This window comes from Podarcis cretensis (assembly GCF_951804945.1).
Source record: "Podarcis cretensis genome assembly, chromosome: 4".
NCBI classification, from domain to species: domain Eukaryota; kingdom Metazoa; phylum Chordata; class Lepidosauria; order Squamata; family Lacertidae; genus Podarcis; species Podarcis cretensis.
This window is the reverse complement of record NC_137173.1, coordinates 62,849,966-64,003,398: the sequence shown is the minus strand read 5'-3', so window position 1 is coordinate 64,003,398 and position 1,153,433 is coordinate 62,849,966. Positions and strand designations below refer to the sequence as shown.

General features: G+C 40.7%; 2 protein-coding genes and 3 long non-coding RNA genes across 10 annotated transcripts; 2 read left to right on the top strand and 3 right to left on the bottom strand.

The window, feature by feature from the left end:
* Positions 1-22,169: 22,169 nt before the first annotated feature.
* LOC307214012 lies at positions 22,170-46,098 on the top strand. 2 transcript variants are annotated; one of them, XR_013837831.1, is made up of 5 exons: positions 22,170-22,410; positions 23,576-23,695; positions 41,964-42,131; positions 42,933-43,071; positions 45,844-46,098. It is a non-coding gene; the product is annotated as an uncharacterized lncRNA (long non-coding RNA). The 2 variants fall into 2 exon arrangements; XR_013837830.1 differs by lacking the exon at positions 23,576-23,695.
* Positions 46,099-346,497: 300,399 nt separating this feature from the next.
* Positions 346,498-1,017,069, top strand: IL1RAPL1 (interleukin 1 receptor accessory protein like 1). Of its 5 annotated transcripts, XM_079972248.1 has the most exons (12): positions 428,447-428,478; positions 443,937-444,009; positions 450,280-450,385; positions 671,086-671,365; positions 719,425-719,611; positions 723,718-723,871; positions 846,898-846,972; positions 978,408-978,540; positions 979,794-979,939; positions 998,774-998,917; positions 1,011,259-1,011,429; positions 1,015,194-1,017,069. In XM_079972248.1, exons 3-12 carry the CDS (start codon positions 450,304-450,306, stop codon positions 1,015,910-1,015,912), a joined length of 2,091 nt encoding a protein of 696 aa, XP_079828374.1. In that variant the 5' UTR covers positions 428,447-428,478; positions 443,937-444,009; positions 450,280-450,303; the 3' UTR covers positions 1,015,913-1,017,069. The 5 variants fall into 5 exon arrangements, with proteins under 5 accessions (XP_079828375.1, XP_079828373.1, XP_079828371.1 ...); XM_079972247.1 differs by lacking the exons at positions 428,447-428,478; positions 443,937-444,009 and adding an exon at positions 346,501-347,533; XM_079972245.1 differs by lacking the exons at positions 428,447-428,478; positions 443,937-444,009 and adding an exon at positions 346,501-347,537.
* On the bottom strand, positions 996,986-1,002,127 carry LOC307214000. Its single transcript, XR_013837810.1, has 3 exons — positions 1,001,974-1,002,127; positions 1,000,891-1,001,006; positions 996,986-998,306 (listed from the first exon to the last, which is right to left on the bottom strand). It is a non-coding gene; the product is annotated as an uncharacterized lncRNA (long non-coding RNA).
* Positions 1,008,754-1,097,994, bottom strand: LOC307213998. The gene is made up of 3 exons (XR_013837808.1): positions 1,097,770-1,097,994; positions 1,088,605-1,088,741; positions 1,008,754-1,008,994 (listed from the first exon to the last, which is right to left on the bottom strand). It is a non-coding gene; the product is annotated as an uncharacterized lncRNA (long non-coding RNA).
* A 6,974-nt stretch (positions 1,097,995-1,104,968) lies between these two features.
* NR0B1 (nuclear receptor subfamily 0 group B member 1) lies at positions 1,104,969-1,109,571 on the bottom strand. The gene is made up of 2 exons (XM_079972304.1): positions 1,108,112-1,109,571; positions 1,104,969-1,106,168 (listed from the first exon to the last, which is right to left on the bottom strand). Exons 1-2 carry the CDS (start codon positions 1,108,848-1,108,850, stop codon positions 1,105,924-1,105,926), a joined length of 984 nt encoding a protein of 327 aa, XP_079828430.1. The 5' UTR covers positions 1,108,851-1,109,571; the 3' UTR covers positions 1,104,969-1,105,923.
* Positions 1,109,572-1,153,433: the final 43,862 nt, after the last annotated feature.

The window sequence follows — 1,153,433 nt, the reverse complement described above, 5'->3', positions numbered from 1 at the left end:
AAGAACTTGCTACTAGTTTCTAGCATTGTGTGTTGTTGTCTGGCATTCCAAGGTAAGTTTCATTTCATTTCATTACGTATTCTGTTTTATTATGGTCCATTTAGTTTGGTCCTGTGACCAAGGGAAGAGCAGCTATAAGTTCCTACTGGCACAGATAAGGTGGTACCAGCAGAGAGTCAGGGAACCAGCCATTCCTTAGCCCTGGGTGGAATGCAGAACTGCTATCTAAAGTCGGGACTTTGTTTATGCCTACACTCTGTTTCCCATTCTTACAATCTTAAATCCAATTTCTGCAGCAATTTGTAATTTATTTTTTAATTTCTTTTTAAAAAAACCCATGAAGAGTCATCAGCATTTTAGTGTGAATTTCTCCAAATAAACATATTGTTGCCAGCAATTTACCCAAATATAAAGCAGTGCTATAAGTTTTTTTCACAATGTGTTCATTTTTATGCACACTTTCCACCAATAGATGCATTTTTGGAACATTGTTTAGGTTGAGAATTGCATTGTGATATTCAGGTAAGTGTGAATTTTGAAGGATGGCTGTGTTTCGATTCTCATCTTTTTTGGAAAGTGCAAATTTGATAGATTTGACTTTAAATGAGTTTTAAGTCCACCCCCGCCCCCCAATTCCTACGCAGAACTGATGCCAGTAATCTAAATGTCTAAGTCCAAATTAGGATCTATTTTTCCAAGACTATTGTCCACTTTTTCAGATTCCAATCTTTCAGTGAAGGGTATATGCCCTGTTATTCAATTAACATTGCATGCCGAGAAAGCAGGAGAGTATGGTGTAATTTGCAATTGTTTAATTGCTCACTTTGTTCTGTTCACCACTATGATATTTCCCCCTTAATGCTGGCAGAATCTTGCAAACAAATAAACACATTTTGCCACCGCCACCATCACATGCTTTTGAGGTCCTGACTCCCAAGCTCCTCACATACTAGGGACATTTTTTGTAGAAGGGAAACTTGCTGGATTCAGTAGGCTTGCTCTCTGCAGATATACTCCTGATGTGTGGACAGCATGGGGTAGGGCTAGCAGTGGATACATTAACAGGGGCAAGACCAGCACACCTGGGTGCAATGCCCCCCCCCCATAGTATGTTTTTTTTTTAATATATTTTATTAAGGGTTTTCTTGTTTTACAGTGTAAGTGTAATGCCTCGTATTTTTTTTTCCCCGTGTAACATTTTTACAAATCCATTTCATTTGTTGAGGCATTAGGGGGAGAAGAAAAAAGAAAAGAAAAAAAAAGAAGAAAGGAGGGTGGAAGGAGGGGAGATGGATGGGGGTGGGGTGGGGTAGCGGTGTTTCTATTATGCTTAATGTATGTAGTTTGGTGTCAGCGTGCTTGTGTTGTTCACTTGTGTTCCTTTGGTGGTGAGAGAGGTTGGGGTTGGCCTAGGATGTGATTGTTTGTTTGTGATTGGCTGTGGTGATCTTTGTTTTCGTGTGTGAGTGAGGTGGGTGGGTGTTTTGGATCAAGTTAGCCATATTGATTTGTATGCTGTTGGTGGATTATTGTCATTGTCCTGTTGGGCTGTGTATGTGATAAAGGGGAGCCATACCGGGGTGAAGGTGTCTTCTTCTGTTTGTCCCCGTGTCAGTTTCAGTTTGTTAGTTAATTTTTCTAGTAGGGCTGTTTCCCATACTATTTGGTACCATTGGTCCATGCTTACTCCTGACAGGTCTCTCCAGTGTCTGGTTATGGTGTTTCTGGCTGCTGAAAGTAGGTGGGTTATGAGTTCTTTGTGGAGTAAATGGGCATTGTTGTCTTGGAAGATGTTTAGTAGGGCCAATTCTGGGGTGAAGTCTAATACTTGCTTTGTTATTTTACATATTTCTTGCATGGCTGTTGTCCAGAATAGTTGGATTTTGGGACACTCCCACCACATGTGGAGGTATGTGCCTGTGGAGGTGCACCCTCTCCAGCATTTTGGTGAGGTTCCTGGGTGTATTAGCGCTAGTTTCCTTGGTGTTAGGTACCACCTGTAGGTGAGTTTCAGTGTGAGTTCTTTTCTTTTCGTTGATATGGATTTAAAGGGGGGTTTAGACCACATTCTGTTTTTTTTTTTATAAGAATTTTTATTAAATTTTCACATTTTATAAAGACAAACATACACACACATAAACAAAGACAACACATATGAAGTTTCATAACCTTACTTTCCTAACCCCGGTTCTTGACCTCCCCCCACCCCCCCTTCATACATCCTAATTCAATTAAATTAACTCAGCAGATTCATATCTCTCATCCTTTACATATTATTATTGTATATATATATTTTTAAAAAACCTTTTACTTGGCCAGATTTTACTTATCCAATTTTCTTATAAATATTAAGACCTTTTCTAAGGTCGACTCGAGTTCCTTCCACAAATTTCCCTTTTATCTTAAAAATAGATCCTAATAATCAAACACAAAAGTCATAAACATTTTTTTAAAATTTTTTTTTCCTTTCCCCCCCTCCCAGGCCCGGTTTCTGTTTAGACCACATTCTGGTCCATTGAGTGGGGTTAATCTCATAGCCTATGTCATTCTCCCATTGTTTTTTGATTGCGTCTAGGGGATTTGCGGGATTTTGGAGTAGTATTTTGTATATTGCGGATACCGTCCCTTTACCATTTTCCTTTGTTGTTAGGAGGAGGTTTTCAAAGGTTGTCAGGGGCCTAGTTGCTGCTGATTTTACTGTTGGGTTGTTTAAGAGGGCATGTAGTTGGTGTTGTGTTAACCAGGGCATTTGGGTGTCTTCTAGTTTGTCTTGTATTTCTTGTGTTGACAAGGGTTTGTTATTTTTATAAAAGTCTATTAGGCGATATAAGCCTTTGGTTCGCCAGGCTTTTATCTGGAGGTTTTGTGCTGCATGGTGGAATAATGGGTGGTACCCCAGGGGGATTAGTGGGGATGGGGTTGGGGATAGTTTGCCTATTTGTGTTTTCCATGCTTTGAGCATGGTCTCTGTGTACCTGTTAAGTGTTGTGGGAATTTTCTTTAGTTTGTTTGGGAGGAGTGGGTATGTTGTGGTGCAGGTATTTTCAATTGTGTCCCTCTCTAGGTGTACCCATTGTTTTGTCTCATCTTCTAGTATGTATGGAATTATATGACGTATTTGGTTGGCAATGTAATATGCTTCTATGTTGGGGATTCCCCATCCTCCTTCTGAGGTGGGGAGGTGCAGGTATTTGGGGCTTATTCTTGGTTTTTTATGTGAGAAGATGAAAGAGTGTAGTTTTCTCTGCCAACTGCAGAGTTGGGTTGAGGGGATCCAGATTGGGAGGGTTTGGAATAGGTAGGTTAGTTTTGGGAGTGTGATCATTTTGATCATGGCTATTTTGTCTGAGAGAGTGAAATTCGTGTTATTCCATCTCTTTAGGTCTTTGTTAATTTGCCACCACAGGGGCTTGTAGTTGTGGAGGTACAATTTGTTGAGGTTTCTGGTTATTTGTACCCCTAGGTATCTGAACTTGGTGTAGCAGAGTTTTATTTTGGTGACCTTCGTGAGCTCTTTTTGGGTGTGAGGAGGGGTAACCTGATCGAACACAGCAAGGCAACGAAACTCCCATTGACAATTATGTCCCTAGACATCCTCAAAGCCTTTGATTGCTTAGAGTGGAAATACATATTAGCAGTACTAACTAACATGAAATTTGGCCCCAACTTCCTACAAATCCTCAAACAAATATACTCCCAAGCCTCAGCAAAATGCAGAATTAACAATATGGATTCTAATACTATAGCTATCCAAAGAGGCACGAAACAAGGATGCCCACTGTCTCCCTTCTTATTTATCCTGGCTCTGGAACCCTTAGCAATCCGCATCCGAGCAGCCACAGACATCAAGGGAGTGGAAATAAAAGGCAGAACCTATAAATTAGGGCTCTTTGCAGATGACCTAATGGTGACAACACCAGACCCCCCATAGTATGTTGACTGCATGGAGTTAATAATGCCTGAATAGACAGACCCACAATGGCTTCAAGAGAACAGCTGATGTCCCTAACTTTCTTGTTCCCTTTCCAGGCTTGTAACAGGCCAATTGGGATTGCCAGTCCCTCAATGACTCAGGTAGAGTGCTGTGGACTCATAGGGCCGATTTGTCAATGTTCACCTCTTTGCTTTCTTGCTGGTACTGCAAGTTCAGCATGACATCCTACATCAGGTCAGCCCTATCACAGTCTCATTAGCAGGGTGTTCCTCAAGTGTTTTTGGCAAAAATCCACAATCTGTCCCCCTCTCACTCTGTTGCCCTTATTTATTGCATGTTAAAAGCAGATGCAGTAGTCAGTAAAATAAAACAGCATATTCCCTGTTATAACATTCTCTCATGTCAAATAGCAGCAAGAAGCAGTTTATATGAGCAAGCTTGTATGGCTACTTAATTGTACAAATCAACAGTCTTAAGGCCCCTCCTTCACTGCATAGTTATTTCAAGGTTCTCAGATTGGGGGGGGGGGGGGAATCAGGAAGTATTTCTGAATTCAGTCATGTATTCCAATGACATATTTTCATTAAAAAATTAAAAAATTGTCCAGTAGCACCTTAGAGACCAACTACATTTGTTCTTGGTTTAAGCTTTCGTGTGCATGCACATGAAAGCTTAAAGCCGGAACAAACGTAGTTGGTCTCTAAGGTGCTACTGGACAATTTTTAATTTTTTTATTTATTTCGACTGTGTCAGACCAACACGGCTACCTACCTGAATATATTTTCATATTAAATGCTAGATTAGGCCTGACCTTAACAGAAACTAGTTAACTGAATCACAGCTAAATTTACATCAGATAATTCTACTATTTCCAAGCTTCTAATGCTCCTCAGATAATAGTTGTTCATTATCAAACTTTTTCTAGTTACTGTTATTAAGTCATTTTCTTCCTCAAACAATAACCCCTTCCCTCAACTCATCACTGTTGCTCTTGCAGGAATTCCTTTTACAGTAGTGTATTATAGGAACAAAATAATTTGCCTTATACCAAGTCAGACCTTTAGTCTGTATAGTTCAGTACTTTCTGCACAGATTGGCAGGGGCTGTTCAGAATTTTGTATACCGGTCTTTCCTAGCTCTATCTAGAGGTGCCAGTTGACTTTTTCCAAACTGACAACATTCTGATGCTAGCATCAAAGCTATATGCAGTTTATTATCTACCCAATTTGCCATCTGCATGGGGGGAAAAATTCTAAGAAGAACTGTTTGCTAAAAAGGGGGTAGAGAGAGCAAGAGAGCATAATATTTAGGTCTTGTTTACACACCCTGGCTTTACAGGTGCAAATAAACTTGAGTATCCAAACTGAAAGGAATTCAAAGCTTATTATAATTAATCAGTCCTAGAAAAGTGTCATGGGGATACGCAGCATTAAAATATGAATCAATTAACAAAATTGCTGATTGTTTAGTCACACAATTGCTTTCTCTCTTTTTTCAGCCACTTAGATGGGGTACTATTGACTCTCTCTCTGCACCACAGTAGTTGCTGAATAAGCACCGTAATTTATGAGTGTTGCATCTGCCTGCACAGTTTGTACACAGGGTGTACATTAAGGATGCAGTAAATAATTGTGATCTGCAGATTCCAATATTTTGTTCTCAGCAAAAGAGCAGGGAGGGGGAGAGTGCACACAAAAAGAAAGCAAATGAGTGCACAAGATAATATGGAAGTGCAGAAACTTGGTCCCTAACATCCTTCAAAGCACAACACACATGCTTTCCATTGGGAAATAGTATGCAAAATAATCAGATCCATCTACAACCCAGAATGGAAGCGCTTGCTCATTAGTGAGTGTTTCAGATAGGGACCATGATTCAACTTTAAGCCAAATTGTAAAACCTATCAATTTTATTTACAGTGGTACCTCTGGTTAAGTACTTAATTCATTCCGGAGGTCCGTTCTTAACCTGAAGCACCACTTTAACTAATGGGGCCTCCTGCTGCCACCACGTGATTTCTGTTCTCATCCTGAAGCAAAGTTCTTAACCCGAGGTACCATTTCTGGGTTAGTGGTGTCTGTAACCTGAAGCGTATATAGCCTGAAGTGTATGTAATCCGAGGTACCACTGTATTTATTTTTTACTGCTTAGGGATGCCCTTTGATTAGATATGCAAAGCTACTAAAGACTACTTGCATAAGTTAAGAATCTTGCTAGATCAGGCCATCATCCTCTTCTCAGAGGGGTCAACCAGGTGCCTATGGAAAGCCCCCAGAACAGGACCTAAGCACAAGAGTGTTCTTCTCCACTTGTGACTCCCAGTACTTGAGAAGCATTCAGAGGCAGGCTGCCTCCAGGGTGTTAAAATATACCCATTGCAGCTATTAGCCATTTGCCACGAACCCCTGGCATACCTGGCAGCAAGTCAGTATGCTAAGTCCTAAGTCAATCCACACAGGCAAAGTCCAAAGTCCAATGTCAGAAAATGCAGTCCAGGGTCAATCCAAGTAGCCAAGTCCCATAGAGGTCCAGGAACATTCAAGTCAAGATCCATTAACATAGGGAAGTAAGCAGACACAGCACCTCAGCTCTGCTTGCCTTTTGTACTTTGCCTGCTGATTGCAGCTTCTGGGCTTGACGAGACATGTGATCTTCACCTGTTCCAAGCCTACTCCAGGTAAAGAATCACACTCCTCCTCCCAGAGCTAGTGAGCCCCACCTGGCCAGCTAGGGAGCTGGGCTGTGGACCCTTGCCTGCCTCAGCCTCCTGGAGCGCCCTGCATGCAGCTCCCTATACCTCAGAGCCCTCTATGATTGTGGAGACAAGGGACCTTTCTAGCTCTGGTGATGGGCCCTGCTGCTCTGTTTCCTGTGCACTGACCCCCATCCCTTCACCAGCCCCTGTCACTCTGTGAGTACTTCCTTTCCTCTCCCCTGCTTGTTCCGGTGTGTCCCAGTCCCCACTACATCCCTCGCCCAGGCACTCTTCTTCCTCTTCCTCCTCCCCATCGTCCTGCCAGTTCATGACACCATTTACAGCAATATCCTCCATGAATTTATTTAATCCTCTTCTAAAGCCAACCAAGCTGGTAGCCATCACTGCGTCCGGTGGAGGTGACAGCACTGGCCCCCGGCCTCTTAAGAGAGATGGGCGCACAACCCCAGAGTCGGACACGACTGGCCCGTACGGGCAGGGGTACCTTTACCTTTACCTTACTGTGTGAAAAAATACTCATTTATGTCTGTTGTGAACCTTCCAAACTCCTGCTTCAATTTATGACTTTGAGTTCTTGCTCATCCAATTGACTTTTAAAAAGGAAAAAGAAATGTCAACATGGAGTGGATCCATGCGATGATACAGTGCTGGGCTGATGAATGCGTATTCTGGTTATTTTTCCAGGGGTGGTGTCTTGATCGCTAAGTCTTCAGATTCCAAGGGTGACGGTACCGCCAGTGCTCCAGGCCCAAAAGGTTCAATTCCTTTTTGAAGGTCCTCTCCGTATGTGGTCAGGAATTTGTCTCTATCTTCCAATGTTCTGATCTTGACCTTCTTCCCTCTGAAGGTAAAAGATAATCCTTGAGGAAATTCCCACCTAAAGATAATTGAGTTGCTCCTAAGCAGTTTAACCAATTCAATGTAGGCGGATCTAAGGTCCAACAGTTGTTTAGGAATATCTTTGTAAAACTCAGTTCTTCTGTCCAAAATGTCCAGTGACTTCCCGTAGTGTAGGCCCAAAATCCTATCCCTTTCCTCCTTTGATCTCAATATTATCAAACAATCTCTGGGTTCCAAGCCTTCCAAGCCTGAAAGCAGACACAATTTTAAAGTCCTTTTCCTCTAGGTTCCAGAACTTGGAAAATTCTTTAGTCAGAAACTCAGCTAGGTTGCCTTCTTCCACTTCCGGTATCGACCTTATCCTTAAATTACTCTCCTGGTTCCTCAGTTCAATCATAGATAGATAAGTCTGGTGTTCACCTACTTGTTTGCAGATTGGTCTTACCTCTTTTTCAAAATTTTCTAATTTTTTACTAGTGTCCTCAGCCAGTTTCCGATTTTCTGACGTAGCCTCCGTCAGCTGCCCAATTGCCTGTGCGTTCAGTGATACTTGTCCAGTTAATCTATTTAGAGTTTCTGTATTTTGATCAATTTTAGCTGTTTGTTCATCAACTTTCTTGTCCAGAGATTCCCCTCTCTTGTCCAAAGATTCCAATTTTTCCAAGATTTTCTCTAAAATAGAAGCATTTGCTCCTGAGGCCATATCTTCCAATTGTAACTGTTCAGTTTCTCCCTCTCCTGCCCTTGACAGAGCAGCAGCTTCTTCCTCTGAAGGCAAAGTGGGCACAGATGATCTACGTGCCTGCGAGACTGAGGTTAAAGTTGTCAAAGTTGCTTGTCTAGTTCTTCCCCTTCTTCTTGCGCCACTCATTCCAAAGTTATCTAAAAGTCAAGGTCAAGCTGAGTTGTTCCCACGAGAAAGCAGCAGCCCAGAGGAAGACAAAACAGGAGGTCGGGGAAAAGGAAAGTAAAATAAAGTCACTGCTGTAAATCCCAAGTCCTCTAGAGGGAGCTTGAAATGTCTCAAGGGAAGAATCCAATTATAATAACTTTGCTAAAATCAAGTTCAATGTCCAGGGACCTACAATAACAAATTTTAAGCAGAGTTGGTATTAACAACCACGTTGTATCAAACAGTGCATACTGGTACTTCAAACTGATGCTTCAAAGTAGCAAGTCCAAACCCTCAGATTTTTGCAAGTTCTGATACACAGTAGCCAGATCTGCAAAACTGACAGCTCAAGTTACTCAGGCAGCTCCAGCACCTGGGTTTCTCATCCAAATTGAAATTCCAATAGAAGAAAGGTATCACATTGCAGATAAAAATCAGATAGTCCAGTACTTAAAGTCCTTATTTTATTTAAAGAAAATTCACTGGGTGCTCGATCAATTTAGCTGAAGATTCTTTTAAAACCTCCACTCCTCCAACACTTTGCGTTGAAGTTCAATGACAGCGGAAGACGGACTTCCCGTTTTGCGTCACTCCGCTTTCAGCCAAATTCAGTAATTTAGTCTCTAATTATTTAAAGTCCTTCTTTACTCACGGGTTGTTGCTTTCCCGAATCAAAATTTCCAGGGAGAAAGGTCAGCGCTCACCAGCAGCAGCAACGCGGCTTCACTCCGCAGATTGCGAAACGACTCACAGCGCCGCAGCCCCCTCCACGTTCCGGAGCTCCTTATGGGGTTCCTTCTGCGTTTTGGGGGCCACTTCAGGCGCCCGCCGAGTCTCAAGACCACAGGCTGTTGCTGCCTGTGGGTTTCCGATGTGGGTCACCGCTTCGCCGTAGCGAACGACCCAGTTTCGCGGAGCTTCCCCTTCACAGCAGTAAAGGGGCCGCCATTACTGTTCGCGCCGCCTCCAGAAGTCTAATCATCCAATTGACTTTTAAAAAGGAAAAAGAAATGTCAACATGGAGTGGATCCATGCGATGATACAGTGCTGGGCTGATGAATGCGTTTCCTTTGTTGAAAGTGGTAGTGAAGCACATAGTTGAAATTTCCATAGGAAGCTGCAGTATACCAGTTCAGATCATGAGTGCATCTATCTCAGTATTGTCTACATTGACTGGAAGTGGGCCCATCAAACTGCAGGGTGGAATTTCTCCAAGAGATGTCAAGCATTCATTAAAGGATCATCTGCGTGGAAAGCACATGCTCTACCATTCAGCTATGGTCTTTCTGTCCTTAGAAATTGCTTTGTGGATGGGGACAGGGAACACCATGGAGTTTAGTGAGTCTTACTACATCTCCTTTTACATTTACAAAAGAAATACATTTTTCTGCAGATTTTTCTAGTTACAATTGCTCAGGATTTATAAGGAGATGCAGTCTTTTATTGGCTATATAATCTTATTTATGTGCATTTTAGCAGTGCACCTTTATAAACCCTAACTGTCCAATTAAAAGAGAAGCTTAGTATAAAAAGTTAGATTATTATGGCTATGGGACAATAAGAACAGAAAAAGAAATAAGGTGATGGAAATATTCATTCATCTTTTCATGATCCAAGGAGGGGTCTTCAGTAGCTGGGATATTATGCTTCAAAACCAAAAGCTCTGCTAACTTAGAACTCATTGAATAGCTATTACACCTGAGGCTCTGTGGCTAAATGTCATGAAGAAGGACATAAGAAAGGTCAAAGGGGGGGATTATGCTCTCCTCTCCTCACTGTCATCTGAGCAGAAGAGTGTCTGGATCATCACATTGCTTAATGCGTACCACGTTGAGCACTGGATGGTTGGCAAAACAGCATCCATTATGGACTTATTTTGCAGCCTAAGCTGCTGCAGCTGAAATAAGGATGTGGTGTGGGCCTTTCCCTCAAGAGGGTAATAGTTTGGTGTTGAGCTAGCAGGGGCAGTACACACAATGATGTATCCACCATCAGTCTTAAGTTGCTAAGGGTTTTGCCTTTCAGGCCAAATTTTGAAACCCATATGCAACAATGCCTATTTGCTGTTGTTAACCACCTTGAATGGCTCACTGGACCAATTTCCTAATGAGAGCCTCAAAGTATTAAAACATCCAATGAGGTTAAGCACCACGTAGATACAGAAATTTTAACCACTAAGCTGCTAAAAAATATGGCACAATTCATTGGATCCATTTGGTCAACACAGTAGTTGCACAACTACCTGAGTCAATGCACACTGGAAAAATGTGGGTTCTCTAAATCCATTCTGCCTTGCATTCGGTTAGCACCAAACCCTTTCCATCTGAACTACTCGATGCCCTTTTATTGCCCTTAATATCTGCAGTCCTAGCATTCTGTAGAGCTTATTGCTGTACAGAAAAAGCAGTAGTTTTATTATGAAATTCATTTCATTTTGCAGACTTACATCTTTTTTTAAGATTTGCTTTACCTATATAAAAGACCATGCACTATTGCTTAGAATATAATTGCTGATGAATGAATAAATAACAGCATTTTTATTGCAGAGTCATTTTCACCTGCTTGCATTTGGATTCTAAACCCATTTCTACAAAAGGCAATCTCTCTAGTTGTTGAAATTTCCTCTACAGCTCTGTGCAATGTATAGTGTAGAAATGAAAGCCCTGAGAAAGGGAACTTCCATGGTTCATGGGCCTGTTTATATGGGCTCTATTAATGTTCAACCAGGACCTTTTGAGTAAACATACCCTTAATTTTTTTTCAGGTTACATGTCACACATAAACTCAATGCAGGCACTTTGCTTGCATGTGAAAGCTACTACTTGAACAAGGAAAGATGCCACAATCCTATAATGTGGGTCTTAAATGCTGCAAACAGCCCCCACTACAATGTTGTTTTTGCAGAGTCCTGTGCACAGCGGAAGGATGAGGAGTACGTGCCACACACTTTACATTACTTTATTTATACTTCAAAGCTGATAGATTACAGAAATGCATCCTGCCTCTGGGAGAGCAGAAAAGCCACCTCTCTCTTGGAAAGCACAGAGAGAACTGTGAAAAACAGGAAACCAGTGTACGTCACATCCAGTCTCCTTTCCCGTGGGAAACTCCAACAGCAACTCTGACTGTGGAATGTAAACATTGCCTCGTGACAAGCACTTCGCTGCACAGTGAAGAGAGCAGAAACCAACATACAATACACTGTGCACTTCAGACTTTTGCCCTCCAAGAGTTGAAGGTGATGGGGGTAGCAAGGCTGGGTGCACTTATCTCACTCTTTTTGCTCACATTTAGTTTCTGTACACCAGCAGAACACCTGTATAGGGCTATAGATTCCAAGTGCAAGTGTGTAGGCCATGGCATAAGCAGGGAGCAATTATCAGGAGGTTTGGGGCAGGCTGTCATCAGTAGACTCAGGTCTACTACAGTGGTAACTCGGGTTACATACGCTTCAGGTTACAGACTCTGCAGGAGACTTTTTCAGGTGGTTCGCAGTTTATCGGAACCACCTGTACCACCGGGACCTGGTAGGGACCCCAAGATCTCCTGCAATGCTTTTGCAAAGTTTTTTGCAGATAAAATCGCTCAGATTCAGAAGGAAGTAGACTCCACAGTGGGAGCAGGGCCAGGGCGGGAGAGTGCTAGAGTTCTGTCTGGTCCTGTTATATGGGATCAATTCCAATCTGTTACCTCCGAGGATGTGGACAGGCTGCTTGGACGAGTGAAACCAACCACCTGTCTTCTTGATCCTTGCCCATCCTGGCTGATAAAAGCGAGCCGGGAAGGGCTGGGCGATGGGCTTTGCGGGGTGGTGAATGCTTCCCTCTGTGAGGGAGCCTTCCCAGACCCGCTGAAAGAGGCGGTCATTAAACCGCTTCTTAAAAAAACATCTTTAGACCCGGCCAATTTGGCCAACTATCGCCCAGTCTCAAATCTTCCATTCTTGGGCAAGGTGATTGAGCGGGTGGTTGCTGAACAACTCCAAGCACGCCTGGAGGAAACGGACCATTTGGATCCCTTCCAATCGGGATTCAGGCCTCACCATGGGACTGAAACTGCCTTGGTCGCGCTGGTTGATGATCTCCGGCGGGCTAGGGACAAAGGTGAGAGCTGTTTCCTAGTTCTGCTGGATCTCTCAGCGGCCTTTGACACCATCGACCATAACATCCTTCTGGACCGCCTAGAGGGGCTGGGAGCTGGGGGCACTGTTATACAGTGGTTCCGCTCCTTCCTCCTGGGCCGTGTTCAGAAAGTGGTGGTGGGGGATGAGTGTTCAGACCCTTGGGCCCTCACTTGTGGGGTACCTCAGGGTTCCGTCCTCTCCCCCATGCTTTTTAACATCTATATGAAGCCGCTGGGAGAGATCATCAGGGGGTTTGGACTGGGTGTTCATCAGTATGCAGATGACACCCAGCTCTACCTCTCCTTTAAATCAGAACCAGTGAAGGCGGTGAAGGTCCTGTGTGAGTGCCTGGAGGCGGTTGGAGGTTGGATGGCGGCTAACAGATTGAGGTTGAATCCTGACAAGACAGAAGTACTGTTTTTGGGGGACAGGAGGCGGGCAGGTGTGGAGGATTCCCTGGTCCTGAATGGGGTAACTGTGCCCCTGAAGGACCAGGTGCGCAGCCTGGGAGTCATTTTGGACTCACAGCTGTCCATGGAGGCGCAGGTTAACTCTGTGTCCAGGGCAGCTGTCTACCAGCTCCACCTGGTACGCAGGCTAAGACCCTACCTTCCCGCGGACTGTCTCGCCAGAGTGGTGCATGCTCTGGTTATCTCACGCTTGGACTACTGCAACGCGCTCTACGTGGGGCTACCTTTGAAGGTGACCCGGAAACTGCAATTAATCCAGAATGCGGCAGCTAGACTGGTGACTGGGAGTGGCCGCCGGGACCACATAACACCGGTTCTGAGAGATCTGCACTGGCTCCCAGTACGTTTCCGAGCACGATTCAAAGTGTTGGTGCTGACCTTTAAAGCCCTAAACGGCCTCGGTCCTGTATACCTGAAGGAGCATCTCCACCCCCATCGTTCAGCCCGGACACTGAGATCCAGCGCCGAGGGCCTTCTGGCGGTTCCCTCATTGCGAGAAGTGAGGCTACAGGGAACCAGGCAGAGGGCCTTCTCGGTAGTGGCGCCCGACCTGTGGAACGCCCTCCCATCAGATGTCAAAGAGATAAAGAATTACCTGTCATTCAGAAGACATCTTAAGGCAGCCCTGTTCAGGGAAGTTTTTAATATGTAATGCTGTATTGTTTTTAACACTGATTGGGAGCCGCCCAGAGTGGCTGGGGAAACTCAGCCAGATGGGCGGGGTATAAATAATAAATTATTATTATTATTATTATAACCCAGAAAGAATACCTTGGGTTAAGGACTTTGCTTCAGGATGAGAAGAGAAATCGTGCTCCGGTGGTGCAGCGGCAGCAGGCGGCCCCATTAGCTAAAGTGGTGCTTCAGGTTAAGAACAGTTTGAGGTTAAGAACGGACCTCCGGAACGAATTAAGTACATAACCAGAGGTACCACTGTATTTCATTAAATCTGAGTCATACCCATGACCATTTTGGTTGCCCTTTTCTGAACCTTTTCCAGCTTTTCACTCTGGTTTCACTAAGCTATCCAATATGGCCTGAATATTTCTTTCTTGGCTAATCACAGCATAAATGTGAAGTTCGGATTTTTTGCTGCATCACTTCATCCTTCCTTACATTGAACTGCATTTGCCATTTTAACCAGAGATCCTTTTGGGGCTTCTCACAATCTCTTTTTATTCTTACCTACCTGAATTGTTGGGTATCATTGCCAAGCTTTGCTATCTCACTGCTCATCCCGAACTTCAAATCAATTACAAACAAGTTATAATGTACCAGTCAGAGTACTGATCATTAGTATACTGTAACTAGATAGATACAATCCAGATACAGGAACAGTTAAGAAACCAACACTGGGAGACTGTTTGTATTCCTGTCAAAACAAGCAGTGATCATTGTAATCTTGGCTAAATTGCGCATGGCATATAAGAATTTTGTTTTTGTGCTGGTCTTGATTGTTTATATGCTGCTAATTAGAAGGTGAGTGATCTCAGTCAGCTACAGCCTCCAATTTGTTCTTCTCAAACAAATCTGGAATAGAGAGCTAATGCTTTACTGCAGTGAAGTAATAGCCAGATAACATTACACTCTCCTTATCGTGTAGTTTCTGTGAGATAGTGGCTTGCTGTGCAACCTAGGAATTGCATAAATGGGCTGATTCATCAATGCATGATATGCGGATAACACAGTGTCTGATGGAACTTCATAAATTCCAGTTTGCTTATCGTTTGGATTATAAAGAGGTACAGTGTAGACTGAGTTTCATGTATATTGCACTTTTAGCAGAAATTCTTAAGAATATTAACGCAGGTGGGGTTTTTTTGCTCATAAATTCAGATTAACAAAGGGTGACTACAAACAGCCATTTGCCAAGTGATGCATATAACAACTTGGTAAACTGATCTTCTGGATAATCCTGTCAAATGGTGGGGGGAAAGCCCACAATCCTGAGTTTGATCTGAAATCCAGCGTTGCTGTGAAAAACTAAGACTTTCCTCACCACTGAGCAGGGCAGTACAAATGGTCAGCTTATAAAAAATATACAGACTTGGCAATGGTATTCTTTATTCACCCCAAATTTCAAGTATATGGCCTCATTCAAGTTCCAGATATAGAGTGATTATCAATTATTTGGGAATGCAATTATCTAAACTAATTATAAAAATCATTTTGTTTCTTTTATATAGCCTTATAAAATAGGTCTAAAACTCAACACCCACACATAAAGAAACAAATGTTCTCCAGTTGTTTTTGAAAAAAACTATGTCCTCTTTCTATCAGTGATAATCTATATGTGTTTTTTCAATATCACAGATGTGACTATAATTTTTAAAACAGATTATATCGTCCACAGTGTATGTATCACCCAGCTGCAAAGAGAAGCCATTACACATAATGGGAAGTTTCTGTACCTCCATTTAACTAGTCTGTATGCTCTATCAAGGGATACAAGTTGTAAGATAATGCTCAGGGCTCCCATTATCTTTAACAAGCTGGTGCAAAGTCTGCACATTAAAACCTCATCTGGTCTCATCCACATGTGCCAAGAGGGAAAACAGGACTGGAATGGCCCACACAGATCCCTCTGCAGATGAGTACATTGGTGGACTGGCTTAATTCATTTTAATTAAATTAATGCCTATTATCCAACTACAACAATATTTTTATATTGATTCTGCCTGACATTTTGGTCAAAGTTTCAATGATAGGGTAGAAATAGCAGCAGATTTCTCCCTTTTATTCCTAAAAATGCTAAGAAGTAAGTTTGGATAAGTGGGCAGAATTCAGTGACAACAAAGCACCCTCAAACCTCATTGGGCTTATATTAGTAGCAGCAGCAACAGTGTTTAATCACTATCTACATGTATTCTGTTAAAAACAGCAGAAAAAATAAAAGCAAATGAATTGAAAAACAATAAAAATAGACATTATCATCCGACAAGGAAAGCTTGTCAGGACAAAAATGTCTCCACTTGTCTCTCTCACTTCCTCCCCTTGTGCTTTATCATATGCTAAAATAATATGCATAATATTAGCATGTTAAATGATCCAGAGCTATGACTACTTATCTAACATAAAAACTCTATTTCACCTGAAAACATGCAGTGAAAAAAGAGCAAATCCATCCTTTTACCTGTTCAGTAGTCATATGATTGTGCTATCCTATGACTACAACAATGATGCATAATACTGAAATCTACAGAAAGCTACAGCTATGAGTACAATGTGATAGCAATACTCCAATAGAGACAATTTTTCATGTATAGTTGGGGGATTCTGAGAACTTATGCTTGTCATGGTTTTGGATGCATTTGCTTACAAGTGCTTATTAATTGCTTATCTTGCTACAGCTAGTTTCCTCACTCACACCCTTTCCACTTCGCTATTGTTGATATACTGAGATATATTGATTTATTCCATTTAAGTAATGGAATAGTATGAGGGGCTCTGTATACGATTGAACCTACAAATTTAGATCAGGGTGATGATGAATGTTTCTCATTTTCTCCACACCCAAGTAACCAACCACAGTGTGCTGTTTATCCTTTAGCAAATAAACACTCCTCAAATGAGATTTTTTTCCTAAAAGTGCATTATCTTCTCTCCCCCCCCCCCCCGAGGAACATACCCAGAATTTACCGCATGATGAAACATTTGGTCAGTTATTTATTCAGTTTGTGTGCTTTGGATGGTTATGTTGTCCTCTAAAATGTTCCATTAAACAGTCGGTTATATTATTGAGCTGATATTCTGATATCACAGCATTCTGTTGCCTGTGCTGGTTCCAGTAGTGAATGACTCAATGCAAGCATGTAAACAAAACCAACTAGAAGATGAGATGGAAGCTAAGGTCACAGTTCACTACATTTCTGCACCACTTTATGATTTGTTTTTATTTTGTAAAAGTCCTCCTGGAAAATTGCCAGCATGTTAGTATCCATTTCTCTTAATGTACACATTTTTGCAACTAGTTTTCCCCAACAGAATGCATTTTCGTTTGTTACTTTTATTCATGGGTAGGCAAACTAAGGCCCATGGGCCGGATCGGGCCCAACTGCCTTCTGGATCCGGCCCACTGACAGTCCAGGAATTTCTGCGTGGATCGCCAGTGTGCACGTCCTTTCCTTCTTTCTCATACGGCGGCAGTGGCGGCAGTGCCTCCTCCCTGGAGAAGCTCCTCCTGGCTTCTCCCCACCCTGCCTAGAGGAGGAAGGGGTCTGGGCTTTGTTGGTGCCAGCAGCAGCAGCGCTCAAGCAGCCGCCATTTTAAGCAGCCCCTCTCCGGAGCCCTTTCGCACTTCACTTGTTGTCCCTCCACCACCACCAGCCCCTGCCGCTCGCGAGACACAGGTAAGCAGCCATTGGGGCTCTTGGTACTCTTGCATCATCCCCTCCCCCCCCAAATATAGTCCGGCCCCCCACCAGGTATGAGGAACAGTGGACTGGCCCCCTGCTGAAAACATTTGCTGACCCCTGCTTTTATTCACAGGTAAAGGGACCCCTGACCATTAGGTCCAGTCGTGACCGACTCTGGGGTTGCGGCGCTCATCTCGCTTTAGTGGCCGAGGGAGCCAGCATGCAGCTTCCGGGTCATGTGGCCAGCATGACTAAGCCGCTTCTGGCAAACCAGAGCAGCGCACGGAAATGCCACTTACCTTCCCACCGCAGTGGTACCTATTTATCTACTTGCACTTTGAGGTGCTTTTGAACTGCTAGGTTGGCAGGAGCAGGGACCGAGCAACGGGAGCTCACCCCGTTGCGGGGATTTGAACCGCTGACCTTCTGATCAGCAAGTCCTAGGCTCTGTGGTTTAACTCACAGCGCACCCGCTTTTATTCATACTTCCCCTTAATATAAACCCTTCTGTACATACTTGGTTGGGGTGTGTGTGTTGGACAACAGACTCACAAAATGTGGCATAGTGCAACTTTTGAAGGAGTTTCATGCATTGTTTGGGGAAGTGCTGATTAGATAGACAGGAAAATAAAAGGTGACCTGATCTTATCCCCCACCACAACCTCTGAGTAGCATGAATAAAATTACATTTTAAGACCCCCCCTCTCATTCTTCATCACCAGCTTATCAGAGTTCATATTGTTTCCAGAAATTTTGTTTGAAACCTCACTTGCTCACTAACTTTGGAGCCAGCAGTAGTTTGGTAAGCCTATTTTTAAAAAATCTTTAACATCTGTATTTTAGAGGAAGCTGCAGAATATTTGATGAAACACACTGTACATTCATTATTCCCCTCCTTGCAGTACAACAATTCTCTCAGGTTTTAATGGCTTTTGATAATAAGGTACAAAATTTAACAGTTAGCCAAATTGCTTTTTCTGTTTTATAGAAAAAAACAAACGAAATATACCAGACTTTGCTGGAGAGAATAAATGCTGCCTGAATGTTGCCAAAAGAAAGGTGTTTTCAATTAGTTACTGCAGTGAAAAATAAAATTACTATATTTTACTTATTCTTGCCTTTGTTTGAAAAGCTACATTTCTAAGAAAAAATGGATGTGAAAATATGTGCATCTCCACAGTTTGCTAGAAATCCAGTACACATGGAAAAGGTAAACATGGATATCAATCCATTGTAAATCAAACAGTTGCATGAGCACTATGATAACTGAGTTTCTTCCCTTTTTGGCAAAATAGGCATGGCAAGTATGCACACATCTGTAGCCAATATGATGTTATTCCATGACTCCTATTCATCCACAAACACCCATTGCTGTCTCCTCTCCCATCTTAACTTTTAGCAGCTCCTGTAATGGAGGAAAGCAAATAGTGGATAATACCAAAGCAAATGGTAAATCAAGCCTGACAAAAGCATAATTATTACCAACACATATTGATTTTTTTTCAATTAAAATTGATCCACAGTTATTCTCATTAGCTTAATTTGACTGTAATTGACATCATTAACCAAAAAACACAAGGACATGTCCAGACTTAAGAAGAAATTAATGGATCTTCATTATTTACTGGCAATTTACTAGGGTTTTCATTGTGTATTCCCTTTATATTACTAAAAAAAATTGCTAGTTTTCAACTCAAGGTTTTCTGTTTGAAAAATTAATCACAATGATTTTTGTAAAGTTTTTTTTAAAAAAAACAAAAAAACCACACTCAACTAAACCATATGAGCAAGCCAGCTTTTCACATCAGTGATTGAAGAAAATATTCTATTTATATGAAGTAGTACTTTGTATAAGCATAAACATCAATTTTATTAAATTTGACATATCTAATAAATATGAAAACCTGGCTGAGTTTACTTTTTTAACAAGAAATGTTAATAAAATAAGTGTTTCATTGCTGTTCTCATGTTCTCTATTTTTGTTTCTCAACAGAACACTTAAACCTATGAAAATTCACTAGAAAGAGCTGCATATTTCATTGTTAAATATACACCATGAAAAATGAGAGTGTTCTGATGAAATGTATACAGAATTCTTTTCTACACATTACAAATGACTTCTATTGACAGTGATTACTTTAAAATCGACTTTCTTCCTTTTACAATGTGAACTCCTGAAGTATAGCTCAGAGATTGTGTCTTTCACATGGGGAAACGTTCCTGCAGGCTCTGAAGGATATAGAATCAATTAATCCATTGCAGCACAGTGCAAGGCAATTTGAAATCCTGGCATATGAATTGCTGGAACCCAGAATATGAAGAGGAGCAGGGAAACCAAAGCAGTTGGGAATAAAGGAAACTACCTTACACCAGGTCAGACAATGTGTCCATCTAACATGGGCAGATGTTTTCACTGAGGGCCTCTTTCTCATCACATGCTACCATAACTAGAGATGATGGGAGATTAGACGTGGGACCTTCTGCAATGGGATGTACATATCACATCAATGTGCTATTGTACCTATACATAGACATAGATTATGTAGATAAGTAAATATGGACTTCACGGCAGTTAAAAGAGTAAGTGCCAGGTGGCATCTGCGTAAGTTCACAGTCTGGCATCAACTATTGAGCTTCCACCACCAGTATTCGGGGGGGGGGGCTGGGGGCTGGTGTGCCTCTCTTAGGGAAGGAGTGCAACAGTTTTCTGGCAGATCTACAACCTGGCATATGTCAGGGACAGCCAACACGGTGCCTCCCAGATGTTGTTGAACTACAACTCCCAACGAGCGGAGTTGTAGTTCAACAATACCATCCCCCTGAAAAGTAAGGTAACCACAACAGAAACCCTAGGCCTCACCCAAAAGAATTCCATAAAAGAGTTGTCTCCCCTTTTGTAATTTTTGAATGAAATTTCTTTTCTCATTAATTTATGGGGAATTGTTGGGGGGGAAATGCAGGGTAATTTTGAGCAGAGCACTAATACGTATGTTGGCTTGTGATGAGCCACAGTTTGATGCAATGTGCTTCGTATCCTCTGTGGGGGTGAGGGTGGAGGGGTCTATATTCTCTTAAAGTCAGAATTCCATAACTTCTCAGCCAAAAGATGCTACAGTAGAAGCAGCACAATATCTGCAAGTAATTTATTTTTCTCTGTTATCGTGTCAACTTTTAGTTATTTAATAGGTAGGCATAAGATTAACCTCACTGCCAATGCTTTAAATCCAGAGCCCAGTCCACAAGAACATAAAATTGTCCCTTTAGCTTTCTTTATCACGTTTGTGAGACCTGACATTATTTCAAAAGGATTACTAAGGCACAAATCCCAGGATATGTGTTGCTGCCCATTCTTTATCAATTTTGCAAAACACTCCTGGGTAATTGTTTAAAGGGGATTCTGAGTTTAATGGAGCTTTGCATACCCAAGATAATGGCCATGCCTTTGTTTATATTGTTCACATATCCCAAGATGGTACAGAATTGAGTCAAGAGCCCCTAATTATCTTAAGGGCCTTCTTTCTTTACTTTCAATTCATTTCGACCTCTAATTAGCCAATTTACTATGTAAACAAATCAAAGAAGAGAAGTTTGGGTAGTGGGCTTAGGATAAGAGATTAATCAAAACCTCTTGCAGCAATCTAAAACTCATACAGAATTATGCTTTCTCGGGTTGTTTGGCCTTTTTCAGTTTCATGGCATGCTCTACTGAGGAATTGTTCTTTTATGTACACTATTCTGCTCAAATATTCTGACCCATCACATTGCCTTTTTAGCAGTGGTTTGCCCTCTTCAGGTATTCAAATGAACAAATGTAAGAGTAAGTCTGCCCCTTATCAGGCGGGTGACTTTGTGGGTGGGCCCCAGACCTTCCTGGTAAACCAGCCTATCACAGGCCGGATCATCTTCCTATCCCCAAATGGCCCAATGGCAGCAGGAGTTAGGTGCCTTCCCCTGAGCACAGGACCAACCGACCAATTACAGCCCTTGGCACCACATCCAGGGGAAGTTTAAATACCAGGCCTACGAGGCCGTTTGGCATCTCTCACTGCACCAGTTCACCCACCCTCAGATTAGGGTTTTTCCACAGGTGCTACGACCTTGCTATGGACAATGTGAATTGCCTAGTATTCAGGGGCTGGTCAGGAATTTTTGCCGCTTGGCTAATTGGCACCACCATTTGGGTTTTTGCCTTCCTCACAGCAATCGTCACAACTTTATAAGGCGGATAGACATTGGGTAAGCCTAGTCTTGGTTGGAGGGGAGGTTGTAGTCTCTGCCTGCCCCTCCATGGGTAAGGGTATCCTGTTAAAAGGGTCTGGGAAGAGTGGGTCTTGTCCAATCCCAGATGGGGGCTAGGATCATACCACTCCTTCAATTGGGGGGGGGGTGCATCTGTAACCAATAAAGCTGCGGCCTTATTTGATCCCAAAACCAATATGCTCCACTTCTGACCTTCATGCATTCATTGTAGAAGTCTTGGGAAGGGGGATTCTAACCAGGTTCAGATGAAGACCATTAGAATCCTCTCTGCATTCATAGTGAAAGGAGGATTCTAAACACATTCAGCTGAACAACTGGAATCTCCTTGCAGACATCAGGAGCTGAGGGGACAGGGCAGTGCACACAAATACATTGGGGTGGGGGAATTGTGCATGCCCCAGGTTCAACCCTCATGCTTTCTTCTGAATGTCTGAAGATGGTTAAAGTTAGAGGGGAAAATAGTGCCTGACAGAGTCAGGACCTGCCAAGGCTTAAACAATGAAGAAACCCCTGACACTGGCTACCATGCTGAGGTCCTCTCTTCAATGGGACGATTAGCCTCATAGAGAGAAGACTAAGAGATGTTGTAGGCACATTTTAAGAAACAACTACCCTTGAGCCAGCAGCAACAGCTTAAAAAAATCATTGCAATAGTGAGAAATCCCAGGACTCTTGACAGTAGTCTGGGAGAGAAGGAACAGTTCCACTACTGGAGGAAGTGATTCACAAGAGTTAGTGGAGAACTCACTGTACAGATCTTAATCAAAACATGAAGGAGAGGAAAGGAGAATGAGGTATAAAACAGAAAGACATAGATAAGGTAAATGTTTGGGTTATTTAAGGCATTTGTGATTCCTCTGGCATTTTGAAGGGAACAGAACTTAGAATTCTAAAACCTCTCCAGTGGAAATTTATAATACTCTGTGTGGCCATATGGCATGTGTAAATATCTCCAGAATGCTGTGGGCTTTGAAATGGGATGAAGAGAGCAAACAGTTTTATTACCATTTTAATGAACACTGATGCTAAAGCTTTAGCTGAAGTTCAGCTATACTTGTGAGTAGACTGCGGGGTCATCCATAAAACATGTCACACTAAAAACCACAGAAGAAGCTCTTTTTACTCCTCCCTTGACCTTCTTGTCACAATTTGTCTCAAAGAGATTCTTTTCCAAAAGTATTAAACACTTATTGGGAAAACCTTGGTATTTTATTGCCTCTGAACTATCACTCTATTTTTGAGTTGTAAGGAAGCTTCATTAATAGGGAATAATGAACTTGCTCACTAGAAGCCTCAGCACTGCATGGGGAACAGTACTGCATGGGGAACAGAAATTTCCAGCTTACCTTTGGGTGCCGGGAGACTGTAGAAGAAGTGGGGGTGCTGGTAGCCAGGGGTGTGCAGGGCCCCCTAGATTTACTTTGTCTGCATTTGTGCCTTTAAAAAATTGTTTCTGAGTTGCCCTGTACTTTTTCCACTTCTGTAATTATGGGTCCAAATGGCTCTGTATAAAATTAGGATTTGTTTTCTCCATTCACTATATAATGGGGAATCCAAAAATGTCTATAGAATTTCCCCACTTTGGGGCAAAATTTACAGGCACAAGGGCAGCTCCATGTGGATTAAGCCTACTGAATAGAACCAGGGGCTTTATGTGGAAGAAGTTGAAAGGGGTTTCCTTCCTCCAGAAGAGATTTGCTTCTTGTTCTTTCTTAAAAAGGTAAAGGACCCCTGACAGTTAAGTCCAGTTGCAGACGACTCTGGGGGTGTGATGCTCATCTCGCTTTACAGGCTGAGGGAGCCTTTCTTATCTTGTAACAATTAAGAGGTTGGCAAATGATATAAATTATTGCTTGCATATTTTTAAAAAGACATTTCAAGCTTCACACCAGTTCTCTTTGCGTCCTCCACAAAGTTAGGTTGTCCAGAATGCTTTCTGTAGAGCTCTTGATGTTTTTATTCTCGGTCTGTTCTTTTTAATGCAGATCAATATAGGGTTTCTGTTTGTTTTTTAAATGAAACTTTTCAGTTAAAAAAACCTACGACAACTCTCTGCTGCTGTACTTTATCAATCCATCTATCAAGAACTCTTCAGTGCTCCGCAGGTAATATTTTGTACAACCTCAAATATATATATTTGGCAATACTGCACAAGAATGTGTATTTAGGAGAAATGCACATTAAAATGTGTATGTGGGGGGAACTGTAATTTAAGATAGGAAAAATGAGAAACTGAGAGAAACCTACATTGACAGATCCCTCTGTTCCTATACAAAATATTCCTCTGGCTCACATGAACCGCTGAATGGAAGGTGCCTATCCCAGGGGCAAAGACCTCAGGCCAGTTTTAACATCTTTTAATACTATTTAAATATTAGTCACTGCCACATAATGCTGATTGGGTGGTTTTAGCTCGAGTGGGGTGGTTTTAGTTCCCAGTGCCTCTGTGTGTATTAAGTCTCTTGTTTACTGTGTCCAACATTTATTTTTTATTATTCTTTTGTCTTGGTGTTGGATTAAATGTTGAATCAACTGTAATTTATTGCATTTTTAACCTTGATTTACATGTGGTTTTCTGTACATCACCTGTGGAAATTATTTTATGAGGTGACTTACAAATGTAAATAAAAACAAGCAGTGCCCTCTTCCTCTGCTGCAGAGCTGCCGCTTTCCTCGTGACATTGCATTCAGCCCCATCCTGCGCCTGCTCCTTCCTTGTCATGAAGCTTCACCTTCATATGAAGGCTTTGGAAACATCAGCATTTCTCCTCAGTCTCTCACAGTGATGTAAGAGCTTTCTTATTTGGGCTGCATTGGGGCTTAGCAATTTAGTTATGCATCTGATTCTAATAGGATTGTAATGGTAACTTTGGCACCTGTTTTACATATTTATTTCCTCCTCTAGGACTTAAAAATAAACACCCCCAAAACCAGGGATGCAGATAATCTTCTATGGACCTGCTATTCTATTCAGAAAGCGACATTTACCACCCATAAGGGATATGGACTTATCGGTGGTTGCTTTCATTTTTATGAGGCAACTACACAAGAGCTGGGTTCACAGTTTCTCTCCTGAACATAAAAGGACCTATCTCAAGCCCATTTGTTTTTAGGTTGATTGAATTCTTGCACTCGTATGTGTTATTACTTTATACTTGTTTTGTATATATGCTTTCAAATAATATGAGCAATCATGGGAAGGTGGAATAAAACATTTTTCTAAAAAAAGAGATAAAAATAGGTGAGTGGATGATTCAATGAAAACAGATGGAACATATATCCTATAACAAGGGTCTGTGGAACAAAAAAAATGTAGATGTTAAGAAGGGGACAGAAGTTCAAAGAACTGGAAGAGAGCACAACCTCATTCTTGCTAATTACAAACTATAATTACAAACTATGCAGGACTCGCATAGTTACTGCAGAAGGCCTGAGGTTGTGTGCTTTTATATTGACAAATTGAATTCAGTGCTTTAATATATTGTACAGATGTGAAATATTGTTCAAAAGAGCCATGCCAGAATACAATTTTGCAATCACTTAATGTGCATGTCAATATTTTATAGGCAATTTTATTTAACATCTTGTACATTTATTTAACATCACTGTACATTTTCAACAGTGAAACTGGAGGTCCTCAAGAGTAATTGTTCTAAAACAATAAGTGGGTTTCCCCCCATTTTTGTCTGATGGAGAAACAGCCATCATTTATATTTTTGAAAAGCAGTGCTTTAAAACATTTCATTGCATCAATCAAGGTCAACTTAATCCTAGGCAATCTCAGGGCAGTCAAGTGTACAGAAGATGCAGGTAAAGTTGCAAGAAGAATTCCACTAAAATATGATTAGATAAAATGACTAGGTGAAGTGTGCATCTCTCACTCTGAGGTTGCATAGTGTGCATTATCATGCCTACCATGTGGCACTGCAAGCAGTAAAGAAAGTGCATGTTGTAGCCTGCATTGCATCTTCAAACAACTAACTGATGGAGTTTCTACAAGTTCTCCAGAGGCTGCTGATTCCCACTATGGGGTGGGACTGTTGGAGCCCTTGAAGACTGACTGTGACCAGTTGACTGTACATTTTGGGTGGCCACTTATGTCTCAGATTCAGTCAACTTTCACCAGGGACTAAGCCGTTACAGCAGGCATAGGCAAACACAGCCCTCCAGATGTTTTGGGACTACAGTTCCCATCACCCCTGACTACTGTTCCTGCTAGCTAGGGATCATGGGAGTTGTAGGCCAAAAACATCTGGAAGGCCAAGTTTGCCTATGCCTGATTTAGGAAACGCTTTGCCAACTGAAGTTCAGCAGGAGTCATCCCTGTTTTCTTTTAAATGTCTTTTAAAAACTGTACATTGGAACCCAGTTTTCCTTTTTTACTATTTTATCGATGTTTTTACTCTATTTTGATGTTTCTCTGTTCTGCACCTTTGTTATATTTTCTACCAAAGGGTGGTTTATAAATATTTAAATAACAACCAAATTAAAGTTGCTTGACTTTGGAGAGGTCTTGATTCTGCAGTTGCAGTCCTGACTGAAATGTCCAATGTCATAGCATGTGAAATGGTATAGGATCATGCTTGAGTTTAGACAGTCCGATAAAATGCTTGCCATTCTGTGGCCAACCATGTGCTCTCTTGACTTCTGTCCCTCTTGGCTTATTAAATCAAGCAGAGAAAGTTTGACTGGTTAGGTCAAGAATCTGGTTAAGATTTAATTGCATGAGGTGGTCCCTGCCACCTTGAAAATGGCAGTGGTACAACCATTCCTATAAAAGCTGGACTTGGATCAATTACCTTGGACTAACTAGTTACAAACACTGGTGGTGGAGAGGATCATTGCAGGGTGGGGATGCAGGCATTCTTAGATGATACTGATTATTTAGCCCCAATCCAAACTGAATTTAGGCCTGGTCATGGAACAAGTTCAAATGCAGTGACTTTTTATGGAACCTGTAATTCATGTGTTTCCACACTGTCAACCCTAGTGTCTTTAAAACAATAAATAATAAAAACTTAATAGAATGGTTGTGATGTCACAAACCATCAGTAATAGAGTTGGGGTTCTTCAAGCTGTGCCTAGAATCATAGAATCATAGAGTTGGAAGAGACCACAAGGGCCATTGAGTCCAACCCCCTGCCAAGCAGGAAACACCATCAGAGCACTCCTGACATATGGTTGTCAAGCCTCTGCTTAAAGACCTCCAAAGAAGGAGACTCCACCACACTCCTTGGCAGCAAATTCCACTGTCGAACAGCTCTTACTGTCAGGAAGTTCTTCCTAATGTTTAGGTGGAATCTTCTTTCTTGTAGTTTGGAACCATTGCTCCGTGTCCGCTTCTCTGGAGCAGCAGAAAACAACCTTTCTCCCTCCTCTATGTGACATCCTTTTATATATTTGGACATGGCTATCATATCACCCCTTAACCTCCTCTTCTCCAGGCTAAACATGCCCAGCTCCCTTAGCCGTTCCTCATAAGGCATCGTTTCCAGGCCTTTGACCATTTTGGTTGCCCTCCTCTGGACACGTTCCAGTTTGTCAGTGTCCTTCTTGAACTGTGGTGCCCAGAACTGGACACAGTACTCCTGTGTGTGTTAGCTCAGTGGGAAAAACTTTTCAGGACTGCATCACTACTGACAATTATTGGCTGCATCCTTATTGAATTATTATTATTTATTTTATTATTTTATCACTTGCTGCAAACATTTAAGTACTTTAAGCAATTATGGGTGTAACCTTTTTTTCTGGAAAAAATGGGCTATTTGATATTCTTCTTCTAAGAGCATGGCGAAAACATCTACATATTTTCTCACCATTAAGGAGTTCTGGAAAAATAGGATTTCTCCTTTTTATCGCAATGGATATACTATTCATAAATAAATGAATTTATGAAGGACCTGTTGCATGCAGAAGAACATTATCACCATTGTAGGCAAGACCATCTAGCTATGTTCCACTGACTCATTCAAGTTTATTTTAATATAAACTTTTAAATGTATTTTTTTCCAGAATGTGTCATCAAAAATCTGTAGGTAAGTTTGAAGTAAGATTGAAGGCTGTCTTTGTATTACATTGATAAAGGTGACAATTTGTTTAACTTCACTAAAATACTCACTAATTTCATTGCCCAATTCTCCATGTATAAAAAGTATTGTATTGTTTGAATGACAAAGTGATACTTTAAACAAAGGATGAATTGTGTAGATGAACAGAAATCACTTAAGTGCTTTTTAGGATGCAGATCCCAGCTTTGGGGCGGGGGGAAATCCCTTCATTTATTATCAGCCAGGTATTTGCTTTCTTGAAGTTCAGATGCTGAAAGTTGCACTGTGGAAGTTATCCTACACATCCTTCTCTTTGTCTGCTTCAATGTGTTACTTACTTAATGAGCCACAATGGGATTCAAAAAAGCCTCACAGGTGCACTTACTTGCTCGGGATGCCTATGTCTTTCTCTTGCCTTGTCCTTTCCAGATTCCCCTGCCTGCATTTTGACTGATCTTTAGAGCAGCTTTTGAATGCCTCGCCTTCAGAGGTTTTGACCTCCTGTAGCAGTAAACATCAGCCCCATTGAGCTTTTCTACCTTTGTTTCTTCTTCACCTTTGCTTGGCCCTAAGTCATCTATATAAATCCTGATCCTGCATTTTTGTAGTGTTCGCGCAAGCCAGTTCTGCAAAGATACACCAAATTGTTTTTCTTTCACTGCTTTTTTTATTTATTATTTCTTGATAAACTGCAACCCCAGTGAAACCAAGCTAAGGTACATTTAGCATTACATATGATGATAGCAATTCTTATGACTATTCGTTATGGCTTATTTAAGGCTTACTCAAACCAAGTCAGACCATCGTTCAACCTATTTCATCACTGTCTTTGCTAGTCCTCCAATTTCTCAAAAGTCATCTTCTCCCACCCAATTCCCTCCTGTTTTTCTGTTTTATTTGCAGGGAACTTCAGAATTTGTTTAGAATTTTGGTGGGTGCAAGGTGAAGTTCATCTTATCACTGTGAGATGTGTGGTTTGTGTTTTCCTTTCTATAAAAAAAATTCACCAACACCTGCCTGCCCTACTAGGTGTACAAAAAGGCCCATGGAAGGAGTTACCTCATAATGTCTTCCACTGAGCTTTAATTGAAACAGCTTTCCATGTTTCAATTAAAGCTCGGTGGCAGACATTATGAAGTAGCTCTTCCATAGCATGTTTTGCAGACCAGGAAGTTCCAGTAGTTCAGGAGACTCATCCGGCATTGTATTCTGCTGTAAATGCTCCAATGCCAAAATTAGCTTGAGAAATTCTCCTGTTTAAACCAGACTTGGAGGCACAGCAAAACCAAAGAACGATAAACAAATGGAAGTGGGAAATTGTCTCATTCCTCAGAAGGTGGGTTGTTGTTTTTTAAGGACAAAGTTGTATAATAAACTTTCACTAGCCAGTTTCGATGGACATTTGGACAATAGATCTAATAATGTGGGAACATGACAAATTATAGTTCTCATTCAGCACAAGACAATAGTTTATTGATTTCCTACACCATTTGCATAGATTTATCTTGTAATAGAAAATGTTCACATTCTTTCTAAATACTTATTGATTATGTGAATTCCCAAATAATTGCCTCATCAGTAGATTAATCTTTCTGGTACTCTAGTTTAATGTATAGTTAATTTCTTTACCATTATCAATTACACAGCTGATTTTGTTTTGCCCAATTAACGAAAATACTCCAGGAACCACATGTGCAGATATTTGCCAAGGTCATTTTAACTGAAAGAAGACCAAGCGGACATTTGTAGAAGCACTGAATAGTAAAAAAACTGACAAATATTGACACATATAAGCATACTAGTAAGGGATGCATTCATTCTTAATGCATGCTTGTAAATGTCACTGCAGGCAGATAACATTGTATCATGAAATCAGTTATGATATTTTATAGAAGATTGATTTATACCAGCAGATGAAGCATCAGATCTGTTTTAATGTTGCTTAAATCTTAAATGCTTAGTTTCTTAGTTTCTAATTACAGTGCTACAACATATTTTCTGCACTGTTTTCTAAAGTAAATTATGGCTTGGATGATTATTCAGTTTACAACCACATAGGAAGAGCTCAGCTACTATGCATATTAATTAAGAATACGAATATATGGAATTCTGCCATTAAACCTTCTCCAGGGGTATAGATTTCTGCAGAATATCTGCAAGCGCCATTAGATTTCAGCTGCTTCCATTTATGCTGCCATAGTTGCTATTTTTGATGTTATGAAGGCTCTGAATATTTCCATGTAGATGTACTTTGATCACCATAACACTAAATCATGGATTTTGTAGTCCACAGTAGTCTCAAAATGCATAATGAATACTGCACAGAGACTGAAGCATGAATGTGAATAAAAATATTAGAGGTTTGCATAGTGTAGCTAGCATTTGTTTAATGCATTAAATAAATCATGAAACTTGTTTGTTATTATTATTATTATTATTATTATTATTATTATTATCATCATTATTATTATTGTATGTCAATCAAAGTCTGTACTAGTCTGATCACAACAGATGCCTACAAATCAAGCCACTCTTTTGAAATCAGTCTGCAAAAGTCTGTGTTCACAAAATATAGCACTTTGAAAGGATTTTAGGGCGCAGTTTTATGGTCCTTAGGTCCTTAGGGACGCAGGGGGCACTGTGGGTAAAACCTCAGTGCCTAGGACTTGCCGATCGTATGGTCGGCAGTTCGAATCCCCGCGGCGGGGTGAGCTCCTGTCTTTCGGTCCCAGCTCCTGCCCACCTAGCAGTTTGAAAGCACCCCTAAGTGCAAGTAGATAAATAGGTACCGCTTTATAGCGGGAAGGTAAACAGCATTTCCGTGTGCTGCGCTGGTGCTGGCTCGCCAGAGCAGCTTCATCACGCTGGCCACGTGACCCAGAACTGTCTCCGGACAATGCTGGCCCTCGGCCTCTTAAGTGAGATGGGCGCACAACCCTAGAGTCGGACACGACTGGCCTGTATGGGCAGGGGTACCTTTACCTTTTACCTTTATGGTCCTTGGGAAAGGGTACCAGAAGCCATTGAACATGTAAGCAACCTCCATAAATGAATATGGGAGTTACATCATCCGAGAGGTAGCTTTAACACCAGAGCCTCAATCTTTAACTGCATCAAAGCCCAATGTGAGCTGGGCTAAAAAGGGTACAGAAGTATAGGAAGTGGCTGTGATTTAAATGATCCTAAGGTCTCCTTTCCTCTGTCCTGCCCCACACTAGGACAGAATTTAGAAATGTATTTCTGAGGATGGAAAATATCACAGTAAATCTAAAATTATCAACCTGCTTCTGTCCCTCTTGCCAGTTCCGAATCTCTCTCTTTGGCAATCAGTCGTAGCTGAGTAAGATTGTCTTTCATGTACGTGGTCTTAGCAGTGAGTCTGTAAGTGACCGTGGAAGCCAATTCTGGATTCCACAGTTGGGACATGGGTTTCTGGGCAGGAGTTGATCATGGTGAGGGTTTGCTAAGTGTGCCTTCCTCTTAGGTTTTAAAAGTATGTCAGATCTGAATTTCATGGTTTCTTCATAACTTGATTTGACTGCAAACTGTGGTATATGCTTCTTATATATTTGAACTAAGGTGTTTGTCTCTTTTAGTTAGTGGATTATAAAAATAAAATAAAGCTGGGCGGTATTCAGCTACTCAGAGAACACCCACTGAAATTAATAGACCTAACTTAGAAATGTTGATTAATTTAAATGTGTCTACTTTGCATAAAATTTAGTTGATACTATCCATTTAATTTACAATGCATTGATTGCAAAAAAATAGAAAGAAAAAGGAAATGAAAAACTACTTTTATGAAACACCAGCACCACTGATCTGCACTTTAGCCGTCAAGTAAATGGCTCTCTACATAGTGCTTTCAGCTGTATGGCCATGCAAAATGCAGATATGTTCCAATCCTTATTTTCAAGAAAACAGAAATAATCATTCCAAGATAGCTGCAGAAACAATATTCTATGGCCATGTTTCCATATCATATCATATCAAAACAAAACTTTTAGGAAAATTAAAACAAAATGTGAGGTCCAAATCACCATAACCAGTGAATGTCTTACATGCTAATTGGACATCAAGATTACCCTCTCATTAATACCAACCTTTGTCACAATGGCCTGATGGAACCCCAATACAGATTTGGATCAGCTCTAATATCTCAGTCACAGACTGGTTGTTGTGATATCGTCTCCATCAGAGCGCCATAAGGCACTTGGCACTCAATGCAATCCAGCCCTGATCCCTCAGCTGTAGAGTTCTAAACAGCAGATGGGGCAGGTGGACCACTGTGAAGTCTGTGCAGGAAGGAAGGCCAGTTCAGCTGAAGACATTGATATTACAAGTACCTATTTTCAGGAAAGAGGGTTTTCTCCTAGACTCCTGATTTGGCGGTAGAATGTCAAACCTGGAGCATGAGAAATGAAGCAGACCCTAATAAAGTAATGCAACATACTGAATTAAGCCAATAAATATTGACTTTCTATCAGATTTGCTCAATACAGGGAATGCCTACCAAATGTCTAGCGCCATGTTGTACCACAAATAGCCTTTGACACACCATTTAGAGGAAACATCAGCTGTCTCTTCCAAAGCCCCATGAGTGATATTTCTCCATTGACTTTTTTCCAAAAAGACAATTTGGTCTATAGCCCCATCACTTTTATGACAGAATATGCCGTGCTATGGCATGAACGATGGAACCAACCTTCCTCTCCTGTGTTATTACTCTAGCATTATTATTTAGCTGGCTTTGAGCCTGTCTGTTTTTAAGCTACTACATCGTCGATCATGTGGGTCAAGCTGTTACAGAAATGGCAGGAGAGATCTGCAGTAAATGATCATCCTAGAGGTTATACACAGACTTTTACATGACTGCAGGGGATGCTGAGAATTATTAAAAGGCTACAGCTGTCACATTAGCCCACCAAATGCACTCCTATCCTAGAAGCCACAGCCAACCCAAGGACTAATGACTGGTTGTACGACTTGACTGAGGCCTTTTCTATTATATTGACATCATACGTCCTGTATCATAAAAGCCAATCTCATGGACTTTATCATATTTTAGTGTCACATTCTAGAATGTACAAGAAATGAGAATTATGCAGCTAGAAAAAGGCTGGACTGAAAATGAAAGAAAATATGGGAAGGGTGAATGACATCCTGCAAGGTTGTTAAAGGATGGCTAAAGTCTGCTTCGCCAAAGAAACTAGAGCCATGAAGGATGGTGGGCAAGTTAATCCTCTACTCAAGCAGTAACTCTGAAAACATACATTTATTTTTACATATTAGATGTAAAATGCTATTATTCATTGCTATTGGGAAAGCTAGAGAGTTACACTTCCTGGCACTACCACAATATTGGGTAAACTTTCCCCTGAAATTGGATGGAGAAGCCTATCCCTTACTTCATACAATGTTTCATCCAAATCAGTCATAGTGCATGAGGTATGGCACCACCACTGAACTGCCCTCCCAACTCCTGTACATATTCTGTGCCTATTGCCACTGCCAATTCCAGTGCTTCCCTTTCCCTCATTGCTGCCCTGCCCCATTCCAGTCTCAGAAAGAAGCAGTGTTGCCACAGCCGGGAAAATGACAATTCAGTAGTGGTGTGCCACTTTGGGCAGCACTACTGATTCAACTGATTCAAATGCCTTTTAATTTTTCTGTGGTTTTATTTAAGAACCACTATCCCACTTAAAGAGGTAGGCTTCATAATCCGATCTCTCCTCAATCCTCTCCACAATTAAATCTCCATCTCCTTGCAAAGCCCAATCAGGTCTGGGTGGTGTTCAACACCAACACAAGCAGCCAGGTTTATTATTATTATTATTGGTGGTGCTGCTACTCTTACTACTTATTACTAAAATGGTTTCTAAGTGGTTTACAGATATAACACCTGTTAAAAAAATACGACCACACCTAATTAAAATACAGTATAAGGCCACTTCGACAAAACATTAAAACAAAAACCAATAATTCAAATGTACAATAAACAAGCCCATTAAAATAACATAACAAATAAAACAGTTAAAACAGGAAGCTAATAGAAGGCAGAAACCAATTCACATGCATAGCTGTAGCAATGCTATGGGATTTGAGTGTTTACCATATTCTATTTATGGCCCATTCCATAAACACTTATTACACCAAAATCAGGTCAGGGCCCATGGATTCTATTAATTTATCTATTTTGCAATATTTTTTGGAGTCCAGAAATTCCAGGCGTTTGCATTTTTCCTTAGAATTTATTTGCAGTGTTTGCCATCCATACTAATACCATCCATACTAATAATTATGTCTATAATTTATTTTGTTTGAATATTATTGTAGGCATCAATCTGAGGAGCTGATAAAGACATAATAACATATATATATATATATATATATATATATATATATATATATATATATAATCACTTTAAAATCTCCTAAAATAATCTTCCTGCTTTCAGCACTGACCCATTTTTTTAATACACAGACATCAAACCTCAAGTTGACTATTTGCTAATCAATAGGTTCTACTACATTGTACAACTGTATTGTTAAAAGTTCATTATTATTAGACTTTGTTTTCACAGTCTCCTTACTATGTTCCTGAAAGACCTATAGTTTGGACATGGTTTAATGGTTTATAAAATGGTACATCAAACAGATGACTCAGCCTTTTGAAGATAATATTTTTCAGGACAGGTTTGCCTCATAGAGTTTGTTTCATCCATGAGAACAGAACAGTGTGGTCAGATCAAGGTGGTAATAAAGAGAAAGCAAAGATAGGTGCCCTTATGAAGTTGGCTTGCATGAAACAAAATAAAAAGTTACAACAGCTTTAAAAGAAAAATACTCTGCTCAAATAAAAAAGTCCCACTTAGTTTTCAACAAGTTTCATACTACAGCTACATATGCTTTAACTGTCTCAATTGTTTAAGCTTAGAATTAAAACAAAAAACAAAAAAACAAAACCCAAAACCCTAATATAGTTATAAAGTTAGATATAGTTTGTGTCTGGAGTTGTTTTCTACTTTTCACATCATGCTCATTCCTCATAAATAGGTTTGGGCTTGAAAACAGGGGGGAAAGACAGAAGCAGTGGTTGATGTTGCTCACAGGCTGGAGCCCTGCTCACCCTGTTCATGAGCATTTAATCAGGTGATTAACTTTTGCTTGTCAGAATATCCCTAGCTTGGGGTGGGTGGGGGGCTCATTTCTGACTTAGTATGGGTTGACAGAATGGGAAAAGACACCATTTAATAACTTTCATCTATCAATTTATGCACATTTTTAGCCTTTCACCGTGCGGTCCCAGTGTGGGTTTCATATAGTTAGAGATATTGGAGAATTCCAATGAAAACGGGAAACAAAACCCGGACTGAAAAAGCTTGAGTATACCTGCCACCGCCATCTTGAGCATCTTGCCTAAGAAGGGAGAGGAACTAGCTAATATATGTTTTAAAACTACAGAGTTCAGGGAGAGGGTGCACAGCCACCTCTTTAAGGGCCAGTGGTACCAGTTCCCTCCCACAACAAGACATTTCCAACTCACTAGACTCAACCAGCTGACCCCTTCCGGCTCACTCTTGTGAACCACTGTGAGCAAGGTTCAAGAGGACAAGTGGTTAGCTGGAGCCCTTCAAGTGGTTTGTCCACATCAATAGGCCTTAACCATTAGAATCCCCATTATATATTTTAATTTGTCTTGTTCCCCGCACTTTATGTTTAGACGCTAAAACCACTGGCCAAAGCACAGGGCCCACAAAGCCCTTTAGTTGCATGTGCTGAATCCCTCACACATGGAAAAATCTCCTTTCCTTATATGAGAGAGGTAAGCATTTTGTACATGCACAGGCATTTCCCAGTGGATATATTACGTATGTGTTTCCCTTGTGTAGAAGATAATTGGAAATTCTTTTGTGTATAAGACTCATTGGCTGTGATCCAGGGGCTTTAATGCATGCAATGATTCTGGCGCCCACAATAATTTCCTATTATCTTCTACACAAGGGAAACACATAGTGTATACAAAGGGAAATGACTGTGCAAGTGTACAATATTTCCCATTGGTGCTCACCTTGCCCTCCCTAAATGGTGCCTCTGGGTGTTTTTGGAAAAGGTTGGTAAGACTCTTATTATCAACAGGCATGCACAATTGAATTGATTAGCTAAAGATGGAATAAATTATTTAAGGGCTCTGTGATCCAGTGGCCCCTATGAACAGAAAGTCCTTAACTAAATTACTCTACATTTACTATATTAATTCAATTTCCTGTGTCTGCTAGTGGTTGATAATAGGAATCTGATCACTCTCCTTCAAAGATGCCCAGAGGCACCATTTAGGGAGGGCAAGGTGGGTAACAATGTTATTATTCCTAAATAGCACTTACATTTCTTTCCAAATTAGTGGTATTCTACACTTGGTAAATATAAAACAATACAGTGGTATTTGTACTGGCTTTGTTCAGAAACAAGGCACAATTCCATTTACTTCAAAGAGGGGTGACGGATTATCTCATATAGTTATAATTACACATTAAAAAATACGCAGCTAATGATTTAAAAAGGAATCACACTTATAAAACTAAATATTGAATATATTCAGGACTGGATTTCTAAACCTTTCTATAAATCTTATCACAAATTTCCATTATTGGTATCTGCTAGAATTGGGAGGGAAGTCATTTTTGCTCAAATTTTAATGAGAAACCACCTAATTTGCATGCTGTGACCAATATGTGCACCTATATACAGCTATCCTTCAAAATCCATACTTCTTTGAATTTTGTGATGCTGTCCTTTAACCAATGTGTACAAAAATGTGCCATGTGCACATGCGAAAATAACACAAGAAAATGCATATGAATGCTGACATATGTAATTATCCATATATTTCAAATTGCTGTAGAAATGTGAAGAACTGATTTTAAGATTGGAAAGATGAGAAAGAGAGAAACTGCAATCAGAGGTGGTGCCAAGCCTAGGGGGCACTGCAAGGCATCACAACTATGACATAGTGTAGTGACTTGAGCAGAATTGAAGACAAGGTGGAGCGAGGCACCAAATTTGGGCCTCTCACAAGGTGCTGCTAAAATTAGAAAATCTAAAGTCTGCCCTTGCTGCAACTGGGAGTTGTGTCCTTAGTTATAGTAACCTAAATATGTGATAACTGTATCTATCCTGCCAGGTAAGTATGTCTGTGCAAGAATCACATGAAAAAAAATTTGGATGCAAGACGTGGGTAGCGCTGTGGGTTAAACCACAGAGCCTAGGACTTGCTGATCAGAAGGTCGGCGGTTCGAATTCCCACGACGGGGTGAGCTCCTGTTGCTCGGTCTCTGTTCCTGCCAACCTAGCAGTTCAAAAGCACGTCAAAGTGCAAGTAGATAAATAGGTACCACTCCGGCGGGAAGGTAAATGGCGTTTCCGTGCACTGCTCTGGTTTGCCAGAAGTGGCTTAGTCATGCTGGCCACATGACCCAGAAGCTGTACGCCGGCTCCCTCGGCCAATAAAGCGAGATGAGTGCCGCAACCCCAGAATCATCCACGAGTGGACTTAACGGTCAGGGGTCCCTTTACCTTTACTCTGGAGTTTAATCACAAAGCTACGTGTAAAAATATTCAAGATTGGTGTGGCAAAATAAAAGTGATTGTAAAAAAGAAAAAGTCTCAAAAACACTTTCCTTGAAAAGGGGTAACACTTTCAAGCATCTAAAAAAAGAAGTACAAGGCGGTCTCCTAACATCTGTTTCTATATAGTTAATGGGGGGGGGCAGAGATCAACTCAATACTGGTTTTAAAACTTCATTCTCAAGGACACAGATGCCAGATTTCACTGAGTTAGATACTTCTCATACATAAAATAAATCCACATGCACAGTTCCCCGATACACTAAAAAACAACAACCAAACACGCTGATACTAAATTTTGAGTTCTGGTATTATATAGTACTACAGTTACCAATATTTCTTCTAACCCTGGATGAGTCAGTTGTACATCACTAATATAGTAACAGAACAGCATATATCCCAAACCACTTTTATGGGTCTTATATTCAAACAAAAACCTTTAAGACTGAAATGCATCAGTGTTGCCAGAATATCACAATATGTGAAACCATTTCTTTGCTTATACACAATGCTAGGTTTTCTGCTAACACTTATTAGATATTGGGTATTGTGGACAGAAATGCATCAAGGTAATTCCATCTGGCTGCATGCCTAAGCCTTGCAAATTTAGTGATGCAAATAAAGTGAAAATACCATTGGCAAAAGTTTCCTCTCACCTTACACCACTTCAAGTGCATGAACATATGAAACTGTTTTATAACAAGCTGGACTGTTGGACTGTGTAGCCTGTTTGAAAGGAACTTTCCAAGGATCAAACATGGGGCTTTCTAACCCCACAAGCTGAGATCCTTGCATGGGGGGGGGGGGCAACAGAAAACTGAGGCTTGGGACCTCTTAGATGCAAAGTATGTACTGAGCTATGGTCCTTCCCACAAAGGCAATGGTTTTTGGTAGTCATATTCAGATGCAGGTATTAATTTGGGTTGTGATCTAGCTAAAGTTAGTTGTAACTGAGTCCTAATGAAATTGGAGGATGTCTATCTTGTCCAACAGCTTCAGTACATCACCTGACTTTAGCTGGGCTAGGCCAAGATTATAATTCCTCCCAGTAGTTTTGTACCATCTGCTGCTGGTAGCTGATCTCAGTATTACGGCTGACTCAACCTGTTTCAGTAGAATGGCTTCCAAGGTCATAATCCCAGCATAATGCTACAGGTCATAGCTTTTGATTAGCATTCAGTACACCTCACTGCACATGTCTTAGGGTAGATATTTAACTTTATAATTGGGTATCCTCAGCATTGTTTAATGCTAATGTGACATTTTGCCATGAAATATTGAGCAACTATATAGATCTATTAAAGAGGATACTTGGAAAACATATATTGACATTCACAAGATCTACATTTTGGGAAAAATAGTAAGAATAGCAAAGTATATAGGAGCAGAAAGACTAAGAAATCATTCAGGCTAAACAAAATATATTAGGAGCAAATATGTCTTGTCCATATGTTCCAGCAATTTGTCTACTGTGAATTTTGCCATCAAATGACGGTGCAGTGTATTCTATATGGCATGTGTCTGCATTAAGGAAATTTTATTCCTTTTTGAGTTAGGAACCTCATGTGCCTTCTTTCCTGGAGTCCCAGTTCCCAAAACATTTTGTTGCCAGTCAGTTAAGGGACATTCTATTTCTATTGGATGGACGTGAATCATGTTTAGGGTCTCTAGTTTGCTCACCTCCTACGAAGGCAGAGGCAAACAGATGGACTCAGTTATGTGACTGGCAAAGGTACATCTTCTTGAGAGTACAAGAAGGTCAGATAATAAATAATCATTGAACGAGACTGTTGACATTTGATTTGTGTAGATCAGTTTGGAACTGGATTTTTGAAAAATGATACAGAAGCAATATTGTGTGTACTGCATTCATTTTAAAATCTTGTTGTCAAGCGGTATCTTACCAGGCAATTAGACAGGTTGTTAAATCCAACTGCTTCAAGGTTTGTTTTGTATGTGCAGTTTTGCTTTCCATTAGAGGCTGAAGGAGGAGAAAAGGAAGAGAAAAGTGAGCTGTTAATAACGGTAATGGCAATAACACCAGCCATTTTATATTGCTTCACACCAGGCTTATGAGGTACATTAAGAGCAGCTGTACCAGAAAAATACTTACAAACCACAAATGTGGAGAGAACATGCTGTTACCATATTCATTAGACATAATTCTATTCTACAAGAGTACACACAGGCAACAGGGCAACAGAAGCTGCAGAAGGCTTTGAATGTATTGTTTCAACTGAGAAGCCAATATGACCCCACATTACTTATGAACCAGGAGAAGCAGCGCAACATAAAATATTTCAGACTATCCAAAATGCTGAAGTAAATTATGGTTTGTTCTAAAAAACAGAACGTAAATATAAATGGAACATTAGAATAACCTGAGACAGGCAAGGCTGGAGGAGAAGCCTAACATCATCAGTGAAACCTTGTCAGTAAAACGGGGGAAATTGGCAGGTTGTGTGATGTGTTCTGTTTCCACAATTTGCTGCCCTGCTTTGCTGGAGGAGGGCTTGTAAACCAGTCCAAACCCTCAGGTTGGTTAAGGTTGTTGGGTTTCTTTTGGCTCATTGTCTTTAATTGTTTTAATTGGCGGGGGAGGGGGGAGGGTGAAGAGCGCTAACACACAAATTGGGTCCAAGTTTTCAGTGAGGCAGGAATGCTCACCCCATCCCTGAGGCAGGTAAATAAAAGCTGTTTTCCCAAGCCATTCAAAACAACCTCATTAGCCCCTCAGTCACCAAACAAACTCCCCCTTTACTTACTGATCCAGTAGTAGTGAGGCTAGAAGCAGTGTGAAATTAGAGAAGGGGTGCCTCTTGCTCCTGAACAGCAAACCAGGAGAAAAGAACTAATGGTTCTTAGGACTTGTAGCCCTTGGTAAATCTACCAGTCCCAAGGGCTACAATATTCCCCCCCCCCTCAGAATGTCCAAACAAATGAGAGATGGCCATTATTTTCCCCTTCCCTGCCCCATCCTGGTAAGTAAACAGAAGAAGGCAAGGCATGTTAGGAAAAATGGTGGGAGGGATAAAGTAGTAGTTTTAATTTACAGAAGATAGGCACAAGTAGCTCTGTTGTGGTTTAAGTGCAGCATTGGTGGAACTTTGGCAGCAGTGTTATTTTGTACCTACAGGTGTAGGTACAAGCCAAGAAGTGAGCCTAGGGACTGATCTACATGTAACAGCCACCACGTAATGGCTTTAAGGGTAGGTTTTTATGCAGAGGTTGGATGGCCATCTGTTATGGATGCTTAGTTGAGTTCCTGCATTTGGACTAGATGACTCTTGGGTCCCTTTCAACTCTACAATTCTGCGATTCTACTTCATAGGATTGCTGTGACTATGTAGTTAGAAGTCACCACAGGCAATGTCTTATTGTGTGCATAGAAGAAATTCCACAACCACATTTCTTTCAAGTGGGGAAAATTGTCAAACGAGGCTCCGGGAGTTCTGAATGAGCTTTTTGTCCATGCTCATTTGTGCCTGACCAGTCCCAGATTAAAATGCGCATCTGTAGACATTTAATTTTGGCTGTATTTCTTACATGTGCGTATATACTAATTGTGTTTCAACACTCTCCAGGTGGCATACCTTTTCATGCATACTGAAGAGATGGGGTTTACAAAATTCAGATAAAGGGAAGTGGGTTATACTCTAACAGATGAATAAATAATGAGCTTAATGCATAGGAGCCATTTGCTTCAAAGTTTTCCATCTTCTTTCATTAAGTGGAAACATAGTTTTAGTTCATGCATACTAAAGTAGCAGCAGAAACATTTCTCTGCAGGACAAAGGCACATAACAATCAAAGCTAACCAAAGGGCTAAACACTAATTATGCCACAGAGCTAGCAGCTGAGTGTTAGGAATTATTTAAACAAATAGTATTTTAAATAACAAATGGAAGCAATTTTTAAAAAGTTGTTTTGGGGGAAAAAATGCAGAAGTGATTGCTTTGCTAGGAAGTAAGTGTCAGATAATCAGGAGCTTATCATCTCCAGGGAACAGAATATACTGTGAAGAATCTGACTTGAATTTACCCTTTATTGGTTGTTTGATAGGAACTGAAAATTGGAAATAAATAAACTAAGCCCATCCCTAGTTAAAGTTAATTATATTTAGTACAAATCACAGCACAAATAAAAGAAATGCTCATTGCCCCAGAAAACAGCCAGTCAGGCTACACCACATTTTATACTTACTGTTTTGATAGTGTACTAGTGGATAGCCTTCAAAGGCTGGTACACCTTGAAAGATAGTGCTTTTTAAAAATAAAATAAAAAAATCCCACACAAATAAATCAAATCACAGGATAAAAGAATAGTATTGTAGAAAGGGACCCCAAGGATCATCTAGTCCAAATCCCTGCAATAGAGGGATGACACTGCTTCAGTGCTGAACAGTTCTTACTGTCAGAAAGTTCTTCCTAATGTTTAACCAGAGTTGCTTTTCTTGTAAATTGAATCCATTCTGGGTAGCACAGTTGGTTAGAGCATAGTGCTGAGAAGGCCAAGGTTGCAGGTTTGATCCCCATATGGAACAGCTGCATATTCCTGCATTGCAGGGGTTGGGCTGAGGATGATCCTCAACTCTGCAATTCTATGATTCTATGAGTCCGACCCTCAAAGAACTCATAGAATGAATAACAGAATGATGCAATGCCAGTGTTCCTAGAGATAGCATCTTTTTTTACCTAAACAGGTTTAACAATGCCAGGACTAATGCCAGGTTTTAGGGAGGGCTGGCAAAGTACCATCTGTGAGGCCCCCAAGTTGCTGTGACCTTCGTGGATTTACTGGGAGATGGATGACAGAAAAAACAGGACCAGCGCAGAGCACACAGAAAAGAGCACCGTATCACTACAGTGAGGTAGGCACTTTTGCTATCCCATTGATATCCCAGATTCAACCAGGGCAAGCTTTCTTCCAGATGCTGTTGAACTACAACAGGCATAGGCAAAGTCGACCCTCCAGATGTTTTGAGACTACAATTCCCATCATCCCTGACCACTAGCCCTGTTAACTAGGGGTGATGGGAGTTGTAGTGCCGAAACAGCTGGAGGGCCGAGTTTGCCTATGCCTGAACAATAACATTCATAATCTCTTACCACTGACCATACTGGCAGGGGCTGATGAAAATTGCTGCCCATCATTTGGAGGGTACCACATTGGTTATCCCTGGATTAAACAAACAGATTCTTTGCTTTGTAGTGATTTGGCACTTTTCCCAGCACTGGGGAAAAAGCAATCTTAAAACGACCTATCTAGCTGAGTACAATTGCCTTTTTTGGGTCAGACGGGCTCCTTTAAATAGGTTCAGGTAGGTAGAGTTGATGGACTTCCATTTCATGCAGCTCATTGTAGTGCCTTCCATGGTTCTAGATTCAGGCATGCTAATCATATGCATACTATCCCTTGTTTTTTCCTGTAGGACTAATTGCAGTCATTAACAGTCGTCAACAGGTTTACCATACCCATTGAGTGAATCACCCATCTCCTACTACCCTCCTGAGAAAAACCTCACCCCAGCCTCCTACTTTATAGAAGGGTCTGGTGACTTCTGTTTCAGTGTATCTGAAGAAGTGTGCATGCACATGAAAACTTACACCAAGAACAAACTTAGTTGGTCTTTAAGGTGCTACTGGACAATTTTTTTGTTCCCTTTAAATAGGATTTCCCTTTCTACATCAGCCTTATGAAGACCTCTGAAAGGACACAGCAAACAGGAGAGCCATCATCTTATTCCCTCTTTTGCTACAGAGCAAAAGACTGCATTAAGCAGTGAGCTTGGTTTCCACATCATTGCCAGGGTAAGGAGATACAAAAGCTAGAAGAGAAAGTGATGTCAGGTGTTTCTTGCAAAGCCACAAGACCAAGTCGAGGCCAAGTGCTAGCAGAGGCTGAGATGGGTCAATATGAGGTTACAAAAATGCTGGCCAGGACCCAGGTGAGAGGTCACTTGCCACTTGTCCGTGGAAAGATCCTAAGCTGTTATCATAGTCTTATTAACAGAATGAAGTAGCACTTACTGTGAAGCACGGGACTTGCAAGTTTCAACAATAAATTTCCTTATGCTCAGAGTTGGTTTGAAACATTTCACAGAGTGGTTTTGAACAGGGCATGGGGAAACTATTTTAGATACGTAGAATGGAAGTGGATGTCTCAGCAGACATTTGGGCTGGCATGCCAGGATATGAATATTGGGGAAGTTAACTCAATTTCATACCCTCTGCAGAAGCCGGGCTGTGTAATCTGAGATGAGTTTGTGAGAGAGTTTCTAAATGATATCATAGATATGGATTATTCAGTTGAAACCCCCACAAGTTTGGGATAATAGATAGCACTTTGAGAGTAGGTCTAAGTCAATTTTTCAAGTATAAAAGCAGGTGTTTGATACCTCACATTTTCAAAATAATTGCTGAATATCCCTTGATCATCCAATGACTAAAATACATTGAATTAACTTTATAAAGATGCTTAAACTGTTTTTCCAGAATGTCTCAATTAAGGAAAATTAGCATATATTTCAATATTTCATGAAGACTGCTGTTACATTCCAATGGAATAATAATGTAAGATATGAAGCAGCCTTCAAATTTTGGTCTCTTTTTAATGAAACACATTTTTGTTTGTATTTCTTATATAAACAGCCCCAGACAGCATCATCATTATCATTATCATAATATCTTCCAGGTTAAGAATAACAATGGCTCTCAAAGTGAACCATTCACAGTGCGACCAGGCGTTAAACAGGGGTGTGTTATCACCCCAACTCTATTATCTTCATTGTCACGATCCTATACATTGTCAAAGGGAAACTCCCCACCGGTGTAGAAATCATATTGAACAGACGGAAAGCTCTTTAATCTAAGTAGGCTGAAAGCAAAGAGTAAGGTCATCATAACTTCCATCATAGAGCTTCAGTATGCTGATTACAACGTAGTGTGTGCACACTCAGAGGATGACCGTCAAACATCCTAAATATATTCGCAGAAGCTTAAGAAAGCTTGGCTTATCGCTCAATATCCAAAAAATCATGGAAGACAATCTTACTTGGCTACGAGTGATTGCCAAAGAATAAATAAACCACCCCCAGACATCATCATCACCATCATCATATCTTCCAGGTTATGAAATAGTTTCAGTACTTATGCAGAAATGCTGTACAGTGGACTCTCCGGATATGAACTTAAATCGTCCCGGGGGTCCGTACTTACCCCGAAAAGTCCATATCCAGAGGCACCGCTTCTGTGCACGCGCGCGGCAAAACCCAGAAGTATATACTTCTGGGTTTGACATGTTCGCAACCCGAAATTACGTTACCCAAAGGTAGCGTAATCCAAGGTACCACTGTATAATGTTCCTGAATATAATATATTATTAATATTTTTAAACAGCAATGCAACTTTTACAAAATGAATAAATAGGTAACCCAAATCTTTGGCATGATATGAAAGACTTGATAGTTTCAAGAAATCAAAAGAGAAAATCTTTCCTGAAATTTAAAGTTTTTGTTTCCTCTGTGAAGTTGTGAAGCAGCATTAATACCCATGGAGAATAGAAGCTCTGTAAAAGCCATGTGAAGATTTAAGATATTGGAGATTAGTTTACCCAATTCAATTCAGTTAATATGGGACCTTTTACTCTAACATCTTTTCAAGCTTGGGATAAGCTGAGGGCGACTGATAGGTTTTATAAATATTTCTTTTCAGAGGTACAGCTGAAAGGCAAATTAAACATTTGTCTGTGGTGCCTGGGTGAAAAAAAGTCAAACAGAATGATTTGATTTCTATATTACTAATGCTTTTTGAACCAATCGATTGGAACTGTAGCATGAACAAAATGTAGTAGAAAGCTTGAAATATGATACAAGGGTTTGCTTTAAATCTTGCATATTTTCATGTAGGAGTAGCAACTGAAAGCTTATATAAGGTCCAAGATTTATATAAAATTTTGGCTTTGAAATAAACCATTTGCTTCCAATCTTTGTACCTTAAAACATGAATATATCAGAGTTTGCTAAATTGGGCCTACACAAGATGGATAGAAAATGCTAAACTCTCCCCCTCTCTTCTTCTCATGCACCAAAGTGGGGTGCTGGCAGGGCAAAAAATATTCTCCTAAACAGAATAATTTGGGGGCTTATGGAATCAAGCTTTTTATATGCCTCTGCAGTTAAGAGCCTAAAGTTTGATTCTGTGTCTAATGAAGAGATGTCTTTGATAGAATCATAGAATTGTAGAGCTGGAAAGGACCATAAGGACCATCTCTCCAACTCCTTGCAAGACAGGAGTCTTTTGCCCAGTGTGGGGCTCAAACTCAGGACCCACATATAAGAGTCTCATGCTCTACTGACTGAGCAATCTCATATGATTTTGCTTCTATTCCTGCTGAAACAGTATGGGAAATGTAAACATTTTTCTCCCCACCCAACTTACTAAAAATACTTCAGACTAATTTACAGTTTCTTAACAGAATACCAATATAGCTTTTTTTATATATAAAAAGAAAGAAAGGAATGCGTATGGATATTGGAGACTGTCGTTTTCAACCATCTCTGCCTTTCCATTGCAATTCAACAGATGTACTCTGGAGGCAAGGAGGGAACAGGAGAAGGAAGTCTTCTGTTTAATTACTGCTCTCAAACACAGGTAGTGCCTGGAGCTTTCTATATGAATCCAAACAAGAGTATATATCAATTGTACTGTCCGCTCAGCTTCCACCGAAGCAAGCCCTCAGAGGATCCTGTTTGTAAACTGGCTGAATGCACGTAACAGAGACAAGAGGTTCAACTCTTAAAAACCGAGTTCCTCATTTCTCTTTAATCCCCTTGGGAAGCCCAGTTAATTAAAGCTGTTTATTACAACTTGATCAAAAAGTCTGAATTCTATGTGTCCTACATCTAGCTACTACAATATTCTCTGTCATTGAGCCTCACGAGGCCCCGAAGACTCTGACTTGGTAATGCAGCCATCAAAGAGAGAGGCTAACTAACTCTTTAGTTGAAGCTGTTTGTTCCAAGGTGCAGTGCAAAATACGCTCCAGGCTTTCCAAAGCTGCAGTCTGTGTGTGTCTCTCTCCGCCCCCCCGCCCCTCGCCTCCTGTCTTTACTTTAATCTAAAACCTCCTTGCCATACTTAATTTAACATTGGAATCAAATTAATTATTTTGTAACTAAATTGGTGTGAAGGATGTAAATTTCATATTTATCATGGCACATTAATTGAGCAGCTGCAGTTAGTTTTCATATGAATAACGAACACATCTTACACACAAGGCATACTTGGAGGGAGGGGGGGCTGTCCATAAGAAGGGCCTTTTGCAACTCACCCATTTACCATTTCCTTCATTTTATAACATTTCCCCACAATTTAAACAATAACCTGTCCTTCACTTGTTCTTGCTGTCATGACCTTAATGTACAAAAATGTGACTTTTTACAGGAAAAAACTGCACCACTAGTGTACACTAGTGTACACTGCTCCCAACACTTACCCTAACACCTAAATATCCTCTAACATTTCTCTGATGAATTTAGGTAAAAAGGTAAAGGACCCCTAACAGTTGTGAACGGCTCTGGGGTTGCAGCGCTCATCTCGCTTTACTGGCTGAGGGAGCCGATGTTTGTCTGCAGACAGTTTTTCTGGCCAGCATGTCTAACCCGCTTCTGGTGAAGCCAGAACAGCGCACGGAAATGCTGTTTACCTTCCCGCCGGAGCAGTACCTATTTATCTACTTGCTTTTTGACGTGCTTTTTAACTGCTAGGTTGGCAGGAGCTGGGACCAAGCAATGGGAGCTCACCCCGTCACAGGGATTTAAACTGCTGACCTTCCGATCGGCAAGCCCTAGGCTCAGTGGTTTAGACCACAGCGCCACCCACTTCCCTTGATGAATTTAGGGGTGTCCTATTCCACAACAACAACAACTATAATAATTTTACTATTTATACCCTGCGCATCTGACTGGGTTGCTTCCAACAAATTTAAAAACAAAATAAAACATTATACATTTATGCCAATAAACTTATTTTTTTTATTTTAAAAAACCCTTATACAGGCTGCCTTCAGACAGTTCAGGGGTCGGATAACTCCATACCCTCTAATATTTCTCAGAAGAAAATAGGGATGTCCTAAGGAAAAGTGGGACATTCCAGGATAAAATCAGAAACTGGGAAGGTAAGATCAGGTGGGCCATCTATTTTGTAAACAAGAACTAATTGTTGGATGGTGACAGATGAAAGATGTTGACTATTCATTCAGCATTAGCACTTCCTGGATTTCGCCTGTATAATGCAAGGCATTCTACCAGACAATTCTTAAATGTCAATTGCTGCCATTTTACATTAAAGATAAAGCTTGCAAATGAAGTCTTAATGTCTTTGTTGTTGACAGCTACTGAAAAAAGCTGAATGATTTAAGCCACCTTAAATATCTCTCATAACCATTTTCCCTCTGCAAAGGTAAATGGATTTAATTTCCCCATCATCAGAATAGCCTGACACTACCTTTCTTACATGGGCCACTTCTTGATCATTATGCTTAATTATTTTTCAGAAACACAGGCAACAGTGTATTTGAACGCAGGTGAGTTGGGCCACATATCCTTAATATGGGGAAGGGCCATTGGTCAGCAGCAGAACATCTGTGTTGCACACAGAAGATTTAATCTCTGGCATTTCTAGGTAGGGCTTGGTATGTTCCCTGACCTGGAGAAGAACTGGACCATATTCTTGTCTCCTCTACTAAATCAATTACCAGTTGGCTATAGCCATCCATCATCACTGGACAAAGTATACAGTAACTGCAAATGAGCTGCCACATGGAAAGGAAGCATCAGATCAGGGTGGAGGTGGCACAGCACATACTAATGGGGAAGCAAAACCTTATGGTCAAAAGAAGAGACATAAATGAAGGACTAGGCCATGAACAAGGGGCCATGAACAGAAGAAGAGAGGCTTCGGCGTGCAAAAAATGGCAAGCCATTAGGAGGGCTTAACAGAGAAGACAACAAGGGGGCAGGATAGAGACCTGATATGTAGTGGAGGTTTCAACATAAGGTCCCTTTAATGTTAATATATATTTAAATAAAGAGGGACGTGGGTGGCGCTGTGGGTTAAACCACAGAGCCTAGGACTTGCCGATCAGAAGGTTGGCGGTTTGAATCCCCGCGACGGGGTGAGCTCCTGTTGCTTGGTCCCTGCTCCTGCCCACCTAGCAGTTCAAAAGCACATCAAAATGCAAGTAGATAAATAGGTACTGCTCCGGTGGGAAGGTAAATGGCGTTTCTGTGCGCTGCTCTGGTTCGCCAGAAGCGGCTTAGTCATGCTGGCCACATGACCCGGAAGCTGTACGCCGGCTCCCTTGGCCAATAAAGCGAGATGAGCGCCGCAACCCCAGTGGCGGTCACAACTGGACCTAATGGTCAGGGGTCCCTGCGCAATACAGTGGTACCTCGGGTTACAAATGCTTCGGGTTACGTGTTTTCAGGTTGTGGACTGCGGGAAACCTGGAAGTACTGGAAAGGGTTACTTCTGGGTTTCGCCGCTTGCGCATGCGCAGAAGCGCCAAATTGCGACAGACACGGCACTGCAGGTTACAAACGCTGCAGGTTGCAGACTTGCCTCCGTCCGCAACCCAAGGTTCTACTGTACAAGCCCAAGCCTAGAAGTTACAAACATCAGTGGTTTAGAGCTGTGCTTGCAGAGGTAGATTTAGGGCAGCATGACCGATTCCCCACACTGTGCCCTGAGCCAAGGGGGACACTGCAGAATGTCACAAATATGAAGTAATGCATGTACAAAATAGAAGACAAGAGGTGGGGTGCCGAATTTTGGGCTCACGCAGGCAGTGCTGAAATTGGAAATACCAAAGTCCACCCCTGGTGCACTAACTCCTTCATTCAATTTGGACCCCAGTCCCACTAGAAGTAATCCAGGGCTTACCTGACCTGGATCTGGGCTCTGAAATCAGTTGGGGGTACACAGTTTAATTAGGAGTTAAAAACCTAATTGAGCATATGGTCAGTGGGGAAAGGAGACTGCAGGCATCTCCTTCTCCCCTCCATACCCCGCCAACGCTCAGAGTTAACACATGTGACTGGAGGTGGCCAAGCAGCAGTTGTGTTCAGCATGGTGGCACTGATGAGCAAACACGGAGAACTGAATTTAAGATTGAAGGTGGAGAGGAAAACAGAGAGAAACCAGAACTGACAAATTTGCTCATCCCTAGCTGTGAGTGGAAAATATAGACACAGTACCCGGACTTACATATTTTTGCCTCTGTGGTTAATAGTGAGGTAAATTATATCAGGAAATCAGCATGGGAAAAGAGCTAAACCTCTCTCCTTTACCTTCAAAATTTCAATCCAAATTATAATGATTCACTGGATGATGTCTGCAAAAGAAATTAGCCTCCTCTACACATTAAGTACAAGAAAGGGGCTCAGCCCAAAGACTGGGGAGAAGTTTCATATCACTGGTCCTGTGTTTGGGATTTTACATATTGATCTATGCATGTGAGAAGTTGCTTGCGTGCAAGTTCCATTCCTGTGGACATCTGTGCATGGAGAGTTCCCTTTCTGCAATCAACACAAGAGGGCTAAAGACATTGGGCAATTCAATTACTAATCTCCCATGTCACATGCAATTGGGCCCTTATCATCATCATTCGAAAGATTTGCTGGCAAAGCTAAAACAATAGGCAGGAGGCTGTTAGGATGATTTTGAAAAGACAACATCAACCGATTAGTCTCAGTGGCTTGCAAAACTAATAGAGAGTCAAATCTCTGGAGTAAATTATTTTGCTTGGTTTTGTCATTAATTGCAAGAGGCTTTGCACTTCAAATGATGGTCCGAGTCAGCTTCTAAAACTCAAACCATCCAACCCAGTGGCCCACACTAAGTAAAGCATTGGAGGATATAGGACAACAGTTTGATGGTGAATAATATATCTTTAGTCAGGCAGGCAACCCATTTTCTCCATCCTGTTTTCTTGTATAAGTATTGGAGGCTGGACATAGAAACAAATCTGCTACCTCAGCATTTGGCTCTGAGCTCCATAATTCAGCTGTCTGGAATTATGGACTTCACTTGCTAAGGCACACTAAGTTTCCCACAGATCTCTTTCCTCAAGACAGCTACTGTGATTTGTGTCCAAAGTGACTTTCCCACCACTTTCTCAATTTATTATGTTTCCCAGCAGGGCCCTCCTGGCATGTTTCACCTGAGTTGATGTGGCATCATTCTGTACAAGTGCATAAAAATAACCCTTCAGACCTATGAGAGAGATTGGAAGGGGGGAGCAGTGGCTGGAGTGAATGATAACAAAGGCACTTTAATTTATGGAGGTCCCTAGATGAGCTCAAACCTATGCTGGGAAAGTCTAGCATTTGTGTCAGGTAAAGCATAGTATTTATTCCCAAATAATATAAGAATACACTTATTACATAAGTAGCTAAATGTTTTAATTACGGTACTTCTTTTGGTTTTGTTTTAGGAATGGTACCAGTATGATGCCTCGAAATCTCTAAATATCCAGCACAAAAAGCCTAAAGCAAAATTACAGAAATGAAGGGATGCTTTTTCTCTGGCAAAGTTCAGGCTGTTCTGACATTTGACACCTGTCTGGCTACATCTCCAAGTTAGAGCTATGCCTTCCAGCATTTTACTGGACATGTTGTATCCAGTCTGGGGTCTGTTCCCTTAGACCTTGCTCTAGCATTCTCCACATCAGTAAATATATAAGTGATGCGCTGTTACTCCCTAAAGCTTTTCTTTTCTTTTTTGATGAAAGAAATGAGGATTTCCCTACCCAATTCTAGCTGTGTAGACTTTATTGAACGAAAGAAGTATTTTCTATTATTCTTCATGCCATGCAGTACGACTACCTAGCAGCAAAGAGGAAAGTCCAAAACTCTCCCATCCTCTGCAAATACAAACAAACAAACAAACAAACACAGTCTTTCCCTCTGGCATTTGTGGACCATGCATAGTAGGCAATGAGTAAATATGAATAATATCCATGCAAATTACAAGGCGAGGGACTAAGAGAGAATGCAGTGTTATGACTTGGATGTCAAAAATTGGGGTGGCTAGCCCTTTTCAGTCTGAAGGCTACATTAACTCAAATTCAACTGTCCGAGGGCCACATTTCAAAATGGCTATGGCTGAAATGCTAAAGTCAGTTTGGGACCCAGATGTGATAAAAAGCAGGGTATACTTTTGTCTAACAAGCAAGAAAGCAAACAAAGTGTAAAACATCACACCAGAGGACCCAGTTTTTATTTTTAAAAAACTTATGCCTTTGAGAGGCTTTACACAAAGAAAGCTTTTGGTGCATTACAGTACCGTAGCTGGGTACCTATGGGTGTAAGTAGCATTTTAAATAGATAGATGATGATAGATAGATAGATAGATAGATAGATAGATGATAGATAGATAGATAGATGATATAGATATTAGATAGATAGATAGATAGATAGATAGATAGATAGATAGATAGATAGATAGATGATATAGATAGATAGAGGTTTTAATTTGACATCATTTGAGAGACCTATGAAAACAGTCAATAAACAAACAAGCAAACAAGGGAACATACTTAAAATAAAATAAAATGGAAACATTGATGGAGCCAGCTATCAACTCCAGCTCAACCATCGGAGCAGCTACATAGGCAAAACTTCCTGTTCACATACCAAGGGTCTTATGATGACATAAGCATTGTTCTGCCAGCATACGTTTATTTCCACTGGCAGAGCAGCTCTTGCACTGCCAATGCCTTTCAGCCAACTTTACTTTAATGTAGGACTGCACCTTTAATCATTTAAAGATATAATTATATGGGTGCTTTTTTTGAGAAATTTAATTAAATGTGAGATGACATTATTTAATAAATGAACATTTTTGCTGGTTCAGTTTTGTTTATCAATTCAAATTTCACATGACTCATGACTTGTATAGGCCAAACCATGATTTAGAGCTACTAGTACCCTTGTGTTCAGTCTGCCCGGCACTTCTTCTGGCTGCATCAAGGAGACATTGCACCAAACCATCTATTTGCATGATGTCTGAATTAAGTCATAAGAATATAAAAGTCTGCTGGATCAGACCAATGATCCATCTAGTCCAGCACCCAGTTCTCATAGCAGCCAACCAGATGCCTGTGAAACAAGCAGGACCTTGCATGTTTCCCTCCTACAGTTTCCAGCAACTGGTATTCAGAAACATTACTGCTTCCATTTATGGAGGCAGAGTATAGCCATCAGGGCTAGCAGCCTCTTCAAAAGTCTCTTGCAGCAGCAACCACAGGTAAAGGCTTTATCCTTTCAGCAGCAGCAGAAAAAAAATATCTTTATTTTAAACCATTCATCTATTTTGCCAATTAAAGACAAGGTACCCTTAAATAAATGTGTTCTTTTAACTCTCTGTCTCACCAATTGATCAAGTGGAGCTACCAGCTAAATTGCAGCCTTAGAAGGAATGAGCTATCTTGGAAATTCATCAAAAAAGAAACTGAGCTCTCTCACCTCCAGCCAACTGAACTGGGCTACATCAAGAACTAAGCCTTTTTGGAAATTCTGACATTTGCAATATTTAAACATTCCCCACCCCATCATGCTCTCTTTTTAAGGGAGAAAAGGCAATGCATTTTTCAGCATCCTTGCTTTGAAGACTCATAGTGCCTTATTGGAATTACAACAGGTAGTAACGCTAGTTTCGAAGGAACCCTATTTGTTGCTAGGTATACTTTGACCCATCTCTGGATTACAAAGGAACAGTTATTTTAGTTAAAATTCAGAAACTTATTTGTTTCCAGCTCAGTATGTTTGAAGAATAAAACATGAGATGATGTTGCTAGCTAAAAAAACTGCTATCTGTGGTAAATAATTGACAGGATACAAGGAGGACACCGTTTAGATGCCTTCTGCACCCTCCACTCCTTTGCAAGTGCTGCTGATCCCATTTTCCTGTCAATGGTCCTCCTTCAAGAAGAGAACTAATTGGCTCCTTCTGTGACATTTTGATTTCACAATGGCTTTAGGCTAAGCTATGTTTTATCTCCCCCACCCCCAGGCTCCCATCTCTGTTATATATTATATTCTGGATGATATAAATAAATTATATTTATAGTTTATAAATACTATAAATATTTGAAGGTTGAATATAAATATAAATATAATAAATAAAGTCTTACATTGGTTCTCAAACAGAATGCATTCTGGGAGTCCGTTCGACTCCCAGAACTGTTCAAAAACCAAAGCGCGGCTTCTGATTGGCTGCAGGAGTGTTCTGCAGCCAATTGGAAGTCATGGAAGCCACACTGGACGTTCAGTTTCTGAAAATAGTTTGAAAACCGGAACATTCACTTCTGGGTTTCGATCATTTGGGAGCCGATTTGTTCGGGAGCCAAGGTGTTTGAGATCCAAGGTACGACTGTATAAGAGGATGCTTTATACTGGGCCAGATCATTGGTCCATCTAGGTCAGGACTGTCTGCCCTGACTGGGAGGAGCTCTCTGAGATTCCAGGCAATGATTTCTTTTGCAGCGCTACCTGCAGATGCCAGGGATTGAACCCAAGACCTTCTACATACAAAGCAGATGTTCCTCCACTGAGCTATGGTCCTTCCCTGTAGCTTTCCATTTTTGTGTTGTGGTGTTTTGATAGGATCTTTTTATATTATTGTAATACCTGCTACCTCTCTTGGAGCCTAATTTTGGCCTAAATGTGGGGTGTGAATTCTTAGGTACATAAATAAACTGAGTTTGCATGGGGCTAAGGCCCAAAGGAATTGGGCCCTTAGTGTTACAGTCGTCAATAAGGAAAATAAAGGCAAAGCATAAAATGACATTCAGGACAGAATAATGTAGTGCAATTGTGTTTAGGTAGCAGTGCTATGCTGGGTGCTTCAAAATATGTCTAAAAATAATTAGACATGCATATGTTAGTTCATAAAATAAATAATAATAATAAACTCCTTTCATTTCCTTTAGGCTTTGTATTTTGGAAATACTGATAGCCAAAGCCTATTTAAATAGCCGCATGAAAATGAGATGTGTGCATCCTTTCAATACTGTACACAACTCTCTCCAGCCTCTTTGTATTTGGAAATCTCACTATACATATCAATTCATTTGCTGTGGGGAAAGCTATCAGCCATACCATCTCTCAGTGCAATAAATCTGCAAGTGAAATAAGGGAAGCTCTCATCTGGAAAGACATATCACATTTTGGGCTGCCTTTCTCTTTGTTATTGCTTTTCATGACAGGAAAAAATTGCTTTTCCTGATACAAATGCTTGTCTGTGGCTGTAGGTGGCATAGCTGCACAATTCACACTACACAGCCTCATGCTGTATAACACTAACGCTCATTGACTTCAGTTTGCTTTTTTGAAAAAACAAACCCCAAAAAACCACAGATACCCAAGATTGAAGCATTTAAACATGCAGTCGCTGAATCTGTCTCCACAAGCCTTGGACTCTGCTAACACAGGGTTCAGCTAAACACATCATTCTGGGAGCAGCCACTATACTTTATTTAGAATATGAGTCCCTGGAGAATCTGCACAATCTTAGCAGCAGCATGAAAGGAGAAGATGCTTTCTTTCCTTCCACAATACCTCCATATACATTTGTGAAAAGCTTGAGATAAAATTGAAACACTTGGATTAAACCTGGATCTGAAAGCAGCCTGGCATTCCAGTTCAGAATGTCCTTGGCTAATAAGTCCAGTTGGCTTCAACAGATCCCTCTGGGTGTCTGGTATCACAGGCTTAGTTCACACTGGCATGATATAAAACTGCAGAACTGTGGGACAAAAGCACAAACTATTGGTAGGTCCTGTTTGGTGTCATAACACTACCTATCAACTCCATTATGCAGGGGTCATGAGCAAAGAGCCTGCAGGTGTGCATATGTTGAGAGAGGTCACCCCTGATGTTTATGGGGTCCCCTCTCCACCTCCCACTGAAATTGGCCTTGAAACAAGCAGGCCATTGTAGCCAACAGAATAGGTTGCAGGGTGTGCTTGCTTGTTTCCTCATGTGTCTATGGGCCGAAAAAGTTTCACAAGTTTGGCTTTACTTAAATAGTTAGTTCTGATATGTCCTTCATGTGTCAGATTCTGAACTGTTCAGTTATGTTCCTTCCACCGCTGTATTTAGTAATTATACAAAGGAAGTTTCCCATGAGATGGAACATATTCAAATTCTTAGACAATGATAAAGTTGGATGAAAAAAGGAGTGGAATCTCAGATTACAGTGATATGGGACTAGAGCCTATATACCAACAAGCTGGACAATACTAAGATGCCAGTAACAGTCTTCAAAGACTGGAAAGCAGTGCAGTGCTATGCATACTTTGAAGTAAGTCCCATAAAGTTGAATAAGACATATTCCTGGGTATGCCCCGCAGTGGTTCTCAAAGGGTGTGACAGCAGAGAATGGCAAGTATGTTGGGAAGATTCAAGGACAATCAAAGAATCATTTAAACATTTCAGTGTAGAATAGCATAGTATGTATTAAAAATATAGTATTTTTTTTTCAAAATAAGAGCAAGAGCATCAAGTGATATTGAGGACAATCCTAGCTGTGATCTAGAAGACTCATTTATAATTATATTTTTGGAATGATTCGTGTTCTTATGCAGCTACATTGTTTTATACTTTCTGCATGTCCCATGATCATATTTATAAAGTAGTTATGTTCTGTGTTATAATAAAGTGTATTTCTTATCAATTAAAAAAATCAGTGCAGCATGAGCAAATCTTTATACTGTAAGAGGTTTATACAGTACTGTAATCTAGTTTCCTTTAAAAAACAACAACCACGATGATACTTTGCAAGAAAAGTAGGACAGGGTAAAGTCTGAAAGGGCTGTTGCCAAGCTAGACTTTGGGTTTCTGCAAGATCCTTTGCATTGGGAGAGAGCCAGCTAATCTGGGACTCCACAGGAAGCTTGGAGCTTCTTCCCTTCTGAGAGATGCTTTACTTCTGCCATGGTTATAATATGGAGGCTTGGAAGGGGGGGGGGGTCAGCAGTTTGACAGCTATCTGTTCCTTCCTTCTTATCTATCTACCTACCTAGGTCTGTGAGGCAGGTTAGTACATTTTTGGTAATTAAACATGTTAGGCAACCACCAAAGATGAGAACTGAGCTTGGCTTCCATTTAAAAGTGGCCGTGCCTCCCACCCACTGCTGAAATGCCTGAGAGAGAGGGTGGTGAGCAGCAGCCCATGGAAGTTGTCTTGTTGTGGGGATAGGGTGGGGTGTTGGTGTAGCCAAGAGGGATGGAGCATAGGCAGCTCTACAAGGGGCAGAGCATAAATGGCACTGTAATGAGGTCCCTTGAAGCCTGACACTTCTGCCTCAAAATTTATCAGATATATACACATTCTCACTTAAAAGTGATCTGAGAAAACATGGGTTGTATTCATGAAAGTCATGCTCAGAGTAGACCATTTGAAATCAGAGAATACAGCGGTCCTTGGTTTAAGAACAGTTTAGTTTATGAACAACTTGGATTAAGAACGCTCAAACCCGGAAGTAGGTGTTTTGGTTTGTGAACTTTGCCTTGGAAGCAGAACATGTTCTGTTTCCTGTTGAGTGTGTTCCATTTGTAAATTGAGTCCCCCGCTGCTATGGGAAAGCACACCTTAGTTTAAGAATGCTTTGGTTTAAGAACGGATCATTCTGCATGTTTTAGGACAATCAGTGTCATGAAGCAATCTGGAATCAGGAGTCCCTGTTCCGACTTGCGCTGACTTATTTATTAACGGTTCCATTCAACTCAGAAGCATACAAATCTTCCCTGAATCACCCTGATTCATTGCATAACTCAGGGCTCACATAGAGCCAATGAACACCTTAATAAATACCATATACATTGATGACACTGCCTAACAAGTGTTTATGTTGCTTTTATTAATTCCTGTAAACTGCCAAAGAATTAAATAATTTAGATAAAACCCACCAGAAACTCTGAACCACTCACTTTCCCGGAAAGCCTGAGATTATTCAGTTTGATTGAAACGTGACATTCAGGAAGTGTGCTTTCAGTATCAACTAGAAAACTGAGAAGGCACTAGGAATCCTTCAGCAACAATTTCTTCCTTGTAAGGCTAGAGTGACATGATCTTTGTTTGCTTTTAGATGCAAATGTGTGTTTAACAAGGCAGATCTAAGGAAATGCAAAGAACAAAAGCATCACTGCCGATGTGTTATATTAAGATAATAGCCCACATTCTTTAGCTCTGTCATTCATGCTTTGGCTTGCATTGGCTCTAAGTTGTGCATTTTCTAAAACTGAATGCATCCTGTGAGGCAGGGATAGCCCTTCAAATGTTGAACTGCAACTTCCACTACCCCTGACCATTGGCCATGTTGGATGGGGCAGATGGGAGTCGGGGCAGATGGGAGCCACAGGTTAGCTATCCTTGCTGTAAAGAATATTTGAAGCTGGAATATGTAATTCTCCATGTATTTCACCAAACAAAGCAACATATGCAGATTTGTCACATGAATGACAGAGGTGTACCTAGAGGTTCCAGAGGTTCCCAGATCTAAATTCCTAAGCAAATTTCTAAATTCTGAGACATTCTGCTCCAGCAAACAGAAACATCTGTAGTAAGTCATTTGAATGTTTTATAAATGCACTGCAATGAATTAAATATGATAATGAATAATGAATGAGTGCAGAGGCTCATGTTATTTATTTGGATAAAATAAAAGTTCAAAGTATTCGTCAATGTCCGTTCATTCGTGGTTTTATATACAAATACATTTTAAAATTTACCAACTCATTATGATCGCTATCAAGTGCAATCCATGCATCAGTTAGGAGAGAATGCTTGAATTAGTCCTGATTTAGTTGACTTCAATGCAACTAAGCCAAATTAAATTTCAAGTCCTCTCTTTAAGCTAGTGCTCTGCTGAAAAAAAGATTCCAGCATTTACCCCCGCACAACCATTTTCCATCAATTTATGGGAAAAGATACTGTATTGAAAAATGCTGAAAAGGAGACGTTTAGTGAAATTCTCATGGGTAGGTGCAAGGATTTTGTTGTGCTTATTTTACTTTCAAGGTACTGTAGCTAAGGAGCATTTTGTGACTGCCCTTTGTCTCATTCTGCAAATGATCTCTTCAGTGGTCTGCACTTTGCAATATCCTTGAGTGCTAACATTTCCAGAAAAAAACTCTGATATGCTTAACTGGTCTTTCCTGTAAGCTTGGGAATGTATGGGGGCTACCTGTTCTTTGTTTGGCCACTGTTCTTTGTCATCTTTTATGAAGTCTCTTTACTTTCAAAGAAATCAGTGAGGATTATTTAAAATAATAAGAAGAAGAACAACTTCCTTAAAAATAAAACTTGTGGTCACACTGATATCAGGTGCTCAGTAGCCAGCCAACCTCCTTGGTTTTCCATGCTAAAAACAGAGCTCAGAGGAAGATGTCATGTGGTAATCCATGAGACTTTTCCAAATCATGAAGCTTAAGCAGATTATTGTAGAAATGTTTAATGGAAAGAAATGCTTACATGCGACTCACCACCACCATCACACAATAATAAAGTAAGCTCAACCTTGATGACCCATAGCTTGAGGCTTGTGGGTAGTTGTGGGTACAATTAGGGCCCGAATGAATGCTAGACAGCAGGACCCAGATGCACAGGTTGAGCTTCATTTACCCCAGGGGTCGGCAACCTGCGGCCCACGGGGGTTGTTTAAATGGCCCCCGAGCCGCCCCAAAACTGAGCCACCAGCTCAGCAAACCAGCACAGCGGGAGTGGGGACTCGCTTCCGTGGCACCGGAAATCACATCTACACATGTACAGATGCCAAAAATTGCATCTGTGCAGACGCGACCCGGCCCATGGAGCGTTCTTCACAGGAGTGAACCGGCCCAGGCAAGGTAAACCTTGCCAACCCCTGATTTTACCCAATCCTCATTTAGCTAGGAGGGAGAATTTTCTTCCAGTCCTTGGCTAAGCCGCCTTACAAGCCCATGTGTGTGAGGGCAATGCTTCTCTCTTTAGTAACAATTGATTCTCCCTGCAGATAATTATAAGTTGTCCTGAGTCTTCTTTCGGGTGCGGAGGCAAAGGATTCAGCATAGTACTGCCATCATACAGGGTTCCATAGGAAATAATGTAAGAAGAGGTTCAAATTTGTTGCTGTCTGAGAAGATTTGTTTTATGCTGGATGTTTCAGATAAATATATGACTTCTGTAAGTGCAATGTTTGCAGTAGCTGCTGGGGGAAATCTGCAAGAGCTAAGTACTGCCTATTGCTGCACTGCATTGGATTAATCAGCTTATAGAAGTATATGATGCTTGACACTTCTGCTGATGTGGTAGGTGTCTTGTACCAGTAATTGGACCCTTTATGTTGTAAATTTTCTATGTGCTGACCTTTGCTTTTAAGGAAATAAATGACAGAGAAATGCACACATGCTGCATGCAGTCTAGCATCCTTTGGTAGGAAATGTTATAGCAGTTCAAATAGTGCAGCTTCTAGATATATCTCAATATTTCTAGGTAAACTAACGTAACTCCACCGGCCACAGCAGATTGCTGTACAGCTAAGTTGCTCTTATAGCTCCAATTGCCAGTAATTTATAATTTATTTATTATTTTTTTAAAAAATGAAACTACCAACAAATAAGTAGGCAGCTGTTAGATGTTTGGACTAATAAATTGTATTGATTAAGTCTCATCAAAGACTATGGAAAAGACTGAAAGTTTATTTCAATAAGGTGGAAACATACAAAATAAATAATGATATCCCACCCCAACCCCACAAGAATAACTGAATTCACATATAATGCTAAGCTAAACTATGGCTTAGTGTTACGCTTGCTTGCGGGTTATGGGTAAAGAGGAGAGAGATGAACTATTATGGTTATGAAAACTTGGGTTTGGATGGCACACTAAACTAAAACTTGACTTAGCTGCTGCACCATCCTGAAAGAAATGTGCATCTGAGAAAAACGTACAGTGGTACCTCGGGTTACATACGCTTCAGGTTACATACGGTTTAGGTTACACACTCCACTAAGCCAGAAATAGTGCTGGGGGCCACCAGGGCGCGCATTGGAAGATGGCCGACAATAACATCTCTCCGAGCCACACGAGGTAATTAAGAGGCTGATATGGGAGTATGCAGCCTCCCTTGCCCCCCAAGGGAATGGGGGGTACTGCCTTGCCTGCTGTGCCCATAATTCACCCCCGGATTCGAAAGAAGGGGGTGTGGGCACTAGGCACGAAGCCCTCAGGTGGGGTCGGCTCTCCCGGACGCTGTCTCTAATCGTGCACTGGTTTGCATCAGCTCGAAATATATAATTGGAAAAAGAAGCAAATGCACATACTTCAAGTGAAGATCGGGAGTAAAGACTGCTGATTAATGGGATCTCTGTGATGCGGAGCGACCGGCTGGACAATAAATTAAGTGAAGACTCATCATTAAAAGATCGGTATGTCGGAGCAAAACGGAAAGGGGGGGAGGAAAAAACTTTTCTTTTTTTGGTACCCAGTAATCCTAAGGAGCCCCTTCATGGATCACTGCCTTGCCGTGGCGAAGGGGCTTGAAGAACTCAGAGAAGCTATGAACTATGCCGAGCAGGGCACCAAAGATGAACAGGTCATAGTGGAGAGTTTTGACCAAACGTGATCCACCTGGAGGAGGAATCGGCAAGCCACTCCAGTATCCCTGCCAAGAAAACTCCATGGACAAAGACAACAGGCATATAAAAGTTATGACGCTGGAAGATGAGCCCCTCAGGTCGGAAGGCGTCCAACATGCTACTGGGGAAGAGCGGAGGGCAAGTACAAGTAGATCCAGAGCTGATGAAGCGGCTGGGCCAAAGCCGAAAGGACGCTCAGTTGCGGATATGCCTGGAAGCGAAAGGAAAGTCCAATGCTGTAAAGAAAAATATTGCATAGGAACCTGGAATGTAAGAACCATGAACCTGGGTAAGTTGGAGGTGGTCAAAAATGAGATGGCAAGAATAAATATTGACATCCTGGGCATCAGTGAACTAAAATGGACGGGAATGGGTGAATTCAGTTCGGATGACCATCATATCTACTACTGTGGGCAAGAAACCCGTAAAAGAAATGGAGTGGCCCTCATAGTCAACAAAAGAGTGGCAAAAGCTGTACTGGGATGCAATCTCAAAAATGATAGAATGATCTCGATACGAATCCAAGGCAGACCTTTTAACATCACAGTAATCCAAGTTTATGCACCAACTACTGGTGCTGAAGAAACTGAAATTGACCAATTCTATGAAGACTTACAACACCTTATAGAAGTGACACCAAAGAAGGATGTTCTTCTCATTATAGGGGATTGGAATGCTAAAGTAGGGAGTCAAGAGATAAAAGGAACAACTGGCAAGTTTGGCCTTGGAGATCAAAACGAAGCAGGGCAAAGGCTAATAGAGTTCTGTCAAGAGAACAAGCTGGTCATCACAAACACGCTTTTCCAACAACACAAGAGACGACTCTACACATGGACATCACCAGATGGGCAGCATCGAAATCAGATTGATTATATTCTCTGCAGCCAAAGATGGAGAAGCTCTATACAGTCAGCAAAAACAAGACCTGGAGCTGACTGTGGCTCAGATCATCAGCTTCTTATAGCAAAATTCAAGCTTAAACTGAAGAAAGTAGGAAAAACCCCTGGGCCGGTAAGATACAATCTAAGTCAAATCCCTTATGAATACACAGTGGAAGTGAGGAACAGGTTTAAGGATTTAGATTTGGTGGACAGAGTGCCTGAAGAACTATGGATGGAGGCTCGTAACATTATACAGGAGGCAGCAACGAAAACCATCCCAATGAAAAGGAAATGCAAGAAAGCAAAGTGGCTGTCCAATGAGGCCTTACAAATAGCGGGGGAGAGAAGGCAAGCAAAATGCAAGGGAGATCGTGAAACATACAGGAAATTGAATGCAGATTTCCAAAGAATAGCAAGGAGAGACAAGAAGACCTTCTTAAACAAGCAATGCAAAGAAATAGAGGAAAGCAATAGAATGGGAAGAACCAGAGATCTGTTCAAGAAAATTGGAGATATGAAAGGAACATTTCGTACAAAGATTTCCATAATAAAGGACAAAAGTGGAAAGGACCTAACAGAAGCAGAAGACATCAAGAAGAGGTGGCAAGAATACACAGAGGAATTATACCAGAAAGAAACGGATGTCTCATATACCCCAGGTAGTGTGGTTGCTGACCTTGAGCCAGACATCCTGGAGAGTGAAGTCAAATGGGCCTTAGAAAGCACTGCAAATAACAAGGCCAGTGGAAGTGATGGTATTCCAGCTGAACTATTTAAAATTTTAAAAGATGATGCTGTTAAGGTGCTACACTCAATATGCCAGCAAGTTTGGAAAACTCAGCAGTGGCCAGAAGATTGGAGAAGATCAGTCTACATCCCAATCCCAAAGAAGGGCAGTGCCAAAGAATGCTCCAACTATCGCACAATTGCACTAATTTCTCACGCTAGCAAGGTTATGCTTAAAATTCTACAAGGAAGGCTCAAGCAGTATGTGGACCGAGAACTCCCAGAAGTGCAAGCTGGATTTAGAAGAGGCAGAGGAACCAGAGACCAAATTGCAAACATGCGCTGGATTATGGAGAAAGCTAGAGAGTTCCAGAAAGACATTTACTTCTGCTTCATTGACTATGCAAAAGCCTTTGACTGTGTCGACCATGGCAAACTATGGCAAGTTCTTAAAGAAATGGGAGTGCCTGATCACCTCATCTGTCTCCTGAGAAATCTGTATGTGGGACAAGAAGCTACAGTTAGAACTGGATATGGAACAACTGACTGGTTCAAAATTGGGAAAGGAGTACGACAAGGCTGCATTTTGTCTCCCTGCTTATTTAACTTATATGCAGAATTCATCATGCGAAAGGCTGGGCTGGATGAATCCCTAGCCGGAATTAAGATTGCCGGAAGAAATATCAACAACCTCAGATATGCAGATGACACAACCTTGATGGCAGAAAGTGAGGAGGAATTAAAGAACCTTTTATTGAGGGTGAAAGAGGAGAGTGCAAAATATGGTCTGAAGCTCAACATCAAAAAAACGAAGATCATGGCTACTGGTCCCATCACCTCCTGGCAAATAGAAGGGGAAGAAATGGAGGCAGTGAGAGATTTTACTTTCTTGGGCTCCATGATCACTGCAGATGGTGACAGCAGCCATGAAATTAAAAGACGCCTGCTTCTTGGGAGAAGGGCAATGACAGGCCTAGACAGCATCTTGAGAAGTAGAGACATCACCTTGCCAACAAAGGTCCGTATAGTTAAAGCTATGGTTTTCCCAGTAGTGATGTATGGAAGTGAGAGCTGGACCATAAAGAAGGCTGATCGCCGAAGAATTGATGCTTTTGAATTATGGTGCTGGAGGAGACTCTTGAGAGTCCCATGGACTGCAAGAAGATCAAACCTCTCCATTCTGAAGGAAATCAGCCCTGAGTGCTCACTGGAAGGACAGATTGTGAAGCTGAGGCTCCAGTACTTTGGCCACCTCATGAGAAGAGAAGACTCCCTGGAGAAGACCCTGATGTTGGGAAAGATGGAGGGCACAAGGAGAAGGGGGCGACAGAGGACGAGATGGTTGGATAGTGTTTTCGAGGTTACCAGCATGAGTCTGACCAAGCTGCGGGGGGCAGTGGAGGACAGGAGTGCCTGGCGTTCTCTGGTCCATGGGGTCACGAAGAGTCGGACACGACTAAACGACTAAACAACAACAACAACAATCCTAAGGAGAGAGAGAAAGAATCATTGCAAATTACTAATCACAAGCAGGAGATTAAGAACTGTGTGGAAATGAATTACTGATCAAAGAGAGGACTGGTGGGAATCATCGGGAATGTAAAGAAAGCTTTGTGACGCAGTTACAAAATGGAGATTCGTTAAGACAGGCCTGCCCACAGGAGGATGAGGGGGAGGAGGACCATGGTCATTGGAATGTGAATGCAAGGTTATTGGAATGTGAATTTGACCTGGCAGGGCCCCCTGAGATACAGATTGGCAAGCCTGTGGAAATCAACGGACAGACTGTGGGAATGTTCTTTACGGAGGTGTGGAAATGGCGTCTGTCCTTTATGTGATATGGCTCTTGGAGAGTGTAAAATCCACACAGGATATGTTTATTTTCAACCCGCTTGTGAAGATTATCAGAGATCACAAAGAAAGGAATATATGATAACAACAAGAAGATGAGGAAAATAACAAAGAGACTATCTGGACAGAACTGGACAGAACTGTGTAATTAAAGCAGTAGCAAGAGTGATGTTTGGATCCCTTTCGGAGCTCGAACTATGGGTACCCCCAACAAAATTTTAAAATTTTGGCTGTATAATTTGGAACTAATGTGATTTGGAATTAATGTGATTTGATTGGCTTGTTAATAAAAATTATTTTTTTAAAAAGAAGAAATAGTGCTTCACGTTAAGAACTTTGATTCAGGATAAGAACAGAAATCATGCTCCGGCGGCGCTGTGGCAGCAGGAGGCCCCATTAGCTAAAGTGGTGCTTCAGGTTAAGAACAGTCTCAGGTTAAGAGCAGACCTCCAGAACAAATTAAGAACTTAACCCAAGGTACCACTGTACAGGAATGCCAACAATGCTAGCAAATTTTGTTAGGGATGGCATTACAGTGGAAATCATGAGTAATGGTGACCACCCAGCTGCCAATCCAAGGTTGAAAAGAATACCTTCCACAAACTGGATAAAGTTCATAGAACCTAATACAAGAGTTGCCAGAAGTTTTTACCTTGAGCAAAATATGAAAATTTATTTAGAAGAGGTAGCTGTGGAAGTTTTGTAGGAAATAAAGAATATTTTTTGAAGGATTGTCAACGTTTGTGAAGATGATTCTGCACCTCTCTAAGGCTACAGTCCTACGTGTACATACCGGGGAGTAAGCCTTATTCAATACAGTGGGTCATTTGAACATGCATGGGAGTGCATTCAAGTAAACTTTATTGAAGCAGAAAGTTTCAACAAGTGTTTCTCATATTTACAGAGTATTCACAGTGTAGGCTTGATTCAAATGATAATCTTGTGATATGATAACATGGACCTGAAAACACTCCTGTAGGGAAGCACCATGTGCGCACCAGGCCTAGCCTGATTACATCCTGCACTACCTGTTTGAATCAATGCTTATCTGCCAGTTGGTCACCAATGAAACTATAAGAAATACCTGAAACTGCTAAGAAAAGAGATTCAGCACTTTCATGACTGTGTCCATTTTATTTTCATTTCAGGCTGTGCTCAGGTCACACTGTTCTGTTGCTACAATCTATATACATCATTACTACTTCCATTAAATTTGTAGATATATAATGCCTCAAATTAATGAGAATCAACAACAAGGCATAGGACTTTTTATGTTGTTGAAATGCTGTGGAATGCCACCACCCCCACCCCCGGAAGTTGACCAAGCCCCAATCTGAATACTTTTCATATGCCAAACACACACACACACACACACACACACACACACACTTCCTCCTGTTTCATTTGGGGTATTTCTTCCCCAGTTTGCATATATTGAATGTTGCTTTCTGGATTAAAACAGCTGTTTTATTATGCTGCTGTTAAAAATAAACTGGTTTACTATTGTTTTGTGGTAGGTATGATTAGTTGTTTCCATCTGGTTTCTATTAAAGAAGAGCATGGTGTAACTTTTTAAATAAATAATTTTCAGCATTAAAAAAAAAGAATTGCACAGGGAAACCCAAAACTCAAAACCCCCATTTTAAATTCCAAAGCCTTTCTTAGTTATTGAATATATGCAAAATTGTTGTTAGCCTTCCTCCCCACATGCAAACTGTGAACAGCAGCGTCTGCATACAACTCTTTCCCCTTCACCCCTGACAATCAGAGCACATGATAGCTAGCATGGCGGTGTCTCTGCTGGGTTGGTTGGTGTGGGTTAGCTTTGTTGAAAGCAGAACAACAATGTTTGCAATAAGTTACCTGAACCAGTGAGGGGTTGTGACAGAGCCAGAAAGGCCAGAGCCACCACAGACACAGCAACTATGATTTAGAATGGAGTGCGAGAGGTGGAGGGGCACTGAATTTTGGCATCGCAAAGGAAACTGCTGGAATTTGAGACGCCAATCTGTTCTCTCCCCCCCACCCCCAGTATAAGGTACACAGGTAAAGGTCTGCAGAAGCAGTTTAGTCATGCTGGCCACATGACCCAGAAAGCTGTCTGTGGACAAAGTTTTTTTGGGGAGGAGATGCCCATTTTAAACTTTGATTCAGATCTCCATCGGCCTTCCATATGCCCATGTCACATTTTTATCAATGATTAGAAGTGTTCCATAGAAACATCAACACTGGATAGATAAGTAGCATCTTCTGGCATATAACATATGTTCAATGTATTTTCAGCTCATTTTTTAGTTTCCCTAAAGAGCTGTACTTTCTTTTGACTTTTCATTTGTTACTGATTTTTTTTTAACAGTTCTGGTAGCTTATATCTCGACACCCTCCTATTAGCTGCACATCAAAAGAAGATGGTACATTAGACGTTATTAAGTAAAGAAAATTTGTACTTATCTTCTAATATTAAATAGGAAATCTGATTTGTTTCATCACTGTACAGTTTTCTACATTTCTAGTTCTACAGTGGTACCTCGGTTTAAGAACAGTTCAGTTAAAGAACGATTTGGTTTACGAACTCGGCAAAACGGGAAATGGTGTCTTGGTTTGAGAACTTTACCTTGGTCTGAGAACGGAATCTGAACGGTGGAAGAGGGGTGAACACCAATCAATATACAGTCATACCTTGGGTTACAGATGCTTTGGGTTGTGCGATTTCAGGATGTGCACTGCACTAAACCCGGAAGTACCAGAACGTGCCTCAGTTTAAGAACAGTTTTGGTTTAGGAACGGACTTCCAGAACGGATTAAGTTTGTAAACCGAGGTACAACTGTATTTGAAATTTGTGGTATCAGTAGAAACCTAGTTCTGGATGTTGTAGTATACTATAAGAAAAACTACTGAAACTTACATTTGTATATCAGTATTGTTCAGAATATAAAATGTGGGCTCTCTCGGCCTGAAAAGCGAGATGAGCACTGCACCCCATAGTCGCCTTTGACTGGACTTAACCATCCAGGGGTCCTTTACCTATTAGAAGGTATGCTTTGAGGAGGAGAGTGCTGTGTGATCTGAACAAACAGATGCCCATGCCACTATGTCCCAAACAAAACCTAATATTTCTCAACCTGTTGTGGGTGGTATGAATGGAGGATAGGAGTGGCTGTTTTCCCAGCAGAGTGTAGCCAGCAATGGCACAGAAAGGTCTTGAAGCAAGGTAAGAGGCTATTTTAAAATTCAGTTAGACATTGAGAATTTGTATTGAAGTAGTTAAGTGTTCTTCATATCTCTGCAATTGAAAATAAGGGGACAGAATCAGAATTGGTTTTTTCCACCTGCCAGTAGATCTCACTCTGCCTACCATTGGCTTTTGCTAAATCACCATTGGCTGTGGTGCCCTAACCCATCCCAATGGGCACCAGTTACCACTGTGTTTTTCTCTTCCATCCACAACTTCACTCCCTTATGTTATCTCCCCCACTCTGTCATTATGTCTTTCCCTAGACCATTTCTCTCCTTTCTTCCCTTTATTTCTTGCTTGCATTTCTTCTTTTTAAATTTTGTATCTTTTCACTCTTAGTGTATACTCTCAGCTTAATCCCATTCCTTAACTCTTATCTCCTGTTCTTATCGCCTTTATCCAACCAGCTTTGTGTAAATAAACATCCCCTCTTACACCATACCTGTCTAACTGTTTTACTCCATAATGAGATGGAATTTCCCTTCTGGCTACAAAAAATAATGGTGAATAATAATTAATGTAATTTTACATTAAACATTTAAAAATGGGTTCTAATCTGAGATTATGTCCTTTTAATAGGTCAATCCAGATGTGTTATTAGCAAATACAGCTGATGTGAAACATTTGCACTTCTGCATCTTTACTAATCAACTTACATAAAAAATGATTTTATCAATAAAATTGTTATACTATGAATAATACAGATCAAGAGCACAATCTAAGGAAGGCTAAGTGTAATTAAAAATTAATTAAAAACTATGGGCTAGATTCAACTACATGGTTGCATTTGTGGAAACCAGTGGAACAACTCTTTGTTGTTGTTTAGTCGTTTAGTCGTGTCCGACTCTTCGTGACCCCATGGACCAGAGAACGCCAGGCACTCCTGTCCTCCACTGCCCCCCGCAGCTTGGTCAGACTCATGCTGGTAACCTCGAAAACACTATCCAACCATCTCGTCCTCTGTCGCCCCCTTCTCCTTGTGCCCTCCATCTTTCCCAACATCAGGGTCTTCTCCAGGGAGTCTTCTCTTCTCATGAGGTGGCCAAAGTACTGGAGCCTCAGCTTCACAATCTGTCCTTCCAGTGAGCACTCAGGGCTGATTTCCTTCAGAATGGAGAGGTTTGATCTTCTTGCAGTCCATGGGACTCTCAAGAGTCTCCTCCAGCACCATAATTCAAAAGCATCAATTCTTCGGCGATCAGCCTTCTTGATGGTCCAGCTCTCACTTCCATACATCACTACTGGGAAAACCATAGCTTTAACTATACGGACCTTTGTTGGCAAGGTGATGTCTCTACTTCTCAAGATGCTGTCTAGGCCTGTCATTGCCCTTCTCCCAAGAAGCAGGCGTCTTTTAATTTCGTGGCTGCTGTCACCATCTGCAGTGATCATGGAGCCCAAGAAAGTAAAATCTCTCACTGCCTCCATTTCTTCCCCTTCTATTTGCCAGGAGGTGATGGGACCAGTAGCCATGATCTTCGTTTTTTTGATGTTGAGCTTCAGACCATATTTTGCACTCTCCTCTTTCACCCTCAGTAAAAGGTTCTTTAATTCCTCCTCACTTTCTGCCATCAAGGTTGTGTCATCTGCATATCTGAGGTTGTTGATATTTCTTCCGGCAATCTTAATTCCGGCTAGGGATTCATCCAGCCCAGCCTTTCGCATGATGAATTCTGCATATAAGTTAAATAAGCAGGGAGACAAAATGCAGCCTTGTCGTACTCCTTTCCCAATTTTGAACCAGTCAGTTGTTCCATATCCAGTTCTAACTGTAGCTTCTTGTCCCACATAGAGATTTCTCAGGAGACAGATGAGGTGATCAGGCACTCCCATTTCTTTAAGAACTTGCCATAGTTTGCCATGGTCGACACAGTCAAAGGCTTTTGCATAGTCAATGAAGCAGAAGTAAATGTCTTTCTGGAACTCTCTAGCTTTCTCCATAATCCAGCGCATGTTTGCAATTTGGTCTCTGGTTCCTCTGCCTCTTCTAAATCCAGCTTGCACTTCTGGGAGTTCTCGGTCCACATACTGCTTGAGCCTTCCTTGTAGAATTTTAAGCATAACCTTGCTAGCGTGAGAAATTAGTGCAATGGTGCGATAGTTGGAGCATTCTTTGGCACTGCCCTTCTTTGGGATTGGGATGTAGACTGATCTTCTCCAATCTTCTGGCCACTGCTGAGTTTTCCAAACTTGCTGGCATATTGAGTGTAGCACCTTAACAGCATCATCTTTTAAAATTTTAAATAGTTCAGCTGGAATACCATCACTTCCACTGGCCTTGTTATTTGCAGTGCTTTCTAAGGCCCATTTGACTTCACTCTCCAGGATGTCTGGCTCAAGGTCAGCAACCACACTACCTGGGGTATATGAGACATCCATTTCTTTCTGGTATAATTCCTCTGTGTATTCTTGCCACCTCTTCTTGATGTCTTCTGCTTCTGTTAGGTCCTTTCCACTTTTGTCCTTTATTATGGAAATCTTTGTACGAAATGTTCCTTTCATATCTCCAATTTTCTTGAACAGATCTCTGGTTCTTCCCATTCTATTGCTTTCCTCTATTTCTTTGCATTGCTTGTTTAAGAAGGTCTTCTTGTCTCTCCTTGCTATTCTTTGGAAATCTGCATTCAATTTCCTGTATGTTTCACGATCTCCCTTGCATTTTGCTTGCCTTCTCTCCCCCGCTATTTGTAAGGCCTCATTGGACAGCCACTTTGCTTTCTTGCATTTCCTTTTCATTGGGATGGTTTTCGTTGCTGCCTCCTGTATAATGTTACGAGCCTCCATCCATAGTTCTTCAGGCACTCTGTCCACCAAATCTAAATCCTTAAACCTGTTCCTCACTTCCACTGTGTATTCATAAGGGATTTGACTTAGATTGTATCTTACCGGCCCAGTGGTTTTTCCTACTTTCTTCAGTTTAAGCTTGAATTTTGCTATAAGAAGCTGATGATCTGAGCCACAGTCAGCTCCAGGTCTTGTTTTTGCTGACTGTATAGAGCTTCTCCATCTTTGGCTGCAGAGAATATAATCAATCTGATTTCGATGCTGCCCATCTGGTGATGTCCATGTGTAGAGTCGTCTCTTGTGTTGTTGGAAAAGCGTGTTTGTGATGACCAGCTTGTTCTCTTGACAGAACTCTATTAGCCTTTGCCCTGCTTCATTTTGATCTCCAAGGCCAAACTTGCCAGTTGTTCCTTTTATCTCTTGACTCCCTACTTTAGCATTCCAATCCCCTATAATGAGAAGAACATCCTTCTTTGGTGTCACTTCTATAAGGTGTTGTAAGTCTTCATAGAATTGGTCAATTTCAGTTTCTTCAGCACCAGTAGTTGGTGCATAAACTTGGATTACTGTGATGTTAAAAGGTCTGCCTTGGATTCGTATCAAGATCATTCTATCATTTTTGAGATTGCATCCCAGTACAGCTTTTGCCACTCTTTTGTTGACTATGAGGGCCACTCCATTTCTTTTACGGGTTTCTTGCCCACAGTAGTAGATATGATGGTCATCCGAACTGAATTCACCCATTCCCGTCCATTTTAGTTCACTGATGCCCAGGATGTCAATATTTATTCTTGCCATCTCATTTTTGACCACCTCCAACTTACCCATGTTCATGGTTCTTACATTCCAGGTTCCTATGCAATATTTTTCTTTACAGCATTGGACTTTCCTTTCGCTTCCAGGCATATCCGCAACTGAGCGTCCTTTCGGCTTTGGCCCAGCCGCTTCATCAGCTCTGGATCTACTTGTACTTGCCCTCCGCTCTTCCCCAGTAGCATGTTGGACGACTTCTGACCTGAGGGGCTCATCTTCCAGCGTCATAACTTTTATATGCCTGTTGTCTTTGTCCATGGAGTTTTCTTGGCAGGGATACTGGAGTGGCTTGCCAGTTCCTCCTCCAGGTGGATCACGTTTGGTCAAAACTCTCCACTATGACCTGTTCATCCTGGGTGCCCTGCTCGGCATAGTTCATAGCTTCTCTGAGTTCTTCAAGCCCCTTCGCCACGGCAAGGCAGTGATTCATGAAGGGGGGAACAACTCTTGCTAGTGCAAAAATGACTCCCCAGCCTCTTCCCAAATCTGCTCTGGAAGGGTGGGAGATCCTCCAGAGGGCCAGCAGAAATGCTTGCACTGATGGAACAGTCTCCTAAATGTTACATTGAATTCCACTGATTGAGTTGTAAGGTTTTTTTTTTTTTTGGGGGGGGGGGAGTCCACTTTAAACTTTGATTCAGATCTCTTTTTATCAGTGATTAGCAGTGTTCCATAGAAACATCCACACTGGATAGATAAGTAACATCTTCTGGCGCCATGAATGGAGTGCAGGAAGCTATGTATGCAAACTAAAGTGAATGTGCTGGGCAGAATGTCTGCTATTTTAGCACCGCAAATTTGAACACATATCTGGATTTGTAGGATACTATAAGAAAAACTACTGAAATTTACATTTGTATATCAGTATTGGTCAGAATATGAAACACTTTAGTATTTGTTTTGGGGCCAATAGTGAGAATGTTCATAAGCTGCTATTGCACTTGTGATGTAGCTGGTTGAAAACTAATTATTTCTAGGACAATGTTGAATTCAAAATATGGAATCAGACAACTTATTTCTGACACAATCATTTCCAGTGGCTGGATAGTTTGGCATTGCAGGATACCATAATGGAGATATTCATCTATTTTGGGAGGTGATGAGAAGTTGAGGAGTGATATTTATCACTGTTAACTACCTTGATAATTGCTCTTTTCAAATTTACGCAAAGAATTGCTCTCAAAAGAATTGCCTGGTAAATGCATGGAGCCAAACTGAAAAGGAGCAACCAGAGTAACAGCAGTGGTGGCTTACCTGACCTCCCTCCAGACAAGTCACTGATGCATAATGTAAGGTTACCAGATGTCCCCGTTTCCTGGGGACAGTCCCCAGATTTAAAATCTGGTAACTTTAGCATAATGGGACAGAGAGGGAGCAGGGAGGTTGAATCACCTGAAATCATTTGACATCTGGTGACTATTGGGTGGCCTTTCCTACTTATCAAAGTGGCCCATGGTGGAGTTCTGAGTCTGATCCCTGGCTGGATCCACAGCTGGATTTAGGGGAGTGCTACTAGTTTGTCTACACTGGGTGCCAAGCTGAGAGGGCCCTGAAGGGTCCCCTGGAAAAATGATGGGCAATGAAGTGGTGGGGTGTGCCTGAGCTCTGAGTGCAGCTTTCTCCCAATTGAAGCACAGAGTGTTTGAGGACTAGGACATTCGCAGGGAAACCAAAATGCTTGTTTACAAAGCTATTGTACTATCAGCTTTACTGTACGCTTGTGAAACATGGAGCACTTATTTATAAACACTATCTCCAACTCCTTGAAAGATTCCATCAATGGTGTTTCCAAAAAGAATTACAAATCACTTGGGAAGACAGGCAAACTAATGTCAGTGTACTAGAAGCAGCAAAGATCACCACTGTTGAAGCAATGATTCTTTGTTGGACTGGTCATATTGTTTGTATGCCAGATTATCATCTTCCAAAGCAACTACTCTATTCCCAATTTAAGAATGGAAAGTGAAATGTCGGGGGACAATAAAAAAGGTTTAAAGACACTCTTAAGGCAAATCTTTAAAAATGCAGTTTAAGTATGGATTATTAGGAAACACTGGGCTGCGAGCGCTCCAGTTGGAGAACTAGACTTTACCAAAGGTGTCATGGAATTTGAAGAAGCATGAACTCAGGACAAAAGGGAGAAACGAGCTAAGAGGCACATTTGGCAAATCCTCACTGTGATCAACTCCTGCCCAGAAACCCATTTTCCCACTGTGGGAAGGACATGTGGATCCAGAATTGGTCTCCACGGTGACTTATGGACACACCATTAAGACCATATTGATGGAAGACAATCTTACTCTGCTACAAGTGATCGAAGAAGAAGAAGTGTGTTGTATAGATAAAGTGTGTGATAGATGCCTATTGCTGTATCTGTAATACTGAATGGGTGTATATGCTGCCTAAAATTTAGAAATGCACTTAGAAGTGTGCCTGCAATTCCCAGAATCACATAATCTGCACTAGAATTTGAATGACTTCAAATGGTGGGGAAATCCCTAATATGAATTGTGGAAACATCCCTAAGTGGAGCCATTTTCACAGCAAAGGATCGAAGTGGGTTTCTCTTTAAACTCTCAACATCCATTCTCCACAAGAAGTAATCACTCAAAAGTGTTCATACTCTTTCACTAAGAGTATATACAGAAAAAAACCCCTCTCTATGCTAACAAATTGAAGTGAGAGAATTATTGTTGAATTGTTACATAAGTTGCTAACACCCTTCCTACGAGTATAAAGACATCCATCTCCAAAGGAGGATGGTGTAGTGGTTAAGAGCGGTGGACTCGTAATCTGGTGAACCGGGTTCAATTCCCCGCTCCTCCACATGCAGTTGCTGGGTGACCTTGGGCCAGTCACACTTCTTTGAAGTCTCTCAGCCCCACTCACCTCACAGAGTGTTTGTTGTGGGGGAGGAAGGGAAAGGAGAATGTGAGCCGCTTTGAGACTCCTTCGGGTAGTGATAAAGCGGGATATCAAATCCAAACTCCTCTATTCTAACTATTCATAATTTAAACATCATCAGCACTATTGGCTATGAAAACAGACAAAATTATTAAAGGTGCTGATCAATAACTTGTTTTTTTTTCCTATTTAGATGCTGACACAGTAATCTTTTTAAAAAAATCATACCAACAAGAATTGCATTGTAATTACTTTTTCTAGCAATCAAATGCTATTTTTGTCACCATTACAGCTTCTGCAGTCCCTAGCACCAGTCTTTCTTACTGCAATATCATACATCTTGGTTTATTGCTAATATTAATAACCTATTAGAATTCATACACTAAAATCATGTTCGTAGATGCAAGACAAGAAGAAATGTACTTCTGCCCTATTTGTGATTGATTATGTAGCACACAGTGTTACCATTCTTTTATTCTCACAATGCATTTCCAATCCATAACAACAGTGTCAATTTCAACCAGTGACATTTGCTTGGTGGTTCTCAGTGCATATGAGAAGATTCTGCTCTATTATAAACCATTGAGGAGAGGGAAACATTCTTATTGTTTAATGATTCAATAAAATGATACGAAAATTTACAGGATCCATGGTGCAAGGTTATCCTTTAAATGGCACTTTACAGAGGAGATGATCCAATCTTAATTTTTCAAGAGGGTACTAGGACTTACACCTCCTTAGAAGTGTAGAGTGGGAAAATCACAGTAGCAAGTACCAAGACAAACAACCAGAGAATGCACATTGCTCATCCATTAAAGAAAAGGCCACCCTGTTTGTATTTGTCGTTGCAATGTGGTGTGCCTGCAGAGTTTCTTCAAAGCAAACTTCCAGCTTGAAGCAATTAACTTCTGTTTGGATGGAAGTGAGAACATGAACTTAAACTGAACCCATTCAGGCATCAGATAAGTGCTGTGCCAAAAAATTCTCCCCTGTTTTTTCAACCATTCTTCATCAATCAATGTGAAAAGAAATTGCAATTAAAAATTATCAATGGGGAGGTGGAATTCCCATGGGAGCTTGGGGCATCTGTTGTGCTTTTGAGGAGCACTATTAAATGCCATTACATTGTACAAGTCATTTTTCAGTGGTCTGAACTTTGCAATTTTCCTTAGAGCCCACACTTCCTGAAACCCTCATGGCACCTTTGTCTAGCCTTTCCTGTATGCACAGGAAAATTGGAGACGCTTTCTACTATATAACTTGGCAGCTCTTCACTGTAAAGTGAAGTTGGGTTGTTTTTTTAATGAAGAAATGCAGTAATATTTTGGCTTTTTAAAGATGAAATAATGACTTTTCTTGAAAACAAAACCAGTGAGGACACTTAGTTGCCAGCCTTCTTAGCTTCCTAGGCCTCAACAAATGCCCTGAGGAAGATGTCAAGAGGCAAGACCTCCATGGGACTTTTTCATATCAGTGTGGGCAGCCAAAGCAACGGATAAGGCTTAATGAATGGGAAAACACACACACCTTGAAATGATAAGGTAAGCTCAACTCTACACGCATTGAAATTCTAATGCACCCTCCAAATGAGACAGAAAAATCAAATGCTTTTATTTTCAGGGGGTTGTGGACCATCCACCTCCAACAGAGATTACTTATTTTGGAGTAGGTGGTTCACATCTTAGTGCTTGTTTTATCTACTTTAGACTAAAACTTTTTACTTAGTTATCTAAGCATTTTACTGCTTGCCACCAAATATCTAAATGCAAAGTCACTTATGTACCTCATTTTTTCCACCAGTAGCTAGGGATAGAGATGTGACGTTTCTGGAAATTTTAAAGCCATCTAGGAGTGGGGGGCAGAAAAAGAACGAAAAATTGTAGGATAATTGAAATAATGCAATACTATTTTTCAAAATTACTCTTCTCATATTAAAAATCACTTTGCTGCTTTAGGAACATAAAATGGATGATCTATAAATTGGTTTACTATATAATCATCATAGTTTATTCAGACCATAATAAAAAAATGAATTTATTTTTATTTATTTGCTAGAAATGGAGCGGCAAGTTGCTTAACTGGAAGGAACCTTGCATCTCTTTGGTTTGCCAAGTTTATGAGGAGAAGGCAAAAAATGGTTAATAAAGAAATCATTGTATTAAAATAACTTAGTATTTATTCTGAAAAAAATATTATACCTTCTCTAGTCTGGCACAGTTTCAAGCATACATAAAAAGAGCAGACAAAGCTCAGTGAACTAATGAAATTTAATAAGTCTCTTTCTAAGCTATCACTATCAATTTCTTTTTCTCCATATTTGTCTGCATATTTATCATGAACTTCTAAAAATGTTGCCCAGATTGAAACAAGCTTCTACCCTTCAAAATGCCAGTTTATTTCTTGATTTGGTGTACTTCCAAACATAAACCAGGTTCTTTCACATACTGAAGATGGAGGAATCTGAAGCAGGTAAGAAGCAAGGGGAGAAGGAATTGGATGCCTTGCCAGCATGTTGCAGGAGGGATATGCTTCGCAAAATCTCAGGCTGCATACCTTTGTAAAGTATCTGAAAGATGTACTTTTACTCGGCACCATTTGAAAGTATCTTTCCAACATCAAGCCGTAAGACTACTGCTTATTCTGTAATCCAGTCAGATGCAGAAGTTCTAGCATCACTTACATTGCTGCCTTTGTATCTTAGATCCAACAGATTTTTAACAGCATGAATTGGATAGTAACCAAATTATGTTGCTCTATAGTTTCTCCCACTCCCAGTCCTTTGAAGCCTAGTCATGAAGACTTCCAACAAAAGTAAAGCCGCAAGAAAAAGAAATCTCAGACAGTGATGCTACGATCCTGTGCATGTCTACTCAATTGTAAGCCCCATTAAGTTCAACAAGACTCACTGTGTGTGGATAAGATAGGATGCCGACTATGAAATTAATACATTGGTCACATTTTGCATACAAAAACGGCACAAGTATAAGAATAGACTTTTAAAGACCTTTAAATGCATTATTGAAAATATAGCCACCATTAACATAATGATTTAAAGGCATTTTACAACTGTTTGGATCGTAAGAAAAGATCAAATCACAAAGCACCAACCATCTGTGGGACACGGGGGAGTTTTAGTTTTAGCAAGGAATGAGAATTACAGGCTTACTTCCACACCCCTAAATTTTAATCTTGATACACATAGTCAAATATATCCATAGATTAATGCCTGTGTGTAAGGCTCCCTAGTGAATTTTACTCCTAAATTTTAAATTCATATAAATAAGCAATTCACTTACCTTTAAATAACGTACTTAAGCAAATCTGTTTTCTTCAAGTTGACTGTATAGTTAATCAATGTTGTACTTAATGAAACTGTTTAATTTGAAAACCCAACAAAGAAATAGATTTACTGTTCACCAGGGCTATGCAATTTAAGAGGTCTCGGCTGTATTCACCAACCCTTCAGCATAATTCTAATACAAACTGCATTTCTCTGCTCCCTTCCAAGCATTTACTAATTAACTCAGAACATAGTGACTGACACAAACTTCAGAAGAGAATATTAAGAAGCACCTACTTTTATGAAATGGTGCAAATTTTTAAGATTGTTGTTGCCACCCATCTGTCTCAAGAGATAATGGAGTGCGCCTCGAGGGGAGAAGTGAAACCACTGCATAAGCTGCACTAAAGTGAACTCTCTGGGGCAAAAGTCTGGGATGTTTGCATGAAGGTCCTGGGCTTCCCAGATGACAAGACCCCGCCACCCGGCCTTGCTTATGTGGTCCAAAGGAAAACAGACCAATACATTCAGCACCAGCTTGACTTGCCAGAATTGCCAGAAGGAGGCATATAAGATGCCATCCAACTGCTTTAGGGACTCCACTCTGGATTTGTGTAGGGTTTCCTCCTTAGTCTTTTATTCTCCCAAAGATATTCTGCAAGAAAGAGGAGGTTTAAGGTCAGAGTTTCCCTTCCCAGGTTGAGGAGCCCATCTGCCCTTCACTTCCCTCTATAGCAGGGGTGTATAACTCAAATTCATCGGGTGCCGCATCAGCAGTTTGGTCACCCTCAAAGGGCCGGTTGTATCTGTAGGACTTACAGTACAGGAGAGAAGGGTTCAGGCAGCCGTTGGATCTGTCACATCACAGGATGGCATGCGCTCAATATAAAAACAAGTGGAGGTTTCCTGAATGCATGTAAAGTGGAGGTTTCCTGTGTAGAACGGCCGGCGCCGCTAGAGGGCAGACGTTCTCTGGCTTGTAGGCTGCCGCGCATGCGCTGAAGAGGCGGCTTTCTTGTGTCCCCACCAAAAAAAAGGAGAATAAAAAGTGAAGGCTGGCAGCCGGCGGCGGCTACACGGGCCACATGACGAGGTCTGGCGGGCCGGATTCGGCCCGCGGGCCTTGTGTTTGACACCCGTGCTCTATAGTATGTGAGGTTTTTGACCAGCTTCTGCCCATCTGAAGCTGGTGCTGATACTGGCTCATCTTATCTGGAGCCCAAAACAGAGCGTCGTCACACACACAGCGAAAGGATGAGCAGTATGTGCCACATTCTTAACTTTATTTACACTTCTATGCTGAGAGAATACAAACATGCATCTTGCCTCTGCGAGAGCAGAGAAGCAACTCCTCTCGGAAACAAAGAACACCGAGAGAAACAGTGAAAAACAGGAAACCAGTGAACGTCACATCCAGTCTCCCATTCCCGTGTGAACCCAACAGTAACTCTGGCTGTGGAATGTAAACAACTGTCTTGTGACAAGCATTTTGCTGCACAATGAAGGAAGCAGAAACCAACAGAAACCGCCTTCTTGACTGTTGGACCCACTACTGGTCCCATGTGCCTGTCTTCTCCCATTGGCTACCTGCACCTGGTTTAGCCAGTCAGACAAAACTGTTCCCAGAGTGTGGTCACTGTCACATGCTGACAGCTTCTAGGAGCCACAGGTGAGAACTGAGTGAAGGGTGAAGACCAAAGGTGGGCAGGCTACCCCAGAAGGAGCATGATATGTCCCTACCCCCACCAGAAGTACTACCCTTTTCTTAACACCCCATACACTCAACGTTTTAAGATATATCACCAATATCATTACAGACCACATCAACACCAGCAGAATTCCTCATTGCAGTTGATGCAGAAAAGGTAAGTTTTACACTTCAAAATTTCTGAAAACTTTGCTTTTAAAGCAGATATTGAGGGCAATTACTTTTCATACATATAACATTTCAGGAGCAGACTGAAATACATGTGACCCAGTATTGAAATGTTAGGAACCCTTGCATTAGATGCAACACATTTCAGGAGCTCATCTACATCCTCAGGCATGCATGCATGAAGGGGCATAAAAATGACCTACCACCAACCTCTCTCTTTGTCAAAATCTTCTGCAGTGCCTATCTGGAATTATCCTCATAATTAAACCACAGCAAGGATCTCAGTTGGGCTGCAGCCCTGCAGAGTGTTATAGGATAATGGCTGATCTTGTCTTGGAGGATGTGATTGTAAACCTGTGTGATAAGGTACCTACAATTATCTGAAAGTCTGCATAGCTTTCTCCCCCCTTAAGCACTTTATTCCTGGTTGTTCAAATAATTCAAAGTAGAAGTTGTAAATTTCTTAATGTATTGGCTTATAGCTTTACAAAGTAATAACTAGGCTGTTTAATGCATTTTTGGGGACCATTACTATGCAGGCATTCAGGTTTCTAGTTCTGGTGTTTTCTTGTTTGTTTGCTTTTACTAGATATAGGAAGCAATGCTATACTTAAAAAATTGGTGTTAAGCAAGTTGGGTTTAAGATCAGCCAGTGTAAAGTACACCAGATCCCAATTCCACTCAGGAGAAGAGCTTACTTGTGAGTAGACATGTATACAATTTTCCTATAAATATAATAGGATACAATGTATTTTGTCTATATTCCTATCATATAGGGTTGCCATTTTTCAAAAAGTGAAAATTTGGATACAAAAGTTGAGCTCCCCCCCCCCCGCTCCAAAATCTAAATTAAAAAAAAAGAACCTTTTCAGCTAATTTTAAGAAAATTCGCCAAAAATCTACACTTCTGACATTGGTTGCCATATGTCCGAATTTTCCTGGCTATTTCAGTTATTTCTGCCCGGACGCTTTTCCCAATGGCTGAATCCCATTTATGTCCAGGAAATTCCGGACATATGGCAACCCTATTCCTATCTGACTCATTTGTTAGAATTGTGAAGTATTTGTTCTAGGAGCAGACAATGGAGCTCAAGATATTTGGCTTCATTCATAAACACAAAGAAATGAGAATACATGAATGAGTCACTACTCTGAGTAATGGATGTTGTTGAAACAGAAGTAGTCCTCTGTGCCTCACTCCATAGTGTCTAAGTATTTAAAAGTGTTGTGGGGGGGAGGGGGGAATAGAACTGTGATAGATAAATGTTGAAAGTCAGAATTTTCTGTGAAAAAAGGCACAGAACCACTCATTGAGGCTTAATGAGTGGGTGAGGATGATATTTCCTTTCGTCCTTGATCTTAGTTTTTTTTTTATGTTCTGTATACATTAACAATACTTTAGCCTTCACAATTATTTACTTTGGAGTGGTGTATCCTGATGCTTAGTTTCAGAGAGCATTGCTGGTCACTATAAAGTTGGAGTTAACTATTAGCAAAAATTTCCCAGACTTGGCTGAGTGTCAGGCCTAATGAGTGCAGTAGCTCATTCCCAGTGGATCTTACTCCATGAAATCAGTTGCTGAGACTAAAGGTCCTTGCCTCCCCATAGTGAGCAAAGTCTCCTTCTGTCTAGTGCTTTTTTCAAGAAATCTGAGACTGCGACGGCATGCATCTAATTTCTCCTCCACCCTCTTCATGCCTCTCCTGGTTCTAGGGGATGGGGGAGGGGAGAGAGCTTATCACAGATTGGCATTTGCTCTGGAAAAAGCAAAATGGCAAACAGAAAACCACCCAGACCCAGGACAAATGTGCCTAGAAAGCGTGGGACACAGGACAAGCCCTTAGTTCCATTGCAGATAATTTGTCTTAATAAAGTTGTGATCCTGCTTTATTTAAATTACTGCCTCTTGTCTTAATTTGAGAACCAGCATGACTGGCTCTCTGGGATTTGTCTCCACAGAGATGCTGTACCTCTAGAAATAGCTTGGAAATGTGACTTAATTAAAGAAATGCAAATCTTTATATAAACACACACACACACACACACACACACACACACACACACTTTAGTCTGGATTTGACATGCACCAATTTGATTTACAGGCAATTTTACAGGTGAAAGCAGCATTTATATAAATTATGTTTACACCAATAAAAGACAATGTACTCACACAGTCACAAACTTTGGTAAACGAATGTCAGCTTAAAATCAAAGCTTTTGTTAAAACAGAGCACGTTTCTATATGCAGACCAAGCCAAAGCTCTCAAAAAAAAACATGACAAGATTTGACATTGGATAATAACACAGGGAGAAGTTTGTGGGTGGATCACACTATTTGATGAGACACGATAGAGTGGAGGGGAGAAAGGGAGGGGGAGAGAGAAAAGGCAGAAGCAAACAGTAAGGCCGAAAATCTGAGCTAGCATACTAATTTCTTCATAAGAGATCTTGATTTGAATGATAATCACAACTGCCTGCTTTGCTAACATCTGAAAAGTGCTTTCTGAAATTAATTCTTTTGTTAAGCATAAGATGCAGCTTATAGATGAGAAGAAGAAGAAGAAAAACACATATTTGAGACAAAGGAACTGATTTCTTATTTGAAGTGCTTGTGTGTGGGGGAGAGTAACAAGGAGCTAGGAGGGAAACATTCTCAATACTGTATGTTGATTCTGTGATATGGGTAACAGAATTGCAAAGGGGCTTTAGAAAGCCATACATATGAAACATTATCAGTTCAGTCAGTTTCTAATCATTACATTTTCCAATCTGAGGGTGTTGTTGTTTTTAACTCACACACTTTGTGTTCCAGTACAAATCTGCTATTGGGATCCGGTGGACTTAAAGTCCTAGCTGGAATAATTGAAGGTTGGTTTCAAAATGACATTTTAAAATATATGTTGATGGCAAGGTAAAGGACTCCTGGACAGTTAAGTCCAGTGAAAGGAGACTATGGGGTTGTGGCGCTCATCTCGCTTTCAGGCTGAGGGAGCAGGTGTTTGTCCATATACAGCTTTCCAGGTCATGTGGCCAGCATGACTAAACTGCTTCTGACGCAATGGAACACTGTGACAGGAACCAGAGCACACGGAAATGCTGTTTACCTTCCTGCCACAGCGGTACCTATTTATCTACTTGCACTGGCGTGCTTTTGAACTGCTAGGTTGTCAGGAGCTGGGACCGAACAATGGGAGCTCACTCCTCCGCAAAGATTCAAACTGCCAACCTTCTGATCGGCAAGCCCAAGAGGCTCAGTGGTTTAGACTACAGCGCCACTCGCATCCCTATGTTATTGGTATCCCATTCCATAACCATAATCTAACACAATCTATTGCAGTACACTGGACCTCACAATGTTGACTTACCAAATCCCTGATTAGGCTACCAGGAAGCCCTGGAAAATAAAAATGAGGGGAATACTGAGCTCATAGCAGAAAACAAACCAAAACAGATTCCCCACCCACTCACAGAAGCTAACTAAATACTGGACTCGTATTAAACAACAGAAGGTGGTCCAATGTATCCAAATATCCTAATGAGTGCATCCCCCCCTCCTAAAGAACATTACAAGTAAGAAATCAGTATTGCTAATTTTCACTATGAGAATGTCAAATCCTGTGTCAAGGGTAAAGACAACTTGGAGCAAGATTAAGCCACTAGGGTAAAATTTACTCCTGAGGTCCAGTAGACACATGTAGTGCTTTATAATGCTGTTGGTGGTGGTGCATATTTTATATAGAGAGACATGTACAGGGATATAACAGAAACAGAAGAGGTTTGCTCCAGTGCTCTTAAATGATCCATTTCCTTCATTTCTTTTTCTTTTCATTTGACAATCCCTTCCCTGAATGCAATTAAGCAAATGTGGAAATCGAAATACACCCTTCAGTTTGCATGATACAGGTGCACCTAAAGCTGCATTGTTTATCAATATCTGCTAGTTAGGCTAAAATTTACCCATGAAGAATAATTTGCTACAAATAGCCAACAGAAAACCAATAGATCACAACAAATTGATAGCTCAGAAGAATAAAATAACTAATAGGAACTGGGTGTGTGAAAAGTTCATCCTGTCTTGAAAATGTAGCCCATCAAAGTTATTTTGCTCAAAGTATAGAGAGCTCTGAAATTAGGGGTAGCTGTATGTGATGACCCACATGATGCTCTTGTTCCCATTATTTTTAATGCCAACCTCCATTCTAAAAAGCAAGCAAAACTTTAAGATATGTGGATTGTTTGTCTGATGAAACAACAATAAAAGCTTGCCTCACCTCCCTTTTTATCCACTATTCAGTTAGGCTTGTGAACTACTTTGAACTGCTCTAAAATAATGCCAGAACACCTGGCCAGGCTGCCTGACCCAGAAGTGTTTATTAATTCATCCTCCATTGGCGTGAAGATGTAGGAGTGGGCAAGTCAGTCAATTTTTGGTTTATCTCAGATTCTTATTTTTCAAGTTCTGTTTGCCACTTTCTTGCAATTTTGTTCTGCAATTTGTCAACATCTTAGCTCACGTTCCTCTTAATATACACATTTATGCATGCAATTCCGCTTCATATGCATTTTAAAATATTACTTTCCCTAATATGTGCATTTTCATGCACACTTTTCCTAGTATGCACACTTTTTTCTTTGCACATTCTTTGACTGGAGAAATGCATCACAAAATTTGGAAAGTGTGAATTTTGAAAGATAGCTATGTTTCAGTATGCATATTGCACCATGAAATGCAAATTGTGCGAGTTTGCATTCAAATGTGGACCAAACTAAATTCTTCCCAATCCCTAATGGAAAGTGAGAAATAGGAACATAAGCTTCTTAAATTAACTTTTCACAAGCCCTGCCCTGCCCCATTTTCTTAAATCCTGAAAGCTTAAAGTTTGCAATGAGGCAGGGCAGGGTGGTCACTTTCCATCATTCAGCTCCTTCTCGTTGTTTCCTCATGCCTGCAGAAGTCATGCTAGGGTGATAATGCAACATCTAAGATTATCTGAAAAGCTGGACTTTCCATTCTTTATAAATCTTGTATGGAGTGTTGGGCTGTGCAACAGATTAGACCAAATCCCAAACAAAATTGATCTGAATCAGGGGAATCCAGACTTTGGGCAAGTCAGGTGGTGACAGCCCAGAGCAATCCAGGCCTTTCAGGGGCAGGGCATTGGGCAAGAAGTGGCAAGCAGTGCCAGCATGTTCCCCTAAAGGAAAACACTAAGGAAGAACACCCTAGCAGGATTGGATCCTGCTGGGTGCAGGGGTTGCTTTGCCACAGTGTTCCCCATAGGGCAGGCATGGCCGAACTTGCCCCCCCCCAGCTGTTTTGGGACTACAATTCCCACCATCCCTGACCACTGGTCCTGTTAGCTAGGGATGATGGGAGTTGTAGTCTCAAAACAGCTGGAGGGCCAAGTTTGGCCATAGGGAATGTACTTGTGAAGCAGTAGGCAGCAGTATTTCCATCTAAGCCACACAAAGAAAGACAACTCATCTAAATAATCTTGAGTTATTTCTCTCTCTCTCTCTCTCTCTCTCTCTCTCTGTGTGTGTGTGTGTGATTTATACTGATGAGAGTCTCATTCAACAAGGCTATAATTCTTCCTAGTTAATTTGGCTTTACCAAAAGGGCTGCATAGAGTGTGGGTGGGGTGGGGGTAGTGTCATAGTCTCATTGCTGAACAACAACATGCAGAGCTCATTGGAGTGGGAGTCCAGTCAGCCAGAAGAGTCTCTGAGGTGTACTTGCCTGGGTGCAGAGTCAGCAGCTGAAGTCAGGTCCAGTCCTAGGGTCAGGCAAACAGCAATCTGCGTCCTCAGACTGTCCAGCAAATCCAATGATAATGGGGTCCAGAAGAGCAGGAAGCACCAAGGTAGGGCCAGGAACTACAAATGTTGTTATCAGCATCTGACTTCTGCTGGAAGCTCTGCTTAAGAAGGCTGAAGCCAGCTGGTTCTCATCAGTGCCTTCTCCCTGTGTCCTTAAAGGCTGATTAGCTGCAGGTGGAGTCACTTTGCCTTCTCCCTCTTCATGCTGCTGTTCAGCAGACAAAGCTAATTCCTGGCCCATGGCAGGTAGGAAGAATCCTTACCTACCCTCCTCTGGATCAAAGTATCAGGGTGCCCCAGCAAAGGGGTCCAGGGGGGCAGATTCTGTTTGTCTGCCCAGACAAGTGCTAACAAGCCATAATTAGACTTCCCAATTGGGCTCCTGGAGGGGTCACCCATATTAGATGTGCATTAAATGGAAGTCCTTAACCCAGGACTGATCCTAGTGAAATTATCAGCCAACAACCAGATTGGCTGATCCAGGATACATACACAGTGTCTAAGCCTAAGCCTTCTTGCCTCTGTAATCAATAAAGTGGTGGCCGTTTCCATCCCAAGAAAGATATCACATCAATTATTGTTTCCTATGCCCCTACCCCAGTGACCTTAGGCCAGGCATGGCCAAACGTGGCCCTCCAGATGTTTTGGGACTACAATTCCCATCATCCCTGACCACTGGTTCTGTTAGCTAGGGATGATGGGAGTTGTACTCCCAAAACATCTGGAGGACCAAGTTTGGCCATGCCTGCCCTAGACTTACTGTGGCTGTGACTCTACATAAATGCAACGGAGACATAAAAGTAGAAAACTCTGGCATTGATGTGTTGGAAATATCTGTGCAGAAATTTAATGTGGCACAGTAGTCATAGATTATTTGCAGTTTGACTTGCTCAACCAGCATTTGTCATGAAAACAGTTACGTGATGGGAGTGGGCTGAATGATGGCATGATAAATAGAATCTGCAATTTTAGCCTGAGAAGCCAATGAGATTTAACAGTGTGATCCTCTATGTCTAATCAGAAGTTGTTTTCAGTGGGAAATTGAGTTTAGTTCAACAGGTAAATGTAGGGTTGCCATATTTCAAACAGTGAAAATCCAGAAAGAAAAGTTTTTTTGGGTTTTTTAGCCAAAGTTGTTGAACTTTTTTTAGTTTTACCCAATGTTGTTGAGGCGTTTTTTTTTTTTGGGGGGGGGGCAATATATAGACTACCATGCACCTGGATTTTCCTGGATATTTGCCTGATTTGCGCCCAGACACTGCTTTCAACTTTTGGCAACCCTGGGTAAATGTGTATGAAAGTTCAATGGAATTTACTATCGATTGCATTACAGATTTAGGATGCAATCCTAAACCCATTTATCCGAGAGAAAGTCCTTTTGAATTCAATAGGATTTGCATTATGTTGTTAGTCACTGATAAGCTGTTCAGAGCTGTGGTGAGCTTCAAACTGGGCATAGGTTTGGGGGTTTGAACCCAGAATTTAAGATAAGTTCATTCCTATGGTCCATTTAAGATCAGACTCCCAAAGTGAATGTATCTTTGAAGTTTAATGAAGCAGTGACTCAGTAGAATATCCCTCTAATCAATTCCTACTTAAGAGCAATAGTTTCCACATCTACTCCTAACAAGTAGTTGAACTGTAAAGAGAATATGATGCACAGAAATGAGCCAGAAATAGCTTAATAAATTGTGACTCTGCAGAAATTAAAAACCTTTTTTTTTTTTTTTACAAACTACATAAAGGAAAGGTAGTATGGAATAGGTTGTGGCACATATAATAGAAAACCACAATTCCTATGTGGCCTTTTAAAAAAACAAAAAACACCCAGAGTGTTGGCAGTTATTGCTGCAGGAATAAGTGCCTCTGCTGTGCTAACTCCTGAGCAGTTTCCCTGTGGTGTATGAAAATGGAAATGATGCAGTGCAGGTCTACGGGGAATCATTCAGCTCTGGATAAGATCTGCAGAATGTGTCATTTTATTCCTCATCTACACATCTGTTTTTTCCTCCTGGGTTAGAATTGTTGTACCCTGCCAGTGAAAAGGGAAGGGTACTCCTTAATCGGAGTATGATTTCCATTTCCCTAAATGATATATAGTTAAAGAGAGCATACAGGGATCAGTTAGCTACCCTCCAATAATCTGGATTTTAGCATATTGGCAATTTTGGGACACAAAACTGGTGGCATTGTGTAAAATTCTATTAGCTGGCTACCCCCCTGCCCCTCTTTAAAGCAGAGAGAACTTTGCTATAACCATCTTGTTGAAAGACCCTTTTTGATAATATCAATGGCTGTAAACTTCGAAAATAAAATAAACAGGGATGGGGTCGAGACAGCCTTCAAATTTGCCTTCACATGTGTGCTCAAGTGTTCAGAAAGCCTTTTCACATTTTGAATTTACACCAGTTTTGAGTTTTATTTTAGTACCTAGCCGGACACTGACTACCAGTCCCACCCCCTCCTCAGCAAATAAACATTATCTTTATGAAGAAGGAAACCTTAATGGGCAAGAGTGGTTCACTAGACAGAGGAAAGGCCTGGCTAGCATGACCAATCTCAGCATGTTCATGAGCATGGTCTGGCAGCACAGAATTGTAGTTTTCTTCCTATTTGGATTCTGAGCATTAAAAGCTGCATGATTGCTAGCAGGAAGTAAGTACAATTTCCAGCGAATGAGAGGCTCTTTAAGGTCTCCTCATTTGTCTGCTAAGCCCTCTCCACTGCTGTTTACCTGTAGTGTCTATTTCACGACAAAGAGGAGCTATTTGGAAGGGTGGGAGCTGTTTGGAAGGGTGGGAGGCAGCAGAGGAAATGGCAGAGAAAAAAACATTTTATTCTTAGATACAGATGCTCTGTACTATCACATGTAGTTGTGCTATTTAAAAGATTATGTTAACACGTAGCTCCATTCTGTACGTACTGCTTTCTAAAGCATATTGAACCAAATCTCAACAGACAACTCCACTCCTGACAAGCTGGCACTTTGCCCACGTTTATACATGCAGAACAAGTGTAAATGAGAGAGTGGGCTGTCATGCTTTGGACTAAAGGTGGGTGATACTCATCCACATATAATTTCACCTAAAGCAATACATTTGCACATGAATCTACTTCCCCTTGTCCTGTCCTCTTCCAACAAAGGGATGGCCACTCAGAGGCCTTCTTTTATCAAGATATGAGTACCAGTACCTCACTTTTCACAAAAAGCACTGCATGTTCATTTTAACTTTTATAAGAGAACTATCCTCCCTCATAGATTACTGCCTTGTCATGGCAAAGGGGCTTGAATAACTCAGAGAAGCTATGAGCTATGTCATGCAGGGCCACCCAAGATGGACAGGTCATAGTGGAGAGTTTTGACTAAACATGATCCACCTGGAGCAGGAACCAGAAAACCACCTGGAGCAGGAACCAGTATCCCTGCCAAGAAAACTCCATGGACAAAGACAACAGGCATATAAAAATGATGACGCTGGAAGATGAGCCCCTCAGGTTGGAAGGCATCCAACATGCTACTGAGGAAGAGCGGAGGACAAGTACAAGTAGATTCAGAGCTGATGAAGTGGCTGGGCCAAAGCCGAAAGGTTGCTCAGCTGCGGATATGCCTGGAAGCGAAAGGAAAGTCCAATGCTGTAAAGAAAAATATTGCATAGGAACCTGGAATGTAAGAACCATGAACCTTGGGTAGCTGGATGTGGTCAAAAATGAGATGGCAAGAATAAGTATTGACATCCTGGGCATCAGTGAACTAAAATGGACGGGAATAGGTGAATTCAGTTAGGCTGACCATCATATCTAGTACTGTGGGCAAGAATGCCATAGAAGAAATGGAGTGGCCCTCATTGTCAACAAAAGAGTGGCAAAAGCTGTACTGGGATGCAATCTCAAAAATGATAGAATGATCTCGATATGAATCCAAGGCAGACCTTTTAACATCACAGTAATCCAAGTTTATGCACCAACTACCAGTGCTGAAGAAACTGAAATTGATCAATCCTATGAAGACTTACAACAACTTCTAGAAATGACACCAAAGAAGGATGTTCTTCTCATTATAGGGGATTGGAATGCTAAAGTAGGGAGTCAAGAGATAAAAGGAACAACTGGCAAGTTTGGCCTTGGAGTTCAAAACGAAGCAGGGCAAAGGCTAATAGAGTTCTGCCAAGAGAACAAGTATTGTTCCAAATTCTTCAGTCCTTCTCCCAATGAATATGATCCTGATAAGAAATTAGTTGGTGCGTGTGTTTGTGTAACACACACTACTACTTTGGGTGGTCTATTTAGAAACATTTGTATCACAACCAAGCAGCTATTTTTCTATTTTATTTTATCAACATATGTTGGCAGAAGCCAGAATACTCTATGTGAGGAAGTGGAGATTGCCTGTTGTACCATCTATTCGACAATGGGTTGACAAATCATAGGAGTTGACTCTGATGGTTAAGCTAGTGTGCTTTATTAGATCCAGGCAACAAAAATATGACAATTTTATGATGATGGATTACTTTTATTGAATATAGCAAAGTATACAGGTTATTCTCAAATGCAAGCTATGAGTTCACAATGTTTTGATAGAAATTATGTATAAAGCTGGGCTAATTGATATCACATTTATATCTAATAATAAGTTATCTTCTTGAGTAATGTTTGGATAGGATAGTCAGGGTAATTTGTATAGAACAGAAAGAACCCTGATTTTATTTGCTTTTTGTTGATTGCTTTGTTACATCAGATGTAAACTTTATTATGACAGATAAGTGGTAACACACACACATGCACACACACTTCATTTTATTTAGCTCATGTGTTTACTGCTTTACATTTTTCAAATATATATTTATCTATATCTAAGTGGCTTATAGCATATCTTACATTGTGAAATACAACATTCCAAAATATCAGAATAGATCATTCAAAATGTAAATCAAATACAAAAATGCAATAAAGTTCCCCATAGCAAAAATATTTCTCCTTCACTTTATAAAACAAGCAAAATATGTTGGGCTGCTGAAAAATGAAAGGGGAGGCAATGGTGTTTTATTGTATAGCAGGATACTAACAAGGTTGAAAATTTTCAGTGGATTCCCACTGTAAACGCTTGAGACTAGTATTTTGTTCTAACATTTGATTGCCCCTTATTTATTTGCCCACCCCCTTTTTTATGAATCATGGGGATAGGCTTGGATAAAATAACTATTAACTTACTGAGACAATTTCCTGGTACATGAACTTCTCTTCCTATTTGAAATAGGTCAGCAAAATAAACCTCTACTGGCAGCTGGCTACATGCACTCTCTCTTTTCAAATTGCTTTTTGTGACAACACAGGTAATTTGGACAGCTGGGAGTTTTCCTCTAAGTCTATACATCTAATTGTGTCATAATTTCATTTCAATAACGTTGCTAAATGGGGGTTCCATTATACTGAAGCACACCGGCACTTACTTCCGAGTCAAATCCTTTGCTGCCTTACATTGGGACAAATCACTGGATGTTAAATGAACAGCACTTGCATTAAAAAGGAGCAGAATGCATTCCTATATCACCAACTCACAGATTAGGGATACAATAAACCTATGAAGAATTCTGCTTCCCAGCATCAATAAGAAAATTACAGTGTCTGAACTGCTCTAAAAAGAGATTCATTGCTCTTTGCAGAGCTGGAGCTGCGGTGCTTGTGTTTTCAAGCAATCTCTGCGAGGGGGAAGGAAAAGAAACCTTAATGTGACAAAATAAGTTTTCCTTCCCATAAAGCAAACTGCACCCCAAGGGGATTATATTAGTCATTTAATTACCCCAGTGAGGAAATTATTTTATGATAATAGTCTCTGCCATTTTTTCCTTTGGAACTAAAAATAAAAATGTTGCTTACAATAGCTTCTGTTCTCCAAACCAATTGCCGGGATCAGAGTACTGTGGCTGGTGTGTTTGAAGTATCTTGAGAGGAATTTTTTTATTTCTCCCCACCCCACCCACCGCCCAAAGAATAGCAAGACTTGGACACTGAGGATTATTAATATCGGCCTCCTTAAGCATGGTGCACCATGAGACTCCCTAATTCTGGCTTAAAGGATAACAGAGAGGATGGAACAGTAGATGGTGATGATGATTTTATTTCAATCCTGTCTCTCTTCCCAAATAAGCCCAGCATGGCAAACAGATCCACAACAAAATTAAAAAAAATTAAGCATTCTAAAAATGGTTAAAAACATTCTCCCAGCCAGCGATCTAAGAGCTGGCAAGAACAGTAAGTATCCTTCAGCTATCAAATGCCCGAGTAAACAGGAATGTTTTCAAATTCCACTGAAAGTCAATAATGATGGGAACGGGCACCTCTCTGTCTGTCTGTCTGTCTGTCTGATTTGGACATAGAAAAGGTGACTTCAGAAGATGTTCATTTTGTCAAGGAGCTATTTATGGAGAACTCAAAGGGCACTTTTGTCCATTTAGCAGAAACTTATTCAGTGGCTATGGAAAGGGATTGAATATGAATACATCTGGGAAAAACTTACAAATCTTAATTAGTGTGAATAACTCCAGTCATGAGAGAGGCAATTTGATTTACCAACAAGATTAATAACCGAGGTTTACCCATACTAGGACCAAGTTTTGTGGCCATTTCAGACAAACACAGCTACACATTACAGTAATTGTAAAAATCTCCAGACAATAAACTTCTCTGTAGCTCTGTATTGTTACTAGTGCAAATCCATCAGCAACAGTGTGATATTCACCCACAAGGCATATTTGTCAGTATTTGGCATCTTTGAGCAGCTGTTGGGACTCCAGCATTTTGGCAGGACTCATGCTGATGTCCTGAGGTAATCTTTTTTTTTTTTTTTTGTAAAATATCCGGCTTGACATTGCAAGCAGCTGGGTCTAGTTGCCATTGAAATGTTCCACAGTGGCCCAGAGAGAGACCATTTAAGGGAATTGTGGGGACTTAAAATGGCAGCTAGACCTAAACGTGTGGTGCTGCTTGGGACACTGCTATTGCTGTTCTGCTCCACTGCTTTGAGGTTACACAACCAGGGCAGGAAAGGAATGAACCCCACAGAAGGTACCTTCCACAAAGCCATTGGTGGACCTACACTTGGGGGGCTCTGAAGCTGGAACTGTTATAGAGGCCCCTTCTCAACCAGCAATGATCTCAGGGTAACCACTGTTATCTTCTTCAATGGGTTTGTTCCACAACAGATCACCACACCTTTACAGCATTTGTGCTGCTGACTCTCAAACTCTGGGACTGCTGAAATGTTGTTGTTGTTGATTAGCCGTGTCTGGCTCTTCATGACCCCATGCACCAGAGCACAGCAGGCATGCTGAAATACGTACAACAAATAATTAATCAATTATTATTTGAGTCATGTGGGTCTACTAGACCCAAAATTTCAAAGCAATGTGGACTAAAGTCACTTTTGGAGCCCCTCCAGGATTAGGGGATTGAAGTTTAAGCTTTATTAATTTCATAATCGATCCGCCACTACTCAAGGCCCACTCAAACCTGGATCTCCCCCCATCTACCACCACTTAGCTCCAGAGTATAACAGCATGTCAAGATGCAGACTCTTCTGTCATTGCTTTAAAAACAACAATGAAACAAAAGCAAATTGTCAATCTCTAAATGAATTGAAAGGACTATTTCCCCCCATTCACTAGGCATCTAAAAACAAAGACCAAGAAGAGCTGAAGTCGTGACAAAGATGCTACATTTCCTGAATACATACAGAATGTTTATCGTCATGTGAGAAGTGAAAGGTTCTCAGAAAAAGGGATTGGAATTTTGAAAGAAGGAATGTACAGTACAATAAAATAATAGGCAAAGTAGTATGAGCCAATCTGAGAAGCTCCTCTAGTGGATTATAATTTAGCCTTTTGGAGAGTTATATTTAATGCCAATCTTATGTCAAATGTTAGTTGCTGAATCCTGATTTCCCCTCCATCTAAGGTTCTGGCCAATTAGAAAAAGAGAGACGTTAACAAGTAGGGGAGTAAAGAATTCTGTTTTTTTTACTCTACACTGATCGGCATTTGCAAAAATTTCACATGTCAGATTGAAAAGCGACTTAGCTCCAAAGGGGAGGCCTTGATTCTCACTATACTATTGAACAAAATTCTGCCTGCATATCCTATTTATAAGAGCTAACAAGAGCGCCTCCTCTTTGGAGCATGGAGTTGCATCTGCCATTCCTGAGTAGGGCTAACATTGTTGAGTCAGTCTCATGACATACTGGTAGTGATATGTCATGTTTTTCCATGGCTGCTGCCAGCAGACTTTTTTTTTATTATTATTAATGCATAGCCTGAGATCTAAATTAAAATAATTAAATCAAACCAATGCATCCAAAATCAAGATGTAATGTCCCAGAATTAGTAGGTGCCAGTTTTAAACTGTCTCAGCCATATTATAAATTATACCATTCATTATTATAACTATGCCATTCATTATAATTACTTGACTCTAGTATAGGCATATAAAATAGCCTAGAACTCCACTTGTCAAGGCATAATTCTTTATCAATGGCCTCTGGCCTCTTAATAAACACACTTTATCTGACAACACTAAACGTATTCTAAAGAAAAGGTTTTAGAAACTAGCAATTTTTTTTTTGAAGTTGCCGTATTTGTCTGGCAGATAATTTGACAGCACTTATTATGGCCCTAATAAAAAGAGGAGGACAGGTTGATCATGAACCAAAATTCAGTCATATCACGGGAAGTTTTGTTAGGTTATTCATGTCTGAATAAGGTGAGCATGGGCTTTGTCTGTGTACCTTACTCCTGCTTCGTGATATCTCTTTGGCTTTTGATACCATGGGGCATAGTATCAGCGTGGATTACGCTATAAAATGGGAATGGAGGGCACTATGTTACAGTGGTTCCATTCCTATCCGTTTGGCCAAGTTCAGAGACAGAGCATAAGGAGAATGTGTCTTGGCCTTTTGGCTGTGGGGTGCTGTGAGGTGCTGCAGGGCATTCTTTTATTCCCAATGCTATTTAATATCTACACAAAGCCATCGGAAGTAGTCTTTAGGAGATTTGGGGGAAAGTCTCAACAGGATACTGAAGACTCAGATCTACAGTGGTACCTCGGGTTAAGTACTTAATTTGTTCCGGAGGTCCATTCTTAACCTGAAGCTGTTTTTAACCTAAAGTACCACTTTAGCTAATGGGGCCTCCTGCTGCTGCTGTGCCGCCAGAGCACGATCTCTGTTCTCATCCTGAAGCAAAGTTCTTAACCCAAGGTACTATTTCTGGGTTAGCAGAGTCTGTAACTTGAAGCGTATGTAACCCGAGGTACCACTGTATTTCTATGTGGACCCTGGATACAGTGGTGGAATACAGTACAGTGGTACCTCTGGTTATGGATTTAATTCATTTTGGGGTGCTGTGCGAACCCCGAAAAATCCATAACTAGAGGCGCCTCTTCTGAGCATGGCATGATAGAGCACTTCTGCGCATGCGCAAGTGGCAAAACCCGAGAGTATACACTTCTGGGTTTGCCGTGGCCGTAACCCGAAGATTCCATAACCTGGAGGTTATGAAACACGAAGTACAACTGTAATGGAATTGATGAAGTCTGGCAAAATGGAGACACTGTGGATAAGTGGCTCCCATGTCCAATAAATTGGCAAATTCCCTGCCCTGGATGGAGATACACCCTCTTGATCCTTCACATAAGTGGTCTGGGGATGCTTCTGGATCCAGCTTCGTCACTGGAAGACCAGGTAGGCTAGTAACTAGCAGCGTCCTTTCCCAGCCTTGGTTGATACAACAGCTGTGGCTGTTCCTGGGCTGGGGGAGCTTGAGCTCAGTCATCCAGACACTGGTGACTTCAAAGTTGGTTTACTGCTGCTAGTGTTGAATGCTGCAGCAAAACTGCTGATAGCAGTGAGACCCTGCCAGCATATTGCACTTCTGCTTAGAGACCTGGAATGGCTGCCAATTTTGTTACCGGGCCATGTTCAAGGTGTTACTATTGATATAGAAAGCCCCTAGCAGGATGGGATCAGTTTACTTGAGGGAGGGGTTCCTTAAAGTTACCAATGCCAGGATATCTGTTTTATCAACAGCACTGCCTTGTCAATTGGCAAATTTGTAGCCATTTTGCTTTCATGTAATTAACTGTCTTTTTAAATCATTTTTTTGCAGCCCATTCCCCTCTTAACTTGCTATTCTCTATTCCATTATCCAGTCGTGTGTATATACATCTGCAAACTTGGGATGACACTTCATTGATTTGATTAAACAGATTTTGGTCCATGAAAAGTTGCACCATAATAAGGTAAAACTTTTCAATCTGTACACATTTATGTGGAGGTAAGCCATCTTGCACTGTATATGCTGTAAATTTGTTAGTCTTAAAGTTGCCTCAAGACATTTTGTTGTTTCTGCTGCAACGAGCACATGTACCCCAGTGGAAGTTGGTGAGTAGATGGTTCTTTAAAACACCCTAGCAAACAAAGATGAGAAACATCAGTACTGTGACATAGTGATCTAGCCAAATACAAATAAAATCCAAGGAAATAATACATATTTTACTCTGTTATGAAAATTATTAATTTGTCACTTTAAAAAGCCCCTATAAAGCAGATTAATCTGTGCTTGTTTACCTATTCCTCCAAACATGCAAGACAAACTGCAGACATAAAAAAGCTTCTTCTATTTTGCATATTCATAATATGTCTGATTTACTAAGAATGGCAGTACTGCTGCCTGAATGTTAATGTAGATCATGCAGCCAAGCTGAAGGGCAAACCTATACTAAAAATAAGCTATATTTTTCCACCAGTCTTCATCACTTAGCTTAATTGTGAACTTTTCTGTCACAGACAAATAGATTTTATACTACTGCCTGTCCATTTGTTTCCTCTTTTGAAGACAACAACAACAACAACAATTTTATTACATATACCCTGCCCATCTGGCTGGGTTTCCCCAGCCACACTGGCAGCTTATAGCACATATAAAAAATTGTAAAACATCAAACATTGAAAACTTCCCAATACAGGGCTGCCTTTAGATGTCTTCTAAAAGTCAGAGATAGTTGTTTGTTTTCTTGGTGGCCACTCCCAGTCACCAGTCTAGCTGCCACATTATAGATAAGTTGTAGTTTTTGAGTCACCTTCAAAGGTAGTTCCACATAGAGTGCATTGCAGTAGTCCAATCGGGAGATAACTAGAGCATGCACCACTCTGACGAGACAGTTCGCAGACAGGTAGGGTCTCAGCCTGCATACCAGATGGAGCTGGTAGACAGCTGTCCTGGACACAGAATTGACCTGCACCTCCATGGACAGCTGTGAGTCCAAAATGACTCCCTGGCTGTGCACCTGGTTCTTCAGGGACACAGTTACCCCATTCAGGACCAGGGAGTTCTCCACACCAGCCTGTCCCCTCTCCCCAAACAGTACTTCTGTCTTGTCAGGATTCAACCTCAATCCATTAACCGCCATCCAACCGCCTCCAGACACTCACATAGTACACTCACTGCCTTCACTAGTTCTTATTTAAAAGAGAAGTAAAGTTGGGTATCATACGCATACTGATGAATGCCCAGCCCAAACCCCGGGATGATCTCTCCCAGCGGCTTCATGTAGATGTTAAAAAGCATGGGGGAGAGGATGGAGCCCTGAGGCACCCCACAAGAGAGAGCAAGACTCATCCCCCAACACCACTTTCTGGACATGGCCCAGAAGGAAGGAGTGGAACCACTGTATAACAGCTCCTCTAGATGGTCCAAAAGGATGTCGTACCTATGGTATCAAAGGTCATTGATTGTTTTGTGTGCTTTTTTATATAAAAAAAAGTCTAATACACATCTATTGCAGAGACTTATGTACAGTATATGAAGGTCAGCTTATTTTTATAATTAATGGTAAATGTGCTACCCACTTTCACCTGCTAACAGAGATCCTCAAAGCAGCTAATAAAATAGCACTGATACAATAATGTGTGTGGTTGGGTTAATCTTTATATAAATGTATGTTTATGTTGGGAAAGAACTGATGTTGGGAAAGATGGAGGGCACAAGGAGAAGGGGATGACAGAGGACGAGATGGTTAGATAGTGTTCTTGAAGCTACCAGCATGAGTTTGACCAAACTGAAGGAGGCAGTGGAAGACAGGAATGCCTGGCATGCTCTGGTCCATGGGGTCACGAAGAGTCAGACACGACTAAACGACTAAACAACAACAACATGTTTGTGTGTGTGCATTTGGTCTTGCTCATATGTTTTTCTCTATTTCAGACTAAAATTTCATGATGCAAAGTCAAACAAACAAGTAAATATAAACAACAACAAACAATAAAACTCAAACAACACTAAAGACAGACAGACAGAAAACTACTATATCAAATTACATACAGCAGTAAAAACGAAGATTTGCTGAAAATGAAAAATCTTGAAACGTCAGCAGAACCCAAGCAAAGAGAGACAGGATCTAACCATGGAGATGGGGAGGGGGACCTATTCTGGTGACGCTCCTGTGGGCAAACTGCCAGAAATATGTTCTCTACCTTGTTACTTCTGCCCCCACTTAGCCAGCCTAAGGCAGGGTACGTGAGCTTCCCACAGTTTATGGTCTACTTAAACAGGAATTGGGGACAACCAGTTCAGCTCTCTGTCTTTTGCTAGTCAAGCAATCAGCCCAATTTCCTCTCTTTATGTCTCATCAATGTAAACTCTGAAGCATAACTCAACTTGTTTAGACAGTGTGCAGTCTGTCCATGGGTTGTATAGGAATCTCATCAAGCCCAAATTCTGAATCAATCAGGTTTTATAAAGGGAAAATTGGAGAAAAGCAGTGAGTATGCATGATAAGTAAAGACAACAGCTTCGTTATCTTCTTGAACAGTTCAGCTTAGTAAGCAGACTTACATAGAGAGCCACAGTCATTTTGGTGGTCTTGGAGCCCTTTAGATCAAGGGTGGTCAACTTGGTAATCTCCATATGTTGGACTGTGACTCCCATCATCCATGACCTGCCTGGGACTGATGGAAGTTGGAGCCCGGTAATAAATAGAGGGTACCACGTTGGCTACTTCTGCCTTAGATGATCAGAAAGTGACAGAAGCATAGGAGACCATATTCCATATGGTTTAGATGGTGTTAAACAGTAAAGGCATGAGAGACTCGTGAGAATGAGGTGGACTTCCTGGAGAGAGGTGGTGTGTGTGTGTGTGTGTGTGTGTGTGTGTAGGCAAGTGCATCTGAGGAAAGGAGCTATTAATGTCGGAATCACTCTGAGAATGTGGGACGTCAATATGGTTAATCATGTAGACAAGCATGTAAATCTAAAAGAGGCTTGTTAATATATGCTACGGAGGGTTTCATAACATACCTTCAAGTTATTCTGGGCAACATATATGGGATTCCTCAAATGACAAACCTTCTGGGCATATCACATTAACCTCTTTGTGCAGAGAGTTGCACAAACAAGCTGCTGCCACCTAGAAGGCCCTTCTGTGTTGAGTCCATGGGCACATCAGAAGGCAATGGCCACATTTATCAGCTGATTTTGAATTAAACAGTCCTTCAAGAAGCTTGGCCCTAGGCTGCTCAGGGCTTTAAAAGGTAATAAACAGGATATTTGGGAACATAGGCTATTGTGGCCACATGGGTGAGACAAAAGCTTGGATCAACTCAGCCACATTTATTAATTTAACAACAACAGATCTGCAGTGTGAAACAATGGAGTGGAATACAAACTGCTCACAGCAAACCGTGGGTGAGCCATCCCTGCTAATGGTAATGGCTAGCATTTCATCTGCATATGTTTCGCTGTTATGTTGATTGATGACTTATCCTTGGGAGTTTGGGTTTCTCTCAAAAGCTGTCAGTATATTAAGGATGCAACTTGCATATCTGAATCTCTCTGGGACCAAAGAGAGACTATACTACGTTAACAAGTAATAACAAAGACTGGGGCTGCATTGCTAGCTGTTTAAGAGCAATGTGTTGATTTGTATTTGCAATGTTTTGTAAGAAGTTTGAAGACAGTTTGCAGTAAAACATTGGAATTCTCTTCTTGGTGTGGAAAGCTTATTGATTCATACTCTGCACAAGGTATCAGGTATCAGGGAATTCCACTCACATAACTCTGACAGGCCATTCTTCTTCACCTCCTCCTGTGCCCCACAACTCTGAGTGGGTGTTAAGGTTGGTCTCTGAAGTGCCCTTTAGCATGACAGTGAGTCTCACAGCCCTGAAGGAGACTCTTCACCCTTAAAGATACCTAAAGGTACTCACCATATGTTTCCTACCAGATAATTTCCCACAACTACCTGCAAACATAGACAAACAACCTATTTAACAGCTGCTACTCACGAATCCCCGTGACGGGGTGAGCTCCCGTTGCTTGGTCCCTGCTCCTGCCAACCTAGCAGTTCGAAAGCACATCAAAGTGCAAGTAGATAAATAGGTACCGCTCCGGCGGGAAGGTAAATGGCATTTCCGTGCGCTGCTCTGGTTCGGCGGCTTAGTCATATTGGCCACATGACCTGGAAGCTGGACGCTGGCTCCCTTGGCCAATAAAGTGAGATGAGTTCCGCAACTCCAGAGTCGGTCATGACTGGACCTAATGGTCAGGGGTCCCTTTATCTTTACCCTTTTACTCACTAAGTATACCCACCATGAAATCAATATGCAGTAGGGGTGTTTGTATATGAACAGCCTGCAAGGCCAATCCTACTCAACATTCAATGGCGACCAGCCAATGTACTGAATGAAGAATAGGAGTGTAGGTGCCAGAAAATGGAAATGGATGAAGGAGAGGAGAGGCATAAATAGCCCAGAGTGAGCCCTATTATACCGACGTTGGTGCAGGCTGTTTGCCACCACAATCGCTTTGGGCAAGGTGGCAATAGGAAAGTTGTGCAAAATTGTTTTTGCCTTAGGTGTGATCTCAAGGTCAGAGTGATATTTGGGGATTTCTTTGCAAAGGCAAGGATAGGATACATCACAACCAAGAGAGAAGTGTGATAAATGTTGGCAAATGCATAGAACAGCATGACAGAGCATTCTCTTTTCAAACCAAACAACAGTGTGACACGTTTCCGATTGGAAATCTCTTAGGTCTCCCAGACAGCACTATAGAAATTTCCCTGCATTTCCTGGCATTTCTCCTTGTCAGAATTATTTGCTGGACAAAGCATTCCCACCAGGCAGCTACTCCTTAAATCAATCACTTCTCTGCAATAGAAATAGCCTGCTCTTAATTCTCTTCAGCAAAAACATTCAGTTTAATCATAATATAAAGCAAACATATACTCAGAGGAATTTGTTACGAGGAAAGCACAATATACTTAACTGATAAATGTGAACCTTGAAAACATGCTTGCTTTCTTTGTGGTCTATAATTGACCACATAACCTTTTATCTCTGTCTAAACACTCGTGAAAGCATCTTAACAGTATAGATAAAAATAAATTATTTTTTAAAATTCAAAACTCTGGTACAGTATTTTAAATTTTGCAATGGGCACTTTTGGATTTTAATGTTTTTATTACTGTAAGTATCTCTGGGTGCTATCCAATGTTAGATGCAGAGTAGAAACATGGAAATAACAGACTTAAGTAATGATTTATTAAGTATGACGGGAAGTCAGATACCTTCCTATATATCCTTGTTTAAAATGAAAACTGAATATGCTATCTTAAAACTGAATCATGACCACATATCAAACCCATCAGCCTTGTTTAGTCCTTAACCAGATCTAAGCTGCATGTCCAGATTTGGATTTAAAGCTAAGCTATGTTTAACTAGGTTTTATAAGCCATCAGCAAACCTTGGTTAATTAGTATGTTTTAACTTGAGATTATAAACCAGCTACAGTGGCAGTTTCGAGTGATCAACTTTAACTATGGTTTAGTGTTATACACTAACCAGAGCATCAGTTTAAATGCTAGTTTTCTATGTAAATCTAATAGCTAAACATAATCTAATTTCTAAGCATAAACATTCCAAATTATGATATCATCAAAAAAAAAAAAAAAACCCTCCACATCTGTAGAAAAGTAAGTCCCATTGGGTTCAGTGGGGCTTACTCACAGGAAAATATTTATGGGATGGCAACCCATAATGACATTATTTAATGGGTTGTATTGCACTAAATTATACGCAGAACAGATCCACTGAAATCAATAGATTGAAGTTGGTCCATTGATTTCAAAGCTTTGAGTCTGACTTGTTTGGATACAAACCAAGATCTTTTAGTATGATTTTGATGGCAGAATATTATCTTGAAAGTCTGTTTTAACACTACTTGTAATGGTTGGTGATAGTTTCCTCCCCCCAAAGCCCTTATAAGGTTGTTTAGCTTTCTTTTTATTTTACTATGATTGTTCTATTTTATTCTTGTGGTGCCATTTGGAGTTTTTATACTGGATCTCTTTATACTATATGTTACATTTTACTTATAATTGTTGTATGTCCCTTATAGAACATATGTAGTGACTGAAAAATGCTGCCTCTACCACCACCGCTAATGATAACAATAATATTAGAGGGGTAAATAACCAATCTCTGCAGGAAGATGTATTTTTAATCAGATTGTTAACCTTTTTATGCTGAAAAAACGTTTCCTGGGAAGATGAAAATTTCACATTTGGGAGCTGATCAGCAAAAGGTTAATCACATTAATCTACAGTTTACTTTATTGAATTTGACAAGTCTTAAATGCTGTATCAGCAAGTTTATGTGATTTACCACGGTGACTGGCAGGATATTCAACTTGGAGGTATTGCAGCAAAAAGGTCATGCCCCTGGCAATTAGTTTTGCCTCTGAGTCATGAACTTTCCATTGTCTGTCCCCATACAGTTGGCCAAGATATTGTAGACTGGAAAGAAATCTGTTTCTACCTTTTCAAAGAATCAGAAATTTGAGGATTGTAGAGGGGATCGTTTTTCTTTTTGACTGCACAATAGAGAACATTCTCCCATCACTTCCACCAAAGCTAAATGCCAGTTTACAGGGTTGTGTTTCTGCTGAGACCCACATCCCAGGACTTCTCCTCCTCCTCCTTCCCACCTCTGCTTGCAATGACCTATAATAAGGTTACCAAATGTCCCCGTTTCCCGGGGACAGTCCCTGGATCTACACATCAGTCCCCATACAAAATCCATTGAAGTTGAAAAGTGTCCCTGGATTCATTGAAAAAAATCTAGTAACCTTAGCCTATAACTATCACTGAAACTACCAAAAGTAATAGTAGCATAACTGCCATTTTGTATAACAGAACCTATCCCTCTACTGACCCACCTAGAATACATTAGATATCCTATCTGTTTGTATCTCTGGTCCTATTAAGACATAGAAAGGATAATAGCAGAATACAGATGGCACACATAATCTTCCAGCTACTAAACTAGTCCACCCAAGGACAAAATAGATGAAAATTAAAAGGCTGTTGGCTACCAGGATTAGTAGCAAGACAGAGTAAGGAAGAAGAAAAGGCAGAGGATGGAAGTGTGAAATATGAACATGAAATATCCCACACTGACATTTAATGAAGACAAGTGGTTATACATCATACAGGTGAAGTGAAATACAGGTCTGATAAAATAGCAAGATTCTAGACACAGCTTCATTGTCATGTTCTTCTAAATAAGTGTAGTGTTTTGGTTAGTTTCCCATAGTACTAAGGGGGGGTGGAATCATCTACATATTTGGAAAAATAAGCACAAGCCAATAAAATAATGTATTAGATCAGCTTCTGCAATTAGTCAGCTATGCTTGTTAATTTATTGCTCCACATAGCTAGATACTGAGATGTTGCAAATCACATAGATTTTTTAAAAAATAATATTTTCCTGTTAAACTGCAGTAGCTCAGTTCAGAGTGAGTAGCAAACAGACCTGGGAAAGTGATTATGAGCTAGTTTTCAATCAGCAGGTGAGAATAATAGCCTTAAGATGCAAGTTTCAATATTGACTTCACTGTTTCTCAGCTTCACAGACAGATTTTTCATGAAATGAAGTTGTGTTTTTCTTTTCATATGGAATACGAGACACACAGCTGTGGTTTTCACAGAGTAGACCTTCTATGGAGTAGACCTCCTATGGTGAATCAGGCTATGCTGAACCAAATGGTTCAATGCTCATGACTGAAACATTACCATGATTTCAAAAGTGGAATTGACATCCGGGTGGATTGTTTGAAAGGCGGACACTTTCATGAGGCCAGCTGAGACAATTGGCATATCACCCAGAATGCTTTGCTCTGAGGAAAGATCCCGTTTCTAATTTCCTCTGAGTGAGGCAGGAAAGCAGAGGTGCTAACACAGCAGCAAATAATTTTTTTTTTAAAAAAGTGTAAGACATTAATGACAGGCATCACTTGTCTCAGATGACACTATCTCTTACAATAGCCCTGCACACATTGACTAATCTATGGCTTCCTAATGATAATTTCATAATTTTAAAAAAGGATGGTGATTAAAGAAAATATTCCTTGTGCTTGAATAAACACAAATAGCCACCCAACCAAATTCTTTGGTTATTTCCTAATAGTAATAACACACAACATCAGTATTTTAATAATATAGGATTGTCACAGAAATCTCTCTTTAAGAAGGAGGGCATTCACACTGCATTTTGTGGCACTGTCACCCTGAATAAAACTGAGATTTCTGAGGCGCATTGTAAAACAGATGTGGGGAACCTTTGTCCCTCCAGATGTTGTTGATCAGCTTCAGGCGGCCTGGCCAATGCCTAGGGATTTGGGGAGTTGAAGTACAGCAAGGTCTGAAAAAACAAACATTCTTCACACTTGCTCAAAAATGTACTGCGCTTTTGACAAATCTGCTTATGAATAAAACTTACACGAAAGGGTCTAATATATTTTTATAACTGGGAATTTTGGCAGATATAGGACATTCTTCCTCATGGCAAGGTTCTGATGACCAGTTAAATCTCTTTGAAAGCTATACATTCCTTGGTTTATTTTAACATTTTCTATCTGAGTTTGAATCAAATCTGAGAAAGATCACTGGCTAAAAGTAATTGGAGCCCAATCTTATACAGTGTTTTTTTTAATTCAATACACAGGATTACCAAATTTAGTAGAATGAAAACAGAGCCGTGACTTTATTCCAGAAAAGTGTTTAGCTCACTATAACTCCCTTCTATCTGACATTAAGAAAGAAATTTCTTTTCTGGCTGAAACCCCAACATTTGAGTAGATTAAGCATCCTTAAATTGATAACATTGATTAATGAAGAAATGGACAGTGTGCAATAAGGTATACTGACTTCAGCAGAAAGTAAAATGCAGCCACTTTCTATTGAAATCATGATGAAGGTTGAAGGCCTGGTCAACGAAACCTGAAGGACATCAAGAACTGTAATGATAATGTAAGACCACAGGCTATAATTATATTAAAGAAAATTATTGCAAAGCAACCTTCCACTTACTGAGCTATTAGGGAGCTTGGATGTATCTGAATACCTCTTTGACATTGGTGATGATACTAGATAAACAAGACATAAGGTAGAATGTGCACTTATAACAGCTGAAGTAAACAGATTCATAGCTCACTTTTCCACCACAGTTTCACAGAGTCTTATCACAGCTAGAAGATGCAGTGACAAGAGAAAAATGTTTTATATTCCCACAATTAAAATTAAACTATAATGTTCTTGAGAAACAGGTATACCACATACCAAGCTGTTGATGCTGAAATCATTGAGGGAAAGTCCTTTTGGTGGTACCCCAACCAGTTTGTCATCCGCTCTGCATTGAGATAGGAAAGGTAATGGGGCCAGTAAGGAAACAAAGGGTGTGAAATCTATTCCAGACAGCAGGTAGGTGGGGCCCCCTCCCTCAACTCACTGGTAGTTAGAAAGACAAAGGCCAGAGTTGGGAGTGGAGTTATGTGAGCTAGAAGCTAGAAGATTGAAGCAGCAGGCTGGGAAGCCAGAGACAAAATGATGCTTATCCAAGGCCGTGGCTATGGGAGAAGCAAGACTCTCTTGGGGTGTTAATGCTGTGAACCCGTCCATCATAGGCTCAGGCTGCATATATGTGTAAATTATCCATATATCAGAAAGACACTACAGTCTGCACTTTACTTCATTCCAAAAGTCAACACGAACCCTGGATAAGCCCCTGGAGCCCCTGGAAGGTTAAACCACTCAGAGTGTGTGCAACAGTACTATAACCAGAGTCGCATTTTGGTATTGTATTGCAGGTGGATTTTCTCTTTTCTTTGACTGAATTATATTTGAAACTTTCAGCCCAAACACTATCACTCTCTAACCTTCATTTTCTTGCTTACACTTCATTTTATTTTTTTTAGAGCAGGTCATAAACAAGCTTCACTGAAATACTCCTTTAAGCTGTTTAATTGCGATTTTGTATGGGTCATTGTGTTTCTAAATCAGCCATGAGTAGAGGTGGGTTAAAAAAAAAACACCACTATTGAAAAGAATCTAGTTTTCTCCCCTAATTTAATCAGTGAAAGATCTCAACAGAGAAAGTGGAGGTGTATGTCTCTGAGGAGAAATGACAGACATAAAAATACTTTACTTGGCACAAACATCTCCTACAACTGAGAACACAAGGGACTTGACTTTTGGATCCATTCCCAGTTCATGAAGAAAGGTGACTCTCATTCTAACAGAAATAAGACCTTGAGCTAGACCGATCTAGAATTCAAATAGAACTCAGATGCAGAGTGTGTGTATAACTGTGTTCTTATACAAAAAAAACCCCAAACAGTCCCTTGGTACTCTTTAACACATCAAATCTATCAGCAACAATAGATATATTTTAAAGTCTTTAGGTGGAATAAGTGAAGCTTACTCTTTAGAAATAATTGAGTGACAAATGCTTTCAGAATCTCCCTATCCACACCTCATTGAACTAAACCAATCTTCCTGTCACACAGAGCAATTCTAAGGTGGGGTTGATGGAAGATACTGTGGCAGACAACTTGAACTTGCTAAGTCCTGGCAGTAAACAATGTCCATGGTTAGAGGGTGTAGGGAGTAGATTTCCTATTTTTCACCTTTATTTTTAAGCATCCGTCCCACTGGAACTAATAAGTGGGGGAAATACAGTTGGTATCCCCACCCTCTTTGCCTTTATGAAGGCATGTTGCAGCAATGAGGGGGAATTGGACATGGTGTTTTCAAAGCCTACCCAACATCCTATGGCACACTCAGTCTCACCAAGACATGGTGTCACCCAAGGCAAGGTGTGCCACTGCTGGTCTTTCTCTCTCCCCTCCCCCCTTCTTACTTTTCAGGTTCTGCCAGTGCTAATGCATTGACGGAATCCCACCTCCTCCTACATGCCTTGCACTGAGGAAGGAATGTGAATCCTTCCTAAGAGTGTTATAGTCTGGAAGAGGTGACCCAAAATAATGCTTACACCACCATTACTTTAAACTGTTCTAAAAAGAATACCCAGCTACCCTGGAAAAGTGGTGGCAACTTAGGCATTCTTCTGGGCCACTTGCCTCAGAATGCATCACTCTAGGCAAGCACCCTGCTCCCTTCCTCAGAGGGAGACAGAGGAGGGGGCAGAGGGGGAGTGCTGCCACAAAGTTAGTGGTTTCAAAACATTAAAAGAACAAGGGGGAAGAGCAGTGGCAGTGAGCAACGGAAGTGAGTAGGAGCCTGGGGCAATAATATTGCAACACTTCCCCCTGCTGCTCAAAGCAAATGTCTCATTTGTCTAATGGGTGGGCCAGCACTGCAAGGTGTACAGTGAAGGCAAAAGAATTCCCCACTAATAATAAAGAAGATCCTCAGTACTGGGCCTCCCTCTCCACCATGAACCTCCCTTTCTGCTGGCAGAGGAGAAAATCTAAATCATACAACAGTCCCTCAGCTGTAAATTACCAGTAAATGAGGATTGTTCCCATGGAACCAACTATGTAGGCAATGCAGATATGTTAAAAAAAGATAAAGGTAAAGTACTTCTGGACGGTTAAGTTCAGTCAAAGGCGATTATGGGGTGCGGCGCCCATCTTGCTTCAGGCTGATGGAGCCGGTGTTTGTCCGCAAACAGCTTTCCAGGTCATGTGGCCAGCACGACTAAGCTGCTTCTGGCTCAATGGGACACCATGATGAGTGTCAGAGCACACAGAAACACTGTTTACCTTCCCACTGCAGCGGTACCTATTTATCTACTCACACTGGTGTGCTTTCAAACTGCTAGGTTGGCAGAAGCTAGGACAGAGCAACAGGAGCTCACCCCATTCAGGGATTTGAGCTGCTGACTTTCCAATCAGCAAGCCCAAGAGGCTGAGTGGTTTAGACCACAGTGTCACCCACTCCTCCCTGCAGATGTGTATATACATCTGAAACATAAATCACCAGGCATTGGTCAATTATGAATACATTAGCTGTTGTGGATGGGTTGTAGTATATTGGAGGCCCGATCTTTTTAATTTCCAATTTTTCTTCATAGGTGCGTCACTGCAATGCCTTGATCATTTTGGTTTCCCTTTTCTGAACTTTTTACAGCTCTACAATCTCCTGTTCGAAGTGAGGGGACCAGAACTATGTTCAGTTTTTCAAGTGTGGTCATGCCATAGATTTGCCTAATGTCATTATGATATTGGCAGTTTTATTTTAAATTTGTTCCTAATGATCCCTAGCACTGAATTGGCTTTTTGAATTGGCTTTTTTTGTGCTGCCACACAATTGTAGCCGCTGATGCTTTTTTATTGCTAGTGTGGAGTGAAATGTTATGCTATTATTGTAATTTGTACTTTTACATTTTGAATTGCTTTATTTTTTAATGTTTATTTTATTTTTTTAGTTATATTACCCAACATCTTTCACATCCCGACCACTGTGGTAATACCGCCTGAGGTATAAAACAGAAAAGGGTGTGTGCAGTGCACTAAACACCTGCTTTTAAAATTATCAGTGCAGATTAATATTGTGATTTCTGCTTCACACTCATTCTTTTTTGTTTGTTTGGTTCTAGTTACATATAGGCACAACTGGCTTTCAAATGGCTGAATCCAATTTTATAATGTATAAATATATTAGTCAAATTAAACTTTCTTTTGTTCAGTAAATTCTTAGAAATGTGCCCAGTTATTCACATGATACTTTGGAATGCTGGCAGTTAAAAGGGTGGCACCACTTAAAAAACAATATTCCATGAGTGATGCTTAATGAGGAATATCCCGTGTAGCTATATCCATCCTGCTCTATTTCTTCCTCCTCTTCTCACTGTGTCGATCTGTCTTGGAAATAGGGATTTGAAGAAAAGAAAAAGAAGTAAAGAGCCACAGATTCTTTTTGTTTTGTTTTATCATCAGCTCCAAAGAGCAGGTGTTTGGCAGGCATCCTGATTTTTGCATATCTGTTGATTTCCATGTTTTGTAATTTTTAAAACAACACAATCCATTACTGTGTGGACTCCTCCAAGAGATTTTTGATGTTGTACTTCTCACCCAAAAAAGTAAAATAAAAATGCAAGCACAACCTACTGAAGGGCTCATCATGTCGCATGACTGAGCTATATTCTGTTACATTTTGTTTTGAGTCCATTAGTGCAGTATGATATGACAGATATGGCAATAAATAACTCCATTTTAAGACAAATATGTTCCAGTGTTCCAAATTATCAGTGGCTAAGGATCAGGAAAAAACAGTTTGCATCATGTAGCTAGAAAAACCTGGCTTTGGCATTTTTTAACGTTGACCGCCAGCTGGATCCTGGATAGATATGAACAGTTCATGGGCTTCTTGGCTTATTCTGCTACTACCCACTCCTATGCAATACAATGACTAAACACTTGAATATTCATTCAGCACCTTATTATGCAGCCTAGTTTTCATCTCAGGGAAGTTAACTTTTATCACTTACTTAAAGATATAGTACTGAGCTTATATCCACAAATAACTCCAAATGCTGTTTTTTTTTGTGTGTGTGTGTTTTATATTGCAAACAGTTCTGTGATCTTCAGATGAAGATTTTTGGCTCACACTCATTTATTAAATAGTAAATAATAAGATAAATGTTGCTACGCAATACCTGCTGGAGTGCATGGTCTGGGCAATCAACCTTACTCTTGCTTTGCTTGGTTAGAGGTCTTTCGCAATGGCACTCTGTATGATGTGTTGGGAGAAGTCAACTAGGTGAGACAAACAGACAGCTCAGGTTAATAATCATTAACTATTGCTTCCTCTGGGGAACCAGTTAAGAGAACAGAAAGATATGGCAGGTGGGAAGGGCTTGGGATGAATGGCAGAGTGGAAGCGGCTCAAGGCAATAGGAATGGCTGGGTAGAACTCAGGCAAACTGGTCCTTGCCTTCCTCCCTTCCCCACAAGAGGTCACTCAGCCTAATAGTACAGCCACCAATCTCAGTGAAATACGACACCAAGGATACAGAAACTTGCCTAATCTCAGCTTGTTCTATCAGTACATTTTCAAAATAATTGCACAGCATGCCTTTTAACTGCTGCCTTGTTAGAGCAGGGCCTGTGTCAAAGGGCCATTTCATTCACTTCCATGAGTTAGTTATGCATTGTATGGATGAAAAAGTGTGCCCTTTTATGTAAGGGGCAGATTTAAGGCTAGATCTGAGAGGCATTTAGGCAAAAACTCAAGTTTGTGTGTGTGATTCTCTAACACAACCACACCTTTTGATTTGGAGAGTGGAGGGGAAATTTTTGGAAAATGTACTCATTATTTCCCAAATTATTACATTCTGGCAAAAGTCTGCTGGGAAAATGTCACTGCATAACCATTCTGAATTGTGACATTGTTTAATTTTCTGCTAGGAAGATCAGGAAAAGACACTTCTGTTTGCTTCAGCAGTAATCACAGTATAAATGCACTGGGGAACTTGTCTGCAAGAGCTTTAAAAATATTTCAGACTCATCAGCAAACAAAAAAGGAAAGTAATAAGAATGCATCTCACTAGGTCAACACTGCTACAGTGAATAGCAGACAAACACCTAGGTTACCTATTGCCCAGATGCCTCTCCAAAAGCAGTTCAAACAATAAAGCATTATAATATTGATTTAAATAAAAAGGGAAGAATTCAACGTCAGACTCTTGCTCCACCAGTCCAAGCATTTCTGCTTCATTGGTCATAGGCTCCCAATGCAGGGTGACAATTTGAAATTGGTTTCATTCATACTGAAGACATTCTTAAACACAGTGTGCATACATTTGTCATTAGCAGTGGTGTTCAAAAAGTACATATGAATCCAATCTGCTTGATATTTACAAACTGTCAAACTGCAATAGTTTAGAAGTACATAATGCATTTTTAAACCAGCTCCAAACTAAATAATGGTGTTGGGTCTACACTAGACTCTTCTCAACTATAATTTTAACTTGCTGCTGTTTTATTGCTGGTGCGGATTGAAATGTTTTTATTGTTGTGATTTGTATTTTTTATCTTTTGAATTCTTTATGATTTTAATTTGCAAACAATCTTGAAAGTATGTTTTGCATTGACAGGCAATAAAAATGTTTCAAGAGATAAGCACCATATTCATGTTCAACATATTTGTGAATTAATGTACTTGATTTTGCAGCTATTTATCCCAGCTATGTTGCATCATGAACTTTGGTGGCAGCAATTCTTTTATTGGGCTTTTATTGTCAATTCTTTTATTGGGCTTTTATTGACAGATGGGAAGGCATCAAAGAAGAAGAAGAAGAGTTTGGATTTGATATCCTGCTTTATCACTACCAGAAGGAGTCTCAAAGCGGCTAACATTCTCCTTTCCCTTCGTCCAGAGTGCTGGAGAAAGGCACATAAATTGTTAACAAGAAAACACACAGATCCCAGCCATTTCATACCAATAGGAAGTTCCAAAGCCCCTTTCCCCAAAATTCAGAGGATTTTTTTGCCCCTCCCTCAGTAGATCTCTCTCTCTCTCTCTCTCTCTCTCTCTCTCTCTCTGTGTGTGTGTGTGTGTGTGTAAGTAGCACTGGTATTGGATTACCTGGTTTACTACACAAATCTTTCCCCAGCCTTTAATGTTCACTTTGCTATGTTACAAATTGACTTCTGCTTTCCCCAGAAGTTCTTCCCTGGCTTGGATCTTAAGTGAGATTCATGTGCATGAAGAATCAGAGTTCAGCAAACTTGTTTCAGTTGTTCGGTCATGTCTTCAATGAACATTCTGTCTACTCCATCTCTGTCCAATCTGTGCATTCTGCCCAGCTTCTGTTGTGCTGAAAATAAAAATAAAAATGGTGGCACTTAGCATGCCTCATTGTGCTAGGAAGAGAGCTGCTAGCAGCCAGTCATGAAAGGGTGGCTTCCATGTCTGCTGGAACTTTAATCTAATCAGACTACAATTGCCAGGGGCTAAAGTGATTATGCATATGGCACTACCAGCTTACATGTGCCACCATTACAAGCCAGGAGACAGCTCTCTGAGAGCAGAAAGCTTTCTTTGAATGATTGCTGAGAGTGCTCGTAAATACCAAGCTGATTCGGAAGCATGTCAAAGGGAGCTCATTCATCATTCAAACAAGGCAAACAATTGAGATCGAAATGGATTCCTGTGAAGGTACTATGCTGAAGGTACAGGGTAGAAAGGTCATGTTATCTGTAATGCCACTCAGGAATTTAATTGTGAGGTAGTGAGAAAGGCAGAAAGTAATTTCACAGTCCCAGTTTTCAAAAGGAAAGGAACATTCCAGACTGTGAAAATGACAGAGACACTGAGCTTGTAAACCAAGTTATGACGTTGAAAGAAACTCTCTCACAACAGTGACTCAGAGAGGAAATGGGATTTAGTCAGCTATTTGTTTTTGATCCAGAAAGAAATCAAACTGATGTCAATTTTTGTAAAGAGGAAATGTCATAAAATAGAAGGCTGCCATTGGTGTTATTTATTTATTTGAATTATTTATAACCTACTCTTCATTGTTCGCACACTCCCGGAGCTAGGAACAATACGGCAGTTCAATAAAGCAACATTTCATTTAAATACAACTTAATATAAAATCAAATATTTCAACAACAATACTACAAGTCAAGCAAGAGGCACCACTTTAGTCAAATGCTTGGACCACATTTTTACCTGGCATTGAAACTCCATTAGTGTTGGTGCTGATCACACCTGAGAAGGTAGCAGGGGTGCCTATTTGAATAAAATATTGGAGGGGGGCAGACAAGCCCCACCCCACATAATTGATTACAGGATGTGGTATGCACAGAGTATTTGAATGGAAATTCCCACCATCTTTGGGGGTGGGGATGACCCCCTTTAATATTTTATTAGGGGCGGTGAAGGGACCTCAACCCCTAGAAGTTGGCTTCTATGGAAGGAAGGGCATTCTGTTATTGACCTTGACAAACCATTTACTATGAAAGCAAGAAATATTTTTACAATGCTTTGGTTTCCTTCTTTTTAAAAAAATCCAAATTAAAACAGAGTTACTGAACTTTTAAAGGATATATAGAACCAGTTGATACAAACAGCTCAAGAAATGCCTGCACTTTCCAGCTAGGATAGGGATTTGAAGCTCTACGTTGAGACTGAGTCCCAATGTATACTTTGAAGGCACACAAGGCCATTGTCTGGCTGAAGCTAAGGAGGTCTGGGTCTGGTGAGTACCTGGATATTGACTGCATGATGGAAGAAATGTGGGGTGTAAATGTAAGAAAATAATTTAATAAATAAACTCCTGCCCTTGTGTGAGACCAGTAGTGCTACTACCTGAGACAGAGCCTTTTTCAGTGATAGCATTGATATTGTGGAATATCCTCTCTGCGCATATATCCCCTCCACTTACTATTTTTAAATGTCATTTAAAAATATATAACAACAAGAAAGACATAGGAAGGCGCTATGGGTACTTATCTGTTTAGTATGTAATATGGCCACATGATCAGGCATAAATGAATGGTCGATGCTTGTCTTTTCTTTCTCTCTTAAAAATACAAAGTAGAAATAAATGATGTATTGAACACACCAAAAGGATAAATCTTTGTGCATGAAATTGGGAATATGAGAGAGAGAGAGAGAGAGAGAGAGAGAGAGAGAGAGAGAGGCTTAGAAATCAAGAATGACAGAGAAGAGTCTACTTGCAAAGCTGCTGGTGCGTGATCATTATAGTGCATTACATACAATGTCACTTCTGATTCTGTGAAAGGGTTTTTAACATGCTATGCTTGACAAAAACTCAAACTCTATCTTTGCCAAACTTCTGGCTAGATAAAGATTAAAGTAGTTTCCTACAAATACACCTTGAGACAAAGTATAGGGTATTTTACATATGTATTCCTTTAAATGCACACATTAAAAAATATTTCTCAAAGATGTATAGTTTTGAATGAAAATGTGAAAATGTAAAGAATGTTTTGTATCAACCCAAAGGTATGGATTGATGTCATGACTCAATCAAGCAGGACTCAGGATGCTGACAGAAAGAGGCAGTGCTAGTAATAGTGGCACTGGACTCCAGCCCTGATAGTGTGCCGTAACCTGGCAGTCAGACTCTCTTAGAACACAATACCTCTGACTCAGGATTTCCAGGAATAGCTGAACTCCACAGAGAACCAGAAGCTTCCCTGCCAGAAGCTCATGTTCCACAGTTTCTGCTCACCAAATGCGAGCAGATGGAAAAGTTACCTGTGTAAGGCAATCCACTTTTTTGTCTCTGTCTCTCCCACTTGTCAACTCAGGAAGTATCAGATGCAGTTTGTGCTGAACCTCCATTAGAACAACTGATCAAATCCCAGTGATCTGTCCAGGGTGCTGAAAACTCAGGTTCTGCTAGTCTTGCTTAAGGGCTAGATCCCATACCTTTCTCTGCATTTGTACTCTGGAAGCTTTTTGGATTGTGGCAGTTTGTTCTCAGTCTGTTTAGTACCATCTTGAAGGGACACAGGTGGCGCTGTGGGTTAAACCACAGAGCCTAGGGCTTGCCGATCAGAAGGTCAGCGGTTCGAATCCCCGCGATGGGGTGGGCTCCCGTTGCTCGGTCCCTGCTCCTGCCAACCTAGCAGTTCGAAAGCATGTCAAAGTGCAAGTAGATAAATAGGTACTGCTCTGGCGCTGCTCTGGTTCGCCAGAAGTGGCTTAGTCATGCTGGCCACATGACCTGGAAGCTGTACGCCGGCTCCCTCGGCCAGTAAAGCGAGATGAGCGCCACAACCCCAGAGTCAGCCACAACTGGACCTAACGGTCAGGGGTCCCTTTACCTTTACTGTACCATCTGCCTAACATGGCTTTTGCTTCTGCATGATAAAATTTGAATTAGCGACAGATGATGCTAAGAACACATTAAATCCTGCTGGATCAAGCCAGTGGCCCATCTAGTTCAACATCCTAGACTATCAGTGACCATCCTAATGTCTGTGGGAAAACTGGAAACAGGACCCAAGCACAAGAGCACTCTCCCCCTCCTGTGATTTCCAGCAACTGGTAGTCAGAAGCTTTATTGCCTCCAACTGTGGAGGTAGAACATAGCCTTATACTCCATGAATTTCTCTAATCCTCTTTGAAAGCCATCCTAGTTGGTGAGCATCATTGCCTTCTTTGGGAGTGAGTTCCATGGTTTATGTACTGTGTGAAGAAGTACTTTTATTTTATCTGTCCCAAATCTTCCAATGTGAAGGCAGATGCAAAGAATTTATTCAGCTTCTCTGCAATCTCCTTATAGGCTAATCAACTGAATCAGGCCATCTCAAATATCTGATGCTCTAAGTCATTTAGAATAAGCTTATGTGAACACTCAGAAAAGGCCAGTGGTTTAGTGAAGGTGAGATTAGTCATAGCTACTTGCTGTGGCTAAAGTGATCAATTCCAGTAATATGATAAAAGTTTTTTTTGTGTGTGTGTGTGTGTGGGGGGGGGGTTCTTCCTAGTCTTTTTCCTATGTCATTCTCAAGAGGACAAAACCGGGCAAGCTTATACTTTTACATTGCACTGTGGCTGATGTGTATGCTTAGGATGTGTATATTTAGTACCTAGTGTGTATGCCTGGCACACAGAACAGACTCTATCAAAGATTCATCATCCTAATATCAACAGGACTTATATCAATTATGATTACAGTGGTGCCCCGCAAGACGAATGCCTCACAAGACGGAAAACTCGCTAGACGAAAAAGGGTTTTTTCCCCTTTCCCCCCCTTTTTCTAAGCCACTAAGCTGCTTATCTGCTTATCCGCTAAGCCGATAAGCCGCTAAAAGCCGCTAAACTGCTAATAGCACTAATCCGATAAGCCGTCAATGGGCTTGCTTCGCAAGACGAAAAAACCGCTAGACGAAGAGAATCGGGGAACGGATTCTTTTCGTCTTGCGAGGCACCACTGTAAATTCCATTTCATGCCTTAGAATGGGAATTAGTTATAACTATAATGCTTCAGTCAGAACATAACCAGACACTGACAGGCTTCACATGGTGGATGTCTTCTCCACTACATACTGAAACAAATTTGTTCTATCAGCACTTCATGAACAAAATGCACAAAAGTCTGATTTGCATGAGCATTTTTCATCTTTACAAAAGTAAAAGTAAACATGTTTATGGACCTCCACATTAGGCATTTACACTGGGGGTGGTGGTGCAGCAATTAGTTCACCCTCATTCAAAGGCTATTGCCAGCTGGCTGGTCTAAACTGGGCTTATTTTTGCTGGGTTGTGCCCCAGCTTTCTGTAAATGTCACTATGTGCTGTGGATTTCTACCAATGTTGCTGTGATCTTGGAGTAAAATTGCAAAATTCTGCATATTTTAAAAATAAAATTCACACATTTGAAATTATGCTGAGGCTACAGTGCTATACGGAGTCATAGGCTGCAAATGACGTCTGTTTCTATTTTCCAAATATGATCTCCATTTCAAATGGAAGCTGACATATTGTTGAGAAATGGAAATTTACATAACAATTGCTTTTGGAAATTACTGGCACTGTTTTTAGGTTCAAGGATAGCTGAACAGACCGGCTTTTTTAGACTCAAGCTATTGTAAGAAAAATCTGAAGGGATTCAGTCCTTCTGTTTCCCCCTTAAATAAAAATCCATCTGGCTGTCTAATATTTTACTGCATCTTTCAGTACCCTGTCATTACCTTTTAAAATAAAATTTACATTCTGCCCAGCAAACTCTTAATTGCTGTCCTATCCCAAAAGCAGCTTTAAAGTGGAAGTTGGAAATCTGCTGGGAGAGTAAACAATAGCTACTTCATCATCATTATTCTATTTCTTCATCATTAATCTATTGAGAAGAATGTGACATGCCCTGAAGTGGGAAGTGGAAGCATCTGTGTAAAGAAAATAGAAGAGGGTGAAAATTCCATCATCTGCTTTTCATTTTTTAAATTGACTTCATTAGGCCCACCCACCTGTTTTTCTTAATACCTCCATTAACATATTCTATCTAGCCTGTCCAGTAGCGCCACACAACAATATGGTCTGGTTTTCATTGGCAGGAATATTTTAAATGTTCCTCTTCCTCACTTTCTTTCTAAAGGGAAGTGTCATCATTCTAATTCCAAATTCAGGTGGTCGTGTGCATGTTCTCACTTTTGTCATCTAATACAGTCAGTCCAAAGATGGTCAATTTGAATGCAAACCTGAAGGACCCCCAAATAAGGTAGGGGATTATGCAAGCTTGAAGGACTTTCAAGATATGTAGGAGTACATTCCTATATGAATTAAAGGAAGAAGAAATTGGGTCTGGTTTTTAGCACCAAACCTGAGCTTTTTAGTACAATATAGCACAAGAGGAAAAAGATTTCAAGAGCATGGAAAAGAAAAATATGTGTTTCTTTCCCTTATCCTCTCCTGAAACTTCTACCTCCTTTAAGCACCAGTAATATAATGGTTTTTTTTCAGGCTGGTAGAACCCTTAACAGAAGTACTGCTCTTTGAGGCTAGGGTATACCATAACATTTTATTACAGGCTCTCAACTTGTTTCTACTATTGTTGAGCTAAATGCTCCTATTGTCCTCCAAATGTGTGTGTGTGTGTGTGTGTGAGAGAGAGAGAGAGAGAGAATGTGTTTTTTATATTGAAAGTGGTTTTGACCCCGAAAAGGCCCTCTAACTACCATACAAAGAACATAAAAATATAAGGTGCTATTAAACATATTAGGTAACAAATGGGCAATATAACTTAACTAACATGTAAAGAATGCTATTCACCATATATATCAAAATGTCAATAAGGAGCCAGACTGGCCTCCCAAGGAATTAATTCTTCAGTCTGGCACTACTGCTAAGGAGGCCCTGATTTACATTCCCATCACATACTCCAGGCATGTCCTACCGATAGATCACTGGATGTCTGTGGTAGATCACTGGCTCCCCTCAGAGAAGTTCAACAAGTCTGGCTCCCTTTAAAAAAAAGCTCAACGTATTTGCCCTGCACCCCTAAAAACGAGGCTTTCCTCATCCCTAAAAGAAGCTCAACAACTGATTTCTTCCCTCTAATAATTTTTTATTGTTTATATTTTTCTGAACCTGAGAATATTATAATAGAAAAACCTCACATTTTGGAAGTTCCAAACATGACCTAGTATTCACTATTACACAACTATGTAAGATCCTGAAAAGTGGAGTGATCAGAATAGAAAACGTCAAAGAAAAGTAACTTAATCATCACCTTTTGTTAGCCCTTGGCCTACATAAATACATAAATTCAGCTAATTACTTTGCAGAATCCAAGAAAATGTATACAGTTAATATGTAGTGGTGCAAACAAGACCAAAATCCACACCAACATACTCCATCCAATGTACTTGGATGACTTTTAAAAAGGCAAATTCATGGAGGAAATGGCCATCAAGAGCTTCTAGCCACGATGGCTATGCACAGCTGGTGGCAACAATGCTTCTGTATACCATTTGCTAGAAGTCACAATAGAGGAGAGTGTTCTTGTTCTTGAATCCTGCTTGCTGGTTCCCCACAGGCATCTGGTTAGCAACTGTGAGACTAGGATGATGGACTAGATGGGCCATTGGCCTGATCCAGTAGGCACTTCTTGTGTTCTTCAATACATTGTGACTGCATCCACAGATTCTCATTTACACTCAAGTCACATTTCCCCATTCTGGCAGTGTTAAAGTGGCATTAAAGCAGGTGTTGTGTAATTAATTGTATGATCATAATTCTGGCTCTGAGCAATGTAGTGCAGTTACTGCAGTTTGAAAGCTATAACAACTTTTATGTCCTCTGTTGCAATAACAGGTTGAAGATGTTTATATACAGGGTACTGTGGCACTGGGGGAAAAGACCTAGTTGCAGCAGTCTGAAAATATGACTTCTTTTGCACTAAAGCATGGAAGTGTAACCCATAGAGGCTGGCAATTGAATTTTAGACATGTTCTTCCTGGTTCAACTGTACTGAATTCAAAATAGGATAAATTAGTGATAGTGGAGAAAGGAATAGCAAGTGCAAGGATACCCTCCTCCTTTCTAGTCCTTTGCGAATGAAGCGCAAACTCCACTGGAGGTCACACTCTGTTTGGAATAATCTTCCTTTAGTGGCAATCTTCCCATTTCCATTTTAGCTTCCTCCTTCCCTTTTCTTCCTAAGCATGATCACAGTCTTCAGTGTGATGGGGAGGTCTCTTTCTGGAACCTTTACTAGTCCCTCCAGAACACCCTCTATGTAACCTAGGATGAAGGGGACACAATGAGACCAAACTATGGAGTGTGTTTTAATGGACAAGGAAGAGGAAGAGGCAGCAATATTCAAAATGCCAACAGGCCCACAAGAGACTGCATCAGTAAACAAAGCAGAGGGTGTTGCCACAGGTTTGAGCTTGCCTTGAGGGCAGCAGATGACAATGGGCCAACAAAGCTTCCCTATAATAGCATGTAGAAAAGTTCATAGAATCATAGAATCATAGAGTTGGAAGAGACCACAAGGGCCATCGAGTCCAACCCCCTGCCAAGCAGGAAACACCATCAGAGCACTCCTGACATATGGTTGTCAAGTTAGCAGATTGGTGTTGCTTTCTCAGTATATATGCAAGTTTTTGATTATGATGATGATAATGATGACCAGTACTTTTTTCCTAGGAAAAAATAGATTCTGGTAGTCACCATGAAGTTGTTACAGTAAGTGCCACACTTTTAACAACAAAAAGAGGTGCCGGTACTGTGTACCCTTGAGTACCCCCTAAAAAGAAAGCACTGACGACAACAACAACAACAACAGCCCTACTATAATTCTGTTTCATTGAGGGGTGGATGATTGAACTTGCTCTGAAAAGTTTTTGGGCACAAATTGACAGATAAACATTGACCTGAGCAATTTGAGGTCTCTTGTCAAAATCTCCGGACCAAGAAAGAAAAATTGGGAAGCCAGTAAAAGAGTGAGACACAGGAAAGGCAATTCCTATGGGGATTCCAGAGATGGTTATGAAATTCTCCGTCACCAAATTTGTCTCCTGATTTTTAGGATAGTAGCTATAGTAGAACTCATAATGTTTGAATCTGGATTCTTCCAGAGTTGTATTTCTAGACTACCCCAGAATGACATGAAAATGTGTAGTTGAATAGAGCATTGCTTCCCCCCCCCCCAGAAGGGGAATAAGAGGGTTTTGTTTTGTTCCCTTTTTCTTTTTGTGTGTGTGCATATTTGTCCATTTGCAAGCAATTTCTGTTTCCAGCAAAAGTTTGGTGGTGTATAAGGAAAGCTGATTTCAGTTCTTTCCCCCCTCCTTGATTTCAGTTCTTAATCAAACCCAAGATTTCCTAAGTCCTTTTATAGGACTAGATGGTCAATTGGCCTGATCCAGTAGTCTCTTATTATGTCCTTATGTTCACTTCAGTATCAGATCACACTTTAGCATACAATAAAGATGGAGGTTGAGAGCTTTTAAAATTAAAACATTGCTCCAAGTGCACATCAGAGCTTCTGGCCATGCAGCAAAACACTGGCATTTCTAGTCGCTTAATTTGGAAAAGTGAGTTGCCCTTAAATGTAAAAGCAACAAATGCCTACATTTTAAATGAAGTTTCTTTGAAGCTGTATTTCATCAGCCCTTATATTGAATTATCACATGCTTGTTGCATTTATTTGTAATGTGTATATTTTATTGAACCAATGACAATGAGTTCTGTAGAGGAACTACACATCACTTGGGGGAGGGGAACATTGGTTGTTTCTTTAATTGGTTGTTCCTGGAGATTTATTGGTTAAAAGGGAGGGGTACAGATATTTTATTTGATTCCATTTATGATTCACTTCCCAGAAAATTTATAGAAAATGATTCACAAAAGGAATCAAATGAGCAAATCTTTACTCCCTTTCAAATGTCTATGAAACCTGTAGCTAATCTAGTAAAATGTGCAGGTACTTCCTAAAATACCCATTTTTTTAAAGAGTATGGTTGTTCTACACTAGACCCCATTAGTTCTGCTCATTGCTTTTCCATAATCAGCTGAAAATGAAATTAAAACCGAGGCTTCACAAAGCAAGCAATAAAAGGGTAAAACCTGCAAAAAGGAAGCTTTGAATTAAGCCAGGAATACAGTACTAATCTATGGTCTCCCATCTCCTTTCAGTCCAAGCCAGCATGGCCAGTGGTCAAGGATGATGGAAGGCCAAGGTTATGCGTCCCTGAATTAAATGCCCAGGAGCACTGAAAAGCCTCAATAATGCTTCCTCTGTGCACACTACACAGGACTTCACACATAAAGGTAAAAGGTAAAGGTACCCCTGCCCGTACGGGCCAGTCTTGACAGACTCTGGGGTTGTGCGCCCATCTCACTTAAGAGGCCAGGGGCCAGCGCTGTCCGGAGACACTTCCGGGTCACGTGGCCAGCGTGACATCGCTGCTCTGGCCAGAGCCACAGCCAGAGCCAGAGCCGCACACGGAAACGCCGTTTACCTTCCCGCTGGTAAGCGGTCCCTATTTATCTACTTGCACCCGGAGGTGCTTTCGAACTGCTAGGTTGGCAGGCGCTGGGACCGAGCAGCGGGAGCGCACCCCGCCGCAGGGATTCGAACCGCCGACCTTTCGATCGGCAAGCCCTAGGCGCTGAGGCTTTAACCCACAGCGCCACCATGTTTTAAATTAGAGGGAGGTCTGGGGGGAAATTAGGGAAAAAACACAGAAAATATTGGGGTTCAATGGAATGTATCCAATGTTTTCTGTCCACTTGTGCAAGAGTCCTTGTGCTAGCAGATGGCAGGTTGCACAAAATGGCAGGTTGTAGAAAATGGAAATTCAATGCAACAGCAGAAGCTTATTGCATAACAGCTTATTCTTGTCTGCTGCACAAAAATATGTGATAAGGTAGCTGTGTCTTCCCTTATGCAACCAAGTTCTGCCAGTACAAGTATCCCATGAAATGTTTTTTAGATGCTTTAGATGGAACCCAATGATTTGTTAATGACATTGGATTTTCCATGAAGCTTTTGGATTTAACTGTTAATGTGGATTTAACTGTTAAAGCTAAGAAGACATAGAACAGTTTTTTTGCCTATACAGCTAGAAAACCCGGGAGACCAGATATTCAGTACAACTTGAGAATTTCTATCCAACTTAAAGTGCAGGCAGGTTTACAATGTGCAGACATGAGGAAAGACATCGTGCCTACCAACCGAGGCAAAGCTAATGTCATAATACAAGTCAAAGTTTTCCCATCTCCTTTCAATGGCAGTCCTGGCTATTTGTAGCCTGATTGGTGCATTCCACACTTGCTGTTAAGCATTGTGTGTGTGTGTGTGTGTGTGTGTGTGTGTAACTTACAGGCCCCAAGAACACCAAATAAAGCAGCCTTCCAAGACAGTCAGCAGTGGAAGGAGGCAGAAGAAATGCCCACGCTTGTAAGGCTATGGGATGCTTACCAATGATCAAATCTATTTACCTGTCCATACTAAATGCCAATAATAACAATGCATCTGAGCTGCATTCCTCCTTGGCTGTCCACAGCCCTTCCTCAGCCTCTGCTGAGTCTCTCCTGTCTGCTGGGAGTCAGTGGGAGGAGAAAATATCCCTGCCCCCCTTTCCAAAGTGACTGAAGTCTAACTTAAGGTTACCAGATGTCCCCGTTTCCTGGGGACAGTCCCCAGATTTACAAACCAGTCCCCTGACAAAATCCATCTATTTAGTAGGAAATGGTTGAAATGGGTCCATTGAGGCACTGGAAAACATTCTTACCCCACCCTTCAGGAGGAAGCCTCTTGAGACTTTTTCACAAAGGGAAGGGGTGGGGGAAATTTACCACTGCCCAAGAAATGGGAATCACATTATGTTCTCACATGTACATAATTCTACAACACACACACGTACACACAAATAGCCTGTTAAATTACAGTATTTTAGCCATTTCCCTTTTGTGAGGTATCTCCTCGTACACAGGTGTGTTTTTAAATGGGAGTGAAAGATCAAACAGGCGATGCCATTAACTATTATTTGTATGCTATTCCTTCGCATTTGAATTTACCCGTACAAACTATTCCTGGGTTAAGACTGAAGCGCTACAACATTAGTTTTGTAGCCTAGTCACATGGTTGCATTTACCACAGATAACTTCAACTATTACCTGTCAGCTGGACTGCTTAAATGTCTATGATCATATAATTATGATAAATTTGTCACACGTTAAATCAATGTGTGGTACGTTCAGCCTAGTTTAGTTAGTTACTTGGGATTTTTAGGATTCTTCATAGGTTTAAATATTTTATGAACTTTGCATGATATTTTTATTGTATGCTCCTCTGAGTGACGGTTTGACAGAAAATGCAGATTGTAAATAAAATATTGTATTGAGAACAACTACCTTTCTCTTAAGAGGAATGTCCTCTCCCCCTGCTCTGACTTATAAAGTATGAAGAGTTGGAGTGGCTTCTTATTATCTTATTTTTCCTTAGCAAGTAGCCTCATAGATAGCTCCTTACTGCAAATGCACAAAGAGAGTGTGGAAGACTGCCATTAAAAACTTCTTTTTCAAAAAATAAAATAGGCAGAGGGAAACCCTGAAAATACAGCAAATATCCTTGGACACAATGGTGGGAGAAGATCATCATTCACATTTGCTAATGATATCCTGGGGTTCCCCCCCCCACCAGCTGCAACTAATCTGTTAGATAGATCAAGTGCACACTTCCTCCTTGTATCTCCTCTTTTCGTATTTAAAGGCGTTTTCAATTATTTTTCCTTGTGCTGTAGAGTACTCAGAAGCATATCACTCTCATGGCATCTCCTCTTTCATATCCCCATACATGTTGCTTGCTGAGATTTGGCCTGCAGGGATTAACATCTGCACCTGGTGCCACGCAAAGATACCTGCAGAGGGTGTTTTGGTCTGTTATCGGGCCAGCAAATCTGTCATTTAATAACATGTTTAGTGGAAGGTCATTAAGAAGGCCAGTGAGCTCTGTTTGAACAGTATCTTTGGCTGTCTAAAACAGGAAAGCAGCAAGGCACTGCAGAAGCAGTTTTATCAAATGGCTCCTGAAAAAATGGAAAAAGATATTTGCATGGTGAAACCAGCAAATGGCAGGTATTATTATTGACATTGCTAAGATATGAAGCTTGGGGTAGGTGGGTTTTGTATTTCATCTTGCTTGGCAAGTGAAGTGATAGTTGCTTTGTTCACCACCAATCTTCCTACATGTTCTAAACTGGGGAAGAGCAACTATTTGCACAACTGAATTTGCTGGGCAAGTGGATTCCCCTGTGAACAGAGGTTCAAAACCAGTAAGGCTATCTGTGTGCAAATCATCATTACTTGATAATTTCTCATTAAAAGCAGGGACAAATATTAGAATTTAACTTAACTGTAAGAGAAAAAGATCAGATACTTGCATATCTTTTTCTGTAGCCTGCTGATATCTTCATCAAATGAAAAAAATATTGACCACTCTTCTTAGAAGAGTGACTAGTGGGGTGCCACAGGGTTCTGTCTTGGGCCCGGTCTTATTCAACATCTTTATCAATGACTTGGATGATGGACTCAAGGGCATCCTGATCAAATTTGCAGATGACACCAAAGTGGGAGGGGTGGCTAACACCCCAGAGGACAGGATCACACTTCAAAACGACCTTGACAGATTAGAGAACTGGGCCAAAACAAACAAGATGAATTTTAACAGGGAGAAATGTAAAGTATTGCACTTGGGCAAAAAAAAATGAGAGGCACAAATACAAGATGGGTGACATCTGGCTTGAGAGCAGTACATGTGAAAAGGATCTAGGAGTCTTGGTTGACCACAAACTTGACATGAGCCAACAGTGTGACGCGGCAGCTAAAAAAGCCAATGCAATTCTGGGCTACATCAATAGGAGTATAGCATCTAGATCAAGGGAAGTAATAGTGCCACTGTATTCTGCTCTGGTCAGACCTCACCTGGAGTACTGTGTCCAGTTCTGGGCACCACAGTTCAAGAAGGACACTGACAAACTGGAACGTGTCCAGAGGAGGGCAACCAAAATGGACAAAGGCCTGGAAACGATGCCTTATGAGGAACGGCTAAGGGAGCTGGGCATGTTTAGCCTGGAGAAGAGGAGGTTAAGGGGTGATATGATAGCCATGTTCAAATATATAAAAGGATGTCACATAGAGGAGGGAGAAAGGTTGTTTTCTGCTGCTCCAGAGAAGCAGACATGGAGCAATGGTTCCAAACTACAAGAAAGAAGATTCCACCTAAACATTAGGAAGAACTTCCTGACAGTAAGAGCTGTTCGACAGTGGAATTTGCTGCCAAGGAGTGTGGTGGAGTCTCCTTCTTTGGAGGTCTTTAAGCAGAGGCTTGACAACCATATGTCAGGAGTGCTCTGATGGTGTTTCCTGCTTGGCAGGGTGTTGGACTCGATGGCCCTTGTGGTCTCTTCCAACTCATTCTATGATTCTATGATTCTATGATTCTATGATTCTATGATTCCACAATTTCAGCTGCCTGGCAGCTTCTATTTCTTGTCAAAATTCATTCACACATAGTTGTATGATTGCAGAACTTTTATAGAATATGTTGATGGGATAAATAAGTTATGAGAATTTAAACTTGTCACCTATTACTTTCATTGCCTTCTTTTGAACCTATTAATTCAAGGCATTTTACCCCTCTAATCCATTCTCAAACCCTGAGGAGCCACAATCAGGTTGTTAAATAATTCCACTTCTGCTCATTTCAGCTGCCCTTTTAATATATATAATGACTTAAGGTTATATTGAATGATAGTTGAAATGAGAGTCATCAGCAGAACCAGAATTCTGTGAGCAGGGATAAGGGGGGGGGGGGGTTCTTCCATACTTCTCAAAAACAGTTCCTTCAGAAATTGTTTGTTGCTTCTATAAATGTGTTGGAGCTTTTCACATCTCAGACTGATGAACAGCACCAGTGGCTTCCAAGCAAATACAGTATCCCAAGTTGCCCATCAGGCAACCATAGTTCAGAGAGTCACCTTTCATCCCCCATCACCTTTCCTTAGCTCCATCTGCTTTCCTGCTCTATTTGAAAGGGAAAGCAAATACTGCAAGGAAATGATGTACCATTATTGTAATGACTCAATTATAATGTGCATTATTAGCCTAATGCTATTCCACCCTATTCCATATTTTGTTCACTTCTTAATTTGATTTACTCACTCGAATGAATATTAGCATGTTTCTCACCTTATATTGATTTTTGAATTTGTCTATCACAGTAGTGTTGAAATTATTATTTCAGTCCTGAAGTAATATGAACTAATTATGATTGCATCTAGTGTTTATTAGTTAATGTTATCAGCAGGTAATGTTTAGGAAAGGTTTTTCAAATGAAAATGTGTCAGTATTTCTCTGCTTAATCTACTTGTTTCTCTACTGTCTGGTTACTGACAGGATCTCTGGTTAAAAATAAGAGAATATAATGATTTCAGGGGCCAAATATAACTTTCAAAGAAACAGGGATGATTGAGGAATTCAGACTTTGCATATTTGGGCATGAATTGTTCTGATCAGCACCTTCTGTGTCCCAGACTAGTATGTGCAGATTGAAATGTAGCTGTCCATCAGATTTCACGTTTCTCCAGTTTATGCAGCTGCAGTTCTTTGCTCAAAAATATATCTTGAAGACATTTTTTAAAGATGTGTCAGAGACAATAAGTTAAAAATGTGTATTTAATTATTTTTTAAAATGTGGTTAAATGTGAGCTTTTGTGCATTTCCCCTAAATGTGGAAGAGAGACTAGAGAGTGAATACATGCCAATATAAGTGTCAGGAGTCCAGGTTCCCAGCTTGATCATACAGTAAGTGTAGATAATTAAAAAGGAGGATTTATTGCAAAAACAAAGATAACTCCGGACGTCTCTAACAAAGCCTCCAGCATCATTACTCAAGATAACCCTTCTGAACTCTCCTTCCAGGATCTACAGAAGATATTGAACTTACGACTCTTACGTCTTTTGTCTTGCTTCTGGTCTAACAGCCCTCCCATTCACTGACTCTTCGGAGAGAGTGGATCAGCCCCACCCTCTCCCTGGTCTGAGAGGCTGCCTCTGAGACTGTTCGGGGCTTTTTGTGCTTCCCATGAGCTTTGGCTGTGTTCTAGCCTGCTCTCAGCTACTGCCTTATCAGCTCGCCTGTCAAGGTCAGGAAGAGCCGGAGCCCACAGCTGCTGGCTCTCTCCTGCCTGACTAACATCTAAGTCTCCCTGTTCCTGGCTGCTTTCTGCAGTTGGCTGTAAACATTCGCTTGGAACTGGCTCATTCCTGACAATAAGCAACAGATTTGTCCATCTCTGTCTAGAAACAGAGAAACATGCTTGTCTTTGTTAGGAAATGAAATTCCTTCTGATCTGTTGTCTAAGGTTGTTAACAGAGAACAGCTTAAGGTTTATGTACAGAGGTTGCAATTGGGTTGAACCACAGGTACTACAGGTTACATGGAAAGGGGAAGGATGTTAGGATAGTTCCGTTCCACCTTAAAAGGGTCAGTCATGATTGTTGTGTATCACATGCCTGTTTACTCCCAGCACTGTTCTTGCTGGGAACTTCCGTTTTGTATATAGCTTTTGTTCCGGCTGTTTTCCTGGACACGGAGGCACGCAGTCATGTTTTTCCTTTGTTCTGAACTACTTTGAATAAAGCTGTAAATATGCTCTCCTGTCTGAATCTTTCATTGTGGAGACTCTGTTGAAAGGGTGTGCACGGGTCTTGGAATGTCTCTGAGGCTTGTGTCGCTAATTGACTGATGCTGTTCCACGGGAGACCGGTGATCGTCCAGAGACAACTGGGGCCTGCCTGATGCCTCCGTCTCCCTGGCAGTGTCCCAACAGTCTTCACTGCTCTATTTCTTCTGGAATTTCTTTTTTTTTTATAATAATTTTTTTATTCGTTTTTCAAACAGATAACAAAAGCAACACAAAACAACACAATTTCCAACTGATCGTTTCATACCCTTCTTTCTTTTGACTTCCCCATACCTCCCCATCCCTGCATCCTTGTTTATTGATTCTTTAGCAACCCTTAGGTCCATTATCTTAATTCCCTTTCATAAAAGTTCCTTTAGTTTTTTGATTACTGCTGCAATTTCTTTACCTCTTACCCCCTGACATCTTAACATTCATCAATTTTACAATTGTTCTTAAGATATATTTTAAATTTCTTCCAGTCCTCTTCCACTGTCTCTTTCCCCTGGTCACGGATTCTGCCCGTCATCTCGGCCAGTCCCATAAAGTCAATCACCTTTGTTTGCCATTCTTCCAGAGTAGGTAGTTCTTGCGTCTTCCAATACTTTGCCAGTAGAATTCTTGCTGCTGTAGTGGCGTACATAAAAAAATTCCTATCCTTCCTTAACACCACTTGGCCAACCATGCCCAAAAGGAAAGCCTCTGGTTTCTTAGGAAAAGTCCACTTAAGGACCTTCTTAATTTCATTATAGATCATTTCCCAGAAAGCTTTAACCTTTGGGCAGGTCCACCAAAGATGGTAGAAGGTGCCTTCAGTCTCATTACATTTCCAACACTTATTATTAGGCAAATGGTAAATTTTTGCAAGCTTGACTGGGGTCATGTACCACCGATAGATCATTTTCATAATATTTTCTTTTAAAGCATTACATGCAGTAAATTTGATACCGGTGGTCCATAACTGTTCCCAGTCAACAAACATAATATCATGACCGATATCTTGTGCCCATTTAATCATAGCTGATTTCACCGTTTCATCCTGTGTATTCCATTTCAACAGCAAGTTATACATTTTTGATAAGTTCTTAGTATTGGGTTCCAACAGTTCTGTTTCTAGTTTTGACTTCTCTTTCTGAAATCCTATTTTCCTGTCCTGTTTAAATGTCTCATTTATCTGATGATAATGCAACCAATCTCGAACCTTAGGCTTTAGTTTCTCATAACTCTGAAGTTTCACCCTTTCACCATCAAATTCTAAAATTTCATGATATTTTGGCCATTTAGAGTCCATATTAAGCTTTTTTACTTCCCTAGCTTCCATTGGTGACACCCACCTAGGGGTTTTACTTTCCAGCAGATCTTTATATCTAATCCAAACATTATACAATGCTTTCCTCACAATATGGTTTTTAAAACTTTTGTACACCTTTACCTTGTCATACCATAAATATGCATGCCAACCAAAGCTATTGTCGTACCCTTCCAGGTCCAAAATGTCTGTGTTCTCAAGAAGTAGCCAGTGTTTCAACCAGCAGAAAGCTGCCGATTCATAATAAAGTCTTAAGTCCGGCAGGGCAAACCCCCCTCTATCCTTTGCATCAGTTAAAATCTTAAATTTAATTCTGGGCTTTTTGCCCTGCCAGACAAATTTTGATATGTCTTTCTGCCACTTCCTGAAACAATCCATCTTGTCCAAAATCTGCAACGTCTGGAATAAAAACAGCATTCTAGGCAATACATTCATCTTAATAGTAGCAATTCGGCCTAACAAGGAAAGTTTCAACCTTGACCATATTTCCAGATCTTTCTTTACCTCTGCCCAAATTTTTTCATAATTATCCTTAAATAAATTCACATTCTTGGATGTTAAGTTTAACCCCAGGTATTTTACCCTTTTTGTTATTTCCAGGCCTGTTTCATTCTGAAAACTCTCTCTTTCTTCCATTGTTAAGTTTTTTTCCAACACTTTCGTTTTTTGTTTGTTCAATTTAAAACCTGCTACTCGACCAAATATTTCAATTAGTTCTAATACTCTTTTAGTACTAGTGTCTGGCTGTTGCAAAGTCAATACTAGGTCATCTGCAAATGCTCTTAACTTGTAATGTCTAGCTCCGACCTGAACTCCTTTAACCAACTGGTCCTTTCTAATCATGTTTAACAAAACCTCCAGGACTGATATAAAAAGCAAAGGGGATATTGGGCATCCCTGCCGTGTACCTTTTTCTATGGGTATTTCTTCTGTAACCACATTGTTTACAATTAACTTGGCCTTTTGTTGGGAATATATTGCACCTATACCGTTTTCAAAACCTTGGCCTACCCCCATCCCTTGGAGATTTTTTTTCATAAAAGTCCAGCAGATATTGTCAAAGGCTTTCTCCGCGTCCACAAAAATCAGAACTGCTTTCCTGTTAATGTCAACATCTAGCAACTCTAAAATGTCTATAATGTTCCTCACATTGTCTGACATATATCTCCCTGGGAGAAAGCCTGTTTGGTCCTTATGAATCTCCTCTATCAACACTCTTTTCAATCTTTTTGCCAAAATGTCTGCAAAAATTTTGTAATCCACATTGAGTAAAGATATAGGGCGGTAGTTTCTAACCTGGTTCTTCTCAACTTCTGTCTTCGGTATAAGTGAGATGAAAGCCTCTTTCCACGATTCAGGTGCCTTTTTCCCCTTCAGGATTTCATTGCAAACTTCCTTCAATGGTTGTATTAAGCATTCTTTCAGCATCTTGTAGTATTTAGCCGTCAGGCCATCTGGTCCTGGTGATTTTCCCAATTTCATATTTTGGATGGCACCCTCTATTTCTTGTTCTGTTATTTCCTCATTTAGAGTCCTTTTACTTTGTTCTGGAATTTTTGGTAGGCCGTATTTTCTGATGAATTCTTCTATTTCTTGTTCATTAATTGGCCCTTGTGCATACAATTTCTTAAAAAAGCTTTGAAAGCAATTGTTTATCTCATTAGGTTTGTGGATAATTTTTCCATCCATTTCTAAACTGGTTACCGTGTTCATTTTCTGCCTTTTCTTCAATTGCCATGACAGAAGTTTCCCACATTTGTCCGCTGATTCGAAGGTTCTTTGTCTCATTTGCTTTATCTTCCATTCTATTTGTTGGTTCATGAGCTCCATGTACTGCATCTGATAAAACTTTATTTCTCTCAGAATCTCATGAGACTTTGGTTTCTTCTCTCCTTCTTTTATTTTTTCTAGGATTTTTTCCTTCCTCTCATTTTGTTGCTTCCTCTTTATAGAGTTCTGTTGAATTAGGAAACCTCGCATCACGGCTTTGCTTGCGTCCCAAATTATTCTTTTCTCCACATCTGTTTTCCTGTTAATCTCAAAATAATCTTTTAATGTTTTAAGGGCCTTCTCATGAATCTTTTCATCCTTAAATAGGGTGTCATTCATTCTCCATCTAAAGGATCCAGTTGTTGTTAGTTTCATCTCCATCTTCACCGCATTATGGTCGGAGCAAGTTTTTGGGCATATTTCTACTTTTTTTGTTCTTGACGCCAGACTGCTAGAAATCCAAATTTGGTCTATTCTTGTCCATGTCATTTTTGCCTCGGAGAAGAAAGTTCCCTCTCTCTCTAGAGGATTCCTTGTTCTCCAAATATCAATCAAGTCCATAGTTTCAGTCATTTCAAAAAAGATCTTTGGTAGTCTCCCTTCTTTTGAGATCACTTGTCTCTGTGCCTTATCCATGTTTGTTGAGACAACTCCATTCATATCCCCCATCATTACGATTTTATAGTCTATGAAATCAACTAGTGTCTCATGCAACTTCTTAAAGAATTCGGCCTTCCCCTCATTTGGGGCATATACTCCAACAATCAAGATTTTTTCTCCTTGAATTTGTATTTCAATTGCCAGGTATCTTCCTTGTTCATCTTTAAATATCAATTTTGGGGCCAATTTTTCCTTTGCATAGATCACCACACCTCTTTTCTTCACTTTGTCTGATGAAATAAATTCTTGACCAAGTCTCTTATTTGTCAATAATTTCCTGTGTATCCTGGCAATATGGGTTTCTTGCAAACATATTATATCTAATTGTTCTCTCTTCAAGATGTGAAAAACTTGTCGTCTTTTTCGAGGAAGGTTCAAGCCATTACAGTTCCAACTAAGAAGTTGCAGAGACATTTTGTGTTTAAGTAGCTGTTCCTCCAACTGCTCCAAGCTTCTGTTCTTCCTCCGATGGTGGTGGTAAAAGTCCAAATGATAGATTTGCTATATCAGGTGGTTCTTTCTCCTCTGCAGTTCCTTTCTGCAAATCCTCCAGGTATCTCTCCAGAAATTGTTCTTTGTCCTGAATTGTTTTTATTTTGATCTTTCTTCCTTTAAAGTTAAAGGATAGTCCTTGTGGGAACTCCCATCTGAATGGTATGGTATTTTTCTTCAACAGGTCTGCTAGGCTCTTATAGTAGGTCCTCACCTCTAAAATATATTTGGGGATGTCCTTAAAAATCTGTATTTGACAGTTTTGGATCACCAGTGCCTTTTGATAATGCAAGTTCAGTATTTTATCTCTTTCTTCTTTTGATCTCAGTGTAATTAGACAATCCCTTGGTTTCTTGTCCTGCCTCCTGCCCAGCCGAAAGGCTGTTGTTATCTCAAATTCTTCATCTTCCGCCCATTCCTCATGCCAAAAGGCTGCAAAGTTCTCTGTAAGGAATTCCACAAGATTTTCCCCTTCCCCTTCAGGAACCAATCTAAGTTTTAAATTCTTCTCTTTCCTCTGAAGTTCCAATAAGGAGAGGGCTGCATCATGCTCATTGACTTTTTTAATAATAGGCCCAAACTTTTCCCTTGTCTCCTCAGCCGTGGTTTTTGCACTTTCTGCAATCTTTCGTGTTTCAGAGCTCTCCTGGATTAATCTATTTATAGAATCTGTGTTAGACTTTACACTAGTTGTATTAGCATCTAGTCTTGTTGTCAATTCTGTTAATTTTTTGGAGTTCTCTGTCGATAGCTTTGTCAATGCTTCCAGAGATTGATTTATTTTAAGGAGTGCCTGTGTCATAGGATCCATAGAAGCTGCTGTTTTTTCCTGTGCAGCTGGTACAGTTCCTGATATGGAGCCCCTTTTCTTGTGAGATTGTTTTGCTTTAAGCCTTGTTACTATCTCTTCTGTAGGGCCACTCATATCCTCAAGGTCGTTTTCACAGAGTTAGTTTCCAAGTGGAAAATCCCACTGTTACTTCTCCTAATGCAACAGTTTCACTTAAGACCCTCTAGAGGGAGCATTCAATTGTATCCAAATGGCAGGGAAAAGACAAAGAAGCAGGAAAGTATAACAGTAGCCATCACGGGTAGGAGGAGGAGTTATCACGGGTAGGAGGAGGAGTTACGCTAAGACCAGACCATGTCATTACAGAGGAGGCAGGTTTAGTCGTTGTCTGAGGACTATCCCTGCCTCCGGGTCTGGTCCTGACCGGATGGATACTAGAATCAGCAAGGGATACCCACATGACCTGAAGGTGCTGCTGTGCAATGCCAGGTCAATGATTCATAAGACTACTGCCATCCATGACTTGATCATGGATGGAGGACTTGACCTGGCATGTGTAACAGAGACTTGGTTGGATGAAGCAGATGGGCCTGTCCTTGCCGCTGCTTGTCCACCAGGTTTCTCTTACGCACAGCAACCCAGGTCATGTGGGCGGGGAGGGGGGGTTGCAGTGATTTTTAGGAAGTCATTAGTTTGCACCAGGCGTCCTATTGGGAAGACCCAGTTTTCCGAGTGCATGTTCTGGAAGTTGGGCAATAGGGGCAGTACAGGATTCCTTTTGGTGTACCGACCTCCCCGCTGCACCAAGGATTCCCTGCCCGAGCTGCTTCAGGTCGTGGCGGATGTTCTCCTGGAGACACCTAGCTTGGTCGTCCTAGGGGATTTTAACATCCATGCCGACACGACCTTACAAGGGGCTGCTCGGGACTTCGTGGAAAGCATGGCCTCCATGGGGCTGTCCCTGAATAAGTCTGGCCCAACCCATAGCCGCGGACATGCCTTGGACCTGGTGTTTACCTCTATGGATGTTGGTGATCTGACACTAAGTAAAAGCGAAACGAAAGAAGTGCCATGGTCAGATCACTTCCTGGTGCAACTGGACTTCTCTGCGACCCATCCCCTCTGCAGGGAGGTGGGACCAATTCGGATGGTCCGCCCCCGCCACTTAATGGATCCAAATGGTTTCCAGAGAGTGGTAGGGGATGCTTTATCCCATGTTGATGGCCTTTCAGCCGATTCCCTGGTGGCCCGCTGGAATGTGGAGTTAACCAGGGCTATTGACTGTTTGGCTCCGAAGCGCCCTCTCCGATTGCATGGAGCCCGGACAGCCCCGTGGTTTTCCACGGATCTGAGGGCAATGAAACAATCGTTGAGACGGCTAGAGCGCCGGTGGCGGATAACTCATTCCGAATCTGACCGGACACAGGTTAGAGCTCAACGTCGAGCCTACCAAGTGGCGATAGCGACGGCGAAGAAGAATTTCTTCACCGCCTCTATTGCATCTGCAGAAAACAGCAGCAGGAGACTTTTTCAGGTGGTTCACAATTTAGTGGAACCACCTGCAACATCGGGGCCCAGTACGGGCCACATGTTCTCCTGCAATGATTTTGCAAAGTTTTTTGCAGATAAAATCGCTCAGATTCGGGAAGAAGTAGACTCCACCGTGGGAGCAGGGCCGGGGCGGGAGAGTGCTAGAGTTCTGTCTAGTCAAGTTGAGTGGGATCAATTCCAATCTGTTACCTCTGAGGATGTGGACAGGCTGCTTGGACGAGTGAAGCCAACCACCTGTCTCCTGGATCCTTGCCCATCCTGGCTTATAAAAGCTAGCCGGGAAGGACTGGGCGATGGGCTTCGTGGGGTGGTGAATGCTTCCCTCCGTGAGGGAGCCTTCCCAGACCCGCTGAAAGAGGCGGTTATTAAACCGCTTCTTAAAAAACCATCTTTAGATGCGGCCACGATGGCCAACTATCGCCCAGTTTCAAATCTTCCATTCTTGGGCAAGGTGATTGAGCGAGCGGTGGCCGAACAACTCCAGGCACGCCTGGAAGAAGCGGACCATTTGGATCCCTTCCAGTCGGGATTCAGGCCTCATCATGGGACTGAAACTGCCTTGGTCGCACTGGTTGATGATCTTCGGCGGGCTAGGGACAAAGGTGAGAGCTGTTTCCTAGTTCTGCTGGATCTCTCAGCGGCGTTTGATACCATCGACCATAACATCCTTCTGGACCGTCTTGAGGGGCTGGGAGCTAGGGGCACTGTCATACAGTGGTTCCGCTCCTTCCTCCTGGGCCGTGTTCAGAAAGTGGTGGTGGGGGATGAGTGTTCAGACCCCTGGGCTCTCACTTGTGGGGTGCCTCAGGGTTCTGTCCTCTCCCCCATGCTTTTCAACATTTACATGCAGCCGCTGGGAGAGATCATCAGGAGGTTTGGGCTGGGTGTTCATCAGTATGCGGATGATACCCAGCTCTACCTCTCCTTTAAATCAGAACCAGTGAAGGCGGTGGAGGTCCTGTGTGAGTGTCTGGAGGCGGTTGGAGGATGGATGGCGGCTAACAGATTGAGGTTGAATCCTGACAAGACAGAAGTGCTGTTTTTGGGGGACAGGAGGCGGGCAGGTGTGGAGAATTCCCTGGTCCTGAATGGGGTAACTGTGCCCCTGAAGGACCAGGTGCGCAGCCTGGGAGTCATTTTGGACTCACAGCTGTCCATGGAGGCACAGATCAAATCTGTGTCCAGGGCAGCTGTTTACCAGCTCCATCTGGTACGTAGGCTGAGACCCTATCTGCCTGTGGACTGTCTCGCCAGAGTGGTGCATGCTCTGGTTATCTCCCGCTTGGACTACTGCAATGCACTCTACGTGGGGCTACCTTTGAAGGTGACTCGGAAACTACAACTAATCCAGAATGCGGCAGCTAGACTGGTGACTGGGAGCGGCCGCCGAGACCATATAACACCGGTCTTGAAAGACCTACATTGGCTCCCAGTACGTTTCCGAGCACAATTCAAAGTGTTGGTGCTGACCTTTAAAGCCCTAAACGGCCTCGGTCCAGTATACCTGAAGGAGCGTCTCCACCCCCATCATTCTGCCCGGACGCTGAGGTCTAGCGCCGAGGGCCTTCTGGCGGTTCCCTCACTGCGAGAAGTAAAGCTACAGGGAACCAGGCAGAGGGCCTTCTCGGTAGTGGCGCCCGCCCTGTGGAACGCCCTTCCAGCAGATGTCAAAGCGATTAACAACTACCTGACATTCAGAAGACATCTTAAGGCAGCCCTGTTCAGGGAAGTTTTTAACGTGTGATATTTTATTGTATTTTTGCTTTCTATGGAAGCCGCCCAGAGTGGCTGGGGAGGCCCAGCCAGATGGGCGGGGTATAAATAATAAATTATTATTATTATTATTATTATTATTATTATTATTATTATTATAAATTCCAATGTCCAAACCACAAAGTCTCTGTCTTCTATGCAGCCAAAATGCAACAGGGTAAAATCTAAGTTCCAGTAACTTTGTTACAAACAAGCCCCCACTTTAAAGAGTTTGACAGTTTGACAGTTCATATCCCGGTGTCTTGTTTGGGCAGCCCGTCCTGGGGGGGGTTTGACAGTGGAAGGTCTTATTTTCCCAATAATTTTCCAGCAGGTTAAGAATGTCTCAATCCCTTCCCCCCTTCTCCTGCCTGTCGGGGGGGAAATTTAGTCCGATGTCAGTTTGACAGCTTAAAAAAAAAAGAAAAGTTCCCTTCAAATGCAGCTTGATTTTTCGTTGCTTTGTTTCTCCTGCAGCTCCGGGGAGGCAGACTTCCTTAATTTATGCCTTTCCCGTTTTCAGCCAAATTTCTTATTTTAATGTCCCGTCAATTTCCGATCTTACTCACGGGTGTTGTAGTCAATTTCCAGTTACAGGAAGGAATCGGCGCTCTCCGTTCATGGCGACGCGGCTTCACTCCGCTAGCTGGGTGACGACTCTCAGCACCGCGCTTGCCCCGATGCCGCTCAGAAGCCTTTAAAAAGGCTCCTTCACAGTGCCGGGGGGCGCAAAAGGTGCCCACCGAATCTCCTTTGTTCACAGGCTCCGCGCCTGTGATTTTAGGGGTCCCCCGCTTGCCGTAGCGGGTAAGACCCGAACTAGCGAAGCAGTCCTGCCTCGGAGCTTGAGGCTCGGACCGCCATTAAACGCTGGCGCCGACCGGAAGTCCCTGGAATTTCTTATTCAGTGTTCTTTTTCTAGTTTTCTATAAGGGTATAGTTCTTATTCCTGTACAGTGGTACCTCGCAAGACGAAATTAATTCGTTCTGTGAGTTTTTTCGTCTTGCGAAGCACAGATTTTGGAAAAGCTTCAAAAATCACCAAAGTCTTCAAAAACCTCAAAAAAGGCTACCACACCGCGTGCTATGAGTTGCTCCTCGAAGTCAAGTCACAACTGCACCCCCTGAATGCACGGTTTTAAGAAAAAGGAAACAAACTTGCAAGACAAAGGAAACAAACTTGCAAGACGTTTTCATCTTGCGAAGCAAGCCCATAGGGAAATTCGTCTTGCGAAGCAACTAAAAAAATGAAAAACTCTTTCGTCTTGCGAGTTTTTCGTCTTACGAGGCATTCGTCTTGCGAGGTACCACTGTACTTTCAAAATATATTCTAATGTATTCAGCTTATTCTTCAAAAAGGTGATGATCACATGCCCTCCAATATTCAAAAGCATTGAAAATACAATCGCTTGTATGGATAGCAGCAAAAATGAGCCCACCTCCCCACACACTTAACATGAAGGTTGTTTGTGAGCAGGATTTTCAGCAGTGCCACATAGGGAGGCAGCTTCCTTTTCTTCAGTTCTTTAAAAAAAGAAAAAGAAAACAGAACAACTCCCAAGTCTGTTCTTTCAATGTTTTGACAAATTGTGTGTGGCAAAAGGCTGAAGCACTGTCTTTTCAGTTATCACTTCCCTTGCCAAACCACTCCTGCCTTCTCTACAGCTTCAACCTTCTACTGCAGCTCTAGGAGAAGTGGTGTGAACCAGCAAATAAGAAGAGCACGAATGACCACTTCAGACTTTTAGGAGTAAAGTTCAGACAAGAGGGGGTGGAATACCATGTGCATTTGCAACAACACATTTTATGTGAATTTGACTGCCTCAGTTGTCTCAGTTACAGCTATGTCATCAGCAATGGCATCAGCATAACATGGTGTTATAAATAAATAAATAAATAATACAGCATTGTTTGTGATACTTTCATGGGCTTTGGCTGCTCCTGGCATGCATAGTTAAGGCTCGCTGTTGTTTTAATGGAAGCACAAAATAAAAGGAAACATTGCTGCAAAAGCAGAGAGCAGAGATGGGCAGAAGCAAAAGAACTGATGTGGTTCTTGATGTATTCTAGACATTATCAACAAACAGTTCAGAATGAATGCATAGAGGGAGAAACAATACTCCACAGCATAAAGACGTGATATGAGGCCACAAGATAAGGCAGCATCAAATACTCATATCAGGAACGTGCCATTCAGAAGGTGGGCAGCAGGAGGCTGGGATATACTGGCAGATTTCTGCGTGATTTGTGGTAGATAGCAAGGGGCTTCTGAATCCCAAATTGTCAAAATAGTTTGCTCCCTTCTAAATTAGGGTGCTCAGATGGTGGTGGTTAGAAGTGTACTTTTGTATGACAAGATTGGTTGCTCAGTCCTGGTCCTAAGAACATATTACTGGGCTGTTCCCTATTTGTGCCCTTTCTTCCAAACCACTATTTTGCACCAGCTCCAGACTTCAGGGTGCTCCAAGAGAACAAACCAGATCCCATATGCCTGATGTCTACCCACCCCTGCTGTAATTTAGAGAATGGTTCTACCTGCCCAGCATAGAATGATGAAAAACATGCTTTTCCTAGCTAAAAAAGACAGTAGTTGCAGGGACTGTTAAACAAGGTACAAAGCCTAATATTATTTTTACTACAGATTATCTACAATTTACATATAGAGCAGTTGTATGATATACCATTCAAAAGAAGTGAGAGAGATGAAAACATTATAGAAGAGCTCAGAGGAACACCTGAGACCTTCCTAGCAAACTGAATACACATTTCTAAGAGTCAAAAAACAATAAATTTGTTTGAGTGAAACTTCTGCGTCTTTCATATATTCCATGTTTTGGGGCATCTGAAAGCATCACAGAGCTGTGTGGACAGATGTTTCCTTAGCATGAAAGTACACTTCGGAAACAATATTCGGCTTTTGGAGAGCTATTAATGCACTTGCTTCTTCTGCTCTTGAAAGAGGTAATGAAACTGCAGTTTCCTGGCAGGGAGTGCCATTGAGATCTAGAGGCTTCACTCCCAAGGACTGAGATGCAAGGCTTCTTTGCATGGACTCATTGTAAAAGAAGATGGCATCAGGTGATATGAAATCCACCAAATGGTCCTTCCTATTTGACTGCTGCCTCAATAAAGAGTTAAGCCAAGGAAACTAAAATAAAAATACCATACCTTTTCACTTTATGTTTGAACTTATTTTCATCTCTTGTGGCTACTGCTAATATGGAAGTTTGGAGTCCATTCATTGAGTAAAAATTACTGGGAAGTCAAAGGGACTGAAAAATTTAGTTAGGAAAAACAAATTACCGTATTATTCAATGTATAACCCCCCCCTATTTTGGGGGACTCCAATTTCTGAATAAGGGGTAGATGGCCCAGAGTTGTTGAGCTTTTTTTGGGAGGGGGGTGCAAAAAATCACTCACCCGACTGACAAACGCTGCCAATAGCACACAACACCGAAACCCCCAAGTGCCTGCCAGCTTGCAACCAGCAGCTGGCCATCACACACCCAATTGCCACAGCTGCAGCCAATCCATTGCAGCCCTTGCCGCAGCCAACAATCACCAACCCAATTGCCTCAGCAGCAGCAGCCAATCCAAAGCAGCCCTTGCCGCAGCCACCAATCACCAACCCAATTGCCTCAGCAGCAGCAGCCAATCCAAGGCAGCCCTTGCCGCAGCCAACAATCACCTAGCCAATCATCACTGACAAGCTCCTGCTCGCGGATGCAACCAGTTGCCCAGCCCCACTCCGCACTATCCATGTATACGATGACCCCCGATTTTGGAGATTATTTTAGAGTAAAAATACACCATCTTATACATGGAAAAGTATGGTACATTGCACATGTGGGAACTGCGTGCATTCCTACCATTGCTTATAATCATATACTCTTGTTTATTTAGGCATTCACATCCCACTAGTGAAGGCAAAGGACTCTAGAAAGTAGCTGACAATATAGCTATGATAGTATAAAAACAATTTTGAAACAATATTGTTTTAAAACTTAAAAAACCATCTATTTAAGAAAAAGCCAAGTCCCTGAGGCTCTCTTATGTTTCAGTGTCCAATATATGGAGAAATAGGTTAGGGTACAGAAGGTCCCAATTCAGAGCAAACATCTTGACTGGATCATTTCTGGGATTGCCTGATGAAGCTGGCCATGGGGTGGTTTGATAATGCCATAGCAGGAAATCAGTGGTATTAGTTGTGACTGGACCCAGGAATTAAGTTGTGAGACACAAGTGATGTGCTAGGCTAGGGCCACATTTTAATTTAACTATATCTGCAGGGTGGTAGGCGTATTGTGTCTGTTGAACTTATACCTATAATACTGCTAGCAAAACGTACAAGAAATCAGTCAGGGATAAATGGTAGTGATTCTGTGGGTCAAGCCAAGTTTGAATAGACCAGGCTTATTGTGGAGTCTATTGTGTTGGTTTTACTGGTTAAAATGCTAATACTTCTGTAACAATTTCTAAAACTCTTTGTACACTTGTGTTAAGGAACTGTAGCTTAAAAATAATAATCAATATACCAACATGCCACGCTAAATTTTAAATGGCAGGAAGGAACCGTATGCTGGTATACCTCCCCAAATTTCACCAACTCCTGCAATTTTCTGAGTTAATGGGCTTTCAAGTTCCCCTCGCCCTGGAAACAATTAAAATGGAAATGTGTGCTGGATGTGTTCTAGGTTCCACAAGATTTCCAGGAGTGGCTTTTATGTTGTATGAAAGATCACACAAAATGCAACCACGAGCAGGTAAGGAAATGGAATGAAGATTAAATTAAGTGCCATTTGAATGTAGCCCAAGGGTAATATTTGTCTGAACGTCTCTGACAAGCAGCTCTAGGAAAATAAACATTCATTTCTACCTGTGATTATGGGTGGGCAGGTTCCCACATCTATCAACCTGTTATACCAACCTGTGTTGAAACCAGCAAATGTGCAGAATTGAACAGAAAATAATCCTGAGCAACTCCTAAACAAATGCTGAAATGGTATTTTAAAATGATATTTATGTACTTTCACTGATCCCAGGAGCTTGGCAGTGAAGGCAATGGAAGAGGATAAGCTGTTTTAGAAAATAAATGATAAAGCGTGTTCTCCATAACTGAGAGCACGTGTTGCGGTTGGGGGAACAGGCCACAGGGTCATGACTAGGCAAATTGAAAGAACCCAAGCCTTAAAGGGGTTAATTGGGTTACTGGGGATTTTTGAGTGTTGCTAATTTGGAGGAGGGGTCAGAGGCTTTAAATATAGGAGCCAGAGGTTGGGACGGCCTCTTGGTCGTTTTGCAACGGATCAAGAAGCACTTGGTGTCTGTGACGGTTGTATTACCTTGGCTGATTAACCTTCATCTTGCCCCTTCCCCCCCACCTTCTTCCTTTACTTTCTTTGCATTCCTTTTAGTAATTGTAATAATTTTAATCTTTATTTTTTTTTCCTTCCTTTTGATTTTATTTATTTTAATTTCAGAGGAAGGGTGAGGCTGTGGGTGGGGACCCCCCCCCGGCCTAGGGAGTTTCCCCTCCTCCTCTTGCCATCTCGCGTCCCGTGTTGAGGCCGCGGAACGCGATCGGGCTTCCCTCCTTTCCTCTTTTCCCCCCTCTCTCCCCCCCCCATCGTGTGCTTCCTTGTTTGGAGTCCCCGCATCCGCCCGTGAGACTGCTCCGCGGCTCCGCAGCAGCGGAGCGCAGCCGTCCTTTCCTTCCCCCCCCCATCCCCTTCTTGCTCGCCACGGAGCCCCTAACCGCCAAGGGGGTCACCCCGCGGCCTTAGGCAAGCGCTCCCGGGTGCCCTCCCCTTCTCCCCGTCCCCTTACCTTAGGTGCTTTGTCCGAAGCCGGCTCCGGGCGTGGTCGCGGCCTCCTCGCGCTCCCGACGATCCACAGCTAACAAAGGAAATAAAAATTAAAGTTGCGCAGGCTTTAATTTGCCCTGAGCGCTTTTTTGCGAAGCGTAGGCCCCGCTGGTGGGTGGATTGAGGCCCTCGGGGCCCCTTGGGCCTCGGAGAGGCCTGTGCCTCTGCTGCGGCAAATTTGCTGCCTCACTGGGGCCCTCCATTTTGTATTGCTGCGTGTTGGGTCGGGGAGTGCTTATTGTTCTGGCCTGCGCCCCCCTGTGGCTGTTGGGAGCTATTGCAGCCTATCTGCTCTTGAGCTCCCCTAGTGGCTTAGCCGGTATTGCAGCCTTTTTGGTGTTCATGACCAGGTCATTATAGAGCCACCTCCTGGTTGATCCGTGTATTGCGCCATTACTTATTGTTGCTGTGGAACTTATTTTCCTTACAGGATTATTGTTGGATTACCTGAATACCTTTTAATACTGGTTACTCGTTACATTTGTAGTTTTTATTGTGTGTTAGTTGGATTTTGCTTTCAAGTGCTACTGGCTTTCATCCTCTTCCCCAGTGGCCAGGCTGTTATTGCAGCTTCTCTGTGTTTTCTGGCTAGGCCTACTAGCGCCACCGGCTGGCGGGCCTGAACATTGCTTCGATTTAATCTCTTAAACAATATATTAATAATAATAACTTAATTTTAGCTTGTGATTGTTGAGTAATTAATTGGCTATTAGCTAATTAATTGCTATTTAATTCGGAAGGAGTTTGTTAGTGAGTGTAACAGCGAAGGTGCTCTTGTTTGGAAGGGGATTGGTTATCTACTATTCTATTTTCCATTACAGTTCATAGCAATTGTAATCGCAATTTGTTTCTGGTGTATTTAACTTGTTTTTTCACTTGCTCCCAATTTAGCAGGTATGGCTCCAAAGAAGGTTGCAGCTCGCCCTGGCCCATCTTCTACTGCAAAACGACCTATCAGAGGCCCATCTCAAGCGCTGCGCTCACCTGCTCTGAGACAGCCAGTGGGGCGGGTGCAGTCCTTGGTGGCCAGTATGGCAAGCGACCCGGCAGCTTTGACTCGCTTTGCGGCTCAAATGGACGGTTTCCTGCAACAGTGCTCCAGTCAGCCGTCTACATCAGCTGGGCTGCCTCCTCCAGTGGGGGCGTCGTCGCCGTTGCTATCGTCATCTAGCGAGGATGGGAGAGAAGGATTGGTGGTTGGAGGCGGGGGAAATGACCCCCAATTTACCCAGTCCCATTACTCACCTGCTCAGCACGGCCGGGCGCGGAGGTCAGGCCTTGCCTCCCGAAGAGCCTCAGGGAGAAGGGCCCCTTCGGTGCCTTCTGCCCGCCGAGGTGGGATTCTGCTGCCTCCGGCTGTGGCGGAGTCAGTCTCCAGCCGCTCACGTGTGGTTTCTTCTCCGTCAGTCCCAGGTCCTTCACAGCAAAATCGTGATTCTGAGTCTTCCAGGGAGGACAGCTTACCGGTTCTGGCTAGGAAGTCTTCAGGCGGAAAGCGTCGCCGCAGGAGATCCTCCCGGAAGCATGCAAAATGAAGGAAGAATGACTCTTCTACCTCTGATACCGGTACGTCATCGTCTAGTTCTGATGAGGAGGCAGGCAGTTCGTTGGAACTTTATTGGGGTTTTGGTGAAACGGCCTCGGGCCTTCCAAAGTGGGCTTGGCAGCGTCGGTCCAATACGCATCGGGCCAAGTATGGTGCTGAGCAAGAGTGTAGGGACGGCGTATTGGTACCTGACGTTAAAGTCTCCACCAATTCTGCCAGAGATATTATCCCGGGGTTGCATTTGCCATCAAAATTAAGGTCTAGGATATTGAATGGCCGTTACGTGGACATGTTTAAGTTGGCCCCACCCTCTGAGGACCAGGAGAAGGGAAGCTCTTCCAGGAAGCACCCTGGTGCCTCCTCGGCAGACAGAACTTTCGAGCTCTGGCTCGATTGTTTTCAGGTCTTCGCTGGAGTGGTGATGGCATCTTATCCTCGGAGATCTCTTCACTTGTTGGTTTACCTTTCCATCGTTCGCTCTGCATTTTCCAGAGCTGGTGAAAAAGCTGCGATAAAATATGATGAGAACTTTAGGCGCCGCGCGGCCAGGATCCCCTCGGCTCGCTGGGATCGTAAAGATCTTGATGTGTGGACCACTTATGTAGCTCCACTCATCGATAAAAAGGCGCCGGAACAACAAAAGGCCAGGCTAGGGGCTCCAAAGACTGGCCGTCGCCTGTTATGTTGGGATTTCAACAAAGGCTCCTGTCAGCGCACGGGGTGCAAATATTCTCACACGTGCGAAAGGTGCAATGGCTTGCACCCTGCTTCCGCTTGTTTTGCAGGCCGGCGGCCCTTTCGCGGGGGTAGAGGGGGTTCTCAGCAAACCCCCAAACCCACCCATCCCTCTTCGGCCCCAGCAGCAGGAAAATAGCCCATTGACTTCGCTAGCTTATACGCCGGTTCGTCTGCAGGTTTTGCGAACGTGGTTGCAGACTTACCCCAACAGGGATGCTGCATGTTATTTGAATAATGGTTTTTCCTTTGGTTTTCGAATTCCGGTAGCCATGACTCCCGTGGCTCGGAACCCTGCTAATCAAAAATCAGTTCGTGAGCTACCTCAGGTGGCTCGCAAGAAAATTGCAAAGGAGGTGGCCATACGGCGTATGGCTGGTCCTTTTGATGCCCCCCTTTTCATAATTTGCATATATCTCCACTGGGTATTGTGCCTAAGAAGGCACCAGGTGAATTTCGTTTGATCCATAATTTGTCACATCCTAAGGGTACGTCAGTCAATGATGTTATTCCCCCGGAGCTCTGCTCCGTGAGATACGCATCTCTTGATCAAGCGATCAAGATGATTCGGAAGTTCGGCCATGCAGCTTTATTGGCAAAATGTGATATCGAGTCTGCTTTTCGCCTTTTGCCAATTCATCCAGAAGATTTTTGGCTGCTAGGTTTTCAGTTTGAGGGCAAGTATTATTTTGACAAGGCTATGCCTATGGGGTGTTCAATTGCATGCGCCGCATTTGAATCGTTTAGTACTTTTTTGGAGTGGGCCCTTAAATCAAAAACTGGTCTGGGTGGTGTCACTCATTATTTGGATGATTTTTTACTGGCCTCAGATTGTGATTCTGGTGATTGCGCGGTGCTGCTGCGCGCATTTGCCGACCTCACTCAAGAAATGGGGGTTCCCCTCGCCGCAGACAAGACGGAGGGTCCTTCCACCCGGCTTACTTATCTGGGTATCCTTTTGGATACGGTAGCTCAAACTTCCAGTTTGCCAAATGACAAACTGGTGGCTTTGAGGAAGGTAATAGAGGAGTTGATCCCTCTGAAGAAGGTGTCTCTTAGGCAGCTCCAGTCACTCTTGGGACACTTGAATTTCGCCTGCAGAGTGGTGGCACCAGGGCGCCCTTTTTGTTCTCGCTTGGCTCGTCTCACGTCAGGTCTGAGGGCCCCGCATCATCGGGTGCGCCTTTCCAGTGAGGTGAGGGCCGATCTTTCCATCTGGCTGGAATTCCTACAGGAATTCAATGGGGTGTCATTGTGGCAAGACACTTTGAACTTGCATAATGACTTCCAGGTGCAGTCCGATGCGGCGGGCTCGCTTGGCTTTGGGCTGTACTGGAAGGGCCGTTGGTGTGCTAAACATTGGCCAAAGGAATGGCAGGGAGGAGAGATTACGCGGGACTTAACGTTTCTCGAGTTTTTTCCCATTGCAGTAGCTGTGCATTTGTGGGTCGAGGAATTCAGGAACCGTCGTGTCTGCTTCTGGACTGACAACCAGGCGGTGGTGACAGTGCTGGCCAAACTGTCGTCACGTTCACCCCGGGTGTCGGCCCTTTTGCGGTCCTTTGTGTTGCACTGTTTACGTTTTAACATAGTTTTTTCAGCTCGTTTTATTCCCGGGGTGTCTAACGAAATTGCTGATGCTCTGTCCCGTTTTCAGATGGAGCGGTTCAGACTACTGGTTCCAGAGGCTCGGATACGTCCGGAATATTTCCCGGATCATCTCTGGAACCTTGGCAGCAATTAGTTTTGCAGGGAGTAGCGGCATCAGTTTCCCCTTCTACCTTAAGATCGTACACAAAAGTTTGGGATGACTTCGTAGTTTTTATGCGGCAAGCTGCTAGCGAAGTAAAGGGGGTACCACCCACATCTTCGCAGGTGTTAAGATATTTGGCACATTTATTCCAATTGGGGCGGGCTGCTAGGACGATTAGGATGCAAGCTGCCGCCATAGCATTTTTCTGTAAGATATTCTTTGATAAGGATCCTTGCGCGAAGTATATTGTTCGCAAGGCCCTGGAGGGTTGGAGTAGACTTTGCCCGTCCAGGCCTGCGAATAGGCAACCCATATCTTTTGACATGTTGTGCAGTATACGAAAAAAGCTGCGGGTGGTGTGCTGGTCTGGGTACGAGGCTCGCTTGTTCTCAGCCGCCTTCTCGATTGCATTTTTTGGTGCCTTAAGAGTGGGGGAAATAGTGGTGGAAATTCACAGGGATGGCCGTACTCGGGGCCTTTTGATTCAGGACATACAGTTAGCCCCTGCCGAATTAAGAATCACGATTAGGCATTCGAAGACGGACCAGAGGGGCAAGGGTGCCCTCCTTCGTCTCCCTGCTACGGGTGAAGCGGGCCCTTGCCCTGTAAAAGATGTCAGGAGGTATTTGGCGGTGCGCACCCATGGGGATGGGCCTCTACTTTGGCATGAGGATGGGTCGCCCCTATCGAGGCAGCAATTTGCAAAGGTTATGCGAAAGGCAATTGCGGAGGGTGGCGGCTCAGCAACTGATTTTGCCCCTCATTCTTTTAGGATTGGGGCCGCTACGACGGCAGCTCATTGGGGCTTGTCAGCGGCCAGAATAAAGGAGTTGGGCCGTTGGAAATCGGATGCGTACAGAGGTTATGTTCGTTAGTATGATTTTTACATTGTTTGTTTATCCACCTCAGGTTTAGCGGATGTCCATATTTGGATGGTGGGGCACAGCATCATCCACTGGGCAGGTGTGGCAGCACGGCAGTCTGGAGAGGGTCCAAGTCTCGGCCTTCCTTCACATATTCAGTTGTCTTGGCTGTCCAGACGGGGAATGCGCTGGTCGGAGCTCCTGCCTCGGATCAGGAGGCAGTTGCTTCAGGAAAGACCCCCATCGGCCATTGTGGTGCAGCTGGGTGAGAACGACCTGGCTTCTACGGACTGTTTTTCCCTGCGTGCCGCAATTTTGTCGGACTTGGAGGTGCTGCGGGCAATGGTCCCAACAGCAAAAATATTTTGGTCAAGGCTACTACAACGGCGTGCTTGGATGGGCGGTCGTTGCCCGGCCGCCATTGAGAGGGCCAGAAAACGCATCAACTCCGCTGTGTCGAAAAAGATCATGGAGTTGGGCGGAGATGTGATATTTCATCCTGAGATTTCTTCTCAGATGCCATCCGTTTTTCGAGTTGATGGCACGCACCTTTCTGATTCGGGTAATAAGGTTTGGTTAGGTGCGGTGGTGGCCAAGCTGAGGTCTTGGCTGGGGCTGTGAGTGGTTTGGCGGTGAGCTGTGGGCTCCATGGCGGTTAGGCATTGGTTAAATTGGTTCTTGGAGGGGTAAGGTGCCTATCCCTCCAAATGATGCGGAAAGGGAATTCCGTTAAAGGAATCCAGGGGCTTGCCATTCTTTCGTCCTTGTCCGTGGAGCCGGACTTGGGCCGTGCAAGCCCCACCGGAACATGAGGGTGAGAGGTGTTGGACTGATTCCCAGCCTCATTTCTCCCCAATATTTGTTTCCCACGCTGGCTTCCGAGGTGCCCGGAAGTGCCAGCTCTGTCCTTGGGGGCAAGGACAGATAGTCAACCAATGCCTAAGCAACCACTCACATTTTTTGTATTTGAATAAAGTTGTGGCCAAAATTATGCCAAAAACCTTAAACAAAAATTGACGTGTGATGTGTGAATTTTTGGGGGGTGGCACTGTGGGACTCAACACGCAAAGCGTGTTCTCCATAACTGAGAGCACGTGTTGCGGTTGGGGGAACAGGCCACAGGGTCATGACTAGGCAAATTGAAAGAACCCAAGCCTTAAAGGGGTTAATTGGGTTACTGGGGATTTTTGAGTGTTGCTAATTTGGAGGAGGGGTCAGAGGCTTTAAATATAGGAGCCAGAGGTTGGGACGGCCTCTTGGTCGTTTTGCAACGGATCACCCGCCCCCCCTCCCTTTTTATAGGGTGGTTCTTTGGTTTACTTGACCTTGCTATGCCTGTCATGGGGTCGTTCGCCTTTGTGCGGGGGCCTGGTAGGAATTTTGCCATCTGGCTGATTGGCTGGTGCCATTTGGTTTTTGCCTACTGCGTAGCAAATCGTCACAACTTGTAAGGTTGGCGGTTAGGCATTGGTTAAATTGGTTCTTGGAGGGGTAAGGTGCCTATCCCTCCAAATGATGCGGAAAGGGAATTCCGTTAAAGGAATCCAGGGGCTTGCCATTCTTTCGTCCTTGTCCGTGGAGCCGGACTTGGGCCGTGCAAGCCCCACCGGAACATGAGGGTGAGAGGTGTTGGACTGATTCCCAGCCTCATTTCTCCCCAATATTTGTTTCCCACGCTGGCTTCCGAGGTGCCCGGAAGTGCCAGCTCTGTCCTTGGGGGCAAGGACAGATAGTCAACCAATGCCTAAGCAACCACTCACATTTTTTGTATTTGAATAAAGTTGTGGCCAAAATTATGCCAAAAACCTTAAACAAAAATTGACGTGTGATGTGTGAATTTTTGGGGGGTGGCACTGTGGGACTCAACACGCAACACACTTGCCATTACATCTTACACTTCAATTAAATTCATGTAACCTTCTCCCACTGGATAAAATTTGTAGTTCAAAACTTCTGAGGGGCTTCAGGTTGAGGGAAGTCTGAGTTAAAGGTCCACAAGCATGCTGGGGTTTTAACACCTCACTTTTCAGAAGAAGGTGTTAATTCCATCACTGGCATCATTTGTCATTGTTATAAAACTGTTTTTACAAGAAGGACCCATTTTGAGCCATATGGTTTGAAGTGTTGTGGGATGTGAACTATCTAATTTCACCGTCATTCATTCACACTTGAAGCCTAGTATTCTGTTGTTGAACTGCAACATATTTTTAGAGAGACTCTCATAATGTTTTAACATTTCAAGCACTGGCATCACACCACTAAAATAAATTGCTTTGTTTTATATATAATTTCAGTGCCTTGGGCTTGGTGTGCCAGCACAAAAGTACTTGGGATGTGATGCTCCTATAACTTTAGGACTGGGAAGTGTAACATCATGAATATGTTGCTATTTTGGAAAAGCGTAATTTATTTATCTCACCGCCTTCTCCCCATTTCAGCCAATAAAGACTTCCAAGGTACCTTACTAAGATCTATAAGACATATAAGACATACCCCCCAGGCTTACAATCCAAAAGACATGACACAAAAGGAAAATTGTGGGGGAGAAGAAGGAAAAAGCAAACTCAGGCCATAGTAATTGGTTAAAAGCTCTGTGTAATGGCCAGGTGGAACAGAAAATCATTAAAGGAAAGGAAGAGCAAGTGCTGATCTCTCAGCTGAGTGACCCTTCTATGCTTTTTCTGCTGTACAGTGGTACCTCGGGTTACAGATGTTTCAGGTTACAGACTCTTCAGGTTACAGACTCCGCTAACCCAGAAATAGTACCTCAGGTTAAGAACTTTGCTTCAGGATAAGAACAGAAATCATGCTCTGGTGGCGTGGTGGCAGCAGGAGGCCCCATTAGCTAAAGTGGTACCTCAAGTTAAGAACAGTTTCAGGTTAAGAAGGGACCTCTGGAATGAATTAAGTTCGTAACCCAAGGTACCACTGTAGTTTAGGGTAATGGATGCTGCCAGGTGACAGTGGAAGGATGTGGAAAAGTAGTACAGGGTGTATCAACTACTAGAACTATGTTGAAGTTTAATTATGGATTTATAAATTTAATTGTGGTGGTTTCCATCCTCAGCAGAAATATATGAATTACTGTTTCGAATGATCTGCTTTTTAATTGTTTCAGTGACAACTGTTTCTATACTGATATCTGTGTTGAACAGCTTACAGTGGTACCTCAGGTTACAGAAGCTTCAGGTTACAGACTCCGCTAACCCAGAAATAGTACCTTGGGTTAAGAACTTTGCTTCAGGATGAGAACAGAAATCACGTGGCGGCAGTAGGGTGGTAGCGGGAGGCCCCATTAGCTAAAGTGGTACCTCAGGTTAAGAACAGTTTCAGGTTAAGAACGGACCTCCAGAACGAATTAAGTTCTTAACCCGAGGTACCACTGTATCCTTGTTGTATATCATCCTGAGCTCCTTTGGGTGGAAGGGTGATTCAAATGAATAGCCATATATATTCTAGGAAATGTTGTACTATCCATATAAATTGCTCTAAGGAACTCTCAATTTAAGAGTTTTGCAGGCTGATTGTATGCAGCTTGTTTGTGGGGGGCTGAGTCAATTGAGCTTGATAGGACTTATTCCAAAGAGTTTTACACACGTCCCTACATTAGGCACTTTTTCTTTCGCTCTTATCTCTTAAGATAACCAGGGCACAGGCCAGTCCCTTTCACTCAATAAGCTTCATACTCAGCTGTTACGTCACAATCATTTCATAGAACCATTACAATGTACAGCAATACTGTAATGCCTTTTGAAGTTTCCAAGAATAAGCCTCACATCTTGCTTACCTGATGCCATTGCAGAAGTTGTTCAGAATTGCAACCTCGCTTACATATGCAGAGGAATGCCAAGGTGTTCCATTTACACAGACTAGGCTCTAGCTTATTGCTCTGGGTCACTGCCAGATCCCTGTGTGATCATACTAAATTCTGAATCCCAGACATCTCTATACACCCACAAGTATTGATTATGTGCTGCTTTCATATCAGGTCCTGTTAGTAATGCTATGGTATTTCTATTCCGCAGTCAGCTAGAAGCTGAATTGAAATGATGGTTCTGCAGGCAATTAATATATATCCAGCAATTCCTTTTCCCATGGCCACAATCCTTATGATGTTTATGCAGAAATCAGTCCTGTTCAGAAATTATCCTCTGAGATTTTAAGTATAAGCTCTTTCTGTGAAAACTCTGCCCCATTCACAGTTCACAGTGGCTGGGAAAGTAATTAATACATCACTAGTCACCTTATTAATAAGTCAGTTTCTATTTTCTACCATAATTGCTGATCTTTCTGAGAGGGTTTTCTGCATTTTATTTTGTAGTAAAATAAAGCCAACTTCACTGTAAAATAAAGAAAGCAAAAAGAGAGGGAAATATAAATTAAGGGCTCTCCCACTTTCTTTTTAATCATTTTTTAAAAACGTTTTCAACCTAATATACCATAAAACTCAAACTAAACTAAAGTGAATAATAAAAAACAATATATCAAACAGAAAAAACTAAAGATAAAAAGGTAGGAAGATGCATTAATAATAATCCTCATATGATCCTCAAAACACAAAATTATAAATATACCTATGAAGTCCTCAAGCACCATTTTATCCTAATCTTCACACATACAGAGAGTTAAATCCTCTCACCTCCCACCTGGGAGAATGGCTCCCCCACTTTCTATTTCATGAGAGAATAGAACAATAGAATCATATAACTGTAGAGTTGGAAGGGACCCCAAGGGTCATCTAGTCCAACCATCTGTAATGCAGGAATCTCAACTAGATCTGGCATAAAAGATGGTCACCCAAACTCTGCCTAAAAAAACTCCAAGGAAGGAGAGTTCAGGTCAGGTCAGCCACATGGGTGCTACAACACTCTCTCTCTCTCTCTCTCTCTCTCTCTCTCTCTCTCACGCACACACACACACACCCCTTCCCACTCCGTGTGTGTATCCAGTGCACCTTAGGAGTTTATCTAAGTGTGTGTGTTTGTCAATAATGAATTAACTATCAGCCAGTTGCCTTCCTTGGCTGGGTGGGCGCAGGCAAATGCTCTCAACAAAATATCTCAGGCACAGATTTAGAAAAACAAGAACTGCAGCTGACAACCTTATCACACTCTGTGAATTTATGAAACTTGCTAGGACTCGCGATGCAAAATTATTTCTCATTTCATCTACCAAAGTGCCAAGCCAACACAGATGTTATGCTCAGGCGACTGAGCATGAATGTACTTTCCAAAGAAAAGCTCTAATGTTATTTTTGTCTTAGACGGTGGGAAAGAAACATCTGTCATATCAAATGTTTGTTTCAAGAATATAGGTTGTATTCATTAAGCAGTTGAGAACAGAATGCTGGACTCGATGGGCCTGCGGTCTGATCCAGCAAGGGCACTCTGAAGTTGTTGTGCCAATTTGAGATGCAAAACTGTTACTGGCTGAAGAAAGTACATTGAATATTAACTAAAATGTTAACGAATACTCCTAGACACCCAGCTATTGCAGATGTAGTTTCTGCCTTATTACAAGTCTTGGTGACCTTATTTAGTGCTCTGTGATCCCTCTGCATTCCGCAGCACTATTCCACCACCATAGTTCACACAAATTATTCATGCTATTCATACAACAGCAACAGCTTCAGTAAAACAAAGGAACTAACCTACCAATTGCTAGTATTGCATGCCTCATCTTAACAGGCCTGTAACCGCATGATAAAATTTGATTGATTGATTTGATTGTATGCCTCATCTACTTCTCAATTCCATTTAAATTAGTTGCACAGGTGTCAAAGTTTGGGGAGAATGTCGTATTTGGAGCCAAGAGGAAAGTTGGTAGACTGGGCAAAGAAGGCCTTTGGTCACTGGAGAAGGACAGCTGAATAATAAAAGAAGAAGCTTGCACTGGGAGGACAGCAAAGAGCTGTTTGGGCATGTGAGAGGCTTTGGCAGTGAAATGTGGAAAAGTGGGAAGTTGTCAGCTGTAGGGGTGAAAGGAATTTGGAAAGCAAGACATGGAAGGATGGTTAACTGGGTTTGTTGATGAGGTATATTTTTAGAAGCTAGGATTTGTTGTTGTGCTGAAAAGGTGTCTCATCAATCCCAAATATTGCGTGCAACTTTTCATTTGTTGCAGTTTTAAATTAGTTCTGGTCAACAAGGACCGAATTTAAAATAAATTAAATACATTCTTTAAAACAACAACAACAACACCCCAAGGGTGGACTTTAACCCTTGGCTGCACTATGATGAATTTTCTGACTGCACAAGCATTTCAGCTTGTCAGACAAAAGGCAAACCCTCTCTTGCCCCCCACCCAAATTTTGGGAATTCTCCTGGGCTGTGTGTGGGAGGGAGACCCTGTTCCAAAAGTAGGAGTCCTTGCACAGTGATTGCTAATTACGTGAAACCCACCCTAAGCGTCAGAAAATGTGCGTGCTTTTTTTTTTTAATGTGGAAAATCTGAAAGTAAGTCAGTTTGATTATTTTGACTCAGAACATGTTGAAAAGCAAATCATCCAGTTTCATCAAGTATACTCTGACTATGTATCCAAGGTGTCCCATCAGCATTTTATTCATGGTGGCAGAGTTTCTGACTTTCCAATAGCATAGTGGCTCTTCTGCTCTTAATCCTATATCTCCTCAGGCAGCACCTTGAAAATAAATAAATATTTTCTGCTTGAATTATGAAAATCTTTATTTTATCTTCCTATAACTAGTTGTTCTTGTTGTTGTTGTTCCAGTACAGTGGTACCTCAGTTTAAGAACAGCCCTGTTTACAAACGATTTGGTTTACGAACTCCACAAAACTGGAAGTAGTGTTCCGGTTTGCGAACTTTACCTAAGAACAGAATCCGAACGGTGGACGGGCACTGGTGGTGGGAGGCCTCATTAGGGAAAGTGCACCTCAGTTTAAGAATGGTTTCGGTTTAAGGATGGACTTCCGGAATGGATTAAGTTCGTAAACCGAGGTACCACTGTAGTTGATTAATGCTTGGGCCATAGGTCATTCACATATAAGATAAATAAGCACAGTACAAAATCCAACAGTATAAAATGCTGCCTAATATCATGTCGCTGCCTAGAATCGTGCAGTCTTAATCAGGTCTACTCAGAAGTCCTATTTAATTCAGTGAGGCTAACTTCCAAGTAAATGGGGCTAGTGTTGCCGCCCGAGTATGCTGAAGTTCCATACAGAATAATGGCTGATCTCCGCATACAGCTGACAATCATTTAAGCGTGGTTTGCACAAACACCTCCTAATAGCATGAAACCTTTCTTTGTGCCATGTTCAAACCATCTGCTGATAGGTTACAGGCCATATGTGCAAATGTTCTTGTTCATGCAACTAAATTTGACTTCAGTTGCATGAACAGCATAATGGTGAGTTACTCAAAATTGCTAAACACAAATAAGTAAAAGAAAATTGTATCCTTGTCAATTGCATACTTATCTTAAGATGTAATTAGCTTTAACTGCTACTTTCTATTTTGTGTATTGTGCCCCTTCTAAAGCTGCTGTTATTCATCCAATGAAGCATAATTGTTTTCGTTTCTGAAAACTGTTTAATTTCTGCTTTATTTTAATTTTTTAACTAAGCGGATGTAGAGATTATAAGTACTGGAGGATATACAATTCCCAATTGGACAATGCAATTTATTTTTCCAAACTAAATCTCTAAGATGGTTCGACTTCCTAGCACTTTGTACTGTATTAATGGACTCCAGCGTCCCATATTAGCAGTAGCCACGAGAGACAGAAATAAATTTACTGGCTAAGAAAGCCCTGTTAATAAGATTCAGTTATTTTAACATCACCTGCCAATAGACGCATGCATGATCCTCCACCCAAATGAGAATTGTCTACAGTAGGGTAACTCCCTTACCTGGGTTTATTTGTTTTGTTTTTGGTAACTAAGGAATTTATTTTCAATTAGAGTTGACAAAGGCATGACAATAATCAGATGTACAGGGAACTGATCCATAGTTTCTTATGCGTAAAAAAAAGAGAGCTTCCAATAATCCTATTATAATGAGCCCAAAGACAACATGATCATGTTGTAGAGCAATGATATTCAAATATGTTAGGGGAGAGAGTTGATTTTAGAAATTTAATAGAAAAATAAATGGTCCCCTTCCATGTTCTGGGAAACTAAAGAGTAAGTCTATTAGTATGGAATTTTAAGATATGGAAGCATGCACATGTATGCATGTAAAAAATGACACATTGTAAGCCACATAAGGAGTTGCCTCATATCAAAATAGACTGACTGTCAGTGGATCGCCAGGGTTTCACCTTCCCCACTCTGCCTGGAGATGCTAGGAATTGAACGTGGCATCTTCTGCATGCAAAGCATACCTTCTATCACTGAGCCATGGTTGTATCTCTCTTCCAGCATCAATACTGGTGCTCCTGACAACAGCGGAGGAAGCCACTCAAGTGCCTGGGGCGCAGCACCCAGGGGCAGGGCAAGCCGCCCATGGGGTGGGGCGAGGCGCACTGTGGGGCCTCCAGAGTCTGCCTGCCTCCTCTCACTCAGCCACCCTATAGCTGGGGGGGGGGGGAGGCAGCGGGCGGACCGTTTGGGCAGCATGGAGCCTGCGTGCCCAAGCCACCGCGTCTCTCCCAGGAGAGATGCATGGCTTGGGCGCGCTGCAGGCCCTGTAGTGAGTGCCACCCAGCATTTTGTCAACCCCCCCCCCAGTAGTGACACCCAGGGCGAACCGCACACACCACACCCTCCTTTCTCTGCCCCTGACTCCTATACCTTGTGCATACCACACAACAGATTATATGCCTCATCTTTGCTCCCAACAAATATTTGGAATAGGGAACACTGAAGATGTTAACCATTCATTTGCAGACCATATCCTAAAGTGCAGTGCACTGCCCATTGCTCCACTGAAATATTTCTGGATGGGCATTGTTGCAGTTTTTGTTTGAATTCAGAAGCACAAATTGTGATGTAAAGTAGTCTTTATATTTGACAAGTTACGTGATACTGAAGCTGCAGGCTTATGCATACTAACTTGGGGTAAGAACAAAGGGGGGATTACTTCTGAGTAAATATGTATGAGCCTATGCTGCCAAACTTCTAAAATACAGTGGTACCTCAGGTTACATACGCTTCAGGTTACAGACTCCACTAACCCAGAAATAGTGCTTCAGGTTAAGAACTTTGCTTCAGGATGATAACAGAAATCAGGGTCCGGCAGCACAGCAGCAGCGGGAGGCCCCATTAGCTAAAGTGGTGCTTCAGGTTAAGAACAGTTTCAGGTTAAGAACAGACCTCCGGAACGAATTAAGTACTTAACCTGAGGTACGACTGTATCTGTTGCGCGGCAATAGGGCAGGCAGAAAAAGGCTCCACGTCTGGTTCCTTTTAAGGAAGGGGAAATGACTGTAATTACCCTTGGACATATAAACATTGATCTGAGGGGGAAAGCATATCAGCATCGTCAAACAACACTAAGCTTCATTGTTTGACATTATAGGATACTGCACACAAATACAAGTGTTTATGGGCCAATCCAGATCTGATATACTTGCCCTAGTGTGTCATTATGTAGTTGATTTTTCTTTAACAAATAGCCTGTGAGAGAGAGGGATTGAGCTGATCAGGGTTGTGACAATGGGGTGAGCAAGCCTCAACCCTTTGCTCCCACCATGGTCTCAAGCGGACCTTTCCCATTAATTGTGAATAGCAGGTAGAGGGGTCAAAGGGTTAAACCCTGCACCCCAGTTCCAAGGTCCCTTGCACCAGCCAGGCAGACTAGTCCCTCCAGCCAGTAATTTATATACCACTTATTTACTGATGTTTAAAAATTACAGATAGCACACAGTGGATAAAATCAATTAAAATTAATCATAAAAACACAGCATTACTATGTAATAAACACAACAGCACCTCTGGGAAGCCATTAGCCAGAAATCTCCATTTGGCTTGTATTAAATTCTGGAATATCCAAGTCACACAAACTACCTTTATCTTCTTCAACCATTTCCTCCCCACTGTGGTCTCAGCTGGAACTCTTTCCGCACACCAGTTAAAGTTTGAAACAATTCTTGGTTTTTTTGTTTTTTATGGGACCTTCCAAATACCTTATTGCATGACTGCAAAAAAAAGATCAGCATTCTTATAGGGAAATTTCTATTTGACAGTGAAGATCTTTATCAGCGTGTTACCATGTACTGGCAAGTTTACAATGAAATCCGAGTCAGTGTCTTTCCCCAGAGTGCAGTGCTCAATGGAAATAGCTCTGTTTGAAGCAATGTTTAGAAACAGATGAAAATGAACCACAACATGGTACATGCCACAAAATAGTTTTTGTTTTTGTTTTGTTGTTTTTTTAAAAAAAAATGAGTTTCTTTTATTTGCTTTTCTTGATTTTCCTGCTGTGATTTTCTCTACAACTTGACAGTTCACCCTCTTTCTTAACAGTGCAAACTTATGTATGTCCTCTCAGAAGTAAATCTCACTGAATTCAATGGCACTTAGTCCAAAGTAGAGGTGGGTAGATCTATTTATTTCCAATATATATCAGTTTTGAATATATACTGTCACAGAGCTGGTTCAAGACTTTTTGCTGCCCGAGGCGAAGGACAGTATGGCACCTTCCTCCAAGGCACATACAGAAGCTGGTTAGATTGGCAGTTGAATCTTACTCCAATGCTGGTGAAAGGAAAGTATCTTCCAGTGCACTTGAAGGCAGCCAGCTAGCATAGGGGATACAGGACAGGCCACGTGGCACTCACAGCTCTGTCTCCTCCCTGCCCCTCAGCACCTGCCACCTGAGGCAGCTGCCTCACTCTGCCTCACCATAGGGTCCTGTAGCTTCATAAATTCACTCTATTCCTACATTTATTTGCACACATGAAAAAGTGTATTCAAATATGCATCCCAATTTGAATCTTGATTTTGTGTTGTATCGTATTTTAGCACACACAATATATATTTTAAAAAAGCATACATTTCTAAATATTTTTAATCCTTAAAATTCATACATTTTTGATACATTTTAAAGAAGTTGAGAACTTGGAAGTTGAGAATTATGTTGCTTAATTCAGAAAGGTGAGAAACCTGAAGGATAATTATGCTCCGTAGATTAGTCCCGAAGGTGTGGGTCGAGTCAGTTTACATGAGAATCCACAGCTTTCCTATTCTAAATTAAGTGTGTGAAATCTAAATTATTTCATCCAGGGAAGAAACTTTGATCTTGCAAACATTTTCAATATAAGTAATGACATCTGCCATGTCATTTTAAGCCACCATTTTGATCATTCTAACCATGCTAAACTATGTGTCATTTGGTGCTGAAAGAAATATTTGCCCATGGTTGAAATTTAATCATTTTCCCCAAAGTTATTCTTCACATTTTAAAATTAGGAATATCTAATTAAGATAATGAATGTCTACACAAAATTGTAGTGCAATACGTTTTTTGGGGGGTGGGGGTGGGGAGGAAACATCAAATGCCTTGGATTAGGTTGGCATTGTTTTAATTTTGGCATGCTTGAAATATCTTATTTCAATTTTCAATCCTGGTTGTTAGCCAAAATAGTGTTAGATAATAATAACTATGAATGTTATCAAACAAAAGCAATTAAATAATAAAAACATTAGATATGAACTATCAAATAACTGCCTAATACTGTTGTCAAATAGTGCCAAATATAATATACCAGTAGCTTTCAATCTCTTTCCAGGGAATCTTTGGTTCATCAAGTGTTTCTCAACAAAATTAACAGCTGGAAGGCAACTTCCTCATCAAAAATCATCTTCTTAAAGTATAGCGTCAATTTTTCAAAAAAACAACAACAAACTTTTTGGGGGGCACACCCTCCATTCACAAAAAAATTGAAATGAAGCCCAACAGTGCATCAACTGAATATTGAGTCAAGAACTTACCTCAGCATCCCATGATTTGTTTAGGAATTTTTTTGACAGACTGAAGTTCCATGGCAGACATTAATGTGAAAAATCCCCAAATATGCATTCCCCTTTCCCCATTGTTATATATATTAACATTTTTCAATTGTTTTTCAGACTACTTCCAATGATGAGCATTCAATAGTTGTTTAAAACTTACAACCCTTTCCTAATAATTCTCAGCTGTAAATTGGTTACACTGAAATATTTGCTTCTGTGCCAGCATATATAAAATGGAAATGTTAGTACCATTTAGCAGAGATGCTAATCCTCACCACAATCTCCCTTTACATAAGTGATGCCAAGGAGGAAGAGAAAGGATAAGATTTTGGCCCTAGTGATTCAATTCACCAGCCAACTCAACTTATGCCAAGTAGAGGCCTAAGTTACATCTACTCTTCAAATAAATAGTAAGATAGAAACCAGAAATGTTCTGCCTAGGGTGAACAGATGAAGTAGGCAATGGGAGCCATGAATCTCCTTTAATAGCTGTATACATAAGGAATTTCAGGAGGGTCAATTTGTGCTATATCCAAGGGCAGAAAGAATGAGAAATAAAGTCTCTGCGAAAACTGTCATAGACAAGCCTCTTCCTTTGCTTCTGCTACCCCCCTTTCTGAGTTCTGTTCTTTGCTTACAATTCATGACAGATCCTTGATTTAACCCACAATCATTAGCTGTTGTTGCATCTACAGAAGGCATGTGTGTGTGTGTGTGTGGTATCCCCGCAAAGAGGCTAGCAGATGTTCTATTACTCTGAAATCACATAATTAATGCAGTTTTTTCCCCTTTCTTAAAAATCATTTAATTAGGCACTGTTTTGGATTTGTGCAGTATATTAAATATTTTGTCACTCCACAAAAATTAATTCTTCATCAGAATGACTTATTAACTCATTTTCCCAACTACAAGCTGTTAAGAAATGTAAGCATTTAGAGGATAAAAGGAGAGATTAACTATTAATGTAATGTGCCTCCAACATTTGACACCCTACTTAGCATGACCATTATCTACCACAGCCTACACAATTTATTCCTCATGCTCCCACTGTATTGCTGGAACACCATATGGCCATGCTTGTTTTTCTTCAAATAATTTTCACATAAACAGCTGGTGAACTGTTTTCATTGTGACACAGCACATATTTTCTCAGACAGTTAGGAAGGATTGATGCAGCTCTGGATGCTGTCATGCGTCTCATATCAATATTGTAAGGAAATGCAAATATACAATTTCAGAGCTTCCAGATCATTTCTGCTTTGCCTTTTTGCAAAAGAAAAAAAGCATCCTTCTAAACTCTCTCTCTCTCACACCGTTTTAAATGTGTACAGGTGAACCCTCCAACATGGCAGCCAATAGCCACAATGCTTGCTGAAGCAGCAGGTATTTTAGTTAGTTAGTTAGATTGATTATTTAATTTCTATACCACTTAATATATTAAAAATATCTCTAAGCAGTGTACAAAAAACTGAAGCAACAGCAGACAACTTAAACAGAATACCACAAAAATACAGTTACATATAAAAATATTACATCAGTACAAAGTTACACACACACACACACACACACACACACGTCAGTTTATTTACCTTCTGACACACTCTCCCTCTCATCCTCCAGGTTTTCACCCAGGGTCCAAACAAACTCAGCTCAACCACAACTAGATTTCCTGGAAACAGCAGATATCACCCTATTTTCTCACTCTAAACTTGCTTTTTATGGGCAGGCTCAAGTTAGATGGTACTTCCTCAGGCTGCCCACAGCTTTGTCGCATTCAGCTGTACTCTCCATACCTGGTTCCAGAGGCAGCAGGTGTGCCGAGTTCCCCAGGGAGTCCGGAGAATGGGGAAATGGCTGCTTCACTCACAGATCTTTCTTCACCCCCTGTCCTCTCCTGCTCCTCTTCCTCCAGTAGAGTTTGAGATGACAGTATCCCATTCCTATAGTTATCTGTGAAAAGCAAAAAAGTGGTTACATCATAGGATCCATGACACATTGATTAATTAAGGTCACATTTCTCCCAACCTTTCCATATTGGCAATCATCGTTTTTCCATGTTGCCATGTGGGCTTCAATAGGAAGTAGCTATGCCAACAGAAACTCTCCCAAGGACTATGAGGAATCTGTAAGAAAAACACTGGGCCTCATTGTTATTTTGTTAGTTTTCTTTATTATTAAAGTTTAGTTTACATTTATGTGAGCCACTTATTTTTCTCAAAGAAAAAGAGACTCTGCTGAGGAAAGGTGTGAAATGTCCTAAACTGTGTGAGTGATGGGATATTCCCAGTTTGCTAGGAAGATTGATTTTGTTAATCACCCCTCAGCTCCACAACAGAATCTACCAGATACCATAAGCCCATGAAGATGGAAACCATTGCTGTGGACAGGGTAAGCTCATTCCAAATATGGCGGCATTTGGATTGATTCAGAAAGAGCTTGAACAGGGATGAAATAAGTAGACTCCATTTCAAAGCCTCCTCCAGAAATTCAGCACCATTTATAAACTGGTTATGCTGTTACTAACTGCATAGTATCACTGATACTGGATTGCCTTGCAAAATAGCCACAAGCTGATTTCTTGGGTCTTTTCCACAAGATTGTTGGTCTTCCTCCTGGCTGGGTGGGAAAGACTCATGTGATTGTCTCTACCCACTTGGTGGCCCGTTGTATCTAAGTGGTGCATATACTTTGTATTCAAAAGGTCCAAATTCCATTTCTGACATCTCTAAGTAGGGCTGGGAAACCTTTGGCAATGTCAGTTGGCATACTCTGAGCCAGGTGGATCAATGGTCTGACTTGGGATACGTTCCTACTATTCACATACACACCTAAGCCACACAGGAGAGCAACATGAAGAAATCCTAATATTCCTAATATTCACCAAATTATTTTTTCTACCTGTTAAGCCATCATTAATTCAGGTGGAACATAATCTCATGCTATTCAGCATACAGCTGGAATATCCAGTGAAGCTCTTTAGGCAGGCAATGGTGAAGAGGTGGAACAAAAACATGGTATTTTCTTTGAAGTTTATCAGCAGCTCCTACTGCAGAAGAGCTAAGTCACTTTTTAAACTGGCTTGTGACTTCAAAAGTGGGAGAGCTGCTGCTGCAAAAAAAATGGGAACGAAATATGTAAACTCATATTTCAAGGTCCCCTTCTGATATTCAGCATCTTCACTAGTTATCAGCTTGCTATGGCATTACTAACTGGATCTTGCATTGTTCCATTTGCATATGCAGTCCCCACCTCTGCTCCTGATTAGCTGCCTAAGAAAGGACTCAGAGTTGTATATATTGATGGATAAAATTTAGATGAAATAAAATGGCATAGGATCAACATGGAAGTTTAGCAGCCACTATATTTGCAGAATGACAAATACCACATCTGGGGGCAGCTGCTATCTCCAGCTATTCTAATGGCTCTTTTGATGTTCTGTGCCCTTCAAGTGTTGCCACGTTGAAGGAAAATTTATATGACTGTATGGTGGATAAGAGCTTACTCAAATAAAAACATGAGGAAGAAATAAAAAGAACAGCTATGTGAATTATAGAACAGACGTGCTTACATAAGCCCTTCAGTTCTGAGCAGAGTGATAGGTACAGAAAGAATTATTTGTGAAAGTTTACTTTTGGTATTTTCCTCTTACTCACTGACACAAGACCATTCTTGGTTGCTGTTGTTTTAATGAAACTTAAATTAGCCGGCATGCGTACTTATTCAGAAAATGGATTAATGTGTGTTGTGCCAAATATTTAGCATCTCAACAGCCTACCAGGGAGAGACTGACACGATAATTGTCAAATAGTATCTTGCTCCCTTTTAATTTCAGAACCATGAAGGAAAATCTCTCTTTAAGTTGTGATCTTAAGCACACTTACCAGGAAGTCCCATTAATTACAGTAGGACTCATGTAAATATATTTAATTAGGACCGGAAAGTCACTGAGAATGTTGAGTAACAACCTCTTAAGACAGGTTATTTTCATTTTAGCTCAGTACAATTACTGGAGATGGATCTTGGCAGAAGACCAGCAGATCTGGCCAACTATAAAAAGGTGGGACCGTTTCCCGCTTCATAGTAAAACAAACCTAGATCACGGTGTGCCATGTAACTAGTATGCCAGAATTCCAGACAATCCAAACACCCAGAGTTAGTACCGAGTTGCAGTTTTACTTGCAGAAAATTGGTTCTTGAGCCCCCATTCTTACGCATAACAACTCCAATATATGCTCATTCCACAGTGTTAGAAATGAGAAGTCAATATGGTTTTAAGAAATAAAACCTTGTCCTATTACAGGGAAGCATGTATTTAAAAAGGGAGCACTTGAAACAACCAATCGGTGAATGCATATCATGGCATAAGATGACATTTCTTTCAAAAACAATTGTAAGCTTATGCATTTGTTATCTGCAAGGCTGGTGGTTCTTCTAAAGCAAAACAAAACAATCAAGAAACTCATATTAAAATGAGAAAAAGTAGTTATAGCATGTCTTTTCTAAAAGAACATCATATTCAATTATTTTGATTCATCTTTTAGCCTAATCAATACATTTGGTTTTTTTTAAGTTAGATAGGCTAACAAAGTGTGCATTTCCTTCCTTTCAGTTTGTGTTTTGTTTTACTTTCAGCATAAGCCTTGTATGTGAAAGATACTCAAATCTCAACCAAAGTTGCTATAGGGGATTAAATTCGAGTGTTTTATTTGTCAGCACAAATCTGGGTTTTACAAACTGTTTTGAAAGCTAAATTTCAAAGGTGCATTACCCACTTTATAAATTCAAATAGGCATTTCAATATAATAAACTAACAATCATGGTCAATGCTTAGTTTCTCTTTGATACTGGCCTAACTCACTGTCCCACAGCATTATTATATGCCTCATGGCACTAATTGTAACGCACCACCCAATCTATTTTTTTTTTAAAAAAAAATTATTGAGTTTATTTATAACACATACACACACACTTGTCAAACTGAACATGGAAACAGAAATTCAGAATCAAAAGAGAAACAAACAACAAGCCATAAAACAAAAAAGTACAAATAAAACATGATAACATACAAAAACTTCTACAAAACAAATAGTCAATAATATATATTTATTTCAGTTCTTCTCTTCCAATTGACTTCCTTCATCCTCAGCACGGTTCTTTTATCATTTTTGGTAAACTGTCTCCTTTTTAATTATTTCCCCTTTTTCTTTCTGTTTTTAACTTAAGTACCATAAATTATTTTGCAGAAGTTAATCAAAACAAGTCCAAGTATTAATTTGAGGGCACTGCTTTTTAAGACATTCTCTGTATTTTTCCCATTCTTTTTGGAATTTTTGCTTGGTTTGACCCAACACCACCCAATCTAAGTGGTGTTAGTGTTGGTAGAAAAAAAGCTTTTCTCTTGTTGCAATTGGATAAAACCAATCCTTCTCAAAAGATGTGTGACCCACTGGCTGCTATCCAAATTGGGTGGCTACTGAAACAACAGGACAAAGAGGATCAGACGCAGGTGACATTGGCTTTTTAAGGCTCCTTTCTCTGCCCCTATTCAGCATTAGCACCTGTTGGGTCCAGATGCAAGCACGTGTATATGTCCTGTCTCTGAGTGAGGCTAAGACACTGCTTCCTCACTTGAACCTATCTGGGTCAGCAAGTCCAATCGGGATTCTTGATTATAGTTCCTGTGGTTGTTGAACACCCTCCCCAAAGACATGTCCCTGTGACTGCTCTGATCACTTAGAACCCAGGTAAAATGCATTTTATTTTCCCTCATCTTTCCATTTGCCGCTGTGCTGCTTACTTTGGCCTGGTTTCTCTGCTGTTGATAAGTCTTTCTGTTTTGCTTTATGGTGTCTTAGGTTGCCTTAACATTTTTTTGAAGATAAGTACTTTTTTAATGTAGGACACCTTGGACAATTAATACGAAAGGCATGGTGTAAATATGGTACATAAATAAATACAATGCATTGGGGGGGGGATTACATTTCTTCCATTCTAATCTGTGTACCAAAAATTATTTGGGAGAAACATATAGTTTACAAACTAAAGAAGCCTCTTGAAGTTTCTAGCCTGAAATTGCCATAATAAATTTTGGAACCTAGGGTAACGCCACAGTCCCCTAGACTCCTCTACTACAGAAGCTAAAGTTCAAGAGATTGCATACTTGGGTTTTTATGAAAGACTACAGAATTTAGAAGGCAGTCAATTTCTGCAGGTATCTTCCCAACACCGTTGTTTGAGAAAAGACATGCAAAAAAGTCCTACAGTTCTCCTGAAACAGCTGCTTTCCTTTTATCTTTATATTGTCCACTGTGCCCAATTTATGCCACATAAACCCAACTGAAATGTATGAGTTTTAAGTGGGTAGCTGAGCATTGAGCTGACTGGTTTCAATAGGAAACAAATTTTAGGTACACTGGTTTTCTTTAGATTGTTCCCATTGAGGGTCTTTCTGATTTAAAGGCTGTTTAGAAGAGGATTTTCCAGCCATTTTGTAATCCCAAAATATACTGAAGAAAACAATTATTGGAGTAAGCAATGAAATCATACTGCTAGATTGGGGAATCAACTTAAGGTAGACTTTGAGTTAGGGTTGCCGTGGGTGGTTGGGGAAGATTGCTTCAAACTACACAATATGCAGAAGAGATGCCTGCAATATAAGATTACAGGAAATGACAGGAAAGAAACCAAAGATGGATTAGAAAATGCAGGTGGGAGGGATGCCCAAAAGGAGAGAGTAATTTGCTGTATATATGAGTCAGGCTGAAAAATGTCCACGAGCAGTTTATAAAGAGGGAGAGTTACTGCTTGATGGCATTTGAAACAATACTTCAGGAGCAAACCTATAAATGATTTTGCATTGTCTTTCTCTTGCTGAATGGGGAATGAACTTTAGTGCCTATAATTACAGTGGGCGGTAAAGACTTAAACAATTCTCGTAATTATAATATGAAAAAGGGAGCCTGCAGAAATGATCCATCTTTCCTTGTCCCTGGCAATATTCTCCAAGGATCCATTGACTAAGTTGCTTTCTAGTGTTGATTCATGTGATGCCATGTGCAGATTAGGCATTCTGGAGTTTACAGATAGGACTGACTTGAGCACAAAGCATGTGCAAAAAAGAGCACAATTTCAACTTTAAAAAGAAGAAGTTTACCATCTAGAATGTTAATGATACCATTTTTTAAATTTATGTATTCAGGGTGTAATTTATGTAGTGATGCATAGTTCATGAACACAGGCTGTCAGTCAATAAACACTTCACCTGTCACCCATTGTTTCTGGAACAATAAGCAAGTTGAATCATGGCGTTTATATACACACAACCAACTTTAGTCATCCTACAAAGCAATCTGTGTTGCATATGAATGATCTATATGTCTGGTGATCATATCGATCCCTGACCCTATGGATCCATTTAAACCACAATGCCAAAAAAGGGTTATTTGTGACATTACAGATGAAACATGCAATGCTTAACTATCCAGTATATTAGAAATGGCCAACAGACATTTGATTTGGCTGCATTCCTTCAACAGTATGAAAACCACTACATAGTTAAAGGTATTTCCTGCTCTAGTCTAAAGAAAGGTCCCACTGCCTATTATTTCAGTGGGACCTCTCTCCTGTAGATCGTTTTGCTACATTCTGGTAGTTACTACTAGTGCTTTTCTTTTCTTTAAAAAAATGTTTAGGGCTACTCTGATTTTCCTACTCATATTGAAATATTGCCCCCAATGAGGCCAAACTTAGATTCACATAATATTTATGTTATGCGTACCCCAGAGAAAAAGCACTGGTTGCTACACATTATACCTCTTGCACAAATGCCCACTGGAATCTCTCTCCATATGTTAATTGCTACATGCAGTAGTTACAACTTAGAGCAGTAGTGGTGAGTTCAGACCACATTGGCGTGCTGCATATGTTGGAGCCACCATATAGAGCAGGGCTAGCCATCCAGAAGTTTCAACTATGACTCCCATTAGCACCTGCCCACCTGTCCAATGGTTAGGAACAATGGGAGTTGTAGTCCAAAATATCTGGAGAGCACCACACTGAGGTGGACTGATGGGAAGATCTCAACTCTTCCTTCTCCTGAGCCAGCTGCCAGCTGCATGCTGTGACCATGCAGCAAGGCCCAAGGAAATTCCCCCTCCCCCTCACTGTGTTCTCCTTGGGTGAGGGGGGGTTTCCTTGTATTTATTTACAAAGCCATGAACAACTTAGGTCCAGGGTACCTCAGGGATCACCTGAACCCTTCTATCCCAGCTTGATCACAGATATCAACTTCAGGAGTCTCTCTGGTCATTGCCAAGCTCATTTGACAACAATGAAAAAACGAACATTTGGTGCCATCAGCCCAATCCTGTGGAATATTCTGCCAATAGACATTCAGTGGGCGCCATCTGTGTCAATTTCTAAATGCCTGCTGAAAACTTTTCTATTCTATTCTTCTAGGCCTATGCAGGCAACTGAGAGTACCCCCCCCCACACAATTGGTTACTGATCTTTATTCTTAAGTTTTTTTGGTGGGGGATGCTTTCATTGTATGATTTTTTTATTGTATTGTTACTGTGGTAAACCACTTTAATATGTTATATATACATTCCAGCCTAAAATCCTGGAGACTCACTGATCGGACTGGATATAAGGAAGTTTCCCATGCTGGGAAAACCTGTCCCTTACTAGCTCAGGGTGATTGTGCTGCCTTTGCAAACAATTTCACCAGCTGTTTACAAGAATATTGCTGGTCTTTATCTCTTTCCCTCTTTGAAACTTGCCCCTCTTCATTCTGCAGTAATAATTCCCTTTATACTTCCCAGTTGTGATATGGGACACTGGTTTGTAAAGAAGTGGATTTAAAAAGACCACCCCTCTCTCCCCTCTCCCACACAACTGAGATTGCCAAATGATCCTTTTTAGCCATTTGCAAAAACAAAATCACCATTGCACAAGAAGTCAGCACTCTGGTGAATTTTAAATTGAAGTATTTGTTCCTCAATAGAGCATTATGCCCTTAACTTGACAATTCAGCTGAGGAGGCCTCTTTGCAGTTCATCCATGTAATCACAGCATAGCAGGTGAGCATGAGCAGATCAAAGTTGAAATGCTCAGGAATGTACAAGCAATCTTTGGAGAAAAATAAGAGGGGAAATGCCTAGCTGAACACCAAATAAGTAATCTACTTTTTCATGATCCTGCTTGGTAAATGGAATAAACTTTAAATACCTAGTAATCTAATCTCTATTTGTGATGGTTTAATTTCAAGTTATGGAAATATAAAGGTAAAGGTAAAGGTACGCCTGCCCGTACGGGCCAGTCGTGTCCGACTCTAGGGATGTACGCCCATTTCACTTAAGAGGCCAGGGGCCAGCACTGTCCGCAGACACTTTCGGGTCACTTGACCAGCGTGACGAAGCTGCTCTGGCGAACCGGCACCAGAGCAGCACATGGAAACGCCGTTTAGCTTCCCGCTATACAGCGGTACCTATTTATCTACTTGCACTATGGAAATATAGGCAAGTATAAATAGGTCAGTGTCAGAGCACATGTTCTGCCTGCAGAAAGCCACAAGATCAAACCCTAGAGTTTTCAGATAGGACTGGAAATTCTGCAGAACTGCTTCCAATCATTATTGATAGTACTGAACCAAAGAGACCAATGATCTGACATGATAAAAGGGAACTTCCTGTGTGTACATAAGATGATCCACGCATAATATTCAGCATGTGATGGTAGATTTGCAGACATAAAACAAGAAGCAGCAGCAGCAGCTGTCTTAATACAATGGCGATTGTGTGTGTGTGTGTGTGTGTGTGTGTGTGTGTAAAGTTATGATGGAGAAATTATTACTTCCTAAGCATTCCAGGACAGGGACACGGGTTGTGCTGTAGTCTAAACCAATGAGCCTAGGCTTGCCGATCGGAAAGTCAGTGGTTTGAATCCCCACAATGGGGTGAGCTCCCGTTGCTCGGCCCTGCTCCTGCCAACTTAGTAGTTCAAAAGCACATCAAAGTGCAAGTAGATAAATAGGTACCGCTCCGGCCGGAAGGTAAACGGTGTTTCCGTTTGCTGCTCTGGTTTTGCCAGAAACGGCTTAGTCATGCTGGCCACATGACCAGGAAAAACTGTCTGAGGACAAACGTCGGCTCCCTTGGCCAGTAAAGCGAGATGGGCGCCGCAACCCCAGAGTCATTCACGACTGGACTTAACTGTCAGGGGTCCTTTACCTTTACCTTTTAAGCACTCCAGGGCTCACATATAAATCAGGCCAGAAGGTGGGTGTGATTCTTTCTCCGTCTCTTTGTTGGGCTTCATTTTATTTTTAATCACCTCTCATTGGTTTCAATCAGATGTAACATATCTATGTAAGCTGCTAGGCTGGCATATTTTGTCTCCTTTGCTGGTGTTGGGAAAATGGCTCCAAAGGTCTCCGAAAACACAATCCTGTTCAGTTCCTACCACTGGCAGAGTGATAGCAGCAGAGTTTTCCTTCTCTGTGAAAGGACAACAAGGAATAGGCTGTGAAAGACTGGGAAAAAATATGGAAAGTTGATTCAAAACTTTGAAAGAGAATTATATGAAAATGATGTACCAATGGTATTTAACTCCTGTCAAACTGGCAAAAATGTATAGAACAAGTGCTAATAAGTGCTGGAAGTGTAAAGAGAAAGAAGGTACGTTTTGCATGTCGAGGTCCCCAAGCCACCCCAAATAACACACACTTCACACAGAAATTTTGTTTAAGGTTTTTGGCATAATTTTGGCCACAACTTTATTAAAATACAAAAAATGTGAGTGGTTGCTTAGACATTCGTTGTGACTATATGACCCCGGTGGGGACAGACTGACAATTCGCATGCCCGTGAAAGTCAGAAAGGAGATTACATTTTGGGGATAGCGACGAAGCAGGGAACCTGCCCTCAGCCCTTCCCAAATGCACCCAGGGGCTCTTGCATGGCCCTAGCCGCTTGAAAGGGTTTGGACAAAAACAATGGTGAGCCCCTGTATTCCTTTAACGGAATACCCTTGCAACAGCAGCATTAGAGGGGCAGGCACAGCCAATCCATGCCCCTCGACCAACCAAACCAAAAACCAATGCCTAACCGCAACCTTACAAGTTGTGACGATTTGCTACGTAGTAGGCAAAAACCAAATGGCACCAGCCAATCAGCCAAATGGACAAAATTCCTACCGGGCCCCTGCCCCAAGAGTAGACGACCCCATGACAGGCATAGCAAGGTCAACACGAACAGCCCTAAATATAGGGAGGGAGGGAGGGAGGGAGGGAGGGTGGGAGGGCAATCCAATGCATGCAGTGAAAAGAGGAAGCTCTATGCTGCATGCAGGGAGTTTTAATCACAAAATGGCAACATTAACTTCTCCCCAACAACAAGGGAAGCCCAATCACAACAGTGGCCAACAATTAATTAGCCCGCCCCACAAGTATGGGATGTCTTGCCAGCCTCCACCGCAACACGTGCTCTCCATGAAGGAGAACATGCTTTACCACATGTGGTGGAATTGTAAAGTAAGTAAAAGTTATTGGGAAATGATATATAATGAAAGAAGATGTTTAAAATAACATTTGTTAAAAGCCAGAAGCTGTTCTGTTGGGTATAATAGGGCAGGAACTACCAAAAGAGCAGAAGAAGTTTACGTATGCTACAATGGCGGCTCGGATTCTACTAGCCCAAAAGTGGAAGGATGACAAAATACCAACGAAAGAAGAATGACAAGTCAAGCTTATGGAATATGCAGAAATGGTGAAACTGATGGAAAGAACCAGAGACAATGATAAAGAAGAAATTAAAAAAGACTGGGAACCTTTTATGTTGTGTTTACAGAAATACTGTAAAGATATGAACTCACTAGCAGGGTTTGATTATACACAAGTAAGAAAATAAGATAAAAGGTTAAGTAAGGACAACATGGAATGAAATTAACTGTAAGATGTAATCATGAAGGAAATTTTGGTATAAAACTGATAAGAAAATAAAAGTATTAAGGTATAAGATTATAAAAATAATATAATAATTAAGCAGAAGTAGTAAATACTTAAAGAACCAGAAGGGGAAGTTGAGGGAAGTCACAGGAGGGGGGGGTGTCTTTTTTCTTTTATATGACAAATGTTATATTGTGTTGTTTCATTGAATGTAAAACTGTAAAAATCCAATAAAATCTTTTAAAAACAAACAAAACAAAAACAAGTAATAGGCTGTATGTACATGCCTTGTAAGAGAATTCCATAGTATTGGAGCTGCTACAGCGAAGGTCTTGCTCCTAGTGCTATTCTAGCCTTTCCACAAGATGGAATATGAAGCAGAGCCTTCTCATAGAGGAGAGAATGTTGCTTGAGACAATCATATTCTAAGCTATTTAGAGAATTAAAGGCAAAAGCCAGTGATTTGAGTTGGAGACAGGCACAAACTGGCAGCCAGCAAAGATGATTCAAAACAAATGATACATGTGCATATCAGGTGAACGGTCAGATTCTGCACTACCTGAATAGTCTAGCCTGGAGGTCACCAATGCCTGTTTACTCTTGACCAGGTTTTGCAGTGTAATGTAATGGGCAGTTGCAGAAACTTGCATATCTTGGAAATAAGGTTAACATCTTAAAGGAGATCAGTTTAAATGAAAGTGTGGCCAGGTCTGGCAACTTAATTGCAAAACTGTCCTTGACCAATAAATAAAAATTAACGCAAAAGATAGTTCCTTCCCAATACTGTAAAATGATATGTGGTTCCGGGGGGGGGGGGGGGGGGCAGATTTCCATCTTCAGAACAGCTCCAGTAAGCTACATCAATAACAAACAGGGACTTAATGTCTTTCATGGCTGAAATCAATTCTTCTTGCTTCCACTGTAATCAGCCTATTGGAATTATAATTAAAGCAGCTCTACTAGTACTGCTGTAGTTAAGGCTCTGTCAGTGCTTCCATTATATGCACCTATTTCATGAGTTTACAGCTAAGCCATCAAACTTTACTTGAGCAAGAAACAGCTTGAACTTTTGTGGTGCATTTAAATGATTTTTAATTTTATGATACTATACAAAGCTTGGCACCTTGGAATCTGGCTATATTTTGAGCCAACTTGTTTGATATTAGTTTTTGTGTAATAATGCAATACTCAATGTCCAAATATGCAACTAAATTACAAAAAAAAACAAAAAATGGGAGAGAAAGAAAGGAGGAGGCATTACTTGGTTGTAGAAATATAAATATACATGTTGATGTCGACACTTTGAGATATCAGAGTGGATCTGGAGAAAAACGGAAAATGATCACTCCATAATTATAACACTAATGACAGTAATGCCCCAGTAGCCCTATTGAAGGAGAGGCACTGGGCAGGCAGAAAAATTGTTTGTGCTCACCATCCTCCCAGTTTCCCACAAGTCATAGGAACAAGGGCAATCCCACAACACTACACATGCGAAACTACAGAGGGTTCCTGTTCCTTTGGGTATTGTTCCATTGTCTGAATAAATTGCCAGAGCAGATTCATGTGAATTGTTGACCATCAGACAAAGGCGCAATAGCAATTCGGCAAGGATAGCTATGTTATCCTAGACTGGCTACAGTTGTTAAAACATATTCACATCATTGCAAATATAAATGAAAGGTGGGAAGCCAGGGTGGCAGGCTATCAGTCCTATACCCTATTATGTAGGGTATAGGATTGCATGTTAGTGGATTTCATTACTTTTAGGCTGAGTTATAAAAGCATGACCTAAAAAAAAAAAAAGAATCAACTTTTCAAATCATTTTCCAGTAGCATCTACTGAAATTAATTGCTTTATTTCTTTTCAAAGCTTAGCTCTCCAAGTTTCCTCCATACTGTATGCTATCAACCAATCCTCTTCAGTAATATAGAAAGAGGAGTCATATGTATGGAAATGTCAGCAGGGAAAAGTTGGCTGAAGAGCTTATGCATGTGCTTTCTATGTGTGTACAGTGGTACTTCGGGTTACAGACACTTCAGGTTACAGACGCTTCAGGTTACAGACTCCGCTAACCCAGAAATAGTACCTCAGGTTAAGAACTTTGCTTCAGGATGAGGAAAGAAATTGCGCGGTGGCGGCACAGTGGCAGCAGGAGGACCCATTAGCTAAAGTGGTACCTCAGGCCAAGAACAGTTTCAGGTTAAGATTGGACTTCCAGAACAAATTAAATTCTTAACCCAAGGTACCACTGTACATATATCTCCCATTCTATAACAACAACAACAACAACAACAATTTATTATTTATACCCCGCCCCTTCAAACAGCATGCAAATACAGAGACTTGCCTTTTCCTGAAATGTGTGAGGAGGAAGACATAGGTTCTCAGCCATAACCAGTAATGTCTATTGTTCCCTCTAATAAATGCAGTACAAAGAATGCATTTTCAGAAAGCACTAACAAATATTTATGAACTCCTATAAAATGCAGGAAAGTTGCATAAAATACCTCAATTTCCTTCTTACATTCCATAACTGTATTGTTATTAATGGCTTTTTAAAGGAAAAAAAGGAGAGTTCCTGCATTTGTTCTGAATACCAAATGTTTGGTATACTTATTAATTTGTCAGGTTTACAAATCAGGACACAACTCCAAGCATTTTGCACTTAGTATGTTCTTGTGCTTTATTATACTACACAATAAACTTACCTTCAGGATTGTCATTTTTTGCAGTATTTGATTCTAACTCTATATGCTGTGAGCATGGATTTTCTTAAAACTACCATGTGGCTTACTAAAATGGTTTCCCCCAGTAGATATAGATCATTGTGTCTATAAAAACTTTGGGGTACAGTGATGAAACATAATTTGTTTTCTATGGGCAACCTTCAGATGTACACCAGTTCTCTTCTTATGGCACATAATTATATAGAATCATCAGTTGATCTCCTTAGAACCAGTGGGTTGATGATCAGAAGATTAGACATTATTTTCATCTGTCCCCTCGCAAATCTACAACTGTGATAATCTACACTGACAAAGATGTTAGTTCCAAAGTCTAGCTATGAACTATTGAAAGAATTCTTATAATTTTATCCAAACAGAATGAAATGCCAAAGTAGTTATGCTGAATCCTTTGCCTGTAACAGGTAAAGAGATGTCAGCAAAATTTGTGGTTACCTGATTTAAAACACACAGTAGTGTAGCACGTACTGGTCTGACATATTAGAAACCAAAAGTCATTTCCTTCAGACACTCTTTTGCAATTCACAATTCTGCTTACTTTTACACACACAATCACTGTCTAGGTGGGCCAGACTGGTTTGTAGCTGGAGAGGCCCAGCCAGATGGGCGGGGTATAAATAATAAATTATTATTATTATTATTATTATTATTATTATTATTATTTGCACAAAATGTTAGTGCTTTATCTTAACAAAAGTTGAGTTAAAGTTGTGAAACTGTATGTTGCACAAAGCCAGCTGCTTTTCTTTGTAGGTACAGAAGAGAATCTTTTTTTAAGCTAGCCTTTTTGTCTTTAAAACTTCCATTAAAGCTTTTGTTGATGTCTGTAGCACTACGTGAGCTACAAAGTTAGTTGTTCTGTAATCACAGATGCAAGAGTCCTTTAATGTAACTCTTAGATGGCACCTTTGCTGATTGCTGTAAATTATCTGACCAAGCAGCCTTTAGTCTGACAAGTGTCTTCTCTACTTAGGTACATTCACTTAATTATTTCTTGCAAACGTCTTGTTTGATTGCTGTTCCTCATCCAGACTTTTTCTGTATGTTTTTAGTTTCAGAAGGAAGGGGCTCAAATTCCTATGAACTTTTCATCCATGGTTCTAGTCAGAACTGCAGTTCCTAAGGGGCAATATGAGAAGCCAATTTTACAGTACATGGAAGGTAAACGGCATTTCCGTGCGCTGCTCTGGTTCGCCAGAAGCGGCTTAGTCATGCTGGCCACATGACCCAGAAGCTGTACGCCAGCTCCCTCAGCCAGTAAAGCAAAATGAGCGCTGCAACCTCAGAGTCGGCCATGACTGGACCTAATGGTCAGGGGTCCCTTTACCTTTTATTCTCAACTTAACATGATACCCCAGGGGTAGACCAACATAGTGTCCTCAAAATGTTGTGGACCACAACTCTCAACATCCCTAACTGTAGCACAGACTGGTTGGGGCTGATGTCAGTTGTAGCCCAACAACATCTAGGGGGTACTATATTGTCTGTGATATGCCAATTTGCCTTAACTGTCAAATTGGGCATCAGCCACCCACTCTAATAATTGTGTTTTTACAAAATTATGACAGTTTTCCTTTCCCCACAATTCCCTCTTCCAATATGTAGTTGTCTTTCCCATCAGGCTTCTTATTTTTCTATATTCAGATAAATTCATATTTAATTACATTTTCTTGCTAGCATTATGCATACAGATTACAAATACACAGACTATTGCCTCAGGGAGCTCAAATCAAGCCAAGACAGACAAACATCATTGTACATATGTGGCACTGAGACACCACAAGAGAGTCATTTCATCATAGAGTCTGGAAAGGAAACTGATGTTGAAGTACTCCATTGTGGCAAGTTCCATTGAAGTGAATGGGGCTCCAGCCAGAAATTCTGGGCTTAAAGTTGGATTTACAAACTTAATTTGATGTCATGTGCTCTTTAGGGAATAGGTGCAGATGGCTCAACAATTAGGATGTCGTAAAGGAGAAATTGATCAACAACTAAGATGGTATGGAAGAGGCTACAAAAATTGCTTAGCATTTCATCCTAAATAGTGCAAGTGTTTGCATTTGAGAGATTAATGTGAAGACATTTTATGATCTTAAAATCTATTATGACTATAAGCCCACAGAATGAAATATGTTCTGTTCCTTGCCATTGATGGGGAAATGGATTAATGCCAGCTTCTGAAATAAACCAGTGAAAATGAATTCATGCCATATTAAATTACAGATGTGTTCACGGAGAACACCTCCTGCATTAAATGAATGCATGGGGGCAGTCATACTGTCATGCTGCAGAGCCCACACCCATTGCTGACAGACTACCAACCACATTCCCTGCCAGCCACCCATTTAGCTACAAGAAGCATACATGCAAAGATCTGTACATTGAGCGGGAATCCTGGACCAACCAGGAGAACCCCTCCACACACATGGTAGAGTCCTAATTGTTTACTCTGGTACATATGTACAGTTGTCCATGTGCATTGGTATGGACAATTTGTTATATAGGTATGAGCATAGATCAGTATGCTGAAGCTGAGACTGGAGGAGTAGGGCTGGCAGATCTATTTGCACAGGTGTACAAACTGTGGTATGGTGGCCCTGTAGTCCAACTGCATCACAGAACTTGGAGAAGTACAGTGGTACCTCTACTTACGTTCACCTCTGGTTACATACTCTTTGGGATAACGTACGTGGCAAACCCAGAAGTATTTTCCCGGGTTTCGCCATGTGCACAAGCACTCTACCGCACCATGCACATGCTCAGAAGCAGTCCCTACAGTTGCAGAAACCTCGGGATCCGACCAGAGCTCTGGAGCAGATCCCGTCCACACCTGGAGGTACCACTGTACACAGCCTTTAGAGTGTTTAGAGAGTGCAAAATTAGTTAAAAGTACCAAGATGTTTCAGTATTTGCAGTAAAGCAGATAATTAGGCAATTGGAAGCATTAAAAATGGACAAACACATCAATTGTGAGAACAGGATTCTGGACTAGATGGGCAATTGGCCTCATCTAGCAGGTTATTCTTATGTAATCTCTTTGGTTTTGTGAAATTGTCAAAAGCTTAAATAGCAGGGCAACTTGGATTTCTGAAAACTTTGAAAGGTTCTCAACATACTTAATTCCCTTTAGGAACTATAGTGAATAACTTAATAGCTGTTCAGGGACCTGAACAGTCTATCTACTTGGAACACACCACATTTATCTTGTTTAATTGAATATTGACTCATTGAGGTCCTATTATAATTCATTACATCATGTGCCAGTCCAAAAGTCTTAACCATGCAGTCAGTCTACGTAATGAGAAGGTGCTGCTAAAAGGTATTTATTGCATGCAGAACAGCTAATCTTTGAAATTAAATTTGATCAACTAAAAACAAAAAACACAGAAAAATATGTATATTGTGTGTGTGTGTGTGTGTGTGTGTGTGTAATGCTTGTATACATCTATAGAAAAGAAAAAATCATACAAATATGTATATATGTTTGTACGTATATAACAATTATATACATCTATACCAAAAAAATTGTTAGACACCAGAAAGTTCTATAACTTGAAAACTGTATGAACACTATTAATCCATAAGCAATTATCACCAGTCCATTTGCACCAACTGACCTTGCTAATTGGGTCATTGGAGCAAAATATTATCTCCACCTAAAAAGGTAAAAGTAAAGGACCCCTGGAGGGTTAAAGTCCAGTCAAAGGTGACTATGGAGTGCAGTGCTCATCTTCCTTTCAGGCCGAGGGAGCCAGCGTTTGTCCACAGACAACTTTTCGGGTCATGCAGCTAGCATAACTAAACCGCTTCTGGCACAACGGGACACCGTGACGGAAGCCAGAGTGTACGGAAATGCTGTTTACCATCCCGCCACAGTGGTAACTATTTAACTACTCACACTGGCATACTTTCAAACTGCTAGGCTGGCAGAACCTGGGACAAAACAATAGGAGCTCACCCCATCTTGCGGATTCAAACCACTGACCTTCTGATTGACAAGCCCAAGAGGCTCAGTGGTTTAGACCACAGCACTACCCACACAACTTGGATCACCATTGATTCCATCACTGATTCTATTCCAGTTTCACTCCCTCTTCTATAATAGAAACAGCTAATAATTTTTTATTAGTTGGAGTGAAAGGGGTTTATATAAGCTGTGGGATCTGTGTGATAGCCAACAACCATTAACAGGTAAAAAATTGGCAGTCAAACTGGACAATAGGTGTATGAACTGGCTTCAACTCCATCAAATGGAACTTTTTAGAAATAGCTCACTGGGACCAAGCAACACATAATCTGACATCTTTTGACAGCCACCTCTACAAATACATTTCAATAATGTGCAGAATACTTTCTGATTCTTGGACTTGGAGCAATGTGGACTAAAAAGCCACTTCAATCTGTATCTGATTGAGTTAGGGGGGAAACAAATTGAAAATGGTGCACAGGTGGTATTTGACACCCCCCAATAATGTATTCAGATCATTGCTCAAGCATCTTCACTGTGCTGGAGGGGTTATGAATGTATTGGGACGATGTACCATATATGGTGGATATGTACCACTGTTAATACATTTTGGACTGCAGTCTTACAGGAAACAAGCTTGATCACAAAACACTCTGTTCAATGTATGCCACAATTGGCTTTATTTTTTTAAAAAAATGGTAGACAGAAGGACCTTCCACACGAAGAACTGATCACATTATCTGTGGTTGGTTGTGCTCATCTACCAGTTGCTCAGAATTGGATAATTTGCAGTTGTCTGCTTGGAAACAAAAGGTTTGGACTCTGGCTCTCATGGAAAAAACGACTAAACAGTTAAGAGCATTGAAGGAAAGGGGGTTGTTTTTATTGCATGGGGGAGTTGTGTTGTTATATTGGAAAAATATAGAAAAACATTTTTTTAATGGATTGATTCTATTTCTGTCTGAAGCTTGAGGCTAAATTTCAAGCATCAGCAAGAGATGAATAATGAACACAATCTCATTTATAGGAGCAGTTACATGACTTTTACAAGACCAACAAGACTCAGAGTGTAATAATATCTGCAGACATAATGTATTAGTGAACACAGTTTGAGATATCATCACAATTAAGTTGAAAATATGATATTCACTCAATGAATTCCAGGGAGAACTAATCAGAGTATATCACTGAGCATAGTTTAAGCTCAGTATGATTCACAGAAATAAAAACAAAACCTGGTCCCAAATTATAAGTAGTTTTGGACAACACTGTCCATCCAGGCTTTCTAAATCAGAAATTTAGTCTTATATCTGTTGAAACTGAAAGGTATTATTTTAAATATCTGTACTGGTATTTAAGATATGGAGTTATAGATCTATAGTTAAGTATTTAACCTATATTCGTTATTTCACAGCAGTAATACTGATACAGGGTTGCCATACGTCTGGAATTTCCTGGACATATCCGGAATGCGGCAGCTGGAAATTGGCAAAACATCTGGGAAATTCCCATGTCAGCAGTGTCAACACATTTGTGTCTGGATTTTCACTTTTTGAAATATGGCAAACCTATACTAATATATAACGTATTTATGTTTACATCCTTTAACTGAATATATATTTAAAACAATTGAGTTCAGAAAAGTAAAGTGATTTTTCCAGATCTAGTAGAAAGGAAACAGTCTATGGAGGATCAATGGTCCATTGCAAAGAAATGGTTACTTCTTCAGGAAAGCATAAGTCTCCATTGTGGACCTGATCCTACTATTCTAAAACTTCCTTATTCATCCCTTTTAAGCTCTTTAATTATTGGAAGGTAGGTGTTGAAAGAGGATATTCCTCACTACTTTTGAAAGAAGGATGGGGGAAAGGATAGGAAATAAGGCTCCCCCTTATTTTGCCCCAAAGGATAGTCTATCGGCTGCCCCCTGATGCAGCAGTATCAATGTACCTAAAAGTTGGACCTTGACCAAATGCCCTTTGATTCCATGTGCATCTCAACTTTCTTTATGGCCTAAAATAAATGATTTATTTCTCTTTTTTAGAGTAAGTGAATGGTTTCTTGAGCAATAATAATGCCTCTTTTGTCCTAAAGGTGAGCAAAATGAGATCCAAGACCAACCATTACAAGTCCTTTCTTTTGTCAGTTATCTAAAATTATATTTCAGTATACCTTGAGCTGTCTAGCAGTGAAAAGTCTCCCAGCCAGAAAAAGTGTTCAAATCATTCTGTTGCAGTTCGGAAGAAAGGAAAAAGCCAAAATCTACGAAATGACAAAGTGCAACTGTTTCATATTGCAAAATGAAAAGAGAGGGCAGCTATTGAGTTTTTATTTTTCATAAATATAGCCTACAAATAAAAGAAAACTGTCTATATCCATCAATGAAAGTGCTTTTAACATTTGCCCAATAAATAACCTTCATTGTAGGGATCACTGTTAAGGATTTCTGAGATCATTGCACTACTCCATAAATCCCCTAACTTGCTTAGCTGAGACAGTACATCAGAAATCAATACAGGTGTATTATGTTTCTCTACTTACAATGATTTTTTTTCTCTTAGATTACATTTTTAGATTTTCTCAAGTCAGGATCAAAATAGTATGGCCAGAAAAAATAGTGCTTTCCTATGTAGTATATGTGAAAAAGAACGTTTATCAAGCCTATAAACAGATGCGTAGATTCTCCTGAAGTCCTTGGGATCATTTCAGACCTTAATGCACCTGTTTATAAGATAGCAGTAACTTCAGAGTATTGTTAGAGCTTTATATAAATCACCTCAGTAAATAACACAATAATCCAGTAAAACCAAGGAAGGGTACAGACGAAACTACATTGAGAATTTAGAATTCAAATATTGCAACAATTGCAACAACATTGAATATTTTATTATGTGAACTGCTTTGAACCTATTGAAAAGCTGCATGCGTGTATTAGGTTTGGAGGTGCTTCAGTAGTCAGCTTTCCCACTTGCTCAAGTGTATTATCCTATTTGTGAAACATTCCTCACAAATAGCTAATGATTTTCATCACCAAACATTATATTTCTAAAATTCCCTAAGCTGCTTTTTCAATTTCTGAACTAGTGCCATAGTCTATAATGAGTACTCAGTTTGCACTCATTTGTAAGCTGAACCAGGTCACTGCAAACACCAGCACCATAATTAATGTGAGCATCTTTCCACATAGTTCTGATGATTTTCACCACTTGATCAGAAAATAAAAGAAGTTACTTGGTAAATGTCTGCTTAACTTTATGGACGCAGAAAACTATTCTCTATTAGGCTATTAAAGTCTAGGTAGACAGCTAACTGACTAGCTGTGGTGAACATACATTGTCTCCAGGTGAATAGTTATGTTTTCAAAATCCTGGTTTATTTTTTTTGCTGCAAATGACTGGTATAGGTATGTACGGGAAGACAGGCCTATTGCAATCAGGTAAACACCAGCTATGAAAGGTTTTTCTCATTATTAGAAGCCACAAATATTTATCCTGGCTTTCTAAAACCTTTCTCCTTGCAAACTTACTTTGTTGTTGTTGTTTAGTCGTTTAGTCTTGTCCGACTCTTTGTGACCCCATGGACCAGAGCATGCCAGGCACTCCTGTCTTCCACTGCCTCCCGCAGTTTGGTCAAACTCATGTGCAAACTTACTTAGCGGGATGTTTTTACTGATGCCTGCAAGTTTTTCTTCTTGAGTTTTTATTATGTGAACTGCTCAGTTTTTCCTAGAAACCCCCCCCCACTACATACATACATACATACATACATACATACAATTGTGTTCTATTGACTTCTTTGCATAGCTGGGCTATAGAGCATCCTGCATTTTAATTGGCTTCTATGTGCTTCATGCCTATATGAATCTCTCCAAAGAATGGGGTTAGGAAGGAATATTTTCCATTACATCAATGCTAAGAAAAAGTTTTGCCCCCTCTTTCTTTTATTCTGCTGGGATTAATAAGTAATGGGGGAAAATGTTTTAATGAATATTTAACTGCAGAATAACATGAGAACTAATACTGATAGTTGTCTCCAGATTACTATGTGGATATAAATATGCGGATCTATATATATCATATGGATAAAAATATAAAAAGGGTAAGGCTTATAGTAATGTAAGTAATATAAATCTATAAAAAGGATAACTCTTGTAGTAAGCCGCAACACAAATCCCAACTAAAAAATCTCCAGTAAATCTAAAGAGGTCACTGGAGATCTTAATGAGCTGTAAATGAGCATCTCCTTTTCTCTAGACCAAACTGAATTGCACAGATTAATTCAGGTGGGACTTACCTTGTGCCTGCATATTTCATTACGTACAAAAGAATAGCTAAGAGAGCAAACCTACATTCCTGGTTACCCTAATTGACCTTTACATTAGTAGAAAGATGACAGGCTCAAACAGTGCCCTGAATTACTAGAGCAGCAGCTGAGGTTCACCTGCTCACTTCTGTGGTTGTCTGATTTGAGCAAGCTTTCAACTATCAACCTTTCCCTCTTAATGATAAATTAACAATCATTCAGACTGTTTTATATGCATTCGTGTGCTATACTCAAATCTAACACAATAATGGTGATGAACTTTGATTAGTTTATAAATTAGTTTCCCTCCTTAACCTCAGATATTAGAATGGACTCCCTAAGAAACTAATTTTAATTCTTATAATAGTCATAATAGATGCTGCTTCTTTTTTTCTAAATAACCTACCATTCCTGGGTCTCTGTTGCATTATCTCTTTAGCTGTCCTGATACTGCAACACCATCTATTCTGATATTTGCAGGAAGTGTAATTAATATGTTTGTCCTTCATTTTCTTTATTGTTCAGAATGTTAAACTTGACGTTTCTAAACAAAGGTCTGTACAGTGACAGCCTGATGCACACCTCCCAATTACTTAAAGTATGCTGTATATCATTACGCTTTTCTCAGCCCATCAATCAATTCTATTCATTTCAACAGGCCTCATATTCTTTGAAATTGTAAGAAACTGGGGGGACTACAAAGAAATATGGAAGAATCTGCTTTATTAAGAGTTTGATGCTGTCTGGGAGACATATCCTCTGCTTATTTTAAAAATAACAATGATCACGCATTTTAAATTATTTCCCACATTTTGAGCTCTTTTCATTCATATGTGTCTATTGCAGGCCAGATTGCTCAATGCTTGATTAGAAAGCAGCACAAAATCATATACAGCTCTCACTTAATTCAAGTGAGTGCTTTTTGAAGATTCAAGGATCAAGCCCTTTATGAGAGCACAACTCTCATCCAAATGGGGTCCAGTTCTCTCAGGAATATTCCAGGGTCCATGTTTTACTGTTCAGCTTTTTTCTTTTTTTAAATAGTATCTACCTCTATGTAAAGGTGAAAAAATATGCTCTTTTCTTTTTCCTTTTCCTTTTTTAAAGAACAAACTCCAATCATTAATGAGAAAAGAAATGGCATTCAAAATGTACGAAGAGTAGTGCAGGGTTTTGCCATGCATACCTTAGTTTTGAGGTACTTTCTTTCCTTCCACAAATCATCTCACCTGTGATCTACACTTTGCAGTACTCCTGGGCACCAGTATTTCAATTAAAAACAGGAGAAAATATCATGAGTTGACTTCTGCCTTGGGGCATTTTCAGATCCAAGAGCTCCAGGGACGATTGCAGAACATTAGATGAATATTTTCTGGAAATGAAACAAACAAACCCTTCACCCTAGGCCACCTCAAAATAACAAGCTCCCACACCTATAGAACTTTTAAAGAAACACTGAAGTGCCCTGAGAATAAAACAGAAAACTGAAATCCTCTAGAGGAATCTGTCAATTTTAGTTTCTCTTAGTTAATCATTTTTCCATTCTTAAATTCAGTGCACATTTCCAAAGAAATCTGTGATTTTTAAATAAAAAACAACATCCTCATAATAATTCAACAGCAGTGTGAATTTCTCCCTTTTTGGAGTTTTGTAAGCCATTTCCCATAAGATAATGTATTTGTACATATTATTTTCAGTAATGTATGCATTTTGCTATGCATTTGGAGAACTGCCTCACAAAATTCAGAGAAGTGTGAATTTTGAATGATAACTATTCAGTTAACACATTGGTTCAAGAATTGCATTTGGAAATTGTTCATTAAAATACAAAATAACAACAAGCAAATTTCTCTCCTATCCCAAAGGAAAATAGCCTTTTAAGAAATGAATGAACGAATACTGCAATTTAGACATTTTGGACTACTAGTGCTTAGATTGTGTTGCTTCTGATTGAATTTTGATCGCCCCCCAACACTCACAATAAAATGTGTGGCTATGGGCTTTCTTGTCACAAATGTTTTTGGATTCCCCGTATCATGAACTATTGCCATCATTTTCAGATGCCTTCTATTTTTTGCCTTCATCTCCATCAATAAATAATATAAAAATCTGCAGTTGGACATGTGAGCATCCCCCCTGAAATTAGATAGGTATTAGTCAGAATTTCCATCACACCTTTGTAAAAATAAAATAAAATAGCACAGTATATGGTTTTGTAAATTGAAATATCCAAGGAACTCAATGCTTGTACCGACAAACTCAGATAAATGGGGCTTTACTGTTTTTTAAAAAATGATAATGTCACAGCATATTATTATGTAAATCATTTTATTATTATTCAATTAAAAGTGAAATAAATGCACTGAACAACTAAATCCATTGTAAAATGCCTGATGCAAAGATCCGTTTTTGTAATGGCACTGTTACTGAATCTTCAAGGACAGTATTTTACTTTCCTCAGTTCTTTTCCTGATAATCCTAGTAACAGTAGCCAGTCACAATCATCTGGAAATACATTTTTAAAAAAGATTTTTAAAATCCCAGTCCCATAAGCACATAGCTACATATGTTTTTATTTGTTGTAACCTTGAGCAATAACAGCTCACAAGCTTTTTGTTAACAGGAGCCTGAGAGGCCCAGTGAACAAAGATTTATTTGTTGGGATTTATTTATAACCAGCCTTTCACCAAACAGTCTCTGGGGTGGGAACATTAGAACTATTTATGAACAGTATCAATAAGGCTAAATCATCCACAGAATATGTATTGAAACAGATTAAAAAAGAAGAAGGTGACATGTCAGGACATCAAAAGGTCTAAGTGAAAAGATATTCATTCACCTGTTGGCAAAATGCCAACAGGGTTGCTGCATTATTCAGCTCAGAAGGAAGGCAATTCCACAGGCACAGGGCCATCACAGAAAAGACCCTCTCATAGATTCCCATCCCATGGACTTCACTCCATGGCAGGACCACATGCAGGTCTTGCTAACCTTAATCCACGGGCCCTAAATTATTCATGGTTTTATATGTTATCATAAGCTAAGCAGGCTAACCTATAGCTTTCCAGATGTTGTTAGAGTCCCGCTCCTATCAGTTCCAGTTAGCATGGCCAATGGTTGGGGGTGTTGGGAGTTGAATAATCTGGAGGGCCACAGATTAGCCATCACTGGCAAGTTGACTTTCTCAGGGCAATATTCTAAATTAGTGGTTCCCAATTAGAGGTCCGGGGAACACACCCAGGGGATCTGCGGCCCAATCCCTTGCCTCCCCCCAACTATTTCTTTTGTAATTTTTGCATGGTGATATCACAAATTTTATGGTCTGTTTTAGTGCTGTGTGATTTTGCAATATATTTGACAAAATCTTTTTGGAAATCATATTGTGATAGAGATTTTGACCTGGCAATACGCAAGAATATAGCACTCCTCACGCAAGGGAAAGCAGGGCAGCCAATTTTAAGGCACCACAGGTATTGCACAATGATCTCAGCCGTTCATGCTGCTTATGTAAAAAATAGGGGATCCTCAGTGATTGCCGGTAGCTAATTGGGAACCACTCTTCTAAATGATCAAATCCACACTTATTTCTCGGGCACATAGGCATTGTGAGGAGAATAGGGTGGTCTCTTACACATCACACAAAAAGAGGAAACATGGTACCAAAAAGGGGAATAAAGCAGGACATCAATTTGCATAAAATGTTCACATGTTAATTTATGTGTATAGATGCAAATTTTAAAATCAGCATAGTTTGAACAGAAATACATCTCACCATAGAGGGGTAGACTGTGACTAAATGACCTGTCAGAGAATTCAGCCTGATGTCCAATGATGACAATGGGCATCTTCAAGACCTCTGATCTCCCTTCTTATGGTTCATTCTTTTTAAACCAGTTAAACTGCACACTGTCCTCTGTAAAGTAGGACATTTGGCAAGCCAAAAGAATGGTGGTGTTAATTACAGATATGATACATTGCATTTTTAATTTATTATTGAATACCTACTTGTGTATTACTGAGCACAATGAAGTCAACGGAGGCCTCAGCTATTGGCAGCTTGTAGCTGATATGGGCTAACACAAGTAACTTTACTCCTTGTGAGCTTTTAAACCACCCAACACAGATATCTTCCTTGGCAAATGAGCTTTTCTATTAGATCTTGTTTTTACACACACACACACACACACACACACACACACACACACAGGTTTTCCCACTAAAAAATAATAATGACTTGGTTGTGTAGCACATACGAGATGAAGCAGAACACACACATCATTATACAATAGGAATCTTATGTCATCTTCCGTTTATGATGAAACAGCACAATTGAAACAAAATGGATTCTTTGCTTCTTCTGCAGCTCCTGTTTATTATTCCCCCAAAGTAACATCATAGCTGCTCTTTATTGCAGAACCTACTCACATGTAGACAATATCTCTATGGTGTTAGGACTTGGAAGGAAGGAACCTGTTTTCCTGGCTTCTCCAACACCATTCCTTCTCCAGGAATGCAATGGAATGGAAAAGAATGCCCGGACTAGCTGCTGTGTTGAGGTTTAAAGCACAGTTTATGCATGCCTCCAGGAACTGGAAGATGTATCTATGAACAAGAATGAGCCAAAAAGCTTCTTCCCAGAGGCTCTTGTATAGATGAGTGTTTTGCCACAGCAATGTGCAGCACATATTGTGTTCAAAAGACTATGTCAAAGATTCATTTTCCTTATCTTTAAAAGAAAAAGGTAATGTGCAGTAAATCTTTCCTAAATGATACCAGAAATCCTGAAAATATCCCTTACTACTCTGTATAAAAATAGAACAATCTCCTACAGCATATAAAAGGAAGCCAAGGAATCTAAAGTCAAGTAATGGAACCTTTGGGGTTTCATTCCGCTCTGTAAGTACAATTCTGTTTTAACAATGAGCAACCCTTTCTACTCAACAGGAGTAGAAAAACATGATTTGGCTGACTGTTTCTTTCTATAACTTTATCTGAAGCAGCCAATACTGACCACTATCAAAGTCAGGATACTGCGCTAGATGGATTAATGGCCTGACCAAATGAGACAGTTTGATCTATTCTTATAAGCAGGAGGATTAGTATGTAATTCATGTGCAAAATAATTTGTCAGACTGTCATAGGGGGTTTACATTACCCCAAAGACGCACGTTTCATGAGTGACTGATATGAATTTTCTACTTACACATGAAGGTTAATGCTTAGGGCAGTCAGTATTTTTGGACACATACAAACACACAATTCCTTCCTGAAATATCAGGATATTGTGTCTTTCCATACTACAATGCACAGACTACCAGTGTCATTTTTCCCCCCAGTGTGGGAAGAAGCATAGGAAAAAAAAAAAGATTTTGTATAGAAAACTTCCACCATGCATATTGAAGGAATAAACCATGCATATTGAAGGAATAAATGTTAAGTACCAATAACATCCAGGGACGCAGGTGGCGCTGTGGGTTAAAGCCTCAGCGCCTAGGGCTTGCCGATCGAAAGGTCGGCGGTTCGAATCCCTGCGGCGGGGTGCGCTCCCGCTGCTCGGTCCCAGCGCCTGCCAACCTAGCAGTTCGAAAGCACCTCCGGGTGCAAGTAGATAAATAGGGACCGCTTACCGGCGGGAAGGTAAATGGCGTTTCCGTGTGCGGCTCTGGCTCTGGCTCTGGCTCTGGCCAGAGCAGCGATGTCACGCTGGCCACGTGACCCGGAAGTGTCTCCGGACAGCGCTGGCCCCTGGCCTCTTAAGTGAAATGGGCGCACAACCCCAGAGTCTGTCAAGACTGGCCCATACGGGCAGGGGTACCTTTACCTTTACCTTTTACCAATAACATATGCAATCTGTCCATTCTTTATAAAGTGATGTTTTATTAGAGTAAAAAATGAACTCTATAGTGTCTTTTCAGGATGCCTTAATTGTTTCCCATTTTATGTGTTGCATTCATATTTTCAAATCTGCTGTTGAATATTCAGGTTCTGACACAATCCTGTAATTTAATGTTCCACAGTAAATGTACCATTCTTTGAATGACATGAAGTTCCATTCAAGTATTTTGTTGTGAGACAAGGTCACTATGTATTTCACTTGATACATGTGGCTACATTTAGAAATTAGGCAAAAACATGGTCTAGGGGAGAGTCTCAAGGGCCAGATAGAGAAGACTGGAAGACCCCATTCAGTCTTCAGTCCTGAGATTCCCATGCCAGTACCAGTGCCTTAAACTTAGCCTGGTAGCTAAGTGGTAGCCAGTGCTGTTATTTCAGCAAAGACATAACATGGTGCTGATATTTTGCCCGAGTGAGCAGTCAAGGTGCTGCATTGGGCAGTAGCTGCAGCTTCTGAGCCAACTTCAGGGGCAAGCACTGTATGGAGTGTATTGCAGAACGTGGGAAACAGCTATGTGTCCTCAGGAGGAGACTTACAAAATGGGGCACCATCGCAGAGAAGGCCCAGCACATATCCCCACACAATGAGCCACACCCATTAGCAGCGCCCTGGAAAGGGCTACTGATCTCCAGGTTTGGCTCAGTAGATCTCAAGAGAGACACTTATTCAGGTATTTGGGTTCTAAGTTGTTTACGGTTTCATAAACCAAAGTTTACACCTTATATTGGGCCCAATAACAAACCAACAGTCAGCACAGACTCCACAGAACTATTGCTATAACCCTCATTCTTGCAATATAGCCCAGAATGCTTACAGTTGCATTCTGCACCAGTTGTAGCCCCAAATAGAACACATTTCAGTTGTCTAAATAGAACTTTACCAGACATGAATTATCACTGCCAAGTTAAAAAAAAAAAAGAAGGTAAAGGACCCCAGGAAGTCCAGTCAAAGGTGACTATGGGGTTGTGGCGCTCATCTTGCTTTCAGGCTGAGGGACCCTGTGTTTGTCCACAGACAACTTTCCGGGTCATGTGGCCAGCATGATTAAACTGCTTCTGGCACAAAAGAACACTGTAACAGAAACCAGAGCGCACAGAAACACTGTTTACCTTTCCGCCGCAGTGGTACCTATCTCACACTGGCATGCTTTTGAACTGCTAGGTTGGCAGGAGCTGGGACAGAGCAATGGGACCTCACCCCTTCATGGGGATTCGAATGCCGACCTTCTGATCGGCAAGCCCAAGAGGCTCAGTGGTTTAGACCACAGCGCCACCTACGTCGAGTATCACTGTTCAGAAAAGACTAACTGGTAAACCAGCTGGAACTGGGCATAAACACTCCTAGTCACTGGAGCTACCAAGGCCTCTGGTAACAATGTTGGATCAAGGTGCCCTTCATCAAAAAATTACATACTTATGCACATCACCCCAATTTCTGAGAGGTGCAATATTCCAGTGATTTCAGATTCTCTTGCCAGAGTGGTGCATGCTCTGGTTATCTCCCGCTTGGACTACTGCAATGCGCTCTACGTGGGGCTACCTTTGAAGGTGACCCGGAAACTACAACTAATCCAGAACGCGGCAGCTAGACTGGTGACTGGGAGCGGCCACCGAGACCATATAACACCAGTCTTGAAAGACCTACATTGGCTCCCAGTGCGTTTCCGAGCACAATTCAAAGTGTTGGTGCTGACTTTAAAGCCCTAAACGGCCTCGGTCCAGTATATCTGAAGGAGCGTCTCCTCCCCCATCGTTCTGCCCGGACACTGAGGTCCAGCTCCGAGGGCCTTCTGGCGGTTCCCTCACTGCGAGAGGCCAAGTTACAGGGAACCAGGCAGAGGGCCTTCTCGGTAGTGGCGCCCGCCCTGTGAAACGCCCTCCCATCATATGTCAAAGCGATAAACAACTACCTGACATTCAGAAGACATCTGAAGGCAGCCCTGTTCAGGGAAGTTTTTAATATGTGACATTTTAGTGTACTTTTCATCTTTGTTGGAAGCCGCCCAGAGTGGCTGGGGAAACCCAGCCAGATGGGCGGGGTACAAATAAATTATTATTATTATTATTATTATTATTATTATTATTATTCAGGTATTTACCCAGGGTTTATGTTTCATTTGGAATGAGGCACAGAAGAGACTCTGGTGTCTTTATAATATATGGTTTATTTACACATATATACAACCTGAGCCTACGATGGAGGGGTTCCCAGCATTAGCACCCAAAAAGGCTCATGCTTCTCTCAAAGCCACAGTCTTGGAATGAAGCAGAAATCAGGAATGGCTCTCTCTGGCTACTGCTGTAGCTTTGCTTTTACTTTCTCACTCACATAAGTCAACTCCCAACTCTGGACTTTGACTACCAATGAGTTGAGGGAGGGGGCCACCCATCTGCCCTCTGGCACAGAACCACGTCCTTACCCGAATGACCATATTAAGGGCATTACATCCTCAGGAAGCTAGTCTGGCTTTTCCAGGAATCTGAATCCTGGCTTAGATTTAAACATTTTCTGGATCCAGGAGTTGGAAGGAAATTGTCATATAGCTTACCCACACACCCTTCAGGTAAATGCAGTTCCATCTAGAACAGTCTACCCAATTCCCATCCTGGGCATGAGAACCATCCACAAACAGTAGTTCTCTCTTAACGGAATGTAATTATTATGAGTTCTTACACTAAGAAAAAATCTGGTACATCACTGGACATTTAGTTTTTCCCACCCTTACCATGGGAAGAGAAAGCACTTCTATCCATAACAATCCTTCCCCATTCTTGTCAGCTGCTTCTTTTGAAATAGTACCATATTTACCATCTTTTCAAATGCGCTTCTCACATAAAAAGAGTCTCTTGCAATGTTGCGACTGAAGTCTTCACCCATGAAGTAGATTCTGTCAGTTTCTCTCAGTTTCTTCCCACCCCCAAATCCTAATTTCTATCCTTCATATTTCCACAACGGTGTGTGATTTTTTAAAAGGTACTCGTGAAAATTCACGAGCAGTTTAGTTTAGTTTAAACTTCTCCTAATATGCAAATCTTTGTATGCAGTTTTGCCTAATATATATATGTGGAAATAAATTTTCTCTAATGGTATACACATTATTGCCAGTAATATTACCACAGTAAATGCATTTTTGCACATGTTACTTTGCTAGATAATAGCACTGAAAAATTCAGAGAAGCATGAATTTCCACGCATGGCTGTGTTTAACTTCAAGTACTTTGAAAAAGTGCAGGTTATGTTTTGAAGGGAGATTTACATTTAATTTGAAATTGCCTTTATATAGAAAAGTGTTCTAATTGTTTTTATATGTGAAATTGTTTTTAATTGTTTTTATAGATGTATTTGTGCCATTATTTTTATTGCTGATGTATTTATTATGAAATTACTTTGATATATTTTATGGGAAACAATTCATAAATGGGGAAAAATAAGCTACAGAGGATATAAAAAAATGCAAATGCACCTTTTGCAGACCAAGTATGCATTACACCAATTATTTTAAAGGTGGTATTATTTTGGGGAAACAAATGTAGCTACTACCAGTGCAGATCTATATAGAGGTGAATGTAGCTGGTACCTATATAGAATGAGCATATGTGTGAGAATTAATCCGTCCTATGTCCAAGTGTCCTCCTGATCCACATTGCTTTGGGGAAATTGTAAAGCCATCATCTAACTGCTTTACTGACCCTATTCAGTCAGACAAATTATGAGCCTCATGGTCAAACTGCCAGTTACGTTAATGGTAAGACTAGAAAGCACATTAGGATTTTTAAACACTGTAATCCTAGGCACGAGAGAATTTTCATCAGGACTAGAAATCATTGTGGGATGGCGATATTTAAGCCTTCCATTTCCAGCTGTGCTCTCAGAAAAAAAACAAAAAACCCTACACAGCAAGGAGAGTAAGGGCAGAGGGGACATTTCACTGGCATCAATGAGAGGTTCCCCCCGCTCAACTAATGCTAATTGCCACATGGGGGAAATTTTAGAGATTGCAGTTGGAGAGGGAAAGTTTGAACATGCCCTCCCCATGTGCTGTTTTGCTGATCACAATTACCCTATTAGCATAATGTGTAGTTAGGCCCTCTGATGCCCTAAGGGTCAGAGTGTGAGAGCTTATGAAGAGGCTGTGCTAATTCCTCTATTCCATCGCTGCGTAATGTATTTAAGCTGGAGGTCTGCCAATGCCATAACCCAAATCTTTCCAGGATGTAAAATGCATCTCTCTCACATACACACCACCATACAGAGTAGAGCTTATTTAAAAAGGAATGTGGTCATTTTTAAAATGTAGATTTATTTAACATGTTAAGTGATCTGAGCATTAGAAGTGTGATGCACTATAGATGTAAATTCAAAATGTACAGAATAAAAGGTCAAATATGCATACACAGTGTTCTTTTCTCATGTCTGTTCAAAGGTAGCACATAGCAGGTAGAATTAAAGACCCCCTGGGATTGTTATCTCAGATGTAATACTGCAGTTTCAAATTAAACATTAGGAAGAACTTCCTGACAGTAAGAGCTGTTCGACAGTGGAATTTGCTGCCAAGGAGTGTGGTGGAGTCTCCTTCTTTGGAGGTCTTTAAGCAGAGGCTTGACAACCACATGTCAGGAGTGCTCTGATGGTGTTTCCTGCTTGGCAGGGGGTTGGACTCGATGGCCCTTGTGGTCTCTTCCAACTCTATGATTCTATGATTCTATTAAATTAGAGTGACAAGCTAATAAAATGCTGTTTTTAAAATATTTTACATTTGATAAGATTCTTCCTCAGTTCACTTGGGAAGAAGAATTTGATCAACTATATGCCTTGTACTATAATTTGTACACTTTTAGATATCATTTTAACTGGGAGTGAGAGTAATCAGAACTTATTTAGGAATCATACTTCAAGTGGGAGTTAGAATGAGTTTTAATTTAAAAGGAACTTTGCAAGATGAAACTGACCACCAAGTAAAGTGGTAATTTCCCACAGAGTCCATTTTATCATGTTTTCCTTTATCAGCCAAGCATCTCTGCTTCATTGTGCCTCCTTATAACAAACAGTTCAGGAAGGTGCCCTTATCTCAGACCTCCTGCTTGTCCCAGCCCCTGTAAGCCATAGGATGTTGGAGAATCTGCCGCTGCCAGAAATGCAACCTTGCAAACATTTAGGCCTGAGCTTCCTTTTCTTTCTCCTTAGCTGTCCTCTCCCTGATGACCTGTTCATACTCCAGCACTTGGCTGCAGCCTTTGCCAGATCATAGTCCCAGTCATAATCTTCAACTCAGTCCTATGCTTTATATGCACGTTAGCCATGCACATAAAAATAGGAGTGTGTGGAATGTTAGGGGAGGGGTAATATCTCTGGTGGAGGACATGTTGTGCTACTTCTGAGGTCGCTTGTTTACCTTTGGTCCCCACCTTGCATCCAGTTCCCACCTGTGGCTCCTAGAAGCTATCAACATGCAACAGCAGCCACACTCCAGGAAACTGCTATGACTAGCCAACAAAAACAGGTAAGGTAGCCGGTGGGTCTCAAATCCTTGGTGAGTTAGGGACTTCCCCTGCATGTAAAGTTAGGCACCAGCAAATTGAGCGAACCAGACCAATAGTGGGTCCAGTGATCAAGAAGGCAATTACTGAAAGTGCTGTGGAGGGGAGAATCCGTACTCACTGTCTTGCAGGACATCTTCAGAAGAAAAGGCTAAGGAGTCAACCCTACACAAATCTGAAGTTGAGTCCCTAAGACAGTTGGATGGCATCTTGTAAGCCTCCGTCCAGCAACTCCTGCAGCCAAGATGGTGCCTAATTTATTGTTCTGCTTTCCTTTGGACCTTATCAGCGAGGCTGAGAGGGCGGTCTTGCCATCTGGGCAGCCCAGGACCGCCATACACACTGCCCAGGCCTGCACCCTGGAGAGGTCACTTTGGTGCTGCTAACACAGCAAAAGCAATGCCGGAGGCAGCATTTACGAGTTACCAGCCTCTTCAGCCATAGCAGGTGCTGTGATTCTCCAGCAGTTTGACTTCACCCAGAGGCACAGTCCACTGTCTGTCAAGATAGATGCCAACAACAACATAATAGCCATCTCTTGCAGCCTAGTGACTAGTACACTGAATATCTTTGGTTCAATATGATGACTATTGACAAAACAATGCTCTTCTACCTTTATCATCCATGTATAAAATGCCCATTGCATTTCACTACTCATCTGGATACTTCTGGATATCAGATTTTAGAGAAAAGGCAAGGTGAACACAGGCATAACCTTTTCCTTTTAATAAAACAAGCAGGGCATGCAATGTGTTATCTGGGCCAATATATTAGCCTTTAGTCATTGTATGCCTCATTTTAATCAGAGCTTCCATCAAAAATGAATGGATGACTTGGGTGATCTCCTGTGCACCAAATACTATGGGATACACATAAAAGCTCACACAATTTCACATTCATTATCCTGAATGACTGCATCTGCTCAAAAGAGACTTATGAAATGAATAGCGAGTTAATCACTGTGGTTATGTCACTTGCTAGCCAAACATTATAAGCCAATTCCACAGCTGGTATACATCAACATAGTTTTACTGAAATCAATAAAGCTGTTCTTTTCTACACCTGTGCAGGATCCGCTCTCATGCAGGGAAGTGCTTTCTCATTGTTAAATGTCTGAATAGTTAATGTTAATAAGAAGAGTCACAAACAGCTGTGGTAGGTAGTTCTGAAAATAGCTGTCAGATGATTAACAGGCCAACATAGCATAAAATGCTGGCACTGCTTTAATGGGGAAGTGCAGACAGAAATGTGACGATACAGAGCTATTCTCTGTGATTATACAGAGAAATCAATTATATGAGGTCAGAGCTAACTGCCTGTTAAACTGTCATGTGCCAGATACATTTGTCCAAATGTCACACTGTTTGATCCCCCAACACCATCTGAATTTCCTACAAACTAGAAAGTTTTTCTTCCGTCATCTTTCATGACAAACACATAAAACAAAAAAAGTCTTGCTTGCCACCAGAGGAGTTGAATTAGTTTGCAACTAAGAACTCAACTTAAGGAGTAAGGAATCTACAGCAACTGCAAAGAAGTCTCTTCAAGCCAGCCTGTTCTGGTAACTTCAGTATTTGTGGCAGATCACCATTAAAGCAGCAGGGTAGGGGACCGTGTCATGGACAAAAAATAAAATGTTAGCTAGGTAGTTAGGTCTTGCCGGTTCAAGATACTTTCTTAGTATTATATCGTATAGGCTCCAGATTAATTTTTGTGCAATCTCCAAAACCCACCGTAGTAGAATAAAGCCATACCTCATGTTAATTTGCTTCATGTTACATTTTTTCAGGTTGTGTCCTACAAACAGGATCCCAGTACAAGAGCACTCACCTCTCCTGCAATTTCGAACAACTGGCCTTAAGATGGCCTCCATCCACATCAAACACCATATGAAACCAACAACTGAGGTAATCTCTCATACATGATTTTTTTTTAAAAAAACAACAGTTAACTGTTAGTTTCACTCCATTTGTTACAGTGAAGATAATATTCCATCAGGTGGATTTCTCTCAATGGATTTCCCCCCAAATCAAAAATAGGCTTTAAAGGAGGGTTTTTCCGCAGGGGTGGGAAGACATGGATTTGTTAAACACCTGACTTCAGGAGGCGGCACGAATGGCAATGGCGGTCCTTTTCCTTTAGTGAAAGGGAGCTCTGCGGAGATCGGGTCTTCCGCTACGGCGAAGCGGAGACCCGCGTCTGAAACCCACAGGCAGCAAGAGCTTGTGGTCCTGGGACTCGGCGGGCACCAGGAGCGACCCTCAAAACGTTGAAGAGACCCCGTAAGGAGCCTCGGATCGTGGAGGGGGTTGCGGCGCTGTGAGTCGATCGCTACTCTGCAGAGTGAAGCCGCGCAGCTGCTGCCGGTGAGCGCTGACCTTTTTTCCTTGGAACGTTTGGAACTGAAAAGCAACAACCCTTGAGTAAGGAAGGACTTTTTAAAATTGGAGTCTAAATTAATGGAAATTTGGCTGAAAGCGGAGAGATGTTAAAAGGAAGTCCGTCTTCCGCTGCTATTTAAATTTCAAAGCAAAAAGAGCTGGAGGAGTGGAGCCACTGTAGAGGTTTTTTAAACCATCTGATTTGAGCACCCATTGAAGCTGCTTTGAGACAAAGTAAAGACTTAACTTAATTACTGGATTTAACCTTTACTTGGACTGTGATAATCTTCTGCTATGGGAACTATAGATTTTGACTGAGAAGCCCAGGTACTTGAGCTGCCTGAACAGTAAAACTGTCAGTTTGCAGACTTGGCTATTGTGGATTTGGACTTGCAACATTTAGAGCATTTTAAGACTTGCTACTTTGAAACACCAGTTGACACTTGTCAGAAACAATGTTTTGCTGTCAATTCTAACTCTGCTAAGCACTAGTTACTGAAGGTCTATGGACATTAAATTTGACTTTATTGATTTTATTTGATTTGACTTCTTCTCTCAAGACATTGCAAGCTCCCTCTAGAGGATTCTGGACTTACAGCAGTGACATTATTCTACTTTCTCTTTCCTTTCCTCCTATACGATTGTTTACTCTTGGGCTGTGGAATTCTCATGGGAACAACTCAGCTTGACCTTGACTGTTAGATAAAGTTGGAATGAGTGGCACAAGAAAAAGGGGAGTAAGAACTAGACAAACAACTTTAACCTCAGCATTACAGACACGTAGATCATCTGTACCTACTCTGCCGGTAGCAGGGGAGGAAGAAATTGTATCTACTCTGCCGTTGGCAGGGGAAGAAGAAGAAACTGAGCAGTTACAGTTGGAAGATATGGCCTCAGGAGCAACTGCTTCAATCCTAGAGAAAATTTATGAAAAATTGGAATCCTTGGATAAAAGAGTAGAATCTCTGGACAAGAAAGCGGATGAACAAACAGCTAAAATTGATCAAAATACAGCTTGTCTAAACAGAATAACTGGACAGGTGGCACAGAACATACAAGCAATTGGGCAGTTAACTGAGGCCTCTGAAGAGAATCGTAAATTGGCTGAGGCTACCAGCCAAAAAGTTGAAAAATTAGAACAAGAGGTAAAACCATTATGTAAACAAGTTGGAGAACATCAGATGTATTTGTCTATGATAGAACTGCGGAACCGGGAAAATAATTTAAGATTAAGGTCAATACCAGAAGCTGAAGAAGAAAACCTAGCTGAGTTCCTGACCAAAGAATTTTCCAAGTTCTGGTCTATACAGGAAGAAAAGGATTTTAAAATTGTATCGGCTTTCAGACTTGGAAGATTTGCAAAGAAAGATAAGCCCAGAGATTGCTTGATAACTTTGAGATCGAGGGAGGAAAGGGACAAGATTTTGGGATTACACTACGAAAAGTCACTGGACATTTTGGATAAAAGAGCAGAAATTTACAAAGATATCCCGAAACAACTGCTGGACCTTAGATCCGCCTATCTTGAATTGGTGAGACTGTTAAGGAGTAATTCAATCATTTTCAGGTGGGAATTTCCTCAGGGATTATCCTTCACCTTCAGAGGGAAGAAAGTCAAGATTAAAACATTTGAAGATAGAGATAAATTTTTGATTGCTTACGGAGAGGACCTTCAGAAAGGAATCGAAACACCCTTGGGGCCTGGAGCATCTGCTGTACCTACTCCCTTGGGACCTGAAGATCCAGAGAAAAAGATACCACCCCCTGAGAAATAACAGATTTGCTCAGGATGTCTCTGCAACTGTTGAGCTGGAATATTAATGGGTGCAACTCTCCGGAAAAAAGGAGGAAATTATTCCATATATTGAAAAAAGAACAATTGGACATTATCTGTCTGCAAGAAACACATGTGACAAGGCTCCACAGAAAAGTGCTAATAAATAAAAGATTAGGCCAAGAATTTATATCTTCGGACCGAGTGAAGAAAAGAGGAGTGGTGATCTATGCAAAGGAGAGCCTATCACCTAAATTTTTATTTAAAGATGAGCAAGGAAGAATTTTGGCAATAGAGATACATTATCAAGGAGAGAAGTTTTTGATACTAGGAATTTATGCACCAAATGAAGGGAAATCGGAATTTTATAAGAAGTTGCATGAGAATGTCCTGGACTATCTGGACTATGACAACATCATTATGATGGGAGATATGAATGGCGTGGTATCAACAAACATGGATAAGTCACAAAATCAAAATCTTACAAAAGATGGAAGACTACCAAAGACCTTTTTTGAACTAACTGACAACATGGACTTGATTGACATTTGGAGGACAAAGAACCCCCTGGGAAGAGAAGGAACATTCTTTTCTGAAGCCCAACTGACATGGACAAGAATCGACCAAATATGGATATCTAGAGGTCTGGCACCTAAGACTGGAAAGGTGGAAATCTGCCCAAAGACCTGCTCCGACCATAATGCTGTAAAGATGAACATAACACTATTACCAGCCGGCTCCTTTAGATGGAAGATGAATGACAATTTGTTTAGAGATCAGGAGATTACCAAGAAGGCCCAAAAAGTTTTGAAGGACTATTTTGAGATAAATTTGAACACTACGGTGGAAAAAAGAATCATCTGGGATGCAAGTAAGGCCGTGATGAGGGGGTTCCTGATACAACAGAATGCTGTAAAGAAAAGGACACAAAATGAGAAAAAAGATAAGATTTTGGAGAAAATCAAAGAACTTGAGAAGAAGCTAAGATCTAATCCGAAGTCACAGCCGATTCTTAGAGAAATTAAACTCCATCAAGCACAGTATTCTAAATTGATAAACCAGGAAATAGAGTGGAAACTCAAATTAATGAAACAAAGATCATTTGATTCGGCGAACAAATGTGGGGAACTGCTAGCATGGCAATTGAAAAAGAGACAGAAACTAAACACAGTTACAAAGATTTGTTAAACACCTGCTGCAGTTCCCATAATTATCAACTCACTTGCTGATGATATCTATTTTTTTTAAAAAACTGCACCATAACTGCAAAGAAACACAAACAAATTTTTGTTTGACCTTGAACTACCTCACAAATTTGAGTTTAATTAGACCTTCAGGTTTTCTGCAGCATTTCTTCAATTTTTTTAGATACACAAGTAAGCTGAAAGAAGAAGCAAATAGTATTAAATTGTTTGAAACCAGTGTTGTATTTTTCATTTGTTATATTGATGTTTCTATGGTTTTTCGAGTGAAGAGCTAAACAAATTCATTCTGTTACCTGCAGGGTCATATGTACCATTTATTTTTGCCTGTGGGCTTCCAAAGTTTACCTAGAGAAATTGGTGATTATTTGGGCTTACTCAGCAAGATGACAGGGCTTTAAAACAATAATAAAGTGGTCTATGTTCATAATTAAATATTGGGGTTAGATTTGTATTGACAATATTTCAGTTATAAGCCTTCGGGAACCATCTGTTTTACTTTTAGTTTGTATACACTGTCTAATGATTTAGGTGCAAACAATCATCTACCCAGGCCATGCATTGTAAGAAACAACAAAAACAAGGTTTTGCAATTTCATGGAAATTCATGCTTTGGAGTAGGCATATTATAGCTGGGATACCTCAGTTGTTAGAGCCTGGGATTTTTAATCTCAGGTCATGAGTTTGAGCCTCACATTGGGGGGGGGGAGATTCCCACATTCCAGGGGGTTGGACTAGATGACCCTCGTGGTCCCTTCCAACTCCACAGTTCTATGATTTTATGATTCTCTATGCCACCTGACTCATTTCCTCATGCAGGGAAGTTTCACAGTTCATTATATTGGTCAGCTGTTTGATCTGATTGTAGTGATAGCTAGGCTTGCCATAAAGCAGAGGATAGTAGACACCTCAAGCAGTGGGCTGGAGCCCTGGAGCCTTATAAGCCAGCATAAGCCAGCCTGCTGCTTACAGATGCAATGGAAGATGCTCAACAACTTTTGTGTCTGGATTTTCACTTTTTGAAATATGGCAGCCCTATCATCGTGCTTTACATGTATAGTGTGAATGTGGCCCTTATGAAGCTGTCAAGGTATCAGCAGTTGTCTTGCAAGGTTCTCCTGAACTCTGACTGCCTACAAATGCTTCACATTGCTACCAATGCAGGCTGACTCAGTTAAAATCACTGGGGAGGAACAAAATCTCCACAATATAGGCATGGGTATGTCTGACTCCCATCTCTTCCCACTGCCCACCCCTACTCTGTTCTGTTCCTGCATTGATTTGTGACTTTTTCCTTTTTGTTCTTAAAACAGTCATTACAAAAGACACATTTATAAAACACATCTAAAGTATACACACACACACACACACACACACACACACACACACACACACACATATTTGTGTTTCCGCTCAAATACATAAGTACATCTTTTGCTATATTTAAACTGCAAAGAGCTTGCAACATTTGGAGAAGTGTGAGATCTGGTGGATAGCTAAATTCTAACTACACATTAATTTGAAAGATAAAAACCATGCCATTCTGAACAGGAATGAACAAAGAGTTAGGCTACAATCCTAACCTCTCCCCCAGCTGGGCTGTATGGAGTGGCAGGTTCACCAGGTCTGAAAGTGGTTAGGCAGGCTAATGGCTATGCCTGCCTCAACCTCGCACAGCAATCAGGCTTGATGCAATGAAACAAGCTCAAGATCTAACAGATCTTGGGGCAGTTCAGCCTTACCCCTTCCCTGATTCAGGAATTCCTTGTTTCCGGGCTTTCTGCAGTTGGTGGGCCTCCTGCCTGCTGACACAGTTGGCGAGGAGAGGGGAAAGGTTAATGATGATGGGAAACCAGCTTAGGCCAGGCAACTAAGCACAGGGACAACTGCAGTCATTCCAGCCCCACCCTCTGCCCAGCATAAGATGTGCTTTGCTCTTTAAATTGCTCAAGCGGACCTACCACAAAGGATCATCTTACAAAAACATCATTTGCTACCAGTTCTCCCCTATGCAACTTTACCTTCCGCGCTGGTCATCGGACCGAGGCGGCTCTGGTTGCCCTAACAGATGATCTTCGTAGACAGCTGGATCGAGGTGGGTCAAGGCTGCTGATTCTTCTAGATCTGTCAGCAGCTTTCGACATGGTCGATCACGAACTCCTGGACCACCGCCTTGCTGACATGGGGATCCAGGGCACAGTCCTTCAATGGCTGCGCTCGTTTCTCTCTGGTCGGGACAGAGGGTGGCGCTTGGGGGGGAATTGTCATCGCGCCACTCCTTGCTGTGTGGAGTGCCTCAGGGTGCGATACTCTCCCCGATGCTTTTTAACATCTTTATGCGCCCCCTCGCCCAGCTTGTCCGGAGTTTTGGGCTGGGCTGCCATCAGTATGCTGATGACACCCAACTCTATCTGTTGAAGGATGGCCATCCTGACTCGGCCCCAGACACACTGACCAGATGTTTGGAAGCTGTGGCTGGATGGTTACGTGGGAGCCGGTTGAAGCTAAATCCTTTGAAGACAGAGGTCCTGTGGCTGGGACGGGACGATATGGGATTGGGGGGGCAACTCCCATCTCTTGTGGGGGCGCAATTAGTGCCAGCACTGTCCGTTAAGAGTTTGGGTGTAATCTTCGACACCTCCCTTTCCATGGAGGCGCAGATTGCAGCTATAACAAAGGCGGCATTTTTTCATCTCCGCCAAGCTAAGCAGTTGGCTCCTTACCTCTCTCGCCCTGACCTAGCCACTGTGATTCACGCGACGGTTACCTCCAGACTGGATTATTGTAACTCGCTCTACGTGGGGCTGCCCTTGAGACTGACCAAGAAACTCCAGCAGGTGCAGAATGCTGCAGTGAGACTCCTTATGGGGTCCTCGCTGCGAGATCACATTCACCCGGTGCTATACCAGCTGCACTGGCTCCTGGTGGAGTACAGGATCAGGTTTAAGGTGTTGGTTTTAACCTTTAAAGCCCTATACGGCCTAGGACCCTCGTACCTACGGGACCGCCTCTCCTGGTATGTCCCACAGAGAAACTTACGGTCTTCAAATAAAAACATCTTGAAGGTCCCAGGCCACAGAGAGGTTAGGCTGGCCTCAACTAGAACCAGGGCTTTTTCGGCTGTGGCTCCGATCTGGTGGAACACTCTGTCACAAGAGACTAGGGCCCTGCGGGACTTGACATCTTTCCTCAGGGCCTGCAAGACAGAGTTGTTCCACCAGGCCTTTGGCCAGGGCACAGCCTGACTCCCTCCTTCGGCAATCTTCGCGGAGCTCTGGCCCAATGGTTGCCATTGGTTTGATTTTAATTAATTTCATAATGAATGATTTTAGAGTGTTGTGTTCTGTTGTACTGTAGTACTGTTTTATTGTTGTTAGCTGCCCTGAGCCCGGCTTCGGCTGGGGAGGGCGGGATATAAATAAAATTTATTATTACTACTATTACTATTATTATTAATTTCCACAATTGGGAGGCATTGTGGCTGGCACTAGAAAGCTATCATTTGACATCCTAGGATCTGGGAGGCTTGCAAGTGGGGGGAAAGTGTAAATAAATCAGATAATTTAAAAGTAGCTATAAACCAGTGATTTTCTCAATAATAATATTCATCTGTATCCAATGTTCTTTTCCTTTGTGATAGATTCACCATAAATTGAACAATGTACCTGTTCCTTTCTAACATTTCAAACACTTTGGGCCATAACTGTTATTCATCTAATATAATTTGTTGGGTGTCACATACCATCTAGTCATCATCAGTTTCTCTATCAGATTTTACATAAAGAGAGAAAATTATTAGCATGTTTCAAAATGTATTCCCAAGTGCCAAAAGTAATTACTTCTCCAATATCTTGTGCCCATTATATCATGTAGAATTTAACCTATTCAGAATCACATTCAACTGATGGAGTGACTCCCCTATGAGGAAAGGTTATAGCATTTGAGGCTTTTTAGCTTAGAAAAAAAAGTTGAGTGTGAAGACATAATAGAAATATATAGAATTATACATAGTCTGGAGGAAGTAGAAAAAGAAAGTTTTTCTCTTTTAAAAACCCTAGAAAATGGGGTCATCCAATGCAGCTGAATGGTGAGAGATTCAGGACAGGCAAAAAGAATGACTATTAGCTAAAATATGGCATTCATGAAGACGAAGGCTATCGATGGCCATTAAGATTGATAGGGCAGAAGGTAGGGAGGAGGCCAACAGTAGGTGGTGCCAGAGCCCAAAGAGAGGCAGATCCAACTAATTCAGGATTTGCTCCCATTCTCCTCCTTCTATAGTAGAACACCGAAATAGAGGAAGAGCAGCAATCTGGCAGCCAGTGCCACCCCCTGGACTGGATGTAAGTAAGAAGGCAGGCAGCTTGCTAAGGGCAGGCTGCAGTTGGTGGGCCAATGCCCCATTCACCCTAACAGAGCAGCCTCCACTGCTCATTCCCCCTCTCTCTTTGGTCTCCATCAGCCCCATTCAATGGGGACCAAGGAGTCGCCTTGTCCTGCGCAGACTCTGAGGAAGGCCCACTCTGACTCCACCAGTACTGAGCAGCATTCAGCCAGTTGTTCCCTGTGGAGTTGACAGCCCATTTGTACCAATCATACTCTTGTACCCTAGTAAGCTTCATGACACTTTGTTTTTCCATTTTCCCTCCTACTGAAATAGGTGGCATGAGGGTGCAGGCCTGAAGCTACTGTAAGCTTCTCTCTGTCCTGCCCTTGTCCTGTGAACAACTCCATCCCTTGTTCACTAATTGTTGTCATAACTTCTGGTGGTGGTGGTGCTGGCCTATTTTTTGTGGTGTTATTTTAGCCAGCATGTCAAAAGCATAGCAGGGCTCCCACCAAATCCTATTGCCCCTCAGCTGTGCATCATTGGTACAGGATTTTATCCTAAATGTACAGGATTTTGTTATTTGAATGTGAAACTAAACAACTTGAATTCTAAATAAAAAATGAGCACAATGCATATATAAAATCATATGTCTTTTTTTCCTCTAGCAAGCAATCCTCTTTTTGAATTTTTGCAAAAACAACTGCAGTTAAAATTGTTTAAGGCTGCAATCCTAACTCCACCACTGAAATCAATAGTCCTTCCTTCTAAACAGACATGGTTTGGATTGTGCTATAAGTCTCGGATAATTCAATTATGTATTTGCTGTAATTAATACTATGGAGGAATTAAGTGGCCATTCTAACACTAAATTCATTGCACGTGAATTCAGGATGGTTGTTCAACAGTTTCATGTATTTAGCTTGTATGAATTTCAGCCAAAGCTTACAAGATTGAAAATTCTCCTGTGGGTTGAAATTGCTGTCATAAATGAGTACGGGGGGGGGGGGTGTATTTACAGATATGCCCATTTAGCTGTGTATCAGGTAGTCTTTATCATCATGTGATTAACGGAACTTCAGCTGCTTTTATACACACACACACACTATATATATATATATATATATAAATAACTGTGGCTTTCACCATCCTTAGGAGCTATTCAGGTATCTTGTCTGTCACAGTATTCAGTTGAGAATATTCTCCAAAATAAAACACTTTCTTATTGCTGTCCTTTATTAATTCCAAACCCTTTCTAGTAGTTTCAGAAGATTTGTGTTTTTAGGTTAAACAAACCCTGAAGGCATGATAGTTGTTTGATGTAGTTTCCTTGTTTATAAGTTTAATTTTTTAAAGTCACTTTAAATATAGTAGTGATTCACAGTGCAGGGACACAAAGATATCTAAGGTATTCTATAAGTACATGATTTACTGCTTGCAAGTCTAATAAACATCTCTACATGTCGGGGCTTAGGCAGGCCTTGAAAGAGAGAGCCAATAAATTTGAAGTCCCTTTGGCAGAGGAGAAAACAAAGTTCAACACAATTATGGTGATCTTAGACATTGATTCAAGGAGCAAGTCAGATCTCCCACATGGCTCTTATAGAGTCATTGGCCAGGTAACTGTAGCAAAAAAGATTCATTTGTCTGTGCATTATTATAAAGGCCATTCCTGTTGTTTAATTGGTCCCTTAGTACACTTGTTCTCACAGGACACTCTCAACTTGTTATCATAATTATCACTGAGCACTTAGGTCAGTGTTTCCCAAACTTGGGTCTCTAGCTGGTTTTTTTTACTACAACTCCCATCATCCCCAGCTAGCAGTTTTAAAAGAACTAGAGGAGACCATGCGGTGGATAAGTGGCCAGTAAAGGAGAGCAAAATGAAAAACAGAACATCCCATCCATCCCCCTTAGATTCACTTTTATTGGAACCTCTGGGAGATATGGTCTCTAATCGTGCCACTTTTAGAGCAAGAAGGGGAGATTCAGCTCGGTTCTTAAGAGCTGAGCTGCCCAACTATGGCTGTCACTGAGTCACAGTCAGAGGCTGGTATGCTTCTGAATACCAGTTGCTGGGAATCACAAATCGGGACAGTGGGCTGCAGAGCTCATGTCCCACTTGTGGGCTTCCTACAGGTATGGTTGACCATTATGAGAACAAGACGATGGGAGATGGGCCTTTGGCCTGAACCAGCTGTAAGGCTGCTCCTCTTATCAGCTGTTTGCAAATTAAGTTCTTTCAGGAAGCACCATCAGTTTCTGGACATGTGAATAAGCATTTCCACAACTGGGCAGGGGAAATTGCTCAGATGTTTTTCCTCTTGACATATGGTGCCTCTATTTATATAACCTTGCCATACACACACACCCCTAAGATGAGGTTATGACTTGATTTTTCAGAAATGGATTGCTAGTAAGAGCATTAGTTGTTAAGTGCAATTGGTCTATTTCCAAAGTAAACAGACAACAGTATTGATCAACTAATGTGTTTCTTTATAGAAGATTTCCTTCAACCGTCAAGAATAACCACACTGGAACAGATGCGATTTCTAGATTTATGGAGGCTTGTCAAAAAGTATTTCAAAGTGCAGTGAAATAGGGGAACACCAAAAAGCTGTTAAGAAGTGTTAAAAGTCTTCCTGTGGCACCACATATACTGCACAGTTCACTATCAGATCTGTTTATCAAAACATCATCAATCTGCTAGAAAATTAAGTAGGGGGAAATAAAGTAATACTGTATACACATAGATTACTTCTGGTCATAAAAGGCATGACTTGGAAATGAACTACCAGGTGTATGCAGTGCGTCTGTTAAACCTAGTCTAACATCCACCTTCACAAAAGATAATTGAGGTAGACCAGGCATGTCCAAAGTCCATTTCGGAGGCCTAATCCAGCCTGCCGGTCGATTTAATCTGGCCCCCATGGCAGTATATGTCCTGGGGTAAAATCCTTTAAAAAGCTAAACAACTTCAACCCCCCCGCTCCCAAAAAAGCTCAAGAACTTTGGTCGGCCCTCACGCATGTTCACTTCATCAAATCTGAAAAAAGGCACGCCTGAACTAGACGAACTCTTGTTGATGACAAATGCCTGCCAATGCATTATACAAGCCACCTCTTCTAGAGAGCTTAGGTGATATGTAGATTCTACAGCTAAAAACAGAACTCTGATTCAGAATGTTATTGCGCCTCCAGTTCTTATTGGAGTGAGGTAGAATCTGATTGTGGTTGACAATTATACTCAGGAATATCCAAATGGAATCTTAGGTTAGCATAAAGTGATTCCTCCATTACAGGGGGTTGGATTAGATGGCCCTTCCGGCTATACTATTCTATAACTATGATTTATATTTCTCTGAATATATAGCATCCACAGTGTGCTGTTCATTTCTTCACAAATAAACATGGTTTCAAAACAGCCCAATAGCTTCATATTTCTCCTCTATGGTTTTCATTCAATCACACACACACTACTAAAAAAAAGAACTGTGTTTTCTCAAAAAGTTCTCCATCTTTTCCAACCACTATGCATCAAATAATGAAAAAAACTGGGTTCAAAAATTATCAAAGGGGATAGAGAATGTTGGTGAAATCTTCATGTGTGAGTGCAGGGGTTATGTTTTGCTTACATTTCTTTTGATATGGCTGAGGCATGTTTGAGAGTGCCCTTTATTTAACTCAACAAATCATCTCACCAGTGGTCTGCATTCTGCAGCCTTCCTGGGTGCCTGCAGGTTAGTTAAAGCTCATGGGAAGACATTGTGAGGTAATTCCACCCATGAGGCTTTTTTTCAGATCAGGAATCATAGGCAGCCAGAGGGACTGCAGAGTGGTGAACAAGCGTCAAATTGAAAGGGGGAAACATGTCATTCTTGCCCACGTTGAAAACACAGAATAATCTCAAAACCCCACACCCACACAAAGATCTAAAAAAGAAAAAGATCTCAAATGCCCTGAGAATGAAGCAGAAAAATGGAAGCTTCTTTCACAGAGGAAGAAAATGTTCAAGAAAATAGGGGTCAGATTTTGGCACAGTAGTAGAGGAAAACTTATGGCTTTGAATCAGGCAACCTGATTCTTGGCTTATGAGAAACTGAATGTATTTCTTTTCAGGTACCAGGAAGTTGTAAACAAATAGAGGCTATTCTAGTTGTTCTCTGAAGTTAATTTTCTTTGCATTTTTCCCTGGTCTGTATCTGGTCGAATCTATTTCAGAAGGCTACCCCAGAGACGAAAGGAACAAACAAACATGATTTCTAAAAATACAACTTTCGAACAGAGCACTGTGGTGACTATCTATCACCTGGATAACTAGAGAACAGACTTCCCTCTCCTCCCCTTATTCCTCCTCCCACTTCAGCATTGTGTGAGGTCAGAAGTTTTGCCAGGCCCCGGAGCATTTCTCATTTCAAAGAGCATCACATCTGTCTCAGTCAAGCTGGGTTTGTTCAGCTGCTTTTCATCCACATAATTATCTCATCCAGGTTTTGGGACATAAGAATAATCACAGTGCCTGCCTCTGTTTGGTGAGAACAAGATGTATAGCTGAGTATTGCCAAAGCACTGTTGTCACTGAACCAGATAGCATCTTCCTATTTCCATATCGTCTTATAGCATATGTAGAAGATGAGCCCAGGCTGTGATCATCTAGGGAAAGGAAGCAGCTGTACCCTTGACTGAGAGAAATGAGATGAAGCAGTTTATTTTGACACTCCCCTGACTGTTGCAGGAATCACATGTGTAACAGCATCCCAATATGATCACAAAGCTTTTCTATTTGAAAGAAGCATTTTTGTTTCCAAGCAACAGTAGATATAGGTAGTTTAAATTCACCTTTGCCAGACCTTTACTGTGCTAATGTCTGGTAACTTTCCCATATGATTCCTGAACTCCAATTTATGATTTTTAGTAAATAATTATTAGTACCACCCACATGTAAATTTGTAACATCACCGCTACAAATTCTTACCTAATATGGTTTTATTTACATAATTCAATCTCATCCCATTTGTGGTTTCTGAAGTGTGAGGGGGAAATACATGTTTTCTTTCTCTGTCTTCCTTGTGTTTGATGGTGGATGGGATATTGATTTTGACTTATGACAGGAGAAAATACGCTGTCCCAACTACAAATCTCATTATCTCCAACCATTGTCTAGAGTAGCAGCAGTTTCTGGGGCTAGAGAAACAAATGTATGAAGGGCACCAGGTTTTAGTAACTAAATATTTTAGTTACGTGTGCACTAAAAATATGTTTTAAAAGTTTTTTTAAAAAATAAAAAATCAGCATAAGCAGTAGTTTGGGGATGGTTTATTATTGTACTTAATGCAGCAGCCTGAGTTCATTTTTAGTTCAGATGTTGAAAGCAGTTCTAAAGGTCTTCAAATTTTATATTGTGGGCACCAAACTAGGGCAAGCAATCTTCATCTCACTCTCTGCTGATGATATTAGTGAGAGAGTTAGACGGTTGAAAGTATACATTGTTTTTTAATAATGAGGCAAAGATCAAGGAGACAAACTAGCCATTTTGGACAACATATCAACACCCCCCCCCCGATACATTGTGTTTATTTAAGGCAGGCATGGCCAAACTTGGCCCTCCAGCTGTTTTGGGACTACAACTCCCATCATCCCTAGCTAACAGGACCAGTGGTCAGGGATGATGGGAATTGTAGTCCCAAAAAGAGCTGGAGACCCAAGTTTGGCCATGCCTGGTTTAAGCTGATGTTGTGAACACAAAAATGCTATATTACTACATCTCCTGTGGGCTGTAGAAAGATTTTCCTCAAATGAGTTACTGTTACTTACATTGTCAAGGTATTGATAATTCCAGTGTTCAACTGCATGAATTTAATAGCTCTGCAATTGTTTCTTTCCATGTTATAAGGTGCTTATCACAATCACCAATGCTAATTTAGTCAAGTATAGAACTGCAAAGTAGTCATCCAATAATATATTAACACTTCTGTTGCATCTACGTGAATAGATGCAAATCATAAATGGCAGTAATCAGTTTTCTCTTTAATGGTACTTTAATATTGGCACTCTTAACAGGACACTGTCGTGGAGAACACTGCTATAAGGTTAATTATGTACAGCAAATAATAACTTCTTTGTATGTATAATTGCCTTGATGCTTTTAAAGTGGTCTTAAGCAGAGAAGCATGTTGAGTAAAAAAAGAGTACTGGGGGTGGGGGTGGGGGCGGGTAAAGGTTTGCTGCTTATTTTAAAATGAGAAATGGATAACTGGTTTGCATCCCAATAAGCAAATTAAGAGGCAGACACATAAGCTGGGGTTGAACTGGGTCACTTTTATATAAACCACATATTATAATCAGCAGAGGAATGACTATGGGCTGGGAGCTAACTTCACTGTATAACTATAGCCATAGGGCGTGCTGCCCTTGCTTAAAGAATTAGGGCATGGCTTCTTAGCCTGCCCTGATTCCCGGGCCACACCCGGAAGGTGAGTAGGGAGGCCTTCCTTGTCACCACCCCCTGGGACAGCAGAACCCCAGGTGGATGAGGAAGTTTGGCCTCAAAGGAGGCCCTTATCTCACTCTCTGAACTGCAGAGTCTGAGAAGTGAGCCTCAGGGATGACCCATCACTCGAAAGGTGCCTGAAGGGCATCACCAGACAAAACCAAACTATTTTGTTTCCCGCACCTAACTGCCAAAAGTGACCAAATCCAGAAGATTAACCTATTTAAACAACACAGCAGTCCATCTAGCACTCTGCCCCGCTATTCAGTATGAAGTAGGCAAAAAACCAATCTGTAGATCCAAAATGGGGATTGGAAAAATTCCTACATGGCTCCCTAGTGGCGACGCCGAAGCACACTGGGAGACAGGGAGGGCAGGCGCTGCTGCATACGGAGAGGCTGGGGAGAAGTCAACTTGTCCCTTAAATGGGGATCAAGCCCTGCCCCACTCCTCAGACCACCTTAGGACTGCACCAATCAGTGTAAAGGATTTTCCCGCTCTGCCTCTCCTGCAAATGCACCCAGCCTTCTAGGCACCATCTAAGCCTATTGGCTGAACGTTCTTAGGTTGCCTTCTCAACAACATGTTGCACACAAAAATCAAAGCCATTTAGGCTGCAATCCTCTATGCACCTGGGACTAAGTAATTTACCATATTGGCCTGAATATAAACTGCACTCCCCCCCTCCCAAATTCCGACCGTGAAAAGTTAGTGCTGCTTAAAGTTAGTGCTGCTTACAAAAATTGCCTTTTGTGATATCATTGCTGAAACAGACACGCAGTAGAACAGAACAAAGGTTTTTTTTGCCAATTTGTGAGCTTAAGACTGTTGTGCATTTAATTCTAATGTCATCCATTGCTTTCACTTGTGTGTCCTCTCTAGTACCCATATGATTTTCTTCTACATTTCCCATTTACGGGTGTGAATGCCTGCAGAATTTTAAGGGTGCAGCTTATATTTGGGCTAATACAGTAATTATTTACCTAACACATTTATAACCTGTTCAGAGGCATGAACTACATGTTTCATTAGGATGTGCACCTATGGATTTAAAAATATAAATAAAGGAAGAAGGGAGAGTTGGGAGAAGGACAAGACAAAGAAAGACCACAACAAGAGAGGTCAAGAAGCCAAAAGAGGAGATTTTTCCTGCAGAGAAAAAGACCCAAGCCAAACTGACCAAAGAGGCAGGGCAGATATGGAGGGCTGAGGGCACAGAACAAATTCCCCACAGATCTCTCTCCACAAAAGGTAGTGAGCAAAGTTCACAGAGCCATGGAACAGAGACAGACAGAGGCAGAAGAAAAAGGCTGCAATGGATCTGCTGCTTCTGCCTGTATCTGTTCCTGGAAGTAACCTCCTCCCTTGTTATTTAGTTTTATTATTTATTGAATTTCTATACTGCCCTTCATCAGAAGATCACAGGGTGATTTAGAATATAAAACAAATACGTAAATATTTTCAATTGCAGAAATATGAAGAACACTTGGACATTGAGAATTTGTATTGAAGTGGTTAATTGAATTTTAAAATAGCCTCTTACCTTGCTTCAAGACCTTACTAATGCTGAAAACAGCTTTACCTCAGAAGGCTTCCAATTTAACCGCATATCTATAAAAGTTTGCACAAATTCCTTTTGCCAAAACAATGTTAATTTTTATGAGGATTTGTACTTCATACAGCGTTGTGTTTAGTTGTAAGCATGAAAACCAGAGGAAAAATAAAATAGGTGATATGCCAAGAATTATGTCCATTTAGTAATGTTACAGGCAAATAATACAGTGCTAGAGATATATGTACACAGACCAAAATGGTCTAAACCACTGAGCCTCTTGCAGTGGTGGAGCTTCATGCTCTGGTACTGGGGGGTGGAGAGCATGTGGGGCTGGGCTGGCACGTATCCTGGGGGCAGGGCACGCCACCTGCAGGGGCGTGACATCCAGCGCAGGTGGGGGGCAGCCGCGATGGCACCCTACTGGGATCGCACTGCTGGGGGTGCCTCTTGGGCTTGCCAATCAGAAGGTCGGCGGTTTGAATCCCCGTGACAGGGTGAGCTCCCGTTGCTCTGTCCCAGCTCCTGCCAACCTAGCAGTTCGAAAGCACACCATTGCAAGTAGATCATTGCAAGTAGATCCCACCACCGCTGTGGTAGGAAGGTAAATGGCATATCCAGGCACTCTGGTTTCCGTCAGTGTTGCGTTGTGCCAAAAGCGGTTTAGTCATGCTGGCCACATGACCTGGAAAGCTGTCTGTGGACAAACACCGCTCCCTTGGCCTGAAAGCGAGATGAGCGTCGCAACCCCAAGTCACCTTTGACTGGACTTAACCATCCAGATGTAGGTTGATATGAAGGAGCCCTAGTTCAATCTGGCTAAGGTACAGATGCAATGAGCCATGCTTGCTCTTGCACCTCAAGTGAAGAGCCATACTAAATATGTCTGCTCTTAAATGGGAGACACGAAGAATAGGAGAACAAAGGGAAGTAGGAAGTGAGATTAGCAAACTTCAAAGTGTCAGTCTCAACACTGAAGGAAGATCAACACAGGTCAGTGCAAGAAGGACAGTTTAGGAAGTTTGGAGGTTTCTCTCTTTCTCTACCCCTTCTCATGCAGATACATCAGCCCACAGTACAAACTGAATTACACCCTGGCACTTCAGAGCCCATCTGTGTCTACTCAGAAGGGACGCAGGTGGCACTGTGGTCTAAACCACTGAGCCTCTTGGGCTTACCAATCAGAAGGTTGGTGGTTCTAATCCACAGGGTGGGGTTAGCTCTCATTGCTCTGTCTCAGCTTCTGCCAACCTAGCTGTTTGAAAGAATTCCAGTGCAGGTAGATTAATAGGTACCGCCGTGGTGGGAAGGTAAACAGCATTTCCGGGTGCTCTGGCTTCCATCATGGTGTTCCATTGCTCCAGTAGCAGTTTAGTTCTGCTGGCCACATGACCTGAAAAGCTGTCTGTGGTCAAACAGCAGCTCCCTCGACCTGAAGTGAGATGAGCGCCGCACCCCATAGTCACCTTTGGTTGGACTTAAGCATCCAGGGGTCCTTTACCTTTTACCTTTCCTCAGAAGTAAATTATATTGAGTTGTGTGGGACATACTCCTAGATAATACCATATAGGGTTGCAATCTGAGCATGCTACTGTTTTCACACATACATAGAAATAACCCTCATGGGACACACAATGCAAATTAGTTCTGTGCTGTAAGAAAGAGTGGAACCAGGTAACTCTCACATCTGTACGTTTCCCCCCTTCTCTGACCTCAAAGTTTTGAAGTTTCTTCACACAAAAAGGTTTGCCTAATACTTTACCTTCTTAGTTTGTAAACATTAGTGAGTTAGAAAACTGCTTGTATAGAAATGTGTCCAGATTCATTGCAGAAACAGGACACATCCCAAAATCAAATATGTAAATAGTAGAATCCTTTCCCAAAGTGAAAAGGTTATAATGGTGTTTTCCATTTCATAGCTGCTTTGGTAGCTGCATGTTAGACATTATCATACACACAGACACACACACATAAAGACAGACTAGGACTGTAACTCAAATAAGACATTATAATTGGTTAATCATATGAGTATTATTCAATTAGTCTGTTGAATTAAATTTGATTGCATTTGCATATACAATTAGTTAATTCGGTTAAATTTTAATACATTTGCATAGGGCAAGAGCAAGGAGGATGTTTTCTTTGTTTTTAGATCATACACAATGGAGAAGACAGGAACCCACTGCCTTACCTTCCTTTCTTCCTGAGACCCATCCTTCAAGAAGCACCACACAGGATCAATGGCTCTTTTAGCAGAGGCATCTATTCTGCATGGTACAGGGTGATGCTTTGCAAGTGGCTTGTCTACAAAGAAGCCGCTTGCAAAGGAGCACTGTGCTGGATTGGCACCTGCACGGAACAGCTGGGCAGGCACTGATCCTGTGTAGTCAGGATTCTCATTTGCAATTGACTTACCTGCAGAGAGGCTGATTTCAAAGGACCACCAAGCAAGATCAACCCGCCCCCCGCTCTCAGTCAGAGAGACAATTTCTGCTGCACCATTTAGAGGAATATGAATCAGCAATTGATATTTATTGTGGACATGCATGTTTACCTATATTTATAAGTTTACCTGGATACCAATGGTCTTCAGTTATACTGTCGGCATTCCAAGTAAGTTGAATTCCTCTGAGGTAATCTGAAATGGTATTCAGTGATGATGAAGTGGCATCTTTGCTATTAAAGGTTTAATGGCATTTACCTAGCAACCTCTTAGCAGCAGATATCTGTGATTATGTTCACTGTATTCTAATTTATACAATTAGAGGAAACCCATTTTCTCATTCCCACCTTTTTTCAGTTCCAGCGCACGATTATGAAAAGAATGGCAACTGCGCAAATATTACAAATGAGCAGCGCATACCATTAACATATTAACAAACAGGCAGCTGAAGCAGCCCTGTACCAACTGCCGGAGACGTGAGCTGTTCGCTTGAGACAGAAACCTTTTGAATCTAATAATTTGGGGCCAAACTGAAGGCTTTATGAAGCATGCCTGTGTTGCTGCCCTGGATCCCTTTGTGAGGAAGGGTGGGATAGAAATTTAATAAATAAATGGTGAAATGTATGTAATATGGAATGCAGTGTATGCGATGTAAAAAGCAGCCCATATCAGACTTCTCCCTAATGTCCTTATGCTATGCATCCCCCCAAGCCATCGTTTCCACACGATGGGCTGCTTTTGACAAAACAACCCTTGTTAGAGAAAGAGGGAAGTTGTGTTGTACACTATGGAGAGCTTAACATGGGGCTAGTTCTGAAGGGCAGAAACCCCAAACCAAATAAATAAATTCACTGCCTTTTCAGAGGTATGTCTCCCTCCCCTCCCCACCCTTAATATTAGGGTCCCATCTGCACTCTTGTTGGGTCCGTATACATTCTTAGCCTCATTATAATGCATCAAGTGTCTGATGATTCAGTTATAACATTCTGAAATTTAAATCCTGGATGTCACTTGAAATCTGTTTCATAAAAACAAGTATTTCATTCCCAGTTCTTTCAAATTTTCCCACTGGTAAATGTGTCTCTGATAATTAATTATTTTTCCATGTGGTCTCATAGGCAAATCACTTCATTTCCCTTCAGCTGAAACACAAAATAAATTAAATGTAATGATTTTGTGCTTCGTGGTGCAGCATTGCAACTAAATAGAAACTGTTGTTATAAATTATTGGGGCATAGGGGTAGAGGTTGTGCGTAAATCTATATTTTAGAGCATTAAAGGGGGAAATATGACTGTGCCCTCTTACCAAAATAGAGAATAAATATGCAGCAATGTTGCGTTCAGCATCTGTGTTTGCATTCTTTTGTATTAGCAAGCTGGAGACAGATGGCAATGGATTCATCTGTCAGTTCCTTGCTCCATTGAAGATTGCACCATATGTATTACTCAGGGTTTCTTCTCCTTCCAGAGTTTTTTTACCCTCAGAATATCATTCATTATATGCTGCTGTATTGTGCTGTAGTACTTTGTGTATCTAATATGCAAAGCTAGAACACACTGGAATAGATGTGGATCAAGTTAACCTATTATACTGCTCTACTGACAGTGGTCATCCTGGTTTCTACAGAGTATCAAGAGACATGCCATCATGGTGTTTTAGTGCTCTGATAGTTCTAGGCCAGGCATAGACAAACTCAGCCCTCCAGATGTTTTTGGACTACAACTCTCATCATCCCTGACCACTGATCCTGTCAGCTAGGGATGATGGGAGTTGTAGTCCAAAAACATCTGGAGGGCTGAGTTTGCCTATGGCTGTTATAGGCTCTTTTTAAGACAGGTCTCTTCTTTGGCTATGTTATTGCTATAACTCTAGCCAGAAATGTTTGACAATTCAGTACAGGTAAAAAAGGTAAAGGTAAAGGACCCCGGGACTGTTAAGTCCAGTCAAAGGCAACTATGGGATTGGGGCGCTCATCTCGCTTTCAGACCGAGGGAGCTGGCCTTCGTCCACAGACAGCTTTCAGGGTCATGTGGCCAGCATGACTAAACCGCTTCTAGCGCAATGGAACACCGTGACAGAAACCAGAGCACACACAAACACTGTTTACCTTCCTGCTACAGCGGTACCTACCGTATTTTTCGCCCTATAGGACGCACATTTTCCCCTCCAAAAATGAAGGGGAAATGTGTGTGCGTCCTATGGGGCGAATGCAGGCTTTCGCTGAAGCCTGGAGAGCAAGAGGGGTCAGTGCGCACCGACCCCTCTCGCTCTCAAGGCTTCAGGAAGCTCTGCGGAACCCTCAGGAGACCGGCTCTGAGGGTTGCGCAGAGCTGCCTGCAGTCCCGGGCTCAGCGCAACTCTGCGCGGCCATCGGGAGCGGGGCGCGAAGTCCTGCTCGGCTCCCGATGGCTGCGCAGAGCTGCCTGCAGTCCCGGGCTCAGTGCAGCTCTGCACGGCCATTGGGAGCGGGGCGCGAAGTCCCGCCCGGCTCCCGCTGGCTGCGCAGAGCTGCCTGCAGCCCTGGGCTCAGCACACTTCTCCCCATCACCAGCCCCACAAGCTCGGGGGACAGTGGGGAGGCAGAGCGCGCCTTCCCGCTGTTCCCCGACCTGCTTCTTCCAGCCCCGCACCTGGGGGAGGGATTTTTTCCCCTTTATTTCCCCCCAAAAAAACTAGGTGCGTCCTATGTGCCGGTGCGTCCTATGGGACGCAAAATACGGTATTTATCTACTTGCATTGGCGTGCTTTCGCACTGATAGGTTGGCAGGAGTTGGGATAGAACAATGAGAGCTCACCCTGTCACAGGGATTCAAACTGCTGACCTTCTGATCAGCAAGCCCAAGAGGCTCAGTGGTTTAGACCACAGCGCCACCCACGTCCCCTCAATACAACTGAGGGTTACGTTTTCTGTTTGTGAAGGAGCATGTTTGGTGATTGGATCCCTATGTCCTGTTAAATTAATTGAGAAATCCAGAAAATTAAGTACAAACACATTATCTGTACACTCTTGGATTGATTGAGTATAATTTTACAATATGAAATATATGTGTCCCTGCAAAGTAATTAAACTGTGATCATGTTATTGGTTTTCTTTACTGAAGCAGTGGGGTACTTGTGACCAGTCAGAGATGCTGCTGGATACCATTTCTCATCAGCCCTGGCCAACATGAAAAATGGCCATGATGATGGGACTTGTAGTCCAGCATCTGTAGGCCAACATGTTCTCCACTCCTGCAATATTCTTTAGTTGTTGTGGTTACTGATTTTTAAAAAGCTTAAACACACATACAGACAACAGCAGTGTAGAATCTTATTACACTATTAAGTATATTCAGTGCTATTTTTTGTTAGAAAAAGAAGTCCCGGAACTCACTATGAACGCCTCCCTTGTTCTCTTATAATGACAATTATAATCTTGTTTGTTTTGGCCCAGTTCTCAAAACGACCTTGACAGATTAGAGAACTGGGCCAAAACAAACAAGATGAATTTTAACAGGGAGAAATGTAAAGTATTGCACTTGGGCAAAAAAAATGAGAGGCACAAATACAAGATGGGTGACACCTGGCTTGAGAGCAGTAAATGTGAAAAGGATCTAGGAGTCTTGGTTGACCACAAACTTGACATGAGCCAACAGTGTGACACGGCAGCTAAAAAAGCCAATGCAATTCTGGGCTGCATCAATAGGAGTATTGCATCTAGATCAAGGGAAGTAATAGTGCCACTGTATTCTGCTCTGGTCAGACCTCACCTGAGTACTGTGTCCAGTTCTGGGCACCACAGTTCAAGAAGGACACTGACAAACTGGAACGTGTCCAGAGGGGAACCAAAATGGTCAAAGGCCTGGAAACGATGCCTTATGAGAAACGGCTAAGGGAGCTGGGCATGTTTAGCCTGGAGAAGAGGAGGTTAAGGGGTGATATGATAGCCATGTTCAAATACATAAAAGGATGTCACATAGAGGAGGGAGAAAGGTTGTTTTCTGCTGCTCCAGAGAAGTGGACACAGAGCAATGGTTCCAAACTACAAGAAAGAAGATTCCACCTAAACATTAGGAAGAACTTCTTGACAGTTAGAGCTGTTCGACAGTGGAATTTGCTGCCAAGGAGTGTGGTGGAGTCTCCTTCTTTGGAGGTCTTTAAGCAGAGGCTTGACAACCATATATCAGGAGTGCTCTGATGGGGTTTCCTGCTTGGCAGGGAGTTGGACTCGATGGCCCTTGTGGTCTCTTCCAACTCTATGATTCTATGATTCTATGACAATAGTGCCCACCTGTCACAGTCTGGTTCACAGGCAATCGAAGTCCCAGCAGGGGACGTCAGGACCGGGGACAAGATGGTGGGGTGGGAGCAGGAACGGGGGTCCAGAAGCCAGGAGTCAAGAAGCCAGAGGTCCAAGGATCAAGAAGCAAGGAGTCAAGAAGTCAAGGGTCCAAGGATCAAGAAGCAGGGAGTCAAGAAGCCAAGGTTCAAGGATCAGGAAGCAAGAAGCCAAATGCAGCAAGGCAGGGAGCGTGTTGCTGTGGCAAAGAGCCGAAGGGAAATGCTGACCTTATATTCCTTCCTGGCTCTTGCCGCCAGGTGCTGTGAGTTACCAATCAGCCTCACCTGTGAGGCGGCACCTTGCCTCTTCATAACAAACTTAGGAAGGCCCCAGTCCTGCAAAGTCCTGTTGGTCACAGGGCCTGGCTCCTGAACGCACACTTGACACCACCTGAGAGGTGCTCCAGTGAGTTCCAGCTGAAAAAGAGTCTTGAGTATATTCTACTTCAGGGGTCAGCAACCTTTTTCAGCCATGGGCCAGTCCACTGTCCCTCAGACCATGTGGTGGACAGACTATATTTTTTTTGGGGGGGGGATGAACAAATTCTTATGCTCCACAAATAACTCAGAGATGCATTTTAAATAAAAACACACATTCTACCTGTGTAAAAACACCAGGCAGGCCCCACAAATAACCCAGAGGTGCATTTTAAATAAAAGGACACATTCACGGGCCGGACTGAGAAGGTGATTGGGCCGCATCCGACCCCCAGGCCTTAGGTTGCCTACCCCTGTTCTACTTCTTTGTTTACTGTTGTATTTTAATGTATTTGATGACAATTTGATTTAAAGTTGTTGTAAATCTCCCTCAATAGTGTATAAATATATAATATGTAATGTTTCTTGCAAACTGGTTTTGCTTCATATAGCGTGTAAAATTTAAGGAGCATTATAAAGTGGCACTTTTATGTAGAATTGAGGCATCCAATCATAGCCTGCATTTTTATTAAGGCTTGATCAGGGCCTGTATTTTAAAATGAGCTTAAAGATTTTCAAAATGTTTCATGACAGGCAGAAGACCAGCTGCCTAAGTACTTTGGCAAGATGTTTATCCTCCTGGACAAGGGGGCCCCCTGATTTATAGCAGAAAACAATTCTCAAAGTCGTAAAAAGGGAATTACGGGCTGAGAGCCAAGGTTACACTGACCCTACATATTACAGAAGATAAAAAAAGCAGAGAAAAACATAAATTAAGAGTTGGTAAATAGTAAAATAAAACCATGTGCCTCCCATTAAACTTGAGCCATATTTTCCTAAGGTTAAAAGGTCAAGAGCAAATGGAAAAGCAACTGGCTTGGCTGGAGAGGGTGGGGGGGGTGTAAACAGAAGAAGAGGTTTTCTTCTTATTTTATTTTGAGGCTGTAAATCTTCCTTTATACTTTGAGAAGGTTTATTCTTCTAAAAAGCTACCTATGATAATGTATGAAATATATTGGCTTAAATGTAATTATGCAAAGGATTTAAGAAATGTTGGATTCTTATTTCATATAGTTGTAAGAGTTGTAACTATCCTGAAATTAAGTCAGCCACCAGCCCAGCCCCCCTGCCAAGCAGGAAACATCATTAGAGCACATATATGGTTGTCAGGCCTTTGTTTAAAGACCTCCAAAAGAAGGAGATCTTTCAATGTTGATGTGAACTCAAGATCCTTGACATATGTTTAAGATAAAAATTTAAAACTAATATCCATCTGTTTTGGAGGGCAATAGGGCAAGGAGGGCAAGGGGTGAGCTGGTAATTAAGGTTCCTTGTTGAGACAAATGTAAGATAAATGACTACTTATTTGTCATTTATAGATAGAAGAATATATAGCTTTTTGTTTCCCATAAAAGGCAAAAAGGAAATGAGTGTATCTTTTGTGATTGGTTCTAGCAAACAGCCAATAGGAATTTCAACCAGGCTGATTGGACAGAGGCAGCCACAGGAGGAGCAAGGGGGCTGGGTTAAGGAAATATAAGTGCTGGCCATAACGGCAGGAGGCCAGGCCAGAGCTTGGTAACCATATACCACTGTGCCTCATATTTATTTGTCCGACAAATAAATTATTATTTTAATTTCTCTATTGCTGCGTTGAATATTTCATTCCAGCTAAGCGTTAACCACAAGCAGGGTGCTACAGAATGGCTTCTTTATCTGGCATGAATCTGATGTCCAAAATAAGTGTGTACACAGTATTTTTGGAGAGCACTGAATGTGAGAAAGAAAATGCCTTCTGGTATCTAAAAACTAACTTTCTGAGTAGGTTGTGTGGTGAAATGCCTTTGTTATAGCAAAAGGATTTAAAATGCCAGAAGAGCAGAACATTGGTTCATATGGACTTTTCTTCTTCCATATGAATTGCCAAAGTGGAAGCAAACCGTTGTAATTCTTTGCACAGCTCCCACACATACACCTACACAGATGATCACTTGACTTTCAAACTAACAATAGATGTGTTTGTAAAGCTATCACCATCTGCAGAATGAAACTGCATTTTTGATGCAGAAGCATTCTTTGGCAAGGAAGGAAGCATTGGAAAATAATAATTATCCTCCACCTGAAACAAAACCTCAGTAAGTGAAGAGTATACCTTAATGGTGGTTGATTCCCCCTGGGGGCAAGAGCTGTACACTACTATGATGGTTGATGCTTACATTGTCATAAAAGATTCATTCTAAAAAGATATTCTTATGAAAAAGGTTTCAAAAGCAGGCTTTGAGGCACATTGTGAATCAAAGATATGAAAATATTACTTGAACAGATTAATTATATTGTCGTGCCAGAGTGTTCTACAATTCATTTAATAGCCAATTAATGGCTTCCTAATCAATAAATTATAGAAATGAAATTAAGTGAAGATGTTTATCATTCACTGCTCTTCATGGGATCTGACAGCCTTTTGGGTGCTGATTCCACAACCTCCTGCTCTTCCATTTGTTTGTTGGACTTCTCAAAAGAATGCTAAATTTATTTATTGCATAGGATAGACACTGTCCTTATGCAATGTGTTCAACAAATTGGCTACCAGAAATGTGATTGCTGGCATATGATGATTCTTGAAACAATCATATTTAGATGAAAGCATCTATTGGACAGTGGCCATAGAATCAAGATCATCAAGTGAAATCACTAAATGGTTGTATATCACCTAGAGAACAAGACTAATAATTAACAGATGCAAATGAAGAACAACAACAACATACTCTGATCCTACCTCACCCTCTTCCATGCAATACATGCATGCATACATACAACCACCATTTAACTTTAAATGGCTGTTTCAAAGATGAGTCTTCCCTCATAGCTGTTCACCTGCATTTGTAACCCATTCAGAATTCCTATTTTCAAACAGAGGTGAAGTAAAAAAATAAAGTAAATGACAACACAATCCTACTTGCATTTACTCCCAAGTTAGGTAAAAGACCCCTGGATGGTTAAGTCCAGTCAAAGGCAACTATGCGGTTGCGGTGCTCATCTTGCTTTCAGACTGAGGGAGCCAGTTTGTCTACAGGCAGCTTTCCGGGTCATGTGGCCAGCATGACTAAACCACTTCTGGTGCAATGGAACACTGTGATGGAAACCAGAGCGCACGGAAACACCGTTTACCTTCCCACCACAGCGGTACCTATTTATCTACTTGCACTGGTGTGCTTTTGAACTGCTTGGTTGGCAGAAGCTGGGACAGAGCAACAGGAGCTCATCCCATCGTGCAGATTCGAACTGCTGACTTTCTGATTGGCAAGCCCAAGAGGCTCAGTGGTTTAGACCACAGCGCCACCCATGTCCCAAGTAAGTCCTACGGGGTAATGAGGGTCCTGTCACCTCTCCAGTTTCTCTTCCTTGGCTCCATCCGCTAAATGCAGAGAGAAAGAAGGCAAAGTTGGTAGCTTATTCTATTACCACTGCTTGATCCTGTAGGCTGGCAGGCAGGCAGGCAGGTTGGCCAGTATCAGGTGATGCTCCTAGTGCCTCCAAAAGATGTAGGGATGGAGTTATAATGTGATATCCTGGCAGCCATCACCCCAAACAAGTTTATTGAATAGTGCCAACTGGCAGTAGCAGGGTGAGAAATGAGAACAGTGGTACTGATGCCACCAGCTTCTCCTCTTAGCTCTTGGCCTTTACTTACTTACTAACTTACTTACTTATTTAAATAGAGTCGCACTGGTATTAGTCATGGTGGGCCATCTCAAACTCTAACACTTGTCTGCCCATGCCATATGCTTGTTTTGGGCCTGAAAAGATGTATATTGATACCTGTGTCTGCATTTTATACCCATCTACTTCCTGTGAAACAGCTATTTTTTTGCTTAATAACGTAACAGGTGCATATAATGATTTGAAATAGAATAAAAAATCTTATTACCAAGCTTCTTTGATTTGACATTTGGACAATCCTTTTGCATTTCATGTAAAAGTTTCTTGGGTGAAAATCAATGTTCATAAATAATATCTTAATAATGCCAGTAGACGGTATCCCTCTTGTGGTATATTAAAAATAAATTTGCTAAATTGCAAAATATGTCTCTGGTTCTCAACTAGCCAATTCAGTTTCCAATTATGTGTCCAAGCACCGACATCAAGGACAAATTTTCCAGAAGAGCAGGGACTTTTCATAACATTAAAACTATATTTCTCTCCCTCCCCTTGTATTGTTATCCATTAGATATAATCAGTGCAATTTAATAAAGATGATGCCAGTTTACTGAAAGCTCTGTGTTATTGAAGTAGTGAGCAGAAAGCAAATGCCTAAATCGAATGAGGAAATAAAAGAATTTATATTTTTGGCTCCCACCGTTTGCTCAAAAATGCTTAATAAAGAAGATGAAGCCATTATATATATATTACAGAAGGAACGTTGTATCCCTTTTGTGGTAGTCTTTTATTCACCATCACCTTTCTATTAGGAAAGTTGTCCTTTTGGTAGCCAATTCACAATGATTTGAGAAAACCATCACCATTCTCTATTCATTCCTTTCTGCCAGGCTCCAAAGCTACACAAATTACCTATAAAAGCTACCTGAAAACCACCTATCATGGTTCCTGGAACACATTGTTGTGAATTCAATTGCTGAATCACCTGTACTTATCTTAGGGAAACTGTTGCCTTTAAATGCACAATGACTGGTGAGACCTATTACTTGAAATAGAATGTCACCTGTCTATCAATGCAAAATATGCTATCGAATACAACTGCCCTGGGTGTCGCATGAAATATGGGAGAACAATTACAGAATGCCCCATACTCATTTCACGAGGCCATGTTATTGACCATAAAACACAGAAGTATACAGCACAACCAAGAGTTTCTCTCCAGAAGATCTAAGCGGTTAGGCAAGGTAAGGCATTCCTGAAGGTAATCTAGTCCCCAAGTTGCCAATAGCAGTATTTAATATTTCTCTCAGTTTAACTCTGTTCTGTAAATCCCTCATCTATGTACACACAAACATATTCCTAGCCTAACCCCCCTAGAAATCTAAGATGGAAGTTCTATATACAAAAATAAATAAATGCTTATACTGCGTATAATCACAATATAGCTGATATATTAAAGCCTCAAATCAAATTCCACTGTTGAATTAACCTCAGATGCCAAAAACCAGTGTAAATAAAAATATACTGCAGTGATTTTGAAAGCCAAATTGACCTTTAAAATGAAACTATTTCCAAATGTATTTTTAAACAAGGTCAAAAGCCAATTCCCAAAGGGTCTGTGTCCTTTTGATCCTTCTCCTTGCTGTTGCTGACAGTTCACCAGTCATCTTCAAGCACACAGAGAGTTACCAGAGTTAGGATAAAGTGTTTCTGAGGATTGGGATAGGAGGGGAGGCAAGCAAAATGGCAGTAGTGGGTCAACCAGAAAAGAAGACCCAATGAGAACATCTTGCCCAAGGGCCCCTGAAACACTGCAAGGGGTGGGAAGAAAGAACTGTGAAAGCAATGAGCTTTTAGAAATTTTAGGCATTTGTATGGGAGGGTCATTGAGAAGTAAAAAAGTATAGGCTGGATACTTACCGACAGCATTTTTAAAGGTGTAGGGTGGGTATAGGGAATCTGTGGACCTTCAGATATTGTTGAACTCCCATCAGTCCCAAGCACGTATGGCCCACAATTAGGAATGATAGGCACCAAAGTCTAACACCATCTGGTGGGCCACAAGCTCCCTGTCCGGTATTGTACTTACTGTAATCATGAAGTAGAGGTTATAGTTGCAGCACTGTGTAACTCTCTTTAATAGCATCAAGTTCCTGCACTCTGCAAGATGAATAGCTGGTTAAAATATCTAGGCTGCAGCTTCCGTCGTTTAAACCCAAATAAAAAACCCCTTCTGTGAACTCTGTGCAATAGATTTTGCTTTATTATTAAAATATGTGATGAATCAACTAATAATAAAATGGCCTCATAGCTCTATTGCTGCAAAACAATTCATAAGATAGAATCCAGAGTCATTATTATACAGATGGGCTATGTGACATCATGCCAATGCAATTTAAAATTGCAATGAGCCATCCTGTTGGGTGCATGACAATCGCCTACAAGCATTAAAGTATGTATCAAAACATCCTCCTTCATTGCTATTACAGCATTCTCCAACTGCCCATATTTTGTTTTGTTTTTTGGAGATTTTCTGTTTATTTATTTATATATTTATAGACTGCACTTTCATAGCCGAAGGCAATATACAAGATAAAAAACATAAAGCTACAATGAGATCAATAAACACTGATGGTGCATATCTATTGGGGTGGTTTATTAAAAAAAGACTTTTTTAAAAAAATGCCCACTCCAAAGATCTTACTTTACTACACTAGGGGTTAATAATAATAATAATAATAAATTTTATTTATATCCTGCCCTCCCCAGCCGAAGCCGGGCTCAGGGCGGCTAACAACACTAAAACAGTACAACATTATAAAACATTATAAAAATGAATTAAAATCAAAATTGATGGCAACCATAAACTAAAGTCTTGTAAAGATTGCCAAAGGAGGGAGTCAGGCTGCGCCCTGACCAAAGGCCAGGTGGAACAGCTCTGTCTTGCAGGCCCTGCAGAAAGATGTCAAGTCCTGCAGGGCCCTTGTCTCTTGTGACAGAGCGTTCCACCAGGTTGGAGCCGCAGCCGAAAAAGCCCTGGCTCTAGTTGAGGCCAGCCTAACCTCTCTGTGGCTTGGGACCTTCAAGGTGTTTTTATTTGAAGACCGTAAGTTCCTCTATGGGGCATACCAGGGGAGGCGGTCCCGTAGGTACGAGGGCCCTAGGCCGTATAGGGCTTTGAAGGTTAAAACCAGCACCTTAAACCTGATCCTGTACTCCACCGGGAGCCAGTGCAGCTTGTATAGCACCGGATGAATGTGATCTCTAAGCGAAGACCCCGTAAGGAGTCTCGCTGCGGCATTCTGCACCCGCTGGAGTTTCTGGGTCAGTCTCAAGGGCAGCCCCACGTAGAGCGAGTTACAATAATCCAGTCTGGAGGTGACCGTCGCGTGGATCACAGTGGCTAGGTCAGGGCGAGAGAGGTAAGGAGCCAACTGCTTAGTTTGGCGGAGGTGAAAAAATGCCGCCTTTGTTATAGCTGCAATCTGCGCCTCCATGGAGAGGGAGGTATCGAAGATTACACCCAAACTCTTAACGGACGGTGCTGGCACTAATTGCACCCCCGCAAGAGATGGGAGTTGCCCCCTCAGTCCCATGTCGTCCCGTCCCAGCCAGAGGACCTCTGTCTTCGAAGGATTTAACTTCAACCGGCTCCCACGTAACCCTCCAGCCACAGCCTCCAAGCATCTGATCAGTGTGTCTGGGGCCGAGTCCGGGTGGCCGTCCATCAACAGATAGAGTTGGGTGTCATCAGCATACTGATGGCAGCCCAGCCCAAAACTCCGGACAAGCTGGGCGAGGGGGCGCATAAAGATGTTAAAAAGCATTGGGGAGAGTATTGCACCCTGGGGCACACCACACACCAAGGAGTGGCAGGATGACAATTCCCCCCCAAGCGCCACCCTCTGTCCCCGACCAGAGAGAAACGAGCGCAGCCATTGAAGGACTGTGCCCTGGATCCCCACGTCGGCCAGGCGGTGGTCCAGGAGTTCGTGATCGACCATGTCGAAGGCTGCTGACAGGTCTAGAAGAATCGGCAGCCCCGACCCGCCTCGATCCAGCCGCCTGCGGAGATCATCTGTTAGGGCGACCAGAGCCGTCTCGGTCCCATGACCAGCACGGAAGCCGGACTGGAATGGATCCAGAGCCGATGTTTCATCCAGAAACCTACCAAGCTGTTCAGCAACCGCTCTCTCAATCACCTTACCCAGGAATGGTAGATTCGAAACCGGGCGGTAATTGGATAGATCTAATGGATCTAATGATATTTTCTTTAAGAGCGGGCGCACCACTGCCTCCTTCAGTTCCCCTGGGAATGTCCCGGTGCCAAGGGACAGATTGATGATATCCCCCAGGGGGTCCCGCACCTCGTCTGGACACGCTCTAATCAGCCAGGACGGGCACGAGTCGAGAGGACAGGTGGTGGGCTTTCCAGCTCGGAGGAGTCTGTCCACATCGGCTGGGGATATCCAGTCAAAGTGGTCTAATACTGAACCCGAGGACAGTCGAGGGGTCTCCAGTTCCTTTATTGTATCCAAATTGGCAGGGAGGCCATGGCGGAGCAACAAGACCTTCTCCGCAAAAAAGCTCGCAAATGCCTCACAGCTGTATGTCAAATTGTTATTTAAATTTGGCTGTCCTTCAAGGGACGTTAAAGACCGAATTATACTAAATAATTGCGCCGGGCAAGAGCTAGCGGATGCAATGGAGGCCGAGAAGTAGGACTTCTTAGCGGCCTTCACTGCCATCTCGTAGGTTTTCATAAAAACCCTATAAGATGTTCTTGAAGCTCCGTCACGGGCACTCCGCCATACTCGCTCTAGCTGTCTGAGGTCCCGCTTCATTTTCCGGAGCTCCTCGGTAAACCAGGGAGCCCGGTTTCTGCGGGGTCGCAGAGGGCGCTTAGGTGCGATCTCATTGATGGCTGCTAGGAGCTGGGTATTCCAGGCCTCAACAAGCTCAATCAATGAGTCGCCAGGGGGCGAAAGGTCCCGCAAGGCTTGACGGGTTATATAGCTATATCTGAAATTTCATGCATATCAGTTAATATCTTGACCCTGCTCCACTGAATTGAAATTTCAGCCTTCACGACATAGGAAAACGGTCAAGTAAACAACTATTTTTGGAGGAGGGACAATCCCCTGCCTCTTTAACCTGCAGGATTCAACCTCCTCTTTAACCTGCACTTATAATATGGGACAAACAAAACACCACCTGGGAAGGGGCTACATAAGTGGGTGCTATCACTGAGAATGCCCTCTCCCACATCACTACTCTGCTAACTGTCCCAGCAGATGTGACTGTGAGCAGGGCGTCATAATGCACAGGTTGGATGGTACTGGGGTAAGAACTCCTTTAAGTGCATGGGTCTCAAGTTGTTCAAACATGACATTGCATACTCCTGTACAAAAGTCAGATCCCTACCATCTAAACAGGTAGTAACACAAACCAATCTATATACAAAGATGAATTGTGACATTCGCTGAAAAGAATTTGTGGTTAGCAATCATAGCATGCCATGTCTATTACCCCTCACCCAGAAAACCTATTGCAATTAGATTTATTTAGATAAGTGAAAGGATTTCAATTTCAGTGGCAAAAGATTAGAATCATGGGCAATCCTTTTTACAGCAGATTTGTCCTAAATGAGGGTGGCAGGGAGTCATATGTACTTGAGATCCCAAAATCAGTCTAGCGACAGCAAGCTGTTTTAATAAAATCCATAAGGTGCTTCTAGGAAGATTTGTCTTCTCATAATACTTTTCTTTCTTTTAGTAAAAATCTCTCTTGTTGTACTTAGTGAAACATAGAGATTATGTAGCATGCCTCAAATGTCAAATGCCCGTCTATTGTCATTGTAAAGCACCTCTCTAATCACATAGATCAGATCTCTGACAGTTCTCTACCTCTAGTTCTCTGAGTGCCCTCTAGCTCCTCCTTTTAATGGCTGTGCTTCTCTAGCTAAGATTCACCTGCCATTTCAGATAGAAATAAACCCATTTTGTAAGGTCTTACAGCTTGGCTACTTGTAATCATATTGCTCTGAACCTTGATGTACTACATCCACTTAAAAAACTAAGATAATGTCTGGTATCTGTTAAGCTCTTTGGAGACGTGGAATTAGAAAACTGTAATAACAGTTTTCCAAGATTTAGCTGATTCTTTTCCAATAATGCTCTAATTTTTAAAAGGAACTTGTTTTACAGCAACACTAAGCCCCATTTCTGTTTCTAAGAGTTGGGAAGAAGAAATATGCCAAGTTATTTATACATTCAAGTGAATAGGTCACAGTGTACCATCAGCATCGTTATAAAACCAACCTTTCTCATGCTGTGTTATGTGACTATGCATAGGAATTTACAGTGCTTCCTGCCTTAATTATAGAAATACCACAAATAGTCTGAACAACTGAAATGTGGTGCAGTAAATGATGTCTTTAATTAAGCAATATATGTACAGTAGTTAAGTTTCACCAGTATTGATTTTAGCTGCGGTGGCACTGTAAACATTTCCGTGTACTGGGGAGCTGCAGTCCTTGGTTGGGAGCTTTCCTTAAGCTCATATGAAAGCTGACTTTTAAATTAGGCATGTGCAAATAAGTAACTTAAATGAAATTGCAGAGGTGGGAGTCACTTCAAGACATTTCGCCATCTAAAACGGAGCCTGAATGCTTCCCTCTACTCCACCACTTTGAGACAGAACAGTGGTACCTCGGGTTAAGAACTTAATTCGTTCTGGAGGTCCATTCTTAACCTGAAACTGTTCTTAACCTGAGGTACCACTTTAGCTAATGGGGCCTCCCGCTGCTGTTCTCATCCTGAAGTAAAGTTCTTAAACCGAGGTACTATTTCTGGGTTAGCGGAGTCTGTAACCTGAGGTGTCTGTAACCTGAAGCGTCTGTAACCTGAAGTGTCTGTAACCTGAGGTACCACTGTACTTTAGAAAGTTATGCTGCACCATTAAAAAACCCCACAATGTCTGCTTTCATCCATCCCTTCTGCATGGCAGAGCTGATTCAGAGTGGGAAACTGAGCCAGAACGTTGGCTCAAAACAGTAAAATACACCACCCTTCTCTTCTGCGCTTGTCTGGTTACGATGGCTTCCTGCCGGCCTCCTGCTACTTCCTTCCCACACTTCCCCATCCACAAGCCACAGGTAGGGGAGCAATAATCTGTGCAATCATGGAACCTGATTTAAAATCTCATCCAGACTTTGGCAGATTTTATTATGACACAGAAGGAGACCTATTATAAACTGAAGTGGAATGTAAAACAGAAAGGGAGCAGCAGATCCAAGATCATTTTCCATGGAAATTGCTAGCAAAGTGCTTGCCCCTGCTAGACTTCTTGACTCAGGATCTCCCCAGGCTGGATTACCTTGTTTCACTGGATATTTTTCAAGAACCATGTCCATATTTACCTATTTGAATGTGTTTGCTTTGTTAGGGTCAGTTGCTGTTATCTTCTGCATGGGGATTTTATTTATGCTGCAAATTTACAGGCAAGTTCTTTGCAGGCATTGCATAAACACTTTGCAGTGCAAGCCTCTATGTATCTACACAGAAGCAAGCCCCATTGAATTCAATGATACTTACTTCCCAGTAAAGCGTGTTCTCCTTCATGGAGAGCACGTGTTGCGGTGGGGGCCACCAGGACACTCCAAAGTTGGGGGCGGGCTAATTGTTCATTGGCCACTGATGCGATTGGGGCTTCCCTTGTTATTGTGAAGAAGTTAATGTTGCCATTTGTTGATTGGCAGCCAGAAATGCTAAAACTCCTTGCACGAGGCTAGGGCTTCCACTTTTCGACCGTGCATCGGATTGCCCGTCCCCCCCCCCTCCCTAGAATTAGGGTTGTTCGCTTTGACCTTGCTATGCCTGTCATGGGGTCATCTGCTCTTGGGGCAGGGGCCTGGTAGGAATTTTGTCCATCTGGCTGATTGGCTGGGGCCATTTGGTTTTTGCCTACTGCGTAGCAAATCACCACAACTTGTAAGGTTGCGGTTAGGCATTGGTTTATGGTTTGGTTGGTTGAGGGGAAGTGGTTGAGTGCCTGCCCTTGGTAGGTTGAGTGCCTGCCCCTCTAATGCTGCTGCTGCAAGGGATTCCGTTAAAGGAATTGGGGGCTAACTATTGCTGGTCCACTCTGTCTAGGGGGCTCGGGCCATAGCAATGAGCTCCTGGTTGCATTTGGGGTGAGGGCAGGTTCCCTGCTCCGCGTAACCCCCAAGTGTATTCCCCTATTCTGACTTTCGCATCGTGCGGAATGTCAGTCTGTCCTCCATGGTGGGGGCAGATAGTCACAACCAATACCTAAGCAACCACTCACAAATTTGTATTTCAATAAAGTTGTGGCCCAAATTATGCCAAAAATCTTAAACAAAAAATTCTGTGTGATGTGTGAGTTATTGGGGTGGTTCTGGGGACCTCGACACGCAACTGATTACAGTCTTGCAGTCTATCATTTAGCATAAACTTGTACCCCAAGGGATTGACTTCAGAGAACTCTTCACCTATTTTCTTCAGCAGTGTTGCTTTAGGTACTTCAAATGTGCCCTAATCCTGTGCCAGGCTATATAAATATATTCCCAGTGGCACAGTTTAATTTGACTTTTCCATTTGTCATATTATTCTTGTACAGTTTCAGTTAGAATTGGAATTGCCTTGAGGAATGTTCAGGTCCTTAAAGCCCTGTCTCCCCCCCCCCAAAAAAAAGTATGGATTCATATAATAAAGGACATGTTGTTCACCAATAAAAAAAATGCATTATATGTGTTTTGTGCTCTCATTGTTCAATTTTGAAACATTCTGGTCTCTTTTTATATGCCTATTTCTGTTATATGTCTCCTCTGCACCTTACAAGTGCATTACATAGTTTAGCTATTCTGTGAGCAAGTGAGCTACTCTCATTTACATGTTAATTAAGTTCTTTAAAAATGGAAGCTGTCCGTTTTGCATATGAATGTGCTAATGAACCATCTATCCTGGAAGGTGTAGTATGTTCCTTACTAACAATAGGAACAGCATGGCACAACAATTGAAATACAGGCCAAAATTGTTTTCAGCTGTCCAGAAAACCCTCACAGAAAGAATCTATAAGCCATCAGCCAGAAAATGCGCATTAATTAAAATGTTCATTACAACAAAAGCAAAGCAAAGTCTTAATGCAAACATAATGTCAAGAATTCAGAAAATTGGAATTTCTGTTTTCTTTTTAATGAGTGAATAAATTGAGAATCCATCAGTACCTGTGCTCCCCTTTAGATATGACTTTTAATTAATAATGTTAGATTGCATGCCTGCTTTGGGTTTAAGGTATGTGTCCCCAAAAGCTCCTGTTCTGCTTACAAGCTTGTATCCCAGTAAGTAATATACAGCGTAGGTACACAGACTCATGCAGGTCTATGGTGTTGCCCAACTGACTAACGGCTTATGTCAACAAATTGGGGAGGTGCTATGTTCAGTGATTCCTCCTTGTTGTTGTTTTTTAGTCGTGTCCGACTCTTCGTGACCCCATGGACCAGAGCAGGCCAGGCACTCCTGTCTCCCACTGCCTCCTGCAGCTTGGTCAAACTCATGCTGGTAGCTTCGAGAACACTGTCCAACCATCTCATCCTCTGTCGTCCCCTTCTCCTTGTGCCCTCCATCTTTCCCAAAAGCAGTGTCTTTTCCAGGGAGTCTTCTCTTCTCATGAGGTGGCCAAAGTATTGGAGCCTCAGCTTCAGGATCTGCCCTTCCAGTGAGCACTCAGGGCTGATTTCCTTAAGAATGGATAGGTTTGATCTTCTTGCAGTCCATGAGACTCTCAAGAGTCTTCTCCAGCACCATAACTCCTTGTACTTGTCCCCTAAGTCTGCTCTGGAGGATTTCGAGGTATTTCTGAGAATTGTTTAACTCCCTAAGTCACCATTCCATTGAGCATAACCCATTGGACATAACCCATTGATTCCAAGGTGTCTACTCAGAGCGTGACTTAGTTGAAATGAATTCAGACCCAGATTCAACTAACTTGGCAAGCCAGCAGAAGCCAGTGCAAGGGTTCCTGTTAGCATGAAAAGGGGGATTTCCCCACCCTCCTCTTCCCATAGCTCTCCCAAATCCACTCTGGAGAGTCAGGAGAAGTCCCAGAATATGGAGGAAAGGGGGGCGGGGGGGGGGGTATTTCATCTGGCAAGCTCAGAAGAGCACAAGGTTGAATTCTTCCTATGCAGTTCATTTAACGTTGACAATTCCAGCTTGTATCATTTCTTCAAAAATAAAAAAATGTTTTTATTTGCACTGTTACTTTACAAAAAGTTGGAAAAGAAGTATTACACTGGAGCTTCCATTACAGATGCCATACAGCCACACACACCTACAGAATTACTGCTTGTGTCTAACATTTGCAGGACTGTCTCTCACCAGTTCCTCCTGGCTCAAAGGCTACCCTTCTTCCTATCTGTTGAGGGCATGGTCATTGTCGTTATGTCTGTTGCTTCAAGGTAAGACAGGTAGATAAAGAAAGAAAGAAATGGCATCACGAAAAGGTCTTACCTGATAGTTCACATTGGATATTTTAGACATGCACTGAACAACCAAGAGGAAAATATTTGCAAATGTAGTCATCACATCCACTTTTAGGTTGCCATAATGCATGTCGCTAACAAATTCCCACAACAGTTCTGAGATAAAGACAATGCAATCAGTTAAATCAATACTGGTTGGGTACCAGGCATTATGGCCAGATGCATTATTTATAAGCATTTGAATCTCATCATCTTGGTGCTCCTGGGTTGTGTGTGTAGTCACCTTGACATTACTGCCTAAAAAGAGGTTATGACAAAAGAACAAGTTGGCATCAGTTGTGCCATTCAGTCAGATAACTTGTGTATTAGATGTGGCGAGTGGAATGCCAAGATAAATCTCAATAGATTTTGCTTTGTGGGGGGATGTTGACTTTAGCCCATCTGCTTCAGAATGTATGCTAGTGAGGAAATGTTATTAGATAATCCGAGAGAAGTTGCCTTGTATGTGGTGTTCTCTTGTTTTGATGAAGTGGCAGATTGCTTCTAGAGAAACAGGGAAAGCTTTTGAATAGTAATGGCTTCAATCATGGAAAACTGATAGTGAGGACATTTGGCAAATCTCAAGAATACAAACAAAGCAGTCTTTAAGGAGAAGCAATAAAGAGACATTCTGTTTCGATTAAATGGAAATGATGGATGTCAGTACAGTCTTGGGTTTTATCCATTTACGTGCTTAACCAGCATACTGAAGTTCAGTAAAGGTAAGGGTTTATTTTAGAAGTCGAGTGTAGTTCTGTGACAAACATTTCTTCCACTTCTTTTACCATTCTTGATCAATTAATGAAAAACATGGTGTCAGAGCTGCCCCTAGGTCCCAGCTCACAGAGGACCAACGCCCGATCGTCGTTATGTACAAAAGTCTTTATTGAAGTTCAACTTCCATTCCAAAGCCGCAGCGCGCAGCCCTACGTCTTAAACCCTAGACCGGCGAAGTCCCGTCTGAATCTCCTCCCCTCTGACACCAGTTTAAGATCCTAGCCCTGCTCCACCTTTTCCGTTGTTCTCTCCTCCTCTGGGTCCTCCTGCCCGCCGGGGCTTTCCCCTTTCTGGACTCTTCCGACGCTGAGTCGGCTGACTCCTCCCCCTGTCTCCGGCGGGCTTTAGGACCCGGTTCCCAATCCTCATTTTCTGCTGTCCCGCGCTCCTGTACATTTGAACCTGCCTCTCGCGCCAACCCAGTGACCTTCTTCCTGACCGTCACACTGCTTCTGTCACTGCTTCCCTCTTCTGGGATACTGCCCGGATCTGACCTCCCCTCCGTTGTCTGGCTCTCCGACAGAGGCGTGGCCAGCCCTGACTTATCTTCACTCCCTGGTGTGGAATCCTCTGCCCTTGATACCTGGGACTCTTCCCCCCCACTATGCTCTGTTGGGGAAGCTGGTCCTGATTTCCAACTGCTACTCTGGGAGTCCCTGCTGGCCCCTTGCTCCTGGAGTGTCCCCCTTGGGAATCCCCTTGCCCTGGCCACTGGCGCCCCCTTCTGTAAATCTTCCGATTCGCTGGAGAGGCTCATGGAATCTCTCGGGCCACTGTCATCTTCTTCTACGCTGCCCTCAGATTCTTCCCCTTCGCTCTCCATCTCCCCTCTTCCTTGTGCTTCTGCTCCTGAGCCCCTGACACATGGCATTCAAAATTATCAAATTATTATTGTTTCCGAGCACAATTCAAAGTGTTGGTGCTGACCTTTAAAGCCCTAAATGGCCTCGGTCCAGTATACCTGAAGGAGCGTCTCCACCCCAATCATTTTGCCCGGACGCTGAGGTCCAGTGCCGAGGGCCTTCTGGCGGTTCCCTCATTGCGAGAAGCAAAGCTACAGGGAACAAGGCAGAGGGCCTTCTCGGTAGTGGCGCCCGCCCTGTGGAACGCCCTTCCAGCAGATGTCAGAGCGATAAACAACTACCTGACATTCAGAAGACATCTGAAGGCAGCCCTGTTCAGGGAAGTTTTAAACATGTGATATTTTACTGTATTTTTGGTTTCTGTGGAAGCCGCCCAGAGTGGCTGGGGAGGCCCAGCCAGATGGGCAGGGTATAAATAATAAATTATTATTATTATTATTATTATTATTATTATTATTATTATTATCAAAGGGATGAGAAAATTGAATTGACATTCTCATGATTTTTCTTTTTCAATAATTGGGAGGTTTTGTTTTTTCTCTCACTATGCATATTTCTGGTGGTCTATAGCTTCCATTTTTGCAACATATTATACATGGGGCTGCTTCTGAAGATGCCTCGGAAACTGCAGCTGGTGCAGATGTCACCGGTGAAATCCCGGAGAGTTCACCACTTTCTGGGTGAGACAATCATTTGAGAGAGGATTCTGCATTTTCTTCTCTCTTTTTCTCCCTGTTTTTGTTTTTATTTAGATTAGTTTCCTTTATCTTATTGTGTTATGAAAAAGCTTTAATAGTGTGTTGATCGAGGGAAAGAATAGGCCCTCTCTGTTCTGCCTTGGTCAGACCACACTTAGAGTACTGTGTTCAGTTCTGGGCATCACAATTTAAGAAGGATATTGACAAGCTGAAATGTGTTCAGAGGAGGGTAACCAAAATGATAAACAGTCTGGAAACCAAGCTTTATAAGGAACAGTTGAGGGAATTTGGTATGTTTAGCCTGGTAAAGAGGAGACTAAGATGATAGTCGTCTTCAAATATCTAAGGGAAGATGGAGCAAGCTTGTTTTCTTCTGCTCTGGAGGCTAGGCCCTGAACCAATGGCTTCAAGTTACATGAAAGGAGATTCTGACTAAACATCATGAAGACCTGTCTGAAAGCAAGAGCTGTTTGACAGTGGAACAGACTCCCATGAGAGGTGGTGGACTCTCATTCCTTCTGTGGAGGTTTTAAGCAAAGGCTGAATGGTCATCCGTAATGTATGATATAACTGAGATTCTTGCATTCTTGGTAGGATCCCTTCCTACTCAACAGTTCTCTGATTCCTGGGTTCTGGCACTTCCTGAACCCCATTGCGCCTTTGCCTAGGCTTTCCTGTCAATGCAAGAAACTGGGAAGGCTGTCTGCTGTGCTCATGACAGTCCCCCTCCCCAAGCGAAGTCTTTTTGCTTTTAAAAAATCACTCTGGACACACACACACACACACACACACACACACACACCAGTGAACCAGTTTCCATGGCTTCCTTTGCTTCAATTAAATATGTACTGAGCCAACTTCTCCCATGGGGCTTTTTTGGCTCAGAAAGTGTGGGCAGCCAGGGAGGCTGCAAAGCATTGGGAAGAAGAAACATACAAATGATTTCAGCCTTCTAGCAACAATAAGGTAAGCTCAGTTTCAAGACCACTGAAATTCTAAAAGAAGAAGAAGTAGAAGTAAAGTTTCCTGCAAAGGTGGCAGAAAAACTAATGTCTTTTAACAGCAAATGAAACTTTCGAGACATTTGAGGACAGGTTTCAACTTGAGAGACCTTTCAGCTGATGTGCCTGAATTCCATATTCAGAACCAAGAGTTCTGGACATGGAAGAAACAGCACCCAAGCCAATATTATGGTGACAGGGGCATTTAACTGAATACTTTGGAATATTCACCTACATTTTATGGTCATACTTCTTACTTCTTGTATAACACTGGGAGGATTAGGACTGAGTACCCAGGGATACTTGCCTATATCATATAGCCACATATCTTACTTTCTGAGGAACTCTTGAAATTTGTAGTGTACTTCTCTTTAAACAGAAACACACCCCACACCTTCCACACTCACCTATATGAAGTCACCTCTGCAACCAAGAGCTGCTCATGCAAAAGTTTTTTTCATTTGTATGAAGTACCCGCAACCTTGCTGGTAGCTCCACATGCTACTGAAGGAGTTTGCACAAGGTAGCCAGATGTATGAATGTAAACCTCTTCTTGATGTATTTCCCTTCTCTCCTTCTCTTATGGGACAGGTGGATGGATACATAAAGGAGCGATCACATGCTGACTTCTTTTGAGTAGCATGAGGAATAAATAGTAGGCTAACTACACTGCTTCCATGCCCCAAACCTACCATTTCATCTGATTAATGTGAGCATTTGTTGCATATGTATTAATTCCTTTCAGAATTTCAGGTGGGTTGATAATGCAGACTAATTAAAGGATAACACAAGAGAGCTGATTGAAAGATGTCTCTTCTTCTTTTTGTTCTAAATGATATTCCATTTAAGAGGCAGTGCTGCTGAGCAGTTTTCTAAAGAAGATCATTTTCTTAAAGCATTGTCTTCTCTGATATGAGGGTGTGGGAAGCGACCTTTTCTCTCTCTAGAAAGCATTTAAATGCTTATTTAATGCAGCAACATACCCCAAATCTACTGAAAAACAGTTTACAGTGCATTTTTCCAAATTACACCTTCTCTTTGTTTTTTGGGTAGATGTGGAGGAGTATACATTTTAAATGCATTTCAACTGTTTCTCATCAGGATTCCCCCCCTTCCTTTCAACATTCATCAAAACTTTATTAGCAAAGCCAACAGGCCACAGCTAGACAAGAATTAAAAATAAAATAAAAATAAGAATAAAAAGAAGAAAAGAACAGGCAAAAGGGGGTCCGTCAGATGAACAAGTCTGTCACTCAGATGGTGGCCCTCAATTTCACAGCTCTCTCGATGTACCTCGCGACCTTCTCTGTTATCTGACTATCCGTATCAGATAAGAGAAAATACAGTGTAATGTCTGGTGAACGGCCGGGGTTGGAGAGAATAAGTGGAGTAATAATCTCATTCCTTAGGTCTTTGTAAATAGGGCAGGATAGAAGGACATGGGACACTGTTTCCGTGTTACCATCTCCACATGGGCAGAGTCGTTTTTCAAATGGAGTCTTTTGGTAACGACCTTCGAGTACGGCAGAAGGAAGAACATCCCATCTAGCCAATGTAAAGGCACGTCTGTATTTTGGGATGGTTAATTTAGACAAATATGAGGCTGGGGAGTCAAAATGAGAAGGGGGAAAGTAGGTATACCATGGGCACAGTTTCTTTAAGATGGTCAGGTTGTTTTGCCGTTCAATGTCTTTCAGGCGCTGGCCAATTAGACTCTTTGCTTTAATGAGGCCCATTGATAGTAGGGACTGTGAATGCAAACCGCATGTAAGGAGTTTTTGATGCACAGTTTTGAACCACTTGCTTTTGTGAGAATCTTGCATTACTAGAGGCAGTAGACCAGGTGGGTTTAGATTAAGACGAAGCCAGTAGTTGAATGTTCTTTGCCAAGTCTGAGTTTCTACAGATGGAAGGCAGCCTCGAGTCGTAATGCTGCGTTTGGAACTTTATTTGCTTCTCTTTGATTTCCTCTTCCTATCTTTTGACTGCTCATGTGTTCAGCAGAAGAATGGGGAATAGCTGAGACTTTGCAAAATCACCATATGAGCATATATGATTAATGGCCAATCCAAAGACTGCCAAGCTAGAAAGCATTTGTGTAACCCATTGCAACAGAACTTTGCAAGCCATGAGGTTGATGTTCATATTTGAGGCAGGTAATAATGTGTGCACTTGCACTGTACTCTTTATTACTTATTACATTTCATATCGCACTCCTAAGCATGTTCATTCAGAAGTTCAATGGGAGTGATTGCCTCCTGAATTGGTTTAGGGCAGTGACGGCCAAAGTTGGCCCTCCAGCTGTTTTGGGACTACAAGTCCCATCATCCCTGACCACTGGTCCTGTTAGCTAGGGATGATGGGAGTTGCAGTCCAAAAACAGCTGGAGGGCCGAGTTTGGCCATCACTGGTTTAGGGTTTTAGCCACAGGATTCAGTCTGTTTAGGATGCAATGCACAATGTGCTCCTATCCTATTGCCTATCTCCATTGTCCTTGGTCACTCTCTCTGCTGCCCTTGATACCCTGCAGTACAATATCTAAGGATGAAATATTCAGATTATTTGGGTTAAAGGATTGTCATAGCAGTCAATAAGCATATGCCCAGGGAAACTGCATTGGCTGTCTTGTGTGTTGTTGTTGTTTTTAATTTGCCTAGATTTGTGATCCTCATACTGCTTTGCTCATTGAAAGCCCATTCACCCTTCTAAGAGTTGTTCTTCCAGATGTTAGATTCCAACTCCCACCCAACCCCAGGCTGCATGACCAATGAACAGGGATGTCAGGAGTTGTAGTCCCAACAACATGGGGGAGGGGCCCAGGTTAGCACCACCATCCTAAGGAATAGCTAGCACAAAAATTAAGCAGTAAGAGAAACATCAGTGACTATGTGTACAAGCATACGTGCATATACCTTACAGTAAAAATAATAAAATACAAGGGATCTTAATTTTGGTTGTAATCCTGTACCTACCTGGTAGCAAATTCCATTGATGTCACAGACGTTTACTTCAGAATTGGGAAGTATAAAAGTGCACCATCTGTGTGCAAGCATATACACCAAATAGTTCTCCAGTACAGTGTTTTCCAGTCCCTTTCTTTTCTTTTTCAATTTACAAAGAAAATAAGATTTTTTTAAAGAAATCATGCCATCTCTAAGGCTGTATATATATGAAATCTTAAAAACCCATCCAAATAACTTTTTCCTCCCTCATAGAATTCTGGGCCCTGTAGTTTACCCTTCACAGAGTTAAAATTCCCAGCAACCCCCCGCAAATTATAGTGCCCAGAATTCTTTGAGGAAATAACTACTTGAACCTGGTCTGTTATTATCTGAATTTGCTAGTTAGAATGGGAGCTGTTGTTTTTCACATTTAGCTTCTCGGTGAATGGGAGAATCTCACAGAATTTCTGAAAATGTAACTGAGATTCAAAGAGGATATATTTCTTGCCAGAGAGTAAGTCCCATTGGATGAAATTCAATTTACTAATGAGTAGACTTGCAGAGGGTAGCACCTTGAGAAACTGGCTTGGATATTTTCCCCAATGTGTCTCCAAATTACCCACGCTGATGTATTTCCACTTGCTGTCTTGCTTGTATTTTTCTTCTTCTTTTTTTTTTTGGCAAAGGATACTTTCAAACATTTCAGCATATCAGTGACAATTATCTCCGGAAGAGGACATGTGATTTATATTCGGGGGGTGGATATTTGACCCATCACTGTCAATTATTTGTGGCGGCTGCATCTACCACGTTCTCATAAGACTCCAGAAGTCTTGTTGTGGAAATGTGTATGACTGGCAGCTAGTACATAGGAATGTGGGAAGTTACCTCACATCAATCAGGGCAGACTATTTTTCTTCCTTGCTGAGCAGCAGAGTCTACAGCAGTGAGCTTTCTTGTCAACTGCTATCTGATCTTTTTAACTGCAGACACCACGACTGAACTTGCTACCTTCTACATGCAAAGTGTGTGTGTCCTGTCACTGGACTATGATGCCTTGCAAAGCTTGATTTAGTAAATTCCCACCCCCCCTTTTCTCTTTGATGTCTGTTGTGGGTGAGATTTGCTTTTTACAAGACCAATCCTGGATTTAGAATCCCATCATAATGATGGCCAGTGCTGGATTTACATATAAGCTAAACAAACTATAGCTTAGGGCCCCACTCTCTTGCCCCCCCCCCAAATAATTAAAGGGGGGGAAAAACTGCACGTACATTTCCAAAATATACGATAAAAAACAAATAAAATAAAACCTACATCCAGTGAGAGCTGGACCGTGTTTTGTGTTGTGTAGGCTCCTATGATGTAAGTAATGCCCCCCAATCATTTTAAGTTAGAGCTTAATAATTATTTCACAGTTAATATACTTCTTCTTAATTGTATTTTACTATTAATATACTTCTTAATTGTACTTCAGTTCAACAATCATATTCAACACAAAAAACAGCAACAATTTGTTGTTGACAAAGGACAGCTGGATATATAAAGGGCCCCATTACCTTCAGTAGCTTAGGGCCTCATCAAACCTAAATCCGGCCTTGCTGTGACCCCTAGTGTATTCCTGGCCACCTCTTCACTTTTCACTTATCTAACCTGTCCTGGCTTCTGCAAAAAGTGACTGGCAGCATAGTGCAAGATTTGTAGAACTGAGAGACAGAACATTTCATGTCTGGAAAGGCTGAGTTCAGATATATTGTTGGGAAGTGTGGGAAGGTGAGTTGACAAGGGGAAATTCATGCATGTGAATGTACAGCGTGGAGATCCATACATTATTTCTAGTATAGGAATCAGTATCTACTTTCTAATGCCTAAATCACAAGGCAACACCCAACTAATTTTGCATCAGTGGCTGGAAACCTGTGGCTCTCCAGATGTTGGGGTATAAATCCCTTCATCCCTGACCATTGGGCATGTTGGCTGGGATTCATGGAAGTTAGAATCCAAGGGCCACAGGTTTTTCCACCACTGATGCACATGCACAACGTAACTGGAAGACATAATTATCCACAGCACCTTACCCATTACCACTGTCTGCATTTTACTTTCTTGGGCTCCATGATCACTGCAGATGGTGACAGCAGTCACGAAATTAAAAGACGCCTGCTTCTTGGGAGAAAAGCAATGACAAACCTAGACAGCATCTTAAAAAGGAGAGACATCACCTTGCCAACAAACATCCGTATAGTTAAAGCTATGGTTTTCCCAGTAGTGATGTATGGAAGTGAGAGCTGGACCATGAAGAAGGCTGATCGCTGAAGAATTGATGCTCTTGAGAGTCCCATGGACTGCAAGAAGATCAAACCTATCAATTCTTAAGGAAAACAGCCCTGAGTACTCACTGGAAGGACAGATCCTGAAGCTGAGGCTCCAATACTTTGGCCACCTCATGAGAAGAGAAGACTCCCTGGAAAAGATTGGGAAAGATTGAGGGCACAAGGAGAAGGGGACGACAGAGGACAAGATGGTTGGACAGTGTTCTCGAAGCTACCAGCATGAGTTTGACCAAACTGCGGGAGGCAGTGGAAGACAGGAGTGCCTGGCGTGCTCTGGTCCATGGGGTCATGAAGAGTCGGACATGACTAAACGACTAAACAACAACAACATTTCCACTATGGCTTTCAGTTTTCCAGAGGCTTTGTGAATTGGTGGATATTTGGTTCCTCTGAGAAAAGTTTTGAGTAATTAGTTTATATCTAGATAGCTCAGTAGGTAGGGCATGAGACTAGAGCATGAGACTCTTGATCTCAGGGTTGTGTGTTTGAGCTCCACGTTGGGCAAAAGATTCCTGCATTGCAGGGGTTGGTCTAGATGACCCTCGTGGTCCCTTCCAACTCTACAAGTCTATGAGTCTATTAATTGCCTTTGAAACTGAAGGAGTAACACAACACAATAATCTCCGTGATAACCATTGAATCTGTCATCTCTCCTTCTCCTGGGATGTGCATCAGTCAAATACCAAGGCAAATAGGGGATATTTGGATTAACAAGTAAGATAAGTCTATTCACAAGTCCTCCTGATAAACTTAATGCTCCCACTATTATGAATATTTTCTGTTTCATTTTGTTTAACAGCAAGGAAGAGAAGTAGGTAAAAAACATTCATAATACTAAAAAAAACCAGCAAACAACAGATGTTTAAACAAAATCCAGAGTGCCTTTCTATCTTCTGCTAATTTGTAACATTTCAAGTACTCTTTTTCTCTCAAATACATAAGAAAATAAAAGAAGGCTATCTTAATGTAAGAAAAATGGGGCAGGGAAACTTCCATATCCTCCTATGAACTGGAAATACAAGAAAATTCCAGGAATCTGCAATTTTATGCACACTTGTCTGGGGATAAGGTTCATTGAACTCAATGGGACTTACTTATGAGTAATGTATCATTAATAACTGGCTTGACTTAAATATCCTGTCTAATATTACTCAATAGACTTTGTCCACATGAGCAGACCCATATATATTTTACACCTAAAATGTTAATTTTTTTATCTTAAAGCACACAAGGATGTTCTTTCAGACACTGTAATTAGAAAACTAAAATGGTCTCAGAAGCAAAGGAAAGGTCAGTGGAAAACAATACTGCAGCTGCTTTCAAGATTTGAGGTTTGTCACATTGACTGTATGGGGGAAAAAAGGTGTTGGTGTTTTGCTTTTAAAGCAAAATGCCAGATTTTGACTATTTAAGGTTGCAAAACCTATGTGAGAGTAAACCCTATTAAACTCAAAGGGGCTTGCTTCTGATGAGATGTGGAAAGGATTGTACTGTTAGTCAGCTAAAGGAAGAAGTGGTGCAATGGAACTCGGTGAACCACAAGACAGATGGCAACCACAAAGGAAATTATTACCATATACTGAAGCCTCGTCTGGATAGTACAAATTGATCAAATATACGCTGCAAAAGCACTCTCAGGGACAGCAATGCTACAGGCGAAATGGCATAACTCAAAGAAATCTGCTTTCCAACAGATGACATTATTAGCAAAAGATGGGAGAGGTCCCTATCAGGATAATTCATCTGAAAGTAGCCCTGATGTTGAAATGAATAGATCAAATCTCAATTGTTGTAAAAGCCCTTTTGAAAAGCTTTATAGACTGCCTCAGAGTAACAAATTATCTTGGCAATCTGTAGAAACACACCCTTTCCAATCAGAGATATGCATGAGGTAGACCTGTGGAGCGAGAGCCTCCGTTCTTAGTACTTGGAATCAAATTGTCAAGTCAATTAACCTGAATTTGGAAAGATTATTTCCTTAAAAGGATTGGAGGGGGGCGTTACTGATAAAACTTAATTAACTTGTATGAACTAATTTGGCTCTAACTTGACTGACATTTCTTTGACCTTGGTGTGCAGATACTTTTAAGGTTATAAACTCTCAGTTTGCATCATTCAGGTACTCAGATTCATTTCATATTAACAGTGGCATATCTGGAGGGATGGGAAGACAAACAGGGCTATGAACTATGCATTGAACAAATAAACAAAAAAAATTGCCTTAATTCTTCTTCGCATTCTGCCAATGAAGAAGAACTCTTTGTCTTCATTTATTGTATATGTACAGAAATATTGTAAACAAGCAGAAACATTGGCAGGCTTTGCCTAAACACTTGCAAGTAGTTAAAATATGATAAAGTTTATGGAAGGAAATTTGAACTGAAACAATAAAAACTGATTGTATGTAATTAGGAAAAAATAATAAGGATAAGAAAAAAGAGGTTCATGTATAATTATGCAGAATATATATATATTTAATGAACCAGGAAAGGAAATGGAGGAAAGTCAGGAGGTTAAAGAGAACCTCTGAAAAGACGTTTTTTATTATTTTATTTTAGTTCTTATACTTCAAGTTGGATATTATGTATTTCTCATTCTTCTTTTTTGATGGAAAATAATTGTTGAAGCTGAAATTGTAAAACCAGTAAAATTTAATTACAAAAGAACTTTTTGTTTTACTCCAAATGAGAGTGAACAGTTTGACATTCATCAATATGGAACCCATGTTCTTCTGATGAAAGAGGTGGGCTGTGGGTAGCAAAATTGTAAACCCTTGGGAACATTTTAGTCTTTAGGTTATTCATATTCTATTTTGTAAGCATGCAAGTACTATTAGTTCCAGAACCTCCATCACAGCTGACCATATTATGCATACATTATTGGTCCATCGCTAAAATACTGAAAGTGATTATATATGACTATATGTCTATATCAGGGGTCAGCAAACTTTTGCAGCAGGGGGCCGGTCCACTGTCCCTCAGACCTTGTGGGGAGCCGGACTATTTTTTTTTTGGGGGGGGGAATTAATGAATTCCTATGGCCGACAAATAACCCAGAGATGCATTTTAAATAACACATTCTACTCATGTAAAAACACGCTGATTCCCGGACCGTCCGCTGGCTGGATTTAGAAGGTGATTGGGCCGGATCCGACCCCCAGGCCTTAGTTTGCCTACGCATGGTCTATATCTATCTCCTTATCTATAATTTTTATTTGTTTTTAAACCACAGCATCTGTCACAAATTAAACAAGTAAAGTGAATATAGGAAGAAGTCTGAGATGTTCTGTAAGCAAGGCAGTAAGCATTTTCGCTCACCCACCAAGTCTTTGCTACAACCTGCCTTATGCCTGTGCCCAAATAGCTATGTCAGCCGAACTGTTTCCTGTACCTTCCTTATTCTGATTGGGCATCTTTGTGACTACATCAGATAGATGCCTCTCCAACTTTGTACCTACATTGTTTCCCTTCCATCTGCCAGAGTTCTAAATGATGTGGGAAACTTACATAGATAGACAAGACTCAGGTTCCAAAGTTATCCTTTGGCGTGTGAGGTTCTGGGAGGATCCATATGACATTGGCTAAATGCATGGTTCCGTAACCTCTTTGTGTGAGTAGTGCTTGGAAGGGCTTGTGCCAGGCCATATCAAGGCACCTAGAGGACAGTTGAGCACCACACACATTGGTACTCTGAGGAGAGCTCTATGCATCCTACAAGAAATCTGAGCTGAAGAGCATCATATATAATTAAAGCAACAAAAAGCAACAAGAATAACAACAGAAAACATTTCTTCTAACGCAGTCAGAACAAAAGAATTAGCAGCTAAATTAAAAGCATGTTAAAAGAGAAAAAGCGTAAGTTTTATTTAAAAGCACAGTAAAGTAGCAAAGGCCCTATTGGGTGTTTTCAGTTGTTAGCCATATTGGGTATCTTGAGATATAAAGACAGGTTACAAATGTCTGAAAATAAATACAAATAAAATTGGGAATGTCCAGTCAAAAAAGATAGCCCCAAAATAAACCCACACAGTCAGCATAATCTGTAATCTTCCGCAACCTTCTATAACTGGAAATTTGAAAGGGCTGGCTTTTTTGGAGCAAACAAGAAATATGAAATATATATATATATACACACACACTCACATGTCGGTTTTCTTTTGATTGACAAGTGAGACAGATTCTTGTCAAATTGAAATACGTCTGCTTCTCCAGATGGATGTGGGAAAAAGAAAGAAGGAAGAAGGGGGAGTGGAAGAAGGCGTTCCAAGGACAAATGTAGGAAGCAGTGTGGGAAGCTGCTTTTATTTTTATCCAACACAAAAAAGTACATGAATGTGCACTGAGCCGGGGGGAGATTAAATTATGTTCGGAAATGTATGAATCTGGAGGGCCACACCAAAGGGTCTCCCCCACCCCCAATATATTCAACTGGCTTTCTGAACACATACATTCATCATTAGTTGCCAGACATCACAACTAAATTTATATATGGTTATGTTGGCTGATGGGTGACATCTTTTGGATAGCAAAAGGCTTTTACAGAGTATGCTAATTAGCTATAGGAGGTTGTCTTTCCATCAGCAATACAATTTGTATGCTAAGGCAAACAGGCATGTTGAACTTCAGGTAGTTGGTGAAGGCTTTAATTCAGCAGGCATTTTAAGTAAGCTTTACTGATTTTATAGTTAATTTTAACTGATTTTATCTTCTGTATCTCTTTTGCAACCTCATTGTACAACACTAAGTGGTATAAAAAGGGTTCATATGAACAAAATGAACAATAATGAAATAATATTTAAGGTAGAAATGCTTTAGATACCGTATACCACCATTCAGATGGAAATTCTGTAAAAGAAACCACAACAAGTTTGGTTTTTGTTATTGCTTTATTATATTGGAAAGCAAATGTTCTTGGAATATGAGGCAATTTGGTTACATGTCCTATGAGCAAAGGCCCTTAGACGCTCTTGTTACAGGCAGTGAAACAAAGCATGTCGGAGTCAGAACGAATATAGAATTATAATATTTACAGCTGGAGTCATTTGGTTCATTGTTTTATATGAAGAAAGAATGGAATTGATGAAGAGAAAAATATCCCCATAGTTGACAAAATTGCTCGTGAGATAGATTATTTTAACAATTCTTCTGAGCGCAATGGTGCTATAGAGCATTAAACATTTTTAAAGTGTTTCAAGGTCCAGTGTGGTATAAAATATTCAACATCCTTCCAATTTGCCAAAAATATTCCACTAAAATTAGAGTTCTATATATCTCTAAAATAATTGGCAAGATCAGCTTTTTAGTGGAAAGCAAAAGGGCTAGGAGATTTAATAATGCCATCATTGATCTTTGCATATGTGAGTAATCCTCCTTGGAAATGAGGCTGTTAATGCAGAAATGAGTTCCTTTTCCTGGGTATATGTAGATTAATGACAAAATGCTTTCTCACAAAGAATTTCCTGTAACACAGAAACTAATCCATTTAATATAAAAGGATTAATAATAAGTTGAGAACTGGTTCGAGATTAATTTGGCTACATTTGACTGTTAAGTAATCACCAACCTGCCAATGATGCTTTTATTTTTTTCTGTACAGTATGTGTAGGTACAAAGTTATCTTTTTGTCACTGTGTCAAAACTGCTTGCATGGGAATTTTTAATTGTGTAGTGTAGTCATTTCTATCATTATTTACTCCCTCTTTAAGTTATTTTGACGGTAATTATTTTTACTTATTACATGGTTGCGTGACCATTTTGGGTCTTATTTTATATCCTACTCTGCTGTCTAATTGAACTTCTAATGTATTTTAATAAACAATAAATGACTGCTAAGATTATGAGAGTTCTCCCGCTACTAAGCATTTTTGTCAGGTGATCTGTATTGCATTACATGTTTTTTTTAGATGCAATCTAGAACTATTTTTTTAACATCAGTTTTTATGTTACCAGGGAGGGAAAAAAACAAAAAATAACCCTTTGTCCTAACAAAATTATTTCCATGTAGGTCAGGGATGGGAAACCTGAAGTTCTCCAGATGTTTTAGGATCCAAGTCCCAACAGTCCCAGCCAGTATGGCCAATAGTCAGGTATGTTGGGAGTTGTCGTTCAGCAGCATCTGGAGGACCTAAATATTTCCACCTCTTATGCAGGTGGACTCCACAGTGTTGCAGCGACACACAGGGTTGTTTCCACCTTTGGTAAGCTTTCCACCTCTAGTGTATTAGTGGGTCCTGTGGCAGGCTTGGCAGACACGAGTGCCAATGAAGGACAGCAACAGTTCTTCAGTGGCTCGGCCTAGGAGTCACTGTTTTAATTCCTCAAAATGCCCCTATAGCATTATTCCAGGGTATTCTGGGACATTAAAATAGTAGCACCCAGACCCCTTATGTGTCCTGGAGTGAGGCTACATTGGATACATTTTGGTGAATTAACATGGCATGTTCCAGACTCAGAGCCTGATCACAGGACAACATTGTTTAAATGGTGGTGGCTCAGAGGTGGGCCCTGTGAGGAGCTCATCCTACACTCGAGTAGGACCCTGGCAGAGACACATGCCCGATTGGCATGTTCTCTCCCTCCTGGTCGATCATTCAGGAGCTTCAAAAGCTTTATTCAGTCCGAACATCACAGCAACCAGTGCCAACAGACATCGGCACATTTAGGGATCCACAGAGTCTTCACAGTTTGCGTAACAGACGTCAGCAACTCAGCATTTTGGGTAATCTACTTTATTTACATATAAACACACACAGAGTACTGCAACATGGCTCCCTCTCTTTCTAGCATCAGACAGCAAAGAGAAAAAAACCAAAGGACAATAGTCCCATTTCACGGAACACAGTAACAGAAACATCCTGTCTCCGTCACTTCCCACTCTGTGGAGTCAAAACATATACCATTAAGTGATAGACAAAAATCCCATCCCTGCAATCATGGAGCAGGAATTCTAACAGGCCCTGCCAGGACTGCATGGTTCAGGTACATGTCTAAATTTGTCAAATATTGATGATTGGTCTGCTGGCTAGCTGCTCTGCCAGGTCTTTATCCCCTGTCTTTATTCCCAACTTCTGCCACACTGCCCTGGTTGCCTTCCTCTACTTACTAGACATTGGTTACCTCTTCCCTTCCTTCCCCCAACCCCACCGAAAGAAAGAAAGAAAGCCCCGTTTGTTTCTTCCTCTTCCTTCCTGGTTACCAGATAGAAAGAGAATAAAGTCATCCCATGTGAGCACAGAGGCACTCCTGGAAATGAAAATGTGTGTGCAACTGTCCAGAGTTTCACACAGCAACGTACACACTCTGTTAAAAAAAGACTTAAAAAAGGAAAATAGACAAAATGAAATGCTGTTCCCATACTATTATCATTTAGGGGCCTCCTGGGGTTTCAGGCCTGGGCCCCATAGCCCAACCCTAGTGGCACCACTGCCCCTGGCACTTGTGGGAAAAATATAATTTGGGCCAGGACAATTACATTGTTCTACTGTGTGATTGTAGACATCCAATGCAAATGTTGAATGAAAAATGTCAGATTCAAAATTGGATTGTGAAAGGTAGAGATTTGTATGTAAAAGCTTTAAATGGCCTTAAGGAGGAAAGATGGCTTAAAAATAAACTATTCCACACAAAAAGTTGTTGACATCTCTCATGAGTTTTGATCTTGGTAAGCTTCAAATATGAAATTTTATGAGCTATCAGTTATCAAATTGGAATTGTCATTGCATGTCATCTGTCAGAATACCAACAGATCCTAGAAATGCCATCATATAATCAGTGAAAATTCAGTGATCGTGTGTGCACCCACTGGATGTTCAGACAGAAAATACCTCAAATCAAAATTTGGAGATGACTTTTAGAGGAGAACTTGAGGGAAATGGTTTTGAGGGGAACTGTCCTTCCCACATGGGAAAATTAGTTTCAGCTCCTGTTGAGTTGAAATGAATGCACTTCTCCTGGTATTGATCCAGAGATGTCCTTCTGTTCACCATTAACCTTCAGGCGCCTTCAAAATCACGACCACCAAGTCCTTCTCCCCATGCTGTTCTGGAAGGACCTTGTCATTTTTAGGCATAGAGAAGTTTACAGGTAAGAGAGAAAATGTGTGTGTGTGTGGGGGGGGAATCCTCCCCTTCTTGTGACGCCCTTTCCATGAGCCAAACACTACTTATGTGATCTCTGGATCCAACCCACTGATTGTGCTTAAATTCAAAACCTCAAAGCTGAACATTGCTTTGTTTATCCATTGAAGTGAATGTGGAGTCCTCTGTGTACCAGCCGATCAAAGTATATGCAAGAGGCAATTTCCCCCTAGCATCAAGGTGATCTTTCTGTAGATATTATTTAATTTTATTATTCTGGTAGCATTAGGCACTCTGAGATGATATATGCATCTCACCACTGCATTCTGAAGGACTGCTTTGTTAGTTTCTTTGTTCAATTTTTATGGAGACTGTAGATTAGTTCCTGCTGAAGTAAAATATGAAATATGAAAAGAAGCATGAGAAGCATTTCTAAACATTACAAATTTGATGAAATTATATACATGATTGATTCTTCTGCCAAGGTCTTTGTGGCATTTGTTCTAATATTTCCTCAAAAACATTTAATTGCAGTCTTTCATGTATTTGTGTGCGTGTAAAAATAATAGGATGTGTTGCTGCCAACAGTTCCTTTCTGAAGCTCACCTCTAAACTATATACCTGCTTTGCTTTCCATTTTGGTAAGTGGTCTGTTTTGTAAATGAAAGATTCACAGTTTATGACGTATTTTCATTCTGCAGTGTAAATATCTAAGTGGGAAATGTTCTTTTTTTAAAAAAACAAAAAACCCCTAAATTAATAATCTCCCTTTATCATGGAAATAGGTAGCTTAATAGAAGCAGATACTCAATAGAAAATACAATTTTTGTGCTTGAGTTCTATAAGTAAACCTGTCTCTCTATTTTTAAAGGAAGACCAAAACAAGACCAAGGGAGACTGACAAAATAAAGTGTCTTACCATAGAGATGGAAACCAAATAGTCTCTCTCATAGCATCAAATGACCTGCGACATCTGTCTAACAGACATCACGGGCTGCAATGTCCAGAGCTACAGCACGAAGAGGAATCACCTGAAATTGGGCGCTGGATTCTTCTGCCAGCCAAGCATAAGATTTCTCCGCCAAATATTTAGTTTTTCTTCTTTTGCTATTGTTTCCCAGAAAGAGGAAGATGATTTATGAAAGCCATGAACAAAGTTTGAAGATGTATTACAAGAAGCAAAAATCCAAATGAGAAAAGACCAAATAGCGATATAGCCTGGGGTTGCTTAGTAGAACTGAGCTGAATTTGAGGTTTAATATTCTGAAATAGTTGTGAAGCAGAAGCAAAGGTGAGATAAACTAAGCCCCACTGGATAATAAAGTAGTTTAGGAGATAGAAGAGTTAGGAAACATTAAGGTTATAATCATAAATAATGAAGGAGATTAAGGAAAAACATAATTATAGCATATGATTCCCCTACAGAGTGTACTGGATCAGAAAAGAGTCCGCATATTGCATTCAAATGCAACAGGTTCGAAAGTACACAACATGATAACATGAATGGAGGTTTAGGAAGGCATAATGCCCTGGAGAGACACATTATTTCAGACTGGAGGCCTTTTCCCAGTCTCAGATGCTTAAATTAATTGAATTATGCCAGATTAAATGATTTAATGGGCTAAACTGCAGTGGTAGAGAACCTTCTTTGCATGCAGAAGGTATCGTGTTCTATCCCTGATATCAGCAGCTATTGCTGGCAAAGATTCCTATCTGAAACTCTGTAGAGTTACTGCTAGTTAGTATAGACAATGCTTAGCTTGATGGACCCAAGCATCTGACTCCATATGACACTTTTCTGTGGGCCTTTATCTTGTCAAAGGATGGATGCATGAACTAATTATCAAAGAAGTGGTTCAGGTAAGGTTTAAGAACCAGATATGAGTTGGAAACACTGGCGGAGGGAGTGCGGAGGGAGCGGACCACCCCCGACACCACTATTCCAGTAGGGTGCCATCGCGGCAGCCCCCCTGGACACGCACTGCACACACCCCCCCCCCATGCACCAGGTGCCATGTCCCCAGAACGCACGCCATGCCCTTGCAGGCAGCGTACCATGCCCCCAGGATGCACACCACACCCCCCAGGGTGCCAGTCACACCCCCGCCTGCTCTCTGCCCTGGGTAGCGGAGCATGCAGCTTCGCCACTGGTTAGAAATATACAGTTATGTATTCATTGGAGTCAGTAGCAGTTGGCAATGATCCTGACACCCTGGCCACAACATGCTGAGTTCCCTGCTGCCTCATCCCTTCCACTTTCCCTCTCAGTAGCTGGCAGAGAAATGCAGCGTTGGGAAACCAGGAGACTAACACAGGCTTACTTCTGTTGCCCCATCAGTCACCACTGACTGGGCCTGCTTTGAAGAATATTTTTCCATCCCTGCTACAGTGTGGAAGGACGTGTGGATTGGCCTCCACAGTTACTTACGGACTCATTGTTAAAACCATGTTTATAGAAGACAATCTTAGTCGGCTATGAGTGATCGCCAAAGAAGAAGAAGAAGACAGTGGTAATAATACTGCTATTGTTAGGATATTTGTTAACCAATGTCATTAATAAGCCATAAGCAAATAATCTATCGGTATCACAAATCATCATGATCACAAATGTATATGAAAATCCTTTGACTAACAAAGAAAGGATTTAAAATGCAGTCCAATGCATGTTTGCATGGAAATAAATGCCTGAGTTCAATTGACTATGCTCTCTATTAAATATGTTTTAGGCTACAGCCTTACAGTTAAAAAAAAACACACCCAGCCACAAAATGTCAGCATGATCAATGATAACTAATTTGTATGAAGTCAGATAATTATATCTAGTTACCTTGGGCAATCAAAATTTCCTTTAATAGTTGTGTTGGAACCTGTTTATAAGCAATTAGAACTCAATTTGCCTGAAAACTTCTTAGATTAAAAGAAGCAGGATTTTAAAATTACATAAAAATTATATTAAAATTAGAAATGAGGTTGTCTAAGAGGCAGAAGGAAACAAGCACTTCCAGATTTTCAGGACACAATTAACCCAATTGCTTGATCACCAGTTGGCTTTGAATCACTGGGAAATCTATAGTGAACTGATAAATAGCAATGGCCTAATCATATCAGGATCAATTTATTTTCAAAATGATATTGTTGAAAATTACTGCATGTGTAAAATCAGATATAAAAATACATCATGGACATGATCCTTCCCTGTGTCCATGGATCATGATAATTTAAAGAGGGGTTCCACAGGTGAAGGAATACCTGCAGTAAGCATTGCTGCCTCTACTACAGAGCTTCCATAACTTGGCCTAATAATAATAATAATAATTTTATTATTTATACCCTGCCCATCTGGCTGGGTTTCCCCAGTCACTCTGGGCGGCTCCCAACAAAACACTAAAAACAGAATAAAACTTTAAACATTAAAAACTTCCCTAAACAGGGCTGCCTTCAAATGTCTTCTAAAAGTCAGCTAGTTGTTTATTTCCTTGACATCTGACAGGAGGGTGTTCCACAGGAAAGGGGAAGTGGGAAGTGGGGAGGGGCAATACCCCTAAACATTTTGTGAATCTAAATTTGACCTCATTGAGGGGCAGTATTTCAATATGAGTAGGGAAATGAGAGTACCCCTAAACATTTTTTTTGTCTTAGAAAAAAGCACTGCATGAACCCCTAGGTGTGTAATGGGAGGAACCGGGAGAAAGTCAGACTTAAATGAAACCCCATATGGGTACAGTGCTGCATCTACACTCAAAGCCGATTAAAGCAAGGGCAAACTGAGTGGCACCCTAAGATCCATTGCCTATGGGAGAGAGAGGCTAGCGTTCTAGCCCCCCCCCCAAAAAAAAATCTTCCATATTAATAACCCCTAATGATTTATGGGCAATTTGTATGGAAAGAATATATATGAGAGAGGTACCATAGGTAAGAATCCTGCCAAATTAGTTGAACAGAACCAGGCCTTTTAGTTTAGTTACTTTTAAGATTGATTTTGGTTTGTAGGGGACTAAAAATGATTTCCTTCTGTCCCTGTGGTTTTGTGGGCGGTCATTTTATTATGAAAATGTCACACACTGTGGATGTGCCCCCAAGGAAAGCAACCTGCATAATTTCAGAAAGTCAGGTATGGAGGCTAGAGAGTTATGATAAATGGGGCAAAAAAAAAGAGCTTCAGGCTTGTATGCTGCTCAATTGGCACCAAAAGTCACAGAAACTAAATTCTACTCAGAGTAGACTCTAAAATTAATGGGCCTAACTTAGTCATGCCCATTAATTTCATTGGGTCTACTATGAGCATGACTAATGTAGAATACAACCCGATGTGCTAGCTGATTTGACAGGAGTGGATGTGTGGAAAATTGGCACAGAAGCACAAGGACTTGAAAGCCCAGCATTTTCCAAGCAAGCCCTGCTAGCAGAACTAGCAAGGAGTACAGAAGAGACAATAACAGGATGATAGCATTACTTCAACATCCCTTTCCCAAAGCACTGCAATTGAAACTCCTGGTAAAATAAGGTAAAAAAGGTAAAGGTACCCCTGCCCGTACGGGCCAGTCTTGACAGACTCTGGGGTTGTGCGCCCATCTCACTTAAGAGGCCAGGGGCCAGCGCTGTCCGGAGACACTTCCGGGTCACGTGGCCAGCGTGAGATCACTGCTCTGGCCAGAGCCAGAGCCAGAGCCAGTGCCGCACACGGAAACGCCGTTTACCTTCCCGCTGGTAAGCGGTCCCTATTTATCTACTTGCACCCGGAGGTGCTTTCGAACTGCTAGGTTGGCAGGCGCTGGGACCGAGCAGCGGGAGCGCACCCCGCCGCAGGGATTCGAACCGCCGACCTTTCGATCAGCAAGCCCTAGGCGCTGAGGCTTTAACCCACAGCGCCACCTGCGTCCCTGGTAAAATAACTCCTTCTTATTAAAAGTTACACCTGTCTGTCACAAAAGATCTTTCCCTGCCTCTCCTCGCCACCCTGGCATTTTCCTTATATGGCAAGCTTGTGGATAAATGTTTCCATTTTTGCAGACTCACTATCTGCAGAATTAATTTTTTTTTTTAAAGCATGCAAATCACCAAACCACTTCAGAGGTCCTCATTCAGTGTGTTTGTTTTGTTTTGCCAGAAGGCGATGGGGTCAGTGGCTGAATCTTTTACATACCCCAAATTGAACTTGTATGAGCTGCTGTGTATGCTGATGTATATCTTTGGGCACATGACAAATGACGAGGTTTCTGCATTGCAGAGGGTTGGACTAGATGAGCTTCAGGATGCTTTCCAACTCTAAAATTCAGTCTCATAAAACTCCTTACCTTATCTTTCTTATTTCTGATATTTCTTATTAAAAACCTGTATGGGTTGTTAGCTGTAAACTAGGCTTATGGGTGTTGATATTAAATCTGACAGCTGATACTTGAAGCCTCAGGTATTATGTTAACTGCTCTGTTCCACTGTGTGCTTTGAGTATTTCCCTTAGTATTTCAGTACTACAGGTGAGGAGTGATTAAAAACAATCAAAATTTGATAGTTTTTAAAAATCCCATTGGGCACTTGAAAAAATAATAATGGTGGTGTTGTCTGAGAGATGCTGGATGCCTTGCGGGTTGTGTGAAGGGATAGAATGATGGATGTATAAATTCCTTGCCTGCTTCAGTAATGGTAGAGCCTGATGCTGTACTAGCAGCATAACATAATCTGGACTTGAGCACTTCCGTGGCCAATAATGTTCAAGAAAATGATGGAAAGCAATTCATGGCTCACTGAATGCTCAGACTAAGGCCTACAGCTTTTTCCTGCAATCCAATACCCATTTTCCTATGAACAGTCCCCATACAATTCAATGGAACTCCCTTCTGCATTGACACTTATAGATTCACACCATAAGTAATATTATTTTTTTTATAATATTTATTAAACTTTAGTTTAACAATAAAATACATAGGTAATAACACAATCTTTTCCAAAATCCACATTTCATATTCATCTTTGGACTTCCTCACAACCCTTGTTCCTGCTTTCTAAGCTCATAAATTTTACCAGCAAATTATTAACTTGGTTTAATTCATATAATATAATTTTTCCATATTAATATCTCAAATTTTAAAATTTAACATACTCTTATTGACACTTAATTATAAAATGTTACTTGTCCAAAATTTATCTTTTCATCTTCCAATTAAATTTAAATTTGTATTCTTTATAACTAGTTTCTTGAAGCCATGTTTTTGCTAATCTTACATCTTTCTTAACAATCATACAATTTACAATATTTTTGTAGATAATCCTTGAATTTCTTCCAATCTTCCTCCACCAGTTCTTCTCCCAGGTCTCGGATTCTGCCCGTCATCTCAGCCAATTCCATATAGTCTATCAGTTGCATCTGCCATTCTTCCAGTGTGGGTAATTCTTGAGTTTTCTAGCTTTTAGCGATGAGTATCCTTGCTGCTGTTGTAGCGTACATAAAAAAGGTTCGATCTTTCTTTTGCACATTCTGACCAACAATGCCCAAGAGAAAGGCCTCTGGTTTCTTAAGGAAGGTATACTTAAATACCTTTTTCAGTTCATTATAAATCATTTCCCAGAAAACCTTCACTCTAGGGCAAGTCCACCAGAGGTGAAAGAATGTTCCTTCAGCTTCTTTACACTTCCAACATTTATTATCAGACACATGGTATATCTTTGCAAGCTTGACTGGGGTCATGTACCACCTGTAAATCATTTTCATAATATTTTCTTTCAAGGCATTACATGCCGTAAATCTCAAACCTGTGGTCCATAACTTTTCCCAGTCAGCAAACATGATGTTGTACCCTATGTCCTGTGCCCATTTTATCATGGCTGATTTGACCGTTTCATCCTGTGTGTTCCATTTTAACAGCAAATTATACATTCTTGAAAGTATCTTAGAGCTGGGTTCTAACAGTTCTGTTTCTAACTTTGATTTTTCCACCTGGAATCCTACCTTTTTGTCCAACTTAAAAACTTCTTTAATCTGAGCATAATGTAGCCAATCTCGCACTTTATCTTTTATTTTCTCCATACTCTGCAACCTCCAGTTATCTCCATCTTTTTCTATTATTTCCCAATATTTCGGCCATTTGGCCTCCATATTGAGTTTTTTCAAGGCCTTAGCCTCCATTGGTGATAACCACCTTGGGGTCTTGTTTTCCAATAAGTCTTTATATTTCAACCAGACATTAAATACTGCTTTTCTGACAACATGGTTCTTGAAGTTCTTATGTATTTTAGCCTTGTCATACCACAGATATGCATGCCACCCAAACGCATTGTTGAATCCTTCCAAATCTAAAACATCAGTGTTCTCAAGAAGTAGCCAGTCTTTCAACCAGCAGAAAGCTGCTGATTCATAATACAACTTTAAGTCTGGCAGGGCAAAGCCCCCTCTTTCTTTAGCATCAGTTAATATCTTAAACTTAATTCTGGGCTTTTTGCCCTGCCAGACAAATTTTGAAATATCTCTCTGCCACCTCCCAAAACACTCCATTTTGTCTACAATCTGCAAAGTTTGAAACAAAAACAACATTTTTGGCAATACATTCATCTTAATAGCAGCAATACGTCCTGTCAAAGAAAGTTTCAATCTTGACCAAACATCTAGATCCCTTTTAATTTCAGACCAACATTTTTCATAATTATCTTTAAATAAGTTCCTGTTCTTCGCTGTTATGTTTACCCCTAGGTATCTTACTTTTTTAACCACATTTAATTCTGTCTCTTTCTGAAACCTTTCTGATTCTGAAAAAGTCAAATTTTTTTCTAAAACCTTGGTTTTTTGCTTATTAAGTTTAAATCCCGCCACTCGACCAAACTCATAAATCAATTGCAATACCCTTTTAGTACTAGGCTCTGGCTCCTGTAGGGTCAAAACTAGGTCATCTGCAAATGCTTTCAATTTATATTGTTTCGCTCCGACCTGGATACCTTCCACCAACCGGTCTCCTCTGATCATATTCAAGAGCACTTCTAGGACCGATATAAATAACAAAGGGGATATAGGGCAACCTTGTCGTGTTCCTTTTTCAATTCTAATCTCTTCTGTCACCACATTGTTAACTATCAATTTTGCCTTTTGCTCTGAATAAATTGCCTCAATCCCATTGTAAAAACCCCGCCCCACTCCCAATCCTTCCAAATTTTTCTTCAAAAACTTCCAGGAGATATTGTCAAAGGCCTTCTCCGCGTCTATAAATATAAAAACTGCTTTTGTATTAATGTTTGTTTGCAAGAGTTCCAGAATATCAATAATGTTCCTCGTGTTTGCAAACAAATGTCTACCTGGGAGAAAGCCTGCCTGGTCCTTGTGAATTACTTCATTTAAAACTTTTTTAAATCTACTTGCTAAAATGTCTGCAAATATTTTGTAATCCACATTTAGGAGGGAGATGGGGCGGTAGTTCTTAAGCATAAGTAATATTATTTTGAGCTGATTTTTTTTTAAAAGCCTAGTTAACCAATATTTTATCCTATGAAAATTATTGAATAAAGTCACCTGCAGTTTTTAATTGTTGTATACTATCCAAGTTATGCAAGTTATACAAGTTTTTGAAATAAATAAAATATGGATGATCATGTGCTTAATGATGATGTACTATATGATGAGTAAAATATGAAAGAAAAATATACCTTGTGTCCAATTGTACAGATGTCTATGATCAAATAATTTCTGATAGTTTTGATGAAAGCTAAAATGTGTATTTGCAAATAGACATTTTTAAAATAATAACTTTTTTAGACAGCATAATTTGAAATCCAGATGCTTTAAACTTGTTGGAGTCTCATGATAGTTTTGATTTTGGCAAGCTTCAAATATGAAATATAAAATGCCATATGCTGTCAATTGTCAAATTACCATTGTATGCTGTCTTCCAACTGCTTTCAGATACTAGTACCTTTATAAGTTTTCAAAATGTGATAAGATAAAATACTATTTAATGCCAAGTCTCAAATAAATTGTATTATTATTGCATGCCAACAATCAGATATAGTATGCCAGGGGCTTTCAACCTATATTCTGAGGATCCCTGGGTTTTTCAGAAGCTCACCAGGGGACTCTTAATGAGAATAACAGCTGAAATATAGCTTAGTTCCCATTACTGATTTACCTCTACAATGCACAACTGAAGAACATGGGGTGTTTTCCAGGTCATAGTCTCAGTGCATAATGAGGAACACTGAATACATAGCCTACCCAACCCAGTTGTTAGTGAGTAATGTCTCCATTTGAACATGGACATGATTTCTGACTTTGGATTCTATTCCTTGCTCATCTGTTTTCCATTTCTTTTATTGTGCTTCATTAATTGCCATTCAGCAAGACAACATAGCCCAGGCAGTTCTGTGGCTCCACAAGAGTGAGATAATTGTGACAGGGCATTGGTGGTCAGTGAAATCAGGCCACATCTTTATCGACTACAGCAGGTAATTCCACTCAGCCCATGCTGATGGAATGCCATTTCACTGGAGTCCGGAAGTGCCCCAAACCCACTATATGGCAGTCATCTAGCACTGAATTCTGGTGTGGTGCAAGTCAGACATCCAGGGTCTCACTGGGAAACTGAGGTGAAAGATTCCGCCCAGGCAGAGGCCCTAACCTGAGCCTGGAGATTGCCTCAGACAATCTGCCCCTCAGGCCCTTTACGGGGCCTCCTTCTGCTATGCCATTTCTGCCCACGATTCTCTCAACTTCTAACAAATCCAAGCCTTATTTCACTGAGGGGGGAAACCCAATCAATGTCCAATTGAGGTTGGCAGGAAAGTATTGCTTTCTGACCTGACAACCAGTGGTCTAAGCTGGTGGTCTAAGTACCAAGGGGAGGTAGGTGAGAAGCGTGCAGGACAAATGCCCCCAAACCTTTGGCCTCTGTCCCTTCTCCCACACTTGAGTTCCCATTTATCCTGTTTAAAACCAGGAAACCTCCAATATGCACAGGAGACACAAAGCATATGCAAAATGCACAGTGCTGCTATCCTCACAGTCTCACGCCTCTTCCTTCAGGTAAGCCACAGTGGTACCAGTGCCAGGAGATGTGGCAAGCTCTTTCTCCAGTCACTGACTTGTGTTTTCTTTCCGCTGCTTCAAAGGCAATTTTGTATTTTGCTTTTCTTATCTTCATTGGATTATAACCCTATTTGGCCAGGGCCTGTTTTCTCATTTATTATAAGGCCGCTCACAAATTGTACCTATGGTTGTTATGTTATGATACGGCAAACACTCCTTGAGAGAACATTCAAAGAATCTTTGACATCAGGAAGGCATCAGGAAGGCACCAACACTATCTGTAAAACAGAATTTTAAGGGGAATTATTGAGAGTACATTTACTTCATCCCTACTTTGGACAATGGCTTCCTTTTGCTCAAATGTTATTGATAACTTATTGGCTGTTAATGCAAACAAACCAGCTCCTCACATTCCCTCTGTGCACAGCTTGGTATCAGCATATGAAAGGAGCTTTTCCATCACAGCCATGTTTGTTGTTTCCTTTCTGCACCTAAAAGATAACATTTCATATTAAGAACTCCAGGCTTTGATTGCTAGATATGAACAGGGAGCTCTGGGAAGGAAGGGACAGATTTTTCTGAATGAGTCATGTTAATTAATGAGATGGTGATGGTTCTATAAACAAGAAGGAGGGAAAGTGATTACTAATACACAATGTAGTATACGGCAAGGGATCATGACTAGTATCATACACAAGATACAAAAGGTTAAACAGGATGAACTGAAACAAAACGCTGGACTGCATCTTAATTTAGAATAAATGCATTGTTTCGTCAAAAATTGTTATGCTTGAATAAATGACTATGAAATACCGGATGCAAACAGTATTTATCAATAATATAATTCCCACAATGTGATTCATACAATAGTATCTGACTTTCAGTAACATCCAGCCAAAAATCTGCGTCATCACTAAAGTGTGAATTTCAGAGCATTGCTCCACAAATGAAGCAACAATATTTGTACCCCATAACAATGCTGAAATTATGACAAAAAGAATATTGATAATCAGTATCTAAGCAAAATTTCCACAGTCCTCGATATGCTAGTCTTAAATAATGGCCTGGATGAGGGTAAATAAACTGAAGCTAAATCCTGACAGAATGGAGGCACTGTGGGGTTGTCCCTGTATTTGAGATTTTGTCTTTTTGCCACTTCTGAGGGAGAAGGTGTGCAGCTACATAGTCCAGTCTTGAACCAATAACTTTCCCCCAATTTCAGTTGAATTCTCAGCTGTGGCCTTTTCTGAATAGGGAAACTGAGCCACAGGAGTCCACATTCTGGCAATTTCCAGACTGGAATAATGTTATTCCTTATTCATGGGGCTGCCCCCAAAGTTGGTTCAGGAAACATGCTGGTGAAGCAGCTGAAAAAGACTTGAACTTTCTTCCTATGGGTGGTGAGGTTTTGATCCTGCTCTCTGCAGGGATCTGTTTCACCAGTGTGTTCACCACAGGGAATGCTCTGCCAAGCAGCATCCAGTGATGTCACCTGATTGGCAGGTGGTTTTGGGAATGGCCGGATGCAGTGCTGAGGTCCGAAAACCTGGCTTCTCCCCAAGGCTTAATGGCTTCAGACTGTCAATGCTTAAAAGGCCCCCTTGACACAAAAAGAGATGTATTGGCAGTGAAAAAGAGTCAAGACCATTTGATACTCAACACAATAATTGTAAGGGTTGGGATCACCAATTCAAGCGAAGAGGTGTGAAAATGATTGTTCTTGATCTTCAACTTGGAAAATGGCATACCCATACTGGAGCTGATAGTTGTGTTAAACAAAGTTCCTGCTGGTTATAGTTTTATTCTGGAGTCTGGGGGCAAATACATTTCAGATAATGGAATGATTGCTTGTGCTTGAGATGCAGGTAACTTGCAACTTACATATTTCACTTCAGCTTTACGCACTTGGACAAACAAACAAACAAACAAACAAGGAGCAACTGTCCAGGGGGGAAAAGGCTTTGACAATCCCACCCACCATTGAACCCAACGTGTCTTGACTATACACAATTTTAGTTTTATGTGCTATCCCCAGTGTAAGTCGAAAATTGCCTCTATAAGAAATTAATTACATTGCTATGTGTCTTAGTTTAAATCATTATTCTTCAAATAACACCAGAAAACAATGTTTAGAGTGGTCTCTCTCACATGCAGCATACCTGGTTGATTATGTCTTAAAAGAGGGTATTTCTCTGAGTGTGGCATGGAAAGGAAAGAGATAAACATGTGTATGTCTATATGAATCATAAACATTTTGTAAAATGCCAAGAAAGGTATATTTGTAAGAACTCTGACATATTTATGTAGTCCTTTACTTGGTTAAGAAGGGATTACAGAACAGAGAGAGATGGAGAAAACACATCCTTTTATAGATAAGCACTGTGTGCATATGCTGTAATCTAGTTTCATGGTGTTTGTCATTTATTTTACCCATTACTAAAAAAATAGATTTAAGCTCACTTTTAGACACACTTGGTCATGTTAATATAATATCAAAGTATACAGCAACTTATAAAACACATCTGACAATTGCTTTTAATCACAACCCTTTGGAACATATGAAGATGTTCATTTTTCAAACAAAAGTGACAAAATGGAATTCAAGATTGTTGATTGTTCAGACACAGAAACACATTGCAGACAAAGACAAAAGAGGTTTTGGACAGTCATATTTGTAACACTGATACATATTCTTTGTTATAGCTGTCTAGTTTGTTTCAAAGAGGCAGAATGTATCTGTTCCTTATTAAAAGAGTAGAATATGTATTGTGCTTTAACATGTCTCATAAAACATACTGAATGAAATAGTCTTGCTTTAGATATATAATGTAAAAAATTGATAGTGTACAGCAGGGGTGGGCATCAGAGGCAATTATGGGGGCCACATTCCAGTGGTGGGAGACCAGATGATAACTAGAGCTATGGAAGTGGCACTTAACTTTGTGCAGGAGGCAATATCAAGCCATAAAAAGTCAGAAATTTACACAAACACACATTTCTATCCTTCGGACAAGAAAGAGGCATAATCAGAATTTAAGGCAACAGTACTCAAGGAAGGTGCAGAGCAGGGAGGGTGATGGGTACAGCAATGGCTTTGAAAGATTCCTGAGGGCCACACAGGGCTCCACTCAGCTGCTGGGCACACTATAAATAGAGACAACCTATGAGAAAGTCTCCTCAGCTGACTTGCCCATGAGTGACTCCACCCTGGCCCAAGGCGTAGAATCAGTCAGCTTGCAGATCAGATCCTTTCAATGCCTGTTCAACTTCCAGGCATCCCTGGAAGTCCAGTTGAGGCATCCCTGTCTGCTGTACACCCCCCTTGCAGGTCAGCACTCAGTAGTCTAAAGCCTCCATCCCAGGGCCTGAGGAACATCCCTTCCTATGTCTTCTTAACGTGGGTAGCAATGAGAGGTAGGCTGGCTATCACCCTTTCACCTGCAACATACCTCAAGGTAGCCCATCTTACTATCTTTTGTGCCCACATCAGCTGCGAGGTGTGATCAAGGAAAGCTCCTGAAAAATATGGAGTAGGTTAAGAAAAGGCAGCTCTTCTTGCCAGTTGCAGAATCTCCCCCAAAGAGCACACACAGCTCCCAAGCAAGTTACTGGTGAATCGCATAATATGGGCACACTGCTCCTGAAAAGTCTGGATTTGGGGGTGGTGTCACCTTAAATAAGCACGCTTTGTCCCTCCCCCTTTGTAGACACATGCTGGATATTCATGACTTGGGGATGATCTTGCCTTCATTTCACAGTAGGGCGGGGAGGGACAAAATGTGCTCCTTCCTTGTCAATGAGTCAGGGGCATTCTTTCCCAAGGTAGCTCCCATTTTGTGCTCAAAGGACTTTTGCAAAAAAATTTGCAGATAAAGTCGCTCAGATTCTGGAAGAGGTAGACTCCACATTGGGAGCAGGGCTGGGGCGGGAGAGTGCTAGAGTCCTGTGTAGTCAAGTTGCATGGTATCAATTTCAATCTGTTACCTCCAAGGATGTGGACAGGCTGCTTGGACGAGTGAAACCAACCACCTGTCTCCTTGATCCTTGCCCATCCTGGCTTATAAAAGCTAGCTGGGAAGGGCTGGGCGAGGGGCTTCATGGGGTGGTGAATGCTTCTCTCTGTGAGGGAGCCTTCCCAGACCCGCTGAAAGAGGCGGTTATTAAACCGCTTCTTAAAAAAAAATCTTTAGATGCTGTCAATATGGCCAACTATCTCCCAGTCTCAAATCTTCCATTCTTGGGCAAGGTGATTGGGCAAGTGGTTGCTGAACAACTCCAGGCACGCCTGGAAGAAGCGGACTATTTGGATCCCTTCCAGTCGGGATTCAGGCCTCATCATGGGACTGAAACTGCCTTGGTCGCACTGGTCGATGATCTCCGGCGATGATCTCACAAAGGTGAGAGCTGTTTCCTAGTTCTGCTGGATCTCTCAGCGGCATTTGATACCATCAACCATAACATCCTTCTGGACTGTCTAGAGGGGCTAGGAGCTGGGGGCACTGTCATACAGTGGTTCCGCTCCTTCCTACTGTTCAGAAAGTGGGGTGGGGATGAGTGTTCACTCACTTGTGGGGTGCCTCAGGGTTCTCCCCCATGCTTTTCAACATCTACATGCAGCTGTTGGGAGAGATCATTAGGGGGTTTGGGCTGAGTATTCATCAGTATGCGGATGATACCCAGCTCTACTTCTCTTTCAAATCAGAACCAGTGAAGGTGGTGAAGGTCCTGTGTGTCTGGAGGCGGTTGGAGGATGGATGGCAGCTAACAGATTGAGGCTGTATCCTGACAAGACAGAAGTACTGTTTCTGGGAGACAGGGGGTGGGCAAGTGTGGAGGACTCCCTGGTCCTGAATGGGGTAACTGTGCCCCTGAATGACCAGGTGCACAGCCTGGGAGTTATTTTGGACTCACAGCTGTCCATGGAGGCGCAGGTCAATTCTGTGTTCAGGGCAGCTGTTTACCAGCTCCAGCTGGCACACAAGCTGAGTCCCTACCTGCCCGCGGACTGCCTTGTCAGAGTGGTGCATGCTCTAGTTATCTCTCGCTTGGACTACTGCAATGTGCTCTATGTGGGGCTACCTTTGAAGGTGACCCGGAAACTACAACTAATCCAGAATGTGACAGTTAGACTGGTGACTGGGAGTAGCCGCCGAGACCACATAACACCGGTCTTGAAAGACCTACATTGGCTCCCAGTATGTTTCTGAGCATAATTCAAAATGCTGGTGCTGACCTTTAAAGCCCTAAACAGCCTCGGTCCAGTATACCTGAAGGAGCATCTCCACCCCCATCGTTCTGCCCGGACACTGAGGTTAAAGGTTAAAGGGAACCAGACAGAGGGCCTTCTCAGTAGTGGCACCCACCCTGTGGAACGCCCTCCCACCAGATGTTAAAGAGAAAAACAGCCACCAGACTTTTAGAAGACATCTGAAGGCAGCCCTGTTTAGGGAAGCTTTTAATGTTTAACAGACTACTGTATTTTAATATTTTGTTGGAAGCCACCCAGAGTGGCTGGGGAAACCCAGCCAGATAGGCGGGGTATAAATAATAAATTATTATTATTATTATTTATTTTTTCAAAACTTAGATTGGGTGAGAATTGTGATCCTATCAAGCCAGACCTTCAAAATCATGTTTTTAAATGTTATGTAATTGTTTCCTTTTTCCATTTTGTTTAATTATTATTTTAACAATTAGAACATATAAAACATACAGAAGGAAATGTCCTACAGGGATTGTTTCCAAAGACATTCCTCCTTAGCTTTCACCTGCTGCTGCTGCCCCCCCCCCCCCCTTCTCAGGGCTCCTCCACCCACTACAGGTTTCAAAAGAACAGATGAACCTGTATAGGAAAGTGTATGTGCAATGTGTAAAGTACTGTGCAAGTGTGATTCATTCAATCACACTTACACAGTCCAGTCAACAGTTGTACGCAGTGATTCAGCTGCCATCATTCTTGTTACAGTGGTAATTGGTCTCCATAAGGAAAGGGAGCCAGGCTAATCAAAGTGTGCCCTGGAACTTTGCAGATTTGCTTTGTTTTCTTGTTCTTCCTCTTCCATTCTCCCTTTTGTATCCTGTCCTTTCAGATCAGCTACTGAGTCAGGGACTTGCCTATTTTATTCTTTGTAAAGCATTAGTACAATTTCCAGCCCTTAATAAATACTAACAATATCTTCCACATGAAGGTTATCTCCATGAAGGAAAATTGTAATGTATGGCAGAGCTTTTATTTCTTATTTTCTTCTCAGATCTTGTCCCTATTTCCCCCTGCTTTTATGTCTGTCAGCCTTATGCCTTTATTTTCATTTTATTGGTTGGAACTGTCTGTAAGCCGCTCTTGAATACTGTAACACACACACATGAGATTTTCTCGCATTCAAGCTCTCTTTCTCTCTCAAAAAAACAAAAACAAAAACAAAATAAAACTACAAAAAACACCTCCAAAACACCTTGTCTCATATTTCACTGCACAATTCCAGAAATCTTAAAATGTCACTTATTTATAAGATGCTAGTACTTGACTATTGATTGCTTATCCAAAGACTATGTAACCGTATTTTCAATATGTTTGAACTTTTATTCTGTTTTTAGTGTTCTGTTGGAAGCCACCCAGAGTGGCTGGGGAAATCCAGCCAGATGGGCTGGGTACAAATAATAATTGTTATCATTATTATTATTATTATTATAAACACACTGTACAGCATATTTGCCTTCCACTGAATGCATATTTAAGGTGCATTTTCATTCACATTTCTTTTTCAATAAGCATTCTCCAAATCCCAGATTTACCGTTCCAAGGCAGGCACCTCAGTGCCCTGCTCATCTTGTGTTTGTTTTGCATATTGTGCCTCCAGTCCACTCAGCAGGCTATATGCGCTCCTTACCTTTTCTTGGCTGCCCTTGTGCCCTGCCTGGCGCCATGGAGAGACAGGCACCGCTTGCATCTTTTGCTTTTCACCACTGGTGATATTTCGATAAAGGCTACTGTATGATATCCAGCTCAGCAGTGGCTTTGATGATATGCTATCCCTCTCCTCTCCTCTTTGCCACTGCTGCTTTTATTGGTGAAGTTCACTTTCTCTCCCACTGAGTGCCTTTTTTGGTTTTAGGCTATCAGAAGGTTCTCTGCCACTGACCATCATTTCCCTTCTTTTCCGTTCCGCTCATTATTAATGTGAAGGATGCCCTCGGAGCAACTAAGACCTTAGATGCTTGACCTTTAGTTCTGCAGTCCTCCCAGCTACTTGTAGCAGTGTTTGACTGCAGGAGAACCTTTGGTTCTTCACACATGCAGCAAATTAGGATCACTCCACCTGCCCCACCAGTTTTAAAATTCAGCTGTCTATAAAAGTGAAGTACCCAAGGAAAGATTCTTTTTTCATTAAGATAAAACTAATAACAAAGAAGATGCACTTTTCTTCCACTTCAGTCCTTTATAAGGCACCTCACAGTTGACCGTAAGGTGGTGGTGAGGAGGTGTGAGCGTTCCCAAAACAGCCGCACTGTCAGGGGTGCTTCCAGCCAAAGCAATGCACATGGCAGATAGTTAAGCATTCACTTCTACAGCTCTGGATACCTGTGCACACCAGTCTAATGGCTAGGCAGCTATTCCCAGGTCCATGCTCTATAGAGCAGTTGCAGCCACAGGGAACAACTCCCTCTCCACCAGCTTATGCACCTTTTCCCAACAGGCTGCATGCACATAGCCAGAGACTGCAGCTGTGTGAAATTTTTTTTTTTGCTCATCCTGGCCCTGGGAGACAGTGGTGCAGGAGAGGGTGGGGAAGCACCTGGCCTTTCACTTGCCTGAACTGCCTCTTCCTCCTCGTCTTCTGATCCCTCCTCTGCTCCACCCTCCAGCTCTGGATCTCCCCCTGATTCTTCCCTCCTGGCTTGTACATGTACAGTGGCACCTCAGGTTCTCCTTCACTTCAGGTTACATACGCTTCAGGTTACAGATTCCGCTAACCCAGAAATGGTGCTTCAGGTTAAGAACTTTGCTTCAGGATGAGAACAGAAATCGTGCTCCGGCGGCGCAGCAGCAGCAGGAGGCCCCATTAGCTAAAGTGGTGCTTCAGGTTAAAAACAGTTTCAGGTTAAGTACGGACCTCTGGAACGAATTAAGTACTTAACCTGAGGTACCACTGTATCCACAAACCCCTGCCCCCCTCTCCCAAGTCAGACTCCAGCCCCCCCCCCACTCCTCAGGTGCACACTCTTCAGTGTCCTGCCATTCCCTGACACATGCAGGGTAAAGTAGGCCTGGAGAGGCCACCATCCCACTGTGACCAGAAACTACCGCTCCCCAAGATTTCTAGGTAAGCAGCCATTGCAGATGGTCATTCGGCCCAGAAACCCTTCCTGGTATAATCATGAGAACAGAGATAGTCAAATGATTGTACCAGGAAGAGCCCTGCACCACTGCAAGCAAATGTGGAGATTTCCCCCTTTTTTTCTTTTTCTTTTCTTCATTGTTAAAAGATGGACCAGACCCCCTGTCCACCTCATTAACATGATAAGGGAAATGCACTACTCCCACCCCCCATCCTGTGATTATTATTTATTTACACAATTAACCTGTTCCATGTGAAAGAGGCAGACATTCCTCTTTCGCAAGAAGCACATATTTTAATGGTGCAGAGGGTAGAGGAGGACTGGGATTGGCACAACACTGGTTTATTTATTGGACAATATTTACCCTGTACTTTTCTGCTAACAAATCATAGCACAGGGTCACAGTTTTTTCATGGTGTCATGCATGTGCACGTACATATTCATAATATATGTGTAAGTAAGATGAATGAAGTAAAGAAACTGAATGCTGATAGTGCATGCAAAAATCCGTGCTGGTGGTGGAGAAGGAGACGCATGACCAATGTGTGATCCTAATACTGTATATCAGTTCCACTTTAAAAACAAGGCAAGGTCTTTTTTAAAAATCTGATGATACATTCAGATAAAGACAACTTGGAAACATTCCCTCCCAATTGGAAATCTGTCCAGTGTATGTTTAACTCTTCGGTATTGTAGGAATCTACTCACAAGGCAGCCTGATTAATTCAAGTTGCAATACTAGGCACACATAGCTGGCAATACACTGGATATGCCATGCTGACTTGCCTGGTGGGAGTTGTAGTTCAAAGCACCTAGAGGCACCAAGTTGGAAAAGGCTCAGTTAGCCGATTGTATTTCACAGGATTATTGTGAAGGTAAAATATGCTAACTGTAATGTGGTGGGAAGAGGATATAAAAAGGAGAAATCAATAAAGGCGTGTTCTGGAATTCTGTTTTCTATCTGAATACCAAGAATACTTTAAAAAATGTTTTTGTAAAGCAACCTCCTGCAATTTGTAGTCAATAGAGATTACAGCAGTCGCAGTTCAATCAATAGCATGTTATTTTGTCTTTCCAGTTGATATCCCAATTTAAAATGCTGTGCCTGTACTTTAAAAATATATTTCTGACAATATGAAATAATATGCCTTTGCGTGGACAGGCGGAGTCCCCAGATCCCGAGTGGTCCCCCCCCGTCATGTGGAATAACGACTCTAGACAACGTGCTATGGGATTAAATTGGCCACAACTTTATTAAATTTCAAATGTGGGTAGACCTTGGCTCAGGCATTGGGCGTTCTCCCTCCCTAGTCCCCAGCCGGGGACCTAGGGAGCATCAGGGTTATCCAGTGTGTGTGGGGGGGATGGGCCGGCTCTGGAGAACATATGTTCAAGCAGAGATAGCCGCCCCCGTTACGCCGCCGCAGGGGAGAGCAATGACGACCTTTCGGCGTACGGCCAAAGCCTCCCTTCAAAAACCCCTTTAACGGGGAACCCTGGTATCGCCGCCGCAAAGAGGAAGATGGACTAAAGGATTCCGCCCAAGGCCTGATACCGCCAAAGTTGTGACGTTTTGCTACGGGAAAGGCGAAACCTGCCAATGCAGGGAAATTCCTTTCCGGCCCTTTAACAGCGACCTTATCGTAGCAGCGCCCGCATACCTGTGGAGAAAGGTTAACCTGCAAAACCTATGAAGAAAAGATAACCTGCAAAAGAAGGCATTAACTGAGGGTGGGTAGGGTGGGAGAAGCTCTGGAGCCAAGTGAGGATTAACAATTAAGATCCGCCCTCTATTGTGTGGGCAGGTAATCCCTCCCCCTACCTGGCCTGGTTTCCCTGGCAATGCTTCCCCCAGGTGGGATTGGACAACTCACTGGGGTAGGCGGGGACCTCCAGGTATCCCACCTGAGGGAAGGCAAAGCCTATGCTGATGGGGCCACTCCAGATCCAGGGCTGCACGCGTCCCCGCAAAGGGCGCCCCCCGTTTTAAGTGGGGAGCGGTCATTGTCAAATAAAACTCTACAGGCTTTTTGAACTTTTCATTTTTGCCTAATATTGATTGCACCATATAATGATGCCACAAAATAACTAAGGAGTCCCTGTGCCAACATGAGAATCTAAACATGGCCATGGAATGTGAAACCAGCATCAAGTTCATTCCTTACAATTTGACCACAATACATATTTGGTAGCTATGTTGGTAGCTTGGAAACTTTCCTGTACCTGAGATTGTGTTGTGTATAATAAGTGTTCACATACCATGAAGAAGCCTTTGCACAGATTATTCTGTGAAAATAAACTGCAGCATTTCCAGTGCTCCCAACTCCACCACCAGGCTGGAGAGGGCTGAAACCACCATCTTTTATTATGTACAGAAGAATCTGTGCAAAATAAAGGAGACTGCTTCAGGCCCACCCCCACCCCCTTGGGTGCTGAGGTGGCTTAAAATGCTGCATTTTGCTCCCAAAAAGCTGTGCTACTGCTTCATGTTATGGCTGGAAATAAAATATTCCTCAGCCCTGCTCTCTAGAGAGGATGTCTAGAGAGCTGGCAGAGTGCTTTAGTTCCCAGACAGATGTGGAGGCTGGTGGGCCACTTTGTGTGGCTCAACAGGACAGATTCTGCTGTTCAGTGACTCAACTGTGCCTAGGGGCTACCTTCTCCCTTCCCCCAAAGATGCCTCTCAAACTGCACTAGGCACTATCCCAGCTGTTGTTGAAAAATATCTGGTTAATGAATGTCACAACTCTTTGCTACTTGAAGTATGGATGGGGCCACTTAATAATAGGATCCCTATGCTTAAAACATCTCACTTTTCTTCTCCACTTTTGCTCATTCTCAGTATCCCAGAATTGGCTGGGAACTTCAAAGAAACCTTCAAGTCAACAACAACAACAACAACAACAACAATTCTTCCATGTAGTACAACTTTGAGGAACGTGGTTTATAATAGCTCAGGAGTAAAGAATAAATCAAACAATCCCACCCCACATACCATACTTGATAAAAATAAGCTGAATTTAGTTTTTTGTGGTTTTGGAAAATGGAGATCAGTCACGGTTTTCCTGCTGCAATTTTTCTGTTGGAAACCGCAGGAGGGGAGAATGTTATTGTGCTCAGCTCCTGCTTGTGGCTTTACCAGAGACATCTGGTTGGCCACTGTGAGAGCAGAATGCTGGTCTAGACTGACCTTTGCCTGATGCAGTAGGCTCTTCTCATAGTCCTAACGTGTCACTTGATGCAAGGAGACAGCATGTCTGCATTGCATAAGAACAACAGAGAGAACCAGGAGAAGCACCAGAGAACTTGCAAATGTCTAAGAAATTGTGTCTTTTATATAGCTCTCCCCGCCAAGTCTGTTATGAAATATTGTTGAGATATTCCGTAGCACATTTCTTGGATTTTTCAGAGGTTATAAAGAGATGCAGAGCTAATTACTGTAATATAAAATCTATGACCTCTGTCACATATAAGAATCTAGCACCTGCCACCCTGCCTTCCTTGCTTCGTTTGAATGAGATAGACAAAGAATAAAGTGGCAAACAGCTTAAGCAATAGCTGCACCTCCAAAAGGTTATTGTAAAGCTCAAAAAAGGTCAGAAAGCAAGTACCAAAATGATCAAAGATTGGAGCCACTCCACCATGAGAAAAGGTTGCAACATTTGTGGCCTTTAGTTTACAAAAAAAGACAAATAAGTGGGGAACATGATAAGGTGTAATAGATCATGCATGGTTTAAATGCATGCATGGGGATAAGTTTTCCTCTCATAAGACAACCCGACAGCTTCTATGAAGCTGCATGTTGGAAGATTCAGGACAAAAAAAAAGTACTTCTCCACACATCTTATTACAAGATGAAGTAATTGCCACCAATTTAGGATCGCTTCAGAGAGGATTAGACAAATTCATGGAGGATAGGACTATCAATGTCTACTAGCCATGATGGCTGTGTTTTACCTCCATGGCTGGGAGCAGTTTCCTGGAATCATAAATGGGAAGAGAATGCTGGATTAGATGGGCCTTTAGTGAAATCCAACAGGACTTTTCTAGCATTCTTATGAAGTATGGTGTGTATTTTAATAGTCAAACCTAAAACAAGCCTAACGTTTTTTGCTGGTCTAATGTAGAAATATGAATGGAGTTGAGAAGTCTAGGTTCAGCCTTAGCTCAGTGGTAGCAGCAGCTGCCTAATGGCTGCTGGCAGCTGCCTAGGCTACACTTATATGTGGGAAAAGTGTACTATCATACACATAAGTTGGCAAGTGCAAGTTCAAGGGGAACAAAGCTATAGCAAGTTGGGGGAGGAATCTTTTAATGATTCTTTTCCAACAGCATGAGGGGATAGGGACACGAGTGCCACTTAGAAGTTACCTGTCTCACCCACACAAAGCTGTGAAGACTGGAGGACAGCAATACTTGCAGACACTTCTCATTACAGCAGTGTGAGGAGCCATGGTGTCAGAGGAAGTTTAGCCACAGGCCTCAAGACAGAGATACTTGCCTGTAAAATGTTGAGGAAGAGCTGTTGGCCACTGTGAGAACAGGATGCTAGACTAGATGAACAACTAGCCAGATCCAACAGGGCTTTTCATCTGTTGTTAAGGGAAAGTCTTCTAACAGAGTTTGATAAAAAGGTAAAGGTAAAGGTACCCCTGCCTGTACGGGCCAGTTGTGTCCGACTCTAGGGTTGTGCGCTCATCTCACTTAAGAGGCCGGGGGCCAGCGCTGTCCGGAGACACTTCCGGGTCACGTGGCCAGCGTGACGAAGCTGCTCTGGCAAGCCAGCACCAGCACAGCACACGGAAACGCCGTTTACCTTCCCGCTATAAAGCGTTACCTTTCAAACTGCTAGGTGGGCAGGAGCTGGGGCCAAAAGATGGGAGCTCACCCTGCCGCGGGGATTCGAACCTCCGACCATGCGATCAGCAAGCCCTAGGCGCTGAGGTTTTACCCACAGCGCCACCCGCATCCCTAACATAGTCTGATAGGACACCTTTAATGGACGAAGAGTATTTATTAGGTTGATACATCAACCTGTCGTCAATCCTTTTGTAAATTTCATAAATATATGAATCTGATCTCTTTATTTCAGGGGTGTGGGTGCAATGACTGATGATGACTAGGCAAGCTGTTATCTTTCAAGCTCGGTGTTCTCTCTCCATGACTATGGCAATAATTATGCCAGCCTATGTGACAGGGTTCTTGCAACAATTACTGAGATAATATATGCGAAAGAGGAAAGCAACAAGCAACCATAGTTTTGTTTTCATTTTCCTGAAGTGAAAATTACATGTTTGCAGAAGTGGTTAAGTGCCTTGAATATTGACTCGGGGCTTCTGTATGTTGTAGATCCATGAAAAAAGGATGGAGAAATGGTGAATCCTTGGTTAAGACATTTCATAGTTAATGCTGTTGCATGAATGGTGAAGCCTATACTGTTAGCTAGCTTCTTTAAGAAATCATTTACAATGCATGATAACAAGCTGGTCTGCAACTTAAATGGAAGAAGATGATGAGAAATGGCCCTGCCCCTGTACAAGTCAATAAAAAAAGTTATTAAGCAGAAGGTGCATACATGACCCTCTGTAAACAATTTTTTTTAAAAAAAATAATAACACAAGGTTATTCACTACTATCTCCAATTGAATTAATAGACAATTAAGACCAGAGTCTTTATGTTCCAGCTGTAAGCCAGTTCTGTCTTTATACCACTAAATAGGAAACAATATGTAATAGTGTGAAATGAAACAAATTTGGAAAATATACAATGAAAAACTGCATATCTGCCTTTTGCAGATTAGGGATACCAAAGTATAATGGCAGTGAAAAATATAACACTGTTTGCTAACTTTATCCTAATAGACAGTCTTGACATTCATGTGTTAGATCCAGAAATGTCCTTATGCAAACCTACTTCTTGGCCATCCCATTTGTGAACATGATAAAATTATACAGTTGAAAGAGAATACATGAGATCCATCCATTATTGGTGATACCTAGGTGGTCACACAGTACAATACAATTCCAATAACATCAACAATAAACACTGAAATACAATAACATGCCCAGGTTTAGTATTGACAAAGCGTGTTCTCCTTCATGGAGAGCATGTGTTGCGGTGGGGTCTGCTGAGCCACCCCTCTGTTACCAGGCAGGGTCTCTAAAGATGGCCTGGGGCAGTGATTGGTTCACTGGGTTGCTGGGGTAAAAGTTATGTTGCAATTTTGGTGGGAGGGGTAAAATGTTTAAATACTCTGCACGCAGCCTGGAGCTTTCTCTTTGCTGCGTGCAACGGATCACCCACCCACCCACCCTTGAGTAAGGGGTTGTTGCATTGACCTTGCTATGCCTGTCATGGGGTCATCTGCCATTGGGGCAGGGGCTTGGTAGGAATTTTGTCCATCTGGCTGATTGGCTGGGCCATTTGGTTTTTGCCTACTGCGTAGCAAATCGTCACAACTTGTAAGGTTGCGGTTAGGCATTGGTTATAAATTGGTGGAGGAGGGGTTAGGATAGGCTGGGCCTGCCCCTCCATGGTTGCTGCGGAAAGGGAATTCCGTTAAAGGAATCCTGGGGCTTGCCATCTTTTCGTCCAATCCCTGGAATGGGACTAGGGCCGGCAAGCCTTCGGGGAGCATGCAGATGAGAATTGAGGGTCTGTGGCTCAGCTCCATTTCTCCCTGACTTGCTTTCCCCCGCACTGTCTTTCGGTGGTGCCCGGAAGTCAGTTCTGTCCCCAGGCGGGGGGACAGATAGTCTTAACCAATGCCTAAACAACCACTCACGGTTTTTTATTTAAATAAAGTTGTGGCCAAAATTATGCCAAAAACCTTAAACAAAAATTAAGTGTGCGTTGTGAGTTATTTGGGGGGTGGCTTGGGGACCTCGACACGCAACACAAAAATGCCTGGATGAATGGGTGAGTCTTTAGCAATTGCGAAAAGCACACCAAAGTCAGTGCTTGCCTTATTTCAGAAGTGCCATATAGAAGAAGTTGTTGTCATGTTGAACCTCAGGCAAGGACTTTTAAATTTCATTGCTTAAAATGGGTGAGTTTGGTATAAACAAATAAATATATTTTATTAGTATCCTTGTACTGAAGCGGGGTGTATGGGGTTTTAGGAGGGGTAGTACCTCTGGTGGGGGACATGCCATGCTCCTTCTGTGGCAGTTTTTTCACCTTTGGTCCCTACCCTGCACTCAGCTTTCACCTGTGGCTCCCGGAAGCTGTTGTCATGTGACAGCAGCCACACCCCAGGAATGGCTTCAACTGACTGGCTAAAATAGGTGAGGTTAGCCGATGTGTCTCAAACCCTTTGTGAGTTAGGGACATCCGAAGGACAACAACTCTACTGTAGTGAATGGTATTTTAAAAGGTTAACTTTGATTTGATCATGCTATAATAAACCCTTGTTGGGTACACTTAAGTGTTCATTGTTTATGTAAAAGAATGGTCACTCAGTGCTTCCATGGGGGGCAACAGTTGTGGCCCCTCATGCTCTGCCTTTATCCCCAACAGTCAGAGCATGCATTTGTACCATCACACCTCACATAGTATTAGGCCGGAGAGGGGAGGCACTGCGACGGGGTCTGCAAGCTCTTTACTGTATTTTCTTTCCTGCAATTCCTTGGTTCCTGTATGTTCTGCTATATTTCAACCATTTCTCTGTAGGCTGTTTTTACTTCTCTTGTTAACATGTTTTTCCTCTTTCAATATTGACACTTTAAAAACTAATCTTTGATGTTACTACTGTATCTTTCAGTGTACTATTATTTACCCGCTGTACGTCAAAGTCAATTTCTTCCTTGATCACAGCTTTACTTCCCATCAATATTATTTTATTACAAACTACAATTTCATTATGTTTCCCCATGGTTTCTGCATCTTTCTCTTTAGAACATACAACCGTACCCATTTCCTTTCCTTTTATTTTGTGATATTTCTGCCTTTGCTTGTATCGAACCCCTTTTCTTTGTTTAGTCCCATTCACTTGATAGATGTTCTTCTTCTTTTTTTAAAAAAGTAAATAAATAGAACTACTCCCTACATAAACACATCTATTGGCCAATTTCCATGTCTACATCAGATTTCATTTCCTCTTCTTAATTTGTGATCCCAGAAAAGCACAGGGAAATTCCCTCTCCATTCCACCCCCCCCCACCCCATGTGGTGGGCTATGGGGGAATAGGAGAAGTTCAATTGAACCAGTGGATGTTTGCTGCATGAGAACAGCAGCATTGGAGCCAGTGTGGTGTAGCAGTTAGAGCTCTAGTCCAGGGCTCTAGTCCCTCTCAGCCATGAAATTCACTAGGTAACCTTAGGCTGGTCACACTCTCTCAACCTCACCTACTTCACAGAGTTGTAGGGAATTTAAAATGGGGAGGAGGAGAACCATGTACATCAATCAATCAATTTTAATTACGGCTATTAGCCCATAAAATATGTACAACATAAAAGCACAGAAGCATAAAAAACCAGTACATCTAACAACAGAAGGGGAACACCACGATGCAAGGGTGGGTCATTGAGGAGTGACAAATAACAGCTTGGGGCCCGGAAAGATCCAAGGGACGGTTCACAGAAAGGACGGTTCACAGAAGGAAAACTGGAGGCGAGATCCGTCATGCACTCTCATCATAACTGTCCGATTAGTTTTTGTTGTTGTTGTTTTTTGATGGTTTTTGTGTGTGAATTAACCGCATTCAGGAATCTCGCCACCTGCAGAGTTACAGAAGGGTCTGTGTCCTGCAAAAGCAGTGCGGCATGTGACTCAACAGGCCTGCCAACCAAGCGCAGTAAAGCAGGACCCAGGAATTTAGTCCTGGCTATGCTATGTAAGGGACACTTGAACATTATATGTGGAAGAGATTCAACTGTTTTCCCGTCACACTCGCATAGCGGAGACACCAAACCCTTGGAAAATCTGTGGCTCAGCAGGTTCAATTGGAAAACATTGAACCTTGCACGAATAAATGCAAGTCGGTGTGGTACAGATGAAAGAGATGACATGTATGATAGAAGGCCAAATGGTGGGGTTATTCCGTGATACCTGGGGGAGCAGACACCCCCACCCCTGGAGAGGTTGTGTTGATTTTCAATGTCTGCTAATCTTTGCTCGATAAGGCTTTTGGCTGAGTGTGGGTTCATCTTTAAGGAGTCCGCTGGGGAAATTCCGATGCTCAGAAGTTTGGCATGGATTTTTCCTACCCACGGGTTAACAAAGTCATCCCGCCAGAGGCACTGAAAGAGGTAATGGTCGGGAAGCCTATGCCAGCTGGACAGCCAATAGCCAAAGACTCGCTTCCAGATGACAGTCTCCAATGAAGCAATCCTTAACTCCAGATGTATGGCTGCATTGCTCACACACATGGGGAGTTTCAGGAGGCGACGGAGAAACTGATTCTGCAATGTCCCCAACGATGTTAAATTGGACCCTGGGGCCCAGAGCGGGGCAGCATAACAGAGGGTGGAAACCACTTTTGCGTGGTACACCTTCAATGCAGAAGGGATGTGGGAGGCTCCGTCGACCGCGAAAAATTGGAGTAGAGTGTAAAGTATTGTTTTCCCTTTGTTCAGTAAATACTGTATCTGTGGCTTCCAGCTTAGGTTGTAGTGAAAAAAAACTCCCAGGTATTTAAATTTGAAAACCTGTTCTAATTGGACTCCATCTAACTTCCAGTTGTAAGTTTTCCGAGACCTGGTAAAGACCAGTACTTTAGATTTTCCATGATTAATTGTCAGATGGTTGAGTTTGCAATAAGCCGCAAAAATCTTTAGAGCTCTGCATAAACCGACTCTAGAGTAGGAAAGGATCGCTGCATCATCAGCATATAAGAGCAGAGGGCAGCGAAAATCAGCTAGGCGGGGGGCATGAATGTTGGCTTGAGACTCACTCAGAAAGAGCTTCATGTCGCTAATAAACAAGTTGAAGAGGAGTGGGGCCAAAATGCAGCCTTGGCGCACTCCTCTATTTATTGGGACCTCATTGGATAGGTTTCCCGCCGGTGTGAGTCTCACTCTAGCCGACGAGCCGTGGTGTAATTGGGTTATAAGCCATAACAGCCTTCTATCTATACCCCATCTCTCTAATTTCTTCCATAGACAGTTTCTTGGGATACTGTCGAAGGCGGCCTTTAAGTCTATGAAAGCGACACATAGGCACCCCCGACTCGGGGCAGAATATTTTCTGGCAAGATGATACATAATTACCATATGGTCAGTGGTCGAATAGTTGTTCCTGAAGCCCGCTTGCTCATGGCCAATCAAATTTGAGTCGTATGCCCAATGGGACAGCTTAGACAGCAAAAATTTTGCATAGATTTTCCCGATGATAGACAAAAGGCTGATGTTCCGATAGTTCTCTGGGTCAGCAGGGGGACCCTTTTTATGGACTGGTACGATCACGGCCTCCTTCCATGACCTAGGGATAAGCCCCGTAGAATTAATTGCATCAAAGACTTTGGCCAGAATTTCAGCCCACCACCTCAGTTGCGCAACAATAGCCTCAGCAGGGACTAGATCCGGCCCAGGGGCTTTGCCCGTTTTCAGATCTAGTATCAAGTCCATTATCAGTTCTGGGTCGGTAGAGGGCCACAAAGGTAGGTGGTCGGCTCGGAATTCCGTGGGTGAGTTGGATTCCTCTGCCAAAGAGAAATATTTACTCAGGAATTGTTCCCATGTGGGCGCAGGGATAATCGCCAATGGGTACTTCCTTCCTCTTTTGTTTATCAGAGCCCAAAATTCCTGTGGTCTGCGGGATCTAGAGGCCGCAATCAAGGCTCGCCAATGCTTTTGGTACCACTCGCGTTTGGCCAGCTTTAAAGTCTGTTTGTATGCTCTTTTGGCTTGTAAATAGGAGGGTGGTAGAGCCTGGGCGTTAGAGTTTTTGTATTCATTATAGATAGAATGAAGAAGGGATCTTGCTTGTTTGCAAGAGGTGTTAAACCAAGGGGCCCCAGTACTGCAATGCGCCACTTTCGCCTTTTGAGGAGATGATGTAAAAAAAGTGGTAAGGTTTGTTATAAGAAGGTTAAAAAGTTTCAAAACCGAATTGAAATCTTGTAAATCAGTAGTTATTTGAGGTAGATAGGCAATGATTTCCCTATAAAAAAATTCCTGGTATTTTTGGGCCACAGCCTCCGACCATTTGATCCCTCTTATTTTGGTCGATGATGAGGTTTCCAGAAGGGCTGAGTGTTTATAGTCCTTCTGGCACCGGAACAATGACAAAGTGGTCACTATTGGAAGGTGATCACTGAAATGTTGGTTTTCAACTTGGAAGGAAAGTACATTAACGGCCAAATTTGCAGAGATCAAGAAGTAATCGATAACACTGTTAGATGCTAGTCCCAGGTGAGTGAACTCCCCCGGTATGTCGGGGGGGAAGGTGCCGTTCAAGAAGACTAGATTCAAGCGAATGGCCATTTGGTAAAGGGTCACTCCTGCTTTGTTTACTCTGTTGTCCTTTGAAGTTCTAATTCTGGCATATTCCAAGTCAAAGTTGTCCAAGCATGGGGGAGTCCACCATTTGGACTTGGTTAGTAGGTCCCAATTTGTGGCAATACGAGCATTAAAATCTCCCCCAATTAAGGAGTACAAGTTAGGGCATTTGGTATGACATGACAATAGGTGATTTTCAAATAATTCCCATCTCCAATCAAAATCAGGTGCAGAGCCTTCAGGGGGGAGATAGACATTAGTAATTAGTAATGAGGACTTCCCTTCTGCGATCAGTCCAGATAGAGCAAAAGGCGGGGAAGCCCGTACCAGAGTGAATTTGGCGTGAAGTAGGAGTGAGATCCCAATCAAAAGACCCCCTTTGGGGCGACCACCTTTCAGGGAAGGAGAGGCCGGAAGTGTTAAAAGATCGAAGCCGTCTATGGTAATCTCTTCCTCATCCCATGTTTCTTGGAATAGAATGATATTAAATGAATTTATGTACTTCCTGAATTCGGGGTCTGATTTTTTGGTTCTCCAACCAGCAATGTTCCAGCTAAGTATTGATAATGTCAGATCCTTGTTCTGTCCCGGTAATTGTCACTTTGAGTTGTTTAATAGGTTCTTGGAGGTAGAAGGAGGACCCATAAAGAAATCAGTAATTTTAGTTTGTGCGGGTAAGGTCTTCCTCTGTGTTGATCGAATCCAAGATTTAGTAACATTAACAGGCAGGGAGGGCTTTGCTGGGGAGGGGGAATTAGGCAGAGTTGGTGAGGTCGGGTGCTGTTCATTGAGGTGAGTAGTAGTAGGTCTTTGATGGGCTATACTAGTAGATCCGTCAGAGTTGTCAGTCTTAACCAGGGTAGCGCTAAGAGGTGTTCCAGCCATCACTTGTAGTTGCTGTGCAGATGGAGCAGAATTATCACGCAGATGTATAGAAGGACGTAAATGTGGGGATGGTGCATGCATAATCATTTCCTGGTGATCTTCAGACAGGGTAGATTCTAGCTCTGGCATTGAAGCAAAGGATTCATCAACTTCCATATTTTGATTGGACATAAGGTCTGAGACGGGAGTGTTGAGTTTATCGACTTCCTCCACGGTAGAATGGTGCTGTTGGTCAACAGGTGACTGCTGGTTCAAATCAGTAGGGGGTAACAAAGTAGCGGGTTGAAAGCTTATCAAGGCATTTGATGGAGACGCCTTGTGGGACGTGGAGCGCCTGCTCTCCTCTCTCGTCGGCATAGAGGGGTCCCCTTGCGATAGGAGTCTTTGTTTGAGTAGATCCAATCTGTTGAGAATAGCCTGTTGTTCTTCTGAAGGGAGTTTTCCATAAGAGGAGATAAGATTTCTCTCTTCAGGGATATTCCAATCTCCGCTTGCAATTGGATCATTCCTCAGCGTAACTAGATGTACACTTGGGATCGCAGGTGGAACAGGGGATACCCGGCTAGGTGTTTTTTCCTTTATTATAGGAACAGAAGGAGGTAACGAGCATTCATTGCCGGTTAAGATGTTGACGAAAAGAGTTTTGACACTCGTGTCCTTAAAGACTCTTGTTGTTACAATCTCCCAGGCTGCCAGCCGGTCTTTTTGTCTTGCTAGAAGATGTGGGATCCTTGCAGACTGGAAGGAGAGCATAAATTTCCTTGGCCAGGGCGTGGCATTTAGGGGTACTACAGATATAAGATCTATCTGGAAAAAGGGGATACTTAGCAAATCACGTAGGTACCCTTTAGCCATCCTCAGGTTATTCCACCTAAGTCTGAGGGCGTCACGGGAAAAAATGGATAGACATATTTTATTAGGTTGAAAAATCAAGGATTGCTTGTTCCTTTGGGGCAGTGGCAGCCTGCTTCTAGAACCCTTAAGGTGAGATTTCTGGTCATGTTGTCTCTTTAAGGCACTTACAAGCTGCACAGGAGATTGATGCAAATTAGCTAGCTCGGTTGAGGAAGATGGATGAGTCAGAAGGGCTTGTGAAAGTTTATTCAAAGATAAAGAAATCCCTTTCAACTCCTTGAAGATGAAGCTTAAAGCCCTGATTACTAGTTGTATTTGATCAGGTCACTTTGAGTTCCTCAGAGGAAAAATGAGATTAAAATGTTAACAAATAAATAAATGCACATTCCTATGAATCCTGGCCTATTCTTCGCAGCTATTGAATTTGAGTACAGTTGGGTCCTTCCCCGCAAAAAGACAACAGCCAAATGAAAGTGAATTATTTCCAAGGGCTGAAAATCTATTCATTCTGCCCAGTCAGAGCTTGAAGCCACAACTTTAGCTGGATCCTCCTTAGCCAGTTCAACGGATAGCCTTTTTGTTACTATAGAATATAGGAATTCTCTATAATGCCCCTGGCTACTCACTATCACATTTTGGAATACTTTGGAAATCCTTCACCCCTATCTCCCTGCCATCTATGTGATAGACGCATATGATATGGTTACGAGATTTTTTTCAATGAATCTGGGGACACTTTTTCTTTTTTTTAAGCTGATTAGCAACAGGGAGTCAGTAGTGGGGATGGTGACACAAAAGACCCTAGGCCTGAGCACACATGCATATTGTATAAAGATGCAAAGCCCTTTTTTCGCACCCTGTGAAACGTAAATGTGCAGAGTTTTTTAAAAAATGGGCAACGGCCCCCCACCCGCAACTCCAGAGCCTCCCCTTATCAGTCAAAACAAAGGGGGAAGGGGGAAGGAGATCTGTACCGCCGGACGTCCCCGGTTCCCCTTTGGCAGTGGCGGCGGCAGCGGCAGTCAGCAGCCTGGAGCCTGCCTGGTAGCGCAGTTGGCTCTGGCTGGCTTCAGGAGCTGCTTGCTGCTGTGGCGCCCGCCATTTTTCCTCACTTGAAGTCTCCATATGATGTGTTGCGCACAAGACATATCATATGGGGACTTCCATCGAGGAAAAATGTCAGCCAGAGCCAACTGCACTACCAGGCTGGCTCCGGGCTGCTGAGGCTGCCGCTGCCACGTTTCCCAGGGACAGACTTGCAAATCTGGGGACATTCCGGGGGTGGAATTTGTCCAGGGACAGATTTGCTAATCCAGGGACTGTTCCCGGGAACCAGGGACATCTGGTAACCCTAGTATATGAGAGATGGGAAAGAGTTTTCAGCCCAAGGGCCATATTCTCTTCTAGACAATCTTCTGGAAGCCACTTGCCAGTGGAGGACAGGCCCAGAGGCCAAACAGGCAGAGCGGCAAATACAGTAGACTGATTTCTACACACTCACCCATGTGTCTCCATCTTCCATCCAGGCAAGAAAGAAGTGTATCAGAGTTCAAGGGCAACCAGAGTTCAGGCAAAAACACTCAAGAGGGTGCAATGCAGAGCTGGTGAGGGGTGCAGCACAGGAAGTTGTATGGTCAGGGTAGAATCTTAAGGGACTTAGAGGGTCATATTTGCACCCCAGACTTGAGGAATCCTCACCCCTGCTCTCTATAGTGAAATGCACTATAACAGCATTTTGCTGTTGCATTCTTGCCAGGCTACAAGCAAGACGTGCTTCCATTTCTTCTTAAAAGTGTTCACGATGGAGAAGCATTTATTTTGTTTACAGTGAATTACACTGAATGAACTGATTTGACCCTTCATCCTTTGCAGGTTTGTATGTGACCCCTGTAGCAATGCTTTCCTTCTTTCCTTTGCTTCTATTATCACTGCAGTTTTTTAAAAATGGGGCTGCTATTGAAAAGAATAAGCAGGTAGTTTCTCTGCACATATGTAGCCCTATGCACATCCACAAAAATATACTTATATCCATTAGATATATTTATTGACTTGCATTTTGCACTCAAAAGTATTCTATAGCCCCCTTTTTAATTCCACAAAGGCATGCAGGTAGATGTGGGAAATCATACCCACCAATGATTTTCATGAAGAGGCTATTCTAAGAAGTACATGATGACTTCATGAACATTCTTATGGATTCTAATCCCCCCCCCCCAGTAATTTTCCTTTTCTTAAGAAGAAAGTGATAAGCATCAGAACACTATCCTTAGCTAATGTCTCTCTTCACACTGATTTTAGGTTCATTTTCTTTGCAGCATTACCAGGATGTGACTCTATGAAATCATTTCAATTTCATAATGGGAGATACGTTCTGAATTGTTTGAAAAGCTGACAACTTGCCATCTCCCTTTCATGTGTATTTGGTCCAGGCAACCACATTGCTATGGGCCAAAACGATGTGGGAGTCTGGAAACAATAACGAGCTTGTCACATTTTGTAAAAGTGAGCCTGGAACACATCCCCAGTTATACATCTGCCTATCTCTCTCACCGATACACTAAAAGATTCAACGGCCTACATATTTTCATTAAGAGAGAATTGACTGATCTCCATTGTTCCGTTTTGCCTTCTCTCGGAAACATCTGTGGGTGATTTCTTCAAAAATCTCTCTACTGTTTGGGAAAGAGCTACAATACCTTTGTGGCACATAAGCACAGCTGTATACTTTGTGTGCTGCTGCCGATACATTTGCCAAGCATGCCACATGACAGCTGCCTCATGCTAAGGGCTAATTCTTTCAGTGTTCACTTAACTTCTGGCACCACTGATGTTCCTCAGACTATTAGGGAAGCAGCACTATAGCAGGAAAAAGACTGGGTTAATCTTCAAACTCTGGTCCACTAGAAATCAATAGGGTCTGTTTCTGGCATGTGGAATTCATTTAAGTCCACATGCCAGAAAAGAGGAGCACAATTCTGTTTTGTTTTTTAAAAGCAAAATACCTTGATTTTAGGGCTTGATTTTAGTCTTCTTTTTACATACCTTGTCTTCTATGGGGGTGAAAAAATAACAAAATTGGAGACACTTGTCTGCATCCAGTGAACCCTTACAGCAGGAATTGGGGAAAAACATCAGGTGTTGTAGGAATCCAACTATCATCAATCCCAGCTAAGCTGGATGATGAGGGTTATAGTCCTAACTAGAGGGCTATAGATTCCCCATCCTTGCCTGATAGGTATAGATGTTCTAGTGCACAGCTTTGTTAGGGGCAGCTCTCTAGAAACAAGCTACGTGCTTTGTTAATGGGAGCATCAATACCTAGTTATCAAAGTTATTTGCATCTACATTGTAGCACATATGCAGCTGATACATTTTTAGAAGTGAAGACTACAGCAGCATTCTGTATTCTGGAGCATTGTTCAATCTTGTTTGTAGTAAATTTTGTTTTTACATTCAACAGCACGTTTATTGATGAGCAAGAGATCACAATGCTCCCTAGAGATTGCATTCATATGGTGTCACAAGTAAGATGTCATGTGACTGCAATAATATCCTTCCATTAAAAATAAAACAACATATTAAAGATTCTGTCTCTGGAGTTTATACCACTGATGTGATAAATAAGATAATTTTTCCATTTTTAAAACCCCCTAACTGCAATATATATGACATGATTTATTCACCGTAGCTTTCAGAGTTCTGATTTATATACGGTAACTTTCAGATTCAGGTACATTGCCCTGATTTATATATGCTGCATAGAAAAGTTCTCATTAATGAACCTAACATTTTTAAAGTTCAGATTTAGTGTGTTAGTTTATAAATCTTTGTTAAACTTCCAATTTAGTTTTCTGATTAATGTATCCAGGTTTCATGCTATTTATGAATCATAATATTAAGTATCTGATTTAATAAAACTGTTACTGTAAGAAGCATTAGCACAATAAAATATTCAATACCTAAGAGACTGACATAACACTGATCAATGATTTTTACATACCTAATGGACACTTTAAGCTGGATTCCTAAATTGGCATCTATAGGTGAAGCTATATCTCATATACATATAATAAGCTAAAAATAGGCTGTCAAGTGAGAGCCACCATGATGACATGGAATGTTCAGCCCCATTTAACTGCTGAAGTGAAAGCTGTCAATAAACAGTGCAAACTATCAATTTGCTCAAGTCCATAGACAAGCAGGGAAAATGGAGATGTGCTGTTGTTGGATGGTCCAGAGCAGGGGTCAGCAACCTTTTTCAGCCAAGGGCTGGTCCACTGCCCCTCAGACCATGTGGTGGGCCAGACTATTTTTTGGGGGGGTGGGATGAATGAATTCCTATGCCCCACAAATAACCCAGAGATGCATTTTAAATAAAGCACACATTCTACTCATGTCAAAACACCAGGCAGGCCCCACAAATAACCCAGAGATGCATTTTAAATAAAAGGACATATTCTACTCATGTAAAAACATGCTGATTCCCGGACCATCTGTGGACCGGATTGAGAAGGCGATTGGGCCACATCCGACCCACGGGCCTTAGGTTGCCTACCCCTGGTCCAGAAATAGGGGAGTGGTGTGGCAGATTGTGAGGTTAAGAAGATTTGTTTCAAAGACAGTCCAGAGAGGCAAACTGGCAAAGGAAAGCTGCATGAAGCAGCATCAAAGATGTAAAGGAAGGGTGGGAGGGAAGCGAAGGATTTAAGGAAAAGAGAAGCAGAAAAAGAGACCTGATGAAAGGAAAGACAAACAAGAAAGAAAGACAAGAGAAAGCTATACACTGTAACTGTGTGCTAATGCCAGAAGTAGGTGAGGATGCTTCAGGCAACACAACAGTTCGACCTGGTGTAAAGGGACAAGGAGATGAACAGAGCAAGGTGAGACTTATGAAAGGTTCATTTCAGTGGTAACAGCCCTTTAACTTTGGAACAAGCAGTAGGGTGGGGTGGGGAAAGCTTTTGGACCCATGCTTAGAAAACAGTCAAAAACAAGAATAATTAGAGAACCCCTTTTTTTGTGTAAAAAGGAAAATGAATTACGTAATTTCTTTGGGTCAGAAGAAATGGAAAATATTGCTTAACAGAAAGTAGATAAGTTAGGAAACCCCAAAACAGATTTTTTGGGAAAGTCCTGTTTTTGGGAAAGTCCTGTTGTGCAAGCAGAGATCCTTGTGCTGACAGCATAGCTACTTAGCATTACATTGGATACAAGTCACAGTATGAACTGCACATCAGTCGATAGTGGGAATACAGGCAACATGATCACACACACTGCATCTTGGGCCTCTTTTCCAACATGGCATCCACTTGCTCCACCCTAGGCTGCAATATAGGCTTCAGTTAGTCACCTGATGGACAGGGTTTTGTTTTGGTTTTGTTTGTGTTTTGCCTACTCTGCCCTGTATGCTTTGGAGGATGTTCATAGAATCATAGAATTGTAGAGTTGCTAAGGGCCATGAGGGTCTTCCAGTCCACCTCTCTGCAGCGCTGGAATCTTTTGCCCAATGTAGGACTTGAACCCACAACCTTGGGATTTAGAGTCTCACGTTCTACCAACTGAGCTATCAAAAAGACTGGAGTTAGGAAATGGGTATGGTCTAAAAGGTTAATCTGGTCACATTGGCATGTAGGTGCTGGAATGGAATGAAGGTGAGATGATTAAGTGAGAATGCACAAGCACCTTTCAGGGTGATGGGAATTTTGAGAGGCCAGCTCTTCCAGACTGTGTGACACGTGGACTGAATACAAAGAGCATATTGGAGGCAGCTTAGTCTCACCCATTAAAAATTGTGTGGGAAAGTCTCCTTATACACCTTAAGGGTGCAGCTCAGGTAGAGTGTATGATGACAGGTCTCCTATCCTGGACAAGGTGGTCGCCCAAGGCAGTTATCATTTAGATATGCCCCACACTAGTATTGCCCTCTGCTGAGATCAGTAACAATAGAGTCCTTGTTCAATACCTGTTTCTGTGTCTCACCTCCTTGGGCTCATGTGCACTATACATTTAATGCCTTCCCCTTACAGTAGCAGAGTTCCCAGAGTTTTTAAGCAATCAATTCCACATCCTAGGGAACTCTGGGGATTGTAGCTCTGCGAAGAGAATAAGGGTCTCCCAACAACTCTCAGCACCTTTACAAACTGCAATTTCCAGGATTCTTTGAGGGGAGCCATTTAAAAAGGTTTTAAAATGGTATGATGCTGCTTTAAATGTATAGTGCAGATGGGGCCTTTATTACTGACTTTACCTGCAAATCTAATCAGCATGTGGAAATATGAATTGATAAGAATTGGTAAGTTGCTTTTAATATTGTGTTTTAATGTGTTGACCCAACTCTGGAACTTTGGGTGAGTAATAAATAAATAATAAAAAGTATAATGACTAAAACATAACTGGTACATTCCTAGCCATACAGTTTAGGGGAAAAAATGCACTAAATACATAACTGTGAGGAGACAACTAGTAATATTGTTAAATTACAGGGCACCAGAAACTTGTGGCTGGTCCTTTTCCTTCATCTCTCCCTCCCATCTTGATCATCATAAATACAGCAGGCAATGAAATAGCCACCACAGCAGAGGTGAGCCCAGTTGCTTTGAAAATGGTTGTGCATTACTTCTCTTACTTGGAAGGATTTCTGTTGGCCTCAATGATATCATCATTCGGCCATATCAGAAAGGTGGCACCATAGCATAATCATGTTCACTGCATCTACCCTGAGATCACGGAGTGAAAAGGTTTTGCAAAGTCAGCAGAAAGTGGTGCTGAAGAAACAGTGGATCATGGAAACAATGGCCAAAACAAAGGGCATAAAAAAACCACAAGAAAGTGAATGAAAGATGGTTTCCTTATTTTTATTTTTTTTAAAGGGATGGGTTATTTATTTGGTAGCTTTTAATATCAGAAAAATAAAACTCAATTCTCCTTACAGCAGATATGGAATATCAATGCTGTGTACACCACATTTTAAACGAGAAGTTAGAGGATTATCTCTCTCTCCTCTTTCCCCCCTGAAATGATAGCAGTTTGCTTTGAATATTAAATTTCAGAAAAGCGTAGAGGCAACATAAGGAAGGAGGAGGAGGGAAAACACTGAAGGATTATTCTGTATAGTGCTACTAAAAGAAAAGCAGAGAACCTGCAACAAGTCATCTGAATGGCATAAATTATACACAGGCTTACATTTATATATTGTTGGAAAGGTTTTCCTATACTGTATTAAAATATGTAGCTTTTATACACAGTTTAGTGCATTCCACACTGAACTCTGAATTCTATATAATTAATGAAACACCAAACCCACTGTCATGTGCTGTATGATAATAGTGCTTAACCCAGTAACTTGGCTAACAGTAGTACACAACACATGTTTTAAACAGTCTTTTCAGGACTTGTCAGAGAAGATTCCAAGACCAATAATTTGCCTGTCATCTAAAGCTTTAATTAATGTAAGAAAAAAGCAACAAACATATATGGTTGAACCCTTTACTTTGTAACCAGGCACTGCTAAGTGCCACCTACTAATATGAGTAGTGACTCAAGTGTAAAGTGTGACCTTTCCACAATGCTCATACTCTAAGTTCTACAGTTCAACACAGATGGGGGAATATTCAATGCCTCTAGAACAGTACAAGGAGGGACCCCAAAGACTTAACAACTCATTTGCCTCTGCTGAGTAGCAACTAAGGCAGAAGCGCCTTGAGTACATTCCAGGAGGAATTGCCAGGTGGTGCCTCCAAAATGAGTGAGCCCAAGCTGCAAGAGCAGAAATCATTATCGGGAGTCTTTGCAATAGTCTAACACATGTGACCAACAAGAACTGAACATATTGCACTTTTTAAACTTAAGAAGTTAATTGAAATCTGAAGCCCAAATTCCACAGCCTGTGTAAACACCCACCACCGTATGTATATACGATGTAAATAAATTTGTTTATCTCATTTCAAATAGTCCAATATTTAATTTTCAACAATGGGGCATGATTGCACTGCACCCCAACTAAATTCCATGGATAGATGCAATCTACATAAGTTCAGTGGGAGTTTTAAAATTGACTTCAAATGTGTAGGTAGGTAGGTAGGTAGGTAGATATGAGAGATGAATGCCTAACCTTTTCCAATTTCCTTTAGCCAATTCTTCAAAATGTATTTGAAAATTAATTTAAGGTAGCAATTTTTCCTTTCTTTTTAATAAAAAAGAAAGTAGTGATAAGATAACCAACACAGCCAAATAGTATATTGCCATTCCTCACTTTGCTCTAAACTAAGATCATTGCCATTTCATCCCATGCTCACTTACCTGCAGTGGGACACATTTCCAAGTAAACATGGTTAGGATCAAGCTTTGTTAAACTCAAGCTGCATCTGTGCTACCTTTTCAGCAGACTAGGGATGCTTCCAATGTGCTCTGCAGTGGATTCATTAATCCACAAGTAGGCTTTGCATTGTGCCATGCACCCACTCAGCATCTGTCAGCAATTCCGGAATGGCTTTTTGAGGTCAGCATGGTGTCAGCACAATTAGGAACTATATCAGCACAACACTGTTATGCTCCTCATTGTTACTATTTAAATAAGAACACTTTGCTTGCTCCCCCCCCCCCCCGCTTGTGTTGGAGCAAGAGTGAGCGGCAGGCCCGGGGGCAACATAGCATAGTTTATATTTATGACACTCATGTCATTATTTAAATCTAAGTCCCCCTCCTCTACATTAAAAAAGAAGCACACACTTGCAGAAGACGTGTATTATTAACAGCATATTTATGAACACTGAACACAATAACAACTGTGCTTTGTAATGCAAATTGGTTCCTCTAGCCCTTTAGAAGGCTCACTGGATAATCGGAATGCTTCCTCCATAGAAGCAATTTTATGATGATGTTTGGTAAACACACAAACGCATCAAGCCCGAGAGAACAAAGCAGTACAATGTTGCTCGGTAATTAGAGATGAACTGGAATATGGTGTCATCTAAATCTGCATATATTTCGATAGTGTTGATTCATCATTTGGACATCAGACCAATGTTGTCAACTATGGACAGCTGAGATCTCATACAGTTGTACAGGACAAAACTCTCAGAAGTTGAAAATGTTTGGTTCAATCCTAGGAAATTTTTTAAGAAGCACCCAGATAGGCCAGCACTCATTATTGGTCCCTGTCAGTCAGCTATACTGTTATGGCTCAGTCCTAGATAACAGAGAGAAATACCTGTATATGCATCAATGAAGTGTTTGCCTCAGAGTTCCCACTTTCCTCAAGCCTGCTTGAGGATCAATTGAAAGAATAATCAGAAGGCTGTCTTGAGAGAGGGATGGCAGCAGGGGGAATTATTTTTGATTCAGTCCTCAAGGCCAGTTTCTTTGACTTCTCAAAGAAGACGCTTGAGAATCTTATTTTGTGTGCAGAGGAATGAGGAAGTGTGACCACAGTTCTTGAATTAAACCAAAATAATATTAAAGGATCTGCAATGAATAGCAGCTTGAACTTAATTATATATTTTACCCAACTCCTTTTGCATCTATTGATTGATCAGGGTTATATATTGCATAGATTTTGTTTTAAACATTGGTTTTAAACATTTCCTTACTATGTACCCTAAACCCCAACACAGGCATTGTACTCAGCTAATTAAAAAGGTTTTCACCTTGCAGATTTACTATTCTGGGGCAATGTAGTGTTGCAGGGCTAAATAAAGGTCAGCCTGAGCCATCTCTGCTTAGCTCAAAGTTTCTACAAAAGCTTAAAAGAACCTGTTTCTGTGACAAACACGTACACACAATTTTTACAGTCTTTGCTTGATGCAGAAGTCATGCACTTCATGAATCTAGTAAACTACCATTTACTGAGCAAAGTAAATAAGAGAAAATCAGCAAAATGAATCATATCAGAAATTCAGTACAGAAAAATTGTTTCTGTATATTGCATTTGCAAAAGTGTCAATCATATGATATCTTATTCACTGCTAGAACAAAGCATAAATCAACACTTGTAAGATTGCATTGATATACACAACTGGATATTGGTATGTGTTAATACAACTAAACAAGAAACTGGATTTAATATTATATTATCTTACAAACTTATAACATACAATCACTTCCAATAATTAAACATCCATGGCGAGTTTAATAACATTTATTCTCGGTTGTAAGAATCTCTAGTTGAACTGAATTATACAGTGTTTGAAAAATGCATTTACATTTAATGTGTGGCATAGCACTGCCTGGTTTTTCCTAATCAGATCTGTAATTTATTCTAGAGTTTACAACATACAGATTGCTAGGCACTGTAAATACATTCATCACCATTAATTTTGATAGAGCTTTACTGACATCAGCAGAGTACTTTGGACCTCTGCTTGGAAATCTCTTATAAAACACAAGCCAGAGAAAAACAGGACCAGTTCACCAATCATATATAGCACAAATTCAAGATGAGTTGCAACTGCCAAATTCCTCAGTGCAACTGTTTATCTATGCAAGTGTGTGGAGAAATATGCTGTACAAATGCTGGTCTAGGAAGCCCACCCAAGAGTACTTACATTTTGTCACATAGCCATATATCTGCACACTTCAATATAGTTTTATAATTTTATTTTCCATAAAAATTCCATACATTGATTTTAGAGGTTTCTTGACCTGTATAATACCTGCCTAGCAGGGTGTGTAATGAACACACTGAAGCAGGAGCTTAGCTTAGGTCAGCCACCTACCTATCCCACATTATACCCTTCAGATATTTTGGACTACAACTCCCATCAGCCTCAGTCAACATGGCCCTGCTTTTGCAAGTTGATGGGACTTGTTTTTGTTTTTGTTGTTTAGTCATCTAGTCGTGTCTGAGTCTTCGTGTCGCCATGGACCAGGGCACGCCAGGCACTTCTGTCTTCCACTGCCTCCTGCAGTTTGGTCAAACTCATGTTGGTAGCTTCGAGAACAACCATCTTGTCCTCTGTCATCCCCTTCTCCTTGTGCCCTTCATCTTTCCCAACATCAGGGTCTTTTCCAGGGAGTCTTCTCTTCTCATGAGGTGGCCAAAGTATTGGAGCCTCATCTTCAGGATCTGTCCTTTCAGTGAGCACTCAGGGCTGATTTCCTTCAGAATGGATCGGTTTGATCTTCTTGCAGTCCATGGGACTCTCAAGAGTCTCCTCCAGCACCATAATTCAAACGCACCAATTCTTCGGCAATCAGCCTTCTTTATGGTCCAGCTCTCACTTCCATACATCACTACTGGGAAAAACACAACCTGGAACATTTGGAACCATCAGGCTGAAGAAGGCTGGCTTAGGTTATACTACTTATGTGTTTCATTAAAAAAGACTTTGTAAGGCATTTTAATTAAAATTCAGGATGCTGTAGTACTTTGTATCAAGTTGAGGAAGCATTAAAATGCTTTCCTTTATTTGTTGCCCTCAAAATAACCCCACATGCTGAGGGAGGTAACATCTCTGAATCCTTCCTCAACCAAGCTTGACTCTACAGTCACTTGGGCACCTGGCCAGAATGTCATTTGACAGAATCCCCATGGCCATCCTTTATGGGGAGTTAAAAGCAGGTCACTGCTCAAGGGGAAGGCAGTTCAAGTGTTATAAGAACAACTTGGAATCAAACTTAAAAGCTTGCAGTTTAGATCTTGCAACCTGAGCTGTCAGATGAAAACTTTCTGCTACAAAATATGCTATTTTCTCAGAACAAAGATTGAGGCAAAGCTCATCAAAATGCCTAATGAAAGCAATCAGAAGGAAAATTAAGGACTGTTGGCATCTGGCTTCAGATTCTTCTCTGTTTGTAGCAAAACATGTTTGTTTCTTATTAGCTAAACAGCAGAACTAAAATCATAGAACTTCACATCACAGTACATACCCATGATATGCACATTACATGCCCAGGCAGAGACCCCTGACCCCAAGCAACATGACTCATGACAACATGTTATGGGATTAAAATTGGCCACAACTTTATTAAACTTTCAGATGCAGGAAGACCTTGGCTTAGGCATTGGGCGTTTATCCCTCCCAGTTCCCGGCCAGGGATGTGGGGCACATCAGGGTAACCAATCTGTCTGGGGATTTGGCTGGCTCTGGAAGACATATGTTTAAACAGAGAGCCCCCCCCCCCCATTTCACCGCAACACAGGGGAGTGCACTGGCAACCTTTCAGCATATTGCCAGTGACTCCCCTCAAGACAACCCCTTTAACGGGGAACCCTGGGATTGCCACAGTGGTGGGGGGCGTGTATGTGTCACCACTTAAACCCTTCCCCCCCCCCCCCAGCATTTAGTGAAGATTGACTAAAGGATTCCACCCAAGGCCTAAAACCGCCAAAGTTGTGACGTTTTGCTACGGGGAAGGCAAAACCTGCCAAGGGAAAATTCCTTCCCGGTCCTTTAACAGCAACCATCACAATGATATATCGTTTTTGAGATTTTGAGCAATATTACCTACATTTGAGTTTAAGGAATTGAGGAGGAAATTCACAGTGAGAGGGGCTGACCCATGCAACAGAGAAATTATGTTGCTACTAGAATATTAAAATATTACTATTTTTTTTTGTATTGCAGGTATTCAGAACAGCTAGCTATGACAAAACCAATACTGTTTCTAGTGCAGCAACAAAGTTCTTAGCCTCCAAGTTGCAGATCTGAGAGATTTGTGGTTGCATATCTTTTTCAATTTGCATATTGAATATCTTTATCAGAGCCCCCCTAAGCATGCTTTAGTTTCCTTTCCATTCATTTTTTAAAAAATAATTCAGTTTTCACTGGTTGATTCCCCCCCCCCATTTCCCCATCTCACAGAGCTCTGTTTTTTCCACTTTCAACATAACCTTTACACCTCACTTAGTTAATTAAGCTGTTTTCCAAGCAATCTAGCAACCCACCCTTGCAAATTAATATCAATGCCCAATATATTTACAGCCAGCTGCACAGTGGAAGTTGTTTTATCATGGGTGACATTTTTTTCCTCATGAATGTGGATTTAATGCATTTTTATTCCATGGTGGTGGTCAGCATTAGGTGTGTCCAGACCATTTCTCACATTTTGAAGACGAACAAGATGATTTAATAGCTGTTGCCAGCTGTTCCTTTTCCCCTTGAATTATGTACCATGCAGTGTACAGCGAGCTGACAGAAGCCTTTACTGAAGAGAAAATGATTGCATCAAGAAAATACTTCAGAGAAGGGCAAATTGTCCCTCTAGAAGAACTGAGAAAACCAATACAAATGAAGAGTGCCGTGTTGGTTTCATACTTCAGGGTGAACTGAGAAAAATTCATCTAGAGCTTGCCTTTCATAGCTTGTTTCTTCCATCTATGGAATGATTTTGATCCAGACAACAGTTCCTACTGGAGAAATGAGAAGTGACTCAATTGTTGCTCTTCCTTAAGCATTCTAGAAGGTTGCAACTGTCTGGAACAGTGGAGAGGTGGTCCTAGGGGCTGCAGAGGGAGGAAGAATTGAAAAATATCACTCCAACTATCACCACCACTAGTGGGAGTGCCTCCTGAATGGAACTTAGAGGGTGTTCCTGCTGGTGGGAGCAAAGTCTGGATCCAACCCAATATATTCTGCATATGAAACAGTAGTTATTCCTCAACGGAAATAAGCTCATATAAACATTAACAAACATTAACTACTTAAACACAGTGTTGAAGAGGGCTTCTTCTTTCCTAGCCCTCTTAAAAATGGGTACAGGAGCAGTTCTTGAGCTTGAAATGTATAATAGTACACATCTATGTATAATACACACCCTGTTTATGATAGTCTTCAATGACTTGTTGCTTTGAATTACACTAAAAATAGGTGTGGGATCTCAGCCTGGGTTTCCCTGCAGAATACATAATGTTGTCCTAATGTGCACAAGGTACTGTAAAAGTTTTAGGTGAGGGATAATCTTCCCTATTTCAGAACTTCCTGAACTCACCTTGGTGTACAGGCAACTCCAATTTATGTGGAAATTACATTCTGACGCACCACAAATTTATGTAATTTTTTTTTTTTTTACATTTGAAACACAATTTGCAAAGCCTGCAAACACCCTAGAAACCTCTGGAAACCCTTGGAAAAAAATCCTTTAAAAAACCAGAAGCACTTACCAGACACCAAACTCTGCTAAACTCCACCACTATCACACCCTCCAAACCTTCTTCTTCAAGCTCCAATTGTCTGCAGGCCTCAATGATCTGTGCAAGGGCTTCTGGGCTACACTTGCAAATGGTTGTGGGATTGCTAGGTGCTGTTTTTATGTCTTTTGTCCTTTTTGTGCTCTTTTAGGGCCATTTTTTACCCTTTTAAAAGTCACTTGCGGGCTCGGCACAATGCACATGTCTGTGGTAACATGTCGGTTGGTTGTTGTCAGAATAGAGCTGCATAGAGCTTTTTACACCTAAACCAGCACCTTTAACTTAATCCAGTAGCTACTTGGTTATATTTTGCATTTTCTCCCTTCCTTTAAAAACAGGATTGGGATTGACACAAACTGTAGAATTGCCTTGGAATGTTTGAATCAAACTTCATCTGATATTTCAGTGTTCAATCTAGTTACCACATGGCAAAGAAACTGAGAAACAAACACAGCAAACGGTCAAGCTAAATCAATGGCTTCACTTCTCTGAGACAATAATGCCAACCCTTCATCTGACAACAGTTAATACTAATTTAAAACTTCTGCGAAGGGGTATGGGTGGGAGTATTTATTTCTTCAGGCGTGGGGTCCTCAATTGAGAATGTTTCTTTTTCAAAAAAGAAAACTTGTTTTGCAAGAAGTTTGAATTGTATCTTAAGCAAAACATTTTTGAAAAAGCAAAAGTTATAGGGTGGGTGAAGATATTGTCTTTCCCATTGGAGGAGGAGTGGGTGGTTTTGGGGGTGGGGCTTCTTTTTAAGAGAGAAGATATAAATTCTTTGTTGAAAACCTAGACTTACAAGCACCATACAGAAATACAGTTCTGAGGCTCTCTTGAGTGTTCAGGTCTCCCATGTGATTAGAATTGCATGAGGGAGTTCAAGGACATGCTATCTCCTTCACAGAATCCCTTTCCCCGGTTCCACTGCCCTCCATGTAGTTGAGGGTGAATAGCTGTAGTGGGAAACATGTTCTCATGGATGCTCCCCACTGCCTGTAGTTGTCCTCCAACACATAGAAGGCAATGGGGCCAACAAAGAAGATACAACAGAGGGGAAGAGCTAGCTAGCGTGTCCCATCTCTTATATTCATTGTATGAGAAGAAGGATGCCTTAATAAGGCTCTGAAGAATCTCTAAACAGTAACAAATGGTGCACTACTATACTTGCCTAATTGGAAGTTGGTCCTGTTGAGTTCCATGGGGTTTGGTAAGCTTTGGTTAGCTTTGACTACATTGTCTATGATGGGTTACTTCGGATTGGCTTCATACCACTCTGCAGTGTTGCCTTACTCCAAATGACAACTTCATGTCCACAAAAAGTTTATGCTGTGATAAATCTGCTAGTCCTTAAAGCGCTACAAGACCTTTTGCTCTAAAAAACCTGCTACTGTAATTCTGTTATCCTGGTGTCTTTCTTGGTATATTTCCTCTTCAGCAGTTACGTGCAAATGCAGCAAGTTTTGGTTTCAGTCTTGAAATTAAAGTGTTACAATTGAAATAGCAAAAGTGCAATGAGAAGACGTAAAATAAGATCAGGGGCCTCCTAGTTTGGGAAACAGCAGAATATTTACTCATCAGAGGAGAAATCACCCAGGTTCTGGACCAAGGGAAGTGACAAATATGTAAAATCATCAATTTTGATAAAATATGGCAGGGCATAATTTGAAAGGCAAGATTGGGAGTGATGTGAAATATTAGAAAAGTGATAAATGACTCACCTAAGGCAAAAATTGGCCAAAATAAGGTGGAAAATAACATGCTAGAATAGCAGGGAATGATAGCATACAGATAGAGATAAGGAATCTAGAGTATGATGATCTTCATTATCATGATAGTGGATATCCACTGCAGTCATTATAGCAAATAATGTGTGAATTATATCTTTTTGATCTGTGGAGTGATCAATATGCAGATAACAACCTGCTCTATCTCTCACTCACATTTGATCCCAAGGAGTGTGGATATCCTAGATGGCTGTTAGTCAGCTGTGAAGGACTGAATGGGAGAGAACAAGTTTAAGCTTAATCTAGAGTGGATGGAAGCACTGTTGATAGGTGGACAATCTGTACATTGGACTGGGTGTCCAGCCTATCTTGGATGAGATAGTACTTCTCAAAAAACTTCAAGTTTGTACCTTAGGAGTGATCCTTGACCTGATACTATTCTTAGATGCAAAGGTAGCACCAGTAGCATGAGGTGACTTTTTCAGCTTTGGCTGATATACCTTCCTAACAAAAATCTTGTCACAGTCATTGATGTGTAATGGCTACCAGATTAGGCAGGTGTAATGTGCTCTACACAGAAAGCATTCAAAAGCTGAATTGCTAGGAAAACTGAGGTTAACAACAACAACAACATTCCTACCAGGCTGTTATCAGGGCCTGGGTATTGAGAACATATTTCATCAATTCTGTTTGATTTACATTGGTTATCAGCTTGTTTCTGGGTTCAGTTAAAGCTATTGGTTTTAACCTTTAAACTCCTCAATAACCTGGGACTTGGGACATATTCTTCCTTATATTCTTTTCTGCATGCTTTGTTCAACACCTGAGGCCTTGTGAAAGTGCTCTGTATTATCTTAGCTCACTTCCTCAATAAGCAGGGTCAGGGCACTCAAAATAATTGCCAGCAGCCCTTTGAAATTCAAAGCACACTGTATTTGTGTGTGTGTGTGTGTGTGTGTGTGTGTAAGAGAGAGAGAGAGAGAGAGAGAGAGAGAGAGAGAGCGCACATGTGATAATAATCTTGATTACTTGGCATATTTAGAAGGTAAAATCAAATGCAAAGAACACAAGAAAAACATACTGCAGACATCATGCTGCAAAAATATGTGAAGAAATCAGCATGTGCTAATATAAATGTTATAAAATAAAACATTTTTAAAAAGAATTTTCTGACATTTTTTTGAGATTTTTCTTTGAAGCTGCTCCTGCCTTGTTGGACCATTTCAGTCTCCCCCTAGAGAATATCCAGCAGCCTTTCTAATTTATGTTATTCCTGGTTACATTATCCACGAATTTAGGAGCAACTATGGATGCAACTTTAGTACTATTTAAAGTTATTTGAATATCATTTTTTAAAGCAATGATCTTGACCCTTATTCTTTCCAATGCTCTGCTCTTAATGTTTTGTTTCCTTTATGCATAAATATGAACTAAATAACAAGAGGTTTTCATTCCATGTCAAGGAAACCAAAATTTCTCAGAAGAGAGTTTTCTGGGGAAAGCTGCTGGCGACGTTCATCTCATTCATCCACAACTGGAATTGTGGATGAATGGAAAATGCCTCCTCACCACCGACAAAAACATGGATAATTTGGGGAGGCCATTTTTATCAGTCCTGAAACACAGGCAGGATCCATTTGTAAATTTCCTTTCCTAACTAACGTTCTTAACATACCACATTCTACCATCAAACTAGTACCAGTGGCAGGAAATCCAATGTATTTCTCCAGTTACTGCCTGCTTGATGAGGCTTAATGAAATACACGGATGTCTGCTTATCAAGCATGAAACATTGATCAGGACAGTTCAAATGCAGAGAGAGAGGCAAGCATTTCTTGTTGCAAACATTTAAATTTGTTATATCACTACATTTTGTGAAGAGAAAGCCAACCTAATTTGTTGAGAAATATTTTTGCATCCCAGTTTATTCACCTGAGTAAGATGGAAGGGGGAGGGATGAATCAGACCGAACCTGTTTGCAATGTAATTCATGGAATTATACTGATTGCAGTGTACTTTGTAATCGTTGCACTTTTCAACCAGTAATTGTTTATTCAATTTAGAGACATATTTCTATATGCAGTTGGGAATATGCATCCACAGTTGTGATGAGTCATGCAGGATGAATATTTAGCAAACATCAGTATAACCTGCAATGTCTTGGATGTTGCTAATCATGATTGAAGAGAATGTCTTCAGCAACAACCCAGAGAAGAAGGGAAGGAATCTTAAGTTGCTATGGATTCATCAGACCACTTTTCACAGAACACTACAAAACAAACTGTGGCTAATACCAACACTCCAGGACCCACACCATGCTATGAATACACAGGGACTTCTAATTTTTCACATGAAACTCATTGCCTTATATTGAGCTCCAGAGTGAATATTGTTCAGTCCAGCTCAGTATTACTCCAGTGATCTGGAGCTGTCCAAGGTCTCAAGAGATACTTTTTAATGACCACACTACAGAGCAACCATTTTCTTTATAACCTGTGTCTACAAAAGTCCCCATGTTCAATCTGTGGTATCTCCATTATTATAAGGCATGTGCTCTCCCACTGAGCCACAGGGTTGAGTACATCGAAGGCATTCCTTTTGACAACTGAGGGAAATTCAGCTGTACTTTGGGATGCAACATGAAGTCAAATGCTTCTTTGCACAACCTAAGGTGATTCTCTGAATCATGGCCTAGATCTTTGAATAGCATGTAGGGTTTGCCAAACATCCATTCTGACTATCCCAGCAGGCTTCAGGACAACTATCTAGCTGTCAGGTGAAGGAGAAATCAAACCGCGTCAGGTTCTTTCTTCATTCAGTATATATTTTGCATGAAGGTATTGTGCATACAGCCACCTTATCCTGCCCAGATCTTGTGAGCTGCAGTGACAAGGAGTCTTGCTGGTTAGTTCAGCTACTTGCTTGCTCTTTTGCTGTAATTTGATAGGAAGGCATGCAAAACAACATGGCAAATGTGGGACACACTCAATAGTACACTAAATTCAGGGTTGGTTGACAGTAACCTCAGACACTCGGCAGTCAGGCAAGTGATGGCCAGCCAGTCCTTGGAGCTTCCTCTCTCTCTTTCAGCTAGTTTCCAATAATGTTTAGTCTTTTTGTTGGTGTTGACTGCTTTAAGACAGTGGTGGCTAACTTTTGTGTGTGTGGGGGGGTGACTACTACTTTGACCCAGTCAAACATCCAAGGACCACTTTGGGCATGGCCCAAGTTTATAATTGCTCTAGATGGCTACACAGTGGGACTCCCATGAGTCAGGCTGCTCTGGAAAGTTGCTCCAATATAGGACTATGGTGGGAATGTGTATAGATGTCAACTGGATGAGTTCACTGACATTTTTTCCCTCTCCCAGGACCAAAGCCTGAAGGCTAAAAGGGTCCCTGGTGCCAGCTAAGAGGCCCATAGGCAGGATGGAGGCAGTACCACTAAGTGGTTAGCATGGTGAAAAGAGTTGTATTACCTCCTAGAGTAGGTGTGATCAGAGAGTGCTTGTGACAGAGGTAAATCTTTTTTCAGCTCAGGGAGCTTAGGCAGCCAGGGAAATTTTTTGAGTGCTGGAGAAATGTTTACTGGAAAGAGAAACATACTCCTGATGTGGCCACTTCACAACAGTAATGCCAGCTCAAAACCCACAGAAATTATAAAATGCCCTGAGAATGAGGAAAGGAAATTGGAATCTTTTCTGCAGGGGATGACAACTTGAGAAACTGGAGGACAGATTTCAGAACAGCACTGATATATTCAGGTGGAATAAACAAATATTATGTGAAAACCATCATTTAAACTATCAGGCAAATGCCTTGTGCTGTGTTCTCTGAAACTTTAACATAAATGCATAAAGGGAATGTTTAAATTGCAATAATGAAATATATGAGAAAACCATACAGCAAACTAAATGTTCAACCAGTGAATTGATAATTTAATACATCATACAATACCAATTACCATGTAAATAGATGTGAAATGAAGTAATGTATTATTTATGTGTTCAGCATTTTGCAAAGCAAACAAGACAAAAGAAGGAGAGACAGATGGACGGACAGACAGACAGAGACTTGTCCTAGACTTTGTTCTGGAGAAAAATTGGCCACTATTTCTTTAACTATAATCTTTATAGTAACTTCTCTTTTTTTACTTCTCTGCTTGTGATTTTCAAGTTCTTTAGCCAGAGCACATCATGTCTTAGCCATTATGATCCATAGCTCACTCGAAATTGTTGGGAACATTCCCATTGATTTAAAAATGGATTTGGATGAAGCCATAAAATAAAAGTTTATAGATCTGTGGTGTTTCCTCAAGAGGGGTCTCCTTTTCACGCTACCAGTGGATTTTCAGTGAACAATATCAGTTATCTTTCCATTTTGATTGCTAATTGATTGCATTGTTGACCCATTACCAAGGAGCCCTCAACAACACTCTGGAAAGCTCACACAAGAGGTCTAGTACTTGGATTGATAAACAGACTTAAAGTTTTGGGGGGTTGTAAATAAAATAATATGGTTTGTTTTCTTGGTTCACATAACTGAAGAATTCAAACACTTCAAAAGAATCCTCAGCATTCAGCTAAATATTTTACAATTTAAGTATCTTCTCTCACAGTCTAAAAGATGTCCCATTCTATCATCTTGATTCATAGTTTCCATCTTGTCTGCCTACCCTTTTGTCTTCCTGGAAACCCTACTTTCAGGTACCACTTTGACTTTTGTTTTACCAAGACTTAGACTTCTGAGCTATTTGATCATCTTTGTTTGGAAGAGCTCCTGCTGGCCCTCATATTTCTATGACTTCCCGCTCAGCCAAGCCATCCCCTGCCTTTCAAACTTTTGCACATTTTTGAAGAGCGCCTCCCACCCTAGGCACCCTGGTTTAGGTACTTACTAACTGCATCCTTGCAACAAATGGCCTTGCCAAATCATGAAATGCCATTCAATTAGAGGCATGGGAATACGGTAATTATGGAAGGAAGACCTAAAATTTACAGCTTGCTGTTCTCTAAAAGAAAATTATATAAAAATTATGTATAGGTGGTATTTAACACCAGTGAAGTTGGCAAAAATGTACAGAACCGCTTCCAAGTTTTGCTGGAAATATAAGGGGGGAAACGGCACATTCTACCATATATGGTGGATGTGCAAGGAAGTAAAAGCATTCTGGGAAATGATATATAATGAGTTGAAAAAGATGTTTAAAATAACATTTGATTAAAAAAAACCCAGAGGCTTTTTTGTTAGGCATTTTAGGTACAGAAATTCTGTATGTGACAACATGTATGTGACAACAGCAGCGAGAGTATTACTGGCCCAGAAATGGAAGGAAGATAAAGTTCCAACACGAGATGAGTGGCAGATGAAAATGATGGACTGTGCTGAAATGGCAATGTTAACCAGAAGACTCAGAAACCAAGGGGGGAAGAATGAAATAAATTTATAATGTATTTAAAAGAGCATTGCAAACAATTAAAAACTTTGGCAAGATTAGATTAATACTTGTAATATAAAATAGTACAAAGGAAAAGATGATAATATTAACAATAATTTAGATAAAATTGGATAATCTGTATAGAAAAAGAGAGTGTAATGGAAACCAGAGAGGGGTGGTGGCAAGTCAAAGGATTCAGAGAATCCTATATGTAAAGCTGAATGATGTGATTTGATGGAAATTTTACTTGTAAAACTTAATAAAAAAAATTTAAAAAACCAAAAACAATTCATGAAATGCCAGATCACTTTGAATTTACCCTCATGCTAAGGATCCCTGCTCCCGTCCCTCTGGTGTGTTTCAGGCAGATCATAAAGGAAGGCTAAGTATAACATTGCAATCTCCCCCCCCCCCATTCCTCTGGTTTCTTCTCTCATGCACTTTTCCAGCTTCTTCTACCACTTTCCTATTTAACATAAGTTTTATCAGGGTTTTATCAGGATCAATTCCTCTCTTTACACCATGCTCATGCCTTTTAATCCTAATAATATCCAAAGTCAACATGCAATTATATTTTGAAGGGCTTTGCAAACTTCACCTGCAGATTACATGCTACCTCGACATTATTTGGATTTGCTAATTTTGAAGAAGACAGCTGTCTTCTTCATCACAAGAGCCTTTGGGTCACATTGCATGAACTGCAATGCTATTAGTTGCAGTCCCTAAACAATTAATGTATGTATTTTAATCAGCAACTTTGCTAACCCTAATGAGCATAAGACATGTTGTGTAACATAAAGTCTACTGTTCCTTACTGAGTCTCAGAATAAGCAATTTGTTATAGACACATCTGCAAGGGTCAGAGACATCAACAGTCAACAAACAACCTTCTTTGTGTGCCTCCACCATGAGAGGTCTGGAGGGTGGCCACATGAGAATGGGTCTTTTCTGCAGTGGCTGCCCATGTTCTCTTTTTTGCTCTTCAAAATATGGCAACCCTAGCATCATTTTCAAAAGTAATCAAGAAATATTTTGCAGACATAAAAGTCTTGAAACTATTTTCAATCTTTGAATGTGCTTTCAATGCCTGGTCTCATTCTTTGAACCAGAAGTAAGAAAAGCCCTCTTAACACAATCCAAAAGTTATCAAAAAAATAAGGGGCCTGTGTGGAAGTCCATGGCCTTCCCTCCAAAATGTGCAGGAAACCATTACAGGAGGAAGCTCTGTGGAGGCTTCCTCCTTCACATAGTTTGCTTTCAATGCCTTGAGAGCAGTGGAGTTAGCACTAGAGGGCTAAAGTTCTAACCAACTGCAGGCTTTGCTACTGAGTATGTGACATGAGCCACATCATTCTGGGACAACCAATGGGTTGAGAATGATTTCAGTAAAACAAGAAGACACAGATTATTATTATTATTGCAGCCCCTTCCAGCGTGGTGTAGTGGTAAGAGTGGTGGACTCATAATCTGGTGAACCAGGTTCACTTCCCCGTTCCTCCACATGCAGCTGCTGGGTGAACTTGGGGTAGTTACACTTCTCCAAAGTCTCTCATCCTCACTCACCTCACAGAGTGTTTGTTGTGGGGGAGGAAGGGAAAGGAGATTGTTAGCCGCTTTGAGACTCCTCAAGGGGAGTGAAAGGTGGGATTTCAAATCCAAACTCCTCTTCTTCTTCTTCCTCCTCCTCCTCCTCTTTCCAATGTTCCTCATCATTTAGCACAGCTCAGGTTAAGTGCATGGCACTTTACATGCACAACACTTTGTTTTAGTGATACAAGTAAGGGCAGCCTCTTGTTTTAGGCATGAAGTGTGTAAAATGATGCATTGAAGAGGCAGCAAATTTGGAGAGCTGCTGGTTATTCAAATGTTCATTCCTGTGACGAATGACACTTTCAAAATGGCTTTGAATTTGACACATTTGCATAGGTATATTAACACTGTCTTGTATGCATCACAAACCTCCACCAAGAGCTTTTTGGAGTCCATAAGTCTTGAGTGCAGCTATGTCTATGCAGTTATTGCACCACACATACAATGCTACTACCCCCTCCCCACCCACTGCCTTTCTCCCAGAAAAGCAATATAGTTCATATTGCATGTAGATAGGTAAGCAAGCAGTTGTACACAGTTGTGTGGGGTTGGGGCAGGAAAGGTGTGTAGATGGCCTTGGTATAAGAAAACCACTACTCCACCAATACTTATAAATAATTTTTGCTTCCTTAAACCCTTTTCAAAAAAAATTATAGAAACAATTTCCACAAAATAGAGGATTTCAACCTCTGACACATTAAGGGTGGCAAGCTAATTATTACAATATCAAGGTTTTCATGTATCACAGGTGTTCCAAAGCAGTGAAGTGCCTACTTTGCTAAAATAAGAAGAAAGGTCATGTTATGTATAAAAGGTTTCCCAAGACATTTGTGCATGATTTTTATTATTATGAAGCGACAAGTTAATGAGGATCTTCTATTAAAATAGATGGGTTGATGAGAATAACGCAAAAGAAACCAAAGAAAGCCAGTTCCCGGAACAGAAGAAAACGTTAATCACATTCAAAGACTCAGAAGCATCACTCAGTCTAAGGACAACTATAAGTGTGTTTCCACGTAATGATAGAGAAGGGTCCAGATTTTGGGGTGGGGGGTTGGAATCCAGTTTGGAAGCCCAGATTTCTCCAAATTCAGTCGTAGCTTGCCATGAGATTCATGCTCATTTGTTCCCCGCTTCCCAAGTAAACTTCCCTTTTGGAATGCAGAGGAGGTACTGATGACAGACCCTATAAATTCTTGCCTTACTTTAGATTTGTAGCTATGACTCAGATAAAAAGCTGAGCACATGAGGCTGGTGGGATAGAAAAGAAAATGAAACAGGAAAAAAAGTGAGGGAAGTCGACTCACTTTCCCACACCCTGCCTTCCTCTGCCCCTGCAAATATTCTCTAATCCAGTTTTTCATTTCTCTTCTGCTCTAGTGTGTTGTGTGTTTTTTATATTTTAAATCAATATATTTGAGACGACTGTTGGTTGCAAGTATTTCACTAACCAAATCTTTCTTCACACACATTCATCATGCTGTCTACACCACTGTACATGCCATTTGTGGTGCTGAATTCTTCAATTTGAGATATATATATATATATAAAATGAAGTATGCTAACAATGTGTCAATCAGAGAAAGAGTTTCAGTATAGAAATTATGTTCTTCCTTAGCTTACGTGTTAATAATATAAATCAAATCCTCCTAATTGAGGGTCCGCATTGCGTGTGGGCCGAAGGCCCCCCCCCCTATCCTGGGGTGGGTGGGAGGTTGAGCATGGCCCACAAGGTGGCCCCAAAATCACACCATGGCCTATTGGCCAATCAGAGATTGGTGGTGTGATCGTGGGGGCATATAAAAGGCGGTGATGCGTTTCTGGGGATTCACCTGGCTTCATGACGCCGAACTAATACCACTCACATTGCTGTAATTAATAAAGTTGTGGCCTAAATTTTTGCCCCTTAACCTTAAACTAAAATTCTGTGTCTGTGTGTATTTATTTATTTTTGGGGATGCGCCGGGGTCTTGATGCGCAAACATCAAAAACATAACAGAAGGTTATGTTCAAGTTGTTTTTATTTTTATGGCAGCCTATTTTTGTGATTATCTTGTTGTACGAGCATGTGTTTTACACATTTACCCATGTGAGAGTAGTGCCTGGCTCTGCCCCATCACATAACAGTGAGAGAGATGGTTTCAATTCTGTTAAAACAGCTCCTTGAGCTCAGGAACCCATGGTTACAATATCTTAGGAAGTGTACAAGTGCATAAGTGAACAGACAAATTATATAGTAGAGAGAAGAAAAATTTAATTCTTGTACTCTAGGGTAAGGAAGAGCAGGTAACAAATGTTTTAATTAAATAAAAAAATAAAAATAAAATGAAGCTTACTTTTCCCCACCAGTGTGCCTCTTTTGATGTCATAATTGGACCTCACTTTCACATCCATCACTTTCCATTTTGTTCACAGATCTGAATTTGCCATCACATGTAGTTTGAGCCTGAAAGGGGGAAAATAAATCCAAGACTTTGGGAAGCCCAGTATCAATGGCTTTGAGATCTTAAAGGCAGCTTTTAAATGTTCAGTCTGGAGGTTTTGTTTGCTTGCTTTTACTGAGTTGGCTCTGCACTGGTTAATGAGCTCAGACCTCTCAGTCCTGGACAACTACTATCCCAGCTGTAGGTGAATCATTAATCTTGGGAATTAAGTATAAATGGTCTGGGAAGTATATATCTCCCTAAGTATAGGCTAGGGAAAAAGCTGCTGATTGGAGTCAGCTGGAGCTGGAGGGCAGGCAACTGACGTAAGTTAGCACAAAAGAATGCATAGGCTCATTTGAACAGAGTGCTTGTTCTCTTATGAAACCAACAAATTTCAACTGCTGGCGACATACATATTATCATATTAAAAGCAATATCTTCTTTAAAGCCACAAGGAGGTATTAACTAGCCTATTTTGTGTGGCTGATCTTCTGGGATGCAATGTGAGAGCAGATATGTAAATACTACTACTACTACTACTACTACTAATAATAATAATAATTTATACACCACCCAACAGAATATTAAATAAGGACAGAAGAGAACTCATGCTGCAGAAGAGTGTGCCATGCGCTCTGGTATGAGACCTTCGGATATAGGGCAGTATATAAATTCAATTAATGATGATGATGATGATGATGATGATGATGATGATGATGATGGGAGTGGTGCTAGCATGATCACACTGTTGCACAGAATGTAAGTTTTGCATTGTAGAGCATTCAAAAACACTCAAGGCTGGTCACATTTCTTCTGTCACAAAGAAGAGGAAAAGGAAGCCTGTGAACGAACATCTAAATTTTTCACAAGGCACAAGCAGAAGCCGTCCTGCAAGATGTGGTAGAAAAGGTACAAAAGGGCAGAGCCCTGATGAAGAACAGGGTTATTCAAAATTCTGTCAAAACTTAGGAGAAAGAGAGCCTCGTGTGGGGTCATGACACCCAATCCATGTTAGGAGTGACCCCACTAGGTTCCTATCACACAGCAGGACGGCCCAGTGCCTTAGCCAAACCTACTCTTACTTGTAATCAATAAAAGTTGTGGCCTAATTCAACCCAATACCAGTCTCCTGTGTTCATTCTCTTGGTCTTCCCTGCACTAGCCATGGACAACATGTGGCTGTGGCAGAAGTCCAAAACAGCAGGAAACTACTCACCTATGTCCCACAGCATATTAGTGCTGACATCAGAAAAGCAGCCTCCTAATCTATAAGATGTTAGGAGGATTCCATATGATCTGTGTTGGCCGCAACACATTCAAATGATGCCTGAAACTCTACTATGCTTGTAATTATTTACATTGTCCAGAGTTTATTGCCTGTGCCTGATATCCCCAAGATCTACCCTTCTTTCCCAGAACCTTCTTTCTACTCATTCTCAATAACTTATGTCTTCTTAGCTGGCTACATTCTCACTGCCAAACAGTATTTTCCTGCTCATACATATGCATGTTCAGCAGCTAGTAGCCACCAGTTATTTTTTTAAAAATAAAACCCATCAATACTAGCATAAACAAGCACACAAACTTGTAGCCACCAGTCATCAAAATCCATTTCACATCTTCTAGGCATGAGTGTAAACTTAAGAATGGTCTTTATCTTTTAAAAAGAGACTAGGGAAAAGATAATCTCCCCACCAGATGGCCTGAATATTACGAATTACTGGGGAATGGTTTCTGCTCAAGCAACTTTAAGTCCACACCTTAATCTCCCAGATCTCCCAGAATCTAGGCTTTGCTAAAAATTCAGAACTCAGGCCAACATTTACCCAGCAAACCTAGGTATCTGATATATTGAACATATATTGACTGGGGAAACTGATTTCCTAATGGGCACTAGCATCATCTAGTTCCATGTTGACTAGGAATATAGGAATCCCTCTTGTACCATGTCTGGTCTTGCTCAATCTTGTCTGCACTTACTGGTGAGAGATCTACCTGGAAATGCTAGGGACTCAGCCTAGGACCTATGTTCAAAGCAGACACACTATCACTGAGCTTTGCCCTTCCCTGCCATTTTGTCATTATTCCCTATTTTTTTCTAATGTTTGGTGGTACAGAAATATTTGGAAATAAAGAAATAGTGCAAATGAGATTTGTACCCTTTCAATGGTGTCTTCCAGAAGAAATCTGCTAAAGAACAAGGTAATTATACCTAACTTTAAGATGCTGAACTCTTGGCATTGGACAAATACCCCTGCTGCTTCCAATCATTTGAATAAATTAATTGAAAATTATGCCCTCTAAATGCTTTATGTTATGAGACTTTAATAAATCTTTTTTTGTTGTTTAGGTTCCTCACCTTCAAATGACTTTCTTTCCTTTTTTTTTAGTATTCAGTATGTATCCCTATATTAAGATGAGTTTCAAGCTGTTCCAGCTTGTAAAGCATTAATTTTTATGTGAAGTATTTAGAAGATCTTACAGAAGGAAGGGTAAAACCTACTGCATAATAAACTGCACTGACATAGATCTGCTCAAACTGTTGTCATTTGCAATTATCTCATATGGGACTGATTCCTTTCTTTAAATGTTTACTTTTTACCATGCATGTTAATGACTCAGTAAATGCCATCTTCTTTCAAGTGTCCCTGATTATTAAGGACATCCCTCTTTGATCATGAATTTCAAAGCAGTTCAGAGTTAACATTCTGTTACCTAACTTCTGTTCACTGAAGCAACTATAGGATCCAAATATTGGATACCAAGTTGATATTAAAGCACCTACTTGACTCATCTACACTGAAACTTCTGGTAATGTTTTTTTTCCTTTGAAGCAGCAGGCCACAAACAGCTTTCAACAAAATCCTTTCAGCTTCAAAAACAGCTTGCCATGTGGCATAGGAAACTGCTATTTGAGAAAGTCCAAAAGCACCTTCGGCACATGCAATTCTTGACATGGTTGTTTGGATCCTAGCCTATAGCACTAAGCACCCATCTGTTGCCATGGGATTACTTGGAGAGAGAAAAGTGTCAAGTCTGCATGTGTGAACCAGTCCTTAGTATACCATATGGACTAGTGGCATCACATTATTATGAATCACAAACTGTCTTTGCTGAATGGAGGTTTCATTCCTCTGCCCTCTTTGCCTTGAGCACACAAACAGTTAGTTTTCCATTTGTGATGTTTAAGTATCCCTGAGATGCATAGTAGAGTTATCTCTGGCTGCTGGCTTACCTATCAGGACATATTATGCTCCTGTTTTTTGGTGGGAGAGAGGTTACTGTGTGATTTAAGCATCATAACATGATTATCCTAGAAAGTTATGTCAGTTCTTATTTAAACATTACAGAAGCCGTTATATTATTTCCTTTTATATAGGGCTAAGAAAAGTCCCTAGAGAATGCAACAAAGGCTATGGACCTTGGTTGAGGAAACCTTTTAAGCCTTTGGAGGACCACATCTTTCCATGGACAACCAAGGGCCACATAGCAATGATGGGTGTGCCAAAGGTGAGTGTGGCATTGAGGCAAGCAGCAGGCACTATTGCAGTCCAAGGGCACATTCCAAATGGGGAAAGTCACTTGAGGGAGGTGCAGTGGAGAGTGTGACCTGGGGCACGACCTGGTCAGAGTCACAAGGGCCAGATAGAAAGGGATGGAGGCCAATATTTGGCCCCCAGGCCTGAGGTTTTTCCACCTGAGGTGATACACACAAAGGCACAGATAGCAGTACATTGGGTTTCAAGTCTTCTGTTCACCCAAATCCATGGGCCCTATACCTCAAACCCGGATGCATCTACGCAGGCCTATTATGGTAAAATCAAGGTAGCATCTTCCAGATGCTATTGAACTACAACTCTGTTGTTGGACTGCCAACTCTCATCAAGCACAGCCAGCATGGCTAATTGTCAGGGATGATGGGATTTATAGTCCAACAACAACTAGAGACTACCATATTGGCTACTTCTACTAATAGGGACTTCTAAACATTAGGTGGAGCACAGATGAGGGACCTGTGGCCTTCCTGGTGTTGCTGGACTCAAGTTTCCATCAGGTCTAACCTAATGGCAATGGTTAGGAATGATGGGAGTTGCAGTCCAGCAACATCTGAAAGGCTGCAAGTTTCCCACTTCTCTTAAGTTACTTCCATAAATTCACAGAAGGTGGCAGACACCAGGCTACATTACAGATTAAATATGTCAGAGCCAGCAGTGGTTTATCATCTTCCTATTAGAATGAGCAACTAGCAAGACTATGTTTCCTAACATAAGCATTTGATATGCAACAGAATTACAGCACAGCTAGCGCTGCACTTATAACACACGTAAGTTATGTTTTGCATCTTCTCCCTTTTAGGTGCAGACAAACACACGTTTGAAGAGCCTATTCATACTCCTGAAGTAAGATTTGAGTGAAAAGCAGACATTCCTTGAGTGGTAGACAAAATAATAAATCATAGAGACCAAATAACAGCCACTCTGCGAATGATTGGGAGCAGGATCCAACCATACTCAAAATTCCAGACTTTGGGATAATAGGTGTGTCTGAAGTTGCCCTTGATACATTGATTTCGTGCCGAGAGGTATGAATAAAATCTCTCTCTCTCTCTCTTTCTCTCTCGTGTGTGTACATTAAATCCATATTGGTGCATCAATGTAACTAAGCTGTATCAACTAAATTAATTTTAACAAATTCAAACACCAATTCAATGAGTAAGTATATTGGAATGAATTCATTAACTTAAAGAACAATCCTTTGTAAGTATATTCAGAATTAAGTTACGTAAAACTTGTGTGCATCATTTATTAATTAATTCATTTATTCATTAGCTTTATTAGTCACTTGTTACCAAATTAAATTTTCTGTCTCTGCAGCAGGGATGACCAATCTGTTGTTGCTGTTGCTGCTGCTTCTGGCCACATTTCCTTTGGAAAAAATTATTGGGGGCACATACTGGTGGCTAGTGCAGTCAGTGTCAAAAGTGACAGGGCTACTCCCTTTCTTTGTCTTTCTGCCATCCCAGTTTCCTGTCCTTGCCACCAACACGAAATTAAGTCAACGGTCATATGCGTAAGGCAACTTGCTTTGCAGGATGGGGATATACCGGTAATATGGTTAAACAGTGGTATATTCCTATATTCCTTTATTTATACAGTGGTATATTCCTATATTCCTTTCACCGGGCAGAACATCTCTGCTATGACACAGGAGATATGAGCATCACAAGCAATATAAAAACAATATAGAGCATCAGGAGTGCTTTACCAATCATGGTAAATTTAATTAGCAGAGATGTTAATTACCTCAAGTGTTAAGAGACTTGAAGGAGTTGGAGAAAATGAGTGAGCAGAAATTTGTCAGGCTAACAGGGAAAGGTATGACACCTTTAACAGCAGAAAGCCAAGGTTGAATATTCCTCACAATGGGGGAAAGCTGTGATACAAAGTTTTATTTGTATTCGTCAGAGGAAGTGCATAAAGTTTACCTTACATACTTCATATTACCTCAGAAAAACATTTTGAGAGTTAGCAAAAGAGCTTTATAGTATGAGTGCTGGGACTTGAAAAGATAGGCTGGGAGCTAAATATCAAGATATATCTGCTATGGTAATGATGTTAAGCAACATCCAACCCATACAAGCACTAGCTATGTACAACAAGATTCACTGATTTGACTTAAAGGTCATTTAATGTAGCAGACACCTTTACAACCTCATTTAATTTATGGAACACACAGTTTTCTTGGGAAACTTGACATACACTCATGGTTGGAGTTAAAAGTGTTAATTTTGTGCTGGCTGTGGCTGCATTCACACAACACTGCATTCCATTGCCCCAACGTTTCCTTACCAGATAATTTTCACGTTTTATTTGATCTTTCACACAATATAAAACCAATTTTGGTAATCCAGCAGAAAGTAGTGGAAGTTTAGCATTCATTTTGGGGTTAATTGCTTCCAGAAAAATCCATTTGCAACCCTGTTGACCTTGAAAGTCGCAGGACGAAATGTGGGGTGGTTTCCCTACACACAGTTATTTCCCACCATTTCCATGGGAGAGCAGAAGTGCACATGTGGCCACATGTTTGATAATGTCTGCTGTTGCACCATGCCCACTGATGTGAATGAAATTTAGCATGACATGGCAGTATATCATTCGAAAACCACAGTTCCATAACACAACAGGTAATAAATACAGTGGTACCTTGGTTCTTGGAAGGCTTGGCTCCCAAAACAGCTTGGCTCCCGAATGCTGCAAACCCAGAAGTAAGTGTTCCAGTTTGTGAATGTTTTTCAGAAGCTGAATGTCCACCGCAGCTTCCGCTTGAGTGCAGGAAGCTCCTGCAGCCAATCAGAAGCCGCTCCTTGGTTTTGGGAGTCGAACAGACTCCCAGAATGGATTAAGTTTGAGAACCAAGGTACCACTGTACCGTGTAAAACGAACACTAGAAACTAGGACAGAAGAACTGGTATTATTATGCAGTAATCCCCATGTCAGAATGTGCTTTGTGTTAAAAGCTGGTTACTGATGCTTAAGAGAGACAGCCTGGCTTTCTGTGTTTGGAATTCTACACAGAATTTGAGCTACTTTGTAATTTTTGTGTTCATATGTGTCATTATTGAGGAAAAGCCATGGCTCCATAATACAGCACATGTTTTTGCATGCAAAAGGTACGAGGTCAGACTGAGAGAGATCTTTGGCTGAAACCCTGGACAGTCATTGCCAGTCAGACAAGACTGAGTTACACGATGGACCCATGGCCTGGCTCAGCATAAAACAGATTCCATGTATTATTATTTCTCAATCTGTGCTTCTGTAAATGCACCGCTATTGAAGAAAGACCGTGACTCAGCGATCGAGCATCTGCTCTGCATACAAAAGGTCCCAGGTTCAGTCGCTGGCATCTCCAGCAAGGTTTGGAAGAGATTGCTGTCGGAAACCATGGAGAGCCACTGGCAATCAGTGTAAACAATTCTGAGCCAGATGGATTGATGGTGTGACTCAATACAAGGCTGCTTCCTGTGTTTCTATGTATTATTCCTTGTCTATATCTGTTTCTGTAAATAGGTTTTACCAAACATGCCTCCCAAAAAGAATCACCAAAAATATTCTATGTCTTCCAAAGGAGATCTAAGCTTTTCCATCCACAAGAAAGCCACATGCATCCTCTTTAAATGAACAGGACCTTCAAATCATGCTCAGACACATTGCATCTTTTGAATCACATCTCTCTCCCTCAAGTTTCTCATTCCTTTCTGCTTATATCATTCACTCCTTTGCCTGGTACGCACGGTAACATTTAACAGCACTGGCAGCGCAGCATCTCTGTTCCAGGCTTGCTGTAACAGTGCTCCACTCTTGTCAACTATTATTCCTGTTGCTCTCATCAGCTCTGTAATGTTTGAGGCCTGAAATCCTTCGTCCTCCAGGCAATTGCTTGAAAGAGCACCTTCTTGCCGCACACATTCAAACTCAAAAGATCACTGAAACTGGTTATGACTCTTGACTGGACTGATAATGCTGGGAATTAATCTACTGCCTTTCAAGGGCACTGGGCCCAATGTGCTAACTTTGACTGAGGTAATCTTCTCTGATTTCTGTTGGTTCATTTAAGATTCTCAGCAGAGTGAAGCAGCAGACAGTAAAACCTCCTTTCAGCAGCTTTTTATTTTGGGAGATGCATTAACTCTTAAGAGTGAACTTGGCAACTGCATCTAATGTAAAATGATTAAATTTAACTATTATACAGAGAGCTGCTGATGTCTTTGAAGCTTTTGAGTTCATTTTGGATCAGGGATGATTCCAAGCATGAAAAGCAGAGACAGAGGAGTCTGGAAAGAGGAAAAGGAGACCCATTAAGCCTGTGTTTCTAGCACAGGCAGAGTGCTGCTGAAGAATGGGTGGAGGTCAATGGTAGGAGGAAAGCCCACATGCCCAAACTTATTTAAGAAACAGATGATAGATAATATCACTGACTTCCAACTCAGGCTGTAATCCTTACCATGTCTACTCTGCCATAAATTGCGCTGAATTCAGTGTGTCTTATCCCAGGTAAGTGGGATTAGGATTGGAGCCTGAGTCAATTATTATTATTATTAATGACTGCTTGGTTAGAATGAGGCTCAACTGAGCAAACAAGACAGCCAATTAGGGCACATAGTTATTGATAGTTGGCATCTGTCTGTCTCATATGAATTCTTTGTTTAATTATATCTTAATTCTTAAATTTATTTTCTTAGAGAGGGAAGTTTTAGAACTCACAGGATCCTATTTTAAACATCTAACACAATATATTTCCATGCTTCACTTTGCTGCACATTTTGTAATTTTAAATCTCTGCTGGCGTTCTCTCACCAAAAAGTACTTGTCCCAAACCTGGATCCTGGCATCCAGGAAATTCTTCTTTTATACCTATTTCCCCCCTGCCACCAACAGAGGGGAGGTCGGACTGGGGCCAGCACACCAGCAGGACACCAGAATGACTCTGCCAGAAATATATTTAAGACTTATTGGTGTTCGATATGGTATAATTGATGGTTTATGTGCTATACAACCTGCACGTTTCCTATCTTGAGACTTCATAGTGAAGGCAAGAGGGCTACAAATGTGTAGAAATAAAAAAATGAATAAAGCATTAGACAGGATTTTAACATTTAAAATGTATGGACACAGATCATCACATGTTCCAGTATGGTAAAAAGACTGAGGGTCAGTGAAGTGAGTGACAGTTCTCCTTTCTCTTTGTCACTTAATGACACTATAACTCTTTGGCCCTTCCTCAAGCTGCCAAAGAATCCTAATTTGTTTAATGACTTTCTGTTACATTACGGAGGTGCATCTAAATAAGAGAATGATGTTCAATAGGAGTCACCAAAGCAATACAGAATATCATTAGCCCTTTTGTCTATGACCTTCGGAGTATGTTTTCAAAGTGCTTGAAGTAGGCCTTCTTTGTGAATTCCATATATTCTGCCATGGGCCAGGAATCAGCTTTGCCTGTTGAACAGCAGCTTGATCTGCCTTCAAGGACACAGAGGAGAAGGCACTGTTGAGAACCAGCTGGGTTCAGCCTACTTAAGCAGAGCTTCCAGCAGCAGTCAGGTGCTAGAAACAACACTTGTGGTTCCTGGTCCTACCTTGCTGCTTCTGGCTCATCTTGAATATTACTCATCAGATTCCCTGATCCCTGGACCATCTGACCAGGTGGACTGCTGTTTGTCCGACTCTAGGACTGGACCTGACTTTGGACACTGACTCTGCCTCCAGGCAAATCCACCTCAGAGGCTCTTCTGGTTGGCTGGTCTCCCACTCCACTGAGCTCTGCACATTGTGGCTCAGCAATGATATATTCGGCATACAATCAGTTGCCTATTTGTTATTCACATACAGCTATATTCTTGGGAGGGAGTGATATATTCAGTCAGAAAGCCAGCAATGAAGAACATTAAAAACATGTTTCTCTGTATGGAAAAAGAGTGCATTGTGAATTTTTAAAATAAGTTTAAATAGCTCTTGGATTTACATGTCCCTCACTAAATTTTGCAACATTTGTTGTTTGGCAGCTGTTATGACTCCAGAGTCCAGCAGTGACCAGGATACTGATTCACTGACTATAGCATTACCAGCTAAGGAGCCAGACCAGGTTAATGTTTCTGAGCCTGATGCTAGTGATTGGGGGATTGTTAATCTGAGGCTTACTAGACTTGCATACTAGGCAGTTATGGATACGTTTAATTTACACGGTAGAGAAGCCATGATCTATTAAGCACTATGTCGTGTCTGTGTTATTTCTGTGCAAGGACACAGAGGACACAGCAACTATAAGCAGCATCTATGGGAAATTATGCTCTTGCATCTCCCACATCAATCATTTTGTGCTCTATTTTATATGAATGTTCCTGTGGTATATGTATGTATGTGTTTATGCATGTGTCTGTGTGTGAATGACTTTGGATGGACGGATTCTTTTAACAAATCAGCTACGGAGGGGAATAAGGCAGTCATGCCATTCACCCACAGTATTTTCCAGTTCTGAAGCAAGTAATTTTCCCTGCCCTTTCTTTTAAACAACCAATAACTGGATGATAAAATATTTGTTACCCATACATCTCACATTGGACTCTGAGGGCTCATCCATATTTCCAGTTTTCCTGTGATTTCTTAGCATGAGTCTGAACCGTTTTGCCTTTGACCCACTGCTTTCCCCAGGAAAACCTACTCTTTAGTGCTAAATTGGAACAAGTGGCAATCTGCAGAAAACCCGACTGCTGTTTGTTCCAATTCAGCACTAAACCTCAGGTTTTCCCAGGGGGAAGCAGCAGGGCAAAAGGAGGTATGAATGAGCCCTGAATTCATTAGCCCCCGGACAGAGGATATCAGGTTTCCTATAAATGGCCATATGGAGGTATGTGAATTTTGTTTGGTTTTCAGGAGCACTACTGGTAAGAATAAGGGTGTTTCACATGATAGAAAATAGTAGCACATACTTCCAAGTTTCCTGCTCCTAGCAGATGGACTCATAGATCTAACTCCCCACTGACAAAGATATGTGCAAATACCAAATCTGGGCACTCTCTTAGCATGCTAAGTCCAAACTAACTGATTGGATCTAACCTAAAAAGCAACATCTGCAGCCCCAAATCGAATCAGTGGCAACTCTAGCGACTTTGCAAATTTTCCTTGAAGGATGTTGCAGTCTTCCATTAATTCCTTTATCTTCCCTCAGAATTCCTACTGAGTCATTGCCTAGTACATGGCTCCAGATTTCCCTCCAGATTTCATATTAAGTGATTTTCCCTTTCTCCTTTGGAATCTTTGACTGTGTGTGTATGTATCTGGTGTTACTGTTCTGTTTATAGTTTTTTAGGTTGATTGCTTTTAAATTTTTGATGTATGGTCACTTAAGTGTCTTCTGTAATGCAATGGAAAGGCAAGATTGACTTTTTACTACTATTAATACTAATACTAATACTAATACTAATACTAATACTAATAATGATGTTGTATTAAAAATCAATAAGCAGACAGCAAACCATAACAGGACATGGGATTTGAAAATGTGATTGTTTTTCAAGGGGCTGTTTTCATTTTCTCTTTAATTCAGACCCAATGAATCATACTAATAAACACATCTCTGCATTTTCTGCTTTATTGTACATTGTTATGGTAGATAAAAGCACTTGAGATGCTTTCATGATTTACTTTAAGTCTACACTTTATACTGCAGCTTTGTACTAATAGTAGTTAAGAAACACTAATTAAGAAAATAGATCAGAAAGGGCAAGCCTTCATTAGCTTTCTGTTGTGAACAATTTCCTTTACCATGGATGCTACTGAAGACATTCAACTCTGTGTCTATGGGGATACACAAGAGTTTCCTAACATATACACCACAATAATATTTGACATGTGAATAGACAGCCAGAGAGCTAAGCTGTTTGTTAAGTGAATGAAACTCAGATAAAATACTTCATTTCTTTAAGGTTTTTCCTCCTGGGAAATTAAAGTGACAAAAAAGACACAAGGCAGATGGTCATTTGATATCTTGCCTCATCACCAGCTGAACTGCTTATTCCTTCTATATATAATACATATATGAAAAGCACTTTAGGTGATCTATGCTGTTTTTTGAATCCTTAGGCTTATTTGTACACTCAAGGTGGCTAACAATAATTTCTCTCAAGATTTCTCACAAATACCAAATCTTCCTCTGTGGAACAATTCATTCCAGTTCATGGAAACAAAGCTGAATACCTAGTCATTTAGAGACTATAGGAATTGCGGTTCATCTGTCCTTTGGAAGTCATCTGCTACAGAGAGTAGGTAGGGGTTGTGAATACGCTGACATCTCAAGGACCACACAATGCTCAATGTATAATGATCAGACCCATTTACAGAAGTCAATCTGATACATTTTGGAGGCATGGTTTGGGAGGCCTTGTAATTTATACCTCCATTCCCCACAAAATTGATTCTGCCTGATCCAGCTGTTTATTCATCATTAGTAATAGAAGCTGTGCACAACCAGCGAGAAGCACCAACACAGCAAGCCAAAGGATGTCCCATTTAATCCAAGTTTATTTGAAGCAATGTACATCTGTTTCAAAATCAGTAGAAAATGCAGCCGCTATTCTGTGGAAATCCACAGTAGATAGATGTCTTATGGATTTTTGTATGGGGAATTCATCAAACCTCTGTGATGTACTTCTGTGGAATATGCTTTGAACATGCAGAAAAGAAACCTACTGCAATCATCACTAATGGAACCCTCATGTATCCTTGAAATATTATAGGAATTGTGTTCCCACCTGCCTACTGGGTCCTGTAACCCACCCACCCACTTCCCAAGACTGTCATTGTATAGACATAACTGGCAGCTAGTAATATGAACAAATGCATAGTTGGTGAACTATCTGTATTCAGATTTCATGTGCCTTAAAAAGCACATTAAGCCAAAGTAGTCAAAGATATCTTGGGATCTTACTAAACAGAAGTTGAGAATGGAAGTCTGTTTCTGAATTTAAGCAAGTGGATGACTTTCCAGAGGAAAGAGGAAAGCTCCTGCTGGCTCAGCTGAAAGAACTGGAGAGGAAGATTGTTAAGCATCAGAAGGAGCCCAGCACAATTTTTTATGATGAGATTGTCTCTCTCAGTGCTTTAATCAGTGAGGTAGAAGAAAAACACTTTCTGCAGGTCTGAGGAGCCATTTCAGCCACCTGAGGAGATGCCACTCACAATGGGAAACAGAATAGGTGAATTATTTTAGAAGGGGTTTTTGTTTACTTGTTTTTGGGTTTTTTTTTTTGGGGGGGGGGTTGGTTAAACATTAGGAAAAATTTCCTGACAGTGGAGCTGTCTACCAAAGAAGATATCAGTCTCTCCCTTTGTTAGAGATTTATAAGCCAAGACTAGAATTGATGGTTACTTATCAGGGAAAATGTAGTCGTAGATTTCCTGAACCAACAGAAGGCTGACTGAGCTTTGAGGTCCCTTCCAACACTGTGATTGCCAGATTCAATGGTTATCAGCAGCTCTCCAAGATTTCAGACAGCCATTTTCCCCACACCACCTAGAGATACCATTATGGATATAAAGCTTATGTTCCGTTACTAACCTACAGCCCATCCTGCCTCTGAACCAGTGGTGTAGCGTGGGGGGTGCAGGGGGGCTGGCCGCACCGGGCGCAACATCTGGGGGGGGTGCGCTCGCCGCCTCCGGAGTCGCCGAAGAGCCTCGGGCGTAGGCTGTAGCAGAGCCCCATGTCTCGCGGAACCGACAAGCTGTGCGCGCGTCTGGGCTGAAGGCGTCCGGCAGGCAGCGGCTCTCAGCGCTCGCCGCGGTCCCCGCGCATCAGGGCCGCAGAGGGCGCGCCAGGCAGCCCCTCCTCACAGACCCGCCGCCGCTGCTGCTGCAGCTGCTGGGCCATGTTGCATTTTCCTCGCCTCTCTGCCCTCCTCCTCCTCCAGGGAAGCGGTATCGTTTGGGCGACAGCGCCAGCGGCAACTCACCTCAGATCACCTGACATGGACCCGCCACCGCCACCGTGGCTACCTTACCGTAAATACCCCAGCCCAGGCAGCAGCAAGAAGAAGCTGGCAGCGGCGGCAGGTTAGGGGTTAGGGGCGCAAATTACTTGCCTTGCTCCGGGTTAGGGGGCGCAAATTACTTGCCTTGCTCCGGGTTAGGGGGCGCAAATTACTTGCCTTGCTCCGGGTTAGGGGGCGCAAATTACTTGCCTTGCCCCGAGTTAGGGGGTGCAAATTACTTGCCTTGCCCCGGGTGCTGACAACCCACGCTACGCCACTGCTCTGAATTCCTGACAAGAAGATCATCTACATGCCTCTTCACTGGAATCAGTAGAGACATGCTGCTAGTGAATCGGATTATAGTGTTGGCCAAAAGAATACTAAAATCCAGGTGGTGGTGGTTGTCATTTCAGTTGGGTTAGTTGTTATGATAACAGGGATGACAAAAACATTTCCGCTTGAGGCTGCCTTCCTTCTGGACAACCTTCCTGGAGTCACATGCCAGTGACTGACTGTGGCAGAAGCAAAAGTGGACAGAGCAACAAATATAAAATAGGAGGCTAGTTTCTACACACACACACACACACACACACACACACCTCTACTTCTACCTCTCTATGCAAGAAGCATCATCACAGTTCAGGAACATATTCCAGCTAGGCAAAAACACTCAAGGAGGGTGCAAAGCAGGGCTGGTAAAGAAAGTGGCTAGGGAGGCAGTGTGGTGTGGGCAGAGATGGAGACTTGGAGAACTATATTTCAGACCCAGACCTTGTTCAACAATTGAACCATAGACTGTAGAATCTTGAATTCTGCCATTTATTGTGCAGATGCCTTTATAAGCAGTATGTAATCAATTGCTCCAGTGCTTCTTTAAAAGGAGTACAAACTATCACTGAAAGGGAGTACCATACTGTTTCTTTCTTGGCCTTTGAAATTATTTTATTTTATTTATTTATTTTGCTGCTTATTATTTTTAGATTTCTAGAGTTGTCCTGGGTGAGGACTTCTTGTTAAATTCAGCTTTGACTGAAAAACATGCAAAGTAGTACGCTCAAAACACAGCAATGGGATTTTTTTTAGTGTGTATATATATATATATATATATATATATATATATATGAAACTATTAACATGTAGGATACATAAAGAAATTTGATTTCCTTCTATAAATTCACTTTAGGTTAAAAAAAACCTTATGGTAGCCCATCATGTTTTATACCATATAATAACTATTTTATTTGCAACATATGGCACACGATAATGAGCATTTTTCCCCAAACAGGAATTACTGCCTCCACTAGTTCAACTATAGGCCCAGATTCAACAGGAACTGATCATTTCATGGTGCCATCCTAGGAGCTCAACATGCGCTCGGGGATTTCCCCACACAGAAGCTGTTTCAGAACTGGTGCCATCAGATCTGGCCTTACTAAAAAGGCTGAGCCACTCTGATTCCCTCAGCACATTCAGATATGATCTGAAATGTCAATTACATATTTAAATAGAGACATCCATTCACCTAAACCAATTAAGAGGAAACAAGGTTGCTACTCACTACATCATCTTGTCGCTAGATAGCATAAAAAGTGAGTAGAAAAGCAGCACAATGATTAAGTAAAGGCAGAACCTAAAAACAAACAAAAACAGATATAAGGGATTTCATGGCATGGACAATTGCATCCAAAACAGCATTTGCAAATCAGTAACCAGACAGCCTTCAGATTCATCATGTAAAAGCGGTCTGGGGAATGAAGAGTTGGCCTAAGATATGGAAACCCTAGGTACAAATACTCCATATGCATAAACCCATTGGGTGAGCCTTGGGCCCCTCTCTCTCCCTAGTGTTTCCTCTGCAAATGGAAATGAGGGGGGGAAATTACTTATCTGAAATATCCTTACTAAAAAACACAATAAAAATCTATAGAAAATATTGATATCTATGCTAGAAATAATGATAAAATCATTTATTTGTGCAATGATCTAGAATAAGTAAAGTAAGTTTTTGATCTCCTATTTCCCCTACTAATATTTTGCTATGGGTGTGCTGTAGGATATTTCTGGTCTGTGTTTATCCTCCTTGATTAATTATTGCAAACCTTATCTAAGGGCAAAACCTTCTAGAAATCAGTATATATAGACTAGGATGGGGACTAAGATCCAGGAAGCTGGCGGGATTCTGGCAACCTCCGACCTTCCATGGACCACTTTAGTGGGTAGGCAGGATTGCCTGCCTGTCACCTGTCAGTCACCTGATATCATCACAACAATAGGTAGCTGAATGTCAAAGGAAAACAAAGAGAAAGGTGCTTGCAATTCTTTCCTATCTTTCCCTGATTTTCAAGCTGGACTGTGAAAGGAAAATGTTCTATTTCAGGAGTGGCTTGAATCTGGGCCATGCCTGCAAAGGAAGCTTTACCAGTGGGCAGGCATTTAGCACAGAATATGAACTGAGCACTACTTGCAACAGGTATTAGCTCTATTCAGGAGCTCCCATCTGCAAACTCCAGAGTGGAACCCAATGCTTGTTGGACAGTCAGAGCACACTCTTATGCTCCCAGTTGTTCCTTTGCAGCCATGGCTTTACCTGCGCAACACGGAAATGTCAGGTGTGTCACCAGGGTGAAGCAGGTACCATGGATTGCCCAGGCTAGCCTTACTGTCCAAATTTGGACTCCTAGTGGACCTGATTTGACCTCTGGCTTGGAATTCTCCATACCTGATATAAACATTTACCTGGATATCTGATTTGCAATGAATCAACCTTAACATGATTCTTTAGTTATGTCAGGAAACAAAAGTCTGCTTTTCTATTTAAAAAGAGGGGGGGGGGATGATTTAGAAATAGTTCTTTTCAAAATCGTTGATCGACACTGCATTACTCCTAGCGTACACATGAATCGGGATTAGGTGGTAAAAGTTTCATGGGACAATAGTGGCACAATTCTTCTTCAGAACAGTTTCTGCTTTTCCATTCCCAATGATGCTGGGGAACACAGTGGAATACTGGGAGCTGCAGAAAAATAGGAAATCTCTTTATTTGTCACCCCACACTTTTAGAGCACAGCCAACTTGAAAATTACAAATCCTGAAAAGTTCAGTCTTATATCTCACTCTTCCCCAGATGCCCATCCTTGCAGTTCAATGCCACCTTCCATTATGGTGAGAAACTAATTCAGAGTGAAGAGTGCCACCTACTGATCCAATGGCAGATCAATAGTCGAGGTTGTCACATTTCGCCTGAAGCCTTCCTTCTTCCCACAGGTCCAAGACTTAAGAAGGATTCTAAGATGGCTGGGTGATTTCACAGTTACTTATATTTACAATTTACCATGTGCAAAGATGCCTGCATTTAAAAAGCAAAATGAAGACTTGAGACCAGCTTCCAATTTAGACTTTTAACTACAAACAAGCTTGAAAGAGGCTCTGGCTGCCTTTGAAGGGCTGCAGCAGCCAGACATGTATCAAGGGGGAAATGGCAATTCAAAAAGAACCTTGTTTGCTTTACTAAATTTATGGACAGCAAGAGAGGGATAGTCAAAGAACTAACTGAAGTAGTGGTGGGAGTTGCAAAGAATTCATTTTAAAGAGTGAGTTGAAAAAGCACATTGGAAAATAAAAGGAACAGGTGCTTTATTTCCCCACTATCACAGCACTGGGAATTTTCCGCAAGAGAAGAAAGATTATTTAATGGATATCTGCTTTGCTTAAAATATGAGCTCAGAGAATTTATTTTAACAGTGGTTCCATGCTTAGAGATATGCTAGTCTGTATCTGATTCAAATGATCTTGAGTGTCTTAATACTGCTTTGGGTGTTTGAAAGTAAATTTGATTTTTATCTTCCTCACTGACCAAAGAATCTTCTTATTCAGCCTGTAAAACACAGCACTTCCATAGCCAAATCATTAAGGAATCTTCAAGTCTAATCCTGGCACTAAAGTGTTTCCTGTGTCAGAGCCAAACAAAGATCTGCAGGGCAAATAGATTTTGTTGGCCTAGTCCAATTATTTTGATGGAAAATAACCTCTCGGAGGAAATCACCCTGCTCTTTGTTCATCACTAAAGCATAGTGATGGTATCTCCTACTCAAGGTGGTCAATTAATAAGTTCCCTTTTGGGTTTTTTTTATGAAGTTCATTATCTCATCTGGATTTGACTAATTTATACAATCAGTGATACATCAACATATCTAAATGAAATGTTGAACATGTCTGCCTACTCTTAGCAACAGCAGATTTAAGAGAAGGGGGAAAGACCCATGTAAAAAGCACAGTAAATACAGTGACAAAAACTACCTTCGTCACCAGAAATAAGTGCCATCAGAAAACGCCACACACAAAATATGCTTAAGCTCACAAACATATAATAGGGAATAAGACACACATTTAATTAACTATACCTAATGAGGAAGGTGAAGTAGATTCTGCTTATAATTTGTTGTTGTGAATGGACTGTTTTGATTTCCTAGGTGATACATTTTTGACCAGACTTCTTGCTGAAAAAGTTGGTTCTGCTAAAGCCTTTCTGGTAGGTTTCAGGTTGGGGACATGTAAAAGCTAATGCTGTCCTAACAGTACTAAATGCTTTTGAAAAGTTGTTTTGTGATAGCTCCATTAGACACAGCTATTCCCCAAACTGTTTATCTGCCCACTGGCATTTTCCAAGTTTCAAGGACAGCAGAACTTACCCAGTGTACTGTAGAAGCCTGATATAGTGAACAAACTCAGCACCACCAGTTTGGCTCTATGTCATATACACAAGAAACCTAAAAGTGAAAAAGCAGGGTGGGCCACCAGCTGGAAAAGATTTTACTGAAAATTAATCAGCCTTTTGATCTATTAATTACTTAAGTAAATTTGCATATTACCAAAACCTCAATATTGTTGTGCGTATGCCTGATGATTGTCCTCCAAAGCAACTACTCTATTCTGAACTTAAAAATGAAAAGCGTAATGCTGGTGGTCAACAAAAGAGGTTTAAAGACTGTCTCAAGGCAAATCTAAAAAAAATGTAGTATAAACACTGACAACTGGGAAACACTGGCCTGTGAGCGCTCCAGTTTGAGAACAACCTTTACCAAAGGTGTCATGGGCTTTGAAGACATTCGAACTCAGGACGCAAGGGAGAAATGTGCTAGGAGGAAGGCATGCTTGGCAAATCCTCACCACTGACCAACTCCCGCCCGGAAACCAATGTCCCCACTGTGGAAGGCCGTGTGGATCCAGAATTGGCCTCCACAGTCACTTACGGAGTCATTGCTAAAACCGTGTTTATGGAAGACAATCTTACGTGGCTACAAGTGATTGCCAAAGAAGAAGATGGCTGACAGTTTGAAGAAAGGGTGAGGAGCTATGGAGAAAGCTGCCAGTCAATCCTATAACTAAAGGTTATCTATAGCATTTCTTTTTAATTATAGTAGTATACTATAGTCTTAAATAATAACTTCAATGATCAGCTTTACTAATTAAAATTTGCCCAACAAATTAATCAGCCTAGTGTCAAATGACATGTTATGCAAAATATCTGTGATTTTGTGTGGTTAAAAAAACAACAACAAATGAAAGAAAATGCAGCCACTAAAAAATGTAGAAATTGTACGGAACAGTTGTTCTGTATGGGACAATGACAATAAAGATTATCGTATCATATCGTATCATCGTATCTGTCAGAGCTGCCCCTAGGTCCCAGCTCACAGAGGACCAACGCCAGGCTGTCGTTATGTACAAAAGTCTTTATTGAGGTTCAGTTTCCCTTTCAAAGCCGCAGCGCGCAGCTCTACGTCTTAAACCCTAGACCGGCGAAGTCCCGTCTGAATCTCCTCCCCTCTGACACCAGTTTAAGATCCTAGCCCTGCTCCACCTTTTCCGCTGCTTTCTCCTCCTCTGGGTCCTCCTGCCTGTTGGGGCATCCCCCTTTCTGGACTCTTCTGACGCTGAGTCGCTTAACTCCTCCCCCTGCCTCCGGCGGGCTTTAGGACCCGGTTCCCAATCCTCATTTTCTGCTGTCCCGCGCTCCTGTACATTTGAACTTGCCTCTCGCGCCAACCCAGTGACCTTCCTCCTGACCGTTACACTACTTCTGTCACTGCTTCCCTCTTCCGGGATACTGGCCGGATTTGACCTCCCCTCCGTTGTCTGACTCTCCGATGGAGGTGTGGTCAGCCCTGCCTTATCTTCTCTCCCTGGTGGGGAATCCACTGGCCCCGATACCTGGGACTCTTCCCCCCCACTATGCTCTGGTGGGGAAGCTGGTCCTGATTTCCAACTGCTGCTCTGGGAGTCCCTGCTGCCCCCTTGCTCCTGGGGCGTTCCCTTTGGGAACCCCCTTCCCCTGGCCACTGGCGCCCCCTTCTGTGAATCTTCCAATTCGCTGGAGAGGCTCATGGAATCCCTCGGGCCACTGTCATCTTCTCCTACGCTGCCCTCAGATTCTTCCCCTTCGCTCTCCATCTCCCCTCTTCCCTGTGCTTCTGCTCCTGAACCCCTGACAGTATCGTATCGTATCGTATCTTAAAGGCTGTTTAAGTATTTATCCTGCGTCATTTCCTAAATCACAATCAGTCCCAAGCAGCTAGGTGGGGGGTTTTTGATCAGGAAAACGTTTGTCTTCCCCAGTTGTATGATACTCTACCTATGACTGCATAGGAGCTTACTTTAAAATAAATACATAAAATCAGTTTATCAGCCATTGATTTCCAGTATAAACTGATTAAAGTTCCAGTCCAAAAATAGATGGTGTGGCAGCAGGGCTTGCACAAGATACTTTTGTGCTTCAGGCAAACCCCTAAATGCCCCCCCCCACTGTCAGGGAAAAAGGAGTGAAGATCTACATCAGGAACAAGGGGCACGGATGGAGATTGGCATTGAGATCTACTGCCTCTGTGGATCCTGCAGCCTGAAATGGTTACGTCACCTTGCTTCATAGCCCTGTGTGGCAGTTTCTGATGTTGTGGAGTTCCCTTCTCATGGAAATATGGCTGTCCACCATGCTATTATCTATCAAACAACAGTTCAAAACTCCAAGCACCACTCTCTCCTGTAATGTATTTAAGGATGGGGATAACTTTGGTTCAGTTTACAGTTTCATGGGAAGCCACCTATTCTTACTTCCCAAAACTATACATGAAACAAAATGCAGAAGCCTTTGGAGTTCATGCTTTTCCAAATCCTGTGATGCAGTTCTTCAACCAAATGATGTGCTCAGAAATGTCCATAGTAGCAGAAAGTGTGCATAAAAATGCATATAGCCGTTGAAATAACACAGAGAAACTGCATTATATGGTAGGAAATGGCTTGCAAAAATGTCTGTATTAGGTAGAATTGCACACAAGCATGAATATATTAAGAGGAATGAGCACCTAACATGCTGATGATTTCCAGTGACAACTTCAAAATAGTAGAAATAAATAAAATGAATTAGATAAACTAATGTGGAAAAGTTGATTAGAAAAAATGAAAAACTTGGAGAAACTGAAAGGAACAAATATATCCATCACTATTTATATTTCATTGTTAATATTGGTCCTAAATGTTTTCTGCTGGCTTTATTTTGACAGTTATTGCTAGCCACCCCGGGCTCCTACAAGAAGGGAAGGTTACATGAATAACAACTCATAGTAATAGTAACAAGATAATAACCTTTCCTATGGCAGAATGAATCCAAAATGGGTAGAACAAGGTCACACAGCAGGCTTGGCACTTCAAATTCTTTCAGCTTAATGTTGTATTTATTCAGAAGACTACAATGGATTTGATTATCATCAATCATATTTATCTGTCTGCAGCTCACATGCTCCATGTCCCTATGCTAGGGATCTAGAGAGAAATTTTAATTAACAAGAGTTGTTAATCATATGCACAAAACTTCATTTGCAAACTGTCCCTGAATGGATGGCCTCTATAATTCAATAATTTTAAATAGGCCTAACAGTAGCAGGGTGTCTGCATTCTGGTTGTCTGCAGTACAGTAAGCAGGCTGCAGAATCTGGTATTTAGAATATCATTTGAGGAGGACACACTTTTTGAAAAGATCATTTTCTGATTATCTCATTACACTTGACAAAAGCCCAAGTCCACAGCAGTTCTTGAACCAGGACTACTGAGGTTCATAGTCAGACACTCCCCCCTCAAAAAAGAAAATGATATCTGTTCTCACACACTCCTCCTTGGCATCTAATAAGGATTGTTGGATGTGCTGCCCCAAGATCACCCAGCAAGCTCTAAAAGAAGTTTTGAATAAAGATTAGGAAGTGTCTACCAGCATGCCTGGAACACTTGTTGTCCTTACCAGCTTACCAGCCAACTGACAGCAGCAGCAATATATTTTCATTTTGAGTTTCTTTCTTTGTTTCTTTCTATATCTATATCTATATCTATATCTATATCTATATCTATATCTATATCTATATCTATATCTATAAACTGTTCACAGTGGGCTACTTCTGGAGTGTAGTTCCTACAGAATTAATGAGCATGTCTGGTATAAGAAAAAAAAGTGCCATGGGAACTGCTGTTGTGACATCATTTGGGGGCCCTCCAGGAGCTATAGGCCCTTGGGCCTGTGAGTGACAGTCTAGCCCTACAAAGCCTAGGCTAGAGAAATTGCACTCAACCCTGAGTTTGGAAGAAGGCAGGGCAAAACTCGATGCAACAACTCATATTGATCCAGAGCAGAATTCCAACATATAGTTAGCAGAGTAAAAAACTTAAACACATTGCAGGATTCCCCAAAAATAGACCAGAGGCAATTAATATTTCATCCAGCAGAGCTGAAGGCAAATAAGCATAATGGTCACAAATCCAATACATTCAGGATTGGCACTGTCCATAAGAAATCCAGTTGCAGCAGACTTAACTTAAACTTAAAATAACTTATAATGAGTCTAAACCTTAACACTAAGCATACTATGTACAGAACACCACACCAGAAGGAAGAGAGGTAGAAAGAGAAAGTGAAACCATGGCTCCTTCTGGCCTTACTTTTATGGTCAACATGACCTTGACAGAAAAAGATAATAGAACCAGTTTAAGCCAAGCATCATGACTGCTTGCTTCTTTCACACAGAGAAGCTTCCAGAACCCTCTTGAATTAATTAGAATAGAAAATATATCTATACATCAGATCAATACTTTCTGTACCAAGAAATGCAAACGGACACCTTCAAGGCATCTATTGCCCCTGAGCTGCACCATCCCAAACAAGCACAGCCTTCTTCTGAAGGAGGGTGGTCAGAGGTTCCGTCACCTGAGCAAAGTGTGGGATGAACAAACAATAGTTTGCAAAGCCCAGGAGGTGCTGCACCTCCTTGGTGTTACAAGGAGGCTGCCAGGATAAAATAGCCTCTACCTTGCTAGAGTCCATGGCAATGTCATCGGCTGAGATGCGATGGTATAGGAAGTCAATGCTAGACTTGTGAAACTCACACTTTGAGAGCTTGGTGAACAGACAATGCTGTCATAACCTCTGCAGCCCGGTGCATACATGCTGCTCATGGTCAGTGGCCGAGGAGGAGTAGATCAGGATGTTGGCAAGGTAAACAATGACAAAGCAGTTGAGGAGGTCACAGAACACATCATTCATGAAATGCTGGAAGACAGTGGGCACATTGGTCAAGCCAAAGGGCATTATGATGTACTCACAGTGCCCGTATTGTGTCTGAAACACTGTCTTCCATTTATCACCCTCACAAATGAACACCAGGTTATAGGCCTCCGCAAGTCTTGGCAATGAGGGGTAGTGGGTACCGATTCCAGATGGTGACCTGGTTTAACCACCGGTAATCATTGCAAAGCTACAACTTTTCTGACTTCTTTTTCACAAATAGTACAGGAGTAGTGGCTGGTGAGGAAGAGGGTCAAATAAAACCCCTCTGCAGGTTCTTGGTGATGAACTCGCGTAACATGGTCAATTCAGTTTCCGAATTTGAGTCCTGGGAAACAGGTCAATAGGGCAGCCATATGATGAGGTGGCAAGAGGTCTGCTTCTGTTTCACTGAACACATCAGCAAACTTGACAGGCAGATTGGCAAGTCAGTCCGTTCTCCGTTCCTGCTGCCAGGACTGCTGGTGCCAGACAGACATGGCCCATGCAGTCCAGGGCACTGAAGCTGATTGTGTTCTGGGATCAACTGCTGTGAGGATCAGGGGCCTCCAACCACTCCAGGCCCAACACAATGGGGATATGGGGTGTAGAAGCCAAATAGAACTCTGCCTCTTCAATATGTCCCCACCTGCAACTACAGCTTGTCCATAGCCCAAGTCACTGGTCTGAGGCCAAAAGCCTGTCATCAGTGGTTTCCACCACAAGAGGTGGTTGGCTGGGATGTCTGGGGATTCCCTGCCATGTCCATGAAGTTGGCTGTAGCCCCTGAAGCTATCATGGCCCAGGTCTGCAAGGCTAGTCTCCCTGGAAGTGTCAGGGCGACAGACACCACCAGTCGCTTGGAGGGTGTGGGGCAAGGCATCTTGGCACTAGCAGTACATGCCAGACCCTGGCTTAGTAGCCCATCTAAACCAGGGGGTTTCCATTTCCTGGGTGGGGAGCGGACCCCCTCTTTGACATGCATGTGGCTGCCATAAGTCCCCAGCCTCCACAGCAAAGACACATTCCCTCTCTACATCTCCGTTCCTTCTCAGCCGCTGTCAAATAAGGGTGGATTTCCCCTGTCTGTATTGGCTCCTCCTCAGATTGGGACATGGAACCCCATGGAGAAGGTGCCACCAGACAAGTCCTGCCCTGGGCTTTGCATTGTTGAAGGTATCCCTCAATTCTGAAGCACAGGTGAATCAGGCTTTAAAGGTCCGCTGGGCACTCTGTGTGGGCCAGTTCATCTAGATCTGGGTCTGAAAGCCCTTCTTGAAGCTGGTTTACTAAGTCCTGTGCCAGCAGCTGAAATTCACTAGCATATTTCCCCACTGACCGATTTCTCTGTTTCATCTCCCGGATCAGTCTCTAAGCAGCCTGGGTCCGAGTCCATGTACATGGCCTGGAACTGTTGGCTAAAGGTGTCAAAATCAGCCAGCAGGGGGCTCTGTTGTTGCAGCAAGGGCGTTGAGTTCTCAAAATTGTAAGGACAGCGTCTTGCAAGATCAATCAATCATCCCATGAAATGCATCTTAAACATTTTTATGCACCATCCTTGAATATATTTCTCAACCTGGAGCGGGAAGTAAAATCCATCTGCAGTACTTAAGGCCATGACCTTGGACTTTCTGTTCCTCAGAAAGGTGAGATTCCCATTGTCTTCAAAAAAAAAAGTCTCGCCTTTGTGAAAGGAGGAGGATCAGATGCTGTGTGGGGTTTTTAAAGCTATTCATCTTGAAGACTCGCTTCTTTTTATAAGTATCTGACTTATCAGTTCTAATTTCTAATGTTGTGTTTGGCCTGGAACACTTTCTTTCATTCCTGCTAAATCTGAAAGGTTTCTTACCTCGAGGCACTTCAGAGGTGAGTCTGCACTTTAAAACTTCATGAAGCTGAGGTCAAACAAAAGTCAGTGCAACTGTTTTTCAGAGGTCCCTTTGTCACTGTTTATTTGCCCTCCTTTTATTTGACACAAAACAGAAGATGTGTTAAGGAACCTACAATGTGACCCTATACATTTCTGCTCAAAAATAAGTCCCATTGACGAGGCTTAGGGTCAGTTAAGTATGTATAAGATTGCAGCCCTAAATACATTCCTGAAATAAACTTTCTCACACTGAAGAAAACCAGTTCATTGCTTCCGACCTGATGAACATTGAATGATTCATACCATAAGTGCACAGGAACTGTTCATATAGCCCAGCATGCCATCTCCAGCTAGGTACCTCTGGAAGCTCACTATCAGGGCATGAAGTTCATCAGATACTTAGAAGTATGCTGTCTCTGAACATGGGAATTGGCGAGAACCTGCTCGCCATCCGTAAATAATCAGTCTCACACCAAGATGGGTTGCAGAAATCTGGCCGCAGCTCTCTCTAGAAGCTGCTGCAGCCCCAACCTTTATTGTGTGCCGAAGAAAAGATACAAATTCAAGGAGAGAGCTTTGCCTCAGTCAGCAGATAAAAGACAATACAATACATTAGTCTCATGTTCTCACACCAGACCACGCAGTAGATCATGCTATGCTACGTGAACCAATCATCGGATGGCATGAGCTGTCCACGCGCTGCTCATGCTTCCAAGCAATGCTTTCTGCTATGAAATCACCTTGCAATAATAAACTTTTGCCCATGCTCTTATGGACAAATGACCATATTCCCACAGGGAATCTAATTTAATTTCCATGACTAATCAGCCTTGAGAGATCTATCCCCTGTGAGTTGTGTGATCCTTTGTTTTTAAAATCCATCAACATGTGGTCATGAAAGTTTATCATAGGGTGCATAGAGAACTGTGCACTTGGCACTTTCCACAGTGTCAAAGAGATTCAAGGACAGCACTTCAGCTACCTTTGGAAGGATATAGAATCACAGAATTGTAGAGTTGGAAGGGATCCTGAGGATCATCTAGTCCAATCCCCTGCAATGCAGGAATTTGCAGCTGTCCCATATGGGGATCGAACCTGCAACCTTGGCATTATTAGCACCACACTGTAACCAACTGAGCTATCCAGTAGCCTTTTCTGTAATACTAGATGTATCTGCAAATACATAAATAGAGCAGGAAGGGGAAATCCTGCCCATCTAGATGTTACTGGAGTACAGCTATCATCACCCCTAAGCATGGGCTGTGCTGAATACATTTGATGAAGTCCAGTATCTAGAGAGTCAGAGTTTACTCACCCTTGAATCAGAACATTGGTTGATATGAACACAGCTTAATAATAATAATAATAATAATAATAATAATAATAATAATAATTTATTTATTTATACCCCGCCCATAAGGCTGGGTTTCCCCAGCCACTCTGGGTGACTATTAGCATTCCTATAAACCAGGGGTCAGTAACCCTTTTCACCTGTGGGTCGGTCCACTGTCCCTCAGACCTTGTGGGGGACCGGACTATATTTTGAGGGGGGAAATGAACAAATTCCTATGCCCCAAAAATAACTCAGAGATGCATTATAAATAAAAGCACACATTCTACTCATGTAAAAACACACTGATTCCAGGACATCCACGGGCTGGATTGAGAAGGTGATTGGGCTGCATCCGGCCCCCAGGCCTTAGGTTGCCTACCCCTGCTATAAACTGCAAATCTAGTGCTCCTCATCAGATCCTCAGAGGGGCACTATAACATCTCAAGATGCCTTCCAGATTTCAGCTAGCTCTCTGCCAATCCCTCTATCTCTCAGTACTGCAGTTCTTTCTCATTGACCCAAAACTTGTTAATGTTATAATTTTCTCTCATACTCACAGACCTTCATCAGCTCCTCCTCTCAGTTAGTGGGGGTCAAAGAATGCATGTCACGTTCCCCAAACTGCTGGTGCCCTTTCCCCCCATTTGGAACATTCCAGAGAAATCACCAACTGTTTTATGCCCCTATTAATATTGTATTCTTTTGCCCAATCATATGTTAATATTATATTCCTTTGCCTGACAAAGGATATGACCAGGCACGCAGTTGTGACAGTATAACAATATTTAATTTAGTCTGCTTATTTTTGCTTATTACCACTCCATTTCACTGGACAACTTCAAATTCAAGGGGATGACCAGGGGATGGGGGTGGGGAACTCTCTTTATTAAGGTAAAGGTAAAGGGACCCCTGACCATTAGGTCCAGTCATGACCGACTCTGGGGTTGCGACGCTCATCTCGCTTTATTGGCCGAGGGACCCGGCGTACAGCTTCCAGGTCATGTGGCCAGCATGACTAAACCACTTCTGGTGAACCAGAGCAGCGCATGGAAACGCTGTTTACCTTCCCGCCAGAGCGGTACCTATGTATCTACTTGCCCTTTGATGTGCTTTCGAACTGCTAGGTTGGCAGGAGCAGGGACCGAGCAACGGGAGCTCACCCCGTTGCGGGGATTTGAACCGCTGACCTTCTGATCGGCAAGTCCTAGGCTCTGTGGTTTAACCCACAGCACCACCCATGTTCCTCCTTTAAATGGTTTGCAATTTGCGTTGGCGTGACCAATGGTGGCAGGAACCTTAAATTTTTAGTAATGATATTTAGGTTAAAGACACCTGCTTTAATTGTTTTAGGCTGTCTGTATCTATCATCTATCTATCTATCATCTATCTATCAACTATACAGGATGAAAAATAAAATATGAAAGGCTTTCTATAATAATGAATATAGATTATCTTGCACTTTTCACAAACAGCCCTACATTGAAGTTCTTGTTCTTTCACAAACAGCCCTACATTGAAGTTCTTGTAAAACATGCAAGTTTATTTTAAAATATTCAATTAATTGATAAATAGATTAAAATACAGATGATAAATCAGCTGCCATATATATATATATATATATATATATATATATATATATATATCCATTCTTAAGTAACTTTGGTGCATTTCTAATAAGTCTTAATATGCATGTGCTATAATATCAGAGGTTCTGATTCTAGCTCCATGTGCCCAAGTGCAGTATATAAAATGGCATGGAGACCTGATATTCAGGCAGTTTCCTTTAATTCAACTGGACAGGGCAAAGCATTTGGTATACTTGAAATAGATTCCTGTTAGAATCCATAAGATGTGGCCTTCCTGACTGTTTGCTCAGTGTTCATTCTCTATTTTAGAGTTCTGTGATAACCATAATTTGTTCTTCCGTTAGTTTTTGTTTTTAACTGGCAGCCAGCTTAGTAGGGAAAAGAGGCAAGGTTGGTCTTAGAAATATGGAGCTGGTCATGTTAAGTCTATTCCCATCACAAATGCCTTAAGATCACCTTGAACCAAGTGCCTTATTTCCACTGCATTATAAGGATGCTTCTGCACATCCAGTGGTCCAGGTAATGTCACTAGAGTAAGAGGCCTTTACTTTGGTAGCAGATGGATGACATCCCTTGGGTTTTATATACAATCTATTAATTGGTGGAGGAAGGAGGTGCAGTGGGTGTGGTCCACCCCGGGTGTCATCCCTGAGGGGGGTGACATCGCCGTGCCTCCCCCCTGGGACACTTACGCTCCCCGCAGGTGGCACCCTCAGGACGCTCACTGCTCACTTCAGGCGGCACCCCCCTCCCTGGGACGCTTGCTGCGGGCGGCACCTGTTGGGAAACTGTGTACATGCAGCTACTCACACAAAGTCAATTAAGGTTTGGCAGACAGCCAGAAGGCAATCTGAAGGAGTAAGTCTGCCTGGTGATAACAGAGACATGGAGGCCGCTCCCTGATTGGTCAAGCTCTCTCAAGGGAGTGATAATTAATGGCCTTCTAACTGGAATTTGTTAGTTCAGAGTTCAGTGTTCAGTAGTTCTGTGTCAGTGTAGGAGTTGTGAGTCATGTCAGAGAGAGCTAGCAAAAGATCCGTGTTCTGTACCTGTAAATAGTCCACTGTATATAATAAACACCTAACTACAAGTTCTAGGTTTCTGCTTCGTCTATCCTGTCTGCAGCCAAGTTGCTAATTGCTTCCGTGGATTCTGCGTATACTCTGCTAGGTCTGGCTAAGGTCCTGCGACTAGTCAGAAAGTTGCGAAACACCAATAGGTTTTACCAATAGCACCCCCTGGGATGCTTGCTGTGGGCAGCTGGCCCCGCCCCCGGGTGCACAGTATGTGCGCCACTCCAAGTGTCAGTGCAGCTACCTCCGCCTCTGAATCTATTCACTCCTTGAACCCAGTCACCATTAGCTAAGAACTTGTTACTTCAAAGTATGCAATATGGTGAGGCTAGGGTTCACAACAGCATGGAAGAAAACTTGAAAAAAAAATTCCAAACCAAAGTAGAACTCTTCAAAAACTGTCATCACTCCCCATGCCCCATTTTTGGACTTTATTATGCTTTATGGTCACGACAATGTGACTCCAACTAGGCTGGAATCAGGGAACCTGAGGCCCTCAGGAGATGTTCAAGGCTGATGTGGGTTGTAATCCAACATTGGCCATTCTGATTGACACTGATCAAAGTTGGAGTTTGGGGGGGGGGAGGGGAGGTTGTTAGTTTACCCATCCCTGAACTAGGCCTTGAAGTTATTTAATATTTGATTTTACGTTGATGAAATGTATGCACTGCCCCCATCACAGAGTAAGTGTGGGTGAAAAATAGCATGCAGATGCCTGCAAATCTTATGTCCCTGTGAAGAGAAAATAGTAGTAGAATCAGGGAGCAGCTGCTTAGCCTTTCTCTCAGGCCTGGATCTGTCAGTAGCGCCATGCTGTCAATGCTGATCATGAGTCCCATTTGTCCAGTGTTGTGTTGTAAAAGAAGAACAAGTGTGTCTCAACAGGGCAGATTTTACCCACTGAAAATGAGAGGGAGGGAGGGGGAGAAAGAGAGAGAGATCTTTCATCTTGTCTGTGCCTCTTCATCAAAATTCTGATCACATTACCTTCATTTCAGACTCTTCCATTCTTCTCTGCTTTTATTATCCCTTTTCCCTTCCTCCCCTTGTCCCGATTCATCTATCTCTACCGCTCTCAAAACAAAACCTTCTCCTTTGCATTGCCAACCAGCTCTCTTCGTTCAAGAAGCGCTTGTGCTTTCACAGTTGTCTCCCCTCCCCCCGCCCTTGCTGGAAGAAAGAAATCTGACATTTGGGGGGAAACAACATTTTAGGATCAAGTGAGGCAAAAGCTCTACACTCCAAATTGGAGCTACTTTTCTTCCAGGTCTGTAGACCAAAGTTACAGGAGTGTTCTGTCAGCTCTCCAGAGCCGCTGACCTTCATTCTTCATTGTTTGAAGCTTGTTCTCTCTGTGTGGTGTGTGGATTATGTTTGCTGCTACTGGATATGCTAAAACGGCAGTGTTTCTTCATAGAGGCATTTCTTCTAAGAGAATAATTAACGTGAAGCATACAAGGTGGGGGGCAGGAAATGTATTTGGGATAATTTGAATTTCTACATGAAACTGACAAAAGTTTGTTTCAAAATGTTTATAGATTCCTGACAGGGAATGGCTGGAATCCTTATTAAGCTGCATGAGGCCTCATAATTGGTTTATTCTGTTAAACTGTATGTTGCTCAAAAGCTATGTGGCTGTAGGACAATACCCTCCCACTAAGTCTCTCATGTTTCTTTAAAGGCCTGGGGAAACATTCAGAACCCCACACAACAGTACTTAAGAACTGTTTTTGTGCAAACCCTATTGATGTCTATGTCGGACCAGTTCTTTTGTTCCACAGGCATCTGGGCACATTTCATCATAAATGAGGGAATAATCAGTCTACCTGGTACTGCCACAGAATGTTTAATGTGTCCAGTTCACTTGGCAGTTGTGTTAGAGGTGGTTTAAATATTATGGCAGGTAGGTGTGGGGTGGAAGAAGCATACACCCATGGGAGAAATGTACATCTGCTTGCAGTTGAAAGTTAAGAGCTGATTCCTACAAGTATGTTTAATGCTTTAACTGCAACTGTTGTGTGCAACAAATTCCACAGAAAGATGCCGCTTTTCGCAAAAGCACTATGCTACCCACATTAAGTTGTACAAGATAGGCACTGCTTTTGAAGTAAATGGATAGGCTCCTTTTAGAACAATAGTGGGGAATATGTGGCCCAATTTCATGCAGCCCCCTCAGATACTATGGATCACCCCTCTTCTTATTCTGTGGGGGGGGGGCAATCCTACAAACTCTGGCCAATTTTGTCTCTTGCCCCACCCACTTTTGTCTATGATGCCATCCACCACCAACTGACTGATATGACCCCCCAAAGAAAAGCCAGCTTCTCTCATTTAGAAGCTGTTACTACAGGAAGGCATAGCTGGAGAGATTGAAAGTGTGGGCTTTGTCCCAGTCCTTCCTTCATTTTGCACCAGTATCAGGTTCATCCCTGACTGGGCAGCTCCTGTTAAGCGGAAGGGGAAAGGTGCTCACTGAGTTTCTCATTCCTTCCATTATATCTTTAGTGGCAGAATATTATTTCATATTATGGGTACGGCCTACAGAGACTATCCTCTTCAGAGTTTCTGGAAACTGTGTATTGGCAGGGACACAGTGCAGACATGATGGGCCAGTAATCAGTGGTGGAGCTTCTTGTTCCAGCACCGGGGGGCTGAGAGCAGATGGGGGGGCTGTCACGTGTTCTGGGGGCATGGTGCGCCACCCACAGGGGTGTGGCGCACGTCCTGAGGGAATGGCGCACCGCCTACACGGCGTGGCGCCCAGCGCAGGTGGGGAAACAGCCCCACACACTCCTCTTCCTCCACCAGTGTCAGTAATAAATCTCCACATGATTAACCTTGTTTAAGCTGGACATTTCAATAGGGCTTAAACCTGCTCTGCAACAGAATAACCAAGTGCCCTGAAATCTTGGGAGCAAGGTAGACAGGGTTACTCTTGTATCAGAAATTTATGTGGTCATATTGGGAGCCAAATGCTTAGAACAGGGGCTACTACAGAAGAAAGCAAGGCTATAAAGCCTTAAACGGCTCAGGACCGCAATACCTCAAGGTTTGCCTCTTTCCATATGAACCTACACGGATCCTGAGATCATCTTCAAGGCCCTCCTTTTTGTGCCTCCTCCTTGAGAGCTCCAGAGGGTGGCAATGCGAGAACAGACCTTCTCTGCAGTGGCTCCCTGTCTATGGAATGCTCTCCCCAGGGAAGTTCATGTGGCGCCTTCATTATACACCTTTAGGCACCAGGCAAAAACATTCCTTTTTAACCAGGTCTTTGGTTGATCTTATTGACATCCAACACCCTTTTAGAATGTGGCTTTTTTGGGGGGCGGTATTGCTTTTGGTTTGATTTTATATTATATGTTGTGGTCTTGTTGTGAACTGCCCTGAGACCTCTGGGTATAGGGTGGTGTATAAGCTGAATAAATAATAAATACTAATAATATGTACATATGTTTCTTCACACAACAGTCAAAGAGGCCACATGAAACCACCTGTCCTTTAACTTGTCTCTAGGGATGAAATTGTTGAGGTACTGGTTGATTATGTTTATCAGGACTCTGCCATTTCTACTTGGCTGCTGAAAAAAGCAGTGAGGCTACGGTCGTGTCCACACTGTACATTTAAAATGCTTTCATACCACTTGAACAACCATGACTTTTGTTGTATTTACTCTTTTTCATGATATTGTTAGTTGTCATCTGCCCTGAAGATCCCATTTCAGGATAAATTGTGTGGGATAGAAATCCTTTTGTAAATAAACAAACTTTCATTAATAACAATTTTATTTTTTTCATATATACATTTATTTCCATCAGAAAATTTTATTCATGCCATTATTCACACTCCATTGAATTCCCCTGGTTATCCATTTTAGGAGAGATTTGGTGGTAATTTATAGCATGACATGTGCATGTTTGCTCAAAATGATTCCTAGACATTATTCCCAATTAAGAATGTATAGTACTGTGACCTCAAGCACACACCTCCCCCACCAAAAATTAGGTCAAATGATCAGTTTATTAAAAGCACAGCAAATATACAAATTCAATTGTCTTTCCTTTATGTGCTGGCACTCAGACAAAATCTAGAAATGTAGAGCAAAGGCAAAGTGAAGAATCAAGACATGCTTGTTGAAAAGACAATGTGGGCTTGTTATAACACTCAACTGGGCAACTTGAGTTCAAACTGTGAAAACTCATGTAGAATTAGTCTTTAATTGCTGATATTGACCAAAGGGGAATTATTCTTACTAGCTTACCATTATGTTCTTGATGTAATCAAGCATCCAAATAGATTCTGAAATGGGAATCGAAAACTAAAGTAAAACGAGTCTGACAGATACCAAATGAAGGAAATTAGGATTCACTGGGTGAAATAGTTTGGGGGTTACTGCTTTAAAATGTCAGCAGGCATCTTCTATTAAAAGAATCTGCTTTGAAGCTAATGCGTCTGTGGGCAGAAGTCTAACTTGTGAGGGAGAAGTGGAGTTTCCCACTCAGGTTCTTAACATTTTCCACACCTCACACATAAACTTCTGGATATAAATGATTTTCACCAGGCCAGACTTCAAGGCCAGAAGCCCAGCTATGGGCAAGGGAATGGTAGTGAACTGCATTTGAAAAGAGATTTGGTGGATATAAATTCTGTTCTCTAGTCCTTTTGAAACAAACATATCATTTCTGCTCTACCTCTGTTAAACTGCAGAGCTCCAGTAAGAACATAACCTCCTTGCCCACCCTCATCTGTACCAGCTCCTTCCAAAACCATTTGACTCGAGTGAGGGGCAGAGTATGAGGCTGCAATCCTGTGCTCCCTTACAGGGGAGCAAGTCCCATAGGATTGAGTGGAAATTTTATTTTGATTAGATATGTATAGGATTGCACTTTGTGAGGAAAAAAGCAGGACTCAATAAGAACAGGAGGTGGAAAAGGTACTCTTACAATGCTAAACTATTTGTTTGCTTATTTATTTATTTATTTATTTAATGGCTAGCCCACAACATATTTTAAGATCAGGAACAGGAAAAAGGTGCCTCTTGTATCTCTTAAATATTTCTTGTTCAGTCTCAACAGAAAATGAAGTGGATGAACTAGAGAGGGCCTTCTCAGTAGTGGTGCCTGCCCTGTGGAATGCCTTCCTATCAAAGACATAAACAATTATATAACCTTCAGTAGACATCTGGAGGCAGCTCTCTATCTTGAAGTTTTTAATGTCTGATGTATCACGTATTTTTTTGTACTTGTTGGAAGCTGCCCACAGTGGCTGAGGCAACCTAGTCAGATGGGCAGGGTACAAGTAATAAATTGTCGTTGTTGTTTCACAACTACCCATGTAGGTGTTAGAGTCTACCATATCTTTTCTTCATTGAGGGGGACATAAACTCTGCCTCCTGGCTCTTAGCTTGGTAGTTTTTATACTAAACTGTTCTGGTTATACAAACACTCATAATTTATTTTAGCCTGGCACTCCAAAGAGGCACGGCCACTTTGGAGTGAGATTCTTTACCAGGGTTTGAAATTAGGTGTTTCAAGATTTCTGGGTTAGCACCATCGGCAATGGCGGAATTCCTCTGATTCAGAGGAACCCGCTCCGCTAAAATCGGGTTGTGCCGCCGCGGCGAAGGCGGAGACCCTTCAAAAATCCCAGGCAGAGGAAGCCTGGGAATGTGGGATTCGGCTCACACCAAGAGTGCCCCCCCTACCCACACGGAAACCCCTTTTCAGGGGCTCCGAAGGAACGTGGGGTGAGTGCCGCGGTGTCTTGAATCGACTGCTATTTTCGCGGAGCAAAGCCGCACAGCCATTGCCGGAGAGCGCTGACTTCTTTTTGTGGACATTCGGATTTCAAACAACAACCCGTGAGTAGTACGGAAATTGGATTTTTTAAAAAATATTTTTAAATTCGGTACGATCGGGGAAGGTCCAAACAGGAAGTCTGCCTCCCCTTTCTGTAAATAGTTTAAAGCAAAGAACCTGTCAACTAAGGTCGTGGAGAGTTTTTTTTTCTTCCTTGCCTTTTTTTTTTAAAAGGACTTTAATTCTACGGATTGACACTATAAGAAAATTTATTTGGAAGCAGGGGAGCCTGCAAGAAAAGAGCTAAATTTGGGAATTGATGGGCCACCCCCCCCCCCGGACCCGGGAGTGGTCCGTGAGGGCCCGTTGAGGAAGTAAAGAACAATTTGACAGCTGTCAAACTAGCTGCCAAGACGCAAAAAGAGGACTTTGTTTCTGTTGTCTACATTTGTTACAAGTTTGCCTTCGAAAAGAAGGAAGGACTGTTACAATTTAACTGGACTTTTGGATCTGTGCTGAATGGAGTAAAAAGAAATCCAAATTCCCCCTAGAGGGAGCTTTGGAATATTGCAGAGAATGGCTCTTGGAAAGAAAATCCAGTTTGAACTGAATAGGACATTTTTTCTCTTGGGAAAGCTGCAAGGTCAAATTAGTGTTTTGACTACAAACGTCACAACTTTGGACACAAGTGTGAGTGCTATCATTGAACTTGATAAGAATTCGGCACAGGAATTTTACTCAACTGAACAAACAGGGGAATTGGAGAAGGAGAACTATGTTGCCTCTGAAGAGAAGAAAGGGGGAGACGTAACCCTGCAGGTGCGAAAGGAGAGCTGTAATTTGAGCTCTGACATGTTGGCAACAAGAGGAAATAACTTTGTGAAGATTCTGAAGATGGAAGCTAGGCCTGAATTAGAAAGTGAAAGATGGAGAGATCTCCTTATGGGGAGACCAGATGACCCTAGGATTATAAACTTGATTCAGTTGGAAGTTGAAGTTTTGGGGACATTTGGAACTGAAGGGAGAATGAAACAAGATTTGGAATACCCCATAGGCCTTACTTTTAAGTATGGAGGCTTGGCTGGAAGGAATGTGGAAGCTGCTGGGTTGGAGCCTCCCCGAGATTTGGCTTTCAATATTAAGGACTATCAAAAAGACTGGCAGAGGGGACATGAGAGAGATTTAAGGGCCTCGGACGTAAGATCTCTGGGCTAATGGCTTTTTGAGTTGATGGACTTATGGTGGGGACTGAAACCGGGAAGGGGGTATGGGTGGAATGGAAATGAGAAACTCAAAGGATGTACAATATAATTTGCTTTTTTGTCTTTTTTTTGTTTTTTATGAGAGTTGGGAAATTTGTGGAAGGGAATCGTTTTCGATCTTAGAGAAATGTCTTAAGAATAAGTATTGATATATAGGTTTAAATGAGAGTTAAGATTGTATAAAGTAAAAGTGGTGTTTTTAAAAAATAAATTAAATTGTTTAAATGAAATTAAGGATGGAAGGATTTGCAGAAATAACGATTTGAACTAGAATACAAAAATGGGAGGTGTGAGGAGGTCAAGGAAATAAGTTAAGGAGGAAAGCTATGTAAAGGTTTAATCTGGTTTTTTTTGTTTGTTTTTTAAGTGAGTGTATTGTCTTTTTTGATGTTGTTATATCCTTTGTTTTTTGTTTTTTGTATTTTTCTTCTTTTCTTTTTGTAATTCTTAAACTTTGAATAAATATTATTTTTTTAAAAAATGAAATTAGGTGTTTCAAATTGCTTTCCTAATAGCGGTTCTGCTGGACCACATCCAAAACCTATCTGTGGTGCTGACCTGTAGATTAAAATGCTGGTTGACAATGTAATAGCCAAAGGTTCCTTCCATTGTGTTGATCTACTTGTTCTGCAGTAGTAGCAGGATAAGATTTTGTTCCTGATGTTATTTCCAGCACCAGAACTCCATATTGTCCATTTGGCTCTCTTATGGCATTGGGTTGCATTTCCTGTGCTGCTTCCACAAAGGAGCCCAAGAGGCAAGGCAGTACAGCTGCCTCAGCACCAAGGACAGCTCTGGAACTGAAATGGAGCCTTTTGACCCTCTGCCTCCAGTTCACATCCTGTACTTTTGCTTTCTTTGGGGAACCTGCTAAAGGGCAAATCCTCTAACTTGGAGATGGGCCCATATCACCTTTTGCTTCTGTTTTAGATAGCCTTGCTGATTCAGATAATTATTATTTAATTAGGGTTTCTCAACAATGCATCAACATGTTAGATTTGCAATGCTAGCTTGCATTTAATAATGTTTCCAACCCTGCTTATCTCTTCTTCTGCAATGCTTAATTAAGTGCTACTAAGTGAAATAAATATATTTGTTCAACTTATGTGCTTCAGACCCTTCTTTAAATCCTAAATTTCCTGTGTGCTGATATGGAGGGGGACTAATGCCCCCTTAGCATGGCAGCTGTTGCAGAGGGAACTGAGGTGAAAAGCCTAACTGAGACTCAGTGTTTGCTACATAGAAATCAGGCTTAGATCTCCCCTATGAACAAAACAAATTTATCACACCTCCATGAATTTGTCTAATCATCTTTTAAAGGCAACCACGTTGGTGGCTATCCCTGCCTCTTGTGGGAGCAAATGCCATAGTTTCATGCAGTGTGTTTTTTTGTTTCTGTGCTGAATCTTCCAACACAGCACTTCATTAGGTGGCCTTGAGTTCTAGTATTATGAAAGACAGAGGAAAACATATTGCTTTTCATTTTCTCTATGCCATTTACAGTTTTATGCTCCTTTATCATGCCTTTTCTCTAAACTAAAAAGCCTCAAATATTGATATCCAAGATCCAACATATTACAAAATGGGGAATCCAGGGAATCCAGTAGAGTGCGTTCATCATGTATCACTTAAATTTCTTTTTTATTATACGATCATTATCATTTTTGGTTGTTTTTTTAATGTAGATTTATGAAAAACAAGTTCTTACTAAATTGTCTACTGCCAAATGCGTTTTTTATTCCAAATTATTTGATATATTTTTTTTACCAGAGCAACACTGACAATGCTGGACTCTGTAGTTCGATTAGGATTTCCCTTTAGTCATTTGTGTGCTTTCAAAGGAATAGCATTTTTCTTTCTTTCCTGGGAAAACCCTGGTGTGTGGGGAGGAGTTGGTCAGATTGTAGGATGTAGGGAGTTTATGGGAAGGAGTGGGTTTTTGACATATAATATTATGTAAAGAAAATGTCCTTACTTTAGGGTAAAATGGAGAAAGGGGAAGAATACTGGAGGACATTTTGCATTTGTTTTTCTGTAAATACCTTATATCCTTTCTAATATGTTAACAACAACAAATACTTGATGGGACACTGATCTTTGTACAGGATTTTTCTACTTCTTCTGGAGAAGTAGGGTGACACAGACACACATTTCATCAACATTTTATTCTATTTCGCCAGAAGATAATCAGAGCACAACCCAAAGCATAACAGAATGGTGGAACGATAACTAAGTGGATCTGGGGGGATCCCACTCATCCTTAATTGAAAGCCCAATCAAAAAAGATAGAACAGTCTTGAACAGAAGGCCTAAGATCAAGCGTTTTGTTGCCATATAACTTACACACACATCAAAGAAAATGAGATTACATTACATATTATTTTAGTATCAAACACAGCAACGTTTTTAAAGGGGACAGAATAAAACTGATTCTGTCAAAGCTTCAGAGCAATGAATCTTCAAAGGGGGCAGAAATATAGGAAAGGGGGCTGAAATGTAGAACCATAATTTTGGGGTGATTTGATTGACATTCATCAGCTGCAGTACGGAATAGATGGTAAAGGTAAAGGGACTCCTGCCCATTAGGTCCAGTCACGGACGACTCTGGGGTTGCGGCACTCATCTCACTTTATTGGCTGAGGGAGCTGGCGTACAGCTTCTGGGTCATGTGGCCAGCATGACTAAGCTGCTTCTGGCAACCAGAGCAGTGCACAGAAACGCCATTTACCTTCCCACCGGTATTTATCTACTTGCACTTTGACGTACTTTCAAACTGCTAGGTTGGCAGGAGCTGGGACCGAGCAACAGGAGCTCACCCCGTCGTGGGGATTCAAACCGCCAACCTTCTGATTGACAAGCCCTAGGCTTTGTGGTTTAACCCACAACGCCACCCACATCCTGAAATAGATGGTAGTAACAGGAAATTTTGCTGCCTGAAGCACCTCCCCCTCCTCTCCTGCCCCTAAGTCAAAGTGCATTTTGAGTTTTGAGTTATTCCATCTGTGGTGGCCAGTTGTATGGATAGATGATAGATAGATAGAACTGTTATACATGCATTTTGGTCCCATACAGTGGCGGAGTCTGTTGGAATGAAATGGACACTGTCCCACCATGCCCAGTTTGCCCTCAGCCAGCCCCCAAATGCCTGCTTTCTCATTTACAACCAATCCAGGGAAAGGCACTGCCTGCCAGCTTACCCCTTGTCAGCACCAGTGTTGTCTTTGTGAAACTCATCATAGAAAAGGATGGGAGCAAGACTAGAAATAGTTGGCCCCACATGTTATTGGTTGTGGCTCCATCTACTGTTGGCCTCCTTGCCCAACCACTCCCATAGTTGCTTAAATGAAAATTCCTCTCAGATGCTGCAGTAGATGGGGAACCAACTTTATTAGAAAGTTAAGCATGATAATTAATAATTATGGGATAATAGCCATCATTATTCTTCCTCAGAGTAGACCCATTAGAGCCAGTTAACTGAAGCCCATTGATTTCATGGTTTCACCATGGTTCTAATTCTATAACTAATATCCAGGAAGAAGGTGGTTCTGTTACAGATACTGACAATTCTTTTATCTCCTACTCTGTTCTCTTACATTTCTATTTGGGGCTTCCAATTATGGAGGGCTCCACAAAGAAGAGCGCTGGCTGCTCTTTGAAATAAGTGGAGCTGCTCTTTGAAATAAGTGAAGCAATATTATTTATTGCAGTTATACCCCACTTTTTCTTCAAGCAGCTTTAAGATGGCATAAGTGGGTTCTCCTCCTCCTCCATTGGTTGATGTTAATCCCCCCATAGCAACCCTTTGAAGCAGTTACAGGCCCGAGGTCACCATTGAGCTTCATGGTTGGCTAGGGATTTGAACCCTGGTCCAACATTCTAACCACTATGCCACAGTACACACTAAAATCTAAAGGAAGGGGCCATAAGATCATAATGTTCAGAGTCTAAAAGTTCCTAACTATAGCTCTGCTTCTTTTTGCAAAGCATATATGCTATGCCACTAAGTTACAGCCCATCAATAAAATTTTGCTCTGCCCTGGGAGCTCATAGTGTAGTAGCAGTAGTGCAATCTGTGTATCCTCATTGATCTGTTGCGTATTTACACGCTCGCATAAGGCAGGGCTGGTACATCAAATGCTGCATGCCAGCTGAACAGTCAATTGGTAGAGCTTTTCTTACCATTGCAATAATGAGAAAAGCTTGCCTTAATGCAGCTACTACATACCGTGTCATGGCAGCCATTTAACAGGTGCTTTCTCCATTGGAGCCTCCATATATCAAGAAGAGCTTCACCTGTTGAATTTCTGCCTGTTAGATACAGGAGCCCTGCTACCAAAATGGAGGCAAGCCTAGACCTTTTACAGAATATTACCAATGTAGCGTAATATGAATCACCTAGGCATTCTTATAGCTTGAGCCTATGTTTACTCAGAAGTCCCATTGATTTTTATGATCCCTCCCACCCCCAGGCATGCAAGAGTTCGCCTTCCGGCTTCCCTCTCTTCCCCACCTCCCACACACATTTACTCATGTAGAAGGCCTCACTGCCTTCTCTATCTATATCTAGATTTAGGGGGGTGAGGAATAAAGGAGGCGGATGAAAAAAACTAAGTGTAAAATTTCGCAGAGCAGTTGTTTGATGCTCCAGACATCTGCAACAACCTTTCTGTTTTTGGTGAAGTAATTAAAATTCCTAATTAGATACACCTTGCAGCTCCTGTTAGTCTTAATTGGCAACAATGCAGCAAGATTCTTCTTACCTATTTTCAGAATTTTTAAAGGGGTGGTAGAGAGAAAGAGAGTTTATAAAAAGAGTTTTTTTAAAAAAAAATTACATCAAAAAAACCCCACAACCAGCACTGTTCCCACACAGTTCGGAGAGTTTGTACAAAGAAGATCCCATGGCAACAGCAAGGCCCACAGTTTGCTTTATAGATGCACACACACAAATCCAACCAAGAATAGATAATGCATCATCGCTTTTAAAACAACCCTTCACTTGGGAAATTTCATGGAGGGAGGGAGAGAAGAGAACACAACCACCGATCAGTGTAGGACTTGGTATACAAGCTTTTTGGCTTAGCTTGTGCTGGATCTCCAGCCTCCCAAGCCCCATGGAAAAGTGGGCAGAGGAGCTGTGGGTGATAATGTGTGTCCTTGGCACCGGTAGTAGGCAGAAATGACTTCTTTCTCTACTGTCCCTCACCCGCCCGCCGCCTGCCCCCCCCCTTCAAATCAGTCTCCTCTCTAATGCTTTGCAGAGAGGCAGTTGACTGTGGATTGGCTAGTACTAAAGTATCCATTGGGTGGCAGTAACAGTACCTTCTTTATGACTTGCAGCAAAGCAGAGAATGCATTCAATCAAATGAGCCGATCTTGTAGAAACACTGGAATCGTTTATGCATTGCAGTTTCTCTCTCTCTTTCTCTCTCTCTCGCTCTCTCACACACACACGCTCCCTCTCTGCCTTCGTCCCTCCCTCCCTCCCTTTCTCTTCCTTAGGATATTTGGGCTGGATTGTTTAATTCATCACGACCTGCTCCTTGGGGTTGGTGCACTTGTCATTTGCACAGAAGATTAGCATCATTCAGGGCAAACCGACAACTGTGGGATTTCCCTCCCCCCACCCTCTCCCTCCTTTCCTTCCAATATATTTTTTAAGGGGGGCAAAAATCCCCTCTGTGCCATTTTGAGAGTTTTAGGACCCAGGAGACTTCCTCTCCAACAGCAGGAGCCGTGTGTGCTTTCCACATAGCGGTACAGTACCAGGAAAACCCCGTCGGATCGGTGATTGTAGGATACTTGTGAAATCTCCCTCGGATTCCTGCTTCCCGGGGACTGCATGGTGGCGTTGGGATTTCTCCAGATACATCGAGGGGCTTTGAGAAGGCTCCATGCTCACAAGCCAGGACTCCTTTGCTTGTCCAAGAGCTCGCGGACTTCTGGGGTTATCCATCTCTCCCTCTGGCTTTCCCCCCTTCTGAGCCAGCTCCTTCTCCTTCTCCCTCTCGCTCTTCTTCCCGTCTTCTAATTTTAATTTCTGCTTCCCACCTGGATTGTACCATCCGCGGAGCAACCTGGCCACTTTGAGAACTCGCAGGAGGCGAATCTGGCCACGGATCTTGAGCTCTATATGGAATTATCTGCTTGGATGGTGAACTTGGCACTCGTGAATGGGCATCTTCTCCCTCGTCTTAATTGCTAGCAGCGAAAAGGGAAAAGAACCCGGAGGAGTTTTGGGTTTTTCTGGGGTTTTTCCTATTGTTGTTGTTTTTTTTTAATCGTGGATTCCTTGACTACGCATTGTGATGACCAGCAATTACCTTACTGACTGATACAAGGAGACGACTATTTTGCAAGACTGTGGTGGGTAAGCTCATTTTTCTTCCTCTTCGTATGCATAGAAAGCTATATAAAAATAAAAGCCCCTCGGAGGCGTTGCTAAACTTGGTAGCTTGCAACTGAAAATACTACTTTTCCCGATTGCTGCATTACACTGATGAGGGGGGTGGGGGGATTTTTATATATATCTATAGGGGGAGGGGGGAAAGATCTCGTCGTTATTGGCAGTTCAGAGGAACAACTGCAGTAGGTATTTCTGAGAGTGCATTTTGCGATAAATCAAAGCCCGAGCAAGGTCTCTCTCTCTCTCTCTCTCTCTCTCTCTCTCTCTCTCTCTCTCTCTCTCTCTCTCCCCCCCCCCCCCCCCGCCAACCATGCCTCCTTGATGTGGGAGATCGGCCTGAATGCAGTCTGAGCAAACAGGCTTCCTCCTTGCTCCCACTCCACCACCACCCCGGTTTCTCCCTTTTCTGGCTCAAAGGGATCTACAGCAGTCACAGGAGCCCCCGGTGATGGAACCTATTTAACATGAAATGGGCTCCCATCTCTCGGTTCAAAGATGAGGCCATTTATTTATTTATATATTTCCCCCAACTCTGTGCAGCATTCGCATGGAGCTGCAACGGAGACAGAGAGCCTTCATTTATTTTATATTTTAATTATTTTGGTTCAAGCTGCTGAACTTTAAAGCGCCAATTTGGATTTATTTTGGCACGGTGAGGCTTTAGTTCTGGCCGGTTCATGTGTTTGCTCGTGGATATGGCATCGGGGGCGTCGGGAGCTAACCTGAAGGGTAGCAGGAGCTAACCAGGATGCTCAAATTGTTTCAGGTTGTCCTCGGTGGCTTTTGTCCCCCCCCCCCCCACCTGCTTTTGGGAGAGGCGTTTTCCTTTTTCGCCCGGTAACTTGATGTCTTCTTGACACCTTAAGACCCAGCCACGTGCAAAGGCGCTGGCGATCTGGGAAAGGAGAGATCGGATCTCGCCACAGCCTTACCTGCAGCTGGCTGGGGGCAAGATGGGCACAGGGCACATAACTGTGGAGTGGAGATGAAATAAACTGGAATTCCCTCCACACCGAGCGATGCCCACTGTTAAACCTTTCTCTGCAAAATGCATTTGGATCAGGGGGAGGGGGGAGTGACTGTGGAAATCAATAGTGATGACGTGGTACAATGCAATGCACTGCAATGCTAAAGTTCTATAGTGTGTGCTGGAATATAGACTCCCATGTGCAGCTGATGTGGTTCATGCATTATGGAGGGGAGGGGAGGTTGCAGCTGGATATGGAGGAAGATAGATGTAGCTGTGCATAATCAATGATTATGTAACTTGATTGCATCTAATAACATAATCATACAGTGTATCAATCACTTGAGTTAACTTTGGATGGCTACCGTCGACGGAATGGAGAAAGAGAGTCATTTTTTGCTATTGTGGAAGAGCTGAGATCCCCCCCCCCTCCAGCCTTCCTCAGCACAGTTCTCTCCGGGACAGTAGCATCAGAGAATCATCGTGATTAACTCAGCCACACCTGTTCCGAGGGACGCATTATTTTTATTTATTTTTTAAAATCCCTTCACTGTTGCAGAAGTTTTCCTTGAAAAGGTTAAAGAGGAATGAGTTGTAAATTAAATGGGGGGGGGAGTTGAATGGAAGGGCAGCCACACCCAGGTGAAAGCTCCTTTAGAGAATGGGAACACAGCAACAGAAGCTTCTCTTTCGATTTCCAAAACGTGTCTAATGTTAGACTCTCTCTGATTGTTGAAGGTGTTAGGTCATCACTTGTCTTGGTGGCAGGAAATGTGCCATGAAGCTTTAGCTGGTTATTAACTTTGAAAACTGTAAGCAAGCAGCTTGGCGAATTAAGGGAAGGGTACCTGCTGGTCCAGCATCCTCCTAGCCTCCCTTTTCAGTTTCAAAATAGAACCAAGAGTTCTGCCTCGCATGACTGACAGCTGTCACCTTTGAAAGGCAGGATGGTGGCGAGGTAATTGTGAGCACAGAGAAGTGTGATTACATAAAACTCAAGGCAAGATCAAAGGTGGATGATTCCATGTGTTTAAATGAGGGCAGCATGGCATTGTTCTGATATATCCTTTACAAAAGGGACTACCTTTCAATGAGGAAAAGTTACCAGCACAACTACTACTGTCATCTAAATAGAACTGACGTTGGCCAAATAGAATTTCTCCCCAGAAGAGAACCATGGGAAGCACACACAGAACTGTATCGAACCTTCTTCCTCCATTTAGGAATCTGTGAAATAAATTATCTAACCAAGACATAAGCCATGTTCTTGCACCATGTAGGTTCAATGTGTCAAAAAAAGTGGGGGGAACAGTGTAGAATAGATAGGTTAGAGAGAAGTGAGAAAACGGGATCTGCAGTGTTTGAGATGCATCAACCACTTCTTCGTAGTCAAGCAGAAGGCATAGCCAGTTCTCAAGAACTTTGCAAAAGGTACACACAGCTTATTAACAGATGGGGACCTTGGTCTTCCAGCAACCCACTTTACACATCTCTATTTTAAACTGGTTCATCATTTTGTGTCTTCTCTCTCGAGGGGGGGGGGGCAGTGAGAGGCAGACACTAATAGATTGCACTAATGCAGGGTAGGGCTTGGCATTCATGGAATATATTAAGTGATTGGGAAATACAGATAGGAAATTAACTCCTGTTTCCATCCTTCAGGGGTCAGAATAGCACTATGGCAAGTCCCTTGCATTAGGATCTCTCTTGTAATTTTCAGAAATGTTCCTAACGCTGGAAATTCTCTCTGACACTTCTCTTTCCCCCTTCCGATTCACTGTGTACACTCTCATTCTTTAATTACTTATAGGGTTTCCTGTGCTGCTTACATCAGAGCAACAATTCTCTAGAGGACCTGTAACAAACCAAGTATTTTGTGAGAGCAATTATTCAAGGAAGCAGTATTGGAGGGTGTGAGACAAGGAAGGCTTTATAATTAAGAATATATTCATAAATCATAGGAATATTTGCAAGGATATTAACTCATTGATTTCCATTGGCCTATTAACTCATTGATTTCCATAATTTAGGTGCACCAGCTGTGCACTGAATTGTACTGACATTCAATTTGACCCTTGCTTTCATGATCTTTAATGTATATTTTGCATAATGTACAATGTTGTACAAACAGCTGGTGTAAGATGTGTATAGGATATTCTTCTGATATGCAGAAAACTGCTTCTCAACTTTACAAAAAGAAATATTATTTAACCTTGCCTTCCCAGGATACAATTCAAGGGCCGGTAAAGTCAATACTAATTTTGTCATCAATGTCAGCCTGAAAAAGAATTAGGCCTTCAGGTTTCTGCAGTGATAGATAGAAACTCTGATTCTAAAAACAAGGGCATAAAGAAAATTGCAGTGACTCCTTTTTGATAAGAAAGATTAAGAATTTGTTTCCCTGTTGTTTAGCAGACTTGATCTATGGGTGATAGTAAATCACAGCCAATTGATTTGAATAAAATTCCTCAGGCAAATTTCTGATTAAACTTGCATGGAATAATCTGTTGGTAGATACTGGGGTAATGTGCATCTTGAGTATAACGTAAAATTACTTAACTCTGTTTTCTGCTGTTGAAATAAAACATAGCTAATTACCAAAATACTTTTCTGTATTTTGATCTGCTTTGTTTGCAGTAAAGTGTATTCATCTATTTTTATATTTTATAACCGATATAATTTTTATTGCTTGGCCAACCTCCCATTTCTACAGAGTAGACTCCTCTCTTTTATAATTTATGGCAATTGAAACATCCAAGTCCTGATTAATATGATTAAAAAGTAGCAACTTATCAAGTGTTGCTTAAGTTATAAAGTGTAATTATAGCAGCAGCACCATTTGCACAGATCTAGATAAGATTGTGTCAGCATTTTCATTTGTAAGCCTCTATCTTGTGACCATCCATCATGCATAGGGGATATGGAATGAAACATTTACACTGAAGACCCTGAAACAAAAATTGCAGTTTGTTGGGTTAGTTATATTTGTATGGGTATACTCTCTCTCTCTCTCTCTCTCTCTCTCTCTCTGTATGTCTTTCAATGGGAGTCTGAAGCAAGGGAGAGAGGAGGAGGAAGGAGGAGGCACTCTAATTCACCAATTCAATTATGTGTGCATTTGACTTCTGCAGTGTAAATAAATATAGATTAGAGAGAGGCCACAGGAGGTATGAAGTTATAATGAATGCTTTTATTGATTTGATATGCTTTTTATAAACAGTGCTTAGGGAAAAGATGAATATTGCTTCCACATATGACATTTCAGTCGTAGCAGCTAATAAATGAATAGTCTTTGTGCCTGGACAGTCAAGGAATGCAACTTTTTTTTTTCTTCCATGAAAGATATCTACTCATACTGTTGCATACAGTTTTAGACACTGGATGCTTTTGTTCTGCTTCATTGTCCTATTGCCAGTTGACTACAATGCAACTACAAAACAAAGCTGGTCAGTGTTGTGGCACATGCTGCCATTTGTAGCACGTGCATATTGTTGCATGAGCTGAACACACGCACTATTAGCCTATGATCTGCAGCTGGTGGGAAAGGTCTAGTACCCCACCCATAACAGTTTTACTACCCAGTTGACTAGGCAGGGGTGATCTGCAGATGCCTTCTGCTGTGTTTACTGATTATCTCCTTCCACTGAAATAAAAGGGAGTGATCCAAAAGGCATATGTATTCCTTAGACCGTTTCGTGTACTCAGACATTCCTTATCAATGGGAAGCTAGCAATACTGTGACTGTCGTATTGTGAAAAACATTGTTTCCATTGAGTTACATATGTGTGCGCGCACGCACACATGCATTTGTACAGTCCATACATGTGCCAGCTGTTTGAATAGTTAAGACTTAAAATATCCCCTACTATTCGTTCAATTAAATGGTAGCTTCACAGTTCTTAGTGTGGCACAACTGTGTTAAATTGGAAGCATGGCAAAACCTGCAAAAAAAAAAGAAAAAGGCTTTCCTTTTATTCATTCATTTTGAACTATTATAGTATTGTATAGGCCAAACATACTTGCAAAGCTTCTGTGCTTTGGAGAGCAACGATAGTTGAGTGAAATACCACATGCAAAATATCCAGGGTTCAAACCCTGGTATAGCTAGTTTAACAAACAAAGAAGGATCAAAGTGTTGGTGTTGACCTTTAAAGCCCTAAACGGCCTCGGTCCAGTATACCTGAAGGAGTGTCTCCACCCCCATCATTCTGCCCGGACGCTGAAGTCCAGCGCCGAATGCAGCGGAAAATTGTGTTTAATTTTAGGGTGGAATAGAAAAAGAGAATGAATTTATATTTAATTGATTAAGAAGGGTTGCTGAATAATGGTACTAAATTAAGGATGCAAAAAGGGAAAGGTATGGGGAAGTCCGGGAAAAGAGGGTTATGGAAATAAGGTTAAGAAAATATGAGTTTTTGGGTTTGTTTTTATGTTGTTTTTTGTTTATGTTAAAAAATTGGAAATCAATAAAAATCTTTATTAAAAAAAAAAAATGAAGTCCAGCGCCGAGGGCCTTCTGGCGGTTCCCTCATTGCGAGAAGCAAAGCTACAGGGAACCAGGCAGAGGGCCTTTTCGGTAGTGGCGCCCGCCCTGTGGAACGCCCTCCCATCAGATGTCAAAGCGATAAAGAACTACCTGACATTCAGAAGACATCTTAAGGCAGCCCTGTTCAGGGAAGTTTTTAATGTGTGACATTTTAGTGTATTTTTGGTCTCTGTGAAAGCTGCCCAGAGTGGCTGGGGAAACCCAGCTAGATGGGCGGGGTACAAATAATAAATTATTATTATTATTATTATTATTATTATTATTATTATTATTATTATCAAGAACCAGTTTCTGTGGAAAATCTTTGCTTAAGACAAGAAGACTTGCTGCTTACTTAGTACAGTCTACTATGGTCTGACCTGGTATGGCTCAGCTTCCTTTGTTACCTGCCGAAGTCTGTATAATGGTTGAGGCAGGCAGGTTGAGACAGTGCAACTGCCCAATCTCTGAGGGACAGGTACAGACTGAAATATTTGCTCAAGGTTACCGTACCCTCAGTGAGTGCTAAGAAGCAACCATCTCTCATGACAACTTAGATCACAATCACTCACGAGGACACAATTTGTTTTCCACGTTTTTATGGCTTCTTAAAAAATAGAAAATCGTCCTTACTTTGGATAGCTGACACCTCCTATCATTTGAACCAATAAGTACTTGGTCTATTTCTATTAAAATCTAATGTGTGTAGCTCAGTCTAATTTGCTATGGGGAAATATGTAATTAGAAATTTCAAAGTTTTCAGCCTACAGACTACAGAAACTTCTAGGAATGACTCATCCACTCTGGTAATGTATTGAGATGGATTGTAATAGGTCCCTAAGATAAAAGCTCTTTCCAAAGAAGATGTGGGGGAGGGAATCAGTAACAAACTAACCAACTTTTTTTTTTCTAGATAGAAAAATAGTAATAAATGAGTCAGTAAATGGGAGTATTGCAAAAGTTAACACACAAGAGAAGAGGGGTTGTAGATGAAGATATAATGATTGATTTATTGTAAATGTGGCATATTTAAAATGAGCCTTAAAAATATAGATGATGACACTGCAATACATTTGTATAAATCAAGGCCCAAAACAGTTACTTGTGGTAATGTTAGTCTGCATGTGAAAAAAACAAAACTATTCAATGCCATTTGGGTTATTGAGAGTGCAATTCTAGCTCTGCCCCACGCAATGCTGATGGCTATAAAGATTAACATGGTGTACACTGGTTCTCCACCATGGTAGGGGAACCCTCGTGGTGGCAGGCTGTGCAATAGCTGAGGCCCCAGATGTCCCCAGAAATGTGGAAAGCTACCACTGGCCATTCTTCTGCTTGTGGTAGAAAGCAGAAACAGGGCATTTCTGGGGTGGGGCACTGCATCCCAAACCCTGCAGATCATTAAGGGGTCCAATCTTACTTCCAGTCAGCTACATCAGCCTGCAGCTGGCATTGTGAAAATGAAGAAAGAACCAGCTTACATCTTCAAGTCTGATTGTCACAAGTCAGCAAGACTAGATTCCCCACTTAGGATTACACTGTGAGTTGTTTGGACACTTTCTGTTTGGACTTCCTAGTTTTTAATATGTCTTCATATTACTTTCATTTTCTACTCTCATTACTAAGTTGGGAACAAGCCTGGTTTATTCATGTACATTTTCCTTCCATCTGGTTTATTCATGTACATTTTCCTTCCATCTTCTTTTTCCCAGAGACCCAGTTCAGTTCCTTTATATATTCTTTATATTGTAAAAATTACTATGTGGAATTTCAAGTAAATTGCTATTTTCATTGTTCTTCTTTGAACCTTACCCAGTCTGTAGAGCCAAAAGTGTGAATGCAGAAGACTAGATAATGCCAGTACTGTTTTACTGTTATGAAGTCCAGTACTCTTTTGCATTTCTTGGCAGAGAATCATCTGCGAGTTAAACTGAAAATGGCTTATTTTTCAAACACACTGGAGCATTGCATTGTAGTTCACAGTTGGAGTAGTAGTGGGATAGGAAAGCTGAAAATAATGCCAATATAGTTCACATCTGGAAACCAATGTGACACTTGAGTGTCAGGTAGCCCAAGGGTGAACATTACTTCTGGTAAAGGAGCCACCATCACTTTTTAGACTCATCTACCTTGGACGTGGGTGGCGCTGTGGGTTAAACCACAGAGCCTAGGACTTGCCGATCAGAAGGTCAGCGGTTCAAATCCCCACAACGGGGTGCGCACCTGTTGCTCAGTCCCTGCTCCTGCCCACCTAGCTTCTGGTTCACCAGAAGCAGCTTAGTTATGCTGGCCACATGACCCGGAAGCTGTATGCCGGCTCCCTCGGCCAATAAAGCGAGATGAACACTACAACCCCAGAGTAGGTCATGACTGGACCTAACGGTCAGGGGTCCCTTTACCTTTACTTTACCTGTGTACTTACCCTCCAACTTCTCGAAGGTTTTCTTCCACTGTAAAAGAGGTTTCCATTTTTCTGTCTCTTTTGGGAAGCACTTTAAAGTTTTGGTGGGTGTGGGGTTGAGTTTATGCTATCATTGCTAGGTGGCTGTGGATGGCATCGGCATTTTTCCCTTTCTATTAAACATGACTCTCTCACTTTGCAGCCTCCCTAGCTGCCTGTGCTTCAGAATCTGAAAAAGCCACATATGATAGGTTACATCCCCTGAGTTGTAAATGAAGGTTGGATACTGGGCAACTAGGATTAGTGAGGTTGCTGGTTTGTTTTTAAGGAAAGTCCTTCTGTTTACTGAAACAAAGCCAAACCAAAATGAGCTTTGTACTGATTTCTTTAAAAGTATAAGTGATCAAGTGTTTGTTTGTTTGTTTGTTTGTTTGTTTGCTTGCTTGCTTGTTTGCTTGTTTTAAGGGCAGCTGTTAGGTATACTGTAGGTAGCCTTCCCATGGTTATAGGAAAATCCAGCTGAGGACATTATAGGGATTTCAGGAAAGATGGGCATAATGGAAAGCTGCAGAAGGCAGACCACTGATTTGTAGAATGAGAGGACAATTGCAAACTAAAAGTAGCAGTACAACGGAAACCATGAGAATTTCACTGAAATTTTCTCTCCCTTTTGATAGTTTTTGAATGCACGTTCTTTTGTCATAAATTGATGGGGAACAGTTCAGTAGAGTTATAGAGTTGGAAAGGACCACAAAGGTCATCTAGTCCAACTCTCTGAAGTGCAGGAATGTTTCACACAACATGGGGCTCAAACCCATAACCCTGAGATTAAGAGTCTCATGCTCTACCGACTGAACTAGGTGAAATTTTGGGCACAACATTATTATTCTTTTATTCTTTCTTATCTTGTATAACCTGAATGTCCTGGTTCTTACATAATTTAAAATTGCAGCAGGAACTTTGAATGTTACTACGTTGTATGGAATATGCAACACTACCCAGCTTGATGTCTTCTGCAAATTTGATCAATTTACTATCCACAGCTTTAATTGTTGACTATGAAAGTCTGTAAGAAAAACCTAGTTACTATTTCTTATTTCTATGTGTGACAGCGCTAGCTGTGTGATTCTGAATAGTTATTAACTGTGCAGTTTTGCAGTGGATTTCTGTGGCACATATTCCTTTTCTTAAATTCAAAAGCATTTGCTTGAATTTTTGAAGACACTAAAAGCTTTCCATGCATATATTCCAAATGAGTTAGGATAGGGCTTGGCAACAGCAGGCTATTGGCCACATATCTATGCCAGCAATGTTTCCCCTGCTTTTTCAGTTTCTTAACCATACTTCTTTGGATAATTGATGGTCCAGAGTAAGTAAAGAGAGTTATCAGCTAATGATGCCATTTTGGAAAAGGTCAAAAATAAGATGTGCTTCAAAAATATCAGCTTGAAAATATGACATATATAGTTGTAATGTGCAAACAAGTCTAAAAGATTATATTATTTATGCTTTTGTGTTTTTAGTTTGTGAAAGCCGCTTTATTGTCTATAAGCCTAGAATCTCCTTGGCATCACCCAGTGATATGGCAAACTCTGTTGGGGCATGTGCAGAGTGCCCATCCTAAGACCAGTGGAGTGTGCAAAAAGATCAGTGAAACACCAAACAGTTCTAGGAAAAGTCAGTTGCTTTTGTTGTTGTTGTTTAGTCGATTAGTTGTGTCCGACTCTTCGTGACCCCATGGACCAGAGCACGCCAGGCACTCCTGTCTTCCACTGCCTCCCAGAGTTTTGTCAAATTCATGTTGGTTGCTTCTATAACATTGTCCAACCATCTTGTCCTCTGTCGTCCCCTTCCCCTTGTGCCCTCAATCTTACCCAACATCAGAGTTTTTTCCAGAGAGTCTTCTCTTCTCATGAGGTATCCAAACTATTGGAGCCTCAGCTTCAGAATCTGTCCTTCCAGTGAGCACACAGGGTTGATTTCCTTCAGAATGGATAGGTTTGATCTTTTTGCAGTCCATGGGACTCTCAAGAGTTGCTTTACTGACAGTATAATTCAGTTTCAGTTACATAAAGTTGTAGATACAGCCTCCTTACAGCATACAGACTATGCTCTGGCCAAGGGCAGGGGTCTGGGTGCTGGCAACCCATGCTATGCCACTACCTGCCACTACTATGTTGATCATGTTTTTGCTAATGAAGAGTTAACTCCAACTTGCATGGCATGATGTACTGCTGGCTGGCTCCTGACAGGAGGGTACATAAGCCCAGGGTGGGCATGCTTCCACTGTTGCTTCCTGGGAAAGTTAATGCCAGCTACATAGGTGCCAGAAGTGGGTGGGTAGTGCACCTTAAGAGCTACTTTAAGTGCATGCTTTTGTCAATAATGAATTAACTACCAGCTGTTTGTACAAACAGCTGGTACAAGTGTGTACATTGCCACCTTCCAGAAGGAAAAAAAACTTGAAAACTAGCCAAATGAGGGCTGAGGATGCTCAGTGGGCATGGAATGCTGACTGCTGGGAGGAGGAAAGGAATATTGAAGGGAGGAGCTATGTGTCTAAAAAGGTTTGATGCTCAAAAGTTGTGGTGGGATGTGTCCATTTCTTTATCTGTTAATATTCACCATACAACTCTGCCTTTGAGGATCGGAGATAGAGAGCATTGTATATTTTATCAGTCAGGCTCCCACAGCAGGTGGTAGGTGAAGTGTTGCTGGCACCAGAGGTGAAATTGTAGCTTTAGGATTCCATTTTAATTGTAATCAAAGTTTATTTAACAAGGTTTGCACTGGGCTTTGTAATTTCCTTTCATATTAATGTTGCTTAGGTTTTTAATATGATAATATCTGATTAGAAAGGAACACATCATCTTGTATGAATTTTTTTAAGCCAAACCTTTAAGAATGCTGTTGAGGCTTGAATAGTCTTCAGGTATTTGTCCTCATACAGTCTTATAACACAGAGAGAAAGGAATGGGGACGGGAACCCACATACTAGACCCTACCTGGCAGTGTCCCTGCGGGCTCCAGTTCAGGAAGGGTTTGAAGTGGTGTTCTTGGCATGTTCAGCTGAATGAGCTTAAATTTCCATACCCTCCAACATTTGTCGAGTGAAAATAGGGACTTCCTATTCCACACCCTCCAACACTTTTCCAATGACAATAGGGGCATCTTAAGGAAAAACGGGACATTCTGGGATCAAATCGGAAACCAGTTGCAGAGTTCTAAGCACACACAATTTTATTTGCTTCTACCTTCTTCAAATTGTCATGTTAATTTCACAAAGGTTTAAAAAGCACCCAGTATGCCCAGGAATGTTAGGGTCAGGGTTTGTGTGCACCCTCTGTGCCCTCATCCCAGTTTTATCACTCTCATGTTAAGTCCAACACCTGAGCATGGTTAAGAGCAGAAAGCATAACAGAAATGCAAAGAATGGATTCTTGATAGCTGTGGTGTGAGACATGAATGCAAAACAATATTCGTAATACCAAAGGGAGTTCTGGCAATTATTTTCGGGGTGTGGTGTGCCAAGCAAAATCATGGGAAAATGTTGTTCATTACTTCTAGTTGTGCAACATATTGTTACAATAATCCTTGGCATTTTTAAACTTAATGTTAATTCAGTCAAAATGAGGTCATATGTGCTAGTGAGACATGCAAACACCCTGGCTCCTAGTCCCTCATTTTCATCTTTCACATGCTTCACAAACCAGCACAGTTAAGCATGTTTAAGCAACATTGATTTCAGTGGGACTTAACGACAATGAATTATGACCATAATGTCTTTTTCCAATACAGTATAATGGTCTCATATACATTCAAGTATCCTACAGACTTGATCATTTCCTTTCTTTTACTTAAGGATAATGACCTCAAGGTCAGGTGAAATGTCTATAGGGAATGAAATGTCAGCTCAGCAGTTTCTGTATCTTCCTTTTTTCTTTTTCTTCCAGTCCATTCATTCTTGTTCATAGGGAATACCCTGTGTGGCTAATGTAAATAGCCGAAAGGCACTGTTGATAGAAGATGGTGTACATGACACTGGGGGATATACATGAGCACTTTGATTGTACTTAGCATTCAGTCTAAACTCTATGGCACACTAATCTTGTTATAGTTAAGACTAGCAATGGGCATTTCGCAGGATAAAAGAAGTTGCTTGAATATGCATGGTAGCAGCTTCAGCAATATGTCTAATTGCATGTTGAATTGACTTTAAAAAAATGTTGCAGCAACAAAACACATGGGCTGGTAGTTAATGTACCAACATAGTGTTATAATCCAAGACCTTTCCTCCTGTGTTACTGAATCTGCTTGGGCCTTCTTCAGGCCTTAATGTAGAGGGAGGCATTGGGTACAAGTGCATTAGCACAACCCTGTGTTGCCATTTCTATTGCCTTCCAGGCAGGGCCAGATTTAGGTTTGATGAGGCCCTAAGCTACTGAAGGTAATGGGGCCCTTTATATGTCCAGCTGTCCTTTGTCAACAACAAATTGTCACTGTTTTTTGTGTTGAATATATGCTATATGGTACCGTAATTTATGAACCTAATAGGTATCTAAAGCCATTTGTACGTAACAAAATATGTATTTTATCAAAGTAATTGTTGAACTGAAATACAATTAAGAAGAAGTATAATAATAGTGACCAGTAGTGATGTATGGAAGTGAGAGCTGGACCATAAAGAAGGCTGATCGCCGAAGATGCTTTTGAATTATGGTGCTGGAGGAGACTCTTGAGAGTCCCATGGACTGCAAGAAGATCAAACCTCTCCATTCTGAAGGAAATCAGCCCTGAGTGCTCACTGGAAGGACAGATTGTGAAGCTGAGGCTCCAGTACTTTGGCCACCTCATGAGAAGAGAAGACTCCCTGGAGAAGACCCTGATGTTGGGAAAGATGGAGGGCACAAGGAGAAGGGGGCGACAGAGGACGAGATGGTTGGATAGTGTTTTTGAGGTTACCAGCATGAGTTTGACCAAGCTGCGGGGGGCAGTGGAGGACAGGAGTGCCTGGCGTTCTCTGGTCCATGGGGTCACGAAGAGTCGGACACGACTAAACGACTAAACAACAACAACAACATAATAATAATAGTGAAATACAATTAAGAAGAAGTATATTGGAGGGGCAGCAGTTCGAAAGCACCTCCGGGTGCAAGTAGATAAATAGGGACCGCTTACCAGCGGGAAGGTAAACGGCGTTTCCGTGTGCGGCTCTGGCTCTGGCCAGAGCAGCGATGTCACGCTGGCCACGTGACCCGGAAGTGTCTCCGGACAGCGCTGGCCCCTGGCCTCTTAAGTGAGATGGGCGCACAACCCCAGAGTCTGTCAAGACTGGCCCGTACGGGCAGGGGTACCTAATATTGGAGGGGAGCAAGAGAGTGGGGCCCTAAGCTATAGCTCATACGTGAATCCAGCACTGCTTCCAACTCATGGAAGGTGACAATTTTTTACTGGGGGGATCCTTCTGTATCTGTGGGAGCTCTCCATGCTTTTGAGAATCCTTGGGATGGAGCAGAATTTCAGCAATAGAGTTATTGACTATAAAGAGCACTTGTATTGTAAGTAAGCCACAAGGCAGGCTAGTTTGCTCCCCTTTACTCCCAGAGACTATCTGTAGTGTTGCACAGTCTCATTTCTGTTCTGTTTCTATATCCTTAGCTACTTGTAATTATCATTCCCATCCCAACTTTAAGGCTCTGCGTGTCTGATAAGGGATCTATCAAATTGGAAGAGATCAAAAAGCCATCCCTTCCCCCCCTCTCACTCTCCAAGCCAAATGGAAAACGCTTCCCTTATGCAATCCCAAACCCAATGTGCGGTAGCAGGCTGTGATATTGTTATATAGTGCTTTCTTTTCTCAGATAAGAAAGTTCCTATTTCATATATTATTTCATATACTTAGGTATATGAATGCTAAATGCACCACAATATATGAGTTAAACTGAGGCTTCGGTCACATTTGTCTTGACCTTTACAATACTGACATACATAGCTAGGATTATAAACACACTACTGCGGTAACCACATTCATTCAGCAACAACCTCCTCAGGCTACTGGTCTTGTATTTCACATATGGAAACTGTTTGATATCTTTCACGCACACTCAATGCCTCCATAAAAAGAATTAATAGTAATGCTGACAATTTCTCTTGAGGGTTTCTGCCAGACTGACTGCTACATAGTTGGGCTAATTTCAGAAGACTGCTTCAGTGCAAGGGCAGTCAAAAAGCTTTGTGACAATGCCAGAAGCAGTCCTTTCTGTTGGACAGAAATGCAGAAGTCTGATAAATTCAGACACTGCATCTATGTTGGTGTATGTGTGCAAATGTGCACCCATGGATAGACGTATCCCTGGAAGATAAGTCAAAGCAGCTAGCAGGCTTGGAGTGGCTCATTTACCAGAGATTTTGTGAAATTCTAAAAAAAAAAAAAAGCTCTGCAGCTGCCTGTAGTACTGGACCCTTGCTCCAGATTTATTAACCATATTGGAAGGGAAATGGTATCAGCTGACCCAATGCTAACCAATTTTCATCTAAAACTTCCTGATAAAGTTCTTAGCTCCAGCAGGGATGAGTCTAGTGACTAAGCCATAGTGAATTTTGTTCATTTTGCCTACCAAGCAGAGGCGCAGAGTCCTCAGTGCTCTTTCTGGTGAGATGTTACTACAATAGGTTTAATGAATAAAGATCACAGACACATCTGATTGAATTAATGCACCAAATATCATTGACAGCAAATGGGGAAAGACAGTGGCACAGACATGGCATAGTGCAATAGGAAGGTTTTTGATTCTCATGCCTAGCGGTATTTACTGGTTTTTATTTAATTTATTTGCATATTGTCCTTCATGAACAATATTCTAGAGTAGTTTACAATACAATTTAATAAATAAAAGCATTAAATTTAATTTTTAGGAAGGCTTGCCAAATGTAAGACTGCCCCTGTTCTCCCGTTTCAGCCTGTAATGGGAGCATTTTGCAAAAGCACTTTTTGAAGCATCTTGCCCCCTCTTCTGAGAAGTGATTTAATTCCTGCTCATCATCAGTGATGCTAGCTGATGGGCAAGTGGGTGTGATTTAGGGAAAATGGCTTCCTGGTGTATAGGGTGAAAAACCCAATATTTTGCCCATTTTCATAAAAGACAAATTACTCACTTCCCTCAACATCACCATAAATAGCATCAAGAGTTAGTTGTATCTGACAGTTTTAAAAATTCAGGTTTGTAAAGGACTTTTTAAAAACTTGGGTATTTTCATAAAAAAAAGAACCACCCTTGCAACCCACTATAATTTTCTCTTCTTAGTTATCATTTTGCACAAAACACAGACACAAAAATCTGATCCCAACTGGATCTGCAAATGTTAAAGCAACCAACAATCTCACTTCAGGTGGTGGTGAGACTTAACAGGAACTCTGACCAAGCGACCTTTAGAGGACACAGTTTCTCTTTTCTTGGAAAGATCTTTGCAGAATGTTTTGCTGAGGGATGCCCTTAGCCCAGTTGAGGGCACAGTGCTTCTAGCCTCCTTTAAAGGAAGCAATAAAGTCCTCAGATTTGATGACGGGCTTCAGTGCTGACTACCTCCATTAGAGGCTTGCCCTGTGAGAAACCTGTGGAGTATGTTTACCAACACTCTTGCATGATGCTTCCTGCCATATGAGAACATAATAATTGACAAACAATTAGTGCCATTCAAAGGAAGTTGTTCAATGAGGCAGGATGCCATTCAAGCCAGCTAAATATGGCATAAAATTCTGGCTGTGATGTGATTCCAAAGTACCATTTATTTATGGTGCAGAAACGTTGTATGGGAAGCATGAAAGGAGCAAGGCCACAGGGGTTCAGAAACTAAAAACACATTTACAAGGTTCTGGACAGAATATAATGACTGATAATTTATTCACCATTGTGGCACTTGGCAGTGTAATGTTGTTTTTTAAAAAGTTTGGTTCCGGTTGGAACATTTAAATAACAAACAAAGCAGTAAACCTGCCCCCTCCAGTTCCTTGTCCACAAATGTTGAAGTGTCAACAGTATTTCTGATATTCAAGCAGATTTGACAGTTGTAAGCTTTGTTTCACAGAAAGGAAGAAAAGTCATTTTCCATTCTTCCATGGATAATGAGCCAACAATCTCTGACCTTAATTCCAAACCAGAAATAATCTTTAACATAATAAAAAATAAGGTGGCATGGACAGACCCAGTCAGTGTAGACAGTACAAAGCAAGATGGATCAATGGTCTGACTCAGTATGAAGCAATTTCCTATGTTCCTGTAATGTCTTAGGTGCGACCATATTGCTTTCCTGGAAAAGGCCTCAGTAATGGCATTTTTTTATTTTACTTGTACATGATGTTGTGCATGGGGAATTCTAAAGGATATTTTATCTGTATAACTTTGTTTGGGGTACATTTGATACTGGATTGGCATAGTCGTTTTAATTGATTTCTAATTCTATTTTTTTTCTGTAACGAAGGCTCCCAAAGGTCAGTAACAAATGAGATGGTCTCTGCTCTCAACCTTACACTCTAAAAGCCAAGACACAAAAAGATAAGGGGACAGGGCAGGAAGAAGCAGGGGGTGCCTATATAATTTAGGGGTTCCAGGAAATCCATTGTCAGTCTAGGAGCTCTGAAAGGATGCATGCCAGTAAAATATTGACCAGGTGATAACCTAGCACTTTGAGATCTCAGTGGCCTTTAAACTACAGGCAGATGCAAATACACAAAGCATCATGGTATTAGAAGTGAAAAGTACTCAGTGGCTCATTCAACATTGCTGCTCCTTGTTTTGAGCTCAATGCCTGTCTATGTTTATTGTTACACCAGGGAAACAGCAAAACAACCATTAGTTAATATGAAATACCCTGGCATCTAGTGATGAAGTAAGTTGTTCAAACAAAATGGGGTACATTTATTCAATGGCCCATAAAGATGTAAATAGTTTTAAACTCTTTAAAGCCAAACCTATAGCAGTTAATACAGATGTAAACCTCACTTGGTCCAGTGGGATCTCCTCCCAAATAAATTTGTATAGGATTACAGCCTCAGTGAGTTTTATACTTAAGGCTGCAACCATACCTTATTAAAATAGGGAAATGTTAAAGCTGTTTTGAATGGTAACCCTTGACAAATTTCCTCTGAAGCAATGTTAAAGTGCAATGTGAGATCTCCTGTTTTGCTCAAAAGGGATTTTTAATTGAAAACATTTCCATACTTCTCTCCCCCAAAACTGCAATTTCTAGAGTACTCTCTGAACTATTATAAAATGGCCCATGTCTTAACCAAAAGAGCAAGAAGTGATGCAGGAAGTGGTTTATTTTTTGAGAAATAAAGTTTATTTATTCATTGTTGGAATAGTAAACTTTATGATGCAGTTCAACCCCATATTATTCTGGGAACAATTTGGATGACAGATAAGATATAGTGCCCAAATAGTTTGACTTACATTAATTTAATTTAATAGCTTACCATTTAATAGCTTACCAATGCTATTAAATCTAGTTAGTATTTTGCTTGATGCCATTTTTAAAATTGTTATGGTTTAAGATGTACTATGGAGTGTTTAATGTAGAAAATACGACATTTTGTATGTGTGGAAAATGACTAGGCTCCTAAAAACATATTATACCCACCACTCCCACAAAGTCATTCCATTATACAGTAGACATTTTAGGTTTTGTTTTGCAGCATTTGTATTATTATTATTTATTATTTGTTGAATTTATATACCGCCCTATACCTGCAGGTCTCATGGCAGTTCACAGGATAAAATCGGAACATAAAACCAAAAAGAACATAATCAAAATAAAAACAAGAACAATCCAATAGCCCCCCCCCAACACATTTTAAAAGGGCATAGGAGGTAGGTTGAAAACAGTTAAAACACTAAAAAGCAATTTAAAAAAATTTTTTTTAAAGCAATTTAACAGAAGAAGCTGTACTCTTTGCTGGGCAGCAGCAGCAGCCCTTATCAGCCTGTCAGGCCTCACTCTGGACCAGTTGGAGAGAGGCAGAAGCAGGCCCTCAGGCTCTCAGCAGGGTGGTAAGCTTTTAGAATATCTATGTGACTAGATATTTGGACATTAGAAGAGTCCCACTGGATCATCTAGTCCAGCATTATGTCCTCACAGTAGCCAGCAATAGCACTCTCCCCACCAGCAAATGGTATTCAGAAGGCAACTGCCTCTGACACTGGAGGCAGAGCAATAGCCATCAAGGGAGAGTAGCCAGAAGGTCAAACATGTTTAACTTCTGTTTATGTGATAGATTTCAGATTACTCCTGGTGACTGAAAAAGCTGAAGTCATTTGTTAGATATAGATGTTATATTTATCCTCAAACAAGGCATGCTGAGTCCCACCCAACACTGGGGGGAGGGAGACTGCCATGCATGTGTGATGAGGCTGCAAGGCCCACCGAGACCTGCTGCCATTGTGGCGAGGCCCAACAAGGCCCAGTGAGGCATGGTGAAGCTCACAACTGCCACAGGGAGGCCCAACGATGCCTCCCAATGCTGCCGCAAGGCCCAGCAACACCACCTGCCACAGCAGGGAGGTCCAGCGTGGTCCACCACTGTTGCAGGGAGGCTTGGAGAGGCCCAGCCCCTCAAGAATGAGGCGCTCAGCCCTGTCCCAACTTACTTGGGAGGGGGCTGAGGTGTCCTCAGCTCCGTGAGTTGGTGCCTATGTTTCAAACTGCAACATTATAATTTTGCAGGGCCATCCTGTGAGCCAGGTTAGAAGTCCTCTACCCCAGGGGCTGAATGTGAACCTGCAGGCCTCTTCCTCAGAAATATCACTGGCCTTGTTCCACACTCTGTTGCTTGGCTGGAATGTGTCTTTGAACTGTGATGATGCTTCTTGGTTGCTTGGATGGAGAGATATTTATTTGGGTGTGTATGCAGACTTGCATAGCTGGAATGTAGTCCACGGTACAAAGGCAAGAGTCATTCCCTTTGTGCCACACATTTTGCCTTTGGCTGCACCAACCACTGGCATGTAACTTCTCACAGGTTACCCACAAGCGTCTGCAGTCCTTGAGCTGAAAAGGGATCCCTACCCTTGCTATTAATTCTAACACAAACAATTTGGGTTGTGAGTTAACTAAACTGGGGGGGGGGGGAAGGACCCAACAAAAGTAGAGCTCCCATCCATCCACAGCACTGGTGCAGAACTAGCTATTAAGCACTGACACACTTGCATTATTTCTTGCCTCTGTGTGGCACAGCACGAGACTTATTAGGCTCATGGCAGAATTGCATGACCTCTTTCCACATAGTGGCTATTTTTAGTAGCATCTCTAATTGTATGGGAGGCTGTTCATTTGTAGCTTTCTGACATATGTGCATGAATCTTTGCTACACTCCCACAACTGCTAGGAAATGGAGTGAAGAGAGTAACATTTGCAGCTACAAATGATACAGTTGTATCTCTACAGAGATAATTACAAAGTTCAGAAGTTGTTACCATTGGATAAGCGGTTCTACCCTAGGAGTTACAGTGGTACCTCGGGTTAAGTACTTAATTCGTTCCGGAGGTTCATTCTTAACCTGAAACTGTTCTTAACCTGAAGCACCACTTTAGCTAATGGGGCCTCCTGCTGCTGCCATGCCATCGGAGCCCAATTTCTGTTCTCATCCTGAAGCAAAGTTCTTAACCTGAAACACTATTTCTGGGTTAGCGGAGTCTGTAACCTGAAGTGTATGTAACCTGAAGCGTATGTAACCCGAGGTACCACTGTACTAATGTAATACTCTCCTCCCTAACCCACGATCAGCAATGAACAAGTTGTAGACCAAATTATCTGGAGGACACCTTATTGGAACATCGTAGTCTAATCTGACTATGGCAACAGGTGAGAGGTAGGTGGGGAGATGGGAATTTGCAGGATCCTGAAATGCTTTTCATAGTCCTAGATTTGTTTCATAGATCCGTATTTCTATTTCAAGTGTAGATCTGTAGTTTCTTTCAAGACTTATGGTGAAATGTTAAACATGTCTACTCACCCGTAAGTCTTGCTCAGCTCAATGGGGCTTACTCATAGGAAGTTCATATAGTGTTGTACCAACAGAAGTCTTTTAGTGTCTGAACAAGTGAGTTGGATAGAGCCAGTGCTTTTTTTCAGGCAGTACTCAATAGTATGTAGTACTGGCACCTCCTTTTTGTTGTTGTTAAAAAGTGTGGCACTTACTGTAACAACTTTATGGGGAGTACTAGCACCTGTTTTTCTAGGGGGTGGGGAGCATTGGACAGAGCTGTGCAGTTTCCCACCACCACCTTTTGCTATGTTTAGGGCCAAGGTAGCCAACTTGTTGCCATCCAGTGGGTTGTCTACTACAACTCCCATCAGGTGTGAGCTGGAGTAGAGCCTGAAAGCGGAGATAGACTGGGCCCAGCCTTCGGCTCAGATCAAAAAGATTGGCAGCAGGGTGAAAAATAAGTCACATTTAAAAACTATGAAAGATGTTATTGCCTGGGGGTGTGCTACCTGCTGTATTGAGCAAATAAGCCCCTTCCCAGAGAGAGAATGTCATCTGGCACAAGGCTGGTGATCAGCAGCTCTTTCTGATATTTTGAGTTATTGTGATTTTACTGAATTGCAATAATTGCTTTGATGAATTTATTTATTATTTGCTTTAGTGTGTTTGATATTATGGTTGTTTACATTGGTCCCCCATTCTAATGCTATTGTGATTACTGTGAGCCAGTTTGAGCTCAGAATTTGTTGTCGGAAAAGTGGAATACAAATATCAAATCAAAGCAACTTTTGATCATTGGACATGCTGGCTGGGGCTGATGGGAGTTGTAGTTCGATAGCAGCTGGAGGGCATCAAGTTGGCTAAGATATCACATTAGCTACTGCTGTGTTATAAATGCGCCCTTATGCCTGGGCTAGCCAGTTCAAGAAAACTACTAGAATAATACTGAGATTATTGTTTTTTTAAGTAACAGTTTAAGAAATGTGTTGTTGGGGTTGTCATCCAGTACTGCTATCATATTGTTTAGATACCAAGTACTCAGTGTTTAAGCCACTATGAGCATAAATCTTGTATGCTCTGGAAAAGAACTTCCCGAAAGGGAGGAGGGATGGGGAGGACAGAAGCTCCCTTGCCTCTGTCCACCCGTAGTGTATTGTTGGTGTTTTATAAACTGGAAACAACAAATTCTACAATAAACAGGAGACAGGGCCATGACTCAGTGTGAGAGCATCTGCTTTGCCTACACTTCATTCCATGATGGCATTTCCAGGTAGGGCTAGGAATGACTTGTTGTCTGACACCCTGACAATTCACAACCAGTCATAGATAATACTGAGGTAGATCGACCGCTGGCCTGAGTCAGCATAAGGCAGCTTACTGCGTAATTGCCTCTGGAAACTAAGAGAAAGCCAGTGCAACATTTGCTAAATATGTTCTTATCTGAAAGTGCCGGTGAGGAGGTAAATTTTGTGCTTACACAATCCTCTGGCTCTTTGAGAGTATTCCCACAAAGAGTACACAGCATTAGCTGAATCATTGAGTTGGTAGTTTAAGATTTTAAGTCATTTAAAACTAAATACAGATCCTTCCGAAGTGTGTGATTTGATCTCCCTGCTCCTATGGCAATATCCAAACTCTCAGCCAGCCATCTCATTGTTCATACATTTGGCTGTTGTGTTATCTCCTGTTGTTTCATATTGACTGCTATATTGTATTGCTTTTTACTGTTCTTATTGTATACCACTCTGACCTCCTTGGGAAAGAACAACAGGATATAAATAATTTCAAGTAAATAAGGGGTGAGAAAGTGAGGACTGACCTCCAGTCTTGTGAGGTTTCAGCAGGATTGGAACTGTCATAACACTAATGGTACACATGTTAATTCAGAACCACATTTAATTCAACGGGGCTTACTCCCAGCTAAGTGGGTACAAAACTGAAATTAGATTTGTTTGGCAATTATTTGTTTTGGAAAAAACCATGCTGGGTCTTAGTAAACACAGCATCCTTTTCTAAGTGTTCACAGACCAACTGTTTAATTATCTGTTGTGGGACCTTTTCTGGTATCAACATCAAGCTTACTGGTCAATAGTTACCAGGGTATTCTCTCCCCCCGCCCCGCCTTTTGAAGATGAGGACAACATTTGCTCACCTCCAGTCTGCAGGGACCTCACCTGTTCTCCAAGAATTCTCAAAGATTATAGACAGAAGCTCTGAGATGACATCTGGAAGCTATTTAGTAGCCTTGAGTGCAGCACACCAGGCCCTGGAGATTTAAAGTAGCTAGATGTTGCCTTATCACCTCTTTTCCTATCTTGGGCTGTAACTCTCTTCTTGCATCATTTATTCATTATAAACCAGGTTGGGCACTGTTTTCCTTTTAGAAATGTAGGCGTTGAACACTTCTGCCTTTTCTCTATCACCCAATGGTATTCCTCTGTCTTCGTGTGGAGTCGGAGCCTTGGATAACCCCCAGTGGCTTACAATGTATGACTAATGTTGGCTATCAACCTACTTCTAAAGGAGTGGAATGATTTGGTTAGTAAGGCAGTGAGAGTTTTTCCAAAGTGTTCTGTCAGCTGGGGAGAGGGGATGGAAAATGACACTTAAAGTGCTAAAACAACTGTGAAGGATTAAGTTATCCCATTGTTTGTTTATTAAATTATGTCTACTGTGTAGAACTAGCAAGCTGTGGTATTGAACGTACTAGTTTCTGTGTAAATTTTTTTGCAAGCCGTTGGGAAAACACAATGAAATTTCCAACTCTCTCAATGCTAATTTGGAAACATGAGAAGGATTTCAGTCTAAGTCTTGAGACTTTTGCACAAGTACTTGCAAGTAAAGATGGATGGATCAGCATTTTTCAGTTCCATGTCAGTTTCAGATATATTAAATCTTGATGTCTTCTGTCCCATTTTCTTCAGACTTTAAAACATACACATAAAGATTGTATGCATTTTTGCATGCACTTTCACCTAAGATACAAGTTCTGTACCTAAAATATGCATTTATTCATGATTTCAATGCATTACCTCCCTCCAGACACATGTTGCTCTATACATTTCTCCATAAAATACACTTTTTTGTATTGTGGTTGCATAGTGTTGAACCAAATGTGCATTGCAACATTTGGGGAAAGTACACAATCCACTTGACAACTATCATGTGATCTGCATATAACATTGGAAACTGCAAATTAGGCGAATGCCTTAAAAATGCCATTGGCTAGGTTCTGTTGTGCAATAATGCAGCACAAGGGATTCTCCATTGTGACACCTCCATTGTGGAAATCCTTTCCTTCGGAGATATAGTGGTACCTCGGGTTACATACGTTTCAGGTTACATACGCTTCAGGTTACAGAGTCCGCTAACCCAGAAATAGCACCTCGGGTTAAGAACTTTGTTTCAGAAATTGCGTGGCGGCAGCAGGAGGCCCCATTAGCTAAAGTGGTGTTTCAGGTTAAGAACAGTTTCAGGTTAAGAACGGACCTCCAGAATGAATTAAGTACGTAACCAGAGGTACCACTGTATGCTTGCCTAACTTGGTGTTAACATTTAGCTGTCAACTGTTTTGTTATAACATCACCCTGAGCTCCTTTGAGAAGAAAGGCAATATATAAATACAATAAATATATAAATCTGCTTGAAGTATTTCCTGTATCATGGATAACCAAGCAGTAGCATTAGAAGCACGCTAAAAGCCTTAGTAAAATGATCAATGAAGAGTAAATCACATTTTGGGTATGTGGTGGAATTATAAATATGCAAGACACTATTGTGGAAGATGCCAAGCATTATCTAAGCAAAATATCTTTTTGAATGTAATCTTTGGTATATGTTACTAACAACTGTTTGTGATATTACTTGGGAAATGTGTACAACCTTATAAAATTTAGAAATATATATATATATATATATATATATATATAATTGTCCAGTAGCACTTTAGAGACCAACTAAGTTTGTTCTTGGTATGAGCTTTCATGTGCATGCACACTTCTTCAGTTATGAAAGCTCATACCAAGAACAAACTTAGTTGGTCTCTAAAGTGCTACTGGACAATTTTTTTATTATTATTATTATATATATATATATATATATATATATATATATATATATATATATATATATATATATTTCTACTGCGTCAGACCAACACGGCTACCCACCTGAATCTTATAAAATTTGTTATACCCTCAATAATATATTAAGATGATTAATGGTCAACCTTTTGTATATCCCTTGTAGAAAAATATGTGAAGGGATTCTACAGGAAAAATAGCAGTACACGTCTTATACTATTAACTAAGCAACTCCCGCCCCCAAGTGACTCATGACATAGCATGCGCCATTAATCCATAAAAACAGGATTTTGAAAATAATGATTTCCCCATCTAGTTCTTTTTTTTCTGACACTGCTTCAGAATAACCCATTGTTTGTTCAGTCTTGCATTATTTAGCAAAATCCTCAGATATTGAACAGCTGTTTTCTGTTTTCTAACCTGCAACATTAGAATAACAGCAGCACAAAGACTACAGATTTTGGCAGCTTTAGACTATGTACAGCTGAACTATGATGTTTGCAATTAATTATGTAGGTAGCAAAATTGCATCTGCTTGTTTTCATTTCCCATTATCTTTCCACTAGTGCAACTTAGTATAATCTATAAATGCTTCAAGAAAGGTGGGAAAGGTGGCAAATAATTTTAAAAATAAGCTTTTCTATATAAAAAGAAAGAAAATGTTGACACTGCTTATCCTGTAGGATAATATAAGCAAAGTCAAATGAACAAAGTCAGCTTCATCTTTTATATAAATATAAGCAACAGGGAATATTATTAAGCGGTAATTCCATTAATGCAGGATTTCCCCCCTCTGTAACTAATTAAAGAAACTTGAATTACATTGCATTTAATGGGATGTAAATAATTATTATTATTATTATTATTATTATTATTATTTATTATTTGTACCCCGCCCATCTGGCTGGGTTTCCCCAGCCACTCTGGGCGGCTTCCATAAAAACCAAAAATACACTAAAATATCACAGATTAAAAAACTTCCCTGAACAGGGCTGCCTTAAGATGTCTTCTGAATGTCAGGTAGTTATTTATCGCTTTGACATCTGAATATGCAAAATATGCAAAACTGAGCAGTAGTTTAGGTGATGGTGGCCAATTGGAGGTACCTATGAAGCACCTTTAGGGACGCAGGTGGCGCTGTGGGTTAAAGCCTCAGCGCCTAGGCCTTGCCGATCGAAAGGTCGGCGGTTCGAATCCCTGCGGCGGGGTGCGCTCCCGCTGCTCGGTCCCAGCACCTGCCAACCTAGCAGTTCGAAAGAACCTCCGGGTGCAAGTAGATAAATAGGGACCGCTTACCAGCGGGAAGGTAAACGGCGTTTCCGTGTGCGGCTCTGGCTCTGGCCAGAGCAGCGATGTCACGCTGGCCACGTGACCCGGAAGTGTCTCCGGACAGCGCTGGCCCCTGGCCTCTTAAGTGAGATGGGCGCACAACCCCAGAGTCTGTCAAGACTGGCCCGTACGGGCAGGGGTACCTTTACCTTTACCTTTACCTTATGAAGCACCTTTATCTGTTCCATGGCATGGTAAAAAGATTTGCCCACAAAGTGCTCAGATGGGAGAAATGAGCTCATATTGTAAGTAATACTTCATTATATACATTTTTTTATTATATACTGTTCACAGAATATTAGAGAAGCTTCTTCGCTGCCCATTTCTTTCTCCAAAGGGTTTACAATCTACCTATTGTTTGGCTACTTTAGGGGAATTAAGGCAGATAAATAAGAAATAGCAAATTATTTTAACTAACTGTAGGTTGTGCACAATGGTTCTTTTCCTCCATTTTCTTATCTCTGTGACTACCCTATGCCAAAATACAGCTCTTACAGCAAAAGCTGTCTTACATCTCCCTTCCTCCCATCCACAAACAAACAACTAAGAGGAAATAAAGTAACTATTATTAACAACAACAACAACAACCAGTCTCTGAATTTTCTACCATGTATTTTGAAATATGTGGTCTTGATATAGCCAGAGTCCAGAGAAGGTAGCAAGCATGGTGCCAGCTTGTCTTACTGGTACCATGTTCACAGAGCACTTGGTTCTAACAGCCTCTGTAAGTGGAGGAGGGCCCATGCCCCAGCTGATAAAATAGCAGCAGCTGAAGATGGCAATGATGGCAGGGCATTTCAGTCACCCCTTCTGCTGCTAGCTCACTGTAGTCTGTATTTACAACAAGACTAGTGTGTGACACAATATGGCCTAGCTGTTGTTGGGTCAGGAACTTAAAAGGACACAACACAAAAGGAAAATGGATTGGGAGGAGAATGAAATAAGCAAACCCACGAACAATACAGTATCTTAAGTTCTTTTAATGACCAGCTAGGGTGGGAAAGGAACCGGAGGGGAAGCACCCAAAGTTGCTATACCAGCAGAGTAGGCTTCATTCCCTTCTCTTCCCTTTTCTGCTGCAGCCTGATGTAATAATGGCTACTTCCAGGTGACAAGATCCAAAACATGCATGTAAACAGACCAGGAATGGGCTGATCTTCTGGTGCTGGTCCAAATTTTGTCAAAACAGAAGGGAATGACATTTCCTTACATCTTTTGCATTTCCGTGGTGGTGTGAATTTCAAGGGCAGGGGACATAGCAACCCCACTGAAATCACCTAATGCTTTCAGAGAAAAGTTTTGTTTTTGTTTTTATCCCTCTCTCATAACATTAGAACTTGTAGAGATCCACTGAAGCTGAATGTTGGAAGATTTGGGACAGACAAATGAATGCAGTGCATAGTTAAACTATGGAATTAGCTCTCACAAGAGGCAGCGATGGCCACCTGATTGGCTTTCAACGAGGGTTAGACAAATGCATGGAGGATAAGGCTGTCATTGGCTACTAACCATGATGGGTGGGCTCCACAATTGGAGGCTTTATGCCTCTGAATACCAGCTGCTGGAAACAGCAGAAGGTCCTGCTTGTTGGCATCCCATGGGCAGCTGGTTGACCACTTTGAAAACAGGATGCTGAGCTACATGGGCCACTGGCCTGATCCATTAGGGCTGTTTTTATGTTCTTAAGAGACATTATGGGGAAAATAGCAACCCTTCCCATTTCTTTTGAAACAGCAATATCAGCAGTGATATCTACCGCTTGGTGATGGATAATGTCCATTATCACCCCCTAAAAGTGTGTGCAATTTTCCACTGCCTCTAAAAAAGAATCTTATTATGTGCTGTGCTGTTATATATTCATTCTTCCATAGTTTCAACTGCTTTGGAGGCCTCCTGCCAGGCAGAAAGGCAGATATAAATATTTTAAATAACTAAAATGAGTCAGAAAGTAAGTGGCATATTTGCCTGTGCAGATTCCAGTCATATGAACTGTACATTTATATGTTGGGCAGAGAGTTCAAAATGTTTAGAATAAGCCATTGAAATCAGTGAGATTTGGTTAGCCATTACTAACTTAAGTTCAATTGATTTTGATGGGTTTGCTCTAAGCTTAACTAAATCTGGATCTAACTCTTTAAAAACAAATACTTATATATGCACACACCAAAATTATTATCTCTTCAGGTTTGGAATATGGGCTATAATAAATCCCCTTCTTTCCTATTCACATGGAAGACTGCAAATTACAGCATAATGAAAAATATTTCTTATCATGGTAATTTATAAATAGCTGCAACCAATTGGATTTCATATTCAGTTTGACCTTTAATATGCAGTCCTGTTGCTCATAGCAGGGTTATTTCCAGGTCATCTCAAATACTAAAGGGAAGTGGTGGAGAGAGAATTTTGGAGGATGGCAACTTGAAGAGATTTCACCAGCTGCAGTGTCAAAACAAGGCTTACTTTATTATTGCCTTAATAAAGGCTATTGAGTCCTGAGGACATAGTATTTGCCTGGAGCCTCAGACTGTGTGCATGGAACATCCGATTTCCTCTTTGAAAGATCTGTTTGGCTACACTTGCCAAATCACTGGCCCATTTTTCTTGTTTCTTGTTTTTGTTGCCGGGACTTTCTGATCACTGCATATTCAACAAAATTGCTAATTCCCTTAAGTAACAGAAAACAGCACCAGGACACTACAAGAGTCTATAAGGGACCAAAAAGGCATCTTTCTGTACCACTGGAATAATGATCATAGGAACTCTTTACCGATATAAAATTGTATTCTGGTCTTTCTCAACTCAGAAGTACCCTTTCCCTGAAAATATTTTCACAGATGGACAGACTCCGGCAGAGTTTTTGTTTCTGCTGCTTCTCTCTCTCTCTCTCTCTCTCTCTCTCTCTCTCTCTCTCTCTCTTTTACTATTTATGTTTTCCTTCTCAAATACATTTTACAAACCATCATATGTGTGAACTTAGCTACTGCTTTCCTGGCATGTGAAGCAGCCACTGACCAGAGTCCAAAGGTTTTGATCTAAGACAGCCAGAAAGGCTTGGATTTGTTCTCATTTTTATCATAGTGTTCTGCAGCTTATGCTGGCAGACTAATCTATTCTGTTTTAGCATTATCTCTCCTTAAAAGCCAGGAGGCCAAGACCATACCTTTGTCAGAAAATAGGTATGTGAGTAACTTGAAGCCTATAAGCATGTAAATACATGTGTCTTCAGGTGTCAAAAGAATATATAAAAGTCAGCTTTAAAAATGCAATCCCTACCAATCAGCATCTGGAAAGTTTCAAATGTAATAGAGGTAGGCTATGGATTAAAATTCAGAGACAGGCTAATAGCAAATCTTGAAGTATTAACCCTGGGCAAAACTATTAAATTACCCTGGAATTATAATAAATGTGTGTTTGTTAATTCACTGTAATGCCTGTGTGTGTTATAATTTCAGTCTTATTGTCTGCTTTATCTCTCAGCAGTAACATGATTATCGGAAAATTAAAAATTGTATTTGAAAAGTTGCAAGGACTGCTGCTTTGCAGCAAAGAAATATTAACTGGCAAAAGACCAAAAGCTGGTCCATCAAGCACATGTCTTTGCAGTAAAACAGATGCTTGTAGCCATTCTTAAGATAGATTTCCTTGCATTTATCAAGGTCTTAAGGATGCATGCATAAATAATGTAATACCAGAATTAGTCTGCATTGTGTCAGCGAAGAAAAGTGAATAATCACTTTACCCCTAGACCTGGTTAAAGTATATGCATTTCAACCTGAACTAGTGAATAGGTGAGCTTGTTTGCTGTTTTCCAGCAGTAGGCTTATTTGCTTGTTGCTTTGGAAGATTTGCTGATTCATAATTTATACTGTTTTTTAAAAAATGGTAATGGAGAACATAAAATTGTCCAGATCTACAATACTCACCTGATAAGAAAAGCAACTTACTTAATTAGCTGTTGCCTTTTCATTTAGATCCATCTGCTGTTGTTGGATATTTGTGCTAGAACAGAAAATGTCTCTTGGCAGAAATGTTGCAATGCATATTATCTCAGAAGTTTTGCTCTTCTTTTGTGTAGGTAATAGACAATGAAATTTATTGCCCTTGAAAATCTGTTGGCAGATTAGTGGTAGCTTACATTGTGCAGCACTATGGCAGTCTATTTTAAACTTTTGTTTCCAGCATGGAAGGTGATAAGTTTGACTTTCTAGACTTCTAGATATTGATTTTTTTCTCCATGCTTTAAAACTGAATGAGGTATCTGTGATGAAAAGGGACATTATAAAAAAGAAGCAGCAGCTAATTTTAGAGCTTGAGAATGAACTGAGGTGGAAGAGAGATCAATTCAGAATGCAAGTTCTCTCTCAAGATAGATCACAAGGGAAATTTCAACCCGAGAGAACCGACAAAAGCTCACCTAGTTTGAGGTCACTATGAAAGTTCACAATTAAGGGATAGATTTGTAACAATAAAGCCACGTTGTTGTTGTTTCAAACATTTCTTGACCAGAAAAGCTTGTACCTGAGTTGTTGCTTGAATAAGTATGACTCTGTTGGGACTGTTGCCAAATGACAAAGAGTAAGATGGATTTCCAGATAGAGAGAACAATGTTCAGCTAATGCATGAGCACTCTGGACATGATTCAGCAATACAGAAAGCACAACTCTCCCATTGTCTGCAGTGACAGGGCAAGTACCTTATTTGATGCTGAAGCTGGGTCTTCTATAAAGATAGTGTCATATACGAACAGGGTCTAAACCAGGGGTAGTCAACCTTTTTATACCTACCACCCACTAATGCATCTTTCTTGATGGTAAGATTTTCTTACCGCCCACCAATGCTCGATGGAAGGAGGATTCAGCTTGTGCTGTAGAACCTCCTGCCGCCCACCTAGAATCCTGAAACACCCACTAGTGGGTGGTAGGGACCAGGTTGACAACCCCTGGTCTAAACACAAGTCCTTGTATACATTAAGGGAAATGTAAGTCAAGTGGCTAATGTGTATAACAACCAACCACAGTGCACATTCACTAAGTCTCATGGATAATGTATATGTCATCCTTCCATGAAGAAGGATTATGACTTTGGGGGATATTTCTTGGCTGAATTTTGTCCATTTTCTTGCCAATGTGGGAAATCCCCAAGAGGTATTTGGGCATATACATATCTCAACTGCATTTTGTACATGCTCCAGGTCATATGCACATTCTGAGGTCAGTATGTGTAGACTCCAATAAAGATGCCTTTTTTCTGTTTGTTGATCAGAAGTCTCCAGTCTGGACCCTCTGGGCTACTTCTGTTCTGCTGCCTAATCTTACATGGCTCACAGCATATCCTCCCACCAGTCAGCCAAGCAGGGGGAAGAAGGAGGAGCTCCAGATAAAGATGAACTTTTCACTGCAATCTAGGTTCCTTTTCACCCTTTCATATGTTCCCCAGTCAACTGATCAGCACAAGAGAGATTTCAGGGAGATGAGAGTTTTATTCCCTCCCATTAGCACAATCCTGATTCAGTCATTATGTGCACATTTCCCAAGTCCTCTTGAAGGTTATATATATAGACCAGGAAATGTGCACAGTTTCCTCTTCAAGGCCTGGTGAATGTGCACAATGGCCAGTGTTGTGCACATTAACCACTCAACCACCCTTAATATATACGTTCAGTGGATTCAGTCACTTTTAACTGTACTTGGTGAAAAAAATCCACTGCTCTTTCACCACATAGAACCCAGGCAGACAACAGCCTTGGTGGTGTGCTGGTATCTCCTTTCAAATAATGAATGTAATATGTATTTGTGTGAAGGGCAAAATAAAAATTTAAAAAGTCTACGCACAGCTGCTGAGATGAAATAGTTGAAGGGGTGGCATATTTATAGACTGGGAATAGATGTGTGGAGAATTGCAAAGAAATACATAAGAACAAAAGGTTTTCTTCATGCCACAGTGGTTCTGTAAATGTTTTTTATATCCTTTCACCATTAGGCAATAAGATAGAAATGATATCTTTCTGTATACACAAAGGACACCTTCAGTGGCTAAGACTGACAGAGAAGAAGACTGAACTGGCAAGAGATCCCTTTTGAAGAGTAATTGCTATGAACTGTACATTCTGGTCCACTTTTAAGGGCCATTGAAGTCATAGAGCATCCTTCAATTGACCTCAGTAGACATAGGATCAATTGCTGTGTGTTCCAGCTTCACTTCTCCTTTAGAAATAAGTTTAAATCTAGAACTGATAATCCTGTGTAGGACATAACTACCTTCTGTCCTCTGTCTTGTGTGACCTCTGGCCAGTCTTGTGCTCAGGCTGGAGGTGATCCAAGGAGCAGATACTGCCCCTACTGTTGTTGTTGTTGCTTTGGAAATATTCAGGCAAAAAGAAGAAGTGGTGCTCTGTGGCCTGGCAGGGCACTGGCCAGACAGCTACTGATGATAGGATCTAGGCACTGTGGTAGTGCTGTGCTAAAATTTGTTCCCTAATTTCTTTAAGGTTGTCCTTTACTGAAAAAGAGGCTTCCATGTTTCTTCCTCTTCAGTGGATGTCAGATTGAGCTTAATTTATTGTTGCATATTGTCTAAGGGTGGTGTCTGCGATTCCCCCCCCCCCTTTATATTGAACAGCCTCTCCAGCTGCTTACAGCTACTGATCTGTGGGGGAAATGCAATAATTTACCTCATGTCATGACACCTTCCCCTGAGCTTTAATTGAGGCATGGGAAGCCAGCCAGTCAGCACTTCATATTTTGTTTAAAGGAAGTCTTACCTCTTACCATTTTACACTTTTTGCCTTTAAGAAAAACATCTCTAAAAGTAAAAATAAAAATAAAAAAAATCCTTCACTTTAAAAATCAAACAATCCACGAAGAGCTGTGAAGCACATGGTAAGCAACCTCTTTTCCTTCCCGTGCTCATAGCGCAACCCAGCTCAAGATGACATGGGCTTTTTCAGAAATTGTGGGCAGCCAGGAAGACTGCAGACCACTGGAGAAATGATTTGAAGAATGAAAGGGAAGATCCTCATGTATAACCTTTGGCACCTTATAAGCAAGGCCAGCGCACACACACACTCGCAGGCATTCTGCTGCCCTTCCCATGTCTGCTTACCACTGGCTACTGTGAGAATAGGCTGGGTCATTGGTCTAATCCAGCAGGCTCATTTTATGTTCCCAATTTGCCACCTGAGACAATGAGTCTTTATAGTAGTGAGTAGATTATGATTTATTGTTTTGCCCCATCTTTGTTTAATTCTGTTTCTTCTCAGGGCTTTGTATAATCCTTAAAAAGACATATCTGGTGATAATGGCAATTTCCATTCATCTAGTTTGTGCTAAAATGATCTTGTCACAGAAATTCAGACACTGATATTATCTAAGTATGGTGGTCTCTGTGGCTTATCCTGACCAGTTATTTCATTCTTGTCACAATGAGCCATAAGAACAGACATTTAAGAAACAAATTGTGTGTTTACAGGCTGTAACAGTAACAGCACTCGCCTATGAAATAATTTATTCGACAACCAAAAGACGTGCAAGGAACTGGTACTGAATTTTCATACAACAGTTTTTTGCCTACAGCACAGGTTTACAATTGTTATCAATAGGGATTTACAGCTGAACTGCTGAAAGGGTCAAGGGAGCTATGTTATAGCTCATGAATTATAGCAGTGTGAGGTGTACTGCTATAGTGATGAATCATGATACTCTATTGGCTTCATCTTTATTATTATTCTGCTTAGTGAAGTATTTCCTTTCCAGGAATAAAGGAGAAATCCTGGCTCTGTTCAGGTCATTAAAGTTTCTGCTCTATTTTCTTAGCTATCTGCACATTCTTAGCTATCATATACAGTGGTACCTCTGGTTACGAACTTAATTCGTTCCAGTGGTCCGTTCTTAACCTGAAACTGTTCTTAACCTGAAACACCACTTTAGCTAATGGGGCCTCCTGCTGCTGCTGTGCCACCGCCACGTGATTTCTGTTCTCATCCTGAGTTAAAGTTCTTAACCCGAGGTACTACTTCCAGGTTAGCGGAGTCTGTAACCCGAAGGTGTTTGTAAGGTACTACTGTAATTTCTTATAAAATATTTGTTGATTTTTGCATTGTTTGTCTATGGATGCTTTGTGGGCAAATATTTTAACATCATTTTCTAAAAGGTTTTTTCCTCTAAGGTTGACAGACAGGACACATTATGGGAACAAAAAATGTAGGGGTTAGGAGTCATTAGCTCTTTGGAGAAGCAGCATATTCCATAGAGAAGGGTTCTTCCAGTACATGATCTATAGTAATAATAATAAGTTAAATTTATTGATGACTTACTTTGGTAAAAAAGTAACTCACAATATCATCTATCAGCTATTTATCTACTGTGGATTCACCTTTCCTTATCTGTATAGCACCACATATGAAAACTGAGGTAAGATTTGGCATTACAGTGCACTTAAGAGACGTAAAGCTACCTATCGTGTTTGGGAGAAGCAACTCTACTAGAAAAGCTGAAGCTGAAATTTCCAGGGCATGTTTTAATTACTGCCTGACTTGGCCCATTCTCTTCTTTTATGTGATAGCCTCACCTCATTTGATTTAGTGTGATTTCCTCAGAGATAAACAAGATTTCAAAGGCGTTGAATGAAAATGCAATTTTCATCTAGCTGCTGGGAACAAAAGCCCTACACCCCATGTAATGTTTACCTGTCTGGTTTTCCACACCACAGATTTAGTGGGAGTGCTTTTTTCTTCTCAAATTTTGCCCACTTTATTTTTTACATTTGGAAAGCTTGGGCTGGTTGAGACAGAACAAAAAACAGTTTTCACCCATGATTCCCTGGTGTCCTCAAAATCACTGTTTGAAGAGGCCTGCTTTAGCTTCAGCTGTGATTTACTGTGATTAGTGTCCAGCATTTAGACAGAAAATACTTAAGCTGAAAGCACAGTCTACACTTTACATTCCAGGCTATAAAATAACTTCTCAGGGAAATGATGATCAATTTTGCAAGGCACTCAAGCATCATGGGCTGGGAAATTTTCTATTTTGAATCTGGACCAGGCGATTACAAACTTCAGCAACATCATTTCTTTCAATCACATCTGCTGTTGGAAATGCAGTAGCGAATCCAGTGGATGGTTTTAGGCTTGCCAAGAGCTAAGGCATATCCAGTATATGTTTTGTAGTTTCATAGTTGACAACCCCCCCCCCCTCAGTTGTTTGACAGAATGCTTTTGAAATTGCTGTTAATCACCTTCAGAAACAGCTTTCCATGGATAATGGGTGATTTGCTCATAGAAACAACCAAGTCTAAAATCTCTTTTGGCACTCTAGCCATCTAGTGCTTTGAATATAGACTATTTTGTTGGATCGATTGCAGAGGTGACTCTGATTTAGCAAAGGCTGCTCATGGAGGAAGAGGGAGCCACCCATGCCCACCTCCTATACTGTCCTGCAGGGGTTCCCCAATCCTCTGATACATCTTTTTGAGTAAGCATAGGCAGTTGTGTGGTTAAGGAGGAACTGTGAAACATCATATCCCTCCACCATTCGGACCATCTGAGAAGCAAAAATCTAATCATGGGAATTCTCTTTCCAATCCACTGTGTTTCATTTGGATGCTATTTGGTTTTCAAGGGTGGAATAATTGTTCTATTGTGCACACTGAAATACCATGCAAATCTCGCATGCACATATCTTCTCTGCACTATTCATGCCAATTTGTTTAGAATGGAGAAGTAAATGGATCTTGACTCTAATAATAACAAATACAAGAACTGACAGCTGACAAGATTGTAACTAAAATGGGGAGCTGAGAACAAGTGAACCACAACCCCACAAGAAAAGGACTAAACACTGGACTTCCGGGTTAGCGCGATCCGAGTAATGGCGGATTCCCTCCGAGCTCCGGAGGGAATCGGCTCCATTGCAGACGGGTCTCACCGCGACGGCGACGCGGGGACCCTTAGAAACCGCAGGCGTGGAAGCCTGCGGACCTGGTGACTCGGCGGGCACCTAAAGCGCCCCCCCGACCCACAAAGAGCCTTTTTAAAGGCTGCGGAGAGGGTACGGGGAGTGGCGTGGTGCTGTGAGTAGACCGCTACTGCAGTGGAGCGAAGCCGCGAGCCATGGCCGGAGACCGCTGACTTTCTTCCCTGAAATTCGGACTTTAATTAATCCGTGAGTAGATTGGAATTTGGACTCTAAAAAGTTTATCCTTGAATCCGGCACGATCGGGGGATGTGCTAAAGGGAAGTCCGCACCCCCCTGCCTACAGAAAATTTAAAGCAAAGATCGGAGAACTAAGGTGGAGAGTTCTTTCTTTGGTGTTCTGTAAAAGATAATATTTGCACGAACTTGACAGAAGAAGATGTGTGCTGGAGAGTAAGAGTGGATTTTTAGAAGTTTTTGTTTGAACCTCCCCAGACCCGGGGGTGTCCTTTATGTGAGCTGGAGAAAAAGGAACGAGGAGTTTGACAGCTGTCAAAGGAGCTGTCAAACGGGCAGCGAAAGTTAAAAACTCTATTATTTAACACTTTTTGGACTTAATTTGTTACATTTGAACTAAAGTGGTTGGAAATAAAGTAGGGAAATAACAAAGTAAAGGACTATTGGAAAAGACTATTAAGTAACTAGAATCCCCCTAGGGGAAACATTGAAACATTGCAATGGCTGCAGATGGAAAATTACAGGCAGAGTTAGAAAGAATGTTCTTTCTTGTGGGAAAACTGGAGGAGCAGACTACGGTCATGAGTAAACAACTCATAACCTTGAACTCTAAAATAAATGACTCTGCTGAAGGTACAATGGACTTGACTGGGGAAAAATCTGCAGCTGAATCAGAAGAGATAGTTTTGGAACAGGGGGAGAGTGAGCAAGGGCTAGTACAGATGGAGACTACCAACCACAAGCCTACATTGTTAGAATACAAAGAAGAAGACCCTTGGACTACAAATCTGCGAAAGATGCGAAAGAGGAGGGAGGAAGCCCCGGGAACATCTGGAATATCTGAATTTAAAAGAAATAAGAAATATGACTGGGGCTTCCTATTTGAGCATGGATTGGTTGATCTTCTGCAGCAGCTGGTGTCAAGTACTTTGGATGGAAGAAATTCTGATGAGACCGAGCTGGAACTTCCCCGAAACCTGAGGAGGGCTACCAACAAGATCGGCAAAGAGAGACTGACAAGGACTTAAAGGCCTCAGATGTGAGGAACCCAGGCTAAAAACTGTTGTTATGGATGTGGGGACATTTGGAAGGGACAGAAACCGGGGCTGGGGGGGGGGGAAAGGAGAACTTGTTTTTAAATCTTTATGACTTTTGTGTTTGATTACTATGACCTATTTTTAAGATTAAAGGGAAATTCGTGGAAGGAACTCGAGTTGACCTTAGAAAAGGCTTTAACATTTATAAGAAAATTGGATAAGTAAAATCTGGCCAAGTAAATGGTTTTTTTAATATATATATATATATATATATATATACAATAATAATATGCAAAGGATGAGAGATATGAATTTGCTGAGTTAATTTAACTGAACTAGGATGTATGAAGGGGGGGTGGGGGGAGGTCAAGAACTGGGGTTAGGAAAGTAAGGTTATGAAATTTTATACGTGTTGTCTTTGTCTATGTGTGTGTATGTTTGTCTTCATAAAATGTGAAAATTTAATAAAAATATTTTTTTTTTAAAAAAAAAAAAAAAAAACACTGAGTGCCTGTTGTGGAGAAAACCATAAAAATGGGTGTGTATGGAAAGGAAATGACTGTCCTGGAGGAAGGCATCTCTGGCTGGCTAGCTGAAATCCTAAACAGTAGCATTCTGCTCTATGTTAATATTAACCCAAATTTAGCTAAGTAGGTGTGCTAGCAGGAGCCAGTATGAGGGTTCCTTCTAGCACAATGGGACTTCCCCCACTCTCTGTGCCCCTGCATGTCCCTCATGCCCCCAAATCTGCTCTGGGCAGTCTGGAGAATCCCCAGAGCACTGTGGAAGGGGGAGAGATCATTCCATTGAGCAAGCTAAAGTTATTGGAAATACATTATGTTGAATTCCATTTTGTTGTAGGTTCCACTTGTATCTATCAATTAAAAAATGTCAATATCCAATGAAATGTCATTCAGCTGTATTCCTTACTTATTTTCCTCACTAATGGAAAAAAGTAAAATCTGTAGAGAAATTTATGTTCAAGCAAAATAACAACCAATGTGTTCCTATGCCTTAAAACTCACCAGCAGTTGGGATTCAAGTGTTGTTGTTTTTAAGACGATTGAGTAAGCAGACATTCATGAAAGGCATGGCTGGTAAAACAGTATTATGGACATCCTTGGATGAAAAGTGGTTTTGCTCATAATGCATCAAGATTTGTAGTCTTTGGTTAATTTTTTTGATACCTGCTATTTGGATCTCTGTTGTCATTCAGCATAAGTGGGATCACTCTCTTTGGCTTTGCTGTAATGAGTAACAACTTGAGAACTCTGGTGAAACAGAAAAGGAGAAAATAGCTATGATTATTGGATATTGACAGTAGAGTATCATCACTCCTAGGACATTAATTTAGCAGCAAGCATGTTCTTGGCACCGTGCAGTAACAATCCATGCCCAGATTACTTATAATGTGATATATCATTCTGGTCTGTGATTTTGACAGGTTGAGTTGGTAACATACAAACCAACTTTTATCAAATCATTTATGCACACTACAATTCATAGAAGTGTTTCTTGTAGACAAATAATCTATCTCCTCTAAAAAAATAGTATTGCCACTGATTTTGCATGTAGAAGTATGACAGAGAACAAACTGATCACATGTTTTAAAATTTAAGTCAATACAGCACTCAGTAGGAGATTTTATTTTCACTTGTCAGTGGGTTAGTCTCCCAAACAAATTAGTAGCTCCCTCTATCCCTATTTATTTATTCAATTTATAAGCCACCCTATAACAATAGTCAGCATACAAAGTAAAATAGTAAAAAAAAAAAAAATTAAATCACAACTACATAACATACAGAGCAAGAAAACATAACCATAAAATCAAGACAAACACTTTAAATCCCTATGTTAGTCATTTGTGGCACATCAGCAGCCTTAATTAAGTTTAATTAAGCCTTTCTGCTCATTCATTTGGTGATGATTCTTACTGCAGGTGACCAGGCAAATAGCTATTTGAAAGCTACAATAGGAGTTTTATAGGCTTTTATGCTTTCTTCCCAGAAGTGGATACCAATTTCACTATAATTTGAAAAATAAATGCTCTTACAGTTTCAAACTACTTCTTGATAAAAGGCCTCGATAAAAGTAGTTAATTTTAATTTTATTTTATTACAAACTATAGGGAAAGGATATGAAAAAAAATTAAATACAAAAATTTAAAGACCCTGCATCACTGAAAATCTCAGTCAACTTTAATAACAATTCACTTGCCTATAACATAGCCAATATTTGTTCTTTGACATTATTATTGAATGAAAGTAGTCCAGGAATCATAGAGAAAAGGTGGCTTAAAAAAAAAAGATAAATCACTTGATATTTGTATGTGTGCTCAATTTACAGGATATACTCTCAATTCTTGAGAAACAAGCAATGAATGATAATGATTTAAACTCAGCATATGGACACAGAAGCATGAACAACACACACTATGCCACAAGAGAGAATACACTGAATCCTTAGAAGACCATGGAACTCTGAATTATATGAGTAAATATCATCTAGTCTAGTTGTCTGCAATATTGGGGTTTCAAAAGCCCATAGGAAATATACCGGTCTGCATGGAGGCCATCCTTTTCTGACACCATTGTCAAGATATTTCACAGCTTAATCAAGGCGCATCACTTTATTAACTATAGTGCTTGATGCTATTCCTGCTTGCCCTCTGAACCAAGAACGTCTCTAAAAATCATGTGTTGCATGAAGCATGACTTCAATAATAAAGGTTCAGCAGAGACATATGGTGTCAGTGTGCAATAAATGTGTTTCCTGTGGATTTTTGAAACTAGAAATATCATAGAGAATCGGACTAGATGGGAGGAGAAATGGGAGTAGAAATGGATCAATCTGCTTTGGGCTGGATCAGACCTGAAAAAGAGGTCTGCAGTGCACCCCAAAGGCTGATCATTTTGTAATATCCATTAATCCAAATGACAGGTATATCTTTAGACCTATCTTGGTAGAAAGATTGCTGGATCAGACAAGAAAATTATTATAATGTAAAGTTTATATTATATTAGGCCTCCTGTAGTCAAAGAGAAATGTCTCATACACAGAAAGCTTTCATAGAAATTAAGTGTAAGAAATTACCTACATTGTGCAAAGCTGCCTGAATTCAATAATTAAGGTTCAGCAGAATAGATAATGTATTATTTTAAACAGGATCTTATGTAACACTCTTGCAGGGCTCTGAGCTCTGATTTACCACAGTGTTTGCCACCCTAGACCAAGGAATAGGAAGGAGAGCTCCAGAGACTGGGTTGTACTTAAGGTGCACAGTTAATACACCTACTGTTGAAGCCAGTTTTTTAAGTACTTCAAAATACATAAAACAAGAATGTCTTTATTAAAACACTCCAATTTAGTTTTTCCTTTAAAAATGCCTACCAAATAATAGAATGCAATGGGCAACACTGTCCGCTTTAAAGGCATAGAAGAATGCTTTGATTCAAATTGTGTTTGGTTTTCCCTGTCAGGATCTAAGGGGGCTTTCTCCAGTGTATCAGTTGAACATGGCATATACTTTGCTCCAGGGTTTTCCATTGTTTGTCTTATGAATCCACACTGAAATCAATCAAATATTAATTAAGTTCTTTTTACCTTCCATCCAAGTTCCTACAGGTGTTTTCACTTGGAGAAGAAATCTCCATTGCATGGATTTGCACCAGGAAAAATTTGGGAGAGGGCTGTTGTTTTTTCTACCTTTCTTTTTAATCACCAGCATTTTGACATATAAGATTGTCTTTTCAAAGACACCGTTCTGTTCTTGCGTTCCTCTTTATGATGTGAACTTCCTTTAAAAGGCAGATTCGGCGTCTGGCTGCTAATTGTCTCTTTCAAAGTTTAACAACAAGGATATTATTTTCGTTTTTATTTGGCATCATTTATATGCTCTACGAAGATACCTGTGGGTGATGCAGCTTCTGTGGTTTTTCACATTTCCATGAGAATTAGATTTTCTGAAATACAATATCTACAGAGCCTTAAGTGACCAAGGGAGGAAAAAAGAGAGCCTTTTATAAAATATCTGGACAAATGTATATTGAGCTAAATTAAGGCTCTGTGAAACCATGGGGAGCTGCAGGCTGCTGCACCTGCAGAATCCAGGAAGTAGAGAGAAGCATTATGCCTGGAAAGAATATAATCATGCCTCCAGGGTTGCTGGAGGAGCCAGCCACTGAGCGGTAGCTATTGCATGCTTCCCAGCATAACCCTGTCAGCCTCTAGCCTGTCCTTAACACACCTCAATGTCTCTATTGAGAATGATGAGCACTGGAAGACCTTCCTATGCCAATTACCTAGGCTGCTCAATTTCTTGCTAGCAGCTATGTTTTGACTGTGACTACTGCCAGAGGGAGAAGGGCCTCATTATTCCCTCTCCCCATTCTCCCACTATAGGGTTAGCCTAACAGAATTAGCCTATTAAAATGCATTCATGGTCTGTAAAGGTTTGTCCAAAACTATTCCATGCATTTATTTTCAGTCTTATCTTCTCAGACATTGGAGTCAGCATTATTTTTGCATTTAGCTTCCTCAAATCCTGCCGAGCCAACACAATGAAATGAGTGTGAACCAGCTTCTTGTGCATAATGAACACTAAGGTTACTGTGTTTCAAGTGAAAAATTTAATTTCTACTCCCAACTTTTAATTTGCAGGGTGCTTTTACCATCCTCATTGGTTTGCCGACACTACAGCCCTGTAAGATGTAGGTTATTATTCTAATCATACATATAGGGAAATGATGGTGGGAGGTAATGATTTGCCCAAGGCCATACCATGATGACCAATTCTTACTCTCTGCCTACTGGATCGTTTTTGCTCTCATCTTATCTCTTTATACAGTGTGATCCATTGGATCTGGAATAGCTGTAATAAGAGCAAAATCAATTGTGGTGACCAGGATCCATGGAGCTGCTCTGAAGTTCCCTTTTCAGATTGTTCAGTTCTAATGAAACTAAATAGCAGATGGGATTGGTTTAGAAATGGGAGTAACTATTGGTTTTCACTCTGCTAAATGCTGGTGGAGGTAGAAATTATTTTGTTTTAATAAGAGCAAAGGAAGAGTCCTGCTGAATTGGAATAAAAACCCACCTAGTCCAAAATTCTGTCCTCACGATGGCCAACCAGATGCCATGGGGAAGCCTACAAGCTTCCCATATACAACACTCTCTGCACTTGTGATTCCTACCAATTGGCACTCATACATGCTTGACACTGGAGGTGGTATATCATAGCAAATAGGCATTGATAGCCTGAAATGCTCTGCCATTGTGGAATATGATGGCTCAGATCCAACCTAGGGCAGGGGATGATTATGAAGTGTCCATCTCCACTTCAATGACTTTTGGGATATGAGATCAAGAGCCAAAATCAGTTGCAACTATCTGTGGCACTGAGAAAACAAATATTTGCCACATCAGATCAGAAGCCTTCTTTTCTTCATAGAAATCAGTAGGTCCTGTCTGAGAAAGCTTAGCTTCTGGCTTGGATTACAGTGGACCCAGAACTACAGTCCATTCTTTTAATGGCTGCAGTAGCATTGCATGTGTGATTTTCACAGTTTTAGCCAGAGAGTAGAATATGTAACATGGAAACAGGGAACTTTCATCAGAACCATGGCTGCAAGCAACTGTGTTCAACTTATCCTTGCCCTTCCTGTTTCACCATCCTATTTAGAGTAGTGAAATTATGAGGCATTTTAGCTTGATGAGAAATCCAAGAATATTTTTGGGGAGAAGCAGTGCTTCCCCCCCTAAAAAAATATATGTTTAGGGATACTGTACTCTCATTTTCCTACTCATATTGAAATACTGCCCCTCAATGAGGCCAAACTTAGATTCACAAAATGTTTAGGGGTACCTGCATCCCCCCAGAAGAAAGCACTGAAGAGAGGGATAGATGCCTCAGCTATACTGCTCACCATTTACCGCAGAAGGCAATGGGAGAAGGCAATACACCACTACCAGTGCCTTTTTGGAAAATTGTGGATGGCAAGCAGCTCTTGCACTCCCCCTCAGAGAGGAAATAAGCAGCATGGTTTCCAACCCACCTACATGCCCCCTCATTATTTGCAAATTCCATCTCCTGAAAGCTTTCTCCCAATTTTGGTGGCCAAGACTGATATCAAACTGGGTTTGAACTAGGCCCTAGTTCAATTGTAGATATCATTTCAGGAGTAGTAACATGTTGATGAAATTTGATGAGGAATCACTGTGCTAATGAGGAAAGAGCAGAGGGAAAGTGGGGAAAGAAAAACCTCAATGCCGAAGCCAAGAATACAATCAAGAACTGGGAGGAAGTTTCAGGAGAGGGAAGGAGTTAACACCACTTAGGTTGAGAAGAAACTGAAAGAGAGACTATAAGAAGACAATGCAACTTTGTATAAAGGAGCTAGCCTCAAGTTAGTGCTGAAAATGGGAATGGCAACAGTGTTAGGAGCACAGCCTCCCTGATCAAGCCCAGTCAAAATGCCTGGCTCCTGACATAGCTCCCTGGCTTGATCAGTAAATCCTATACACTCCCTCCTAAGGTAGATCCCACCTCTGAAAAAGTTAGATGCTACCATTCATTCATAGTAGGTTTCTTTTTTTAAGGTAAAAAAAAATATATATAGGACAAGCAAGACATTCATTTTGAATTTCTGTCCTAAATTGGACAACCCCCTTTCCTTCTTGCTATGCAAGAACATAGTTTTGCCAGCTCATGAGACATTCTACAGGAGTATTCAGGGACTGAGGTGGCAGAAGGTATTTGGTTTGGCCTATAGCACCATTAATGGATTGCTCCTAAGTTCCATCTGTTTATTTCAGAAGGTAATTCACACAGGGAATTCCTGCCTTACTTTGTGTAAGGGCTGGATGTTTGAAGCAGAATTTATTAAGTGGAATGTATTACTTCAGTAAGAAAATGCTGAATGCACTGCTCAGTTTGTCTTTGAAGAATATAGTTTGTTTGGATTAATACATAGCATCCTTAATTGTACACCATTGTCAAATCAATGCAACCCCTAATATTTCCATGGTACTCACCAATTGTTTTGTTAAATGGCTGTAATTTTAGTCATATGGAAGGGTGCCTTAAATGGTTGTGAGAGTTTTATAAGCTGCCTGCTCAAACTGGCTAACAATTCAGTGGTGCTATCTTTCTTTATTGCAGACCTTATTTGAAATGTATGCATCCTAGTATCATTCAGTGTTCCCTTTGCATATCTTTTTATGTGATGATGTTGAGGAATGTAAAATGGGAACACTTTGTGTTCCCATAAAATGAGCAGATAAAATTAAACACTGAAAATGAGATGTCCCAAGATAAGTTACTAAGATATCTGTAAAAGATAATGGCTACAATGCATATTCGTTTCATTAAGCTCATGATAACAATGGAAGAAAGCACAGTCATAAGGCCTGCTTCCAATGCATATTTTCCATTCCATTCCTTAAATGCTTGTAGATAGATTGCTAGTCATATGAGATCCAATTTTCACACTATGATTTGTAAAAGAAATGGGAGGTACTCCCCCCTCCCTGGAATAATTTTTCATGTTCCCCATTTCACAAGCAGTGTGAGATTCAGACTAGCTTTACCATGAAGCGAAAGGAAAGTCCAATGCTGTAAAGAAAAATATTGCATAGGAACCTGGAATGTAAGAACCATGAACATGGGTAAGTTGGAGGTGGTCAAAAATGAGATGGCAAGAATAAATATTGACATCCTGGGCATCAGTGAACTAAAATGGATGGGAATGGGTGAATTCAGTTCGGATGACCATCATATCTACTACTGTGGGCAAGAAACCCGTAAAAGAAATGGAGTGGCCCTCATAGTCAACAAAAGAGTGGCAAAAGCTGTACTGGGATGCATTCTCAAAAATGATAGAATGATCTCGATACAAATCCAAGGCAGACCTTTTAACATCACAGTAATCCAAGTTTATGCGCCAACTACTGGTGCTGAAGAAACTGAAATTGACCAATTCTATGAAGACTTACAACACCTTATAGAAGTGACACCAAAGAAGGATGCTCTTCTCATTATAGGGGATTGGAATGCTAAAGTAGGGAGTCAAGAGATAAAAGGAACAACTGGCAAGTTTGGCCTTGGAGATCAAAACGAAGCAGGGCAAAGGCTAATAGAGTTCTGTCAAGAGAACAAGCTGGTCATCACAAACACACTTTTCCAACAACACAAGAGACGACTCTACACATGGACATCACCAGATGGGCAGCATCGAAATCAGATTGATTATATTCTCTGCAGCCAAAGATGGAGAAGCTCTATACAGTCAGCAAAAACAAGACCTGGAGCTGACTGTGGCTCAGATCATCAGCTTCTTATAGCAAAATTCAAGCTTAAACTGAAGAAAGTAGGAAAAACCACTGGGCCGGTAAGATACAATCTAAGTCAAATCCCTTATGAATACACAGTGGAAGTGAGGAACAGGTTTAAGGATTTAGATTTGGTGGACAGAGTGCCTGAAGAACTATGGATGGAGGCTTGTAACATTATACAGGAGGCAGCAACGAAAACCATCCGAATGAAAAGGAAATGCAAGAAAGCAAAGTGGCTGTCCAATGAGGCCTTACAAATAGCGGGGGAGAGAAGGCAAGCAAAATGCAAGGGAGATCGTGAAACATACAGGAAATTGAATGCAGATTTCCAAAGAATAGCAAGGAGAGACAAGAAGACCTTCTTAAACAAGCAATGCAAAGAAATAGAGGAAAGCAATAGAATGGGAAGAACCAGAGATCTGTTCAAGAAAATTGGAGATATGAAAGGAACATTTCGTACAAAGATTTCCATAATAAAGGACAAAAGTGGAAAGGACCTAACAGAAGCAGAAGACATCAAGAAGAGGTGGCAAGAATACACAGAGGAATTATACCAGAAAGAAACGGATGTCTCATATACCCCAGGTAGTGTGGTTGCTGACCTTGAGCCAGACATCCTGGAGAGTGAAGTCAAATGGGCCTTAGAAAGCACTGCAAATAACAAGGCCAGTGGAAGTGATGGTATTCCAGCTGAACTATTTAAAATTTTAAAAGATGATGCTGTTAAGGTGCTACACTCAATATGCCAGCAAGTTTGGAAAACTCAGCAGTGGCCAGAAGATTGGAGAAGATCAGTCTACATCCCAATCCCAAAGAAGGGCAGTGCCAAAGAATGCTCCAACTATCGCACAATTGCACTAATTTCTCACGCTAGCAAGGTTATGCTTAAAATTCTACAAGGAAGGCTCAAGCAGTATGTGGACCGAGAACTCCCAGAAGTGCAAGCTGGATTTAGAAGAGGCAGAGGAACCAGAGACCAAATTGCAAACATGCGCTGGATTATGGAGAAAGCTAGAGAGTTCCAGAAAGACATTTACTTCTGCTTCATTGACTATGCAAAAGCCTTTGACTGTGTCGACCATGGCAAACTATGGCAAGTTCTTAAAGAAATGGGAGTGCCTGATCACCTCATCTGTCTCCTGAGAAATCTCTATGTGGGACAAGAAGCTACAGTTAGAACTGGATATGGAACAACTGACTGGTTCAAAATTGGGAAAGGAGTACGACAAGGCTGCATTTTGTCTCCCTGCTTATTTAACTTATATGCAGAATTCATCATGCGAAAGGCTGGGCTGGATGAATCCCTGGCCGGAATTAAGATTGCCGGAAGAAATATCAACAACCTCAGATATGCAGATGACACAACCTTGATGGCAGAAAGTGAGGAGGAATTAAAGAACCTTTTATTGAGGGTGAAAGAGGAGAGTGCAAAATATGGTCTGAAGCTCAACATCAAAAAAACGAAGATCATGGCTACTGGTCCCATCACCTCCTGGCAAATAGAAGGGGAAGAAATGGAGGCAGTGAGAGATTTTACTTTCTTGGGCTCCATGATCACTGCAGATGGTGACAGCAGCCACGAAATGGAAATGTGAAAACCCACAGAAGCTGCATCACCCACAGGTATTTTTTATTTTTTTAAAAAATCTGTATTTTTATTGTTTTGTTATATGCTGAGGACTATGCTGCCTGGGGCTGATGGGAGTTAAGAGTCCAACAACATCTGGAGGACCATAAGACACCCATCCATCCCTGTTTTAAATGCACGCATTGGAGGCAGGGCGTGTAATTCGACCCACTGAGCACTTTGCATGTTATATGGAGGCAGTCCACAAACCTTGCCTTGCTCTTTTACATCAGTGTGTTCTGGATATTGTATTAGTACATCAGTTTGCGTGTCTGTGACATCAGTCTGCATATTACATTTTGCTAGGTCAGCAAATGTAAATGTGATCCCATGGAAAGCATATACAAAGAATAATGTGTGAATTGGCTCTTGGAAGTTTGAGGAATCATGGGTTTTAATCTTTTGCATATTATAAAGCTGCCACTTCTCGACTGCATCTCCTCATTTCCCCCTTTATCAGCAGTAGCATTTGAAGTGCTCTGGAGACCTGGTATTTCATTAAAATAAGTGCTTAGTATGGGAAAGTCAACTGTAGTGCTGCAGTAGCATTACACACCATAATTTTAAACCAGTGTGACAGGCAAGATACGCTTGGACAAATATTGAGGATCAGGTATAAGTTAGGGAAAGAAATAATAATTCTGAACATGCAAGCAAAAATGAAAAACGTAATGTATCTGTTTAAGAGTTACTTCATAGCTACTACTTAAAGCACATAAGAGCAAAATATCCATACAATTCTAACACAAAACATTATTATAATCAGCTAGCGAGAAAAACTTTAATCACTGAGCAAAATACGCTAAAAGTGCTTACACATCAAACTGCCAATTTTTCAGAGATATGTGATAAAGGGCTGCCATTTGACCTCTTTTTCCAGAACATGTCTTCTTTTTCATGTGTATGTAAAATGAGAGTCGCCATAGCAATCCATAATTAAAAGAAGAAGTCAGCAAATGTGTCCTCTTTTTTGCTCTTCAAAATATGGCAGCCCTAAATAGCAGCCTCTTCGGATTCTAACTCTAATTTAAATTGTTTGAAAAGATGCACGTTGAATAGTGTATATGACCTGGATGCTCTGTGTGTCCTTCATGTTTCACCCCTGCTTTAAAAATCAAGTTATTGAAGTCCAATAGCCAAAGCATTTTTACAGCATTCAACATGTTTTCCTACAATGAAAGAAAGGGAGAAACACATGAAATACAAATACCAAGTTGTATTTACCCTGACTAACCGAAGCACAACTGACATTATATTGCCTACAAAAATCAGCATATGCATCTCTCCCCCCCATCCCTCAATCGAATCAAACTTCTGTAGAGGAAATATCTTCACAGTAAAAGCATAATGAGTTAGAACTTTTTAAGATGCTCCCTCAGGCTCTGAAAAAATGTGCAACGGGTTTTGATGAGACATTTTCAATCTCAGACACTTTAAAATGCACTAACTCTGATAGCATTTTATGCAGCCAAACCCAACCTAACAATTTTCAGGGATTTTTCTTTTACTTGATCTCATCAAAATTCTCTCTTTCTAGCCTTAAAGGCAAGAAGGGATTTTTTTAAAACAAGTCTCACACATTCAAAATATAAACCATAAATGTGATGCTATTGCAAACTATCAAAACCATCAGAAAATGTCCTGCTCAAGACCTCTCCGTGTATGTGTTGTCCGTGGCACACACACTCCTGCAAAAGAGACCCACTTATTTTGCCTCATTCTCTGAGTATTTTAGAATTTCAGTGGCTACGGGCATTTGAGCCTATTTATTGCTGGGAGGTAGTTGAGGGTGGTGTTAATGTTTTTCCTTCCAGTAAATCAGGTGCGGAGAACTTTTGGCTTTTGAGATGTTCCTGAACTACAGCTCTCATTCTGTTTTCAATATCACCGTGTGATTAGACATTCATGCTGTTTTTATTTATGCAGAAGCATTTTATATCTTGTGACCCCCCCCCAAGGCAGTTTTGATGTAGTCAGCAAAATGGGTTTACTTCAAGTATCCATATATTCTAAGTAATTGTTCTACATTCTACGTCCATCTTGGTAATAGGTGTTCTGTGAAGAATTGCAGAGGAAGTCTGTATCTGAGACACAAATAAAGATGGAGTAGGTGACAGTTCTTAAAGCTTTCATTAAAGAGTTGTTGTAAACCACAATCTATCAAACTCAGCCCTTGTCTAAAATATGAAAAGTGTAATACAGGGGGCGGGTGGTGTTATATCTCTTATCCCAGTTTAAAATATTTGGATATTAACATTGGAGAGTATTCTGTCATAGGGTTGTCACAAGTCTCTCAGCTCCTGCTTTCCCAGCCTGCAACATGAGGTAATTACATCAGGGTTATACTACAGGGTAGTTACAAATAGGGATAAAAAATCTCAACATCTCTAGTACCTGAACAAAGGGGGTGGGGGTTGTGTGTGCTTTTTACTGGGTGGAAGGAGAAAGAAGAGTTGGAGGCAGTGGGGGCACTTTAAGGGTGCCAGCAGAATTGATAGCAAAAACTGCATCCACTTCTCTTTCATCATCAGCCTTCAAGCCACAGCATTATAAGAATGTGCTTTAGCCTCACCCTTTTTCTATCCTCAGGATGGAACATTTTGTTTATTTCTTTGTATTGCAGAATGCTTTTACTGGCATTAAGAAAATTAAACATGTTCTAAATCATTTCTCCCCCCACTTTCATATGCCTGAGTTTGAAAAACATGAATTTCTTCTGGCTTTGCTTCTATTATTTTATGGGGAAAAGGGGACATTTTGCTACCCAATTAGTGTAATTGTCCAGAGTGGGGAAAGGTGATGGAAGGTGAGAGAGGAATGACTGGTAGCCCAGAGACATTTGGATTATTCTACCTGCTGGTGTGGACGACAAGTAGTAATTAAAAGCCATGAGGGTGAATGTGAGAAGCTGATGCCCCCAGATAAATCTGATATTTTTGACCTGTTTTCAATGCAAGGCCCGCATCTGGATGAACCCAAACAGTGTTGCAAGTGCCCAGTTCCTTTTAAACTCATGTTAAATGCATACATGGGAATGTGGTCAATGAGCACAAAATACAAGGAGGGGGCTGTGTGTTAAATGTATACACATTTCCTGTTACCACTCTAATGGGAGAAAGTTGTGTCATTTTATTTATTATTTATTTTCAGTATTTACAAGCTTCCTTTCAGGGTTGCCTCCCCACTATGGTCCTCAAGATGTTGAAAGCCATCTATAACTCACAACAAAAATATATAGTAAAAATTCAGCAGAAGCCGGCATCGAAATAGCAATTACCAAAAAAATAACCAGTAAAACTGGTCTACATTCAAAGGGTCTGTCTAGAACTTAAATATGTCTATAGTTACTGCACTTGTTCAAATTCTAGATAAGACAGCTTTAGGCTTCCCAAAGCAGGCCTGAGATGGTTTAATTATGTTCCTGTATTGCAGGGATCCATGCATTACACGGGGTTGGACTACAATTCCCTTGATTCTATGTGGTGCACAGGGAGTAGAGTTTGGGTTTGGGGACTCACTGCTTGATGTCTATAGCCATAGATTACTTCTTGCCTATGGATGGATGGATCAGTGTATTTCGGGTCTGTGCCTCTTTTGTGTATGTTCACTTACAAGACAATTCTGTCCCATATAAACATTAATCTATTATTTAATCTATTATAAAAAGTTGTATTTAAATATGTGTTTAAACACATTTTGTTATGTGTCTTGAGCAGAGAACTGCACCACAATATTTGAGAAAGTGTGAAATCCAATGTACAGCTATGTTCCAATTCTCTCATTGGTCTAGGATGCATGGATCAGGTCAGCTGCACTGAGATTTACAAAAGGGGGGAGGGGGGAGAATCTCTCAAGCAAATACAGTGGTACCTCGGGTTAAGTACTTAATTCGTTCCGGAGGTCCGTTCTTAACCTGAAACTGTTCTTAACCTGAAGCACCACTTTAGCTAATGGGGCCTCCTGCTGCTGCCGCGCCGCCGCCTCGCGATTTCTGTTCTCATCCTGAAGCAAAGTTCTTAACCCGAGGTACTATTTCTGGGTTAGCGGACTCTGTAACCTGAAGTGTATGTAACCTGAAGCGTATGTAACCTGAAGTACCACTGTACCTACTCCGGCTCTTATCTTGAAGCACCAGTTTTTGAGGAAAGCATTATGTATACTTGTGTATGCACAGTCCACTTCAGTGGGCAACTTATTTCTTTTCCACATAGCGATCACTTGGAATGCCACTGATTTAGAAGCATTGGTGACAACAAAACTACAAAGCATATGAAGAGAAGTCTTAGGGGAAGCAAGCTACTGATGGCGATAGTAAACGTGTATAGATTGGGCTGCATCTAAAAACCTTCCTAAAGCAGGTTCAGATAAGACAGACTGAAGACTATTGTACTATTACAGTTTCAACATTCAGTTATTCGGTTGATCATTGTCATTATTTATGAAGTTGCCATGGTTACAGAGAAAAGCACAAAAGCATGATTTCCACTGGTTGTAAACCAATGAGATGTTATATTTTGGGAAATGGGATAAAACAAACACAACTAATATCATAATGTCCAAAGAATATATATTTGGGAGTGTGACTTTTTTGATTTGGGCATTTACAGATTATACTCCAGTGAGACTATAACAGCAGGTGAAAAGTTTACATCTGTGTATATACAACTACACTTAAGTTCATGTAACCTTACCAAATAAAGTGGCCCCTGCATAAACTAAACTATATACTATACTGAGTAACAGCTTTGTGTTTACTGAAATGAGTAAACATTTCATCACATTATAAACACTGTCCTTTTTAAAAACTATCATGTTAAGCTTCTCATTAACAAATGCCATAGTTTAAGATTTAGGTAGGTAGCTGTGTTGGTCTGATGCAGTCGAAATAAAAAAAAATAAAAAAAAATTGTCCAGTAGCACCTTAGAGACCAACTAAGTTTGTTCTGGGTATAAGCTGTCATGTGCATGGTATCTGAAGAAGTGTGCATTGCACACAAAAGCTTATACCCGGAACAAACTTAGTTGGTCTCTAAAGTGCTATTGGACAATTTTTTATTTTTTATTTTATTTATTTTGCCATAGTTTAAAACAGGGATGGGGAACTTCTTGTCTGTGTGCCAGTTTTGGCCTGCCAGAGAGTTGGATTTGGCACTTGCACAACTGGGCTTTTCCTCCTCTCCTTCCTCCATGTATCCCTTGTGCTCCTGAAATTGGCTTGAGGGGGGTTGAGAGAACCCCCAAAACAGCCCATGAGGGAGTAGAGGGAGGGTTGTTCCATCTGGCAAGCTACAATACTTCCACAGATGGAACGCTCAAAAGAGCACAAATTTGAATTACACCCAGTATGTTTTGAATAATGCATGGATTTGAGGAGAATAAGTCACATTGGGTTGCCTTGGGTAAAGATAAAGTGACAAGCAAAATCAATAATGATTATGATTTCTAATACCATGAACGATAGGCATATTTTTAAATAACATGTCTGGGTCTGGCCTGGCAATTTGCTCATCAGTTAGAATGAAGGCGCATAGGTAATACAGGTTGAAAATACACCTCACATCTGGACTGTAGGAATGAAAATGGCTGAACAAGCACTTTTGATTCCTAAAATTAAAATCATCTACATATAAATCAAACAGCAAAATATTACAATTCTAGTGTACTTCCAGGCTGATCAATCAAGTTAACTGTGGAGCTCTGTGCATTTGTTTCTTTTGGAGGCCTCATTGCCTCTTTCAGTCAAGAGCTTATTTAAAGCAACTTCTAAATGCTCCCCAAGCTTCTTTCTAACCAAACATTTGCTCTAACATACAGCATGCAATCAATAAATTTGTGTTTGGGTAGCACTGATATTTCTGCTTTGAAACAATTACAAGCTTGTCTGTCAATGTGTTTAAGATGGTGTGTTAATTATGGACATTGATAGAGTTAGAGACTGGAACACAATGTCCTTCTGTTGCCACCAGAGCACCCCAATGAGAAAATTCTAATATATTTGGTGTTGTCAATTAATGGATAAATACATCACAACAAAAGAAACTAGTGAATGCCGGCTACTTCAGTGTAGCTTGTGCCCTAAAGAACAGCCAAATAATTGCAGTATAAAAGCACAGAGATCATGTACAGCAATTAGACTGAATGAAAATAAACTGTTCTGAAATGCAAAACATATAATCCAAGTGGAAGACAGCATGGAAAACTGAAAGCAAATAAGTTTAATATGAGATATCCATTATGTTAGGGGGAGGGAGGGTAATAGTTCATGTGGTCATAAAGTTAGCCTGCTGGTATTTCCATCTTCTCACAAGGCGCTCTACTGGGGGGGGGGGGAGGATATCAGAAACTCAAAAGTTGGCTGATACCAGGTTATTAATGAGGTAGATGGGAGCAATACAGGATTTTGTTGTTGTTTAGTCATTTAGTCTTGTCCGACTCTTCGTGACCCCATGGACCAGAGCACGCCAGGCACTCCTGTCATCCAATGCCTCCCACAGTTTGGTCAGACTCATGTTTGTAGCTTCAATGTTTTGTAACACTGTCTAACCATCTCATCCTCTGTTGTCCCCTTCTCCTTGTGCCCTCCATCTTTCCCAACATCAGGGTCTTTTCCAGGGAGTCTTCTCATGAGGTGGCCAAAGTATTGGAGCCTCAGCTTCACGATCTGCCCTTCCAGTGAGCACTCAGGGCTGATTTCCTTAAGAATGGATACGTTTGATCTTCTTGCAGTCCATAGGACTCTCAGGAGTCTCCTCCAGCACCATAATTCAAAAGCATCAATTCTTCAGCGATCAGTCTTCTTTATGGTCCAGCTCTCACTTCCATACATCACTACTGGGAAAACCATAGCTTTAACTATACAGACCTTTGTTGGCAAGGTGATGTCTCTACAGGATAGTAGAGCAATTCCCCCCCCCCCCCATCCTTAACAGCCAAAGTTTGGGACCCAAATTTTCTGTATAAGCTGGGCTCTAAATTTTGAAATTGCATGACCCTAAATTTTGTTGGGTTTCTATGTTCAGATAATCTCACTGCTGAGTAGATGTTATAAGCAGAGCTTAAGCATACATTTGATTCAAGGTGTGCCAAGCATCCTGTTGTGATGTCCGCAATGTTCTGTGTGCATTCACAGACTCTAGGAAACTTGTGGACTTAACTACCTTTCCAAAATTGAGGAAGATTGAAGGCCTTGTTGCTGCACATTTTGTGTATGGGGGAAAAATGTGCTCAGTTGGGAAAAGTAGGTTGCCAGATTTATTTAATTATTTGCTCATTAGTTTGTCCTGATCTTAGTCAACATTTTGCAAATGGTAAAGTGGGGCAGCACGGCGGGGGGAGCACAATTCTGGGACTTTTTTCACATCAGGAACAATGGGATCATATGATAGAGATGTGCTTGCCAGTGGACTAAGCTTGGGAGGTTGGAGGACAAGTCCTCACTTGCACATTTGCTTCATGGCTGATCAGTGATATAAACCAGAGTCTAACATAGTGACCACTACACTATCCTTTGCCAGCTCACTATTCAGTGACAGCTAATACAAATGATATTATAGTATATACTGCTGCTGTTTGGGATATATAATAGATGAACATAGCTTTTTTTGGACTCATCTTGCCTACAGACATTCTTGGGGGATGGGGTGCGACTATAGAGACCATCAAGATGAGTGCCTGCGTCTCAGAATTTACTTCTACAGTACTGTTCATTTGCCAGCCGCAGAGAAATGCATCATGCAAACTTCAGTCTTCTAGTCTAGACAAATATCAATTATGAAAGGTCATTTATGGAGCTCAGCAAAAATGCCATAGTGTATGTGATCAATGTCTCTCTTTGTGCACTTATAAACTAGATAAAATGTACCTTGACTGATACTGTAAATGTGTGTTTTCAGACAGTTTGAGAAACATTCTGTTGTTCTTTTTACAGAAGCATAATATTGGATTGCCTGATTAGTTACAATTTGTTAAAAAATGTTTGTGTGTAGCACTTGAGAAGTGTTAAAGAATTTTATCAGTGACATGACTGAATAGTTGAAATCACAATACAGAGGCTGTTGGTTGGATGGATAGATAACTGGATAATAATTTAGGATAACTGATTTGATGCGACCGTGCCCATTTGCCTTCTACTGTGTGGGAACAGAAGTCAAAATCTGTGTTCCAAAATGGGGATAATACTGCAACAGATGGTTGTTGTGAAGGCATACAAAATGAATGTTATGTGCACTTTGCGCATAAAAGTACTGTGTACACAATAAATGACAGCAATATCTGCTTATGATGCTGCTATCAGTTCCCTGAAGGGCCTTTGTGACATCTTGTTTTGTGATCATATCCCAGTGCTTTGTGTGCCTCATTGTAATACGAGCGAGGTTTGTAGGTTTGATTAATAAAGGCTTGAGACATTATTATTTTTAAGAGAATGGATACAAATACCATATTGTTTATCAAAGTCTCCCTACAAACACTAGAACTTATGTGTGGAATATACATCAGGGTTTGGTTTTTCTGTTTTTTGTTTTTTCCCTTACTTTAACCATTTCTATAAATCTAAAGGTCCTTACATGAATATCCTCTGAAAAGTAGTATGAGAATGTCATAAATATTGAATGTAACCAGCTAGGTCTAGTGATTTTATTGTGCTAGTTAAAAGACAATTTAAAGGACTATTGGTGGACAAGCTAGGGTCTTTGTGAACCAGAAAAGATATTTCCATGTGTAGAATGTTAGAGCTAACACTGCTGTGTGAAAAGCTTGTCATTGTGCAACAAGCCATTTTAAATAGGGCTTGTCCCATCCATCCATCCATCTGGTTCTTCCATCTGGAGCATATTGCAAGCAAATAAATTTAACTGGCGTTCTGTTTCCATGCACAGTACTCTGTGAGCTAGAGTTTGGGTGCCAAAGATATGTTGTAAGTAGGTAGGTACAGTAGATAGATAGATGACAGATAGATAGATAGATAGATAGATAGATAGATAGATAGATGATAGATAGATAGATAGATAGATGATAGATAGATGATAGATGATAGATAGATGATATAGATAGATAGATAGATAGATAGATAGATAGATAGATGTTTTGAGCATTGCTCAGGTCAGTAAATTCCCACGAAAAAATGACAGACAAGCTCTCTTTTTTGTTAATTTATCCACCATGCTTGATCCTCTCAGCACCAAACCCCTCACAAACTTCCAAGAATCCCCATTGTTTTCAATAACATCATTGAAAAAATGCTACTGTACCTTGAAAAGAAGGGGTTAGCAAACCTTTTCAGCAAGGGGATGGTCCACTGTCCCTCAGACCTTGTGGGGGGCCGGACTATATTTTGAAGGGGGGGAAATGAACAAATTCCTATGCCCCACAAATAACTCAGCGATGCATTTTAAATAAAACCACACATTCTACTCATGTAAAAACACACTGATTCCCAGACCGGGCCGGATTTAGAAGGTGATTGGGCCACATCCGGCCCACAGGCCTAACATTGCCTACCCATGTTTTAAAGGGTACAGTGTTGGGAATTGCTCTTGAAAGTCAACTACAGCCTTTTAATGAGTTTTTGCAAGAAAAGGATGGGCGTTCTTAATAACAAAACAGTCTCCCTGCTGTATTTGTGAGAACGAAAGGTAATGAATGATGCAGTTATAGAGCAATGAAAGCACACAAGTGGGGGTGTCCGCATTGTATATCATGTGGTAGTATAGTTAGAAAGAAGACTGTTTCATACAGTGACTGTCAGAAGTTGCTTTGTGGTTCTTTTGCTAGATAATATAGCAGAAAGTATTGCTCTCAAAACCTTTCATTATCATTTTTTTGGGAATAATGAGGTGAAAGGGTTAAACCTTCTTTCCCCAGATTTGCTGCTGTGATCATGGTAAGAGCCTTCTGTAGCTGCTTTAAAAAGTTGGGGGGAACCAGATCTCCTGTGTCTCATTTGATTTGGCCCTATTACTCTACATGAGGGAAAAACCAAAACACTGTCATCTCTGAAGGAGGACAGAGAAATCAAATGTAAATACCTCTTGTTCCAATCCTTCTGTAAAACTAGTGATGATACCCATGTTCTTTAGCTATAGCATAAGTGATGTGCATAAAAGACTCTGCAGGAATGCATTTTGCTAACTAGCTCCATTTCTTAGAAAAGACAACCGTATTTCAAGATTAGATTGTCCTAGGCATAGTTTCATGCTCCCACACCATGCATATGGGATAAGAGATCCAACAAATCATTTCCAGTTTAGGTTGAATATGCAAATATGCAAATATGGCATTGGTGGTTTTAAAAAAAAACCATGCATTTTTAAAAGTCCTTGAAAAATAGCTCAAAAAAAATGCTTCATGTCAAAATAGTCATTCTTAATCCAAGGTATGAGAAAATCCTACCCAAAGAAAGCAAGGGGGGAAGGGTTTGACTGTCGTCTTATTACTGATATTTTCATCAATAATTGCTCCAATTTTGTTTATGAAAGGCTAAAAAATATTTCAGAAAGACAAGGAAAGGTTGAAGTCAAACCAATGCTAATAGGACTTCTGGGTCACGCCAGAATTTGCATAAAATTTGCATAATTTTTTTTTGCATAAAATTCAGATTTGCTTTGTGTTGTATGCATAAAATTCGGGTTTGCTTTGTGTCGTATGCAAATTTGTGTCCTCTTTTTATAGGTGCAGTAGAGTATACATATGTGGATAAATATGTAATATGTAATAAAATGTGAGAGACAAGGTGTGAAAAGTGGAGCTTCCCTAGTATTTTCATGCTAGAAAAGGCTTAACCTGTTGAATTTCTGCCTTGTCACACCTGTTAAAGGCAGAAGAACCCTGCCCCTGCATGCTAACCCTAAACTAAAGCCTAGCCTGCAATCCTATACCCACTTACCTGGGAGAAAGCCCCATTGTACAGAAAAATACTTGCTTCTTAATTGGTATGCATAACATGGTACTGTAGGGTCACATCCACATGACACATTTAAAGCATATGGCTTGCCCCAGAGAATGCTGGGAACTGTAGGGCATCCCTCAAAAAGCTATGATTCCCAGCACCTTTAAACTATACTTCCCACGATTTTTTTATTGGTCGCCATGCATTTTAAATGTGATTTGCATGTACTTGAGCTCCTGCAAAGCAGGAGACATGCCTAAGCCTCTTTGCAAAGTTTTTACATTTTCTGTTTGCCATGGGTCGATGTTAAACAAACCCTCCCACACCCATTGTGTAGTAGTATTCACATAAAATAACTTCTGCAAAGTACCTGATCATAGATGAACCCATCATGAGAAAGATGCATTCTAGTTTCTAGGGGGGTGGGGAGGGAAATAAAGACAAACTATGGAAATTCCAATAACTAGAAAATGAAACAGAAGCGGGAAAACTAAAACAGAGAGGGAAACCACCGGTCTTTGAGATCCCAGGGATTCCTAAAGCCTGGCTTCCAAACAGTTAATTTGTCAATCACACCTCTCATTCATTGACTAAAACTTCTGAAAGGTGGGCAGGGTAGACTAATCTCACATAAATCACATAGAAGGTACCTGCATGTTTAGCTTCATAATGTTCCTTCTAGAAGGGCTATAAACATTCTTTCAAAAATGAAAGCTCAGAGTCCCAGGCCTCTGATGGCTGTGAACCCAGTACATCACTGCACCCTGCACTGGCCGCTTGGCGGTACTGAGTCAAACCAGGTAAGCAGACCATTATAATGAACAAGGGTTTCAAATCAAGGTTTCTCCCATTGATAAAGTACTAAATCACTTGCTTCAGTGTTCAGAAAGTTGGGTGACAAGTGACAGCTGCTAAAAACTGAAATCTATGACTCAAAGAGAATATGAAGAAATAATTATGATAATAGTGCTTGCAGGAAAAAAAAGGTGATCAGGAATGTGTCTTATGACTGACAAAGACAGATGGGATATTATTTAGAATTCTAAAGTTAATCTAAGGAAAAGAAATTTGTGCTTCTAGAATAGTTACAGGCATTTGACAGGGTGACTTTAGGTCAGGCTTCCTCATCCTCGGCCCTCCAGATGTTTTTGGCCTACAACTCCCATGATCCCTAGCTAGAAGGACCAGTGGTAAGGGATGATGGGAACTGTAGTCTCAAAACATCTGGAGGGCCGAGGTTGAGGAAGCCTGCTTTAGGTTAAAGGTAAAGGTAAAGGTACCCCTGCCCGTACGGGCCAGTCTTGACAGACTCTGGGGTTGTGCGCCCATCTCACTTAAGAGGCCAGGGACCAGCGCTGTCCGGAGACACTTCCGGGTCACGTGGCCAGCGTGACATCGCTGCTCTGGCCAGAGCCAGAGCCAGAGCCGCACACGGAAACGCCGTTTACCTTCCCGCTGGTAAGCGGTCCCTATTTATCTACTTTTGATCGGCAAGCCCTAGGCACTGAGGCGTTAACCCACAGCGCCACTTGCGTCCCATCGCCACCTGCGTCCCATTGCTTTAGGTTAATGTCAGGTAAAGGGCAGGAAATAAGAAGCAAATAAAAGATGCTAGGAAATAATGAAAGTGAATCATTAGAAACTTCTCTCTCTCTCTCTCTCTCTCTCTCTCTCTCACACACACACACACACACACACACACACTTCTAGAGGAATCTGCTGATAGATTTCAAGGCAAAGTATTACAGGGAGATTCAAAGCAAGTTTTCATCTAGAAGGGCAACACTGTACTTGCATTCTCCAAGAACTGCAATTGAGGCATGTCTCTGATACTGGAATACACAATCATCCTGACTACTAGCCATTGGTAGCAATAGGCTCCACATCCCTTTTAAAGCCCCTATTACATTTTGCAGTAATCATGTTGGAAAGTCCTTGGTCCAGACCCATCCTCCCTGAATTGTGGTTCCCCTGAGCAGTGGCAGAGTTTCAAGCTCTGGCGGTGGGGGGAGCAGGCGGGGGCATGGCTGGCATGCATCCCAGGGGCATGGTCACGTGCTGGGGGCGTGACACACTACCCACAGGGGCGTGGTGCATCGTCCACAGGGGCGTGGTGTGCATCCTGGGGGTGTGGGGCCCAGTGGGGGGGGAGAGAGCTGTGATGGCACCCCACGGGGATCATGCCACCGGGGGCGGTGTGCTCCCCCCGCACCCCTGTTCCTCCGCCAGTGCCCCTGAGAATGTGCAAATGAGACCTCCCCCTCCATAGACCCTGGGACAACCCCAGAACAACACATAGGGGAGTAGAACCATTCCTGTTGACAAGCTGATATGCTTGTGTAGATGCAATATTTCTATTTTTTTTTTAATAATTTTTATTCATTTTTCAGATAGATAACAAAAACAATACAAAACAGTATAATTTCAATCTCATCATTTCATACCCTTCTTTCTTTTGACTTCCCCATACCTCCCCATCCCTGCATCCTTGTTTAATAGTTCTTTAGCAACCCTTAGGTCCATTATCTTAATTCCCTTTCATAAAGATTCCTTTAGTTAGATGCAATATTTCTAATAGTGTGACATTGAATTTCACCCTAAGTATTTATGTCCCAAAATGCACTTTGCCATCTAGGGAGCACTATAATAGTGTTTAAGTGAGTGGTTTTTTTATGCGAATGTCTTCATAGCAGAATGACACAGAAACAAAATCCTAAGAAGCATAAGTAGTTGCTAAATATAAATCAGGGGAAGAATTCATAGCACTGTAAAGAGGATGTGAACCAATATATGGAATACCTGGCTGCTCTAGTTAAATCATTATGAAACAGCATTAGTGCTGTCATGGAGGCAAGCACAATATTCGTATTCTAAGAATTGTTATTCAGGGCAGGAATATCAGCTGTAATTTTTGTAACAAGAAAATGCATAACAGATCCTTGTAACTAGGGTTGCACAAAGGATATTTATTTATTTTCATCAAGTTTTTGACCTTTTTTCTTGGGCACTTGACTTTTAGTATTCCGTATATCTTTTCTTTTAGGAAGAAAAAAAGTAACTGCCCATCTATATACTGAGAATGTCCAGATGCTCCTTTGCTTTCAGTGAAAAGGATATCTGAATGCATATTCCATAATTATTCAAATGTCCCTCAATTAATTTTCTCAAGAAGCTGCCTGAACTCTTGCATTTCTCAGAATTATTCCAGGTTGCAATCTGGGATCAACATAAAAACAATGGAGGAATCATCCTCAAGAGCCTACAATAAATGTACTATCAATGAGCAGTAATGTTTCACAGTTTTGGAGCATAGGCAAAATCCAAAAAAATACAATACTAGATTTTGAGCTATATGTTGTACCTTGAAAATATTGTTTGCCCCATTGCATTTGTCAGCCAACATTTTACCATTCATGATAAGAATTTGGAAGGATCTGGAGCCAGACTGAATTACTTTAAGGACCAGGTTTGCTTAAATCACTCCTGATTTAGCACTGTCAAATTTATAAATGTCTGTCTTAATTTTTTTAAAAAAAAAAGTTTGCAAGGAAATCTGAACATGCATTGCAGCTGGAACAGCTCAACCAATTAGCAAGCCATTCCATTTAGGCAACATATTAACAGGTTCATTATTTTTTCCTCTCAAAAAGGCTGTGACTATTAGTCTCTTAATTACTTCATTTTCACTTTCTCTGTGTTAACAGGAACACTTTAACACAACAACTGCAAAAATGATTAATGAACCTGAGAATTAAACTGCATAATGGTTAAAAATACTAATGTATAAGATCGTGGAAAAAAAAGTCTGCTCTCCCTCTCCCCACATATTCCAACAAGTATTACACTTTCCTGGGAAACATTTTCTAGTTTATTAAGTACCTGATCATTTGTGAATTAATTATGAATTAATTTAGCCTCCTTCACCATTTTTTTTTTTGTATCAGTTGAACAAAGTAGATGTGCAGCTCTAAACTGCAGAAAACCATTCAAAAAAGAATTCCAGGAGATTATTCTGGCACACATGCTTTGCTCATTGGCTAGGTCATATATGGCTGCAGCAAGACTTTCGTGGTGCACACTACTTTGGTGCTTTGTGGACCATGTTAGGAATGCTTAATCTTTGAAAATATCTGTACAAAATCTCCCAATTTATACCACTTGAATGAATGTGTGGATCAGAACTTAGTTATCTTAATGCTGTTCTCCAGGAGTGTGGCATGTGGGATTGTGGAGGGGGGCTGTAGCCCCTGGTGCAAAATTTTGAGGGAGCAGTAACCAGGTGCCCCCATGCAGGGATACCTTTCCCACCCTGCCTGCCACTTGGCTCTTGTGGGCTGGGCTGGTGCGGCAGGTTCAGCTCACCCTACATGCCCTGCCTGGTGCACACCCAAGCCGCCGGCAAACACCACAATGCTGCTGCTATTCTCCAAATGTTGTGATGCAGCTTGGTAGGTTAAACGTAGGTCAAATCTAATAATGCTTCCATATACTCCTCCTTTGGCCCTCTAAATGACATGAACAGAGGACCCTAGGCTCTCTCACATTAGCCCAGTAGCCTAGTGATGAATGAAGCTCTGTTCCAGGTGCCCAGAAGCATATAAAGGTCAGGTTAAGAGAAATACTGGCCTGGGCATACCAGGACCACTAGCTGAAGTTGACAGAAGGCACTCTGTGCTACAGAGGCCAGCTGGGCTTCAAGCAGCAACAAAGGAACCAGGAGCAACCCCAAGCTATGTACTGTATCTGCTCCTTTTGAGGTACTATAACCCCCTCAAGAACTGTCAGTCTCCCATCAACCCATCCTAACAGTGAAAGCAAGTTCAAAAGTCAGAACAAATGTTATTATTTTGCTTTATTTTAACTGACTGCAATTCCATATCCTTTTAACTTTATTAACAAATTCAGTTATTTGAGTACAACTGGTGTGTTTTGAGCCAAAGGAATTCTGAATAACATGCTGTATTGCACCCTACAGTTTCGGGCCTCTTAAGCAAGCTGCAGTGTAGTCCTACTTCTGAATTTAGATGATATTGACAGCTAACAATCATATAATTCCAATAGCCCTTTAAAAAATAAAATCCTTTCAAAAATAAAACTTAAAGTAGGGTAGCATATTTAGCCATTTCTTCCATTTTTGAACCATGACTATATAATATGCCTTGGGGAATCTATAGAAATGCAGACATCTATTGTGTGGACATGTACAAGTCTCCAAATAGATGTCTAACAGATCACTCACTAATGTGTTATAATCATCTGGAGTCTTTCAATTAGTGTAACACATTCCCTCTATAAATCAATTGGGGAATCTTACAGTGAGCTTGCTTTCCAGTTTCATTTCCCAAACTCACAAATTAAGTAATACATCTGGGCAGATGTTTCAAAAGCTTTTAAATGCGTACTGTGGAGGGTAGAAAAAAGTGGATGGGATGGAAGGGGGGGAGATTTATCATCGTCGTCATCATCATCATTTATTAAATTTCTATATTGCCCTGATCCATAGGTCTCAGGGCAGTTCACAAGATAAAAATACAAGATAAAAAACACAAGATTTAAAAAAAGCAATTCGCGGGCGGGAAATTTAAAACAAAAACAAACGAAGTATGTGTGCACAGCTGTTTTCATGCATGCCCTACCCTAATCAAAGTAATAGAATCAACAAATTAGACTTTAGGACAGGCACCAAAGGGAATGTCTGTTGGCATGGATGGGAAAGACCAAAGTTGCTCCTCATATACAAATTCAAATATGTGTTGTTGTGGAGTACACTCGTCTCATTTGAAAGGTGGAGGGTAGATTGCCAGCAAAATAATGCTCAGATGTGGACAACCCTGCAATTTCTCACTGGATTTATTTCCATATACTGAACCAGTTTCTTGAAGCCGTTAATCATAAAGCTTTATCTTTTAACAGTTTTAAAGTAACATTTTGATTAAAATCAGGATAGCCAACTACTAGGAAACTTTTTTGGTGTCATTTTATGGTGTTCACACTATGTCCTTCCCACATCTCAAAGCTGGAAAAGGTTTTGCTCATCTAGCAGTGATCTACAAACATCAAGCTGAAGATCTGTCATCTCCACATGACTCTTTCCTATGGGTATCTGTGTGATGTTTCTGTTCCAATACTTCAAATGAGTGAAGTGGACATGCACAGGTGCTTCAGACTATGCTAGTCTGGGTTGTTCTCACATATCTAATGGAAACCTGGCACAGCTGGTTTTCCATAATGAGCATAACTGTGCCTACAATGTGAATTACAAGCAATATCCAAAAGAGTAAAGTCCCACCCTCTTGGTTGTGCAAAGAAATAGTGTGAGACGACAAGTGGAAGGAGAGGAAATACGTTATTTGCTCCTAGGCCTGCTTTGATCCTGTCAAGCCTCATCTGGTTTTAGCAGCTGTGCAACAGGCAGCAGTTCCATGAAACTTTATCAAACCATGCTCATGCTGGGCAAAACTTTTCTTGTGGAATTTTGATACATCATGCAGCTTGTAAAGACTAGAGGTGGCAGTTCTGTCTTCCCCATCTGCCAATGTCATATAACACTGAATAACCAAACCACAAGCAACACGTGGCTAATAATGTGCTAACAAGGTATTTACACACAATTCATAAACAGAAAATATGTAAGAGTCACAAATAATAGGAGTTCAAAGAAATGTTCCATGGACAAAAATAGAAGGCGTAGTCAGTCAGTATCAAAGACCTCTGAACATTCAAAATGCTGCAAATGTGGGGTGATAGGTGCTCCAAACGTAAAACAGTTTTTCCAGATAACAAACTGTTTCAATAATGAATCTTCATCAGCAAATAAATTGTCCCTAGGGGTACATCAAGTAGCAATGGATCAGCAATCACTTGATAGTGTAGTTACTGAAACAGTTCGTTATCCTGTTGAAAGGCTTTTTGCCTCCATCTCAGTGGTCTTTGATACTGACTGACTACGCCTTCTATTTTTGTCCATGGAACATTTCTTTGACACCTATTATTTGTGACTCTTACATATTTTCTGTTTATGAATTGTGTGTAAATACTTTCTTAGCTCATTAGCCGTGTGTTGCTTGTGGTTGTTCAGAATTTTCTGCTTTGCAACACGGGATTTCCTTTGTTGTATAATGCCATACAACAGTCTTTCCTAGCCTGCTGCCCTCCACGTCTTTGGACTACAGTTCTCATCATTCCTGACCATTGGCCAAGCTGGTTGGGGCTGATGAGAGTTGGGATCCAATAACAGCTCGAGGACACTAGGTTGGGGAAGGCCAGTATGCATATTTATTCTTAATCGATTTCAAGGTTTGAATCAAAATGTAAGTTAAGATCATGCCCGGACCATTTTCAGTTATCTCATTTCTTGGTTCACAACATTTTTTGAGAGATTCCTGTCTGCAAGCAATATTTTCAAGCATGTCTTCCTGGAATAGTTATTATGCCGCATTGTAGCGCTGCTTGAATAAATTGAATATATGCCCTTACTACCTACTGGTTGGAAATGGCGAAATTGTGTAGAGCTGTTGATTTGTGCTGCATACCTGGGGATAAAAGGGGAACTTGTGACTGTTAGCAAAGCACTTGACAAGATAAATCAAAGAGTATGACTGAATTAGTTACCGTTTGCCGTGACCTTGGATAGCTTGTATATATATTCGAGAAACCAGCAAGTAGGAAGCTCTGCTTGAGCTACTGAAGAATATGGCTGGATTTCCACTTCTGTATATTTGGTTTCTTCATGTTGGAAATAGGTTGCACAAATATATGGAGTAAAAAGATTCTAGAAATGGCTTGCATCAGTGTATTCCTATAAAATAAAATACATTGAAATAAGAGTTATTCAGACTGAAAATCTTGACTATCTGTTTTGTTGATGGACTGTAGCAGCCTTACTTGTTCATAAACCCTCCATATAGAGGTATAGTTTTTTAGTGATGGACACTTAACTTCTTTTTTCTATCACGTTACACCTCAGAGTCTCTTTCTGGTCAATGGAGAATATATACATTTGTCATATGTCTCTCAATGTGATGCACTGTTGAGATCAGAAGATGACCATATTTGTAAAAAGTGGAAAATAACCATTTACAGTAATCCAGGGGATCTATGGGCAATATGGATCTAGTTGGCATGCAGATACCTTTGCAGTTCTCCCCACCCCCTGATCAGAAGCATAAAAATTCACATCAAAATTTGCTTTAGGAGAAATTCAGGGTCAGTTCTATAAAACAGGGCTATCAGTCTCTGAAAGCCATTTATCATTACATTTGGCACCTATCATTTTTCTATAAACTTTGGAGATTACTCCAGCACCGAGTTCCTCTTTCAGCTTAAATTGCAAAGAATTTAGATAGGTAGCATATAATTACCCAATTATAATTAATTGGTTGGATTGCTAAAATTAATCGCTGCTATTATTGCAAAAAAGAAAAAGAACCATGAAATACTAGATGGTGGTGGCAATTGCAAGTTTTTTTCCTGGGCTACTTTGGAAATAGAACTATATAGAAGTTTATAAAATAGTCCAAGAAACATATATATATAATAAACTCTCAGGTTCTAGTCACCTAGAGAAAAATAGGTTTCTAGCACATGAGCATTGCCATTTTTTGTATGTTAAAGAGTGTGTGTGTGTGTGTGTGTGTGTGTGTGTTTAATGGTCTTTTTTGCTCTGAGAAACCAGAGACACTTATGAAGCACCAGCACTGAAAAGGTCATTGCTTTGACCTGCATCTGTTTCACCCACCTCCTTATCTTTTTTTTTTAATGATATTTATTAAAGTTTCAAGAAAATTACAAAAATGAAAAAAAGGAAGAAAAAAGCAAAAAATACCAAATACAGGAAAAATAAAAAAAATAAAAACATTTCAATCTTTCCATGTCTTATCTTTCATTTACTTATTTCCCTGACCTCCTCACACCTCCCTCTTTTGTATTCTAGTTCAATAGTTGTTTCAGCAAGTCCTTACTACCCACCTCCTTGTCATGCAGCAGTAAATTAATCAACGCAGAGTCTTCTTCATAAACAGAATAAAACTTTTACTTGAGAAAATAAAGTTGTTCATAAACAGCATAGTTAAAGAGCATACACAGAGTGCTCATAGCAGCTATCTGACTCTTCACAGAGGCACACTCTTAGTTAGTGATTAACTAGAGTCCTAGAGCCCCTCTGTCTGCAACAACAATACATTCACATAGGCATACACTAACTGAGACACACAGGCACTGACAAGACACTGACTGAGGACCATAGAGAGGCTGGCTACTTTTATAGGGGAGAATGAGTCAACACCCAAGATGAGTCATGAGTCACAGTGACTTTGCAGTTTGCTGTTAACAGTTACAGCCAGCAGATTTGAATGATTGCATAGACCTTGTAGGCCTTTGCCTTCCTTCTTCTGCTCTGCTTCTGCTCTCAAGAAACTTTGTCTCATGACACTCTTGTGGTAGGCAGTTGCGGAGCTTCATGCTCCAGCACCAGGGGCAGAGAGCAGACAGGGGCGGGGCTGGCGCGCATCCTGGGCATGGGGCGTGCCACCTGTGGGGGCAGGGTGCCCAGCGCAGGCGGGGGGCAGCCGCAATGGCATCCTGGGGATCGCACTGCCGGCGGCGGTGCGCTCCCCCCCCCACTCCTCTTCCTCCGCCAGTGGTGCCAGGCACACCAAAAAGAGTCCCTGCTCACATGAAAATCTCACTTTCCAGGCAAGTGGGGACAAATAGTCTGAAGTTTACCTGTCACGAATGGACAAGAAACTACAGTGGTACCTCTTGTTACGTACTTGATTCATTCAAGAGTTCTTAATCGCTGAGACGGCTAGAGCGTCGGTGGCAGAAAACTCACTCCGAATCTGACTGGACACAGGTTAGAGCTCAACGTCGAGCCTACCAAGTGGCGATAGCGACAGCGAAGATGACTTTCTTCACCGCCTCTATTGCATCTGCAGAAAATAGTAGCAGGAGACTCTTTCAGGTTGTTCGCAATTTAACGGAACCACCTTTACCACGATGGGCTCTGCGGGGTGGTGAATGCTTCCCTCTGTGAGGGAACATTCCCAGATCCTCTGAAAGAGGCGGTCATTAAACCACTTCTTAAAAAACCATCTTTAGACCCGGCCAGTATGGCCAACTATCGCCCAGTCTCAAATCTTCCATTCATGGGCAAGGTGATGGAGCGCGTGGTTGCTGAACAACTCCAGGCACGCCTGGAGGATGCGGACCATTTGGACCCCTTTCAATCGGGATTCAGGCCTCATCATGGGACTGAAACTGCCTTGGTCACGCTGGTTGATGATCTCCGGCGAGCTAGGGACAAAGGTGAGAGTTGTTTCCTAGTTCTGCTGGATCTCTCAGCGGCCTTTGATACAATCGACCATAACATCCTTCTGGACCGTCTAGAGTGGCTGGGAGCTGGGGGCACTGTTATACAGTGGTTTCGCTCCTTCCTCCTGGGCCGTGTTCAGAAGGTGGTGTGGGGGATGAGTGTTCAGACCCCTGGTCCCTCACTTGTGGGGTGCCTCAGGGTTCCGTCCTCTCCCCCATGCTTTTTAACATCTATATGAAGCCGCTGGGAGAGATAATCAGGGGTTTGGACTGGGTGTCCATCAATATGCAGATGATACCCAGCTCTACCTCTCTTTCAAATCAGAACCAGTGAAGGCGGTGAAGGTCCTGTGTGAGTGCCTGGAGGCGGTTGGAGGATGGATGGCGGCTAATGGATTGAAGTTGAATCCTGACAAGACAGAAGTACTGTTTTTGGGGGACAGGGGGCGGGCTGGTGTGGAGGACTCCCTGGTCCTGAATGGGGTAACTGTGCCCCTGAAGGACCAGGTGCGCAGCCTGGGAGTCATTTTGGACTCACAGCTGTACATGGAGGCACAGGTCAATTCTGTATCCAGGGCAGCTGTCTACCAACTCCACCTGGTACGCAGGCTGAGACTCTACCTGCCCGCGGACTGTCTCGCCAGAGTGGTGCATGCTCTAGTTATCTCCCGCTTGGACTACTGCAATGTGCTCTGCGTGGGGCTATCTTTGAAGGTGACTCGGAAACTACAACTAATCCAGAATGCGGCAGCTAGACTGGTGACTGGGGGCGGCCGCCGAGACCACATAACACCGGTCTTGAAAGACCTACATTGGCTCCCAGTACGTTTCCGAGCACAATTCAAAATGCTGGTGTTGACCTTTAAAGCCCTAAACGGCCTCGGTCCAGTATACCTGAAGGAGCGTCTCCATCCCCATTGTTCTGCCCGGACACTGAGGTCCAGCGCCGAGGGCCTTCTGGCGGTTCCCTCATTGCGAGAAGCAAAGCTACAGGGAACCAGGCAGAGGGCCTTCTCGGTAGTGGTGCCCACCCTGTGGAACGCCCTCCCATCAGATGTCAAAGCAATAAATAACTACCTGATATTCAGAAGACATCTTAAGGCAGCCCTGTTCAGGGAAGTTTTTAATCTGTGATATTTTTGTGTATTTTTGGTTTCTATGGAAGCCGCCCAGAGTGGCTGGGGAAACCCAGCCAGATGGGCGGGGTACAAATAATAAATTATTATTATTATTATTATTATTATTATTATTAACCTGAAACTGTTCTTAACCTGAGGTACCACTTTAGCTAATGGGGTCTGCTGCGCCGGAGCACAATTTCTGTTCTCATCCTGAAGCAAAGTTCTTAACCCGAGGTACTATTTCTGGGTTAGCGGAGTCTGTAACTTGAAGCGTCTGTAATCTGAGGTACCACTGTATACTGTCACCTGATGCATGTATCTGACAATTTTGTTGAAGTGTCACTCCAGAATCTGAGAGGCACAAAGCCTCTCCTCACATTACTCAAGTGTAGAGAGCAAGCATGATGAAAGGGGGCTCAGAGATGTCTCCAGATTTTCCCTGTTCCTCCTGACCTCCCAGTTCCTGTCACCATGTTGTGGATAATATCAGCAGCAGGGAACCTTCTGTATGTGTAGAGGTTCACATTGCAATTTAGAACTCTGGGCCACTAGAGTTTTAAAACGTGGAGAGGGTCTCCATGCTTAAAGATAGTACCTACTGCCAATATCACCCTCGACTCATCGATGTGAATGGTGGAGGCAGGAGCATCAGCATGATTTAGGAATGAGGCTTCAAGCCCCTTTCAACTTACTTGCCCTGTACATAGGAGAAACACATGAATTGGGACTGTTTTCATATAAGGAAGTTGCCTGTAAAACTAGAGCTGCAGTGTTATGCATACTTTCCTGGGAGTGAAACCTATTAAACTGTGACTTACTTCTGGGTATAAGATTGCATTGTAAATGTGTAATTGGATTAGTATATCAAAAATTTTAAATGATATACAGCAGGGCACACACCCCTCATTGTCCAGACTGTCTTGTATGTCTCCAGTTTACTGTATTTGTTACATGTAACTTCTAATGTTCTGCTGACTGTCATAAGCAAGAGTTGGAGAATGCTTACACATGTTTCCTGCCAAGCCTCTAGAGGGCTTGTGTGTGTGTGTGGTGGGTGAGGGAGTGAGAAATAAGCAGAAAATGCAGGCAAACAAACAATATCTGTATAATAAACTGACAGGTACCTCAGAACTGTGTTCAGAATCCATAAGATAGAACTGTCACTTAGCACTATTGAAATAAAGATAATACTTTATTTGGCTATAAGCCCACAAGGTAAAACAAATCAATAGATAAAATAGCATATTACAATCTAAAATATCAACTAAAATATTTCAACGCATAATCTCTTTCACATTATTTACAATCTCTAGATGTACCGTGTTATGGCCTTGAAGATCAAGATGGTGCATAGAGTTTACTGGATTTTTAATAGTCATGCAGCATTCCATGAAGTCTTTTATATGAAAGAACTGAAATCAGGAATCTAGCAACCTGTAATGTTCTATAAGAGTCAATGTCCTGGAGTAGATAAGCTAGATGTAATTCAGGTGGTTTAGCAGCAATTTCCAGAATGATTGAACTCAGGATCCTTGATCGGGGAACAATGTATAAGGGGCAATTAAACAAGATATGATAGAGGGATTCTATTGATTTGTTGTCACATGCGCATAAAACAGAGGTTTTACCGTTAGAAAATCTATTGCTCAGAACATTTGAGGGGAACACATTAAATCTGGCTCTAACAAATGCGAATCTATGCGACGCAGCCGATAAAGTAGACAGATATCGAGGTATCTGGGACATAGATGTAATGCCCTGATTTATCGGGGAACATGTACCTCCACCTGTAGTAAGATTTTGTTGCAAATCTACCTCCTCCAATCTTTGTTTGATGACCTTTTTAGCTGTAATTAGATCTAAATTAAGTATATCGGAAGGAGAGACTCCATAAGACAACAGTTTGGAATGGATTTTTGTTGCCCATGGGTTGGTGAATTCATCTCTCCAAAGGCACTGAATAAGATGGTAGTTTGGCAATTTATGCCAAAGGGACAGCCAATAATTAAAGGCATGTCTCCACATCAGAATCTCTAGGGAGGGGATCTTAAGTTCTAGGCGAATGGCAGAGTTGCTTACACAGGAGGGTAGTTTCAAAAGGCGTCTTAGAAAAAGATTTTGCAATGTCACCAGAGGCAAGAGGTTTACAAAGGGACCGCATAGGCCATAGTTGCAACCACTTTCGCACTATAAACTTTTAAGGCGGATGGAACATGCATAGCCCCCTCAGTAAAGAAGAAGCGTAATAGAGCATAGATAAGGGCTTTAACCTTATTTTGTAAATATGTGATATGCGCTTTCCATCCCGTATTACTCTGGAAGTAAATTCCTAGATATTGAAATTTGTAAACTTGTTCAATTGGCTTCCCCTCGAGTTCCCATCTATACAGTTTACGACTCCTGGAAAAAATTAGGACTTTAGATTTGGAATGGTTAATAGTAAGTAAATTTGTTTGGCAGTATAACGCAAAAATCTTAAGGGCCCTCCTCAAACCGATTCGAGAATAAGAGAGGATCACCGCATCGTCAGCGTACAATAATAAGGGGCAGCGATAGTCTGCAAGCCTGGGTGCATGAATGGAGGTTTGGGCCTCAGCTAGGGGCGTTCTCATGTCACTAATATAGAGGTTAAAAAGATAGGGGGCAAGGATGCACCCTTGTCGTACCCCCTTATTTATTGGTACAGAGTTTGTGAGATCGCCCTCAGGTGTTAACCTCACCCTAGCGGCCGTCCCTTCATGTAATTTAATCATAAGCCACAACAGCCTTTTATCTATGCCCCACTTTGCCAGTTTTTCCCATAACAGCTCTCTAGAGATACTGTCAAAAGCCGCCTTCAGGTCTATAAAAGCGGCACATAGAAGACCATGAGTAGGGGAAGAATACTTCCGCGCCAAATGATATAGAATTATAGCATGGTCAATAGAAGCACGATTTGGTCTAAACCCGATCTGTTCATGGCCTATCAGATTAGAATCTTCGGCCCATTGGGTTAGTCTGGTTAGCAGGAAGCGAGTATAGATTTTCCCGATGATTGATAATAAACTGATGTTACGATAGTTTCCTGGGTCCTCTGGTGGTCCTTTTTTATATATAGGAATTATGATGGACTCCTTCCATGATCTAGGTATCTGGCCCGTGGCATTGATTGCATCAAAGATTTTTGCAAGAATTTTAGCCCACCATGTTGGGTGTTGTTTAATAAAATGTTTCATCTTGCACCTGATCTTCAGCACATTTGTTTCCAGTGTCCTAAGCATTATTACTCCTGCACTGTGACCTAAGCAAATATACCAGACAGCCACTTTAATTGGGGATTCCAAAGGTGTGAGCTTGCTACACAGGACAGGGGTTTTTGTTTTTGTTTGTTTCATTTTCAGTATCTTGAGTGGTCAATCCCAGTTAAGCTGAATAGCAAACATTGAACAATGGCCTGTTCATCTTCATATTTGCCTATGGCACCCTCATGGACGTTAGGGCCTGTACACACACTGTTTATACCTGCTTCTCTCTAGACAGGAAATGCAGTAGAATCATGCAGTTTCTGAATCTGTGAAATAAATTCAGATGTTGGTATGTAACAAATAGAACTGGTCTGGAAACCGGCATATGCATTTGCACATATGCTTACACGAGTAATATCAAAGTCTTATAACTGGTCTACATTAAAGCACAACTTGTAGTTTTAATGAGACACTACAGTATTAAAATGTTTTCCTCATATAAAGATTGCATATAAATGTAAAACCACTATTCAAACTATTTATGAAAGAGTTCACCCTTCCATTTTAATGGGAGTTTCTAAGAGACAGTGAAACTATTTTAATACTTTTAGATTTATGGGACTTTATCCAATTGCATTATTGGAAGGAAACTCGCTGTCTGTACTTTGTACTATGAAAATTCACTTTAGAAGTTTCAGCTTTGTGAATATATTAGCCAACAAATTTAAGCATATGACAAAGAGAGTCCATTTGAAATTGGTAAATTATTTGTAAGGGATTGTCAGCTAACGATACTTTGGGGTTTTGTTTTCATTTTTTTTATACTGCATTTACTTTTTGTGTTATGGTTTGGAACTTCTCTGTTAACTTCTGTTTACAGTTTCTGTTCTCATGAAAGAGCTGGCTAATTAACTGAAATTATACGATTTCTTGCTGGTATGAGAAGAAAGAAGCGAGAAAATCTGAGCATCGTTACCAGTAGTCCTGACAATGTCTGTCTTTGTTGAGGATGGAATTGATGTCATGTTTGGCAGCCAACCAAGATTGTACTGCAAGTAACACAACGATATTTTGGACATGCTTTGCAGGAATTTCCTTTCCAAAATCTTTCTGCAAAGCTTCAGAGTCAGGACCATTTTTCCTCTCTTCACAAAGAATTAATATCAAGACACGGCTTGTGCTTTTCACTTTTTAAGCAAAGATAATGGAATAATCACTAAAAGTCACCAAGAAGAACTCAAGGCAAACCCACCTAGCTTTGATAAATGTATTGGCTTAAATCAACTGCAGTCCTCTTGTCTAACATCTAACCTTAAGTAACATAAGTCACACACAGTATTTTTGTAGCAAAACATAAGCTGGGAGCTAGCAGGAATTGGTGTACAATCAATATGCATATGCTTGCACGGCCACTAACGTAGCAAACAAATCAACAACTTGGGCAATTCTACCCAGCTGTATTCTGAGATGTCTGAGTTGATTCTATGGCTGTCACCAAGAGTGCCAATTTGGCCCCATGACCATGGGTACCATGCAGTGTGCATGACACTGGCACTGAAATTTGTGGGTGCCCAGCCCCTTCATGTGGAATTTTGTGGGTGCTTGGGCACCCAGGGCCACAGGGAGTTGGCACTTATGGCTGTAACAACTCTTTACTAAGGACCTGACTTCAGCTTTGTAATATGCTTGTCTCTACAAGAATCAACTCCTTGACTTTAGTAACAAATAAGTATTTGTGTCATATTCAACTTTCCTACACTAGCATTTTCAGCCCCTGTGTGGACTGTCACTCCAATTTAAATATGGACAACCAGCTTCTATTGATCACTGCAGATTCACCAAGCTCTTGTTTTATTCCCACTCGTACCATTGTCCTTATTTTTTCAAAATCTTCTACTGTCACCACACAGTTATATTATGCTGTTTAAAGAAAACTTTAATCTATAGTCCAGTAGCTGTGGTACTTTAGACATGGTGTAAAACCAGCCAGGCACACTTTATAAATAAAGAAAATAACATTAAAAAACTTCCCTGTACAGGGCTGCCTTCAGATGTCTTCTAAAGGGTGTATAGTTACTTATCTATTTGACATCTGATGGGAGAGCATTCCACAGGGTGGGCACCACCACTGAGAAGGCCCTCTGCCTGATTCCCTGAAACACTTCTCACAGTGAGGGAATTGCCAGAAGAGCCATGAAGCTAGATCTTAGTGTCCAAGCTAAATGACGGGGAGGATGGTCCTTCAGGTATACTGGGCTGAGGCTATTTAGGACTTCAAATGCTAGCACCAACACTTTGAATTGTGCTTGGAAATGTACTAGTAGCCAATGTAGGTCTTTCAGAACTGGTGTTATATGTTCCCAGCAGCTGCTCCCAATCACCAGTCTAGCTGCCACCACCCTGAACACAGAATTAACCTGCACGTCCATGACTTCTGGTCCTGCACACCTGGTCCTTCAGGGGCACTGTTACTTCATTCAGGACCAGAGGGTCCCCCACACCTGCCCGCCCCCTATCCCCCAGAAACAGTACTTCTGTCTTGTAGGGATTCAGCCTCAGTGCTCAAAGGTAAATACTTAAATTGGTTACTGTTTCTTTAAATGGCAGTTGTGCGTAATACAGAAGCGTATACAGGACTGACTTGTAAAAGCATAGCTCCTAACCCTTTATATGTTAGTTACTCTTGTCCTTCTGCCTCAGCTAGTCAATCTCACCACTACCAGGTATTTCTGCTGGTTTGCTATGCACCAGTCTTGTAGGCAGTTCTCTTCTCTCTGGCCAGCTCCAGAAGCTGCTTGCTGAACTTCCCCACGCTGCTCACTGAACTTTAATAGCCTTTTCGCCAGTCTTCGCCTTTAGGTGCAGTATTCATGGAGTTCATGCTAGTAGGAAAGACCAGATTTCATCATGTGTAGACAAAGTCTAGCTCTACTCATCATGTGTAGACAAAGTCTAGCTACTATTTATTGCCTTTAGCTAGATCTGTTGCATTCCAACTACCTGACAGCAGTCACTCTTTTTATTTTTATTATTATGTTTAAAAATTTAACAGGGTGATTGTTGAAGTAGGATGTGGTATTTTTGGTCTGCCAATGTGGCATTTTGCTTGTTTTTCATTTGAAAGGCCTACCTCAGCTGTGTGATCATTGTCATCTTTGACTTGTGTTACCCAGGAAACAAGGGAACCTTTTTTATATTGCTGTGGTTCATTTTTTTCTCATTCCCTATTTATTCATTCTTTGCTAGCCTGTTTTGTTTAAGGGTATATGCTGTAGTGTTTTGTTCTGTTAAATCACCACCAGTAAGCTTTCATTCTTTCTTTCATAAATGCTTCACATTACAGTGCTTTAACATATGTTGATTGTGACTCAGGGTTTATATTTACATCGGTAAAACAGGGCTCTAGCTAATGTATGTGCCATAATCATGCTGTAAAAAACAACAACCCTGTGCTTTAAGTACTGTAAAAATTCACATGCATGCTAAGTGCATGAGAATTGACATCTCCAAAGGAACAAAAATTGCAGTTTTGTAATTTATATTAAAATGACTAATGTTTTGGAGCCGTGGTTCTGAAATAATGCTGTGCCAAATTTTTGCAATTTTTGCTTTTTTATTGCTAAATAGCTGTTTCAGGGAGTGAAAGTGAGGTCCCCCCCCCCCCCGTGGGGAGCTTACCTTTAATCAATCAATTTCCATCTATTACTGCCTTCTCCTTTTTTAATGATTGTGTGCTCTACCATCCTAGCACTTCTTTGATGTCATTTTTCACCATAGGATTACGGGAATCACATCCTGAATATGTTTACTTCACAGTACATAGGAACATAAATCACTGCCTTACACAGTCATACTGCTGGTCCCTCTAGCTCAGTGCTGTCTACATTCACCAGTAGAGGCTCTGCAGTCCCAGCCATACTTGAAAATGCTTGTCTTTACTTGAGATAGTTTTGTATGCTAAGCATCTGCTGTACCATTGAGCAAAGGGGAAACCACACCACCGATCAGGTTTGCCCACAGGACAATATCATCAAGGCCAATCAGAGTCTTCGTATTTGCCTTGGTCTGAATGAGAGAAAGTATGATGCTATTGTTCAGAAAGCCAGACTGATGTTCTCTGTCTTACAACACAGCACTAGTGATTTCATTGTCTGCAAGTGCTCTGTTCATCAGCCAGTTTCAGTCTGCCAGCAGAAACTTGAACCTCGGGTCTTAGCCAAGATCAAGAGAAGGAAACAAAAAAGCAGTTTCATGAAAGAAAATCATTTTTCTCCCTCCAAGGTAGAGCGGCCTTTATTGGGTGTCAATTGCATAAAATAATGAGATGAAATAACCAATTGCATAAAATTAAGAAAATCCAGGTCAAGGTAACAGAGGAAAACTGTTACCAGAAAATTCTAGAAACTTCTTGTTTACAACTCATCCCCAAAAGGTAGAGAGTTGATAAACCCTTTCTACTAAATATGATTGTTTAAATTGCTTAGTTTTTCTGTACCCTGTTTCAGTAAATCCAGCTTTATAGTGTAAAGCTGCATAACTGTGCTTTTATGCTTTAATTACTGCTCCAAAAAAAGCAAGCTGCATGGCTGGGATTTTGCTTGGCATGTAATGTGAGACTAGTTACAGAATATGGATGGTTTTGCATACAAATGTGTATGTCGGTACAATACACTAATTGTTTCCAGGAGGAAATATATTTGGATGTACATCTGAATGTATACCCACATGGTAGATATACAAATACATGCAACAGGATCTGAGTGAGGAGGTGGAAACATGGTTGCCATAGCAACCAGGATGCTCATTTCTTCCACCTGGCGCCCATCCTCTTGTGAAGAGTTCCATGCTCTTTCAAAAATAAATGCAACCTAGCATTGAAAAGTGAGAGGGCACATCTATTTAGATCTGTGATGAGTGTTCATGAAAATTATGCGACTGTTTCAGTTCAGAACAATTTAAAACTTGGTTCTACCATTAACCATGTGGTTCGTAAGAGACATGCTTCCAGGAACTTGCTTTCTTCGTTGAGAATATATCATAAATCACAACAATTTATGAAATAGTGAATGGTTTGTGCTTATTCAGGGACCATGTTTTAAGGGGTCTCAATTCCTTCGCCTCTTGTTTTCTGGGGACTGAAAGTGCCAGCATAGTGTAGTGGTTAAGAGCGGTGGACTTGTAATCTGGTGAACCGGGTTCACTTCCCCACTCTTCCACATACACCTACTGGGTGACCTTGGGCTAGTCACACTTCTCTGAAGTCTCTCAGCCTCACTCACCTCACAGAGTGTTTGTTGTGGGGAAGGGAAAGGCGATCGTTAGCAGCTTTGAGACTCCTTAAGGGGAGTGAAAGGCGGGATATCAAGTCCACCCCCCCCCTTCTTCTTCTTCTGGCTCAGATGTGAGTCAGCTAAATAGGAAATCCTTGGCCACCCCTAAGGCATTTTCTTGAAAAATACTGCAGTCTCCTTTTAAGATCACACAGGAAACAACCTCAGACAGAGATGGTGTCAGGCAGTAGGGGTGGGCTTCAACTCAACAGTGTACCTAATCAAGATAGAATCAAAGAGCTGGAAGGTCCACAAGGGTCATCTAGTTCAGCCCCCTGCAATTCAGGAAACTTTTGCCCAACGTGTGACTCAAACCCACAACCGTGAGAGAGTAAGCATCTCATGCTCTACTGACTCAACTATTCAGGCATTCATGACCGTATGCTAGAAGGCCCTATGCAAGCCCTCAAATCAAGCTCCTAAATGGAGGTTTCCTGGTGAAGGAGTCCTATGGACTATGACAGCCCTTCCCTTATTAATAACAGCACCACCAGACTATCAAGCATGATGGATTAATCTCCAGTGATATGTCTGAGGGGAGGGATATTATAGCAGTTAACAGACGGCAAGCATTTGGAAACCCCTCTCTGACCCACCCCTCCAGCCACACCTACTTCCCCCCACCAACCACCAGACTGGCTGATATCTGTAGATGATCCTCACAATGTCACCCTGCTAAACACATCTTTCAAAAACTCCCACCCTGCCAGGCACTCACTGAAACCAGAGCTGGTATATTATGGAAAACTTTCCACTGACATTACTGGCAAGGGAGATCCCCTGCTATGTGTGTGGATTACCGCCACTTGTCGACTCACAGTTGTCATTGTGTCTGACACTGTGCCACTGCTTGCTGATAGAAGATTCATTCTACGTTTCTCTGGTTCCATAACCAAGAAATCTTACTCCACTTTCCTCAGACCAGCGTTACATATGTGTGTGTGTGTGTGTGTGTACCAATAGTTACAGACATCTAAGCCTCTTTTTGGAACAAAAGGGAATGAGCACAACAAGGTTGCTTTAGAAGCTGTATTGTCTGAAATGAGCACCCATTGTTGGTGCTGCCATGGAAATTATAATTTGAAAGCTCAAATTTTCCCCAGAGTATTGTATGTTGTTATAAGCCTGTGCAAGCCTGAACATTCTGAATGTCCATGGATTTTCCCCCCTATTCAGACCACTCTCCCTTGTTCAGCCTATTAGATTGGATTTCTCAATTCCCATATCCCACTGCTAGAGCCTTCACAACAGAGAAGCCTGTATACATAAGCTGATGAATCTTTGCTTTTGCTTATCCTTTCTTTTATGTGAAAAGAAAAAAAAAATTTTTCAAACACCATCAAACAACTCTGCATCCTTGCCAAACACACGTCAGAGCAGGTACACAAAGGTTGGCAGTCGAGTGGTTCCATAATAATATAAAGCATTCAACAAAGTGCAAAAGAGGGGAGGGAGGGACCCAAGCTATCTGTATGTTAAAAAACAAAGGAATGGCTTTTAAGGGCTTTTAAAGGGGAAAATCTAAATGTCTGGACTGCTTTGGAAGAACATAAGAAACTTCCAGGCTAGAGAATTTGCCAGTCTAGCTTGGTATCGTCTACCTAACTGACAGTGGCTTTCCAGGATCTAAGGCAATATCCTTAGGATCTTTCCTATCACCACCTAGCTGATCCTTTTCAACTCAAAATGCTAGGGATTAAAATTGGGGCTTCTGAATAGGAAACACACGCACTGTCACTGAGTTACAATTTCAGTTGGAGAGAAGAAGGTTATAACCTTTTTGCTCCTGTTCTATAGTCTTCATCCAGATCGCCTCCAAAATTGCTAAGGAGAAGACTTATGGGCATAATTTGTACTCTTACCCCCCCTTAACTAATATCATTTTAGGAATAGAGAGGATTTTTATCTTGACCCATGGCTGCTTCTTACAAAGAAAAAATATATGAGGCGCTCAAGGCAGAGAGTACATAATGATTAAAAACTACTATCCTTTCCATCCCTATAACTCTGGGATTCCTTGAAAGCTTATCAGGGATCTTCACTGAGGAGATACATCTGTATTCCTGAAAGACATCTTACTTTCTTCCTGAACACAGACACAATTGAATATGACTTGGCTTGAATGGATAGTATAGGAAAGATTGGCATGCTATTTTTTGCAGAATAGAAAGAATAGAATAGTTAGTGTAGAATAGTTAGTGGTACAGCATATTCAGTTCAGCACTGTTGCTCAATTAGTTCTTGTAGTTCACATGTTCTCTTAACCTGAACATATTTATCATGACTCACTGCAGTTAAGGATGCCTCCCCTCACATCTGGAATTTTAAAGGGTGGAATGTGTTGTATTTTACTACTAATAGTATGATTATTTAAAAATGCCATTAATTTTAAAGATGCACATATAATGGTGAAGTTGTAACTGTGGTGAATATGTTCTACCTAAGAGTGAGCTTGGGTGCCCAGATGCCTCTTACTTTGCAGGTGTAACAGGGCCACCTAAAAATAAGATCCAGAGAATTGCGTACATATACAAAAGTATATATAGGCTTCCTTGTTTTTGTAATCCTCTAGAACTCCCAAATAGACTGACAATGAAATTCCCAAAAGTACAGAATGTTGAGATGTCAGCTAGAAAAAGCGAAAATTGGAGGTGAGGAGATAATTGAGGGAATGCGTGTGCACAAACCCCGTATAGCAGAGGTGGTAAACCTAAACCTCAGGATTCTCCCCTGGAACTGCTGTTTCTTCAGGCCACACCACTTCTCCATAGGCCATAGCCATTAATAGGACTGCTCCATGCCCTCCTCGAGTCATTTGCCTGACTACATTATATGCTTGAACATAGTTGCCTTAATAGCAAGAAGTATGTGTGAAAAATTGTGATTTTGGCATGGTTTGAACATAGCCTACTGTAAGGGATGTACGAACATATGTACCTCAGTCTATTCTGATATTGATTGGCACTTCCAACTGGTATTTTCCATGCCACTTCTTGTTGTTTAGTCGTTTAGTCATGTCCGACTCTTCGTGACCCCATGGACCAGAGCACACCAGGCACTCCTGTCTTCCACTGCCTCCCGCAGCTTGGTCAAACTCATGCTGGTAGCTTCGAGAACACTGTCCAACCATCTCTTCCTCTGTCGTCCCTTTTTGTGCCCTCAATCTTTCCCAACATCACAGTTAGTTTATTTTGCAGAAGTCAATGTTCTGTCTTGTCAGTTGCTGATGAAGAAATGTACATATTATTAACCTCCCCCCCCATAGCACACAATAGACATGCATACATCAGCCATCAACAGATATTTACAAATCAGTTACCTTCCTTGCATGTTCCGTTTCAGAGTTAATGACTTTCCACAGGTGTTGCCCTGTTAGTCTTCTGAAGCAAAAACAACAAAGAATGTTGTGACACCTTAAAGACAAAGTTAATGAAGTAGCTAATGACCCATCACAAAGCTATCTACACCCACAATCTCTCCACCTACCCAACTGTCTAAGCAAGAGGCATTATGACAGTGCAATGACACATTTCTGCCAAGCCAAAGCAGGTGAGAATGTGCAGCAGGTCCAGAGAGGGGTGTGGCCTGAGGAAGGGCATGGCCTAGGGTAAGTCGCTATAACTAGAGATTCTGCCCATCAGCTGGAAATTCTTCACCTCTGGTTTATTTTATAGTGGTATTTAAAACATCCGAGTAGGCAGCATTGCTTTATACATGACATAAGGCTTTTGTTATGATCAACATAAGTGTGAGTACTCTCTTTCTCCCTCATATTAATTCTGTGAACATAGATATGCTTAGAAAGAGTACCTGCTTATGCACCGAGACATGATTGAAGATGCAAGGAACAGGAAAGTAAATAGACATATTAAAAGAATCAACAAATCCAATGAGTTCACACAGTGTTTCATTAAAACACATCTGAGGTAACAAGAAAATTAACCTAGCAATTAAGTTCCTCCTGTGTTCATAATCATAACATCAAGTCAAAATTTCTTTCATACTCCTTGATTAAAGTAACATTCCATTTTTCATGCTTATTTAATTTTGGAAAACAAGGAGTCACTATACCCTTTAAGAAACCTCCGATACCTTTTCCTTTAAACTTTCATTTAAGATATGATTATGCCTTAGTGTTCATAATATTATCTGTTTGAAAGTATAGTAATAGAAGGTAAGGAAGAGGATATGATAAGTTTTTACAGGCGTGGATTTGTTGGGAAAAGAGGATCCAAAGGAATTTATATTCTGAGCCACCTTTGTTTGAGGACAACCCCCTCAGTACTCCTGGACTAGAAAGCCCCTGCACAAATCTGTAGACATTTCTTCAGTCAGATGTTTTTGGTGGTGAATCAACAGTTTGCCATCACTCTTAGTGTTCTGTGAAATGATCTTGTACAGGGATATTTTTTAATGAAAGGGGGCACTTTGGGTGTAGAGTGAAATCTTTCCCCAAACTTCCCCTTTTCCATATCATTTGAATGCCTATCCATGATTGCTAGTTTCCCAAAACTCTCCTTTAGTTCAGTTGAGAAGTCCCTAGATGAGGCAGCATGCTGTTTGCTCTGCTTTGGTGGCTTGCTCAAGGGAGACGAAGTTTCTGTTGCCTGACTTGGAACCCCCATTTGATCATGGCACTTGATAGCCACCTCTAGGGCCATTGAAAGCCTCTGTAGGGTGTGTCTGGCTGGATTTGGCTGGTTGTTCGATGGTCTTTTCCTGAGGCTGGAGTGGTGTGTCCTCTGGATGCCTTCTTTCCAGGCAGTGCTGGCTGCGTCATGACTTTGCCTTGCTGCTGACAGGAGCTCTTTCTATTGGTGTTGAGAGGAGAAAGGAGGTGAGATGGCATGAGCACCCTTGTTCCCCCTTTTTTTTTTAAAAAAAGCAGAAACTCTTGAATTTCCTAATTGGAACTTACCAATGTAAATTGTAAGCAGAGTGCTCAGCTTATAGGATACTACTCCTTGCTGACCTCCCTGTTCAGAAGCTGATAATATTTATAGCTGTATAAGTAGTAGTAAAAGGGACACGGGTGGCGCTGTGGTCTAAACCACTGAGCCTTGGGCTTGCCAATGAAAAGGTTGGCAGTTCGAATCCCCGCGGCGGGGTGAGCTCCTGTTGCTCAGGCCCTGCTCCTGCCAACCTAGGAGTTTGAAAGCATGGCGGGATGGTAAACGGCATTTCCGTGTGCTGCTCTGGTTTCACCAAAAGCGGCTTAGTCATGCTGGCCACATGACCCAGAAAAACTATCTGTGGACAAATGCCTGCTCTCTCGGCCTGTAAAGCAAGATGAGCGCCGCAACCCCAGAGTCATTTGCGACTGGACTTAACTGTCAGGGGTCCCTTTACCTTTAAGTAGTAGTAAAGAGCCAATGTGTTGTACCAGCAATACTGGTGCCAACTGTGAAGGAAGGCACACAAAGTTAGGCCTTGCTGCAGTTTCCTGAGGCAGTCAAGCCTCACTGCCTTCAGCCAGGCCACCAATGGGTTGTTAGGCCAGGTATAATGTATGCATTGCACAGAGTGTTGCTGGTGCACAGCTTCACCCATCCTACTGTTGGGTAAGTGGGGCGATTCCTGGTCAGCACCACTCAAACTGGAGTGAATGAGTGCCCTCTGGAGCTGCTTTCTGCTCTGTATAAAGAGTGACCAGCTGCTTATATCCCTTCACCATGCCGCTTCCCCCTCAGTACTTTCAGCCCTTGTATTCATCCAACTTTTTTGCTGCTCTTCACACATCCTACTTGCCATTCAGGTGGCCAGGCGGTCAGCTCCTCACTCCCCAATTCTTCTTCCATTGGTTGTTTTGCCTCACTCTGTCATATCTTCAACTTATTCCTCAAGCTTGCCAATGCTACATCTCTGAGATCTCCTGAGGGTTGTGCTGCTTGCAAGCTCTGGGAGTCCATATGTGCTTCCAGAGTAGACCTGGAAGGTGAAGTCTTTAAGCAGGTACACTCTGGAGCCCAGTACATCCAGTGACTAGCTCTGAGGCTATCATGGGATTTCCCAGAACCTCTACTCTCCCCCCCCCCACACACACACAATATAGAGTGCTGGAAACACTGGTTGCTCCTCTTCTTGCCACCACATTGGGTTGCAAAGGCCAATCCTGGTGAATCAGGGAATGGGGAATATCACACTGGATGTTAGATATGTTAGCTTTCAATTTAGCTTGAAAAAAAGATTGAAAAACAATTTTGTAATTGATGTATTTTTTATAACAACTTTCAAAGTTGATATCATAATTTTTGAATAGCAAATCATTTCTTCCCAGTAGCAAAGTCACCTTACTCTTGATATTCCTGAAGGTTATCCATGTCGATTGATGGAATTCGTATTGACTGTGCATCATTACTTCAGATAATGCTACCTGGTTCATTGTCAAGTGTCACTAAGATAGTGGGGGAGAAGGAGAAGGGGGAAAAGGAGAAGGACTGGAAGAGGAAGCAGATAGATTTGGACAAATGCTATGACCCTTTTCCTCTTGATTTTAAAATACTCAGAACAGTTGTTAGGCAGTATTGCTCTATTCCCATCACCCATACGTGCTGATTATTTTAAGAAGACATTGCTCTCTGTGATCTGTCATCTGGAGAAGTATAAAATGTCAGCCAGACAAGCACAGAAGAATTAGTATATGATCTGATGGGGATCAAGGACAGTAATATAATTCAAAATGCTATTCCTTACTAAATCCATCAGATTAGCGTTCATGAATTTTAGGAATACCTAGCTTTGTAAAAAGAAAGAAATCAATACTAATACTCATTGCATCATGCCAGTACATTTTCTTTATGCAAAGCACTTTAATGATCTTCCCATTTATTGCTTTAGCAATCTGTGAGATAAGGCAAGTCTTGAAGGTTTGGCGACAAAATCTGAAACTGGATCTCAGTAGGGTTTGGTGACACTGATCCTGAGCTTTTGAAAGAAAATAACAATTTAGTATACCAGAGTAACACTTCTAGCTCTTGAACCACTAAATGTGTTCTGTCAATGGTGCATACACCCTGGAATGCCCATATTAAAGTTCAGTTTTACCCATCAATTGGTCAGAGGATTAAGGGCTTCTGAGATGTATGTGCATCTATATTGAAAGGTTTGCAACTAATAATAATTTATTTGTTGTACCTTGCCAATTTGACTGGGTTGCCCCAGCCGTTCTGGGCAGCTTCTAACATGGAAGCTTGCCTCTCCAGGTCAGGTTATTGGGGTTTTCTTTTTGTTGTTGTTGTTGCTTTGCTTTGCTTTGGTTTTTTTTTTTGGCTTCCACCAACAAAATAAGTGGAATCTTAGGGGGCAAAAAGTTTTCCTTGGGTAGCTGCATCAGGTCCCAAACAGGTGATAAACCACTAATTTCAATGCAGTGCAATTACGACACTGTAGATTCTGTCCAACATTGGAATATGTTGAATCAAAGGCAGCTTCATCTGGATATAGAATTGTAGAAACCGCGGAACAGCAAGTTCCTTTTCACAAAGTCCTGCTTGCTAAGGATTATTCTTCACAGTGTATTCTCCAGTGCTTTGTCTACTTTAGTAATACAAGCCTACTTTGTTTTTACATGTCAGGAGAAGATGTAAGCAGAGTGTAAATGTTTAATGAATTTTCTCTGTAAAGTTCAGGTGCTAAGCAAATATTTTTTGGCGGGGAAAACACAGCAGAACAAGTCAAGAGGAAGATTAAAAGGAATAAATAATGCTGCAAAAAATAATAATGAAGGTGTTGGATAGAAAACTAGATGTAGTGGTCTGAGGACAGATTTTATAAAATTTCTTACCACTTTCACTTTGGCCATGATTTTTTGTTCTTTAGATTGTATCTTTTCCAAAAGTAACCCATAAGAAACCCTAATGGAAGTGAGATGGATATGACGAGGATGGGGGTTAATATATCTACAGGAATATATATACAGGAAGGGGTCATGGGGTGTACTCCTCCTTCAGGCAACTCCTGAAGCCAAGCTAGCACCAAATGTATTGCTCTGCTTTCCTTTGGACCATATTAAAATGAGTACTGATTATGCAGACTAGCACCTCTAAGTGGGGACATGTGATCTAGTTGGTATAATGGCTAAGTGGCTGAAGTGCTTAAAATTCTGTTTCAGCCATGGACTTTCTGGGATACCATAAGTAAGCCACAATCTTTGAAGCTCAGCTGCACCCCCCACACACTGTGGTAATAGTAATCTGCTTTACAAGGTTGATGTAACGAAGGGATTGGGGATGCTGTGCTACACCCATGAACCCTGATACTTGGCCATGCTAGGAGCTGGAGTTCAGTAACATCTGAATGCCCGAGGGTTCCCCATCCCTGATGTAAGAATTTCTGTTGCAGAGCAGAGAGAAACACACTGAACATTGTAATGATGTATGAACACTAAGTCTCATCATTTACATAATCATGGCAGCTTTTCTTTCTTTTATTTTTTACCACAAATGGATGATCAGCAGTGACCCCTGTAACTATGTCGTGGAGCTGATGGTTAGGAATGTTTTGGGTCATGAGGCAATTAGATGGTGAATGCTTGTTATATTAACCAGCACTCAGTTGTGAAACGTGGAATGGACTGTGTTTGATGAACAAGGCCTTGTTTTTTCCATAGAAAGCTCCTTTCCCATCTTTTTCCACTGCCTTTTGCATGTTATGTTTCTGAAACCATAGAAAGAAGTTTAATTACATTGGTTTAAGTGATGCTTTGTAGTTACTGATGACAATTCTGGTTACTATTAGCCAAAGTTCATTGTGTGATTATATACAGTCAAAGAATCATAGTCACAAATTTGTCTGACTTGAAGTGTTATGTATATTTTCCATAATTTCTGGGATGATTACTATAGCAGTGGTAGAATGGTCCTAAGGTATTCATATGTGACAAGTCTGTAAATGTGTAACAGGTACCTGTGAACTCATGTTGTTTAAGTTTCATCATCATAATTAAAAGGCTAATATTTCACAGGAAGTAGTATTATTTTAAATCTTCAGTTTTCATTTAGAGAGACATATGCTTCTGCCAGTTACTTCCCTGGCTTTGGCATTATGAAATTGTTAAATGTACTTCCAGGTAAATGTGGACATTTTTAGTCTCTTATGACCTCAAGAATTTGATTTCAGTATGGGTTGCTCTTGTGACCTTGATTAACCCTTTCCTGCAGATTGCTGCACAATAATTTTCAGCTTATCCTAGGAGGTCTTTCATTGACTTTTGGTAGACTTGATTGTAATCAATGTGCTGTTTACGTTTTGGTTGTATTGGGGGGGGGGACATGATTTACAGCAAAGTTGAAAATGGTCTGTCTTGCATTTATTAAAGATTGTATTGAATGTGTTGTGATTACTTTTCTAACTCAAAAGATAAAGGTGCTCCTGGGGTATAATAGTCTGAAGTGAGCGGAGGGAGAGGACTTGTCCCTGGCTTCCTAAGTCAGTCCCTGATTGTAATGATGCATTCCTGACTTAACACTTTCAGACAGTGGTAGTAGTGAACTGCCTGGCTCCCAATCTGGGTAGCCTCTATAATATAAATTTTAGGCCAGAAACAAGTGTAATCAGTTGTGAGTGCTCAAAAATACTACCTTTAAGACTGATTACAATCTGAAGTCTGAAAAATAAACATCTCATTTGAATTGTCCAACACTAGCTCTTTCAGTAGATTCATAGATAAAATCAGACATTTTTATATCAAATGTTGTATTTGCTAAGAACAACTTGCCTTGGGCTCAAAAACCTTTGCAGTGCAATTTCATAGAGTAGCAAGGGCCTTCCCTTGTGTTTGCATTTTTTGCCTCCCAAAGTAGTAGATTGTTAACAAAATAGCAATGCATAATTGTATTACATATGTGGTGATTGAATTTCAGCTTACCAACTGATGTATAAAAGAGAAACAAAATCTTCAGTAGTAATTGTTTATGCATTTAATATATATGACACCTGAGGGTTACTTGTATCTATGTATTACTTGACTCATTGTATCTGCACTCACTAACAGGTCTGCTTAAGGATTCTCTTATTACAGTTAATATAGTTTCTCTGAAAATGCTTACAAAATATGCACATTACACATAAAATAAACTTACAAAGCAAGCGAAAAGGGGAGCCCTGCAGCTCCTTAACTCAATTCCATTGTGTTTAATGATTGCAGCTATTAAGGCAAGGCAAAGTAGAGAGTATAAGATTGCCCAGAGACTAGTAGATCATGTTCTTCATGCGGCAGTGGGCAAAAGCATCCTGCATTAAGTCTGCTGAGAAGTATATTTTTGAAATTATCTACCTTTAGGGACATACAGCTCCTGTAACTGCCCCCTTCTAAATCTAATGTGCATTGAGGTCTATTCATGTTACTTATTCTAGAATTCTGCAGGACGTTGTTTGTAGCGGAACCAAACAGTAATTATATGTAAATGATTCATAGAGGTTAAGCCAAAGAGGCTTGGTTCTTATGATTTGATAGTCTTAAAGTGTCACAAGATTCTTTGGTGTGTGTTTTTATATAATTTAATTTGGAATTAACCTGTTTAATTAGAAGACAACTGAGAGATCACACCCAAACTGCCTGGTATCTTATGGAGCTGGGGAGGGGCTAGTGAGATTCTAGAAGAAAAATGCCAGTGTTGACCTTTTCGGTGGACTTTTGTGTGGACTCTGCCCAGAAATAATGCAAGATGGTCTTAGTCCCCTCTCCATGCAAAACTAGGACAGTCCAGACTTTAATAAGTCCACACATCCCTAGTTTTAGGTGTGGCTTCTGAACAGGAGTCTCCCCTTGGTTTAATGACTTTATTTATTTATTTATTTATTTATGGTTATTTATTAAGTTTATATCCCACCCTTCCACCAAAAGGAGTCAGGGCTAAATTTGGGGTTGTATTCTTAGTATTCATTATGGTGTGAATTTTCAGTGCAAAGACTTGAATATTGTTCCATTGAGCTCACAACTGCCTATTAGATAGTTAGAGAAATAGTGACTTATTCAAAGCCAGCTAATGAATGTCCAACATTATTATTTTTTTACATTGTCAAACATGATGCTTTGTCCATTGCATCATTGCAGCTGTGCAATTTGCCTGACTCATCAAACAGACCATGACTCATCATTAGGCATGCATTGTGATTTTGTCAGGTTCTCAACAGCCCCCATCCTGGTCTTGGAGCTCCAAATAAGAAGTAGGAACAGGAGGGTTATCAAATCTCTTAGTGTGATGCTTGGTGAGTTGAAGCTGTGCAGGCCTGGTAAACAGTGGTATCTCAGGTTACAGACGCTTCAGGTTACACACTCCACTAACCCAGAAATAGTACCTCGGGTTAAGAACTTTGCTTCAGGATGAGAACAGAAATCGGGCGGTGGTGGTGCAGCGGCAGAGGGGGCCCCATTAGCTAAAGTGGTACCTCAGGTTAAGAACAGTTTCAGGTTAAGAATGGACCTCCAGAACAAATTAAGTTCTTAACCTGAGGCACCACTGTACAACAATACCAAGCAAAAATGGATACCTAACTAATTAGTATACTGTAGAACTTATATGTGAAATTAACATGTGTTTCTAGATTCCCCATTCAAGTAGATAAACATATCTGCCAAAGCTTCATATCTAGTTTCTGTGCACCTTAAAATTATCTCAGTTATAATGTTTTATAGAAAGAGAAAGTGACTTGAAGTTGATAGCAACTTCCCTGAGTTCTGTTTGATTCTTTGGTGTAATTCTTTGAAATGATAAAGAATTAGAGAAATAATAAATGCCAAAAAGCAAAATTATGGAATTTGAGACATTCCTTGACCTGCATCAAATGTTTGTGTCTGGTTTTTTCCCTCATCTGTCAATGCAAAAATCAGATGCCATTTAAGTGAAGGGTTAGAACCTATCTAGCTTCTTTTCCACTTGTTGCCTTCACATATTTTGAGGCAGGGGGAATCTTCTACTATAAGTTGAAGAGGTTGAAGCTTAAAGACATGAAATAAATATGTAATAAATAGGGGAGAAACTCCCACCTTCAAAACACTATTCCACAGCACCAAAAAGTGACCTCTCAGCACTTAGCAATATTGATTTTCAAAATCACATCTAATTTTCCAGCCATTTCTCTACACAATTTCAGTGAACTTCACAGGATGATTATTAGGCATTGTAAATTACTGATGCTTGAAACATTTACAAATTAATTAAATGATGGCAATCCGTGTAGAAATTGTTCTGCTCTGAATTATTACACAGAAGCTCCTATGTGTAAATGGTATGGTTGATTTGCCCTTCTACCAACCAATTCTTTGGGGGGTCTATAGATGCTTAGCTAGTGCTCTTGTATGATGTCTTTCTGAAAATGAATTCTGCAATCAATATCTCCCACAGACTGTTAGTCTTCTAAAACATAGGTAGCCAACAAAGGGTTCCCCAGATGTTGTTGAACTACAACGCTATAGTACATTTCTACAACATTTCTTTGGCACATTTTAGAGGCCCCAAAGCAGTTTAAGTCATTAAATATATTAGTATGGTAAAAAAAGGGAGCTCTTCAAAATGCCAAAATAAGAAACAGATAGAAAACATTAAAAGTGAGGCAAATTAGAAAGATCTTGACTGCCCACCTGAAAAAAAAATAAAAGGGGCTAGGTTATTCTCTCTTTAGAGATGTGGTCATAACCAAGATGCTGCCACCAAAAAGCCCTATTTTGAGAAGATCAATAAATGCTGAAAGTGTGCTGTTAAGAGTATTGTGTAAAATTCATTTTTAATTATTATTATTTTCTGTATTTCTTATTGAGTTAAGTGGCATGGTAGGTTATGAAAAGCTGGAAGCTTTATAATGTGATTTGCAGTATTCTGTTTGAGGTGTTTTATTAAAGCACACTTTGTTGTTAATTTAGCACTAATTAGAGGTGGGCATTTCTTTATAAATTACTCTTGAAGCATTGGACTCTTTTTCCTTAGTATCAGCCATAAACTATGATGATCTACATTAGGCCTTCTTCAGTTTCCTCAGTTTCCTCACTGCCAAGTTTGCAAAGGACTTGCTGAATAAGAATGAAAGTCTTTAGGATCAAAGCACTAAGGAAAGGGAAAAGATGGATGAAATGCATTAACACAGCGATAAGTGTCAAGTCCACTGAGAGCATTACAGTTTTCACTAAGATCCAGCATAAACTGTCACCACTGAAACATAAATTAACCAGGGCATGTCTAAATTACTTCACCATGACAGAGAACGGCAGAGTGGTTTGGTTTGAAGAGCACATTGACACTAATTAGTTTAGCTGTTGTGAACGACAGCTGACTAAGACTAATGACAGTATATTTTTCTCAGTCATTCCCATGACACTCTGTTAAAAAAAAAAAGCATTAAAAACTGATCCATTGAAAAATGGCAGGATTTGTGAGGAGAAGACCTGGCAAATCTAGACTAACAATTCAGAAATCACCAGCATCAGTATTTTTGTATTATGAAATATTTTTTCTAACAATGTATAGAATTTAATCAAATATTTAGCATACTTAACAGTGAGAAAAACTACATGCCCAGCTAAATGAATTATAACATTACTCATATAGAAAATCACTTGAAGAACTTTTCTCGTGAAAGTACTCTGTCAAATATCCCCTCATATATTTCTGAAGTGGGCCTGAAACCCAGCAAATATTAAAAAGTACTTGCTTGGTCAGCACTGGTTATGACTATTTTCCCTTTGGAAGTCAATGGAAGCCTTCGTTATACACTTTTAGGTGCCGGGCGAAAAAGCTCCTCTTCAACCAGGCCTTTGGCTCATTAATATCCTATATCCTTTTAAATATGTTTGTGGGAGGGGATGGGGTTATTGGTCTGTGTGTGTGAGGGGATGTTCTGGTTTTAATATGCATTTTGTGTTTTTATCTTGTATTTTTATGTCGTGAACCACCCTGAGATCTATAGATGAATGGCGGTATACAAATTTAATAAATAATACTAATAATAAAGTATTTAAGGGGATTTAAGAGCCCTGCTGGAACAGACCAAAGGCCTATCTAGTCCAGCATTCTGCTCTCACAGTGGCCAGCCAGATGCCAGCAGCACATGAAAATAATAGCACTCTCTTGTTTCTGTTCCCGAGCAACTGTTATTCAGAGGCATCGTTCCTCCAGTTCTTGAGGTAATACAGTCATCTTCAGTAGTAGTCATTGATAGCCTTTGTTGTTGTTTAGTCATTTAGCCTTGTCCGACTCTTTGTGACCCCATGGACCAGAGCACGCCAGGCATTCCTGTCTTCCACTGCCTCCCGCAGTTTGGTCAAACTCATGTTGGTAGCTTCGAGAACACTGTCCAACCATCTCGTCCTCTGTCGTCCCCTTCTCCTTGTGCCCTCCATCTTTCCCAGCATCAGGGTCTTTTCCAGGGAGTCTTCTCTTCTCATGAGGTGGCCAAAGTATTGGATCCTCAGCTTCAGGATCTGTCTTTCCAGTGAGCACTCAGGGCTGGTTTCCTTCCATTAATTTATTTAATTCCTTTTAAATGTTATCCAAGTTGGTAGCGATCACTATATCTTGTGGCGGCAAATTCCATATTTTACCTATGCACTATTTGAAGACATGGTTCCTTTTGTCTGTCCTGAATCTCTTCAACATCCAGCTTAATTGGATGGTTCCTGATTTTGTTGTTATTAGAGAGGAAGAAAAAATCTGTCTAACCACTGTCGCTAAACCATGAAATACTTTTATGCATGTCTGTCATGTCACCCCTTTCTCTGCACCCCCGCCTTCTCCAGCCGAAACTTAAAAGCCTCAAATGTTATAACCCTTGATCATTTTGGTTGCTTCTTCATGCACCATTTCCAGCTCTACAATATCACTTTTGAGATGTGAGGAGCAGAGCTGTACATGGCATTCCAATCTGGGGAATGTTAAGAGAATTCTGATTTCACTTCACTTTCATGGCAACTCTGGATATGAACCACTGTATCTCAAGTTCACTTGTTTTCCATGTCATAGGGCAGATAATTGCGCATCAAGACCCCGGTGCACCCCTAAGGATAAATAAATCCACATAGACACAGAATTTTTAGTTTAAGGTTAATGGACAAAAATTTAGGCCACAACTTTATCGATTACAGCAATATGAGTGGTATTGGCTTAGGCATTGGCAGTAACTATATTTGACTCCTGCCTGCCTCGCAGGAAGTCTGGAAGGGTAAACACCAAACGAGGGAGCTCCATCCATGGCAACCAACTGAAGCTCACCCCAGGGTTCCTGCTGGGTCCTAGCCCCTCAAGCGGACTTTGGACAAGATCCAGACTCACAGATTTATTTACTGGAATACCCTTGTACCGGGAGGGGCAGATGATGGCCACACCTCCCCTCCCCCACATCACAATAAGCCAGTGCCTAACCACCAAACCTTACAAAAGTTGTGATGATTGCTAAGAGGTAGGCAAAAACCAAATGGCCTGTGCCAATTTGCCGAATGGAAAAAATTCCTCTCCAGCCCCTGTTCCAAAACAGGCAACAAACCAAAGTCCAGAGCAAGGCCAAAGCAGACACCTAAAATACAGGGCAGGCGGGTGGGTGTTTGGCGCTGTGGAGCCAGGTGAATTCCCAGAAACACATCGCCTCCTTTTATATGCCCCCACAGTCACACCACCGATCTCTGATTGGCCAATAGGCCATGGTATGATCGTGGGACCATCACATGGACCGGGCTCAATCTCCCACCCTCTGAAAGATAGTGGGGGGGGGCCTTGGGCCCACGCACAACATGGACCCTCAGTTAGGAGGATCCGATTTGCTAGCAGAATAGTCTAGGTTTCAGATAGCACTGTTAAATCCAGCATTCAACATTTTCCAGCAACTAAGTGTTTATCAAAGAGCAGAGTAAGCAGTGGTGATCTAAACTTGCCGTGTGCACAACATATCACTGTTTTAATGCAGAAGTGAAATTGACATAATTGTCTAGTATATTGAATGTAAAACTGAGAAAAGAAGTGCTGAGGAAGCACCATAATCTTCTGACTCAATGGGCTGTCTGAAACTGTATGATGATGAGCTATTTGAAATTATAAAAATGCTGAACGTTTTCTTTCAATGCAGCAGTTTAGAATGGAAGGTGACACCCCGCTATAGACAAATCATTTGTTCCACATAATAGAAACAGGTCTTGCTGTCACATATGTGTGTGGCAAGGAGAACATGCAATACCTCAACTGGAGCACAGATAAATACATACTGAACTGTTCTCCTTTTGCAGTTGTGAAGATGTAATTTGAAATGACTACCGGTAATTCACACTGAAGGTTTTTACCACTTTTGCCATTTTATTGTGAGTCCCAAAACCTCTCCTTCTACTCTACATATGCAAGATGAGCCTTGCTTTGGTACTGGCCTGTGCTAAGGCAATAATCATATGCACTTACTCAGAAGCAAGACCCATTTTATTCTATTTGACTGACCTTTGAATAAAAAGGCATGGAATACATGAAGTCAACAACACTTAGAAGGTCATGGGTTCCCCAACCTTGCTTTAAATCATGAGTGGGTAACCTTTGGTCCCCCAATTCATCTCAATAGACCTCCTAATTTGGCCAGTAATTCCAACTTGTCCAGGTCATGCCCACCTGTCACTCACCTGGTCTCATGTGATATCAGGTGTAGGAGAGATAAAATATGGAATCTTAAAATTCAGTGCTGGTTGCTTCACAGTGTGTGTGGCTTGTGCATGACACTGTTTAAATTTTGCACCAAATGTGGGTGGGGTCCAGTGTCTGCTGAAAGCAAGTTGGCTTGCAGTTGTTTGTAAAATGCACACATCACCAAATACAAGTCAAGCTGGCAAAGGAACAACTGATGTTTAATCTTTGTTGCTTTTACTATCTTCAGATGGAAAAGCATGGTACAAATGTTTACAAATAAAAGTAAATGAATTAATTATTGTGATATTATCAATGGACATTTATAGATGTGTAATTTTAAAACTAGTGGTAGTTTAAAGGAAATTTCTTGTATTTTCTTTATTCTTATTGGATGTTTTTATCTTGCTATAGTTTTTCATAGATAGATAGTTCATTACAGGCTACATTTAAGATCTGAGATTCTGATGTATTCTTTGGGGAAGCATCTGATAAAATCAACAAACAAAAAACAAAAACCTCATAAAATTTGAAAAAGAGAGAGATAAAATGAACCAAATTTTAAAAACAAGGTTACTAATAGATTTTCATTTATTTATAGGCTGCTTGGGGAAGAACATTTTTAGCAGGCATCAAAAGCTGTACAAAAAAGGTGCTTGCCTGATGTCAATAGATATGAAGATTTGCATCTGGGTCCTTAGGATTTAAAAATATGGAAATTGAAATTTTCAAGCAGACAGATTTAATGCAGATCAAACTTACTGGAAAAGGCATTTTTGCTATCTTTTCCACAGATGGTAGTCTTCTATGGGACTACCAAAGAGCTGTCATATCCAAACTGTCTCTTGCCGAAACAGCACTGTCACTTTTCAGACTACTGAATGTACTGGCCCTTTTATGATTGCATTATGCTGTAGTAAATTCACCAAAGCAAATTCGAGTATGAAATCCACAAGCTATCAGCAGTCAGAAAAAATATATATACTGTATATAGCTGCCATTAGCCCATGCTTCCCAAGGGCAGAAAATTGAACTTTCAGGATTTTCCTCATCTCTGCTTCTCTAAATCATGTTGCAATGGAATTTGCACTCTGTTATTGTAGTCTGTGTCTCCTTTGTAACCTTAATTCAATATGTAAACATAAACTCAATTCGTACAAATATTTGATTGCCCAAATGAAATAAGTTGCTAGTTGCCTTGTCTGTATGTCTGTTTGTTTATTGTGTGTTTAGGAAATAATGATTTCTATATAGGAACTAATAATAATAATAATAATAATAATAATAATAATAATACAGTGGTACCTTGGCTTACGAACTTAATTCCTTCCGGATGCCCATTCTTAAATAAAAACCATTCTTAAACTGAGGCATGCTTTCCCTAATGAGGCCTCCCACCACTGGTGCCCTTCCACCATTCGGATTCCGTTCTTAGACCGAGGTAAAGTTCTCAAACCGGGACACTATTTGGAGTTTGTAAACCAAATAGTTCTTAAACTAAGATACCACTGTAATAATAATAATAAAATTTATATACTACCCTTCATCTGAAGATCACAGGGCAGTTTACAGTATAAAGTTGTTGGATGTCCAACTCCCATCAGCCCCAGCCAGAATGGCCAGTGGAGTTGTAGTCCAGAAACAGAAACTAGCCTGAAGCTCATCTGCTATGAAATGATTTGACATAATTTGGGTTTAGTCTTAGGTTTACAAATGGCCAGAAGTCTCTAAGTAATCTATACTGTGTGTTTGTAATGCTCTCAAACGAGGGCATTTGTGGCATATCTGTTGCCATGGTTTCTGGCTCCTATTGGCTATACCAAATGGGAACTGTGTGAGACTGGAAAGCTCAGGGCAAAGAGCTCCCAGGAGCAAATAAAGTTAAAGCAAAACTCATTCATCCCTTCTGTGCAGCTTTTAAGAATACAGAGGTTCTCTCAGGGCCCGGCTCTAGAAATCTCAAGGAGCCAGAGAGTTGGGGTCAAACTGAATTCCATAAATGAAGCAATGTAATCAGCCATGGCAGAAGACGAATGGAGAGGGAAGGCAAAAGTAGACTGGATTGTTCTATTTGGGCCCTTTAACACTGCAAGATGAATTAAAATGGAAGCCGTTGGGCAGATAGCCAAGAGACAGCAAAATTAGAGAACTGGATCTGCTTCACTGCCTATAAAAGTAACCTGACATACTGAAATTGATTACTTGAGATGCTTTTTTCCCCTCTACCATTTCCATATTGCTTTGTATTCAGGTACTGTGAATCAAATGCACAGCACAGCCTCAACATTCCCCATTTCGTGTTCTCCCTTAGCCCAGGAGGAATCCTGCTGTAGGTGTGCATTAGGGATCCTGCCAAGGAATTATATAGAGACTTGTTACGTAAACCAGTTACTAATACGTGTGTGGAGGCTCAATTCAGCCACCCAGGTTTAATAGAAAAGCATATGTCAGGAAAAGCTTCATTTTCTCTTGAAAATTTCAGATTGCTGAGCAGGGCCGATAAAAAAATGTGACTGGTGGGAATGAAAGACAAACCAAGATCTTAAGTGAAAAGGGTGAGTGCAAGAGATAAAGAACAGAAAAAGAAGAGGGGCATTGGTGATGAGGATTTAAGAACAGGCTGGAGAAGGGGATCCAAAGGGGAAGCTGTTGAAAGCATGCACAGGAAAAAAAACCCATGTGAGGCGAAGTGTGTGTATGCTGGTGTCAGGAAAGTGTGTGATGAAATGGGAAAGCTGACCCTGAAGTGCGATTGCCTGAGAGTACACCCAGCTAAAGGAGATGAGATAGGAGAAGGACACTGTACTCTAGAACTGCTGGGACAAAAGGAAACACTGTGTAGTGCTAACTCAGAGTTGAAAAAAGTGAGTGACTGATGGAGGAGAGCAATATGAAAGCCCAAGATGCAGGGTTGGTGGTGAGGAAGCAAAGAGACAAAGACAAGACAGAACCCCCATCCAAAAGGTTCCTGCACCTTTAAGAGTTTTATGAAAGAGCATTGCTGACAGCCCTATGACGGGAAAATCTACACATGGTTGAATTTTATATTCTCTTCAGTAACTAGAGGTGCAGAGGCTCTTGACCTAAGAGAACAGGGAGAATGATTTTTTATAAGCTGAGTCATGGGAATAGCAGAAACTAGTGATGCTTCTCTCATGGAAACATGCAGAAAAAATGGGCCCCAGCCGTGGAACTGGCTTCATTTCTTTCCCACAGGCCACTGTGAAAGCAGCACTATTCCCCCCTCAGGAAAGACCATACTAAGACTCAGCGCTGACTTTCAGAGCTAAGTATGAACTGCAGTTTGGTTGCTGTGTTACTATGTTTCAGTCTAAGTTCAGTCTGACTAAATTTCAAAAGGATTTTTTAAAAAAATCTTTTTAAACTAGAATGATGTGACTTAGTTACTTAGTTCCCATGTCCATCAAAATTGACTAACCCATTGGTTTCCAAGCCTCCCCCCCCTCCAGACTACAGTGGTACCTCAGGTTACATACGCTTCAGGTTACATACGCTTCAGGTTACAGACTCCAGAAATATTACCTCAGGTTAAGAACTTTGCTTCAGGATGAGAACAGAAATCGTGCTCCAGCGGTGCGGCAGCAGCAGGAGGCCCCATTAGCTAAAGTGGTGCTTCAGATTAAGAACAGTTTCAGGTTAAGAACGGACCTCCAGAACGAATTACGGTAAGTACTTAACCCGAGGTACCACTGTATTTAAAAATTTCTGTAAAAATTGCAATTCTATATACCGGTAATTCAAACTGTAATAAAATGAAACAAAACATATATATATATAATGCAATGGATGTGCTATCTCCCGTCTTCAACCACAAATCCACTGGCACACCATACACCAACTGAATGAAGCTTGGAGACCACTAGGGGTCCACACACAACCATTTGGGAATTCATGGACTAAATGTTGCAACTTTCATGCAGTTCATATGGCAGTGTTTTATTGTCAACAACTGCATGTCAGAATTAAGTTATTGCATTAGACAGTTTATCATTAGCTTCAGTGTGCCTTACATTTTCCTTTTCAAAGGAACTGTCCTATTGAAAGGTATCCAACATGAGGCAGAAGTCTGGTCTGGGTGTTTATTACCTTGTGTGTAAACAGTCACAAGAAAGTAGGGCAGGGGTACACAGCCAAGCCCTCCTCCCTTTGGTATGTCATCTTTATCTTTTGTAGAGTTTGAGGGTGAGGGTTTGGAGTCTCCTCTGCTCCTGCTTCCCATCTCACCCTGCTATGATCTGTAAAGTGCTCATGATATTGTACTACTTTTTAATATTCAAAGTGTTTGTAGGATGGCCACGTGTACCACTTTACAGGCAGTTTTCCATTTGAAGGAATCCTCCTTTTGAGGGGCATACCTTCCGGGTTCCCCAGAAAAAAGAGACATCCTGTTTTTTCTAAAAGATCTTGACATCCATTTTGGGTGCCACGATCTCAAATGCTCTCACCCCCCCAAAAAAACCGTGCTTTTGGGGGGCAAGAGCCAGGCACGGGTCATGTGATTCATCTGGAAGCACATCCCAGAATATGTGTGTCCGGGTTTTGCACTGGGAAAAGTTGGAAGGTATAAAAGGGCTGTTTCTGTCCAAGTCTGGTTTAAAGACAAAGAAAGGAGAGCAGAGGCCTTGAAAATGCCTGCCAGCTGCTCCTGGACTAGGAGATGGAACAGGGACACAGAACACCTATTCACAGTCTCCCTTACTATGTAAATGTATGAATTTATATTTAAAGAATAGAAATCAGCTCTAAATTTGTATCTATGCATAAACATCAACATTTGCAGAGTTTATACAAATTGGTGCCCTCCTCCTAGTTTCGTGAAGTTCTTTTTTTCTTCTCACATGCGTAAGTGGCCCCCATAAATGTTAGTGGCTACAGAGATGATGAATGGGAATTTTATCTGCCAAAGGCCTTTCTTGTGTGCTCTTTGTTGCCTTTTCTGACACCAGGCTTTGTCTTCAGTTTTTATTATGGCAAGGCTTTATACTTTTATATTTCCTTTTTCAATAGGAGATGTTCTCTTCAGCAGGCCGACCGTAATGAGCATGCTCGGCTCTGTTTAGCAAACACACTATATCCGTTGATCTTAAAGTGCTATGTAAAAGTCACTCATTCTTTTGGACGGTATTTGTTAGGCTCATGCTGAGCAAGGAGCTGACTCTCTCTAGTATCATGAAGACTGAAGATATCAGCATCAGGATTTCCTGCAGCATCACTTAGTGCACTGACTGAAAAATGGAATTTTGGTTACAGAAGCGTACAATTCAGGCCTGCAGTATCACACAGCAATATAGTGTGACATAGCTTAAGTTGCATCTGTTCTGCTTCACCTCTGCATAAGTAGCTTTTATTTATACTCTTAAAATTGTATACAAATTCTGAATAATAATAATAATAATTTATTATTTATACCCCGCCCATCTGGCTGGGCTTCCCCAGCCACTTTGGACAGCTTCCAACAAAACATTTAAATACAGTAATGCATCAAACTTTTTTTTTTAAGAATATTTTTTTATTAACCGACCAATCACATCAAATTACATAAATTCCAAATTACACAGCCGAATTTTAAATTTTTGTTGGGGGTACCCATATTTCAAGTTCCGAAGGGGATCCAATCAACTTCTTGCTTCTTACTGCTGTTTTAATGTCCACAAATCTAACCTTATGATGTTCACAGTACTATCCAGTCCTTTCTTATTGTTTTTCCACATCTCTTGTTGTTATTTTCATATATTTTTCCTTTCTCTTTGTGACCTCTGATAATCTCCACAAGCTGGTTAGAACAGTTTGTAATCCTGCGTGGATATTATTTTTTTTATCCAGTAGCCATATCCAGACGTTTTCCATATAACATCACTTCCTTACATCAAAACAGTCTTAGCGTCATTAATCTTCACCAATCTGCCTCCTTTCTCAAAACCTCTGAGGAGATTCACTAGGAATGCAGTCTGAAAACAAGTCCGTTCTTCCTCCTGGCTACAAATCCTTTGGCAAGATGGCGACTCTGAATTAATTGCTGCGCCATTCCCAGAAGCTCTTATTGCTTCTCAATCTCCATAAAGCATACTTTTGGTTAAAGTTTATCTCCACACAGACCTTAATCATCCTGGTTGGGTCAGTTCAACCGACGATTCTAATGAGGAGGGGTTCTTGTAAATCACATAGAAGGAAAGTAAAAAAGGTACCCCCCCATTCAGTCCCGTTGTCAACATACCCAGCCTTTGGTGTATCTTCATCGTAAAATATTCCTGTTTCTCCAACCCGTCGTCTTCTTTCGCAGAGGTCACTTAAATTAGCAGACTTCACTCCCCTTCTTCACTTAAAATATGTGCATTTGCTTCTTTTGTAATTAATTATTCCAAATTGCTGCAACTAGTGCGTGATCAGAGACAGCGTCCAGGAGAGCCGAGGTCCACACAGGAGCATAATGCATCAAACATTAAAAGCTTCCCTAAACAGGGCTGCCTTCTAAAAGTCTGGTAGTTGTTGTTCTCTTTGACATCTGGTGGGAGGGCGTTCCACAGGGTGGGTGTCACTACTGAGAAGGCCCTGTAATACCAATATCTGGGGCTGAATATTGACATGGAACAGATTTTTTCTTTCTATAATCACCTTGCATTCCCCCCCAGCATCAAGGTGTGTAACACTGACATTTTTGGTTTAAAAGGGGGGAGTAGAATTTTATTACCCCAAGGATTCTGTTTCCTTTTGCCCCCTACAGGGGGGTCTAGTGGGATTGCCTCTAATCTTGTATCAATCAAACAGTCAAACAAACAATCAATCAAATACCTTTATTGGCATCACAGTATAAAACACTTCAAGAAACTGGAATAATTATACTGTAATTATACTGTATTGTTTTAATTAGTGTTTTTATAGTTGTTCTGATTTTGTGTGGAGTGCCCTACCTGGGTGGATGGAGCAGCCAAGTAATTTTCGTTGTCCCCGAGAGGGGGCAATGACAATAAAGATTCTTCTTCTTATTATTAATAATAATAATAATTAAAAAGACAAGGGTGAAGCTATCAAGGGTTATAAGGTCACACTACAGTCGTGTGCATTTGGATATTTTGCTATGCCCTGTCTATTTCCCGAAAGGATAGTTCTTTGAGAACCCTTTTGGGTAAAATTGCGGCTAAAAAGGAAGCTACTAAAGCAGCAATATCTTTGTCCTGATCTGCCAGGAGAAACCTTATTTGGCTTCTTCTCAGAGTTGTGGGCCGGAGGTCCAACATTTTGCTCAGCATCAGTTGGCGAGGTCTGCTGTGTAAAGGACAATCTAAGAGAATGTGGTCCATTGAATCAGGTGCTTCTTGATGGCAGGCACCCAAACGGGCTTGAAATGGAATGTGTGAGCATCTGCCTTTGGTCACGGAGGAAGGGGAAGCATTTAGTCTTGCAAGTATAAAGGCTCTTCGATGGGAAGGGAGGAGTAGATCTTTTAGATAGTTGGCACAGGTTCCGTAGCAAGATATTGGAGTATGAGGTAACAAGCGCTGTCTTTCATGGTCATAGAGCCGCTGCTTGATTAATTGGAATGTGTTACTTTTACATACTTCGAGGTTCTCGAGGGCAATGCCCAAACTACTAAACTTGTAGACATGAAAGATATAAGTATTATGTTTCTAAACTGGTAGAAAAAGTGACTGTCAAGCCACATTTTCCAGCTTTCTCATCTTCTTTAAGGTTATAATAATGCTTTTTGGAAGTCTGATGTTCTTAGTTCTTAAAAAAATAAAATAAATGAAATCTGCATTAGAAAAACTGACAGTTCTCCACCCGTCCCTCTGTTTGTTATCTTTTTCTTTCAAAATAGGCATAATAGTGTATGTGGACTATTCATCTTTCTCTGTAGCATGACTCTCCAATTCTTTCTCACTGTGTTTGTTACACTTCAAACTGAATAATGTAAGATTTGTTGTATGAATTAATTTAAAGCCCTATGCAGGTGTAGAAACTGGCATCATGTCCACTGGCCCATATCCCACTTCTAAGTGTTCAAGGTCTCACTTGTACAGGGACCTATACAATCTCTGATTGAAAGTAGGGAGCCTATAGACATAGGCTTGGGACCTTGAATACCTAGTTATCAAGTGAAGCCCACAGGTGTGATCCCACTCCCCCTTATTTGTTTGCAGGTGTTAATTTCTGCAGTTCATGAATGCTCCATACGCTGTCTAAGTGTGTTCCAGTCTCAGTGCAAGAGAGCAGCCTTGGCTTCAGGAGGGCAATTTTAGCCTTCAGGCTCTCAATAGCTCTATAATTCTAATAGCTAATTGCATAGGAGCACATTTTTCTTCCAATATAGGGAACTATCTAAAAAATAAACCAATATTTTGCCTCTAGGAGGCTACAGATGGATGATGTATTGAAGGCTTAAGGAATCAGCTTTGCAGACTGATTTTGGAATAGAGTTTAATTTCCACATTGCAGAAGATTGCTCAATAAAATATTCATGCTAAGTATAAAGTTGTAAGTCATAATCCAGCACAGAACTAAAGGCACTAAAGCCCATTGATTTCAATGTGCTAAAGCACATGTGACTGTATATTGAAATGTGGCTGCAATTTTTCTTCCTTTTAACAAGAGCAATTATCACTGAAATAGGAATTTTGTATTTTTGATTTCTGCATAATAATAAATTTCATTCTGATTTCTGGAACTTTCCTTAATAGTAGGTAGAAAATTACCGCATGGGATGAACTGATACAGTCTATCGAAGTCTCCTTTGTTTAATGTCAAAAATTATATTTCAGCGAAAACCAAGCAAACATAACAAAATATATCTTTTCCTTCTGCTTCAGGGAACAGCCTTGGATTGCTGGAAGATGAAAGCTCCTATTCCTCACTTAATTCTCTTGTATGCTACTCTTGTTCAGAGTTTGAAGGTTGTGACCAAAAGGGGCTCAGGTAAGAAGACATTCTCTTTTCCATTAATTAGGGCAATGCATTTGTAGAGACATTTGTAAAGTGCTGTTTGGATTTGGAAATGTATGAATTGGTCATATAATGTTCTGTGCAGAGATCAGGCCATATGACAGCATCTAGAAACATATGCTATATCTATACACAGACTATATCGAGCTCTGTAGTTTATATAGGCACTTGCAACCATTCTTCCCCTTCCTATGGTTATGTATAGCTTCTACATTAATGTTTTTGACTCAGTTTCTAAAACAACTTCATAGTTAGCACTCTGCTACTTTGGCAAATTAAAGAAATTGATTTGGAGTTGGGAATGGTCTGAAAGGAATAGGTTTGTGGTCAATCAGTGCTGCACTGAATTGTTGCATTTGAACTATTTCAAGGTGGCTTCTAGGTGTCAGAAAGCCCTTAAAAATTGTATCCAGTCTTTCATGTTGGTTTTTCCATCTTCATCTTTTCCCAGGCTTGATCTGAAGTTGCTTTGGTGCCATTTTTAGGGCTGCATCTTAAGTTCATTATACCAACTGTGCTACCACTCTCCTTCCAGCATCATCCATTGAGCTAGATCCACCACTCATTTCTGCACATCAGGCACAAGTGTCTGAATAGCAGAGCCCTTACACATAAGCAGCTGCTCATGTGCAGAGGGATCCTCTTCAGGCATTCATGCTGAAAAGATGGAAGATGTGAGGGAGCAGGCTTAGTGCTGCTGCACAGTCCTGCCACTGATGTCCTTCATATTTATAACAGATGAAGGGGAATTACTTGTGAATGTGATTTCTTGCTGTCAAATTCGACTACCTGAAGACATTGCTGAAGGCATAGCCTTTAAATGGTTTGTAGTCAAAAGGGTTTGTTACTGAGGTCATTCCCTCTGTTGCTGTACTGCATTAGAAGTTCCATGGCTACCAGCATTGCTCAGCAGGACTTTCATTCCTATTTGGTGCTGATTGTGTGTTGTTGTACATGGCTAGTTATGGCGCAAAAGCTAGTTCTATGCATTTCTGTTTTACCTTGTAAGCTACACACAACTCCATGCTCAGAAGCATTAGAAAAGTTATGTTGGCCATGGGAATGCTTTGCCCTTCTCTGTACACCCATCCTTTATTAATGTGTTTGCTACTTTCCCAAAGGGTTTTGGGGCAAAACAATCTCAAGAGGGGAGTTCTTTTCACAGGTAAAAGGGATTCCTACAAAGTTGCAGCCATTTATAATCAATATGCTGACTCTGTTAAAAAAACAAAAACAAACCTGAAGTTAGAATGCTTAAAAGGATATTATGTGGGTATCTCTTTGTGGTCAATTCAATATGTTTGATTATATTTTTTGAATCTATGTGCTTGAATCTTCCTTGAGCTCCCCTAGGACAGCTTTGTGGTCCATTGGACACTAAGTATTGATCATTTTATTTAAGGATACTATATATGTGACAACAATGTTTTTTGTAAGCTATATTGAATGTTGTGTCTTAACCACATCCTTTGGATGATGGCTTGGCATGAATTCAAACTTATTTCTGAAGGCATAACAGTTTTCAGCATTGTATTTGATTGAACTTACAGGTGTTGAACTTTATACAATAAAATGATATAATAATAATAATAATAATAATAATAATAATAATAATAATAATTTATTATTTATACCCCACCCATCTGGCTGGGCCTCCCCAGCCACTCTGGGCGGCTTCCATAAAAACCAAAAATACAGTAAAATATCACACGTTAAAAACTTCCCTGAACAGGGCTGCCTTGTTTTCCTTGTTTCATATGAGAATAAGTTTATGATGTTGAATGTCATTTCATACCATGCCTCAGTATCTTTGAAACACTGGAATGCATCTAATAAAAATCTCCAGAATCTATGCCCCTGAATCAAATCAAATAAACTTTGGATAAATTAGTGTATCTTTTAAACAAAGATATCTCTAAACAGCTGGTTAAGATGGTGGTACTGGTTTGCTACAAATTTAATTCAGTTATTCACATTCTCCATGGTTTCTTAATTTTTTTATTTGCTTTTTGCTACCCAATTTATGGGAGATGGTTCAACAGACCTGTCTTGTTAGGCACACCCCTGTTTCTTCCAGTAGTTCACCAGTGTTGATGCTCAGTTCTTTGCCTAAACAACAGTCCATCTGCATCTGCAATTAAATGCCTGCCTTATGCCTCCCAGACTATGTTCCCAACCTGTCTGGAAAGATGATTACTATGTTATAAATTATATTTTATCTGCATTAATGAGTGTGATTTTGAAACTCACTTCCCACAAACTCTTGAAGAGGAAAAGAAGTTCTAACAAACCATTTCTTTTATACATGTTAATTGCTATAATGCTTAGAATTCTGCTTTTATTTTGTTAATAAAATACCGGTTTGATATTAAAATGGTTTCCAACTTGTTCCTGAAATCTGTATCTGTGGCGAACTCATAAGACAAAACAAAAGTTGTTTACTCAGTTCTTAATTCCTGCACCTAGTGATTAATGCTGATTTCTTCAGAAGATCAGTTGTGAAAAATGTAGGGCGATGAGATGTTTCGATGTGTGTTTTTCACCTCTTTAATAAAAAGTGATGGTCTTTTAAGCAATTCAAAGCACACACTTTGTTTATGCAAAGACACAAGCTTTGTTTTTTGCTTCTCTGTTGGCATAAGGAACTCTTTCTAAAAACAAGATAAACAAAGAGATAGACAAATTTCTGTAGATTATTCAATACTCAGCTTGATGGCATTTTTTCAAAACAGATTCTTGAGCCTGCTTTCTCCCCTATTTTGTGAAATCGTTAAGCAAAATAGATAAGGGTATGTGTGCAACATATACATGGCTTCATCGTAACTTCTTCTTTTTTAAAATATATTTTTAACATTTTACATAGTGCAGTCATAAACCCAGTAATAGATTTGAGGCTTTTAAAAATTAAAATTGAATGTGTTTCCTGAGAAAACAACTTGGATTCCCTTTGAGGTGTACACACAACTCCAAGGCTACCCCATTCATTTTAATGGAAACAACTATTCATATAATAATAATAATAATAATAATAATAATAATAATTTATTTGTACCCCGCCCATCTGGCTGGGTTTCCCCAGCCACTCTGGGCGGCTTCCAACAAAGATGAAAGATACACTAAAATGTCACATATTAAAAACTTCCCTGAACAGGGCTGCCTTCAGATGTCTTCTGAATGTCAGGTAGATGTTTATTGCTTTGACATCTGATGGGAGGGCGTTCCACAGGGCGGGCACCACTACCGAGAAGGCCCTCTGCCTGGTACCCTGTAACTTGGCCTCTCGCAGTGAGGGAACCGCCAGAAGGCCCTCGGAGCTGGACCTCAGTGTCTGGGCAGAACGATGGGGGAGGAGACGCTCCTTCAGATATACTGGACCGAGGCCATTTAGGGCTTTAAAGGTCAGCACCAACACTTTGAATTGTGCTCGGAAATGTACTGGGAGCCAATGTAGGTCTTTCAAGACCGGTGTTATATGGTCTCGGCGGCCGCTCCCAGTCACCAGTCTAGCTGCCGCATTCTGGATTAGTTGTAGTTTCCGGGTCACCTTCAAAGGTAGCCCCACGAAGAGTGCATTGCAGTAGTCCAAGCGGGAGATAACCAGAGCACGTACCACTCTGGCGAGACAGTCTGCAGACAGATAGGGTCTCAGCCTACGTACCAGATGGAGCTGGTACACAGCTGCCTTGGACACAGATTTGACCTGTGCCTCCATGGACAGCTGTGAGTCCAAAATGACTCCCAGGCTGCACACCTGGTCCTTCAGGGGCACAGTTACCCCATTCAGGACCAGGGAATCCTCCACAGCTGCCCGCCTCCTGTCCCCCAAAAACAGTACTTCTGTTTTGTCAGGATTCAACACACTGAAAGAAATACTGTGCCTTTGAGCTTTTACCTCCTTTCAGATAAGTGTTGCAGCCTCCATGTTCTGCTGTTATGTATGTGTCTCAGACACTCCAAGTTTAATAAAATCCACCAGATTAAGGTAACAGAGGTCGTGTAACTTTTCATATTGGGTTCTTCCCCATTGCTTAATTGAAGAAACAGCTTAAAATAGAAAGCCCAGTTGTGACTTTGTTTATGAGAAATTCAACATTCTCTTTCAAAGGCAAAGTTTTACAGCTGTGCTGAGTAAATTTGTCTTTATGAAGAATGGTTCTTAGCACTGAAATTGAAAGCATGAAACTTGTGTTGGGAGTATCTATTTCATTTTTTTTAAAGGCAAACCTTTAAAGTCATATGAAGATGTATCTTTTGAAAAATATTTCTTGATACCAGAATTGAGCAGATTTCCTCACCCCCAGGACGTTTCAGTTCTTTCTCAGAAGTTTTTTTTAAAAAAAAAACTGCAAAAGAAGGATCCAATGTAATAGTAACATCATGAATATCTTCAAGGAAGAGCTCTAACCTCAGCACAGAAACTTCTGCATGGTTATTTTAATTGCTAAAGTTTGTGAGGACTCTGTTCTAATCCACAGCCTTCTGAGTCAATGCGTATCAAAGTTATAGGTTGGGAAGAAACACTGTTTGGGATTGAACTCCCTATATTACAGTATTCTGGAAAGAAACAACCTGTATTTGCATCTCTTACATCAGTGATGGCCAAACTTGGCCCTCCAGCTGTTTTGGGACTACAACTCCCATCACCCCTAGCTAACAGGACCAGTAATCAGGGATGATTGGAATTGTAGTCCCAAAACAGCTGGAGGGCCAAGTTTGGCTATCACTGTCTTACATACAAACCCTATGCATATTTACTCAGAATCATGCCCAGTAGAACTTATTCTTAAGCATAAACAGTTGGATTCTGTACATGTCTATTGAAATGTAAAACCTCTGATACTATGTGCAGCATGCTGCCTACTGTGTATAGGATTGTAAACATCACCTTCTATTAGGTATGAAGCAGGGTCTGCTAAACCCCTGCCTAAAAGTACTTTTTCAAAATAAAATGTAACTTCCTCTCGTTATCTATATAACAAAGGTGCATCCCAAACTACTCAAAATGTTTCACATTTTTTGAAAGAAATAGCACTGGTCAGCAAAAAGATATTAGCACTGGGCAGTCTTGAAGCACAGGGAGGCATCATTCCAGAGGACAGATATTTCAGGTTGAAGATGCTTAGAGACAGGTAATCAGGTAAAGACTGAATCCTTTTAAGCAAGCATTCTTTGAGGACCACTGCAATGAATAGGCATATCAAGATAGATTGGTGCTCCTGGAATTTTCCATGACCTGCATCTCCTACATTTTTCTTTCATTCTCAGTTCTTCTGCCTTTACTATTTGTGGGATTGATGGAATAATTTTTGGAGTCTCATTTCAGGTTGTGGTTGATTGGCTGCTTATAGGACTTGGAAGCCTTCTTATCATTGGGCAGCAATGAATTGTGGTTCATGAAACATTGTTGAGGGCACTAGTACATTGTCTTCCTTATCTGTGGTTATGCTTGTATTAGGATATAGTGCTAGAAATTCATAATAAAGCAAAAACAAAAAACTCTAGTTGAACCAGTACATTTGCAGTCACCATTAGTGGTGCTTGTTTTTGTTTGTTTGTTGCTTCCAACAGACTCTAGATTGGTCACTGGAGACAATGTAGGAGTATAAGCTTCTAGGTCAGAGCCAAGTATTTCCTTGACCAACACTCTACTCAAGCCCATTGTCTCCTGTTCTTTGGTTTCCAGCCGATGTTGTCAATGGGTCTGCTTTGAGCATCATGCTGTTCAATGCCTGTTGAACCAGATGTGTCATGGTCCTTGTAGATAAAGGATGATGTACCTGACCCTGGACGTGCTTGCTGGGGCTGATGGCAGTTGACAGTACAACAACATCTGGTTGATGTTGAGACTGTGGGTGATCGTTCCTGAACCTGTACCTGAAATATACCTCAGAACAGATACTAAAGCTTGGATTCTTTTGAGCAGTACTGATAAAGTACTTCTCTTGTTCTCAAAGCAAGGGGTGAATGCTAGATTTCTAGCATCCATTATAGGTCTAGTCAATCCAGACATTTCACATTATCCACTAAGTACTGAGACTGATATTGCACACTCCTCTTCTCTCTGTGAAGAGGCTCTGAAGCCCCTTCTTGTGGGCATGGTTCCAGGTCACAAATTCTGTCCACAAGTTCCCAGTTCAAGGCCTGGTGTCATGTCCATTCTTAGTGACCTTTTTGTGCTTTGCGCCACTGTTATTAGGCACATATTGCTGAAATTGCTCTCTCTGAGGGGACTGAAAGGAAAGGACCAATTGGGTATTTTTGTGGAACATCACATTGACACATGATTGGCTCTGGCTCTGATTTGTCAGGCACGCTAGCTGTCCAAGGGTTTTGTTGGGCAGCTAGAGTTAGGAGATATATAGTACAATCTACTGCTTCAGTGCAGCATGGTTATTTTTTGTGCTCCCCATCACTCCTTCCCTCAGACATGATCTGGTGGGCTTTAGCTAGTTCCTGCTTTTATCCTTTCTTTTCTTTTCTTTTCTTTTCTTTTTGCAGAAATGTGTTGTTGTTTTTCCCCGGTCAGTCACAATGCATGATGTGATTATTTTCTAATTTGTGAATAGATAATATTGCATAGCTGTCTTCAGAGGTCATGCCTAATTCTGAATTTTACCTGCACATTTTTTTTAGCTTTGACAAGGCATCCTAGTGATATTATAGTGGATAGCATATTTGATAGCTTCCATTTGTTTCCTTAATATACAGTGTATGTGACACAAAAAGTGTGAAATGAATTCATTTAAATGTGTTTCCCAGTGTGACATATGTAAATATTTTGTTTTGTGTTTTGTACATTTTGGGTGATGCTGGAACTCCATATCATTTACATATTGTGATATGCCAAATATATATATACAAAATTTCCTAAATAACAACATAAAAAGACAGCATACTGATGTGTGTTCCTGTTTTGAAGCTGAATAAGGTCTTTCAAGTTCAAAGTATGTACCCTGCCCCACAGACAACTTTGCCAGTTTGTTGGGTGGTTTTTAAAGAGAGTTTGGAAGTGAAAGAACCTATTTCTAAAACAGAAAAGAAACCTGTGGTGGTTCCATTAGCAACTAGCTATGCCTCTTATTTATGTTTAGCCAACTTTATTGAAGTGTGTTCTAAATAGCTTGGCTCCCATGGTTTCTCTGAAGGTATCTTATTGTGCAACTCAAATTAAAGTCTAAGCCAAAATAAAAACAAATGTGCTTCTTGGTAGGCACATGTTTTACATCCCTGGTAATTTGCAAGAATTTTGTTTAACTCCAGCATGGTTGCTATAATTTCCTCTGCATACATTCCAGAAAGAAGTGATGTTTATTAAATTTTATTATATTCCTCCTCCTGCTTGAGCCACTAGGCACCTATTAAAGAGAATTGAGATTTGTTGCTAATGGAGAGTTGAAATACTAATCAAATGGGAAGTAGACCAGAAAAGGAAGATTCAAATGGTTTCTATCAATTCTTTGTATAAGGAATGCCTAATAAAATAATTGAGCACTGCAATGCCATCTGGTGGTTTTGCAAAGATATTAAATAAACAAAACTAAAAACAAGGGATGTCATACAGATGAGGAAATAAAACAATATGGGGGAATTAATAAAACAAATCTTAGATATGGTTTAAGCTGATATGCACTCCTCAGAAGCTCTTTTAAGACGCAACTGGAGCTCCATGCTTTCAAATGAATTTAAAGTATACACGCTGCTTGTCTTGTGAATAATTCTTAGTCTTCTGTGTTTCTCATCACTTAATTGGCAATGGTGTTATGGACAGTCTGCTATGGACAATTCATAAATTGGCACTAGCCTAGTAGTCTTAACTATAGCTAAATAAGGACTGCTTTACACTCCTCCCTCCCCCCATTGTATCTGATGACAATTTCTATATAGGAAACTGCAGTCATTTGAATATATACTGTGTTTGAGGGCTGTCTAGTCCAGTCTAGTTTAAAGATAAGGAACCATAAAATTGGAGACCAGGAGCCTTGAAAATCCCCACCAAGTGGAAAAGAAACAAACTGAGAGCAGCAGATATACCTCTGCCACGTAGAATTTTCTGCCATGATTGCAACTTTTAAAAATCTTTCCCAGATTAAATATGAAACACTTGAGGGCTCTCCCGCTCTCAAATATAATGGAGGAAAAAGAGCAGCATTGTGTTCACAAAGCCATGTAAGAAGCAGCTTAGCATATAAGGAAAAGGTCATGCTTTAAATTGCAATACTGGAATTGCTGACACTTCTGCTTAGGGTTCTTTTTGCTGCTATCGCCTTTATGTAAAATGCACATCTTCTGTAGTTGTTTTGCAAAAGTATTTTTATCTCCTTGTTGAAAAGCCCACTTTTACCTATAGCTACTAAGACAATTATTGGAAGAATGTGATAGTAAATGGTGTCTCAATAATATTTTTTAAGACAAATGTCAGACCCTCTGGTCAGTTCTATAGTTTTTAATACAATGGTATGAATGTTTGATGTTTTTCTAGAGCTTCCAGGTATAGTGTTGTAGCAGACAACCGTCACAGCATTCACACAACTGGATTAGTCTAAATCAGTGGTTCTCAAACTTTTTTCTCTGGGCCACACTTTCATAATAAAAATTTGCTTGCGCTACATGACTTTTTTATTGATAAGAAATACAGTGGAAAACAAAAATAAACAACTCTAGCACTGCTTGATTCATAACACAGAATACAACTACTGTATAATATGATCATGCGGCATCCAGAAAGTATAAAACAATACAGCTACATCAGAATATGAACCACCTCCAAAATATCCATAGTCTGCAAATTAAAAATATACTATACTATACAGTCATACCTTGGGTTACAGACACTTCAGGTTGCACGTTTTCGGGTTATGGATGCGCCGAAACCTGGAAGTACCAGAACGGGTTACTTCTGGGTTTCAGCGCTCACGTTAAATCGCACTTTGCGCATGCACAGAAGCGCCAAATCGCAACCCACGTGTGTGCAGACGTGGTGCTGCAGGTTGTGGACACTGCGGGTTGCAAATGTGCCTCCCGCACGGCTCACGTTCACAGACCAAGCGTCCACTGTACTGTACTATACTATACTGAAATGTTTACATGTTTCTTTGATTGTCCTTGAATCTTCCTACCTTGCCATGCGCTCCTGCCACACCAGTGTGGTACATCACACCCTTTGAGAACCACTGGTCTGAGCTAAGTGAAGATGGTCCTTTCCAGAAAGATATCACTAGCAGTAAGATGAAGGGTAATTCTCCATAATGTTTGACAAGGGAAAACAGATTCTGATAAATATTCATATGTGAAGATGCTCAGTAGTTCTAGACATTGCTCATTCACTTCAAAAAGCAACATACTGTCTAGTGACATAAATTCAGCACATAAACAAGCTTGTGAATCTATACCAGATCTTTTAGATGATAACTCCCATCAGCCCAGCCAACATAGCCAGCATGGCCAGTGGTCAGTAATGATTGCAGTTGTAGTCTAGCAACAACTAGCAGACATCAAGTTGGGGAGGGTTGATCCAGACTTTCCCCAACTGTATTGGCATCACAGTGATTGCACCAAGAATTACCTCACCAAAGACTCCTCAGGAAGAAGAGAGGTCCTCTTGTAGATTTGGAATTGGTTAAGTAGCAGGTAGTAGAGAGTAAGAATAAATGGACAGTTCCGTGATAGGTTGGAACTCAAATTACTGCTATTTTTTCTAGAAAAAGAGGTTCCAGAACTTACTATGAACATGTCCCTTGTTCTCTTAGAATGGCAATGGCACCCACCTGAGAGGTGCCAGAACTGACTTCTGGCAAGTTCCAGCAGAAAAATAACCCCGAATAAAACTTCTAATATCATAGTGCCACTATACAAATCTATGGTGCAACTGCATTTGGAATCCTGTGTACTGCTGTGGTCTTCTTGCCTCTAAAGGGCTTGAACAGGTTCAGATAAGCTTGAACAGGTTCAGAAAAGGGCAACCAAAATGATCATGGAAATGGAGCAACTCTTCTATGAGGAAAAGTTGGAGCACTTGGGACTTGGTGGTTTTGAAAAAAGGCAAGTGATCATATGACAGAACTGTGTAAAATTATGCATGACATGGAGTAGCTGGAGAAAAGTTTTTTTTCTCCCTTTCCCATAACACTAGAACTTTTAGATGACAACTCCCATCAGCCCAGCCAACATAGCCAGCATGGCCAGTGGTCATAGCCAACATAGCCAGCATGGCCAGAATCAGGATAGATCAAAAAAAGCACTTCTTCACAAAGCTCATACCGTAGTTAAACTATGCAACTCATTTCCACAGGAAGCAGTGATGGCCACTCACTTGGGTGGCTTTAAAATACAATTAAGCAAATTCATAGAGGATAAAGCTATGGCTATTAGCCATGGCGCCTATGATTTTCAGCCTGGTTGGAGACAGTTTGTTTCTGAATACCAGTTGCTGAAAATTATAGGAAGGGAGAATATTCTTGTGCTCTGGTCCTGCTTGCAGTTTTCCCATAGGTATCTGTTTGGCCACTGTGAGAACTGGATGCTGGACTAGATGGGCCACTGGCATGATCCAGCAGGACTGATCTTATGTTCAAAGTTGACTTTACTGTATGCAGACCCCTTGGACCGGGCAACACAGATTCTCAAAAAAATACAGACATACACAGGTCATAGAATGCATTGTAGACTGGGGAGGGCAGTTGTAGCCCCCAATGAGGGAAGCCATGGGTTTAGTATAGTAGAAAATAAATGAATTGTTAATGTATTGGCTCAAAGGAATGAGATACCCAGAAAACCCCAATTTCTTTATGGCCGGTTGAAATTTTAGATAGGAGATGTGATCTTCCTTAATATCTTATTCATCTTAATTAAGATTAGCTACTTCTGTTATGCAGCTTCCCTCAGATACAAGGACAGCTAGGGTTGTTTGTCTGTTCATTATGATTTAGAGTGTGAAGTAATCTGCATATTGATTGCATTGTAACCTTGTAGACTGCAGTTTGTCCCATCTCAATCTCTCCTAGCAGACTTTCACAAGCAATGAATCACTGAGATGAGATAACAGTTTTAGTACTAATCCACAGGTGAGAATCCTTATATGAAGAAATATTTCTGAAAATTCCATAGTAATAAATGAATCAGCTTTATTGTTACTTTTCTATCTAACTATAGTTCAGTCTAATAACCTTCATAGCATAAAATAATTAGTGTGAGGAAAGAGTCACAAAATCACATTTGCTTTTGCTATTATTCCACAAAGCCTGGGACACAGTTTTACTTAAAGTCAGAACATGTGCTAAATCATTCAGAAAAGCACAATAAAAAGCAATTGTTCAGTCTGTGAAGAGATGGAAAGAAAAATCAAAAGAAATAGTTGAGAATAGATACTTAGAATAAATAATAAAAAAAGCTATTGCCAAATTCTAGGGGAGTATGGGATGTGAATGTGTTATTCTTCCATAAGTGTGTTGTGTTGCTGTATGGGAAATTTTAGTATTTGCTTTTAAGTGCCATTTAAAAAAAACAAAAAAACCTCCATGTGTGGTTTTTAACCTCAAATCATTCAGAGAAAGAGAATGTAACATTCCTTCTCCCTTGAACCAACTTGTCTAAGAGACTGGAGATAAAAGGAAATAGTAAGTTCTAAAAGTTCCCTTTATCCCTTTTTTATTTTTGCAGCAACACAGTTATTTTAAACAACTGAAAGAAGAAATGCATTGCAACATTTATTACATTTTTAATGTTGTAGCACATACAATAATAATTTATCTGAAGAATTTTGTGCATATTTGGGCAGCTCAACTTGACTGACATGCCAAGTGGCATCAGAATTGTGGGAAGTGACACAGAACTGCTATGTGGTTTTAAAATCCTTGATAAAGATTTAAATGGAATGTATTAAATGGCTTATTACGAAGATAGCCAAATTTTCAATCAAAATTGGGTTGGATATGTACTGTTAATCTGAACAATCCTGTATGACTGGCATCTTGTTACTTTAGATTGTGCATAGAATATTATTGCATCTATTGTCTTGGAGACACAGCATCTTACCAAAGTTGACTTTTGCTAACTGTTGTTGACATTGGTACTTGTGCTGTCAGTGACAATTCATTGCCTGTAATACAGTTCAACTTATCCTTTTTGAAATGATGTCCATCATATTCAGTTTTATATTTTGTATTTAGATGCTAAAGGGTGAAAAGTAAAGTTGTTGTGTGTGTATACCAAAGAAAGTCAGAGTCGTCAGTCTTGTGGTGCGGTAATCTGAGCTGATAGATAAGATAGGACTTATTTCTGAGAAGACGTAGTTAGGGTTGTGCCATCAATGTCTTTGATCTTTGCACTGCTCTGTAATGCAACACCAGTTTATACAAAATGTTATTTTTGGTACAATAAGATGTGGTAAAAGTCATAACAAAATCCACTACTCTCATTTTCCAGAATTTCAGTACTGTAATGGGAATGATTCTGCTTCTCTTATTGCCCTATGCAGAATGGGAACTGAAGTTTTGTGAGAGTGTTGGTTTCATATTACAAATGCCAACCCATCTTATGGAACTGAGCATAGGATTCCACAGTTTACTGTGCTTAGGCCGCATTACTTATCTGGAAGAGGACTGTGTCCACAATTAAGAAATGCTAGGGGAGAAAGACAAGCGGCAATTATTTCCATCCAAAGTGATAGAGAAGTCTGTCTTGTTTCACCTCTCCCTCTGCTGCAGCAAGATAAAATTACTAATAATAGATGACAGTTGTGGGATAAGAGAATCCAAATGGCACTTGTGCCCTGTCGATCTTATGGAGTGGGATATACTATGTCACCTCTTCTTTCTCTCTTTCTGTACTGCATCCCCCCCCCCTATTTCCACTTCAGTGAAAAGGTACAGAGAGATGCAAAGCTATAAACTTCCACCATGAGCCACTTGAACTCATCTCCATCTTTTTCAACAGTGCATATTCATGTAATTGAAATCTGTTTTCCGTTACCATTCTGTTAGATATTTTAAGCAGAAATTGGTTATGTTAAATGTCTATTTTTGCAAAGTTTTCTGTTCTGTGGTTTCAAACACCAGTGGAAATATCCTTGCTTTTTAGTAATTACTGGAATAAGTTAGAATAACTTCCAGAATATAGATTGGAATGCATATCCTTAAAGCAGTTCTTCATAGCCACACCATTTCACATTACAAAGTGATTCCTAACTAGCACAAGAGTTTCTGTATCCAGCCACTGGTTTTTTCCACCCTCCTCCTCCTGCCTACTACTCCTACTACTACTACTAATATTATTAATAATAATAATAACCATTAAGGGTATATATCCTCGAGAGAAGTAACAAAGAGGCTTCCCGGCTCTAGTGAACATCATTATGGGGGGGAAGGGTTCAGAGTGCAGTTTGGCAAATCACTTTCTGTAAAACACCTCCACCCTCCTGGTCAAACCTCATTGGAGCCGCATTGAATGAGGAAACAAACCACTCTCTGAAGCTCCTGTCCCTCTATGTGTCACACAACTTCAGTGGTGTTTTACAGCGGGTGACACTATAGAGAACAGTTCTGCAATCTGCTTTCTGAAGCACCTACCACCCTCTTATAAAAGGGGGTGCAGATGGGGCAAGCTGTGACGGAAGGAGAAGGGCTGGGTTGTGAGGGGCAGGAATGGGGCGAGGCATGAGGGGATAGGCAAATGGATGGCTGAGGTATAAATGTAGGGGAGTTTAGTCAAGTGTAAAAGGAGGAGGGATTGGTCAGGTTTGGAGGAAGGGGGCTGGCAAGGTAGTTAGCAGGTAGGCAGAGTTGGTGAATGGGGTGAATTGGAAGTGGTGAGTGGAATATGTTAGAAGATGCATATCAAATATGTATTTTATGGATGACTAGATTCAAAAGTCTGTGCTTAATTTTTTTTAAGTGTGTACAAAACGTGTACGATATGAATGCAAACTTTCGGTGGTCTTTCAAAAAATCTGTGCAAAATAAGAAAGAACAGATTTAGTGTCATCGAGACTGAAATAGGATGGAATTAGCTTCTCAGCCCGTCCCTATACATGATATTTGTGAACAGGAACCCTCACGTGTGCGCTGTGTGTGTGTGTGTGTGTGTGTGTGTGTGTGTGTGTGTTAAACAGGTAGCAGCTTAGTGATGGGGGATTTGGATTCAAATCACATCTCTGCAAGGCAGGGTGTTATACCCTTTCCCCAATATCCTTTTCTTATGTGGCAAAAACAGAGGCAAAACCTGTTTTAATTCTGCTAAGCATCTGGTGATTGTGAATGCATGTGTATTTTATTTGATTTCTAATTTGACCTGTCAGTTGTTATGTTGTTTTCTTTATTCTTTCTCAAATTAGTTTTAATTTTGTATTTATATTTATGCTGTAATACACTTTCAAAAATCTAAAAGGGCTGAAATGCAGCATATAATTACTGTTAGCAGGATTAGGACATCCAAAGCACATAGCACCTTTCAGGATGATGTGGACGAGTTACTGTTCCAGTAAATCTGGTAAACGAACAAATAAACAAAATATTTTTTCTTTTGTTTTTTTTTTAAGTGTATTTATTTTTGTAAGTCACTTCTAAAGTGGCCTATACCTCTGTGAATATAGAACAGATTTGTAAAAACACCTTTACATGATGTTCATTTTTGTCCATGGCTAATTAAAATTTACAACATAACAGGTAGGAATACAACACTTAAGGCATAAAAATGCTCTGAGCGTTTTATCATTTAATTTGTTTTCCTTCATGTTTTTATTTTGTTGCTACATTCATGGAAGTCTGAAGAGACTCTTTTCATGGAACTTTGTTTTCAAGAAAAAATAGAGGCTCTTGATATAGGATTTCAGCATTAAGTCACATCTGTTATTGCAGAAACTGTTTCTTAGTTTTTGCAAGTTTATACTAGGCAAAGTAATACCTATATTTGATATTTAGCAGAATTGGCACTATTCTACTAGAGAAAAAGAGCTCTGTCCTCTATGACTTCCTTTAAGTCTGTCCTTACAGATCAGGAGCGCTGTAATAAATAACTATTTAAATGAGTCATTTTCTTTGCCTTTCCTCCTACACATATGAGGGGGAATGAGGTAGAAAACAAGAATGTCTAGACAATAAAATGGTAATGATTAGTTTCTATATTTTATTTATATTATAAGCTCATATTTATTCCATAGAAGAATAGAAAATAGTGCTGTCTATTAATCCAGGAACTTTGGGCAGGGGAAAAAAATGTCATCCATATTGTTTGGAATCATAGGAGCCAACTCCTAGGCGTCGAAGTCTTTTGATTACCCCCAGGCCCTCCCAAAGTTGATGGGCATTTCCATTCAAATGGTGGGTGGGTGTGTGAGAGAGACAGACAGACAGACAGACAGACAGACGGACAGACATCTTGTGATAGATTATGAGGAGCAGAGTTTATGTGCCCCCTCCCCATTATTTTATTCAAGTTGGCATGCCTGATCGGAATCATGTACATTGTTAAAAATGCATCAATATTTTGTATGTGTGAATTTTGAGTGAATGTCTCATAGAAATTAGGTGAGTAAATAACTGCCAGTAGAGAAGACATCGGATATTGGTTGAAGGCACTTCAAAGTACCCAAAATTTGAAAGTAAATAGTAGAACTGATTAGCGAGTGACAGGCATATAGTCAGGGGCAATCCATTAACCATTGTGTAGTTAAACATTCAAAAAGCATTTGATACAGTTTCCACCCAAGACTCCTTGGTAAATTTAGCAGGTAAGGGGAAGTAAACAGGTTGTCTTGTGGATCAGTAACTGGTAAAGAAAGAGGGGGAAATGCAGATAGTGAGAATAAATGGGCAGTTGTCACAATGGTGGAATACAAAAAGTAGATTTTCCCAAGGACTGACCACCTGCATTAGGCCTGGGGAAGCTATGCCTCCCGTTCTTATGGGGCTTTTAGGACCAGATGTTTCAGATATCACATGGAGGAGAGTGGCAGGACACACCACTTACCCTGAACATTGGTAAAAGAATGCAGGCAGTTTTTGCCAACACTGAGTATAACATTGTTACATGCCTGTGCATATGTATGTTCTTATACGCATCTGAATTGCTGATACTTTGAGCCTATTAATATATGACCTGGTCAGATAGATTATGTTTAATACACATTTAAATCACTCTGTAAGACATTTATGGTGGTTTACATACCTGATTATAAAGAGACTGCTGTTTGCTGTGGAAATGTTTGTAATATATAACTGCTTTTTGACATTTGTTGTATGTGTCTGTGGTTGTTTCTGATTTGGTAGCAACCATGTAATCAATATACTTCCCTGACCATCTCACTGGTATGGGCTAGTGGTATTAAATTGTATCTGCTGTAGGCAATTCTGTTTAATTTGGGAAGCAGGAGTCACTTAATCTCCATAACTGTAAACACTATATAGCAAGAACCCTATACTGCTGTGTGACTAGCATTAATCTTAAGAGATCCCATTAGCCGGAGCAAGTATAAATGCTGGCACCATCCAAGAGAAGCAGAGAGTTCCTTACATAATTTAAAAGGAACTGGTGATAACATGTTCATGCAGTACTGCTCAAAGTCCTGTGTATGTCAATTTTTTATTTGTTTTTAAATGTTGCAGCTGCTGAACCTGCTATCATTTCATTAGGGCCTCATCTTCTTCACACTTTCCCCCTTTCCCCCACTGTCTTCTGATATTATAGATAGTTGTTGGGGGTTTTTCCCCTGCTACATAAGTACACATTTCAGCCCCTGGCTAAAACAGGGAACATCACTGTTTTAAAGGGGAAATGATATCCAATTCTGTCCTGAAGAGCCTCAAGCACAACCAATAACAACTTCCTTCTATCCTATTTACATAATAGCTGAGCACATTTAGAACAAGAAAAACAAATATTTTAGAGTATTTTAAAGGATTGAGTTCTGCCTATATACAATGAACAAACCTTATAACTTCTTCCTCATGTTGTTCTTATTGTTGTTAATGATAATAATAACAATAATCTTGCTTAAGATCTGAACTCAGTTAAGTCTATATCCTACTGTCTAGATAAAGTGAGTATACTTCCTTGTACTTGACTTTTATTTCAGTTCTGAGTGTGCCTGAATACATAACTAATACTACCAAATTATCAGCACTGTACGTTCTATGTAGGTATCTGAGAACAGCTCATACATGTTTCGATAATATGCTAAATGATATGATCAGATAGTAATGGCTTTCAGAACCCAATCCAAAGAGTTGGAGTCTTCCCATTGATTAGAGCAGTCTTTAGTTTTATCAGATTCATCTTCAGTGTTGTAAAAAGAGGGGAGTTGTATCCAATGTGTCCACTTCAGTAGAACTTATTTGAATATAACCTAAAAATTCCCTGGCGATAGCCCTTCAATGGAATTCTGAAAAAAAAGTGTTCCCTCCTTGAACAGTTTTAAGGCACGTAAGTTTCCAGTATGTATTAATTTGTTTTCACTGTAATTTTAATTCTTTGTAAAGCCAAATATATCAAAACAACATAATTTCAAAGAGTAGCATCAATGCAGTCAACAGAAATGCATGTAAAACTATATTTAAATAATCTTCATGCTGATAACACCTCACCCCAAACTCCTAGATGATCTCCAGGTCATCACCTCTTATATAATATACATTGACTCAAACAATCAGATACAAGACCAAACATTTATTCCAGTGTGTGATTAGTTATTATGTTTGGGTTAAACACAGAATCATCTCAAAACCTAATCATGTAGCCAGATTCATTTATTTGTCTCTTATCTTCAAAAGCCAAAGAGGCACTAGAAATTTCTGAGCTTGCTTCCCAATATTCAGCAATTGAATGTATTTTTCTGTTGCTAATAAAAAGAGCATGATATCCCTATTTTCTTTTTCAATTTGATTTAACACACAATGGAATTACCTTTGAGAAAATACTTGCCAGTTTACTAATCCATCTACATATTTGCTGCCAAAGGTGCAATATACCAGGGCATGTTCACTAAACATTATGCTTCTATTCATTTGCATTTAGAAGAATTACACTACTGGATTGTGATTTTAAGATGGTTTAAAAATAATAATTGCATCTCAACTTGTTTTTGCTACTCTTTTACATATCTCTTTTCATTGATTATGTGATAACTTTGTCATATTCATTACCCTTTACCTTTTCACACATGCAGTGCTGATTTTTGTAATCCCTTTTTTCAAAAAAGAACAGTTCAAAACATATGGATGAAAAGCAAACCAGCTGGTGAATAGAAATTTTAGACTGTACGGCAAGTTTGCTTCAACATTTTGCTTTAGGAGAAACTTAGCAACCCTGTCAATGAACAATCCTTTTCATTTTAATAAAATCCATGTTTCCACAGAACAAACCAAAGAAACAACTTCGGCTTTCAATAGGGCAATGGAGAGAATTGCTTTTTCCTTAGTGTGTGGTGATTGCTAACTCAGTATAATAGCACTCAAGATGTTCCCCACTCTGTTCAGTAATATAATACCACACAGTCTGCCCTAAAGCATTATTAATTTGGCTGTTCAATCTGTGTCAGAATCTACCTCCTTCACTCTCTGTCAAATACCCAGCAGTATTTAATAGTATTTTATATTCGTGCACAATGGTAGGCTTCCAATATTCAGCATGCAAACCCAAATTGGTGTGTATTCTACACTACATATTTAGTATCTGATTGTTTTATTATATATCCAGTATCTGATTTTATAATAAATTGTCATGGAAACCACTGAATAACAAAACTCAGAAATTTTATCCCTATCACACCAATTAAAAGGAAACATAGTCTACGTGAATCTGGGATCTGAGCATCTTATGGATGGGATGACACATTCTTAGTGATTTCTTGTGACAATAGTCAGTGGTACAGACTTACCACACCTTCCTGCCTCCCCATGCCACCGCCCATGACAGTCGTTTTGTGCTGCTCCCATGGTACTTCTATTGTTCTATGAGTACCAGCACAATTCCCATCATCCCTGACCACTGGTCCTGCTAGCTAGGAATGATGGGAGCTGTAGTCCAAAAACAGCTGGAGATACAGGTTTGTGAAACCCTGATGTGGATCTTTCATTTTTTTTCAGTTACCCCTTCTTCTCTGGGGGTGGAAAGCCATCATTTTGTGGTTCACCTCAGAAGCCAAAATGTCTAAGGCCAGCCCTGACTCTAGGGATCTTATTTTTACTTGAAATTTGGCAATGTGTGTATATCTTGTAATACCATTAACTTAACACTCATAAAAGGGAGACAGAGGGACATATGGATATGCCAAACAATTGGTATCTGGAGATTGGACTTGTTCAGGATCAAGAAGGGAATATGTTTAGGGCAAGGTGGGGAGCACGACATATGTGAGCACTCTTACTTGATTTCTTTTATATATTCATTTTCATTTTAGTTATCCATTACTACTGCATATTCCCCCCTATTACTCCATTTCCCCCCTATACTGCTGAATTTACTCTAACACTCTTCCTTACTTGATTTCTTGATTATTTGTAAATGAAATGGCAGAAGTCATAAGAGCAGCATTTGTTATGTTTGCAGTCCTACTCAAATTCCTTGCCCCACCCTGCCCCTTCTCCTTCCAGAGGATGGTGGTGCAGTGTGGCATGGATCACCTGACCTCTCAGTGGCTGAATTTCTTTTCTTTTTTTTAATGAATATTTATTAGGATTTTCAATAACAAAACAAAAGCAAAAATAGACCAAAAAAAAAAAACAAATGACCAAAATACAAAACTTAGAAACAATTAAAAAAAAACACATAAAATTTCAATTGCTTATTTTCCTTTAACTTGTTTCTCAGACCTCCTCAGACCTCCCCTTCTTGTATTCCAATTTAAATTATTAGCTCAGCAAATCCTTATTACTTATTTCTCAACTTTACTTAATAATTTATTTTAACATATTATTATTTTACTTTTTCTCTTTCTTCCATTTCCTTAATTTATTTTTGCAAACCTTATCTTCATTTAGTTTAGACCATTTTAAAAACCAGTTTTAACTTATCCAAACTTAAACATCAATACTTATACATCAATACTCATTCTTAAACATTTTTCCTAATGTCGACCAAACTTCCCTTCCACGACTTTCCCAATTTTCATACCAACAGCAAAACAATATAAAAACAGAACAAATTATAATTGTATAATTGTATATTGTATTCAGTGGCTGAATTTCTGCTGCTTTTTAGGAGAGGGGGAGAGAAAGGGTAAAGTCAGTGTGGCAGAAACACGTCTGCAGAAGCACTAGATGGTTTGATATAAGGATTTGTATATCACACATCAATTATATTCCCAGGTGGTTTGAGAAAGAATAGAATGTGAAAGCAGCAGCTGTGAAGCCCTCATATGTCCTAGGAATCACTTTTTTGAATTGATAGAGCAGTCAGGCCAGAGCACAGTTGATGCAGCATAACATTGAATCCCAGGAAAGCTCACACTGTCAAATTCTAATTTTTGTGACTTCAAAGGCATTTATTTAATGCTGCTCCTGAAATAGGTGACAAGAATCATCCTATCAAGTGAGTGATCCCTTCCAAATTAGAAACACTCATATTTCACTATATTCTGTATTCCGTGTTCATTTATGCTGTTCAAACCCTAGGGTTTGACATTTCAACAGAGTTCATTTCCTCTCTCTTTTTGAAGGTCTACTTTTAAGACAAGTGTTATGAGAATTGTGGCTCTTGCTTATGCCTAACTGTGAAAACAGGCATTGAAAGACAACAGTTTTATCTGAATGCATGTTTGATTATATGAAAGTAGCTATGAATTTTATAACACGGTGTGATTTGTACAAAACTAAGATGTTGAAAATGAACCAGATGCTGACGCTTTCCTTTTTATCGGACTCTTCCTTTTTCAATATACTTTTATCCCATCCTTGCATGCTGTGATTTTCCACTAACCTATGATACATCTTTCTCCGAGGTTCTCAGGCAGCCAGTGTTCACAGTGAGAGTTCTCACTGTTGTTAGCTTCTCTGTAATCCACAGGGTACATGACATGCTGTGTTTCTAAAAGCAGAAGGTAGCCTTCACTTTGAAGGAAGTCAAGTAAGGTGTAGTTATGATCACTGTTTCCTTTCATTGGTTTCTATAATTGGTCTGGCTAGGTCTACAGCTATGCATTTGTTTTAATCTGAATGATTTAATATATTGTGCAGTGCAACATCACTTAAAGGTAATTTAAGTTATTCCTCCTTTAACAATGGTAATCATTATAGTATGATTATTATAGTAATTGAAGAAAATAGTAATGCACATATTCATTCATTTAAGGGACACATTAACATAATCCAAATATAATCAAAATAATTTCATATTAATCTATGAGAAAAACATCTGTTAGAATTGTGAAGTAGTCTCCATGCAATCAAAAAAGATTTATTACTATTTCTGCCTGCAACTGAAAAACCAGGCAAATGAAAGGATAGGCCACACACAGCGACAGCTGGGTGCAAACTAGCCACAATGTTATTGATAAATCTTATGCTATATATTTGGTAGAACACAGTCATTATACTGCTCTAGCACCCCAATTGCTGACAAATCAGCTGTCCTGCTAACTGTACAGGGGGAAATTATCCCTGTATGTCATTTAAAACCATCAACCTGGCTTGAAATAGCTCCATCAAATAAATTCTATGTAGGGCTGCCCTTGGACCTATCCTAGGGTTGCCATATTTCAAGAAGTAAAACTCTGGACAAAAAAAAATTGGGCTTTTTGGGGGAAATTGTCCAGAAAAAGTTGTTTTTTTTTGGGGGGGGGATTAGGAAAACCTGGACGTATGGCAACAGAATGCAGTAGGGCAAAAGACTGGCAGCATATTACAGTCAGTTAACAGTCAGTTTGGTTTATTGTATTTAGCAAGTGGCAATTACACACACACAAAAATAACAGGAATACTGCCGCTTGACCCCATATATCACTGAGATCAACTGGAGAAGGACTTTTAAGTCACTGTCCATGGTGCCTCAACTAGAAGTCAAGCATTTAGTGTTGCCAGTCTCATGTTGTGGAACGCTTTTCCAGCAGAGATTTATGGCTATCCAATGAACCTGAATATTGAAAGATTTAGGACAGGTAAAAGAAAGTACTTCTTCATGCATAGTTTAACTATGGAACTCACTACCACAGAAGGCAGTGATGACCCTCAACTTGAAAGGGGGGGAAAAGATTAGACTGCTTCATTGAGTAGAGAGCTATCAGAGGCTAATAGCCATGACTGCTATGTTGTACCTGCAGAGTTGGAGGCAGCAAAGATTTCAAATACCAGTTGCTAGAAAACACAGGAGGGGATAGTGCTCTTGTGCTCATGGTTCTGTTTGCTGGTTTCCCACTGGCAACTGTTTGGCCACAGTGAGAACAAGATGCTGGGTTAAATAGATAATTGCTCTGATCCACGGGGCTCTACTTATGTTCTTATTCAGCAGCCATCCTCACCTCCAGGTGTTTCTTGAATACTTTTTTATGGCAACAGGCTTTTGCAGTTGTTTAAAGTTTTCTTGATGATTGTTCTGGGTGACATTATAAGTTTTACTCACAGTAAACCTGATGAAATTAATGGACCTAACTTAGTCATGTTCAGTAATTTCAGTGGGTCTACTCCGAGTAAAACCTAGTTGAATACCACCCTTTGTACTGCTTTTAATCATTTTTTTATGATTTTATATTGCTCTGCAGCTCCCTGTTATTTTGTGGATGTATATAATATCAGTATATAATAAACTTTGTATGTTTCTTTATTTGTTTGTTTTAGAAATCTCCACATTTCTCATTTTCTCCATTGTTTCACTTTTTGTATGCAGTTTTTCTTCTGTGACTTTGCTTAAATTAAGAGGGAAATGGATTCATATATTTTCTATTCTGCTACTCTTTTCTACACTGCTACAGTTGTTTGATGATGTAGCAGTTTCAGGGATGTTACAGATCCTCTCTTGAAATAGACTTCAGTGACTTTCTCTGTGTCTTGCCCTGTTCTCAAACCTTTTCTAAACAGGGAGGCAGTGAAGTGAAAACTGTAAACTCAAATGGATTAACCTAAAACTGGCAAGATAACTGGCTGTTTATTTAGATTTTCATTACCACTGGAGAATCTCCATGTGCCATTTGGATATATTCTTTTTTGCATCTAGCTTTCTAAATCACACCAGATTAAGAACCAATTCTACCCATGTTCAACTTTGGCACCAGACCATGTTCATTGCCATCATCAGGGTATCTTAGAAAAATATATAATCTGTTGCCAATAGGAATTTTCAATGCAAATACGCCATGTTATTTCTTTCATTTCTATAACAATAGCCATGGGATTAATACTGTCCATTTCCCACTAACCTCCTTTGTCCCATTCTGTCTTTAAATTATTCTGCTTAGTTGGTAAAAAGGAGTATGTTGATTATTGCTCATGCAGCCCAAGTGAAATGACTTCCTATTTTCCTCAGCTTAGGCTGTTAATTATATTTGCCATTTGTTATTTATATTGCCTTCTTGGAAAGCTTGTGGAGATCATTTATCTCTTTCACAATATTATCCTTTCACATACTGCAAACACTGAGCTTTTTCCTCTTGCCTTTCAGAGAAAGACTTGAATCAACAATTGCATTGGACTGCTTTCCCCCTTGTTTATGCATTAATAGTGTTGTTGTCATCTTCCTACTTCAAGCAGAGATGAATATCTGAGAAGAACTGGTATCTTTTTGGTTACCAAACCAGTTTTGGGGAGTGGAGTTGCCTTGTGAGCTCTCCTAAAAGCCTGCAAACATCCCTTCCCACAAATCACTATGATTAGAGTGTCCTGGGAAAATAATTCACTGCAATGAAAACCTGGACCTGTCCACCCGGACCTCTCCCATCTCTCCCTTTCTCTCTCCCAACAAGTTCAGCATATTGCCATAGTCAGCTTAGCTACTCTTTTAAAAAATGGAGTCGTAATTTTTCATTGTTTGTGGGCACCAGTATCCTCTGAGTGATTTGGGACTGATTTAAAACAAGATGCCTTCTCTATGGCATAATCCAACTCTGGCAGGTGAATTCACCTCACCTGAATTACCCTTGTTTTCCTCATAATTCTGGCTGCACAGAGCTGGTATGCACCTTTGTTACATACCTATTCACTATCATTACTCACCTTTTCACTAGCCTTACTCAAGGCTATCCATATGCTGCAGTTAGCGGAATATAAACATTAGTAATGCAACAAAATTTTAGAGGGAGAGACCATTCAAACCAGACCATTCAAAATTTGGGCTTACTGTAAATAATCTACTACTCCTGATGTTACTAGCCATCATCTCCAAGAACAGTAACCATCAACAGGTAGGACACAAGCTGGGCCTGCCTGGCTCTGCCTTGGCCTTGAAATAATGGGAGAATCACTGGAATATTTGCAAACCTTGAATTCTTGAAAAATTCACCTTTGGTTCTTTGATATTTGGCAGAAATGCTTACAAAGCCTAGATGATTTTTCCCCCAGTAGGCAAGAGGGATGGGCTTTTCCAGTAGTGGGCAGTATGTGTGGGCAGTAGTACACACTTGACCTCTGGTCAGTTGTATGGCTGCTACGTGCTGAGAGATGGAGGAAGACACAAGTTTGGCACAGTGCATATTCATTGGCAAGAACCTCAGAATGGCTCTGCCAGTGTGTTTGCACCACACCAGCCCCATTACTTACGCCACCCCAGCCAAAATTCTGGTAAGCAGAATTTTTTTCTGGTAAGCAGCAGTGATACGACCAAAAAGAGATGAGGTGAGCACCACTGCTTTGTACATTACTAATCAGCACAAAAATATATTGGATGCAGAATTCAGCAGTCTGAAAAACTGAAGTATTCACTTTAAAGCAAACTTCTGGTGCTAAATATTGTGAATATAATCTTGAAAGGCATGTGAGCATTGCCTGGTGAAGCATCAGAAGTGATGTGGTGAGGGTGGGCTGAACATTTTTTGAATAGACAGGTCATAGTATGGACACTGAGTGACCTTCATGTGTCATTGCCCCAGCTTGTGACAAGTAAAAGCAGGATTTATCATACAAATAACTGCTACATTCACAAACTATCCATTGATTGCAGAATTCTGCTTTTCTTGCTATGTTATGCATTTTTAATCTATTTATTTTTTGTTTATCATGTATGAAAAGCCCTGGCTGAGCATTAACAGATTAATCGGGGGGGGGGCGCGTTGTTGTTTGAAAAAGCTTGATCTAATGCTAGTTTCCTAGTTAAGAGTTGTGTATTGATTAATTTCTCTCTTCTTCTTTTTTGTATCAATGTACTTCTGCATAGAACTTACATTGACACATCCCCATCTTCTGCCAAAACCTTTTATTGTTAAATCAATTATAACTAGTGATCAGCTTGTCAGCTTTTTAAACCAAGCCCTTTAGAACAATCAATCAATTTCCTGAGAAATAGAATTTAATCATTGAAAACATGAATGCTTCTTTAGCTAAACGTATGATTACTGCTAAGTCTAATTTAATTGTTTCTTTAAGGAAACAGGAGTGGTGCTTCTAGTTCTGAACTGGCTCTTTGTACTAGCTATTTAAGATAGGTATAAATTTACCCATTGGGCCCATTCCATCTCTGATTCTACTTTCTCATAATACTAAAATTTATCAATGCCCAAAGGCTTCTTCCTTAGAATATATACAATATATATTCCACATTATTAGCCTTTTTCTTGGCCTCTCACCTTGGATTTCCATAGATAAGACTTATATGCAGAAGTGTGTAGATACCATAATTTGATTTTTCAGCATAAAAACATTGTCCTAAAACAGAGCTAACTACAGCTTAGTTACAAATGCCCTGCCTGAAGGAAAGGAGGATAGGAAAAGGGAGTAGTAGGCCTTGACTCAGGCCTTACCTTTTTCAGAACCAGGACCCACTTTTATCCCAAACATAATAATAATAATAATAATAATAATAATAATAATAATAAAATTTTATTTCTATCCCGCCCTCCCCAGCCAAAGCCGGGCTCAGAGCGGCTAACAACAGTAAAATAAATACAATGTATTTGGGAAACCATTTCTTAATCTTTTACTGTATATTTTCATGGTGGTAGTGCTCCTGTTGCAACAACCTTGAATCAGGCCGTGACCCTCTACTGGTTCTTCACTCACCAGTTGAAGACCAGTGGCTTAGAGTAAGCTGTGCAAGTATTGTAAGTGGTGGTAACAGCAATGGAGCTCAAAAGAACTTTGTGCACCACAATACTATGTACCCAATTGGTTTTTGATAGCTGTCAATGATGCGAAGAACAAATAAAATCCATTTAGAGCACGGCAGCACATTCTGTACAGATCAAATTGTTAATACTAGCCAATCAGAGAAGATTAAATGAACACTTCTATAGTCCCTTCTCGAGGATCTTCTCAAAAAATTGCCAGGGATGTTTTCCAAATCGGAGAACAATTTTCTTGAAAGAAGTTCCTGCTCCCTTTCAGCTCTGCCTATAAATAAAATATTAAAGCCATTATAACGGCTTTCAACTCTAATCCTTATCAGTTGAATTATGTCTGTAGAAAAATTAGCAAAGTGTCCACCTAATGAAGAATATGACAAATTCTGTACAATTAAAAATAAATTCTACATACACCCAAGCATGCACTCTGACATACTGCCATGTAGCCGTAGATTTGCAAGGAAACATGTTTGAGCACCAATTATGAAATACTGCTATGGTTGAGCTTGCTGCCAAATATATTTATTTATTTTTAATTTGCCATTTTCATTCCACTATATGGTATTTGAGGTGAAGATAAATGTTTCTTTGCTGTTACATTTTCATACTGTAGCAGCACGCATAAACCCCTTTCATTTGGGGATCTGTGAAAAGTGCCAATAGCCTCTTTAGCACATGTGGGTTCTATTTTAATGATGACAATAGAGAGCATGGACCAGCCCCTTTCTGAGTTAAATGAATGCGGGGTTGCATCGCTGTGCACATTGCTTTCCACACACTTGCACGTAATTAAGGGGTCCTAGATGAACACCAGTATCCACACATTTGATTCCCATTAGTAGGAGTTTACATGCCTACTGATGCACATGCATAAAGCTTGTCCACACAAGAGGGGACCTGATTGGCTTGAACAGGGCTCTTCTGATGTGTGCTGAATGTGTAGTCAGCTGAGATAGGCTGACATCAATTGTAGGGGGCCACTAGACACAAACTATTATCTGTCACTTTATGAGCTGTGTTATTCTGAACATCCCACAACTGACCCCAGAATCCAGTCTGACAGAAGTGGCAATTTTGCCAAGTACAGTTTGACATGCAGAAATGAGAACAAAAGCCAAAAACCTACACCACTGAAATCCCCTCTTCTAAAGTGGGGAAGGACTGTTGGCTCAAGGAAAACTCCAAAGTCTGCATGCAAAAATTCCAAATTCAGTCCCAGGCATCGTCAGGTATGGCTGGAATGAATCTTTTCTGAAATGAGAACATTATGTTGCCTGCCAGTCATTACAGATAAGTACTTTGGCTTGACCCGGCATAAGGCAATTTCCCAAGTATCTAAACAACCATTAAAGATCCCAGAGCCCTGAATTTATCTTATTTATTACATTTCTTACCTCTTTCTGTTGATCTTCTTGTTGTTGCTCAACACTGGAATTCTTGATGGTTTTAGAGCAGAGTTTCTGGGTGAAGGGTTTACTCTGAGGCTTACTCTCTGGGCCCTGGGGCAGGATAGGGGTCACCCTTAAGGCTAAACTGCTTCATCAGCAGAAGCGATAAGAGCCTCAGGCAGGGAAGTGCAGCAGCCCAAGCCTTCCTACTCACCTTCATGGGAATGGGAGGCAGGGTGGAAAGCATGTCTCCAGTTCCTGTAGGCAGGGGTTTTAGTCTCCTTAGAAACTGCATTGGTTCAGGTTTGCTCTCACACCAATGGTGCTTTCCCTCCACAAGGGTTTTATTCTTAAATAACATGACCTTAGTTCAATCCAGCCTCTCTGCCCATCTCTTTATCTGGCCATCAGGTCACAAATCGTCCCAGGGCCCTAAGTTCACCATATGTGTTACATTTCCTACCTCCTTGCTTCAGTCTTGTTCCTCAACCCTGGAATTCTTTTAGAGTAAAATTTTGTGTACATAATTAAAGCACACATTTGGATACAGGGATGCTGAAATTATCCATAATTTCCTGGTTCCAAAGTGAAAATTGCATATTCATGGCTGGAAATACATAAGTGTCCTGAACAAACAGAAGGTTTATGAGTATTATTACTGGATATCCACACACACACACACACACACACAGAGAGAGAGAGAGAGAGAGAGAGAGAGAGAGAGAGAGAGAGACCTTAATTGTACAAGCTGTTTCATATGTCATTCACAAAAAATATTCAGATCTGTGTTTATTTATATTGCCACCTTTCATTCTGAATAGTGAACAAGATGTACAATTAAGCCAACTGCACATACCCGTGGTGGATCACAATGATTCAGATCTGTACTGTTGTCTGTGCTTTTGAAATGGGAGCATGATATGTAGTTGCCATATCCGTATTTAATGTATAGCAGTAAGTGTCTTTTATTTCCCATGTGCAAGAAGGCAAAAACAACTCATCCATAATTGTAATCATCTCTTGCATGTAACACCCTGATCCAGACACAAAAAGTAAAACTCTCCATCCTTTTCAGTGCCAAGGAAGACTCCACATCTGACCCAGCACTTGAGTGGATGACAGCATTCCCGTCACACTTTTACTATTTGTGATTCTCTACTCCATGCATGCCATAGCTGATAATTAGAGCTTAATGTGTGTATTTATAATAGTCCTCTAAAAACATTGCACAACATATGTTACAAAACCGTGTTCATTCAAAAGATTAATTAGCTTCATACAGTTCTGAAGCTGAACTAGAACTGACTATTTGAGGAGATGGTAACATGCTTAACTGAAAATAGCTTGCATCAGAATCACAAGTGCCAGGATGACAACAGTGGGGCTGTATGTACATATGTTTCAGAGAGATTTCCCTTCCACAAGGCATTTAGCTGTCTTGCAACTATTAATCAGCTCAGGTCCTAAAGCATCTGCTTTCAGATTAATTAGAGAGAATCCAGGAAATAATTCAACTAAATGTAACTCTTGTGTAAGTGTGTTGAAGGCAATTAAGAGTAAGTATAGTCATTACTGAGAATGCCAGGAAGTGTGCCAAAGGGCTGGAAAGTTATAAAACTCTCTGCTGATTCTCTAGTTAGAACAATATATCCATAATTGTGATCAGGAACATGCAGAGTTCAAATTCTCAAAACATGGCACAAACGAGGTTTTAGAATGAAGAGAAGAATGGGAAAATAGGAACTGTCTCCTCTTTGAAGGATCTTTTTATCCTGTGGTTACTGTTGACTAAGGTTACCAGATTTTTTTCAATGAATCTGGGGACACTTTTCAACTTCAGTAGGAATGAATGGATTTTGTCAGGGAACTGATTTGTACATCCGAGGACTGTCCCTGGGAAATGGGGACGCCTGGTAATCTTACTGTTGACAGCTCTCCAGCTAAGGGGTATTCTTTGTCTATATTAGTATCCTTCTTCATTTTGAGGCATTGGTGGTAAGTATGGAAGGGAAGTGCTTCTTACCAAGCCACTAGAGAGCCTGGTTGAGACACGTTGCTAAAGCTCACAATACCAGTCTAGAGCACTGGTCTGAATAGGGAAGCTCTTCAAATCCTTAAATGAAAAGTCTTGTTGTTCTTTTTCTTTTCAATAGTGAAACCTATTAAAGCTCCTTGCAAAAACTTATTGAAAAGATGACACAGGAAGAGTATCAGCCTGTATTTTATTTCAGTACACTAGAACATTAGGCAAGGACGAAAGAGTCCAAACTGCATTTTTTTTCCAACTCCCCACCACCACCAACTCATAATGTGCCATTATCTTGGACTTGCTACGCAGAAGTTATTCTGACTCTCCCCCCCCCCCCCAGTGTCCTTACACACATTTTAAGAACACAAGACCAGAGAAGACACAGAAATTTTGTTTGTTAGTTTGTTTCATTAAAATATTTTTAAACTACAGTAAGATATAGCAAGATGATACACAACGTACTTAATAAAATCATAAAATGTATCCATAAAACAAAACTTAAAACATCAATATAAAATGAATACAGTCATACCTCAGGTTAAAGTTGCTTCAGGTTGAGCATTTTCAGGTTGCGTTCCACAGTGACCCGGAAGTAATGGAACGGGTTACTTCTGGGTTTCGCTGCTCGTGCATGCGTAGGCGTTCAAAATGAAGTCACACGGATGCGCAGAAGCGGCAAATTGCGACCCGTGCACAAGCGCAGACGCGGGTTGCGTTCTGCTCAGGATGCGAACCGGGCTCTGGAACATCCAGAGGTACCACTGTGAACATCCCGTTCACATCCAGAGGTACCACTGTGTGTGTGTGTGTGTGTGTGTGTGTGTGTGTGTGTAGGTTGGTGAACAAAAGAAATGCATATTGTGAAGGCTTGTCTAAACAAGACAGTTTTCAGAGGACATCTTAAAGAAGACGGGGATGGTTTCTGCTGAACCTCTACAGGTAGGGAGTTCCACAGGGCTGATCCTGCCACACTAATGGCTTGGTCCTAGTGAAGGCCAACTGAACCTCAGAGGCATGACGTACCACTAGAAGTGCCCCATTATAGGTCATCCATCAGGGCAGCCAAGGCTGATTTGGTCCCAAACTGAGGCCTGATCCCAATAATCAGTCTTTCTCAGGAATGTCTACTGTTGTTTTGCCATGACCCTCATGATCATCTTCCCCAGAAAATATTTGTGACCAGGTGATAGTTGTTAAATTCCACTGGGTCCAGGGCTGGCCTTTTCAATAGTGTCCACACTATCATCTCAATTAAGGCAGTAGGTACCACTCTCACAAAAGGAACATTCACTCCTTGGACCCACCTCAGATCTCCCTGGATTGATTTCACCAGCCACGATGTGCAGGAATCAAGAGGGAGTGTACTTAGATGTACCCCTGCAAATTACCTTGGTTCCTCTTATCCTTACTGAAGTCTAGATATCACTGAGGAACTAAAATTGTCTGGCCTATATCATTTCAAGCAACAGGAGAAAGGCTACATACAAAACTACATGTCAAGGAGCACATGAGAAGTATCCTTATGGTTCACCAAAGACCTATGTATTCCAGAATCATCTAGATGCCTCTGGGAAAATCACTGAACATAAGAACGACACTTTCCCACCTACTCCCGCACTTTGTACATATAGCAACCATGACTTGTAGATACTAATAGACTTAACTTGCTTGGGTTTGATGAATTCTAGCCTGGCACTCCCTCAGACTTGATGATTTTCTGTAGCTCTTTACAGGTGTTTCTGAACACCTTTCTCCATTGCATGTTCAGTGAATATGGGAAGGGGGAGCATTGCATCAGCACACCATTGGGACTGGTAGGATGGAAAGCAGAGAAACCAACAAAAAGCGGAGCCAGAGTCAGTGACAGGCAGAGCCAACTAATTCTGTCCCCATTCTTCTCCCTGCTGAATTTTACAAGATCAACACCAAGTCTAATGGGGAGGAAGCTGACAGGAAATGCCACACCTGAACTGACTGTAAGAAGGAAGGCAGGTGGGGCTCTCTGATGGCAACTCTGATGGTTGGTGGAGCAGTATTGAGCCTCTACATCAAATTCCCTGCTCCACAGAAAAGTGTTAATAAATAAAAGACTTGGCCAGGAATTTATATCTTCGGATAGAGTAGAGAGGTGTGGTGATATATGCAAAAGAGAGCCTGTCACCCAAATTCTTATTCAAAGACGAACATGGAAGAATTTTGGCAATTGAGATACAATATCAAGGAGAGAAGCTTTTGATATTAGGAATCTATGCACCAAATGAGGGGAAATCGGAATTTTATAAGAAGTTGCACGAGACCATGCTGGATTATCTGGATTACAACAACATCATTATGATGGGAGATATGAACGGGGTCGTATCAACTAACATGGATAAGTCACAAAGCCAAAATGTTACAAAAGGCGGCAGACTACCAAAGACTTTTTTTGAAATGACAGACAATATGGATTTGATTGATATCTGGAGGACAAAGAACCCCTTGGGAAGAGAAGGAACATTTTTCTCTGAAGCCCAACTGACTTGGACAAGAATCGACCAAATATGGATATCTAGAGGTCTGGCACCGAAGGCCAGAAAGGTGGAAATCTGCCCAAAGACCTGCTCCGACCACAATGCGATTAAGATTGACATGACACTATTACCAACCGGCTCCTTTAGATGGAAGATGAATGACAATCTGTTTCGAGATCAGGAGATTTCTAAGAAGGCCCCAAAAGTTTTAAAGGATTATTTTGAGATAAATATGACCACTACGGTGGAAAAAAGAATCATCTGGGACGCAAGTAAGGCCGTGATGAGGGGGTTCTTGATACAACAAAATGCTGTAAAGAAAAGGTCACAAAATGAGAGGAAAGACAAAATCTTGGAGAAAATTAAAGAATTAGAGAAGAAGTTAAGATCAAATCCGAAGTCACAGCCGATTCTGAGAGAAATTAAACTTCATCAAGCACAATATTCTAAATTGATAAACCAGGAAATAGAGTGGAAGATTAAATTAATGAAACAAAAAACTTTTGAATCGGCGAATAAATGTGGAAAACTGCTAGCTTGGCAGTTGAAGAAGAGACAAAAGCTAAACACAGTCACAAATTTAGAGATTGAAGGAAGAAATATTCAGAACCCGGTGGATATTAGAAAGTGTTTCCAGAGATACTTTAAAAAGTTGTATACCCAAGGGCCGCAAGATGATATTGGGATTAAACAATTTTTGGAAAAAAACGGTCTACCAAAATTGTCACAAGGAAATAGATCAATCCTGAACTGCAAAATAACACGACAAGAGATTGAACAAGCCATTCAGAACTTGAAATTGGGCAAATCTCCAGGGCCAGATGGGCTGACCTCCAAGTACTATAAGACATTAAAAGACTATTTGATACAACCACTGATGGAGGTCAGCAATGAAATTATGGAGGGGAAGAGGGCGCCAGAATCGTGGAAGGAAGCCTTCATCACATTGATACCAAAAACGGAAGCTGAAAAGACACAACTTAAGAACTATCGTCCCATCTCTCTTTTAAATGTGGATTACAAAATATTTGCAGACATTTTGGCAACTAGATTTAAAAAAGTTCTAAATGAAGTAATTCACAAGGACCAGGCGGGCTTTCTCCCAGGTAGACATTTGTTTGCCAATACAAGGAACATTATTGACATTCTAGAACTTTTGCAAACAGACATAAACACAAAAGCAGTGTTAATTTTTATTGATGCGGAGAAGGCCTTTGACAACATCTCCTGGAAATTTATGAACGGAAATCTAAAAGAAATGGGAGTGGGACGGGGGTTTGAGAATGGGATTGATGCAATATATTCAGAACAAAAGGCTAAACTGATAGTTAACAATGTGGTTACAGAAGAGTTTAAAATCGAAAAAGGAACACAACAAGGCTGCCCTATTTCCCCATTGTTATTTATTTCGGTTCTGGAGGTGTTCTGAATATGATCAGAGGGGACCGGTGGGTGGAAGGAATTCAGGTCGGAGCCAAACAATATAAACTCAAAGCTTTTGCAGATGACCTAGTTCTGACCCTGCAGGAGCCAGAATCTAGTACGAAAAGAGTATTACAATTGATTCACGACTTTGGTCGGGTGGCAGGATTTAAATTAAACAAACAGAAAACTAAGGTATTGGGGAAAAACTTGACGGATGCAGAGTCGGAACGGTTTCAGAGAGAGACAGAATTAAATGTGGTTAAAAAAGTAAAGTACCTAGGGGTAAACATAACAGCAAAAAATCTGAGTCTATTCAAGGATAATTATGAAAAATGTTGGTCAGAAATTAAGAGAGACTTAGATAGTTGGACAAAATTGAAACTTTCTTTGTTAGGCCGAATTGCTGCCATTAAGATGAATGTATTGCCAAAAATGTTGTTTTTGTTCCAAACACTACAGATTGTAGACAAGACGGAGTGCTTCCGGAAGTGGCAGAGAGATATCTCTAAGTTTGTCTGGCAGGGCAAAAAGCCCAGAATTAAGTTTAAGATATTAACCGATGCGAAAGAGAGAGGGGGCTTTGCCCTGCCGGACTTAAAGTTGTACTATGAGGCCGCAGCTTTCTGCTGGCTAAAAGATTGGCTACTTCTCGAGGACACTGACGTATTGGATCTGGAAGGTTTTAATAATGCTTTTGGTTGGCATGCATACTTATGATATGATAAGGTTAAAATCAATAAGGCCTTCAAAAACCATATTGTCAGGAAAGCAGTGTTTAATGTCTGGACAAAATATAAAGACTTATTGGAAAATAAAACTCCGAGGTGGCTATCGCCTCTGGAAGCTAAGGCCCGAAAAAGACTCAATATGGAGGCCAAATGGCCGAAATATTGGGAAATTCTAGAAAAAGACGGAGACAATTGGAAATTGCAGAGTTTGGAGAAAATGAAGGATAAAGTGCGAGACTGGTTACACTATGCTCAGATTAAGGAAGTTTTTAAAAATGATAAAAAGTTAGGGTTCCAGGTGGAGAAATCGAAATTGGAAACAGAATTGTTAGAACCTAAGACTAAGGTACTTTCAAGAATCTATAACTTGCTGTTAAAATGGAACACACAAGATGAAATGGTTAAATCGGCTATGATAAAGTGGGCACAGGACATTGGGCACAATATTATGTTTGAGGACTGGGTAAGGTTGTGGACCACTGGGCTGAACTTCACTGCATGTAATGCTTTGAAGGAAAATATAATGAAAATGATATATAGATGGTACATGACCCCAGTTAAACTTGCCAAAATATACCATTTGTCTGATAACAAATGCTGGAAATGTAAAGGAAATGAAGGAACATTTTTTCACCTCTGGTGGACATGCCCTAGAGTGAAAGCCTTCTGGGAAATGATATATAATGAGTTGAAAAAGGTATTTAAGTATACTTTTCCCAAGAAACCGGAAGCCTTTCTCTTGGTTATGGTCGGCCAGATGGTGACAAAAAAGGATAGAACTTTTTTCCTGTATGCAACAACAGCAGCAGGGATACTCATCGCCAAGCATTGGAAAACTCAAGATTTACCCACACTGGAAGAATGGCAGATGCAACTGATAGACTATATGGAACTGGCTGAGATGACCGGCAGAATCCGAGACCTGGGAGAGGAGAGGGTTGAAGAAGACTGGAAGAAATTTAGGACTTATTTACAAAAATATTGTAATTTGGTTGAATGTTAAGAAGGATGCTAGATCATAAATAATTGACCACCACTAAACTAGATGGAATTAAGACGATAAGTAGATTGAGGAAAATATAAACCATTTGGAGAACTATTAGACTATATTTAAAAGAATGGGACCTAAGAATATAAACAAGATGACAATTTGCTGGTTAAAATTTAAGACGATGCAAGTGGGAGCGGGAGATGTGAGGGAGTCCAAAGAGGTTTTGAAAATATGTTATGATATATGCTATATTGTTGATTATTTTTGCATTTGTATTTAAAAAATCTTAATAAACATTTATAAAAAACAAAACAAAACAAAAAAACCAAATTCCCTGCTGTTTTAGGGTTTCCAATTTCAAATCATTTCTGAACACCTTTCAAAGGCATCCCTATATGGGATGGATTTTTAAAATATTACTATGCCATGTATGATAATGGTTGGAGCTGCCTTTTCCAGGAAGAAACTCCTGGAAACAGACAGGCTTAATTAAGCAAACTTAAGTGGCCATATATGTCACCCATACACACAAATCACCGCATGATTTGGCAGTGGTCAAGTGATAAACTGTCCTCAGTTGCTCCCAAACCGTTGTGTCCTACCACCTTCTTGACATGAGCAGCACAGATGTAGATGAGACCTCAGAGCATCAACAAGCGACAAATGGTCCTTTGTGCAGTCTGCTTAGAGCCATTACATTGGCATGATATTTTTTGTGTGGGCGTAATCTCTGTATTCAGCTGAATGACAATAAGGAAGTTTTAACAGCTAAGGAGAAGAACTGCATTGCTTAAAATATCTGAGTGTACCACTGTACTAAAGTAATCCCTTAAGATGTAATCACTTTTTTTTTTAAAAAAAAAGTGTTTTCTCCAGTCTGGTCCCATTTTATTAAACTTGAAACATTGTCATCAGATTTTTTCAAAGCATGTATGTAGTTTAAAATTCTTTCTTGGCTTTATTTATATTATATTCAGCAGGGGAAGTTCACACTTTATTTCTTAAACAAGTGTTTCTAATTCTTCCATAATAATGATGGAATTCATTTAAATATATTAAAATCTGCAATAGGTTTCAGTAGTACTTAAGAACTGACTTTCATCTTTGACATAAATCTATCTGATTTCCTGAATCCTATTAGGCACCTCATGATCATATGAGAGCCCCTTATTCAAAAGTCGATCCCACATGGGTGGGGCTACATCTGAATCACACAGCTTGGGGATGGTGCTTGCAGCACAGATTTTCAATGGAGCTGGCACCCAGGCATTCAGATTTATATAATGTGTTGGTAAAACAAGCAGAATAGTGGAACAGGCATGATCTCACAATACATATATTAATTCTGTGGTGATACTTGTTGCATATTCAGTTGGATGGCCATCTGTCTTGGATACTTTAGACGAGATTCCAACATTGCAGGGGGTTGGTCTGGATTTCCCTTGGGATTGATTCCAATTCTATGATTCAGCCCTTGACATCTTGAGACCTGCATAACAATCTTTTATCTTTCAGCCTAATCCGGACTAACTGCTTGAGGTTTTCAACTTCTTCATATGCAAAACATCACTAACAACTGAATCATATTTATGTGTGGAATGACTATACATTAATTGGTGCAATTATTCAAGTAACTTATCAACCAAGTGGCGCTGTGGGTTAAACCACAGAGCCTAGGACTTGCCGATCAGAAGGTCGGCGGTTCAAATCCTCGTGACGGGGTGAGCTCCCATTGCTCGGTCCCTGCTCCTGCCAACCTAGCAATTCGAAAGCACATCAAAGTGCAAGTAGATAAATAGGTACTGCTCCGACAGGAAGGTAAACGGCATTTCTGTGCGCTGTTGTGGTTCGCCAGAAGTGGCTTACTCATGCTGGCCACATGACCTGGAAGCTATACGCCAGCTCCTTCGGCCAGTAAAGTGAAATGAGCGTCGCAACCCCAGAGTCGGTCACGACTGGACCTAATGGTCAGGGGTCCCTTTACCTTTACATGATTGATCACTGGGAATGGCAACAATTTGGGACACCTCAATGCCCTCTTCCAGTTTTGCAGCCTCATGTTACCAAATCCTTATCAGGGCTTTAGCATAAAGTAGTTTTTTATACCTTTCATAGATGTGCTTTATGCATGGAGATATATAAGCATATTCACAGTTGCTACATTTTTAAAAACATCTGTTCGTAGGCATGCTCAGAAAAATTGAAAAGAGCAAGTATAAGAAAAGGCCTGCTGGATCAGGCTAATGATTCATCTAGTCCAGCATCCGGTTTTCCACAGTGGTCAACATGAATCTTTAACATGTTTATCTGGAAGTCAAATGATACAAAATGGGGAAAGTAAGTCCAATAACTCACCTTTGGGGTTGTGTGCAGTGGGATTTATCCTAGGTAAGTGTGCATTTATAGCTTCCTTTTCTTACCTTAAATCTGGCTAGTGCACCACTTAGCATTGCAGCTGTTGAAAAAGTCTGTTGTGAAAGAAATGAACAGACTAATTTAAAATGAAGAAGGCTGAAGGTCGTTTCATAAACAGAAAACTCAAAGTGGAAAATGGCTGTCCTTTATATATGAATATATTTCTGAAGTGAAATGCATACTAGGATGCTAAAGGAGCACTTCATAAATGGTACATTCACATCAAGCACTTATCTAGGGGAAAATGCTATTATTAAAAGGAATATTGATGAGCTAGATAAAACTTTGAGTGCATATGCAAACAAATGTGATTTTCTTTCCCTTTTATTTTTGATCACACATTATATTAATACAGTTTATATGAGATGCTGGTATATTTTAAATCTCTTGCCTTGACAGATCCCCTCCCACGATCACATTTTAATTTATTTTCTCCTTGTGTGATAAGTCGTACACTGCATATGGGATACCAGAAAATTACCAGAGGTATATAGAGGAGGAACATATTCTAAATATGATGGAATGGTGCAGTTGCAGTTTTAGTCAGTGTGTCTATCTGAATATCTTTAATGCCTTAAGCTTCTGAGCAGATGCACTATAAATCTTTTTCAAAATGTCTTTCCTGATATCTATTGTATCAGTCAGCTGAGTTATTTAATATTCTACTAGTCTACACAGCAGACACATTTACAATTATTGTATTCGCCCTAGAGCATTTTATGAAGTTGGAGATCATGAAAGATTATATAACTACTTTATTATACTGTAGGACTTAAAAACTAAGTATATTTTACCTTTAAAGCAAATACATACCACTTGTTGGGATGCTGTCAAATTGCTTTGTTTTAAACGATGTCTGTGTAACAGAGAACATTGCTTCCTGTAGTCTGGAAGGGAAAATGGCTAAGCCAGTGGTGGCCAAACTTGGCCCTCCAGCTGTTTTGGGACTACAACTCCCATCACACCTAGCTAACAGGACCGGTTGTCAGGGATGATGGGAATTGTAGTCGCAAAACAGTGGGAAGGTCAAATTTGGCCACCACTGGGCTAGGCCATTGGCAAAGTGACAGGTTGTCATTTTGACTCCTGTGTACACAGGAGATACTGTGGAAGCCTCCTCTTGAAAGCTTCCAACTATTTGCTTGCAATTTCTTTGCCTTGTCATAATTCCATTGTATTCTTCTGCAAGGGATCTGTTACTTGTACTGACTTATGGTCTGTCTCTTTAAGAAACATCAAATTTTGAAGTAACATTCAGCTTCGCCTGTTTTTAATAACATGCTACAATGATTAAATCATTGTGACTTTTGTTCTGTGATTGTCTCAGAGTTAATGCTGTGCATGCATATGCAACTAAAGATTCAAACTTCTATATGCATATTTATATTGGATGTGCTAAATTTCATTGTCAACCAATGGCTTGCTAGCTGAGTTTCTCATGGGGAGAAACTGTTGGCTGTTCACAGGTGCCTTCTTCATATGCACATTTGTGGAGCAACATGCAGTTTCCATCATGGGGAAATGGGCCCTGCTAAGAATACATCTGGAAGACAGTAGGGATTGTTGGAACAATAATATCCCCAGAGTGTAGATTGCACCACAGAGCAGGAATTCCGTATTTACGCAAATATAATGCGCCGTTGAATCTAATGCACACCTTGAAACCAAAATAAGTATTTGCTATGCCAGTGGTGTTTTTCAAGCTTGCAATTGAATCTTATGCACCATCAAATCTAATGCACGCTCTAATTTCATGACATAATTTGACCAAAAAAGTTGTGCGTTGCATTCGAGCAAATATGGTAGTATCTTGACAAGGAAGCATTAATTCACCAAATTCAGAATAAAATACATAGTGAGTAAGTAGGCTTCAAAATCAGGTAGATAAATATACCTAAATTATAGCCCAATCTGGTTAATTTCTATCATAAAAAATGTATTTGCTACTTTTCATATATCTACAAGAAATACAGTAGGAAAATAGTGATATTTTATTCCATATATATTTCAAATAAAAGATGAAATTTTATGAATTTCAAATACATACATTTTCAATACTCTGTTAGTAATGTAACACCAGACTGAATATGAATGGTGATATATTCAGCCTCTTGGCACCTTTAATGTTGACTATATTTTATTTTAGTATATGAATTCTTCCATAAATGTGCTGACTAAAATAATTTTAAAATGAATGAAGTGCAAAGATCAAGTAAATTATCTTTGCTGCACATAGTGATAAGCTGCATTGGCAATGTAAAACAAATTGATTAATGCAAAATATAGATTTCTGTGGCCTTGAAATATCTCTGATTCAGGAATGCTTCTAAGAGTTTTTCCATACAGATTTAGAGCCTATGATTTGCCCACCAGAGTTGATTCATCTTTTATTATGCTTGCAAAGAGTCAGCTATCTTAAAGTTTTACCCCTTTTTTGATATCACCATCTTACTACTCATTTATTCATTGTTAGCTTGTTTTAAATGAGAACTATATGAATCAGACTTATCCCCATGTAATGACTGCCCAAACACTCTCCCATGATGTGCTGACATTATACAGTTCAATTTATTATGGATATTATTTCCTTGCCAGTGCCACAGCATGTAACCATATCTCCCAACTCATAGCTGAATAGGGCAGTTACTTGTGCATTGCCAAAAATGGAAATTCAACACCCCAAAAGAGGACAAAATAAGAATCAGTTTGCATAAAATGTGTATACGCTAATTTGTAGGTGTAAGCGCAATTTAGATTTTTAAAAAATCATATATTTTAAATTGAAATACATTGCATCTCACCATAATGAGGAAGACTCCATTATGAGGAAGACGCTGTGCAGGAACTAAGTGTTGATAGGAAAATTCAAGACACTTGACCTACCATAGGGTTCTTTATCTTTAAACTCCTTGTGGACTGAGCACCCCTTCAAATAGAGGACTGCCCTATAACTGGAACAGTGTGATATTTAAAGTGTGTTCTAGGTAAGCACAAAATTCCTAGGAAGCTTTACAGCATTATCAAGGTCAGTAATGATGGACATATTTTGCTAGAAAGTAGGGCTGGGATCTAACTAAACAAAATGCTAAATGTATTGCCAATCACTTGTTTTTTTGCTACTGTGTAATATTAAGCATGGAGGTGATCTTTATAAGAACCACAGTGTGTGGAAGGGTGAAAGCCTTGAATTAAGTAATATATAAATTAAGGCTAGAGTATACTGCTAAGTTGCTTATAAAAAATTCAAAATCAAGGTGCGCAGTCCAACTTAAATGTAAATATCCATAGTTAAAATACACAATAAAACAGTGTCATTAAAACAATGTAAGTCAAAAGACCAAAGCAATAAAAATAATGCCTGTATAAAGAGGTGTGTGTTTATACCTATATATAAGTTGGCAGGGCTGTCTTATATTTCAACAGGGAGAGCTTTCCATGACACTGGCACACCAGTGAAACAGTCTGCCTCCATTACCAAAAGCCCATAATCATCAGGTCATAGCATGATTTATTAGTTTTCATTTCTTTATCTCCATACCCTCCACAGGCAGTGGAGGGGAAGTCAATCTTTCAAGTAACCTGCTCCAGAGTTGTTTAGGGCTTTGTATGTAACAAGACCTTCAAACGGACTTGGTAGCTAATAGGTAGACTGTGATAATTCCTTGATACCGATGTGATAAGTGCTTGGTAAAGGCCACTACTCCTCACATGGGATGTGGTATTCTATACCAGCTACAGCCTCTGGACCAGCCATAAGGGAAGCCCCAAATAGAGCTCAATAGAGTGGTCTAAATGTCAACTTACCAGTGCACAAGTCATAGGGCCCAAGCTCAGAAATGCACCAGCTGAAGCTGGTGATAGGTGGTCTTGTCCACGAAGCCCACTGACTCTGGGCGTCCATGGAGAAATATAGTTATAAAAGCACCTCTACACTGTACACCTCTACACTGTACAACTCCATATGTGTAGAACAGGCAAATCCCCCATTTCCCAGACCTGGAGCCATTCACCCAAAGTGAGTCTCATAGCATTATTCAGTGTATTGGTCCTCATCCAGCCCACCACTGTGTACATATCTGCCCTTCCCTCCCTAGCCAAGATCTCCATTACAGTTCTAAACACCCACACATACACTGCAGATAGCAATAAGAGAACGGCTTTTGTCACTGTGATTTAGCTTCATTCTTTTGCCACTAAGAATTGGGAAAGGTGCCTCTTTGAGGCCCATCTCATTTTTGTGTATTTTTAGCTATATTTCTATTTCCACATTAGTATCACAAATTCCACGTTAAAATTTTACATCTCCCAAAATACATCTATATTTACATGTATACTATTATATGTCAATTTACAGACTGAATTGGGCATTTTGATATTGGTTAAGTTCACAACATTCAAAAAAGTGCAAAATGTGGTGGGTTGTTATGGTCCAATCCATATTAGTTCTGAGAGTTGTGGGTCAGGTACTTTCATACAAGGATTCATGCAGATCAAATTAAATCAGGCATTCCTATTTTCCACAGTGCAAAACCGAGACCTGAAAGCATAAGTATGGTGTCACCACTGCTAAAAAGACACTAGCATACACATTTACTGAGATATTGGTAGAAAACCTTTCCTATATTTTGATTCAAGCTGACAGTTTAAAACTATTAGAACTGTCAGTGGAAGGTACCAAGGGATCCTTCTAGCAACACTATGTCCTAGAATAGTTCTCCCTAAGCCATCCTCCCTCCTACAAATGCCTTTAAGTTCCTGTGTAGGTGTCTCTTCTCTCTCCCCACCCCACTTTTGACTTCTTTTAAAGCTGGCAACCAGATATATTGTAACTCAATAAGGGTGTTGTTGTTGTTGTTTCCAAAATAAGCATTGCTTATGGAATGCTAGTGCTGGTAAAAAAATAAAAATAAAAAATTCAGGTGTTAGATTTTCCTTGTTAGGTATAGAAAAGGTAGTACATAATTTGAAGCTTGCATCTTTGGTTGTTGTGATGCATGGTTCCTTGCAGGTGATATTTTTGTTTCTGTCTTTTTTTTCTTGAGGAAGAATATGATTTTTTAAAAATAATAATAATAAAATATTCAAGTAACTCAGCCTGAAGAAACAGCCATAACACTTCAGTGTCAGCAACAAAAAATGTAGCTGGAATGTTGGTTTAACTAGAGGTGGCTTCACTGTGTTCTTGATTCCTTATGCTATCTTCTGCTATGACTGCCTTGGGGTGTTAAAAATATCCAAAGCCATCTTCACAAGTGTGAGAGGGTAGAGAGATTATAGATTCCAGTTCGTACAGAAACTGTGATGACATTATTGAGTTCACAGCTTGACTCAAGGCCCTAAATGCAGCATGAAGGAGACTTGCTTAAAATCAGAATCTTAGTGAACATGCCTTTCAAAGTCACCTTTCTCTTGTAGGCCACATAAGACGATTGAAAGGTTTGGTTGTGTGAATAAAATGGAATCACTAAAGTATATTTTATCTAGATTCTATTCTTGATCATCTTGTACAAAATACTCCAAAAAAAATTAAAAAAAAAATCAGACCACAGCATAAAGCAGGTATGTGGTTGGGAGGAAGTTAATAAAGTAGTTATTTAGACTGCTTCCAAGATATAAATGAACTGGTAACCAGCTAAGGCTGTGGCAAGAATCAATCTAGAGTAAGTCGGTAAACTGAGCAGAAGAAAACAAACAACCACCTTCATCGCCCATTCACCCCATTCAAGAAGAAGAAGAAGAAGAAGAGTTTGGATTTGATATCCCGCCTTTCACTCCCCTTCAGGAGTCTCAAAGCGGCTAACATTCTCCTTTCCCTTCCTCCCCCACAACAAACACTCTGTGAGGTGAGTGGGGCTGAGAGACTTCAGAGAAGTGTGACTGGCCCAAGGTCACCCAGCAGCTGCATGTGGAGGAGCGGAGACGCGAACCCGGTTCCCCAGATTACGAGACTACCGCTCTTAACTACTACACCGCCCACCCTCATTTTTTGGCTTTGTTTTATTTTGCATGTGCTAGACAGGGGCAGCTGAAATCATTTAGCATGTATGACACTGGACTTTACGTACCTGGTCTCCCCAGTGGAGCAGCACCACAAAGAAGTTAGCTATAGATGGCAGCTTCAGTCATTGGATCGGGGGCTCCAGCACCAGCACAGGTGAAAGAAAAGATAACATGAGGAATCCTGCTGGTTGGTCAACTGGCTTGGTTCTCTATTTAGAGCCTAGGTAAAGGTAAAGGTACCTCTGACTGTTACGTCCAGTCGTGGACAACTCTGGGGTTGCGCGCTCATGTAGCTCTGTAGTTCGAGGGAGCCAGCGTTTGTTCACAGACAGCTTCCGGGTCATGTGGCCAGCATGACTAAGCTACTTCTGGCAAACCAGAGCAGCACACGGAAACACCATTTACCTTCCCGCTGGAACCTATTTATCTACTTGCACTTTGACATGCTTTCGAACTGCTAGGTGGGCAGGAGCTTGGACCAAGCAACGGGAGCTCACCCCGTCACGGGGATTCGAACCGCCAACCTTCTGATCAGCAAGCCCTAGGCTCTGTGGTTTAGACCACAGTGCCACCCACGTCCCGGTACATTTAGCGCATCTATTTAGAGTCTCCCTCATCGGTATGCCCACACTGCCCTTGCATGAGAACGTATACCTTCTAGTCACATTACTTATGCATACAGTTTGTAAGCTGGTAGATGACTGTACCACACATATTGGCCAGCTGCCAACAGACAGGGGACCAGGGGGTGGTTGCTTGGCTCCACTCTCTCTGTCTGTGTGTGCATTGAGTTCTCTGCAATAAATTCACTTACTCCTTTGGTCAGCTTTTGAAGACTAGTCAGCTTCAATGCTATCCATCTTTCAATGGGCACATGTTTTCTAGATGTTTAATTCCATTATATAAACTCACCTGTTACCTGCTTGGTATCTCAGCATGTCCACACATGGAACACTCACTTTACTAACAGGGGGGAAATGGTATGAAGCAGCTTGCAGGGAGGTCTTCTAGACACTCAAGAATCCCAGCTCTCAAAGGGAAAAAGCCCTTACAATGGCAGAGAGGTTTTCGAGAATATGATAGGAAAGTTTTCTGAAGCACCAGACATAAGAAAACAAAGGAAGGCATGTAATTATTACACTTTTCAACTTTACCGATTTGTAAGAATATGTTTTGGAGACTAGCTGTATTTATCTGTCTGTCTGTCTGTCTGTCTGTCTGTCTGTCTGTCTGTCTATCTATCTATCTATCTATCTATCATCATCATATTTTTATTTTTATTTTTTTTTATTTTAGCACAAGTTCAAAATATTGCAGAGTATGTACAACACAGTCATCAACACTTTATCTTATGTCCCACTTGTGAAAATAGTTTGTAGATTATAGTACAGTAATGCCAGAAGTAGTTAAGTTGGAGGGACGGATCTTTAAAAAGTATAATACTTCTTAATTAACATCAGTGGAAGCATCAGATTTCAACACACACTTCTCTGCAAAATATTCCACAATATTGTCATACTATTTAATACAATTTAACAAAATGTCATACAATTTAACAAAAAACTGGATTTCTGTAGTGAAATTGCTGATATAACATTCTCTGTTTACTGCTCTGGGAACTTCCATTCCCTTATATGTAAGTTCAAGGAGTTGGGAACCATAGCATAATTAGAGCATTCAAACCTTTGTTGCCCCTTCCAGCCATTTTGTGTCAACCCCTGTAGTTCTATAGTTGGAAATAGAGGAGGGTGAAAGGGTCTGATGACTATTCGGCATGCTGTCTTCTTCCATATAGGTCATGGCATGCTGTGATGTGGGACCTTTGCTCAAAGTAAATTATCTAAATTAGAGACTAGTCGGTGTTATTCTCTAAGGAAAATTAGAGAAATCCAAGCAGAATGTAAGTTTTTGGGTTTTTTTTTACTTCTGGCTATTTCTAAATTATCTTATTTCATAAAGCATGCTGTGTTTTTAATAATGTTATAATTTCATATTAGAAAACTCAGATTAAGTTTTTTAAAAATAAATAAATGTTTTATTTAGCTTTGATATTCAAAATGTCAAAATAAATAAAAAATAAACTGGCAAAATAATTTGATGAGGTGACACAACCACACTGGCTTGACTCTGTACAATTAAGTTTACAGATTAGCGGCTTGTAAACTTTTTATACGTGTCTGACATTGAACATAGCCAGTGACATCTATTTAATACTTAATGTAGAAATTAACATTAAACTTCAACTTTTCCTTTGGATATTAGCTGAAAATATTATAAGAAACCCTAATTATATTCTTATGGACAGACTAATTGGTACATCTTTGGATGTTGCCATTCTGGGATAGAAAGGAAGCATGAGTCACTTGGGGAAATGAAGTGAAGGAGGAGACATGTGTTTAATGTCATCCTTTGCAGAATTACCTGCTTATACCACACACGATGGACCAATCTTGCTAAGGTTGGTTGCACTTAAGTCCCATTGAAAGCAATGAGCAATAAGCAAATAGTTTCTGCTAATTTTAAGCCTCATTAATTTCAATGGGATTTAAGCATGACTAATTTTCCCTGGATCAAGTCCCATATCTTCCCACCTGAATGGTAAATCCTTAATTTCTCCCTCATCCTCGTTTTGTATCTGTTGCAATTTATATGGCTGATTCAAAACACTGTCCTTGTTTTGGGGCTATATAAGTATATTTTATCCATGTTTTGGGGATATCATTGAAAATGGAAGAGCAAAATGACTGCTTCCCCTTGCTGTCAACACAATCTGGTGATATTCTCTCTCTTTGAACGCCGCAAAGCCCTAGCAGAAATGAATTAAATGTTTTTCATGCTCCACCCAACTGATTTCACTCCAAACTAGTTGTTGATAGTTCAACATAGCATTTGACTGTAAATACATTGAGCCCTTCTGAGTTCTGCTGACCACTATGAACTAAGCTAGCACTTTATAGCTGTTAAATACCAATTACAACAAAATCAAAGGCATGTTTTACTGGGGATGTTTTGAAAAGTGTTTGAAAGGTGGCAGTGAGATCAGGTTCCTAGAAACTACATCCATCAATAGATGCAAGGCAAAATGCAGGCCTCTTTTCTCTCCTCTATTGCACTCAACCTCCTTTAGTCCAAAATACAGATATCATGATGGCAGTCAAAGTTATTGAAAAATCATTGTCATGCACTGCTCAGGGATACAGCCGGAGTAAATAAATGATCAACTAATATCCACAGAAAATGTAATTCCAGGTTGAGGTTTCTGAGCAGTTAAGAAATTAAAGATGACTTCTACGACAATGAAAATCAATGCAACACTCATGCATGCTGCATAAATTTATACTCTTGCTTGTAGAACAGGGAGGGTGTTTCATTTTAAACTCTTCCTGCGTTTAAAGTGCAGCTTGTAATGCAACACGCAAAGACTATGCACTGGCGGAGGAAGAGGAGTGGGGGGGAGAGCACCGCCCCCGGCAGCTCGATCCCCAGGGTGCCATCGCGGCTGCTCCCCCGCCCACGCTGGACGCCCATGCAGGTGGCGTGCCACTCTATGCGGGTGGCATGCCCCACCCCGCCCCACCCCTGGGACACGTGCCTCACCCCTGGGCGTGGGGCGCGCATCATCCCTGCCCCCGCCTGCTCTCCGTCCCCCAGTGCCGGAGCAAGAAGCTCTGTCACTGAGACTATGCACACCCATTTATGTACATACGGCTCTATGAACTGTGGCTATTGGGAGGAAGTCATATGACAATTTTATCACACTGAATTAAATTTTCATAGTCATTTCTGATGTAGAGAGGGATCAGACCCCAGTAGCAGTGACTGGCTTTGGCCTTTTCAAATTTCTGTGCAAGGCCAAACTTGGTCTCCACCCCCAGCCTCGCCTTCCATTCTAAGTCATTGTTGTAGGGGGCCCTGTGGTGACTCTTGGCACCCAATGTGGGCACACTGGTTGTGCTACCCAAAATCTGCCTCTGCTAGTTGTGGGGCACTCCAGGGTTTAATGGGGATTACTATTTAAGAATTTATTATGTGAAAAATCTCTGCCTAAGATCCTGGTGACCCACAATCACTCAGAATAGACAACACAAAATTAAAGAAAAACACTGTCCTTTTATAATGCAGCTCCCTATGTCCCTAGAAGTCAAAACTGAAAGGAGTGGATCGGGTGCTTGGGCCAATTAAAAAACAAGTCACTATGAAGTCTCTACTGAAAAAATATTTCAAGCCTGTAGAAACTTCAAGATTACCTTTTGGAATTTTTTGAAAGACATTAGGCAAAATGACTGGCTAAGGAAATAAGAAGCAGCAAGTGGCAGAAATGACATTGGCAGAGGCAAAGAAAAAGGCAGCATAGTATCTATAGAACAATGTGTCTGTTTCAGTTCTGTTACTGTTTTCTTCCAATCAGAAATTTAGTTCTCCACGTTTCTGCAGCAGTTAAAGCTGGTTAGCATTCAAGTCTGAAATTTTCTTAATAAATTCATTTTTGTATGCTGTTTTGACAAATGTACATTTTTTTTGCAAATTATTTTCTCTGATATAATGCATTTTGTATGTTGTCCTTAAAAGTAAATATATTAATGAAAACATTTCCTCCTAATAAAAATATTTTTGTAAACGTTGCTTGGAGAACTGCACCACAAAATTCAAAGAAGCATGGATTTTGAAGGATAGCTGTGTTTTCATAGAATCACAGAACTGCAGAGTTTGAAGGGATGACAAGAGTCACCTAGTCCACCCCCCTGCAGTGCAAGAATCTTGTGCCCAACATGGGGCTCAACCCCATGGCCCTAAGGTTAAGAGTCTAATGCTTAACCAACTGAGTTTTGTTTCTTGTGTTGTTTTGGAGAGTGTGAATTAAATAGTTTCACTTTTTAATGAGAACTAGATTGAATTCCTTCCTCAGAGGGAGCAGGGATAATAATACCTTTCCCCTCCCCTTTAATATGTCATTCTCTCATACACACAGAAACTGATACAGATGAGAGATCCCTCCACATTCCTGGTATTATTCTGCTTATTCTCTTGGAGTGGTAGCCAAGAATGGGGCATTGATGAATAGTCATGAATTTAATATGCTCCCATTTAATATGCATAGTACATGTGTCGGAGCTGGAGATCAGCTGAGAGTTCAGCTAGGCTGCTCCCTGTACCCTTAGGCATCAGGGCTGGACTGTAGGGAAGGAATTCAGGTGCAGTCTCTCTAACTAGTCCAAGGGAGACCTGTTTGCCTTGATGGAGAGGACAGCAAGCCAGCACTGGGCAAAGCACATGTGGGCCTTCGATTTAGGGATTGTTGGATCAACTGCAGAGCTCTTCCTCTCTTAACAACCCCCTAAGTTTCCTTTCATTATTGACTGTCTCTATATATGCCGAGTTAAACCTAGGAGGTATGTATTAGACACAGATATACAATGACGATACAAAAGGAGCAGTTATGCAAATGAAGGGAATGCGTACTGAAGAGATAAATACAGATGATTGTCAGAGAAGCTGAAGAAAGTCCAAAAAGAGATAATTTGTTAAAATTTGGATAAAAATGTACAATTGTATTGGAAAATTAATAAAAATTTATTTTTTTTAAAAAAGGAGCAGTTTGCACAAAATGCTATTCTATGAAGGTTTCTAAAATAAAAATCCTTAGGAACACTGAGTTACAAGAAATAACAGAAGCATTTTTGTCACTCCAGCATCCTTAAAGACAATGCATCTGTTAACTTTCATTTGGCAATTTATTCCATCTCCCAGCACCATACCTTCAGGCATTATGCAGCAGAGCCCTCTGCATGCCTTAAATCTATAAGTCTCCTATGTTTTTTCACCAACAGTTTGGAGGCAGTCATGCTTCTGTCTGAGATATTACACTGGATTGGCACCCCTCCCCCCGGCAACATATCTCTAACTGCATAGTCAAAAGAGGTAAAATCTTGGGCCATGATGAAAAGCATGGCAGCCTGCTGCTATGATGATTGAATTGAGTACTGTTCTGGCAGCTGAGCAATCCAACAGTGGTCATTATAACTTTAATATAGAGAATTGCTGCCTTGGTCCCAGACAATGAGATGGAATATCCCTAAGGAAGTCCATTTTATTAGGCTCCTCCTGTTGTTGAAATTGTGCAGCATTTTGAGTTTGGACTCAACTCTTTGTCAAACATAAAAGCTCTATAATGCAATTTTTGAGAATACGGTGCTTTCATTTGGTCTAATAGTTTAGTTATCCATTGTATTCTGATGTGGCACACTGCCACATGGAGTTCTGAAGGCATTAATGTCCTAAACAGCATTTAAGTATGAGCACGGGGAGTGTTGTTCTTTCCTTTAAAGGTTACTTTTTTATTCTTGTGTGAATTTTGAGATGATTTCAGGCATTTACAGCTGCACAACACATTGGAATTTCTGCTTCTGAATACGAATTGAATATGATCATGCTCCGCTATGAACATGATCACAGATAAGGATAAGTCTCCTTGTATGTCCCAAACTTGCATTTGGCAGCTGCACCCAAATTCTGGAATTCCCAGCCTTGCACCCTCCTTGATGGCATGAAGTTCTTCCTGTTTCTCTTTCCTGAAGCTTACATCCCTTTCTCTGTTTGACACTCCAGAGCATGGATAGGCAACCTAAGGCCCGGATGCTGGATCCAGCCCAATGGCCTTCTAAATCTGCCCCGCGGACAGTCCAGGAATCAGCGTGTTTTTACATGAGCAGAATGTGCTATTTTATTTAAAATGCATCTCTGGGTTATTTGTGGGGGCTGTCTGGTGTTTTTACATGAGTGGAATGTGCCCTTTTATTTCAAATGCACCTCTGGGTTATTTGTGGGGGCTGTCTGGTGTTTTTACATGAGTGGAATGTGTCCTTTTATTTCAAATGCACCTCTGGGTTATTTGTGGGGCATAGGAATTCGTTCATCCCCCCCAATATAGTCCGGCCCCCCCACAAGGTCTGAGCAACAGTGGACCAGCCGCCTGCTGAAAAAGTTTGCAGACCCCTGCTCCAGAGGGTTGTCTGAAGGGTTAGTTGTGAATGAGGAAACTGAATTAATTTCTTTGGATAATGTTTATAGATGCTGTTCTTAGTTGTTTTGTTCCCCAACGGTGTTTTGCTCTTTGTCAAATAATTTTATTGTATGTTTTAACAAATTTGAACTTTTAGGAAAACCATGATTTCCATTTCTCTTACCCAGATAATAGTTTTTGTTCCATGAATACTGTGTCATTGTTCGGCTACTATTGTTCTTTTATGGGGATGGGATGCTACCTTAAAGTAGTTTGGTTTTCTAAAAGAAATTGTATGCCCCACACAAACTTCTTATGTTACTTCTTCCATGTCCTCCATCATTCAGCAACGTCATACATTCAAAGCACTATTGTACCATTGTTAATAGTCATGGAGAATCCTGGGATCAAAACTGTAGTTTGTTAAGGGTGGTCGACCTATGAGGTCAGCACCCTTAACAAACCACAATTCCCAGGATTATTGCGGGGAAGAAATTACTATTACAGTGGGATAAGAATCCTTTTAGGAATGTGGGTGGCACTGTGGGTTAAACCACAGAGCCTAGGACTTGCCGATCAGAAGGTTGGCGGTTCGAATCCCTGCAACAGGGTGAGCTCCCGTTGCTCGGTCCCTGCCCCTGCCAACCTAGCAATTTGAAAGCATGTCAAACTGCAAGTAGATAAATAGGTACCCCTCCAGTGGGAAGGTAAACGGCATTTCCATGTGCTGCTCTGGTTTGCCAGAAGCCACATGACCCGGAAGCTGTACGCCAGCTCCCTCAGCCAATAAAGCAAGATGAGTGCCACAACCCCAGAGTCAGCCACAACTGGACCTAATGGTCAGGGGTCCCTTTACCTTTTTAAGAATCCTTTAAATGTATGGTATGGAAGGGACTTTCATTCTTTTATGTGCATATTCTGTTGTTTTGTAAATTAATAGATATGATGCATACATGGAAGCATACATGGAAGCAGCAAAGCAGTTGCATACTGAATTATTGTGGTGGGTTTTACAATTAAACAAAGCAAGACTGAAGAATGTTGAACAGATTTTAAAATATACCATATACTCTTGTGTCAACTTTTGTTTTTACCTCAAGGCTGGGACATTTGAAGAAACAATGACTAATAGAAGAGGGACTGTATAAATAACTTCTGCCTTTTTCTTTACTTTAGTTTTATGTCATGCTCCATTCCATTCCATTGACTCATGTGGTAAAAGCAGATTCTTTTGTGCAGGCTTGTGTGAGGAGTGATCTGTAGCGTGCAGGGGTGGCATTAACAAGCAGACAGAATCATATGCCATCTAGTTCTGTTATAATAAGAATGCAAAGTCTGAGTACAGTCCAAGTACTAAGTAACATATATTTTAAAAATTAATAGGATCTACATTTCTGAGGGAGAGATACTAAAGTTCAAAAACTTCCATTGGGGTAGCTGTGTTAGTTGGCTTAAACAAAAGTATTACTGGAATAATAAGTTGGAAGTGGCAGAGGAATATAAAAAGGGCAAAGCTTAAGCAGGGAATATGAGAGAACTGTGCTCTATCAGGCATGAAAGCACAACAAAATTGATTTCTAAAATGTGTTTAAAACGAATTTAGAACAAGCATCCTTTTCAAAATACAAAATTATAAACAAACTTTAAAAAGAGAGCAAAGATCATGTTTAAAATTACTTAACGTGCTCAGTAAAAATTGTAAAACACATTTGTACAAATGGAAGACTTCTCAGTGTATTGTCAATAGGATTGTGACAGGATTTGTGACAAACTCTTACCTTTGTCTCTGATTTTGATCTTAAAGCATGCAAAAATTTAAAAATACTTAACAAATATGATAAATAAAGTAGTAGCAGTATGTACTAACATAGTAGCATAGCACAGCAGCAAAAACAAAGCACTTTTATCAAGCCCTCTCTAAAACCAGCTATCCAGACCAGTAGAATAATATTCTACTCACACACACATTTTTATATATCATGTGTTGCTATCTAATCTATATTCTTTATGTTTATGTAATAATTGTTTTGGCTTTTGCATCATCTGCTTTCTTTTGCATGACCCCCTAAAACATAGGTAGCTTCTCACATTTTGACAAGCTTGCAGCACCGTTGTTTCCTGCCCTCTTATGCTGGTCCAGACTATCCTCCAGCTCCTGTTTTTCTTTACTTTATGGATATGGTGGTTTTTAGTCTCCTTTTTTTTTGCTCTGCTCTGCTCTGCACCTTTAGCTTATTATCGGTAATCAGCTCTGGAGCTAACATGCTGTGCCTTTGCCTTGGTTGGTATAGTCACACCAATGCAGTTTTTGATAGCTGAGAGACAACAATAGGTTTCTCCTAGAGAGTGAAGCTTTTATTGGGGCTCTGTCACTCAGTAGTTGCATCCTTGAGCCCACTTATGTCCTCAACCCTTCACACCTTTTTACCACAAAAGCAGACTCAAGTAATATATCTCAACAGAAATCTTCCTCCTGTCTACAGCCGTCAGATCCTGGCATGCCTTTTATCACCAAAGTGCAGTTATATTCACAACTGGCCCAGTGCTAAAATAACACTATTACTAGTTTTAGCCAACTGAACAATCCTCAAACCTCATTAGTATGTAAAAGCACCGGAGAACAGAGGTGGATTTAAAAACAATTAAAAAGATGACACAGGGAGACTGGAGAGAGAAGTTAATCTCTTAATTGTGCTTCCTCTGGGCACCCCCTGCAGACTCACCATGCCTTCCGGGGGCACTGCAGTCACTAGAATTTGAATTATATTGTCAGTGAGACAGGAGAACCACTCAGTAGCGTACAAGCAGCATGGAAGAAAAGGAGTATCAGCTTTAGATAACAGATAAAAACAAAATCCCAATAGTTTTGCCTGCTAAAATATCAGATAAGATCATCCACAGTGAGAGTTTTTAGTCACACTGAGAGTTAGGAGACCCATTTATATTTGTGCAGCACATGCTATTCTGTACTGTTAGGCAAATGACATTTTCTGTATTCAAAAATACTTCAGACAATATCATTTGTTAGATTGGAGACAGTATCAGTTTTCTACTCTCTTTTTTTCCTACTCTAGCCTTACGGCTTCTTAAAAGGAATAATTTTTATTATCCAGTGAAATGGTGTTCATACTAATTCTGATCTGTGTATCATTTCATTCTGTGGTAAGGGTTTTCAAAATTAATTGGCTAAAACATGGGACCTCAGCCTCCCCAGACACTATTGGACTACAACACCCATCACCCCTGACTATTTTCCATGCTGACTAGGGCTGATTGGAGTATTGAGCCATAAGTTCTACACATCATTCACCATAGCTCAAAACATGCTTTTCACTGGAGACTAGGTTGACCAGTGAATTAGTTTGTATGGGAACCAAGGAAGGTAGCGAACAAGCTTCTCATGCCAAGTATCCTAGGTGAAAGGTAAAAGACCCCTGGATGGTTTAGAAAAGTCAAATTTGACCATTGTGTGGCACTCATCTCTGCTTTCAGGCCAAAAGGAACTAGCATTTGTCTGCAGACATCTTTTCTCGGTCATGTGGCCAGCATGATTAAACCGCTTCTGGTGCAACGAGAAATGATGGCAGAAGCCAGAGTGCATGGAAACACCGTTCACCTTCCCACCGCAGTGGTACCTATTTATTTACTCACGCTGGTGTACTTTTGAACTGCTAGATTGGCAGGAGCTGGGACAAAGCAACAGGAACTCACCCCATCACACTGATTCAAACTGCTGACCTGTTGATCAGCAAGCCCAAGGGACTTGGTGGTTTAGACTACAGCACCACCTACATTCCCAAGTGGCCTAGCAGTAACTCTGCTTACCATTTCCTCCCTTTTGCGGTGTGTGAAATGGCTGAGCCAGCGAAAGTGTCCACCAGTGAACAGAAGGAGGGACCTTCTTCTTGGTTATTCATACATGCTACCAATATCTAGCTGTTTCCTACTGGAGAAACACATGCTTTGTGCATGTGACAAACACATGCTTTGCATGCAGAGCATGCCATGTTTGCCTATTGAATCCCTGGCATCTCCAGTTGTTTTATTTACTCATTTCATTCTATGTAAAATATTTCTAATCCACTTTTCACTGCTAGAAGCAATCAGACTACCCCAAAGCCTACTACTTAGTAAAACCATCAAATAACACCAACAGTAACAATAAAGCCTAATGACAATAGACTCTTAAGAACTTAAGAAGAGCCCTGCTGGAACAGGCCATGCGCCCACCTAGTCCATGCTTCTGCTCTTAGAGTGTCCAACCAGATGCCTTTGGAAATCCTGCCAGGAGCCAACAATTCACCCCAATGCCTGAACTAATGGATAGGCATTTAACTGGTGCCAAAAACTCATCATAATTTGTGCCAGGCTTATTTGGGAAGGGGTAGAATTCCACAGGTGGAGCACTAGTACCAAGAATGTTCTGCCACACATCACCACATATTGAATTTCAAGTTAAAGAATTCTAGCTTGATGGAATGGAAACACTCCTATGAGTCAGAAAGACAAGACGGAAGTGAAACAAAGGGGCACACGTGGAGGAATAATCAACTTCCTCTTACCTCCATCTGTCTCCTTTCCCTTCTTATCTTGGCAGGATGATTGTGCACTTGGTTTCTATAACCCTTCAGTTTGTCCCATTTGGCTGTCACAGTCCAAAGCTAAAATTAAGTGTAAACAGTAAAAGTCTTAGAGGCAGCATTTCTATTTTCATCTGGGCCTCTGGACCAGTTTATATATGATGCAGGGAAGGAAGCAATAGTGACTCATGCTTTTTCGCTCCCTCCTGCAAATTGCAGGTCTCATTTCATATATTAGAGCATGCATGAAAAGAGAAACCTCAATCCTTCTGTTCTTTCTTCCCCTCCCATTGACCTATTTGTAAGTAACATATTAAGGTTGCAATTCTAAACTCACTTTCCTGGGAGTAAGCCCCATTGAATTGAGTTGAACAGAGATGGTCAGGAATGCAACATCTAGCCTGTCATGACTACAGAAATTCATGAGAAATGTGTTTCCTGAGACCACAAAATGCTAATACTTAGGACTGAGCAGCCATAAAAATTATCTAAAGCAAATTGTAATCTAAAGCAGTTTTGCGGAGTGTGATCTTGCACAGCACCCCAAATGGCCGCCAGGATCTTACATGAAGAAATGGGATGTTCCTCCCCCCCCCCCTGAATTGTTGGTGGGTATGATATTTGAATAGACATTTGCAATACTTCTGTCACTGCTAAAGATATTTGGCCATCTCAGTGTCTCCAAAAGCTTGATGATATTCACCAACATTAAACAAATCCAAGGAGACACAAAGGGGTGGGAGCAAGGATGTATTTCAGTTTCTATCATTCCCAATTCTTCATTTCATTATACTGTAATGGTGCTTGTAAATTATTCATTCTAATCATGTGCTAGCGTTTTCCTGGCTGCATCAGAGATTAACACATCATCCAGTCAGAGTTGATTTGCTTGTGCTGTTGATTATTCATGGGTTACTCAAATGAACTGAAGGCATCATTATTGATTATTTATTTATTTATTTATTTATTTTCGGCAGAGGCTTTCAGACTCAAACAATGCATTTCTGATTGAGAGTGAGGCTTCTGTCATCTGTAATGAAATGTTTGAGTCTGCGTCTATTCAAGAGTGAAAAATGTGACATAGCATCTTAATTTGTGTGCCCCTATTGTAAAAAGAGAACAATAATAGGGAATATAATCCTAAAACCAAGAAAAGCAATTGCTCCAAGTGACCTTTACACTCAGTACTTACGAATATAAATGACCATGAATGTTTTCCCTAATTTTTATTTTTACATTAGTCAATTTTCACTTTTGGCTCTGTTGACCTAGTCTTAGGCATTGAGGTAAAGTTAATTAATAGTAAAGCTGGACCTATTTTAGGAGGGGACATCACCCATTTTATGAAACTGAGAAGTGTGAATTGAGTAATTTTTTGGTCTTTCTTCTGTAGATATAAATTTGGCACCAGCCAATAGATCTATCATTACAGAAGACTGTAAAATTTCTATTTCCATGTTTCATCAAACACTCAATAATACAAGAGAGCTTTAATCAATACATAATGAAATACATACTGCACCATTACTAGCTCAGATTTTGCATCATTTCCCCCTAAACAGCAGGTTAGAATTGTCCATGGCAATATTGCTCTGATTTTGTTTAACTAAAAATAGTCCAGCATAGTTACATTTCCCCTTTAAAATGTAGACATTTGTATGTTTTGGTTTTCAATATAAATTGTATGCAAAGCAGAAGCAGCTGCATCAAGGCACTACTAATGTTGATCAATTTTATTACAACTGATGTAGATGTATATGACATTTACTGTTCTAATAGCCTATGGCTTCACATAGTATATGTTAAAATATGTGATGCAGCAATTTTATATTAGAATTTAATTGTTTTACTGATTTGCCTGCAGCAACTTTAAAAGAGGTTTGCACTTGCATCAGAGTTATTACAATTCGCTAATATTCTTCTCTCTGTGAGATGCATCTATATGCAAATGAGCATTCCACTTAAGCATATTCACAGTCTATAAAAATGCAGCCATCATCTTGGAATAAAAAGGGAACAGTAATATAACTTGACATTCTGTTTGTTTTCCTATTTCTATATATATATATATAGAGAGAGAGAGAGAGAGAATGCATTTATCTTTCTGTTAAGATATACTTTTTCACTTAATAACCCCAAATCTTAAGACTTGTTCTATAAATAAGTTGACAATTTTTGGGATCCATGGCATAAAACATAGAGAATGGTACCTTTTCAATCCACTGCTGGTGTTTACCTGTTGTGGTTGATGATATGTCTTCTGCCTAAGTTTTTTGAGGACATTAGTTGGGGTTGGTTCCTCAATACACCTTCTTTGGTATCTCTTCCCTCTCCCTTCCCATTGACAGATAGGTAGCCGTGTTGGTCTGCCATAGTCAAAACAAAAAAAAAATTCCTTCCAGTAGCACCTTAAAGACCAACTAAGTTAGTTCTTGGTATGAGCTTTCGTGTGCATGCACACGTATCTGAAGAAGTGTGCATGCACACGAAAGCTCATACCAAGAACTAACTTAGTTGGTCTTTAAGGTGCTACTGGAAGGAATTTTTTTTTCCTTCCCATTGAGTGTACTACCATTTTGCTACCAAAGGTAAAAATCTATTATCATAGAAAGACATTTCAGGAGACAGCACAAGCCCTACACTGCTGTTGTCTAGCCATCATTTTAACTGCTTCAGTCTGCTTTATGTGGGAAATATTCACAAGCAGAAATGTAAGTCATGCCCTTTCCTTGAAGCAGGAGAAGGGGCCTATGGAAATGAGCTCATGTCACAGTCTGCTTTTAACTTCATTTTTGTGGTCTTTTTCATGGTGCACCATGAATGGTAACCGTAGATACCTTTACATCACTGGAAGCCAATACAATGGCATTATTTTCATTTAAACAGCCTATAAATAATCACTTTAACAACATGTAGACAGGTAATTCGGCTGGATCAAGCAAGTCATTCTTTTGGACATAAGCACAACACGTCAAATATATCTAGAACTCTGAGAACAGCAGGATATGTACCCCAAGGCGTGCTTGCTGTGTCTCAAATTGAGAGAAAATAGGAAAAGATTAGTTCTTTATATGTTCTTAACAAAATGTCTTTTCTGTTGCAAAATGCAATGCAATTTTAATAAGAAAATTAATATGATCAGAATATATCTGCTGTAGTTCATTTCAAGCAATACTTCAAGTGTAATATAGAGAACTGCCTTACGTTTATAAAAAAGTCATGTAAACTCTGAAAAAGAGAAGTATGGAGAATGTATAAATAGCTCAGCATTGAAGGCTCCTCTCCTTTAACATTATACTGAAAAACTAGGTCAAATCATTGTTTTTCAGTGAAAGTAGGCAGATGCAGTAGGCTTACAGAGTGTGGAATCTTCCCATAGCCATAAATTTATTATTGCTCAATACTGTGCATAATTCAAATTCACCTGTCCTTTATATCTCAGTGGTATAGGCATTTTGATTAGATAATGGAAGCTCTAATCACAAGCAATTTTTAAAGGTGTGTGGGCAATACTAAGTACAAAACTATAATATTTCTCAGGAAGAGGAGCAAAGTAATGCCATGGAAGTTAATCTTCAGTCTTTGGGAACATCAAAGCTATAGATCCTGGGAAGTTATTCAGGTAAGAGATTTAGAAAGATGTCAATTATTGCTAATTTGAATGTCTTATGGTCATGTTGCTTAAGCTGTAGTTGACATTTCAGTAACTCATACCATTAGGAATTAAACATTGGAGCTTTTTCAGCTAAGCCATGGCACTGCTGAGCATTATGTATGAACCTGAGCTCATAGGGTTTGTTTTTTGTTTTTATTTTTTTAACCAAATAAACCATGACCTGTAACCAAGATTTGGTCTAGGTTTACTGTATGTGGTCTGGTAGGGTGAGATAGATCACAAGTCCAAGTTCACACATAATGCTAAACCAAACCATGCTTCAGCTTTATGTAGAACGGCAGCAACAGGAGGAGAGGAGAAGTGAATTTCACTCTGTACCTGCACAAGTACCAAGATTTTGCTCAGTGTACCGTGCTTGCTTGTCCATGCAAAGCGTGATGTTGAGGAAGGACTGCTTGGTGTCCCAAGTGTCCTCAGATATCCAGCATGCAAAGAGCAGCTGGGGAAGTACTTCATGCTTGTATGCCCCTAGCTCTTATCATCACAGAACACACACTGCCTAATTCATTCAGTCCTTCCTCTGGCCCACTACTGAGATGTCTAAACTCATAAATTCTCAGAAAACCTTCCTGACCCACTTCTTTTTCTTATGCTGAGGGAGAACTGGCCAGTTAACCCCTAGCAAGGTTAAATTATCCACAGGCCAATATCTCCCATTTACCCTCTTTCAGGGGCTCCTTGTTCCTCTAATGCCCTCTTGTCTCTTTCCCTTCCCCTGAGATATTTATCAGTCCCAGTCTTTACTCTGCCTTCTTCTCATGTAGCCTGATCTCACTATCCTCAGTCAGACTTTCAATTCTACCTCCTTCCAGCTAGCTTTCCTTCCCTTACTTTCAAAGTCACAGCTATCTTCACTCTCAGCTCCCTATCTGCCTCTTTCTCAGTGTGTAACAGGACCAACATTTTCTTCTTCTGCAGTCCTTTTTTCTGCTCTTGATTCAGGAATTTCTCTGGCATTGCTATTTCCTGCCTCCTCCCACCTTGTGGTGTGCCTTGCTCCTAGCCACGTCCAAACGCTGCTACTGCTGTTTCATCTCCCACTCCTCACACTGAGTCATAGTTTAGCTTAGCATTATGTGAAATCAGGCCACTGATGTGGAAATATCTGCACTCATTGCTTGCTTACATATGAGCAGGACCAGGAGAGTGATTTTCATTTTGTGTATGTGGACATGTGCTACTAATTCATGCTTGGCCATGTTTTGGCTTAGCATTACATGCAAACTAGAGCAGTGTAATATGATTCCATCTGGCTGAATTAGTCAGTGTTCCACTATATATAAAACAAATTCATGCAAGTCAAGTTTTTATTTTGTGACACTGAATTGTTTGTTTTTCTTTCATGATAATGGTGAACAAAGTATGGTTTATTTTTCTAGTTCCATGGCTACATTTATGTTTCAGTTCACTTTATTTTTAGGACTTGAGGACAAAAGTGCTAATTATGTTTCAGTTCATTTCACCATTATTTGATTGAAATAGCGCAACTGAAAGTTTCCTGGACTACAGTGGCAGAAGCTAATTACTTTGAAAGCCAGATATCTTTTTTTTCTGGGGGAAATGACACAAGCAATGTGTTCTAAATTGTTTTTGCAGATGAATCAGAGGCTAAAATTGTAGCATGTGTATAGTAACTGACATTGTGGTTACCACAGTGGGTGGCAATTTCTACCCTTGGAATAGTTTTCCCCACTGTAGGTTATTTTAAAATCAGAGTTGTTGTTGTTGTTTAGTCATTTAGTCGTGTCCGACTCTTCATGACCCCATGGACCAGAGCATGCCAGGCACTCCTGTCTTCCACTGCCTCCCGCAGTTTGGTCAAACTCATGCTGGTAGCTTTGAGAATTCTGTCCAACCATCTCGTCCCCTTCTCCTTGTTCCCTCCATCTTTCCCAACATCAGGGTCTTTTCCAGGGAGTCTTCTCTTCTCATGAGGTGGCCGAAGTATTGGAGCCTCAGCTTCACTATCTGTCCTTCCAATGAGCACTCAGGGCTGATTTCCTTAAGATGGATAGGTTTGATCTTCTTGCAGTCCATGGGATTGATCAGATAGATTCATCAGCTCTGAATCTACTTGTACTTGTCCTCCGCTCTTCCTCAATAGCATGTTGGACGCCTTCCGACCTGAGGGGCTCATCTTCCAGTGTCATAACTTTTCTATGCCTGTTGTCTTTGTCCATGGAGTTTTCTTGGCAGGGATACTGGAGCAGCTTGCTGGTTCCTGCTCCAGCTGGATCACGTTTGGTCAAAACTCTCCACTATGACCTGTCCATCTTGGGTGGCCCTGCACGGCATAGCTCATAGCTTCTCTGAGTTATTCAAGCCCCTTCGCCACGGCAAGGCAGTGATCCATGAAAGGGGTACAGAGTACAAGTTTCCAAAAAAGCTTTTTAAAATGCAAGTCAATATCTAAAATCTACTTAAGTCAGCCTAGATGTCTTCAAACTTTTATGGGGTTGGATCTAGACATGTCTATCAGCCTGGTTTTATGGGATCCTCACTTTCCTCTGCCATCCTGCGCCACAGTTGACCCCATTCAGCATTGCCTCAAGATACATTTTAGTACTAAAAGGCTGCCAATGGAAGCCAGCCCCCGTTGACATGCTTAGCTCTAAATCTAACACATGGTATTTAGATAATTTTAGAGTTGTGGTCATTAATCTATTTTTTCCAGAATAGCTCTATTTATTTCAATGGCACTTCTCAAGATTGAGCAATTTGAGTAGTTGTTTCCTGCTAAACTAAAAAAACACAATATTTTACAGCATGTCAGTGCAACAACCATCCAAAGCATTTCAGATACTCATGAAGCCTAATAGGAAGTATGTTTAATTGAACATAGTGTTACTGTTTAGACTGGTGAAAACAACAGACAGGGTACTTCGGATGTGAATCTGCTTCAAATGATCATATTTCAGGTTCATAAACCAATATAGTAACAAGACTTTTTTGTCTACATGTAGCAACTGTATTCACACAAGAGGAAATGAAACCAGGAATACTACAATTAGACATAGTTTCATTCAAGCCAGGACACTATGTTTACTAGATACAGAAAAGGACATGCGTTTTCATATACGTCCAGGTCTCGAGAAATCTTGTTTAGGAGGGGCTTCACTCTCAACTTTTTCAGCACATCTGGCACCACCTTGACACAAGGAGGCATTCCTGGACCTCTATTGTCAATCTCTTCCAATCAGCCATGATGAGCAATGAGTGAGGCTACATGTGCTCAGAGAGACTGATTCAAGTGTCTCATTCACTTTCTTGGGTCATCAGAACTGAAAAATCTGCAAAATCTGACTAAGCAGGTGCTCTGGATGCCTCCCCTGGAACTGCATCAGTTTTCAAGTTGTTTAATATCTTCAATTATTTCAAAGCCTTGTTTCAAACAGACTGGAAACCATGCTTAATTAGAGGTTTGCTGGTTTGCTCAAACTGTGCTTGAATGAGTGAAGATGCTGCATGTATGGGCAAAAGCTTTGTTCATTTCTCAGCCTGCTAAGTCTGAATACAGTGGACGCTCAGGTTGTGAATGTGATCCGTGCAGGAAGCACGTTTGCAAACCCCAGTGTTTGCAAACCGCAGTGTCGTGTCTGCGCACACATGGGTTGTGATTTGGTGCTTCTGCACATGCGCAAATTGCGATTTAGCGCTTCTGCGCATGCACAAGCAACGAAACCCGGAAGTAACCCGTTCCGGTACTCCTGGGTTTGGTGCGGTGCGCAACCCGAAATCACGCAACCCGAAGCGTCTGTAACCCGAGGTATAACTGTATCTGCTTTGTCTCTACCATGTCCTTACCTGAGATTTCATGATACACTCCCACTAGTCTCTCCCTGTGTTTCTTTCAACACAGTGAGACAGCAAAGGTTTTATCCATTTTCTTTCAACATTGTGAAATAATTAGTTGCCATTTCTGAGGCTTGGAGCTTGAGGGAATGTGGGTATGCAGAAGTGATATAAATCACTTCTCTGATGAAAAGCTAATCATATTAATAAGCAAAGTCATAAAAATCTGGACATGTTCCTATATCAGCTAAAACATATTATGACCATTCTACATTAATAAATCCCTTGAAGATATCCACTGACTCTCTCCTCATCTTTCAGAAATATGGATTTTAAAAACCACATTTGTTTCGGCAATGCTATTCGTTTTTCCTCTCAGTTCTTCTTGATACTTTATTCTTTCTTCCTGTTTTCTTAGAGTGAACATTTTGAAAGTTATTGTGTTATGAATTTGCAGTGTGGGAGTGGGGAATCACCCCAAATAATCTCTAGAGTCAGTGAAGGGTTAGACTTTCAGCAAACTCATAAATTCATTAATTTAGCAAGGGCTGGAAATAATACCATCTAGCTTCCTCATGATAGTGGTAAGCCATTGGCAGAACATAAGACTCTCTGACCAGTAGCTTTTGGGGTAGGATTACCATTGACGTGATGTAAGCAAGTGAAAAAAAATGTCTTTTGCAATGGGCTTGAGAAACAGAGGTTGGTAGGACGTCTCAGTTGGGGGGGGGTGCGGAGACTGGAAGCAGAAGGGGAGGAGCTGTTTTCTGCGAACTCTGCTGGGAAGGAAAGGTAGGAAGTGGGAAGACTCCATGCGGGGACTTAAGGGCTGCAGCACAACGTATTACAGAGAGACACAGGCACTTAGGATGGCTCTGTGCTGCTGGGAAGGACAAGCCTCTTTTGAGTTGTAAATGCTGAGAACTCTCCATAAATACTCAGGTGTAAATATGTGTGAATAAACCATATTTCATAAAAATACCAGTGTTAAGTTGTGGGTGAACATATCAGACGACACAGCGATTCTTCAAACAGCTCTTGTTTATTCACAGGCCAGAACAGAACTGAACTGAAGGGTTCAGCCAGCCTGCTTATATAGAGCTCCACTACAACACAACTGTAACACTTTCTGTAACTATCCAATCACTGAACGTCACTTTCAATCCCTTATTTGCATATGTGGACCTGAGTGAAAAGTATCTACAGTATCCCCCTGCTGGCCCAGGGTGAGAACGTCAGTACATAACAACTAGTCTCTGACATGCCTTATTCCAAAGGAACACAAACCCTGGTTAAGTGCCAAGACGCCTGGAATCTTGCATTGCTCGGTAGAGAATGGGGTGATGTGTAACAATACTTTCCCACTTGTGTCTTAGATCAATTTCTGTACGTCATTCCTTTGCTTTCTTTTTATGTTTCAATCCTTTTATTATAGGTTTTCCCATATATTTGATATTATACTGCAATGGGTCCAGTAGGATATGTTCAACAGAAAAAAGATCTGTGCGCACAACTGATGCTGAAAACCAGATATCCCAAAAATGAAATACTGAATCCTATTGTAGCATGTGATATACGACTGAACAGAGTGTTCGGGTTAAAGAATGAGTACAGGCACATCAAAAATAAGTCCATTCATGATTTTTACATTATTTTACATTATTAAAAAAAATGTGTATGCTATTTTCTAAAACAAAGAGGGAGGGTTGTATTAAAATTAAAACAAATTTAAAACAAATTTACAGAAAGTACATAAAAAAACAAAATGGAGCAGCAAAAGATGCTCGCATATGATCAGTACAGAGGACTCTGCTAAGAGTGACACATCCACACATGGTTCAACCTGTGAAAACCTGAAACAGTCTTCTCTGTCCCTGTAGCACAGTCACATATGCATCATTCAGTAGTTCCTATCATTCTCCTTCCTATAAGGAATTTGAGGGACTCTATACTTCTCCTTTGTATAAGATTTGCTATTCTCTTAGGTTACTGCCAGCTAATAATTGATATCCAGTAAAGTGTGCAAAGCTAAAGTAATTTCATTTTTGAGAGGGAATAAACTTGTGTTACCATTCATAGCTGCGCTGTTCATTCTGCATTGCTAACATCAGCCTTTTCATAAATGCTAGAGATATATGAGGAACTTCAATGCTGACAGCAGTACTTAAGAAGCATGCTTGGTGAAATAATTGTGCAGAAGGAGCATCATAATAATTTTGTTCCCTTTGATTAAAATGCCATTTTATTTCAGATAGCTTAGGGCAATTAAGACGTCTGCTTGTATATTTTTGGAACCACAATTAACTTTCCATATCCATGATAACACTCCCCATCTCTCATCTCTTCATTGCAATAATAGTTCAAATTTACAATGAGAATCAAAATTGTAATGCATCAGTGCATCTCTCTATTTATTTTTCACATACATTTAGAAAATATAATAAGCCAACAACTTGAAAATAAGGTTTATAAGACTTTCATAACAAGGGATCTAATTTCACACAATACTTTGTGTTTTCTATTTTCTTAATCACTAGGCTTAATGTAGACAGTATATTGACTTAAGACAGGGGATTCTTTTATTTAGAGTTTATTCTTTGCTGGACATGTAATACCTGTAGCTGACCTATGTAAAGCAGATATACCTCTTTGGTGATCTTCTACATGGTGGCCATTATTTCCCTTCCCTACTCTGAGGTCTTCTCCTCTTCCTCCAGGAATTTCCAGAACAGTGTCCTGTAAATTACATGGGGATTCTGTTTTTGAAGACGTTTGACTCCTCCCTTGCTGTGTTAGAAAATGAGCTTCTGCCTCACACACAGTGTAGCTTGACTTCATCCCTCTCTTCTTTTGAAACATGATAAGAGGTAATACACATCAGTTCAAATAGGGCTTCAAGCAAGTCCATATGAAAGGACTTTTAATTTGCCCTGGTTTACCCTGGTATTATGGACAAGATTGCTGTTATCATGTTCAATAGCAAAATGAACAAAATTATTAGGTAGTTACACAGGTTGAATATGAATACGGAACATTTAGAAGCCAATGGGCCTTTACATGGAGTCAGTCATTGTTCAGTGTGAAGAAAGGTGGCAAAATTGGGCTTTAATGAGAATGGTTGTAACTGTATAAACTAAATTAAAGCACATTGAAAATTGCATATATTAAAAAATGAGCTCTGCCCTACATAGTGTAATGGAAAATGCATCATTTAACTCTAATTTTCTTATCCTTTTTTCCCTTGGAATTGTTTCTTGAACTTTGTTCATTTTTCAGAAGATAATGCTCTAAATCAGTGTAATTGCTTGAGCAATGCTTCTTGATTGAGAGAGTACTTACTTTGGAAATAGTTTTATAAAGCATCCCCTAGATAATGAAATTATAGAAATTAATAAATTCAGAAAATACTAATAATAGTAGTCCAACAAATTAGAATAGTGAGATATTTTTCAGTGAAATGTTCTCAAGTTCTTAAGTAGCTGACACATCCATTTCTTCTTAAAGATGAAAAGTGAATATGATTTCATAGGGATAAAAATCACTCATTTTGGAAACCACGGTACACAGCCCTCAGTAAGTTATCACTGTAATACATCTAAACTATAGTTTGTTAGACGGTGTGTTGATAGTTTATTTAATACACATTTAATGGGAATGTAGGAGTTCTGGAAGAACATAGTTGTTGATAGTGCCAGGAATTTCTCCACCTTAGAGATCTTAGGTAACTCCTAAGCTTGGGTGAGAAAACCTCAGCCTGTGGGCCTGATCTTCCCCAGCTAACAATTATTCTGGCCTCCCAAAACCCCATTAATTTTGATGCTAACACAGGAAAAAATATAAGTAGACGTAGTGCTAGGCTGGGCAGAGCCTTAAATCTATCCATCCAGCCCATGACAGTACCTAGAATGGAGATTAAAATTGCTCCCCTACCCATTAGATGATCAGTAAGGTGAAGGGGAAAAATCTGAACCTCCAGCACTTTCTAGACTGGACAGAGACATTCAAACCTCTCCATTCAGCCCAGTCCCATGTCTACTTTGTTTTGTTTTATTTTATTAGTTGTTTCCTTGCTAGTACCAACACAAAAATGGCCCCTAACTGCAGTTAGTTTTTCAGTGTGCAGCCTTTTGCTCCTTCATCTTCACTCTGCACTCTATATAAAATTCAGAAATTAAAAATGGATCAATTGAGAATTCTTAATGGTTTGGTTCCACTTCTGAAATATATGGAACTTCAATTATCATAGGGGAATTTCAGAAACCTTCGTCGTCTGTTTGGCTCATTCTAGTATGGCTTTTGAAGTAAGACTTGAGCAATTTCCCCCTTGATGATACTTTCTGTGCAAAAGATTCCAAGTTGATATCCAGATGGGGAAAGACTCCTCCATGAAACCCTTGAGAGCTGGTGATAATTCAGAAAGTTAAAAATGCCAAACCATGTAGACCCAACACGCTTTTTCAGTATAAAGCAGCTTTTTTGTCCCCCACTGCTCCAAAAGTCATTTGCATAGCTTAGCTTACTTAAACACGATCTTATGCAGGAATTTAAGAAGAACTGTGACACTGTCTGTGTTAGATGATAGTACCAGTGCATGGGGTGAACTGTCCTTTTATCCCTAGCCCAGAGTTTATTCTTAGTCTTGTGGGTTGCTGCTCTACCATTAGTCTTCAGTGATACATAGCTTGTGAATGAACAATAGCTCAAAAAGGTTAAAGTTGCCATGTTCTAATCAAGAATTATTTTAGAGTCCATTTTGTTGCTAAATGCAGCCCAGTAAAAGAATAAGAAAAGTTGAGAACTGCAGAATGGAAAAAATTGGAGTATCAGGATCAAAGTATATGAACTATTTTAAAAAAAGAACTGCTGAATGATTCAGGAACACAGAGATTTTATGACTTATTGTTTATAGTTTAAGTTCAAGACATTCCATTGTCAGAAAAACTTAGTAAATTGGTACTGGGAATTTCTGAGTAAATCATTTTGATAGAATTGTACAGATACAGCAAAGCCTACCTAAATAAGTGATGACTAAAAGGATGAATGTGTAAATCATACACATAAATCCTTCTACATTCCATTTTTATAGATCCTGTGTGCAGACTAACTCTATATATCAGAATTATCTTGCAACTGCCAAAAAGAAAAAAGCAAAGCAAAGAGAATTTGGCTTGCATGGAAGGCAATCTATTAGTTTATGGGCCCAAAATAAGCAAAACTACTTTACACAATTGTTTCAGTGTTTTTGGCATTCTTCACAAATGATTTACATTTTGATGATGTCACAAAGTCCAAGTCAACTGTAAACAAATGTCGGTATTAAGTTGTTTGAGAAACAGCATTTTTGTGAATTCTGTTAGGAACAGACTTGATCCACATCTCCCAGATTAATGGGTTGAATGGAATGGAACTACTCACTGGATTTTCCGTGATCTTCTAATGCTGAGGCACAGTTCCTGGCTAAACAAAACTAAAACATACCAAATACCTTTTAAAATGTATGCTTTGAGAGAAGCGACATTTAGAAATGTGTAATTTAAGAGAAAGTATATTTAGCATTGCATGATTTGTAAACTGCTTTGAGGGTTCTCCCCCCCCACACACACACACACAATCAAGTGTATATAAATTTTATAAATTAAAATAAATAAATATTTTGAGAGAAAAGTCATTTAAAAATCAATATTTAAATTCTAAATGGAAATTTTCAATGCATTTTTTTAAGTACATTAATGTGGAAATGGGATAGAACAGACTTATGGGTGAATACATGTTCTGGTCTGTAACTCAAGTAATTTGTCCCTGCCTAGCTAACATGGGAATTGGGTTTGTTCACTTCCTCTCCTTTAACAACTTGATCTAGTCACACCCCATTGCAGTTTGTAGATACAGAGAGCTGTGACCTGCCTAGACGGATGCAGTTTAGTAAACAGCAGAGCCACTGTATTCTGTTAAAATGAAAATGTTGCAGCTTGGCTAGAACCTCTTCTTTTACCAACTCAAAATAATGAAGGTTATTTCCTTGGGGCCCTTATTCACAGAAAGGTAATTTATAAATACTATAAATAAATAAATGAATAATATTATGTGAGCTGAAAATGCATATATATAATAAATCTGGTATCCCTTTAAAAAAAAGCTGAATTATTCTCTATTGGAGATATGGGAATGCTTTATATGATCAGTGGCCTCAAACAAAATCACCTTTAGTACCTAAGTTATAGCTCCATGTATAGTTTCTGGTACATGCAATCATAATTTAACTTAAACAGCATACCCAGATTAATTGAAGCCTAAACCTAATCTGCAAGCCATTTGGCTAATGGGCAAAACTGCATCCTCTAAAGTTAAATTTCTTTCTGGCTTTTCCAGAAAGGAGAAAGGAGAAGGCATGGCTGACCTGATTATACTCAGTAAATTTAAACATTTGAAGGGATGTGTGGAAATAAGTGAAGATTATAGATGTGGCATCTAAGCAATCATGCAAGCATGTTCTATGAGTCCTGGGTTAAACAGGATAGCGTGTTCTCACTAAAGGAGAGCACATGTTGCGGATGGGGCCAGGCAAAGCACCTCGTAGTTGCCAGGCAGGATAGATTGAAGGGGCCTGGCTTGGATTGGTGGTTGGTGTTGCTGAGGTAAATTTGATGTTGCCAATTTGGGGGTGGGAACAGAGGTTATTTAAACAAGGTTCACAGCAAGCTGCTTTCTCTTTCACCTTGGGCCCACCCTCCCTCCCTTTTGGGCTTGTGCTTTGACCTTGCTATGCCTTGGTGCGGGGCCTGGTAGGAATTTTTCCATTTGGCTGATTAGTGTGTGCCATTTGGTTTTTGCCTACTGCGTAGCAAATCGTCACAACTTGTAAGGTTGGCGGTTAGGCATTGGTTTAAATTGGTTGGTGGAGGGGTATGGATTGGCTGTGCCTGCCCCTCCAATGCTGCTGCTGCACGGGAATTCTGTTAAAGGAATTCAGGGGCTTACCATCCTTTCGTCCAAACCCCTGGAATCGGGTTTGGGCTGCGTAAGCCCCTGGGAGCATGCGGGGAGAAGCTGAGGGTCTGTGCCACAGCTCCAGTTATCCCTGATCTTGTTCCTCCACACTGGCTTTCGCTGGAATCCGGGAGTCAGTGCTGTCCCCTAAGGCAGGGGGGACAGATAGTCATAACCAATGCCTAAGCAACCACTCACAATTTGTATGTTTAATAAAGTTGTGGCCAAAATTATGCCAAAAACCTTAAACAAAAATTTATGAGTGATGTGTGAGTTATTGGGGTAGGGGTGTTTTGGGGAACCTCAGGGACGCAGGTGGCGCTGTGGGTTAAAGCCTCAGCGCCTAGGGCTTGCCGATCGAAAGGTCGGCGGTTCGAATCCCTGCGGCGGGGTGCGCTCCCGCTGCTCGGTCCCAGCGGCTGCCAACCTAGCAGTTCGAAAGCACCTCCGGGTGCAAGTAGATAAATAGGGACCGCTTACCAGCGGGAAGGTAAACGGCGTTTCCGTGTGCGGCTCTGGCTCGCCAGAGCAGCAATGTCACGCTGGCCACGTGACCCGGAAGTGTCTCCGGACAGCGCTGGCCCCTGGCCTCTTAAGTGAGATGGGCGCACAACCCCAGAGTCTGTCAAGACTGGCCCGTACGGGCAGGGGTACCTTTACCTTTACCTTTACAGCACGCAACTATTTGCAGGTTGCCCAGCCACTACACTCACTAGTTCCTGCCAATTTCCCGTCATGAATCTGATTACCCTCACACCAGGGAGAAAAGTCAAGACAATCAAATGTGGATAAATTGATGGTATTTATTAAATACAACATATTAAGGATCTGCAAAACCAATTAACTAGTTAACCAGATTCAACCATTGTAACCAAATCAACTAAAGTCCGGGCAGGTGTTCATTAATAGATGGGGGTAATTTCTACCCCCATCACCTGGGCAAGTTAACTGCTGCATTCTGTGTGATGCAGCAAGGTTTCCTAATATCCTCCCTCCCCGCTGTGTGGACCTTCGGTGTAAGAGCCCAACAGGCACACCGTGGCCCTCTTGGCCAACGTTCACCCCGATGTGTCTACCAGGTCAAAGGGAATCCTCTAGCACCCGCAGGCCATGCCTGACAACAGTGACTAAGGGATGCCCACAACCCAACACTGCCTCAGGTAAGAGTTCCATTATTTGTGAAATCTCCTGACCTTCCCAGACCACATGCCGCAGGAGGCAATCAACTGCTACTTGTTTGCTTCCACCCACAAACACAAGGATTTTTTTTTTTTAAATTAATTTTTATTCGTTTTTCAAACAAATAGAAAAAACACAACAAAACAAACAAAAGAAGGACAAAAAACAAACAAGGCACACAAGACAATTAGACCCATATAACTTCAAATTCATCATTTCATACTCTTCTTTCTTTTGACTTCCCCATACCTCCCCATCCCTGCATCCTTGTTTAATGATTCTTTAGCAACCCTTAAGTCCAATTTCTTAATTCCCTTTCATAAAGTTTCCTTTAGTTTTTTAGTTACTGCTGCAATTCTTTACCTCTTACCTCCTGACATCTTAACATTCCTCAATTTTACAATTGTTTTTAAGATATATTTTAAATTTCTTCCAGTCCTCTTCCACTGTCTCTTTCCCCTGGTCACGGATTCTGCCCGTCATCTCAGCCAGTCCCATAAAGTCCATCACCTTTGTTTGCCATTCTTCCAGAGTAGGTTGTTCTTGCATCTTCCAATACTTTGCCAGTAGGATTCTTGCTGCTGTGGTGGCATACATGAAGAAGAGCCTATCCTTCTTTAACACCAGTTGGCCAACCATGCCCAAGAGAAAAGCCTCTGGTTTCTTAGGAAAAGTCCACCTAAGGACCTTCTTAATTTCATTATAGATCATTTCCCAGAAAGCTTTAACCCTTGGGCAGGTCCACCAAAGGTGGTAGAAGGTGCCTTCAGTCTCCTTACATTTCCAGCACTTATTATTAGGCAAGTGGTAAATTTTCGCAAGCTTGACTGGGGTCATGTACCACCGATAAATCATTTTCATAATATTTTCTTTTAAAGCATTACATGCAGTAAATTTAATACCGGTGGTCCATAACTGTTCCCAGTCAGCAAACATAATATCATGACCAATATCTTGTGCCCATTTAATCATTGCTGATTAAATCAGCAATCAGCAAACACAAGGATTTTGGACCAAGTTGACAGGTAACCCTTGACAGGTTACCCTTAACAACTGCCACCAGGCAGAGCTGAGGGTAGGGACAACTGGCCAATTCAACAGCGGCCCCCAAATCCATACCCCCCCAGCAACCAATTCCAGACCAATGCCTAACCGCAAACCTTACAAGTTGTGACCATTTGCTATGCGGTAGGCGAAAACTAAGTGGCACACACTAATCAGCCAAATGGCAAAATTCCTACCGGGCCCCTGCCCCAAAGCAGACAACCCCATGACAGGCAATAGCAAGGTCAAGCAAACAGCCTAACATTAGGGAAGGGAGGGCGGGTGATCTGAAGCACGCAGCGAAAGAGGACGTCCATTGCTGCGTGCCTTGTATTTAACAAATAGGGCTGTCAATCACTAAATGGCAACATGTAATTTCCCCTAGTAACAGCCCGCCCCTGCTTATGAGTTGGCCAAACCATCTGCCCAGAAACAGCAAGGTGTCTTGGAATCCCCAACCACAACACGTGCTCTCCGTGATGGAGAACACGCTTTTCCATATATCAGCTTAATCAGTAGTGGCCAGTGGGGCAATGCAGGTGGAAAACAGTTGCTCTGCTAGGTTCCCAACACAGCCGGTGGCTGGTGCTTACAGGGAGGGGAGGGCACAGGAAGCTTGGTGCTGTGTGGCACATGGCAGTGGACCCAATCCACTGCTACTTCTGTGAGGTGCTACACAGTGTAAAGCTCTCCGTGCTTCACACACACCCTATCCCTATTGGTAAACTCTAGCAACTTGCTATGTCGGGAAGCTGGGAGAACAATGATGTCCCACACATGCCACCTCGGCAGCCGCTACTGAGCTTAATGATCTGGGCTTTAATAAGTGAATTTTTAAACTTCTATATCAGCAGTCATGTTACTGATTTGGTGTCATCTAATGTCATCTCAATGTTTTTAAACAATCAAATAGTATTGTGGCACCTTAAAGACTAACACGTTTCTTACGGCAAAAGCTTTCATGGGCTCAAGCCCACTCTGTCAGATGAGTGGAAAGAAATCTTAGTTGGCATAAGGAGAAATTTGTTGAAAGATAATGAGATGCAAATTTTAAAGTCTGTGATAATTAGAGCTTAAGCATATGCTAATTAAGCACACCTTTAACCTTTTAAAACAGTAGCAGATTGATGGCAATTGCTGATATATTACCACCTGTAATGGGGGAAAGAACCATTTATAGGAAACAATCATAGATAGCACAGATATTTAGAGACTGGTAAACTAATTAACACATATAGTGTGATAAAAAATCCATTCTCTTGATTTAACCCACATGTGATGACATTGAATTTATTTTAGAATTCTAATTCAGCTGTTTCACTTCATATTGTTCCTTTGAAGTTCCAGAATGATGACTTTAAAGTTAGTTACAGAATATACTGGGAGGTTGAAATGTGGTGCCACTGGTTTATGGATAATGACATTTCTGGTGTCAGGTTTGTATCCATTTGTTCGTTTGCATAAAGACTGATCTAGATACCTTTCTGTCTTACGTAGAATGAAAAGGCTTATTGCTGGTACATGATCACATAATGGCCATTCACCAAATCTCCAGGGATGGGCGATGTTTGCGTTCTGGCACACAGCCCCGCCATCCTCCCAAAGCCATGTTGCTCCAATGGCCATTGCTCAGCCCCTAGGGTTGCTGTGGAGGCCTCTGGGTTCCTGCCAAATCCCCGTTTTTGAATCAGCCAATCTATAGCTGGCTGAGGAGCAGACTGTGCAGTTGCAGGCTTCACTCTGGCCCAGTTTCCTGTTTTTTTAAAAGAAAACAACAACAAAAAAACCAATGTTTTAGCTTCCCTGCACCAATGGAGAAGAAGAAGAAAGTACAGTTTTTCTTCTTCTTCTGATAAACTGTTAACACACAGTTGTAGTCAGGAAATCTAAGAGACATATATGTGAGGAATAGTGGGGGTGAGGAAACTCAGTAGAATCCAATGATATATCATTGTATGAGGAGTTTGTTTTAATCTAATTAGTGGGCATTCAACCATGATTACTAAACAATAATTAATTACACACTTGAGACCTGCTGTCGGAAAAAAAGTGATGAATCTAGATTTTAAGTGCTGTATAATTAAAGTTCACATATTCTTTAGAATTGTTTAAAGGTAAATACTTAGTAATGTGAGACATGTACTAAATCTGATATTATAGTTCATAATATGCTGACATCTTATTCATTATGGATTTTTAAACAAGCTGTTAACTGGAAAAAAAATCTTTTAAATCCTCCTCTGTGAATTTAAATTGCTTACTGATTTTATTACTAGAATTAGTAGACTTTTTATTGACAGAGTGATGAATTTCCATGAGGATATTTTTTTCTAAATGTACAAACTGATGTGGAAATGTGGAGAACTAAACTTAAAGTTGGAGAGATGAGAAACCGAGAAAAACTGAAAGTGACAGATATGCCCATCACTACTTTCTACAGAATATTTTTATTGGGAGTGTGTGTGCATAGGGACTAATGATAGAGCAGAGGAAAGTGAAGCCCTACTGTTTGAGCATAACTCCGCTCATGTAATGTTGGATTTCACCATACAGTTGAAATGCATAAACAGTAGAGGAATCATTTTGTTGGAACAAATGCATTTATACGTGCAACGATCTTGATGCATATGACTCAGTTTCCTCTTGACAGCAGCAACCTTATGTGTGAATGACTGATGCAGGAATCCTATGTGCAGAAAATATTTCTAAAAGTATTCTCATTTTGCTGGGTTGAAATTCTTGCACAAACGAAATTTGTATAAGGTTTCATTTGTATAAAATTTCATTCATCTGTGGTGTACAATCAGTTCTTCAAACCTCTGTTTGCCGGAGACCTGTATATGCACATGAAGTGAGGCATGTTTTTACTCCATTTTTAACCACCAAGCTTGGAATTAAGACATGCTGGGATATACTTTTAACTATAAATGTGATTAAGTTTGCACTGTTAAACATGTAATAGAATTAATATGCTGCGAATCACTGTAGGAAAGGGATAGGAGACCTAAAACCCTCTGGATATTTTAGAGCCCAAAGCCTATGAGCCAGAGCCAACATAGCCTGATGATCATAGATGTATTTCAGCAACATCTAGAGAGCCAAAGGTACCCTTAGCCCTTCTTTAAAATAATAAATAGGTAAGAAAATAAATAAATAAATTTCCCTCCACTTAGTAGAGCAACTAAAATAATACATGGCAATATATTTAGGGATGGGCATTTTGCAAGTTATTCATCTTTATTACATTTTTACTCTACCAGTTTTTGTCTTCAGATGGACTATTTTGTTAATATTTCATGCTTACCAAAAAGAAAAAGTGTAATAGTGTTGCTATATGTCTTTTCTTGTTTGTATTTACTAGTCTATGGAGATGAGCAAAGGCCATACATTATAACCATACCCATTTATTACCAGTGTAATTCACTTTATGTGTCTCCAGTGATCTCTCAGTAAGGAAATGTATGTGTTCAGTAAATGCTTCACAGAGATAAACACGTCAACATTATCATTTTGTAGGATTATTTTTCAAAATAAATATTACATAATCCATATGATAATTTTTTTTAGAAAAGCTAATATGGTTCTGATTTATTCCCTTGCTAGGCAGTTTTAATGTGCTAGGTAATAATCATTTTTAATGCTGTTGTACTCCTGTCATTCAGTGGGGAAAGTATGTCATTAACTCAACATTTCTTGTGATTATTTAAATTGTTTACATTACCATAATTGAAGCTATAGTGCTCTTCATCCCTGTGCTAAAATTAAGTAGAATGGAGTGATCACCTTTTAAATAACACAAAATTAACTGCCATTAATGAGAGCTAAATTACGATGTTTCACATTAGATAGAATTAGTTAGCTAATGATCTATAAATTTATATCAAACGCAACTTAACTATATTACTTGCATAATAAAAAATCTAATCCGAAAGTCTAAAAACTCATTAAGATGTCACTTTGTAAGCTGTATTTCATTGTCCATTATAACAGTAATTGATAGTAAAACAAAAGGTATAAAGAACATACTCTCTAGCAGACAGCCCATTTTACTGTTCTTTGTACTAGCCAAAGCCATCTTGACCTGGTGAATGTGCTAAAAAGTCCAAAAGAGAGTTCTCCCCAGTAACCTTAATTCAGTATGTGGCCAATTAGGTAATGGGTAACTTTTGGCTCAGAGTAGACCCATTGAAATTAATGGATCTATGTTAGTCATATCCATTAATTTCAGTGGATTCACTCTGTGTAAATGGTAGCTGAATATAATCCACTGTTGGGTTCTTTTGGTATCTATTTAGGCATTTTGGGTAAAGCCAGGATAAAGCTTTGTTACAATAGCTACAACTCAAATCATACACATAAAAGCATCAAATATGAATGTGACAAATACGTTTTAAAACACATGTATCATATAGATACACTCAGCAAAAATCCAGAATTGGCTATGACGATTGGTTGGTTGGTTGGTTGGTTGGTTGGTTGGTTGTATACTTGGGGATCACCCACAGATTTGTAGTTCTTGTTAAGGTTATAATGTTATATAACAAAAAGATGTAACCAAAATACAGCAATAGGAACACACACACACACACACATATAATTAAAACAGAAATATATGGATGGTGATTCATGGAGGAGAGGGCTATCAAAGATTACTAGCCATGATGACTTTGGTCTGCTGCCACAGCTGGAGGCAGTAATGCTTCTGAACACCAGTTGCGGGAAGCCACAGAAAGGGGCATTTATTTTGCACAAATCCTGTTCATGGGTTTCCTACAGCATCTGGTTGACCACTGTGAGAACAAGATGCTGGACTAGGTGGGCCATGGGCCTGTTCCAGCAAACTTTCCTTGCATTCTTAATCTAAGCACCAGCAAATTGTTTGCTATGATTTCTTTTTGTGTGTGAATAAATGTATTGCCAGCTACATAATGTAATACAAATCCATGTGTAAACAATGGCCAAAAACAATTGCTTTGCATCTTTCTTTGATGACATACTGTGCAGTTTTTCTCACAGCCATCCCTGATACCTATTATAGAATTTATGTATTTGCCGGGCATAAAACTTGCTATGGTTAGTAGGTTTTCAAATCCTTAAAAATGACTTTCTGATGAACTTAGAAACTTGTGTGGGTTTCAAATGACAGTGAGTTCATTTTTTGTGTGTCATATGCATGGCAGCTGGATTGAATGCAATAATGAAATTGCTTTAGTGAATTCCCCAAAGGGAAAACCTCACTTGCTTTAATTGTGCCAGAGAGCAAAATGTGTTATATTAAGATGAAAATTACGCAGTGATTGCAAAACAATAAAGCTTCAGTTAAACAATGAGGAGCTGAAATTTATTTTGAGTTACTATGCTGTCGTGTTTAGAAATAACTATGCTGTAGCATAAGCAGAACGGTTTTTGTGTGTGTTTTTAAAGGACTCTATGGGAAAGTATTTAACTCTTGAGTTTATACATTGGCCCAGTTCAGACATAAGGGTAAACCATAGTTTTCTCCTATGCACACTAACTTACACAAACCTCTGAAGCATGTGCACTCCCTCCAGAGGAGAAGATTGGAACTATCTATCTCCAGTTTGAAGCAAACCAGTTTGCTGTGATGCCCAAATTGTGTGTGTTCTTTATGTCTCACTTGCAACCTCACCTGCAAACCGACATTTTTCCTTTGCCAAGAAAATCCAAATTGCCTGCATATGGACTTCAAAGGGGCTCACTGGAATCACCTATCAATTGTTCAGTAGTTATACTGGGCCCCTTTAAAGGTGTGCTCTCCATGTCAATCAGGTGAAATTGTCCCACCTATTGAAGTTGGCATGTTTGGGTGGAGGAGGTAACATCTGACCTGCTAGCCACTAGTTCCCCACTCCTGGTTTAAGGTTTCGGAACAAACCAAATCTGAAGCCATAGTGTGATATCACTTAACCATGGCTGAAACAAGCAGTTCTTTGAGTTCAAATATCATAGGAAGCTGTTACTAGTTTAAAGCTAGAAATTGGCATTTCTGATTTCCAAATCTGGCATGCAACAGAAGAAGAGAAGGGAGCGAAAATTTGCAAGCCTGAGGCTTTCTGTGGCTCAGTCACATGGCAAGAAATCATGGTTTCACATTAATTTAAATGTAGTTTGTCACCGACTGCACACTGAGCAGGAAAAGATGATTAATTCCTCCAGGAAGACCAATATAATACATGTGCTTTTCATGTGCACATTTCTACAATATATGTGCAAGTAGATGTGGGGTTTAAGATGGGAAAGACAAGCCACTCTGATTTTAACACTACCAATCCAAATGTTAATTAAAAGTTTTTCCAGATTCAACTCGTTATGTACTATAGCAGGTATTAAATAGCATTTAAAGTTAGTGTGGCACTACTGAATGTTGGAAAAGAATTTTTCCTAAAGGATTAGAAGTAGAGTTTTAAATTTAGATGTGCAGTTCCCAGAAACAGTGCTCCCCCCAACAATAGGATGCAAATCATTCCTTTGATTCTGACGATGTGTTTCTCCATTAAAGTGAAGAAAAAGATAAATATCTTCACCAAATGCAAAGAAAATTACATTCAGATAAACACCTCTTATTAAACCCTTTTCTTCAGGAAAAAAAATGAAAGCAGTAAGAACATTCATTTTATGTGGCTCTCAAGGAACAGTTTTCATAAAAGTAAAATGAGAAACAGTAAATTATGGGGAAGTCTAGCAATAAGAACAAAGAAAGCATATATTTAGCAAAGGGAAAAACAATGAAGAGTAGGATTTTGTCCTTTAATCTCAAAGCTCATTTAACTGCATTTGCTATTCTCTCTTAAAATGTAAGAATGAAAGGACTTCACAGCAAAGGAAAACAAAACTTCAAGAAGATCCTTAGTACAAATTTATTAATAATTTTTACAAGGTGGCCTTGATTGTGAAATGGTTTCTATCTTATTAAAGGCGTATATCTCCCTGTAGTTGAATTCTCAAACACTGGTGTTTTAGTGTTCATACCAGTGGCCTAAAGTGTAGTACAATGGTTCTCTGAGAGCAAAGGCCACCCACTAGGGATACCTGCCATGTATCAGCCTCACTGGGTGTCTTGACCCATGTCTCCAACTCCACATCATAGAAGAGACCATAGACACAGAGGATGTTTTTGACTGGGAAGCGTATTTGCCCTCAGAACAAGCCTTCAGCATCCATGCCTTATTGGATGTTCCAGCACTGCAGGAGGCTGTGATGCCTTTCCAACCTGAAGAGATTGTATAATAGAATCTTCCCAGTGCTAGTGAAGTCAATGGTGGAATCTACACACATATTTTAAAAGTCCTGAAAATGCTTTTTTAAAAAGCGTTTTAGAAATTACATTGAATTTTCCTTAAGGCTCACCACCACCATCTAGTGTCACATTGTATATTGCACTTAAAACACATTTAAAATGTTTTATTTGCAGTTGTATAGCTGAGTCTGAGGACTCCTAAAACAGGATGTGCCACTTTAAGAGTAGAGGCTCTATACATCAGGGTTCTTGATTGATTTGATTGATTATATTTCTATGCCACTTTTCATTTGAATGAATCCCCAGGTGGCTTACAAACAATAAATAGCAATAAAATGATAAAACATAACAGAGCATCATAAATATAGAATAAATCATATAAAATAATTAACAAATCATCACTGAAACAATTGCAATCTATAAAACACTTTTAACAAAGCAGCAACTTAAAAATAAGCTAAACATCCAAATTAAAGCAAAGGTCATTTTACATTACTTATATAGGCTTGGAGCTATCTTCTCAGAAGAAGCTGCAGCCCTATTTAAATCTCTGTATGGCATGGCTTTTCACCCTAACTTTGTTTACAGGATCCTGAAATGGAAACAGCAGAATGTGATATGGGGTCTCTAGAATCTGTGCCTAGCACACCTATTTCGGCTTGAATCTTGTCCCCTAGCTGGGACCACTTGTCTGAGACAGAACACAGAGCCCAGCATAATGATGGACATTCTGTTATTGTTTGAAGCAGATTTTTCCTATAGATGTGGTTTATGTTTAACATACGGTGTTATGCCCCTGTTTGGAGACCAAAGACTGATTGGGTGGGTGAAAATGTATACAGTGGATATCTAGAGACACTACTGAATATTTTAGCTGACAAAAATAAATAAGTTCTTGACAGTGAACATTAAAATGAAATACCCTTGCTATCTTTGAGAAGAGGAAATAATAAGGTATTTAAATAAAAGCATTTTTTTTAAATAAACTGCTGGATTGAAGATGCTCCCTGTCCTGTTGGTAATGAGAATATTATTTCTAGCTCTAGCAGCAGATACCTGCTGGTAAACACCCTTTCTTTGAACTTGAGATGGAAAGTACACAGGCGGTATTATTATGCTAGGTAATGTCTGTTTTCATGTATATTTTGCAAAATGACTTTTTTAAAAAAAACACTGCTTAGGCATTTTTCATTATCATATTTAATTAAGGAACTGCAACTTCTCCCACAGACAATTACAAACAGATATTTCATAACTAAAAGCAATGACAACACAGAGAAACTGGAAATACGGCAGATTTAACTTGTAGCTACACACCACCCCAGTCTCTAAGTAGGCACTTACTCAGGGTTTGGTTTCTTTGGAGTGAAGGACTGTGGTGTCTTTATGATATATAGTTTATTTGCAGGTGCAACCTGATCCTAAGATGGAGGGACTCATAGTATTAACACACCAGTACTTCTTGCTTCACCAATAGCGGCAGCCTTAACATCAAGGAGAAATCATGCATGGGCCTATCTAACAGTTTCTGCCTGCAACCTGCTTCCATCTTGCACACCAGTCTGATTCAGCAATAAACCATCTTGCACGATCTTGCACACCAGTCTTGCACATCGAATTTGCCTATGCCTGCATTAGGGGCTCAACCACACTTCCCATGAGTTCTAGACATGGGTTCAAGAGGATTTTCTTGCCGCTTTCCCTGATAAAACCCACTGTTTATTGCTGAATCAGAAAATGTCAGTTGGGTTTTCTGTGGACTGACATTTATTACGGTTCAGCAGTAAACAGTGGATTTTCCTGAGGAAAGCAGGACAAAAGACCCACAAGTGGAAGTGTGGATGAGCCCACAAGTGGAAGTGTGGATGAGCCCTAGGACTAGGAGCAGATCCTGTGCTCAGATCTGTGCATGCACAGATTAGTCAGGAGACAAATAGCCTATGATTCTTGTTCTCTGCTGCTGTGTCTGAGTGGCTAATTAACCGAAACATGGTTCAAAGATTATGAGTTTTCTGTCTTGACTCTGACACCCCTTAGAACATGAAAGGTGAGTTGGTGGGCATTCCTCTTTCCCCCTGTTCATGAGGTTGTTCTGGACATCCTCTAGCCCTTCAGTAACCTGCCTCAAAAATCTGAGCCAAGCAGTATTGTGGCAATACTGAAGGGTAAAGAGGAAGTGAGATTAAATCTATATACCCATTTCATCAACATCTGCCCTCTTGCTGGTTACTCTGAAGGCTCCGGTTTCAGTATAATCTCTGCACCTCTAACACCCACCTTCCCCCTTCTCTGCTCACTTCACTTAGAATAGACTCACTCTTTTATTTACCTCATTGGCTACTGGATTTAGTTACACATGATGCAGAGTTGTATGCATTTTCCTGAGGTGGTGGTTTGCTGCTACTTTTGTTGATTCGTACAAACAAATAAAATATTGGAAGAGAAATTACCTGTAACTCTGTATCATGTGCTGCTTCTGCTTCATTAAATGATGTCTCTTGATTCCAGTTACAACATGTGATCTGTCTGTATGTTGATGAGCTGTGCTAGCTGCTGCTTCTGTACCAAACTGATAGGGGAGAGAGAGGGATAGATGAATTACATTTATAAGCAGATCTTAGAATCTATGTTCTGAGTTCTTTTCTTTTATACATACAACATGGAAATGTATTGACTAAGATATTTCAGCTTAGCATTATAAACTATTTATGTAAATATTTATGCACATTGTGACCTTTTCCTTCTTTTGTCCCTAATGCCCAACTGTGATTTAAGCCCTTCAGTGATAGTATCAATCTTTAATTATGTATAGTGATGACAATGGGGTGCTGCGTCTCTGTTGGTGGCATATGAATTTTAGAAAGAGGATCAACTTATTCTTCCCCTAAACTAATGTTAATAGCTATCTGAATATGGCAGATTAAGCAGATGGGTATTCCTTCACATCTTGTCTTATGCCACTTTATCTTCAACAAGAGGTCCTACTCATCTCCATTCTATCTGCCCTTGGGGTTGTGTGATTTGACTTTATTGCTTCAACAAATGTCCTATCATTTCCCTTGTTGCATTAGTAGACTTTTGCTTAGACTCTTCAGTCGTGAAGATAACACACAAGAGTTAATAATCTGCCATGGAATAAGATGGTCTTTTTAGACTTCTTATTGTTACCTTGTGTTTGGATAATAAAATTCCCACCACTGAAACATTTGTTGCAGTTCCCACCCCTACTCAAGTTGGTCTCTTCTAGAGGGAGGGATGACCTTGTTCATGAGGGATGAGGGACCAATGAGGAACAGCTCTCCATCCTTCTCTCCCTCCTATTGCATCACAGCATTGGAGAGTGAAATTTGCACTGTCTGTGCTTCAGTGACCCACTTTGCAAACTTCTCAAGGTGCACAGGTTGATTGACAGGAAGTGGAAGGAATCCTTTCATGTGGCAGCAGAGATTGAAAGCAATACTGCAGAGATCCATGATTGTTGGCCTGATATTCAGCCAGCTTCCAAGACACGGTGGGCAGATTGAGAGACAGCCATTTGAGCTCTTTGGAGTGGGGGCACCTTGGAACAGCAACTCCGAGGCCCATGATCCCACCAGAGTGGTGGTGGTGGTGGCAAATACAATTGTGGATTGCATTCCCTGCCTTCAGTGGGAGATGGGATTGGGGGTTATTGGGGAAGGCCATTCCAAAGGGGCCATCAAAGGCATGGCTTTTCTGGCAGCATGATCTTTGCCTATTAAGAACCATGGGCTTAAACTCATAGCTAGTAGACTTTTAATCTTACCCAACTCTTAGGCCTTGTTCTCTTTTATCTGCCTATTTAGATCCCGTGGTTTAAACACTTTGGACACCTGAGGCGTAATATGCTACCAGTGCTACTCTCCCCAGGTCTAGACCCATGCCCCAGTAGGGTAAGAGGAACATGCAGTCCGAGGCAGGTTGCTTCAGGTCACTTCACTGGTGTGCCAGACATGCCAGGGCAGGAAGCTAACTTAGAACTGCAGGGCAGACCACATGGTGCACCTTTCTAGCCTCTTTCCACTTCTCAGAATTTGCCACCCAAGGCAGCTGCCTCAGTCTGCTTCATAGTAGGGCTGGCCCTGAGTAGGCAGTTTCCAGACCTGATCCTTGGCTCACAAGGCCCATTTCAGGGGATGAAGGCTTCATTGTCCAACCTACCTGATCAAAAGGGCTTGGACCAGGTGCTATGCAAGCTTGCTTGGGTTAGATAGTTCCATCCCAAGTATCTCTGGAGGACCTCTGGTGGACTTACTGCTTGGCTAGGTAAACCCCAACCCTTAAAAAATTTTGTACTAGGAGTAGAGCTTTTCACAATTTCTACTGCAGCATCAACCCCTCTACTCCCCCTCCCCCTGGCTTGCATGGGGGATGGGTCTATAGGAATAGAATCAGGAATCAGCCTTTCTTTGGGCAGCGGCAATACTGCTACCTGTAATTTATTGCTTTCTCTGTTGCCTGGGAAGCCTCTCTGGTGGTTTTTGAGTATTGCTCTGATTTTGGTGTTGATTTCTTTTTTAGGTTTTGTCCTACCTTCCTGTTTTCATTGTGACTCTGAGATAGGTCATAAGAAGGCACCACACAAATGTGGGGCGAAGTTTATGTGCCAAAACAGCTAAGCAGGAAATAATAGATCATCTAATAAGGGAGAGGACATGGTCCAGGCATTAGCTGCCCAGGTTGAGGCTTTGGAACAGGAGTAAGTCATGCATGCTAATATCACCCCTGCATTGAGATATACAGTACTATATTGAAACCATAACTACACCAGGTCAGTGCTTTTTTTCTGGGGGAATGCAGGGGTACGCATACCCCTAAACCAGGCATGGCCAAACTTGGCCTCCAGCTGTTTGGGGACTACAATTTCCATCATCCCTGACCTCTGGTCCTGTTAGCTAGGCATGATGAGTTGTAGTCCCAAAACAGCTGGAGGGCCAAGTTTGGTCATGCCTACCCTAAACAATTTGTGAATCTAAGTTTGGCCTCATTGAGGGGCAGAATTTCAATATGAGTAGGAAAATGAGAGTACCCCAAACATTTTTTTAAGAAAAAAAAAGCACTGCTGCATGTTAACAGTGCAATGCACACTGCATATGTATTGGGTGCATATTGGGATTAACAATTTTCTGGTAAAAGGAACTCTTAACCTGAAATATCAATGGATTTTAGGTTGTGGATATCACCAAATTGTCACAATTCAGAATTTTTAAGTCTCATTAATTTCAGCAGAAGAGATTTCAGCATGTTTTAAACTAAATGGGATTTAACAGTGGTTACGTTAGCAGGATCGTATCACATGGATATATTTAAATATATTGTTTGTTTTCTCTTTTGCATATTGTGGTACTTCTGTTCCCTTTTAATAGAAAGTAACAGTGCATTGTTAAGCAGTAGCAGGGTTTTGCCACATTGTTATCATGTCATAACTTTCTGAATGAAATGCTCTAGTATTTGCTGGTAAACCATTTTCCTGCTATCAGTTTTTTTTTTCTTTTTTCTTTTAAGAAAGAAAGAAATTCCAAGTAAAGGGATTTTAAGGATTTGTTCATGAATGTCTTCCTAAGACTTTGGCCTATGTTTTTTTGCCTTTTTAGCTCTGCTAATAATAGCTGCAGAGGAACTTGGATCAGCCCACTTGATGAAGAAGCTTGTTTAAAACCACATTCTCCAATTATTCAGGCTTTTGATCTCGTATGAGATAGAGTGAATATAATGGATTTTGAAAAGCTCTTATGAGCACTACAACATTTTGGGAGGAGATCCTAAACCTTAAATAAGCCTCAGTATGGAATATTAAGTTCTTACTGAGCCTTCTTCACAAAACTGATTCACAAACCGGACTCCATAGGCAGCTGCTTTCCCTCCCCCTCCCCTCCATTATCAATATGCTTTTACTGAAGGTGGAAAATGTGGGTACTGCATTTCACTCTTACCACATTTTGACCACTCAGATTCTGTACATTCCCTCATACTTCGTGTAAATATTATAAATGTGGCACTTGGTCAAGAAAATACTAATTCATCCCTTGTGAAAAGGTGACATATTAATTAAGGTATACTCTAAGTATTGTTCTCACCAGCCAAACTGTATTCTAATCAGAAATGAAGTCTAGTTGGTTATTTGGGATCCCTACCACTGCTTGAAATCCAATCTGTTTGGGTATTTTGAGTCTTTTGGGTTACTGTCCTAGCTACACTGTTCATCTTGCTGTTAATCCACTAGCTGTTTCAGGTTCCTTGGCAGCTAGACGGGCAGGAAGCATCACTGTATGTCTGTCTGTCTTTCACTCACCTTTCATCTTTTCTTCCAATCTTGACAGCTTACCTTTAGAGTTGGAGACACCTCTCCTTTTGGTGTACCTCCAGTGGGAAGGCAGCACTAGTCATGCTAAACTGGGCCTGTCATTCCTCAATAGTTTACCATGCACAGTGTTTATACCTGGCCAGCTTCTGGTTTCTAAGATGGCAAAGCAAAAAAACCACTATTTTCTAATAGCCAGCTAAGGAGGAGGAGATACCTAGGGCCCATGTGATCAGGTCTGGAACTAAAAATCTATATAATAATGGACACCTGGCCAGACGGCATCCAGCTACCCTCCAGTGCCATCATGGCAGGCTCTTTCACTCACTACTCTTCCCCCTTGCTACTTAAAATAACACATGTTCATGTATCTCTCAAGTATGTATTTTTAGTAGTGTTTTTACATAACTTTCCTGTGACAAGTACTCTAAAGGCAGCTTAAAATCAAAACTTGAATTATAAAAAGGCAATCATAACCATAACACAAAAACATGACAGTAGCAATATAAGACATCTCAGTCCATGGGAACATGGGAAGTGTAGTTCCCCACTGCTGTAATTTCAGTTCCTGTAATCACCGTGGCTTTTCATTTTTACACTGTTTGCCGGTAGAGAGGGAAGGAGGGTAGAAGAACTTCCTTTCAGTCTTCTTGCATGCTTCTTCTGCTACTGACCCTGCTACCTTTGCTGTTTGTAACATAGGGAAAGGGGAATATGATTCTAGAGGTAACTGGTTGATTGGGAGGGGTTTGTGGGACTTCAGGGTTGGTAAAGATGAGTAAGTATTTCCCCAAGTCCTATGACACCATTCAAGTTCTTTCATTTTATATTTTTGGGTTAATGATTTGAGTTAAAATACCAGGTGAGGTCATATCTGTTTCATTCACTTGTTCTGAATATTTTTTTTAATAAGTCCCTAGTGTGTGTTTCGGGATGCAGGTGGCTTTGTGGGTTAAACCACTGGGCTGCTTGAGCTTGCCGATCGAAAGGTTGGCAGTTCGAAACCCCGCGACCGGGTGAGCTCCCATTGCTCGGTCCCAGCTCCTGCCAACCTAGCAGTTCAAAAGCATGTCAAAGTGCGAGTAGATAAATGGTACCATTCTGGTGGGAAGGTGAACGGCATTTCCGTGTGCTGCTCTGGCTTTGCCAGAAGCAGCTTAGTCATGCTGGCCACATGACCTGGAAACACTGTCTGCAGAAGCGGACAAACGCCAGCTCCATCAGCTTGTAAAGCGAGATGAGCGCCACAACCCCATAATTGTTCACAGCTGGACTTAATTGTCAGGGGTCCCTTTACCTTTACCTTTTTGTGTGTGTTTCAGAATTTGAGCTATTCACAAACAGGCTTGCTGGGCAATAGAGGTAGCACCATTGATGAGGCAGATGTTGAAGCTTTGTTTGACTGATGAGTTAATATTTTTGATTTCCCTCTATGAAATTAGGTTCTGACTTGTTTTTAGAAGTCAAACACCAAGTGAATAATATACTGTAAGGTAACCAACAGTCCCTCAGTGGTCATGGTAGGTGTTCGGTTCCTTTTTAAAAAGCTATTAAAAAGGAATTAACATGAGTCTTCTCAAGGGGGTGATATGCATTAAACTGATGCAAGCCTTCCTGAAGCGATTGTTATGTGCTGATTGTTTAGCCTGAAATGAGTTACCATTCAGTGTTATTAACTTTGCAGTGCAGTGCATCTAGATCTTTCTATACACAAAACATGAAGATCATGAGAAAAGTATGCAGTTATACAGTTGTAAATATGTATTGGGCCCACACTGAGTTAGCAATGAATACCAAAGCAAATTAAGTATTTACTCAAACAGTTTTCTTGCTAGCATTGAGGCATGAGTCTTTTGTACAAACAGTGTGATTTTAGATGTTCAGGAACAAAAGAAAATGATATATATTTACTTGGTAATGTAGTTATATGATGGTGGTTTCTAAACTTGCATAAAATGTATGTTGTCTTAGTTATTAAATAGGTGATGTACTCCCCCTTTTTTTAGAGGAAGCCAACTGTTCTAAAAAGTTTCCTTGAACTTGATCAATGCATTTGAGCAATCTGCAGTGGTTTGGCAGACCTTCAAAAGAACTATAATGCAGCACAACAATAAGGGTGATAAAGGACACAATGCTCCCATTACTCAGGAATCAAGAAGAAAGTTATTTCTTGAGGCAGTTCACCTAGTTCAGGTTTCCTCTCAGACCTACCACTCACCTAGCAGACCTCCCTGTGGTGAGAAGGTGCCCAAGCAGTTTTCAAAGAAATGCGGAAAGAAGCCCTTGGATACTCAAAAGTGTCAAGAAAACAACGACTTGTGCCCTGCCTTTTTGTATTTGGGCTTTTTCTGCAGCTTCTTTTGATCCTCCTTTGTCTACTGTTCAATAGGTAAGCAGTAAGCATGCCCAAGTAATTAGAAAGCCTAGTTTGTTTTTTGTGGGACTGCATAGGACATGGAGGGGGGCAATTAAAAGGCAAACAATTCTGCTTTCCCTCCAGGAAAACTAATGCAAGATTTTGCTTTGTGGACTAGTATAGAACAACCCACTCCTTTTTTCCTGTGATCTGCTTGTCTCTGTATGTTGGAAGAGTGTCACCCATCAAATTGTTGTCCTTGATGAAAAATATCCACAATATAACATATTTCAAATTCTAAAGAAGGATTTGTTCTTGTCATCTAAAAAACTGACACTGTAATGGAACAGAAAGGGAAGGGAAATCTCCACTCCAGTGCTGCATTGTGCATGGTATTCTCATTAGGAATTCTCATTAGCTTTGTACTGCAATATGTAGCACTTGTCTCCTGGTATTCTGTTTGCTTTCTTAGCAAACTCTATAGTGACAATCAATCTAACCTAAAGATTTTTCCTCTTTGAAATTGAAGCTGCTGGAACCGCCATGCCATTCCTTATATTAGAAGACAGAGTAATTTGACAAACACAGCAACAGCTCTTTACATTACTTCTAAGAAACCAAACTTCAGCAAACAAACACATTTTTCAAAAGAGACAAAAAGAGGATGGAATAACAATAACAAAAATGAAAGAAAACAAAACTGGTATGTTGTCACTTACAATCAATACTACTGGGCAGATCATATGTAATAAGCATTTTTAAAACTATTTTCTTTAAAATTCTGTGTTCAGATGCAGACACATTTGTAAAATGTATATTGTTAAGTCATCTCCTCTGGGCTACTTCCATCTATCAGAGTTGTTTGGTTTTTTTTGCTCAAGCCCACCCCTAAACCCTGCAACCAATTCCGGAAATTCAAGGGCTGAGTATTAATATTTGCAAATGGGTTCAGGCATTTATGCTGCAGCTCAAATTAAGACATGCCTTCAGTAAGTGATCCTTCGCAACTTAAGCAGGGGCTGAGCCTGTGGCGTAGCGTGGGTTGTCAGCACCCGGGGCAAGGCAAGTAATTTGCGCCCCCTAACCTGTGGATTTGCGCCCCCTAACCCGTGGATTTGCCCTAACCCCAGATGTTGTGCCCGGTGCGGCCGGGCCCCCTGCACCCCCCACGCTACGCCACTGGGCTGAGCATTGGGTATAGTTAAGTAATGCCCAATATTAAATTGTTTAGGAGAGCAGAAAAAAATAGGCAAGACACAAGTGTGGGGCAAACTAGGGAAACTTTATTAACTAAGTTTAAATATCTAAGAACAATACAGTCGTACCTTGGATCCCGAATGCCCTGGAACTCAGACATTTTGGCTCCCGAGTTTTGCGAACGTTCTTTTGGAACCCGAACATCCAACGGGGCTTCTGAGGCTTCTGATTGATTGCAGGAGCTTCCTGCAGCCAATCAGAAGCCGTGATTTGGTTTTTGAATGTTTTGGAAGCCAAAGAGACTTCCGGAACAGATTCCGTTTGACTTCCAAGGTACAACTGTACAACCCAGTAACTTAAAAATTTCTAAGCTGCATAAGGGAAACAAGACCACATGCTGGGAACCACCCCAATGTTCCATTAGGCTATTAAGCCTGTTGGAACTGGTGAGTCCACCCTGCAGGGAGTCAAGCTAGTACTACTCCCAACCCTTATTCCCCACTGCCACACCTTTAATTTGAGGAGGCAGGTACTGCTGATTCATGCTCCTTCCAGCCACTAGACTCTGAAGTGACACAGATTAACCTGCCCACTGGTCACTTGAAAAGTTCCTCAGGGTACTCACCAATTTTCTGTCCGCAATTAAACTTGTCAACCTAATTACACCACTAACTGTCATACAGTATGGAATATGCAAAAACAAAAAACAAAACCCTACACTGGTTGGAGCAAAAAATAACACTGTTGGAGCAAAAAATAATAATTCATAGGCCCCAAATATTGTGATCAGCTAATCTCGTATTGTAAGCAGGGTGGTCAAGTTGGGTGCCTCAAAGACTTCAGAGGAAGTAGGGGGTGAGGGTGCATTATCCCATTTATCTTCCACCTTCCTCCTCCTCCCCACTGCTGACAAATGACAGAAATCCACCATGGGACATGGCTCCTTGCCTCACTTCTGTTGCCTTTGTAAATTTACTCCTGCCCAGACTCCTTCTGCAGCCAGGGTGTGATATTATATTCTTTCTTGTGACCTGATCCTGTTTCATTACCAGACAAGTAGTGTAAAGTGATCTGACGTGAAGAGACTCATATTCACCAAGATTGCCAACATCCTTTTTGCTGGAAAAGATGTTGGACTAGTTACGTTTGGATCTCACTCCACTCTTAAAAGCATTTGGAGTAATTACTGAATGAAGTTGTACACAAAGGGCTATGCATGCTTGATCAATGCATGCTTGATCAGACATCACTGTTTTTCAGCACCCACACAGGCAACCAAGCCTTGGCAAGATACCAGCCTCACAAATTCCTTATAACTTGCCCGGTGTTATATGCACCTACCACTAGAGCTGCTGAGATTAGTCAAAACATCCACACCAACTCCTAACTGTAGTAATATGTGCTCATGCCAAGGCACTTTGTGTTTGCAACTTCCAGCTTGGAACCAACCAACTAGAGGTGACTGAAAATTTTGAAGATAGGAGTCAAAACATGGGAAGCTTGTGTCAAAACATGACCAAATGCAACTTCTCCCCTTTTCAGATTGCTATTTTGGATGCTCAATTGGTTTATGAATTACTGCAGCTGACACTTACATTGGTTGAATGAAAGGGGGGCATTCTCATAGCAGGTGCCTCAGTTGTGAAATTCCTTCTTAAATATGACTAGTGCTGTTTCTGGAGCCAGATGCAGGCTTTATTATTCACGGAAGCTTTTGTACAAGTTTATTATTGGTTAAGGGTCCTGGCTTATAAAACTGGAAGGAAGAAGAATTGTGCACTTTCTTTCACTTGCTAAAGACCCGTTCAAAGCCAAAATGCCCTATACAAAGGGCCAAAATGCCCTATACAAGTTGATATAGTTACTTGAAAGGCCCTTAGCGTTATCAATCTGCACAGTAAATGATACATTAAATTCTTCAACTTGTAATATTAAATTGTAATAGCAAAAATTGAATTGGACACATCATACACTTATAGAATCTAATACATTTTTACCAGGAAGTTTACAAAGACACTACAGATTGTGCCTATGAAAATACAGACCCAGGTAGACCTGCTTACTTTCAATAAGGTAATACAAGTGCTAATACAAGTGCCCTCAGACCATGTTCTGGGACCTTCAATACATACCCTTTCAAAGCAGAAGAATATATTCTGAAGTCCTGTCTTTGGTTAAGCATGATATCAATTTATATTAGGATTTGGACTTCAGCTGTACAGACAAATGTGCAATTAATTTTTCAAATAGAATAAAATCAACCTGGCTTCTGCTAAAGCACAATAGTAACAAGACCTGTGGATAAGAATAAATTCAGGATTCATTTTTAATAGGCCTTTATCCAAAGTCTATTGAAATCCATGTGGAGTTTCCATTGATGGATTTCAATAGACTTTTTATCTTGCCTTTAGATGTTGCTTATATTCAGCAATGCAGGTTGTCTTCATTCAGTGTCATATTGATCCAAGTGTATGCTGCATTAACATTGGAGTCAGCTTATCAAAATAAATGTCACTCCACGAATGTACATAAGCAATTTAAAAATCAATTGTACAAGCTTCTCAAGTGAGACTTATTTGCTATGTGAAAATGTAGGGCCTCCCTCACTATAGCTTGAAGTGTGCAAATATGTATTGTTGCTTAACCTGTTAAAGTATGAGAGCTGAGTACTTGGAATTCACAAACATGGAACATGGCTACAGTGGCTCCCAATTCACTTCTAGACAAGACTGAAAATGTGTTTAACCTCTAAAGACATGTGCAGCTTGAAACCTGTGTGCCTTAAGGACAGCCTTCTCTATCCAGAACTGACTTGGATATTGTTATTTCCTTGGTTTGGTAGCTCCACTTCTGATCTCCCTTCCTTCAGAGGATAAGTGTTTGGTACCCTGGGAAACTAGGATGGCACCCCTTAGGGAGTGGAGCCCAACTTTGGAATGCCCTCCCCTGGGATGCACAGCTGGTCTGATTCTGATGTTTTTTCCAGAATCAGATGAAAACACTTTTATCATCCATACCTTTTAGTCTTCCTAGCAAGTGTTTTTAATCTGTTAAGTGACCGACTTAAAAGAAGAAGAAGATTGTGTAGCGCTTTGTTATTTTGTTGTGAGATGTTTCATATGTTGCTGTATTGTTTGGGCTATTCTGACAGCCCTTGTCCCAAATTTTAACCCTGGAAAGGAGGCCCTGCCCTGGAAAAAGAGGACACATGGCAACCCTAAATTTTGCTATTGCCTTATTGGCAACTGTTTAAGATTTTTCTCTTTCAACAACCCTTCCAAGTGATGCTGTTTATCCCAGTTGGTTATATTGGATTTGGAAAAGTTTATATTGTTAGGATTCTTGCTCCATGCTTGCAGTCATGGGATTGTTTTCTATCACATGATGGTGTTTGTTTTCATTCCACATTGTGGGAAATGACAGAGACAGGATGTTTTGTATTACTGTGTTCTGTTGCGTGCGACTATTGTCCTTTGTTCTTTCTCTTTGCTGCCTGATGAGAAAGAGGAAGGAGCTGAGGCAGGATGCTCTGAGTGTGCTATATGTAAATAAAGTACTTTAGCCAAAATGCTGTGCTACTGAGTTTGTTACACAAACAGCCAACACTCTGCTGTCCCTAAGCGCTGACGCCTCTTGGTATCAGTCGCTGTGATGTTCGGGCTGGTGAAAGCTTTTGAAGCTCCGGAACGATCGACCAAGAGGGAGAGAACATGCCAGTCGGGCAATTGCTTTAGCTTTTTTCATACATGTAATATCATTAAATTGTGTTTATATATCCAGTTGTTGTACATGTGTGTTTATGGGATTTTGAAATCACTTTGAGATTTGTCCTAAGAAGCATTTCATAAATGAAATAAATAAATAGGCAGGTAAAACACTGAGTAAAATGTAAAAATGGATTAAATGTGATCCACTTCTACATTTCAAAGTGATCCCCCACATGCACGAGAGAGAGAGGGAGAGAGAGAGGGAGAGAGAAATTTTGTTCAGGTTGTTTGGTATTCTGATCTTTCCCTATTTTAATTACTGTCTTTATAGTTTGTAAGCTGTGCAGTTGTAAAATGCCCAGATTTATTGCAACAAGAGAAATATTTATCTGAACAGGTGCATTACTATTACTGTAAAGAATGGTCCTGTTTTACTTTATCTGCAACGAAGGGGGAAGGTTAATGGCTATGATGTATCTTTTATGTTGCTGTGAAACATGGAGTGTTCTGCACTGTTAAGATTTACTATGGGAGAAGCAAAACATATGTTATTCCAGGCATTTCTTTAACAATGGACTTTAGGTTTAAGGAGGAACTTCAGATTACTAGATATATGCTATATTAGTAAGGTGCACAGAAATCTATCCTCTTCTTCCTTTAGCATGCTCATTATTTTTATATTTATTATTTATTAAATTTCTTTACCACCCTTTTCTGAGGATCACAGGGCAGTTTACAATTTAAATACACAATAATACGTAACAAAACAACAACAAAAACCCATAGTTTAAAAGGCCATAGATTGTTTAATTAGTCAAAGGCCTGGGAGAGGAGAAATGTTTTTGTGAAGGCGCCAGGCGAACCTCCCTGATGAGAGCATTCCACAGACGGGGAGCCACTGCAGAAAAAGCCCATTCTCGTGTTGCTACCCTCTGGACCTCTCGTGGAGGAGGCACATGGAGAAAAGCATCAGATGATGATTGCAGGGTCTGGGTAGCTTCATATGGAGAGAGGCAGTCCTTGAGATATTGCAATCCTGAGCTGTTTAAGGTTTTATAAATCAAAACCAGCACTTTGAACTGGGCCCAGAAACTAACTGTCAGCCGGTGCAGTATCAGTGAAATATGCTCAAACTGTCTTGCTCCAGTGAGCAAATTGGCTGCTGAATTCTGCACCAGCTGAAGTTTCTGCATCATCTTCAGAGGCAGCCCTACATATATCACATTGCAGTAGTCTAACCTAGAGGTTACCAGAGCACAGACAACAGAGACTGAGATATCTAGACAGGGGTGCAGCTGGGTCATCAGCTGATGGAAGGCACTCTGCACCACTGAGGCCACTTCAGCCTCAAGCGATAGCAAAGGATGCAGAAGGACCCCAAGCTACATACCTGCTCCTTCAGAGGGAGTATAACTCCATCAATAGCAAATAATAAAGAAACAGTTGCTATGTCAGTGGTGAAATGTAGTCTTTTTTTTATCTTATTCTAGTCTTGTGGGATAAGATGTGGAAGTATCTTTTAGGAAGGACAATTTCTTACATCACTTCTTTTTCATAGTTGTTGTCTCCATGTGGTTGTACGACCTCTAGGATATGTAGCTGTGGGGGAGAGGATTACTTGTCTGAAAGAACATCAAACTCACATCTAAAGTTTTTCTCCTTTGCTAGACATGTTAGTTGTTTTCTGTGTGCTGCCTTGACATGTGTAGGAAGATATAGATGTACGTGGTGCTTTCAAACAGGTTCTTTCATGTGCATTCTAGAAATGGTACATAAAGTCTTATGAATAATGTACTATGAATCCGCTTTAATGCTTGAATTGGCTCTTAAAGCTGCTACCATGCAGTTAAGTTACTTGGTCCAGCATCATGTTTCCCACAAATATTGAAAAAGTTTTATCATTTTAGACTAATGTCATCTAATTCCTATTGAATTACCATTTTTATTATACTGGGAACTTTATAGAAGAAGCTCATATAGGCCATATACTTAATAGCTAGGAAGGTATTTAAACACCCCTCCAGTGAATTTTAAGCAGAGCTCTCCAAAAGGAAGGGGGGTCACTATTGTCCTCCCTTTTCCTTTTTAAGATCTGTAGCCTTGCAAGCTAAGGGAAAGTTTAATTAAAATCAATAGAAAAATCTCTGAGAAAACAAATTAAGGACTATAAAAGGCTGCTCTTTTTGTGAGGTAATAACAAAGCTCCTTATTTTGATTTTGCTCTCAGGTTAACACCAAGCAACACAAACACAAATCTGTGTCCCCCTACTATAAAAAGAAATACTGGCAGCATTTTGGTTGCTTTGACTTTTCTAAAGCTGATGATAAATGGAGCTAAGCAGTGTGAGATTTTGAAAGTGCATCTAACTAAGAAAGCCTTGTTCACCAGAATGTGAATTTTTTGGGGGAAATAGCTAACAACTAGGACTGAAGAACTACAAGACATCCAATGTTCATTCTAATGCCCTTTGTCCAAAATCTGTATTATGTTCACAAGCAATACTACATCCCAAAAAATGGCTTTTTCATGGCTACTACTTGTTAAATTCAGATTTCTTAGCAAATTCGTGCAATGAAACCACCACAGAAAAATTACCATGTTGGCACCACGCTTTATATCACCTTTCTCTAAAGTTCATAGCATATTAGGAAGAACTTCCTGACAGTAAGAGCTGTTCGACAGTGGAATTTGCTGCCAAGGAGTGTGGTGGAGTCTCCTTCTTTGGAGGTCTTTAAGCAGAGGCTTGACAACCATATGTCAGGAGTGCTCTGATGGTGTTTCCTGCTTGGCAGGGGGTTGGACTAGATGGCCCTTGTGGTCTCTTCCAACTCTATGATTCTCTGATTCTATGATTCTAGGGTCACATCTAGGGCTGCCATACGTCCAGATTTTTCCAGACATTACTGGGATTTCAAGGGTGAATTGATTCCGGGGGGATTTCCAAAAGGTGGTGCTTTGTCCTGGATCTTTAGCAAGTTAATCAAAAAATTGCATTTTCTTGGCATTTTCCTTAAAAAAGCTCATAAAAAACAACTTTCAGAGTGTCCTGGTTTTTACTTTTTGAAATATGGCAACCAGACAATTTTCTTTTCAGTTATATAATTGTATCAAACTATATATGGATAAATTTAATTGTGATAATATTCCTCTTTTTAAATCCTCTTGCTAGGGCTGTGCAAATGTTTTTATCATCCTCTATCAATTAATGAGAAAAGAAACTGCATTTGGAAATGATCAAAGGGGAGCTAAAATGTTGCTGAAATTCTTTTGGGTGGGATGCAGGTTTTTTGTTGTACATACCTTAATTTTTCGGTACTAAGGCATGCATTGCTAATATGTTCTGCTGTTCTGTAATGTGCCCTGGCTCAAATGAAACAATCTATTGGCTGGAATAACTTGTTATTCTAATTTAGAGGGGGAAAGTGTTTTGGAGAATGAATAGTTAAATAAATTTTCTGGAAGAAGAAAACTGCATACAACTAGTAGCAAGTTTTCTTCACATTTAAAAAGTTTTTGTATGTTTAACTTTTTGGCAATGGATTTGGAGGTGTAAACAATACATGAATTCAAAAACTTATCATCATTCTTTTTGTATGCTTCCTTTCCACAGTCAAAACAATGCTCAGGGCGACTTACAATATGAAAATATTTACATAGTTACAAACATAGCAAAGTAGTCATAAAAATAAATAAAACACATCGAAAATGACATAACCAAACTGAACAATTTCCATATAAAAATAAAGATACAAAGATTAATATCAATAACAGCAAAGACTCCCAACAAAACTTTCCCCAAAGTACCCCCGTCCTTGCTGGGCAGCAGCAGTTCAAATGAAGCGTGTCAGGCCCTACCCTTGGCCAGGTTGAGAGAGGCAGGAATGGGGCCCTCAGGCTCCCAGCAGGTCAGACTTATCTTGTGTGGTATGGCTTCCTTTCAGAATAAGTGGTATAGAATAAAACTTGCCTAAAAATCATACTATTTCTATGTTGATAGATGTGGAGATTATGATGGTAGCGATGATTTAGAATAGAGGAGACCATAGCACTCCACGCAGGCGTAATGGAACATTTTCCTAAAGAAGTACAAGTCCTATTGCAATGAAAGCAGCAAGGTCAAAATCTGCAGCTTCATCAAGTCCAAATGTTACCAGTGACCACTGGGTAAAATGAAACCATATCCATTCAGATAGCATAGGCGTCATGGGGTTGAGCAGAAATTCCCCAGAACCCATCTTTTGGACTGTGACCCAATTCTCAATTCAGGCACGTGGGAGGATATCATGGTGAATGGTGCTGAAAGACAATTATATACCGTATTTTTCGCCCTATAGGATGCACTTTTCCCCCTCCAAAAATGAAGGGGAAATGTGTGTGCATCCTATGGGGCAAATGCAGGCTTCAGGAAGCTATCCGCAAGCCGTGGGAGAGCTGCGCGACTTCGCGCAGCTCTCCCACAGCTTGTGGAGAGCTGCCTGCACCCCGAAGCCTGGGGGCGCGCTGAGTTCAGCGCCCCCCAGGCTTTGGGCTTCGCGCAGCTCTCTGCAAGCCATGGGAGGGCTGCATGAAGTCGCACAGCTCTCCCACGGCTTGCGGAGAGCTGCTTGTTCTGGGGGCTGGGGGGGGGAAATAATTTTTTTTCTTTATCCCCCCCCAGAAAAAATAGGTGCACCCTATGGGCCAGTGCGCCCTATGGGCGGAAAAATATGGTATATATATATAGGAGAAAAAAACAGATTGCCACCTCCAATCCACACCAGTCTATCTCCAAGTCCATACCATTTATGAGACTAAGGCAGGGGTATGCAACCTAAGGCCCAGGGGCTGGATGTGGCCTAATCACCTTCTCAATCCAGCCCACAGACTGTCCGGGAATCAGCGTGTTTTTACATCGGTAGAATGTGTCCTTTTATTTAAAATGCATCTGGGTTATTTGTGGGGCCTGCCTGGTGTTTTTACATGAGTAGAATGTGTGCTTTTATTTAAAATGCATCTCTGGGTTATTTGTGGGGCATAGGAATTCGTTCATTTTTATTTTTATTTTTTAAAAGTCCAGCCTACCACATGGTCTGAGGGACGGTGGACCGGCCCATGGCTGAAAAAGGTTGCTGACACCTGGACTAAGGCATGGTTTCCACAGGGTTAAGCAGAAGTCCCTCACCACCACCACCTAGAATTGGCATACCATACCTACTGTAACATAGTGCATGTGAAGAGAAGAAAACACAACCAGCTATATGAAACAGGGCACACACTGAAATGTATTGTCCATCACTGGTTTGGAAGAGAACAATAACACAGCTAATAATATTTCTTTTAAAAAAAGAAAGAAATGGGGACAGATAGTTGGTCACAGTAGAAATGGTGGTTGAAATGGATAATCATCATTATTTTTATATTACAGCCAAAGGGTAGAAGCCTAACATTTCAATTATTACTAAGAATGAAAAGTGTAGGGGATAAAATCCTATGAATTTAAACAAAACTAATAAAGCTATACTTTCAGGATGGGATGTCTGTAATGCAAGCGCCCGCCCCGCCCCCCCCCCAAAAAAAAACAGATTTGGAGATAGAGCTTATCACTGAATGGGGCAAAAACCTATCAAGTTTACACAAAAGAAAAGAAACTTTATCTTCAAATAGATATTCATTCACCCTTCGAAAGTACAGCCAAGATTATTCGATGGCTACTGTTACCTCTGAGAGAATTTCTTTCGTGTTTAGAAAGCCACAGCACTCATTTTAGTCTTTCATTGTTGGGAAAAGAAATAAAAGCTGCTTTCTTATAAGGGAAAAAAATAACTTGAAATACAAATGTATTATTCTTACCTTTCGAAGTCTGCCAGATAATAGGAAAGAATATAATGGCTAGTTCTTCTTTTTAATAAAGAATCACATAGCTTTTTTTTTAAGCCATTCCATCTTTTAATGTTTGATTAAATATGAACAGAAATAGTGCTCATGGTAATATTTATAGCATAGACAATTTGAATATATAATGGACACATTTCATCCAACCCTTTTAGACACACTGAAGTGTTTGTGTGTCCCCTGCTGTCGTGGACTTCTCTCATCTCCCACCCTCATTTCCAATAGCTTCCCCAATCACTGCATTGCAAATTCACATGGCCTTGACACTGAAAAGAAGCTTTAATTGTTATTGTAGAAAGAGGAAGAAATAACAGTGGCACTGGTAAAGCACAGCAAATTTATTGGGTTAATGATGTCGATGAGCTGATACACCTTGCACAGTTTCCCAAGTGTAATACAACATGGGTTGGAACAGATTTAATTTCTGAAGGTTCAGGATCCCTCTCCTTTGTCCCACTTCTACAACTTTGTGTTGAAATAATGGCCTGGTTTGGATGTAATTCTAAAGTATGGTTCGGCATTAAATGATAACCAGGTTTATGCATTTCTTCCCCCTTTTTCTTGGGTATGGCCATAAATAAAAAATCAGAAGCTTTTGTTTTCAGTTAATCACAGGTTAGAGTTGCACCTGAGCACTAAACTGTGGTAAATCTTAACTAATATTTATTGGACCATAAACCATGGATTTTGTTAGCTTGTTCAATAAATGATAGTCAATACTAACCACAATTTACCTGGTTTCAACCATAACACTAAACCGCATTTAGTTCAAAATGCAAGCAAAAGCTGCTGATCTCATCCTTGTTGTCTTACTAGAGGAGGAGAATAAAGCGAGGGAAGCCCATTTGGGTAGCACTAAACTACATAATGCTAAACCATGGTCTGAACTCAGATGATGTCTTGGTTTTGTAATTTTGGCCTGTTTATGATATCTAGCATACAACAAGGCATCTTAAACTAACACTCCCCGCCCCCCAGCATGAGTTTTCATAAGAAAAAACATTATACAGTGGTACCTTGGGCTAAGTACTTAATTCGTTCCCGAGGTCCGTTCTTAACCTGAAACACCACTTTAGCTAATGGGGCCTCCTGCTGCCGCCGCACCGCTGGAGCACAATTTCTGTTCTCATCCTGAAGCAAAGTTCTTAACCCGAGGTACTATTTCTGGGTTAGCGGAGTATGTAACCTGAAGCGTATGTAACCCGAGCAATGTGGTATAATCTGAAAGATTTGCAGGGTATATCATGTCTTGCTTTGATCCAGCATAGTAGTCCATGGGGTAAGGCAGGTTGGTTGTTTCAGCATCAAGAAGAGGTCCTAGTGAGCACCTTGCTCTGACAAGAGGACTTTTGAGCCTCATGTTCTAGCCCAGGCATAGGCAAACTTGGCCCTCCAGATGTTTGGGGACTACAACTCCCATCATCCCTAGCTAACAGGACCAGTGATCAGGGATGATGGGAGTTGTAGTCCCAAAACATCTGGAGGGCCGAGTTTGTCTATGCCTGTTCTAACCTATTTCTATGCTTTGTCCCCTTTTGGAGAACTAGAAGGCCTTTAGAAGGGCACTTCTTTGCTGCACAGCCTCTCACTTGCTGTGTTCCCTGTGCTGTTTGACTGCCAAGGCAGTCTGGGAGGTACTTGGTTCCTTGGGCCCAGGGAATGGAAGTAATAAAAGTCCTGGCTCTGGTTCTGCAGGTCTTTGGGCTTGGGAGCTGGTTTATCAGGCTCCTGTCTGCCAGCTGTATCTTCAGTGGTCCACTGATCACCAATGTAAGTCTCAGAGTTAAGAGCTCAGTCAGGCTCATTAGCTTGCAAATTGGTGCCTTGGTCAATGGTGGACTCTGGGGTCCTGACATAATATAGCTGACAGCATAACTGATCGATAAATGTGACTTATAAACCATGTTATTACACTGGAATACAGCATAACCTAATTATCGGAGCAATAAATATTGGGAGTCTGAATTAGGTTTATTTTTAATAAATAACAATGTAAAGTGTTTAATTAGCTTCGTGAATTTATCAAGGTAATTTCATAAATGTTATAGCAACAATTCTATGAAAAGTAACTTTCACAGTCAGAGAAAACGGCTTATGTAAGCTTTTTAAAAGCATGTCTTATGCTAGGAAAGAATTGACAGCACTGTCTGACTCCTTAATCATTTTGTCAACATACATTACGACCCTGCCAATATTAAGAGGTAAACATTATCTCAAAGTTGTGACTGATCAAAGAAGGGTGCATTCAAGTACCCTGTGCTTAATTGAAATGATATTTCCTTCCTTTCTTTATTTTTTTTATGGTTGTTTGTGAAATGTGCAATTATAATAACATAATGGTCCCAAGAATGAAATATGTTCCAAGGGGGGCTTTGTGTTCTTTCCCTTTTGTCAGCCAATGCAGAATTTGCTGAGAAGTAGGTGCAGCATTCACAGCATAGTTATGCTGAGCCAGCACAGATTAGACTAAATGAGAACACAAGAGCTATAAATTTAACAAAGTGTTCATTTTCTAAAGTGACTGCTTTATGCAGCTGCAAATAGAAGGAAACAGCATCTAACTCCCCACCCCCCAACCTACACAAATAAAAACTTTAGTGGTGAAAGGCTTCATTTAGTGCCTTTGAGCTCTTAGTCTAATAGGAGCTCTTAGCCCAAATACATTATGCAAAAATGGGTAGAGGTTTATTTAGGAATATAGCACTTTAAGTACAAATATCTGTTAATTTTTTAAAGACCCAAATTTGAAAGTGGTTTTATTGCCCTATCATGCATTTCTACACTAATGATTTAAGGGTGCTCAAAATAACATTAAATTTTAGTACAGCAGGAGGTTTTGTTTCTTTTAACACTTTAATTGTGTCCACGAGTTGTTTCCAGGTCATGCAATTTATACTGAATTTGGAGCAAAAAGATTCTAAAAAACATCTTTATTCTCCTTCCCTAGTATATCTGTGTACCATAATAACCATGCATTGCTGTGAACCATGGATGCATAGAGGATAATTTGCACAACACTGCTTTTTAGCTTTTGTATTTTAACTTCACTTTTTAAAAAATTAAGAAATTTTACTAGTTTCTTCTACATGATATAGAGAACACATGGCTTCTAACAGCTCATTCGCATTTCTTCCTTCTTCCTGTCTTAGTAACATCTAGTAAATATCAATGAGTAATGCAATGTCATCACATCGAGAGTTTCTCCACTCCACTTCTGTAGCAACATGCAGTTTTTCCATAACTGGGGATATTTTATTTTCTTCCTAATTGTGCTGTTTTAAATGTGCATTTTATATTTGACTTCCTTTAGAAATGTTTTTTTTTAATGTTAAGATATTTTTTTGTTAACTTTGCTGTGTTAAAAGTGCATTCTGTACTTGATCACCTTAGTAATGTTTTATTTGTAAATCTTTAAGATAATATTTAGTTTCCTGTTAATTACGTTGCTTTGAATGTATATTTGGCTTTCTTCTGTAACGTTTGACTCTGGGTTGTTTCGTCTGACGTTTTAATGTAGGTTGTAAACCACTTTGAGATTTTTATCTTAAAAATACAAAGTGGTATGGAAATGAAATGAATAATAATAATAATAATGTATTTGTGAAGCAGACTTGTGAAGGCAGTAAGCTGGCAGGCCTCCAGCATCACAGGTGCTTTCTGTGTAGATCTTAATTCATACTCAACTTTCTTCAAATGAGTTAATTCCTATATATGTGCTTTGCATGAATAAATCTATCACTGATTCTTGGTGGTGTTAGGCACTGGCTGGGGTCCTGGTATTTATTTGTTTATTTAACTAATGTATTATTTATATTCTACTTTTTTATTATAACAATAACAAAAGCAACATAAAGTAAATTTAACCTCGTGAAATAGAACAATAAAACAACATTTCTAATAAAATAAACAAGTAAGACATCAAAAAGCAGAAGTTCTCAAATTTCAGGAAAAACGTCAAAACATCATGTCATTAATTAAAAGCTAGGTGGAAGCACTCTACTGCTTCTTCTCCTACCAGCAGGGTCATTTCCAGAGAGTATTAGGAGCAGAGGTGGCAACAATATTTTCTGTGCCCAAGTGGTACAGTGGTACCTCTGGTTGCAAACGTGGATCTGTTCCGGAGCCCCGTTCACAACCTGAGAGGAATGCAACCCGCGTCTGTGTGTCTGCACACACGTGGGTTGCGATTCGCCGCTTCTGCGCATGCGCGTGTCGCCATTTTGCGCATCTGCGCATGCAGTGAAACCCAGAAGTAACCCTTTCCAGTACTTCCGGGTTTCTGTGGGACGCAACCTGAAAAGACGTAACCTGAACCGAACGTAACAAGAGATATGACTGTATATGGATTAGACCCTCAGCTGCACATACAAAAGAAGGCAAATTAGCATAAATATTCCCATCTTTTAGCCCCATTGTGTTTTCCCTTTATTATTTCCCATCCCTTCTCCTATTTCAGTATTGATTTGTGCTCATTTCCCCCATTAATGCATTTAATAGCTTCTATTCCATTCTCCCCTATTCCTCATTAATTTCCACATCATTCCACTGGAAATTATTATTTTTAAGACACTTGCTTTCTTCCTATACTGTATATTATTCATGAACCTTCTCTTATCACTTCTCTTATCTAGATCATGTGATCAGAGGCCAAATACACAAAAACATTTTAGGAGCTTGGTTAAGATGGTCAAAGTTTAAGGTGATTCAAGCAGAAAACACTCATGAATTTATTATGAAAATGAACAATCAGTAATCAAGATCTAGGGCCACGAAAGAAGTATAAAGCTATTCAAAATATTTCAAGATTGCAAGCTAGTCACAGAGATGATGTAAGTGTTGACCAGTTAATTTATTTAAATTCAATGAAAGGCCATAATCAAAAGGAAGACTTTACGTAAATGCCATGACAGTATTTAGCAGCAGTGGTAACAGAATATCTCAGTAAGTAAATTCTTACATTACAGTACACAGAACTGTGACATGATACAGCCAGCTGTCATACATATGCAAATTGCACAGTTGTGTGTTGAGTCCCACAATTGCCACCCCCCAAAAAATTCACATTTCACACATCAATTTTTGTTTGGGTTTTTGGCATAATTTTGGCCACAACTTTATTCAAATACAAAAAATGTGAGTGGTTGCTTAGGCATTGGTTATGACTATCTGTCCATGCCCTCAGGGACAGAGCTGGCATTCCGGACACCAACGGAAGCCAGTGTGGGGAAACAAGTACTGGGTGAGAAAATGAAGCTGGGCAACAGTCCCTCACTTCTCACCCTCATGTTCCTGTGGGGCTTGCACGGCCCAAGTCCAACGCCATGAACAAGGACGAAAAGAATGGCAAGCCCCTGGATTCCTTTAACGGAATTCCCTCCGCATCATTTGGAGGGGTAGGCACTTACCCCTCCAAGCACCAATTTAACCAATGCCTAACCGCCAAACTTACAAGTTGTGACAATTTGCTACGCAGTAGGCAAAAACCAAATGGCACCAGCCAATCAGCCAGATGGCAAAATTCCTACCAGGCCCCCACTCAAAGGCAGACGACCCCATGACAGGCATAGCAAGGTCAAGCAATCGAAAAAACCACCCTATTAAAGGGAGGGAGGGAGGGGGATCCGATGCAAAACGGCCAAGAGGAAGGCCAACGTCTGGCCCCTGTATTTAAAGACTCTGACCCCTCCTCCAAATTGGCAACAATCAAAACTCCCCGGCAACCCAATCTTAACCCCTTAGGAGGCTTGGGTTTCTCCAAATCTGCCTAGTCATGGCAAGGTGGCTTGTTCCCCCAACCGCAACACATGCTCTCTGTTAGGGAGAACACGCTTTATAGCCAATCCCTTTGAAATAGCTGAATCATTGACATGTTTATTATTGTGGGAGGAATTCAGCACTTTACTAAAACAAGCATTCCATCAGTACAAGCATTTCTGCTTGCCTAGCAGAAAGACATCTCCTCTCCTTCTCCTGTACAGTGTTCTGGGGGTCCTTCTGACCCTCCGGAGCTGACTTGGAGGGCACAGGAGGTGTGCAGGGAGAGGAGAAGGGGGGTGCTGTTGTAGCACCCTGCTTGTGGTTAACGCTTAGCTGGAATGAAATATTCAACGCAGCAATAGAGAAATTAAAATAATAATTTATTTGTCAGACAAATAAATATGAGGCACAGTGGTATATGGTTACCAAGCTGTGGCCTGCCCTCCTGCCATTCTGGCCAGCACTTATATTTCTTTAATCCAGCCCCCTTGCTCCTCCTGTGGCTGCCTCTGTCCAATCAGCCCGGTTAAAATTCCTATTGGCTGTTTGCTAGAACCAATCACAAAAGATACACCCATTTCCTTCTGTCCTTTTATGGGAAACAAAAAGCTATATATTCTTCTATCTATAAATGACAAATAAGTAGTAATATATCTTACATGTGTCTCAACAAGGAACCTTAATTACCAGCTCACTTCGCCCTATTGCCCTCCAAAACAGATGGTTTAATCTTAAATTATTATCTTAAACAGATGTCAAGGATCTTGAGTTCACATCATTATTGAAAGATCTCCTCTTGAAGGTCTTTAAACAAAAGCTTGACAACCATATGTATGCTCTAATGATGTTTTTGGCAAGGGGGGCTGGGCTGGTGGCTGATGGCCCCTGTGATCTCTTCCAACTATATGAAATAAGAATCTATCATTTCTTAAATCCTTTGCATATTACATTTAAGCCAATATATTTAATACATAACATAAATAACCTTTTAAAAGGAAAAGAAATCTTAAAAGGATCTCAGTTTAAGAAAGAACTTTAGAAAAAGACTTCCCAAAATACTCTCTTCCTTTCTGCCAGCTAGATGCTTTTCCATTGCTCTTGACCTTTGAACCTTAGGAAAATATGGCTCAAGTTTAATGGGAGGTACATGGTTTTATTTTACTATTTACCCACTCTTAATTATGTTTATCTCTGCTTTTTTTATCTTCTGTAATATGTAGGGTCAGTGTCCTCGCTCTCAGCCTGTAATTCCCTTTTTGACTTTGAGAATTGTTTTCTGCTATAAATCAGGGGGCCCCCTTGTCTAGGAGAATAAACATCTTGCCAAGGTTCTTAGGCAGCTGGTCTTCTGCCTGGCATGAACATTTGAAAATCTTTAAGCTCATTTTAAGATACAGGCCCTGATCAAAATATAAGCTTGATAAAAATGCAGGCTTATGATTAGATGCCTCACTGTTGCCCTAGCAGGAGTTATTGTGCTGGCTTCCACTAGTAGAACAAAGTGGAATCCAGTTCCACTGTTTCGGGGGGGGGGGGGGTGAGTTACATTGGTAGTTGGTGTTACTGCCAGAACACTATAGTTCTCTGTACAAATATGTCCCTGGGGACAGTTGGTACACCATTGTTAATCCAGTCATATGCAAATAGATTGTCAAACTACAAAGGTTCAGGAAGCTTTTGCACAGATTCTGAAACTTTAGTTGGGCCATTTCGTATTTCAAGGATGCGCATCTTTCTGCTTCTCTACGTACATTTTCATAATGGAAGCAAGAAAAACAGCTTAGGACAATTTACGAGGAATATATTCACCAGAGACATAGATTGGTTTAGGAGTTATGATGCTAACTCTGTAGGAAATCCATGGAAATCCTAATGAAAGTATGTATCCAGAAGTAGATTGCCAATAGCCACGGTTGGCCCTGTCATGAGGCAGAGTGAGGCAGCTGGCTCAGGCAGTAGGTGCTGAGGGTCAGGGAAAGGACAGAGCTATGAGTGCTGTGTGGTCGGCCCTGTACCTCTGATGCCAGTTGACTGCTTTCAAGTGCAGTGGATGATGCTTACCTTTCATTAGTATTGCAGTAAGATACAACTGCAAATCCAATTGGCTTCTGTGTGTGCTTTGGGGGGAGGGCGTCATTTGGTCCTTCCTCTCAGGCAGAAAAATGTATTGAGCTGGCCCTGCCAATGGCATTGATATACCTTGCTAGTATGGCAGCAATCAGTTGAGCTTCTTCAGTGGTAATTAAAGTAAAAACCTGGAAAAAGCAGAGAAAAGAAGCTGTGGTGTATTTGAGAGGGATGCCAGAGGGATTTTTTTTTTAAGTATTCTTCACTTTTACACATGTGTAAATTCAGGCCCTAAGCACACACAGAGTAATTGCTAAAAGGGGAAGGAAGGAAAGAACTGAAAAGCAATAGTCTGTTAGTCTTTTCAAGTCAACAGCTCCACCCTCAACCTCAATTTCCTACCTTTTTATGGTAGATATTTATCTGAATATGGATGAAGTTAAAATCTGTTGGGTAGTGCTAAGAAACTGAGCTGGGCAGACAACATAGTAATCTTTTTAATATTTCATTGTCACCAAGTAGTTAAAGAGGTGGGGTATTAGCATTCCGGGGAAATGAAGCCTTATTGGAATAGTATGTGGTTCTATACACCTAGGGGTGGGAGTTGACTCTAGTGGTAGGCAAAATTCACAAAGCATAATATGAACAGTAAGAAATTATAACTGAGATTTAGTTATAACAAACACTGTTAAAGGCCCTGAAATGACAAAAAGACTTTAAACACTGTAAGGAATTAGACAGGAAGCTTCTGGGTTGAGTCAAGACAAGGAGTGATCAGAGTGGCACAGGTAAGGAAGATAGCTTCCGATACAGCTCATTAAATAGGCAGGGATCAAGGGATATAGTAATCCATGGAAATGCTAATAGACCTATTTTTGCAGACAGGAATAGAGAGGAAAGAACACCTTTGAAAAGGGATGGAGAGGAGAAAGTGGCAGGGTTTTTGTGAGAACATAGATAAGTTTAAAATAATCCTATAGTTAGAATTTTGAGGGCCTGTGGGACACTATACAGATGTCATTTGAAAAAAGAAAAATGGAATAAATATTCTAAATTTAGGCTGCATCCATCTTGCTAAAGGGTATGACACAATGGCCTGAGGGCATATAGCAGGATGTTGCTGGGTGAAGCAGATATTTTCAGGTCAGTTGTAACTGGCTGTGAACTGCGTCAGGCCTGCCAATCTCTAATTAGGTTATTTGGCACACAGAGTAAATTGCATATTATTGGCTGTGGCTAGGGATAAACATTGAGGTCACCAACCTTTCTGAGTTCACAGGCAAATCTGGAGATGTGAAAAACCGTTTTGGCCACCACAACAAAATGGCTGCCATTGGGGCTTGGAGTACAAGGCACAGTTTGGCGTCTGAGGCCTTGAACACAAAACCGCACCTTTGAGTTTATAGTTTTCTCTTGCAAACTAAATACCACTTCAGAAAAGGCAAAACCTGCCAAACAATCTGAATATAAAACATCACTAGAATCTTAAGTCCCAGAACACAAAACCACACATTTTAATACTGAGATAAAATGAAGCTTTTTAATGCCTCCAGGGCCATATCATCCTCCTTATGCTCATCCTTTCCTCGAAGAGTGGAAGGCCTTAGAAGGAGAAGCCTCTGGCTTCAACCTTAGTCCCTCTCCCCTTGGATCAGACCTCCAAGGTTCATTGCCTATCTTGTCAGACTGCTGTGGGGATGTTGCCCCTAACATGGAGGGGGTTGGTTCCTCAGGGTGCAGGTTCCAAGAGTACATAATCTGAAGTTGGTGCATCAGGGTCCCTCGTGCAGACCCAGTTATGACCCAGCACCCCTGCCTCTGGTCCAATGGATCAAAGTGGCATTTATCTGAGTTGGAGCTCTACTGGGGGTGAGGAGCCTTGCATTTTCAGTTACAGTGGTACCTCGGGTTAAGTACTTAATTCATTCTGGAGGTCCATTCTTAACCTGAAACTGTTCTTAACCTGAAGCACCACTTTAGCTAATGGGGCCTCCTGCTGCCGCCGCACCGCCAGAGCCCGATTTCTGTTCTTCTCCTGAAGCAAAGTTCTTAACCTGAAGCATTATTTCTGGGTTAGTGGAGTCTGTAACCTGAAGCATATGTAACCTGAAGCGTATGTAACCCGAGGTACCACAGGATAACATTTTAAAGTTAGAATTACGTGTTTTATTGCATCATGGTTAGCTTTCACACAACTGCCAGTGTCACTAATTAATGCAATTGATAGGTTTTGAGATAAGCCCCAGTATGACTTGCACCTGAGGCAAAAATTAATGTTAATTATCCTTGTAGCACTAGAGTAAAGATCACACACTGTCAAGAACTGTTCAAAAGGGGAAATCTTGTTAGCTGAAAAAATAAATCTGAGCTCTGCTGATTTAGAAGGGGTGGGGATACCACCAAATTATGCATCCTGCTTCCCACAGTAGATAACCAAATGCTTCCAAGAAGACCAGGAAGGGTTTAAACACAATTGGCCTTCTCACTATTGTCTCATTTCTCCCCAGGTACATTTCTTAGTTATAGTTGTTGGAAGAAACACCAAATTTAAGAGAGTAGAATGCCATCTAAGATTACATTATGTTGAACAGCCAGGGGAAGAATGTGGAGGGAAGGGAAAAAGAAAATGAAATAGTCTGAACCTGTTCAGTGAACCTAACTCATTTCAGTATGTCTTGAACATATGCAGGAGAGCTTCTGATACATAACATGGCAATTACCAGACTGCATTTCAAAAATTTAATAAAATATCAGTTAACTGTTTTTGAGCACCTTCAGGAGCTACACAGAGATGGAATCACACAGCCATTTACTGTGTGGTAGCTGCTTAAAACAGCATGGGTGGTGCAATTGTGTAGCGTGAATGTTAGCAGGCTTAAAATGCCAAAGAGTAAAAACACATTACACGCTACAGAAACAGCAAATTTGAAAACAGGAAATTTAAAAACAATAGATTTAAAAGCAATAGGTTTAATGTTATTTTAGCAGGAACAGGATGGAGTATTTGCGTGTAGAGACCCCCAAACCCCCTCCAAAATATATCACACAGGACACAGAACATTTGTTTAAGATTTTTGGTATTAATTTGGCCACAACTTTATTGATTGCAGCATGTGAGTGGTTGCTTAGTCATTGGTTCGGACTACTTGAACCTTCACCGGCAGGAACAGGACTGACAACTGGAACCTCCAGAGGTCAGTAAGGGAAAACATACTGGGGGACCACAGAGGCGGATTTCTGCCTCTTAGTTCACCCCAGATGCTCCCAGGAAATCTGGCATGGCCCTACCCCTGAGAGGGGATTGGACAGAGCAAATTGAGCCCCTGGATTCCAATAGAACAAGAATTCTGACTTAGATGACTTTGTGAATCTGAGTAACAGATCTGTGGAGGAGTGGCGTAGCGTGGGGGGTGCAGGGGGGGCCGGCCGCACCGGGCACAACATCTGGGGGTTAGGGTTAGGGGGCGCAAATCCACGGGTTAGGGGGCGCAAATTACTTGCCTTGCCCCGGGTGCTGACAACCCACGCTACGCCACTGCAGTGGAGATATACTGTATCATAGCAAGTGATAATTTATTGAGTGTTTAGTATAGCATCAACATTTTACTTTGCATGAAAACAATAGTGGCACTCTACATTGAAAATAATTGCTACTACTTCTCTGGGAACCAGGTGGATAAATAAGCTTATTGATGTCTAAGAAATATATTAATAAGCAGGTGCTTCTATCAGCTAGAAGCATTAAATCTCACTCTGTAGATTTAGATCTACAGCTTGGGTAAATGAGAAATAAATCTTCCATACAGTTGTACTGGGCATCTGCTTTAGTCATCAGTTTACCAAGTCACCAGACAACATTAGTCATGTGTGTCAGCATCTTTAGAGGTTGTCTGAAATAGTCAATTTATAGAAATCTTTTCTTAGACCTATTCAAAGGATTAGCTTGCATGCAACTATTAGAAGTGGTGATGGCAGGTTATTATGTGGGCACCAAATTCAATTTCATTGCTAGGTTGTGTATTTCAGTCCACTTCTTATGTGCCTTGACCATCCCCAAAGTGAAGCATATGGGTGCTTTAAGAATGAATCTGACATTGGAATATGCTTTATTATAGGCACATTCCTGCCAAATTTCAACTGTTTTCGGTCAGAGATAATTCATAGATTTCAGTAAGAAACAATTAAGTATGTTTTTAACTTTCTCAGTGAAATCAGTGGGACTTAAAACTACTCAAATTTGGTTGGATTTTACTGGCTTGAATCTATAGTAGATATTGCTTAAGGTACTGCATATTCAAAATTACCCTTAACTAATTATGATACATTATTAAATGGAGTAGAAGTAGTTTACTTTTTAATGTACAGTAGATAAACTTGAGATGAATATTTCAGTGAGGACTTCTAAATAAAAGTGTGGTCATCTGTAGATTATCTTATTTATTGCCACAACAACACTACAGGACAAATCTTCAAGTTTAGGTTTTACCTTTTAAAAATATTAACTTAGTATATATTTGAATTTTGATTATTAATATATTCAGCATGATTCCTGAACACCAAATTCATTATTTTTCCAGTCTTTTGAAATCAGAAATATTTTTTTAAAAAGGCTTTTTGCAGGATGTGGACTTTGTGATGAAATATGGGCATCTAGCTGGGAGCTTGAAGAGAGAGTGTGCAGTGTGGATGCTGGTAAGGCCATGCAGCCTAGTGGTCCAAAAGCCACTTTTAGAAAATGAGATATACCTCTTTTAGATAAGCCACAAACAACAAGGGTGCCTACTAATGGATTTAGTTTTTTGGGGGTTGGGGAAAACAACAGGACTGCAGATACCAAGGCTACGCTTTGCAAAGTGGGTAATAGTCATTTGGTGTGCACTTTGTGTGCCAGGTCGGTCAGAAAAGCAGTTGAGGTTCTCATTATTGCAGAATGTTTCTCTGTGTGAAGATACAGCAGACTGGCTTAGCACATTCAGGAGTCCCTTTAACTTCAGGCATGCAGGAGTTAAACTGGGGAATAGGGGCAAGGGCATGCACACAACTGCTTCCCAAACATCCCCAGGTACACCAGCCGCTCTTTAGGTTTTTTAGTCACACAAATGTCTGAAAGGGTTCTTAAACTGTTCACATGAGTGGGAACCTTTGACTTATTAGGGTTTCAGTTGAACACACTATAAAAACAACAACAACAACAACAACAACAAGAACTTCAGACCTTTATGTCAACTGCACAAAGATCTAAAAAGCAGCCATCTTGTCTTGCAATGTTTGGGCCAACATTCCCATGTTGGGTTCTACACTTTGTACGTTTAGGCAAATGCTTGAACACTGCTGTACCACAGATGGCATTCAGATGTTGGGGCTCTTTCTACTTAATTTCAATGGAAGCTGGTCCTGACAGCCTGCCCCTGTTGGAAGCAGACAAAATGGAGGTGTGAAGACAAAACTGACGTGGCCTAGCATCACTTCAGTTATCCCCACAAATCTAATTTGTATCAGTGAGGGCCTTCTGCCAGAGTGCATTAAACTTATCCAGCTCCTGGATCATTGTATGGAAATCACTACCACTTTCAAGATCCTATCTCCTCCTGAACACAAATGAAGAACTCCTGCCCTACTGTGACTTACTCTGAAAATAAGATTCCCATTTTTCCCTTACACTTTTAGTACTAGCATAAATCTGTGATCAAACCATACAGTATGAGGTCAGTGTGTGTTGGAATTAAGCTTACTGTACAATAATAAGAGTCACATTCACTGTGCCTCTGGGTCAACCCACCACTGGCCCATGGTAGGTTGCCTATGAGAGAGTACAACCCTATACACACACACACACACACACACACGTGTGTGTGTGTGTGTGTGTGTGTGTGTGTGTGTGTGTGTGTTTTCCAGCTTTGATACATATCATTAGGTGAAGGGGACAGAAGAACATGATCAGTAGCAATAGCTTTGTCAGAACACTAATTTGTAGTTATATTCAGTGTGCCACGGTGGTGCATGCCTGTAATCCAGCCACTCTTGGAGGATGAAGCTGGCAGATTGCTTGAGCTCAGAAGTTTAGGGCTGCTGTGGGCTATGCTGATTGGGTGTCTGCACTAAGGTCAGCATCACATACATCACATATATATACCAGCTACTCTAGACCTGAGTGGTATAACTTGTGACCTACCAGGTTGAATGCAAATCATAAAACACATTTACCAGTCCATTGTGACACAACTTGAGTCACTCAGGAGACCTGGATCTTCAGAAGCAGGTGAGCTCTGGCCCATAACCATATATATTTCCTAAGTTATGTTCATCTTGTTGGACCACAAATTACGTAGGTCTGCTTAAAATTTTATTATTGGGACCTATAGCAATGTATTTACTTTGCATAATGCATTAATGTGGTGTGTTTTTATTGAAAAGGAGATCACTAACGGTTTTCTAATTAGCATTATGAATTCGTATTTATATGCTTGTTACATTTTACAGCTCACTTCATTTGCATGAAGTAATGAATATCATTAAAATATTTTTGAGATAGAATTACACTGCACTTCAAGTACAAGAGAGCAGGAATGTGAAGAAAGATAACAGAACACTTAGTGAATTTAAAGGCATATTGTGTTGCAGTGACTAGTTTTTTGTTTGTTTTTTATTATCAGTCTTCAATATATTTTCTCAATTAAGCTGAAAAATTGCATACACTCCTTAATGTTAAATTTTATATGGAGAGTTGAAGGATGTCAGTCATCATTCTACCAGGCACATACTATTCAGTACAAATGTCTGTACAATTTTTTCTTTATATTGTAATTTATTTAAATATTTCTAGGCCACACTTTGAATGACAAAAAACCAAGGGATACCCACTGGATAGTTACACAGGAAATTTTGTTCAGTTGGAAGCTGCAGGTGTGTCCTCAATTTACCCCAGTAACTAAGCACCATAGGTTTATACAATTATCCAAGGACATGCTTTCTTTCCTCTGTATTTTTAGGATTAATACATTCTGGATTTTTATGCATGAGGAGGAGGAGATCTGTCCATATACATAAGGAAATTTGGTGGGAAGGCTGCCAGAGAGATTCATTGTCTCAGCTTTCAGGTGTACAGTCATACCTCGGGTTGAATGTGCTTCGGGTTGAGCACGTTCGAGTTGCGCTCCGTGGCAACCTGGAAATAACGGAGCGCATTACTTCTGGGTTTTGCCGCTTGTGCATGAGCAGACGCTCAAAATGACGTCACGTGCATGCGCGGAAGCGGCAAAACACAACACGCGCAGACGTGCCGTCACAGCTTACGTTGTGTTCAGGATGCAAACGGGGCTCTGGAATGGATCCCCTTCACATCCCGAGGTACCACTGTACTTTATATGCACTGCATATACCAGGCAGAGGACCTTCTCAGTAGTGGTGCCCGCACTGTGGAATGCCCGCCCATCAAATGTCAAGGAAATAAACAACTCTTTGACTTTTAGAAGACATGTGAAGACAGCCCTTTTTAGGGAAGTTTTTAATGTTTGATGTTTTATCATGTTTTTAAAAAACTGTTGGGAGCTGCCCTGAGTGGCTATAACAACAACAACAACAATAATTTATTATTTGTACCCCGCCCATCTGGCTGGGTTTCCCCAGCCACTCTGGGCAGCTTCCACAGAAACCAAAAATACACTAAAATATCACACATTTAAAACTTCCCTAAACAGGGCTGCCTTAAGATGTCTTATGAATGTCAGGTAGTTGTTTATCACTTTGACATCTGATGGGAGGATGCCACTACCGAGAAGGCCCTCTGCCTGGTTCCCTGTAGCTTTGCTTATCGCAATGAGGGAACCGCCAGAAGGCCCTCGGCACTGGACCTCAGCGTCCGGGCAGAATGATGGGGGTGGAGACGCTCCTTCAGGTATACTGAGCCGAGGCCATTTAGGGCTTTAAAGGTCAACACCAGCACTTTGAATTGTGCTCGGAAACGTACTGGGAGCCAATTTAGGTCTTCCAAGACCAGTGTTATGTGGTCTCGGCGGCCGCCCCCAGTCACTAGTCTAGCTGCCGCATTCTTGATTAGTTGTAGTTTCCGGGTCACCTTCAAAGGTAGCCCCACATACAGCGTATTGCAGTAGTCCAAGCGGGAGATAACTAGAGCATGCACCACTCTGGCAAGACAGTCCACGCGCAGGTAGGGTCTCAGCCTGCGTACCAGGTGGAGAATTGACCTGTGCCTCCATGGACAGCTGTGAGTCCAAAATGACTCCCAGGCTGCGCACCTGGTCCTTCAGGGGCACAGTTACCCCATTCAGGGCCTGGTAGTCCTCCACACCAGCCCGCCCCCTGTCCCCCAGTACTTCTGTCTTGTCAGGATTCAACCTCAATCCATTAGCCGCCATCCATCCTCCAACCGCCTCCACACACTCACACAGGACCTTCACTGCCTTCACTGGTTCTGATTTGAAAGAGAGGTAGAGCTGGGTATCATCTGCATATTGATGGACACCCAGTCCAAACCCCCTGATGATCTCTCCCAGTGGCTTCATATAGATGTTAAAAAGCATGGGGGAGAGGACAGAACCCTGAGGTACCCCACAAGTGAGGGCCCAGGGGTCTGAACACTCATCCCCCCCCCACCACTTTCTGAACACGGCCCAGGATGAAGGAGCGAAACCACTGTATAACAGTGCCCCCAGCTCCCAGCACCTCTAGACAGTCCAGAAGGATGTTATGGTCAATTGTATCAAAGGCCGCTGCAAGATCCAGCAGAACTAGGAAACAGCTCTCACCTTTGTCCCTAGCTCGCCGGAGATCATCAACCAGCACGACCAAGGCAGTTTCAGTCCCATGATGAGGCCTGAATCCTGATTGGAAGGGATCCAAATGGTCCGCATCCTCCAGGCATGCCTGGAGTTGTTCAGCAACCACTCTCTCAATCACCTTGCCCAAGAATGGAAGATTTGACACTGGGCGATAGTTGGCCATACTGGCTGGGTCTAAAGATGTTTTTTTAAGAAGCGGTTTAATGACCGCCTCTTTCAGCGGATCTGGGAATGTTCCCTCACAGAGGGAAGCATTCACCACCCCGCAGAGCCCATCGCCCAGCCCTTCCCGGCTTGCTTTTATTAGCCAGGATGGGCAAGGATCAAGGAGACAGGTAGCTAGGACAATCCAGTCAGATGGGTGGCATACAAATAATTAACATTTTATTATGATGATGTTTACAAACTTAAACATCACCTACACATTTCTAAATGTAGCAAGCACTAGTATAAGAAAGGTATACAGATTTTTTTAAAATAATAGTATATAGAGTTAGTGTGGTTTAGTGGTTAAGGTATTGAACTATGACCTGGGAGAACAGGGTTCAAATACTCACTCAGTCATGAAGCTCACTGGGTAACCTTGGTCCAATCACCATCTCTTGGCGTAACCTACCTTGATGGGTTTTTATGAGGGTAATATGGAGAAGGGGAACAATGAATGTCACTTTGACCTCCTTCAAGGAAAGATGGGATATAAAAGCAAAAATAAATATTGTCTCAAAATACCAGCATCTAATTTATCTTGGCTGAATTTGTCAATTTCAGTTCTCTCAGTTTTTCATTTTTCAAGTCTTAAATTCAGTTCTCCACATTCTACATGAGTCTATAATACAATATTTCTCCTAATATAGACATGCTTGCATCCAATTTGCATATTGCTTCAGAAAGTGCAAATTAGGTAGATGCCCCTATTGATTCAAACTGATTTGAATTTCTCCCCTATCTTTTCATAAGCAGCCACAAGTTACAATTTTCATCATGGGAATGTCTTTTTCGTGAGCAAACATATTAATATGAGGAGTGGGCGTGAGGCTCCTTATTAAGGAGCGAAGGCAAAATCTCCTTCTTTGACCTCCCTCTTATAAACCCTGGAAGCAAGGCTGGTCCAGCATACACAAAATAAGGAGTAATACTTCAAAGCTTTGATTCTGTCTCAAAGTAGAAAAGAGCCATTATTTTGTGTTACTGTAGGCCCTAGCATTGCCCTTGCCTGCAAAACCACCAGGTGCATTGGTGTTTGCCACCAATCTCCATTTTGATCTTCCCTTTCTGCAGGTGTGTTGACGTTAGGCCAAGGCTAGTTCAAGATGCACCTGATCTTTCAGCAAAAGCAAATTTAGCAGGAGAGCTGAATTTGCCTGGAATTCAGATTGCATCATACCTGAAAGTAATTTTTGTGAACTCTTCTTCAAGGCAAGTACCAAAATAAACATTCTTTTTATTGGGAAACTATAAAATCTTGACTGAATAGCAGGTGAACAGCCTGATCCATGTTAAGTTTTGCTTAACAATTATGTACTAGCTCTGCCAACAGGACATTCTTGGTATAATCGCCGAGCCAATGGCCACTTTACCATTGCACTTTCTATGTTTAAATATTTAGTGTTGGAGGAAAATGATTCATAGCAAACATAACTCAGAAGACTATTAACATTTATCCTTGAGGTATTGCAGGTGTTGCAGGCTGTCCCATTTATTTGAGCATTTTGTATTTATCTCCGGAGTGTCTTCATTCAAAAGGGATTTCTGCTGAATTGGTGCATCATATCCAGCATCAATCACTTTGATTAGGGTCTCACTCGACAAACCCAGGCGCTTTTCTTCCATGGCAGCTCCATATGTTTAGTACAGCTGTTCCCATTTTTAGATGGAAAGTGATTGCAGTCTGCTCATAGTTTGTGTCCCTGTCAGAATCCAGCAGATTAGTCCTTTATGCTTAGATTTGCCTAGGAAGCGAATGGCCTGAAATACTGCTTCATTCTAGCTGTAAAGTAGCCTACAGGAAATGGTGTCTCTGTAACTTTTGATAGCTAAGAGATTAGGAAGCAAACATTATCACTGCAAAAGAAAAAGGGGGGAAGGAGGGGTTGAAGACTGTAAGGTCTGCAAGAGAGTTGATGTAAAAGATTACTTCAGGAAAATGTCAGTATCCCAAACACAAAATGAAAAGTTTATCAATTGGTCACTTTTTTTGCTAATGGCAGCCGAGTTGAAGTGAACATATAGGTTGCATATACCGTATTTTTTGCCCTATAGTACGCACTTTTTCCCCTCCAAAAATGAAGGGGAAATGTGTGTGCGTCCTATGGGGCGAATGCAGGCTTTCCCGGGCTTCCTGCAGCTCTGCGCCACCCTCCGGATCCTGGCGCGAAGCCTTGCGGGGCTCCGGAGGGTGGCTCAGAGCTGCCTGCGCTCCAGGGCTTCCTGCAGCTCTGCGCCACCCTCCGGATCCTGGCGCGAAGTCGCGCGGGGCTCCGGAGGATGGCGCAGAGCTGCCTGCGCTCCAGGGCTTCCTGCTGCTCTGCGCCACCCTCCGGATCCTGGCGCGAAGCCGCGCGGGGCTCCGGAGGGTGGCGCAGAGCTGCCTGCGCTCCCAGGCTTCCTGCATTCCGAAGCCTGGTGCGCGCTGAAGAGCGCGCCTGGGCTTCGCGCACCTCTCCGCAAGCCTGGGGAGACCGGCGCGGCTCCCTAGGCTTGCGGATAGCAGGCTGCTTCCCCAGCACCTGCCCCGTGCCTGGGGGGGGGGTATTTTTTTTCTTTATTTCCCCCCCCAAAAAAAAAATTAGGTGCGTCCTATGGGGCGGTGCGTCCTATGGGGTGAAAAATACGGTACATACGGTATAATATGCTAAGTATATTATATATATAGCTTTCTGATATATATATAGCTTTCTGATAAATCATGTCCTCCAAAAAAGAGGGCACGTGTTGCGGTGAGACATGGAGACTGACCTCCTGGTTGTGGGTGGGTATATAGGATAGCCACAATACCCAGTTGGTAGGTCCCTCGTTGCTGGGTTTAATCTGGCTGATGGGGTTCAGTCTAAACAGATCAAGGGACTATATAAACCTAATCACATGTCCCAGAGCTTCCTCTTTTAGCTCGTGCATCGGAACACCTGCTCGCCTCTCCCTAATTTTAGGGCATTTTGCGAATGACCTTGCTATGCCGTGCGTGTCACCTGTCGTTGGGACAGGGGCACGGCAGGAATTTTTCCCACTTGGCTGTAGCCATTTGGGTTTCACCTGCTGCGCAGCAATTCATCACAACTTGTAAGGTTGCAGATAGGCACTGGTTCATGAGATAGGGATGGGAGAATAGTCTCGCCACCCCTGTGTGAAAGGTATTCTGTTAAAAGGAATCCAGGGACTCAGCTTGGTTTGGTCAACCCTCAAGAGGGGGTTGTGCCCGTGCCTGAGTCCAGGGGAGCATCTGGGCAGTGAACCACTCACTTTTCTGTAATCAATAAAGTTGTGGCCTAAATTCTGCCCAAAACCAAAACTAAAATTTGAGTCAAATGTGTCTTTATTTAGGGGGGGGGGAGTGTCTCTGGGTCTGAACACGCAAATATTGGCATTGCGCATATTTAATAGTATTCAAAACGATGTACTGTAAAAATTTAGTTTTTTGTAGAGAATTCTCCAGCATTAGCTATATTAATACCGAATAATTTTTGTTTAAATGACATTTTTGGATTAGTGTTTGAGTTTACATAACTTTATTATATTGAACATTAATTTTTAATCTTTTTCCGTCATAAAGACTTGTTGTTGTTGTTTAGTCGTTTAGTCGTGTCCGACTCTTCGTGACCCCATGGACCAGAGAACGCCAGGCACTCCTGTCCTCCACTGCCCCCCGCAGCTTGGTCAGACTCATGCTGGTAACCTCGAAAACACTATCCAACCATCTCGTCCTCTGTCGCCCCCTTCTCCTTGTGCCCTCCATCTTTCCCAACATCAGGGTCTTCTCCAGGGAGTCTTCTCTTCTCATGAGGTGGCCAAAGTACTGGAGCCTCAGCTTCACAATCTGTCCTTCCAGTGAGCACTCAGGGCTGATTTCCTTCAGAATGGAGAGGTTTGATCTTCTTGCAGTCCATGGCACTCTCAAGAGTCTCCTCCAGCACCATAATTCAAAAGCATCAATTCTTCGGCGATCAGCCTTCTTTATGATCCAGCTCTCACTTCCATACATCACTACTGGGAAAACCATAGATTTAACTATACGGACCTTTGTTGGCAAGGTGATGTCTCTACTTCTCAAGATGCTGTCTAGGCCTGTCATTGCCCTTCTCCCAAGAAGCAGGCGTCTTTTAATTTCGTGGCTGCTGTCACCATCTGCAGTGATCATGGAGCCCAAGAAAGTAAAATCTCTCACTGCCTCCATTTCTTCCCCTTCTATTTGCCAGGAGGTGATGGGACCAGTAGCCATGATCTTCGTTTTTTTGATGTTGAGCTTCAGACCATATTTTGCACTCTCCTCTTTCACCCTCAATAAAAGGTTCTTTAATTCCTCCTCACTTTCTGCCATCAAGGTTGTGTCATCTGCATATCTGAGGTTGTTGATATTTCTTCCGGCAATCTTAATTCCGGCTAGGGATTCATCCAGCCCAGCCTTTCGCATGATGAATTCTGCATATAAGTTAAATAAGCAGGGAGACAAAATGCAGCCTTGTCGTACTCCTTTCCCAATTTTGAACCAGTCAGTTGTTCCATATCCAGTTCTAACTGTAGCTTCTTGTCCCACATAGAGATTTCTCAGGAGATAGATGAGGTGATCAGGCACTCCCATTTCTTTAAGAACTTGCCATAGTTTGCCATGGTCGACACAGTCAAAGGCTTTTGCATAGTCAATGAAGCAGAAGTAAATGTCTTTCTGGAACTCTCTAGCTTTCTCCATAATCCAGTGCATGTTTGCAATTTGGTCTCTGGTTCCTCTGCCTCTTCTGTCATAAAGACTATTTCTTTTATAACTGAAAGTCACAGGAATTTACTATTTTCAGAGGAATCTGATTAGCTGGTACTGGAGACTGAACGCTGAACTGGGTGGACTTTGGCAACATACTTTTTATATTCTTCTTATGCATATTTTGTAAACTGCTTTGAATGTGTGGGGTATTTTATTTATTTATTTATTTATAGTATCAAGCAGCCTATATAAAATCAGAAACGTTACTGACTGAAAGGAGACCTAAGAAAGTATATACAAATATTATATATGTGTGTGTGTGTGTGTGTGTGTGTGCGCGCGCGCGCACCGTGCTGGTTTGACAGAAATACTTTCTTAACTTTCCTTTCTGTCAGTAACCTTTCTGATTTTGCCTGCTTCACTGGACTATTGGACCAGAGCATAATAAAACACCCTAATGGAAAACCTGTGCTTAAATTAAAGCAAACTGTAAATAGATTTACAGAGCAATTCTATGCATGTTTACTCAGAAATAATAAATGCAAGTTACTCCCAAAGTCATAGGATTGCTACCAAAATCAGTATACGCACCAGAATTTTCATACAAGTCGAAATTGCAAGCTGCCTGCCCTGCACTAGTATATATCCATCTCATCACCATAGTTTAAGATAGAATATGTATTTATTTATCCAGGGAGACTGGTATCTGGACAGGTACGTCACAATATAGTAAGGCTAAAAGTAAATCAAGCAGCTCAGAACAAAAAGTGAAGAAGAATAGTGAATACTGATGGGATATGATATGGTCCTCAAGCTCCAAATAGCTTGAATTTTAGGCAGAGCCTTTTCCATTCACTACAGCTTAGCCATCTGTTGGAAATAATGTGAAGAGCTAGTATAATTTTCGGATCCCAGAGGAAGATAGACACTTAGAGAAATGTTTATCTATAGGCCTGTTCAGTGTTCCAGTGCCAGCATCCAAATTCCACTGTAGCTGAAATGCGCTTCATGATGTAACTGGAACCCAAGTGCCACCAGAAGATCACATTTCAAGGTTCAACATATGCATATGAACTTCAGGTGCTAACTCAATATTACATTATTGCAGAGCCAATCATTTGCCCAAAATATTGAAAGCAAATAAATAAATATGGAACCAAATAAAGAACTGTGACTAGCATGTTTGTGATGACCTATGTGTAGGTTGTCATTCTTTTTTATATTTAGGTACATTTGTATTGCTCTGTTTCACTGTAATTTTAATTTATACATATTGTTCTCCCCCCAACTTCGAAGCAGCAGCAGTATGAAATCATGAATATAGGATTAGATGGATATGCTCCTTATAGAGTCAAGTGAAATTTCCCTGTTGCAATGCTCTGCTGGGATGAGAAGTTTAAATCACATCATATTGTAGCATTAGACTTTGTAGATTTAAACCTATCCGACAAGTTCAATGCTGTGATGGGAATGTGAGTGTGTATGCAGTCTTCATGGTTAGGTCATGTGTGCACTGTTTGTGTGGTATGCATGAGTACATGTGGATGTGCACAAAGGAAAGAGCCAGTGGTGCGGCCATGACAACTTTGACGATGTCGACTTTTAATTTGGCCATACTCTCCACTAACGTGGCTATCAGAGGATTGACCAACACGTAGGGTTCCCATTTGTCCTTTTTTCCATGGGTATGTAAAATGAGAGTTGTCACGGCAATCCATAGTTAAAAAGTAGAAACCAGCATAGGTGTCCTCTTTTTCGCTCTTCAAGCTATGACAACCCTCAGGCAGAAAAGGGTTGGCTAGCCCTCACCTAATGAATTGATTTCTTAGCATATCTACATCCAGAACCAGAACCAGGATGGAAGGCGGCTAACAGATTGAGGTTGAATTCTGACAAGACAGAAGTACTGTTTCTAGGGGACAGGAGGCGGGCAGGTGTGGAGGATTCCCTGGTCCTGAATGGGGTAACTGTGCCCCTGAAGGACCAGGGGCACAGCCTGGGAGTCATTTTGGACTCACAGCTGTCCATGGAGGCACAGGTCAAATCTGTGTCCAGGGCCGAGCAGCGGGAGCGCACCCCGCCGCAGGGATTCGAACCGCCGACCTTTCGATCGGCAAGCCCTAGGCGCTGAGGCTTTAACCCACAGCGCCACCTGCGTCCCTCTCACTTGGATGCATTTAAATAAAGTTGTGGCCAAAATCGTGCCAAAAACCCAAACCAAAATTGATGTGTGATGTGTGAGTTATTGGGGGGTGGCTTGGGGACCTCGACACGCAAATAGACGGTAGGGAGATTAGGAGTGCCTCCCCAGCTCATACTCCAAGAAGAGAACCCAGTTTTAAGTATAAAGGAAAGGAAAGGAAAAACACGTTTTTCAAGCCTAATTACTACCAGGAGAAGAGTGGTTGTGGGGCATGTGGCCATGCCCACAATAGTTTCTCTAATATCTTCTCACCTGTACTATAGTAAAGATGGATCAGTGTGGCTCCCCGCCCGCCGAGCAGCTGCAGTAGCACAGTAGCATCCTAAATAGAGATGTGACTTTCCCTTAATGCATCCTTATCTTCAAGGTAAATCCCCATTTCAGTTTTCTTTAGCTATTGTAGAACTAGCTTGCATCTGTGCTGTCAAGTACTTGGCATACTGAAATGTCAGTGTCGCTGGTCTATCCAACTATATGCAATACCAGTCATTCTTGTATAGCAAGAAATTGCCTTAATACATATTACTTTGGGGGCCTGCGTTATTTTTGTGATTGTAAGTTGTTTTAAACTGTTTTTGTTATGTTCATTTTATGTTGTAACTTGCCTTGGGACCTTAAGATTAAGGGTGGGTAGTGAATAATAATAAAATACATCAAGCTGATGCATTCCTTTAAAAAAAAAAAATTATCAGCTGACCAATCAAATCAAATCAAATCACATCACATCACATCACATAAATTCCGAATTACAAAGCTGAATTTTAAATTTTTGTTGAGGGGACCCATATTTCAAGTTCCGAAGGGGGATTCCGATCATCTTCTTGCTACTGCGTTAATATCCAAATCAGTCCAAATAATGTTCATAATTCTATCCAATCTTATCTTGCTGCTTCCACATCTCATCTTGTTCGTATATTTTTTTTCTTTTTTTCTTTATGATCTCTTCTGATAATCTCCTTAAGCAGATAAACACCAATTATAATCCTGTGTGAATTTTTCCGTTCGTCCAATCCTCATATCAAGATGGTTTCCATATATCATCGCTTTCATAAATAACATCGCTCTTTCCATCATTAATCTCGCAAATCTGTCGCTCTTAAGTCCCTCTGAGGAGTCTCACCCACAATATAAAAGCAGCTCTGTTCCTCCTCCCAGACTTAAGTCCTCCAACAGAACTTGCCAACATGGCGACGGTATTTTTAACTGCATCATTCCAAAGCTCTTATACTTTCCACAATCTTCTTGAAACATGCTTTGGTTAGAAAATTATCTCCACACAGTCATAAATCCACAGCTTAAGTCATTAAAATGGCATTTCTGACTTGGGGGGGGGGCGGGATTCTTGGTTAATCACATAGAGGAAAGAAAGGAAAGTCCCCCCCCCCATCCAGTTCCTTTGCCATACCGAGCCTTGGCATATCTTCTCATGATTTATTCTTGTTCCTCCGACCCGTCTTGTTTTATCAGAGATCTCTTCTGTTAGCAGTCTTTACTCCCCCTCCTTCCTTGAAATATGTGCATTCGCTTCCTCCTAATTGTTTCTTTTGAAGTTATTGCAGCTAGAGGCGCGGATCAGAGACAGCGTCCAGGAGTGCCGAGATCCACAGGAGGGCTTTCTGCCTAGTGCCCCCATCCCCACAAATTTTGGGGTGGTGTAGGGCACAGCAGGCAAGGACAGCCCCCCCAACCTTGGGGGGTAGGGAGGCTATTTACTCCCATCACAGCCTCCTAATTACCTCGTGTGGGTCGGAGAGATGTTATTGTCAGCCATCTTCCAATGCGCCCGTAGTGGCCCCTAAGCTGATGCATTCCATACTGTTTCCTTCATGGACCCACTGAATGGTCTGGGTTTACAGGGGTTTACTATCATATTCTGTGGTCAGAATTATGTTTGTCTCCCCTAACATTCTCTTCCACTGCCACCTGAGTATCCTGAAGTGCAAACACATTGCTCATTATACTGAAATCCTCCTCTCCCTTTCTGTTCCTTGCGTTGTTTGCTTAATATAACTTTTCTGGCTACCAGCTGTCTCACATATATATTTTGTGCAGCAACTGATGTGCTTTCAATGTAGTCATTCTTTGTAACAGCAGTATTAAACATGCTTCTGATTTGTCAAACAATGTTTTATTACAATTAGACACAGTGAATAAACATTTTAAAGGAGTTCATTTAATCTGAACTAAGATTGCATTTATTTGATACATTCTTAGTGTGCTTAATTCGGGAGGGGGGGACACACACAAAACAAAGTAAGGTAAATTCATTGACCCAGATTTTGCAGCAAATTGTTAACAAATATTGATTTTGTAAAAAATAAATAATTCTCATTAAATTGCCTGTGTTCTAGGATATGTCTAGCTGTCTTGCTCAGAGCAGGTTTTCTTGAATTGCTCTTGTGACACTGTCCATCGATTTTAAACAATAGCAACAAGAAGTTCACTGATATTGGTGGTATTGATAGTGGATATTACCAATGCTGATGTTTTTTTCTGAAAAGCAATCGTGTGGGAAAGAATTCCTTTTAAAAACATTAACAGACAACTGCTGTTTTTATAATTGCCAGACCTCTAAATATTTATTAAATATGGTAGGAACTTATTTTGTTATTGTTTTTTAGATCTCTCGAAATATTTTTAGATCATTGGCCCTAAACATTTCCCCTCATCTATGAGAATTATTAATGTCATTGCTGCAAATTAGAGATAGCAAAGAATAGTGATAACTTTGTGTGTGTGAATGCTGTTTTTAGCTTGTGTGTGGTTCATTGCATGTGCTGGGGGGTGGGGAATTGTGTGTGTGTGTGCATTTTTAATCCAGCATTTCCACTATGAGAACATTGCCTCTGGCCTTGTATGTGTTGTCATGCTTCTCAGCCCTTCAGAATCTAAACAGACAGTGACCCAAAAAATGAGGGCAAATCTAACAGCTCTGAAACACTTGGCCAACAGGTGGTACTTTGCAAAATTAATTAGTGAAAGCATGACAGCTTTAACATAATGGACCAAAACTGAGCAATCCACCCTTTGTTTTCTGTTGAGGAAGGAAAAGATCAAACTTTATGCAGGTATATAAAGAAGTTAACTCAAATCAGACATTGGAATCACACAGTCATTATACATGTTGCAAATATCTGCCCAATACAGTGGAGTGTGGAACTATATTCAGCTGCTTTTTTAAAGCTTATTAATGCTAACTTGACAGTTTTGTGCAGAGATACTACTACACAACAAAGTCTGTCTCTCAGATTATTTTCGAGAAAATAGTCAAAACTGTTGGAAGAAATTTATTGTTGCTTAATTCATAGTTGTGCTGTTAATGTTTACGTATATTTTATGCTGCCTCCAACCCTGTGGTCGTGAACTAATGAAATGTAGGATATAAACAGAAAAAAATAAAGACATTTAATTGTTGAAGGTAAAGCAGTAGTAACATGCCATTTTAATGCTACTTTGTCCTCACAATTTAATGCTACTTTGGCCTCACAGTTCTCAAAACAGCTGTGTTCTTATTTGATTTAAATCTAGGCAGATTTAGGCAAGCAGCCACTTAAAGCAGTGCTCTCCAGAAGGACAGCATCCTCATGCGGCAAACTATGATTCCCTTCCTTTCCAATCCCAGCAGTCTGCCAGGGTGCAGTGATGTTGCTATAAAGGCCAATACCCAGCTTGCTACTCCCCAGTGGTCCAGCAGCAACCAGCACAAATGCTGGGGCTGTTGAGATAGTGCTGGTTCAGCCTCTCAGAATTAGATTCTGACAAAAGCCACTTATCTCTAGTATGTTGCACATTGTACACATTCAACATGTTCTTCTAGTGCAGTGTTGCAAATTCCTTAGTGGAGGATGAGGATAGAAATTGTCTGGTCTGATGATAATAGAAGAACAGTAAAGGATCCTTATGAATGAAACTTTTCAACACAGCAAAGAGGCACTGGTTCCCTCCATCTTCTAAAACTCTCCATCTTACTGAATTAACTGAATAACTGTTCAGGACAACATATAGGCAGTGAGAAGTACTTAAATGCAACAGTGCTGTGTGTTAACCATGAAAAGATTTGTGACCAAAGCTAACCTACAAAGAGTTATCAGGAATGTACAGGATTTCTTTCATTAGTGCATCAGGCAGAGATCGGTTTCCTAGCAATGGAACTACTGTGCTGTGACACATCCATGCCTTTATGGAAAAGGATTAGTTTTTAAGCCTGTTGAGAGACAGAGACTTCTAACAACATTCATGTGCAGTTGTTTTGCAAATGATAAGTTTAGTGCCAATATACCATTTCCCGGTATCAATATAACTGGAGAGTTTGCTCTAATTACAGTCTTAAAGTTTAGAGAGTGAAGCATCTTGAGCTTGTTTTCATTCTGTTAAAAGCTACCATTGCCAAACGTTAAAACATTCTTTTTCATTTATTTCATCACATGTTGTAAGGTGCTATATTGATTTGTATGAGGTGAAATGCTAACAAATGACCTGCCACCACCGTTCTCAAAGCTGTCTTCAGGTGTTTTCCTGGAACAAACAAAGCTACTCTCAGGAATGCATGGAGTTAACTTCACTCCTTGGGTGATGTGCATGCCTGCAATGCTCCTAAGTTAACATGGTATTTCTAACATGGAGTGGAAACCCCACTAATCAGAGTTCCCATCCTCACATCCTCATGTAGGAAACCCTTTGAAAGATTAACCATCCCCCTTTACACTCAGTCAAATATGTATCAGTTGAGAAGTGTTGCTGGTGCACATGACATCCAGATGTGACCTCAAATATTCCCACAGGCACCTTAACATGTTCTGATAGGGCTAAAGTAAATATTATGTACAAGCCTGTCATGTATTAAGAAAGTAAATTGTTTCTCTCCATTCTTACATTGTTAATCCACATTTGCAGCTGGCACAATAATGGTTACTATTCTGGCTGTGGTTTGACACTAAGACAACTTTAAGGGTTAGAATTGCAGCAGATGGTAACGTTTAGTTTTATTTGAATTTCTCCCTTTCCTCCATCCTGTTGACTCCTCTTTAAAGCCACTGATTTTGGTGGTGCAGCACCATCAAAGTTCCAGCTGTCTGTCTTGCTCAGCTCAGAGCATGTGTGCTCTTCTGAATTCAGGCTAACTCCTAAATTAAACTTAAAGACAACAAACATCCTTAATCTCTAGGCATTAAGATGAGGGCCATCCATACTGGACCTAATGACACCTGCAGAAGCTTTCTGCAAAACTTCCAAAGCAGTCTATATGGTGTCCACCTTCCACATGAGAATCATTTTTATTCCCATTTGACAGATGGGTGTCCAACACTGAAACAAAATTGTTGCCTTAAGACCAAATTAGGAACAGCAGTACAATGAGTCTAATTGGAGGTCAAATTTATTTTTCTCTCGATTTTTTCTTCTCTTTTTTGTTTCTTTTCATTTTCTCCCTGACCACTGGTCCTGTTAGCCAGGCATGATGTTAGTTGTAGTCCCAAAACATCTGGAGGGCCAAGTTTGCCTATGCCTGTAGTATAGATACAAAATTGGTTTGTTAGCACCTAGAAACGGATACTGTGATTACTAAGAACCATAATGGGTTTCTCTAAAACAAGTCATGCCAGATGAATCTCATTTCATTTGTTTTATAGAGTTACAAGCTTGGTGGATCAGGGGAATGTTGTGGACATAGTGTACATTGATTCCAGTAAGGCTATTGATAAAGTCCCCCATGCTATTATTGCAGAGAAGCTGGTAAAATGTGGGTTGGATGACATTTCTGTTAGTTGGATTTGTGGTTGGTTGACTGACTGACTGAAGCCAAAGAGTGCTCACTAATGGTTCCTCATCATCCTGAAAAAAAGTGACAAGTGGGGTGCTGCGGGGTTCTGTCCTGGACCTGTTGCTGTTCAATGTCTTCATAAATGACTTGGATGAAGGAATTGAGGGTGTGCTCATCCAACTTGCAGGTGACACTAAGCTGGGAGAGGTAGCTAATCCTGCAAAAGACAGAATCAGAATTCAAAATGAGCTTAACAGATTGGAGAACTGGGTCTAAATTAACAAAATGAATTTCAGTAGGGGCAAATGCAAGGGTCTGCACTCAAGTTGCAAGAAAGGAAATTCTGACTAAACATCAGAAAGAACTTTCTGACAGTAAGAGCTGTTTGACAGAGGAACAGGCTTCCTCAGAAGGTGGTGGAGGTTTTTAAGCAAAGGTTGGATGGCCATCTATAATTTTATTTGATATTTCTGCATTGCATGGGGTTGGACTCATGTGTCAAAAGCCAAGCTAAAGAGTAATGACAATACTCAGGTAGATTTCTGGGTAGGATTTAAAAACAAAAAATACTTTAATAACTGTTAAATTAGGAGGCACATTTTCTTATATGTCTTTACTGATTCCCTCAACCCCCAAAAATGAACATATAGAGAGGCACAATTTTCAAACTAAAACCATTGCCTACCCTCCTTTGCAAAATCTCTTTAAAGAAGGCAACTTCAGAAATGCAAATAACAGCTTTAAAAACCCTGTGATAATGTGAGAGGTCTTGTAGTCAGAAGTGTGAAAACTAGAAAAGGTTAGAGTTTTAATTACTGAGCTTTTCATTGCCTATAAATAAATGGTGTAAAAGTGGCATTATTAACTGTTATCATTTTGCTAATCTGTCTGTGACCAATTCTCCACTCAGTTGTAAGACACTGCTCCCCTATTGATCTCAATCATACTGCTTAATTTACATGCCTCTTGGAACCATGATGAAAAAGTCAATTGGCAAAAGAGAAGAATTTAAGACTAATGGAAGCAGACATTCAAAAGGTACATTTTTGTATGCTATAAGCAGCAGTGAAGACCAATTTACACTGGTCACACATGGACCTATTGGGAAATCCATCTCCCCTGCCCCCCATCCAAACACACTAGAAAGAGTGCTAAATAGTTACATAACATCATTTCTAGGCACATCAGTCCAGCTGCAGTTATAACCATACAGCAGGAGCTGTCCTTTCCAACCAACTGGTTTATTTTATTTTATTTTTAGCATTTTATTTCATTCTGCCCCAGCCACTCTGGGTGACTTCCAACATAATAAAAGCACAGCAAACATCAAACTTCCCAATACAGGGCTGCCTTCAGATGTCTTTGGAGAGTTGTGTAGTTGTTTATCTGTAGTAGTAGTAATAATGATGATAATAATAATAATAATAATAATAATAATAATAATAATAATAATAATAATTTATTTATTTATACCCCACCCATCTGGCTGAGTTTCCCCAGCCACTCTGTTAGGCTTCTGATGGGAGGGTGTTCCACAGGGCAGGTGCCACTGAGAAGATCCTGAAACTTCACTTCTCACAGTGAGGGAACCACCAGAATGTCCTTGGAACTGGCCCTCAGTGTCCGGACTAAACAATGCGGGTGCATGTCCTCCTTCAGGTATACAGGGCTGAGGGTGTTTACAGCTTTAAAGGTCAGCATCAACAGTTTGAATTGTGCTCAGAATCATACTGTAAACCAAAGTACAGTGGTACCTCAGGTTACAGATGCTTCAGGTTACAGACTCCACTAACCCAGAAATAGTACCTCGGGTTAAGAACTTTGCTTCAGGATGAGAACAGAAATTGCATGGCGGCGGCGTGGTGGCAGCGGGAGGCCCCATTAGCTAAAGTGGTGCTTCAGGTTAAGAACAGTTTCAGGTTAAGAATGGACCTCCAGAACGAATTAAGTTCTTAACCCGAGGTACCACTGTGGATCTTTTAGGATGGTGTTATATGGTCCCAGCAGCCACTCCCAGATACTAGTCTAAGCAGCCACATTTTGGATCAGTTGTCTGATAAGCAATAATAAAGGCATGGTTTTCCTGGTGCTTGAATTCATTGCACCATAGGTTGGATTATATGCTTTAGCAGTGGAGACACAGAGTAATCTTAGTCCAATAACATGGATTATGTTGTTGTTTGGTTCATCGGTGAAAGTGCCAGCCGGATTTTCCTCTCCTTGGCTGATCTTTTCCTGTGACGTATATATAACTTTCCAGGTCTTTTGCCATCTTTCTACCACATTGATGGAACACATGCTTTAGATGCAGAAGATCTCAAGTTCAATCCCTGGTAAAAGGTAAAGGACCCCTGCCCATTAGGTCCAGTCGTGACCGACTCTGGGGTTGCGGTGCTCATCTTGCTTTATTGGCCAAGGGAGCCAGTGTACAGCTTCTGGGTCATGTAGCCAGCATGACTAAGCCACTTCTGGCAAACCAGAGCAACGCACGGAAATGCCATTTTCCTTCCTGCTGGAGCGGTACCTATTTATCTACTTTTGAACTGCTAGGTTGGCAGGAGCTCACTCCCTGGTATGTCCTATTAAAAGAATGGGGTATCAGGTGACAAGAAAAGCCCTCTGCCTGAGACTCTGTAGTCACCAGTCAGAGTAGAAAATACTGGGCTAGATGGACAGTCTAATCTAAGGCACTTTCCTATGTTCCTATTATCCCTGATATACAGTAATGCAGCTTCCTATATCATTCCCATTATTCTGGTATCTACAAAATGTACAGTCAGTACATCAAAGATTCTTAAACTATGTTCTAGTGAACTATATTAAGTCTTGGATAAAAAGTGATGTGGACTGTCATCCAAGAACAAACACAAAGTTACCCCTTTTCTACTTTTTTTGGACCAATTTCTAAACCAGTAGACTAATGACTAGGATCCATTTTCCATCTATACCATCCCTGAGCTATAAGTAGAATAGGCCATACAGAGCCAACTTTTAATGGCTTATAAGAAGAAAAACTTGCCAGATGAAGAGCTGCTTTCTGACAAGTTGCCTGTCAAATCCATTTCTAATGCTATATATATATTTTAAAAACTTCAGTACTATTCAAACCAGGAGAACTAGTTAGCCTCTGCTACATTATCTCTCAAATTTATTTATGCATTTAAATGGCACCATTTTTATATTTTAATGCTCAATTTCTTATCATTTATGCAATTTTTGAGATGGTTTAAAATCTTGTTGTAATGGTTCTAGGGGTTGCTTGTGCATAAATCTGTGCCTCGCTTGGCTGGGTTACCTGGGTGAACCCTTTCTGTCCGGACAGCCACTCATCCGTGCCTGTCTCAATCACTGGCAGAATCCGTCAGTGGGTGCTTCTTGAACTTCTTCCAGCAAAGAAGCTCTTTGACGCCTAGTCTCCGCCTACTCTCCCTGCGCGGAAGCCTTCTGCGCAGGGAGGGTGTGGGCAGCGGAGGACCCATGCTCTCCCCGCTGGTCTCTGGCGAGGAGCCATGGAGCCCCCTCGCCGATTCCCCCATTTAGCCCCCTTCTCCACTGGTCCTACGCTGATTTCCTTCCCCAGAAGATGGGCTGCCTCTCTCCCTCCTGGGACGCTCTCCGGAATCCCTCTGGAGCCCTTCCTCCTCTGGCTCCGATGGCAGTTCCCTGACACTTGTTAATTGAAATAATGTTGAAATCATGTTGGGGGCATTCTTATATTTGTTTTGGTGACCTTCATGATTTGTTCCCTATGCTGTTTTTGTGTTAGAGCATGAGACAAAAAAAAAATGCTAGTAAGAAAATTCATGAGAACTGAAGGCTTTTATGTGCACAGATTTCTTCTTTGCTCAAAATAAGTAAATATAATTTATCTAGATAGATCACTTTTAGTGTGCAGGTTAGAAATGGCCATAATGTTATTGATTTCAGATGTAGGTAGACTTTGGTTCAGGCATTGAGTGTATATTCATTCTAGCCTTCTTCTGGAGGGCTGAAACTTCGATAGGGTCGTGCCAAGGTTTATGGTCTCCCCACACTGCTGCTGAAAACTCTAATGGCCACCTACCCTGTGCTTGGTTTCTGGACAGAGACTTCCACCTAGACCCCTCTAATGGGGTACCCTGAGTACGTATTTGGTTACAGTGAAGCACCAATTCAACTGTGACCTTGATGAGTAGGATTCCACCCAACGCCCTACCTGCTGAAAGTTGCAACATTTTGCTATAGGGAAGGCAAAACCTCCCAACAGGCCCAATCTGTTTGCAGGCAAATTCCTTCCCAGCTCTGAATATGGCAACACTGGTAACCATAGCAAGGTTAGGTAGTACAGGGAGGCAAACATTGTTAAAACAAGCAACCTAAAATGAAATTATGGTTAAACAAGATATGATTAAACAAGCAAGCTAGAATGCAAAATAAGGTTAAACAAGACACATTGCAGTAGCATGACACGAGGGGAGGGAGGGTTTGTTCTTCTGCTGACTGCACTGAAGGTGCCAGGCACAATAGGCTTTTAAGCATCCACTTCCTGGTCTACCAGTGAGGCTCTGCCTTTTCAGATGCCCAGGATTGGGCAGTTTGAAATAGAGGATTTAGCAAGAAGCTGCAACCATTGCCCACCTGAAATAGGGTAAGTGGCCATTGTAATGCAACACTGATCATAATACATGGGATACTGTGAAGGAACTTTGCTTGTTTGAATGTGGTGGAAGAACCTCTTTCTGATTATCAAGGGAAAAGCTACACTTCCAAACAGTTATTTGTATACTGTTACGTGTCTGATTTACTAGGGAAGGGGAAGAAATGGTTACTGTGTGGGTTATTTCTATTACCCAAACAGAATGCTCAAATGGTCTGTCTGAGTGGTTAGCACAGATAGTTTGCTTACCAATAATGTCAGTTCTCCAAGGTTCATTTTTAGTTTATAGGATTGTTAAGGGATCCATTCACATGCAACATTTATAGGTATTTTCAGTGGTGAAATTGCCAGTAGAATTTACTGCATACCTGGGGAATGTCCTACAGCAATTTGATGATCTTTGGTGGTAAATAGTAATATTTATTAAAACCAGTGTGATCTTGGTCACAATTCTCTTCTCAGTCTATTTCTTTTTGTCTTGTTTCTGTCATGACATAATGCAGAAGTCCAATAAATTTCTTTCAGCAGATGCTCCTAGTGATACATAAAACACTTATTTTAAAAAATGTGGAATTTTGCTACCTGTTTTTGATGTAGATGTCTAAACAGATTTTCCTTTCCAGTTTGATTAAGATCAAAAGTATGGAACCATTTATTTTCAAAACAATGACAATTCTTTCCTTTGTTTGCAGCAGCTTTATTAGTTTGGGCACATGTCACTGAATAATTTAATGAAAGTTTATACTTAATTAACAAGAAGTTCAACATTCTAAGTGAGGGAGAGAAAGGGCACACCGCAGAAGTCCAAAGCAATAATTAAACATGACTATAACTAAAGATTATATTATACAGTTGTTGTTGGCATTATACCGTAAATACCATGTGCTGTTGAAACTGCAGCAGCAATGCTGAGCTCCAGCGGCCACAAGGGCACAAAAGGCCAGTCTACCATCATTAATTTCAAAGTATTGCTCTTCTCTTGTCAGCAAACTGATCAGCAGAGACTTGTACTTTGGCAGAAAAGCCTTCAGAAAGGAGTTAGGCTTTGTCTCCTCACTCAGCTCTAATAATGATACACTTGTGAAAAGTTGGGAACAAAATTGTTGTAATACATTTCAATATGTCATGGATTCCACTCATAAGAAGGCATGCAGATCCGGCTGGAATTCTTAAAGTTTTATCTGCAAAACTTGCTTGCTTTTTCTGTTGCTTTCTTGTAGATTATTCGTTATACTGGATAATACATGCAGATATGCAATTCGGTGCAGTTTTCTTCCACTTTGTTGTTGTGAGATCATAAGAGAAACAGTTTTGTTAGATCAGACCCGCCCAGCATCCTGTTCCCACTTTGGAAACCCTCATACTGAGTTTGAAATCAGAACAGTTTGGACCTTTCATGCTAAAGTTTGGGTGAAGTGTCAAAATAATGTTTCAGACTGCCATCTTGATTCAAAAATGGCAGCCATCCCAGTATTGATTAAAACTGCTACCCTCCCTTCAGGAACCTCATGCTGACTTCAAAGTCTACATAGTTTGGTTTGGCCTTTCATACAAAAAATAGGATAAAGTCACATCATACCAAAATCACATTTGGGACTGCCTTCTCTATTCAAAATGGCAGCTGATTGCCCATCATTGACTAAAACCACTGCCTCTTCCTTGGAAATCCTCATGCAAGGATGACAGTAACTCAGGAGGCAGCCGAACCTATTGAGAAGAAACAGACAAACTATTTTCAAAATATATAGTAGATAGAGAAAGACAACTGATTTCTTTTTCTGTATATTTCCTCCTTTTTTTCCTGTTGTAATAATTGGATTTGCAATTTTACTGTACATGATGTGAGCTTCTCATCTGACTTCCAATATAAGTATGCTATTGTACAAGTAAGTTAAGCATTTGCATTGCTACCTATTTTATGGAAATATTGGTCTGCATCACAGACTTCCCCACAATTCCAGTCATTTTCTGAAATATTCAGTAATCGTGCCCACCCTGTGGAATGCCCACCCAGCAGATGTCAAACAGATAAACAGTTATGTGACTTTTAAAAGACATCTGAAGGCAGCCCGGTTTAGGGAAGTTTTTAGTGTGTGATATCGTATTGTGCTTTTACTGTTTTTTGTTGGGAGCCACTCAGAGTCGCTGGGGCAACCCAGACATATGGGCATCATCATCATCATCATCATTTGCACAGTCATAGAAATTTTTTAATTTATTTCAGTTTACTGTGTAACCTTTTTGTATTTTACCTTATAGCACACTGCTTTAGTATCTTTTTGTTGTGAAGTGGTTTATAAATCTGCAAACAAATAAACAGGAAACTAGAGATTATTATTTTAGTACATTATCTTGGTAAAATATTGCTCTTGTCCCTTAATGCCAAAAACATTACTGAAAGAAGTAGTTTTTGTGTACAGCAAGATTAATATTAAAATTCAAATCCCTTAGTTTTATAAAGAAATAAACTGGACTTTTGTTGTTAGCATAGTGCAGATACACAAAGAAAAATCCAGTTGTATATCATAGTATTTAATTTTACAGAAACTATGAAGATGTTTTGAAGAGTCATATAGAACAGACTGCTGTGTTTTTCTTCATTCATTACAAGAGAACTGAAGACTATGAGAAATCCACAGTTCCATTCACTATAATTTCTTTGTGGGAGGATAATGAATCTTGATTTATGATCCACTAGTGAAGCACTTATTGATAGGGGCTGCTTATTAGCAAGAGATACTGGAAAAGGATACTGGAAAAAGAATAGTTTGGGAATTGACACAATTAACTAGAGCAGCTCCTTGGTGCTATTGTGGTGTGTGTCAGTCTATAATTAGAGGATTTAAAAAATACATTATTCATTCCAGTCTCTAATGATTCTGTCATGAGCCAGGGCCCTGCAAAAGTGCTCTTAAATTGTAAAATTGTTTCCTTCTGACAAAATATATGAACAGAATATTATTAGTACATAGTTTAAGCCTATCTTTTCTCTGGTTTCAGTAATCCTATGGGAATTGAGATAAAAATACATTGTAATGGGCATATTTATTATTATTTATTACATTTCTATACATGGATCACAGGGAGGTTTACAATATAGAAATGCACTACATAGTAACAAATGAAAACAATAACCCCCTGCAGATGGTCTAATTAGCCAAAGGCCTGGGATAAGAGGAATGTTTTTGTTTGGTACCTAAAGATAGGTGCCAGGTGAGCTGGGCCTAAGACCAACTCTGTCCTGCTGCTCACCCACCCAAGTCCCTGTGTAAACAGACCTGATCAGCCTCCTCATCCACTATCAGATCATAGATGAGAGACAGTCTTACTCAGAGCTGACTTGGTATTCAACAGCAGCAGCTGTAGGCCCAAAAGCTGGACAACCACAGATCACCAGGTTGGATGAAGTGTTGGCATATGTTACAGTCGCTAACTGCCTGTGCTGTGTGTACCTTACTCGGCCTGCCCCACTAGGGTGCATCATTAACAACAACAACCACAATTTATTATTTGTACCCCACCTGGCTGGGTTTCCCACTCTGGGTGGCTCCCAACAGAATATAAAAAACATGATAAAACATCAAACATTAAAAACTTCCCTAAAGGGGTGCAACTGCAATAGACGAAAACAGCTTAAAATGTCATTTCAACTCCCTGCTATCAGGCCCTACCAATAAACCTTTTCCACACCTCACGGTCAGCCCTATTAGTATATGAATAATAATAATAATAATAATAATAATAATAATAATAATAATAATATATTTGTACCCTGCCCATCTGGCTGGGTTTCCCCAGCCACTCTGGGCGGCTTCCATAGAAACCAAAAATACACTAAAATATCACACATTAAAAACTTCCCTGAACAGGGCTGCCTTAAGATATCTTCTGAATGTCAGGTAGTTATTTATCGCTTTGACATCTGATGGGAGGGCATTCCACAGGGCGGGCGCCACTACCGAGAAGGCCCTCTGCCTGGTTCCCTGTAGCTTTGCTTCTCGCAATGAGGGAACCGCCAGAAGGCCCTCGGCGCTGGACCTCAGCGTCCGGGCAGAACGATGGGGGTAGAGACGCTCCTTCAGGTATACTGGGCCGAGGCCGTTTAGGGCTTTAAAGGTCAACACCAGCACTTTGAATTGTGCTCAGAAACGTACTGGGAGCCAATGAACCTAAAAGAAGTTGTGTTTTGCTCATTTTCCATGTTGTAAACTGTAGCACGTGTGCAAACATGATTTCCTCTGTCCCAAGTCTGCTGCGTGGACTGTCAGAAATCAAGGCAGTTGCTTGTTAGTGATGCAAGCACATCCTCACATAAGATGCTCTTAATATTTACTAGTGAAGGTTTCAGGAACTATTGTACCTGTCTTTAGAATCATTTGTATGCAAACTATTTGTTCAAGGACAAGTATAGTAAGATGATCAACATGAAATAGTCATTGATCTTAGTGTTATGACATTCTACTAAGTCCTTCCTTTTGCCATAGCACTAGTCACATTAGTCTGCTGCACCAACAAAAACATCATGAAGAGGACTGCGGACACCTTAAGAGAAATGTTTTAGGACTCTGTGGTTCGTGTCCTTACAAGATTCATGCATAGAAGTCTGAGAGCAGAAGTGCTCAGGGAATATTCAGGATAAATGATGTCTTATAATAGTCATTTTTCACCAGACATTTTAGTTGGGGTGTTTGTAAAATTGACTCTTTTCCCATCTGCTGTATGTTTTTGAGGGATAAGATATGCACCACTCAGTCCCTAATGCACTTGAGTGAAGTCTTCAGCTATTAAAGGCACTCAGATTCTGGGCTTCACTGACAATTCATTGTGGTTCATTTAAAATAAATGTCATGATTCCTGTGATGACATTTTGATACAAATGCCTTGGCTAGACCTGCGTAAGTTAGAAAAATCCACATATTTCATGAGAAAGTATCCATGATAAAATGTTGCAGCTTTGGAGGGGCTTTCTGCTTTGTCTGGGCCAGCTGGGTTGTAAATTATTTTTGTTCTTTCTATGTTCTTTCCTGATTTTCTAGAAGGGATCAAATGTGATTTCCCCCTCCTCCTTTCTTGATCAGATTGTTCCTCCAATTTTATAGGGCCAGGTCTTCAGTCTCCATTTGTAGCATTTGAATGTCTGCCTGGTTGTTTAGGGCTGAGGGGTTTTTTTTTTTCTTCATTGCTTTTATTAGTCAAATCTGAAATTCGCTTAGATAGAATCTCTAACTTCTGTTCAAAAGGGTCCAAGGCTGCTGCCCAATCACAAACTAGAGCTTTCCTTATCTTGTTACTTAGCCGTTTGATTATCTGTCTTCCTCCATTTCAATAACATTTTGACATCTTTTTCTGCTCTTGTTCCTCCCTTGGCCATTTCTTAATCTGAGGCCTTCTCTGAGTCCTAAATGAAGGCTCCATCAATTTCTTCTTGAATATAAAATTTGGCTAGCTTGTTTTTTGAACCCTGATGTCCATGCCAGAGCACAGCTAGAGCTTTAAAACCTTACGTGCTTAGAGTCTACTATGTATCAAAGTAATCTTGTGGCGATTAGAGACACTGAACTACACTGTCACTTAGCTCCTCGGCTACCCGCACACCCCTGCAATCCGAATGTTGTCAGCAGGTAGATAGCCATCAATGGAGGAAAAAAAGGAAAGCATAATGAGGAGGAATATATACAAACGTTGTTATGCATACTTAGGATTTGTTTCATCTAGGTAGGCTACTGGGGATAAGCCAAAGGAAGAGAGCTTTAGAGAAAGATTTGAAAGAGAAGAGGTTTCACTACATAAACATGAATTCATAAAGATGAAGAAGATTGATCAGAATGCAAAATCCATGTCAGTTTTGTTTTCTAATGTGACATTTTTCACGTCCATTTTTTTTACATTCATTCATCCATAGAATAAATACATTATGATATAAATTATTATAAATAAAAGGTTGTATTCACCCATTCTCAGAGGGGAGAAAGGACAGTATTCATTGCATTAAGAAGTGTGAATACAAAACAACAGATGACTTTGGTTGGAAATGGCCGTATTTTACTTTGCATAGGAGCCAACTCCTAGGGGCTGAGGTCTTTTTAGCCTTCCCAATAAAATATTGGAGGGAGCTACCCCCCCCCAAAGTTGATGGGCACTGCCATTCAAATGGTGTGTGTGCACTGTGTCTTGTGATCTGTTATGTGGGGCAGGGCTTACCTAGGCCTCCGCAATATTTTGTTCAAGTTGGCACTCCTGTTTGCATGGTATATATACAGTTTTCTGTATGAGCAAAAGAACAAACCATCTTTTATTATGTATGTAGCATTATTTCATTGTAATGTGTGAAGTGTCCTGGCAACAAGTCTGACAGAGGATCCATACCAAGGACTTAAATATTCCATAATTACAGCTAAATCTCTCAATCTAGAGAGATAACTATTACTTTTTATTAAGGATCATTTCAGACAGTAATTGTGTGTGTGTGTGTGCGCGTGCGCGTGCGCGTGGGTAGCATGCATTGCACTTGTCATGTTAGGAATAACTGAGATTTATTTTTTTTAAGCCAAGCAAAGACAGAGAAACCACAATCCTCACTTATTATACAAACATTTGGCAGTTCCTGATGTCTTTAGCGAGACTGACAGACATGACAATATGCAGCAAAGCAGCAACTTGGCAAGCCACCAAAGGGAATCTTGTTCAAAGGAATAGAAGCATCACAAAGATAATCCCTGATTTAGGTTTTGACAGGTTGGCATCTCAGCATTCTCCACTGTAGGAGCTTTTATTTGCTGACTTCAGCATAGGAGCACTGGAAATTGGGGCATGACTACATATTGCAACAGTGTCATTTTCAGGCTCTAAGAACAATAACTCTAAGTATGATTTCTGTCTCTCCCTCTCATTCTCATTCTTTCTTTCCTAAATCTTGACGCCACAAAAGGCAACATAATATAGAAGATGATGCATCTTGCATGATCAGGTTGGCATTGTAGCATTTAATAAACGGAGGTTGGGGAAATTATTTTGTGCAACTGAAGCACAGGGAGGAAGACATCTAGGATTACTTGGCTTGTTCCAGTCTCTCCTTTTAAGAGGTCAGGCCGTTTCTTATTACCTTTATTTTACCTGAAATTTTGGAGGGTTTTTTTCCTCCTCCATATACATATATGTAAAGGGAAACCAGTGACCTTCCAAATATTGCTGGAGTATAACTCCCAACATCTCTGACAGCTGGCCAAACTAACTAGCTGATGGAGATTGCAGTCCAACAATATATGGAGGACTATGGGTTCCCTATCTCTAATGTATAGTCAGCTATAAAAAAAACCCAACAATGATATATTTATTAAATATATTAAATATATTAAATTAATTGATGCATTTGATACAAATGTTTCCTCTTCCTCCCCCCTGCAAGTTCCTGTAACATGCATTATGTACAATAGCCATGTATTAAGGTCCTTCAGTTACTTGATAATTTGCTTTTTTTGCAACACATCTGGATCAGTTTTGAGGCCCTTGGCAGGCATTGTTTAATGTATTGTTTACTGAATAGGGTCCAAAACATGTATTTTCAGACAAGTGTTACTACAATATAGACTACAAATACAGTTATGTGTTGATATTTGTAACAGAAGATCACTGATCTTCAAGTGTATTGTAAAATCAATCACCTTCGTAATCCAGGGATAGGTCTCTAGTTAGGATTATGTATTCTATATATTAAAGGTTCCTGAATTACATTTGGATCTAAATTAGGGTTATAAATCTTTGGTTTCCCTCAAGTCATTTTCCATAAGTGCATAGTTAAAGTGATTATCTCTTATTTATTGCATTTTGGAGCATCTTTGAATAAGTAAGCATTCCAGCTGTTTAAAAAATGTGCCATCACCTGCAGTTTCCTCCTTGTTAGCCCTAAACCATTTGCCTCTTTGCACAGATCCCTGCAGCTAACATTATTAACAATAAAAAGTTTAGCAAGTATTGAGGCTTGAAAGGCTGTGTTATAACATGGCAGGCTAGCAATTTCTTTCAAACAGATAGCAAATACAAATGTATTTACCACAGCCCTCATTCAGAATTGTAGGTTTAACTTTAAAGGCAACCATTGTAATCTAAATGTTGATGTCATGTCGGGAGAGAGGAATTGGAGAAGAGGTGTTTAATCTTCTCCTGAATGATGCATTTATCAGTGGCTTTTCTGAGGCAGTTCAAACTGGTAGCAGCAGCTATTTTTGTGTGGTATAAATATTAAGCACCAGAAATTCTTGTTTTACACTGTGCTATGATAGCAACAGTAAGGAGATTTCAAACCTTCAAGGCTCAAGTTGACATTTCATCTGTACAGTTATTTTATATACAAGCTTTTCTTCCTTTCCCCTCTTGCTGTGATGTTGCCTTGTGATGATGAGATCTATGTCTTGTTTAACTGAAAGTCCCAGAGGAACAGCAGTAAAATAAATCCTATATGGTGATACTTCAACAAAAACAATCAATATGCACTATGCATTATGGTGAAACTGCACAAAGCTCACTGAATGCTTACAGATGTGGGTAATTTGAAGACATTTTGCATAGAAGGAACTACCTAACTGGAATTGTACATCCCTTAGTGTAATAAGGGAATTATGGGAATCCCCATTCTTCAACATTGCCCTCCAGGGCTTTATTATTATTATTATATAAATATTTTTGTCCCATTTATTCCTCTGTGTAGCTCTCAATAATCTATTGTAAATCATTGTGGCTAAGGTTTTATTTTAAAGAATCAAACAATTGAAAGGGAAATAAGACTGCATAGGAGCAGCAATATAACAGCTTCCTCTAGTATTTGCCTTTCTAAAATTAGGCAGTGAATGATTCAGGCATGGTTCCTTATGCTGCGTTATAGATATAGCTAGGTTGCATGGCATGTTGTGCCAAACATTGACTTAGCAAGGGTGTGTGAACATGTGGGCTTCTGGAGAGGAGCTCACAGATACTTTGCTCCTTCCTGCTCCTTTTGCTTTCCCACTGCACAGTTCATGGTGAACAAGGTGAGAGTCTAATCAGAGTCTCCGTTCAAACAACATGCTAAGCAAGCCTCAGCTCAGTGTGGCAGTGAAAAGGACTGGGGAAGAGCAAAGCAGCTCATGAGCTCCTCTCTGGGACCCCATGTTCATACACTCAAGGTTTGGCTTAGCTTGTTGTACAAACCAGGCCAGAGTCTGTTGAGCATTTCTTACTAGTGTTTCATACTAGTGTTTCCCTCAAATGAGTTCATAGCATGTGGTATCCAAGTGAAAGAGGCAGCCATCAAGACTCAGGTGAGCGCTGACATCACTAACATTAAATTCACCACTGACTTCACCTCCTTTCACCCCCACCAAAGCATTAAATGTCACCCATAACTTTGCATCATGCAAAGAAAGTGGCCAAAATGAGAGAGGCATTTCAGGTAAGCTGTAATTCATACATTATAGGTGTCAAAGCATACTCACAGTGCTTTAGTGACTCAGTATCACAGAAAAAAACACATGTGTGGAAACAGATGCCTCATGAAAAGAAGGCTGCTATCATCATTGTCATCTTACAAAGCACACAGAATTCATTTCAAATTAAAATGCAGTGGTAAGATTACCATATTAAGGATTCTATTTACCACTGCAAAAATAAACTGACCCTAAATTATGGTTAGTAAATGCATTAATTTATCCTGATAATAAATTGTTTGCATGTGGTAACACTGCTCATCTGTCATAATGGCCAGCCATGAATATCCATACTGTTCTGAGTGTAGGTGGAATTTTCTTTAAAAAAATTAAAAAAAAGTACTTATCTGCCTGGATTCTTTCAATTCCCAACACTCCTTGTTGTCGATGTGAAAGAAGCAGGTCTCTCTTTTTTTACCAATTCTACCAAAAATACAAATAATTTTTTCTTAGTATGGACATTATTATTCATATTATTATAGTATGCTCATATTATGTCCATATACACTTCGGGTTTCCTGAAGTAACCAGAATATAAACAGAAATATACAACAATGCATGTAACTGTAACAAAATACTTATATGTTATTACTTTTATGCTGCAGAAATATAGTAGCACATGGAGTTTGGATTCCTCTATACATTTTACACTTTGCATATTTTGTGGTTATGAGCTTGCATATAATTAGTCAGGCTTCTTTTCTTGATGATTATGCATGAGCTGCTCAGACATAAGTCAGCGCTTAAGGCAAGAAATGGTCTGATGCAGGCAAAACTCTTATCAAGTTGAACTGCCAAATTCCATATACAAATCCATTTTAAAAAGATTCTTCCTCTGTCCCTAGTTTAGAGGCATTGTGTCTCTGATTACTAGTTGCTGGGACTTACCAGTGGGAAGAGTGCTGTTGCATTTATATCCTGCTTCCGCAGGCATCTGCTTGGTCACCGGACGTGCCAGCTTGGCCCTGCAATCATGGGTGTCATGCAGTTTGCTTGCCCGAGCTGGCACCAAAACTTGTGCGTGCCCAGTCCCTCCATGGGGAATTTTGTGGGTTCTAGGGCACCCCGGGCCCCAGGGAGCTTGCACCTGTGCTGGTCACTGTGAAAGCAGGCTATGCCTTTGGCCTGATTCAGTAGAGCTCTTCTTATAGTCAGGACCTTCACATGAGGCAGATTTCCTTGTCATCTGCTGCCAGTATGGAAGCTTTTTACCCAGTGTACTAGATGTTATGAATGAGTTGAGGAATATTCCCACAATAGCAGATTGCTACTGGGCTATGTGTGAGAAGGCAAAATAATGAGAATAAGGGTTTGCTTGGTAGTCGCTATGTGCATGACTCTTTTCTATGAAATGCATCAAACTTCCAACTGAGCATTTAGAGGAAACACTGTAAGATTGCCTTGGTTAGTTTAACATTTAGCAGCTGAGATAAAGCTACTGATATTTAATTTGATATAGCTTTTTATACTTTTATTGTTTCTTTTATAATGTTAGTTCTGAAAGTTGTCCTAAGCATGCATGGGCGTTATTTGCACCAAATAACGTTGCACTTGACATCTTATTTGTTTGTTTTTGCTCAGTGTCATTTTATTATAACTGCAGTTATTTCAAAAGCAGTTACATTGTAGCCACATTTTTAGCAGAAGGGCCTTGTGTCCTAGAATGGAGTGGGGGCGGGGGGGGACCACCATTAGATGAAATCATCATTATCTAAAAGGCTGGCTCTTTATCATTTACCTCTAAGCCCAGGTTGTATAAAAAGAAGCAGGTACAAAATAATAGTAAAATCATTCCAAGATTGGTTCTCAGCAAGTGTCTGACCTGTGATCAATAACTAACTGGAAAAAGGTTTCAGGAAAATAGTGTTTAAATTTAAAAGAAAAAAAAGAATGATAGCTGTAATCCGCAGACTGCTTTGTGACAGGAGTTGCAATGGTTGCTGGTTTCTGTGACAATTTGCCCTTGTATCGTATGCCTTTGGGATTTCTGCAGGGCACTGCATGATTAGCCAGTGCCCTTACCTTGTTGGAAGGGCAATTGACTTTCTTCATAGGAGCAATGGGGAGGAATTGCTTGCTCTGGCTCCAAATTGGCTTTGGACATTGTTTTGTTTTGGATTTTTAATTTGCATGCATTTACCAGTAATTCCCTTGCAAAGGTTCTTCTCAAGCCGTTTGTCCCTAATATTAACCATACCAGTCTGTTCCTGATAAGGAACTATGACACTGTAAATGTGGCATGAAATCCCCATGACCACTGATTGAATATCTTTTGTGTGAATAGCACCCAATGCCAGGATGTGGTGTGCATCTTTTGCATGTTCAGACCCAGAGACCTCCCCCCTAAATAAACACACAATTGACTCAAAATTTAGTTTTGGTTATTGGCAGAATTTAGGCCACAACTTTATTGATCACAGAAAAGTGAGTGGTTGCATAGGCTCTGGTTCGAATAGCTCCCTGCACCCTTGCAGGCAGTGCTGACCCAGGGCACGAGTATAGGTCAGCCAAGGGTGAACACCTGAGGCAGGTGAAAAGCCCGGGAACAGACTATGTTCACTCCCCCAGGTGCTCCCCTGGACTCAGGCATGGACACAACCCCCTCTTGGGGGTTGACCAAACCAAGCTGAGTCCCTGGATTCCTTTAACGGAATACCCTTCACACAGGGATGGTGAGACCGTTCTCCCTATCATATGAACCAGTGCCTGTCTGCAACCTTACAAGTTGTGACGAATTGCTACGTGGCAGGCAAAACTGAAATGGCAACAGCCAATCAGCCAAGTGGGGAAAATTTCTGCCATGCCCCTGTTGCGACAACAGACAACACACAATGGCATAGCAAGGTCAATTGCAAAATTCCTCAGAAGTAGGGAGAGGTGGGTGGGTGTTCTGATGCACGAGCCGAAAGAGGAAGCTCTGGGTCATGTGCATAGGTATATATAGGCCCCTCGGTCTGTTTAGACTGCACCCCATTGGCCAGATTAAACCCAGCAACAAAGGATCTACCAATTGGGTGTTGTGGCTGTCCAATATCCCCACCCACAACCAGGAGGTCAGTCTCCAAGTCTCACCGTAACATGAACCCTCTTTTAGGGAGGACACAATTTAATACCCTTCCCACTTCTTTGAAGAAGCTGTTATGTTAAAGATATATATGGCAGGGCCAGTGTTTAATGGGCAGAACACATCCTCATTTGATCACTGGAATCTCCAATAACACTAAAAATGTAGTCTATTATCAAATAATTCAGAAAAATATTAAAATATACCCCTTTCAGGTGTTCCAATCTAAAGATGCACAGAAGCTAACTGTATATTAGAGAACAAACAAAACATTTGAAGGAAAACAAATCCAAGGGTAAAGAGCACCATCTATTGGACTGTAAAGAATGGCACCAAAAGTAGCCAATCCTAGCCAAAGCTGAACATCTGGAAAATCGAAAGGTGAGCAAGTTGGAAAGGGAAGGGAATATAAAGCATGGTTTGATATAAAATGTTAATTGTATACTATCAGGTTATGTTTCTGACACATATTCATGCTGGAAATACAAATGTGGTCACTTACATAATCTATTAGAAAGAATTCCAGACCCATGCATCCAAAAATACAAAGTAAAAGTTATTTTCTAACAGTGCAGTTCTGTGCATATGTACTTGGCAGTAAATCCTATTGAGTTTAATTGGACTTATTCCCTGGTAAGTGTTTAGGAGTGCAGCCCATGTCATTGGTTGTTAATCAAACAATTGGAAAATGAAAATGAAAGAAAACAAGATTCTTTTAGTTTATGTTATTCACCCTTAGAGGTTTAGGGTGGTGGAATGCTTGGTTTTATATCAACGATTATAGCAGACTTAAACTGTATGACTTTATTCAGGCACATGGCTATGGCCTACTACCCATTCTGATGAATTAGAGGAATGCAAAAGTCAGCTAAAAGCTAGAATAAATGTTGGAGAGGGGCTCCACTTATGAAATGGAAATCATGCCTCCAGAAAATCCCTCAATACGGCAGTGAAAAGCTCTGCTGCAGTAGGTGTGCTGTCAGTGTATGTTTAAAGTGGGCTGAGAGTGGGATCGGTGAGCCTTGGATCCACATCCACGGTTCCTCTGACATCCACAGATCAGACCCAGCCCTGGAACTGATAAAGTCAAACTTTCTCTCATTGCAGGGAAAAGGAGAGGGGAAAATAATAAAGAGCCACCCCCAATATCCTGCCCTCAGTGCAATGAGCCATCAAAGCCCTGGGTGTGGTACAGCATTTTTACTTTCTGTACTGTTATTTCACACAAGCAACGTTGCTGCAGGATAAAGAAGGAACTTGGTAAACTACCCCAATAAAATTATTTGAGTCTCCATTCAGTGGCAGAGGAATTGTTTTCTTACAGGGAGATTTGTTTCTTACTAAAAGAATTCCAAAATCATAGAATTATAGAGTTGGAAAGGGTCCAGAGGGTCATCCAGTCCTACCCCTGCAATGCAGAAATCCCAACTAAAGCATCCATGAGAGATGACCATCCAAACTTTGCTTTAAAAATTCCAAGGGAGGAAAGTCCACCATCTCTCATGGGGTCTGTTCCACTCTTGAACAGCTCTTACCGTCAAAAAGTTTTTCCTGATGTTTAGTCAGAAACTCCGTTCTTATAACTTGAAACCATTGGTTCAGGCCCTAGTCTCTGGAGCAGGAGAAAACAAGCTTGCTCCATCCTTCATGTGACAGCCCTTTAGATATTTAAAGACGGCTATCATGCCTCCTCTCAGCTTCCTCTTATCCAAGTTAATCAAACCCAATTCCTTCAACAATTCCTCATAAGGCTTGGTTTCCAGACCCTTTATCATCTTGGTCACCCTCTTCTGCACACATTTCAGCTTGTCGATATCCTTGTGGTGCCCAGAACAGGACACAGTACATTAGGTGTTGCCTGACCAAGGCATAACAACGTGGTATGAGACACTAAACTTCTGTTGATGCAGCCTAGAATAGCATTAGCCTTTTTTTGCTACTGCATCACACTGTTGACTCCTGTTAAGCTTGTGGTCTACTAGGACCCTTAGATCCTTTTCACATGTACTACTGGCAAGCCAAGTGTCCCCATCTTATATTTGTGCAGCTCATGCTTCCTGCCTAAGTGGAGAACCTTACATTTTTCACAATTGAAATCCATTTTGTCTGTTTTGGCCCAGTTCTCCAATCTGTTAAGGTAATCTTGAATCCTGATTCTGTCTTCAGTGGCATTGGCTACCCCTCCAGATGGTGTCATCTGCAAACTGGAATACCATACCTTCAATACTTCCATCCAAGTCATTTATATATATGTTGAGGAGCCATGCAGCATCCCACTTGTCACTTTTTTACAGGATGATGAGGAACCATTAGTGAGCACTCTTTGGGTTCAGTCAGTCAACCAGCTACTAATTCACATTTTACCAGCTTCTCTGCAAGAATACCATGGGCGACCTTGTCAAAAGACTTACTGAAATAAAGATACACATGTCCACAACATTCCCCTGATCCACTAAGCTTGTAACTCGAGAGAGAGAGAGAGAGAGAGAGAGAGAGAGAGAGAAGAGATTCATCTGGCATGATTTGTTTTTGAGAAATTCATTAAGGGTCTTGGTAATCACAGCATCCTTTTCTAAGTGCTCACAGAGGTGGTTACCTGGGGGTCTTCTTATTTTTATTATTTTTAAGCTCACTGACATTTTAGTAATTTTCATAAAATCATAGACTTGTAGGGACTCTTGGAAAGAACCCAAGGGTCATCTAGTTCAACACCCTGCAGTGCAGGAATCCTGGCCACAGCTGTCCCTGGGTGGGCTTGAACCACCAACCTTCTGGTTAACACCCATTGTGCCACTGGGACATTTATGTTTACCTAAGTTAATCAAATATTTTCATTTTAAGTCTTGACTTTTGAACAATGTAGTTATTTTTTCCTGCTATGTTTAGTTATTTTTACTGCATCAATTTTGTTTTCAATAGAATAGTTCTTACATTACTTTTAGCTAAATTAGGAGGTTGTTTAGTTTATATCACTGGCAAGAAAATCTCGCCCACAAAATGTATCAACACTAAATGCTTATTTTATTCAGGTGTATGACATTATTCATAATCAGGGCACTTGAAGCATGTTTAGTCCCATTATTACTAATTTGCAGTGCTTGATGTGTGTGCTACTGCCAGTGATCAAATCTATTTAAAAGAAAAGAACTGTATGGAAAAGGTTGGTAATAATTTGGCTTTAGCAGCTGTTACATATTTTGTTTATTTAGACTTTTGTGTTGTAGTTTGTATTTTATTCTTAAGGTTGAACAGAAATGCACATATGTCTTCTTAGTTCATTGTTTTGTGACCCTAGAGAAATATTCAAAGTACTATAAGATTAATTGATTTATCCATGAGACACCCCACAAGCTAAATTACAACACAAGTGCAATTATGTTGCAATCATCCAGTTTCAATTCTGTTTTGGTGATCATCTGCTAAACCTGCCCTACTTTTTACATTTGGATACTACTTCAATATTATTATATTGAAAATTGTGCTCAGGGAGTGGGCTATTAACCAACCCCAATAAATTGGCCCTGTCGGGGGCAAAGTAGCAGCTCTTCAACTTTATGGACTGCTAGGGCGAAACGAAACGGGGATAGAACACTCACACTCTGTCTTCAGTCTGCACTTCACAGCTACCGGGAACATCATAGAACTTAGCTACCTTCTTCTTGAACTTACCTAAAAAACAAAAATTGAGTCAAGAAGTTGTAAGAAATTAGTAAAATCTGACACTGCAAGTTCACTTTATTTTAGATAGCTTATATGTTTGCATGGCACTTTGTAAGTAGTTGTCTCATTCTCACGAATCTAATAAATGGTGAAAAATTGTTTTTGAACAAGAATATTAATTGTGTGAATAATTGTCGCCTATGTGCTATATGACTTAGATTGAGCATGCTTCTCTTAACCTTGGTTGTTCTTTATTCATTTTCTAAAAGTTACATGCCTTGCAGTATCTGTTCTACAGATTTTCCTCTGTAAAGTGAAGCTCATTACATTTCTACTGATGTTCTGTCAGCAGGTGGTCTGTGTCGATTATTTTTTGCTTCCGTGTAATGGCTGCTGTTACATATTCAGTTGACTTCTGTTATTGAACCATTTTACCTCTGGTATTCTTTTGTGCATACTAGCAAAAATCAACTCTTCCTAGCCTGGCCTTTCTAAATCCCTATCCTGGAGTTTTCCCACATGTTCACAATATGACAGATTTTCAGACAAATGTAACAATTAATTTAATGTGGTACCCAATGCAGTGCTAAGTTACCATCACTTTGCTGTACACTTGTTACAGTGGTGAAATGTTTTGCACCAGCAGAATGTTTCGCACCAGCGGAATGCACAGGCAGGTTGCTTGTAACTTTGCACCAGCAGAATGTTTTGCACCAGCAGAATCCACAGGCAGGTTGCTTGTAACTTTGTTGCACAATAGATTGTGAAATCTCTCACACAAAAAGTTTCCATTAGCACAACTTGTGTTGGATTTCCCTCTTGAAGTACAGTAAGACCCCTTGATACAGCCTATTGGAATTAAGTGTTGATTTTTGGTTATTTACACTTTAAGAAGTGTCACACTGATCGAACTTGTTTTCTTTGTGTGTCATGTGGCTTCAATAGGTTTTAAACTCTCTTTTTTTAAGTCCAACTTGCTTTGGATCCCTAAAGGCCATCTGATTCTTTATGTTCCACACTGATCACTGAGATCCTGTGATGGATACTTCTGGTCATTTCCCATGGTCAGCCTTCACTAGGAACCAAGCCTTTAATTTTGCAGCTCCTGTCCTGTGGAACACTCTGTCGGCAGGGCAGAAGTGAAGAAGATTTTTTGCTCCTGTTAGTCACATGTCATTATAATGTGACATGATTTGCAGGCTGGTGTTCCAACCACTTGGTTTTGTTAAATTTTTATTTAAAATTATTATTAGCCCATCCATGCAAAAAGGGTAATTTCATGTTACCGGAAATGATTTATTTATTTTTTAAAAAAAGTTTTTTATTAATTTTCCAATATATTTCTGAAGATGTGGTTCCCAAAACCTTTATGAATTTTCTTCTTATCACACCATAGGTAAGCATGCCATCCAAATCTGTTATCAAAACCTTCGAGATCTAATAGTTCCTTATTATCTAATTTTATCCATTCTTTTAACCTGCAAAGACATGCTGCTTCATAATATAATTTCATATCTGGCAGGGCGAAGCCTCCCCTTTCTTTCACATCTGTTAATAACTTATATTTTATTCTTGGCTTCTTGCCCTGCCAGATATACCTTGAAATCACTTTTTGCCACTTTTTGAAAATCCCTATCTCCTTTATAATGGGGATAAAGGTAAAAGGTAAAGGTACCCCTGCCCGTACGGGCCAGTCTTGACAGACTTAAGAGGCCGAGGGCCAGCGCTGTCCGGAGACACTTCTGGGTCACGTGGCCAGCGTGACATCGCTGCTCTGGCGAGCCAGAGCCGCACACGGAAACGCCGTTTACCTTCCCGCTAGTAAGCGGTCCCTATTTATCTACTTGCACCCGGGGGTGCTTTCGAACTGCTAGGTTGGCAGGCGCTGGGACCGAGCAACGGGAGCGCACCCCGCCGTGGGGATTCGAACCGCCGACCTTTCGATCGGCAAGCCCTAGGCACTGAGGCTTTTACCCACAGCGCCACCCGCGTCCCCATAATGGGGATAGTCTGAAATAAAAATAGCATCTTTGGAAGCACACTCATCTTTATCATAGAAATTCTGCCCCAAAAGGACAGTTTCATTCTGCCCCACACCTCTAAATCTTTCCTTATTTCCTTCCAAACCGGTACATAATTATTCTGGAACAGGTCAATATTTTTGGGTGTTAACCAAATCCCTAAATATTTTACTTTTTTCACAACCTCTATCTCCGTCTGTTGTTGCATTATTTCTATCTTATTTTGTTCCATATTTTTAGCAATTATTTTAGTCTTTTTCTTATTCAGTCTGAATCCTGCCATTTTTCCAAATTGTTCATTGTCCATAATCTGCTTCAAAATTTCTTTTTTTCCTTTTTCTCTATTTTTATACCTCAATGAGTTCTGCTGAATGAAAAAGCCTCTCATAACTGCTTTGCTTGCGTCCCAAAGCACATTCATCTTTGTCCCTTTGTTGATATTATCCACAAAATATTCCGTTAGTTTCTTTCGCGCTTTTTCTAAAGTTTGCTGATCATCTAATAGATATTCATTGATTCTCCATCCATAAGTCCTTTCCTCGAAACCTTTTAATTCCATCTTTATTGGATTATGAACCTAAATTACTTTAGGTTGTATTTCAATTTGTTGGATTCTTGGTGTCAGTTCATTCGAAATCCATATTTGATCTATTCTTGACATTGACTGATTTGGTTCTGAATAATAAGTGAATTGCTTCTCCAATGGGTTTCTGAGTCTCCAAATGTCAATCAAACCACAGTTCTTAGTCATCGTAAAAAAAGTCTTACGTAGTTTCCCTTTTTTATTTGTTCCTTTTCTTAGTCTGTCCATTTCCAATGAAACCACTCCGTTCATGTCACCCATTATTATAATTTTTTGATCCATATAGTCAAATAGTTTTGTAGAAATCAGTCTTGTTTCCATTAGGTGCATAGATCCCGACAATTATCAAATTTTCACCTTGCCATTTGATCTGAACTGCTATAATTCTTCCTTCTTCGTCTTTAAAGACTTGTTGAGATTCAATTTTATTTTTGATATATAGAACTACCCCTCTTTTTTTTCCTTTGTCCAAAGATACAAATTAATTCCCTAATCTTTTATTAATCAATATTTTTCTGTGTTTCCTTGCCACGTGTGTTTCTTGTAAACATATAATGTCCAAATTTTTCTTTTTCAAAAATTGTTCAATTTTATTTCGTTTTTTCTTAGCATTCATCCCATTAATATTCCAATTCCAAAATTTTAGCGCCATGATGGATTCCAATTAAATAGATTTAAAATAATTTTCTTATAACGTATCCTTTTCCTCTGCTTCTTCTTCTACTTCTTCATCCGACTTCTTTCCATTCTCTTCTTTTTCCTCCCCCGATTCTGACTCTTCCTTAGATCCTGCCCCTCCATCTGCACCCTTGGCTTCTTCCTCTTCTGCCTTTAGTTCCTTGTATTTTCTCAGAAATTTCCCTGTTTCTTCTGGGTTTATTAACCTGTGCTTCTTGCTTTTGTAGAAAAACGAGACTCCTTCAGGGAATTTCCACTTGAAGTCGATTTTATTTTTCTTGAGAGTCTGTACCAATGGCTTATATGGATCTCTTCGTTTCAACAATCTTATTGGTATATCTTTAAAAATGATTATGTAATTTCCATCTATGTATAATCTTTTCTCTCTGTTCTTCTGTAGTATCAAATTTCTCATTTCTCTATCTTTAAATGTAATTAGGCAGTCCCCTGGAAATTTCCTTGCTTTGTTTGATCTTACTTTCATTCTAAATGCACTTTGTACTGTTTTTACCACTTATTCTGTTGGTAACTCCAACCATTGCGCTATCTCCATTATCAGTCTCTCATTAATGTCTTCATTCTGTATCTCCGGCACAGATCTCAGCCTCAGATTCACCTCCCTCTGTCTTAGTTCATTCATAGCCATTGCATCTTTAATATCTTCCTGTGCTTTATTTATTTCCATCATCTCCATTTTCATCTTCTTTTCTTCCCGTTTCACCTCTTTCATTTCTAATTTCACCTTTTTCATCCCTTCTTCCAATGATAAAGTTCTTTTTGATACCTCTCTTATTTGTCCTTTCAATTCATTAACTGTCTCGTCAATATTTTTTTTTGGGGGGGATGTTGTGGAACACCAAATGTATGGAAAACCTTGATTGTGAAATATACATTCAGTTTCACCCTAAGGTTTTGGTCATATTTGATCGAAACCTTTGTTAATGTCAGGAAAAGTGTCAAAGCAGGCCAGGCACAGTCATAGTCCCTGAACAGGATAAGTGTCCTCAGGTGCATCTAACATAAGTCTTGGTGCGTATGTAATTCTGGGGTTAATTACTGCTGATCTGATCTGGTTAACAATATAACTGGTTTGTGGAAACCTAGACTTTCAAGCACTGTCAGTCTTGCATGTTTCACAAAAGATAAAATCTATTGGAATGAAGGCATTGATTTTTAACTAAACCAGTGTTTTATGTTGTGCTTTCGGGACTAGCCATATTAATCTTGCATTAAATACTTTTACAATATAACACTGTGAAATGGAAGTGGATATAAAAGAGTTCAAAATGAAAATGCCCAAAGCCCCTTTTAAGCTCTCGCCCTAGAGTCATGGTCTTACTTTCAAAAGACATTGATACACTATAGCATGAATAACATCAAAATAATGACAGGCACTCTTGAACTATTCAGTGTCATGGCTATAACAAATGTGAAAACAAGAAAATACCTTAAGAATATTCCAGTGAATGTTTTCTACTTCTAGACGAACTAGTAAAATTAATCAATCACGATCCTTTTTTGCAGCCATTTATATAAATATATTTCAGAGTGTGACTGCAAGACAGTCTTGTTGCAGCAAACTGAGAGATCCTTGTCAGGAGCATTGTATTGTTCTTACATTCTGAAATATATGTATATTTTAAGATTTGTGAAGACTTCAGCTAATCACAAACTAAGACTTTGGACATCTATATTAAGAAAAGCTATTAGTGCTTTTTTCTTTAAAAATGTTTAGGAGTACTCTCATTTTGACTCATGAAATCAGGGAAAATAAATACAGTAAATGGACAAAAGTTCAAAGAGTCACAAAATGTTTAGGGGTATTCATACCAGAAAAAAGCACTGTGCTTAATTGCCTACCCGGCCTGGTTTCTGTAAGAGACCTGCCACTCAGCAGAAGATGTGGAAAGCAAGTCTCTTAGAATCAAATAAGTCATCTAGTCCATCTGACCAAACAATCTCCCAGCTATCGGAACACTCTCCCAGAAATTACTCCTTTTATTTTCGCTCCCAAAGTGCTGACTCCACCCCACTCTGGCTAGCCGTCTTGGTAGCCAATCAGAGAGATGTTCCAGCAATGTGGCCGAATTCTGCGGCACTACATCACTAAACTGTGGTCTAGCTCAGCTGTCTGTCTCACCTACAAAACTCCTTTCATTCAAAAATGCAGCACTTTCTAAGCAAATCCAACTGTTTCTGATCATTTTCACTTGCATTCATCAGTCTGCCCCTTTTCCACATTAATTTGCATTTTAAAAGCACAAAATTGAGCACTGAAATTTGTATTTAAGCATTTCTCCTGAAAATATGCATTTGAAAAAAAACATACTTTGATGTGAACAGTGTTGGAATATTCAGAAACTGCAAATGTCAGTGGACAAATGAAATTGAAGTCCACACACTAGACCAGGTGGGGCAAATTTCGAATTCCTTGAGCATTCTTGACCCTTTTCTCCCAGGTGTGTTGATGCAGGTTATTGGCAAGGTGCTGGAAGAAAGCTTTGGAAGGCTGGATTGTGCACAGGTATTGTGCTGTTTTGCTTGACCTAAATAAACAGGAAATGCCATAGAAAAGAATGTGGTAGTACTGAGGTACGATTTCCCGATCAATTTTCATATTAGCTTCCTGAATTTGAGTTTTGCTTGCATTTATGAGCTGATTCATTAGAACTGTGTCCTATCTCATTTATCTGTTTTCTCTGCCTTGTTCCATCCAAGGCAAATGTAATGTTGAAGGGGAATATTAATGTGTTTGCATAGGCTTGCCCTGCTTACAAAGAATGCCTGTTAGCATGTTCTTTACACTCATTCTACTGGGACACACAGGAGTAAAGAACAGAGTGAATTTTCCTATAGATCAGCAGCAGGTAAACATACGCTATCAGCTGCTGTGGTTTATGTAGCCAGGTGAATTTGGAAGCTAGATAAGCAATTTTTTCTTTGAGGTTATTAAATAAATTATTCATGAAGATCTATTTCATGAGATGCGCAAGCAAATAATCTGTTCTTCTATTCAGTGTAGACTACTGGATAGTAAGATTAGCAGAGAGAGGCAGCCCCATGATATTTATACAGTTTGTAAGATGGTTGCAGTTACACTAAAATAATGATGATAATAATAATAGTAATAATAATCACAAAACACTTTCAAAGAATCAATTTATGCTTGTTTTGAGTTATCCTGGCATCAATTTTCACACATTTCCTGGTGAGTGTGCTTTCTACCATATCACAATCCCAATTGTTAATGTTGCTGTTAGATGCTGTGCTCTTGAAGGAGCCACTATCCCTAACTCATTGAGCTTCTTCCCCTACCCCCAGTCTCGATCTGCCACTCCTAGCAACAGAAATATCAACACCATATCTCTCAGTGTCAAATGCTTTATCAACTCTCATGAGACAGAGAAGATCCTGAAATGGAAAGGCATCTGAATGGGGTGGCCAACCAGTCACCCAAGTAGATCTGCTGTGCTTCAGACAGTGGCTTGGCAGACAGCATAGCAGCACATATCGTGCCACTTCACAAAGAGTGTTAGAACAATATACTTCAGACAAGACACAGTATTTGCATAATGCAAAGTGGGTTGGGGAGACAGTGGCAGCAGTTGTATATTCCCTTACTTACCTGTGTGGAGTGCTCCACTGGCTTCCCCAGTTGAATGAGATTTGTTGTTGGGTATTTGTGTATAAAGTCCCCAGGTGAGGTGGCTGTTGGGGTTCTAGGTAGAGAAGTGTTAGCAATGTGTCCAGGTTCCCATGTGTGTTATGCTATTTTGTGCCATGACGCTTTCCCTGAGCTTCCCAAAGTATCTGTTCTACCTTGTGGGCTCTGTAATTGACACTAGGTCAGAGAAAGCACCCTGCCATCTGAGCCTTGCTGTTACACTAGTGTTGCTGTGTTTTGTTTGGATATCCTCTGCTCTGCCATGGTGTCTTGGATGAGGCTGTCACTGACAATGGATGCATTCAGACAGCACTTTATTCCATTTTCCTAATATCCTCCCCGCCCCCCCGATCATTTCCACATTTTATGTGATATTTCACATGACATAAAAGCCACTTCTGTAAATCACGGGGAAGTTTAGTACTCACTTCCATGCTGATTACCTCCAGGAAAAACAGTCTATTTTCAACTCTGTTAGCCAGGAATGGCATGGGAATTATTTGCTGTAATTTTCCTGCCATGTGATTAAATTTGTGGTGGTATTCTGGCATACAGTTATTTCCTGATATTTTCATGGGTGAATTATGGGGGAACAGAAGCATACATGCACACGACAGGTGGTGTCATGTCCAATGACATCTGCTGTTGTGTCACACCATGTTCATGGGTGTGAATGAAACTTAGTGCAACAGGGTCGTTTCTTGTTCAAAAAGCCACAGTTCCGTAAAGTGAAAGGTACTGCAGAGTAAAAGGAACACTAGAACTCAGGATAGAAGTGCTAAAGGTAAAGGGGACCCCTGACCATTAGGCCCAGTCGTGACCGACTCTGGGGTTGCGACGCTCATCTCGCTTTATTGGCTGAGGGAGCCGGCGTACAGCTTCTAGGTCATGTGGCCAGCATGACTAAGCCGCTTCTGGCGAACCAGAGCAGCGCACGGAAATGCCGTTTACCTTCCCGCCGGAGCAGTTCCTATTTATCTACTTGCACTTTGACGTGCTTTCGAACTGCTAGGTTGGCAGGAGCAGGGACCGAGCAATTGGAGCTCACCCCGTCGTGGGGATTTGCACCGCTGACCTTCTGATCGGCAAGTCCTAGGCTCTGTGGTTTAACCCACAGCGCCACACATGTCCCTTAGGATAGAAGTGCTAGCAACCAGCAAAACTAAAGCAAGAATCTCCATGCTGAAAGAAAGGACAAGGAAAGCTATATGTTTTTCCAATGAAGTGAATTGAGTGAAAATTTGATGCAGTTGGTGCAGATATAAGGCTTCCCTATAATTGGGGGCATAGCTGTAAAGTGAAGGTACAAGTGTGCTTCCTATGTCCTACTCATGTCCTCTTTTAGTCATTCTGTAAGCAATGATCTTTTCAAAATATGTAAGTTACTCCTCCAGCATATCTGTCATAGAAGGGTTTTTCGGACTCCTAGAGACCTTCAGCTGGATGATCTTCTGTATAGAATTGTCCCTTAATTATTTTCTAAATGCTTTAAGTACTTTTTTTTTTTAATAAAGAGAAGAAACAATAATAATAATCTAATGAAGAGGGAAGGTCTCTGGTACAGAAATCAGGCACATTTTGCTGTTGATGACTAACAATCCTGATCTATGATGTGTAATTCTGTTGGCCTATAAGTCTATATCCAACATTGTGCTGAGGTCTGTTAAACATTGATAAGATGTTATTTCTGTGGTAGGCCCTCTGAGACCATTGTGCCTAAATGCCATAAAGGCCTGGATTAGGTTTATGCATTGTCAGGATACATCTTAATATTGTCATTATATTTTGTAAAGGTACTGGGCCAGCTTTGGGGGGTGGGTATTAGCATCAGTATGATTGTAATGCTTAGCTTGCTGGAATCTCAATTCTTAACATGCAGTTTAAATAGCAGTATTACACTTTTTCTTTTGACCTTTCAATCGGATTTGCCAGCATCAGAAACTGCAACAGTGCTGAAGCTCCCTGTGATATTCTTATGTTTACCTTCCTATGAAAGACCAAATCTTTATTTAGCACAGGAGTAACTTACACTTCATCTGAAATACGAATGAGCTTTATTCTGTATTAGATTCTCCATGAATTTGCAGTATTGCAGCAACACTCATCTAAACTAAGTCAAGGCATGAGCATATCTTTACCCTGGGAAAACTATCCTCAAGCCATACTTAAAATATAGATTAGTCCTGTTTTACTGCTTCCACATCCACAGATTACCTTCCTTCTTAACTTCGACTGTGGGCATGAAAACGGCAATAAATGATTGCCTTATACATTAGTTTCAAGGCAATTTACAAACGTACCTTAAAAACATTGAAATGTAGTTTTTGAGGTAGTACCAAAACCAACAACTATTAAATGTAGATTTTAAAACAATACAAAATGAATCCCTAAGCCAGAACCTTTTCATCCAGCTGGAAAAACTTGAAACAAAAACGAATTGGGACCCTATCACATCTTGACAAGGATGGTATTCCACAGAATAGGAGCACCCACATGCTACTGATATTTCTGGAATTTGCAGGAGACATTCTGTCACAGACCACAGTGATCTATTGGGTATATAAGGGCTAAGACCATCTCTGATCTGTCTAGGTCCTAATATACATTAGTACCAAAAACCTTGAATTTGGTTAGTAGCAGATTGGCAGCCAGCACAACTCTTGCAAGCATTGTGTTATATGCTGGCAGTAATTTGCCCCCAGAAGCAGCCTAGCCACTATGTGTTGCACTAGGAATAGCTTCCAGAGCAACCTCAGCAGTAACTCCACATAGACCGCATTGCAGTAATCAAGCCTTGAGATTACTGACGCATGGGGAACTATAGTAAAGCTTTGCCAGTCCAGGTTTAGTCATGCTGGCCACATGACCCAAAAAGCTGTCTGTGGACTAACACTGGCTCCCTCAGCCTGAAGCGAGATGAACTCCACACCCCATAGTTACCTTTGACTGGACTTAACTGTCCAGGGGTCATTTACCTTTACCTTTACCTTATTATGAGAACAAGCATTATCTAAGGTGATCTAGTGCTAAGCTATTTGGGGTTTTACTAGTACTTTGAATTGAGTCAGGAAGCCAAAAGGGGAAAAGCCGAAAGCTCTGACACAGAATCAGCATTATATTCTTTGAGCTGCAAGCACCAGACAAAACATGGCTACAGTATTTTGGACCCCATGAAGCTTTCAGACTCTCTTCAAAGGTATCATCTTTTACCTGAGATCCCTATTCCAGAGATACAACAATTTGAAACTGTCTATGTGCAAGACATGTTCTACCTGAATTGTATTAGCAGCGGTTTGGACATTGTTTGCTTTGCACAGCAGGATGTATATTGCACCCATAAATTATTGAAGAGTATGATCATTAGCAAATTAATGAAGTAATTGGCATTTAAATTTTTATACAGATAACACTAATACAAATTGGTAACACCTGGGAAATTTTTGTTCATGTACATTTGATTAGTAATATATTAGTGTGTCTTGATATCCAAATGGGAAACTAAATATAATAAGTCCATCTTCAAATAAATATAGGCAATCAGAAATTGCCAAGATCAATAAAACACATAATGGAAAACAGGATATTTTATGTTATATCTCATATTACAAAGGCTAATTTCCTAACCTTTCAAGACTTTTGACCAATTGCAACACATTTTGTCATGGGTCTAAAAATCTACAGATGTAGACTGAGTGCCGGTAAGTCTAGAATGCTTCTCTTGAAGTTTGCCATCCTGTTAGATGCAAACTGGGGTATCATCCCCATGAGGGAACCTTCCCCACATCCCTTCTTTTCCATCCCACTGTGATCCCTGCCACAGGCAAAATCGTCTTAGAATCATAGAATCATAGAGTTGGAAGAGACCACAAGGGCTATCGAGTCCAACCCCCTGCCAAGCAGGAAACACCATCAGAGCACTCCTGACATATGGTTGTCAAGCCTCTGCTTAAAGACCTCCAAAGAAGGAGACTCCACCACACTCCTTGGCAGCAAATTCCACTGTCGAACAGCTCTTACTGTCAGGAAGTTCTTCCTAATGTTTAGGTGGAATCTTTTTTCTTGTAGTTTGGATCCATTGCTCCGTGTCCGCTTCTCTGGAGCAGCAGAAAACAACCTTTCTCCCTCCTCTATGTGACATCCTTTTATATATTTGAACATGGCTATCATATCACCCCTTAACCTCCTCTTCTCCAGGCTAAACATGCCCAGCTCCCTTAGCCGTTCCTCATAAGGCATTGTTTCCAGGCCTTTGACCATTTTGGTTGCCCTCCTCTGGACACGTTCCAGTTTGTCAGTGTCCTTCTTGAACTGTGGTGCCCAGAACTGGACACAGTACTCCAGGTGAGGTCTGACCAGAGCAGAATACAGTGGCACTATTACTTCCCTTGATCTAGATGCTATACTCCTATTGATGCAGCCCAGAATTGCATTGGCTTTTTTAGCTGCCGCGTCACACTGTTGGCTCATGTCAAGTTTGTGGTCAACTGTCAAGTTTGTGGTCTTAATTTCTATTATCTAATATCAACAAGCTTTAAATTGATTAGTCATATGTCAACATGTTTTGGAAAGTCCTAGATTTGTAATCAATCTTGATGATCTTCTTACTTTTCCCAACCAAGTATGAAATGGCCATCACACAAAAATGTTCCTGAGGAGAAAAGAATGATTTTGAATCTCTATATTACATTCCTCAGACTTGTATTCTACCTTCAGCCAAAAATGGTTTCAGCACACTCTTAAATTTGGATTTTGCATTGCGAGCGCAGAGCACTGGTGGGTACTGAGGGAGGGGGCTTGACAATGTGTATTCAGTAAGAAAGACATGATATCAGCTTGGGATTGAGGTGGCCACAACATGAATGATTACAGTTGTAAGTCAGATTTTGGCATAGGCATTGGGTATGTATCATGAATCAGCCAACCTGATTGTTGGCTGATATCTCCATCACGGTCAATCCTGGTGAAGGGATACTATCCACCGACACAAATCTAATGGGAAAATCCCACCAGCACACCACTCAGAGATGCTCTGTGGCCAGTCAGCTCCCGTGTGGGCTTTCAGAAAGACCCCTACCCTTCTACACCTTTATCTGGATACCATGAGCTTTATTCCACTTTTGGGAGTGGGACACTCACCCCTAGCTTTCGACTAAAGGTCCAACTCAATGCCTTTTTCTGCCAAAAGTTGTGACAATTGCTATGAGGAAGGAAAACCCTCAGACCAGCCCAATATATCTGCACGCAAATTCCATCTGGGCCCCAAATACGGCAACTGAATAGTTCCATAGCAAGGTCATGTATGTGCACTGCCCGCTTATCACTGTGCAGAGGCACAATATACAGGGTGGGTGGGTAGCATGACCAATTCTGACTGTGCTGCCAGGTGCCAATGCAGCTGGCTTTTATGACCACAAGCAGACCTCACCGAAGATTGGTTCAGGCAGGTCTGCCAGAAGGGCATCACCCACTCCTCTGGGTCTCTGATTGGCCCATTTAAATGTAAAATTATTCAGTGAGCAAGCCCCCACAGTTGGCCAAGGCCAATCCTGACATCAGCCAACTGTGCAGGCTAACTGCCTCTCCCCCTCAGCTCCTCACTGGGCCTCAGCAGCCGCCACCATGGGAATTATGGTAAGCGGTCTTTGTCATTCTGTGTATACAAAAATAATTTTTATTACTTATGCAGCTATAGCAGAATTCAGCAAGTCCAGATATATTTCTACAAGCTATTACACATCACTCAATCCAAATATTTCACTCATTCTTCCTATAGATTCATAGATGAATCGTCTACTTAAGAACCTTTATTTTTGTTTGCTTGTTTTGTCACACTACAACTTTGTGATCAGAACAAACATGTAGCTGTTCATTCCTTTGAACAACATCTATCATCTCCAGAGGCTTTTCCCTTTCTTGTTAGAACTACTAAATGGGCCAGGCTCTTGAAGCAAACAATAGGAAAACAATTCAGTTTATCAGCTGGTAGCATTGTAAAACATACAGCCAGACACACTGGATGCAGTGAGATAAACTCACTTGGTATTGTCTATTTGTACTCGTTTTGTCTGACTGGCTATTCTCTCCTATGTATAGTCCCAAGAATATGCCTTAAATGTATTAGTTGCCATATTTCGCTGTCACGGCAGGTTTCAGGAGCGGGTGTCTCCCACCACTCTTCTGCATCAAGCCAGCCCATGACATTTGCTTAAAGTAAACTTTTGAATCAAATTTTGAAATTTCTGTTTGAAGTTTTGATAGAACTTTAAGCTAAACCAAAATTTTGAGGTGAATGTTGGGATTCTTGCTTGGGGAAAGCATCTGAGAGAAAGAAAACCTTCATAACATCAGAGTCCAAGATCATCCAATGAAGCTGAGGATTTAGGACAGACAGAAATCCGTCCTCACACAGTACATACTGTAACTATGAAGTGGCTACCACAAGATGTCGTGTGTAATCTAGTGATTAGCTTCTTCTGGGAGAACTTCATAAGTATCCCTAGCAATAAATTAATATATTCTGTTTAAGCTAGCTTCAAAACATTTTTGGCATACATATTCACAGTGAACATGAGTTTTCCTGCGCTGTGTCAGTCATAGCCATCATGACCTGGTATCCATGGCTTTCATGTTGCCACTCCTATGGCAAGTTATAATAGAAGTTCCAACTGGTAAAATGTTGATAAGAACAAGGGTTGATTGTGTTACATTCTCATGGAGGAATGAGAAATGCAAATCATAGTTCCATCTGATTATATTTAGAGCCTGCTAACATGCATTCACTTGATTAGAGTCACAACAGCATGTGTCCAATAGGGACTTCATATGCATTTCTTGCTGCTTATACAGATAAACAAACTCTAACATATTTATTTTAGGAAATCATGCCAAGGTTACCTCCAGACTGTTACTATCTTGTGAGAGGGATTCAGTCACATACCGTAAATTTACACAGCTAAAGCACATTAAAGTGCTCTGACTCTGGTAAATCCAATTTATTAATTTTTTTAAAAGGTTGATTTCATGCACCAGGCCAGTGATAGTGAAATGCACTAAAAAGTGTGCATTTTGATTGATGGATGGAAAGACATATAACTTTCCTGCAAACAAATCAGGACGAATGCTTAATAAATAGGGGAAATGTACAAGCTTTGTGCAAGGGAATCAGGATGATTGCTCAGTAAACGTTTTGTCTGGAGGAGTTCCAAGTGTCATATTTTACTATGCCTCAGGTGAAACTTCCCAGATAATAAACTTTTGAATTCAGGGATGGGGGGGGGATTAGGAATGTGCAACTAGGGAAGGGGAATGGCATGGGAATGGCAGCAAAAACAACTGAGGTTCAGATAGCTAGGCAGAAAAAAAAGTGCCCCATCCATGTCATAACCTAGTGGTAAACACCTTGAGCTTTTTATGGTATTTTCACTGGTTTTTATAAATCCTCAAACCCCCCCCCCCCCATAAATGGACCTGCAAAATTCAGGGTTTTGACAAGCCACACATTTTACACATATACCCCATTTGGGCATTCAGTCCATGTGATGGCTAGTAGGGAATTGGTGCAGCTACTGGCCATGCCCCCACAACTGCATCACGACCATCCCTCCCCCTAGCCCAGCCCATGCATTGGAGAAACACTTGTAGATGGAAGCCTGCTTTCTGCATAGCTTCCCCTGTGAGATGGAAACTTCACTGCACAGGATTCTACCCCCTCACTCCAAAAAAAATAGGCATATAACATTTAGCAAGCCATTTAAAATCCTGGCAGCAGTTGTTTCTCCATAACCATGAATGTATCTTACTGAGCCACACTGCATAAATTTAGCAAGATTTTCCTACATGCTTGTGTTCTGTGTTCTCTTAAAAATGCATGTGTTTGGATGACTCTTTGATTGCCCAAAGCAGCTTTGTGTGTCGAGGTCCCCAAGCCACCCCCCAAATAACTCACAACTCACACTTAATTTTTGTTTAAGGTTTTTGGCCTAATTTTGGCCACAACTTTATTTAAATACAAAACCGTGTTTAGGCATTGGTTAAGACTATCTGTCCCCCCGCCTGGGGACAGAACTGACTTCTGGGCACCACCGAAAGACAGTGCGGGAAAACAAGTCGGGGAGAAATGGAGCTGAGTCACAGACCCTCAATTCTCATCCGCATGCTCCCCGAAGGCTTGCCGGCCCTAGTCCCATTCCAGGGATTGGACGAAAAGATGGCAAGCCCCATGATTTCTTAAACGGAATTCCCTTTCTGCAGCAACCATGGAGGGGCAGGCCCAGCCTATCCTAACCCCTCCTCCACCAATTTATAACCAATGCCTAATCGCAACCTTACAAGTTGTGACGATTTGCTACGCAGTAGGCAAAAACCAAATGGCCCAGCCAATCAGCCAGATACAAAATTCCTACTAGGCCCCTGCCCCAACAGCAGACGACCCCATGACAGGCATAGCAAGGTCAATGCAACAACCCCTTACTCAAGGGCGGGTGGGTGGGTGATCCGTTGCACGCAGCAAAGAGAAAGCTCCAGGCTGCGTGCAGAGTATTTAAACATTTTACCCCTCCCACCAAAATTGCAACATAACTTTTACCCCAGCAACCCAGTGAACCAATCACTGCCCCAGGCCATCTTTAGAGACCCTGCCTGGTAACAGAGGGGTGGCTCAGCAGACCCCACCGCAACACGTGCTCTCCATGAAGGAGAACACGCTTTGTCCACAGTGATTGTTTTCTGTATCTTAAGATGACATTTGTTTGGGCAATCTCTCTTCCTAAATAAATATATTTGTTGACATTTTTAAGTAGCTTACAAGAAACTAGGGGGCTGGATTGGGGGATTTTTTTGGAAAAAAATCTTCCTCAACTGTTTGGCTAAATCATGTGGCATGGCTTTATTGAAGCCACGGACCAGGATATAGAGGCATCATACAAGACATGGGCTAAACTAGGGCTACAACTTTATTTAACTTAATAAAGAGATCTGCTGCAAAACTAGATGTGTGTGAATCATTTGAGGTAGAATAAGCCTTGCTACCAACTCTTTATCTATGAATTGTAGGTATGGCTTTGCTTCCACCTAGCCAGGCACTTCTTGGTTGAGGGAGGTCCTTATTATTCAGTATCCCACCCAAAACTTTGATTATTTGTTCTGTATTATATTGAAAGGGGATATTGTTGGTATTTCAGCACCCACAGTTCTTTAGAGGGAGTCTAGGGTATCCCCCTTCACCATAATGACATCTCAAAGTGTGTCCACATAAGATTGACTAATCTAATTTGCTGCACTGCCACACAGTTCTATCCCAAGTCCTTGATCAGGCTGACATGTTAAACTCATGGTTGGCTTGTGAGCTTTTCATAAGTGTTCCCATAAACATCCCATAAGCCACTGTGAGAACAGGATACTAGACTAGATGGGCCTTTGATCTGATCCAACTCTTATATTCTTCTTGTTCTCACATACATTTTGCAAAAATCAAAACAAAAACAAATGGTACCCTGGCTGTGCATATTTGATCATCACATTTTCCAACTTCCTGTAACTAAACACTCAACCAGGGACAGAGAACACTATAGCTCTAATTTATCAGGAACCTAATGCACAGTCTGAGAGGGACTTGCAATCTTTAAGCAGGATCTTGTAACTATGGCTACCATAGTCACAGAAGTCAGATTTCTTCTCCAACCTGAGTTGTAAGGGTGTCAGAGGACATTGCTAGCAGTATGCTCACATCATTGTGAAATGCTACAGCATTAGTATTTTTACATGCATGCAAATGTAGATTCAGCAAGGGCACAGTGAGCTCTGAATTGCCATTGACAAAATGCACTTGGAGATTCAACCCAAGTCCGTATAGACTAGATACATAAACATCCTTTATCTTTATCTGCTTTTAATGTGACATTGGTCACAAGTGACAAAAGAATCAAACTGATAAATTTGTATATGCTTCTCTATCATTGGTTCTTGGATGTTTGCAATAAGAAGTGGTGACACTCGCCCTGTAAGTGCTAGAAAGCCATTTTGCTTGTGAGTGGAGTCACTGAATGCCAGTAAATAATCACAGAGGGATGCTATTAAGTTGTCATGTTTATGCTGTGACACTGCAGCTTCATAACTCATTGTCATCCCATATTGATGCTGTGTGGTCTGTCTACAAGCATTGAAACACCGTGTCACGAGTGGCAGAACTCTGCAGTTATTCTGTGGCACACTCTGACTTGATTCAAGGCAAAGTACTTTTTTCTTACACTTTTCTAAGCTGCTGAAAGGGAGGAGGAGAGAGAAAGGTTGTATCTCATCTGTCTTTGTCTCTTTCCTCCTCCCTGGACACTTCCCATCTGTCTGGAGGGCTAGGAAGCGGTTTAGAGGAAAGAGCTTCAACAAAGCAAGGCAACCATAGGTGTCAATCTGTTCATATACTTTAAGATCAGCATACAGTAGCATAGTATCTTTAGTATCACATAATCTTTAGGGGGGTTCAGAAGTCTGGGTAAAGATCAAGGACTTTTGTGTTTAGAATTGTGTTTGTTTCATAGAAAACAGCTTTAAACAGCTGTCAGAGAAATTCAGAGAAATAAAAACTGGCTTGAAATCCAGCGGCACATGGGAATTCATGAAAGTAGGCATGGCCAACCCATGTGTCTGTTATATGTTACTATTTATACATGTTAAACAGTAAGAAGAGATGCTGTGATTAGTAAGTCTGTAAAATATGTGTCTTAGTCATTTAACTCATTATACTTAAAAGTATTATAAGGGCTGGCCTCTATAATACTATTCGCTGATCTATCTGGACTCCAACTCTTGCTGGGGCAGGGTGTGTGGGGAGTTTGTCGGTGGGACAGGCTCTGGAATGGTGTTCAGACTGAGTTGGTATTTCCCTGTAATTGACCCTGGGTGTTGCTCACTCCATCATCATCTCAGTCCATGGCAATCTGTCTGCTCCCCATGTGTATAGGTAGCTCACTTATATATACCAAGCACATACTTTGAAAAGAAAAAAAGCATTATTGTTACTTTTTCCATGCAAGCAAGAGTGTACTATTTTTAAAATGTTAAGCCTCTTTATGCTAAGTGCCTTCATCAGGTTTTCTTTTGAAAATTGCCTTGTGTTGTTGTTGTTGTTTTACACACACGAACCCCAGGAAATATATTTGCTATGCCTATAAATTAAAATTATTTTGATATGCTTCTATAATTCAAATAATAAACAGCAAGTCCCATTTCCTCATGTCTTGCAGTTCCCAAATAAATAGAGCAACTTGTGAGGTAGGTGAAGTGAGGAAAGCAGAGATGGAAAGTGGAGAGAGAAATAAAAAGTAGATGAACATGTGTCAATTGTTATTATTTTACAAAATATTTTGATACTTGTTTTCATGTTTAAATAACTGCTCAGTTTGTTTTCTTTTGGTTTAAAGCTTCCAGATAACCTCAGGTAACATGGCACAGGTTAAATGATTGATTTTTTTATTGGGATGGCTGAACAGCTTTGAGATAAATGCTCTTTGCAGGTCACCTTGTTCTGTCTCCAAACTAACAAAAAGGATCAGGAAGCACACCCCTGCATAAAGAATCTGTAACCTTTATTGATAAATGAATATCAACAAAAAGCTTGTTCATTCCCTTGTAGTTGTGTACAACATGACAGTGTAGGAATAATTTGCAAGTGTTTCACTTTGTTCCTTAACCAAGCAAAAATTGTGAGCAACTATAATGTGTAGTTAGTTCAATTGTGGATTCCCCACCCCCACCCCACCCCCCACACACTGAATCAGCTAAATAAATAAATAACCAGAACATTTGTTTGGAAACTCATTACTATGATATTTTCTCTAATGCTTGCTACTTGGTTCTCATCACAATGGGAACAGAGAGAAAGCAATGATGACTACAGTATGTCAGGACTGTGATGCTCTCAATAGAATTATTAGAGATAATAGCATATGTGGCCCACTCAGTTTACATAGTTGCAGGATGTAGGCATTGCACAGCAGCATCCAGGCAGAAAGCAAGGGAGTGATGGTGATATCTCTGTTACTATAGCAACAGAATTTTTGTTGCTGTCCCCCTTGTGCTTGATGGACCATGCACCTATATGGAAATACAAGATTCTATTGTGCCAGTAACCCAAAATTTACCTTGGCAAGATTTAGAGAATGTCTTATTTGATCAGTTCCTGATGGGGTGAATAACATGCCTCCCACTTCCACCTCCTCAGTACTTGCACACTGTAGCCTGTCCTGTGCATCACAAGCTGAATTACCGGTATATTTCCAGTTGTTACCTCATTTGAGTCTTGGTTCCACTGTCCTATCGTCCATTGTATTTCAAGGAGCACATGCTGTAGATTATTCCCTCCCAGGTAACTAGTGATATAAAAGTAGGCAAGGAAATACTGCTCTAGTAATAATTCACAGCTTTATAGCACATGCCTGTACCCACTAAGAAAACTTGATTTAGTGTGCTGTGTTTATTCCTCAGGGATAGATTATAAGTTGTTGTTTTTTTGCCAAGGTTAGGATGATATCACCAGGTTGACCAGAGATATGATGAAATTCTATTGACAAGAAAAATGGTTGTACTTTGCCTACCAGAGAAAATGTTTTGACTGATGCTTCACTCTCAGCAATATTTGCCGTAGTTTATTCTTCTGTTTCGTATAGAAATTATTCAGTCTTGTTCATACAATAAATCATAAGGTAAGTTATTGTTTTAGAATTTTGTGGCAATCAACTATTGACACATTCAAAAATCAATCTTAGAATACACGTACAATTGTAGATCTCTACAAGAGTCTCTTAATTAGACATAGAAATAGAATGTTCAGGATACATTACAGACAATGACATAAGATATGCCAAGTGGTTTGTTTGTTTGTTTGTTTGTTTGTTTGTTTGTTTGTTTGTTTGTTTTAAATGAAATAACATGTCCTTTGATCCCCTGCCCTCAATGAAGTTGGCTGGGATAAACTAATATTTCAAGAATTGCAGTTGCATTTCATACACACCCACCCACACCAAACTTTATTGTACTCTGGTGACAGATGGAATTATATATCAGTTGAAAAATGAAAAGAGATTTCAGTTTTCAGAGGCAAGGAAGCCTTGCTAGTAGCAAAAGATAAGGGAAATGAGGCCAAAAGGAAAGAGAAAAGCCACAGGATATGCAGAGCTGCCCAATGATAGAGGTGATACAATGCATCTGGGTGGATCATTGATCACACAAGACAAGGAATGGAATTAGGATGGAGTGACTGAGGTGTTTTTGTTTTTGAATGTCAGCAGGTCTTTTTAAAGCAGTCAGTATATGGCTTGATTTAGCAAAACTGAAGAACTAGAATGGCTTCTAAGCAACAGATTGGATTATTGTATTTATATATATTATTGTATTTCTCTTTTGAGGTAGGCATTTCTGAACTGGTTTAAAGCCCAATGGATACGTTACCCAATCATCATAGTTGCCACTTCGCTGTGGTGTATAAACACAAGGACCTGCCTGGTTCCCTCTAACTTCATTACTCACATTGATGGAATTGCCAGAAGGCCCTCAGAACTGGACCTCAGTGTCCTATTACCATGACATGTAATCTTACTAGTACCATGTTAGAGAAGCCTCTCTGGCACTCTCTTAGTGGATGGTGACAAGTTATGTTAAACCACCAGCTCCAATGGGTATTGAGTAAACCCTGGAATGGTTTATGCCAGCAGGGGTTTCCTAGGTTGCACCTCACTCCTCTTTAATGTGATAAAGAACAATAGCAGATTATGTTTTTTAAAAAAAGTTTTCTTAATTTTCTGTGAAGCTGCTGAACTGTGGCAACATATAAGGCAGTGTGATGAATGTCATATAATGAGCCCTTCTCAAAAACTAACAAGTATGTAATGAAAAAAAATAAGTTTTAACACAGTGTTCTGACTCCTAACACTTAAGATAGCCTCAGCAATGTTATGATTCAGTCCTCACCTGATTAGACAAATCCTGGCATTTTGTCTATGCTTGAAATAATTCAAAGTTCCTTTTACTGCTGCCTTATTTAGTATCAGCATTTCAGTACTCTGAAGATAGCTGCAATCCATTGGTTGCAGTCAGCCAGAAAGGTGCATCTTTGACAGTTGATATTTAGCCTTTTCTGCTGTACAGAGCCCAGACATCCAGAATGAACATACGAGTAGGGCATGGTCTCAAGACCCACCTCCTAAGTCCCTATCTCCACAGGAATCATTCACATGATGATAAAGGAAAGTCTGAAGTCATTCAAAAGTACTATGTCTCCATAGAAAAAGCCTGACTTCACCAGTATTACATACCTGCTAGTACATTTCAAAATAAGTGATGAAGAGAGAAAATTAATAAACAAAAATATGGATGTGCAAAACCTTCTTGTAATTTTTGCAAGTGTTTCCATCTTACCCAGGAAAGACATCGCATGTTCAAGGAATTCATCTGCAAAAGCAGATAAGTAATTTTCAGAAGGCTAGGATTTTCTACACAGTATGGAACCCAGCACTGAGGACGTATTTTCACTCATTTAATATGTCTGTAGTGACTCATGAGTGGCACCTTCTCCCATGAATTAAAACTGTATTGCAGGAAGCAATCTTATGAATGAAGATGATTCAAGCAAGTACACAGAATCAGATTGAGTCATATGTACTGGGACTTATCTGCATCCCACAGAAAGAGCAAATCACTGGAAACTGTCAGCTTCTGAAAGCTTCCAAAAGCTGCAATTGCACCCAAAAAGAAAGCATTTTACTGAACTATCAGTTTTATCTGTTTTACAAATCACATTTGTATGCATTTCATTCCCAAATTACTCATTTCATGAGCATCGAGGTTTCAACACAGGAAACATGATAAACCCAGTGTAGTATCATTCACTGGATTCCTTGCAATACTTGTTCATCATTGGGTTTCTTCATTTCAGAGAACTCCAAAGTTGCTGCTATAAAACTCTTAATGACTGAGGATATCTATGCTGCGTCATGAAGGCTCCTTGTGTTTATTGCTCCCAGGCTGTGTCAGACAAACCAAATTTTATTAAGCTGGGTCCTTCACCTGTGCTCTTGGAAATATTAAGAGTTTATACTTCTCACAAACAAAAATGATCTTAAATATAATACGCTTCACTCTTATACGGCTTCTTTTAGAGTTTGAAGGAGACATACAGGATGTGAACTTTTAAAGTAAAGTTTAGTTAGTCCTTTTATAGCAAATTTCACCTATATATAGCAGCTTTCTTTATTCTGGAAGAGGACAATATTTTTCAGTGTTCAGAAATGTGTGGGAGCATTCAGATTTCAATGATAAATGGGACAACATGATTGGGAAAGAAATGTCATCACCTTATAGCTTCCTTTTGTTATATATCGACACATTATACTTTCTTTCACTTTCCCCTGTTTGCTCCATGATGTCAAAAAGAGGATGTTCGCTTATCTGTCTCATTAATCATCTTTGACATTGTTAAAGGCTTTATCCATGGCAATCTTTCTTTAGTGTTCTATAGTTGCCTCTAGCTCACTTTGGGAAAGGGACGCAGTGTGGTTGAACTGAACACTGTGATCTAAAGATACAGGTTGGTTAAGGCTGAACTCCTTTTGATTCTTCAGTGTACTTTATGTGCAAACCGTCCCCCTCCCCTTATATTGTACCTTGCCAATCTGCTCTGTTAAAGCATGACAAGTTTACAACAAAACAACCTTCAGTGTGATAGACAGAAAAGGCCTTCACCTTGCAGTGACATAGGAATGACTGATGTTATGATCACCACCACCACTCTGTCATCAGTTTAATTGCACTCTTCAGAGTGATTGTGCTAGAGTTGGACTGGATGATTTAAAGGTTAACTATTCATGGTTTCAGCTTAACCTTGTTGCCATCCTTCTGAGATAAGTCTGATGTTTGGGCCCTTTTCATGTGTTACTCTCGAGTGGAGTATAACCATGTTGACAGCAAAGTGGGATTGTGGTATTAGCACTGCAGCCAACACCACCACTTCTTCCTGCAACAGCCATGTGTTGCATGCAAATGTCTGCAAAGAAAATGCAACGCTCAAGCACCTGCTTGCACATAGAGGATTGGTGTCGTGTGGAGCCCTTGCACATGAGAAAATGCTTGTGCATTGGAATTTCTCTGCAGACAACTGTGTGCCAGACACAGCTTTGTTGCAGAAACGACTCATGTTCTTGGGGACAAGGCTAAATGTGAAGCTCTGATCTGCTGTCAACACAGATATGCCCTACATGTGAATAACACATGACTACAGGTCTTGTAGTTCAGTAATTAGAGTCAGGAATAAAGACCAGAATCCACTGAACTATTTATACATGTTCAATAATGCTTTAGACTAACCTTTATATCTGGTATTTTTATGTTGTGAACTGCTCTGAGATCTACAGATGAAGGGCAGTATACAAATCTAAATAAGATTTTTTTTTTCTTTCTAGAATCAACCCACTGACTTTATTTTTATTGAATGCAAGGTTGAAGGTTACAGGACAGGAATCCCACAAACCATCCTGAAATGCCCAAGTCAAAGAATGCTAAGTAAATCATTCCACAATAAAGTAAGCCATAACCTTAAAAAATGTAAGGAGGCAAATCCAGTTCTAAACAAATGGCTCAATTTTTCTTGTCGAATTGCCATAGTGGCAGAGCATTTCATAGAACCTTTATGGTTCCACATGTCTACAACATTACAATGCAGACTTACAATAAAATACTGTATGAGAGATTTCCCAGTGAAACTGGCAGCACAAACCTCCAATACAAAACCATATTGTATTGGAATATTTCTAAGATAGCACACAACAGACAGGACAGGAGAAGAAGGCAAGACATAAAACCTGAACTAAGTACTAAGGATATGGTACAGCGCCAGCTAATGGTTGGTGATGTTGCATATATATTCATTACAATATATCTGTTACACAACATAGTCTGTTTTTTTAAAAAAATTCAGCAGTTCTTCAACAGCATTGGCAATATAAGGGAAAAAAGAAACACTGCTTCTCATAAAATTTCATCTAATTATGGGGCCTATCAAAAAGTCATTAAAGTGCTACAAGGAGAGTCAATGTAAATAGAAGATACTTCAGCCCAGAGGCATTACAGCAGGAATCCTCATGGAAATGAATTATTAAATAAGAGAAACATCTGAATACTGATATGGCATCTAGAATCCATCTCTCACTACAGTTTTACATAAGGCATTGAACAGCAGATACATTCTTCATAAGTCAGCAACTACATCATTCTCCTAACTACCCCTCCCCAACCGTTGTATGTGGTTGCTGAACCAAGGACACAGATTTTAGAGCTACACATCACTTCAGAAATATGCAGACAGTTCAAGAAGTGATGACCCCCAGCATATTAAACCATGAACATTTTGATCTTTGGCTCCTTAAATAATGCCACTTTTGTTCAGTACATTTGGGCATAAATAGTACACTTTGACATCAGGGTACAAAGTCCAGATTTTGAGGGGGGAAAGAGACTCTTTTACATGTGAACTGTCAGATGAAGTGCAGAGCGCAAGAGAAGGTCGGAGTGTACATTGAAAAACAATGAAAGCACTGATAAAAAATTCATTAGCCCAAAATAAATTTCTGGATTAAAAATATTAACAAAATGTTTATCGCAACTAAACATATTGTGGTCACGATGGCATTCAATACTTCAGGCCTCTATGGCACTGATTTGCTACGTGCAAAATTAACCCAACTACTATATGATCCTACAGTGGCATAGTACAACCTCTGTCTGCCTTCACTTGCATTCATCTCTGCTCCAAGAAGTGACTAAAAGCAAATAATGTACAAATTATTGAAGAAAAGCGGCCAACTCAGGTCAAAGAATTTGAGACGTACGCATTGAGAAGTATACATTGCCTAGACAGTTTGGTTCTGATTGAAAGGGCATAGCTAAAATTGTACACTTGGCAACATTCAGTGAGTCTTGGAAAATAACTTCTCAAATGTGCTTACATTCTAGAAGAACCCAGAGTAGTACTTTTAAGCATACTATTGCAAATGTATGCTATACTAACTTTGTATTTTTTAAAAGACCTATCTATGAGTCAGTGTTCTGTATCCATTTTGCAAACTCTTTAAAATGTACAGATGATTTTGAGTCTTTTATGTGCTCTTTAATGATTAAATGAGATATTATATCTCTCTTGGGGTAAGTATATCTCTCTGCTGTAATAGGTGCTGTCTTATAAAGTACATTTTGTGTAATCTCACCATTTGCAATTTGGAATATATTGTTATCATTCAAACTTGCATATTTGAAAAGTGAACATGATTGCACTCATTTTCCTTACTTGCAGGTGCTAGTTGTCTAAATCAGTAAAATTAGCTTTCCCTGCAGTTAAATGTGACTACAAAAAATGCTATTTGTCTCCAACCTGGTATCTCATCCTGTTTTGGACCCTGTCTGGATCCATTTGAATAAAGAGCTAAAGAATTCTATATAGAAATGTTGATCCTCTTTGAGAAACAGTTTGAAAATATATTAAAAGGAACAAATTTTAATGGATCCCCACACTCTTCATACCTTATTACTTTCTCTTTCTTCTTTGGGGGGTGGAATTCTTAAAAGTCGGAGGGGAGATCCTATGTGGTAATTCTTGGATATACTGTAGTTAATAGAGATTTTTGACAATTGAACCACTGGGTGTAGAATCTTATCATGTGCTGTTTTCTCTTTATACCAACATAAACCAAGTGTAACCACAATTTTTGTTAATGGATATTGTCAAAGTGATGCAGTATAGATCAACATCCGGAGGTGTTCTAGTTCCCAATAATAAGCACATCAATTTTAGTTATTTGAGGAACACACAAGACTGAAAGCCAAGGACAATGTTAAATTTTTCACTTTCAGTAGGCCCATGTGGACCAATCTGAAGGTCAGCAGTATTGTTCCTTGGCAGCTGTACAACCTAATGAACTGATTCAAGCCTGTGATAAAAACGGGGCCTGTTTTGACAAATAGCTGTTGGATCACATAATACAATTTTGGAAGTCCTCTTATTTTCCCTTCACCAGAGGTGCAAACACTTTCTGCAGCTGTAATTTTTATGTGAGCAGATTGGTGTAATTGATAAGCAGAGTGGTTCTGGGCAGTGATTCAAAATGAGTTTGATGAAAGGCCAGGAGCCTTTCCATTTCAGGTTTCTGAGGATGACTCGGCATTTTGTTCTTAGGGGTTGGCTTTAATGATCTTGATAGTTACTGACATGTTAGTCTTCTCAGCATCCTTTCTTCTTTTTATAATTAAATTGAAAGCTGGCACACACACAAAACTAATGCTCTGTCAGGTGCCATAGATTTGCCTTGCCTAGAATAGGAAGACTTCACAGTCAGGCATTATTCTGCTTCAATTGATCCTAGGAGAGATGAGAGTGGCAGATTCTGACCAGCAGATCCAGTTATTTTCACTGGAAAACAGTCTTTCTTCATGAATGATGGTTTTGCTTTATCTGAGCAATAATGTATTTAAATGCATTTGTTTTTAATCATATCATGGATCCAAGTCTTTCTTTTCAGTTCAGAGGGGGATATATTGAGATATTGACAATGCATCATTGGCCTATATGCCAAAACTCCCTTTCCTTTTCTTCTTTTGTAGATGTTGACAGGCCTAATTTATTCTTAATGTTTCCAGATGTCTTTTTCTTTTGAATTCATGGGGCTGTGTAAATGTATATCCTGTCTAGTATATAAAGAAAGGTGCATTCACTTTTGACATACACTTGTGGGAAACCAGTTCTTTCCCTCCTCTAAACTCTCTCTCTCTCCCCACTCCTCTTTTGTCTTTAGTCATTTGCTGTAGCTGTTGAATGCTGAATATTTACAGATGGGAGAATGTAACAACCAGGAGACAATAGGCCTTTTCAGGCAATCAGTATGAGTATGTGATGTAGCTCATGTGTGTAAGTGAGGAAGTCCCATTCTTAGTTGCCAGCATACAGCATTAGCCACACTCCCAAGCAAAGTACAATAGGCATCAGTATGAAGGAAGTCCTATAGGCATATGGATGGATGCACATTTGTCTCCCTCCATGAGGATCCTGACCAGACAGGGTTAGTTCACATTCCCATGGAGGAGGATATACACCTATTCATCTATATGTACACAGGCCTTCAGATCCCAGTGTAAAATTAAAATTAAATTACTACATCTTGCCTTCAAATGTTTTGAATCAATGCTGGTTTGGAGCAACATGTTTCTCAGTCAAACTAGCAGATGGCAGTTACTACCGCTTCTCCCCATTCTATTCTTTTTTTTCAGAATTACTCAGGAATCCTCTGGAGAGAAGTACTTGTTAGTGTCTTTCTTAAAGGGAAAGATTCTATAGGTTATTGGGAACCCTAGGAACCTGTGGTGAACAATGAGAAGGAGCTACCCTGGTTAAAGCCAGGAACCTATCACTATTTTGTCACTGGATTAACAAACAAGCAAGCAAGCAAGCAAGCAAACAAACAAACAAAACCTAGCAAGACTAGCTGTGAATCCCTACACTCTAGTGATACTGCTAAACCAAATGTCCCAATCCAAAGGGTTAATCATGCCCCTTTTATGTTAAGACAAGTAACTATAGTGTTTCAACTCTCTATTTTCTTTCTCTGTTTCTAATTTTTTTTCTAATCTAATCTTTCTAATTTTCCTAATCTCACCCACTTCTGACTCTCATGAGATGTGAAAAACTGCTGTGCATGTAATATTTTCTTCTTCTTGGTTCTTTCTCTTTTTGCATTGTGAAGTCGAATCTCTAAGGTTCCTGTTCATTTCCTGTCCCATTAGGCAAACTCTGTGTCTCTAATCTCTCCCCTCTATATCTACAATAGTAACTAAGCATATGGTCCAGGAAGAGTGTGGGTGAGTTAGCCTGTGTAATAGCCTATTAATATATATATTTTTTAATTCTGTATGCTTCTGTAACTGCATGTTACTTATAAATCATTTATAGTGGTATGTTCTTGACTTTAAAGCATTATTCTTTCACATATGAAAAAAATTGTTGTATTCCTAGTGTGACTCTTGCTAGTTCTCTGGAAAAAGCACGTTCATATTGGTTCTTTATTGGTTGGTGTTAAATCCCACAAAAAAAGCAAGGTATTGATATTCAGTGCAATCCTACCTGAAATGTACAATTGTCTTTAGCAGAAATCCCAAGAACAGCTAATTCCCCAAATCAGAACTACTGTGCTCTTCCCTGCTGCCCTCACTCTCTTGTTAACTCTGTTCAGTAACACCTAAATAGGGCTACTGTTGTGCTCGCATCTGGGAAGAAACAAGCAAGTTAGAAACAATTAATGCAAAAAATTCATATGCAGACATGGGTAGTCTTAGTTTCTTCTCTCATTGAAACCACACTGTAGTTTTTATTATCAACCATTGTGCGTCATGTTTTGCTCCTTAGATTTAAGTAATAAAAGCACACAGAAATCTGTCATGGCAAGCAAATAATTGTTTTTGTTTTCCAAGAGTTGTCTTGGTCTAGGCTATATTTCAACAAGCAGCGTCGCTGCAGGTCTTGTGCTGAGAATTGGCTGTGGCATATTTAAAAAGGCTATTCCCTGCTCTTGAGTTTGTTTTTTTCTTCTTGTTTTTGCAACCATTCTAAATCTCATTTTGGCTTACATTAAACAAGCACTTATAAAATAGGACAAAAGCAGAACAGTGTCTCTTTCTTAGAATTTACGAAATAACCACATCATGTGTACCAAGAATTCAGGCACTCAAGGAACCCATCTCAAATCTTTTGTATTTATGTTTTCTTAAAACAACAGCAGTCACCACTACCTTTTTAGTTTGAGAAATTTAATCATTTCCATAAAAAGGAAATTCTTTGAAGAAATGTGTGGTTTTTCTAAACCACTTAGGCACCATTTATTTCCATTTATTTGAGAAAGAAAACTCAAATTGAGAGCAAACATGACAAAAACACACACACTAAGTATGAGTTATGCAAATAGCACAATAGTTTCTTGTTTGGAGAGCACAGTCAGAAGTACAGTAATAACTTGGGTTACAGACGCTTCAGGTTGTGCATTTTCGGGTTGCGCACCGCGCTGAACCCGGAAGTACCGGAACGGGTTACTTCCGGGTTTCGGTGCTCGCGCATGCACAGAAGCACCGAATTGCAACCCGCGTGTGTGCAGACATGGCGCTGTGGGTTGCGAATGTGCCACCCGCATGGGTCATGTTCGCAACCCGAGCGTCCACTGTACCATATGTGAAATAACTTTCCCTGCTCCATATATGCTCTTAAAATAAAACATAAATGTTTCTGCAGGAGCCTTTCCCAACCTCATGCCTTCCAAATGCATCAGAGTAAAATACCCATCAACCCTATCCAGCATGGTGCCCATTCTTGAAACCCTGCACCTAATATATGTGTATTTGCCTAAGAAAAGCTTTTGCGACACCAGTCCTTCCCACTGAGCACACCTGCTCTGTTGCCTTTAGCTTGATGCAATTTTCCCTTTCTGCCTGCTCCTTATGGCAGAATTTGTAGAAATTTGACTGTGATCTTGTCTATTACTGTATTTTAATGTAAACTCATTCCTGGGTCAATTCGCAAAGTTTCAGCTCAGTCTGTCTCCCAGAAACATTTCAAGGATGCTTTTCTACCCAACCAAATCCTCCAAAGTTAGCCACACTCCTGTTAAATTGAAAATTGCACTTATTTCTGGGCCACCTTAGCCAGACTGACAACAATGAGCCTGGGACCTCAGAGGATAGTGTTTCCCTGAGTGTCTGATTAAATTCCCCCAATTACCTATTGTTCCTGAGGATCTTACTCCCTCAACACAGAAAATAGGTTTACCTGTATACCAAAATACATACATTAAGAAAGTGTGGTAACAAGTTTCATGTCTTACTCCTCATCATTCTCCCTCCTCATTTCTTCCTTTGGACTGTACAGTCCAGTTAAAATTCTAGAGGAAGTAAAACTGTTGAAAATGAAGTGAAGAAAAAAATACGTGTCAATTAGGGCCAGAAGGGTAATGAAAAACTGCAATTATATTTGTCTGCTAGCCAGAGTCATTCCATTTCAAGAGGCATTCAATGCCCTAAATAAACTTTATTCTTCACCTTTGTAATTAAAAAGGATTAAATTCATTAAAAGCAGTAAAGCTGATGGACAATATGCTTGCCAAATGAAAGTTGAGGGAGAGAACTGTTTAAATTTCACATACTGCTTTATATAAGAATTGCATGTGTTTATCAAATTACCTAGCAGGCAAAGATGAAAGTAAGAAAACTTTCATCAAAAGGAAAGGCTAAATAGTCAGACATCACAATCGTCAACACATCAAATGGAAAATAACTTCCATAGAATCCTACAATACTTTCATAGATTGTTTTGAGATTTATTGTATTTCATTTTATATATTAATTTATTACTTTTTAAATTGCATTGTATTGGGTTGGCTATAAAAGTGGAATAAAAACAATGAGTTTCATCCAATTAAATTCTACCCTATGTTAGTAATGTTCATTAATTTTGTTTCTCTATGCTGAGTGTGACTAATATTGCTACAACCAATAATTAGTAAAACTGAACATCAAAATATATTCTCCCCCCCCAAAAAAACCCCCCAACATATAATATAACTGAGGCATCTTCTTAGCCAACATACAATTAGTTAGCATAGAAACACAGTAGGCATAGGTTCTGCTCAGTGCCAGATTTGTGTATAGGCTAAGTGGGCTAAAGCCTAGGGCCTCTAAATCTAGGGGGCCTCGCCAGCCCACCCACTCCCCAGCGGGCAGTCTCCCATCTCCTAAAATTGCAAACCCAAGTCTTCATGCGAGGGCAGGGCAACTCGGGCCTCTAAATCTAGGGGGCCTCACCAGCCTGCCCACTCCCCAGTGCTGCAGTCTCCACTCTCCCAAAATTGCAAACCCAAGACTTCATGCAAGGGCAGGGCAACTCAGGCCCAGCAACTATGAGACTCACGGTTAGCCAGTGGGGCCCAATTTGAAGCAGTGGGGTGCAACTTTGGTAGAGACCCAGTTCACAGCCAAAGTCTGCAAAATGTTAGAGATATAAATAAAATCTATCTCGATTGCCCCGGTGCAGAGGCTCCCTTAGGAGCGGCTCGCGGGGCCCAATTGCCTTAACGTCAGCCCTGATGAGACTGTGCAGGGGTTGGACTGACAAGCCCTGTACCTTCTAGGTCCCTGGTGTTACTATTCAGAGTACAGACTCAAGGACTTGTTATGGAAATAAAGGGGAGGCACTTATTGGAAATCAGTTTTGTCACTCCCCCCCCAAACCCCGAGGCAATGAGCCCAGTCACTTTTTATTCACAGCCACATAAGCACTACACTACAGCATGGCCATAAATCTGTACATTCAACCGCTGAAATATACACCCAATATGTAGCAATGCAGATTTATGTTACTGCTTTATGAATGAACATTGTGTTTTATGAATGGACTCTGTATTTTGTGAATTACCTAAGAGCCACCAATAGGGAGCTCTAGAATCTGACAGAAAGTTTTGAGAATTTTAATTCTAGATTAAGATAGATTACTTAATTGAGAAGGGGATTGTAACAAAAACACTGGGGTCTAATTTGAATAGTAGAGTGCCTGGTATCTGGTGGGCAATCTCATCCTTTATTTCCACACTGTGGCTGCAGACCAAATCACCTGTCAGGAGAGTTATAAGATCCAGGTGAAGGTCAGATGCCTTGTCAATCCCAGCAGGTATATAAGAAGCCTTCGCCCTGGCCAGGCCTAGAAATACTTGGAATATTGCCACTATGAAGGTTTAGATCTAGCTGTCATCTAGCTGTGGTGCAGCTGGAACCAGTGGTTGATAGGGCCAAAATCAGCAGTGCTTGGGACTGGAGCCAAAAGTGGCCAGAACCACACCTGTCTTTCAGCCACCCCCACCCTTTTCCCCCTCCCCTCACTGCCACCCCTTTTCTCTCACACACTTTCTTTCTCTTTCCAGCAACTTTCAAGGAGGACAGAGGTCTGGACTGCTCTCTTACAGATGGCTTTTCACATTTCTTCCTGCTGCTACATCCATTTCAGCATATGCTCTTGCTTTTCCTCCATCCTCTCCCCCACCTGCATGAAATTAGGCTAAAGGCTGCATCGCTGTTTAAAATGGCTAACTTTCATTCTAAGAGTTTAATGGATTAGGCTGAAGTTTGACTTTAAGTTTCTTCATGTATATTGTCTGTTTTATTAAGTTTTCTATCTAAAAAAACCCACATCGACTCTGAGTAAACTTGATGTGTCTGCATTCATATTACAATCTACAAGAGAGTATGGAACAGTCTTATCCTACAATTTGCACTCTACATGAACCAATCTATATACACTACATATATAAGCAGAATCACTTCATATTTTTGTTTCTATTAAACCTGCCCTTCATTATTGATATTCTGAAATCTCAGAAGCCTTTTTTTAAATGATGGTCTGTACATTTCCACTAATACATACTTTAAAGTGATGAATCAATTGGATTCTGTAAAAGAAGGCTGCCTTGCAAGAAAAAAAGAGTTTTTATGTAACTTGGTGCTTGATTACCACCTGAACAGTAAGAGGCTACAAACCTGCTTCCTATATGAGTGGAAAAAGCTCCTCATAAGGCCCCCCTGTGACTTTTTCACCCATAGTTACTGCTTCTGCATACCATATGCAGCTGCCATCTTGGAGTGATTTTCTTTGGGACCCTATTGAGGAGGGTATGGATGTTGCAGAATTCCATCAGAAATGGGAACAGAAGCAGTAATTGCTGCAATTCAGGAATGGAAATCACACAAACATATATGAACTGTATTTGGGTTTTTTTATACCACAAATGCTACCTAAATAATTATTTTCTACTTTGTTTTGGACATTTCCATTTCCCTGAATGAAATTAAAATTAATTTGGTAATTAATTATGTTAGTTTTGGCCATAGTGGATAGTGACTTAAGTAACTTAGGTTTTAGCAGAAGCTGAATAATAGAGGAATGGAAGCAATGCTTATTGTGGCGAACAAAGGACAGGACAGAAACTAATGCCTCCTAGTGTGGGGAAAATGTTAAATACTCTCTCTTCCTCACTTCACTCCCAATCCTGATTAACTTCTCGTGGCAGTTGGGGATGGGGGCAGATATGGAAACGAGAGAGAGAATCTTTTTTGGAAAAGAAAGATGTAAATTAATAGTGCTGATTCTCAGAATGTAGACTGGGTGGTCGAAGACCAGATCCAGGTGTTTGTAGCACTCTAGGTGTACTCCATCATGGAGCTTAGGAATACTGCTCAATATGTTGCCAAAGTAGAAGGACATCCCTTTGAAACACATTTTCGTGACAGGCATTATTGGTTTTTACAAAGCTCTAAGATGTCTTAAGTAATCATTATGTTAAGGGAAGCTCTGGAGTTATATTGATCACTTGAACTAATTCTTCTCAGTTTGGATGCAAAATGCCTGGATTGGATTTATACTGCAAATGCAGGTTCTATTAGTCACAGTTAAGCTTGTGAGTTCTGCTAGGTGTCCAAAGGGGTTTTTAAAGTTTACATAGTAGCTAAGAAAACTGAATGATTGATGATAAGTTGAGAGGGATAAAGCATTTGACTCAGGTGACTTGGAAATGCCGTGTTTAAATCGAGGTCACAGATTGAGGTAAAGGTATGAATTATGGAAAACTGCCAAAATCAATCTTGCAGGTTTGTCTAAATGGAAAAGACAGGGCTTCATGAAATACCTCAAATGTTTTTTCATACGGTTAAGGTTTTTATCAGATATTTATGCTCGTTTGTACATTTGTAACCCATCTTTCTAAAAAATCAAACACATCCTAAATCACAAAAAGTATTTATGGTAATTCTAACAATAAGATGAAATAAACAGCAAGTAAAACATGTTCCATTCCATGTTGTAAATAAATAAATAAATAAATAAATAAATAAATAGTGCTGGGTCAATCTTTTCTGACATTCAGTTGTCATTCTGAAACTTGGCATTTCTCAATGGTATGAAAACGTTCCCAAAATAACTCTATCTTCTTTTCTTTTTTCTTGCTTTCTGCATCTGTTCACAACTGCTGTTCTCGTAGTTCAGAACTGTGTTTGAAGTATGATCAGATACAGAAATCTTGGAATATTGTGTACAGTTCTCGTTGCTGCATCACAAAAATGACAGACCTGTAAAAGTTGCAGAAAAGAACAGCCTAGATTATCAGAGGCAGAGAGCAACTGCCCTATAAGGAAAGGCTATATTTAGAAAACTTCTTCATGCACTACAAAACAACTTGATGAAAGAGTAGGAAACTGTTCACAAGGGGCAGATTTTTGGGGCAATTGGGAAATCCTTATTTTAAAAATGCAGAATTGGGATAAGTAAGCACAACTAATACATGCTTTCAATTCATATTTTAATCGAAATGCTGAATTTATTATAAACAACTTCTTCAACAATTGATTTTGTCCTACTAGATAAGTTTTAAAGAATGTGCTGAACACGTTATAACTTTTCAACTTATGATGTATTCTTTTAGCTTCTGAAATCTCTTGAAATTTGGAATTATAACGTTTATATTTGTTTATGACTTAAGTTGCATAGTGGTTTTTCTCTTTTTATACTTTGAAATTAGTTTATACAGGTGACATTCTGATCTGGCTTATGGTTTCTGCTTGGGCAGAAAGTTTTATAGGAAGAGAGTAGGAATACAGAGCAACTTGTGCTCTGGGTAGAGATCTGTATCTGGCAATGTCATATTATTAAATATCCTTTTGTGTAAAGATTTAATAAAACATAAAGGGAAACTTTATTTCTTATGGAAGACTATGTATACTTTATGAGAAATGATGTCTGTATTTATTATGAAGGAATTCAATTCTGTTGTGATCTCATTAGAAGCTTTTAAAGAGATGGAAGTTGATTTTGAAAATGCTGCTTTTTATGGTTTGGCCTTATGCAACATATATGTTCATTATATATTCAGACACAAATGTATGTTAAATGTTGAAGATATTCTGTGGTCATTAAATCTTATAATGAGTAATGTATATGCAAATTACATGCAATTGCCAAGATTGCACTTTTAATTCTCATCCTTTATCAGTAAGATTTATTGTCAGTTCAATTTGCATTAAAGTATTTTAATCTGCTGACTTTGACTGTAGTTAGATTCTATTATAGATTATGCTTCCATGATGTTTTAGTAGTAAGCATGGTAATTTAGATTCCCTCTACCATAAAGAGTTGGGAACAATTATTCTTATAAGACCATGATGTATATACGGCAAGCCAAATATCATTTCAGTGAATATTAATAATAATAACAATAATCTGAGGACATTCTGGGAGCCTGTGACTTAAAAGCATTTGGTCACATAAAATTAATACATTATTTCACTACTAAATGTACTCATTTCTACAAGAATCCATCCGCTTTCCTAGAGCATATTTTATGAGATGGAGGAACAGGAAGTTTTAGTGGTTCACATTTCCTGGTTCCCATCAATAGTTGAGATGAGTGTCCAGGACCTGGCCCAAAAATGTGATTTATATTAGTTTAATTGTCTCACTTGTATATCTACCCTTGATCTATTGTTGTGAGCAGTTAACATAAGAAGAGGTGACTCACTGAGTTATAGTAGTTCAGATTTTATGAATGGTGAAGTGACATCTAATGTTGAAAATGTTTCTTCAAGGAACTGATCTGTCATCTTCTGTCAATCATTACATTACTTGCATGAGTTGGCCATTTGTATGAACAGTTTGTATCCAAGAGGGAGAGTTCAGCAGAAGTGTGGAACACTTCTGTTAACCTCCAAGAAAAAAACCCCACTGTGGATATTCATATATGTTCCTCCAAAGAGAAACTTGCAGTAACGTTTACCTTGGCTTTTCCTGCTAGCCCATTTGGCAAGTGGAAGATCAATGTTTAATTTACCTTCATAATATATATAGGAAATAAATCCTAAATTTATAATCAGAATTTTTATGCTGCTTTTGTAAACCTGTCCTTTTGCTTCATAGGGTTAGACAACAGGAACTTGTGGAAATCAGGATACTAGTCTTAGAGAAACTATCAGTTAGGGATGGTTTTGCAAGTACTACAGCAATAAAGCCTTACAGCATTATCCTATGTATCTGAAAGTGCCATTGAGCTTAATGAGACTTGCCTGCCTTTAAGTATGCACAGGATTGGCAGTCTTAGGAAATTAACACAACTTTGTCTTAGTAGTTTTCAAAATTGCCTTTTTAAGGCTGTTTAGGATAGAAACTATCTTGCCATCTTCGAAAAGGTATACCATGGGACAACTTATGTTCAGAAGTGAATAAAATTGATTAAATGTTGTTGAACAATATGCACTGTTGGGTTTTTATTCTGTATTCGTTTGCATGATATAGCAAAACTGTTTTATGAGATCTGTTATGAGTCACTAGATAATTTCTAAAAGTGAACACATTTGCCTGTGTTATGGTTAATTCACAGGCTTCATTTTCATGGTTTGGAGCATTGGTAATGAATGAACCCTCTCCTCCTTCCTCCCCTTTCTCTGACCTCCTTATACCCGTTACGAATTACTTCCATAGTTTGTCGTTGAATGCATTTGGTAATCCTATATAGGTGTAATAAGCCAAGATAAGAATGAGGCTTTTGCCTACCTACACATCCTCTTCTGTTCTCATTTTGTGGTATCCCTGAGTGAAATGTGGAAGCCTTCGATTAACCATAAATTCCAGCTTTGTCTGCAATTTATTGTGAAACTATGACTACCTGCTTTAGAAAAAGAAAGGATCTTAAACAATGGTTCACATGGATTTAAGGATCCTCATTTGTTGTTAAACTGGTAACCATTGTTTCCTGGTTCAAATTAACATTCAAACAAGCTGCTGTGTCCAAACTATAATCTGATAAAACTCACAAACCAGAGTGAAGCCTTTGCCATGCCAGCAAATCTCAAAAGCATAGTACAGGTATGGACGCTAGTGGCAATTTTATAAACAGACATTGTTTGTATAATGTCCTGTACATTGCCGATCAGAAGGTCGGCGGTTCAAATCCCCGCGATGGAGTGAGCTCCCATTGTTTGATCCTAGCTCCTGCCAACCTAGCAGTTCGAAAGCACGTCAGAGTGCAAGTAGATAAATAGGTACCACTCCGGCAGGAAGGTAAACAGTGTTTCCATGCGCTGCTCTGGTTCACCAGAAGCGGCTTAGTCATGCTGGCCACATGACTGTATGCCAGCTTCCTCGGGCAATAAAGCGAGATGAGCGCCGCAACCCCAGAGTCGGCCACGACTGGACTTAATGGTCAGGGGTCCCTTTACCTTTAAATACTATAATTCCTATTTTCTTGAGCTGAAAAAGAGCCTTCACATGCCGCCATGCTGTGAAATGTATTTTGTTGTTCAGATACTGAGGTTGCATGAATGTGGCTCTATTCATAATTCTCCATTAACAATGTTGTCAAAATGGGTTTTGTTGATCTGGTAGTGGCCTAATACTGCAAGGATATCTCTTGAGCTGCTTGTTTTCCTGGAGATGACTGCAAGTTTCTCTGCTGCTTGGAAACTTCAAGGTCTATAAGACGTGAGCTAAGCAATGCACAAGCAAAGACATCACTAATGCCCTGTGCTCTAGGGGACTAAGGAACAGGAATGCACTGTTCTTTCTGAGAACATTGTCCTGGTACAAATGCTTCTGTGTTTCTATATAGAATTGTTTCTATTCCCACTTTTTAAATCTAGACCATGGGTAGGCAAACTAAGGCCAGATCCGACCCAATCGCCTTCTTAAATCTGGCCAACAGTCCAGGAATCAGCATGTTTTTACATAAGTAGAATGTGTCCTTTTATTTAAAATGTATCTCTGGGTTATTTGTGGGGCCTTCCTGGTGCTTTTACATAAGTAGACTGTGTCATTTTGACTGCATAATCACCAGTATTCATAAATGAATACGTATTGGAATTAGAGGATATTGAAGACTTAAAAAAACCACAAAAAACCACAGTACTTTTCCGTCTATAAGGCACCCCCATGTATAAGAACCCATTTTTGGAGACTCAATTTTAGGAAAATGAGGGTAGATGGCCCAAAGTTGTTGAGCCTCTCCCCCCACGCAGCTGCGGGCACGAAGCACTCCCTAGATCATTTCCCACATGCAGCAGCATCACGGGAATTTGCGCTCCCGCCAGCCATCCGGATGGTGGGAGCGCAACCTCCCCCGATGCAGCCGTGCGCGGGAAACTGTTATGTACTGAAGTTCCCACCCTGGGCCAGCAGGGGGATACTGTAGATAGTTATGCAAATGAAGGATCGAAAGTGACGTTCAGTGATTGGATAGTTTGTATGCAAATGAAGGATCGAAAGTGACGTTCAGTGATTGGATAGTTTTAGAAAGTTGTTACAGTAACAAGGTACTGGAGCTCTATATAAGCAGGCTGACTGAGCCCTTCAGCTTAGTTCAGTTCTGGCCTCAGAATAAAGAAGAGCTGTTTGAAGAATCGCTGTGTCGTCTGATATGTTTGCCCACAACTCAACCGAAACGACCCCGGGAGCGCGCAGCTCCTGTCAACAAGCTGGCTGGTGGCACACAACTTCTCCCCCCCCCCCAGCTGCGGGCAGGAAACACCCCCCAGATCACTCGTTGCAGCATCGGGGGAAGCCAATGAGTGGCGCTCCCCCCCCCGGTCACTATCCGTGTATTGGACGACCCCAGTTTTTTTACATGATTTTTGAGTCAAAAAACCTCGTCCAATCACGTAAAAATATGGTAATTCTGTAATCCAGGTTTCAGGGAAACAACATAAACAGACAAACACCTATAGCTTGGACTGAACAGACCACATATCTATATAGGCTAATAATCAGTTTGTTATATGTGGTGACAACCCCATTTATTGACATGACCAGGCTAGATATGCTGACATGGATAGCCAGCTAGCCCTTAGCAAAATTCAGCTCATAGAAAACTGTACCCAAATAGTGCCCATTTCCCTTACAGTGATTTTAAATTTATTTAATTTTAATTTATTAAGAATAAACAGTTTATTAATCTGACAGTTATAAATACCTGTTTATGTTAGGGAGATAAAATGAGAGAAACATTTTGTGTGTGCATAAGTATCTACTATGACAACTTGTGGAAAAAAAATAATTTTAGGAATAATACATTCATTTAGTTAAAATGTTACTTTTTAAATATAATTTTAAAGCATCATGTTTCGAAGAATGACTTTTTGAAATGTTTTGTTTCAAGGCATGAATTGAGTCTGAAAACACACAACACAAATTTATTTCTCTTTCCGCAGAGAGAGATCAAGATCCAAAACATTGTATGGGAAACTCTCCTGGAGATCATAGAACTGAACTGTTTTACATAAAGATGAATAGAGCTAAATGTGTTTTAGCTTCATAAATATTAGCACTTAGGAAATAAGTTCAGCCTTAGTAGGAATGATGCCAGACTGCCATGTCTCACTATCAATCGAAATTAGGCAAAAAAAGAATAACTAGGAACTGGGCTTTTAGTGTTGGCGCTCCAGTCCTCTGGAATGTGTTACCAACTGAAATTAGACAAATGCCTAGTGTCTTAATATTTAGGCAGTTGTTAAATATGTTTTTGTTTATTGAGGCTTTTCTTGAAGTGTCATTTTATAGAGTATTAATTGCACAGTTGTAAAAATGCTTTAGGTAAAGGTAAAGGGACCCCTGACCGTTAAGTCCAGTCATGGATGACTCTGGGGTAGCGGCACTCATCTCGCTTTTATTGACCAAGGGAACCTGCGGTTTTCTGCAGACAGCTTCCGGGTCATGTGGCCAGCATGACGAAGCCACTTCTGGCAAACCAGAACAGCACACATAAACGCCGTTTACCTTCCCGCCGGAGTGGTACCTATTTATCTACTTGCACTTGATGTGCGTTCAAAATGCTAGGTGGGCAGGAGCTGGGACCGAACAACAGGAGCTCACCCCGTTGCGGGGATTCAAACTGCCGACCTTCCGATTGGCAAGCCCTAGGCCCTGTGGTTTAGACCACAGTGCCACCTGCGTCCCCAAAAAATGCTTTAGCTGTATTTAAATTCCTTTCATTTGATCCAAAAAGGGTCAAGTGCATGAGGGCATTAATATGGCAGCTAGACCCAACTACTCAGCACTGGTCAGAGCCATCATTCTCAGAATGGAGAATCTGGCAGGTGTCAGCACTGGCATGTCTGGGGAGCCTGGAACTGATCAAGGATACCATACGCGGATGCTGGTCCTGGGAGAGTCAGTGAGCAAGAAAATAAAGTTTATAAAGCAACTCCCCAAAACTCCTGTGAGAAGTAATCTAATTCATGTCCCTGTATGTATAGGAGAACCAAAAGAGCAGCAAATAAATCTGGCTATCACCAAAAAAAGTATTTCTTTTGGAACACTAGTCAAGAGTAGAGACAACTTATGGAACAAAATGTATTGTCATAAAAATAAGGAGGAAGGGTCTATAAAGCTACCAACTTTAATGTAACAGCAGCACATTTATATCTTTAAATAAAACAAAGTTGAAAGTTATTTTAAAGTTTTCAGGATGACTGTTTTCAAATTTAATTTTCACTTACTTTTTTATTTATGGCACCTTCATTGAACTAGGTGAAATGCACTGTCAGGAAGATTAGTTTTATTTGGCATCAGTAGATATTTCAAGATGAATATGAATGATCAAGAGGCTGAATAAAATGTCAATCCACACTCCCTTGATTTTCCCTGCTTCAGTATTATTTTTATGGCCACAGCCTACTTTTTTCTCCACACACTTACAGTATAAAAGTCTCCTTCTAGCCTTTGATTCACAAATCAAAGTGGGCATTATTTGCAGTACTACAAATGTGAGGTTGCAATTTTTGTTGCTACAACACACGTTGTGTGTAAACATTGGTATCTAGCTTCCCCTGTATTTATGTTCCTGAAATCAGCAAATTCCAAACATGTGCATGTGGATAACTAAATATAGAATTAGTTTATGTTTAATTACACCCCCCCCCAAAAAAAAAATGTAGAAAAAATGGCATAAGTGGCAAGGCTCACTGTTGTGTAATGTGATACAATACAAATAATACAATTAGGATTTTTATCTTGTATATACCTCAAGACAGGCTTAGAAAATAATAATTTCAGGCCCCAAATCATTTACAAATATTCATGGGCTGGATAGGGATCTTGAATTCATTTCTTCTCATCCAGAATATAAATCAAGGCATCTTGCCTGCATGAAACATTGGCAGGTTAGAATTTCCAGTCTCAAAATATTTGTACAGCTGTATAATACTCTGAGCAAGCTACTGCATATTTCATCTACAATTAAACCAAGATCTGACATTTAGAATATTCGTGTTTCCTCAGTGAATTCCCAGATCCCTCTGCGTTAGACACCAGGCATCTATAGTTGCTAATAAGATGCATATTTTGCCCCTTGTGGATGAAAGATCCTTGGGATTTTTTTGAACGCGCAGGGTGGGGGGAGGTGGTTTGCAAGAATCCTAGTAGTATTGCTTTAAGAGCAACAATGTCTCTTATTGACGGAGTATTCTATTGCTGGTCCTGATTTCTGGAAGGAGATGTGTTACAAAGTGGAACCTCAGAAGGCAAATATGAATATTCATATTCTCACTGAATACATTTACATTTATACATATAGCATAACATCGATTGATTCAGAGAGAGAGAGTGTTTGTGTGTAAATGAAGCTCTAATTTCTATAGTGTTTAAGGGAGTTCTCATGTTTTGCTGTGCCAAAAGTGGTCTGCCTGACATTCAGTGTTCCCAGTTTAATTCTATGCACTTTGGAAACAGGAGTTTAAATAAGCTATCTCACACATAGTAGCTCTACAGTGATTTATTGTTTGTCCCTTGTGACTGACTTCTTACATGCCCTCTGTGCCCTTAAATATTTGGCAAGCAGCGTACATGACCTAAATGTTTCACACTTGGGCCTGATGTGAATGGGGAGCCCTCTAATAATTGCATCCCCCAATGCAACATATCTCCTCAAGTTCTTCCAGTATTGTTCTGTAGTGCTTCACGTCAGGGAATTCAATTAACAAGGACAATGTGATGCTGCAGTGTGTGAGTGTTTCATCTTGCTAAATGGAAGCTGTATAGCAGTAAAAAAAAAAAAAAGCTTTTTTTTAAAAAAAGAAAAAGGTTAAATTGGGAAGGAATAAAATTTAAAAGTAGAATCACCTGTCAACATGTCACTTTAACCTTGAAGAAAAAAGTCTGTCAACAGTTACTTTATTTGACAGTGTCTATTTTAAACTTTTGTTCCACATTGCAAAGTTTAAAATGAATTACATTGAACCTGGCTTATGTGAATTCTTGTCACCACGTTTGCTTGTCTGAGACATTGTGATAATTGCCTAAAAAGGGGAACTGAGGGAAGCTGCAGCCTTGAACCAAACAAACAAAAAAAACCCCTCTTTCTCCCAATACATCACCAAGTGATTTTATTGCCTAAAGTTAGAGAAGTTTCATATATTAAAAATATAATGAGTAGAACATGCATAGCTTATGCCCCCCACACCATTACACCAAGGTGGCAACATGTCTGTTTTTCATTTTTCTTTCTTGACTGTGACAGACTGTATGTATATCTAGTAGAGCTGTAATTGGCCTGGTTCCCACCTGTATGCAGAGATGGGGGAAGAGGAATACATGTAGCCACCTTACAGTGTACAGTGCCAGGTATGTCTGGTGCACTACTGTCTAGGTGTTGTTATTATTTTTAAATATTTCTACCCAACACTTCATTGTTACTGATCCTAATAGAATCATAGAGTTGGAAGAGACCACAAGGGCCATCGAGTCCAACTCCCTGCCAAGCAGGAAACACCATCAGAGCACTCCTGACATATGGTTGTCAAGCCTCTGCTTAAAGACCTCCAAAGAAGGAGACTCCACCACACTCCTTGGCAGCAAATTCCACTGTCGAACAGCTCTAACTGTCAAGAAGTTCTTCCTAATGTTTAGGTGGAATCTTTTTCCTTGTAGTTTGGAACCATTGCTCCGTGTCCGCTTCTCTGGAGCAGCAGAAAACAACCTTTCTCCCTCCTCTATGTGACATCCTTTTATATATTTAAACATGGCTATCATATCACCCCTTAACCTCCTCTTCTCCAGGCTAAACATGCCCAGCTCCCTTAGCTGTTCCTCATAAGGCACCGTTTCCAGGCCTTTGAGCATTTTGGTTGCCCTCCTCTGGACACGTTCCAGTTTGTCAGTGTCCTTCTTGAACTGTGGTGCCCAGAACTGGGCACAGTACTCCAGGTGAGGTCTGACCAGAGCAGAATACAGTGGCACTATTACTTCCCTTGATCTAGATGCTATACTCCTATTGATGCAGAATTGCATTGGCTTTTTTAGCTGCCGCGTCACACTGTTGGCTCATGTCAAGTTTGTGGTCAACCAAGACTCCTAGATCCTTTTCACACGTACAGCTCTCAAGCCAGGTGTCACCCATCTTGTATTTGTGCCTCTCATATTTTTTTTGCCCAAGTGCAATACTTTACATTTCTCCCTGTTAAAATTCATCTTGTTTGTTTTGGCCCAGTTCTCTAATCTGTCAAGGTCGTTTTGAAGTGTGATCCTGTTCTCTGGGGTGTTAGCCACCCCTCCCAGTTTGGTGTCATCTGCAAATTTGATCAGGATGCCCTTGAGTCCATCATCCAAGTCGTTGATAAAGATGTTGAATAAGACCGGGCCCAAGACAGAACCCTTTGGCACCCCACTAGTCACTCTTCTCCAGGATGAAGAGGAACCATTGATGAGCACCCTTTGGGTTTGGTCAGTCAGCCAGTTACAAATCCACTGAGTGGTAGCATAGTCAAGACCGCATTTTACCAGCTTCTTTACAAGAATATCATGGGGCACCTTGTCAAATGCCTTGCTGAAATCAAGGTAGGCTACATCCACTGCATTCCCTTCATCTACCAGGCTTGTAATTCTGTCAAAAAACGAGATCAGGTTAGTCTGACACGACTTATTTTTCAGAAATCCATGCTGACTATTGGTGATCACAGTATTCCTTTCTAGGTGCTCGCAGACTGTTTGCTTAATGATCTGCTCCAGAATCTTCCCTGGTATTGATGTCAGACTGACTGGGCGGTAATTATTTGGGTCCTCTCTTTCCCCCTTTTTGAAAATAGGGACAACATTTGCCCTCCTCCAGTCTGCCGGGACTTCGCCTGTTCTCCAGGAATTATCAAAGATGACTGCCAGTGGTTCTGAGATCACATCTGCCAGTTCTTTTAATACTCTTGGATGCAGTCCATCTAGCCCTGGAGACTTGAATACATCTAAACTAGCCAAGTATTCTTGTACTGTCTCCTTAGTTATTCTGGGCTGTGTTTCCTCTGCTGAATCATTTGCTCCAAATTCTTCAGGTTGGGCATTGTTTTCTTTATTGGAGAAGACTGAGGCAAAGAAGGCATTGAGGAGTTCAGCCCTTTCTGTGTCCCCTGTTTGCATTTCACCATCTTCTCCTCTGAGTGACCCCACTGTTTCTTTGTTCTTCCTTTTGCTACAAACATACCCATAAAAGCCTTTTTTGTTGCTTTTAACCTCTCTAGCAAGCCTGAGTTCATTCTGTGCTTTAGCTTTTCTGACTTTGTGTCTAATAAAATATAGCATAGCAATACAAGAAAACCGTTAAAATTCATATTAAAAATCAGAGGACACTGCAAAAACTCCATAGGCTGATATCACATAAGTACATAGGAAAAGGTTTTAAGTTTGTGCTGAAAGCAGAGTTGACACCAACCATATCTCCAGAGGGAGGTTGTTGCACAACCAGGGTACCATGACCCCAAAGACCCCACCCTGTGTTAATGCACAAACATTTCTGGAATCCCTTGAAACGGAATTAAAAGAACTTCTTCTAAAGGGCACTTGAAATTTCAGAGCTCTCCATAACCAGTCAATAAGTGTTACAGTGCTTTGGATAGATTAGGAATGTAGGAGATTTGAACATTTATTATTTAAGGAAGCCCTGCAGCAGTGTGTAGAGGGTGGAGGCACTCCCGTGTCAGTGGCAATAGGTTTTGATGTGAAAGTTTCAGGTTAATTTTGTCCTAGCTTGTTAAATGAGGAGAGCTACTAAATGGATCAGAATAGTGTTCTTTGGTAGCATTAAGACTCAAACGTGAAGACAGTTGAATTGCATGGAAAGCAAAATTCACACTAATTTTGGTTTCATTTGTCACCAACTGCCATGCAAATTCAATGCATAGTGTACAGTGGACATGTCTTGCGAGATCATGTGCACTGGACATAATTACATTGTGCTTCACCCTGTGAGAGTTTGCTGTGTTTCTGGACATAGAGTAGACATAAGCAAGAATTCATTTGCTTGTTCATGTGTGCTGTTTCTTCATACTTTGATTTTCCTCCTTCTGTTTCTTTATGTTCTCAGATGACACTCACTGAAATATACATGTTGTAATATTCTTGCAGTACCAAATACCTGGGCAATGTGAGGCATGTCATTGTCAGATAGTTTGCTATAGTGCTTTAGTGGGTGGAGACAAAGCTCCACCACTCCATCACTGTTTTTTCTGTAAAAATCTAGTGCATATCAACAGAAAAGATCCTGCATTAGACATCTACATTTAAATGTAAGCAAACGGCTTACTGGCTATGAGAAATGAGGTGCTGGAGGTGAGCTGAGGCAAAGTAGAATAAATGATAAAGCCACTGACTTGCATGTTCCTATTTATTTAAAAACTAACCTTTAAAAGTAAATAATAGTTTATGACTAGGCTACATGCCAAATACTTCCCCGTCAAAGGGCTTTGCAAGTACTATATTATTCTTACATAGGGAGAAAAATGATCAAAGAAACTGGTGAGCCCATTACAGGGTGCACACAAAATTTATTACAACATTAGGCTTTATCCTTGGGTTGCAAGAAATAGAGGAAATGCAGGGAATTGCATTCTATCAGGCTATTGCAACTCAGCTATTTACTGAGGTGTGTTGGTCAAAAACGTTACTGCCTTCATGATTTAGGATTTCCCTAGAAATGCAGTGAACACGAAAGGAGTTTCAGCCATCAGTGAAGTGGGTATTTTAGGCTAGTATATTTTGCACCACCCTGAGATCTTAGTAATACGGACAAGGCAAAAATGAGATTTTGTAGTGGAAGGGTCATGAGCAGTGCAGCCTTCAGATACCTGAATGTAGCTCATATGTTATGCACAGAAGAACAAGAAAGGCCCCAAACAGAAGTCTGCATGGGCATTTGGCAGATCAGCAACTTGGAGATAAATCTCATGGATCTGAATTGCACGTTGCACACGTACAAATCTCAATAGTTCCTGTCCCTAAACCAGGAATATGAAACCTGAGGACCTCCAGATATCGCTAAACTACAATTCCCACTATCCTGTGGCAAACAGCTGAAGGGCACCTGTAATATTGCTATGAGTTTGAGAGTGCCAGGCACCCCTAATCCCAGGATCCAGCAAGTGTCAAAATCTAATCACAGCTAATTAAGCCAGTTTCTTGTTTTGAGGTGATAATGGGCCGTAAGAGAACAAAGGATCAAGTGGACTTGGTGTGAGATGGCTAATGGGTGGAGCTCCCTCTCAACAGATAAAGTAGGAGTTTAGAGTAGAGAGGTTAGTGATGTGGCAGAGAAGCAAACAGCAAGCTGGAAAGCCAGAGAGGCAGAGCAATGGTTGATTTCTGTTGGAATCTAAGGCTGAAGCTATGGGAGAAACAAGATGCTCTTGAGGTGTTAATGTTGTGAACCCTTCCATTGTAGGCTCAGGTTGTATATATGTGTATACAAACCATATATCCTAAAGACACTACAATATCCACTGTGCCTCATTTCCAAAAGGAAACACAAAACCCTGGGTAAGCACCTGGAACCTGGAATCTCTCACTGCTCAGAGATTGGGGGGGTGTGCATCAGTACAAAAGGCTACAGTGAATAGATCGTTGTCCCTCTAAAAAAAGTAATGTTATGAACTTGGTAATGATGTAATTGAAACAAAAATTAAAGCAAGTGCATTTAATGGATGGTGATTCCTAGCCTCTTTTCACCTCTCACTCAGATTGGCACATCAGCGATTTAATCAGATTTCTCCTTAGAAATTAGTGGTAGTGTGATTGAATGAAGGTCACTGAGATAGAACCATAACACAGTATGCAATGGTTGTTTTGACTTTCTTGTATTTCAATATGACCAGCTCTGCTTGCTCCCTCCCTCCCTCCCCTTTGCAACAAATCAGCTGGAGGAAAGTAATTTTCAACTTCAATAAAAATAAAAAAGCTTAATATGGTAAATTTAAGGTCATAATTTGAATGTTATTTTCATAATTTTCATATTATATTGTTTAGCATTCAGATGCATGTTTAGCAGCAGTAATGTTATTTTTTTATTTTTTTAAAGCAATAATAGCTGTCCTGTATCGTATAGTTTTTCTCCTGCACTGATAAATAATCTGTTAGTTAATAGTGATAGAGAGAGGAATAGGGAATTACAAATACGGTTGTTTAGTGTGCCAGTGATTCATGTCCCAGGATACACCTTGCTATACATTGTAACTTGCATTGATATGGAGCAGGTTTGAGAGACCTTTATGCATTATTTAAATAGGAGTTTTCTGTAGGAAATGTAACCAAAGTCAATACATTCAAGAGCAACAAAGATCCATTCACAGTCAAGAAATATCTAGGGTAGTCACTTACCCGATATCTTTTCCCAGTGGCCCAATTAACATCATAGTATGGCACTAGGCTTTCCTTTCCCCATGAAAACAGACACTGATATATTCTGAAATATGCAGTGACCTTGTTTATATCAAGATCTCCAAAACAGGATAATAATTCTCTGTCATCCAGTCACCATTAATGGTTCAAATAGAAAGCCATCACTGAGCAAACATGACAAAAAAGTAACCCATTTGGATATGCACAATATAAAAATATAACTCAGTGCATTTTTATGTTGAACAACCTGTGTGTATCCAGTGCTCACATTTACAGAGCAGGCCACAGCGTGTCTCTGTATGGGGAAAATTTCTGTTTTCTGGATCTTAGGCAAGTCAATTGAAAAATTGTGGTTTGGCTTAACAACTAAAAAAAACTCAACATTTTTGAGTAAAAAGCATGGCAACCCTAAGTGTGTCAATATAAGATCCATTAGCTCTGCATGCATTTATTTCCAGAAATCAAGAACTCCTGTCACAATAAATTAGTTGTTTTGTTATTTGCAGATCATGACCTATATGTGCAATGGGGGTGGGGAAACACAGAACTGAATAGACCGTATTATCTTCAGCTAAGCGCGGGGTTAGCTTTCCACTGGTACAACCTTTTGCTGCTATCTGTGCAGACTCATACATGGTCAGATTATCTTGGGAGAATGTTTTTGCAGGAAGAAATCATTGGTGGGAAGTAAAATGAGGAACAAACAAGAGAAATGAGACCTGGAGCTGAGGAAGGTGGTCCAGGCAGGGTTTGGAAATAATGGCCCTGCTTCTTCACAAATGTTCAGGACTGTTATTTATTTATTCAACAAATATATATCCATGCTGTCTTTTAATTTCATAAGCCATCTTCCATTCATATATGACGACAATGGGATGATGATTATGGTGATGTGATCTGGTATAATGTGATCACCAGTCATCACAAAATACTTGAGGAACAAAAAATGCAATGGGAAATCATGAAACAATGGTAAAATAGTAATACGGTAGCATAACTTTAAAGTAGCTGTAAAGCAATAGATATCACTATTTATTAAAAGTAGTGGTGAATACATCAGTCTTGACCTGAAATTATATATTATAGTCTCTAAAGTCTCTATACACTCACTGCATTTCCAGTGCTAGGTTTTAAATCTAAATTCACATGATGCTATCTAAAATGCCTATGTATCCTGTGCTTTATTATAAAATACTGCTGTTTGTTGAGTTGCCCTCCAAATAGCTGCACACCAGTTGAGTCCTTTAGCCATTCCTAATTTGTCTGGGAATTCACTGCACTATGAGATGGTAATGTGAACACACTCAGAGTCAAAATGAAGTTCAAACTATAGTCAGGCCTAAGTCTCATTGGTTAAGAGAGTGTGTGTGTGTGTGTGTGTGTGTGTGTGAGAGAGAGAGAGAGAGAGAGAGAGAGAGAGAGAATGAGAATAAATGCACACAGGCAGATGTATGTGCATACTTCTGCTAGAAAAGAATCAGTTGGGAGAAGTTAATAGGTGGAAAGAAATAATTTCATCTGCTTCAGTGACTTAATTTATGTTGACTGAAAAGAAAAACAACAGCTCACCTTTTAATGTATTAGTGACCTCCTAATGTCCTCCTAAAATGGGCAAATATAATGTTTTCTAAAATTATTAGGCAACAGAGCAACATAGTGATGGATGGATATATCTATATGTCTATATCAATATACATACCTATATATGTACTGCAGTGAAACTTTCTGAATGACCTATTAATAATTGCAATGTATAAATTCAAATAACACAAAGCTTTGACATGAATAATGATTTGCTTTTAAGAGATTCCCTTAAATATTCTGTTTAGTGATGTTGAATAATTTAATACTAGTAAGGTAGTGGTTTTTGCAGATAAATCAAAGGAAAGAAGCAGGTTTGACAGCTTGTCTGAGGACATTATGAAAATTGAGCTAATCATTTCTGGGTAGAATGTGGGCTTGAACACATATAAAAGCTTGTGTAATTGCATTGTTAATTAACTTGTTTCTCATTTGAAAACATTGCAAATATTTCCACTTTTAAATTTTAATACCCTTTTGAATAAAAGTGTAATGGATTCTCAGCCCTGTCTCAAGGCTTTTAAACTGAAAGATTACATTAAGATACAAACACAAAGCCGATTTCTCTGTGTATCAACATACCTAGTTTCAGAAAAAGAAATGATGCTCAAGAACAATTAAACTACGATAGTGGTATTTTTTAAAAAAATGCTGTAAATGTATATAGTCTCATAAAGATTATCAGTGTTGTCCTCTGCCCAGAGAGTCTGGGCAATGTGGTTGCTCTTAAAAGCAATCAAATGTGTTGTTTTAGAATGAGTTTTAGTTGCCTGAAGTTGACACTGAATCTATCATGTTATATTTTGGTGCCTTTTGCCATTAACATTCTATACTTAAAACATTTTAAAGCTATATGCAAATAAACATACTTGAAAGTCCCTATGAAATTTCACTTGTCATCTATGCTGCACCATAATTCTGATCTAAATTTATTGGAAGGTATTAAAGCTCATCAATGGCATGCAAAAAGGTCTAGATTCAATCCCTGGAATCTCCATTTAAGGCGATCCTTCAAGTAAACTGGTTCAAAGCTTTTAAGAGCTTTGAATACTACAAGTAAAACATTGAACTTGGCCCAATAACATTAGCAGTCAGTGCATACAGTAACTCTGAGCGGCATTATAATATGTTGGAAGTCCTCAGTCGTGTCAGCAATCATGTTGTAGCATCATGTACTAACTATAGTGTCTAGACTAAGAGCAAGGGAAAGCCCACGAAGAGGACATTGCAGTAATCCAGTTCTGAATTCAGTCAGTACAACAAATCTTCATATATTCATTATATATTTGTTTCCCTACTAAACATTGTGCCCAGAATCATTTTGGTTACCTTGATCCAAATATTTATCAATGCAACAGTGTCAACAAAGCACAAGACATGAGTGCTACAAGGACCATAAAAATCTAACTACATCTGGGAGGAGCTAGGGTTATGGTGACAGACCTTGTACCCAAAAATAATTTAAATGTATACACGGAGCTTATGTACACAGAGCTATTTAGGGCTCTGTCAAGTCCACTCAGTTCGGAACCCTGAAAAAAAGCAGGTTTCATGTTTGTATGGTGTGGTCTCAGACATAGCCTTATAGAATCCAGGCCACTGAATGAAGACATTCATTTGGCATGGTGACAGTGCTTTCTTCCCAATCCCCACAGCACTCTTCACTGAACATCTGAAAGATTCTGTTGAAATGATGTGATGTCAAAGCAAACAACTAGCCTCTCAGCATATGAGTGGCTGAGGAAACTCAGCCAGATGGGCGGGGTATAAATAATAAATTATTATTATTATTATTATTATTATTATTATTATTTGGCAAAAATACCTAAAATAAGTAATTTTGCTAGCCGGATGTTTTGATAAAATGTTGAAAATTGCTATTCCAAGTCTCTACTTTCTATTTCATAATTGGCCAATTAACAGGCCTTCTTGCCCTGCATTCTCTTCTCTTTTGGTGTGTCAAGTGTAAGCATTCCTCAAGGGGCCAGATTTGATGCCTACAAGAGATTATTTGATCCTTATGACAGAGTATAAATGGTTTCTGCTATCATGCTTATTATTTTTTCTCTTTTATTGTCATATTTGGTACTTTTATCTGTTCTACTTTATTAGCTGCTTTGAAGGTCCTATGAGAAGAGAGGCAACAAAAACTAAAATACTAGTGTGTGTGTGTGTCCCACCAGTTTATTGTAAATTCTTTATGCATGGTGAAAACATCTGCTATGAACACAAACTATGAAATAGTAACAGCTAACATTTCCATTATGTCCCTATAGCAAAACAAAATAGATTTTATAGGGTCAAATAATTTTCAAAATATATGGTAACCTTACAGATATTTTACTTTTTCTGTGGAAAGGTTCAAAAGCACTGATGAACTTTTTCTTACTTTCTATTTTAATTTTAATTCACACATCTCACCCATTGCCTTGCCATTATTATACTCCAGGATACGTAGAGAAGGCATTACTACCTAGCAGCATAATAATGTATTACTTTATCTCATTTTTATCTCATTACTGCTGACAGCTCTACATATTATTTTATTTTTACCCTTTTCTCTTCCTTACAGCAAAACACCAGTTATGGTGCAATTTTCTAATTATTAAGAATTTTATGAAGCTTTTTCACCTTCAGTTAAGATTAAACCATTTATTTCCTCACGACAATTATAAGGTGCAGCAGACAAGGCAAGGGATAAAAGGAGCAATGTATAAAAAGTGAAAGGAGGATTGTAATTTGCTCTTGGCTCTTACTTTTACACAGCATGGAATGAAAACTTATGGAAAAGTTAGCATAAATATGTAAAAGAAACTGTAGCCAGTCCTCTGAGTCTGAAATTTTTGTCTTCGGGCCGTTAATCAAATGTTGAAAAGTCAGGTTGCAGAGTTTAAATTGTTATAATTAAATTATCACTTAACTTTGGGCTGCAGTGTAACTAGTATGCTGATAAAATGCCTTCCTTTTACATCTTCTGATCAAAGCAGTACCATATGTTACCAAGAAGGAGGGATAGGGCATTGGGAAATCAGCTGAATTGGCTCTGCCACTGTGCCTCCACTGCACCAACCCACCACTGCCATTGCCACCACCTCACCTCTTCCCCTCTTGGCACTGTAAAGCCAGGGGAGCTGTGCAGCTCCATCCTTCCCTCGTACCACTCCTGGGTTGCAGGAATGTTGCTGAAACCCTTAACCAAATGCCAGGAGGCCATCCTGGGGAGAACAAATAAACCAAGGTTAAAGCAGAGTGAAATGGGAGTGCTGTGGGCGGGGAGATCCTTGGCTCTCTTTGTTTTGCTCAGCAGCAACACAGTAGACTGTGTTATGGTGTCCTCAAACCATGTAGTATAATCGAGGCATTTTGTCAACATAACAGAATAGATGAAGGTGTTAAAAATACTATTGCCGTTGTCTTTCAATAACACCTCAATGTTTCAGTGGCTGTATGTGTCAGCACTGATGGTTTGGCAGCTGCTCAGCAGTTTAATTATCACTTATATGCCTAATCTTTTATAACAGATAATATTACGACTGCATTTGCTGACTTTAAAATACCGTTTAAAACAAAGCATATGTCAAAAAGAGAATCACCTACTCTTGTGTTTGGTCTGTTGGCTCTGACACTGAAAGAACTTCTCTGCAGCATACATTGCCTTCATTTAATACAAAACACAGATCCCATGTTTGGGATAGGAATGTAGAAAGGGGTCAATTTATGTGGGAGTTAAATAAGAAAACACACAGAGGGAATGGCACAATACTACTTTTCTGGACAGTTTATTTCTCAAAATGTATTTGATATGCCATATGTTTGCATGCTAGAATTTGAAATGTCCATATTTTGTTTGAGCAAGCATGATAAATATGTAGGCTCAAGTCAAGTGCTCCTATCTGGAGCACAATGATCAAGCCACTTATTTGTAAGGTAAATAGAGTTCCACTTGTAGCGCAGAGAAGGAATGGATTAAAAGAGCAAGAATCACACTAAGAGAGAAAAAGGGTTACAAATGGTCACAGCCATAATTGTTACAGCTTATACAGTTTGCTGTGGCACAGGGCAAAGCAGGAACCAATTTAGGGGAGTGTGACCAATTTGCAAGCATTGTGTGCCACAACAATGACTTAGAACAGAAGAAAAAAATTCCTTCCAGTAGCACCTTAAAGACCAACTAAGTCAGTTCTTGATATGAGCTTTCGTGTGCATGCACACTTCTTCAGATACACTTCAGATACACTGTATCTGAAGAAGTGTGCATGCACACGAAAGCTCATACCAAGAACTAACTTAGTTGGTCTTTAAGGTGCTACTGGAAGGAATTTTTTTGTTTTGACTATGGCAGACCAACACGGCTACCTATTTGTAATTAGAACGGAAGGTGAGAGGCGTGCATATTGAATTTTGGCATTGCACAACGCGCTGCTACAATTTGAAAGCCCAGATTCTACCACTGAGAAAGATCTAGGCATCTGAAAACCCTACTACTGAATGGGTGAAACCACCTGGTTCATATGGTGGCTCATGTTAGTAGGAGGAAAGTAAGATCAGACACACTATGGTGAGAGCAAAGCTGGATTTAGGGCAGTGTGGGCAGGTCCCCTGCACAGGGTGCTGAGCCAAGGGGCACAAAATAATCATCATACATACATACATGCATGCATACATTTATATTTATATGGGTACCTACTGGGAAGAATAAGAATAATTAGGGTGGGGTGCCAAATTGCATGACTGTTCACTACATACAGTACCTAAAAGCAGCTAGTTCTGTACAGTAAAAGGTAGACAGGCACAAACCTTCTCAGTTAGCTAGGTCATAGGCTAAAAAAAAAAAAAGGAATCATCAAAACAATACAGTTTTATGAAATTATTCTCTTCCCCATCAGTTATGCATTTGTGGATATATGCCATGTGTACTTGACTGTGGACAATTCTAGATGATTATGTGTAGCATAATTCATGGGTAACTGTTAGTTTACAGAGAATCCAGATGTTTTCCCTCAAGGAAGGTGAAGTATATATGCACATGAATGTCAACCTAGATGACCTATATATGATGTCAAGCTTTAACAGGAAACATGTAACTTTAAAAATGTTCTGCTGTGTGGAGGTAGGCCAAAAATTCCTAGAAATAATTTGCTGATACATCTTCTGAGGGTTTTTCTTCTTTCTTTTTTTTTACTCACCTCAAACTGTCAGGATAATTTTACAGTTCTCCTCTCAATTTCCATATCCATAAACAAAGTAGAGAATTTTGTGTGCATCCCTTCCTCTCTGCTCCTTATGCAAAAACTCAGATTCGTACTCTGCTCACTCTATTCCAACTACTTCAACTTTCTCTTTCCTAGGAATCTGTTGTCACATTCTGGTATTGTAATCTCTATCCAGAATTTAGATTATAAAATTCTCAGAGGAGGGACCTGTTTTCTCCTTGTTACTCTGTATAACACTTATTTAATAATGGTGGTGGTAGTGATAATTCAGCATCAGAAAATAAACAGTCACGGGTGGTGGGGTGGTGGGGTGTGTGTGTGTGTGTGTGTGTGTGAGAGAGAGAGAGAGAGAGAGAGAGAGAGACTATAAACATAAGGAGCTGAAAGCTTTGAAATCTGGTTAAAGAATTAAAATTCTGAACAGCTGCTTTATTCAACCATATTTGTGTCATATGAGAAGTACCACTGGCAAATGTTTGAACAAGCAGATTTTTCACATCCACAGTGTTGGAGGAATAACATTTGTTCATATAAATATCCCTAATCATGTTTAAACACAGGTACTTTTGCCTGATTTGAAAGTACCATTTTGTGATGCTGCTAATATAGTAATTGAATTTGAAATGTATTGCTTATCCAGAGTATTACTTAAACTACCAGAAATATACCATATGTTTTCACTAATCAAAGGGAACTGAACATGCCTAACAATATAGCTAGAACATGTTTGCATTAACTGGAGAGATTAATGAAATTCATCCACTTTCAAATGATTCTCAAACAGCAAAAGAGCTAAGCCAACAATCATGTTAAGTTCATCACGAAGTATTCATCCACTTATAATATTCAGTTCAAACTGACTGGGTACATAATCCACTGTTCTGAGTACTAGGAGATCTGTTTACAACATGTTCTGCAGATGCATCAATCCTGTATCCCACTGCAAAAAGGAGGAGGTTGTGTTTTCCTGGTTCCCGCCCTCCACAAGGTTAATGGACTACAAGCATTGCACAGGCATCGTCTTGTTAGAATAACACAAACTACTACAAAATGAACCTGTGGTATTTTAAAAATAATTATTTTATTTATGCCTTGTAAGCATTCAGAGATGCTACAGTTTTGCATATAAACCTAAAATATTCATTTTCCAATAGTGTTTCCAATAGTGTTCCAAAACAGTGTTGTAAGTGCATAGAAAGGTGCCCAAGCTTCAAAGCTAGAGGCAAATTATAAATGCAATAAATAAAAATAGAATTATTATTTAGAAATCAGTTCAATTTGAATACACAATGAAAAACAATACTTGCTCTCCCATATTTGTTTGAGTTACAAAAAACCTAAGTCTTATATTGAATGTACCCTAAAATGCTCTAGAAGAATTCCCTCACTTACTGGATTAATATATAGAATGTTTATGGATGAGTGAGTCTTTATTAGTATGAATAACTGCAATATAATTTTAGAATATGCTTTAGTGATTGGCTTTCATAAACTCTGCCTCTTGTATGTGTCTCCCTTTTCACCTCTTTAAAGAGATCCAACTTGCTTTTTCAATCATTGATTCTGATTGAGTGGGGGAGACTGTGTTTCTACTAGGGCTTCTGAGCTGGAGTGCTGGATGTTGGAGACCGGCAATGTTACCTCACCAGGCTGGAAAGGTACTTGGACAATGGACTCCTCTTGCAAGTGCTCTAGGATTAGTATGAACACCTGGGACTGGCCATATGGGTAATTCCGTCTCTCACTTTCAATCACACTCTAGGGTAATGATAGTCTTTAACTCTTAGCTTGACTACTTTGCGGTGTTGTTGTGAGGTGGTGATGTATGCTGTAGTTAGTGGACAAATATTGGAACAGAAATGCAATGAAAATAAATAATGATCATATTTAGGGAAGGTAACTATTTATGCACAGAAGAAAATAACCTGGTAATTGTTTAGTATGTCCTTAATTAACCACAATAAAGGCAAATGCTGATAAACACAATTCAGAAAAGAAATCTGAAGAGCCTCTAGCAATCCTATGGTCCCTTCGGCATTTTTCTTGCATACTATGGCAAATTGGCATATGATAGGTAAGCTAAATAATTCAGATGCATAAAAGTTATCTTGTCTGAATTGTAGCTGTGCACGTTTCCCTGCTGTTTAGAGTTTGTGGGTCATCTGGATTGAAGAAGAAGAAAAATCTGTGAGATTGATGAAGGGGGGCAAGTGTCATAAAGGTGTCAAACATAAATGCATTTTCTCTGTAGAAGGCAATAAATATTTTACAAAAAATAACATGGGAAATTCAGTTGTGCTCTGAAAAGTTATTGTGTTAAATTGGGAAAATAGATTCAATCAACGAAGTGTGAAATAGAAGGATTTTAATCCTGTTTGAAGTGCAAATCTCAATGCGACCCTAGCTATAGAGTTTCCAACTAAGTCTCTGTAATATAAAATGTCATGTCATCCAGGATACAGATAATCATGTGAAACGCTGCAAAAAAGAATTATTAAGCCTCCAATGAATATTGAACCTTAAATTCTCACATTCACAAAAAAGAAAAACCCATATTTTAGTTCCTACATGGTCACTAATGAACCTAACTCTGTAAAACCAAAAATAGAAAAGTTCTTGGAGGGGGTGACTGTGAGGATCATGTGATTAAACTAATGGGCCTCATCCAATTTATGTTGTCTATTATATGCGTGAAAAATATACTGTATGCCATACAGTGAAGTTTAATCCCATCAGAGTTTTACTGCAGTGTAGCGCATAGGATTTTCTTCTTCTTACTTTTTACCTGTACCTGATGTGCTTTGCAAGAAAATCAGTTGCTTACTTCTGTGTTCCTTGTGAAATATGAACATAGACATATAAGCATGACAACATTAAAAATTGTGTATACTTTTTTTATTTGTATATAGCAGCTTCTGGGCAATCTAGATTAGCATCTATATTCAACTATTTCTTCTGCCTATGTTTGATTCTCCTCTGATATTGCAATGTCTCTCTTGCTTGGAAAGAAGCCACTCCAGCCTGCTGCCATTCTCACTCAACTTTGCGTTCTTCTCTGTTTCCTTTCTTAGCCTTTCATGGTACCAGTTTAGCCAGATCCTAGGAAAATGGAAATAAACCCTTATGGTTGCCAAGCAACTGGAAGATGATTCAACATTCATCTTAGCATTTATATAGCACCACTCCTGGGTGCTCAAAGTATTTCACATACTTTATCCAATTATTCATTAGATAACTCTGAAGAACACATTATTATCTCTGTGTTACATAGGGGTAGCAACAAGGCGGGTAAGACTGAGAGTGGCAATCGGCTCCGTAAATTAATTCCCAACCACACCAAGTTCATCATCCTAGCAGTGACTGATGATTGCATCTTGAATGGTCTAACCTGCTTGTCATAGATGCATGTTGGAACTTCTGCAGCAAAAGCATAGAGAGTTCTCTGCTCAGAGGTATAAGGCATAAAGCTCTGTAGCTGGTCAGCATCACCGGCTGGGCCTGAAGTCAGGATGCACAAGGCTTCCTTGTAATGCCCAAGGAGAAAGATAGCTTTGGGATTTAGTTCTCATCTTTTAAATACTGAAACCTACTTTTCATTTTTCATGTTTTATTCATGCTAATTTGTGTGTTTCATGTTCAATTTTGAGTATCGCCTTTCTCCCACCTGTTTTTTTTATTAAAAAAACTGTTTTTATTGACCCCCATGGGAGCAGAGTAGCAAAGCACATATTGATGATCATTTTGTTCCCCAGAACATCTTGATGTGGAATTGTTCTAAGGCAGTTTCATTTGTTTTGTGCAGAGGTACATCTGAAGGGGCCCCATTTAGTTAGATCCTCCAATCATCTTTAAATGAATTCATGCACCTCTGGAGCTTATGTTTATTATCATAATGTAAAACTAAATATTTAATCATCATTATTAGCATTCTATCTCTGAGCAACCAACTGGGAGAGGGATGGACAAAGAAAGGGAAGAGCAGTGTTCCTGCACTGTTGCAGTATTTTCAACCACAGTAAATCATTCATTCAGTCATTCATTCATTCCCAGAATGCTGTTGTTTGCTGTTATACTTTTGTACCTCCTCTCAAAGTGTTCTTTAGATGGTTCACAGCATATAAAAGACAAAAAACATGATGCAAAATCGCCTTGTATAATTAGGTTTATTTATTTTAATATATAACAAAATAAATCTACATGTCATTTTTTAGCCACTCCTTTTTTCTTGTACTCAAGACATTTCTTAATAATGTGTCTGAGAAATATAATCAGAAATAAGTATACAAATTTGTTGCTAGGTGTTGAGATTCCTGGGATGCATGGTAGAAATAGTTTTCCGTAAGTCTGTAGCAGATCTTGTTTCCATGTAGCTTCTTTCCATGCTAAAAGATTATGAATCTTGAGGTGGCAAAAACTTGCTAATGGTAAATTGTTACCCTGTAAAAAGTGCATAGAAAAACAATAGCACATATGTTGCCAGGATATAAGAACAGTGGGGTTAAGAGAGGCTAAGAGAATGTATTAGAAATCTCAGCCCCAAAGGAAATTCTAAATAATCTCAGATAAAAAACTGTTTCAGTCCTGTGGCTTGACATTAAAATATATACTGCACTTTCTTTACCTCAGTGCCTTTGAGGCATTGTAAAGATTGTAAAGGTGCACAGAGATCAAGCAGAGTGAAGCATCAGTCTGTAATGTTTCCTCTCACAGGGACACCCAGGTTATAAGGTTGTTCCACCGCAGTTTTAACTTCATTGACATCCTGTATAAAATGACTGTACCTCAGACAACCATCATCGCTTTATTTTATTTTTTTAAAAAAACCCTAATATAGTGTTAGATTTATTAGTATCCAGCTTCTGTCTACAGTGGATGCTCGGGTTGTGAACGTGATCCATGTGGGATGCACATTCGCAACCCACAGCGGCACGTCTGCGCACGCGTGGGTTGCACTTCTGCGCATGCGCAAAGCACGATTTAGTGCTTCTGCGCATGTGCGACTGCCAAAACCCAGAAGTAACCCATTCTGGTACTTCCGGATTTCGGCGCATCCATAACCTGAAAAAATGCAACCTGAAGCGTCTGTAACCCGAGGTATGACTGTATCTGATTTTGATGGGAAGAAGGAAGTGTGTCTGCCAGTGCTTTGTCAACACTGATAACATAGAAAGAGCCCTGCTGGATGACACAAAAAATCTATCGAACTCAACCTCCTGTTTCCCAACCAGATGCTACAAGCAGGACATGAGCACAACAGTATTCGTTTGCTTGCATTCCTAAGCAACTGGTATTGAGAGGCCTGCTACCTCTGATTCTGGATACAGGGTAGTATTCAACTAAGATTTATTCTGCGCAGACCCATTTAAATTAATGGACCTTATTTAGTTATGCTCATTAATTCTATTCTTAGTAGAAGTTAGATGAATATCACCTGCTGTATAAAATCATCCTTATTAGTACCCAGTGAGAGCCTTATCGTCCAGAAAGTTAGGATTTTTTTTCTACCTTGAACCACATTTTCCATTCCCCCCCCCCATTTACACAGTTTGGAGATGTTTTTGGAGCTCCTCAGTACCCTTTTAGTTTTTAAGTGTTTAATTGGTACCACCAGAAAACTTCATCACCTCACTACTCACCCTCAACTCCAGATCATTTATGTACAAGTTAAAAGCAACTGGTTGCGATACAGATCTGAAAGTCGCCATCTTTAACATCCTTCAGTTTATTATTGGTCTCTATTAAACTATTAAACCAGTTATTGATATATTAGTCCCCATCCTTTTATTCCATGACTGCTAAATTTACTCAGGAGCCTTTGGTGAAGAAAGCAGTCAAAAGCTATTGGAGAGTAGGAGTGTCTATTGCCAGCTGAGCAATAAGTGTACATGAGAAAAGAGAACAGAAATTTGAGTTCAGTGATAGCCCCTTTTAATGGAACATCCATCAGATGTGTTCCTACTGTTATCCTGCTTTTAATTTGGAAATAGCACATGTGGAATATTCTCAGGCCATTCTCACTACTGCCTCCCCAATACCCCCATGCACTCTGTTTCTACCTGCTCTACTCCAACCTTCCCTTGTTGAATGGGAAGTTCTACAGGCCGTTTGAAGGTCAGGTGAACATGATGAGAAGCCTTCTATTCAACATGGGGAGGTGGAAGAGGAAGGGCAGGTATGCAAGACCTACATCCTCTACTCGTGTTGTGATTGTGAATCCTATAAGTACTAACACACACGTTTAAATGGCTTTCCATTCACTTGGTGTTCATGCACTGGCAAGCCTTAGCCAATTTTGTATGTGAAATAAGACATCTCAAAGGTGCATTAAGAAAACATAGTGCTGGATTATCCATCTCTGTAGAATTCACATAATCAAGGAACTGTACTGTTGGAAGGGATCCCAAGGGCCATCTAGTCCCTGCAGAGCAAGAATCACAGCTAAAGACAGGTCATTCTGGATGGGGAAAAGACAGGCACACTTCTGCCAGTGTATATGGGACACACTAATGTGCTGCATAGTAATTTTTAGGAATTGCTGCCTGAATGAAAGTTGTCACATATTCAACTTGATTTTAGCTACTATGTACTGTAGATTTAACTATAAATCTAATAAGAATGTCATTGTCATGGGCTGGTTAGGTGCAGATTAATAGTGAGAGGAACCAGAGCTGATTGTTCGATGTGTTGCTGCAAACAAACTGAAGGGGAAGGTCAGAATAGGGAAAGGAGGGGAGCTTCTGGCATGATGGCCATTGATGATGCAGCTGACATTCACTTCCTCGTCAAGTCTTAAGAGCCAATGTGTAGTAGCTGTCCAGGTGTCAGCTAGCCAGCTGCATGCGTTGCTGCACTTAGCAGAGAAACACTCCTGGCAGCCAGCCATAAATTCCTTTCTTTATTTCCTTCTGACAAGATTACATGCAGAATAAACAAAGCGACCCGTCTCTCATGACGCGTTGCTCTAACTACTTTCTCTTTTCTCTCTCCCTCGAGACCAACAGAGCCAACGGCTCAGCCCCTTCCGTTTTCCCCTGTGACGTGGATCCCCCTCTCTCTGAAGCACCCCTTCCTCCCCAGACTCACTATCCTCTTCTCTGTCTTCTGAGGAGGACTCAGTACTGAGCAGTGGAAATCGTTCCCTGTATCCTCTAATTCTTTCCTCCCTTGCTGCCTGCAGTTCCCTGACACCAGACAGAGATGTGGTACAGCCCTGAAGGACTGTGTTCAAAAATTTGGTTATGGATTTTTAATAGAATAGAAATTGTATTTATATGCCATGTTGAAGCAGCCAACACTTGTACTGCAATATGCAGATAGGATTGGTAGGTCACAGTTGTGATGAAATCTGAGAGATTCCCAGATTTAGAGCATTTAGATAGAAGCAGGAAAAGACAATATATCATTTCCTAGATGAGTGTGAACCAACATTTATTCCTTTAGCTATATTAATGTCAGTAGGATAGTGGGTTTGTATGAAGAAGAAAATTATTACACCTGAAGAGAGGAGGTGAGGGAGGGGAATGTGGAGACAGTAACATTTGACACATTCTGTGAATGTGTCATAAAAAGCACCTTTTTGTGTATGTTTGATTTTTATGGCATGTATAAGGGTTGTTTAAGGGGTTAGTTTTTCCATCTCTTATACTACCAGTTTGTTTTCTTTCAGGGGTGGGGGAGACAGAGAGAGTGAATCAATTACCTGGAATTGCCAGCTATCAAATAAACCAGGTCTGGGAATTTTATAGGAGCCAAGGGAGTTTTGCATCTAATTTCTATAAATCTTGATGAGATTTGAGTACTGAACTCCATTAACCTCTTTTGAAAATCCAAGTCTGGTTTTCACATGCTCAGCTATAGCCAAAGTATATTTTTTTTCTGTGCCTTAAAGTGTGTTTTGATTGAAACAGCCAATCTTATAATGTGTTTCCAGTAAAGATACAGCATTTATCATTAGCTTTGCCTATTGAGGTTACTTTACCAATTCACTGTATTTACCCCCATGGCATATAGCTTCCGAGTCAACTATGCAAAATTACCTATAAGCACAAAACTGTTTCATGAGGATACATAGTGCAATGTGAATTGAAAGGGAAGGGAAGAAGCTGCACATATATTTTGAACCATGAGATCTGCAGACAGCTTATTCTGAAACTACATTTCACACCAAAGTCTATTGGAACCATCCCAGAGACTCTTGATTAAGCTGAAGTATATGGATTTCTCTGATTTATTCCATCAACTTTTGCAGAGGAAATGTTGAGCATTTCAGAGCCCTCACTTGTGGGGAATCCTAGGCCTGTAGATGCATGTGACCGACAACTGCTTACCACGCAGTCTCTCCCTAGCTGGTTCATCCTTTCCCCTCCTTGCTGCTCATATAACAGCTCTGTGTGCTACTTAGCTGTTCCCAGTGCCAATAGGGAAAGCCACACTGAAGTCTCAATAAGCCAGGATGGGGAGCCTAAAGCTCTCTATCCCCCCACACTAAGATGGGGTGTGTATGAATGGTGACTTTGAGGAGAAGATGACATAAGCGTGGAGTCCAGCAGCAAGCAAGGCACCAAGTTGGAATCTAGTGAACAGGGTTATACTAGACCCAAATCTAGTAGGTTGCAGCACACTGAACCAGATGCCATGACACAAGGGGCCATAGAATTGGAACCAGGACCTCATAGGCACCTTCTCCTGTGCTTGGATAATTGTGCTTCCCACACTACCTTGCCAGTCCAATGCAGAATTGCCTTTCTTCTGGCCGCAGGATTGGCCCTTTAGAGATTTAGTTCTTCAAAAGGGAGCAGAGCCTAGCAGAGGCAGACTGGAGATAGCGGCTCAAAAAAATCTCAGTTAATGCCCAACTCTTTCTGGGAGAAGTTACTCTTTAGGAGCTCTCCGTGGTGCTGTGGGTTCCTCCCCAGTGTGCTCCAATACCAGGACCAGCTCAAGATATTTTGCTACCTGATGCAAACTAGAAAATTGTGTCCCCCTGTTGTTTGTTATGGGTATTAGGTGAGAATGTGAATAGGGAATATTGGGCTCGGGAATCAGATAAAGCCCTGATTTGTACCCTCCTTGGGTGTTTTTGACTGTTTGAAACATGTCTTTGGAATGAGAGAAGGTTCTGCAGTGGTGGGAGGGTGCTCATCTCACCCCCCCTTCCTTGCCTCCCGCAAAGTCCCCTCTTTCCATTCTGCAGACCTCCCACACCTTTGCACCATGGCTTACTAGGTGAAGACTGAAGCTGCTCTCTTGCAAAGCTTGAAGCTTGCCCACCAGGAGACAGCTGCGCACACAGTACTACAACCACTAGATCCTGTTAATATGTACTACTGGCAAGCAAGGTGTCCATCGCCTTATACTTATGAAGCAGGTACTTCTTGCCAAAGTGTAGAACCTTACATTTGTCCCTATTGAAATTAAGTTAGTTGGGGCCCAGTTATCCAATCTGTTAAGTTCATGCTGAATCCCAATTCTGTCTTCTGCAGCATTAGCTACCCCTCCCAGCTTGGTGTCAGCTGCAAATGACATAAACTAGCTTAGTTTTAGTGGAATGATCACTAGCTAACCAATTGAATTAAAACCAAACACTGCATTCTGGACTAGGGACAGGAACAAAATTCAATTTGCACTTCTTTGAATTTTGTTATGCGAAATTTGAGCTCAAAAATACTTTTAATATAAGGGAGAGTACAGTGGTACCTTGGGTTAAGAACTTAATTCGCTCTGGAGGTCCGTTCTTAACCTGAAACTGTTCTTAACTTGAAGCACCACTTTAGCTAATGGGGCCTCCCGCTGCCACTGCACCACCGTCACGTGATTTCTGTTCTCATCCTGAAGCAAAGTTCTTAACCCGAGGTACTATTTCTGGGTTAGCGGAGTCTGTAACCTGAAGCTTCTGTAACCTGAAGCACCTGTAACCCGAGGTACCACTGAACACCTAAAATGTATACGTCAGAAAATATAACATACAAAAAAGCATTATATTAGAAATGATTGCAAAAATGTTTATATTTGGCAAAATTGCATGCAAAATTTAGCATTTTAGGACAAATTTACAATTTTCGTAAGGACCTTTTAATTTAAAAACAGAATACTGGTGTGGAATGAATTTAAGATTGGAAAAATGAGAAATTGAGAGATGCCAGAATTGACAGGTTCATCCATTCGTAATGCAGCATCTCCACATATTATCTCCCTTGCCCCTCCCAAAATTTCTCTGCACGTCTGAAACAAATTCACAAATATTATTTACCTCATTTGCTAAATTACAAATCATTGTGCTAAACTTATAAAAAGAAACAATTTGTAAAATATACAAAGATGCTTCTGAACATACTAGTTTTGTTGATAGCTGGCCATGGTACAGTAGGAGTGCTAGCTGGCAATTATGATAGGAATGAAGGATTTAAAAAATCTTTATCTTAAATACCTTCGTGTTTTATATTATTTGTAAATACAGGCATGTAAAAATTCTCATATCTTCTATGGTTTTTATTACAGTCCTTTTTACATGTTGTTTGTACAGTTTCCTTTTCTGGACTTTTGGTTTGTTTTAGTTCTCTACTTAAATTGGTAAGATATAACAGGAATTTAGATTTCTTGAGCTGTAGTGGAAACTCTGGGACTTGTATTACCTCACAGAATGTAGAAACTGAATTGAAGCTCTGTTATTAAACCAGGTTGTAGCAACAGGCCCAGGAGTTAGTGGCTCAATTTTCTACTTCTCTGAATCAAATTTTCCCTTGAATCAGTGTGTGCAATTTTGAGGATGGTGGCGAGGGCCCCCTCAGAATGGGTAAATATTTGGTTCGCTGGGTCTGATCAGCAGGTAAAGCCTGCAGGGAGCTTGTTTATCCAGCAGAACGATCTCATTATGAGGACAGTGATATACTGTGGTTTACTTCATCCGCAAAAGCTATTCAAGGAAACAACTGGGTAAATGATATTCATCTTATTCCCTACATTGTGCTATTATCAGGTGCAATAACTGTTTGCAGCTTAAAACAGAGATTAGGTACTTCAGCCACTTCATTAAAAGGATCTCTGAAGTTTCATTTTTTTGAATAATTCAAGTGTTTCCTCAATTATAAAAGTAAGAAGGAAGTATGATTGGTAGTAGGAAGGTGTGGTAATGAAAATTTGGACAGAGGGAAGTTTGAGCCTAGTGAATCTATCAGTTCATCATCACTGCAACAATTTATTCCACAGATGGGACTGAAGGAGGGGAAATGGTCAGATAAAAAGAAGCTGATAAGTGTAGTGAACAATATAGTTCTTTTTTAAAATTTCTAGCCAACTGACTTGCAAGTTTACTGCTCATGTGTATTATTTGCTTTTTCATCTAAATCATTAATGAAGATTTCAAACTTGACCAGACATAGCAACCACTACAGCAAAATATAAATAGATCCTGTTTTTAGTTTTTTGCTAATCTATTCATTATTATCCTTTGAATGTTTATCCCCCCAGCCACTGCTGCATCTGCATTTATCTGGAATGGGCTTTTAGAAAACTTTTTCTCAAGTATAGTGCATATGCATGGCTACATGTAACTCATATTAATAATACATTTTAGCCACCCATTTCTATATACAGTTCTCATGGTTAAATATGGTGCTTATAGTCTTCATAGGTACCACAGTGACCTTGATTATAATAAGTTTGGCAGGCAATTACAGATTATTTTCATTCATTTACCGTAGTTCTGGGTGGGTAATAAGTTAAAACATAAATATGGTGAATTTACATAAATGAATGTGGTAATGAGTAGCAAAATGCTGAAATAACCACCACCACTGGTAGCACCTGTCTCTGATCACTAGCCTAAATTAAAAAAATAAAAATAAGAAAGCTTTTTTGAGAAATGTGTGTACTTTGGTGTATGTCTAGGGGATGACAGAAAAGGACTAGAAAGACTGGATACAGGAACATGAGCAGTTGGCTGATAATCCATATTGCAGGCAAGCAATGAAGACCTGATAAAACATTACACTTGAATAGTGATTATCGTTTGGAACCAAGCTTTAGCCTACAAGCTTTAGCTGTTGAAAAGGTTTCATTTCAACCCTGATACAGTGCTTCAGAAAACAGAGCAGTTTGGTTTAGATTAATCTAGAAGCTTCAATTTGGCTCAGGTTCAAATCCAAATCATTATTCAGTACAGTGGTACCTCTAGTTAAGTACTTAATTCGTTCTGGAGGTCCGTTCTTAACCTGAAACTGTTCTTAACCTGAAGCACCACTTTAGCTAATGGGGCCTCCCGCTGCCGCCGCGCCGCTGGAGCACAATTTCTGTTCTTATCCTGAAGCAAAGTTCTTAACCTGAAGCACTATTTCTGGGTTAGCAGAGTCTGTAACCTGAAGCGTATGTAACCTGAGGTACCACTGTATATCCTAAACTTTGTGCCTTTCCTTTTGCTATTATTGGGGACATTTAAGCACAGCTATAACTTCCCACCCCCTTTTGACATAATTGGATAGATTTACAAGCACAGTAGTCCTCTAAGAGCGGTTAAGGTCAGCCAATTTTCACATGAAGAGTCTGGGATTTGTGTGCTCCTCACCTTTCAAGTTTTTATTTTATTTTTAAAAGCAGAAGTGGGTGAAATTTGCAAGGTTGGCAGCTCCTTTTAAGGGGATAAGTCCTGCAAAATTTTAGATAAATAACAACAGGGTTTTTCCTGCGGTGACAAAAATGATTTGACAAGAGTGGATGTCTAGGCATATGACATAGAAGTAGAAAGACTTGAATGTTCAGCATTTTTTTCAGCAAGTACCACTTGCAGAATTTACTAGCACCAAAAGCAAGAATAAGGTGATATATTACTGCAAAATCCCTCCCCCTAAAGCGCTGTAATTGGAGAGCCCTCTCGTATTAAAAATTAGGCAAAAGAGTTATCCCTTTGCCTTCTCTCCATCCTAGAGTATATATCTTATACTGAAAGCTTGGAGGCCATCTTTCTTTCTTTCTTTCTTTCTTTTTGCAGACATACTGTACTGTTATTGCTTTTTAATGTCAGAATCTATGGATTGTCCCAAATTAGTTAGGTGTCCCCTGATTTGGTTTTTAGTTCTTTGGAAGGATCTCACTTTAGGTCAGAAGTCCCAAATCCTTCAGAAAGAGCCTGATTTTGTTTCAGATATGGAATCTGCCCAAATCTGATGCACACCCCTATTGAGAATACCGCAGGATCTCCCAGAGATAAACATAGAGAATGGGATTTCAATTAAAAACACAGGAGAACAGATGTAACTGGCGGCTACTTTTTCACCTTATTTTTGTGCAGGAATAACTTTCCCTCCTCTCTGCTTGCAACTCCAGACGAAAATTACATTGCCCAGGCAAGCGCATTATGTGACCCATGAGAGCAGCAAAATAACCAGACTGTACAATGGTGGTGGGATAAAATCAGGCCAATTCTTTATTGACAGCAGCAGGCAGGGCAAGCAAGCTCTCACCCGGGTGCAGATTCTAGCCAGGCAGATACCCCAACCTAAGCTTGGGAGTGCTGTGGTCAATCCTCCCCTCAGACCCCTTATGGGGGTCTCCTATACTATGTTGATCCTGCCCAATGCCATTTCCGCCCTCAACAAACAACTTCTTTGCCTAACAAACGAAGGTCATAATTTCATTGATGGAAAGGCAAAATACCCTCAACCAAGTGCCAATCAGGTTGAAAGAAAAAAACCATTTCTGGTCCTGTTAACCGGCAACCCAAAATTGTTCAGTGAAGGCTCCAACCTGAGAATGAACGGGAAGCTGTTCCAGGGGAAACTGTCTCATATAGGCTTTTCCCTCCTCTTTGCAAGGACTCATGGGACAGCTTTTTCCCCACGAGCCCATTGCACGGACATGATACTGGAAAAAACCACCAGGGAAGGGCATCCCACACTTTCGGGGCACGGAATGAGGCTTCTAAGGAGAAACTTAAATATAGACAAATAATGAAATGATAAAAAAAATGTTCAGCAAAATCTCTATCCTGTGTTTTTCCCCTTCAATCTTATCTTCTTGGCAGAGATTCAGAATTTAGAACAGGTAAGGGTTAGCTACATATGTCTACTACATTTGGTGTATGTAATGTATTGCCAGGTTCATAGTGGTAGAAAAAGACAGTGGTGCCTCTTGATCATACAAGGTCTCAGGACTGACCTGGAATTATCAAGGACTGGCAGGATCCAATCATGGTTTGAAAATGTGGGGTAGCTGGGAAGCCTTCTTAGTGATTACATTTCTCTAGAAGCCGCACCTCTATCCCTCACTAGCTCAGCAGGAATGAGTTTCGGTTTGTGTGCCTAAGATTATGGATTCAGTGTTTAACACTAAGTGTAAGGTACTTTTGATGAGACTTTTGCTATTTCTCCAAACTTCGATTCCTGATACAGTATTGCTATTATGATGATAATACTCTCTGTATTTTAGCTTTTGATATTCTGAATTTGTTACAGTTGCAACAAGCCAACTATCATAAGATTTAAAAATATTTCGCATTTCCCAGGACTCATTTGAATACTCCTTTATAGTATGTATTTTTTGAAATTTAAAAGCATGGTGAACTCATTGAACAGATTGAAAGCAAAGTGGTTTCCAACATAATAAATATGCAGATGTAGATTTTAAGTGCCACAAATAAATGGATAATCATTGAGTGTTACAGCATGATATATTATCAGCTGAGCTAACTGAAGTCTAACAGTTCTGCATAGCCAAACTTCTGTTAACCACGAATGAAAATGGATAATGGATAATAAATTCTTCCATATTTCTGAACTATGTAATTGAGGACTTAGGGACTACCTGTATAACTAGGGGACAGACAATGTTCATGCTCCTTGTGCTTATGACACAAAATGTTTTTTCCCCATGTCTATGTATAATTTATGCAAGTGTTTCATCCAAAACACTTGTATGCAGCTACAAAGTGGAATATGGAATGGGCTGGAAAATTGAGTTAATCGTGAACTGTTATATGTGTTTTGAACCCGTCATCATATACACTTCATGAACAAAAGGCACATATAGATAGTTCTTTATGTATACAAGCTTCACTTTCCTAAGAACAGAGCTATCACAGCTGTTGTAGCCATCTAATGACCACTGTTCCTGTTATGTAGTGAAGTTTCACCCTGGGCCAGCAGGGGGATACTGTAGATAGTTTTCACTCAGGTCTGTAGATAGTTTTCACTCAGGTCCACGTCAGTTATTTTAGGCGGGAAACTCTGGGTTGTTGTTGCTACAATGTTGACAGCCAGCTGCCTATAAAAGCAGGCCGGCTGAGCTGTTTGCTAGTCAGTTCTATTCCAGCTTACAAAATAAAGAGCTGCTTTGGAGAAATCGCTGTGTCATCTGCTATGTCAACCCACAACTTAACAGTTCCCAAGACAAGCGTAGCCTCATGGGCCAATTTTTAGGGGTTGGCAGGGTTACCACCTGTCAGCCACATGACACCATTATAATGCCACATGATTGACAGGTGGGCAGCCCCACTGACTTCTCCAAATCCCTTGTGAAGGGGCTTCCATGCGCTGGACAGCCAGCTGGCAGTCGCACCCTTGGGGGCCTGCAACAGCTTCTAAGCCTTCTCGCTGTTAATATAGCCCCTGTACTCCCATGTCAGCCTCCAGAGCCTCAAATAGGAGTGGGGGGACTGTCTTAAAACACTTGGCAAAAGTGTTATTTGCAAGCCCACCCCCTCTGCTTTTTAATATTGCTGATTAGTTGGTCTTCTTTTTAGCTGACTAACAGCCCTGCCTGTCTTGAATCTCCAGGGGCTAAAAAAAAGTCATGTTCTTAAGCCTTTTGATGCATGGCCTGGGATAACCCATGCTGGTTTCATGTTAATTGAAGATATTTGTACATTATGCAAGATAGTGAATACTCCCCGCCTTCTTTTAAAACTCCTCCCTTTTTTCTCCCTTTTTCTCATACTGACTTAAATAAAGCTGTTCTTGTAACTTGAACTCTGGAGTTGTTTAAGGTTTTGCCTAGCTGTGGGATAATGTCTATCATACTGTCTAGCATTCAGCAATGCTCTAAGGAGGCGATGGTTAACCCTTTATGGCCTGAAGCCTACATTCAACTTTGGCCAACCCCCTGGGAGCCACATACAAGTGGTTGGATTGGCCAAAATTGGATGTGGCCATTCCACGCACTCTTACTCACACAGGTGCACAGTCCATGCAGATCAGCTAAGGAGGAAGTTATTACCCTCTATCCAGTCATCAAATGGTGAAATGTTGGGTTCCACTCACTTCAGGACTGTATCTATTTTTTCCTCTTCTTTACCACTACCAAAATCAGAAGGATTTTTCAGGGGGCTTGTGGGGGAGGCGGTAGAGATCTGGCCTCCAAATTTAGAGTTAGGCCTGCCCCAAGCTTTCAAGGAGAGAAACTCAGAATTGCATATTCAGCTCTGGCTTGCTGTAAGCAAGACAGGAGTCTAGAATATTGTCCTCCCCGTTCATATCATTATAAATAAGTAGATTAAATGGAAAGTGGTGCTCCTCAGAGTAAATAACCTGTTCTATCTCACAGGATCAGATTAGATTAGATAGTTTTAGCAGTTAGAATCTTATACACATAACCACTTGGATGATTTTGTTTAACTCCTAGTAATTTTAAATACAGAAAAGTCAGATATTTCCAGTAAATTTGTTGTAGAATACCCAGTCATAATGACCTGAATAATTTATCTTGACATTTTGTTCTGCTGTGCAATTAAGCTTAACATTAATACCTTGCCTCCCCCTAACTTAGAATCTAACCTAAACTTTCCAGTTTGCAGCCATTAACTTGCCACATTTTAAAAAAGATGGGATAATTCCATTCTTTCATTTCTGTTATTAACTTGAAGATATTTGATTAATGCTGTTCAGTGATTATGACACCCTCTGGGCTAGATGGACTCTGTTGCACATATTTCAATCAAATATTTTGTGATAATTCAGCCTAAGGATATAGTGAAGAGAAAGGATAATTTCTTACTTATCACTTAAATTATCCAGTAGGTTGATGAGATTTGCTGATTGTCCCACACTGTGGAAAATATGGCACCAATAGGGAAAGCAATTTTTGTGGTCAGTCTTGGCTGCATATTCAGTGAAACCAATCTAAAGTATTTTTCTTTGAATCAATAACTCTGGCATGACAACTTCAAAGAAGTACAATTACAAATTAAGTATGAACTGTGCTGTATATTCAGCAGTATACCACATAATTGTCTTTTCTTCTTCTTTTCTCTTTTAGCGGATGGGTGTACTGACTGGTCAGTGGATTACAAGAAGTATCAAGTCTTAGTGGGAGAACCTGTTCGTATAAAGTGTGCATTGTTTTATGGATATATAAGAGCAAATTACACCCTAGCACAAAGTGCTGGACTCAGTTTAATGTGGTACAAAAGCTCTGGACCTGGAGACTTTGAGGAGCCTATAGCTTTTGATGGAACTAGAATGAGCAAAGAGGAAGATGCCATTTGGTTTCGTCCAACAGTGCCCCAAGACAGTGGGCTTTATGCATGTGTCATAAGGTATGTGGTTTACATTTTTCAACAAGTCACAAAGGAAAGCTATATAAACATTTCTTTGTCTTTACAGCACCTGATGAATCTTATATTATCATTGAACCATGATCTTTACCTCTTTAGTATATTTACATTTATTTGCTTTATAATAGAAATTTATAATAGAAATTAATTTTATTAATTTATGTAGACCTTGGATTAGTTTGCTTCAAATATACCATCTTTGACATGTCGTCATTTGGGATAGGCATAAAAGTTGTATCTATGACTTTGCTGTCCCCTGAGAAAGAAAATATTGCTTATTGGAAGTGTTAAGATTAGCTAGGGATGGAAGAGAAATTCAATTCAGTATGTGTTCAAAGCCAAATTTATCAAATTCACACTTTCTGAAACTATATGCAAACATAAACACACCTATCCATATTTTGCAATGCATTTCTGCAACCATGTATTAGGTGAAAGCTGTGCATAATAATTAAGATATTAGTGAAAATAACATACAAAAATGCACTACATTGGATAAATTTCAAAAATGTGCGCATTAGTTAAAACTGCATATACCAATGTGTTTATTAGGGAGGGAAATCACACTAAAATGCTGATGGATTTTTTATAAAGCAAATTGCTATAAAATGTGAAAAACTGAATGGAGAATTAGAAAAATGAAAGACCGAGGGAACTGAAATTGACAGATCCTTGCATTCTCTAAAACAAGGAAATCCAGTCTGCCCTCCTCCCCCGGATTTTTGTTGTTGTTTGAAATCTGCAGAGTTTTCTACATGATGGAAATATGAATTACTAGAATATATATAGAAATGATTGCTGAAGGAAGAGCTGGTTGAACAAAAACAGTTTCTTTAACTTGCACCTTTTTATAGCCATCTTTCAGTTGCATTCTGCAATGGGACTGAGATTATCTCAGCGCCTTCTTAAATGATGCATACATGGACACAAGCAGCTCCCATACAGCGCATCACTTCTCACAGTTCTTGCTTTTGAAATGCATATTCTGCTTTTCCACTTCTTTCTGCATCGCTAAAGTGATTCATACCGAGATATATTTTCCTGCCCATGGAGAAAACAGAAACCACCTGGGCTCCAACTCAGATTTTGAAAATTACCAGAGAATATAGAATTAAATTTAGAGATAGGTTAAATGATGCACATAAAAAATGCAGGAAAAGCCTTGCAGAGAAAATGCACAGTTTATTGCTAAATGGGTTGTAACATTTTGCTTATTGCCCTTTGCAGAAAGACTGTAAAAGCTCTGATAGCTCTTCATTGACACATATCTGTAGATATGACTCAGTTACCTGCATACTGCAAGATCCATAATAAATTACACTCCTGAAAGTGTGACTGGGAAGAAAGCACACCTGTTATAAAGATTGTCTGACTTCATAACCAGTAGTGAGAAAACCCAGAAGTGGACCGTGTAGTCTTTGTCATCTTTAGTCCTTGATACTTCTTATTGAAATGATTGCAATAGCTTCCTATTTTCTGCAGATTTCCATCTAGTCTTACCTCATTATGCACTCCATTCTCAACAATAAGTATTTTTCCTTATTATTATTATATCCACTTTCAGAAAGGAAGTACAACACATGAAGAGGCTGTAAAGGTCAATAATTGCTTAGACTCAAGGACATGTCTTAATGGTGTCCTACAGTAAAAGAACCATATTTACAGCGAATTTATACAGTTTATCTGTCAATTCACATTTTGTTCCCTCTGCTGAAAGTGCTGTACAATTTTGACCATTTATTTAAACAATCTATAGTCATTATAGATAAATGCTGAGCTTTTTAATTCCACATTGTGAACCATAAAAAGCATCATGCTTCTTCAGCTGGTTGTGAACTGCCATGTTATTGATTGTTGGATTTCAAAACATAATTAAGAATATTAGCATGATATGTGACCTATATTTATTAGTAATAGAGATGAACATACTGACCTGTGGGCTTCTCGAAAAGCTTAAGCCGTCTGTATTTTCTAAGAGTCTGGACTCTTTAAGCATTAGCAAATGGTTATTGCATAACCTATTGTGGATTGCTATTTATCAAAAGCATTAAAGTGTTGTCCTAAGTTACAGGTATATATCATGGTTGTGGGGGGATTGTAAGGAGTGATGTCAGAGGAAATAAAATGCAGGAAAAAATGCAGGACACTGATAATTTCATAATTTTCCATGATAATCCATAAAACAGTTGTTGATAACAAATGCATCCTCGCATAGGTAAGGCAATATCACATAGATTGATAGATGATTGATAGATAGATGATAGATAGAGATAGATAGATAGATAGATAGATAGATAGATAGATAGATAGATGATAGATAGATACTCTGTTTTGGCTCTTCCCTATGTCTGTATCTCTGCTGTGTGGCCTGCTGTTGCTGGTGAGTAGCTGTTTTAGTTAGGAGAGAACCTGTCTATCAGCAAGTGCTGGCCTACCACCCAAGGCCCATGGAAAGTGTCTTTGTCCAGTATTGGTTATAGATAATTGATGATACATTTGAGCGGTTTCAGCTGAGAACTATAAATAACATGTTCTATCATTTTTCTAGGGTTGTTCTAGTAGATTATTCCTGAGTACAGTCAGGTTTTTTTTAAAAAAAAAAATCCACTCACACTTCATTGGGTGAATATTGTAGTTTGAAGAATGCCTGTTTGGAATTCTTAAGTTGTGAATAGATCCATTGTATCAATGCATTTTGTGGTGTGTTCTGGCTGGAAGCTCGAAACATTTATGGATGTGTACAGTCCAGAAGCAGTTGGTGGGGCGCTGCTGCTTACTTGATCTCTCGTCATAGTCATCACTCTGGCGTACTGGGAGGGGCGAGTCAGCAACATGATTGGCACAGCCAATTCAGTGCTGCTGATCATATGTTTGCACTACGCCAACCTCAATGCCCATCATGCTCCTGGTTTCCCATATAAGAGGATGCTTATATGCCCAACACAGGATGAGATAACACAGTAGGATTTAGGTCCCATTTATTTTCTCCTACCTTTTCAGCCATCCTTGTTTAGCTGGTATGCTGCATACTTGTGGAATCATTTGGCTCTTGTTGAGGGAAACAAATGAAAGGACCAGAGTCAAAACAGGCAGGGAAAGATTTGGCTTATGAACCTGCCACTTAAGTGAGAAATGTAAAGATACAGGATCAATCTCCAAATTGTAACCTGGCAATCTGTGTCAAAATGCCTTCAGATAAAGCTGTATTTGTGGTAGCATTAACCCCCATTCTCTCATATGAGTGGAGATATGAATGCCATTCCAGGTGTGTAATAAAAAGACAGAATTCTAATAAAAGAAGACAATATTGGTACAATCCCAACCTTCTTTGTTGTAAATGCTGTAAAAAGCATTCTACCGGACAACAGATCTGGGATTTACCATGGGGAATGAATACTAACAATCGGCAGCCAGGAAACAGCATTACCACAGCTGTAACTTTTTCTTATAACCCTAAGAGCATTGACATTGAGGAGATTGCTAGGGGTTCACATTAAATATAAAGCTCATTTACTTTTATGAGCCTTTTCACTGTGTGGGATAAACTGGTTTTCATTTACAGAAATTTGTCTGCATCACTAGATTGGTCACTGAAAAAATTGAAGGAGACCATTACTGAATGTAAAGACTTGCATTAGACACACTGATGCATTTAACTATTGTTTGACTAAGGTATTGTATAATGAATGTATTTTTATAGGAATTCTGCTTAGACAACTTTTATGTTTTTAGAGTGGCTCTAGCATGGTATTAGGTTTCAAATTCAAACTTTTTCCTGTTCAGTCTCGATTTAATGACTTATCAGTCTTCAGATTCTAAGGGCGAATATAGTTTACTGTAGCCAGCTACAACTCCCTATAAAATGATTATGCTTAATGAATACTCATGCTTGATGTAGGGCTTCTTTCAATGTATAGGAGCATATAGGAGTTTTATTATAACATGTGTTATAATGTGTTATAAAAATCATCCAGTTTATATTCAAGCCTGCAGTTTTTTAATATGTAACCATGGGACCTAAGCTAATTACAACAGCATTCTATGCCAAGCAGGTAGGACAACCACTTTGCTGACAATCATCTGGAGCGCTCTTATACCTGGCTAAAAAAACCAAGTATTTAGGATTATATCAATATAGGGATGTAAAAAATGCCTTTGGGTAATGGGTATGGTCAAATCTTGTTTATTTTTATGCTGATTCATAACCTCTCTAAATCATATATTGTAGCCTTAGTTGTTGATACAGATGCATCAGCTTGTCTTCCTCCTGTACCAATATGATTTTCTGGGTCAGTATGTAATATTCTTGGTCACACAACAGTGAGCTAGTTCAAAGGTAACATAAGAGAACATAAAATGAGCCTGGCTGGGACAGACCAAAAAGCCCATCAAGTCTAGCATCCTTCTTTCACAGTGACTAATCAGTTGTTTACAGGAAGCCCACAAACAGAACATAAGCGCAGTAGCACTCTGTCACTCATATTCCCCAGCAACTGAGGCATATCCACTCTGATACCAGTTGGTAGTACATATCATGAGTAGAAGCCATTCATACCCTTAGCTGTCCTGAATTTTTCCAATTCCTTCTTAAAGCCAAGTTGGTGGCCATTGCTGCATCTTGTGGGAGTGAATTGCTGTGTGAAGAAGTGCATCCTTTTGGTCTGTCCTAAATTTCCCAACATTTAGCTTCTTCTTTTTTCAAAACTAAAAAGCTAGTAGTAAGAGCTGTTCAGCAGTGGAGCAGACTCCCTCAGAGGGTGGCGGACTTTTCTTTTCTTGGTGCTTTTTAAGCAGAGGTTGGATGTCCATCTGTCATGGATGCTTTAGTTGAGATTCCTGCAGGTGGTTGGAAGAGATGACCATTCCAATTTTACGATTCTGTGATGCTATGAGTCAGACATCACAGAAATGTGTTATTGAGTTACTTACTTGTCTGAACTTAATAACTACTAAAACGTAATGTTCAACAGTTCTTCCTTCAGATGTCTCATTAAAATGTATTGTGAATCATTCTTCCCACTTTGAAAATGAGTGTGAAGTTCAAACCGGAAATGTAAAAGTTGTCCAAAACTTAATATCAGTTTTTGTTCTTATGTCTCATGCTCCAGTGACATATTATATGACATTGTGCTTTATATCTTCCCTGTCATTTTTTAGAATTGTGTGGTGTTTAAACTTAGGTCTAAATATATAACATACAATGGTGTCAGTAATATGCTAACTAATGTTCATTCTACTATCTCAGATATCAAGAAGATGATACAATGCAGAGGTCAGTTCTAGGTAACTTTTTAAGGGGTGGGAGGAGACCAGAGTGAAGACATTGCTCTGAGGGGGTCCTGGAGCCTGATGTGATGGGCTGCAACTGCTGCCACCCCTGACTGGGTAACCGACCATTGTTGCACATCTTTCAGGTCCTCTTTAAAATGGATTCAGCTTTTGATCTGAAACTGAGTATCAGATTTCATTTAGATATTTCAGTATCAGATTTCATTTTGATATTTCAGATTTCATTTTGATATTTCAGTGTTCAGTGGAGCTATCACACTTTAGCAAGATAAAATAACAAATCTACAAGCAAACAAAATGCCATATTTTTGTTAACCCATAGGTCTTACATTATTCTGCCAAATATACAACAGACATTAAGCTTCTAAGAAAGCATCTTCAAGGCAACTTTAGAGATGCAGCCTAATGAACTGTGACTATTATAATCAACACATTCTTGCTTAGATTCAGAATTAGGCCTTCTGTTCTGCATCTCAAAAATGTTCAACTTCAGATTTTGTATGCTGTTTTAAAAAAACAAACTATAAACAGGGTGGCAGAGATATGATGGAAGTCATACGTTTCGCAGCCAATTTTTATCAAACTCATAGGACTTGGATATATTTGAGTCTGTATCCCCCCCCCCCATGCTTAACCAAGCATGAATGTGAATTTTTAAAGGATCACTTAACTGAATACATGCTCCTGGGCAAGAATGCCTCTGGAGTAGAGAAGAACTTTAAAGGGTGAAGAAGACTGTAGCTGTCTAGTTAAACAACACTTGTTTTATGAACATCCTTGTCTCATTGAATATTGCTTTACAGTTGTGCTATTTCTGCAGAGGAATTTGTAAGTCGGGGTCTTAAGGCAAGCCACTGCCTTCATTTTCATTTATATCAAAATGGTATTTAAGGACCATCAACAAGGTAAGTCCCAAATGAGCAGAAAAGCACTCTTGTCATGACAAACCGGCAGGAACAGCAAGAAGACTGGGAGCAAGGAGCGGGAAGGTGGGTCATGCGTAGAAAGGTTTAAAATGAGTGATGGGTTATGTGACTGGCTTTCGTCAGTGTTTCTGAGCTTTGGTGTTTTTTCCCCTTAGAATTATTTAAAAATACAGGGTCTTTCTGGGGGTTTTTCTTGGGAAAGCTTTAAAAAACCCAAGGAAACTAGCAAAAGCCCTCCCACCCTGTACCTGAATTTATCCTTGTGAAGAAGTGGGGTAGTGACAGGAAGAGCTGCCTGCCTTGTAGGCATCATCTTTAAGGTCTCAGTGTTCATTCTTCATTGCTTGACATGAGCATGTGTCTGTGTGTGTATCCTTCCTCCCAAAGGAGTAAACATGAAGCAAACATCAATGTGTTAAAACAATAGAATAACAACAAAAATAAAACATGTTTTCATCATTTAAAAACTATATAAAACCATCCAAAATATTTAAAACATCTAAAAGCATTTTAAAGCGATCACATATCCTCACAGTTATTAATTTCAAGGTTGCAATGGCTGGTGTCTGTTGGCCATCAAAGGCCTGGATAAACAGGAATGTTTTGAACTTTCTCCTGGTGGTATTGAGTATTGAGGACAACAGGCACACCTTACCAGGGAAGGTGTTTCACAGAGGGAGAACCACCCCCAAGAGGTTGGTGTAGTTTCTTATGCCTCTTCGCTCAATTAATGTATTTGAACTACTCTGCCTATACACACAGATCTTCCTGACCATGCCTAGAAGTTTCCTTTCCTTAAAGTGAACATGGGTTGTAGTTGTGAGTCAAGGCCCCGCTCCCCACTTTGTGATGAAATAAGACACATGGACACAAGTAATTTAGGTTAATGGGCTAAAAAAAGGCCACAACTTTATTGGTTACAGAATGTGAGTGGTATTGGCTTGGGCATTGGATCCGAACAGACTATACTTGATTCCTTCCTACTCTGCAGGGAGTTACACAAGGGTTAACAACCTATAGGGGGAGCTTGTTGATGCAAATCAACTGGAAGCTTTCCTCTAGAGTCACCGGAGGGTTGTGCCATTGCCCTAGCCACCACCTGGGCATCGGACAGATTCCTTTAACAGAATACCCTTCAAGGGGAGGGGTAGGTGATGGCCACAACCTACCCTCCAACACACAACGATGTTTTCAAGCCACCAAAGTCCCTGCAGAAAGGAAGCTGCAGCAGCCGCAGAAAGAAAGTCCTTTGAAACCCTCCAAACATCAGCTGTTTGAAGAGTGGGGAGGCTGCGCACAGTGAGAGCAGACAGGCTCAGGCGTTTGCCAGTTGGCACCCACAGGAGGATAATAATAATAATAATAATAATAATAATAATAATAATAATAATAATAATAAAAGGTAAAGGTACCCCTGCCCGACAGGGCCAGTCATGACCGACTCTAGGATTGCGCGCTCATCTTGCTCAAGAGGCCGGGGGCCAGCGCTGTCCAGAGACACTTCCGGGTCACGTGGCCAGCGTGACGAAGCTGCATCTGGCGAGCCAGCACCAGCACCGCACACGGAAACGCCATTTACCTTCCCGCTAGAAAGCGGTCCCTATTTATCTACTTGCACTTAGGGGTGCTTTCGAACTGCTAGGTGAGCAGGAGCTGGGACCAAACGACGGGAGCTCACCCCACCGCGGGGATTCAAACCGCCGACCTTACGATCAGCAAGTCCTAGGCACTGAGGTTTTACCCACAGCGCCACCCGCGTCCCATAATAATAATAATAATAATAATAATAATAATATATTATTTATACCCTGTCCATCTGGGCGGCTTCCAACAAAACACTAAAATACAATAACCTATTAAACATTAAAAGCTTCCCTAAACAGGGCTGCCTAAACAGGATGGAGCAGGAAGGAAGGTTCCAAGGGTGCTGAAAGAAAAGCTCTGAACCAAGAAGCGCCTCGTGCACAGGAGATCTGAGCGAGATCTGTGCATGCAGGAAACAAACAGACTGAGCCACAGTCCCACACTCATTTAAAAGTGGCAAACCACGCATGCCCCCAGACAGCCGTATTGGCTGGCTGTGGACATGACACAGGTCAGGGACTCTTTGTGACGCAGTGGGCCATCCATGCCCACTGTGAAGCACGGGAAGCAAGACCTGCTCACAACCCCTCCCCTTGGGGAAGAGGAGAGGCTTTCCAATGCTGTCTAACTGAGGCAGAGTGAAAACTACAAGCCCCATGTAGGCCAGCTGGAAACAATCTTTCTGACCATCCATGTCTTATGGATAAGCCCTCCAAGATACCTCTTTTCTCTGGACTATCCTCCCCACCCTGCTCTGCCCTGCCCTGCTGCCTGTCACCCCCCACCTCACAAGAGGAAGTCTGCTTGGTAATGATGTAAAATGGCAGGCTGGGAACACTGACCACCTTACTGGACTTTACTGGACTTGGATGAGTCAACTTGGATATAGCATTGGTTCCTAGATCATTGGGATATAGGGAGGAAATCAGTGTCACACAATGTCGATAATTCCATCATGGCAAGCATTTCAGTTTGACAGACGGATCAGTGCCCCTCTTCTTCCCCAGCACACTGTCCTGGGAGTTGTTCCAAGCCCCCAGAGCCCATTTGGGGGGCTTGGGGAACAGGATGAGGAGTGGGTGAAAGCTGATTTGCACAAGCGGACATCTTTGTGTAGGCTTCTGCTGTTGGGACTTATTAGTTGAATCCCACCCATTATCCTCTTTTATGATGTTTGCCCCCCCCCCACCTTTCCCCATAAAATATGTTGTTGTGAGTCTATACATACTAACACGGGGGGGAGGGGCAGGCGGACAGGCACCCTTTTTCTTGAGGGGAAATCATCATGTGAACCTGGACTATGCCCCTCAGATAGTATGTTCAGTTTCCTTCATGTCACACTACATTATACAGTGTTTTGCAGCTGCTCCTCCATCACTCAATATGTATTTATGAATTGGTGTAAAAAAATAGCTTCACTAAAAGAAAACATAGCATTATAAGCTAGGGAATTCCTGTGATCAGAACACAAACATCTTTGCATGCGTCGAGAAGACTAATACCCATTTAGATATCAAACTCTTGGTGGCAATTTGTTTTAAGCAAAAATACAAGAGTGTGAAGTGACTGTGACCATTAACTGAAGATGTCACCGCATTTTCTTAATTTCTAAACCCCCTTGCTGTCTGACTACATTTTTAATACCTCTGCATTTAGAAAAGTGAGATTAACACCTTTGTTGTTGAAAGAAGAGAAAAGTAAAATAATCCTACAATTTAGAAGTACAAAAGGTTATTGTAGCTTCTACTTTGCTAATTGCAGGAATTGATTCTAAGTGAGTCATATGAAACTATTTTAAATAGGCAATTAGCAGCTTCCTTTTAAAACTACCCATCTGTTCCAAGAGGTAGAAAAAAATAAAAGTAAGAAAAAAACACGGTATCTTAAAACAGCATTACTTATTGCCATTGCAGAAACTGCTGTGATTTTAGAAAGTTTTGTTTTTAAATAACATGTACTTTTTTTGTTCAAAAGAAAAGTTGCCTCCGCAGGCCTGGGTGAACACATGTCTTCAAGTGGCAACATAGGTGAAACAGTGAGAGAGCCACTTCTTCCATACTTCAGCCATACTTCTGAGGGGAATTTCACAAACAGGGGACCATCACAGAGAAGGCCTTATCTCTTATAGCCAGTGCTGGCTTCACTCAGAGGCAAGAAGGGCTTCCCCTGAAGATTTTAATATCTGGGTCAGCTGGACTGCTTTAGTCAATAAAGTTTTTCGATAATAAGTATGTTAGCACCTACCTTATGGAATGCTCCCCTACCCATTGAGATCAGGCAGTCACCAACCATGGGCAGTGTAGGTAACCTGTTGAAGGTACACCTGTTTACCACCCCCTCCCTATACACCTGCCTACCTTCGGGCTTCCATCTCACTCCTCCACTGGTCCAGCAGGTCTCAAATGTCTACCATCATATCTAGTTTGCATTGCCACCCCTCATGAGCCAAGCAAACTGCAGCATGACGGCAGCATTTCCTGTTTATTATTTGTGTGACAAGGTCCCCAAGCCACCCCCTAAATAAATCACAATTCATGCAGAATTTTTGTTTAAAGTTTTTGGCATAATTTTGGCCACAACTTCATTAAAATACATAAATGTGAGTGGTTGCTTAGGCATTGGTTCCGACTATCTGTCCCCGTCCAGGGACAGAACTGACTTCCGGATTCCAGCGAAAGCCAGTAAGGGAAAACAATATTGGGGAGAAAATGGAGCTGAGCCCCAGGCCCTCACCTCTCCCCGCATGCTCCCAGGGCTTGTGCGGCCCAAGCCCCAGACCAGGGATTCGGACAAAAGCATGGCGAGCCCCTGGATTCCTTTAACGGAATTCCCTTGCAGCAGCAGCATTGGAGGGGCAGGCACTGCCAACTACATCCCCTCCACCAACCAACAATTAACCAATGCCTAACCGCAACCTTACAAGTTGTGACGATTTGCTACGCAGTAGGCAAAAACCAAATGGCACCAGCCAATCTGCCAATGGACAAAATTCCTACCAGGCCCCTGCCCCAAAAGCAGACAACCCCATGACAGGCATAGCAATGTCAAACACAACAGCCCTAAATTAGGGAGGGTGGGCGGGCGATTGGATGCACACAGCAAAAGAGACTGAAAAAAGCTGTGTGCTAAGAATATATAACCTTCGGGCCAACCCTCTAAATGGTAACATCAAAATCTCCCCCAACAACCCAAATTGGCCCAATCACAGTCATGGCCATCCAAATGGCCCCACCCAGTAACCAAGAGGGGGTGTGCTGTTAGACCCTGCAACACGTGCTCTACATGAAGGAGAACACGCTGTATAAGACTTTAATTTGGACATGAAACAGAGTGGACTCAAGAATGAACACAGGTGAAAGGGATGCAGACCAGAAATACTTGTTCATGTCTAGCGCGAAATTTTAAAATGTTTCAAGCTGAATTCAACTAATGAGTCCTCATAGCGGAAGCCAGCACAAGATATTTTGCTAGAACAATAGATCTTTTCACCCCCCTCTGCTCCCCCTGTGTGCCTCCCAGTTGGCTCCGGGTATCAGGGGAAATCCCAGAACAATGCACAGGGGAAGGAGAGGGGTGATCACTCCATCTGGCAAGCTACAATGCTTGAACTGATGTAATGATCTCCTTACTGCTACACTGAATTCCTAACATAATTTTTAAACTTTTTATAGATTTTTATTGGAATATTTTATTGTTGTGCTTTATTTTTCTGAATACCAGGTAGAGAATTTATTTTATGATGCATCTTATGAATAAGATAAATAAATCCCTCATATTTACTAATATCTGTTTTCTTCCACCATGCACTGACAGCTTCTCTAAAACTTCCCTGCAAAGAAAAAAGCTTGTAATACAGCACTTTTTATTCTGATTGTTTCAACTGACCTTTAATTTAAAAAAAAAAAAAACATTTTAGAGGCTATTTGCCCTCATCCTCCACTTTTTAGGTTATGGTAGTTACAATGTCATAAGGAAGCTCTTTTGAAGGATCTCTTAAAATATGTACATTTTAGGGCAGGCTTCCTCAAACTCAGCCCTCCAGATGTTTTGAGACTACAATTCCCATCATCCCTGACCACTGGTCCTGCTAGCTAGGGATCATGGGAGTTGTAGGCCAAAAACATCTGGAGGGCCGAGTTTGAGGAAGCCTCTTTTAGGGGAAAGGCAGCTTATCTAGGAGTCTACAAATATCAATATGGCTTCCTAGCCCAAGCCTCTGTTGGTCCTCACAACCAGCTCCCCACCCTCTTGCTACATTTAGAGAACTTCATGAAAGGGCTCTGGGTTTTTTCTAGATTGTGATGTAGTATAGTGGAAACACAAGTAAAAGCTGGAGCTTCTGCTGCTGCTGTTTTAACCTGCCCCAAACTATTATGGAAGTAACAAGACTCTGCCTCTTTCCCAAACCCTCTGGCAAGCACACAGAGATTCGGAAAGAGGGGAGTTTTGGCTAGAATATGTTAAGAACGGTGGGAGAAATGCCTGCTGTTTCGTTTGTTCTTCAAACAAATCTCTCTTGGCGGAGCAGGGGGGACTCACCTTCTTTCCAAGCCCTCTAGATGCAGTCACCAAAAAATATTTTCTGACTTGTGTGAAGCTTTGGAGAAGGACAGAAACAGCAAGAGAAATGGTTCTTTTTCTGTACCAAAGCTTGCTGCAAGATGCTTCTCCTTCCAGCTGTCCCTGTTTCAAGGGGGGAACACAGCATTTTTTTTTTTTTCTGATCTGAAGGAAGCTTTGAAGAAGATAGGAAAAAGGAGCTTTTGTGCTCCAAAGCCCTCTATAGGTAAGGAAAAGATGTTGCCTAGAGGGTTGGCTAGAGAGGCGGGTTCGTTTCTCGCTCTGGAAGCTTTGGAGAAGGCAAGAAACAGCTGGAGTTTCTCCCACTCTTTCTGTCCCTTCTCCAAAGGTTCATGCAAATGAGAGAGCAGAAGCAGCAGGAGAAATGCCTGCTGTTTCTTTTCTAGGTGCTGCACAAGTGGCAGCCTCTCATATGCTCCCTTGAGTCCTTCCCACCAGGGACAAGAGACAAGGGACAAGTGTCTCTGGTAAGCACATGGGTGGAACTATTAATGCCTCAGTTTATGGTTACACAAACAAACACCAAACACGGCTACTTGCACATGTTTGGGAATGTAGAGACAGGGCTTGGTCCTCAGGAAAAAGTCCTCTAAGGCAAACGAGGAAAGTGAAACCAGGCTTAAATGAGTTGAAATAAATTACATGCAGATAATATAATCATCTGAGATTCAGCAAGTTTTTCTCTCAATAACTCTCCTTTTCATTCCCCAGCGATGCATGCAACAATGGGCTTAGATTTTCATAAGCTCTTAGAAATCATTAACTATACATCATGAAGAATGTTAAAACCAGTTATCAATTGAATTTATCATTTTATAATACATAATTTTATTTCATTATGTGCACTAGTTCATACAAACTCCAATCTACCCATAACACATTTTAGGATTAGCGTTTTGAAGCTAAATTTCTTATCAAAGAAAGCAGCAAATGAGATTTGTCTGTCTGTTGATCTGACTTTGGAAGGTATATAATTTTGTCATTTCATCTGCAGACAATGGTCTCAGTACAGAGTCATACGCCTATTGAAGTGGAACCTAACTTTGTTCTAACATTGTCAAATCACTAGACTACATTTTATGTATTGGGATCAATGTTTACTGGTACGTTTGATGTTTCCAGTTGAATCAACTCATAAATTTAGAATATTATTGAGGAAACAGGTTCAGTCTTAATCATATTATTTCAAGGCATCCTGGTTTATTTCTACCAATGTATTAAAGGCTTTGAAAAACTAAAATGTTTTCCCACTGCATGCTAAATAGGAAATATTGTGTCTGACCCAAATAAAAGTTAAAATGTCTATAAAATTCCCATGACAACAGTAACAAATATTTTTGAATTAAAGCCCTGCTAGGTTCACTTGGAATCGGGACTTCAGTGTTCATTGTGAGTCACACAAATATAAATATAAACCATGATTCAATAATATGGGTATTTGTAAATTTTGAACAAAGATTCAAGGTAAGGGATTCAAGCTGTGAATTTCTTCTCTATGTATTTGAATATTCAGTTTTGGCAGAGACCAGAATTCCAGAAAGTAAAAGAGGGTATCCCAGGTACAGTCCAATTGTATGCCATCATCAATGGCCTATGCATCAAGTGCATATCAGAAAGGGAGGAATAATTATGACTCTATGTCTTAGACCCTTAGATCTATGTATTGTGCAGAGCTCAGAATTTTTACTAGCAAGAAAATCTATGTCTTGGCATGGCGGCAGCAAACAAAGCTTACTTGTTTGCCAACATTGTGTCCTCAAGCAGCTTCTGGCAGAATTTTCCTGAGTGGTAAATGGGCTTTTGTCATCTGGCCAAGAAAGCACTGCTCTCTCACACTTGGAAGCCTGCTGGAACAACTTGCAATGCAGTTTAGGACAAAATCATGCAGATTCATACAGAGTTGGACGCCACAGTTAGAATAAGTGTGATGGAGTTGTCTAGAGCACTGGCTTCTCTATCTAGATCAATTTTGATGATTGCTACCTGAGGAAGTTGACAAGCTTTTTAAGGAAGTGTGGCTGACCACCTGGCTCCTTGGCGCTTGCCCAAATTGACTTCTTAGAGCTAACCATGGTGTGTGTTTGTGTGACAAAGTGGGTCCAGGAAACGATTAATGCTTCACTAGACGAGGGGAAAGTACCATCTGCCTTAGAGGAGGTGGTGCTGCTGCTGTGTGTGACCCTGCTATAGGGGCCTCTCTGCACCCAGATATGTTAAACAACTATTGTCCAATGTCAAATTTCCCCTTATTGAGAAAGGTGCTTGAGAAAGTGGTGGCAGTTCAGTTTTAGGTATACTTGGAGGAAACTGATTACTTGAATCCATTCCAGTCTGGCTTCAGGCCTGGTCATGGAACTGAAACTGCCTAGGTCACCCTGACCAAGATAGGGAGATAATGGGTGTGTGACCCTGCTCATTCACATTGTTTTCTTGGTGGTTTTTGATACTGTTGTCCACAGGGACCTTCTGCAGCATCTCAGATAAGTGTGAATGGTTGGCACTGTACTTCAGTGGTTCTACTCCTACCTTCAGGGCAGCTTCCAGAAGCTAGTTACAGGAGGCTACTCTTTGGAGCCATGGGAGTTGTCCTTTGGTGACCTGCAAGATTCCACCTCCACCCCAAATGCAAGATTCCACCTCCACCCCAAATGCTATATGACCACTGGAAGCTGTCATTAGGAGATTTGAAATGAGGTATCACCAATATGTCGATGACACTTAGCTGTTTCTTTGTTCCAACTGGGTCAATAACTTGAAGCTGATTCATGAAACAGCGGAGGTGTTATATGTCCCATAGCTTAGGGGTGCTTCTCATGTCAACCTTGTCACTGGAGGCTTAGGTGGCCTTGGTGACTAGATGTGTTTCCCCCCCCCCCCAGCTCCAGCTGGTTTTCTAGTTGTATCCCCTTTTGTACAGAGATGACATGGCCACAGAACTCTGTGCTCTGATAACTTCCAGATTGTATTATTATGGGCTGCTCTTAAAAATTACTTGAAAACTTCATCTGGTCCAAAATTCAGTGACCAGATTACTGGCTGGGCTTCAGAACTCATATAACTCTTCTTTTAAAACAGCTGCACTATGGCCACTTCATTTCTGGGCCCAGTTTAAAGTGCTCATACTAGTGTTTAAAGCTCAAAACAATTCAGGCCCCAACTGTCTGAAAGTCTGCTTCCTTCCCTAAAGACCCCCACTTTGGTGGACTGGGAGAGATGCCCTCTTGGTAGGTCTGCCAACCTCAGAAACTTGGAGTGGTGTTGGCCTGAGAGAGGACATTCTCTGTGACTGTGGAATTCTCAGCCCACAGAGGTGTATCTGGTATCTTCACTATACAGCTTTTGCCAAGTACTGAAGATATACCTCTTTGCCCTGGCCTTTGAGGCCTGAGATGTATATTTTTAGGACCCATCCTATTTTGTGATTGGCAGTTGTTTTTAAATGTTTTTAATATTGTATTTGAAATAGTTGCAATCCTTCCAGTGAAGGGTGTGTAATAAGATGCAGCAGCAGCAGCAACAACAACAACAGCAATGCCAGGTGGCACCAACCCATTGAATGGGTTTGACTTATTCAATAGATAAGCTAGAAATGAGATGTAAAAGATGATGAGGAAGATGGGAATGTTCTAAAAAGATTGATATTGGAGTACAGGTGGCTTTGCATAAACGGAGAAGATGATTTTAACAGCAGTTATCTTTGTAAGATGAAGCAGGAGAGTAAGAGAAAGATTCCTGATGTGACGGTATTGAAATAACCTCTTGGCAATTCACAGAAAATGTGAAAATGATAATAATTTGGAGCTGCTCGAGCAATCAATAGTACCTATCAGAGAACAGGAGTCAACTTTCAAAGATTAGAATGCGACAATACGTGTGCATGCACACACACACACACACACAACCCTGTACAGTAGTTTCTTGTCTTGTTCACTACTGCAATAGATGTTTTAATGGTGGTACATGATGATTTGCATCATATTTTCAACTAATATTAACCAAGTGCTACATCTATAATAAAACTAGGCATTGGATAATTGAATTAAAGCCTTAAAACCTACTAGAAGGGGGAATCCTTTATGTTTGTTTGTTTATTGTATTTATATTCCACTTTTCCCTCCACGGAACTCAAAATGGTGTACAGAGTTCTCCCCTTCCTTTCTGTGAGGTAGGTTAGGCTGAGAGGCAGTGACTGGCCCAAGGTCACCCAGCGGGGTTTATGGCCAAGTGGGGATTTTAATCCTGGTCTCCCAAGTCCTAGTACTTTCCTTTTCTGTGTGCTATATTAATGCCGTTTCACTTTTTAATGTGGTTCTATGTATTATTCTTTTTAATTGAATCATGAAATCATTGTGGTTTTATGCTTGGCTAATTTTTGACTTGCCATGCCAAAAACTATTATTGCTGATTTGTGTATTATCACTTGGTTTCATAAGTTGCTTGCTATTTGATCGTTTTTAACTGTCTTGAGTTCTTTTTTCTTTCTTTTTTAATGGAATCTAAGATTTTAGCAGAGCACTCCTCTGATGCAACAGAGTGGAGAGATGACACCAGATGTCAAAAACAAAGGCACCTGCTTTATCCTGTTGCTGATGATAGGAGACTTTGTAATCAGACCACATCACCTTATGCATTTCATTTCCCAGCAGTACAGATCTCTCATTGTGTCATTTATTCCAAGGTCTTTGACCTTGTTTTCCCTCCTTTTAACAGCTTTTGCCCCTGGCTTTTGGAGTCCAGGGACTGAGAACTATGGCATTAACGTTTCTCCTTTGCTCCTGGATTAGTAGCATTAGAAATGAATGCTTAATATTTAATACTACTAGCATTTTGTAATATAGAGAGCTAGTTAATCCTACCCTTTTTGAAGACTCCTCTGTGACTTGAGGTGATTGAATGACCACACAAGAAGCTTTTGAGCTTTCTGAATTGTTCCCTCTTTCACTCTGCCAGGCCACCATGTGGGAGCGAGTAGACTCTACAGCCCTAGGCAGGAACAAGCTGCTGCAAAACACTAGAATATTTTTGAAGATTTGCTTTTCATTTCTGAGGAAATGTATTTGCCATTGACATCATTCCATTTGCTAGTTAAATATTTTTTTAAAAGAAACAAACAGAAGGATCCCTTATCATTTACAAACAATATATCGGCAGTGACCTACCTGGCCTGAAAACACTTTGCTGCCTTTAGATGGCTGCATCCCATAGTATAATAATTATGCCCTATAATTCCTTCCAAGACCACACTATATCTAATTTGTATGGTGGCTGCACATCACTGGTGATTGTTTCCTATCATTCACTGCGGCTTAAACTAATTAGCTAATAGCACAAGCCTATGTATGTCAACTCATAAGCTGCAATCCTGTCCCTGCTTTCTGGAACTAAGCAACTTTGAGTTCATTGGAGCTTACTCCCATGTAAGTGAGTATAGGATTGCACTTTAAAAAAGTAAAATTAAAAAGAGATGCAAGCACACATCTTTCAAATCACAAGTTCTCTCTCACACACACAAACCTGCTTCTGTTCTGGCTCACTTGGCTGCCATGTCTGGAAGCTAACTCAGGCCTATCTTCAGCTAACTCAGGTCTATCTTCACCTGTGCTAGCTAGCCACTTCTGGACCCCCCAACTGATAGCCCTGGAATCTGGCCACTAACATGCCTAACTAACCTGTGACATGAACATGATATTTTGGTCTCTTGAAGATGTTTCTTGGCTTCTGAAAAAAGGAGATATTTCTGTGTGCCAACTATTTTCTGTTTCAAGTCAGGTTTATGCAGTCAATTATGAAGATCTCATAAATTTCATAATGAGCAAATAAAAGTCTTTTGCCTTGTATGCAATTTCTAGACCCAAGCCAATCCGAAATTGTTCTGCCATAACAAAAAACAAGGATCCAGCCCCAAATTCAAAATTACCATATCCTTGGTAATTACAAATACCATGTCCTCCTCAAGTTGATATATTAGGGGGTTTTGTCAGTGTTAGGAAATCTCCTGCATTTAGATTTCTGTGGTTTCTTTTAAATTATATCAAGTGCCTTTTTCTGCCACACTCAATTTTTCATTATGCCATAAATTATGTAGAGTTTTTTAGCGACTTGCAAAGGTACAGAAAACTTTAGACCACTTTAGTATTTACTGGCTCATCTAGTAGTTAAAATATTGTAGAAGTATGCCATTCTTAGCTTAAAATTAACTTTTGACTCTAGAATTCATGACTGTTTCGGGAGTTAAAGGTGGTGGTGGAGTTTTTTATCTGTGTGCGGCATCCAAATGCATTTGTTTGGGTGACCTGTAGTAATTATGAGTATCCTTTGGATGATATTTTATTTAATTTGTAATTATTTAATTTGTAATTTGGAAGAGACATCTCCAATCAAATAATTTTAAACTATGATTTCCCCATCAACAATAAAACAGTTTGAAACACCTAAAAGGAAGGAAGAAACATATTCTGCCTGTAACTTTGAAACTGCAGTTTCAAATGCAGTTCAGGCATTTTTCATCTGATTTCTCTTATGTTGGACTGGCTTCCATTTCTCACCCATGATTGTGATAGATCTGCCTCTACTTTAAGGAGTAGATATTTCATGACTTTAACAAAGAAATCAACATGCCTATGAGTGGCTTCCTAATAAAGGGGCAGAAGGATCTGCATTCTTGGTAAGCTCATTTACCAAGCACAATGCATTCTAATAAAGGCAAATGTGAGATCATGCATCTAAAAACAAAGATTAATTACCAGATAGGAGGCTTTATCTATCCTGGAAAGCCATTACTCTAAAAGGGATTCATAAGTCATGGGAGATAACCAATTAAACATGACCTTCCTGTACATTGTTATAGCTATGGCTGAAGTAATCTCTACATGTAAGATAGAAACATAATACTGTATAGAAACAGGGTAGCATTCCCTTTAATATGGCAATAGCAAACAGAATAGCCTCTCGGTTTTTTTTTAAGTAGGTAAGTATTTTAAAATTGTGCTATAAAACAGTGTGTATAGCACAATTTTATAACACAACCTTCTGAAAAGGTTTAGAGAAAGTGTTTACTGAAATAGCTTGAGGTCTGAAAAAAAGTTTATATGTATATTCTAAGCAGTGTATTTAAGCTTACTAAGAGATACCTAAAGTTTGGGGGTTTTTAAAAAAAGAAGTTATGACCAATTTCTATTTTTTAAAAAAAATTACCAAAAGGAAGTGGTTTCCAGACAGCTGATTATTGTACAACATCACCAAGAGGCAGTGAATTAAAAAATAGAAGTGTAAACAAAGTCAGTCTACACATGGAGGGTGGGATTTTGAAACATAAATGTAACATTGGATCAACTTCCTGTTTATATCTTTATTTTCTAAATTAGCTTCAGAACATAAAAGAACAAAGCACATCTAAAAATAAAGAAAAATGAGTAGTCTTAAAATGTATTAAAACTTACTACATAGGGTGATCGAGTGAAATTGATTCCCAGGAGATTCAATACTAATACTAAAGATATATAAATCAAACACTGTAGCCATCTGACTATAGTGACAACTCCAACCAAATAATTCAGGAAAATGTCTTTACCATTTGATGGCAGTGCCATGGATTGCTAATGCACATGACTGATATACCAAATTATATGGGGAAAGCCTTCCTACTAGATAGGTCTTCTACCATTTAGCACACATTAGATTCTGTGGCAGGGGAAAAAATTACACCACATTTTCACCAATAAATGAAGCAAATCCATGGTTTGAAGACCTTATTAGTTTGTAAGTTCGGTGCTTATATTAGACCAGTGTCATAGATGTCTAGTGGATTTTTTTATAAAGTTAATTGTTCTATTTGCTAGTAAAATACATATAAGCAAAAGCAGAACGTTGTTTGGATGACACAACCATGGATGAGATGCTCAGGGCCTCCTCCTATAGCTATGCTGACCTTGGCAGCAAGCCCCCTTAAACAGACCAATTAGGGACCTCAGAGGGGGCAGAGTTGCACCTGGGGTCCCCCCCCCCTTTGGATTTTGTCATGGAATTCACCCACCCAACCTACTTGCCTACTTACCTCTGTAATCAATAAAAAGTTGTGGCCTATTTCAACCCAATACCAATGCGCCTGGGCATGCAATGTGTATTGTATTTGGGAATCTGTTCCAGCTGGAATAAAGATTCGTATAAGTTTGTGAAGATGCTCCGTAAGTTTCCTTTGAAGTCTGTTCCATTGGGGCAGGCTGGAAATCACACAGTTGACAAGCCTTGGCTTGCAGAAGATAAGCTTAAAATTAAGCTCTCAGACAGTTTTACAGATCGCGATTGAAAAATGGATATCTCAGATATGCTGGACACAGGATCTTGAAGGCTTTGTATGTCATAATCAGCTTTCAACCTAAAATAATAGGTATTAGGGTGTGGGATTGTTGGTTGTTGTCTTTTTTTAATGAGGTTCCAGTGCTCATATCTTGATAAAAGTGTTCTGGGTGCCAGCACAAAATAGCTGACATGGGCAGCAAAAAAAAGAGGTACCAGTACTCCATATACTGGTGTTTATCAAAACGCATTAAAAAAGACAACACCTGTAGGTATTTAAATGTGATGCAGGCATCTCCCCACTTACATGAGGGGAAATAATTAAATAAATTTATTTAAACTACAGAAAGCGGGGGGGGGGGACAGCCCAAAATGAGTGGGAAAATACCTAGCAATCCCAGGGGCCTTTGAGGCCCTCAGAGAGCTGGAGTTTGAGAAATCAGGTATGGAGGGAGTAATTGTGGTAGAATTATTTGGATTTTTGGAAGAGTTTGGCTTTTTAGATGGTGTTCCTCACAGTACACAATTCCATGTATATGCACAGTACCCAGGAAGGTAACCCCCGAGAAAGTGGGGAGACACCTGTAATAACTAATAGGTAGCCAGTTAAGGTGATAGGATAGTGGCAAAATAGTAGTCTTGTCTATCACACTGTACTAGAAAGCAGCAAGTATATGCTACACTGCATAACATTTTTGAATTGTCATCAAGGTTCACCCCAGAAGGGGCATATTTCTGAAGGTGTAATGGTGTTATCAGTTTAAGTGTGACAGAATGAGTTTCAGCCTTTTCACCAGATGTTGAGAAAACGTGATCATGGTAGTGTTATAGGATTCATTATTATGGCAAATTTTATATCATCATACAATTATATATTATATGATGATGTTTGTAAATAGTTTGAGATGGTTTTGTGTTTTTAATATTGTAAGGAAACCACTTTGGGGAATAACTAAATGGCTGATAAATCTGTTAAATAAATAAACCATCAAGGTTTAGATTTAGCTTTTCCTCATGGCCGCAAACCCGTATGACAAAGAGGCACGGAACTCCAGTGATTATGGGAATGACCGCTCCCTGCTTAAAACGGGGGGCGCCCTTTGCGTGGATGTGCGCAGCCCCTAGATCTGGAGCGGCTCCATCAGCATAGGCTTGGCTTTGCCTTCCCTCAGGTGGGATACCTGGAGGTCTCCGCCTACCTCAGTCAGTTGTCCAATCCCACCTGGGGGAAGCGTTGCCAAGGAGACCAGGCCAGGTAGGGGAGGGATTACCTGCCCACACAATAGAGTGAGGATCTTACCTGGGAATCCTCACTTGGCTCCAGAGCTTCTCCCACCCTACCCAGCCTCAGTTAATGTCTTATTTTGCAGGTTAACTTTTCTTCACAGTTATGCGGGCGCTGCTACGTTAAGGTCGCTGTTAAAGGGCTGGAAAGGAATTTCCCTGCATTGGCAGGTTTTGCCTTTCCCGTAGCAAAACGTCACAACTTTGGCGGTATCAGGCCTTGGGCGGAATCCTTTAGTCCATCTTCCTCTTTGCGGTGGCGATACCAGCGTTCCCCGTTAAAGGGGTTTCTGAAGGGAGGCTTTGACTGTACACCGGAAGGTCGTCATTGCTCTCCCCTGCGGTGGCGTAATGGGGGCGGATATCTCTGCTTGAACATATGTTCTCCAGAGCCGGCCCATCCCCCCCACACACACACACTGGATAACCCTGATGCTCCCTAGGTCCCCGGCTGGGGACTGGGGAGGGAGAACGCCCAATGCCTGAGCCAAGGTCTACCCACATTTGAAATTTAATAAAGTTGTGGCCAATTTGATCCCATAGCACGTTGTCTTGAGTCGTTATTCCACATGACGGGGGGGGGGGGAACCGCTCAGGATCTGGGGACTCCGCCTGTCCACGCAATTCCTATTCTCCCTTGGACAAACTACTATAATTTTAAATTGACGAAGTGTGTAATTTGCCTTAATAATTTCATTTGCAAGTATTCTAATTCTGTCTTTACACCAATTGGTCTGTTTCAGTTACTGGTGACAATGTTACTCTGTAGAGGTTTTCCTTGAATCTTATTCTAATGGGGTGATTTCAGTCTCTTGACTGCAACTCAGCTGGGTAAACAGAAGTATTCATTGAAAACCAACTATTGCATCAGAACTGAACTATCCTAAATTACTTTGTTAGCTGCATTGCCTTTGGCTCTCCTAGGACAAGAATTTTAATTGTTTTGCTGTCATAATCTTGCATGGAAACAATTTTATTAAATGCTTAAAGTATAACGATGTCTCCACAGATTTCACTGAAATTGCCTACCACAGATAATGAGAATACTTAGGGCAGCCCCATAAGTAATTACTACACATTCTTGCTACATTTGTTTACAGCTTTGTCAGTTCAGTTTGGTGTTCAAATTGTACACTTGGAAAAAAATGTATTGTGTATATTTTGGCACCAGTTTTGACCTGAATCCCAATACTGTTCAGAAGAAGAGGCCATGAGCCAAAGAAGTTGTATGCAAATGTAAAAGAGAACCATACAGGCAGCTAGTGTCTTCACTATTTTTGCAAATCGACAAACCAAAGAAACAACTGACTTTTCAGTTTTAAGAGACTTGTCCCCTTCGTTGTGTATAGTTGTAACTGGGATCAGGTCTCCTTCCCATTTTGTCTCCTGATATGCACAGTATCTGATTTAAAAAACTGTGTGGTCTGTGCATATAAAGCCTGAAGGACATGCCTGCAATTGATTTATTCCAGAGCTGTGAGTCTTTATGCATGTACTTGAATGTACTTCTGCATGTGCTGGTATGTACTACATGTACTTCATGGTGTATCATACTCAGAAATCACCAGGAGACTGGAGCAGTACCATGAAGTCATCCCCCTGATAATGCCAGAAAAGAAGGCAGTAAGGTCGGGACTGCATGGGCACACTGGCAGAGCTGGCAATAGAAAAAACTTAGTGCTTTGAAACTGTACGTATTCATAAGAATGCAATTAATTATGTGTCTAAACCAACAATTAGTGCAAGTGATCTTGCTAGCATTGTGTCAGCATGGTCCTCTGGCTGCTTAACGTTAAGGGCAGTATCACTTGCATGAGATATCAAAGTTTTTCTAACACTTGACATCTCAGATTACATAGATGACACTACAATCCCCAATTTCCAACATGAGTATTGAGAAATTATGTTTTATTGGGATTGTGTTTAAATCCTCCGGGAAAAAAGCCATAATTTTGACACTACTAAACTTCTCCTGGCTTTGCCCGTTACTTACTTTTTCTGGATCAGTTGCTAAATGTTGACAAGGCACACGTGCAATTTGCATCCTCCTTGAGTGTCCTTGGTCTATGTCAGTGTACTTTCTGGCTCAAGAATGTTATTGACATTGATTGAACTTGCCCTGTGTTGAACTGTTCTTTGCATGGATCAAAGGCCACATGAGCCTTATCCATAACTTACATTGCTCACATTATATAATGTACAAAATATGTTAAGCACTTCCCAAATATATGGTTAATAAAAACGTTAAGGCATTTCCAGCACTACTTCTTTTACCAATTTAAGCTGAAGTCCATGAATGCCCTCTTGTATTTTGCAAATATTGTGAGCAGCAGTGGCTCTGACTTTGAAAATATATAAAGTCTTAGAGTTGTATCCAGTGATGTCACTCAGCTAGTGCTAAGGCTTCCATCAGTGGAACAAGGAAGGAAGCATTTGTGATTCCTCCCTAAGTCTCACCTAAAGTTTTCCAGAGGAACGAAAAGGCCCCGAAAGCAGATTGGGGCAACTGCAAAGGAAAATGGGAACTGATGAAAACAGTACAATATAAATTCAATAAAAGAGGTGAGTCGCACAAAACAAAATACTTTCACGCCACATTTTTACACTAGACTAGAGAGCAGGTGACTATATCTTACCCTTATGCCCATTACTTAATAACACCCCTCCGGAGCATTCCAATTCACTGAAGCTGTCGTCTCCACATGCTCAGCCTGAAATGTACACACCTCAGCTTAACTAGAGCTTCCATGTTCAAATTGGATGGAGGTTGGTTTGAGGGGAAACTATATTAAACTCGTGTATTTCTCAAGAAGCTACAGGACTCCTATGGATTGAGAATAATGTTATCTGTACTTTGTTTCAACCACCAGCAGTTTCTGGTGGAACTATGGTGAGGGTCATTACATGTTATTATAACTTAAATAATGAATTGGTTTTTTAAAAACAACAACAACAACAACACAGTGTTAAATATATTGGATTATTAATTTATTAGGTTTAGTGGCTTTCTGTCCTGCATCTAGGGCTGTGTAAATTAAAACACACACCCTTATCAAAGAAAGCTGGAAACTGTAGATTGTTAAGGGTGCTGAGAATTATAGCTCTGTGAGATGTAAATAACAGTTCCCAGGATTCTTACAGTGGTGATTTACATGTATGCAGACAAAATCTTGTGGAACAGAGCTTAAGAGTGAAGCAAAAGTGATTAAGGTACTCAAAAGACATAGCAAGTATGTCGCAAAACTGAAATCCATGTTCATCTTAATATAAATCACATTTCTGGGAAGACCAACAGACCTGTAATGTCAAAGACACTTGAAATAATTTTTATATATGCTCCAAAGTTTTCCATAAAACACTACTTCATGGTACTAAACTATGAGTCAAATGCCTAAACTGGATTGCCTTCAACAACACTAATGTCTCACAACAAATGAAACTGATCTGTAGAAAACGCAACTTGAAAAAAGAGACAATGCACGTATTTTAGCAATCTAAGAAATCTTTAATAAAAATATATTTTAAAAACAACAACAGCAACAACACATGCTTGTAAAGCCATAATTTACCATCAAGGTGCCACAAGCACATATGTTCTCCCATACTTAGTTATGGGTGTCATTGTGGACTTATTCTGTAGATGGTGGTGCCTGTGCAGTTCTTGGAATCAGGGCCATAGTGTTTACTTTTCAATATTTCATGTGCTATACATTAAGTACTTTCAGGACTCAGGTCCACAGGAAGTTCTCAATCAGGATGTCAGGCTCTGTAGTGACACGGAGCCTCTGTGTCACCACGGAGCTTTTGCTCAAAGTAAGAAACAGCAAGATTAGGTCAGAACTTCAAGAGCATCTTGAACATGTTATGTGACAGGGTCTGACTCTTAGAAAAACTTTCAGTCAAGCCCGCTGTTTCTGATGCAGCTTGCTGCCAGAAAAGTGCATAGCTCCTTGGACTTTGCCCCCAATGGAGTCTTAGGAACTGGTTATCTTGAGTGAAAAACAATTTTATTTTATTATTTGTTTCACCTTTTATATGCTTTCCAACTCCTAAGAACACAGTAGTTGCTGCACTGAGCTAGATAAGGGGGAAATAGTATATAAAGAAGAAAAGGGAGTGGAAAAGGAAGTTCACACTGCTTACGGTTTCCAAAAATGTTGAAACAGAACATGAAAACCTTGTCAAGTATTAAATAGTGAACATAGAATTTTGCTTAGAAGGGTGCTCTTATTTTGTTTAAAGTGCTTCACGCTGCTAAACATTTTCCAGTTACTACTTTGCACACAGTGTATACTGTGTAGCATTTGTATAAATTTTACACTGTAGCCCTAGCTACTCCTTTACTCATATTGGTTTTAATGGACCATAGGTCACTTTCAGAATGATTGTAAGTCTTCATGAACTTTTCAACATAACAAAATTAAGTATTTTGTCATATGCTCCATAAACCACAGTGGTACTATATACCATTTAAATGTGGTCTTGTTATAAAAATGTACACTTTGTTCTCAGAGACATTATGGTGTAATATATCATAGCAGTGTCTTTCATTTAATGATTTTGCTTGCATAGTAGTTATTTCTAAGCCCATCCATTCCATTTGAATCTACTCCAGTGTTGTTATAGCTACAATGCAAAATAAAGTTAGGCATTCTTCAAGTCATTGAAATAAGTGGGATTGTTGTTGTTGTTGTTCAGTCATTTAGTCGTGTCCGACTCTTCGTGACCCCATGGACCAGAGCACGCCAGGTACTTCTGTTTTCCACTGTCTCCCGCAGTTTGGTCAAACTCATGCTGGTAGCTTCAAGAACACTATCCAACCATCTCGTTCTCTGTCCTCCCCTTCTCCTTGTGCCCTCCATCTTTCCCAACATCAGGGTCTTTTCCAGGGAGTCTTCTCTTCTCATGAGGTGGCCAAAGTATTGGAGCCTCAGCTTCATGATCTGTCCTTCCAGTGAGCATGATTTCCTTAAGAATGGATAGGTTTGATCTTCTTGCAGTTCATGGGACTCTCAAGAGTCTCCTCCGGCACCATAGTTCAAAAGCATCAATTCTTCGGCGATCAGCCTTCTTTATGGTCTAGCTTTCACTTCCATACATCACTACTGGGAAAACCATAGCTTTTACTATACGGACCTTTGTTGGCAAGGTGATGTCTCTACTTTTTAACATGCTGAACAAAGACAACAGGCATATAAAAGTGGGATTAAGTACATCTAACTCTGTGATGAATTATTATGCATATCTTTGGAAAACATATAACAGCTTTCTTATTTTGTTCCAGATTATTAAGACAGTATGGACAAATTGCTTTTTATTAGAGATTTCTTTTCAGTTTTCTTCCTCATAACATAGCATACTTTTTAATTGTGCCACTAAATCTACCACTCTTTTATAAGTGCTGGTATCATGTCTTGATAATTACAATATTCTGAAGTACCGTTTACTGTGGAATGCTCTGGGGAGGCTCGCCTTACACCACCTTTATCTGTTTAGGCACCAAACAAAAACTTTCATTTTTACCTGGGCCTTTGGCCCACAATTTGAAGAGCTTCTATTACTTACAGCCTCTCTTATTGGGACAGGTTCTGTAAGTCTTGTTCCTTTTTGTGTTTTTATTGGTTCTGCTTGTTGCAGTTGGTTTTAATATTTATTATATTTGTTGCAAGTTGCTTTGGGATGATGATGATGATGATAGAAATTCTATGGAAACTTGGGAGATCTTCACAAGCAATCTGTGGCTACTTTTTGAAAGTCAGAAGCTCCACTGGGAATTCACAAGTCCATAAAGCTGTTTGCGTGCCTGAGGAATTTTCCAACTGCATAGACAAAGTCACCTCTCACATGAAGCAAGAATAAAAATAACCACAATCACTGTAGTTAACATAATCTTGTCTGAATATTTGAAAATAATATATGGAAGGTTATTTTCTCCCTCTAACATTGGACAATCATTTGAAGCAGTCATTCAGAATTCAGTGTTCACTCTTCTCCTATTAAACCAGTTATGCCTTTCAAATGTTATTGCTTCTTCAGCACTTGTGATGGAATTATAATGGATAATCATTCCATGCACATTTAGCATGCAAACACATGCATATATTCAATGTGTATGCGCTGATGTTGCATAAAATTTATTCACAGTGTAACAGAAGTATATAGATCATTTAACAAATATATCACTTTAATGCAGTTTTATACAAGTCACTGTTATAAAATTGAGGATGATATTTGCATTTTTGTTTAATTGCTGTGGAGTGAACATAAAAAGATAAGGGAGCCAAGAGAGCTTATTAAAACTGGAATGAGGGCAAGTGATAAAAGGAATGATATTGTATTCAGATACAACTGAAGGTCTGTCATCCTTTCCACCAAAACTCCTTATTTCACAGTTACATAATTGTTGTAGAAGTGTTTGCTAGACTGTTTCTTGGCATATAGTATCCCTTGATAGTGTTCATATTGTTGCATTAAACAATTGTTGCATGAAACAATGACTAAAAATGCTTTATAATATATTTGCATTTGGTCTGGGGGTTGTTTTATGCTCTTAGTGCTTTTGTTTCTCCATATTTGTTTCACACAATTTTATTCTGACTCCAGTATTGTAGTTCATATATGTATTTCCTCTGTTGTTACAGTTCTCCATCCTTCAGGGTGAGGCTGGTTTGGGCTCTAAATAACTAAATCTCATTTAAATGTTTAAATCTTGTCAAGCACTCTAGATGCTAACCGTAGCGACAAGAAGATATTTCTAGTATATGTACTACTCTGATCTGGCAAAAGTATTTTGTGATCAGAATAGGTAAAGAAGAGGCAAGACACAAATGTGTGGGGCTGTATTTTAATCAGTATAGATATCGCCAGAAGGTTAACACTATCCAGGAGCAGCTTAACTCCAAAGAACTTGCTCAGAACAAGTGCCTAACCTAATAATAACTTCTTACCCGAACCCTACCCTTAAGGTAAGTTGGGGCATTTCTGACCCACTTCCCAGCCTAGGGGCACGCAATTCCTATTGGATGAGACAGGGCAACCCCAAAGACTTTCTGCTGCTGCAAGTCACAAATCCCAGAGGGATTGATCATCCCACTCTTCCAATCTTACACACCTACCTGCCCAAATGTCACCAGATTACCAGCCACACCTACTACCTATGCCCTCACCCACAACAGCATGCAACACAGAATGGGGGGGGGGGGACTTGTTCGCGGGAGTCAATTAGCAGATAAGAAAAATATTCTTACTCAGCCCTGTACTGATTAGCACCAAGACCTAGGATGGAGCCTAAGATGGACTCAGTGGGTATTAGAAAGCAAAAGTGGGTGGAGGGCACAGGTTTAAACAGCCCCTGCTAGCCCCACCCCATGATGTCCCTAGATGCAGGCACATAACACAATGATTACACTGTCTTCATTACATCCCAACCACAAATATACTCCATGCCGGCAGCTTTATAGAATGGTTTCAACATGGCATATTAAACAGGCTACTGTCTGTTCATAATTTTACACCAACAGAACCAATAGGCATGCTGCACACAAGGAACATGCATGTTGGAGCAGCATCTATACCTTGGTGCAGATATCTGCACAAGGAAAGACTGCTCATGTCTAGATTTAATACTATCCAGACTTCTGCAGCAACACATGGATTTCCAGGGGTCAGGTCAGTGCCATTGCTCTGTGCCAGCTCCTGGTGGTAGCGGGTGGCGCTGTGGTCTAAACCACTGAGCCTCTTTGACTTGCCGATCAGAAGGTCAGCAGTTCAAATCCGCACGACGGGGTGAGCTCCCATTGCTCTGTCCCAGCTCCTGCCAACCTAGCAGTTCAAAGCATGCCAGTGTCAGTAGATAAACAGATACCGCAATGGGGGGAAGGTAAATGGTGTTTCCATGTGCTCTGGCACCTGTCACGGTGTCCCGTTGCACCAGTATCAGCTTAGTGATGCTGGCCACATGACCTGGAAAGCTGTCTGTGGACAAACACCAGCTCCCTCAGCCTGAAGCAAGGTGAGACCCACTTCAAGTTTGACTGGACTTAACTGTCCAGGGGTCCTTTACCATTACCTTTTTTTTACCATGCATGACACCAGGGAGCAGGGTCAACAGTGGAGTCCCAGTGCCCCTTTCCCCATTCATTAGTGGGCATAAGGCCTCTGCGAGTAAGAGGCAGGGTAGGAGTGTCTACACTAGTAATGGTAAGAAATAGAGTAGGGTCATTGGACGTTTTAAGATTGAGTCTCATACCCAAACACCTGGAAGCAGTCTGGAACATGGTGATGATTTGCATACTACTATTCTGTTTTACTGTTGGTATTATTCTCCTTCTTTTAAATTAGGTTAGCTTATTTGTAATGTTTTATTCAGTGTTGCTGTTGGCTTCCATTAGAAAAAGGATATGTGCTTATGCCAAAGAATGCAAAAGTAGATAATGTTTCTTCAGTTAAAATTAATGGAAGCTATTGCTGGTGGGGGAATACTCTGTATGGATTCCCATGCTGGCAACCATTTGGTGGATTGGGAGGAAGTACCATAATGGCATATTTCCTGCCTGCCTCCTAGGAAGATGAACACTCAGGAAAAGGGAATACTGTCAAGGTTGGAATCTTTGATATATAATTCAAGTTCTCTGGTAAGGTACTCGTATATACGTAATGTATACATAATATACCATTGTATTCTTGCTTCAGATATCGCTAGCAAGGAGCAATTTCAGACAAGAAGTAACAAAAGTCTTTGCTTCTCCAGATATTTGTGCAATTGCAAGCACAGAAAAATATGAAATATCATGCTGCTTCTACTTTTTCAACTGTCCCACTCCTTGCAGGAAATATTATTAATTTATTACAAACAAGAGCTCTTTGATTTTAAAATTGTTTTCTTTAAATATAGATAGGCCAGTGTATCTCTGTGGTTGATTCCTGTCATGCTGAATCATCATCAAGATAATATGATTCTTCCCTCAAGATATGTCCCTACAGATATGTCTGTATGAAATGATTCAAGTAGATTTTTGTTTTTGTTTTTTAAATAGCTCACAATATATATGGAAATCTTTCTGACCTCTGTTCCTTGCTCCTAAAGCTATCAATAACGAACTAGTTAAATACGCATATGATTATAGAATGCAGGACATTTTAAATAAGACATTTATTTAAAATAGAGGCATGTTATGTATTCAATTACATACTGTGGGGTGTACCCAGTTAAGGTATCCTGGAATGTTAGGGGACACACAGAGCAGATTAGTCCCATTAAGGAGACAGAAGTCCTTGGGTTAAAGGGACATCTTAGTTGGATAAAACCCACTGGTTTTTGTTTAAGCTTATTTGAAAGACAATATGGAATGGTGTTTGGCTGTTGCACAATATCTGGAAGTTACAAAAGTTAATATACAACATACACGGGATATACCTGTAAACTCACCTGGCTCATGTGCATCCATGTTAGAAGTTGGTGGTGTGTTGAATCTAATTGTGTGGTAGTAAAGGTAAAGGTAAAGGTACCCCTGCCCATACGGGCCAGTCTTGACAGACTCTGGGGTTGTGCGCCCATCTCACTTAAGAGGCCAGGGGCCAGCGCTGTCCGGAGACACTTCCGGGTCACGTGGCCAGCGTGACATCGCTGCTCTGGCGAGCCAGAGCCACACGGAAACGCCGTTTACCTTCCCGCTGGTAAGCGGTCCCTATTTATCTACTTGCACCCGGAGGTGCTTTCGAACTGCTAGGTTGGCAGGCGCTGGGACCGAGCAGCGGGAGCGCACCCCGCCGCAGGGATTCGAACCGCCGACCTTTCGATCGGCAAGTCCTAGGCGCTGAGGCTTTAACCCACAGCGCCACCTGCGTCCCGATTGTGTGGTAGAGCCATGGGTAAAAACATGACATGTTGCAACATTTTCCTTTCCTCGTGGCTGGATTCTGCAGATTACTTGCACTCTGTGGTGCTTCCTATGGTGTGTGATATGATTAGAATAACTGTGAAAAGTACTACTTCATTATCTGAGTATTCCACAGCTATAATAATGAAGTGAACAGAACTCCATCCAGTCTCAAAGGAGCATTCATTAGTATGTGTTAACAACCATCACAGTACAAACATTGCAGATTTATTTACTTCTGTATTAAAAAATAGTAGCTCTGTGTGCTGCAATCTTGCCCTTGCAAGTTGTCTTGACTTCTGTGGGACTCGTGCACATGCAAATATCAGACGTATTATAGTAAAATCATATTGTTTTCAGGAGTGAAAATGGGAACTGTGCTTCTACCCTTTTAAAGAAGTGTTGCTGCCTTTCATTACCCAGAAATTGGGCAATGTATGGAGAACTTAAGACAACAAAATGGTTATGTAGCTTAGTCACAAAATATTCTGTTGCTGTATGCACAAGAAGTAAAAATAGTTTTGAGGCAAAAGCCGCATTTGTTGCAGGTATTTGTGGTTTACTGAGTATGTGGTGGTGGTTGTCTGATGTTGAATAATTTCCAAAGACTGTTCTCCTTTGCATGAATCAGTATGAGAGTGTTTTAAAACAACCTCCACAGAACACCCTTGTATAGAGAGAAAAGCTATTGCAGTGAATCAGCACTTCTTTTTTTACCACATTCTGAGGAGCATACGTGTTTATTTAATATCTCTACTGGCACAAGCCCTTTTCAGACAATCAGTGTACACCATATGGTAAGTGAACGTTCATGGAGCAGAAGGAGAAGAAACATGGCAGCAGACACCACACCTGACTTATACTGTGAGGAAAAACCTTCCACACAGGTCTTATCTGCACCATCACGTGGGAAGCTTTCATTCTGAAGGATTCCTGAACACATGGCTACATATGTTTACACATATAGGGTCTGTTATATATACTCTACTGAATGTTTATACGTACTATGAGTATTTGACCACCTTGTTCTATCAATGCAAGGATTTATTTTTATCCTACAGAATTTCCCTTCTCTCCTCTCCCCTTGCACATCCTGTATCCTTTCTAGATATGCTCTGGAGGGGAAGCCTCCAGAACAGATTGACAGGACATGCAGTGTGGGAGGGGGAGGTTTCTGTTCCACAAGCAGAAATCCTTGCCCTGGTGGAATTAGTTCATTAGGCACTACCCTAATCTTTATTACCTTAAAAGTGTCCTTGAGAAAAGTATAAAAGCAAAGAATTTCAGGTTGTTATTAAAATGCAATGCATGTTTTCTTTCATTGCCCTCCATGCTGAAATCTTAACAAATTCGCTTACAAAACAAGAACTGAACACTGTGTGTCATTTGCAATGTGTTTTCTTTTCACTCCTCCAGCAGAGAAAGGGGACCTTGGTGCAAATGAGAACTGGGTCCTGAAAGATAAAAAACACATCTGCTCCAAGGCAAAATAAGTTGCTGTTTGATATGAGAGTTGAATACTGTATGCTAGCTGAATGTTGACTTAGTCATAATTACATTAGGGCTGCTTCTTTACAGAAGGTGCTAATTTGTCCAGGCAGGTGCATATATGTGGCCTGTGCAGTGGAAACAACTCAAACTGGACATCAGTGTTGGGTAAAATCAGGCCACAGCTTTATTTACTTAAGAGCACAAAAGCAAGGTTGGCAAGGCAGTAGGGCAAGGATCAATTCCTGTCCCACTCATCTGTATGTGCACAACATAAAATCTACTTGCATAATTAATCTTTCTTTCACATAGATAGTAATATGCTTCCAATTTCTGGGTTATCCAATGTTATCTTCATAACAGTCTTGTGCAATTAAGTAAAGCTGAATGATGAAGTCATCTACTGAGTTTCATGTGAAAGCAGGGATTTGAACCCATTTCATGCCTAGTCTAGTCATACAGTTTATTCACAATGCCACAATTATTCAAGTGGTTATTTGACAGAGATTGCCAGTGAACTTGTTTGTGGGTGTAAGAAATTTTAAATTCAAAGTGCTAAAATAATTAATTTTATCACAACAAAAGCCTCTGATGCAATGTGCATGTAATAATAATAATAATTTAAAACACACATTTACAATGGGTTGAATAGTTAGTGAATCTCATGGGTCAGATTCCCTTTAGCTGTAAGTGGGTGCCACCATCAGAAATGTGCTTAATGTGAAAATTCTTTGATTAATACCATATTATGTGCAGTAAAAACCAGCTGTGGGCATTTTATTTGAGGCTTTTTGTATGTTTATTTGTTTTTTCTCAGATGTTAGTACAATTCCCCAAAGCCACTTGCCACTAAAACATTTTTAATGGCAATCTGCTTTTGGGAATAGTATGTGGAACTTGCATATGTACAGGGTATACACTTGCCTCCGCACGACTCTCATCCCCAAACCCATTTAGATGAATGTACAGTGATTGTTATAGGATATTTTAGCTCTAATCCTGTGACACCCTGGTAGCTGTACTCACATTTTCCACAAAGATAAGGGTTTCCCTATACACATCAGTATAGGAGACAGCTTGAAGGGTGCATCTGAATATGTACACAGAGCTTTCCACCTCACTAAAATGAATAGATCTATGTGCACTCTATAGCTGCCATATTAAAGGTTAGAGAAATTCCATGTTCTTCATCGGGAGTGGAATATTTGCTTCAGAATTTCAACAATAAACTTTACTTTCTATTTTAATGTTCAGTGAGGATATTATAGAACTCCACTTAATTTTATTCATCTGAGCCATCTTCTTCACTCCTTCTTCACACAGCATGTTGTCATAAATTGCCCTAGCACTTCTTTTATTGAGAAGTTTGAATTGGATTAAGCTGTGGGAGCATGCCAGTGTAATATTGATTTTCATACCTTCAAAATAATGTGTTTGACTCTGACTTTTAATGAGAGATAAAATGAGCCAGAGTTGTGTAATGCTGAAGCAAAATCTCTTTACTGGCTTCTTCACTAGGGGAGTTGGCAAGCCCATAACCAAGTATTTATGATGAGGGGGATCAAAAGCTGTGTGGGAGGAAGGGCTATTGTAAATAAATGTGAGGTAACAAAATTTTATATGTGACTAAAATATATAGTTGCTCGAGTTATCTGATTCAAACTTAATTAGATTTTATGTACCAGGAACATGAGTGCTAATCTAGTCCTTTAACTGAATATTGCCTGATTCCGTTCAAAATAGTGAAATTATGTAGCACTACCCAACTAAGCAAATTTTGCTCTCCAAGCCCAAACTACAATCTCATTGGTGGTAGTAATCATGTCCCACTATGTAGTAAAGGTAAATGACCCCTGGATGCTTAAGTCCAGTTAAAGGCGACTTTGGGGTGCAGTGCTCATCTTCCTTCAGGCCGAGAGAGCTGGCATTTGTCCACAGACAGCTTTCTGGATAGGTAAGTGAGAAGCCTATAAATAGTGCCAGTTGTTTTGCCATTTGCTATAACTATAATAATATGAGTCCATTAAACTTGTACATTCTTCTCTTAAGTGATGTTGGAGAACATAATAAGCCCTCTTAAAATGAGCAAGCGTTGAGGGCCATCTGCCCAAAGGACAGATGTACTGGCCAGTGTTGCCACTTTGTCTGCTCTGGCCCTTCATGGCTGCTTTCACACAGAGGCTTCCTTAAAGCATGTGCTCAATATAAGACCTTTATTTAAAGGGCAGGTATAAGAAACAGACGTGCTGCCTGACTCCTTAATAGACGTGGCTAGTGTGTAACATAAACTATTCCCCTCTCTGGATATAAGAACCTTTTGAACCTGAGCCTTGCCTTTGTAGCAAGTCCCAGCTTCTAAGTTCAGCTTTTGCCCTTAAATACAGTGGTACCTCGGTTTACAAACTTAATCCGTTCTGGAAGTCCATTCTTAAACCAAAATCGTTCTTAAACCGAGGCGTGCATTCCCTAATGAGGCCTCTCACCGCTGGTGCCCTTCCACCATTCAGATTCCATTCTTAGACAGAGGTAAAGTTCACAAACTGGGATATTGCTTCCAGTTTTGCAGAGTTCATAAACCGAATAGTTCGTAAACAGGGCTGTTCTTAAACCAAGGTACCACTGTAAATACATGCTATCATGACCACTGCTACTTCCTGATCAGGGCCAGCCCACCCATGAAGGAAGGTGAGGCAATCACCTCAGGCAGCAGGATCTACAGGGGCAGCAGATCCAGCCTCCAAGGAATGCATTGCTTACTACTGCCACTGCATTGCTTACTACTGCCACTCAACAAATAGGAAGTGCTACTGGTTTCCTCCCACCCCAAGGAAGGAAATGGTAGGGACTGCTTTCTGCAGTTTCCTGGGCTCTGCACCATAGCTGTCAACGTTTTCCTTTTTTTAAAGGGAAATTCCCTTATTCCAAATAGGACTCCTCACAAGAAAAGGGAAAAGTTGACAGCTATGCTCTGCACCTGCCCTGTGTGATTCAAAGCAGCCCCCCTTCCCCATTAGTATTTGATCCCCACTTCAACCACCAACAGTAATGTTGATTTGATCCTCTTGCCCTTTTTCCTGATGTAGACCTTCATTCACCGCCTTGTTCTCAATGTAGGTCTTACTTTCTTCCATATTGGAGAGGACACCATTCTGTCATTCACCTCGGGTGCCATTATGTCACATCAGGTGCCAAAATATCATAACCTGGGATATCATTCCCATAGTAAACTACTGTTACTCTTCTGCTTCTTTGGTGATCACTCGTAGCCAAGTAAGATTGTCTTCCATAAACATGGTTTTAACAATGAGTCCGTAGATGACTGTGGAGGCCAATTCTGGATCCACATGTCCTTCCACAGTGGAGACATTGGTTTCCGGGCGAGAGTTGATCATGGTGTGGATTTGCCAAGCATGCCTTCCTCTTAGGACGTTTCTCCCTTGTGTCCAGAGTTTGAGTGCCCATAACATCTTTGGTAAAGGCTGTTCTCCAACTGGAGTGCTTGCAGGCCAGTGTTTCCCAGAAACTACACTACATAAATGACACAGGTGACACTGCATATTTTAAAGAGCAACGAGAGCCTGCTCCAGTTACTTCACGGGAGGAAGACTTAATTGTATCTGACACAATTGCTTTGAAAGCTGGGCTCCTGACTCTGGAGGGTAAGGAGAAACAATCATGAGTTACCTGATTCAAGGCAGCACCCTCTTGTGGCTTTCTCCTCCAAAACCCTTATGGGGCAATGGGATGGAATCTTGATTGCCCATGTACCCTTGTTGTCTCTGTGAACCTGGGGAAGGCAACCCTGTATGATTTTCCCTCTTTCCCTCTCCTTTGAAATGTGATATGTGTTCATTTCTTAAAAGGATTTTTTTTCCACCCTCAAATGTATCAATATGCCAAAAGATCAATAGTCTTATAAATCAATTAATGGGCATAACTTGGCAACCAGCAAATTGTACAACAAGGGACATTTAAACATGACGTAGTCTCCAGATGATGCTGAAAAGCCGCAGCAATTCAGAATCATAAAGTGGGCTTGTTTTATTGGAATGGGATATGCTTTTACTGCTTCTGAGAATTGAAGCATGCAATAAACTAGATCACCACTTCCTGGTGTGATTAATTTGGTTAGCTAATTAAAACAAATACATTGTGGTACTTTTATGCGCTGTTGTGAGTATGGTGTTAATAGAAGGCTATTTCATTGTGCTGGGCAGCCTACTTCTTTGAAAGTTGATTTACCTTTACAGGAAGGAAGCCACATAAATCCCTTGTATGATACTGTTGAATTTAATTTGTACCATAGTATAAGCCAAAGAGCTTATTTATACAATAGTTAGCCTGGGTTAGCAACTATTTTACCTACAGTAACCCTTGATTTATTACATGAAATAAATCAGAAAGGGAGTAAAAACTGGAAGACAAAGAAAGAGTGTAGTAAGATGTAGTAAGGAGCAGCTATCTTTAACAGATTTTATTGCTGTATCCAGTTACTCCTCAGTGTGAGCTGATTTTTGCACAACCAGACAACAAGCATGGGGCATGACTATAATCCCCCAGAATTCTTTGTTCATGTAGATAATGACTGCTCCAGAATCATAAGGTCTGAATTTATTCCATCATGTGATGGATTGTTTTAAAAATTATTTCTTGTTCATAAACAACTGGCTTCTGGAAGCAGAATTGCTCTTTTTTAGTCCATTGTTTTAAGAACTTGAGGTTCACACTTGCTCTCAACTCTTCTATTTAATCAGGCCTGTTTGAATATTAATGAGCAACATCCCTCATTAAGCATGTAATTGTGCTATGAAAACATTTTGATTTAGGAGGGTGACATTTTATGATTAATTTTATGCATAATGATTTTTAGGACTTTGGGGCCATGCTGTTTAATGTTTTGAAATTCATTAATTTATTTTTATTTATTAGATTTATATAACAACCTTTGCCATAAGATCTTAGGGCAGTTTACAGAATAAAATACAGGATAAAAACAAGTAAATAATTTAAAAAAAACACCAGTAAAACAATAGCCTTCCCTTATTACATTTATATCCTGCTCTTCATCCCAAAGGAACCCAAAATTGCTTCTACTGATGAAGCCCTTCTCTCCCATCTTAGGGTTCTTTATCATTAAACCAGACTTGGGCAGGTCAGTCCTTCAAACAGAGAACTGTCTGCCCTACTGTAAAATAAGACTCATGGCCACCCTGCTTGTAACTTGTTATTCTAATAGGCAGTGCCGGACATATATAGGCTAAGTAGGCTGAAGCCTAGGGCCTCTTAATCTAGAGGGCCTCGCCAGCCTGCCCACTCCCCAGTGCCGCAGTCTCCCCTCTCACAAAATTGCAAACCCAAGACTTCATGCAAGGGCAGGGCTACTCAGGCCCAGCAACTGTGAGACTCAGGGCTAGCCAGTGGGGCCCAATTTGAAGCAGTGGGGCACAACTTGATTTTGTTTGTTTGTTTTGTAGGGCCCCAGTTCACAGCCAAAGTCTGCAAAATGTTAGAGATATAAATAAAATCCATCTAGATTGTCCTGGTGTGGAGGCTCCCTTAGGAGCAGCATGTGGGGCCCAATTTGGCCCAGTTGTGCCAATTGCATTAAGGTCAGCCCTGATGAGACTGTGCAGGGGTTGGACTAACAAGCCCTGCATCTTCTGAGTCCCTGGTGTCACTACTCAGAGTACAGACTCAAGGACTTGTTATGGAAATAAAGGGGGAGCACTTATTGGAAATCAGTTTTGTCGCTCCCCCCCAAAAAAAACAACCCCGTGACAATGAGCCCAGCCACTTTTTATTCACAGCCACAAAAGCACTACAATACAGCATGGCCATAAATCTGTACATACAACCGCTGAAATATACACCCAATATGTAACAATGGAAATTTATGTTACTGCTTTATGAATGAACACTGTGTTTTATGAATGGACTCTGTATCTTGTGAATTACCTAATTAACAAAGAAGAAAGTTTTGAGAATTTAAATTCTAGATTAAAATTGGTTACTTCATTGAGAAGGGGATTCTAACAAAAATAAAGGTAAAGGTAAAGGTACCCCTGCCCGTACGGGCCAGTCTTGACAGACTCTGGGGTTGTGCGCCCATCTCACTTAAGAGGCCAGGGGCCAGCACTGTCCGGAGACACTTCCGGGTCACGTGGCCAGCGTGACATCGCTGCTCTGGCCAGAGCCAGAGCCAGAGCCGCACACGGAAACGCCGTTTACCTTCCCGCTGGTAAGTGGTCCCTATTTATCTACTTGCACCCGGAGGTGCTTTCGAACTGCTAGGTTGGCAGGCGCTGGGACCGAGCAGCGGGAGCGCACCCCGCCGCAGGGATTCAAACCGCCGACCTTTCGATCGGCAAGCCCTAGGCGCTGAGGCTTTAACCCACAGCGCCACCTGCGTCCCCTTCTAACAAAAATACTGAGGCCTAATTTGAATAGTAGAGTGCCTGGTATCTGGTGGGCAATCTCATCCTTTATTTCCACACTGTGGATGCAGACCAAATCACCTATCAGGAGAGTTATGAGGGTCAGATGCCTTGTCAATCCCAACAGGTATATAAGAGGACAACCGCCTTCGCCCTGGCCAGGGCTTCATTTTCCTAAACAATTATACTTATTCCACAAAAGGTTTACAAAGTTCAGTTATTGCAAATGTTTTTCATTGTTAATTACAACCCTTCCATTTTCCGCACATGCATGCCAAAATATGATCAAATTGACCTATTTAGCCACACCATCCATCTGCATTGTTACCCTCCAAAGCATGCATTACAGAGCAGCCAAAAAACCTGGTCCACAAAAATTAGTTTGTGAACAAGTCAAAGATTCCTACAGCAATGACTGAGACCAAGACTTGGGCTGCAACTAGTATATAAATTTAACCAATCATCATCAGCATCATCTGAGGAAAACCAAAACTGTCAGATTTTCCATCCCTAACTACAGCCTATGGTAGACCAGGTGTCTGCCAGAACACAAGCAGAGGAAGAAGGGAGGAAAACCTGCCAGCTCATGCCCCTATGCTGACAGTAGTGTACAGACACATGCCACACACACCACACCTGGACTTCTGTGCCCCACCAGTTGCTCCCAGCCAGCAGCTACAGTATGTACCAAATTTCAAATTTATTTACGGCTATTAGCCCATAAAATATGTACAAACATAAAAGCACAGAAGCATAAAAAACCAATACATCTAACAACAGAAGGGGAACACCACGATGCAAGGGTGGGTCATTGAGCAGTGACAAATAACAGCTTGGGGCCCGGAAAGATCCAAGGGACGGTTCACAGAAAAAGGAGAACTGGAGACGAGATCCATCATGCACTCTCATCATAACTGTCCGATTAGTGTTTTTTTTTGTTGTTGTTGTTTTTCGGTGGTTTTTGTGTGTGAGATAACCGCATTCAGGAATCTCGCCACCTGCAGAGTTACAGAAGGATCTGTATCCTGCAAAAGCAATGCGGCATGTGACTCAACAGGCCTGCCAACCAAGCGCAGTAAAGCAGGACCCAGGAATTTAGTCCTAGCTATGCTATGTAAGGGACACTTGAACATTATATGTGGAAGAGATTCAACTGTTTTCCCGTCACACTCGCATAGCGGAGACACCAAACCCTTGGAAAATCTGTGGCTCAGCAGGTTCGATGGAAAAACATTGAACCTTGCACGAATAAATGCAAGTCAGTGTGGTACAGATGAAAGAGATGACATGTATGATGGAAGGCCAAGTAGTGGGGTTATTCCGTGATACCTGGGGGAGCAGACACCCCCACCCCTGGAGAGGTTGTGTTGATTTTCAATGTCTGCTAATCTTTGCTCAATAAGGCTTTTGGCTGAGCGTAGGTTCATCTTTAAGGAGTCCGCTGGGGAAATTCCGATGCTCAGAAGTTTGGCATGGATTTTTCCTACCCACGGGTTAACAAAGTCATCCCGCCAGAGGCACTGAAAGAGGTAATGGTCGGGAAGCCTATGCCAGCTGGACAGCCAATAGCCAAAGACTCGCTTCCAGATGACCGTCTCTAATGATGCAATCCTTAACTCCAGATGTATGGCTGCATTGCTCACACACATGGGGAGTTTCAGGAGGCGACGGAGAAACTGATTCTGCAATGTCCCCAGCGATGTTAAATTGGACCCTGGGGCCCAGAGCGGGGCAGCATAACAGAGGGTGGAAACCACTTTTGCGTGGTACACCTTCAATGCAGAAGGGATGTGGGAGGCTCTGTCGACCGCAAAAAATTGGAGTAGAGTGTAAAGTATTGTTTTCCCTTTGTTCAGTAAATACTGTATCTGTGGCTTCCAGCTTAGATTGTAGTGAAAAAAGACTCCCAGGTATTTAAATTTGAAAACCTGTTCTAATTGGACTCCATCTAACTTCCAGCTGTAAATTTTCCGAGACCTGGTAAAGACCAGTACTTTAGATTTTCCATGATTAATTGTCAGGTGGTTGAGTTTGCAATAAGCCGCAAAAATCTTTAGAGCTCTGCATAAACCGACTCTAGAGTAGGAAAGGATCGCTGCGTCGTCAGCATATAAGAGCAGAGGGCAGCGAAAATCAGCTAGGCGGGGGGCATGAATGTTGGCTTGAGACTCACTCAGAAAGAGCTTCATGTCGCTAATAAACAAGTTGAAGAGGAGTGGGGCCAAAATGCAGCCTTGGCGCACTCCTCTATTTATTGGGACCTCATTGGATAGGTTTCCCGCCGGTGTAAGTCTCACTCTAGCCGACGACCCGTGGTGTAATTGGGTTATAAGCCATAACAGCCTTCTATCTATGCCCCATCTCTCTAATTTCTTCCATAGACAGTTTCTTGGGATACTGTCGAAGGCAGCCTTTAAGTCTATGAAAGCAACACATAGGCGCCCCCGACAGTATGTACCAGCCGTCCGAGAGGTTTGTTGCCTGCACCCCTGTTCTCCCTATGCATATAAACAGTGAGAGAAACAAGGAGGTAGAGCAATAAATTCCAATCCTCTGCCCCCCCCAAAAAAAACCCCACTTTAATAGCAGTAGTATTTCTGCATTAAATTTAAGTTTTCAATCAAGAGTCTTCTCACATCATTTTTCATCCTCTAAGTAATGGAATACTTTGGAACATTGCCTACTATTATAGATAGCATTTTGAGACACTTGTCTTTATTACCCATCCGTATCATTAATAAACTAAAGTTCATCCAGATTAATTGTTCTCTCTTCAATTTATAAACATGGGAAGCTAATAGGCTGGTTGATCCTCTGCTACATTAGTAATGGTAAAATATTGAAAAGGGCACTGACTGTGAGGTTTGCACCAATTTTATGATACACAATGAAAACCCCACAGGGAAATTCCATTTGGATTTTAACCACTTGAATCAGAGCCTCCAATTAACACGAAGAAAATTGCTCATAATGATCCATAATTTATTAGACACTACATGTTGTAACCACGTTGTTCACAAAACTGAAGAAAATAGAAGAATCCATGTATCTTTTATTCTTCACTCCAGAAATCATTCATTGCATTTGGCATCATGTGGACATTATACATCCTGATGGGGTTAGATCCAAATCAATATGCTTGGTCCAGAGATACCACTGCACAAATGGAAGGAACTTCCTTTCATATTAGAGTGTGTAGTCTGCCTACAATTGCCAGCACCTCCCATCCCTAATAGCTGTCCTAGAACACTGGGGACTCCCTACACCTGTTTGAGGGGGGCATTAATGTTATGTAGTGGTATGATGACAGGGACGCAGGTGGCGCTGTGGGTTAAAGCCTCAGCGCCTAGGGCTTGCCGATCGAAAGGTCGGCGGTTCGAATCCCTGCGGCGGGGTGCGCTCCCGCTGCTCGGTCCCAGCGCCTGCCAACCTAGCAGTTCGAAAGCACCTCCGGGTGCAAGTAGATAAATAGGGACCGCTTACCAGCGGGAAGGTAAACGGCGTTTCCGTGTGCGGCTCTGGCTCTGGCTCTGGCCAGAGCAGCGATGTCATGCTGGCCACGTGACCCGGAGTTGTCCCCGGACAGCGCTGGCCCCTGGCCTCTTAAGTGAGATGGGCGCACAACCCCAGAGTCTGTCAAGACTGGCCCGTACGGGCAGGGGTACCTTTACCTTTACCTTAGTGGTATGATATTTTGATCCAGGCCTATATATCTGGAGAGTGAAGCTTTCTGTCTCTTCTGTGCATCATGTAATCCATCAAGGAGCACATGTGTGAGCTTCTCCCAAACATACAGTACATGTTTGGGACTACACTCTGTACTTTCTACTCAATAGTATTTTGCCTGTATTATCGTTGCTGCTGCATGAAACAATGCATGGTTGAGACCTTGAATCAGTAAGTTAAGCATTTTAAGCTTATTTAACACTTTGTGATCTGCTCATTGCAACCTAAATTCCTCACGCTTTACTGCACTGCTTATTTTTGTGAGTTTAATACTCTGCTATCGGGACAGCAAGCCCTGTGATTTGAAGCCAGGGAGCCAGCTGTTTCTTTTTGTTATTCACCCACACACGTGGGTCCAGAGGGATTCATATATCAAAGTTCCTTATGTGAAAAAGTAGATGTTTTCAGGGAGGTGGAATAATATTTAGTAAATATTTATGTCTGCCTGATAATTCACATATATAGCCAAATGCCATGCACTCTATGGATATATTCATTGGTTTCACTTTTGTGCTGTAATATAGAAATAAAAGCTTTAAATATTGGTCATCTGAAAATGAAACTAAGGCTAGAGCTTTGAAATAAAGAAACATGCCAGCATGTATGCATAAAGCTCCAATCAAGTGTCCTCACTACATGTATACATTAGTTACATGCTTCAGGTGTGTTCATACATAAGCTGAACCTGTAGATGGGGGGGGTGACTTCCCTTTGCAGTGGTGGTGCTATACCATCTGCCTCTCAACTCCCTTTGTATTTTCTTTCAGTGCATAGGGGACTGTCTATGGATTGTTTATGGTTATGATAGGGGGAGCTTGGTTTTAACATGCTTATTTTACTGTGAACATAGGAGCAACAGACTGCATCTGGTGCTACCCAGGACTTGTCTCCAGCCCATGAGGCAGTCATCATTCAATAAAACAGGGCTGTATGTGCTGAGGAGCAAAGAATATATACATTTATCAGAAGTTAGTGGGGTACCATTTATTGTACTTTTGTCAGTCATGGTATATGTAGCGTTAGATATCATTTTAGCAATTGAATAAAATTAAGCATTCGATGCTTTTGCTAGCATAAGTTACATTATATGATAAAAGTGTGTTTGTTGGTGCTGATTTAGTTGTTGAAAAAAGCATTTACCTCTCCCACCCTCCCCAAGTTATGCCTAAAAGGTAAAGGGACCCCTGACCGTTAAGTCCAGTCGCGGACAACTCTTGGGTTGCGGCACTCATCTTGCTTTACTGGCCGAGGTAGCAGGCGTACAGCTTCCGGGTCTTGTGGTGAACCAGAGCAGCACACAGAAACACCATTTACCTTCCCGCCAGAGCGGTGCCTATTTATCTACTTGCACTTTGACCTGCTTTCGAACTGCTAGGTTTACAGGAGCAGGGACCGAGCAACAGGAGCTCACCCCGTCACGGGAATTCGAACTGCCGACCTTCTGATCGGAAATCCCAAGAGGCTCAGTGGTTTAGACCACAGCGCCACCCGCGTCCCTCAAGTTATGCCTACTGAAGTGAAATTGCCTCAGGTAGACTCTGTCATTGTGTGATGGTTCATACTCCACTTTAGAATGTGGCTTCAGCATTGATTTCCTTTTAATATGAAGAAGTACTAATTGCTTATGCCAGAAAGACTGCTATGAAACTGTTACCAAAATATGGAGAAATGGCATTGTCCAGAAAATGTCATAGCCTGTCCCTTAATTCTACACAGTAGTTTCATGTAAACAAAATGCTGAAAACTAAAATATGTACCTCAGAATCTATTTCAGATGTATTAAGAACTTTGTGACCTGAATAATATTTCCTAGATTTGGCTTTGTAGTTTGCTTAATTAGGGCTGCCATACGTCTGGACTTTTCCAGACGTTACCAGGATTTCACAGGCAGAATTGACATCTGGGGGTGTCCTGGTTTTTACTTTTTGAAATATGGCAAGCTAGCTTAATATATTAGCATGTGAAGCATGTACAATAGCATTTTAAGACATTTGAGCATAGATAATTCTCTTCGGCAGAATTCTTTTGTGTACTTCCGTTATCTGCAAAACTAAAAACGGGGGGAAAGAATGCAGTTTCCTTCTCATTTATATGAAAACTGAATGTTAAATGTTTCATATGGGATTTAAAGTTATGTTTTTAAAATACATCTTGGCAATAAATAAATAAAATACTGGGCTCCACGAATCACTCATACAATGTTGTTTATTATGCATTTGCATCTTAAGAAAGAGAAGATGGAAGAGAGAAATAATGCAAAAGATTCATTTGCACAAAAATTACATGTTAAACATTACAAATGAACTAGTCTTAGAAACTGAATATAGCGAGTTTACTGATAATTCATATTTCTGGATGATAAATCCATCTACCTCAGGACTTGTCTACTATGACAGGCTGTTGCTCTTCAAGGTCACGGTGAGACATCCTTCCTGGTTTCTGTTCAGAGATTCTTATAACTGAATATGATGGGGATAAATCCAGAGCTGTGATCCGTGCAAGGCTCTGCCACTGTGTTACATCCCTCCCCAAACCTTTGCTTCAGTAGCACATAATGAACTTAACAACTGATGGCTCCAAACAAAATGGATTGTACATTACAGAGACATGAATGTTCCTTCATATTCCCTGCTGTTAAATCACTTCTCACCAGACATAATAATAGAGTGTCTCTGACTAAGTAACAGGACAACTGACAGCCATGCATCTGGGATTAGGTAGCTAAACTTTCAGGAGAAGGGAGTTGGGCTCTAGGCAAGTATTGTCTACAACAGCTCTTTGGTCCATCATGTATTCATAGAGATCAGATGCACATATTTTAGTAGGAATTCCAGAGAGAATATCCAGCTGGCAAACAAGGCATGTGTGAAGCTTCATAGAGGAAGAAGGGCCTGGAAACACGCCTGCTTTTGTTGTATTGGGAATGGCACAGCAATTAATTTGGAGTCGCCATCTTGCCAAAGGATTTATAGCCGGGAGGAAGAACGGACTTGTTTTCAGACTGCATTCCTAGTGAATCTCCTCAGAGGTTTTGAGAAAGGAGGCAGATTGGTGAAGATTAATGATGCTAAGACTGTTTTGATGTATGGAAGTGATGTTATATGGAAAACATCTGGATATGGCTACTGGATAAAAAAAAAATATCCACGCAGGATTACAAACTGTTCTAACCAGCTTGCGGAGACTATCAGAGGTCAAAAAGAGAAAGGAAAAATATATGAAAATAACAACAAGAGATGTGGAAAAACAATAAGAAAGGACTGGATAGTACTGTGAATATCATATGGTTAGATTTGTGGACATTAAAACAGCAGTAAGAAGCAAGAAGTTGATTGGATCCCCTTCGGAACTTGAAATATGGGTACCCCCAACAAAAATTTAAAATTCGGCTGTGTAATTTGGAATTTATGTAATTTGGTTTGATTTGATGTGATTGGTCGGTTAATAAAAATTATTCTTAAAATGAAAAATAGTTTATATGTATTCACTGTCAGATACACATCTACCAGATTAGAGGTCAAAAGGCATTTAAAGTTCAAAAGTACACAGTGCAAATAGATAAATAGGTACCACTCTGGCAGGAAGGTAAACAGAGTTTCCGTGCACTGCTCTGGTTCGCCAGAAGTGGCTCAGTCATGCTGGCCACATGTCCCAGAAAAACTGTCTGTGGGCAAACGTCAGCTCCCTCAGCCAGTAAAGCGAGATGAGCACCATCATCACTAGGCAATGAAAAGCTTGTGAGAGAGTGCTTAATCATAATAGTTGAACAGGATTTTAATTTTGTAATGCAAGGATACAGAGCCTAAGGCTGCAATCCTATGCACATTTACTTAGGAGTAAGTTCTGTTGAACTCTGGATTTTATTCAAAGTAAATGTGCATAGAATTATGCTGTAAGGTAAACAAGCTGGTAGTTCTTGTTCTTTAAAAGCAATTGCAAGTAATTGATATTCTAAGAACTGAAAGGTTTGAGACCTGTTTTAATTAAATACTATAGAAATGTATATTTTATTCACTTGAAAAACTTTTTTCTGATTTGATCAATAGCTGGGTTAACAATCTAGCTCATGGTGCGATGGTTGAGGTTCCTGTCTGGATCTGAAATTATTTGCTGTAAACTGATTTGTACTGATTTGTACTGATTTGTACAGGAGCTGCTATAATAGTGTTTGCCAGCAGGGCAGTTATCAGTTTTGCTGGTTAATGCGTCTTAACACTGCCACTGTCTTTGAAGGAAGTTTTTTTTTCCTGCAGGAAATACAGAAATAAAGGAATTTTAAGAAGCAATATCTCTAGCGTATAATAAGGAATTAAAAATATTCTTTACATTCTTTATATTCTTAGTGACTAAATAAAAATTGCAAGCAAATTAATGCAAGTATTAATATACCATTTTCTTTATTGTACATAAGAGTCTTTGTGGGAATATGGTCATTTGTCCATAAGAGCATATTCCCACAAGTCTTGTAACTTTAAAAAAAAACACATTATTTCAATGTTTGGTGCTTTTTTGTTTTATTATTCACAAGACCATTATTTTTATTTGCTGTATTGCAGAAACTCTACTTACTGTATGAAAGTATCCATTTCGCTGACAGTGGGTGAAAATGACACTGGCCTCTGCTACAATTCAAAGATGAAATACTTTGAAAAAGCTGAACTTAGCAAAAGCAAGGAAATCTCATGCCCTGACATACAGGATTTCTTAATACCATATAGAGAGCCTGAAATCCTGTGGTATAAGGTAAGAAATATGAAAAGCTTTGGCTGCTTCCAACAAAATATTAAATGTTCTGATGCATTTCCAGTAATCTGAAGAATTTACTTGAACAGTAAATACAGCTTGGTGTGATTTAGAAAACTAATAAGGACACAGAGAAAGAGAGCGGCTGCAGAATACTTGCTGGGAAAGTAAAATGCCCATTTCTGTATTCAGCAATGACTGAATTTGAAATTCTCTCTCATATTTCTATTCTGGTTGTTTTATTTGCCTCTCCACATACATCCTCAAGGCTATATATGCATATATCAATATGTAAAGTAATAATAAATATAGCTAGCTCTCTAGTTATGAAATGTGAGATTTTTTGAATCTAGCTCATCGTGTGAAGGTGTGTTTTATCCAACAAACATCAGACATAGATAAGCTGCCATTGCAGAATTATCTAAGGATAGTGGGCTCAACAAAGAAGACCTGATCTGGGCTTGGCTGGCCTCAACATATACAGTAGCCTAGATAGGCATAGTGAATATTGTATTCCAGTAGTTCACACATATGCAACCCAAGCCCTTTTGATTGATCCCAGGCAATTAGGTCAGGGTTAGATTCAAAATGGGTTCAATTTTTGCCTAGTTTATGCCAACCCTCCTGCCACCCTGTTTTGTAGGCTTACACACTCTTAGTTATGTCATTATTTGCATCTGCTTACCCTTACCCATTTAAGAAGTGGTAGGAAGGAGAGCATGGGCACTGCTGTAAAAATGTGTGGCAGCATTAGAGCTTAGTTTTCCTTGCTTCCCAGTGCCTTAAACCTGAGTCCTATGCTGAACATGGTAAATAAATATAGTACATCATGCTAGTGTTGGCAGTCCTGGGTCAACTGCAGAATATGTAAAACTTGAGAATCATAGAATTGTAGAGTAGGAAGGGAAGCAAAGGATCATCTAGCCCAACCCTCTGCAATGCAGGAATCTCAACAACAGCATCCATGAAAGATGACCATCCAACCTCTGCTTAAAAACCTCCAAGGAAGCAGAGTCCACAACCTCCTGAGGGAGAATGTTCCACTGTCAAACAGCTTTTACCATCAGAACATTATTCCTGATGTTTAGTTGGAAACTCCTTCCCTGTAACTTAAAGCCTTTCATTTGGGTCCTACCCTCCGGAGAAGGAGAAAACAAGCTGGTTCCATACTGCATGTGAGCAGCCCTTTAGATATTTGAAGATGACTATCATAACTCCTCTCAGCCTCCTCTCTACCAGGTTTAAAATACTTAATTCCTTCAACCGTTCCTTCTAAGGCTTAGTTTCCAGACCCTTGATCATCTTGGTTGCCCTCCTCTGCACACATTCCAGCACAAGGACAAAGGGTGGGTGGCTCCATGCTGTCATAGGTTGCCAGAAGCTGATTTTAAGGATTATAGTGTTCAAAATCTCCTGTAGCACTGAAAAATAAATGCATGCAAATTAATGTACTTCCAAAAAGCAAAGCAGTGCAAAATTTAAAACTGTACTGTTTGTTAAAAGGGTTTTCCATCTATATAGTATATTAATCTTTAAAGAGTGAAGTTTATTTAATATTCATGTATAAGAGTTCCAAAACAAATGCTGGTCCTTACTTTAGTGTGAATAGTTGTGTAATTTCATAAATGGAATTACATTAGTGACACCTTATATTTGGCTTTTCCTGATATAATTAAGGCATTAATCATTCTACTTATGAATGACAATTAGGTGAAGATAATTAGGCTGGCAGGCACTTGTAACAGGGCCATCTTGGCAGTGGTCCTGCAATAATGGAATTCATTTCCTTTTATGGTCAGGCATGCCCCCTTCCTTATAGCATTTAAGTGGGCCTTGAAGACCTACCTTTTCACTAAGGCCTCTGATGTGTAATATAAGCTGGGTCATAAACTGGGGATGCTGTGCCAACATCTCCTGAATTTGCATTTCTCGTGTTTGATTGTATATTTGTGCTGGCTTCTAGGCTAGTGTATTATTAGTGAATATGTTGAATGGTTTTATATTACATTTGGCTTATATTACATCTTACATATATTGCATGCTCAAAAAGTGGATTATAAATCCTTTAAACAAATAAATGAGGTAATTTTTAAAGTAGAGACTATTCCACTAGATATTTCTGCTCTTCCCCAACATTAGCTATATTTTCCCTTTGTTGCTTTTAATAATTGTGTACTTAACAGCTGCCTATCTAACAGTAACTCATCAGGTGAAACCTTCCCTGGAATAGAGAAGCAGTCATGAGAAAATCTTTGCCATTTGTATTTCTGCATGTCACACAGCCCAGGAGCCCTGTCGGAAAAAAGATGCCAATGCTAACTGCTGTCTGCTTGACTGTAAAGCATATTCCTTTCGCTCTTATTACAGAAGTCCCAAAAGTAATGTTAATGTACAAGGAACTTTCTAACCTTTTCAGGGATGTAAAATCTCTGACTGGTATCCAAACTGTTGTCATAGTGATGAGTTCTTTGAGCTTTTTCTATCTAATGGAAAATAAGTTAGCATTATGGTGGCTCAGCATGTTTGAAAAATCATAAAGTACCTCAAGATGTTTCCTAAGGCACTTTCAGATATTACATAATCAGCCCAAATTAACAGCACTTCACCAAAGAGAAAGCTGATATAAACCTGATATAAGTTCTGTGTTGCTCACAAAAACCACTTTTGTTTCTTAGAACAAGTGACCCATAGATTGTAAAATCCCTGGATGGATGAATGGATGGGTGGGTGGGTGGATTATTGTATAATCCATGGTTATCAGATTACTTGGTCCTGCATCAAATCAGCATGATATTGATCTAAAATTAGTCTTCTCCCATTAATATAATCCAAAGGAGGCTATGTGATACCTTTGTGGATAATACAGATTGACACAAAAAACTTCTGCCCACATTTTGAAGCAAGCTGATTTACTTCATCTGTCCCAGATGTATGTCAGGCAGATTATGTACTTTTCTGAATTCTTCAACACAGTTTCACAAAATAGATACAAGTTTATGGGGAAAATGAATACAAATGTGAATTTTAGGGGGAAATGGATTAGAACATAATAAAAATTGCATATTTTGGAGAAATAGCAGCTGGCGGGGCAGCACAGGATAGGGCAGCATTGTTTGCCTGGGTTCCCAATGTGAAGGTTTAGTTTATGGGGTGTAATTTATTGTTGTTGTTTGACTATCATGGTCATATCAACCACACTAGTACAATATTAAAGAACAACATCAAGCAAAATATATCTTTATGTTAAAATATGCCCAAAATAATAGTATACAGAAGTTTAAAAATGTTAAAATACAAAAGGCCAAAGGAACTAATATGTTTTTAAAAATCAAATTAAATCCTTGCAGTTCACTATTTTAACCTCAATAAAATTTCTTTTCAGCTTTCTGGCCACAGCAAATCTCACAACTCTGTCACAAATTTGTCATAAATAGATAGCAAACGTGTGATTTTTGCTTAATTATCACCATTGGGTATCTTACTTGACAAATAAATAATAAATGTCACCCTCAGTTCAGAATACAAGGAGAAGTATAATAAATAATTATGAAGATCTCCCACTGCTTGAGCACCTCATACCCATGTGGAGGTTGCTGGGAGGGAGAGGCAGTGAGGAGACTGGAGCACTGCAGGTGCAACAGCAGGAATGTCACCGGCTGCTACTGTTTTGGAGGACAAATGTATATAAAATGCATTCAACTTAAGTCCAACTTTTTCATGCTTTAAAAATAAATCACAAAAACTGAAATGGAAAGGACTGTCCATCCACAGAGGTGAAGCCTTGCTCCTTTACAGTCCACATTGCAATTTTCCCCAGTACTTATGACCCATTAGCCATCTCAGCTTGGCTATTGGGCAAATATAAAGCATGCACAATAAGCCCCTCTTGGCCGAATTAGGTGCATAGTTTTATGTGAAAAACTGAAATAATGCGCTTTCAAATGCTCTGAACATGATCCAAAATAGTTTCTAGTTTACAGAACTAATGAACTTTTTTTGGTTTTGCGCCACCTTTTTAAAAGCTTGCTAGTTTGGAAATGAATCAGTCTTTCAGATTTAAGTATAAGGACTGTAGTCACTGAGGCACTGTAATTATCTTTGCACAGGAATGCCAAGTCACAACCTGGAGGCCAAGTATTGTATTCAAGAAGGACGTTCTTGTTATCCAGGAGGTCAGAGAAGATGACATTGGAAATTACACGTGCGAATTAAAATATGGAATGTTTTTTGTCAGAAGAACTACAGAATTAACAGTTACAGGTAATCAGAGATTCCCAGTATACATTTTTGACAATGAGGAAAGGTCTTATTTTGGATCTCTTGCTAGTTTTCCATTTTTGCTGATATGGTTGCTTTTTTCCAGTTGTTAGGTTTCTTAGTGTGGTTTTGCAGCATTCTAAAAGTCTGAAATGGGCTTGAATCTGTTTACAAGAGTTGCAGGTAGATCACTCACTTTAAGGTGAAGTAAAGGGAGTTCTAGAAGGTCTTTGTGAGTTTGTGCCCTGAAATTAATGCTGTTGAGGTATGAAAGCTGTTGTAGAACTATAATCGGAAACATTGCAGAATGAAGAAGCATATCTCTGGTGACTAAAAACAATATTCTAAGTAAAGGTATTAACCAATGTATGCATAATCACAAACATAACAACTCACTTTCAGGAATATAGTTGGGGTGGAAGAAATAATTCAGGTGCATTTTATACTGGCCATATTTCTATTAAGTATGAGTATTCAAATGTTGGTGTTGCATACAGCTTGATGGAATAATTTTCTGTATATTAAATACTTGATTTCCATCAAGAAAACCCATTCTCTGAACCTTTCTGCTCTCTGTTATTTTGGATTGTTCTGCGCAAAATGAGAGGAAGGGCTGTGGCAAATTGTTTTGGCACTGCTTCAAACCCTGTGCTGACTATGCTGCTGCAGTTTCACCAATTTTACTTTTCCTTCGGTGTCCTAAATCTTGTTTGCTCAGGTGTTTGTACAACAGTAACATCCAATAAGATAAACTACTGATATAGTAGTGAAGTGATCTGTGTGTTGTTGTTGTTTTTTTAAAAAATGTGGAAAATGAGTTCTCCCAATATATTCAATCTTTCTTTCTTTTTAAAGGAATTAATAGTTGTGATTTATTCCTGGTCGAGAAAAGTTTATTGTGATGTTATATCGTATCAAATTTATGATTATGTTTAAATCATTTATGTAACTTAAGAAATATAGATCCATGCCGGTTTTTTATCATCACAACTTAAGCCTGGGAAGAATGTGTTTTGTCGAGGGCATGCATGAGTTAGAATTTGATTCTCTGCTTATTCAGTCTATTTGGCCCAGTTCTGTTGTTATTCACTCCTGTCTTGAATAGCCGAGCAGCCCCACTCATGACCCGGGGCGTGCCTGGTATGGCATATGTGTGCATGGCATGGTTCTCTGAAGCAAAGGAGCCTTTGCACATATATAGGAAGCTGTATACAGGAAGTCTTCGTGCATGCAACGAGATGTGCAAAGGCCCCCTTGCTACAGACACCTGTGGTGTATGGGCAGATATTGAAGGAGAAGCATACAACCTTAGGGCCTTGGTCCTTGTTCCTGTGCTGTTCAACATGGAGATGAAGAACATCCAGTGATGGTGGTTTTTGTTATTCTGAATCCCAGATTGTATGCATTGAACTATATCTTCAAGTAGATATTCATTATATACTGTATTTTTCCCTGTATAAGATTAGGCTTTTTTCCTAAAAAATAATGTAAAAAATTAGGGGGCGTCTTATACACGGGGCCATCTGCCCCATTTTCTTAAATCTGAGTCCCCCAAAATAGGAGGCGTCTTATACATGGAGGTGTCTTATAGCCGAAAAAATACGGTATGTTGATTTGGGTGGTAGATACAAGTATGAGCACTCCTCCCTTCCCCTCAAAATACAAATACACACATTTTCAGAAAGATCAAAGAACTGGTCATTTAACCTTGGGTCTTTTAGACATAGTCATAAATCCTTTGCAAGCAGTCACCTGCAACATCCAAGTACAGGTTTATCTGACTCCTTTGTTTTGTTTTGTTTTTTAAATAATTTTTATTAACTGGCCAATCACATCAAATTAAATCACATCATATAAATTCCGAATTACAAAGCCAAATTTTTAAATTTTATTGGGGGAACCCATACTTCAAGATCCAAAGGGGAATTCAGATCATCTTCTTATTACTGCGTTAATGTCCAAATCAGTCCCAATCAGTCCAAACAAAGTTCATAATTCTATCCAGTCTTATCTTGGTGTTGCCACATCATATCTTGTTCGTATAATTTCTCTTTTTCCTTTACGATCTCTTCTGTTAGTCTCCTTAAGCCGATAGCAAGTGTAATAATCCTGTGTGGATTTCCCGTTCCTTCACTAAGTCCAGATGGTTTCCATATATCTCCTTCGTAGATAACATTACTTTATCCATCGTAAATTTTGGCATTTGTCGCTCTTAAGTCCCACCGAGGAGTTGATTCACGATATGTAAACAACTCTATTTCTCTCTTTCTCCTCCCAGACCCAAGAGCTCCCACAATGCCTCACAAAATGGCGAACGGTATTTTTTCCTGACTGCGTCACTCCAAAACTCTTAGCTTTCCAGCTTCATCTTGAAACATTGCTTTGGATCGAAAGTTTATCTCCACACAGCCTTAAATCCACAGCTTAAGTCCTTAATTTCTGACTCATTAGGGGAGGGGGGTTCTTGTTAAATCACATAAAAAGGTAGAGGCAGGTTTTCCCCCCCCTCCCCCCTCAGTCATTACCGTATCTTGACGTTCTTCTCGTATTTTATTGTTGTCTTGTTATCAGAGATCTCTTCTGTCAGCAGTATTTACTCCCCTTTTTCCTTGATGTATGTGCAATTAATCATGTCCAAATTATTTCTTTTAAAGATCATTGCAACCAGCGGCGCGAATCGGGGACGGCGTCGAGGAGTGCCGAAAGTCCCACAGGAGGGCTTTGTGCCTAGTGCCCCCACCCCCACAAATTCGGGGGTGGTATAGGGCACAGCAGGCAAGGGCCGTCCCCCCCCCATAATCCTGGGGGGGTTAAGGAGGCTAATTACCCCCATCATAGCCTCCAAATTACCTCGTGTGGGTCGGAGAGATGTTATTGTCAGCCATCTTCCGATGCGCCACCTAGTGGCCCCCCTTATCTGACTCCTTTGAACTCTTTCTTGCCGAGTCTGGAAGAGAAACATTCATTGGCCTCTATCAATTTGTGCTGGTTAGCATTTGTGAATACTGAAATGCCACTTGTTCAACAAGCTACTTCACTTTGGTACTTAAGCCTACTACTGCTGTTGGATTTCTAAATGTATGTACAATTTAGGTACCCTTTAGATGTTCTCCAGCTGCATGGATTCTATATATTCACAAACAGCTCCTGCAGAGACTAATTACATAGTTCTTTTCTCATAAAATTGGAAGTGCCGATTCCATGAGAAAAACTGATGGAATGGGACCTTGCCTGTGTGCCTGAGTTATTTAAACATTCTTGCAGTCCTTTCCCAAGCAGCTGGGAGAAGATATAAAAGTCGCTTTAGATTAACTTTAAACATTTGTTTTTCTATTAACATTTTTTAAACTATCAATTATTTATTTTTAATTCCACCCTTTATCCAAGGAATTCTGGGTGGCAGAATGGGTCCCACCCATTTTATCCTTGTGAGGTTTGCTAGACTACCAGATAGTAACTGCCTCAAGGTCACCCATTCAGGTTCTCGCTGAGTAGAGATATGAACCCGTATCCTACTGATTCTCTAACTGTTGTAGCAGCCTCAACCTGCAACAATAACCTCTACAGCAATCAGAATTCTTCATATTTAGAGCTGGCATGCTTCTGAATGTCAGAAGCTGTGGGAAATGGTTTCCACATTCCATTCTTCTGAGGTTTCTAGAGGAGGATTACTGTCAGAAAATAGGCTACTTGGCTGGAAGGATCTGGTGTGTGATTCAGCATGGCCATCTTATATTTCTATGAAGAAGTGCAACAATAAATCAAGTGCACATCTGGTAGTCTTTAGGAGAGAAATGTTTCATATAATTATAGGGCACACAGCCTGAGTAAAATGATCAAGGAAGTCCTAGTTGTATTAAATTCATTTTCATGCATCTCTATGACAGCCAGATTAAAAGGAGAAGAAGGGATTGCTATAAATGTCCATTTATATTAATGGGTCAGCAATGATCCTTCAGCATTTACATTTATTTTCAATTTATCTAGCTGAAATGTTGAATTTTGTGCACCTTTACTTTCTTCTAAGACACCTTTAGATAGAATGGTTTTGACATAATGTTCTTAGGTATATAGCTAAATTCAGTATTATGTATGGAACACTAACATATCTTTGCTGAAGGGAAATTATACCCCATCCCCCTGATGATAATACGTTGCTACTTGTCTGCAGCAATATACTATCAAGGCATCTTTAATGTAAATATATTGAAAGCGTAATAAAATTCAGATTGCCTTGAAATCTTCTTGGCTGATAATAAATTACACTATTAGGGCAGAGGAATATTGCTTTCTCACTAAAGAAACAGTAGTCATAACTGTAAATGGGAAAGATAAAGTGTGATGACTTGTAACAATATGACTCCAGCTAGATACAGTTGTATTTAACTTGTAAGAGCTTTAAAAGATCACTTTCCATTTATTACATATTATGTTGCCTAAATGTGCTGCATTAAATGTCACAGAAGTTTACACACTTTTGTAAAGGAAACAGAAAAGCTGTAGATCAAGAATTAAATTTCCCCTTTTTCTATGGCAGGAGCATTTTCTGAACTGCTATTAAATGATGTGACTTAATTGAGAGATATTTCAGTGGCCATTATAATTAAAGGTTGTTGGCAGCTAATAAATGTTAGCATGTTAAGCATCACAAGTACTGCAAAACTACACAGAGGCTATTAAACACAACATTCACCCACAGTTTCAAAGTCTGACAGATAAACGACAAGATGAATCAGAGTTGTGTGTTTGTGACTGACCTGAAATTTGTTACCTGGAATACATGCAGTAGCCTCAGTCACCTTGTAGTGTTAAGGTAAGTGCAGTCCTGCAGCCATCAAAATTCTAAAACACCAAGACAATCGCCAGAGCACTGCCATTTAAATTTGCCATTTGAAATGCAAATATTTTCAATCCCAGTCTAGTTTAAATCTGTCCAGTTTTGGTCATGGCTTTACCCTACACTTTGCTTCATAATCAGAGTGGTGACAGTGAGAGTGAGATCAATGCCTCTTTGGAGCTCATTATAGAACTCTATACTCTTCTACCAAAGTCTAGCTTCTAAATGGGCATACAGGAAACCTCGTATAACATTCATATCTGTATCTTTTACCTTAAAATAAGAAATCAAAACTTACTTTTTTGTCCCTTGCACCTTTCATAATCTAGCCATTTAGCATTGCCCTTTATATTCTGCTTCCTAGCCTTTAAATCTTCCTATTTGTGTCTAGATTCCTGGATTAGCAAGATGGGGAACAGCTAAATTTTCCCCTTCCACCCCCATGAGCGGCAGCACAATGAATGCTTCCAAAGCTTCCTTTTGATCAAGACATTCTGTGCTCTAGATATTCCAATGGGCTTTTAATAGCTACAAAAATAGATTTGTACCATCTTTATCTGCCGTGCTTAATCTCATCTCAGGGACCTGGGAAACATGGTGCAATAGAAGTGGTAATAAAAGTCTCCCTGACAATGTATCAAACAAATATGTGATATGATAGTTAGGCAAAACAGAAAAGTCCAGTAATAGAATCATAGAATTGTAGAGTTGGAAGGGGACCCACGGAACATCTAGTCCAACCCCCTGCTATGCAGGAATCTCAATTAAAGCATACAGCCAGCCATCCTCTAAATTGATTTTCCGCTAAATAAACTCTATCTTTCATAATGTGAGTGTCTTATTCACCCCTAGTAGTATTGACAGTATGAAGTCAATATAAGCTAATAATTTTTAATAAGTACATTCAAGCTGCTAACATACTTTCAAGATATATAGATGTCCTTCCCCTTTAATTAACCAAGGAAAGTGATTGTGCAAATTTTGCATATTATCCTTTATATTAACGATGTTTGTAGTGATAAAACATGCAAAAAAAGTGATCTTGATAGAACTGTATGCACAATTAAATGGATTCCTTTTGTTCAGTGCTTTACTAATAGCATATGTGTGCATTGACAAAACACTACCCAAAGACCAACCTGGTGTTCTAGAATACAAAGTTGCCATTTTGGGTAGTGTTTAACCAATCTGCCTATCAGTAAATGCTGAACAAAACTAATTTTGATGCAGTTAGGTTTATGATTACATCAAGATTGCATCTTCCATACTCCAGGTGTTTTGTCAGTACTTTATCAATGTGCACATAAGTCTCTGGGAGAGGGGAGAAAGCTGAAGAACTCTGTGCAGAATTAATTTTTCAAATTCTCCTGGTTTAATTGCCATTGAGGAAGAATAGAATGCAGCACAGAGTGAACAAGAGGATCAGAAAAGGAATGGATAAGGAGAAATCTTTTTATCATGATTCATTGTTTCAGAGACCAGATCTATATGGGCTTGAAATGGGTGGAAGATATCATTGTAGTTGGAAGAAGTGTCTATTTTAGATATCATGGAAGCATTACCTGTAATTTTGTTTGTTTGTTTCCAGTACATAACTCAAAGCTGAGGCAAGCTGTGTATGTACAGTCTGAATCTACAAAATTGTGGAGGTGGGGGGTGAATGGAGGATTTCTAATTAATCGGTTCCAGTTCTCAAACAAGATCAGGTGCTTCAGAACTCCAAACGGCAGGAAGAAATTTGGATGAGGATATTTTAGAAGCATCCTATGTAGAAAGAAAAATATATCTTGTGCTAATAATCCTCTGGTTGAATAAGATTCCACAAAAATTAAATAAATTCAGTCTTAAGGTACCCACGATGCTTATTAACTAACCTTCATAAATGCAGTTAAGTGACATTTGATGTTAATGTTTCCTATTATAGTGGCAGAATTAGGAGATTTAATTTTTATATTACATTCCCCTAGAGTATGGTAAACTCAACAGCAATGTCCTTACAGTATCATTTATTATTTACCCTCCTTTCCCTTGAAACTTCGGATAATTGGTGTACACAGAGTACAGAATACTCCTAAGGGAGTAATATGAGATGGTGTTCTAATAAACAAGGTATCTGGGCTGCTCATATCCAAAGCTGATATTTTACTTGTAAGCATGGTTGCTCAGTTCATACTTCTTTCCTATCTTGCAAATGTCAATAAATATGCAAATATAGGGATTACACAAACACTTGTAAAATTTAGAAGTAGAGATAAAATTATCCAATGTGAAAACATGATTAAATGAATTACTTAGGTTTTTCAATGACACTTTGTCGCAACACACACACACACACACACACACACACACACACACACACAATGCTTAATGGAAAAAACCATAGTAGGAAGATCATAGTGGTTTCTCTGAACTGATGAATATTAATACAATGATTTTGAAAAAGAAAAAGAAAGTTATAATGCAACAAACCATCACTGAAGACATGGAGCTTTTTCACTAGATTGTAACCAGAATATCTCTTTTTAAAGTAATCATGTGTGAGGGAGTGCTTCATGGATGAACGTGTTAGATCCACTTCCAATCCTCATTGTTGTTCTTGTTACTCTACACAAACTGGACGATAACCATCTGAAGTAGGTAATAGAGGACTGCACATATTTTAGAAACTTCATTTTCTTAAAGTGCTGAAGGCTTCCCATTTCAGAAGATTGTATTCCAACTCATTAAATGTGATCAGAACAGTGATGGAGGGGAACTATTATGCTCATCCTTCTGCCCCTACCCTACCCCACAATACACAAATTTACTTAACCCAGAATCAAGAACATCTGAAGAGGATTTATTTATACGTTCCTCTTTTTACTAAATATTGGAGTTAATTGTGAATAAACTAGTATTTTATTAAGTTAATCTGAATGCTAAAATTGACCTGTGAAATCAATTGGCACAAGACTTAATGACAGTCGTAAGATTTTTTTTAAAAAAAATTGTGAAAGTTCTGTCTGCTGACATTGGCTTCGGCTCTCTGAAAGCTGAGAAAGACACTGCTGTGATTATGAGATTCTTGGAGTAAACCATAAGATATTCTCTCTCTCTCTCTCTCTCTCTCTCTCTCTCTCTCTCTCTCTCACTGTGTGTGTGTGTGTGTGTGTGTGTGTGTGTGTGTGTGTGTCTGTGTGTGTGTGTGTGTCTTTCCTGCTTTCTCTCTCTCTCTCTCTCTCTCTCTCTCTCTCTCTCTTGTGTTATGCTTGTGAACTCATCTGGTTGAAAAATACAGATCCCAAAGGCAATCTAAGATATACGCTGCTTTTGTAGATTTTCGTGGTGCATTCGACTCAATTGACCGCCCAAAGTTGTGGAGGAAACTCACAGAATTAAAAATTGATCAGCGCTTATTGATTCTAATGCAAAATCTACATTCTTCCAATACCTGTCAAGTCAAACTTAACACCAAAGGTCACCTCTCCTCAGACATCCCAAACTCGAAAGGGGTAAAACAAGGGTGTATTCTTGCCCCCTTTCTATTTAATTTATTTTTATCAGACTTGCCAGATTACCTTCAAAAAATAGAATCACATGCCCCTAAACTCAATCAGAAACCAGTTCCTCTCTTATTATACGCAGACGATGCTGTCTTACTATCACTAACGAGCTTGGGTCTGAAACGTCTTATATCTTCACTGATCCTTTACTGCGAATGTAACAAACTCTCTATAAATTATGAGAAGACAAAAATTTTGGTCTTCTCGAATGGTTGGAAATTAGAGAAATGGAAAATAAGAGGGCAAGAAATCCAACAAGTGAAAATCCATAGATATCTGGGAATCTTATTCCAGAGCAACTTAGGGTGGGCAACCCATCGCACAAATGCCATAAAACAGGCAAAGTGCATCTCATCAGCAGTTGCCCGTTTTTATTATCAGAAAGGTAATCAATTTATTCCTGCGGCCAATCAGATATTTCAAGCAAAAGTGCAATCCCAGATATTCTATGGTATCCCGCTATGGGTCCAAGCATATAACAGTGATATAAAAAAGATTCACTCCAGCTTTTTGAGACGTATTCTTGGACTCCCTCTTATGATCAAATATGAAACAATGTGTGCAGAAATAGGCATACACACAATGGAATACTGGGCATGGTCCACCTCAATAAAGTATTGGTTACGCTGCCATTTTCGCTGCCCTCCATCAAGTCTGCTCGCTGATTTGCTCAAAGACCCTTATAAATCAAGATGGTATCAGCACCTTGAAAAAAAAATTGAATCTTTAGGCATCGAGCTGGAGCTCCTGTACAATTCTAATGAGCAATATATTCTCCATAATATCCTAACTAGACTAAAGGATGTCGAGAGACAAAATATTATGGCAGCTGTAAACAAAATTTGCTCCCCCAGATTCTACGATTTAAATATCTTAGATTGCAGAGCCAATTACGTCTCTAAATTAATAATCCCAGCCCAACGTAGGGCTTTTATGCTGGCCCGTTTGAATGTTTTTCCCTCAGCATTTGTCTGGGGAAGATATCAAAACATTCCCAGAAGCAAGAGATTCTGCAGATGTTCTATGAATGTCCCGGACACTGTAGAGCATATCCTCTTTCATTGCCCATTGTACAGTACGCTCCGTCAACGCGTGCTGTCCCCCCTTTCGGGTGGTCTGGAACCCCAGCAAGCTGAATGTGTGGGACTCTACCTATCCGACGCTGACCAAAGGGTAACGGCGGGGGTAGCCGAGTTTTTGGCAGCAGTCCTCCAAGGAGCAGGTTAACAAGGAAAACCACTGATTCTATATGTATATATTTATATTTGTATGTAGCCAACTCCTGCCTTTTTATATATATCTCAAGGCTTTTATATGTTATTTTCCTTTTATGGTTTTACCTGCATAATGCCTAATAAAGGTTTGATAAGTAGTAGTAGTAGTGAACTTATCTTGACTGACCTTAGGGATACTTGAGGAATTTCATCTTTGTGAAATCCACCATAAACTTATCCACAGGTCCCAGACTAACATGCACAAGAGCACTTAGTTATCCACTTGATTTGCACTGCCTGAATATGCCACCATATTTCTCAGCTTTTAAAAAAGTGCCAAAATACAATATAACATACATTTTAAAGAAAAATACATTGAGAAATTCTTAGTTTGAAAGAAAATGCATTTAAACCTAGTTATATAAATATGTATTTATATGCAATTTTTAATTTTATTTATATGCCGTTTTTATTTTATTTTGATAGATTCATGCAGAAACAGGGTGGAATGCCTGGTCTGTAGATAGAACATAGTGTAAACTTCACTGCCCTTTGCTTTGATATGGCTTGGTAGTTTTTATTTTCTGAAACAGTAGAATACTGTAAACTTTTAAATTATACCTACAGTGCTAATAAAGGAGGAATATAAAGCATATCCTGTACATTCCTTCATTTAGTAGCATTTAAAATCATAATAAACAAAAATCATTTAATTGATTTACTCTCAGCAAACTTTATGTATTTAATCCCCTTTCTTTAATTCTAATACCCCAATACATTGGGAAATTTCCCCCACAGGCTTTCTTATTAAAGAGAGAAGATATCTAAAATGTATTATAATATTTTAAATAATATCTTTTATGTGTTTCTCCCAGTATTCACTTTTACTTCTCCTGGGTATAGGATAGCAAAACAATATCACATATTAGTTTGCTCTTCTGTTGGGAGGTTGATAATACATGGTAATTGTTTGAATACAGAGAAGAGATTGGAACCAGCAGTGACATTTTTCATTCCTTTTGTCTAGTTTTTCTCTATTTGGTGCATTTAATTCATATCAAGAACTGGATTAATTTTAAAATGAGAGATATGAATTCATGAAAATAAGACTGAGGACTGATAGAAATCGATGGATTTCCTTCATATTCTGCCTTTTTTATATGAGTGAAAATGGAAATCTGAAATATAAAAATGTCTATCAATTTTCTTTTTGTCAGCACCTTCCTCCCTTCTTCCTTCCCTGATACTGCTCACTGCTTACCTCTTTTAAACATGGGATTTCTAAATTGCTTCTGGAGGAAAATGAATACCAAAAAAACCACTGTTTTAAGACACGGAAACAGTGATTTTTTTTTCTTTTTAAAGTAAGCTCTTGCATAGCAATACAAAGATTGTAGTGCAAGTTTTGCAATGTTTTGCATTTACAGTTTGACTATATCAGTCAACCAATACATGTAATTCAGTGCTATGCTGTCAATAGAACATTCAACTTGGACCAGGAAGCCTGGCTGTGCACAGAACACAGTGCTGCAGAGACTGGACACTACAAGGCCTCCCACTATACAGGGGTCATATTGAGCGTTTTCAAGTACATAATATTCATATACGTATTTTTATGTTACAACACCAATACAGAAGTTAAGCTCTTGTGTTTGAAATTTCACCTCAGTCAGGCAGTTTGTTAAAGACATGTGACAAAATTCCAAAATAATAAACAAATAATAATTTCTAGCCCAACACTGTTACTGCAAAAGCCCTGCACAGTACACACTGAATTTGGTTAAAATCTTTCAGCTCATTCTTCAGTTATCATGACTGCATTACACATGCATATACAGGAAACAACAATTGGACTACTGCAAAGCGCTCTACGTGGGGCTATCTTTTAAGGTGACTCGGAAACTGCAATTAATGCAGAATGCAGCAGCTAGACTGGTGACTAGGAGTGGCCAGCAAGACCATATAACACCAGTCCTGAAAGATCTTCATTGGCTCCCAGTACGTTTCCAATCACAATTCAAAGTGCTGGTGCGGACCTTTAAGGCCCTAAACGGCCTCGGTCCTGTATACCTGAAGGAGCGTCTCCACCCCCATCATCCAACCCGGACATTGAGGTCCAGCACCGAGGGCCTTCTGGTGGTTCCCTAGCTGCAAGAAGCCAAGTTACAGGGAACCAGGCAGAGGGCCTTCTCGGTAGTGGCACCTGCCGTGTGGAACGCCGTCCCAGATGTCAAGGCGATAAACAACTATTTTTAAAAGACAACTGAAGGTGGCCCTGTTTAGGGAAGTTTTTAATGTCTGACACTGTATTGTTTTTAATATTCGGTTGGAAGCCGCCCAGAGTGGCAGGGGAAACCCAGCCAGATGGGTGAGGTATCAATAAATTATGATGATGATAATGATAATTAATTGTATGTGTTTTCAGTATGTGTGTGACTGTGCACATGCGGATTGCCACAACCCAGAAGTGGCCAGAATTGGGGGTGGGATGGGGTGGGCTTCCATGTGCTCCACTGATGCACACAGAGATAAGGAATGTAACCCCTATGCAAAATGGTAATTACGTATACACTATATCAGTGATTTCTCTAAAATGAAATAAAAGATATAAATACCAAACCTATTTATCCTCTCTGGCATAATCTACTATTCAAGAAGAAACAAATAGTTTACATTTAAGATTTCATATGCATAGAATTATACAGGGTGAGTCCTTTAAAAGAGGCTCTGTGGATACAGAGTACACATGTTCCACAGGGCCTCTTTTAAAAGACTCACCCTGTACAACACCCTTCACAGAATTCTCATATGCTCAAGCTCTCAGAATTGTTACAGATTTGTGACATGTGAAGATGACCTGAAATACTAAGGATGATGGCAGTAATTGGTGACGGCCATGGCAGTGTAGCATGAAGGTTTGTTTTCATGGATCTTTGTTTTCTTTTTACATATATTTATGGATTATTCAGTGGAGACAGAAAAATAACATGTTTGTTGAATTCTAAACATCCTGTGTATGCTTTTAGCTCAGACAAGAGATATTATACAGCTACTAGAGGATCATAATAATACCTTAGCCTTGCTAACATGAGCAGAAAAAATGAAATTGTTCATTCTGTGTAAACAAGAGGGAAAGAAAGATTATTGTTTGCTTTAATGTGCTTGCCAAATTGCATTTTTCTAAAAAAAAAAACACCCAAAAGCAATGTAAATTAAGGCTGGGCCACCCCCACTCCCGAAAGTCTTCAAAATACCCTTCCCCCCAATATTCTGCTACTTTCTTGGGGAGGGGGTAGAACTTTAACTGAAATTATGAAAGGAGTCACTGCTTACTTTACTGAGACTCACCAAGAAGTATAGCTGATGGGAATATGTAAAGAGAGCCTTATGCAACTTGCTAATTTCTATTTATAGAAATAAGAATCTACATTCCAAAAATTATATTAAACTAGATGTTAAATGACTAATGACCACCAGGGACATTTCATGGGGGAAAAGATGACTGCCCGCATATGCAGACTGTAGGAATAGACTCACTGATCTACTTGTGTGTGAGGCACAAGTACCAGATTATGTTTGTTTTGTCCATCTCTAACAACAACTGTGCATGAAAATGGATAACAGCCAAAGATAGATGTTCATGTAGTGAAGCAAAATAAGTTGTATTGCTTTAAGTCATGTACTGTATAGCTAATCATTAACTTATCATTGATAGGGAAGGGAAGGATTCCAAAAATGTAATCTTCACTATCATATTATTTAAGGAAAAAATACTAAAACAATATAAATAATACTCTACTCGATCTGCAGTGCAAGAAAAATATAAGATTGTCAATTATTATTTATTATAATGTTTTCTTGTCATTGCATAAAAATATTGGAGAGTAATACCTTATTTTCTTTTATTAGTGGAACGTGTGGCAGAGACTAGGTACTAGTACAACTATGGGGAGCTGTAATAGGTGGATAATTATGGGAATTTTTCATTATTATAGAATTACAATGCAATGTGTACAGGATTATACATACCTCTCATAAATGGTATTTGCTCAAATCTCCATTTTGTTTTTAACCTTTAGTTTCATAGATTGTTGTACATCCTGCAGGCTAGCCAGCTCCAAAACAGAATAAGATAAAACTCTTTGATCAATAGGAAAAATACCTTTTCAACATTAGTTCATCAGTTCAAAACTGATCCTGGTTGATAGTGACCAAAGGATACTAATCTCAAATGGCAGTTTGCTCTTTAAAAATCCACTTTGCTGCTCTTTTCTAATTCCAGGATGGCAAATGTCCAGACTATTTAAAAAAAAGAGCTCTGTTACAGTTAACACTAACTGGTGACCTGGTTGGTAATCTCCATAGGGAAAATGAATGTGGAATAGGTAACAGAGGGCAAGCTACCAGTTTGGCACTTACAAATGATCTCTGAAGTACATTGGTAGAAATATCCAAGGAACTTTGCTTTATTGCTACCTGTGCTCCATAGATAAATAAATCTATCACTTCTTTATAAAAAATATACTGAATACAGTCGTACCTTGGAAGTTGAATGGAATCCGTTCTGGAAGTCCATTCGACTTCCAAAATGTTCAGAAACCAAAGCATGGCTTCTGATTGGCTGCAGGAAGTTCCTGCAGCCAATCGGGAGCCAAGGAAGCCCTGTCAGACATTTGGCTTCCAAAAGAATGTTCGAAAACCGGAACACTAACTTCTGGGTTTTGATCCTTCGGGAGTCGATTTGTTTGGGAGCCAAGACATTTGAGATCCAAGGTATGACTGTACTGTTATTCGTGAAAAGTTGTCTTACTTCACACCTGTTGATGAGTGGAAGGATGGAGGAGTCAGGTGGGGAAATGATGCTTGTTAAACGGTGGTCCTGTTAAGTCACTCTCTGACATACAAATGATGAAGGCAACAACACTCATGTTAGTTCCAAGAGTCGTACCTTGAATCACTTTACTGAGATGATAGAAGAAGAAGTAGAAGAAGAAGAGTTTGGATTTGATATCCCGCCTTTCACTCCCTTTAAGGAGTCTCAAAGCGGCTAACATTCTCCTTTCCCTTCCTCCCCCACAACAAACAGTCTGTGAGGTGAGTGGGGCTGAGAGACTTCAAAGAAGTGTGACTGGCCCAAGGTCACCCAGCAGCTGCATGTGGAGGAGCGGAGACGTGAACCCGGTTCCCCAGATTACGAGACTACCGCTCTTAACCACTACACCACACTGGCTCTCCAAAGATTCATACAATTGTATTCCATTGTGCAAGATTGCATATTCTTTCTTGTTATGTATTTAAGCATCCAGCGGATGGCCTGATGAGGATGCTTATTATGCTTGATGATCAGACACTAATTTTCTTATACATAGGTGTGAAAAAGTAAGTAATTTCTGCATAGTTGGGAAAAGCAGTTACAGATGTTTCTGGAGTAGCAAGTGATTGTGTCTTCTTTACTATTTCCTTTGAATTTAAATCATACTGTAATAAGCTGAAAAAATGAGATGTGCTGTAACAATAACTTATCCAGTTCTTAAGGTACATCTCTATAACAGTTATTATTAGTTTAAATCAACAATTCTATGAAGTACCCTTGATAGGTTGTGTCTGCCAACTCTTGAGCTTAATTTACTTCAATAAAGACTCCGCATCTTGCTTAAACTGAAAGCCAGATATTATCAGGCTTGTTGCCTGACATAAACTATGCTCCTTGCTGTGGAGGCTCTATCAATATGATTACTTCTTCTTTATGTAACTCATTTTGGACATGTTTTCAAATTGAGCTGATGTAAAAAATGTCAACCCTCTTTGAATCTAAATGTCGCTTCCTTCTTACCTTCATTAGAAACCAGCTCTTTCAGGCTAAGATATGTATTTAAAAACAAATGAATTTTTAAAAGATATTCCCAAAATGAAAGAAGCAAGAAGCCTTTAAATCAATTAAATCACACATGAGAGAAGGCAATTCACCATCTGCTTCAGAACCTCCAAGGAAGGAGGTTCACCACCTCTGGTGGCAGCCTGTTCCACTGTCACACAGCTGCTACGGCCACAAAGTTCTTCCTGCTGTTTAGTCGGAATTTCATCTTTCCATTCTCTTTCTGGGTCGGTGGAAGTGTAAAGCAAATAACCATGATTGATCTGCGTTTGCTGTTAACCAAGAGTTGAACCTGGTTTTCAAACCCTAGTTTCTAATTGGATGTAAGCCTTAACCATGGTTAAGGCAAGCAGGGTAATTCTTGCTGGGGAGAGGCAACACATTCTCACATGCCATTCCAGATCCTTAATGGGAACCAGCAGGCTCTCTGTTTCTGCTTGAGGTGCAACAGAGGAATCCTTAGGGTTAGTAACCTAAGGACTAGTTAGTAACCTAAGGGTTAATTCTGTTGACAATCAGCCAATGCAGACAGCGGCGGAGCTAGCCGCTCCGACACCCAGGGTGGTGCACATGCCGTGCACCCAGGAGCGGGAGCAATTGTACCCATGATTGCACCAGGGGTGCAATCTGGTGCATCCGCGATCATGCCAGGGTGCCATCCGGTGTGGTGACGATTGTGCCTGGGGGGATTTTGTCACTCCACCTCAGGGATGACACCCGGGGCAGATCTCCCCCGCTGCCCCCCTTTCCTACACCCCTGAATGCAGAGGATGGGGGTGGGAGAGGTATTGACTGCCAACCAGTCAGAAGGGCATTATCTTTCCTGAGATAACTCAAGTTCTGATTAGCTGTGCAGTTTTGAGGGAGTTTTCCTCTGAAGGTTTAGTTGTTGAATATCCCTGCTATGAGCAAAGCATGATCTAACTAAAAGACAGAACCCCTCTGGTTTATTTATTCTTAAATATTATCATTTTGTTTTTCCTTTGAAATCGGACTTGCATTACAGTGGTACCTTGGGTTACATACGCTTCAGGTTACAGACTCCGCTAACCCAGAAATAGTGCTTCAGGTTAAGAACTTTCCTTCAGGATAAGAACAGAAATCGTGCTCCAGTGGCGCGGCAGCAGCAGGAGGCCCCATTAGCTAAAGTGGTGCTTCAGGTTAAGAACAGTTTTAGGTTAAGAACGGACCTCCAGAACGAATTAAGTACTTAACCCGAGGTACCACTGTATTCAAATGGCTCTGCTAACAATTTCTGCACTTGCTCTTGGTAACAGAAATGCTGCTGCATCCTCTCCATGTTGAGTTCCAATTCACATGCATGCACCCAGCAGCATGTCGAATAGTGTATATCAATACTGGAACTATGGAGGTAGGCCATTTATGTGAGTCTTTCTTACCCAATTAGTTCTGCCTACATTATTGAAAAATTCATATTAATCAGCATTTAAATGAATTGGCATGTTAAAACAAATTATGTTTGAGGCAACTTTACCCTCCCTCTGCATGGCATCAGAAAATGATTTGGTCAATGAATATGTCTAAATCTTTCCAAAATGAATTATGTGTATAAATATTGATTTGATGGTGGAGATATATGTGCTTTTTTAAATTATACAGCGCTGTTCATAACAATCAAACAAAGCTTCACAATGAAGAACTACTTTCTAAGTAGGCTGCTATGCCAGGATTTTCCATGAGTAATTGGCACCAATTTTAATTTAAACTGTGTATGGGTATGTGGGTGGGTGGGTGCACGCACACACACATACTTATGTTTTAGTGAAGGATACATGCAAAATATCATATTTAATTACTCTGGTCAGCAGTTTTAGAATGACAGAAATGTATTACCACTATCGAGTGGGAAATTGCTTTGCAGCACAATCCTATGCTTGTCTACTCATAATTCCCACTGAGTTCAACGGTACTTACTCTCAAGCAAGAAAGAATATGTACTAGAATGTAGACTCAGTTGTCTATAATTCTTATTATTGATCATCTTTTTACCATCAGTATAGGCATATTTAAAATTAAGACACAATGGTCAATTGTTAAAATAATATATAAAGGACATTGGAGTAATCTGTAAAAAGTTAAAACTGATTTTGAGATATCAAAAAGTAGTGCAAAGATCACATAACCAGCACAGACTGATGCGGTCCCAAGAACAGCTGTAGCTCAGTGGTTTTGTTTCACATGGAAGGCCTCAGGTTCAGTCCCCGGCATCTCCAGGTAGGGCAAGGAATATCCCCTGCCTAGAAACCTGGCGATTCACTACTAGTCAGTGTTGACAGTACTAAGCTAGTTGTACCAATAGCCTGATTCATTATATGGCAGCTTCCTATGCCTCTATATTCCACAGACTGGCTGAGTTTAGGATCTCCTGAGACTGATTTTGTCTGAAATGCTAAAGCAGCAAATATGATAACAGCACAGTTGGATGGTAGGCGGGTGGCTGTATCTGTTCCTGAATTTTCAGGAGAGAAGGAGGGTTTCTACCCACCATCCTGGCCATGTTGTTGCCTTCTGTTTCAGCAATATTGCTAATGTTTGTTTTATCACAATCTTTGTGCTCCTTTTTAAAGCACGTAGCTGAAAAGGATTGGTGTGTGGTACAGTTCATGTTGTCTCCCCATCTGCGTCAGCCAAACAACGTACAATATGTTAGACTGGACAACTCTCTTTGGCATGGTTGATATTAAATGATTCTACACTTCGTTGTGCTGTTAAGAACAATATAAAGATAGAAGCCACATAGAAAATGACTGAAGGTGTGTGCATGAGAAACAGAATTCAAAATAGATCCTGTGACACAAGAAAGAACAAACAGTTGACATTTGGGAAAAGTCCCTAAATATGGAGTTTGCCTAGATCAGACTGAACTAACTTGATTTTTGAAAGAACTTTGAGTTCACAGTCTGCGTTTATTTTTAGTACTAGTCAGGAAAAGGTTTAGAATTTCATTTTTCACTTTTTTCACTAGACTTCACATTGCATGAGAGTGGTTCAAATTCAGTGAAAACTTGAACATATACGTACATATTGTTGCATGTCACCCCAATCTCTGCGCGGTGCGAGACTCCAGGGGCTCCAGGTTGCTTACCCAGAATTAATAAGGCATAGTGGAGACTGAAGTGTCTTTATGACATATGATTTATTTACACATATATACAACCTGAGCCTACAATGGAGGGGTTCACAACCTTAACATCCCCAAAGGACCTTGCTTCTTCCATAGCCACAGCCTTGCATTCAAACAGAAATCAAACATCGCACTTACTGTCTTACTGAGTTAGTAAGTTCAGAAACTCTTTACTGTTATGCTTTTGCACTTGTTTTTTTTAATAAAAAAGGCTAGTGTCTGAAAATCAAAGATAATTCAATTTATTGTTTATCAAGCATGCTGAGCATGGTTAGGAGACCCCTATTTCCCCTGCCAGAGCTTTAAATGTATGGTGTGAATGTGCCCATAGTCACCATTTTAGCAATAGTAACAGTTTAACTACCAGCAGAACCTACATGCAACTCTTTGGTTCCCCGCTTCCTTCATACAGTTAACTATTTTCATACCAGATATTGTTCACATCATAATATTCTCACATTTGCCTCATAAAAATTCAAATGTTGCATACCTGGAAAAAAATATTTTCTTGTTATCACATGCTTTAGATTAGGCTACACCTAAGGGGCAGCTTACCATGCTGCTAGAGCAATGATTTATTGTTTAGCTTGAAGTGCACAAGGACACAAAACAGTGAAGAGTTTCTTATTCATATGTTGGCACTGTAATAACTCCCCATGCTGCCAGTTGGACAAGCAGGAATGAGCATAGGGCTTGGCACAGTCTTCCTGTAGCTTGTGAGTTTCGGGCACACTGTGTCAGTGTGCCTGATGCTTAATAAATAATCTGTCAGGAAATATCTGCTAGAAGTCTTAGCAAATACCCATCGTGACAAATAACACCATTTTTTTTTACTGTGTCTAGATTGGCATAGTTCTATTGACATGGGTTGGTGTATATAAATGCCATTGGTGACACTGTCAACTGTGTGTGTGTGTGTGTGTGTGTGTGTGTGTGTGTGTGTGTGAAGGTCTAGGAAATGGATTTCACGTTTGTGCTTCGTGTCCACTTTTCTACTTGTCAGCCTCAAGTGATTTCTTGTGGGATTCCTAAACCTCAAGAGATCTCCTGTAGGGTTTCTTTTCCCCACCCTTTTCATTTTACCTGTTGAAACAACTGTTCCACACGATGAATTTGAAATCTTTTTGTGGCCTAGCCTATCTGTCTGCTCTTATCACAGCCCTCGATGAAAATAGCCAAAGCAGAAGGAAGAACAAATGCACACACTGATCCTGTTCTGCACCACTGCATCTTTTGTTTCCATGTGTGCAGGACAGGCTGACATGATTTACTGAAAAAGAGCACCAGATGTTTTCTCCAAAGTATTCTTTGTCTCAGCCTATCAAGCCTTTCACTTTTTCACATTACCTACAAACTAAGCTGCAGATGGTAATTATTTGCACACAAATAAAGTACACAAAGTACACAGCTATTGGTGTTACGGCAAAGTTCTTGCTGGACATGAAGGAAAGCTGCTTCAACAGAGTGGCAGTGCCAGTGAAGAGCAAAGCACACACCCCCCAGCTCCCACACCCTCCACACCAAAAGCAGGATGATGCTTGTACACACACTGCACAACTGAAAATATTTAGGATCCATTCTGTATTGTTCACGAAAGTCAGTTTTTTCATGGTATAAGAAAATGCAGGTTTTTAAGTGCATTATTCTGGAATATTAGCTGAATGATGCTGATGTCATGTGGCAACATGCCCCCCCCCCCCCCGCAAAACAAAAAAACTATTCCACTATAAAGGATAAGTATGTAAAGGTCATGGGAGACATTGCACTATCTCTAAAGCATAGGTATGCAACTTGGGAGATCTCCTGGATCCAATGCTTATGGGTGCCTAGGTGGCAGCAGTTGCTAGGAGTGCCTTTTATCCGCTCCAATTTATAAAATAGCTTTTCTTAGAGAAGACCGAATCAGTATAAATTATCTATGCAAGACTGGACTACTGCAGTTCTTTCTACACGATTTTATAAACTTCCATTGGCCTAAAACGCAGCAGTCAGACTTTATCTGGGACCAAATCATCAGAGCATATAATTCCAAACCTGTTTCATCTGCATTGTATATTTTAACAGCAAGAATGCAGCCAGCTGCATACCCTGAAAGTTGCTGGTAGGGAGCAAATATAAACTCAACTGTATAAAGAATGCCTACAGGTTCCCTAGCGGCTTTCAAGGCAAACAAATGAGTGTTCAGCCATACCATGCACATGTGTGGGTGTGTGGGTGAGAGAAAGGGAGGGAGGAAAGGTGGAAGATATGAATAGACTTTAAGTAGATATGAAATATAAAATATGTGTTTTACTTGCATTGAAAGGTATCATAAGGATACTGAATGTTTAATGATGCATCTTTTACATAATTTATTGTGCTGTAGATTCAACTAAAATTGAAGATTGACAGCTTTTTCAGAACAGTATTCTAATGGAAATTCCAATTTCAAACATAATTCACCTTTTAACTAAATTCAGCAGCAAATAAACCTTAAAACCAGACCTATGATCAACCCCGTAATGGGCTACTCTGAATATGTCCATGGAGACTACAGTGCAATTGTGAAATCCATGAATCAGCTCCAGATTTAAATTATATCAGACACTCATGGCTAAAAGAGGTGCTTTGCCCTGTTACTAAGTTAAGGAAGTTTAAAGTACAAAATGAAATGCATGCAGTCTCCCCAGAACATTTCTGCTCTGAAATTTATCAACCGAGAAGATCCAAGCTACTTCATTTATTTTCTGCTGAGTTACAGACAAACCCATTTCAACCAAAACCATCAACCATCTATGGTATCAGAAGGTGAATAAATGCCCTTTAACTGCTGTATATAAAAGAATACGATTTATGCCATATAAATATGTAAGAACCCTAAGAAAATGTATAAGCCTGTAAGTGACCGTAAAAATATTTTTATTCTCTTGAATGGGTTTTTTGTTTCTGAGAGAATTAATAACTTGTAAAGGGGGAGCTTTCTTTAAAAATCTGTCCTTGTTTATAACAGAAATGCCAGTAAAAACTCCTTGAAGGCTAATACTTTTTATTGTAACAAAAACCCACTTCATCGTAGATATTTTGTAGATATAACCTTTCACTATATCTCTCTATCTGTCTATATGCCAAAGAGAGTTGGGGTAAGAACACAGTCCTGCTTCACACAGCTCATTATAGAGAAAGCGTCTAAGGATGAGCCATCATTTTGGATAGTGCCTGGTATGTTCTTGTGGAAGGACACAATCATATTGTGAAGCTTAGGTGGACATCCTATCTTGTTGAATAGTGTGAAGAGTAATTTTCAGCTGATAAGGCCTCTGTCAGGTTTATGAAGGCGATGTACAAGGGGTGCCTCTGCTCTGGGCTGACAGTGTGATCATCTGTAAAAAAGTGTGTAAACAAAAGATAGCAGATCTGGGATTTTGAACCAAAATGTGTAGTTGGACCTATTCACAATAACAGTTTCCATGTTGTCTCTTTCATGAAATGTTTTGAACATTACATAGGCCTGGGAGAAGAAACAATTTCAAGTGGTTAACACTCCTCATCTCTCTACGTATTTTGTAGTATATGAAATGTGGCTACCTGATCTCTGGAGCTCATAATGGTAAAATCTGTGACTCCACCCAGACTATTATAAGTTACAGAAGAGGTGGAGAAAGAAGACCAAGTCACTCCAATTCTTTCCTTCAGTTAAGTCCAGCGGTACCTCTGGTTATGAACTTAATTTGTTCCGGAGGTCCGTTCTTAACCTGAAACCGTTCTTAACCTAAGGTACCACTTTAGCTAATGGGACCTCCTGCCGCCGCTGCGCTGCCGGCACACAATTTCTGTTCTCATCCTGAGGTAAAGTTCTTAACCCAAGGTACTACTTCCAGGTTAGCAGAGTTTGTAGCCCAAAGTATTTGTAACCCGAGGTACCACTGTATAGGGTGGGCACTCCTCTCTACTTTCAGGCTGAGGGAGCCAGTGTTTGTCTACAGACAGCTTTCCGGGTCATGTGGCCAGCATGACTAAACTGCTTCTGGTGCAACAGAACACTGTGACAGAAGCCAGAACACATGGAAACACTGTTCGCCTTCCCGCCGCAGTGGCACCTATTTACTTGTGCTGGTATGCTTTCGAACTGCTAGGTTGGCAGCAGCTAGGACAGATCAATGGGAGCTCTCCCCATCGCATGGATTCAAACTGCTGACCTTACGAGTGGTTTAGACCACAGCGCCACCTGCATCCCTTTTCCTTCTATGTCCCATATAGTCTGGCTCTGAAAGTCATATTCAGGTAGAAGAATCCCTATATAAGAAGAAGAAGTGCCATCATTAAGAATGCTAAGAATCTCCTTAATGGGCTGAGCGCATTGTGGTCACTCACCCCATCCCTTGCCTCAGAGGAACTGCTTTGAGGGCCTCTCAGGGCCATATAGTGGGATACAATATAAGCTTTCTAACCAAACAAACAACTCAGCCAAGCCCAAATAAAAAGATGGTGCCTTGTGGTGGCGCTGTGGGTTAAAGCCTCAGCGCCTAGGGCTTGCCGATCGAAAGGTCGGCGGTTCGAATCCCTGCGGTGGGGTGCGCTCCCACTGCTCGGTCCCAGCGCCTGCCAACCTAGCAGTTCGAAAGCACCTCCGGGTGCAAGTAGATAAATAGGGACCGCTTACCAGCGGGAAGGTAAACGGCGTTTCCGTGTGCGGCTCTGGCTCTGGCTCTGGCTCTGGCCAGAGCAGCGATGTCACGCTGGCCACGTGACCCGGAAGTGTCTCCGGACAGCGCTGGCCCCTGGCCTCTTAAGTGAGATGGGCGCACAACCCCAGAGTCTGTCAAGACTGGCCCGTACGGGCAGGGGTACCTTTACCTTTACCTATTATGTCACAATCCTATTCTTGACAAAACATAAAATTGAGTTCCTTGCCAGTGATTGCGGTAGGTACAATGAAAGCATATTGTTAAGTAGACCGTCAGGCAATGGGCTCTGTCCCTGATCTACCAGCATTAGTCTGAATGTCAGGAGAGAGCCAGGGAATGGAGGTAGGCTCTCTTTAGACATAAGTGCATAGGTTGGGGTGGAGCCTGGTGCTGTGATGCATCTCCTTATTAATTGTAATCACTTTGAACATATGCAATGGGTTATTGTTTAAAAGTGCCCAAGTAATTCCTTTCCCCTGGAGTTTGACTACTTCAAAGCAGATGCGAGCTATAGCATAAATGTGTAAATTTTCTGTAACTGCCTTTTAACTGAAAGAAACAAAACTTTTTAATGTCTATAAATAAAGTTTACACAATCAATATATTTATTATATTCCTTTAGCAAGTGTCATTTATAAGAAAAATATACAATAAATTATTGGAATAGTTTAAGACATTTTTTTAAAAAGCCTGAAGCAGATTTTTACATCAACCAGCCTAAAAAGAAGATTATTAGATTTGAAGAGAGAAGCTGAAGTGTGTTGTGTGCTATTCATGTCAATGGAAAGATAAATACTAGAGCTTAACTTCAAATGTGATAAAAATTGATAGACTGCTTTAGAATATGATCCTCCACCAAAATATTATGTCTACTGTGTCATTGTTGTTGTAAGTTTGAATGGAGGGAGTGCATCATGCTTAGCAGTGAAGTTCTGGCAGGTTGCAGTTTCAGCCCAGGCGAAGAGCTGAATGTCTGATGTTGGTGTTAGATGACCAGACACAAGGAAGTGGCATGGAATGTATGATGCATGATGTAAATAGATCCCTTAGCATTGTGTACCAGTCCCAGAGCAAATAAAGAAGTAAATCACAAGTATATGGTGTTGAACTAGGACCATCTTCAGGTGCCTTCCACATGAGAGGTCCACAGGGTGGCAACACGGGAACAAGCTCTCACCAAGTAGGCTCGCCCGGTGCCTTCATTACATAACTTTAGGCGTCAGGTGAAAATGTTTCTCTTCAACCTGGCGTTTGAATGATTAACATGTTTGTGGGAGAGGGGTTATTTATTTGTTTTGTTTTTGTTTTATCATGCATTTTGTGTTTTCATTTTGTATTTTAATGTTGTGAAACACCCTGCGATCTTCAGATGAAGGGCAGTACACAAATGTAACAAAAAATAAATATATTTCTGAATCATGGTGCTGCAAAATTGCGGTGAAGCTAGGGTTGCCATTCGTGCAGAATTTCCTGGACGCATCTGGAATACTGCAGTCAGAAGCAGTGTCTGGACAGAAATTGTGAAAATGGCAACCCATGTCGGTAGTGTCGCTTTTGGCAATTTTTCTTTTAAAAAGCTCAAAAATTTCTTCTTTTTGCAAATTTGTCAGAAAAGCCCTACAACTTTTCACTGTTTGAAATATGGCAACCCTAAGTGAAGCTGCTTGAAGTGCAAGAATGTTTGTCCAAAACACAACTGTGCTCACTGGAACCCTTGAAGGAGTAGTTCCCCTATGAGACTGTACAATCTAAATAAAACATCAGTGCATGCACATAGAAAACATCTGTCTTAAGAGTCTTCAACAAGGATACATATAACTTTTGACTGTGAACTTACATGTTTGTTATCTCATGGAGTATTAATGCTGAACGCTAACAAGGTAATGACATAGACTTATGACATATATTCAGCCCAGTGTGCTCTTAAATTTTACTCATCTATTCATGGAAAATTGTAGAGTTGGAAGGGACCACAAGGGCCCCTAGTGCAACCCCTGCAATGCAGGAATCTTTTGTCCAACGTGGGGCCTGAATCCACAACTCTGATATTAAGAGTCACAGGCTAAGATGAATGTTACACCCTCAGTTTAATTTGAAGGCTGAATCCATTCTTCTTCTTTCAATTTGTTTCTCTTCTCCCTGAAAAGGCTCTGAGTACACACCTTCTCATGCCAAGCGTGGAGAACGTTCATTGCTGCTGAAATGTAGTTGATACAGTTTTAAAACTCCCCACTCTGCAGTTTAGGATCTGTTTATGAATTAGTGTATGAAGATATGAGTAATTGTTTTAATGAAAATTTCACCTCTGCACCACTTTTCTGAGAGTTCATTGTGAATGTAATTAGGTCTGCCATAGTCATCTCCCTGTGAGCCTGTAGATAAAGCATAAAAATATTTCTTTCACTATAATCCTTCTGCTTAAAGATGATAGGGAAAGCACAAATGAATTTAATACCACTAATGTTCTCTGTGAACTGGAACCATTTATATCAAAAAGTATCATATGTCTGTCTTAGTCAAATGTTGATGCTTTTTCACAATGCATGAACATGTATTTTAAAAGACAAATACCTAATAGAATTCCCTAGAGTAAAGATATCTGCTCTCCATCCTTCATCCATGAACTTTATTGATCTGTGTCTTTGACCATGTGCTGGTCCCGTGGGTTACCCCAAAGGTGAGGTCCAAGTCCAGTCCGTGGTCAGAGGTGCAACGTGGAGGCAGTCCATAGTAGCTGAAGCTGGGTGCAGGGCAGGGAGTCAGGTGAAGTCAGGAACAGGCATGGAAGCAGGGAGCCAGGGCGGGTCAGGAGCACTGGCAGAAAAGCAGTACAGGGTTCAGGCAGGAACTAGCAAGCAACAATGTTGCTCCCGCAACTTGTGACTGGGGCTGGCTGGCTTTTATCTGCCCCAAGGCTTAGGGCGGCCCCGATCCTCTGGAGACTCGCCTCTCCTGGCCTGGAGGTGAACACTCCTCCTGCGGGAACTTAGTTCCCTCTGCCTCTCTGCCCTGAGTCTCTGTAGCTCAGGAGAGGCTGGAGGGTTACCGGATCAAGAGGCAACCTCAGCTTCCTCTGACGGGGTGGAGAGTGGAGCACCTGCAGGCAATGGGTCCTCCATCACCTCAGGAACCAGAGCAGACTCAGCTGATGCCTGCACCTGAGGATCCAGCACAGGTGAGGACCCTTCAGGCTTATACCCCAGCTCCAGTTCAGCTGGTTCTGGAGGCGGGGAATCCTGTGCAGGCTGGGATCTCTCAGGTTCAGCATCCGAGTCTGAATCCCAGGCCATCACAGACCACCTGTTCAAATTGATAGGGGGCTTGCATGTTGCATGTTATTTCATTGCATGCACCATATCCTCAAACCTAAAACCCTTTAGCCTGATATGCACGTTTCAGAAACCCAGCTGCAATCTCCCTTGCATAATGTTGCAGCACAATTGCTCACATATCCCTGCCAACATATTATACCCCTGCTCAGAGATCTGTAGTAGTTTGCCAAGCCAAATTCTTTGTGTTAATATATAAAGCACATAAACTTGTTCCTTTAAGATGGCGACGAAGGTAGCAGCCCAGTTAACCTCGTCAGCTTTCAGATTAAGTTTTAAGTAGTTTTAAGTAGTTTTTCTTTTCTTTTTTTAATGCAAATTTATTAAGGTTTTTTAAATACAAATACGTAAATATTAAACAACATTACTTATATCGTAACATAATTTTGTTACATCTTTGGACTCCCTCACATCTCCCGCTCCCACTTACATCATTACATAAAAGAAATTTTTCAAGCAAATTACCCTCTTGTTTACAATCTTATCTCCACTCGTTTAAATAATATCTAGCAATTCTCCAAAAAATTTATATTTTCCTTAATCTCACTTAGCGTCAAAATCAGATCTAATTCAATGGTAGGCAATTATTTATGATCTAGCATCCTTCTTAGCATTCAACCAAATTACAATATTTTTGTAAATAGATCTTAAATTTCCTCCAGTCCTCCTCGACCCTCTCTTCTCCCAGGTCACAGATTCTACCAGTCATCTCGGCCAGTTGCATATAGTCCATCAGCTGCATCTGCCACTCTTCCAGTGTGGGTAGATCTTGAGTTTTCCAATTCTTAGCGATGAGTATCCTTGCTGCCGTTGTTGCATACATAAAAAATGTTCGGTCCTTCTTTAACACCTTCTGGTCGACAATACCCAGAAGGAAGGCCTCTGGTTTCTTAGTAAAGGTATACTTAAATACCTTCTTCAGCTCATTATATATCATTTCCCAAAAGGCCTTCACTTTAGGGCAAGTCCACCAGAGATGAAAGAATGTTCCTTCATGTTCTTTACATTTCCAACATTTATTATCAGACAAATGGTATATATTTTGGCAAGTTTAACTGGGGTCATGTACCATCTATATATCATTTTCATTACATTTTCCTTCAGAGCATTACATGCAGTGAAGTTCAGCCCAGTGGTCCACAACCTTTCCCAGTCCTCAAACATAATGTTATACCCAATATCCTGAGCCCACTTTATCATTACCGATTTAACCATTTCGTCTTGTGTATTCCATTTTAACAGCAAGTTATACATTCTTGATAATACCTTAGTCTTTGGTTCTAACAATTCTGTTTCCAACTTTGATTTCTCCACCTGGAACCCTACCTTTTTATCATTCTTAAAGACTTCTTTAATCTGAGCGTAATGTAACCAGTCTCGCACTTTATCCTTCATTTTCTCCAAACTCTGCAATTTCCAATTATCTCCATCTTTTTCTAATATTTCCCAATATTTTGGCCATTTGGCCTCCATATTGGGTCTTTTTCGGGCCTTGGCTTCCAGAGGTGAAAGCCACCTCGGAGTTTTGTTTTCCAATAAGTCTTTGTATTTTGTCCAGACATTAAATACTGCTTTCCTGACAATATGGTTCTTAAAGACCTTATTGATCTTAACCTTGTCATACCATAAGTATGCATGCCAACCAAAAGCGTTGTTAAAACCTTCCAGGTCCAGTACATCAGTGTCTTCGAGAAGTAGCCAGTCTTTTAGCCAGCAGAAAGCTGCGGCTTCATAGTACAGCTTTAAGTCTGGCAGGGCAAAGCCCCCTCTTTCTTTTGCGTCAGTTAGTATCTTAAACTTAATTCTGGGCTTTTTGCCCTGCCAGACAAATTTAGAAATATCTCTCTGCCACTTCCGGAAACACTCTGTCTTGTCCACAATCTGCAATGTTTGAAACAGAAACAACATTCTTGGCAATACATTCATCTTAACAGCAGCAATACGGCCTAACAAGGAAAGCTTCAATTTTGTCCAACTATCCAAGTCTCTCTTAATTTCAGACCAGCATTTTTCATAGTTATCCTTAAATAGACTCAGATTCTTTGCTGTTATGTTTACCCCTAGGTATTTTACTTTTTTAACCACAGTTAGTTCTGTTTCTCTCTGAAACCGTTCCGACTCTGTATCTGTCAAATTTTTTCCCAGCACCTTAGTTTTCTGTTTGTTTAGTTTAAATCCCGCCACCCGACCAAAATCTTGAATCAATTGTAATACTCTTATTGTACTAAATTCTGGCTCCTGCAGGGTCAGAACCAGGTCATCTGCAAAAGCTTTAAGTTTATATTGTTTCGCTCCGACCTGAATCCCTTCCACCAACCGGTCCCCTCTAATCATATTCAAGAGCACCTCCAGAACAGATATAAATAACAAAGGGGAAATCGGGCAGCCTTGTCGTGTTCCTTTTTCAATTTTAAACTCTTCTGTAACCACATTATTTACTATCAATTTAGCCTTTTGTTCTGAATATATTGCATCAATCCCATTCTCAAAACCCCGACCCACTCCCATTTCTTTTAAATTTCCCTTCATAAATTTCCCTTCATAAATTTCCAAGAAATATTATCAAAGGCTTTCTCCGCATCTATAAAAATCAGCACTGCTTTTGTGTTTATGTCTGTTTGCAGAAGTTCCAAAATGTCAATAATGTTCCTTGTATTAGCAAACATATGTCTACCTGGGAGAAAGCCTGCCTGGTCTTTGTGAATTACTTCATTTAAAACTTTTTTAAATCTATTTGCCAGGACATCTGCGAATATTTTGTAATCCACATTTAACAGGGAGATGGGACGGTAGTTCTTAAGTTGTGTCTTTTCAGAATCCGATTTAGGTATTAATGTGATGAATGCTTCTTTCCACGAATCCGGCGCCCTCCTCCCCTCCATAATTTCATTGCTGACCTCCATCAGTGGTTGTATCAAGTAGTCTTTTAGTGTCTTATAATACTTGGAGGTTAGCCCATCTGGTCCTGGAGATTTGCCCAATTTCATATTCTGAATGGCATTTTCAATCTCTTGACATGTTATTTTACTGTTCAGGAGTAATCTATTTTTTTGTGACAATTTTTTAAGTCCATTTTTCTCCAAAAATTGTTTAATCTCAACCTCGTCCTGCGGCCCTTGAGTATATAATTTTTTGAAGTATTTCTGAAAACACTTTCTAATCTCCTTGGGGTTCTGAATGTTTCTTCCTTCAATTTCCAAATTTGTAACTGTATTTAATCTTTGTCTCTTCTTCAACTGCCAAGCTAGCAGTTTCCCACATTTGTTTGCCGATTCAAAAGTTTTTTGTTTCATTAATTTAATCTTCCACTCTATTTCCTGGTTTATCAGTTTCGAATATTGTGCTTGATGAAGTTTAATTTCTCTCAGGATCGGCTGTGACTTCGGGTTTAATCTTAACTTCTTTTCTAATTCCTTTATTTTCTCCAAAATCTTATCTTTTCTGTCATTTTGTGTCCTCTTCCTTGCAGCATTCTGTTGTATCAAGAACCCCCTCATCACAGCTTTACTTGCGTCCCAAATAGTTCTTTTTTCCACCGTAGTGTTCATATTTATCTCAAAATAATCCTTCAATGCTTTCTGGGCCTTCTTAATAATCTCCTGATCTCTGAACAAATTGTCATTCATCTTCCATCTAAAGGAGCCGGTTGGTAATAGTATCATGTCCATTTTCAGTGCATTATGGTCGGAGCAGGTTTTTGGGCAGATTTCCACCTTTCTGACCTTGGGTGCCAGACCTCTAGTTATCCATATTTGGTCGATTCTTGTCCAAGTCAGCTGGGCTTCAGAGAAAAATGTTCCTTCTTTTCCCAAGGGGTTCTTTGTTCTCCAAATGTCAATCCAATCCATATTGTCTGTCAACTCAAAAAAGGTCTTTGGTAGTCTGCCATCTTTTGTAACATTTTGACTTTGTGACTTATCCATTTAGTTGATACGACCCCGTTCATGTCTCCCATCATGATGATGTTGTCATAATCCAGATAATCCAGCATAGTCTCGTGCAACTTCTTGAAAAATTCTGATTTCCCTTCATTTGGTGCATAGATTCCTAATATTAGAATCTTTTCTCCTTGATGTTGTATTTCGATTGCCAAAATTCTTCCATGTTCATCTTTAAATAGAAATTTAGGTGACAGGCTCTCTTTTGCATATATCACCACGCCTCTCTTCTTTACTTTGTCTGAAGATATAAATTCCTGACCAAGTCTTTTGTTTATTAATACTTTTCTGTGGAGCCTAGTCACATGTGTTTCTTGTAAGCAAATAATGTCCAATTGTTCCTTTTTTAATATATGAAAAATTTTCCTCCTTTTTTCCGGGATGTTACAGTCATTTATGTTCCAGCTCAAAAGTTGCAGAGACATCCTGAATAAATCTGGTTATTTTTCTAGGGGTGGTACCTTATTCGCTGGGTCTTCAGAATCCGAGGGTGCAGGCACCCCTGGTGCTCCAGGCCCCGAAGGTAGTTCAAGTCCTTTTTGAAGGTCCTCTCCGTAGGCAGTCAGAAACTTGTCTCTATCTTCCTGTGTTCTGATCTTGATCTTCTTCCCTCTAAAAGTGAAAGATAATCCTTGAGGAAAATCCCACCTGAAGATGATTGAATTACTCCTCAACAATCTTGCCAGTTCCAAATAGCCAGATCTAAGGTCCAACAGCTGTTTAGGAATATCCTTGTAAATTTCAATTCTTTTATCCAGAATATCCAGTGACTTTCCATAATGCAGACCTAAAATCTTGTCCCTGTCCTCCTTTGATCTCAGTGTTATTAGACAGTCTCTGGGCTTCTCTTTCTTTATAAGTCTTCCAAGCCTGAAGGCAGATATGATTTTAAAGTCTTTTTCCTCTAAGTTCCAAAACTTGGAAAATTCTTTAGTCAGAAACTCAGCTAGGTTATCTTCTTCCACCTCTGGTACCGACCTTATCCTTAAATTGGTCTCCCTGTTCCGCAGTTCTATCATAGAAAGATAGGTCTGGTGTTCACCTACTTGCTTGCTGAGTGGCCTTACCTCTTTTTCTAAATTTCCCAGTCTTTGGCTGGTATCCTCAGCCAATTTCTGATTTTCACCTGCAGTCTCCTTTAATTCTCCAATTGCTTGTACATTCTGTGCAACTTGTCCAGTTAATCTATTTAAACATTCTGTATTTTGGTCAATTTTAGCTATGTGCTGATCAACTTTTTTATCCAAAGATTCCAATTTTTCAAGAATTTTCTCTAACATAGAGCCAGTAGCTCCTGAGGCCATCTCTTCCAATTGTAATTCCTCAGTTTCTGCCCGTGGCAGAGAAGCAGCTTCTTCCGCAGAAGTCAAAATAGGCAAAGTAGGCAGAGTAGGCACAGATGATCTACGTGCCTGGGAGGCTGCGGTTAAAGTTGTTAAAGTTGTTTGTCTGGTTCTCAGTCCCTTTTTTCTTGCGCCACTCATTCCAGAGTTATCTAAGAGTCAAGGTCAAGCTGAGTTTTTCCCATGAGAAAACTACGGCCCAGATGGTAACAGTCAAACAGGAGGCCGGGAAAAGGAAAGTAAAACAATGTCACTGCTGTAAATCCCAAATCCTCTAGGGGGAGCTTAAAATGTCTATAAGGAAGAAATCAATTCCAATAGAATTAATAAAGTCAAATTTAATGTCCAGGAACCTTCAATGGTAGGTTTTAGCAGAGTTAATATTTAAAAAGTCACAGTGTTTCAAACAGTGCTTACTGGTGTTCCAAAAGGTGTTTCAAAATAGCCAGCCCAAACTCCCTCAGATTGTTTCAAAGTTTAAATTCAAAGTATCCAGCCCTGCAGACTGACAGCTCAGTTACTCAGGCAGTTCCAGCACCTGGGTTTCTTGCTTAAATTGTAATCCAAATGGAAGAAAGGTATCACAGTCCAAATAGAAGTCAAATAATCAGTTGCTTAGAATCCTTATTTCTGCTTAAAAGTAATTTCCACGGATGCACAGATCAATTAAGTTAAAAGTTCACTCTTTGCCTCCACTCCTCCCGCTCTTTGCTTTAAAGTTCAGTGTCAGCGGAAGACAGACTTCCCTTTTTTCGTCACTCCGCTTTCAGCCAAATTAATATCTTTAAATCTCGAAGTTTGTAAGATCCTTATTACTCAAGGATTGTTGCTTTCCGAATCAGAGGCTTGGGAAGAAAGGTCAGAGCTCACCGGCAGCAGCAACGCGGCTTCGCTCCGCTGATCGCGGAACGACCCACAGCGCCGCAACCCCCTCCGCGATCCGAAGCCCCTTACGGGGTTCCTTCACCGTTTTGGGGGCCGCTCCTGGCGCCCGCCGGGTCCCAGGACCACAGGCTTCAGCCACCTGTGGTTTTTCAAAGTGGGTCTCCGCTTCGCCGCAGCGGACGACCCTTTCTCAGCGGAGCTTCCCTCTCCCAGTTAGAAGAGGGCAGCCATTGCCGTTCGCGCCGCCTCCGGAAGTCTTTTAAGTAGTTTTTCAAACCCCTTGGGGCTTTATCTCTTAATTCTAATGATTTAGTGGCTGCATTATCTCCTCAACACTGCCTTCGCTTTCCTTAGTGTTTTATTGTTTTATTGTTTTATCACCGGACTCGAGCTTCAGCCTTGCTGCCTTGCCGCACCCCCCGCCACGCATTTGGTGCTGTGGAGCTGAGTAATCTCCTGAAACGTGTGAAAGGGGAAGGGAAGAGACCTGGCCTGACTCCCCTGCCGTGAAGGGACCCCCGTTACTGGGAAAGGAAAAACTCAAGGTGGGTGATCGGAAACTCCAAAAAAAATGGGGTTGAAGCAAGTCCCCTTCGAGTCCCGCCGGTGTGAGTAAGAGCGTCTCCAGCAAACCAGGCTGATAAGAGGCGCAGCTTGGAAAAATCCCCAGCTTCTATCAGCTTCTATCAGCAAAAGGACACTGGGAGCCGACAGAAGAACTCTCAAACCTTCCTCCCTTCCTCCCTTTTCCAGCCCCACCAAAGCTGCCTCAATAGCTCACGGATAGCATACCCTCTTGGGGCTGACAGTCCCTCTCCCTCGAGGCTCCGGAGCAACACGCACAGGTGATCTGTGTGGGGGTGGCTGCTGGACACTGGGGCGGATCCTGAGACCCAAGCACCTTGTTGCAGCCTATACTCTACGGCAGAGGAGCCATTTCCCCCCCCCTCTTTTTCTTCTTTGTTCAGCGGGGCAGTTCTTGGTTCGGCACTTTTGCTGCACTAGCGCTTCAGCGTTTTCATTGCTTTTTACCTTCTGGTACCTTTTTACCTTCTGGTATCTATATTTGCTTTTTACCTTCTGGTACCTTTTTACCCTCTGGTACCTATATTTAAGCAGTGAAACATATTGAGACTCAGTGCTCGCTGACGAGCTAAGCAGGAGAAGGCTGCAGATACACCCCTACTCATCCATCGGCCCTGCAAATTAGGAAGAAACACTTGGGGACAACTGGCTCTCTAATTGGAAGACAACTACCCAACTACCCAACATGGTCCTCACCAGAAAGACATGTAAGCGTGGGACCAGTTTACCTTACTCCTTTCTGCCCTTTTGCAATCTGTACCACATAATGTTCATTCTGGACTTGCAAGGATTCGACCCTTCACTGTGGCAGCATCTATACACTGGAACTCCATGCCCATTGATTTAGGAAGCTCCCTTCACTGTATTGCTTTTGGCACTTGCTAAAAACCCTTTTTGTTTAGGAAATCCTACTGAGACATGTTCCTTTGGGGGGCACTAGGGGCGCATTGGAAGATGACCAACAATCACATCTCTCCGACCCACACAAGGTAATTAAGAGGCTGTGATGGGAGTAAGCAGCCTCCCGCCCCTCCCCAAGCGAGTGGGGGGACTGCCCTTGCCTGCTGTGCCCTATACCACCCCCAAACTCGAGGGGGTGGGGGCACTAGGCAGAAAGCCCTTGTGTGGACTTCGGATCTCCTGGACGCTGTCTCTGATTCGCGCCTCTAGCTGCAGCAACTTCAAAAGAAACAATTAGGAGGAAGCTAATGCATATATTTCAAGGAAGAATGGGGAGTAAAGACTGCTAATTGAAGAGATCTCTGAGAAAGAAGACGGGTCAGATAAACAGGAATATATCATGAGAAGACACACCAAGGCTCGGTATGTCGGCAACGGGACTGGATGGGGGGGGGGCTTTCCTTTCTTTTCTCTATGTGATTAACCAAGAATCCCCCCCCCACAAGTCAGAAATGCCGCTTAAATGACCTAAGCTGATGGTTTAAGACTGTGTGGAGATAATTTTGTAACCAAAAGCATGTTTTAAGGAGATCGTGGAAAGTATAAGAGCTTTGGGATGACGCAGTAAAAAACAGCGTCGCCATTTTGGCAAGTTCTGTCGAAAGACTTATGTCTGGGAGGAGGAATGGATCTGTTTTCATACTGTGGGCGAGCCTCCTCAGAGGGACTAAAGAAGGCGACAGATTTGCGAAGATTAATGATGGAAAGAATGCTTTTATTTATGGAAGTGATGATATATGGAAACCATCTTGATATGGTGATTGGATGAACGGAAAAATTCACACAGGATTATAACTGGTGTTTACCTGCTTAAGGAGATTATCAGAAGAGATCACAAAGAAAAAAGAAAAATATATGAATAAGATGAGATGTGGGAACAGCAAGATAGGACTGGATAGAATTATGAACATTATTTGGACAGATTTGTGGATATTAACGCAGCAGCACGAAGATGATTGGAATCCCCTTCGGAACTTGAAATATGGGTCCCCCAACAAAAAATTTAAAATTCGGCTTTGTAATTCGGAATTTATGTGATGTGATTTGATTTGATTTGATTGGTCGGTTAATAAAAATATTTTTTTAAAAAAAGAGAGACATGTTCCTTTGATGTACACTTTAATATGTAATTTTATTTTATAATGCCTGTTTGGTATTTTTAATGTGTATTTTGTGTTAACCACTTAAAAGCTTTGATGCTTAAGTGGTATATTAAAAAGTGGGGGGGGGGTCATCCAGTTTGTGGGGAGTATCCCAGCAGCTGTTTGGATGTGCATGGTTGTGCCCCCAATGGGAGGGACCAGCTTACCACTATATCCCAAAAATGTTGAAAAAGGCAATTTGGGCATGTGGGCAAACGTAATTTGATTTGGTGTTACAGCCCCAACATAAAGGTACACAAAAGAGTGTGTAATCAGATTTAAATGTTTCCCACAGGTCTGCCCCCTTCCTAATACACAAAACAGAAATTCCCTTGCCTGATAATTGCAATGGCTTTGCCAGTCATACACCACTGAAAACTGCATCTTGCACCAAAGTCCAAAAACAAAGAGATGTTCATAAGGTTGCAACTGGGATCTGTAAGGAATCCTCTTCTTGACATCCTAGTTGCTCTGCTGACATCCTAGCTACTGAGCAAATAGTTTTTTGTTTGAACTCCTTTACAAAAGGATTGGTTGTGTAAATGATGAATGGGTCATGTTCTGTTCTCCACATTAAGATGAATGCCATAGTTTAAAGGTGACATCTTTAAAAATCTCTTAAAGAATATTGTGGACTATACAGTCACAGTTCATTCATTTGGAACAGATTTCAAAAGTCAGGAAGATTGAGCTACCTAATATTTTCTTCCAATATTCAACCTTCCTTCATTTCCCAAAATCCCTTTCTAGTACAAATTAAAATGTTCTATTATTTCTTAATTTGTCCTAGTATATATGAATTAGCATGTTAGTTTTAATACAATATTTGTTATTAATAATTCAACAAATACTGCAAAATAAAATAAATTAACTGTTCTAGAAGAAACAGGAACATTTGCTCGCCTTCTGTGATATTTTTAATGCTTATTTTTAGCCACACACCATGTTGGAGATGTTTATGGACAGACATAAAAGAAAAGCAGTACAGGAACAGGAGAGAATTTGCTTGTTTAAGGGAGAAATAAGCAATGGTTATTGACTTAGAATGGAACTCAGTCTTGCTAAGACCAGAAAGCAGTGTGAGCAGTCAGGCTGGAATTATTATCCAAATAGTAATGGCATTTCTCTTTTCAATAAAAAACATGATTTCCCTTTTGTCAGTTTGGCTTCCTCCAGCTTTGAGAACAGGTAGAAAGCAAAACCACATTCCTTTTTACCTAACAAAAATGCATCCTGTTATCTGTTTTCTGCTTTTTCCCTACATTTTCCCTGGTAGGTGTTAGCACTGTAATATGCTTTCTAGAATGCATTCATAAACACGAGTGATTGTATTCTATTCCTCCTTTCTAGTAAAAATTCAGGGGTGCTAAAGTGGGTTTTATACTAAAAATGGTGATTCAGTGTTTCTTTTATTGTAGCCAAACAACATTAACAAAGTATAGTGATGGAAATAGCTAAACAGCAGAATATCTTAGCCTTAAAACACTTTCACACCTGCGGTCCAGGTTACTGGGTGGAAGCTTGCTGTAGCTGATGCTGCATAATTTGGGATAGGCATTCAGAAAGAACTCCAGCTTATATGTTACATACCGTAGATTCCGGCATATAAGACGACTTTTTAACCCCGGAAAAGAGGTTAAAAAGTCGGGGGTCGTCTTATACGCCGGGTATGTCTGCATTGGGCGGCAGGCTCTGCTCCGCGCTGGGAGGAAGCCACCCAGTGAAGCCGGTTTAACATCGTTGGGCAGCTTTGCCAGGCAGCTCCTCCTGGCGCGGAGCCTGCCGCCCACTGCCGCTGCCCAGCGAAGCTGCCGAAGCATATAAGACGAGCCCTCAAATTGGCAGCTGCCAATTTGAGGGGTCATCTTATACGCCCAGTCGCCTAATATGCCAGAATCTATGGTACATTTGATGGGTGTAGTTAACTCATATCTATTCCTTATCTCAAAGCAGAGTTTAGAAACATATATATATCAAAATAGGACAAATATTGTATCTGTGGGTGTTATTCCAGATTCTGTCTGAACAGTATTATATAGTGTATGAGATTGCATGTATGTCCTTTGGATTCTCATTTTTGTTAAGAGTCAGCTGCAATATTTTGCCATTCTCTTTGAACCTTATAATAATTTAATAATAATAATTTATTATTTATACCCCAGCCACTCTAGGCAGCTCCCAACAGAATATTAAAAACACGATAAAACATGAAACATTAAAAACTTCCCTAAACAGGGCTGCCTTCAGATGTCTTCTAAACGTCAGATAGTTGTTTATTTCCTTGATATATGATGGGAGGGTGTTCCACAGTGTGGGTGCCACTACCAAGAAGGCCCTCTACCTGGTTCCCTGCAACCTCACAGTGAGGGAACCGCCAGAAGGCCCTCGGCGCTGGACCTCAGTGTCCGGGCTGAATGATGGGGGTGGAGACACTCCTTCAAGTATACAGGGCCGAGGCCGTTTAGGACTTTAAAGGTCAGCACCAACAAATCTGAAGACAGACAACACCATGTGCTTAATATACTATACAGTGGGGACTTCCGGGTTAGCGCGATCTGGTTAATGGCGGATTCCCTCCGAGCTCCGGAGGGAATCAGCTCCGCTGGAGAAGGGTTCTACCACGACGGCGACGCGGGGACCCTCAGAAACCGCAGGCGCTAAAGCCTGCAGACTTGGTGACTCGGCGGGCACCTTAAGCGCCCCCCGACCCACGAAGAGCCTTTTTAAAGGCTGCGGAGAGGGTACAGGGAGCGGCGTGGTGCTGTGAGTGGACCGCTACTGCAGTGGAGCGTAGCCGCGAGCCATGGCCGGAGACCGCTGACTTTCTTCCCTGAAATTCGGACTTTAATTAACCCGTGAGTAGAATGGAATTTGGACTTTAAAATTTTTACTTTTGAATTCGGCACGATCGGGGGATGTGCTAAAGGGAAGTCCGCACCCCCCTGCTTACAGAAGATTTAAAGCAAGGATCGGAGAACTAAGGTGGAGAGTTTTTTCTTTTCGGTGTTTTTTAAAAGATAATATTTTCATGAGTTTGACAGAAGAAGATTCGTGCTGGAGAGTAAGAGTGGAATTTTAGAAGCTTTTGTTTAAACCCCCCCCCCCAGACCCGGGAGTGTCCTGTATGTGAGCTGGAGAAAAAGGAACAGGAGTTTGACAGCTGTCAAAGGAGCTGTCAAACGGGCAGTGAAAGTTAAAAATCTTATTATTTAACACTTCTCTGGACTAAATTTGTTACATTTGAATTAAAGAGGTTGGGAACAAAGTAGTGAAATAACAAAGTAACGGACTGTTGGGAAAGGACTATTAAGTAACTAGAATCCCCCTAGGGGAAACATTGAAACACTACAATGGCTGCAGATGGAAAATTACAGGCAGAGATAGAAAGAATGTTCTTTCTCGTGGGAATTTTGCAGGAGCAGACTACGGCTATGAGTAAACAACTTATAACCTTGAATTCTAAAATAAGTGACTCTGCTGAATGCACAATGGACTTGACCGGAGAAAAATCTGCAGCTGAATTAGAAGAGATAACTTTGGAACAGGAGGAGAGGGAACAAGGAGTGGAGCATGTACAGATGGAGAGTACCAACCAGAAGCCTACATTGTTAGAACATAAAGAAGAAGACTTTTGGATTACAAATCTGCGAAAGATGCGAGAGAGGAGGGAGGAAGCCCCCGGAACACTTGGAATACTTGAATTTAAAAGAAACAAGAAATATGATTGGGGCTTCCTCTTTGAATATGGAAGATCAGTTGACCTTTCGCAGCAGCTGTTACCAAGTATTTTGGATGGAAGAAAATCTGATGAGACTGAGCTAGAACTCCTTCGAGACCCGATGACCAACAAAGAGGGCTACCAGCAAAATCGGCAGAGAGAGACTGACAGAGACTTGAAGGCCTCAGATGTGAGGAATCCAGGCTAAAAACTGTTTTTGTGGACATTCATTTGGGAAGGGACAGAAACCGGGGCGGGGGGGAGGGAAGAACAGAATTTTAAAATTTTCATGATTTTTGTGTTTGATTATTATGACCTATTTTTAAGATAAAAGGGAAATTCGTGGAAGGAATTTGGGTCGACCTTAGAAAAGGATTTAATATTTATAAGAAAATTGGATAAGTAAAATTTGGCCAAGTAATATGAATCAAGTATTTTTTTAAAAAAATATATATACTTATATAACAACAATATGTAAAGGATGAGAGATATGAGCTTGCTGAGTTAATTCAATTAAATTAGGATGTATGAAGGGGGGTGGGGGGAGGTCAAGAACTGGGGTTAGGAAAGTAAGGACATGAAACCTTATATGTGTTGTTTTTGTTTGTGTGTGTCTGTGTTTATAAAATGTGAAAATCCAATAAAAATTTTATAAAATATATATATATATATACTATACAGTGGTACCTCGGTTTACGAACTTAATCCATTCCAGAAGTACGTTCTTAAACCAAAACCATTCTTAAACCGAGGCGCGCTTTCCCTAATGAGGCCTCCTGCTGCTGGTGCCCTTCCACCATTTGGATCCCATTCTTAGACTGAGGTAAAGTTTGCAAACCGAGACACACTCCAGTTTTGCAGAGTTTGTAAACTGAATAGTTCGTAAACAGGGCTGTTCTTAAACCGAGGTGCCACTGTATACCAAATATTCTGTATTCTAAACTCAGAAATTGGGCTGGGGGATGCTGGGCAATGGAGAATTGCTATTCATTTGGTTCTATTTTGCAATGAAGGCTCACATGCTTGCTTACTCACTTGCTTGTGGGCTTATCAGGTGGTGGTTCTAGTGGTAGCAGGGCTGTGATGGAACAGGAGCAGACCAGCAATTCTGGTCCATTATAACTGGGTAAGGAAGACTGATGGCTGTCCCACTCTTCCTTCCCACTTGGCCATGGGTTTACCCACTGGACTGGAAGCCCCACAGGCACTCAGCTCTCAGTCCACTACAGTGCTGCTACTGTGGGGTAAGTTCAGAAAAGGGAGGTTGGTAACTGCAGGTATACCACTCAGTTGGTAATGCATGAGACTCTTAATCTCAGGGCCATGCATTTGAGCCTCAAGTCATAGGTTAGCAGTAGGTTTTCGGCAGGGGAAGTCACACCGACTGTGCTATCCCTTTAAAAACCAACATTGATTGACAAACACTGTTGTGTTGACTGTGAACAAAACTCAGTTGCAGTTAATAAATAATGCTTTCATACCAGGAATTCATAAGGCCTATGTCAGCATTATGGATATATTGCAAAACACACTTGATATACCAAGCAATAAAAATGCAATGTCAATTATAATATATACCTTTGATCTTACAATATACAAGCTGTGGGATCAAGTCATCTTTCAAAGTCACTTAATAGTTCACTATTTTTCCTTAGCTCTCTTTCATCAGGAAAAATCGGATGAGCTGTTGGAAGCTTCTCAATCAGTTGAGAAAGTGTTGCTCGCCCCCCCCCCCCCCTTCTGCAGAGGTTGGTGTGAGTGTAGCAGGGCAGCAAATGCTCTGTTAAGACATTATGTTCCCTAGCTGGTGTTTGACTGTGCATGTATGCTGTGTTTCTGAACTGACAGTACCCAGCCCTAAAGCCTCGAAAAAACTGCAGCAATAAGAGAAATGTTTATTTATTCTTCCATGAAGAGCAGGATTTTCTTGAATAAACTTTCAGCAATGGGTGTGCCGGAAATGGCAGTGGGTTAGGATCAGAGGTATTTCACGCACTGTCTCTCCCAGCTGTCTTTTCCCTACTAGGTAACCCTTCTCAGCTGGCTAAATATCCCCCTCCCCTGCAATTCCCATTTAGGAACAAGCTTAATAGCAGCATGGGGAGAGGTAATATTCATCAGAATCACTTGAGGGTTAGGGAAGGTTGGCAACCTTCCTCTCCCTGCAGTTCCCATTGGCCTGCTCTGCTGACTGGGGAACAGCTGAGAGTAGTGGACACACAAAACCTAATAAGTGACCTATTTTAAACCTGCAGTGTTCAGGGGAAAATACAAGAGCAGTCAGATGCCTAAAAGGAACACCTGTCAACTTCATTGCCCTCTCAGACCAAAAGTGCTTTCCACTTGCGAAGGCTGGGCATCCAGAGCGCCTGGCTCTGCTCAATGCAGTTTAAGCAACCTCACTTGGCAGCCAGAACATACATCTGCTGATCAGATGGGTTGCTACTTTACTGCATAAACAGAAATGTAGGTGCCACATCACCTGTGCCAAGGAACTTAACATCTGAAAGCCTGACAGTGGGCAGAGAATGAAAGATAACAAGGGATTGATATAAATGAATGCATTTGTATTACGGTGGACTTCTGGGGATTTAAAGTCTCAAAGATTCTAATGAGAATGATTTCTAGATGTTCATAAGCACTTCTGTTCAAATCAATAGGATTTAGCATGCTTAACTTTGCTTAATTGTGTTCATTGCAATTAAATATTGCATTTGCAAATAATTTTTAGCATCATATTTTTTCTCCACATTTGGAGAGCCTACTTATCCATATGCTTCTTCAGAACTACAGCTAGCATACAGCTGTCGTTTTTGCAGCTGCTAATTATAAATATTTTAGAGAAACTTGGTATTCAAACAGCTTTTTATACTATGTTTTATCAGTTTGAATAAGGTTTATTATTCCCTACATAAAATGATTAATGCATACTGCAATTCCTTTTTTTCCTTTAACAAAAGCTAGATATTTCTGGAGGTTTAACTACATAGATAAATATTGGTATATTAACTGTTGGAATTAATCACAAAGTACTAGAATAGTCCCATTCAACAGACTGCTGATTTATTTTAGTAATATACCTCTGTAACTCCTTCCTGCTAATTGTTTTGTTTTCTGAATTAAGACTAGATGCTGTGGTCTAAAGGGTTCTTTCTCCCTCTGCTCAGGTCTGCTGACTCTGACTATACGCATCTTGTGCTGAGAGAGAAAGCACAGGGATTCTATTGGAGTGCTGCCTGTCTCATTGCCCAACAGTCCGTGTGCCTGAGATGACAGGAGTGGTTTGGTGATGGAATTGGAGGCCTTCAGATTACTTGTTCTGGAATGTCATGTTTTGGTTGCTACATTGGCAAGCATTGCTGTTTCTCAAGTGATACTTACTTACCCATGCCTGTGTATGAGTTCCCAGTTACCTTGTTTGATAGTCCTGTAAAAGCCCAGGTTGACCTCTGGAATGATGGTTCCTATTATCTAAATATTTATTCATAGGATACGTTATCCCCACTTCATCATAAGGTTCCAGGGTGAGGTCCTATAGATCTTCAGCTGCTGCTAAAACAATGGAGTAATATTCAACATAGTGGCAAATGTTCTCCCCCCGTGCACTGTCTACATCTGCTCTAGGGGGATTCCCCAAATCTCTGGAGCAGGTCTGGGGGTGGTTTAAGGCATGTGCAGGGGAAGGAGAGGGAGGAAATCCCATTGCACAAGCAGAAGTCATTCCACTTCTGCAATTATTTAGTTGGATAGCACCATGGCGCAAAACTTCCACCCCACAGAGTTATGTAGTTCCCACAGGAGTCCTAATTTGGCATGGCTGTTGCCTCACCAAAACCACCGGTTGTGCTTAAAGGTACAGTGGCAAAGGAGCAATTGGGAGCTTAAAGTATACTCTCAATTGTTCATTGGCAAGTGGGGCTTGCTGACAGGGCCAACAGCTGATTGGTGCTGACACCAAGCTACTTCAAAGTAGCCTGTTTGCTAGCATGGTTTGGTTTTAAACTGCACCTGGAAACAGACATTTCCCCCCATTTACAGGCAGCTTTGCCACTCTGCAGAGGAAATATGTCCATTTGTAGGTGTGGGTTGAAGCAAAATCACACCTGTTCTCAGTGCCAGTCAGCTGATTGATGCTGACAACAACCTCTTTTGAAGTTGTAACGTGATGTAATAATGATGCCAGGTGATTGCCAGGTGGTTGGCAATCTCTCCTTACCATTATATCCTAGTAAGGCTGCTGCCCAGTTCCTGAAGGCATTGAAGTGCAGGACGAAGACAAACAAATAGGGGGGAAATAGTAGGCTGATTTTATGGCTAATTGCTCATTTTATTTACATGTTATTATATGGAATGGTATGGTATGGTATGGTATTTTATAACAATTCATGGTGACTGTCTATAAAAGCAGTGCTCATGTTCTCCCTACAACGAAGCCCTTTTAAATTATATTCATTTCAATAGGAATGACTTACATTGCAATCCCATGCGTGCTGACTTAGAAGCAAGCCCCACAGCATCCCAGTGGAGCTTACTCTATAGCAAGCATGTTTAGGGTTGCAGCCCTAAGCAAGTGCATAACTCCACAATTACAAGAAAAGGGATTTTAAAATGCTTGGTGTTAGCTGGATTATCTCATGAAACAAGTAAAAAAAGACAAAATAAATGATGAATAGAGAATAAATTAATAGTGCTTGGTTTTATTTCTATGTTACTTTGCTTTAGGTGTGATATATGCTATTTCTTGTGCTATATTTTCTTGACTATTTTTCTGCTGTAAAATCCATTCTGCCTGTGGTATCATTAACAATTCCATTGCTTATCTTAAAACAAGTGAAAATGGAAATTGATTGCTGGTGATAATTGCATTGCACCAGCAACATCCAGCTTGAGTGTTAGTCCTGGTGGTTTACATTAATGGACCTTGTACATTGGATGGGCTAATATTTAGTTCATTGAACCCTGTTATGGGAATTAATGTTATCTCAGATGAAGAAGCTAACAATGTTCTACAGCAGTGTTTGCAAAGAATTTTCTTCTTTATGGGAGTAAAATACACAGAAGCCAGTGTCTTATTAGTATCCTTTAAATTACTGCAATGTACTTAGTACCTGAAAACTAAATAAATTACGGTAGTTCGTAAGAAATGCAGATTCTCTTCGGGTCAGTTAATTGCATGTACTACCTAGCCAATGCCCTCCACTGTCATGGGTAAATAATTGTACATTTCATAGGCAAGAAAAACATCTGGCATTTAATTGTTCATTTATTGATAAGATCTTTGATTTAAATGGTAATAAAACTGAGCATTAATGGCATGTACTTTCAGATAAATGCTCTTGTAACATTCTATAGTCCCCTGTTTGTATAGTTTAATGCAGAGAAGGGCAGCCGTCTGACTCTCAAGTGCTGTATTCCCTCTGGGGTAATTTCTTGGGAACATGCTAGTGGTATGTGGGGTAAGAGCCAAAAGCAGATGGGACCATCTCTTTCTCTCCTCCTTTACCCTTTCTTTCTTTCTTTCTTTCTTTCTTTCTTTCTTTCTTTCTTCTACCCCACCTTGCAGTTCATCTTCCTCCCCACTCCAGCTGCACGGGGATGAGGGTCAGTCACTCTTGCCAGAGGCCTAAACTGATAGCTTGCAGAGAAATTAGTCTGAGGAAAACGCAGCTTGTAATAGAAAGAGGTGTGATTTATCTTTGGAAAAAAGCAACTCATTGATGTCCATCTCCTGAATGGATGTAGAGCAGCTCCTGGAAGAGAGCTTCTGTTTGATATCTACTAGACCTTTCATTTCTGTTTGGAAATGAATTCTGCAGTTGATGCATTCAAAACGTATTTGAACACTTTCATATAGCGGAATTAATCAAGACTTTAGTCCCATGTGCAGTTACATGCATTTAAATGTAGTTCACTCTCTGCTCTTTTTTTATGACCTAACTCCCAACACTGAATTCTAGATTGACAATCAATGAATGCTGCTCTAACATATGTATTTACTTCTGTTCTTGTATTGCAGTAAACTTTTTTACTGCCATTTGTAAAAGGGGCGGGGTATAAATAAATTATTATTATTATTATTATTATTAGGCAGTGCAACTCCTCCTTGGTGAAAGAAAGATACAGGGAATGCAACAAATAACCCATGCATATCTCACATGGACAATATCTGTAGGCTGCTACATGCAGGGCCGCAGTTTGGAAGCTTTCAATGGCTGTAAGCTGAAGTGGAGTCTATTGAGTCTATTTTACTTTAAAGTAAATACCCACTGACTAAATATATTGTGAGGTCTGTGTCTAGGCTTCAGCTCTTTGAGGAACGGATAAAAGCTGTAATCATTCTTGGACAGACTCTTCCCTATTTATTCTTGAAGATGATAATAATAAAAAGCAGTCATATACTAATTCCTGTATGTGGTAGAAATCTTTAATGAAATGCACTTATTAATATCTTCATAATATTTTTGTTCATTAATACATCTCTAAGGCCTCTGCTAGAATTAATCAAAGTTGGATTAACAGATTTACTTTTTTCCAGTGCATTATTCCATATCCATTTCCATACATGGATGAAATCTAGATTGGTTTGTATGGTGTGTTTTTTTCTTTGACTTTGACCTTGCCATTTGACTTCTCCATTGAACTGTAATTCATTCATGATGGTGATTACAATACTGAAACTCTCAGTGCATTTTCATGTGAATGTGATGCGCTAATATGAGAAGTGTGAATCTTGAGCACTTTGCCTTCAAATTGAGATTTAGGTGATTCCCCCTACATTGAGAAAACATGAATCTCTTTACAAGGGCAATGTGTGTGTGTGTGTGTGTGTGTGTGTGAGAGAGAGAGAGAGAGAGAGAGAGAGAGAGAGAGAGATCTGTAAGTTAATGCTAAGCATGTATACAAGAATTGTGATTTGCCAATACTTGTACTAACACATGCATTAACTTCCCAAACTTGTCTCAACTTGAGTGTATTTTTAAACATATTAGGAGCCATTTTCAAATAAGTTGTCTTATCTCAGATTCACCTGAAAAGCCTCAAATCCATCTGCTCCTAATTCAAATCATTTCAGCTTTCCCATGTGTGGATACTAGAAGAATCTGAAATAAAACTAAACATTACATGTTAATGTGGGTAATAAAATGCCCAGTTGGCCATTTTTTTGCTGGAAAGCTGGGGAAATTGGAGGGATAAAATGGTGGGCATTAAGTAAAGCTTAATCTTCTAAGTTTGGCAAACTAATGCATAACATTGTTGCCTTACAATTAATCAAAAAGGCTTCGTGTGTTTAAATGCATCCTTCACAGCCAAATTTCCAAAACAAAAATTATCTAGACAGTCTGGCAGATGGTGCTGGGGAGGAGTCAGTAATTGTGGTTCACGTTGGTGCCAAAGACATGCAGAAATGTAATTGTGAAGTCCTGGAAGTGAAATTTTCTGTCCCCTGAGGTATCGATGGCCACCAAGTTGGATGACTTTAAAGGGAAACTAGACAAATTCATGGAAGGTAAGGCTGTCAGTGTGGTGTAGTGGTTAAGAGCGGTAGTCTTGTGATCTGGTGAACCGGGTTCGCATCCCCGCTCCTCCACATGCAGCTGCTGGGTGACCTTGGGCTAGTCACACTTCTCTGAAGTCTCTCAGTCTCACTCACCTCACAGAGTGTTTGTTGTGGGGGTGGAAGGGAAAGGAGAATGTTAGCCACTTTGAGACTCCTTAGGGTAGTGATAAAGCAGGATATCAAATCCAAACTACTACTACTACTACTACTACTACTACTACTACTCTTCTTCTTCTTCTTCTTCTTCTTCTTCTTCTTCTTCTTCTTCTTCTTCTTCTTCTTGCCACAATGGCTATGTCCTGTTTCCACTGTTGGAGGCAGCATGCCTCTGAATGCCACTCTCTGGGAATTGCAAGTGGAGAGAAAGCTGTAGCATTCAGCTTCTGCGTGGGCTTCCTACAGGCACCTGGTTCACAAAGTATTGGATTAGATGGGCCTTTGGCCTGATTCAGCAAGGTTCTTCCTAGGTTCTTATATTCTTAAGAACCCAGAGTTCAGCTGACATGATGATGGAGCCTGGATTGATTTCCAGAACCTCACCCTCCAGAGCTACTGGTTCAACAGATCTGGTCAACTCATCCACATCAAGGTAAGAGTTCAGGCTGCTGCTTTGGGTTCTGATGCCCTGGGGGAGGTACCAACCTGTCCCACCCCAAACTTCCCGCCTTTCAATCTGTTTTCAGTCAGTATTTGCAATGTTAGCTGCCCCAGCTCAGATTGCCTTTCTGCAGTAAAGTTTACTTAACCCTACTTAACACGATGTAGGCAAAGCTAGTATTTGTGGTGCCTTAGTAACATTGTGCCACTGTTTCCCCCTGTGAGAATAATTGTAGGTATCCCTTCACACATTCTCCTATCCACTCTCATCCTAAATAAATGCCAGGAGAAGGAATGGTTTATACATTCCCTGCAGTACAGTGAAGGAGTACAAATGTCAGATGCGATTTTTTGGACAGATTGCAGACACTCCATATTTCAGTGTCTCAGATAACAGCAGTTTGAGGCCATCGGGGGTGGGGAGAGAAAGATGACAACAGACACAGAGCTTCAATGTTTCAAGAAGTTTGGCCAGCTTATTGTTATCCTTCTGTCAGTAAATATATTTTATAAGTGGTCTATTCTGTTTTACTCACCTTAAAAGAAAAGAGCTCCTGTGTTGGCAGACCAACTGCCATTTTGTACACTCCTCAATGCCCTGAACATAATTCCAAGGCAGTAGGCAGTAGAAATGGGTGCTGTTACACAAACAAAAATACCATTGTTGCTCAGAAAAATGGTTGGTGAAATGGCCCCATTGGTAGTGGGGTGCAGGTTGTAAAACACAGCTGCATCCCTGCCCCTTGAAATATTTCTTATGGAAATAATTCTGCGGATAGATATGATTGCGAATGGGGGGAAACTCTATGACACACAATTCCCTCTCTTTTTGTGTTTGTCTTGGACACTGTTGAGGCTGAAACTGGCTTAACATATCTCAGGCTCACCTTCCTGTTAACTCAGTTTCACCGTCAACAATGTGAGGATGTCTGGAAGGGCCCTAACACATAAAAGCGTATAAAATTAAAGCAGTGTTAACATGTATTGTTTACATGTTATTGCACCAATATGTAACAGCCATTTTAATTCTATATATCTCTTATATTCTAGTACAGTATTGTAATGGTGAACTTTAATAAGCCAAGGCCAAATGTGTTTTTTTAAACTATTCAATTTTCCTTGGAGCAGAACTTGATATTTTGTAAAAGTCAGTCTTGCTGAAAAACTAGGGTACATAGTATTGGATCGTATAGATATATATTGGGAAGACTGTTTTTACATATGTCAACAAATTCACAGTATAATGAAAAGGCAATTGAACATTATTCAACATTCCAATACAAATTACAAATACAAATAATTACAAATAATGGATTTAAAGCTGTGCAAAGTGGACATAAATATTTTAAAATTTATACCCAGTGTGTAAAGTTCAACAATGATTTGCTGAAGGGGGGCTAAAGTTGTAGAATCAGTATCATTAAAACCATGCCATCATCTATCAGAAATAATGATAAAATCATTCTTGCCACTTGGCAAGAGGAATGAATGGGATGCCCAGTTCTCTTCCATTGTAAGAGACTTTGTCAGTCTTACTTCATTGGCCAATATTGCCTATAGCTGTAAAAAGTGATTTTAAAAATGAAAGCAATAGTCACCTTTCTTGGAGTAGCAAAGAATTTAAAATTCAAAGAAGGGAAAATATACAAAATTAAATACCAAAAACCAATGCCGCTGTGCATGGAACACTTTTCCAAGTTAACATCTGTTGTATCACAGGAAATCCAGTTAATTATTAAGCCAATGTTACAATGAGGATTTGGTTTCCAGTGCCACATGCTTTGGATTAAAAAAAACTGAATTTCCTTCTAACCTTAGGGGGTAGGATCATTCAAAGATAGTTAGAGACCACATTCTGTGTCAGTTGAGTGAAGGAAATGTGTAACCTTGATTTTTTTTTCTTGTTTAAATTCTGACTGACAACTGAAGTCTCTGGTTTTTGCTGGCTTCCAAAAATTCACTTCTATTTCACGAACTTTCTAAGTCTGTCTAGTAGCAGGATGGCTTATGAGTGTTGGCATTTCTTGACATAGCACCTCAGACAAAGGGAAGTACTACTCTTCTAGCTGTTGATTGAAAGTCTGAATGGTTCTAGAATAATAAGACTTCCTGGGTTTGTTGCAGGGAGGAATATAGTAGCAATATTCCTTTGCCATTAGGCTTATTTTTTACAAAAACAAAATGTTATATCTCTTGATTGTAATGAAACAACAAAGCAGTTTACAAAAAGAACAAAACAAAAAAAATTATCAGTAACCCCCCAAAAGGGTTAAAACAGACAAAAATAATTAAAATAAACAATAAATTGTAAAACAGATTAAAATGCATGTCAACATTCAAAAAGTCTGGATTAGTGTTGGCATATATGGTATAAGGTGATCTCATTAAGTAAACTGTTCCCAAACTCTTAAGGGTTATTCTATACTATATCAACAGAGGCATAGTGTCCAAATTAAGGGAAGTAAAAATTCCACTCTATTCTGCCTTCGTTGGACCACACCTGGGGCACTGTGTGCAGTTCTGGACACCACAATTTAAGAAGGATATTAACAAGTTGGAAAGTGTACAGTGGAGGGCAGCCAAGGTGATCAAGGGTCTGGAAACAACTCCCGAGTTTGTTTAGCCTGGAAAAGAGGAGACTGAGAGGATATATGAGGTCTGCCACATGGAAGATGGAGCAAGCTTACTTTCTCCTGCTCTGGAGGATTGGACACATACCAATGGATTGAAGTTGCAAGAAAGGTTTAAACAGCAGGAAAAACTTTCTAGCAGTAAGCACTGTTCAACAGTGGAACGGACTCCTTCAGAAGGTGGTTGACTCTGCTTCCTTGAAGGTTTTTAATCAGAGCTTGGATGTCCATCTTCCAACTTTACAATTCTATGATATACTAATAGTAACACCTTGCACTTGGTCTGGTATCAAATCAGCAGCTACTGCAGGTCTCTGAGCAAAGGTTATATGCCGACAAGCTCTCACTCCTGTGAGCTACCATGCCACAGTATTCTGAACTAACTGCAATTTCTGGATCAAGCGCAAAGAAAGACCCATGTTAATGTCATGGACTGGATAGATGCAGAAGAGTGGTGGCAGGCACCAGCTGGGGAACCCCAAAAGGAACCCCCCAGGTGAAGAAGACTTAGAGCCAGGAGGTTGGTAGTGGGATGATGATGTCTTGTCATAGGGAGAAGAGGGAGCAGACTGGGAGGAGGAAGTGTTGCAAGCTAAGAGGCAACAGGGTTTAGTGATTGGGAAGAGTCTGACACAGAGAGCAGTCCAGGCTCAGAGGAAGAAGAGGAGGCTGCAGAGGAGGGGAAGCAGAGAGGCAGCAATGAGGCTGGCCACTGAAGAATCAAGGGAGTCTCCCTCTCCTGCTGCAACCAGCTCCCCTACCCCCATGTCTCCTAGAACATGCAGAGAAATGGAGAGGGCAGAGCAACAAGATACAAGGCAACAGAGCCTTAGGAATTGGGGGAGGAGCCTTAGAGAGTAGTGGGAAGGTAGGGACCTTCAGTCATTGTAACTGCTTCACTGGGGCAAGACTGGGATGAGTTGCCGTGATCACTAGGCCTGTGTGGTTTAAGTTTCTTTGAATAAAGAGTTAACTTCACTGACATCATTGAAGATAATATAGTGCCCCATGGTGTAACCACCCGGGCCCTGAAAGGCACACTCTCTTTCACCATTCCTCATACATGCCTGTTAAAAGGCAGAACTTTTAGTTCAGAAGATGTAATACTCAAGCTGATCACAGTTCCAGCGCCTTTAATTTCAAAAAAAGGTGTGGACAGAGTGCTGATCTCTCTCATTGATCACAATACTTATGATGTGTCATGTGTGGCTAAATTAGCAAAGGCCTTATAAGTCAGAAAAATTCGAGTAGGCTTTCAGTTCTGAATTTCAAGCAATTCCTCAGGAGTTGAATCCAATGGTTAGAATATGCATGCTCTTCTATTGGAAAACTCAGTTAATCAATCCACAGCAGGCCTACTCACTATGGCTCAGAATAGTTCCTTTCAATCTGGTGCTGTGTTCCTGTGCATCAATTATATAAAAAAGGCATTTTTGAAATTCAACAGTTTTAGTTACTTCATCAAAGGAAAACATCAAAAATAGGTCAAATCGCTTTATGAATATAATATAATATAATACTGAACTCCTTGCATTCATGAATTGACACCCCCCCACACAGATTGTGTGTTAATCTGCCAGAAAAATGCCGCACTCAAAGCAAATCTACTGCTCTAACAATATTAACTCTTCGACACAGGGATAACTGTTGTCCTTTCAGAGCTCTATATGCCCATGGAGCATTGTAAAAACAAGCAAGTGTTATATGTTAATCTTTATTGGTCTGTGAATTTAATCATGCATAACCACGAGGAGTTGTTTTTTTAATTAAATAGCTCCCATCCATTACTTATCATTTTCTCAAAGGAACAGCAGTAAAGAGGTCAAAGTGTGCTATATTGTCTTGCTGTTCATTTAAATTAGTACAGCGGTACCTTGGTTTAAGAACAGCTTAGTTTATGAACAACTTGGATTAAGAACGCTGCAAACCCGGAAGTAGGTGTTTTGGTTTGTGAACTTTGCCTTGAAGCAGAACATATTCCACTTCCTTTTGAGTGTGTTCCATTTGTAAATTGAGTCCCCCGCTGCTATGGGAAAGTACACCTTAGTTTAAGAACGCTTTGGTTTAAGAACGGACTTCCGGAACGGATTAAGTTTGTAAACCAGGGTACCACTGTACATTCACTGACCTTAGCTGGACTTGTGCTAAATGTGCACATGTTTAAGAAGATGAAGATGCACCTGGGTGCAGTGGCGGAGCTATCTGCTCCGGCACCGGGAGCGGCAAACATCTGGGGGCGTAGCTGGCGCACACCCCAGGAGGCATGACGCACATCCCAGGGGGTGTGTTATGCATCCTGGGGGGCATGGCGTGCATCAGGGGTGTGCGGCAAACGACGAGCATCCTGGGGGCGGGGGCGGCTGCAATGTCACCCCCGCCCCCTGGATGGCACCCGGGGCGAGCCACCCCACACCCACTCCCACCTTCATCCACCAGTGCCTGGGTGACGAAAATGGAGACTTGTGACAGTATGCTGCACTTATGAGTAGTTTTAACATGCCTTAGATGAAGCGAGGCCCAAATGGACTTGCTACAAATGAGAATCTGAATAGAATTCCATTTGGTGAACATGAGCACAAACGGATTTTATGAGTTAAGAAGCAGACATAAACTAACACCAGGACAATCTTGCACTAGCCTGGACTCATAGCACATGTTTCCTCATATCTTTAGAGGCAAGTTGGGCAAAGCATGTTAGTTTCATTGATGTCAAAACTACCATGCTTCTGAGCAGCATTATGGTAGGCACTTTGTAGTACTTGAGACATGTATAGCTTTTTTCTGTTCTTAATACCCATTTGTCCAAAGACTGAAATAATTCCCAATAGTGATAGAAGCATATTTAGAAACACTCAGGCAATTATAAGCTCTTACAATGCGTGTAATATTACTTATATTTCATATTTTAAAAACTAATTTGTGATTTGAAATGTGCATATAGTACTTTTGATCACTGCAGATAATTTAAATTATGGGGATGCTATTATAAATTGCTGCCATCTTACTACGAAGTTGGCTAAAAGTTTCATGGAAGACTTGGGATGTGAGTGTTTCTGTTTCATTTTTGTAATAGATCTTTGGGGATTAAGAATAAAAATAAAAACCCCTTAGAGAGAGCTGGTTTTCCTTTCCTGCGTTTAGCAACAGTGTGCACTGGAAAAGAAGTGCTGTATTCTGAATATGCCTTTATAGCCACAGTAATATATCTATATAAATACTCTGCTGCTTTGAGGACTCCTGAAGGATGGTCTTACAGTTTGATTACTTTAAGCCATTAAAGAGAAGCAGCTGTAGTGCTGAATAGCAATGTGCTAATGAAGCTTTCAAAGTGGTGATCAAAAGTAGATTCCGCTGTTTAAATTGTATCCTTCTCTGAAGATAACTAACTGTGCTGGTTCAGCAAAATGTACATATTAAAGCAGATGAATTACACGTTCCAGTGGACTCTTTAGAACCTTTTCAAAACATTACGCTAGCTAATCTCCATCACATATGGCTTGTCAATGGTGAAATGTCAGTAAGTAATTAAACTGTATTTTTGGCCCAGATTTATGTAGGTCGGTTAGGATCTGCATGACAGAGATACTGTCTGCTGAGGTGTAGGAAACCTCATATGTACATATGCACCTTAAAGCACACAGATAATGGAAGGTGGTGGACTTGCTAGACTGATTAGCAAGAGTTTAACTAGGATATTTTATTTAGAACCTAGAATATTGGCATGTAGATAAAAGCAGTTATCCAACATCTCATGGCAGTTCTGTCTGAGAGGCAAGAGACTGGCTATACAAAATGTTGCTATTTTTGATCTTAGCATTTCTGTAAAGTTTATTCCATTTTATTCTGAAAACCACACAATTATTGTTAACCAAATATTATAAATCAAATCACACTATTTGCAGACTTGTAAGCAAATTTTGGTAGTTGGCCTCTGAAAATACGGTTCCTATGCATGGGGAAAAAATGGAGGGATTATAAAAACAAGGGACATCCTTTTTAAGTCTGCAAGATAATTCTTGCAAATTCCAAAAAGTACAGCTTACGGCTACTTTAGTGGTGCCAATCAGAAGTGTATTGATCAGGATCCTGACTAATTCAGTATTTCCTAGCAGTATACTACTAACTAACTGACAAATATTGTGCTGTTAGCGATATACCGGGAGCCAAAAAAGTATTGCTTGGCCTTTGAGACACAGATCAGAACAAGCAGAGAACAAACAAAATGTTACAGGTTGGATTAACTAAAGCAGGGATGGCTAAAGCCCAATTTGAGCATTTGATCCTGTCCCCTAAGCAATTTTGTTCTACCCCACCCCTAACCCAACCAGTGACATAAAATGAAAACAGACACAGCTGTGGATGGATGAAGCCCAGGGCCCTGATGGAGATGCAGATCGCTCCCTTCCCAGTTGCACATTGATCATTTGGGGAGGACAGAGGAGCGAATAACTCCCTCTTCTCAGCTGACCTGCTTGGATCAACTGGGGAATAGGGTCTGGGATTTTTGGTCACACACATGCAGCCCATGGAGATTGGCCAAGGGAGACGGTGACCCTTGGGACCCAAAGTTATCCTTGATTTAAAGAGTTTAGTGACCAACTCCTCACCTGCTTGCCTACCATCCATTATCACTCTGTTTGACACCCTCTTTCTCACTTCCTCCTGTGCCCCTTGTTTTACATGACTCTTCTTTTTCTGTTATTCCTGCCACTCCCACCTCCTTGCCTCTATCCATGCCTTCTCCACTATTTCTCTTTCACCTCTTACCATTCCTCATCTTTCGTTCTGAGCCCTAGTACTCTGTTTCCCCATTCTTCCATATGCCCCTATACACAGTCAGCGGCCTTTGGAAAGTCAGTTGTGTGAGTCCTGGTCCAAATAGATTGCTACAGAGAACGGGGGAAGTTTGCATGCATCACAGGGACATGCAATTGTGTTCTAAGCCTTATGTGGGAATTCCACCCCACCCACCCCTCTTGGGTTTTCCAGGTTTTCTGAATCTCTGCTTACTTGGGGTGTCATCCAAGTATGTTAATTCTCAGCAAATCCCTTTTGGGCTTCTGTCCTGTTGAGCAGTGTTACTGAGTTCAGTATTAGAGGGAGTGAGCAGAACCTGTATTGGAATTATCACTGTGAATATTCAACAAGAAAAGCTGGACAAGAGATGAGGAACTAGGTATCAAGTAGTTTATCTAGCTTCTGAGGAAAAAAAACCACCAGAGTGCAGAATTGGGTAGAGCAAGGTGGGGCACAGCATTGAAGCCCTAGATGACCCTAAGGGGTTGACCCAAGACACAGAGTATCCTGTCTTTCCCACCAATGTAGGCTTCTCTGCAGCTAGTACTATTCCTCTTCTTCTTTTCTAATGGATAAAGTAGAGCTGCACACACCATGTTTTGGAGAGCACTCATTATTGTTTATACAACCAATAAAGCTTTTCTTCGTGTCAATTCCTGTTTCTTTCAACTCCCAGCACTTGACATCTTTGTGACCAGAAAAATATAAGCATCTTTGGCTCCCCTTAAGGGATTCATCTCATTGCAGAAAGCAATGCTTCTCCAAGAACACATAGCAGGTAAAATGCCTTGCTCACCCAAATCTCTGAAGATACAAGGTTTTTCCTTCATCCTTTGAGCAAACTTCTGTCCTCCCTATGCTTTCCTAATGAGATTGCTTTTTGAAATGATGTGTGTGTCTTGCTGCTCGGATTTAACAGGGATTTCTTCTAAGAACCTTCATATAGGTTATGTTCTATAGAGTTCTATTCCTGAGATTGCTGAAGGTCAAATTGTATTTTTTTATTATTTTTTGTAATCTTAGTGCTCTGCTGTTTGAAGGTATTTTGACTTTTCTAAATGCTTAACAGAACAGTAATAGGAATTGTTATTATAGGGGGGAAATACAACTCCTTGTAATTGCCTTGCAGCGGTTAGAAGAAATCATAGAAACGAGGACAGTGGAAGGAGATGTGCATTGCGCTCTCACGCTCTCTCTCTTTATTCCTACTACATTTCTCATGTCATATATCTCTTTAATCAACTTAGTTCCAATTCACTGCAATCCTGATGATTAAAAGCCTTGTTGTACAGCAATAATCTTCTTCCCTGAGTTGGTATTGTTTTACCCACAAACAATAACACTGTGAAGCCAAGGCAAACTGAGATCAGGGTAGAATGCTAAACTAAGATAAAGCCTCAAACCCATGTGCTACGGTTTTAATTTTGCCTCATTATTTCTCTGCTCTTTGTACCCTGGCGGAGTAGAAAGTCTTTTCTATCAGTCAGTGCAGCTATTTCGCCAAATTCGCTTACAGTATGAACCTCCCTCAACTGTAGCTGTTGCAGCACAAGCTTCTGTTTGTGCAACAACACCATCTTATGGAAGCTTTATAGCAATTCTCCACCTCCCATTCAAATCCCTTCTGCTTCTCCTTTCATTACCCATGTTTATGCTGGAGCTAGGTGTATGGGACTACTTCCATGTAGCTGAAGGGCAGTCCTTCTCCATCTGGGATGCAAAGGGGATACCTTTTGTGCTGTAGAAAACAAGTATTGTCCTAGCAAACCACTATAGTAGCAGTACAATTTAAGGCTGGACACATGCACAAATGTTTACGTATATCTCTCTGTGTCATAATAGTAAACACATTTAACAGTAAGTGGTCTAAACCACTGAGCCTCTTGGGCTTGCCGATCAGAAGGTTTGCGGTTTGAATGCCCGCAACGGGGTGAGCTCCCGTTGCTCGGTCCCAGCTCCTGCCAACCTAGCAGTTCAAAAGCATGCAAAAAAGTGCAAGTAGATAAATAGGTATCTCTGGCAGGAAGGTAAACGGTGTTTCCGTGCGCTGCTCTGGTTTTGGTGTTCCATTGCGCCAGAAGCGGCTTAGTCATGCTATGCACATGACCCCAAAAAAACTGTCTGCGGACAAATGCCGGCTCCCTCGGCCTGTAAAGCAAGATGAGCGCCGCAACCCCAGAGTCGTCTGCAACCGGATGTAACTGTCAGGGGTCCTTTACCTTTTTTTAAAGTACAGTGACTAATTATTACCATCAGGATAACTGCAAATGGTGTGCTAAATTCAACTATTCAGGATACCTTTCTAAGATTTTGTAGTGCCACCTTCAAGAATACAAATCCCTCTAGAATGATGCTTTGCCTGCTAGCAGTCTGACCACACCCACCCTGCTGTTTACATAGAATGAAATTTCCATGAATTGCACTTACTTACTTCTTCCCTAATTAGCGGACTTTGATCTATAACGAGTCACCATGATAATACTGCCTGTCATAGTTTGGAGAACCAGCTTTGTTTTACGTAACTTGAGCTTGATTTCCACTCTTTGGCTGTCTCTGTGCAAGGAATCGCCAGCACCGTGCAGCCTAATATAAAATCTGAAACTTGCAAAGCTGAAGAACTATATCCATGAAAGCTATTTTCGATGGGAATGAAATGAAAACTCTCAAGAATTCACAGCTGGAAAAGGAAGGAATCTTCACCTAATCTGAAATGGTACTTTGGGGAGGCAGGCTTCATAAAAATGTTCAAGGAATTAATATTTTTGCAGCAGCAATGCTTTTTTTCTGGGGTATTCATTCTCTTTTTTTTAAGAATAATTTTTTATTAACCGACCAATCACATCAAATCGAACCAAATTACATAAATTCCAAATTTCACAGCCGAATTTTAATTTTTTTGTTGGGGGTGCCCATATTTCAAGTTCCGAAGGGGATCCAATCAACTTCTTGCTTTTTGCTGCTGTTTTAATGTCCACAAATCTAACCATATGATGTTCACAGTACTATCCAGTCCTTTCTTATTGTTTTTCCACATCTCTTGTTGTTATTTTCATATATTTTTCCTTTCTCTTTGTGACCTCTGATAGTCTCCACAAGCTGGTTAAAACAGTTTGTAATCCTGCGTGGATTTTTTTTTTTTTTTATCCAGTAGCCATATCCAGACGTTTTCCATATAACATCACTTCCATACATCAAAACAGTCTTAGCGTCATTAATCTTCACCAATCTGCCTCCTTTCTCAAAACCTCTGAGGAGAATCACCAGGAATGCAGTCTGAAAACAAGTCCATTCTTCCTCCCAGCTATAAATCCTTTGGCAAGATGGCGACACCGAATTAATTGCTGCGCCATTCCAAAAGCTCTTATTGCTTCTCGATCTCCATAAAGCATACTTTTGGTTAAAGTTTATCTCCACACAGACCTTAATCATCCTGCTTTGGTCATTTAAACCAACGGTTCTAATGAGGAGGGGTTCTTGTAAATCACATAGAAGGAAAGTAAAAAAGGTTTTTTTCCCCCCATTCAGTCCCGTTGCCAACATACCCAGCCTTTGGTGTATCTTCATCGTAAAATATTCCTGTTGCTCCAACCCGTCGTCTTCTTTCGCAGAGGTCACTTAAATTAGCAGTCTTCACTCCCCTTTTTCACTTGAAATATGTGCATTTGCTTCTTTTGTAATTAATTATTCCAAATTGCTGCAGCTAGTGCGCGATCAGAGACAGCGTCCAGGAGAGCCGAGGTCCACATGAGGGCATTCTGCCTAGTGCCCTCACCCCCTTCTTTCGAATTTGGGGGTGATTTATGGGCACAGCAGGCAAGGGCCGTGTTCCCCATTCCCTTGAGGCAACAAGGGAGGCTGCCTACTCCCATAACAGCCTCTTAATTACCCCGTGTGGGTCGGAGAGATGGTATTGTTGGCCATCTTCCAATGCGCCCCTAGTGGCCCCCCATGGGGTATTCATTCTCAGTCCTGGAACATGTCAGGTACTGCTGTGCTGAATCCCACTCCTCCATTTTGCAAAATTGTTTGCTTCTTGCAAAAGCAGGCTATTGTTTTTCTTTTGTTTTCACATGGGCAGTGGCTCCTTTTTCACACCCTCCCTCATGAATCAGTTAGAGAAGGGGAACTGCTGAAAAATCTGAAAACAAAAGCATGAGTATGGGATCTTCTTACCGCTGAGTAAGCACCACCCACATGCACACATTTGCAAATATAGCTAGAGGGGTTGCAGGTCAAAAGATACGACTCAGTTTAGAAATAAAGCATACTCCAAGACCTGTCCCTTCCTTTAAATCATGTTGTCTTTGCAGTTGTAATTGCAATGTAAATCAACAGTCCACTTGTGCAACCAAAATTAAAAGGAAAGTGCCGAAAGCATGTCTGTATTAGGAACTTCTGTCTAAGCCCTGGTGAGTTCCAGCCAATCATACTGACGTGTAGGCAACAAACAACGGGCCATTTAATCACATAGATAAACAGGGATATTTAAAGGAACCTTGGGGAAAGAATATAATATGTAGTTTCAAAGTGTAATAATTCATATCTTTAACTAGGCTTCTGTGGCTGCCAATTTAGCAGTAGACTCACACAGGTTTGGCAGTATATTGGACCTTTCTGTTGCAGGGATTTCCTAATATAGTTCATCTAACAATCCCAGAAGTACCTTTGTGTTCAATGTGCTAATAGTGATCATTCATTCCAGCTCTTGGAGTCTTCTGCTGTTTCAACAGCCCTCACAAGAATTGCTTCCAGCCTGCAGCATCTTCTATATCTCTGTCTGCTTTTCTGCCCACTGCCACCAGCTACACTTTCCTTTCCTGAGAAGATCAGCTATTTTTCTAGGCCACAGTCAAGATGCAGTGTGTCAAGATAGCCTCTACACTCAGCAGACCTCTGCCAGATGACTACTTGAGGGAATGTAAGCTTTCTTCACTGCCAGTACCACTCTGTGGTAGGCATGGTGGTGCAGCCTCACTCATGTTTGGTGAGGCTGGACTGAGTTTTACACCACCTGAACTCTAGCTATTGACCCTCCTGCTTTATCACATGACGATCATTGGAATACCAAAGTGACGTAAATGCTCCACTGCAATGGCAAGTGCACTCACTCAGGAGCAATCACTCCACAGTGAGACAAGGATCTCAACAGGAGCACTAGCCATGTCAACCAGAAAATCCCCCAAAGCATTCAGGAATCCATCCAATTCCATTAGTCTCCAAGGGCAGACCAGCTCAGTGAGCTTTGCAGGGTGGAGTAGCTACATTCAGCCCAAACTTCACCAGGCCTTCCTTCTGAAATTTGTAGTGGAGGAATGCAAAGATGCACTGGAGGATAGAGAACCAGGGCTGCCAGCAGAGGTTAGAACAGAAGGGGAGCTACCATGGCCTAGGTAGGGAGCCACTAGTGCAGCCAGCACTGAGAGCAATGCCACCTTTTATTGGCTTTGCACACCTGTTGTACATGACGAGGAAGGCTTGCGCCTCTTTTGTTGTCCCCTTTTAGCCAACACCGTGGGATAAGGGGGATCATGCAGTTGTGATGGTCTTTTTAACTCCAGGTGAACCCAAACTGCTGCTCTGAGTTTACGCTAGCAGTGCTGCTAAGCAATAGCCTTCCAATTACCAGTAGTTAATGGTGCCAAAGCAGCACAGCACCGTCATCCTATTTCACATCCAGCCACTGCTGTTGCCAAAAGAAGGTGGCACTACAAATGCAGCAGTAACAGCAGCTCTGAGATACTTTACTGGGTCAGAGAGCGTAGCAACTGCCGCCCAGGGCACAAAGCTCTCTTACCCAGCAAAGCATCCAAGAGTCAGAGTATGTTTTCTCTCTTGGTTTCTAGCTTTCAAGAGTCCCAGTGACACTTTAGGGCTGTGAAATGAAAGGCTTTTCACTGCAGCAATCACAATACATGATTGTTACACTGGGACCTGGGCACACAGATGTGAGTGCAGACTTATCAGGTAGGGGTGCACAGGGGCAGTTGAGTCCACAAGCTTTTCTTTACCTCTCTGCATCACTGCAGCCTCTGTACAGCATTGTGAAGCTGGAGTACTCCACATGTGCAGGTGGTGCTGTGGTCTAAACCACTGAGCCTCCTGGGCTTGCCAATCAGAAGGTTGGTGGTTTGAATCCATGTGATGGGGTGAGCTCCCACTGCTCTGTCCCAGCTCCTGCCAACCTAGCAATTCAAAAACATACCAGTGTGAATAGATAAATAGGTACCACTGCAGTGGGAAGGTACATGGCATTTCCGTGCACTCTGGTTTCTGTTACAATGTTCTGTTGCACCAGAAGCAGTTTAGTCATGCTGGTCACATGACCCAGAAAGCTGTCTGTGGACAAACGCCACTCCCTCGGCCTGAAAGTGAGATGAGCACTGCAACCCCATAGTCGCCTTTGACTAGACTTAAATGTGCAGGGGTCATTTACCTTTTACCTTACTTTTTTTACTCCACATGCAACACACAGAAGGGGAATAGTGGCTAAACAGTAAATCATTCCTCAATCATGGCTCACTTACTAAATGTGTTTTAAAGCAACCCCATCATTCCGGTATAGCTCTGGAATGCTTATGAAAATACTAGCAATTTATCCAAATTATTGGTTTCCTCAAATGCTAAAAAGAAGAGATGGGCTTCACAAATTTTTGACTGCCTGTAGCAAAATATCCAATTTATTAGGGCATTCACAATCTAACGAAGTAGCTTTTGAGTTTCGTATAACTTCTTCTCAGGTTAGATGTTGAACAAAAAAATGGAGGAGGGGAGAGAAGAAAGGGGAAGGTTTCTGGTGAAAGCACAGGCATGGTGAAAAGAGCTTCCACCAAGATCCATTGTGTCAGGTTTATAATGTTGGACTAAAGTTACATTCCATGCCCTTTTATCAGCAGTAATTTTCTTTCTGCTTCTCTCCCACATTTTTAAAATTCAATATCCAAGCTGAGGAAGAGTTTTAAGAAATTAAAATCTCTCTCCCTTTCAGTTGGTCCTACTAAATTGGATGTATTGCAGCTCTGTGTGCATTTTTTGTCAAGTGAATGGGCATGTCTGCATGCACTGGACTCTCCCTGAATGCTTCAAACAATCATGTTTACCTTCCATGGTGTAGGAACTGCATCAATGCAGACTTAACTCTAATGAAGTGTAGAGAGGATTTCAGTCTGAATTCCTCAAGCAATCATGTTCAAGGGCATTCCAAGACATTTTGCTGCCTGAGGTGAAGGACAAAATTGTGTCTGCCTGGCCACATTCCGTGTAGAAAAGCAAACCAGACTGGTTGTTAAATCTTACTTGGACACGACAAGCAGTGCATCTTCCTGAGGGCAGCAGGCTAGCTTAGGCAGAGCAGGGTAGGCAATGTTATACACTCAGCCGTTTCCGCTGTCCCCCCTTGCTGCCTGAAGCAGCTGTCTCAGTCTGCCTAATGGTAGGACCAGTCCTCAACATGGTTAGGAACACTAAAGGTTTGTGAGCCTCATACTATACACTACTGATTCCAAATATCTTATGCTGCAGTTTAATACAAAATATGAAGCCAATATTGCCTGAATTCATGTATAGAAGAGGTGGAAGTCTGCAGAGACTAATGACTAAAAATAAAAATTCTATTTCCATTACAACCCTGCCTCCCCCCCCCCATTTTTGCATTTTGTGCCATAATAGAGACATCAGATTATTATATATTAGGCTTCAGGGCAGCACCTTTTCAAAAACTTCATATTTAAATAAAACATTTTAATTGCACTCTGTGGGCTTTTACGCATAATATAACAAGGAAAGAAGGGAGGTGGTAAAATAAATATAGCATTCCTATTGGTCTAAGAAATAGCTTAGCATTAAAACAGGAATTCACCTAATCATGTATCCTTCATATACAATACAGCCATGTGATATGGGTATATGAATGTGCATATATGCACAATTCACCTAATTTTTCTCCTCCCTCCACTTTTGAGAAGGAAGGACATTGGAAGTCAGGTTTATCATTTATATGTGCAGCTGCACCATACATCATGTCAAATTTGTCATGTGCGCTCTGAAGCACATCTAAGAAGTACCCAGATCCACCAGTGTGTGAACTAACCAAATAATGTCTTCCAACTTATTTCATAAAAACTGTGAGGCAAAGGAATGAAGCAGTGCTCTAAACGGACAGGAGGAGACTCTGAAAAAATCCAGTTGATTCTATGTGCATCATTTTCTTCAGGTTTAAGTGAGGTCCTACCCAACTCATAGAAGAGAATATGGGCAGCACCTTCATGCAAAAATCTCTTGCGCACAAACAGAAGCACCCAGCAAAGGATGTGAATGATAGTGGTTGGAGATTGAAGTAGTAAAGTTATTAAGTTGGGAGGGTTTGTTGTTGTTTTTCACTGCGCCCTTCTGCCCTGAAATCAGAAAACTAAAATAGCAGGAAAAGAGCTAGGCTAGAACCAAACTGAATCACCTGCTAGTTTTCCAGTGGCAGGAAGGTTTTTCATGGGGCAAGTTTTCTCTTTTCTTTTAATGTTATCTCCCAGGTGGGTAGTAATTTGATTCTGCTACATAGATATGGCCTAGGATTGTCAGATAAGCGTAGGCAATTGTAATTTAAATTCCTGAGGTCAGTGGGGGATACAAATGAAACTAAATTGTAGAATGTCTTATGGAAAGACATCCCAAACAATGTGTTCATTGTGATGTGAAAAGACCATCTCTCCCCCCCCCCATTATAGTTCCTTCTTAAATTTATGTTGTTTTTCTTAAGATCAAAAATATTATTAATATGTAGATATGACTACTGGAAATAGTGAGAATTATGTTTTATATGTTATGAATACATAATTGGCTCACTGCAGCTCCTGAAGCGTTTTCTCTTTTTTAAAGTCATTTCAGAGTTTTTATCTCTATTAATTCACTTCATAGAAGAAAACAGCTTTCGGATGAATAGTGTGTGAGCGTCTTGGAAGATATCTTGGAAGGAGTCTGAGTTGGTAAATGCAGAGGGCTAAGTTGTTTATCAAAGGATTGCTGTATTCAAAATCCCTATGTGGAAATAGAAGTATTCCATTCTTTTATCATGGATGGGTTAACAAAAGAAAGAGAATGAATTGTTCTCTTTTTGTTCAGAACTTATGGTTTCTAATAAGTTTGTCTTACTAGATCAATTGAATATGGTGGTTTGCACTTTTAAACTTCCTATGTGCAATCAAATTATCATGCTTTCTGAACAATAAATATAAATTAAGATATGTATGTATGTTAAACTTGGCTGAGCTGCTTAGAAAGAGATGGCTGTGTAAAGTATTACATTCCATTGTATTTATTTTTCTCTCTCTCTTGTTATATCTGGTTGGGCCTTTTCAAAGCCTCTGCTTTACATTTCCACATTTTCAAATCATGGGTTTTTTTTAGGCTGTTTCGAATAAAATAAAAATCATAACCCACGGTAGTGTGGGAATCAAGCATTTGAAATGGTGTTTGCACTCAGGGCTACAGAAACATGTCTGAATTATCCCTTTTCCGGTTAAAAGAAGAACAAGGAAAAAAAAGAACAGTACTTTAGAAGCGAAAGTGTTTTACAGCCTTACCCTATTAGAGTTTTCTGAGATACAAGTGCCATTGTAGTCAAAGGGATGTTTGTGCATGGGGCTGTAATCTTATTGCACCATCTTATAAGTGTGCAAGCAAAAGTTATTCCCTTGGGGCTTGCTTCCAAGAAGGTGCATATATGAAAGATCACAGCCTTAGGCCAGTTATGTACATACAAAGGATGGTAACCAGACCCAGACAGTTTATAAGAAGAAGCCATTAGCAAGTAATCTATGAAAGGGAAGCATTTCAGAATATATGTTATTATCACCTTACCCGGATACAAATATCATACCCAATCACACACTTAATTGGCAAAGAAAAAGGTGTGGTTCAAAGACTGAAGCATGGAAGATGCTTCCAAAATATCTAGTCATATATTACTCCCATGTGTAAACTAGAATCAATGGATGGTGTGATTCTTGCACTTGTACCATAGCAAGGAGCAGTATTCACCCATATTGGGGCTGGGGCAGGCAAAAACCAGGACTTGCTTAGTGATACGAACCAAACTGGACCCAATGCCCTTAAGTGACATCAGTGGGTCTGGCCTGGAATCCAGCAGATCCCACAATGGCTCAGCCCCTCCCTGCCCCCAAACAACTTGTTTCAGGATTTTGCATGAGCTACCACCAGAGGATAGGATTCGGGTGGCGCTGTGGGTAAAACCTCAGCGCCTAGGACTTGCCGATCGTCAGGTCGGTGGTTCGAATCCCCGTGGCGGGGTGAGCTCCCGTTGCTCGGTCCCAGCGCCTGCCAACCTAGCAGTTCGAAAGCACCCCCGGGTGCAAGTAGATAAATAGGGACCGCTTACTAGCGGGAAGGTAAATGGCGTTTCCGTGTGCTGTGCTGGCTCACCAGATGCAGCTTGTCACGCTGGCCACGTGACCCGGAAGTGTCTGCAGACAGCGCTGGCCCCCGGCCTCTTAAGTGAGATGGGCGCACAACCCTAGAGTTGGACACGACTGGCCCGTATGGGCAGGGGTACCTTTACCTTTACCTACCACCAGAGGATAGGCTGTCCAAAAGCAGAGAGCAGCAGAGCTGTTCTGGACTGGGTAGAGGGAGACCTCCACCCAAACCCCTCAGTGTGATGGGTCAGGGGTTTTGATTGTGCCCTTTGGCACTGAACTAGATTGTAGATGCTTCTGGCACCACAACAGCTATACAGTGGTACTTCGGGTTACATACGCTTCAGGTTACATACGCTTCAGGTTACAGACTTGGCTAACCCAGAAATAGTACCTCGGGTTAAGAACTTTACTTCAGGATGAGAACAGAAATTGTGCTCCGGCGGCACGGCAGCAGCAGGAGGCCCCATTAGCTAAAGTGGTGCTTCAGGTTAAGAACAGTTTCAGGTTAAGAACGGACCTCCAGAACGAATTAAGTACTGGTACCGAGGTACCACTGTAATATATTTCAGGCTGCATGTGACCTAAGAAACTTGGTTTTATATTTTACTGTCCCTCTGTTGCCACTTCCCCCAACCGTTTTAGATCACCTGCACAAATAGTTCCCTCACCTTTCTGTGCATACCTTGATACCATGTTCATATCAAAATAGATATTATTTTCCCCAAGCATTTGCCCCACAGGGCTGAGTGAACGTGGCTGTCCAAACCTGTCCATGCTATTTGGGGAGCAAAAATTAAGTGGGACAATTTATCAATATCTGGGTGTGTGTGGAATTTTCTGGCTGGGTTGGGAGAGAATGCTCTCTTCCAATCAATATTGGGCCACACCATATTTAATTAATCCCTATTGTTAGTTAATACTGGTGGCTAAGAGAGGAGAGCGACAAGCAGAAACAAAGGAGCTCATTGATTCCTTCAACAATATTAGAATACTATCAAACAATATAATAATAATAATAATAATAATAATAATAATAATAATAATAATAATAAAATTTATTTATATCCCACCCTCCCCAGCCGAAGCCAGGCTCAGGGCGGCTAACAACACTAAAACAGTATGACATTATAAAACATTATAAAAATGAATTAAAATCACAGATGCACCCAAAATTCATGGATTTGGGAGGCCATTTCACCAAAAAATCTCTAGGATAGACCTTCTGCTGTCCAGCAGTTCAGGAGGATCTTGAAAAACAAGGATAGAAAATTATTTTCTGAGGAAATTTTGGCTCTGCCCTGTAGCTGTTTAATTTACATTGGATTTAACATTAAGACACCTGCCCTATCATTTTGTTCCGATTCCTCTTTCCTTTTCATATCCTCAGCTCACCTTCTCTTTACAATAGTTCCATACACTCACTGCTCAGGCATAATGAGCAGATCTGACCTTGTAGCACAGGAAAGGTGAACAGTTTTCACTGTAGCTAGCTTCTGGGGTGGGGAGAGAGAGAGGAAAAGAATGTAAAGAACAGCACTTTACTTTGGGGGTGGGAATTAAATTTGCCTTTTGAAACTTTCCTCTTAGTTCCTAGCAGCCTTTCCCTCTTATTTAGATGCTTATCTTTTCCCATTTTTTGCTTTAGCGCATGTGTCTTCTGGATGCTTGAATTGTATTTTGACATTTGAGTTTTAAAAGAGATTTTCCGTCAACTATTTCATTTAAAGTGTGTTGTCAGAACATACTTTGTTACTAAAAATTTCTACTGACACATGATCAATAAAGTCAGAGAAGTACAAACTAATCACACTGCGGTGGGTATGTATGATCTCTCTCTCTCTCTCTCTTAATGATCAATAGCAAACACAGAGTGCAAAAACTTAAGGCTGTGCTTTGTGCTACATTTCACTCACTGAGGCCTATGAATAAAAGGGTATATGAATGGTTTCTTGATTCATTTGAGAGAAGGGAGGAGAAACTGAAATGCCTATATGGCCTCTGCAAAATTGATACAAAAGCATAGTTTAAACAGACTGAATATGCAGCTGGTTTAACATCTTTGTACTTCCTTTAATCTTCTGTCAGTCCTGCTGTGCTGTCTTCAATCTCAGTGTTGTGTTCCAAGAGTAAGCAGCATACATGGAATATTCAGCATCAAGCAGCCCTGTTGTCTTTAGTTTAATGCTACATAAGGGATTCAGGTTGTTGTACAAATCTGTCTAACAGCAGGAGCACACAGCAGCTTGGGGGGGGGATCAGGAACAAAATTCTGGTTCAAGGTCTGTACTAGGTGTGGGCAACCTCTGGTCCTCCAGATGTTGCTGGACTATAGTTATGATGTAACAGAAAACTTCATTTTTACATGGTGGGCACTTGCTGTCCCATGTAAAATTGTGCCTTTGTAAGATACTAACCTGGGCAGAGAGAATGCAAGTTTTCATTTACTTACTTGCAGTATTGCACAAATGAAGTCCTGTGTAAAAACTGAAATGATTTAGGTCCAGAATGAAGAGAATGCCTCCACCTCCATGTCACACATTTGTGTTGAACAGCAAGAGATGTGTGTCTTTGGCATCCATGCTTAGACCACTTGGCAACTGAAATGCTTTCAATGATCATGTGTTATAAGGAGCTGTCTGGAAATGCAAGTGGTCTTGAGGAAAGAAACACACTATTTCCTCCCCCCTTCCCTCATTTTATGTTATGTTACTCTGCCTCAGTAGAAGATAATCACTTCTGCCCAATAACATTAACCTAGTATCTGTCTCCTTGTGTCTTATTCATCAACGAGGGTGTGGTTTTGGGGTCTCGACACAAAATTCTAATTTTGAATCTGCTTGCTTGATAAACGTTACCATTGTTACCATAGATATGTATGGGCATTGGACTAACTTCTCAGCAAGATACATCAAATCTACATGCTTGAAGGTATTACGGATTTGCACTGAGGACATAGCAATGTCATTATATTGTAGAACAATTTAATGTACCAGAGGGATGTATAATTAGCACAAGATAAATTAGACAGAAACTTGAAAAATTGCAGCTGATGTCAATATATGAGATTTATGCCTTAGAAAGAAATTCTTCATACACATAAAAAGAAAATCCTTTGGTGACATTTCTGTTCCCCTGAATAATCTGGGAGGAGGGGTGACATCTGAACTATTTCATTGTTAGTATCTTTTTCATACATCCAAATATTTGTCTTATGCCAAGAAGCTTTCAGATAATTCAGTTTTATGAGAGGGGTAACACTATTCACTGTAGGGAAAAATCAACAGTAGAAGATAATAAAATGGGGAAAGCCTCAAATTTAACATAGAATCTTATAGTCCATGCATGCATGGTTTCTGCTATGGCAGGATGAATGCTGGTGTAAAATATTTGCAACCCTCTGCTCAGCTAGTTGCAGAATGAATAGCACAACATTGTCCCAGAGGCAGCAGCACCAAGAGATATTTCCACATCATCTGTGTCACAATACTGTGCATTGCAAATACCCCCAACTTATGTGTGCATGGAAGGTTCCAATCACTACATGACAATTGGTGAATGATTCTATAACATCACCAAACCAAATATACATGCGCAGAGCAACAAGGTTTTTTTTTTTCATCACTGCATGGTATCTGTTACATTACTATCTGTTATATACTTTGCAAAGGATCAAAAACCGTAGCAGGCCAAAGACAGAAACATCACAGGAGCACAGAAGTAAGATTCCATTTGGTCACAGCTAACTTGCTTGTGGACAGTGGAGTGAAGAACATCTTTCCTACTGGGTATGTTGAATGGCATCCTGCTTACCTGTGGACAGACAAGAAAAACATCAGGATGAAAGTGAATAATGGGTGCTGGACCTGCAACAAATAAGTCTAATAGGGACGGATTCTGGACTTTGGGATGAATAAAAGTGTTATATTACCTAGGTGCTTTTGCATACTCCAAGACTCACTGTAACTTCTGAAATCAGGGAATTACAGTAACTCTAGTATCTATATTTGGGGGTTCACCTGTTGAGGAAGATAACGTAGTAATTGACACAATGCTCACACAATTCTTTGTAGGGAGTTGCAATGGAATTCTGTCTGCACTCTCTGTTTTGCTGAATGATTGGTGCTATGGCTAATTCTTGCGAGGAAAAATGAGTCATTTTTTTTGATAAGCACTAGCATTCAAAGGAATAGTGTGAAGGAATGGAACTATGATGTCCTTGATTACTTATATGAACCTTGATTTATGGATTGTTGTGAATTATATGAGAATGCATATATTTCCTTTCTGTTGCACCTTGTTCTTGTTTGTTTGTTAGGAGCATAAAAGTAGTATTATTTTAATTTATTACTTGTGCTTCACCCTAAGTCCCAGGGTGGGTTACAACAATTAAAAATGCAGTTAATTAAAAATGGAGACAGAGCTTTCCAAACTTTTCATTGTTGATGACACTCTTTTTTGGACATGCATCATTTCGCGGCACAGTAATTCAGTTTTACTAGCAAACTGGAGGTTAAACTAACCTCTTTTCAGTCCCAGGAGGAACACAAGGAACATCTGTGTGACACACCTGGACACTGCAGCAGACACACTAACGTGCCATGTCACACCGACTGGAAAGCTCTGAGCTAAAGGTTCCCCATGCATATTAGATAATGCAGATGAAAGGCACCTTGCACAACACAGACAAGCCAGGAGCTCAACTGAGCCAAGGGTTAAGAGAAGAGGCATCAAACAACACCTCATGGGTTCACTTCTTCTGGGCAGTAGAATGCCTGCCCCCTTCTCAGATGCACATAGAATCTAGACCTTTTCTGGTTAGGAAATTGGAAGGCTCAATTGATAGAACAGATAGACTAAACGATTGCACCCTTGAACAAGGGGTCTCTGCTGGGTGCCTTAGTGTCACCTTAATGTCAGATTTTCTTCATCAACACATTAGCAGTTTTATTGTGCTGAATAGTTTGTGCTTAGAGCCCCCCGTTCCCATCCCCTTCTACTAGCTGTTTCTCCCTTATAGTATTTTCAACAAAGCCAGGATTCATAGATTCAATCCACTCCCTGCAGTATCCTTCAAGAGTAAGGTCATGTAGCAAAGTCATACTCCACAGTAAATTCCGCATAATTCCTCATAAGCCCAAATCATTCTGAGCAAATGTTCAGCAACATGTCTTGTGTCTACGAGGGTATTTAAGTCTCAAGCAACATCTTAAGCCACCTTTAGCCTATGGGTAATGTCTTATTTCACATTCTCTTTTCTGGGTTGTGTTCTTCAGGCACTCCCATCATGCTCATGTCTATGGTTATGTCATCAGCAAATGTATTTGTCTCATCCTGCCATCTACTTCAGCAGGTGTCCATCCCAATTTAAGCCCTGACTTGCTGACAAAGACTTTTTGCCAAGCTTTGCACACAGCCAACTTTCAGGCAGTGTGCTCCCTTACAGTCAGACCTTTCTGCAGAAACTTAGGCCTTTCCATTGCTGGCAAATTTAGCACTGATCCTATCACACCCATAAACTTACCACAAGCATGGGATTGCTGTGTAAGCTACTGTGCTTGGGGCACATCTTCTCTATGAGCAACGTTATCCTTCCACGATTCTGAACATTTACCATTCATTTTCATGAATGGAAATGGAAAATAACAATGGAACTACAGCTGCTTCACTGCCATCAAGATTCCTGTGCTGCATTATTTTTGTTGCAGAAGGTTAGTTATTCCATAGGCAAAAATAATCTCCTGTTTTATAGTTTACTTAAGTTTGGTTAAGGGCCTGCATCTTTGAGCTTTCCTCTTGTGATCAGTGTCTCCGACAAAAGGCACACATATGTTGCACTCATTGCAGAGAAGCAATTGTATTTGCATGCCTCTTCAGCCTTACATCTCTCTAGAGAAGATAGGCTGAGAAATGTATTGTACTGAAGAACATGCATAATTGTGGTGATTTCTACAGTTGCCTACAAAGGGGAAAAATTAGCCTCCAGGGTATATTTTAATTCAATGGCTTTAGTCAGAACAACAAAACATATGGCTAAAATGGGAAGAAAGAATTAATATCTGTAGCATATGCTTGCTGTAGACTAGAGCTGGAACCAATTATCTCAGATAACTTCTCCTAATTCAACTTAGTTAGAGGGTTGTTGTTTTTGGTGGGGGGGTGAGCAGAGACTTCTTTTTACATAAATCAGATCCAAATACTATTGGATTGTGAAGGTAGAGGGAGGGAAGGTGTAGAACTCCAGGTTCAAGTGACTTTTTTAAAAGAATGAGCGCTCACACTTTACACTGTGGGTGCACTTTGCGGGATCACGTGTGATGCATCGGACCCCGGGGAACTTACCCGTTTGTAAGGGCTGGCCTGCCTCTTAGTGTTATTCTTTGGAGGCTAATGCCTTGCCTCAGTAGCCAAGTTACACTGCTGGGAGGTGGGGCCAGCCCCATTTATAAATAGGGGGTGGAGCCGGCAATAGCCAGGCAGTTGGCTCAGGAGCTTCACCCACCCACCCAACCCTCCCTTTGTTGAATGTTTCATGTTTACAGGTTAAGCTTTTTCTTCCTGTTTAGCGGGCACTGCTATGGTCTTTGACTGGTTGCTGTTGAAGAGCCGGGAAGAAATTTTCCTGCATTGGCAGGTTTTGTCTTCCCTGTAGCAATTCATCACAGCTTTGGTGGTTTAAGGCCTTGGGCAGAATCCTGTAGTCTTTTCTTTCCTAAAATGGGGGGGGGGACTCACCCCCCCCCCGTGGCAGGGATTCCAGGATCCCCTCTTAAAGGGGTTGTAATATGGGTATCACTGAACATACACTGAAAGGTCGTCAGTGAACTACCCTGCATGCGGGGTATGGGATGGGCTGCCTGCGTACACATACGTCTTGCAGAGAACCCCTATATCCCATTTACCCTGAGGTGCCCCAGTTCCCCTGGCTGGGGGGACTGGGATGGATATACGCCCAATGCTTAAGCCAAGGTCTTCTACATTTGAAAGTTTAATAAAGTTGTGGCCAAATTTTAATCCATAACACGTGGTCATGTGTCATTATTACTTACTGGTGGTCCCTGGGGGCTGGGATGGTCGCCACCTGGTCATGCAAACGAAATTATTTTATTTAGAACAACATATATAATAAAGAAAAGAATAGTAAGATAAAATTGCACATATACAATAGATACGCCCATGCACAATCCCCATGAAAAACAACTTGTACCAATCAGATCTAAACCTTTTATCTTAGCCTTCTATCCACTAGCAATTTTCTGATTCTGCTTATTAATGTCTTTAATCACTTTAATCACAAACACACCAAAAGCAGAGAGGAAAAAATAATTTATAATAAGATTAAGGCTTGTTTACAAACTTCAGCATAGGGGAATGAGAGGATCTTGATTCCTAATATCTTGAAAACAGATCCTACTCTTTGATATATGAATAAAGTGCACATAAATTATCCATACCCAAATAAAACATAGCTATAATTCTATGCATCACCACAACAAAACCAAACTTTATGGTACTGTTCTCCTATAAAAGGAAGTTTTCTTGCCTTGCACTATTCATTTAGTTATTAACATTTTAGTTGCTGAAAGCATATTAATACACAGCTTACCTCTTTTTTCATGCAACCCCCAAACATCATTCAATAGATGTTTAGGTTTCAAAACATTTGTTCAACAGTCAACAAAAAGCATTGAATCTTTTTACACTAGCATCAAACATATATGATCCCTGCTTCCTTTGATTTGCTTTTATACCTCCAGCACTTGATAGCAACATTTACCTTAATTTTTACATAGGTAAATTCCATTGATACTGTGTAGCAGTATCAATTATTTAAATGCTTATTTAAATGACACTGTTCTTGATCATCTACTCCTCATTTTAACATATTTTCCCCTATACTAATTCAAATTTATTAGAATTACAGTTTTGGAAGGCCGTTGGTTTTCTGACCCTTATACAGCAAAGGGCTTGTCCACATTTGAGCATCAGAAATGAAGAGAAATACTTTGTGAGCTGGATTTCATGTACAGGAGCATAGAGACTATACTAAAAATGTTCAGTATTGATTGTACCAAGCACCTTCAGGGCGCAATCAAGCCAAAGTTCAGCATGTTTTAAGTCTTACTGATTTTTATGTGAAAGTTAAACACGTGCTTAAATTTCCAATATTGTGATTGTGTGTCTTAAAAGTGTTTGCTTTTGACTAGATCATGTCTTTAATGTTTAATGTTTATTTAAAGGCAGCAGACAATCTTGCCCTCTCATACTGTGGTTTTTCATTTAGATAAACTGTTGTGTGTAATTGCTTCAAATCACTGCCCTCATGGATAGAAGTGAAAATAAATGCGGTGTGAATACTTGATTTTTCAGCCACATTTTTTGGCAGAAAGATTTGTGCTAGAGAGTAAAATATTGTTTGTTTAAATGCACAAATCACACTTCTTTGTTCATAAATTGTTTTAGATACAGTTTTTCAATTGATTCGGATTGTTGTTTTTAATTCCTTTGTTTCGAATGAGAACATCTAAGTAATAGACTTCAGATTAGAAGAAACAATGTCAACTTAGTTTAATAGATTTGGAAAGAATTTGCCTTTAAAATTAGGTTACTTCTAACTGCCTCCAGCTTAGCTGATACAGGAATCTCTTCATGGACAAACAGCAAAAGTGACTATATTTTGCCTTTGCATATATGTGTAGTTAAATATTCCCATAATCTATGAGCATTCCATGGGTGACCTCATTCACATAAAATGGATAAACCATTGTCTGAAACAAATTATGGATCATCATGAACATGCAGTGTGTAAGTGCATACTGCTCTAATAGCACCTCCCCAGCTCTTCCCATTGCCCAGCCAGGAGGAAACAAGCCCCAGTGATATGTGCTAAGCCTTAGCGCTATGTGTGAACCAGCAATTGTAGTTTGTTTCTCCCAAACAAACCATGAGAAATAAGCAAAGATCAAGGCAACTCCTTGTTTATTGCAAGCCATATAGCTTGTTCTTGACTATGAGTGTGACGATAACTTGTAGACCAGGTCAGTGGCATTAATAGTTTTAAAATAGTTGTGTTTCACTGTTTTTGCTGATAATTTTATTGTATTATTCTTTTCGCAAATCATTCTGAGGCAATCAAGCAGTGTATAAATTTTGTGGAATAATATAAATGACTTTCATATCTTAGTGAGGTGTTCATCCCTCGCATAACAGATATGTGCAACATATCTTCTCATATTTTGATTCAAAAAACACAAATGTTTAGGTTTACTATCAAGTATCTACAACTGATCCAAAAATAATTTGCATTAATACCTTTCTCAGAAGCACATAGTCTTCTGAGTGGTCCATAAAGCAGGCAAGCCAAAACACTTTTATTTAAGTTGATTAAATTTCATCCAAACCTATGACCATACAATGGATCAAGTGCAATCACACCTGAGCACTACATGTTAATGATGTAATGCCACTGACTTAACATATGATAAATTGTGGGATGTGCACATTATCATTATTCATGATAATATCAATTTCCCTTGCTGACATAAGATTTATCAGAGGACAACTTTGCTTTGAAAAATTAGTTGACTGCTGGTGATAAATATACTAAGAAAATTGAACGTAATTTTTATTCAAGTGTGCCACTGGTCTTATTCTTTATGACCACATATGGAGCACCCATAATTTCTTGTTACAGTTTTTCAAAGATTCTTTGCCTTTCTCTGTTGCTTCTTTGTATATATGGCAGTGACTGTGATGTATGAATTAGATATTATGTACATGAGGAGGATACAGGCAGCTGGGTGTATTTGTGCTTTGCATTTTTGTGTTTTTATGTTGTAAACCACTCTATGATCTTCAGGTGTTGTATAGAAATTTACTAAAAAGCCATAATAACAGTTCATAATGAACACATGAAATTCTATATCCTCACTTGACTTATCAAGTGTGCACCATGTATAAACCACCAGAGATATGAAAGAAAAGTTTCCATTTTTGTTTCTTCTGCAGCCACCACTCCGTTAAGTTTGAATTTCATTTAGATTCCTTATATTGTTTCACCTTCTTAAGCTGCTTTTTAGAGGTCTTTTATTTCCATATTTTACACTTCAATTAATCTTGAGAGGCATGTCTGAGCATGTTGACTTCAATATGCCTGCACTGTAGTGAGTTGGAAGCTGATAGAAATACGGAAGTGTTGAATTGGGAAATTCAGAACCCAATGGAATTTTCAAAGCAGTTTAATGAGTTCACACCAGTGATATTAATACAAGATATTATCCTGATGCTTGATAGCTTCTCCCCACTGAGAATCACAAGCGTTCCATATTTTCGTAGACAAACCCCTGCTCCATATTGTGCATCAGTCTCCAAAATACAAGAGACTTCCAGCATCCTTTCTAGTGACTTGGATTCATTATAATTCTCTTTCTTCTAAAAGCTGAATCCTAGAGTGGCAGGAGCTGCCACTAGTGTCACACCTGTAAACATGTGGAAATACCATGGTTTTGTTCTTTTTTTGCAGGCAAAAGCACAGATACAAGCAGCACTCTAGAGAATGACAGCCATGTCTGCCTGTTAGTAAAGCTGTCTTGAAAGGGGGCGGAGAGATGAAAGCTGTGCAGCTGGGAAACAAAACTAAGTTTCCCTGAGTTGCAGAAGATGGTGGCTGCTCTGGACTCACCTGCCACCTGAGAGATTATCCCTGAAGAAATGTGGCCCTTAAAACAGCAAAATGCTACCCAAACTTCGTTCTATAGAAATATTTCAAGACCCGGTGTATAGTAAGAGTTGCCACCCAAACATTTCTAAAGGTAATTTGAGAGTGGGTCTTTCTGTAGGTGAAATGTTGTACTGAATGATTGTGACAGAAGCCCAAACAGTCACAATAGCGAAACAACTTGGGGAATGTGGAAGAAGGTTTATCCTCACGTACATACTGAATCTTAATCTAAAGCAGAATTCTTAGAGAATTTGGGAAATTCTCATCAAGCCAACCGTCTGATTATTTCAGAGAGAATTCAAAAGAGTTTAAACAATGCAAGAAATGTATCTCAAATGGTTTTGCACATTACTTTGAACAGCCTTTCTTCCTCTTATGCATGTGCTGCCAGACATATCATTCCCAAAGTGACCAGACATTATCCTGGACAATAACAATCATTACTTGCACATCCCTTTTCAGCGCGTCTACATAATGTGCAGAGCTGCTGCGTTTTGCAGGCAGGAGGTATCAAATTACATTTGCTGCCTTCTGTAATCTTCTGGCCCTACAATGGAGAAAGAAAGAAACGAGGAAGTGAAGAAATAAGCAGTATTAAGAGGGTGGGGATTTATACATAAATTAGTGTTTAGGTTCTGAAGACCAAAAGAAGATACAGAAAGATACGAATTTAAAGACAAGGCTTCATGTTGGGAAGGGGCAGACAGAATTGCAGAGAGGATAAAATAATGTAGCTGAGTTCAAAGTGGAGAGAACTGGGGGTTAGAGGTTTAGTAGAGAAGATGTGAGATGTGGGATCTGGAGGAAAATAAGGCTAAGAATTTGTGAGCCTGATGTGGCAGCAATACGGCAGTGGTATGAATTTTTCTGTTTGGATATTCTAGCTGTACAAAATACATACAGTGGTACCTCTGGTTACGTACTTAATTTGTTCCAGAGATCTGTTCTTAACCTGAAACTGTTCTTAACCTGAAGCACCACTTTAGCTAATAGGGCCTCCCGCTGCTGGCGCGCCACTGCCGCGCGATTTCTGTTCTCATCCTGAAGCAAAGTTCTTAACATGAGGTATTATTTCTGGGTTAGCGGAGTCTGTAACCTGAAGTGTATGTAACCTGAAGTGCATGTAACCTGAGGTACCACTGTAGTTCGGTAAATCACAGCTCAATGTGGGCATGGATGGAGCCAGTATTACCATTAGGCACACCGAGGTAATTGCCTCAAGTGGTGGGATCCTGCTGGGATTCAGAGATGGCAGATCTTGCCACTGTGCCTGTCTGCCATCAAGTCCATGCCCTGACACTGCCCCTGGAAGAGTGAGCAGAAACTCCAGCAAGCTCTTGCAGCTCATCCTCACTTTGGGGGTGGGGGTGGGAGGCAGCTACACCGGCAATGGAGTTCCATGGGCATGTCCCATCCCCCTGCCATGAGAGGAGCAGGCAGCAGCAGCAGTGGGACCCTGACTTCAGTAGGGGCAGGGAAGGTGGCAACTTCATGTGTCGCTTCAGGTGGCCTAATGGGATGGGCCGCCCCTGCAGATAGATAAAATATTATATTGCTAATGACCCATACTCATAAAAGTTCATTCATTGCTTTATTCACCTAAATGATTACTGAGGAATGAAAAACAATCCAGACCCTGAATCGTATTATTACACTGCAATTCTATACCTGTGAGTAAGCTCTATTGCACACAGTGGGGCTTATATATGAGAAAAGATTTGTAGGATTCTTATTCTCAGTTAGTGTAAATGGATATCCGTCTTTTGAAACTAGCGTTAGTTTCAAATGACTGTATTTTATTTAGAGCCTACTGACCCTGAATTAAAAGTTACAGAATGCAAAATACGTAAGTTTGTTAAAAGTGCCAATTCCTAAGGTGCAGTTTATATAGATATATTGAAGTGTGAGATCTCAGAAGCAGTCTTATTTTACATCCCAGGGCAATCATTGTGTCTGTTAGCAGATTTATTCATACATGCCTCAAGGAAATAGTCTACTTGATTACTATGAGGAACTCTGAAAGTGACACTGCAATCACAGGATTTCATTTGCTTTGTCATGGGAGAGGAGGTTGTTTAAATATAATATATGCTGCCGTTAAAAGGCGAGGGTGTTTCTTTCTGTGGAAAATCTGAACCTTCACATGTTTACTTTTTCACCTCAGCATATTCTGTGTGGCTCAGGAGAAAGAATCAAGTAGTTTCTTTCTTTCAAAATAATAATTTTATTTATAATAATAAAAATTGGGGTTGTTGTTTTTTTAAGCCAGAGTATTGAAACCAATTCGAATCCCTGCGGCGGGGTGCGCTCCCGCTGCTCGGTCCCAGCGCCTGCCAACCTAGCAGTTCGAAAGCACCTCCGGGTGCAAGTAGATAAATAGGGACCGCTTACCAGCGGGAAGGTAAACGGCGTTTCCGTGTGCGGCTCTGGCTTGCCAGAGCAGCGATGTCATGCTGGCCACGTGACCCGGAAGTGTCTCCGGACAGCGCTGGCCCCTGGCCTCTTAAGTGAGATGGGCGCACAACCCCAGAGTCTGTCAAGACTGGCCCGTACGGGCAGGGGTACCTTTACCTTTACCTTTTATTGAAACCAACCTGACCATTTGTTTAAACTACCATATTATATATGATATTAGTTTTAATTTAATATGGAGGTTTTTGGAAAGGTAAACTGAGCAGTTGCCACCCCGCAGTCAGGTAACATATGGAAAGTTCATCTGCAGTGACATGTAAACCTTGATAGGAATGAAACAAGCAGGTCCCTGGAGATTGGTTCTGTAGTAAGCTTCTGCTATACTATGTGCCTTTGTTGAGTTATTATGCAATCAGTGCACTAGCAAACATAAAACAGAACTTCCCCTCATTTCTGTTATGTTAACAAAATGGCTCTTAATTACAGGGCAGAATCAAAATTACACAGATACACAAGCACCGTTGACATGAAATGCTGCCTGCCATGGCTTCGGTGTGCAATGATGGAGTTGTTGGCTGCCACTATAGCAACAGTCCTAGACAGGCTCATTCATTTTTGTTGTTGGCATGGATACAAGCACAGTGGAAAGGAGGTGGGGGATCAATGAAGAACTTCAAGCTACAAGGGAGCAAGAAGAATGCATAAAGTGATTATCTGTGATTGGAGGTGAAAATAATATGCAGAGTCATGACAAAACCCCAGTGGAAAACAAGGTTAAAAGATTCAGAGGCTGAAATAGGAAGAACGGGATATCTTGTGACCTGTATATAAATGCTCTGATTTTTCAGGGCAGTTTAGGGAATTTTTCATTCTATAATTCACCATTCTATATGTGATTATGGCTGGCTACTTTTGACAGCTTTCTCCAAAGGGAAGCCATTTTTACTTTGGATTCAAGTGCCCTGTTGATCTGTTATGCTGCTTGTGACCCAGCGTTGATGTCGTATTTACCCCATGACACATTTCATTTGCTTCTATAAGCGACAGGCAGCTATTTGCTAAAGCTCCACTTGTACAAAGTATTATACCATTATTAGCAGGCTCAAAGCTGACTAACACAGAGACTGGTTCTAATCCCAGACTGATTTAGTCTGTGGGCAAAATGAGGAGGGTTTTGAAATATGGGTTTAAAAATAAAATAAAAACCATGTACCCCAAGGACCATCCTTGTTTCTTCTTTTCAATTGGAGATAGGAGATAAAGGTTGTGCAAGGCAAATCAGGCTGACTGGACAATATAGTGTTTTCCTATCAAGCTCTTATTCCCTGGAATGCCCACTTTGGGTACCATAGGCTGCATTGAAGTTGCTATGATGCATTTACCCATCTGTGGCAAATAATCAAAGTCAATCAATGTTCATTTTTTTGGTCGCGTTTAAACTTGTTTGTTCGCAGAATATATGGATGAAAAGACTTCAGTAATGTGCTGCATTTGCCAAGTGTAAATAAGGAATTGAAGAATAAATATTGTGATAGTACTATTTATAGAAATCCGATAGGAAGCCTATCGTTGTGGGTTGCTCTGATAAGGCAATGCCTGACCAGAATCTTGAAGCTGACAAAGGAGTATTAACAGCCTTGGATATTCAGGTGATGTGCCTCCATGGAAGCTTATAGTTGGATTATTGCTTCTCGGTACAGGACTTCTTTGGGATGTTCTGAACAGGAAGAGATTATCACAGAGGTGGCTAGGGAGCATGCTTCCCATCACTCAAGCTAAGTGTAGTATAATCCTGGTCTACATGTGTCTGAAAAGGGAAACAAAGGGGGCAAACTGCACTTTTTGACTGAGATGCAGAGACCTGAGTCTTTTGGCTCCACAATCTGAGAGAAAGAATCTTACTGGCTGCAGGCACTACCACTGTGTGTGCTGTTCTATCAAAGAAAAGGCTTGTATCTAAGGCAGCACCACACCTACATGGCCCTGGGGTGAAAATCCCCAATCTGATGGGTAAGGTGCATGTTGTGAACAACCTTAAAAGGTGTGCATATAAACCTGCTGCCATTTCGAAGCATTTCATGGTGGATCTACATGTGATGGCCATGACATTTGAAGTATCCCTTTGCTATAAAAGAGTAGCTGCCTTCACTGTGGTTTTTGTTATTTTGCTGTTGGCTCCACTGTCCCTCTTGCCTCACAAATTCTGATTAATTTTTGCACACCTGCTACCATAGTGACACATCTTGCCTGCTAGTCTGTCACTGGTGATGGCTCCCTGCCTTTGCCAGCTAATTGCTTATAAAATGGCATGATGGGAGCATCTCAGCTAAATGAGCAAGATGTATCTTATTTAATAATAGCTTGACTGATAGAATTGTATCGCATCAACAATGAAACTATTCTTGCAGGTTTTTAAATAGCAAAGGCTGTAAGGTTGTTTTCAAAGCACTGAAGTATCAAAAGGGTCTAACAACAAGATTGCATGACTTTTAGGAAATGGAGGGAGGGGAATCAATATTGTAACTGGAGACTGAAGTAAAATCTCTTCATTTTCCAGACCAGCAGTTTCAAGAACTTAAACCCAGACTTTCCCCACATTATTATCTTTGAAACATGATTTTCAGCTTCCACACAACAACAATATTCAATTGTATTTGGTGTATACACCAAATATTATTAGGTAATATTAGCACCGTAATTATTAACTCTTCAAGTTAACATGGAAAGTTAGCTTCAGTTGCGTAGACTCCATGTTTCTATTCCAGTGAACAGGCAAATCTGGGACCCTGGTCCAGCACTTTGCCACCAACAGCCACCCATCTCCAAAGAACTGGTGAAGCTGTAAGTAGCAAAAGGATAGGATACCATACAGTATCAACATTGCCTAAATAACGCTGCTGTTATGGGGATCTCTCTTAAGGGCTGTAATTCCCCAGTATTTTGCAGCTTGTGTGAAAACTGAGATCCTGTAACACAACATGTTAAACCAAACCAAAATGGTTGTTGATAATTGAATCAAGTAAAAATAAAATGCAGCTGCAGAACAGCTGTTTCCCCTATAGCAAAGCTATCCTTCACAGCAGCACTAGAAGGGGATAGCACAAAGCTGTGCTAATAATAAAATTTCTGTATTCCTACCCCCATAATCACACACACACCCCTATTAACTGGTAAGGCATTTGTGCCATTATCTTAATGTTTGTATTGGAAGCTTGACCTGTTATTATGTTTCTGCCCTAGTTATAAGTCACTTTGGGGTTTGGCCTTGAACTCATGAGAAATCTTTCCAAATGATTATTCAAAACAAACTGAACACTTACAAATTTGGAACATACATTCTATGTATCATAAAACTAACATGTTTTACTGTGTCATCTTCTGTTTTGAAATTGCCATAACTGTAAAAAAGGGAGGTTTGTTACAGACATATTATGGAAATGCTCTGTTTGTCTTTAATAAGTACACTGCAAAGAATACATGAAAGCAGTTCAACATTATAAAAGGACATATATTAAGTGTGGTTGTAGGACTCTAGGTTCTGAGAATTCCAAGAAAGATGTCGATTCCCTACAGTGCTTCTTTTGGTTGAACACTCATCTGTGTCATCATTTTCTTCCGAAAATCATAAAAGTCTTTTCAGGTCAATTTCTCTCTCAGGACTGTCTTTTCCTCCTATTCTTTTCATTTATATTACCTATCATTGTCTCAAATCACTCAGAAATAAGATATATATATTTAATAACTCTTAATCCCATGCACAGAACATAAATTAGGAACATAGTTGCCGTGCTGGTTCTGGCCAAAGATTCATACAGCGAAGGGATATTGCTAGGACTGGCATTTCTGAGCTCAGCAATATGAGTTTCAGAAAATTTCAACATGCACTTTAAATATGAGACATTGTATTACAACCTGCAAACTCTTATCTGGCTCACATTTTAATTTATCTGGATAAAAATAACTTTCCTACTCACCCCATATCCAGTTACAAGGCTGGTGAAGTGGCAGCAGCAGCAAGCCATGGCACACAAACAGAAGGAAGGGAGGTTTGAGGTTTCCCTTTCTCCTCTCCTCTCCTCTCTAGTATCTGACATGCTGTTTAAACAGGGGTAGTTGGCATGGTGTCTTCAAGGTGTTGTTGACACTTACACTCATCAGTCTTAGCCAGCATGTTCAACGCTGAAGGATGATGGGATTTGTAGTCTAATAACATTGGGGACGCGGGTGGTGCTGTGGGTAAAACCTCAGCGCCTAGGACTTGCCGATCGTATGGTCGGCAGTTCGAATCCCCACGACGGGGTGAGCTCCCGTTGTTCGGTCCCAGCTCCTGCCCACCTAGCAGTTCGAAAGCACCCTTAAGTGCAAGTAGATAAATAGGTACCGCTTTATAGCGGGAAGGTAAACGGCGTTTCTGTGTGCTGCTCTGGTGCCGGCTCGCCGGAGCAGCTTCGTCACGCTGGCCACATTACCCGGAAGTGTCTGCAGACACTGCTGGCTCCCGGCCTCTAGAGTGAGATGAGTGCACAATCCTAGAGTCTGTCAAGACTGGCCCGTACGGGCAGGGGTACCTTTACCTTTAACATTGGAGGACACCACCACATTGGCTCAGTGCTGTAAGTATCTCCTGGGGACTAATCATGTGACACTGCTCCTTGGGAAACCATAGTTTTCAGGGGCTACTTGTGGCCTCTCATATTGCATACCGAGCACCAGAAAAGGGAAGAGTCCTTCCCCTCTCCTATTTGTCCTAGCGTACTGCGATTCCAGCACGGAAACACGCAGCTTGTTCAGGACCATGCATGCTTGAAACCTTGCTTGCTTGCTTTTCTTTATTTCTTTGTTTGATATTCTTACCTTTACAAATAGAGTGAGATAAAATATAACACATCAGTAACACATTGACAACCATATGTCAGGAGTGCTCTGATGGTGTTTCCTGCTTGGCAGGGGGTTGGACTCGATGGCCCTTGTGGTCTCTTCCAACTCTATGATTCTATGATTCGATGATTCTAAAGCAATTACATTAAAAACAATTTGATTTCAGTTTTCTAACATGGGGTGGCGGAGGTGTTGCTGGAATTTAGTGTATGCTTAATTTGAGAGCTGTGCCCCTAATGCCTTTCTGGAACTTTTCTCATCCCTAAATGTTTTGCTTTACCACATTTGGAGGTGGTGAAGAGAAAGAATGAATCCTAGTGGCCAAAGGAGAAAGTCCTTCCTATGCAGTGGGCTGGAGCGAGAGGCCTGGAACTTAAATACAAACACAGTGATTCAACCTTATAAGTCTTCAAAGGGAGATTCACTTGATCTGTGACTTATCTTACAAAGGAAGAAACTGAGATGGAATGATATATTCTTCTCATGATGTCACTGATATGCGTTCGAGGTGATTCACATTGTATTGTTAGGTGGGTGGGGTTACATCATGTAATGTCAGGATACCTTTGATTGCTTGATGGAAAGAAAGATACAAAAGTAGACATTGCAATAGCGAAGATATGGTTGCTTGGATACTTTTTGTTGTATGTTTAATTGGTTTCTGTTAAGAATAACCGCTTGTTATTCTGTTAAGAATAATCACTTTAAAAAATCAAAATAAGTTTAAATTAACTAAAATATGTACCAACAGAAAAGCAGCAAAAGGAAGACAACATAAATTTCTTAAAAGCCATTGAAAATGAAAATAAAAAACTTACCAATTTAAGGTAAAATGCATACCAGTTCAACAGAACACCCTTCCCCAATCTGGTGCCTTCCAGATGTTTAGAATTACAGTGGTACCTCGGGTTAAGTACTTAATTCATTCCAGAGGTCCGTTCTTAACCTGAAACTGTTCTTAACCTGAAGCACCACTTTAGCTAATGGGGCCTCCTGCTGCTGCTGCGCCACCGGAGCATGATTTCTGTTCTCATCCTGAAGCAAAGTTCTTAACCTGAAGTACTATTTCTGGGTTAGCAGAGTGTGTAACCTGAAGCGTATGTAACCCGAGGTACCACTGTACAACTGCCATCAACCCTTGTAAGAAGGATCGGTGATGAGGGATTATGGGGGTTTTGTTGAACATTATTTGAAGGGCACCATATTGGGGAAGGCTGCAATAGATATGGCCTCAATTTGCACAAGTTCATTTCACAAATAGAAATCAGAATCTTTGAAGCAACTGGAAAGTTTCCTTGAAAGAAGGCCTTTCCTAAGGCATTCTAGGGATAGGCCATGGGTAGCCAAAATAGTGCCCTATAGATGGTGTGGAACTTAGCCAACATGGAAAGGAGTCAGGAAGTATATAAGTCATAATCCAACAACATCTGGAAGATAAGGCATGGGTTACCCATAAACTCACCAATTAAAAGTTCTAAAAGTAATAAGAAGCTTTCTAATTTCAGCCTCAATACTAACAAATAACCAGTACAATTTTATTTAATTCAGGCCCATTTTTAATGTATTGCAACAATCCAATTTCATGTTCACTGGGATGTGGATCATCATCACTGCACCCTTATAATCAAAGAGGGTTTGCATCCAGTCTGATACAGCTAATAAAATAATACTCATAAGCACCACTGCCAATTGAAAAATAGGCTGAGTAATGTCAGTTTCAGTTTCTCTCATTTTCTCATGTTTATGTTCAGATCTTCATGATTTCGCATCACTTTGCAATTTATTTATTGTTACAAGTCACATTATTGACCAGGATTGCCCCTTTCCCCTAATTTTTGTATGCAAGTTTCCCTAATGTATACAACTTTTCAAAGCAAATTTCCCTAGTATCCTGTGTTTCTATATGCTATTTTCACCAATGTATTTGTATGGACACTCTCTTTTAGCATATGCATTTTTGTATGTAGTATTTGGGTGTAGAATTGCACTGCAAAATTCAGAGAGGTGCAAATTTCAAAGGATGGTTGCATTTTGGTTGACAGTGTTTTTGTGCCAGTTAGGCAAGTTCGTATTTTAATGTGAACTGAATTGAATTTCTTCCCTATTCCTAGCAGGTAAAGCCCACTTTCTCAAAATCATAACAACTGCTTAGCATCATCACTTCTGTCTAGTCTGGATTCAAAATCAGTTTGATTGAAATTGAACACACACAATTCTCTCTCTCTCTCTCTCTCTCTCTCTCTCTCTCACACACACACACACACACACACACACACACACACCACTGTTGCAAATAGATCCAAATAACAAATGTTTTCAGTGACTAAAAATAATGCATTGTTGTGTTGGTATTAGCAGAGTAAGACATATTTTCTTGCAACAAAGAATATGCAGAATGAAGAGGAGAGACTTGCGTACTTGCAAATGACCATTTGATTAAGGCTTGTCACTGCTAAAGTGTTGTCAGAAGGACTCATGAAAATGTCTACATGGATACTGAATTCTCCAAGCCCCAGTAATATGTCTCAAAGCTTTATTTTATACATAGTTATCGTCAATCTAAGTTCATTAAAGCAAAAACTGTATTGATAATCTTGACTTTGACTCCTGGACAACCAATTCCCTGCTTTGCGGGCCTTTTCCACCTGCAAAATCTGGGGCTGCTGAACAGACTCTTCAGCTGGGGGGTTTGGGAGGAATGTTGTTGTTGTTGTTGTTGTTGTTGTTGTTGTTGCTGTTGTATATTTATTTTAGATCTTCTTGTGATTTATCTGGAAATTTTTCAGTTTGGTTGTTATTTTTTAATGTTTTATTTATTGTTTATGATTATTTTTGTTATGCTGTAAGCCACCTTGAGCATGGTTTGTACTGTGGAAAGGCGTATGTATGTATGTATGTAGATTTTTGCAAAGAAATATAATTGAGAAATTGTGACATTGCCCCTTCCCATATTTGATACTGGGGGAGCGAGGAACCCACTTAGAAGTATTCTGTATCTGTCTTAAGATTCAAGGCAAATCATATTGAAGTTGTTCTGCAAATGAGGAATATGATTAAAACACAAACTGGTGTTTCTGTAAGCAACTGCAACTACAAATGGTAATTGGTTGTTGTGGGAGGTTTGCAGCCCAAAGAATCTACTACCAGAAAGAAAAACAATGAGCTAAATTGGCATATTTCACATTGCAGACTTGATTTTTGGCATCAGCTTGCTCACAAAAAAGACACATCAAAAAGGCCTTGTTTGAAAGATGCTCTCTAAGCAACCAATGACTAATCATAAACATTTAGACAAATTTAATCCAATTGTTGCCAGCACACAACCTCTGAGTAAGAATAATACGCAGCAATTGTGACGCTATTTCTCATCAAATAATGCTTAGAGACGCGGGTGGCGCTGTGGGTTAAACCACAGAGCCTAGGACTTGCTGATCGAAAGGTCGCGGTTCGAATCCCCGCAACGGGGTGAGCTCCCGTTGCTCGGTCCCAGCTCCTGCCCACATAGCAGTTCAAAAGCACCTCAAAGTGCAAGCAGATAAATAGGGACCGCTCTCCAGCAGGAAGGTAAACGGCGTTTCCGTGTGCTGTGCTGGTGCTGGTTCGCCAGCTGCGGCTTATTCACGCTGGCCACGTGACCCAGAAGCTGTCTTCGGACAAGCGCCAGCTCCTGGCCTCTTGAGCAAGATGAGCGCGCAACCCCAGAGTTGGTCACGACTGGACCTGTTTGGTCAGGGGTACCTTTTAATGCTTATCACATGGCTGAAGTAATATGCATATCATATCAATAAAATATAACAAGACTGGTGTTGTGGGCTTGAACTACAGCTTGCAAAGGATGGTGGGCACACATGTCTTTGTGCTGGGTTGGAACTCTTTCAAGCTATACTACAAAGTGGTTGGTAGGAAGTGATATCATTTTCAGGCATTATGAAGATGAGAACATGTTGGAGGTACAGGACTGTTTCTGTGGGCTATACTCTCAACTCTTCCTGTGAGTTCCGGAGCTTGTATGTATATTTTGTTTAACCATACATGCAAGTCTTCTTATGGTCAACAGCTGAATACTAATAAGAGGGATTAAGAATAAAATTAAAGTGAAACAGAAATCTCACTAAACTTCCTGTTTGCGGAAAATTCAGTTTTCAGAAAATTCTGTGTTTGATATATTTAAACGCAGACTGATAGTCAACAAACAAATCAGAAACAGTGTCTGTGCAAGTCTGAGATTGTGCAATGTGAATAGCCAATGCTCTTTCCTATTTGACCAATCTGAATCAACACAGGGCGTACACGCTAGTGAGACTGAATGTGCCACCTTCAACAATGCTACAGAGGAGATACCAGAAAATACCACTCACTGCAAGACTATGCCCCTGTGTACAGAGACACAGAGAATCAGTCATGCATGTTCTTTAGCACAGCCCCTTGCATCAGGCAATTTGATCTAAGTTCATTAATCAGTTAGTGGTTAGCAGGGAGTGACATTTAGATAAATGTAGGATTTACTTATCTTAGGTTTACTCAGGATGGGGCTAAGATGGAGATAGCAGCCAGGTTTCTGCAACATGAAATGAGACTTCGTGAATATTATACAACATTAACTTAAGTGTTAGATGCAGATTTTGCTGAGTGATTTTATTAAAAAAAAATACACATTACCTTTATTATCACTTCTGTCAAGTATTGAAGCTGTGCTCTTTTCAAACTACCAAAAAAAAAATGCTTCCTAAAAGTAGGAAGGTTGGATATTAACTTGTTTGCATACATATTTAAGGAGACTCAGTGCCGCCACCCCACCCTCCACTTTCTAGTAAGGCTGGTATTCAGTAGTTCAAGTTGTTTTTGAGTATGTAGTTAAATCCAGACTCTTGTTAAAATACTTTATAAGTTCTTAACTTACTTCATCGCTTCTAAACAAATCAGTTCTTAGAACCTCATTGTTTAGGTTTGTATTTATAATATATTGCTACATTACTCAACACAATTCATCAGCCGAGTGCAACCATCTTCTCAGGAGGTAAAATCAACCCACTGGAACATAACAACTTTTCCTTAATAATTGCTTAAGTCCCAAAGAGCCAGGTTAATTACTGCCTGATTCTCTTGAACAGTTCTGTTTAAGAAACTGCGAACATGCTTTAATTCTCTTTTTTTCTCTGGAAAAGATGTTAAATGGCTAAGGTGTATGAGCTGTATTATACAGACAGACGTAGACTCCATCCTCTTTGTTTATCACCAGACTATGGTCCTCTTCAGATTTTTTTTTTTAAGAATAATTTTTTATTAACCGACCAATCACATCAAATCAAACCAAATTACATAAATTCCAAATTACACAGCCGAATTTTAAATTTTTGTTGGGGGTACCCATATTTCAAGTTCCGAAGGGATCCAATCAACTACTTGCTTCTTACTGCTGTTTTAATGTCCACAAATCTAACCTTATGATGTTCACAGTACTATCCAGTCCTTTCTTATTATTTTTCCACATCTCTTGTTGTTATTTTCATATATTTTTCCTTTCTCTTTTTGACCTCTGATAGTCTCCGCAAGCTGGTTAGAACAGTTGGTAATCCTGCGTGGATATTATTTTTTTTATCCAGTAGCCATATCCAGACATTTTCCATATAACATCACTTCCATACATCAAAACAGTCTTAGCGTCATTAATCTTCACCAATCTGCCTCCTTTCTCAAAACCTCTGAGGCGATTCACTAGGAATGCAGTCTGAAAACAAATCCATTCTTCCTCCCGGCTATAAATCCTTTGGCAAGATGGCGACTCCGAATTAATTGCTGCGCCATTCCCAAAAGCTCTTATTGCTTCTCGGTCTCCATAAAGCATACTTTTGGTTAAAGTTTATCTCCACACAGACCTTAATCATCCTGCTTGGGTCAGTTCAACCGACAGTTCTAATGAGGAGGGGTTCTTGTAAATCACATAGAAGGAAAGTAAAAAAGGTCCCCCCCCCATTCAGCCCTGTTGTCAACATACCTTTGGTGTATCTTCATCGTAAAATATTCCTGTTTCTCCAGCCCGTTGTCTTCTTTCGCAGAGGTCACTTAAATTAGCAGACTTCACTCCCCTTCTTCACTTGAAATATGTGCATTTGCTTCTTTTGTAATTAATTATTCCAAATTGCTGCAACTAGTGCACGAGCAGAGACAGCGTCCGGGAGAGCCGAGGTCCACACGGGGGCATTCTGCCTAGGGCCCTCACCCCCTTCTTTCAAATTAGGGGGTGATTTATGGGCACAGCAGGCAAGGGCAGTGTTCCCCATTTCCTTGGGGCAACAAGGGAGGCTGCCTACTCCCATAACAGCCTCTTAATTACCCCGTGTGGGTCGGAGAGATGGTATTGTCGGCCATCTTCCAATGCGCCCCTAGTGGCCCCCGGTCCTCTTCAGATTTTCCCAGCACTATGCCTCCCCAACCCTGGAAGATCTTATCTTAATTGCAGTTGATTAACCTACAAGGTAAAAGTAAGGAATGCTCTCCTGTAAATGTAATGTTTGCCAACTAGGCTGGCTAAAGCACATATTTTATAACAATGCCTTCAAAACTGCTTGCTTTACCTGCAAATATATTCCACAGAAAAGCTGAGGTTTACTTCTAAATAATCTATTTTGGCCTACAATGTTTCTTGGCATTTTGGAATATTTTATCTTTATTGTGGGTTTTTTAGACACTTGATGGGCATGCCAATATGAATGCAATAACTTTAGTTACCATGGAAACAAATACCCACCGACTGTTATATAATATGTTAGTATCATACCTGAAGAGACAGATCTTCTAGGGGAAAATGTGATAAAGATTTTGAGCTCATATTTCAACTGAGTGCTTTATTTTGTAAAGCGGGCTGGCTTCAACATTGTATTCTGATAATTTATTGGCTGTCACAAAGACCATACAGGGTTCCTGACATTTAATTATGCTGCAAAATAAATGTGATCTGTACATAGTCTGTTAAAGAAAATCTGAATCCAATCAAGCAAATTGTATTTAAAATAAGTGCTGTTGTATTCCTTTCCAACCTGTTGATGAATGAATGGCAGTATAATGCTCCCTTGCTTTCTGATGAGGGCATAATGATCTGAAGTATGTCTCATCTAGTTAAAACTACTCAGCTCATCTGCTTAACCTTTTAAAAGCTTAATATACTGTGACTGGTGATAAGAAATCAATCTTCTAACCCAAGACATGATCTGACAGTATAAAACATTCAACATGATGCCTTAGGCCTCTTTATTCAGATGGCTCTTTGCGCTTCTTCAGGCAACATTCAGGTATGAATAGCATTTTCAGATGAATTTATATATTCAAAGGTGTACAATGCCTTCCCCTATGCACATACATAGGAATACATTAGTGACACTCATGGTTGGTTAACATGCAAGCTTGAAATTCACATGGAAAATTGAAAGGAAGCTCGTATTCTACTAATTGCAAAACAGCCAGCAACAAAAGTCAGCATACTCTGCTCCAAGTAGCAACTCCAACTGCTCTAAGTTCGTTTCTAGTTTACCTGCATATACAACAGAGGAAATACTTTCAGTGCAAATACTTTCAGTTCCAAATATCAATGCTACAGATTTTATTGAAAAAAGTTACCAGCTGTCCTTGGTAAGCAAATATGTGCTGCATTTTACATTAATGAACAGGGATCCACAAAAATTGCAAGTGAGGTCTCTTTATGTATGTGTACACGCATATATGCACATACCAGAGAATAGCTCAGAAAAGAAGTTAACTGTGCTTCTGTGTGTGGTCGATGAAGTATGTTAATTTAAGGGATATCTGTCCTGGCACAGAAAGCATTGCTTTCAGTTTCAGGCCATATCAAGATGAATCTATGCTAACTAAAATAATTATCTGTATAAGCATTGCCCTGCATTGTAGTGCTGTTAGAATTCTGTGCCGTCGTTTGTCAGTACCAAATGCTTTTTGACAACTTCAGCTTGCTGGCAGTCAATGGAAAACTGACTAATAATGTTACATCTGGTGCAGCTGAAATGTGTTACAGTGAAAACTGGAGGACTAGTTTCTGGCAATGAGTCTTGGCTTCCCGAGCCAGGTCATTAGAAGTCAGTGGGTAGATGGAGAAGGAAGGACAACAGTATTTGATTGATTTAACTTGAGCTTTATTGAAATATATTTCCTAAGCCTTTCATCTGGTGGGAAGATTCCAGGGTTGTAGTCTACAGCAAATTTGTCTTGGTTAATAAAGAAGCTGAAGGAAAGAGTAAAAAAATATATACAATATACTCTCATACATGCACCATTACCCACATTCTTTTTGTTGTTAAGCCTTATATTCAAGCACTAAAGCAAATAACAGTTCTTACGTATGAATTCTGTGGCCATACATACATAGCTATAGACAATAAGAAAATCATACACTGAATCATAGACACACTAGCAGAAAGGAGTGGGCAGAAGGTGACTACTACTGCCTCCTTTTCCCCTGACAGACTTTAAAAAAAGCTTTGAGGGCTGCGGACTCTGCTGAGTATGGCAGGCTGTGGCAAGACCACAGAAAGGAAAGGCATGATTGCAAAAAATGGAATGGAAGCACTTTCCATGAGTGGGAGCTCCATCGACAGAAGGTGCCTCCATCCAACATAGAGTGATATTCCTTTACACATGTTATGAATATACAGTTAGGGTTGCCATATTTCAAAAAGTGAAATTCCTGACTGGCAAAATTGAGCTTTTTTTAGGAAACCACCCAAATTGTTGAGCTTTTTTGGGCCATACATCCAGGTTTTCCCTGACATTTTGATGATTCAGCAAAATTCCCCAAAGTTTCTGGGGAAGGGCTTCAAAGATATATATATATATATATATATATATATATATATATATATATAAACAGTTTCTGGGGAAGGGCTTCACAGTTATATATAGGGCTTCACAGTTACATAGGAGCTGGATAATTTACCAATAAGCTACTGAGCCAGGTTCAAAGTTTTGCTTTTAACCGATAAAGCCTTGAACAACCTGAGAGCAGGATACTTGCAGGAGTGCCTGTCTCCCAACGTCCCTGTCGAAATATTGCCTCTTAACTGTGCTGAAAATCTCAGTTAGCAGCAACCAGGAGGAGGGCTTTCAGACCCTCCAAGTGTCCCTATTTTCCAGGGACATCACTGATTTAGAGAAACCATCCCGGTTTCTCTAAACCATCCCGATGTCCCTATTTTCATTGGAGAAATGTTAAGGGATATGGAGTTATCCAACCCTCGAGCCATCTGAAGGCAATCCTGTATATGGAAGGTTTTTTTAATGTTTAATGTTTTATAATGTTTTTATATATGTTAGAAGTTGCCCAGAGTGATGGGGCAACCCAATTAGATGTGTGGGGTATAAATAGTAAAATTATCATTGTGGAATGGAACGTCTCTATTTTCATTGGAGAAATGTTGTAGGGTATGGGTTTTCTCTTTGTCAGTCCTCTTCCTATGGCTTCACCTCCACTTGAAGTTCCACTGCTTGTTAAAAATATCTGGGTGCATTCAATCGGTTTAAGATCAGGAATAAATTAATGGTATCCTTTGAATTACTGAATAATTTTTTTAAAAAAACATTACTCTGGTTTATTATTTTAGCTTTTACTCTGTCTTGAGATGGCTTATAATAGGTAGGATATAAACACTTTTATGCAATAAATAATTGACATATGTTCCTATGTAAGGCATATTTAAATATTCTGCAATTAGAAAAATAGCCATGGGAACAATGTTAATGATATGGATGTGTAATACTATGCTTATATCTTAAACCTTTGTTTTTAGTTTATTATTACTGTTACATAAAATTTACATAGTGTAACAAAAATGCCCAAAGGAAAAGGTATCATAACAATATACTTAGATTGAAAATGGGTGTTAAAATAACCATTTTCATTTATCTTATTGGAGCCTCCTGAAAAGTACAAAGAAAAGGGGGAAGCACATGGGATTTATCCATCTGTTTTAAGCTTGGCTCTTAAGTTATATTGTTAAATCATGGTTGTTAAAAACTGTGCCTTAATTGTTTGAACTTGTACAGTGACAAGAGTATTACAGGGAAAAGCAAGGCATCAGATTGTGACCTTTAACTAAACAAGCATTTCTTGTAATTGTAATTGCCTTGGGCTAGTGGATTCTACTATTACATTCATTTCCACAATAATTGTACACCTCCTTGAAAGGACATGTCATGCATCATGGATATCCACTTTAAATAGATCAGTATGATTATAGCTAATTAAATCACATGGAAAAGTGCATTCAAATAATGTTAGGCATTTAAATACAAGCCACAAAACCCATGAAATGTATAGTTGTAGTCTATTTAGATAGCCATAAGTTCTCAATATAGCTCTAATTTAAACTTTTTGCAAATTGTATACCTAAATTCTAATTTTTTACCTAATTACTCTTTGCAAAACAAAACAAAACACACAAATCATTCACATGTCCTCAGAGCACATCTATATATGGAGTATATCATGTACACACGCTATGGAGTATATTATGTTCCCCAGGAGTGCATTTGTGTGGAAGTGTGTTCATAAGTTCATATTGCAATGTAAGACATACATTTACATTCATGGTCATGAAGAGACTGAAGTAGACAGTTGTATCCTGCTAAATCACTGCACATGTGCGGTGACTCGGCAAGTGCAGCAGAACTTTCCCTTTTCTCCTTCCATTGAACAGACCCCAGATCTGGTCTGGGGGTTCCCTCAACCTTTTGGAGCAAATTTGATGGCAGTGTGGGGTACACATAGGCAGAGGAGATAAAGGGAAGTTTAGCTGAATTCATGGAAGTCATTCTGCTCACATAATGACTTAGCTGGATTCAACCCAATGTTTTTAAAACTCCACTCAGCACATCTTAAAGGACTATAACTCTGCAGCCAAATAATTGATTCATTAATTCAAGCCAATATGTGAAATTTACGAATCAGGTCATAGTTACAGTACTAGAAACCAAAACTGGTGGAAGTTCAATATAAAGGAGTAGTCTCTAGACCTAGCCCAGGCATCTCCAAACTCGGCCCTTCAGCTGTTTTGGGACTACAATTCCCATCATCCCTGACCACTGGTCCTGTTAGCTAGGGATGATGGGAGTTGTAGTCCCAAAACAGCTGGATGGCTAAAGCAGGGGGTGCCTGCTTTAGCCCATCCTTCTCCAGCCAAGTTCCCTCCAGATGTTTTGGGCACCCAGTTGGGGAAGACTGTTTTAACCACTTTCTTGAACCTCCCTAGCCCTCTTGTCTTACTCCCTTAATCTTCATAGCATACAACACTTCTAACTCCCTAAAGATTGTGATGTTTCTTCACAGTGTCCCCTATCTCATTAGCCCCTAATAATTCCCTGTCTTCTGAGACCCTTTTCTGAACTGACCTAGCTTCCTTTCAGGCTCAAATTTTGCAGTGTTTCCTCATTTTTATGGTCTGTGTTCAACCTTCTTGCCTCCAAACCCCATTTTCACTAGATTTTGTACTTGCTGAGACCTTTTCTGAGTCCTTAGCCTGCCCCAGTACTGCATATTAAGCCTAATCACACTGACAAACTTCCTTCCCTCATAGAAGATGAACTACAAACTGTTTAGTTTCCTGAGGAACTGAACATTCTGCCCCAGCCACCACCAGAGACTTTTTCCACCTTAAACACAGTACTGTACTAATAACAAATTTTACCAATGTTATTACTTAGCTTTATCATTTGGTTGTATTTATCTCCTTAACATACTGTACAAGGTTGCAGCATAATTCTTTGCAGACCTAGGCTTATTAATGTTGGTGGACTTAGGCATTGCTAACATTGCATAGGACTGTTAAATTATTTTATAGCCTCATGAATACAGAACTCTTATTCTTATACCATATTTTATAGGTCATATTTTAGGTATCTGCACACATTAAGATTAACACTTGTAGAGAGAAGAACAGGCTCGAGTCCTGCCTCTCTTTGTTTGCAAATAGACTTTTGCAACATTTGGACTTTCTTATCTTGGTTCCCAAGGTATGAAATAGCCTGAACGCAACTGCTTTGCTCTTCTCTGCAAGAGCAAACAAACATACAAACAAGCCAGGAAGTCTTTAGTTAACTATAGTTCCCCATTATGTCTGAACTAGAAAACAATGGTTTAATGGCTTCTGAACAACACAGGGATATGAAGCCACGACAAAGAAGTAGTGGAATGATTGTGTGTGGGTACAAAAAGCTCATTCATATCTTATTAAGCCAATATATGATGGTCCAAACTAGGTGCCTATGTGATCAGGAATCCTGACAAAGGTAATGTCCCTGACTTGATATACAGAACCTTCATTCTTGTAGTTTATATGTACATACTTTTCAAAAGTTATTCTGAATGTCTACTTGTATAGAAGTCAAAGTGTGGAGATAGGCAGAGAAGTATTGGGTTTAGTTTTCTTTTAATACAAAGTTTGGAATACCCAGAGAGAATGAGAAGACCATATTCTCATCTTTTTCCCATCTAGCACAAATCTTCTTTCCACCCTTATTTTTCTCAAGTTCTGTTATCTGTATTTTTTTTTCACCATTTTCATGAGAGTGAAAGATTTTTGAAAACTGATGTTCATACATATGTTTGTCAGTTCGGAAAAACAAAAATATATACGTCTAAAAAATATACAGTTTTTCAATTTTTATGACTGATTCTCTACTATCTATTATTCAGAGTGTTCTCTACTTTTTAATATTAAAAAACCATCATCTTCAAACTAGAAAAATGTAGCTTTATAAAAATAACTCCAAAACTGATTGCAAATGTGCCAATAAATCTTGCATGCATACATACATACATACATACATACATACATACATTTTAAAATGCTCACATTTTTCCATGATAGCCTGCAGTTGATCTCAATTTAATGTTAGGGTTCTCAAGCTGATTCAAATTATTAAAATGGTTATTATGGAGATAAGTATATTCTGAAAGATGGATCTTGCACACATTAGGTATAGTTCTGCAGACATTGGTTTTTGACCAGCTGTTTTAAAAGTGCTGAAAACCTATCATTAAAATGCAAGCTTCCGCAGTTTGGTGTTTTCCATGCCAACACATTGCCATTACTGGAAAAAAAACTTTTAAAAAACTCTACAACTTTAATAATTGCTATGATGTGGGTTTTAACCAGCCAAAGGAGACAAGTGGTGCTCCAGATATTGTTGGATGTTAACTCCCATCATCCCTGACAATGCAAGGAGCAAATCAAATATGAATCATGACTATATGATAATTATTTTTGCTTCCTGAAACATACACACTGTGTTTTAAGAAATACAGATGTTACTAAGATAGCAACATGCAGGCATAGTTCACATTTGACATGCCACTCATGTATCTACCCCCAACTACAACAAGTCTTTTAAACTTTATGGGTTTGGGGGTGTGAGAGTTTGTGGGTGCCTGGATTTAGTAAGTACTAGAGTTTATTGAAAGTTTGGAGTATTTTCTTCTACTTCTGGATTGTTTATTTCCCCCCTCGTTACCAATTTTCATATTGTCTCTCACTCTGAGTTTTATCTGTATTGATTATACAGTGTTTAGAGTTTTTCAGGTTCTTAATACAATAAAGCAGTTGTTGATAACACACTTTTATCTTGATCCATACAGATATGACCTCAATTTCAATTAATCTGTATCTTATAGCCAACTGTATATCTCCTGCTATATCTTTGACCTTCAGACTTGATAGATAGTAAAATATAGTAAGACATTGTCAGAAGTCTACAGGGCCATATAATTAAGTTTCGCAAGTTAAAACCTGGACATTTTGTTTCGTTAAGTAAACATATATGTATTTAACAAAATGCTTAAATAATTAGTGCATCCTGCTACTGTACTTCAATTCTGATAATGTTTTGGAATGTCTAAAGAGTAATCCATGCAAAAAGTAGAAATCAAAATTAAATAATGCGGAATAACTTGTTTTCTGAGATATATTTCCTTTTCTAATTCATTGACCTTAAAAATTTTGTCCATTCACAATTTTTAATTACATATTTATTAATTTTGCTACAAGACTCCAGAGTGTGAGCTGAACAATTATACTGCCTTCTAACACAGTTGTTGTTGTTGTTGTTTTGTTTCTTGGATGCTATCATAAATGAACCACATCCTTTTCAAAGTTAGCAACAGAAGAGTCTGGATAGTTAAATGGCACCATGTTGATGAATATATATAGAAATACTCATGGACTGCTGGCTCCCACATGAATTTAATAAATTCCCTGTGTATTGCTACCATAAATATCAAAAGGAATGATGATGGGGAAAAGTTCAAATATGCTATTAGCATTTGAAACATGCACCTTATCCAATGAATTTGGATAATAAGTCAGTGAAAACAAGTTATTGAAATGTTCTTTCTTATTCTACTTTTCCAAAGTAAACTAAAACATGGCTTTTATTCGCTTCTCAGACATATGAGGCCTTTGAAAATAGTGCTATTATTAGCATCCGGAATATTCTCTAACTTGATTTTCTGAAGTGCTCTTTTCTTCTCCTTCCTTTATTTTGTTTGCTTCCTACTACTGCTTCCACTACTGGAAGTATGTCAGACAATGGCTGGTCTGCTCAGTTATTATTTAAAGTTACTTTAATGTACTATGCTGTATTAAGCTTCCTTGCTGTGCTAGATGAGGCGCTATTGTTTGTTACGCTGCAGATTATTCTGTGTCACTTGACAGTAATTCAGCACACTTATATTAGCATTAGGTTTCTAAGTAAAACACACAGAAATGTGCTGGAAGCATGGCTGAATTAATGCTCATGTGGTCTGTCCTGCTGTGTAGGTCAAAGCAGAGGTGAAGGAAGGCGGGAGATGCATACAGGTGTAGTTCCTACTGTGGTGGTGGCCCAAAGGGCCACAATAAATATGATAATGTGAACCCCTATAAATCCTTGAGTGTGCTTCTAATAGAGAAGTTATGGTAACCTGTTGCTTTATGAAACTGATGATTTTTGCAAGTTGCCACCCCCACCCCCCGTTGGGGCAGAAGTACAGCTAATATGTGAATCACAAAGATACAGCTCATACGCTAGAACATAAGTTGATGCATGGTTCAAATGGCTACGCGTAACACAGGTTCCCAACATGCACACTAACACAATGTAACAGAAATTAGTATTTTAACAGAAAGTGCTGGGAATCAGAGCTGAATCAGCAGAAATTACTAATGCTTATTGCGCAGGTGTATTAAACATGAAATGAGGTAGTGATGTACATGATTGGTGAAAATTGAAATCCTTTGTTTGAAATGTTATAAATACCACTGCCCAGACCCTTGGGCAGGGTTGCAGTTTTGTGAAACAATTCGACTGTAACCTATTGCCCAGCTATAAACAACACTGGACTCCTAACTCCTCGTCTCTGAGTTTTATTGCCATAAACTCAGAAGATAAGCCATTTTTTTGGCTCACAACACTACCTCCTCTCCAATGGCAACACAATACATCATCATCATCATCATCAATTTATTATTTATACCCCGCCCATCTGGCTGGGTTTCCTTTAATATTTCCTCTACCTTTTGCTGTTCAAATCATTGCTGCTAGGTATCCTTCCATTCCCCATAGATTTGTGTCCCCTTCAACCATGTCTCTTCTAACAGAAAAATCAGTAAAATGAAGAAAGGATTTCTTTTCCCATCTTTCTAAAATACTCAGGGACTCTACAACTGCCTGTAAGTTCATTGTGGTGAATCCCTATGAAATGCCTTTTTCGGTGACTCCTCCCTGCATTTTATATCCTACTAGTTTATTTCTCTGTTAGGCATTATTCTGTCTCTTGTTTTGTTTTACTTCTTATTTCTATTGCTTTATACCAGGCTTCCTCAAACTCAGCCCTCCAGATGTTTTGAGACTCAATTCCCATCATCCCTGACCACTGGTCCTGCTAGCTAGGGATGATGGGAGTTGTAGGGCAACAACATCCAAGCAAATATGTTTGATTCATAGCACTATATGATTCCTTGTGAGACACGTACAAGAAATCCATTATCTAGTCCAGGTGAACATAGCAGAAAAAAAATGAAAACTATAAGTGGATAGCATTACAGAAGAAATATCAACAGCCTCAGATATGCAGATGACACAACCTTGATGGCAGAAAGTGAGGAGGAATTAAAGAACCTTTTAATGAGGGTGAAAGAGGAGAGCGCAAAATATGGTCTGAAGCTCAACATCAAAAAAACGAAGATCATGGCCACTGGTCCCATTAACTCCTGGCAAATAGAAGGGGAAGAAATGGAGGCAGTGAGAGATTTTGCTTTCTTGGGCTCCATGATCACTGCAGATGGTGACAGCAGTCACGAAATTAAAAGACACCTGCTCATTGGGAGAAAGGCGATGGCAAACCTGGACAGCATCTTAAAAAGCAGAGACATCACCTTGCCAACAAAGGTCCGTATAGTTAAAGCCATGGTTTTCCCAGCAGTGATGTATGGAAGTGAGAGCTGGACCATAAAGAAGACTGATTGCTGAAGAATTGATGCTTTTGAATTATGGTGCTGGAGGAGACTCTTGAGAGTCCCATGGGCTGCAAGAAGATCAAACGTATCCATTCTAAGGAAATCAGCCCTGAGTGCTCACTGGAAGCACAGATCGTGAATAAAAGGTTCCAATACTTTGGCCACCTCATGAGAAGAGAAGACTCCCTGGAAAAGACCCTGATGTTGGGAAAGGTTGAGGGCACAAGAAGAAGGGGATGACAGAGGACGAGATGGTTGGACTGTGTTCTCGAAGCTACAAACATGAGTCTGACCAAACTGCGGGAGGCAGTGGAAGACAGGAGTGCCTGGCATGCTCTGGTCCATGGGGTCACGAAGAGTCGGACACGACTAAACGACTAAACAACAACAACAGAATATGTGTTAGCCAATTCTCCAGGCTGGAATATTATGTTTTGTTGAGATCCAAACTGATCCACCATTTCCACACACCCCACTCCATCTCATTCCCTAATATGCCTTGAGGCAAAGTGCCTACTTTTACTTCCCAATTCACAAAACTCAAGGAAGCAGGAGGGTCTTAATCCCAGCTGCATACATTTGCCCATTTGCAATCCACACATTCCTCAGTTATTTTACTGCCTTCCAGTTTGATCCCTGGACTGGCAAGCTTTAACAAGTTAACCTCATAATCACCAAATAAGCCACATCCATGCAGTATTTTATTACTGTATTTTAAGAGCCCAATTTCCTTCACGTGGACAGTTCATAGGAAAGGGAGCAAAGGAGGAAGCTTACCAGTGACAGTGGAGGTGGGCTTTCGGGCAGATCTCCTGCAGTGTTGTTATATATTGTTTTTAGGTGCTGTCTTTGGAAAGATGATACACAATGATTTGGTATAATTCCTGTGGGCCTTTGGGAGGGAGCGAGTGTCCATCAGAAATGCCACTGTGAAACTGGCAGTAGCCATGAAAAGAGTAAGCCAGCAGAAATGCTTAGATGTTTCACTCACCCCTAAAAGAAAACTCCACCCCTAAAATTCAAACACAAAATTGTCCCTTAATTTAATACTAGTCTACCCAAGCTGCTTTTGTCATATGGGGGGGGGGGGAGCTCAAACCCACTGAGCTCTATTATTCCCAGAAAAATACATATCTAGCAAAACGTTAGATAAAATTGAGATTTATTTTAATTCAGGCAATTGAATAAAAAAGGGTCTCAAGTGCCAAGATCTTTTAGACAGATACCCAGAATAAGAAATCTTCTACCTGCACATGCCCACATATTCAGAATATTTATTTATATTCTCCTACAAAAAGGGATTTCAGACTTAATGGTTCTGAAAGCTGCCTTCTGACTCACAATTTACTGTTTCTATCAATGCTGGTCCTAGAAGCTACCAAACAAATATCTCCAGGGAACAGCTTTAATAGCAGCCATGATATGACAGGTTTCTGTGATAACAGAACCTTTCAAATTCTCACAGCAACAAGGTGATTTCAGTAGTTATGCAGCAACAAGTGCAGAGCATCTATTTCTTCATGGCTAAAGCCTTTTTAAAGCATTAACAATAATATTGTTTTATTAGACAAATCTAACCCTATACAGTACTATACTGGTAAAATTGTAGACCATATCTTTTTTTATTACAGGCATGATTCACGCTAATAGCAAACTCAGACAATGAGTGCCAGTGACCACACCATACAGTGGTACCTCAGGTTACATACGCTTCAGGTTACAGACTCCGCTAACCCAGAAATAGTGCTTCAGGTTAAGAACTTTGCTTCAGGATGAGAACAGAAATTGTGTGGCGGCGGCACAGCAGCAGCAGGAGGCCCCATTAGCTAAAGTGGTGCTTCAGGTTAAGACTGTACAGGTTATCACTGTACTTTTAAAGCCCATTTAAATTCCCCCCTCCAATATTCCTGGGAACTGTAGTTTGTCAAGCATCGGTGCTCTGTGGGAGGTAGACTACAGGTTCTGGGAGACTTTGGGGGAAGCTGTGGGCTTTAAATGTGGTCTAAATATAGGGTGTGGATAGTCTTGAAATGGAACCACTGTGGAACAAGCAGCACGCTTTGCAGAGTACAATTTAAAACAAAAATTGTAAGGGTGCAATTTTAAAAATCCAGCCCAGTGTGAACTAAGCACAGCAAGTACCATAGCTGTTCAGTGTTGAGTGTCTGTTGAGCGGGGTGGGGAGGAAAAGGAGGGATTGAGACCACAGCTGGAATATTGACTGTTTAGAAGGGACCCTGAGCTGGAATGCTCTTCCTAGAAAGTCCCACTTGTAATAAAAGACAATGCAATCAGTAATTGAATGTGGCTATTTTAGCCTTTATTATGTTCATGTCCCACATTGCCAGCTTGCAAATTTCACACACGCCCAACTGATAAAGGGATTTTTTTTAAAAAAAAACATTCCATTGCAAATAAGGGCAACCTGTGGGTCTTGAGTAAAATGGCTGGCAATTACTGACTGAGAGCACTTTAGACACTGCTCAGAATCAGGCCCCAAAGCTAAAAAAAGACTTGAACTTCCCTGTTGCCTTTTATCCTATGGGCCACAATATGTAGTTACTGATTTGTATTTGTACTATATTTGTAACCAAGCATGAATTACCTTGACATTACATAACACTGCCAATATCTTCCATTAAATAGCTAAACAGATCCAATATAATAAACACTTCGGTCATTCACAATTCACAGGGGTTCCACTTAAAAATACATAGTGTTCATAGTTTGCAAAATATAGGTGCTTCACAATTACAGATTCATCCTAGGATATCGGAACAGTAGCTGTCAGGCTGAATATATTCTTACATTCCTGCAGCCTCCACAACTTATCTAAATAATACAACTGCAATTATTACTAATCTTTTAAAACTAAGACTGCTAGCATGCTATGACTGACCATGCCTACATTTGACACTGGCGGGAAATTAGACATTTGGATTCAACTTGTAGTAGCAGTGGAGAAGAGAATTTAGTAATAACCACTTTATTGAGAATTCCCCAAAATATGCAAGTGTCTGGCTTCCAGAATGGTGGGTTTTCTATTAGAAGTTTGGATGAATATCCCAATTAATCGAGATCTCTGAACATTTTCAGGCTTATCAACAGGATTGTCAAAGTTTCCAAGTAATTAACTTCATTACACCCACATACAGAAGAGTTCATTTAGGGACAAAACACACACTATAAGCAAGTCCTTGATAGCAGCACTGGCAGTCGGAAAAAAGAATGGATAAAATGAGACATAATTTAAAGAAATCTAAATCAGTTCAATTGTATCTGTTTAATTTTGTTTTCTTTTTAAGGGTCTTTGTTCCTTAAGTTCCTTAAGAAAATAATTTTTCTCAAGACATTTAGAGCTCCCATTGCATGTATAACACATGCTGGAATTTTATGAATAATCATTGTGGTCTCTGGCAAAACTGATTTGCTGTATTTCTTTTTAAATAACTTCAAGCAGTGTCATGGAAAAGCCAGCACAATCTCCCAGAACTATGACTGGTGATGTTTAGCAGATGCATGTTTATATTTATGGTATTAGATAGTGCACTTGATAAATAACATCATGAATGTGAATATTTGGAACTGTCTTAAAATAATATTTTTTTATTTATGTTTATTTATATATATATTTCACTTGACTATAGTAAAGTATATAAGCAGTTTATCAACATTCTCAATGGCAACACTTATTAATAAAGTCCTGTAAACAACATACATTGCAATTATATACAGTTTTATAGCAAAAATGTGAACATTATGTAAACTTTCAAACATCCACCATTACATAATTTATCGGTCCAATAATTAGAGCTGTTGTCCTTGTATAAGCATGAGAATAATAGTTGTCCAATATGAAATCCAGCACAACAGTTGGGTCAGTAGAAGCTTGTTGTGCAACAGGAGATATTGAGGCTAAAGAAGACTGTTGTGCAACCAGCTATGAGAACCATACTAACTTTCTGTGTGTTGTCTTGCACAGGCCATTCTGCTAGTACACCTATTACACTGCTATGACACTTCAACTTAGCACTGTGTTGAATTCTTCCCTCTGTATATTAAGTGGTATATAAATATTATTAAAAAGGTAAAGGGACCCCTGACCATTAGGTCCAGTCGTGACCAACTCTGGGGTTGCGGCGCTCATCTCGCTTTATTGACCGCGGGAGCCGATGTACAGCTTCTGGGTCATGTGGCTAGCATGACTAAGCCGCTTCTGGCAAACCAGAGCAGCACATGGAAATGCCGTTTACCTTCCCGCCAGAGCAGTACCTGTTTATCTACTTGCACTTTGACGTGCTTTCAAACTGCTAGGTTGGCAGGAGCAGGGACCGAGCAACGGGAGCTCACCCCATCGTGGGGATTCGAACCGCCGACCTTCTGATCGGCAAGTCCTAGGCTCTGTGGTTTAACCCACAGCGCCACCCCCGTCCCTATAAATATTACTGAGCAACAAATAATAAACCAAAGACAAAGGATATCATTTCACAGTTTTATGTAAGAGTTATAACTCAAACTAAAAATAAAATACATGGGATGAACAATACCCCAAAACTACACCATCTAGAAGAGAGAGGTTGCGCTTCTGAATACCAGTTCCTGAAAACCACAGGAGAGGACAATATTCTTTTGCTTGAATCTCATTAGCTGGTTTCTCACAGGCAACTGTTTGGCCACAGTGGGAACAGGGTGCCAGATTAGGTGGCCATTGGCCTGATCCAGCTGGCTCTTCTTATCAAAGATTGCAAATGCTCAAAAAATCTTTTGGGAAATCCTTAAGGGGGAAACATGCCCATCCAAAAGCAGCCCCATAAGAACTCAGTGGCATGTGCTGGAATGGGGTGTGGGAAAGATAGGTCGGAGGGCAGTGAATTGTAGTAGTTGGAACAGGGTGACACAGGAACATAGATAAAAAGAACAGAAAAGTATAGAAAATACCTTCGCATAGTCTGGAGAGGCCACAGTTATAACACTGAAAACTGCCCATAGAGAAATCAAAGTTTTTCATTGTAGTTGGAATTGGCACCAGTTTAGCCATGCCACAAAACACACACACCCTTCAGAAAAGCTCCCAAAACATGCAAATAAGCAACATGCATCTTCAGTGGACACTGAATGCAAACTGGCTTGCTGAGGAAGGAAAATCTGGGTTGGAAAGAAAAGAAAATGGAGTAGCTGGAACTATTAACTGAAGTGTTCCACCCTCCAACATTTTGTGGCACTTATAACCTGACCTATTACACTGGTCAACAACAAATTTGTTGTCTGCGTTTTTTCAGTTGATTTAGGACGAATCTGATGCGCTGAATCCAAAAATCACATTGGTTTTGCTCAATCAGGTCAAGTTTTTGAGCTACGGCCACGTCTTTTTTTTACGTTTTTGTTGATATGTACGCTTGTGTGGAGCATTTTAGAAGAAGTTGGTGGGGGTAAAATGACATGTCGAATAATTGTTTTGATTGGAAATGATTATTTTAATGACAAGAAGTATTCAGGTCCAATAGTTCTGGGTGATTATGTCAAAAAGGGATCAGTTTGAAGTCATAAAACCTCGAAATCTTCCATAAATTGGTGCGGCTGGGATCAACAGAAAGAACCGGAGCAGCCTCAAGTATCCTGATCTTCAACCAGCACGTCGTCCTGTAGCTCATTGTGATGAAATTCCAGTGCCTATCTTTGGAGAACTTCCTGACATTAGTGATGAAGATGCCTCCAGTGTTGAAGGACATGAAGAAGAAGAAGAAGTGGTTCTTGAAGATGATGCTCCACATCCATTTTCCCAAAAGGAGTTGAATGATCTAGTTCGTTACCTCAGCTTGTCAAAGGACTCTGCCAAACTGTTGGCACCCAGATTGAAGGAAAAAACCTCCTCTCTGACAGTGCTCACATCAGCTTCTTCCACAACAGGCATCAAGAGTACCTCCATTTTTTCTTGGAAGAGAAGGACTTGGTGTACTGTGCAGATATTGCGCAGCTTCTGCTCAAGCTTGGAGTGCCACAGTACGAACCCAAAGATTGGAGAATGTTCATTGACAGCAGCAAGCGATCACTGAAATGTGTTCTGCTACACAGCGGCAACCAGTTTGCCTCTATACCCCTGGCTCACTCGACTACACTGAAGGAGAACTATGAAGCGGTGAAGTATGTGCTGGGGAAAATTGGTTATGATCAGCATAAGTGGTTTATTTGTGTTGACCTGAAGATGGTGAACTTTTTGTTGGGACAACAGTCTGGCTTCACCAAGTACCCATGTGGGGTAGTAGGGACCGTGCTCAGCATTACACAAAGAAGGACTGGCCTGTGCGGGAGGAATTGGTGCCTTGCAAAGAAAGGAACGTCATCAATGACCCTCTGGTGGACAGAGACAGAATACTCTTCCCACTGCTGCACATCAAGCTCGGCTTAATCAAGCAGTTCACCAAGGCTCTGGACAAGGATGGTGACTGCTTCACTTACTTGTGCCAGGCTTTTCCAGGATTGACTATGGAGAAGTTGAAAGCTGGCATCTTTGATGGTCCTCAGATTTGTCAGCTCATCAGAGATCCAGAGTTCGGAAACTCAATGAACGAAGTGGAACTGGAAGCGTGGAAGGCATTTGTTCTGGTAGTGAAGAACTTTCTTGGCAACAATAAGGCCAGAAACTACGCAGAACTTGTCAACAACATGCTGACTGCTTTCAGAAACCTGGGCTGCAACATGAGCGTCAAGATGCACTACCTATTTTCACATCTGGACCAGTTTCCTGAGAACCTGGGTTCAATGAGTGATGAGCAGGGGGAGAGATTCCATCAGGACATGAAAGAGATGGAGACCAGGTATCAGGGTTGCTGGGACACAGTCATGATGGCTGACCACTGTTGGACTCTGAAGAGAGACCTCCCTGCCGCTGAGCGTTCCAGGAGTTCCAAGAAATGGAAGTTCAAGCCCTGAAGTTTGAAAAATGGTGAAGCAACATGAGATCATAGGTACTTATCCACAGCAGTACTGGTAACCTTAATTTAAAAAAACAACAACACACCAACATTTTAGTTCTATAAATATATTTTTCTTTGAACAGTACCTTACCCTCCTTCAGCATAACTTCAGATTTTATCTTCCCCCCTCTTTTAAAAAAGATGTTCCAATAGGTCCTGCCCCACCCCACCTCCGCCATTGCCTTTGGAATGAAATTGATTCACCCAACACTCTGGGTATCCAGTGTAGTTAATTTCATTACTTTGCTGATTTATATGGGACCAGGGGAAGCTGCTGCAATTAGGAATTAGAAAAACAGAGTGCAGGATTTGCAGTTGCAGCAAGGCTCCTCTCCTCATTCATACAATTATCAAGATATTGATGCTGGACTAGGATTAAACCTGCAGTTATGCTAAAGGATATATTGCTCCTGTTTTTCTAAATAAATAATTTCTGTGCACACAACCCAATTTTTACTAGTAATGGGCCCCTTACCTCAATTTAAAATCAGCTCATAATTTAGCAACATTATTAGTGGATGCTCTCTATTTTCAAAGAGTTACGGTATCTCCTAGTTCACTTTGTTGGCGCAATGCTTTTGCTTTAATTGTTGTTGTTGTTAAACAACACCATAATTTTTCAGTAATTTTTAACTGCCCCTCAGTAATTGCATCTTTTGTGTGTGTGCAAGTCCTGGCCATTAATCACTGTGGGAAATTTTTCATTAAATGATTCTGTTAAGTCATCAGAGAACTGCAGAACACCTGTTACTTCAGGTCACAACTATGGAGAGCTCCTGAATGTAGGGACTCAAAATTCTGTGAATGTATGAAAATAAGAAGAATCCTACTGGATCAGGCCAATGGTCCATCTAGTCTACAATTCTGTTTCCACAGTGGCCAATCAGTTTTGCCTATGCAAAAACACTCTTGCCACATGTGGTCCCCAACAAAACGTGTCTGAACACCTTCAAAGCAGCTCAGCAGCCTGAATATATTAGGGTCCTGGAGGGATTTTTCTTGTTTCCTTTCCAATACGACACAATTTGGAACAATTGTCAGGGGATTTTGGGTGAAGTGCCATCAGTATGCTGATGACACCCAGGTGTATCACTCTTTCCCATCAGAATCAGATGGACCAGATGGGGACTAAGAATCTCAAGATGAATCCCAGCAAGATGAAGGTACTATGGATCAGCAGTATGGGAATTGGGTGATCAGCCTCTTCTGGATGGGATTACACTTCCCTTGCCTTGAGGGACCAGGTGTGTAGTCTGACAGTACTCCTTAATTTCACTTTGTCACTGGATGCTTGTGGACACAGTGGCACACAGTACCTATTGCCACCTACGGCTAGTTCACCAACTACAGCCATTCCTGGATAGAGGTAGCTTGATCACAGCTATTCATGCCCAACCAAGCAACTAATTAATGTACTCTACATGGGGTTGCCCTTTAACACAACTTAGAGATTGCATCTAGTACAGAATGCATCTATGCTACCTGGCACCATCTCTTGAGAGATCTTCACTGACCCCCCCCCCATTCAATACTGCACCCAAAGGTGCTGGTATTGACTTACACAGCACTAAATAGTTTGGAACCCAGTTTTCTGAAGGAGTGCCTCTCCCTGTACTGGTTTGCCTTTGAGTTAAGATCTGCTGGGGAGACATTTTTGGACATACTACTACCTAGTGAGTTCTGTATGATCAGAATTTGGAACAGGGCCTTCTTGGTGGTACCACCCTGATTTTGGAACCATCTTCTGCCAAATATTATGCAGCCAATGAGGTTTTGAAACTTTTTTTTTGCTAGGCCTTCTTAAGTTCAGATTTAGGTAGTTATTGTGGCAGATGGGAAAAGGTTGGGTTGCTTTGCATTTGATTCTGACGTATCTGGATGTGTTGGATTGATTTTATAGAAAACTTTGTTGCAATATAAATCCCACAAAAGAATAATTTAAAAAGACAGTTTCACCTGTGCCCTGATCCAGGCTTTCTAGCTACAGTCTTATGGACCAGACTGTCCAGAACCTGGATGAAAGCAAGCTATTTTGAAACACAGTTGAAAACTCACTGGTACAAGCATGTGCAGAGTCATGTGTTGCATTCAAAGTTTGGGAAGAACTTCTTGGGAAAATGAGTGGCACAGCTTCATAATACATAATAATGTTGATGCATTACAAGCAAATGTGCATTTTGAACAAGGTAATGCCGTACTTTTCCGTCTATAAGATGCCCCCATGTATAAGATGCCCCCTATTTTGGGGGGGCTATAATTTAAGAAAATGGGGGAGGGAGATGGCTATATTACCAGAGTTGCTGAGCTTTGGGAGGGATTGCCTACAGTTGCTGAGATTTGGGGGGGATTGCTTTGGGGAAAGATTGCACAGAATGTTGGGCTTTTGGGGGGATTGCCCAAGGTTCTTGAGCTTTTGGAGGGTGCAGAAAATCACTAACCCTAAAGACAAGAGCTCAGCATTGCTTGCGTCGCAAAAGCCAACAAGCACCTGCCCATTGGCAAACACAAGCCGGAAACCAAACACCCAATTGCCGCAGCGGCAGCCAATCCAAGGCAGCCCTTGATGCAGCAACCAATCTCCTGCCCAATTAATGCAGGAGCAGCCAATCCAAGGCAGCCTTTGATGCAGCAACCAATCACCTGCCCAGTTAATGCAGGAGCAGCCAATCCAAGGCAACAATCACTCACCAAATCACCGCTGACAAGCTGCAGCTTGAGGCTGCAACCAATCACCCGGTCCCCCAATGTACTGCCCGTGTATTAGACGAACCCCGTTTTTAAACACTATTCTGGAGTAAAAAAAAACCTCGTCTAATACACGGAAAAAGTATGGTAATTACAAACTCTTGGAACATCACTAATAGGTAAAGGTAAAGGACACAGAAAGCTTTCTGGGTCATGTGACTAAACCGCTTTTGGTGCAACGGAACACCATGACGGAAACCAGAGCACACAGAAACTAGGTTTACCTTCCCACCACAGTGGTGCCTATTTATCTACTTGCACTGGTGTGCTTTCGAATTGCTAGGTTGGCAGGAGCTACGACAGAGCAATGGGAGCTCACCACATTGCGGGGATTCAAACCGCCAACCTTCTGATTGGCAAGCCCATGAGACTCAGTGGTTTAGACCACAGCGCTAGCAGCATCCCCAACATCACTAATGGAGAAGGAGTTTGTTTGGTCTGCTTTTCATAGCAGACTGATCCACTCTGACTCTTCCAAACTTGCTTGTGTGGCAGCACACAATTGCTGGTTTTATTTCCCTGTTAAATTTTGTGAAACGGTTTTGGTGTGCGAAACATGCACACACACAAATGGTTGTAAGCATACATCTAAGTACAAGAATGGCTTTCAGGAGAGTGAATAGTATCATCTTTGATTGAGCAGAAGGATAACTGGAAAGATGTGGTGCAAATCAGCTTTGATAATGGGATTATTCAAGACTCTGCAGTTAATGTGCTATAGTCGTGGGGATTTGTGGAAAGAATTCAAAGAAAGTTGGCTGTCTCTTAAAAAAAAACCAGATCTTGGGGTATGAGTGTATCTGACTGCTTCCAGTTGTCATGCGATGTTTACAAAATGTTTTTGGACATGGGGAAACCAGGTTCAAATCCCTGCAGAGCCAAAAAGCTCATATCGCTGCCCTTAGGCAAGTCACAGTCTCTCAGCATAGTCACTTACTTCTCAAGCTTATTGTGAGGATAAACAAGATATGAATGCTAAAGCAATTCCAAAGCAATTTGTACACTGAAAAATGTCATTGAAATGATAAATAGTGGTAATATATTATGCAGCAGAGTTGCAGTGATAGAACTTTTGCTGTTGGGGGAGCATTTAAGTGGAGAGTTTTGGAGAAGAAGCTTAGTTTACAGGTTTTGATAGATTAATTAGATTAAGATGCATTTCACTGTATGATAATGGTAAGCAGCACCAAAATTACCAAGAATAGTAATTTCTGAAGAAGTGTGCATACACACGAAAGCTCATACCAATAACAAAGTTAGTTGGTCTCTAAGGTGCTACTGGAAGGATTTTTTTTAGTAATTTCTGATCGCTGATATGTGTTCAGCAGTAGCACATAGACAGTTCTAGCCTTCTATACATTTCGTATTCAAGTATTTACCTTTCACAAACTCCAAAGCACCACTGACACTCAAGGTGCCATAATACGGCAGTGTGGTATAGCTGTTAGAGTGTTGGACTAGGATCTGGAATATCAGAGTTTGAATCCCCTCAAGCCATGAAGCTCATTGCGTGACCTTGGATTAGTCACTGCCTCTTAGCCTAGCCTAGCCTACCTCACAGGATTGTTGTGAGGGTAAAATGAGGAGTGAGAGAACTATGTAATACTATATTGAGCTTTTTAGAGAAAATGTGAGGTATCAGTGTCATTAATGCATATTATAGATGTTGCTATATTCCTTAAAATACTACTTTTAGAATGAAATCAGAAAGGTATTACTAGGAATGCCATTGTACACACTGGCAAAGCTCGCAAGGGTAATAGTGTGGGTAAACCCTTGAATTCTCACTTACTGAGAGGGGGCACTGTGCTGTGGCAAGTGATAATATTTCACCTCTTTTCTCACACAAATGAATGCATTCTTGTGGGCCGGGCCGTTTGGTCATCCTATACCCTCAGACCTGTCCAGCTCATGGAGGACGAGCTGTTTTGGGCCCCCCCAATATCTTTTGCATAGTTCATGGTCACAGACCCCCATCCCATTCCACGGTGCTAACACAATCACAGTCCTATCATGCATGGTGATTTCAGAGAGAATTCTATATGGAATTAAATACCCGTATAAATACACACAAACCCTTCTGCCCATTCTGAATGTGACTTTACAGTCTGTCCTATGCATGTTTACTTATTCCCACTGTGAGCAATAGTGTACTCCAAATTCAATGTGTGTGTGACATCAGTTGTTCAGCATAATCCTAATCATGTGCACTCAGAAATAGCTCTGAATCCTATACATGTTTACTTCAATCCTGCTTTGTTCAGTGGGGTTTACTTGTAGGAAAGTGTGGAGCGCTAGAAGAAAGCTGTCAAGGCTTGAAAAACTGTGCTGTTGTTTTTGGAATGCAGAAACAAAAACTTCATTTAATATACTATGTTTTGTTTGGGGTTTTTTTTTTACTAGCGTATTAGTGTCTTTTTCACTAAACCATTTTGTCTACTGTGAAATTTTGGTTTGGTTTCTTCCACAGCAAAAAAAAAATCAATTTCATTGTGTAGGGCTTGACCTTCTGTGAATTCCTTTTATCATATAAATCTTGTTTTCTTCAGAACCACAAGGTCCTTTCGGTGCAACTGGGAATAAATTGGTGATTGTGTAACCACCAGTTCCTGTAGCATTTTTGTAGAGCAAGTGCTTACGATTTCTAATCTCAGTCTGTTGCCAAGTAACTGCAGAAAGAGATGCACGCACATTGAAAATAGTATAAGAGCACTCTCCATATTGATTTGATTTCTATAGTAGGTAGTTTTTAAAAGGAGCCCAACTATATTGCTATATGCCACATTCCCCACTCTTTGGAGAATTACCATTTTGTAGTAACAGTTCTTTTAAAAAAACACCACACAGACACTATAACAGATGTTTCTTCCCACTGCCCTGTAACAATAGAGAACTGCCGAGAGACCCAAAAAGCAAGTATTCCTGAGGGGCTGAGACTTCAAAAAGTGTTTAGATAAGGATTATGCAGGGTTAAAGCCATCTTTGACTGGATGACTGCCTTGATAAGCCATGTGTATATACTTTTGTGTGTATAGCATAGCACACAAGGAAGGAGAACCTTATGATAAATTGTGGGGGCATGTGATGCTATTTATCATTTACCTTTGCCTGCCTCATCTGCACTTGAGAAGCTGATCTGTTTCTCCTGGGATTTGTGCTAACCTTCCAGGACTGAGCACATAAAAACAGCTGCCTTGTTTTTGCTTGGTTGCTTAAAGCAAAACAAAAACAAATGAAAAAAAAAACCCCAAAAGCCAAAAATGTGAATTTCCCCCTCATTGTCTATTCTATAAGAGGAAAGCATCAACAGTCAGGTGTTGTTTTTCCCCTGCCTACCACCCTAGCTATGCTAATGATTGTATATTACAAAGCTTCACAACTCCTCAGTTGGTTTGCAGAGTTATGTGTCATAAATGGATTTACAGTCATTGACAGTTAAATAAGTATATGTGAGGGCTTTGATCTTTGCAAATTGGTATATCAAATGCCCTGATCCTCATCTCTTGAACAAGTGTGTGGATCAGAACTAGTTTTCAACAGATTTCATACTCTTTCAAACGTTGGAGGATGAGGCTATCCGTGAACTCTAAGCATGAGGTCTATGTTCTTCATCCCCAGTTGGAGTCAGTGTGCCTCTGAAAACCATTTGTGGGTAGTCACAAGTGGTAAGAGTGCTGTCACAATCAGGCACTTCTTGTTGGCTCCCATGTCATGGACTGGCTGGATGCAGAAGTGTGGTTGAGACACCAGCTGAAGAATCCAGGGAATTGGTGGTGGGATGACATTGAGTGGTCATAGAGAAAAGAGGGGGCAGACTAGGAGGAAGAAGTGTCAGAAGCTCAAAAGGCAACAGAGTTTAGTGAGCAGTAAGAAGCTGGGGCAGAAAACAGTCCTGATTCATAGGTAGCAGCTACTGTATTAATTCCCATAACCTCCACTCACTGTCAAAGCTCTTAGAACATCTGGTCCCCTCATATTCAGCCAGCATAGCTAATGGATGGTGATGATGGGAGTTGTAGTCCAAAAACTGTGAAGGCCACCAGGAAGGGGGATTTGCTTCACGAGATAAGCAGTGGAGCACCTGAAGGATGGGGTGAGCATTGTGAAAACCTTTACTCCTCCAGTGCCTCTTGTATCAGGAACCCAAAATTACGGTATTTGAGGCAGCAGCAGTCGCACTGGTACATAAACCTTACTCGGTGAGAGACTAAATTCTGGCTGCACCAGCATGCATTTCAGGGCAAGCTCATCTCCCAGGCTTTCATAAGCAGCAGCAGTTGGAACTGGGATGTCTGAAAACTTTAGGGGAGGTAAATTTGTATGTACATACAATCCTTCCTGGTAACTCATTGTATTTAAAATAAATTGTTAAGTTGCCTAAAACTTCATTTAGAAGGTGGGGTATAAATAGGCAAATCAATTAGTAGTGGTGATAAATAAATGAATATGGACCAACACTTATAAAAGGCTGGAATATTTTTACTTACTTATATTCTTCAGCCTTCTGCTTTTGATATGAACAGAACAACGTCTGTTTACAGATTCATCAGAATGATGATAGCACCTTGAGACAATTTGATAGTGAAAGATGGGGCAGAAATGATAAAAAAAATACTAGATGGAAGTTGGGAAATTATGTGTGAAGTCAGGGAGGGGTCATAGGCTGCTTATCTGCTTCCACGTGTTCATTGGACATAAACTTGTTTGAACAGGGATATTTAAGGGCCTTACAGAAACAAAGAAACAAACAAACAAACAAACACCTTAGTTGTGATAATAGTACGTATGTATAAAAATACGTAGTTAGGTACTTATGGGTTCCACACAGTCCTATAACCCTCCTTTAAGTGGGCTGTCAGAATTACACAGCACAAGAGAAGTGTCCATTTGTTTCCCTCTGCGCACGAGTCATGCTTTAGTGAAGCAATTTGACATGCAGCTCTGCTACTTCCATTTAATCCTGTTGTTCCTACTCAGTGATAGAAAACAAGATACACAATAAATCCAGAGAAAACAGAAATAGCCCAGTGTTTCACTCCCAAACATTTCACGGATAAGAAGTTACAACAGGAAGATAAGCAAAAAGGCAACTCAAAGCTCCAGCTAAGAATGGGGTGTGTGGAAAGGCCTTTGCTTTCAGCAATGATTGATGTGAGCATTTTGTGACCACTTTAGACTTTTCTTTTTTTCTTTTTTACTTCAAATTCAAGGCAGTGGAGAGGTAAAATCTTAGCACACATTTCCAATAGAGAAATAAAGCCTGGTATAGCAAATACGTTTAGAAATTCCAGCGAAAGCAAAGATCAGGAGAAGTAGAATTCAGGAGGGGGGAGGGGATAAGTGAAGGAACATAAGAGGGGCGTTTCTCGTATCTCTGGCTTTTAAATATTTCTGATATTCTAGTTACAGATAGGTAGCCGTGTTGGTCTGCCATAGTCAAAACAAAATAAAAAAATTCCTTCCAGTAGCACCTTAAAGACCAACTAAGTTAGTTCTTGGTATGAGCTTTCGTGTGCATGCACACTGTATCTGAAGAAGTGTGCATGCACACGAAAGCTCATACCAAGAACTAACTTAGTTGGTCTTTAAGGTGCTACTGGAAGGATTTTTTTTATTTTGTTCTGATATTCTAGTAGACATGGCCATCACCTCCTGTTAACAAGGCAGTGAAACGTCTATACACTGAAAAGGATATGGTCCCCTCACCCTTTTTGTCAATTTATGACATTGATAACTTGCACAGACATCTGTGGTCAGCTGGCTCTACAAGGGAACCTATCAAACTCCAGGTCTTGACAGTCCACATAAGACTTCATTTGGCTCTAGCTTTCTGCAGAGGCAACATCTTTATCTGCCTCTTAGGAGGAAAACAGGTCAGACTGCAGGCTGCCCTTTGAACTGTCCAAGGTTCTGTTCTTTTCTGCTCTGTGCTTTGATGTGCATTCACCTGTTCCACTAATGTCTCAATGTCCCACAGAACTGGACAGATCAGGAGCAGACAGAATGCCAGTGTAGGGATTTAAGGTGCAAAACTACTTGATCAAAGCAAGGAAGGGATGGAATCGTTTGACTGCAGAATGCTAGATACATGTAAGCAGACCAAGATGGCACCACAGAAGACCAAAGAGAAAAGGACTGCAGTGGTCTAGGTGAGAGGTTGCCAGTTTATGGGCTGAAATTTTTGCTCAGCAGACAGATTCTTCTTTACTCTCAGAATTCTTTAAGCTGCATGGTGGTCTGCCTACAGGATGAGTTGGAATTGCACCTATTCATCCTGCCTTTGGCTTCGTTGCCTGTCTGATCCACATTCCATGAGCATGTGGAGCTATAGGAAGGGCAAGCAGTTATATCAACCTAAGCCACCCAACCCCGTTTGCCCAGGATTACAATTCCACCTTTGAAAAGTGACTGTTCTATGTTGCAGACTGCTAAATACAAGCAAGTTTGTGGAGAGTTTACTTCCTGCTCTCAAGAAAAAAAGAGGGGGGAAAGGAATGCTGAGCAGATATAATTTACAGAAAGTTACCAGCTTAATGATGTAATGCTGAGTGTCAGTTAAAGCTAGTTCAGTATAATAGTATCTGCTCTATTATATTTAAGAGAATTGGAAGGACTTAGAAAACAATTAGGTAGTGCAACATTAGCAGTATTACAGTTGGAACAACCATTTTAAGAATGAAAAAAGGGCTTGAATAGACAGATATTCAGTTGGCATTGTCCTGACAAGCAGTACATTGTATTAAATAAGACAACTGAATCATGTCATTCCCTTTCTTCATTTTAGTAGATTTATATCACAACCCTTTTCAGGGTGTTGCACTACTTTATTTGTAACTGTTTTAAGCATTTTAAGAAATCAGAAGACCTTTTGAATCTTAGGAAAGACTTGCAATACCTTAAATTTTGCTGTACAGTTCAAAAGTTTCATATTTTATTTCAGAGAAGTGGGTTGCATGTTGAAGACAGGGGTTTAAATTATAAGTCAGCTAGAGTCTAACTGGAGACCCTTATGACAGCCACTTAGTTGACAACATTCTCTTCTGAAAAATGGGATAATACAATGCCCTGCCTTATAAATCATTGTAGGAATGTACAGTCACCAAAGTGAGAATGGATATAATTCAGATCAGAAGCTTATATAGATGCATTGTGCAAAATCCATAATAAAGTGTTAATCTTGCACTGCAACATTTGAAGCTAATATATTTCTTCCCATCAGTCTTTGTTGTTTTTGCTGGGTAGCGTTTTTTTTTAAAGACAGCATATCCATCTCTGAGGGCACCATTTTGGTTATTGTAGATTTTTAGAGCATTTATCTTTTCCCTGGCCGAGCACTGGGAATTGCTGTGAATGTTCAAGAAGACTAATATAGAAAAGAAGCAATATGTGCAGCCTCCCTTAGTTACTAGACTAGCTCAAATGTCATGTCAGCTTCAATTAGAGATGAGCAGATAATGAGGAATCTCAACATCTGTTTGCACATGTGTTCTCCACCCCAAATACTCCCAACCTGTCCCTGGTCATTAGGGGCCACATTACTTTGAAACTTTGTGAACAGTCATTTGGAAACAGTTTTGCCTACACAGTTCCTACATTTTGTTATGCATTTCTGTCCCCAGTTTTACTGCCAAATACATTTGCATAACAACAGGACCCTTGTTTCTTAATGGTTCATCTGTTTCCATGGTGGATTCACTACATGAGCTCTTCAGTTTTCAGCATCCCAGTACTTATTGTCTAAATGAGGGAAAGAGAATGTTATGACTATATGGGTTAGAAATCTAGTATTTATTCAAATTCTCACTGTAACAAAAAAGAAAATGATTATCTGATATCTGAACAAGCTGGTAGTAGATGGGAACTTTGTAATAGATTATTTGTTAAAGGTATTTTTGTGGCAGGTGTAAGACACCTGCTACAGTCTTAAACCCACTAACCTGGGAGTAAGTCCTGTTTAATTCAACAGGACTTATGAGTAGACACTGTTAGGATTGTGTTGTTAGCCATTCTTAGTCTGTAGGACATAAGTGGTAAATCACCTTGAAGGGAGTTGGTCTGTTTCAGAAATGCTTTGTTTAGCAATTGACTCCCCACTGTTCACTATTATTATTCAAATGCATGCTCTAGAACTGCTGTTAATTTTTTTAGGGGTGCTAAACTGAAAGAAGAGCAAATTGCATTGTGCTCTACTTTACAGCGCTCTCTTGACACATTAATTATGCACATGATTGCTACTGTTAAGAGTTATGTGCTTTCAACTGTGCACGACTCCCTCTATTCAAATGAATTCATTTATTTTAAATGAATATGTATATACTGTATATATAGGTGATATTTCTGTCACAGCAAGCATTTAGACTTGCCAGATAGAGCAATCCCCCACTCCACTGCACACTGTTATAGGGTTCTCCTGAGCCCCCATATCCAACTTTGGGAGGGTACATGGAGGGAGAGGGGAGAAGCCCACTTGCACAAGGGGTTTTCCTGACAGGACTTCTTACATTAATAGTACCCATAATTTATACAAATCCTAACTGTTCTCACCACCCATTCCTTTTCCTTCCAGACTTGGAGAAAGGTAGATGGGAGGCTGAATATAACATTTAGTGAGGCTAACTATCTTTAATCTATGGCAGGGCTGGCCAACCTGTGGCCTCTCAAATAGTGTTTTACTCCAGTTCCCATGAGCCCCAGGCAGCATTGCCAATGGTTGGGATGATGAGAGTTGCAGTCTAACCTCTGGAAGGACACAAGTTGGCCTGCCCTGATCTATGGGATAAATATTTTGTGCTACTGGTTGCAATGTCTGTGAAAAGGTATCACTGAGCTCAGTTAAGTTGAGGGCTTTCTGAGATGCGTCTGTGATTCTAAAAAATATCGAATAGGTGAAATAATGTAAAGGCATCATATTAACAAATGAATGCTGAGTGAAGATGTATAATTAGTTATTTAGATACAGTGGTACCTTGGGTTAGGAACTTAACCCAAGGTACTATTTCTGGGTTAGGGGAGTCTGTAACCTGAAGCGTCTGTAACCTGAAGCTTCTGTAACCCAAGGCACCACTGTACATGGATTCCTCTGAAAGCAGGTAATAGACTGGACTGGTCTGTTTGAAGCGATGAGGTAAATAAAAGGCCAATAGAAAATATAGCGGCATTTTTATCAAGCCAATCAATATCTGTATACTTACGGTATGTCAGTTTCACAAGGCCTTTTATGGAATGGAGTAGCTACAGCAAGCCAGAAGGCAAGTATTCTGCTGTATATATGCTAGAACTCAGTAAGATCTTGAGCATCAAGGTCTGGGACCACAGAAACAGAACCTCAAGCAACTACTTCATAGCCTGGTTTCCCTTACAATGACAGGGCTGCTGTAAGGCAGGCTGATGCTACAGATATGTTGTACCTCACACACCAAAAGAGTATTGTGAGGCTAACATCCCTAATCCCTGTGCAGTTTAAAAAGTCTATTATTTTTCACACAGAAAGCTGCCACCTGAGGTCCAAGGCCTCAGGTAAGTAATGTATCAGTTTGTTAAATAAATGGAATTTGTTGTTCCCTATCCTACATGTCCTTTGTACTAGGATTATTCCAGCAGTTGCTTTACCTTTGACAGAAGGTCTGCTTTGAAGCGACTTAAGAGATTTAGAACAGTGGCTGTAGAAATGCTATCTGATAAGGAATAATTGAGCTGAGCTTGACAAAAAAAAGGCAAATCTACATTTAAATGGCATAGTGGACATTCTCTGAAAGATGTCTCTGTGTTGATAACTTAGAGTCTTTAAATAGAAGATATGACAAACTACTGATAAGGTAGCAGTCAAATTAGTGTGTGTGTGTGTGTGTGTGTGTGTTTAAGAAAAAGAATCATATCCAGGTGATTTAATATTTTCTCCAATCAACCAACCCTTCCAAACAAATAACGTAGTTGGAAATAGTGAAGGAGAAGGAGATGAGTAAATGTGTACATGGAAGGATACATGTCTTTGTAAATAAGACAAACCCCTCTCTATGAGTTTTTTTAAATGTATAGGGTCCTCACATGACTACAGGGGAGCATCTGAATTTACCACTGTGTACAATTACACAGGATGGGATTGTTTTGTGTGTTTTTTATAATAATATTTATTGAGTTTTACAGAAAAAAGGTTCACAAAAACAAAACAGAAATAAAAATACACATACACACACAAAGAAAAAGCAAAACCAAAACTTAAAAAGAAAATTTAAGAAAAAATAGAAACTCCCTTTTCCAAATATCCTACTTTTCATTAACTTATTTTCATGACTTCCTCACATCTCCCTCTTTTGTATCCCTTTTAGAAATTTGAATAGCAAATTCATTTCTTCTTAATTTTACCCTTAATTAGTTATCCTACGAATTTTAACTTCTGATCATATTGCTAGAACCCCTTCATTTCATTCCAACATCATTCGCATTCAAAAATTTTGCAATGTTTCTGTAAATACATCTTAAATTTCTTCCAGTCTTCTTCCACCGACTCTTCTCCCTGTTCTCGGATTCTGCCAGTCATTTCCGCCATCTCCATATACTCCATCAGTTGCATCTGCCAGTCTTCCAGCATGGGTAGATCTTGTGTCTTCCAATGTTTTGCGATGAGGATTCTTGCTGCTACTGTTGCGTACATAAAGAAAGTTCTATCCTTCTTTAACACCAGTTGGCCGACTATGCCCAGGAGAAAAGCCTCTGGTTTCTTAGGGAAGGTGTACTTGAGTACCTTTTTTAGTTCATTATATATCATCTCCCAGAAAGCCTTAATCCTTGGGCACGTCCACCAAAGGTGAAAGAATGTACCTTCAATTTCTTTACATTTCCAGCATTTGTTATCGGGCAAATGATAAATTTTTGCAAGCTTGACCGGGGTCATGTACCACCTGTACATCATTTTCATAATATTCTCTCTTAAGGCATTACATGCCATAAATTTAATCCCGGTGGTCCATAGCTTCTCCCAGTCAGCAAACATAATATTGTGTCCTATATCTTACACAGGATGGGATTGTTAATGGATAAGGGCTTCTGCATGCAGAGAAAAGGGACAAGAACAGGTTAAATTAGGTATGCTGGTTAATTGGGTGTGTTTATCCTGCACCTGTGACTAGTTAATCATGTGAGAGTGAGTCAGCAAGCCTGTGAGAGTGATTCTTGTGTTTGAAGCAAGTTTGTTCTTGGTGCCTCCCCTTGGCCAGAGCCTAGTCTGTGTTGGAACACTGCAAGGAGGCTATATGCTGATGGAAAGACTGTATGCTGTATATTACCACTGTGTGTAACCTGTAAGTTATGGAACTGCATTATACTGTCAGTAAAGGGACTGAGTCTAACTAGAACTGTCTGCTGTTTTTCTGTTCCATTGGCACACTCTGTTGGCGTGTTGAATGGGCACTCTGCACATGCCCCAACAGGGATATGCAGCCACTTCCTGTGCTCTTTCTGAAAGCATTTTTACGCAGCACAGTGGAGGTGCTTTGCTCTGACGCTGCTTCAAGCTGCTTCAAGCAGCTTTTAGAGGATTTTTAAGAAATGGGAAGCAGCCCTGGGTGCACCTCAAAAGTAGAATGATTGATCCAGTGTTTGGAAAGGACTAAACCATAGATCTATGTTCTGTTTCAACTGCTGGTTCGGCTGAATAAAATAAACTTCATGCCAAATTATGGAGTAGACTAAAATACTCAACCATCCTTGATTTTAATTTTAAGTGGGTGCTTTGTGAAAAGTAGTCGGAGCAAAGGTAATTAAAGCAAGGCATGTCTATTTCAAATTAAAGACAGCCCATTATCTAGCGCTATTAAATGATTAAATGATTTCTCATATGTATTGTTACACATAGATAAAATAAAACATTTTTGCATATCTGTAGACGCTCGTCTACTGTCCTCTGAATATTTTTCCTTCATTCTATTTTGTCCATTCCAGCTACCCACTGGTGGCAGCCATCTCTCAACAGGACCATCACCAATTAAGCCCCTGGCAACAAAACCGTATCATGATATAGCATCCTTCATTTATAGGCAACCACTGCTGAAAGTGACGGCAATGCTTTTGTGTGTGTCTTAAGGGGGAAGGAGAGAAACATAAGGCAGCTCCTTGGGAATGGAGACACATCCCTACCACACATTATAACGGGCTTCCTCAAACTTGGCCCCCCAGATGTTTTGAGACTACAATTCCCACCATCCCTGACCACTGGTCCTGCTAGCTAGGGATCAGGGGGTTGTAGGCCAAAAACATCTGGAAGGCCAAATTTGAGGAAGACTGCATTATAAGAATTTGCCACCATTGCTAAAGATTGTAGCAATCTTTAGGAGCCACTCTTCCCACCAACAAAAACCTGGGGGCGGGGGAACCCTCTGGCTGAATACTTTGGCCTAATACTACTCTGTACTGCAACATTTTATGGCAGGTCCCACTTTATTATTGCACGCACAGTGAAGATTCATGTAGTTTATCCCTGATAAATGTCAGTTTGCATAGAAGGTGTGACTTTCAGAAAGACTTAAGCTTCAGCAGCTCCCAACTTAGAAATTAAGTGCTGGAAAAAGATAAGGAAATGGTGAGTCTTTCATGCTTGGATTTCTTTTAGAGCTTCTCTGCAATGTCTGGTGCAGCAGAGGCAGTTTTAGGGTGGTGCAACCACAGCAGTGGCACTGGGAGCCATGCTGGAGGGGACGCCACAACAATGCTGCAGAATGGAGCGGGAGAGGCAGGGGGTGCTGAATTTTAGCGTCACACAGGGCACCATGGGAATTTGAGGACCCAAAGTCCACTACTGGGCCCATCTACATGCTGGTCTAGGCTCTTCAGGGAGGAAGGGTGGGGTATAAATTCAATACATTTATATGGGTAACTGTAAAGCTATCGTTAAAAAATATGTTTTTAGAGAAGCTGCTCATCTCACATTGAAGGGTAGTTTATCTTCCTTTGTGTCAAATTGCCTTGTACACAGATATTTTGGTTTTGAGTATTAAATTAATTGAACAAGGAGATAAAAAAAAGGTTGTAGAATGACACATTTCTGCAAAAAACATTGTATACATTTCTTTCTCAAACTACTGCGGCTCTTCCTCACTCCTGTTTATTATTCATCTTAATCTATTTCAAATGCCTTTACTAAAATCACTCATTTTTTCCCTTTCTCACAAATGCATACCCCCATACTTTAATTCCATATAGTAATTTCCTTCCACCTTCTATATCAATTCTGAGTCTTCACCACAATTTTCTTCCTTCTTAATTCCACTCTGTATAAATCCATTTGCTTTTGTCCCAACCTTCTTTCTGTTTCCCCCCCCCCCTGGCTTTTTCTGTCATTCCTTCTCTGCATGTAAGATTCATACTGTATGAAACACTGCAAAACCCTACCAAACTTGTTTGTTCAAAGTGGGACAATAACGGTATAAGTGCACAAGACATGCGCTAATGAAAATATTGTTCAAATCAAAGCAATTGTTAATACTGTTTCAGAAAACACTGCGGGGGGGGGGCGGAGAGCTAGGGGACTCCTGTTCTGTTTATTTAAAGTATACCCTGATTTCAGGTGTCAAAATATTCTTATTCAGGAATATTCAGAATGACCATGCTTCTTTTTTTCTCCCTGCAGCACCACTAACAGAAAAACCACCAAAGCTTTTATATCCTTCAGAGAGTAAACTGACAATTCAGGAGACACAGCTGGGTAAGTTGCATTCAGGAAGTGCTGATGTCTGCTGTGTCTTAATGTTTGATGAAGGCATTAACAATTAAAATTAAAACTAGAGATGACATTGCACTGTGCTTTTGCGCAGATATGTTTGAGGTTAGGTTATAATAATGACACATTTGCATTGATTCTATTGTATTTAATATTATAACTGATCTTTGTTAAAAAGCATGGTGTCATTTTCTTTCCGTAGTTTGCAGTTATTCTGTTTACAAGTAATAGTTAAGGGAAGTTAACTAAAAGTAGAGGAGAAGTCAAATTGAAGAGCTCAATTGATGTTTTGGGGCTATAACTGCCAATGGTCAGTGTTGATAAGGTTTATAGTCCAAAATATTTGGGAAGGCTGTGAGTATTGCAAGTAGAGAAGCCAGTTTTCCTGATGATTCTGAGTGCTACATGGTTTGTTGACTTTGAACCAAATGTACTGAATTTTTGTTTTACCCATACATGGACTTTTAAGCTATATTAAGTCATACTTTCATATCTCCAAAAGAGCATTTACTTTGTTCATTTTGTCAGATTGTCAGATTATAACTGAATTTCAATGGTTTATAATTCACTGTGAAATTCCCTGCGTTATGTTTGTGACTCTTTGGTAACTACAGAATAGAGTGTTGTCACCACCACTATCTAATTTTTAATGCTATTTTCCACTGCCATGGCAGGTCTAGGCTATGTTAGTGGCATTTAATGAATGTGGTTTTTGGGTCTTTGTCATATGTTCACTTGGAAACTACAAGTTATTACTTGTCTTAAGACTAATTCTCAACTTTTTTCATAGTAAAGGCCTTACATGGTGGACTTTAGCACCATTTTAAAGCATCTATTTTTACATATAGAGCCATTTGTGAAAGCACCCTCTGCTTAAAAACCTGAAAAATTAACTTCCTCAGAAAAAACACTACCCTTATGATATTAGCATCTCAATATTGCCAGAACAGGGCTTCAATATACATTAGATTGTTTGAAGAAAATAATATTTGTTGGTAGTCAGTTGCACTTTCTATAATATTATGTCTTTTTAAAAGAACAAGCAATGATTTATTCTAGCCTTGTATGTGATCATATCAATGGAATTTATGTGTCTGCCTGACTTTGCAGAGTACAAGTTTGGCTTCTAAATATTACCATTGATGTTTTGTTGTATTACTATGATGACTCTTGTGTTTAACTGCATACCATCTGTCTTACTTAATTATGATCAAGGAATGTGAAATATTAGACATCTTCTTAGGCATCTTTGAAGCATTACTAGATTGGCAAATTATAATTAAGCTGATACTAATTTCTGACTCCAAACAGTTAATTGGCATACTGCAAGTTCCTGTTTGGCTTCTGAGTTCTGCAGTTCTAGGTGTGTTAAAGATAAATTATTACGGTCATATTCTCATATGTGTGGGCAGCGCCGGAAGTTCTGAACCTGACCTGAGAAGCAGTATTCTATTTACAATGGGAAGGCACATTTTTATAAACTTACCACAGAACATAAGAAAGCATTGGGTTTGCAATGGCTAGTCCTATGAGAGGTAGAAATATGTCTAACCTTTTGATCAGAAAGCATTTGTTGAAGTAGTAGCTCACTGTGGGTCTGATCAAATGTATACTGCAAATATTAAAATTTCAGATAAAAGGAAAATTCTGGAAATTCTGTTTCCAATGAAGCACATACGTCATGTAGAAAAGCAACATGGTAAATAATACATTAATTAAGGCCAGTTTGAAAATAAATCTCTCAAAATGTGTAAACAGAATGTATAAACCATATGTACCAACTCTCTTGAACAGGTTTCAATCAAGTTCTGACAGGAAAGCTAATGGAGGTCAAGAATAAGATAATATAAGCTCTTCTCCGCTTTTACTAAGTGGTTCATTTGAATTAATCAGTATCTGTGTTTAAATAATGCATTTAGGATTTGAGTTGCAGAGGGGCTTTTAATAATACGCATGGTTATTTTCTACTCAAGAGGACCAACCTCTCAATATTTGGTTTGTTTGTTTTTACTGCTACAAGGAATAGGTGAATGCTTAAGACACCAAGCTGTCTGTGAAAATATATGAGAAATTTGTAAGAGAAAATTGTGGAGTGGGGTTTCATAGAAATCTGTCTTGTATCTTTCTTCAACCGCTTCCCTCACTGAGGCAGAATTATAAAGCAGTTAGTTGTGGCAGGCCAAACAAAACTCCCCAATGGCCATGCAGTTTATAGAAACAACAAAATAAGTTTCCCCTGGCAGGAGTTTTGCTCCACTTCACTAGACAAGACAGCACAAAGATGTCATCATCTTTTAGGAAATAGTCTCAGTTTTGCTTCCAAAGGAGGTGCCTAAAAACCTTTTCTGAAACCAAAGAAGACAGAGAAAATTAAATTCACTTTCCCACAAATTTTAACAGACAACCTAAAGCACAGCCTGCATTCTTTCACATCTCAGCCTAAATGAAAAAAAGAGTTGGAGTTGTGCTCTTTGTCACTTTTCTTTTCTTTTTTAGCTGCTTAGAACCTCCTGCTTAAAGCTGGAGCATAGGTAACAATATTTTCAAAACATCCCACTAGTCCAAGGATTGTGTTAGATAAAGGCTGGAAAACCTGTGGACCCTCCAGATTTTGCTGGACAAAAGCAAGGATTTTCAACAATCTTCATGGTGGAAATGCAACATCTAATTATTTGGGGCATGGGCATTCAGTGGGGTTTACCATCAGTACACAAGGTACCTGTGGGTTTGTGATTTTCCCCTTTCTCTTAAATGAAAACATCTGCTTTAAGCAACAAAGCTGCAATGAGCTGAGTTCTGCTCCATACACGATGGTACAACAGGGATGACACTACATCATGAAACATCAGTAAACTTATCTTCAGATAAAAGGGGAGGGGGACTTGAAACCCTCTACTGCCTCGTTCAGTAATAGAAGGGTCCCCAGGGTATTCCAACTACAATGGCAGCAACCTTCATCAATCTACCAGGATGCCATTCTGGTAAGCCTAGTGAAACAGCTGAAAGGTAGCTCAGCTGCACCAGAGTGTAGACAAAGGAAGAGTTAAACAGAGAAGAGTGTCCAAACTAAGCAGGTAGACACTGCCAGGATGAGGAGGAGCAAAGGAACCTGACTGAGAGAAGAGGTGCCCAATAAGAAAAAGCCCAGCACAGAACCAATGCATGGTTCCTTCTTTACAGAAGGAATTCGAACAAGGAGGAAGTTGGTGGACACCTGCAGAGTGTTAGTTTCTGTGATCGCTGTGCAGCTGCGTGGAGTCACAGGACTCTGTTTACATTCCAGAGACCTCACGGGAAAGGGAGACGGGATGTGACGTTAGTGGTTTCCTGTTTTTTTTGTTCAGTTGCTCTCTGCTTTCATAGAGAGAGGATGTCCTTTCTGTTCTGCGTAGTTTAGAAATAAAACTCTTTACAATGTAGCCAAACCTCTTGTCTCTTCCCTGTGCTGGGAACCCTGCTGGATAGAATATGCTTGAGGCCTTATCAATCGTCGGAAGCAATTTCAAAGGCTCAGCTCGGAGGAAGATGAGGCCTTATCGGCTTGGCCGAGCGGAGTTCCGACACAGAGCACCTGGGCTACTGGGAAGGAGGCATCCACTATAATTTCTTACAGTGGGAGAAGGAGCAGGAGGAGTTATTGGCAGACTTAATACCATAGTCTCAGCTCAGCTATAGGTGCATATGTTTAGGAAGTCCTTTGGGCAGAATCTTTCTTTACCCAAGCTATGCACATTCAAAGTGCACATTCCACCACCATCCCTCAAAGAATTCTGGGCAATGTAATTCACAGCCACACTTAACAAACTACGGTGCTCAGAATTCTTTGGAGGGGAAAATGTGTGCTTTGAATGTGGTTTTAAAGCATTATGTATTTGCAGTCCCAGTATCAGTGATGTGAATCATACTCACTTCAAAGTAAGAACCGCAACTTAACATTACTATGAGTCAGAACTCTGAATTTATTTTTTTTAACTATAGAAACGGTTTAACTCAGCAATCTTTCTACAGATAATTAAGGTTCTACAAATAATTACAATTCATTATAAATCTATTGCTTACATTTATAAGTTCATATGGCATCTCAGCTTTTTGTATGAGCTTAAAATCATGTTGTTACTAAGTTTGTTTCTTCAACAAATTATCATTACTTCATTAATTGGAAATTTACAGTTGATTAGTAAATTAGCAACTGAAACCTTTGAGGAAGATTAATAAATTCTAAGAAGATAAATAGAAAGAAATACTCTTAACAATGTAGGGACATTCAGTTCACCAAGTTGGACTCAATAAACCTTTTTTTTCTATTTTTGATATTTGCAGTACAATTTTAACATAGAAGCGCCATGAAAATGGGTCGTTTTAAAAGCAATTGTCATTTCACTTTTAGCAGAGGAGCTGAAGGGTAGATTGTAAATAAAAGCAGACTCAGCACTAAACACACTACTTTAAATTAGATACAAATCTTTCATTCTCGAGTGGTGTGAAGGAAAACGAGTCTTAGAAAAAAGGATGGATTCTCTCTGTTCAGTAACTGCTGTGTATGAAATCTATACTGACCTTGATTCAGTCACCTATGGGAAGTCTCACAGTCCCAGTTTACTTGGACAGCAGATTGAAAGGGTACCATCTAACCTTGAGATTTCAGGATCATAGAATCACAGAGTCGAAAAATTGTAGAGTTGGAAGGGACCCCAGGGGTCATCTAGCCCAACCCCTGCAATGCAGCAGTCTCAGCTAGATCATACATGGCAGATGGTCATCCAACCTCCGCTTAAAAACCTCCAAGGAAGGAGAGTCCACCACCTCTTTTGGAAGTCTGTTCCATTGTTGAACAGCTCTTACTGACAAAAACGTATTCCTGATGCTTATGTTCCTATATTCAGTTTTGATCTAAGTTTATGTAATAAAAAAGAAATACTTTCGAAACAGGATTTCTTTCTTTCTTTCTTTCTTTCTTTCTTTCTTTCTTTCTTTCTGATTTTGCTAGCCTGGTCAGTTTACAACCCTTCATTTCCTTTCTTTACTTTTCAACTGAAACACTACTTTGCCTGTAATAAACTCTTGCCAAGTGCACCAGTGTCTGCATGCTACCAAATGTATCCATTTTTGCAGGAAGTTTTCTCTTCACACATAGCCACAAATATCTGCTTTCCCCAAGTCCAAATGTAGCTAGAGATGAAATATTTGTCAAACATTGATTAAAGTGCATCGTATAAATCACAGCTTCCTAGGAGAGCACTGATTTCCTTATGCAAGAAGCTCATGATTTATGGTTTGTATCCTTTAATATTGGGAAATAATGTTAGTAGCTGGCCCTTGTCATGAATATAAATCACAGGCCTAGTTCACATGGTCAGCTTTGTCTCCTAGTGATGTCCTCTGAGTGTCCCCAGGAACACGTTGCACTGAGAATGTATTATCTGAACCAAGATCTGTTGGGATGCAGCAGCTGCCCTTTCTGGTATTATTGCAGTTACAAAAGCTGTGGCTGCAACTACAAAGTGGCCGATTAATATAATGAAATGTATTCCAGAGTCATATGGCAAGTATTTTGAACTAGCTTGTGTTCCTTTGGGGTGCTGCATAGCAGCTAGTTGTTCTGAATCCCTGAAGTTTTCATGAAGTTATCCCTGATTGGAAGTTCTGATAAAATTACAGAACAAGTGGAATAACTAAATCTGATCACTTCATGATCAGGAGACTTCCTACACAGTGTCAGCAGTTCCTCTGGCACAATGTTGGTCATATGACCTACAAAGGGAGCTGATTAAGTTTTATTGTATTGATATTGGTCCCTTTGGTACCTTTTTTAAATAAGAAAAACTTGGCAATGAAATCTTTAGCTCTAATTAAGTATGAGAAACAACGACCCTTCTAAAGCTGTAACACTTAGAATGATATTTGCACTTGTAAAATGTTTGAAATTTTGTCTGCAAACCACTTCTCATTAAGTGTACAAAGATCTTTGTCAGAGGTCTTAGAGAAGCCAGAGCCATCCAGCGTTTTTCTTTCCTTATTGTTACTATTTTTTTAAAGTGTTAATTGGTCTGTCTAAGGCGCAAAAAAAAGTTGACTCTGGAGTATTATCTCTCAGATGAAAGATTTGCTGCTGTTGTATGAAACTGTGATTCAGATATATTCCGCTCTGTGTAGTCCTGTAACAATCCAGCAGTCACAACAAGAAATAAAAGCTATGCATGCCCCTTAGGAATCAACTAAACTGACCATTATGGAATGGAGGTAGTGGGCTAAAGGAAGGGGAAATGGTTTGGGATGACTGCTGACAAATGCATGTTCACACAAATGTGTAAAAGTCATGAGATATAATAAGAATTGCAAACTCTTGTAGCTGTTGTCTATCTTGGACAGCTATTAGCAGGAATTCTAGTGAGACGTGACCCTTGGTGAAACTATGATGCAATTAGTAGTATTTGATCATTAGTTGAGTGAATTTCTTTGCCAAGAAACAGCTCTATTCATCCTCAATTAATTACAAAGACCTAACCTCAAAAACAAAACTTGGCAGCCGTAAGGAAATCCCCATATCTAGTGAATTATAGGGTAGCTCTGGTAAGGAAACCATTAACACAATAAATGTAACCACAATGTGCTTTGCATATTGTAGTGCCTCTTGCCTTGCCCATTCTTAATAGAAAACTATTCTCCTTCTTAAAAAAAAAAAAATCATTATATACAGCTCTTGAGTGGTAAATCATTGTGTTGAAAGTCAACACTTTCTCAGTAAATTTGGCTTTGTGGCTTTGGCTATGTTCTGTAAGCCAAACAGTAAAATAGTCCATGGCATAATACCATCTGGTTAGGCAACAGTGAAATACCATAATACTATCCTCGACTCTGCTGGCAATTAGGAATCACTTGGGAGTTTTTAGTGGACATTTGCCTCACAATTTTACAGCTGCATTCAGGTTAGAAATTGCACAAGGATGATAATAAAACAGTATGTGTCCGAGCTGCCCAAGGTCCCAGCTCACAGAGGACCAACGCCAGGTCGTCGTTATATACAAAAGTCTTTATTGAAGTTCAGTTTCCATTCCAAAGCCGTAGCGCGCAGCTCTACGTCTTAAACCCTAGACCGCCGAAGCTCCGTCTGAGTCTCCTCCCCCTAGACACCAGTTTAAGACTCTAGCCTTACTCCACCTCTTCCGTTGTTCTTTCCTCCTCTGGGTCCGTCTGCCCACCGGGGTGTTGCCCTTTCTGGACTCTTCTGATGCTGAAGAGTCCCCGGATTCTTCCCCCTGCCTCCAGCGTGCTTTAGGACCTGGCTCCCAATCTGAGCTCCCTGCTGTCCCGCGCGCCTGTACATTTGAACTTGGCACACGCGCCCACCCGGCCACCTTCCTCCTGACCGTTACACTGCTCCTGTCACTGCTTCCCCCTTCGGGGGGGCTAGCTGGATCTGACTTCCCCTCCGTTCCCTCACTCAGTGATAGGGGCGTGGTCAGCCCTGACTCATCTTCTCTCCCCACTGGAGGGGAAGCCTGCCCTGACACATGGGACTCTTCCCCCCCGATACGCTCTGGTGGGGAAACTGGTCCCGATCTCCAGCTGCTGCTTTGGGAGTCGCTGCTGGCCCCTAGCTTCTGGTGCGTCCCTCCCGGGACCCCCCTTGCCCTGCAGGTGTGCTCGAACCCAGGATCCTCCCCCAACACGTCCATGTCCCCCTCTCCCCCTGTTGCCTCGGGTGACGTTGCGTGCAAGGGCCCTCCCGGCAGTTCCCTGCTCCACCCCACTTCCGGTTGATCTTCCCACCAATAAGAGCGGTCTGTGCCAAACCCTGAGATTGATCCCTCTGGGGAGGTAGTCTCTGGCGCCGTTTCCTCAGCTGGTGAAAACCCCTGGAACGTGCTGGCTGAGAGTGTGGGTGTGAAAAGATATTCATCGAAATAATCTGCCGGCATGGGTCTGTGTGGGAAGAGTGCATGAAACTCGTCTTTGAGGTAGTGCTCCTCCACGGCATAGTACGGTACCCACCTGTTGGCGCTGGCCGGGGCACCTTCCCTGGCGAGGAGATATTCAACCCCCTCTTCCCCCCATCTCGAGGCGGATTCCTTCGCACAATCCAAGATGGAGGAGGTGCGAAGAGGCACAGCAAAGGACGACGAGTTTCAGATACGCGACGGACTGCTCATCTGCAAAGGGGCCCTCTACGTGCCGGGAGACGACCTCCACGCGAAAGTGCTGCAGCAGTTACACGACACGCCCAGCGCCGGGCACTTCGGCAAGGGCAAGACGGCGGAATTAGTAGCCAGAGATTTTTGGTGGCCCAAGATGAGGGGAGAAGTCGCAGAGTACGTTACTAGGTGTGACACATGCCAAAGGGCCAAGCCAGTACACAGGCCGCCGGCGGGACTGCTGGAACCGCTACAGACGCCTCTCGAACCGTGGGAGAGAGTGGCCCTGGACTTTGTCACAGATCTGCCCAGCTCGCGGGCAAAACGGCGGTACTCGTGGTCGTAGACATGTTCACCAAGATGGCGCACTTCATCCCTTGCGCGAAGGTGGCCACAGCGGAACAGACCGCCAAACTGTTCATAGACCACGTGTTCAAAGTGCACGGCTTACCGTGGTCCATCCTGTCCAACTGGGGTCGCCAGTTCATCTCGAACTTCTGGCAGAAGCTGCTGGGCATCCTGAACGTCAAGATCAACTTAGCGTCGGCACAACACCCGCAGACCAACGGACAAGCGGAGAGGGTCAACGCCATCATGCAGCAGTACCTGAGATGCTACGCAAATCAACAGCCCTCGACCTGGGTGGACTACCTACCGCTGGCCGAGTTTGCCTACAACAACATGAAGCACGTGTCCACGGGGGTGACACCGTTCTTCGCCAATAATGGGCGGCATCCCAGAACCTTCCCGGGATTAGAGAGAGTGGGGGAAGGGGAGCCACAGGGAGCAGAGGCCTTGGCAGCGGAGCTACAGGAGGTCCACGAGCAACTCCGACGGCAGTTGGAGCTAGCAAAACACGCCTACAAAGTGCAGGCGGACAAACACAGGAGAGTTGGGGAAGACATCCAGGTGGGGGACTGGGTCTGGTTAGCAGCCCAGGCAGTGCCGGCCAGATCGTTAGCTAAATAGTTTTAAAGTGCAATCCTTTATCTACTTTCCTGGGACTGAGTCCCATTGAACTCAGTGAGGATTACTTCTGCGTAGAAGTATATATTTTTGTGCTGTTAGCTGCTGAGATCTCTGAATTCTGAAAGCTGCCAGAATTTCTAGTTAGGTGGCGCAGAGCACTTTCAGTAACTTAGGGAAATGTCCATATGTACAAGGCTCTGTTTTATACAGTGTCAGATCAATAGTCCATATTTCTGATGGATAGCCACTGCAAAATATTGAGTGCAGGTGTGTCTTATTGAGATACTTTAGCTGGAGATGCCAGATATTTGGTTTCCAAAAGCGAAGCATGTACTCTGTGCCACCTGAAGGGAGAAAAAGTGGGTACACCTTCATGCCAACAGTAGAAAACTGGATAGCTAGATTGCACTTGTCCAACAATCATAGATGGATAGGGAATGGATGGAGCTTTGCAGAGCACATGGAGTACAAAGATCAGTCATACTGGAGCCATGCACAACTTTGCCATGCTGGTATTCTCTCATGCTGCCTGGGAATGATGGGTTGTAGTTCAAAACATCTGGAGGGGTGGCAGAGGTTGCTTTACACACTGTATTCAGCATATATGATACATACTGTCAGGGGCTCAGGAGCAGAAGCACAGGGAAGAGGGGAGATGGAGAGCGAAGGGGAAGAATCTGAGGGCAGCGTAGGGGAAGATGACAGTGGCCCGAGAGATTCCATGAGCCTCTCCAGCGAATCGGAAGATTCACAGAAGGGGGCTCCGATGGCCAGGGCAAAGGGGGTCCCGGGAGGGACACACCAGAAGCTAGGGGCCAGCAGCGACTCCCAAAGCAGCAGCTTTGCTTGTTTTTTTGATATTACTAGTACCAAGGGCTTTCTGCCAAGTTTCTAATAATTCTGTTGTTTGGTGCGTGTTTAGAATTAAATAATTGCACTATGTGCATTCTACTGAGGAACATCACATATCAGTTTTTGAAAAAATATAAAGACAATCCTGTTTTATTAATGTTATTCTAAAGAAGATTGTTAATGGATTCTTGTGCAGCAAAGCTAATCTAAGTGAATTAGTAAATATAAACTCAAGTCCTAACTCCAGAGAAAAACAATAGCCAACAGCCGTTTTGTATTTTGATAGGAGGGCTTTCATTTGACCTTATTCCAGCTTTGGCATTTCTATATCCTTTCATCTTACCTATCCATTGTCAGATTTAAGCATATTACTGTCATGTAAGATTTGTTAGTATGGCATCTCAAGACTAAAGCATACTATCAAGCATGATGAATATTTTCTTCATGTAACTCAGCAATGTACTAAGTCCTGATGTATGGCAGTGATCACAAAAAAAATATGGTAGCCTTCCAGATAGATCCATATAAATTAGTAGCCAACTGCTCACACCTATTGTTAGTAAGGGGAAAAACAAAGCCTTTCCCACCTGACTACCCAAGGGGGGTAGATTTTTACTTGCCACAGGCAGTCAGGCTAGCGTCTGTTTAAATGTCTGTCCACCAGACGTCTATGCTTCCCAGCTTTCAAGTTACCGTATATTGGTTTTCCCACACACAGAGAGAGTATACAGCCAGGGGCTTCAAGTGGTACAGAGTAAAACCAATGAGTTTATTCAGAAGATTTGCATTGATGTTTTAAGCCATTTCTTCCTATATACTGTTATGAGTTTGTGAGGAGCCAGCTACCGCTCAATCCCTGTGTCTAATAAAACTTAGAATTAATCAATCCTTGGAGAGTTAAACTGAAAATTGGTTTAAATAGTCTGACTCAGCTTTCCCTATCCAGGAAGCTACCTGGGAGAAGAACCATCAAAGGGAACAAAGCTAATAATGGCAGGGGTGGACTAGATGACACTTGGGGTCCCTCTACAATTCTGAGATTGTATGATTCTGTACATGGATCAGATCAAGTGTCCTTCTAGCATTCCACTTCCAAATGAAGCTGCTTCCATGAAACCCACAAGCATGATAGACATCTCCTCCAGGATATTGTATGTGCTTTAGAAGTTTTATATAATTCAAAAATCAGGCAACAAATACCCTAAATAAACAAGAAAACCTTTACTTTTGGGCTTTTAAAATGGATAAGCAATAGCACTTAGCTTCCCTCTCAGGTCATACTGTTGTGTTACCTTATCAGTGCACACTGTCATTTTGGTAATTTTCTCAATTCACAATAAAAAAACAAATCTTTTGCAGACTTGCATCAGTTCATAGCAAATGTAATAACCCCAATTCAAATCAACTTCATCTTCAGTCACTGGCCTAAGGCTACGTCTGCAGAATGTCAACCTTTATTATAACTATGGGTGCAGATGTGTATCTGACCAAAGAGACTTTTAGAGCTCCCACTCTAGGATTTTGACTAAAGTAAAGCCTGAGCTGAATTTAGCGGTTCATGCTCAAGTAAAAACATCCAAGGGAAGTCGAGGAAGTTTCACTGAGATGAAATAAATTTCTCAGGGGGCTTTTATACATCCCTTGCTGCTCTACATTACAATGACTAAGCTTTACTCGCCCTGACTTTCTGTGTGGACATGTTAGCTTCCCAATAAAGTATAACTGCAATTGACTCAATGTTGGTTAAGACTTTGTATTATGAAGAGCAATACTTTTAAATTAACTTTGGGTGCAAGATAATTTTCTCATCTGATATTTGGTTTCCCGACTACCTAAAGCAATACTGTTAAATCGCAAAGTGAAATCTTCATGCTAATCCTCACTGCTCCGTAGCTTTATGAGCATAAAACCCTGACAGTCTCAGGTGCTCTTTTTATTATGAATAGGTTGATTGAGCAGAGCAGACGGTTGAGGAAACTGTTAGTGTGATATAAGGCTTTTGGTCACTGGTGTGCTTTCAGGCTAGACTGGAAATGGTCAGTTGTGTGTGGGTTCAATCCCCACATTGGGCAAAAGAATCCTGTATTGCAGGGGGTTGGAACCCTCATGATTCCTTCCGTGATTCTGTGATCCAGTGTTCACATGTATGTTAGCTGTGTAAGTGTGAGAAAGAGCAATTCTCCTAGAAGATTGTAAATTAGAGATTCCAGACTTTCACTACATGGAGAAGAATAGCTTTGGGGAAAAGAAAAAGAAAACATCAAGATTAGTTTCCCATCTTTGAATAATATTGTAAACTCACAAACAGTCAGAGACATAGAATTTCTTGTATAGAATTTAAAACCTTACCATATCTTCCAGGATAGTTTTGAATTATTGATGATAAAATGCTTCCCACACTTTCTAGCACATCAGCAGTATGCAGACCAACTGGGCTCTTACATATTTTAATTACTAGAGAAGTGCGCAGAAAGTCATTGTATAAAGGCACTATTTCAAAGGGTTTTGTAGTCTGTGTGGTTGTTACATGTCTCTGTCAAGGTTGTAGTGACATGAAAGCTAAATATTTAACTATCCACTTCTTTTCCATTAATCACTGTGTTGCCAAGAAAAGGGTCTTACAGAGATAAATGACTTAACATCAGAAATGTGGGGTGCAGATACACAATGGACAAAATCAGCTATTTCAGGGCAGCATGGATCAAGTTAACAGAGAATGTTCTCGATGACATCTAGGAAATAGGGTTCAATAAAAATATTCATAGCAACTACTCTAGTCCACAAATGCCTATGCCATAATAAATTTGATGGCCTTTAAGGTGCAACAAATCTCTGCTGTTTCAAAATATTGCCCCATACAGCTATTTTGGCATGTTATATAGAGAATTATCATTATCATTTTGTGCTGTAATTTGTTCAGCTTCACAATCTATAGCCTGGGATTGTGCATGAAATGGAACAGGCATGTTAAAGGTCAAAGGCCTATACTGTAGTGGAAAGTTTTTGCATGGCACTATCAACCACCCTACCCCCGCTTTTAATGTATCTATGTAGGGGTTTGGTTTGTTTGTTTGTTAAGCTGCTTTGGGTTGTCCTTGGAAGATAAAGCAACTAACATCAACAACAATAATAATAGTAGTTTAGAATCAAGACCTAGATAATTTATAATTTTGCATAGGAACAAACAAAACCAATACCCCCAGTTTAAAAGGCTATTACAGTGGTACCTCTGGTTACGTACTTAATTCGTTCCGGAGGTCCATTCCTAACCTGAAACTGTTCTTAACCTGAAGCACCACTTTAGCTAATGGGGCCTCCCGCTGCTGCCAGAGCACAATTTCTGTTCTCATCCTGAAGCAAAGTTCTTCACCCAAGGTACTATTTCTGGGTTAGCGGAGTCTGTAACCTGAGGTGTATGTAACCAGAAGCGTATGTAACCTGAAGCATATGTAACCCGAGGTACCACTGTACTTGTTTAACTAGCCAAAGCCCTGAGAGAAGAGGAATGTTTTTGCCTGGTGATTCTTCCCGAGAAGAGCATTCCACAGACGGGGAGCCACTGCAGAAAAGGCCTGTTTTCATGTTGCCACCCTCTAGACCTGTCGTGGAGGCGACTCTTGAAAATGGGCCTCAGATTATGATCACAGACCAATTAATATGGGAAGAGGCGGTCCTTGAGGTACTGTGGTCCTGAGCTGTTTAAGGTCAAAATCAGCACTTTGAATTGCGCCCAAATACTAATTGGCAGCCTGTGAAGTTGGGCCAGGATCGGTGAGCCCTGGTGAGCAACCTGGCTGCTGAATTCTGCACCAGCTGAAGTTTCTGAACTATCTTCAGAGTCATCCCCACATATGATGCATTGCAGTAATCTAAGGTGTTACTTTTGTCAAATGTATGTCAAATGTTTCTCTGTTTACCATGGCAATTATTTGGGAGCAGGTGTTGGAAAACATGACCCATACATACACTAATTAAATTCTAGTGGGAGGGCTAAAGTCTTTTTTTTTTTTTAAGGTCATGAAATTAAAACAGAGAGTGAAGTGAGGCAGTTTTACATTACCTAAAAATCTCTAAACACAAACAGTGAACCACCCACTCACTCAAGAATGCAACACATCTCTCTTTATTTATACTAATAAATAATGTTAGAAGTGGTGTATAAATAAACCATTAACCTTAATTTCAGTGACGTTTCCAGAGGAAGGAAGGTAATTAGTTTGTCAGGATAAAGGAAGAAAGGCTGCGTGTCAAAGCTGAGGGAGGTGGAGGTGAGAACCAAAACTTGTATTACAGTGATCATTGGCTGCTTATAATTACTGCCATCTTTGGCCCCATAGCTTTTCATGTCATCCTATTCACATGCATAGATTACAAACCTCTTAACAGAGGGGGAAAAATAAGTGCAGAAGCTAGGGCATAGCAGAGGCCAGTCTTCTTTTCTGGCTGTGCATCTAACTCCCTTCTGCAATGCCCCAGTTGCAGCTCTTCAAATTGCTCAAGTGACGCCTTACAATTCACAACCAAACAGGCTAAGTCCCAGGGAGCTGGCTGAATATATTGCTTTTGATTAGCACTGCAGAATCATGCCTTTTTAGCTCAAGAAAGTTCCTGTAAGGTGTCTCTCCTGGGAAACTCCTTTTAGAAATCTCTGCATTTTTTGCAGCTAGAGGGGGGAAATCCAAGGCTTCTTTGTTCGCCGTTCATCGTCAGCCATGATTTCTAGTCGAATGCAAGGGAGAGAATAAGTGACATAGTAATTTTTTATCATAGTTTCTGTCAAAGGAGGTTTTTAAAGGTGAAAGCTTAAAAGTAAAATCATCCTTTAATTTATATGTTGGGAACTTGTAATATTTTATTAAAACAGTATTTTAGGGTAGCAAATAACAACAGTTAACACCAAAGTTCGTAATTACCTGGTTAAGAGTATGAATAGGTGAAGTTTGCAATGCTTCACTGTATTATATATATCCTAATTTGCCCCAAAGTCTTTCTCTTTCAAGCTAGCTAGGCTGCTTTATTGTTTCATGCACAGAAGTTATTTAATGTGGATCCCTTACCTTCAATGAAATTCTTTTTTATTGCTCTGAAGTAAGTGACTGTATCACCCAACCAATCAGTCTTCTCCGTGTTGAATTTATTCTATTTGAGCAGTCCTGCTAATTGTTATTATATTGATATATTTAATTTGGGCCATTCACTTGAATATTTAGGGGGGCAATTTTGTGTGGTTGTGGTACCCCTCATCCAGATCTGCAAACCTCTGTTGGTCCTGAGTTTGTTTATTTTGGTAAAGGGGGATCAGTTGTCTCTCCAGACAAATCTCAGTCATGGCTGCGGCTGGGTAGTTTAAATCCCAGGTAAGCAATACGATAAGGTGCATATGTGGGACAACATCTGCATGCATGGAGAGGCACTACAAGCCAGGGCTAAATTCATGGAAAACTAATAATTCCACCCCCACCAGATGCTCACTGAAAGAGTTCATAAAAACCAAGCCAATTTCAAATACAGCCAGTGCAAGTTCTCCTGTTTCAGCAAATAGCTTTCTCTGTGTGTGAGTGAAGGTATATTAAGTTTTCATGTTTTCATACAAATGGGGCAGTGCGAAAATGCTCCAGCCTGCAGCTGCAACTCCATAGCAAACCACCAGTATTGCATACGATACTTCTATTTATGTACAGTGGTGCCTCGCAAGACGAAAATAATCAGTTCCGCGAGTCTCTTCGTCTAGCGGTTTTTTCGTCTTGCGAAGCATTCCTATTAGTGGCTTAGCGGATTAGCGCTATTAGCGGCTTAGCGGCTAAGCGGCTATTAGCGGCTTAGCGGCTTAGAAAAAGGGGGGGGAGGGAAAAGACTCATAGGGAAATTCGTCTTGCGAAGCGCCTCGAAAAACGGAAAACCCTTTCGTCTAGTGGGTTTTTCGTCTTGTGAGGCATTCGTCTTGCAGGGCACCACTGTAGTTGTTAGCTCCTAAGCCTGTTTTTTAGTGCTACTCTAAAGCGGACAAACACCGGCTCCCTCAGCCTGAAGCGACATGAGAACCGCCCTCCCAATAGTCAAATTTCACTGGATTTAACCATCCCGGGGTCCTTTTTGCCTTATCCAATTTGTACGTGGCTCCACTACATGTAAATGTGAATGTACCGACAGCTCATTGTTTTTATATTTCTGCATTATTTCCCTTGTTACATTATTATTATAATATATTTATTTATACCCCACCATTTCTCTCGGTGGGACTCAGCAGAGATCTATGTTGAACAACATCCTATGAAATAATAATAAAATAACATTATATAATAATATACCTTACAAACCTAACAAACAAGACAGCACATAAGGAGAGGAGGGTATATTCCCAAGCCTGTAAACAATCACCCCCACATCGCTCCATGTCTTTTGGGAAGGGTGGCTTGCACCTTGCTTCCCTGTGCACTGTGGTCCCGAGTCAGATCATTGCAGGGCCATACTTGGTATCAACGTAAAGCAAAACCAAATAAATAAATGCTTTTTACAGACTAAAACAGAAGTTCCACACTGGTCTGTCCATTTATTCAGTTACCTAGGACTTACTAGGAACTTGTCAATATCTGTTAGTGTTTGAATATTTTTATCTGTTGCTATTAACATCTGTTAAATGTTCATTTGTTTAGATAATAAAAAAGCTAGCCATTATCGCATTATGGCAAGATGACAGATTTCCTAGTGGATAGAAGACATTTTAAATGCCATTTTAGTAGAAATAAACAATATCAGTACAACTATAAATCAAAGCAAACTCAATGTAGCTGTATACGGCATTCCTCAATTATGTAATGTTATTGTCCTGAAGCATCTTCATTTTTCTAGGTCCTTCTGCTGTGCTCAGTACATGAAAATAAATGAAAAATTAATTTAGAATCCATGAGGCTGAATGCAATATTAATGAGCCTCTCCTTGTTATGAAAAAGAAAACTGGATTGGAAATCTTGATCACCAATCAGTTTCTTCTTTGCAAAGAGTTCTGGTGAAACTGAATACACTCACGTAAAACTAGGTTAGCTCACTGTATTAATAAAGTTACACAACGCTAAGTGCTTGATGCTGAAGCCATGAGCATTCAAATTCAGTACCACAGAAACCCACTGAGTACTTTTGTGCACAGATCCGCACAGATTTGCTGTACATCTCACCTGTCCTGGCAAGACAGCAATGTGGACATGGTGAATAAGCCAAGGAAAAATGTAGATTGGCACTGTGCAGCCTGATTCTACGTGGAGCAGCAGTAGCAGTGATTTGCAACAACAGCACCTTCCATGATCAGGTTGCTGCTTAGGCCCAACTGCCTTGTTGCATTGCATTGTAAGTTGTTGCAAACTCTGTACAGTGGAACCTCGTGTTACGGACGGGATCCGTTCCTGAGGCCTGTCCGTAATACGGAACTGACCCAAGCTGAAGCGCTGCGTCTGTGCACATGCACGGCATGATTTAGCGCTTCTGCGCATGCGCGAGCAGCAAAACCCGGAAGTAACCCATTCCGGTACTTACAGGTTGCCATGGGACGCAACATGAAAACACGTAAACTGCATCCTATGCCCTTTCCCCCTTTTGCACAAGTATTTCAAAGAACTCCATTTGCAATTCTAGGGTGTGTGTTTTTGCATAGCTAGTTCCCATTAACACTTCATATAAAAGGATAGCAATCCGTTCAAAGAAAGAAAGAAAGAAAGAAAGAAAGAAAGAGAAAGACGGAAAGAAAGACATTCCTTACAATTCCAGAAGTACCTGCATTTGTTTACAGGAAACACATAATACACAATTTCATCTTTCAATCCTGGTTGTGCTTTGAGCCCCAAAACCCATCCCGAATAGAAATAAAGACACTGTGGAGACAGAATTTAGTTTAAATGTTAATGGGCAAATTTTGGCCACAACTTTGTTAAAAAACACAAATATGACTGGTATTGGCTTAGGCATTGCAGGAAGCCTGGAAGGGTAAACGACCAGCAGGGGGAGCTCCATCAGTGTATATTGACTGGTGCTCCCCCCTTGGGTTCCCGGGGGTCCTGGCATTGCCCTAGCCCCTCTCCGGACTTAGGACAAGATCCAGACCCCCAGTTTCCTTTAACGTAATACCCTATTCATTGGAGGGGCAGGTGATGGCCGCACCTCCCCTCCCCACATTCCCCTAAACCAATGCCTAACCGCCAAACCTTACAACGTTGTGACGATTGCTAATAGGTAGGTAAAAACCAAGTGGCCACAGCCAATCTGCCACATTGGAAAAAATTCCTACCTGGCCCCCATTCCAAAACAGGCGACCAACCAAAGTCCAAAGCAAGGCCAAACACAAGCTAATTAAAGGGTGGGTGGGCGGGTATTCAGCAGCGCGAAGCAAAAGGAGGTCCCTATGTCGTGCTGCCAAATAGATACTCCCAACACCCAACCTTGCCACACTGCTGATTGGCTAAAGGCCATTGGCATAACTGTGGCACCACCAGCTAGGAGGAGGGCAAGCCCCGCCCACAAGCCGGTTAGGGAAGAGTTTCAGGGCCGAGCACAACATGCACCCTCTGTTAGGAGGATCCAACATTGCAAGGGTTGAAGGCTTTTGTTTTTGTTTTTCCATTCATGTCTATAAAATTTCTAGTACAGTTTTAGGTGAGAGACAAACAATAACACTCCCCAAAAAATATGAACACAGGGATTCATTTGAGATATTTTTATTCAGAGCCTAGCATTCTGTAATTAGAATTTTAAAAAACAACAGCTTAAGCAAATTCTATACAAGTAGGTAAATGTTGCTAAACATTTACTGTATTTTTCGCCCTATAGGATGCACTTTTTCCCCTCCAAAAATGAAGGGGAAATGTGTGTGCGTCCTATGGGGCAAATGCAGGCTTTCGCTGAAGCCTGGAGAGCGAGAGGCGTCGGTGCGCACCGACCCCTCTCGCTCTCCACGCTTCAGGAAGCTGTCCGCAAGCCTTGCGCGCCCAGCGGGAGGTCCCGCCGGGCGCGCGAGGCTTGCAGCGGCAGCCAGCAGTCCGAAGCACGGGGCGGGCTGCAGAGCACCCCCCGTGCTTCGGGCTGCTGTCCGCAAGCATTGCGCGCCCGGCGGGAGGTCCCATTGGGCGCTCGAGGCTTGGGGCAGCAGCCAGCAGTCCGAAGCACGGGGTGGGCTGCAGAGCACCCCCCGTGCTTCGGGCTGCTGTCCGCAAGCCTTGCTCGCTGGGCGGGAGGTCCCACCGGGCGCTCGAGGCTTGGGTCGGCAGCCAACAGCCCAAAGCACGGGGTGGGCTGCAGAGCACCCCCCGTGCTTCGGACTGCTGTCCGCAAGCATTGCGCGCCCGGCAGGAGGTCCCACCGGGCGCGCGAGGCTTGAGGTGGCAGCCTGTTCTGTGGGCTGGGGTCGGGGGAAGCTCGGGCTTCCCCCGCCCCAGCCCCGTGGCTGGGGGGGGGGAATAATTCTTTTTTATTCATTTCCCCCCCAAAAAACGAGGTGAGTCCTATGGGCCAGTGCGCCTTATAGGGCGAAAAATACGGTATGTTGTACAGTGGTACATTGGGTTACATATGCTTCAGGTTACAGACTCTGCTAACCCAGAAATAGTACCTCGGGTTAAGAACTTTGCTTCAGGATGAGAACAGAAATTGTGCGGCGGCGGTGGCGCAGCAGCAGTGGAAGGCCCCATTAGCTAAAGTGGTGCTTCAGGTTAAGAACAGTTTCAAGTTAAGAACGGACCTCCAGAATGAATTAAGTGCGTAACCAGAGGTACCACTGTATTTGACGCACTAGTATCTCTAAAATCTCCCAGAAGCAAAAAAGCACACATTTTGGTAATAACTCTTTGAAGAACAGTAGTACTAAATACACATTCCAGTTATGTCTCAACTTCCTTCCAACATGGGATTTGAGTAGGCATACATACAGTAGGGTTCTCAGAATGTCTTCTAAGATTGGGCAGGAGGCTGAGCTTTAACACTGAGACTTAATAAAGCAACCTGGCGTCAGTGGGTAAAAGCAGTAATGCATCTCATTATACTTTAAAACCACAACCACATACTTTATATATTTTTATCAGAGTAGTTTGAAGGCCTTCTCTACCCTCAGGTCTAGGAAATCCTCCCATATCTTGTCTCATTCCCGTAAAGTGATCATCCACATAGATTATTCCACACGCCCTACAAGACTAGCTTCTTACCGCCTCACCAACGTGGGGATCCAGGGCACAACCCTTCAATGCTGTGCTCTATGGTCAGGGATAGAGGGTAGCGCTTGTGGGGGGGAACTGTCGTCGTGCTACTCCTTGGTGTGTGGAGTGCCAAAGGGTGCAATAATCTCCCCGATGCTTTTCAACATCTTTCTGTGCCCCCTTGCCCAGCTTGTCCAGAGTTTTGGTTTGGGTTGCCATCGGTATGCTGATGACACCCAACTCTATCTGTTGATGGGAACCCAACTCCCATCTCTTGCGGGGGCGCAATGAGTGCCAGCCCATCCGTTAAGAGTTTGGGTATAATCTTTGACATCTCCCTTTCTATGGAGGTGCAGGTTGCAACTATAACAAAGGCAGCATTTTTTAATCTCCACCAAGCTAAGCAGTTGGCTCCTTACCTCTCTTGCCCTGACCTAGCCACTGTGATCCACATGACGGTCACCTCCAGGCTTGATTATTGCAACTCACTCTACGTGGGGCTGCCCTTGGACTGACCCTGAAATTCCAGCAGGTGCAGAATGCCACGGCAACATTCCTTACAGAGTCCTCGGCGTGGGATCACATTCACCCGGTGCTACGGCAGCTGCACTGGCTCCCAGTGGAGTACAGGATCAGGTTTAAGGTGCTGGTTTTAACCTTTAAATCTCTATACGGCCTAGGACCCTCATACCAATAGGACCGCCTCTCCTGGTATGTCCCACGGAGGACCTTACGGTCTTCAAATAAAAACATCTTGAAGATCCCAGGACACAGGGAGGTTAGGTTGGCCTCGACCAGAGCCAGGGCTTTTTCAGCTGTGGCCCCGATCTGCTGAAACACTCTGTCACAAGAGACTTGGGCCCTGCAGGACTTGACATCTTTCCGCAGGGCCTGCAAGACGGAGCTGTTCTGCCAGGCCTTTGACCAAGGCACAGTTTGACCCCCTCTCTCCTCCTGTAATCCTCATAGAACTCTAACCCAATGGGTGCCATTAATTTGATTCTGAATTGATTTTAGAATGTATTTTAATTAATTGATTGTGTGATTTTATGTACTGTGCTATTTTTACTTGTTGTTAGCTGCTCTGAGCCTGCTTTGGCCGGAGAGGGCGGAATACAAATTTAAAAATATTATTATTATTATTATTATTATTATTATTATTATTACTATGGCATAAACTTTCATGGACTATGACTGTCTTTAAGGTAAGTCCACACATCACATGAAAGTTCTCACCTTTCACCCATTCCAAAGACTAACCCAGTCTTTAAGGGGAGGGGGGCTTTTCAGCCCTCTTTCCAAAAGTTACGAGAAGGTCTGGACCAATACTCTGTGGCACAGTACTACTGTTAGCATAATAATTATATGATCAGCATTTTTCTTCAGGGTCAACACTGACAACAAAAGTTGTATCTCTTGGCCAAGGAGCTTTTAGAGAGCGACTATTTTATACATATGCATTGCCATATGATTCTTTGTGCTGGCAAATGGATGTTAGTTCAAAAGTCATGCCTCTTTAGAAACATGTTTTATTGGTAAAATATAACTGATTAAACATTTTGGTGGGCTAATTAACTCAGGGTTATATTTATGTGCTAATGTGATTGCTTCCTTTATAATTTTGCGTGTAAACCTGTACCCAGTTGACTCCTAAGCGCAGTGTTCATGTTATCTAGCCTGCCATTTCGCCTCTTTATAGCAGTATCTCTGGTCATAACAGAAAAGGCATTGCAGGAAGCTCTGCAGATCTTGACTGACTGCATTTGAGGAAAAACACTTCAGTCAAGTTTACCTTTTGCGTGGACAGGCGGAGTCCCCAGATCCCGAGTGGTTCCCCCCCCCCGTCATGTGGAATAACGACTCTAGACAACGTGCTATGGGATTAAATTGGCCACAACTTTATTAAATTTCAAATGTGGGTAGACCTTGGCTCAGGCATTGGGCGTTCTCCCTCCCCAGTCCCCAGCCGGGGACCTAGGGAGCATCAGGGTTATCCAGTGGGGGGGGGATTTGCCGGCTCTGGAGAACATATGTTCAAGCAGAGATAGCCGCCCCCGTTACACCGCCGCAGGGGAGAGCAATGACGACCTTTCGGCGTACGGCCAAAGCCTCCCTTCAAAAACCCCTTTAACGGGGAACCCTGGTATCGCCGCCGCAAAGAGGAAGATGGACTAAAGGATTCCGCCCAAGGCCTGATACCGCCACCCGAGACCGCAAAGATTGCGGTCTCGCCGCCAAGACTACCTACATCTGAAAATCCCCTTTGCCATCCTCCAACCAGTCAATCAGGCCATGCCTGATGTCGCTCAGCCAACGCTCGTTACCACGGTCCGATAGGTGCACGCCATCGGGCCGAAATAGCTCCTTCATGTAGACTTTAATGTCGGGGTGTTTTGCGACCCGACCTCCCATGCGAGTGATTGCAGAGCGCACTGCCCTATTGATTTTTTCAACGGTGTAATTAAGTCTAGTGGGTTTGATGTTGCCACGCCAATGCAAGTGTGGCAGAAGTTCGGACCAGAAAATTGTGATGTTGGGGTGAGCGGCATGTACGCTTTCCAGGTCCGCGATCGCTGTTTTGATCAGAATTATGCTTTTTTGCACGACCAAGTCATTTTCACCAAGGTGGAGCACAACCGCGTTTGGCGGATGGCGGAACGCAAGTTCGTGACGCAACCGAGGGAGCAGGGCATCCCATCGCATTCCACGTTGGCCGAACCAGGAAATGGAGATCTTTGGCTGCAGACCCAGATGTTCTCCGCCTGGACCAGTAGTGGCATGGATGGCCGCCCAATGCATTATGCTGTGGCCACCCTCTATTGTGTGGGCAGGTAATCCCTCCCCCTACCTGGCCTGGTTTCCCTGGCAACGCTTCCCCCAGGTGGGATTGGACAACTCACTGGGGTAGGCGGGGACCTCCAGGTATCCCACCTGAGGGAAGGCAAAGCCTATGCTGATGGGGCCACTCCAGATCCAGGGCTGCAGGCAAAGGGCGCCCCCCGTTTTAAGTGGGGAGCGGTCATTGTAAGTTCACTAGGCTTGACCTGTTTCACACATACAATCCTCTCTAGCTGTTTCTGTGCTTTTCCATGATTTGGACCTACATGCAGAGCAGTTGTTGTTCCAGTAGAATTGTCAAAGAATGGCAATAGTTCACACCAAATTGTAACACAGTGGACCCTCTAGTTACATACCGCTCTGGATGCGTACCTTTCGGGTTACAAACACAGCAAACCCGCCTACGGACTTTTTGGTTGTGGACGGATCTCTGGAATGAATTTAATTCATATCTGGAGGGTTCACTGTCCACCTTTTTTGCAAGGTCGAGAAAAGTATAACTCTGGAAACTGAATAACACATGATTCACTGATTTGGAATGATCACTCCCAATGTGGTGTAAATGAATTGGCAGTTTAGCACATAATGGACCTGATCATCTTTCCCAGTCAGGAAAGTTTCCATGTTGACAAATTGTTTAGATTTTTCAAACTGGGGGTGGGGGGGACATGTAAAGTTTGTTCATCATTCTGTGTGCTGGCTAAGACAGAGGCTGAATGAGAACAATCCACTCATCCTTCGAATTCTGAAAACTGAGGAGCATTGCTGGAGCTTTGAATAAAAATATTGTATAATCATTGAGAGAGGATCCTATCTGTGTAATATGCAGCCTTAGAGAATTTTTCAGCACCATGTACTACTTTACTGTATTTTGTCATAATATGTTAAAACACAGCTAGTTGCTAACTGTTATGTACCACACTTGCATTTTCACAACTGGAAAATATTTCAGCGCATGCATTAAGTTGAAATGAATCTTCCAAATTGGTTCAGACAATTAGCTGGAATGAAGGACCAACAGCCTATAACTAAGCCATAGTAGTTACAGTATCAGGTTTCTGGCTCAGCAAATAATGAATTCTGACTACAATATAAAGGCCGGAACCAGATGTTTCAATGAAAGAAGCTGGATCCCTGCAGTTTTTAACTGTGTAGTATGCAAACCATTCTATGTAAGCATAACGCTTCTCTTTAGTATCATGATACCAAACTGGAAAAGCTCCTACTTACTTTTATAGGCTTTGGATAAAGCAATTAGAAGTTGTGTCTTATGGAACCAGAATCATACCCATAATTAAATATTGTTTACCTGATGATTGCATGAGCAACAAATTACCTTTTTGTTTTTATTTATTTATTTATTTATTTATTTATTTTGAGATTATGGTTTAATGCCAGTGATCAAACAATTTTCCTTGCAGAGAGAGAAAATAATCTCAAAGTTGCCTTGATAAATTAAACTTCAGGAAATGAATAACCTTTGTAGCTGTAGCTCATTTATCTCTGTTTCACTTGTGCTTTAGTATGCATGTTCTGCCTTCTGAGTCAAGAGAGCTAGTTATTATAGCAAAAAGCAGCTATACAAATCTGTCATGTTCCTATTTTCTTTTAAGGAATAGTTTTAATGAATGAATAATAAAAGCTTTCTGGACTTCACATTCACTAAGATTTTTCCTCTTGATGCCAAGTCATATGATTTTTTATCCTTTTTTCCCACATGGTCCATCCTCTAATTAAAAGATAGCCATTGAAGCTTTTCATCCTAGGCTGGTTGGTTCCATTATTAAGTGTACTCTATGTACACATAACAGTCTTTCTTTCTTTCTTTCTTTCTTTCTTTCTTTCTTTCTTTTATTGCCATTTATATATTAAAAAAAATATCCAACACTATCTTAATAGTACTGAAGTTGTAAATCTGTGGCAGGCATGACCCTTGTAGGATTTCTCCTCTATTTTCCACAGTATTTCCAATCAGAGTGTTTATGCTACAGTTCAGTGCTGTGATCATGTCAGAGGTTTTGATTATTTTGTGACAAGCTTCAGTGGTGAAAGAAGAGTTATTTGAAAGACAGCTTCTTTTTGTGCATCTAGTAGTCATGACTCATTATAAAGTCACGTGGTGTGTGGTGAATGAAAACAGAAAAGAAAGGGGTGAAAGTATATGCTTGTCTAGACTCCAGTTCAGATACCATGTCAAATCATAAATGCAAACAAGCTTCATGTCCTCTCATGGTAGAACCATAGTGAATGCTTTTTTAAGTCTAGTATCAAATTTGAGATAATTGATAAACTCTAGCCTTCTTTAGACCTTCAAAAAGAATGTGTGAGGGGAGGACAATAGAGAGGAACGTGCCCTGGGCACTCTCCCTGCACTCCAACCTTCTTGTATTGAGTGGATGAGGAACTGGAAATTTTGCCAGCCTTAAGCTTGTTTTACAATTTGTTTAATAAAAATACAATTCTTGTGCTATGTTTGTGACATAAGCTGGGGATATCCAGTGTTAGAAATACTCTGAGTAAACCCTTTGAAATCTGGGTATCAGTCAGATAGTGTCTTTGTTATCTGAAAATAAGCAATTGTTTTTAATCTTTCTCTAAAATAGTAAGAACCTGCAAATATATAAGAAATTTGTACTCTATCCTTAATAATTCACTATGCTTTTTGGGGGTATAGCATAATAAACACTATTTAGACGCCAACTAAATAAGAAATTAAAAAAATATTTCAATTTGTAATTATTGACCTTCCCACCAAGCCTTCATATGCAGCAAGAATGTTGATCACATGGAGTTCTGCTCATTTGCTGGAGTTGGTCTCCTTGGTTTTCAACATATTTTAAGAAGTGAAATATATTGTTGGCTGTCAGCCTTGCTTCCCCGTGTCTAGAGGTTGAAATGAACACTTCATTCATTGCCACCTTGAAAGAGGGCTAATTAGGTAATTGTCTCTAATAAAACGATGCCTTCGTTGAGAACAATCTTGAATCTGAAGTGCACAAGTTTCATCCTCATTGATTAGAAAGGTGTGCCAAAATCTTGTGGCTTTTCAGCTGCTGATATTGTTATGCTGATTTACAAAAATGTGTATTTTCCCCCCTGACATCTATGATGCTGTTTTCTTATATCATACATTCTGAAATGCTCCCGTGAGGTGTGTTGGGAATCTGAATACGTGCAGCTTCACATACAAGAGTCAATTAGGTTTGGCCAACAGCCAAAGCAATGTGAAGGAGTGTAATCTGCCTGGTGATACAGAGGCATGGAGACATCTCCATGATTGGTCAAGCTCTCTCATGGGAATAATGATTTATGGCCTACTAACTGGAATGTGTTAGTTCAGGGTTCAGTGAGTATAGGAGTTGGAGGTTGAGAGTTGTGAGTCGTGTAAGAGAGAGCTAGTCAAAGATCTGTGTTCTGTTCTGTTCCTGTAAATAGTCCACTGTATATAATAACACCTTTAACTACAAGTTCCTGGTTCCTGCTTCGTCCATCCTCTCTGCAACCAGTTGACAATCGCTTTCGTGAACTCTGCATATATTCTGCTAGGTCTGGCTAAGGTCCTGCAACTAGTTCATATTCTTACTTTACTAGATTTCATTTTGTGATTTAAAAAAATGTGTATAGTGCTAGGCCGACTTCAGGTGTTTTGTCATATTGTTATTGTCTTACTGATAATAAATGCAAATACTTCTACTCTGAAGCTGGCCTACTGCTGATTCATTGACTGAAACATATGTCTCATTCTATCTCCTCCTTACCTTTCTTCACCATCTATAGTCCATTCCCCACCAATGTCCCCCACACCTGTTCCTCTTTACTTTCTTTTTAGGGCACATTCTTCACTTAAAGAACACAGTTTGTTCCTGATACCACTTGGTTCCAGGCATCAGATGCACCCCAAATACTGACCTTGTCTTGTCCTGGATTTTGTCTTTGCCTTTCATCCTTCGAACACACTTCTCAGCTACTGATGATCACACAGACCATCCCTATGTGCTGTCCACATGCTATACCAGCTTGATGGGATGTCAAGAAATTTCAAATGCTTCAAACAAAAAATCAATAATCTCCTCTAAAATTCCACTAATTCCCAGTGAAAATCCAGGCCTGCTGATGCACAGCTGGCCTGTTAAACATGCTTAGCCTACTGCTCAGAACTGATTTCCACAGTAATCAAATAACAAAATAATCAATGTACTCTAACTTCATATGCACTTCATGGTTTTTTTTGTTTTTTGTTTTTGTTTTTTTTTGCCATGTGAGTCATTAGCAGAACCTCTCTGTGCATATTCTGCTTTGATCATCCTCAGTGGGCAACTCATAGCATGATTGCCCACTCTCCAAGAGGAATTATTAGGCTAAGACCCTGCATTTTTGCTACCCTTACTGTATAACTTGAAATAAACAGCTAACCTTCTTCTAGGTAATATAAACAGGCTGCGAAAGTGTTAAATTTTGTACATGATTCCTACATATAATGCAGACATTTTTGCTATAAATATATTATTCGTTAATACTCATAATTTCATGCATCACTTTGTATTATCAGGCAGTGATAACATTAAATGCCACAGGAAATTAGCTTTCTTGCTGTCTTCCAAGATCATTACACTTATTGAGAATATGCGAGAGGCATTCAGGTGTGCCTCCTCACTGTACATGGCCCACATAAGAAGAGCCTTTCTACTGGCCTAGACAGAGTCCTCCCTAGTTCAGCATCCTGATCTTTATAAAGAGATTTATAAAGATTGTGTCATTCCTAGCTCTTTTAGAAAAAAACGAATATACACAGAACATTTAATATGTACTTGGAAAATGCTAAATTGTGAACATATGTCTTTTCATCCCAGTGTTTCACAGCGGCACTCACATTAAGGATGTAGACTGAGTAATGGTTGCTGCCAGTTCAATGGCAAACAAATTTGCAATCATGTTGTTGCAAAATGTCTGCTGAGCAAGATTCCAAGGGGTTTCAGGTGCTCACCCAGGATCTCTGCTCCTTTGAGAATCAAGACAATGGTGGAGGCTGTCACAGCTTTAAGAAATGTGATTTATTCACATATTTACACCAGCATGGTCACCTCAAGAGGGACTTGTTCCTCACAGGAGTACAGCATTGGAGTCCAAGGCATCTTTCCCAGCTTCCCTTTAGCCAGCCTGTCTTTTCTGTTCTCCCTTCTTGTTCCCAGCTAAAAACACTTTTTTCCTTCACCACAACACACATCACCTTGGCAACCTGCCCAGGCCCAAGGATTTCTCTTAGATGGGCCATCAACACATTAATAGCTTTGCTCTGCAGCTGGCATTTCTCCCTTCATAACAAAATCAAATAATCAAAATCCTATTAATTTCTAACATGTGAAGCTCCTTAAAAGAGAGTATGCTATTTGGAAACTACGTGGAATAAAGAAGATGAAAAGGAAAGGCAAAACTGGAGCCTTGTAAAAGGGTTTTAATCCATGCCCTTAGGTTCTGCATTAAGGCTTCTTCTGGGCATCTGGTTGGGACTGTGAGAATATACTTGTCTCCTTTACAAATACCAGCATCTGAAGTGTTGTTACTTGTGTAACCCTTAAAGAAGTCCCAGAAACAGCTCTCTTGTATATGTGGGCAGAAGAAATAGTACCAATATGGAATTCTGATTGGTTCAAAGTCTGTACTTGATTTGTTAGGCAATTAGCCTGTAATATTAGACCAAGTCAGTTGCTAACTGATTGATTTAATCCAGAAATCCAAGTCACAAAATCAACGAGCTTTATTAAAAACCATAGTAATGAACTGTAGCAATTGATTTGCAAATCAATACCTCATCCTATCAATTGCTTCAGTGTTTTTTGCATTCTTGCTCTATTTTACATTTCTGTTCTTTAAGCCACTGCTATGGTTCACATTTTCTTTTTTTAGTTGTATTCATTCATGTTGTTCCCATATACTGTAAAAAGAATTCCCAAGGTACTTCTTAGATCATGCTATTTACATTCATAAATTCATATACTGTGTTTGTCACCGGCTTCAATAGGGTCAAATTCCTCGGATCAGCTTTCCTGATCCTATCTGTTCTAATTCTCAGCTTCACCCATTGCTTTTTAAACAGTTGACTGATGAGATGCTTTAGAACAGCTCCTGGGAAATCAAGACATCAGGGGACCAAGCTCCCTCTGGGGCGAGGTTATTGACTTAGGCCAGTGTTTTTCCACCTTTCCATATCCATTATACCATCTGCAATGTGGGATCAACTTTTCTCCTTTTTCTAGGCCAAACTAGGTACCTCCTTTGAAAATATCCCCCAGTGTTTCCTTCCCAGGGCAAATAGCAGCATGAGGTATGCTTTTCATTGAAACTATGGCAGGGAAGGGGTTAAACATTCACACAAACACAAGTTATGATCATAGATATGTTAAATATAACAGTGCATTTGATTTCATGTCATTCCATCCTCCTTTCTCCTTCTCACTATCAGTGTTGATGTAGTATAAGGAGCAGGGACTTAGGTGAGGGCATTCCCTATTTCCCTAAATAAAAATCCAGGCACTGCCAATGATCTCACTAGGGGTGTGTTCCAATTGGAGCAAGGCCATAATATCTTAGGAGACTTGAGTAAATAAACTAAAAGCAAATTAATTAATTTCTTACAATATTGAGATGTGGGGATTATTGTGTTAGTTTTCCTGCTTATAATGCTAGTCTTTATGTCCAAGTCTATTAATATTCCTTTTACACTGCATTTCCTGTTGCTGTATGGAACTGTGACTTTTTTTATTGATAGACTGCCATGTTGGGCTAAAATTCATCCATACAAGTGGGCATGGTGTGACACAACATCAGACATCACAGGACATGTTTTGGATCCAGGCACAGTCAAGCAATGGGCGTTGCAGCCAAGGCATGCTAAAGTTGCAGTAACCAAAGCACAACCAACTGTTACAGTGGTACCATGGGTTACAAACTTAATTCATTCCGGAGGTCTTTTCTTAACCTGAAACCGTTCTTAACCTGAGGTACCACTTCAGCTAATGGGGCCTCCTGTTGTTGCTCCTGCCGCCGCACCGCCAGCGCACAATTTCTGTTCTTATCCTGGGGCAAAGTTCTTAACCCGAGGTACTACTTCCGGGTTAGCGGAGTTTGTAACCCGAGGTGTTTGTAACCCAAGGTTCCACTGTATTTAAACAGGCCACAACTTTATGAATTACAGATGTTTAGCATGTTTTGGCGTAGGCATTGGGTGTGTATCTTAAGCCCTGCTTTTGGATTTCCCGGGGGCATCTATTTATTGTACTGTGGGAAACAGAAGGCTGGACCAGATGGACCATTAGTCCAATCCAGTAGGGCTCTTTTTATTATCATTTGCCAACAGGTGTAATAGAGGAGTAATCAATAAACCTGCCTTTCAAGATTTAAATCACATATCTTTACCATCTTTCCACAATATACCTTATATCAGCTGGAAATGGTACACAGGACCTTCACTTGGTTGTCTGAAATTAAACTTGGCAGTAGTGAAATTAAATATGAACTGGAACTAAATAAAACATTGAAGATGCACATTCTGAAACTGGGGATCAATAGGAACCCTCTTCAGAAGTTGTATATTTGCATGCATAATTTAACCCTGTCAAACTTGGTGCTTGTTAATACTAGTAACTGAAGACTTCTGTGCATCTTCATAAATTCCTTTGCAATTCCCCATAATATATAGTGCCAATACGATCATCATAGCCAATGAATCCAGTTAGAAGACTTGTTTGTTTTGTCAGCTAATTACTGTGCTGCTTTGGCAGAATTCCAGCATACTAATTATTAGCGATGAGTGTATCAGTTAGTCGTTGTGGGATCTGTTAAAACCATCAAAATATTCATTCCCTTACAGGTTTTTAAAGTGCAGTGTAATGCACAAAGAAGGGAAGTAAAATGAAGATTCTGCTTATTCTGCTTAATAGGCTTATGGGTGACTTGCATCCTGGGCACTTGATGCAGGATGTTTTAGTTGTTTAGAGTAAACAAAACACCTAAATAGGTTTAATGGAATTAAAAGTGTGGTGTGTAATAAATTGAAAAGCTAGGACCAGGTCTCATGCTACAGACAATGGGGAGGGGATGGCTTCTAAAAGCCTCTCCTCCCCCTTCCTCATCTGAAATGCCATGCAAATGAGTCCTTGGAATCTTCGCAGGGAGCCTGATGAGCTGCCATACCTAGTGTGTTGATCTTCTCTTAACAGAAATCATTATCTATCCTCTGACTCAAGTCATCTCTTGTTAACCAAGCTGTCATGTCTTCTGCATCTTTGACCAGAGGGGATAGATGAGTTATTGTCTTTGTTCGTAAGGTAGCATTCTTCTAAAAAAATAAACTTAACTAGAACCACCATTGATAATCTACACAAAAACAGATTTAGTGGAAGAAAATATGTGAGCTATCATGTTTAATGAAAAAGATGGCTGTTGGAATGATCCCATCAGATTCTCTCAGAACATTTTCTTTTTAGTTCTCCACCATTAATGCTGATAGAATTAATGTTAATCTCCGGAACTAGAAGAAAACATCCTAGAAACATTTCTAGCTGGATCTTAAGCATTTTTGGTCCATCTGTACATGTGGAAGTTTTCATCTTCAGCTATACATTTTGTAGGTGTGTGTGTGTGTGTGTGTGTGTGTGTGTGTAGAAGGGGAGCCATGGTTTTCTGGCGCTTTTCCAAGCATTACAACCCAGTTCTAGACTCATATAGTGCAATTGCTTTTAATGAAACTTTTTCTTCCAAAATAAAAAGTCTCCCAGCCCAATTCTATGCATACAACTTTTTCCATTGGGGCTTATTTTTATGTAAGTATGGACAGGACTGCTGCCTGTTTGAACTTATGTTCCAGTTCAGTAAAAGTGTTACCGGTGAATTCATTACACAATTCCTGCTTGCTTTTCTGTTTTGTCTAACTTTATCAAGGGAAACATGAGCAGTATTCAGAATTCCTGTAGTAACAACAACAACAGATTGGTTTGTAGATGTGGTCAGCTCAAGATATTTTTGCTGCAGGAAGTAGCTATCCAAGAGGTATGCCCCAGAATCCTTCGTAATATTTTAAGGAATTTAGGGGTGTATGTCTCAGGTTGTGCACTGTATCATTGGGTCAGTAAAAATACTTCCCCTTCAAAAATAATAAAAATAATAATATTTAGCTATGAGTTTTATCACAAATACATATTGTATGCATTTCTGAATGCATTATATCCTAAAGGTGCATTTTTAATTCATTTTCTTCAGCCAAGAACTATATTACAAAATTCAATTAAATACAAAACCTAGTAGATAGTTATGCTCCTTTTATTAGGCCAGAAGGAATGAATTTAGGCTGTCAGCTGAAAAATGCAGATCACACAAACTTTTCCTAACCACAAGGAGCCAACTGAAAAGGGTTGAGTACATAGGGCACCCCTACAAAAACTTGCTGATGGTGCAGCATACTCTACAAAATACTTTTGTTGTTCTTGTTCTAAATGTTGGTTTTTCTTCTAACATTATCTTAAAAATGAATTGGTGACCTTTGTTGGTGTATGGTATCTCAAGACTAGGGAGATATCTTCCAGTGACTAAACATGGTAGCCACATAATCTTTCTCTGCTAGAACATCACCTCTGAATGGATACAAAGGCACAATGATTTTGGCAGCCATTGCTTCATTATTCTTTATAATATTGGCTATGTCTACTCTGTCAATAGTGTGCATTAGGTATCAAAATCCAAAGCAAAGGGCTGCCTTGGGAAAAAAATTATGACCTTCAGAAGACTTTTCTAAAAATAGTGTTCGACATTTTCCATGTTGTAAATCACATGGTAGCACAAGGCTGTTATATATCTGAATATGGGTTTTCACTTATCATTATGTCAGTTTTTTTGCTGGCATGTGGTGGCTAGTGAAGTACTTCTGTAGGGGCATTTTTGAATACTGATACTCCATTTATGCTGCAAAGTTATTTTCCTGTGTACATGTTTGATTCCCATTTGCTCTATTATTATAATTATAATAGATAGACAGTGGTGTTGAACTGAAGAGCCTCCTAATACAGTCATTGTTTTGCCTGCTTCTACAACATTCTCAAATTAATGAAAACTCTTGAGGGGGATAAAGCAGCCAGATTCTCTTTATTAAATTACTGAATGTTCTGCTTCAGTTTTGTCTAAAGGCACAGAACGAGCTTTCTCTCTAAACATATTTTATTGCAATTAATGACTCCAGGCACAATCAGATTGCAAATTATATGATTATTACCTAATAATTCCACAGAGTAGAACCTGAGGTTTTTAACCAATGATAAGCAAATACATATTTTCCACTGAATATTCAACTGTTGTGTCTCTTTCAAAAGTGCAGTTTGGTTTTAATTACATGCCATGAATAAAGTGATGGATTTCCTAAAATCTAAGCAGATGTGGCAAGCAAGCAGGTGAGAGGTTTCCATCTCAGGCTGTCTAAGAATGCTTTTGACATCTGCATCTTTGGGGCATGCTGTTGTTAGAATGCATAGCAGCAAATACGAGCTCCTTCTCCTTCTTACCCTCCCATTCCCATCAGTCAACATCTGCTTCACTTCAGCACACCTGCATAACCAAATTACTGAGGGCAAATCAATCTAAGCCTTTTTCCAGACAGCTTGACTGACTGATATAGTTGTGTACAGTTGTGCCACAATGTACAGAAGTAAATGAAAAAAATGCTGTTGTCATACACCTTGGAAAAAATATATTGCTGCTAATTTAGTACGAAAGGTCACCTCCTACAGGGCTGCTTTGCGCTAAATTTCATAACAAGATTCCCTGAATGAACGGTATCATAAAGTGAATAGAATCTCTTGTACCTAACATGAGCAACAGAGAGCTAGGAAATAAGATTTGAATGCTGTCATAACATACAAGCATAACATACATGATACTGCACCTTTAATAGCTCTTTAGGGACTCATACTGATAAACCCTTTGTGAAACTGGGTTCCTACTTCGAAACAAGTTAATGTGGATTTTTGTAGCAAATTGAAGAATAAACATGAAAAGTACGAAAAGTTGTACAAAAGGAATTTATTGACTTAGTTTATCAGTAATGATGACTCCTATTTTTGCTGCTATTTAAATGCTTCTCATGTGTGGAAGTTAGGTTTACAGCCAGTTCTACATGGGCTGCACCGGCAGTTTGGAGTTGCGTGGCAAGGCCCTGAACCCTCCCCTTTGTTGGAAGAATGACACTTGACACCAGTATTTTAGGTCAATGGGCTAAAAAAGGCCACAACTTTATTGGTTACAGAATGTGAGTGGTATTGGCTTAGGCACTGGAACCGAACCGACTATATCTGACTCCTGCCCGCCTGCAGGAAGTTTCAGAACGGTTAACCACCAGTAGGGGGAGCCCTGGTGATGCACATCAACTAGGAACTCCCCCAGGGTCACCGATAGGGCCATTCCATGGCCCTAGCCCCTGCCTGGGCTTCAGATGGGGACATTCCCCCCCCCCCCGGATTCCTTTAACAGAATACCCTTGAAATAGGGAGGTATGTGGTGGCCACTACCTCTCCTTACCTTTAACCGAATACTCCAATGCCTAACCGCCAAACCTTACAAAGTTGTGATGATTTGCTACAAGGTAGGCAAAAAACCAAATGGCTGATGCCAATTTGCCAAGTGGAAAAAAATTCCTACCAGGCCCCTTCAACAGGCAACCAACCGAGGTCCATAGCAAGGTCAAATGATTAAGAGCCTAATGGGAGGGAGAGAGAACTGCGGGAGCAGGAACCAGAAAATGGGGCAACTTCCCGCCCGTGGGCTGCTTAAATAGAGCACGCCACGCCCCCTGGCTGGCCAGATTGGTTGGGGCGCAGAGGGGACTCTGTATGACTGGGGGCTAGCTACACCCCCACGCATGGAGCTGGCTCGTATCCAGCCTGCAACTCCATTTCCCCGGGGAAGAGAAATGGCTTACTCATAGATCCGTGTCACTGGGAGGCCAGGTGACCGCAGTGATGTGAAGGGCCTTTTACCAAGGAATGGCTTTGACTGGTTCACCAGCTGTGACTGTTCCTGGAAATAGATAGTCTTTTCACAGTACAGTCATACCTCATGTTACGTTTGCTTCATGATAGGTTTTTTCAGGTTGCGACCAGAAGTACCGGAAAGGGTTACTTCCGGGTTTCGCCACTTGCGCATGCACAGAAGTGCTAAATCACGCTATATTTGAATGAATATTTGAATGAAAAGGCTTGATCTGGGTACCAATAAGCATCATTGAATATACTGACTAGATTTAAATATATTTATCTATATTTCTTGCATTTATGTCCCAACATTTTCCATCATGTAACCCTCAGTAGCATACATGAACCCATGAACAGACCCAAACTTGTGTAGTAGCCTCATATGCCCTCACGTGATACTCTGGTTTTTCTCTGATAGTTTGCTACCGTTTCCTTTCTCATTAGTGTGGAATATGAATCCATAGACAAGTGAATGTTGGGTTTTGATTGTGGAAGAAGGAAAATGCTAGAGATAAACTTTGGGATGTTGAAATTATTTCACAATGAGAAAGATATGCATGTATGTAAAAATAAATAATAATAATGAACCTTTCTCCCTCAGACCCTCTGTGGCAAGTAGAGTTGCCCACCTGCCCCTTTAAAACATACAAAACATGTCTGTATGCTGAAAGCCAATGTGATTAATTGGCATTTGGTGGTAAATAGAGGGAAGAAGAGTAAGATAAGGGTGGATTTCTTTCTTAATAAAAAATTTAATATATTCTAATGCTTAGCATGTTTATAGTGCTTTAGAGCATTGCAATGTTTCACATACTTTGTAGCAGATATGCTATTATGAATATATTTCAGGGCGATGCTGATACAGAGGTCCTTGATGAAGGCCATAGAGAGATCATGTTTCATGTGCAACGTCATATGGGAACCTCCTGGAACATAGTGTCTTACACTTTGCCAGTGGCGTAGCGTGGGGGGTGCAGGGGGGGCCGGCCACACCGGGCGCAACATCTGGGGGTTAGGGTTAGGGGGCGCAAATCCACGGGTTAGGGGGCGCAAATCCATGGGTTAAGGGGCGCAAATTACTTGCCTTGCCCCGGGTGCTGACAACCCACGCTACGCCACTGCACTTTGCTTTAGGTCAGTTTCCTACATGGTACATTTATATATATATGAAGTTGGGGGATATACTGAGAAAGCAAGAGAGAGAGAGAGACTTTGGGATTTGTCAGGATTTATCCCTCCCCTACAAGATTTAGGTGTGGAGTGTGTGTCAATATTAATGTTACATGGTTCACTGAAGAACTTCCACATCACAAGAGAACATGAGTGTGAATCTAGGTCAAAGGTGTGGTCTTCCTTTAATTTATGCCTTACATGTGTCTGATACTGTTACAATGCAGAATAAAGCGTGGTTTGACACAGAAAAATAGAATGCAACATTGGCAGCACTCTTGAAAACCAAGGAGATGGAATTATATTAGCAGTTGCTTGCATCTGTTTGCAGGATGGATCTCCTGGCTCAGCTAACTGCTGAGAGTGGTTCCTTCAAGGCAATTATACATTAGCCTGGCAGAGCTTGGCTTAGCATGCCATCCAAATCTGGGCTCAGCATTTGATTAGGCATCCAGATCTGGGGCAAACCCTGAGCAATAGCCATAGAATACACCTTGATTCTAGCTCATAGTCTGCAAACAGCTAAACCACAAGTCAGGATTTGGAAGACACACTAAAACAAACCATAGCTTAGCCCAAGCCGCACAACAGCAGACAGACCAGTGAGGAGAAAAGCAGCTGCAATCTCTTCTCCCTGAGCCTGCACATTCACATATTCATGCTAAGGCACTGACAAAGCTGACACTTAAGGTACTGCTTGCAAATGTGCTGCTCAGGCTTTCCCTTTCAGCTGTACCATGATTCACAGCCCAGGCAGCTTCGTGAATTGGCAGCTGGATCTGCCTGTCATTAAAGTACCTACACTGGATGGCATTTTAAATTGGCTAGCAGTATGGATCAATACATCAATCTGCAGCCTATTTAAGTCTATAATTGTATCCTTACTTTTCTTTCCCGCATTTGCTTTTTGAGAGTTTCTTTAACACGTGGCATTTGGTATGTACCATCATGGTACATTTACTTAGGAGAAAACTCCCATGTCTAAAGCTATCCAACTGTTTTTAGTTAACCATACAACTGTCATTAATCTAGTGAGCACAGCTGAATAATAAGTATTATTTTTCCTACAGGAGAATCCAAAGCATGTTGATAAAGAACTCTCACTGAGTTTGGATGTGTTGAAGTTTCTAGGCCTAGTTTTGAAATACCCTAAAGCAGTATGTGCACATGTGGGTGTTTGCATCCTTGAGGTCCACCTCACTGTTGCTTAAATTTCTATCCTACTCTTCTTTCTAAAAGAACACAGGGCAGCAAACTGCAGTCTTCAGCATCAGGTCAAACCTTTGAGGTACTTTGAGAACAACTCAAAAATCTTGAAGCTCTTAATAAAACAGAAATGCTGCTTTAATTAGAAAATGGAAGTGCGAGACTTAAAACAGGTACCCATCCTATATATGTTCAAAGAAGAAGAAGAGCAACAATAAGCATTTTGTGGCAGAAATATACTGTTCCTGGCAACCTTGAAATTATTCAGCTGCAAGGTGATCTGGTTGTTTTAAAATCTTTTTCAAGGATTAAAAAAAATGAACTATTTTAGTGTTCTCTTAACAGTACCCTGCTCAAATTTTTAGTGAAATGCTTCTCCCTATCGAAACATGACTTGTAATGATACCAGTGGGGCAATTGAGTGATTTAAGACTCTTGACTTAATTATCATAGGCCTGCTCCCTTCCCCTTTAGTTTGTAATGTGTGTTACTATGCTTACTTTAGAATGAAGTAATTCAAGCCTGCTGTGTTTGGCGACCCCATTCTGCTGAGTGGGCATCCTGGACTTCTGCCCAGAGGTCCTGCCTCGATAGCACCACTGCACTGTTGTTTAGTCGTTTAGTCGTGTCCAACTCTTCATGACCCCATGGACCAGAGCATGCCAGACACTCCTGTGCCACTGCCTCCCGCAGTTTGGTAAAACTCATGCTGGCAGCTTCGAGAACACTGTCCAACCATCTCGTCCTCTATCGTCCCCTTCTCCTTGTGCCCTCAATCTTTCCCAACATCAGGGTCTTTTCCAGGGAGTCTTTTCTTCTCATGAGGTGGCCAAAGTCTTGGAGCCTAAGCTTCAAAAAGCATGCTACTGTGGCAGGAAGGTGTGCGGAAAGTTAATGAGAAGAGAGGTAAACCGGTGAACACTCTTAGGCAACTCTTAAGGTGATAAGTCTCTCCAGAGGCTAGCTTAGATATGAAATTCTCTTGAAGTTAGCCTGTCTCACCTGCCTAGAATTGTGAAATTCAGACAGAGAGGGGATGGGGCAGGAACCCAGCTAACGAGAAAGCAAGGCCCATGCAATGTCTTGTCATGCCCCTTGCCATGGACAGGGTAGGCTGACTCAATGCAGGTAAACTATGTTTACCTTCTCACACTGTTCATTCCCCCTTTGTTAATAAAGGTGGCCCTAGCACAACCCACTTATTGTGTCTCTTTCATTATTTCCGTATCCCCTCACAACACATAACTGCCTCTTGTAGTGAACCCTCAACTTTCCCACAGGTAGTTACGATGTATAAATGATTTCTGGAGCAAGCAGATATTCTCCTTTATAGGAGGAGATTGGATACTGTAGTTCACAGTAAGTTATTTTATGCAGATTTTTTTTTAATTGCTTTTCATTTACCCCTTGTTGTTTTTTTATGAATATCATTTTCACACCCCTTCCTTCTTCTTGGTTTGGTGTTTCTCTTAAAGGAAGTAAACATTGCTCATTTAGATGCATAAAGGCTGACTGTAGGAGCCTTTGATATTCTAGATTCAAATTATAGCGAGGCATTACTTAAATGAAGTAATAATTGCGGGCCTTGACCATTTTGACACTGCATGCCTGCTGGGAGCAGAGTCCAATCTGCTACTAAATAGCTGGGTGCCATCTCACTTGCTGACATTTGTACTGCACATGCATTGCTCTTAGGAGGACCTATTTCTTCTGCTTGAATGATGAAGTGTATAGCTAATACTAAATGCCAGAATATTTTGTTCTGCAAGAGGGAGAAAAACATAGAACCCTAGGAGGTACCGTTAATTACACAAAAACCAAATTAACTGGCCATCCATGCCCTACATTTTCTGTAGATCTGAATTAGTTATTTTTCACTGATCAAAATAATTACAGCACAGTTTTGCATATATTTAAATTCAAGTCCTTTGCTGTCTCACTTTAAAAGAGAAAGCGAGAGAGAACCCAAGATCCCATGATATTTTGAATGCTAATCCTCTTCTTTAAAGTAAATGAAACAGTCTTTTTACTGTCAGTTGCATTCCTTTTAGGACAAATAAGCTAGGTACTTTGTGGAGGAAAAAGTAATCAAAATGCCTGCATGATGAAATGTGTTTCTTTGAAAGATTTAGTCTAGGATCCTGGGTGCAGAAACTCTTCTGAGACAAAATGGGCAAAACGTTTCTTTTTAACTGAAGCATATCTGGCCTTGGAGTGCTGCTTGCATCCTGATTATGATCAGAAGGGGTATTTGACTGCATCAAGTCCAGACTGAAAACTTATTAAGTGAACTAGCAGGCCTTCTACTCAAAGAACGGCAAAGGATTCAATAGACTTTCAGCCATTCAAGGAAGTCAAACTAACAACTTTAAGTGTCTTGGTCTAGCTCCATGGACTGTACCTGGGCAATGTGATATATAGTAAGTGAGGTACGATGAGTATTACAGTTGAAGCATAAAGTGCTGCACGAGGTACTTGCACAGTTCTACTAGTGCAGACAATGGCACATATACCCCTGTACTCCAGTACAGGAAGGCTGTTTAATAGTCCTTGATCTTGTTAGCTGGCCAGTAATAAGGTGATTCTTTAGGTGCATTAGCACAAACTGTAATATAATGATTACAGTGCATAAGGCTGATGCATTGGTTGGGCTGCCAGTCAGATATGTATTGAATCCACTAAGCCAGTTCAATTCCAATTCAGGTTTAGCTGTGATTGAGTTCAGCACAATTGAATCAGCTGATTCAGCTGTAGTTCATGAGAAGAAAATTAAATATTCACAAGCCCTTACCTCTTTTGCATACATATATTCCATCTTCCTTCCAAGATAGAATTCAACATTAACATTACATGCATTGTGCCCTGTGGGCTTCACGTACATCCAGGCCAATTAGACTAGCTTTTATTAAGCCATGATGGACAAGGGTCAAGAGGTAAATATGTGTCTGGGCTTTGCTGCCCCAGATTATAGATGGGTGTGATGGAAAACTCATCTAGATCAGTGTTTTGTGGTGCAGTGCAATCCCTCCAGAGTAGTGCAGCTTACAGAATCCTGGGCGGAAGCTTTTCTCTGATTAGCTGTGGGTACAGCTTGCTGGGGGGAGGGCGTTGCAGACACAGGACTTTGGGAGGGAAAAAGAAAGGTAGCTGGGAATTGGGATTCTTGGGGTTCAGCTACATAAGCATATAGCTCCTGAACTGTGTGTGTAAGATCCATTCTGAGAAAAATATCTGTAGCCAGGGAAGGACGTCTCTGAGCTTAGTTTGGAAGACTAGTGTCTTTTTAGGAGTATACAGATGAAAGAAAAACTTGGAAGCTGAATTGGGGATATGAGCAGTAGAGTTGTTAGGGAACACTCTATGTGGGTATAGAGATATTCTAGAGAAAGAATGCCAAATCAGTTGGAGGGGTGTGATGATCCCCTGGGTCTGTTGTACTGCTAGAGGAGCCTCAGGGGTGTGATTTATAGAATGTTGGGAAACTGACAGAAAGTACCACCGTGGTTTGGAACCGAAGTATTAAGACCTAAGCTGTAACACCTATACAATTAAGTTTAAGGAACTGAAATAACTGAAAAGAAGCTCCCCTAAGTTTCCAAGTGCCAGAGTTCTCTTCATTAAAAAAGCAAAAATAGTCAGCAGTTAAGAGGGGACATGCCTCAGTGGGTGACTGAACGCTTCTCCATCCAAAAATACTCTCAACATATAGAAAACTAGATTGCTGAGGGAAGAGCTGTAGGACATGAGCTTGGCATATGCAGAAAGATTATATCTAAAACGAAAAAGGAGCAATGCAGCGAGCTGCAGCTGGCTGGAAAGCCAAACAGGATGTTGATGTTTGTGACTGTACCGTGGGATCCAAAGGACAGTCTATTCACTGTACTGAGCACCGGATGTTAGCTCAGTGTGTCACCTGATCTGTACTGGAAGTACAGGGGTGGAGTTTTCTCTCTCTGCTGTTGGTGTTTGGAGAGTGCAGACATGTTTCTCTGTACTGCTGCATAGACAGAAATAAAGGCATGTAAATACTTTTCTGTCTGTCTCTTTCCCCCTCCTGGGGAAGATAGGGAGGAGGGAAGAGTGGTGTGTTCTTCTCACATTTGAGGAGGATCGCCGATAGAGACCCCGCCTGTCTCCTGCCGGGAGTCGCGGACAGGGAGGTCAACAAGTAATCTGAGCCGGGTGCCTGGAGAATGGCACATTCCTCTGACTAGGCTTGAAGATTACAACACATTTTAGACCTAAGTTTGCCATCTCAGTGAGAATTAGTTGTACACTAGGGAGACGGAGGGAGTGTACACTGCAGACCCTCCAAGTTCCCCTATTTTCCAGGGACATCCCTGATTTAGAGAAGCCGTCCCAGTTTCTGATTTGATCCTGGAATGTCCCACTTTTCCTTTCCATTTTCATTGAAGAAATGTTGGTGGGTATGGTAGGATGTCCCCATTTCATTGAAGAAATGTTGGAGGGTATGGAATTATCTGACCCCCGAGCTGCCTGGAGACAATCCTGTATAGGGAAGTTTTTTAAACGTTGAATGTTTTATTATGTTTTTATATATGTTGGAAACTGCCCAAAGTGACTAGGGCAACCCAGTAAGATGTGTGGGGTATAAATAGTAAAATTATCATTATGCAAAGGGACGTCCCTATTTTCATCGGAGAAATGTTGGAGGGTATGACACTGTAGTACCCTGACATTTATGCATTCCACAATTTCCTCTTCTAAACTGTACTTAGACTACTTGAAGGGTCTGGAACTGTTGCTTTAATGTTACAATGAAATTGTAAGAATATTTTCAGTTTGAACTTGGTGTGTATGCAGGAGCGGAGAGCGTAATAAAGATTTGATCCAAATTTGTTTGAGGTTCTGGTTTAGTTTTACTTTGACTGAGTCACAGAGAAAACATGAGGGTACACTTGCCTGGAACAAACACCATACATTTATTTGTTGCCCAAATACCTATGTAGCATTTTGAGACAAGACTTAGCATCTAGAAGATGAACAATGGTTCTCAGATTTTTTGATGGGCCTCTTTAGACATTCCTGACCAGGACTGTTTACTTGGGATCAGGTAATTACTCTAAAGGCTGTCCTCAGTGTGGAACTGTCACTGGCTTAGCGGAACCACCTGCTACATCGGGGCCCAGTACGGGCCACATGATCTCCTGCAATGATTTTGCAAAGTTTTTTGCAGATAAAGTCACTCAGATTCGGGAAGAGGTAGACGCCACCGTGGGAGCAGGGCCAGGGCGGGAGAGTGCTAGAGTCCTGTCTAGTCAAATTGCGTGGGATCAATTCCAATCTGTTACCTCCGAGGATGTGGACAGGCTGCTTGGACGAGTGAAACCAACCACCTGTCTCCTTGATCCTTGCCCATCCTGGCTTATAAAAGCTAGCCGGGAAGGGCTGGGCGATGGGCTTCGTGGGGTGGTGAATGCTTCCCTCTGTGAGGGAGCCTTCCCAGACCCGCTGAAAGAGGCGGTTATTAAACCGCTTCTTAAAAAACCATCTTTAGATGCGGCCACGATGGCCAACTATCGCCCAGTCTCAAATCTTCCATTCTTGGGCAAGGTGATTGAGCGAGTGGTTGCTGAACAACTCCAGGCACGCCTGGAAGAAGCGGACCATTTGGATCCCTTCCAGTCGGAATTCAGGCCTCATCACGGGACTGAAACTGCCTTGGTCGCACTGGTTGATGATCAAGGTGAGAGCTGTTTCCTAGTTCTGCTGGATCTCTCAGCGGCGTTTGATACCATCGACCATAACATCCTTCTGGACCGTCTTGAGGGGTTGGGAGCTGAGGGCAATGTCATACAGTGGTTCCGCTCCTTCCTCCTGGGCTGTGTTCAAAAAGTGGTGGTGGGGGATGAGTGTTCAGACCCCTGGGCTCTCACTTGTGTGGTGCCTCAGGGTTCTGTCCTCTCCCCCATGCTTTTCAACATCTACATGCAGCCGCTGGGAGAGATCATCAGGGGGTTTGGGCTGGGTGTTCATCAGTATGCGGATGATACCCAGCTCTACCTCTCTTTCAAATCAGAACCAGTGAAGGCGGTGACGGTCCTGTGTGAGTGTCTGGAGACGGTTGGAGGATGGATGACGGCTAACAGATTGAGATTGAATCCTGACAAGACAGAAGTACAGTGGTGCCTCGCAAGACGAAATTAATCCGTTCCGCGATTCTCTTCGTCTAGCGGTTTTTTCGTCTTGCGAAGCAAGCCCATTGACGGCTTAGCGGATTAGCGCTATTAGCAGTCTAGCGACTTTTAGCGATCAGCTGAGAGGCGGCTTATCAGTGGAACAGCTGATAAGCGGCTTAGCGGCTTAGGAAAGGGGGGGGGAACGGAAAAAACCCGCGGGAACTCGCAAGATTTTTTCGTCTTGCGAAGCAACCCCATAGAGAAATTCGTTTAACGAAGCGCCTCTGTCAGGGGCTCAGGAGCAGAGGCACAGGGAAGAGAGGAGATGGAGAGCGAAGGGGAAGAATCCGAGGGGAGCGTAGGAGAAGAGGACAGTGGACCGAGGGATTCCATGAGCCTCTCCAGCGAATCGGAAGATTCACAGAAGGGGGCGCCAGTGGCCAGGGGTAGGGGGTTCCCAAGGGGAACGCCCCAGGAGCAAGGGGGCAGCAGGGACTCCCAGAGCAGTAGTTGGAAATCAGGACCAGCTTCCCCACCGGAGCAGAGTGGGGGGGGAAGAGTCCCAAGGATCGGGGCCAGTGGGGACCAGGGAGAGAAGATGAGGCAGGGCTGACAACGCCTCCATCAGAAAGTCGGACAACGGAGGGGAGGTCAGATCCGGCCAGTATCCCGGAAGAGGGAAGCAGTGACCGAAGTAGTGTAACGGTTAGGAGAAAGGTCACTGGGTTGGCGCGAGAGGCAAGTTCAAATGTACAGGAGCGCGGGACAGCAGAGAATGAGGATTGGGAACCGGGTCCTAAAGCCCGCAGGAGGCAGGGGGAGGAGCTAAGCGACTCAGCGTCGGAAGAGTCCAGAAAGGGCAATGCCCCAGCGGGCAGGAGGACCCAGAAGAGGAGAGAGCAGCGGAAAAGGTGGAGCAGGGCTAGGATCTTAAACTGGTGTCAGAGGGGAGGAGACTCAGACGGGACTTCGCCGATCTAGGGTTTAAGATGTAGGGCTGCGCACTGCGGCTTTGAAATGGAAATTGAACTTCAATAGAGAATTTTGTACATTACGACAGCCTAGCGTTGGTCCTCTGTGAGCTGGGACCTAGAGGCAGCTCTGACAGCCTCCAAAACGGAAAACCCTTTCGTCTAGCGGGTTTTCCATCTTGCGAGGCGTTCGTCTTGCGGGGCACCACTGTACTGTTTCTGGGGGACAGGAGGCAGGCAGGTGTGGAGGATTCCCTGGTCCTAAATGGGGTAACTGTGCCCCTGAAGGACCAGGATGGGCAGCCTGGGAGTCATTTTGGACTCACAGCTGTCCATGGAGGCACAGGTTAAATCCGTGTCCAGGGCAGCTGTGTACCAGCTCCATCTGGTACGCAGGCTGAGACCCTATCTGCCTGCGGACTGCCTCGCCAGAGTGGTGCATGCTCTGGTTATCTCCCGCTTGGACTACTGCAATGCGCTCTACGTGGGGCTACCTTTGAAGGTGACCCGGAAACTACAACTAATCCAGAACGCAGCAGCCAGACTGGTGACTGGGAGCGGCCGCCGAGACCATATAACACCGGTCTTGAAAGACCTACATTGGCTCCCAGTACATTTCCGAGCACAATTCAAAGTGTTGGTGCTGACCTTTAAAGCCCTAAACGGCCTCGGTCCAGTATACCTGAAGGAGTGTCTCCACCCCCATCGTTCTACCCGGACACTGAGGTCCAGCACCGAGGGCCTTCTGGCAGTTCCCTCACTGCGAGAAGCCAAGTTACAGGGAACCAGGCAGAGGGCCTTCTCGGTAGTGGCGCCCTCCCTGTGGAACGCCCTCCCACCAGATGTCAAAGAGAACAACAACTACCAGACTTTTAGAAGACATCTGAAGGCAGCCCTGTTTAGGGATGCTTTTAATGTTTGATGTATCACAGTATTTTAATATTCTTTTGGAAGCCGCCCAGAGTGTCTGGGGAGGCCCAGCCAGATGGGTGGGATATAAATAATAAATTAGTAGTAGTAGTAGTAGTAGTAGTAGTAGTAGTACTCTGTACCTTCTTATCCTAGCATACTTTGTTAGGAAATTGTCACAGGAAACAGCATCCTTTTTTCTTTCTCTTTTTTTGAGGGGGGGGGGGAGGGAGAGATCTCTGTGCTGTTACTTTCAGTCTTAAAGTCCAATTCCCAAAATAATGAGGAGTGTTTGTTGTTGCGAGTAGCCTTTATTCCCTTGCTCTGCCTAGATCGGGCTGTCATAGATCTATAACAACTAAAAGAAAATAGCATCCACTGACTCTTAATAGGCTTTGTGTACTGATCTTCTAGGGCTCTGTAACCATCTCATTGTACTGCAGAATCACAAGTGTATTTTTGCATGATAAGTGAATAAGAAAGTGTATGAATACTACTTCTAAGAACTACATTGCATTTGTCTGTAACATGGAATCTAGACCTGCAGTTTGGACTTGTTTCTGTTCCATTTGAGGTATAGCTTGATATCGAACAGTATCCTGTAGCTGCAAAAACAATTGCATAAATTACTGCTAAGGAGTATGTCTGTGCCAGAAAGAGCAGTAGAGAAGTGAATGCTGATGAGAAAATTACTAGCATTCTTTATAGTTTAAGATTCCTTGGCTTTTAGTGTTTAGAAGTCAAATGAAAAGCTGCCTTGGATCAGAATGATTATCTATGTGTTTTTGTGCTAAGGAGCAGGAAGTAATTTGTAAGTCCTAATGTGCAAGGGTCATTCTTAATTAGTTTATCCATTGTTTAATTATTTTCCAATATGGGAAACACAGTTGTGCGAACCCTAGTTCTGTTATCTTTCTGTACTACTATCCTTCAAATTTGCCTAGAAAATTATGAGCTTCAAATCAGCCATCCACAACAAATATAATATTGAACTCTGGTAAGGGTCTGAGCCTCTCCAGCTTGGAGTTGGATAAGGGACAGAGAGTGTTCCTGCAGTCGTGCGTGCTTGGGAGTAGTGCCACCAAAGTGGGGGAATATAGCATGTACATATGTACCAGGCCCAGAGCCAGTAAGGAGACTGTACTTTTACTTTTAATTTTTCAAAAAAGAATGGTAATTCTGTTTGACTCCAAATTGCAAAGCAAAACATGCAGGAACTCGTTAACCTTCTAGCCTTATATTACAAAGCTGCATCATCAAATGAAGCAAAATTTAATGCCTATAATACTGGCACTAAGTCCCCTTTGCAGTCATTTTAAACTTCTTTCTATATGTCTCAGCCTAACCTACCTCAGAGCCAGGTAAAGAAGGTTAGGCTGAAAGTTGATGACTGGCCCAAGGCAAGAAGTGAGCAAAAACAACGACAAGTTAAGTGAGTTTAAAATGTGAAACCACACTTGTTCAGAACATTCAGCAAACACAGGTTTGGGCTTGATGACCTATTATTGGCTTGACTGTGCAGTTGTACTCAGAGTTACTTTTCCCCAGTGTTTCTTTTTCTGGGGGGGACGCAGGGGTACGCATACCCCTAAACATTTTGTGTATCTAAATTTGGTGTCATTGAGGGGCAGTGTTTCAATATGAGTAGGAAAATGAGGGTACCCCTAAACATTTTTTTTTTAGAAAAAAGCACTGCTTTTTACTGTAGGCATTCTATGGCTTTATGGTGTCCCCACCAATAAATCCTAATATACAGAATTCCATATATCATTAATTGCAGTATAGTAGGCTAATCTCACAATATTTCCTGTACATACCAAAAGTTTAGAATAAGGCATATCAACAGCTGTGCAAATACTAGATGCTGAAAATATGACAAATTAGTGCATGCATTGTTCCTGACTATAACCTTAGTTGCAGTTAATTTTAGCTGGAATGGAGTTCTTGTGTGCTATGTATCCTTTTGGTGGCAGTAACTGATTTTTCCTTACTCCGTACCCTTCCTTTTTACTCAAAAATACCAGGATTTGCTCTATTGATATGTATATAAAAAAAGATGTAGCTCTATCAGAATGAGAGGGTAAACTGTGGCCATAACACGTTTTGCACCTGTGTTTACAGCTGAAGAGCTGTTGAAAAATGCTGTTCGGGAGACAGGGGTGGCAAAAAAACCCCACCCTGATGTCATGGTGTAGACTCTGGTAAAACTCATATAATGTTTAACCTGGCTGGCTTGCAGAAATCCTACTAAGGATAACAGCTCTTAAAATAAATACTAAAGGCAGAGCATTTGAAGTTTCCTGTTCAGCAGGAAGGATCCTATTACTACTAATCCTCAGGTACTTTGAATTTCTTATTCAGTGACTGGTTCACATTCCTGCCTCTTTCAAGTTCTCAGCTCTGGTGCCAACACTTTAAGAACTAACAAATTTTATTATTACCTAGGATTGCGTGAATCAGAGCCCCCTTCATCAGATGCATGGAGTGTTGGATCTTCATTTGTCAGGTGTTTGCTTGTATACAGATATTGTTAGACTGCAGCCCCAGTCAGCTCTAACCACCACCAGTGTCAAGGGTTACAGAATACAGTGGTACCTCGGGTTACATGCACTCCAGGTTACATACGCTTCAGGTTACAGATTCCGCTAACCCAGAAATATTACCTCGGGTTAAGAACTTTGCTTCAGGATGAGAACAGAAATCGTGCTCTGGCGGTGCGGCAGCAGCAGGAGGCCCCATTAGCTAAAGTGGTGCTTCAGGTTAAGAACAGTTTCAGGTTAGGAACAGACCTCTGGAACGAATTAAGTACTTATACAGTACAGTGGTACCTCGGGTTATCATTCAAGAACATCTGAAGGATCACAGGTTGCCAACCCCTGGTGCAAAGGGGGGAAATGTAAAGGTTGGAGTGAAATGACAATGGAATGTAAAAGTACAGTCAATCAGAGGTCAAAATACATGCAAAATGACCTTCAAAGTAACAGTAATTGGTGATAACAGATTCCTTTTAGTGTTGCTGATTAAATTATGGTATCCTGTCCCGCTATAGGTAAAAGGTAAAGGGACCCCTGACCATTAGGTCCAGTCGTGGCCGACTCTGGGGTTGCAGCACTCATCTCGCTTTATTGGCCGAGGGAGCTGGCATACAGCTTCCGGGTCATGTGCCCAGCATGACTAAGTCGCTTCTGACGAACCAGAGCAGCACACGGAAACGCTGTTTACCTTCCCGCTGGAGCGGTACCTATTTATCTACTTGCACTTTGATGTGCTTTCGAACTGCAAGGTTGGCAGGAGCAAGGACCGAGCAACGGGAGCTCACCCCGTCATGGGAATTCAAACCGCCGACCTTCTGATTGGCAAGCCCTAGGCTCTGTGGTTTAACCCACAGCGCTACCTGCATCCTGTTGTCACCTATAGCTATCTGCTAAAAACCACTCCAGCTCAAGCTGCAAGGATCATTTCTTGGGCCCGGTACAACCTTGTAACACAAGGGCCAAATCCATGCCAAAATGAAACAGGAGGAGGCAATTTTGCTTGGTTTTTCACAGGACAAAATCTGAGGTGGTAAAACTCATATTGGACAATAAAGCTCCTCCCAACAGACACTGGTTGTTGTTGGTTTTTTTTAATCCAAAAAGCTCCTGTCATCAAATCACATCACTCCCAGGGAATTTTGGAAGGAAAAAAAAAAGTGGTTGGTTGTCAGCATCGCCCTTGAGTCAGTGTCACCAACTGGACTCATGCACTTCAACCCCGACTGGGCTAGGCGAGCTGGGTAGCACTTCCAGAGACCACCTTTTACACAGGAACAGGTCAAAGTGCTGTGGACTCACAGCTTAGAGATGTGAGCACTGGATTCACTTCCACAATATAGTCGTCGCACAGCAGAGTATAGCAGAGTCTGGCAGTGTATAAACGACTCGGAGAGCAGCTCTGTAGAATATCTTCTATTATTCTATAACTACAACTATAATACAAAACTATATACAGAGCTAAATAGGTCTAAGCATAAATGAATGCTGCACTGAGTGTCTGCAGCTGCTCTTAGCAGCAACCTTATCTCTACACATGATCTCTAACACTCAGTCTCTCTCTCTCTCTGACACACTAACTGACTGACTGACTTGCTGCTGGAGCTGAATAAGTAGAAAGCAGAACACTGCTCCTCCTCTCTGGAGAATCAGCAGACTCGTCAGGAGATTCTTGGATATGGGAGGGGTGAAATCTCCTCATTGGTGGCTGCTGAGAGAAGCTCCAGCCATGATTGGCAACCACTACCCCACACACAAAAATTGCCTCCAACCCACATTTATCAAGGCCTCATCTGCCCATAAATTTGAGCCAAACGTTACCTTTATAAATGTTGATCATGCTTTTCTTCTAAGAAACTCAAGGCAGAATTCAGTGCTCTTTCCCATCCACATTATGTCCTTACAGCAACCTAGTGGTATAGGTTGGAGTATAATCTAACTGTTAGGGTGAGAGATACTGACTTGTCCAAGGCAATCCAGTAAGCTTCACTTTTTCAGTGTGGACTTGAACTTGGATCTTTCCAGGTTCAAATCCCACCACAATACCACACTGGCTACATGGGAGTAAGTGTTTGAACTTAACCTAGGATGAAGCACAAATGCATTTTCTAGTATTCTGGCCTTCATTCTGCATAATTTCTAAAACCACAATATTCTGCTATGGCCTGCTAGTTGCTAACATTGTTTTTGATGGTACATTTAAATTTGCAGCTTCCAGGTAAGGAAATAAAACAAGTGTGTGAGATGATGCTTTTGTTCCTTAGCTTCAAAGCAGCTTTCCCTTTATGCAGGTATAACACATTCCTCAATTGTTTTAAGGTGTAGTGTTAATAGCAGTAATTACACGATCCTTTATCAACATTTTTAAAATTGTCACGCACCGTTATTTACATGTGAATACAGAAACAGCACTTTACTAGCTGCCAGGCAGCTGGGACGATGCCACTCGCATAATTTATAAGATAACTAATTAAAATGAATGAGCTTGTGATAATGTCCTCAGCACTATTTGTGGATGAAGGTTATTAAAATATTCAATGCAGCAACAATAAACTCCTTGTGCAAAGTATTAATAACTGTGCATATTTAATAAGGTATTAATCTGCTCTCTGCCAAAGTTGAAGTAGTTTTAAAAATGCTTAATGTCAGCACAATACCTGGCTCCTTTGTATCACATGTTATAAAACATTAAGAAAGATAGCCATGACATTTTATGAACACCTTGGGCTCTTGGTTATGGAAATTGAGTTAGCACTTGCCAGATCTCGATTTCTTCCCCACATGCTGATTTAGTCCCACGGAACCAAAGAGGCTTACCCTGTTTTATTATGGACAATTATTGAAAAAGTGGTGGCTTGGTTTATTCCCTGCGTTTTTCGTTTTGCAGTTAATGTTAAGCTGTAATGCTGTGCTCTGTCACCAAATGTTGTTATAGTACTATTCGCTCTTTATTTCTTTATATATTAAAGGAAACATCCCTACAGCAGCACCTGGTGTCAGAAGAAAACATTACAACGCCAGTAGCAAAAGCAGAAGAGCAAAAATGCCTGTTCACAACTTTAGTCAATTACAAAAAGATGATTGCACACTTGGCTGTTTGAGATCTTATATTTAATCTTTCACTTGTTCATGCTTGGAAGCTGAAAAATAATAAAATACTTATAAAAATTTAAGTTGGGTTACTTGGACGTTGTCCAGCACCAATAGGCATTTTGCTTTGTAACCTACTAAGTATGTTCTACTAGTAATGCAGTCCTATGCACTCTCCCATCACATCAAAATAGATTGGTATGCCGATTTCTATGCCCCACGGTACCCAAGGAAAGGTCTCAGGTAGAGGCTGGTGGTTCAGATGAATCATTCAGGATAAATCCAGAACCATAACTCCCTTTACCTTTACTTGTATTTACATTATGGAGCTGTGTTCAGCTTATTCTATGCTAGAAATAAGCAACTGCCAGGCAGGGGGTGAGGACTCAATTCAGGCCCTGTTCGTATTGTGCACCTCAGACACTTTCTATCATACAAGAACACTGGGAGAGAGAGAGAAAGGGCTCTTTAACCCTGTCAGCATAATCATGGGCTTTGGTAAACCCTCCCTGATTATGCACCTCACTCCTTTGCACGAGTCAAGGCACTAACAACTGGAGTGAGCAGCTAAGGAGCAGGAGGGACAACTGCGACAGACCTCCTTTTCCTATTCAGGTGCAGAGAAAGCATTTAAGAAGCCTTCCTCCCCCATTTCATAGTATAGGTTAGATATGTAATAAAGTTCTGCAGCCTAGGCTGATCCACATTCAGGATGATGAGAGACTAAAGATTCCTTTGCCTATCCGTCAACTAAGGTAAGAGTGAGTCAGTGGGCAAGCTGTTAGCCCTTCCAACTCTTCCTTAATCCAAAATTGGCCTCTGTTAAAAATTAGTTGCCCACTAGGGTTCTATGCATAATGTTAAATCCATATTCATGCTTTTGTACTGGTATCTCTTGTTGCCTTGGTTACTAGATGGTAACAAGGAAGTTATTAATTTCGGCTGCACAGCTCAGACGACCTTGTAGCTGTCATCATTTACCATGTGTTCCAACATTATTTTTAAATGCCTTTTTCGCGAAGAGCTGTGGGTTATTTTGGGTAAGCTACTATAATGATTTCTGCCAGTGTGGTATATGAATCACCACAGAAAATGCATCGCCCTCCTTTGTCACAGTCAATGAAGGGGGCAGAAAGTTCAGAGTGGCTGACAGAAGTCGCCATCACCACCAGGCCTAGAAGGTTACATTTTAATAAATGCCTCTTGTTTCAAATCCTCTAAATATACGCTGCTGCTCTGTGATCATTTCTGGTAGTACAAAGCACCAAACTAATTAGCAACATCACAGATGCAAATGATGCTGTTCGTTTTAAAGAACTTTGCATAATGCCCCTATGATTAGTAAGGCAATTATAATATCAGTTGCATGTCATTATTAATCATTTTAATAACTTCTGTATACTAAATTTAGCACATTTTAAAGTCCTAAATCAAAATATTCTTTTCCATTATAGCCATCAAGCCCTGCAGTCCCCCTTCTCTTTTTCTGTCTTACGTTTCTTCACTTTTATTAGCCTTCCCCCCCCCTCCCCCAGTTGAATCGTTTCAGCCATATCATTGTTTTAAAATGTAGGCTATTTATGAATAGCACTTGGTAGCTGAGCAATTACTTATGCATTGTGCATTTTTTTAAAGAATATGCCCCTCTTCATGATTTATTAATTGTGATGTGAGGATTGTTTGAGTCATGAATTCCCCGAGTGCATTTTAAATAGGGAAGGAAGGTACGGAAGATTAAAGCAAGAGGGGGAGAGAGGGGAAACAGCTCCAGCTTCTCTTCCCCTCTACCCTCCCATATACACAATACATTCAATCCCAAGTAGTATAAATGGTTCAAAAACCATTGTTTAGCACACCAGAAAGCAATTGGGGCCCAAGATTTCTGAGGGGAAATGCACCTCACTGCTGTGTCTGCAGGGCTACATAAAGAAAGACAAAATGTATTTTCCCAGAGAGCGTTGAGGAAAGGCATCCAGGGAGACGTACTAGCAACAGGCTTTTCAGCAAACGGTGTGTGCAGTCTCTTCTGTGCTCTGCATATTAATAAGCTTAACTTACTGATTTTCTTTTGACACTTCAGAAATGTAAAATAAATGCCATCTTTCAGGAGACAGAGGCACCAAGGCATTCATCCTTTGCTTTCGACTTGTATCCTTCATCCGCATAGCCCAGGCATGGACCCTATTCAGATGGGGGGAAGGCAATAATCTTCCATCTGAAGAGACACTGTAGAAACAAGGGACGGAGTCTTTTGTGGATTGCTTCAGCGGTTCTGTCAAGCATTAGCTTAGTCTGCAAACCAATGAAATTTTTAGTATTTGGTTTTAAGTGATTTAATCTTATTTAAGTCAATGGAGCTGTATATCTGGTTGAGAAGCCTTTTGTAGTGATCTGGGTCCCTATTACTTCCGGATTTCATCACTCCCTCAGAGCTTTGCTTTTGTTACGCATCTACCTTCATCTCGAGTGTTGCAAATGTTACAAGGAAGTCAGACATTTCCTTTAAAATATCATCTGTTGGCAATTGAGATAGCGCTTGCAGGAGCTAAGCTGTGAAGTCAAACTATGGCTAATCTCCAGTACAAAACGCAGAGTATGAGTTTGTCCCCAGCTAAGGATTCAATGCACCATAACAGCAACCACAAAAATTGCACATCAGCATTTTTAAACAGGCTAGAAACAAATACTTTTATTTGTTGTTTAAGCCTTAAAAATGTGAAATAGTGATTTGACTTGATTTGATCTTAATGGACCACTAGCACCCAGTTTATTACCAGACTCAGGGTGCTTTCAGGCAGATGCTTACTGTGGGATCGGGGCTGTATGACTTACAAGTTTTTTCTGCAGCGTGCACACCATCAGCAGCATCCAAACATCAGCATCAAATATGGCGCTTTTCTTACCTTCAGGACTGACCGATTGCCAGTGGCCTGCATATGCTGCAACACTCTGCTGATAAAAATTGGGACACGGGCCTCATGCCTCCTTCCCAAAGCCAAGGAAACTGTCTCCTTCCCAAAGCCCCATAAGTGCTTGCTGGCTTTGGGAAGGAGGCAGGAGGGCTCTGAGATCCTGTCAGAGCCTCATGTTTCCTTCCCGAAGGCCGGGAAGCACTGCCGGAGCTACGGTACTTCCATTGCTCCCATCTGCAGGTGGCATGAAATTGGGGCACCCTGCACCTTCAAAGAAAGTGTGGCTGTCCTGCTTAAATTTGGGCACTAGGAAGCTATGGACCTGTCTGCAGTATCTAAATGACCCATTTGCAGTTTTAAGCTACCATCTGGAAGCACTTTCAGTTTAAAGTATTGGTGATTGACTTTGAAGCCCTATCTAGCATTGGGACACAAGTATTTTTGGGTTCTTCTCCCATAGCAGTCCTATCCCTAGTAGGTAGTCCTCTGGAGCTTTTTGCATCACCTTCTGTGGTGGGTGGTGACTGGGGAGACAGCCATCTTGGTTGAGAGTATCGTATGGGAAAAGAGTACCCAGGGAAAAGAGCCTTGCTCCTCACTGTGTCACTTTGGCACCAGGCGGAGACATTTTATATTTACGTGGGCATTTCAATCTTCTAGGAAATTAGGGATCATTGTTTTGTCTTTACTGTGCTCTTTTGAGTTTTTATTGCTGGGTTTGCTGCTGTTGCATTGTAGCATTGTTTTCTAATTAGAATGTATCACGTTGTACTTTTAGTCTCCTTGTGAGCTGTCCTGGGAAGACTCTCATACTGAATGTGCAGGATATAAATTTAGCAAATACAAAAAGCACATTAGAAAATAGCTGCTCTGGTTATGACAGGAGACAAATTCCAGTGGGTAAAACAAACAAAACCATTCAGGATCCATCTAACTGATTTTTTCATAAAAGAAAAATGCTTTATTTGTCCATGTTTTAACATGTGTTTGACAGAAGACAGCATTTATATTCTCCTTGAAGAATTTTTCTGAAATATTGTCTTGCTTCCCCTTCCTCTGTGCAAACCAGGAAATCAAAACATTGGGGGGAGGGCAATTGATTCAGGTCTAGTTGGGTTCATTAATATCTTTCAACTCTCCTGTTCCACTAGCTTGAGAGCTTAACTTTGGAAAATGGTTTAGTAGTTTTCTAAGGTTTCAAGTCATAAATGCACTTACTAAGTACCACTGAACACAGTAGGACTTACTTCTGAGTCATTCATAGGCTTGTGCTGTCAATCACTCCAAACTGATTCAGTAACATTTAATAAAGATTCATCCAATAAACTCTTATAATTGCAAAGTAATTTCTGTAAAATAAATACAGTGTAAATATTTAATCTGAGAAACTATATAGCTTAATGCACTAATTCCATACCCTAATATCAAATCCTCCAGAACTTTCTGAATCACATTTACTTGTAGAGATTTTACATATGAATTCTCTCAACTTACATGTTCTTTCTGTATTGACTTACATAGAAGACATAAAAACTCATTTTTAGCTCTTTTCAGGGTTTCCTGTTTATCTTTTTCAGCAGTGAAGAACATTCGATTAATCCCTGACATAGTCACCTATTCAGTACAATACACATTCCTAGGCATGTTTGAGGAATTTGCTCATAGTGAATTCTGATATGAACTGACATAATTTGTACCGTTCAGACTAATAGGCAGATTGGACCTTAGCTTTATTTTCTTAATGTTCTGATACATCATCATCATCGCCATCATCATTATTAGTTGGGTAAAAAATTCATGGCAAAAAAAGTGTTTTAACATGAATGATTTGAGAGAAAATACTTTGTAACATATGTTAATTACTCATTACCATATGTATTTTTAAAGCATCCAGATAATGTATGGATGCATGTGGAAATGAGATGGCTTGGAAATAGACATTCATTCATCCCTATAAAGCAGGGTTCGGCAAACTTTTTCAGCAGGAGGCAGGTCCACTGTCCCTCAGAACTTGTGGGGGGCCAGACTATATTTGGGGGGGGAGAGAATAAATGAATTCCTATGCACATTGTGCACACCAGGGAGGCCCCACAAACGACCCACAGATGCATTTTAAAAGGACACATTCCATGCAAGAGCACAGGCAGGCCAGGCAGCATTGTAGATGATAAAAATTAAAATTAAAAATGTTTCTTACCTGCGCTGATGATAGTCATTGTTTGGATGGAGGGTCCTCACCTGGGTTTGGTGCTGCGTTGCCACCTGCAGGGCCTCCTGCTGCCGGCACCTCTTCCACGCTTTGGGCGTGGGATGAGGGCCCTCCCACCGGCAGCAGAGGCCAGATCACCACCGCACCAGCGGCAGAGCGAGAAAGATAATAAATAATAATAATAATAATAATAATAATAATAATAAACCTTTATTGTCACTACACCACCTGTGTGCAGTGAAATTAAACAAGCCCCCCTCCCCCCAACACATACACTCAGACTTGTTCGTACTCTGTGTGCTTGTCGGAAGTCACCACTATTTTTTTCCATTCAGCAGCCCAACAGCCCATGGATAAAAACTGTTCTTTAACCTGCTGGTGCAGCTGACTATACTTCTGTATCTCCTGCCCAAAGGTAGGAGAATAAAGAGGTGCTGGCCGGGGTGTGAGTCGTCCCTAAGAATTTCCCTCGCTCTCCTGAGGCAGCGGTCTCCCTCAATGTCATCTAGCGAACTCAGCCAGCTCAGCCCAGCCTCCTCCCTCTTCTAGGCAGGGCGGGGAGAAGCCAGGAGGAGGGAGAGAGGAGGCACAGCCACAGTGTGTGTGAGGGAGAGTGGGGAAAATGGCACAGGGAAAAAATGGCGACGCAGAAACAAAATGAACAGAATCCCCACACCAATCCACGGACCATCCACGGGCCCGCGGACCATAGTTTGCCGACCCCTGCTATAAAGTTTTGACTCTGTAGGGGTCAATTCCACTCCATTCCCACTCCAGTAGTGACCTGCGACTTCTGCTGTATGCAGGAAGTTCCACATTATAAAATGAAATAAATACCAAGTTCTAAGTCAGTTTCTGATTATTGTGGTCTTATGTTGATACTACGGTATTTGAGTTGAATAGGATTCAATGGGGGTGAACGGCATAGAACACTGTCTATTTTTTCCAAGCATTTACAATTGAAAGTGGATTCTAATCAAGTCACACGGAAGCAAGGGGGGGGAACAAGGACAAAATGAGTCTCTGAAATGATGGTATTGATTTTCTATTTATATTTAGCTGTGATAAAAATTTTGCATCTTGAAGCCTTAAGGTGTATATAAAACATTGGCCATAATCATCTCTTGATGCCATATTGTCAAGGATGCCACAGCATCCATTTCATCTTTATTTGCAATGCAGCACACATGATCAGGAGAAACGGCATCTGGTTTTTCTTGGCAGGACTGGGAAGATTTAAAAATGATGCTCACCTTTCAGTGGGGGCAGTGGTTGTGGCCCAGTTCAGCTCGCCACCGGGCTGGGAAGGCCTTTCGTGGCCTGTGTGATTGACGCAGGATGTTACTTCCTCTTCCACTGGCCATGGGGGTTGCTGGGGCCTGCCCTGGAGCCAGCCAATTCTCAATTATTTAGGGCTAGGTCATAATTTTCCCTCCAGTCAATTTGGGGCTGTCTGGGGTTTTTGCCTACCTCATGGCAATAGTCACAACCTGTGGGCAGATAAGGCATTGGGTTGGATCCTTAGTCAAGGCAGAGCAGGGGGTTGGGAGCCCCACACACATCTCAAAGGAAGTAGGGTACCCTGTTAAAGGAGTGCAGGGTAAGGTGCTGCTGTCCAGCTGCCGAAACCAGGGCGAATACCCCATAGCACATCCTTCGATGGCAATCCTCTGGGGGATGCTTCTATGTGTTTCATGGAAAGATCCTTAATCCAGGGTCGACCCTGACAATTTATCAACCAGCAGTAAGGCCAGATGATTCAGGATACACACTCAATACCTACACCAAAACCTACTGACATCTGCAATCAATAAAGTTGTGGTCTGTTTAATCCCAAGACGTACGCCTTGTGTTTGCGGTATCTCTGCCTGGCCCCACTGCATTTCTGGTTTATAAGCGGAAAAGATTTATACAGTCTGAAGAAAAACCAGGGTTTGTACACTTCCCAGGAGTATACAAGAAAACACACTACGATTTTATTAAATTTCCTACACCTGAAGATAAAAAGTTGGCATTCTCTCTCTTATTCCTCTCCTCTGTGCTGTATCCATATCCTTCAGTATAACAGGAATGTGTGTGCAGGCATACTGATAAAACTTGTAAAATATAGTGTTTAATGGTAAATGTTTTCAGATATTTTAGATGCTTTTAATGGTTTTTATTTTAGTTTTAGTTTTGTTGTTTTATCATTTCGGTACCTACCACCCCAAGCTCCTTTGGGATGAAGGTGGGGTACAAATAATAATAGAACTGGGGAATTTTTTTCACTTAATACTCTCCAGAGGAGGATTGAAATTCAACAGTTCAGGAGAAGCTCAGAAAAGAAAAATTCTCCAAAAAGAAAAAAGGGTGGGGGGAATCCTTTTCTGAGAAATTTCAGCTCAGTCCTATGATGATTCTATTTTAAACTAAGGCCAGCCAGATGGGTCTGAAACCTCACAAGCCTGTGTGACTATTTGATAGCCAATTTCTATGGTGTTTCCCAAGATCTGGTAATGAAAGGCACGTTTGCAACTTAAAGATTGTATTTTTTTACTCAGCTTTTGAACCCACTCAATGTTTCTTGGTATGTCCTGAGCAATGTATTTGGAATTCATATGTAAATAACAGATACAGCATTTTCCCCAACTCACATTGCTTCAATGTGGGGTACTACTGGTGTCAACATGATTGTATGGGTGGGTGAAAGCACCCTAATTCCCAGTTCTCTCTCTAATAGCAATGTTTTCTCCGCCTTTTAGTGCAGTCAGACTGAATGGTCTATTAGATGCTACTCTGTAGTAATAGAGGATTAATCTGTAATACCTTAAAGCCCAAAGGCAATTTTTCATGGATCATAAACTTTCACTTTCCTACTACTAATGCTCATGGTGTGTCTTGCTTGGTCCCGCAGGCTAATTCCATATAAGCAAGTGGACCTTCTAGCCTCCAAACTAAAAATAAAACCACTTGGCCTCCCTCATTCTTCAGTGCAGCTGAGTATGGCTTCAGCCACCCATGCATATTTTATTTGTGTCTTACATTCCAATATAGGTTTTCCCATTGTCCCTTTACTCCCTTAATATTCATTTGCTTTTTTATTAGAAATTGTACTATGCCATTTGAGAGGGCTTTCTGTCAAACTCGAGTGGCAGAAGTGTGTAGAAAACTACTCATGCTGCAAATTTCAATCATGTATCATACCTCATTCCCAGAACACATTTACAGTGAAAGAAAATGGAGGCTTTATAAGCTTACATATTTTATTCTGTTTCTGTATGCTTTCCCAAAAGATGATAATTCAAAGAGATCTTGCCACCTGTGTAACCCCTTTCCTAAGTTGTTCCACAAATCACTGGGATGGTAACATTTGATATGGAATAATGCCATTTTTAAGTGACCTTCCTGTTTTTGGTGTGTATAGGTGAAAGCAGAAAATCCTGGTTTTCGTGCATATCCAGGTTTTTTAATTGAAGGAATGTGATACATAATCATAATTGAATATTTCTAATATATTTATGGAGAAAAAAGGTGGATCAGGCCATGTCTTCCTCTATAGTGTCATGTGAGTATGCTTATGAGCTTTCATTGAGTCGTTCCTGGGTCTGAGAAGAGAGACTTAAGTTTCAAGTCAAATATAAAACCCAGATGCTTCCTTAGCTTGTTTGTAAAACATAACCTAGACCAGGCTTCCTCAACCTTGACCCTCCAGATGTTTTTGGCCTACAACTCCCATGATCCCTAGCTAGCAGGACCAGTGGTCTGGGATGATGGGAATTGTAGTCTCAAAACATCTGGAGGGCCGAGGTTGAGGAAGCCTGACCTCTAATGATGCAAAGCTTCGCCCATCTTATAAAGGAATAAAATGAGATTGAAAAGCAACAACTTCTGTATAGAGCCTGGCTTACCTTTGACAGAAATGGAGAAAAGCTTTTAGGAGTTCTGAGGCTGGGAGGGTTTATCCACTGTCAGACATTGCTCAATAAAGAAAGTAATTCCTGGCTTAATTTGTCTCCCTCTTTCTCATACTCTGGGACTACCAGGTCTGCAATTAAAAGGGCACCGTCATGGATCACTCTTGAGCAACATCTTTTAAATGGATTCCCACCCACCCACGGAATACGTCATGATTCTCTTCTGTTATTTTTGTTACTTCTCTAAAGTTGTTTGACTTTTTCTTTCTTCTTGTTAAAGATTAACCTGTTCCAGATCTAAGAAATAATTCTTAATGATCAGAATCGATCTAGCTCTATGTGGGCCAGGCCACATATCTGTGACAAGTCAGACTTGTTAATCAAGTATTATTTGTTGTTGTCATCTTTATTTCATTTATATACTGTCCTCCTTCTTGATGTAGCCGGGCTGATGAACAATATACCGTATTGACCTGAATATAAGCCTCACTTTTTTTTCCAAATTCCAACCGTGAAAAGTTAAAGTGCGGCTTAAATTTGCGACCTTACAAATAGGATTTTACGATATCACTGCTGAAACAGACATATGGTAAATTGGAACAGGTATGAGTGCCTGCAGAATTTTAGGGGTGCGGCTTATATTCGGGCCAATACGGTAATAACAGGACAGCAATATGTTCAGTTGAAAACAATACTACTAAAATAGTAGCAATATATAGCAGCATTAATAATAACACAGTTAAGACCCAGAGCAAAAATCAAGACCCAAAAGTGCAAGAAAACTTGACATCTGAAATTTAACAGTATGGGAGGCAGTTGCAATTCCCAAGGAATGAGTTCCATAGATGTGGCGCAGCTACTGAGAAGTCTCTGTAGTTATTACTTTGTAGGTATTTTTTTAAGCACTTAACTTTATAAGGGCACAATCTCCTGGCTTATAGTATAATGTTACTCTGTCAAAATCAATACAATAACTTCCATTAACTTTCACAATCTTTTAGATTGTGGACTTAGTGATTCCCTTTATTCCAATCTGTCTGAAATTTTACCTCTTTTGCTCATACCCCTCTTGTCTGTGTCAGGATCAAAGTTAATGTAACAGAAATAAAATAAAATAAAATGCTGTTTTAAAACGTTCACCCTTCACATTCAAGTCATTATTCCTTTCCAGATTGCTCTTTTGTGCAAACAAACAAAAAAGCAAGAAATATTACAGATTATCCTTTTCAGATTGCAGTAAAATATTACTTGAAAAAATTGAAGCATAAAGGATGGCAGCCATCTGTTGTTTAAACTGCTGAACTGTATTTAATTGTAATGTCTTTTTGAATAATTGTGCCTTTGAAAACAATCAAATGTCTCATTTGTCAATAGAAATTGCTTCATTTTTTGTGAGAAATGAATAAAATGCTTTTGTTGCACTAGCATTACTCACCTTATATATATAGGTAAAGTACTTTCAGGTCACACCTAACTTCTTCAGATTCAGTATCTGGGGTAGAGAATAAAAGTATATAGGTACTGTTATGCTAGCTGTAGCGATACTTCCTTGATAGTCATTACATATCTTTCCTGATGAAATGGCATACTGGCTGTCAGGCTGTGATTCGTTTTGGTCTAAACACAAGCCAAGTGAGGAGTACCCTTAATGGCTGAAGTATTGATCAACAAATTGATACCTACACCAATGAGTTATCCAGTGGTTCATGCTATTTCCAAAACACTGCTGCTGAAACTCCTATTGCCTTAAAGGTAAACAGAACATGTGGACCATTAGCTGTTTGCTACGCCATGCCTTCATAGTTCCTTACACCAACTAGGTTGTGATGATCAGTGGCCATAGCTCTGGAAGTATCCAAATGAGGGCTGATTTCCTTAAGAATGGATAGGTTTGATCTTCTTGCAGTCCATGAGACTCTCAAAAGTCTCCTCCAGCACCATAATTCAAATAAGCCTTGGTTTTATTTAAAAAAGGGGATGGGGGTAAGCCATCTGATTCCCCACATGCAATGAGCAGGTTCTATTCATACTGTGTTCCCACTGAAAAGTGTTCCTTCTCTCAACCCTGAAGCTGGTCGGAATTTTGTCTGTTGGAAATCTAATGAACTGGAGGCAATTGATAGGTTAAGTTGATAAGTTTTCAAGTTACCCAAAGGTGCTTCATTCATGCTGTCAAGTTACACAGCACTCTTCATCACAGTCGAAGACTGAGGTGTAGAAAGGAACTTGTAGCTGTTGTGCCAACTATATAAATCCAAACATGGCTTTGTTGTTGTAATCACCCAGAAGCCTCTGGTATTGCAAGTAGTTGGCGAGTGAGGGGGGTTGATTACTTTGCAATGAGCAGCAAAGTAAAGCGTGTAAATATAGGCTGTTAGACCTTTAAAATATGCCCTTCTGAGTTCTTTCCAAAGTTTCCCTTTTCTCCTAGCATAGAAAAAGATCACACATTTGATAAGTTAAAGAGGGTTTGCTTACAAACTCTCCAAAGGTCAGATCCATGTGCTTTTCCATACAACGTCCAGAAAATGTTGCACAGGCAGTAAAACTTAGCTTAGTTATGATGGTGCAAGTTCCTAAATTATTGATATAGGAATACAAGAAAGGCATGTAAGAGCTCAGACCTCCTCACAAGCTGAGCTCCTCAGATAGACTCAGAGGAAGAAAGGTTTGATTATCTAATCCCTCCAAAGGTGAGCTACACCTGGCAGGGCAATTTACTTTATGGTCTTAACCCCTTCATGCATTAATTAGACTTGAGCATGTTGGTTATATGAGGTTGGCTCTCCCACAGGTACAATGCGGAAGGTGGGGAGAGCAACTTGAAAATGGTATTTCACTGTAAGGCTGACTGAAAGAAGTGAGTGGAGTAAATTGGAGGTAGACAAAAGTATGTGATGAATAGATTTAATATAGTAGCTTGTGGGGGAGTTGGTGACTCTTCCCTTAAACATCTATTACATGCTGCTCAGCTTTTTGAGTGCCCTGCTGCACATTGCAAAATGCAAAAAAATAAATTAACATAACAAACCTTTTAGATAATTGTACTTGCCAAGCTTCTGTGTGTAGGCAAAGATTGCTCGTTAATGAAGATTCTCAAAAGATAATTAGATCATATCTTTCTAAATTGTACCATTGGTGGTAATCATCTTTTACTTTCAAAATTGTTCCCAAGTATGCAGATGTTTCCTTTGTGTATTAATCTACCAGTTTTGCTTTTGCCTTTTATATTGTTAGAGGAACTGGATATATCAACCTGCTATGTAAATACAGATTCACTTGAGTATCCAATAATAATAGAAGCTAAAATACAAAAGGAAAAGTATTACCCTATTGATGATCATCTCATCTGCTTCCAACAACTGAACAACCTCTAGATATAACCACTGTTAAAATACAATGGAAGACCCCTGACCACTGGTCCTGTTAGCTAGGGATCAACAGCATTCTTCAACCTTAGTCCCCAGGTTTTGCTAGTCTACAACACCCAGCATCCCTGGCTCAGAGTTTAGTGTGGCTGTAGTCCAATACATGGGGACCCAAGACTGAAGAACACTGCATTAGGATATATTGCATTTAATAATACTTAGTTACAGCACACTCCTATGCACGTATACTCAGAAATGAGTCCCAATGAGTTCAGTGTGGTTTACTCACAGATAAATATGTATAGTAGAGGTGGGGAACCTCTGTCTTTCCAGATGTTATTGGATTACAACTTCCATCAGCCCAGTCAGCACTGCCAATGGCCAGGGATGATGGAAGTTATAGTTCAACATATGGAAGTTCACAGGTTCCCTATTCCTGGTGTATAGATTTGCAGCCTTAGGTAATTTCCATTTTGGCTAGACTTTGCTTATTGTACTAGGGAATAGCCATTTTTTCAGTCTTGGTAGGCTTTGCTTATAATGTACCGTTATAGCAAACAGAATTTGTCAGAATATGAATCAGCAAATGATTACTGAAAAACGAAGCTTCACAATATTGCAGTGTGATGGTCCATACCAACAAAGCTGGAAATGTAAGTTTTGTTTAGGGAAATGACTAGGACCAATGTAAGGCTCGAAGGTCACATCTCCTGCCAACTTTTAATCCTTTCTCTTATTTGATATTTCACAGCACTGTTCAACTATTTCAGAGATTTTCTCTGCAGGCATGAGAACGAGAAACCTGCTGTTATAATGACAGTTGAGTTGAGACGCCAAATTCTGCATGACAGATAATGGCCGGTACAGTTTTAAACATGGGAAGCCAAAGGAACGAGCCTTGAATTTATATGCTCCTCCCACACAGTGACCAGAACTTCTGCTGTGAACCTTGTGCGGCGTACCAGAACTGATTTCATGCTTACAGAAATCTGCTCTGTCCACCCTTCTTTTCAAGGTGCATCATATAAGCAGAGCCTTCTCATGTGTGGCATATGCAAGCTCTGGTTCACATTTTAGATTCTATAAATGAATGGGGGAGGATACGTCCAGTGTTTGCTTCTTCATTCCCTTACTCATACAAGGGATATTCTGGGGCCTTATGAGGCTACGCCATTATTTTATTACATTTCTCTCCTACCCCTCCTCCCAAAGAAGTCCAGGGCATCAAACAAAAAAAAATCAATAAAATAATGCAATTTAAAATAGAATCAAACACATGTAAAACTCCCCCCTCCCCCCAAAAATAAAAACCCCTAAGACTTTTAAAAACACATTAGTAATATGTTGCTATGCTTTGTATGCAGAAGGTCCCTGGTTCAATCCTTGGCATCTCTGTTTAGGGCTGAGAAAGACCCTTGGCTGAAATCCTGGAGGGGCACTGCCAGTCAGTGTAGGTAATACTGAGCTAAATGGACTTTTGGTCTGACTTGGTAGGAGATAGCCCCCGCCCAGAGTGGCTGGGGAAACTCAGCCAGATGGGCGGGGTATAAATTATTATTATTATTATTATTATTATTATTATTATAATATAAATTCCTTCCCTTTGTTCCACTGTGAGAACCTTCTTACCCAGAAAGTTTCTTATGTTCTTATTAAGGCAATAAACTTCAGATAGTTGTTAAACACAAAAACGTTATTTGGATGAAAATCCAACAAAGTGAAGTCAAATTTGAAAGAATGTATTTTTTTAATTAGCCATAGGAACAATGAAAATAACAGCTCCATAATCATACACAGCTGTGATACATGTGTGAGTCCATTTTGTTTCCATAGTAACTCTATAAGTAGTTAATTATGGCAGTTTCATAATATGTTATTTCCTTTCAGGTCTAACAGCAGATGCTGATAGTTTTTGCTGTGAACATGTTAAATAATCTGTGGTATATGTGTGCAATTAAAACAATTAGGAGAATATTTAATGTCAATCATGCACAAATATTTATATAAATGTACATTTATACACAATCATACCATCACGTATTTAGAAGTATGTGTCTGTAGACCCACAAATTTATTTTAATTTCATGTTAACCATGTCCTATACTAGTCTATACGAGTGCATACCGCTAAAATAGTATGTTCTGTTGAATATAATGATAGTAATATTTAACATTAAACATTAGCATTATGATCACTATTATGCTGAACTGAAGAAAAGCATACCTGTGCTACAAAAGGGATTGGTTTTTTGTTTGCTTGTTCATTTGTTTACCAATCTTCACATCTGTAGCAGTATCTTAGAAGAGAGAACGGGGGTGCCATTTCTGATTTCAGTACTGGAAGAAGATGGATGGTTTTTTTTTGGGGGGGGAGAGATTCTCAGTGAGGTTTAAAAGCTTATTCTTACATGTGTTGAAGATGAGCAGACTCCATAGGCAAGAGCAGCAGATCCACTGTGCATCTGATGCCCTACCAGTGGCCAGGGAAGGAAATGAAGAGGTGGTTTTTCACACATTTCTTGCCCTTCAGGCTCCAGGATGGCACAGCTGAGGTGTTTGAGAATTAAGCCCCTTGGGTGATCACATGAATCCAACGTCTTTGGTGTTCCACTACCACCTCAAAATGCACTGTTTGTGGGCTTTCCACTCACTACTGCTATACCTAGTTGCTTTAAAAAAAAAGCTGTATCATAAGCTGGGTTTTGCACAAAAACCCAAGTCACTGCTAGCAAGTATGAAACTCTTTCCAGTGACCATCTGCTCTGCGTCAGCATGGCATGAATTTGTAAAAGAACAAAAATTATTTGCACCGTGCCAAGAATGCAAGACTAGAATGAGAGGGCAGCCTCTCACTTTGCACCCGTTTCTGCTTGGCACCAGTTTCATGCAGGTAGGACCCCACTTACAACTTCTGAGTGTGCAAAGCCCAGCATGATAGGAGAGCCTTGCCCTTCTTTCCCAGAGTCTTCTGTTAATGCCCCAGCATTTTGGATAGGGCCAGGGATCTGTCTCTGCACAGATGTGCAGAGGTCTCACAGTGGGGTGGTTTGAGGGGGGGGCAACCAAAAATAATGGCCAGCTGTGAAAGCTGACCACAATGTGTAGAAAATAAAACCTGGTCATATTCTCTCGTGTGTGTGTGTGTGTGTGTGTGTGTGTGTAGCATGACCTTGTCCTCCATGAATTTGCTCATCTCTCCTTTAAAGTCATGCAGTTTTGTGGTCTCCTATGGGAGTGAGTTCTATAGTTTAACTATGCATTCCATGCAGAAGTACTTTATCTGTCCTGAAACTTCCAACGTTGGATGTCTGTGTCATATACAGTGCACATAAGCTTCCCTCAAAAAATAGAAGTCCCGGGAGGGGGGGCAGTCTCAAAACAGCATTTTTCTGACCATCTACTATGAGGCTGCATGATTTGCTGGCTCTCATAGAGCAGCTCCTATTACTATCAAGTAGTCATGGGGCTTCCAGCTGTGGATTACTTCTGAAACTATTTCAAAGAGAGAGTTCTGCCCTCCCAAGAGAAAGAAGAAAGATGTGGGTAGTTATTTCTGAGAACAACTGAGTGGCCTATTTACTGACCTGATTCAGCATCCAGAGGAGCTGTGGGAACTTCAACAGAGACGTCAAATAAAGGCTGCCAGTTTTTATTTAACCCACTAACTACCCCAGGCTGTTTGTCTGCATGGGCATCAGTGATGCAGCAAAAGACAGCATTAAAAGGATTAAAGATTATGAAGCTCCGCGAAGCATAACAGCTTCCAAATGGTATTCTCCATAATCCTATCATTAGAATGGAGACACTTGAACTATGTTAGGGAAACATGCAGATACCCAATGGAAAACTTCCAGCTCACAATGTGGGGCCAGATGGAAATGGCCTGTAAATGGGCTCTTGTGCTTTTTTCAAGATGGCAGCACAGCGGCAGCAGTTTTTCATAAAACTTTTCTATCTGTTTTGCCGCCTCTTTAGCAGTGGCGTCATTCCTCCTGGCAGTGAATAGTAATTGAAATAAAGGTAAACAGGAAGAGTGAGGAACAAGGCAGAAGAAGATAAAAGGGAAACAGGTAGGATTTTGTGTGCCATCTATTTTTGTCACCTATTCTCGTCTTCCAAACTGCTCTTTGAACAGGGGACGTTGAGGTGGCCATGCAGGCGCAGAACCATTCCTCTTTCCACACATTTAATTTAGAAGGTGAGAATAGGGCTCGGTCATTCATACCATTCTGGAGCAGGACTTTCAATTTGTCTTTTGTTTGTAGTTCCCTGGAAGATAATAACAATTTTATGAATATAGTAACTGCAAGACTGAAACTGCCTCAGTAGATACAAAACACAAGCTTGTCATAAAAGGGAATTGCCTTGTTTAAGCCAGATTGGTGATTTCTAATATGTATAAGGGCCAATTTTTATTTGAGCAGTTAGTGGCCTCTGTTTAGCCCTTGCTAATATAATGGTCAAGAAGAGGCGTCTTCCCCCCCGCCAAACTCCCCTCCCCATAGAATTGTAAGTTGGATTTGTTTTCAGTTTCTCCCAGAAGGGCATGCAAATAAGAGAATTTTAGTGTTATTCATATTGCCTAAGGCTGTTCACAGTGCCTCCATCAATTAAATGACTGGGAGATTGGAAGAGCAGAATGCTTGGTTGCCAGTTCCAGGATATGAAATCTGCCCTTCTCTACAGCCAAATGCATTTTGGAAAGTGATGTTTTGGCTCTTTTACCACTTCACCAAAAAGCTGGCAGTGCAGAGTCATTTTGGCAGAAATAATTAGTTAAAATGTTAAATTTACTACAACAAAGCATTCACTTGTCAATAGTCACTCATCCCAATATTGCAGATTCTAGGGGTTTCCAATGGTCCAAATCTTAGTTAAGATAAGCCTTATATTTATATAGGAATCCATACGAGAAATGTTTTACCTAGTCAGTCAAAAGATCAGTGACTGTAGTTATGTTCAATGGCATGTGCGTTCAAATATTCATCCTCATCAAGATTCTGCCCCAACTAGTCAAAAAATGTGCAGTTGGATATGGGAAGAAAATAATGCTGTAATATACTTGTAAGTGTAGTTTGGCTGGTGACAAAACATTCTTAGCTGTGAAGGGAAGTCTTCTATGCACATACATTGGAATTCGCTATTGAATTCACAGCTGTTAATTCACCAGTTCTTGCCAGTGGAGAAAAGTTGCCCCACTCACTCACCCACACCTGGCAGGGCTTTTTCTTGCTGGGAAGAAGTGTTTTGGGCTTCTCATGCCCTGCTGAATGCTGGGCAGTAGGGACAGAGTAGAGAAACAGGGTCCCCCTCAGCTCATCTTGTCATGATGAGTGGCAATGAGAACCTCACCCATGTATAATGGCAGTGTAGGGTTTGAGTTGGGGTGGTATGGCCCAATCAGGGAAACCAAGCATTTACTGCAGTACTCTTACATGTTAGTCCTCACTCTGGGGTGTGGGGGCAATTTCTGTTCATGGTTGAGAGAACAGGAAGCCTTTGCATGCATAGGCGTCTAGACTGTACCCAATGAGTGCAATTTGCTGCTGCTGCTACACAATCTTGCATTGCTTTTGGATTGTTTTTGGTGCTTCCTGATTCTTTCTTCAGATCAAACCCTACCATTCAGGAGCCAATAAAAGTACCTTATGTAATAAAACCTCTAAATGTGCTCTTCACTGGTTGGCTTATACTATTTAATTTGTCCTCAAATGAAAGTTAGGCGAAGGCACTCCCTTCAAATAATTGCAACAAATAAATGAACTATAATGCATTGGTGATTAAAACAATAGTTACCCAAATGTTTAAATTCCATTCAAAAAAGAAAATTGCATTATAATTTAGAGGGTAGTTTTCTAACATTTATGGGACAATTTCCAGAAGCAATAGTTATCTTTAATGTTAGAAAAGGCCATATGGACTGAAATTGCACATGTGCATTCTAAAAAGATTCTCTTGTACGAATTTTATTAACTTGTCTGCATATATTTTTAAAATCTACATTATACCTTTACTAAATCTAAGGCACAGAGCCTTACAAATAGCACATAAATAATGTTAATAAGAAGGAATAAAAATGAAATGTCGGTTTGTTTTTAATTAAAATCATGGTGTTGTTTCTACTTGCTTTCTTTTTTCCTGTGAAATGCCTAAGTGTTTGAAAAGTGTAATTGTGCTTAGCCATAATAGGGTGTGCATCTTGAGAATGCCACCCACTCTTAGTGATTATTTTGCAGCTATTTGCAAAAGTGTGAAATTGCTCACAAGCATGTAGATAATGGTGGAATACAGATTGCATTTCCATTACCAAAAGCAACCAGTGCACCCTTCATTCCTATCCATTGCATGTAGTTGAATATTTACATTTTTATATTTTATTTTACAGATTTAAATATATCCCACACTCCAAAAAAACAAGTATTTTCAGAGCAGTATGTGGATGTGGCTAGCAAATGAACGTACCTGCCATAAAAATAATGGAGTATTGATAGAAAGATGATATCCTGATATACACCCTAACGTAGATGTCGTCTTGTCACATTTACACACACTGAATGCTTGTCCCCCAACCATCATTTGCTCTGACTAGTTTTATATAACTGTGTGACACTAGAAATTGAGAATACTGAATTAATCTGCGACTTTTTTGGTTTTTTAAAAATAGGCAAATAAGGGGGATATGGCAGAGGTGTATAAAATTATGCATGATGTGAAGAAAGTTGAGTTCCCTCCATCCTGTTCTGTCATATCATAATACTATAACTCAGGGTCTCCCACTGAAGCTGAATGTTGAAAGAAGTACAGTCATACCTCGGGTTGAAGTAGCTTCAGGTTGAGCATTTTTGGGTTGTGCTCCGTGGCGACCTGGAAGTAAAGGAATGCGTTACTTCCGGGTTTCGCCGCTCGCACATGCGCAGATGCTCAAAATGACATCACACACATGCGCAGAAGCAGCGAATTGTGACGCGAAGACATGGGTTGTGTTTGCTTCAGGATGCGAACGGGGCTCCAAAACGGATCCCCGTTCGCATCCAGAGGTACCACTGTATTGCTTTGCACAATTAAAAGGTCATCATCAGTGGCTACTAGCCACAATGGCTTTATTACCTTCAATATCAGAGGCTGATGAGTAACAGAAGTGGGAAGAGAGCTATTATACTCATGTCCTAATTGCCTGCTCCTCATCTGCAGCTGGCTGGCTACTATGAGAGCAGAATGCTGGGCTGAAATCTAGCAGTGAAGATGCCAGTTTCAGAACACAGTGCAGTGGTGAGGCGGCAGCAGAATGCAGAGGCCAAAGCTGTGGCTATAAAAAGGTTGAGTGGGTGGGTGTGAATAGGTGGAAGCCAGGTTTTGTTAGCAGACTTACTTTCCCTGAAATGACAACTTTTACACATGTATATACACGCATATTACATGTGTTCTGGTCAGCAGCTAATCCTATTCATAACATACTTATAGATGCTGCAGACTATTGTAGCAAAATGAGCATTAATCAAGATCTACATTATGTTAAAATCTTTGATGGGAGGGATTTTATTCAACAGACATTATCTACTGGGGCTTCCTGGTAAGTTTGCTGCATCATCCTTTTATGTCCAAATTGTGACCTCAGCTGATATTACTACCACTGCTTTCTCGTCAGCATCCTGAATATCATATGTGTGCTATTGTCAGACACCAGCATGTAGCCCATGTCTTACTTCCTGCTTTTTTGCATTGTGCTGCTGGCAACATTTATATTCACTTTCATCTTCAAAGTGTTGCAGCGTTTTGTTTGTTGTAATTCAGATTCCACTGTGGGCGATGGAGCCTTGAAAAATGATCCCTGGCAACAAAACAAAAAGAAACGGATTAGAATTGTAAAAGGATATATTTGAGAATGATGTTGGAAAAAGGACGATTGTTCTACTTCATAATATTCCACATTAAACTGGGATTGAAATGATTAAAGATAGACAGTGCCTTTTTGCAGCTTACAGGCCTTTCTCATTATCTTTGTTTTTTAAGTCTGATAGTGGGGTTTCCAACAGAGAGAAGCAGTTGAGAAAAACATTTTGCTACAGTTAGTTAATTCTTCCCTACATGTGCTATACTCAATGTATCAATTTTAAAAGCAAATGAGGCATCTCTCTCTTCTTGCATTCCCAGCAAACACTAGCTGTGCCAATTTTAGATTATGCTCTTCTCTGTGGGAATATGATTTTCTAATCTTGATTATATATTAAAATTAAAAGAATAAAAAGTTGGAAAATAGGCCAATATTGGGAAGTAAACAGGCTTGAGAGCCAGATTTTTCTGTTACCACTTCAGGATAAAACAGCAAATACAAATGTGTGGTGCCAGCATTTATTCTCTATCTCTTTTGTTTTTCTTTTAATGAAGTAGCTAATGACCAAAAACTTGTAGTGTTTACAAAATGGTCCTGGAAGTGACTTAAGTGAAGGCACATTCAAGTAATCAATTGCTGGGAAGCTTGCTATCACTTGGAGTCAGCACATGGCAAATTGCCGTTCCTATAGCTAATGTGGTCTCCAAATGTTATTAGGTCCCAATGTGTACAGCTGAGATTTAGCACAGCCTTTCAAGTAAAAACACAACTGTGCCCGCTATGAAGTCATCTCCATAATCGCAGCATAAATATTGACACATGGAATGTGTTCTTTCCCACCCTACCCGCAGCGTGCATCAAAAAATGGTAAATCATGAAAGGTGCATTTTGTGGTTCCCTTTTCTGTATTACAAAATGAGTTGAGATCAGCTTGATGCTTAAAATCAGCAGATCAGTATAGTTTTGGAGCTATATGTGATGAGCTCTCTACAATTTTACATTAGGCTAAAAACACAGAGTTATTTGTTCGGTGCAAGAAATGGAACACACGAGAATATCCTGAAGACAAGCTGCTGCTATATGCTACTTACAACTAGAGTAGTTCTGACATTTGTTCTATAATAAATATAGTAAAATGCATAGGCTTAATATGGAACTTGTCTTTTGGTTTATTCCTTTAGTTAAATAATGAGTGCTTAATAATGAATTGTCTACCCAATAGCCAGTACTTGAACATAAAATCCATGCCAATGTCATCTTATTCCAATTACAATGGGAAAGAAAGTAAATAATATACATTCTTTTGCCTCTGTTTATTTACAGAAATGACTGTTTATGAGATGCAAAATGCAATGTCTTACTTTTGATTTCACAATTAACAACAATGAACAAAACACAGTGGCAGGTGATTTTGACTTGTATAGCAGGAATACCTGTATTTAGCATTGGTATCATTGCCTTACATATCTACATATCTGTCACTCAGGCTGGTGAGGAAGCCTGCTCCAGAGGGAGGGAGGGAGATTGAGGAAGCGAGCCAAGAGGAAGCTCTCTGGCTCGTGCCTCAGTTTAAATGGGGCCCAGCCACACACACACCCCAGCCAGCGGATTGGCTGGCTGGCAAATGACACGGCCAGGAACCTCCGGAAGGGAGTGGGTGGCCACGTGGTCCACCGCAACTTCTCCCCCTGGCAAGTGGAGTGGATTTAGCAGTCTAAAAAGGCTTCAGCAAATAAAACTTCCAATAGCTCTAAGTACCAGAATCCCTGTTATGCCTCCAAAATTTACACAACTATAATGGACATGAAGATCTAGCATTGAGGCATACGTAGCACGTAGTAATTATATATACTTCACTGGCCTGCAAATAATGAAAAACAAAGTAAATCCTGATCACTTTCACAATGTATTTTCTGCTCTATAAATCATTTAATTACAGGCGTACCCCCACTTACGTGGAGATTCCATTCTGGGTCACTGCACCTGTCAGCGGGATGTGTGCAAGTCCATTCCAACTTCTTCTACCCCCACCATACCCCCTTTTGGCACGTGGTTGTGCGCAATGCAAATGTGTGCAAGTGGGGATTTGCCTGTATTTCAGTTTGGTTCAAAATTTCACACATGAGCCCTACTATACAAGCAAGATCCTTTTGAGGAATCGAAGTGTGGACTCTGCCCAGAACCAGTGTCGTTGCTCTGAGGCCTTGAGATTTTTTTTTCTCTTTTGGAATACTAGATTTGAGGAGATAAGCTTAAAATACATAACTTTGGGGGTCACATAGCTTCATATTTAGTTCGGTGTAATAGTAAACTGGGGGCTGATGAGTTGCTTACGGTACCATCTGCACTTTCTATATAAATATCAATCTACACATCTTCAAACAAGGGCAGGAAATGAAAGGCAAATTAAAGTTCACAAGTAGCACATGAATCCTTTACTAATTCTATGGGAGAAAATGCAAACAAACACACCAGTGAGTTCAGAGCATAGAAAGTATAATTTCCCAAGGGTTCTTGGGTTAAATGTATATGTTATTAATCTTGCGTTTTGAGGGGGAAAGATCCAAATATAACTTAGAAAATAGAATTATTTGAGATGCAAATCATTTGAGTTACAAGACTTATTTCAGCCGTCAAGGATTGATGTGACTTCGTTCTTTAACTGTCTTCACTACATTTAATTCCAGAAGACTCCCTGCCACAGCAGTTTGGCAAATCCTTTTTGCTGTTGATTTTCCAACTGAATCTACTTTGGAAGCTAGATTCGGTTGATGTACCTGCTGCTAATAGGAATAATAATAATAATAATGAAGGGAATTTCCCCCTCCTGTTGATCTATATGCTGCTTATTATTGTCTCTCTGGGGCTAAAGAAGAAATCTGAGTGGCAAGATGACAGAAGCTAAGACTTATTTTTCTCTTGTTCAGTACAAAACTCAGGACTAAGATCTCAATCTTCTCCTACCTGTTGTCTTCCCTCAAAACCTGCTTTCTGTCAAACATGATCAAAAAGTTCTCTTCCTTTCGGTAGATTACTTGAAATTCTTGGCAAGTAAACCCTATAGGAGTCTAGGTAATGGAGTGTAGTTCAACACAACACAGAAATGGAAAGAAAGAGATAGCTTTGTTTTATATGAAGATAGTAATGAAGATAGCTTTGTTTTATAATTATTCCAGAAAGTTATAGGAATACTAGTGTGACTTCCTCCCAAGAGTTAGTAAGTAGTAGAGCTCAAACACCTGCAAGTGACTTCTGATTTTATGTTGCTCAATACAGATGCATCCATGTTTTGACATAAGAAGTCAGTTCAGTTTTTCAGAAATGCTGAACATAGATTCTTTTGATTTTCTGACAATTGTAAGGCATTCAGATTCTGTCGAGGGGAAAGGCTGAACTTTCTGAGGTAGTGTTGAAGTTTTCTTATCCAGATTTGGTTGTTCAGCAGTTTTGATATGTTTTATAATGGAAAGTGAAATGTGGCATCAGTCAACACAGGCTTGTGGTCTCGTTATTACTTTAACCAAGTGCACTTCTGTGTAAGCTTGGAGCATTTGCCAACTATTTTATAAAAAACTGTAGTGAGTATGAGGTGTGAGAGGTTTCGGTACGACAAATTAGGTATGTTATTTCAGCACCCGTCAGCCTCCCAGTTTGTAGAATAAGTAAAATAAGAATTAAAAAGAGTAAGTTGCTATATATGTTACCCTGCCATTAAAAATGTGCATGTAACCTAAATTGAATCGATAGTGAGAACTGCAGGACTGTCATTTCCTATAACAATATAATTTAAAAAAACCCAAATTATCGGAAGATGTCTAGAAATGTTCTGAGAAAGACTGAAGAATCAATGGCCAAGTAAGAGAGATTTCTTTGCAGATTTAATTTTAATCTACTTTCTCTTCTTTGTTAGTCTCTACGATGGGGTAGGTATAGAATGAGGGACATTCATTCATTAATGGGATAGTTTTAACGACTATGTTTTGGAGCTGCACTAAAGAAACTTTTTGGTGCCAAGTTCATATTAAAAACTTGAAGTGAAACAAAACTTATTTTGGTATCTAGAACGCCACATGGTAGCAAGGTCAGGCTTAAACTACACGTGACACCGAGTTGTGATGTTCTTTCCCCTGACATTATGTTGTTGCAAAGAAAAGCCCAGCAGTCTCCAAGGCTGAAATCAAGAGTGCAAAGAGCAGCAGGGGGAAGGGGCTTTTCTGCCAGCTCTCTGTTCAAAATCCCTGCACACTGCTTTTCCACAAGTGGTTAAAAATGCTTCCTGGACAATTCTGAGCAGACAAATATTTCCTACTTTTATTCTCAAATCTGGTTCAACATCAAGCCGATTTTTTTATGTTTGTTCACAAAGATATGTGGAGCAAAAGGGAACTAGATGTTCCAAAGCTTTTTCACCTAACTTATAATCAGTAAAAACCTTCACTCAGAATTGATCCCGTCTACATTAGGGCAGGGCAATACCGGGTTTTCAACATTGTGATTTATCGCCAGCCGAACATAATGGTTTGGCAATAAATCGCAATGTTGAAACAAGCTGCATTGGCCCCAGCCAGCAGGGTGAGGTGGGGTCTCCTTTAAACTTGTCCCTTTAGGGGTGCAAAAAGGGAAGGGATCCCTTACGTTTTAAAAAAATGACGAGCATGTGAACCCATTCCATGGAGCAAGCTTTCCTCCCCTCTCTTTCTCCCCCCACCCCACCCCCCTCTAATGGCAAGAGCCCTAAGAAACTGCGTCAGAGGTTCTTGCCCAATCCCAGTTGCCATCCAGCAACTCTTTCACAAGTTTTTCCCAGCAGAGGCTGGATGATCCATGGAAGGCTTTCACTGTGCACTTTAACTTGTCCATGGGTCCCCCAGCAGGGGATGGTGCCACGGACCCCCTGGGCACATTCTGCAGACCCTCAGGGGTCCCCGGACCCCTAGTTGGGAATCACTCTTCTAAGGAAAGAAACTTAATGCTGTCTGGAGGATGAATTTTAAAAATCTAATAGTATCAGTTTACATTTTTAATTTATGAGACTAGGAAACTAAGGAAACAGAAATAACTAACTTTCTAAACCAAGTAACATATTTCATTGATTGTTAATAGCATTATTTCTGTGGTTTTGTTTATTACCCTTATTGAAGCAGGAAGTCCTTTATTCCCCTTGCTTCTTATGTGCCTGTAAAATCCTCTGTCACGGGAAAGTAGGCCACAGTAAGCAGTGATTTTGCCCACTTCAGGGTGCTTAGGGTCAGCTCAGAATTGTCCACAGGTTGCCCCGGTGTTGCAGATATCCGCAGCTGTATCAAATGCTCATCAAAATATCGGGAACACTATATTACAGAAGCACAAAGAACTAAGATGTTCATGCCACCAAACAGAATACAATTGCTGTAGACAAAATAACAAGAGGTGTAGGCAGGTACGCCATATGTCAGATGAAGAAAATCAATACATAAGAAACAGAGTAAAAGGTCACTAAATAGTGGCACTTTCAGTATGATTTTGAACTCTTAAATAGAAATGCTATGAAAAAGAATAGGTTTCATAAGAATTCAAATCACCAAATCAATCAGTATATCCTATGATGCAACTGAAAAACAAACTGGGGGGGGGGGGGGACCTGTCTGCATTTTCATTCCCTGTATAGAGATGGAAAGACAAACATTATTTGTATTTTATACACAATAAATATAAAACCTTCCCCAACCCGTTTTTGAAATTTATCAGAAAACTAAAACCACTGGCTCTGATCAGGCTTTCCTAATGTACCTATGGAGCTCCATGCAAGCAGGGAATCAAATTTTCTTCTGTGTCCAGTTTGTGTGCCAATGAATGTACTTGATTGCAGTGAAGGCTAAAATGTACAAGAAAATCCAGTGTTTAAACTGCTATAGTTCATTGCTAATACTTTAATCACTCTCCTTACATATATTTCTAACTGAGTGCATCCATCGGTACATATTCTAGCTACACCTTCATTACTGTCAGCCTCTAAAAGCTAGAGATACTATCAGCTGCAGCTGGGGCCCTTCTCTACTCATGCTGGCTCCCTATGTGTTTTAGAACCCTGATTTCATCAAGTTCTAAATCAGGGGTAGGCAAACTACGGCCCAGGGGCCAGATCCAGCCCAGTCGCCTTCTCAATCCGGCCTGTGGACGGTCCGGGACAGTGGCATAGCGTGGGGGGTGCAGGGGGGGCCAGCCGCACCGGGCGCAACATCTGGGGTTAGGGCAAATCCACGGGTTAGGGGGCGCAAATCCACGGGTTAGGGGGCGCAAATTACTTGCCTTGCCCCGGGTGCTGACAGCCCACGCTACGCCACTGGTCCGGGAATCAGTGTGTTTTTACATGAGTAGAATGTGTGCTTTTATTTAAAATGCATCTCTGGGTTATTTGTGGGGCATAGGAATTCGTTCACCCCCCCCCCTTAAAAAAAATAGTCCGGCCCACCACATGTTCTGAGGGACGGTGGACTGGCTCATGGCTGAAAAAGGTTGCTGACCCCTGCAGGCCGCCCACACAAATAGAGCTTCAGAACCCATAGAGGCCAATGGGGATGGAGACAAGGGCAGAGCTAGCATGCACATCCCGGCTCTTCCTCATTGCATGAGGGATTTAGAATGCTGAACTGGACAGGACTAATATGCCGGCACATGACAGTCACCAATTGCCTGCTCTGTGTGCTCCTTTCACGGCCTGCCCCATCTCCCACACCATACCTCCCCCTACTCTGTAGCACTATGATTGGGCCCCCACATGCTCTCCCAGCTCCTCTCTTCCCAGACACATCTCACCTCCCACAATAAAAACCAACAACACCAAAAACAAGCAGCACACACATTAAAAACAGTTAAAGCAGCTAAAGCAATTGTTTTGCCCATGCTTCTTTAAAGGTAATCAAAACATACGTCTATTATAATGCAAACTGTCTGCTTCTTCAAAACATGTGGAATAAAATAAAAGCTATGGTGCTCTGGCCCATTGCCTTAGACTGTGATTCTAATCACACTAACTTACTTACTCACTTACCTCCATATTTACTTATTTAATCACACTATTTTCATGTGGACACACATATACTATCTATCTATCCATCCATTCATTCATCCATCCATCCAGTCAAAATAAATCCATAGAGCCAGCAGTGCATCTATGAGAGTTTACTTCACAATATAAACTGCTTTTATCAGATTTTATCATGGCATCAGTTATACTCTCTCCTAATTAAATGCAGAAAGCTGCTCTCTAACAAAGATACACTAAACTGTAAAAAAAGCACAAATTTATTTGCTGACAAAGAATGCCAAATATTGCACATAAAAGAAAGCTTGTCTCCTCACTGATGAAATGAGCTCTATAATTCACCCTTAGACTGCACTAATTGTCTCTTACAGAGCAAACTAACATGACAAGAAGAGAAAGTATTCTTTTTAATAAGGTTATTTACTTCTTAATTAAAAAAACAAAATAATTAAGAATAGATTTAACTTTCTGTGGCATTGCTTGTTCAATGAAATTGCAGCAACCCCCTAGACTCCCATTATTCTTGCACTGTTTACGCCTCCCCCCCCCATTATTTAACCTGAAATTTGGCACTCATACCTGATTATTTTAAGTTACAATATGTGTACGTCATTGCACACATATGCACACATCTAACCCAGTACCAATTTGATATTCAGAAGGACAATGTGTTTGTGTTTAAGCAGGCATTTGAGTGACAGCATCACCTTACATCAGAAAATAAAATGAATCTCTATATAAGCAGCAGCAGAGTCCTCTTTGGCTAGAGCCTGTGCTTCTGGGCACAGTGACACAACAAGGGGAGAGGTGAAACCTCGTTGGCTCAGTACCAAACTAGACATTACAAGTGGGCATGGAGAAAAGCCTATTTGCACTCCTAGCTGATTTAGGTATAAGACCAAAAGGCAGTTGGGTTGGGCCATGACTCTTTCCCAGCTCTGAAGGAAGGAATATATATAGTGATTCCTTTCCTATTGTCAGCTCTTATGTCCTATGCCCCAAAGTGTCACAAGAATATGTTAAAAGAGTGCAAATCAATGTCAATACCCATTCAAATGTATCTTTTCAAGACATGCCACAGTGGTGTGGTAGTTGCTTGAGGTGCAACCTTTCAGGGAGTAATCCATATGGGCAAGCTATTCATATGAAGTAATGATTTTCATCTTTCAATATCATATTTTCTGGATGTACGGAGTCATACTTTCCAGGTTGGTGCAGTTATAGACATGCAGACCCTGGTCTTAGTTTTAAATTTGTATTTGGTTAAAGGGAGAAACAGATGGTATGGATATAAAAGGGAATTCCCTGAATGCCAGGTTTGTGGCAAGTACTCTTTGGTGAGAAAACCCTAACAGAGATTTAAAATCACAAAACATGCTGCAAAGTAAAGCCTGGAAATATAGTCCATTAGACCTTTAAAATATCCTTTCTAAGTTGCTTCCAAAGTTCTCTACTTTCCTTAGCAGAGAAAGAGACTATATGTTTGGTAAGTTAAAAATAGTTTACTTACAAACTTGTCAAAGGTCATATTCATGTGCTTTTCCATACAGCAGCAAGAAAAGGCAGGCAGTATAACTTAGGTTCCAAAATGGTAAGAGTTTCTGAATTATTTGTACAGAAACACAAAGATGGCTTGCTTAAACCACACAGTCTAAGCTTGGAGCATCCGGCTTAGAACTCCTTGCTGGTAGGGTTCACATGGTGGAAGACGAGAAGAAAGAGTTTGGGAGGCCTTCTCCCAAGGTGAGGGTGACATAGCTAAGCCTGGCAAGACAGTTTACGATCTTTATCCATTATTTAGAGTTGAGCATGCTGGTTATAGGAGGCTGATTTATCCCATGCTTTGTGCCTTTTCCACACATAAGGGATTATCCATAGCTTACCTCATACACTGAATGCTGTCTCCATGTGTGTAAAATTGTGCGGGAACCAATTTTCAGACTGGCAAAAAGAGAAAGAATACAGCAACTCTTTGTAAGTTCACTGTGTTTCAAGGACTGCGTAGAAGAACAAAGGTCACTCTAGGTTATTGAACTGAATTTTAGAAGGCTTTTAAAGATATGCTGTACAAATACTATCCCCGAGGATGAGATCTGTTTTCATGAAGTGGGCATAAAATCCTTGACATTTAGAAATGACAGTATGTCAGTATGAGGTTGCTCAGACTAAATCCTGCTAAGAATTATCAGCTTTTTAAAATGTTACAAAGCACTGATATTCAGTTTGGAATGAGTTTTAACCATTAAGTATTGATATATAAAGGTAAACCACCTCAATCCCTATCACATCTTTAGCCTCAACCCAAATGCTTCTAATATGCATCAATGGTTCTTATATTTAAAAAAGGCATTCATAAAGCCTTCTTAACAAATATTTGAAACTTTATCTTGAAATGGCCATGCTGGTGTTAAAAAAACACACTAATTAGTTGAGAGTGCTGGGAGAGCATAATCTGCTAGTTTATATTGCCAGCCCTGCATTTATATCACATAGGAAGCCTGCAGTATAGTTTGAATGTCGATCTTCTCAGACTTCCTGGAAAATGAGATGTGTATCCCATGAGCCTAACTAACATTTAAATATTTATCTATTCTGGCCCAAGAGCACAATTTGTGACAACTGGGGGAGGGGCAGGGAGGAGATGCATGCAACACCAGGATAGGTACACGCATGGTGTAAAGAAAATAATCTTATGCTTAACACCAAAAAAACCAAAGAACTCATAATTGATTTTAGGCGAAAGAAAAGTGTATTTTTACCATTGCACATAAATGGCGAGGAGGTGGAGAGGGTTGGTAGTTTTAAATACCTGGGCACTTACATCTCTGAGGACCTCTCATGGACTGCAAATATTAATATGGTTGTGAGGAAGGTGCAGGGGAGGTTGTATTTCCTGAGAATGCTCAGAGGATTGAATCTATCTCAGCACCTACTTCTGTCCTATTATCATAGTACCATTGAGAGTGTCTTAACCTATAGTATATTATCGTGGTATGGGAGCAGCTCTGGAATGGATAAAAAAGCCTTACAGAGAATAATTAAAATTGCTCAGAATGTTATTGGGCTCCAACTACCAACCCTGGATGAGATCTTCACGTCTCGCAGCTTGAAGAAGTCACACAATATCCTGAGAGATCCCACCCATCCTGCTCACAACCTCTTTGAACTGTTGCCTTCGGGCAGAAGATATAGGACAATGAAAACACGAACCACACGCCTTCTGAATAGTTTCTATCCAAGAGCTCTGATTGCACTAAACAATGATCTTAGGGCCAGTTGTAAGAAATAGCAAGCAGTGAGTAGTAAGGAATGAGATAGGTTTTAGGTTATGCTATGTTTCTAATAGGTTGTGTTATATTCTGGATTATGTATGTTTTAATAGATTATGTCTGAATAGGGTGAGAGTGTTGGAGATACGTGCAAATGTGTATGTGAATCCGGTCTTGGGTGTTTGATTTTCGTTGTTGTGTATACTGTGTATATACGGACAATGACAATAAATTTATCTAATCTAATCTAATCTAATGTAGCATGTCAGTAGCATGTTCACAAGGATTATAAATCTCTGAGCTATTTGGAGGTTTGTGTGTGTGTGTGTTTGTGTCGTCTTCTTCTTCTTCTTCTTCTTCTTCTTCTTCTTCTTCTTCTTCTTCTTCTTCTTCTTTTCAACTGCCCAGCCCACTCCTAGGTTCCAGTGCAAGATTTCCAGTTGCTTCAAGTCTTAATAGGAAATTTTTGCCTGGTCACACGTTGGCCCAGTTGGCCAGTTTTTCCAGCTACTCTGTACTGAAGGCTTGCGGGGGAGGGTGGTAGTAAGAGTTTGGGGATGAGTAGCATTGTTCAGCAGGCAAGTGTGGCAAAGGATAATGCGACTTTGGCACTTTGGAAGGTGAAGGATGTTTCTGGAGGCCAGCTACTCAGGGATGTGGGACCTTTGTGAAATGTTTTTGAGGGTAGCCTACCACATCTGCTCAGAGTTGTGGGGCTCTGGGAGGGGGTGGGAACACAAAGGCATCCCTACACACTGAAGGTTTCGGGACTATGTTTTGCCATGCCACTTGGCATGGACAGGGTTGGGCTTACCCAAAGTAGAGGTCTGAGGTTAGCTTTCCACACTTCTCATTTCTCTTGCAGATGTTACTGATATAATGTGGCCCCAGTTAAAGCCAATTTATATGACTCATCTTGTTATTCGTAGATCTGGTAGCAATTAATGTGTCTGGGCGGGATTGATGGTGGAATAGCAACCATGTTCAAACCAATTTACAGAAAAAGCCAACATTGTAACTCAGGGGGTCAGCTGGGGTAATGCCTTAGATGTTTCTGTGATGGGGGGGGGATCTTATTTCAAATCTGCTTCCCCAACAGCAGAGACAGAAGACCAGTGTCAGAGAAGGATATCTGATCTATTTCATGGCCCTAGGACACCCTGGCTAAGGTATAGAATTTTGTAGGATTGTGCAAACGTGCACAATATACACAAATATGCCTTAATGCTTTTATTTAGCTAGACATAGCACTCTTCACATCTTCTGAATTTCAGTGTCTATCTAAGAGCATTAAAATTGCTGTTGCCTCTGAGACAGCAAGAGTGTTCGGCCCCTATCCTGACTCTAACCAATGCATGCACTTCCGGTGTTAGCATCTGTATTAGATATGAAGTCCAACTTCAACTGCAAAATCATCAAATAGCATTTATTTTTCCTGTATCTAGTCAACTAGACTCCATAGTTGACCTATGCTGGACAAAGTGTTTGGTTTACAAATAATACTGAGGTAGTTTGGGGAGGCAGGAGAAAATGAACTGTGATTTCAGCTGTGTGATATCACAATAATACATGGTTTAAAAAACAGCAATTTTGCAGCTTCATATTTAGCAATCATTGATATTAGACTTAGTACATGATAACAGAATGTCTTGTCTCATATGATCATTTTCAAATTTGAAGGTACTGGGGAATAGGCAAATAGCAAAAAGTAAACCATGAAAACCTCCCGTCACTGGAACTAAATGTGATGCTACTTTTAAAGGCTGTATTCTAGGGAGTAGCTAATGCAGTAATGAGATTGGAAAGACACTAACTCACAGCTTTTTACAACATGCTATTTTCAGCACCAGACAAGACTCTCCTCTGTTCCCAAGCATTTGATTGTTAAATTTCTATTCTGTTCCTGGGTGGTTTTTGCTGGCTTTTGTTCTAATGGTAATGGTACGGATGTGTTTGAGAATGAGAATATGATTGTTCCTTTTTTTTAACCGCATGCAACTTTAATATTTTGCTTCTTTGCATTGTTGTAAATTGGCTTGAGACCTTTGTGTTATAAGGTGATGAAATATTGACAATATATCACATATTGTCTTAAGAGATTATCATACTGTCACTGTTAAGGCCACATGGAGACCAACAGAACTGGAGTTGCAGGAGCAGATGGGCCAAAAAAATATTTTGAGTTGGATCTGTACTAAGTTATTTACATTTCTTTCTCATTGAAATCAGTTGGAGTTAAGTCATTTATGATAAAACATTTCCCGCTGATTTCAGTGAGACCAAGCTGTGACTAATTTAATCTTAGGCTGCATGTATACCGTACATTGAAAACACATTACTTCCCCCAAAAGTATCCTGGGAAACATGATTTGTTAAGGGCGCTGAAAATTGTGTTTCTGTGAGGGATAGACTTCAGTTCCCAAGGTTCTTGGGGGGAAGTTATGCATGTTAAATGTGATTTAGATGTATGGTGTGCGTGCAGCCTTGGATTCAACTCTTTTCAGATTATCCTGCTGAAGGCAGAGGCAGAAGATGCCATCTCACTGGTTATTAAGTGAGATGCCATCTCACTGGTTATCATTGTGTGGTGTAGTGGTTAAGAGCGGTAGACTCCTAATCTGGGGAACCGGGTTCGCGTCTCCGCTTCCTCCACATGCAGCTGCTGGGTGACCCTGGGCCAGTCACACTTCTTTGAAGTCTCTCAGCCCCACTCACCTCACAGAGTGTTTGTTGTGGGGGAGGAAGTGAAAGGAGAATGTTAGCCGCTTTGAGACTCCTTAAAGGGAGTGAAAGGCGGGATATCAAATCCAAACTCTTCTTCTTCTTCTTCTTCTTCTTCTTCTTCTTCTTCTTCTTCTTCTTCTTCTTCTTCATTATCACTGCCCTTGATGAGAGCATCTCCAAGGGTTCCATGTATAGTGGACAAGCACTTTAGTATATACTAGATCTTTCAGAAAACCACGATTCTGGATAGGGAGATGTTATGGTGGGAACTGCCAGGGAAGGGGATGTTGAGACTGGACAGCTTTTAGCTGGGACAGGACATTAGGATGAGATTGAAGCAAATTTAGGACAAAGAAGAACAGTATATATGGTAGCCTGTATGGTGGCGTAAACAGAGAGCATGTGAAGCATTGAATAATAGCAGGCTGAGTCATCAGGAAATAGACCTGTCTTAAGACTTCTATTTCAGTTTGAAAAAGAACTCTGAAAAGTAATAATGATTAGTAATCTGTGCAGCTTTTACCTATGCAAATGAATTAGTTACTGTCAGTTGCTATTTGTATCTTTACAAAAGCAAAAACAGAGAGCCACAGAGCTGTAGGGTTGAAAGACACCCCAAGAGTCCTTTGGCCCAACCTGTGCAATGCAGGAATGTAACATGTATATTAATTAATATCCTTGGTAGCTTTGGGTATAGACTACTACTTGTAATTTTAAAATATGCATTAAAATGCAGCACAAACGGGTAATAATCCTTCAGATGTCCTAATTTATTATTTCTGTTATGATCATCTCATTGACTTTAGCACTGAAATATATGGCTGACCATAAATCAGCCTCAAACTTTTTTGTCTCCATACTCTGACTTTGGCCAAATTTCAGAGCTGAAAAAATAATAGTCCTTGACACAGCCATCTTCAAACTTCTGTTCTATACTTTATAATCATCTCATGATGATAAATAGTTACTTTTCAAGATTGATTTATTTCACATTCACTCTAGAATTGAACTTTCACAGTCATGTGCCTTCTTGTTGAATAATAGAGCAAGAAGTGAGAGCATCCCTAATGTTTTATTGGATATAACTTTTCCCAAGTCATTTTATGTTATCTTTCAAATAAAAAAATGTTTATTATATATATACATATGAAGAAACCCTTCACTGATTGTTAAGGGCATTAAAAAAAAAATGGAACTACTCAGTCTTATGTGGAGTATGACAAGGTTACATTCCAATGTTTGACATGTTCATTATTAAAATTTTGTCATTCCCTTCCCTTCTCTGAACCCAGTGAGATGAATTCATTAGAGATGGGTAAATAAAAAAGTGATTTTCTCTCTAAATTAATATAATGACACACTTTCGTGATGAATTTTCTAAATCGTTTCCAGGTTATACTTTCCTCTCCATGGGTTCAATTATCTTTGTCATAAAAAAGAGCTTTTTCATAGACAACCTTTACCCATTTTTCAAAGCCTAATTTAACTATAAAGCTGTTAATATCACATTTTAAAGGAGATGATGGATTGCCTTTTAACCTATTTGAAATTTTTCAGATTAGATACTATAATATTCATAGATATAACCTTACCAATTATGAGAAGGAAAAACTGAAAACACAAATATGGCTTTAACCTTGAAAGCTGACAAGAGTTTGGATGAGACAGAAACTGCCATTTTATGAGTTTCCTTTTTTCCAGTGGTCAGGAAAAACCATGTGGTTTGTATCCGACACTGTCCATCCACTCGCACAAGGGTCCTTGTTCTAGCAGAAGTTTATTTCCCAGTGTTGTATAACAGAAGAATCCAACTCAACAGGTCTGCTGGTGAAGCCATTCAAAAGAATTTGCACTAGTGGAAATGCTGCAAAACAAACTTTTTTGCCTATATTTTATGAGTTGTACAGACACATACAAGTTGTCCACTCCACAACCTCTAGCACCAAAGGATACATTTGCACAAGGCAATGTTCCAGTACAGAGGTGGTAAACCTCAGGCCCAGGGGACAAATGTGGCCCTCAGGAACCCTCTATCTGTCCCCTCAGGAGCCTCCTCAGGACACCACTGACCCTGGACGAGGGGTAGCAGACATGATGTCTCCAAAAATACATCAAATAACAAACCTGTCATTATAAAAATAATGCTTTTAAGCATGAGGACTAGAAAGCTGACACAGTCCAGAGTCTGGCTAGATTCCACAAACCGCATATCACCAACCTATGAATTACACTAGCTCTTCACTTCTGTTAAAATGTTACATAGCCAGATACAAAGGTTTTATTTTCCAGTATATTCAGTTCTTTCTCAGTCATGTTTGTGATTCAGACTTAGTGATTGCAGGTTTGCTGTGTCTCAGTAGTTTAGCATTTGGAAAGTGAGGAAATGTGTTAGAGAAAATTATACAAGCTCAGCAGAGTGACATCATTCAGCAGATTTCACTATAATTGCACTTTTGACCAACAAAAGTCACCAAAACCAATTGTCTCTATTTCAAGTGTTGTCACCTCAGACAGAGACTGTATCGGGGGATAAACATACAGCAGCATTTCCTAGCAGAATGATTTAACATACCAGTCAATAATATGTGACAGTGATATCCAGACACAAAATATCTGTAGAGAAAATAGGCTATTTGTTAATATTTGTAGCTCTGCTTAGCTCTAGTGAAGTCATTCTGACTCTACCCCACAGCCATTCCTTTGTCTTATTTGACTGTTCTCAACCTAAAGATATGCTGCTGGCCTGGCAGACCCTGTAATCTGTTATCTTCTCTTTGTTCAAGATTCAGCAGTCAACATTTTCATTTATTTAGCTAGCCCGCTAGCTATGTACCTAGCGGTTTACTAAGTGCCACCCATGTACAAGTCACATTACAAAGAAATAGAGAACAGGTCCCCCACCCAAGGGACTTAGACTGCAAAAATAGACACGGGAAAGAATAAGGGAATGGGTAGGGGAATGGAGTAACCAGGAAACAAATATTTAAGTAGGTTTGCTATATGTTGTACTAAGGCTTATTGAGAGTAAGGCACTGGAATTAGCAGGTTATTCCAATGGCTTTATTGAAAAGATGGGTTTAGAGGAGGGATTTCAAGGCATGTTGGTAGTCATGTGGAAGCATTCTGAGTATCAATTCTAGGCATAGGGTATCAGTAAGGGAGGAAGGGTAGCTCCTTTTGAAAGATCAAAAGACCCAAACATGGGCTGGATCTAGACACATCAAAAAAGTGATTCAGTTAAATGCATTGTAAACTTCATACAGAGAAATCCCAGTGGCAAAAGACAGGGCTCCATAGCATTATCTGGTGCCACAGTGTTATAACACACATAAAGTGCTTTATCTTTACGAATGTAGCTGAGTCCATGGTAGAACGTGGAAAGGGTGGATGAGAGAAGGTCACAGGTAGGGCAAAGGGGGAACTTGCAAGAACAAACCTTGGCTACACTTCATGGTTAATGTAGAGAAAGCATAAGCACATATCCTGTTTCGGATGACACACTAAGTCAAACCTTGGCTTAACTCTGTGTGGCACAGCAGTAAAAAGGACCCAGAAGGAGCAAAGTGATTGTGAACTCCTCTCTGGGAGCTCACACATTTGCACAGTCTTGCAAAGGCATGGGTTTACTTACTTTAATATGCGCACTCCACTTTTCCAACAATAACGTTGAGCTCAAAGCGGCTCACATTTAAACTGTCATGTGAACCAGGTCAGTTCAACAATCAGTTCCACTCTCTTGGTCAGTAAATAAGGGCTTTTTGAAGTGCTAGTAATTTCCTCAGATAAGCCGCAACTCTCGTCCTGGCTTCCTTATTCGACCTTTATTAATCACTCCGTAGTGGGCAGCGTGGTGGCGCGGCAGTGCTCACCTCACATCCTGACACTGTAGCTTACTGGGAAGGAAAGAGAGAAAGGTGGCATTGTGGGGAGGTCAGTGTGGTATGAAAGCACTGCAGGAACACTGTAGCAACCTTTCCAATGCCCCGCCCCTTCCTTCTGAGTAAGCAGCAGCAATTCAGCTGTTGGGAGCTTTGGTGAGCATCACTGCACTACCATGCCACTCATTACTGTGGTTATTAAGTTGAATAATGACATAGTCTATAAAAGGAGTTGTGACTTCTCTGTTGCTTTTCCTAAACAGCTAGGGTTGGAAAGGTGTGAAACATGTGATAGGAAGGAAGCAAAGAAAGGGGGGAAAGTAAAGAAAATCACCACCTCATACATGCACCAAGAGGAGTTGATTTGATGTCAGAAAATGCAGCTGTTTAAAGCAAAAAAACTATGAGGTAATATACATCATTTGATATATTTATCAATTTCTCCCAGCTCTAGATTTTATCATAAAACCATTTACCCACAAATAGTCCAGGTCTGTAGATGATAGGGCTAGTATTTAAAGTAAAGAGCATAGGGTTTATGCATACCATTCTTAGGCCATATGTAATAGACTGCACATAAGAACCATAGATCACCATAAGGTGACCAAGTTCCATTTTTTGTCCGAAGGACAGGATAGGATCCTCATCACATAAGACCTCCACAGATTAACTCTCATGATCCAGTAGTTTTGCTACTGTTCTCCAGAAGGTGTGCTTGAGATGCTTGTTTTTCTTTGTAATGCTTCTCTGGGCTTTTGTTGCTATAATTCATTTGGCCTCACCGCCTGTCACTTTTCTCTCCTCTAATCTGTCTAAAATGTCAGTGCTAGAGTTCTGCTCCTTTCTCTCTGCTACCATCTGGTCACCATCCTTTGGAATCCCTTTATTGACAACCTGTCTTATTCATATCATTTTAAAGCTGTTTACTTTGGACCACAGAGATAAATAATATTGCACCATATATAGCTCTTCTCCTTTCTTTCTGTGATTTCTTTAGTTCATCCTATCCTCATTTCTCTTTGCTTTCACTTCCACTCTTTGATTTTGCACACGTTTATCGTTGCCTTAATAGTTTTTCATTTGTCTACTTCATCCATGCATTTCCCAAGTTCATCCTGTTTTATCTTTTAGAAATCTCATAAGGGTGGTCCACCTTTTCCTTAAATGCTTAAAGGAAGGGAATGAAGTGACATCTAAGTCTGCAGAATGGACAAAAATATTGAGAGATCTCATTAGAAGGACCTGATCGCCACAAGAAGCTTCAGATCCTTAAGTCACTGAAATTCCACAGAGAGTTAATTAATATAGTTCTATTATATAAGTGCAAATGTATGACTTGCATGACAGTTAGTGCAGATGTATAAATTACATGACCAAAGCCCAGGAAAGAATCCTGTGATACTCCACTTGTCACTTTTTCCCAGGATGACGAGGAACCGTTAGTGAGCACTCTTTAGGTTCAGTCAGTCAACCAGCTACAAATCCACCTAATAGTTACCTCACCTAGCCCACATTTCAACAACTTCTTCACAAGAATATCATGGGGGACTTTGTCAAAAGCCTTACTGAACTCATGATACATTTGTTGCTGTTGGCATCCGTCTGTCTCGAGAGACAACGGAGCCGTCGAGAGTATTCAGAGCCGGCCTGGCCCTGAGGCAGGATGAGGCTGCTGCAACCCACAGGCAATGGCACCCCCATTCCACTGCCCAGTTTTCCCACTGCTCTCCCCAGCCTCTAGGGGCAGAGAGGGACGGGTAGCAAAGTTCTATAGAACACCTCCCCTCCTGCCGAGACAGCGAAAGGGGAGAGATTCTGCCACCCAGCTTTGCTGCTGTGTGGGAGTGAGACGATCACCTCAAGTGCCAAAACACATTGGCTGTATTGCTTTTTTGCACCAGCTATTTTAAATGTTTATGCAAGCCTACCCAGGCATTTTTTGAACAGGCAATTTTGCCACTTGGTTGAGACCTCTGTGCTCATTGACCTTCTCATGCGCCTCTGGACCTTTGCAAGTACCTGAAATTGCTATCTGCTAGTGTTGACCATGTTGGCTGGTAGGTAGAAACTTGGGTCCTGTTCTCCTACTTTGTGTTGATCATCAGATTTAGGCCTCAAGCAACCACTCTACCTATCTGAACACAGATAAAAAATATTACCACTTTCATCATATAATTAAAAAGTACTTTGCCTTTTTCTTGTCTGTCAGTATGCTACGGAACCCTTGTTAGGGAAGGAATAAGCAGCAAACAACGTTGATGGTAATAGCTCAAGATAGGTTGTCTGCATTTCAGTTCATGTTCAGGTGAACTGGCTTATGCTAAGCAATCACCTGTTATTTGCATTAAACAGTTATTTCCTCATGCTGGCTCAAGTACTGCAAAACACTGTCTAACATCACCACAGATGGAGATTGGACAGGCATATTTTTAAAAGAAAAGAAATACGCAACACTTTTCCCAAGTAAAACATTTCTTTCTATCAATCTTAAAATATTTATATACCACTAAATCATAAAAAATATATTAAAGTGATTTATAACATAAAAAAGATAAAAACCATACAATAAAAGTGTAAAAAAAATTAAAACAATTTTTACAAAAAACATTGTGGAAGGATAAACTCTTAAGTTCTTGCACAGGCTTGGAGGAATAAGGAAGTTTTCAGCATTTAAAAGTTGGCACAGAAGGTGCCCACTGAATCTTTATTGGCAGAGTGTTCAATGAAACTGGGCCAAAGACGTGAAAGGCTCAGTTGTTTTTTTTTTTTTTTTTGGTCGTCAAATGATCCTCACCAACTCAGGGAACATCCATTTCTCTTTTCATATTTGAATCTAATAATGACTTCCTGTTCTTTTATAACTACTAACACAAACTTTAAAATAGGTTTTATGGTACAGAGAAAGAGCCAGACTTCTAAGGGTCAGGTCTTCAACTAGAGACCTAACACTAAACTGCTATAATCCGTGGTCATTAAAAGAAGCCCCTGACACACTGTACCACATAACACAACACTGACATATTTCATTTGTTTGACAATCTGAAATTGACTATCCAGTCTTAGAAATGCCCATAAAAGCTGTAACACTAATCCAAAATTTTTATGGTTCTCCAGTTCTGAGACTGTGGAAAACATACATGAAAGAATCAAACCTGCTGCTCACCAAAGGCTTGTGGCTACTCTTAATTCATTCCATAATCATTATATATTCATTTAATCGGGAAAGTGATAGTAAGCCATTGTTAACATTGTGAAATGTAGTAGATACAACTGCATATTATATCATAAGAAGAGACAATTATAGAAAGAGTAGAAGATGAAGTACCTGCTCACAAAGCTGCAATTTTAACTGGTAATTAAACTCAAGTGTTTCATTTTCCCAGTCAGCTCATCAGTGACACTAGAAAATAAATGATCTGAAAGTGAAATCCTTGAGGGAAAACAATAGTAATTAATTACATTTCTCAAGGGAGAAAGTGCTCCTAAATCTTGTTTCTGGGCAACCTCTTGAGCAACAAACATTGTAGTGTACAGATGTGGGTGGACGGAAGTAGAGAGAAAAGCTGTGGGGGAAAAGATAATTTAATCCGCATATTCATGAATCCTTCAGCATAGTTTAGGCTTTAAATCTGCCACAGTTTCTTGTTTTGTAACAAGCTGCAAATTCAATATATAGATTACTTGATACAAAATACCTCCAAAAATAATTTAACATGACTGGCGGCTCTCATAGAGACAGGGAGATCAGGGTCCATTGAGATTTGTGGTAGTGTTTTCTTAATGCTCATGATGAGGTTAATTTAGAGGTTAATAAATGAGAAAAGGCCTGAAGAAACAATGGGGCACCACTACAATGCATGATTTGTCCCCAGAGAACATTCAATTATTCTTTTCCCAGAATAGTTTTAAATTAGCTTAGTGATAGGATTTCCTCTAGTGTTTTATTACAATGAATAGATCACAATTTTATTTTATTTTTTCTATAGGCTCCATATCAATTTTCTTCTTTGTTACATCATCCAATTAGTTCTGTTGCAATTTTCTTAATTAAAAAAAAAACTGGCTTAGAACTGGTGCTTTTAGGCTGATTTTGTAGTCTATGAGAATGAATAAATGAAAGAAAATATAATAATGGTGGTGATGGAATGAGTGTGAAAGATTATGTTTGCCCAAACCGAAGGCGATGGAGTAAGAGTGGATGGCCCAGGCTTCTTGTGTCACCATTTCTGTCATCATGCAAAGTCAACCTTTACATTGGTGCTACATAGCAAAATTCATTTCTAAGTCAGTTACCTGCTTAGTAAGTTGCTGTTATGGTACATTTCACTCTTGGCTTCAGTATTGGCCAATAATGGCTTAAGACACAGGTTAGATGTACAAAGGTACTACTTTTGAAGCCATGAGAAATGGAAACTGGTCCATGTGGCAAGACGTTCATCACATATAGCCACTCTTAATGTGGATCTCTTTATGCCACTGTGGTTTGTGGTGGAATGGTAAAAACCATATGATATGAAGTGAGCTATATGTGAATAGATTCCCTGTGGGCTCTGTGTGTACTTGCAGCCCCTACTAAAGAAAACCCCAGATGGGAGACACTCTGCAGGGGTATAAGGGGGACATTGGTCAATCACAGTCCTGCTTACAACATGCTGTGAGAAGCATTGTGAATATTGCTGTGATCAGGGCAATATGCTTGGTAATATGCTGCCCTGTGTGAGGCCATTTGATGCCTTCCCCCCAGCCCTCATGGCTCAAGCTTAAGCTGGGCTTTCAGAAGGAAGCAAGGCTCTGGCAGATTGGTGTTTCAGAGCACTGAAAGATTGGTGTTTGCTAATACAAGTCTTTTCTCATATGGCCTACACACCTCGATTCTCATACCAAGGTTATCTGGCCAAGTGCTGCCTCTCATTGGACATTGCTGAAGACTGGTCTGTTGTCTACTGTCTTCATTTAATCTATAACTAGTCTGCTCCCTCTTTTAAAAAAAAATACAGCCAAAAAGATGTTATTTCAGTTTATGATGCATTGGAAAAACACCCATGTCCTACAATCTGTTACCAACCGTTCAAGATGAGGCCACACTGGCATCTGAAATGTCCTCTGTGTTGTGCGCTAGTGTTCATGCACAGACATTTATTAATGATGTGCACCTTAGAGAAAATGCACCCACCTCTTCACTCTTCTGAAGCATTTAACATTAAGAGAGCTTGGGAAGAGAGTTGAGCCCTAAAGGCAATTCTAGAAACTGACACTAATAAATTTCACCCCAAGGCAAAAGAAGGGACAACCAGGGACATACTCTAGCTAACTGGGACAGCTGAAGTAAGGTAGCTGGGTCTATGCTATATTTCACATACCTGGTATTTGTTTTGGGGATGAACAAATGCAGCAGCAGTGCTACAGTGGTCACCTGCTGGTCAAATGCAGAATAATAATAATAACAACAACAACAACAATTTATTATTTGTACCCCGACCATCTGGCTGGGTTTCCCCAGCCACTCTGGGCGGCTTCCACAAAGATCAGAAATACACTAAGATGTCACACATTAAAAACTTCCCTGAACAGGGCTGCCTTCAGATGTCTTCTGAATGTCAGGTAGTTGTTTATCTCTTTGACATCTGATGGGAGGACATTCCACAGGGCAGGCGCCACTACTAAGAAGGCCCTCTGCCTGGTTCCCTGTAGCTTCACTTCTTGCAGTGAGGTAACCACCAGAAGGCCCTTGACACTGGACCTCAGTATCCAGGCAGAACGATGGGAGTGAAGACGCTCCTTCAGGTATACTGAAGTTCCTTGAAGTTCCTTGAATCTTGAAGTTACTAAGTGTTATCCACAGAGAACTCTTGGTTTTTCTCAACAAGCAGCTCGTGACATTTTCCATCATGTACAGTTAAAACTTTGTGAAATCAGACTGCCAGAGAATTGCTTTGCTTCTCATCTTCCATCACAGATTCATTTGTAGCAGCAGGCAAAGAGTTCTGGGGTGTTTTTTTCCCAACACAGAAGAAAATGAAAGATAAAAAGTAACATGACAGGCAACTATCTCAGATTTTTAAGTTTTGATTGTCATTCATATGTAAGAAGGTAATAATTGCATAGCAATCAGACTATTTTAAGTGTTCCTACCCTTTGTTCTGATGTCACAAAAGGTATAATACACGTTTTAAGTAACAATGATGAACTGTGACTTTTTAGAAGCTTTTGTTATTTTTCATGGAACTGACGGTTTTCAAATTATCTTATTTATCAAAGGAAGCTAGGTCTGTAAAATTTTCAATGACAAAAGTATCATTTAATACATTTGAAAGCTTCACTTTTTATTGTTTTAAGCAAGAAGTGGATTATGATGCAAATCCTTCTTTCTCTGTGTGTGTGGGATAACTTGGATAGTACAATGAACCACATGGGGGTCTTAATCAGGATTGTGAACAGGTTTTGCACCCAGTATCACACAATGCTTTATCTTTCTCCTGAAGAATGAATTTCAGCTATTCACTTATACTAACTTGTAATTGGACTCATAAGATTCAAATATCAAATACTGGGCAAGCGAAATGTTGCTAATAATTTCTGTGGAGGTTTGTAACAAAAGAGACAAAAAATGTATTCTGCATAATAATTTTTAAGAAGATGCACAGCCTACCTAATGCACTTAATTTATGTTTTGCCTTTATAGTTCTTTCCACCCTGAAGTTTTCCACTGACACACTGGATAAATTGCAGAAAACCTGGTGCCCTTTAGATGTTGCTGAACTATAACTTCCATTGTCCCTGAACAATGGCTCTTACGGCTGGTGTGATGGGAACTTAGTGCCACCAGTTTGGGAAAGTTAAAATTGATAGTTCTTATGCCTTGACTAGCATCAGCAAAGCAAAGTTGCCTTGGTCCTTTTCCATCTTCCTTTGAAGGGAAATGATGCAACAGCAGGAAACTGCCTATGTGGGAATGCCACAACTAACCATTCAACCCAGGGTTTATTTTTTAGGCAGAATAAGCCTTGCAGTGATGCCTGCTGAAAACATTATTAGCATAGAAGATCCTGGACTGAATAGGCTCATTTCACTAATGGGTTTCATGCTTCTGTGACAGCATGCAGGAAGTATGCAGTACAACAAAACATGTGGAGATAAAATTTCATCTCTCAGCTCCAATCCCTTGTAAATGGTCATAGTTTCCATGGTATTCATTTTCAACTTAAACTTGAACTAATTCCTCTTGGGTAATTCACTATACATGCAGAGTCTTGCTGTCTCAAATAGCTTGACATTTCTAATGCTTGCTGATCTTGGTTGCTGAGATGTTCAGCTTTAGCTTGTCCCCGTCCCCCTATAAAAAGCCTTCTACTGTATTTAGATATACTGAAGACAGAAAAAGTATCTCATTGCCACCAAGGAAGGGTCTTGCATACAGAAGGTTCCAAGTTCAATCCCCAGCATCTCAATACAGGACTGGGAGATACGCCTGCCTGAAACTTGCCTGGGAGAGAATCACTGCCAGTTAGTATAGACAATTCTAAGCAAGATGAACCAATGGTCTGGTTCGGTTTAAGGCAGCTCTCATGTTCCTGTTCCCATTGCCTGGCATCCTGTGCAGTGTTCCACTCCCATGAAGTTCTTGTATTATAGTCTCTCTTTCTACTGTATAAGCAGGCAAACACTCTGACCTACATAGAGGTTTGATTCAGATTGAAAACAAAGAATGGATTGCAGTGTGCAGCTTTTTGAATATTTTTAACAAAAGAATTTCCAGCCCACTGGCCAAGCCTATTTGTTTGTTTGTTTCATCAATTCATATCCCAGCCTTCAATGTAAAAATATTCCAAGGACAGCTTATAGAATTAATCTTAACAAAACAGAAATAATACAGCAACAAGATGAAACTTCAGCAATTAAATAGTGTTTTACCACAAGTAAAAACTCTGGAAAAATGGGAAAGCCTATATCTGGGGCTGAACAAGTTGTTGGGACATGATGCCAAGGAAAAATTTAGTAGGACCCGCAAATTTTGCTGAAGCCCATACTGATGCTCCAAATAGTTTTAGAACATATTCTGGAACCGATGGCATAAGAAATGTGGCTTGGGGTCCACACTCTTTTGCTTCTGCTGCTAGAGAGCTGGAGTTGTTCTTTCCCTTCAGTGGAGGTTGCTGGCCTGCAAACATGGCAGAATATATACACTGTATCTGTTGTGTTAAAAAGTCTCACTCAATTAAATAAGCTCTGACTGGGAAGATAAGAGCAATACGTGATGGAAGGATTTGAAATCTTAGCCTTGCAGATGTTCTATATGGATGTGCAAATGCAGATAAATTCTACTCAATTTACAAGGGTGTCATCACTGAATATTTTGAGATGGTTGTAGAACTTTGCTCAGGACCTTGTGTAGCTCTAGAGATTAGGCAAATGGATCCTGAAAAAATATTCAGAGACTTTGTGGGCCTTCTGATCCTAAAATAGTTCATTTTCTGTATCCTAGCACATTCTGTGCTACCGTAAGAACAAGATCCAAAATGCTGTTCACTTTACAGATCTGCCAGAGGTTTGTCTTTTGGAGGGATGCAGGAAATGGCCTTCTTAGTTATTAGTCCCAGACTTTGGAATTTCCTTCCTAGAGAAGCTAGATTCGCTTCCTCATTGTTGTCCCTCAGCAGGCAGGTGAAGACTTTCGTGTTCCAACAGGCCTTTGGGAACTGACTGCTGTTAACGAAAGGGCTGCTGCTGCTGCTGCACTGTTTTTATTTTATTCTTTGGTTTTAATATATTTTTAAAATATGTATATACAGTGGTACCTTGGGTTACAGACGCTTCAGGTTACAGACTCCACTAACCCAGAAATAATACCTCAGGTTAAGAACTTGGCTTCAGGATGAGAACAGAAATCGTGCTCCGGCGGCACAGCAGTAGCGGGAGGCCCCATTGGCTAAAGTGGTGCTTCAGGTTAAGAACAGTTTCAGGTTAAGACCAAACCTCCAGAACGAATTAAGTACTTAACCCGAGGTACCACTGTACTGATGTTAGCCGCTCTGAGACTGGCTTCGGCTGGGGAGGGTGGGATATAAGTAAAATTTTATGATGATGATGATAAAAGACTAAGCAAGAGTAAAATGTCATTCAAGAACTCTGTTTTGTCTTTGCAGTTGAACCTTCCAGAGCCATTTTCCAGAGCTCTGCTAATTGCTTTTTAGAGTCCTTAAGTCCCTGTGATGATAATAGCTGGTTTCCCACTGGAGAATTGTTTAGCATAAATTAATGTACAACAGTTGCCAGCATTTCCCTGTACTTGCACCATCGCCACCCCATCCGACCCCTGGATTTAATATTGTTTTTCAGAATCCATAATTCCCTGTGAAAATACCTGGCTTCCCTTTGGAGAACTGTTGTAGATAAATTATTGTACAAAAGTTGCCAGCATTTCCTGGTGCGCGCGCACACACACACACACAATTTAATGTAAAAAATTGAAATGGAATAGAATATTAAATGCAGATGAGCCAGTGGCATGTGAAATAAAGTGTTCTGTTTTATAACCAATTGCTAAAATGTTACTAAGCAGTCTTCAGAGCAAAAATAAAAGAAGAAGGAAATATTTGGCAGTAAGCTTTTCCTGAAACATTTGCTTAATGCAAAATTCTGTCATTTCAGATCTAACAATATATTTCCTGCCAATGTAACATCACTTAATTTGTCACATACTAAGGGGTGGGTTTTTTAAATCAACAAATCTTCGTGCTTTTTAGTTTGAAACCGTAATTATTCTTGCAGCCATGTGTGAGAGAGGTTTCTATTTTGTTTCATGCTGTGGCATGATTTTTAAACTAGGGGGTTTCCCCCCGTACTACTCACAACCTTCATTTATCCTGTTTTGTAGGCTATAATGCCTCTTTTGTAGTTGCTCACCTTGAAACCTATTCATGCATCATAGGTTTCTAAAACAAGTTTTTTATCAGAACATGAGGCTGACAATCAAAGCTACTTTGGAGTTGTCTCACCACCAGATTCATTCGGACCAAGGGAAATGGTCTCAATATTACTTGAACAAAAATAAATTGGTGCACTCCTAACATGGGAAATAGCAAATTTGTACAATACTTTGTTATTAAAATAGATAGTGACTAAAGATCTAAGCATGCAAGAACCAATACATAAAGCAATGTTTCAGCCTGATAATACACACTGGCTTCATCTGCAGTGGTAAAGGCATATCTTGTATTTGTGAATTTTTTGTTAATGTCCCCTTTCCGATTTGTCTTTACTACTTAAATCTGACTAGCACACATTTGTGCCCAATTTCATAGCTCTAGTACAGGCATCCCCAAACTCGACCCTCCAGATGTATTGCAATCCCGAAACTCGGCCCTCCAGATGTTTTGGGACTACAGCTCCCATCATCCCTGACCACTGGTCCTGTTAGCTAGGGATGATGGGAGTTGTCGTCCAAAAACAGCTAGAGGGCGAGGTCTGGGAATGCCTGCTCTAGTAGGTCATTCATATGGACATGTTAGGAGCCTGATTGCTCAATAATAAATAAATAAATAAATAAATAAATAAATAAATAAATAAATAAATAAATAAATTTATATCCTGCCCTCCCCAGCCGAAGCCGGGCTCAGAGCGGCTAACAGTAAAATAATACAACATTCTAAAATCATTTCATTATAAAAGCAGTTCAAATCAAAGGCCTGGTGGAACAGCTCTGTCTTGCAGGCCCTGCGGAAAGATGTCAAGTCCCGCAGGGCCCTAGTCTCTTGTGACAGAGTGTTCCACCAGATTGGAGCCACAGCCGAAAAAGCCCTGGCTCTTGTTGAGACCAACCTAACCTCTCTGTGGCCTGGGACCTCCAAGATGTTTTTGTTTGAAGACCATAGGGTCCTCTGTGGGACATACCAGGAGAGGCAGTCCCGTAGGTACGAGGGTCCTAGGCCGTATAGGGCTTTGAAGGTTAAAACCAGCACCTTAAACCTAATCCTGCACTCCACCGGGAGCCAGTGTAGCTGGTATAGCACTGGGTGAATGTGATCCTGCAGTGAGGACCCCGTAAGGAGTCTCGCCGCGGCATTCTGCACCCGCTGGAGTTTCTGGGTCAGTCTCAAGGGCAGCCCCACGTATAATAATCCAGTCTGGAAGTGACCGTTGCGTGGATCACAGTGGCTAGGTCAGGGCGAGAGAGGTAAGAGTTCAGCTGTTCTGCTTTCAAAGATTGGAGTAATCATTATGGCACCCATGTGCTCAGTCCTCTCTTCTGAAGGGCTGACAGAGGACAGCCCTCTTCTAGGCGTCTTGTGTTTGAGGGATGTCCAGTCTACATCTGATTGAAACATAAGGAACCATAACAATAAAGGGTAGGAGTCTTGATGAGCAGACTGAGAAGGCACACAAGCCATCCTGTGTCTTCCCCAATATGGTGAGATGTTTTTATATTTAAATGGAATTAAAATATAGTATCTAAACTTGCATCCAGACATGTAAGTTACCAAATGCAAACTTATGCAAATTGCTGTCCTGTTTCGTACTGTTTTTGGTATGCAAATTCACTTTATTGGCAATGCATAACTGGCCACTCTAGCTTGGGAACATTTATGTCTATTTTGGTATGACGCATAACAGACTGTAGCTGGGCTAAGAACACAACATAACCAGGTTGTGCCCTTTCACAAGTACAGGCAGCTTAGCACGGGATCCTCTTGGCTGTTGTATATAGCATAATGTCATAGATGGAACAGGAAGAACTGCTATGGTTGCATGAAATAAGGGCATGAGAACAGGGGACAAATATAGCTACATATTAAATTATTCTGAGCTTTGTTCGTTTGCTGTTTACTTATTAACAAATACAAGACATTGTAAAAACCACCACCGCTACCACAGCACCATAGCCTTTTGTTTCCGTACCCTCAGCAGACATCCTATTTGTGTTGGGAATCTTCTGCTCTGACCTGCATCCTCCCTCCACCCCTACCAACAGTCAGACTTCAATGTAAGTTGTGATTCGAGGACCCGATCCCCGCTTGGGGAATAAAGACACGTGGACACAGTATATAAGGTTAATGGGCAAGGGAAAGGCCAAACCATTATTGATTACAGCATGTAAGAAGGTATTGGCTTAGGCATTGGACCACGGAACATTACACTCCACCCACTCGGAGAGGGTTGAGTCTGAGGAAGGGTTAACCACCAGTAGGGGGAGCCTATTGATGCTAATACAACTATAGGCTCTCTCCTGATGTCACCGGGGGTCGTGCCATGGCCCCCCGCCACACGGGCATTGGACAGGATCCACGACCGCTGGATTCCTTTAGCGGAATACCCAAAATTGAAGGGGTAGGCGATGGCGACACCTTGCCCCCCGAAACACCAACAACACATTCCAATACCTAACCACCACCCGAGCCCAAAAGGCTCGCCACCAATACCCTTACAGCTGCAACCAATCTCCAAGACTATTGGATATGTTAGCCAGCCATATGTCATTCCCCCAATCTGAAAGATGAACACCGTCATCCCGGAATCGGGTCTGGTCGCCAATCCAAAATGTGTGTGCAATGGCGGGAATGGCTGGCGCGGCCGCATTTGAGCAGCAAGCCACACCCCCGCCGAGCTTCCCTATTGGGTGCCCAACCGGGGAGGGGCGTGGCGCACCAGCCATGGAGTTGAAGCACGGGGCGGAACGCCGCCTGCATGACGCAGGAATCGTCTACCGCTCACAACCCCTCCCCTCCGGGAGGAGGAGAGGCTTTACCACCACAAGAGTGAAAGTGTAATGTAGAATGGATCTGTTATCTGGAAGCCCATGAGACAACTGATAGGGCATTTATCTGCACAGCTCCTTACATAACCTGTTCATGGGATCTAGCTAGTGAGTAAATAAATACACAAGAAATTTGGATGTTCCTCCCTTAAGATGTATTGTTTACATGAATGCAACAGAAGTCTCACATAATCATTCAATCTTGCCTGTGTAACAAAATTATACAGAACCCTATATAGTACAGTGGTACCTCTGGTTGCGAACGCTTCTGATTGCGCAAGCTCCAGGTTACAAGCTCCGCTAACCCGGAAGTAGCTGCTCCTGGTTGTGAACTTTGCCCCAGGATACAAGCGGAAATTGCACACCTCTGCCATTAGCGAAAGCACGCCTCAGGATAAGAACAGTTTCCGGTTATGAACGGACCTCCAGAACAGATTCAGTTCATAACCAGAGGTACCACTGTAATGCTAATAAACCATATAGAGTTGTGGTATATGTAAGCTAATGAAATGAAAGCTGATTATTTTAATTATAGTTATTCTTTCCCCAAATAGAATTCAAGGCAGACAGTTCTGTTATTTTTGGTCCTTATGCATTTTATGTAGGAAAATAAGAAGCTGTTCTGTTCCAAGTTGAACCAATGGTGTGGAATGCCAAAGGCATTTGGGTAATGAGTCTTAATCTGTAGGCTGGACTAAATAGGAAGGTCTGAGCCTGCTGGCCTAACCCTAAAACCTAATCTCTTTAGGGTAGAAATTCCACAATATGGCAGTAGTCCCAAAAGGGCTCTCTTGTTACGACCAGCTGTGCCCAATGTTAGAAACAGATATGAAAGCTAGGAGCTAAATGGCATCTTAAGCCTAGATTATGGATGCAACCATGGAATGTTTAGGCACTTTTTAATATCAAGAATACAAAGCTGAAAATGAATGATCTGCAGCTAAAATATTATGTTCATTTTTCACATGGTCTAGCACTCCCCCTGCCCACCCCCCTAATATTCTTAAGAGGGTCTCTTCTCCAGTCTTCAGAGAGTAGCTGGAAGTGGGGAGGCAGAAAAAGGCCCTCCTTTCCTTCCACTCTGCAGTTTTAATCTGAAATCTTAGGTGCAGTACTGCGCCCAGAGCTCATAAACTGCTCACACTAATGAAATTCCCTGTTGCAAAATGCGCCTGGAACAACGGGAGTTTCGAACACTGGCTGTGCCTCTCAAGTTAATGGGACCGAGAGAAGGTGCTCAACTAAGGATATTAGCACCCAGGCATGTTCATAAAGATTTATTCACATTCTGAAATCCTGAGCGGCAGAAAGTTTTGGAAACAAATAAACCAATTGATTCACAGCTCTCTTTTTTTTTGTCTCATTAATTAAGGCAAAATAATCATTGAATAAATGGGTTTGTGTACACACCATAGCTGTTGATATCTGCATTGCCATTCTGTCACAGAAAAATCTGTACATAAATGAAATCCCACTTTGTGTTTTTAAAGAACGTTTGAAACACAAGAGAAAATAAAGTAACACTGATCAAAAGCTCAAGAATGGGTGAGATGAATACAGCGACAGAATGAATACACCCTGTGAAAATATACTGATGACTAGATATAGTTGAACCTGGCAGGGATCTCAAGCGCTTTCTGTATATCACTTACTAAGTAGTAATGAAATGCTAGGAAGCAGCAGAGATGGTAGCAGCTTCTTAAACTGTCCTGGTCATGTAAACATACAAAAGAGCGTGGAAACCTTTAGTAAATGTAGAATTCTTCTCAAATATGCTTGCATATATAAAGAGGCATGTATTTGCTAACCTAAGAGTTTAAAAGCCGATAGAGCAATGGATTGTAAATAATAATAATAATAATCCAGAACTTGTATATCAAACTTCCTGCCGCTTGATCAATAAGGATGTATCCTTTCCCTCAGTTTACTGTAAAACAAAATCGTGAAACCTATTGTGCATATGGGAGGGAAAGTGTTGTGTTATTCAGTGAATGAATAAAGTGTTCAGTCCTGCACTATCTGAAAATGTGCCAGTTCCTTGGTGTATGAAATGGAAAGCTACAGTAGGTTATAAAAATGTGATGGATGATTTAGGTGGCTGTATTCAGCTGTAAGCAATAAATGCTGAGCTCGGCAAAAACGACTAAAGGCAAAACGCAAGTGATTTACTAGCAATTTAAAGCACATGAGATTTGTAATGCATGAGACCCTCAGGCCCATCACTTCTCTTCAGTAATGGGAAACAATATTTTGGTGAAAAATAGCACATTTATTTTCAGCTTTGTGCTCTAAACTATAACAGCACCCTAGGTTGAGGGCTTTCCCCTCTTGAAGAAGGAGCTTTTATGCAACTTATTCAAATATCCAATCCATTTTAGTTTAAACACTTTCTAGTTTATCTCTGATGCTTTTTTAGATATTACTGCAGTAGCAACGTGGGTGCCAGTAACGTAGGAAAGATCCACATGATCAGGCCCGCCCATCTAGTTGTGGGCTTTTAAATGTTACAGCAGAGGCATGGGATAAATTTACAGTGAAGTGGTTCTCATGGGGCTCTGTTAATGTGTGAAGGGCACTTATGTCAACACAGGATGATTTATGCAAGCTAACTACCTCAGTTATGTTTTGACAGGGCTTGTCCTCTTTCCTCCACTAACTCAGCACAGTATTTAACACCCACAATATTAGTATCTGATTGAATCTTGCATGAGAATATTTTATTAATATTTTATAAACACAGATGGTCAAAAATTCATTGCCATCACGGGGGGGGGGGAGGAAATGGTTAAGAAAAGAAATGTACTTAGTGTTTTATTTTTATCACAAGAGGCTATAAAAGATGCAGCTTACCCGAGGGTGCATATTGATAGAAAGGGTTTGATCAGTTTGTAAAAAGGACAGCTGTATTTATAGCACTTATGAATGTGTGTTGTATTAGTGTTGTTGTAAGATTTTCTCCTTTTGATTCTACTTTTTTATATAAAAAGCATTTTATATAAATAAGAATATAAGTAAGAATTAGGACAACATTATGATTTGTTCAGTTGCTATGTTCACCTAAATGTCTCACTTTTAAGTTTCTTGAATCTCTTTAGAGAGTTGTCCTACTTTGAAATGTAATTATTTAGTGTTCTATTATATGTATTTGTAGGGATTTATATTTTGTATGGTAAAAAAAAGTGTTTATTTTTAACAAGTGATAATAACCAGAGGTGTAACAGAAGCTAGAGAGGGTTTATAGATCTGGAAATTTGGAAATAATTTGTTTATTTGTGAGTTTTCAAAACTGGAAGTTAGCAAGGAACAGTCATATAGATCCATGAATCCACTTCATGGGTCTCCTCACACTTTATGAATTTTTTCCTTAGAAAACATTTCCCAAGTAGATGGAAACTAGCAACCTTTATGTGTCTCACATTTGTACACATAGATTATTTCATTTTGTGTATATGAGATGTACACACACTGAGAACCCATAGTCTATTGCAGTCTCCACAGACATCTGCGCAGTGAAGCAGGTACATAGACATGTACAATATATGATCATTTAAATATGGGTTCCATTCTTCTTAAAATGCACAATCTATGGTTGTGATCTGTATGATTCTTTTCTAAATTATGACCATGAAAGTACAAGTATCTTTATTCAATGTTGTTCCATTTACTAATTTATCACTGTCTACATCCATGAACAAAGAATGAAAATATCAGTTTCTTCCCATAATAGTAAGTCTTCTTATCCAGAGGCAGCTCAGGTTTTTCTGGAATTGAAGGTAGTGCAGTAAGAGATAATGACTACCTATAACTGACTGCACTGCAGTTAAACAGTTCAGATTCTTGGGCACTTTAAAACTACCCTTAACATTTCACTCCATGGACTGCTCTGCAGTTCTTAAATTTCTTCCTTATACCTATTCCTCAGTTTCTTGGGCATCAGCTCATGATTTAAGGAGTGATTTAGACTGCATCTCTTCTCTGCTTAATAGAAAAGATTCTTGCACAATGGCAGCTGAAATAATTCTATATGAAATAATAATACCGGTGTTATGTACTGGGTTGAATAGGATCCAAACTGCAGCAGTCTGATTGGCCCTAGAACAATAGGATCCAAAAGGCAGCAGCCTGATTGGTCCTAGAACAATAGGATTCAGAATGCAGCAGTCTGATTGGTCCTAGAACAATGCAGCAGTATGATTGGTTGGCAGGAACTACCCAATCATGCTCCAGATAGAAGTGAATCCACAACCTGATTGGCTTACAGTAGAATTCCGGAATTAGCCAATCATGTGCAGCCCATTGTGTAAATAATGTATATAAAGCAGATACCTTGAGGGGACATTCATTCATTCCTCCTCACCACTATGAGCTGAATAAAGAGCATGAAATCACTTTGCGACTCTGAGTATATTTCACTGGCGACGAAGGTGGGATCCCGCTGAGCTGACTGCCACACACAGCACCGCAGCACCGCCACCTGCCGCATCGCTGCCTCGCACCGTGTATCCAGGCTTCAGCTCCGGGACACAAGGAACTCAGAATGGCAACCAACAGCAGCTTTTCGCCGTTCAACCCAGCATCTGGAGACTGGGAAGCATACGCCTCCCGTTTCACCTTCCTCCTAGAAGCCAAAGGGGTCACCAATGAAGAAGACGCCAAGAAGAGGGCAATATTCTTCAGCGTCTGCGGAGAGGAGACGTTTGAAATCGCCCGGGCTCTCCTTGCGCCTGAAGACGTCGCTACTGTTCCATACAAAACAATAATGGAACAGCTGAAGGGGCACTTTTCGCCGCAGCCCTCAGTGGTGGCTCGTCGAAATGCCTTCTACGCAAAGCGGCAAGCCCCTGGGGAAACCATAACTGGGTTTGTGACCTCTCTCCGCCAAGCCGCCCGGTTCTGCAACTTCTCAGAGCTGGAGAACATGCTTCGTGACCGCCTCGTCGGTGGCCTGAGGGATGAGAAGCTGCAACGACGCCTCTACGCTAAGAAGGACCTAACGTTCCAGGTCGCTCTGGAGGAGGCCCTGGCAACGGAAGCTGCCGAGAGGTCGACGCAAGAGGCACGGCCGAGCCAGCCATCCCAACCGAGGGTCCACCATGAAGACCTCACCGACGACTCAGGATCCAACAGGGAGGAGGTGCACCGAGTACAGCAGCGCACTCAAGCAGCCCACATACCACAGCTGCCTCGACGAGAAGGAGGGAACTGCGCAAGCTGTGGAGAAAGTCACGAGAGGAGGACCTGCCGTTTCCGCAACGCAGAGTGCAGGCAGTGCAGAAAATCGGGACACATCGCCCGGGTGTGTCGGGCTCGGCCCACCCGACGCCAGGCATCAGATGACCAATCCAAGAGCCCCAGGTCCCGGGGCCCAACGCACCAAGGCAACTCGACTGAGCTCACGGACTTCCAGGTATACCAGTTGCCCCACCCCAACGTAGAGAAAATTTATGTTGACGTACAGATAGAGGGGGCCCCATGCCGCATGGAGCTTGACACGGGTTCAACTCTATCCATAATCTCGGCAAGGACCTTAAGGAAACTGTGTCCTACTGGGGGTCCCAAACTCAGGCCGGCCCCATTCACCCTCCGGGACTTCCAGAAACGTAAGGTCCCCACAATGGGGGTGGGGACCTTCAGGGTGCAATACCGAGGGCGGACGCGGCAACTGGAATTGCTGGTGGTCAAGGGCCCCTACATTAGCTTACTGGGATTGGCATGGTTTGGACCACTGGGGCTAGCCGTCACCGGGGTGAACCACACTAGCTTACAAGTGGACGTGGACGCCATATGCAAGGAATTTCCGGGGGTTTTTGATGGGAAATTGGGACAGTATACGGGCCCCCCAATTGCTCTACAGCTTGACCCCGCAGTACGACCGGTCAGGCTCAAGGCCCGCCGGGTCCCGTTCGCCCTGAAACCCCGTATAGACGAGGAATTGGACCGGCTTGTGGAGCAAGGAGTGCTGGAGCCGGTGCCTAATGCCCCCTGGGAAACCCCAATTGTCACACCCGTCAAGCCTAATGGTTCGGTCCGCATCTGCGCAGACTACAAATGTACCATAAACAAGGCCCTTACGGCCCATGCATACCCAGTGCCAGTGGTCAGCCATGTTCTTGCCACCCTGGCTGGGTCGAAAATTTTTGGCAAGCTGGACTTGGCCCAAGCATATCAACAGCTGCCAGTAGATGAGGCCACAGCAGAGGCACAGACGATTGTGACGCACAGAGGAGCATTCAGGGTAAAGCGGCTGCAATTCGGTATCAGCGTGGCACCAGGCATATTCCAGAATCTAATGGACTCTCTACTTAAAGGGATTCCTGGCGTCACCCCCTTCTTCGATGATGTGTTGATTGCCGGGCCCACACCAGAGGAGTTTGAGGACCGCCTCCGCACCGTTCTGCACCGTTTCCAGACGGCGGGTCTCAAGGTGAAGCGGGAAAAATGTCTACTAGGAGTGCCTCAGGTGGACTTTCTGGGATTTATGGTGGACGCAGAAGGGGTCCACCCGACTGGGGACAAGGTACGGGCCATTTGTGATGCCCCAGCGCCCAAGAACAAGACTGAACTTCAGGCCTTCTTGGGACTATTGAACTTTTACCATTCCTTCCTTCCCCACAAGGCGGCGGTAGCGGAGCCCCTACACAGACTCCTGGACAAGCGGGCCCCTTGGGTGTGGGGCCAGCGCCAGGAGGCCGCATTCCAGGCAGTCAAGGACTTGCTTGTCTCAAACTCGGTCTTGGCACACTTCGACGAGAGGCTGCCGGTGGTGCTAGCATGCGACGCCTCGCCCTATGGAATTGGCGCTGTCCTGGGACACCAACTCCCGGATGGAAGAGAGGTACCAGTGGCATACTTTTCCCAGACACTCAACGCAACCGAGCGGAACTACTCGCAAATCGACAAGGAGGGTCTGGCAATCGTGAAGGGAGTAAAAAAATTCCATGATTTCTTGTACGGGCGGCCCTTCACCGTGGTGACTGACCACAAGCCGTTGCTTGGCTTGTTTGCCCCTGAAAAGCAGACCCCCCAAGTGCTGTCTCCTCGCGTCCTCAGGTGGTCAATTTTCCTTGCCAGCTACCAGTATGCACTGATTCACCGTCCAGGGAAGGCGATGGGCCATGCGGACGCCCTCAGCAGGCTACCACTACCGGAAACAGGCCCCGACCCAGCACCTGCACAAGAGGTTATGAGCCTGGAGCTGCTTCCTGACCGCCCCATTCAGGCACAAGAAGTTGCACACCATTCCAAGAAAGATAGGGTCATCTCCCGGGTCCTGGACTGGGTGTGGAGGGGATGGCCCAGCAGCAGCCCCGGGCCAGAATTCGCCGGCTACACAACCCGCAAACATGAACTGTCGGCCCACAAGGGGTGCCTGTTATGGGGAAGCAGGGTCGTTGTTCCCCAGCCCCTCCGCAAAAGGGTCCTCACAGCCCTACACGAGACACACCCAGGGGTAGTAAGAATGAAGGCCCTTGCCAGGAGTTATGTGTGGTGGCCAGGGATCGACGGAGAGATAGAGGCCTGGGTCAAACACTGCCAGGCCTGCCAAGAATCCCGCCCAGATCCCCCAAGGGCCCCAGTCCAGTCCTGGGAGTCCGCCCGAGCACCATGGTCACGCCTGCATGTGGACTTCGCTGGCCCCTTTCAGGGGAAAACATTCTTCATAGTGGTGGACTCCTACACCAAATGGCTGGAAGTCGCACTGGTACCGTCCACTTCTACGTCCGCAGCCATCCGGGTACTACGCAGGCTGTTTGCAACCCACGGGCTCCCTGACACTCTCGTCTCAGACAACGGGACTGCATTTACGTCAGGAGAATTCCAAACCTTCACAACGCAGAACGCCATCCGCCACATCCGTTCGGCGCCATTCCACCCTGCCACCAATGGCCAAGCAGAACGCATGGTGCGGACCACCAAGGACACCCTTCGCCGTATGACACAAGGGGATTGGGAGTACCGCCTTGCCACATTCCTTCTAGCACAGCACAGCACCCCCAGCTCAACGACTGGCCGGAGCCCCGCTGAACTACTAATGGGTCGGCGCCTTGCAATCAGATTGGACCGCCTTCACCCCGATAGAGCTCAGGATGAGGCAGTGGTGGGGGAAGGCAAGAACCCCCGGACCTTCGAGGCTCAGGACCCAGTGTACGCAAAGAATTTTGGGGCAGGCCCAGCATGGGTACCCGCCACAGTCACCAGGGTCACTGGCCCCGTGTCGTATGAGGTGCTAACGGATGGGGGGCAATGCTGGCGCCGCCACTGCGACCAGATACGGCGACGATTCCCAGGAGAAAACCAGGAGGAGGAAAGGGCAGAGGAGTCCCAAGGGAACAGAGGGGCAGTGAGGCCCATAGAGCACGAGGGGCCAGCAGGAGAGGCAGAATCAGTAAATACAGAGAGGACCCGCGAGGCCGAAAGGACACCGGAACCAGAACCACGACTGAGTGAGCCGGTTGCGCCAGACCAAACAGCCCCATCACAGCCAGCATCCTTGGAACACGAGCCAGAACCTGAACCCCGGACCAGGGAACACCCCAGGCCGCAACGCACACGTAGGCCGCCGGCGTACCTCGAGGACTATGAATGCGACCTCCCGGGCAGGACTGGAACTTAGAGGGGAGGGGTGTTATGTACTGGGTTGAATAGGATCCAAACTGCAGCAGTCTGATTGGCCCTAGAACAATAGGATCCAAAAGGCAGCAGCCTGATTGGTCCTAGAACAATAGGATTCAGAATGCAGCAGTCTGATTGGTCCTAGAACAATGCAGCAGTATGATTGGTTGGCAGGAACTACCCAATCATGCTCCAGATAGAAGTGAATCCACAACCTGATTGGCTTACAGTAGAATTCCGGAATTAGCCAATCATGTGCAGCCCATTGTGTAAATAATGTATATAAAGCAGATACCTTGAGGGGACATTCATTCATTCCTCCTCACCACTATGAGCTGAATAAAGAGCATGAAATCACTTTGCGACTCTGAGTATATTTCAACCATTGACAAAATACAACAAACAGATAAACAGAACATCCATCTCCAAGTGGAAATAAAACTCTAGCTGCAGACAACAAAGAAACCATTTTGTCCATGAGGTTGTTTTTTCATGTTTTAGGTGGGAAAATTTTAATGTGATAGCTTTTCTTTCAATACTGAGATTGTAAAACAGGCAGAGTTCTCCAGCTTTCTGTCTTTATCATGCCAGATATCTCCAGGAAAGGTTCTAGATGAAAATCAGAGGTTGTAAATTAACTCAGCAACACTACAAAAAAGGGCAAGATGTTAAAGTTAAGTTGGGCGTTTTCCTTCCCTTTCTTGGGCTGAACCACTGGAAATGCAAGATTTTCTTGCTTTGTCAATATTAATATTGCATGTGAGATTCAGCCTACTGTTTGCTTGTGTGTAAGGCATAAGAACATAAGATCGGGCCAGTGGCTCTCCCCCCCCCCCGCCCGTTCTCACAGTGGCCAGCCAGATGTCTATACAGAGTTGCCTGGCTGGACTAACATTCCAGCTGTTAGGTGCAACAGCTCCTACCAGGCTCTAAATGAGAATAGTTCTCACTCATCCCTACTCTTGTCATCAGAAGTCATCCATGACACAGACACAGCTGGCCACAGCAACACTCAGAATATACCTACATTAAATATTATTGAAGGAAGTGCAAGATAACAACTGTTAGCACTTGGGAAAGGGAGGGAAAGGAATGCATGAGCATAGGGAGGAATATCAGATTTTGCCAATGGCAATATTATGCCCTTTTAATATCAAAAAAGTCACATTTATCTGTATCACATTTATCTGCATTTCTAGTAACACAAGACAGAGTTGCTTTAGCAAATCCCATGTAACAAGTGAGCAACTGTTCTACATTTTAAGCATTACAGATAAATGCAGGGCTGTCTTAAGCATATGCAGAGCCGGGGTGCAAAGATCCGCCTGGGACACATACACCCCCAGGTTGCCCTGTCCCAGATTCACAGGAGGGCGAGGCTGGCCGGCCGCCTCAGCATTTTGCTGGCTCAGTCACCTCCGAACTCGCGGCACAGAGCCACCCGCAGCAGAACAGCCCACTGCGGCACTCCAACCAACGGGCGGGCTCTTCCCCGGACTCAACTCTCGGGCCCCGGACTCTCGGCCTGGCACCCCTGAGAGCCCAGTGCCCTACACCCTTGGCGCCTATGGTCAAGATGGCCCTGGATAAAGGCTTTGATCCTAAGTTGCTCCCAGTGGAAGAGAGGGCGACATTCTTTTGCTGATTACCAATGTTTCCCTAGTCCTCAAAAAAATCTACTGTAGGGGTTGAGGATTCCTTTGAGACAATGGTGATGTTGGGTCTGGGGTCTGCCAAAACCACCTACCTCCTTCCACTGTGGGAGCTTCCGCTGGATTAAATCCCTCCTACAAGGAGCCTTCTATATGGAGAAGGCCAATTTAGGATTGAAGCCTATTATCTGGAAAATGCCTAAGCCAGTAGTTTTGAAACTCTATCTGGCATTTGTAAGCTTATTAAGGATTCCTTGATGATAGTCACTAAGGACTGACACGTTTCCCTGAAAAAGCAACTTGACCACTATCCACCTTAAAGTCCTGGGACAGCCTTGAGTGTATCTTAATTTCAATTCATGTAGGAGCAGTGGCAAAGCCTAAAAGAATTAGCAAGCATCTCCTAAAATGCTCTTGAGAATCCTTTGCATCACAGACAGGTCCCTTGACAGATGAATCAATTTGGAAAGAGTTCCCTGAAGTTGGGGGATTTTTAAAGCCATTGCCTTAACATAACAATTGTTGCAAGCTTTTCTTTTTTCATTGCTGTGGTATTTTCAGGAATAATCACTCCATTGTGGCTGTATGAAGGATCTAAAATACAGCAGCACGGATATTACAACATATAAAATATTGCAACAAGGCTGTATCAGGAATAGCGGTTTGTCTTTTCAGCTGTGGCTTTTCTCTTTAAATACAGAGTTGGAGATATAATGCTTGCTCGTTTGTAGTTTAGAAACATGCTTCCTGCTGTCTTGCATAGAAGTCCTGGTGAGCCATCTTGGGACTGGACAGCATTCTGTGTGTTGAAAGTTCACTTTGAGTCTGTGAGTTAGTCATACTGAGCATATTGGGGGGAAATGGCAAGAACACTCCATCTACAGAAAGTCAAGTTAACTCAGCAATTCAATCCACATCCTCTGCAATTGTACAAGAATTGCTTAGCCTAGTATGAGTGACCCTAGGAAGCGTGTGATCCCTATTACAAACAAGAAGGAAAAGTTGGATTGACCTCTTCTATTTCATCAAAGCAACAAGAACTAGAATGGCTCAGGTACAATGGAAGTCTCTATTATGAGTTTTGTACAGAACTCAACACCTTCAGGAAGTTCTGGAGTAATCAGTAGCAGCTGTAGTGCCGGGAGTGGCAGTAACAATATTTAAAGTTACCTCTGTTAACCTCTGAAAGTTGGGGGTCTCATGGTTTGTTTGTTTTTTGTATTTAATATTTTATATGTTGTATACCACAAAAGGATAAAACAGGAAAATGGAAAGGTAAAGAAAAAACAGCAAACACATTAACAGAATCCAAAACAGAATTAATGTAACATCAGATTTCACATTCAACAGGGATTCAAACAAGGCAACAGAAGCAGCGAGCAAAACTGTAAGTGGAAGTTACAGGTTGCAATACAATATTAAAACCAATGTTACAATCAGAAGGCAATTGCATAGAATTGACAACCAGAATAGGGTGGGTTCTATAATTATACATATCTCAAGTGTCAAAGTCCTTAGTGAATAGGTGTGTTTTTTGTTTCATGTGTAACAAAAGCATAACACTTAAGTTTTATGAGAGCAGTTTGGGTGTAGTGTAGTGTAGAAGCAATGGAAGGTGGGGTGGCTCCCTCAACCTCCCCACCCCCACTACTTTTCCTAAGTAATCCATATACATATTTTGAGATAAAAACACACCTGAAACTCTAGAGAAAAGAAAGGTATTTGGATAAAAACTGGATTGGAGGAGCAGTGGGCTAGTGAGGTTAAGGTCAACATTTCTCCTTCATGTGTTCCTCCATGCATTCCCAAAAGCTGTTTTTCCCTAGGAAGAACATGTAGTTGTAGGTAACATGTAATTAGGCCTTTACAGAGAATATTAAATTGTTCTCTATCTCTAGCTTTGCAGATACCAGTAAAAATGGAGTAATATACTACCAAGACACCTGAGGAATAACTTCTTGCAATGAGAGACTGTAGAATGTGCTACAATATTAAGTTTATTAAATGTTCTGGATACATCATTAACATTAATAATTATAACTCTGGATAAATAGCAATCCCTCTGAAAGTCAAATTACACACTAAGTGAGAATATAATTGCCTTTAGACATTAAAATTCTCAATATGCATTGAACATTTCCCTGCAGCTGACATAACGAGGGGGGGAAATCTACTCCTACTATGCCTTTGCATAATATTTTTCTAACACACAATTATATTCCTGCTATTACTCTCCCTACTTAGGATACAAATCTTAAAATATTCTCAATTAATCTTATGATGATATTTCTTAGACATCCTTGACACTGTTCACCAATGTCTTCTCTCTATTTTGTATATCTGGTCATAGAGGGACTTGCAAATTTTTACATTCTTTTGTGCAAAAGGTCAACTGCATAATTATAAGAGCTGCCAAATTAGATTATTTACCTTATCAGTGTAAGACTCAGTAGTCTCTTTACATAACTTTTTATCTATTTATCTGAAAGCTTTATATCCCTTTGTCCTCCATGGACCTCTTTTCTACTCAGCAAGACACAGCATGCTCTTTCTGTCCATGATCCTTAAACCAAACTAATACATAGGCACTGAGTTGTTTTGTTTCCTTCCCATTGTGCAAGGAGAAAGAGAATAATTTTCTAGTATGTTTTAAAGTTCCTTCCATGAACCCTTTACTACTGGTTGCCTGGCCTTACTGAGGAATTTCCCCTTGCAGGTGGTTATATGGAAGCAACTGTAGCACTACAGTGCACAGTGTTGTTGCTCCATGGTGCAGTCTGACAAGAGCCATCTCTTTTCTCTTCAGAAAAAAGAAAACCAGCTTCTAGCTACCTATGTTAAATAGATAGCAACACAGATTTACAATAGCATTGCCTTGTTCTCAAGAACAGTAAAGATGAAGCAATTTCCATTAATTGAGAGGAATGAAGAGCTCAGAAAGTGCTGATTAGCTTCAATGAAAAAGGAGTTGGTGGGAGATGTGGTTCAACAGAGGAAACCTGTTGAGGAAAGCTGGTTTATAGTAACAAAAAACCAACAACGCTACCCCCAACATCAGACAAGGATGTTCCCCTTTCTTCTAGAGTAGCCACTGGTTGCTTGATAACATTCATACTTCTTATAGCCATTTGCAAGAGATCATCTGTTGAGATGGCTGGAAAGTGTGGCTCTTACTAGTTAACCAAAACCGTTATGGGCTTTTGTTCTATTTCTATATGTAAGTAGGACCTGATGCTTTGGAGGAGGCTTGTACAAGGTCAAAATGTTAGGCAGAATGACAAATACCTCCATTACAACAATTTTTCATGTCTTCCAGTACATTAAAAAACCCAAAAAAACATGCAGCTGCATATCACTTCCCTCCCGAGATGCTATTGTTATTTTGGTCTCCTGTTGAGTCCGAGTTCATATGTCTTCCTCCTACACTATGTAAGTCCATATATCTTCCTACTACACATCCGTCAATATTCATATCACATACTGTTGCTCACTCACTTCAGTCGGTTAGGTCTCTGTGAGCATAATCCTTTCTTGATTTAGCTAACTTGAAGCAAATTGTGTGTCATATCTGACAACAGCTTTTCCCAGATCATCAAAGTATTTCAGCACCAAAAGCCCAATTTATTTCAGTGGGACCTGAAATAGAAGAAATGTGCTTTGAGGGCAAAACTCCCCTCCTCCCACTCTCTCCCCCATCAGGGTCTATTAATAAACCCTGAGAGTTATTCCACGGTTAACCTTTTGCCATGGTGAAAATTGGCCAATTTATTCTTATTCTTGGTTTCCTGACCCTGTAGCCAGTTTTTGCTAACATAAGAAATGTTTCGCCACTAAAAGCATACAAATTATTTGTAATCACTTCTTGTGATCAACTGTACGACAAACTCTCTGAATGCCTACATAATTGACACCAACTAATAATCCTTTATATTTGGTGATTACTGCAAAATTCAAGCATTTCATTGTTCTAAATACTGCATTTCCCCCATAGAGAGTTGAAATTGCTTGGCTCTTTTCATAAGCTATGACAAAAATCTCATCTGCATTTCTTCCTCATGTCAGCAAGCTACATCTTCATCTATTACATAGATTTTTTTTATTTCTCAAGATCCTTGATTATGTATGAAATGCCGTGTCAACCTTTTTCTCTTGCCTTTTTTTGACACTTCTTTTCAAATATAAGCTACAGTCTGAATCTGAGATATATAACATGTGTTGACAATATTAAACATTATTCATCCCATTTAAAGGATGTTAATTTTCTTTTGATAGATTGGGGGGGCGTTTCCCAAGTAAAAACAGTTCCCGAAGGTCAACGGTTTAACCCTTCTTCAGTAAATCACTTTGGTTCCAGGCAAGTTTAACATACATTGGATCTAGAAAACTATATCACATTCCAAATTCTCATGCCATTTAGAACTATAGGCAGGGTTAATGATAACAACTATACTGCAGGTTAAAATAATAACTCTATCTGTTGGAATAATAGATAAAGATGTCCAGCTAGCTGTAATGCACATTAAATGAGGACAGGAAAACTGTATTAATAACTCTGGAGAAGTTGCAAATGGCTACTTTAGGTTATGGCTCATGCTGTGATATTTTGAAGCAACTGGAAATCCGAGGAGTCAATTTAAGCATTCTTCAATAAAGTATATATCTGTGTATGGGATAGGATTATTGCCATATATAGTTGCCTGCCCTTCCACTTTCATTACTGTGGTGAAAATTGATACATATATTCATATTCCTAGTTACCTATTCATTTTCCACCTAACCAGTATTTCAGCTCTAAAGTATATACACAGTATTAATTAACTCTTGTGATAGACTTTAAAGAAAAATAATTAAAACTGTAAATATTTTACACCAACTAGTACTCCACTTTCGAAATAAAGAATTCAGTTCATTATATTTTGTGGAAATAGAAGGACATGGGAATAAGGTTTTGCTGATCTCCAGTGGTGTCCCAATGACAGAAGTTTATTTGACCTAGTGCAGAACAGCATGGAAGGAATGAGATTTTTGCATATTCAACCTTCAACCTTCCCTGAATCCCCCAGTATTCTCCAAAACAGCCCCCAGAGGGTTGGGGGACCCTTCAGAACATTGTAGGAAGTTGTCAGGAGCTGCAGGGGGAAAGGCAAATCAGCTGAAATAGCTTACCTTCCTATTCTACTGATGGGTCCATCTACTGGATCAAAGAACCTTCCTCGGCTGATGGACAGCACTGGACACAACTTTTTGTTGTTTTCCCCTCAATGTACCTTTGGGCAAACATGCTACATTGCATTAACAGACTCTTTTAAATTCCAGGGAACAGAATTTAAACTTTAGCTTGAAGTCACAACCGTAACCAAATTTGGGGGAGTTATGCAAGTGCAAAAAGAGGTCTTAGTTGTACAGGAAGAACATTGAAAGTTTATTTTATTAGATTTTATTAAATTTATATACCGTCCTTCATCTCAAGATCTCAGGGCAGTTCACAGAATAAAATACAAGGTAAAAACACAAGTAAATAATTAAAACAAAAACAACTAAATAATAACAGTCCCAATTATAAGGCTGTAGGATTATTAATTAGCCAAAAAGCTGGTTGAAGAGGAAAGTTTTTGCCAGGTGCCTAAAAATATATAATGAAGGAGCCAGGCGAACCTCCCTGGGGAAAGCATTACACAAATAGGGAGCCACTACAGAGAAAGTCCATTCTCGTGTTGCCACTCTTAAGTGGAGGAGGCACATGAGAAGGGCCTCAGACAATGATTAAAGGGTACGGGTCGGTTTATATGGAGAGAGGCGGTCCTTGAGGTATTGTGGTCCTGAGCACTTTGAATTGGGCCTGGAAGCTAATTGGCAGCCATTGCAATTGGGAAGGGATCAGTTTAATATACTCAAATCGTCTTGCCCTAGTGAACAACCTGGTTGCCGAATTCTGCACCAGCTGAAGTTTCTGAACCGTCTTCAGAGGCAGCCCTACATATAATGTGCTGAGAATAACGCCCTTTCTTTACGATCAGCCTGCCATATAACAATACAGTGGTACCTCAGGTTAAGTACTTAATTCATTCCGGAGGTCCGTTCTTAACCTGAAGCACCACTTTAGCTAATGGGGCCTCCTGCTGCCGCTGCACCACCGAAGCACGATTTCTGTTCTCATCCTGAAGCAAAGTACTTAACCTGAAGCACTATTTCTGGGTTAGCGGAGTCTGTAACCTGAAGCATATGTAACCTGAAGTGTATGTAACCCGAGGTACCACTGTATACAGCTTTCCTATTCCCAGCATTACAACCTGTGAACAGCTTCAAAACACATGAAATTAAGGCAAAAGGAGCATGTAAAAAGGTGTTCTTTGCCTCTGGTGAGAATAGGACAAGTTGCTTAAATTGCAGAGATGTTGAGTTCACATCAGACATTGTGAGCAGAGAAGGACCTTTCACTATCAGGCCAGTATAGCAATGGAATAGGGTGGTTATGGAATCTGTGCCGTCAGAAGACTAAAAGCTAAGGATGGCAACATCCCATGATATGTTCATAGCCTGTTTCATAATTGAGTGATCCTATGAAACCATATTATGCTATGATAATATGAAACTCATATTTGAAACCGCATGATGGGTTCATATAATGAAGTAGTAATTTTCATATTATCATTTTATTGCACATAAGTTCCCCTCTTCATAGAAGAGTATTTCTTCCATTGTGAAGTACTCCAACCCTGATTGCTGACGCATGATGGAAACTTCAGACTCCTACATGATCATCGTGATGGTTATGTGGAAAATCATGGTTGCGTAAATCCAGTCTTCATGTGATCTAATAAGAAATGTACATAAAGCATAGCATAGGCTATGCTTTGCAGGTAGCATTAAAAGGCAGCTTTGGAAATGTCTCCTGGCTCTCATTTGATGCTATCACTCTGAGGAGGAAGGGCCTGCTAAAATGTCTAGAAGCTAATTTCTTTTTTCTGTGCTGTAAGAGAATAGCTCTCTTAATGCAACAATAAGGAACCAATTCTTATCTGCCAAGCATTGGAGAGCACAAACTTGACTTCTTTGACACATTCTCTTCGGTAATATATATGTACAAATTGGGTTGGGGTTTAACCACAGGAGTTTATGCTCTCTGGTAGCCTCTGTGTGAATTGATGTGTCGAGCTGCTTCTTACAAAAACTTGGCATCCTTGTTTAATTTGGCTGTGTCCAAGTAAATCGGCAGTTGATTCTTCCCCCAGAGAGGGAATTACTTTGGGGCTCAAAATGTGTTATTTTCATCCTTTAGAATGCAATATAAAGTTTGAATTTGTCTTTGTTTTTGGACATGTACTTAGGTGCATCACAATGTGAATCTGTGCAAGTGTTGCAGTACTACAGTACCTGTAGTGAAGTTCTATTGTGATTTAGCATGCACCAGAGATGTGAAAGTAGATAAGTTTTCAAGGCTGAGAAAGGTGAGGGATTGAGGATTACAGAAGAGCTCTCAGAGTGTTCAGAGTTGAGTGGTTTATTTATTTATTTGATTTTCTGCTTTTGCTTTTTTTTAAAAAAAAGTGAAACCAATTATTATTGCAACCAAGAGGGGAAATCATTATGTAAACATAGATGCTAGTTTTCTGCAGGGTACGAGTGCACAAGTTTTAGCTCTTAATCTCATTGCCCTTCAGGAGTTGGAGGGGGAGTGTCCGAAGCCAGATGATAGCTGATGTCAGTCATATTCATAATAGGTCCACTGAAATCAGTGGGTGTATTTTGAGAATGTTTGAGTTGGATACCACCCATAGAAGGGTCTCACAAATGTTAGAACTCCCGTAAAATCAGAGGACAACAGGCAAGAGCGTGCTTGACTCTGGAGCACCTCCATGTTTCCACTTAACTCTGAATTTGAACATCTGAATAGGGCTTTTGTACTAATTACTGGTATGCTGGAGATCTGTTTCAGCAGAGCAGTTCTTTAGCACAGCACAGTGATTGTTCCTGAGATGTTCCCATTCCATGCTCTTTAAAATTTTAGCCTGTCTCTTAGTGACGATGGGTCATCACCTGAGAATTTTGTACTAAAGTAGGTTCCTGACATATGATTGCTACTACTTTAAAACATACCTGTTCACCCGGGTTTCTGCTGGAGACTGATCTGAAGTGTGAATTGCAAACTGGTTTTTGTGAATCTGCTGTTTTACCACATTATTGTTGTATTTTTTTTATTTTATTGTTTTTATATTTAAGTCTGTGTTCTGTAACCTGCCCTGGTTTATGAAAAGTGATGCTGGACAGAATATAGATTCAAGTTATAAATAAAATTAATCGTCACCCCCGGGTTGGATGATGAAAACATGCTCCTCACATTGCCTGTGAATTAATGCTTCAGCTGTGGCTTTGTTGCTAGAAACACTGAGTGGATGGTCAAGACCAAAAGATTACCAGGGTGGGTGGAACTGGATCAGTAATAAGAGGGGCATGGATGTCTGAAGTACATGGGCAGGCTTAGAAAGCTCTTCTGTAGAGACAAAAAAAGAAGGTTATGCTAGGCAAGAGGAAGAGGAGATGAGGCAGCCAATTATCCACCATTTCACAGAGATCTCCCTTGCTATTGAATCAATTCATAGCTGCTGTTAGAGAAGCAAGAAAGAAGACAAATGGTGATATAGGGAAAACACTTGCACAGATGCTGTGTATAACTCCTGGAGACAAAGGACTGAAGATAAATACTCTGTTCTTACAGCGCCTGTCACATACAGTTTCAGTCTTCAGGCTGCAATCCTGTGCACACTTACCTGAGAGGAAAGATCATTGCACAAGTCTGACTGATTTCTAATTAGGCTATAAATTTAGTTTGAAAACTGATTGACAGAACGGTAGCAACCAAAGATCCCTGATGCTGAATGGTGGAATCCAGCAACAGGGAACTGGCAGGGAGTCAATCCAGAAGTACGGCAGCTAATGTTTTGTGTAGAGAAGGTGAATCCTGAGTCTGTCTCTGTATGTACAGCTAAAGACATGGCAGTATGGACTGGTGATAGATAACAAAGAGGCTTAGGGTATGGGGGAAAGAATAAAGGGTGGGGGGAAGATCCAATCTGAATAAACCCCACCCATCCCTATTGGTACCAATATAGTTGCACCAAAAGGCTGGGTGTGGTCCAGATTCCAGCTGGTGAGAGAACAGATGAACTTCCACTCCTTATGCATTGTATTCACCATGTAACTAACTAAAGAAAAAACTAAAGAAAATTAAAGACATAGCTGGACATTGTGGGTATAGCTTAACATTGAGATAGTGGTTTTTAAACATGTCATACTTTATATTATAAAGAAGACTGAAGCTAAAAATGAATGTCTGTGAGGTTCATAAAAATCATATGAACCAGGGATCAACTGACATTAGTGGGAACACAGAGCTGTCATTGCAACTTAAAATGAACTGTTGGAGGGCAATTTTCAGAGGGGCAGACAGTATTAAACTGCTGCAGCAAAAACAACAGAGAGCCTTGTAGCACCTTAAAGACTAAGAAATGTAGTATAGCGTAAACATTTGTGGCCCAGACTCCACAAAAGCTTATGTCATAATAAATTTGTCGTTCTAAGGTGCCACAAGGCTCTTGATTTATCTTGTTGGGTGACAAGATTTGTACATGAGAATCAAGTTGATGAAACTTTGACATTCAGAAGCTAATTTTTAAAGGCGAGTTCCTAGCATAGAACCACACACATTTGCCTCTTCAAGTATGGTACCTGTGTCTCTTAAGATGGATTTAGATACAGAGGGGTGAGTCTAAAGCATCCATTAGTTCAGTGGAAGGAGATTCTGTTGGAGGAAGTCTCCGACTGGAGAAAAGGAACCTTTGGATCCACCTCAGATTATGTTAAATTTATCTATGGGGTAAGGTGTGTGTGTGTGTGTGTGTGTGTGTGTGTGTGAGAGAGAGAGAGAGAGAGAGAGAGAGAGAGAGAGAGAGAGAAATGAATGAATGAATGAATGAATGAATGAGAGATTTCATTCAGGGTTGTGTGTTTTATCTGATAAGTAGGGCACTGATCGCAAAACTCTTTATCTAGGTCACTGTCAGGAATCATTTAGGAAACTGGTATCAGTATTTTAATGGTCCATTGATTGCTTTGACTAATTTTGCACTTTAATGCATGCAGAGATTGGCACAACAAGGTGCATGCCAGGATAAGAATAGTAGGTTAATGCAAGCTCTCATTAACCAACATGAAACAATCACAGCGAGAAATGGAATATTTCTGATTAGCACAGTGTCAAGTAAATCTGGCTTTCCATTTTGGGAACCAAAGAAGAATCACTACTTAAGAAGACAGTATTTTTCAGTATTTATCTCACAATGGCTTTTGACACGCTTATTTTTACTGGGAGGAAAAGTGCAGTAACTTCAGTGTCTGGGTGGAAGCTGTTAGTAAATGTTGACATTTTAATGATATCCACTGAATAGGATGTGGAATGTGTGCCTACCGTGAATAAATTTGCTTGTTGTCTGAGGCAACCATCAGGAAAAGAAGAAAAGTTGTAGGATTTTTGGCAGGTTCCTTGCAGTATTTAAAATAAAATTACTTAGTTTGTGCAGCAGAGTATTCAAATTTATGTGACCATGGTCTATATTTCATCTTTAACCCCCTGCTTCATCCCTTCATTTCTCCAATCCATAGTTTTTTCAGAAGAAGGAGATCTGGAAACAGAAATGTGCTGTCAGAATGATCAAAATAGTGTGATGTTGAATTCCTTCCATAGTGAACATACGTGGAGAGCCATAATTCTGGCCATATAATATCTATAGTGGCTTCCAGTTTCTTTCTGTTTTCCATCCAGGGAGCTGGTTCTAACCTTTAATACCCTAACGGTTGAGGACCAGTGTACTTGGAGGACTGTCTTCTCCTCTAGAGCCCTGCCCAAGGATTAAGAGGCCCTTCTATGGGTGCCCCCACCAGGGGAAATCAGGCTGGTGGTCAATGCAGAGCAGGCCTTTTCAGTGGTGGTATCCCATTTGTGAAATGCTCTTCTGCAACAAGGAAGACACACACCTCAGAAGGCAAATTAAATTTGTTTACCTAGATTTTCAATGCTTCTTACTTTTACAACCTTATCTTTTTGCTGCTATCTTCACTTTTAAATGTTAATAATATTCTTACAACTTTCTTTTGCTTCAGCTTTTAAGGTTTTTTTAAAAAGTATCTGAATTATTTTTCTGCATTTTGCTATTTTTAATTATTTTGCACATTACTCTTGAATATTTTAATTGTATATAAAATATAAAATTGTATGTAAAGTTACATAAAGTATGTTTTGTGTGCTAATAGCACAAAGCAGGGGTATGTGTTAGCACACCTCTCCCTTTTTTTAGTGTCATCTTCTCTGCTGAACTGGCAGATGTTGTTAAGGATGACTAATGAATGTGTCTAGATTCATTTTTGCTCGGATGATGGTAATTTTAACCTCTACTGGTTCAAACCTTTGCTTTATATAAAGCCAGAAGAAATATTCTGAGCAGATTATCCACAACCTCCTCTTTCCTGGTACCTGTTTTATGATTTATCATTTGGCTGAAGTTGCGGGGGAGTTTTGGCCAGATAGAGGGAGCTATAGCTTATGGGTGTAAAATACTAGCCATTCATAAAAGCAAATTAAAAATTGGGAGTTATCTAAGTAGAATTTTGAAATAGTCTTCACAGAAAAATGATTTGATTATTTATGATTATTCATGATTATTTATTTCAAGACTGTGTCACAAAAACTCCTTCCCCCTCATTTGATATTTTGGTGCCAAGCGGCATACTACGGTTGAGTGAACATATAATGCAGATGTGTATTCAAAACATTCTTCAGGTAGGGAAGTATAGTCCATAATAAGTATGTTAGTCTTCAAGGAGCCACAATAGTGCTTCTTCTTACAGTGGTACCTCGGGTTAGAGACGCTTCAGGTTACAGACTCCGCTACCCCAGAAATAGTATCTCGCGTTAAGAACTTTGCTTCAGGATAAGAACAGAAATCATGTGGTGGCGGTGCAGCAGCAGTGAGAGGCCCCATTAGCTAAAGTGGTACCTCAGGTTAAGAACAGTTTCAGTTTAAGAACGGACCTCCAGAACGAATTAAGTTCTTAACCCAAGGTACCACTGTATTATTTGGCAGAGAATCAGTGGGTAGGTTTTGTTTTATGCTTGGTGTTAGATACCTGGAGTCAAGAAGGAATTTTCATGAATCATATTGACCAATTATCCCGGAAGATAGATGCTTTCTCCTCAAGAATGTAAGTTCAGCTGTACTACTGGAACTGTCAATTCTGCAGTCACATCAGGACCAAAGAAGATGTGACTTTAAATGGGTTGTGCCCAACTAAGTTCTTTTCAGAGTAGACCAGTTGAAATTAACTAACCTAGGTTAGCCAAGTTCATTTATTTTAATGGGTCTACTCAGAGCCATCCCAGCCATAAAGCAGGTGAGGTCACTGCTTCAGGTAGCAGAAGCCTCCCAGGTAGTACACCTGTGGCTGCCCCACTTGCCCCGCTGCCATTGGCACTAATTTTGGGAAAGAGCATACCTGAAATCTTGCAAAATATTGTGGAGCACACAATATCTCGAGCGATTTGGGATGAGATCTCACCCCAAATTGGAATTACCTTTCCCAAGATCAGTAACAATGTTGTTGCCACTTCTCCCCTTACAGCAGAGCAGGCAGGAGCTGATAAGTGGTGGCAGCAGCAGTAGCAGCAGAGCAAAGTGTTACACCCCATTTTTCCTCAAACAGCGAAATGGGACACACTGTCTCTACTTTGAGTAGAAATAATACTGGATATAACCCATTGCATCTTTGAATCCCATGCTTGGGATTCCTTGTGTTTTCTCAGTGGAGTTCTTCATTAAAAAACTATTCAGCATGATACAAAGCTATAACACAGCAAAGGCAAACTCGGCCCTCCACATGTATTGAGACTACAATTCCCACCATCCCTGACCACTGGTCCTGTTAGCTAGGGATTATGGGAGTTGTAGTCCCAAAACACCTGGAGGGCCGAGTTTGCCTATGCCTGCTATTATATGATGCAAACAGGAACTCAAGGGGCAAACAAGAGCCTTGGAGAAAGCCAGTCTGCAGTGGAAAAACAGCACAAAGCAAAGGCGTAAACTCCATTCTGCCATGCTGCTGCCCAATCCTTGCTCCCTTTCCCCTCCTTGTGTTGGTCCTGGCAGTGACACATGGCATCGACAAGATGGGAGAGCACTGCATCTGCCTATGATAATAGCAAGAAATAAACAATAACATTAAAAATCACAGTGACCTACGGTACAATTACAACACAGCAAACAAAATTACCAGATCAAACAAATCACTCAAGAGTAGAATAAGATACTGTAGCACAGAATAAAACAAATAATACGAAACAACTAAGGGAAATGTATGACAGAGCTAAACTAATACAAAATACTAAACCACAGCATAATAAAAATGTAAAAAGGCCTGCAAAAAAAAAAAAAATGCTGGAAATACATTAAAGTAGGCACCAGGCAGGGATTCTATAGTTGAGAGACCACTGCTGAAAAGGCCCTGTGTTTTGTAGCCACCCACCATTTGACAGTAGCCTGTGAAGAAGTTTCTCAGCTGAAGAAATTTCAGCATCAGTACTTCTGTCTTGCCTTAGCTTATTGCCCACAATCCAGTCTTTTATCACAGCGAGGCACTGATCTAGCACTTCTATGCCACATTTGGATTCAGTAAGTGTTGCCCCCGTACTGCTGACACTGCACTCCAAATCCCCAGATGGGGTCATACAAACCACTGAGTTTCTATGTATGGGGATAAGATAGAACCCTGTGAAACCCCAAAGCATACATGTGGATGTGTGCCCTCTGGTCAGGGGCAGTCTGTGCATTAGGCAACTGTCAGGGACTCAGCGGGAGCGCAGGGAGGAGAGGAGATGGAAAGCGAGGGGGAGCAATCCGAGGGCAGCGTAGGAGAATATGACAGCAGCCCGATAGATTCCATGAGCCTCTCCAGCGAATCGGAAGATTCACAGAAGGGGGCGCCGATGGGCAGGGCAAGGGGCGACCCAAGGGGGACACCCCAGAAGCAAGGGGCCAGCGGGGACTCCCAGAGCAGCAGTTGCAAATCAGGACCAGCTTCCCCACCAGAGCGTAGTGGGGGGGAGGAGTCCCAGGTGTCAGAGCCCACATATGCACCACCAGCGAGAGAAGATGAGTCAGGGTGGACCACGCCTCCATCGGAGAGCGAGTTAACGGTTAAGAGGAAAGTTGCAGGCTGGGCGCGCGCGCCAAGTTCAAAGGTACAGGCGAGCGGCACAGAAGGTAGCCCGGATAGGGAACCAGGTCCTAAAGCCCGCCGGAAGGAGGGGCAAGAATCGTCAGGGTCAGCGTCAGAGGAGTCCAGGAAGGATGAGACCCTAGCGGGCAGGAGGGCCCAGAGGAGAAAGGAATTTAGGAAGAGGTGGAGCAAAGCGAGAGTCTTAAACTGGTGTGGAGGGGGAGGAGACTCAGACAGGACTTCGCCGGTCTAAGGTCGGGACGTAGAGCTGCACGCTGCGGCTTTGAAATGGAGACTGAATCTCAATAAAGACTTTTGTACATAACTACAGCCTAGCGTTGGTCCTCGGTGAGCTGGGACCTGGAGGCAGCTCTGACAGCAACGTATAGCCATTTGCTTCTGGCAGAGAATCCACCCCCTGTCCTCTCCCTCCCTGCTCGCACCGGTGAGCTGCTGCCAGCTCCACCAAGGCTTCTCCCATGCTGCCCCATTGCCCTCACCGCTGCCACAGCGCCCTCACTGATGCATTGTGGCCAAAAGCGAAGGTACCGTTGCAGTGAAGCGGCTGGCCGCAGTGCAGGGACAGGGAGCGGGGTGAGGACCCAGATCTGTGGGAATTGTCATCATGGGGGCAGGGTGACCTGGAGGTTAAATGTCTTGGGCCAGCCCTGCCTTTGGTAAAAATAAGACCAGAGCACAATCTTGTGCTTCTGTGGTTATGTTATGCCCTTCCAAGGGGGAGCCACCTGGTCCCATCTCTAGCCGCTTTTCAACAGACAGTAGGAACCCAGTTTATGTCTGTGGGCTCTGGACACTATTTGTTGATTTTAACAACAGTGTTGTTATATTTTGAAGTGGATTTTGTTCTTCTAGCTCAGGGTTTACCAAACTTGGGTCTCCAGTTGTTTTCGGACTACAACTCCCATCATTGCTAGCTAGCAGGACCAGTGGTTAGAGATAGTGGAAATTATAGTCCAAAAACAGCTGGAGACCCAAGTTTGGGAAACCCTGCTCTAGCTGTTTGAAAGTGTTGGGTAATTATTATTTTTATTGTCTGTGTGTTTACCACTAGTAGATTTGGTTCTTTTCTTTTAAATATAAAAGTGGTACATAAGGATTTTAGGGAGAATAAATACATTAATAACTACATAAAATGTGTAGTCTCGAAGTAATGAAGTCATTGGGCAGTTTTTGTAGTATGTTCATGTCTCTGGTAGTACTGAGGAAATGGTATGGCCCCGCATTTCCACAGCAAGTAACATCTGCCCCCACAAATTCCACGTTACCAGGCAAACACCAGGCTCCCAACCCCTTGTTTTCCTCACAACAGTAATGGTGGAGGACAGCAGCATTCACAGGAGAGAAGTGATGAATGAGATGGAGGGCTTATCTCTTCTCTCACACAATTTCTTCCCTAAGCTCTCCCTCCTCCTTCACAGAAGATGGTGGGGGAAAGTTAAGTGTTCCCCACATTATCTGACAAGGACATGTTTAGGAGACACACACCTTTGCTTGTACATGCACAAGGACAGGTAACACTGCCCCTTGCTTAGCTCCTGACACCTTAAGCAGTCCTGCAGCACTTATTTTGGCAGACTGATAATTTAAAAGATAATTCTCTTCCTTTTACACTTCATTTCTTTCTTCTCATGCTGAAGAAAAAGAATGTGAGCAAAGGTGTGGGAGGGAAATGTTTTATTCCTGTCAGACTTGGCAGAATCTCTTTATACAATCTAGTATTGCCATTGGATATGAGTTTGCCTTGGTACCTGTACATTGCGATACATTGATTAGCATTACCAAATGATTTTTCTTTTAATTTTCTTTTAGATTTTCTGTGCTTTTTTCTGTATTTCAAGTTTATGCATATTATTAGACCTGGGTAAAACTGCCCAGGATTCCAAATCACGAAAAGTCTCTTTAAGGGTTTATTTAAACCGCCTAGCTATTCTGCTAATTACTGCTGCTTCCAAAAGAAATAGATATCCTTCAGTGACAAGCCTTCACAAATAAGAGGCGAACATGGATGTCATTGCAGGATATTCTAACATGTATGACTAATGCTGCAAATGAAATATAAGCTGTCCATACAATATGACATTTTACTCAAGCACAAAACATTTTCTGTTTGCTAATTACAACTAGCAGGTTATTCGAATGCTGGTGTTTTTAATTAAGAGCTTATATACCAGACAATCTCTACGGATTAAAAATAAATGTTTTGGTCATTGGAAAGATAGGCACTGTCCTCTAGTGGAGAAAAGGTGCCACAACAGCAACCTGGATATGCCCAGCATTTTACTAATTAGAGAAATACAGCAGTGAGACCAAATGTTGTCATTGCTGATGCTATTGGCTGTCTTCAAGCAAACACCCTCTGATGCTCTAAGGTCCTCCTCACATTCTGTTCACTTTGAAACCAGGCTACATAACAAGAAAAACTCCCATTTTAAATCACAGAGAAGCTTTTTGATTAAAGCCTCTGCCTGAATCCAATTAGCTGGAACAGAAAGTGCATCTTTGTCATTGGAGTCTGCATAATCATGTTGTCTAGATTAGCCTGATTTTCCCCCAGTTTAAATAAATAAACTTGAGCAAGGAAAGAATATGTTTATCTTTGAAATGTGTTTGTTGGTACTGCAAGTTTGTTCAGGTAAAGTGTGATTATACTTTACAACATAAGGAAACCGGTTTTTATTATCCATCACTTACCCACTTACATCTTCAATATTTTATATTGGCTTCAGCACCGCATGGTCATTTATATATTGCTGAACTTGTTTTAAGATGTTGTTGGGACATGAATTAGGAAGCACCCACTTATGGGCTCATGGAGAAAGTTGAGATTTCAGACCATGATGCAGCAAATTACGGGGTAGGAGGGAAGAGGCAGAAAATATATCTTTGTTGCAACTGTAAAGTTAAGCTCTTTACAAGGCTGTAAACGTTGAGGTGCAATGATATTGCATCTGCAAGAAGTGAAAGATGAGGTTGTTCACGGGAGTCATAATGTGCATAGTCATTGTCCAAACTGCATCATTTTTAGACCAGATGTTCAAAGCTTAGCTCAAAAACGCATTTGCAAAAGCAATAATTGCTTAGGGCTCTCTATGAATTACCTGCCATTTAAAAATCTGAAGGAACCTCAAAGATTGGCTAAAGCATGAAGAAGTGAATCTTGCTAGAGTTGTTCTTAGATCTGTGGGGCAGGAATAAACTGAAGTTTATCTCCAGACCATTGGTCTTCAAATGGTGGGTGTGGACCACAGCTGGATCGTGGGTCATAAAAGCAGCACTACCACCATGCAAATATATGATTTAAAAAGGGGGGGTCCAAAATGCATTTTTGCATTAAATGTGGGTCTTGGTCCCATTCCCACCCACACCCCACAATATAGATGATCCTTGATGGTTGCTTCCTATAATCCAGGGTAGATGAGCCCAGGGCAGAGAGCTAGAAACATGAGTGTGAAACAATGGCTGAGGCTGCATTTTTTAATGGAATGCACACTTAACTGGCAGTAAGCTCAATCTGCACTTACTAATACACACATATGGGGAAATAATATGATGAAAGATTGGCGCACATTACATCCCATTTTTTTTTTAATTAAAAACCCTCTGATGTCTGCAATGTTTTTGTATCTCATCAACAAGTGGCATGATGCATGTGTGTGTGAATTCCAGTGAAAGCAACAGATTCACTTTTGGGAGTACATATAGCCTTGTTAAATAAGAAACTGCTCTTCCCAAAGCAAGAACCAACACCCCCTATTCCTTGTGCTATTAGCTCAAAGTAACAAACAAGGACATCAGTAACAGCAGTAGTAGCTAGTCACAAAGATCCTGCCTGCATGACCCACCACTGACCTTCTCGATAGTTTATTGTCAAGCTCAGCCAGCCTGGAAAGTATAGATTATACAGCAGCCGCAGCCTCGGTATTAATTTATAGTGGAACACCTGGCATATTAATAGCCCTTGCTCAGCAGTAATCTGTACAATATTGCTGGGAGATGGTGCTTCTTTCCTAATTTATTTCCCAGGCATAAATATTTCATATTTAACAGAAACTTCGAATTCCATGTTTAAAAATACACTTAAATATTTCATCCAGGAGGGGAAATCCCCATTAATTTAATGAGAAGAGAGTTCTTTTTCTGAGGTTTGTCTTTTTGACATTACCTCCCTCCCCCCTTCCTTGTTGATTCAGGAGATCCTTGTAAAAGATCACCATGCACACATTAATATGCACCTGTAAATGGTTGACGGAACCCTCTGAGTATGAAGTTCATCTCAGCAGGTTGCTTCATTCTGGCTGGAAAAGCTCAGCAGGCTTTCATGGCTCAGTACTCCCATGAGCATGAGGTTGGTGATTAAGGGATAACTTGGCCTGCAGTCCAGCTAGCTCAGTCTGTACACTGATTAGATATCAACAGGTGAAAAGTTGTGAGGCTGGTGGCATGGGACAACAGAAAGAGGCCTTCTTCCTTCCTTCTGAGGGATACTTGATTCCAAGGTGCACTCCATCTGCTAAAAGTAAAACTCATGGTCATTGTAGCCATTGCACAGCAGCAAGTCAAGATTTGACATCAACTGATGATCCTGTAACAAATGCGCATTTATGATGCATGTCTATCCCATTCATCACGTTCACACTATATTTTTAGATGTTCACCTAAAATATCTAAAGTGAAGAAGTCATTGTAATATAACATCTAATGATGGCTGAGTGTTTTGCAGAGTGGAAATGGCTTCTTTTCCCAAAAGATGTCAGTCAGCATTCAGGGCAACCTATTTAACAAGTTTTTCAGCATTCCATACACCAGCACGTTATTATTTTAGGTAGTCATGGTTATGCTGGTCTGAATTTTATGTGTGTGTGTACTTTGTGTCATTTAGTTTACCTTTGGGACATTTTAGATCTAGCACTTTTCTGATACCAGTAATCTTTTTCTGTTGTGTATTGTGATGGTGCTGAAACTTAACACTTATGGATTTAGAAATACAAGTCCTTGGGAGCTCGTAGTGCTTGCCTCAAACAGTATTATCGCTTCAGTGCTGTAGAATGAGAAATGAAAAATAAGGCCTAAGTGACTGCCCATAATACTTTGACGATGGGGTGCAACAACATTTTGAGCGCCAAGGGCCACATTCCCCCCAGAGCACTGGCGCATAGCTATCAACTTTTTTTAAGGGAAAGTGGTGGAGGAAAACGAGTGCGGGAGGAGCGCACCGCCCCCAGCAGCACAATCCCAGTGGGATGCAATCGTGGCTGCTCCCCCACCCGCGCTGGACACCATGCCCCCACAGGCAGCATGCCATGGCCCAGGATGCATGCCAGCCCTGCCCCCACCTGCTCTCTGCCCCCCAGTGCTGGACCATGAAGCTCCACCGCTGCACCACAGGAAAGTGTTTTGGGGCCACATAACTGAAGCCAACCGAAGAGCATGTGCACTTCAAAAACCATAATGACACTTTATGTATCATACTCTGTGGTTGGATTGTATGATACTAACAAGAGTGTTGGTGGTTGCACAGAGGTATGGGGGAACAGAAAGAGGTAGGCTGAGGGCCACATTAATTTAATGCAGCCTGCAGGATTCTTATCTGTAGTATGATAAATCACTTTCTAAGGGAAAACATTAATTGTATGATCCTTGGGTTCTGTGTATTGTAGAGGCATAGTGTATGAATTCTGCAGCCATCCCATATTTGGAAAATCAATGCTTTGAAAGAAGACCATATACTTAATCTGTCTGTGGATAGCTGTCTGTGGATAATCTTAGTTCAAGGACTAAGATTAGCCTCTATTCTTTTGTAACTAGTAGATCTATTTTCCGCACTAGATAATGTGTCTGTCAATAGTTTGACAATATTTGAGTAAAAATTGCTTCTTAAAAGTTACGAATGCTAAGGTCAGCTTTCAAGCTATGCTCTTTCAGGTTTGTATGGGGAAACATTACTTAGCCACTGATAATAAAATAAATCATTTTTGCCAGTTTTGGAATAACATGTTTTCTTTATTAATTCTTTTCAACAGGCCATTCTGCTAATCTAACCTGCCGAGCGTTCTTTGGATACAGTGGAGAAGTCAGCCCTTTAATGTACTGGATGAAAGGCGAAAAGTTTATTGAAGATTTGGATGAAAGTCGGGTTTGGGAAAGTGATATTAGGTAAAGTGAGGAAATTGTATATATTTTGTCAAGACTAATCTGCAATTCTTTAGTGAATTAAGTGCTAGGTGAAGGATGCCATAGACATTTATTTTTAAAATGCACTAAAGCATCGCAGGCCTGCTTTTCCACATGGTGCACTCTGAGACTGGCATAAAAGATGTGTTCTTTTACATGTACAGTTATCTCTGAAAGCTCAAGTTCAACAATTTTCTTTTAAATGAAAAAATGCACATTTTGAGGCTGTACAAAAGTATCTAGAAGAAGCTTCTATTATCTCCAGTTAGGCTAAATAATAATATGTTAAGGTCTACCATATTTCAACATAAGCATACAAAGCTCAGCTCTCATATAGAATATTACATGAACAGCTGACATGTTGCATTTCTTATCTAAAGCTTTCCCAAATATGTATACCTACATACTCTGAGGCCTTTTTTTAAAAAAAAAAATCCGAGTAGTGGATTTTCACTGGTTTGTGGGTTTGGTGATTTTGAGTATGTTCAGAAGGACCCTGAACTGTTTGTATTCTTTTTCTTTGTTGAGCAGGGAGTATGAAATATTTTATTTGCTTTATTGCTTAAAATGGTAAAGGAAAACAAGGGATGGCAGGTTATCTTTACATGTTTTTTAAACCCAAAGTGCTTACATTCATCCTCTGTGGATATAGCTTAATTTATTTGCAATGAAAGAAGGGGCACATTTGGGGTTGTATGTGTATCATGAGAGCAATGGAGAAACATCTAAAAATAAAATTTCTTTTAACATAGCGGTACCTTAGTTTACCAAGATGGGAAGCAAAAGAGAGTAAGTGCCACTGAATTCAATATTTCCATAGAGACATGTGCAGGATTGCACTCCTGGTGTCAGATCAATCAGATAAATTCTTTTTTCAACACCTGCTTTATATACCATAATTTCAAGAAATATTTCTAATATATGATTTAAAGAGCATGTAAACCTTCTACGAATAATTTGTGCACAACCCCTTGATATCTTATCAGGGTATGCTTAAAGATGTCAAATTAATTGCAGCTCTTATTAGTATCTGCAGAACCAAATGTCCTCATTAACAGTGAAGAAGAAAAAGGCATTATATAATTTAATTAAGATTACATCAAACCATAACCAAATTTGAAACCAGGCTGCTTTCATTTCTGAGAAACATCACATCAGGATCATCTTTCAATGTGATGTAGTGTAAACAACATTATATATGGAGGGAAAAAACCAAACTGATTTTTCTTTCACAGAGTTCTTAAGGAACATCTCGGGGAACAGGAAGTTTCCATCTCATTAATTCTTGACTCAGTGGAAGAAGGAGACCTCGGAAATTACTCGTGTTATGTTGAAAATGGATATGGCCGCAGACTTGCTACCGTTATTCTACTTAAAAGGGGTGAATATTTTATTTTTTTATTCAAAAACAACAGAGATGGTTTACACTGTAAGAAGTTGATGTTTTGTACAGCTATCTCCCAATTTTTATTCCTTGGCTCCTTAGTCCTCTGTACACTGAGGGAGGGAAATGTTAGTCATTTTCCCCCTTCAGTTGGAAAAGGACATTTTAAAGAAAGAAAAAGAAAGCCATCATTAAAAATGGCTATCTGTCAAAGGAATGCAGTTAAATACACTTTTTAATAATGTTTATATAGAAAACACTTTTAACAACCGGTGAGTATGGGAACTAATAAAAATTTACTAGAACTAGCCTGGTAGGAAGCTATTGACACTAGAAGTTTAATCATTTTCTGTAAGAAATAAGTCTAAATAATTCAAAAAGGAATAGGTTTGAAATATATCATGGGGAATAAACAAACAAAAGTTGGGAAACTTGCTCCTGATGAATTCCAACTCACAGAGGGTTTTCTGTTTGTTTGGTGGTCGTCTTAAATGCTGTATTTAAAACTTGCATTTATGGGGGGACAGGATTAAGGCTCTTCCATTTATGACCTACTAAAATTGGGGTACAGGGGCTGGGCACTCACATAGGACAATCTCCATCTAACCCCACAACTTTTGGAGCAGCAGTTGTTGGATCTATGACCACATAAAAAAACAACAGAGTGGGCCATTAATTTAATGCAGTTGTGCTTCTACCCAGATATGTTTACCAGTCTGTACCAGCTAATTGTTGGAAGCATCTATGTGGAATGAGCTTTCTGTGTCCTTTTGGTCATTGTTCAATGTCCAATGGTGGTGGAGTTCATAGAACTCCCCTTCCCATCCACCATTCAGAAATGTTAGTCTTTTAGCATGGCATGCATTTCTGCAAAATTGCTGTCCTAGGGCACCAAGAGTCCACAGAGTCAATTTCACCCAGTCAGGCACACTTTTCCAGCATTCACAATGTAGCCAATGAAAGCATGAATATAGGCCATTTGCTGGAGGTTTCTGTGGCCACATGTCACTCTAAGGTCAGAAATTAAAACAACTAACCTGGCCCTATATTTAATATTTGCATGATGCTGTTCTAAAAACAAGCTTGTGTTATTTACAACAATAACAGCTACTTCACATTGCAGCCAAAATAATAAAATACAATAGGTGTGTCAAATTCATAAAGAAGATATCACAAAAATTCAATATTACTTGACTGCATTTCAATTATTTATTATTTATTAAATTTGTGTACTGCCCTATACCCATTGATCTCGGGGCAGTTCACAACAATGACATTGTAATAGCAACAATGGCTACCTAGCAAAGTATCAGTTAAGATTACTATTGCGCATGGTCTTTGAGGACATGATTTATCAGTAGTGCTGAGAAATTTTGCAAATAACAAAAAGTTAGAAATAGGAGAAGGGGTTTGGCAAGGAGAAATAGCAGAGGATTTGAATTGTTTGAGAAGTTACTTGATTGCATCTGTAAGATTTGAAACGTACCTGATGCATGCATTCAACATACTTTGCATTTTGACAACTTTTTCAATAAAATGAGAAATTAGCCATGACAGATAAAACCAAAATCAAGCAGTGTCTCAGAGTTCCTAGCTGGAAAAACTCTGCATAGTTAGCAGGCTCTTCTTTTTCACCATGGCAACCTTTTAAGTAAGATTTCCTTAGACCTACATCTTGGCTATTAAAAAAAAAAAATGTATTACAAATTAATGTGGGGGTTATTTGGTTCTGCAGCAGGCCAAATAAGTTACAGTTCTCATTTTACCAATTTAGTAATTGTTATTATTTGTTGCCATTACAACATTGTAAAGGTATATCTCATATGGACAATTCTATTCATTTAATATTCAGGAAAGGAATAGTGAATATTTCCATTTTAGCAATAGGACTTTCCGTTCTCTCCCCCCTTGCCCAACACGGCCTATGCATTCCCTAAATCTGCTCCAGAGGGTCAGGGCAACCCCTAGAACAGACTGGGGGAGTGCAGGAGACGAGAAAAGAAGGGTGTTTCATTGCACAAGCAGAAATCCTTGTGTGATGGAACTTTCATGTGACGTTATTTGGATGCAACCCAGCGCCTCCATTTCTAATTCATGTATGTTTGCCATTTCAAATTTCTAGCTGAGCTTTCAGCCAAAATCATGCCATTAACCTAACTCACAAATATGATAACAAAACATTAATATAATATGCAAACAATTTTTTTAAACAACAGTTTTAATCATAACATGCAGTGAAGATATAAAATGGTGAAGGCTTAAAATCACAAAATGTTGAACGATCAAAAGCCCTATGAAAGAAAAAGAGTTTTTTAATCAGCTTTTTGCATGCTAAAGGTGCCTTAGCTGGACAAAACTCCTAGGGGATAGATTTCGAAGTAGAGGACACCACTCCTGAAAAAGGCCTGCTTCTGCTGCCCATCATTTTGACCTCTGATAGCAGCAAGATCCACAACAAGGCCATCTTCACAGCATGAATGAATGGTTTATGCATAGCACAACTTGTGGCTGTCTGCCAGTGTTAAAAAATGAAACCTAGCAGATAGAGGTGATACAACAACTCAGAATGGAAAACATCTACTCAGAAGCTGGAACTTCTTTGAGATCAGGGAGTGTTGTCTGAGAGCTGCTGGCCACAACCTGTTCTTGATGTACGTATATTTTTAGTTGCCTCACAGACAACTGAACATAAGCCTTCCAAAACAGGTGAGTCAGCACAGTAGATTTGAAAGCCACACTACGACAGAAGTTGTATCTACGGAAGGGATTTTCCTCAGAGTGGCTAAGGTGTGGCTGTGAATGTGCTTTATCAGGCAAGTGATTCCAACAGGAAGCCATAGACGCCTCCTCTTCCCCCGCCATTGCTCCAAAAGCCAGTGGGGGAAGAGCAGTGGGGTGTGCACATGCGCACACAGCGGCGTAGCGTGGGTTATCAGCACCCGGGGCAAGGCAAGTAATTTGCGCCCCCTAACCCGGGGCAAGGCAAGTACAGTAATTTACTCTCCCAAGCAGCAGCAGCGAGGCTTCTCTTTCCCCTGCGCTCTCCCGGAGCTGCCTCTTTTCTTTCCTTTTTTCCCTTTCTCCAAGGCTTTTCGCTTTCTCTCCTTAATTGATTCCCCCTCCACACCGCGGCGTTTCCTGGCTGCTTCCCCCCCCCTTCCCCTCTCTCTCCTCCTCGCTCTGCTTGCCGTGCCCTGCCCTGCCTGAGGGCGCCCTGAGGAGACTCCGCTCTCCTTTTTGACCAGGCGAGGTGGAAAAAAGGGGGAAAAGTCTCTTCCTGCCCCCTCGCCAGACTCCCTGCTCGGCTCGGCTCACAACCCAGGCAGCCAGTGGAGAGAGAGCCGCAATTACCATAAAGCTCCTCTCCCTCCGCTTCGCCAAGCTGTCAAAGCCCGGCAGCAGCGGCAACGGCAGCAGCAGGCGCAGCCAGACCCCCGCCAGCCCGCCCGCCCGCCCGGCTTCCTCTCCTTTTTTTGCCCGCGGCAGAAGGCTTCGCTCTCCCCCTTCCGTGACCTCCTCGCCAAGCCGAGCGAGCGCGGGCTCCCTAACCATTGGATTTTAGTAGGGGCAGAGAGCTGCTAGTGCGAGCGTGCCCCCCGCCCATGTTGCACCCGGTGCGGCCGGCCCCCCTAGCACCCACCCACGCTACGCCACTGTGCACACAGGTGCATGCGCTCCCGCACACAGGCTATCTGGCCCACTGGCTGAAGAGTTTACCGACCCCTGGGCTAGACACCCAAGCAAGGGAAATAGCTAATCCCTACTATTTATTGCAAGGGCATAGGCATATTGCAAGGGACGTGGGTGGCGCTGTGGGTAAAAGCCTCAGCGCCTAGGGCTTGCCGATCGAAAGGTCGGCGGTTCGAATCCCCGCGGCGGGGTGCGCTCCCGCTGCTCGGTCCCAGCGCCTGCCAACCTAGCAGTTCGAAAGCACCCCCGGGTGCAAGTAGATAAATAGGGACCGCTTACTAGCGGGTAGGTAAACGGCGTTTCCGTGTGCTGCGCTGGCTCGCCAGATGCAGCTTTGTCACGCTGGCCACGTGACCCGGAAGTGTCTCCGGACAGCGCTGGCCCCCGGCCTCTTGAGTGAGATGGGCGCACAACCCTAGAGTCTGTCAAGACTGGCCCGTACGGGCAGGGGTACATTTACCTTTTTCTTTTAGGCATACTGCTTTATCTTCTATGTATTTCTCTCTCTCTTTTCAACCGTCTAAGCAAGTGGACATCTTACAGCAATTAATCCTGTATAGTAGACATACACTGAATGAAGAACTAATTTCCTTATGTTTGTCCTGAACCGAGTGCCAGCCAGGTTCACTGGAGAGCTTTGCTCCCTTTTCCCAACCAAGTCCACCCAACTTCTCATCCAGCTAGCCGCACACAGGCCAAAAAGCACAGCCCCCTTCTTTCTTTCACCTGCTTCCTATTTTTAAACCAGCTGCTGATCCATAATAAGGCCACCTATTGTATACAACAATTTCTAGGTTCACTTAGAAGCCTTTTTAAAAGGCCTTTGGAAGCACTTTGTGAAAATCCAAATTGCCATTATCCATCAGACTATCTGTGTGTAAATATTTGTTGACACTTGCAAAGAAATCTAAAAGGTTAGCAAGGTAAGATGTCCATTTGAAGAAGTCACAATAATCCTTCTACAAACACACTTGTTTTATGTGTCTATCAATTCAGTCTTTTTCAGTCTCTTTCCTAGTGTTAAGGGTTGTTGAGTTAAAGCAGTGTTGCACATACCAAAGGCTGCAAATGTTTTGTGAAATGATTGGACAGGGGAAATGTTGATTCCATTCACTAATTTCATTGTTGTGAACAATTCTTTGCCGTTACAACCTGCACAAATTGTACTGGAGCATTGCACATGCTCATCAAACTCCAGCAGGTGCTGAAACTAATAACAAGCTCTCTATAAATGTATATATGGACGGGATTGTGCTGTCCTGCAGCTTTATACTTTCATGAGATTTAAATGCAAGCCGGTAGGAAGGCTCATAGTGTTTAAATATAAAAGCTCTTAATAATGCAATCTAACATAATAATAAATGGAGAAGGGACATACTCATTCAGTGGCACACTGCTGAAATATGAGGCTTTCACTCATCATGGAGCCAACCTCCTGCAGTCTTATTTAATTACACTGCAACATTATTACAAAGTAGCCTCTAATTGTCTAATTACGTCTTCCATTTTTTAAAAAAAACTTGGGTTTTTTATGCATATAAAACTTCCAAGCTGACAAAGATGTAGGGGGCCTTTCACAAAGTTGTTTAGCATCTTATTTTGTTGTTTTGTACAAGGTTTATCTCATGGCTGTTTGTTGCTACTCATTAATGCCTTCCTCGACTTAGACTACTCACCCTTAACTTTTTGCATGCCCTGTGCCTCTCCTTTCAATATATGGTGTTAAACACTTCATGGCAATTCCCAACCTTTGCCTTCCTTTTTCAACTGAAACTAGCAATGGGGGACATGCACAAAATTCAAATGTTCTCCCTCAATTCATGTTCTTAACCTGCTTTTTCCATCCAGATCCTTGATAAAAGCTTCTTCTAACACTATCCCAATATTTTACCATGATTATGATGCCAGCTGAACAAATATGCTGCTGCTTTCTGTTTCTTTGTAGCAAATGACAGTTTCTTGGCATCCATCGTCTCCTTCCACCATTTTGTTCTTCCCATCATCAAAGTTGCTCAACAACAGGACCACATTTTTTTATAATAAGGTTTCAGTTTTTAAGTATAGGTCTAGTCAAAACAAGTTATATGCTCCCAGGGCTCTTTCTAGACACCTGGAAGTGCAGCCACTAACTGCCCTTATTTCTGGAGTAATTATGCTTATCTATCTATCTAGGCATACTTATCTATTTATGTAGATATAATTTGAGGAAAACACCACAGTCATCTGTTAAATATTATACTTATTGGCAATGGAATAAGTCACATTATACTGAGTGGACCTTCTGAATTTATGTCCATAGGATCCAGCAGTAGGCTCCCATGTATCTTCTACTTTTCATAGTACACTGGTTCATTTTTATATAAAATGCTCTTATAAGAACATCTTAGCTAATCCATTAAACAACTCTCTTGTGACACTAATGAAGCTGTAATATTTTGCCCAGGGCTATCCAGTACCTGAAAGCTGTTTCTTTGTCTAAACCTCTATATTAAAAAAAAACTGTTGCTTTGGTAAAAATCCAGATATGAGGTTGAAGACCAATAGCAAATATATAATGGATGTTCTAAAGCTCACTCTGCCATTTGTAAAACTAGACTTAGCGTCAATTAGTCTTAATGGTCCCGTATGTCCAAACTTTAATGGATCATCAGAAATTTTGTCCCTGTGGATCTGTTTCAGTTTATTATTTTTTGCGTGAAATTTCTGGATAAATGTTCCTCCACTCCTCAGCTTTGGTCCCAACAGTGATTCAGATACAGATGAAGATTCTTACTCCAGAATCTATCAAAACCTCTTAGAGGTTTTGTAATCAAACAGACTATACATTTTGTTAAATAAAATAAAATGGCTTATTCTTATCTTCAAGCTAAAAGCTAAGCTTAGTAAATATGACAAAGTTATTAAGTGATGCTATATTCAGTTTGTGTCACATAAAAGATCTTTCTTTCTTTCTTTCTCTTTCTTTGCTGCTTTTGCTTGCAAAAGACACTGTAACTTGGTTTCTCCTCTGCCAACCACTCAGCTGGCATGTGTGTGTGTGTGTAAGAGAGACAGACAGACAGACAGACAGACAGACAGACAGACAGATGTGGCTTAGCACCCTGTTCAGGTGTGCAAGAGAACTATCTTGAAGGAACTCTCTGGTGCATTCAGAACAAGCAGGATTTCTTTCCCTTCACATCAGCCAAGCAGCAAATCCTGCTAAGTAATGGAAGCTTGCTTTCTTCCTTCTTTTTGCCTCTTCCTTGCACTTTCTGAATCCTTTCTCTGTTGCCATTTGCTTGTCTCACTTTATTTCACAATTCTTTTTATCACAAACTGCTTCCCTGTTGCCTTTTCTTCTCTGCTGACACCTTCCACCTTCTCACACATTTCAAGTTCTTTTTTCCTCACACCTTTTCCTACTTTCTTTTACCTGCTATTATTGCCTTCCCTATAGACATTCACAGCCATTCCATCACACGTAACTGATCTAATCAGAAGCAGCTAAAATTCCTTGTCTTCCCTCCTTCACGCACTAAAATCTACTTCTGCAAGGAGCAGGGAAATGGAAGCAGGGCAGTTGAGGCATTAGGAACTAACATTTCAGCATTCTAGGATAGTTCTATTCCTGAAGAAGTCTAGAAAACCATAGAAATAGTCTTCAAAGTGACTAGAATTCTCCTGCTCTATTTAGAACTCCCTCAAGAGAGGTGTAGCTACTGTATAGGATCTGGGACATGTAAAAAATATGTACCTTATCGGGAAGAGACTTATTACCTTTCACCTGTCACATTATTGGAGCCCTTCCGGAAATGGTTAGAATGGATTTTTCATCAGAATCCTAGTTCAGGCACCATATGTAGTGCTCCTTTGGCCTGGGTAGCTTTAGCAAGTGTCCAGCATGGCAGTGACAGCTTTGTAGCAATCCACCTGAAGGTCCTGACACACTGGTTGAAAATTTGTGACCTATAAAGATCAGGGATAGATGGTTTTCCTAAGTTAGCACTTGTAGGAATTTGCTTCACTCATTCACTCCATTCCTAAGAAAGTGTCCTTAATTCTGTTGTTGCACGACAGCACAAACTTATACATGTCTACTCAAAAGTCTGTGTTCAAAAGTCGCTAGTGTATAGGATTGTGCTGTAACTTGCTTTCAAGAGTATAAAAGAATACACCAATATCTCAGGAAGGAAATTTGTCCTTACTATGGTAGAAAAAGAATGATTGCTCATTTACTGTGTGATTGGACAATAGTAATGACAATAGTAATAGTAATAATTTATTTAAATGTTCTTCACAATAGACTTTCCTAGGCTTGTTAAACTCCTGTTTTATTTTTCAGCTTAAATTACTAGGCTGTAATGCTTCCTTAGATTCCAGATAAGATATTTCCCCCATCATTTATGTATTTTTAAAGGCAATGATTAAGGGCAATAACAACTATCGGGACCATGAAGATAGCTTTGCCCATATTTACTAAGCCTTGGTTCATACATGAAGCCCAGGCACTACTGAAGTATCATGGTGGATGACATGTGCACGTGTATTCCTGTCTCCATTTTGAGATAATTTGAGTGTGAAGTGAATGCTGTATTTGAACATCCAAACACAGAGAAATGTGATTCATGTGACCTCCCACTTCTTTGAGGGAAGGGGGGGAAATCATATGAAACTACTAAATCTATGAACCAAGGCTATGGGTGGGATTCAACTAAAGGTTTCCTTCAGTGGAAGCCCTGCACAGGGACTTCCCTTTGCGCAGTGATGCCCTCCCTCTTTCATGCACGAACACTGCACCACCCAAAACTGGCTTGTGGGGTTAGGACAGCCCACAGTGGGGAATTACTCTGTCATGCCAAAATGTTTGACCTGATAGAATGATCACCTTAGCTTGATGTTCAATTCCTCCCTATGTTTTTTCAGTTTATACTTCAGACCAATAACTGGGGGGTTTGCATTATTCAGCATACTTGTTTTCTAAGGACAGTAATTTTTACCTGCAAAAAATACTGTGATCTTGATGCCCTGTTCAGATGTTTGAATTCATATGGTGATGATGGACCTCCCTTCTTCAGATCTTCTCTGTGAACATGTGAGTGGTGGTTGGCAAGCTTGCTGGGGATAAGGCTAGCAGGTGCCAGGCCTGTGAACTTGCAGTTCAACCAGTGGGTATGCCTTAATGCTTTTGCTACTATAATAATAATAATAATAATTATTATTATTATTATTATTATTATTATTATTATTTATACCCCGCCCATCTCGCTGGGCCTCCCCACCACCCTGGGCAGCTTCCATAGGAACCAAAAATACACTAAAATAGCACACGTTAAAAACTTCCCTGAACAGGGCTGCCTTAAGATGTCTTCTGAATGTCAGGTAGTTGTTTATCGCTTTGACATCTGCTGGAAGGGCGTTCCACAGGGCGGGCGCCACTACTGAGAAGGCCCTCTGCCTGGTTCCCTGTAGCTTTGCTTCTTGCAATGAGGGAACCGCCAGAAGGCCCTTGGCGCTGGACCTCAGCGTCCGGGCTGAATGATTGGAGTGGAGACGCTCCTTCAGGTATACTGGGCCGAGGCCGTTTAGGGCTTTAAAGGTCAACACCAGCACTTTGAATTGTGCTCGGAAACGTACTGGGAGCCAATGTAGGTCTTTCAAGACCGGTGTTATATGGTCTCGGTGGCCGCCCCCAGTCACCAGTCTAGCTGCTGCATTCTGGATTAGTTGTAGTTTCCGAGTCACCTTCAAAGGTAGCCCCACGTAGAGCGCATTGCAGTAGTCCAAGCGGGAGATAACCAGAGCATGCACCACTCTGGCGAGACAGTCTGAAGGCAGATAGGGTCTCAGCCTACATACCAGATGGAGCTGGTAAACAGCTGCCCTGGACACAGATTTGACCTGTGCCTCCATGGACAGCTGTGAGTCCAAAATGACTCCCAGGCTGTGCCCCTGGTCCTTCAGGGGCACAGTTACCCCATTCAGAAGCAGGGAATCCTCCACACCTGCCCGCCTCCTGTCCCCCCAAAACAGTACTTCTGTCTTGTCAGGATTCAACCTCAATCTGTTAGCCGCCATCCATCCTCCAACCGCCTCCAGACACTCACACAGGACCTTCACCGCCTTCACTGGTTCTGATTTAAAAGAGAGATAGAGCTGGGTATCATCTGCATACTGATGAACACCCAGCCCAAACCTCCTGATGATCTCTCCCAGCGGCTGCATGTAAATGTTGAAAAGCATGGGGGAGAGGACAGAACCCTGAGGCACCCCACAAGTGAGAGCCCAAGGGTCTGAACACTCATCCCCCACCACCACTTTCTGAACACGGCCCAGGAGGAAGGAGCGGAACCACTGTAAGACAGTGCCCCCAGCTCCCAGCCCCTCAAGACGGTCCAAAAGGATGTTATGGTCAATGGTATCAAACGCCGCTGAGAGATCCAGCAGAACTAGGAAACAGCTCTCACCTTTGTCCCTAGCCCACCGGAGATCATCAACCAGTGCGACCAAGGCAGTTTCAGTCCCGTGATGAGGCCTGAATCCCGACTGGAAGGGATCCAAATGGTCCGCTTCTTCCAGGCGTGCCTGGAGTTGTTCAGCAACCACTCACTCAATCACCTTGGCCAAGAATGGAATATTTGAGACTGGGCGATAGTTGGCAATCGTGGCTGCATCTAAAGATGGTTTTTTAAGAAGCGGTTTAATAACCGCCTCTTTCAGCAGGTCTGGGAAGGCTCCCTCACGGAGGGAACAATTCACCACCCCACGAAGCCCATCGCCCAGTCCTTCCCGGCTAGCTTTTATAAGCCAGGATGGGCAAGGATCCAGGAGACAGGTTTTCCAAGCAGCCTGTCCACATCCTCGGAGGTAACAGATTGGAATTGATCCCACGCAACTTTACTAGACAGGACTCTAGCACTCTCCCACCCCGACCCTGCTCCCACGGTGGAGTCTACTTCTTCCTGAATCTGAGCGATTTTATCTGCAAAAAACTTTGCAAAATCATTGCAGGAGAACATGTGGCCCGTACTGGGCCCCGATGTTGCAGGTGGTTCCGCTAAATTGTGAACCACCTGAAAAAGTCTCCTGCTGCTGTTTTCTGCAGATGCAATAGAGGAGGTGAAGAAATTCTTCTTCACCGTCGCTATCGCCACTTGGTGGGCTCAACGTTGAGCTCTAACCTGTGTCCGGTCAGATTCGGAATGAGTTATCCGCCACCGGCGCTCTAGCTGTCTCAACGATTGTTTCATTGCCCTCAGATCCATGGAAAACCACGGGGCTGTCCGGGCTCCATGCAATCGGAGAGGGCGCTTTGGAGCCAAACAGTCAATAGCCCTGGTTAACTCCACATTCCAGCGGGCCACCAGGGAATCAGCTGAAAGGCCATCAACATGGGATAAAGCATCCCCTACCACTCTCTGGAAACCATTTGGATCCACTAAGTTGCGGGGGCGGACCATCCGAATTGGTCGCACCTCCCTGCAGAGGGGATGGGTCACAGAGAAGTCCAGTTGCACCAGGAAGTGATCTGACCATGGCACTTCTTTCGTTTCGCTTTTACTTAGTGTCAGATCACCAACATCCATAGAGGTAAACACCAGGTCCAAGGCATGTCCGCGACTATGGGTTGGGCCAGACTTATTTAGGGACAGCCCCATGGAGGCCATGCTTTCCACGAAGTCCCGAGTGGCCCCTTGTAAGGTCGTGTCGGCATGGATGTTAAAATCCCCTAGGACGACCAAACTAGGTGTCTCCAGGAGAACATCTGCCATGACCTGAAGCAGCTCGGGCACGGAATCCTTGGTGCAGCGGGGAGGTCGGTACACCAAAAGGAATCCTGTACTGCCCCTATTGCCCAACTTCCAGAACATGCAGTTGGAAAACTGGGTCTTCCCAATAGGACGCCTGGTGCAAACTAATGACTTCCTAAAAATCACTGCAACCCCCCCTCCCCGCCCACATGACCTGGGTTGCTGTGCATAAGAGAAACCTGGTGGACAAGCAGCGGCAAGGACAGGCCCGTCTGCTTCATCCAACCAAGTCTCTGTTACACATGCCAGGTCAAATCCTCCATCCATGATCAAGTCATGGATGGCAGTGGTCTTATGAATCATTGACCTGCCATTGCACAGCAACACCTTCAGGTCATGTGGGTATCCCTTGCTGATTCTAGTATCCATCCGGTCAGGACCAGACCCGGAGACAGGAATAGTCCTCAGACAACGACTAAACCTGCCCCCTCTGTAATGACATGGTCTAGTCTTAGCATAACTCCTCCTCCTACCCGTGATCACTGAGATCGGTTGTCCCAGTGCATCCCCCCCCCCCCCGTGGAACATGCCCCAGCCATTTTGTGGGCTGGGGCCCACTCCCTGGCAGCCCTGACCCCTCCCCTTAAGAACAAAATAACACCTTAAACAAACAAACAAACAAAACCAATAAAACAATACAAACAAAAAAACTGTAAAAATTACAAAAACAAAAAAATCAAAACAATTCCCCAAGCCCAACCAAACACCCACACCACCCCCACCCCCCACATACAAAAAATTCAAAAGAAATCAGTAACAGCAACTGTCCTAGTGAGGCTTGTCAGGCCCCGCCCTGGGCCAGGTGGTAAGTGGCAAGAGCAGGGCCCTCAGGCACTCACCACAGGGGAGTCCTCCTAGGCAGCAGGCAGCAAGCAGTCCTTGTGGGGCTTCAGGCCCCGCCCCAGGCCAGATGGTAAGTGGCAAGAGCAGGGCCCTCAGGCACTACTGATAAAATCACTGGCAAAACTATAACTAGAATGAAAATACCAGACTGTTTTGCAAGTGCAGAGCTACAGCCAGCTTAAACTGCTGATCTCATGAGCTTCTTCAGTCATTAGGAATCAATTATGCCTTATATTTCACAAAGTGATTGTGAGGAATAGGACTTGAGTGGACAAAAAGCAGCAACTGTTTTATAGTAGCATCTGTTTTATAGCAGCAACTACAGATCTAAGAAATTCCAGATCTTTTCACTACAATAGAGCACAATTCTGCAAAATAGCTGATTTTTCTAAAGGTGGTACAAACACATGATGTGGTGGTAACATACTTTATGTGTCAACATCTATTAATTGTTCCCAATGTTATGAGCAATTAGAATATCATAATAGAAACAATAGTCTACTGCCTTAAAACTTCAGACTACAAAGCTTTATTTATTTCACAAAATGTATATACTACTTGATTGTAGAAAACGACCTCAAAGTGGTTTATACATGATACCATGTGTTGTATTTTTAGGGGGGGTGGAATCCTTTTTGCAAATTATTCATAGTTAAGAAAGATAATTCTACTCCATTTTCCAGATGAGAATTGAGAGAAAACATATTCATAGAATCATAGAATTGTAGAGTTGGAAGGGACCCCAAGTGTCGTCTACTCCAACCCCCTGCAGTAATAATAATAATTAATTATTTATTTATTTATAACCCACCCATCTGGCTGGGTTTCCCCAGCCACTCTGGGCGGCTTCCAACAAAATATTAAATACAATAGTGTGTCAAACATTAAAAGCCTCCCTAAACAGGGCTGCCTTCAGATGTCTTCTAAAAGTCTGGTAGTTGTTGTTCTCTTTGACATCTGGTGGGAAGGCGTTCCACAGGCCGGATGCCACTACCGAGAAGGCCCTCTGCCTGGTTCCCTGTAACTTGACTTCTCGCAGTGAGAGAACCGCCAGAAAGCCCTCAGTGCTGGATCTCAGTGAGCAATGGGGGTGGAGACACTCCTTCAGGTATACTGGACTGAGGCCATTTAGGGCTTTAAAGGTCAGCACCAACACTTTGAACTGTGCCTGAAAAAGTACTGGGAGCCTGCAATGCAGGAATCTCAACTAAAGCATCCGTAACAGATGGCCATTGCTCTGCTTCAAAACCTCCATGGAAGGAGAGTCCACCACCATCCGAGAGAATCCATTCCACCGCCAAACAGCACCTACTTAGAAAATTCTTCTTGCTGTTTAGTCAGAATCTCCTTTCTTGTAATTTGAAGCTTGGTTGGTGACTGGTGTTTTCAGCAGACCATTTTGAGGTTGGGATTTGAGACTGTCCCTATAGCAGCTCATCAGGACAGCCAACCACCATTCAGCACTGCAGCTCCTGAAACAGTGAGGCAATCATGGAGAAGCTGCAGTGCAATATAAAGTAGTGCTTGGCTGAAGGCCCTCATGCTTTGTAGTATTGTTATTTTCTTGAGATCAACTCACATGCTTGTTCCTCTCACCATCACTGTGTTCAAAATACTCATGACTAGAACTGAGATGAGTTTCTAGATTGCTAGAACTGGGTTTCCACTTTCATGTCAAAATTTGCATGTTTAATGAAGGAAGGCAAAGGCTGAGCAAACTGCATGAAAATTTAAAAAGTGTTTCTCTGTTTTTAATCCAATCACTATTTAGATAGAGCTATGCAAATGGTCCCGATGGCTGCAGGGCAGGGAACTGTAGTTTAGGGACCAGGGTAACTCTGTAAAATATATACAATTTTAAGTGGGGTGTGTGAGGGAAGACAGATAATGTCAGAGCTGCCTCTAGGTCCCAGCTCACAGAGGACCAACGCTAGGCTGTCGTAATGTACAAAATTCTCTATTGAAGTTCAATTTCCATTTCAAAGCCGCAGCGCGCAGCCCTACGTCTTAACCCCTAGATCGGCGAAGTCCCGTCTGAGTCTCCTCCCCTCTGACACCAGTTTAAGATCCTAGCCCTGCTCCACCTTTTCCGCTGCTCTCTCCTCCTCTGGGTCCTCCTGCCCGCTGGGGCATTGCCCTTTCTGGACTCTTCCGACGCTGAGTCGCTTAGCTCCTCCCCCTGCCTCCTGTGGGCTTTAGGACCCGGTTCCCAATCCTCATTCTCTGCTGTCCCGCGCTCCTGTACATTTGAACTTGCCTCTCGCGCCAACCCAGTGACCTTTCTCCTAACCGTTACACTACTTCGGTCACTGCTTCCCTCTTCCGGGATACTGGCCGGATCTGACCTCCCCTCCGTTGTCCGACTTTCTGATGGAGGCGTGGTCAGCCCTGCCTCGTCTTCTCTCCCTGGTGGGGAATGCACTGGCCCCGATACTTGGGACTCTTCCCCCCCACTATGCTCTGGTGGGGAAGCTGGTCCTGATTTCCAACTACTGCTCTGGGAGTCCCTGCTGCCCACTTGCTCCTGGGGCGTTCCCCTTGGGAACCCCCTACCCCTGGCCACTGGCGCCCCCTTCTGTGAATCTTCCGATTCGCTGGAGAGGCTCATGGAATCCCTCGGTCCACTGTCCTCTTCTCCTACGCTCCCCTCGGATTCTTCCCCTTCACTCTCCATCTCCTCTCTTCCCTGTGCCTCTGCTCCTGAGCCCCTGACAGATAATTACATACTTGGGAACTTTAGTCATATTTTTGCAGCCTAGTGTTTAATACAAAAGCATCTTTGCATGTGATAAGTAGGGGATATAAAGACTCTCAAAAACTCAATCAGTAGTGGGTGGAAGCTTCTGAGAGCACTCTTCCATTTGTTTACTTCTCTGTGCAAGTGCAGTTAATGATAAGTAAATTACCTCTGTGACACTACTGAGAAGTTTATCAAAAATTAAAACCAGGTGCAGATCAAAGATATCCCAGAAGTACATCTGATAATTACGGTAGGATTAGTGTAAAATGAATGCATTTATTACCCGTGATATCATTCAATATGTCTAGAGAATAGCGGTACTTTATTTTAATTAGCCGTTTCTTTCACTGGGTTCTGTGGTCAAACTATCTTGATAAGAAAACAAGTGTAGCAATTGGTCAGAAAGCTTGTAGCAAATCTTGTTTCAAATTGAAGCAATTTATTTCTTTAAAAAATCTAAAACTGAAAAGCAATCAATGGACTTTTCCATTAGAGTAGATCCAGGCTTGTGCTACCGCAAGACTATTGTTAATTGCCTGTAACTAATGATTGCTTTGCCCTCAAATGTAACTCTCCAGCACTCATTCATTTGTTGTGTTTAACAGAATGCCATTTCCCCAAGGAAATGCCTGGTAATTTTCCTCTGCAGTTTTCAGAGCTCTCTCAGTCCTTAAACAGGGCAAGGCCTGTAATTTAATGTCTTAACATAAAGTTTAAACAGATATGAAATGATGTGCACTTCTTGTTTCTTTCTTCCCTCCTTCCCCTTGAAGTGGGAAATTATTATTATTATTTTTAAAAAATCTCTCACTTCCAGGACTTTCAAATAAAGTATAATACTTGCTCCTGCTGCAGCCCTGTAACAATACAGTCGTACCTTGGATCCTGAACGCCCTCGAACTCGGATGTTTTGGCTCCTGAACGCCGCAAACCCAGAAGTGATTGTTCTGGTTTGCGAACGTTCTTTTGGAACCCAAATGTCCAACCGGGCTTCCATGGCTTCCGATTGGCTGCAGCCAATCGGCTTCCTGCAGCCAATCAGAAGCCGTGGTTTGGTTTTTGAATGTTTTGGAAGTCGAACGGACTTCCAGAATGGCTTATGTTCGATGTCCAAGGTATGACTGTAATGTAGCAGCCCTGTAACAATAAGGCAAAATGTAGCATGTTACATTGCTTCTGGAATGAAAAGCATTTGGTGCAATTAGTAAGGTCAATAGAGGATACTCTCAGTTTCTCCAGATTGATTCTGGCTTGGCAAGCAATGTGTGAGAAGTGGAGGGATTGAGTGCAATCTAGAGTAAAATTAAGCAAACTTACATCCTGTTAATTTCAGTGGGACCTAAGTGTACTTTCATCAGAACTGAAGCAAATATATGATGTGGGGTTTTTTATAGTTCTAACTGTTAAAATGCATGAAAGTCTTCTTCAAATGAGACATCCTATGGTCCCAAATGAGATGTCTTTAGTAGCATAAGCATTCAGTAACATACACAATAATTGTTTTTTTTAAAAAAAATCATGATTTTTTTCCCCTGTTTGATCTTGTAATAATTGTAATCTAGTTTCTCTATACTAGTATTTTTCCCTTGTCTTAATGCATCATCATTACAGCAGGAATATAAATGGTGTATTTTGCACCTAGCAACCTGGCACATTAAATCCCCATCTTCTGGTTACCACTGAACGGCTGCATCACATGTGGCAGAAAAAGATAAACAGCAATGTAGTAAGCCAGTGCTGTACAATTTCCATTTCCATTTATTTTCTAAGCCATTTTATTACTATTCTAATGAAACTGTTGTGGGTTTATTTATTTGAGGAAAACAAACATCTTTTCCCTATAGATAAGAAATATTCCAAATATGTGGAACCAACACTCCTGATCTTAAAACTGTAGAATATAAAGGAGGTTACATTACCATTCTTAGGAGAACGGTGTGTTAAATAAATCCTTTTTTTAAAAAAGCAAAAAAACAAAAATAATATTTAATTACATTTTATTGTCTTCTAGAGAACACTGAGGCTTTTATAGCAGTTGAATGCATCTCAGTAATAAAAGCATAAACATACCTAGGCAGTGGAAAGAACTATTATTGCTTATGTTTTCCCCCCTCTAGCTTTGTATTTCTATAATTGAAATATATGATATTAAATTGTTATAGCAGCAAATACTAAACAAAAACTATGACAATATAGCACACATGACAATGGGATAAAATTCCCTGTCAAAAATTTCCAAGGGGCAGTTGTGTCAGTTGGTTCTATCACAAACAACAAGGAGTCTTGTGACACCTTAAAGACTACCACATTTATAATATAATACGTTTTCATGGACTAGCGTACTCTTGATGATCTAGGCTCTTGAGTTTTGTTTTGTTTTAAACCTAACTGAATAGTGAATAGTGAATAGTCATCATGCCATCACTGGGTATAATAGTAGGTACATATACCCTCTGATAATGGAACTCAGGCTCACTTCACTTATTCATGGTCATGCCATGAACTTCCAGGTCAGGCCCTAGATATGTGTAAAAGAATGTTGCAGCCCAATATATTGTGGGTAAGTACTTAGCTTCACAGTTGCCTTCCTCACAGGGTTGTTGTGATGATGAAATATGGAGCATACCATGCAGGGCACCTTAAGCTCCTTGAGGAAGAGGCAGGATATAGATAAATATAATAGCTGTTTTTTGCAAAATCGCTAATCTGTAGTGCATGCACAACACAGTCCTTTAATTCTGCATTCTCTTTTCCCTTTTCATCTGTCAAACAGTATTTTAAAGCTTTTTTTATGTTGAGCCACAGCCATTTTTCTAGGCTGAATGATAGAAATATTACAAGCAATAATGTATTTCAATTTTTTCTTTTTTTTTAGAATGACAGACTATTCCTCATCTCTAATTTCAATACAGCTTGTGAAACAATACAACAGCCTTATGACATTTAGCAATGTTTCTCTTCATTTTACCACCCCTCATTTCCTGTCTTAACAGCAGCAGGAATAATAGTATGGTCACCCATATGCAACTGCTTGGTAATTGTGAGGGCAATGGGCAATGATGACTTTAACACTTGCAGTTATTATCCGATAAGTGATATTACCAAGGAGATTACTGTTGACAGACAGTATGATTACATTTGTCTTGAGTTGTGTGGATTTTTTTTTCATCCTTGAAAACTAACCTACATGACAGTGATCTCAATCCATCATGCAATCTCCAGTGGTACAACATAACACAAGAAAGTGGTCACGTTCCAGCTCTGAATGTCAGAAATGACAAATTGGGGTGATTTGCAACATCTAAGAGAGAGAGAAAAAAGGCAAACCTGTTTATGGAGAGTTGAGAAGGGAAGATGAATTGCATATCAACAGGGAATGGTGTCAGAGATATTAAAACACAACCAATTCATGAGACATGAAATAATTTGTCTTCACATATTTAAATTTTGAAAAAAAAGTATATATTTAGCTTCATCCCACATGACTGACAAAAACTCCTTGAGCAATGCAACTGCATATGTAAACACTGCATATCACAGGACTGTTGTGTACAACAAAAAGATAATCATGGTTGTTGCCTTCTGTAAAAAATGGTGTTATACCCGTGACCACAAACTAGTAAAACACATGCTTTTTTTACAGACAGAATATCTAAATATCATGTATTTTAGAACTGTTGACAGCATTTGCTGCCCCCACGACATGATAATAAATGGCTGCCTTTAGTTCAGAATGTGGTGGTTATTAAGTTTTATAATTCTTTGCAGAGCTGATGTATACAGTTGAGCTTGCTGGCGGGCTTGGTGCTATTCTGCTGCTACTTGTTTGTTTAGTGACTATCTACAAGTGCTACAAGATTGAGATTATGCTATTCTACAGGAATCATTTTGGTGCTGAAGAACTAGATGGAGGTAAGCAAGCAAGCCTCTCCATATACCCTTTTTATATATATATAAAAAACCCCATGGAATTTTAATTTGAAACAAAGTTAAAATAAACAAAGTTAAAATAAAGGCAACAAAAAGGAAGAACGCAGTCAAAGCACAAGATCACCAAAGAACAGCAAAAAGAAGACTCGCTGGTTCCACTCCTTTGTATATAATAGGTAAGCCTATAAAACAGCTAGAGTAAAACATGCTAAAGGGAACAACTGAGGGAATCAGGATGTGTAAATGATGCAGACAAGTCAGTGGGCCTCTCCAGACTGATGTTTTATTGCAGGTGTATTCTGCAACATATTATTGGCACACTAACAGTGCATTGGTGGTGCATTTATTATTAGTTGTTCTGTAATGTTTCCCCAATGCTACTACCACCTTATTGCTGTCCAGAATGGCTATGATGCAACAAAGGTGGGAAAAGAAGAAATCCCCCAGAAAATTTGCAGTTACAGAATTTCAGCTGAAAATTACAGGATATGCACTGACTAGAAATGAAGCAGTAAGACGATTCCAAAACTTTTGCAGGAGCAAGTAGTCTTGAAAGCAAGATCACGTATGACCACCTTGATAGAATCATGAACACAATTAATCATGAATGCTCAATAAAAAGGATGTCTAGAGGGGGCCATAGCCAGAAGAAAATATGCCTATGCATATGTAATTCAGCACTGTTGTTTGACCAGGAATCTGACCTGTTCCTGACCAGGAATATTTCTATATATGTCCTCTTGTTCAGTGGGGCTTACATTCAACTATGAATGTTTCAAATTACAATATAAGTGCTATATTAAAATACGGGGGGGGGGGTTACTAAAATGTTACTATTCTACAACAATACCATTGCAGATCAGGTCAAGAAATTTAAGAAACACTTTAAACCACACATGTGTACTTCTGTCAGTGTCTCATAGGAGTGTGTCCTAAACAGATCTGTCTAAATCTAGATCAGTTTAATTCTACTTTCTGGGGATGACATTGTAACAGATCTTTATTTATTTTCAGTGACCTAGAGAAGTCATTTTTTCAACACTTCCTGGTTAACACAATCTAAAATTTGTAGTATCCAGAGGGCTTGATAGAAGCACCTGGTGTTAGGAAATAGTGTCTGGTGTCTGCAGAAGAAATTTCTCATTGTGCATTCAAAGTACATACGTTCTGACCAGTCCATTCTTTCAACATTATTAAGTACATAGTAATGATTTATTCAACAAGAGATAAAACACATGTAAATGAACAAAACATTGTATAATAAGAATAAACAGTTCCCGCACTCTATAAACACTTGTGTATTGTTCCCCATAAGATGCTGAAATTTAGCAACGGCATGTGAAGAAACGAGAGCACTCCCAGTAATTCTGCATGCATGGGGATGGGATGGGAGAAGGAGGATGCAAGGGTTAAGGGAGCTGCAGGTTGGCAGTATTGCTGCCCCACTGGTGCATGTAAACCTATGGGACACTATTGGTACCAAACCAGAGCTTTCCCAACCTTGCCACTGCATTGCCCTTACCACTGCTTCTGGAATGCTGCTCATGGACCGCAACTGTTGAGATGTTAATGATATTAGCTGCCCCACACTCAAGGTTAATCATATACATATACTCTGCAGTTTACAATATGCAATTTCCAGTTTTCCTGAAATACCACACAAATATGTGGTATAATTCAAAACTGTAGTATTTCAGCTTATTAGAGATATACATCATAAGATATAAATATGTGAAATAAAAATGGCAATTGTTAATATCTTTATCTGGATCCAAAGTGAAAACTACTACTACTGCTACTAATTATTGTCGGTGTTGTTGTTTGGTTTTGTTATTTGACATTGGCTTAAATATGATTGAATTTCTTTTAGCACAGAATTCAATTTAGCAGTGATTATTCCTGACAAACTGACAGTTATGATTAACCTTAGGTACTTAATAAAAATTAATATTCACCTGGAACAGTCAACCTTGTAGTACAGGTTCATTCTCCTTATGGTTGTTAGGCTTGATTACTGACTTGTTCCAATTTATTAAGACTCTTGATAGAGGTGAACATTCATTTAATAGATCTAACAGTTTAGAAATTGAGGAAAATGGATTAGGGGGGGAAATCAATAAAGTACAAACAGCATCTAATCACACTTTATATCTCTTTGCTATAATTTTCACTCCAGTAATGTCTAAATTATGTTGGTTTTGAAGGTACTAGCACTAGCAAAAATACACAATATGTCAGGCATTTGCTAAATTGAAGATATACGTAAGTTCTACTATTCATGATTAACCCTGAACATGGGGGCTTAGTTGAATCTTAATCAAGTATGCAGAAAAAATGTTAATGTTGTAACAATTCTGTCAAACAAATTGTGGGTGGAAACGCTTCTTTCATCTGAAGAACACTTTGAGCTCCTAGCAGAGAGCTCCAACTGGCAGTGAAGGGGATAAGGAATTATGCCTGTTTCTTCCTTAATTCCAGAACCACCATACAATCACTCAAATTTTACCACCCGATGCCTGCCTCTTTCCTGTCTGATGCTCCAACCCTGACAAAGGCGGGTTTAGGGCAGCGTGACTACTTCCTCTGTACCAGGCATAGGCAAACTCAGCCCTCCAGATGTTTTGAGACTACAGTTCCCATCATCCATGACCACTGGTCCTGTTAGCTAGGGATGACGGGAATTGTAGTCCCAAAACATCTGGAGGGCCAAGTTTGCCTATGCCTGCTTTGAACAGAGTGCTCCTTCCCAAAGCCTAGTAAATACTTGCTTCACGAAAGAGGTGTGAGGGCTCTGGCAAGGTCCTAAGAGACCTCACGCAACCTTCCCAAAGCCTAGTTAGCACTTTCCCAGGTTTGGGAAGGAGACAGAAGGGCTCTAAGACACTGGCAGAGCCCTTAGCCCCCTTTCCAAAGCCTGGTCCCTCACTGACCAGACTTTGGGAAGGCGGCATGACTGCTGGGGGGGGAGCAAATTTTGGCCTCGCACAGGGTGCTGTATTACTAAGGTCTGCCCCGGAGTCTGAGCCGTCAAACTTGACCTGTAACAATCCATGGCTGCTGTATCTGACTTGTCCAATGCCCATATCTCTGAATATGCCCAATTTGCCTTGGGACAAAATCCTACAACCAAGATTAACATTAAATTTGGTTGGCCCCCATCGCAGTCCTCAGGCAATGGTTCAGTCTCTCCACAGCTTCATGAGATGATGGCAAGAAGAAAAAGAGTTAGGTATCATCCACATATTAGTGGCACAACTTCAGATCTTTATATAGTCTTTGCTGGTGCCTTTGTGTAGATGTTAAAACAATATTGTGTCCGTTTCTTCCTGGATTGAATAAGTTTTAAAGATTAGCTTCATACATTGTTGGACATAAAAAATATTTATATTGTAAAATGGGAAATAAATATTCTCGTATACCATTCTATCAGAAACCATCTAGTCCTGGGGCTTTTGCTATTAGCATTGAATGAATGACACAAAAGATGTCCTGATAATGATATGATAATCACATGATCTGATATTCATTTGCAACTGGTATGTTAATATTCTGAAAGAGCTCTTGAGGGTTATTATGATTATATCTAACAAGGAAACTGCATGAGGGAGCAGGGGCAGGCTGCTTTAACTACCCGAAGAGCCTACCCGAAGAGCCAAGTGAAGCCTACTGGCCTCAGTTGGTCCCACCTCCCAGGAAAAGGCTGCCCCCGAGCCTGCTTGCAATAGGCCAATTCACCAGCCAGGCCTAGAATCCGACCTCCTGGACAGCTCAGAGGACCAACTGGATCCCCCATTGCCAGAGGACTCCTGCTGGCCAGGAGCCCTGCAGGCCCACAACAACACCTCGACAAGTGGCTAAGCGGAATTATCTTCCTTACATAGTTCTTCATGGAACTTCTTTCGGCAATGGTTCCTGTTAACGACTGTCTGCAAAGCTTCTGTTTCTGTATTGCTTTTAATATAATGCCAGTAACTTAATAGCCTTCTCTTCAGACACCTAACAGAACTGTGCAGTTTTAGAACTCTAACAAACAAATTTACAGCCATTGGGATCTGTGTCATTTAGGGTGATATCCAACTGTGGTGTCCTATTTGTGCAGCAGGCATCTCCTTACACAAACAGGACATGCTTCCTTCCCCTCTACAGCTGCCCCACACCCCAAAATCTGCTTCAGAGGGTTGGAGTAGATGGACACTGCAGGGAAGGATAGGATGAGGAATTCCTCTCTGAAGGAGGGAGGATTTTAATATCTGACATTTTATTATTATTTTATATTTTGCTGGAAGCAGCTCAGAGTGGGTAGAGTATAAACAATATAATTAATAATAATAATCCATTGCATCTGCTATCGTGACATTGGATCTCACTCTTCGTTTTGAGATCACATGATATCAGTATTAAATGAAGCATTTCTGTCATGAAAAGGATCTAATACAAAACTATAACATCACCAATAATTAAAGAAGAAGAATCTATTGACGTCTGGGGGGGGGGGACCAATAAAGAAAAAAAATCCATGTTTGGAATAGTAACATTAGCTATAGATAAGATTCTCTGGTCTATCCATAAAATCACTGCAATACAGCTTTTCCCTGCGTCAGCTGTTTTCAACACTTCAAAATGAATTTCATATGGACCAAAGTGCTACTCTTCTTGCTCAAGATGAAAACCCATTAGCAAATGCTCTGCCCGCTAGATCTATAACTATCACTATTACATATATAGGTTTCTTTTCTGCTGCTTTTATTATTTGAAATGCATTTAAAAACTGGATTTGCTCATTAACACTTTAACTTTTCATGTTAAACCTAATAAAGGTAAAGGTACCCCTGCCCGTACGGGCCAGTCTTGACAGACTCTGGGGTTGTGCGCCCATCTCACTTAAGAGGCCAGGGACCAGCGCTGTCCGGAGACACTTCCGGGTCACGTGGCCAGCGTGACATCGCTGCTCTGGCGAGCCAGAGCCGCACACGGAAACGCCGTTTACCTTCCCGCTGGTAAGCGGTCCCTATTTATCTACTTGCACCTGGAGGTGCTTTCGAACTGCTAGGTTGGCAGGCGCTGGGACCGAGCAGCGGGAGCGCACCCCGCCGCAGGGATTCGAACCGCCAACCTTTCGATCGGCAAGCCCTAGGCGCTGAGGCTTTAACCCACAGCGCCACCTGCGTCCCTGTTAAACCTAATAGGGGAGGGCTAAAAAAAATATCACATAATCAATAACAAAAATGTATTATGCCACCAATATTTATTGCACTCATTTATTTATTTTGTTGATATAAGTTACCGAGTTCATTTAATATATACATTTCATCCTTCTGTGCCATTGCTGCAACATATCTGTTTTTTAGGTTTTTCAGGAATAGAAAAACCTCAGCTTCTGACTTATTCCTAATGCCTGCCTTTTATGACTTACTAATATACACACACCCAACAAAGAACCTGAAAACTAACATTTCATCAGAAGTCTTATTAAAGCATAGTATTGCCTATTCAGCTTTTCCTTTTAACCTGCATTTATTTCCCATTAGATGATTTATTATTTTACAGCTCCTTTGTTGTGCATAAAGAGATAAGTTTGTAAACACAGAATTTTCACCTCATTCATTTTGATTTCCTAAACATCACAAAAGACTTGATTCTGTATTTCCATTAACTGACTGTCCTGAAACTTTACCAGAGTGCCCCACAGTTACCCTCTGTGATTAATCTTATGAGATTTATCAACACAGATTATTAATCCACCAAGTAAAAAAGCAACACGTTCTACTTTCTTGAATTTAAATAATCGTAACACTGTTGTTGTTTTTGGTAAGCCTCATAGGTGCATATTGTTTCACGCTGGATGTGCAGAGTGAGATTGTTAGGTCATCTATCCCTGTATACCCTTTGTTGAGCGGCAGCAAGTCTCTAAGAGCAGGTGTAGGCAAACTTGCCCTCCAGATGTTTTGGGACTACAACTCCCATCATCCTTGACCACTGGTCCTGTTAGCTAGGGATGATGGGAGTTGCAGTCCCAAAGCATCTGGAGGGTCAAGTATGCCTATGCCTGATCTATAGCTTATGTCCTTTCCCACCCTGCTATCTGGGATGCTTTGACTGAAGGTTCTTGGACTGAACCTAGGACCTTCTGCCTAGCCTTTCCTTGTCTTAGATTTAAATAATAGTTCCATGTACATCTATACAAACTCCTCAGTCTATGACACTGTGCTTTTGCTACATTTTTGCTCACCTGAGCTTCTTAGAGGAAGATGCAGTGTTTAAATCAAATAAATAAATAAATAAATAAATAAATAAGCAAGCAAGCAAGCAAGCAGGCTTTTCTTTTAATGGGATAGTTTGTAATAGATTATCTGTGCAGATACAGAAAGGCAGAAAATAAACAATTTTGCCATTGTTTATTCCCTATGCCTTAGAAAGATTCTGTAGGTAAATTTTGACTTGGACATATAAATAGTGGAACAGAAGATGCATTTAATACTTCATTATTTAAATTGTTGCAAAACACTAAATCTTACAGAAGAATTTACCTTTTTCCTAACCGGTTGACTTATTCTTTCTTAATTTATACTTTATTAAAAATGTCAACGCATAACAGAGGAAAAACAAAAGTTTGACTCTCAAACTCAGGCTGACTTCTAAGAATTTGTGGCAATGCATAGAGAGATTTTTGTTCTAAGTGTTGAAGTGTTAATTTGTTTTTCATATAAGCTGATCAACTAATAAGTATTTCTGAAGTTTTTAGAGCAAACTAAGCAAACGTCTATCATTAATAATAGATCATTCAGTTTGGGTCCAACTAATTAAATAGCATTGCATTTGGTGTCTATATCAATTTCAGAGCTGAGCTGACAACTGAAAGTCAGCAAAAGAATAAATGATATAGGTCTTTTGTTATTGTGGTTGAAAATGATGGTGTGTTGGGCTTCTTGTGCTTAATTTGTTGCTTATTTTATGTCACCCTATTATATTGCAGGGTCTAATGTAACATCAAACTATTTGTATAATTCATTTTTAATAAGTGTATTAAAAACATCACAGAAATGCTGGAATTTAATAATTTATGTGATTGAGACTTCTAAACATTAAGGCATAATGAATTCATAAGAAGACAGCAAGCGATAAAGTCTGCTCTGTTCCCTAGTGCACTTAATATATGTTTCTGCCACTCCCACATGGCAGCCAATGGAAATCTTCAATTAAAAGTACATTTAGCCTGCAATCTTATACACACTTATTAGGGAATAAGATATAGTGAGGTTAATTACTTCTGAGTAAACATGCATAGATTGTGCTGTTAGAATTGCACTGAGAAGCCTTAGTAGGCAACTAACAGTGCAATCAAATGCATGTCTACTAAAAAGTAAGCCGGGAAGACTTGAAGGGATCTCTTCCCAATTAAGAGTGTATTAAGCTCCTGGAATTCCTGGAATCTTGTGCCACTTGGAGATTGGGGTGGCACACTACAATACTGACAGCATTTGGAATAAATACCTATTAAAGCAAGACAGAGATTTCAGAAAGCAGTTTCTTGCCTTTAATCTCCTTGCCAGTTCAGGAGGCTTGGTAAATGTTTTCAGCATTCCAGTTTCTATGTGCTCAATAGCAGGTGCTGTTTTTCTTCCTACGCATAGAAGGAGAGAGGGTAGTACCGTATGTTTATCACTAAAGCATGTTACTCTGACAAAAAGCAAATCTTTCAAATGGCATAATCTATACTTAGAGCCAAAGTGCAAGCAACAAATCAATCACATCTTCATTTGCAAGATACATTGATAGAAGATTTTAGCTGTGCTTCTTTACATGCTTTTGAAAATTAATTGAAGTTCTATTCAAAGAGGAGGCATAAGCTGACAATGTATCTAAGACTTTGCTAGAGCTTAACTCTCTGTCTGTTTGATCTTTAGCCTGCAAAAAGTCAGAAATCAGCCATGTGCTCTCATCAAAAAACCTAGAGTCAGAGTAAGGCAAAGCATTCCACTACATTTTAAAAAAATATATGCTTGGCCTACGAGAAGTCCAGGTTGGAAATATATTTATGGAGTTGCTCATTGTACAGCAGAGCTTCTAAACTGCACATTATCAACTTGGATTGAGTCCACATTTCAGTAAGTAATCTAAAATTCCAGAAACAGATATAGGTCAATAATTGCAAAACTTTCTCATGGCTCTACTGCTTTTTGGTACTATTGAAAATTATCCAAAAGACAATTCCTTTTATTTGCCATCCATTGTGATTTGGATTCAGCTATCATTAGCAGGATGTAGGTGCAACCATAGTATCTGATTCAGATTGGTGGTTCACCTATTGTAAAATTGACAAATGACTAGGCAAGCCTTGAAAATATCTATAGCAACACTTGCCTTTCTCTCTCTCTCTCTTTTTGTTATTCATTTTTTTAATTATTTTTTTTATTATTAATTGACATCCATACACAATCTTAGGTACATGTACAGCCTTAAATAATTATACCATTAGGGACTGGCAGAAATGACTGGCAGAATCCGCGACCAAGAGAAAGAGACTGTGGAAGAAGATTGGAAGAAGTTTAAGATATATCTTAAGAGTTACTATAAAATTGAGGAGTGCTAAAATGCTGAGGGAAAGGAAGACGTAGAATTGCAGCGGTAAATTGTGTTCAATTTAGGGTGAAATTGAAAAGGAGAATGAATTTATATTTAATTGGCTAAGAAGGGTTGCTGAATAATTGTTTAAAATAAAGGATGCAAAAAGGGGAAGGTATGGGGAAGTCCGGGAAAAGAGGTTTATGGAAATAAGGTAAAGAAAACATGATTTTTTGTGTTTGTTTTTATGTTGTTTTTTGTGTTTGTTAAAAATTTGGAAACTAATAAAAAATTTTATTAAAATAAATAAATAAATAATTATACCATTAAATATTGATTTAAACTTGCATTTGTACATGCTCTTTTCTTATAATTTCTAACTAAACAAAAATAAACCAAAATAAAAATCCGATAAACTAAATTATATGAAAACAGACTTCCCGTCATTTACCGATGTAAGTTACATTTACGACATTGAATGTACTTATACTTCTTACCTTACTCTTACTATAGTTTCTAGTACTTTCTTATAACATATCATACCGTTTTGCCTTGCTGAGTAGTATTTAATTTACACAAGGGTCATTCAAACGCTGCCATAGATGTTATGTCATTGTTATATTTTTGTAGGTATTTCTTAAACATAACCACTTGCCTTTCTCTGTGAATTGTTCATTGCACTGGATCTAATGTGTATATTCCATCTTCTTATAGCAGTGAAATAACAATCAGTAGATATTTGCTAGATTAAGTGCTAGATAACAAGAGCTTTAGTGGCAATTCTAAATGAGTGTCACAGTTTGATAATCCTCAAGTCTGATCGGTATCTATGATAGTGACTGCAGAATTCAACTCATGAATCAGTTTTCCTTGTGCTCAGCTTTGCCTACATTCTCACTTTCAGTAACCTGTATATGAAATATATGGTTCCAGAATAATGGAACATTTATGTAGCCACTTAATTCACCCATGTTCCCTAGCAGCATGGAATTGCATCACAGAGAAGCAGATTTCAATATGCAAGTGAAGATGGCCCATGTCAACTCAGTGCACCATTGCTCATATTAAACTTGCATTAATGACCACAACTTTTCAATGAAATATATCTTTCTTCCTTATCCCGTCTAAAGAAAACTAGATAATATCATTCACTAGTAAAAAAAAGTCCTACTGTTGTAATATAAAATTATTACGTATGAAACAGTCTCTGTATCTTCTGACTTTCTTTTCAGGAGCCCATCAGTGAGTGTGTCTTGAGGAACTAGTTGATAGCAGACATATTTCAGGAACAGAAAGAGAGGAGGCAGGGACAGTGATAGGGGGCTTTCCATCAGTTTCAATAGGAACATTTTTATTTCTATTACCTTTCACAGCCATATTATCCAGATAGCAGCTCCTGATTGAGCACAGGTTTGTGATTAGGGCCTTGCCATGTTCTCAGCTGTACTCAAAGTTCTTGCCATTGTTGAATGGGCAGTTGAGCTCTCTTACCAATATCTGTAATTAAACAGGGAGGGAAACTATAAATGGCTACTTCCACTACAGAAGACAGTATACCTCTGAATCAGAGTCGCAAAGCTCTGCATACTGACATCCCATTCTCATGTGGTTTGCTACTGTGAGAACAGAATGGTAGACTAGATGGGCCCTTGGCCTGATTCAGCAGGATTCTTATCTTCTTAGAACTAAACACATGACAGGTAACTGTGATTATAGCTCCTGGCTTCCTACCTTAGTCTCATGTATCCTGCCCACCCTGCCCCCAACACTCACATATTTGCAATGGGGACATCTACATGTGGGATTTTTAATTGTTTGGGAACTTATGCAAGTGCATCCCAAATGAGTAGGTTTCCTCTTTGCAGCTTTCTGCAGTTAAGATGTGAATATTGTGGGGGCATGGAACGGCAGCAAGACATGTAATGTCAGAGACGGGAGACCTTTTCATTTTACTCCACATACAGAGATCATATCTGCAAAGGGTCTGTGCTTTGTCTTGCATATAGCCAGACATCAGCACTGCCTTAAGTTGGCATACTGTTGTTTTTACAGCTGTGTCTGAAAGGTAAAAAGGAGTAAAGTGAAAAAAATGTTAGCAAATAGCTGAATTCAGCATTGAATCACTAGCATTACGTATGGTACAGAGTAGGATACTCAATCAGACCTTTTTACAAGCAATTGATATTCTCTATAGCCTGTGCATAATGCTGTCTAGAGAGTTAGATGGATGTTAACATTTCATTACTCCTGCCATTGATTTCTCTCTACTTTCTTCACAACAAACATCAAAATGTGACCTCTTATTCCACTGAATTAGTTCCAGAGCACTTGGCATTATTGACCCCTTAATGAAAATTAATGGTGGCTTCTTTCATTCAATCTTATAAGTAAGCAAACAGAATGCATATATTGAAAAGAGTACATTTATTTCCCATTGGAAAAGGAATAATATTATATTCAAAACAAAAACTCACCTTAATGCAATGAACTGGGTTCATTGAAACAGAAATAAAAAGGATGGCTTTCACTGCAGTCTCCATTATCTTTTTACCTATACATACTTGCATCCACCAGATTTGTTTTCAAATGAATGTTAGAAGTGGGGTGGGGTGGGGAGGGCTGATCTGTTACTTCTCAAACAAATTCTTCTCACTCACATTATTTGCAAAACTTTGCATTTATAATTTCAGTTTTTCCAACAATCCCAATTATGCATGTTTTATTATATTTCTTAAAATGGGCAAGTTGAGCCATAGAATTTCAGTTTAATTTATTAGCAAAGGGATGATCTAGTCGCCTTCCCCGTCCCCTATTCGCTGTATTACTTGAGTTCCCTGCCACCATCCCTATTCCCATTGACAGTAGTGCCACACGCAGGTATTTGTTCTTGTGGGAGAAAGGCATACACCTATGCTGTGTGCAAGAGAGATGTGAAATCAGGACCATGCTGGCTAAAAAGAGCTCCTTCTGAAAGCAAATTTCGAAAGTTTATATTTGAATCCTGAAATCCTAATGAAGATACTAATTTTGAATCCGACAATGATTTGAACAGTAGTGCATATAATACTGAAACAATTTTTTTTTTTCAAAATGTGTTCTCGAAATCCAGAAATCTGCCTCTTTTTTCTGCTTATAGCATGCTAGAGAAGAAATCAATACTGTACGTGATTACTTTTGAACTTTCACTATGTGCACATCCGTCCTCCTAAGTTTTCAGTAACTGAAAACATGAGCCGTGATCCTGTGATGGGCCTGTACTTTTTGTCACACAACTGTGTACACACCATACATGTTAGGAATATTGAAAGCACAACTTCCTCCAAAGGAACTCACAGATACAATTCCCAGCACCCTTAACAGACTACAGTTCCAGAAGCCATGTGCTTTAAACCTATGGTGTGTAAACAAGCTGAAAGTTCAGGTGACAACTTCCAGCTTGAAATGGACAGGGTGATTTCCGGGAGTGGTAACATTTTAAACTAGTGGAAATTTAAAAAGCAATTGGGAACCCTGAGGGATCAGCTTTTAAATAGAATATTCTGCTTAAATGCAGATGGTTGTTTCTCATGATCAAAATGAGTGAAGCTCTTCCTTCTATCCTCTGAAATTTCCAAGTTTGTCCAAAAGGGCATTTGTCCCTATTGTTAAAGTCACCCATCCAATAAGGTGATTCTCTGTCTCACAAACAAATATTCTGCTTCACAAATATCAAGTCTGTCTTCTTTCTTCTGTCCCTATTCCCCTTCCCTTTAAAACTGCAGATAACAAAGATTATGATGCATACCTGTCATACACCAAAGTGGATCCTGACCAGTGGAATCAGGAAACAGGGGAAGAAGAAAGATTTGCTCTTGAAATCCTACCAGATATGCTTGAAAAGCATTATGGGTACAAATTGTTCATTCCTGATAGAGATTTGATTCCAACTGGAAGTAAGTTTCAATTCAGTGTGTGCATGCATACATGTTTGTTTGTATACCAGTACCTTTACATATGTGTGTGTGTGTGTTTATTTTTTGATATATATTTAATGCAGTATTGTTTCAATGCTGTCTCATAAAAAAACTGTGGTAAAGTTTAGCTGTAATGCTACCAGTTGCAAAGAAGAAAATGAATGTCCATTACACACTGATAAATCACGCAAACCCAATACCTGTGATCCAGGAACTTGATATGTAAAATGTATCCACAAATTGAGGATACAAAATAAAATTATTCAAAGTTACAACATATTGTGAAAAATATCAATTAACAATAAGACCAGGCTGAAGGTTGTCTGTAAACTGTTCAGAAGTGCCCTGAAAATGCCTCTCAGGTCACCTTTTTTCAATGCACCTGTTTCACAGTGCTTCTCCTCCTCGCAGCTGTGATCTTCACCATTATCACCACCACCTCAAAGTCCCCCAAAACGAGGCTGGAAATATCTTCCTCACCCTGGCTTCAGATGATATACAGTAGTACCTCAGGTTACATACGCTTCAGGTTAAAGACTCAGTTAACCCAGAAATAGTGCTTCAGGTTAAGAAATTTGCTTCAGGATGAGAACAGAAATCAGGCTCCGGCGGCGCGGCAGCAGGAGGAGGCTCCATTAGCTAAAGTGGTGCTTCAGGTTAAGAACAGTTTCAGGTTAAGTACGGACCTCCAGAACGAATTAAGGACTTAACCTGAGGTACCACTGTAGTATTCCTGTTCTGACTCTAAGAGACTTCTTGTCAAACAAAATGGTGCCTATAAGCAGAACATTGCTAGTAATTTCTGGTGGATTTTTACCCTTTACCCTGAATACCACTGAAATGCTTTCAACTTTGCCTTCTGCAAATGGGACAATGGAGGGGGTTCAGCTCAACCAAAAATTGTAGAACATCTGGCACTCAGTCCAATCCTGCCATGAAAGCAGTGACCATGAACAGAGGAATCCCCATGGTGTATAACAGCACCCAATTGTACACACACACACACACACACACACACACACAAAATATAGCAGGCTAACATGGCACTTGCCTCATTAGTCCATTATTGGAAATAGGAAGGGCTTTTTTTCTTGTTGACCTTTTTTTAGGGCGGATCACCCACCATCGCCAGGGAGTTCCGGCTGAAGAAAACCCTGGGAACAGGGAATTTATGCATGCCTCTGATATCTTTGTCTAATTCATCTTCTGATTCAAATAAGGTGAATTACAATCCTTGGAAGAGTAATAAGGTGTACATACTCCTTCCATTGTACCTTAACTACTTGACACAGTTCCTGCATGGAGACAAACAGTGGGGCAAAACAAGGCTTCATTATGCCCTGCCTGTACAAGAATAACCTCTGAATATGCAGACAGCACATAACTTTGTGGAATTCCTAAATGACACAATATTATGTCTCTAAATAATGGGACACTGAATTGTTTTGAACTGTGAAAAAGTAGGTTCAGTTTGCAAGGAAATTTAAGAACTCAGCTTTTACAACAACAACAACTACTACTGCAGAAATGTTCTATTGGGTTGAATTTTTGAATCAGCCTTAAACATAGTTTATGTGGGAAAACAGGAATTTTGTCTTACTGTGAATTTCTATTTGCAGATTAGGCTGGAGGACATTCCTCTGATAGGGATGGCACCTCCCACTGGATGTGATAGGCAGGTCTTCTGCCTCCTCTTTAGGGGCAGGAGTCATCCCACTCACCAGACCAACTGAGAGAGAGCAAAGATGACTCCTCATCCTATGATAGTCACTGATGCCCACAAGAGACCTGAAACAAAACCTTCAACAGACATACTGACCATCCTCAAACAGGATAACACATTGAAGTAACAAGTTCCTGGTCCCAAGGAAAGAGGGTAATAGAAAGCTCTAACATATCTGGGTGAGCACAGATGCCCTAAGCCTACTACACCCACCAAACAGTGCAGAAGAAGGAGAGGTGGGCAGAATACCCTCCATCCTAATCGGAAGTTAGAAATTCATGGAATTTCAAGTTAGCATGTTTTGGCAGATCAGGATGGAGGACATTTCTTGGAAAGGGATATAGTAGAGCAATAAACATACTCAGGGAAGGCTTTCCCTGCGCCACTGTAACGCATCACCACTTTCTGCAGGGCCTTCCTATCAAATGCCACATCAGCAGAACAGAACACATCTACCTTTGAGTGTCTAGTGAAGGTGTGAGAAGCCCATATGGCCACCTTAAAAATGTCAACCATTGGAAAACCACAATGACATGCAGCAGAATGGGTGCATAGGCTTCACAATCAGCCACGAGATCTGGGTAACCACTGCTATCTTCTTCAAGGGGGTTGTTCCAGGATGGATCATCACAAATGTGAAGAGGAAGGGGGACGGAAAACAATGAATGATGAAGAAAACTAATAGCTCACAGCAGGAATCAAAAGGAGAACAGGAAGGAGAACAGGAAGGGGGGGGCTATCAGGGACTGGCTGCTTTTTTATTTGAGTTCATAACTTTATTCTAACAAGTCTCCTGCCCCAGCCCTCAGACAAGCTCTGCATGGGCATAGGCATGCTCCTACCTCTGGAGAGGAGGCAGAAAATTTGGTTAGACCTTATCTGTCACATCCAGTGGGAGGTGTCAACCCTATCCATGTCCTCCATGCTGATTTGGCAGATTACCACCCCTTGTCTCCCACAATCCAATGCCCTGTTGGCTTGCTACCAAAAATCCATGAGCTCTATTCCTTCTCCAGGGAACAGGAAAGGAGCCACATTATTAGACATAATGGAATGCATTGTTACCTTGCGAAAGCCTCCATGACACTGACCTGCATTGTGGAGGATGGGGCCAAGTCTTTCTCATTTATAAGAACTATCCAAACTTGGATGTCCCAGTTACAGACCAGACTTTATCCTTTTCAGCCTTACTAGGAACAAGATATATCCACAAACTTGTTATTAGAACTTCTTCCCTTTTTAAAGAAAGGAGTCTGGTTCTAAGTGAAACAAACGAGAGCTATGTTAGTATTTGAGTTGAATGTGCAGCAGAAAATGAACTGAATACCGAAACCCAGTTCGAGGAGCACACTTTACCCTGGACACAATTACACTGAGACTCTAGGTTTAGGAAAGTAAGAAAGCTAGCATTTATTATTGGAAATGCATTTTTTTAAAGGAAATATTCTAATTCTTTTCTTCCCCTGTAATTTTTATTAATAGTATAATAATAATAATAATAATAATAATAATAATAATAATAATAATAAATAGTTTTATCTAGCTAAGGTGGAGATGCACTGAGCCATGCTTGCATTTGCATCTCAACTGAAGGAAGCACCATGTATGTCTGCTCTCATGAGGGAGGCACAGAGAAAAGAAAGGTGAGTAGAAGGTGTGATCAGCAACCCTAATATCATCAGTCTAACATTTAAGGAAGATCAACAGCTCAGCACTAGAAGAACCCTCTAGGAAGTATGAAGGTTCCTCTCTTTCCACCCTTTCTCATGCAGATACATCAGCCTACCGTACAAGCCAAGTTGCACTCTGCAACAGGGGTATTCCTTTCTTGGTTCCTAGAATGAAGAATGGTAACTTACTTGGGGGAAATTCTTATTTACCACACATGACTGACCAAATGGTTATTTGTAAATCTGCACTGAATGTCTGCATAATGCATAAATAAAAAGTACTTTGTTTTTAAGCAATTAGAAGCTCCGGTATAATTTTTGCCTGACCTTGAGCCTCTTTTGCTTTACAGCATACATAGAAGACGTGGCCAGATGTGTAGACCAAAGCAAGCGACTGATCATTGTCATGACTCCAAACTACGTGGTAAGAAGAGGCTGGAGTATCTTTGAACTGGAAACGAGGCTTCGGAACATGCTAGTTACGGGAGAAATTAAAGTGATACTGATTGAGTGCAGTGAACTTCGGGGAATCATGAACTACCAGGAGGTTGAGGCCCTGAAACATACCATCAAACTCCTAACTGTTATTAAATGGCACGGACCAAAATGCAACAAGTTGAATTCCAAATTCTGGAAACGTTTACAGTACGAAATGCCTTTTAAGAGGATAGAACCCATCACACACGAGCAGGTTTTAGATGTCAGTGAGCAGGGCCCCTTTGGGGAACTGCAGACGGTCTCAGCAATTTCCATGGCTGCTGCTACCTCCACGGCTCTTGCCACGGCCCATCCTGATCTGCGCTCCACCTTTCATAACACGTATCATTCCCAGATGCGCCAGAAACACTATTATCGAAGCTATGAATACGACGTACCTCCTACTGGCACCCTGCCTCTTACCTCAATAGGTAACCAGCATACCTACTGCAACATCCCTATGACACTTATTAATGGGCAGAGGCCACAGACAAAAACTAACAGGGAGCAGAATCCCGACGAGGCTCACACAAACAGTGCGATACTGCCACTCCTACCACGGGAAACCAGTATATCAAGTGTCATTTGGTGACATAAATGCAAGGGGGAACTCGCCCCCCTTGTGTAGAAGCTAAGTCTGCAGTCTGGTGCCTGGAACTACATCCTCGACTGCTGCTGTTAAACATGCATTACAATCTATGAAATATGAGGAAAAACAGGGTCTTGTACATATGTTTTTGCAAATTTCTTTGTAGCATCAGTCTTCCTGTTTTACCCATGTCTCCTGCCATTCACATTTTGACTTTGTTTTATATGTCATTGGGATTTGTATATTTGCATTTTTTTAAAAAAGAGAAAAAATGAAGAGACTGCTGTATAGATAGGAAAACCTTTTTGCTTCATTAGTATAGTTTGAGTGTTATTTTTTAAAACATTTATTGGGAATGCTTGGACAAAGTTATGTTGAATCCAGAAGCACTATCCATTTGTTGGCCCGCCTAGCCTGATTCCCAGCGGCCATGCTTGCAGCAATTCACCAGTGTGCGTGTGTGCGTGTGCGTGTGCGTGTGGGGAGGGGGACATTTGTTCTTAGGAGGACCCCACTAACGACTCATAGCCCTATCTTCATTCATTATCCCACTGCTACACTTTACCCCCTTACCCTTGCCTTTTTTACAGCACCACACAGAGTGAAATTACAGGTGGTCTAAATGTCTTAACATTTCACATAGTTAATAGTTGTGGAACAAAACAAAACAAAATAAAAATACACAACCCAGTCTGTATCACTTGGTTCACAATAACCACTATGGAGTATGTAGAAAGAAAAATAGGGTGTTATGCTTTATTTTATGAGTTGGTTGTATTCCTTTTATATAAAGATAATAACATGCCGACTCTAATTCATTCGGTTCCTGAGAAAGTGTTGGATGTGTTTGTGACTCCCTCCCCCACTCCGTTTTTGGTTGGGACCAGTGGATCTCTTTCTTGCTTTAAATTCTTCAAATGAGATTATTTACATTCATCAGGCAAGTATGGCAATAGGCACTGAAGTGCACTAAACCCCGCAGAGATTTACGGTGATGGCTTCCAAACCAAAGGAAAGCAGAAGGACAATATCTAATATGGTTTGTCACATTGTATTACGAAAAAGTTGTCTTTTAAGAAGTATGAGAAAATTCTTTTGCAGCCGATTTGGAGTCCCCGTGTATATTAAAGTTTGGTCATTGCCTTTTCTTTTTGCTGATACATCCAGAATTTAGAATTCTTTATTATTCATTCTTATCTTTTTTAAAAAAAGAAGAAGAAGAAGCTTGTAGTAATAATTTAGAAGGTTTTTTTTTAATTCCAAGGTTGTTTAAAGAAGATCTCAGGAGGTTGCAAAAGTAAATACCAACAAACATCAATATTTTATAAAAGAGTAATATTTAAATCAGACCCAGAAATGTTGGAAACAATTAATGTTATTGAATAAAATAAACTAGTTTTATTTTAAATGTATGATTTCATCTTTAAAAAGTTAAAGAAGGATCATGGAACATGGCTCTGGGAAACATTCTCTGCATAAACCTCAGGACTGATTTTTTTTGCCCACACAGAATTCAAGGAGAGTTTGTCATAGACATTAACGGAGCCAATTAACTCCTCATTCACTGAATGTTAACACAGTCGGCATTAATCTCCATATTTACACATACTGATGCAATAGTCACATTTCACATAAGAACCATGGAAGGGAGGAACAGTAGGATTGCTTTTCATATGGCACTAGCCTTTTGGGAGCACACTTCTAATGCTGATTAACTTACACCAGAACAGAATGTGACCTTTTTGTTTGTCTTGCACTCAAAATGCAACAATTTAACTGCTGGAAATGACTATTTGAAACTATTGAATTCACCGCAGATGGAGGGAGTTTCCTAAAGAGCTGACCAGTAACAGCTGCTATAATAGATACTGTGTGTTTTGTTTGACTGCCAAGTTATAGTTTGGTTTGGATAAGATGCAATGTGATGAAACAATCTGTAACCTGCATTCTAGAGGTGCTTGTGGGCTTCAACCTGTACACTGGAAATATCCAGTTTCATGTTGTAACTGGAAAGGAAGCATCTGCAAGTCATATTCAAGAGCCTTTAGGATGTATATAGACATTTATTTGCCTAACAATATTCATTTCTGTGACAGTTAACTCAGGTCCTTTTCTAATAATGTTATTTTGTTAGTATGTGCTCCCCACCACCACCAAAATAAAAGCCTGGGCATGTGCCAAATAAATCACATCAAGCAAATAAAGCTGCCAGGACCAACAAAGCAGCTTTGCACATTTTGTTCTTTGAAAATGGATGATGGCCAATATAGACACCTGCCAAGTACTGATGGAATTTAATGGCCTTTAATGAGATTCCAAATCTCAGACCTTTTCCCCTCCACTCTCCAAATTCCCAACAAAAGGTGAATCAGTGCAATGGCCTTTTCTTTTATATTTTTGAAGCTTAGATCTGAGTTGTGAAGTAACTGTAAAGCATTGCAGTATGACCACAGCTACGCTGTAGGTGTTAGCAGGTTTGGTTTCTCTTTTTTTAAGGTTTTTTGTTTGTTTGTTTTTGTTTAAGTCTCACCTGGAATACTTTTCTTCTTCTATTTTTAATGTAGATTTAAGCACTTTGAATAGCATGATTCAGGGATTAATGGGTACTATTTGATATTCACACTACTTAAAGAAAAAATTTTCTTATAATGCTTTGTCATATTATTAAATAAAATCAAACAAATGAGAAAAGGAAGAGTATGTGAGGTAAAGGCTCCAAATGGCTGGAGACCGCCATATTTGGCTTTAGAAACATTCCGCCCAAGTATTCCTCTTCTATAAACAGCTGTGCGAGAAACAGTAAAGGAAGTGTCATATGTTCACGTACTCAATGTTTGACTAAAATTCTGTTAGAACACAAAATAAAAAGAAAAGAAAGTATTTGCCCTAGTTCTTGGGCTCTATCCTTTGTTTTTTACTGGGGAAGGAGGAGGTGGGAGAGAAGCATTCTGTGAAAGTTTGCATGCAAAGCCATGTTAAAGGCTTATCCATAAAAGCACAGCACTTTGTTTGGGGGAAAAAGTCCACAACCCAATGCAGAGCTAAGTGTGCTTACTTCTGTATCCACAAATCTGTTTTGGACTGTGGTCAAATTCAACAGCACAATCACTGGGCAAAGGTTACATCTTTGGCTCAAAATCCACAGCTAATATGGGGTCATAAGGATTATGTCAGTAATTGTCTGTTAAACCTCCTTAGTCCCTGACCATCCTTAACGTGGAGCTACTATTCTCTGAAACACGCGGCCATTCACCATCTGCTTTGATTTTTCTCATCCTAAAGGGTCCAAGGCAAGTAGTAGGTGTACTGCTAAACGGCCTTTTCATACCACCACTTTTAAGAAAATGTCACCATAAGGAGATAATTATGGAAGCACTTATACACAATGAGTTGGATCTACAGTGACTTCCATAAATAAAATATAGCCCTTCCATTCTTGGAAGCCATTAACATCTTGAGGAGCCTCTGCAGAAGAGTAAAGCTTCTTCTTTTTTTTAACTTATTCTCCCATCCTCCCATCCCCTGCAGTACTTTTCATGTTGCTCTAGGTCCCACAATCCCTCAAAACGGATAAGGGACACTGCAAGGGGAGGGAAGAGATAGTTAAGACTGCCTCCTCTCAGCTTCCTCCAGCAAGAGGAAAATTCTGCTGAATGTGAACCTGGATCCAATGTCCGGAAAAGTAAGGAAATCACTAAACTTATGGAAATTCTTCCACCTTAAAGATAGTTATGTGAATAACCATTGTACCACTAATGCTGAAGACCTATAGAATTCTAACAGTACTTTTGCAGATGTATACATCTATTCTTAGTATCCAGCCGACAGAACCAAGCAGAGATCACTGGATACTAGATAGATAACTGGACCATATACACTCTTATTCCTGTTACATTCTTTTCTTTAATATTATGCATTAAATTCAATCATGTTTAGACCTAAGATATACAGTGGTACCTCAGTTTAAGAACAGTCCGGTTTAAGAACAATTTGGTTTACAAACTCCACAAAACCAGAAATAGTGTCTTGGTTTTAGAACTTTACCTTAGTCTAAGAACATAATCTGAAGGGTGGAAGGGCACCGGCAGTGGGAGGCCTCATTAGGAAAAGCGTGCCTTGGTTTAAGAACTTCCGGAACGGATTAAGTTCGTAAACCGAGGTACCACTGTATTGGGAGAATGGACCTAACAAAGTCTTTGTTTCCTTTCTTTCTTTTCTTTTAAGAGAAGCTGTATCCAGGTTTTAAAAGCATGATTGAAAATATGTGATGATATAGGCATTTTGGAATGGAAGAAGCATCTGACTCCTAGAAATATATAGCTAAGTTAAGCCATTGACCTTTTCTGGAATGGAAGAGCACATCAACTTGGTAGGAGATGTGGCCTACAAGTGTACCAGCAGTGTTTGTAAATATTACCCTGCATTTTAGCAGAGCTGCCTCTTTGTATACTTGCTGCTGCTTATCCATAGGCTGACCAGAGATGCTGTGGAATGAACCACATTTGTTAATTCCGTCAGTCACCATGAAATACAACCCTTTCCTTGCAGATCCAGCACATCATTTAGAGCACCTGCTTCAACTCTCATCCAAATCTCACTTACTGCTTATTGTAACACATTTCTACTCACTTTGGAACTCTTAGAGCAGGAATTAAATGAACATAGACAGTTTTGCAACACACAGTCTCTGCCTTCATAACACATTTCAATATCTTTAGCAGTTTGCTTGTAAAAAGCACTTGTTTCGCAGGAGAGCAAAGGAAAATACCCGTCACATATCATTTTGGTAGCATGAAGGGATTTGTCTGTCAAAATTTAGAATGTTGTTATTCTTTTGAAGTGCTGAGCCAGGCTATAGCTGCTGGAGATATTTTAGCTGCTTCACCATTCTCTCCCATCTTGCTACTCCAGAGAAAGACTAATATAAATCATTTGGTCCACTGTGGTTTTTTTGTCATTCATTGTTTTAATATGATCCTTAAATTGGTCTCCCTCACAGTTTATATGGGGGGATAAAGCAAGAGATGACAGCTGCCCATAGCATTCAGCTTGACAAAATGTACCTTGGAAAAAACATAAAGGTAAGGTCATGCTAATAGGCAAGAATAACTAAAAATAATCTTTGTTGTTGATCAGCTGCAATTGTGTAAAGTAAGTCAAGTAAGTCAAACTCAAATCTTCATTATGGCCACAGGCCAGCATAAGGTAAAAGCACCTACATACAAAAGTAGAGCATGCTAAATAGGCGATAGGGGTACGCAAATACCCATTCTCTCAATTACAATAAACCAGGATGAGATCGAAACATATAAGGCACATAAATCAAGCAGAATATAAAATGTTTAGATTTAAAGCTTCGGTTTTAGACCTGTTGTCATAAAGTAAGATTTGTCTTTTAACAGCAGTAATGAACTTTAAACAATTCATATACCACAACTACCGCAGGTTTCAAACCCATAAGAAACAAATGACAAAATGACATTTCACCTAAGCTATGGGACATAAATTTTGTAATCCAGAGGACTCATTCAGATTCAAAAGCAGTTTCTCACAAGGTCAAGGAAGGTCAAGGAAGGCTGCTTTGATTCTTCTATCAAGGGTAGCTAACCTCCAGATATTCGTAAATGACAACTCTCATCATCCCTGACTATTGGCCATGCTGCCTGGAGCTCCTATGGTAGTGGGAATCTAAATAGGAGGGCTATTGGTTAACCACCTCTGCTCTAAAATTTGGATAGCTTTGGAAACTTAAAAAAGAATAAGCAATACTTTTCCCATTCAAAGATTTATTAGCTTCTAAAAGGCACTGCACCAATCCACAGAACTGAGAGAGAAGCGGAAGAATTGGTACACACCACTGTTGCCTCATTCTTACAGTGCGGATTAAACTGGAAACTAAAGTGTGAAGGAGGAAAAAAGTCTCAACCAAGTCCCAACCACTCTTCCAAATTGTCAACTAATTTTGTGAGAGACTTGTGAAGGAAATATCCACTTATGTATGGGGTTTTTTGGGGAGGGGGGCATCAAGCTGCACACCTCCTTTACCCTGTCCTGGTTCATAGCTAACTGCTGATGGCCACCGTCACTGGTTTTAATTTAAATAAACAAACAAAGACCCACTCTGCTACTGAAGAAGTAACAAAGCAGCACACCTGTCTTTCCTTCCACTAGAAATCTGTTCCTCAGTGGCAAAATGACACTATTTGGTGCAGTCTGCCTGGAAGAAGGTATTCCAGAGCATCTGTCACTACATTGCTCCTTTCTGGACACCCCCAAGATGAGTAACTGGCCCTTGGAGCAACGAGAAGGGAGAGGCAAGAGTTGTGGACATTTCCAGTCAAGTAAAGAAGGCTTTTGCTTGCTTTGGATCTGCTTGTGAGCAATAGAACAAAATATACTTTTTTCAAGACTTGCAACGTTCAGCTACTGGTCATGTTAGCTAGGGATCATTGGAGTTGTAGGCCAAAACATCTGGAGGGCCGCAGATTGGGGATGCCTGGTCTATAATCTGCACTGAGGCCACATTTCTCCTGTAGAAATCTAGCATATGGTGCAAGCCTCTACAAAGGTCCCTCAACCCTTGTGCCCCACTATTTTTTCTGGTGCTACCATGACATGTTAGGCTAGAATCACTTTGTGTGCAAAAATCCTTATAGCCACTGCTTCTCCACAAAGCAGTCTCAACAGGGCATGATATGCATTGTAGAAGCAAAAGGCAGGGAAGGAATGCTTCCCTCTACAATCCTCTTGCTTCCTACTCCAACTTCTGCTTCCAACTCTTGGTTCCCACCCTGGGATTCCAGCACAAAGCAACAAGTGACCACATATGTTGCTTATGTGCAACCTCACCTGGAAGCTACCCCACCTTTCTCCCATTTCCTTATGTTTGTAAAATGCATAGTGCTTATGAGTGACATGCAGAATGTGACATGGATCTTTGAAAACTTCCCTGATTCATAGATAGCCCTGTTCTGTGCCTGAAAGGAACCTACTATTAGTAAAATATAATTAATTTAATATATTTTTCAAAGTATTTTGTTTTCAAGGAGCAGTTTAACCCCATCATACCTTAAGATGTAATACTTTGTTCTTGTTCTCTATATTAACAACACTTGAAGTTAAGAAGATAGGTTAATAAAATTGACTGGAAGTTTACAAAATCGTCAGCTTCCATTTTTAAGCTTCGTGCTTGTGTGTATGTTAATCTGTTTGCATTTATTCTATGTATAAATAGGAAAACAAGCTACAACAGGGGTAGGTAACTGTGGCCCTCTAAGTGTTGCTCTGCTGCGCCTCCCATCTTCCCTGATCATTAGCCACGCTGGCTGAGTCTTATGAGAGTTAGAGTACATCAGCCTGAAAAAAGACCCAGATTCCCCACCCCTGGGCTATGGAATAAATAGTAAGAGGGGTTCAGCCTGAAATATTCCCAGTGATTTGCCCTCAAAAAGAGTATGATGATGCTAAAAAGAAAGTGTTTCTCCCTGGAGGTAATAATTAATATACCCTAAGGTAAAGGTAAAGGTACCCCTGCCCGTACGGGCCAGTCTTGCCAGACTCTAGGGTTGTGCGCTCATCTCACTCTATAGGCCGGTAGCCAGCGCTGTCCGCGGACACTTCCGGGTCACGTGGCCAGCGTGACAAGCTGCATCTGGCGAGCCAGCGCAGCACACGGAACGCCGTTTACCTTCCCACTGGTAAGCGGTCCCTATTTATCTACTTGCACCCGGAGGTGCTTTCGAACTGCTAGGTTGGCAGGCGCTGGGACCGAACGACGGGAGCGCAGCCCGCCGTGGGGATTTGAACCGCCGACCATGCGATCGGCAAGTCCTAGGCGCTGAGGTTTTACCCACAGCGCCACCCGCATCCCTAATTAATATACCCTACCACAAGCATAATCTGCGTGAGCAAGATCATGCGGTGTACTTTCTCATCAACAGTTTAAATAAAATAGCTCACGATTCTGAAGTTATTGTGGTAGCCGTTTCATATGATTTGGCTTCTAATCAAAGGGATATTTATTTTCTCAGCAGTCATGTATGCTGTTTTTGGAGAGGATGCTTTTCATTGTTTCACAGGTAAATTGCAGGGGGATATTTTAGGGACACCCTTCATAACAAGCTTAACAGGTGACCAGCAATGCACTTACAAGGCAGGTGGAGTGTTTGCCAGAGCTTTTGTTCTCTGGTGAACAGTTTGCAGTAGCTGTAATTATGCACTTGGGGACACTTAGAAAGACAATTAAAACAATTAGCATTATACATGTAACTTAAGCATTACATTAGAATGCTTCACATTTATCTTCCTAACACCTAGAAAACATCGAATGGGAACAATTATACACATACTACAAAGTTATGGACATACTACAAAACAATTATTCACACAGCGCCAAAGCAGGATAATCACACAGGTCTCTACTTTAAAGCAACAATCCCACTAAAGTCGAGTTAGCTCAGTTCAATTCTACCTCTATGGTCACTCCCAGATGACCTGTTTAATTAGCATTCAGCCTGAATTGTTTGCAGAGACATCAGCTATTTAATGAGTATTCAGCTAGAGTTGTTTGTGGGGAGATCAGATTACCATGGGTCAAGCCAGTGTTATCCCACACTTTCCAATCTATTTTCCTGTCATTTTCCTTATTGCAAAAAGCCCACTCTTTTGGAGAAGTGGGTTTGCTTCTCACCGGGGTTCAGGTCAGATTTAATTACACTGATGGGATATGACCAAATCCCACCCCAAAATATTGACAGCCTGGAAATGCCCTCAGTGGAATGCAGAACTTTGACAGATTTCTGCCATAGAAACACTGAGGTTTAAACAGAAGGTGCTTATAGTCATAGCAATAAAGTTACCTGCTTTCCACAAAGAGATCTATAACAGAGTTTCATTCTCAAAAACCTGAACAATCCTATATCCAAAGAATATTTGTTTGTTTTTTCCAACTTCACGTAAATGCTGTCCAGTCTCTTGAGATTCAGCAGCAGAAACATGCAAAGAGCACTGTGCATGTTTACACTGAATTCTGTAACAACTAGTATGTTTTTGTTTGGCACCTGTGATCATGATGGAGTCATGGAATCACATGACTTGCTGAAACAATTTCAACAGGCTTAATTTTTTGAATTTCTATCAACTTTTATTCCTAAGAATGCTGCACATGCTAGCAATATTTTTTTAAAAAAAAACCTTGATTTTTCCACACCCAGGAAGGGAAAAGGTTGAGGAAACATACACGGTAAAGTAGGTAAAATATAGATTTTCTTTCCATAAAATAAATAAAAGGTGAGTGCATAATTTCAGAGCAGATAAAAAAGGTGTATGTGCAGTTTTCTTTTCGATCTTACTCTTTTACTGGCAAAAATGCAAAGTTATCATGACACAGTAAGCCTTCCCCTCTTGCAAACTGAGACAAAAATAAAACAGTGTAAGTAAACTGTGTGTGAAAACTTTTTTAAAAAAGTCAAATGACTGCCAGTATTAATTTTACAGAGTTGTTTTGAAAGCTGTTTGAATTGGCTACATTAGTGGCAGATTGTTTGCCAGCTCAACCCTATGATCCTATAGATCTCAGTGGCACAAGATAAATTCAAAACCTGAGCCCAGTAAGTGTAACAGAAACAGATGTTCAGCCTTGCTTGCCAGGAACATACAAATCTACCTTTGGTATAATATGTGGCCAGCTCAGTTTTGCATGAAAGGTCCAGACCATTTCACACAGGGAAGCCACTCAAACAAACAAACAATCTTCTCTTCCTAGCTTACTACATGCATTAGGCTGACCATGTATCTCATTTTATAGAGGACAGATCTCTGTTTGCAGGACTGTCCAATCAAAGTCTGCTTCAAAGGTAAGAAACTAGAAGAAGAGAAAGCAGAGTGTGTGAAATTGTCTATCAAGAATTAGCATCTGGACAGCAGATGGAGCAGGCACACAGGTGACCTGCTCACAGTCTTCCCCACCTTGCTGAGATGTACTGTGTTTCTGTGTAAATAATAGTAATCAGTTCTAAATGCACAATGATACATATATACGAGCATATGCAAATTTTATGCAAATCTGTATCCCTCCTCACCCATACCCCATTGGATGATGCATTTCCTTCTTTTTGGCGATGTATAAGTGGCCTAATATATATGGAGTTGTGGGTTTTTTAAAAAAGGGGGGGAGAAATAATTTAAAATGTAACCCCCATCCATTTCCAAACACACACATATACATGCACACACAGAGTCTGGTGCTGTCCAGAATGGAATATCCCTAATAGCCTGTGCCAAATGGCAAGGAACCTGCTACTCATTCCCACATCACTAGGTTACTATCAGAGGGAAAGAGAATAACCAGGACTCAGCTAAATTGATAAAGAAAAAGCGTATGTGCGAGATAACATTGTGCCACCAGATGGTGCTGTGGAGTCCTGTTTTTCTCTATCTGTTTTCCCTGTTTAAATTTACAACGTGCTTAACTGAAACACTTCTTTGATGTGCCTAGATCCAGCCCTTTTCACCTAGTTGGTTAGGTAGGTATCATATAAATATTGAGTCCTGGTGCAGAGTGGCCACTGGGATTGCCGCTCTATGTTTGTTTGTAATGCCTAAGTAATCCATCTGAAATTTACCTAGCACTATTTCACTAGATTTGTTATTATCATTGTAGACTATGCTGTGTCTTGGGTTAACAGCACAAACTCTCATAAATCTTCTTTTATTGGATTGGGCCATAAACATCATTAATAATACTTTTTTAAAAGGTTTCCTCAATAGTATAGGCTACCAAACAGTCCACTGCTATAGCATCATGACAATAAACAAAAAATTACATGGTGTATGTGTCATAATTATTCTACTGAGAGCATTTCAAGTGCTTATGACTGCAATACTATACTGCCATTTACGTAAACATTGATAAAATCCAAAACAAACAAACAAACAATATGCTGTACTCTGTTGCTTCATTACTTTCAGACTCTAGTGGAATGTTCACTATACTCAGTGAACACTGTATTAAAATGTGTTAAAGAATAGTCAAGATGATATTTGGCTTGGAACTCTTTGGAGGGTGCTGCCTGAATCTCAGTTCCAGATCAGAACTTTGCTTCAGGAAACCTGAAGTGTCAAGTTTCCCTGTTCACTATTATAGAGAAATTTAAAAACAGCTAAACTCCTTTTGAATTATGGTGCTGGAGGAGACTTTTGAGAGTCCCATCGACTGCAAGAAGATCAAACCTATCCATTCTGAAGGAAATCAGCCGTGAGTGCTCACTGGAAGGACAGATCGTGAAGCTGAGGCTCCAGTACTTTGGCTACCTCCAGTACTTTGGCTACCTCCAGACTCCCTGGAAAAGACCCTGATGTTGGGAAAGATTAAGGGCACAAGGAGAAGGGGATGACAGAGGAAGAGATGGTTGGACAGTGTTCTTGAAGCGACCAATATGAGTTTGACCAAACTGCGGGAGGCAGTGGAAGACAGGAGTGCCTGGCGTGCTCTGGTCCATGGGGTCACGAAGAGTCGGACAAGACCAAACGACTAAACAACAACAAACTCATTTTGACAGGAATGGACTGAATGGAATTTTCAGGCATAGTAGCCCCTCTACAGTAGATCAAGTCTGCATAATTTCAGACAAATGGGCACATGGGGGCATCTTTCATGTGTACCTGATTGCATGTGCAATTGCACGTGAACATCTCTGGTGATGTGTATGGTATAAGCGCTCAATCATTCCGTCTAATCCCAAACTAGGGATAGAATTTGCTTTAAAAAACCCCTCAATTTGCATGAATTTCTTTCTACTGCCCATCTCACTTCTTGGTGTCAACAAAAGCAGGTAATTTTTTCCTGGTTCCACTAAAAATACTGGTTCTCGCACGATTATACATATTGCTGATAGAAAATGTCTTTTCAACTAATCAATAAGCTAATTAAATACTGAATCTATAGCAAATCAATAGGTAAAAATGGATTAGAAAGTAGATGATGTAAAAACTATGTTTTTTAAAAAGCAAAACTAGCCAAGATAATACAAACATGCTAAAGAGATCTAAGCCAATGGGAGCACATGCAAATGTATTATTTTTTAAAAGTATAATTATACATTTACTCAGAAACTATAATAACTCTGTAGGAACTGTTTTGGTCACTGTGGTAAATAATTGGTATTTCTTATAACTAAATACATATTTATATACCATGCTAGATGGGGTTTCAAGGACCTAGAATGGGTTCCCTTGGCTTTAAATATGCTGCAGTGTGGCTGATGTAATCTCCTGGCAAATACTGTGTTTTATCATTTTAATTAAAACTGGAAGAATTTGCAACTATTTAAAACAAGTTCAAGTAATATTCAATTAGTTAGATTAAAATAATGAGTTAAAATAATTATTTCCTAGTGAAAATGCAAAATACAGTAATAGCAACAATGAAAAATGGGGGGGAAATCCCCCCTCAGCCCCCAAGTCTCATTGTTCCCTTGAAACTCCATTCCCTTCATAGCAATAACTCACATGCGTGGGGGAACCCACTTACTGTTCCCCCATCCATGTGAGGGCTTTCCCTACCTCTACTTTCTTCTTGGTTCTTGCCATCATCTATCATCTCATGACGTTCTCAAGTCTCTTGCTTACTGCTTGAGCTGTGCTTCTTTATTATTCAGTCAATTTCCCTGAATCTCATTTGGACTCAGAGATTACCCAGCTTCACAGGCCATGCCTTCCATCAAATATCTCAATAGTGTCTTACCAGTCCACACTGATCTAGTTGGTGTTGCAATTGTGTTCCATGTCAGAATGCAATGGTTTGGCAACACTTGAGTCCTTGGTAAAAAATCAGGGAACAAATTAGGTCAATTCTGGAGAAACTGGCTAATACAGAAACAGCCCGTGTATGTATGAGATCAGAGCAGCCAATATTTTGCTCTGCTTTATCTCTCCCCCCCACCCCCATTCCCATTTGCTTTCCCTGTGATATTTAAAACTTCATCGGTGGTATAATGCAATGCAGAGCTACATAAAAGCCTGTCCAAACTCTCAATTTTACAACATCTGTTATATTGTTATATTGTTATTCTTTTTATTATTAAATAATTGCTTACTATTGCTACGTTTATTCATCACTTTGTACAAGAGTCTTGCAAAGGGTTGATTTTAAATACAACAATGGCATAAAAACTAACAGAATAATAGAACATACCTAATACCTGAAATCCACTAACCACATAAATAAAAAATATGCATAAGGTATACATGACCAAAGGTTATTTTGATACCAACTACCAGTTATGTATAAGGAAGTCCAGATGCTCCATTCTTTAAGGCATATATCTGAGAGATACTGTGAACAGCAAATCATTGGATTATAATTCCAGTGGGATCTATTAAATTCAGTGCAGCTCTTCCAGAATTAGTGATTTCCACAATTTGGAACAATTACACTAACATTAAAGGGAGCTAATGTTCCTTTCCCTTTTCTTCTTAAGAAAATAAAATAGAATGAAAAGGAATAAATATATAAAAGATGAATAAGGTGCCAAGCAGTATTTTAGATTTTCCTGTCTTCTGTCAGATTAAGAGAAGCATTAAAACAAGATTATTTTTCTGAAAGCAACTGAGTAAAATAAGGCTTCTCCTTATTTAGCATGCTTGTGTTTAGATATGTTGGGGTCTGTGTGAGTTGAATGAAGAATATACATAAAATCTAGCCATTCTGCACATTCATCTTTCAACATGTGCAAGGAATTGTGTTTATACTGCCTATGAAGAATGAACACAGGAGCTGCTTCATATACCATGCAATTCTGACCCAGTAAATTCTGACCATCAGCAGCTGTCCAGAGTCTTAGGCAGAGGCCCTTCCTATCACCTGCTGCCTGATTAATTTAACTGAAGATGCCAGAGATTGAACCCAAACTCTACTGTATGTGCTCTACCGCTGTTGAGGCTTGGAATAGACCATGCCCAGGTGTGGGCGGACAAAGATATGTACACAGATAGGCTGAAGGTTCAGCAGATGAGGCACAAAGCGCTGGGGTGATAGACAGGTTCCCAGATAAACTGAAGATCAGACACCAGATTAAAGGCCAGTACAGAGCCAGCACCAGGTGGAACATCAAATTACAAAGCAGCAATAGAGAGTTGACTGAAGAAACAGATGCAAGGTCAAAGGCAGACAAGTGAGCAGAGATCATGATCTAAGGCAGGGGTAGGCAACCTAAGGCCCGTGGGCCAGGTACGGCCCAATCGCCTTCTCAATTCTGCCCGCGGACGGTCCGGGAATCAGCGTGTTTTTTACATGAGTAGCATGTGTCCTTTTATTTAAAATGCATCTCTGGGTTATTTGTGGGGCCTGTCTGGTATTTTTACATGAGTAGAATGCGTGCTTTTGTTTAAAATGCATCTCCGGGTTATTTATGGGGCATAGGAATTCGTTCATTATTATTTTTTAAATATGGTCCAGCCCACCACATGGTCTGAGGGACGGTGGACTGGCCCACGGCTGGAAAAGGTTGCTGACCCCTGATCTAAGGTAGAAGGCAGGAAAAGGTGCAGAGCAGACAGAGTCTTCATGCTCAAGACAAGCTATCTGGTCAGATGCATTAGCTTAGCTGAAGGGTTTTTAAACATAGCTGCCAACTTTCAGATTTGAAAATAAGGGATCAGCAGCCTCACGTGTCCCGGTGACAGTCTACGGGGTAGCTAACAATCCAGGATAGCAGCGGGAAGCAGTGGGAAATGGCACTGGAATTTCCCGCAAAAAAAGGGAAGGTTGACAGCTATGTTTTTAAAGGACGTTGTGTGCTACAGTTAAGTTGGTGACTCAGTGAAACTATCGTAGCTGGGAGGACTGCTGGATCCCAGGCTAGAACTATAGTCTAAAGGGTGCCTGGTCTGCCTGATTTCCTGGGAGCCCTGAGTGCTGGTGGGGATGGCATCCTCTTGCATGAGACAATTTGGAGTGCTGAAATGGTGGGAAAGTCCTTTCCCCTTGCCACTTCTCCATTCCTAAGTGCCTTCTCCCTAAGCAGCTTTACAAGCACACAGAAGCCTATCAACAGCAGTTACACTCTTTTAGTTTGTGTGGGAAAAAGGTACCTTTACCTTTAGTTTGTGCGGACAAACGCCGGCTCCCTCGGCCTCTAAAGCAAGATGAGCGCCACAACCCCAGAGTCATTCGCGACTGGACTTAACTGTCAGGGGTCCTTTACCTTTTTAACAAGTATTTTGGCACTTACTCTCTGGAGCCGTTTTTTTCTGCATGTGCATATGTGTTTGATATAAATCTTGTCTAAGATGCTTGAAGGAGAAAGACTCATTAAAGCTAATCATTAAATAGACATTAAAATCAAATAAATAAGCATTATTATTTTTGTTTAGGACTAATACATTTCTAAAATTCCCCACCCTACATCCTTAGGACAGAATGACTCTAAATCTATGCAACAAAGAAAACAAATGCTTTTTTTCATAACTACTACCAGTGTAACTGAAAAGGCCCATTTCTGTAGAAAAGCTCAGCATGAATCTTAGGAGGACTGGGACGATAACACCATGCAAATGTGTGAAGTCTTTGTGCACACCCCCTCCAGATGTACAAGGCCTACCTACTTTTCTTCATGCATTTAAAAAATGAACAGCAAGTTTCAGTGCTTTTGTTTTTGTTGTTTAGTCATCTAGTCGTGTCCGAGTCTTCGTGACCCCATAGACCTGAGCACGCCAGGCACTCCTATCTTCTACTGCGTCCCGCAGTTTGGTCAAACTCATGCTGGCAGCTTCAAGAACACTGTCCAACCATCTCGTCCTCTGTCGTCCCCTTCTCCTTGTGCCCTCCATCTTTCCCAACATCAGAGTCTTTTCCAAGGAGTCTTCTCTTCTCATGAGGTGGCCAAAGTATTGGAGCCTCAGCTTCACGATCTGTCCTTCCAGTGAGCACTCAGAGCTGATTTCCTTCAGAATGGATAGGTTTGATCTTTTTGCAGTCCATGGGACTCTCAAGAGTCTCCTCCAGCACCATAATTCAAAAGCATGAATTCTTCGGCGATCAGCCTTCTTTATGGTCCAGCTCTCACTTCCATACATCATGACTGGGAAAACCATAGCTTTAACTATATGGACCTTTGTTGCCAAGGTGATGTCTCTGCTTTTTAAGATGCTGTCTAGGTTTGTCATTGCTTTTCTCCCAAGAAGCAGGTGTCTTTTAATTTCATGGCTGCTGTCGCCATCTGCAGTGATCATGGAGCCCAAGAAAGTAAAATCTTTCACTGCCTCCATTTCTTCCCCTTCTATTTGCCAGGAGGTGATGTGACCAGTGGCCATGATCTTCTGTTTTTTTGATGTTGCGCTTCAGACCATATTTTGCACTCTCCTCTTTCACCCTCATTAAAAGGTTCTTTAATTCCTCCTCACTTTCTGCCATCAAGGTTGTGTCATCTGCATATCTGAGGTTGTTGATATTTCTTCCGGCAATCTTAATTCCGGCTTGGGTTTTATCCAGCCCAGGCTTTCACATGATGAATTCTGCATATAAGTTAAATAAGCAGGGAGACAATATACAGCCTTGTTGTACTCCTTTCCCAATTTTGAACCAATCAGTTCTTCCATATCCAGTTCTAACTGTTTCAATGCTTCTGAGAGGTATTTAAACAAATTAACATCCATGCTATCAAGCATTGTTTCTCACCCTGCACCTCCTTCCTCTGACATCGTGGCAACTCAGTGGGGTAGTCTTAGGTAGCTGCCACATTTCAATAGCTACCTTATTATATTCCAAATCAATCGTATTAATGCCATATATGGTGCCATCAGTGTGCATGGTGCTCTCAAGAGTAAAAAGAGGACAGGTCTACACATGGCAAACAAACACATGAAAGGGAGGGAAACACAGGTAGGGGAGAAACATTTGATAACATGTGATTTCTTCCTTTACATGTGTTTAGGTAGTCTACACAGGCAATAGTTTGAACATAACCAGAAAAGAGTCTGAAAAATCGCTGCTTAGGTACAGCCTTGAGGAGGAAATATTATACAAAGATTATATTATGTGTTGAGTTTTCCAAGGTCGAGTGCATGTTACTGGCTTAATTATATACTCTGTAAATTATATTTATAGAGGAAAAATACCAACAATTTTAATTACAGTGGTTCTTACCATGTCCATCAAATGCTAAACACACCTGTGGTGCCATAGAAATCATAATAAAAAGTTCTAGTTATTTTTACAGCACAATCCTAAGCACCTCTACTCAGAAGACTCACTGAGTTCAATGGGATTTACTTCCAGGTAACTGTATAAAGTTTTGCAGGAGTAAAATGGTAAAGGAAAAGGACTCCTGGACGGTTAAGTCCAGTCAAAGGCAACTAGGGGGTATGGCGCTCATCTCACTTTCAGGCTGAGGGAGCTGGTGTTTGTCCACAGACAGCTTTCCCGGCCATGTGGCCAGCAATGACTTTGACGAGTGCCACAGAGCACAGAAACACAGCTACCTTCCTACCATAGCAGTACCTATTTTTCTACTTGCACTGGTATGCTTTCGAACTGCTAGGTTGGCAGAAGCTGGGACAGAGAAACGGGAACTTACTTGGTTGTGCGGATTCAAATTGTCAACCTTCTGATCTGCAAGTTCAAGAGGCTCAGTGGTTTAGACCACAGCGCCACCTGCATCCCTATTGCAGGAGTAAACATTATAATGACTCTGAATTCTGAGTGTTTCATTTCCTGACTTCTTAGCCTATACTCAAATCTAGGAGCAAGTGTTAAACTTCCAGTATGTATGACCAACCCCACTAAAATTATTTACTACTGGGTTGCTTTTGTTCATTTTATTATTATTTTGATTTTTAGGTCATCTGTATGAAAGATTCAGACTAGACAAAGAAATAGGATGAGTTTCTGTCCTGAAGACTCTCCGTGAGATTTTTTTAAAATGCTCAATACTGCTGTGATGAACTATAAGCATGTCCTGTAAAATTTTGCTGTTCTGGGCTGTAAACACTTCATAACTCCTACACAGATCATGGGGATTCAGATGACTCATTACTGACCTATTTAATTGGTGCTAATGTCATGCCATGAGATATTTTCTTTTATGTGACCTTCAAAAATGAAAAGGTCACCTTGTGGTGAGTCACCATATGAGGAAAGTTTCAAACAACTAGGTATATTCAAAAAGCAGGAACCAGCCCCATGTTATGGGCATGTTAGCTTAATAAATCTTGTTAAGTTATTCAATAAAGTTGAGAAAGAAGATCCAAATGACACAAAAATTTTCTACTAGTATGGTTGGCATATTTTTTCCCATAGTGAAAATTGGCCATACCTAATCTACCAGGTGGCGCTGTGGGTTAAAGCCTCAGCGCCTAGGGCTTGCCGATCGAAAGGTCGGCGGTTCGAATCCCTGCGGCGGGGTGCGCTCCCGCTGCTCGGTCCCAGCGCCTGCCAACCTAGCAGTTCGAAAGCACCTCCGGGTGCAAGTAGATAAATAGGGACCGCTTACCAGCGGGAAGGTAAACGGCGTTTCCGTGTGCGGCTCTGGCTCGCCAGAGCAGCGATGTCACGCTGGCCACGTGACCCGGAAGTGTCTCCGGACAGCGCTGGCCCCTGGCCTCTTGAGTGAGATGGGCGCACAACCCCAGAGTCTGTCAAGACTGGCCCGTACGGGCAGGGGTACCTTTACCTTTAATCTACCCACATTTTTTAAATAACAGAGGTTCATTTTTCCAGTTACACACAATCACAATCACAATCAAGCGATAGCGTAAAAGCTCTGTTTAAGAACCATATGGTGAATAGCTATCCACTACATTAAGCAGACATAGGAGAATATCGGTTGACAGAGGGGCATGCTGTAAGTAATTTCTTTCCTGAATAACTGTTTCCAAAATAGAGCACCCCAATACTTGTAATAAAATCTTATTTTTCCCAAGCATTTCTAACACCTATCAAAATTATGCTTGTTTATACACTGAGCAAAAGTGCTGCAAAAGTTTCCTATAGCAACTCTCAAGCTATTAAAGTGAGGGGTTTTTTGTTGGGGGCGGGGAATCAATGGAATAAATAGATACTGCCAACCAGCTTTCCAAGCTTTATGGCACAGTAATTGATCTGTTTGAAATATAAAGGAATATGACAGGTTGCATGCACCAGGGATAAGGTTTGCAGGACACAGGACTTGGAAGCTCTAAGGTACTGGCTCTCCCTCTTGCTGCAACCTTACACTACTGAACACTGGGGCTCATTAGTGGGTCTGAAACCATGTGAGAGCTTGCGGCACAGAATCCTTGGCCCGGACACCTAGTGCTGGCATGAACACACACATGCCCGCAACACTTGAGCACTGGATGGGTAAACTACTAACCCTCTCCCCGTCGTCTAGTGTTCTGTGTCAAACTGACATGCTCCCATCTCTTTTCCTCTCCACTTTTTAGCATAGTGTTCATGTTCACTCTCACTCTCGCTTTCTTTCTCTTCCAATAATTTATTCTGCACTTTAGGGTTGTGAATGCAGTAGGGTATAAGGTGAGAGTCACTAGTGGATTTATGCTTTATGTACTGTGCTGCATTGTTTAGTGTGCAATTGAATCTCCTTTCCACCCCAGTTTAATAAATCTGGTGCTTCTACATTTGAGTTCTTGGTGTAGTTGTGAATTGCTGGATCCTGAAATCCCAGACACATGCCGAAAGTGGTGCCGGATTGGGCCACATAAAGATTCCTTTCCTTTTGCAAGTATGTTTAAGGGTCACGTGTGAAGTGTGAAGTGCGGATACATGCAAGTCCCCAGAGATATGTGTAACAAACCACGTAGGTAGAAGTGATTCTTAATTCTCTGTTAATTCAACAGTGTGGAAGAATTTCTTCAAAATATCATATAAACAGAATTGCACATCTAGAATGTATTCAGCCACACCAAAACGATGTTAAAGAAGTCAGAGAGAGCATGCATGTTTGGTGACAGTATTTAAACATAGGTTAATGCTGGGGAGATGTGAGTCTATACATGAAAAAATATATAACATTTTATATTGTTCCTTTAATTCCATTGCTTTGGCTGTTGAAATACAGTGTTAAACCTGAACACTGAGAAGTGGTGTGTAATCTATTGACTGCTGCAAAGATGACAACAGTGGGGGAAATGGAATATTACTCAAACTGTGAAAGAACAGAGAAGGCGGGCTTGGCAAATGATATTGATTGCAAAGCAGTTCATTTTAAATGGCTGTAGGAAAGTAAATCTTGTACAATCATTTCTTGATTGGAAATATGGCAACTTTTTATTACATTTTGGAATAGGATTAAACCATAGCAAATGTTAGACAGGCAATGCTGCTGGTGATACAGAGTAGTTTTAAAAAGATATTATATGCTTTATTTTTTACTGTGAAAATTGCTTTAACATCTCCCCAAATGTGTTCAAAAGCACATTCCAGTCAGCAAAAGCAGGCAAGGAGGGCACATAGCAGGGCTAGTGGGAGGCGTGACCTGCAAGGGGGGGGCACAGCTTGGGGAGGGTCCCAAGGGCTGGATGGAGAAGCCTGCAAAGCCACATTCACCTCCTGGGCCTAAGGTTCCCCCTGCCTGCTCTATTTCTAAATCAGTTTCATCCTGGAAGCAAAATGCCATTCTGGCACACTAAAGATTTTTTCAAGCCTAGAGGCAGGAAAACATCAATATTCAGAAGAAATGCAGAGCAAGCCCTAAAGTTAATCAGCTTTTTAAAGTGTTTGCTTAATTTGGGACCTCACTTAAAGGGTTTATGCACTTGCTCCATAGACTGTGTCTTTCCACATGTCGAAGCATGCAGCCATTGTGGATGATGATTGAATGTGCAAATAATAGGAGCCGTAATGGGAATAAAACCTTTTGCATTCAATAAGACCACATAGCTTGAATACAAATAGGGTTGCTAGTTGTTTCTTCATTTAGAAGGGTGCAAAGAGGCTAATTTCTAGAAAATGGCAGCCTAACATAACATCTTCAGTAGGACAGAGGGGCTTTCCTTGGAGATATGCTATCAATCAAAACAACGTCTAGGGTGGATCAGTAACTCATTGGACAAAAAGCTCCCATGTCCAACCTTGAAAACAGTCAACCACAGCATGATGTTAGTTTAAAGCCTTCTCTATTCTCTCTGTTTTTTTAAAAAAGAAAATAAAATATGTGCTGAATTGCTTTTTAAGATATCATTTCATCCATTTTTCCATACCAGTGAAGGCTTCTTTGCCTGCAGTTAAACAGGATTTCACCTTAAAGAACTAAACCTAGTTATGGGGTTCATTAACAAAGTATTTGATTCTTCATTTTACACAAGTCAATAATTCTTTAGATTAGTCACTAACAACTAGTACAATACCATGAATTAAAAATGCATCCTGTGAAGCCACTATTAATTAAAAGAAGTATTTAAATACAAAACTATAGATATTGCTAGTGAGCCTGAAAGGTGAAGGCAATTTTAAAAATCTTTATAAAAGTTCAGATTTAATTATTTATTGTAGATGCCATCTTGATTAAAAAAAGTAATGATATGATTTGTACTAAGTTCCTTGCTGCTCACTCCTGCAGTTTTCATGCTGTGAAAATGCTTTCTATTTCATTTCTTTATATGTCTCTTGGTGACAAAATGATAGCATGCTTGTCATCAATCATTTCTAGGGCATCCAAGAAGTCATAAAAAAGCTTGAAGTCTTCTTTGGCATCCAACTGCTATGCAGTATTTGGAACTGAATAGTATTGCAGTCAAAAATATGGTTCTGCAAAGTGACAGATTTTGGTCTACATGTTTTAGTCTGTTTCTGAGCTATCTGTTTCTTAGAGTTTGGTCAGCATTTTAAAAAAAGAAATACTGTATAAGCAATGCCAAGCTTGGCCTGGTGTCATGCGTGCAAAATAAGCTATGTCCTGTCTGCTGTTTATGTTATCAGCCATAATTAGGATTCAGCAATAAAGTCAAACAGACACATTGCTTCTTTCAGGACTAGTTTTGCTGCTTACTGTTCACTGTTTAGTGCATTAAGGACTACTTGGAATAGATATACAAGAGATGAAGGCAATATTCATATACATTTAACATTCAAATAAAAAACCAAATGTATATATTTTTGTATTTTATAAAATATGTTGTAGTTTTAGATTTTCTAAGAAAAATAATCCTAATAATGTAATTTTGAAAATTGTTTCTATTTTAGTTCTCCAGTATCATTTGTACAATGATACAATGTGTCATTTGGTGACCTTCATGTGCCTCAGGGCTTCAGAACTGGAATATATTCCGGGTCGGTGCCATCGCCGAATGGCGGACTCCCTCCGAGCTCCGGAGGGAGTCGGCTGGGTAGGGGTCGGGTCCTGCCGTGCCGGCGATGCGGGGACCCTCAAAAACCATGGGCGGAGATGCCCATGGACTTGGTGACTCGGCGGGCACCGTTTGCGCCCCCCCGACCCGCGAAGGAGCCTTTTTAAAGGCTGCGGAGCGGGTGACGGGGGGTGTGGTGCTGTGAGTCCAATGCTTCCCCTGCCCAGCGAAGCCGCATGCCATTCGGCGGAGAGCAACGACTTCTTCTTTGAAAATTTCGGATTTGGACTAAAAGGAACAACCCGTGAGTAAATTGATTGGACTTAAAAGGGAAATTTGATCTTTGAATTTGGAGCGAGCGGGGGGAGTGCAAAAAGGAAGTCCGCCCCCCCCCCCGTTGTAGATGGCACAACGCAAGGATTTGACAACTAAGATCGAGAGATGAACTTGTTTACCTGAAAAAAATTAAAAGTAGCAAAAAAAGTAGTCAAAGTAGCTGTCAAAGCAGGAAAATAAAAGAGAACTTTGTTACGATGGCTTTGCTGGTTAGATTTGTTACAATTTGGACATAAATTATTGGAAATAAAGGCAACAAGTTATTTGACTTTTGGGTCTGATTTTGAAAGAAATTAAGTTACCATATTCCCTCTAGAGGGAGGCTGGGACATTGCAACAGTAGCAGCAAGTGGAAAAATACTATGAATTTGAGCAGGATCTGTTATCTCTTGGGAAAGCTGCAAAAACGAAGCATTATTTTGTCTACAGAGGTTTCTATACTAAAGGAGACAACGGATTTATCTATTGAAGAAAGGAAGGGACTTGACGCAAGTTATGTCCCTGAATAACAAAAGCCTCTGTGGAGAACAAGAAGTTTCTGAATTAGAAGGTTTCTGCAGCAGAACAGGAAAAAGCAACCTGAGGAATAAGAGCTGGACCAAATTTGAAGCCGGAGTATTTGGAACATCCAGACTTTAAAAGGACCAAGAAATAGAATTTAAGTTAGACTCTTAAACATAGAGGTCTGGATGGAAGAACAATGACTTTTTCTGAGAGTTTTTTCGAGATTGGACTTTCTGAGCTATCAAAAGACGGCAAAGTGGAGTTGAGATATAGACGTGGATACACCAGGCTGGCAGTAGACAATGGATGAACTTTGGGGATTGGAACCGGGGAATGGGGGGGGGGGAGATTTGGAATCCAAAGGCTGTAAAATTATATATTATTTCTTTCTTTTCTTTTTTCATGTTTGTTGTTTGAAAATAGGGGAATTCGTGGAAGGGAAATGGGGTCGATCTTAGGGAATTATATAAAATATAAGGAGAAATGGTTGATTAAGATAAATAAGATAAATTAATTTGGAATAAATGGGTTATTTAAAATTACAAATAAGGTTTTAAAATTTGGGGTAAGAATCTGTGGAATCAATTTAAGGGAAATGGAATACAAGAGGGGGAGGGGGGAGTCCGGGAAAGATGCCACTGAAACCAAGTGTAAATCATATTTGTTTTTTCTTTCTTTCTTGCTATCTTTCCTTTTTATTCTGGAAAATTTTTAATAAATATTATTAAAAAAAAAAGAACTGGAATATATTTATAATATCACAATACCAGTTTATTAAAACTTACTACCATTAAAACTTAACACAATACATTTCTTGTTGTGCTTTGTTACATGGGACAAATGGCTCCAGGTTGCAATGTTCTGCTTTAACCTCATAGTCAATAAGTTCAATAGGAACTGTCTGGACATCTGAATACACACAAGCAAGTGTGCAATCAATATAAATATGCATACATCATTTAAACAATTATGCCTGCTAAGCGTATGGACAGGGTTTAATAATATATACAGCAGGCAGCCAATGCGTTGCCCTTCAGATGCTGTTGGATTCCAGCTCCCATCAGCCCAAGTTGGCATGGTCATTAGTTAGGAATAGGGATGGAAGGATCTATCCATTTCAGTTCTCTCAACTTCTCTCTTTAATATATATATATATATATATATATATATATATATATATATTATTGAAGTGTGAGGGGAAAATACAAAGGTTTGCATCAAATACTGTTTTTATGAAAGATAAAAAAACCTATTCTAAATAAAAACACAAACCAAAAGGAAGGAAAGTAAAGAAGAGAAAAAAGAGAAAAGGGAAGAAAGAACAAAAAATAAAAATGTGTGGGGAGAGAGAACTTCTTATTCTTCATCTGTCAGTTATACAGTATATAGAAAATTGTTCAAAACATCAGCACCAAGATAACACCTAACAACTCCATGTTCTATAAACCAGTACTTTCTTAAATCCTCACACCCAGGTATCATAAGTTAATTTTATTTTTCATGCAAAAAATCCATAAGGAGTTTACAATCTTTAGTAAATATTGACAATGATTTGTCTCTGATTAAACACGTCAAACTTTGCCATCTCAGCTAAGTCCAAACATTTTAACAACCATTCCAATGGTAGGTAATGATGAATGTTTCGATATTTGTGTATATAAAAGTCTCACCACTGTGATCATGTGTTGAATAATGTTCCATTGTCTTTTTCTAATTGAATATTCATTATTCCCAAGAGGAAAAGTTCTGGCTTCAATTGAATGTTAAACCTTAAAATCTTATGCATCTGTGTATGTATTTGTATCCAATATTTTTTAGCTAGTTTTCTCTGTCTCTCCAATCCTTTATTCAGTTTTCCACATTTCTGAAGCAATGTGTGGATTTTAAAAAAAAAATAATCCTGTGCACTTTAGTGTGAATTTCTCCTCATAAACACATTTGTGCATGCCACTATGACTAATGTGCACTTTTTTGGAAACAAAATCTTGTAATACGCATTTTTGTATGTTATGTTCACGAATACATTCATTCTTATGCAGACGTCCCCTAAATAAGCATTTTTGTAAAGATATGTTGGTTAGAAAAATGCCTTGCAAATTTCAGGTTAAGTTTAAATTTCAAAAGATGGCTGCATTTAAGTTCTAATATTGTTTTGGGAAGTGCAAATTTTATATATCTGGCTTTCAGTGTGAATTTTTCCCCTACCCATTCCTACTCAGGAATGATGAAAATTGTATTTCAACAACATCTGGCAGGCTTCATGCTGGTTATTCCTGGTGTGCAGAATGGGTGAGGAAACACTAGGCTATTTTCAAGTAAAGGAATCTCTTTACCCTGAATCCTAGTAACAATATTTCTATTGAAAGACCTTTTTTACATTGTCTTCTGACTTCAGTACAACTTATCACATCACTTGTTCTGCTTGAAATGTCCTTTAAGCAGTGTAGGATGGACAATCAGTCCCTACATATACTGTTATAAAAAAAAATCTTGGTACGGCAGTAATCCTACACAGAATTAAGCTTAGTTCTGTATCACAGATTGTGGCTTCTGTGTTGGCGCCTCACTTTGAGAAAGAAAGATCTTTAAACAGGTAATTGTTTGGCTTTCCTTTTTTTTTTACAGCTGCCAAATCATAAAAACCACACAGTGATAAATTTGTCCTTCAGTCTACATGGAAACCTTGGAAGTAATATTCACCCTGTCCTTATTAACATTTCTCTGTACATCCCAGTTTTCACTACTGCCATCCTTTTCTCTTAGCAAATCAGACATGAAACTATGAAATAGACATGACAGTAGTCTTGACAACTGAATCACTGGCAAATATCAACATCAATCATCGTCTGTCTATTCTAACATGATTGCACTGAACTAAAAAAGATGTATACTCATGAAATTAGAGTGATTGGGCATTGTTCTGGGATGCACAGAACTGGTACTTATTAAAAGATTGAGGCTGTAGTTGATAGCCACATAATATTATTTCCCCTGAAAATGTAGTAGATTGCATAGATTATATTGCTGCTGAAGGCAGTAGGCATTAACCACTTCTATAAACTGCATTTCCCAAATTAGGTTCATTTGGCTTGTGGAAATCATTTGCTTTTGGGAAAAAATAATTGCATATCATAGAGCAGGGAGCACTGGCATTGCAAATTCTAAGAGTGCCACATGTGAATGTGTTGTGATTGTGTCGATCACAGCAAATGGGGGGAAACTGCTATAGAATATTTTATTATTTTAACCTTTTCATACTCCACCCCATATACAACAGACTTTTACAGTGAATGAAACAACACATGGATGAGAAATACCTACAACATATATTGCAATACAACATAGATAAGCAGGCACTCATTAGCTCACGGCTATTACTCTGTTTTCCAACTGAAGAATTCATTTTACTGGTTTACAGTATGTGCTGTAAAATAATATGTTTGGTATTTTATTCCCCTAGTGACCCATTTTTTTGTCAGTAATGTCATGTTTTATTATTTATGTGTGTACAATTTTGTAACAAGAAAATAAAATCAAAAATTAAAAAAGGAAATGCTTGAAAGGAAATGGTACAAGGCCTCAATGTGCAACCTGATTCCTCTTGAACGAAGCATACATAGAAGCAGCCTTCAGAAACATTGGAAAGTGTACCTTCACAGCATCTGTTTACCATTCTTTAATCACAGTCTATACAAAACCATGATTAAAATTTGCTAAAGAGTATAGTAATTTGCAGTAAGTGAATATTAGTATGTGTTTTTAGTCAATTTCATACTCTTCTTAGTTGGTTGATTTATGATGTATATAAAGCATTAATTTAACTGTGGGTTTGATTTCTGTAAAAAGTAACCTAGAGGCAGAATTTAAAACTTTCAGTGGTACCTAGGGTTACAGACGCTTCAGGTTACAGACACTTCAGGTTACAGACTCTGCTATCCCAGAAAAAGTACCTCAGATTAAGAACTTTGCTTCAGTATGAGAACAGAAACTGTGCTCCGGTGGCGCGACAGCAGCAGGAGGCCCCATTAGCTAAAGTGGTACCTCAGATTAAAAACAATTTCAGGTTAAGAACAGACCTCCGGAACAAATTAAGTTCTTAACCCGAGGTACCACTGTATCGCCAAGGCTCATCTTGGGCTACAGAACACTGCTCTGCGAAGAAACATTTGCAAGCTACATTTATCAAATTTGGTATTTTCTGCTTTGTACTGGAGGAGGGATATAAGTTTCTGCTTTTGTCTGCTCGGTACAAATGTGGTTTCGGTGAAAAAAGATTAACAAACGTTTCTCGGAAATTGTAACACCACTGAAATTTACAAATTAGTAACTTATAAAATTGTGTGGTATTTCACAACAATAGCTGGCGCCCTTTAGGATAGGCAAAGTGGAAGGCAAGTCAGAAACAATGGGAAGGCCGAGCCAGAAACAAAGACAGGTGAAGCCAACTAATTCTGGCTCTCTCTCCATCCTCCTCCTTGCTGAGTACTACAAGAGCAGCATTCAGACTAAAGAAGAGAAAGCTAGCAGGCAGTGCCACCGTCTGGACCAGATGCAACTATGAAGGCAAGCAGGTGAGGGCTGGCTGAAGTTGGGGCAATGCTCCATTCGCCCTGATCAGCCTCCACTAGAATATAAAATCCTATAAAAATTACAAGTGCTCTGCACAGCTCTGTAACTAGGGGATGCTGTCCATAATGTAATAGAACCTAAAAACAATTTATTCATTTGTATAACCAAAATAATTGTGTGTTTTCAGCATCAAGAGATGAAGAGCATTGTTATGTTTTGTCAAGGTTAAGATTCAAAGCATTCCAAAATGTCTGTGCAAGCCTGTTTGCATGTGTTTCTATCACCTACAAGTGTTTTACAATTGAAATGAAATAGCAGCATGCCTTTCTACTCTACCTGCAAAGATCAAGACAGTGCAAATATTTCAGATAAATATGATTTCTTGGAAAGCCATTAGGTCCCAAGGGACAGGCAGAGAAGTCCAGGAGGCTGCACTGGGCCCCCATGCCTGAGGGCCCCCATCTCTGCTCTGACATGGCTTCCCAAAACAACACATACTGTGGAAACTTCACACTGGACTTCAAGCATCTGGCATTGTGTGCATCCCCATTCTTCCTCCAGACTCTGGGTCCTTGGTTTCCAAGTGAGATGCAAAAGCTGCTCTCATCAGAAAAGAGATTTGGGGAGCCATGTCATCAGCTGGTGTTGGTCCACTGTGCTTCATTAAGTCCAGGGTCAACGCAGCCGTCTACCAGGAGATTTTGGAGCACTTCATGCTTCCTTCCGCAGACAAGCTTTATGGGGATGCTGACTTCATTTTCCAGCAGGACTTTGGCACCTGCCCACACTGCGAAAAGTACCAAAACCTGGTTCAATGCCCATGGGATTACTGTGCTTGATTGGCTAGCAAACTCGCCTGACCTAAACCCCATAGAGAATCTATGGGGCATTGCCAAGAGAAAGATGAGAGACATGAGACCGAGCAATGCAGAAGAGCTGAAGGCTGCTATTGAAGCCTCCTGGTCTTCCATAACACCTCAGCAGTGCTACAAGCTGATAGTATCCATGCCACACCGCATTGAGGCAGTAACTGATGCAAAAGGGGCCCAAACCAAGTACTGAGTACATATACATGCTTCTACTTCTCAGAGGTCCAATAGTGCTCTATTTGCAGTCCTTGTTTTGCTGATTTCATTTAATATTCTAATTTTCTGAGATTGTTAATTTGGAGTTTTCATTAGCTGTACGCCATGACCATCACAATTATAACAAATAAAGGCTTGACATATCTCACTTTGCATGTCATGAGTCTATCTCATATATTAGTTTCACCTTTTAAGTTGAATTACTGAAATAAATGAACTTTTCCAAGATAGTCTAATTTTCCTAGTTTCACCTGTAAGGTAATTGGTTTTTAAATTGTTTTTATTTAGTTTCAAACTATAAAGATACAAACATAAAGTAACTCTCTGGTTACCCCTACACCATACAAGGTAAGATATGGCAAGTATCTCTTATTTCAAGTGTAAAAAAAGGTAAAACCAAAGAATATATAAAACTAAACATATGAAAATAGAACAGTTGGCTTTACAGTGGCTATTATATTGATGTCATTGCAACTACAGTGCTAATTCACTTAAGTATTTCCTGTTAATAATTAACAACATAAGATTGCAATGTCTTGTGAGTGCTGCAGTTTTTAATGTAAAAGGTTCACTTTAATCTCTCTGTTTTTAAATGAACCCATTCATCATTATCTCAGAAGCTTAACTGTGCAGTAGCAAAATGTAACAGGATCCCTACAGCATAGAAGAAGAAATCCTGGCAGGTATGTAGCTTCTGACCCCTGCTTCACAAACTCTATCTGCCAAAATTAACTCTTTTTCAGAACTATTATAGGAACGAGAGTCCTACCTGTTAGTGCACCATTACATTCTGCAAAAAATAATAATAATGCAGCTTTAGGTTGCAATCCTAAATGTTTTTACTTGGAATTCGATTCCATGTGAAGTCAGACTTTCTAAACACAAATCTCATGCTGTTAGGAATGTGATGAAAATTTGCCAGCAGCTGTCTGATTACACATGACTAACAGCTCTATTTATTTGTCTCTTCATTTATATTGTTTGCTAACACCTTCCCTAAATAGTACTGACAAAATGACACTCAGAAACCAATAAGGGGAAGACAATAAAAACCCCAAACCATGTTGTGCTTTGCAGGGATAACTACATCATAGATTCCCACCTAATCACTATCAAGAAGGGAGGGATAGTGAAATTTGGATGAAAAGAGTGAGTGAAGTTCTATCTTTCTATCGCATCCCTACTACTGTGAATCACCCATCTTTTGCTTCACCTCTGGTCATACCTAAACAAGGTATTTATATGAAACAAGTTCTGCAAGTTTATTTTTGTCCCAATATTGGTCTAGAGATAAAGATATGCCTTTTCAAAAAATAGATGACAACGTGCGACAAATTGTGTGAAAATGTAGATGAGGTTATACATGCAAAGAAAGGTATATTAAAATGCTTATCTCATTCGGAACAATACAGATAAACTGCATCCTTGACCTGAAGAAGATTTCGATCTGCAAATGATTGCACATCTCATTCACACCAGTGGCTCCCAATCCAGCAAGTGATCTGTATGCATAAATCTGCATCTGTGCATCACCCATTTCCATAGCTGAACTGACTGTTATTCTAAATTTTACATGCCTCTTGACTAAATTATATTCAGCACAAACTCATTTATTTTAATGGTCTGGGGAGCATCAGTAGTCCTCATAAAAGGAGGCGAACCCACAGGGAATATTAATTAGAAGATAAATGCCACATACATGACTTTGGTATTCCACATTAATTAAGATGGAATAACTCTTGTTGCATAATGTACTCAAGTTGTTTCAAGTTATGAACATCTATGGTGGGGTGGCTGCTCACACATAGTACATTTCTGCAGTAGCTCGGAAAAATGTGGGGAAGTCTAACAGTCCATTTTTACTCAGCTTTGTAGCAAGACATCGCCGCTTCAAGCTGAGTGCAGTTAGAAGATTTACCTTGTCAGAGTGCCTACCCGTTTCGCTATCTGATGATGATAGAAACAGAGATGTGTGGTGAGAAAGAACATGGGGGAAAGGAACAAGAAAGGGGGAGAGATGCAGGTGGGTGAAAAGGAGGAGGCATGAGAAGAAAAGAGAATCACTAGAAGCCTATGTAGATGCTTTGGGGAGATTTGGAAAGAGAAGGGACTAGAAGCGAATGTGGGAGGGGCAGTGGCGATGGGATTAGGAGTGTGCATAATTAGGTAATTATGACAAACAATTTGTCTGCAGGATTCCAGTAAAAATTTATCTGATGATCTTGAAGGAAATAAGAGCTCACTGACTAAAATGTAGGTCACATTTTGAAAGTTATAGTAGATACAGTATTTCTGTAGAGATACTGCAGTCAGCCCCTAACATTCCCCCTCTCTCAACACCCTGTTCAGAAATATGTATGTAATATTTTTTTAAAAGAGCAAAATTATACATTTGTTCCTAAATTGACCTGACAATGTCTCTTTAACTAGACCAGCTGTAAAATTGCAAAATGTTTGATTTTAGTTGAATAGATGTTTAACTATGTAAAATAATGGTTCATTAAAGAAAAGCCTTCCAGGAGACAAGCTGTCTGGAGCATAATGGTTCAGATTAGCTTTTCAAAGGAATGCAGAATAGATCAGTGTAAACTTTGATCTTGTTTTGTATACCAAAATGGGGACGCTGTTAAAGGATGATGATTCTGGAGCATGGAAAATGATTCATGTCAAATCATTTCCTGGGTTAAGGTACCCTGTTAAAACTGCAAATATAATCACCTGGGAAATGCAGCATGAAATCCTGCCACACACCTGTGTCCTTCATTGAGCTTCAACCCCACACAAAGTGGGAAGATTAAGGGCCATACCAAATCAACACAACAACTGTACATTCAACAGCAACCTGCAGTCAGTCATGAGAGTGCCTGTGTAGTACATTTGCAACATTTGCTTGTTGCAACGTTTTCTGGTTGTATTCGTATTTCATTTCATTTTTATCATATTGCTATTGCTTTCTTTTTCCAAAACAAGACATCATAACAACATAACAAAGAAATGCAGATGAACAGAAATTACCTGAGGGTAGCAAAATCTTTTTTCCTTCTTCCTGACCAGTATGAAACTGTATTACATGGCCTCAGTTTCTGAAAGTGATACACCATAGCAATACATGTGTCTCATGAGGTGATCAATGATTTCTGTGTCTATTCACATACCTGCAAACGGCCAAAGGACAGTGAGACAGAAGAATCTGATGTGATGCGGGATCCTCCAGATGTTTTGAACTACCACACTGGACTACTACATCCAGTGTGTCCACTGGCCGTGTGGCTGGTGCTGATGGTGGCTTTGGTGCAAAACATCTGGAAGCTACCAGATATGGGAAGACTGCTCTACACTCGCTGGCACAGACTTTAGGGTTTGTTGGACATGGGATTTCCCCAGTCTTAGCAGACTGATCTTGGAATTATTTGTGGCTTGGGCAGGCCGGGTCTTCCTGTTATATACCTGCTGGGATTGACAAAGACATATGACTCTCACCTGAATCTCATTTAACTCTTTGGGGGGGAGAGAATTAGCTTCAGACGTCATGTTCATGGAAGTTGCCAAATCAATTAACCAACTAGGGTTACTGTTAATAGCACTGGTTTTCCTATAACTTGATAGTGCTGGATAGTTCTGATGAACTTTGTAACCTCGTTTTTGCGCCATTGTGGCCCCACGAAACAGTGGATGCGGGGGGGTTTTGTGCAGGCTGTAGCCATGGACATGCTATGTGATCTGATGGAGAATATGGGGTGACCCAATGCAAAAATCCTGAGGCTCCATGTGCTTTTAGCTCCCTCCTCCCAGGAAGCCTCCTTTATCTCTAGAGTCCCTTATCTCCCTACCGATTGCTTGCTGATCAGCTGCTCAGCATTTAACTCTTTGGGGGGGAGAGAATTAGCTTCAGACGTCATGTGCATGGAAGTTGCCAAATCAATTAACCAACTAGGGTTACTGTTAATAGCACTGGTTTTCCTATAACTTGATAGTGCTGGATAGTTCTGATGAACTTTGTAACCTCGTTTTTGCGCCATTGTGGCCCCACGAAACAGTGGATGCGGGGGGGTTTTGTGCAGGCTGTAGCCATGGACATGCTATGTGATCTGATGGAGAATATGGGGTGACCCAATGCAAAAATCCTGAGGCTCCATGTGCTTTTAGCTCCCTCCTCCCAGGAAGCCTCCTTTATCTCTAGAGTCCCTTATCTCCCTCCCGATTGCTTGCTGATCAGCTGCTCAGCGGCTTTGTTTCAACACCTGCTTTCCCTCTTTCTTTAAAAAAAAAAAAAGCACAATGTGCTTTTTGCCCCTGGGCAATTCGGCTCCAGGGACCACACATTCGCTCCATAAGATGCACAGACATTTACCCTTACTTCTTAGGAGGAAAAAAGTGTGTCTTGTGGAGCAAAAAATACGGTAGATTTCAGCACATGACAATAAGTAACCTTGCCTAAGCAACAAAGTCTAATAATGAAACAGTAGTCAAGTGTAGAGTTAACATTTGCCCTGCATTTTAAGTCTACAATGATGATCTACTGAATCAGAAGGCAACAAAAAATGACGAAGGAAAACTTATACCAACTGACTTTTTCTCAAAGACACACAGAGGAGCTGAATGAATTGAGGAAGCAGAAGCCTCTTTTCTAAACTTGGTTCAGCCACTGATTTTCAGAGGTGACTTTTGCAACTTTCTGGCAACTTAAAGTAAGTGGCTTAATGTGATCCAAAAGTTCATTAAAGCTTAAATCTACAATGTTTGCAGTGGCATTTTAGCCCTATAACATGTGAAATAACAAGAAAGAATTGAATGTCTCTGGGCATGTGGAGATTACTGTCTCGACCTTGGCCATGTGAACTGATCAGATTCAGTAAGAACATCTGCTGAAATTTATCAGGAGAGGCTGCAGGTTCTCCAGGCCTGCATTCCTTTTTTGAACACAGGTGAACTTCCCTAAGAACAAGGATGGGACAAGGAAGAAGGGCCCGTTTTCAAGCCAGTTTTCATTTTAGGCACTTCACCTGACTTATCTTATATAGTTTATTTTTATTCTGTTTTGTTTATTTGTTCCAGTCCTTGGCCCTAAAAGTAACACAGGAAAAAAAGGAACAGCAACCCATCTCTTAGGAGAAAATGAACAGAACAATCTGCCTCTGCTCTGTGATCGCACAGTCAAGTGCCTTTTGAACAGACAGGACACAGTTACATAATGTACATAATTAACTATGCAAATACAATTTTTACACTTCCATGGCCACTGCCCCCCCCAGTGTCAAGAGCATTCATTTTGTTTGGTGACCCTGATCCTGCTGCCAGTATTTCTGGCGGCGTTCAGGGAAAGGATAGCGAAATGGAGGACATTTATGCTCTACTGCTTGGCAATGCTGAATAAAATTCTTTGGGAGAAACAAAAGACACTTCACTCTTTTGTATAGTTGCAGCATAATCCACCAGCCAACACAGCCACAGTTTCAGTATCTGGCATGGTGGGACAAATGTTGGAGCCAATGGGCTCCATACTAAGGAGTCGTGCAGTTGTGCTGAACTTGCCACTGTGAAGAGAAGGCCAGAGGAAGCTTCAGCCACTATTTCCCCCAGAATGACTCTAGGCTACAGTGAAGATGGCAGCAGTTCATCTAGTGCTTCTTCTCACCACTGCTCTGCCGACCCAGCAAAAATGATTTTACAAGAAAAGAAAAAGAGCTGCTGTTTGCCACCCCCTGGTAAGCGTAATAGAGGGGGCACCAAAGCAGCAATGTGGGTAAGGAGTTGGAAGACACCTTAATAAAGGTAAAAAGATAAATGACCCCTGGGCGGTTGAGTCCATTCAAAGGCGACTATGGGGTTGCGGCGCTCATCTTGCTTTCAGGCCGAAGGAGCCGGCGTTTGCCTACAGACAACTTTCTGGGTCATGTGGCCAGCATGACTAAACAGCTTCTGATGCAATGTAACACCATAACAGAAACCAGAGCACACAGAAACACCGTTTACCTTCCCGCCACAGTGGTAACTATTTATATACTTGCACTGGCAAGGATGGCAGGAGCTGGGACAGAGTAAAGGGAACTCACCCCGTCACAGGGATTTGAACCACCGACCTTCTGATCGGCAAGCCCAAGAGGCTCAGTGGTTTAGACCACAGCGCCACCCGTGTCCCTTCAAGGCACCTAACCCAGGCTTCATCAAACTGATGCTAACTATATCTATCACTGGCAAACCACTGAAGTTTTTTAATATCTTTGGAAACATTAATGAAATGCCAGCCTATAATGGAACCAATGAAGTCTTCCAGACTGTCACTGTTCAGCAGGTGAGATTCAATCACATACCAGCACATTTCAGTTTCGAGAAGTTCAAGTGGTTTCAATGTTCCTGCACAACAAACCCAGTTCCCCCCAAAAGTCAAACTTTTTTCAGTAAGAAAGTTAAAACACACTAGAAAAGGTGTGATAAAATTTGCCTGCCTGAACATTATGTAACCTTCCTGAAAAACAAGTGTAGGGAACTTTTGGCCCTCCAGACACTGCTCAACTACAACTGCCATCATTCCAGGTCGTTGCCCATTTTCCTAAGGCTGACAGGAGGTGTAGTTCAGCAACACCTTGAGAGCCAAAGGTTCCCCACAAATCAAAATGAACACTCAAAAAACAGTTCATATTGTATGCAAACAAATTAGGATGGATACGCAATAAGGAGGTGGTCTGGAAGTGACTTAGATGTACAGCACCCGGGACAAAGGCCTTCCCCCTCCAGTTTTGCTATCCCATCTTTGGAGACAGAGAGCCTCGCCTGGCACAGAGACTTCTGATGTTTTGTTTTGAACATTTATTTGCTCAGGCCTTTAACTCTAGCTGAGTTGCTGTTTTAGAAAGTTCTATTGCTGCTGTTTTACTGTGTTTTTATTGTGTAAAAATGTTGTTTTCTGTTTTGCTTTTAGACTATGTGAGTTCTTTGAAATGCAGAGCAGAATTATTTAAATAAAATAAAACAGTGCCTGGAATAGCATCAGGAACAGAGCACTGGCTGTGGAAACAGTGCCTGAAATATCAGGATCTGAGGAAGAATGGAGTCCAAGGTGGCAAGCAGGAGAAAGAGGGCAGGATTTTACATATTTGTTGGCAATCTGTTTGCTCTGTTTCATACAGAATAAAATTCAATCCATCCATAATGAAAGGCTTCAATATGCTGGGGATTGTGCTTTCTTCTCAGCCTTTCCCACAAGATGCTTATTTTCTTTCTAAGCCCATGCTCTTCAGCACACAGGGCAGATTTGTTATGCCACCTTTATAAAATGATTTCACTTTATGTGCTCAGTATGAATTAGGAGACCTGCTGCTCCATTTTTATCTTGACCAGGGACCATCATTTCAAACTCAGAGCCTTTTTGTTTTTTAAATTATGGTCAATTGTGGCCTTTTGCATCCACTGTAATTTGATTTCTTTCTCAAGACCATTTTCAGACTTTCATCACATCTGATGTCCAGTAATGGTGGCTTTTCCACACTGCAGCAGAATAATTGGGCAGGCCTGAATAGGAATAAATTACCTGCTGGCAGCTTCTGTATTTGTGTTCAGCATTATATGGTAAACACATTTGGGCTGTTTTGCTTTCTTCTGTGAATCCAAAAACCCTATCATCCTGGTCCAGCTAGGGACCCTATCTGCAGAGGAGCAGGTTTCTATTCTTATAAGGCAAATTTCAGGTGTATGAGCTGCACATTGCCCAACCTGATTCACCACACAGGGATGTAATCATGTTGCCTCAGTTAGTACCATGATCTATTGGGGGGGGGGCAGCAGGACATTCCCTCCTTTCCTGCCAAATAGCTAATCACTGCTATTTCTCTCTTACTGGATCTATGAGCAGGTAGCACCAGACTCGGAGCTGCATTTAGGATTTATTTTTAAATACTGCCTTTTATTTATTTATTCTGATAGAGGCAATCTCAACATTTAAATAATGTCTTAAACTATTAATATTGTTGGAGTAACCAAGAATTGCATAACTGTAGACTCTAACCCAAATTTAAATCAATTTTGGAGCATTTCTAGTTTTTCGTGGTGGGGAAGGGGAGCATGCTGACTTCTGCTAGTCACCTGTTTTCAAAGAAGAGAAACACTATGGTAGTCCTTAACAGCCATTCTTGGCACCCAGCAAATGTATATATTTTAACAAACTATTACTGCTTATCACCTAGGAAATGACTGCACTGATATCTTGTGTTCCCAGAATATGAAGGTATGCAGTCTGGGTTTTTCTAGCTTTTAGCAATGCCAAACATTAAAGCTTATGGAATCGCCCAATTTCACTATATATGAGATAGTGAAAGATACAGGAAATTGAATGCAGATTTCCAAAAAATAGCAAGGAGAGACAAGAGGGCCTTCTTAAATGAGCAATGCAAAGAAATAGAGGAAAACAATAGAATGGGAAAAACCAGAGACCTGTTCAAGAAAATTGGAGATATGAAAGGAACATTTCATACAAAGATTACCATAATAAAGGACAAAAGTGGTAAGGACCTAACAGAAGCAGAAGACATCAAGAAGAGGTGGCAAGAATACACAGAGGAATTATACCAGAAAGATATGGATGTCTCGTTCACCCCAGGCAGTGTGGTTGCTGACCTTGAGCCAGACATCCTGGAGAGTGAAGTCAAATGGGCCTTAGAAAGCACTGCTAATAACAAGGCCAGTGGAAGTGATGATATTCCAGCTGAACTTTTAAAAATTTTAAAAGATGATGCTGTTAATGTGCTACACTCAATATGCCAGCAAGTTTGGAAAACTCAGCAGTGACCAGAGTATTGGAGAAGATGAGTCTACATCCCAATCCCAAAGAAGGGCAGTGCCAAAGAATGCTCCAACTACCACACAATTGCACTCATTTCACACGCTAGCAAGGTTATGCTTAAAATTCTACAAGGCAGGCTTAAGCAGTATGTGGACCGAGAACTCCCAGAAGTGCAAGCTGGATTTCGAAGGGGCAGAGGAACCAGAGACCAAAGTGCAAACATGCGCTGGATTATGGAGAAAGCTAGAGAGTTCCAGAAAAAACATCTACTTCTGCTTCATTGACTATGCAAAAGCCTTTGACTGTGTCGACCACAGCAAACTATGGCAAGTTCTTAAAGAAATGGGAGTGCCTGATCACCTCATCTGTCTCCTGAGAAATCTCTATGTGGGACAAGAAGCTATAGTTAGAACTGGATATGGAACAACTGATTGGTTCAAAATTGGGAAAGGAGTACAACAAGGCTGTATATTGTCTCCCAATTTATTTAACTTATATGCAGAATTCATCGTGCGAAAGGCGGGGCTGGATGAATCCCAAACCGGAATTAAGATTGCTGGAAGAAATCTTAATTTCAACTACCTCAGATATGCAGATGACACAACCTTGATGGCAGAAAGTGAGGAGGAATTAAAGAACCTTTTAATGAGGGTGAAAGAGGAGAGCACAAAATATGGTCTGAAGCTCAACATAAAAAAAAAAAAACTAAGAACATGGCCACTGGTCTCATCACCTCCTGGCAAATAGAAGGGGAAGAAATGGAGGCAGTGAGAGATTTTACTTTCTTGGGCTCCATGGTCACTGCAGATGGCGACAGCAATCACAAAGTTAAAAGACACCTGCTTCTTGGGAGAAAAGCAATGACAAACCTAGACAGCATCTTAAAAAGCAGAGACATCACCTTGCTGACAAAGGTCCATATAGTTAAAGCTATGGTTTTCCCAGTAGCAATGTATAGAAATGAGAGCTGGACCATAAAGAAGGCTGATCCCCGAAGAATTGATGCTTTTGAATTAAGGTGATGGAGGAGACTCTTGAGAGTCCCATGGACTGCAAGAAAATCAACCCTATCCATTCTTAAGGAAATCAGCCCTGAGTGCTCACTGGAAGGACAGATCCTGAAGCTGAGGCTCCAATACTTTGGCCACTTCATGAGAAGAGAAGACTCCCTGGAAAAGACCCTGATGTTGGGAAAGATGGAGGGCACAAGGAGAAGGGGACGACAGAGGACGAGATGGTTGGACACTGTTCTCGAAGCTACGAACATGAGTTTGACCAAGCTGCGGGAGGCAGTGGAAGACAGGAGTGCCTGGCGTGCTCTGGTCCATGGGATCACGAAGAGTTGGACATGACTAAACGACTAAACAACAACAACATAGCATAGGAGCTAAAAGATCTGTGTCCTCATTCACCGCCCCTCCCCCCATATGTATTATAGCTGATAATAATACTGATCTACCTTACAGCCACATGATCTTAATTACAGTCACATGTGAATAAATGATTGTGTGGCACATGGTGCCAGCAACGTTCATCAAACCAGTTCAACATCCTTTTTTGGGTGCTTAGCAATGTGAAGTATTACTACGTCATGTGAAGAGTAGCTGGATAAAATTAGCTTGTCATACAAAGCTTCCTGCATGCAGTCTCTGTTTATGCACTAATAGCACCACACCACCTTTGTAAGTTATATAGAAACCCAGGCCATGTAATAATAATTCAGTTGTCTCCAACACATTCCAAATAAAGCCTATATTAAACCTTTAGGCCTTAACCTTCTCATCTGTACCAGCACTGAAGTGCTGTCTTTCATTCATATAATATGAAGAACAGGGAGCTAGTATTTCCAATTTAATTTTATAAGCCCCACAGTTGCCAGTAATGCTTGCCTACTCAATATACACTGACTAGATGGTGATCTGTGAAGCTTATTCCAAACCACATGCTGACTCGAGTAGAACCATTACTCAAACCGAGTCACAGAGGTTAGATGAACAAATGGAATTGGCAAGCAGTGACACACAAAAGATAAACTCATTGCTTTTCCTAAAGAAGCTGAAAGCACATCATTTGCGTGATTGGTGGTGGCAGACCCTTATTTTTCAAATTCCACTGACTCTGCCAATAGAGCTCTATTATATAAGGGGAACTTTTACTTCACAACCATCAAAAGCAGTGAGTAATTAGAATAATTTCCCACCTTTCCTCCACTCAACTGGTTAAAGCTTACATAGTAGATATAATAAGGACAATTACAAGGCAGTGCTTCAGCCTTGAAACTTCGGCCTATATCACAAAGTTGTAAGAATGACACTTGATATTGTTATTTGTGAAAAGAAGACAAGCCCCGGTTGGAAATGGAATTGGGATAATGAGTATCTCTGATCCTAGCTCATGATCTCATTTACAGTTACGCTAACTTTGTTCTGGTACTGATTTCAGGGGAACTACACTTTGGCTGAAGCACTGGGCTAGAAATTACGTTTTTCACCTTCATACCCCAGACACAGAGATACCTGTGGTATTTTGATTTTTAAAAGTATCTGAAACAACAAAATAAATGAAGAATGACCTAGTGCACGTGTCACAGTAAACCTCAGTTATCTTGCCCTCTTTCCTTCTGCTCACTAGCATTTGGGAGAAACAAACCACTGGCTTATAGTTACATTTGAACTAGGAATTATGGTTTGTTTTGTTATTTAAAAATGATTGGTAAGCCAAGAACAAACAGCTTGGAGCAAAACAAACCACAATTCCTGATTTGGATGTAACACTAAGCCAGAGATCATGGCTGGTTTCTCTCCACTAGCAGGAAGCAGCAAAGCAAGCAAATTCAGCATGTTTACAATGAATCATTAATTACAGTTTATCATGACATGCAAACTGGGTCAAAACAGGCAAGTATAGGGTGAAAAGTACTGTTCTAGACTGAAAATTCTAACTTGAATTCATGCAGTAAATGATATATGCATATTCATTGCTTTAAAGAAGAAAATAAACACGAATAAAAGTAAACTGATTTGAACATGATGAGCTTTGGAAACATTTGCATACAGATGAGAATATTTCTGCCAATTCATTTTTCCTTCATAATTGTGTAGATTTGAATGTCACCTACTTATTCAATCCTTAGCTAAAACAGCACCTCACAAGCACAAAGATAGGCAGATTCAGGGCCTCATAACAGAATGTCTCAAACAGCTACAGAGAACAGAAAAAATACTATAGTTTAATATATATAGTTAAATATAGTTAAATAAAAAATGCAGCCAGCACTGCTGATTTGTTTTCTTACTGCACTGTACTTTCAAACTTAGATTGACTATATTCACAAACTTTTTCTATCTTTTTGGTTTATCCACTTTCCAACTAATTTGCCAAAGAAAGCACAAAGAACATTACTGGAAGCAAATAAGCCTTGTTTTATTGCCAGTTTTGGGGTTTTTTAAGACGAGTCTTTAAAAACCCCAGCACCCTTTAAGCAAATTACCAAAATATTTATACTACCCCCACGCAAGCTACAATATACATTCAGCAATACGACTCGGTTAAAGCTTATTTTAAACTATACATCTATGTTCATCTTTGTGTAAGCCTTCATTTTATTGGTCATCATTGGCAACACCATGTTCTTTTCTCCATATGTTCAGAAATGTCAGCGTTCATTATGAATCTTATCCGAACAGTGAAAACTCTGTTTGCTGCACATTGGAAAATCCTGCAGAATAATAATTTGCAGGCAAAAGGAGATTGTCATGCAAATGCAGGCACATGTTAGATTAGTACTTCCACATATTGGTAGTTTCTATTCACAGGTAGGATTATGGGGCAAGGGGCAATATCTCCTACAATTACTTTCCTCCACCAGTATAGAATTTTGATAAAAACATATGCATGAGAGGGAACTTGCAACCCCAGAAATTATGTGTTTTCATCCGCACTCTGGTCCTCCGTATTTATTTTTCATAGCTAGCTACCAGTTGGAGGGCAACTGAAATTAATAGCTGACCACATGTAAAAGGCCTTGTGAGCTCTTAGAAGGAATAGTTTGGGATGAAAAAGCAGATAGACTCACTTGAGCACTTGCTTCAGACATTAGAAGCATAATTATACAAAACATTTTACTCTTGCTGTGAATCAGAGAAACTAACAGCCTTAGAGAATTACTGTGAATTAAGAGAAACTAACAGTTCACGGGGGAAAATGCATGTGTTAATCAAGAGAATGCATAAACTTAAAAGAAATTATTGTAAGTTGATTTGAATAGCCATGGCAAGGAAGTAACTAAAAAATAAATTAAATAAATATTATGAAGGGTAAAACAAGATTTGGGTTCTCTGGTAACAATGGAAAGTTGCCCTACTCAGCCTTGCTTCTTAACAACTGGAGTTCAGTTTTTATGGAGAGGCTGTGGGGAAAGAAGAAAACAAAGCTTAGAGGTGTTTTAGTTTGGTTTGGATTTTCTCGTGTTGCTTAATCTCTATTTTGAGAATGTTAGGTTTTGGTTTTAAATATGTTGTAAACTCGCATGAGCAAGCAAGATCAGATGGGATAACAACAACTACACCACTGTCACTGAGTGGCCTTCAGAAATATTGTGGACATAACTGCACCGAGGCACAGACTATCTATGTATCTGGTTACCTTCTCATGTACCTATATTATTTAAATGCATCCTTGTACCCTTGTTTCTGCTTCCAAAACCACTGAGTGCATTGATGATTGAGCATAGTGCTGTGGGCTTTCACACACACCCTATGCACCCCCTTTGTTCCAGCATACCTGAACAACGTAAGGTGGCACATTGGAAAAAACCACAGAAGCAACATATCTAGCAGGTCATTTCTATGACAGTTGAGTGAAATTAAATTCTTTGCTTGATCATGTATACAAGCCAAAGGCACTTCCAGGACCTAGAATCCTTACTTTTCTCCCCACATCTGTTGCAAGAGCAGCAGATCACCGCACAGCAGATGGCTGCTGAAGCCAGTATGAAATTAGTGCCGTTTATCTTGAAATGACAGGAAGGCATTACTGCAAAGTAGAACACCTACTTTGACACATTTACACTATATTTTCTTGATCCCTTTAACTGCTGGTGTTATGCATGATATATTCTGCATTATGCAAAACTATGGGTCTGCCAGTGAAATTCACTTCTCAGGTGGATCAGAGAGTTGTAGCTGTGATAAGCTCTGGAATAAGAAAGTGAAACTTAGGGCTCTCACCCTAATAAAGGAATCTTAGACAATTAATTATCTGAATTATCTGCATACATTTGCACATGAATCAAACAATAGTTTCTAAGGAGCGTGGGAAACAAACCACAATCTCTGCATCGTTGAATGAGAGAAACTACCACAACACTGGCAGTCATACTATGGTTCCAGGCCTGAGAACCCAAAAAAGTCATTTCATGATCTATCACTCTTGAACAGGAGCCCATAAAGCTGCAGTGAGGATCTAAATACTGGCACCACTGCCTGGGTGCAATCAAACTGATTCCTTCCCATCCAACCTGCTTCTCCCCCCAAGTCTGATGCCTCTTGCTTTTCTAGATGGGAAACTAGCATACTGTACAAAGGTAAAAAGTTACATTTACATTACTCACTTTTGTCTCTGGCCTTACCCACCACTGCTATGTGGCCCTTCAGAAAGGAATCCGGCCTTCAGGCTAAAAAAGGTTCCCCACCCTTGTTCTAAGCAAACAATAAAAGTGATTACATTTTTATACAGTGGCACCTCGGGTTAAGTACTTAATTCATTCCAGAGGTCCGCTCTTAACCTGAAACTGTTCTTAACCTGAAGCACCACTTTAGCTAATGGGGCCTCCTGCTGCCGCTGCGCCGCCGGAGCCCGATTTCTGTTCTTATCCTGAAGCAAAGTTCTTAACCTGAAGCACTATTTCTGGGTTAGCGGAGTGTGTAACCTGAAGTGTATGTAACCTGAAGCATATGTAACCCAAGGTACCACTGTATGTCCAAATGTCATTGTTATTCATCAAAATTCCCTCATAATGGGCAAACGACTTAGCAAACTTTGAGAGATGAACTTTGTTATGTCCAGTCTGGCCTTCAGACATTTTTTAAATAAGGCAGCAAAAGGCAGGGAGTAGTAATTTTTTAGTTATGAGATATTTTCCCCCTCTCTCCAGTCTTGTTCAGGATGGATTGTGTCTGTCTGAATTTCTGCTCTACTTAAAAATCTTCCTCCTCAATCCTTATAACATCTTCTGGCATTCCTTTAGATTGCATTTTGTAGTCTGCATTACTCCTGCATATTTCATTTGCCATATGCTTTCCTAATGCCACAACTTAGACTGTGCGTAGATTTCTGCCTTTGTAACCTGCGTGAACATCAGTGTATTTAATAGTTTGAGTGATTTTTGTACTCTTTCTGACCTGTGTCAATTCTTTCTCAGACTTATATCTGAATAAGGATGCACTAGAATTTTCTTAGCTGTTAACTTATTGCTAACACTCCCTGTAAGTATTATGTTTTCTATTATGAATCAAATCATTCTCCCCCACCCCCACCTCAACCCTCATTCATTTTCAGAAGCTATGCTATAGCATCTTTTCTGGTATGGTTCCAAAACACTTGCCTGAGCTCTAAATTGCCATATGTGCTATTTTTATCAATACTTCTCATATGACATCTTATGCCTCCCTAAAAGAAGTACAGTTTGGCGGCGGGGAGTGCAATGGGATGCTTCAGTCCCAGCTCACATATTTTCATTTTCCTATTTGCAATTGGCTAATGTACTATGCTATAAATTTGCAAAGGGATGCAATTTCTTCTGCGTGAGCTAAGTACATTTTGAAGTTTCTCCACTTAGATATTTTCCTCCTCTGTTTCAATTTGTGCACAACAAGCAACTCTAACAATGCTATGTCTGCATATTTAATAAGGGGAGGTGAAAGCAAGAGAAGGGAAGGCAACCAAAAAAAGCAGGTCGTCTATGCTAGAGACTCACATCTAGCTCCTCTGAAGCTCAGAAGATTGTTTTAAATTGGAGCTCTGCATCACAGACATCCATTCCCCAGGCCAGATGCCGGGCTGTTTTGGGCAACTATAGGAGCCATAATGGTATTCAAGTATCGAGGACACAAGAAATCTTCAAGTTGCATTCATTTCCTCCATAGTAGGAACAAAAATGCAGCATTTGTTCAGACGTAACGCTAAATAAAAACTCTTGGCTTAATAAATCTTAATTGTGCAAGTGGCAAAACAATCCGTAATTCAGTACTAGCCACAGCAAAACTCTGACTAATGGCTTCAAAGAAAGGAAAATAAAGCAACCATGACTTTAATTCTGGTTTGTTTTGAAGCCATTAACTATAGTTTCTGTATTTGCTCTTAACGGCAGGCTGTAATTAAGTGCACAATCCTTGTGTTGCTGCTCACACTAAGAGGAGAAAAGTGACAATGGTTGTGTGCAAGGGGACACTGCTCATGCATATCCAGGATTAGTAAATGAAGAATTTTGGTTTCATCTTACATGTAAATAGCATTAGTAGTAATAGCATCTGACAGATAACGTTAAGGTGGCAATCCTGTGCACACTTAAGATTATTTCCTACTGAAGTCAATAGGACTCACTTCTGAATAGACCTATATAGGTTTACACAGCTTAAAGGTAAAGGTAAAGGACCCCTGACAGTTAAGTCCAGTCATGAACGACTCTGGGGTTGAGGCGCTCATCTTGCTTTACTGGCCGAGGGAGCCGACATTTGTCTGCAGAGTTTTTCCGGGTCATGTGGCCAGCATGACAAAGCCACTTCTGGCGAAACCAGAGCAGCACATGGAAATGCCGTTTACCTTCCCTCCAGAGCGGTACCGATTTATGCACTTTTACTTTGACATGCTTTCGAACTGCTAGGTTGGCAGGAGCTGGGACTGAACAACGGGAACTCACCCCATTGCGGGGATTCGAACCGCCGACCTTCCGATCGGCAAGCCCACACTCAGTGGTTTACATCACAGTGCCACCCACATGTCCCTACACCCACATCCCTTATACAACTTACATACATAAATATAAGAGAAGGCACATTTATCCATTCGCTTATCCATATGTTTCACATTCTTAGTGGGCTCTATCTCCCAAACGAAGAGGGCAATTGTTGTTGTTGTTGTTGTTTAGTCGTTTAGTCATGTCCAACTCTTCCTGATCCCATGGACCAGAGCACGCCAGGCACTCCTATCTTCCACTGCCTCCTGCAGTTTGGTCAAACTCATGCTGGTAGCTTCGAGAACACTGTCCAACCATCTCATCCTCTGCCGTCCCCTTCTCCTTGTGCTCTCCATCTTTCCCAACATCAGGGTCTTTTCCAGAGAGTCTTCTCTTCTCATGAGGTGGCCAAAGTATTGGAGCCTCAGCTTCAGGATCTGTCCTTCAAGTGAGCACTCAGAGCAATTACTTGGTAGTTAAGGCAACAGGAATCCTCTTCTGAAGCTCTAACGCTATCCAATTCTAATGCAAGCCCCAGCCCAACATAAGCTGTAAATACATAGCGGCATTTGACCATATGTCACAATGAGCACCTTTAATATGCCACCATGCTTTCACAAGTATGGGTTCACAAGCCTGCTAAAATCCAGTGTTATCTTGTTAACAGGGAACAACTTCCAAGGGGTGGTCATGTTAATCTGTGGCAGCTACAGAAAGTCTTGTGGCAGCTCAAAGATTAACACATTCATTATGGTATAAACTTCCATGGAATACCTCTGACACAGCAGAGACACTGGCACCGTCACTACATCTGAGATTACATTTGCCTACAGTGCAAATGACATGGAAGACAGCAATCTAACAATAAATTGTTGTTGCAATGTATGCCTGACATACTACTTCCCATAAGGTTTAATTTATTCAATACTTTAAATAACTTTAGTGTATAGTTTTATGCTTGCTTATTTATGTTTTAGAATTTAATCTATCTGTACCAGGGGTCTCACTTTGTGGGACATAAAAGTTGGGATACAATTAAATTAATTAAAATGTTTTCACAGGAATACTTACACTTACACTTTTTCCCTACAGCCATGTGATTTTTTGGGTAGATATATATTTTTAGATTTATTAACTAAAACCCAAACTTCTCAAGCTGTTAGCAAAGGTATTTCTTAGGTTTTCAGTAATGCTTGAAGATGGACACCTGCACTGAAACCCTTCTGCAGTCATGCACTTTACTGATTTTTCCATGCTTCCAGCATTTTTCATTTGTGGCTGCTGTTTGCATTGATTCCTACCCGTGGTATAAATGGTTTCATTCCCTTACATTCTTCTGGGTTCCTGAGATACAGCAATAAGAGATACAGCAGTGGTATAGATCTGTTAATGTTGGGTCCCTGCTGTATGTAATATCGCTTCCACACACTCCTAGAAGAAGGAGCTTGCTTTGTCCAACAGCTGTTATAACATTTAACAGTTCAGTTGGGAGGAGGGAGGTACCTGTTATATAGTTTCATTTTTATGATTCTGAAATAAAAAGAAGTGCATTCAGAATAGAAAGATGGAATAAACACTTTACTATTACGAAGATTGGTTTCCTGGGTGACTTTAATCATATTCTATTGCATATAGAGTGTTAAGAAAAAAGCAGAAAAGACTGAGTCTTTTGCTGAAAATGGAAGGCTTAGGGGTTTTTTGCTTTTAAGGAACAGCAATTTAGCAGACAAAAACTGGAGGATCCTTCAAATGCAGTGGTTAAGAACTAGTAATGAAAATGATAACAGTACATTGCACAGTTATTTTCCCTCTATAACTTCCCTTGAACATTTTCTCATATTGCAAGATCTGGTTATGAGACAAATTTATCTCTGGTGGAATCTCAGACAATTCCCCAGAATAACTTCGGTACAAACTCAAGGCAGTGTGTGTATTACAAGCATGAGGATTGTAATCAGAAAAATTGCAGTGTTGCATTTACTGTTGCTTGTGAATGAGTGGTCAGACTCCTCTATTTATATCAAGCATGAACATACCTATTGAACCAACTGTTCAGTTATCTGTCCTGGCCCACAACTTCCTAGTCCCTTCTTCTACTCTTCCATTCCTGTGTGTGAACATCATTCCCTTAAAAAAAAATAGTATACATACTTTCTAGATCAGGGATGGAAAACAAGTGCCCACACCCTCAAATGTTGTTGGGCTACAGTCCCATCATCCCTTCCAACTATAGTACTTGGCTATATGGCTGAGATAACGGGTTCTGTAGAGCAGATATTAAAATCCTCATGTATTTATGGGGATAGCCATCTTTATTTATGAACAATTCGCCAGGAAGGGACTGCACATTATGATGCACAATCACTTCCTGGTACATTTTAAAAGATAATTTACTCATGCAGCCTCATGCAGCATCTACAAAGCTGCTTCAAGCAGCTTCAGAATATTTATAGAAGCGGGGGGAAGCTGCCCTTGGACAGCAATGTAAGTTAGGGTTTGTTTGTTTTTTTGGTTCTTCTCAGACTTTGCAGATATGCAGACCATTCACATATCTATGTTTCGGTCCATGCATGGGGGCAGGAGGCATGTCTGCTCCAAAAAGCAGAGGCTACATCCTAATGGAGGGACGTAGGGTGAAATTTGCATTGGGAAGGATCAACATAATGAAAGGTTGGGAACACAAGGGGCGTGAGATTGGCCACAGCATCCCCCAAGCTTGGGTTGGTCTCTGCCTGGCCAGATACCTCACCCCGGTGGCCCAGTGAGACACTGCCAGCATGGTTTGCACCATGGCAGGGTTCAACCTGGCCAACTCCCATGGAACAGGCTTGGTGCGGTCCAACCTCAGCAGATCCCATTCCACCAACAGAGGGTGAGTAGAATGAAATGGATCTGGTCCTACTGCTATGCCAACCCTTATCCTGCCTACCACAGTCAATAAAGATTTGGCCTGATTTCATCCCATCACCTAGTGTCCTATCTGATCATTTGCTACTCTTCTGGGACACAATTGGGCATGACTAGATATTATCAAACTACACAGAGGTCAAAGATGAATTGTAACTTGGTTTTTGATAAAAGAAATCACATGAATGATGGAATAATGCTTGAATAAGCAATTGGGGCAGTAGATATTAGTGTTGTACTGAAAATTCATCCGGCATTTTTCTTCTACCACTCTCAATCAGTTTATGAGAAAAATAAGTTGCATTTGAAACTTTTCAAATGGGGAGAGAGAATTTAAGTGAAGTCCTCATGAATGGGCTACATGTTTTTGATGCACTTAACCGTACTTTTGAGGTGGCTGAGTGGAGTATACGAGTGCCCTCCTTTTATTCTACAAATCATCACACCAGCAGTCTGCAATCTTCTTGGGTGCCTGCACATCAATGAAAGCCCAGAAGCAGATACCACAAGAGCCACTCACTTGGTTCCAAACAGTCGGGGGCTGCACAGTGCTGGATAAATGTTTACTGGAGACAAAAATACATGCACTGCCCTTTGTTGCCTTTCAATGATAACTTAATTCTAAAGAAAGAAATATCAGGGAGTATAAACCAGAGTTTAACTGCAGTCCAAATTAGGGATAGCAGTGCTGTGAGCAAACCAGGGATGCACTTCCACAGGCAAAAAGCAATTAACTACATTGACTACATCACTTTTTATTGTACTGCTGCACTTAACTCCCATCAATTGATCGTACAGTGGTGCCTCGCAAGACGAAAATAATCCGTTCCGCGAGTCTCTTCGTCTAGAGGTTTTTTCGTCTTGCGAAGCATCCCTATTAGCGGCTTAGCGCTATTAGCGGCTTAGCAGCTTAGAAAAATGGGGGGAAAGGGAAAAAACTCGCAAGACTCGCAATTCGTCTTGCGAAGTGCCTCGAAAAACGGAAAACCCTTTCGTCTAGCGGGTTTTTCGTCTTGCGAGGCATTCGTCTTGCGGGGCACCACTGTAGTTATAACTGCCGGTATACAGGTTTCTCTCATCAGTGATGCAGAAGAGTCAAGGTCAGTCATGCTTTCCCCGCTCATTATAAAACCACAAGTACAAAGTCATGATTTCAGCTTGTCAAGTAGGCACTGTGATTTTGCTCACAATATTGCACTAGTGCAGCAATCCCTTCAATGCTGCCATGCCACAAACTGCAGTCTTTACTTTACAAGTAAAACTGTTGGAGAGTTACAGTGCCTGCTGTGGTTGTAGAGACCAAGATGGGAGAGACATGTTTTGTTGCAGCTGTGGCAGTGAAGGCATCCAGTTTGGCTGCTACAGATGCACCATGGTGTTTCTTCTTTCTACACTCCTCCTAGCGGTCATTCCTCCTCTATTTACTGATTTGGATACACAAGCTGACAGACTGTCTCCAGACGCTGCCATTGTCTAAAGGGACTCCCACACAGCGATGTCAATGTTGCCAGCCAGCCTTCATGTCATGTTTGCAGACATCTTTGTAACACAGAGTTGGTCTGTCAACAGGCCTGGTGGCTGAAGCCGGCTCCCCATAGAGCATGTCCTTGGGAATCCTAGTCTTCCATTCTAAGGACACAGCCAAGCCAGCATAGACATCTCTGAGACAGGAGTGCAAACATGCTGGGAATGTGGGCTTGGGAAAACACGTCTTTCTTTGAGACACTGACCTGTCATGCAATGCCCAAAATCTTCCTGACACAACGCATGTGGAAGATGTTGAGGCATCGCTCCTGTTGGGTGTACGTTGCCACATATCCCTACCATAAAGCAGTGTGCTCAACATGCAAGCCTGGCAGACCTTCATCTTCGTATTGGTCATTAGCACCACATTATCCCATACCCTTTTAAAGAGGTCAGTTACTGCTGTAGCTGCCTTGCCAATACACTTGTCCAGCTCAGCATCAATAGAGAGATTGCTAGTTATGGTGGAGCCCAGGTAGAAAAGATATAAAGACAGGTATATATACAAAAAAGAGAAAGATAATACTTCTCGCCCTGTAACAAATTACCACTCTACAATAAACTATAAAGCTGTTAAAAATACAATGAACCAGAAGCACATCTCGTCCACTAGCTAAGTTTTTGGATACCTGGCTTGTATTCTCAGGGCTGCCAGAGCTGATTTTGCTACTTGGATGAATACATCTTTGTCTGAAATAAATGTACATATCTAGTCTAGGATGAGACAGTTTTAAAAAGACCTGAGGATACAAGTAAAAGGTTTGTGCCCATGGTACTCATATTAGGGGCAACTTAACAGGTAATGGGAGACATCTCCAATCTCACCAGACACACAAATACAGAGAGTCTTTAATGAGTTGGAATGTTATTAAACCTCTTATCCAAGAAAGCAGAGGGCATACACTGGAGACGTAAGCCTATAAATGATATTCTAAATGGAGCAGCAGTAAGGATTATTAAATAATTTTCTAAGCCAAGTGTCGCTTTGTATAATGGGTACCAATAAGAATAAGAATAAGATGTGCAACTGAATACAAATCCCATCACTTAGAATAGAGGTGAATTCTTTCTTTAAGCCTCTGCTTAATTCCAGTAGAAGAAAAAGTAGGTACAACCTCCATACTAATCCCATAAACATATAAAGTGGTTCTAACAATATTTACCCAAGATGGATGGGATAAAATTTCCAGCTGTTCTTTAAGCTTTTTTCCTTTGGTATAGGCAAGTACAACATGAGCACAAATTCATGATGAGATTAGTCCAATTTTTGCCTGTAAAGGAGACACGCATGTACCTTAAGGAACAGTTAACAGAGAGCTCGTAAGAGAATTTTGTACTACAAAACATACATTGGTGGGGGCGTACCATTCATCAGTTGAAGAACAACCTTCTTTAAGAACAAAACAAAACCCTCAACTGCAGAGCTGGTGGACAGGTGAAGTGGGTGAAGAGCAGGAAATTAAGTACCTGGGTAACACCAGAGCAGTCTTATAGGCCAGAGATGGGGAATCATTCGCATTTGGAAGTACACCCCACTCTGTGCATCCATCAGGGGGCCACTTGTCAGTGGTGAGTAGGGTGAGGTAAAACTGGTCAGAGCAATAATGTTAATTTTAGCTTTGTGAAGTCACTGGGTTTCTCCACACTAAGACATTTCTCTCTATCCTCCATCCAAACAATTACGTACTAGAGTTGAAAATCATGTTAGAGCCAGACAAAAATTCTCAAGGACAATGCAAAGCAAAACTGGTGATGGGTGTGTTTCAGGTGGGTATGTGTTCTGGAGAGAGTCCTGTGAACCAAGCAGAGTGGCCTGGAAGGCTGCAGTTGGCCTCCAGGCCAGAGGTTGCTTATAAGCATTTCAAATGCACAGATATATTATTGAAATACCAGATCTATCAATGTATTACGTGGTTGCAGCTGTAGCACAGTACTGCTTGTTTCAGTTCTCTCATACAGGATTCTGCTTGAATTACATCACTACCAGCATTCTCTCAGCCACATATGTTTAACACAGAGTTTCTTTTTTATGATACACTTGATATGTAAGGTATTAGGCTGGCATCGTTTTCAGGAGGTAATAATCTGGTTGTGAACCACAAGGGTTAAATTAACCTCCCTAGCCTAGTTTCTCCCACTACAATGTGTTCTCCTTCAAGCAGAGTTCAGCTACAGTGTGGAGTGGTTTTGAAAGCAGCCCTTAGATGAGGCATCGGCTAGCTGAATGGAAGAAAGGGCAATGTTTCTTGCTGCTATTTCTAAACCATTTTTGTACACAGAGATTCCAGGGGAAAGCATTGCTGTACTTGGGAAGTGGATGAACAAAACTTGCAGTAAACAAGCAAAACCATGGCTTCTATATCCAGGATACAGAGAAGGAAACACAAGGAAATGCCTCACTTGCAATGCAACAAAACCTAAAATGGTAAGTCTCACATACATCCTGTGGCTGATGGGGGGAGAAGACAGACAGCTCTTAACTAAGTGTATATTTGAAGTAACTCTGCGGAAGATCAGCATCAGCCCATGTCAAATTGGCAAGTTAGGAAAAATGTTACTTGAGTGTCCATAAAGCATGATATATACACTTAAATGCTTACATAACAGCTTTAGTGTGTGCCCTAGCTAAACTCATAGCCATACATGTTTCCATCTACTACTTTCAGAACATCAGATCCCCTATTTGCTACACCTTCTCCTTTACAGGGACACGGGTGGTGCTGTGGGTTAAACCACAGAGCCTAGGATTGCCGATCAGAAGGTCGACGGTTCGAATCCCCACAATGGGGTGAGCTCCCGTTGCTTGGTCCCTGCTCCTGCCAACCTAGCAGTTTGAAAGCATGTCAAAGTGCAAGTAGATAAATAGGTACCACTCCGGCGGGAAGGTAAACGGCGTTTCCGTGCACTGCTCTGGTTCACCAGAAGCAGCTTAGTCATGCTGGCCACATGACCTAGAAGCTGTACGCCAGCACCCACGTCCAATAAAGCAAGATGAGCGCCGCAACCTCAGAGTGGGCCACGATGGACCTAATGGTCAGGGGCCCCTTAACCTTCTCCTTTACATTTTTGTAATGTACAGATCCTGTATACCTACCCTATATATGTACAGCATGTTCACACATAGGCTCCGTTCAGAAGAGCCAAAAACACACGGAGTATGGGAAAGTAAGTGAAACCCTGTTTTCTCCTCCAGGTGGTTCATTATTCACAAATTACATGTTATCTGCTTAGAGCTGTAATGATAGGTTACTAAATATATACTCTTTAAAGACAAGAGATCATGGCATAGTACTCAGTTCTTGAGCCTCCTGTGGCAACTGGCACATCATCTAAGCACTTCATGATATTTTTGTCCAATTGATGTCAGAAAAAAATAAATACAGTTGCTAATGACAACAACTTACATACAGAATATTATCTGTGAAGAATATAAAGGCGGTATCAGATTGTACTGCTTGGTGTCCTAAGAAAATGGTAGAATGTTGCCTCTATTAACAGATTAGCTTTGTACATCCAGAACTGAAGTAGCACACCAGGGCTCATATCACAGGAGGATCATAGAACTGCTCTGTCTAGGATAGCAATTCTTATATAATAGAAACTAATGTACTAGCAGGACACTGTGGTGGGTTCAGGCTACTGCTTGAGGATTAATGAGAGGAATTTTAAAAAAGAGAGGTAGCGAGGAAGGGAAGAATGGCTTTTTTTGGCCAACGTATGACACTGTTGGAGTTCGAATGAAGACAATGCTCCATCCATTAGCCATATTCACATGTAATAAGCCTTATCTTGATTTACTGCAAATGAGCAGTGTGCTTCCTGCTGCATCCAAAACAGGCTCGGTGGTTTGTTTCTCCATAAAAAGCCAAGACAGCTAGTCTACTGTAAGTCATAGTTTCTTGTTAGCTAGCTGGTCGTAACTTATTAGGGAGCAACAATTCCTGGTTTGGCCATAAGAGAAGCCAAGACATGCTGGCTTGTTATCATGCTCACACCAGGGGAGAAGCAAACCAGGAGCAGACAACAGGTATCAGCATGCTGTCCATTCACAGTGATCCACAATAAAGCTAGAAAAACCGGGTTATTGTTATGTGAATGCAGGCACCATTTCATATAAGATTTTATATCTTTATCCTTTCTACACCACTCTTCATCAGAGCTTCCAATATAGTTAAGAGAACAAGATAAATAAAAACTCAAAATGTTAAAAGAGAAAATACACTACGAATGTGGAGGAAATTACGCTTTTGTCTGGTACTAAAAGGATAACTATGTTTGTGTCTCTGTGGAAGGAATTCTACAAATGGGACATACACCATTACTGAGAAGGTTCTCAGTTTCCTAATCATTGATCTGGAGCCATGTCACTGCTGCAGTTTGTAATACATATGAGAGTTTTGAAGGCTTATGCAGTTATTCACTTCCAAGTATGCACTAGGCTAGAGGAAACAGTCTGATGGTGCTTTCTCAAGCACTTTCACAGGCTGAGATAGGTCTGTAATCATAGTGTACATGTAGAGGTCTCTTGACACTAAAACGAATGCCTTTGCTCACACAAAAGTTCTATATGTGGATCCACATTTTACAGTAGGCTGTTTATGTTGGAAGAATCACCAATTGTCACTTTACTGTTTTATGCTGCTAGTTTCCACTGTTACACTTCCATTTCTTGCATTCTTCATCTACCTGTCACAAGTAGTTTTATACTTGCATATACCGGCATTCTATTTTTCTTCTTGTTGAATGATGCTCTTCCTTTCTTAATAAAATTGTGCAATTCTCTACATAATCATGCCACCTTCTCTCTTTAGAGTCCCTTGCTCAGAGGTATGCATACCATCTGTGCCTCTTCTACAGTGTTCTTAAATGGCCTCCAGGCCGAGTCTGTGCTTTTAAAGTTTTATTACTTTGCCCCTCAGCCTCATGTTAACCACTTCCCTTATTGTTTCTAAATATGCCCTTTTAAAATTGTTACTCCTTTTGCACATGAGAGAACTGGTCTCCCACAGGATGCCCGATTATCAAAGGTAATTGTGCAGCATTGGCGGTTAACTAATGGAGATGCCATAATGAAAAGGCTGAAGAAATTTTAGTATAGAAGAAGGGGGGGGGAGAGGAAAAACAAAATTAAGGCTGGAAGTCAGAATAAGGTTTTGCATGCAAGTAAGAATACAAGTAGGGCATTTATTTTTTTCTTAATCATTAAGTTGGAAATAACAGAATAGACTGGTGAGGAGAACAAGCAGTTTTCCAGGTCTTCCAGAAAATTATACACGACTAGCTGCAAAGCAAATACAAACCTGCAATAGTGAGTTCATATTTCAGTAATAAGAGGGGATATGAATACAACTTGCTTCCCAGTTTGCAAAAATGGCCTCTCACATGCTGTTAGACTACAACCAGTGGTTACTGCTGCCTGCTGGACCTGTGATCTTGCTAGGTGGTCACAGGAGGTGTGGCCAATGAGGTCACGGGGCATGGCCAAGTGTTTTTCTCCCATTCTTGTCTCCTGCAGACAGTAAAGTATCTGTGTTTTTTAGGAATACTTAGCACCAAACTGAAAAGTGCCTTACTTTCGGTTCAGAAGGGGTCCTTGCTATCACAGTTGATTGTGTGCTGGGAGAAACATTGTGTTTCTTCACCCGTTCTGATTCTTTCCCTATCTTCCTCTTTCATAACTGTGGACACCAATGTTTTATTAAAACTCAGAACCTAAGTGTCCTACCTTGGTTTAAAATTGGTCCATGCAGTCTAACTTAAAATGAAGGATGTACGGGACAGGAAAGTGCAGCTTTGAGATTTTGGTGAAAGCTTTTCTAAAAAAAATTGCTTGACATTTCATTTGGTAGGTCTGGTTGACCAAATGAACCAGTGCCCGCTGACTACAACTCCCATCACTTGTGACTAAAGGCTATATTGGCTAGGGCTGATGGAAGTAAAGAGTCCAACAACATCTGCAGGGCCACAAATCCCTCCTTACTTCAAAAGCCATTAAAACATTCCACCCAATCAGCATTAACTCACAATTAAGACAACACTGGCAGAGGAAATGTGTATCAGCCCAGGAACCAACAGTGTCAGCATATGATGAGGAACAGTAAATGGGATGAGTTTTATGTGGCATCACTGCCACACACTGGTAAATAATAATGGGAGCGAAAATGTGGAGAAAAACATTAGTTTCTGCATGTCTGCTCAGTGGTGTGCGAAGTTTCTTGGCTGTATGGCTGAGATAACAGGTTCTGTAGGACAGCTCTTAAAACCTAGGAAAACTATGAGAGAAATGCCTATGCATGAATTGTGACTGCTTTGTCAAGCAGCAGAAAATGTGTACTTTCATCATTATGTAACGTTACTCCTATCTGTGCAATAAAAATTGATCTCATTTCCCTCTAACTTTCACTCACACATTTTTATTAACATAACTGCCTTTAATTCCTTAGGAACTGCTGTTGAGAGAGAGAAAGACTGAAGGGAATGCACAAAAGGAACACCATTATAGTGAGGCAAAAAATTGCATCAGCGCACATACTTAACATGCATTCTTAAAGCTTACCACACCATGCAAAAAGTCATCATCTATAAAGACATTCGGGATTATAGATGGCTGTGTAGCCCCACCCATTCTATCCAGCCAGATTGGCTGGAATTCAAATAAGCCAGGGGTCAGCAATTTTTTTTAGCCGTGGGCTGGTCCACTGTCCCTCAGACCTTGTGGCGGGCCGGAGAAACTGCACTGGGGGCGGGGAGCTGGAAGAAGAGGCGAGGGGGGCAAGTAGTCCTCCTCCCCACCCCCCAGCCCCAGCCGCTGTGCCTCCCTTCCCAGGGGCTGCCGCCGCCGCTGCCACAGCTGCCACTTCTCATGGGTAGGAGGAGCTAGCTTGTCCGCTCCGCTCTCTGGCCTACAGGAGCACCAGGGCTGTCTCTGGAGAGGGGCTGCTTAAAATGGCGCTCAGCCAGCTCAGCCCAGCCCCCTTCCTCCTCTAGGCAGGGCAGAGATAATACAGGAGGAGGAAGGGAGGAGGAGGAGGAGCGGTGTGTGTGAGGGTGGGGGAAATGGAATGGCACAGGCGGGGAACGGCGCAGCCCGAATGAACAGAACCCTCAAACCGATCCATGGACAGTCCATGGGCCAGATCCTGAAGGCAATTGGGCCTGATCCGTCCCACGGGCCTTAGTTTGCCAACTCCTGAAATAAGCATATGGCGGGAAAGCCTGCCAATCCCAAGTGGCCGGCCTGGGGATTTCCTGGCGGCTGACTGACTGGCCCCAGCACTGCTCCCTGGAGATAGCAGCCCACCACAATGGACTGCAGTAGCTGCCCCCTCCCCGTGACCTGTTAAGCAGCCATTCTTGTTGTCCTGCTGTTAATCTCCATACAACAAGAATATAATTTAAATGTACATGAAGGATTTTGTCAAAACTGATAGGGACAATAACTTCAGACCGAAAAATGAAATATCACTGGACATGCTCACGTCATATGCTTCAGCAAGGCATGTCCAATATCCACCTGAGTTAGATATTGCCTTCCTAGAAAGTTTTTGTGGATTCCAGAATAGGTAGCTTTAAGGTAAGTAAAGTTCCTTATGAACTGAAGCAAGGGGTAGCAATTCTAGTTAATTAAGCAAAGCCATATTGTGGCACAACTGAAGCCCCCCACCACCCAAAAAGCAATAAATATTGACTTAGGAGTTCTGTCTTCTAATATTAAGGGGAGAGGGAATTGCTCAGTTCGGGGGGGGGGGGAGCACACTGCCCATGATCAGATGTGCTCCTCTGTAGTGAGCCTATTTACATTTCAATCTAATACATGGTATCTAATACATGGTATTGGTGGGTTTTCTGCAGATTGATATTTGTTCTGATTCAACAGTAAAATGCAAGTTTTCTCAAGGAAAATGGCAAAGGCATAAAGGGGTCGTATATATATATATGACCTGCGACGTGAAATCATAGGACAAACAGGGCCTGTTTACACTTCCAAGTTTCTGGGTCCCAGTACTAGATATTGAAACGTAAGTCCAGGGCATGAGCCCTTCTAATTATTGTAGCTGAAAAACAGATCTGCCACCAGCTGGAGGGCATTATCTTCCTGTTCCCCTGAGCAACAGTTGGTGGGGGGCCCTTGCATGAAATGGCAGTTCTATGTTCCAACACATCTCTGCAAAAGTGGTAGAGAAGTATCAAGAAAAGAGGATTGGAGGTTTTTCTTTAGGACAAATATACCATTGCAAATGCATTAACGTCTCACCGTGCAGGTTCCAGGGCTTTCCCTTGCTTCTGGGACTGAGCCTTGGCTCAGATTAAACCCTAGCAACCACAAGCACTGCAGCTGCCTAAATCCAAGTTAAATCCTAAAAGCATTTCAGCAGCTTGCATGTGGTTGTTCTTTGTATGCCATGGAAGTCTACTGATGTTAGAACTGGATGAATTTAAGTAATACACTAGCCCTGTTTAATAAGCAGAAAGAATGAAAATCTTGAGGCGCTTCATTGTTTTGTAGTTTATGAGGAGGGAATGCATTGCAACAGAAAATACTAGCTTATTTGGAACACTCAAACCTTTTGAGATAATTTTATTCATGCAGCTTATCTCCTGTTCTCATTTTTTCCCCTCCCACCCCCTCTTCAGAGCAGCTGTTGTCAGGGGTTTGCAAGCACAACACCACACTTACATAGCATATGAATGCATGAATTTGTAGAAAGGGTATTGTTTAGAAATGGCTAGTAATACAAGTATTTTCACATGTAAAGCTTAAATTGACTTTTCTTTAAATCAGCCTGTAAGGCTTTCCTTTGCATCAGCTTCTAATGTGAACATAAAATCTCCACTGGCAGGAATTATCTGTAGTCATTGCTAACTGACAAATATTTTTATAACATAATGCTTCCTAATGATCAGTTGCTATTTCTGAATGGTCCAGGCTCTTTTTGCAGGTGCTGTGAGGATGTAACTACTGATTAGGAAAGAAGCAGTTTCAATTTGGAGTGTAACCAGCACAGGATACACTGGTGTGATTTAGAAGTGTCCCATTTGCTCAGCTCCCAAACCCATTTGCCCATCATCCTGGAAAAATCCAGTACAGTGGTACCTCTGGTTGTGAACAGGATCCATTCCAGAGCCCCATTTGCAACATGAGCAGAACGCAACCCGCGTCTGCGCGTGGCGTCATTTTGAGTGTCTGCACATGCGCAAGCGGTGAAAACCCAGAAGTAACTCTTTCTGGTAGTTCCAGGTCGCCGCGGGGTGCAACCTGAAAAGACGTAACCTGAACCGAACATAACAAGAAGTATGAATGTATCTCCATCGCTGTTATAAGTGAAGTTGGGGGAGGGGGCTGCAATGTTTATCCACATTAAACCTTACTTGCCATTTTGCATTCACTCCAGATGGAAGCAAGTGTTGTAAATGGCTCATTCATATATCACAAACTTGACACTAGCAATATTTAAAACAAATATTCAAGCCATCTGATTTTTGTGGCTGTTTATAGAAACATAACAAATACAAAAGAACTCTGGATTGCTTTAAGGAAAATAATGCTAGGACTAGTCATATGGCTGCCTATCTGCTCCTTTGTGACCAGGTACTGTATACACTTGTAATCAAATGTATTACCAAAAACACCATCAGTTTACATTGATCTCACATCCACAAGGAAACAAAACCCTGTAATATTGCCTCTGAACTTATCAGGGAAGTGCAAAGTACATAATAGCTCTTTCACTGAACACTATTCTGCAGATATTCAGGTGAAAGCCTCACTGAGTTGGGAAACCTTATTCCCAACTAAGTGGATACAGGAATGCAGACTCAGTTTCACATTCTATCTCAAATGAACATTTAGATGCAGAAGATGAATAGCGTGAGAGAGGCCCAAATAGGTTTAATATTACATATGAAAATAACCTTAAAAAAGAGAGAAGAATAAGAATTGGTAAATACCAGTCAAAGACCACACCTTCAACAACCTGGCACAAAAGAAGCATTTTCTTAATTAAATTGCAAAAGCTTAAAAAAAAAAAAAACCCCATAAAGCAAACACTCTGGGCAACAGCAAAAGGCTGTTGAATAAATTCATTATCTTTTTTTAATTGGACCACTTATTTGTACAGACTTCCCCAAGGCATTATAATTCAGAAAATAAATAAATGTTCAATTTTAAAAAATAATAATAAATTTAATAAGTTCTTGACTATAATTTTAAGCAGCTCACTCCAAGTTGAGGGGCATGGTGCCTGAGACTCTGGTTGCATTTACCCACCTCACTCTTCTTCCATGTGGGAATATAAACTCTTATCTTAAAAACATTAATGATCTATGAAGTTCTTGTTCAGGCTACAATCCAAAATTGATGGATCTATGTTTGTGTACTTGACGGCTTGCACTTCAATTTGTACAGCAACAGCTTCCAGAACTGCACAACAGGAGTTTGGCTTTGCAACCAGAGAAAAAAGTGCCAACTATATGCACAGTTTCATTGCTTACGTATACCCCATTTCTTTGGAATAGCAGGAGAGGGGAGCCTAATATTGTGGCCTAGGGATATCATGGGGAGAAAAACACACATAAAGCCATGTTAACAGCTGCTTTGAGCAGTTTTTCTTGCTTATGACTTATTCCTGTGGTAACACTTCCTTGCAAGTACTCCCATTTTCGATAGTGCAAAAAAATATAGCCTGGGAGAAAAAGTTTTTAGACTCTTTCAACTTAACAGATAGAACATGCACATCAGGTGTAAGAGTCCCACCCTTCAATCATCCCTTTACAAACACACTATCCATCTATTCAAGGGGGAAAGTTTTGCATTTTTATCCATTATTTGCGCTATATTCTTGAGAATCACCTGAAACTGGTCCATATTCAACAACAACAACAACAACAACAATTTATACCCCGACCATCTGACTGGGTTACACAATCAATGAAGCATTTACTCCAGAAAAATCAACTTCTTTTTTCACTCATTGTTTAAATGACATCCACATTCGTTTTACATGCCATCATTCATACCCTACCCATCTCCCCTAAGGCTACTGAATAAGCTGCTAGTAGAAGCCATCAGGATTTCCCTATTCATTTTCAGAGCCTCAGGCTGGGCAAGAACAAATAATTATTATTATAAATGGGAAAATCCTGGTGACAGTCATGTGCAGAGATTTTGCCTAGCAGCTATTCAGAGAAGCTGAGGGCAGAAGGTAGTGGACAGGCAGTCTTAGGCAAGGTGGAACAGGAGAGATGCAGAAAAAGCAGCTAGCATAGAAGGCAACTATGAGAAGAGGAAGCTCACACTAGCCAAAGGCAAAAGCAGTTCCATGGCTGGTGAGAAGAAGCACTAAGTGCTGAGAGGTCTCTACTCTCCAGCCACATTTCTTGGTCTGGAAGTTAGTGTAGAAAAGTGAGTGAGTGAGTGAGTGAGTGAGTGTACAGTGCTTTTTCTGGGTACTAAAGGGTATGTAGTACCAGCACCTTTTAAAAAGAATGTTAAAAGAGTTGCACTTACTGTAACAACTTCACGGTGAATACTGGCAACATCTTTTCTTTAAAAAACCCGCACTGAATGTATCTCAGAAGGTTCCCTCCAGCCCACTGCTTTTCAAAAGGAGGCCTTTCTGCTCCCTGCAGCATGAAGAAGCATTGCTGATTTCAATGGGCAAAATAGTGTTCTATTTGGCGTCAGGTGGAATCATCACTTTAATCATGTTTCCAGCTGATAGTGGAATATGAGCGTCTCAGCAGCATTAAAAGACCATAGTATGAAAGGAGCCTTTGTTTTGCAAAACAGGAGCAAGTTAGTCTGCCAACATTTCTCTGCAGTTCCCTTTCCAGTTATTATTATTATTTATTCCTGGGAAAGATGAAACTTATGCTTATGGGATAACTCAAGTTCTGAATTTTAAATGCTTTAGCATAAAACATAATAGTTTTGGAAAACGAATTTGTATTACAGGAGTCTCGCCTCCCTTGTAGAATTGCATACACTGCATTTGAATTTGAAATGGAAATCTTTGTATTCAGGCGGGGGGCAAATTTCTCCTACACTCACAAAAATACCTTATTATTAATTTTATTTATTTTGCTATTATTTTAGATGCCGTATTCATGGCTGTATAAGAGCTGGTTCTTCAGTAACACAATTGCCTGAGGTTAACATACTTATCATTGAATAAGTCCCCAGATTCCACACAGAAATCGTTAAAAGTAATGTTTATCTAAAATGGTTTGGTTGCCATGAAAATAAATGTGCATCAAAGGAAACATTATGACTTAATTACAGGGAGCTAGTAAGAAAAAGGACATTGGCAAATGCTATTCTTTTCTATCTTCTAGTCATAACTGTCACAACAAAAAGAAAAAGAAAGCTAATAAGACAACAGAAATCTGAACTTCTGAGTGAAAATGAAAACATTTGTTGCAATGTGTGTGTACTGCTATAATTTCTGTGAACCAATAGGAAATTTTGGCCTTTTCTAAATGTAATTAAACACACAATTCTCACAATTGTTCTCATAATTCTTTGAAGGACAACCAGTTTGGTGTAGTAGACAAAGCATTGGATTTAGACCTTCAAAATATGGGATTGGATCCCCATTTGACTTTGAGCCATTCAACCTCTTTTACCCTAACCTACCTCATAGGTTTGTTGTGAGGACAAATGAATTAACTTGCATAAGTGAAACCTTCATAGAATGGTAGGACACAATCATGTTAAATAATAAAATAAAATAACTTATGGAAACCTACTCCAACTTTAAGTCATCCTGCATCTATGTAAAAATCCCTGTGTGGCTAAAGTCCACATGTAGTGCTGTCCTTATCACAATTGATATGATTATAGAATAGCATAGGTTAAAATTCACCATCTGGCACAGGCTCAACCCTGAGAAAACAATGGTTACTTGTGGTTATTTTGTTTCCTGTCCCAATTAAGAGACACATCCAAGTGTCTGTAAAAGAGTTTGTGCCTGTCCCCACTTCGCTGGGAAGGAAATGAGCCTGTATCTCACCTGGTACTTTTGAGAACCACTGCTGTAATTTCTACACAGTGAAAGGATCAGTTGCTTAACTAGAACATCAGGTCTAGGTTGCTTTCAGTGGCCATAATTTTTTTTTCTATTCTGAAAAGCCCACATTCCTAACCCTATGTAGACCAAACTACTAACTGTGCTGCCCAGATTGAAAACTGCTTTGCTGGCCACCAAGGGCAGATATTGCTTGATTTTGCATTTCGTTGAGCATTTAAAACTGCTAATGTCTTAACCCTACACTTAACGTTTGCTTCTTTGCCATTAAATCCATATTAATAGTCACTGACCAAAATAGCTCCCTTAATTCTAGTCAGTGTGAAAATGACTGCCAATGAAGAAAAGATGTCATTCAATGACCTTACGGCGTCCTTTTCTCACTGGCAGGCATCTTGGAGACTATTACAGAAATCTCAGCAAAATTAAGGGTAGCTTAATAGGTTGTGTGCAGAGAGCATGGAATCTGTTGCTCAGCTGTCTAATATTGCCTAATAAAATTCAGAGCAGAGTTGCCAGGTTAAAGCTTAATGCCTTCATCATTTGTTTATCTGAAAACGGAGGGGGGTGGAAAGAGAGGTGGACCAAGAATACTACACTCATGTCACTCAAAGGAACAGTTTCTGACAGGGCAAAATTAAATTTCTGGACAGCAAGGACCACAATATGACTTCCTGTGTGAGTTCAGCCTTGCGTAAGGTATGCCATGAGCAAACACACTGATACCAAAGAGCTATGCAAAGGCCATGGCGGCATAAGGAATAGATTGTCCAGCTGTACCAGAACATCAGAAACGAGCTGGTGACTGCAAAGTTTCAGGTATGACAGCACTTATGTCATCACAACTTACCATTAGGCAAAGCTTTAAGGCAGATTTAACATTGTTGGCCTGAGATACTTCACATGTGTAGTATGCATGCAGCCCTTTATGCCTTGCTGTGGTGTTGTCCTTGTCAGGGCTGAGCCATAAGCAGCTGTCCAAGATAAGATGTGGAATCAGGAAGTCAATGAGCAAATCGGGTCAGAACCAAGGACAAGGGAAGACCCAACATCAATGAGCAGTTCAGAATTATTGCAAGAATAGGTATGTATCCCATAACAGCAGAACAAATCTGTAACTGGGAGAAGATCTACAGAAAAACACATAAGACAAACCCACCCATGGTGATCTGCACTGGTGAACATAGAAGACATGGGCAAGCTCCACACATTAATCTAGTGAGTTGGTTGTATATATATCCACTCCCTTGGCACTTAGGCAAGGTTTTTGACCCATATGGGAAACCCTAGTATAGTCCTTTCTGTCCAGGAAGGTCCTCCAATGGCCATCTTAGCCAGGTGGGCTAATTCAGAGCCTGAGGGTACTTAACTACTCCAAACTGCAGCTGCTTCAATCCACCGTTCTGTGGCTCACCACATCATGCAGAGATCCAAACCTTTATAAATCTGCACATGGGACACATTCTAGTCTATCGAGCTGGAAAGGAGACAGGAATGTAGCATGGGAGAGATAGGTAAAAGCACAATCTTTCTTAATGCTATAGCCAGACCTTCAGAACATCCTTCTTCCATCCAGATACATCACAAAATGTCATTGACTGTGCCACTAGTAGCACACACACCACAGGCAATCTGCCCGTGATCCGAATGAGCCTTCTACATTAATAGCTGTGGTTGCTTTAATGAATACTCAGATCATCATAAGAACAACACAATTAAGAAAAGTATTTTGAGGGCAAAGCTTATTTATGAAAACAGCCTTAAATTGAAGTACTGCTGTTTAAGGCTGCAATCCTACCTCCACTTACCTAGGAGTAGGCCCCACTGAATTCAATACGACTTACATCTCAGTAGGTATTGTTTGTAGCCTGAGAAGGTTGTGAATCAAAGAGTAGTTATGGTAATTGGGAGACTAATCATCACAAAATAGCAGTTGCAAATTTTTAGGTCATTTTCTCCCCTTTTCTCCTGTTTGATTAAGAGTTGTACACTTCTGAGTGTTCAGAATGTAGAAAAGGACATTGATAAGTTTGTTTAAAAATGCAAAGGGAGGAATTTAAAATGATAAAAGGCTTAGTGGCTATGACCTGGGAAGTAAAATTAAAGAACTGCATATGTGCAGCTTAGAGAACAGATCACAAAGAGTAGATAGGAGGACAACATTTAAGTACCAGGGTAATAATGTAAAAGATCAGGAGGAATTATTAAAGGTGGGCCAAGATGATATAATATGAGTAACAGCTTGGAACTTGAGGAAATTAAAAGGTTCATCTGATGCTTAACCCATTTTTAATATGCAAGACTAATTAGATGTTGTTAGAAGAAAGGTTATGAAGGCAATATCAACGCTAAAGCAGACATGTATATCTAAAACTAAGCAGATCACCTGCCAGATAAGCTACCTGCATTGACTTTGGAGCACAAGCAGAACTGGGGCCATTTTATCAGTTACTCAGAAGATTCAAAGTAATCTTAGTGATTCTATGATTCCATACTTGAGATCTTAAAGCATGACACTGGGCAACATTTTTTTACTTTTTGAATGTTGTCTAGATTTCTACAACTGATTTAGGGTATTTTTGCACTGCTGAATCAGGAAATGGCATCCGTTTCTCTCCATCAGGTCAGGTTTTTGTGCTGTGTTGATTTGAAAAAAATCAGATCTTGTGACAAAATCGATTACATTTTTGTGGCATTATCAGCTGATTTTTGACACCACATATAATCCTAAATATGTTTTTAAGAGAAGAAAATGTTTTTCCAACAACATATATTGATTACCTGATAGAAACATTGATTACTTCATACTGAATGGTGGGCATTGATAAAGGTAAGTACACGTAAATTGCATGTTGCTTCACCATTTTTCAAACTTCAGGGCTTGAACTTCCGTTTCTTGGAACTCCTGTAATGCTCAGCGGCAGGGAGGTCTTTCTTCAGAGTCCAACAGTAGTCAGCCATCATGACTGCGTCCCAGCGACCCTGATACCTGGTCTCCATCTCTTTCATGTCCTGATGGAATCTCTCCCCCTGCTCGTCACTCATTGAACCCAGGTTCTCAGGAAACCGGTCCATATGTGAAAATAAGTAGTGCATCTTGACGCTCATGTTGCAGCCCAGGTTTCTGAAAGCAGTCAGCATGTTGTTGACAAATTCTGCGTAGTTTCTGGCCTTATTGTTGCCAAGAAAGTTATTCACTACCAGAACAAACGCCTTCCACGCTTCCAGTTCCACTTCGTTCATTGAGTTTCCGAACTCTGGATCTCTGATGAACTGACGGATCTGAGGACTGTCAAAGATGCCAGCTTTCAACATCTCCATGGTCAATCCTGGAAAAGCCTGGCACAAGTGAGTGAAGCAGTCACCATCCTTGTCCAGAGCCTTTGTGAACTGCTTGTTTAAGCCGAGCTTGATGTGCAGTGGTGGGAAGAGTATTCTGTCTCTGTCCACCAGAGGGTCGTTGATGATGTTCCTTTCTCTGCAAGGCACCAATTCCTCCCGCACAGGCCAGTCCTTCTTTGTGTAATGCTGAGCACGGTGCCTACTATCCCACATGCACAGAAAACATGGGTACTTGGTGAAGCCAGACTGTTGTCCCAACAAAAAGTTCACCATCTTCAGGTCAACACAAATAAACCACTTATGCTGATCATAACCAATTTTCTCCAGCGCATACTTCACCGCTTCATAGTTCTCCTTCAGTGTAGTCGAGTGAGCCAGGGGTATAGAGGCAAACTGGTTGCCGCTGTGTAGCAGAACACATTTCAGTGATCGCTTGCTGCTGTCAATGAATAGTCTCCAATCTTTGGGTTCGTACTGTGGCACTCCAAGCTTGAGCAGAAGCTGTGCAATATCTGCACAGTACACCAAGTCCTTCTCTTCCGAGAAAAAACAGAGGTACTCTTGATGCCTGTTGCAGAAGAAGCTGGTGCGAGCACTGTCAGAGAGGAGGTTTTTTCCCTTCAATCTGGATGCCAACAGTTCGGCAGAGTCCTTTGACAAGCTGAGGTCGCGAACTAGATCATTCAACTCCTTTTGGGAAAATGGATATGGAGCATCATCTTCAAGAACCACTTCTTTGTCTTCATGTCCTTAAACAACTGATCCCTTTTCGACATAATCACCCAGAACTATCGGACCTGAATACTTCTTGTCATTAAAATAATCATTTCCAATCAAAACAATTATTCGACATGTCATTTTACCCCCACCAACTTCTTCTAAAATGTTCCACACAAGCGTACATGTGAACAAAAACGTAAAAAAACGACATGTGGCCATAGCTCAAAAACGTGACCTGATTGAGCAAAACCAATGTGATTTTTGGATTCAGCGCATCAGATTCATCCTAAATCAACTGAAAAAACGCAGACAACAAATTTGTGGTTGACCAGTGTGATCTATTTCATGTTGTAATTCATCATCCAAGGCCCTGCTTTAAATCCATGCTATCTCAGTCCACACTCAACTTAGTCCATGAATCTTAGACTAGGACCTGGAACATCAAATCACTACTTGGCCATGAAGCTCACTTCAGCCAGTCACCATCTCTCAGCCTAACCTACCTCACAGGATTGTTGTGAGGATAAAATGGGGAGAGGAAGAAGCACATATGCCTCCCTGAGCTCCTTGGAGGAAACGTGGGATATTAATGTAAAAACAAATACATAAAAACAAGCAAACAACAACTGAAACATTCTGTCCCTGTCTAACTAGTAAACTGGCCCTGTCAAAAGTAGAATACAATATTGATTTTTGAAAATATTCGAATCGAAGAAGTTGATGCCTGCATTATACTATAAATATTGCAGTAATACCTAGAAAAATATTGCACACTGTAGATATTTCAGGTGAAGCAAGTTTGTACATCACTGATGAATCCACATCAGTTTAAATGCCACGCCCCCAGCATAACCTGAGCTCTAGTACCTTTAGCTAAATACCACAGAAATCAATATGTCATTGCCAGCAGGAGAAAAGATAGGAAAGCTATTCAGAGAAGAGCAAATTCTCAAGGGTCAAGTTAGCATTTCCAGACTGTGTGTGAAGGGAGGTAATAAGTCACGTCTTTCTACGTTAAGCACTTTGATTTTAATTGTTCTGTGATCATTTTCAAATGCCCCACCCCTCAAACTGAAATGCCAGCCACCGATATTAATCTGAATTAATGCGACTCAGGTAATTTAAAATAAAAATAAAAATTGTGTTGTTTAATTTATAGACTTGCGGAAGTAGTTAAGGAATTTAACAGCAGCGTGCATTTTGTTTATGTGCAATCCTCCTACTCAACATTTATATTTGTGTGTCCCTTGGAAAGGCGTGGGAGAGAGTTGTGGTATTTTGCTTCATGCTAACGGTCCCTGTTTACTGAACTGTAATTATAGTTTGCTGTCATCTTTCGAGTCTGCTGACCTTGACATTATTTGCTTGCCTAGTACAAGGAAGGTTAAACAAATCTGAAAAATCAAACAGGTAAATATCTCAGGGGCAGTGGATTCTCATACAGAAACAATACCTATTAAACACTTTATTGCCGCATTTCCAAAGGTGAGCTTGCAGTAGAGACAGGCAAATATACAGGTAAGTCACCCGATAATTCATTGACAAACAGTGAGGCGGTTCACACATAATGCTAAACCAAACCATGGCTTAACATCAACAAGCAAGCTACTGAAGAGCAGATTGCAGCTGCTTTTATCCTTCCTGATCATTTTGCTGCTGCTCTGTGTCAAGCTACACCGTGGTTTGGCTTACAGTGTCATTTGAACTCAGGTTCATGGTTCGACTCTCTCCAGACAGACAATGATCTGCAACCAATATCAGCCCTATGGTTAACAGCTCATAGTTTATCTGAGGCAACTGAACCGTGAGCCTGGTTTGGACATAACAGGGCTGTTTGCCATTTCCAACTATCCCCCAAGGGTTCTTGTTTACTCAACACATTTTAGACAATCAGTCAGGGTTTTCTCTACTGCTGTATTAGCTTTTGGTGGCACAGTTATCACTCTCTACGGTTACCATGTGTAGAAGTTCAGACCTTCAGTCATCTGGGAGAAAATACACATCCTCCTAACATCAGCAAGTACAACCTTCAGGCCTAGAAATCCATTGAATTTGTGTTAAGTCTTTCTCCAGATACTGAAGGACGTTGTGACCAGAATAGAGGGACAGTCATGGGAACATGAATAATTATGTTAATTATAGATCCCCTTATCTCAAGCAGATGCCAAGCACTGAGACAGCAAAGGTCACTTGGGCCAATGGACGCTGTTGTCAGCTAGGTGGTTTCTGTCACTTACTAATACATCGTGCTGCATATATTTGAGAGACACAGCCTGTTTCAGCAAACGAGAGAGAAAGCAAGCTACTTTATGAACAGGAATAAATCTACAGATGACAAAACTGCTGCACTGTATCATTTAGCAGGTAGAGAGTGTTGAGGTATTTTGAACTTGGATATTAAACAATGCATCATCCAGAAAGAGGATTAATTTTATTTTACTTGTTTCCCTCTTTGTCAGGTGAATCTCTGAAGCTGGCTCACTGCAGGGGAACACGTACAATAGAAGGAGGCAGTAGAAAGCACTGCCCAATATATACAGGACAGCTCAGGATAATATCAATTTTACAAACTTCAAAAATCAAGTTTGACCCAGGTAGCTTTCAGCAAAGGGACTGAAAAAAGTCCTATGGTTTAATCTTTCTAAAATAAAGATTAAACCAGATGAATAAATAAATAGTGTTTTTCTTCTTATGGAAGAATGAAACAATAAGGTCAGGGAAAAGGGGGCATTATTTTATACTGCTATTGTGCTATAGGTAGCCAAATAAAAATCATGATGAGCTCCTGTTGTGGCACTTAATCATACATCCCCTTCAAGCTGTGGAAGTAGTAAGTAATAAATGGTGCACATACTTTAAGCAGGAAGCATTTAACTAAAGGAACAGTAACTATTAAAGCCCAAACAACATTTTGCATGATTGCTCTGTACAAGGTGGCATTGTGATTGCATTTTACTGCGAAGGAAAACACAATATCGTTATTAAATATGCCTTTTGCTTCTCAAAATACATTTCCACATAACTCCAGACATGGCACCTATACTAAACAAAAAACAAAAAACCAACAGTTTTGCCTTTAAAAATATAATGTGACAAGTAGTTCTTATTGTTTCCCCTAGTTCTCTGGAAAGCAATACCAGATGGAGCTCAGATATAGTTAATTACTTTTTCTTTGCTTTTACATGTTACATCAGTGTTTCCAGTAAAGCTTGTTTTATTATCTCATTTTATAATGTATATAAAACAGAGGGAACAGTTATGACAACAGACAAAAAAAAAAAAAAGCTGAAAAGCAAAACTATAAAATATGCACGTAGAATGAGTAGTTGCACATGACTTAAAATAACAAAGTCCAAGTAAAGGCTATCAACTTTATAAGGCTATCAACTATAGTTCATGTTAAATATGCCATGAATTATCAAAGGTTCATTATCAATTCCCTGTCCCTAACTTTACATGGTTAAAAATCCAATTTGATCAGCTGTTCTACTCAATAACATTTGTATCTGGTTCTTCCAACATATTTGTGCTTATTTTTTTAAAAGGAGAAGCAGCAGCAGCTATAGATCTGGGAGCAACATACACCTTTACATTTGGCTTTTAAAGAAGCTGCCAAGTATAAGATGGTGTGCCCCTGGGTAAATGCTATTTAAAGGCTACAGAGTTGCTGCAGACGAAGCTGTCAGTATTAAAAAGAACAGTGCTCATCTCATCTCCCCAAGCACTAGCTGTGTACAGAGCTACTGAAGGGTTAAGAAAACATTGGGGCAGTGAAATCAAAAGGCGTGAGAAACGGAAAGTGGTGATAGAGAAATAAACAGATGAGACATTTCATTGCAATTACCTCACAGTATTCTTTTTTAAAAAGCAACACTTTACTCTTCCTGTGCTGTATTACACAGGATTCCCCATCTTGAACCAAGAAATGTTCAAAACTAAACCATGTGGTGGAAACCATGCAAGATACTTTTGTGCGCAAAAGACATGGGACTAAATTTAAGAGTTAGAACACAACACATTAATGGTTGTGTTTTTACAGTTTGTTTTGTAGAGTTTTGTCCTGGGTGGATTTTGAAATACTTTGGGCTCATTCACACATAAATGTTAAGCCAAACCACAGCTAAGCATGAATGAGCAAGAGTGCTGGTGCGCATTGAGAAAACTGTGGCTGCTTTACTCCCCCACCTGCCCCCACCCTCAGATGCCCCCACACTACTAGAAATAGCCCCATGCTTTGAATTCATTGGGTCTGAATTCTGGTTCATGGTATGTTTCTCCCAGATATCACAAGTCATTCTGGAAAAAAAGAATATATTCTAAAACCTCATATGGTTCATAAACAGGATTCTCATTTATTTTCCCCAAACCCCTGCCCCTTTTAGAAGGAAAAGAAGTGGACCCTACATGACTGCACCACAAGGTCTTTGCCACTGAACAAAGAAGCACACAGGGCTTCTGCACCTTTGATAGCTGTACAGAAGAAGCAGTTTTTACAAGCATAGTTTGTCTTAAAGAGAAAAGTTGTGCCTCCCAGCATTTCTCTCTTCTGCATAATAGCAAGGTGTAGGAGCACTGTTTCACTTTCCTACTGGCCCCCTTAGAAGTATACCATCACAACAGCATGACTAATGCAATACACATAGCTGTTAAAATCAACACTAGGTTCTTGTTGTTGTAGTTATTATTATTAAGATTTATTTTTTCCCCTTTTCCCTCCTTCATATCGAAGGCACTCTACTTTCCAGTTGTCATTCAGGATGCACAAAGTAAATATATCCCAAGGGAAATAGTAATAATAATAATAATAATTTTAGCAAAACAACATGCAGATGTTATGTTTGGGTTTAAAGAAAGAGTACAGTTAGTGAACAGTGCCATCTGCAGGCCACTTCTCTGAATCAATAAATAACAGGCAAAAAACTCCACAATTTTCTATGTGCCACTGTCTTATGTACCACCTTAGCCATTCTTCCTCAAAAGGAACTACCAATTTGACCTCTCCTCACCTCTCAGTGACAATGTAGATAATGCCTTTGATGGGCAGAACAGGCTCTTTCCCACTTTTAGTCATCTTGCATGTGCCCTTCATGTTACCTAAAATGTAATTGTACCATTCTCCAATATGAATTTCTTGCTTAATTCAAAGAACAGATATTATTTCATTTCTAGATGGATTACATAAAACAGAGGGGGGGCATATACAGGTGAGAGACTAAAGTAACACCTGAAGAACTGAAAACATTGTTGAATATTCTACCAGTGAGTAACAGGCATCCTAGACTACTTCACAGAGTTGAGCTACTGAGCACTATTTCCCCACCTCATGATGTCTGGCAACCACAATATGGAAGCAAACGACTTGGACCACGGTTTTTGTTTTTGTTTCAATAAGCCCCACAAAGTAGCCATCTTCATACTTCCTGAAATCCATGTGCAATAAATGCACAGAAATGGGAAATGGAAATGGGGTCAATGATCCTATTCCAGGCCCCCACACGTTTTTAATCACTCTCCCCTCTCCACACACAGAACCTATACACATACAAAACTGCCCTTCTGCACACAAATTGAAAATAAATAATAATAAATAATCTAAATGCAATGTGCAAGTACAGAGCAAAACGAAAGTTGAAAGACAACAAATAAATGCAGTTGGGGGGGGGTCTTCTTACCAGGCTAGATGATTCACAGTTGACTCCCTTGTCTCTCCCCCAGCGAAGGCTGATAGAAGCAAAGGAGAAATGCTGCAGAGGATCAGGCGTTTAGCTTCCGGTGCTGGTCTTACTGGGCTCCAAGCAGCCACAACAGCCTGGGTTAAATATATGTGGGAGGAAAAATATGAATCCCTGTAGCCTTGGTGCCTAGATTAGAAACACAGGGCTAAACTCAACTCTCCAGCTGGAGAGAGCCCCCAGTAGTAGACTTTAAACTCACAAAGTCAAGCAGCACAGTGAAGCATTAGGAATGTAGGCTGTTAAACCTTTTGCATGGTTCACTAACCATCAACTGTAAACAAGGCTTGTTCTTGGTTTACAACTCGTAATTTGCCTGGGGAAACTAAGCCACAAGTGCAGGTTGAGCCATGGCTTCGCTCAGCAAAGCGACCAGCGAGAAACAAATCAGCCACAATCCCCTCCCCAGAAGCCTGCATTATCATCAGAGGCGCCAACTTGCGAGAGGAGTTTGGGATGGAGCCGATCATGATATAATGCGCACGTCGGGAGGAGCCGGGGCAGAGTCAAATGCAGCAACAGGTGGTTTCAATGCGGCTGTTGCCACCACTGACCGGGCCCTTGGCCTCCTCCACTTCCTGATTATTTCAGACATTAGGGAGCCCCAGCCCTCTCCCCTCCCAAAATATTGGGTGAGCAAAAGGGCTCAGCCCCTAGGAGTTGGCAGCCAATTCTCACTAAGCTGCTGTCAGGTGACACAAGGAGCCAAGAGTGTTTATTCTGGCACAATAACATTTTGCTTAGCTCTGCAGCTTAAACAACTTGTTTCCCTGCCCAGTGTTTGCTGCCCTCCCCTAAATAAAGTAAGAGCAAATCAATAAAAATACTTAACTAACTGAGGTTCTGCCCCACCAACCCCCCGCCAACATGAAGCCGGGCTACGCCCATGGGTGTTTGGACCTATACAAGATATTTTAACTGCTTTTATTTTAATGAAACTGTTTGGCTGATGTGTTAATTGTTTTGTATTGTTGTATCATTTCATGTTGCTAGGTGCCCTGTGATCTCCTCTGGGAAGAAAGGAGGAATAAAACAATAAATAAATATTGCTGGGTTGCAACATTGTTGTCTGAATCACCCTAGATACCAGCAAATTAGGAAATATTAAAGAAACATACAAAATCATATGTAGGGGGGTCCATTAGTTACTATTTTTAATCCCAATATGTTTACCAACAGTACTTTTCAAGGGTGGTTTTTTTGCAGATAATATACATTCTGTTCACATAGTGTGTATTCATCCATAGTGCTGATGAATTATTCTCAGACACATAAGAGCAATTAAAAGCACAACCTTGGTATATATGATGGTTGTAATCCTCTGCATTTCACTTCTGATTGAAATTTACCCTTTTCTCTTTCTAGTGTCAATTGTAGCTTAATTAAATTATAACAGATTAAAAAACCTAGTAATTTTAAATAGGAGTCAAGAAACATATCACATCTAACCTTAAATATAACTTTTTTGTATTCATTTCCAAAAGAAAACAAAAACAAACATATTAGGTCATGGCAGATGAAGTGAAATGTGACTTGAGGGCAAGTTTCCAGCATGGTTAATGCTGGCCATAATAGTAGTGGAAGTCCCTTTTCAACTGTGCTCCAGCATCGCTGGCTGAAGGCAATTTCCTTCCTCCTACAGTTACAAAAATGAACTTGTGCAAATACTGGGAACATGAAAGAGAAAAGGGATGTTATAAAGAGTCAAGAATGGACACAGCAGAGATAGAGGTAGAAAATAACCCTGGGATAAGAATAAGATAGTAGAAGCATAAGGAATCCCTATTTCTGTCTGGGAATATGAAGCAATCCAAGGATGGCATGGGGAACACGCGAGTCCAAAGAAACTAGATGTGGCAGAACATGAATAATAAGTGAACGACTGGGTGAAATACGTTGCTATTGTTTAGTTGTTTCTGACTCTTCGTGATCCCATAGACCAGAGCACGCCAGGCACTTCTGTCTTCCACTGCCTCCCACAGTTTGGTCAAAGTCATGCTGGTAGCTTTGAGAACACTGTCCAACCATCTCGTCCTCTGTCGTCCCCTTCTCCTTGTGCCCTCTATCTTTCCCAACATCAGGGTCTTTTCCAGGGAGTCTTCTCTTCTCATGAGGTGGCCAAAGTATTGAAGCCTCAGCTTCAGGATCTGCCCTTCCAGTGAGAACTCAGTGCTGATTTCCTTAAGAATGGATAGGTTTGATCTTCTTGCAGTCCATGGGACTCTCAAGAGTCTTCTCCAGCACCATAATTCAAAAGCATCAATACAAGCCCCCCAAAAATAGAAACTGTGGAAATGACTCATTTGGTCAGAGATATAGGATTTAAATAGCTGGAGTGATATTAGGGAGATGAAGTAGGAAGATGGATGAAACAGTACACCTCACAGTGGAGTAAAGAGAAAGCAGTAACACATTTCCATGGATGACATGACCCACCAAAAAGACATAAGAACTTAAGAAGAACCCTGCTAGTTCTGACCAAGGCCTCTCTGGCCCACCAATCTGTTCTCACAATGGTCAACTGGATTACAGGAAATCCACAAGCAGGACATGAGCACAATAGTACACTAAGGCTGTGCTATAAATCGCCATATTGATGAATACCGGTATTGAAATAACATCGTGATCAACAAGGCAATATACCAGTGAACCAAAGGTGAAGACTTCGGGGGTAGCTCAGCTGAACAATACTTTGCAGATACTTTTTACTGTGTTGAAAAGTATTTGCTATTCCAAAACCTTCCAACATTCAGCTTATTTTGATGACCCTAAGTTCTAGTATGGTGAGACAATTCTTTATCCCTATTCATTTTCAACACACCATGCATTATTTTATACATCTCTATCATGACGCTGCCCTCCTGTGTTTTTATAAACTAAGAAAAGTGAAAACATTGTAGCTTTCCACATAGGGGAGTTGCTCTGGCCCCTTGATCATTTTGGCTGTGTTTTTTCTGTACCTTTTTTCAGCTCTACAATATCCTTTTTCAGGTGCAGCAACCAGAACTGTACATAGTATTCCAAATGTGGACACACCATAAATTTGTATAAAGGCATTAGAATATTGGCTTTTTTATGATTCCCAACATGGATTCCACTACAGCTTCCACACACTAGGGGTCAACTGCGGGAGGCAGTGGAAGACAGGAGTGCCTGGCGTACTCTGGTCCATGGGGTCACGAAGAGTCAGACACGACTAAACAACTAAACAACAACAACAACATGAAGACCTGTCCTCTTGTCCCATGACTGCTACATTTACTCAGTAGCCTTCAGTGAGGAACTTCTATCAAAAACTATTTGAAAGCCCAGTACATAATGTGTCCTGGATCACCTCAAACCATACTCTCAAAGAACTCTGAAAGGTTAGACAGGACTTACCTTTGCAGAAGCGTGCTGCAAACCACAAATAGTTGTAGCCGCCCATAGGAAACTGTATCTGTAAACCACAAAGGCTTTTATTTACAAAGCCTTTTATTGTACTCTTGAGTTTCACAAATCTAGCTTCGTTTCCCCCATCAGATATAAACAAAAGCAAAAGCAAAAGAAGCAAATAAAGTAAGTATTGTTCCTATTAAGATGGTAGAATTTGAGAATCTACTATTTCCTTGTCAGTGTGCCCTCCAATTGGACTTCCTAGCATGCCAAACACTCAATGGCTAAAGAATCAAACCGCTGCCCTGTCTGCTTAATTGTCCAGCTTTAGCCAGGCAAGAATCTTTATGTAGCTGGTTTTTCACAATGTAAACTGCCCAGCTAATTCAGCAGAAGGCTACCAAGCAACAGCGGGGGCTTCACTGAATAGCACAGTAAGAAACCCATTGAAAGTGCCCTTTGCTATTGACTACATATGCCCTTTCCTGTAGGTGGCTCCAAAGTAGTAGCTTTAGGAGCATATTGAAGAGGCGGTGAGTCTCAAGATAGCACTAAGGGACACTTTGGTAAGAGCCCTTCATTAATGAGTTCACGTGGAGCAGATACCGTTTACAAAGTCTCGACTAAAATGAAGGCCTTGAACTGCCTGAGGCACTTTCTCTGAAGAGTCAGTGCAGGGAGGATGATCGCTTCAGAGTGTTACTAGTTCTCAAACACTGAGAAATAAGCATAGATCTATCACTTAGTGGGGAATATGCTATAAAAGCATGAATGGGGAGAGGGGGACGTGTTGCATCTTTCTCATAAGTGAAAAACCGAGAGGCTTGAACCACAATTAGAAGACAAAGATTTAAAGAGACCCAAAGGAAATTCATCCCCTTCATACCGGCAGCGGATCACATTGAATATCGCTGGTGTTAACACACCCCAAAAGCACCCTGGGCTGTTCTTTCAAAACCTCTAGGATTAACCATTGTTGGGGGTTCTAAATGGACCACTGTCTCTACCATGAGCTTAAAACACATTCAAAGCACTGTTTCACCTTAAAAAAATGGTTTGTTAATGGTTGTGGGGAATTGTAGCTCTGTTAAGGGAACACCACAGCACCCAGAATTCTCTGTGGAAAAGATTGTGCTTCCAATGTACTTTGAAAGGTATAGTGGGTACTCAGCCATAATTCTCAAGCCTGTAGTTACATCAGTGATTTTGGGTGAGATTCTGCTGGATTTCTTATCATGCTGGATAAAAGAAACTAGTAGATGAATGACAAGACGTGAAAATGGGAGGTTCTGTATGGTGGTAATTCACCATGTAGAGTAGTTCCAGTGTGAATGAATTTAAAGCAGTAATTCACCACATGTTAGCTTTGTCATATGACTCAGACATATGTCCTGCAACCTGCAGAGGTATCTTAGCAATGACCAGAGGAAGGGCCTCTTCAGTAGTGGTGTCCTTCCCAAGAAACCGCCACTCCTTTAAATTGAGGCAAGCACATAAAGTAACGTAATTTCAGCACTTGCTGAGAAACACTTTTATTCTTGGAGGCCTTTGCTAGCCATTAATACTAGTTAAATTCTACTAGTTACCTGCCAATGACAAGGTAGATGCTATTTTATTCTGAATTTTATTGCATTTTTAGTTTAATTTTGATGTATGAAGGAGGTATATAAATATTGCACTATATAAAATAAATATGTCTGTCTGCAGTTTGTGTGATTAGAATGAAAATAATTTTTCTAAGGAACTGTTACAAGCACACCAATCTATTAAATCTAATCTGTTTAGATTTCTATAGAACAAAAAATGTTCTCATTGGTCTTGTGGTAGAGCAAGAGGAATATATTCATATTTTCCCCCTCAATTGTCCAGCTAGAATCCTGGCCTTCAAAATATTACAAGTATTTCTTACATGCCATTTTTAGAAATAGTGTATTTTTTTTTAATCCCTCTTCCCTTAAACCTCAGGTGAAAGTGCTTAATAATTGTAAATCTCGGATGGAAGAGAAACACTGTGTATTCAAGTGAGGCTTTGATGAGGTGTTAATGAAATACCACACCAAGAAACAAAATAAAAAGTTAAGCTCCCTTGCGTCTGATTTTGCTCCTAGAGCAGGTGCCACATTCTTACTGGTTTGATACCCGACATCAAAGTGCCATTGAGACTCCCTCCAGAGGGTAATGCTTCTGCTTGAGCCGATATGCTTAATAAGGCGTAACTAATTTCTTTCATGCCTTTTGATAACAGCAAACATGTATTCTCCAATTAAATATGCTTAGCATATTATAGAAGCTTGCATTGCAATCTGGGTGCTGTGCACCTCCATTTGAGTACCCCACCCCCACTGTAATGGAGCCCCATGTTTTGCCCCCATGGTGGCAGCATCAAGATGGGAAGCTGGTGGAGTTGCCAGCTGCTACTGTACCTTAGACTCAGCCAGGTGCTTTACTAGTTCTTGGAAAAGAGATTGATGAGAAAACACTTGACATCTGCATCTGGGCTGGAAAACCAAGTCCCAGCCATGCTGTGTGAAACATGACTTACCTCTCAGCTGAATACTAGGAAGAAATAACGTATGTAGCCAGCTCTGCAGCAACTGCAATGGCCGCCTATTAGGCAATTCTAGTTTGTGAGCCTTACCTTTACATCTCTAGCAGCACTTTAGGAACTATCTTTGCACTACAGGACCAGCCCCAGACATGGTGACTGAAGTGAAGGACAAGATGGCAGCCCCTCCCAATTTCACTGCTAGAAGCCAGTTGGAATGCTAATTTTATCTTCCTAAAACACTGGTGATGCAATAGCTTCCTCCATCACACCTGAAACAGCAGGCCAGATTAGCAGCCCAGGAGAAACCACTCAGCAACAGAAGGGAATAGCTGAGAGGCTCAGGATGAACACCTGAGGCTACTGCTGCTTCTGAGAATCTGATGCCTAAGCTGGTTGCTTCAGCATTCTGGCCCTGCTGCCTTGGATTCCTCTCCCACCAGGCCAGCCCAGAATGGGGTGGTTCAGACCACACCTGGAATACTGTGTCCAGTTCTGGGTGCCACAATTTAAGAAGGATATGGACAAGCTGGATTGGATGTGTGCAGAGGAGGACAACCCAGATGATCAAGGGTCTAGAAGCCAAGCCTTATGAGGAATGGTTGAGGGAGCTGAGTACATCTAGCCTGGGAAAGAAGAGACAGATTAGATGGTTGGACAGTGTCCTCAAAGCTACTAACATGAGTTTAACCAAACGCCAGGAGGCAGTGGAAGACAGGAGTGCCTGGCATGCTCTGGTCCATGGGGTCACGAAGAGTCGGACACGACTAAACGACTAAACAACAACAATCATATCATAAGGGCTGTCACATGCACAAGCTTGTTTTCTCCTGCCCTGGAGGGTAGGACTTGAACCAATGGCTTCAAGTTACAAGAAAGGAAATTCCAACTAAACAGGGAGCAGACACCCTTGGGAGATTATGGACTCTCCTTCATTGGAGGCTTTTAAGCAGAGGTTGGATGGCCATCTGTCATGGATGCTTTGGTTGAGATTCCTGCATTGCAGGGTTGCTTCCAACTCTACAGCTCTATGGTTCTATGAGTTGCCAGTAGGCAAATGACTGCAATTTTATCTCTTTTCTCCCTCTCCATTGCAAATATGCTTGAAATAAAAGCTTGAGCTCTTTGTGAAGGAAAAGGTCTGGAATAATTATAGTATTTAACTTCAGATATAAAGTGTCTACTTTGAGAATGCAGCAAACAAAAGAGATTAGCTGTTCTCATTCAGGATTCTTCTCTGAATGCTAATTTCCACTTGAACTGATGCTATAAAGGTGCTGGACTGGTTTTTAAAAAAAAAAATAACAAAAATTAACTTGAAAAGCCTCATTCATATCAACTTTTTGTATTAAAAGAAAATATATCAAGAAGGAATGCCTAAGGATTATCAATCAGACAATCATATATATTGTAAGTGACTGATAAAACAGATCTGTCATTAAGATAAAGCAATTAGAGAATTAACTACCCATCATATCACTTCACCTTTCTGTCTGACAGTTCAGGAATCATTGCATCTTCTTTTTTTACATGTTTTTTGTAGTTTTTCCTGATGAAGAGCATTGTCTCAATGCATTGGGATTTCAATGCTTTGTGAATAAATGATTTAATTAGATATGCCCATAACTAGATCCCCCCCCCCCCCCGTCTACTGTTTAGTGTTTTCAGATAGCAGTTTTTAAACCTTTTTAATCTACCAAATATAAGTAAAGGAAAGTCATGGGATTCACCTAGCTGAACTAGAGCAAGTTAAAGTTTTCCTAATAGTGAACATTTGCAGAGAATCTAGCAATTAGAAGGCAAATATATATATATATATATCTTCAGAGCTATGCTCTGTACATATCCCAGATGTTTCAGATAAGACTAAATAATAGTTTGATTCTAAAGTTGTTTTCTTATAATTTTTCTGTGTTTAAATCAACTAAAATACTTTGTCTCAGAACAGCCCAAACAGTGTGTGCCCAACAGCGCAGTTGGTAGAGCATGGGACTCTTAATCTCGGGGACATGGGTTTGAGCAAAACGTTCCTGCATTGCAAAGGGTTGGACTAGATGACCCTCACGGTCCCTTCCAACTCCACAATTCTACAAAACTATGAATACAAATATTACACCATGATAATGAAACTCAGTGCCAGGCACTCCATGATATTCTATAAGTGGAAGGAAATGTGATCCGGATCTACCTAGCTCTCTGAGTAATTTGCAGTAGATTGGCAAAGATTTGGCAGCCCCATGCAATTTGCAATGCACACATACACACAGTTCTCACTTTCTCAGTTGTAATTAAAGGATTGCCACAGAAGCTTCTACAATTATGCATATAGTTTCAGACACTGTTTTTTTCCTAAAAAAATGTTTAGGGGTAATATCGTTTTCCTACTCATATTGAAATACTACCCCTCCTCAATGAGGCAGAACTTAGATTCACAAAATGTTTAGGGGTATGTGTACCCCTGCGTCCCCCAGAAAAAAAACTGATTCCAGGGTAATCTATGCCTGTAAATATCAAGGACTGGGGAACCATAGTGGGAATGAGCGTAGCCAGGATTGGGGGGGGGGGGCAGAACCTATGTGATTGGTCAGTTAGTTATTTCTATTGATTTACTTGATCTGGGGGGCAACTGCCCCCACCCACCCTTGGCTACGCCCATGGAAACACATCCTGCTATAGGGCTTCCCATAGGCTTTTGGTTGGCTCTTATGGGAAACAAAATGCTGGACTAGTGCTAGGCCTCTTCTTCCCTTGTGTTAAAATTATTTTTTGAGCAAGCTGAGGTTTTAACTTGGGTGGGTGCTCTTTTATCTGGAGGGTGGGGTTGTTTTAAATTGTTGTAAAATATCATATTCTCATTAGGATTTTTGGATCTGTGGGCTGGAGTATTGCTTAGGGGCTTTCGTTGAGGAACATATAGTTTGTTAGTGTGTATACACATAAGCATTGTTAATTGTTTTTGTTTATTTTTATTATGTATTTTGTGCTTCGTATATTGCAACCTGAGACCTACAGGTGTTGGTGGTAGACAAATTGAATACATAATAAAAAATAAATTAATAATCTTACGTTTTCACTTGATGGTACAACTGGATTATACACTCCCCTCAGCTGCAAAAAGCTCTTAGTGCAGTAAACTCAGCTGCAATATTCCCCCCATTCAATTATAGTTAAAAGTGAGTACTCACAATCCCAGCTCCCTCAGAGACGTCTGTACCAAAAATGCAGGACGGGGAGGCAAAAACAAGCAAGTTGTTCAGGCTTTGGCAAATCCTTTTCCCATAACCGAACCTGCTCTGCTCGGCTTAGCACAACCCCCGACACTGAATCAACGTGTGGAACTAAAGGGAGAGAGTCGATAAATCACACAGGAGGAGAAAGTGTGTGACACAGAAACAGGAAAGACACAGAAGGGCAGGAGAAAGCTTGTTTATCTGGCAGAAATAAAAGATTTTGCTTACTCTGGACACTTCAGTAATAGCAAACTGTTTTTGAAAGGAATACCAGCAATGAAAAAAGGAGGTGGGCTTCTTGCTACTGAGTGCTGAACTTGTTTGTAGCAGCCTGCTTGTAGGAGTTGCTTACACATCTTGTGATTCTCTCCAAGTAGCTCATTGTGGAAATAGAACAACATGAAGGGCTAGTAGCGTCTGAACCACACAACACAGCCACAATTAAGTGTTTGACTGTTGCAGCCTGCTGCAATTTCTGTTGGCCCATGATTCCCCCATCCCAGAACCTAGGGACTAGTTTCACCCTCACCAAGCTACAGTTCCCACAAACTACAGTTCTCATGATTCTTTGAGAAAAGTCATGTGCTTTAACAGTTCTTTGGGTATACATGTGTGTGTCTGTGTGTCTGTGTGTGTGTAGTGTGTGGATATTATATATATATATATATGCACTACTGTACTATATATGTGTGTGTGTGTGTGTGTAGTGTGTGTGTGTGGATGTGATGTGCTACATGTGACACTTTTCTAGACATTACTGAAGCACATGAAGGGACATTTTGAGTTAGTGGCAGCTGTGGGTCCCCTCTAACACCTAGTTAGGCCAGCAGTTTGAAGAAATACCTGTGGAGCTCTTTGCAGTCTGCTTAGGATTTATTTGCAGTACTGCAGGAGTTACAGTTTTTTTTTTTCTAAATAAATCTTTTCTTTTTATTTGTCCCTTGGTTTTTGAAAAGCATTTGTGATCCAGGAGCCTGAAGTCCACTTGACACACATTGCAGAAGAGGATTGAATGTTGTGTCAGAAAACAGCATGAATTAAATAGGAGGTGCATTCTTTTTTTCTCTGTTTAAATTCCCTAGGAATGCATACTTATTGGAGAAAGCACAAAATACAGTAAAATGCTGTAGACATGAGCAACAATGCAAAGGAAGACCAGTTGGTAATACGTACTAGTAACTAGATGTACTAGTTGCTCATAAATACTTTCCATATCACTGTCATTTGATTACACAAACAAAATTCTACCTTGCCCTCATCATCATGCCTCCTATTTAGTAAAGTGTACTGGGCATCAGAATGGAAGAAGGAACCAAAATGGGATGGGGTAGCAGAAAGAATGAACCCTGCAATATGCTGGAGAATCATTATTATTATTAAATAGATAATAAACTTGCTTGTGTGTTGCATGTGAGTGCAGATGTTGCTTGTCACTGTCAACACTGCATTGCTTTTGTCAGGAGCTGCTGGGGTCTGTGGACAGCTGTCCCATATGATAAACCACTAAGTTCTGTGACCTGGTGAAGGACAGATAATAAATGTAATAATAATAATAGCAACAACAACTTCAGGTGGGAGCTTCTCAAGTCCTGGACTGATCCTGTCCACACCAGTTGGCCACTGGTTCCTCCTAGACTGGAAGTAGTACAAGAGGATTGCAGTTAATCCTTCCTTGAGCAACAAAGTTGTCCTCTGGTGTGTTCTTTGGTTGCTTTTCAGGCCTAACTTCTGGCTTGCTCCTGCTTCCTGGTTTGTCCTTTGGTTCTTAGTTCCTCTTCATTCCTGACTACTGGCTTGTCCCAGGGCTCCCACTTCCCATCTCATCTCAAACCTGCTACCCATTTCTCAACTCTGACAGCTGCTACCAAAGTGCTTAGGTTCAGGGGGCCCTCTGTGTTCTTATTTATGATTTAAATAATAAAGACACAGTATTGTAAGGTAGCGGGGGTGGGGGTGTTTATGAGCTCCATTCAGCTTTATGGTGTTTTTGTCTCAGACACACAAACAACAGCCAAATTATGTGTGTACCAGGATGTGCCTCTACATATACTTTGTGGCATGAAGATTTATTCTCCAGGAGTTTGGCAGAACTCAAAATCTCACTTGGATGAATTAATGTTAAAAAACCATGTCAGAAAGAGTTTGTTTACCTTGCTGTTTATTTTTAAGAATTGTCATGTTCTGTAAGGACAGTAAAAGGTAAAGGTAAAGGTACCCCTGCCCGTATGGGCCAGCCTTGACAGACTCTGGGGTTGTGCGCCCATCTCACTTAAGAGGCCAGGGGCCAGCGCTGTCCGGAGACACTTCCGGGTCACGTGGCCAGCGTGACATCGCTGCTCTGGCGAGCCAGAGCCGCACACGGAAACGCCGTTTACCTTCCCGCTGGTAAGCGGTCCCTATTTATCTACTTGCACCCGGAGGTGCTTTCGAACTGCTAGGTTGGCAGGCGCTGGGACCGAGCAGCGGGAGCGCACCCCGCCGCAGGGATTCGAACCGCCGACCTTTCGATCGGCAAGTCCTAGGCGCTGAGGCTTTAACCCACAGCGCCACCTGCGTCCCCGGTAAGGACAGTACCTGGTAGCTATTCTCATAACTAATCCATTTTATATTTTACTTCCATATGAATTTTTATAATAGGATAATGTGTAGGATAATGTGTAATCTACAGTGTAATTTTTCTGCAACAAATATATTTCTCCAATTATCACCTATCGCTTTGGGTGGCATGTTAAATGTAAGCATTTTTCACATGAGGTTTCTTGAAAAATGTTAAAACATTAACTGCAATACCAAGAATATCCACTAGATGAAGTACTCCCATCCTCAGATGCACAGAATAATTGGTGCAGTTTTATTCATGTTCTAGTTACTATGTGGCGCTTCTTAGTTATATAGCTATTGTAAAATCACAGCAAGGCCTTGGGGATCATATTTGAAACTACATTATTCTGCATTTAAGATATGTTAACAGATCTACATCTCATAGGTTTAACAGAAATCTGAAAGCCAATGAAAAAGCTTCCTGAACATATAAGCTACTTTGTTTATTTTTTTTAAGCAGATGGCAAGACACAAAAAGCCTTTTCAATAAAAATTACTCCCCTTTTTAACTATCTCAAATTTATTTACAGGAAAAAAATGTCAAGCTTCTACTGTGAATAACTTTGTGATTAGAAAAGGAGGACACTGGTATTATGTTCGTTTCAACCTTGACAGCCACTGTTTGGAAGAATGTACAACAGCTGTTTTCTAACAAAGGCTATAGAGGCTAGGATTGTTAAATAACATGTGAAGATGTTACCTTTAGCTTGAAAGGCCTAAAATGTACTCTGGAAACACTATTTAGAAATCAACATTTGTCAGTATACACCTAATAAAAGGTGTCTGCCAAAGTATAGATGCTAAGAGTATGAAGACACAATACCACAGTGGCCAAAGTATCGCCTCATGCCATCATCCAGTACCACCCTGGTAGACCCCGCCCCTGCTTACCAGACGTTGTGCAGAGGCTGGCAGCAATGGCAGGGATGGCTGGGGGTGCTGAAAGCAACATAACACTAGCCACTCTATCTCAGTGTTGTGAAAAAAAGTACCAAGTGGGGCGATTACTGCCACTGCCATCATAAGAGTGCTGCTGGATCAGATCAAATGCTGGGCAGCATTCTGTTCTCACAGGCTGCTAGCATGTGAACCCCAGAGGGCTGGCCCAAGGGTTAGCCATCTCTGATGTATAGGACCTTTCCCACATTATTTGGTGGGAAATTAGAGGCCATAGCTTTCAGAATTTGAGTTCATGAGTCAGAAGACAGTGTGGGAGACAGAAACTGGAAAGAATTGAAAAGGAGCCAGAATGAATCAGAAGGAAGCAGGGTTTACTTATCAGAAATCCCAGGCATTTCTGTTTTGACATTTCAGAACTGATGTTAGAGAAAAGTACATCTGTCCTTGAGCAGGGTTATTTTTCCAAACCTCTCTATGTCATCCTTTTACACAATTAGTTTTATGGGATGCTTTATATGTTGTTTGGAATTATACATGAAGGCTGCAATCTTAAACATACTTACCTAGAAATAAATTCCATTTAATTCTGTGGACTTGCTTCTGAGTATACATGCCTAGCACTGGGTTGCACTGGGTTGCATTTCTGGGTGAGTTAGCTGTTTGTACAATCTGGCATTTTTAATAACACATCATTTGAGGAAGTTCCCTGGACTTTCTCTAATTACTGGTATTATTTACAAGTAGCATCTGGTCTGATTGTAGTGTTTTTAAAAATCAACTGGAGTTTATTTGAAACTGCTAGCAATTTATGAACATGCTTACTTGGTGCATGTCACAGAGAGTGAATGAAAGTCTGTGTGTGGTAAATTGGTCTAAGTTATGTCCACTTGGTTTTTATGGGCAGAAGCAGGGTCAGTCTGAGGGATGTAGGGATGGCATGGTGGTCTACCAGGATTCTATTGCCCTGACCAGTCCATTCACCTTGTGCCATGTTGTGAGTGTGGTTTTCTGAAATTATGGTAGGTGCTTAGAACAGGATAGGGATTCTGTTAGCATAGCATCTGTCCCATTTTTCAACAGTCTCCATGCATGAGGTAGCTTAGTGGTTTGGAGAGGGGGATGTTGGAGTTCCCCCAAGCTAGTTGTCACATAATTTTCATAAGTAACAGCCTTACTACATGTGATGCTAAATGCATAGTTGGCAATCACATCCGTGGTTTTTGCTTATTTAATGAAGATGGAGCCAATTTTCATAAGGCTCCTAGCATGCAGGGAAAGAAATTAGTGGTACCTTGGGTTAAGTACTTAATTCGTTCCGGAGGTCTGTTCTTAACCTGAAACTGTTCTTAACCTGAAGCACCACTTTAGCTAATGGGGCCTCCTGCTGCTGCCGTGCTGCCGGAGCACGGTTTCTGTTCTTATCCTGAAGCAAAGTTCTTAACCTGAAGCACTATTTCTGGGTTAGCGGAGTCTGTAACTGAAGCATATGTAACCTGAAGCGTATGTTACCTGAGGTACCACTGTACTGTATATTCCTTTCAAGCCAAACAAATTAGTCAATGGGTGCTTTCCTCTCACCCAGAACCCATAGCTAATTGCAGCATGGGTCAGGGGAACTTTCATGAGGACTGCAACAAGGGAGGGAAGTGTTACTATTTTAAAAGACAAACTATGTGCTGTATTGCATTAATCTTGCTTTAGTAAGAATTAGATTTTAAAGTGACCTTTTGTTACAAGCTGCATGGATTTCTACTATTTGTTAGATTTGAGCATAGAGTGTATTTTATATTTAATAATGGTATTACTGTAGTGCATTGTATCTTTTATACCAGAGCTTCATGAGACAATGGACTCAGCCCAGAGATAATTGAATTCATCTAGGGCCAAGATGAAAAGAACCACGAGTGCCCTGTATCCATGGCAAGTTTGGGCTTGAGTTTCTTTAACAGCCTACGCATGCACACACCAACTGCAATACAGTTTGTGATATATGGGCTCTGCCATTCAAAGGGAAAAAGGTAATATCCAAGCCCTTGAGCATACCTGTTTGGATTGCAGCCAACCGTACAGAGGCATCTGCACTGCAAGATGTTTATAGCACTAATGAGAAAAGTGTATATTGAATATCATGTCAATTTGCAGGGACCATATGCTGCATGTATGGTTCATAGCCCAGCATCAGGAACCATGAACACAACTCTGTTTGCTAGAGGCATAGAGCACTACCCTACTGTGTGCAGATTCCAGTTTCACAGAGTAGCCGACAGTACAAACCCATATATGTCTATTCCAGAGTAAGCTCAATATATTTCAGACTTCCAGATAAGTGTGTATAGGGTCCCAATCTGTGTGTAAGTCAGCTGATACTCATTAGTTTCTGTTATAGGACAGAGGTGAATGTGTCTCCCCGTCTCCCCCTTTGTAACCCACCAATGCCAGGGTTATAATTCCTATTTATTGTATTATAAAATGTTGCATGCCACTTTCTTGCTGGAATGGTAAATTATAAGAGCAAGTTATCAACATATGCATATTAATTACAGTATTCTATGTGCTAGCTGGGAGGAACTTTGTCCAGGTTTCAGGATGTCTAATTAACAGCAACATAATATGGGGCAGATGGGTCTTATCAACCTGGGAAAGTAGCCCATCTAGAAGGAAAACTGTTCCTAAACCTCTGCTGCCTTGAGAGATGTCTTTGGGAAAAGAAAAGGCTAAGGAGTAAACCCTACACAAATCCAGAGTTAGACCCTAACCCTAAATTTAATAAGAAAACATATGTTCATTACAGGGACATCTACCTAATCTTTGTGCATTTGTATGCAATTAAAAAAACTTCCATCAATGCCTGTCAAACTTGTGAGATATTTATCAGTCTTCCTCGTGCTCAATCACCCCGATCTCAAGCTGTCAGCAAACATTTTATTTCCCTGGTTGCATGTTACCCATGGCTGATGGAGAGCATTTGGTTTCAGGAGTCACATATTTTGCAGGTCTGCAGTACATATTCTAGTGGTTTTCTATTATTATCACACCTACACAAATGTACTTAGTTACAAAATTTAGTCATTTTGCATTCTCTTTCTTCCTTTCTGTTCCAAACAGAAACTTTAGTCCTTTTCTAAAACCACTCAGTAGATTTGGATGCAGCACAGAACAGCAATATGCAGCATGTATCTATGTGGTGTTAACAATATTGAAAATGACACTTGTCCATTAATGTAAGGTTTTAAATTTAATGTTGTGAATTTTCTTCACCCTGAGTGAAGATGCACAACTTCTCAGCTCTCTCGCTGTCCCATTATTTACAACAATAAATCATGTGACATAACTATAGCAGTATTTTTAATGCATTATTTGTTCCCTATCCATTAATTACTGCATCTAGCTTATAGTGACTTTACTCTGGTGTATTTATAGGAAGCACAAATGTAGTTTGGAAACCTGGAAAAAGGTTCACCAATTACCGGTATATGATCAAGTTTTGTGTTGGAAGGTGACTGCACCATGTAAACTGACATAGAATTAAGGAAATTTGTTTGCAAACAGAAACAGCATGTGATGTTTTTAAGACAAAATAAGAGAAGTGCATAAATATTCTAATCCTTGCAACAATGATTCAACTTTTAGATTAACGCCACTGATTTCAAGGATGCTTTTGTCCACAAGTTTATGATAAATGACTCAGCCTATGTAGACAACATGCAAGAAAAAAATAAATTGTTTGCATTAATTTACAATTCTTACAACTTTGTTACAATTTACTGTGTTTACAGGATAGAGTTGGTTCCAGCTTCAAATATACATGGTATTGAATCTCTTGCAGCCAACACTTACATATCAGGCTTTTTTGCAGTCTACATAAATGCAAACAGTATGACTTTAAAATAACTTGTGTAGTGAAAACAATCTTCTTCACCCCTTGACCTGATACAAACACTGCTATAGGGATTCCAACTTCTCCTGATATAATAAAGTCTATCCAAAGTCCCTTAAGTAAAAAAATTATGAAATAACTTGTCAGGATAAATACGAAAAGGTAGAACATTACACCATATTTGGTCTTGCATGCGTTCCAAGAATATAGGATCATAACAATGAATGACATAACGGAAAAGAGAGACTTCCTATTTTGAACACAATACACAGATCTTAAGTTTCAGTTAAAGATATACCAAAGAAAATTCACTCTGCTTTGGAAACTAAACTGAAATCCTATGCACACTTACCTGGGAATAAGTTCCACTGACTATATAGTGGGACTTAGTTCCAGTAAACATGTATAGTTGCACTTTGTGGCTTAAATCCTATGCACACTTGCCCAGAGTAGGCTCCACTGAACACAATGGGGCTTACTTAGAAGTAACATGCATTGGATTACACAGTTCTTTCTTTTTTTTAAGGGCTGCAATATGTTGCTGGAACTTTTCAAGGTATGAGTATTTAATAAAAGCTAAGAGCACTCAAATAATATTTTATTACTGAATACAAAAATACTATCTATGTAAAAACAATAAGTTAGTTTATTTTACAATACTTTACACTACTCTGTTGTGGGACATTTCATGTTGGATTGCTCTATTATGTAGTTATAATTCACACATGGCTTCATAATTTTGCACAAAGCATCTCCAACAGCATGTCATCCATATTCACTGTTCCAATGATAGGCCTAAAGAAAAGTTCGGAAATAACATTAGCATTAATAGATCCGAGCATAGACAGAGCTGCATTCAGTTTGGCAAATCTAGTCTGGTCCCCTCTGTGAATCATTCTGACATGTTCATTTAGGGCTTGCTGTGCTTCTTGCTGCAGTCCCTGGATGTACTGTACACACTGCAGCCCAGGCAGATCTAGAAGGGTAAAAAGAAAACACATGAACATTAAGTCCTCTCTTCACAATACCTTTTTATCTGCAATATACACAATTGGAAGTGACTTACTCCATTGTGCAAAATGGCTGGAAAGTAATCGGAATTAACGGAGAACAAACAAGTACTTCACTGAACTTTTAGTAGCAAGACAAGTCTGATAGTCATCATACTACTATAAGAATATAAACACAATACATGAAGCATATGTTTTGAAGTGTACAACTCTATTTCTTTTTACAAAATGGAATTTTTCATGCTCATTTCAGGGAACAGAGGACACGCCCACCCACTACCAAGAACAAATGACACTTTCTACAAAATTTATTAACTCCTCTAACAAATATGTCTAAACCTATCAGTTATAAAACTCACCAACGTGCTTTTAGAAAAATGTTCACAAATTGACAAAGATAGCATGGCAGGGCAAAAGAGAAAAGAAGGCTAGCCCACAACCTGTTGACAGCCATTATCATTCATATTAAAATGTGCGCTGCAGACAGCCATACTTCCAAGGTTCTACAATGCAAATAAAAAAGCTCTGAATGTAATGTAAATATTTTCTAATGCCTTATGGCAGCATCTCTGGTTCTGACTTCTTAAACCATTTTTAAAATGTGCTTAATTCATTTGACCCTTTTATAATTACCAATAATTTCCTTTCTTTCTCCTTTCTTCTACATTGCTATTTATTTAGTATAAATTATTACATGTTAATTATTAGTATCCACTAGATGTGTTAGTTTAATGGTCAAAGTAGCAATTTCCCCTGAAAATAACTTTTTAGAACGTTTCAAAATGAGGTACTTGAACATGTTTCCTTACAATTCAGTACAATCATTCAGTCCCTAAGTGAATCTATATATTTAATACCTAATAAAACACAATCTACCCTTAAACACCACAGTACTTGATCAGAGCACAGGGAGTTTCTAGAGCACAAGAAAAACTTTGCTCACAAGGGTCTTTCAGAATCCCTGTTTTATAAGAAATTCTGAAGGAGAGAAAGAGATGACAAAATGAAGTTATTCTTAGCTCTGCAGCCCAGGATTAAACAGGTTTATGGGGGGGGGGGGAGAGCTCCATGTACAGTCTGTTTTTCTTAACATAAAACTGGATGCTGTTCTGCCAGGCTAAGCAACAGGAAACTAAAAGAGCACATGGAAACTGTTTTTATTCTCTCTCCCCCAAAAGCCGAGCCTACTAGTATGCTTTATTGCACTTTTGTTACTCACCGAGGATATTACATAGCCCATATTTTAGGGGAGGGGAAATTTCCCTGAGCAGAACAGGTAGAGAGAGTTCTGACGCTTTCCCCTTTCTTGTCAAGTCTGCCTGTCGCTAGCGCAATGAAAACCCTTGAAGACCACGGTTCCCAACGCGGAGGAGAGGGGCAATTTGATTTTTAAGGGAACCAATTCAAGAACAAGTTATTAACAGTTAATGGCCTTTTAGTCTTCCTCCCCTTGAATTGGAGTTCTTTTTGAATAGTAAGAATTATATGTCCGGGGGGGGGGGGGGTGCTTAGGTGGAGTATGGCCAAAAAAAATGTTGGGAACCACTGCTCTAAGACTTTCCAGAGTCTCAGCAAAACAAAACTTGAGTTGCCATCACACTAATTCACCTTCTGAGGTTATGTTCAAGCAAGGCATTTACTTTCTTAGCTTTAGAAGTAAAGGCTCAAGAAGGCAGGACCAACTACCACGACACCTATTCCCCCCCGAAAAAAAAACAACCCCAGGCTTTTTAAACAGAGCTTCTGTGCTATTCGTAGCTACTTGGCAGGAGGAAACCAGCTGAAGAAATACAACAGGTGGTGCCTGTGCTAAGATGGTAGTGCGGATGGTGGGAAAAGAAGCTAGCCGTGACCCATGTCTCGCCCCCAACTCCCCGCGCTTCTTTCCCGCCAAATTCCCCGCGCTTACCCGGATTGAAGAGCACCGTCCCCTTGAGGTAGGCGTACTCCTTGGTGGTAATGTCCAGGCTCCAGCACTTGCCCAGGAAGCTTTGGATGGCTTCGATCTCCTCTGCCGACGGGAGCTTCGGGCTGCCGCTGTTACTGCTACTGCTGCTGCTGCTGCTGCCACAGGTCGCCGCCGCCAGCTTCTCCTGGGTCTTGTGCAGCAGCAGGAAATGGTGCTGCGGCTGCCGCCGCTGCCGGTGCTGGAGCTGCTGCTGCTGCTGCTGCCTCTGCTCTTCGGCCCGCTTCTCGGTCAAGATCCTTTGCAGCATGCTGGGCTCGGTGGTCTCCACCGTCTCGAAGTGCACGCGGTCCTGGGCCAGCCCCAGCACCAGCAGCGGAGCCCAGGAGCTGCGCACCAGCACCAGCTGCTCGTCCAGGGGCAGCTCCTGGAAGCTGGGCACGTTCTTGACGAAGCGCAGCGTCTTCACCAGCACCGCCGAAGCCGCCTTGCACGCCACCTGCGGGCTCTGCAGAGCCACGCGCTTCTGCAAGCCGCACGAGCAGCCGGGACACGCCGCGTGCCCGCCCGGACTAAGCGGTGGAGGAGGCGGCGGCGGTGGTGGAGGAGGAGGAGGCGGCTGCTCGCTTCCCGCCTGTCGCCGCTGCTGCTGCCGCTGCTCCTCGCTTTTCAGGATATTGTAGAGGATGCTGCTCTGCCGCCGGCTGCCCGTGCAGCAGCGGCATCTTTCCACGCACGCCATGGCTCCAAAGGGAGGCGGCTGGAAAAAGAGGGCTGGAAAGAGCGGGAAAAGCTCGCCGCTTCCGCCCCTCAGCCGAGCGGAGTGCTCGCCCTCGGCTCGGCCCTTAACTTTATAGCGCGCGGGCAGCTAGAGTTCAACGGCGCAGACGCTCCTGAGTCGCTGAGGGAGGGAAGAGGCGAGGGCGAGGGTTGGGTGGGAGCGGAGCCAAGTCCCGGCGCCAACTCCGCCTTCTCCCGCTTTCCTCCTCCCGGCTACACAGCGGAAGCGCGAGGCTCTGAGGCGCTCGCCTTTGTGCTCCGTTCGTCAATGTGGCCCCGCCGTCTCCTGAGGCGCAATATTTACGGGCGGCATTGCGTTGCCTTGCTTTCGTTTCCTTCCTCCTCTTTCTTTAGACTCGGCTTCAAGGGCAGGGCAAAAGTAATGCCCATATTTATATATTGCCATGCCTTCGCCACCCCATTCCCTCTTTCGATGGAGGGCTCGGGGAAAGCGAGGAGGTTCTTTGCAAACAGCCAAATAATTGCAGAGCAAAGTTCAAGGAGTTAAATTGCCTGCGAGTAGAGAGTCTCTGCAATGACCTAATAAAGCGCCCTGGGTTTTATGGAGGCTCATCAAAGGAATATTTCCTTCTAAGAAATCCAGGTGTTAGAGAACATTCTCTAAACTATTTTTTTAAGCTTAATTTCAAACCACCTTTGCTTCCACGTTATTGTTGGTGATTAAAAAGCAGGCACACGCTAGTAATTTGGTTTTCTTTCTTACTATATAGTTTTTAAGTTCCTTGCTGGATATATGAATAACGTATACTGCAGTGCAAGCAAATATATATTATAATATTAAGGAAAAGAATGTGCCTGTGGCGCTGCCTTTTTCTTAATCACAAGATTACAAATCTGCGGGGTTATTAGCTCTGTGTTATTAGTTATCTATGTTATTAGCTCTGAATTGGCATTGCTGTTATTTTTATTTTATGCTACCTATTCTAACTTTAAAATCCATAATAAGTTTAATTTTAAAGGTGGTGCTAGAGGTCATTCCTGGATATGTGTATCTAAAACAGCAGTGCATTCCACAAACCAGCTAAGCCACAAAGTATTTACACCAAAGCCAGTTCTTCATCAAAAACAGGAACAATGTGACTGAAATTCCTGAGGCCTCTTCCTGTCCAACACCACCAAGATATACTTATAGATGCAGCCCTCCCCCCAAAAACCATACACACACACCTACATACCAAATCCAGCTCAGAATCCTGCAGAGCAGAAGTCTTGGCAACTCTAGATCATTACAGTTATAACATCTCTCTCCACAGGCATCTATTACTTCACTTTCTTTTCTCATCTTTTATCTTTTTCTTGATTACTCTTCTCTATGCCTCATCATCTTCTTTGAAGTTCTTTTTATACTTTCTCTTAATTAAATTAATTGTAAATCAGGTGATAATGAATGAATGTAAAATACAAAAAGGAACTGGGCAAGGGTGCCCGCTATCACCATTATTTATCCTGGTTCTGGAAGTACTTGCAAGAAATATAAGAGTGAATAAAGAGATTAAAGGGATAAAAACTGGAAAAAATGAATTTAAGTTGAAAGCCTTCGCTGATGATCTAGTAATTACCATAGAAGATCCAAAAAAAACACACTCTCCCTAGAGTAATAGAGAAAATCCAAGAACTTAGGGAAATGGCAGGATTCAAATTAAATAGAAATAAAACCAAGTTATTAGTTAAAAATTTAAAAGAAGAAGAGAAAAATGATTTGGTGCAAAGTATTGAGATAGAAATCCATAAAAAGTAAAACATTTAGGGATATGGTTAACAGCAAGAAATATAAATGTGTATAAAGACAATTATGAAAAAGTATGGTCCGAGATAAAAAGGAATTTAGAAATATGGAGTAGAATGAACCTTTCCCTACTAGGAAGAATTGCAGCAATAAAAATGAATGTGTTGCCGAAAATGCTCTTTTCCAACAGTCCCAGTAATGGTTAAGGATGATTGCCTCAAAAGATGGCAAAAGGATATTTGCAAGTTTGTCTGGGGGGCAGAAGGCCAAGGATTAAACATAAGATACTTACAGATACAAAAGAAAGAGGAGGCTTTGCCCTCCCAGATCTCAAATTGTATTATGAGACTGCATGTTTGGTCTGGATTAGGGACTGGATAAAACTGGAAAAGGAAGAAGCATTAGATTTGGAATGTCATGATAAGAAATATGGATGGCATGCGTACTTATGGTATGGGAAAGGGAAAGTACATAAAGGATTTTACAATCATATAATCAGGAGATCATGCGGGAGAGGTATAAAGATTTAATAGAACAAAAAGCACCTTGGTGGTTATCACCAATTGAAGCTTCGTTACTCAAACCACTTGGTAAAAAGGGGAAGTGGCCTACATATAGAGATTTACTGAGAGATCAAGAAGGAAAATGGAAATTAAAAGATTATGAGGAAATCATAATCTGAAGAAGTGTGCATGCACACGAAAGCTCATACCAAGAACTAACTTAGTTGGTCTTTAAGGTGCTACTGGAAGGAATTTTTTTATTTTGTGATAACAAAAGGGTTTAGCTATACAATCTCTAGATTTCAAAAGGAGGTTATAGAAGAAGTGAAGCTGCTGAAGAAAGCATATGGTATTCTGCTAGAATGGGAAACAAAAGACGAGGAGGTCAAATCAGTTATGATCAAATGGGCACAAGATATAGGACATAATATACAATTTGAGGATTGGGAAAAGCTGTGGAAGGTAGATTTGAAATTTACAGACTATTCTCTTTTGAATGAAAACTAAATGAAAATGATGTATAGATGGTATATCACACCAGTAAAAATGGCAAAAATGTACAAAACTGGGTCAAGTAAATGTTAGAAATGTAAAGAAAAAGAAGGTACTTTGTATCATGTGGTGGGAATGTAGAGAGGTTAAAAAATTGGAGAGATGATATATAACGAATTGAAAAAAATGTTTAAAATGACATTTGTAAAAAAAACAAGCATTTTTGTTAGGGATTTTAGGACAAGACCTGCCAAGAAAAATAAAGAGCTTATTTATGTATGCTACAACAGCGTCTTGTTAGCACAAGGATGGAAGAACGAGGAAATCCCAATGAAAGAACAATGGCAAGAAAAACTGATGAGCTATGTGGAGTTGGCAAAGTTAACATATAAACTATGTGAGAAGGACAACAGTAACTTCAAGGAAAAATGGGAACTTTTTACAAACTATCTAAAGAGACAACAAAAGGATTTGGACTCTGGCAGGTTTTGAATAAACATCCACAAATTTATTAGCAGAATATATGATAGATAAGGTAATGATATGTACAATTTTACAACATGCAGAGAATAACATGTATAAACAAATCAGAGAGGAGAGCTGAGGGAAGTCTTTGGACGGTGGGAGAGGGAGGGAGGGGGGAAAAGGGGGAAATGTACTTGGTTATATTGATTTATAATTTGATTTGTTAAACTTGTTCAATAATTATTATTTTTTTAAAGTGTTTTATACACTACCATTATCACTTTTTGCTCTCTATGAAACTATGGTTGCAATTCCAAGCATACTTACTTGGGAGCAAGTCAGAATTCAAATAAGCTCCTGAGTGAACTGGGGGCAGACCAAGCAGTAAAACTTCCAGCATGACAATTAAGCCACAAGACTTCCCTGTAAACCTTGTTAAGGCTAAGCTATGAAAGCATGTGTAGGAAAATGAGTGTACATCATATGTACTTAGAACAGAAAAAGCTCATAGTTGAAGTCCATAAGGGGAGGACTTTGATAATACCTCTGTTGCTGTGCATATCATCATCATCATTAATAAATAACAATAATATTGGAGAGGATAGGACTAAAGAACTCTTTGGCTGTGGCTAATTTCTTGAGGGAGTAAGCGGTTTGAGGCCCTGTAGCTCACCCTGTCAGCTCCCTTAGCTCCCTGTTAAATACAGTTGTACCTCAGGTTACAAACACTTCGGGTTACAGACTCCGCTAACCTGGAAGTCGTACCTCGGGTTAAGAACTTTGTGCCAGGATGAGAACACAAATTACACGGTGGCAGCGCGGCGACAGCAGGAGGCCCCATTAGCTAAAGTGTTACCTCAGGTTAAGAACATTTTCAGGTTAAGAATGGACCTCTGGAACAAATTAAGTTCGTAACCCGAGGTACCACTGTAATTAGTAAAGGTAAAGGTATGCCTGCCCGTACGGGCCAGTCGTGTCCAACTCTAGGGTTGTGCGCTCATCTCACTTAAGAGGCCGGGAGCCAGCGCTGTCCGAAGACACTTCTGGGTCACTTGGCCAGCGTGACGAAGCTGCAGCTGGCGAGCCAGCACCAGCGCAGCACATGGAAACGCCGTTTACCTTCCCTCTATAAAGCGGTTCCTATTTATCTACTTGCACTTAGGGGTGCTTTCGAACTGCTAGGTGGGCAGGAGCTGGGACCGAAAGACGGGAGCTCACCCCGCCGCGGGGATTCGAACCGCCGACCATACGATCAGCAAGTCCTAGGCACTGAGGTTTTACCCACAGCGCCACCCGCGTCCCATTACCACTGTAATTAGTTACTGACCAAATATAGAAGACAGTAACAAGGACAAGAGATACAGAGATGCAAGCAATACTGCACTCAACTCACAAAGTAGTCCAACAAGTATTATTGGTGTACATCAGCCTTTGCCAACCTAGTGCTCTCCAGATGTTTTGGACTACAATTTCCATCAGACCTAGCCAGCAGACATCTACAGGGTGCCAGGTTAGTAAAGGTGGTTGTACTTTGTGCTTTTGTTATATGCACAGATACCTAGATGTCTGAAAGCTAGACCTAAGTTTATGGTAAAAAATAAGCCTAACAATTCATAGTGCAGAACAAAAGTTAGGAACTGCAGGCCCAGAAGACAAATATAGTCCAGGCCTTTCTAACAAGACCATACTCCTCACCTGCCTCCTTCTACATCCTTCTCAAGTTCTTATGCCAGACTGGCATCTACCCTTGAACTATGATACTCTATCTACTTCCTTGCCTGGATAGAGGAGTGTGTGTATAGAACATTACTACATTAAAGGTAAAGGGACCCCTGACCATTAGGTCCAGTTGTGGCCGACTCTGGGGTTGTGGCGCTCATCTCGCTTTATTGGCCGAGGAACCGGCATACAGCTTCCAGGTCATGTGGCCAGCATGACTAAGCCACTTCTGGCGAACCAGAGCAGCACACGGAAACACCGTTTACCTTCCCGCCGAACCAGTACCTATTTATCTACTTGCACTTTGACATGCTTTCGAACTGCTAAGTAGGCAGGAGCAGGGACTGAGCAATGGGAGCTCACCCCGTTGCGGGGATTCGAACCGCCGACCTGGTCGGCAAGTCCTAGGCTCTGTGGTTTAACCCACAGTGCCAACAACATCCCCTATTACTACATTAGGTGTATTAATTTCAGTGGGTCTCTTCTGAGTAAATTTTAGTTGAATACCGTCCTAAGAGTTACATCTGTTGCTCTTCACATTTTTGCCACTGGGCCTGCCTTTTGTTCTGGCTCTAGTGGCATGTGGACTCTGGAAGCTTACTCACAAGTTGAAAAATGTCCCAGCTCCCTGGCTCCCCTTGGAGCCAGCATGCACTCTGGTGGGTAGGCTGGATCCGTTTGTGCCAGGACAGGCAGCAATGCATCCTTGGCAAAAATACCTGGGTCAGTCCTTCCAAGTCCCCTTCTTACTGTAGTGCAGCTGGCCCCACCGATTCACTGCCTACCTCTTTGGCTACCATGGAAATCTCACTGTCCAAAGCCTGGATAGGCACTGTGTCAAAAAGTTTTCCCTCTCCTGTGATGTCTGACAATGATGGACACACACACACACCCTCAACTTGCTACTTAGGCTTTATTGGACCCATGATAATAATAAAAATGTCCTTTACCCTGGTGCAGGATAAAAGGAGCCATGGCACATTTCCAGCAGAATTTGCTCAGAGGCAGAAGGGTAGTGTCAAGTAAAAAGATGGGCAAAGAACATAAACAGAATAATAAGGTGTATAATAATTTAGTATCTATACACGTATATGCACAAGCTTTTGCCTATTTCATTTACTGGTATATCCTGCCTTTCTTGAGAGGGAACTCAAGGCAGAACTTACAGTTTGTTCCACAATCTCCCATACTCGGCTTAACTTCACCAGTATTGTAATGTGCAGCTTAGATTCCCAGCACCAAGCTGTGCAACCTTCTCTGGCAGCTCTTGATAGAATTGAATACTTGAACTGAAACATTTATAGATGAAGATGCAAGTGTGTCTCATTTCCTTAACAAATATGCCTGAAATAAATGTTGTTCCTTTTTTATTTGAGTTTTTGCTTCTTTATACTTTACAGGAGTCTTTTTTAGACTAAACATGGAAAAAGTTACTACGGACTCTCAATTTCCTTTTATAAATTGCATGCAATATATTTCATTTATAGTCATCAATTGTGTGCTCATAATTCAGCCCCAAATGGGAGTTTCTATAATAAACTGTTTTGTTGGCTTATTCAGTAAACTGGTAGAGGCAAGTTCCAATTTTATGAGATTTATTACCTGTGTTGCTGGATGACCTTAGCATCTTGTTCTCTTTCTCCTGGTGATGAGAATTAAGAGTTATTACCGAGTGCAATGGAGACTTCTGATGCTGTTCCAGCTTTAAATGGTTTAACTCAGGGAACTAGGAGGCTTTAACACTGTCTGTTATGAGGAGAGAAAGTCATTTCTTTGATTTAAATAGGCAATTGAGAAAGGTTAACTCAACATTTTTTTAGAATATAATAAATATCTTCCCTTGTTTCATTATTATTACTTTTAACTGAGGGCTGGTTTCTGTATTAACAACTGTGCAGTAAATCTACACCGTATGGGTGCTTCACAATGTATGCAATTGTCAGAGCTGCCTCTAGGTCCCAGCTCACAGAGGACCAACGCTAGGCTGTAGTAATGTACAAAAGTCTTTATTGAAGTTCAGTTTCCATTTCAAAGCCACAGCGTGCAGCCCTACGTCTTAAACCCTAGATCGGCGAAGTCCCGTCTGAGTCTCCTCCCCTATGACACCAGTTTAAGATCCTAGCCCTGCTCCACCTTTTACGCTGCTCTCTCCTCCTCTGGGTCCTCCTGCCCGCTGGGGCATTGCCCTTTCTGGACTCTTCCAACGCTGAGTCGCTTAGCTCCTCCCCCTCCCTCCGGCGGACTTTAGGACCCGGTTCCCAATCCTCATTCTCTGCTGTCCCGCGCTCCTGTACATTTGAACTTGCCTCTCGCGCCAACCCAGTGACCTTTCTCCTAACCGTTACACTACTTCGGTCACTGCTTCCCTCTTCCGGGACACTGGCCGGATCTGACCTCTCCTCCGTTGTCCGACTTTCTGATGGAGGCGTGGTCAGCCCTGCCTTATCTTCTCTCCCTGGTGGGGAATGCACTGGCCCTGCTGCCCCCTTGCTCCTGGGGCGTTCCCCTTGGGAACCCCCTACCCCTGGCCACTGGCGCCCCCTTCTGTGAGTCTTCCGATTCGCTGGAGAGGCTCATGGAATCCCTCAGTCCACTGTCCTCTTCTCCTATGCTCCCCTCGGATTCTTCCCCTTCGCTCTCCATCTCCTCTCTTCCCTGTGCCTCTGCTCCTGAGCCCCTGACAGCAATAATCTGTTTCCCTCTCATTTTCACATGGCCCCCATTGTCCACATTTAACCTTTCCATTGTAGCTGAGGTGATGTTTTGTATAGATAAAATAGGAATACTCAACTGCTGTGAACACATCAGAAGCATAGGCACATTCAAAGCAACATTAAAATCAGTGTGGATGTTCTCTTGACATCTCAGAGTACAATTATATATATGCCTGAAATAAGTTCAGCAACACATTAATATAAGAAATGAAAATATGAAGTACATGCAGATACTTAAAAATGCAACCAAAGTGTGTGCCTAAAGTAAGCAAACTTTACATCCTTAAATTGTTACTTAAGGATAGTTTACCAAATCACTTTACATTTGTTTTTCCTGTGCAATTCCCTGTGACAAGGAAAATTAGTACCTGAAACTTCAACAAAAGTGATAAGCAGCTTGTACAGAACTGGACTTTACAGTTGCTGTTAATTTATTCAGTCATAGGTGTCCTGGTGTTTACTTCATTCAGTGGCTCATTGGGCCTAGGAGACCTGGGTTAACATGTTTATTTCTGTCTTTGTAAGGATGTGTGGAAAATGTGTTCATGTTCCAGAGGTTCAAAGACCAGTATGGGTCAATATGAGCAAGCCAGGGCTGAACTGATATTACCCTTGCTGGTAGCTTTCCCGGGAAAATCAGAGGCTCACTATGTAAGGTTCCTATTGGAAGACTGGACAAATGCTAGAACATTAGCAGTGGCAAAGTTTTTATCAGTGGTTGCAAGAACCAATGATCCCTATCTTTTGAACAAAATGCTTGCTTAACCTGGCGGTAGGCTGTATGAATTGTGTATTGCTTTGTAACAATTTGTTGGGTCTCTGGACCGTAAGAAAGATTGATTGATTGGAAATTATTTTTTTATTTATACCCAGCCCCTCTGACTGGGTTTCCTCAGCCACTCTGGGCAACTGTCAACATATATAAAAACATAATAAAACATTAAACACACACACAAACACAAAAATCCCTTCTTCTGAAGGCTGTATAGTTATCATTTATCTCTTTGGCTCGGGGGTCACATAACTCTAAACCCTCCAACATTTTTCTTTTGAAAATAGGGACACCCTTCCACACCTTCCAACATTTCTCTGATGAAAATAGGAACATCCTAAGGAAAATTGTGACATCCTGCGATCAAATCAGAAACCAGGACGGTTTCTGTAAATCTGGAACTATCCCTGGAAAAGAGGGACACTTGGAGGGTCTGTGATGTGGGGTGGGGTTGAGAGCACAGCTTGCTCCAGCAAAGGAGCAGTCGGGATTTGGGTATGATTTAGGAAAAACAGCTTCACAGCCCAAACAGCTTCACCCCTTGCATGCCAAGTTTGGTGTGTGGGCCAGAGGTTTCCCACACCGGTCCCACCTCTGCTCTGTAAGAGTCTATATTGACTCCATCTCAACCCACCAGGATATGCCCTGATTCTTCATAATAAAAACAAATTAAAATGACATTAAAATACACTATCAAGCCTGGTTTTCTGTGGCTGCTCTCCTGGCACTGGTACTAAAAATATTTTCTAGTATTTTTCTGAAAAGAACATGGGTTCATCATAGAAGGATGCAGAGTGCTGGAATGCAATTCCAGGATGTTAATGCCCATAGAAGTGCACGTTTTTGTGCTAGTTCTATGTTATTCCTGAAAGTTTATTCATAATTACATTCTTCATGAAATGATGTGCTCCTACATTCTGCAGAAAGTCACTGTTACACTTTCTAGATGCTTATAAGATTGCCAAACTGCCGGTATTTTACTAGTCCAGTCACAACTGACCAGTCAATGAATCAGTATCAGTATTGTAGGCTAAAATCCTAGTAGCCAGCGTGGTGTAGTGGTTAAGAGCAGTAGTCCCGTAATCTGGGGAACCGGGTTCGCGTCTCCGCTCCTCCACATGCAGCTGCTGGGTGACCTTGGGCCAGTCACACTTCTTTGAAGTCTCTCAGCCCCACTCACCTCACAGAGTGTTTGTTGTGGGGGAGGAAGGGAAAGGAGAATGTTAGCCACTTTGAGACTCCTTAAAGGGAGTGAAAGGCGGGATATCAAATCCAAACTCTTCTTCTTCTTCTTCTTCTTCTTCTTCTTCTTCTTCTTCTTCTTCTAGTAAAATGTGGATTTTACCAAACTGCAATGAGGACCTGCCACATTCTGCCAACCATCACCCATATGCCAGCAGTTGGTTTAGTCCTGAGTCACTTTGATTCACCAGATTCTACTCTGGCTGTGTTCCTTAGCATTAGCATTTTTGAAAATATGCAGCTGGCAACACTACTTCTGAATGTAAATTACTCTGAGGATGTTGGCTTTCAGACTTCACAAGAATGCAGAGGAGGGGAGCATAATGCCTGAGCAAGCCTAGAGCAGGATCTTATGCTTGGCTTTAGACAGTTACAGTGCAGATTATATAGGCCTCTACAGAAGTAAGCCAGTCTAGTGTATATTGGATTGCAGTTTTAGAGTCATACTATACAAGATCTTCAGTGTGTCCTGTAAAGAAACATTTTCATTGCAACGACTGATGAATAAATTAACAGATAAAGATCTACAGGGCTGGCCCACCCATGAGGCAAAGTGAGGCTACCACCTCGGGTGGCAGGATCCACAGGAGCAGCAGATCCTGATGCAGATCTTTATTACTTCCCCCTTGTTCCTGATGCAGATCTTCACTTACCCCTTCTTTCCTGGCAGGGAGGGGGTGCCATTTTATGGTTCATGTCAGTTGCCAAAGATCTGCATCTTTTGGCACTATTATCTAAGGACCATGATAAATGTTAACTATACTGTGTTCGTCTTTATCTCTTATCTCTAAATGTGGTATTGTTTTGTTCTTTAAATGAAAAGTTGATTTAACATAATGGAATCACATAACCTCCTTCTAATTTCTCACTTGTTTTAATTGTATTCTTTTCACCTTGGGTACTTAGCAGTATCGATTTTTAGTTTGGAATAAATATGTTACTTCATCCGGTAGATTTTATTCCTTTTCCAAAAAGCAAATGCTTTACTTTGGACTTACAAATCTTAAATTGTATCACATTCCATAATTTAGTTGAACAGATCCCAAACATCTACCTTAATACCAAGTATAATGCCTTTCTCAAAAAGCATTGGTTAAACAAATGGAAGTAAGATGGCTAAGAAGACAGCGAGTGTCCATTGTGATGTTATATTTCAGCATCACCATTGAAGCAAAGGGTGTTTTCAGCTGAAAGCTAGCTGATGACAACAAGGAAATCTGAATATTATCCAAACCTCCAGTTCTTTGTGTAACTTCAGGAAATTGAGTGAATGATTTAAAGCTACGATGATGAGCCATAGGTAACTATGGAGTAAGCATGTAGGAAGGAATTATTGTCTGTTGTTGTTGTTGTTTAGTCGTTTAGTCGTGTCCGACTCTTCGTGACCCCATGGACCAGAGAACGCCAGGCACTCCTGTCCTCGAATTATTGTCTACATTCTCATTATATTGAATAAACTAAATAAGAAATAGCAATTATGGAAGGGCTTTTAACTTATTAATTTTACTCTATATATTTAGGAGGCAATCTGATGCTTAATTGGAAGGGCTTTAGCGGAGAGACCATAGGATACTGTTGTTGTTTAGTCGTTTAGTCGTGTCCAACTCTTCGTGACCCCTTGGACCAGAACACGCCAGGCACTCCTGTCTTCCACTGCTTCCCGCAGTTTGGTCAAACTCATGCTGGTAGCTTCGAGAACACTATCCAACCATCTCATCCTCTGTCGTCCCCTTCTCCTTGTGCCCTCCATATTTCCCAACATCAGGGTCTTTAGGCCTCCCTTTCTTTGAATAGGGACTGAGAGGGAGGTCACCAGAAGCAATCTCAGTATAATGGTGGAAAGGTATCTTGCCATTGCTGTTTTCTAGTATTGCTCCACTGCAGTGAGACCAGAAATGTACTTCGTAACAGAGACCATTGATTCTTAAGTTCCTAAGCATCCTGGCTACCCTTATCTGCTCCCCAACTAGGTAGGTGTCCACCAAGTGAAAGCCAAGCCTAGTCAACTCAAAATAGTTTTGCTTTATCTTTCCAGTTAAGACAAAGCAAACATGATTTAGTAGAGAACATTTTTTCCCACTAAATGTTACACAAACTACGTTCCCTAAATCTTAGGACAATAACATTCTACACAACATTATAAAATTTGGTTCAGACACTGCTAATCTATGCATCAGTTGTGGAAACACACAGAGCCTACTTTTTCTTATTGTGGTATTAGTGGACTACAGGTCAGGGCTATTACCAATAGAAAGAAGGACCAGAGGGAGTTAGCTGCTCCCCTGGCAATTATCCCACCTCCTTAGGAAGATATCACATCATGAGAACTCTTGTTCCATTTTATTCCCATGAACCATTATTCTTTGAAGATGTTTGTTCCTGAACTTGGCTTTTGGATTTCAAGCACGTTGCATGCCATTTCAGCATATTCATCAGTCTGCAGCATTCTTGATATAAGCAAATCTTTCTTTTGTCCTTCACCTCATAGGAAGAAATTCTGTCATCACTCAAATGCAACTGACCAACAATCTAGCAACTTTCTTAAACAGCCCCTGCTTCCATTAAATGTGTGAGAAAGTACTAAAGTGGTCAGTGACAGCAGTTTTATAATAAACAGAAGGGCAGTACATTTTGACATGTAACAGCTGACTAGCGTCTCAGTACTATCTGCTATCTTCACTATGCACAGCACAATTTATTAGGGATTTCCTTTTCCTTCTCCCAAGAGAACCTTCATTAAAATCACCAAGGCCATTTACAAAGTCTACAGTAGATTAGACATTCTTATCTAATTTAGGTTAAAAATACTTCAGATTTCTTGCCTTTGCTTATAAAACATGCTTTTGTAGTCTCAAGAAACAAGCAAAAGGTAAATTTCAACATAGGGAAGTTCAAATACTAAACTGGATCAAACATGGCCAGGTTGTTCCATGGTGATAAAATAGTGCTCAGATGTCTATTTTTTGGCATTTGAGGGAACCCAACTTTTCATGTATTTTAGTAGAACAAAAGGTTTGACCTGTCTTTTGTCTGCTTAGAATTGCATAAAACTCTATTAAGAGAAAGAGAGAGATTATTGGTTTTTCCTTAAATGTTTTGTCATTGCCAAGTGTAAATGGTTATTTCCCATAACATTCAAAGCCTTGCTATATGCTGTTCAAAGCCACCCGCAGAACTGAAATCATAATTCCAGGAAATATTTTACTGTGGAAATTTAGGCTGCAATTCTATATACATCTGAGAGTAAGTCCAGTTGAACTGAATGAGGTTTAATTCTGAGTAAATAGATATAGAATTGCACTATTAATTTACACTAGATATACTGTAACTTATGTCATTAGTTCTTCCATACTAGTTTTAATATATTTAAAAACAGATAATATTTAAAAACATGTCCTTGCTTTTTTATTTGATTTGAACCAACAATGAATGAGCAACTAAAGCAGTGGTTCTCAAACTTTTTTCTCTGATCCACACTTTCTGAATAAAAATTGGCTTATACCACACCAATTTTTTATTGATAAGAAATACACTGGAAAACAAAAAGAAACAATTCCTAGCAGTACTTGATTTGTAACATAGAACACAGCATTTTGAAAAGATATCTACCCATACTTTGCAAATATATTTATTTTTTGATACTATACTATAATATACTGGGCTGGAAAGGCAGAGAGCCAGGCCTGATTTCTACTGGAATCCAAGGCTGTGTCTATGGGAGAAGCAGGACCTTCTTGGGGTGTTAATGCTGTGAACCTCTCCATCATACGCTCAGGTTGTATATATGTGTAAATAAACCGTGTACCATAAAGACACCACAGTGTCTGCTGTGCGTGATTTAACAAGAAACACAAACCCTGAAAGAGCCTGGAGCTCCTGGAATCTCACACCACTCAGAGCAACAGTGCTTTCTAGGTAAAAAAAATGAGGTGCCAGTTCTCCTGTGTGCCAGCATAAAGTGCCGTGTGTGCCAGCATAAAATGGCTGCTGTGGGCAGCAAAAACAAGCAGTGCCAGTACTCTATATCAATACTCTATACCAGTGAGTAGTGTCTCACAAAAGAGCCCTAACCGTGTATAGATAATAATACACAGAATACTGATCAGGAGCTGAGGCTAGCAGATTGGAACTCATCACTGAACCAAGGACACAGAAGATTACAGCTGAGACACATAGCTCAGACACATTTGCTCTTTAATGTTACACCAGCATTATGAAAGGTTGAACTTCCATTTGTGTGTGTATTTTTTTGAGAGAGTTCTTTTTTTTAAAAAAATCAAATTTATATATGATTACATACGAACATGCTTTAGCTGCCCAAGTTATTGCACTACCTGTAGTTTTAGAAAATAATAGCTGCTTCTTTAACCTTTATGTGCAGCAGGAGCATCCAAACAATGATCACTCATGGAAGAATCAGCTCTGCAATAATAGGAATGTAATGTAGCAAATAAACTCTTATTACACCTAGGTCACTGTTTAGTTTTATGTCCACACACACTTAGTGGGCCATGCATAATGTCATTTATTTCTGTTCTAATTAGTTTGTGTTGCTCCTTGCTGAGGCTTGTAAACTTCTGCATCACTGCTCCAATTGTTGCTCTAATAAGGATCCGTAAGGGAGCTTTTTAATCTCTCCTTTCCCAGGAGTTCACCCTCTCATGCCAGCTTTTATAATTGTCCTTGGACAATAAAGTATTTATGCTGAGAGGCACACATGTGAGCTATCGGGGCAGGAAAGGTGAATAGAGGTGCATTTATAGCTCTAAATTATGAGAACAAGAAACTGTTTCAGCACATTAACCAACAATTTATCTGGAGTATAGTTTTTAATACATAACTGGCACAGAGATATTAAAGAAGCAAAAAGCATAAAATGTATTTCTAAGAATGGATACATTCTCACATCAATTTAGCAATCCAGTGCAGCCATGAGGCTCCAAAGCACACCCTAATAATTTCTTCCCCACATCTCTTAGGCTTCACTTGAATTGAGCAGGAAGATTAAAGTGCAGAAAGGGTCCCAGAAGTAGTTCAGAGAAGGGCAATCCTGTGGGGTTCTCTCAACAGGACTGATATTTGTGTGTGTGATTGATAGCAGAGGATGTTATCCAACGATATCTGCCTGCTTGCACATAGGAAATCTGCCTACATTACAAAACTTACAGTTTCTCTGCTCTGCTGTCTAGTCCCCATGCAGCCCCAAAATCTGTTCCAGGTGGTCCCCCAAACCCCCAGAGCAAATTTTGAAGGGCACTCGAAAGGCTGCAAGGGGGAAGAGAGCAAGAAGTGCCATATCCTAAGTGGACACCCACTTTTACTACATTGGATCTCACCTAGAATAAGTAAGAAATTAGTAACCACATAATGTTACAGTGAATTCTCTTGGGGCAGTCTTTTTTTTATTAGACATGGAAAACTAGTGTACTTGGCAGACTGAAAAAACTAATTACTTTGGTGCTCTTTATCTGGTTAAAAAATAAAATAATAAAGCAGCCTCTGCTTAAAATCTTCAGGAGACAAACAATAAAACTATACTGTTGTCGAACGTATGAGGTGATGCTATGATTCAATTCCACTCTGAAGAACTGATGACCGAGATGCTGGCAGCAGCCAGAATATCCAAAGCACAACAATGAACAACATTTTTAAAATCTTACAGCTGTCTCTGTGGAATAAAAAAACATGTGGACGTTAGTAATTGCTGAGCTTACACCCCCCCCCCCGCAAACCTTGTATATCCGGAGGAAAGGAAACCCTGGAACATTTTTTGCAACATGGTGGGACTTTATATCTCACATCTTGTAAACACACAAATAGGATTCCCTGACAGCATTGCAAAAGGAGATTTGGATACTATAATATAGAAACTAATGTAAGATTATTTGTAATTATATGTGCACATCATCTCTTGCAGCTTGTTGTTCTGGATCCATAGGTGATGTTTGTTTAGTTCAGAAACCTGTGAGAAAATGTTAAATGTTAAGAAAGTGTTAAAAATGAATACATTTAAAAAGCAAAAAACAAAACCCTACTCTGTTGTCCCCAGCACCTGCTTGCTTTACTGAAATATTTAGGTAATCAAAGATTACCTTTCCTAGTGAATTAAAAATGATTTGTTCTGCTGTTATACAAGAAAAAATTCTTGACACTGACCTATTTTGTTCTTGAATTATTAAAAAAAAATCATTGTGCTGAATTTGGTGTCCTTGTTTAGAAGGTGAAGAATAATGCTAGGTTTTAAAATGACTCAAACATTCTGCCTGTTTAACTCCATGAAGGCCAATTTGTATCACAATGCCTTTACTTCAAAGCTGTTGTAAAACTGTTTTTGTGGTTTCTGTGACACTTCATACATACATGTTCATTACCTACAAAATAAAGCAATGATGTGTTTGTGTGCTTGATCAAGCCAACCACAAGGAAGGACGATAGTTCAGATCAAGTAGCATGTGATGAGAAAGACCTCTTTCTGATACCTTGAAGAGCCTCTACCAATCTGAATATACTTCACTGAGATAGATAGTTCTGCAAGTTTTCTATTTTGACTTACACCCCTTTGGACATCAGTCCACAAAAACTGAGTCATACCCATTCAGCTGCAAGCCATCAAGTATATGATATTCAAGTACTGTACATGCATGTGGAAATAAGGCCTATGAGAGCTTTAGATTTTGTCTCGCTGATAGCCTATTGTCTTCTGGAGCTGCACTTTACTGATGCTGTTGTTGTTACCGTGCTGATAATTGCTGTGCCGAAATCTGCCCTCTAGGTTCTTGAACCTGTATTCCTCTTTTAGACAAGATTCCATTTTACTGCTCCTTCTCAGGGCACTTGAGAATTACTTCAGAATTTCAATTTGTGTGTGGCTTTGAGCTGATTGAGATGACAAGTAGAATAAAAGAAAGGATCCTCGCAAACACTCCTCAGGCGCCTTGGAAATAAGGTATGCACATCAAAAAAAAACCTGCACAGCACCCATCACAATTTATTCTAAATTTTACCTCTCACCTTTGAGCCATTATGAATGTAATTTCTTTTTTTCATTAATTAATAGGCAGAAGTTGAAAAAATGCAGATTTTTTTTGGCACAGCACCACTTGTTTTTATTTGGCATGGCTGGCTGGGTGGGTGGAAGCCTGCCAGGCTTGAGAGTCACAGCCACCCATGGCGGGGACAGTGGTGGTTGTGGTGGCTCCTCCTTCCTTCTTCTCTTTCTGCTACTGCTGCTTTTATTCTACCAGCCAGCTGGCCTGGCTCCCTCCTTCGGACCCAGCACAAAACTGTTCTCTCTTTCCCCCCACCCTGCCTTTTCTGATTCCTAGGAGTAGCAGCACAATAAGCAGAGGAGGATGAGACGTCAGTCTCAGCTGGCAGTTCTCTCTTCCTCCCACTTCTTCCAACATGAGGTCATTTCTGGTTAGCGTACTTCAACAAAGATAAGAATTTGGGACTCTGCATGAGAAAGCAAGAAGCTGTCATGGCTTAAGGGTTTTCATGACGGTGCTGGCATTTTCGGAGGAGTTGGAGACTGCATACACCAAGTAAACATTTGTACATGACTTTAAGTCTTCGGTAGTTTTAAAAAGATTGGTTTTGATTAGTTTAATGCATTACAGACAAACTTCAATTATCCTAATGTAATGGGAATGCAGGCGAAATGATAATTTAGATTATTGAGGAAGTTTAAAATCCTTGATATATTTGAAGAGGGACATGACCTCATTTGGGACAAATGCAATTTTAGGTAATTGGGTTTTAACAGTATGTCTATAAAGACACAGATCACTCTTCTTATGGGAAAACTCAGGATCATACTGTGCTCACTGGGGCTTTCTAACATCTAATGTCTGTATTGCTACTACACAATAGGTAACAAAAACAACAAAAACATCTGCTGAAAGATGGGCTGCCTTCTCTTTTTTCAGTTCCAGCTGGTTATTACAAGAATCCCATAAACAAGGAACAGTGCCATTTCTGTTCAAACCTAAGTCTTACTGAATTCAGTGAGGCTTACTCTCAGGTAAGTAGGGCTAGAACAGCAGCCATTCCAGCCCTGTCATCCTTCCCAATCCTTTTTCCTTTTTTGTTGTGTCTTTTAGATTGTAAACCTGAGGACAGGGACTGTGTTATCACTGACATTTATTAGCTGCTATGGAAGCATTTCTTTGAGGGAAGAGTAGAATAAAAACAGTTTAAATTATTAAATAAATGTTTGAGACCTTTATTTTCTTCAGTGCTTTGTAGGGATTGTTAGTCTGCTCCTCCTCCTCATTAAAATGGATTTTCTCTCTCTGTTGTTGTTGTTGTTGTTGTTGTTGTTGTTGTTGTTGTTGTTGTTGTTGTTGTTTTGTATGGGTGCTTCTGCTGCTCAAGAAGAGCAGAAAGTGAAGGTTTGAGGTTTCTAATGGCACACTTGCTAATGGTACATCTGTACACATGTAGATGAATAAACCCAGGGGTTTCAAGTGTGTGTTTGTGCGTGCGCACACATATATACATGCATACAAGTGAATGGGAAGTACCCAACTATACTGTTTTCAAAAACTTCAGATAAATTCCCTGTTCTGTCCCAACAGCCATTTTGTCTTCTGTATTCTCATTCTTGAACACGTCCACATTTATGCTAGGCATCCTCAAAGGTGTTTAAACTTGAGATACATTTTCTACACAGCCGGATTATAACCTTCACAGAAACAAGGAAATGGTTGGTGCCTATATCATTTCAAGGTCTGTGCCCTTGTTTATTTAGTGTTGTAATAGTTCATGCTGCTGATATGCCTTGAGGCCAGACTGGTTTTGTTAACAGGATTATGCTCTAGCAATTGATTTTCTTTCAATGAGTAAATAATGAACTAATTTTAGCTTGTCTGCTTCCTAATCAAAAATAGCTGTTTTATTCTGCCACACAGTGAACTGCATATTCTTATAGTTCAATGAGTTGCACATAAACTATTAGATAAAATACCTCTGCCAGCAGAAATTTCCTTCAAGAGTCACCTGTCCCCCATTCTGTTACTCACATATATAATGTCAATAAACCCTCTAGGGTGTATTTTTGATGAAGGTCACACAAAGCTGATGCTTCCAGTCTGATAGTAAATTAGTATGGCTGTAACATCAGGTGGTGTCTGCTGTTGGTGACCTTAAATTCAGTATTTCTTTTTTTATTTCCCATGTGTAGAAGGAAATGACAAAAAATATTTTCTTTTTTTAAAGCAAACTATCTGGCAGCAACAGTAATATTTTCTTTGAACATGTATAATATAACTGTTTTCCTAGCATGCTAAGAACAAAACTTTGATGACAACATATCATAAATTAGCTTGAGATAGATTCATTTATTCTAGTTATTTATTACATTTTATATACCCTTCCTCCACAAAGCTTAGGTAGCCGTACATGTTTCTTCTTTTTATCCTCAAAACAAATCTGTGTCAATATCATAGGTTAGGCTGAGAGAGAGGGCGGCTTAAGTAAACAAATAAGCTTTGTGATTGTGTAGGGATTTGAACCCTATTCCTTGGCCTGATGGGAGCTATAGTCCAAAGCATCTGGAAAACACCAGGTTGAGGAATGCTGGTCTAATCACTACACATCTACATAAGTGTTACATGGATTCACTATCTTTTTCTAGTGTATCATACTTGAAAGGCTTATCTATTGAGTCAGGGTGCGTGCCATAGTTTATTTATCCAAATTACTATAAGGACCCAGGTGAGAGAAAGGGTTAAACTTGTTTTACCAGTGAAGATGTAGAGAAAAGTCAGCACTCCTTTAGCTTACTTGGCTTCATATAGCAAGTTGGTTAAGGATACTGTGATTCATACACTCGGTAGCTCAGTTCTTCAAGTACAGCATTCAACACTATTGGAAAATGATGAGTGCGTGTAACAGCTGGACTAGCAGCATAGTCGTGGTTTAAACAGCAGAGCTGAAATCCCCATTCAGCCTTTTCAGAAGCCTATTGAAAGAGAAACACTGCAGTTCTCTTTGAACATCATGCTAATCCGTGGTTTCACAAGACATGCACAGTAGAAAGGAGCTATGATTCCTGGGGTGGACAACACAAGCCAACTTTAAGGGACACTGAAAATAAAAGCTGTTGAAGTGCTCAAAGAGGTGCATTAAATGAAGGGTGGGGGAGAGGAAGTATGCCAGATTGAGGCTGGGATTCACATAACATACCCTGTTTGCGGAAGCACTGCACTAGGGCTTTTGCTTTTGCAGTGGTGTTTTCTCCCCTCCCTCCTCTGCCCCCCTAAATTGGCTCAGAAGGTTGGGAGAACCCCCAGAACACCATGCAGGGGGACGGAACGGGAGACCATTTGATCTGGCAAGCTGGCAAGTTTGTAATGTTGCAACGTCGAATTCCACCCTGAGACCCATGGTTTATCGTGACATGCAAAAATGGTGAATAACATCTCTTCAAGGACCTAAAGACTAAAGGCCAAACTAGGTGGGGCATTGATTGCATGAATGCATTTTAACACATGTTGACAGGAATGCTATGAACGCGCTGTTTTAAAAAACCAGAAAGCTACAGAGCGGCCCAAGTAGCAGTAGGACTGTAGGAGATGGGAAAGGGAGAATTTCACCCTTTTGCCTTCTCTGTGGCTCTAATGAAAATCACTTCCCTGAATCATCAACTTGGGGGTTCCTTCCTGCTATGAATAGTGGCTTCAGAGGACAGCTTTTGCCATCACCTCAGCAGAAGCAGGGAGAATGAGAGTCTCGCATCCCCTGTGGTTCCACTGTTGCTTTAGCACACCTGCAGCTCTTTACATTAAAAATAAATAAATAAATAAATAAATGTGCAACGAGGATCACATCTAATTTGACCCAAAGAGTGCAAGTGAACAAAGCAGATCAAAAGAGGAGTTGCAATAGTATTCTGCACCACAGGCAGAGCCTGTCTTCCTTCAACCACACCTCTGAAATGAGTTAAGCAGCAGTTCTCTTCTCTGGCTTGCCAGCTCATCTGCCTTTACATTTTTTAAGCATTGTTTTTAGAGTTAAGCAATCAAAAATACTTTGGTCCATTTTATTTTTTAAAAAGGTTTTTTAAAAAAAAGTTATTAAAACTGTTCAATGAAGGAAAGAGGACTGTGTGATCAAACTGGCAGTTGCTGCATCAGTGCTGCATGCAAGCAGTTTTTCTAATAAATCTGTAGAACGAGTTTCCCTTGTGATCACCACTGGAGAGGAGTTGCTCCTTCTGACATGAATGCTCCCAAAGCACAGCATTTTTATATTGCAGCCCTACTTACTAGAAAATAAGCCCCATTAAGCTGGTGGCGCTGTGGTCTAAATTCCTGAGCCTAGGACTTGCCAATCAGAAGGTCGGCGGTTCGAATCCCTGCGACCGGGTGAGCTCCCGTTGCTCGGTCCCAGCTCCTGCCAACCTAGCAGTTCGAAAGCACATCAAAGTGCAAGTAGATATTGAGGTCGGAGAGAAACAATATAAACTTAAAGCGTTTGCAGATGACCTAGTTTTGACTCTACCGGAGCCAGAATCTAGTACGAAAAAAGTACTACAATTGATTCAAGAGTTTGGTCGGGTAGCGGGATTCAAATTAAACAAGCAGAAAACTAAGGTGTTGGGAAAAAATTTGACAGTTACAGAGTCAGAACGGTTTCAGAAAGAGACAGAGTTAAATGTGGTCAAAAAAGTAAAATAACTAGGGGTGAACATAACAGCAAAAAATCTGAGTCTATTTAAAGATAATTATGAGAAATGTTGGGTTGAAATTAAGAGAGACTTAGAAACTTGGACAAGATTGAAACTTTCCTTGTTAGGCCGAATTGCTGCTGTAAAGATGAATGTATTGCCAAAAATGCTGTTTTTATTTCAAACATTGCAGATTGTGGACAAAACAGAGTGTTTCCGGAAGTGGCAGAGAGATATTTCTAAATTTGTCTGGCAGGGCAAAAAGCCCAGAATTAAGTTTAAGATATTAACTGATGCGAAAGAAAGAGGGGGCTTTGCCCTGCCAGACTTAAGGCTGTATTATGAATCAGCAGCTTTCTGCTGGTTAAAAGATTGGCTGCTTCTTGAGAATACTGATGTATTGGATTTGGAAGGTTTTGATAATGCGTTTGGTTGGCATGCATATTTATGGTATGACAAGGTTAAGATTAATAGGAATTTCAAGAACCATATTGTCAGAAAAGCATTGTTTAATGTCTGGACAAAATACAAAGACTTATTGGAAAACAAAACTCCAAGGTGGCTTTCACCATTGGAAGCTAAGGCCCGAAAAAGACTCAATATGGAGGCCAAATGGCCGAAATATTGGGAAATATTAGAAAAAGATGGAGACAACTGGAAATTGCAGAGTCAGGAGAAAATGAAAGACAAAGTGCGAGATTGGTTACATTATGCTCAGATTAAAGAAGTTTTTAAACTTGATAAAAAGCTAGGATTCCAGGTGGAAAAATCGAAGTTAGAAACAGAACTGTTAGAGCCTAAGACTAAGGTACTTTCAAGAATGTATAACTTGCTGTTAAAATGGAACACACAAGATGAAATGGTTAAATCGGCTATGATAAAGTGGGCACAGGACATTGGGTACAATATTATGTTTGAGGACTGGGTAAAATTGTGGACTACTGGGCTGAATTTCACTGCATGTAATGCTTTGAAAGAAAATGTAATGAAAATGATATACAGATGGTACATGACCCCAGTCAAACTTGCAAAAATATACCACTTGTCTGATAATAAGTGTTGGAAATGTAAGGAAAATGAAGGAACGTTCTTTCACCTTTGGTGGACTTGCCCTAAAGTGAAGGCTTTCTGGGAAATGATATATAATGAGCTGAAAAAGGTATTTAAGTATACCTTCCTTAAGAAACCAGAGGCCTTCCTTTTGGGTATTGTTGGCCAAGGGGTACTAAAGAAGGATCGAACATTTTTTATGTATGCAACAACAGCAGCAAGGATACTCATTGCCAAGCATTGGAAAACTCAAGATCTACCCACACTGGAAGAATGGCAGATGCAACTGATGGACTATATGGAACTGGCCGAGATGACGGGCAGAATCCGAGACCTGGGAGAGGAGACGGTGGAAGAAGATTGGAGAAAATTTAAGATTTATTTGCAAAAGTATTGTAAATTGTATGAATGTTAAGCAGGATGTTTGATCATAAACAATTGGGCACCATGGAAACAAATGAAGGGCTACCTTTGAAGGTGACTCGGAAACTACAACTAATCCAGAATGCGGCAGCTAGACTGGTGACTGGGAGCGGCCGCCGAGACCATATAACACCGGTCTTGAAAGACCTACATTGGCTCCCAGTATGTTTCCGAGCACAATTCAAAGTGTTGGTGCTGACCTTTAAAGCCCTAAACGGCCTCGGTCCAGTATACCTGAAGGAGCGTCTCCACCCCCATCATTCTGCCCGGACGCTGAGGTCCAGCGCCGAGGGCCTTCTGGCGGTTCCCTCATTGCGAGAAGCAAAGCTACAGGGAACCAGGCAGAGGGCCTTCTCGGTAGTGGCGCCCACCCTGTGGAACGCCCTTCCAGCAGATGTCAAAGCGATAAACAACTACCTGACATTCAGAAGACATCTTAAGGCAGCCCTGTTCAGGGAAGTTTTTAACGTGTGATTTTACTGTATTTTTGGTTTTTATGGAAGCCGCCCAGAGTGGCTGGGAAGGCCCAGCCAGATGGGCAGGATATAAATAATAAATTATTATTATTATTATTATTATTATTATTATTATTATTAGTGAATTATGAAGATAAGTTAAATTTATGAAAAAACTAAATTTTTAGATAATTATTGGGTTAATCTTAATGCACTGAAGAGGAAATAAACATATCTAAAATTTAAGATATAACATTGTAAAAAGGGATTTTAAGGTGGGGATAAGGTGAGAAATTGCTGGTTTAATTTTTATAAATTTGGAACGTAGGAGCGGGAGATGTGAGGAAGTCCAAGGAGGATCAGAAAATATGTTATGACACATGACATTTCTGTATGTTTTATTTTGTTTGCTGTATTTAAAAAATCTTTAATAAAAATTATATATATAAAAAAAGTGCAAGTAGATAAATAGGTACCGCTCCGGCGGGAAGGTAAACAGCGTTTCTGTGCACTGCTCTGCTTCGCCAGAAGCGGCTTAGTCATGTTGGCCACATGACCCAGAAGCTGTACGCCGGCTCCCTTGGCCAGTAAAGTAAAATGAGCAACCCCAGAGTCGTTCATGACTGGACTTAACTGTCAGGTGTCCTTTACCTTTAAGCCCAGTGTAAAAGTGCATAGGATCAGAGTAAAAGTACATAGGATCAACCTGCACTGGAGCAGTACATCCCCCATAATTACATAATTTGAGAGATCAAAGTGGATCTATGGTGAGGGGAGGGAGACTCTAAGAATCCTGCAGCATCTTCTTTTCATTACAACCAGTGTTTTTCTTGTGGAAAAAGGTGCCAGTACTCACCATGAAGTTGTTACAATAAGTGTCATACTTTTAACCAGTGCTTTTCTTCTAGAAAAAAAGATGTCGGTACTGCATACCCTTGAGTATCCCCAGAAAAAAGCACTGATTACAACAAGCTGCACAACAATTGTTTCAATTAATTTCTTCCCTTGATTTCAACACAAATTATACATGGCTCGTTTTCCCTGACTGAAGCTTTGCCACAGTTCTTAATTAATTGCAGTGCCCTGCTTATCATTGCGGTGGGATTAAGGAAAAGATAAAAATGAGATTTTTGTGTTTACTAATCAGATTGCGAAGGAAAATAAATGCAAAGCACTTATTGCTTCCTATAGTTTCCTTTCTGGCTAGGAGGGAAAACTGAGCGTATATGTTTACACCATTGGTTTTGGGTTTTCTCTGACTTCTATGTGATGTTGACTATCTTTTCTAATTTTATCAGAGGGTTCAGAATCATGCAGTCTGTGTGGCTGAATCTGTAATCTCTCAACTACTCCTACACCCCTGCATAGTAGTGTATGTTTTTAAAGGAATACTAATTAAAAAGCTTACCACAATTTTCTTATCTCTTCTTGCCTTGGTTTGTATTTTTCTGTCATAGCATAAACCTATTTAAACTGTTAAGCACCTCCAGGCACCAACTGATCTTGCACAAAAATCCAGAATTTGATAGATTAAATAATCATTCTGCCATCCATGCACATGATGACCTTAACCTACATAAGAAGATCCTGCTGGATCAGGCCAGTAGCCCATCTACTCCAGTATCCTGTTCTCATAGCGGCCAATCAGATGCCTGCGGGAAACCTGCTAGCAATTCTCCTGTTAAATAGGTTTTGAAAGAAGACATTCAAATATTCCATCCCTCACCTGAGCTATATTATTTTTATCCACAATGCAATCAAGAAAATGTTGTGATCCTCAGAACTGTACAGTAACTTTGCTATTCATTTGTCTTAGGCAGTCAGTTGTTTGTATGATAAAAGTTCCCCAATCTTTTATTTTGATACTGGAAGTACCATTGTGGAAAATGTGGAAAATGGTCAGAGAATGTGGCTTTCATTATGTATTCTAATGTTCTCATTTCATATATTTTAATTTCTCTAACAGAGAAATAATAGTGCATCCAGAATCATCAGATTGTAGGAAACTGTGCTATTTAATTCAGCAGCTGAAATTCTGCAAAATTCTGTCCTCAGAAATGATATTCCCACAAACTACAGTTGTACCTTGGGTTACAAACACTTTGGGTTATAGACTCCGCTAACCCAGAAGTAGTACCTCAGGTTAAGAATTTTACCTCAGGATGAGAAGAGAAATCGCACGGTGGCAGCAGGGGGCCCCATTAGCTAAAGTGCTACCTCAGGTTAAGAATGGTTTCAGGTTAAGAACAGACCTCCGTAACAAATTAAGTTTGTAGCCCGAGGTACCACTGTATTGTGTTTTATTCATTTAATTGTTTCCATATTTATGTATCTCTTGCAACTTTATTGAGCACAAGGTGAATTAAAGTAATCATGTTTCCCCCCAGCAAGCATAGCCAATGATCAGGAATGGTAACAGTTGCAGTCCAAAAGGTCTGAAAGTGAGCACCAGGTTGGAGAAGACTTCTTCAATTCTGCAACAAGGCAGGTGGAGAATAGGAGAGGTGGTTAGAGCGTGGTGCTGATAATGCCAAGGCTGTGGGTTTGATCCCTGTATGGGCCAACTGCATATTCATGCATTGCAGGCATCCTATGGGTCCCTTCCAACTCTCTGTTGTTCTATGACAGGAAGAAAACGCACAAAAGGCACAAGGTTCACCAACCCTTGTTAGGAGCTCTCCTTGGTGCTGCAGCGACCAACCCTGAGGGAAACACGCCAAAAACAGGAAGTATCCAATGATGTGAACAACAACAAAAAGAAGTGTATTCCAAAGTTGCTAGAAAGGATTGACTATTATTATTAAATCTGCCCAAACTATTTTGGCGCAAGTGCTTATTTGTCAAGAGCTTAATTGTTTCTTTCCAAACCGCTAAAAAAAAATCCATTTCAAAGACCTTGCAGGAACTTTTTGTTTGCAGCAACCAACCTGCCTTGCCCCCTTGCCATATGGGCTGTTCCACAAAAAGACCAGAACATTATAAATATGAGGAAGGTAGCTGCTGGATATTTTTCTCTAAATTAGAGAGTCTTGAACACCTAATCTGTGGCTTTAGGAATATATAAAAGTTCCCGCCCTCCCACATGCAGAATGTTATTGTTAATGCCATGACAACATCTCCCATAGCAGTGGCTCTCAGACCTTTTGGGGTTGGTGGAGACATTTTAATTTGTGGGCACCAAATGGCTGCCAAGGGGGCATAAAGGTAAAGGGACCCCTGACCATTAGGTCCAGTCGTGGCCGACTCTGAGGTTGTGGCGCTCATCTCGCTTTATTGGCCGAGGGAGCCGGCGTACAGCTTCCGGGTCATGTGGCCAGCATAACTAAGCCGCTTCTGGCGAACCAGAGCAGCACACGGAAACGCCATTTACCTTCCCACCGGAGCGGTACCTATTTATCTACTTGCACTTTGACATGCTTTCGAACTGCTAGGTTGGCAGGAGCAGGACCAAGCAACCGGAGCTTACCCCGTTGCGGGGATTCGAACCGCCAACCTTCTGGTCGGCAAGTCCTAGGCTCTGTGGTTTAACCCACAGCGCCACCCGTGTCCCTCCAAGGGGGCATGGCTAGTCACAAAGGACAAGTATTATGCCCAAGAAACTGAGTGCAAGGCACAGCTGGGGTGTGAACCCAACAGTGCAAAACCATCATTTTTCCCCAACAGAATACTGAGACAGCAAGCCAGTTAATTCCAATGAATCACATCTAAATTAATTCCCTCATCTTTATTTCAAGATGATTCCCTTAACAACGTCCCTGCCCCAACCCCACCCCACCCCTCTCTCTCACACACACCTCATGTAGCACCACCTCTTCTCCTCCCCCGTCACCTCAACCTCTTTTATTTCAGTCCTCATGGCACTTTTATTTTTATTTTTTTGCTTTTGCTTTTCCTGCCCCAGTTCTGCCCTCTGGCCATGGCCCCATCTGTCCCTCTCTAAGGCACCATCCACCTCATTTCCTGTCCTCCCTGCATGACTCTGGCTCTCCTCTTTTGTGTCCTCTTCCCACCTGCTCTCAAGCAAGTTAACAGCAAGCGGCCAGAAGAACAGCACAGAGAGGGTTTGTGTTGGTTTTAAAAAATATACCATCTGAGGCAGGGGGATAGCTTAGTAGCCACTATGGCAGGTGTCTCTGGTGATGATTTGACACCTAGGCACCACATTGCAGATCCCAGCCTTAAGGCAACACATGGCCAGAGCCTTGTACTGCACAAATAATGGTAACAGCCTAGATATTCACTGAGATGATGCGTCTTCATGGCAGCTAATTGTTGGATTCCCCCCCCCCCCATACATGACCACACTGGAATGAAGTGAATTGTAAGAACTGAACAGAGAATTTTGTAGGGTGTCCACAGTTAAGGATGATGCAGTCTAAGTCCCTACGTGTGCATCTGTGGGAAGGAACCAAAGGAACAGACACACAATCCTTCTGAGTGTGTGTCTTTAAAAAGAAACAAAGGGGAACAGATTGCAATTAGGAGTTTTTTGAGTAGGACAAAAAAAAAAGTCTTCTAGGAGAGCTGACTACTTTGGTGATCTGACATGGGATTGTGTCTTTGACTGTGCCTTTGTGTGTTTAAGGTTCATTTCTACGTATGTTCAACCTATATATTTGTAAATAAATATTTCAAAATGCCATTAGTGATATCCTCCCAACCTGGGTAAGCATTTTGTCCCTGGAACATTTCACTGCTGGGAGGGAGCACAGCAATGCAGAAAAAGACTGACGCTGCTCTCAAGCATCTTATCTTAAACATTTATTTACTGATGCTGACACTGTGTCTTATACAATAACGTTGGGAGTAAATTTCAAATGTATGCGCGGTGTTGAAAATCAAGATGGGAAACAGCTGAAGTTCACTACTTCTGTCTACTTTTCTACAATAGCAATGTTGCAATGCATTCAGAGCACATTTGTTATGAAAATTACTTTCCCCTAAACCAACAATAACATGGATTATTAATACACCCAGAGCTCTGACCTTTATATTCATAAAATAATCATCAAGCAACTAAACCTCTAGCATTGTTTGGCTTCAGTCCAGAAAAACAGCTCCTTCACTTAATACACTTCTAATTGCTTCTGCAACCTAATCAACTCTGATAGTCACAACAATTAATCTGACTATGTCTCTTCAAGCAAATCTCCTGTCATTGTTTAAATGTACAACTTTTATTATTTGGGGGCAACCTTTCTGTTGTTGAAGAAGTAGACAGGAAAAAGGTTCAAAAAGGTGCCAACTGACTATGGACCTAATATATAGAATGGCTTATCCTTTTAAATAAATGTTAATGAAGCCCGAATTACATTACTTCTGTAGTGTGGTAATATAGTGTTGAGACTATCCTTGTCCAGGCTGGCCACGTAATTAAGCATCTGATTCATTGTGCCCAACTATCTAGTGAGGCAATGAGGTGAGTATCTTTTAAACTTCTGTCATAGCATGCAGATCACTGAGCTGAACAGGAAACAAAGCCATTAACTAAGCTAGTTCAGTTTCACCATGTAATCAGTTTCGGGGAGGCTCAGCATACCCTTCCTACATGAAACAGCAGCAGTCGGTGTGACTGCCAATATTTGTTCTCCTTCCACATGCTAACATCTGCCAATATTTTGCTGTTGGTTTTTGTTTTTTAAAGTGCTTTTGTATAAAAGCATTCTTTTAAAAAAATTACCCCTAACTTGTGAAACATCTTGCAGGATGAAGAATTCTGGGTAACTTAAAAGCTTGCCACATATTTCTGTGTGTGTGTGTGTGTGTGTGTGTGTGTGTGTATCACATTTCTATCCTGCCCTTCCTCCCATTGCAGCGGAAAACACGGAAGTGCTAAAACAATACAATTAAATATAAAATAAGAACATATTTAAACCATTTGAATGTTGCTGTTGCTACCAAGGAAAAAAGGGCAGCCACATTCCTGCATGCTCATAAATTTGTACTAGATGTCAAGCTGCATGGCTGGGCCAACCTGCAGCACATCCAGATGCACATCATTCTGTGCCATCATCCAATGCTGAATTGACTGATCACCCAGTGCTTTATTATTAATTTTAGCACTTATACTCTGCCTTTCTATAACAAAATCGGTGCAGGTATTCAGATGAAAGTTCACATTCTTACTCCTCTCTGGATACAGGCTGATTATTGCATGTAGCTTCGCCATCTGTGTTGGCAATTGTGAAATAAAGGTGTGTCTTCACATGGCCTGTCTATCACATTTACTATCACCCATTGGTGGAATGGACAGGTACATCTACGTACGTTTAACATACAATCCTGAACTTTAGAAACATCGAAAGGCTGCCAGGTCTCTCCCACCTCTGATATAAGAAACAGAATACAATGGATCAGGGGACCAATTCAGGTAGTCCAAGCCTGGGGACTAATGGGACCTGTTAATGCCATATCATGGGTTGGTATATATGTACATTATATATGCATATAGTGTTATATATATATATTTGATTATAATATATTTGATTATTGTTAGCCGCCCTGAGCCCGGCTTCGGCTGGGGAGGGCGGGATATAAATAAAATTTATTATTATTATTATTATTATTATTATTATTATTATTATTATTGAAGTCTCATTGTATGTGTCAGTGATACCAACATACTCCATAAGTGTGTTGCTTGGCTTTTCAATTCATGAAGGCAAATGTGTTATATAGACTTGTTTAATTCAGTGGCTAATTTTAGCCGGCTGATTCTAATCAAATATATTTTTCTTTTTAGACTGCATAATACGAATTCATTCATGAGATCTCAGCTTGATGGAAGGACAATGTGCAGTATACAGTGCAAGGATGACAGGCCCTTCAATCTTCTCTGTCACATTCCTTGTAAATAATCTGGTCAAGGCTGTAGCCTATGTCTTATCTATAATATGATAAAAATGTGAACTGTGTTCAGCTGCATTTCAACTACACAATGGACTTGCTTAGCCAGCCATAGGTTCTCCCAAAGGTGAAAACTATAACACTTTTCTTACATTTGTAACTATTATGCATTCCTTTGATCTTAGGCTCCTTTTATCTTAAACATAAATTGTTGTTTCTCATGTTAAGATGTTGACTGTATTCATATTATACCAAAGTTTTACTATTATATATAAAACACTTGCTTTTTAATGGAAGGTTGTGTGGTGACATTTGGTGAATGCAAATGCAAGCTGGCCTTGATTTTGTCCCTGACCTCCTTGACACTGTGACTTAACAAGTAATATGGAGTGAGGGGGAGAGGGGCAAAGTGAACAATGGGAAGAGTAAATCTTTGAACTAAATGCAATGATAAGGAGTTAAATTGGTCCTGTGTGTTGAACAGTGGACATGGACATGGATGTCCTGGGTTCAAATTTGAATTGCAGGGCCTGGATGCCACAGCTTCTATAAGCAGTGTTGTTGTTTTTTCGGGGGGTGGGGGCGCATGCCCCTAAACATTTTGTGAATCTAAGTTTTGCCTCATTGAGAGGCAGTATTTCAATATGAGTAGGAAAATAAGAGTACCTGTAAACATTTTTTAAGAAAAAAGCACTGTCTATAAGTAACTTTTTACTGGATTGGAGCAAATGCTGAGAACTGTGTGTGTTGCTTCTGCACAATAACACAAGTGTGTCTCTATGTCTTCTTGCAGGCTATATTCTAGTGAAACGCTGTATGCATGCAAAAAGAAAATGCAGGCAAAAATTGGAAGGGTTCCTTAACTTTTTTCCTAGAGCCAGTTGCACCACTGATGTGCACCACATAAGGAAAGGAAGGACCACAAGTAAGTGATACAGGTGTGTTTTGTGTACCAAAGGTATCTGGTTGAATTACAAATACTGTACCTCTTGTTAAAAGAATGAGGTAGCAGATTCTTCGAAATACATTTGCCTGAGTTCCCTCCTCTGCCCTCAACTGTAACCAGCCCAAGTAGACAGTACTGTGCTAGATAGTATGGCCTGGCATAAGGCAGTTTTCTCTGCCGTCAGAAGTGGATGCCGTTGAAATGGAACCATTGAAGAAACACACATTGACTGACTGAATTGCAGCCTATGATAGGAAGACCAGGAGATGCTTGCAGTTTCCTAGCAGCCACACACACAATTTCCTCCCTGTTTTACTTCCTTTACCTTCCAGTGTAAGACACTGAAATAGCCAGCTAGAAAGTAAAATGCAGCAAAGGCCGCAGTTTCCTGGGAAGTTACCTGAAGTTTCGAGGAAAACTCTAAATAAGCAGTCAGCTTGTGGCCTGTAAACTGTTGCCTACTCATACTGTAGTTCATAGGGGGGCAATATTTCTATAGTTATATATTTCCTGTCCTTTGTTTTAAGAAGGCATTCTGGACCTGAATGTGTCAATCTTGTACTGGAGACAGATTAAGCGTCCTTTTTCCTTTCCCTTTTTTCTTCTCCTTTTTGAAAGATAAGAAAGAGCACAAGCTTTGAACTGCAGAGCAATGCTGGAAAGATATTAAGTTGGTATCACATGGGAAAACAAGAGGAACAAAGAAATATGGGTAAAACCAAGGTGAAGGGCATCCTCAAGATGATATAAAAGCTACAATTACAATAGATTGCCTATATGGCTCGAAGGTAGAGATAGAAGATGAACAGTACTTAGAACAAAATTAACGCCAATTGCTGGCGGAGCAAGGGCATAAGCAACAATGATGAAGTAGTTATGTCAGAAGGACTCAAGGGAGTGCGAGGGAGGCAAGCAACCACTTTGCAACCTCCTTTGTATGTTACATGTTCCAGAAGTGGGGTGATGAAATGAATGGGAGATCTTGACAATTGTTTAATAAGGTCTTGCACCCTAAAGCTGGTGGTAGTATTTTGGGAGCAAATGCTGAGAGCTACAGAGGGAATTCTCACTCCACACACACACACACACACACACACACACACACACACACGTGATTCCTACCATGCCTTGTGTGATATCATAGTGAACTACGAATACAGCTTTTGTTGTTGTTGCTGGCATCCATCTGTCCCAAGAGTCAATGGGGTGCACCTCGGGGGGAGAAGTCAACCCACTCGAGAATCATTGTGCCTGTTATGGTTGTAGAGACTAGTAACTCATAACTGCTGCTTCCTGAATTGTTTTTGCTGCATTAAGTGACCTCTCCAGGGCACAAGCCTCGGCAGTGTGCATGGAGGTCCTGGGCTGCCCAGATGACAATACACACCCTCCCAGCCCTGCCAATGTGGTCCAAAGGAAAGGAATACATTTGGCACCACCTTAAGCTGTGGAAGTTGCCAGAATGAGACCTACAAGACACCATCCAACTGCCTTAGGGACTCCACTCCAGATTTGTGTAGAGTGGGTTCCTTAGCCTTTAATTCTCCTGAAGATGTCCCGCTAGGCAGCAGCTAACAAATACAGCTCATTATACATTAAAACGGATAAAAACAAAATACAGCAATCAAAACCAGATTAATATCAAACCAGAACATACAGCAGCAACTGGCCGAAGCATATCAGACACCCAACAAAACTCCGGGTGAAAACAATGGCACGTGATGTACCTCTCGGCTGGCAGAGGGAACGTCTGCCCTGTAGACCTTAGAGAGTGGCCTGCCAGGCTGCTTTGGGCACATCACAGCCACCTTTTCCTGCAGAGCAATCAAAAGAATACATCAAATTCAAAAGACGTTAATATTTTGGTGCAAATGAAGAACCAGGAATGCATTTACATTGCACTCTGGATTATTCCTTCAAATCAAAGAATTCCTTTGATACAAAGGATCTCCCTTTGCAGGCACAGCTTGAGCTGCACCTGAAAAGGAACAATGTTCCTGTGCATCAACAGTTTAAATTCCCCACTGAGATCATTGTAATGCAGCCAATTCCTGCCCAGAGAGGGGGTTGCTGCTTTCGGCAGAAGTCTTCCTTTGCAGGCCAGATGGAGTTCAATCTGGGTTACAAAGGAGGAAAGGAAATATTTGGGAGTGCACTTAGAAGGCACTCCCATTTTTCCCCTCTGAATTTGTGTCAACTGACCATACTGTCAAAATGTCCAAAGCGGATCAGGAGGAGCTCCAAAACTGGTCTGACGGAAGGGAATTCCATACCTGAGATGCCACCCTATTGCAAATCACTGCACAATGAGTCAAAGCTAGCAGTGTCTCCCCTGAAGGTAAAACTGGAAGGTGCCGCCTTGCGCAATTGCTGCCGCCACCCCCCCCCCACTGAAACTTCGTTTACTAGAGTCGTAAGGCTGTGGCAAGATTGTGCAGGGCCTCTGGAGGCTGTCAGATGGTTTTGAAGGGATCTTGTGAGATTTTACTGGAATCCAGAATCCACTGCAACCTCTTCTCCACTCTTTTCTGGTGGCACAGGTGGGGGATGTGAGACTGTGGAGGTGCCCCTTGGATTCAGCTATCAAGAACTGCACTTTGTGCAAGCACACAGCAGCATGATCCAAAACATGTAACAAAAACCCAATTGCGGCTTGCCCTAGGAAAAAGCAAGTTCAGGAGGAAGATTTGGAGCAGAGAAGAGGCAGTGAATGGGGAGGGATGCTTAACCTTTTCATTCCATTATTCCATTACGAATAACCCTCCCCATCACCCATGCTTCACATTATTTTTCCAAACGTGTGAGAAGCAGGCAGCTTGGGGGGAGGGGCAATTTTGAATGTAGAAGCAGTCAGCTAAGAAAAGGTTAAACATTTCTGATTCCACCCACCCATTTCTCCACTGTAGTTTCCACCTTTGGTTTCTCCTAGAAATAATCTCAATCTGACTTTTGTTACATCCTGTTGTGTGGAGTGTATAGCTGAGTCTTTATTTGGAGCAGTGTGACAGAATAATAGAAATTTAGAATTGTAGAATTGGAAGGGACTCCAAGGGTCATCTAGTCCAACCCCCTGCAATGCAGAAATCTCAAGGAAAGCATTCAGGGCCAATAGCCATCCAACTTCTGCTTAAAAACCTCCAAGGAAAGAGAGTCCACCACCTTCTAGGAGAGTCTGTTCCACTGTTGAACAGCTCTTACTGCTAGAAAGTTCTTCCTGATGTTTAGTCAGAATCTAATTTCTTTTAACTTGAATCCATTAGTACATGCCCTACCCTCTGGAGCAGAAGAAAACAAGCTTGCTTCATATTTCATGTGACAGCTTTTTAGATATTTGAAGATGGTCATCATATCTCCTCTCAGTCTCCTCTTTCCCAGGCTAAACATACACAACTCCCTCAACTATTCCTCATAAGACTTGGCTTCCAGACCCTTGATCATCTTGGCCAGCCTCCACTGCACCCGTTCTAGTTTATCAATAACCTTTTTAAATTGTGGTGCCAAGAACTGGACACAGTATTCCAGATGCGGTTGAACCAAGGCAAAACAAAGCAGTATTATTACTTCCCTTGACCTGAGCATGGATGGACGTATAGTTGGGGGGGGTGCAAACATCTTTCCTTCAGATTGTGGGAGGAATCCAGTATTCGCAGTGAAAATGCACCCAGCTAGCATTTCATTGCTTTATAACTGCAATGACTAGGAAGGCTGGTATCTAAATGATTGCAAGGAGGGCCAATTTCCATTCTGTCACATTGCCCCTTGTTTGTGGAGCTTTCGCCATTGGAAAGTGCGATTAATTTTTCAATTGAAATTGAACTCAACTCCGTTAATTAATCCGATTTCATTTCCTGTACCTTATCCATCAGCATTGATAGAATCATGACAGAACCTTTGCATATTACTTTGATTTGCTGGATATGCCGTTTTTATTTATTTTTTAATTTTTATTCAAAACTTATTATCCAGAAACATATCATCCTTATTCCCCCCCCCATTTTTCCTCCCTCCCCCCACCCTCCCACACAAAACCCACCCACCCCCACCCCCCGGCTTCCCTCAGTTCCAGTCTTTGATTTCTCTGAGAATGCTGTTTTCTGCATGTTACAAAGTTGTATAGATCCTCAAACTATTTAGCTGATTATTATCAATAAAAAGTTTGTGAATGTTTATTCCAAGCCAGCCAATGAGTCCAGTTCGCTTTGTTGCATCTTCAGATACTTTGTAAAGGGTTCCCATTCATCTTTAAAGTCACAGTTATCCTTGTCCCGTAGCTTATATGTCAGTTTTGCCAGTTCTGCATAGTCCATCAATTTTTCTTGCCATGATTCTTTAGTTGGGGTTTCTTCAGTCTTCCATCCTTGTGCTATTAGAATTCTTGGGGCCGTTGTTGCATACATGAAGATGTTTTCCAGCTTTTTTGGCAGATCTTTCCCTACAATCCCTAACAAAAATGCTTCAGGTTTTTAAACAAATGTTAAATGGAACATTTTCTTCAATTCGTTGTATATCATTTCCCTTTTTTAAAAAAATTACATTACAATCCCATCACATATGATAAAATGTCCCTTCCTTTTCCTTACACTTCCAACATATATTTGAACTAGTTTTGTACATTTTCCCTAACTGCACTGGTGTTGTGTACCATCTGTACATCATCTTCATGTAATTCTCCTTCAATAGGGAACAATCTGTAAATGTTAAATCAGTTTTCCATAATTTCCCCCAATCTTCCATCATAATACTGTGGCTTACATCTTGTGCCCATTTAATCATAACTGATTTTACCTCTTAGTCTTTCATCTCCCATTCTAATAGTATGCTGTATGCGGCCTTCAGTAATTTCACAATATGCTGTTTTTAAAGGGAAAGCGAGGGGAGAGAGATAAAATGGTTACAACCTTTGTGTCTAGGCTCTTCTCTGTGGCCTGAGAACCCTGCTCCACCCTCAGCAGTGTGAGACCAATTGACCTGCTATAGGTTCAAGAGATGAGTGGATACCCTAACAATGTGTGCTTGGTGCTTGGCTTAATATAAGTCAACATCTCTCCTTCACCTAACAATCAGTACCATTGGAGCTGATAGCATTCATGATCCATTTGATGAATGCAGTGAACATTTAGCCTTCTGCCATGCTCAAACATTTCTGACAGGGTATAAGTAGCATTTTTAGAAAAATAAAGGCCACTAGAAAATTCTTCGGAACTCTAGTATTCTGTAGGAGAGTTAAAACTCTTGAAGAATCTGCAGATAATTCCTCGTGGTATGTAAGACTTATTATACTGCTTTTCAATTGTGACAGACAATAGCAGCTTAGCTTTTACAATTCCCACTTTGCAGAATTTATCCTTCTTTGTTAAATCTGTTTTCACCCAAAGTGTGGCAATTCAGAATGATCACAACAGTACTTGGGCACATTACCTAACTCTTCAGATATGTTTAGTCTTTATAATTTATAATTCAGCATTTCAAGGCCAGGTCAATTTTCTTCCTGCTCAAAAATTCTGAGACTGATTCATGTACAGTCCTTGTTTAATCCAAGGCTGCATGTATACTTACTTCTCTTGAACTCAATGGGACATAATTTCTGATTATATCTGTACAGTGGTACCTCTGGTTACGAACGCTTCGGGTTACGAACTCCGCTAACCCGGAAGTAGTTGCTCCTGGTTGCGAACTTTGCTCCAGGATGCAAACAGAAATCACACACCGGAGGCCCCATTAGCGAAAGCGCGCCTCAGGATAAGAATAGTTTCAGTTTAGTTGTCACCAATGGAAGCGAAGGCTCAGAAAAAGCTCAATATGGAGGCCAAATGGCCGAAATATTGGGAAATTTTGGAACAAGAGGGAGATAGATTAAAACTGCAGAGTTTTGAAAAACTAAAAAACAAAGTGCGAGACTGGCTTCATTATTATCAAATAATGGAGGCTTACAATTTGGACAAGAAAATTGGCTTCCAGGTGGAAAAATCAAAATTGGAAACGGAACTGTTAGATCCTAAAATTAAGAACTTGTCAAGAATGTATAACTTGCTGTTGAAATGGAACACTCAGGATGAAACGGTGAAATCTGCTATGATTAAATGGGCACAAGATGTCGGACATAATATTATGATGGCTGACTGGGAACAGTTAGGGACCACAGGTATGAAATTTACGGCATGCAATGCCCTAAGAGAGAATTTAATGAAAATGATTTACAGGTGGTACATGACACCAGTCAAGCTTGCAAAAATTTATCATTTGCCCGATAATAAATGTTGGAAATGTAAAGAGACGGAAGGTACATTCTTTCACCTTTGGTGGACATGCCCAAAGATTAAGACTTTCTGGGAGATGATCTATAATGAAATGAAAAAAGTTTTTAAATATACCTTTCTGAAGAAACCAGAGGCCTTTCTCCTGGGCATGGTCGGCCAATTGGTGTCAAAGAAGGGTAGAACTTTCTTTATGTATGCTACAACAGCAGCAAGAATACTTATAGCAAAGTACTGGAAGACACAAGATCTATCCACCCGGGAAGAATGGCAGATGAAGGTGATGGACTACATGGAACTGGCGGAAATGACTGGCAGAATCCGAGACCAGGGAGAAGAGTCGGTGGAGGAAGATTGGAAGAAATTTAAAGACTATCTACAGAAACATTGTAAAATTAATGAATGTTAGAAGGATGTTGAAATGAAGTTATGTGGTTTTAGCAGAAATGTTATAAGGGTTTAGGAAAAAATAGACTGTTAATTGGTGAAAGGAGGGAAAGTTACATTATATTAAGATAAATTACAGAACAAAAAGTGGAAAAGATGGAAAGGATTTGCTGAAATAGTTAACTGAACTAGAATACAAAAAAGGGAGGTGTGAGGAGGTCAAGGAAACAAGCAAATGAAAGACAAGTTATGAGAAGATTAGCTGTGCTTTCTTTTTCTTTTTTTCTTTTTTTCTTTTCTTCTTTTTCTTCTTCCTTATTGTGATGCGTTGTTTTGTTTTTGTTTGATATGGTGTTTTTACTCTTTCTTTTTGTAACCTTTAAAATTTTAATAAATATTATTTATAAAAAAAGAGAATAGTTTCAGTTTAAGAACGGCCCTCCGGAACAAATTAAGTCCGTAACTATATTGGATTACACTGTTAGTTTCTGAGAAAAAAAATATTTTGTGTATTTAACTAGTGGTAAGTAACAAACATGAAAACGAAGTAGATTTAAGGTAAATATAAGAAAAACCAACATATTTCTAAGAGATTACCTGTTTACTACAAGCACTGAAAGCTTATGAGGTAGCTGGGAAAATATTTGAATTTATTCATCACCAGCATAAATTGTTTAGAAGCTACTGTATGTTCAGAATTTTAAGTGCCAGATATCAGAGTTTATTAAATATTTCTAATTTCTAGGCACTCAAGTTTCTAGGGGGCAGACAAGAAGGTATTTGAATTGCTAGTCTTACAAAAGATAGTACAAATAAAGGGGTTTTGCAATGTGTCACAAAGATGTTTCTGTTCAGTGATGGCTGGTATAACCTTCATCCATCTCTTTTCCACCCATCACTACTGCTCTCTATTCCTCTCTGGAAGAGTTCCTTATAAATAAATAGAAATAAAAGTATAAATTAACATTTTCTATGTTTAAAAAAATAATAGTCCATCATTCCACCCTTCCCTCAGGTTCCCATTTCTCAATCAATTGCCTATTCTGTACCTTTCTTAAGTGTCTATGGGCTTCCTAGTGGTCTTGCTCCCTATTATAACTTCCTTGTCCACAGGCTTCCCCATAAATACCCTCCTTCATCTATGACATGTGTAGAGCTTAAGTCCCAGTCAAATGAATAAGTTTTCCCTCCCTCATAGATATTGGACTGCAAACATTCAGACAACATGGTCCTAAACAACTGAAACGTTTATGAACATTCCATGCCATCACACAAGCTCAGCCAATCAACATAAGATATCTTAGTGCAAGAAATGCAATGCAATACAGCGTATTCTTTAGTGAATCCATATGGGGGGGGAGCAGAGCAAAAACCCCAGATTATTTGTAAAGCTTGCAGTCAGAGGTTCAAGTCTCAAATGAATAGTAGGGTCTGATATATGAGTTAAGCATTTTTAAACAATGTGGTGAATGTAAACCACCCATTTGATATAAAGCTTATTCAATCAGTCTGATAAAGTGCCTCTTGTGCCAACCTTCTGGAGCAGATTTGGAGATGGCATGGGGAAGGAGAGGGGATTTCTATTGCACTTGTGGGAATCGTTGTGCTGGCTACCGCTAGCACAACTGTTTGGTTGAATACAGTCCTCTGCCTTACTAAAACCATGGTATGTTCTTACGTCTGAACCAGCAAGGTGATTCCCTCAAAATGAAGACTGCAAACCAGGAATCAAACTGTTTTTCAGTCCTGGTTTGGAGCGACTGCTTAAACCACAGTTTGGATGTAACTGTACACTATGGTTTGATGAAGATAGAAAGTAATGAGAGGAGCAGGGCCTTTGAAAAGGGGTAGGATTAAAATCTGAAATTTAACCAAATCTAGATCAGACCTTTAGCCAGGAGAACAACATGGATATACAATGAGATAATTTAATTTAACCTCATTTAATACCAACTCTTCTATGAGAAATCACGTGAACACTCTTTTTTGTCATTGCTAATGAACATTCTGAGCATACTGAGCGGTGAGAAGAATGCGCTGATGGGAAAAGAAATTCAGTTAGCTCATTATTCAGCATTATTGGTGCAGTCCCTTAGACACTCTGCTCTTAAAGGAGCCATATGGTGTTATTATTCAAAACCACTTTTAAAGATGGGCTGGTGGGAAGTTTGTTGATAAAATTATAAGTAATGAAGTAGCCCCAAGGAGGAATGTCAGAGAGAAGAGGTGATCTTGATTCGAAGGCCTACCTTCCTAATTGTTATTATGCTTACAAGGACATTCTGTAAAAAGAAAAATGAGTGCCTCACACAACACCTGCTGTAAAAAGGTACTAGAATGCTGGAGCCAGCTTAAATCATTCTTTTGCCTGAAACAAACTGCCAAACAAGCCTTAGGCCATTTAATTTCCAAATACCAATAATTAAAATGAGTCACATCATCAGAGTTTGGCAGGGCTGCAGCCTTCTTTTCCCCTTTTCATTTCCACATAAATTTCAGTGAAGGTCAGGGTTTGGAGGGACAGAGCAGAACCTGCCTCCTTTGTGCTCAGGGGAGGCTAAAATATGACTTGTTCACAGTGTCCCTCATAGTTCAGGACTTAATGGCCCTTGACGGGGATAACCTAGAAGTTAATTTCACTCTATGTCCCAAAAGCAGTCATTGTCATTGCAATTTGTGTAGACTGAAGGGTACTTTTCCCTCTCATGATCAGGAGTGGCCAATAAGTGATATCTATGAACTATGGAATAATTGCTTATTGATTGTGTCTTTTTGTTAAAGTAGTAAGGTAACAAAAAGCCCTCTCCCTCCTGCCATCTCACTATTCACCTTTACACTGGTTTTCAGTTGTATCTTATATCTATTTAAATACCAATCTCTGCTACATGATGCATAGCCCCAGAGGGAACAATTTTGTCACTAACTGCATTGGTGTCACCTCAGTGTAAGTGGTCACTTAAACACTGCCTTCATGGGGGGGGGGGGCTAGACACAGTTATTCACCCACTGATGTACATATTCATATATACCGATGCAAATTTCCAAATGCAGTTGTGGGCAATGGAGTGTGCCTCCAGGGGTGAAGTCAAACCACTGTGTTAGCAGCACTGAAGTGACCTTCCTGGGACGCAAGCCTGGCAGTATATATGGAGGTCCTGGGCTGTCCATATTACAAGACCCATCCCTCTTGGCCTTGCCAATGTGGTCCAAAGGAAAGCAGAGCAATACATTTCACACAAGCTTGGCTGCAGGAGTTGCTGGAAGGAGGCGTACAAGACACCATCCAACCGTCTTAGGGACTCCACCCTATATTTGTGTAGGGTTTACTCCTTAGACTTTTCTTCCCCTGAAGATATCCCGCATGGCAGCAGACGTATAAGATACTAGTCTATAATATTGTTTTTCATTTCATTTTGATTAACTGTTAGAAAAACGAGACCTAGCATTATGGTAAATGCCAGTTTATTTTCATATTAAGAGTGGTGTTTACGCTGCACCAACTGTTTCTCCCTAGAGTAGCTGATTCGGGCTCCATCTTTGTTTTTGTTGCCCTGGAATTGAATACCACTTTTAAAAGATACTCAATTTCCCAATAACATTCCTTAGAAGCTATGGGCAGAATTTCTGTAAGGGACGTTATTCCCAGCAAGTTTCCAAAGGAAATAGCAGGCCAATTCTTGCTTCAATAAGTAAGGTGAGTGGGCACTTCTCTGCTATGGATCTACAAGAGTCTACCTACCCCTGCACCCCAGGAATTGTATTGCTAGACTTGGCAGGCTGGGGCATCTATTCCTTAGTAGTATTTCGTGTAAACATTCATAATACTATCCTAGAATGTTTTACAATTCAAATTAAAGCAAAATTCAGTAAGACAAATGCAAATACAAAAGGCACTAAAATACTTTAAATCAGTATGTTAAAATACACAGCAAATCTGCCCTTCTTTAAATTATGAAGGGGGAAAAGCAGTTAAAGTCTGAGAGAATAGAAAGATTTTCAACTGGCACCAAACGGACAATGGAGTAGGTACCAGGCAGGCATAATTCTTTGGAGAGGACATTCCATAACTGAGCTGCCGTTGCTGATCAGCATTGGTCACCACTCGACTTATTTCTGATGACACAGACACACAGTGAAGAACTTTTATCAGAGGATTAGAATATTCAAGGAGGAGAAGGCTTTCAATGGCTACTAGCCACAATGGCTGTGTTCTCTCTCAATTGTTGGTCGGGGTATGCCTCTGCAGACTAATTGCTTGGAAAATCACATATCCTGCTTGTGGCGTCTCACAGGCATCTGGTTGGCCATTGTGAGATGATGGACTAGATGGGTCCTGGCCAGATCCAGCAGGGCTCTTTTTATTTTCTTATGATGTGGGTGCAGACGTTCCTCAAGGTAAGGCAAGGCATTTGTTAAAATATAGTAAGGGCTCCTTCCTACAGTTTCTCGGTTTGTGGTTGACACTTTTTGATTCAGCTCATGGCAGTTCCCTACTTGCAGTGAATGTGTGGTCATGACAGAAACAACCAACATGGCTGGAAAACGGGTAGCTTTTTCTCATCATGGGCACATTAGTCAACTGTGATCATGAAGAGCCGAAGAACAGATAGTCTGTTGTGAATCTAGCATTTGTGCAAATGGACTCTGAGGTCTAAATCTGACATTTTTGTTTCCATTCACATTACAGAACCTACATTAGACATGATATGCAGAATCTGAGTGATGGGTGATGGATCCTGTTGGAACCAAAGGGAATCTTTATGTAGAAGTAATGATTGATCTAATAAAAAAGAAACATAAAATTTAAAAAGGGATGAAAAAATATTTCAAATGCTATCCAAGCAATTATTTCCTTTTGTGTTTTTTTTTATATAATATTTATTAATAGTTTTTTTTTTAATTATAACATAATAAACAAAACATACAAAAAACATCACATTTCATAACATATTTTCTTATCCTTTTTGGACTTCCTCACATCTCCCTCTTCTACGTTCCAAAATATAAAAATTAATTCAGCAATTTATCACCTTGTCACCACCTTATCTAATTTTCCAATGTTATATCTTAAATTTTAGATATATTCATTTGACTTTTTAAAACTTTTTAGTTTAGCCTGATCATTATCTAAAAATTGATTTTTTCCTAAAATTTAGCTTATCTTCATAATTCAGTTTATCTAATTCAATGGTGCCAAGTTGTTTGTGATCAAGCATCCTCCTTAACATTCATACAGTTTACAATATTTTTGCAAATAGTCCTTAAATTTCTTCCAATCTTCTTCCACCGTCTCCTCTCCCAGGTCTCGAATTCTGCCAGTCATCTCAGCCAGTTCCATATAGTCTATCAGTTGCATCTGCCATTCTTCCAGTGTGGGTAGATCTTGGGTTTTCCAATGCTTCGCAACGAGTATCCTTGCTGCTATTGTTGCATACATAAAAAATGTTCGGTCATTCCTTAGCACCCTCTGGTCAACGATGCCCAAAAGGAAGGCCTCTGGTTTCTTAGGGAAGGTATACTTAAATATCTTTTTCAGCTCATTGTATATCATTTCCCAGAAGGCCTTAACCCTAGGGCAAGTCCACCAGAGGTGAAAGAACGTTCCTTCACTTTCCCTGCATTTCCAACACTTATTATCAGACAAGTGGTATATTTTTGCAAGTTTGACTGGGGTCATGTACCATCTATATATCATTTTCATTACATTTTCTTTCAAAGCATTACATGCAGTGAAATTCAGCCCAATGGTCCATAACTTTTCCCAGTCCTCAAACATAATATTATACCCAATGTCCTGTGCCCACTTTATCATAGCCGATTTAACCATTTCATCTTGTGTGTTCCATTTTAACAGCAAGTTATACATTCTTGAAAGTACCTTAGTCTTAGGCTCTAACAGTTCCGTTTCTAACTTCGATTTTTCCACCTGGAATCCTAGCTTTTTATCAAGTTTGAAAACTTCTTTAATCTGAGCATAATGTAACCAATCTCGCACTTTGTCTTTCATTTTCTCCTGACTCTGCAATTTCCAATTATCTCCATCTTTTTCTAATATTTCCCAATACTTCGGCCATTTGGCCTCCATATTGAGTCTTTTTCGGGCCTTAGCTTCCAATGGTGAAAGCCACCTTGGAGTTTTGTTTTCCAATAAGTCTTTGTATTTTGTCCAGACATTAAATACTGCTTTTCTGACAATATGGTTCTTGAAATTCTTATTGATCTTAACCTTGTCATACCATAAATATGCATGCCAACCAAACGCATTATCAAAACCTTCCAGATCTAGTACATCAGTGTCTTCGAGAAGCAGCCAATCTTTCAACCAGCAAAAAGCTGCTGATTCATAATACAGCCTTAGGTCTGTCAGGGCAAAGCCCCCTCTTTCTTTCGCATCAGTTAATATCTTAAACTTAATTCTGGGCTTTTTGCCCTGCCAGACAAATTTAGAAATATCTCTCTGCCACTTCCGGAAACACTCTGTTTTGTCCACAATCTGTAATGTTTGAAATAAGAAAAGCATTTTCGGCAATACATTCATCTTTACAGCAGCAATTCGGCCTAACAAGGAAAGTTTCAATCTTGTCCAACTTTCTAAGTCTCTCTTAATTTCTGCCCAGCATTTCTCATAATTATCTTTAAATAGACTCAGATTTTTTGCTGTTATATTTACCCCTAGGTATTTTACTTTTTTAACCACGTTCAACTCTGTTTCTTTCTGAAACCGTTCTGACTCTGTAACTGTCAAGTTTTTCCCCAATACCTTAGTTTTCTGCTTATTTAACTTAAATCCCGCTACCCGACCAAACTCTTGAATTAATTGTAATACTTTTTTCGTGCTAGATTCTGGCTCCTGAAGGGT

Excerpts from the sequence above, each read along its gene's own strand:
- IL1RAPL1 (XM_079972247.1), top strand. The coding sequence starts at position 450,304 with ATGAAAGCTCCTATTCCTCACTTAATTCTCTTGTATGCTACTCTTGTT. Across the intron at positions 723,872-846,897 it reads TACAGAATTAACAGTTACAG|CACCACTAACAGAAAAACCA; the intron begins GTAATCAGAGAT and ends TTCTCCCTGCAG. Across the intron at positions 1,011,430-1,015,193 it reads AGATTTGATTCCAACTGGAA|CATACATAGAAGACGTGGCC; the intron begins GTAAGTTTCAAT and ends TTTGCTTTACAG.
- NR0B1 (XM_079972304.1), bottom strand. The coding sequence starts at position 1,108,850 with ATGGCGTGCGTGGAAAGATGCCGCTGCTGCACGGGCAGCCGGCGGCAG. Across the intron at positions 1,106,169-1,108,111 it reads GACGGTGCTCTTCAATCCGG|ATCTGCCTGGGCTGCAGTGT; the intron begins GTAAGCGCGGGG and ends TTACCCTTCTAG.